The sequence below is a fragment of the Gopherus flavomarginatus genome, chromosome 1 (assembly GCF_025201925.1).
Source record: "Gopherus flavomarginatus isolate rGopFla2 chromosome 1, rGopFla2.mat.asm, whole genome shotgun sequence".
Taxonomy (NCBI): domain Eukaryota; kingdom Metazoa; phylum Chordata; order Testudines; family Testudinidae; genus Gopherus; species Gopherus flavomarginatus.
Window position 1 is genome coordinate 295,006,505 of NC_066617.1, and position 1,153,433 is coordinate 296,159,937.

At 41.3% G+C, this 1,153,433-nt stretch overlaps 4 protein-coding genes across 5 annotated transcripts; 1 reads left to right on the forward strand and 3 right to left on the reverse strand.

Moving 5' to 3' along the window:
* Positions 1 to 406: 406 nt before the first annotated feature.
* Positions 407 to 32,952, reverse strand: LOC127050088 (uncharacterized). Its single transcript, XM_050951622.1, has 2 exons — positions 32,850 to 32,952; positions 407 to 1,084 (listed from the first exon to the last, which is right to left on the reverse strand). Exon 2 carries the CDS (start codon positions 1,072 to 1,074, stop codon positions 430 to 432), a length of 645 nt encoding a protein of 214 aa, XP_050807579.1. The 5' UTR covers positions 1,075 to 1,084; positions 32,850 to 32,952; the 3' UTR covers positions 407 to 429.
* A 324,444-nt stretch (positions 32,953 to 357,396) lies between these two features.
* Positions 357,397 to 833,942, forward strand: KLHL1 (kelch like family member 1). 2 transcript variants are annotated; one of them, XM_050948454.1, is made up of 11 exons: positions 357,397 to 357,839; positions 505,392 to 505,574; positions 538,393 to 538,529; positions 573,619 to 573,815; positions 651,175 to 651,387; positions 713,715 to 713,901; positions 748,873 to 749,097; positions 798,969 to 799,131; positions 820,860 to 821,072; positions 828,141 to 828,312; positions 833,833 to 833,942. In XM_050948454.1, exons 1-11 carry the CDS (start codon positions 357,397 to 357,399, stop codon positions 833,890 to 833,892), a joined length of 2,193 nt encoding a protein of 730 aa, XP_050804411.1. In that variant the 3' UTR covers positions 833,893 to 833,942. The 2 variants fall into 2 exon arrangements, with proteins under 2 accessions (XP_050804411.1, XP_050804422.1); XM_050948465.1 differs by lacking the exon at positions 505,392 to 505,574.
* An 82,614-nt stretch (positions 833,943 to 916,556) lies between these two features.
* On the reverse strand, positions 916,557 to 918,842 carry LOC127043667 (uncharacterized). The gene is given in 1 exon segment (XM_050937674.1): positions 916,557 to 918,842. A coding segment is annotated over 1 exon segment (2,286 nt).
* Positions 918,843 to 970,048: 51,206 nt separating this feature from the next.
* On the reverse strand, positions 970,049 to 970,693 carry LOC127050096 (coiled-coil domain-containing protein 70-like). The gene has a single exon (XM_050951629.1). It carries the CDS (start codon positions 970,691 to 970,693, stop codon positions 970,049 to 970,051), a length of 645 nt encoding a protein of 214 aa, XP_050807586.1.
* Positions 970,694 to 1,153,433: the final 182,740 nt, after the last annotated feature.

Sequence of the window (1,153,433 nt, forward strand, 5' to 3'; positions counted from 1 at the left end):
CATCAAGAATTATTGTTTGTACGAATGACCCACATAGCTCAATAAACTTATTTTGTATGCATGTGGAGAGATCATGGACTTGCATAAACTTTTGAATCTCTTGAGATTCTCGAAAACATTTAACACGCTCTGATAAAAGTGGGTCATATTTGCTGAGGAGCTCAACCATGTGTAGAAAGCTTTCATCTGCATAATCACCAATACATTGACTGGAACCAAAGAAAGCCAACCCCGCTGAGAAAGAAAAAGGATGACATTCAGGACACACTCAAGAAGCTTTTTCCAGTTATTAGTTTCTGTAGAGATTTCAGTCAAGAGTAAATTCTCAACCGAACTTTCAGCTGATGCTGCCTTACTGGCTGATTTCCAATCAACATAGTTTTCTTTTTGTGATGTTGAACTCTCGTGATGGTATTTGGTGGGAGTCTTTCAACTTCCTCCAACTGCTGTTGATGCTCCATCCTGATTGATCAGAGAGAACTGATGCATTTGCTGCATTTTGTTCAAAATGAAGAGGGATGCACAGTACAGAGATTGTTTTTCCGTATTCCAGCATAACCAGTCTCTTGTGCAGGTCTCACTGTTTGGAAGAGATTTTGTCAGCAGACTGGTAGGGAAAGTATGATTATCAGCATATCGTGGAATGTTACTTGGAATTTCAAAACAACTAATTTGAAGAAAAGATTGCATTTGGGCAGCATTGCTCTTTTCAACAATTCCAGTGTCAGTCACAGTCAAACCTATAGTACTCATGAATTGCTCTTGCTGCGTAAGATCTACATCTCCCTGTTGCTGCTGAGTTTCTTGAACATACACAGGATCTTCTCTTGCATCTGTTACTGTTAGCACATATCCTTCTTGACTACTGTCCTCATGTTCAGGTATTGGCATTGAAATATCACCTGTTCCAGTTGCGGAGATTTCATTATCTGTAGCATTGTTTGTAGGGTAAGGTATGTTTTCCAGTGGTTTGAGAAATGAAGTTATTGGCTTTGAGTTCTTAGCTGCTGCTTCACTCAGTTGTTCTTGTTTTCTCCCTCTCTTGCTTACACCACTTTCAAATCTCTTCTTCATAGTGATCTATCTGAAACATGGAATAAAAATAAAAATAGAGAACCTCTCAAAAAAGTTATCCAAATAAATGCATTCATTTCACTCCTTTTCAATTCTAAATAATTGAACCAACTCATCGTGTAAAAATAATCCAGTGGATTTCAAGATTACAGAGCAATGCTCAGTGTTTTTGTTTTTAATTTTGTTACGATTTATTTATTTTGCCCATTATAATAAAATGGTTAAATTGTAAGTCAAAAAACAGCAAAGCTAGAAACTAAAAATGGAAAACAAGATGGATGATTATAATTTTATTAAGAAAAAAATAGAGATTTGATATGAATATTTGTTTTAAGTAGACAATTAAATGAATTAGGGAGCTCACAAATGATACACAAGTTACGAAAATGAGTCAGGCAAATGTGGAGAAAAAGGTGGAAAGGAGGAACAAAAGTTCTAGAAAAAGTAAATCACAATGTAAAAAATACAATGCAAGCTAATTACAAAATACCTTTCATTGCTGAAATATGTAGCCAACCATATTTGAAATGCTCTGCTGTAAATAAGTAGCATATCCACACTTGAAATGCTCTACTGTAAACAAGTAGCCTATTTACACCTGAAATGTTCTAAAGTAAATATGTACACAAATGCTGAATGATACACAAAGGCTGAAAAAGACTTAAAATGAAGGAATACTAATTAAGAACATAAAATGAAACAGTCAGACAGGTTATTTTTCTTGTCACTGAATCAAAACTCAAGAATGCATGTTATAATATAACAGGCTGAGTTGATGACAAAGGGATGTCATATATATAGTAAACACAGACATTAATACAGACAGAGGGATAATATCCAAACATTTCAAAGGTGTGTCCTCACAAAACTCACTTTAAAAGATTGCCCTCACAAATTTTCACCTTGAATCTGGGCCTATAGACTACGAAAGCCTATGATGATGGCCAAGCTAGGGCTCAATCAATGAACCAGTCACCTCTTTTAGCTACCATATGAAGATAATGAGGAATTCTCACACATAAATAATTCCTTAGTCAACTAGACTTAAAACTATAAAGACACTAAAATGTAACAATTCTCTACCATTCAACACGCACTTGATCCAGTACCATCCACTAGTAGTGGTTTGTTTATATAATCAGCTGATCTGAGAGGACACGTTCTTCACAGTCTAATCTTGTGCCATCAGAACTGATATATTTTTATTAGTATTTATGAATATTTTAAACTTTTTAATATGACAAAATCTATATCAGTTAACAAAAAAAAAGTCTTTTACCAAATCACATCTCTTATTTGCTTAAATTTGCAGTTCTAAGCTGAGAGAGTATATCACGTTTTGGTCCAATAGGCATGCACATGAAAACACGTTGCGGAACTTATCAAATGCCAAAAAATTAACAAGTGTCTAAATCTGAATCCCCAAGATAGTCCTCCTGGTCCCACCTCTGACTGGTCCTGATTATATAACAGTGATAGCAATGATGATCTACATGGTTATACTTTAATCAGATAATATTACAGGAGGGGTCACAATTTTTTTCAGTCCAGATGGGGTTGCCAGCACAAGAAGTTTGAGAAACACTGCTCTAAAGTTTTATGTTCTTTTATCTTTGCATGGTTATGTAAAAAAAAAAATCTTCATTTGTAAGTTGCACTTTCACAAAAAAGAGATTGCACTATAGTATTTGTATGAGGTGAATTAAAATATTTTCTTTTGTTTTTCTTTTTTACAGTGCACATATTTTAATTTAAAAAAAGTGGCACTGTACACTTGGTATTCTATGATGTAATTGTAATCAATATATTTGAAAATGTAGAAAACATCCAAATATTTAAATACATTGTATTCTATTATTGCTTAGCAATGCAATTGAAAAGTCAATTAATTGTGATTATTTTTTTTTAAACTCATAATTAATCACAATTATTTTTTTAATTGCTTGACAGCCCTAATTTAGACAGGTTCTATTTCCTTGCTACAATATCTATTTTAATATACAAGACTTTTATGGAGGATAGGTTGCAAATAGTTTTGTTCAAAGAGAGAAAATAATTGACAAGTTTCGCTTGAGAGAGTCTGTTAACTGCATTCTGCAGCAGTGAAGGAAAGAAATATGGAAGTACTGCATCTTTCAAAACTAATAAGGTATATAATAAAAACAACGAGGTGTCCTTGTGGCACCTTAAAGACTAACAAATATATTTGAGCATAAGCTTTCATGGGCTAGAACCCACTTCATCAGATGCATGGAGTGGAAAATACAGGCGCAAGTATAAATACATGAAAGGATGGCGGTTGCTTTGCCTAGTCTGAGGTCAGTGTAGCAAGATAAATCAATTAAAAGCAGGATCCAAGGGATGAAAAATAACTTTTTAAGTGGTAACAGAGTAGCCCATTACAGACAGATAACAAGAAGGTGTGAGTAACAGTAGGGAGAAATTAGTTTTGGGGAAATTAGATTTAGGTTTTGTAATGACACAACCACTCCCAGTCTTTATTTAGGCCTAATCTGATGGTATACAGTTTGCAAATTAATTCCAGTTCTGCAGCTTCACTTTGGAATCTGTTTTTGAAGTTTTTTTGTCGAAGAATTGCCACTTTTAGGTCTATTATTGAGTGACCAAAGAGACTGAAATATTCTCCTACTGTCATTTGAATGTTATAATTCCTGATGTCAGATGTGTCCATTTATTCTTTTGCATAGAGACTGTCCGGTTTGGCCAATGCACATGGCAGAGGGGCACTGTTGGCACATGATGGCATATATCACATTGGTAGATCTGCACATCTACAAGCTTATTCCCAAATAAATGTGTTAGTCTCTAAGGTGCCACATATCAGAGGGGTAGCCGTGTTAGTCTGGATCTGTAAAAGCAGCAAAAGAATCCTGTGGCACCCTATAGACTAACAGACGTTTTGGAGCACGAGCTTTCGTGGGTGAATACCCACTTCGTCGGATGCATGTAGTGGAAATTTCCAGGAGCAGGTATATATATGCAAGCAAGCTAGAGATAACGAGGTTAGTTCAATCAGGGAGGATGAGGCCCTGTTCTAGCAGTTGAGGTGTGAAAACCAAGGGAGGAAAAACTGGTTTTGTAGTTGGCAAGCCATTCACAGTCTTTGTTTAATCCTGAGCTGATGGTGTCAAATTTGCAGATGAACTGAATCTCAGCAGTTTCTCTTTGAAGCCTGGTCCTGAAGTTTTTTTGCTGCAGGATGGCCACCTTAAGATCTGCTATAGTGTGGCCAGGGAGGTTGAAGTGTTCTCCTATAGGTTTTTGTACATTGCCATTCCTAATATCTGATTTGGGTCCATTTATCCTTTTCCATAGAGATTGTCCAGTTTGTCCGATGTGCATAGCAGAGGGGCATTGCTGGCATATGATGACATATATTACATTGGTGGACGTGCAGGTGAATGAACCGGTGATGATGTGGCTGATCTGGTTAGGTCCTGTGATGGTGTCACTGGTGTAGATATGTGGGCAGAGTTGGCATTGAGGTTTGTTGCGTGGATTGGTTCCTGAGCTAGAGTTAATATGATGCGGTTTGCAGTTACTGATGAGAATATGTTTCAGGTTGGCAGGTTGTCTGTGGGCGAGGACTGGCCTGCCACCCAAGGCCTGTGAAAGTGAGGGGTCATTGTCCAGGATGCGTCATAGATCCCTGATGATGCGTTGGAGGGGTTTTAGCTGGGGACTGTATGTGATGGCCAGTGGAGTCCTGTTGGTTTCTTTCTTGAGTTTGTCTTGCAGAAGGAGGCTTCTGGGTACACATCGGGCTCTGTTGATCTGTTTCCTTATTTCCTCGTGCAGGTATTGTAGTTTTGAGAATGCTTGGTGGAGATTTTGTAGGTGTTGGTGTCATAAACAGATAGCTAAGGGTTAATTTCTCTTTCACCTGAAGCACCTGACCAGAGGACCAATCAGGAAACCAGATTTTTTCAACTTTGGGTGGAGGGAAGTTTGTGTCTGAGTCTTTGTTGTCTGTCTGCCTGCTTTCTCTGAGCTTTGGAGAAGTAGTTTCTGCTTTCTAGTCTTCTGTTTCTAAGTGTAAGGACAAAGAGATCAGATAGTAAGTTATATGGTTTCTTTTCTTTGGTATTTGCATGAATATAAGTGCTGGAGTGCTTTGATTTGTATTCTTTTTGAATAAGGCTGTTTATTCATATTTCTTCTAAGCAATTGACCCTGTATTTTGTCACCTTAATACAGAGAGACCATTTGTATGTATTTTCTTTCTTTTTATATAAAGCTTTCTTTTTGAGACCTGTTGGAGTTTTCTTTTCTGGGAAATTTCAGGGAAATTGACTCTGTACTCACCAGGGAATTGGTGGGAGGAAGAAATCAGGGGGAGATCTGTGTGTGTTGGATTTGCTAGCCTGATTTTGCATTCCCTCTGGGTGAAGAGGAAAGTGCTTTTGTTTCCAGGACTGGGAACAGAGAGGGGGAGTCACTCTGTTTGGATTCACAGAGCTTGTGTCTGTGTATCTCTCCAGGAGCACCTGGAGGGGGGAAGGGAAAAAGGATTATTTCCCTTTGTTGTGAGACTCGAAGGATTTGGGTCTTGGGGTCCCCAGGGAAGGTTTTTTCAGAGGGACCAGAGTGCCCAAAACACTCTAATTTTTTGGGTGGTGGCAGCAAGTATCAGGTCCAAGCTGGTAACTAAGCTTGGAGGTTTTCATGCTAACCCCCATATTTTGGACGCTAAGGTCCAAATCTGGGACTACAGTTATGATAGTTGGTCTCTGTCTGAGGGGTTAGAGCAGATGTGGTTGTTCCTCAGTGCTTGGCTGTAGGCAGTGGATCGTGTGATGTGCCCAGGATGGAAGCTGGAGGCATGAAGGTAGGCATAGCGGTCGGTAGGTTTTTGGTATCGGGTGGTGTTAATGTGACCATCACTTATTTGCACCGTGGTGTCTAGGAAGTGGACCTCCCGTGTAGATTGGTCCAGGCTGAGGTTGATGGTGGGGTGGAAGCTGTTGAAATCGTGGTGGAATTTTTCCAGAGTCTCCTTCCCATGGGTCCAGATGATGAAGATGTCATCAATGTAGCGTAAGTAGATGTCATAAACAGATAGCTAAGGGTTAATGTCTCTTTCACCTGAAGCACCTGACCAGAGGACCAATCAGGAAACCGGATTTTTTCAACTTTGGGTGGAGGGAACTGAGTGTTTTTGTCTTTGTTTTCTGGCTGCCTGCTTTCTCTGAGCTTTGGAGAAGTAGTTCTACTTTCTAGTCTTCTGTTTCCAAGTGTAAGGACAAAGAGATCAGATAGTAAGTTATATGGTTTCTTTTCTTTGGGATTTGCATGAATATAAGTGCTGGAGTGCTTTGATTTGTATTCTTTTTGAATAAGGCTGTTTATTCAATATTCTTTTAAGAAATTGCCCTGTATTGTGTCATCTTGATACAGAGAGACTATTTGTATTTTTTCTTTCTTTTTATATAAAGCTTTCTTTTAAGACCTGTTGGAGTTTTTCTTTACTTCAGGGAAATTGAGTCTGTACTCACCAGGGAATTGGTGGGAGGAAGAAATCAAGGGGAGATTTGTGTGTTGGATTGCTAGCCTGACTTTGCATTCCCTCTGGGGGAATAGGAAAGTACTTTTTGTTTCCAGGACTGGAAGCAGAGAGGGGGAGTCACTCTGTGTAGTTTCACAGAGCTTGTGTCTGTGTATCTCTCCAGGAGCATCTGGAGGGGGGAAGGGAAAAAGGATTATTTCCCTTTGTTGTGAGACTCAAGGGATTTGGGTCTTGGGGTCCCCAGGGAAGGTTTTTCAGAGGGACCAGAGTGCCCCAAAACACTCTAATTTTTTGGGTGGTGGCAGCAAGTACCAGGTCCAAGCTGGTAACTAAGCTTGGAGGTTTTCATGCTAACCCCCATATCTTGGACGCTAAGGTCCAAATCTGGGACTAAGGTTATTACATGGTGTGCAGCTGGTGGGACTAGAATCCAGAAGCCAGTAGAAATATTATATTTTTCTTTTCTCTGCTAAGGGCTTTTTAGCAGAGAGAAGCAGTTGGTTTTAAAAGGGAACCAGAGAGAATTTTTTTTTTTCTGCTCTCTCTCGCAGTTTGTGGCTTGCATGTTAAGGGTCTTTTGTCATGCAATAGCCCTCCCATTAGGAGTCAAGTACCAGCACTTATAGGCATGCAAATAAAGTGGTTTTTCTGGTTTCCCTTCATTGAACATTAGCTAGAGAGAGAAAAGGAAAATTAGCTAAAGGCACTGTTGCTAGGCAGACTTCAGGAGGCAACAGAGAACCTGCAGTGCAGAAGATAAACACCGGAGGGCACCCCAACACAAGAAAACAGGAATCATGACTTCTAAGGCAAAAATTGACGCCGAAGAGCAAATCAAAGAAGCTGAACACAGGCGACAACTGGAAATAAAACAAAAAGAGATGGAAATGAAAGAAAGAGAAGAACAGATCAAAGAGGCAGCCTTCCAAAGAGAACAGGCAGCCCAAGAGGCAGCACACAAAAGAAAACTAGAAGAAGAGATAGCCTACCGAAGGAAACAAGCAGAAGAAGAGTTGGCCCACCACCGAGAAATGGAAAAACACCAAAAAGAAATGGAAAAACAACAAAAAGAAATGGAAAAACAACAAAAAGAGAATGAAGAGAAGGAAAAACAGAGAAAACATGAACTGGAGTTGGTAAAAGCTGGGCTGCATGTGCCAGCCAACCCTAACAACCCGGCGCCAAATATTGCTCCACAGCACAGGAAATTTCCCACCTACAAGGCAGGTGATGACACCGAGGCCTTCTTGGAAAATTTTGAAAGAGCCTGTCTTGGGTACAGCATTCCCGAAGACCAGTACATGGTAGAATTGAGGTCACAGCTCAGTGGACCTTTAGCAGAGGTGGCAGCTGAAATGCCTAAGCACCAAATGAATGACTATAAACTTTTTCTAACCAAGGCCAGATACAGGATGGGGATAACCCCAGATCATGCCCGTCGGCGTTTCAGAAACCAAAAGTGGAAACCAGAGGAGTCATTTCCCAAACACGCCTACTACATTGCAAAAAACTATGAGGCCTGGCTAACAGGAAACAACATTCAAACCTTGGAAGAACTGAACCTCCTCATACAAATGGAGCAGTTCTTGGATGGTGTTCCTGAAGACATCACACGGTACATACAAGATGGAAACCCCAAGAATATCGCTGAGGCGGGGGAAATTGGAGCCAAATGGATGGAACTGGCAGAAAGCAAGAAAGCTACTGTCAAGGGGAACGATTACCCCAGGGGGCACACAGACCATAAACCCTACAACCGAGGACAGCCAAAGACCCCACATACCACCCAAGTAAAGCCACAGATACCCTACCCTTCAACCTCACCAGTCTCCAGTAACTCACCTCGGCCCAGTGACCCATCAGATGGAAGATGCTTTAAGTGTAATGAACTGGGACATATCAAGGCCAACTGTCCCAAGAACACCATGCGAGTGCAATTCATTACACCACCATCACACCAAAGATCCCCAGGCCCGGATGCCTCTCAAATACCCTTGGAGCGAAGGGAAAATTTGAGAGTGGGCGGAAAGAAGGTTACTGCGTGGAGAGACACGGGGGCACAAGTGTCAGCTATCCACCAATCCTTCGTTGACCCCAAATTCATCAACCCAAAGGCCAAAGTTACAATTTACCCCTTCATGTCACAAGCTGTAGACTTGCCTACAGCTCAACTGCCTGTCCAGTACAAAGGCTGGTCAGGAATGTGGACTTTTGCAGTCTATGACAATTATCCTATCCCCATGCTACTGGGGGAAGACTTGGCCAACCAGGTGAGGCGGGCCAAGAGAGTGGGAATGGTTACACGTAGCCAAACCAGGCAAGCTTCCAGACCCATTCCTGTTCCTGAACCGTCCACAGAGGCCCCGTCTGTGTTACCAGAGACCCAGACAGAGGTAGAGGACCCGGATTCCATGCCTACCACTGAAACAGCCACAGCATCTCCAGTCCCAGGCCCGGAACTGGAACAGCAACCAGCACCAGCAAGTGCAACCCCATCTTCAAACTCAACGCCAGAGGGCGCCAGCGAGCCAGAACTGGCAGAAGCAAAAGACAGCCATACCCAAAAGGCTCAGCCAGAGCCGGAAATACCCTCAGGTGCACCAGCGGAGAGCGGTACACCAGCAACGGAAACAACCCCATCACCTACATCGCTTCCAGAGGGACCAAGCCCAAGTCCACAGTCTGAGGAAGAACTGGTGACCCCAGCCTCAAGGGAACAGTTCCAGGCTGAGCAGGAAGCGGATGACAGCCTTCAGAAAGCTTGGGCGGCGGCACGGAGCACCCCACCGCCTCTCAGCTCTTCTAATCGATCCCGGTTTGTTATAGACCAAGGACTTTTGTACAAGGAAATTCTTTCTGGTGGACACCGGGAAGAATGGCAGCCGCAAAAACAGTTGGTGGTTCCAACTAAGTACCGGGGGAAGCTCTTAAGCTTAGCCCATGATCATCCCAGTGGCCATGCTGGGGTGAACAGAACCAAGGACCGGTTGGGGAAGTCCTTCCACTGGGAGGGGATGGGCAAGGACGTTGCCAAGTATGTCCGGTCTTGTGAGGTATGCCAAAGAGTGGGTAAGCCTCAAGACCAGGTCAAGGCCCCTCTCCAGCCACTCCCCATAATTGAGGTCCCATTTCAGCGAGTAGCTGTGGATATTCTGGGCCCTTTCCCAAAAAAGACGCCCAGAGGAAAGCAGTACGTACTGACTTTAGTGGACTTTGCTACCCGATGGCCAGAAGCAGTAGCTCTAGGCAACACCAGGGCTAACACTGTCTGCCTGGCCTTAACAGACATCTTTGCCAGGGTAGGTTGGCCCTGCGACATCCTTACAGATTCAGGGTCTAATTTCCTGGCAGGGACCATGGAAAAACTGTGGAAAACTCATGGGGTGAATCACTTGGTTGCCACCCCGTACCACCATCAAACCAATGGCCTGGTGGAAAGGTTCAATGGAACTTTGGGGGCCATGATACGAAAATTCATCAACGAATTCTCCAATAATTGGGACCTAGTGTTGCAGCAGTTGCTGTTTGCCTACAGGGCTGTACCACATCCCAGTTTAGGGTTTTCACCATTTGAACTTGTGTATGGTCACGAGGTTAAGGGACCATTACAGTTGGTGAAGCAGCAATGGGAGGGGTTTACGCCTTCTCCAGGAACTAACATTCTGGACTTTGTAAGCAACCTACAAAGCACCCTCCGACACTCTTTAGCCCTTGCTAGAAAGAACCTAAAGGATGCTCAGGAAGAGCAAAAGGCCTGGTATGACAGACATGCCAGAGAACGTTCCTTCAAGGTAGGAGACCAGGTTATGGTCTTGAAGGCGCAACAGGCCCATAAGATGGAAGCATCATGGGAAGGGCCATTCACGGTCCAAGAGCGCCTGGGAGCTGTAAACTACCTCATAGCATTTCCCAATTCCTCACTAAAGCCTAAAGTGTACCATGTTAATTCTCTCAAGCCTTTCTATTCCAGAGATTTACAGGTTTGTCAGTTTACAGTCCAGGGAGATGATGCTGAGTGGCCTGACGGTGTCTACTACGACGGGAAAAAAGACGGTGGCGTGGAAGAGGTGAACCTCTCAACCACCCTGGAACGTCTGCAGCGGCAACAAATCAAGGAGCTGTGCACTAGCTTCGCCCCATTGTTCTCAGCCACCCCAGGACGGACTGAACGGGCATACCACTCCATTGATACAGGTAATGCTCACCCAATCAGAACCCCACCCTACCGAGTGTCTCCTCATGCCCAAGCTGCTATAGAACGGGAGATCCAAAACATGCTACAGATGGGTATAATCCGCTCATCTACCAGTGCATGGGCATCTCCAGTGGTTCTGGTACCCAAACCAGATGGGGAAATACGCTTTTGCGTGGACTACCGTAAGCTAAATGCTGTAACTCGTCCGGACAACTATCCAATGCCACGTACCGATGAGCTATTGGAGAAGTTGGGACGTGCCCAGTTCATCTCTACAATAGACTTAACCAAGGGGTACTGGCAAGTACCGCTAGATGAACCTGCCAAGGAGAGGTCAGCATTCGTCACCCATGCGGGGGTGTATGAATTCAATGTCCTTCCTTTCGGCCTTCGAAATGCACCCGCAACCTTCCAGAGGCTGGTAGATGGTCTACTAGCTGGACTGGGAGAATTTGCAGTTGCCTACCTCGATGATGTGGCCATTTTTTCAGACTCCTGGCCCGAACACCTACTACACCTGGAAAAGGTCTTTGAGCGCATCAGGCAGGCAGGACTAACTGTTAAGGCCAAAAAGTGTCAAATAGGCCAAAACAGAGTGACTTACCTGGGGCACCAGGTGGGTCGAGGAACCATAAACCCCCTACAGGCCAAGGTGGATGCTATCCAAAAGTGGCCTGTCCCACGGTCCAAGAAGCAGGTCCAATCCTTCTTAGGCTTGGCCGGATACTACAGGCGATTTGTACCCCACTACAGCCAAATCGCTGCCCCACTGACCGACCTGACCAAAAAGACCCAGCCAAATGCAGTTAAGTGGACTAATGAGTGTCAAAAGGCCTTTACCCAGCTTAAGGCGATGCTCATGTCTGACCCTGTGCTCAGGGCCCCGGATTTTGACAAGCCATTCCTAGTAACCACGGATGCATCTGAGCGTGGTATAGGAGCAGTGCTCATGCAGGAAGCAACAGATCACAACTTCCATCCTGTCGTGTTTCTCAGTAAGAAACTGTCTCAGAGGGAAAGTCACTGGTCAGTCAGTGAAAAGGAATGCTATGCCATTGTGTACGCCCTGGAAAAGCTACGCCCATATGTTTGGGGACGGCGGTTCCAACTACAAACTGACCATGCTGCACTAAAGTGGCTTCATACTGCCAAGGGGAACAACAAGAAACTTCTTCGTTGGAGTTTAGCTCTCCAAGATTTTGATTTTCAAATTCAACACATCACAGGAGCTTCTAACAAAGTAGCTGATGCACTCTCCCGTGAGAGTTTCCCAGAATTCAGTAGTTAAAAAGTGTTCTTAAAATGTAAAAGTCTGTTAGTTATATACTTAGGAGTATATGTAAAGGTGTATGTGTTGTATTAATCTGTTTATTTTCAAGTTCTAAAAGGAAATCGCCGCCAGTGAGCTTCCCCACTGTCTGCAATTTGGGGGGCGTGTCATAAACAGATAGCTAAGGGTTAATGTCTCTTTCACCTGAAGCACCTGACCAGAGGACCAATCAGGAAACCGGATTTTTTCAACTTTGGGTGGAGGGAACTGAGTGTTTTTGTCTTTGTTTTCTGGCTGCCTGCTTTCTCTGAGCTTTGGAGAAGTAGTTCTACTTTCTAGTCTTCTGTTTCCAAGTGTAAGGACAAAGAGATCAGATAGTAAGTTATATGGTTTCTTTTCTTTGGGATTTGCATGAATATAAGTGCTGGAGTGCTTTGATTTGTATTCTTTTTGAATAAGGCTGTTTATTCAATATTCTTTTAAGAAATTGCCCTGTATTGTGTCATCTTGATACAGAGAGACTATTTGTATTTTTTCTTTCTTTTTTATATAAAGCTTTCTTTTAAGACCTGTTGGAGTTTTTCTTTACTTCAGGGAAATTGAGTCTGTACTCACCAGGGAATTGGTGGGAGGAAGAAATCAAGGGGAGATTTGTGTGTTGGATTGCTAGCCTGACTTTGCATTCCCTCTGGGGGAATAGGAAAGTACTTTTTGTTTCCAGGACTGGAAGCAGAGAGGGGGAGTCACTCTGTGTAGTTTCACAGAGCTTGTGTCTGTGTATCTCTCCAGGAGCATCTGGAGGGGGGAAGGGAAAAAGGATTATTTCCCTTTGTTGTGAGACTCAAGGGATTTGGGTCTTGGGGTCCCCAGGGAAGGTTTTTCAGAGGGACCAGAGTGCCCCAAAACACTCTAATTTTTTGGGTGGTGGCAGCAAGTACCAGGTCCAAGCTGGTAACTAAGCTTGGAGGTTTTCATGCTAACCCCCATATCTTGGACGCTAAGGTCCAAATCTGGGACTAAGGTTATTACAGTAGAGAAGGGGTATGAGTGGACGAAAGCTGAGGAAGCGTTCCAGGTCAGCTATAAAAATATTGGCATATTGTGAGGCCATGCGGGTGCCCATAGCGGTGCCACTGATCTGGAGATATATATTGTCATCAAATTTGAAATAGTTGTGCATGAGGATAAAGGCACAGAGCTCAGCAGCCAGTTGTGCTGTGGCATCATCAGGGATACTGTTCCTGACCGCTTGTATTCCATCTGTGTGTGGGATGTTTGTGTAGAGAGCCTCTACATCCATGGTGGCTAGGATGGTGTTTTCTGGAAGGTCACTACTGCATTGTAGTTTCCTCAGGAAATCAGTAGTGTCACGGAGATAGCTGGGAGCGCTGGTGGCATAGGGTCTGAGTAGGTGCCACAAGGACTCCTCATTGTTTTTGGTGATACAGACTAACATGGCTACCACTCTGCAAGATATATAAATTACACACAAAAATATATTAAAGGAACATTATTTCTATTGCAAAGTTAAGCACTTAAAAATTAGGAAATACCAGACTTCAAGTTGCCTGTGCAACCATAATTTGCCAAATTATTATGCAATCAGTAATGACACAATCACATACCGTGTTTTCCACATGACCTCACATCATTCAGTGCACAGAATAGATGGCACTCAATTAATAAGTAGCCATTCAATATTTTGTTTTCTCCTCATTGTTCAATATGTGGTCTTAAGCCTTATTTACTGCACACTATTCAAATCCTGCTCCAGAGACAAAATTATTAATTTCTTCATGAGCATTCTATGGCAGTTATTACAATAGTATCCGAGTGCTTCATAAAGGTCAATGGATATTTTGTTGTTTTTACAAGATCCATGTGAGATGGGAAGGTACCAAACCTGCTGACACGGCAGGTAAACAAACTGATTCAGCCTGCTAGGGTGCTTACCATGGTGAGCCACATGCTAGAGGTTGCCAACCCCTGCTCTAGTGGCTTACCAGTTTCCCTCTCTCCCATTTCCTTCATTGCCCCCCATTTCCTGTCTGTTATATTGTCAAACAGCTCCTCTATCACCTTTAAAAAGAGTTGTTTTCAAAATATTTAAGTGTCTTCCTGCCATTTTGTCTTAGTTCAGATGCCAAATGATACAACATGAGTCAGTGTGCTCTATATATGTCATGATTTTATAGTTGTTTTTTCTTTGTTATTTTCTTTAATCTACAATAAAAAATCATCTAGACTGATCTAGTCTGACTTGCTCTTTGTGTAAAAGAAAATGTAACATATATTTCTGTTTATACATCACATCTGTTCAAAGCAGTTTACAGTCAGCCTCTGAATACTGACATGGCTACACAATATTCTCCTACTGCATCAGAAATTCACAACATATTCTTTTGCTTAAATAGCAGATACCAGATGTCTCAGCAAGTAAACTATACCTACACTGCCTGTGGGTTGGCAAATTCCCAATGTTCAACACTGCTTAAATTAATTGGCAGGCAGTTTGGCACTTCTTTGCTTCTGACATGCTGCTATTTGCAGTGCAGGACAGGACACAGGCAAAGATCCAGTCTCTATTCAGTACTCGCATCAAAGCATAATGAGAAATAAACATCATCTTTTAACAACTAAAGTACTTTTGTAATGGGGAAAAATATAAGATATGGTGTATTTTTAGGACTGGTTCTTATGATGTTACATTTGCATCTACCCTCTGATGATAGATGTAGATGTCTTAGAGACAGCATAGAAAGTTTGATCCCACAAAAGTTTTATTTTTTATTTATATATCATAATCTCCCCTTTTTTCCCTTAGTGTCATATATGTAGATTATGATAATATAATGGGTCACCATAGAACAGATTAGCCTCAGTACATATTTAACAACATTTTTGAATTGGGGAAGATTCCTGACAATCTAACCCACTTTCAAATAATTTTGTTTGCTTACTTGCTTATTTTGGGTCAGATTTAGCCTCTAGATCAGTGATTCTTAACCTGGGGTGCACAAACCCCCTGGAGGTGCGAGATTCCCTTTTGGGGGGTGTGAGACATGCCAGATTTTTTAAGAAGGTAACTCATCGAAAACACAAATTAAGCACAGGCACATACAATTACTTTGTTAATCAAACCTATGTATTTATTAACATACATTTTTTAACGATTACTGTAATATACAAACAAAAATATATCTAGGTTTAAGGAGTGCGAGAACATATTTTTTAGGTTTTAGGGGTTCAAGAACATATTTTGATTTTGATAAGGAGGGCAAGAACATATTTTGAGAACCAAAGGGGTGCAGGTTGCAGAAAAGGTTAAGAACCGCTGCTCAAGACCTGGACAAGAAGCCTTCCTGACCCTTGCAAAGTTTCCGTATACAATTACAGTCCCTGTCCTCAGGGAATAACAATGAGTACTCACTTCTACAAAGAGTCCACACAGAGTAACGGTCAGTCATTGCCCCCATCCACCAGCCAGCAGCACATAGCAGACAAAAAGTCCCAAGTCTCAGTCCTATGCTCTGTCTACTAGTTTACACAGGGTTGAAAGTGGGCTCAGAGGAATGCCAGATCTGACATAAACTTATGATGATATATCATTAGTTTTTTAAACAAACATTGGGGATCACACTGTTTGTTAAAATGTATTTAAAGCAGTGGTCAGCAATCTCTGGCATGCGGCTCACCAGGGTCAGTACCTTGGTGGGCCAGGCAGTTTGTTTACCTGCCGCATCGGCAGGTTCAGCCAGTCGTGGCTCCCACTGGCCACAGTTCGCCATCCCAGGCCAATGGGGGCGGCAGAAAGCTGCGCGGGCCAAGGGTTGTGCTGGCCACGGCTTCCTGCTGCCCCCATTGGCCTGGGACAGTGAACCGCAGCCAGTGGGAGCCACAATCAGCCAAACTCGCCGATGCAGCAGGTAAACAAACTGGCCCGGCCTGCCAAGGTACTGACCCTGGTGAGCCGCGTGCCAGAGGTTGCCGACCCCTGATTTAAAAAATTACTTTAAATCAAACCCTGATCCACCTCAGACAACTCTAGTTTTGTTTTACCAAATCTGTGTTCCCATGTTACCCAATTAACTTTAAACCTTGAGCATACTCCATAAACAGGAATTGAGTGGAGGGCTGCAGAACTGTTCTGTTTCTGCCGAGTATTAAATACAAAACTGGGTTAGCTTCATAAAACTGACTTATTTCAACATATACAATTGACCTTCTGATTTCCACTGCCTTTTATACCTGTGAAAGTGTTAGGTAAATAAAGCAAGTCCTCACTCACCTCTCCAGCACCTGAGTTCGTGCGGAGTTGGTATGGGGCACACAATTCTGTCAGAGACCAGACACCAATGCGTTGATCAACGGGCTCACACTATCCTTAGCTCTAAAAAGCTTTAGATTAAGTGTGGCCCCTTTATTAGGGGTGAGCATTAATATTTATACACAGAAGTAAACAAAGTGATTAACAAAAGATAATGGTCATGCATAATCAATCAAGGTTTTACAGGAAAAGCAAGTTAACAAGTAAATGCATAGAGATAAAGGCTAATGGCTACTTGAGAAAGGGGGTGTCATGAGTAGTTTGCAGGTCAGTGTTTTGTTCAAAAGGGTTCAGGAAGGATTATACAGAGACAGCCAGTCTGGGTGTCTTTTGGCTCCCCAAAGTTCACCAAAAGTTTAGACCCAACATTCCTCCATTTGTAGCTTTGGGATAACTATTAATCAAAAAGCTACACCCTATTTCAAGATCTTAAGGGCCGCTTGGCAATTTCAGCCTGGGCCAATTCGAAGAGAGTAAGGCTTTTAGCTGAAGTGGGAAAAGAATAAACTGACTTACATGAGTTTATGAGGGAGGGGACACACTGAATACAGCAACACAGTATTATAAGGACTACTATGGCCCCAACAACACCCACCAAGAGGTTTTTAACCCACCCAAATCCGGGCAGCCAATTCCATAAGGCTCCCCACCAATCATAAGGTGGCTGGCCAGAGGAGTAGTTTTTAGCCATTTCCCTTAGGTGTTTGGTACGTTGAAAAGTGTCAGAGTAGGTGTCATTTACAAAAACACAGCATTCTTCATTTATGAGGGCGCAAGTTCCTCCCTGGGCTGCTAACATTATGTCTAAAGCCATTCTGTTTTGCAAAGCTAACTGGCGCAGCTGGGACATTTCCCCGGCCTGATTTTCAAATAGGGTTGCAGTTTCATTGGTCAAAGATTCTAATAGTCCCTGTAGACGGATGATAGCACCCTTCAAGCTAGTGTGACCAGCCCACCGCTGCCAGGACAAACCATCACGGAGATTAATATCTCTGTCAGTTTCACGGATGTTACGAACGTGGGGAAAATGAGGGGGAGTGAGGGAGATGCGAGAAGGCGGTGCTAGCCATGCCAAATAACATGACCCTGCCCAATCAGGGGAGAGAAAATAATAAGCTTTGGGCCCGCACACCCAGTATGTTCCATATAATGCGTTTTGGGTATTCCATTTCTCAAAGTAGGAGGTAACCCACCACCCGTTGTACCACTGTTCCCCTGGTAACGCAGAGGGGTCGTTGTGTGAACTGCAGAGGCACAATTTGGTAGTGTTGTTCTCAAAGGGCAGTGTAGTACTGCTTGAGCAGTTGTAGAAGGCAATTGTGTATCCTTTAACAATTAGTTGGACACCCTTGAGATCTGAGCAGGGCTTTTTAAAAACTGACTCTGAAAACCTGCCCCTCCATGAAAAAGTTGAAAAGGTTGGATCGGGGTGAGGGATCCACATATGGGATAAGTGGGATGCGCAAGGTTTGAAGCCAAGATTTTTACTAAAGGCGGTGCCATTAAAATATATGTTGCATTTACTTGTTCCCACAAAAGTTGACCCTTTTCCTTTAACAAAACACAGTGATCCTGTTTGATTGGTTACCCTGAGATATTTGTTAATTGGCACTCCTGTTTTGTCCCATGTAAGATTAGGTTGGACTGGATCTTTTATTCTAGTCGGTGGCATCCAAGTCATATTAGCAGTGGTTAGGGGAATGGGTGTGAAGGGGAGTCCCTGTGCTGCATTTACTGGAAATTGAGTACATACCCAGCAATTACTTCTATTTCCTAAAATACGAGTTTTAACCTCGTGGGAATATCTAATAAAAGCATTATCTTCATAAGCAAAAAATAAACTAAAAAAGCATAAAAAAAAACATACAGTTGTCAGAATAAAGGGTCCTCTCATTTTTTTCGAGTCAATTTAAGTCTAATGTCTGAGAGAGGTAAGCTGGTCCACTGGTCGAAGGCAGTGTCCTCAGTGGTGACAAGAGCTGCTGGTCCGTCACTGTGGTCCACTACGGCTGGCTTGACGTGGGAGTGGTGGATCCAAGATTTGCGTCCTTCCAGGAACACTGCAGTCTGGGTTGTCAAAAGAACCTGGTGGGGTCCAGTAAACCTTGGCTGGAGGGTGTCGTCACGAACGAACTTTTTGGCCCAGACGAAGTCCCCTGGTTGGAACGGGTGGATCTGTTCCTCCAGCGGCACGGTCTGGGAAAACTGCGAGGCTTTCCAAAGGGTACGGAGGCGAGCCTGTAGGGAGAGAAACTGACACGCGGTCATATGATCCCCTCCCAATAGTGAAACATCAGCATGTGGTAGCGCCCCGCCTTTGAAAGGGGGGGTGTCCATAGAGCAGTTCAAAGGGGGATAATCCCAATGCGCGGGTTGGGCGAGTACGAAGGTGAAACAGGACCAAAGGAAGTACCTGAGGCCATTTTAATCCTGTTTCCTGACAGTATTTAGCCAATGTAAACTTAAGTTCCCTATTCATACGCTCAACTTTCCCACTAGACTGGGGGTGGTAGGGTGTATGAAAGGAGTGTGAAATGCCCAGTCCTTGTTCTAAACGGCCAAGGACATGACCAGTAAAGTGAGGTCTGCGATCTGAGTCGAGCACAAGAGGGATGCCAAAACGGGGTACAATGTCTCTAAGGAGAATCTTCGCCACTGTGGCAGCAGTACAATTAGCAGTAGGAAAAGCTTCGACCCAGGAAGTCAGAGGGCAAACCAAAACAAGGAGGTGCTTTTTCCCAAAAGCCTTTGGCATATCTGCAAAGTCAATTTGAAGATGTTGAAATGGAGCAGCAGGCGGAGGTCTTCCACCCTTAATTTTGTGAAGAGGCGGAGCAGGTCCATTACGCTGACATGTGCTGCATGCTTTCACTATTGATAGGCAATAGGGTTGAATGCCTGGAGCATACCAAAAGCGAGCGATGGTGTCCACGAGGGCGTGCGTGCCGTAGTGACCCCCTTTATCATGGTGCCAGCGAACTGCCACGGGGTATGTGGAGCGAGGGAGGCAGGCTCGGCCATCTGGCATAAGCCAGGTCCCTTTGACCAGAGTGGCCCCGAGGCTCTCCCACGATTGTAGTTCAGCAGCGGGTACTGGTACAGGGTGCGGTGGAGTAAAGGAGGAGGCTGCAATAGCCAATGTGGGCATGGCTAAAGGTAAGGTGGCAGCCTTCTTGGCGGAGGCGTCAGCCAGGGCATTCCCACGGGTAACGGGGCTACTATCTTTAGTATGGGCCCGGCAGTGAACTACAGCCAGGACAGAGGGTTTTTGGAGGGCGTCCAAAAGCTTGTGGATGAGGGGGAGGTGCTGAATGGGTTTACCGGCAGCTGTCTGGAAACCTCGAAACTTCCAGAGGTGGATATGACAATGCACAACTCCAAAAGCATATTTGCTATCAGTAAAAATGGTAACGGTCTTACCAGCGGCCAACTGGCAAGCTCGGGCCAGGGCATAGAGTTCAGCGGCTTGGGCTCCCCAGTTGCCTGGCAGTGAGGCGGCCTCTTGAATGTCCCATTCAGAGGTGACAGCATAACCTGTGAAACGCTTGCCATCAACATAGAAGGAGCTTCCGTCCGAGAAGAGGATGCAATCGGAATTGTCCAGTGGCACGTCAAACAGGTTGTCTCTTATCTGTAAGATGCTGGAAACTACTTCCACACAGTCGTGCTGATCCTGGAGGACTGGCAGGTCAGGAAGCAAGGTAGCTGGATTAAGGGGTCCACACCTTTCAAAAATTAGGTTAGTGTCTTCTAAGAGTTCGGCCTCTAGCTGTTGCTGACGATGGGCCGAAAAGACTTGGGTTGTGCCCCTACGCAGAAGGGCTGACAAGGCATGAGAGGTCCAAACCGTGGTAAAATGACCCAGGGTTAGGCTCTTTGCCTTTGTGATCAGCAGGGCTGCTGCTGCCAGAGTCCGGGTGCAGGATGGGGTTCCCTGAGCGACAGGGTCGATTTGCTGAGAGTAAAAAGCAAGCGGGAAATGGTGGGGCCCGCTCAGCTGGGTAAGGACACCACTAGCAATTCCGCCCCTCTCGTGGACAAAAAGGTGAAAGGGTTTGCTGTAATTGGGGGGGCGGAGAGACATGGAGGAGGCCACACTGTCCTTGAGTAACTGAAAGGCTTGAATAGTGTCCGGGGACCACTGCAAAGGGTCAGGAGCAAGGTTAGCAGTGAGTCGGTGGAGCGGTTTGCTTAATTCCCCGCAGGACGGCAACCAGGGGCGACAGAAGCCAATTAATCCTAAGAAACCTCGAAGTTGTTTCTTGGTGTTCGGTAGAGGGCAGTTTTGAATAGTCTTTATACGGGCTGGGTCCATCTGTCTTCCCTCTGGGGTTAACAGGAAGCCCAGATATCGGACCTTCTGTGAGACCCACTGAATCTTTTTAGGGTCTACCTTGTGGCCTCTGGTGTGTAGGTATAATAAAAGTGCCTTACCATCGATGCGGAGGGCAGCTTCTTCGCGATTACCTAATAGGATGTCATCTACGTATAGGACCAATGTGGATCCCTGCGGACTGGTGAAACCTTCCAAGTCGTGGCGGAGGCACTGGCTGAAAATCGTGGGGCTGTCTCTGTAGCCTTGAGGGAGTCGTTGCCAGACATAACTTTGTCCCTCCCAGGTGAAACCAAAGAGATACTGAGAGTCTGGGTGCACAGGAATGCTGAAAAAAGCTGATTTTAAGTCAATAACAGTGAACCACTCAGCATCCCAGGGGATTTGGCTGATGATAGTAGCTGGGTCAGGAACTACTGCATGAAGAGGGACCACATACTGATTAACAACTCGTAGATCCTGTACAAAGCGCCAACGAACAGGGTCTCCGTCCTTTTTAGGAGGCTTTTTGACAGGCAGTATAGGGGTGTTACAGGGAGTGCGCTGAGGGCGGACTAGCTTTTGTGCAATGAATCCCTCGATAATGGGGCGGATGCCCTCCCGGGCTTCCAGCGACAGGGGGTATTGAGGGACTGACGGGGGGGTTAAGGAAGGCTTCACCTGAATCCTTACGGGCTCTGCCGAAAGGAGCAGGCCAACATCAGTGTCAGAAATTCCCCAGAGGGTTGGAGGCAAGTCAGTGAGGTCAGGGGAGAGAGAGGGGGGTGTTTCCCAATTACCCTGAGTAGGGGCCGAATCTCCTAACACTGTCATCAATAATCCTACCCCTTCAGGAGTGCAGGTTAAAGTAGCCTCAAGCTTACAGAGTAAATCCCGGCCCATCAAAGGGATCGGACAAGCTGGGGAAAAAAGAAAACGGTGAGGAAAACATTTATCAGCATAAATAACATTCAAAGGCAAAGTGAGTCCCAGAGACTGTGGGTTGCCCTCCACCCCAGTCGCAGTTTTAATCTCAGAGGATAGCCAGGGAGAGGGGGCATGATTTAAAAGAGAGAAAGTAGCCCCAGTATCAATGAGGAAAGAGACAGGCAGTCCCTGGACTGAAAGGGTTAAACGAGGCTCTTTGCTGGGAGGGGAGAAAGTGAGAAAGGAGCCGGCTAAAGACATTAAGGAAATAAGACCATCACATTGTTTGCCTTCGCCCCCGGGGTACCGTCATTGAGGAGGCTGAGTTTGCTGCGGCTGCTGCTGTTTCCCGTAGTTGATCCAGGCCTGGGGAATGGGCTGAGCTGGTGGTGCAGAGGTGTATTCCTCACTTGTGTAAGCATCTGCGGATGCAACCAGACCCTCTGGGCGTCCCCAGGGGCATTCACGTTTAAAGTGACCGGGCTGTCCGCACTGAAAACAATTTCCTGATGGCTGGGGTCGCCAGGACCCTCTTCCCCGAGCACCCTGGAATACCCTGCCACGGCCACGGCCTTTGCCTCGAACACCGCCGTGAAAAGCTAAAGCCATCAGCTTATATTCTTCCTTTTTCTCTTTCTTTTTACTACTTTCCCTTTCTTTCTCCCAGGCAAAATCAGCTACGTCCAACACTGAAGTGACTGACTCACCTCCCCAACCAGGGCGAAACTTTAAGAAGTAATCCCTTACAGGGGGCACCGACTGATTCACAAAAAACGAAATAAGAGTAGGGTGGTCTGCTTCTCTCTCAGGATCCATCTGAGTGAACATTCGGGCCCCCTCCAATAGTCTCGACCAGAACTTTCTGGGCGGCTCATCAGATTCCTGCCAAATCTGCATGAACTTAGCCTGATTAGGCGAGCGGCGAGCCATTTCCTTGAGTCTCTCTAACAATCGCTCTCGATCTGTTCGCAGCTGAGTCAGCCTTGGCTGAGTCCAGTCTAGGGGATTCCAGCCAGCGGCCAGATCCCGCCTATCCATCCAAGTAAGATTAACTGCATTGCTATCTCCCCATGTCCTTTCTGCCATCCACAATCTACTACGTTCCTCTCCGGTCAAAACTCTACTTAACAACTGATCCACATCTGTATAAGTAGGATTATAACTTAAAAACAATCTTTCTAGAAGTTCTATGATCTTTCGGGGATTTTCCCCAAAAGACCCTGACAACCGTCCCCACTCTTTCAAATCCCATTCTAGCCATCCTTTATATTCCACAATATTAGCATGTTGTAACCGTCCATCATTGCCCATATAAGGTTGATCGTGCACCTGTAAAGGCATCTCTCTAACTATACTTTTATTACTCGCAAGAGATTTGACGGGGACATCCTCTGGGCTATCCTCAGGGGGGGGGGCATGCACCCTGCTGTATCTGCTTGGACATTAGCCTAGTAACTACTCCTCCCGAGGTTTGCCCCTTCATTTCCTCCTCATCCTTCTGCAGAAATTCCAATCTGGGATCCTGCAGATTCCCCTCTGCTACATGGAGAGAGTCCCCCTGCGGAGGAATAGGGGCAGGTGCAGAGGGGACCAGCTGACGAGTCAAAACACGCCGTGGTCTAAACCCTTCATCGAAATAACCTGGAGGGGGTTCACTCTCGGGAGAGTACCTGACTGCCATAATTTTTAAAGATTTCCACAGCTCTGCTGCTGTGTCCCAACAAAACCAGTAACATAACTGTCCCGGATGGTCTTTTTCGATCTGGCTCTTTACTCCTCTTAAGGCAGCCTGTTCGAAAGAGCCATACGAAGGCCACCTCATCTCCGGGTCGGCCAATACCGCGGTATACCCAGTCCAATTCCTTACACATAGTGTGTACAACTTCTTCCTAGACATTCCTGTCTGTACTGGGAGTTTCCCTTCGTTCCATAACTTATTCACAATCCCCAACGGACTCTCAAGAGGCACGCTAGTCCCTTGACCCATGGTGTCTGACAGGAGCCCTCCAACTGGCGTTTACCCTGCTGTCCAATACACGACCCCTCAATATTGAATTGGCTGGGAGAAATCTCCTGTGGCGCCTTGCCAATTCATATATGAGTGGTCTGACCACTGGACAGAGGTACCGCACCAGAAGGAATCCCGGACGAGCCCCCAAATTGTTAGGTAAATAAAGCAAGTCCTCACTCACCTCTCCAGCACCCGAGTTCGTGCGGAGTTGGTATGGGGCACACAATTCTGTCAGAGACCAGACACCAATGCGTTGATCAACGGGCTCACACTATCCTTAGCTCTAAAAAGCTTTAGATTAAGTGTGGCCCCTTTATTAGGGGTGAGCATTAATATTTATACACAGAAGTAAACAAAGTGATTAACAAAAGATAATGGTCATGCATAATCAATCAAGGTTTTACAGGAAAAGCAAGTTAACAAGTAAATGCATAGAGATAAAGGCTAATGGCTACTTGAGAAAGGGGGTGTCATGAGTAGTTTGCAGGTCAGCGTTTTGTTCAAAAGGGTTCAGGAAGGATTATGCAGAGACAGCCAGTCTGGGTGTCTTTTGGCTCCCCAAAGTTCACCAAAAGTTTAGACCCAACAAAAGCAAGATTAAAAAAGGCATGTTTATTCTTTCAGGTAATCCTAAATGTAGCTGATTGCAGAAGCTCTTGGTTGGAGACAGCCAAAAAAAAGTCCTTTTTTGGCAGCCTTTTTTCAACAAGTACAATGGATGAATTTGTATGTGTGGAGCCTAATACTTCCTACATAATCAGAAGCCAGTCAACTTTGACTTAAACATGAGTGTGTAAAAACCTAGCTGATGGAAACTAATCTAGTATTTGTAGTGTATCTGGGTAAGTAGTTAGTCTGGGTAAATAAAATTTCCATCATTTCAAAAATAAATGTACCCTCACCTGGGACATTTCCTTTGTGAATGATTATTTGCTATTCCAAAACTGCAGCTAATTGAATTTTTTGCAGGGTTCTTGATACAAGCACAGAACAACAAATGTGTGTTTATATTAGCTGTTGGAGGAAAAGAACGCACCAAAGTTCCATTCTCAATAGCCTATTTTGAATATAAAAGAATATTTGAAATAGCAACACTATCAGAATGCTTTGATTTTACTTACACCAGGCCAAATTCTGCTCTCAGTTATACCAATACAGGCCCTAACTCCACTACTAGAGCTTTGTAACAAGTAATTTGTTCAGTGAATTTTGCCTTTGTTTCTAGTTGTGAATTGTCTGCAAACACATCAAGATTTTCTCAAAAGCATTTGCTATTCAAAACTAGAAGCTGAATAATTTCTGTGAATAATTATTTTTCCATAGTTCGTTTGCCAGCAGTCATTGTAAGTAGTCAGTATTCAAAATTAGAGAGTCAAGTTGTTCTGGTTGAACGTACAGTATATTTCTGGTTCTTGATTGGATAAGCAAAACTCTTACAATCAAGCATTTGGAACTAATGCACTCTGCTGAGCAATAGTTGCTTAAAATAAGACATTTTCTTGAATATCCCTGCCAATAAACCGATTCACTAGTAAATCTGAAGTCAATTCATTCAAAATTTAAATGTATATTTTATAGTCATCTGTCTAATAACTTAGTACTGGCCAAATATTCATTTGCAGTATTTATCCTAGCTCTGTTCCTTAGGACTATAACAGTCTATATGGGAGTAAAATTACATACACCTCTACCTCGATATAATGCGACCCAATATAACACTTATTTGGATATAATGTGGTAAAGCAGTGCTCCGCGGGGGCCGGGCTGTGCACTCCAGTGGATCAAAGCAAGTTTGATATAACGCGGTTTCACCTATAACGTGGTAAGGTTTCTTGGCTCCTGAGGACAGCATTATATTGAGGTAGAGGTGTATCTATTCACTGTGGTGATTATAGAAGGTGATTATAACCTGGAATAGCTAAATACACCAGGAAAATTATGTTTGAAGAATTAGGCCAGACATTTCAACATGTCTTATGTAATTAGACAAGCAGCAACCTATGGTTTAACTGCACTTTTTCTGTGCAAACTGTAACTTTATAGGAAGTACTTTTACATTATGGAAAAAAAAAAACTATACAGTGAAGGAGAGATTTTTTAGTGAGACTAGAAAGTAAGAGGCCACAATCTGATCTCATTTACACTTGAATAAAGATTGAGAGTGGATGGGTCATTACACAAAGTAAAACTATTTCCCCATGCTAATTCCCCCCCTACTGTTACTCACACCTTCTTGTCAGTTGGAAAGGGGCCATCCTAGTTATCACTAGAAAAGTTTTTTTTCTCCTGCTGATAATAGCCCACCTTAACTGATTAGTCTCTTTATAGCTGGTATGGCAACACACATTTTTTCACGTTCTCTGTGTATATATAATCTTCCTACTGTATTTTCCACTGCATGCATCCAATGAAGTAGGTTTTAGCCCCTGAAGGCTTACGCCCAAAGAAATTTGTTAGTCTCTGAGGGGCCACCAATACTCCTCATTCTTTTTACTGATATAACTGATATCAGAAGCTGACACAGTGAACACAGAAATTTCTCAATGCTGAATCTACGCAATAAATTAATTAAGATTTACCTACAAGCAGTTAAGCTAATGAATCTTTCACAATATTGTAAATCAAGTATGCTTATTACAAGCATTAAAATAGCCTTATTTTCTTTGTTACAGTTTCTAATAGTTGCAATATCCCTCAAACAGAAAGAGTATCAGTTTCCTTGGCTTCACCTTAGGTTTCTTCTACCTTCATATTTTCCAGGCTACTGAAGCTAGGCAATTAACAACATTGGTATGGTTGATTGTCTTGTCTAAAGAAGCGACAATAGGCTTCACAAGATTAATAGCATCAGGAGAATATTATAATGGAACATCTGCAAAATAATCATTAAACGTATTTGTCATAGTAATTTTATTTGTGACTCCTGAATTGGAGTATTTTATACCCTGCTAATATTTTTAAATGACCAAATGTGGATTTGGCAAGCAAAGTGTGTCCCATTGTGGATGCATGGCAAGAAATTAAGACGTTTATATTTCAATGATGAACACTGCAAACAGGAAATAATTGCACATCACATCCTTGGCTAAGTTAATTCTACTTTTTCTCACCTTTATTGTGATTGGTAGTGATAATTTGATCAAAATTAATCTGTACTAACAATAAAAAAAAACCATCATGATATTGGGACAGGAAAAATCTGGAACAATTTGGTAATGGTATATTATTTAGACGAGCTGACTCATTTGTTTAAGTGCATCCTGCTTAATTTGGCAAATATGCATGTAATAATCTATTATCATTTTAATTGTATTGTAGATGTCTGGAGATTTTGTACAAAATTGCTATCAACAATGCTAATTAGTAAAGAGATCAGAGATCACATTCCAGCTGGTCACTGAATAATGGAAAGTAATCTAGATAAAACTGAGACAAAAATAGAGTTGTGATAACATAATAGATCTTAATGTTAGTACAAAGGAAATGTATTGTGTTAGCCCTGGATGTAGGAAGAGCACTAATTAAATACAGAAAAGATAAGATAGCTTGAATTTAGAGTTATTTTTCATATCAATTGGATAGAGTTATTTGTCACGTCACATAATCATCAACAAGTACATTAGGCAGTCATACTGTATGCTCATCTACATGATGTTAAGTGAATAAACAGTGTGCCCACTATTTTATTAGTGGAATAGTTAGTACATTATTTTGACATCATCTATCTACTGTAGAAATTAAATTGAAAAAAGGTCTTTCAAATCTTAATGAAATGGAAAAATATCTCGTGTTATGATGTAGCACCATGAAATGGTGTTCTGATGTAAAGAGTACTCAGATGACAAAACGTTTTGCTATACTGTCATTATTATTCTTATAAATCCATACAACACTTTATTCCTTTTTATAAGTATTATTTTATATCATCAGATGTAGTGACTATTCCTGGGAAAATAGTTTCATCTGTTACATGCAGAGGTAATGATACTTCCCTATTACTATTGATATTCTCTACAACCAAGGGTTGCATCTGCTCTCTTAGCCACCTCATTGCACTAGGTGCTGATGTTCAGATGGCTATCTGCTATGAAAGCATGAAACCTCTGTAGGCAGGGCTGGCTTGAGGCTCCAATGTTCTAAGAATGTGCATGGGGTGGCCCTTTTCAAGGGAAGGCACTTCAGCTTTTTTTTTTTTTTTTTTTGGTGTGTGCTTGGGACAGCAAAAAACCTGGAGCCAGACTTGCCTGTAGGAAGGAATTTTTCCCCACTTCATCCTGCACCATGAAATCTCTACATACAATAAATAGTTCAAAATTGCCACTGTGGGAGAGTTTTGCAGAAAAGAGCCATTTTTTCTGCATAATCTTTAAAACACAGCTTATTTTTTTAAAATCTGGCATTTCCAAAAATTCTAGCTTCTCCCCAAACCACAGCAACTTCAAAACATTCAGTTGGCATCAGAGTTTGCATGTCTCATGCTGAAACAGTTGGTGTTCTACAAGCTGCTGTAGGTTTTAGGATCAAACAGTTCACACCACAGAGTATTTTTTCACTTAATGGTCAATAAAAGAATAGCCGAAAATAAACGGGAAACATTAAATCAAACAGACTAGCTTTTTTAAAAAAAGGAAAAAAGCATTTAGCATTTTTAATACATACTAACAGTAACTCCAGCTAGACCACTTTGTCAGAAAGATACAGGCTCAGATCTTGACCCATGCTTGAGCCCTTTTATATCTCTTCAGTGACTCACAGGGGTCACAAGCTGCCCTTAAGGAGGAATTCCCAGCTACCACAGAGCAGACACAGCTGGCTGTATGCATTCCATCCTGTCTTTCCAGCCCTCTCGCTCAGTGTGAAGATCATGGTCAATGTGTCACTCCACTCCGAGTGGTATAACTGCGTGGAGGGCTTCCTTAACTTAGAGTATAATCTCGACTCCAACAGTTCTGACTACCTGTGAAGTATAAAGGAACACACAGCCACCTTTGTCTCCTCTAGTTTCACCAGGCATCTGGTTTTTGACCAGAATATCCGGTCAAAAAGGGATCCTGGCGCTCCGGTCAGCACTGCTGACTGGGCCATTAAAAGTCCAGTTGGCAGCGCAGCGGGTCTAAAGCATGTTCCTGGCCTCCCTTGACTTTGCCCAGCTCCCTTGAAGCAGCTGGCATGTTTCTGCAGCCCCTAGGCACTGAGGCAGTCAGGGAAGCTCTGCGTGCTGCCCCCCTCCCAGTGCTGGTTCTGCAGCTTCCATTGGCAGGGAGCCACAGCCAATGGGAGCTGCAGGGGTGGTGTCTGTGGGGGCAGGCAGCGCGTGCGCAGAACTGCCTGGCCACCATTACGCCTAGGTAGGGACTGGACATGGCAGCTGCTTCTGGGAGCAGCATGGAGCCACTGAATGGGAGCCACCTGAGGTAAGCGCTGCCTGGCTGGAGCCCGAACCCTGAACACTCTGCCCCAGGTTGGAACCCCTTTCCACACCCTAACTCTCTCCCAGAACCTGCACCCCTTCCCATACCCCAAACCACTACCCCAACCCTGAGCCCCCTCAAACACTCAAACTCCCTCCCGGAGCCCGCACTCCCTCCCACACTCCAACCCTGTACCCCAGCCCTGAGCCCCCTCCCATAGTCCAAACACCTTGGCCCCAGCCCTGAGTCCTCTTCTGTACCCCAAATCCCTCATCCCCAACCCCACCCCAGAGCGTGCACCCCAAGCTGGAGCCCTGACCCCCTTTCCACATCCCAAGCCCTGTCCCATCCCAGAGACCCCTCCCACACTCTGAACCCCTCATTTCTGATCCCACCCTGGAACCCACACCCCCAGCTGGAGCCTGAGCCCCTCCTTCACCACAACCCCAACCCCCTACCCCAGCCCAGTGAAAGTGAGTAAGGGTGGGGGAGAACGAGCAATAGAGGGAGGGGGTCTGCAGTGAGTGAGGGCAGGGCCTCAGAGAAGAGGCAGGGGCAGGACCTCAGAGAAGAGATGGAGCAGGGCTTCAGAGAAGGGCGGGGCTGGTGCAGGGCAAGTGTGTTCGATTTTGTGCAATTAGAAAATTGGCAATCCTAGCCCCCTCCACTCTTTTGGCTTTCTCACTCATGAGGATTATAGCCTCAATGTACAAGATTACTCCAACGCATCATCAAGGATCTACAACCCATCCTGGACAATGATCCCACACTTTCACAGGCCTTGGGTGGCAGGCCAATCCTTGCCCACAGACAACCTGCCAACCTGAAACATATTCTCACCAGTAACTGCACACCACACCATAATAACTCTAGCTCAGGAACCAATCCACGCAACAAACCTCGATGCCAACTCTGCCCACATATCTACACCAGCGACACCATCACAGGACCTAACCAGATCAGCCACACCATCACTGGTTCATTCACCTGCACATCCACCAATGTAATATACGCCATCATATGCCAGCAATGCCCCTCTGCTATGTACATCGGCCAAACTGGACAGTCTCTACGGAAAAGGATAAATGGACACAAATCAGACATTAGGAATGGCAATATACTAAAACCTGTAGGAGAGCACTTCAACCTCCCTGGCCACACTATAGCAGACCTTAAGGTGGCCATCCTGCAGCAAAAAAACTTCAGGACCAGACTTCAAAGAGAAACTGCTGAGCTTCAGTTCATCTGCAAATTTGACACCATCAGCTCAGGATTGAACAAAGACTGTGAATGGCTTGCCAATTACAGAACCAGTTTCTCCTCTCTTGGTTTTCACACCTCAACTGCTAGAACAGGGCCTCATCCTCCCTGATTGAACTGACCTCGTTATCTCTAGCTTGCTTGCTAGCACACATATATATACCTGCCCCTGGATATTTCTATTACATGCATCTGAGGAAGTGGGTATTCACCCACGAAAGCTCATGCTCCAAAACGTCTGTTAGTCTATAAGGTGCCACAGGATTCTTTGCTGCTTTTAAAGATTACCTCTGTGTCTCAGTGTAGACAGTGGGAATTGAAGTTACTTAGCACCTAGCAAGATGTACCCTGCATCTTTCAGGATCAGGCCAATACACTCAATGTTTTAATTACCATTTAATTATTTGGGCCAGTGTAGGTACTATGGATTTATATCAGTGTAATTGACAGCAGGATCTGGACTTAATTTCTCTAGATATAGTAGAGTGGAGATGAAAAAAGAAATATCAAGTTTCAGGAAGAATAATTAAACATGGTATCACAGATGGCTGAGGGAGTAGAAAATGAGATTGTTTTATTGGAGCAGTGAAGGCTGCAATTAAAAATTCTCACTACCCTGGAAGCAAAATGGATAGACACATCTGAGATTCCAGCTGTTTCTGTGGAACCACATTAAAAGTAAATCAAAAGAAAAGACCCTGAAAATTTACCCCTTTTAATTTTTGACTCTTCTGTTCTGTCATTTTACCAGTTTGCATGCCATTCTTGGAGGCTCAGTGAATTATTTCAAGTACCCTTGAACAGGACTGCCATGCCAGATTAGTGGTTTAATATTTAATATTTCAAGTGTTTTGTATTTTTGTTGACTTTTATGTCTTCTGCTGACATAGGCTCTAATTTGGAATTATTCCCAGAATAATGATTTGGACAATTTCTAACCATTTAAAAGATTCTTTTGTATGGGTACATTCAATAGCCTACTTCAAACCTTCAAGTCATTCAAATGTAAACAGACTTCTAAAACATAACTATCTGACACTCACAAGAACTGCATAGATTGAGAGTTTTTTAAACAAAGGATTATAATTTATTTGTTATTTTTTCATACACTGCCTAGTACAGTGGGGTCCTGGACTGGAGCCCTTAGGCTCTACCACAATAAAGAATATAATAAACTACATAATACAGACACTTTTTTTCTTTCTTGATTTTCCCTTTATTACATTTTTTCTCTTATTAAATCATCATCAAGTTTTCAGTAAGTCTTATACTTCACAGAATTCTATAGATCATGTACAATGAACACTTCCTGATAAAGTGGTGGAACTATGAGTAAAATTCTGCTCACTTTCAGGTGGCAAAACTCACAGTGATTTCAACAGGGTCCGGATTTCCCCTTTACTTGTAAGAAATAGAAGGATTCTGCATAAGCGACTCCTATGTTGGCTGGTGGGAAGGGACTTAGATGGGGGATTCTATTATTATTTGCACTGAAAAAATGGAATAGAACTGGAAAGCATTCATTTCAATGTTTAAGTAATTTGCCTACAGTAACACAGTGAGTCAGTGGCTCAGCAGAAATTAGAATCTGCAATCCTCTACAGTACTGCAATTAACACGAGTAAAGGGGTGTTCAATCTTAAATCAGATGCAGGATTGAAGCCTGGGTCCTTTTCTGTAAATAATGGAAGAAATGAGAAGACTCCATCCCATTTAGAATTGTTCAAATTTTTCAACCAAAAGTTTTGCTGCCAGAAAATGTAGTTTCATAAAAAATGGCATTTCCTTCCAAAAAAAGAAATTTCTTTTATTTTATGGGATATTTTAAAATGAAATGAAACTTTTTTTTTATTTTGAATTGAGATTTTTGTTCCATTTAGGTTTACAAAAGCTGTGGTTTTTTTTAAATTGATATTCAACATTTGAATTTTTGGTTTTCATCCTTTCTCCTTCCCCCACCCCCAGAATGTAATAAAAGCAAAAATATCTAGGAATTTTTTTCTCCACTTTTTCATTGTCTCCCTCTATCTTTTTAATTCTCCTCCTCCACTCTAACTTTCAAAATTTCTCCAACTCCATTTTTGGAAGAGTTACAAAATAGTAAGAAAAAAAAAAGACACTAACTTTCCAAAAAGTATTGAAAAGTTACAAAGAAGAATAAGGAAAGGGTGGGAGAGAGAAAAAGGTTATATTTAGTGGCAAAAAAAAAATGACAAAAAAAAGAGGTGATGGGGGAAAACATTCACATTTACAATTTTTTTGTGAAAAGCAAAATCAGAACAATAGTTTAGATTTAAACTGAAACAAAACAAATATTTAATTTCATTTAAAAATTTCTCACAAAATTTAAAATTTTCAAATGAAAAATATTCATTTGATTTTTTTGCAGAAAATCCAGGTTTTTCTATCAGCTCATTATTCCCTGAATCTAATTAGAAATTAAATAGATTAGTTAAATAGATTTAACACAGCTACCACATTTCCTATAAAGTATAGTTCTGTTCTTGGTATAAATAGAGCTATAAACATACTTACTTATGCATGTGTGTCCATGTCCAGATTAGCTTTTTATCCCCTAATGCAGTAGATCTGTCAACATCCCCATGCATCTTGAGCCTCATCCACCAGGATCCCTTCCTCTCACATCCCCTCTTGCTCTATTGCAGGCGTCGGCTCCCACTGGCTGCAGTTCACAGTCCCAGGCCAATGGGGGTGGCAGGAAGCCACGGCCAGCACATCCCTCACCTGTGCCGCTTCCCACAGCCCCCATTGGCCTGAGGTGGTGAACCGTGGCCAGTGGGAACCGTGATCGGCTGAACCTGCCGACATGGCAGATAAACAAACTGGCCCAGCCCGCCAGGGTGCTTACCCTTGTGAGCCGCGTGCCAGAGATTGCCGACCCCTGCTCTATTGTCTAGGAATTCCACTGCTTACTGTCTCCAAATCTCCACTTCCAAAGGAGTACTCTAAATCTGTACTAACTCCAATATACTAATCAAATAAAACCTGTACTCTCTTAAATGTTCCAGATATCAACCTGGCTATTCACTGAATAACATTCAATACTTAACCATTAGGCAGTTAGATAGTTCTTACATTACTTTATATTCTGTTTAGTGCTATAATCAAGGGTACTAAGACTATGTAAATAAAGAAAGTTATTTTTGCTACCCTTTTGAAATTCCACTCTATTTTCATTCTTCAGCTCAGCTATTACAAGTATTCTAGAATGAAATGAAGCTACTCTGGAAAATATGTATTTAAAAATATTCTAAGGGACACTTTTAGGGAAAAGCATAGTCCATAAAACTGATCAGTTTGGTTTTAATAATAAAATATACACATTTGTCCTTAATCTGAAGACTGCTAAAATCTATGCTTCAATAATAATAATAATTTGGTTAGCCTAATATATATATTTTTCCACATTATTGTAGGTCTGTGTGTGGAACAGTACCTGTGATCAGAAGCAATTTATTAATATATTTACAAATTAAAAAGGCAATAGAGCAGTTTTTAAACTAAGCTGGGGGAAAGCCAACAGGTGCAGAGAAGCATGTGGAGAGATTAATAAGACTGGGACTTTTCAGCTTGGAAAAGAGATGAGTAAGTGGGGATATGACAGAGGCCTATAAAATCATGACAGGTGTGGACAAAGTAAATAAGGAAGTGTTATTTACTGCTTCTCATAACAAAAGAAATAGGGGTCACCAAATGAAATTAATAGGCAGCAGAATTAAAACAACCAAAAGGAAGTATTTTGCCACACAATGCACAGTCAATCTGTGGAACTCCTTACCAGAGGATGTTGTGCAGACCACGAGTATAACAGGGTTTGAAAAAGAACTAGATAAGTTCATAGAGAATAGGTCTATCAATGGCTATTAGCCAAGAAGGCTAGGGGTGCAAAACCATGCTCGGACGTATCCCTAGCCTCTGTTTGCAGAAACTGGAAATGGTCAACAAGGGAAAGATCACTTGATGATTGCCTGTTCTGTTCATTCCCTCTGAAGTACCTGGCTTTGGCCACTGTGAGAAGACAGGATATTGGTCTAGATGAACCATTGGTCTGACCCAGTATGATTGTTCTTATGTTTTATACATTTTTCTTCCGAGGGCTCTGAGGCATATATGCACTTATGTATCTGTTTCAGAGCTCTTCCTGAATAGAAATGCTCTACTATATCAAACCTTTACCTTTATTGTATATGAGCATGAACATAATGGAAACCATTCATATACCTCAAAGGAAAGTATCCACTAAATAAAGATCATAAAAGAGTAGAAGGAAAGATAGGGCATCAGTGCATAAAACTCTTTGATCTATGCAATAAGGGTACATATTTTTCTGTTTTTTTTCTATTTTATTTTGTGATTACTAGTGTGTGAGTAATTATATTTGTTCTGACACCTGATAACTAACTGTGTGTCTAGTAAACACTTTATTATCATAATGAACTCACATAATTCATTAAAAATTAATAAAAGTGAATTACAGGCCCTGTACTAAATGAATATGGGTGAACCTTAATGCTTTTGAGCATCTGTGCTCTTCAGCTAAGCACTGAAAATTCAGGTGTTTATCTGACTCATTTGAGATATACGACCTCCCTCCTCATGATCTTCCTGATGCTTATTTGGCTTCACCTCCACCCCTGAACTCACAACTCCTCATAGTAGTATGACCTTCTTCAGACTGATTCACTCCTAAAAAGAAGAGCTGTTTGGTTCATGTCAGGTAACATGAGAGATAATTTGAGACATTTTTATGAACAATATTCTTTTAACATTTATCATTAAGCACATGTAAATAAATGGCCAATTAATGAGAATATTTCTTACATAGAAATGAAAAGGTAATACTCCTTCCTTTTGTAAGGTACGTATGACATGCCTGAGGGAGTTGCACTCCAGTTTAAGTGTGATGACATGAGTATAAAAAACAGTGTGTGATCCGAAGTCCAGTGAAGACAATAGGAGACATTCCAATGATTCAAAGGGCACTGGAGCAGTTCTGGGATTAGTCATCTTTACTAAATAGATGTAGATTTTCAACATCCCATGCACCTGCTATTTTACTCATTTATGTAGTATGAAGAAAAAAGAGTGAAGTATGGTTTGAAAATGGGTAGGGTCTGAGAATGCCTGAGCTTAAATGTAATCCATGACATGTGCATGACCTGCTGAGTTACACCCTGCCTTCTTTGGCTTTAATGCTGTTAAAAGACAGCAATAACTTGGTCGATGTTGCGTGAAGGCTTGGGAGCAATCCCATCAGAGAGCAGAGACAATATGATGTCATGCAGGTGACCAATCACACAGTGCACACCTGCAAATTATGAAGAGTAAATAAACAAAGCTTATAGCTACAGCAAATAGTTTGTGAGCATTCCATAAACTGAAATATATTGAGATAAACCATTCATAGGATATTTTCAAATAATTATAGAATCATATGTAGGGCTGGAAGGGACCTTGAGAAGTCATTAACTCCAGACCCCTGCACTGACACAGGACCACGTAAATCTTTCTCGACATCCCTGACAGGAGTTTGTCGAACCTATTCTTAAAAGTATTCAGGAATGGGGATTCCACAACCTCCCTTGGAAGCCTCTTTCTGGACCTCAGATAATACCTCCTTCATTTTTATATGGTCTGTCCTTCCTGAACAAGTTATACCCCTCTATACCTGTGTTCCAGTCATGAGACTTATCCTACCAAATCTCTCTGATGCCAAATAAGTCATAACTTATCTTATGTACTAATAATTCTAATTCCTGTTTATTCCCCATTTTTGTAGAGACAAGATGTTGAACAGATCCCCCACTGATTTCCCTCTTGTTGATCCTATGATCCTATGTATTTTTCGAAAGTCCCAACCCACCCATGCTCAACATCTAATCCTTTGTTAAGGTTGCCTTTTTTATGCTCACCTGTAGGCTTTATCATATGGCCCCTCTGGACTAGTTCTCCTCACTAGCTTGGTGAGTCTATGCTTGAAGATGCTTTTCCCTTTCTTGATCAGGTGGACTCCATCCCTTCATAGCAGACCTTCTTTCTGTAACACAATCCCATGGACAAGGAAGCTGAAATCCTCCTGTCAACACCATATGCACAGCCATGCATTCATCTTCAGGATGCATATTTTCCTGTCTGGGCCTTTATCCTCAACTGGGAGGATGCATGAGTACACAACCTGCACCCCTGATTTCTTCCCCTAGCTCAAGGATCTGTGTAGTCCCTGATGATCTACTTAGGGTCATACCTAGCATTATTATTTGTGTCATAAGGATGAGTAATATAGAGTAGTGGTCAGAGACATGGATGAGCTTTGGAATCCTTTCTATAACATTTCAGACATGGGCTCCAGGCAGACAGTACACCTCCTGAAACATCATGTCAGGTTGGCAGATAGTGTTGAGATTACTTATGACACCTTTTTTCATTTGGCTTTCCAAGAGCTCAGGTTGACCCAGCTGCAGATGGATGCCTCCATCCCCTTCAGACGTGAGTCTCTATGACTCCTCTCTTGAGTTTAGTGGCAATGAACCTCCCAGCTTTGGGGGCAGGTGGCTCCTTTTCCTCAGACATTTGGGTATGCTTTGTAGTAGGAAGAGAGCCTGAGACAAAAGCCCTTACATCAGAGGCCTAGTATGTGGCAGGACTCACAGAATCTGGCAAAAACAGGGCTGATATTGCAGAAATACACATTTCTAAGAAGTGCTAAGCACAGGGTACTCATGCAAACACATCCTAGTATCAAGTGCTACAAGCACATCTGATATCAAGGATGGTAAAAAAAAAAAATTACCCAAGGATAACAGGAACACAGTGACTCCTCCTAAAAAGATAAGGCCAGGATGACAGTATGTAATAGAGATGTTTTGATAGAACCAACATGTACAAGGTGATGGGTAATAACTAGCCACGTCATGGGGCAGTAACTAACTACTGGGTATGTCAGAGGGGCAGTACAAACTTGTTTGTATCGGGATATAAAGATGTATCTCAGAGGGAGTGTCTTTGTCTAGCCAAGAGGAGCTCAGCCATTCACTGAGCTGTGTCCATTTCCACAGGCATACATGTCTTAGTACCCTTGTAGATTCTGCCAGGAGCTATTACCATGCTTTGTCGACAATGAACCTGGCCTTGAACCTTCATACCTTAATGGATCTTGTGGTCATTGGGCGGTACATTCGAGGTCTGCTGTGCTGGTTGTCTGTGCAGAGGTGGGGCAGCACACAAAGAGAACACACATATGCATCTGAACATCTAACCACATGCTCCTCACAGCCTATTGCCAGCACAGCATACTGATTCTTCACCTCGAGCAACAGGGGAACTGTCTATAAGGCAGCCAGTTCTCCTTTCTTGATCAGATGCATAACTTCAGCAACTTGTCTTTTTTACGGTAACAGGGGTAGACAGATGCTGCTTCTTGATAGGTTATGGTTGCTTGAGGTGTATGAGCCAGTGGTACAGGAAGATGAGGAAGGAAACAATGATGGAGGCATAAACCAGGACCAAAATATTTGATTTCCAAAAGTTTCTGTAACTCTTTCTCAGGTGATTTCAGGGGACAAGAATCCCAGTCATTGTTTCACATGGATTAATTTAACGTCTAAGATCAATGAGGCTTCTGTTAGTTTATATTTAATTCTGAATAGGGCTCTTGACTGTATATTTCATCAAAATATATCTGGACGATACTCCAGCCCCTATATTAGCAGCAGCTGATGCCTTCCACCTATTCAGTCAGCGGCGGTGTTCCACTGAAGTTCAAAGATGATTGTCTTCCATAAAATGATAGCTAGTTATCACTGGTGGATCTGCAGGTGGCTAATGAGACTGATCCAGGTTCCATAGATTTTGTCACAGTTGTGGCAGACATTTCCCAATGGAAGGGGTGAATCTGGATTTTTAAATTGGTCTGCAGCATTTTTTTTCCTTTCCTGCTTCTCCATTTCCTGTTGTCTCGGTTGGGTCTTGAAATACTGGGGTCATTGCCACAAGGCCCTTTTCCATTTTGGTCAGTTGAGGGCTTGGGTTTCCCATGAGATTATGTCAATATTGCACTTCCTCAGGCTGGCTTTAAAGGTGTCTTTAAAGTGCTTTTTTGACTGTCCCTTGTCCTTTGGCCACGGCTTAGTTGTGAGATTACATACAACTGCTCTGTAAAACATGAAACAAAGAAGGATCATCAGGGAATTAGTTTGGACATTTTGCTTGCATCTAATCTACACTGCAGACAGTCTTGCACTGCAAACTCAGATCAAATACAGTGTATGTATCTTGTATAGGAGAGAAAGTGAGAATAGGAATATCCTAATGCAGCATACAATCCCACTATGTGTTGATTTATAGATTTTAAACCAGAAGGGACTATTATGATAATTTAGTCTGACCTTCTGCATAAAACAGGCCATGTAATTTCATAACCCCAGTAATTCCTGAGAGAGCTCTCCATTGTGGTAACACTGAAATCATTGATGCTAACGATGCTTGATGCCTTAAAAATTCAGGTAGGTTGCAAGTTTCTGCATTATCTCATGACTGCTCACCGCCAGGATGACCATAGGATCTATCCCAGTTGGTTATTGGCTCAACTCTTATGGCTAGTGTGATAAATAAAGGAGGGGAGCTCACTTTTATGGACACCCAGACAGCCAGTTAGCTATAAAGTCCCTCTTGGTGGCTGTTTTCTGCTTGCTTTACCTGTAAAGGGTTAACAAAGTTCCCCAAGTAGAGGAAAGGGAGTGGAAACCTGACCAAAAGAGCCAATGGGAAGGCTAGAACTTGAAAATGGGGGGAAAAAAAACCTTCCCCTTTCTCTCTGTTGATTTCTCTCTGGGAAAGAGGGGAACAGGGACAGTTATGCTATGGGAAACTTTAAGCCAGGTACGATCATAAATCATCAGATCATACCTAGAATTACTTATTTGGAACCCCCAAATGTGTAAATAGATCAGGAATGTTGGAAAGACATGATTAGGTTTATTTCTGTTTATTTCTTATGGCTAATGGATTCTTCTGTGTTAACCCAAGAGGCTTATTTTTTTGCTTGTTACTTTTAAACTGAACCCACAAGAAAGCTATTTGGGGTGCTTAATTTTTAGAATTGCTCTTTTAAAATCTAGCAAAAGCCTAAGTTGCAGATCTATTTTCTTTCTTTTTTGTTTTTAATAAAATTCACCTCTTATTTAAGAACAGGATTGGATTTTTGGTGTCCTAAGAGGTTTGTGCATATGTTGTTTAATTAGCTGGCGCCAACAACTAATTTCCTTTGTTTTCTTTCTCAGCTCTTCACCGGAGGGCCATTTGTGAAAGGGTTTGAGGGTACCCCACAAGAAGGAATTCCAAAGTGTGTCTTCCTGGGTTTCAAAATGGGTTTTGCATTTGGGTGGTGGCAGCGTTTACCAAGCCAAGGTCAGAGAAAAGCTGTAACCTTGGGAGTTTAATACAAGCCTGGAGTAGCAAGTATTATTTTTTTTAATACTTGTGGGCCTCCACTTTCTGCCATCGAAGTGTCAGAGTGGGGAATCAGCCTTGACAGCTAGTAGCACTCTTGATTTAATGTTTGATGGTAACTAAATTGTAACCATCTCCACTCCTATGTAATTGAGCATTACCTTCTTCAGTGTGAGAATGGGGCAAGATGCCTGTCTTAACAATCTTCTCTTAGACACTGATGGAATAAGAAAATTTCCTCGGGATTGTAAAGAAAAATAAAAGGTCAAACCACTGCATCAATAGTTTGGAAGGAATTTATAGCAACCTTTAGTTTTCCAATATACGTATGGCCCCCATGCAGCTTCTTTCCTGGCTTGGTCTACATGTGCCAGCTAGGTTTACAGATGATCAGTGATAGATGAATGAAAGGGAAGATGACTAAAGGATAGATGTGGGAGTCTCTGGCTGAGGCTGCTCAGTTGTCCCATAATTAAAGAAAAAACACAATAGGGAAGGCAAATACAAGTTTGTCTCCCTCCACCAAAATATCCACAATTTTTTTCATCAGTAGGTGGAGGAGAGCTTGGTTAATCATGGCTTCATCTGCCTGACATTGATTCAAATTCCTTTTATTGTAACAAAATAGCTAGCTATTTTGAAAAAAAACACTTTGATTTGGACAAAACTCTCTGCATACATGTTTCAATCCAAAAATTGAAAGTAATGGGTGATGATCAATCAGGAAAGTAAAATTTCTAATTTAGAGAGGTTTGGAACTTCAGAATTCCAAAGATAATGTGGCGAGCCTCTCAGTCATTTGCATAGTTCTGTTTAGGAATAGAGAGTGTTCGTGATGGTTTCTCCATACCATTAAGAAAACCTAGGAAAGAATTGTACCTACTCCACATGGTGAAGCATCACAAGCCAATTGCAATGGTAGCAAAGAATCAAAATGCATAAGAACTTCAGCTAATGTCAACAGTTTATTTACTTCCTTAAATGCACCCTCATGTTCTTTAGTCCATTTCCATTTTTATTTTGCTTGAAACAGTTCATGTAAAAAGGTGCCAATACTGTCACTAGACTAGGCAGAAATTTACCATAGTAATTAAGCAGTGTAATCAATGTAATGGTGATATTTCTCGTGGTAGTGTTTGAAGAACCACCTTCTCTTTCTCTAGTGATTTCCTTAAGCTTGTGGCATCAATTACATGTCCAAGGTATTTAAGTGACAGTTTGAAATATTAACATTTGTCTCAAGGTACTCTCAGACCGTGGTCTTCCAAAAGTTGCAAGGCAGCAAATTTCTAAGATAATCCTTTGATCCTTTCCTGTAACATGTATGTTATCCAAATAGAATAGAATTCTGTGCAGTCCCGTCAGTATCCCATTGTGTCTTTCTGGAACAGAGCAGGTGCCAAAGTGATTAAAAATGTAACCTGTTGAAATAAAATAAGCCTTTCTGGGTGTTGATTATGAGATATTTGCAACATGCTCCATTTGTAGATATGCACTGAACAAATCCAATTTACTAAAACACTGTCTAACTCTAAGAGTAGTAAGAAAATCTTCAGTACATAGTAGTGGATACTGGTATGCACATATAACTGAATTCAGTGTAGAGTGACCAGACAGCAAGTGTGAAAAATCTGGACAGGGGATAATAGGAGCCTATATAAGAAAAAAGACCCAAAAATCAGGACTGTCCCTATAAAATCGGGACATCTGGTCACCCTAATTCAGTCTTACTCTGAAATTTCCACAGATTCAGACTCAGCCGTCCTTCTATGATGAGTGTAGCTCACTTGCTTCATGAAACTGGTGACAAGACTCCAATGTTCACTAAATGGTTCAAATCAGCTTCCAGGATAGGCTTCAGCATATAAGGCACAACTCTGGGCTTGCAATATTTTGGCTGACTGTCAGACTGTCATGATCACCTTCATCTGAGTCTAATTCACCTTGAGCTTCTCAAGCCAAGATCTGCCAGATAATAGAGGATTTTTTTCTTCAATCACATACAGGGCAAAATCCCTTATTGTCCATCTAGCTGCACTTTCACCTGGAGTATTCCTTTTGGCCTAACTTTTCTCTGGTATAAGTCTTCAATATGATGGATAATTCTTCCAGGGGAACTTGCGGCAATGTCTGGTAGATGCAGAAATCATTGAAACAGCTGGCCTTGTTTCAAGGTCCATTCTTGTAGAAATTCTTTTGATCAATGGTGCAATCCAGATTCCATCTCTGACTCCAGCTTCTGCTAACATGTATAGTGCAAGGTGTTGGTCAGTGTCGCTAGAGGGCGTGTCTTTTTTCTACATCATAAATTCCTAACTTTAATCCCTTCTTAAATTCAGTCTTCATACATGTATTCTTGAATGTATAGTTACTCTGTGCTTCTGATCATTGAACTGTGCAGTCAGGACAATATGTGCTTTCTTCTGGCACTTTTTAAAAATAACCTGATGTACTCAGTAATCCTTCTCAGAGCGTGCAGTTTGTGCAAAATGGCCACAAAGAAATTCCTTACATTCCTGTGGTTCTCTGTCTTGCTGATGAAGGAGGTGAACTTGTTGCTTCACATTAAATTCCAGTCTTTCTCTGCTGTCTCCATTGCAACTGCTATTTCAGTAGCCTCTTAAATGTAAGCACTAATACTGTTAGTAACTTCTTCCAGTCCTCATCATAGTATAATCCAAATACTAACTGGTTATGCAGGGCATCAGTTAATATTTGTCCAAACTGACAATGTTCTGACGACTTCTTTAAAGCAGCAAAACACTGTGCTACTGATCCTCCAGTTTCCTAATATCACTGATGGAACAAATATCATCTGTAGGATAGGAGAAAAACATGCCTGCATTTCTGCAGTAATTGTGGCATATGTAGCAGTTCCAGGCACAGTTGGAGAAAGTAGGTCACTTACCAGTCTGCATGGCTTTGAATCTGTCACTGTGAGCAAAGTTGAAACTCACTGTCCTCCTGGAATGGTGTTGCAGGGTACAAATTACTCAGAACATTTGAGGTACACCATCCATGATCCACCGTTTTCATCAAACTCACCAACATTGTTCACAAAAGTGTCATTTCTTTGTTCTGTTGGACTTCATGTCTCCTCGACACCTTTTCCAGAGGGAAATTATTATTATTATTAGTAGTATACTACTAATACTAAACAACAACAACATCCGCTTCTGATTGCCGGCTGTTGGCTTTGTGCTTACGTACTCCTTGGGTTGTACTTGGTCTCTCTCTTCTGGCTACGGACCCTCAGTGCACATTAAGCTGTTTGCCTGTCTGCTTGCACAAGGTCAGTCAAGATGACCACTTACTTCCTCTTCGCTGCTCTGTTTGAACAGCTGGGACAGTAATTGCAGAACATTTATTCTTAGTTCTAACATTACTTGCTTACATCCCTTTTTTTATCTGTCTAGTTCCCACTGTTCCAGGCGCAAAAGCAGCAGTCAGTCACTCTGTGCCTCTAGGTCAGGGATCGGCAACCTTTGGCATGCGGCTCACCAGGGTAAGCACCCTGGCAGGCTGGGCCAGTTTGTTTACCTGCCGCATCCACAGGTTTGGCCAATCTTGGCTTCCACTGGCTGCGGTTCGCCATCCTAGGCCAATGGGGGCTGCGGGGAGTGGCGCAGGCTCAGGGGTGTGCTGGCATAAGAACAGTTTTCAGGTATATAAAAGGTTGTCATAAAGAGGAGAATGATAAATTTTTGTCCTCAGAAGATAAGGAGAAGAAATAATGGGTTTAAACTGTAGCAAGGAAAGTGGCATGGGCCGAGGGATGTGCTGGTTCCGGTTTCCTGCAGCCCCTATTGGTCTGGGACGGCAAACCACGGCTAGTGGGACCCGTGATCGGCTGAACCTGCCGACAGAGCAGGTAAACAAACCGGTGTGGTCTGCCATGGTGCTTACCCTGGCAAGCTGTGTGCCAGAGGTTGCCGATCCCTGCTCTAGGTGAACTTAAACCCCTTTTAAAGGCATTATTTGCTTTCTTTTTCTTCTTCTTCTTCGTCAGGCAGAAGCAGAACTGGACACACAAGGGATATAAATTCCTCATAACTATATGTTATATTTCTGGAACCAGCAGAGAAGGATATAAACAGATGCAGAGGGAGCTGATAGAACCAAAGATGTCTGCTGTTGTGGCTTTACTGTTTCAGCTGCATAACTGAAAGGAACAGGAAAATGAGGCTTTGCACTGTGGGGGTGGGAGTGAAGTACTGAACCCCTTGAATATTTAAATGGACAGGACATCACATATTGCAGTGGTACATAGAATTATCAGAAGAGCCTCAGTGGCAATAATATTTTTTTAATATTTCTTGGCAAAGCCCGTAAGCAGGAATTGTATATGTTGGCAAATTAAAGTGTTGAAGACTAGGATAATTTATTAATCTCATATCTGCTCTGGACTCATTTAGTCTATGAAAAGAAATAATCTAAATATGGAATTTTAAAAGTATCTAAATAAATTAGGAGATAAAGTAAATGAGATTTGAGCCTAAGTAATTTAGGTGCTTTTGAAAATCCCACCCTACTCCTTCAGTAACTTCTTAGCAATGTAACAAATACTGAAGCAGTATCAAGTGGATTGAGTGATAATCTCTGAATATTCTAGGTCTGGAGGTACCTAAAAACTTTTATGATAGTTTCTATTATTTGAATTATATAAGAGTGGAATAAGACTATTTATTTTTAGCTTATTTAGCAGAATGGTTTCTCTGTCAGCCATGAAATATGATTAGGAGGTTTCTTGATAAATGAAAAGACCCAGTTACTTAAAGCATACATATGCTTATAGTGAAGGAAATTGTAAATGCATGAGCACCCATGGTTACTAACTCATTTAGTAGTATTTATGGGAATATTGTGTTGTCCAGGCTCAATGACAGGTGGATGCTGAAAAGCTGCCACTCTGTCCAGTCTGACTATATTAATCTTGGATTAAGAACTATATTAATACTTTTATACTCATCTCAGCAAAAAACTGAGAAGAATATCCTCTGCAGTATGAATACTTGAACAGATAGGTAGGAATTTGAAAGCATACTGACATAAAAGTGGAAGAGAAAGTGAAAAATGGATCTTCACAGAGCAGGGTACGATCAGAAAAGAGCAGCTGAATGAGTTTTTCAATTTGATCATGGAAACAACAACAGACCTGTAAAATACTTAAAAAACCCACAGTTGATATGGATTAAGAAATTGGTACATTATGTCAGGGCCGGCTCTAGCCATTTCGCCGCCCCAAGCACGGTGGCCCGCCGTGGGGGGCGCTCTGCCACTCGCAGGTCCACAGCTTCAGTGGACCTCCTGCAAGCGTGGCTGCAGAGGGTCCGCTGGTCCCGCAGCTTGGGTGGAGCATCCGCAGGCACGCCTGCAGGAGGTCCACTGGAGCCGTGGGACCAGCAGACCCTCCACAGGCACGCCTGCAGGAGGTCCACCGGAGCCACCTGCCACCCTCCCAGCAACCGGCAGAGCGCCCCCCAAGGCATACCGCCCCAAGCACATGCTTGGCACGCTGGGGCCTGGAGCTGGCCCTGATGATGTCATAGAATCATAGAAGATAAGGGTTGGAAGAGACCTCAGGAGGTCATTTAATCCAACCACCCACTCAAAGCAGGACCAACCCCAATTAAATCATCCAAACCAGGGCATCGTCAAGCCAGGTCTTAAAAACCTCTAAGGATGAAGCATTCCACTGTTTCCCTAAGTAACCCATTGCAGTGCTTCACTAACCTCCTAGCGAAATAGTTTTTTCCTAATATCCAACCTCGACCTCCCCCACTGCAACTTGAGACCATTGCTCCTTGTTCTATCATCTGCCACCTCTGACAACAGAGTAGGCCCATTGTCTATGGAACCCCACTTCAAGTAGTTGAAGGCTGCTAGCAAATCCCTCCTCACTCTTCTCTTCTGCAGACTAAATAAACCTCTCAGCCTCTCCTCGTCAGTCATGTACCCCAGCCCCCTAATCATTTTTGTTGCCCTTATGCCTCACTCATATCACAAGTTTGTTTTTTCCTGTCAGTGTGAGAAATTATTTATTCTTTCTTCTGTCCAGTTATAAACAGAGAAACTTTAATAAAAAAAGTAAGTCTAATAATTGTGCAACACCCAGAAAAAAAGGAAACTACTTATGAAAATCAAGCTGGAATGGTGGGAAACGATCCCATAGTTGGGACCCTCTTTCCAGATAGTGCCATGATATCCTCTCACACTGAAGATACCTTTCCAGGAGAGTAACTCCTTGTTATTAGGAAGAGTCAAGTACAAGTAATGGGAGATTGATTATTAAAAATATAGATCATTGGGTTTGTGTTGACTGGGAGAACCACATCATGAATTGCCTGCCAAGTGCAAAGTTTGTGCACCTGTCGAGACTTCTACACAGAGTTGTGTGCAGTGCTGGGAAGGAGCTAGTGGTCATGGTACACATAGGTATCAATTACATAGGGAAAGGTAGAAGAGAGATCCTGGAGGCTAAAGCCAGTTAGGCTTCCAGATAAGAGATTAAAGTCCAGGACCTCCAAGGTAGCATTCTCTGAAATGCTTCCAGTTCCACGTGCAGAGTCAATTAGATAGGGAGAATTGCAGGATCTCAATGACTGGATGAAGTGGTGTTTGGGGGAGGCATTTAGATTTATTATGAATTGGGAAGCTTTTGGGAAAGGAGAAGCCTATACAGCAGCGGTCGGCAACCTCTGGCATGCGACTCTCCACATGTTTGTTTGACTCTCCCAAATAATTATAATAGGTGAGGCACGATTTCCATTTACTGTGTTGTCTCTTCTCCAACAAATCTTTTTCATTCATGTGTCTGATAATTCTGTTCTTACTATAGTTTCAACCAATTTGCCTAGAACTTAAGTTAGGCTTACTGAACTGTAATTATCAGAATCACTTCTGGAGCCTTTTAAAAAAAATTTCATTGTATTATCTATCTGCCAGTTATCTGGTACAGAGGCTGATATAAGCAATAGGTTACATACTACAGATAGTTGTTCTGCAATTTAGTAGCTGAGTTACATCAGAACTCTCAGGTGAATATTATCTGGTCTTATTGACTTATTACTGTTTAATTTACCAATTTGTTCCAAAACTTCCTCTATTGACACGTAAATTTGGATTAATTCCTCATATTTGTCACCTAAAAAGAATAGCTCAGGTGTTGGAATCTGACTCGCATCATCTTCAGTGAGGATCAGTGCTGTAGGAGAAAGTGAGGGCCTAGTGAAATCTGACGCCTGAACCAGAGGCTATGAACCAAAGTTAGGCCATGTATTAAAGTAGATGTTTACAAGTTCACTATATGATCTTAGCAAAAATATTGCTAGTGTGACTAAAACACAGGGACTCCTAAGAAGCAACAGATATTGGGTGTGTGAGAATACACTCCAAAATATTAGCCAAGGGACATTCGGGCCTAACACCAGATAAGAAGGGTCTTCTAGAAGTAATGAATAGGGATGTTGTCCCCGAGACACCTGGAGTGTGATACATGGGGCGGTAACAAGGAGATGTCATGAAACACATAAGATGGTATGAGAGTTATTTGTCTTAGTATATAAATACTGGGGTGCCTCACTTTAATCCTTTGTGTGGCCTTGGAGACAGCAGAAATTCCTGCTGCTGACTGAGCCATTCTTTGCCACTGGACACTCCTGTGTTAGTGTACTTGTGACCATGGAGCCAGGCAGCTAGTACTGTGTCTTGAGGGTAATAAAAGTGGCCAAGTGCCTTTGTCACTGAACTGTGCCAATGGTCCTTCTTTCTGGTTACTATTGAGGTCTGCTGAACCAACTATCTGCACAGGACTGGGACAGTATACAGAGAAATCGCATGCACACCTAACTGACAACAAATGCAAATAATTCATTTAGCTTCTCTGCAAGGGCCTTGTTTTCCTTGAGTTATCCTTTAGCACCTCAGTCCTCCAATGGTCCCACAGATTATTTGGTTGGCTTTCTACTTCTGATGTACTTAAGAAAAATTGCTGTTAGTTTTTGTCTTTTGCTAGTTGCTCTTCAAATTCTTTTTTCTCATGTCTAATACTTTTACACTTCCATAAACTTAAGTCTCCTTTCTATTTTTCCTCAGTAGGATTTGAATTCCAATTTTTAAAAGATGTATTTTTGTCTCTAATGACCTCTTTTACTCTGTTTTCACCTGGGAGCATTATTTTTTTTTTATTCTCACTGTTGGGTTTTTTGATATATGTATTTTTGAGATATACATATAGTTGGCTCTATTATGGTGTTTTTCAAATGTTTCCATACAGCTGGTGGGTATGTCATCCTTGTGACTGTTCCTCGTAATTTCAACTTAACTAGCCTCCTCATTTTTGTGTAGTTTTCCTTTTTGAAATGAAAGACTATTGTGGTAGGTTTCTTTGGTATCTCCCTGACCCCCATGATGTTACATTTAATTGCATTCAGCTGTATTCACCTCTTGGACCAGATCTTGTGGCCCAATGAGAGCTAAATCAAGAATTGCCTCCCCTTTTGGGTTCCTGGACTAGCTGTTCCAAGAAGTAGTCATTCATGGTATCTAGACATTTTATGTCTGCATCCCATCCTGAAGTAAAATATTCCCAGTTATTATGGGGATAGTTGAAATCCCTCATTATTATTGGGTTTTCTGTTTTTTGTAGACTTTGTAATCTCTCTCAGCTTTTCACAGGTGGTATATTCCTACTGTGATACTCTTTTTATTCAAGCATGGAATTTCTATCCATAGAGATTCAATGATACAGGTAGATTTATTTAAGATATTTTCTATATTTGATGCTGCTTTCTTTCACATATAGTTTCATTCCCTCACCAGCATAACCTACTCTGTCATTCCTGTATATTGTGTATGCTGGCATCACTGTGCCCCATTGATTATCATTGTTCCATGAAATTTCTGTGATATCTATTGTATCATTATCCTCATTTAATACCAGGCACTCAATTTCACCCATCTTAGTATTTAACCTCCTTGCATTTGTTTACAAACACGATCAAATTTGTCACTTTTTATCTGTCTGCCATTATGTGAAGTAACTGAACGGGATTCTTTCATTTGACTGTTTCTCTTCAGTATCCACCTTAATAAATCTCCCACAAGGATGTGTCTGTCCAAACTGTGTGCTTCTCTGCACTGTCTGCTTGGAAGCCCTTAATTTAAAAACTTTCCTCTGACGTTTTTAATTTTACATGCCAGCAATCTGGTTCCATTTTGGTTGAGGTGGAGCCCATCCTTCCTGTATAGCAGGGGTCAGCAACCTCTGGCATGCGACTCACCAGGGTAAGCAACCTGGTGGGCTGGGCTGGTTTGTTTACTTGCCGCGTCCGCAGGTTCGGCTCCCATTGGCCGCAGTTTGCTGCTCCAGGCCAATGGGGGCAGCAGGAAGCCATGGCCAGCACATCTCTTGGCCCGTGCCACTTCCTGCAGCCCCCATTGGCCTGGAGTGATGAACGGCAGGTAAACAAACTGGCCTGGGTGATTGAGTGTTTATAGTGTATTTGGACTTTCAGAAAGCCTTTGACAAGGTCCTTCACGTAGGCTTTTAAGCAAAGTGAGTAGTCATAGGATAAGACGGAAGGTAGTCATGGATCAGAAACTGGTTAAAATATAGGAAACAAAGGGTAGGAATAAAATGTCAGTTTTCATGGTGAAGTGAGGTAAATAACGGGTTCCCCAAGGATTTGTACTGGGACTAGTGCTGTTGAACATACTCCTAAATGATCTGGAAAAAGGGGTGAATGATGAGGTGGCAAAGTTTGTAGATGACACAAAATTACCCAAGATAATTAAGACCAAAGCTGACTGCAAAGAGTTACAAAGGGATCTCACAAGAATGAGTGACTGGACAAGAAAATGCCAGATGAAATCAACGTTGATAAATGCTAAGTCAGGGGTCGGCAACCTCTGGCACACAGCTCGCCAAGGTAAGCACCCTGGCGGGCCGGGCCAGTTTGTTTACCTGCTGCATCGGCAGGCTTGGCCGACTGCGGCTCCCACTGGCCGCGGTTCGCTGTCCCAGGCCAATGGGGGCAGCAGGAAGCCACAGCCAGCACATCCCTTGGCCCGCACCACTTCCCTTGCTACAGTTTAAATCCATTATTTCTTCTCCTTATCTTCTGAGGACAACCATTTATCATTCTCCTCTTTATAACAACCTTTTATATACCTGAAAACTGTTCTTATGTCCCTCACCTCATTCTTCTCTTCTCCAGACTAAACACGTTCTTTTTTTTTTTTTCAATCATTCCTCACAGGTCATGTTTTCTAGACCTTTAATCATTGTTGTTGCTCTCTTCTAGACTTTCTCCAATTTGTCCACATCTTTCTGGAAGTATGGTGCCCGGAACTGGACACAATACATGTGAGGCCTTATCAATACTGAGTTGAATGGCAAAATTACTTCTGACATTTTACTGACAACACTTCTGCTAAGAGATCCCAGAAAGATGTTCACTTTTTTACAACAAAATGACACTGGAGACTCATTTAGTTTGTGATTCACAGTAACCCCTAGATCAGGGATTGTCAACCTTTGGCACGCGGCCTGCCAGGGTAAGTACTGCACTCTGAGTACAGTTTTCCAACCAGTTTCACAGCTTATAGTAGGTTTTTCTATGCTAAATTTCCCTTTTGTTCTTATGAGAAGGTCATGTGAGACAGTGTCAGAAATATTACTAAAGTCTAGATATATGACATCTAGTGGTTCCAACCAATTAACAAGACTTTTTATTCTGTCAAATTCATGTTGACTGTTAGAACATAATAAGATGATAAGTTCTTACAAATTGATTATTTGATTATTTCCCTCATACCACAAAACCATCCTTATGAAATACCAACTTTTATGTCTAGCCACCATCAAACTGAACACAAACAGTTCTATTGTGAAATGTTTGAACTAAGCAATTATATCAATTATTACTAAAGGAGAAGTTAAAGAAAGCAAACATGTTTTGACAGTACTTCAAAGGTACACAAAAGTGTTAAACACAATCCTGGTTTACAATAAAAGATCTGCACTAACTGAACGACAATATGTATGATAGCTTTATGAGTAAAGATACCTGGGCTTTACACAAAACAAACAAGATTTAGAAGGAAATCCATGCAAATCCAAAATATAGGAGCTGATAAATGTCGACATTAATATTTGTATCAAATTGTATTTTCAAAAATAATAACCCATGCAAAGGCAAAAACAATGTTCTGTATTAAACAATTTTTGTCACCATAGATACATGCACTAATTTTTATTTGACAATTGGAAGATATCCTTGCCAAATGATCTTGTTAGGCGCCATGGGAAATCCATATGGGAAAAAAATTGCATATCTTGGCACCCAGTTACCATCTAGAACTCTGTTGCTATTTGTCTACCAAAAGTATAACAGGTAATGTGATCTACTTTGACTAGTGGGCTATGAAATAAACATCTGTGTTTTCCATCACCCTGGACAATACATTTAAACCTAAATTTTCAAGGGCTTGCCAATGGATTTTAATAGGACTGGCAGCCTCAGTTCTTCTGAAAATCAGGCTGTAGGTATCTCAAATTGAACATCCAAGAACTGAGACATGGACATGGCTGAAAATTTGAGCCTTAAACTCCCTGTGCCTCAGTTTCAGCAATAAAAAATGAGCATGATTTTTATGACATGCATATGATTATTTATAACACAGTGATGCCCCAAATATGCTAGGTGCTGTACAGACAAATATGAAAAGATAGTCCCTAACTCAAGAACTTAAAGTTCACTTAGCTTAGTGAGGTAGGTTATTAATGTATGTAAAATTTTTCAAGATTCTTGAATACCAGCTGATATACAAATTTAAAATCTATCATGAGTAGTTGTATCCCTCTATTTCTCTCCATTATTCATTAAGATGACACTTCATTTACTTTTGTCTCCTTAGTTATAGTCCTCTAGTTTCCTATTACATATTTTACGGTTCTTTCTGTCATGTTCCTTGCTCTTAGCTCCCAAGCGTCAAATGCAATAATGTATTTAATCACTTCTATTATTTACTGTGCTTTCATATCTCTTCACTATGCAAAACTGGGAGAACATGCTTAAGTCATGGAATCTAGGAAATACAGATACAGAAAGCTATGAATTTAAATCCCATTAATGTATTACACGACTGCTATATCGGGGCCGGCAACTTCTGGCACGCGGCTCGCCAGGGTAAGCACCCTAGTGGGTCGGGCCAGTTTGTTTACCTGCTATGTTGGCAGATTCAGCCAATCGTGGCCCTCCCCGGTAGTGGTTCGCCGCTCCAGGCCAATGGGGGCTGTGGGAAGCCATGGCCAGCACATCTCTCGGCCCGTGCTGCTTCCCGCAGCCCCAATTGCCCTGGGACGGTGAACCACGGCCAGTGGGAGTTGCGATCGGCTGAACCTGCCAAAGCAGCATGTAAACAAACTGTCCCAGCCCACCAGGGTGCTTACCCTGGCGAGCCACGTGCCAGAGGTTGCTGACCTCTGTGCTATAATATTCCTTGTGGTGCTCCCCACACACAGAGGAAGAGTGTGGAACAAGACCCAGTACATAAATCCTAACCCAATAGATAGTCTTATGTAGACTTTCAGAAAGATGGTCATGGGTGATGAGGGACAGTACAAACCAGGGAATCCTTTTCGGACTTTCACTAAGCATACCCCTGATATTCAGGAACAACAATGGTGCTGTACAAAATGTGTTTCTAAGATATTACAAAGGGATAACCGTTCAAAGAAACTATTGTATTATAGTACATAACATCTAAGGTTCCCATTATCATAGTATCTGAGTGCCTTACAAACTTTAATGCATTTATCCTCACAATATCCAAGAGGTTGGGAAGTGTTATTATCTCCATTTTACAGATGGAGAAGTGAGGCAGAAGACAACTACATGATTTGTCCATCGTCACACAGGAAGTCTGTGGTGGAGCAGGAAAGTGAATGCTGGTTTCCAGAATATCAGTTTAATGCCCTAACACTGGACCATCTTTTTTCTCTAGTTATTAAGATCTAGAATAAAGGTAGAATTTGTTTTTAGGTTGTGGGTTTTTTCTTTCAATAAATAATTATGGTTGTTGAAATATTTTTCAAAGAGATTTATATTTTCTAATTTAGCCTGGAAACTATTTTGAAAAAGTTCTGTTTGTTATTATATTTTGAATTTAAAATTAAATTACGCTATTCCTTAAGCAAGATAACTCCTTCGGAGGTTTCACTTCCAATTCAACTTTCACTCTAAAAGCTGTGAAGCCAAGCTGTAACATTCTTGCAGCAGATTTGTTTCACAGTCTGGGAATTCTCTGTACAAGTTTCAGATGGTATTTGGCACACACAAAAAATCAGATGTCTCTAACATCTGTGACAAAAATCTTTCCTTCCCATTGGGCAGGTTGTTTTAACTTTTTATTAAAGCACTAAGAGGAGACAGGAAACATAGACTACATTTGACTAGAATGACTTGGAACTTCCTACAGTTCATAGCAGCACATTCTCATAATCTTATGGTGTAATTTTTAGATAGTACATATAATTCATACCTTTCTCCCCTTTCCCTCTTCCCCCTGAATTTTTCATATATAATATGGTCATAATAACAAGAAATTCTGATCTATATGTCCCAAAGGCAGAAGGTGGACCATGAAGCATTAATTTTCATAATTTCTGCAGTACACTAAAGCATCTGTTTACTTTTTTCCATAGCAGTTTTAATTGAGAGTTAGAAACAGAATGGAGTCTAGTTTAGATTACTTCAGTAGAACTGAGAGAAACTTGCAATTTTTTTTGGCTCTAATGGGCTTCAATAAACTTTTTCCATTGGTTTCAGTTTGAGTGGTTTTGTGTCCCTTGAGTTTTGCTTTAATAACACCAGTTTGCTCAAATGCAATATGGGGAAGGTAAAACATAAAATGAAACTGAGTTTTAATATGCTTTGTCGATTGCTTATGAGCTCTCTAATGTTTGTTCATTCATCTCAGCATCAAATGAGCAGCTATCCCAAGTTTCATTACTTAAACTACAGAAGCCTCTCAGTACAAAAAGTCGGTCTTGAAGAGTTTGCATCTATTCAGAGACGACAAAAAGTTTCACTCTGAGTTATGATGAAAGTTTCGCAAACCAACCCCAAGAGTTTCCAACACTTTGGTCTTGTTTAATTTTTGTTTGTTTGTTTGTTTTTTACATTTAAATCTGAAACTAGTTTAGTTTCACATGCTTTGAGCCTTTGTGCAAAAAGTTCACACAGGTTCAGCTATGGATTTAGTTTTTAGAATAGCATTACTAAATCATTTAAGCTAAATGAATCACTTATATTTAAAGCCCTCTAAATTCACAGTCCATTTTCATAAATTGATCATGGTCATAGCATTTTAAAAATCTTGAAATTCACAGTTTTATATATTTAAATCTTAAATTTCACAGTGTTGTAACAAAGCATGAATATATATTTAAAAATATCAAAATATCAAAAAATAAATATGTAAATCCCTTTAGTTAACAAAAGTAGGTGAAAAAAAAGTTCTGATTACAAATGTCATTAATTGTCTGAGAGTAACTCAAACTATTGTGAAAAGCTGAGCATTAAACAGATCACACTCTTTACATACTGAAGACAGTGGTTGAGTGTAACCATGGAGCATCCTGCAATTGTGTCTTTCTTTATTCTCTATCTCTGCTCTGAAAACACCTGCCCGTGTTTTACTCCTGGGGGAATTCTGTGCTACAGCGTATGTGCATATTTAATGATCCCTGCAGATTTCTATTTTTTTAACGCAGAAAAAGCTCCTGCCAAAATGTGGCTGCAGTTCTGCATTTTGCCCACCAGAGGTTACTGTGGAAATAGAACAAAGTTGCAGCTCCTCACCAGTGAGGGAAGAGAGAGAATTGCCTTCCCAGGGCTTGTCAGCAGATCAGGAGACCCGGGGCTGTGGGGTGCTGGGGGAGGGGGGAAGCGGGGGTGTCAGACAGGGGCTCATAAGGGCTAGTGGGGGAAGACAGACTCAGGCAGGAGCTGAATGGGATTGCAGGCACAGGGTCACGGGAGGAGGGAGGTGCTGGGGGCATAGGGAGGGGGTGGCTGGGTTAGGGTACAGCAGAGACACAGTGATGAGGGAGGGGTGCAGAGCTACACAGCGTAGGAGGTGGCTGGGTGCGGGTCCAGAGACACATGGGGACAGGGGCAGACGTGCCTGACTGAATGGGAGAGGCTAGGGGTCAGCCAAGGTCTGCATGAGGGAAGTTCCCTAACAATCCCTCTCTGCCCACCCACCCAAAAAAAACACACCACCTTTTCCATACTTTTCCCACCCATACCAACAGCCCTCCAAATTCACATCCAGGCTCTTTCCCAGCAATTTGATTCCCCCTCCCTCAGCTCCTCCGTTAACCCCAAATCCCCCAAACCTTTGCACTGCTTCTGAGGGGTGAGGAAATATGGTTGTGTTGTAGTTTAAATTAATTATTACTCAGAGTTCTGCATTAATAAGCCTAGTAAGGAATCTATTTGTCAAAAATTTGTTGTCCGTATTGTTACTGACATACTTGCTGACAGGTATTTTGAAATAAATAACCAAAAATAATTGAAACTGTTGTGATTATATTGTGTTATTTTGACAAATAATATATGCAGAATTATAAAATATTGTGCACAGAATTTTTAATTTATTGGTGCAGAATTCTACCAGGAGTAGTGTCTAGACACGGTTGTCACTGCATCCATTGGGTTCATTGGAATTGTCAGAAAGTGGCTGAGCTAGCCTTGCGAAGTGGGGGATTCTGCCTTCCACTGAATTCCAAAACTGTAGCAAAGGCAACATACAGTCCACTTCTTTCACAATATTTTTGTAAGCAGGAATCTCCAGCCTACAATTCTTATCAAAGCCAGGAATTGCATTGAGGTTAAATCCACCATCAACAAGTGCATTTGTGCAGGGTCAAAAATATGCACAGCTTTTAGGAACCCTGCTGCAAGTTATTGAACTTTTGACTGTTTTTCTTTTTCTGAATCGTTTGACTTTACCCCATAACAGTAATATTGTCTGAGCTTCTTTGCCATGCAAGAAAACACCTGCTGAGCACTGGCATTTAACTCAGCGTTGTCAGAGTGGTTTGACTGTGTTTCAGTCCAGAACAGTACATCCTGTAATAAGAGGAGGCCCTGGTATCAGAGGCCTGGTATGAGGCCTAAGGCCTGAACTAAAGTAATGGTCAAGACTTTGCTAACATAAAGCAAAGTTAAGCTGTGAGCCAGACGCAGGCCTCACAGAAGCTGGCAAGGAAAGGGGCTGATGCTGCAGAAAGAGACATAGCTAAAAGGTACTGGACACCAGATATCAGAACATTCACATACTCGTATACTCCACACAGATAGCAAGGAACAGACTAACCCATCCCAATGACAGGGGCAAAAGGGTAATATGATGGATAGAGTTGTTTTGTTCGAACCAACATATACAAGGTGAGAGGCGGCACCTTACTACGTAGAGGGGCTGTACCTTGCTACATAGAGGGGTTGCACCTCAATACGTGAGGAGTGATGTGTAACTTGTTTGTACCTGTGTATAAGAATGCATCCCTGGGCCGGTGTCTTTGTCCAGCCGAGGGGGCAGTGGAAAGTCCCGCCACTGACTGAGCTGAGTCCATTGACCGGGGGCACATATTCGTAGTATGCCCTGAAATAGACTAAAACTCTACAGGGAACTATTATTGTGCTCAATACAGCAATAAGCCTGGCCAACGTGCCTTCGTACCTTACTAGACTCTGTGGTCATTGGGGGTTCTCTTCAGGTCTGCTGTGTCAGCTATCTTCGAAGAGCTGGGACAGCACACAGAGGGAACACACGCATGCAGCCGAGTGATATCAACATTGAACAGAGCAGAGCACCACACCGGTAGCATCTGACAAAACATCCATTACTCTGTTATAAACTTTGTGGATTGTGACATCTCGAGATTCCAACCAAGTGATTAAGTCCATCGGTCCTGTGTCATTCTTGGCAACAGACTGAACTTCCTTGATTAGCTGAACATCATTTTGAAGGGTTGAAAAGTCTGTTAAAACTTGCATTTTCAGTGTCAGTGTGAGCTCAACTGCGTAATAGTTTGGATGAGCTGTATGGTATTGTGCAGCCTGAAACCTGGAATTCCAATGGCTGGCTCTGGGAGAAATGCAATTTTTTGTTCCCCAATTTCAGTCATTTCAGTTGCATTTGCAATGTTCTGCCTGTATCGAAGTTTGCAGCTAGGGCAGCTTAAAAAAAATTTTTTTTATGTGGCTGATGAGTTTATCAACTTTACCAAACTTACATCTGCACAGCTTACTGACAAGAGTAATTACATGTGCATTACATGTAATATGGACAACATTTCACATTCAGCCTTGGAGAACAGATTTGAAATATTTCATCATGTAAGTTGCCTTGTTGCTTATGATAGCAGATAGTTTGTCAAAGTCTGCACCGTATTTTGAAATGGTTTTAATTTATCACTTGAGAAATTGTACTGTAGTTAATAGCATCAAAGGCCTAGTGTACACTGGGGGAGGGGGGAAATTGATCTAAGTTACGTGACTTCAGCTATGTTCTTCTTAAATCTACTTACAGCGGTGTCTTTTCTGTGATAAGTTGATGGTTGACACTCTCCCATTGGCTCCCCTTGTGCCTCTCACCCTGGTGGAGTACCGGAGTTGACAGGAGAGTGCTCGGCAGTTGATTTATCGCATCTAGACTAGACACAATAAATCGACCCCCACTGGATTGATCATTACCTGATGATTCAGCAGATAATGTAGACAAGCCCTCTGTGAATATAGTTGATAAGCATTGTTGTCAGCTTTCCCGTCTCTACATCCTCCGCCTTGTCAGGAATAAAATCAAACAGAACATGCAGCACATAGTTGTCTTTGCACAATGAATTCATCAGAAATAATTGCAAGAGGCTCACATGAAATAATTAGAAACTTCCTCTCCTCAAAATGTGTAGCAAAAACCTTTGGAAGGTAGCCCTGAAGTAACTTAGTAAGCAACAGGTATTTTGTACATGCTGTTGAATGAATTCATACAGCTTTGGGTGATCAAGTTTTTTCCAGCCACAAGTTTCATTCTAGCTAAATCATGGGCCTCAGAGTTCTCTGTCATCTTCTTAAAAAGAGATTAAATTGTTTTTTGCTTTTTTACCTTTTCATTTCTCAGCAATGCGCTATCCGCAGCCCTCTTTCTGCTTCGATGGCTTTCAAAATCTAATCGGTGTTGAACCATTGCCAGCGGTGTGTAATCCAACAAAATATTGCAGCTTGTGTGCCACCACTGATATGTAGAATTTGGCTTCCAAATTCATTCACATGATCTGCTGCAGTAATGATTATAAAAGTTTTTTATTTACTTTGGACACTAATTTTTTAATAATTTCACTGGTTTTACGGTAAGCTACCAATTGAGATCATTATGATACAAAATGGCCCCAGATGCCCACATCAACCAATCAGTGAGTTAATACCTGAGTGTTATTTGTTGCTGTAAACTGTCAATCAATAAATCCTGTCAAATCCATGGCCTTTCTATTTTTTATATTGAAATAAGCTAGTAATCACATCTGGAACCTATAACGGTACATATAACTGCATTGGATTTTACTATAGGGTAAAAGTACACTGAAGACCAGATTTCACAGGGGAGACCAGACATCATGGCACATGATGCATTATTCATAGCTTTGAATTTGGTAGGGCCCTACTTATAGTCCATTTATTTATAACACACTGGGTCAAATTCATCTCATCTTGTGTAGTTAATTACCATTCTTCTAAGTGAGTCCAAAATGGGTGTAAAGTGCAGCCAGTCCAATTGGATACCATTTTACACTCAGTAGATTATTATACAAGGTACAGAGCAACAGTGAATTAGGGTTAGGGTCTGTGTTGGGTAAGTGAAGGTTTAAACAATAGGCATGCTTCTTTTCTCACTGAAGTCTAAATCAAAGTAAATTCCTTCAAAGTCAATTGGTTATACCAGTAGACAACTATTGCAAGTGAAAGTAGAATTGGGCCAATAATTTTCTAAATAATGGAAGATATTATAACTCAGGCTCATTCAACAACATCAGCGCTCTTCCGTCCTACATGTCCTTTACAATACAATTAGTATGAAAATCAAAGAAAATATGAAACAACATTTTCAGAAACTAAGAATATTTTTCCATAGGCTTGGAAACAAAACATAACTACTAATATGCAGTCACTGTGTGGTGAACCTCACTAATGAAACCATACAAAGACAGAAAAAGGACTCACTTGGAGGGTTTAGCTACTAATGGACGTGTCTCAGACTAAACACCTTGATAGAATAGTTTGTGCTGTGAATCTGATTCAATGAGCAACATTTTTATAGACTCATAATATCTTATCTGACAGTTAGTCTCCTGGGCACATCAGTGTGAACCAGGAAAATTCAAGGCATAAAGATTCCAGGAAGTGTCCTTTCATTAATCAACAGGGCAGAGATTTGGGGCCAGACCCTTGGGCCCATTAAGCAAACCTGCTAGAAGGTGGTTATGGCCAGAGCACTCTTGTGTTCCAATCATCACTGTTACCTGCAGTTGACCCTGCTCCTGGTCTTCCCTAAGGGCACCCACTTAAAAAATTCAGGTTCTCAACTGTCACCTCTGTTAGGCAGACACCTGCATCTCTCCCCATCCAGACTAGTAATTTAGTCTTGAAGTCCCTCTGTACCTCATTGTGATTTACTCAGCAGGTTTGACTTATGTCCCGTACCTGTGGGTATCCTTTCTCTAAGGGCTACCATGGTTTCTACCAGTTACCAACCAGCCCTCACAAAGCAAAATACAATTATTCTTAGAGTAAAAGCATTAGAGAGAAAACATAAAAGGTCCTGTATTAGTGCTAAAAGCTCACCAAAGGCCACCCATCAGTTCTAGGGGGTCCTAATAAGCTAAAATCTTTCCAACACTTCTGCAAGGGTTGGGGTCCCCATTTGAAAAGAAGGTCCTGTCTGTTTGCTGAATCAAAAGAAGGCCTTATGTCAGTTTAAACTCAATATACCAAAAGCCCTTTGTCTGTTAGCCTCGAAAAAACCCAGTTTAAACCAGTAAATGTAAGCATCTCCAGCGGGGAGTACTTCTCTGAAAGTGTTTAAAACCTTAGTGATTCCCCTTTATCACCACCCACTGTATTTGATTTCTGGAGGTGCTGTGGTAACTCTTCCCACCCCTTTGAGCTGCATACAACCCCTGCCCACAGTGATATATAAACCATTCATAAACTCATCACAATATGGTCCCCGAAGATATTGCATGGGGTTGCAAAATGTGTCACACCTACTGTCCCTATATGTTGAAATCTCTGTTGGAGCACATTGCCACTGGTTGCCAGCCTTGCTTCAGAAGCAGCTACCATATACAACAGGCCCAAAGTAGAAAAGCAGAGGAGGAAACCTTAAAACAGAATCACATTGCACCTCTATGCCCTGCACACTTCCAAATCATGTCAGGGCCAGGAACACTCCTCTGCATCGAAGAACTCAAACCTGTTCCCTGATAATGCCTGTCCCAACTACCATTCCCCTCTATCCTGCCCAAGCATAGGCCATCTCATGAGGATCGGTTTCCTCATTTCTCATGACGTTTTGTTCTGCTCTCCTCCCCCATGAGGAAGGTTATAAACTATGTGACAGACAAGCAGAAGGGAAAGGTTCTGGGGGAAAGATTTACTCCTTCTGTATCCTCAGCATCCTAGGGGCAGACATAAGAAAGAGGAAAATCATCCAACCATAAGTGAAAAATGAGACCCTAGGCTGCAGCAGTTCCCAAGCTACCTTTCCCTGGCTTGTGGGAGCTCAGCTCCCTCAAAGCTCCTTCCCCTCTACTGCTGAGGAGAGGACTTGTCAGGTAGGGGAATCTGAAGTAAAAGATTAGACAGAAAGACTAATCTACTTTAATCACTGTAAAGCTGCTTCTCACTTATTTCCAGAGGTACCCATAATAAATTTTAACAGTAGGTTATCCCGTTCTTCCAAAAATATGTTTCCTAATTATAGTAACTATGTAGACGTGTATTTTTCCGTTATATGCTTATTAGTTCATGATATTTCCCTCATTATTTCATAATGAAGTTTCATTACACAGTGAGCTTTGGCTGAGGACCTCCACAACTGTCCTAGAAGCCACAAGCATTCAGTGATTAATCAGACACACTGTGACTTGGTAAGTAAATTCCTCCTGTCATCAGTCTGCTTGACAGGAAGGATGAAGATAGTGACAGTTGGCAAGGTAGACAAAGAGACTAAGTTCCAAGTGGCAGGCAGTTTAATTTCACATACCTATACTGTATGATAAAAATGTCATTAATAATTCTGTTCATATCATTATTTGCACATTTTAAAATTTATAGGATTTATTTCTTTAAATTACACTTTATCATGAACATCAGAACAAAAGTGGAGCTGAACTTGAATGTTATTAACCCATCAGATAGAAAAGTGATTATTTATTGAGGTATACAGAGGTGGTAAGAATAGAAAAATAGAATATCAGAGTACTTGTTGAGCCAAATTCAGTACCAGCAGAAAGGGATGCAACTCCATAGAAGTCAATGAAGCTGTACCCCTAACATCAACTTTGTCCCTCTATCTATAAAGCATGCTGTACCTGTAGCAGAAAATCTTGTTCATTTGGAAAGAAGAGAAAGTCACCTAGCAATCACCATAACACAGGGCAATGCTTCTCTGCCTTTTTAGGCTGGTAAATATATTTCATTAGTTCCTTACATTTACTGTAAGAGTAAAAGGTGTATTCAAGATAAAAGTGCTAACCAATAAAATGTGTGTGTGTGTTTCTAGAGGTTGATAGAGAATAGTTGTCCTTGGATGGTAAGGTTGTGCAGGGAATGGGAGAATAGGATCTACTTTGCTTTAGTTTGTAAGACATTTTTCAATGCCTCACAACCCCTTAGAGTAGAATGCCTTTCATAAACCCTGTGGGAGGCCACATCCCACTGGTTGAAAACAGGGCACAAGACATGTTGTACAAGAATATTCTGGATGCATGAAAGGTAAGGAAGTATTCCTTCCTTCAATAAGGCACTTAAGTCCATGTTCAACTTAAAATTAAATTGTTTGACACAAACCCTTATTAAGAATATTGCCTAATATAAATAGGAAAATAATAGCACACATGATAAATGATATTCAGTATCATGTAAAAAGAACTAGGAATACCCATGGATAGATTTGGAAAAGAAGAACATTAAGTCATACATATATAATAAATTGTGTTAGATTTCCTTTCACCTGTAAACTAAGGCTCTGATTCTGAAAATATATCTTACCTCTATCCACAGGATTAGTGCTCATTGGCTAAAAGAGAAGCACATGCACAAGTATTTATGGGATTTGGGACTAAGGAAAACCTATTAATTATAGCTGCAGAATTGACATTAATTTTTTGCACATGAAAAAGTATAGACAACCTTTATAGATTCTAAGGCCACATAGGGCCATTGTGATCATCTAGTCTGACCTCCTGTACAGCATTGGCACTAGAACTTCCCCAAAATAAGTCGTAGAGCAGATCTTTCAGGAAAAAAAAACCCTCAATCTTGAAGCATTAAACTAAATGCATTTTACAGTTATTGTGTCTGGATAAATGGAACTTGTCATTATCTTAATTTAAAATAAGGGCTGCTTCATATGCTGCTCTGTGTCGTCACAACAAGAACATTTCAGAGGCACCATAGTACCATAAACTTTCCTCTAATGAGATTCCATAAAATAATATTTTCTCTCAGAAATATACATTAATTAAGGCTGTATCCCATCCTTGACATTCTAACAGGAGAAAAGTCACTCAAGCATTGCTAACAAGTTTGTGATAATACTTTGGGCCTGCATACCCTTTGCTGTGGCAATGCAAAATGATGGAGGGCTTTCTTAACAAGGTACAGGTCGTTCTGAGGATTCCCTGACAAAGTGGGGAATCTCTGGCTTGCATGAAGGTGGCACAGCCATCCCTATATCACCCCATTGACTCTTATTCCCTCCTCCCCTCAGAAATAGGGGGCATTCCTATGTTATCTTGGGAAGGAAGGGGTGGAACCATAGTGCCTCAGTCCCTAGCCCTTACTCAGTCCTTGGTCAGTACAGCAGCTCTGTTGTAGCCAACATAAGGTAGCTTTCCTGGGGGCTGTTTTGGTCTCTGCTCACTGTGAGGCTCAAGGGAGAAGAAAAGTAGATCAAAGCCACCTTTACTCCAGAACTAGGTGGCATTCTGAACACAGTTGACCCAGACCTGGAGATCTGGCCCATTATACTTATATATCACCTTTCATTTTGAAAAGATTTCTCAAAATATATACATACCACATAATTGAGATGCAGTCATCTCTGGGATACAGCCAAATCAGCATGCTGTACAACACCAGGATGAAAGGACAAAACCCTGGTCTTCTGAAAATGACCACAAGAGAAAATGATCTGATTTTTGCAGGGAGTTAGACTACATGACTATTGCAGTCTCTTCTAAGTCCCTAAGGTTCTATGATTCTATGAATATTTATGCAGCACAGCCATGTTCATATTTAGGGTTTCCTCTGAAACCCCATATATAGTGAGTTGCATGTCATTAAATGTAATTGACTCTAATGGAATGTGAGTCAATTATGCTATAATCTGAATACATTATTCTAGGTATTCCCAACCAAATGCTTAGCTAACTGATCTGCACTGGTGAGGTAATCACACACGCTTTGAGTTCTTCCTCAGCTTTTGTGATTCTGTTCGTTCTTGTTTTTCCCTGGACCTCTCTAATACTTCTGACAGCATGTTATTCAAGCACTACTCCTCTTCCCCACTTCAGCTTTCTGTGGGGATTCCATAGGTTTCTGGTCTTGGCCTCCTCCTCTTTTCCCTGTGTGTCTTATCTCTTGATGATCTCATTCTAAACGGGTAGTGAAGACATACCCTCTGTTATGAATGCTAAAACTCTGGTCCAGAACCCATTATCTTGAGTACTGGAATCTCCACCTTCCTCCCATACTGCCCTTTATGCATGAGAGGAACTCCCTATAAAGTCTACAAAGCTATTACATATGCCTCCTTTATATCTGTTCCTAAAACTTACCTCTGCCATGATGCTTTCAAAACACTTGACAATGGCTGGGAGCTAGTATGTGTGACTGCAGCTTATTACATTTGTTATAACAACCTCACCATTACCTTGTGCTCTTTTCATCCACTCATTAGATAAAGTTGCTGTCCTTCATCATACACTAAAATTGTAAGGTCTTCAGTGCAGGGACAGTCTTTTCATTATATATTTGCACAAGGCTTAGCACATAGGGTTCCATTCCTCGGCTTCTGCAATAATAACAAAAGGCCTATAAATACTGGTACCCAGCAGGCCATAGTCCACGAAGCCAACTTTACAAATGTACAGTACAGGCAAAGTTATAATTATTACGAGTGGTATAAAAATGGTCCCAAGAAGAGCTGAGCCACACTGTAGGCTCCTTGCCCAGCAGGGTGTTTTGTTGCAGGTGAATGACCGCAGGTCAATATCATGCAATTGTCTAAATGCCACAAATAAACTAGAGATTGATATTGACAAAAGAGTGAAATGGACTCAGTGCAAATCTAGAAGTGATCTGATGTTGGATTTTGGCCAAACTAGGAGAGTGAGCCCAAAGGAAACAAATGCTCCAACACTGGAAGGAAACAACAAAAATACTGAGAAAGAAATGGACTCATCAGATAACATAGCTTTAGTCCAAAGAGGAGAATTTACACAACTGGAGACTGAAGACTGAAAAGAGAGATTTGTGGTATTGAACTATGTGTAGACATATTGGTAGCAGCAGTGAAGCAGGATAAAAAGCAGCCAAAAATGGAAGATATATTGAGAACAAATGTGAGTGAAACAGCACATGAAGAAAGTATGAGAATATGAATGATTTGCTGATTGAGATCATACAGAGTGTAATGGAGACTGAGCATGAACCAATACTGTGAAATATGAAGATCAGCAAAACTGGGTGTACAGCAAGCATGAATGAATCACTCAAGGAGGTTGTAAGACCGTTGAGTATTAGTGAGTTAAGTGATATAATTTATGCCACAGCAACAGTAACAGCTCATTGGCTTAAGCTCAAGACAGCAGAGGATGTGAACCACCAGAAAATTCCCTACATCCAGTCACCTCCATGGAAACAGAAGATTCAGATTTTTCACTAAGATATCAACTCACTGGATGAATATGAGAAAAGGTCATTTGAAGATAAAACAGAAGTGAACAGCCTGGGAGAAGAAATATCACTGAATGAAAGGAATTTGTGTGAAGGAAAAATGTAAACAGAAGCTGATTGCAATGATTCATAGGTGTGCAAGACATTCAGCATGAAGCTGTCAATCTGAACAGATTAGACTCTTCTTGAAGGACCCTAAAAGATTAACTTTGATCTGATCAAAGTTAAAAGCAGAACAAGAAAAAATAAAGAGCCAATATATAATGTGAAAGAGTTTCAGCACTAGTGGAAGGAAACCTGGTCTAAAAATACACAACATGATTAGGCAGTGGGCTGGATTACAAATATGAGAAAAAAATTAAAAACCACACAATAGAGGAACATACAGGAATATCAAAGAAATAAATATAGGAGGTATTGAGAGAAATGGAAAATTGGACGTCACCCAGACCAGACGAGAGTGCATGGATTCTGGCAGAAATGCCCAGCAAGTCTCCATGATTGTTTACTTGAAATTACTAAATGTTTGCAGAATAGATATCCAAGATAGCTGGTGACATGGAGAACCATCCTCATATAGTAAAAGAAAAAAGGCTTCAGGGATTATATGAATTACAGGTTGATCACACGTTTTCCAACTATGTAGAAACTTCTAACTGCAATTCTGGCAAAGAAGAGCCAGATAGCGCTAGCTCACAATGGAATGTTGCTTCCTGAACAAAAATGCTGCACAGTAATCCCAAAAGGAACAAAAGACCACCTCAGGTTGAACAGGAAGCTTACAGAAGATGCAAAACAATAAAAAAATAGAGAGGGTATGGATAGACTTTTGAAAAGAGTCTTAGCCTCTAATGATAGAACAAGAAGCAATGGGCTTAAACTGCAGCAAGGGAGATTTAGATTGGACATGGCTAAATGTGTGTAGGTAAAGAGGATCAAACTGTTATAATCAGATGGCATACAAGTTAATGAAGTTATTCTCCAAGATATCTCTGAACATGGCCCCTACAAATATCTTGGAATTGGAAAACTGTCAGAGTTACAACATAAGGAAGTGAGGAAAGAATATTACTGTCAAATAAGAACTACTCCAAGGACAAAATGCAATTCAAATAATTTGATCTGAGCCATTAATACGTCAATGAAATCAGAAGTATGGTACACTGGTGGAGTGATCAAGGGGAATCAAGAGGAGAAGAAAAATTTGACAACCAAACAAGAAAGCTCCCAGTGATACACAGAATAATGAATATCAATAAAGATATGGACAAGATATACATCTGACAATGTGATAGAGGAAAAGGTCTGCTTTATGTGCAATTGACAACTAAGAATATAATATCCAAATATAAGATTTAGCCTGAATAAAAAATCATAAGGTCATGACAACAAGGAAAGGCTAAGCCCAAGAAAACAAAAGAAAGGAAAGAGCAAGTCGCAAAAAAAAAAAAAGACTCAGAAGATTTGCACAGAACTCAATGCACAGACTGTGATGGAGAATAAGTGGACATTAACAAACTCATGACTTGTAAAAGGATACCTCAAAAGAGAGACAGAGAGGCTCATTATGAGTGCACAAGAGCAGTCCTTAAGGCTTAATTGTGTTCAAAACAAAAATGACTGATAACTGCTCCCAGGGCTACAGAATGTGTGTCAAAAAGGAAGAGACAATGGAGCATGTGTTGAGTGGCTGCAGGAGCCTGGCTGGGAGAGAATATATGAACAGATACAATTAGGTCGCCAAGAATCTGCACTGGAGCCTGTGTGGCAACTACGGATTGAGATGAACCATGTGGTATTATAACCACCAATTGAGAGTGCTCTAGAGCAGGAGTAATCAGTAGGCAGACCGCAGGCCAAATCTGGACCACCAGACACTTTTGAATGGACACTAAAATCTTGTTTACTATTAACATTATTAGTATCTCTGGAGTATGGACCTTGACAAAAAATAATTGACTACTGCTGCTCTAGAGCATGAGGAGGCTAAGATTTTATGAGATCTGGTAATTGTCACAGATTGAAGGGTGCTGGGAAACAGGCTGGACGTAGTGGTTGTAGAAAAGACACAAATTGTGTTATTTGATATTGCCATACTAGCAGACAGAAACATACAAAAGAAACAAGAAGAGGAGATGGAGAAAAGTGAAGAACTATGCCACAAAGTGGAACAATTATGGAAAACTAGAACAAAGATGATCCCAGTAATTATTGGAACGATCCTTAAGGGTAGGAATGAGCAGATCAAGAAGATATTAGGAGTGCAAGACTTAACAATCAGTGACCTCCTGAAGACAGCACTCATCATTGGCAGTGTGAGAATCTTAAGGAAAATACGAGAACAACCATATTTGAGCACTTAAGATGCAAGAATTCTGTGAAGGTTTTAACAAAACTCCCAACTACCCAACCCATAGAATTGGTTCATGATCAGGATTTATTGGAGACTCATGGGGAACATTTTTCAACGGTAGTTTCCCCCTTTTTATGCTTAACTATATAGTATGTTGTGAAGGATATTTGTTTAAAAACAAAACAAAAATATATCCATGATGTGATACTGAGAGATGAGAAGGAAGAGGACAAGAATAGTCTCAATGACTTTGTTTAGACTCTTCAGGATTTGCAGGATCATGATAAAAAGCAAAATGATGTGCAGCATAATTAATAAATAAACTAAGATATTAAATAAAACTTCTAGATAACAGGAAGTATACATATTTAATAACCAATAGAAATGTATCTACAATGAATATACATGGATTTGTTAGTGTCAGGAAAGACACCATTACTTTTCCAATATCATCTAAGAGAATGAAACTCTTCTTCTTTTGAGATATTTTGATGATTCATTCTTGAAAAGCGGTTCTTCTAATACAATAATTGATTTTTAACACACTAACACAAAATGTGCTTGCAATCAAGACTAAACAAGAGTTGTTTCACAATTATTAAAAATAAAATTTACTTTGCCTTAAATTTTATTCAAAGTTAAAATAAGTATGCATGAAAAATTCAAAGAATTTGACACTTCACAGATTTAACCTTTTGGGATATATTTAATAAACTGAAAAATATTTATTCATTGTTAGTGTCTTCAAAAATATACTAGAACCTGTTAGCTTCTGTGTTCCCCACCTATGCCTTTTCTGCTGGATGGAAATTTAAAAGTGTTAAAACACATTTCACTTCCTCCTACTGGCTAAATGATTGTTACAAGTTTTGGTAATTTTGATACAAAGTAAAAGTTATCCTGTATTTTCAACTCGTTTACTTAATCTGTCTTTTTAAAAAAAACTGATTTTCTCATCTCCAGGTTTAGCTACATTTAGTTTCCTATTGTCATTTCTTGACAACTGTTGTTTTAAAATACTCTTGAATTGACTTAAACACTTGAGAGTGATTACTGAAACAAAGAAAACAGACTGTGCTCTTATATCTCAATTAATATAATTGGTGGTAAAAAATATGTAACTAAGATTAATTGTCCTTCAGGAATATCAAAGAAACTTGAACCTGCCACAGCTGTTATAGTCGTGTTATAGACATTGTTTTTAATTAGCTGAAAAGTCTCAATTTTCCACTGTTTGTGTAATCTTTCCTATGGGAGTCCTATTTTTTTAATGTTTTCACTGTCTTTAAATATGAGAATTGTAGAACAGATAAATGAAATTGTTTTTAATTGTTCACTTTATTAATGTAACTTCTGTTCATCATTCACTACACTTGCCTATACTGTAACTTCTGTTCCATATTGTAATTCAAACCCCATTTTAAAACACTCACTACATTTTGTAAAAGCTTCCTCCAACCTTCATTTTTGCAAACCCTGCTGTAAGCTTATTAGTTTAGTTTAGATGTGTGAATGAGGTATGTATGAATGATGGAATCAACCTCCAGCCTCAGACTGTCCTGATGAGATAAAGTTCAAATACCAACGGCTGAAGACCTAGACAACAGCCCGAAACAAAGTAAGAAGCATCCACCCTAAAAAGAAAAGGACAACAGAACAACAGAAGGAAGATCAAAGCCAGGTCCAAGGCTGAAAGTCATGCCTGCAATTGATGGGTGATCAATCTAAACCCAGAGGCAGCATGACATAGCAAGACCTATAGGCTTTGAATCCAAACTAAAAGCCTATAAAAAAGAAGGGTGAAATGAGAGACTCTGGATAACATTCTGCTGCCAACATGGAAGAACATCGGTGCCTGCCCAACAGAGATCCAGCTCAGCCTTGTGCCCAGCTTTCCTGGCTAGTTAACTGCCACAAGCTACGAACCCAAGCTGCAAAATCAAGCCATGAACTTAAGCTATCTTCAGGACTGGTAAGTATACAGCAGCTGCAGAACACCTGATGAATGTGGATGTGTGTGTGTGTGAATGTGTGTATGTGTAGGTATTAGGTATAATGTGAATGTGTGTGTGTGTGTGTGTATAGGTATTAGGTATAATGTGTGTGTCTAAGAATTAAGATATTAGTTATTAGACATAAATTGTTATCATAATAAATGTGGCATCTTTGCTTTGTCCCCTTTAATAAGATCCTGCTGGTTTTTACTGGTCTAATATAATTGGTACAACATTTTGGTGGAGAATAGCGAAAGGGGGATTATTGGTATTTTTGCCTCACTTATTGTAAACCAATCTGTGTGCACACAACTGGCTCTACAGAGCACGGTTCTATTCTTGGTTAACCAAAACCTGCTGGCCCCCGTGTGGGTAGCAGGAAAATAAAGAGCTCTTAAAATTGTTAACAAAACCTGCTGGCCTCCGCGTAGGTAGCAGAAAAACATAAAATTGTTAACAAAACCTGGTGGCCTCCACGTAGGTAGCAGAAAAACATAAAATTGTTAACAAAACCTGCTGGCCTCCGCATAGGTAGCAGAAAAACATAAAATTGTTAACAAAATCTGCTGGCCTCCGAAGAGGTAGTAGAAAAAAAAATATTTTGTTATCAAACCTGCTGGCCTCCGAAGATGTAGCAGAAAGAAAGAAAGAAAAATCAGGGGCAGCAAGAGGGTCCCAGGGGCCAGCAGTGCTGCTTGCTGAACAAAATTAAAAAGGTTTAAGAAAAGGCAAGAGAAAACAGTCTCAGAGGGAGGAATGGAGTCAAAAGTAGCTTCTACCTCACCTTTTATTAAAGAGATAACGCCTTCTAAACAAATCCTTCAGAGATATGGGCACAGTCCTTAGACTGAACAAGTCCTTGCAGATATCTGCACCATTTCGGACCTAGAGGATAGGTTGGCCCAATATATCCTCATATGTAAACCCCCAAATGCAACAAAAAGAGATGCTGCAGGGATCTGGCTGCTGTGGGAGGCTTGTAATGACAGCTACCTCCACCTAACAGCCTGTAAAAATGAAAAACTGCACCAGCAAAAGCAGAGAAATAAAAGTGTATGTCGTACTCAAACCTAGTTAGATGCCCTTAAGGTTGAGTACAGAGAGTTAAAACAGCACTCACATCTTACAGCAGCAGTAATGTCAGAAAAAGGAACATTTGAGACCTCAGAAGGGGCCAATTTTTTGGACCCCTCTGGAGAATGGAAAGGGGAATATTTGGGTAGATTCCTCCTCCCAGGGCCAAAATGCCATTGCAACAGTAACAACAGTGCCTGCTTCTGCCTCAGACCTCCAGGCCATGGCAAATGGCTGGGAATTTTAAAATGAAAAAAAAAATCTAAAGTCACAAAGAAATGAACCACCTAATTAGCATTTGTGCAGCCCCAAGTACCAAACACACTGTGGCAAAGACTGAGCAGGGTCTGCCATGTGAGAGCACTGTGCTAATTTGTTTCTAAGCTTCTATTTTTCAGGCTCTGAACCAGAACATCAGGAGAGCAGGTACCAGCTGAAGAGTTATAAAATACCATGGTTATAGTGTCGCAACAAAGTCTGTGTTGCATGTTCTGTGTTGCATGTTCTGTGTCTGTCTTTAGTGGTGTCCTGTGCTAGCATTGGGTCCAGAAAAAAAAAAGAAATACTACACTAGACAGGACAAATGTCTTTTCCTCTCTCTACTTCCCCCAAGTCCATCCAACTTAGCAATCACCACTTGTGTCCAAAAAAAAAAAAAACTTTGGTCCCCAGTGCATCAGGTTTATTTTTTGTTAGGTTCTCTAATAGTCATTTTGTTGTTAATGTTTGTTATTGATACGTTTGTATTGTTAGTTACATTTGCTTATATTGTTAATTTCACACTTTCCTCTATGCACTCTGGTTCTACTCCCCCAAACCCTAAAGTGTAGTTCTTGGGCCCTCGTAACTTGTAAAACCTTGGCCCATAATTGTAAGGCCCCATCTTTCAGGTCCCCAGAAACCTCTTGAAAACAACTGTTAAAAATAGGGGATTCTGCAACATTTTAGCAACAAAATGTTAGTTTAAGTCCAAATCAGCTTAACCTTGCATAACAACTGTGGTCCTCCTACAAAATCTTATTTGCTGTGTGTGCTTAAAAAGGTCCTGACTTCAGTAACTTTTATTATTTGATGGCTATTGCTGCATCAAACTTGGTCCTCATTTTATTTATCAATATACCTAATGATTGTAATGGTTTTATTGTATTCTCAATTATTATAACTATAATTGTTTTCATTTATGTGTAGGTTATATCTGGTGTTTAGTCAATTGTAATAGGATTAGTTATATTCACCTAGTTATAATTATTTGGTTTGTTTGCAACAGATCACCTTGCCCTACAATGTCAACAACTACTGTAATGGTCATAACTCAAGGAGCAAAGTGTTGTAGAAGCAGCCCACCTGGTCAGCAGTTCTAAATATAATTCTTCATCCCCTCATTGTCCTATTAGTAACCCTAACTGTTATGTTGGTTCTGCCTTAAAACAGTAACATAAAGTGTGACCCATTCAATGCCCCTGGATTGAAGAGTCAAAAGGGGGACAATGTAGAACTGATAAATGAAATTGTTTTTAATTGTTCACTTTATTAATGTAACTTCTGTTCATCATTCACTACACTTGCCTATACTGTAACTTCTGTTCCATATTGTAATTCAAACCGCATTTTAAAACACTCACTAGATTTTGTAAAAGCTTCCTCCAACCTTCATTTTTGCAAACCCTGCTGTAAGCTTATTAGTTTAGTTTAGATGTGTGAATGAGGTATGTATGAATGATGGAATCAACCTCCAGCCCCAGCCTGTCCTGATGAGATAAAGTTCAAATACCAACGGCTGAAGACCTAGACAACAGCCCGAAACAAAGTAAGAAGCATCCACCCTAAAAAGAAAAGGACAACAGAACAACAGAAGGAAGATCAAAGCCAGGTCCAAGGCTGAAAGTCATGCCTGCAATTGATGGGTGATCAATCTAAACCCAGAGGCAGCGTGACACAGCAAGACCTAAAGACTTTGAATCCAAACTAAAAGCCTATAAAAAAGAAGGGTGAGATGAGAGACTCTGGATAACATTCTGCTGCCAACATGGAAGAACATCGGTGCCTGCCCAACAGAGATCCAGCTCAGCCTTGTGCCCAGCTTTCCTGGCCAGTTAGCTGCCACAAGCTATGAACCCAAGCTGCAAAATCAAGTCATGAACTTAAGCTATCTTCAGGACTGGTAACTATACAGCAGCTGCAGAACACTTGATAAATGTGGATGTGTGTGTGTGTGTGAATGTGTGTATGTGTGTGTGTATAGGTATTAGGTATAATGTGAATGTGTGTGTGTGTGTGTATAGGTATTAGGTATAATGTGTGTGTATAGGAATTAAGATATTAGTTATTAGTCATAAATTGTTATCATAATAAATGTGGCATCTTTGCCTTGTCCCCTTTAATAAGATCCTGCAGGTTTTTACTGGTCTAATATAATTGGTACAACAGAATTTCAGCATTTCAAAGGTTGAATGTGAAAGAATTACCTTATATTTGGTTAATAAATAAGAAGAAAATATTCATCCTCTCTCATTCTGATCTGAATTAATGTAATACCTAGATGCCCCAGCTGAGATTGGGGTCTCTTTATGTTAGACATTGTGCAGATACAGAACAAGAGACAACAGCAGTATCCTTAGACTTTTCATATATATATTGCATCATAATCTGAAAAAAATATGAACTGACTAGTAACATATATTTTGGGATGTCATGACATTTCTCAGAAGCTATATATATATATAATCTAAAACAAATAAAGATTAACTACAGAAAGACAGAATTTTAAGTGATTATAAGTAGCAGGCATAGAGATCAACGTTGGTTACCTAAGAAATAAAAATAGAAAGAGACTACACTCTAACTCGAACAGACAAAGCAAGATATGAATCAAACAGTCTCATACCGCATTGGATGTTACAGTTCTCAATATTCAGACTGAACTTAATTCCAGCCTGGGAAAAATCTCCCTATTTCAAAATCTTTGTCTTCCAGATTTTGTCCCTCTTTTATGCCTATTTAAATCTGAAAGTTCATGGTGTTGTAATTGTAGAGTCATGTAATTGTGGAGTCAAAAAGGAGTTGGGCGGGGAAGGATCTCAAGGTTATTGTAGGAGGGTTGTGGTACTGCATTGAACTTATTTGCATTTTTTAGAATAATTTTTTACATGGGACCTGGAAGCATTATTTATTGGGAATTGTTTTGTTTTTAATATCAACCAGTTGGGATAAACTGCTGCATTCTATATGCAAAAAACAAGAAATCTCTGTCTAACATTTTATAACCACTGCCTGTATGTTGGATTTTTAATCTCTTTTCTTGTCCCTCCCTGCTTTGCCACTATTGCTGAAGTAGTCAAGCACAGTTCTAAGGGGAGCAAAAGGAAATGGAAATGGTAAGTCAAACATCAGTGACCAGGGAGGAGGAAGGGGAAGGCAAAGAATATAAGTTCTGTTTCTCAGTAAGTATCAGAACTACATGACCCAAATATTTAAAAAAAAAAAATGAGTTCAGACCACAAAAATATCATGAGATTTCCCTAAAATAAATAATAAATAATAGTAATTCAGGGTTTTTTTTTTTGTAATTTGACTGTGGTTTTTGAGACACTTTAGCATTCATTCAGGTCACAGTTTCAAGATTATTTCCACAACCACAAGGGCTAGAAGCATATTGATTATTAATAATAATTATTATTAATAATGAAAACTGAGATTCTCACATAATCACTTGTCTCTAGGAGCTGGGGCATAATGTAAAATATCAAGTATTATATTAAATCATCAGTTAGCATGCTTGAGTATTTACCTCTGTTAATGAACCTCTGATGTTTGGATATAAACAAGGGAAACTTGAGGGACATTTGTCTTTTCAGCAATACTGTGTCTTTTCAGAAAATATATAATATTATTCACAAGCAACTATAAATAACTGGCAACTACAAAATCCCCAGAAAGTCAGGCAGTGAGTAGATGTGCTGTGTCTGATGCATACTAGTAAGCTAACCTGCCTCATATAGTATGGCTAAACTGCAATTAAAAATATACACCTGACCTGTGCCAACTGACTCAGGCTAAGAGGCTATTTAATTGTGGTATAGACATTCAGGTTTCGGATGGAGCCCAATTTTTATGATCCTGTGATATGGGACTGTCCCAGAGCTTGGACTGCAAATAACCCATACTCAAGCACTATACCCAGCAATTCTGCACAAAAGGGAGAAAGTAAGATGAAGAGCAATGCCTAGTAAGTTAAATATATGAGAAGTGAGAGTGATGTAAATGTTCCAGTGCTCAGGATGTTCCAGTATAGAGGAGCGTGCACAGCTTGATGGAGAATATTCATGAAGGCTAAAAAAGAGTGGTGTGCCACCAGCTGCATAGCAGGTAGTTGACTGAAAGAAATGATCCTTCTTTCACCGTCTCTGTAGGTCAGGGGTCGGCAACTTCTGGCACATGGCTTGCCAGGGTAAGCACCCTGGGGGGCCATGCCAGTTTATTTACCTGCCGCTTCCGCAGGTTCGGCCGATCACAGCTCCCACTGGCCGCGGGCCGAGGGATGTGCTAGCAGGGGCTTCCCACCTCCCACATTGGCCTGGGATGGCGAATCACAGCCAGTGAGAGCTGCGATCCGCCGAACCTTCTGACGCAGCAGATAATCAAACTGGCCTGGTCTGCCAGGGTGTTTACCCGGTGAGCTGCTTGCCAGAGGTTGCCGACCCCTGCTCTATCATATCCCCCCTTAGTCTCCTCTTTTCCAAGCTGAAAAGTCCTAGGCTCTTTAATCTCTCCTCATATGGGACCTGTTCCAAACCCCTAATCATTTTAGTTGCCCTTCTCTGAATGTTTTCTAGTTTCAATATATCTTTTTTGAGATGAGGAGACCACATCTATACTCAGTATTCAGGATGTATCATGGATTTATATAAGAGCAATAAGATACTCTCCATCTTATTTTCTATCCCCTTTTTAATGATTCCTAACATCCTGTTTGCTTTTTTGACCCCCCACTGCACACTGTGTGGACGTCTTCAGATAGTTATCCACGATGACTCCAAGATCTTTTTCCTAATTCGTTGTAGCTAAATTAGCCCCCATCATATTGTATGTATTGTTGGGGTTATTTTTTCCAATGTGCATTACTTTATATTTATCCACATTAAATTTCATTTGCCATTTTGTTGCCCAAACACTTAGTTTTGTGAGATCTTTTTGAAGTTCTTCACAGTCTGCTTTGGTATTAACTATCTTGAACAGTTTAGTATCATCTGCAAACTTTGCCACCTCACTTTTTACCCCTTTCTCCAGATCATTTATGAATAAGTTGAATAGGATTGGTCTTAGGACTTACTCTCGGGGGACTTGTTACTCCTCTTGTTACCCATCTCCATTCAGAGAATTTACCATTTATTCCTACCCTTTGTTCCCCATCTTTTAACCAGTTCTCAGTCAATGAAAGGACCTTCCTTCTTATCCCATGATAGCTTAATTTATGTAAGAGCTTTTGGTGAGGATTTTGTCAAAGACTTTCTGGAAATCTAAGCACACTATGTCCACTGGATCCCCTTTGTCCACATGTTTGTTGACCCTTTCAAAGAACTCTAAGAGATTAGTAAGACATGATTTCCCTTTACCGAAACCATGTTTCTTAGGCCAACAATTTATGTTCTTCTCTGTCTGACAATTTTATTCTTTAATATTGTTTCAACTAATTTGCCCAGTACTGACATTAGACTTATCAGTCTGTAATTGCTGGGATCATCTCTGGTGCCCTTTTTAAATATTGGTGTTACGTTAGCTAACTTCCAGTCATTGGGTACAGAAGCCGATTTAAAGGACAGTTTACAAACCCTAGTTAATAGTTCTGCAACTTCACATTTGAGTTCTTTCAGAACTCTTGGACGAATGCTATCCGGTCCCAGTGACTTGTTACTGTTAAGTTTATCAATTAATTCCAAAATCTCCTCTCCTGATACCTCAATATGTGACAATTCCTCAGATTTGTCACCTACAAAAGCCAGCTCAGGTTTGGGAATCTCCCTAACATCCTCAGCCATGAAGACTGAACCAAAGAATCCATTTAGTTTCTCCACAATGACTTTATCATCTTTAAGTGCTCCTTTTGTATCTCGATTGTCCAGGGTCTCCACTGGTTGTTTAGCAGGCTTTCTGCTTCTGAGGTACTTAAAAACATGTTGTTATTACCTTTTGAGATACTGGCTAACTATTCTTCAAACTCCTCTTTGGCTTTTCTTATTACATTTTTACACTTAATTAGGCAGTGTTTATGTTCCTTTTTATTTACCTCATTAGGATTTGACTTCCACTTTTTAAAAGATGCCTTTTTATCTCTCACTGCTTCTTATACGTGGTTGTTAAGCCATGGTGGCTCTTTTTTAGTTCTTTTACTGTGTTTTTTAATTTGACATGTACATTTAAGTTGGGCCTCTATTATGGTGTCTTTGAAAGCGTCCAAGCAGCTTGCAAAGATTTCACTTTAGTCACTGTACCTTTTAATTTATGTTTAACTAACCCCCTCATTTTTACATAGTTCCCCTTTCTGAAATTAAATGCCACAGTGTTGGGCTGTTGAGGTGTTCTTTCCACCACAGGAATGTTAAATGTTATTATATTATGGTAACTGTTTCCAAGCGGTCCTGTTATAGTTACCTCTTGGACCAGTTCCTGTGCTCCACTCAGGATTAAATTGAGAGTTGCCTCTCCCCTGGTGGGTTCCCATACCAGCTGCTCCAAGAAGTAGTCATTTAAAGTATTGAGTATCAGAGGGGTAGTCGTGTTAGTCTGGATCTGTAAAAAGCAGCAAAGAGTCCTGTGGCACCTTATAGACTTACTAACGTCTGTTAGTCTATAAGGTGCCACAGGAATCTTTGCTGCTTTTAAAGTATTGAGAAATTTTGACTCTGCATTTTGTCCTGAGGTGACATGTTCCCAGTCAATATGGGGATAATTGAAATCCTCCACTATTATTGAGTTCTTAATTTTGAAAGCCTCTCTAATTTCCCTTAGCATTTCATCATCACTATCACTGTCCTGGTCAGGTGGTTGATAGTAGATCCCTAAGGTTATATTCTTATTAGAGCATGCAATTACTATCCATAGATATTCTATGGAACATGTGGATTCGCTTAAGATTTTTACTTCATTTGAGTCTACATTTTCTTTCACATATATTGTCACTTCCGCCTCCAACCCGTGCATGACCTGTTCTGTCCTTCTGATATATTTTGTACCCCGGAATGATTGTGTCAAATTGATTGTCCTCAGTCTACCAGGTTTCTGTGATGCCTATTATATCAATATCCTCCTTTATCATGAGGCACTCCAGTTCACCCATCTTATTATTTAGACTTCTAACATTTATATACAAGCACTTTAAAAAATTGTCACTGTTTATTTGTTTGCCCTTTTCTGATGTGTCCAATTCTTTTTTATGTGAATGTTTCTTGTCTGATCTGGCCCCTAGATTAACCACTTCCATCCTCTCCTCCTGACTAAAACCTAGAGAATCTCTATCATAGACTCTTCTCTAAGAGAAGTCTCTGTCCAATCCACATGCTCCTCTGCAGCAGTCAGCTTTCCCCTACCTCCTAGTTTAAAAACTGCTCTGCAACCTTTTTAATGTTAAGTGACAGCAATCTGGTTCTACTTTGGTTTAGGTGGAGCCCATCTCTCCTGTATAGGCTCCCCCTATCCCAAAAGTTTCCCCAGTTCCTAATGAATCTAAATCTCTTCTCTCTACACCATCATCTCATCCACACATTGAGACTCTGAAGTTCTGCCTGCCTACCTGGCCCTGCGTGTGGAACATTTCTGAGAATGCCACAATAGAGGTCCTGGATTTCAGTCTCTTCCCTAGCAGCCTAAATTTGGCCTCCAGGACGTCTCTCCTACCCTTCCCTATGCCATTGGCACCTACATTACCACAACCACCAGCTCCTCCCCAGCACTACATATAAGTATATCTAGATGCCTCGAGAGATCTGCAACCTTTGCATCAGGCAGGCAAGTCACCATATGGTTCTCCCGGTCATCACAAACCCAGTTATCTATGTTTCTAATGATTGACTCTCCCATTATTAACACCTGCCTTTTCCTAGTGACTGGAGTTCCCTCCCTCAGTAACCTCAGTGTGAGAGGATACCCCAACACCATCTGGAAGGAGGGTCCCAACTATGAGAAGTTTTCCTTCTGCTCCCTTTGACTGCTCTGCTTCCCTGGGCCTTTCATTCTCCTCAACAGTGCAGGAGCTGTCTGACTGGAGGTGGGACAATTCTACAGTGTCCCAGAAAGCCTCACCAACATACCTCTCTGCCTCCCTTAGCTCCTCCAGTTCCATCACCCTGGCCTCCAAAGCCCATACTTGGCCTCTGAGGAGCTCCTTGCATCGAATGCACACTGCTGAGGGGGACGGAGACACCCATCTGTCGCCCTGACCGTTCATCCCGGGAGGTATGCTGCCTGCCAGGGGCCCGTATCCGAGATGTTACAGAGGCTTTGTCGAGGATTATCCGGCCTTCTGACTACTATCCCATGCTACTCATCCATGTGGGCACAAATGATACTGCGAGGTGTGATGCTGAGCAGATCAAGAGTGACTACAGGGCTCTGGGAGTACGGGTTAAGGAGTTTGGAGCGCAGGTGGTATTCTCTTCGATTCTTCCTGTTGAAGGTAGGGGTCCGGGCAGAGACAGATGCATTGTGGAGGTGAATGCCTGGCTGCGAAGATGGTGTCGCCAGGAGGGCTTTGGCTTCCTCGACCACGGGATGCTACTTGAGGAAGGACTGCTAGGAACAGATGGCGTTCACCTTTCGAAGAGGGGAAAGGCCTTATTTGCGCACAGACTGGCTAACCTGGTAAGGAGGGCTTTAAACTAGGTTCGACGGGGACAGGTGAGCAAAGCCCACAGGTAAGTGGGGAACAAGACCTGGGAGATGGGTTGGAAACAGGAGGGAGCACGGGCTATAATGGCAGAGAGGAAGGAGGGTCAGGGCAAAGCTGGGAGGCAAAATCAAACCAGTATCTTAGATGCCTTTATACAAAGGCAAGAAGTATGGGTAATAAGCAGGAAGAACTGGAAGTGCTAATAAATAAATACAACTATGACATTATTGGCATTACTGAAACTTGGTGGGATAATACACACGACTGGAATGTTGGTGTGGATGGGTATAGTTTGCTCAGGAAGGATAGACAGGGGAAAAAGGGAGGAGGTGTTGCCTTATATATTAAAAATGTACACACTTGGACTGAGGTGGAGATGGACATAGGAGACGGAAGGGTGGAGAGTCTCTGGGTTAGGCTAAAAGGGGTAAAAAACACAGGAGATGTCGTGCTGGGAGTCTACTACAGGCCACCTAATCAGGCAAAAGAGGTGGATGAGGCTTTTTTCAAACAACTAACAAAATCATCCAAAGCCCAAGATTTGGTGGTGATGGGGGACTTCAACTATCCAGATATATGTTGGGACAATAACACCGCGGGGCACAGACTATCCAATAAGTTCCTGGACTGCATTGCAGACAACTTTTTATTTCAGAAAGTTGAAAAAGCTACTAGGGGGGAAGCTGTTCTAGACTTGATTTTAACAAATAGGGAGGAACTTGTTGAGAATTTGAAAGTAGAAGGAAGCTTGGGTGAAAGTGATCATGAAATCATAGAATTTGCAATTCTAAGGAAGGGTAGAAGGGAGTACAGCAGAATAGAGACAATGGATTTCAGGAAGGCAGATTTTGGTAAGCTCAGAGAGCTGATAGGCAAGGTCCCATGGGAATTAAGACTGAGGGGAAAAACAACTGAGGAAAGTTGGCAGTTTTTCAAAGGGACGCTATTAAGGGCCCAAAAGCAAGTTATTCCGATGGTTAGGAAAGATAGAAAATGTGGCAAAAGACCACCTTGGCTTACCCTTGAGATCTTGCGTGACCTACAAAATAAAAAGGCGTCATATAAAAAATGGAAACTAGGTCAGATCACGAAGGATGAATATAGGCAAATAACACAGGAATGCAGAGGCAAGATTAGAAAAGCAAAGGCACAAAATGAACTCAAACTAGCTATGGGAATAAAGGGAAACAAGAAGACTTTTTATCAATACATTAGAAGCAAGAGGAAGACTAAGGACAGGGTAGGCCCACTGCTCAATGAGGAGGGGGTAACAGTAAGGGGAGACTTGGAAATGGCAGAGATGCTTAATGACTTCTTTGTTTCGGTCTTCACTGAGAAGTCTGAAGGAATGTCTAGTATAGTGAATGCTTACGGGAAGAGGGTAGATTTAGAAGAGAAAATAAGGAAAGAGCAAATAAAAAATCACTTAGAAAAGTTAGATGCCTGCAAGTCACCAGGGCCTGATGAAATGCATCCTAGAATACTCAAGGAGTTAATAGAAGAGGTATCTGAGCCTCTAGCTATTATCTTTGGGAAATCATGGGAGACGGGGGAGATTCCAGAAGACTGGAAGGGGGCAAATATAGTGCCCATCTATAAAAAGGGAAATAAAAACAACCCAGGAAACTACAGACCAGTTAGTTTAACTTCTGTGCCAGGGAAGATAATGGAGCAGGTAATCAAAGAAATCGTCTGCAAACACTTGGAAGGTGGTAAGGCGATAGGGAATAGCCAGCATGGATTTGTAAAGAACAAATCGTGTCAAACTAATCTGATAACATTCTTTGATAGGATAACGAGCCTTGTGGATAAGGGAGAAGCGGTGGATGTGATATATCTAGACTTCAGTAAGGCATTTGATACAGTCTCGCATGATATTCTTATAGATAAGCTAGGAAAGTACAATTTAGATGGGGCTACTATAAGGTGGGTGCATAACTGGCTGGATAACCGTACTCAGAGAGTAGTTGTTAATGGCTCCCAATCCTGCTGGAAAGGTATAACAAGTGGGGTTCCGCAGGGTTCTGTTTTGGGACCGGTTCTGTTCAATATCTTCATCAACGATTTAGATGTTGGCATAGAAAGTACGCTTATTAAGTTTGCGGACGATACCAAACTGGGAGGGATTGCAACTGCTTTGGAGGACAGGGTCAAAATTCAAAATGATCTGGACAAGTTGGAGAAATGGTCTGAGGTAAACAGGATGAAGTTCAATAAAGACAAATGCAAAGTGCTCCACTTAGGAAGGAACAATCAGTTTCACACATACAGAATGGGAAGAGACTGTCTAGGAAGGAGTATGGCAGAAAGAGATCTAGGGGTCATAGTGGACCACAAGCTTAATATGAGTCAACAGTGTGATACTGTTGCAAAAAAAGCAAACGTGATTCTGGGATGCATTAACAGGTGTGTTGTAAACAAGACGCGAGAAGTCATTCTTCCGCTTTACTCTGCGCTGGTTAGGCCTCAACTGGAGTATTGTGTCCAGTTCTGGGCACCGCATTTCAAGAAAGATGTGGAGAAATTGGAGAGGGTCCAGAGAAGAGCAACAAGAATGATTAAAGGTCTTGAGAACATGACCTATGAAGGAAGGCTGAAGGAATTGGGTTTGTTTAGTTTGGAAAAGAGAAGACTGAGAGGGGACATGATAGCAGTTTTCAGGTATCTAAAAGGGTGTCATCAGGAGGAGGGAGAAAACTTGTTCACCTTAGCCTCCAATGATAGAACAAGAAGCAATGGGCTTAAACTGCAGCAAGGGAGATTTAGGTTGGACATTAGGAAAAAGTTCCTAACTGTCAGGGTAGTTAAACACTGGAATAGATTGCCTAGGGAAGTTGTGGAATCTCCATCTCTGGAGATATTTAAGAGTAGGTTAGATAAATGTTTATCAGGGATGGTCTAGACAGTATTTGGTCCTGCCATGAGGGCAGGGGACTGGACTCGATGACCTCTCGAGGTCCCTTCCAGTCCTAGAGTCTATGAGTCTATGAGTCTATATGCCACCCACCCACAGAGCAGGTAAACATACATGCTGCACTCAGTGCAATAAACTGGGTAGTCCCCACTCTGCTGCTGGGCTTCTGCCTGCATTCTCTCCTACAGCTACCTAAGTTAATGAAAGGGTATTGTTTAAATCAAGAAGTTTTGAATATAATTTAGTTTACAGGTTTTAAAGAATGGCAAGTAAACCTTGACCCCTTCCCTACTCCCTTGCAAAACTCCCTGTTAGCAGCCCTGTTTGCAAAGTTCCCTGGTCACTCGCTCACTGCTTTATAAAGCCCTGGCCTTCTTGATAGCCCCACCCACTGACTAAGGCTCAGTCAATTCACAGAGGCTTCTAGCTTTCAAACCTTACTTTGAAGCTCACAGCTTCCAACTGCCAGCCCCAGCACACAGTCCTTCAAACAAGCAAACAAACAGACAGACAAACACAAGCTCAGCACACAGCAAGTAACCCCCAAACACAAACACACACTACAGATAGCTACTTACCCCAAAGGTCCTGTATTTCCTCCTCCTTCACCTGGAGAACTCCCTTGCAAAACTCCCTGTTAGCAGCCCTGTTTGCAAAGCTACCTGGTCGCTTGTTCATCATCACTGTAGTATCTGAGTGCAGTTTCCTTTTCTTTCATTTATACTGCATTTCATAAGTATCATTGATCTACTTTATGAACGCCACATAGAACATCCTGCAGGAAGTGTCTTTGCTAACTTTTGGTTACAATGAGTTTTTAATCAATTTTATTTCAGAAGTTAGAACCACTAAAAGTTTCCAGTGCATTTTCTCAGAAGTAGGTCTCCTGAGGGCACTAAGATGCTCCCAGGACAAATTATTAGCACCATGTTCACTGTGCTGAGATTATTTTGTGGAACTTCTGGGAACACAAAGAATGCAGTAAGTGAAAAAATAGAGAAAGCTGTTGTTAAGGCTGATTCCCCAGTCTGGCACTTCGAGTGAAGAAGGTGGGGGCCTGCATGGATTCCAGAAATTAATACTAATGTTTGGCTTAGTAAATGCCGCTACCACCCCGCTGAAAAAAACCTGCTTCTTGTAAATCCTGGGAAAACTCACTTGGGAAGTTTTCCCTGAGGCCCCTTGGCTTTTCCACCCTTCCCTCGGGGAAGCCAAGAAAGAAAACAAACAAAAGGGAAACCCAGCTCTTGCCACCAGCAAATTGAAAAACATGCACAGACCTTTTAAGACACAAAACAATCAGTTTTTTAAAAAAGGTAAATTTTATTTAAAAATAAAAGGAAGGGAACACATCTGGAAAATCAGGCTATTTCTAGATGTTATAAAGCAACTGAAAAGGGTTTAAACACCAGGAATGGCTCCCTCGGGTTCAGCTTAACGTTACAAAAGAAAACAAAAATACCTGAGCTTAGCGCAGTGGAAATCCACAAGCCAAAATAAAGAAATAAACCTGATTGTGTCTATCTAAACATTGCCTGTCCCAGTGAATCCTTCAAGGTATGGAAGATAATTTTTCATACCTGGTTCAAAGTTTACACAGCATTCCTAACTGCCTCTGTCTCTTTAGCCAAGAGAGAACAACCAAGAGACAAAGGGAAAGCTTTCCCTCCATTTTTAAAAAGTTCTAACCTTCTCATTGGCTTTTTTGGTCAGGTGTCCATTCCCTTTCCTTTACCTGGCGGACTTTGTTAACCCTTTACAGGTAAAGCAAGAAGAGAACAGTTACCAAGAGGGACTTCATAGCTAACCAGCTGGCTGGGTGTCCATAGAAGTGATCTATCCTCCTCTCCCTTCATTTTTCCAGCTGTACTGTTTGGGTTGTCTGACAGCTGTTTGTCATTTCATTATTCAGATGAGTTATGATCAGATAAAATGAATAATAATAAACAACATATACCTTTTCATCCATTGCTCTCAGAGCTCTAATTTACTGATAAGAAATGTGAGACACAGATAAGTTAAGCAGCAATCTATCCATTGGCTGTCACTGGGTTAAACTGAATCAATGGGAGATGTTCTACTAAAGTAGCTGCCCTGAGTAATGTGGTCAAAATAAGTGAAATACAATGTGATCTATGGCAAATTAAAGAATCCACTAGTTTTTAACACTACTTAGTCTTTTCTGAACCTCTGTTAGAGGACCCTGGGCCAAATTTATACCTGGAGGAACTCCACTGGTTTCAGTAAAGTTACACCAGACATATATATATATGCTATGCCAACAAGATGTAAGGAGACGAAGGTAAGAGTGCCATAAAAGTCACGATTCACAATACTGTTATGGTTGCGACTTTAAATATCAGACATTAAACTTTTTTTTTCAATTGACATCAGTGGGTGTTTACACAAGTAAGAACTTCCAGATTTGGCCTATAATTCTCTGGTAATGAATAAACTAGTAAGATCTTATATTTTCTATGCTGCTTTAAAACTAACTGTGAATTGATGGAGGGGAAAGACAGTCTGAGTAATTGAGTTTTAATTTACATCCCAGATTCTTTCTGTAATGCTGATCAATCTTGGCCCCAAAATGAAGTTAATCCTAATGTGAGCATATGATTTAGTACCAACAAAATGAATCATCATGTTACATGCAGTTTAAAATGTTTTCTTAGCAATTATGGAACCAAGCTTTTGATATTCTAAAAATGAATTATCCTTGCAAACTTCTTAAAGATTCAAAAATTATTATTGTTTCATTATATTTTTAGTTGTTTTCAAAATATTGTCTATTTATGCATTCAGCATTTACAACAGAAGACCTCTCCCAATTCCAAAAATAAATGGTCTGATTTTCACAGGTGCTGACTCCCTTTCTTTCCTAATGATTATAATGGGAATTGTGGGTGCCCAGTACCTCTGAAAATCAAGCCAAAATACAGCAACTTTTTGATTTATTAACAATTCCAGCCAATAATTGTTTTTCCTTTTTGACTTATCTTGTGTAAGAAGATACAATTTCTGATTTGAGTAAGTCAGAGAATTTGAATTTAAGTCATCGTCTATTAATGAATGTTGTGAAAAACAGAAGACTCTTATCTTGAAAGAAGCTATGAGACTTTTTTTTTTAAATCTTGGTATACTCAAACCAATAGTTAAGAAACATGTCATTTTCCTGTACAGTGCTTTTCAACTATTAAACTTGGTACTTGGGAGCTGCAAATTGTTATAAAGCCATTGATTCCACCCCACACTAGGCAACAGCTGTTTAATTCACTCTTCAGCAATCCTCCTTTCCAGATGACATTGGGTCTGTAATGAGAGACTTCATTATTGATGAAGTCAGGTAGTAGGCTCTTGCTGGAGGATATCCAAAGTATAAACATTCATCAGGAACATGCAGTTGAGGCATGAAGGAAGTGGGAATAGGGAGGTATTTTTTCACTTCCTTGGAACCCCAAAACTGTAAGATTATTTTTTGCAATATATCCATTATGACACCAACCCTATTATAGCACAGTATTACGAGATGCTGCGCTCACTGCTAGTCAGGCACCTCCTCCTGGTTACTCTGGGGATTAGTTCTTGAGGTCAATGCCTCTGTCCATGGTTTGCACACTATCACTCTGACTCTGGTCTGCAGCTTCTCTTGCTCCGGAACCCACAACATCCTCTTCGTCACTTAGCCCTTTGGCTAGAACAGTTAGTGTTCCCCCGTCTAGAGTTCATGTCTCCAACAGTCCTATGCAATCTTCCCATTCCCTGGCCCGGTGCCACTGCCTCGTGGTTGGGAAGGGAACCCAGGTCCACCTTCTACTCAGGGTTCCAATCCAGGGACCCTCAGCTCAGCTGTTCTGGGCTTCCTCTCTCTGCCCTCACTGCTCCTTCTCTGGAATACTTTTTATATTCTGGTTCTCCTTCTATCTCTGGGTGAACCAGCTCCAAGAACCCTCTTCCCAGGGAGGAACTACATTTTCTCAGCAGTAGCCCCAGTCTCTAGCCAGCTTCCTTGCATTATAGGCCCAGCCTGTTCCTTCACAGTTGTGCTTCTCTCTAATTAACTGCCTCCAGCCAAAAGCTCCCTTGTTTGCAGCCTAATTAGCTGATTGGGCTCACTTGGCCCAATTCTGCTTTTTCCAGGGCTAGTGTGGGAATCTCACCCCATCTGTCATAAACAGATAGTTAAGAGTTAATAGAACAGAAGTACTTCATGTCTCTTTTGCCTGTAAAGGGTTAAGAAGATCAGTGAGCCTGGCTGTCACCTGACCAGAGGACCAATCAGGGGACAGGATACTTTCAAATCTTGAGGGAAGGAAGTTTTTGTGTGTGCTGTTAGATTTTGGTTGTTGTTCACTCTGGGGGCTCCAAGGGACCAGATGTGCAACCAGGTTTCTCTCCAATCTCTCTGATACAGTCTCTTATATGTCCAAAATAGTAAGTACTAGGTAGATAAGGCAAGTTAGGCTTATGTTTGTTTTCTTTATTTGCAAATGTGTATTTGGCTGGAAGGAGTTCAAATGTGTATTTGGCTGGAAGGAGTTCAAATTTGTATTTTGCTGAAAGCATTTTAATTTGTACTTGTATACTTAGGTTGGGAGGGTATTCCCAGTGTCTATAGCTGAAAGACCCTGTAACATATTCCATCTTAAATTTACAAAGATAATTTTTACTGTTTTTACCTCTTTAATTAAAAGCTTTTCTTGTTTAAGAACCTGATTGTTTTTTTATTCTGGTGAGACCCCAGGGGACTGCGTCTGGATCCACCAGGGAATTGGTGGGGAGAAAGGAGGGAAGGGGGAGAGAAAGGTTATTTTCTCTTTGTGATAGGATTACTTTCTCTCTCAGGAAGAGTCTGGGAGGGGGAGAGAGAAGGAGGGGGGAAGGTGGATTTTCCTCTCTGTTTCAAGATTCAAGGAGTTTGAATCACAGTGATCTTCCAGGGTAACCCAGGGAGGGGAAGCCTGGGAGAGGCAACGGTGAGGGAAAGGGTTTACTTTCCTTGTGTTAAGATCCAGAGGGACTGGGTCTTGGGGGTCCCCAGGCAAGGTTTTGGGGGGGACCAGAGTGTACCAGGCACTGGAATTCCTGGTTGGTGGCAGCGCTACAAGTACTAAGTTGGTAATTGAGCTTAGAGGAATTCATGATGGTACCCCATCTTTGGGACGCTAAGGTTCAGAGTGGGGAATTATACCATGACACCATCACAATAATACTGTACACATCCACACACAGCAAACATTAATTGATACAACTTTGCAAAACACTATGATCACAATCTCTTAACATCTCTGTAAACTGTGCTATCATGTTAATATTACACCCTAGGTTGTGTAAAGGCGAATTTTACACAGTGGCCTACACATTCTTTATGAAAAACAATAATCCCTGAACCCATTCCACACAAAAAACCAACAACCCAACCCAACACACACACACACACACACACACACACACACACACACACACACACATTGCTAATCACTATCAAAGTATTAAACTTTAAACAATATATTAGAATTTAAATTGTGCCTATGTACATGGCCCCCATTAGCACAGCTGTACCTGCCAAAGGTTGGTCCCAAATTGCCCAAAGGTAAGCATTCAGATTTTGCTTAGAAATACGGATTGCCTGGTCCATCCTTGCTGTGAAAACCCAGCATGAATCTTTTCCTATTGTAATCTTGTCCAGTGTCTCCTTTTTATCAACTTTCTTGGCTCCTTTGAAAGATGCTCTGGACCTCTGAAGTTCATAATGCACAATCCAGGGCGAGCTGAATAGAAAGCACTACATCTACTTGCATTTTCATATTTTATTCAAAAGACTGAAACCAAATGAAACCTCCTTCTATCACCTCTTCATATATATGCAAATCAGCAAAATTGCATTCTGTTCCTCCTTTTCCCCAGAATGCAACAATGTCTTCCTTGGAGTCTTTTTGGAGCTTTCTTTTAGAAACTTTCAACTTTTCTCACTGTCCAGAAACTTTCAACTTTTCTCACTGTCCAGAACACCCCTCTTTACTCTTAGGAGGAAGAAAAATAATCTGAGGAGAGGAGAAATTGAACTATTTTGAAAGCATTATATATCCCTTACATTTCACTGGAAAAAGTTTAAGAGCCTGATCCAAAATCTAGTTAATTGGAGTTGATAACAAGCTTGGTATGATGAAGGGTATTTTCAAATGGCTAGGCTCTAGCTATTTATTTTCTCCTGTGAAAGACAAGATACATCCAGAAACCAATTACTAAAATTTGAGAGACACTGCAAGGGAATTCATCAGCTTAAATTTGGCTCAACACTTCCTTAAAAAATAGTTTTTATAAAAACAAAATAAAAAATGTGCCAATGATATTAAAACAAAAATCCAAGAACAACAATTTTCAGCTTAGATTTAATATTTCCTACACAAACATTACAGAACTGTACTGTTTCATTAGAATCAGAAAGGAAAACTATAAGTAAAAACAAAATGAGCTCCTCTAGTTTATTTCCAATTGTCCAAGAATAGAGAACTCTAACAAACAGCATGTTTCTTTTTATAAATCTATAATTTTTAAGTTGCTAAAGTCTATATTAGGATATCCTTACCCCTTTAGGTAAAACAGACATAGAAAGAACTCAGTGAAATCATGTTTTATTTAGGAAGCTATATTTTTTTATTTTGTATTCCAGTGCTCTGCAAGTAGCAATGTGATACGTTTTTCAGTGTATCAATACTCCCACCTCATTCTCAATCTCTCCAAGGTTGGAAAGTTTGAAACATTTTCATGGCATTCAACAGAAACCACTGAGTTCGGTGAAAGAGTGGAGTTAACAAGATACTGATGATGGAAAAAAGAGTCTTACTATTGTGCAAGAGAAACACTTAGAAAACAGAACAAACTCTCATTACCTAACCTGGAGGACACAGTTACTTGGCAACTTCCTGGGTGGTGTTCAAAGTCCTAAAGAGTGAAAGATGGCTAAACAGGGGGAAATTGATGATTCTTAAAAATTCACAGATAGAGATATCACATTAAAAATGTTTACAGGCTGATATTTGGGACACACTTCAGATGCTATTATTTAAATTACATCTCTACAAAATGTCATTTCATTTAGGTTTGTGTGTGTTAATCTAGGATTACAGAAGACTACTTTGTGTTTTATAAACATTGTGGGACTGAGTCTCCCTGCATTTACACCATTATAAATCAAAAGTATCACTGTTATTCAGAGTTGCACTGATGGAAGTGTGAATGAGGTCCTCTGCCTTGCATGTGTTTCATTAATATGCATACAAGAAAATGTCACCATACTCATAGGGCTCTAAATGTAAGTGAAGACAGTCTGACCTTCATAGCTACTGTGGATTTGCAGGGTGGGACCAAGAAGGTAATCAAAACTCCTGGGGTTGCCCTGTGACAGCAGTCAGCCAATAAGCCAGATCTACTGTGAGTGGAGCTCTCAGATACCTGCTGCAGGCTGGCTGGGGTGCAGAACAGTTAAGAAATATGGAAGAAGTCCTCTTTCTTGCTCTACTCATCACTGCAAAATCATTCCCATCATCCCCTCCCCCTACCACATGCTATTATGAGTGCTAATAACAGTTGTGGGTTCTTTTGTCTTACAGTTGCATTTGAGATTTTCACAGAACAGTGCGAAAGTAGAAGAATTCTACAGTTACCTGGACTGAAGCATTCTTGTGGCTTTATGTGGTGTGGGTATCACAGTCTTCGACACTAATATGGATATTAAGGGAGTTGGAACAGCTGCGCGAGCTCCTGTGGACTTGACAAGTTGTACAATTATTTTGTGTGAACTTGTAAGGATTTCATAGATTTCAACAGTGGCTTGGCTGGCTGAGGTGACAGCAGAATTTTTCTGGTTGGATAACATTGGTATTTGAAGACTTTATGGTCGGTTGGTGTAAGTGTTCAAGCACTTAGACAGTTGGTTGATATAAACCATTTGCTGAACTGGGACGGATTTGTGATTTTTAGTTTCACGGGGTCACAATTGTGTGTGGTAGGTCCAAGCGTCAGAGTGCCAGACCTGATTTTCATCAGGTCGTTATTGGGGATGCTTATCTCAAACCTGCAAGGGGAGAGACTTAGGATGAAACCCTTTTCCCTGCAGATCAGGCATCATCATATCTTGCTTACAAAAGGGGGTTTGAACTCACAGAGAAGCCTGAACGATCTTACAAGTCTTGGTGGTTTCCCAGGGCATAAGCTGTTTTGTATCGCAGGCAATGAAAGGCATTTGGTAGCACAGACTCTGATGGGGCCTTAGTTTAATTGGATTGGTTGAGCTCTGGGAATGGTATGCTCTAGATCTGAGCAATGAAAAGGGACAGATCCATCCCCCTTTACCTTTTGTTGCCAAGACACGTTGCTCTAAGAGGTAATCCTGTTATGGATTTAATAAGGTTGAAGGCAGTTGGCCAAAATTTCAAGATCTGTGGTGGTCTCATTGGCCCCTGTCATTCACAAATTGTGTCACTAATTCCTACAACAGTTAGGCTGCTGGCATGCTGACCACAGTTTATCATGCTGACCAATATAGTCTCAGTGTTTCCTTATACTCCCCGTTAGTCTCTGTGTATCCATCTATTGTCTCTTGTCTTATACTTAGATTGTAATTTCTGTAGGGCAGCATTTGTCTTTTTGTTCTTTTTGTTCTGTGCTTGTACAGCCCCTAACACAATAATGGAAATAATAATAATGATAGATCCTTATCCCATCTTATAGACTCATAGACTCATAGGTCAGAAGGGACCAATCTGATCATCTAGTCTGACCTCCTGCACAAGGCAGGCCACAGAACCCCACCCATCCAATTTTATAACAACTCCTATCCCAGGACCGAGTTATTGAAATCCTCAAAAATGGTTTGAAGACCTCAAGCTGCAGAGACACCACCAGCAAGCGACCCGTGCCCCACGCTGCAGGGGAAGGCGAAAAGCCTCCAGGGCACCTGCCAATCCGCCCTGGAGGAAAATTCCTTCCCGACCCCAAATATGGCGATCAGCTAAACCCTGAGCATGTGGGCAAGAGTCACCAGCTAGCACCCAAGAAGGAATTCTCCGCAGCAACTCAGTACCCATCGCATGCAACATCTCCCCGCAGACCGTTGAGCAGACCTGTCTGGTGGTAATTCAAGATCAATTGCCCAAATTAACGATCCTATCATAACATCCCCTCCATATACTTATCAAGCTTTGTCTTAAAGCCAGGAAAGTCTTTTGCCCCTACTACTTCCCTCGGAAGGCTATTCCAGAACTTCACTCCCCTAATGGTCAGAAACCTTCGTCTAATTTCAAGTCTAAACTTCCTAATATCCAGTTTATACCCATTCGTCCTCGTGGCTACATTAGTACTAAACTTAAATAATTCCTCTCCCTCCCTAACGTTAACCCCCTTGATATATTTATATATATTTATAAGATACATTTTCAAAGGTCCAAAGTTAGAACTATACAGTGTCTATTTGTTAGCTGCTTTATAAGAGGTCACTGTGACACAGTATATCACAATGACTTCAAAGGACATTATTGCAAGATGTAGAATCAGTCAAGATATAAGCCTCCATTTAAATCCATGACACAGGCCTTGTAGAATGAATCAAGTTGGAAAACACCAGCAGTGACTGAAAGAGGTACTTGAAAGTGAAGTAAAATGTAAATAAGCAATGTTTCCTTTAAGCCATTTTCCTATATTGTTCTATTTTTAAAAGTTAACAGGAAACTAAAGAGTATAAGTCATTTACTCTTTAGTTTCCTGTTAACTTTTAAATATTAAAAGCTTATATTGAAGAAAGGAAAGGGAATGAAATGTTCAATTGATTCGCTAGCTCAACTGTCCAAGATACTGTGATTGTCTCCAAAAAGTGCATGATATTATTTATCCCATGTTCTCCAATATCAATTTAATATGCAACATAATGTAGTGAAGAGATAATGTTCAGTTACATCAAATTAGTGAAAGATACAGTAGTGTAAGATGCAGTGAGAGGAGGTAAATTCATGGATTGGGATTTCAACCTCAGTAAATCTTAGCCTATGCTTCGCCTGAAGACAATGACAGTTAGAAATGCCAAATCATACTGGCTGATAGAATAGCTTTGTTCCCATCACTCGATAATATGGTAGGAATTTAAGAAATGCATTTTGAAACTGTGGCCCATAATGTCTTTTCACTATTTCACTCGCTGCTGAATAAAAGTAATGTAGGTGTAGTTGCCACTTTGACAGCATTTAATGTAACAATCTTACAGGAAATCTGAGGGTTTTTTTTACCTTATCAGATGACCTCTATTTTTTTCCAGTACTTAGACTTTTTCTAGGTATTTCACAGTGCAGATAAACAGGATAAGGTCTTTTCCCAAACAGTTGATAATATAATTTCATAAACACATGAAGTGGCAACAAAATCCTGAATAGGTATTGAAATGATATTGAAACTAATAACACTGGTAAGTGCTAATGATTCAACAAATCTTGCAGAATCTCAGAACATAAGAGGAAGAATTCATATTTCATATTTGCCTCCTAATGAATACTATACAAAAACTAAACTTCCTGAGAAAAAGATAGACCATGTAAAAATAACCCCCTGAGGGAATAAATGCATGAGGGAATAAAGGATCAGAGGAATAAAAGCAATTAAAAAATAGGGCTGTCAATAAATTAAAAAAGCTAATCATGATTAATCACATGATTAAAAAAATTATGATTAATCACATAATTAATCATGATGCTAAATAATAAGAGAATACCATTTGTTTAATTATTTTTGGATGTTTTCTACATTTTCAGATATATTGATTTCAATTACAACACAGAATACAAAGTGTACAGTGCTCACTTCATATTTATTTTTATTACAAATATTTGCACTGTAAAAAACAAAAGAAATTGTATTTTTCAATTCCTCTATTACAAGTTCTGTAGTGTAATGTATTTATCATGAAAGCTGAATTTACAAATGTAGAATTATGTTTAAAAAAACCCCTGAATTCAAAAATAAAAATGTAAAACTTTAGAGCCTAAAAGTCCACTCAGTCCTATGTCTTGTTCAACCAATTGCTCAGGCAAACAAGTTTATTTACATTTTCAGGAGATAACGCTGCCTGCTTCTTGTTTATAATATCACCTGAAAGTGAGAACAGGCATTCACATGGCACTGTTCTAGCCACCATCACAAGATATTTACGTGCCAAATGCCCTAAAGATTCATATGTCCCTTCATGCTTCAACCACCATTCCAGGGGACATGCATCCATGCTGATGATGGGTTCTGCTCAATAATGATCCAAAGCAGTGTGGACTGGCACATATTCATTTTCTTCATCTGAGTCAGATGCCGCCAGCAGAAGGTTGTTGTCTTTTTTTTTTGGTGATTCGGGTTCCATAGTTTCTGCCTTAGACTGTTGCTCTTTTAATACTTTTCACAGCATGTTCCATACCTTGTCCCTCTCAGATTTTGGAAGGCACTTCAGATTCTTAAACCTTGGGTCGAGTGCTATACCTTTCTTTAAAAATACATTGTTAACTTCTTTGCATTTTGTCAAATCTGTAGTGAAAGTGTTCATAAAATGAACAAAATGAGTTGGATCATCATCCACGACTGCTATAACGTGATATATATGGCACAATGCAGGTAAAGCAGTAGGAGACATACAGTTCTTCCCCAAGGAGTTCAGTCACAAATTTAATTAATGAATTATATTTTTAACAAGTATTATCAGCATGGAAGCATGTCTTCTGGAATGGTGGCCGAAGCATAAAGGGGCATATGAATGTTTAGCATATCTGGCACGTAAATACTTTGAAATGCCTGCTACAAAAGTGCCATGCGAACACCTATTCTCACTTTCTGGTGACATTGTAAATAATAATTTACATTAGGCTTTATGTCCCGTAAATGTAAACAAACTTGTGTTTTTCTGTGATTAGCTGAACAAGATGTAGGACTGAGTGGACTTGTAGGCTCTACAGTAGAGTTCGGCAACCTCTGGCATGTGGCTCGCCAGAGTAAGCCAGTTTGTTTACCTGCTGCGTACAGGTTCAGACAATCACGGCTCCCACTGGCCGCGGTTCGCTGCTCTAGGCCAATGGGGGCTGTGGGAAGCCGTGGCCAGCACATCCCTCGGCCCGTGCCGCTTCCCACAGCCTCCATTGGCCTGGAGCGGCAAACCGCGGCCAGTGGGAGCCATGATAGGCCAAACCTGTGGACGTGGCAGGTGAACAAACTGGCATGGCCTGCCAGGGTGCTTACCCTGGTGAACCGAGTGCCAGAGGTTGCTGACCCCTGCTCTAAAGTTTTACATTGTTTTGTTTTTGAGTGCAGTTATGTAATAAAAAAACCTACATTTGTAAGTTGCACTTTCACAATAGAGATAGCACTGCAGTACTTGTATGAGGTGAACTGAAAAATGCTTTCTTTTGTTTATAATTTTTAGAGTGAAAATATTTCTAATAAAAATAATAATATAAAGTGAGCAGTGTATGTTTTGTATTCTGTGTTGTAATTGAAGACAATTACATATTTGAAAATGTAAAAAAAAATTATATTTAATAAATTTAACTTGGTATTCTGTTGCTTAACAGTATGATTAAAACTGCAATTAATCATGATTAATTTTGTTAATCACGATTAATTTTTTAAGTTAATCACGTGAGTTAACTGCAATTAATCGGCAGCCCTAAAAACAAACAACAAAGTTTAATTATGGTTCTTAACCATATAGAAAATTTTAATCCTCAATAAAATAATACAATAAATATTTAAAGGAAAAGATATGCATCTAGCAGATAAAAGAATTATGATCAATAAACAGTATAAGTTTGTAAAGAGCAAATCATGTAAGACATTCTTGATCTGCTTTTTTACTAAATGCAGTAGATGCAATAAACTCTTTACAAAAGCATCTGATAGAAGTCTTGTCAAGTTGCCTTAGAGATCAATACTGTCACATAGATTGAAAACTATGTGAGGAACCATAAAAAAAGGATAATGACAACAGCAATATGTCAAGATTGGGGTATGTGGTGCTAAATTAGCAGCTTTATTAATGCTCTAGAAGAGAGAATAAATGGATCATTACATGCAATTAAAAATTATTCTAAACTGGGAGGTGTCTCAAACACCAGTAGAGGACAGAGTTAAAAATAAACACCAGAAGGTTAGAATAGGCCAGTAAAAATGAAAGGAGATTCAACCTGGAAACATAAAAACTAACAGCTGTGGGGAATAGACCAAAACACAGATATTCAAGGGATGAAGTAGGAATGCAGTCGTGGTGTAAAAAACCTGTGGGTGATAGTGAACAGTAATTTTTATATTAGCTTGCAATGTGACATGGCAACAAAAGAAGTGTACATGATTTGGGGCTATACATAGCGGGGTATAAAGTCACAAAGGGAGAAGAGTTGGGTTCTATTTAAAATGGTCTGAAAAGACCACTCCATATATAATGAATATGGTAGCTGGCACTGGGAGACAGGGCTAAGTATAATAGGTAATGATATTTGTGTGCTGCCTGCCATGGAGGAGCTGCCTGCTAAGGAGAGAGGAACACAGGTAAATTGGAATTTGCCTGATCAAGAACCAAGTGAAAAATGAGTAACAACTAACTAAAGACCTCTGGATTTATTGTAAAAAACTAAGCTATTACAAATGTATGAGGGTGATAGAGAGTGGGGTTGATCGAAATAACATATACAAGTTTAAAAAAAAAATTCACACAGATTTTGCTATTTTGAAACCAAACGCTAAGGCAGTTTAAAGTCCCATGTTATCCAAAATTATTTTGAAGGTTATGTGTTTGGTGTTTTTTTGGTCTCATCTGTATTGCAGGATATTTTAGCATCTTTCCTCAAATTCTCTTTCCTCAAATTCAAATCTCTCCAATAGTCTTATCTTTTATTCTTATTAGCATTGCAAGCAACAGCAAATCTACAGAGTCTAGTTCTTTAGTATGGCTGGTCAAAAATTAAACATCATGGATAAAAATGCCGGGGACTGACCTCTGCCTCATATTGCTTCATAAGGAATTTCATTTGAGTTTTTGATGACAGAATTTTGCCCTTACAGCTTAGTATTCCTTTAAAAGAATATTATAAGTCAGATCTATAATAAATGCAAGGCTTCACATGTATGTGTTAGCACATCCAAACATGATGGTAGAGTAGGTTTGCTTCATGAAGTCCTGAAATAAATACATTCAAATAGATATTATTCAATGAAGGCTGTCTCAGATAAGACCTATAATTTTACTACAAGATCAAACTATAGAATCTTCGATCTGAAGGAACAGTGCAACATTTCCTTAAATCTGGGAGTTCTGTAAGTGCAACCTTGCAGAATGAACACTAGCAGCTAAATCACAGCTCACAATTTCATTCATGAGTTCAATTTCAAGTCAGATGCTATCCCATTGATGTCTAACTTCAGAAAGTTTAACTAGAATTAGGTAGTAACTTAAAAAGATTAGATGCTATCACATAGTATCATGCAAGCTTGACATTAAATCGCTAGAAGCCTTATTAGTCTTGAACCAAAAGTGCAGAAGCTAATGTCACAACTACAGAAATAATGAGGCAATGAAAAAGAGAAAGCTGTGCTGCAAACTTGCTTACCAGAACTCAGTGCACATCATCAACCTAATACCCTTGAAAAGGTCCTCTAATACTTTTACAGTTTCCTGTGAGAAAACACTAACACCGTAACCCACGGCCAGCCCCTTTCCACCCTCCACAAAGACTCTCTCATGGAGATTACACCACAGGGTAAAGTCACAGGAGCTACTCCAAAATACGGGAGATCCCATGAGCCCTTAGAGACCCTGGATCTCATACCAACTCTAGCCCCTGGCAGTCATCTACTCCCAAGGGTAAAAGTAATATTAAATTCTTACTGGTACGGGGGCTGGCTCTGGCCCCCGGAAGGGGTGGGGCCTCGCGCAGAAGGGGCGGGGCTGGGGGTCAGCCTTCCCCAGCCAGACTATCCATGCTGCCTGGCCCCCACCACCCAGGATTCTGGCAGCGATTTTAAAGGGCCCGGGGTTCTGGTTGCTGCCGCGTTAGCAGTGGCGGTGGCCAGGAGCCCTGGGCCCTTTTAAATTGCTGGCCCCGGGGCAGTTATCCCTTTTGCCCCCACCTGTCGGCAGCTCAGGGAGCAAAAGGGGCAATGATATTAAAGCACTGCAGCAGCATTTTAACATCATTGCCCCTTTTGCCTTCCCCGTTGGCAGCCCTACTGGTAGGGTCCCTACCGGCAGGGCCACCAGCCGGGGGGAAGGGAAGGGTCCTTTTCCACGGTAGCACTTTAAGAAACCTACTTAAAGCACTGCCGTGGCAGTGGTTTTACATGGGGTGCATATTGGCCATATTGACTTCTTACTGGTACGCTGTACTGGCCCATACCAGCTCACTTTCACTCCTGCCTACCCGCTAATTGTATGAGTCCAATCAAGCCATGCTGCCAGGGAACTCTCCTGACTGCAGCTGACCTGGGACTCACAGATGTACAGGGGAGGTCAACAGAAAATGTAACATACATCCTGGGGCTCGACTACCTTTTCCAGTTATGTTCTGTGGACAAGAGCAGAGAAAATAGTAACCCTCCCTGACCTCACCTGGGTCCAGCTTTTTTCCTTACATGGAATAACCTCATCTCTTTGCCAGCCCTCTTTCCATATAGAGGAGGAGAGATCCATGTATGGTGGGACCTCTGTGGATAGGCTTGATCCAGCCCCAGATTTTCATTATTCTTCCTATTACATTAAAGTGATCAAACTGAAAACACCTTATAGAATTGTTTAATTTTCCCCATCTTAACCCAGAGGACCTTAAGAACTTTAAATAGAGAATAAAGCATTTCCTAATAAAACATGAAACAGCCCTATAAAAGATTAAAATATTCAGCCAAGTTTTGTCATTACTAATTTAAAAACTGCATAATTTAACTGCTATATGTGTTCATCGGGATGTGAATAAAAATCCCTTGTCTTCTAGAAATACTATGATAAAGATAATTCTTTCCTCGACCTAGCTCTCTCCATCACTTGTAAAGACTATTTCTCACTCTAAAAATGGTCAAACAAAAGCATTTTTCAAACATGTCTGTTCGCAGCTGACAAACAACAGCAGTATATTTCTCAGTGGTTTGTGCAAGTAGAGACATAGTTTCTGCAATCCTGGTGCCCGCAATGCAGAAGAATGAGTCCAGCAGTGTATGCCAGCAATAGACACCCTTCTGCTATTTAGAAGCAGTAAAATGATTGACAATAGATTCAATTTATAAACATAAGCTTGGGAAATGTGTGATAATTTGGTAATTAAATCTGAAACAATAGCATAATCCCATGAGCATGGCACTGTATAATGTTATCACTATTCTGGTGAAATCATTCTGTCTGACATATCACCATGCAGAATACATTTCAATGAAGCAGATGAAATTTACTTTTACCCACGCATAAATCAAAGGAAGAAAGCAAAGGGTTGAAAAGCCCCCTGTTTTTTTTCTGTTTTTAGACTTCTAGGGCCCTATCCAACGTCTGTTGAAGTCAATAGGATTCTTTCCATTGACTTCAATGGACTTTTAACCAGGTTCCAATTGAATTGATGTGGATTCATCAAGGAAAAACACAAAGGATCAGGAAGGTTCTCTGGATTGCCAGTACTTGGGCTTTTCTTCTGTGGCTTCCTAGTCCGTTTATCCAAATTTTTGCTTACAAACAATGACAACGAAAAGTGTATACCAATTATTCACTGGTATGACAAAGAGCGTAAAAATCTTGACATATCCATTGTTTGCATTAAGTCAAATTAAATTTCAAGTCCTTTGTAAGATTAATACTGTAGTCTGGAAAGTTAGCACAATAAGCAATGACAGCCAAAGCCTCCTGACATAACAAATGTGTGATCTATGGATCTGCTAAGATATTGGGCAGAGAACTTGATAGCATTAGTAAATGTGGGTAAATGTTTTCTTTCATTTTCTCAGAGCTAATATGTTAGAAAATACTAATGTAAGCAAGTACCCATGTTGAGTTATAAGTTACAGCAACAACTATATTAGAGAGAGAGACTCATTTGCTTTCAACCCTGATTATCATAATCCAAAGCAGAGCTAGTTAGACCCTAAATCTTTCTCTGTATATTTTGTATTTCCAGTATTAAATCTAAGAAATAGCCTGGCGTGAAAGGAGAATAAGTCACTCCAGAGTCATTGATTTGTAAATTGTGAACTAAATCTGAACCTCATAAGTATACTCACCCTTCATTTCAGAAATCCAGTGTAACGAATAACCATGTTTTCTACTGTATATGGCGTTACAGCATTTTTCAAAACTATGGGGAAAAAAATCTACTATGAGATCCACACTCTTGTGTTTGCCCTATATAGGTGGCTCTTCCAATGGAAATGAGACTTAGAAACTCCAAGCATGTACAGTACTGAAGAGTCACAGTGCAGATGTGAGAACAAAATGGTTTCCTATTTGCCTATGGCTTCAAACTGTTATCAGAAGAGAATTTTTTGTGGGGAGGAAATGCTATTTCAAAGAAAGGAGAAAAAAATGGAGGCTTGGGAAGTATTGTTTTATGGTTTCTGAGTTATATAGCTTTATTACAGAAGCACAATTAAGCATTCTGGGTGTTCACTTTTAAAGTGTCATTTTTGCAGCACAAATTCTATTCTATCATAGAACCATAGAATATTAGGGTTGGAGGAGACCTCAGGAGGTCATCTAGTCCAACCCCCTGCTCAAAGCAGGACCAACACCAACTAAATAATCCCAGCCAAGACTTTGTCAAGCCCGGCCTTAAAAACCTCTAAGGATGGAGATTCCACTACTTCCCTAGGTAACCCATTCCAGTGCTTCACCACGCTCCTAGTGAAATAGTATTTCCTAATATACAACCTAGACCTCCCCCACTGCAACTTGAGACCATTGCTTCCTGTTCTGTCATCTGCCACCACTGAGAACAGCTGAGCTCCATCTTCTTTAGAACTCCCCCTCACATAGTTGAAGGCTGCTATCAAATCCCCCCTCACTCTTCTCTTCTGCAGACTAAATAACCCCAGTTCCCTCAGCCTTTCTTCGTAAGTCATGTGTCCCATCCCCCTGATCATTTTCATTGCCCTCTGCTGGACTCCAATTTGTCCACATCCCTTCTGTAGTGAGGGGACCAAAACTGGATGGAATACTCCACGTGTGGCCTCACCAATTTCGAATAGAGGGGAATAATCACTTCCCTCAATCTGCTGGCAACGAGGGCACACTGCTGATTGATATCCAGCTTCTTATCCACTGTAATCCCCAGGTACTTTTCCGCAGAACTGCTGCTTAGCCAGTTGGTCCCCAGCCTGTAGCAGTGCATGGGATTCTTCTGTCCTAAGTGCAGGACTCTGCACTTGTCCTTGTTGAACCTCATCAATTTTTTGATGAGGTCACTCTGGACCCTATCCCTACCTTCCAGTGTATCTACCTCTCCCTCCAGTTTAGTGTCATCTGTGAACTTGCTGAGGGTGCAATTAATCCCATCATCCAGATCACTGATAAATATGTTGAACAAAACCGGCCCCAGGACTGACCCCTGGGACACTCCACTTGATACCGGTTGCCAACTAGACATTGATTCATTGATCACTACCCGTTGAGCCCAACAATCTAGCCAGTTTTCTATCCACCTTATAGTCCATTCATCCAAGCCATACTTTTTTTAACTTGCTGGCAAGAATACTGTGGGAGACTGTATCAAAAGCTTTGCTAGAGTCAAGACATATTACATCCACCACTTTCCCCATATCCACAGAGCTAGTTTTCTCATCATAGAAGGCAAGCAGTTGGTCAGACATGACTTGCCCTTGGTGAATCCATGTCGACTGTTCCTGATCACCTTCCTCTCCTCCAAGTGCTTCAAAATGGATTGACTAAATTGACTAAATGCATCTTGTCAAATAATTCTCCATTTAAAATGGGCTCATTAAACATCCATATCCTTGTTCTGTAGGAAAGCTCTTTCGATGCATTCAGTTGACCACAAGAGTTACAAACTTTTTATATCACTGAATTTAATATTTTTACCTTTACATGCTTTCAAGGTATATTTAGGCAGAGTTCAGATCTGCAAATGCAGAACTGTTGTATGTAGAAAATGTATTCTTAATTCTTTGAATGGCAGCACTTTTACTCACGTACAAGCCCCAGGGGTTATAATCTTATTCAAAGTTCATATTTTATTTTTCAAAGGTTTTGCTTCTGTACTGATTTAGATTTAATCAAAGTGAGAAATAAAGGAATCCATAACCTTTTATATCTAAAAACAAATGACATAACATTTGTAATTAATAAGTATCATAATAAGTAAATGGCACCCAGAATGACAATGTTATAGTCCTATTAATATCAATGGAAAATGTCAGAGTATCTAAATGTCAAGCAATTTTCTTTTTATAACTATTATACTTACAAAAAATAGTGAAATCCCTGTACACAGATATCAGAAAGGCTATCTAGATTTAATTTTAATCCCAATTTATTCCAATGTTCGTCCACTGATTTTGATAGAGTTGCTCTTGATTTACACTGGTGTAAGCAAAATCAGAATATGTGCCCATATTTTGGTTGTTGAACAACTTTCCCTTCATTTTATTCACAACGTTTCATGACCAAAAATCACAAGAGTGACCACAATGTGGTGACTCTTGCATTAAGGCAGCTAAACAGGTGAAAAATTACATTACATGATTGAGGCCTTAGAAATAAAGCTGAATTTCAATTATTACATCTAAAATTGTATTTGAATCTAAACTTCCCTAATGTTCTAGGGTGTTTGAAATCACTCCAATTAAGGAAGCAGTCCTGCATAGTGAAATTAACATATGGAATCCAAGCCTTCCCAGAGTGGGTATGGTGGCTTTGGACTGAATTTCAGTAAAAATATTGTAGATTAAAAAAAAAAGGGAGAAGAGAGACACTCACTTCCCTCTTCTAGTATTTTGAAAAGATATGATACAATTGCTGTTTCCAAAATGTCTTTTCACTTGTTGATCCCTGAATTTCATCTTTTTTTTTTTAATGGTTAACTAAGGACTCCATGTGTCAGCATTTTACAAAGCAGCACAATATGTATCTATATTTTTAACTAATTCTTTTCACTATCAACAGCAAATCTGACATACACTAATAATAATAGAAGTACGTAGCCAAATTCCAGCAGTCTTCCTTCGTATTTCACCTTACTTAGAAAAACAACTATTTTAAGTCACCAAACAAGCCTTCATGCAGACTCATTAATACAATGTATGATAATCAATCCAGAAACCATTTCTTTCAGCATGCCCTTTCATTTGTAGTCAGCTTCATTAGGGCAGGAGAATTGTTTCAACACAGTCTGCTCATTCACACAGTAAATTTCCATATGCTTCTAATCCCAGAATGGGAGTTATGCACGTGTGCCCAAAGATGTTATTTGGTCTGATCTTGAATTCTGAGGGAAGACACCGACTAGGAAGAAATTGACTGTATTTACCAGCTGTACAAAGGATGAATATTGTAAGAGGTATATTAAAATGGTATTATCAGGATCCTAATTAAATATTTTGTTCACTGACTTGAAACCCATCTTTCCTTGAAGTTAACCAGTTAACCTCCAGAGGAATTTTGTGGGTATCAACATGATGTTCTGAATACACAGCTTGGATTTTTCAGGAACCATATCCTTCCAGAAATAATTTGGCAAGTAGAAGTTGGGAATGTGGATAGAGATTTCTGTATAATTTATCGTATTCAGAACTGGTCTATCATACTTAAGAGGTAATCTGAAAATCAATGGAAGGTTCCAATTTTGCAGTCAGATTATTGTTCCCAATTTACTTGGAGCCTACCATTTCTCAGTCCCCTGCCTGAGCTTCCTCTTTCTCATCTTCCCATTGTCCTCCTACTCACATGCTTATATATTCACACACATATAAAGTATATGTATGCAAGAGCATGCAACATACTGCTGCACAGTTCACATTTTACTAGGACTGGCTTTGGCTGTATTGGGGGTCAAACGGACACTGTGATTATACAGATGAGAAAAGGACTAATAAGCTCCTGTATGAGCTACAAAGCAAGGCTAAAAATACGTCAGCGTAACAAATATTTAAAATGTTTACGGGATATCACTGAAGTTACAGTCATTATCAACCCAAGCTATGGGATTCTGAAAACATTTAGAGCCAAGCTTAACTTTATTCACATGTGTAGTCCCAATGAAATTCACATTGCTGACATCTTTGTTGCTCTTGTGTCTTTTAACATCAATCTCTGAAAAGAGAGACACTAAATTCAAATAATTTTTGATCTGTACAACAGCTGTACACATACATCAATCTACTTTGGTCCCAATTTGCTGACTCAGTTATGTGTTGGCAATAATACAAATTACTGTAAAAAGTAATTTTATCACATGAAAAGTGGGGAAAAATATGAATAAAATCAGTTTTACAAAAATCAATATTTATCTTCTTCTGTTACATGGTTTCTATATCACTGAAGTGAAATAAATCTGAAATTGAATGTTTCATCTACTGTATTTACTTTTAATTACCAGAAAATTTGGAACTGGAAAATTCAAAAGAACAATGGGCCATTTTATCCCATTGTTGATGGAACTTACTCGTATTGCTCCAGAGAGTATATACATCAGGGTTCAGTTTCATATTGGTTATGACTCATATTGATGGGGGAGTAGATATGTGCAAAACAATTGTTTTTAATTGCAAGAGATGAAACAAAAAAGTCACTGTATGAAAAAATTATTTTTTTAAAATGACAATGTGAATTTTTCCTCTCAGTGCAACAAACTCCTTTTTAGGCTAAGGTCTTAAATAATAATTACAAAAAATACACTAATTGTTGCTGAGTAGTACCTTAGGCCCAGATTCTCAAAGATATTGAGGAGTTAGGCACCTAAATACCTTTGAGGGCCTTTCTCACAAGTCATCCCAATGAAGTCAAAGTCCCAGTGCCCTTACCCTGTGCTCTTCCTCTCTTCTTTCTCAGGTTTATGGTTTTACTTTCCTCCCAGGTCCTGGGCTTAAATAGCCAATGTTGATCACATCATAATGGGCAAAATTCTATCCAACCAGTTTTGTGTAATTAGTTTGAGTACTTAAGATAAACTAAAACTTTTGTTAGAAGTGTCAAGTTTTAAGAAACTGGGGAAAAATAATTAAAACCAGGCCATCCATAGTAGTTACTGAAACTTCTGGCAGCAAGTATTTTCCTGTTCTATGTATCTAATTTCTAGGTTTCCAGAATGTGTCTCTCTTCAGACCATTCTAGCTCGTTTCATAATCAATCAGAATTTTATTTTCAATTACACTGGAACCACAAAAGGAGGTATATTTCAAGGGGCACCAGGAAGTTTTGGCTAAACAGTAGTTTGGTTAAATGAGGGAGGCAGCTGGATAAAAGAGTTCTAGATATGATTACATTTGAGGAGAGGTTTTATACTAAGATTAACAGATATTTAAAGAAGTTAATACTTCCCTTATTCAAAATGTACATTTTAAAAAGATACTTTATTTCAGAATATTCATAGTGACAATGACATATAGCAGTAGCAAGGAATCATAGGCAATGTTCAATACATAATATTACATGAAGTAGTACTACTTCTTTGTATTTTATGAAAAGATAATAACAGGAGAACCTGATTTATCTGGTATGCACTCACAGAACTCCATTGGGTACCTGTATTCCCCTAGAGTCTTCCCTGAGTATAATTGTACCATTTGTTACACTAGAAGATAAAGGCCTATAAAATTGCAGCCTCATTACATTTTAGGATGCGGAAGTTGATTTTTCTGTCATATGTCAACTATTCCGTACAAGAGAGTAAGAGATTCAATCGGCATAATCATTTACAAATTTGAAGAATAATTTGTTAGTCTTTCCAGGCAATCCACAGAAACACACCTTGAGGGCTAAGAAGTTAATGCTTTGCTGGTTGTTGTGATCTCTTTTAATTTGTCATAATGGCAGGAACAAATATGTTAGCATCTAATGGTTCTAGTCTATATAACAAATAGAGATATGCTAAACTGACTGTATTCCATCTGTTGATGTTGCTATTCATAATACTCTATTCATTCAGAATCGTACTAATATTATGTTATGCTATTTTAAGTGGAGTCACATAGTGGCATTACTATATGTCACATGGCATTTCACAAATAGAGCCTCTAAGAGATTTATGAATATAGCGGTATGTGAATATGATGGTAGAAAGCCAACAATATTGAATTTTAAATGGTTCACTGAATAGATATATCAAAAACAGGGAGTACTTGTGGCACCTTAGAGACTAACACATTTATTTGAGCATTGGCCAAATAGGATAGTCACTACACAAAAGAATAAATGGACACAAATCAGATGTCAAGAGTAATAACATTCAAAAACCAGTCAGAGAACACTTCAACCTCCCTGGTCACTCAATTATAGACCTGAAAGTCCCAATACTCCAGCAAAAAAACTTCAAAAACAGACTCCAGTGAGAAACTACAGAATTAGAATTAGTTTGCAAACTGGACACCATTAAATTAGGCTTGAATAAAGACTGGGAGTGGATGGGTCATTACACAAAGTAAAAACGATTTCCCCATGCTAATTTTCCCCCTACTGTTACTCACACCTTCTTGTCAACTGTTGGAAATGGGCCATCCTGATTACCACTACAAAAGTTTTTTTTCTTCTGACGATATTAGCCCACCTTAATTGATTACTCTTGTTTCAGCTGGTATGGCTACACCCATTTTTTTCATGTTCTCTGTGTATATATATCTTCCTACTGTTTTTTCCACTGCATGCATCTGATGAAGTGGGTTTTAGCCCATGAAAGCTTATGCTCAAACAAATGTGTTAGTCTCTAAGGTTCCACAAGTATTCCTCATTCTTTTTGCTGATACAAACTAACATGGCTACCATTCTGAAACCTGAATAGATATATAGGTTCTGTAGTTTGATACTGCCATCAGTTCTGGAATCCTGTTTAGACTTCCATAATGTTCTTTATAGGTCTGTGTAACTAAATGAAACCAGTGCCTCAAATACAAGACCCTTTGAATTTCAAGTTTTCAGATTTGAATCCTTGAATCCCAAACTTGTATTTTTTCATTGCAATTTGGATGGTGGATGATTTCCTTGGACCCCATCAGTCAAGATAGTGTAAACTTTTCAGGCTCATTTAAACTTTGTACATTTTTATCACTTCAGGGCTGAAATCTCTCAAAAGCAGATTGTGTCAACATGCTGCCTTGTAACTTCAGACAGCAGCAGACCCCCCTCCACACACACATACCTCTCTTTCTCACACACACACACACAGACGCCTGCCTCAGCAGCAGCAGCATTCCACAGTAATGGTTTGCTTTGTGCCTCGGAGCAGATAAGCATGCCGGCTGTCAGAAACGGAGCTTTGAAAGGTGATATCCACATGCCTGCAGCCGAGTTCAAAACAATGACCAGAGTGGACATTTGACTTCAGGGGATTATGGGATGTTTCCAGAGGCCAATCACACTGCAGTAATGAAACACGTCATCCACATTGACACCAGGGCATTTCAGCCAGGGTGCAGCAAGCTTTATGCTTCTCATGGAGGTGGATTGTCAGGAGTGCTCTAGCTGCAGAGTCCAGGTGCTCTAAGGGCCCTGCCAGTGTGGACACCTCAGGAGTTAGGGTGCCCAGGGCTGATTTAATGCGGTCTAACTTGCAAGAGTAGCCAAGCCCTTAGAAATTTAATAGATTGGGATACAAAACTATGATCATATTTTCAAAGGTGACTAATGATTTGGGTGCCCCACAAGTTTTTGGGTGCCCACCAGAGGGTGTGTGCACATCACTTTCTGAATATCAGGCCCTTTAAGGGTCACAGATTGGGCACCCAAGAACTGACATATTCCAAAGCAGTAGTTATATTTTTTTCATATATTTATTTTACTTTTGTTATGAACATAATTATATGGTTGCTTATAAGGTAAGACTCAGCAGTCTCGTCATAGGTAAATGGAGTTTACTCACTTCTCATTTGGGGAACATGGAATTTAGGTTAGTTCGCTCACTTTTTTTTTACCACTACACCACTGGTCAGACTAGATGATGTTTTAGGATAAAACAGGACATCACACTGTTTGTAAGGGAATCTTTATAGAAGCACAAACATTCACCAAAAAAAAAAACAAAAAAACAGAACTTGGAAAAATACTGAGCATTATTTTTGTATACATATCTTTTTCCAAATTTTAATGGTGTGAATTCTTTATAAGCACAGCCTGACCCAGAAGCCACTTAGACAGGTGAGGCTAAGACAAATGCAACTAATCATGGGAACAAAATTACTCATGTGTTTAAGTGTTTGCAGGAGTGGGCTGCTTAGATGTACAATACCAAACTGCTAGGTGATAATTGGGGTAGTCAGCAAAATGTGGAATCTACAAGGTCACAGCAGTGCTTTCACATTTGTTTTACTTCATCTGTTGTAAATAGTTTTGAATTATGTGACCAGACAGCTGATATCAAATACAAAAAAATAAATTAGGTGTATTACATTAAATCAGGCCATGTTCATTTTTAATGACTATCATTTTCCAGTAGATTATATCAGATTCTTTTGTGTTGCATCACAGACCACTGAGAGGGTATAGAAATACAGCTTGCATAGGCTAACAGAACTGGAGGTTCCCTTCATATTCAGCTGTAGAAGTGGAGAATTAGGAGAAGATTTAGAAGAGATCTTTGTACTTTAAAAAAAAAATCTAGCTAATTCTGCTTGGGTCATGAAGGGGAACATCTTCAAACATTTATTAATTTACCCTCCACTATATTTATTTCTTTGCATCACGCTGGTATCTCTATTATCACTAAGATCATGCCCTTGTCAGCTCCTTCCTCTGCCCCGTGTGGTTATGTGAACCCTAAGGACACCATCCTTAGATCCCAATTCAGTGCAGCATTTTGGCACATGTTAAAAGCAGCACTAGCTCAGGGCAGGGGGTAACAGTCATTGTGTTTTCCTGAGCACAGGGATAGCAGTTGGGAGCCTTCTTTGAGTCAGGTGTGTAAGGGCCTGAGAGCTGTCCCCGGGGCACACCATGCAACAGCCACTCACAATCTGATTTTCTGGTTAATCCACCAACAGATCTATCGAAGCATCTGATAGCATCTTGACTCAGGGGAAAGGTAAGGGTGTAAAACAAAGACTCATTTACTTACTTTTAGCACTCAAATGCACCAGTCTTTTCCCAGTGCTTGTGCAGTTTCCTTCAAAGATACTGGCACTATACAAAGGGTCTATTGAGAACTGCTGAATCATCATGAGCATTCAGGTGCATAAATTAGATTTGAGTAATAGTAAGACATATTGCCTGGCACATGCTAAGCTGGATCTTTAAGAATCTGTGCAAGCGATTTCTTATTATTTTATTCTGGTAGTTTCAGCTTTATTTAATGCTGTGAAATAGCCAAACCTGATTCTCTGTCAAGTGCCTTTTCACTGCTGTACTTTTTTCAAGTTCATGCACAGTAATGAAGCGTCCCTTTATTCCAATATTCTGTCAGTTTTTTAAAAAAAGGCACCAGGCATGAATTTGTGTATATTGTGGCATGAAGGGGCTTTATAGGCAGTAGGAAATGATTTGATGTTGTGGTTTGTATCTGTGACCACTACGAGTCTGAGTATCAGCTACTTTTGCTTTCTAGACTACTGCTTTTAATTATTACATTTGAGAAGTTTTGTCTTTAGATATTTAGTGAAGAATTCTTATCAGAAGCTTGACTAATTCCACTGATAAACTCAGACCCCTTAAAAACATAGGGTTAGATTCTGACTTTAAGCACAGCCCTGAACAAGAGCTGATGCATAAATTGCTTCTATCCAAAAGCCATTTTTACTCAGATGGACACCTCTGTTTCAAAGCCACACCTTGGGCTTGGCTACACTGGAGAGTTGCACCGCTGGTGGTGGGTTTACAGCGCTGCAACTTACTCACCATCCACACTTGCAAGGCACATACAGCGCTGCATCTCCCTGGCTGCAGCGCTGGCTGTACTCCTGCTCTGCCAGGGGTATAACGATTGCAGCACTGGTGATGCAGCGCTGCTCCGCCAGTGTGGCCACCAAAAGCTCTGTAACTGGCCTCCAGATGTATTCGGAGGTATCCCAGAATGCCTGTTCAGCCACTCTGCTCATCAGTTCGCACCCTACTGCCCTGGTCTCAGGTGACCTGCCCTTTAAATGCCCCAGGAATTTTAAAAATCCCCTTCCTGTTTGCTCAGCCAGGTGTGGAGTGCAATCAGTCAATCCTGCCAGGTGACCATGCCTCCACGCGCCAAACGAGCCCCAGCATGGAGCAATGGTGAGTTGCTGGACCTCATCAGTGTTTGGGGTGAGGAAGCTGTGCAGTCCCAGCTGCGCTCCAGCCGTAGGAATTACGATACCTATGGGCAGATATCAAGGGCCATGCTGGAAATGGGCCATGACCGGGACACGGTGCAGTTCAGGGTTAAAGTGAAGGAGCTGCAGAGTGCCTATTGCAAAGCGCACGAGGGAAATCGCCGCTCTCGTGCTGCCTCCATGACCTGCCGTTTTTCCGTGGAACTGGACGCGATACTTGGGGGTGACCCCACTGCCAATCCGAAGACCATGATGGACACTTCAGAGCGGAGGAGGGAGTGTGGGGGAGGGAGGGAGGCAGTGTGGGAGAGGAAACCGAGACTGAGGGTACTGGGGTTGGGGGAGACACCCCGGAGTTCCAGGAGGCACGCAGCCAGGAGCTCTTCTCAAGCCAGGAGGAAGTTAGCCAGTTGCAGCAGCCGGTACTTGGTGAAGGACAAGCAGAGGAGCAGGTTACTGGTAAGCGACTTTTATTTTCAGGATGGAAAAGTTTGGAGAGAGGAGGGAGGGTTAGGGTTGCATGCATGCATGCCTAGACATGGAATAACCCATTGATGTGGTCTATCACGTCGCGGTAATCGGCCTCAGTAATCTCTTCAAAAGTTTCAGCCAGAGCGTGGGCAATGCGCTTGCGCAAGTTTATAGGGAGAGCCGCTGAGGTCCTTGTCCCAGTCAGGCTAACGCGTCCGCACTACTGTGCCGCGAGGGGTGGGGGGACCATTGCTGCACACAGGCAAGCTGCATAGGGGCCAGGGTGGAATCCACATTCATAGACCCTAGGACTGGAAGGGACCTCGAGAGGTCATCGAGTCCAGTCCCCTGCCCTCATGGCAGGACCAAATACTGTCTAGACCATCCCTGATAGACATTTATCTAACCTACTCGTAAATATCTCCAGAGATCGAGATTCCACATTGCTGTAGAAGACCTTCCTGCTCTTCTCAGGTGACCCGCAGCAGTGAGATATCTTCCAGGATTAACTCCTGTGGAAAATGTTGGGAGACTGTTTAGTGTAGATGCCCCCTGCAGCAGTTTGCTTTCCCCAATGCACAGAAACCCCTGCACATCCCTGAAGCAATCAGTCCCCATTACTCACCATTTTGTGGCTCCTGTGGGTTATGTGTGCTCTGTTTGGTATGGGAAAAGTATGCTAAAATGAAGACTGTAAACTCCTTCACTGTGTGGGAATAACTGTCTGGGTGAGATTATAAACAATACTGCCTCTGTTAACTGTTGCCATTTTTGCCTTTCAAAAAGTGTCCTTGACTACTCGACTGCCCATATCATCAACTGCTCAGAGGCTAGAAAACCTCAGGGAGAAGCCACAAAAAAGCAAAGAAGACATGCTGAAAGCAGTTATGGATCACTCTGCCAGAAAGAGTAAAAAAAATGCAGGACTGGAGGAAAAAAACTGCAGGACTGGACGGAAAGGGAAAGCAGGATTCGCCAGAGAAACGCAGCGGCTAAGAAGAAAAGCACAAAGCAGCTAATAAGCATCCTGGCGTGCCAAGCGGACTCTATCCAGTCACTCGTAGCCATGCAGGCAGAGCACTACCGTGCTGCCCCCCCCCAGTCCCAAAGCTCTTTCCCTTGTGCCCCAATGTCAGCTCCAAACCCCCTTCCCCAGCATCCAGGTGAAAGATACTGTAGCCCAGGAAAGAAACAGGCACTACAAATCATTTTAGGAAAAACAGATTCCTACTAACATTGTAACCACTGCACTTCACTCCCGTGCAAGGCACCAAACATTACTGTTGGTTTTCAGCCTCAAATTCCTCCCTTAAGGCATCCCTAATCCTTGTAGCCTTGTGCTGGGCCTCTCTAGTAGCCCTGTTCTCTGGCTGTGCAAATTCAGCCTCCAGGCGTAGAACCTCAGAGGTCCATTCCTGACTGAATGTTTCACCCTTCCCTTCACAAATATTATGGAGGGTACAGCACGCGGATATAACCGCAGGGATGCTGCTTTCCCCCAAGTCTAGCTTCCCATACAGAGATCGCCAGTGCCCTTTTAAACGGCCAAAAGCACACTCCACAGTCATTCGGCACCAGCTCAGCCTGTAGTTGAACCGGTCCTTGCTCCTGTCAAGCTTCCCTGTATACGGTTTCATGAGCCAAGGCATTAACGGGTAAGCGGGGTCTCCAAAGATCACAATGGGCATTTCGACATCCCCTACTGTGATCTTCTGGTCTGGGAAAGAAGTCCCGGCCTGCATCTTCCTGAACAGGCCACTTTTCCGAAAGATGCGTGCATCATGCACCTTTCCAGGCCAGCCTGTATTAATGTCAATGAAATGCCCATGGTGATCCACAAGCGCCTGGAGAACCATAAAGAAATACCTCTTCCGATTAATGTACTAGGATGCTAGGTGGGGTGGTGCTAGAATAGGAATATGCGTCCCTGTCATGGTACAATTCCCCACTCTGAACCTTAGCGTCCCAAAGATGGGGTACCAGCATGAATTCCTCTAAGCTCAATTACCAGCTTAGTACCCGTAGCGCTGCCACCAACCAGGAATTCCAGTGCCTGGTACACTCTGGTCCCCCCTTGCCCGGGGACCCCCAAGACCCAGTCCCTCTGGATCTTAACACAAGGAAAGTAAACCCTTTCCTTCACCGTTGCCTCTCCCAGGCTTCCCCTCCCTGGGTTACCCTGGAAGAAGACTGTGTGATTCAAACTCCTTGAATCACAAAACAGAGAGGACAATTCACCTTCCTCCCTCCTTCTCTTTCCCCCTCCCAGACTCTCCCTGAGAGAAAGTAATCCTGGCACAGAGAGAAATCAGCCTCTCTCTCCCTCTTCCCTCCTTTCTCCCCACCAATTCCCTGGTGAATCCAGACGCAGTCCCCTGGGGTCTCACCAGAATAAAAAAACAATTAGGTTCTTAAACAAGAAAAGCTTTTAATTAAAGAAAGAAAAAAACAGTAAAAATTATCTTTGTAAATTTAAAAAAAATGGAATAGGTACAGGGTCTTTCAGCTATAGACACTGGGAATACTCTCCCAGCCTAAGTATTCAAGTACAAATTAAAATCCTTTCAGCAAAAATACACAATTAACTACTTCCAGCCAAATGCACAATTAAAACTCCTTCCAGCCAAATGCACATGTGCAAATAAAGAAAACAAACATAAGCCTAACTGGCTTTATCTATCTAGTACTCACTATTGAACTTATAAGAGCCTGTATCAGGGAGATTGGAGAGAAATCTGGTTGCACGTCTGGTCACTCTGAGCCCCCAGAGTCAACAACAACCAAATTCTAACAGCACATACAGAAACTTCCCTTCCTCAAGATTTGAAAGTATCCTGTCTCCTGATTGGTCCTCTGGTCAGGTGACAGCCAGGCTTACTGAACTTGTTAACCCTTTATTGTCAAAGATATAAAGTACTTCTGTGCAATTAACTTTTCTTATCTGTTTATGACAGTCCCATCTGTCGCCCCTTCACAGTTAGGGAAACCCATTTGTGCAAAGCCATCCACAATGTCCTGCACATTCTCCAGAGTCACGGTTCTTCTTAGCAGGATTCGATTAATGGCCCTGCAAACTTGCATCAACATGATTCCAACAGTCGACTTTCCCACTCCAAACTGGTTCGCAGCCGATCGGTAGCTGTCTGGAATTGCCAGCTTCGAGATTGCAATAGTCACCCGCTTCTCCATCGGCAGGGCAGCTCTCAATCTTGTGTCCTTGTGCCACAGGGTCGGGGCGAGCTCAGCACACAGTCCCATGAAAGTGACTTTTCTCATCCGAAAGTTCTGCAGCCACTGCTTGTCATCCCAGAGTTCCATGATGATGTGATCCCACCACTCAGTGCTTGTTTCCCGAGCCCAAAAGCGGCTTTCCATGGTGCTGAGCATTTCCATGAATGCCACAAGCAATTTACTGTCATACGCGTCAGGCAGCTCGATATCATCGTCGAACTCCTCACTGTCACTTTGGAGCTGAAGGAATAGCTCAACTGTCAAACGTGATGTGCTGACGAGACTCATCAGCATACTCCTCAGCAGCTTGGGCTCCATTTCCCACAGAAATCACGCTGCACAGAAACCGTTGGGAGAGTCACAATGGCGCCAAACATGGACGGAAAAACAGTGACTGCTGGGATGTGAAGTGATGCATCACGGGGCTTTGGAACAGGAAGCGGAATGACACGCACCCTTCCATCCCCTTCCCACAACCCACGGCACCAAAATGGGATGACGTGCTCTGTGGGATAGCTGCCCATAATGCACCACTCCCAACAGTGCTGCAAATGCTGCAAATGTGGCCACACTGCAGCACTTTCCCTACACAGCTGTACGAAGACAGCTGTAACTCCCAGCGCTGTACAGCTGCAAATGTAGCCATACCCCATGCCTTTTATTTGCTCCTGAGGACTGTTAATGTACTGATAGCCTTTAAATAGCAGAAAATTGCTACTGCCTCACATTCTGGCTTAGTTATTCTGACTAGCAAGTAGGGACATGGACTCCATGATCTGCCCTGCCTCACTCATTCCCTGCCGCTCCTCTCCCACTCTCTACCCTCCTGTGCTGGGGCAGGAATAAAGAGGTAAGTAGCTCTGTTTACTCCTATGCACCTGGACCAATGGACCAGCCTGTTTTTAGCTCCTTTCACGCGAGTTACAATTGAGCCCATAATTCTCAGATAAAACACCTTCACACATGTCTAAGTAGGACAATTTCAGTCTGCAGTTGCAAGGTGTTTTTATACGCTTCCTCTGGCTGCACTTTAAATCAGCTCATAACACAAGGATCCCCAGGTGGGAGGGGATGATGTCTAACCCAAACATGGTCCTGAATTTGATGACTTCACATGGGTCTCTCACAACTGCTGGCAGTGTTATTGATCTCTGTTACTAATAGGGTGACCAATCAGCAAATGTGAAAAATCAGGACTAGAGGAGGCGGGGGGGGGGGCGGTAAAAGGAGCCTATATAAGAAAAAGACCCCAAAATTGGGACTGTCCCTATAAAATCAGAACATCTGGTCACCCTAGTCCCTAAGCAGATTCAAGTACTCCTGAACCATATTTTGTAAGTTTTTATACCCTCTTTGCACAGACATAAAAGGAGAAAGTTAATGGAGACTCAGATCCAAGATTTGCAATGTGGGTAATAACTTCATGTAAGTTTGCTGGAGGAATCTTGATTTTGGAATTCTTTGTTTTTGAATGTTTGATTTTACAGTCTATACTATATTTATGTGGCTCTTTGTTTGATTGGTTGTTTTTTGGTATGGGTGTGTGTATTTTATCTGAAGTATATATGAAAATAAAATGTGAATTGGTAACTATATAATTAAAACACCACTAAGAAATGGCAAAGTTTTCAACTTATCTCATTGAGCACAAGATATGTGAGCACACAAAGAATTTAAAACATATTCATATTATGCAGACATGGGAAGCAATTGGGCTTTGGAAGAATAATAAATGTGTCTAATAGCCTATTAGGCAAGGTTATTCAAGGAAACAACACAGGGATCATTCGGGAAACAAATATTATATGGCACAATGAAGAAAATGAAATACAGAAATGGGAATGTGTTTTGACAGGCTAAATGGCCTTTACTCTCCCCACCTCCCAAAATAATCTTTTGTTTTTATTTATGTCTCTCCTTAGGGAGAATGTGTCCTTGTTGCATATTCCTTTTAAAATGTCCTGTAAAATGATTATGGCACCTGCTGCAGACCAACTTCTCTGGTTTATGGCTGCACAGACAGAATGGTCGTGGTGTAAATCTACGAAATGTCAGAATGTTCACACATACTATTCTGGAATTGCTGGTGATCTTCTATTATTTGACTTTAAATATTTTGCACTCCTGACACAAATCCAATATTGCTCGCATGGCTGGATGATGTTTTCAAATTCCAAGGTCACTTGCTGTGGTCAGTAGTTCATGAACCCTGTAAACAAACATTTTCCAACATTGTATCTTATTTCAATAGCATTGTGTAAAAAGGATCTCTTTCTTGAACATAAACCTGAGATTCTGACATGACTATGGAGAATTTCCACAAATTATCTCTTTTTTTCCAGTAGCTTATTTCTTCCAACAGTGTATGTAAATCTGAGAGATATGCCATTCTCTAAATCTGAGCAGTATGCCAAGCATTTTGGAAACAAAGTCAGGTGATTCTGAAATCTGTCCATTGGGTAAGGTTGTAGTTTTGTCCATCTGTCAACTAATTATGTAACAAAAATAAAGGGTCATAAAGTACCTGCCTGGCTTTCAGCAAGGGCTACAATGCATTCATTTACCAAAGATGTTACTCTTCATACATGCTATGCCATTTTACAGCTTTTCTTTACTAAATTATTTTTTTTGTTTATAGAGGGACAGAAACATTTCCATAAACTTGGGTCTAAGAGGAAGCAGAGGCTAGCTGTTAGAGCACAGGGCTGCCAAAGAGTGCGATATTGGACACGTCAGCTACTCTTACCATGTCTCAATTTTTCCATCTGTAAAATGCTTCTAATACTTCCCTCCCTCAGAGGGATGCTGTGAGGCTAAGACCATTGATGTTTGTAAAGGTCTTGAGGTCTTGTTTGAGGTCTTGAGATGAGAGGTATTATAATATTTTTTGGACTTTTATAAGAATAAATACAAATATACCAAACATATAACCAAATTTACTATGATCACATCTTCATATCTAGAGCTGCTTGAAAACTTATCTTTTTTCATAAGGTTTGAAATTTTCTGTTTTTTGACAAAATGATTAGAAACAACTTTCATGTGCCAAATCATTGGGAAAAAATCAGAAAATAGCATAACAAGTTTTGAAGAAAATGAGTTTTTTATTGTACTGTTATTTTCTTTACATAGCCTATCATTTTATTTTTATTTATGGTTTATTTAACTTTATTTTATTCCTTTCCATGGCCACATATGGAACACAAGCTTTCATTAGTCCATCCCAGGTGGTTTTCCTGACAAATTACAGTAAATACACAACGCAAAATGAGCATGAGTAATTCAGATGGTTCCTTCTAATGTGCATTACATTGCACTTCCTAGTCCATTATTCATTTTACCTATATTTGTCATGTCCAATACTTAGGTATTTAGTCTCTTTGGAATCCCTTGTAGTCTTCTCTTGTTTTGAATAAGCTACAAATTTTACCCCTCATTCTAACCTTTTTTCCTTCTCTGTCCTTCTCCTACAGATTGTTAAGGTATCCCATTGTCAACTTTTTCCATACTTGAAATTGATCATCTGTTCCTATTTTTATAGTGTCTTTCTTCACCAGTGTCTAATCCATGACAGTACTGTCCCTCTCACCCTGATTCTACTTAGTTTCTTTAATAGCATCTCATGAGGGACTTTGACAAAGGTTTTTTAAAACCCTGAATCAATTATATCAACCACTTTTCCTTTTCTCACTTTTTTGCAGACGCGCTTCAAGGTTGGACAAGCAGGTTTCCTTTTAGGAAACACTGCTGGTTTGTCCCTTTCTCATATCATATTAACCTTAGTGTTTCAAAACTCTGTTTAATAATTGTTTCAACTGATTTACCTGGTACTGAAGTCAAGTTTAGTAGTCTGTTATTCCCAGGATCATCCCTAGAGCCGATATGAAAGATATCTGCAATATTTTTACTCTACAGTAAAGTACCTGTTCTTAGCAAGGTACTGCTCTTTTTGTTAGCAGTTCAGATACTTCATTCTGAAATTCCTTATGAATTCTTGAATGAACATTATTCAGTCCTTGTGATTTATTGCTCTTGTTACCTGAGGTTCTTTCAACCCAAAGCTCTTGTTAACCTTTACTCTATGCGAGGTGGTGTCAGGAAATAAATCGGGGGAGACACGGCCGTCCAACGGATAGATGGTTAGCACAAACACAAGAGTGCTTTCACTTAAAGCTAAATTTTACTTAGTCTCAAGCACTTATACACATCCACAACAGGTTAGTAAAACACCCCCAACCCTCGATAATTACTGAAGCTGAGTGTGACTTTCGAGTGGCACAGCGGCAGCCCATCTGCTGGTGGGGAAAACAATATGCATCCAGAGGGATAGTCCAGTCCTGAAGAGTCCCCCTACCTCAGACTTCCCCCCTTATTTATACATTAGTAATAGAATGACATGTCTCTTAAAGAAAACTTGCTAAGCAAGCAGTTTGAATGATCAAGCCAGAGGCTTCTTTGCTTATTGATTAACTAGGTGTGGGTTTTTCCCAAAGTTTTCAGCCTTGAAACCCTGTTAGACACATTCTTGAGGGCACATCCTGCTCTTCTAAGATGCATGTACCAGCAACTTCAACACAATTCTTATCAGGAAGGATGTGGGGGTCAAGCTGCCCTTTCTGTGGCACCCAAAACCTCCTCCCTTCCTGCTTTGGTCAAACTGAGCTTGCTACATGGCCACTTTACGGCCTGCTGACTTGGCTGCTTTTAGCAATAAGCCATAGTGGTTTCAGGCACTTTACTGGTTTGCCAAAATCTCCCCGTACGCTCTTAGTCTATCAATTTGTTCTAGCACCTCCACTTTTTGCAACATAGTTTTAATTAGCTGAAAACAGAAGAGAAGACTCATGCAATAAAATCATTTTGCTTGTCTGCACTGTTCTTACCTTCTCTTCCTTACTCCATAGAATTAGAAGACCATTGAGTCTATCACTCACTTCCTGCTTCTGATGAAATCTTTGTTTCTTTTAATATGCTAGTTTATTTGCTCTTCAAATTCCTTTTTAACTCTCAAAATGTCCATCTTAAATTCTACTTTCCATAGTTTTTATCATTAACTTATTCTAGCTGTCACCGCCTCTAATTGCCAACTGAGGTACATTGTGCAGATGCTAAGAAGAAGTGACATTTTCAAATTCTAAGTTTGTTGAATTACAAGTATATTGTTAAGTGGCAGTGCCAGGGGACTTCATTAACACATACATTTTTACAGCATAAAATAAGAAAGTAAGGATTTTCTTTCTAAATTCTAAACTATAAATATGCAACTAGCATTGCTTCAAATTACGCCATCTATTTTTATTACAATAGTAAAATATTTGACCTAATAATGCAAAAATTTAATCTTGTATATACATCATCCAACACAAGCTAAAATCAACTCCCACATCCAAAAATTGCTATATGGATTTCTCTTTGTCCATCTGACTCACTAAAAAAAGTATAACTGATCCAAAACTGTTCTGTAGTCAGTTCAAACACTTTAGGCTTCTTGTTCTTATGTCTTGCTGTCTATGCCTAAATGTTGTGGCTTTCAGTGATCAAGAACAGTAAAAATGACATGATGCTTCATCATGGAACTTCTGTATCTGATTAATGGAGCTAGACAGTGAAAGGGAGTTAAATATTCTCAGATGTTAGGCATAGGCAGGAAGACATTAGAATGAAAGCCTAAAACATCTGACCAGACTACAGAACTGTTTTAGATCTCTCTCTTTTTCTCCCTCTCTGTGGCACAATGAACATTTAGTTATTTAAAGAAAGTGGAACAGCTCCAACAGGAGAGCTACTCTGTAGCCTGGTGCGTAAGGTACTCACCTGGGATGTGGGAGACCAGCATTCATGTCCCTGTTCCAAATCAGCCCAGTGCAAGATTTGAATCTGGGTGAGTGCTCCAGGAGAGTGGTTATTCTAGAGTTCGTATGCTCTCTCACACCAAGATATGCACCAGAAACTTTCTTGATAAAAATTTTGTCAAAAATGATGCTTTCCCACAAAAGGGTTCAGTTTTGATGAACTGGTATTTTTCAACAAAAAAAAATTAATTGAAAAAAAATCCTGACCAGCTTAACTCCCCACCCTGATTAACTTTGTACCATATTCAGGTAGTTTCATTAAAATGAGTGGAGCTACTAGCAAGGGTGGAAGAATCTGGCTCTTAAGTTACAGTTGTGTTGTTAGGTTCATTAGGATTGGAATCTGCTAATAATCTCTTTTCAATCAATTAGTCTTTAAGATAATATTAAAGGGCCTGATGTTGCTACCTCCCTTTTCCTGTCTTCAAGTCATACAATCCATAAAATTGATGCTTTCTGCTTCCTTTTCCTACAGATTCACACTGTCACTGTAACCTTCCTTCTTCCCACCTTCACCGCTTTTTCTTCCTCACCTAGCCATCAATTCCACCATTTGTTACTTTCCCCAATAGTCTGCTTCAAACACAAACAAAGCATTCTTCTCTCCTGTTCTGGCTGCTCTCTCCTGCCATCCTGGTGACTTCTACAAAACTAGAGTGGCTGTCAGCTAACTTTACAAGAAGGAAGATAGCAAGCAATTGCCTGCTGTATTTAATAATTCATAGGTCTGATGACACATGAACTGACATTTTTCCCATGGTTACAAAATGTTTAAAAATATAATAGAGTCCATAAAAATATTTCCGCTTCCTCAGAGAAATGGGAAAAGTTTCCCTGTTATTCCAATAAGAATAAAACTAACTTTTTATAAAAGAAATTGCCTTTACATGTGTCTTTTCATTAGAACACCAGAATTCACCATTATTTCAATTAGCAGTGAATACTTATGAAATACATTTTTATATAATCAAGCATCAACATTACTGCGAGACCTGCTGGTGTGCCATCAGCAAGGTCAAGTGCTCAAAAGCACAGCTTAACAAGAAATGCATTTTTATAAGCCTTAATTAAAATTTATTTTATACTATTTTATTACAGTGGTAAATTTCAGCCTGCAACATTCAGAAGGAGAAAAAATCCAGTGAAAGAACAATTTTTCAAATTCAAGCCTGTGGCAAGGAGAGAAACTACATCATCTTTAGTAACTCCTTCAGTCCTGGATACAGATTCCTTCTTCAAGTGGCTACAATATAGTCATGACAATTTTAAGGACTTGATACTTCAAAAATAGCAACCATCTTCTGGGATGCACTTAACTGGAAAACACTGTGGGCTATGGCTCCATAGCTGTCTATCTCATACAGCAGAAACATACTCTTACCATTGACACCAAGTTTTAGATAATGCTCAGGTTGCAAATATACTAAAGGGCCCTGTAAGAGGTTAGGTAACTCCTATAAGGTGTTGAGCATCTTTACTGAGTATCTGGCAGATTGGCTCAAAATATCCAACTCCTGTAATGAATATTCTCAATTTTTTTTGCTCCCCTTCTTAGGGCTGAGACTGAATTCAATTCAGATACAACTCTCCTTTGAAGTGGCAAGTGGGCAGAAAAGATGAATCTTTCTCATACTGCTGGCTATCAGTGCCTTACACATTTCCCTCCATAAGAATCTCATGTATCTTCCCTCTGTTCTCCTTATACCAAGATTCAGAAAGTCTTGGATGCTTGGAAGAGGCAGAGGTGAAGGTAGCATAACTCAGTCACCCTTTCCCTCTTATAATATAGCTCATTGAGTAGCCAAGGGAAACATATTAACACAGATAAGGGCTATAGCAGAATTCAATCTCTTTTGGCTGGGAGAGCACAGAGAGGGATCTTTTGCAGCATGAAAAGAATAGATGCTTTTGTTCTGAGCTCATCCATATACTCACCCAGCATAAAAAAATGTAAAATCCCCCAAATGATTTTTTCTTTAATACTGTTTAGAGGACAGATTTTTTTTTCTTTCTTTCTCTCCCTCCCTCACTCAAAAAGACAATTTCTGTATCTAGAAAAAGGATCATAGAATCAATCAATACATTTTGCAGAAAGATTATTTTTGTTGTTGTTGTCCACCTATGTGTGAAAATTCTTTTCAACTAGTGGGGTTGCAAAAGTGTAAATTAGGTCATACTTTGGCCATTTACACGTAAATTTGAAGAGAATTGCATTTCCCTTTTAGGGCATGAAATAGCTGCTGACCCAGCAGTTTCAACAGGATTTCCATGCTTCAGGGTCATGAAGGACAACTGCTGTTCTTTGAAGAATGTTCCCTCGCCTCAGGAACAGCATGCTTAGAATGCCTGATTTAAAAAAAAAAGTATTTGTAAAGACTGGCTAAGCAACGACTATTGGGAACATGAAAACAATGTACAAAGTCTATATACCGCACTGCCCAACTGTCTATGTTTCTTATTGAAGACTGATTTTTTTTTAATTCAACAATCCCATTCCCAACAATACATATAAAATGATGGGGTCTAAATTAGCTCTTACCACTCAAGAAAGAGATCTTGGAGTCATTGTGGATAGTTCTCTTAAAACAGCCACTCGACATGCAGCGACATTCAAAAAAGCTAACAGAATGTTGGGAATCATTAAGAAGGTGATAGATAATAAGACAGAAATATCATATTGCCTCTATATAAATCCATGGTACACCTACATCTTGAATATTGCATGCAGATGTGGTCATCCCATCTCAACAAATATATATTGGAATTGGAAAAGGTACAGAAAAGGGCAACAAAAATGAATAGGGGCATGAAACACCTTCCATATGAAGAGAGATAAATAAGACTGGGATTTTTCAGCTTGGAATGACTGACAGAGGTCTATAAAATCATGACTGGTGTGGAAAAGTAAATAAGTGTTAGTTACTCCTTAGAACACGAGAACTAGGGTTTACTAAATTAAATTAATAGACAGCAGGTTTAAAATAGACAAAAGGAAGTATTTCTTCATACAACACACAGTCAGTCTGTGGAACTCTTTGCCAGAGGATGTTCTGAAGCCCAAGTCTATAATAGGGTTCAAAAAATTCATTGAGGATGGGCCCATCAATGGCTATTAGCCAGGATGGACAGGAATAGTGTCCCTAGCCTCTGTTTGCCAGAAGCTGGGAAGATGACAGGGGATGGATCACTTGATTACCTGTTCTGTTAAATCCCTTTGAAGCACCAGGCACTGGTAACTATCTGAAGATAGGATACTGGGCTAGATGGACCTTTGGTCTGGCTCAGTATAGCCATTTTTATGTTAATTATTTTTGCCTGTTTGAGTCATCAATAATAGTGACCCTCTTCATGTATCATCAGTAAATTCATTCCTCCTTGTTCATATATTTACAAAAGCTTTTCTTCTTTCCCTAAAATATTTAGCTAGTATTAAGAGCGGGTCACAATATGTCTTTTTCTCATGTATAAAGGGTCAAATATTTCACAATTTTTGTGTAAAAGAAGTTCCCATACTTCAACCAGCTGTACAGCCAATTGAAAAGTTATGCCTTTTGATTATTTTTGCAAAAAAGCAATATTTTTTCAGACCAGCTCCAGTATTATTACATTTTCTAGTTTTGCTGATTTTCCCTTTTCCCTACAAGCCTTAGTTGCCTCTACACATTGTTTTGTTGTTGCCTTCCTTTTTTTCATTCATATCACACAAGGCTTTGAAGAGACACTTGTGAATCAGTTGTTCCTTGCATTCTTCTTTTCAGGGAATTGTGGTTTGTTGCACTTTAATTGTGTCTTTATCATTCCCCAGCCTTCTTCCACACTGGTAAGTTGTAATAGTACCACTTAACAGATCTTTCTTATTAAATGTGTTAATTCCTTCAAATTTGATCTCTGAAATTTAATATCCTTGTGCTGCTGAATTTAACTCATTCCTCACTATGCTGGATTCAAGAAGATATTTTGCTAACAGCCCTCATATTCTCAGCCAATGTATTGCTATTGGTAAGAAAGCAGAACCAAAAGAATAGTTCCTCCTTTAAGTAGAGTATTAACTTTAGGCAAACAACAGTTTTTACAAATTAAAAAAAAAATCTTTCATGATTCATGTTTGTCTGCATTTGTTTCCCATCGGATAGCCGATTAAGTAAAAACCAATGCAATTACAGTAACTTGTGTTTTTCTGTATCTGAAAAGTTGGTGCAAAAATAGTTTGTTTGCCTTTTCTCTGTAACACTATTATTTGTAACAAATACTCCCTGCCATTTCTCATGTCTTCCATGCCCTGTATTCTAACTCAAAATAATTTCCCCTTGACATTAATCATTGTTAAACTGTATCTTGCTGGCATTGTAGATATGTTTGTTATACTATATAACAGCCCTCCTCCATCTCTTCTTCCCTATATCTCTTATATAGTTTGTACTAATCTCTATTGACATCCCAGTTATGAGAATCATCCCACCAGGTTTCAGTCATGCTCACAAGATCATAACTGCCCTCATTTAGCAATGTTTTAGTTCTGCTTGCTTGTTTCTGAGGCTTCTTGCATTTGTTGTACAACTACATTCATGCCTTTCATCATCACCTTCTTTTATTTTACAACTATTCTATCTTCTCATTTGTTTTGAGATATTATTGGGGCCCCATCCTTAGCAAAAAAAGGATTAGACAGTTGTATGGATAATAAGAACATCTCCAGTTACAATAAAATAAATGCTTCAGAGTATGATCAACCACTACCTGGCATTAGGAAGAAAATTACTCTACCACATACAAGTCCATTATGGGGGAAAGGACATTTTTGTCAATAATGTCCATTATTTGCTGTCAGTGAGAACTGCTGGATTCCAAGGACTTTTGAAGATCAGGTTACTTATTTAGATGCTTAAAGATGGATTCAGAAATCTAACTTTAAGCACTTCAAAAAAAATCTTGACCTAAACACTGGAAATGACTGCTCTGAAGCCATGTCTCAATATTTTACAACATACAACATTATCAGGTAAATCACATTACATGAAAATCAGGGAAATAATGCAAATGAAGCCTCCTTCATTCAGACTATTTAAGATGGACCGATTCTGCTCCAGGTACAGTGTTTAGCATGTATCAGCACAAAGTACAACTAAATGAGCAAGAAAAGGAGAGTGGGGAAACTAGATGCTGCATAACCAAGAGTGCTGCTGAGCAACCACCAAGTCAATACTGCCTAGCAACAAGAAAAAGGCCATGTCTCTACAGATATGTCTATTCTCCACCCATACCCTGCCCATGTTTTACCCACCATTCCTGACAGGAGCTCTCAAAGGTTTGAGTCTTCTACCTTATGCCAAGGAATATATCTAAAACTTAACTTCAGTCGCATACACACAGCCTAGCTGTTTTCATACCAGTGCTCCAGTGCCAACAGCCTTTTATTCACTGCTCTATAATGCACAATATGTTGTGGAATTATCAGGGAGATGGCTGGGGACTCTTTCTGGCAGCTGACCAGTGGTTAGGGCACTCACCTGAGAGGTGGGAGACACAACTTTAAATCTCTACTTCCCATTAGGCTGAGGGCTGAATTAAATCCAGGTCTCCCACATATTGTGTGAGTACCTTAACCAGTGGTTTAAAGGATATCAGGTAGGTACCGCCTCCTCCTTTGGCTGGTTTATGAATCTAACCCCATTTTTTTTCCTGATCAAAACTATTCAGTAAATGTGTATCCAACTCATGAATAATTTTAGTAGTCTCAAAGCTGTAGTTTTCAAGTAAATGAACTATTTGCCTGAAGAAAAAAAAACCCTGCCCCACTCTACCCTACACATATTTACCTGCCTCAGTCTCCTCACTACCAAGAATATTCTTTGAGACACCCAGAGTCCTTCTGTTCCAGTGCACGGCTTGTGTTCTGAACCATGCAGCATTCTCGCCTCAGTTTGCCTTCTGTGACCTTGGCTCTCTGTTCCCTTCTCCTCTTCTGACCAAACTTACTGTTTGTCTCTGTCTTCTCTCTCTGAGACCTTTACAAACCTTCCAGTCCCTCTGTCAAGTAACTCCTGGATTGTCCCCTGCAGGTGATCCCAGACTCTTGCTAGGTAACTTCATTGATGCTAGGCAACCTATCCACGGAGAAACCAGTTCTCCTAAATAGGAATCTATTGTATAGGGCTAGGAGAGCACTTAAACCAATAACTATCTATTATCAGCCCTTTGCTACCAGTCTTTGGAATTTCAATCCAGCAGGGAGGTAACAGCACAACAGAGAAAATAAAGAACCTCACATCCAAAATGTAGCTTGCTTTCTGATAAAGATCCATACAGAGAGTCCAGCCTCACACAGAATTCATAAACTGACCAATCCCCAAACTATTAGAAATTATGGCCTAAAGTTGCAAATAACTATATACTATATACTAATGTAGTACATTTAGTATTGTAAAATTAACCTTTTCAGAGCACAGAAATTTCAAAATTCCTGCACCAACGTGAACTCTGCCACATTACCCTTAATTAGCACTCCTCATCTAACATGCAATATGCCAACCAGCAAATTCTAATCTCCTATACTACTTCTGGACCACAAACCCTACACTACCTCCCCAGTGTAGGCTCACATCTTATATTTATTAATACTGATCAGAGATCAACCTGCTCCCATCCATCCCATATTGTCCGTTTTATCCTCCAAATATTGGACCAAGCATTCACCTGTAAAAACAGACCAAAGATCAAATCTTAACAATTTCTACCAAATGCAGAAGATATAAAAACTAAATACCATACACATGGTATTAGACTTAGGAGTGGTGCAAATCAGATATGCAATAGAAGAGAATGGTAGGGAAAAATCAGGAGTGGTAAGATTGATAGAGGAACCTTAACAGCAAACTTCTTCACTTTCAAAAAATTATTCATTTATTAAAACATTTTAGCTTCAATGTTCTACTAAATTAAAGTGGATTTACCACTTTATTTTTTTGTCCTAGTTTATACAGCATTCCCCCCGCCCCCAAGCATCCATATTGTGAGTTAAAGGCAGAGATCAGTATTGACTAAATTACCTTGTTGTGCTGGTTGCATTCAAACCTTTTACACTATTTACACAGTAAGTTTTTTTGTATTTATTTCTTTATAAAAAGGTCTGCCAGTTACTGTATGAAATAGTTTATCACTTTCACAGTTTAGCTCTTTTCACCCCATCATATACTCTGGAATCAATATTCTGTGTATTTCCAACTCTGGAAATTAGAGAAATAAGGTGGTCTTCAATCTGATGATGCTTGTCTCTTTTCCTAGTCTTAGAGTTTAGAAGGTTGGCACCCCCTTGCTCCAGTTAGAAATGCTATAATAGGTTGCAATGTGTTTGCCATTGTTAGTTCTGAGATGACAATAATAGGGTGGTGGCCTAATTTCAGAGATATTACAGACAATATTACCCACAGCAACTATTAAGTGTTTTTGTCTTTCAAAGAAAATTGATTTTTTTTTATCTTCTATTTATGGAGCTGGCTAATATTTTGTGTCCCTGTTTAGAAATCTTCATGTTGTCAGAAACATAATCATTACCTATTCCTCTTGGAAGAAAACCTTTTTCTATATTTGTTCTAAAATGGCATTTAAGTTTTTCATTTGGATTAACTTTTTGCTTTGTTTTGTTTTCATCTTGAGGATCACAGTCTCTGTATCTAAATCACATTTTGACCTGAGTTTAGTTAACATACAGAAAGATACATGAGGCATTAACAAAATAATGCATTTTCTTAATGACCCCTCCCCTTTCCAAAACAAACAAAGAAACATGCATCTGCTTCAACCTTTTAAAGTAAAAAATTATAAAATAATGTATGCTGGACTCTATCAAGCAATCACAGAATGATAAGAGAATTCCCTACTGCCTTTCACTACCTGTAAACAACATTTTGAGTACACATTGCAAGAATTAGGTTTGCCATAATTAGAGATAATCATCATTCAATAATTTCTATGTAATAGTTCTTCAACGGATTTTAATTCTTTAATCTGTTATCTAAATTTCAGGCATCAATTATAAAAGATGGAACAATCCTCACCATTTTCCACTTAATAAGGTTGGGTTTTAGCAACATGATTATGAATTGCAATAAAGTTTTTAAAATGTATGTTGTGTATACTTAGTCTCAGTTATTTGGTGCCTCCATAATAAAGTTCAACAGAACATGATCTTTTCTCTACTGAACTGTTAATTGTGATCAAAACTAATTTTAACAAAAAGATATTAACAAAAACTTACAACAAAGAGACACATTTAAAAACTTCTGATCTATACAATTTTTCATTGCATTCACAAGGGTCTTTCTTCTGTCAAGTCATCACTTCACATTACTCCTTTGAGTCAAGATCTGCTCTGGTACTAGATTTAGCCTGCTCTAAATAATTTTGTTTGATTCCCTTTTCTTCAATTCACTGAGAATTAGCTTATTTCTTTTGCATTTTAATAGGTTTGTATCTCAGTAGCCTATCCATAAGACACTTACTATGCCCTTCATAAACTTATTTATGTACTCTATAATTAATCTGTTTTTCACCTTCAGAATGGCCATATGTTTTCCCGCACAAAGTTAGTCTATGGCAATTTCATCATTTAAATTGTTACCAAAATGTTCCTAGATCAAATTATTTGTATCTATAACTTTTTATGTCCCCTGCAATGCAACAAAAAATTGGCTTTGAAAAGCAATTCTTTGTAACAAATATAGTTATAACCTGCTCCCACATTATACTGCCCAAAATTTATGAGAGTATATCAATAACAGTCTGTTTCAACTAAGCATATTAAACTACACACAACCGAGTATTAAAAAGAAATCATAAACAGACCCATTCTGAGGTTACAAAAGATAATGAATCAATCTAAATTTGCCCAGGTTATTTTGGAAACCACCTCCTACAGTGAACATTTTATTTGTTCCAACAGAGCTTTCTCAAATTGGCCATAATTTCCCCCAATTTTAATCTTTCTTTAGTTTTGTTCTATCGGTCTCAAAATGCTGGAGCTGTACAGTGGGTTGAACTATTTGTTAAAGAATCTGGCCCTTTTTTGTGGGTGTCTACAAACAGTATGCACATAAATAATTTAAAATTAGCAGGATGGGAGTTTCCCACATACACGCTGAAAGATCCTCAGCTGGTGTAAGTTTTTATAGCTCCAGTGAAGTCATTCAATTGTCAATGAAGTGATCGATTTCAATGAAGCTATGATAATTTACACCATCTGAGGTTCTGCATCCTACTATGCATATGTATTCTTTCATGTATCCGATGTTCCAAATTCAATTCTGGCCTGATTCAGAAAAGTACTTAAGCACATGCTTAAATGTAAGTACATTAGTAGTCCCACTAACCTGAATTGGGTTCCCCATTTGTTTGGGGTTCTGAATGTCTCAGGGAGAAAGAAGAGTATGTGTATTTGAGAGAGAAGACATGCAGGGTAGAGAATTTAGCACATTTTACATCTTTGTTCTCTTTATTTAAACTCCTTTCCCCCCCCCAAAAAAAAAAAGATTACGTTTGGCTAGGTAGGTAGATTCCACGTTTAAAAATAGCTGGTTATTTCCAGACTGAGGAGGTGAAAAAGTTATAAGCCTGATTTACTGTCTTATTAGCAAACATGTTTACTTTTCTCTCATCACATTGATACTGTACCAGTTGAGTCATGTGTCAAATATTGCTGCAAGATCTTTGCCTGGCGAATTCTCTGGGTTCCATTACTTTGGCTCGGAAGGTTCACAAAGCTGCTGTTTTCCCTTCTCATGCACAATCACACATCTATCTACAAACACATAGGCTAGAATCCACTGGTCCACCTATGGTGTCACACAATCATTCACCAGTGTTATTAATCACAGTCACTGATAACATTTACATGCACTATCCCAGGTGTTAAGAAGTGTGCCTTTTGTCTCTTTGATAAGCAGAATCATGGACGAGATTTTTAGGGAATTGCCTTGTATCGATAAGTGTCCCCTTCACTTTCCATGTGACAGACTATTTTCATATATCTGCCAGATTCATGGATTGAATTTAATGATATCCGTTTTCAAGTTCTTTCTCCATTAAAAAACACTGCAAGTCACAATAGCAATTTTGTCACAATGTATATGTGTTTGGCCTCAGCTGTGAGAGTGTGGTCACATACACTTGCCCATCTTGTTTGACAAACTGTATTAGTACCAGACTTCTATCATGTGGTTTTGGGAACTGCTGTTGATAAGTGTCCAAACATCCTGCTCACTGAACTTATCACTTTTCCTACTTTTAGTCCCTGACTTCTACCAATAACTCGAGTCATTGACATTTGATAAGTGTGTGAATCTGCAATCCTCCTAGCTGGGAAATGTGCAATCAGATCAAAGTAACAGATCACATGTTAAGAGGCTCTTTCTAGTGGTCTATCCCCGGTTCTGTGAACTTAAGAAATGCCTCACCCCTGTTTGTAAGTGACATTGCATTGTTGACTATAAAAGATACATACATAATGAACAAGAGAGGTATGGTAGAAAGCCAGTGGAGGGAGGAAAAGGCTGGAAAAAAAAAACCATAAATATATGCCTCAGACAGTTGAGGGGGAGGGTTGTACAAGAGGCCCTGCCACCATGGAAGGGCAAGGGCAAGGAAGGGCATGAGGGATTATGGTGTGTTGAGTGCCTTAGGAAAGCAATTGCTAATGTACCGGGAAGAAATATTCTCCATAGGTGAGTGCCAGTGACATTTTGCTTCAGCAGTGTTTGAAAGGAAATATACCTTCCATCTTGGGGATGGGGAAAAGGTGAAAATGAAGTGCAGAGGAACAAGAGAAGCTATTTGTAGGGATAAGTATAGGCAGGGATTGTGAAGTTCCTACAATGCTGTATTAAGTGCTTTATCTCCACTGAAAAAAAAAACATATGCAGGGTAAAGCATCTAGTAAATAATAAACAAAATCATAAATATGGGATTATTTTATTATGGAACCTGGTACTTCAACCCCAACATTTGTCTGGTATATTAGCAGATGTGATCTATGGATCTATGAATACCACATCTATTTAAAAATACCCGAGGTACTACTTGGACTGGTTCTTGGTTCTGTTGACAAAGCTCTTGAGCTTCCTTAAAAGCTTATGGTTTCCATAATAGTTTCAGCCTGGTATTTCAGGAGGTTCAATCTGTATCTTCCTTCAAGTTATTCTCTTTTATCTCCATCTCCATTTGATTCCTTGCTTACAAGGATTTGTTTATGCACTGTAGAGCCATCTACGCATTACTTATCTGCTCTGTTTACTATATTACACCAACATAAGTTATTTTATCTTGAAGCGTCTAATTCAGATGTTGAACGCTATAGATCATTTTCTCCTTGTTTCTCACTCATTTCTTCACTCACTTCCCAGTTCTATATCAATGTTATTTATGCCTTTGTATTCCGGATTATCCTGTTACCAGTAAAATTGTCTATTCCTCCTTTTTGGTAATCAGTCCACAGCATTCATACATTGTTTAGTGCCACCAGCAATCATAAATTGCACATACTTACACTTAATTTCAACTCATACTGAACTTTAATTTAGTTACAGTAATAGGAACAAAATTTCCTGTGCCAAATTAGGCCATTGGTTTATTTCATCTCATATCTTACTTCTCAATACCTGGTGCAAAAATAGAATCTAAATATATGCATCCTATTTTGCAATACTGTACATAGGAGGGAAATATGTTTCTTGGTTCTGAAGATAATCAGCTAACACCTCAAAGCATGAAATCTAATCACCCTTATCTGAGCATGCACAAGTAAAAATGTTATTAAAGGTAATAATATCATCAAGACCTTTTTATAATCAGCCACAGTATTTGACTTGATGAACTAACCTGGCAGTGAATTCATAGCGTGATTATAAGCTGTATGATGAAGTATTTTTATTTGATTTAAATTTATCAACTGTCAATATGATTGACTGGTCCTGCCCCTAATTTCCATATTTAGGGATAAAGGTATTCAGGTGACACTGATCCACCCATTTTTCCCACTATACCATTCACAATTTTGTTATAGCTTGAGCCTGCCAGCTTTTGTAAATTAAAAAACCTTGCTGGATAATGAGGTGTTTGCCTCATATGTAGGTCCTGACATACACACACTGTAACATTTTTATTGCTTTATTTTAAGCCTTTAAAACACCGTTATATCTTATTTAACTTGTGATGAGCTAAACTTGATCCTGTACTTCAGAAGAGTTCTCAAATAAATGTGAAAGAATATAAAACTTGCCTGCTTTAGAGGTTCATTGCAGACCTGACTCTCAGTCCACATTTGCCAAAGACCTTGTTAAGTTTCCTAAACATTGGAGCAAATATAATCCCAGTTCTGAATTAACTTCAGCAGTTATGATTGCCTGTCAGAAAGTTAGAACTGGTTGAAATTTTCATATGAAAGTGATTAAAAATGAAAAATGCCAATACCTTCAGAATTTTCAATTTTATAGTGAAAACTCGTGACATTATTTTTAATAATTATTAATCAAACATTTGTTTTAAAACATTATTGAACAAGTTTTGACAAAAAATCCAGTTTAAAATACTGATAATGTCACAGGAACTTTTGCACAAACCAAAACAAACAAAAAACAGAAAATGTGTCATTTTCAAGACATATGAAATAGATTTTTTTTGTCAATTTTATAGCTTTTTGTTAATATCCCACAAAATTGCTTTTCTTTTTTTCCTTTTAAAAAACCCAACGCCTTTCATGAAACTTGAAGTTTATTGTAGTTTGTTTGTTTTTAATTTTTCATTGGCAGCTGCAATAAAAAATGAAACCCAAATCTTGCAAACACACTTGGATCAACATTGAAGAATATTGCCATGCTAACCTCTAAAATAAAACCATGAAATTTGCAATCAAGCAAAATAATTTACCCTCCTAATATGCCAATTGATTTTGAAATTGTAGCATACTCTGTTGGAGTTATTTTCAGTTTATGCATGCCCAGTGTGGAGCAGCAGTTAAAATTTGTTCATATGAAATTCAGCTGAGCAAGGTGATGTCATTAGAATATTTTCAGTTGTGTGTTCCATGATTTTAAGGCACCCAAGATTCCTATATACTGTTTCAATTGCTGGTGCACACTGGGCAGGCAGCAATTAGAGAAATAAATAGGATGTTTGGGTGTCTTAAAAGAGGAATAGAAGATAACATATACAATATTATCATGACATTACATCTTTCCAAGCAGCTAAGCATCATATTTGCCTTTTTAACAGCAGATACATTCTGGTTAGCCATCAGTTAAAATAATAACAGGTGCGTTAAAAAGGGGAAAAAAAGATAATAGTACAGAAATTATTATGGCAACATCACTGCTTGCTATCATGGTACCCAATCCACCAAGGTAAATTGTTTCTTGCCTTTCTCCATAGTTTTTGTTAACTGAAATAACTTAGGGTCCAGTTCAGTCTCCCTTATTCCTGATTATTTCAGTATGACTACTTGTGGGTTACAGTGCTTCTTAGTATGAATGAGAGTGGCAGAACTGGACCCTAAATATTTTTTGTAATAACAGTGATCCCTGTACAGACACCTGAGGCACCCTCAGTTATCCCCTTCTCAATCTGCCCTTCTTCCCCATGTGCTTAAAGCAAAGCAAAGGAAAGGTGGCATATAGAATAATATTTTATCTGCTCTCACTTGAGTTCTCTCTCCCATCTCAACTCAGAGAGCGTCTCCACTGCTCCTGATTGCATGAAAGCCCTAGCCTATACCAGCTAGTAGGGTGAGCATTTGCCTTAAAAATACAAGTGAACCAAGTTCTTCCTTTGACTTCAATGGGACCATGTTGTGTAAGTCAGGGCAGAATTTGGTTCTATTTTCTTAAATAGCTTGTGGGGCACTTTATTATGACAAATTAGGGATTCATTTATTTACCTGTGTGACAACAATTATAATTCTCTGATGGACCTCTTTTTCCCCCCAATCTTTCCATTTAGAAAACTGCCTCCACTTTTCCTGGATCTGGCCAAAATCCATTTATCATCTCTAAGTACTTGTCCTAAATAAATAACCTTTTTGGAAAAACTTTTTCCTCTTTAACTTATTATTTTCTTTAGCATTCCACACAAGAATTCTCAGTTCCTTACTGTTGATCATAGTGTTGATCCACAGTGTTGATCATTTTTACTACAATGTAGTACATTCTCAAGAGTTCCTTCAAAACCATCCTGATCTCCAAAACCCATGGACTATAATACTTTCTTACAGCACAGAGGATAAGGTCCATCCCAAAAGGACAGTTTAATTTTCAGAGTTTGATACTTTCAATATAGAGTCTAGCCTGTCAACCCCATCACTCACTATCATTGGAAGGTTAGATACATTTCCTCCACAATTGTTCTGATCAGGTAGCAACTCAGACTTTATGGCCTTATCATAACTTTTGAATCCATAAATGTCCTTTGTTTGTCTTGTAGTGGATATTAATATTAATCCATAAATTGGGGTCTGTATTCATTCAATAGCATCTAATTTTATCAGATGCACAGCATCAGCTCATAATTTATTTTATTTATTATTTAGCATTCAAAGCACTTTACATGGTGGTCTCTGGGGGACAGGAGGAAAATATTAGTATTAGATTTTGTATACTCTACTAACTCTTTAGTCTATGACCCTTAAAAACTACATCAAATTCTTTTAAAGATTAGATTTAGTACCTAAATTTTGTAAGCAAGTGGCACACCCACACAATCAACTGTCATTGCAAACTGCTACTCAATTTGAGCACAAATGACACTTCTTTTTCCCCACAGTTTCCAACACTAGTAGGTGAATCAACTTTAAGACTGCTGAATTGCCCTGAAGAAAAAATACAGAATAGCATTGGAATGAGAGAGAAGGAAAATCAAAGCTTTTTGTGAATTAAGGAAAGTTGTAAACAAAACATCTGTAATGAAATATTGTGAAGTAATCAGAGAGACTGAGGGTAGGTCTACACTGCAATCAGACATCCACAGCTGGACCATGTCAGCTAACCTGGAATCACAGGGCTTGGGCTGGATGCTGTTTAATTGCACTATAGATGTTCATGCTCAGGCTGCAGCCAAAGCTCTGGGACCCTCCCACTTTGCAGGGTCTTACAGTCAGGGCTCCCTCCAGAGTCCAAATGTCTACACCACAGTTAAACAGCCCCTTAGTTCAAGCTCCACATGCCCAAGTCAGCTGTCACAGGACATCTGTGTGTTTTTAATTACAGTGTAAACATATCCATAAATTTCAGCTGATAAAAATGTAATGGGTTGGAAGTTTGCAGTCTTCCTTTGCGGTGACTATGAAGTGGCTTTCTAAGAGCTCATGAATACACAACTAAAGTATGCTCAGACTGAAAAAAGAGTGCTGGCAATTTTCTCTGGCTGTGAACATTTCCATTAATACACCTGAGAGCAGAAATTGGTATCTTCAGGAACAAAACCTTGGAACCCGTGTCAAGGAAGCCATTGTGAAAAGCACTCCAAAGGATTTGAGAAGATGATTATGAAATTGCCAAAGTGTACATTAGATATAAAATACAGGCCAGATAAGAAAGTGCTTATTACCAACCTGGTAACTGGGACTTGTATAAGAAGGCCTAGAAACAGCAGTAAGAGGAGTCGGAAGAGATAAAGATTCAAGAACTACCGTTCCATGAACAAAATTTGAGCATCTTAAATGAGATACCCTACCACTCCTTGAGAGTGCAGTACAAGTGGGACGGTGAGCAGAAAAAACCCAGGCTCAATCAAATATAAACCTTTACTGGGGCCAAAGAAATGAAGTATATGCATATTGTAGGGTTCTCTACAAAGGATTTTTTTTTCATAATAGCAATCAACATCAGATCAAGCCAAGGACAAACTGCTGTGCACATCTGGGAATTGATAAATGTAAGCTTTTTGGAACAGGAAGCATATCTTTACATATATTCTTAGCACAGCACCTAGTACAATGAGGCCTCAGTCTTAGTTTGAACCTCTGGCTGCTACATTAATACAAATATTAAATCATAATTATAATAGTAACTGAATTCAGGATGTTCTTTTGTATCCTGGCATGAATGTCCCATTTAAAATACAGTATCTAGGGTAAAAATCTGTAATTAATACTGAAAACAGAATACAAACAACCACTTTAACCATATGCTATTATTTTGTGCCCTTGGTCCAAGATTGGTGGCAGATCTATTCAAATTAAATGAGAACGATGATCTCTTAGTAGTGACCTAAAACTCGAATTATTTTGAAATTGAACTCTTGAAGAACATGTCAAGTAGCAGTGTAATAACACATTGTTAACCATAAGTTGTTCACTACTGCATTCCAGATGAGTTAATAACAGGCAATAGATCACAATTCATGAGTGGCTCATTGGAACAATTCTCTACACAGTTCAACTCACCACGACAAGACTTTATAGTGCAAGAAAAGACAGTTCAGATAGCAAAGAACTTAATAAAAAAGGCTTTGGAAGATCCTATATACCGTTACTTAGCTTTGCTAGAATATTACAACACTCTTCACAGTGGTATCAGAATAACTCATTTAGAGATCTATGGACACAAAGAAAAAAATCTTATTTTCAATATCAACACAATTTTGTATCAAATATAATGAAGTCCAAAGTTGGTAGAACAGTTACACTTCAGCAAAATAAACCACAAAATATTTTATGTTAAAAAAAATCCAAACAGTACCACTCTTTCAAATGGGGGGAATGGGGAGAATTAAATCCCCAACAAAAACTAAATGGCAACCTTCCAAGGTAACATAGCACTGAAGAGTAGATCTGAGCAAACTCTTCGCAGCGAACAATTTATTCAACAAATATGGCACTATGTCTCTTCATGGATAATTTGCAAACAGATGATGATTTCTGTGAATTTGTTCATTATTCAGGATTATCAAGAGTATTTTTATGATCAAATTCTGCCTATGGACTGCTCACAAATTGCGTTCTGATTATTGTTTCAAGTATTCACTATCAAAGCTGTATGTTGAATACAATGGGACACACAAGACACACAGGAAAAAAAAGAACTTTAAGACTTGTGCAGAAAGTCAGTCAATTCCTCGGAAGTGAAGAGTTGAAAAGTAAATGTGAAAAAACAAATAAGTTCATATCTGAAACAAGATCTTATTATGCATTAATGTTCTGATATGCTATCAGTTACAGTGGTGCAAATCTGAGAATGACTTCATTTCAATGGACAATCTCCAATTTTAGAATGATACAAATGGGAGCTCAATCTGGTCCATTTTGTAAGTCTTGAAATGCTTTGCACTCATAGGAAAGTGCTAGTATTCCACATTTGTAAAGATGTGGAGTAACTCGACCTATAGAGAGTAATGAACTTGTCCTTGGTCACACAGCTAGTAAGTATGTGACTCACTAATTACACAGACTTTGGACAGACTGTGAAAAAGTTGACTTTGGAACAGAAATGAGGTCTCATGCCCGTGGACCTCATTATGTCAGGAAATATAAACTTAATTAATCCTCTCAACTAGAGATCAGAAAACAGAGCATGTCCTCTGCTCCCTCCCGCCTTTCCCCACCCCCCAATCTCAATATTTTAGACATGAAATATCATTGCTACTGAAATTTTTCATCCTCTTTGTCCCATAATATCTCTGTAAGTATTAACAAAAGTGGGTAAACTGAGGCATAAACAAGCAAGCAAGCCAGATTAAATGGCTTGCTCAAAGTTGACAGTGAGTTACAAGTAAAGTCATGAGTAGGAACTCAGGTGTTCTGACTCCCATTATTCAATTCTATTCAGTACAATATCATAGGATAAAAAGCAGTAGTTTTATGAATACTGAGCTAGCAGGTAGAGATCCCATTCAGGGACTCTGTTGCATTATGCTAGAAATAAATAAAATGTTACTACAGAATAATTTCTGGTATATCTAAGCAACAATACCCAACTCACAAAGCCCTTAGTATGTAACTGGGAAGCACACATGAACAATCCAGTTAACGTGTTTATACTACTTGGCAACTTTATATCTTGGGTATGTCATAAACAGATAGTTAAGGGTTAATGTCTCTTTTACCTGTAAAGGGTTAACAAACAGGGAACCAAACACCTGACCAGGGGACCAATCAGGAGACAGGATACTTTCAAATCTCGGTGGAGGGAAGCCTTTGTTTTTTTGTTTTTTTTGGATTTGGCTTTGTTCTCTCTGGGATCTGAGAGGGACCGGACGTACTACAGGCTTTAACTTTCTATTCAAGTAGTAAGTGCAAATAGAAAGGTGGTTTAGTCTTTTTAATTGGTTTTCTTTATTTGCAAATGTGTATCTGGCTGGTAGAGTTCTAATGTGTATTTGGCTGGAAGTATTTTAAATTGTATTTCTGCTGGAGGAGGCTTCTTCTCCAGTTTCTATAAGCTGACAGACCCTGTAACTTTTACTATCTAAATTACAGAGATAACTTTTACCTTTTTCTTTCTTTTTTTATTAAAAGTTTTGTTTTTAAGACCTGTTTGATTTTTTTCCACTTTTTGAGGCTCAAGGGAATTGAATCTGTACTTAACAGGGAAAGGGAAGGGAGGGGAGAAGGGGGAATCCCTTTGTTTTAGATTCATGGAGCTTGAATTTGTATTGCCTCGGGGTGAGGGAGAAAGAGGCAGGGGGGAAAGGGACATTCCTTCCTCTTTTAAGATTCAAGGAGTTTGAATCACGGTAATCTTCCAGGGTAACCCAGGGAGGGAAATCCTAGGAGAGGCACAGGTGAGGGAAAGAGTTTACTTTCCTTGTGTTAAGATCCAGGAGGTCTGGGTCTTGGGTGTCCCCATGGAAGGTTTTGGGGGGACCAGAGTGTATCAGGCACTGGAATTCCTGATTGGTGGCAGCTTATCAGATCTAAGCAGGTAATTAAGCTTAGAGGAATCCATGCTAGTACCCCAACTTTTGGACTCTAAGGTTCAGATTGGGGAAAGATACTATGACATGGTGGCAGTGTGTGGGAAAAATGGAATCCAAAAGCCAGTAGGAATATTATTTTTCTTTTTCTCTGCTAGTTGCTTGTAAGCAGAGAAGAGAAGGTTTTAACTCTACCAGCCAGATACACATTTGCAAATAAAGAAAACCAATTAAAAAGACTAAACCACCTTTCTATTTGCACTTACTACTTGAATAGAAAATTAGCGCGTGTAGTACGTCCGGTCCCTCTCAGATCCCAGAGAGAACAAAGCCAAACCCAAAAAAACCAAACAAAGGCTTCCCTCCACTGAGATTTGAAAGTATTTTGTCTCCTGATTGGTCCCCTGGTCAGGTGTTTGGTTCCCTGTTTGTTAACCCTTTACAGGTAAAAGAGACATTAACCCTTAACTATCTGTTTATGACAGAGTAAGAAAGAAGATTCCATTTAAGATCATTTAAAATTCTTTTAATGATAACAAAAGTCACATTGTTATTATCTTTGACTATTTTTATAAAAGGAATGCTCATCTAACAGGGAATATCTGACATGCAGCCTTACATAAACGTTCATATTATCTTGTTACCAGCTAATATAAAAAAAATATACCTGGCTTTCCAACCTTTGCATATTTTCATTACATGTGTGACATAATAATTTATAACATAATGTTATTCAGCTGCCTTTTGTTCTGTGTTGGCTCTGAAACCACATTTCTGAGAACCATAATGAAGGGCATACATTTTAAAGATCAATATATCTTGACATGAAAAGGCATGGTAGACATAATTGGATGGATACATTGCCTTCTATGTCACATAGAGTTTATATATTGCTAAGAAGTGATCTCTCAGTGGGGAAATCTTTTTCTTCTTTCCAGTCAGTCGGCACATCTCTTTTCAGGTGCATCCTGTAGTGGGGTGACTCCTCCACTCCTGGGGCAGGGAGTTGGGGAGGAGCACTTCTGAAAAATCCCACCCCAAATATTTAACTCATTAACAATGATAACTGCCACTCTAGGACAGTGAAGTGTTAAGTCACAAAAACTGAAGTCTTTGTTGAGAGATGGCCTTAATCAAATTTTCTCTGCTAGCTGTTGTCTAGAAAATATATTGTCATCTGGAATATGCATGGCCTATAGAGAACAGTTAAGCTACCTCAGATTAATTTAAATAGGACAGATATCAAAAATCAAGCAAAGAAGTCTAAGAAGTCACAGGACTGCTCTATCTCGCCAAACAGGGCAGTGGGCAGCTGTGAATTTTAAATAACGATAGAGCTAAGGGATTGTTGCTTCCCACGGTTTCACATTTCACACCATGTCAGTTATAACAGGTATGTCTGCTTTCCCATATTTAAAGAGAAACTCCAATGTAATATTGAACTACATAGGTGTACAGTACAGTCAATGCTTCTTGACCTCCTTAATCCTAGATATTATGGTATAAAAACCAGAATAATACAAGACTAATTACCAGGGTAAGAAGCCTGTATTAGGTTTTTAATGTGTATCCTTCTGACTTCAACTGTTACCATTACCTGAAAGACAGAAGTCAGCAATCTGATTCTCAGGCTCTTGTGTTTTAACATACAAATAAACACTTTGGGCATGCAAGCCATATCTGAATATTTTGTAGGAGCTAATATAGGCATCTAAATGTGAAGAATTGGTTGCTATATTAGTATGTTTTACTGTAAAGCATAAACGAGTATATCAGTTCAATTCAGACTGTCTCTGAAAATGTTTATATTTTCAAATGTGTGGCCTGCTTTGAATCCAGATGGCAAAATGTCTGTGTTAGATCCGCATTAGTAGCAAAGACAATATGTAGCACAATGTTGACATATATCTAGAAAATCTGTCAGTACACGGATGGTGGCCTGAAATCTGCTGGCAACCCAGACAGCACACACAGTTCTGTTCGACTGGCACAGGTGACTAGTGGAGGCCAGAACATGGGAGTATTAACAGAAAAGGGAAGAGACAATGCACTGATGCAATGCACCATCTAGGCAACCTGCAATGGAAAGACTCCCATGGAGTCCCAGACACAAATTAAAGCTCAGTTCTTAAATGTTACCTGCTTTCTGTCCAGACTGAATTTCTCTATGGCACAGGTGTCCCTGCCAGAGGAAGATCTGCAATTTTAACTTTTGCGAACCCTTCCAGGTTAAATCGACCCCAGCTTCTAACCATACAACATACTCTGGAAGGAAGATGTAGTAGTTTCACAAGTCAAGGAAGAAGATACCCGAGAAGGAGAACCTGGAACTTTGAAACAGAAAAGTCTCTTCTAAATGTGACTTTTCAATGTCTAATACTACCAAAAAAATGCTTCTAAAATGCAGAAATACATGTTTGGACTTCAGGAAAAAATGTGACAAATACAGTCATTTAGGTAGTTTGCTTCAAGAAACACACACTTACTTTAAGTGGTTGCAAAAAAGAGACATTATTTGTACAGATGCATCAACTTGAGCATCTACCTAGATTGATTCCAAGGCCAGAAGAGACTATTGTGATCATCTGGTCTGAACTTGGGTGTAACACAGGCCATAGAACAGGGGTCGGAAACCTCTGGCACGTGGCTCACCAGGGTAAGAACCCTGGCAGGCCGGCCAGTTTGTTTACCTGCTGCGTCAGCAGGTTTGGCAGACCGCAGCTACCACTGGCCACAGTTCACCGTCCCAGGCCAATGGGGGTGGCAGGAAGCCAAGGCAAGTACATCCCTTGCCCAAGCTGCTTCCCACTGCCCCCATTGGTCTGGGACGGTGAACCGTGGCCAGTGGGAGCCGCGGTCCACGAAACCTGCCGACGCAGCAGGTAAATAAACTGGCCCGGCCCACCAGGGTGCTTACCCTGGCGAGCTGTGTGCCAGAGGTTGCCGACCCCTGCCATAGAACTTCCCTAAAATAATTCCAAGAGTGTGTGTTTTAGAAACACACATAATCTTGATTTTAAAAATTGTAAGTGAATGACAATGCATCCAAACTCTGAGTAAATTGTTCCAGTGGTTAATTACTCTCAGGGTTTAAAATGTAAACATTATTTCCAGCCTTGGTTTATATAGCTTCAACTTCCTGTCATTGGATTGCAATATACCTGTAGACTGCAATTAAATCACCTGTTAATTGTCTCTTTGTTAAACCAAATAGACTCAAGGAGCTCAATCAATCACTTTAAGGCATATTTTCTAATCTTTTAATCATTTGTGAAACTTCTACAAATTTTCAATGTCTTGTTTGAATTGTGGACACCTGAACTGGACTCAGTATTCCAGCAGCAGTTGCACCCGTGCCAAATACAAAGGTAAATAACCTCTCTTTTTCTACTAAATTCCCCTGTTTATGCATCCAAGGATAATTTTCTTCTAGGTCATTGATAACACTTTTAATATGGTAGAGCCAAAAACAGTTCCCTTCAGGATTCTACTAGAAACATATTCACTTGATGATGATTTCCCATTTATGACTAATAGGTTTCAAAATGTAATCAGTCAGCTTTTAATCCATTTATTGTGTGCCATTTTAACTTTATACCTGAAATGTAACAAAAGAAAGGAACAATGAAAACCGAACATTATCCACAACCATCACCAGCCTTCACAGAAAAAAACAAACAACCCCCCCCAAAAAACACACCCAACAACAACTGAAGATGGAGAGATCTAAATAGTCCCACAAAACAACAAGCTAAATCCCATTCATTCCAATCCTTTAAATATGTGTGCATTATATATTATGTTATTAAACTGTAACAAAGGAAGAAACATTAAGAGGCACGAAAAGCCAGAAAGCTTCCCTCTTTTCGTTAAACCAAATACTCTCCTCATGAAGTCAAGATTAAATTAGATATTGCAAATAAATTTGATTTTAAATCTCACATTTGTCTCTTTTAGCGACCTTTTAAGTTACTATGTTTCTTTTATATAATGAATGTGTAAAATATTCTGGAAATAGACTCATACATTTAGGTTGGTTAAATGTAATTTTCTTAGGGTATACTTACAGTATTTGAGTTATAAGTATGTCATTCAATAAATCTAAGTATAATGTTCAGCTTTTTTCAAATAAATTATTCCTCTATGACTTTATTCATAACTATAAAACTCAGTGTGATCCACATTACTGGAGGACTAGACAGTTACAGTAACAATATAATCAGGTACAACTGAACATTCAAACCTTCATTTGATTGCTAAATGAAATATAGTGGCAACCTCTAGATGGTGCTCATTAAATTCTCCAGGCACTAAAACATTGTGAACTTATATTTAATAAATGTGTCAGTTTAACCCACAGAACATAATTTAGTTTATTTTCTCTGAATTGTGTGTTTTGTGGTATCTGTAGTTTTCTAGCATATTTTTCTCTATTTCCTCCGTTGGTTTAAATGTTATTCATCTGTGCAAATGATGTTTTCTGTTTAAATATGGAGAGTATTGACAGCCCTCAGTCTGAATCCTAATATTAACATTTATCTTCACTAGTGAAAACTAACAGCTCAGAAGTGATGTAGCCTTAACTGACTTATCTTTTGCCTCCTTATGAGTGAAGATAAATAATAAATCACAGCTGAATCACACACACTCGTACTTCTTTAGTACATTTACTCAGAAAAGTTTTCCTCTTTTATTTGTAAAAGCAGCAAAGAATCCAGTGGCACCTTATAGACTAACAGACGTTTTGGAGCGTGAGCTTTCGTGGATGAATACCCACTTCTTCAGATGCATGTGGTGGAAATTTCCAGGGGCAGGTATATATATGCTAGCAAGCAAGCTAGAGATAACGAGGTCAGTTCAATCAGGGAGGATGAGGCCCTGTTCTAGCAGTTGAGGTGTGAAAACCAAGAGAGGAGATACTTTCAGACCTCACCCTCCTCTCATTAACTTCGGTGGGACGATGATTAGACCCTACATTTATCAAAGTGTGAAGATGAAACGAAAAAAAGTTAAATAAATGGAAATAAAATTAAATGACCAAATGAATGACTGAACAAAAAACAAACAGCAAAATTGTTAGCATATAACCCTCAGAAGACTGTGCAAACATTAGCAAACTAATCCTCACTGTCTAAACATTAACTATCTAATCTTCACCACACTCATAATAGACATTTTAAGTAAATTGGAATTATTGCTACTTTGATGGAGAAACCAAAGCACATAGAGGTTAAATATCTTATCTAAGGCCTCGTGATAATTCATAAATAGAACTCCGGGTACAGGAAGTTAAAATCAGGAAAGAAAAGATGTATTTTTTTCAGATTAATTGCATATCTTCCAATATTCTTTTTCTGCTTTTGCAGTGTTGTTATTTCTGTTGCTATGATCATATATGTGTTCCCTCATTAGTCTAATCCATTTCTGCCCTCTTTTCACAAACACCAGTGGCTGAAATACCACAATCTAATCATTAATATGTGTTCTTTGAAGAGGTACAGTTGTATATAGAGGCTTGATATTATTATGAGAGAAAGGCTCAAGCTCCCCCAAATTAGATGTGGAATTCAAAAACACATATACGTGAGTTCAGATTCATATCAGTTTGTTTTATCATATTGAAAAAGCCAAGTGCTCAATTTGGACCTAGATGTGGTTTCAGTTTCTAAATATATATAGTTTACTGGTATTTGGCTATTAGCCAGCATCAGATATTAAACCAGGGACCTTCAGAGCTAAAAGTCTAAGTTGCTAAAGTTTGAGCTATAGAACCAGCAGGGTCCTATAACAGACTCACATCTTCTATGCATTAAGCAGAGGAGGGGACACATAATACATGCTGATCAGAGGGTTATATTCTGAACTGTGGAATTGGTTTGGACCCATTATTAATTATTATTTAGAAAATAGAGAATAGTACATCTAGGATATTCCTAGGGCCTCTAGGATATTTCAGGGTAACAAGTTTTATGGATGGGGGGAAGTGGTAGATGTCATATATCTTGATTCAGTAAGGCTTTTGATACTGTCTCGCATGAGCATCTCATAAACAAACTACAGAAGTACAACCTAGATGGAGCTATTATAAGGTGTGTGCATAGCTTGTTGGAAAACTGTTCACAGAGAGTAGTTATCAGTGGTTAACAGTCAAGCTGAAAGGGCATATCGAGCTACCAAGGAAGGTTTGAAAGCTAGAAGCTTCTGGTAATTGGCTGAGCCTTAACCAGAGGGCGGGGCATTCACTCAGGCCAGGGCTTTATAAAGCTGCGCACAAGTGACCAGGGAGCTTAGCAAACAGGAGCTGCTAACAGGGAGTTTCGCAAGGGAGTTTGGAAGGGGAGTAGGAAGGGAGTGGGGGTCCCTTGTCGATCTCATCTGTGACCCATTGGTCCCCTGAACCTATAGACCAAGCCACATCCAAAATCCTTCTGTTTAAAGCAGAGCGGACAGGGAGCTGCAGACGGGAATTTGAGAGAGTTTGACAGAGGGAGGCTTACGATGGTGAGGAGGACCCGCAACACCTGTGGCAGCACTGCTTCTGTCTCCTCCACCTGTGCCTGTAGCCAGACAGAGCACCAAAGCATGGATGCTTTTACCCAGATTCTGGTGTGGGCTTGCAAAAACTGTAACTTGCAATTTCCACTTACTGATATCCAGGCTGGGGGTGGCATCCAATGTGAAAGGTGCCTACTGGTGGAATCTCTCAGGCAGCAGGTGGGAGAGCTACAGGAGGAGGTGGCTAGGCTAAGGAACATCCGTATCCATGAGCAATTCCTGGACAGTATCCATGTGGAGACAGCTGACGTAGCTGTCTCAGTTCACAGGACTACTGACACACCAGTGGAGGAGGAGATGGCTCAGGGTGGACACTGGCAGCTGCTTACTTCTGGCAGCAGGCAGTGCTCCACCTCTGCTGCGAACCCTCCTGCTGTGGTACTAGATAACCATTATGCTCTTCTTGATACAGGAGAGACGGAATCACCCCCAACAGTTAAGGAGGCGTACCCCTAAGGCTGGGAGGTCTGCTGCCACCACTGATAATAAGAAACGTAGGGTAGTGGTGGTTGGAGACTCTCTGCTGAGGGGGACGGAGACACCCATCTGTCGCCCTGACTGTTCATCCCGGGAGGTATGCTTCCTGCCAGGGGCCCATATCCGAGATGTTACAGAGGCATTGTCGAGGATTATCCGGCCTTCTGACTACTACCCCACGCTACTCATCCATGTGGGCACAAATGATACTGTGAGGTGTGACACTGAGCAGATCAAGAGTGACTACAGGGCTCTGGGAGTACGGGATAAGGAGTTTGGAGCGCAGGTGGTATTCTCTTCGATTCTTCCTGTCGAAGGTAGGGGCCCGGGCAGAGACAGATGCATCGTGGAGGTGAATGCCTGGCTGCGAGGATGGTGTTGCCAGGAGGGCTTTGGCTTCTTCGACCACAGGATGCTATTCGAGGAAGGACTGCTAGGCACAGATGGCGTTCACCTTTCGAGGAGGGGAAAGGCCTTATTTGCGCACAGACTGGCTAACCTAGTAAGGAGGGATTTAAACTAGGTTCGACGGGGACAGGTGAGCAAACCCCACAGGTAAGTGGGGAACAAGACCTGGGAGATGAGTTGGAAACAGGAGGGAGCACAGGCTATAATGGCAGAGAGAAAGGAGGGTCAGGGAAAAGCTGGGAGGCAAGATCAAACCAGTATCTTAGACGCCTATATACAAATGCAAGAAGTATGGGTAATAAGCAGGAAGAACTGGAAGTGCTAATAAATAAATACAACTATGACATTGTTGGCATTACTGAAACTTGGTGGGATAATACACACGACTGGAATGTTGGTGTGGATGGGTATAGTTTGCTCAGGAAGGATAGACAGGGGAAAAAGGGAGGAGGTGTTGCCTTATATATTAAAAATGTACACACTTGGACTGAGGTGGAGATGGACATAGGAGATGGAAGTGTTGAGAGTCTCTGGGTTAGGCTAAAAGGGGTAAAAAACACGGGTGATGTCGTGCTGGGAGTCTACTACAGGCCACCTAATCAGGTGGAAGAGGTGGATGAGGCTTTTTTCAAACAACTAACAAAATCATCCAAAGCCCAAGATTTGGTGGTGATGGGGAACTTCAACTATCCAGATATATATTGGGAAAATAACACCGTGGGGCACAGACTATCCAATAAGTTCCTGGACTGCATTGCAGACAACTTTTTATTTCAGAAAGTTGAAAAAGCTACTAGGGAGGAAGCTGTTCTAGACTTGATTTTAACAAATAGGGAGGAACTCATTGAGAATTTGAAAGTAGAAGGAAGCTTGGGTGAAAGTGATCATGTCTAATATAGTGAATGCTTACAGGAAGAGGGTAGGTTTAGAAGATAAAATAAAAAAAGAGCAAGTAAAAAATCACTTAGAAAGTTTAGATGCCTGCAAGTCACCAGGGCTTGATGAAATGCATCCTAGAATACTCAAGGAGTTAATAGAGGAGGTATCTGAGCCTCTAGCTATTATCTTTGGGAAATCATGGGAGACGGGGGAGATTCCAGAAGACTGGAAGGGGGCAAATATAGTGCCCATCTATAAAAAGGGAAATAAAAACAACCCAGGAAACTACAGACCAGTTAGTTTAACTTCTGTGCCAGGGAAGATAATGGAGCAGGTAATTAAAGAAATCATCTGCAAACACTTGGAAGGTGGTAAGGTGATAGGGAATAGCCAGCATGGATTTGTAAAGAACAAATTGTGTCAATCTAATCTGATAGCATTCTTTGATAGGATAACGAGCCTTGTGGATAAGGGAGAAGCGGTGGATGTGATATACCTAGACTTTAGTAAGGCATTTGATACGGTCTCGCATGATATTCTTATAGATAAACTAGGAAAGTACAATTTAGATGGGGCTACTATAAGGTGGGTGCATAACTGGCCGGATAACCGTACTCAGAGAGTAGTTATTAATGGCTCCCAATCCTGCTGGAAAGGTATAACAAGTGGGGTTCCACAGGGGTCTGTTCTGGGACCGGCTCTGTTCAATATCTTCATCAACGATTTAGATGTTGGCATAGAAAATACGCTTATTAAGTTTGCGGACGATACCAAACTGGGAGGGATTGCAACTGCTTTGGAGGACAGGGTCAAAATTCAAAATGATCTGGACAAATTGGAGAAATGGTCTGAGGTAAACAGGATGAAGTTCAATAAAGATAAATGCAAAGTGCTCCACTTAGGAAGGAACAATCAGTTTCACACATACAGAATGAGAAGAGACTGTCTAGGAAGGAGTATGGCAGAAAGAGATCTAGGGGTCACAGTAGACCACAAGCTTAATATGAGTCAACAGTGTGATACTGTTGCAAAAAAAGCAAACGTGATTCTGGTATGCATTAACAGGTGTGTTGTAAACAAGACACGAGAAGTCATTCTTCTGCTTTACTCTGTGCTGGTTAGGCCTCAACTGGAGTATTGTGTCCAGTTCTGGGCACCGCATTTCAAGAAAGATGTGGAGAAATTGGAGAGGGTCCAGAGAAGAGCAACAAGAATGATTAAAGGTCTTGAGAACATGATCTATGAAGGAAGGCTGAAGGAATTGGGTTTGTTTAGTTTGGAAAAGAGAAGACTGAGAGGGGACATGATAGCAGTTTTCAGGTATCTAAAAGGGTGTCATCAGGAGGAAGAAGAAAACTTGTTCACCTTAGCCTCCAATGATAGAACAAGAAGCAGTGGGCTTAAACTGCAGCAAGGGAGATTTAGGTTGGACATTAGGAAAAAGTTCCTAACTGTCAGGGTAGTTAAACACTGGAATAGATTGCCTAGGGAAGTTGTGGAATCTCCATCTCTGGAGATATTTGAGATTAGGTTAGATAAATGTCTATTAGGGATGGTCTAGACAGTATTTGGTCCTGCCATGAGGGCAGGGGACTGGACTCGATGACCTCTCGAGGTCCCTTCCAGTCCTAGAGTCTATGAGTCTATGACTGGGGTCCTGCAAGGATCAGGTCTGGGTCCAGTTCTGTTCAATATCTTCATCAATGATTTAGATAATGGCATAGAGTATAAAGTTTGTGGACGATACCAAGCTGGCAGGGTTTGCAAGTGCTTTGGAGGATCGGAGTAAAATTCAAAATGATCTGGACAAACTGGAGAAGTGGTCTGACTTAAATAGAATAAAATTCAATAAGGACAAAGGCAAAGTACTCCACTCAGGAAGGAACAATCAGTTCCACGAATACAAAATACGAAATCACTGCTTAGGAAGGAGTTCTTCAGAAAGGGATCTGGAGGTCATAGTGGATCACAAGCAAAATATGAGTCAACAGTGTAACACTGTTGAAAAAAAAAAAAAAGCAAACATTATTCCAGAATGTATTAGCAGCAGTGTTGTAAGCAAGACACTAGAAGTAATTATTTCTTTCTGCTCTGCACTGATTAGGCCTCAGCAAGAGTATCCAGTTCTGTGTGCCAGATTTCAGAAAAGATGTGGACTAATTGGAGAAAGTCCAGAGAAGAGCAACAAAAATGATTATAGGTCTAGGAAACATGACTTGTGAGGGAAGATTGAAAAAACTGGGTTTGTTTAGTCTGGAGAAGGGAAGACTGAGTGGGGACATGATAACAGTTTTCAAGTGCATAAAAGGTTGTTACAAGGAGGGGTGAGAAAAATTGTTCTCATTAACCTCTGAGGATAGGATAAGAAGCAATGGGCTTAAACTGCAGTGCTTAAGGGCAGTTCAGACTGGACATTAGGAAAAACTTCATAACTGTCAGGGTGGTTAAAGCAGTGGAATAAATTGCCTAGGGAGATTGTGGAATCTCCATCATTGGAGTTTTTTTAAGTGCAGGTTAGACAAACACTTTTCAGGGATGGAGTAGATAATACTTGGTGCTGCCATGAGTACGGGGATTGGGCTAGATCACCTCTCAAAGTCTTTCCAGTCCTATGATCATATAAGCAATTCCAAAACATTTTTTGTTCTTAGAAACATGAAAAAATAAAGCAATCCAAACTTATTGTTACATTTCAAGAAATATTAGGTCTAGTTTTAGATAAAGATTCGGTTCAGTCTTTATTTTCACCAAATCCTTTCATCTGGTCTTGCTGGTAATATGAACTGCCATAAGTAAATTCCAGTGTTTTTTTTTTATTATTATTTTTACAAATCTTCTTAATGTAAAATATTTGTTACTTGAAAAGCAGGTGCTTTCTGCAAATACCTGGATTAGTAGTTCAAATTAGTAAATTTCTAACTATACATTCATATAACAATGAAATCAGTAGTCACTGAGAAATCACAACAAACACATACAGCCTGCAGGAAGTTCCATGCCACAACCTCAAGGAAAGAAACACTATAAAAACACTCTTTCTAGTGTGTTTTGGGAAATAAACCTCCAATCAATAAAATACAGTATAACTAACAGAAAAATGGGTTGATCTCATAGAACCGGGGAGGGAGGAGAGAAGTGACACAGATTATGTTTACCAGACAAAAGAAAAAGCATAGATAAACTAAACTATTTTTTTTCTCTTTATGTATAACTGTGAAGATAACGTATGTGACTTATAAAGTAGCCATGTTATGTTAATATTTATTATGTTTCTTTATCATACAATGTTATAAAGCTTGTACTTAAGAATTAAGTTAATTTCCTTTGTTATTTTTGGGACTTGAACGTTAAGAGGCTGACCCTGTGTAATCCATGTTGAAAACCCTGAAAGACTGAATTCTACGTCTCCAGCTACTTTTCTATGGAAGTTGGGGTTTTTTAGGCACTGGAGAAGGGCAATAAAGTAAACGCTAGCCCACCGAAATGTAACACTAGGACAAAAAGGATGCCAGTAGACTAAAGTTCTCGGGGAAAAGATTTGTGCTGCATGAAGCAGCACTAAAAACTTTGAAAGTGACATGACTTCAGTTATTCAAATATCTGTACAATTTTAGGTTATGTACTAAAATGAAGTACATGTTATTAAGTACTAGAAACTCCACAGTAGTCTATCTGGATAGTTCCAGATTGGGTTTCAGATGTTCTGAGTACAATTTTTGAGTCAGGAGAGCATCCTTGCAACTAAGCACTGAGTGAGTCCACATGGAATGCACAGTAGTATACCATCGCCAGTGGTGTTTTAAGATGAAAGGTTCTGTACTATGCATGCAGATATTCTGACCAGAAAGTGGAAGGCCTGCGGCACCGAGGTTAAAACTGATCTGAAGAAATATTGAAAAAATATGTACAATACAGCAGTCCTCAGACTGGCCTCCTCTAGAGCAGGAGTTCTCAAAGCCTGTCTGCGGCTTGTTCAGGGAAAGCCTCTGGGGGGCCAGGCCAGTTTGTTTACCTGCCACGTCTGCAGGTTCAGCCGATCATAGCTCCCATAGACCGCAGTTCACCGTCCCAGGCCGATGGGGCGGCGGGAAGGGCATCCAGCACATCTCTCAGCCCGTGCTACTTACATTACATGGGTCAATACAAAACCTAAACTTAATTTCCCTATTACTCATTTCTCCCTACTGTTACTCTCACCTTCTTGTCAACTGTCTAATGGGCCACTCTCTTACCATTTCAAAAGTTAATTTTCTTCCCTTGGTATCCTGCTGTTAATTGATTTATCTTGCTAGACTGACCTCACACTTGGTAAAGCAACCCCCATCCTTTCATTTATTTATACCTGCTCCTGTATTTTTCACTTCATGCATCCGATGAAGTGGGCTCTAGCCAGCGAAAGCTTATGCCCAAATAAATTTGTTAGTCTCTAAGGTGACACAAGGTCTTCTCATTGTTTTTGCTGATACAGATTAATATGGCTACCACTCAGAAACCTGTCAAATGCCCTTGCATGCTTTGATGCGTCATAGGTGCAGCCATTACCCATATTCCAGCCAAAACATCCACAGTGTAACCTCAGGAGCAAACACATTTGCTCCTGGCGTGTAAATACATGTTGTGATAGACCCAGGGCAGTTGGGAAGAGCAGAGTAGTAGAAGAGAGATATACTGGCCACTGGATAAGCAGTTTTCTGTTCCCTGAGTGACCAGAGCAGGGGCTGCTCCAGGCTAATGAGAACACCTGACTCCTATTAATCTGCTAAGAGTCAGGTGAGGCTGTTAAGCTCCTGACTCTAATTAAGGCCCCTCTGATGTTATAAAAGGGCTCACTCCAGTCAGGCCAAAGGGAGCCAGAGGAGAAGCAGTGCATACAAGAAACTGAAACAAGAGGCGTGCAAGAAGCTGAGAGTGAGTAGGCATACTGCTGGAGGACTGAGAAGTACAAGCGTTATCAGACATCAGGAGGAAAGTCCGGTGGTGAGGACAAAGAAGGTGTTGGGAGGAGACCATGGGGAAGTAGCCCAGGGAGCTGTAGCTGTCGCATAACCAGGAGGCACTCTAGACAGCTGCAGTCCACAGGGCCCTGGGCTGGAACCCAGAGTAGAGGGTGGGCCCAGGTTCCCCCCAAATCTTCCAACTCCTGATCAAACACAGGAGGAAGTGACCTGGACTGTGGCTTCTACCCGAGGGTAAGGTCTCTGGGCTGTTTCCTGACACACAGAGTAAATCGGTGAGGTGAGCAAATCCGCCAATAAGTGCAGGACCCACCAAGGCAGAGGAGGAACTTTGTCACAATGTATAAATAAATACAGGTATAAATACCTGAAAAGATGGGAGTTGCCTTACTAAGTGTGAGGTCAATCAAACAAGACAAATCAATTAACAGTAGGATAGCAAGGGAGGAAAAATAACTTTTGTAGTGGTAATGAGCGTGGCCCATTTCAAACAGTTGACAAGAAAATGAGTAACAGTAGAGGGAAAATAGTATGGAGGAAATTAGATTTAGGCTTTGTAATGACCCAGTTGGACTGTATGGCCATTCTTATGTTCTTATGTTCTTCACAGATTATTCTAGCTGGTAATGAGACAAAAGTGGTCACTGCAGTTTTTATTTGAGCACAAGCTTCCATGGGCTACAGCCTACTTCATTGGATGCATAGAATGGAACATATGAGAAGAGTATATATATATATATATATATAAACATACAGAGAAGATGCCATACCAGCTCTAAGAGGCTAATTAATTGAGATGATCTGTTATCAACAGGAAAAAAAACTTTTGTAGTGATCAAGATGGTCAATTACAGACAGTTGACAAGAGGTGTAATGATAGTTATCATATGGAAAAAGATTCAAGTAGTGTAATGACTCAGCCATTCCCAGTCTCTATTCAAGCCAGAGTTGATGGTATCAAATGTGCAAATCAATTCAAGCTCAGCAGTTTCTCATTGGAGTCTGTTTTTGAAGTCTTTCTGTTGCAAAATTACCACCTTCAGGTCTGTTACTGAGTGGTTAGAGAGGTTGAAGTGTTCTCCTACTGGTTTTTGCGTGTTATGATTCCTGATGTCAGATTTGTGTCCATTTATTCTTTTACATAGAGACTGTCTGGTTTGGCCAATGTACATGGCAGAGGGGCATTACTGGCACATGATGGCATATATTACATTAGTAGATGTGCAGGTGAACCAGCCCCTGATGGCGTGGCTGATGTGATTAGGTCCAATGATGGTGTCACTTGAATAGATATGTGGACAGAGCTGGCATCGGGCTTTGTTGCAAGGATAGGTTCCTGGGTTAGTGTTTTTGTTGTGTGGTAAGCATTTTCTTCAGGTTAGGGATCTGTCTGTAAGTGAGGACTAGTCTGTCTCCCAAGATCTGTGAGAGTGAGGGATCATCTTTCAGGATAGGTTGTAAATCTTTGATGATGTGCTGGAGAGGTTTTAATTGGGACCTGAAGGTGACGGCTAGTGGCATCCTGTTATTTTCTTTGTTGGGCCTGTCCTGTAGTAGGTGGCTTATGGGTACTCTTCTGGCTCTTTCAATCTGTTTTTTCACTTCAGCAGGTGAGTACTGTAGTTTTAAGAAGGCATTGGCATTGTTAGCTTCTAAGGTGCCACAAGTACTCTTGTTCTTTTTACGGATACAGACTAACACGACTGCTACTCTGAAACTGCACATTTTTATGTCTCAGAGGGTAAGGAGTGAATAAATAGCTTAAAGTTAGACTGACCTCACACTTGGTAAGGCAATTCTCATCTTTTCATGTATTTATACCTGCTCCTGTATTTTCCACTCCATACGTCTGATGAAGTAGGTTCTAGCCCACGAAAGCTTATACCCAAATAAATTTGTTAGTCTAAGGTGCCACAAGAACTCCTCACTGTTTTTGCTGGTACAGACTAATACAGCTACCACTCTGAAACCTGACAGTATTAATAATGATCTATTGTATACAGTGTTACCTACCACCCCACATTAGAACTCATACATGTTATCATTAAACAATTACCTCCCAAACCTGAAATAAATCTTTCCTGAACCCCGTCTTCTGGCCTTCAAAAAAATCCCCAGACTCTCCATGCTCATTATCAGAAGCAAGGTCCCCATAGACCAGGATGCACCAGCTGAAAGCATCACCAGATCCTGCCAGAACAACATATGCAAAACCTGGAGACATATTTACACTCTCCCAGCACACCTTTCAAGAGCTATGGTTCCTACATGCCTGTCACAAAATGTGGTATACCTCATCCAGCACATTAAGTGCCCCAATAAATATTATGTGGGTGAAATAAGACAATCATTATGATTGTGAACAAACTCAGAAAAATGATAAGACAAAACCAGTATATCAAAATAACATAAGTACAGCCATACTTTGGTCTTCTGACAATGACCAAAGCCAGGTGCCCCAGATGGAATGAACAGAACAAGTAATCATCATGTGACCCATCTCCTTTTGCCCATTCCCAGATTCTGGCAAACAGAACCTAGGGACACCACCCCTGCCCATCCTGGCTAATAGCCATTGATGGACCTATCCTCCATGAATTCATCTAGTTCTTTTATAATCCCTGTTTTAAACTTGGCCTTCACAACATCCTCTGGCAAGGAATTCCACAAGCTGATTGTGTGAAAAAATGCCATTTGTTGCCCAATCATCCAGTTTTGAGAGATCCTTTTGTAGGTCTTCACAACTGCCTGGGACTTAACTCTCTAGAGTAGTTAAGTATCATCTTCAAATTTGGCCACCTCACTGTCAACCCCATTTTCCAGATCATGTATGAATATGTTGAATAGGACTAGGCCCAGTACAGATCCCTGTGGGACACCACTATTTACCTCTTTCTATTCTGAAAACTTACCATTTATGCCTACCCTTTTGACCATTTATTCCTATTCCTATCACCTCTGAATAAACGCATTTCACAAAGTAATCACTCTATATCTGATTTCTCAGTCCTTGTCATCTAAGGAAACCTGCACAACCTGCACTACAAGAGACAAGCTGAGGAGCTTATATTCACTTTGCTAGACATAAAAATCATGGACTGAACAGAGACACTGGATATATGGCTTTTTACAACAATCTATCACCCACTAACCATCCCCCCCACGCACACACACAGACACACAATTTTCCCCCCTTTCCTTTCCCTCCCATGACTGGAGAGGTGTTAACTGGATATTTCACCTTGAATAGTTCCTTGAAATATGTGTTAGCTACCTACGCTAAACAATCTGTTCCACTTTTTGTGTAGCTGTGACAGTCTGAGTATACTTCACAGATCTGAAGATGAACTCTGTGTAAGCTCAGAAGCTTGTCTCTCTCTCCAACAGAAGGTGGTCCAGTGAAAGATATTACCTCACCCACCTTGTCTCTCTACAAATATCTATCATCACTTATGTAATCAAAACAAATTCCAACCGATGCAACAAAAGTGTGGCATTATGGACAAGTCACATTATAATTAATGTAAGTGAAGCTGGCAAAAATTGGCTTTTCTTCTGCTCCCTTACAGAGGGAGCAAAGGGTTCCATACCTCTGTCCTGGGGCTTATATGAATATTCAAATTTGGCTTATCATCCATATTCCTGTCATCACAGTGCATCTTAACAGATCAACACATTTATTTAAAACTTGTCATAGATGAATATACATATTTCTTTGGAATAAATGCATTAACCAGAAACTAATAAATGGTTGCTTCTATATAATTCATGTGATATTAATTAACTCAGAAGATGGCATTACTACAGACACAGTTCTGAGTCTTTTTGTTGGGATGTAAAGGGGTCTAAGCATTATTTCAAGATCTGGGTTAGTTCTCTTTAAATGGTGAACATTAAGAACATAACATAGAAGTATAAGAATGGCCATGCTTGGTCAGACCAATGATCCATTTAGCCTAGTGTCCTGTCTTCCAACAATGACCAGTGCCAGATGCTTTAGAAGGAATGAACAGAACAGGACGATTATTGCATGATCCATCCCCTGTTGTCCAGTCCCTGTATCTGGCAGTCAGAGGCTTAGGGACATCCAGAGGATTGGTTGCATCCCTAATAATCTTGGCTAATAGCCATTGCTGGACCTATCCTCCATGAACTTACCTAATTCTTTTTTTGAAACCAGTTTTACTTTTGGCCTTCATAACATTCCCTGGCAATAAATTCTACAGGTTGACTGTGTGTTGTGTGAAGGAGAACTTCCTTTTTTGTTGTTTTAAACCTGTCGTCTGTTAATTTTATTGGGTGACCAGTGGTTTATATGTTATGTGAAGGAGTAAATAGCACTTCCTTATTCACTTTCCTCATACCAGTCATGATTTTATAGACCTTTATCACATCCCCCTTAGTTGTCTCCTTTCTAAATTGAGCAGTCCCAGTCTTTTTAATCTCTCCTCATATGGAAGCAGTTCCATATTCCTAATCATTTCTGTTGCCCTTCTCTGCTTTTTCGAGTTCTATTTTTTTGATATGGGAGTGACCAAAACTGCATACAGTATTCACTGTGTGGGTGTACCACTGGATATATATATATAATGATGTTATGATACTTACTGTTTATTAGCTAACACTTTCCTAATTGTTCCTAGCATTCTGTTAGCTTTTTTGACTGTCACTGCACATTTGAGCAGATGTTTTCACAAAACTATCCACAATAACTCACATCTTTTTTTTTTAATAGTAACAGCCAGTTTATAACCCATTATTTTGTATGTATAGTTGGGATTATGTTTTCCAATGTGTATTACTTTGAATTTATCAACATTGAATTTCATTTGCCATTTTCTTGCCCAATAACCCGGTTTAGTAGGATCCCTTTGTAACTCTTCACAGTCAACTTTGTACTTAACTATTTATTGACTTGTTCCAAAACCTCCTCTAATGGCACCTCAGTCTAAGACAGTTACTCAGACATGTCACCTAAAAAGAATGGCTCAGGTGTGGGAACCTTCCTCACATCCTTTTCAGCAAAGACAGATGCAAAGAATTAATTTTGCTTCTCCACACGGGCCTCGTCTTCCTTGAGTGCTCCTTTAAAACCTTGATCATCCATTTGGCTCGCTGATTGTCTGGCAGGTTTCCTGCTTCTGATAAATGTTTTAGCTGTTGGTGTTTGTGGTTTTTTTTGCTAGTTGCTCTTCAAATTCTTTTGTGGTCTGCCTAACTATACTTTTACACATTTGACTTGCCAGAGGGTATGCTCCTTTATATTGTCCTCAGTAGGATATGTCTTCTAGGTTTTAAAGGATGCCTTTTTGCTTCTAAACACCTCTTTCACTCTGTTCTTTAGTCATGATGACCTTTTCTTTCTTGTTTGGTTTTCATACTTTTTTTTTTAATTTGGAGTATACAAATTGACAACACACAAATATCTGTGTCTATCATGTATGTGTTATCAGCACATTTTTGTCTGAGAGTGAGATGTGGACCTCATATTCCCATCATAGAATATCTGAGTTGGAAGGGACCTCAGAAGGTCATCTAGTCTAACCTCCTGCTCAAAGTAGGACCAAGCCCCATTTTTTGCCCCAGATCCCTAAATAATTCCCTCAAGGATTGAGCTCACAACCTGGGGTTTAGTGGGGCAATGTTCAAACCACTAGGCTATCCCTCCCCACCTTTGGAAAAGAGGTTCAGCAGCTTTCATATGCATTGCCTTTGTCAACTCTGGCATCTCCTGGAGGGATACAGTCACCAACATTGAGGTGCTCAAGCACACCAACATATCTAGAATGCAAACACTCCTCAGAGATGCCTCCACTGGCTTTGGCATGTGTGTCAAATGAATGATGGGTGCATCCCAAAGGACATCATCTATGATGAATTGGCATCTGGAAAAAGAAGCCAAAGGTGCCCAAAATTGCGTTTCAAGGATGTGTGCAAACAAGATGTCAAAGAAATGGACATAGATGTGCACAACTGGGGAGATCACACTCAAGCCTCTGGAAACAAGAGCTAAACAAAGGTCTCTGGAGTTACGAGAGGAAGCCATACAGCTTAGCAGCAGCGAAAAGAGCTCACAAAAGGCAGAGCCCAAAGGGTCAAAACATTACCTTTAAATGTGAGGGATGTGGCAGAGATTGTCCCTCTGGAGTGGGTTTCTTCTGCCTTGTCTGCGGCTCCCATAAAATGAACTGAGTAAATTCTTTACCTCTCAGGGACACATACCAATGGTGTGTCGGGACTGAAGGATGCCTACTACTTAGTTTTATTATTCAAGCACAGAATTTCTGTCACCAGACATTCAATGGTACCGTTTGATTCCTTGTGATTTTTAGTATATTTAACTCTTTGCTTTTTCACATATAGTACCACTCTGCCACCAGCAGGACCTATTCTGTCATTCCTATACATTTTGTACCGTGTTCCATGAATTAGCATCATTGCACACAAAGTTTCTGTGATGTTTATAATATCATTAGCCTCATTTAATACTAGTCATTCAGGTTCACCCATCTTAGTATTTAGACTTCTAGCATTTCTATACAAGGGCTTATAAAATCGGTCAATATTTAGTTGTCTGTCCTTACATGATGTAATTGAATGAGATTCTTTTTCATTTCACATTTTTTCTTCAGTTCCTACCTTTAGTTTATCAATTTCTATTCTTTCCTCTTATTCACCCCCCTTAAAAAACCACCACAAACAAAGTGCTGCAGGAGTAAAAATAATACAGGCAGAAGTCCAGCAGCAGAGTAGGGGCAGCATGTTTGACTAACTACCCTGTAGACAAGTGGTGTATATGTGCACTTGGTGAAAGTTGTTTATGGCCCTCAGAGATTGAGTATGGACTCTTGATGCCAGAGTGGCTGAACTGTAAGAGCTAAGGGAGACAGAGGTACATAGATGAGACTTTCTGGGACACAGTAGAGCAATCCCACCTCTAGTCTGACACTCTCTATGCTTTTGAGGAGGTTGCAAGTCTTAGGGAAAGAGAACATCAACTGAGCAGAAGGGAAATGATCTTTGCAGATGATGTCATGGTATCCTCTCATACCAAGGATACTCCTCTCCGGGAGGCAATCCCAGTTATATACCATGGTGCAAATAAGTGATGGTCACATTAACACCACCCTGTACTGAAAACCTACCAACCGCTAAGCCTACCTTCATGCCTCCAGCTTCCATCCCGGGCATACCACACGATCCATTGTCTACAGCCAAGAACTGAGGTACAACCACATCTGCTCCAACCCCTCAAACAGAGACCAACACCTACAAAATCTTCACCAAGCATTCTCAAAACTACAATACCCGCACGAGGAAATAAAGAAACAGATCAACAGAGCCAGATGTGTACCCAGAAGCCTCCTACTGCAAGACAAACCCAAGAAAGAAACCAATAGGACTCTGCTGGCCATCACATACAGTCCCCAGCTAAAACCCCTCCAACGCATCATCAGGGATCTACAACCCATCCTGGACAATGATCCCTCACTTTCACAGGCCTTAGATGGCAGGCCAGTCCTCACCCACAGACAACCTGCCAACCTGAAGCATATTCTCACCAGTAACTGCACACTGCACCATAGTACCTCTAACTAGGGAACGAATCCATGCAACAAACTTCGATGCCAACTCTGCCCACATATCTACACCAGCGACACCATCACAGGACCTAACCAGATCAGCCACATCATCACCGGTTCGTCCACCAATGTTATATATGCCATCATATGCCAGCAATGCCCATCTGCTATGTACATTGGCCAAACTGGACGGTCACTACGGAAAAGGATAATCGGACACAAATCAGATATTAGGAATGGCAATATACAAAAACCTGTAGGAGAACACTTCAATCTCCCTGGACATGCAAGAGCAGATCTAAAGGTAGCCATCCTGCAGCAAAAATACTTCAGGACCAGACTTCAAAGGGAAACTGCTGAGCTTCAGTTCTTCTGCAAATTTGACACCATCAGCACAGGATTAAACAAAGACTGTGAATGGCTTGCCAACTACAAAACCAGTTTCTCCTCCCTTGGTTTTCACACCTCAACCGTTAGAAGAGGGCCTTATCCTCCCTGATTGAACTAACCTCGTTATCTCTAGGCTGCTTCTTTCTTGCATATATATACCTGCCCCTGGACATTTCCACTACATGCCTCTGACGAAGTGGATATTCACCCACAAAAGCTCATGCTCCAATACGTCTGTTAGTCTATAAGGTGCCATAGGGCTCTTTGCTGCTTTTCCAGATCCAGACTAACATGGCTACCCCTCTCATACCAGTTATACATGTAATAGTATTGGGGGATTTGATAATTAGAAATATAGATAGTTGGGTTTGTGATGACTGAGAGAACTGCATAGTAAATTGCCTGAAGGATGCAACAGTCGTGGAACTCTTGAGACATTTAGACAGACTTAGGTGTAGTTCTGGGGAGGAGCCAGTGGACATGGTACATGTGGGTACCAATGACACTGGGAAAGATAGGTGAGTGGTCCTGGAGGACAAAGTTAGGCTGCTAGGTAAGAGATTGAAATCCAAGTTATGCATGGTAGCATTCTCTGAAATGCTTCCAGTTCCATGCTCAGGGCCAATTAGACGGATAGAACTTGCAAGGTATCACTGTGTGGATGAAATAATGGTGCAGGGAGAAGGGTTTTAGATTTATTAGGGACTGGAAGTCTTCTGGGAAAGGAGGAATCTATACAGGAAGGATGGGCTCCACTTCAGTCAAAATGGAACCAGATTGCTGGCATGTAAACTTAAGGTCATAGAGATGTTTTTAAACTAAGAGCTGGGAAAGAAACAACTCCTACCTGCTGATACTGGGAAAACACAATGTAAAGGTGGTGAGGGGAATGTGTGGCCTCTGGGAGGAGCCTTCCAGCCCTACATCCATGGGCCAGGGCAGCCAATCCCACAGGCTCCTCAGTAGGGGGAGCCCCTAACTCAGGCAGAACAGAGGGAACCTTCTCCCAGTGCCTTCCCCAGCAATCCCCCTACTCAGTGCCCGGCTCAGGGCCACTGCACTCTACCCACCAGAATTACCTTTGTGGGGGGGCTCTGTCCTTTTCCTGCTGCTCCTCCCTGTGACGCGTTTCCAGCTCACTCGCCCCATCCATGGCACTGGGCAGCAAGCAGAGAAGGTGGAATGGATCCGCATCTCACACTGGCTGAGGGTGGCCACTCTGGGTGGCTTCCTGACAGACAGCCCAGCTGGGGAGGCAGTGACAACCCAGGACTGGGACAGAGTGAGCCAGAGGGCCCCCTCCGGTAAATTTCTGGCTCTATAATCTAGTAAAGAAGAGAGGAACATTCCATCAGTGAAGTCTCTCCAGTCTCAATCTAAGGATCATTTATAAGTGTAGAATTGCTACATGGAGGTTGTACCAACAGTTTCAAATAAACATAATATGGTGGCAAAACATTAAGAGCTGGATTTTCTGGTCTGCTAAATCTACTTTGTGATGTGTAATCTTTTACACTAAAATCACAGAAGTGGAAGGATCCTTGAGGCTTCTGTGGATCCACTCACATATGAGAAATTAAGCACATGTGTTCCAGATCAGGACTATAGATTGCCCTCTGCACTGGGAATCTGTGTCCTTAGCTGATTCTCCATCATCAGCTGTGCTGGGCTACACCTGGTGGCATTTGTTGAACCTGCTCTAATCAAGTAACGTATCAGAAGAATGAATTTCATACTTTAGACAACTCCCTCATACTCACCATTATTTTGAGGATAACACGATGAATGTAATGTGATGATAGGCATAATCATCCATAAATTTATATAATTATTTGCTGACAAACTGGGAGCCATTGTCTGTGACAAGTTTATCTGGACTTCTCCACTAAGCCACATATTCCATCCTGGTTGGAAAGATTTGGGTAAGCGTGAACATTTTAGCATCTGAAAAAGTAGAGAAGTCCAGCCAAGTTCTTCTGTCCCCATACCTCAGATATCAGTTTGCACCTTCCTTAATCCTCTGGTTGGCAGTCCAGAAACTGTTATTTGTTTCTTAGGCTGGGATTCGTTTGGGTATTGTGGATCTCTTTCAAAATCCCAGCCAATAGACAGACATCTATGTTCTTTAAAGATCTTTGCTTATGCTCAAGTAATCATTCACTCTGAGTCTCATAAACATATTTTGCTGCTTTTGTGCTGAGATAGAATATATATCTCCATAAAGTAAATTAGACTGCCTGAGATTAGCCTTCCACATAAAGATGTGTTGGTGCTGGGAATACTTCAAATATATTTATACATTTTTACTTTTCCATAGCAATCCTGTGATATGTGAAGCATTGCATCTTGCAAAGTAAATCACCATGATGACTAGATGCAAAAGCCTCTGATGTATCAAATGCTGACTTTTTCAGTTCTCTCTCTCTCTCTCATGCACACGCACACACAAACACACACACACATTATTATGCAGTGTTTACTACTTCTAACAGCCTGTAGAATAAGACTAATATATCTAAGTGACATTAACTCTGCTTGAACACCTAGTAATAAAATGCTTTAGAAGGAGCTCCAGTATCCACCACTCTCTTCAGTGAAGACACACACAAATACATGAACCCCATTACAACAGCACAGAAACTTCAGATTCCCACTCCTTTATATTGGGAAATGTAATATTAGCACTTATGACAGCACTGTAACAAGTGCAAGGTGAGTGGTCTAGAGTTAAAACATACTATGCCAAATTACCAAGATACTGTTACTAGAACATTTCTCACATTGGAATGACTAATAATACTAAAAAATATTTATCAGATAAGCACCAAACAGAACAAACTACTGTACTCTAGGGAACATTCCAATAATCTCGATTAAAACATTGCATCAGGTCCCTGTATGTTGGTTTCTAGTGGTTTCTGTTGATTTCTGTTGGAGATAAGTAGTCTCAGGTACCAGTAGTTTCACTGCTCTGTACCAAAACCTAGAAAGTTTAGAGTCCACAGGAGTAGATTAGAAAAGATTTCAGACTACAGAAGTGCTGTTGCTTGTACAGGGTGCCCGAGGCAAGCAACAGCGGGGTCCGTTGCCCGGTGTGCATAGTGCCAAAGAACACACCAGGGTGGTGAAGCAAACACAAGTTTATTTGAGCTCAAATAAGGTGCCAGGGAGAAATAACAATCTCAAATCCTGCACACCTGCACACAGGTGGGGCACTAGTATTTATACCCCCCCTTTGTATCTTTCTTCCTGTACTTTCCCACTGTGTGAGCTACTTTCTCATGCACATGGCCTTGGCCACAACGTTTGCTTTCCGTCTATCCTATCTAGTATTAGCGATGTCTAGTACTAACCTGCCCTGCTAACTATGGCCTTGTTGTTTGGCAGTTAGCACATAACACAGGTGGTTACAGTCAGCACATAATGCAGGAGATTACAAAGGTTTAGTAAGGCTAACACAAAAGCTTTTAACATGGAGATACTTTGGTTCACATAGGCCTAGAGCAAGAAGACTTCATTGACACTTGTGGTCTTCCATCCTCCCGAGTTACCTAGATTTCTGCCTAGTGACACCAACAGTGCCAATCAATAGCACTCACAGAATCAACATGTTGAAACAATTAAAGTCCTGCAACATAGTATGACCTAAAAGTAGAAAATCAAGAAGAATGCAAAACCTGATACTACGAATAAGGAATGAACAATGTTAATAAAAACAAAGCAAAATATTGGATACTTCTGGATCACATATACTCTGTACGCTATATTTTATTAATAATAGGAGAATAAAAAGGAAAGAATGTGTGGGGTACATAAGTATCCAATATTTTGCTTTATTTCCCACTGAAATGATTGCTCATCCTTACCCATAGCATCATGCTTTGCATTTTTTTTCATTTTCTAATTTTGGATCATGCTATGTGGCAGGACTGAATTGTTTCAACATGTTGATTGTCCAAGTATTATTGATTGGCACCCTGGGTTCTATAGCTGAGTGAGCAGAGAGTCAGAGAAGTATTTCCTAATTTACTGCTGTGGAATTCAAGCTTTCTGCAAAAGAAAAGCGTTTTCTTTGCCTCTCCTTCACTCTGTCTTCTTACTGCCATAAGATGCATTTCAACGTAATGTCAGAGTCAGCTGAATGTTAAAACTCTCAGCACAGGTTGAATTCTGCAGGCTTGTGCTGAGGGTCAAGTTCAAATACCTTCAACTGAAATAAACGACCATCAACTTCAGAATCAAAAATAATAGAAATTTGGGCTAAATTCTGCTTTTGGTAGGCTCATAGCACAAACACAGAAGCAGCATTTACTCCTTAGGTTTATATTCATACACATTTGGACTGAGATAAAGTTTAATTGCATGTATTTACTTTTGCAAGAACCACAAGGGCTGGAGGCCTGCAGACCTACAACACACATTGGCATATCCGTGGAGCTTATAAACTCCACCACGGATACACTGAGTCCAGATGTTGTAAGCACTGTAAATGTAGAAATTACATGATCCTTGGGCTTTTGGCTCCAGCTGTTTTTTGTTTGTTTGTTTGTTTGTTTTTTGAGAATTTAAAGAGATTACTGAAAAATTATATTTGCAGTGAAAATGTTCAGTTCTACACGATTTACTTTTTGTTTTACTATTTCACTAGCTCTGTTTTTGTGTTTCTTTGATTTCCTTTCTTCCTCCTCTCTCCATTGTTGCCTGGATGTTTTTATAGAGTGATACAAAGCATTTTTATATTCAGATAGGGTTTTTATAGTCAGATGGGAAAAGATAGATGGAAAAATTATTAGATAATCCCCAGTTACTGACAGGGCAGCATACATTCCACAGATGAGGATATGTGAAATACTGGATTTATATACTTACTGCATTTTGAAAACAAATATTCATTGTATTTTCTTATTATAATTACATGCTGATATAAGGTAACAGAGCTACTGTCAAACTTTGGAAGCTTGTGCATCTCTGCATAATAGAAGGTGACACTAAGATGTTGTTTTAATTTAATGAAAATATAATCTTTGAAAACAAATTAAAACTATTTTTCTGACATAACAGCATAAACAAGTTACAGAGCATTTTCAGTGTAATTTGATAGCTTAAAAAGCATAGTGGAAACAGCATTATTACTAGAAAGCATTTGAGGGAAGTGCTTAACAATTGATCAGAATTACTTGCAGAAAATCATTTGCATACAGACATTATAAAGTATTCAGACTTTAGGGCTTAAGGAACCCTCTAGATTTAGAGGGCTGAAGACTCAGATTGTATATCTACACTTCAGCTGAGAGTGAGCCACCCCAAAATGGACAGATTTGCATTAGCAGGGCTCCAGCTAGCTTACTAAAAATAGCTATATGGACCCTGTGGCTTGTGCTGCAGTTTAGGGTCCGAAGCCTAAGGTGTTGAGTAGGCTCGAGAGCAGGAGCTGAAGCCTGAGCCTCAAGGCCCACACTTCTAATTTCTGTGTGCTAGCTCTAAAGAAAAGAGCACAGAAGGCTAGAGAACTCAGACTTCTCTGTAACCTCCTCAACAGAAAACCATATTTCAGTATTGGTTCCTTTTGATGCTGCACATTCTGTCTGTCTCACTCCTTCTTCCCAGATAACCTGCTACACTCCCAGCAGCGGTAGCACATTTATCTAGAAGAAACCCAACTAGTCAATGAAAAGATGCAGGGCTAGATTCACAAAGCAACTTGAGCATGATAACATTGAGCATCACCATGCCTAACTCAGAGGTCATCCCCAAGTTCACAGGGAATCACAAAGCCTGAGTTAGGTCCCAAGACTCCCTATGCAATGAGTGTGGAGAACTCTAAAAATGAGATTCACAAACCCAACATGCTAGGCAACTCCCTCACTAAGGTAGCCAATAGGAGATGCTGAAGAGAGAGGTGTGTCCTAAGTCTCACCCCTCTCACCTACATCTGGGCTGAAAGGAGGCACCTTCCTCTGCACCTGCATACCAGATTGGGACCCATGGGCAAGATACATGGAAGAACACTATCTTTCCTCAGTTCACATATTGCACTGGGGGTTAGGTGTCCAGGCATAGAGAGTGAGGCAGAGTGTACATGGATGGAAACAGAAACACAGGTTCTGGGGGAACTTTTACTGCAAAAACTCAAATGCCAAGCAAGTGTAGGCACCTATGGGATTCAACAGCAGCTAAGTGTGGGGGGGAGGGGCAGGGGTTGAATCCCAGTGGGGTCTGCTTCTGGGATTTAGATGCCTAAAATCCTGTTGTGAAACTAGCCCATAGTTACCCATGTTAATTATGCCTTCAAAGATTTATTCCTGAAGTCCTGATCCCAAAGGCCTTATTTTTACATTCTTTTCCAAAGTGGTGTAATTCAGTAATCCAAGGAATGTAATTTTTTTATCTCCCATTGACTTCACTAGACATTAGGATCTTCAAGAAATAAAATACCAAGTTTTTTTGGTGGTGGTGTACACAAAAACAGAAAAACGGGGGGAGGATGGAAAAGAAAAAGAAAAGATGGAAAAAAAGGAGCAGCAGCAGAGGTTTAGACTGTCAATTTGCCAGACTAATAGTATTGGCAACTCTAAGCTCTCAAAACTCATAAATTGATCCCTCAACAAAAATAATGAGATCAGCTTGAGTCATGAGACTTTTGAAAATATTAAAATTGTAGGTCTTCTGATTTGCTTTCTGGGTTTAGCCATTAGGGGGACAAGTTTTCAAGCTTTTCTCCACAACCAAAAGCATTATAAATGTACTTGTTTTTTAACTGAAATCTGAGAGTATCACATCATAACGTGATTCCATGAAATGGAAGTTTAAGAAAAACAAACAAATATTGTGAGAACAGGTAACACTGGATAAGGGGCAGCACATAGCTGTGTTATTTTAGGAGCAGACCACAAGAGGAATTGTGACTCAGTCACTTCCCTCCCTGATTTCTCCCTCTTGAAGGGGAAAGTTTATATCAAAAGTGAATTGCAACCCTCATCACACTTGTTCAACTATGCCAGTTAGCCACTGGGATGGAATCAAGATTCAGCTTCCCAGTTCCTACCCACATGTGTGGAAGGTGGTGTAGCAATCCCACGGAGGCTATTCTCCTTTCTTCAGACTTTACTATGAGGTGGGTAGCCCACACAGAGGAGTAAGAGGGACCCTTCCTCCACTCCCTTTGTGGAGGACTGTAATCCCAACTCTACATATACATATAGAATCACAGAATCATAGAACTGGAAGGGATCTCAAGAGGTCATCTAGTCCAGTCCCCTGTACTCAGGGCAGGAATAAGTATTATCTAGACCATCCCTGACAGATGTTTGTCCAACGTGCTCTTAAAAATCTCCAATGATGGAGATTCGACAACCTCCCTAGGCAATTTATTCCAGTGTTTGCCCACTCTGACAGTTAGGAAGTTTTTCCTAATGTCCAACCTAAACCGCCCTTGCTGCAATTTAAGCCCATTGCCTTTTGTTCTATCCTCTGAAGTTAAGAAAAACAATTTTTCTCCCTCCTTTTTTAACAACATTTTATATACTTGAAAACTGTTATCATGTCCACTCTCTGTCTTCTCTTCTCCAGATTAAACAAACCCAATTTTTTCAATCTTCCCTTATAGATCAGGTTTTCTAGACCTTTAATCATTTTTGTTGCTCTTCTTTGGACTTTCTCCAATTTGTCCACATCTTTCCTAATGTGGTGCCCAGACCTGGATACAATACTCCAGTTCAGGCCTAATCAATGTGGAGTAGAGTGGAAGAATTACTTCTTGTTTCTTGCTTACAATACTCCTGCCGATACATCCCAGAATGATGTTTGGTTTTTTTGTAACAGCATTATACTATTGACTCATATTTAGCTTGTGAGCCAATATGACCCCCAGACCTCTTTCTGCAGTACTCCTTCTTAGGCAATCATTTCACATTTTGTATTTCTGCAATTGATTGTTCCTTCTTAAGTGGAGTACTTTCCACTTGTTCCTATTGAATTTCATCCTAGTTACTTCAGACCATTTCTCCAGTTTGTCTAGACCATTTTGAATTTTAATCCTATCCTGCAAAGAACTTGCAACCCCTCTCAAACTTTATAAGTGTACTCTCTATGCCATTATCTAAATCACTGATGAAGATGTTGAACAGAACCAGACTCCAAATCGATCCCTACAGGACCCCACTTGTAATGCCATTCTGGCATGACTGTGAACCACTGATAACTACTCTCTGGGAACAATTTTCCAACCAGTTATGCATCCACATTATAGTAGCTCCATCTAGGTTGTATTTCCCTAGTTTGTTTATGAGACGGTCATGTGAGACAGCATTAAAAGCCCTACTACATTCAAGATATACCACATCTACTTCCCCCCATCTACAAGACTTGTTACTTTGTCAAAGAAAGCTATCAGGTTGGTTTGACACGAGTTGTTCTTGGCAAATCCATGCTGAATGTTGTTTATTACCTTATTATCTTCTATCTGTTTGTAAATTGATTGCTTAATTATTTGCTCCATTATCTTTCTGTGTACAGAAATTAAGATGACTGGTCTGTAATTCCCTGGGTTGTCCTTATTTCTCTTTTTATAGATGGGAACTATATTTGCCCTTTTCCAGTCTTCTGGAATGTCTCTTGTCTTCCATGACTTTTCAAAGATAATCGCTAATGGCTCAGATATCTCCTCTGTCAGCATCTTGAGTATTATAGGATGCATTTAATCAGGCCCTGGTGCTTTGAAGATATCTAACTGTAAGTAATTTTTGACTTGTTCTTTCCCTTTTTTAGACTCTGATCTTATCTCATTTTCACTGGCATTCACTATGTTAGATGTCCAATCACCACCAACCTTTTTGGTGAAAACCAAAACAAAGATGTCATTAAGCACCTCTGTCATTTCCACATTTTCTGTTATTGTCTTTTCCCCCTCATTCAGTAATGGGCCTACTCTGTCCTTGGTCTTTCTCTTGCTTCTAATGTATTTGTAGAATGTTTTCTTGTTACCCTTTATGTCTCTGGTTAGTTTGATCTTGTTTTGTGCCTTGGCCTTTCTAATTTTGTCCCTACGTACTTGTGTTATTTGTTTATAGTCATCCTTTGCAATTTCACTGAGCCTCCACTTTGTGTAGGACTCTTTTTTTAGTTTCAGATCATTGAAGATCTCCTGGTTAAGCCAGAGTGGTCTCTTACCATACTTCCTATTTTTCCTATGCAGTGAGATAGTTTCCTCTTTTGCCCTTAATAATATCTCTTTGAAAAACTGCCAACTGTCTTCAATTGTTTTTCCCCTTAGACTTGCTTCCCATGGAATTTTTCCTACCAACTCCCCGAGTTTGCTAAAGTCTGTCCTCTTGAAATTCATTGTCTTTATTGTGCTGTTCTCCCTCCTACTATTCCTTAGAATCATGAACTCTACCATTTCATGATCACTTTCACCCAAGTTGCCTTCCACTTTCAAATTCTCAACCAGTTCCTCCCTCTTTGTCAAAATCAAATCAAATATAACATGATGGGGTCTAAATTAGCTGTTACCACTCAAAAAAAAAATAATAATCTTGGAGTCATTGTGGACAGTTCTCAAAAATATCCACTCAATGGATATTTTTGAGAACTGCGACAGTCAAAAAAGCTTACAGAATGTTGGGAATCATTAAGAAAGGGATAGATAATAAGACAGAAAATATCATATTGCCTCTTTATAAATCCATGGTAGCCCACATCTTGACTACTGTATTCAGATGCAGTCGACCCATATCTAAAAAGATATATTGGAACTGGAAAAGGTTCAGAAAAAGAAAACAAAAATTATTATGGAAGAGCTTCCGTATGAGGGGAGGTTAATAAGATTGGGACTTTTCAGCTTGCAAAAGAGACGACTAAGAGCAGATATGACAGAGGTTTATAAAATCATAACTGGTATGGAGAAAGTAAATAAGGAAATGTTCTTTACTCCTTCTCATAACACAAGAACTAGGGGTCACCAAGGGAATGGGAGTGTGGGAAGTAAGACTGGAAACTTCTCAGTCATATGGACAGAGCAGTACACCAGGTTTAATAAAGTTCTACTTTTTCAACTTAACCAGCATTCAGCTTTACAGTTTATTAATGAAATCGGCTGGAAATGAGAAATGGAGACCTGGGACAAATCCTGGCCCCAAATGAAGTCAATGAGAGTTTTGCCATTGACTTCAGTGAATCAAGGATTTTAATTTAAGAACCTAATCATCCCCACACATAATCTCTATTGACTTAAATAAAGCCCCAGGCTAGCAAAATATCTACTAGTGGCTATATAATATCTGCAATAGCCCAAAAGCATTGCTAAGTGATATGGCTTCAGAGGATATATTCAACTAAGGAAAATGTGGTTAGTTTTATTTTTGAGCATATTTAAAATAATCTGTGTAGTTAGGGAAAGTGAATTCTTATTGCATTCTGTATAAATTCCCCAGGAGAAAACAATATTTTTCTAAAAAATTTAGGATGTTCTAAATGCTTCCAGAATGCTTTTGTAACATATTTTGTTCATTTGTGACTGGAAACTTAAAATACCATTACTAATCTTTCCAAGGAGAGCCTGAAATACCACAAGAGAATCATAAACTAATATCATTTTTGTATTAGGAGATGATTTTTCTATGCAGCAATGACATTTTCACAGAATTATGCAAACGTAAAAGCGACTTCACCAAAATAAGATTAGACTAGCCTCTACATTGGTATTTTGAAAATGTTAAGGTAAAGATAATGTAAATGGCATTAAAAACTGGAATTTTGGTGGAACTAATATGTGAATTGAACACTTCTGATGTGGCAACAAAATAGTTCTTAAGCCTAGAAAAACAGTTATTGTGTGGCCTGGCATGCAGACTTAACTGGAGACCTCAGCAACTAATCCTACAGAAAATAGCCTCTGAAGACATTGGTTTTGGGGAGCCCTGTGAATCTCTTGTGCTTTGCAGTTGCATTAGTTCTATATTATTGCCACCTACCAGATTATCATAAATATACATTTGTTCAAAAATATAGGATTGAAACATACACAAACAAAATAGCAAGCACAATTTAAAATGGCAGAAGACAATTGCGTGCGGTGCTTTTTCTATATATTATTCAATACTTCATCTTGGTTTTGAGCTCTAGGATTGACATTGGATAACCTGGTGATCAGCTGTGACTCATTTGACCACTGAGATGACTTATAGTTCCAATATAAGTCTTTAGAGTTACCTTATCCTCAAGCTACTCCCTGTTTGTTTTCATCTACTTATTATGCCTTGTCACTTGGTAAGGGTTAACTTTGTTTCACTTGTTTGTACAGTCCTTACCATAATTTCAACTGGAATCAGGAAGTACCTAAAAAGATTTTTTTTAATAGTTTATTGGAACATTTCAGTGTATTAATTCAATTTGAATTTGGTTCTAAAAATGTGTAAAAGATCAAGGAGGAGGATGGGGGATAATCTTATCTGATCTCAAAAATATTTTCAGTACCTCGAGAAAGTTTGGAAGGAAGAGGGTACTTATCCAGCATACCAATCTTCCTGAATTATATGAGATGTGATGAGGTTGCTTAATCTTGAATATTCAAAAAACTTTAATATCCAGTCTGTTTGGTTCCAAGGATGGGAAAAGTTTTAGGCTGAAGTAATACATTTCCTGTTCTTTCCTAATCATTTTTCCTGGATCATAAAACATTTGAACTTCAGTCGTAAAGATAATATAATATTTTAGAATTTCTTGATATCCTTCTATAGCTTAATTGCTCACAGTTACTGTTTAAGTGTGCATATTTATGCAAAGTGTTTTCTATTACAAAGTCAACATTTACCCACAAATATCCTCCAATGATATCCAAGACTGAAGGAGCACCTACGGGCCTCAATACAAATAAATTATAATAATCTGAGATATTTGTTCTTAGATTAGTATTTTAGATACTCCGTTATTTCTATATATTTAAGTAACTACACAAATATTGCTTTTAAATAACAAGCACTGTATTTATTCAGTCAACACATACCCTGCTGGTCTATATCTAGCAAGAGGCTATTTTTTTTCATTGCTATTAGGGATTTCTTACTGTTTTGTAAGAAACTAAGCCAGACTTCCAAGCAGTTTTTTTCCCCAATCATGTTAAGCTACAATTCCAGAGGCTCCCTCTCAACTGATCTATTTCTTAAATTACTTTAATAAAGTTCTCGTTAAAGCTTTTCTCCTTCCAAAGGCAACAAAATATTGAAACTGCTGTGTGCTTAGTGGAAGAATGCTAACGAGTGTGACAAACTTTACAGCTAACTAATTTTAAATTACAAGTGGACAGAATTATGTGTAGGAATCAGTCTCAGTTCATTGCTAGTGTATGGTACAAATCTGAATTATCAGAGCATAATTGGACTGTTAAAATTAATGGGGTAGCTTTATTATCTGGTATCAGAAGACAGGGACAGTGAACAGATTACTACAAGTAAAACTTTCTGTTATAAAAAATTAAGAACACGGAAATAAAAGGACCTAAGCTACGCAAACTTCAAAGCCGCAGTTCTGAAAACACTTAAGTACGTGCTTACAGCTAAGCATGTGTGTTTGCAGGCTTAGGGACTTGGTTTCTCATACAATATTCATCATTAGTAGCAGAAGACAAAGAAGGCTCAGAATCTGTGATTAAAGAAACCACTTACTCATAGACTCTAAGGTCAGAAGGGACCATTGTGATCATCTTGTCTGACCTCATGCACATTGCAGGCCACAGAACCACCCACTCCTGAAATAGACTCGTAACCTCCAGCTGAGTTACTGAAGTCCTCAAATCATGGTTTAAAGACTTCAAGTTACAAATAAATCACCATTTATACTAGTTTAAGCCTGCAAGTGACCTGTGGCTCATGCTGTAGCGAAGACTAAAAAACCCCAGGATTTCTGCCAGTCTGACCCAAGGTAAAAATTCCTTCTCAACCCCAAATAAGGCAATCAGTTAGACCCTGAGCATGTGGGCAAGACTTACCAGCCAAACACCTGGGAAAGGATTCTCTGTAGTAACTCAGAGCCCTCTCCATCTAATGTCCCATCACTCCGCTATTGGGGATTTTTGTTATTGGTAGTCATTGGTGGGCCACATGCCATAGTATACGGTGCCCTCATACCATTTCCTCCGTTAACTTATCAAGATCAGTCTTGAAGCCAGTTAGGTTTTTTGCCTCCACTGCTGTCCTTGGAAAGCTGTTCCAAAACTTTGCTCTTCTGCTAGTTAGAAACCTTTGCGTAATTTTGAGCCTAAACTTGTTGATGGCCAGTTTACATTCATTTGTTCTTGTGTCCACATTGGTCCTTAACTTAAATAACTCCTCCCTCCCTGGTATTTATCCCTTTGAGGCAGTTTTTTACTTTATTTTAAACAAAATATACTATGAGTTCTCAAAACAAGAAACAACATTACAAAAGTTCAGAAATTTGAGAAAATATTGTATGATGTATAAATACTATGTTTTTGTTATTAAGATGATTGTGTTAAAACTTTCCAAACTTCTCATTTTTTGCACCTGATAGACTGAATTTGATTGGTTGCATATGGCACATGATACTTGGTTATTTTATTCCTGGTTGTCTAAACCACTATTCTCCTCCCTGTGTGTTCAGGAAGGTTAACTAATCATTTTGATTTTGAATGACAAACAAATTGGTTAGGGTTCTATGCTCTTTTCTGACTTTCTTTTACAGTTTGCTAAGGAAACAAATTATTCTGTCATTATCTGCTATAGTGTTCGTGAGAGAGTAGCATATTGCCCCACCAAGCCCTGCCTTATAGGTCCATCCAGCATTACTTTTGTGGGGGGAGGGAGATTGACTTTACCTGTGAATGCATCCCTGGAGTTACTAGAAGGAAGATCTGACCAAAAGTGTCACCACAAGGGTGGTTTTGAATTACATGAGAGATTGTAATATTCCACCTACCTATGTATGAAGTCACTGATTTTGCCTTCTATTGGCTTGCCCACAGAAAACCCAAGGGATTAACCACCATCAGTACATAAGGGAAATTTTTAGCCTAAGGCCTGGTCTACACTAGAAAATTAGGTCAATATAACTATATCATTCAGCGGTGTGAAAAATCTATACCGTTGAGTGGCATAGTTAAGCTGACCTAAATCCCAGTGTAGAGAGTGCTACACAGCACTCCTAGCTGTTGCCTTTCAGGGAGGAGGATTACCTACACCAGCGGGAGAATCCCTCCTATTTGCATAAGCAGTGTCTACACCAAAGCAATGCAGTGGTGCTGTTGTGCCACTGTGACGTTTCAAGCGTAGCCATATCCTGAGTAGTAGCAACATACTGCGTGTTTCTAAATACAAAAATAAGGGTTGTAGTCCAATCTCTCCAGATGTGTGTGATTTATTTAGTAATTGAGCCTGTTATTTACTCAATCCTTCTCCATAGGATTGAATATGCATTCAGAGTCTCAGTCAAAGCCTTTTCAGGCTTTTCAGATTTTATATTTAGCTTGTTTTCTGAGGCGGATGGTTTGTATGTACACAGTCTGGCTCTGCATGTTGGTAAAAATAGTGTTAAAAGTCATGAAAAATATTTGTATCAACTTTGACCATCTTTTATTATCTGTAAATTAAATCTCTATAGTACACATATGTTGCTTCCTCTTTTACATAAAGTATACAGCCCTGAGGCTCCCTTTACATTTGTATTAGTCAGGAGTAATTCCATTTCAGACAATGGCAATACAGCAATGTAAGTGGTGATTAGAGAAGAATCAAGCCCCCTGCATTTCTTTCATTTTCTGAATGAAAGAATCTTATTTTTCAGCAACAAAAAATGTATTGAATTTAAAAAAATCTAACTCCAACAAAATGCATTACAGGAGAAAAGACATCAGCTGTGTATCAGCTTTCATCTGACATTATTTTTAGACATCTTATTGTTGTATTGTTGGAGAAAACAAATCTGAAATAGAATCTCCATGAGGCTGGACCAAGATGTATCTCTTTAGAGCTCTGACAATCTTTAATATTGAGTACTTCTATATCTGCAGCATACTGGAAAGAGAACAGATGGTGATTGTTACTACTGTATATTTCTGAGCTTCAGCAATCACTTGTCTCCATGCATTTTCTGTTCAGTATCTACTTTGGCTTTACCCACTTTATGATCTGTATTTAAAGCACTGAATTGAGATGCAGGGGATCAGGGTCCCATCATGGCTTTGGGCAAGTGTAATAGATCTTGATCCTGCAAACACTTATTCTCATGCTAAACTGAAAGAAAGTGACTTATCCTAGTAGCTTGGATGGGGCTACCCATGTGAATAAAGTTAAGGATATTCAGGAGTGTTCTGTGGGATCAGGATCTCAATAGCTCTCTGCCTCAATTCACCCTGGATAAAATGAGGATAATAAAGCTTCACTGTCTCACAGAGGTGTTGATAGTACACACTTAAATTACTTTAAGCTGTTGCAAGTTGAATACTCCCCTTTCCTTTCTTTAGAGAATTAAAAAATAATCCACTTTAGCACATAATGTATCTATACCAGGGATCAGCAACCTTTGGTACGCGGCCCATCAGGGAAATCTGCTGGCTGGCTGAGACGGTTTGTTTGCCTGCAGCATCCGCAGGTTCAGCCAATCACAGCTCCCACTGGCCACGGTTCACCGTTCCAGGGCAATGGGGGCTGCAGGAAGCGGCGGCCAGCACATCCCTTGGCCTGTGCCGCTTCCCGCAGCACCCATTGGCCTGGAATGGCAAACCGCGGCTAGTGGGAGCTGTGGTCGGCTGAACCTGCAGACTCTGCAGGTAAACAAACCATCCGGGCATGCCAGCGGATTTCACTGATGGGCCGCATACCAAAGGTTGCTGATCCCTGATCTATACTGTTGCCTTCTTAACTTAGACCTTACTTGGTTTTAGTTATTAAATTAAAACTTCACATATTATTTCAGCATCTAGGAGAAAATATTTGGAGAATTCCTGCTATGGGCAGGCAGACCAACTGATATGGCTAGCCCTACAAAATTACCATATCACTTTTTAGCTCTCCAGACTTTTGCTGACTAGGGTAAAATCTTCAGCAGATTGAGGGAATTTCTCAACCCTCAGACAATTAATTTGTCCTTTTTCCTTCCGACTTTAACTAGGAAGAAGTTAGCTTAACAATTTGTATACATGCTGCATATAGTAAACGTAAATATCACCAGGTTTGCAAAGAAATAATATAAATGGGACCACATGAGAAGTGTCATGTAATTATAGACATTTCAGAGATTAGTTTCTTACCAGGCTACCTGAAGATTTTGTTTTGTATTGATATTTTAAATTAAATGAAATATCTCATGAAACCATTTTTTTCCAAAAATTAAAATAAAATAAAATAAAATAAATTGTTCTCTATAACAAGAAAATATAGAAAAAAATAGTCAGCTTTGATAAATACTATACCTGCTTATAAGGATAACATTTTAGTCCACTGAAGCTGTATGACAGCTGAATTATGCAAGGTACACAGGAAAGTACAAATATTAGTGAACTCTAATGCAGCCAATTATCATATAAAAATAGATGAATTACTGACGGTGTGAGATAAATTAACTCTAGTAGGTTTCACTGATATGTACACAATTATCTTCTTATAGGTATGCACGGTAAGGTAGTCTTTATTTACACCTGCAGAAGAAACTATTATTTCATATTCTTCAGAACAAATCTCTCAACCTAATAGGCAACAGATACATTTCTTTCAATATACAGCCAATGCTGTGATGGACATTCAAGTCTGTTAATCAGCCTTTGACTGCCATGTTCTATTTGAGATTCCTGGACAGATAACAGATAATTCTGAGCCCTGTTGTCTCAAATCTATTTCAATTGTCTTGTTAAAAGAGCAGTGAGTATGGAAAGTAAGGAGTTCTATCAGCATTAACCATATCTATAACAAACCCCATCTTAAAAATTTGAATTATGGCATTAGTGAATAAGAACTTGGCTGACTTTTTTTCCCCTTTCCTTTTTAAGCTACCAAAAGCAGCGAAGCCTAATATTATGTTATAGCTCCTTTGGAAGTGACTCTCCATTACACATTGTACCAAATTAGAGGCCCTTGTGTAGTAACTGTATTTGATGTCACTGTTACAGGTTTATATTTTTACTCATAAATCAAATTGATTTTCTTCAGAGCAGGCTCTGGAGCACTAGTCAAGGAAAAAGAACCTTGGCAAAGGTCTGCAAGAAAGTACATTGCTGCTATATGAGGAAATCTCCAATGTAGTGATAGCCTTGTTAAAAAGGCAAAGATATTACAAAAGCGATGCTAGTTAATCCCTCTTATAACATACTATAGTTTACAAATTTCAATATCATGGCATATGACACTAGCTCCCTTATACACACTGTACTTTGATAGAGAATTTAAATAGATCTGTAATAAAAATGTAATTTGTTTTCTTTCTTTTTTAACAACTTTTAATTGTTCATGAATATAGACATAGCACTACCGCAGGAGCAGGCTTCTGTGACTCAGTTGTATTTTCCTCCCCTGTTTTCATCCTTTGGAGAGGAAGTATGGTCCAGATACACAAAGGATTTGGTGCACTGTGTCACTGAGTATTGCAACACCTAACCTTTAGACACCTAGAAAATCACTAAAGAGCAATGAGACACAAAAAGCCTATGTGAGGTGTTGAGCTCCCTGGACAATGAATGCAGAGAGATAAGCACATAAGAATGAAATCCATAAAAGCCATCATGTTGGGCAGGGAACTGCCTAAGCTAGCCAGTGGGAGATGCCAACAAGAGGAATATGCTCTAAACCCCACTTCTTTCATGGAGATGGGCATCTATACTTGGTCTGCAGAGAGGCACTTATCTCTGCTGGTTATCCACAACTGGGAACAACTCTCTTGGAGTCAGGCAGTTTAGGCACCTATAGCCAACGTCAAGCACTTATTTTGATTTTTATCCTTAAGACAAAATACAAACAGAATTGTATGTTGAACAATCCACAATACTAACTACTGATTAAACTTTTATTAAATATATCACTTAACCCTCTATAAATTATGTATAAAGCTGCCCTTCCTATACAGTGTGACCAAACAAAAATCATAGAGATGTAGAGCTGGAAGGGACCTTAAGAATTCATCTAATCCAGCCTCCATTTCTGAGGCAGGACCAAGTAAACCTAGACCATCCCTGATAGGTGTTTGTCCAACCTATTATTAAAAGCGTCCGGTGCCAGAGATTCCATAACATCCCTTTGAAGCCTATAATAGAGATTAACTACCCTTATAGTTAAAAAAGGGTTTCCAATATCTAATCTAAATCTCCCTGGCTGCAAATTAAGCCCATTTCTTTTTGTCCTCTATTCAGTGGACATAATCACAGACTTCTTTATAACAGCCCTTAGCATATGTTAAGATGGTTGTTAGGTCCTCCTTGAGTTTTCTTTGCTCAAGACTAAACATGCCCAGTTTTGGGGTTGGTTTGTTTAAAAAAAAACACACTTTTCCTCCTAGGTCAGGTTTTCTAAATGTTTTATAATTTTTGTTCTCAGAACTCTCTCCAATTTCTCCACATCTTCCCTAAGTATGGTACCCAGAACTGGACACAATAATCCAGCTGAGGCCTCACTAGTTGTACATAAGAACATAAGAACGGCCATACCGGGTCTGACCAAAGGTCCATCTAGCCCAGTATCTGTCTACCGACAGTGGCCAATGCCAGGTGCCCCAGAGGGAGTGAAGCTAACAGGCAATGATCATGTGATCTCTCTCTTGCCATCCATCTCCATCCTCTGATGAACAGAGGCTAGGGACACCATTCTTTACCCTTCCTGGCTAATAGCCATTTATGGACTTAGCCACCATGAATTTATCCAGTTCCCTTTTAAACACTGTTATAGTCCCAGCCTTCACAACCTCCTCAGGTAAAGAGTTCCACAGGTTGACTGTGCGCTGTGTGAAGAAGAACTTCCTTTTATTTGTTTTAAACCTGCTACCTATTAATTTCATTTGGTGACCCCTAGTTCTTGTATTATGGGAATAAGTAAATAACTTTTCCTTATCCACTTTCTTCACATCACTCATGATTTTATAGACCTCTATCATATCCCTCCTTAGTCTCCTCTTTTCCAAGCTGAAGAGTCCTAGCCTCTTTAATCTTTCCTCGTATGGGACCCTCTCCAAACCCCTAATCATTTTAGTTGCCCTTTTCTGAACCTTTTCTCTGCTAGAATACCTTTTTTGAGGTGAGGAGACCACATCTGTACACAGTATTTGAGATGTGGGCGTACCATGGATTTATATAAGGGCAATAATATATTCTCAGTCTTATTCTCTATCCCCTTTTTAATGATTCCTAACATCCTGTTTGCCTTTTTGACCACCTCTGTGCACTGCGTGGACATCTTCAGAGAACTATCCATGATGCCAAGATCTTTTTCCTGATTCGTTGTAGCTAAATTAATCCCCATCATATTGTATGTATAGTTGGGGTTATTTTTTCCAAAGTGCATTACTTTACATTTATCCACATTAAATTTCATTTGCCATTTTGTTGCCCAATCACTTAGTTTTGTGAGATCTTTTTGAAGTTCTTCACAATCTGCTTTGGTCTTAACTATCTTGAGTAGTTTAGTATCATCTGCAAACTTTGCCACCTCACTGTTTACTCCTTTCTCCAGATCATTTATGAATAAATTGAATAGAATTGGTCCCACTAGTTACCCCTCTCCATTCTAAGAATTTACCAATAATTCCTACCCTTTGTTCCCTGTCTTTTAACCAGTTCTCAATGCAAGAAAGGACCTTCCCTTTTATCCCATGACAGCTTAATTTACGTAAGAGGCTTTGGTGAGGGACCTTGTCAAAGGCTTTCTGGAAATCTAAGTACTCTATGTCCACTGGATCCCCCTGGTCCACATGTTTGTTGACCCCTTCAAAGAACTCTAAGAGATTAGTAAGACATGATTTCTCTTTACAGAAACCATGTTGACTATTGCTCAACAGTTTTTTTTTCTGTGTGTCTGACAATTTTATTCTTAACTATTGTTTCCAGTAATTTGCCCGGTACTGTCATTAGACTTATCGGTCTGTAATTACCAGGATCACCTCTAGAGCCCTTTTTAAATATTGGCGTTACATTAGCTAACTTCCAGTCATTGGGTACCGAAGCCGATTTAAAGGACAGGTTACAAACCTTAGTTAATAGTTCCGCAACTTCACATTTGAATTCTTTCAGAACTCTTAGGTGAATGCCATCTGGTCCCGGTGACTTGTTAATGTTGAGTTTATCAATTAATTCCCCTGGTGTTATCTGGATCGGTGATCTGCTAAACCACTCCAATCCTTGACTCCGGGAGCCAGACTAACCGTGCTCTGCTGTTCATGCACAGCCTCTGGCATGTAAGCTGCTTCTTGGATTGTGCAACCAAATGACACTAGCCAATATCTCTAGTCCCAGACACAATTTTAGTTTGTGATCCACTATGCCCCCCAGATCATTTTCAGCCAGTTATTCCTCATTTTATAGCTGTACATTTGATTTTTCTTTCCTAAGTGAAGTACTTTGCACTTGTCTTTATTGAATTTCTATTCTTATTCCACTATGGATAATTTCATATTGAATTCAGACCAATTATTATTGAATTCTAACTCTGTCCTCCAAAGTGTTTGCAACCCCTCTGAGCTTGGTGTCATCTGCAAATTTTAGAACCACACTCTCCACTCCATTATTCAAGTCATTAATGAAAATATTGACTAGTACAAGATCCAGCACTTACCCTTCTGTGACTCCACTAGATATTCCCTCCCACTTTGACAGCAAACCATTGATAACTACTCAGAGTATGGTCTTTCAAGCAGCTGTGCATCCACCTTATAGTAAATTAATCTACACTGCCTGTCCCTTGTTTGCTCCTGAAAATGTTATGTGGAACTTTATCAAAAGCCTTAACAAAAAAGTAGCTCACATCTTCTGTTTCTCCTATTTCCATTATGCCAGTAATCATAAATCTTTCCATATGCCTATACATTTCAGAGATGAACAGAACCTCAATAAGATATCTAAATACCATGGGACTGCAGCATAGAATCTGGTGCTGAGTTGTGCTTAAACACATTATCTACTATTTAATACTTGACTCAGTTAGTCAGTTATAAAAAAAGCTTTGTCCTATTTCAGTCTTAAAACTTAACTGTCCTTTTAAGCAGCATAAATAAGATACAAACTTAAATTTTACAAATAAAACTTATTTAAACTGAAGGGAACCAGTAGCCACGCATAGTTCAAAAGAATTGTATGCAAGCTACCATACATATATCAGTAAATATACTACAGTTCTGCCTGGATCTTCTTGAATAAATCTTGACTAAATCAGATAACATGACAATCTGTTTGGGTGAGATAAACATTATAATGGTAAAAATGCCTAACTTTTAGGAATCTAAAAAAATCACGCCACCTCCCACCCTCCAATCCACAAAGCCTGAGTTTGCACCTAGCCTTCCTGTGCAATGAAAATGGAACGAAAAGCACATAAGAATGTAATTTAAAAAAAACGAAAAAAAGCAATCAACCTAGGCAGTGAGCTGCCTAAACTAGAGAATGGGAGAGGCTGATTAGATACGTGTTTGATGAACCCTTCCCCTCCCAGAGATAGGCAACTAAGTATGGATTATTAGATCTGCACCCATGCACCAAGTCCTTGGGTCCAGATCTAATGCATCCAAGTGTGCTGAGGGAACTGGCTGATGTTATTGCAGAGCCATTGTCCATTATCTTTGAAAACTCATGGCAATCGGGGGAGGTCCAGGACAATTAGAAAAAGGCAAATATAATGCTCGTCTTTAAAAAAGGGAAGAAGGAGAACCTAGGGAACTAATGATTGGTCTACCTCACCTCAGTCTCTGGAAAAATCATGAAGCAGGTTTGCCACAGTATCTTTCCCCAATCTGAACCTTAGAATCCAAAAGTTGGGGTACCAGCATGAATTCCTCTAAGCTTAATTACCTGCTTAGATCTGATAAGCTGCCACCAATCAGGAATTCCAGTGCCTGATACACTCTGGTCCCCCCAAAACCTTCCCTGGGGACCCCAAGACCCAAATTCCTTGAGTCTCACAACAAAGGGGAATAAACCATTTCTCTTCCCCCTCCTTTCTTCCTCCCAGCTCTTTCCCGCCCTGGGTACACTAGGAGATCACTGTGATTCAAACTTCTTGAATCACCACACAGAGAGGAATGTTACCTTCCCCCCTTTCTCTTTTCCCCTCACCCAGAAGCAATACAGATTCAAACTCCGTGAATCTAAAACAAAGAGGAAATTCACCTTTACCTTCTCCCACTGCTCTCTCTCCCTTCTCCCCACCAATTCCCTGGTGAGTACAGACTCAGTTCCTTTGAGCCTTAACTAGGAGAAAAAAATCAAACAGGTCTTAAAAAGCAAAACTTTTAATAAAAAAAAAGAAAAAAGGTAAAAGAGACATTAACCCTTAATTATCTGTTTATGACACGCCCCCCAAATCGCCTCACTGGTGGTGATTTCTTCCTAGAACTTTAGAATAAACAGATTAATACAACACATGCACCTTAACATATACTACTAAGTATGTAAACTACAAGACTTTCTACATTTCAAGGACAAATTTTAACCAGTGGATTCTGGGAAACTTTCACGAGAGAGTGCATCAGCTACTTTGTTAGAAGCTCCTGAAATGTGTTGACTTTCAAAATCAAAATCTTGGAGAGCTAAACTCCATCGAAGCAGTTTTTTGTTGTTTCCTTTGACAGTATGAAGCCACTTTAGCGCAGCATGGTCAGTTTGTAGCTGGAACCGCCGTCCCCAAATGTATGGGCATAGCTTTTCCAGGGCGTACGCAATGGTGTAGCATTCCTTTTCAGTGACTGATCAGTGACTTTCCCTCTCAGACAGTTTCTTGCTGAGAAACACAACAGGATGGAAGTTGTGATCCGGTCCTTCCTGCATGAGAACTGCTCTTATACCATGCTCAGATGCATCTGTGCTTATTGGGAATGGTTTGTCAAAATCCGGGGCCCTTAGCACAGGGTCAGACATGAGTGTCGCCTTTAGCTGTGTAAAGGTCTTTTGACACTCATTAGTCCACTTAACTGCATTCGGCTGGGTCTTTTTGGTCAGGTCGGTCAGTGGGGCAGCAATTTGGCTGTAGTGTGGTACAAATCGCCTGTAATACCCGGCCAAGCCTAAGAAGGATCGGACCTGTTTCTTGGACTTTGGGACAGGCCACTTTTGGATAGCATCCACCTTGGCCTGTAGGGGGTTTATGGTTCCTTGACATACCTGGTGTCCCAGGTAAGTTACTCTGTTTTGGCCTATTTGACACTTTTTGGCCTTAACAGTTAGTCCTGCCTGCCTGATGCTCTCAAAGACTTTTTCCAGGTGTTCTAGGCGTTCGGGCCAGGAGTCAGAAAAAATGGCCACATCATCGAGGTAGGCAACTGCATATTCTCCCAATCCTGCTAGCAGACCATCTACCAGTCTTTGGAAGGTGGCGGGGGCATTTTGCAGCCCGAAAGGGAGCACATTAAATTCATACAACCCCGCATGGGTGATGAATGCTGACCTTTCCTTGGCAGGTTCGTCTAGCAGTACTTGCCAGTACCCCTTGGTTAAGTCTATTGTAGATATAACTGGGCACGCCCCAACTTTTCCAATAGCTCATTGGTGCGTGGCATTGGATAGTTATCTGGACAAGTTACCGCATTTAGCTTACGGTAGTCCACGCAAAAGCGTATTTCCCCATCTGGTTTGGGTACCAGAACCACTGGAAATGCCCATGCACTGGTAGATGAGCGGATTATACCCATCTGTAGCATGTTCTGGATTTCCCGTTCTATCGCAGCTTGGGCGTGAGGAGACACTGGGTAGGGTGGCGTTCTAATTGGGTGAGCATTACCTGTGTCAATGGAGTGGTATGCCCGTTCAGTCCATCCTGGGGTGGCTGAGAACAATGGGGCGAAGCTAGTGCACAGCTCCTTGATTTGTTGCCGCTGCAGATGTTCTAGGGTTGTGGAGAGGTTCACCTCTTCCACGCCACCGTCACTTTTCCTTCGTAGTAGACACCTTCAGGCCACTCAGCATCATCTCCTCCCTGGCAAACCTGTAAGTCTCTGGAATAAAAGGGCTTGAGAGAATTAACATGGTAAACTCTGGGCTTTAGGGAGGAATTGGGAAATGTTATGAGGTAGTTAACAGCTCCCAGGTGCTCTTGGACCGTGAATGGCCCTTCCCATGATGCTTCCATCTTATGGGCCTGTTGCACCTTCAAGACCATAACCTGGTCTCCTACCTTGAAGGAACGCTCTCTGGTATGTTTATCATACCAGGCCTTTTGTTCTTTTTGAGCATCCTTTAGGTTTTCTTTAGCAAGGGCTAAAGAGTGTCGGAGAGTGTTTTGTAGGTTGCTTACAAAGTCCAGAATGTTAGTCCCAGGAGAAGGCGTAAACCCCTCCCATTGTTGCTTCACCAATTGTAATGGCCCTTTAACCTCATGGCCATACACAAATTCAAATGGTGAAAACCCTAACTGGGATGTGGTACAGCCCTGTAGGCAAAAAGCAACTGCTGCAACACTAGGTCCCAGTTATTGGAGTGTTCATTGATGAATTTACGTATCATGGCCCCCAAAGTTCCATTAAACCTTTCGACCAGGCCATTGGTTTGATGATGGTAAGGCGTGGCAACCAAGTGATTCACCCCATGAGTTTCCCACAGTTCTTTCATGGTTCCTGCCAGGAAATTAGATCCTGAATCTGTAAGGATGTCGAAGGGCCAACCTACCCTGGCAAAAATGTCTGTTAGGGCCTGGCACACAGCTTTAGCCCTGGTGTTGCCTAGAGCTACTGCTTCCGGCCGTCGGGTAGCAAAGTCCACGAAAGTCAGTATGTACTGCTTTCCTCTGGGGGTCTTTTTTGGGAAAGGACCCAGAATATCCACAGCTACTCGCTGAAATGAGACCTCAATTATGGGGAGTGGCTGGAGAGGGGCCTTGACCTGGTCTTGGGGCTTTCCCACTCTTTGGCACACCTCACAAGACCGGACATACTTGGCAACGTCCTTGCCCATCCCCTCCCAGTGGAAAGACTTCCCCAACCGGTCCTTGGTTCTCTTCACCCCAGCATGGCCATTGGGATGATCATTGGCTAAGCTTAAGAGCTTCCCCCGGTACTTAGTTGGAACCACCAACTGTTTTTGCGGGTGCCAGTCTTCCTGGTGTCCACCAGAAAGAGTCTCCTTATATAAAAGTCCTTGTTCTACAACAAACCGGGATCGAATAGAAGAGCTGAGAGGCGGTGGGGTGCTCCGTGCCACTGCCCAAGCTTTCTGAAGGCTGTCATCTGCTTCCTGTTCAGTCTGGAACTGTTCACTTGAAGCTGGAGACACCAGTCCTTCCTTGGACTGTGGACTTGGGCTTGGTCCCTCTGGAAGCGATGTAGGTGATGGGGTTGTCTCTGTTGCTGGTGAACTGCTCTCCGCTGGTGCACCAGGTGGTATTTCAGGCTCCGGCTGAGCCTCTTGGTTATGGTTGTTTGCTGCTTCTGCCAGTTCAGGCTTGCTGGCGCCCTCTGGCTTTGGGGTAGAAGATGGGTTTGCAAGTGCTGGTATCAGTGCTGGCAACGGTTGTGGTGCTGGCTGCTTTTCCAGTTCCTGGTCTGGGACTGGAGTCACTGTGGCTGTTTCAGTCGTTGGCAGGGGATCCGGATCCACTACTTCTGTCTGAGTCTTTGGTAACACAGACGGGGCCTCTGTGGACAGGAATGGGTCTGGAAGCTTGCCTGGTTTGGCTGCGTGTAACCATTCTCACCCTCTTGGCCCGCTTTACCTGGTTGGCCAAGTCTTCCCCCAGCAGCATGGGGATGGGATAATTGTCATAGACTGCAAAAGTCCACATTCCTGACCAGCCTTTGTTCTGGACAGGTAGTTTAGCTGTAGGCAAGTCTACAGTTTGTGACATGAAGGGGTAAATTGTCACTTGGGCCTTTGGGTTGATGAATTTGGAGTCGATGAAGGATTGGTGGATAGCTGACACTTGTGCCCCCGTGTCTCTCCACGCGGTAACCTTCTTTCCGCCCACTCTCAAAATTTCCCTTCACTCCAAGGGTATTTGAGAGGCATCTGGGCCTGGGGATCGGTGTGATGGTGGTGTAATGAACTGCACTCGGGGTTCTTGGGGCAGTTGACCTTTATATGTCCCAGTTCATTACATTTAAAGCATCGTCCAGCTGACTGGTCACTGGGCCGAGGTGGGTTACTGGAGACTGGTGAGGTGGGAGAATAGGGTGTCTGTGGCTTTCCTTGGGTTGTAGGTGGGGTCTTGGGCTGCCCTCAGTTATAGGGTTTTTTTTTGTGTGCCCCCTGGGGTATTCAATCCCCTTGACAGTAGCTTTTTTCTTTTCTGCCACTTCCATCCATTTGGCTCCAATCTCCCCCGCCTCGGTTACCGTTTTGGGTTTCCCATCTAGGATGTACCTCTCTATTTCCTCAGGAACACCATCTAAGAACTGCTCCATTTTTATCAGGAGGTACAGATCGTCCATATTGTTAACCTTTGTTCCTGATATCCAGGCCTCATAATTCTTTGCAATGTGGTAGGCATATCGGGGGAATGACACATCTGGTTTCCATTTTAGGGCTCTGAACCGCCGACAGGCATGCTCAGGTGTTATCCCCATTCTGTATCTGACCTTGGTTTGAAAAAGTTTATAATCGTTCATGTTCTCCTTAGGCATTTCAGCCGCCACCTCTGCTAAAGGTCCACTGAGCACTGGCCTCAGCTCTATCATGTACTGGTCTTCAGAGATGTTGTACCCAAGGTAGGCTCCTTCAAAATTTTCTAAGAAGGCCTCAGTGCTATCACCTGCCTTGCAGGTGGGAAACTTCTTGGGATGTGGAACAATAACTGGTGAAGGGTTGGTAGGATTGGCTGTGTCATTCTGTTTAGTTTTTGCTAATTTCATGGCCTGCTGGGGGGCCTCCCTTTGGAGCTCCATCTCTTTTTGTTTCTTCTCCATGTCTCACCTGTGGACAACCTCTTCCCTGGCCATTTCTGCCTGAATTAGTTCCATTCATCTTTTATGTTCATTGTGTTTGTTTATTGCTTTTAGTTTAGCTATTTTTAGTTTGCTTGTTGCTGCACTGGTGCTCATTGTTCCTGCTTTTTTGTGCTGGTGCGCCCTCTTCTGTTTACTGCCCAAAATGCTGTTCCTCTGCTGCCTGCTTGGGGTTGCCTAGCAACAGTGCCGTTTTAAACTTCTTCTACCTAATCTTTCATGTTTAAATTAAAACAAAAGAAAACCCTTTCATTTGCATATATGTTTTGCTGGACTCTGTTGCTGACCACTTAAGCCTGCTTTGTTTAACAAAAGACCCTTGTTAAACTTTAATCTCTGTGCCTTCAGTGTACTCAGAAGGAAGAGAGAAAGAAAAAAAAAACCTGCAGACTTGCTTTTAAAACCCCCCTTTTAATCTGCTTATAAGCAGCTAGCGGAGAAAAAAGAAAAATAATAATCATAGTGGCTTTTTGCTTGTAACTCACTGGCTTTTGGATTCTTATCCCACCACTGCCTACCACATCATAGTATCTTTCCCCAATCTGAACCTTAGCGTCCAAAAGTTGGGGTACCAGCATGAATTCCTCTAAGCTTAATTACCTGCTTAGATCTGATAAGCTGCCACCAATCAGGAATTCTAGTGCCTGATACACTCTGGTCCCCCCAAAACCTTCCCTGTGGACCCTAAGATCCAAATTCCTTGAGTCTCACAACAAAGGGGAATAAACCATTTCTCTTCCCCCTCCTTTCTTCCTCCCAGCTCTTTCCCGCCCTGGGTACACTAGGAGATCACTGTGATTCAAACTTCTTGAATCACCACACAGAGAGGAATGTTACCTTCCCCCCTTCCTCTTTTCCCCTCACCCAGAGGCAATACAGATTCAAACTCCGTGAATCTAAAACAAAGAGGAAATTCACCTTTACCTTCTCCCATTGCTCTCTCTCCCTTCTCCCCACCAATTCCCTGGTGAGTACAGACTCAGTTCCTTTGAGCCTTAACTAGGAGAAAAAGATCAAACAGGTCTTAAAAAGCAAAACTTTTAATACAAAGAAAGAAAAAAGGTAAAAGTTATCTCTGCAATTTAGATGGTAAAAGTTACAGGGTCTATCAGCTTATAGAAACTAGAAAGGAGCCTCCCCCCAGCATAATACAATTAAAAATACTTCCAGCAAACTACACATTTGCAAATACAGAAACAATCAAAAGACTATAACTGCCTTTCTTACTAAAATACTCACTATCCTGAATATATAAGAGACTGTAGCAGGGAGATTGGCAAGAAAACTGGTTGCTCGTCTAGTCCCTTCCAGGACCCAGAGAGAACAAAGCAAAAGGCTTCCCTCCACCGAGATTTGAAAGTATCTTGTTTCCTGATTGGTCCTCTGGTCAGGTGTCCGGTTCATGGTTTGTTAACCCTTTACAGGTAAAGAGACATTAACCCTTAACTATCTGTTTATGACAAGGTCCTCAAGGAAAACATTTTGGAGCACTTGGAGGAGAGGAAGGTGATCAGAAAGAGTCAGCATGGATTCACCAAGGCCACATCATTCCTGACCAACCTGATTGCCTTCTATGATGACATAACTGGCTTTGTGGATATGGGGAAAGCAGTGGATGTGATATATCTTGATTTTAGCAAAGCTTTTGTTACAGTGTCCCACAGTATTCTTTCCAGCAAGTTAAAAAAGTATGGATTGGATGAATGGATTATAATGTAGATAGAAAGCTGGCTTGGTTGTCGGGCTCAATGAGTAGTGATCAATGTCTAGTTGGCAGCTGGTATTAAGTGGAATGCCCCGGGGTCAGTCCTGGGGCTGGTTTTGTTCAACATCTTCATTAATTATCGGGATGATGAGATGGATTGCACCCTCAGCAAGTTCGCAAATGACACTAAGCTGGGAGGAGAGGTAGATAAGCTGTAGGGTAGGAATAGGGTCCAGAGTGACCCAGATAAATTGGAGGATTGGGCCAAAAGAAATTGGGCCAAGGTTCAACAAGGACAAGTGCAGAGTCCTCCACTTAGGACAGAAGAATCCCATGCACTGCTACAGGCTGGGGACTGACTGGCTAAGCAGCAGTTCTGCAGAAAAGGACTTGGGGATTACAGTGGATGAGAAGATGGATATGAGTCAGCAGTGTGCCCTTGTTGCAAAGAAGGCTAATGGTATATTGGGCTGTATTAGTAGGAGCATTGCCAGCAGATAGAGGAAAGTGACTATTCCCCCCTATTTGGCACTGGTGAGACCAGATCTAGAATATTGAGTCCAGTTTTGGGCTCCGCACTACAGAAAGGATATGGATAAATTGGAGAGAGTCCAGCAGAGGGCAACAAAAATGATTGGGGGATGGGGCACATGACTTATGATGAGAGGCTGTGGGAACTGGGATTCTTTAGTTTGCAGAAGAGAAGAGTGAGGAGGGATTTGATAGCAGCCTTCAACTACTTGAAGGGTGGGTTCCAAAGAGGATGGAGCTAGGCTATTCTCAGTGGTGACAGATGACAGAACAAGGAGCAGTGTTCTCAAGTTGCAGTGTGGGAGTTCTAGGCTCCATATGAGGAAACACTATTTCAGTAGGAGGGTGGTGAAGCACTGGAATGGGTTACCTAGGGAGGTGGTGGAATCTCCATCCTTAGAGGTATTTAAGGCCCAGCTTGACAAAGCCCTGGCTGGGATGATTTAGTTGAGGTTAGTCCTGCTTTGAGCAGGGGGTTGGACTAGATGACCTCCTGAGGTCTCTTCCAACCCTGATATTCTATGATTCTATGATTCTAAGTCCAGGCAATAGACAAGCACTTATCTCCACTTAGCAATCCACCTGGAGTTAGGCAGCTTCGGCATCCAAGTAATTTCTTGTGGGAATGAGTTAGGCACTTTCCTACCTCCACACAAAATGGTTAGATGGGATGCCAATATTATATATTTTAGCCCTGTTGTTAGAGTACTCACCTGGGATGTGGTAGACCCAGGTTTAATTCCCTCCTCTGCCAGAGGAAAAGGGATATGAAGAGGAGACTTACCTCTCATAATTGTGCTCTAACCACTGAGCTAAGGAATATTCTGGTTGAAGCTGTTCCACTCTGGATAAATACTTAGAGTGATGGGGCAGGGAGACTGGACCCAGGGTCTTCCACCTCCCAAGTGAGTGCCTTAACCACTGGATTACAGTCAGTCTCACTCACTCACAGTCCAGGATGTGAAGAGTGAGACCAAATGTTCAGACCCTGCTACTTTTGTGCCATTCTGATGATGCGGAGGGAGCAGAAACTGCTTATGTATCCATAAGGCAGTGGTTTTCAACATGTGGTCCATGGAACCCTGAGGGACATCTGACTTTAGCTAAAATTTCTAAAGGGGTTCACACCTGCATTCCAAATTTTTAGGGGTCTGCAAATGAATAAAGGTTGGAAATCACTGCGCTAGGGCCTGTAGAGCTGTCATAGCAAGCTCCTAGAGGACACGCTGCAATCTGTTTAAGAGGGGTGTCAGAAGCACTGAAGAGGTGAGGCTACATTACACTGTGCTTCAATTATCCCTCACTGAAAGTCAAACCTTTTGGAGAGATGTGAGAATGCAAGACAGAACTTTCACTACGCTTGTCACATGTTCATCTACTTTCAACTTATTCCCACAGCTGGTGAATAGAGACAGTCCTGTTCAATGGGTAGGCACTCAGATACTACAGTTAGAGAATCATATTAGCAGATGCATAATATGGAGTAGCTGTCCATTTGCGCCTGCCTCATTTAAGATCAAACCTATCTTTTCTTGACTCTTTAAAAGGCTTGGCTTTTTCTTTACCAGATTTAATAAAAGGTAAAGTTCCCAGTGAAACAGAGATGTGAGCTATATATTTCTTACCTTTTATTCATTAGATCTTTAGGGCCTAATCCTGCAGCACGACTAACATTAATGGGAGTTTTGCATAAGTAATGACATTTATTGTCAAATCCCTCCATGATATTTCAATGTATTCTTTCATCAGAAGCTATCTATGATTTACATTATTTCTCCTTTGCTTTCTATAAAATTGAAACATCATCACAGAAAAACAAGACAAAATGGAATGGTTTCACCAGCAGATATGTATTGGAATATCCAGTAATCAGGTAACCCGGCCTGCCTCTGGGGTAACCAAAGGAGAATAGGCTGAAAGTACATTTCTGCAAGTAGGCAAAACACAAGCACACCCAATAATATGAAAAAGTCTTTAATGGAAGAAGGTAATGATTATATTTCATTATATAATAGGGAATTTTGATTCCAGGAGAAAATTATAACCCTTTGGAGACTTGATCTTGCTTTCTTGCCTTTATACCATAAGTACTTTCACAGCTACTGAAACAATAATCACACCATAGATCTCCATAAAACTGCTTTGATTTAATTATATATTTCAACACAATAACTTCCATAATTCCAGATGTTCTCTGTTTAGCTAAAATGAGCCCTCTTGTCAGGATTGTTCCCTTTCTTACATCTGCTTTTATTTCAGCCACTCCCAGGACATGCAAAAAAAAATAGTAAAAGGATCAGAAAAATGCCACCATAGGTAAACAACAATGAAAGAGGTGGCTAGAGGCAAAAGGCATCCTTTTAAAAATTGCATGCAGTGTTGTTGCAGTCATGTTGGTCCCAGGATATTGGAGAGACAAGGTGGGTGAGGTAATATCTTTTATTGGATCAACTTCTATTAGTGAAAGAGACAAGCTATCAAGCTTACACAGAGCTCTTCTTCAGGTCTGGGAAACGTACTCAGAGTGCTATAGCTAAATATAAGCTGGAACAAATTGTTTAGCATAAGTAGTTATAACATATTTCAAGGAACAATACAAGCTGAAGTGGCCCATTAGCACCCCTCCAGTCATGGCGGAAAGAAGAGATTTCTTCTTGGGGGGGGGGGCAACTAGGGGTGGGTTATACATTGTTGTAAACACTATAAATCTAGTGTCTCTAATCAGACCATGATTTTTCATGTCTATAAAAGCTATGAATTTAAGCGCCCAGTTTCATCTTTTGAAAGTGTTGTGCAGATTTCCTTTGAAAATAAGGACCTATACGTCAAATATAGAGCGATTGCTTTGTAAAAAGTGTTTGCCCACAGAAGAGGGTGTGTCTGTCTTTTTTTTCATTTTCCTGTGTGCATTCATAGACTCATAGACTAAGATCAGAAGGGACCATTATGATCATCTAGTCTGACCTCCTGCACAAAGCAGGCCACAGAACCCTACCCATCCACTTCTTTAACAAACCTCTAACATATGTCTGAGTTATTGAAGTCTTCAGATTGTGGTTTGAAGACCTCAAGCTGCAGAGAATCCTCGAGCAAGTGACCTATGCCCCACGCTACAGAGGAAGGCGAAAAACCTCAAGGACCTTGGCCAATCTGCCCCGGAGGAAAATTCCTTCCCAATCCCAAATATGGCGATCAGCTAAACCCTGAGCATGTGGACAAGACTCACCAGCCAGCACCCAGGAAAGAATTCTCTGCAGTAACTCAGATCCCATCCCATATAACATCCCATCACAGACCACTGGGCATACTTAGCTGCTGATAATCAAAGATCAATTGCCAAAATTAATTGCCAAAATTAGGCTATCCCATCATACCATCCCTTCCATAAGCTTATCAAGCTTAGTCTTAAAGCCAGATATGTCTTTTGCCCCCACTACTCCCCTTGGAAGTCTGTTCCAGAACTTCACTCCTCTAATGTTTAGAAACCTTCATCTAATTTCGAGTCTAAACTTCCTAGTGCCCAGTTTATACCCATTTGTTCTTGTTTCCACATTGGTACTAAGCTTAAGTAATTCCTCTCCCTCCCTAATATTAATCCCTCTGATATATTTATAAAGAGCAAGCATATCCCCCCTCAACCTTCTTTTGGTTAGGCTAAACAAGCCAAGCTCTTTGAGTCTCCTATCATAGGATAGGTTTTCCATTCCTCGGATCATCCTAGTAGCCCGTCTCTGAACCTGTTCCAGTTTGAATTCATCCTTCTTAAACATGGGAGACCAGAACTGCACACAGTATTCCAGATGAGGTCTCACTAGTGCCTTATATAACGGTACTAACACCTCCTTATGTTTCCTGGAAATACCTCGCCTGAAGCATCCTAAAACTGCATTAGCTTTTTTAACCGCCATATCACATTGGCGGCTCATAGTCATCCTGTGATCAACCAATGCTCTAAGGTCCTTCTCCTCCTCTGTTACTTCCAACTGATGTGTCCCCAATTTATAACTAAAATTCTTATTATTAATCCCTAAATGCATGACCTTGCACTTTTCACTATTACATTTAATCCTATTACTATAACTCCAGTTTACAAGGTCATCCAGATCTTCCTGTATGATATCCCAGTCCTTCTCTGTGTTAGCAATACTTCCCAGCTTTGTGTCATCTGCAAACTTTATTTGCACATTCCCGCTTTTTGTGCCAAGGTCAGTAATAAAAAGGTTAAATAAGATTGGTCCCAAAACTGATCCCTGAGGAACTCCACTAGTAACCTCCTTCCAGCCTGACAGTTTACCCTTCAGTACAACCCATTGTTGTCTCCCCTTTAACCAGTTCCTTATCCACCTTTCAATTTTCATATTGATCCCAATCTTTTCCAATTTAACTAATAATTCCCCATGTGGAACCGTGTCAAATGCCTTACTGAAATCGAGGTAAATTAGATCTACTGCATTTCCTTTGTCTAAATAATCTGTTACCTTCTCAAAGATGGAGATCAGGTTGGTTTGGCATGATCTACCTTTTGTAAAACCATGTTGTAATTTGTCCCAATTACCATTGACCTCAATGTCCTTAACTACTTTCTCTTTCAAATTTTTTTCCAAGACCTTACATACTACAGATGTCAAACTAACAGGCCTATAGTCACTCGAATCACTTTTTTTCCTTTTCTTAAAAATAGGAACTATGTTAGCAATTCTGCAGTCGTACGGTACAACCCCTGAGTTTACTGATTCATTAAAAATTCTTGCTAATGGGCTTGCAATTTCATGTGCTAGTTCCTTTAATATTCTTGGGTGAAGATTATCTGAGCCCTCTGATTTTGTCCCATTAAGCTGTTCAAGTTTGGCTTCTACCTCAGATGTGGTAATATCTACCTCCATATCCTCATTCCCATTTGTCATCCTTCCATTATCCCTAAGCTCCTCATTAGCTTCATTAAAGACTGAGGCAAAGTATTTATTTAGATATTGGACCATGCCTATGTTATCCTTAACCTCCATTCCATCCTCAGTGTTTAGCGGTCCCACTTCTTCTTTCTTTGTTTTCTTCTTATTTATATGGCTATAGAACCTTTTACTATTGGTTTTAATTCCCTTTGCAAGGTCCAACTCTACATGGCTTTTAGCCTTTCTCACTTTATCCCTACATGTTCTGACCTCACTAAGGTAGCTTTCCTTGCTAATCGCGCCCATCTTCCACTCCTTGTACACTTTCTGCTTTTTCTTAATCACCTCTCTGAGATGCTTGCTCGTCCAGCTTGGTCTGCAACTCCTGCCTATGGTTTTTTTCCCCCTTTCTTGGGATGCAGGCTTCTGATAGTTTCTGCAGCTTCAACCTAAAGTAATTCCAGGCCTCCTCCGCCTTTAGATCCACAAGTTCTTCAGTCCAATCCACTTCCCTAACTAATTTCCTTAATTATTTAAAGTTAGCCCTTGAGAAGTCAAAAACCCTAGTCCCAGATCTATTTTTGTTTATCCTTCCATCTAGTTTGAACTGAATTAGCTCATGATCACTCGAACCAAGGTTGTCCCCTACAACCATTTCTTCTATGAGGTCCTCACTACTCACCAAAACCAAATCTAAAATGGCATCCCTTCTTGTTGGTTCTTCAACTACTTGGTGAAGAAATCCATCAGCTATCACTTCCAGAAAAATCTGAGCCCTATTATTGTTACTAGCACTTGTCCTCCAGTCTATATCTGGGAAGTTAAAATCTCCCATGATCACACATTCCCATTAGTGTTTACTTTATTAAAAACATTTAAAAGGTCTCTATCCATATCCAAATCAGATCCCGGTTATCTGTAGCACACCCCAAGCACTATCTCAGGGGAGGCTCTAGTAGCTTTCTTTCCCAGTGTGATTTTTGCCCAGACAGACTCTGTCTTATCCATTCCATCACTTCTTATTTCTTTACAGTTAACCTCATCATTGATATACAATGCTACTCCACCACCTTTGCCTTTATTTCTGTCTTTCCTAAACAGCACATAGCCTTCAATACCTGTACTCCAGTCATGACTACTATCCCACCATGTTTCTGTTATCCCTATAATATCCGGTTTCACTTCCTGCACCAGTAGCTCTAGTTCCTCCATTTTGTTACCTAGGCTCCTCGCATTAGTGTACAGACATCTTAATTTTTGCCATTTGGCTTTAGTGACATTCTTTACCTGGTTAGGCACAGACATTCTACCACCAGCATCACCTGTTAGACTGGTATCTACACTACCCTTCGTCCTTATGTCAATTCTTCTGTCCACGGCTGTATCCTCTCTTACTTTGTTTTCTTCCCTCTCAAGGTTAAATTCCGGCATGGAGATTACCTGGACATCTCCCAACCATCTCCCCCAAATTCCTAGTTTAAAGCTCTCTTAATCAGTTGGGTGAGCCTCCATCCTAGAAGTCTATGTCCCTCCTTATTCAGGAAAATCCATCCCGAGAGAACAGTCTTCTGTCCATAAATGCTTCCCAGTGGCCGTACATCCCAAAGCCCTCCTTATAGCACCACTGCCTGAGCCATCTGTTAATCGCCATAATCTTGTCACACCTTTTTTGCCCTTCTCTAGGAACTGGCAGAATCCCACTGAAGATCACCTGAGCCTCGATTTCCTTAAGCATCTTCCCCAGTCTGGCATAGTCTCCCTTGATACGTTCCAGCGAGAATCTAGCCGTATCATTTGTTCCCACATGAAGGACAATCAACGGATTCTTCCCCGCTCCTGTTAGGATCCTTTTCAGCCTCAGGTCCACATCCCGTATCTTAGCACCTGGAAGACAGCACACTCTTCTGTTCTCTGGATCAACTCTAATTACAGGCCTGTCTATCCTTCTCAGTAAGGAATCCCCAATCACATAGACCTGCCTTTTCCTGGTGACAGTGTGATTCTCCTGTCTATCCCCTGCTCCCACTGGCTGCAAGTCCTCCCTATTCCTATTCACCCTTGCAATCCTCCGCAACCCTTCCCGTATCCTCCTGGGGCTCATATTTGGTGTTGTCTCCATTGACTCCTCCCTTCTTCCTGTAGGACTAACTGCTCTTCTCTTTTTCCTTGCCCTCTCTCCTTCAGCGACCACCTGCTGTGCCCTTTCTTCATTTTCCAACTCTGCAAACCTGTTCCTGAGTTCTATCTCTCCTTCTCTGGCCCGTCTTTTCCTCTGCCTGGTTCTCTTAGTCACATGCTTCCACCGTCCACTTTCCTCACCCAGTAGTCTCTCAGAATTCTTAGGTCCTGCTTCCAACTGCAAGTCTGAGATTATCCCTTCAGCCTCCTCATATCTGCTGGAACCCCTTCTAAACTTGACCAGAGTTTCCACCTGCATCTCCGGTCCTCGGATCTTTTCTTCCATCAGCTCTATCAGGCAGCACTTCATGCAGACAAAACTCTTTTCAGGTACCCCCTCCATGATCATGTACATGCCACAGCTTCCACATCCAGTCATCCTCATTGTGTCTTTCACTGCTGCCTCTGTATCGGTCATAGCCTTCCCACCTAAAACCTGTTAGTCCAAGAAGAAAAAAAAAACCCACACCCAACAGGCACCAGAACACTGGCAGACCACCACCCACTCCCTTCACTAGCCTGTCAGTTCCTCTGCCTAGGTTTCTTAGTCTCCCAGACAGCCTCCCCCTGTAAACTTCCTCTGAAACTCCCCTGTTTACAGCTCTGTTTGCTGGCTGCTGTGCTCCTGCAGCTGTCTATGCCGCTGCCTGACTGGCTGGCTGCTTTTATAGGACCCCTAAGCAGACAAGCCCCGCCCCCTAAACAGGGCTCAGTTTCTCTCCCAGCACACTGCCCCTAGCAGCCTCCACACATACAAACTACAAAATACTACATTCATTGATGAGCATAGTGATTGCCTGGTTTCACCCACAGTTATTGTTAGGATATTTAGTGCAGTGGATGAGGTACACCTCGTGTTATGGCAGGCAGGTGTAGGATACATTGATCTTGAAAGGTGTGTTGATCATAGTAGCAGTGGAGATATGTCTGCAGGTTTTGCACCTGTTGTTCTGGCAGGATATGGGGCCACTTTCAGTTGGTGGGTCCTGGGCTATGGGGAGCTTGCTTCTGATGATGAGCTTGGAAAGGTTGGGAGTTGTTTGAAGGCCAGAAGTTGGGAGTTCAGGAAAGATTTCTTTCAGAATGGAGTCCCCATGAAGTATGGTTTATAGTTGTTTGATGACACCCTGTATGGGTTCCAGTGTGGGGTGGTAGGTGACAATTAGAGGTGTGAGGTCAGAGGGTTTTATTATTTCTGTAATGAAGCAGGTTCTCTAGGGTAGTCCATTCCATGATGTGATCTGTTTCTCTACCACAGAAGTAGAAGATGACACCCAAATACCCCAAGATAACCTGCTTCAATACAGTTTATCTCTCTTACTAGCCAAAGTTGGTACAGTAAAAGGTATTACCTAACTCACATTGTCTCACCTTTAAAAATTGGAAGTCAAACCCTACTGAGAAAAGAACATAAACTCTGGCAAGTGAAGTATAAAAGTATAATTAGGTAGGCCAAAAAAGTATATGAAGAACAACTAGCAAAAGACACAAAACTAAAACAAAAAACAAACAAACAAACAAACAAAAAGTTAAGTACATCAGAAGCAGGAAGTCTGCCAAACAACTATTGTAGCCACTGGATAATAAGGATGCTAAAGGAGCACTCAGAGAAGACAAGGCCATTGAGAAGAAAGTAAATGAATTATTTGCATCTGTCCTCACTACAGAGTATGTGAGGGAGATTCCCACATTTGAGTAATTCTTTTTAGGTGGCAAATCTGAGGAACTGTTCAAAATTGAGGTGTCAATAGGGGAGGTTTCGGAACAAATAGAGAAATTAAACAGTAATAAGTTACCTGGACCAGGTGTTATCCACTCAAGAGTTCTGAAGGAACTCAGATATAAAACAGCAGATTTACTAACTGTGGGATGTAACCAATTATTTAAATTAGCCAAAGGTTGGAGGATAGCTAAGGTAATGCCGATTTTTTTTAAAAAGACTCCAGAGGTGATCCTGGCAATTACAGACTGATAAGGCTAATTTCAATACTAAGCAAATTAGTTGAAACTATAGTAAAGAACAGAATTATCAGATATGGACACATTTTGTTGGGGAAGAGTCAACACGGCTTTTGTAAGGGGAAATCATGCCTCATCAATGTGTTAGAATTCATTTCAGGGGGTTAATGAATGTGGACAATGGTGATCCAGTGGATATAGTGTATTTAGATTTTCAGAAAGCCTTACCCAAGGTTCCTCAGCAAAGGCTCTAAAGAAAAGTAAGCTGTCATGGGATAAGAAGGAAGGTCCTTACATATGTCAGTAACTAATTAAAAGACAGAAAACAAATGGTTAGAATAAAAACAATCCCTTTTCACGGTGGATGGAGGTAAAAAGCAGAGTCCCCCAAGTATCTGTACTTGAACGAGTGCTGTTCAAAATATTCATAAATGATCTGGCACAAAAAGACAAACAATGACATGGCAAAGTTTGCAAACAATACAAAATCACTCAAGATACTTATATCCAAAGCTAATTTTGCAAAGAGTTACAATGGGATCTCATTAAACTGGGTGACTGGGCAAGAAAATGGCAGATGAAATTCAGTGTTGACAAAATGAAAAGTAATGCACATTAGAAAACATAATCCCAACTATACATACAAAATGATAGTAGCCAATTTAGACCTTAATACTCAAAGAATGAACCTTGGAGTCATTGTGGATAGTTTTCTAAAAAACATTAGTTCAATGTGGAGTGGCAGTCAAAAAAGCTAACAGAATTTTAGGAACTATTAGGAAAGTGATAGATAGTGAAACAGTAAATATCATAATGCCATTATATAAATCCATGTTAGGACCACACCTTGAATACTGTGTGCAGTTCTGGTTTCCCCATCTCAAAAAAAAAATTGAATTGGAAAAGGTACAGAAAAGGATAACACAATGATTAGAGGTATGGAACAGCTTCCATATGAGGAGAGATTAAAAGGACTGGGACTTTTCAGTTCGAGAAAGAGATGACAAACAAGGGGGTGGGTGGCAATATGATAGAGGTCTATAAAATTATGAATGGTGTGGAGAAAGTGAATAAGGAAGTGTTATTTACTCTTTCACATAACACAAGAATGAGAGATTACCAAATCCATAGGCAGCAGGTTTAAAACAAAGGAAGGGAAGTCCTTCTTCATACTACACACAGTCAACCTGTGGAACTCATTGCCAGAGATGTTGTGAAGGCCAAAAGTATAACATTATTCAAAAAAGAATTAGATATATTTCTGGAGGATAGGTCCATCACTGGCTATTAGCCAACATTTTCTGGGATGCAACCCCATACTCTGGATGTCCCTAAGCCTCTGAATACTGGGACAGGACTATAGCGGAAGGATCACTCCATAATTACCCTGTTCTGTTCATTCCCTCTGAAGCATTTGGCATAGGCCACTGTCAGACGGGGTTGGTACTGTAATGATGGCCCCCTCTGGTTGGGTGTGTCTGCAGTCTTTAAACCACTGCAGCCCTGGCATGGGGCCATATCCCCAGGGCTTCCTCCTTTGAGAAACTATCTTCCTACAACACACAATCAATCAATTTTCTGGGATGCAATCCCATGCTCTGGGTTTCCCTGAGCCTCTGAAGCATTCAACCTAGGTCACTGTCAGAAGACAAGATACTGGGCTAGATGGACAATTGGTCTGAGCCAGTATGACCTTTGTTATGTTTACCTGTCCTTACTTGACAGGTGAAACAGTTCTCTCCTTTTCACCACATTTCTCCTGATTCAGCAACTGTCCATGGCCAATCACAGCACTAGCCATGCAAAACTGACTCAGCATCTTAATTAGCTGATTGATTATTCCTGAACCTCCATTCCCCAGGAAGCTTTTAATTCTAGGTATTTAACCAAGAGAAAGTTGCCAGACCTCTCTCGTAGATGAATTTCTCTCAGACACAGATCCTCAGTATTAAAACAGCCAAAGAAAAGAGAACTATCTTACAAGCATGCTTTACTGAGCCTCTGCTCCTAACAAAGGCAAAAGCTTTTCTGAAAGACACAGTGACATAGAAATCAACTCCACTGAAGGACTCATTACTCCAAAATAACTGTTCGTGGCTGGGCTAATTGGTTTTCTTGTCATCATTCAACAGCTCTGCTCTAGCACAACAGGAAGAAAAATTACAGCATGAAGATAGAAAATCACTTCCCAATTAGGGTGAAATTCTGGCTTCATTGAAATCAATGACAAAACTCCTATTGACTTCAATAGGGCCAAGATTTGACCTTCAGTCTAGTAATTGACATCTGACTTGTCTTATAGATAGCTCAGCAGTGACATGCCCTTATACATATTCTGTACAGGCTACAGCATGAAACAACTATGAATCAAAGCATTCCAATACAAAAAGGCAAAACAGGTTTAGGTGATTTAATAAATACAAGGTAAGTGTTTCACAGTAAAGAAACGAACAGTTCAAAGAAGTCTTGATGTTTTCAAAAGTGGGGAGAGATGGCCTGAATGGATGACAGAGAGAAGCAAATTTCACCTCCATAAGTCTCACGTTGGCAGGTGAGACTCAAAGATAGGATCCTTAAAATGTGTGTGGTGGAACATTGCAGATGAGCCTCAATGAGGAGGGTCTTGAATAAAGTCAAGGAGTACAATGTAGAGGACTTTAAAAATGATATTACCAATTAGAAATCCCGTTGCTATTGTTAGGCTGGTGGTTGTGCAATCACACCATCTCTCTGAAGCTGTTCAGTATGACATCCGCCTTCCATTTAGGCTAAATAGAACAGTTAAATGCCCCTTTGTTTAGTGACAGCTGAAGGAATGGGGCAGGGGGAGGGAATGCTCCCATGGACAGGACTGCATGCAAACCTGGGCACTGGACAATGAGGTTCAAGTGGTTTCCCAGGTGGTCTGATGACAAATGCCGGGGCAGGGAATTGATCAGCCGTGTCTGCATATGTCAGGTAAACTGAAGAAAAACCACAGAAGCAGACTAAAAAGGCAGCAAGGAATCCAAGACACATTTGTAGTGTGACCCTAAGAAAAGCTAAGAGAGATTTTGGGCAACATGTTGGCTCAAAAGAGGTTTGGGGCTGTGAGCAAGTTACTCTTTGGAAACAGGACTTTATGTACATTCTTTGTAAATAAACAGGATTACATTAAAGAATATCTGACTCTATCATCAGTTTCTCTGTCTGATAGAAAACAAGACCCTCAATCTGGCTAACTGTTGGACCAAAAGGAATAATCCTATTTTCCAGGCAGCCAATACAAATAAGAAGAAGGGGGAGTGAAATTCATTCTTATGCAAAAAGAATGACAAGTCTATTGTACCACTTACATTACATTTAAATACTTAAAACAAATGATGTAGAGGCTTTATGACAGCTCTGCACAGGAGGGAACTGAGCTCAATCAGCATAATGTCTGTTCAAACCAGTGCATGAGTGGCCCTTAATGTTTGAGAAAAGATTATAGTTTTACTTCTCATAGATTCTTCTATACACATACCCCTACAGACCAAAGAGGCCTCAGATATAAAAGACCTCCTGAAAATATGATTTTCTTTGTTATTAAATTATCAATGCCTAATGATTTTATGGAATCACTTCAGCAAGATGAAAGCAATGTATAAAGTGAAAATTCTTGCCCAACCAGTGCACACGTAGACTGAAAATAGTGCTTTGCAGTTACTGCTGTGTTATGCTATTTTTCACGTCCAGAATTTTCACTAAGATTTAAACAGCATATTGGGTCTATTTAGGAGCAGGAGAGTGGTTGGAAGATGAAGTATCTTTTTTTGTTGGCTGTTTTTTCACTTCTTCCTTACTCCACTGCTACTAACAAAGGCAAATACTGAGGGGTAGGTTAGTGCCCCACATGGATTATCTTATTCCCAGTGAGCAGCATCTAACTCATCAAGCAATCATTTTATGCAGCCAGGGGATTATTCTGTGTGAGAGCAGAGTGAGATTGTCTCCTCATTTGGGGGTTAACCTCCCCTTTCTTTTCATTTTCATTTTCCGTTCTGTCCGTTATAAATATACACTTTATTTTTCAAACCTGCATAATTAGCAGTAAGAACAGCTACAACCAATGAGTTCAGTGCTTCTGTCCGTACATTGTGGAGTTGTGTGTGCACAATTGTTGGGTCAGGCCCCAGTGGACTTTGAACTTTGGAGTTTTTCTACAGCATTTTCTGGTAACAGCAGGAGTCAATTCGAAGACTTTTTACTCAGGGCAGTTGGGAGATCGAGATCTTTATATCTGCACAGAGATGATATGGAGTTGTTTTTCATCTGAGAGAGCTGATAGTGGTTTAGTCTCTGGTGTCTCAGAATTCCTCCTAGTGACTTCATAGTGATGTGAACTGGTTGAGGAAGAGGAAAGATCCTTGTACTCTTCAAATGTTTATACACTTGCAAATAGAAAATTTGAGAAATATTAGACACATTTTAATGGATAATTTTTTCTCAGGCTTATTTCATAGGAAAACAGTCTTTTTTAAAGTTGTGATATGAGTTAATTTTGAATTTTTTTTGTAAAAACTCTGCCCTATCATAAGCTCTAGGTAGATGATTTAGTGCTGTCAAGTAAGTATTTCATTATGGTCCTTATTTTCACACTTTCCTGCTTGTTCAGGCTCATCAGAGTAAAAGAAAAGGCTGAAAATGATTCCTCCAATTTATTACTGCATTTGTCTGGAGGCAATGTTCTGATTGAAATGACACTAAATCCACTGGGAAGTAGAAACTATGAACCTTTTAAATATGCAGCCTTCACTTGTATGATCAAGCTTTTGATGGTGCTGCTATGACTGTCATAATAAGCAGAATTATTATGCAGAAAGAGTTTTCAGGTTTAAATTCCATGGAGCATTCCTAGCACCCCACCAAAATTGATATACATTTTAGTCACCATAGAATCTAAAAAATTTAATACACCCACTGTTGCCAGTTGCTGTCAGCTAAGACTGCAGCTATCCACTTCAGAATGTCACAGTCAATATTTAAGAAAATATTATTGCTGCATATATTTCTGTGTATTATGTTAATGAAGATGATTTGGGCAATTGATTTTTTTTTTTTTTTGCTGCCTATGGCTTCTGCTGGTATGCGCCAGCATCCTACTCTTTCCATTTTTTATTTAACAAATAAAACAAATTTTATATGTAAATAAAATCTCCAGAGAATGACAGAGAAAATGTCATTCTGCTGGACAGAATACAGCAACTATTTTCTGCTGCCTGTAGGCTCATCACTAATAGATTTTTGCCTAATTACAATTTCTGTAAGCCAAGCACCCAGACTCTGCAAATAATGTACTGCAACCAGCACATTGCGCCTCCCTCAGTGAACAAGGCTAGGTATGGTAGAAGCTATTAACATTCTAGTTTGAATTCATAAGAGTGTGATGTGGTGAGGAAGTTGTCAACCAATCAGAAATGACTGCAAGATAAAACCTGTCCTTTTGCACCACATTTTGACAGCTAACTGGACAGGTGCACAGCTGGCTCAATTTCAAATCAGGTCTTGTACCTTCCCTTTCCTAAAGCACATCAATGGACCAAACCACTCTGGAACTAGCTAGATACTTGTTCTAAAAAGAAAGCTGTTTTGAGGCTCATAACTAGTGTTATAATCTGTCATATATACCTGAGCAAGAGTCAAACTGGGCCAGGCTCAGTGCCACAGTTTTTATTTTCTTTTTTGGTAGTTTTTCTCCAGAGTTTAAGCTTTTTGTTAATTTGAGGGTTCTTTTTTTATGAATGGAGGTTGGAATCTGAACAGAGCATGGGTGTCAGGGATTTCAGGTCTCAAACCGTAGTCCAAAGGGCACTTGAGAGCCGGTAAGTTCGAACCCCCCACATAGTATCATACTAACAATTGTGGGAATAGAAGCTGAACCCCAGCAGAAGACTCCAGTCTTTGACTGTGACTGGCAGAATGTTGGGCATCCTAACTGGTTCACAGCTTCTATATAAACCTAGCACTCGAATAGAAAGTTGTCCACGTAAGTGGGATTTTCCTGCTTTGGGTTGTTTCCCCTGCAACACCTGCTCCTGATATCCTCAGAGCCGGCGCTTCCATTTAGGCGACCTAGGGCGCCAGGATTTGGGAGGGTGGCATTTTGCTGCTCTCGGAGGCAATTTGGCAGTGGGGGGTCCTTCCGTGCTCTGGCTTGTTGGCGGCAATTCTGCGGCGGGTCCTTCACTCACTCCGGGACCCGCCGCCGAAGTGCCCCGAAGACCGGGAGCACGGAAGGACCCCCGCCTAGGGCGCCAAAAACCCTGGCGCCGCTCCTGGATATTCTGATAACCTGTCCCTGCCTGAAACCTGACTCTCTGTTCTGACCACCTGGCCTGACTCCTGCTCTGACCACTAGATCAGATTATAGCAACCTAATCATAACATTGGGTTAACACCAGTTAGTCTTTTCCACACTGAATCTCTGGAGTCAGAAAGAAAAGATGCCCAAAGGGGCATCTAAGTCTCCTCAGAACATTTGAAACTACCAAGAAAACCATGCCAGATGGATATCTGAGCTCTGTAAAGGGGGAGCTAAGCCCAAGGAGCTCAGCAGGGCACCCTTGATGATAATGTTTTGAACATCTGCACATTATGCTATGTATAGTATTTCAATTACACATCTCAAGTAGGTTTGTAGCCAGAGCTGGAAGAGTACCACTTTTTTCCCCTTTTGAGACCAGTAGTGCACTTCCTGCCCCAGAAGTATGAGTATTTTTGGGACGTTTCATATTTTAGCAACAAATCCTGCACTCCTAGAGAGAGACACTCAATACGAGTTTGTCTGAGTAAGAAAAATAGAATTTCATCAAAATGTAACATCGAAAGGTCAGGCATTTACTTGCATTCAGTTTTTATTAGTTGATAGCTTTCTTATCCTATCACACAGGTATGAGAAGGTGGGAAGGGAGAAAAAAGAGAATTTAAAGTATCTGGATTCTGCTCTTCCCCTAAAGCCTACAATGTGCAACACACACCAGTTAAGCAAAAGCTGTACAATTGAAAGCAATGTTACAACATTTAAGTAGGGGAACTAGAGCTGGTGAGAATTTCAGCAAATTTAATTTTTTTTTTTTGGTAAAAGATGTAAACCTAGGATTATCAGCTAAAAACTTTTGACTAAAACCAGAGGTTTATATTTAGAAATGCTAGTACAGTACAGTAACTCATAAGGGTTGTAGTTTAAATCCCTCAAGTTCCTAATCCCATCTATAGTCCAGATTCCCTGGCTGGACTGGATCTCCTATAATGCTTGAGCACTTTATAAAAAAAAATATATTTTATCCCATATGTACTTGAAAATAAGAATTAGTTTCAGACACAAGGAGAATTTGGTAAGTGAGTTGTTAAACTTTAGTACCCCACTGTCTAGCAGACCAAGCTGAATTCACTAACTTCTTTATTTGCCTCTTCCATCTCCCTTTCAGAAATACACAGATATGCATACTCATTTGTATGTTAATGAACACATTAAGACTTTTTGTCCTCATTCTCTCTAAAGGTACTAAAACAAGCATGTTCTATCCTTCCATACAGAGAAAGAAACTGTTAGGTGTAGGAACAGCAAAAGTTTAATGAAGTCAATGTATAATTAAACATTAATAGGAAATGAGTTTGTTCTTCTTAAGTCAGTTGTTTCAGTTTTTTTAATGCCAAAGAGTCACAGAGGAGCTAAAAATCCCTGATGAGAGTTATAAAAAAATTCAAAATCCTAAATTATACTCATTAGTATGTTAGACAATACAATGATTTGTTCTCTGGGAAAAGAGACAGTGGCATACATCGTTTGCATGAACATTTAGGCATATAACTCCTAATACTGATAGAAAAGCTAAATCCCCCAGCTATTACAATGTTTTTGCTTTTTTTCCCTCTTGTGGTAGGGTGCCATGGTTACTTATCAATGAAAGTCTGTTTTCCAGATCTCTCAATGAGCCACAATTATAGTATATAAGCTCTGACCCAAAGTGTCTAAAGCTATTTAAACCAAAACAGTATGGCCTATTGTTTCATTGCATGCACAACATGTAGCAGAGGAAAAGTGCCTAACACACACCAATATCTGCGAAAGAAAATGGAAGAACTGGTGGCCTAACTGAAGTCCATAGGAGTTTTGCCATTGACTTCAGTGGAGTCAAGATTTCACCCGGTGAGTGCAGTTATACTGCTTTTATGCACAGTGCTGTGTCAAAAGAGACAGTGCAATCTATTGGGAAAGAAGTGTGATAGAAGTTAAAAGACAGGCTCTCTTTTTTCTTTTCTTTATGAAAAACCTGCAAAGTATAAAACCAAAGAGCAAAGCCTAGGTTTTAATCTTACAGGGATAGTATTGAATTTGACCTTCCTCCTACATGAGTCTTCCTCATGGGCCAGCTCTGGCCTTTCATAACTGCCCCTACTACTGCAGAATGTCCCGCTGTTGCCGACTCAGCCTGCCCTGTGTTCAGATGCTAGACTAGTGTAATATTTAGGTCAGGCAGCCCCAAACTGAAACTCCTATAGAATCCGCAATCATAAAGATAAAGAGGAAACTCAGTGTTCTGGGAATCATTTTATTTAGTCTCTCAGCAATTCTGCCAGTAAGGCAATAATTACATTCCGTGGTTTTGGTGTTATTTTGAGTGCATCTTTTGTCCCCAGGCAGTATTTTTGTACCACAGGGGTGTTCCTAATTCTAGTTAATATATTGATGGTCCTCTGAGACAGAGAATGGGTAATAATGTACACTCATTCCAATCAATCCTTAATATTACACTTATCATATTACTCACACAAAGTGAAGCAGGAAGTAAGTTATGCAGACTATCCCAGAGAAGTGCTATCGGTGCTTTTATACTCCACATCACACACTGATGGGCCGGATCCGGCCTGCAGGCTGTAGTTTGCCCACCCCTCATCTAGAAGGTGTCATATAAGATAACAATAGAAATCTAATAACATACTGATCATTAATAGTGTAGTGTGATATCTGTATGAGGACAAATTCAAAATTACAAACATTGGAAATCATGTTATCGAAGTGAACATAATATTTAAGAGATGGTGACTGAAGGGGTCAGGAGCAGAAGGAGTTTAAGAGGGGACTTGATCACTGTCTACCAGTACCTACGTAGGGATGAGATTTCTGATAGTATCTGGCTAGAAGTAGCAGCCTATCATTGTCTCTGTGGACCAGTCACCAGACACACATACTTTGTTGTTAGTTTCCATAGCTATTTGCTGACTGCAGAAGAATGTATAAACCTGGATTCTCGGGTTCAATTCTAGGCTGTGTAGAGGAATATATCCTAATGACTGATAGACCTTTCTGACCCTGTTCCCCAAGGGGACAGAACCTGAGGGAAGGAAAGGGGGGATTGGAGCAGAGGGGGAGCAAGCAGTAGCAGGGGTGGAGGCAGTGAATAATTCCAGGGAGAGATAGGAGCTGGGTTGAAGTAGATAGGAGCTGTGGGATGAGAGACAGAAGCAGGAGGTCAGGAGTTGAATGGGGCTAGTGGTGGGGTGGATAGAAGATGAGGGGAGAGAGGAAACAGAGACAGGCTGGAGGATCAGGCTGCATCCTTTCTAGTGTCACTATATTCCAGGACAGTTTCTCTGATCTTGTAAGCGTGACCTACATTCTCAGTAAAACATGGGGCCAGATCTTCAGCTGTTGTAAATCAGCATAGCTTCATTGAAGTCACTTGAGTTACCTTGATTTATAATAAGTTGTAATAATAATTATGTAACCCATTTTTAATAATATAACTTGTAAAAATCCCATATATGCCTAATGCATTTTTCTGTTTTTAAAATATACATTATAGTAATACTTAAAATAAAAATATCATCTGCTTCCACAAGCTGCTTTTTCCTTGAAGGGCAATATATGAAAGTGACATGTCTCACTGAATTGAGAGAACTCTGGGGTCAGCCAGTTTTTACTGTGGCTAAATTGAACACCTGTTTAACTTCTGCATGCAAAATTGCACCTTGACCCAGTATGGTGCTAAATCTAAATAGCTACTTTGCACATGACTGTATGATCACTCAACATTTAAATACATGTCTCTCGAAATTCTCCTAATCAACAGATGCACAGCTCTGCATTTTAAATATTGGAAAGAAAGGATGCTAGGCACTATATACACATGGAAATCTGCACAGATCAATATAAAAGAGTGTTATGCATGCACGATGAAAAATATATGAATAGGATAGGAAATACACTTCAACAAATGGGTCACTGGAAAATTAAGTCACAAGTTAGTGATTAGAATTATCTGAACTAATTATCTGTGAAAGTTCATTAAGGAAATAAACAAGAAATCAGGCTGGGTGATCAAGTGCCCTTATAAAAAAATAAAAAAATGTGAGAGAGTGAGGGAAAGTGATGTGTTGTGTTGAGCAGTGACTGATTTTTTTTGAAAATTGAATGTTTCCCAACATATAGCAATACACATAATAAACTGACTATTAAGAAGAATAAGTTATATTTTTCTATTTGTGATATTTAGATATCAACTTGGGTGAAATCAGTAGTGCCCATAAAAGTAAGGTACTGATTGTTCTTGTACAAACAAGGTTGTGTAGCTATACCACTATCCTGTTCTTTTTTATAATGCCCCAGTGATTTTAGTCCTGAGCCACTTTCAAAAAAGGATCAACTAAATTGCAAATTGGGAAATGCATAGGGTGACCATATTTCCCAAAGGGAAATATCATGTCATGTTACGCTACTGGTATCTCAATAAAGATTTTTAAAACTACACAGGCAAGTCACATACTTCAAATAGTGCAAATGCTTTTCTAGATTAAATACATATTTTTAAAGAAACTGCATATCCTGATGATGTAGATAAAGGGCTAGATTCTGTACTAGAGCTCACTTAAATCTTAAACCAGCATCGCTATGCCAGGGATGTGAACGAGCTATACCCTCTAGCTATATAACTATGCAGATAAAAACTCCAGTGTACACACAGCTATGCTGACAGAAGAGTGCTTCTGTTGTCATAGCCAACATTCAGGGAGGAGGTGTTCCTACACAGACACAAAAACTCCTGTCAGCATACACTGGTATCTACACTATGGAGGCTATGTCAACATAGACTCTGTATAGACTGTCTTAGAAGAAAGCACTACATACCCCTCCCACACTAGCATTCTATATCCCGCTTCCAGCACACTTCTGGGAGCAGGTTAGGATTATGTATACTGGCTATATTATGCTCCTGCACTGGAAAAAAAAAACAACTCCCCTGGGGTTCTGGAGCTCCTGTATAGTCACTGGAACAGCATATGAGGTCTGGAGTGAAACCCAAAATCTGGTCCAAAAAAGATTGAACTGTCAACACTAATTTTTAAAATAGTGAGATGTTCAGATGACTGTAAGAAAGCACTAATTATTATGATAGAACCCCACTGCAATGATACGGTCTATAGTAAAGGAGAACATAGAGATCAGGGAGATATCCTGTAAATAATGAAACCCTTAAAATAGTACTCTGGTGAGATGCAGGATGCCTTAATCAGACCCTCTGCATGTGCTGAATGCCACCTGTAACCTGCTTTTGTACAATTTGCTTTGATTGCCTATCCAGGGCTCTTTTCAGTTGCTGGTGGCCTCTCCCATGGTTGAAGAGGCATTATGTTTCCTTTTTTGTTCAACCAGTCACCATTTAGTCACCTTGCAGATCATTAACAGCTATTTCCCACTCAGGATGATAGAGAGTCTAGTGAGTTTGGAGGCTGGTAACCCTAACAAAGGTCAAGTGTTTCCAGTTTCTTTGGGGGTTTGAAACCCTTTGCTCAGCAAGCTTTAATAACTGCTCCACTGGAGTTGATAGAGAATCCAGATCCACCTACTTCCCTGGGCTGCAATCCAGAGACCCTGTATGAAGGAGCTGGAATCAGTTTCTCCCAATCCCTTATTACTTCCCTGGACTGTTTCCTGGCATACCTCCCTTGTAAGCTGTTTCCAAGACTCACATTCTGTATCTTCCTCCTCCAGAGATCCAGCTACCTAGGGGCTTCTCACCAGTTTGCTACTGAAGGACCTTACTCTCAACAGTTCCTTTGTCTTCTCTCCCCCCACCCCCTTTTCTGTCTGACCTGCAGTCTTTTTATCTCCCCAGCTGTTGGAGGGACACCAATTAGCCCCAGCTGAGGAGTGCAGTGAGTCTCTGTTAACCCTTTCATGACTGGGACAGTATGGTGTGTATGCATCGCATGATACTGCTCCAATTTTGAAGTAAACCCCTTTTTTCCTCAATTTATATTTCACTACTTAAAAAAGAAATGGTCTATACCTTAAGCCTAAAGATATGTCCTCTCAGCTGAGGTAGCTCGACTCCGCTCCCTTCTTTTTGCGTCTTGGAGTTAGGCTCTGGGGCCTGATTCAAAGCCCATTGAAGTCAATAGAAACAATGACTGAAGATATTACTTGGAAATACAGGGAGAACTGGGACTAGATGTTACCTTAAACAAGCATGGAAGTGAAGAATAAAAAGACAACAGGGATAAAACACAAGCTAATGGATAGGAAGGATATTCTCTGAAATATAAAAATGATAGATTTGGTTGGGCTACTGAGCAACAAGAATTAAACAATTGCCTTTTTTAGGAGAGTAAAATGTGGGAGACTAGAGCAGAGACAGACCCACAGCTTAGAGCTATGCCACTTTACACGAGCTGAGCATCTGACCTCCAGCGTATGAGGAAAAGGAGAAGCAAAAAAAATGATCGAAGCATTAGAATTACAGGGTGCATGCTCAAGAGGATCAGGGATATTAAGAAATATTTGAGCTGGAAAAAAACAGATAGGAAAGCTGTCACCAGTTCAAGAGAAGTTCCAAACAAATACATCTTTTTTTCAAAAGTACCAGCAAGATAAAATACTGATTTACTTTTCCTCAAGTTTTCAAATGTTTTAAAATTGGGCAGTATATTCACTTTTATATTAACTAGCAGAACATTATAAGCATTGCTAGACTGGATAATATTTATCTGTCTTGTACATTGCTAACACAGCCACTTTGAGAGTAGTCAATTGACTCTTTATACAACGCTTAATCTGAGATGCTAGTAGATGACATCTCTTTATTTTTTCCTCATAATTTTGGGCCTTTTTTCCCCTGCAAATTCAATTTCTGTCTCTCTCTCTCTCTCCCTCTCTCATATTTTCCTTTAACTTTACTATATATAAATTTGGAAACAAATGACAAGTGTATCAGCTCCCCTTTTTCTCTACTTTGGTGTCTTCTCTCACTAGTCATGGATAAGATGATTACATAGGAAGGAGGGGTGTCATAAACAGATAGTTAAGGGTTAATGCCTCTTTTACCTGTAAAGGGTTAAGAAGTTCACCTAGCCTAGCTGACACCTGACCAGAGGAACCAATGGGGGAACAAGATGTTTCAAACAGAAGGAGGGAAGTTTTCCTTTGTTTAGAGTCTCAGTTTCAGCAGAGTGAAAAAGATCAAGGAACCAGCCTCTTATCAGAGTAGTAAGTTTTAGAAAGGGATAAATAGGTTTATGTTTATTTTCTTTGTAACTTGTCGTGGTACCATTAAGGGATTTATCAAAATTCAGTATTTGGGTATTTTTTTGGTGTAACTAAGTTTTTGCCCAGGGGATCATTCTCTGTGTTTTGAGTCTGTTGTCTGTGAGAGTAGCTGGTATGCTAATCTCTTCCAGAGGGTTTTCTTTTACCTTTCTTTTCTTTAATTAAAAGCCTTTTTCTTAATACCTGATTGATGTTTTCCTTGTTTTTAGATCCAAGGGGGTGGATCTGGATCCACCAAGAGTTGGTGGGAGAAAGGACGGGGGATGGTTAATTTCTCCTTGTTTTAAGATCCAAGGGGTTTGGATCTGTGTTCACCAGGGAATAGGTGAATTCCCTCAAGACTACTAAGGGAAAAAGGTAGTGCTTGGGGATGGTGGCAGCAATACCAGATCTAAGCTGGTAATTAAGCTTAGAAGTGTCCATGCAGGTCCCCACATCTGTACCCTTAAGTTCAGAGTGGGGAAGGAACCTTGACAAGGAGTTTAGATTGATTAGGAACTGGGGAAACTTTGGGGAAAGGGGGAGCCTATACAGGAAGGATAGGCTCTACTTAAACCAAAATGGAACTAGATTGCTGGCACTTAAAATGAAAAAGGTCATAGAGCAGTTTTTAAATTAAGGGCTGGGGGACAGCTGAAAGGTAAGGAGGAGCATGTCGTTTGGACAGAGATATTGTGTTGGGGAGGATCTATTAATGGACATTCTCTATGTCCTAATAAGGGGAAAGGACAGAAGATAATAAAATATGGGTAGGCTCTGATTCAATTATACCATGTAAAGGCAGACAGCTAAATATGACAATTTTTAAGTGCTTATATATAAATGATAGAAGTCTAAATAATAGGAAAGGTGAACTAGATTGCCTCATACTAGAGAAGGATATTGATATAATAGGTGTGATGGGTTGGATCACAGAAACCTCCTTGGGGCTGCCAAGTGATGTGCCAAGACTACTTCTGTCCCTGCTTTCCTTCCCTGAAAGCTTAGGACTTCAGTGCCCTGCCTGGTTTGAACCAGACCTGCTAGCCTGCTGCAAACCCAGACCCAGTATCTGAACCACATACCCTAAAAGCTGTAGGCTAATGAAAGCAACTTACAGAAGCTTATACAGGGTAAACTCATAAATTGTTCACCCTCTATAACACTGATAGAGAGATATGCACAGCTGTTTGCCCGCCCTCCCTCGGGTATTAATACATACTCTGAGTTAATTAATAAGTAAAAGGTGATTTTATTAAATACAGAAAGGAGGATTTAAGTGGTTCCAAGTAATAACAGACAGAACAAAGTGAATTGTCAAGCAAAATAAAATAGAACACGCAAGTCTATATCTAAGAAACTGAATACAGATTAAAAACCTCACCCATTAAGCTTCCTTGTACAGTTTCCTGCTAGTGTGGGTCCAGCAATCACTCACACCCCCTGTAATTACTGTCCTTTGTTCCAGTTCCTTTCAGGTATCCTTGGGGGATGCTCTCTCTTTAGCCAGCTGAAGACAAAATAGAGGGATCTCCCGGGGTTTAAATAGACTTTATCTTGTGGTTGGGGGTGTGGGCTCTGTGGTGGGGCCAAAAATGAGGAGTTCAGGGTGTGAGAGGGAGCTTTGGGCTGAGGTGGGGGAGTGGGTTACGGGGGGGGGTGAGGGCTCTGGCTGGAGGTGAGGGCCCTGGAGTGGGGCTGGGGATGAGGGGTTTGGGGTGCAGGAGGGAGCTCTGGTCTGGGATCGAGGGGTTTAGAGGGTGAGAGGGGGATCAGGGATAGGGTAGGGGTTTGGGCCATGAGAAGAGGCTCAGGGGTGCAGCGTCCAGGTGGAGCTTACCTCAAGCGGCTCCCAGAACCAGTGGCATGACCCTTCTCCAGCTCCTAGGCGGCAATGCAGCCAAGTGGCTCTGCATTCTGCCCCATTCACAAGCACCACCCCTGCAGCTCCCATTGGAGTGACGGATGGGGCCACTGGAGCACGTAGGAGCCAGAAGGGGGCCATGAGGCTGCTTCCGTGGGTGATGTGGAGTGGCCCCCACCCTGCACCCCAGCTAGAGCACCAGAGCAAGGCAAACCCCAGACCCAGTTCCCCAGCGGGAGCTCGAGGGCCAGCTTAAAATGGCTGATGGGCCGGATCCGGCCTGCAGGCTGTAGTTTGCCCACCCCTCATCTAGAAGGTGTCATATAAGATAACAATAGAAATCTAATAACATACTGATCATTAATAGTGTAGTGTGATATCTGTATGAGGACAAATTCAAAATTACAAACATTGGAAATCATGTTATCGAAGTGTGTCTGCCAGGCAAATCTAAAGTTACCCCTCCCTAGACAAAAGAATGTGGTTCTCAAGGTACATTAAGAGACAATTGGAATGCAATATACACAGTAAGTAAACAGGACCATCAAGCCAACAAGGGGAGGAGATAAACACTCAGAAAGGGTAGGAGATTGCAGGAAACAGATCATTTTGCATTTTAATAAACACGAGTGCAGGAAAGAAATCAGCATGGAAATTCCTTCACCCCCATACTCCATGTTGCCTTTCTCTCAACTTTTACTTTTTTTTTGTGTGGGGGGGAATCTTCAGAAGAATACATTTCAAATGTTCACTGGCATATAGAAGAGAGGGACAGAGAACCCCAAGTTATCTTTCACCTAAGAAGACAAAGGAACCAAACACTTTGGGTTTTGTGAGCAGTCCTGTCTAACTGGGTGGTCACCATCTTGCTGGAAGGAAGATTGGAAAGGAAACTACCTTGAACAAAGGCTGTAGCTTGTTTTGTTAAGTCTTAGCTTCTAGAAAGAGTTTTTCATTTTTATTTGCCTGTAACCATTTCTAACTCTGTCCTTTGTACTTGGATTGACTTAAAAGTCTATCTCCTTTTGTTAATGAACTTGTTTTACTTTTAATATAAGCCGGCCCAATGCTGTGTTTGAGTCAATGCAAATATTAACTCCAGGTAATATGGAAAATATCTAGGTATTGTATCTTTAAAGAAACAAACCAACCCTAATAACTCTCTGAATGGTCCAAGAGAGGGCTGAATTTTGCAGAGCACAAGGTTTGGGAAAATTCAGGGGGATATTGGGATCAGGTGTAACCAAGGCTGGTGAAGGCCAGAATGTGGCAATGATGTAACAAGCCAGTCTGCTGCTTAACACATAGACACCCATGGCATGCCTGTATGCTGGCTAGAAGCATCCAGTCAAAGGAGCTACAGCAGCAGAGCATTTTGAGGTCTTCAAGGCTACAGGACAGGCACTCTGACACCATGCCTCACTGGTCTGGTCTGCATCCCAAAATGTGACATATGTACTCAGGGTCCTGGAAGGGCAGGGATAGTTCATGCTGCTTCAGCTTCCCTTCTATAGTTCACTGCTGCCTCTGGTTTTGATCTACTTAAATAAAAGGTAGCTTGGGTATGACTATACACGCTGCAGTCATGACTCCCAATAGCAGGGTAAAGATAGCATTAGTCCCACTCTCGGTGATCTCAGCCAGCCGTGTAGGCTCATTCCTTTATGAAGGTAGAAACCAAGTTTCCATTAGGCTCACTTTCAATGAGCAGAATGCTTGTTCTCTCTCTTACTCATGGCTTATTTCATTCTTCTTAGTAAAAGCTGCCATCTATTTGCTTGTTTTTCACCCCAAGGAGGTCAGAGTCACAGACTCCAAAAGTCCTCTCATCTCATTCTACTTTTAATGATCCATCTCTTTTTTTCTACAGTTTGTTATGAAATTAAATATTTTGTCCTACCATTTATTAAAAGGACCACTAATCAGATGAAGTGTTTAAATATTATTTCATGATTTGCACCGTGTGAACACATTTACCACTGTGTAACGTGAGTAAATAAACGCGAACTCCACAGTGCTGATTTTGGGTTAATCAGAACTGCACTCAATGCAGAACATAAGGAGTGAGCAAAGGTAGCTCTCTGTTACTTTTATGCTCCTTCACTCCCAAGGCTATTCACAGGCCAGTCAGATCCCTGGCACAGCTTAGAGCAGCCAATGGGAGATTCTAAGTTACATGTGCCCCTTACAAACCATTATGCCACCCATGGATTAACACTCTAGCTGAACCACCTCTTCCACTCACAGTTCTGACACACCTCCCACGCCACAGAGGTGAGGGTAGCATAAGTAATCAGCCCCATGGGCTAAGACTTTTACACATTTACAGAGATTGATTCTCCATTGCCTTGTACCTGTTAATCAATTACAATGTGGGGTCAAAACACCATTATTCACATTTTGTTGGAATTTTATACCTGCTCTGCACAATACAAATGACAATACTAGCTGCAATGGAGATGAAGGCTCACAGTAACCTTGTTGAACTAAATATGAGGCTTTCTTCTGCAAATATCTGAAATCCATGCTCACCCATAGGTTTCACATTTGGCCAAGTCCCAGCCATATGCTGGTATACAGCTGTATGTATTTGGATTCCTTGCTGATAAATACTTTGTAATCAATGCACGTGTCTTGTTATAAGGACAAATTATTTTAAGAATGTAAATGTCTGTGCAGCTCAATTATTGCTAAACAGGATCAAGTAACATCTCACATATTGCTAGATGAACTGCCCACCCATGGAATACTGGTATTCTGGGCTAACTCATGTACAGCACAGGCATGGGGCATTCTTTGCATAAGGGTAAACTAAAAAGTGATGAGCAAGATGTGAGTCCAGGGAAATGTCATTCTGCATTAATGTGAATGCTGTCATGAGGCTGCCTAGTCACATGGTCAGTAACAGGAGAAAGATATCAAAGGAAAACACACGCAGCTAAGCACCTTATTAGTATGATCAGGATCATTCTTAAGCCTATGTCTCCTCAGAATTATCCAATCTCTGCCCTAGGGCTTGACTACACTGGAGAGTTGCAGCACTGGTGGTGGATTTACAGCGCTGCAACTTAGTAACTGTCCACACCTGCAAGGCACATCCAGCGCTGCAACTCCCTGGCTGCAGCGCTGGCTGTACACCTAGTCTGCTTGGGGTATAGCAATTCCAGCGCTGGTGATGCAGCGCTGCTCATCAAGTGTGGCCACCAAAAGCGCTGTTATTGGCCTCCAGGGTATTAGGAGGTATCCCAGAATGCTTGCTCACAACAAACCGCAAGAATGGCTGAACTCCGAGCTCACCCCGAGCTGCTTATCTAAAAAACAAACACAGCTCCTGTTTGCTCGATCGCAGGCAGGGGAATTGCTTTGGAAGGTTCATGGATGTTTGCCTGAACAGCACACGGCAGAGGGGGAGGGGGAAGTCCGTGTTGAGCAGCTGCTTATGTGGTCTGAAGGCTATTCAGGAGTGCATAATTTGCATTTAGTGAATAAGAGAGGGGTGGGGAAAGGCCTCAAAACTTTTAAATTGATTGCAGGTTGGTGCTGTGTATCTTCCAGTCCTTAGAACTTGGAAAGCAGGGAACTGACACAGTGTCAGCTCCAAAAATCCACTCTCTCTGTCTCCCCCACGCTCCCTGTCACCTCCAAAAATCCACTCTCTCTGTCTCCCTCACGCTCCCTGTCACACTCCACCCCACCCCCCTCTTTTGAAAAGCACGTTGCAACCACTTGAACGCTGGGAGAGCTGCCCACAATGCACCACTCCCAACAGCGCTGCAAATGCTGCAAATGTGGCCACACTGCAGCGCTGGTAGCTGTCAATGTGGCCACACTGCAGCACTTTCCCTACACAGCTGTACGAAGACAGCTGTAACTCCCAGCGCTGTACAACTGTAAGTGTAGCCATACCCCTAGAGAAGAATGTTGGAATGCAAGGAACTTGAGACTGCTGAGTGTGGAAGACTGTGTATGGCACTTAACTTTTCTTGTGTTTGTATTAGGCCTCAACACAGACATAACACTGGAGCACAATAACCTTGTGCCTCTTGCTGGGTACCAAGCTAGAATCTGCAGGATCAAGGCCTAAGCATAAATTAATTTAATTTCAGAGGTTGGTGAGATTCAGTTTTTCTTTGTAAATTAATAGAATTAGAATAAATCTAAAACCATGGATGTTTGCCTATATATATTTCTACCAGTGTGGGGAAGAGGAAGTTATTCATCTTGTGCAGTAATAATGGTTCTTCAAAGTGTGTGTCCCTTCGGGTGCTCCACTGTAGGTGTCCTTGCATCCCTCTACTGCCAATTGGATAACATTGGTAGCAGAGTCTGTTAGGCCCACCCATGAGCTGTCCCCCCTCTCATGCTCTGCCATTAGGCTAACCAGGACACACAGGGTGAACCTCGCTCAGTTCCTTCTCTACTGCAGAGTCTTTGACAAGAATTCTGAAATAAAGGGGAGGAGAGTGGGTCATGGAGCACCAACAGGGACACACATCTTGAAGAACTATTGTTACTGCACAAGGTGAGTAACTTCCTTTTCTTCTTAAAGTAGTTGTCCCTATGGGTGCTCCAATGTAGATGACTCCTGAGCAGTATCCCTAATAGGAGTCAAGTCTGTTATGGATGAGAATACTATGGAAACAAAGATCGCTTCCGAAGCAGAGTCCCTGGTAATCACTTAGTGTTCTGCGAAGGTATGCACAGACATCCAGGTTGCTGCAGATTTTTGAGATTCTGGATGGAGGTACTATGTTGCAAACCTTATAGCAATGTTTGATACAGTTCAAGACCCATTTGGAGAGTCTCTGGCCATGGCTACACTAGAGAGTTGCAGCGCTGGTGAGGGGGTTACAGCGCTGCAACTTAGGATGTGGCCACACTTGCAAAGCACGGCCAGCGCTGCAACTCCCTGGTTGCAGCGCTGGCTGTACACCCTGTCGAGCCTCGGGTGTAGCGATTCCAGCGCTGGTGATCCAGCGCTGGTCAGCAAGTGTGGACCCCACCAGCTTTTTTATTGACCTCCGGGGTATAAGGAGGTATCCCAGAATTCCTGTCCACAACAAACCAGAAGAAAGGGAGAGCTCGGAGTTCAGCCAAACTGCTTATTTAAAAAACAAACATAGCTCCTGTTTGCTGAGCGAGTGGAGGCAGGCAGGGGAATTACTTTGGAATGTTCACAGCTGTTTGCTTGAAGAGAGAAATAGCACGCTCACATGGCAGAGGGGGAGGGGGAAGTGCATGTTGAGCAGATGTTTATCTGGTCTGATGGCTATTTAGGAGTGCATAATTTGCAATTAGTGAATGAGAGAGGGGTGGGCGAAGGGGTCAGAACTTTTAAAATGATTGAAGGTAGGCACTGTGTGTCTTCCAGTCCTTAGAACCTGCAAGGCAGGGAGCTGAGAACAGTGTCAACTCCAAAAATCCATTCTGTCTGTCTCCTCCATGCTCCCTGTCACATTCCACCCCACCCCCCTCTTTTGAAAAGCATGTTGCAGCCACTTGAATGCTGGGATAGCTGCCCACAATGCACCACTCCCAAAAGCGCTGCAAATGCTGCAAATGTGGCCACAATGCAGCGCTGGTAGCTGTCAGTGTGGCCACACTGCAGCGCTGGCCCTACACAGCTGTAACTACCAGCGCTGCAGAACTGTAAATGTAGCCATGGCCTCTGAGCGGATATCACTGCACCTTTAGATCTTTCTGTAATGGAAAGAAGCAGCTTAGGAGATTTCCTAAAGGCCTTTGTCCTGTCCAGGTAAAAGGCCAGGTTCTTTCCTAACATCTAGCGTATGCAGTATATCCTTCCAGTTTTCATGTGAGGCTTAGGGAAAAAGATCAGTAGGTAAGTCAGTTGGTTTATGTGAAAAGGTGAGGTTACCTTGGGGATGAACTTCGTGTGCAGTCTGAGAGTAACCTTGTCCCAAAAGAACATTGTATAAAGGTTGTTTGCCATTAGTACCACTATATCCCCTATTCTCCTCACTAAGGTGATTGCTACCAGGAATGTTGTCTTCACAGACAGGCTTGTGAGCCCTGGGTTAAAAGGAAGGCTTAGTCAGGCTCTTTAGTACAATATTCGGTCCCATGATGGGGTGGGATATCTGGGCTGGGGAATATGGTTTACTGTACCCTAAAGGAATCACTTTTTAATTGGGTGCAAAAGTGCTGAGTATCCCTGTTTTTTGATGGAAAGTTGCTATGGCTGCTAGGTGAACTTTGCGTGAACTAAGAGATAGTCCTGATTTTTTTTGAGAATCAGTATATACTTTTGAGAAAGTAGCAACTGTCGGGGAAATTTGCTTGGAATTACACCAAACCTGAAACCTGGTCCACTTTTGCAGGTAAGTATGATGGGTAGCCGATTTCCTACCGTGTAGTTACACTTCCTGAGAGCAAGATCTTTCTGTGTGATGGAACCACGAAGGAGCTAAGCCAAGAGTCAGAGTATCCTCTGGTTGAGGTGGAGAGTCCTTCATTCTGCGAGAGGAGGTTAGGAGTGGGATGAAAAGGGATCAGAGGATATGTTGCCAGCTGTGATGGGTAAGGGTTAGGGTTAAGGTTAAGGTTAGTGGATATGTCTCAGCCAGGTGGGAGCAATCAGTATAATGTTTGCTCTTGCACTTTTATTTTTAACAGGATTTTCAGCAATAGAGGAAATGGGAAGAAGGCCCTTGTCCCACGAGAGAAGGAGAGCATCCCCTGATGAGTTCTGTCTGAGGCCTGCCCTGGAGAAGTAGTGAAAAAATCTATTTTTGATGTCCTCCACTGTCAGAATATGTCGTGAAATATTGCTGAGTTTATCTCCCATCTGTGACTGTATAAAAACTTGTGGCTGAAACTGACTGCTGTCGTGTTCTACACCCTGGTAGGTAGGCCACTGATATGTTGTGGAAAATGTACTAGTTCCATAATTTTAGTGCTTCTGCACAAGAGGAGTATGATCTGGTGCCCTCTGATAACTTATGTAGTACATATATGTTATCTTGTCTGTCATGACCCTTGGGTATGTATATCTGATGAGCAAAAGGAAGTGAGCACACATGTTCCTGATAGCTCTGAGTTTGGAGGTTGATATGAAGACATGCTTCTCTGGGTGACCACTTGCCTTCTGTCATAAGGTTATTGAAATCTGTTCACCATCCTATGATTGGTGTGTCGGTGGTGAGGAGTAGTGACAGAGGAGGCTGTGCAAATGGGATCCCTGTGCAAATGTTTGCTGGGTCCTTCCACCAGTTCAAGGATTGATTGAACTTGGTGGGTAGTGATAGGGGTTTGTCTAGGCCAGGGATTCTCAAACTTCATTGCACAGCAACCCCCTTCTGATAATAAAAATTACTACACGAACCCAGGAGGGGGGAACCAAAACTTGATCCCACTGGCTTGAGCAGGGGGAAAAGCCAAAGCTCAAGCCCCACTGCCCCGGGGTGGGGAAGCCAAAGTCCAAGGGCTTCAGCCCCAGGTGTGGGGCCTGTAACCTGAGCCCTGCCACCCAGGTCTGAAGCCCTCTGGCTTTGGCTTTGGCCCTGAACAGTGGTCCTGAACAGTGGGCCCTGAACATGGGGCTAGGTGGTGGGGCTTGGGCTTCACTTTCAGCCCCAGACACCAGCAAGTCCAATTCCATCCCTGGCAATCCCATTAAAATGGGATCACAAGACACTTTGGGGTCCTGACCCACAGTTTGAGAACCTCTGGTCTAAGCTGCCTCTATTTGGCCTGTAAACTGAGCTGGACCATGACTGGAGACACATTATGTGAAGTCTGATGTGAACTATCACAAATATGAATGCAGCTTTGTGCCTCAGCAGTTGAAGGCAGTCTCTGATTTACGTCGGAGGGCTGGTTTACACTGTCTCTATGAGTGTGGACAGACTGAAGAATCTTTGTTGTGGGAGGAGTGCTCTCGCTTGGAGAGAGTCAAGATCAGCTCCTATGAACTCTAATTTCTGTGCATGGGTTAATTTTGATTTTTTGACACTGATTTGTAAGCCCAGGCTTCTGAATAAGTCCATAATCATGTGAGTAACCCATAGAGCTTTGTCAAAGGAATAAGCCCTAAGGAGATATTTGTCTAGATCCTAATCTCCTGGGAATGAAGATAAGATACCACTACAGTGAGAACCTTGGAGAATACTCTGAGAACCAATGATAGCACAAAGGAGGATATTCTGCACTGGTAGTGGTCCTGTCCTAGGGTAAATCTGAGGAATCAACTGTGGGATGCTAAGATTGAAATATGTAAATAAGCATCCTGAAGGTTGAGAGCCAAAAACCAGTCTCCCTGTTCCAAAGCTGGAATAATCACTGCCAGAGTGACCATCTTGAATTTTTGAGCCTTGAAAAACCCGTTGAGTCCTCTGCTGTGGGTGCATGCCTCGCAGTTCTGGCAACTATGCTGGGGTGTGGTCAGCCTCATTACCTGAAAGTGGGGAAGACTCTCCTCTCCCTTCTGCCTGTGCTCAATATGGGATTTGTAAACCCCATTACAGGGCTCTACTGGCTAGATACTGTATACATAAAACAAAAAGATGCTTCTGTGCTCATCAAACTTACAGTCTAACTAATGGTTTATATATTTCTTAATTATCCAAAATCCAGTCAGAAATTTAGCATGCGGTATTTATGTACCTGGAAAAACTTTCAAAGTTATGAGTAGATAGACTGAGTCAGATTAGATCTCAACCACCCCAGTGTAAAACCAAATTAACTCCACCAATTTCAAACTGATTGACACTGGAGCACCTAAGATCAGAGTGTGGCCCTGAAACATCCATCTACTTTGTAATGCAGACTGGGAAGGGAGAAGATGTCAGTTATACGTGTTGCAAACTACGGTGAATGAAATGAATTTCAAGGAACCAGACACAAAGGGAGGGTCCTCAGTGAGTCACAAGACACATGCATATTGTTATGCTTAGCAACTAGCATTTATTTTGTAAACAGGGAAGCATAATGTAAATCTTTGGAAGTGAATAGAGATGAGTTCTGCTTATCCAGCTCCTGTTGGGTTACAGTTGAACCAGAGCCAGCCTCTGTATAGTGTGCCAACTGGATGAGAGCAGATGATTATCTTTTCATTGCAGATATTTTGCTGCTATCCATCAGCCGGTCCAAAGTCCATTGAGTCAATGGAAAGACTCCCACTGACTGCAGTGGGCTTTGAATCAGACCGACCGTATGGGCAGAGTAGGTACCATACAGCTGGTAAATCTGTTTTATTTATTTCTAGCAGTATAATGCTAGCATGAAACCATTTTTTTTTAACCCAAGCATATTTATTTCAAGGATTGAAAATGTTTGGGCCTGATGTGTCCCCTCCCTTCCATCCCTTTTGAAATCAATGGCAAAAATCCCATTGACTTCAGTGAGACCACAATATGGCCCTTTTCATATTGTAATGTCCAAAAAATCAAATACATTTGAAATTCTTTTTAAAAAATAAAACCGGAGATTGGATTCTCTCTTTAGCCTGGTATGGTTTTAATAGGCAGGAGTTTGTGTATTCAGGGCAGGAATAGCATTCATGCTGCTGACTCCACACCTTTGTTATGATGTGGATAATAGTCCCCCTGCGCAAAGGAAGAAGACTTTATTAAATATTAAACTCATGAACTTACTCTGGTTCCCTCTCCCCCTGTAGTCTACAATTTTTTTTGTATTAGAATTGATGGTGTGATACACTTTAGGGCTGAGCCCCTCATTGGGAATAATTTTAAGCAGATGTTTGCTAGAGCTGAAATACATCAGACTTGATGTTTTTCCCCCTGACTTGTGGGAGATTGCTTGGATACGCTTACAAGAAGCTACTGTTTCCACTAGAAAGAAAAGTAATTGAAAATGTTAACTCTTGCCAGTGCATGATAATGCTGATATAAATATGGTCACTCAAAATTACCATTATATATTGTAGCTAGTCTCTTAAATTCAAATCTGGATGTAGACTTTTCTAAAATGTGGGACTTGAAAGCTGTGGCTTGATTTAGGCCCATCTCTACTGCTCCTCATCCACAGTCACCAGCAGGCTTGGAGTAAACAAGTTGTAGTTGACTCTTTTCTGGATGAAATAGCTTCATAACCCACTCTGTTTTTGTTATCAAGAAAAATGAAGTGCTAACATTTTTTCTCTAGCACCTTTGAGTGTGACACAAAAGCCTCTCACTACTTTCCATATGAAGGAATGCAAACCAGGAGGTCAGACTGCAGAAAGTCAACAGCCAATGTTGTAACCATTGAAAAATCTTAGAAAAATGTAAGCAGCCATTGCCAGGATTGATTGCATAGACAGACCTTACTGGATAACAAACAAAATACATAACAAGAGATTAAAGAGGGTAGGAGAAACCTACAGGGGAAAAAAAAGGTGAAGTATTTTTACTTTGCAAGTTTGACTTTCTCATTGGATTTTCAAGTATAGGGAATATCTCTGAAACTTTTCCTATCTTTAAAACTAGAAGGAACTTTTAAAGTGCACCCACTATATAGAAAAATAGCCTACATGCATAGAGAAAGCATAAGATTGGGAATCAAAAGACATATGTTCTAATGCCACAGACTTCCTGTTTGATATTGCTCAAGTCACTTAGTTTCTCTGTGCCCCAATTTCCCTATATGTAAACTAGAGAAAACTTCAGAGGAGCATTAAACCACTAAATTGATTAACTTCTAGAAACAACCGAGATCTTTGGAGGAAGAGGTGCTGTGTTTGGTTACATGCATAATAATACACTTTAAGTTTACTTTAGCACAAATTGTAATAAAATAAGACAGTAAAGATGCACATGACTTCTGCTGGGAAAAAAATCCATAATAGTTGGAGCTAGAGGTAAGAGGTTAAGCCTGCATGTTCTGACAAGAAACATATGGCAGTTAAATCACAATTGGGTTTTAAGATTAATGCAAAGTATAAATAATATTTCGTGGCACAGGCTCACATCCTACCCTCATAAGAGATTAATGAACATTCAAAGAATGAAAAGTGTGCAGTTGGAAACTGTCATTTAGCAGGTGTCAGTGATCAGCAACCTCCTACACAGTAGTATAGGATCCGATTTCTATGTAAAATGATTTAATTTTCTGTATTTGCTAAGTATATGATCATATAGCTCTTACTAATATACACAATCTTTAATCATCTGAGTAAGCCAATGTAATTAACATGTGAGATCCTCAATTTGTGACTTCAGTGGGAATAATCATGTGAATAAGCAGTCCAGGGAGGTATGTCCACTGCAACTATTCTCCAGGGACAGCAGGGTGATCCTTGCCACGCCAGGCTTCTGACCAGTGTCTGCAGTATGAGTGGTAAAGCACTCTGTCTAGGTAACTCCCCTCTCCAGGAGCTCCTCTTACTTGTTTGCTGTCCTGGTATGTTCCCCAGAGAACTCATTTCTAGGCTCCCTGCTCAGCCCTCTGGCTCAGGCTTCTTTTGGGAGCTCCCCTCTGTGGGAGCCTCCTGTCTCACTTTGGAGTTACTCTAACTGAGCTTGGGCAACCTTCATTAGGGACAGGGGCTTGTTTACTAATCAGCCACTTGGGACAGTCAATTATCTCCAGCTGGGGCCTTCATAAGGCACTTGTGGGCAGACTGGCCCTATCGCCCCATAAAGAACAGCTGCACCGTGACACTAGCTAACAGCTGAAAAAATATTTTGGGGGAAATGCCAGTTATCATCTATTATTTCTGTTTTGATTGAATTAATGCTCTTTAAAATCCATGTTTGGGATGTGACCTCTGCTTTTGTGCTGATTTTGCTGTATTTTTAAAATATACAGGACTCTACTGTGTCATACAGGACATCTACCTTGCCAAAAAAAAAAAAAATACCCAAAACAAAATCAGGGCAGCAAGTCTCAGAGCTCAGGTTAACTGACTCAGGTTTACACTATGAGGCTAAAAATAGCAGGGTAGATGTATAATCATAGACCCATAGGGTTAGAAGGTACCGCAAGGATCATTTAGTCTAATCCCCTGCCAAGGTGCAGGATTGATACATTGCACTGTTATTTGGGGTTCCATTAACAGACACAGCATGCAAGTCCTGGGAGATGAGAAAACTGCTCTACTCAGCGCTGGTTAGACCTCAGTTGGAACAGTGTTTCCAATTTTGGTCACCAGTGTATAGAAAGGATGTAGAGAAATTGGGAAGAATCCAGAGGTGAGTGACAACGATGATCAAAAGGATGGAATGCAAGTCATATGAGCAAAGGCTGAAGGAACTGGGTATGTTTAGTTTGGAAAAGAGGAGATTAAGGGGGGGACATGATAGTGGTCTTCCAATACTTTACAGGTTACCATAAAAAAAAAAAAGATGGAGAAAAGTTGTTCTCTTGCCAAAGAGGATAGGACAAGAGGCAATGGGTTCAAACTACAGCATAGCAGATTTTAGATTAAATCTCTGGAGAAACTTCCTAACTGTAAGAACAGTAGGACAATGGAACAAACTGCTTAGGGACACTGTGGGGGTTTTCAAAATAAGATTGGATAGTCATTTGTTTTTGATGGTTTAGACACAACAAATCTTGTCTACTGGCAGGAGGTTAGACTTGATGACCCTTGTGCTATGGTTCTATGATTCTGTGACCTCAGACTTTGAACCCCTCCTCATTCGCTGGGTCTCAGAGCCCAGGCTCCAGCCCAAATGGGAATATCTACACTGCTATTTTTAGGCCTGTAGCATGAGACTTGCTGCCTTTTTTTTTTTCAGTGTAGACATACCCAGACTCACACTAGAATCTTCCATAGGAAGGATTGTGATTCCAGCAGACACAATGTTTGGTGGAGCTCCAAGGAGCAAAGCTACTCTGCCAACATCAAAGACAATGCAGTGTCCATTCCCCTTTGAGTTGGCAAGCTCTGCTGGCCAATGTCAGGGAGGAACATATGAGTCCGAGCAATTCCTTTCCCCTCAAAGATGGGGCTATCACCAGCAGCGTTGCTAACTCTATTCAGGCCTTACATTCCCAGAACACAACTCCATTAACTAGAAGCAGTAATAATAATATCAAGCTTTTATATATCACTTTTCATCAGTGGATCTCAAAGTGCTTTACAAAGGAGGTCAGTGTCATTATCCCCATTTTGAAGATGAGATAATGGAGGTACAGGGACTTGCCCAAGGTCACACAATAGCTCAGTGGCAGATCAGGAAATAGAACCCACATCTGCAGAGTCCCTGTCCAGCACTTGATCCACTAGACCCTACAGTCTAAGCAATAGGCTCTTATCCTCTAGATGGTGCAGCCACTAGTGGGAGATATGACATACTTCCAGCACTTACATAGGACAGTTCTATTTATGGAGCTCACAAGCCTCATTTTATCAGTGAACTGTTTCATTGTTCCAGTGTAAGTCATGGTAGAGGAGGGAGAGACAATCTGACACTTACAGCTAGTTTCATGAAGGGCTTTGAAATTCAGGGCCAACACCTCAAGCTGGACTCCCTACTCAATGGGTTGATGTGTTCTGTGTGGCCTGTTTCATTTAGTGGAAAGACTGATGTATTTTCTGCCAGCAGTAGCTTTTTATGGGCATGTTGCTTAATTCTCTGAGTTGCTTAATTCCCATCACTAATCAAGCCTGGAGGCCACAAATGCATGGATAACTGTGGCTCATGTGACTCTGATAGGACAGTATTCTGTTCACCTTAGACCCTCTCCCCACCTTACATACCTCCACAGGGGCTGACTAAAATGTTGCCTTAAATCTAACAATGAAAAAAGGATTATGAGTTTGGACAATTACAAAATGAAGAATTTCATAAGGATTATACCAGCGGTTGGCAACCTCTGGCATGCGGCTTGCCAGGGTAAGCACCCTGGCGGGCCGGGCCAGTTTGTTTACCTGCTGCGTCCGCAGGTTCGGCCTATTGCGGCTCCCACTGGCCAGTGGGGGCTGAGGGAAGCGGCGTGGGCCGAGGGATGTGCTGGCTTCCCATTTGTAGAAATTATATTCTCCATTACATTTTAGCAGAATTTTCTACAAGGAATATCCTCTGTTTTTTTCTTTGCAATTTCAATACATTATTTATGAACAAAAGTATATTCAGGCAATGTGCAATTATTTTCAAATTGGGCTTCAATAGTTAACACTATTGTTTTAGAGAGAGATTCATTTAAAAAACATCTCCCTCAAAGTCCAGTTGTGAGGATTTCTACTAGCTTGCCTGGATTTTGTAGGTTCTTTGTTTTACTGAGTCTGCCCTAGAACTGCTCATCTTTTCCTTATTTCTTAAATACTGATAAAATAACAAGCAGACTGCATACATCTTAAGTGAAGAAAGACCCTGTCCAATTTAGCCATCGAAAAAGGTCAAATAAATTCCATGGTCAGTGCATAATTCCATGTTTATTAATGCAGATTAAATCCCAGTTTCCAAACATGCTCTCCATCATAAGACATCTCCTTCATTTCACCTCTACGTGCTTCTGTCAATCAATGCTCTTCCTCCAATTAGGAATTCAGAAAAAATCAGCAACAACAACAACACTTTTTAAAAGGTTTTCCCTGAAAAGAGACATATACCATAACTGCAACTTCAGGAAACCCAGATTAAAACAAACAAACATGTATTTATATTTTACCTTATCTTCACGACATCAAAATGACTTTGTTTGGAAAAATATATATAATTAAAATGTAGACTATATTGAAGCAGGGTTATTCAGGAGAAAAGAAGAACAGATTCCAGGCACAGATCATGGCTATTCACTTTCATTGATTCCCTATTCAGAAATAATAGTGAAAAATTATCTTCCTGAGCTTGTAAGATTTAACACAGGACTATGCTAAATTCTTAGGATAAAAGTAAATCTTGGTCTGTATGCAGCTGCTTTGTTGTGCCATACTTCTGTTCTGCCATTAAAACACTGTGAATCCTTAAGTTATCACTCTCTGTGCCTCAATTTTCCATCTGTAAAAAGGGGACAATAATGTTTTATCACCTTTGAAAAATGACTTGAGATCTGTGAACAGAAGTGTTAAATATTATTATAGCTATCCAGTACCTGACATGTGTATCTGTCTAACCTCAACCTCTCCACAGAAGAAAAGTCTGTGACTTCAGCCCTATTCCTATATATGGCAGTCAGGTCACTAGGCAAAAACAGGAATAGGACCAAAGTTCTCCTAGGCTCAATAGTAGATGAAGGAGGAAGATTGAGAGACCTATATGTACTGGAATCAATCAATGAGCCAGATTCTATGATATGCTAAGGCCACTTTGCACTGCTTAAGTGGCACAAAGTGACCTTAAAGTGATCATTGATAGCCAGTATCTATCTACTCTAATAAACTGGTAAAAACAACAGGCCAAGAAGGGCTCACAATCAGTTACATTAAAACAAACATCTTGGAAATCCAGACATTGAACAGTAACATCACATTAGAAGGCAAAAATATCAAGGTAGAACAGTTCATCTACCTGGGCAGCACTATATTAGCCAACAGAGGCCACAAGAAGGAAATGACCTCAAGGATAGGAAAGACATGCACTGCATTTGCTAAACAATGCACAGAAATCAAAGATATACAGCACCAGAACAAACTTGAAATTTTCCATTGAAATTTAATCTCTGTGCTAACATATGTCAGTAGGAGTTTAAGAGCTAAATCACTAGACAGAAAACTAGAGAGCTTCAAAAATAAGTGCCTATGAAAGATTCTCGGCATTGGCTGGCAAAACTTTGTCAGCATTGAAAAGTTCTGAGAAATCCCCACCCAGCAGCCGGTTTCCACCAAAATCAGAAGTAAGTGCTGGGTGTACTGGGGCATATACTCCAACACACACTCTCACATGAAGCCATCAAGTGGAAACCAATCAGTATGAAGAAATCAGGGCACTTGACACCAACTGCCCTGGCATGGAAATGATATTATGAAAACATGTATTAAAACCAGCTTAATTAAAAAGTTTTCTTGAAAAACTAGCTCTTCAGCTGGATGTTGTGGTATATCAATAATCCCTCTTTTTCCTCATCCCTCCATCTGTTGTCTATTTGTCCACGTAACATCAGTGGTAAAATAATACATACAGTTAAAAAAATAAAGTGGAATGTAATTGTAACTTTTTTGCCAATATTGCTTATGGAGACTTTAGCATTTGCTTAATCAGTGTGAAGTCTCCCAGAAGATTACTGAGCTGGAAGATAATTCTGTCCATAAAAGTTTTAAATTTTTTAGATAAACTGAGCTATCCTGAATATTCTTTTAGAAATAATAACAGTAGTAAAACATTTGTAGTATAACTCTGACTTTATCTCCATCTCATACTAAAATACTATATTTTACCAAAAATTATAGTTCACAAACTATTTAATGAATACAATTCTACCAGGAAAACATTACTACATTGATTCCCAGTCCCATAAAAGACTACTGTAAACAGAAGGCCATGCATGCAAGTGATATTCCTGCTGGAATTATAGACATTATAGAATTATAAATAGTATAGATTGAATCTAGCTGCTTTTCCCATGACATTCATAAATGGGAAGACTGCTGCTGCTTTTCTTCCATAAACCCTCACAAAATGGATTAATTCACCTACCACTAAATGGAATGTTAATTGGTCTGGTTCCTTACTGCATCACTTCAGTTTTATATTAGCATTATTTCAATGAAACTGATCGAGTTACACCAAAGTAAACCCAAAGTAATGTAGTGCTGAATCAGGACTATTGTCTGTAATGCAGCTTTGTATGCATACATGCGCATAGCTGGTAAATAGGCTTATTACATTGCACAGACCAGATACATTATTAATAAACATGTCACATTGAAAATACATGCAAGATACTTGTAATATTTTACTAAAAAATGTAATAAGTAGTTCTAATTAGCTTTACTATTTAACACAGGGAATTTACCGTTAAACTATTTCCAGCATGGATTTTGATATTCCCTTTGCACAGTTAACATTTGTCTGAATTAATTCTAGTTTTAAAGCAGCTTTCAAAGCAAATTTAAATCTGAAATCTTAAACTTCAAATTCTGCACATAATAGCCTGAGTTGATAGTCTATCATTTAAATTATTAAAGGAACAAATGAAATAATTAGCATATTTATTTAACAACAGTGTTCATTTATAAATCATAGCATTGCAAATCCAACACACCAGTCTCAAAACTAAACAGAGACTATGCTGATAAAAAAAGAAAGGACAGGATATTGGGAATTGTGAAGAAAGGGATACAACATGAAAACAACACAGGAGTTTGTGTTTTGTCTCCAAGGTTTTGCTCAATAACCATAACACAATGAAGTTACAAAAACAGATTTCAGCATCTAAAATTGACATTCAAGTAAAGTACCAGCTCAGAAGATTGACATTTTATTACATTTACTTCAGTGGAACAGCAGGAAGATGACAGTTTATACTGATACACTGCAATAAATGGTGACAAACGACAAGCAAAAAAGAATTCCATAAACAAAATATTATGAATTATGGTGAATATTTAATTACATTGTATATTACCTTAAATAATATTTCTCTAAAAACAAGGATATATATTTCAATTTAGAGCTTTTGTCAGATCAACACGATCTATACTAAGCAGAAAAGCAGGCACAGTTGTAAGTCTAAAAAGCTTTTTATGTATGTTCCGTTTGCTATCTGATGTAAAAAAAATAGTGTAATCATCCTGTCTGTAGGAGATGAAATATATGAGCATAAATATATATTGTTAAGTCGCTCATTTAATAGACCCAGTTATGTATTTGTTATTCCATTAACTAGATTAACAACGTATGGTATGAACATACCTCATCTACCAGTTATATTACTTGGTACATCTTAAGCATAGCAGTTGATAAATGGGGTAATAACATGTTAGCAGTGCTGTGGCTGTCTATACAGCATCACTTGAATTGCTTTTTGATCATTAATATTTAATTAATTAATATGACCAAGTAATAAAATAAAAACTTACTCTACCTTATGATGTAGCAAAGGAACATTATATTTGGGTCACTAACAATAAAATTACTAATAAATGGCTGAAGTAGGCAACTTCATAAAATTATATAAAAAGGGCTTATGCAGCAATTTTATTTGGAAATGCAAACACTTCAAAACTAAATAAAAAACCGAATCAGGCAAAACTTAGGGTAAATTGATGTCTTTTTCATAAGTGTCAGTTTCATTCTACACTGTCAGAGCCATTTCCCTAACAAATGAAGATTTAACTCTTTATAAAATATCTTGATAAAATCTGGCAGAAAGTTGAAAAATGTCAGTTGGTTACTCTAGTAGTGTCTCTTGTAGAAAAGATGTGGCTGAAAAGAATATAAAATGGTTATACATATAGGCTTCTGGATACAGACAGAAGCTATACTTCTTCCTGGCCTTTGACTCCCACACAAACTATGTGATGAGCTGGACCAGGCAGTCATGAAATGGATTCCTAACTACCTGACAGTAACAGGAGTTAGGTACTTGTTCTATGTGGGTAAGTCTGGGTCTATGTGACCCACACCTGCAGACTCAGTATTTCCAAGCCCATGCTTCGGCATCCAGACTGTATTGTCTGGCTATGCTTAAAGAATGACATGAGACATTAGATATGGGTTTAATCAGGCTTCAACTTTATTGTTGACAGATGTCTGGGACTAACCCAGTGAATAAAATGTGTGAAGTGCAGGTGCAAAATTTATGTCCCTCCAGCAGATTCACTGCTGGGACTTTACCAATTCCAGCCAATTCTGGGGGGTGGGGAAGGGCTTCGACAGCTTCCCCCCTATTTATCCTGGTTCCTCCAGCAATTACCTTGCCAGGACCTTACCAACCATGCCCCCTCATAGGAGGGGGTTAAGGTGGATTATAATGATGGGGAGTTGGCTCCCTGCTGTACCAGTTGGCTTACCAAGCACCTCTTCTTAATTCAGGGTTTCTCAAACAGGGGTCGCCGCTTGTGCAGGGAAACCCCTGGCGGGTCGGGTTGGTGTGTTTACCTGTCCCGTCCACAGGTCCAGCTGATCGCGGCTCCCACTGGCTGCGGATCACTGCCCCAGGCCAATGGGAGCTGCTTGAAGCAGCGGCCAGTAAGTCCCTCAGTCCGCGCCGCATCTAGCAGCTCCCATTGGCCCGGAGCAGTGATCCGCAGCCAGTGAGAGCTGCGATCAGCTGGATCTGCAGATGGGGCAGATAAACACATCGGCCCGGCCCGCCAGGGTCTTTCCCTACACAAGAGGGGACCCCTGTTTGGTAAACCCTGTCTTAATTCTTTTTCCAAGCCATTTTTTCCATTCTTTTGTGCCTTAATTTATGGAGTACTTGCACTGAACCTCCACCATAAGGAGGCCCAGCCATTAGCTTGGCTGCCTCCCCCCTACACCCAGCCAGATTCCCAGACATCTCCAAATGTCCTTTTGCCTAGCAGCCCTACTGGGGATAAAGGACCCATTGTCCCATGTGTGATCATTGAGGGGTACTAGCAGCTGCATTGTCCATGGTGGGCTGCATAGGCTATGCCTTCTCTGGATCCTTGAATTGACAAGACTCCTTAAAAGAAAATGAAATAAACAGCTTGTAAGCTGGAGCCAAAAATCTCCATTTTGCTGACCACATCACATTCTGAGGTTTCAGGTTGCCCGCGGCATGTGCTGGGATTCATTGCCCCGGTTGCAATCTGTGACATTGTTCACATAATCTGTAACTGTATAGATCACTGTTGCAACCACTGTTAGATATTTGCAGCAAATATTGTGGAAGGATTGTCATGTGAGGTGTCTATGGGAAGGTTATGGTTTGCTGGTTATGATTATGCTATTTGTATATGTGTATCATTTTTGAAGTTATGAATATTGGCTCTATACTGTTTGTATTTCAAACTTATGCCTTTAGATGGCACCCCAGACAAGTTAGTGTCAGCTCTTCCTAGCCTGCTTGATGGCCCATTAAGGACCGTTGGCTATACAACTGAAAGAAGGCAGATACGCCTTGTGACTCAGCAAGGATGCTGGGACATGCCTATGGACTGAACACTAGGGTTTTTTTCTTGCCATGTGCCCGAATGCTTATCTTTGAAACAAAGAAAGAGAGGCCACAAGAGACTATAAAAGGCTGCCACAGCTCCTCCAGCTGACCTTCAGTCCTGCTTCTTACCTCTGGAGGGACTTTGCTACAGACTGAAGCTTTAAACAAAGGAATGAATGACCCATCCCAGCTGTGGGATGTACTCCAGAGACTTGATTTGAACCTGTAGTTTATTCTATCACTGCTACAAGACTGAACCAAGAACAATTCTAGCTCTCATCTGTGTCTTTTTCCTTTTATGAACAAACTTTTAGATTTTAGATTCTAAAGGATTGGCAACAGGGTGATTTGTGGATAAGATCTAACTTGTATATTGATCTGGGTCTGGGGCTTAGTCCTTTGGGATTGAGAGAACCTTTTTTTCTTTCACAGAGGTATTGTTTTTCATAACCATTCATCCCCATAACAAGTGGCACTAGTGTTTGCCCCTTTTGCCTCCCCTGTCAGCGCCTCTGCCAATAGGGTCTGTACCGGCAGGGCCTCTGAGGGGGTGAAGGGGCAGTGACGTTAAAGTGGCCCTATTTAAGGGGTCATTCTCTGTGAGCTGAAAGTATTAACTACTTTGCAAGAAGTCGTAGATATTTTTAATAGTTCTTTGTTGTGATGCAGCCTTTCCAGGTATTGATTCACAGTTTTAGATATAGCAATAAGTCACAATAAGATATACATAAGTAGGCTATTGGCTGATGCCTCGGACAGTAGAGTGCCTTCAGCCATGCCAACAGTGCAGCAGTAGCCTACTAATGAAGAGCCTGGCATGACTGATCACTTCACCAGGTGCTGATCAAAGATTAGAGATTTTTAATAAAGGAAAGAAATCTGTACTGGAAATCAAAAAGGAGGAGGCAGCCAAGCAAGAATATACATTCATTTAAGGCTTACAGGGAGAAAAATAAGGACAGCAAGAAACAATAAATGAGCTAATGCTAACCAAAGAGTTCAGGGAATATTGGGTTATTGCTATTTAATTAATACATTATTAAGTTCCAGCACTATGCTCAGACCCTGCCCTCAGGAATGAAAGTAGGCCCATCAAAAAATGAGTGGAGAATGAGTACCTTGTGACAGTCCCTCACCAAAGGCTCTTAGGGATACTAAGGAGTCATGGAATAACAGGGAAACCTTCTCATGGATCTGATTAAATGATAGGAAAAAAAGAGTAGGAATAAATGATCAGTTTTCACCATGGAAAGCCATAAACAGTGGAGCCCCCCAATGAGGGTACCAGATACCAGGTACCAGAGCAGCAAACGCGTGCCTGGGGCAGCAAGCTGCAGGGTGCAGCCTCCAGTCACTGTGAGGGTGGCAGTCAGGCTGCCTTCTGCAGCAATTCTACAGGAGGTTTGCTGGTCTCACAGCTTCAGTGGTAATTCGGCAGCGGGTACGCTGAAGGTGCGGGACCGGCAGATCTCCTGCAGAACCTCCACCGAATCCGCATGACCGGGGCAGACCTCCTGCAGAAACGCCACCTAAGGCTGCCTGACTCCCCCAATGATCTATACTGCCAATAGTGCTGTTCAACATATTTACTGATGATCTAGAAAAGGGAGTGAGTAGTGAAGTCACCAAGTTTGCATATGATACAAAATTATTTAAGATATTCAAGTTCAAAGCTGGCTGAGAAGAGTTACAAAGGGATCTCACAAAACTAGGTAACAAAGTGGCAGATGAAATTCAGTGTTGAAAAATTCAAAGTAATGCACATGGGGAAAAAACAATCCTAACTAGACATATGTAATGATGGATTCTAAATTGGCTGTTCCCACTCAAGAAAGAGCTTTGGAGACACCATGGATCATTTTCTGAAAACATGCATTCAGTGTGCAGCAGCTATAAAAAAGCTAATACTATATTGGGAATCATAAGGAAAGGCATCGAAAATAAGACAAACTATCATATTGCCACTTTGTATATCCATGGTACTCCCATGATTTGAAACCTGTGTTCAGTTCTGGTTGCCCAACTTCACAAAGGATATAGTCGAACTGAAAAAGGTTCAGAGAAGGGTAACTAAGATGACTAAGGTTATGGAATGGCTAAGAGGGAGAAACTAAGAAGATTAGGTCTATGCTAGAAAAGAGATGACTGGGGGACATAACAGAGGTCTATAAAATCTTGAATGGAGTGGAAAAGATGAATAGAGAAGCAAGGCCGGCTTCAGGCCACAGCGCGCCAAGTGCATGCTTGGGGCGGCATGCTGCGGGGGGCGCTCTGCCAGTTGCCAGGAGGGTGGCAGGCGGCTCCGGTGGACCTGCCGCAGGCATCCCTGCAGAAGGTCTGCTGGTCCCGTGGCTCTGGTGGGGCATCCACAGGGACGCCTGCAGCAGGTCCACCGGAGCTGCGGGACCAGTGGACCCTCCGCAGGGACGCCTGCAGGAGGTCCACCGGAGCCGCGGGATCGGTGAGCAGCAGAGTGCCCCCCGAGGCGTGCCGCTGTGCTTGGGGAGGCAAAATTGCTAGAGCTAGCCCTGTAGAGAAGTGATATTTACCCTTTCCCATAATACAAAAACCAGAGGTCACCTGATTAAATTAATAGGAAGTAGGTTCAATACAAACAAGAGGAAATACTTTTTCTCACAATGCACAATCATCATGTAGGATTCATATCTATCAACTGCTGTGATGGCCAAGAGTATAACTTGATTAAAAAAAGAACTAGATAAATTCATGAAGGCTAGGTCCATCAATGACTATTAGCCAAGATGGTCAGGGATTTAACCCCATGCTTGGTGGAACTCTCACTTCCAGAAGTCAGGAGGGAATGACAGGGGCGCACTCTCCAAAATTGCCTGTTCTGTACGCTTCCTGTGAAGTCCTGGTACTGGGCCCTAGGGGAGACAGGCTATTGGCATAAGTGAACCAGTGGTTTGACCAAGTACGACCATTCTTATGTTTTTTAATGTTCTTAATATAATGGGGCCTTGATCAGGACCTCTAGACACTACCATAATATATAAATCCTATTTGCAAAATTTTATTTTTGTGAATTCACTCTCTCATTGATTGAAAATTGCACTAATTTTCTGCTACCTGTAGTCAAGCGTTAAGCTATATCTCCTTCTCTTACATTACAGACACCTCTGTCATTCCTCATCTTTGTACATGTGTATCCCTGTGCCTTCTTCCACACTGCTCATTAAGTCTGGAATAGTCCCCTGGACCTTGTGTGTCAAGAATTCTCCTAAAAATACCTTCTGCTGGCTTGCCTTCCACCACTCTACTCTTCTCCTCCATTGTTGAAAATAGTTCAGTAATTAATTACTCAATGTTGTGCAATAGCAGTGATAATCCTGGAAAATATTTTTATTCTTTGATTCTGTGATTGACTCATTCCACACAAGAGTTTTTCTGACCTTCCTCCCTGCTGTTGGAAATATTTTCTATTTTCTGGAATAATGCCCCAACATAACTATTTTTATAATTCTAAAAATAGTCCTTTCCAAGTGTTTACCTGGAAATCAGTTAGTTCTCCAAGGGTTAAGGAACTCAGTCCTTTATGTATTATTATCTGTACCTCATAGCAACAGTTTTGGATTATTGTTACTATATAGATAATAACTTTACTGACAAAATAGATCCACAATGCATGTCATCTGTATAAGAAACATATTCTGACACATTTTTTAAATTACTGCTATGCCATCATAATGGGGTAGGTAGGTGGAGACAGTTATAGGCCAGCAACTGAACCTGGAGGCATGTTTCATTTAAATTTCTAAGGAACTGACGTGATTTGTTGACAGGAGCTATGCAGGAACAGTTTAAAAAACAAGAATGAAAAATGACCCTATCACAGGAAGGTGGAATCTAACAAACTAGCTCTTTGAATAGTAAGGTAATAGCAACCATACTATTCTACTATTATATTCTGGGGTCTGACATTCATGCTGCTCTGAATACAATGGGTTAAATTTGTCCTCTGAATAATTCCACTGCACAGAACAATAGATTCCAGTATTTAGAGAGATGCCTTTTAGCATTCACGTCCTATAGCAGGTCTCTGTACAAGCTCAGATAGAGGTACATGCTAATATACTCAGTGAAATTCCACTCTATTACACAGCTTAACCAATTTTAAGCTTATGCCTAAAGGCTAAGTACTACAAAGTGCTGAGCAACCTCAGCCAACACCAACTTATAGTTACTCTTGTTTGTAAATGTCAGAGTTAAATCATAGTATTATAGTTAATGTTTCTAACATGCTGCAATTCCAGAAAGAAATTTGCTGTATAACTGCAAATATGAATATTGTTAATGTAAGGTCTGAATATGCAAGGTGTAGAGGACCTTCTGTAAGGCACAGAGCACCCTCAATTCTCACTGAAGTCAATGGCAGTTGAGGGCACTGTGCACCTTGCAGAATCAGGCCTTCCATTAATATTAATATTATTGGCTGGAAGCTCAGGAGAGGCAGAAATAAGTGCCTGCTTCCTGTTTTTCATCTTCACTGAAGAACTGACCAGTGGAACTACTAAGCACCAGAAAAGTAAGGGACCTTTGCATCTTTTCCCCCCACCTTTTCATCTCCTTCCCTTTCCGCCATCCCTCACCCCAACATATTTTCCTTTCTAATGGATGTAGTAATCCACTGATTCCCAAAGAGTGGGTGGGTTGGCTGATGTTAAGCAAAATGGTTAGTCCTTAATAGAGCTTCTCTTTCTTTATTCAATAACTAAGAAAAAATTCAAATGACTAAGAGAACAAAGAGATCTTGAACCCCCGACTAGCGATCTCCAAATCCCACATGCTTGTAGAGAAAGGCAATTCTGATATTAAGAGCTTCTTTACAAGCTGTCAGAGGGTACCAGAAGAGCCCAAAGAGGAGCTCCCTGTGGGCCAACATCCCACTCACAAACAAAGTACAATGAGGAAAGATAGGGGATGTGTCTCTCACAAAGGTAGTTAATAATAAATTATTGTCTCAAATAAGCTCAATGAAATTTGAGATGCAAGCCAGCTCCAAGGAGAATAATTTGGTGTTAGAAGCAGAGTCACCAACATTCGTGGTTTTATCATATCACAGTAGAAAATCTTACCTTTCATTAAAAAGAATAAATGTCTAGCCTTCACGGTTGCACAGAAAAGCTTCTAACTGTGACCTGAGGGCACCCTAGAGGTTCATAAACCACAACTCAAATAAACAAAACCCGCCATTCATTGGCTTAAGAAACAAAACAAAAAACACTTTTTTTAAATTACATCATTTTGAGGGGATTGAATCATGATTTTTTAACACAGAGACTGACGGAAGTAGTGAGCCACATTCAGGTATACCAATTGATTTAAATGAAAAAGTTCTGGTGAAAACAGAGAACCTGATTTTGAACTAAAAATGAATGACATGGAAAACAAGGAGAAAAGAAATGTGAATATTACTGTCTGCAGTCTATTAATTTTACCTGAAGACATTAAAGAATTGCATTATCCAGCATTCATGTAGATTTTAAAATAAGTGATTCCCAGTGTGGGAATATGCCCCTCGGTGGAGGATGTGTGCGCAAAAGACAGACACAAAAGACTAGCTGGTGGAGGCAAAGGATATTTATAAGGTCATATGTGTAGGCTTTTAACAGCAGGTGGTGGGACAGAAAATCATAATTTATTTTTCCTGACGGGATGCTCAGAGAAGTGTTGAAGTAAATGTAGTTCAGGGTTTGGCTTTTTTGGAAAAAAGAAAAAGTGTTGGAGCAATTGGGGAAGCCTCTAGAGAGGGTAACGCAGTTTGAATTTCAAAAGAAATAGTGGATCTACATTGGTGTGGATGAAAAGTGCTCCCTCCACCACACAGAAGAGGGACTGGCCTTTTAAGAAGCAGGTTCTAGGGATGCTGACATCCCTAGGTTATGGTAGTGAGAAGAAAGGGGAGTGAGTAGGGAGATTTCAAACTTCACAGATCAAGCAACTTAAAAAATCACTAAAATATATTTGGTATAAACATAGGAATGTTATAATTGGATTGTAAGCAAAGCCAGAAAAAAGTAGCAATGACAATAACTTCAAGTTTTACAAGATGGTTTTATAGCATACCATACAAAGCAAGAATGATTCTTTAAATTTCAGGGGATTAAACAACCCCCTATGAAGAATGGATAGGTCTTACCTTAAGAAAATGCATTCACATAATTACAATTTTTACAAGAAGCTCATAAATGTGAAAGAGAAAATATGTCTATGTCTGGTTCAAGCAGGAATTTTATGCATCCAGAAGTGTTAAAACAAACAAACAAATAAACCAAAACACTTGTGTGCAGAATATTACAAATCCCAATCAATATAATCAGATCTGTGACTCTGAAGTTACCTTTACAAAAAGTAGGAATAATACAGACTGAACAATCTGTGATGCTGCTGGTTGTGCTGAGCAACAGAATTCGGGAACCCCAGGAGGGTCTGTGTGACTAACCACAGAGCAACAAAATGGGGTGTGCCAACCAGGAAAATGGGATGCTCCTGCTCAAAATGTTTCTCTTATCCAGTTGTAATCACCAACTCATTTCCAGCTTCCCATCCCATTTTCCTTTTGTTTACCCCTTATCTGTAGCCCAAACAAACCTAGTAAAGGGAGTTGGCTTGTGAAGAAGCTCTAGAGCTGGACTAAGCATAGAATTTACTTTTGTTTGAATCTTACTGGATGATGGCAGCTACCAGAAAAAACGGGGCAGAATGATCAATCAGTACACACCTTTCAAGGAAATAATGAGTGCAAGAGTGTCCACTGAGCTATTCCGAAGTTTAGAAGGCCCAAGTCATTCTCAGACTAGAATATTAAGGTGAACATGCCTTTCCACAATGTTATACATTTCTATTTTTTAGAACTACAAATGCGAAGAAATTCAAAATTAGGGTCACAGTACTGAGGTAAGGAAAGGACAAATGAGAGATCAACCGCTCCTTCTGCAGAGCGGCTCCTCATCAGTCCTCTTCACTATGTCCATTGGATTAAAACCACTAAAAACATTTTGAAACACTCCTGCAATATACAGCAGACAGGAATGGATGTTCATATTTCAGAGATATACCCTTGTGACAAAGTTCCTCCTTTACCTTGGTGGGTCCTGCGCTTATTGGTGGATTTGCTCACCTCAGTGATCTTCCCCTCTGGTGGAACCCACAGTCTGGGTCAAATCCTTCTGTGTCTGATCAGAAGTTGCGAGGTTTGGGGGGAACCCAAGCCTGCCCTCTACTCTGGGTTCCAGCCCAGGGCCCTGTGGATTGCAGCTGTCTATAGTGCCTCCTGTAACAGCTGCATGACAGCTACAATTCCCTGGGCTACTTCCCCATGGCCTCCTCCAAACACTTTCTTTATCTTCACCACAGGACCTTCCTCCTGGTGTCTGATAATGCTTGATTGTCTGATAATTCCTCAGTCCTCCAGTAGCACACCCTCTCAGTCTCAGCTGCTTGTGCCTTTTGCTCCCAGCTCCTCACATGCACTTCCTCTCCTCTAGCTCCTCCCTACCTGACTGGAGTGAGCTCCTTTTTAAACCCAACTGTCCTGATTAGCCTGCTTTGATTGGCTGCAGGTGTTCTAATCAATATAGCTATCTCCACTGCCTTCTGAAAGATCTTAATTGGCCCCAGGTGCCTTGATTAACCTGAAGCAACTGCCATTTGGTTACCATGGTCCTATTGGCATCCAGCGGGGGTGGGCGGGCGAAGCCCGCCCACTTCTAAAGGGCCCCCCCCCAGCCTAAGGGGAGGACCCACAGGTCTGGGACACAAAGTAATTACGGGGGACAACTAATGAAAAAAAACAGGATCGGGAGTGAGGTCAAAGGGCTAAACGAAGGGAACCCGATGGGGACACCGAGCAGAGAACCCCGGACAACGCCCACTGCTCCTTGAAGGCGTCAAGGGAGCCAGTGGACGCCGCCCAGAGGAACTCTGCCTGGATGCGTGAGCAGACGGAGGAACGGAAATAGGCCCTACAGTCGCAGGAAATCCCGTCGGCCAACCTCCTCTCCCTGGTGTTGTAGATGGCCAGTTTGGCCAGGGCCAAGAGGAGGTTGAGAAGGAGATCCCGCGACTTGGTGGGGCCATGGATGGGGAGCGTGTAGATAAAAAGGTGAGGGGAAAAGTGCAACCAAAAATGCAGGAAAATATTCAGGAGGAGCCGGAACAGGGGCTGCAACCTGGCGCACTCATGGTCCTAGGGATTTGTTTAGCCTGGGGCTAACATACCTGTTCCTCAGTACTTTACTGTAGCCATCTGGCCTTGCCCCATCACACCCTATATAGTATTAATATAATTGATGGAATTAAGAGATTTAAAGACCCTTTATGTGGTCACAGCACCTTACAGCAGGAAGTCAGGAGGGATCCATCTGAAGGAGAAATCCTACCATCTATCAATCTGAAAAACAAACCAAGAACAGCATCTGTTCATACATCAAGTAATCAAAAATAATGAAACCTGAGAAACATTTCTCCAATTGCATATAGGGAAGTCTCAGAGCTGAAGGCTTAGAGGGATGGGACTCTCACACCTTCTGTAAGAGAAAATGAGAAAAGTCAGCTATAGGCAGCCTCATTTACATGAATTATTATTTGCATATTTATAGTTACATTTACTGTGTTTTGTTGCATTGTTTGGAATTGTTCCACATTATGATTGCTACTCTGTACTCATGAAAGGTCAAAGGAATTGAGCAGAGTATGTCCTGGAATAAGAGGTACCTGATTTTATTGGAATGGACTTTAGTTTGGGGATGGGATTCAAGCTCACAAAAGAGAAGGCAGAGGACTTTTGTCCTCGAAACCAGGAGCTCTGTCCCAGAGAGCAGGGACTCTGTACAAAGACCTGTTTTGCCTTGGATTTCCCTACCTCAAGGTTCTAAAGAGTGGGTGGAATGATTCTGTGGGACTGGACTCGACTGTACCCCACTGAACTGTAGGCAGTGGCACATAATTGATTTTTTTTTAGCAGGGACTGTCTGGAGAGGTGGAAGAAGCACAGAACTTAATTAAGAGCGAGAGTCCACTTGTCAGGTGATGGTGGCATACAGCTGAATTTGTACTGCAGTCTGATTTGAGTACCAGCAGCACAGAACTGACTCCACTGTGCCCCAGTAGGCAGCAGTGCAGAATTGACTGCAGAGTGCCTTGACAGCCAAGGTGGTGCACAGCCGACTCCTCAGCAGGGATCAACCTGAGCAGCAGCAGCTGAACTGATTTCACAGAACTAGACCAGGTAGCAGCACATCAGAACAGGAGCAGGTAGTGTAGACTTATCTGGAATAGAGCAAACAACCCCCTGACAACCATTTCTTGGTCTAATTGGAGTCAAATTGTACCTGCAAGGAGATGGGAATTGTTGTGTGATGAAGAGTTCTGCACCTCAACGAGTTAGACAATTTATATGTGGAACTGTGTAGTTGGCCAAACTCCTGACATATTATTTGGACTTTGCTTATTTTGATGTGTTTGTGTGTGTATTGTATATATTGTTTTTTCTTTTATTTGCTCCCCTCTCCTTTTCTCCTAAATAAATATATTTGTGGCTCCATATTCCCAAGGATTGCTTGCAAGGCGGGTGGGGGAAATGGCTTGCAAAGGTGACCTTAGAAATTTTAACTTCCCAGAACCAGAAGTGGTACAGTTCTGGTGCATGGCTAAGACATAGTTTTATTTATTTTAGAAAAGAATCCCTAGACAGATTGAATCTGGCCTTTGTTTTTGCAGTTGGTACCTGACAGAAGATCTACATGTATAAATATACACTGAACTCTCACATCTATAGCATGTGGGTAAGTATGGATAGATAAGGAAAAATATATCTAAAAAGGTGGACACAATAAAAAACATAATTAAAAACAGCATCAACTCACAGGTTCAGACAGAACTCAGTCCTAAACTAAAAAATATGGTATGTTGTACAATCTCTGAAACAGCCTCCAGACTACAGAGGGCTAGATTGCAACTCAGTGAAGGCTGTGACAATGGGGAGTAATTCCTTTCCCTCAGCCCTTTAATCTCCGTCTCAACCAAGCAATGTTTTCTCAGATTGTGACTTTACCTATAAGGGCATAAAGATCATTTTGCTGTTTCATCATTTTGACACATCATTTTGACCGTGAACTGGCCTATCCTTCTCCAGTGCATCAAATATAAGTTACTCGTCTTCACTCTTAAGGCCCTTTATAGTGTAACTCACCTTGTCTCTCTTAGACATAATCAAGATGTTGACTGCTGACTCTTTTCTGCCAGTGTTGCCAGCATTCATTGATCATTTGCTACATTTTCAAACAAGAATCTGCGCTTTCTACATGCATTTATGCAATGTTGCTCCTTAGAAACATCTGCAGATCCACTTCATTGTGCTTCTTCAGTCCTTCCTTAATGGTCTTCTCTACCACGATGCCAACAAAAAAATCAACAACAGCTAAACACCAGGCATGAAAGCTGATGATGGTTGTTTCACTGTTACCTTGTGTTCCTCTGGTTGTTGTACTCATCTGGTGCTGCTTGTCATGTACTTAGATTATAAACTCTTTAAGGCACAGATTATCTCATTAGTCTGTGTTTGTACAGTGCCTAGCAGATTGAGATGCTAATTCTTGACTGGGGGTTCGATGTTCAACTGCAATACAAATAATAAATAAGGAGGAAATCCTAGGCACCTGACCAAACACTCTCCCTGTGAACTACTAAGTAGGAGAAACCTTGGCTCTACACCTATCCACACCCTCACTGCCTGGCCAGGGTGTTACTCGGGGTTCTTTTAAGCCAAAGCTCTTGGTAACTTTTACTCTATGTGAGGTGGTGTCAGGAAATAAATCAGGGGAGACACGGACATCTGACTGATAGATGGCTGGCACAAACAGGACAACAAAAGAGTGCTTTCACTTAAAACTAAACTTTACTTTAGTTTTAAGCATTTACACACATCCGCAACAGGTTAGTAAAACACCCCCAGCCCTTGATAATTACCGAAGCTAAGTGTGGCTCTCAAGTGGCACAGCGGCAGCCTATCTGCCAGTGGGGAACACAAGATGCATCCGGAAGGAGAGTCCAGTCCTGAAGAGTCACCTTACCTCAAACTTTCCCCCCTTATATATACATTAATAATAGAATGACATGTCCCTTAAAGAAAACTTGTTATGCAAGCAGTTCCAATGGTCAAGTAAGAGGCTTCCTTGATTATTGATTACCCAGGTGTGGGTTTTTCCCAGAGTTTTCAGCCTTGAGACCCTATTGGACACATTCCTGAGGGCACATCCTGCTCTTCTAAAATGCACGTCTTAGCAACTCTAACACAAGTCTTACCAGGGAGGACGCAGGGTCAAGCTATCCTTTCTGTGGCACTCAAAACCCCCTCCCCTCTTTCCTTGGTTAAGCTAAGCCTGCTGACTTGGCTGCTTTTAGCAATAAGCCATAGAGGTTTCAGGCACTTTACTGGTTTGCTGACATCTCCCCATACAACTGTGGCTCAGAGCAGGGGCAGCTCCAGGCACCAGCGCAGCAAGCTCGTGACTGGGTCAGCAAGCAGTGGGGGGCAGCCTGCTGGTCACTGTGAGGGCAGCAGTCAGGCAGCCTTCGGCGGTGTTTGTACGGGAGGTCCGCTGGTCCTGTGGTTTCGGTGGTAATTTGGCAGCAGGCACGCTGAAGGCACGAGATCGGCAGACCTCCTGCAGAATCAACGCCGAATCCACGTAACCGGGGCAGACCTCCCGCAGAAAAGCCGTCGAAGGCTGCCTGACTGCCGTGCTTGGGGCGGCAAAGAACATAAAGCCTCTCCTGGATCAGAGTCACAATTACCAGTCAGACTATGACTGATGCAATTCAACTACCCACAACTCCTTGTTCAAAGCTAGGTGTAAAAAGCATAATCTAGCTCAGCATGCACAGCGTTCTCTTCCTTAAGAATTCCCTCATTTCACTTGGAGTAAATTTTGCACTTTGTTCAATGGCCACATGTATATGCTTATGCAGAATGAATTATTTAAAATATCTTTTCTACTTTCCGACTTTAAACACAAGTTACAGTTTATTTTTGAAAACATAAAATACAGACAATCTCTCAACGAAAACTTTCAACTTCAACAGAAACTGTTTTTTGGGTCCAATAGTGTCCTGTTGAAGTCAACAGCAAAACATCCATGGACCTCAAAAGGAGAAGGATATGGTCCTGTGACAGTTAAGTGCTGATATTTCTTACTGATTAGCTGATAAAATGCCAAGCCATTATCAGAAAAAATATAACCAAGGAAACCCTAAACATATATATTGTAAAAATCTAGGAAGCAGTGAAGTTTGGCTGAGAGTCCCTCAAGACAAGTTAAATGTGCCATATCTATTGAAGGTCAGGTTGATGGGAATACCAAGAAGGGATTAATCTTAAGTATGGAATGAAAAAAAGATCACTCCGGCTTCTATTTGGAATACTAAAGTGTTGAATCTGCTGATGGTTTCATCATTCTGTAAGTCTGAAATCTTCTTTAATATTAATTTAAAAAATCTCCAAGAAAGTATTTGTAGGAAATATGCATACTACATGCCTCTTTCTTATAGGTTTTCTGTACTATCCATCACTATAGTGATGCTATCTAATTAATACCCTAGAGCAGGGGTCAGCAACCTCTAGCATGCAGCTCACCAGGGTAAGCACCCTGGCAGGCCGGGCCAGTTTGTTTACCTGCAGCGGGAATGGTGGGGGCTATGGGATGTGCTGGCCATAGCTTTCCTCTGCCCCCATTGTCCTGAGATGGCGAACTGCGGCCAGTGGGAGCAGCGATCTGCCAAACCTGCAGACGTGGCAGATAAACAAACTGGCCTGGCTTGTCAGGGTGCTTACCCTGGCGAGCCGCATGCCAGAGGTTGCCAACCCCTGACATAGTGCTACATGTCAAGATCCCTGCTGGGCTTTGTAGAATGTGTTGTTTTTCCTTCCCTGGTCATAGGATGTAGTACCAGGGTTCAATATGTATTTAGTTTAAGGTGGGTTTTTCATTAATTAATTAATTAATTAATTGCTATCTGTGCCGCTATAGTAGAAACATTTTTGCAATGGGAAGGGTCTTGTAGGGTGCCCTAAAGATGGGTAAGCTTCAAGCTAATCTGAGTTCCTCTGGGAAGTCTCCCAAAATTCAGATTGTGTAGAATGTGAGGGTTTTACCTCCAGCTATTAGGTGTTTTGTGAACTGCATTGTCCGATAAGAGTACAATAGGTCATACATAAAGGTGTGGGGCAGATGTAGCTGGTATTTAATCGATTGATGGCCTTGAAGATGAGGGCCAAGACCTTCATCTGATACTGCAAGCATGCTGGGAGCTAGTACAGGAAACAGAAAGGTGAGTGGAAATACTCACAGTAACTCATTGAGGAGTCCATTTATTCTCTACGTAAAAGAATAAATGGACACAAATTGGACATCAGGAATGTTAACATACAAAAGACAGTAGAACACTTTAATCTCCCTGGACATGCTATAACAGATTTAAAAGTAGCCATACTTGAACAAAAAAAACTTCAAAAACCAACTTCAAAGAGAAACTGCAGAACTAAAATTTATTTGCAAGTTTAACACCATTAATTTGGGCTTGAATAGGGACTGGGAGTGGATGGCTCACTACAAAAGCAACTTTCCCTCTCCTGGTATTGACACCTCTTCATCAATGATTGGGAGTGAGTGGATTACATCCACCCTGATCTAATTGGCCCTGTCAACACTGGTTCTCCACTTGTAAGGTAGCCCCCTTCTTTTTGTGTGTCAGTATAATAATGCCTGCATCTGTAATTGTCACTTCATGCATCTGAAGAAGTGGGGCTTTTACCCACGAAAGTTTATGCCCAAATAAATCTGTTAGTCTTTAAGGTGTTAGCAGACTCCTCATTGTTTTCTTGAGGAAGTGGTAGCCACATTATGTGTAAACTGCAATGCTTCCACTTTCTGGCCCATATACAGTGGATAACTATAATCTATTCTGAAGGTGATAAATGTGAATCACTGCAGCCAAATCCTCATCAAGGAGAAGGGGTGAAATTTGCTAGCCAGTGAAGTTAGAAAAAGGATGTTTTTGCCTCTGATGCTTCCTGGTTTAGGGACAATGATGAAATATGTTAGACACAGTTCCCAAAGAGTGCTTTTTAAACTAGCATTCCAGGTGGTCAGATTTCCATGTGTACTGTAAACGACCAAGTAAAGTTTTATAAACAAAATTATCAAGTGAAGTTATAAGCAATATCGGATATATGTTCATCTGCAGTTTTAAATATGTTGAAGTGATTTAAGAAAAAAGAATGACTCACAAATGTTTAATACTCAATATGAAGGTTAAAATGAAAGAAGGGAAGAATTTTATACAACATCGTGTTCTAGCCTGGATAATGTATAGTAAAATAGAAAAATGCAGACATCTAATTGCCATCTTCACCAATACAGTTAAAGGAGGTCTGCTAAAAAAATTACATGTAATCAATATGAATGCAGCTATAAAAGGAACCAAACATGTCACCTTGCAATTTAATTCTGTCTTTATTATTATTTAGTCCTAGTTTTATATTTATAGTATGCATAATGACTGAATCCATTTTAGAACTGAGCCAAAAAAAAAGCTGCTTTTTTGACAGCTTCAGAATCAACTACTTGTTTTTCTTCAATCTGCATTTAAATAAAATTGTGCTGGTTTGAGGGCAAATTGAGGAGGATCTGACATTGTTCTGACCCCAGTAAGGAAACAGAGGTATCCCTAAAGCTATGGGAAGAGTAACGATTAATTATGTAAAGAAAAAATATCAGAGATATAATACAAAAGTGAAAGGAGCAAAATAACCACGGGCAAGTTAGCAGCAGCAGCAGCTATCTGATTAGAATGCAAAAAAAATATTGTTTTGAGGTTCCTGTCTATTTGTGCCAATGAGTTCAAAAGGGGGTTTTCAGATTACTTTGGCAATGCTTTTAAAAATGAGTATTCTCCATTTTAAATTAATATGTATAATTTAACAGGTGATACATTTTACGTGAGAGAACTCTTTTCTAATAAGTTGCTTCACTTCATTTAAATTCCCATGTGCCTCTCCATGAGAAGCTTATACAGCTCCATGCTATCTAATTTCACATGCACATTTAAGTCCCAGACAAAGCTGGTGACGATTTATTTTGGGTCTTGTACCCAACATTCTGCTTGACTGCATGCAGAGCATTTAGGTTCTCTGCACAATATTTAATGGGAAAAGAGTTGATATGCACAACTGGCAATATCTGTGTATTTGAATGTGGATTTCAGACATAGGTAAAAGACAACAGAGCATGTTGCAATGTATTTATTGATAATAAAATGAACCTCATTGGTGCCAAATATGTAGAGATTGGCTAGTTTGATAGCAAGCGAAGAACTTCCTTATAATGTGTTTATATGAATATGATGCTACACATTGATAACTAAAAACTTGTTGATGAGAACCAATATAATCCCTGTAGCTAACAGAAAGCTGAAGGATAAGGAGATTTACTCCTGTCCTTTGTTTTTGGCCTCATTAGGAATGTAATCCCTTCAGGGCAAGGAACTTTTCTTCTTTCACATTTGTAAGTGTAACCCATACACCTTCTGAGGGTGGTGTTCTGTCCCAGCTATTGGCACTGAGACAATTTAGAGATGGAGAGAGAGAGAGAGATTATGAGTCTACTCCACAGTCTTAGCTAACAGCCAGTTGGTTTTTAGCTCATGTGGTAGAGCAGAGGTCGGCAACCTCTGGCACATGGCTCGCCAGGGTGCTTACCCTGGTGGGCCAGGCCAGTTTGTTTACCTGCCGCGTCAGCGGGTTTGGCGGACCGCTACTGCCACTGGCTGCAGTTCGCCGTCCCAGGCCAATTGGGGTGGTGGGAAGCGGTGCGGGCTGAGGAATGTGCTAGCCCCGGCTTCCCGCCACCTCCATTGGCCTGGGACAGCGAATTGCAGCCAGCGGGATCCTCAGTCTGCCAAACCTGCTGACACGGCAGGTAAATAAACTAGCCCGACCTGCCAGGGTGCTTACACTGGCGAGTCGTGTGCCAGAGGTTGCCAACCCCTGCCATGGAGGCTCATGCACTAAGCTCCAGAGGCCCCAGGTTCAATCCCACCCATCAGTGACCAGGATTTGTCGGTGTTACATAAGCACCATACACACCTACAGCTCTATTCAAATAATAATATTAAGAAGAAACTTCCTCAACTTTGACATAGGGATGATAATATTTAATTCAAAGGGGTCTTTGTGAAAATGTGTTGATAGAAACTGAACAAAAAACAGGACAAAATTCTCCAATTTGCACTGATGATATTAATAGCATATTCTGCAGGTGTCCTGTGTGCAGATTTCTCATTGACATCAATAAATGTTTCCTTAATGAAACAAGTGCAGAATATAATTAGAAATCTGGGAGAGGAAACATTTGTCCATGATATGATCAATAGCTCATAACATAATGACTGTCATGTATCAGAGGGGTAGCCATGTTAGTCTGGATCTATACAAAGCAACAGAGTCCTGTGGCACCTTATAGACTTACAGAAGTATTGGAGCATAAGCTTTTGTGGGTGAATACCCACTTCATCAGATGCATGTGGTGGTAATTTCCAGAGGCAGGTATAAATATGCTGTCATAGTATCTTTCCTCAATCTGAAACTTAGAGTCCAAAAGTTGGGGTACTAGCATGAATTCCTCTAAGCTTAATTACCTGCTTAGATCTGATAAGCTGCCACCAATCAGGAATTCCAGTGCCTGATACACTCTGGTCCCCCCAAAACCTTCCCTGGGGACCCCCAAGACCCAGACCCCCTGGATCTTAACACAAGGAAAGTAAACTCTTCCCCTCACCCGTGCCTCTCCTAGGATTTCCCTCCCTGGGTTACCCTGGAAGATTACCGTGATTCAAACTCCTTGAATCTTAAAACAGGGAGGAATGTCCCTTCCCCCCCCCTTCTCCCTCACCCAGAGGCAAAACAGATTCAAGCTCCGTGAATCTAAAACAAAGGGATTCCCCCTTCCCCCTCCCTTCCCCTTCCCTGTTAAGTACAGACTCAATTCCCTTGAGCCTCAACAAGGGGAAAAATCAGACAGGTCTTAAAAGCAAAACTTTTAATAAAAAAGAAAGAAAAAGAGTAAAAGTTATCTCTGCAATTTAGATGGTAAGAGTTACAGGGTCTGTCAGCTTATAGAAACTGGAGAAAAAGCCTCCTCCAGCAGAAATACAATTTAAAATACTTCCAGCCAAATACACATTAAAACTCTACCAGCCGGATATACATTTGCAAATAAAGAAAACCAATTAAAAAGACTATAACCACCTGTTCCTTAATACTCACTATTCTGAATATATAAGAGACTGTAGCAGAGAGATTGGCAAGAAACCTGGTTGCACGTCTAGTCCCTTCCAGGACCCAGAGAGAACAAAGCAAAATCCCCCAAAAAACAAAGGCTTCCCTCCACTGAGATTTGAAAGTATCTTGTTTCCTGATTGGTCCTCTCGTCAGGTGTTTGGTTCCCTGTTTGTTAACCCTTTACAGGTAAAAGAGACATTAACCCTTAATTATCTGTTTATGACATATGCAGGCAAGAATCAGTCTAAAGATAACGAGGTTAGTTCAATCAGGGAAGATGAGACCCTCTTCTAGAAGTTAAAATGTGTACACTAAGGGAGGAGAAACTGCTTTTGTAGTTGACTAGCCATTCACAGTCTTTGTTTAAATTTGCAAATGAACTGAAGTTCAGAAGTTTCTTTTCAAAGTCCGGTCCTGAAGTTTTTTGCTGCAGGATGGCTACCTTTAAATCTGCTATTGTGTGTCCAGGGAGGTTGAAGTGTTTTCCTACAGGTTTTTGTATATTGCCATTCCTAATATCTGACTTGTATCCATTTATCCTTTTACGTAGGGATTGTCCAGTTTGGCCAATGTAAATAGCAGAGGGACATTGCTGGCACATGATAGCTTATAGTACATTGGTGTATGTGCAGGTGAATGAATGTACCCTGCCGAGCTGCGTGCCAAAGGTTGCCAATCCCCGATGTAACACAATGAAGCAAAATTAAATTATCTCTGTGTGCTCCCTGTTTCTCTCAAATATGGCCATTAGTAGACTGACAGAGACTTCTCCATAGCTCTGATAGCATCATATATCAAATAGAAAAATCAAGAAAGATAACAGCTTTCCCTTACAGAAAAGCAGCTTTGATTGGATCAGTACCGTCTATTTTAATTAACATAGTGTCTGTGTACTTTACTATGTATTTCCTGCTATATACAATACTTTTTCCACTGACTACTAAAAGCCTTGCTTAAAAAAACCAGTTTTGTGCAATAGAAGTGAGCTCCTCATAATAAAAAACCTATTTGTATTGATGTCAAAAGGAATAATTTTAGGCGTATGAACTTTGAGGAAAGTCATAAAAAAATTTCAGTCTGTAGCACTTTCAAAATCTGTGGCTGCTTTGAGATTAATGAAGTGTGTTGATGTGCATTTGAACTTGACACATTTCAAAATGTGCAACTAAATGTGCTTGGATTTGCAACTTATCAGCAATGTTTTTTCTCCTCCCTTCATGCCCATGAGATCGCAAGCTGCTGGTCTCAGATCTCTAAACTTTTTTCTCTCTCACTTCTTTTCAGAATAGTGGTTTACAGTTTTGGCAAAGGTATCAGCTTTACAGTGCCTTAATACCCAATGCTGGAGTTCAAAGAAGGGATTCAGTATTCTCATGGTTTTGTTATTGTTGTATGCATTAGACCAGAATTAGAAAACTGTCCACCCCTACCCTCTCCCAAATAGCTGAAATGCTTAATTCCCACTGTGCAGCTTGTCAAAGCTCTGGAGGAACTATGATGAGACTCTGAATCCTCATGAGCACTGTTAATGTGAATTAGATGGCAAATGATCGCAGGGAAGCAGAGGAATGAAAAGCGGGCATAGCACTCAATGTAGCGGTTTGGTCAGCATGAAAGTGCACAGCTCAAATCCATAGATAACAAAACTGGAGTATCAATAGAGCAGCAGCCTACAATGTTTTCATGCAAAAAAAAATAGCAGTGAACATAAAAATCACAAGGACATATTGAAAGAGTAGCTTCTGTCCCTAAGCGCTACTGTTTTTGATTGCATTGTATCAGGAGCTTACCTGTGACCAAACACTTGCTGCCAAACTGGGCATAAGGGAAGCTGCCTAGGCCTTATAAAGAAAGTCTCGGACAGGAAGCAGGAAGAAGAAAAGGAAGAGAGTGAGCCTGGTAAGAGGCATCTAGAGTCCTGAGCTAAAGAAGTTCTCCAGGGAGAGAACCTTGAGCAGGCATCATCTGGGGAAAGGTGGCACTATACATAATATGCTTAGAGAAGAAGTTTCTCTCCAGAGGGAGAGCCTGGAGAATTACTACCTGGCAAGAGAATGGTGAAATGTTAAAGCATCGAACAGCCTCATTGGAGAGGAGCCCAGGAATGGGTGAACTGGAAAAAGGAGAGACTGCTACTGTCTCTGGACACTGGGGTTTGGAATTAGATGTATTTTCTTGTTTGTGGGAGTGAAGGTGACATTGTACCAGTAATGAAGCCCAGGTTGGGCATAAGCACAAATAAGACTGGTGTAATTCCTATGTGGAAGTCCTAAACCATGGAGAAAACAAGGCACAAAAGGTGCTGCAAACTGACCTTTGTCCATAATGGGGTGGGACAGGCCTTGCATGCTCTTTTACAACTTGTCACATGAACAAATCTTTTTTTCTTTGATTAGAGCCTGTGCAGTCACTGGGCTTACTGACAGGGCTCAACCTTAAAGCATGGTTCTACTCTGAGAAGTTACTCTCCAGTGGCACTGAGTTTCCTGTTCATTGTCTCTTAATGGTTTTCAAATCAAATGTGTTCATCTTATAAAGTACAAAGAAGTTTCCCCTAACTCTCAGTCCTGTAAATGCAAACTGAGATCTGATCTTCCAGATGGATTTGTTCTTTCTTGTGGATTGTAGCCTTATCTGTAGTTATGGGTTATTTTAACCAATTACCCACCCCAAAGCAAGGGTTTACACCTACATTTGTCTGTGAGAGTTCAGACCTGAAAATAGACTACAGGAGAGAAGTTATCAATAGAGGGGAAGCCCATGGTACAGAACATAGACTACATAGTCTCTATAGTAATTACTTTCTATAATAATTACTTTTATTAACCAACCAAGCAACACACACACTGCAATCTGGCAAAGGAGAGAAAGAGAGACCAATATAGAATGCATAGTATGTGCATTACTCATTCCATGCTTTGCAGAAAAACCCAAAGTGTTAGTCCTCATCCTCAACCACACTGCCATCATCACCACCAGACAGCATCTTGGTGTCTTCCACTCAGCATGCAGGCTGAGATACAGCTTTTATAATGTGTTAGGCTGATGCCAACTGGGGTTCATACATATTTATGAAAGTTTAACCCCCTTTCCTTATTTGACTGTCCACATCCCACTCCTTTTGGGGTGCCTCTTTTCATAGGCTGATTAATTCCCCTTAAACTCATTAACATTTATGTCATTTTATCACCATAGTAACAGGCAGTTACCTTAACAAAGCCTCTAACATTTCACCCCAGCTATCAACCATCATCTTGTTTTGTCTCCTGATCTATAGCGGACGTTACTATCCAACTCAGCAGTTAAGTTCAAAACATCAGCATATCACAAACATAAACACAAGCTCAGCAGGTTTATTATTAACTTATTTATGCCAATTTACCCAAGGTCCAAAGACCTAATTTTGCTAAGCTAAATATCTTAGTCCTGAGGCCTGTAGGCCTGTGTTTCAACATTAATTAATCTTTATATTCCACATATTTATCCTAATATACCTGATATCTTTTATTCTTGGCTACAGTATCATCACTTGTAATAAAGATTCTACAGAATAAATTATTCCCATACATGCCTGTACAACCAACACCATTGCATATAATCACTGTAATGCTACTTATGCAGCCTCCATTGCCTTTGTTAAAATATATGACTGGCACCTAACAAAATTATGTAGATTATTCTCTAGAAAGTATAGAACCCAGTTCACTTTTAGCTCTGTTGGCTTTACAAGGTTAAAAAAGTGAATATCAGTAAAAGCTTATCATTTGTCATAAAAGCCTGCAGAAAATATTCTGAATACGCTCAGGGGCCTAATTTCTTGAATGAGAAGGTGGGTGAGGTACCACAGGTAAACAAAGTAAGTGAGGTAATATCTTTTATTTGATCAACTTCTGTCCCTGAAAGAGACAAGCTTTGAGCTCTCATACAAGAGTAGGTGTCATTTTAAAACAGTCACCTTCATGGGTAGAAGTTCACTCTAAAGAAGGCTCCAGGGCAGTTGCTGCCAGGAGAAACACAGGGAATTGGCTACAGCAGGGGTCAGCAACCTCTTGCATGCGGCTCGCCAAGGTAAGCATCCTGGCGGGCCAGGCCAGTTTGTTTATCTGCCGCGTCAGCAGGTTAGGCTGATCGTGGCTCCCACTGGCCACAGCTCGCCGTCCCAGGCCAATGGGGGAGGCAGGAAGCCACAGCCAGCACATCCCTTGGGCCGTGCCGCTTCCCGCCGCCCCCATTAGCCTTGGACAGCAAATCGTGGCCAGTGGGAGCCGCGATCTGCCAAATCTGACAACGCGGCATATAAACAAACTGGCCCGGCCTGCCAGGGTGCTCACCCTGGCAAGCCGTGTGCCAAATATCAGAGGGGTAGCTGTGTAAGTCTGGATCTGTAAAAGCAGCAAAGAATCCTATGGCACCTTATAGACTAACGGACGCTTTGGAGCATGAGTTTCGTGGGTGAATACCCACTTCGTCAGATGCATGTAGTGGAAATTTCCAGGGGCAGGTATATATATGCACGCAAGCTAGAGATGATGAAGTCAGTTCAATCAGGGAGGATGAGGCCCTGTTCTAGTAGTTGAGGTGTGAAAACCAAGGGAGGAGAAACTGGTTTTGTAGCTGGCAAGCCATTCACAGTCTTTGTTTAATCCTGAGCTGATGGTGTCAAATTTGCAGCTGAGCTGAAGCTCAGCAGTTTCTCTTTGAAGTCTGGTCCTGAAGTTTTTTTTGCTGCAGAATGGCCACCTTAAGGTCTGCTATAGTGTGGCCAGGGAGGTTGAAGTGTTCTCCTACAGGTTTTTGGATATTGCCATTCTTAATATCGGATTTGTGTCCATTTATCCTTTTCCATAAAGATTGTCCAGTTTGGCCGACGTACATAGCAGAGGGGCATTGCTGGCATATGATGGCATATATTACATTGGTGGATGTGCAGGTGAATGAACCGGTGAGGGTGTGGTTGATCAGTTGCCAACTCCTGGGCTACAATCTTTTGCAGATTATCCAAGATCTACACTAATCTCAGCTGTTCTGCAGAATCTTGGAGCTTAACTTTCCTTCACTCATAGGGATAAGAAGTGCAAGTCTTGGCCCAGAAGGATTCAGAGGAAACAAAGAGTTTCTACTTACATAGGCTACCAGTCCTAGCTTCCAATTTTGCCTTCTATTACTGACTGTAGTATCCGGTCCATCTGTGTAGAAATAACAATTTGTACACTTGACCCATATAATTTTGGTCTCCTATGTAGGCCCAAGCACTTGCTATTTAAAGATGGGTGAACCGGAGTGTATTTTTTTATAGTTATTATGCAGCATCTACAGAAGCTATGTTACTATAATTTTGTTTTGATAAGTATCAGAGGGGTAGCTGTGTTCCTAGACACCACGGTGCAAATAAGTGATGGTCACATTAACACCACCCTATACCAAAAACCTACCGACCACTATGCCTACCTTCATGCCTCCAGCTTCCATCCCGGGCACATCACACGATTCATTGTCTATAGCCAAACACTGAGGTACAACTGCATCTGCTCTAAACCTTCAGACAGAGACCAACACCTACAAAATCTCCACCAAGCATTCTCAAAACTACAATACCTTCACAAGGAAATAAGGAAACAGATCAACAGAGCGAGACGTGTACCCAAAAGCCTCCTACTGCAAGACAAACCCAAGAAAGAAACCAACAGGACTCCACTGGCCATCACATACAGTCCCCAGCTAAAACCCCTCCAACGCATCATCAGGGATCTACAACCCATCCTGGACAATGATCCCACACGTTCACAGGTCTTGGGTGGCACGCCAGTCCTCGCCCACAGGCAACCTGCCAACCTGAAACATATTCTCACCAGTAACTGCACACTTCACCATAGTAACTCTAGCTCAGGAACCAATCCATGCAACAAACCTCGATGCCAACTCTGCCCACATATCTTCACCAGCGACACCATCACAGGACCTAACCAGATCAGCCACACCATCACCGGTTCATTCACCTGCACGTCCACCAATGTAATATATGCCATCATATGCCAGCAATGCCTCTCTGCTATGTACATCGGCCAAACTGGACAGTCTCTATGGAAAAGGATAAATGGACACAAATCAGATATTAGGAATGGCAATATACAAAAACCTGTAGGAGAACACTTCAACCTCCCTGGCCACACTATAGCAGACCTTAAGGTGGCCATTCTGCAGCAAAAAAAACTTCAGGACCAGACTTCAAAGAGAAACTGCTGAGCTTCAGTTCAGCTGCAAATTTGACACCATCAGCTCAGGATTAAACAAAGACTGTGAATGGCTTGCCAACTACAAAATCAGTTTCTCCTCTCTTGGTTGTCACACCTCAGCTTCTAGAACAGGGCCTCATCCTCCCTGATTGACCTCATTATCTCTAGCTTGCTTACATATATATACCTGCCCCTGGAAATTTCCACTACATGCATCTGACGAAGTGGGTATTCACCCATGAAACTCATGCTCCAAAACGTCTGTTAGTCTATAAGGTGCCACAGGATTCTCTGCTACTTTGTTTTGATAGTTTTTCTTTACATTATTCTTCAGCAATTAGCACGTAGTACAAGTTGCTGTAGCAAGATTTTTTTAAGAGCCAAAAAGCAGAGACATATTCTCCTCTGTCCTGCTAGTTCTCAACAGTTACTTGCCTGCCAAAAAGCTTTTGTGATTGGCATTATTGCCTTGCACAAATTGCTCTATTTGACTGAATTATTATTTGGCTACATCTCCTCAGGGCAACAAATTCCACTTCTAATAATCAATTTAATATCCCAGTGATATGTCTATCAACCTGGGGTTGGAAGCTTGAACCTTGTGTGCACCAATTATGCAGAATGTACAGTATTACCAGTTTATATTTACTTTTAAAAACTAATTAAAAACAGGTCTATTTAACTTGACTTCTAAAGTAAAATATTTTAGGTATCTTCCTTCTTTTTCATAATATCTAACACAGCCTTTTTCAGAACATTTGTTTGCAAAACTTTTTCATAGTCAGTGTTATTATTTATTTATCCAATATAATAACCGAGTGTAGCTCTTTATAGCACCTTTCATGCAAAACTATCCCAAAGCACTGATCTTACTGTATGGGTTAGATTGTGGAACTTAGGCAGGAGCCTTAATTGTTTCAGAAATTCCAGTGCCAGAAGGAACCATTGTCATCATCTAGGCTGCATCCTGTACACCACAAACCTTAGGACTTCCCCAAAATAGTTCCTAGACCATTTCTTAGGGGAAAAAGACTCCATCCAATATTGATTTTTAAATGATCAGTAATGGAGAATCCATTATGTCCCTTTTATTTTACCATTTTATATTTACTTTTAAATACTAGTTAAAAACATATCTTCCCAACTTGACTTCTAAAGTAAAACATCTTAGGGATATTCCTTCTTTTACAAACTGCACCTTTATACACCAAGCTAGTTCACTGAGTGCCAAGGGAATTCACATCAGCTGCTCTCCTTCAAGATTTCTGTGGGGTGGGAGGATAAAGTATTAATCTCTACTGTGGGCTGCAAAGTTCCTCCACCAGCAATGCAATGAAGGTCTGATCCTTAGCCATTGAAGTCATTGGGAGCATTACCATTAACTATAATAAGTGCTGGATCGAGCTCTGAATCAGTAGATCCCTTGGCCTTTGTTGCCACACTTCTTCATGACTGGGCTACTCATTGCTTGGACTATGTAGGCTGACTACAGGCATTCCAGTAGAGGACAAGTTACAGCTGCCTTGTACTGCCACATTTTCTTGTCACAGAAGAATTCCCACTGCAATGTCTCTGTCACAGATTGTATGGCAGCAGAAGTCAGAAAAGACCCTGGCTTAATCTAATCCATAATTTTTGCTCCCAAACATTAAAAAAGGAAGTGATATTCCCCATGAGAGATTCAAATAAACAATTCCCCTTCCATCTCATCTACTCCTTTGCACAATACCTGAGAGAGCAAAAAATGGCCTGCCACCAGATTGAGACTCTGAATGGACACAGGTTATGTTAGATCGGTGGGATAAGTGAATTCCAGAGTTGATGCCCTTCTGTTGAGAATGCCAGGTCACCAACCCCCAGAAATGTAAAATCTGTAGCCTGCTAGCTCAAGCACTCGGACCAATCTCCAGAGCCATGGCAGCACACGCTTCTTTGTTAGCCATAAGAAGCAGGGCCTACAGATCAAAGTCAACACAATAAACTGCTCTCAGAAGCAAAAAGGATGAGTGTAAAATGTCACATCCTGAAGATTCTGCTTATAACGTAGGCAGCCATATTCTGCACCAGCCGAAGCTTCTGAGTGGTCTCTAAACATAGCTCCATGAAGACTGCATTGTAGTAATCCTATCTAGAAGTCATAAAGTTGATGATTCAGATACTGAGATCTGGATTTGAAAGAAAGGATTTCAGACTCCTAACAAGAAATGGATGTAAATAGAGATTCTTGGTCATTTGGTTTCGAGAAGCAGGTCTGAGAGTACAAACCCCATGGGCAAAGGTGAGTAAACTCCCTCAGTAATAGAGATAGAAGCACCACTGCCCAGTCCTCAAGATTCTTCCCTTAATTACCTGATCTGGCTTAAACTTCAGATACCTCAGTTTCAGTCAGGAAATGAATTAATTAATAAAATGACATAAAAACACCATTTAGTTACATAAAAAGGAGAAACCATAAATAAATTTCCTCATTCTCTCTGCCTGTGATCATTCACACATATAGTACAGGAAGGGGGTGACAAAAGAGAACTTTGTGGAATCCCACATGACAGAATCCTCAGGGCAGATGAGCAATTGCCCTGAACCACCAGGCAAGCACAGAACTAAAGCTGGTCAAAAATATTTTGACAGAACACATTTCTGGTCAAAATTAAAACGTTTCAAAGGAATGTGTCAATTCTGATGAAATTTTCAATGGGAACATAAATAGTTTTGACTTACTTGCTTTGTTTTTATAATGTCAAAATATTTCATTTTGATTGTTGAAAAGTCATTTCAACAAGCTAAATGTTCTGTTTTAACTTTTCTACATATATAGATTATTTTATTATATTTATAACATATTTGGTATAATATACTATTTGAAATAATATTTAATATATGATATGTTATAATTTACTATGAAAATCAAAATGAAATAAATAAAAAATTAGTCAAAAAGAATCATTTTTACTCTATCAAAAGGAACAGATTCAATATTATTAAAATGAAACATTTCAGTGGTCCCAAATCAATTTTTTTGAGGGGAGGGGATTTTATTTCAAGGGAAAATGCAACATTTTAGCATTTTGTTCTGATCTTGAATGAAAAATAATATGAAATGTCAGAACAGATATTCCAGTTTCTGACCAGCTGTACACAGAACTATCTGACAGTAATGCCATCGTTTCAAATGGATGGCCTGCAGGTGACTTAACAGGACCTCCCAGCCAGTAGAACAAAATCTGTTGATAGATGAGATGCATCAATATGAACATCTAATCATTGTGTATCATTACATGGAGATCAATCTTCAGCCACATTAGTACCATCTCAGTGCTATATTCAGGCTTAAACCCAAACTGATAGGGATTGAGGAAACCTGAATGCTCTTCTTTGCTAAATGTTTAAAGTACTTTAGATCTCTATGTAACAATAGGAATCTTGTGCTTTGTCCAGACTAGTTGTCTGTTAATGTAAACTGTGGTCCGTTCCCCACCTCTGTATGAGGGCTTTTTGTGCTGCTATAATGATGTACAGTGGCCTAAAAATTGGCTTAGCAAGCCTCAGCGGATCCTCAGCTCCTTTATGACCCGCCTGTGTCTGGCTTCCACAAAAGCCTTTTGGATCATACAAAGCCAAGGGAAACTTTAAGCAGACTTCCCCAGTAGTACTGTGTGGTGACCAGCCTGGCATACAGATGTCCCAGGATCTTGGGAGCACACAGATAGTTAAGGGACTTTGTACCCTTTCAATTGAGATATACCATGCCCTCCTTCGCCATCTAATCCAGAGTTACTCCTTGCATAAAATTAAGATGAGACGTTGTCAGAGACTGAAGTTTCAAAAGAAGAACTGAAAGAATAAAATGAGAATCTAAACTGCATTAAGTTACCAGGAGCAAATGATATTCATCCAACATTTTTGAAGGAAATGAAAAAGTCCATAAAACAATGAATAAAGAAACTGGGTAGGTTTATAACTTTCCAAAAGTGATTGATAATGTTCTGTTCAAGGAGATACACAGAGAAGTAAATAGTCATGAGGTAAGCAGGAAAAACTCTATCAAGGGTTATGAACACATTATAAGAAGATTTAGAGGGGAAAAAAAGAGGGAGATAAAAAATGACCAATTTTTAATATCCAAAGAGGCTAATAGTGGGATGTGCAATGATCTCCCATTGATTATGTGTGATTTTAAAGAAGGGCAAAATTTACAGATCACAAAACAATTTAGCTTAGTCACAGCTAAAAAGGAATTGTGAAAAGCTTAGCTAAGAAATTGAACAACCAAAGAGTAGATGAGACAAGCACAAGAAAATGCACTTTGCAAGGAACAACTGAATTACTCATACAAATTAATGGAGTGTAAATTTCCTCAGAGAAACAACATAGGGACCATTGTGGATAGGTCAATGAAAACGTCTGCTCAACACACCAACAGCACAAAAACAAAACAAAAACAAACAAAAAACCCCACACAGATTGTTGGGCTACATTAAGAATGGGAAATGCTCAAAATATTCTAATACCATTTTATAACTTATTCCTACGTCAACCTTGAATAATGGTCACTTTTGTTTCCACACTCGTCATGCCCATCACAAATAAAAATAGAAGAAAAAGAGACAATAAAAAGAAACATTATGAAAATAATTAGAATTGCAGAGAAGACTTTACATGAGAAGAGATTAAAAAAGATTAGAATTAAAGACAAATAAGAACTGATATAGTAGAGTAAAGCTGTTCAAAAACAATTTTTTCTTATAAAAAAATGTCAACTAAACAACAAATGCACCATCATGGTCTTCTCTCTTGAAGCGGAGAGGTGGTGTTTCATGGGAGTCCCTCTCCATAAAGCCTCATGTGAGATATAGTTCAGCTGGATAAACTGGCTCATAGAGGAGAATGGGAATGCTCAGCACCTTTCAGTACTAAGCCCATTATAGAAGCTGAGGGTGCTCTGCATTCCATTGGAGGCTTTCATTCTCATGGGCTCACAGTCAAACGTACTATTATATGGTCATATATAATGTGTGTTAGTTATTAGAAACAACTGGATGCCATGGCAACATTTTCCTTTTTCTCTGAATGTGTTAGTTTAACAACATAATAAATCAGCACATGTAAAGTATTTACTAATATAATTAACCTTTAAAACATTTTTCTCAAAATGTCAAGGTTTACTATGTCTATTATAATGATAGATAGTTATTTTAAACTCATACATAGGAAAATAAGTGCATTCATCCAGAATTTTGTGCTCTTTAAAAAGATTTACAATAAAAATAATACTTGTCTCATGCTGGAAATTATGCTAATTAGAACAATACCTTGTAGCATACTCATCAGTTAGGTCTCTTGTTTATATTCTTCATCCAGAAATTTTAGCATTGAGTTATTCTTCAGGTTTAATTAATAGTTTCCTTGTACTGATGCAGCATCCTTGGAGAATTTCTTCATTTTTTTTTTGTTCTGTTTCCTGATTGGCAGGTTCTCTGCTCTACCATCTGTCTGACTTTACAGCTACTGATAAGAGATATTTCAAAGATGATGACCACCATGAAGAATTATGTAAAAATCAAATGTGCATTTTATTTGCTAATCTAACATTATTGTTTCCTTGCATAATAGCAATAATGTGCAAATAACTATAATAGATTCAATAACTGTGATAATAATGCACCAATGACTATAAACATCATTGGCACCAATACGAATCATGTTCATTGTACACACAATACTACCTTTAATGCAAATTACCCTGAAACTTCAAAATTAATTAATAATACCAGGTGAATTGAATGTAGCTACTATATTATGTTGATAAACAGAAAAAGAATGCTTTCCTCAGTGTATACGGATTAAATATGTCTAATATTATTCACATTTTCAAAGCCAAGGTTTCTCATACTTTCACACACTTAAATTGTGACAGGTTGGAACAAATTTTGAAACTAATACAGGCCTAGATTCAATAAGAACTGCAGAGCGAGGCAAGCTTTCAAGAATGTTGGGGCAAAATTATAGAAATGACTGCCTTCAAAAAGCTAAGATGGTGATAGGAATTCCTCTAGGCCTACAGTATTGACAGCAAGAGGTGTTGTACCTGTAATTGGCATAAAACCTCCTGGATATTGATTCAGGCAGGGCCGGCTTTAGGAACTGTGGTGCCCAATTCGAATACCCGGCAGTGGTCCAGGTCTTTGGTGGCTCTCGGGCGGCAGGGGGACCTTCACTCACTCTGTGTGTTCCGTGGCACTGAAGGACTCCCCCACCGCTGAAATGCCGCCAAAGACCCGGAGCAACTGAAGGACACCTCACCACTGAAGTGCCACCAAAACCTGGACCGCTGCCGGGTATGTAAAAAAATATTAAAAAATAAAAAGGCACCTAAGGTGCGGGAACAGGGCCCTTTCAGGTGCAGGGCCCGATTCCGAGGAATCAGGGGAATTGGCCTACAGCCAGCCCTGGATCCAAGGGAGAGCATGCTATGCTGTAATGTTTGCCACATCACTCCCCAAAGTAATCCTTGCTGGCACTATCCAATGCATAGGGGTGAGAGTGAAGCAATGGTCATGCTCTCACCCAAACACACCTCCTTCTCTGCCAGTAAGCACTGCCATCTGCATTAGCTGTCTCTGGCTTTTGTACATCCATGCATAGCCAAGCAATTCATGGCTGACTGCTGCATAGATGCCAGGATGGAGGGAAAGAGCTCCTTATGCCCCCCTCCTTACTCATGTAGGCCAGGCATATTTCATAGTCCACGGTATTCAGGAGCTTCTGCATTAGTTTGTTACATTATGCATTTCATCTTATTTATATAGACTGCAAATCTCTATATATGCCATATAGAGAGTGAGTCTTGGAGATATTTCACACACAAGTTCTATTTCACAGAGTAACTCCTTGCACAGCACTGTGAAAACTTACTGCAAAATGTTTAGCTGAAACCAGTATTCAGGTTAAGTCAGGATTGTTGAAAATTATGTGAATAATTCATTTAATTATACAAGGTGCAGCTCCTGAACACCTCCATGCCATTTAATATTGAAACACTCTACCAAGGGGGGAAGGGAGGGGAAAAGATGAGCAATCAAAAAATTTCCACTGCAATTTTTTAGGGAAAAAATCTAAAGAATAACTTCAAACACACACCTTTGGACACCTGAAGTTCCAAATGTTTGACAAAATAAACTGTGAAGTTGTATTTGAAATGATCGAAAGTGAAGGACTAATAATTCTAGGTAGAAACAGGGGCAAGATGTGAAAGTCCTGGGCAAGTTTCCCCACCCATTTCTACCAACAACATCAGTACTAGACTCACTAAAATATTCCTCCTAATTCAGTCCAGGGCCTCTCCTAAGAGGTTAGGGCTAACTTCACAAAAGGACTTTTAGGTGCCCTGCTGCCTGGTGAAATCCTCAGCCATGAGTTAGTCACCCAGGCTCCCTGTACAATACATGAGAGACAAGGTGGGTGAGATGACTCTAAGCAGGGCTGGCTCCAGGCACCAGCCGAGCAAGGTCGTGCTTGGGGCGGCAGATTCCAAGGGGCAGCATCCCCTCGAATGCCTTTTTTTTTTTTTTTGCTTGGGGCAGCAAAAAAGCCAGAGCTGGCCCTGATACTGAGAGACCTGAAGAAGAGCTCTGTGCAGCCTGAAAGCTTGTCTCTCTCATCAAAAGAAATTAATCCAATAAAAGATTTTACCTCACCCACTTTGTTTCTACAATATTCTAGGACCAACACAACTACAGCACTGCATGTACATGGACCTTTAAGATCATGCACACAACATCTACAAGGGGAAGTTGCAGCACTATTCACACTCTCTTAGTTTGAATTGTGGGGTAGAGTAGACCTGACCTTAGATGCCGAAGAAAGAGATTTGCAGAAGCCAGCTAAGGAGTGCATAGGCACTTCTGTAACCCCCACTAGCTACCTACCTACATCTTTTGTTGCCTAAATACCTTTGAAAATCTGGCCCTAGCAGACAACAGCCTTCCTCCAATTGGTCCCAGTCCAGCAAAGCTTTGAAACCTGCATCAGTTGAAATCAGAGACTGCTCATGTACATAAAGTTAAGCACATGTGCAGGTTCTTTGCTGTACCAAGATTCTTGTGTAAATTAATGTAGTTCCAGTGCTTAAAGTAGTCTGAAAAAAGTGGTGAGTCTATCATAACCTGGGAGCAAACAGTGCTTAAAGTGCACCCCTCAGTGATCTGGCTTGATTTTTAGTTATTGTTTGTCTGGACCACAATCTCTTGTGACTCCCACGCTCTAAGTGCTGTGTAGTTCCTTTAACGGAAATTAATCTATGCCAATTTACACCAGCTGAGGATCTAGTACTAAGCTGTGTGGCAGTTTAATAATATGAGGAAGCACGTGCACAAGATGAGGTTGAGAGAATTAAATCATGTTTACTTCTGTTTTAAATAACAGTGAATCTTGGTCTTCAAATGGAAAATTCTAATACATTCACTCTACACACTGTCCAACACCCTAATGTTATAGAATGAAAAAAGAATTATGATAAATAAGTCCTAACACAAATTCATTTGAAGAAATTAGAGAGGAAGATTAATCATGTAAATATCTTTGGGCTGTTTGTGTTTATGAAGATTATTTATTTATTTATTTATATTCCCATCTAATGCTGTGCGCACCAGAACAATACAAATATTTATAAAACTTACCAGATAAACCACATACTCTCCTCAACCAACCAGTCATTCAGCAATACCACAAATCATACATTCTCTTCCATGCAGATGTGCTGGAGGGGATACTTAGGAGTTTCCTGCATCCTCTAATTAAAATTCAACCAGCCAGTTAAAGGGGATGTTGGATGACTGCCTTTTTGCTGGTGGAGCTCAATCCCTTTCCGGATGCTAAATCATAATACTAAGCAGTTTTAAATTCAGAGCACTATACAGCTATCATAACCTAGTCCCAGATTTGGACCTTAGCGTCCAAAATATGGGGGTTAGCATGAAAACCTCCAAGCTTAGTTACCAGCTTGGACCTGGTAAAGCTGCCACCACCCAAAAAATTAGAGTGTTTTGGGGCACTCTGGTCCCCTCCAAAAACCTTCCCTGGGGACCCCAAGACCCAAATTCCTTGAGTCTCACAACAAAGGGAAATAAACCTTTTCCCTTCCCCCCTCCAGGTGTTCCTGGAGAGACACACAGAAGCAAGCTTCGTGAATCTAAACAGAGGGATTCCACCCTCCCCGTTTCCAGCCTTGGAAAACAGAAGTACCGAGAGATAATCTCTCTTCCCCCTACACCCAAAGGGAATGCAAAGTCAGGCTAGTAAATCTAACACACACAGATTTCCCCCTGACTTCTTCCTCCCACCAATTCCCTGGTGAGCACAGACTCAATTCCCTGGAGTTCCCCGCTAAAGAAAAACTCCAACAGGTCTTAAAGAGAAAGCTTTATGTAAAAAGAAAAAAAAATACATAAAAATGGTCTCTCTGTATTAAGGTGACAAATACAGGGTCAATTGCTTAAAAGAAATATGAATAAACAGCCTTATTTAAAAAGAATACAATTTAAAACACTCCAGCAACTACACATGTGTAAAATACAAAAAAAACATATAAATCACTATCTGATCTTTTGTACTTACAACTGGGAAACAGAAGATTAGAAAGCAAGAGACAGAAATCCTCCCATAGCCGAGAGAGAGACAGGCACAAGACAAAGAACTCAGACACAAACTTCCCTCCACCCAGACCTGAAAAAGTCTGGTTTCCTGATTGGTCCTCTGGTCAGGTGCTTCAGGTCACCTCTTTCCAGGTGTAAGAGACATTAACTCTTAGCTATCTGTTTATGACAACAGCAGCTAACTAATTTATACTTAAAACATACTTGGAGGCTGGCAGGTAAGTATTATTGTCCCATTTTACAGATGGGGCAACTGACATGAAATCATAAGCAGCTTACCTGAGACCACAAAGTGAATGGCAATAGAGCCACAAATAGAACTCAAGACCTCCTCACTCACAATTTTGTGCTCAAGCTTAAGGCTACCAGTTGGTCACAGATTCCGTGGCCTCTGCGACTTCAGCCTCATGGGGCTTCTTCTTCAGCCTCAGGCAACTTGGCTTGGGCTTCAGTACTGGTGGCTGAGGTCAGGCTATCAGCCAGGGGCAGTGGAGCTCCAGCTCCAGCCCTGAATGGCAGGGTTCAGACTTCCATGATTTATTGTTTATTGCTAACATTCTGTCTGTGACTTTTACTAAAAATACAACTGCCAAAATCTTAGCCATGTCATGCATCCTAACCATGCTGCACTGCAATTCCAGCTTGAGAGTGCTTATCCCTGGGACTCAGAAAAAAAATACTTCTGAAGAGCAAATTCTTTGTAATTGAAATGGATGAGATTGTATCAAATTAAAGGTACCTGCAAGAACAACAACAAGCAGACAACAAAAGAAGATACCTACAGAACTCCTAAAAAGTTTTACCACATGCCACACTTCAAATTACATGGGATGGGCACTGGGCTATAGTATCAATATACTAAGTATAGTTTTTCAGGAACAAAATATAAACATTTGCAGCAAAGAACAATTTCATAACAGTTTCTTTTCCACGAATATTTCTATCTTCCTTGGTTATGGTTATCAGAAAGCATTTTAGTTTAAATGAAAAAAACAAATGTATAGATCCCACCATCTTCTCTGCAAGCATATGTACAGTCTAAGGAGTAAAATTTTTATGAAAGCCTCTAGTTCAAATACCATCAGCACATCCCTGAGTAAATAGTGCATCTGCAGGGAAATCCATGGGGATCCTCCTCCAAGGCAGCATGGATTGACACTATTCTACAGTCTCTACTAAAGGTTCAATACTATAGCTTGTCATACACAGATAAGTAAGAGTTAATAGAACAGAAGTACTTCATATCTCTTTTGCTTGTAAAGGGTTAGCAAAATCAGTGAGCCTGGCTGTCACCTGACCCGAGGACCAATCAGGGGACAGGATACTTTCAAATCTTGAGGGAGGGAAGTCTTGTGTGTACTGTTAGTTTTTGGTTGTTGTTCTCTCTGGGTTCTGAGAGTGACCAGACGTGCAACCAGGTTTCTCTCCAATCTCTTTGATACAGTCTCTTACACGTCCAGAATAGTGAGTACTAGGTAGATAAGGCGAGTTAGGCTTATGGTTGTTTTCTTTATTTGCAAATGTGTATTTGGCTGAAAGGAGTTCAAATTTGTATTTTGCTGAAAGGATTTTAATTTGTACTTGTATACTTAGGCTAGGAGGGTATTCCCAGTGTCTAGAGCTGAAAGACCTTGTAACATATTCCATTTTAAATTTACAAAGATAATTTTTACTGTTTTTCTTTCTTTCTTTAAAAGCTTTTCTTGTTTAAGAACTTGATTATTTTTTTTTATTCTGGTGAGACCCCAGGGGACTGGGTCTGGATTCACCAGGGAATTGGTGGGGAGAAAGCTGGGAAGGGGGAGAGAAAGTTTAATTTTCTCTCTGTGTTAGGATTACTTTCTCTCTCAGGGAGAGTCTGGGAGGGGGAGAGAGAAGGAGGAGGGAAGGTGGATTTTCCTCTCTGTGTTAAGATTCAAGGAGTTTGAATCATAGTGATCTTCCAGGGTAACCCAGGGAGGGGAAGCCTGGGAGAGGCAAGGGTGAGGGAAAGGGTTTACTTTCCTTGTGTCAAGATCCAGAGGGACTGGTTCTTGGGAATCCCTGGGCAAGGTTTTGGGGGGACCAGAGTGTACCAGGCACTGGAATTCCTGTTTGGTGGCAGTGCTACAAGTACTAAGCTGGTAATTGAGCTTAGGGGAATTCATGCTGGTACTCCATCTTTTGAATGCTAAGGTTCAGAGTGGGGAATTATACCATGACATAGCTATTTTTGATTACATATACCTCTTGATAGAAGGAGGATGGGATTGGCAGGTAAAGCCACTAGTATTATTATATAGTAGTATTAATATAGTGCCCAGTGGCTTTTGTCATGAACAAGACTCCATTATGGATGGTGCCATACAAAGAACAAAAAGACACTGCCACAAAAAGCTTGTGTCCGTTACAGCTATTCTCCTATTCCATTTTGTTTCCCCAGACTCCATTTTGTTTTCTGTTCTCCTGTGGCCACCCTTCCCTGGCTGTTAAGTTGTTTACCAGGGCCACTGCCCTTCTCAAAGGGAGGGCCCCTTAAGTTGTTTAACAAGAGCCATTGCCCTTCTCAAAGGGATGGCCACTTGTCCTGCATGCTAAGTGGGACCACTGCCCTTTTCAAAGGGTTAGTCCTGTTATCACCTCGTTGAACCTGGGCTTGGTGTAGGGTAGGCAATGTCCAGAGCTGCAAGGCCTATTGTGGTTTTAAGATCCTGGGCATGAGTCATAGTCTCATGTGCTCTTGAGTCACCTATTGCACAGGACTATGTCCAGGCATGTCTCTGGGCTTACCTTCAGTTTTTCCCCTGTGCCCCCTCCCCTGTGACAGAGGGAGCCTATCAGGATTACTGGTGGGAAACTGCCCAAGTTTGCCTTTAAAACCAGACATTTTTGAAACACACCTCAGAAAGGTTCCTGCATTGCTGCCTGGTCTGATCAGCCAGGGGTTCTGGGGGGTCCTTTCTCCGCTCTCGTTTTATTTTTGAGCGTACCCCCGTTTTTGAAAACCCCCCCACGAAGAACAAATTGCTACCTGAGAGATCTCCTGATTATTGAGACTGTACCGAACCCTCCTTGCCTCTTCTGATGTTGCTGCTGCTTCTGCCTTTGCTGCTGCCTTGGGGACTGGTAAGAATCCCTCTGTAAAACTTTCTATACTTTTATTTTATTATTTTAGCTGCTGGCTCTGTTTCCCCAGCACACAGACTCAAGCTAAACCTTGCTCTGTGTCTTAAAACCTCTCTTTAACTACAGGACTCTTTGCCACTGCTAAGCTCTGCTCCTGTGGGCTTTGCCTTGGGGCTCTCTGCTTTCAGCTGTATCCACCGCTGTAGCCACCATCCCTTGGCTTCCTTGGGAGCTGGGTCCCGGATACATACCACTCTGCCCTCTGTAACCTCCCCATAGCATAAGGTGCACCATAGGTCTTGTTTTTTTTTAATTTAATAAGTCATAGTTTGTTAAGATTGTAGAGCTTGTAAGTTTCTGTGATATTTGTTGTGTTGCCTAATTGTTGGTTAAGATAAGTTTAGAAAATCATTGCCTGGTTGTATTCTGTAGCTGCTTGTCATTTTATATAAGTTTGATTAAGTTAGGGGATAGATAAGGTTTTTACTATTTGAATTTGACTTCCCACTGCCCCAATCTCCCCCCCCCCCCGAGCTCCCCAGTCACTCATTGCAGTCTCTCTGCTGTTTAAACTTGCAGCCTGTCTGCTCTCTGTGTCTCCCTGAGTTTAAATCTCCCTCTGTAGCGCCTCTATCTTTGGTTTCTGCTCCACCACGTGCTCCTCTTCCCCCATCCCCTAACCTCATTCCTCTACCACTGCCTTTCTCTCTCTCTCTCTCTCTTTTAATCCCTTCCCCCACGTGTTCACCCCGCTCCTACTGCTGCCAAACCTCAATTGTATTACTGAAGTCTAGCATAAAACCCCATTGGTTACCCTTTTTCTCTCTCACACACCTCACATTTTATATTTACACCACTGTGACACATTTTTACCTAGAGTTGTTGGTTATTTAACACATTTTACCCATAACTGTTAGTTGGTTATATGCTGCTGTGACACACCCTTTACCTAGAAATTGTTAGCTACCTGTTACATTTATACTTCAGTGTTAGTTGGTTACCAACTGTATTGTACCCCACTGTATTGTACCCCACTATTGAAACCCCCTATACTATACTAAAAGAACTCCCTCTCCAATTGCCTACCTTAACAAACCCCATACCCCTCACTATTAAATTTTCCCTGTTTTTGCATTTTCTTAGTAAAGTTTATTTTGCACCCCACCTGTGTGGTAATTGCTCCCCAAGATCCCATATACCTGCAGGCAGGGACATGGCGTCACGAACAGGATCTTGGGGTAACAATTACTGCCCTCCCTGTCCCTGGAAAGAGGCCAAGACCTCTGGGACAGAGGAAGATCAGACCAACCACCTACAATACCACTTGCTGCAAAGTAAACAGCAGCCTAAGGCCCTAGAATGGGTCTGTACTATTGGCAAAGGCCAGAGCTCCAGGGTGTATACCACCCACCTGGGGCTCACTGATGTGGGGTGCCTCTTAACCTGCCACCCCACATTCAGGGCCAGCCCTGCTGATTCCAGCCTCCGGCCAGTCTGCACTAAGGCAGGAAAGCCAGCCGCAGATTCAGATCCCACCCGCCTCTGGAGAGAGGTGGGAAGGGTTGTGAAAGCCTGCGGGGGGGCTCCATCTAAGCTCGCCCCTGAACCTCGAATTTTGCAGGGGTCCCCCACCCACCAGATATTAACAGAACTGGTGCAGAAGCTGGATGAAATTCGAAAGCCCAAGAAACTGTGGCATGACATATATAAGCCCCAAAAGGTAGCCACAGTTACCTATGAGATCCTGGCTCAGGCCCTTGATAAACTAACTGTTTTCCATGGGGCCCTAATGACCTCAGCCAAGGAGGCCACTAGGCAGGCTAGCCAGGAGGGACCACCGCTGACCTCTAGCCTGCCCAGTCCCAATAAATCCCCTGAAAAACCACCCCCATATACCCACCCAGAGGCCTCATCTCCCCTCAAGAAAACCCCACTATACCCAGCCCTACCTTCAGCCCCTCTAGAGGCCCAAGCCCATGAACCTGCACCCACTGTCACCTCTGGTGAAGCGCTGCCGGTATCCATCAGTCTTATAAAGATTGATAACCAGGGCAATACCACACAGGTGACAGAACTCCGACCTCGCTCCAAAGCAGAGATGAAGGAGTTCATCTCGGACACCGGTAGGGGGGCCAATGAGCCACCACTACTGTGGCTAGGCCGCCTGGCTCTGGAAAACGGACAAGAGTTAGTGGATAGAGAAGAGGGCATAGTATTAGCCAGGACCAGTAGCTGGTCCAGGGGTCTCTCAGGGAGCCTGGTAATATCTAACACTGCATGGCCCCTGACTGCCCCAGCACTGGCCTTCCTCCATTTACAGCACTCCCTTCAAGGGATCCAAGTCCCCAGAGGAAGCGTCAAGGACATCTCTTCCCTCAGATGTGCCATCGCAGGGGGGTCCATCATGCTGTGGTCCCCTACCCAACACCCTCTGGGGCTTACTCAGGCTCAGATTAACCAGGTCAATGCCTTCAGACACGTTATTGACCCCACCGAGATACCCATAGACGAAGCTGCCATTGACTTAGCCATGGATAGCAGTACCACCCCTGACACTGGGGCAGTTCTGTGGCTAAGGGGGTATGCTAGGCGCCCCATTGGGCGACTCTATGAAGCCCTCGAGAAAATAAGATGGCCCTCAGCCCAAGCTCTACCCATCAGTCCACCCCCACCACACATCAGTCCACCCCCACCACACGCCAGTCCACACCCCCCACATGCCAGTTCACAACCCAGGCCCCAGTACTCACAGCATTCATTTACAGAACGCAAAATTTTTGGGTTCTTATTGTACAAGGGCCTCACTAAGGAGGTTGTACGTAAGCTCAATAGTGAGCAGCAAAGAGCCTTGGCCATAGCTCTGGGATGGGAAGAGCGCTCAGAACCTTCCCAGCCAAAAAACGGGTAATGGCCGGGTGCTTGGCAGCGGCCAGCACCCGGCAAGGGGACCCCCGCCCCTATTATCCGCTAGTTTTTGACAAGGGTCTCGTCATCCCCTTTTTGCTGGACACGGGGGCACAGGTGTCCATTGTTCCTCCTCACGTCCCTCACACCCCCACAGGACACACCATTTATGTGCAAGGCCTCAACAGCACAGAACCCCGTGCAGAAGTAAAGGTACACGCATCCATAGGCCACACACCAGTAACATTTCGGGCCCTAGTGGGACCCATGCCACTCCTTGGGGTTCGGGAGCTACGGCGTTTTAAACTGTGCTTGATGCACTACGAAGCCGTGCTTGATGCACTACCAGTCACCCTATCGGGTGCCAGTGCCCCCCATGAACCTGAACTTTTCAACCCCACACCCTGGAAATACAGACCCATACCCACAGCCCCAGAAGGTCAACCACACATTGCCCAGCTCATTGAAACATTGCTTAATGATAACAAGATTCGGCGTGTGTCAGCGAGCAAATACTTGTCCAGTGCATGGGGAATCCCAAAACCACACAAAACCAATGAGTACAGGATGGTTATAGATTATCGCGCCGCTAACAAACACATACGATCAGTAGCATTCGCCGCCAAATGGGATATCCCCACTATAGAACGCATCCTACTGGACGACACTAACCAATGGGCCTGTACAATAGACCTAAAAGATATGTTTTATCAGATCCCCCTCTATGACCCCAAGGGATTGTTAAACTTCGCTTACCAGGGAGCCCAGTACCAATGGCAAGCGTGTCCCCAAGGGTACAAAAACTCACCTGCCTGTGCCAGTGAGGCCCTAACCCGCACATTAGAGAAGGTACCATCCCTCCCCAACATTCATGTTGTCTATTACGTGGACGACATTCTTATAACTGGCACCATACCAACTGAAGTACAAAAGGTCACTGAACAGGTTCAGGCCGCTTTATCCACCGATGGGTGGAACCTCAGTTTGCCTAAAAGTGTCCTCACTGCTACTTCTACCTTTCAGTTTTTAGGTTTTACTGTAGAAAAGGGACAGCTACGCCACTTAACTTACCACCCACTCACGAATTCTTTCCCCTTGGGGGTAGCTCCCCCCAGACGTGAAGTGCAGCATGTGTTAGGTGTAATTAACTATCACAGACAGTTTCTCCCTGCTGCTTTGTTGCCACAACTATCTGTTTTGCAGCAATATGCCAGGAACATTAAAACCCCTTGGACACCAGAGGCCGAGCAGGCGGTGTCTTCCCTGGCTGCCTGGTTGGGCTCTGGGCCCACCTTGGCTCGATGGAATCCCACCAACCCTATTGAGATTACCCTCACTGTGTCCTCAGACCATGTGGCCGTAACTGTGTCCCAAGAGGATCTCCCTGTCCACAATCAGGCCCGGAAGTTGTCAGGACCCGAATATCGTTATGGGCCTGTGGGCATTGCCATGCTTGCTGTCCAGTGTGCTCTCCCATGGGGTAAATCTGCCACAGGCACCCTAAAGGGGCCTCATGTGGAGCTTCTCCCATACCTCACCTTCACCCCGGCCCCCCAGTTCCAGGGAGCCCCTGCTACCTGGGAGCGACTCGTTTACCAGGCCCAGGAGGTATTTGGACATTGGGCCCTCAAGTCCTCCTCCACTGCAGCTCCCACTGAGCCGGGGGCTATTGCCCAACTGAGTGCCTATGCCCCTTGGATTGTATCTGATGGGGGCACATCGCCTTCTCCCCGAGCAGGAATGCTGTGTGCTACCTGTAACACCCTCAAAGTTAAACCCTTAGATTTTTCCAGCTCAGCTCAGAAGGCCGAAGCAGAAGGCGTCCTACTGGCAGCCTCTCACATTGTGGCAGCCCACCCGAAAACACGCGTGGTCCTGGGAGTGGACTCAAGCTACTGCGTGTCCATCCTGATGGGAGAAGGACGGCCCACCGCTCATGAAGAAATATGGGCACAGATTACTCAACTGGCAGCACAGTCCAAGCTGCCATGGTTTGTTACTCATTGTCCTTCACACAGGTCTGACAGTAACCCTCTTCATTCCAGCCTGGATCTACAACTCCGAGAATATAAGTGTAACATATCCCAGGTTAACATTATCTCTTGCAGTGATCCCTTCATCACCTGGCTTCATAAAGAGTGGGGGCACCTGCCTGCCCGTGCCCTACATCAGCTGTTGACTGACCGAGGGAGACGAACATCGAGCGTGTCTAGGCAGCAGTGCACCCAAGCTGTTCAAGGGTGTCTGAGCTGCCAACAGGCACGAGTCACTAACAAGCCTGTCTATGCTCATGGTGCTTATAGCCCTGAGCACTTTAGCCCAGGTAAAACCTGGCAGATGGACCTCATTGGCCCCCTCCCGGGGGCCAAACAGTATCCAAAGGGGCTTGTAATAGTTGACCTAGGGTCTCGTCAGTTAATGTGTTCTCCCCTCAGGCGATCTACTGCACCAGCTGTTTCTGTAGCCCTTCTCCAGGTAATTGCTGCCTGGGGGGCACCCGAAGAGATCCAGACCGATGGAGGGCCACCGTTCACCAGTAAAGCTATAGACCAGACGGTGTCCCAGTGGGGGGTGCGTCTTCACACCCACCTGCCATATCACCCCCAAAGCAACGGAGTCGTGGAGAGACAGATCGGAATGCTGAAGACCCAGATTCGGGCCATACTTGGCACCCCTGATTACAAGGGGTGGGACCGGGTCCTGCCTCAAGCCCTCATTTCCCTTAATACAGCATACAGCCGATGGCCAGAAATTGCTCCTAAACCACGGGAACCTTGGAAACCTGCCTATAGTATTTCTCAGCCAGTGTGGGTCTCTATTCCCAATGCCCAGGGAACCTGCACTCCACTAGCAGCCACCATCATCACACCTGGCCGGTTCCCTAACACCTATCATATTCAAACAGATGGACAGGGCAAGCCTGACCTGGTCCACCACAACTGGCTTAGTGTTCGGTCATAACAGGCCCTAAGAGGGGCCACCTTTCTTTTATGTCTCCGTAGGAATCAGTCGCCATGATTGCCACCCCGCCTCGAGAAAACCCTCTGGTTGCCTGGTTGAGAGCCTACGCCCTACAGGAGGTCCTCATCGGGAACCTGTCAGTTGTCCCCCCATCACACGATTGCAAATCCGTGGACTGTCGCTTGGTCTGGAGGCCCTCACCAACATCACAGCAGAAGGACTTCGTCGAACCAGCGACGCCCTCACTATCCTAGCCAACTACACCGAGCAGAACCGTCTTCTGATCCAGACCATCCTACAGAAGGACTTTTGTGTCGCCTTGGAGGACCTCGATCCTCGCTTTAAAGGACAATGTTGCCTGCGCCTTCAGCCTGGGTGGAACAATGTCTCAGCCGTGGCTGACCAACTATCCTCCCTCGCCGTCCAGATTCGTGAAGAGCGTAAGCAGTGGGATTGGTGGCAAGCTCAGTGGTCCAGCTGGGGGTTGGGGACCTGGGCTCAGTCCATCAAGCAGTGGCTTATTACTGTGGCTATTGTTCTTGTGGCCTTTCTGTTGGGGATAGCAGTGGTCAAGCAGCTAATTCATAAGGTTGTGTCAGCCCTGCCTTTGCAGGTGAGGTATTCCTCCATCCCCTTGGACAGCAGCAAACCACCACCTCCATACTACGAAGACGATGACTTGTAAAACCTTTTTTTTCTTTTTTTGGTCTTTGCATGGGACATCCCCCTCACAGCCCGTTCAGGTCGGCCAGGGGGGCATGTCCGTTACAGCTATTCCCCTATTCCATTTTGTTTCCCCAGACTCCATTTTGTTTTCTGTTCTCCTGTGGCCGCCCTTCCCTGGCTGTTAAGTTGTTTACCAGGGCCACTGCCCTTCTCAAAGGGAGGGCCCCTTAAGTTGTTTAACAAGAACCATTGCCCTTCTCAAAGGGATGGCCACTTGTGCTGCATGCTAAGTGGGACCACTGCCCTTTTCAAAGGGTTAGTCCTGTTATCACCTCGTTGAACCTGGGCTTGGTGTAGGGTAGGCAATGTCCAGAGCTGCAAGGCCTATTGTGGTTTTAAGATCCTGGGCATGAGTCATAGTCTCATGTGCTCTTGAGTCACCTATTGCACAGGACTATGTCCAGGCATGTCTCTGGGCTTACCTTCAGTTTTTCCCCTGTGCCCCCTCCCCTGTGACAGAGGGAGCCAATCAGGATTACTGGTGGGAAACTGCCCAAGTTTGCCTTTAAAACCAGACATTTTTGAAACACACCTCAGAAAGGTTCCTGCATTGCTGCCTGGTCTGATCAGCCAGGGGTTCTGGGGGGTCCTTTCTCCGCTCTCGTTTTATTTTTGAGCGTACCCCCGTTTTTGAAACCCCCCCCACGAAGAACAAATTGCTACCTGAGAGATCTCCTGATTATTGAGACTGTACCGAACCCTCCTTGCCTCTTCTGATGTTGCTGCTGCTTCTGCCTTTGCTGCTGCCTTGGGGACTGGTAAGAATCCCTCTGTAAAACTTTCTATACTTTTATTTTATTATTTTAGCTGCTGGCTCTGTTTCCCCAGCACACAGACTCAAGCTAAACCTTGCTCTGTGTCTTAAAACCTCTCTTTAACTACAGGGCTCTTTGCCACTGCTAAGCTCTGCTCCTGTGGGCTTTGCCTTGGGGCTCTCTGCTTTCAGCTGTATCCACCGCTGTAGCCACCATCCCTTGGCTTCCTTGGGAGCTGGGTCCTGGATACATACCACTCTGCCCTCTGTAACCTCTCCATAGCATAAGGTGCACCATAGGTCTTGTTTTTTTTTTAATTTAATAAGTCATAGTTTGTTAAGATTGTAGAGCTTGTAAGTTTCTGTGATATTTGTTGTGTTGCCTAATTGTTGGTTAAGATACGTTTAGAAAATCATTGCCTGGTTGTATTCTGTAGCTGCTTGTCATTTTATATAAGTTTGATTAAGTTAGGGGATAGATAAGGTTTTTACTATTTGAATTTGTCTTCCCACTGCCCCAATCCCCCCCCCCGAGCTCCCCAGTCACTCATTGCAGTCTCTCTGCTGTTTAAACTTGCAGCCTGTCTGCTCTCTGTGTCTCCCTGAGTTTAAATCTCCCTCTGCAGCGCCTCTATCTTTGGTTTCTGCTCCACCACGTGCTCCTCTTCCCCCATCCCCTAACCTCATTCCTCTACCACTGCCTTTCTCTCTCTCTCTCTCTCTCTTTTAATCCCTTCCCCCACGTGTTCACCCCGCTCCTACTGCTGCCAAACCTCAATTGTATTACTGAAGTCTAGCATAAAACCCCATTGGTTACCCTTTTTCTCTCTCACACACCTCACATTTTATATTTACACCACTGTGACACATTTTTACCTAGAGTTGTTGGTTATTTAACACATTTTACCCATAACTGTTAGTTGGTTATATGCTGCTGTGACACACCCTTTACCTAGAAATTGTTAGCTACCTGTTACATTTATACTTCAGTGTTAGTTGGTTACCAACTGTATTGTACCCCACTGTATTGTACCCCACTATTGAAACCCCCTATACTATACTAAAAGAACTCCCTCTCCAATTGCCTACCTTAACAAACCCCATACCCCTCACTATTAAATTTTCCCTGTTTTTGCATTTTCTTAATAAAGTTTATTTTGCACCCCACCTGTGTGGTAATTGCTCCCCAAGATCCCATATACCTGCAGGCAGGGACAGCTTGTAGTCTAAGACAAGAGGAAGATCGACATAGGCAGATGAGGAAGTACAAGTAAACAATGAGACAATAATGGTCAGCATGATGAGGCAGTGGACTCTGCACTTTAGCAGACTGACCATTGTCAGGCTCTTTGTAGGCATCACAGAAGGTAGAGTTTTGAGGAGGGGCTGAAGGTGGATAACGAGGTAGCTGTGTGGGTGTTCACATGGAGCACCTGCCTCTCAACCGTGTGGGGTAGTATGTGAGAAAATATGAAGGAGTTTGATAGTTTAACAAGTGAGCAGTGCAAGCAGGCATTATGGGCTAATCAGAGTGATCATCAACAGCCTTACAGTGAATGAGAGATGTTAGGTAGGGTTGGAATTGATTATGAAGGGCCTTCACAGAGAATACAGACAGCTTATGCTTGATATGATAGAGAAAAGGGAATCAGTGGAGGGACACAGTCACAGTCAAAATGACAGGCTAAGAAAATGACTTTAGCAACAGCATTCTGAATGATGTGGGCATAGCAAGACTGCACTTGTCAAGGCCAGAAAGAAATATGTAGCAGTAATCAAGACGAGAGATGATGAGAGCTTGAACAAGAGTTTTAGCTGTGTGGATGCACTCGCCGCATTCCTCCTCTCCTCTCCCCTTCCTCCCACTGCTCACTGCTTCCCACGTCCCTCCTCTTCTCCACTCCGTCCCTCACGAGGCCCCCAATGCCCAGCTACCAGAAAGATCACTTTCCCCACAATGACTCTGTCTAGCCAAAACTGCGTTATTCCAGGAAACAATAAAATTATTGACCAATATGGGGAGGCTCATGAATTGAAGGGACAGAACTTTTCCTGAAGCTGGGCTTGCACTGTGGAACTCATTCCGTTAAGAGATAAGATGACCACAGAAGACTAACGACGTTGAGAACTCTCTTCCAATCTCATTTCTTCAATTTAGCTTTCCTTTAGATGATCATAATCCCTTCTATTCATCAGGCAGCAGGGGGAATTAAACCTGGGTATCCCTCCTCCTGGGTTCCTTCCCTAACAACAGGGGTAAAGGATATAAGGGAGACCTTCTTCTCCCACCCAGGCTCAACTCAAGTGGAGTTAGGTGTAGGCTACCACATTTCTTGCAAGAAACAGCTTAGTCATTTGATTACAGGAGAGGGTTCCTGGCTGTTTATCCCAAGTAGAAATTGTCATCTCCCTCCTGCCGGGACTTAGGTGTCAAACTCTGGACATTTGCTATTGGCTAGCTCAGGCAGCTCCACATTCAGTTTTCTGCCTTTTGTGGCTCTAGGTCCCTCTCTTCCCATGCATTGTATAGGGAGCCTAGGCTCCCAACTCAGGGCTTGTGGTTTCCTCTGGGTGGCTAGATACTTTAAAGTTGCAGCATCCAAATCACTTCGTGGATTTGGACAATTTTTCTTTCCCACATGGGCAGCCTACCCAGGACAGAGCCTACCAAGCATCAGCCCCATGCTTGTGATGTTAGCCCCAGCACCTGTTTCAGATCTCTCTTTGACTGGATGATGTGCAGCACAATGCTCCACCTTATAAGGCATTTCTATTATTTTTATAAGAAATGCTGAAGATCTGAATTTAGTTGCAAAGGTCACCTATTCACATTGATTGTAAAATTGCTATACCGGGTAACAGCAAGGAAAGTATGCTGTTGCCAGACCTGTAAATGTCAAGTGAGCTGCTGTTGGGATAAAAAGGTATCACTGTAATTGAAGATCTCTGCATAGAGATCTTATACAAGAAACCAATTAGAATATATTTATAATTTTTTTCACCTGGAAACAGCATGAAATGAATGTATGAATATTATTCTCAGTGACTATTCAGCTTTCCAACCAGCTTCTCCAGCATTTCAAAGACATTAATTTGTCATCCCAGACTCTGGACAATAATATTTATCATGTCGAGATGCTAGCCCAGGAAAGGAATTAATGACATTTATATGCATAATGCTAAATACTACCTCTTTAGAGAAGTTTTTCATCACTCCTTTGGTGGAATACTGCCCTAAAGTCAGTTTAATTGGTCACAGGAGGCTCATCCCAGTATAATGGAATCTTTGGTTCATGGAGAGCTACCATAGTGTCTTCTGTGCGCTTCACATGGCTATGATAGGAAGCATGGCCAAGTGAAGGAGACATTCCATAACAACCTCTTGGTGGTTCTTCTAGCTTTTCTAGCTTTAACTTTGCTCTCCTCTTTTAATATTTAATATTCTGACAATTTATTTTATCGGGCTTAATATAATTCATAGAAAATCATTTGTTATCTCAAGAGTTTAGGTATTCAGAAATGGCTTAAATAGAAAACTCAATAAGCCATCTTTTTTGTACTAAAATTTGCAATATTAAACGTGTGCTACAGAAAAGTTCTAAACAGTGAAATGAGATTTAAGAAAAGTGATTTAAGAAAATTCCTTTCTACCAAGAAAAAATGTCTTGGGCGTCTGAAGTCCCAATCTTCTCAAAGTTCTGCACACTTATGAACTCCAATAAACTTTTCCACAAATTCTCTTGCAGCAAGGGTTCCTGACTTACTCATTGATTCCATTTTCTTATGTATTTTATTCTTTTATAGAAGGCACTCATTAACCTCTATGTCCACTTACAATCCATGATAAAAACAACAACCTCAATGAACTATTAATTCCATGTTAATCACAGTAATGAAAGTATGAAGCCCACCAAACCAAAAAAGCCCTTGGCTTAAGTCTTCTTGGTATCAAAGTCAGTGGTTCAATGGGATCACCTAGGCTAAAATTAAACACTTTTGAAAATCCCAGCCTTGGAAAATAAATTAATCTTTCATCATGCTCTGAAGGTCAACAAACTCTGGCTTTGTCAAGTCAGGTTGAGAAGTACATTACAGTCATGGGCCCTTCACTGAGAATGCTCATCCTTCTGGCCCCACATGAGTACGTCTACAGACTGTCATGAGGACAATTTCTCCCATCTATGTCCCAGTCTTGTCTAGGTTCAGGGAAAGCTGTTCCACTACAATGTCTAGGTCCTGTGAAGCAGGGATTTAGTAAGGTATGGAGTGAGTTTCAGTTTTGCTAGGTTTAAAGATCCCACTTATGCCTTGTCTAAAGACAGGTAATGCTTGTAGAAAATAAGCAAGGGACCTTCATTTTCAGTTTTTAATTGATATTTACCAAAAAAATTCCCAGGTTTTACCCAATTTGCTATTCGTTTTTACCCATTTTCACACAATTATTAGACAACTCAAGTACATGAAAATACGATTATGCTAAGCAACTCCAATACATTACATTAGATAGATATCTTCATGTTAATAATAAGTTAGTCTAAGTGTAAATGTGAGGCTGTCTGTTTAAGTACAGCAATGTAGTGGAAGATACGTGTATGTATGTGGATATGTGTTCATCAGTACAAAAAGGAAATATGATTAGAGGAGTTGAAGACATGTATAGGCAGAACTAGCAAGAACATGACAAGAATGTAATTCATCTGAAGTGAGATTACCATTTTAGTAATCCAGTTCCCTATAAGATCTCTAGAAGGAAAATCAGAACTTTTAAACAAACCTATTAAACAATATCATGCCAGTCACTGGCAATATTTTGTCTATCTATAGTTTACAGAGCTTTAAATAGTTCTGTTTGCCTTGTAGTTATGATTTACTTTTTAAACTTTTATTTTAAATGCTAAATTTAGGATTCAGATCGTTTGCAATGCTGAGTCATTCCAGGAAGTGACAGTTTTCACTGGCAATCTTGTGCAGGGGGGAAAGAATCTTCACACCAACACTGAAATAACTTTTAGGATTTTTTTTTTTAATTTTCTTGAATCTAATCTTTTTTGTATCTCATTTTGGTTATCTCATTCTCACAACCCCATACCCTGCTAAGACTTTGATGATAGTAACACATTTTTAGTATTTGCTAGTTTAGTTTTCGATATCTCCGTCACTGTTTGTAACAACTCTGCACAATGATTTGCAAAGTATTTTCACAGGAGGATATTTCTGAACTGCTTCATTTGTTATTGATCCAAAATATTATACTGACACTGAAGTTAAAGAGGTCTTGCTGTGATATATTGAAAGTCTATCTCTGCTCAATAACAGCACCAAACAAAACTTATTCCAGATTAATCGTATTTTTAAAGCAAAGTGTAAATCTACTTCATAATACAAATGTATTCATTTTAATATTTTAATATACTATTTTATAACTGCAATATCACATTTCAGTGAGCAATTACAAAATAACTGCTTACCTTAGACAGTTAAAACCAGTTGGCTTTGGTTCATGGCTCATAACACATGCAAGGAAGGTATTTTTCAATAAATGCACATATGATGTAACTAGTTACATATTTCAAGTGATGTGGGGCCCTTTTTTAATTTAATTCTGCTTTAGAATTTAGCTTTTGATCATTCAAGTGATTCTTTATAAGAGCAATGACCTGTGTACTACCTAAATGAGGAATCAAAAATAGCACCTGCTACATGATGATCATACAGCTACTCTTAATAGAAAATTATAGGGTCAATTCTGGCCCCTACCTGGGCCTCCATAGGCCATTCTGGTAGTGTATAGGAACAGTAAAGGAGCCACAGTTCAACAAGCGACAACTTTCCCAGCACAGGAGCAGCACAGGGCTGATATAAGGTCATGGGATCAGGGGGAAAGGACATGTGTCCATCACATTCGATGTTAAGGGGATTCTGAGCACACCCTAGAGATTAAGGGGAGGACACTGCTCTAAATTTAGGTATACAACCAGAAGGTCCCTAAAGAAGTGGCTTAGGTTACCTATCAAGAAGCATAAGTCACAGCAAAGGTGGATTAAAATCACCTTGCCTTCACCTGAACAGAACCTCCTCTGCTATGCTTTCAGAAGTCACGGTATAGGCTCTGTCCCTATACCCATGCATGCACGCAATAACAGCATGAAGCCATTCATCACAACTGAATACATCTAGAATGAGGAGAAATAAGATGTAGTATTTCATGATCTAACAGAAACTATCCTATTCATAATATCAAAATGAATATCCAGTGCACTCTGGTACCATATGTAACATACAAGATGTATCAATTCATGAACATTTATGCATTTATGCATTTATGACAAAGTCTGGGGAACATTTTACACTTTGAGAGAAAAGAAGCAGCATTTTTTCCGTGTAGCTGTAGTGCCATCTCCTATTAAGGCTGATCTTTGGACCCATGCAGCTTTATTATTGTGAGATGGATCTTTTTAAATAAACTGCATATAATTTACCTTAGTGGAAGTAAGAACCAGTCTGGCAGTTATAATAGAACTAACAAGGCTGGAGAACTGCACTATGTTGCAACAGTTATTGAGATGTCTGTTTGCATAAATCACGTTAAAAACTTGACCATCTCTTCATTTAATAAAAGTGTTCCATGCTAAATAAAGAATACATGGTGATGTGAAAAGGATTTATTGGCATGAGTTTGTGATGGCCACATTATACATGTCATCTGAAATGAATTCAAGTTAAAACTTTAATACATCACTGTTACATATGTGCAGCACAGTTTAAAAGGAAAAAAAAAAGGAAAGCTGTCCCCTACTATTTTAGACATGTTTTTAAGAATTTTACAATTTTTATCAGTACCGATATTCATCTCCCTCCATCTACAAAATCAGGTTCTCTTAGTACTATGAGTACTACTTGTAAATTCCGAGTGGAGACAAAGAAAAAAATGTAAGTAATAAATTATAGGAATCTGTACACATGATCTAAACTAGCTTTCCACACTGTTGTCAGGCCTCCCACCCTTTAATGCGCCCCCTCATGGCCAGGCATTTGGTAACAGACTTGCCTTAGTTTCCCTTTGTATCAGTTTAGAAATGTGGCCTGTAATGCTAGCTTTGCTCCCTTTCTGGAGCAGCAGTCACAGGGCTGCTTCCCTGAGGCTCCAGGGACCCATCACAGTAGCTAGCTCTGCTCCACTCTACTGTGGCATTCCCTCTCCAGGACTCAGCCTGTCTCAGTCCTTCCTCTCCAGCTGCCTAGCAGCGGCCCTCTATAGGCTCAGGTGTAGTCCAGCCCTTTTTAATTGGCTGGATTGGATCTGCCTGCTCTTGTTCAGGGGCACTGGGCTTAAACTATCCACAGATACCAGCTACCCTTTTACATACCCACCCCCCCTTTTCCAGGAGAAATATTTATAAGTCTAGCATGCAGCATCCCTGAAGCCCAGGAGATGGAGATGAGACTATGTAGAGATGGTGTCCAGTGGGCCTGAGTATGTGACCGTGGCCACATTGCATATAACTCAGGGTAACTGGGATCCAGAATTTGTATATATAATTTTCTTCTTGTGAAGTGCCTCCCAGGGCTACTTTCACCCTCTCAATGCTAAAAACCCTTTCCACCCCAACATTCTGCATTCTGCTTTGTCAGTCATTACATCATTTCAGGGCTCACGTTTTTTCCTTAAACCAACCAAAATTACCCCCCTTAATCATTTAACATAATACTAACATTTCAACCCTTATTTCCTACAAGCCCCTTTCAGTCACCAAGTGTTCTCTGAGTCCTCGTGAGCATAGCCAGGTCGTCTCATCCACGTGCACAAATTCTGGATCCCAGTTACCCTGAGTTATATGCAATGTGGCCACGGTCACATATTCAGGCCCACTGGACACCATCTCTACATAGTCTCATCTCCATCTCCTGGGCTTCAGGGTTGCTGCATGCTAGACTTTTCTGCCTCTGCCTGCAGAATTTCTACTTTAGTCTCAAGTTCATGAACCATTCAGAGTAAATATTCTCTTTCTTCCTCCATGAGGTGAAGACTTGTAGACAGTTGATCCTTCTGGAACTCAAGGTCCTAGAACTTGCTTTCTGCTGACTCTTATCACTTTGCAAGCTCATCGGCCCTTAGGTCCATGCTATCTCTTTTCCTGCAATGAAGTCCTTTTTTCAGCCTTGGCCCCTTATTTGGGCCTTTACCTGTTGGAATGGTTCTGTCTGAATCCCCATGCTAGCTTATTCAATGGACAGTTCAGGCTAGGTTCCCACAGTAACCTGCTGCTCTTGGGACTCTGCCTGGGTCCCTGCTCTACCCTGCTGAGTTTCCTCCATCAGGCTCATGGCCAATATTTCCTGCAGGGCCAAGTATTGCTTATTCTGCCTCTCGGCTCCCTCCTGAACCTGGGCCAGGTTTTCACTCTGAGTAGCTTAACTCCTGTTGAACTCCTATTGGCACTTCCTAAGCTGATCCCTTAGGCCTCAGAGAATATAGTGTTCTTCCTCAGTCTCCTTTTGCCATCATTACTTTGGATCCTAGCCACTTTGCTTCCTTTCCTAGTAGATCATGGATTCTCCAGGGCCTGGGCTGTTCTAGCCCCTGGTGTACAAGGGGCTGAGAAACCCACCCAGCCTCTTGCCAGAACTGTGGGAGAAGGCACACCCTTCACCACTAGGACACCTAGTCAAGCTCTCTGACCCCAAACATCCAGCTCAACTTCTACAGTGAGGTATGGGTCTTGCCATGGATACAGGAGATGTGTACTAGGAGGTGCTGGTCCAGGCTATTTACACTTACTACTCTTTCTGAACCAGAGTATGATGCTGTATGATTAAATATATCCATTTATACAATTGATATTGCCACTGTTACACAATTGCAACAAATCTTGTACAAAGTATATCATGTAAGATGTCAATGGAAAAGTTATGATTTGCTAATTGTGATTATCCTGTTTATATGCATGAATCATCTTTGTATCTGAAGTTATGGATACTGGCTATGTTTTTGTATCTTACACATAAGCTACATCCCGCGGGGAACACTCACCAGATATGATTTACACCAAGGCTAGACAGCTATGTGTTGATAACATATTAAGGACACTTAACTCTGGGCCATAGAAGAAACTCATCCTGTCCAGTAAGCCTTCCTGTGGACAGTTCATTAAAAATATGGGTAATGGCTGCCCCTGTAAGTCATCAAATCACGTAAGGACATGTGATATGCTCCTGTGACTCTGTACTCCATCTTAGGCCAGTAACTTTCCACGGAGACAGTAAATTTACAAGCACATGGCAAAGAATGTATGGATATAGAAGACCCCTGAGATATCTCCATTTTGCCTTTTTCCTGCCCTGATTCTCTGGACAGTGGATTTACAATAAAAAGGAGCATTTTGAACAATGGCCTCAGAACCTTCCAATCTTCTGAAAGTTAGCAGAGAGAATTTACAAGCTAGCAGTCTATGCCATCACTACTAGAAACCTGATATAGGAACATGGTATGTATATGATCTATTAACTATTATTAACTTTCTTATTCTTTCTTTTATTGTTAAATGTTTAGTTTTGTTCGCTAAAGGATTGGCATAAGCACAATTATTGGGAAAGATCTGGGTTATATATTGACCCGGCTATGTGACTGATCACTTGGCATTAGTAGAACCCTACGTTTGATGGAATTGCTCTTCAGTACCAACCATCATAGAATCCAGTGTCTGGTGTTACCTATCAGCTCTGTGTTCTTGGAGAACCAGGGTGCAGTATCCAGCCTGTCTGACCCATGAAAGACCTCCCCTCCCCACAGACTCTGTTTGAAATAAAAGAAAGACTTACGAAAAGCAAAGAAAAGGCAGTGGGCGACACACCTAAAACCCTCTGGACAAGGCTGACAGGATTAAGGAAACTCCCCTAGCCTCATTTGCATCAAAGAGAAGCATCTCCATTAGCATACAGAATGGAGAATAGAAATTCCAAGGCAAGAACCACACTGAACTCTGGCACCAGAAAAGCAGGAAAGTACTGCATGATGGGAACTCTCTGCTCCAGATGTTAATGAACACACGCCTCACACCCTTAGCTCAGTAGTTATCAGACCAATTCCTGTAATAAATCCTTTATTGGTATCCAAAATACTGAGGCTGCCTAATTTCATTGTGAGCTCCCTCGTAGGAACACTGCCCATAGGTCAGTTCCTATTGTCTAGCCTGAACAAAACAACTTTGGTATACTCCCTTGCGCCATCACTTTACCCATAAACAAATCTAGTGCTCTCTTTTGAACCATTGTTCTTTCTCTACAAAACACCCTACCCATGCTCAAGTAAGTGCTCTGATGCCTGAATCCAAAATCTGCACCAGTTCCACTGAGACTTCACCTTCTCCTGACTGATTTTGCTGGGGGCTCTGCCTGTCTTCAGCACTCCAGACCCTCAGCTATGACCACCACCTGGGAACCCTGATCAATTCAAGCTTCACACAGTAGTGAGAACCTAAATCTCTCTCTCTAGGTATAGCCTTTGGACCTTGACTTGTGTGATCAGTTATCGTTTTCTAAACCTGTCTTTTGTAATCAAATTTAAGTTAGATTAAATATTATATAATATAATAACTATTTTGTTTGTTTGGCTCCCCTTTTATGGTTATTATCTGGCGGTAAATAAATTTCATGGTTAAGATGGTTCTCTCTCTCTGTCTCTCTCTGTCTCCCCCCCTACTCCCTATTGGGTGTTTTTTTGGGGGAGCGGGGAGGCCTGTATCAGTTATCAATGAACTCAGTGGATACTGGCTCCTGCCACACAACTGGACTGCAACCTTTTTTAACTTGATTTACATCATGTGACCAGATCAAAGACATGCAGTCAATCCTTTATTGGGACTCCTGAGTGACACACTTTTATTACAGTTTTGGTCAAGTTTCACTTTGAAATTTCGGGACTGCTTGATCCCAAAAGAAAATACTAGGTCCCTTTGCATCACTCAGGCAGTGTGAAGGGTCCTTAAAATGAATGTAAATATAATCAACTCCCACTTTAATGCTTCTTTTTAATTCCAGAGTGATGTAAAGGTCTTAGTTTAAATAAGAGTCTGGCTCTTTAAGCTTATCACAGCTTTCAATAATGTTTAGCAATCTAGCTATCTGAACTAATAAGCACTATAAAAACTTGCCTTTAGGTGCAGCAAAAAATATATATAACACACTGTGCTATAGGAGAAAAAAATTATCTTGTTTCTTTTATTTTGTAATTGCTTCATCTTTTCTTATGATTTGATGATGCCAGAATTAATAGGTTACTATCAGAACTTTCCTGCTGAGTGCTGCAGCAATAAGTTAGAACGAGAGAGTAGCTGAATTGCTGAATTTGATTCTTCAGGGACTGGAATTGATGAGTGTGTGGGACTTTCACTTAAGGCAAGATGATAGAAATATATATGTTGATGATTAGATTCTTTAGTTCATATGTCTTAAGAAGTCTATCTTGATCATGAACAATATTTTGATTTAGTATGAGGGTAACATGGTCAGTGCTGATGGAAAGGGCTCAAGAACATTGCCTCCAGTGAACTGATGGAAAGACATTGCAGGAACACTGGTTTGTTGGTTTATTTGTTGTTATTGTTTTCATAGTATTGTAAACACTAAATATTTTCAGACAAATGAACCCTAAGACAGAGTTACATTTGTAAATAGATATTCATTACTACAAAGTAATATTAAACTGTTAGTTTTATAAATAACATATGAAAGTGAGTTTGCAGTGTTGTTGTAGCTATGTTAGTTCCAGGATATTAGAGAGACATGGCCGGTGAGGTGATATCTTTTATTGAACCAACTTCTGTTGGTGAAGAGATAAGTTTTCAAGCTTAGAGTTTGGTGTAAGCTTGAAAGCTCGTCTCTTTTCACCTACAGAAGTTGGTTCAATCCACTGTGTCTCTAATTTCAAAATGAGGAAATTTGGAGTTAAGTTTATACAAAAAAATAATTAAAGGCCATATTTTTAAATGTATTTAAGTGTCTAAAAATGCAGAAAGGAGTCTAAGCACTTTTGAACATCCCACTAGATGCCTATCTGCCTCTTTACATAACTCAATACCTTTAAAAATCTTACTCTAATAGTCCACTCCATGATTTCTCATTTACTATATCACTACATCTACTTCTGTATTTTAAACATAAACAATAACCTCACTTAAATTTCCTATGAGCTTCTATCTATCTATCTAATCACCTCCTGCTCACTTCATACAGTCTACGAACCCACAGTTTCTCCTCCAGTTAAGTTTACATTTATAAGCCACCAATATCAATATTCTGCCTATGACACTAGAAAACTTGTGCCTCCTTATCATCTTCCCATTATGATCAAAACCACACACTGTATACAGCATCTTGTCCACACAGCATCTCAAACCAACTTCTTATAAACCAGAAAGCTCAATATACACCCTCTTTATATGCAAGGAATGCAACTTTGTCTAATTTGATATATCTCCAAGACACACATCCACAAATACAGCATTACAGTATTTGCTTATAATTCACTCTGCTAATTATTATTCCTTCATATTGTGGTACTTCTCAAATGGCCCTGGTAGATTAAGGCCCCAACTGTGCTAGGTGCTGTACAGATGCCCAGGAAGTCAAATTCCCTTCCTTGAAGTGCTAACATTCTAAACAGAAAGATAACAGAAATAAGAGTGGAGGGAAGAAGTGCAACATGGAAGCAAGGTGATAAGAGTGACAAGCATAATTTAAATCAATTTATAGTTCTCCTTTATTCAATATTCATTTAATATAATGATAGGGAGAGTGAGAATGATAAGAAGTGGGTGAGTAAATAAGAACTAGGGTATGGGGGGAGTTTTAAGCTCACCAAAATGCACACATACCTCCAGTGGCTGGGGACCTAGCAGTCCACTCTCTTATATGGGAAACTGTGGCTGGCAAATCTTTCTCATTGTTGACAACTCTGTACAGACTCTATAAGAACAGCTAAGCTTCACTTCTACAGCAAGAAACTGTGGGTGGAAGCATAGGATCTCAAAATCCCAGCATATTTATATTATATACCTGTATTATTTAATAATTTATTATATAAATTGTGTAAGTGCCCACAATATATTAGGTATAATCCAAACAGGTGGTAACACACAGTCACTGACCTGAAGAATGCACAGTCTGAGAAACTAAGCAAGAATTTCAGGGTAGAGTTGAAGGAAAAAAAAACAGAAATCAACTTTTTTTCTGTAATTTTGAACTATTGCCAACTGGGTTTAGACTAAGCCCTTGACATCAGCCAACCTGGCTAAAATCTTTGTCAGTATCATAGTAGGAGTTAATCCTGGGAATAAGAAGAGTGTGGGGTCCTTATGAATCAATTCAGGGAACTCTATGTTTAAGGTATGGCATGGATGAAAGTGGTAAGATGATTGGTGAGACAAATGGACAAATAGGGGTGTGAGGCTAACATGATTTGTGGAGTCGAGGGGTGATACGATATAATAAAAAGATATGAGTGGATAAGCAGGGTGGAACAGAGATGTGAAGGGGCAAATTGCAGTATATGCCATAGAATTATTTCACTAGCCCTTCCCCAAAATTCCCAGCCCTGTGCATAGTGATGTGATCACAGTGGAAATATTTTGTAGACTCATCAAAATATACTAAGGCTTGCTCTGGTGTGAAGACCTTAAAGAATTAACAACCAAAACAAATAAACATTCTGACTTTAATGATTAGCAACTGACAAAAGAACTACCGAGCCTTAGAGCCCTGCCTAGATATTGTAAGCAAGAAATGTTAAAGTGCAACCTCAATTAATGTATTATGGATGCTGTACAGTCATCACACCTCATATAATCACATTTTCATTTGCTGCACTCTTAATGTAATTGGTTGGAGAGTGGAACATTGACATTTAAAACTAATCTGTTGGGAGAGGTACTTCCAGGAGTAAAATTAAAATCCTGGCAATGTGCATATCTCTTAGAAGGAGGTGGTAGCAAAATATTTTCTGGCATCTGAATACTCCATTATATGGAGGCACCTTAATTATATTGAACCTGTTTAGCTGATACCTATAATAAATGTCCATTTTTATTATTTATATGAATAACTGATTTCATGGTGCTGTATATTCCACTCTAGATGAATTAAGACCTTTTTACTTTAACCATAATATGCATACTGCAATTACAGAGCACACAGTTTCTTTTACAATGCAGAGCTGGCTGATAATTAAGTGATTTACAAGACTGATATTTTGAGATGGGTCACATCATATTACACCATCATGCAGCCAAGGGCTATGGAATAATAATTTTATTCATTGTTTCCCAGTTTTCAAATTTGACTATGGATCTTTACATCAGAACTCTAACTGGGTATAAAGTAATAGTTAAAGTTATCTGCAGCTGTCTAGTTGCGGAGTGGGCTGATCAATCCAGGGGAAAAGTTCAGACTACCAGAGACAGTCAAAAAATATTTTGCAGATTGGGAAAGCCCCTAGGAAAGACAGTTCTTATAAATGATCTTCCCACCTCATGTGTACTACAAATGTTTATCCTATATCTATTTTTCCCAGAGCTGTGGCTTCACACTCTGCAAGGAACACCAGCTGAGTAACTCCAAAAGGGGAAGAAGATTAGGTCTGTTTGTCCTATAATTCATTAAAAAATACCTGGCTCCTGGTGAGGTGGGATGCCTATCTCCCTGTGATCTGCTAAGAGTAGTTGGAAGGCTTCCTTCCCTGAACATCTCCTGCTTGTTAGGGAGCTTTGACCCAATGGGCTCTTCTCTTCTTTGTGAGTGACTTCCATAACAGAGCATTAAGACATATTCACTTTGGGCTCTTTATTACCTTTAACATTCCTTTCCTAGTTGACAGCCAGCCAGCCATCCAGGAAAGAACTTGTCCCTCTCTTTAGAAGGCCAAGGGTATACTCAACCGTTCCTTTATAAAACTACTCTGAGCAATTATACCGTTTGTGTCTAAGAGTTGCACCGTGTTAGGAATGTGCTTAATATTAAGCACAAGCTTACATTTTATTTTCGAAGCTGAAAACAATTATGAGACAAATCAGTTTGAAGAAAGAATTTAAACAGAAAAATGTGAATGATAATTGGGAATTGTTAAAGAACATTTTATTACTTGCCCCAAAAGCCACAATGAAGAAAAAAAAGCCACACAGGTTAAAAATCCAGTCCTAGATAGGACATAGAGGCAGATATAATAAATGGAAGAAAGAGGAAACTGATAATACTGAAGATAAGTCAAAAGCTAGAAACTGTAGAAAATTGATCAGAGAATCAAAAGGACATAGCTACAGGAGAAAAGGAGGTGGTTTTTTTTAAAGTATATTAGGAACAGAATGTATCCTAACAATGGTATTAGTCCATTACTAAATGGAAGTAATAGACTTGTCAGTAATACTGAAAAGGCAGAAATGTTCAATAAATATTTCAGTTCTGTATTGGGATGGAGGGAACTATAGATGATGAAATAATATCATATGATGATGAAACACTTCCCATTCCAATAATAACTCAGGAGGTTTTTAAACAGCAGCTAGTAAAGTTAGACATTTCTAAATTGCTAAGCAAAACAATGGAATGTCTTATGCAGGATTTGATTAATAAAGAATTTAAAGAGTAATAGAACAAATGCCAATCAATATGATGAAAAATAGATCCTATTAAAATAAACTGATATGTTTTGTTGAGATTACAAGTTCAGTTGATACAGGTAATACTTCTGATCTAATATACTGAGACTTCTGTAAAGCATTTGACTTGGCACCCCACAAAATTTTGATTAAAAAGCCAGGAAAGATTAAAAATAAAAAATAAAATGGCATATATTAAATGGACTAATAATAGGCTAACTGACAGGTCTGAAAATGTAATTGTAAACATGGAATCATCATCCTGTGTCAGTTTTTCTAGTGAGGTCCCATGGGATCAATTATTGGTCCTACCCTATTTAACATTTTTATCAATGATCTGGAAAGAAAACCATAAAATTATCTGGAAAAATAACAAAATAATCACTGACATTGTTCCCACATGTATAACTTTGCATTTGGTCTTATTAAAATACATATTCTTTGCTCGCCCTTAGCTTATCTAGCAGTCTAGATCACTTTGTATCAGTGACCTGTCCTCTTCATTATTTACCATTCCCTCAAACCTTATGTGGTAGGGAATGGTAAATAATGAAGAGGACAGGTCACTGTTACAAAGTGATCTAGACTGCCAGGCAAGCTGAGTGCAATCAAACAATATGTATTTTAATAAGACCGAATGTAAAGTTATACATGTAGGAACAAAGAACATAGGCCATACAGGATGGGGAACTCTTTCCTGGGAAACAGGGTTTCGGAGAAAGATTTGGAGATCATGATGGAAAAATAACCTGAATATCAACTCCCAGTGTGACACTGTGGCCAAAAGGGCTAATGTGATCCTGAATTCCCATGACTCCCCTCACCTCTGTGTCATCTGCTCTCTTGCTGACCCTTGTTGAACTTACTTAGGAATAGGGAGGTTATACTACCTCTGCATTTTGCACTGGTCAAACCACTACTGGAATATTATATCCAGATCTGGTGTACATGGTTCAAGAAGGATGTTGATAAATTTGAGAGGGTTCAGAGAAGAGCAACAATGGTTAAAGAATTGGAAAACAAGTCTTATAATGATAGACTCAAGAAGCACAATCTATTTAGCTTCACAAACAGAACAGTAAGGAGTTACTTGATTATAATTTATAAGAACCTCTGTGGAGAACAAAATATGACAATGGGCTCTTCAGTCTAGCAGACAAAGGTATAACAGATCCAATGGCTGGAATTTGAAGTCAGAGAAAAAATCCAATGGAAATAAGGTGTGATTTTTTAAGAGTGAGGGTAATTAACCATTGGAACTATTTACCAAGGGAAGTGGTGGATTCTACATCGCTGAAAATATTTAAATCATGATTAGATGTTTTTTGAAAAATTATGCTCTCATTCAAAAGGGAATTTTTTGGGGGGAAGTTCTATGGCCTCTGTTATGCAGGATATCAGACTATATGATTACTATGGTCAATTCTGGCCTTATAATTTATGTTTCAATGGCATAATTTCAATGTCTATTTGAATGTAAAGTATATTAACAGTCTCTCTAATTGCTTGACTGAATATTGTCTCATAGAAAGAGGGTTAAAGAAAATAGGTTACAGTTTGTCAAAGAGAATTGGTCTAGAGAAAATTAAGTTGGAAAAATCTAAAGAGCCAGCAGAAATAACTAATTCTCAATCCTCAGGAAATATCACATAAGTTTAATAACTATTTAAACTCCAATAAACAGATTTTATTACAATTGTGTGACAGGCACATAGAATAAGTAGCAAACACAAAGATGGGTATGTTCATATGGTTAGTAAACAAAAGTTTAAACTGAAAAAAGAAAGAACAGCAATCTGTCAAGGTAGTCAGAAAAGAGCAATGTGTACCAGAAACAGATTACCTGAAAGAATAGGCTATTTGCAAGCAAAAGATTCAACCTCCCTCTGTCATGTACAATGGAATTAATATTTTATAGATCTCATTTTGGGCTCTCTCCAATGTAATAATGTAAATTTACCTTCATGACTTCTGCAGATTCACAAAAATCCTACAAAATTGCACCCTCTTCAGAGGGGTACTTCCACTTGCATATTATGACCCCAATTCAGCAATGTACTTTCTCCAAGTTGGTTGTATGGACTCTTTTGTAATGGATTGGATGGGGCTAAGATCTAGCAGAAAAAGTGTACCTTTTGGAGCAATTATTTGAAGGCACTTACTTCAGGGTTCAACAGCCAGTTTGGTATTCAACATACAAAATGCTCCTACTATTGCCTTGATTCCCCAACTATCTGACCCCATTTCCTTTTTCTGTTCTGTAGGGTGAACAAGCTCTCTGCAACTGAGTGCACCTGTTGGAGTAGCCACTGCTACAACTGGGTCCCTATTTACTAACCACCTTTTTGTGCAAGCAGGCTGCTTCAGCACACAGCAGATATGCAAAGAGCAGGCCTGTACTTCCTCAGTATCAGGCCTCCTGTGGACACAGCTTATATATATATAAAAGGTCAAGATATTAAAGTTTGAGAAATAGCAGACTGAGCATGCACAATTGCTGCATTTCATAGTGCATAATCTTTAAATATGCTACATAATCTTTAAATATTCATAAATGTTATATGAAAGTTTGCAAAGCCATATTCTTAACCGTCACTAAAATTCCTATAAAATATTATGGATCTGTGTACCATGACTTTTCTTAAACATAAAATTAGATGTTTCTGAATTAAGATTGTAAATCTTCATACATATTTCATCAAATGTTTATATGAGTTCACAATGAATGATCATGAAGACATTATGAATTTCTGTGAAATGTTAAAAAAGTAAGACAATCTTTGTAAAATATTTTTTACAAAATCTTATTCTACTACAGTAGAACCTCAGAGTTACAAACATCAACTTTACAAAATGACCAGGCAACATTTGGAACCGGAAGTACACAACCAGGCAGCAGCAGAGACAAAAAAAAAAAAGAAGAAGAAGAAGATGGATATACAGTACAGTAATGTGTTAAATATAAACTATTAAAAAACTAAAGGGAAAGCAGCATTTTTCTTCTGCACAGTAAAGTTTCAAAGCTGTATTAAATCAATGTTCAGTTGTTAACTTTTGAAAGAGTTACCAACATTTCAGAGTTACAAACAATGACTATTCCAGAGGTGTTCATAACTCTGAGGTGCCACTGTACTGAAAGAAAATACAGATTTCAATTATTCATCACAACATGATGTAGACCACTGTTCAAAATCCACAATATAAACAAATTTGCTAGATGAAATCTGTATGGGAAAAAAAAGTCATCAGGGACTTATTATACCCTCCCATAGAAAAACTGACAGGAAAGGGATAAAGAGTTCATGAAACTCCACAGACTTAATCTCAGAGTATTGGCTAAAAATGTTCCTCTCAAAAGAGTTTTGGAGAAACAGGTTGCATGCTTCAGTAGGGAAAGAAGCACTCTAAATTAGAATTATAGAAATCTAGGACTGGAAAGGAACTTAATAGGTCATCTACTCTAACCCCTTCTACTGCAGCAGGACTAAGTATTATCTAGACCATCCCTGACAGGTGTTTGTCTAGCCTGTTCTTAAAAACTTCAAATGATGGAGATTCCACAGTCTTTTTGGGTAATTTGTTCCAGTGCTTAACTACCCTTAGAGTTAGGACATTTTTCTTAATATCTGACCTAAATCTCCCTTAGTGTAATTTAAACCTGTAGAAGGGCTTGGCCAAGGCTCGTCCCTCCTCAGGGCTGTGGAGTATCCCACTGCCTCACAATAGTTCGCTATGGGCCCTGGCCCTGGGTCAGGGCAGGCCAGCAAACAAACAGTCTGAACCTCAGGCCCTTAGGCAGGGACTGAGCCAATAGTTCAATAGAAGCCCCGGCCCTGGGTCAGGGCGGGGCAGCAAACAGTCTGGAGCTCAGCCTTCTGAGTGTCTGGTGCGAGGGAGAGACTGCCACCCGTGACTGGGGTGGCAGGGAGGATGCAGGCCCACCCACTCCACTGAATCCCTGCCCAGGGCCCTAGCAGTGGCAGGAGACTCGCTACTGTGTCAGTGGAGATCCTGACTGCAACACAGTGACATGGGTTCTAGTTGGGCTGCAGCCAGACCAGGGTCGACTGCCTCGGGCTACTTCTGGATTCCCCTTTGTAGGGTACCTGGGTTAGGGTAGTGTCCCCAGAGTTTTCCAACACCATTGGTTCCTCCAGGTAACAGGCAAGGGATACGATCAGCTGCTCCTCAGGGTAGGTGGCAAGGGGTAGGCTGAGCTGCTCCTCAGGGTAGCTGGCCAGGGGTAGGCTTGGCTGGCCCGGCCAGTCCTCGTTTCAGCCACAGCCTGCCAGCATGTCCCAACCCAGAGCTAGGCCACAGGCATCTGGCCTCTCCGGTGGCTGGCATTCAAATGAGCTCTCTAGTTGGGCTTTTCTACTTCCTGTCCTGTGCCCTGCCCTCTGGGGGGCAGGCGCAGGACCCGCTGGCTCTGCCCAAGTTGGTGCTAGGGGAGGCTCATCCCTCCACAGGGCTGTGGGGTATCGCACCGCCTTGCTACAAAGCCCATTACTTGTTCTATCCTCAGTGGTTAAGGGGGATAGTGTATTATCATCTTCTTTATAACAGCTGTTTATGTACTTGAAGACTGATACTATGTCCCCCCTCAGGCTTTTCATCTCCAGATTATACAAATCCAATTTTTTTCATTCTTTCTCAGAAGTCATTTTTTCTAGACGTTTAATCATTATTTTGCTCTCCTCTGAACTTTCTCCAATTTGACCATATCTTTCCCAAAGTGTGGTACCCAGAACTGGACACAGTACTCCAGTTGAGGCCTTACCAGTGCCAAGTAGATTGAAAGAATTACTTCTCACATCTCACATCCTGCAAACGCATACCGGAATATTTGCTTTTTTTGCAACAGCATTAGATTGTTGACTCATATTTTTAGTTTGTGATCCACTATAGCCCTCAGATCCTTTTCCTCAGTACTCATTCCTAAACAGTCATTTCCATTTTGTATGTGCACAGTTAATTGTTCCTTCCTAAGTTTAATACTTTACATTTGTGCTTATTGAATTTCATCTTCTTTACTTCAGATCATTTCTCCAGGTTGTCAAGATCATTTTGAATTCTAATCTTGTCCTCCAAAGCACTTGCAACCTCTCCCAGCTTGGTATCATCCACAAACTTTATAAGCATACTCTCTTGTCATTTACTGTGCCAGTTATTTAGATTATATTTGGTGCAGAGACCATCTTTTTATTGTATATTTGTATAGCAACTACTAAAACGGGGGTCTAGTCCATGACTGTGGCACCTAGGCATTACCTGGATACAAATAATATTAACCACAACACCACCAATGGGGAGGGCTTATTTGCCACAGCACTACCCATGCCCAGCAGCATGGCTTCCCCGGCCACACTTCAGCAATAAAACTCACTCTAAAGGGGTACCGTTGAGAATCAGCATTGCCTGCCACACAAATATTTGCCTGAGGATAGTGGCTAATCCTTGGGCCTACTCTTTCCAAACCCCAACATGCATCTTCCTGGCCCTGTACAGTAGGGACAGAGAGGATTTTGTGAGTTCCTAAGAAGTAGAAGGCAAGTTGAACTGCTTCCTCTTCTTCCAGGCTGTTTACCTTATCTCCAGGCACTTTACCCACATCAATGGAGGGAAGAGGTGGGCCTTTAATTATCAGACAACAATGCCACTATACCAGAGGTATATACAGATGTCTAAATGCCTTGGAAAGCAAATGCCTGAGAAACATATGATGCATCATCAAATAGAACGGATTTATAACAAATACCAAGATTTGTCAGCATATTCAACAACCCCATATCTCTAAAGATATCCAGAAAAGGAGAGGAAAATATATGCGTCATATGTTAAGAATGAAACCAGAGTGTTTGCCATGACAGGCATGCTGTTGGGCTGCTGAAAGGAATAAGTAGAAGAGGCTGACCAAAAGAATCCCTCCATCAAACACTATTCAGAGAGCGCAGACATATGGGACTTAACAACACAGATGGCACGCAAAGAGCAGCACAGGAAAGACAGAGATGGCACAGCCTTGTTTGTGCCCTAAGCAACATCTCCCAGTACAGGGCCTTTGTCTTCAATGGGGCTAAAAGTGAATTATTTCCTCAAAAGAGTAGGGTGGCAAGATTGCATCCTGCCATATTTTCAGCTATTAATATTCATATATAAAAAGGACACACAATATTAGAATACTAATATTTTAAGGTACTTTATTGATATATGTCTTGTAAGTAATTTTTTTGAAGGAGTAAATTTCAAGGATATTTTTATTTGATATGTATTTCATTGTTTTATTTAATGTATGATCTTTATAATACTTGTGTCATAAACAGATAAGTAAGAGTTAATAGAACAAAAGTGCTTCATCTCTCTTTTGCCTGGAAAGGGTTAACAAGAACAGTGAGCCTGGCTGTCACCTGACCAAAGGACCAATCAGAGGACAGGATACTTTCAAATCTTGAGGGAGGGAAGTTTGTGTGTGTGCTGTTAGCGTTTGGTTGTTGTTCACTCTGGGGGCTCAGAGGGACCAGACGTGCAACCAGGTTTCTCTCCAATCTCCCTGATACAGGTTCTTATAGATTCAAAATAGTGAGTACTAGGTGCTAAGGCGAGTTAGGCTAATGCTTGTTTTCTTTATCTGCAAATGTGTATTTGGCTGGAAGGATTTTAATTTGTACTTGAATACTTTGGCTGGGAGGGTGTTCCCAGTGTCTATAGCTGAAAGACCCTGTACCTATTCCGTCTTAAATTTACAAAGAATTTTTACTGTTTTTCTCTCTTTAATTAAAAGTTTCTTGTTTAAGAACCTGATTGTTTTTTTATTCTGGTGTGAGACCCCAGGGGACGGGGTCTGGATTCACCAGGGAATTGGTGGGGAGAAAGGAGGGAAGGGGGAGAGAGAGGCTAATTTCTCTCTGTGTTAGGATTACTGTCTCTCTCAGGGAGAATCTGGGAGGGGAAGAGACAAGGAGGGGGGAAGGTGCATTTTCCTCTCTGTTTTAAGATTCAAGGAGTTTGAATCACACAGTGATCTTCCAGGGTAACCCAGGGAGGGGAAGGCTGGGAGAGGCAACGGTGGGGGAAAGGGTTTACTTTCCTTGTGTTAAGATCCAGAGGGTCTGGGTCTTGGGGGTCCCCGGGCAAGGTTTTGTGGGGACCAGACTATACCAGGCACTGGAATTCCTGGTTGGTGGCAGCGCTACAGGTTCTAAGCTGGTAATTGAGCTTAGAGGAATTCATGCTGGTACCCCATCTTTTGGACGCTAAGGTTCAGAGTGGGGAATTGTACCATGACAACCTGAGAGTCGAAAAAGCTCCATTCTCACCCTCTCACTGATCAGCTGGTAGATAACTCTCATTGTCTTTGTTCCAAAAAAGAGGTATGGTTTATTTAAAGAATTTCTGCTTTTTTCACCATTGATTCAACAGAGTTGTCCATCTAAAATAAGGGCAAGTGGCTTATTCTATTATTTTTTTAAAACAAATGCAGTTACCATGTTTTAATACATAATTAAGAAATATTTTTCTGTAGAAATAATTTATTTTCAAAGAAAAAGAGTCATTAAGTCAAAAGTACTGTTTTAGGCCCAGTCAAACTTCCTTTTTAGTCAAAAGAAAGGTTCCCATTGACTTTGATGTGGGTTGGGTTGGGTCTATATACACTTGCCATTAAAGCACTGGGACCTGGTTTCTTCACATTCACCCGCCACATGATGTGAGTAACTCCCATTGATGTGCCCTGTTGCAGGGAGAGAGTGAGGTGTGAGCAGGGGAGAAATCAGGACCCTGGTGTCCCAGGGGGGAAAAACATTTGTAAAGAGATCTGATCCCCACTTATGTGACTGGATGGGACTGAGTTTTAGCAAATCTGGCTGGTGGGGAGCAGTTAGAGAACCCAGTACCATCCCTAGACTTGCCAAGAACTCGAAAGTGCCATCTCTAAACCTGAATGGGAATCAGGCTATATAGTATTTTCAGGTGAAGGCTTGGGAGAGGCAGGAGTCACTCTCCTGAGTTGCTGTCCTCGATAGGTGGCAATTATCTATATCTAAATTAATGGTACTGGAGGCAGCCTTAACTCAGCTATACACCTGCACCCAGAGAAGGCAATCTAGTAGAAACACAGCATTCTTAGCCAATAGCAACAGGGCTTCTTCAGGAGCTGAATTCTGTGCTGAGCAGTCCCACTTCAAATTTGAAAACTGACACTATCGGGATAGTTAAGATATGCTCTACTATCAACAATCAGGGAACAGATCTGACCAAACTATGTTCTTTTTTGCCAGTTAACTTTCTTCATGCCTGCAAATTCTTTGCAGTCAGATTGTCTTTGTCACAGGAGTAAATCTGGATGAAAGGGTTAATAAACTAGTTCCTTATTTTAATACAAAACAAATCACCAAAAGGAGCATAAGTTGTATGTTGTGTCATTGGACATGAAGATGCTGTAACATATTATGTTACCCAAAGGGCCCATAAAATAAGGTATTCAAAATGTATAGCAACACCAGTAAATTAAATGAGTAGTGTATTTTTTTTCCTTTTCATGGGTCACATTGGGATGCTTGTAGTGGCAAACAAATGCCAGAGCAAATATAACTCAAATCCTCTCTAACACCTCACAATAAATGTTGTAGAAAAGCAGGTACCGTGGTAATCATTTTGCCTTTTTTTTTCTTCTTGATATGGTTTTGAGTATATATTAAAGGTGCATACTGTTTGCTTCTTTGGTTGTAATGGGATTTTAAATTATTTACATTGGCATATCAAGCTTTGATTTAGAAGAGTACCTGCAAAAAAGTGATGTCTCTCAGTTCAAAAGCTGATGGACCAGATCCAGATGGTGTAAACAGGGTAGTTTCATTGGAGTCTGGATAAAACGCTTGCAAAATTAGCCAAGTTATATTTCCATTTTATTTTTTTCTTTTCCAGAGATAATGTACTCTATGATAGTGCCTGCTCTCTGATGAAAATATTGGAAAGCCTGTATTTTATGTTATTATTTGGACAGTTTGAATGAAAGAAAGAGCAGCAAAGGCAGTACAGTTATGAAACCAAAATGGCCGTAATCTGGACAGATGAATGGCATAAGGGAGCACTGGAATCAAATATAGAGGGAGAAATCATAGACATATCTGTCCAAAGATACGTAGGCTGGGGACGAGTTTTCTGGTGGATTTACTATCGGCTCTCTTTTTCAGAGCACACTTTTCTACAGCACTTTTACCACTGAGTGAGTGAAACATAACAGTTACACATTCTCAACTACGAGCCTTTTTAGTTTATCGTGTTATTATTACAGATGCTGAGTAGTGTGGTACACTCAGTCACTTAGGGTATGACTACACAGCATTTTGAATTGAGCCTTCCAGTCTGGGTTGCCAGACTCGGATCTCTGAGGCTCGCACTAGCAAGCTCAAAAGAGCTGAATAGGCAACACTCTTAAGTTGCAGTTTGGGCTGGAGCTCAGACTTTGAAGCCCAGGGAGACAATACTACCATAACTATACCACTCAAAGATTCCCAGTACTGGGTGAAATCCTCTTGTGGCCAATTAAACCAGCTTTAGGACTGCTTTAGCAGCAAACCGCAGTATAAAGCTACCCCAAACCACCACAAAATCTGGGTATGAAATGCAAAAACCTGAGCTCTTATACGGGGTTCTAGTTCTCTGTGGCTTGTTTGGTTTTAAAACAACTTAATTTTCTGAATACCAAATATTCAAGTACATAGCACTCAAAGTGTTAAGGTTTCTTCAAAATCATTCTTACTTGAGTGATGAGATATTCTAACCTGAAACTACCATGGGAAAGGATGTTTCCATTTTTTATATAAGTCATGGCGCCAGGTATAAAATTAACACGAGTTGTGTTAAATTAGGTCTCCTCCTGATTTGTACTGTATGCCAGATGATTAGGGATACCAGAATCATTCCGCTTAGTATTTCTGGTTGATCCTGGTTGTGTTTTGTAAACTTTAACATCATTTTGTGAGTATAGATAGATAAATAGATAGAAACATATAGTTTAATTTTAAATGTTTAAAAACTCAAATGGATCCTTTGTGTTAATATTTTTCCAACATATTTTTATATATTTTAGGATAAAATATTCATTCCAAATATGCATGCTAATAACACTATTAACATATAAAATTATATTGCAATATGAAAATGTAATCATGTGTATTTATTAGCATGTAGCATGATAATTGTAAACACTAGCAAGCATAAACTAAATTAATTACTCTGGGAATGAGTTGAAGTAATACGATAGACTATGTTAAGAGTCAGAAAATACAGACACTGACAATGAGTTCTACTAATTATTCTCTAATATTGGTAGCAGGAGGAAATAAGATTTGGAATAGGTATAAACTATATCTCCAAACATTATTGCAATGTTTCTTTATTTGTCTCTTACACATAGTCTCAATTCTGCTCTCGTTTACATGGATGCAACTACTGGGAATTGTGACCATGCATATGGGGTAAAATTGGAACCAATTTATTCATAATTACTATTCATTCCAAATATTGTTCATTTTAATTGTGGCTGGATGGTTGCCCAAAAAGATTATATGTGGATTGTTTACACATCTTTTGATTAAGTAAGTTATATCTTTCTGAATATGGATCCAGATAGTACTGTCTTTCTTAGCATACAGACGTCCAATCTGAAACAATAGGTTTAAGAGGTGTAAACTGTCCTGTGTAGCTCAATAGGTGTTGACTCTGAAAACTAGTGATGACAGCATAACAATTAAATGTTAATTTTAAAACAAAATACAGATGTTGACCCTTATCCTCCACTTGCTTTGTACTTTTTGGAGACATTTGCTCTTGAGCAAAGTGAGGATTGTAACATTTTACACCTATTTGCAGATGGGAAAATGACTATATGCCACATGTCCAGTGCAGAAAAATGGAAGAGAAAAATTCAAGGCAGGCTCTTATTTTAACACAAATCACCCTCACTGTGTAGAGTCTTATTGTAGGGACTTTGAATTAATCCTAATAAACACCATTTGGCAAAAGCTTCATTCCCTCCCTAAAATTCTAGAAGCTGCATACTTAAAAAAGTACAAAACAGACTCATGCAGCATAGCTCAAATACTTCTCCAAAGCTCCTTTTACTGGCTTCTAGTCAAAAGAACACTCTTATCTATTCCTCCTCTGACAGCAAACCCTTCTTTAAAGCTCAATCCATGTAGTCTCATTTGTACCTCACTAAAGCCAACCTAGAAGTGCATCCTTAAACTGCCTTTGAATCATAGCTAGGAATGGACCCCAGAAACCTCAGCCTGTCATCTAGCATAGTGGGGCCTCCTATGGACACCACTGGGATGTATCTGATGTAACTATCCATTGTTGCTGAACTCAGTGGCACATATAGCTGTTGGAGATCTCTGGCTCTATTCTTTTAAAAAAATGCACTGCTATAAATGTGAGACGCCCCATACACTGTCTTTTCTCTCTCTCAGTTATTGAATCCCTGAGGATGACTGCACCACAACTAAAGGTGGGGCAACATTTATCTGGGCTTACCCAGAGAAGGGCCGCTCTGCTTTGTGCATGAGGAGGGGGAGGAAGCAAGGCAAGGGAGTCGAAGTCTAATTCTTCAGCTGGCAGGCTGCATGCTGCAATCGGGGAAGGGGAATCGGCAAGGACGCTGGTCAAAGTCTCAAACAATCAACGTGCACAGGGAGGGGAAAAGGGGTAGGGAAGGGCTAATTTTTTTTCATGTGCCAGCCATACTTCTTTCTGGATGTGTGCTGGTTGCTGCTCATCTGTCTATATCAGGGGTCGGCAACCTCTGGCATGCGGCTTGCCAGGGTAAGCACGCTGGCGGGCCGCGCCAGTTTGTTTATCTGCTGCGTCGGCGGGTTTGGCCAATCGCGGCTCCCACTGGCCACGGTTCACCTAATGAACTGAAAGGGAACCCAAGACACACAGTACTGCAGCAGGGGCAGGGGGCTCACAAGTATGTGTACTGCTACTGCCCAGGGTGGTGTGTGTAATAACACAAGGCATAACTGAGGGAAGCCTCGTGGATTTAGAGAGGTAAATGATCAAAGGAAAGAGTCCACACATTCAGATGAGCAGGCTGTGTGCATTAAAGGGGGTAGTCAGCTAAGCTGTGCAGCAAATGGTCAGTGACATCATTTCTGAGGTTTTCTCCACAACATTACAGCGCTTCAGAGGGCACAAGGTCACCTAGAGCCAGGATGTTCTCTTCCACCAAACACAAGGGATGGCAGTAATGCTGACCCCAGGGGTGAGTGTAAGCTAAACCACACAGAGGTTGGGGGAATGGGTGACAAAAGGGTATCTGTCCTTCCAAGCTGACATGGGGTGACAGTTGCAGGGGCCACAGCCAGGTGCAGAGCTGTGCTCAACCAGCCATTGAGTAAGTTCACCTAAGGGGAACAAGTCAGCCCATTATGGAATTAAATACTCTGGGCCCAGCAGTGCAATGTCCAGAAGACAGTGGGGGGCACTGATGGTATTACACAGCTGCAGCAAGCTCATTTGCATTTACTACAGCAGATATATATATGTGGGGTCTGCACAGGGTGACAGGGGTAAGCCCAGCATGGGCTCAAGTTTGGGCAGCAGGACAGCGAAGGGCACATGGGAGCTCATCGGCCATCAGGGCATGTAACCACGTGAAACAGAGTACAGACTCCAGGGGGCCGTATGGTTATACCAGGGTAGCTTGCTTGTTGGGAATTCACCTACTCAGTGCAACTAAATATAAAATCCTCACAGGCCAATTACTGGATATAATATTCCTATGGCACAGGAAGGTGTTCACAGACAGTAAACATGGACAAGGCAAGAAAAAGAGCAAACTGCCCAGAAGGCCAAGGGCGCCTACAGGATATACAAAATGGGAAGGCTGCCTTCCTCATCTATATTATCCCTATCGCACAGGGAAGTGTGAACAAACAGTAAATATGGGCAAGGCAAGCAAAATATAGCAAACTGCTCAAGAGGCCAACTGTGCCTAGAAGATGAATAAATTTGGGAGGCAGCCCTCATCATCTATATGGGTGTTATGGTACAGGCCTATCCAGATGGCAGCGCTGCCTTTGTTAATTATGCAGATATAATTAAGCAGGCACACAGTAGGTTTGGGGGCATGTCATAAACAGTCTCCATTAAGGGCAGCTACACAAACTGTATTAAAGTGGCACCACACACTGCAGTTGAAGGGCATAACACCAAGGGCATCAGAGGTTTGTTCATACAGCAACAAGCACGAAAGGGGCCCCAGGCACGTAATAGTAATTTCTGGACATTTAATAATGGTGGTTGTTTTTGCAACCCCTGTAAATACAGGCATGTTTGCAAGACGCCTACTACTGACAATTTTATTTCGGCAAGGCTATGCCCATGGGCTGTTCAGTATCTTGTGCAGCTTTTCAGAAATTTCATATAATATTGCACTGGGCAGCAGTGCAGTCAGTGGGACTAAATCAAATAATTCATTATTTGCAAAATTTTTGTTCTCAGGGCGAGCTGGGTCAAATGAGTGTTTTCACCTATTGTACACATTTCAGGCCCTGGCTAAATAGTTGGGGAAACCCCTAGCGAAGGGCAAAACAGAAGGCCTTTTCACTACATTAACCTACCTGGGCTGTCAGCTGTACTTTGCTTGCAGGGTTGTTGCCCTGGGATGCGTTTTTTGTGCCCAGCTGGCAGTGGCACCTGTTGGCATAGCCAGACCACACAATTACATATGAGTCACTACACAGATGTAGTAAGATTTGTGGGTGTGGAAAAGTTTTCTAAGTCAATTTAAGGGGGTATCATTGTGGAGGTACAAATGGTTATTAATTTGGGGCTAATATACATGTATGCCTTTGGTGCAACAATATAGCAGTGGTACAGGTTATCAACCACCAAACTTCCAGATCGCACAGGACTGGAAAGATGGTAAGGGCATTTGTTTTCCAATGCTTAACCTTCAACATCTATTTTTTTCTTCCAAGCGCATGCTGGGCATGGATAATGGCACAGCAGATATGTTGTCTCATTTCCAGCTTGCCCAGTTACGGAAGCCACGGGCTCTCTGGAACCTCGGAATGTCATGCGGTTGGTGAAATGCAAAATTTTGTCCCCAGCTTACAAGTTGTACATTTTGCTTTCTTTTAAGGAGTCTTGTCAATACAAGGATCTGGAGAATGGATCACATATGTGGCCCTGTGTTGAGGGCAGTTGCTGCAGTTCCAGATCAAGGACAATGCAGCTGCTGATGCTCTTCGACGATCACACATGACTGCAGGGCTGCTAAGCAAGAGCCCATTTGCAGATGTCTGGGAACCCGGTGGGATTGGGGAGGAGGCAGGGGTTTTGGTGACTCCTATGTTTGGTATAGCAAGGAGCCAAACCCTTCTGTTCTCACAACCTTCCTTAACCCTCTTACGAGGCTCGTGGATGGTAAGATCCAAGCCATGGGTCGGCTGGGGCACCTGGATAGAAACAAAAGGGGCTGGTGAAAGCCCCGGAAAACTGAGTTAAATAAACATGGATTAAACAAAGGGGGGGGGCAGGGGCTGGTGAAGGCCCCAGAGAATTGATTTAAATAAGCATGGATTTGCCTGCACTGTACACTTTATCTGCTGAGTAGTCCCAGACATCTATATAATAAAGTTGCGGCCTGATTACACCCATAACAAGTCTTCTGTCCTTCTTACGGTATAACCAGACAATTTCCAGGAAAGGATGAAGATAGAGGGTGAATGGACTTTCCTACATTTTCTTGCAAAAGTCCTATTTACATCAACTAGATTTATGCTATAGAATGACAGCGCTAAGTTTGTGGACCAACAGCTCATGGACCCTGTAAACGGGCTGGGACTCACCACCCGCAGCGTCTCCTGCTGGTGACTCTGGGAATTAGCTCGATTCCAGTGGAGTGCCCCCTCCTGGTGGTATCCCATCTGTTGTTCTGCCCTCTGTTCTCCACTGCTGTCGCTGGACTCATGTTGCTTCCTGCTCGGCGGCGTCCTCTTCGAGGCCACTGCCCTCCGGCAGTGTCCCTTAGTCCTTCTGGACCCCCTTCTGGGGATCGATGATCAGCAGTCCGACATTCCAGCCACCATATGCAACCACACACTCCAAAGTCTAATCCCTCCTGTCAGGGATCGGGCATAGTCTATAATGGCCGCTCCCTACAGCCAATGGCTGAGTGTACTGCAAGGAGGAAGGGGGGAACCCAGGCCTCTACTCTGGCTCCCAGCCCAGGGACCCTCTGGCATCAGCCTCGCTGTCCTCTTTCTTTCCCCTCCTCTGTCTGTTCCCCTGGGCCGCTTCTCCTACGGCCCCTTGCGCCCACTAGGCCCTTCCCCTCAGGGCCTGCAGCCTGGCAGTTATGGGCTACAGCCTTCTAGCCTCCCTGAGCCTGCCCAGCACTGCACTGTCCATGGTACAGGGTACTAGTCTCCCCCTTGGACAGTGACCTTCCCCTGCTGAAGGCCTGGAACAGACTGACTGCTCCTGCTCTGGGCAGCCTTTGTATATGGGTGAGCCTGGCCCTGATTGGTTCCCTCCAACCTGGGCCCTGATTGGCTCCCCATAAGCCCTTTTCTGATTGGCTCCCGGGCTGCGCAGGCTCCCTGGCCTGCCACAGCCCATCCTCCCAGGGAGTGGGGTAGTCCACCCCACTACAGACCCTAATTAAAAGAGCTATTCAGCCATCCCCACAGAATGAGTGTGACACCCTAGTTTTGAGTCTTTTATTCTAAATTAAAGAAGTTGGGAAGACATCTAATTTTTAATTAGTCCTCCCCATTTGGGAGATCATCTGATTTTACTTGCAGAATTAGAAAGTAAAATCATTTAAGAGCTGCCATGTAAATGTCCCTATCTCTAGGGTTGTAGTATATTTAATGAGTATAGTGTTAACCTGGAAAAGTTATTATTGATATTACTACTTCAAAATGAGAACAGCTGTGAAATTTGGGGGGGGAAGAGCCTATTAAAATAATAATTTTTATTTCTCTCTTGATCATTACTAATGGGAATTAGGCATGGAACTTTCTTATTTATGTATAGCATAAGAAGCTCACCCCTGCCCATTCACATAGTCTTTCTTTCTAATTCATATCACAGATAGTTCTGTGATCCTTTCTGACAAATTAAAATGTATAGAGAATCTCTATAGCTCTCAAATATGAGATTTTCTCCTTGATTTTTATCATGACACCCTTTTTTGTTGCCATACCAGTAAACTGCAATTATATTTTTTGGATATATTTCAGTACAATCCATGGGGATGGTGTTGTGTGGCTAAATCTTCACATATCATGTTACCCTTTATGTCCTATGCATATTGCAAGTCAACCATGTTGCTGTAACCCATTTGTGACGCTCTCCTCCGACCCTGTTACAACAAACATTGATCATTTGGGTCCATATGGCAGCTCTTCTGCCTTGGAACAGGAACTGGCCCACCTTCACACTTCCATGGTTACCATACCTAACCAGGTGAGAATCAATGCATTCTGATAAAATTTAGGCAGGTATCCCATATTTACAGTTGAGCTAAACAAATTAGCATTTTGAATTATTTTATGAAAAAGGGACATTATTTTTAAAAATATTGTAGAAAAATATTTTGACTAGCTCTACTCATACTGCTTCAGCCCTTGACAGATTGCCTCAAGTTTATATTAAAAAAACACCACAAGCAGTATATGAGGCAATGCACCATGTTCTGTCCTGCCACACAGACAGCAGGGAGAAAGGAGAACCAGCAAAACTGCTCAAACAGTAGGAGGTCCTGTCCAGCTTGCAAAAATAAGCACACTGAATGGTTACAGGAAGAAAATTATGTGCTAGCCTAGGCTGCTGGTAGAAGCCAACACAGTTAATTGCCATAGTTACCAACCATGTTGTGTGAAGACACTAACCATGTTTAGAGATTATATGGGGCACACATTCATGCTTGGAGTGCCCCCTTGTGTCTGGGTGTAATGTTACTGGGATCCTAGGCTACAGCACCTCCTGTTGGTTGTCTACCTCTGGCCTTAGGTCCCCTGTAGTATGCTGCCTCTGTTATATTTGTCTCTTACTCACACCCTGGGGTTCTCTCAGCCAGAGAGACCTGTCTCCTCTGTGGTCTGTCCCCCAATTGACCTCCTTCAGGCTACTTCTTGTGGCTTAGCTCCACCACCGCTGACTGGGAGCCGATTGGCTACTCAGCCACCAGTCCACCTACTGTAGACAGAGGAAAGAAGTGCAGAGTTAACCAACTAAAGTGTTTTCAAACAAAAGTTGCACTATCTATACTAGGTAGCAGAGCTTGTTCATAATTGTGTCAGTTATAGATTCATAGATTCCAAATTCAGAAGGAACCACTGTGATCATCTAGTCTGACTCCCAGTACAACAGAGGCCACAGAACTTGCCCCAGAATAATAACTGGAACATATCTTTTAGAAAAAAAAAGTCTAATCTTGATTTAAAAATTGCGAGTGATGAAGAATCCACTATAAACCTTGGTTAATTGTTTCAATGGCTAATTACTCTCACCATTAAAAATGTACCCCTTATTTCCCAGCCTAAATTTGTCTAGCTTCAGCTTCCAGCCATCCAATCATGTTTACATTTCTCTGCTAGACTGAAGAGCACATTATTAAATATTTGTTCCCCATGTAGATACTTCTATACTGTAATAAATCACTCCTTAATATTCTTTTTTTTGTTACGCTATATAGATTGACCTCCTTTAATCTTCACTACAAGACATGTTTCCAATCCATTAGTCATTCTCATTGTTCTTCTCTGAACCCTGTGCAATTTATCAACATCCTTCTTGAATTATGGACTCCAGAACTGGACACAGTATTCCAGCAGTAGTTGCACCAGAGCCAAGTACAGAGGTAAAATAATCTCTGTACTTCTACTTGAGATTCCTCTGCTTATTCATCTAAGAACATTAGACCTTTTAGCTACACAGTCACACTGATAGCTCATGTTAAACATGTTTGTTAACATTTTTTTAAAGACCCTATTTTTCTAGTCCGGACATGGTCCATGTTACTGCTTAGCTACAAAACTACAAAAAAGTTGTAATGTGGAGAAGGTAATAGTGTTAGAAGAAGCTTTATGGTTTTTTTTAACTTCTAATATTATGGATTCGGGAACTTATTATAACGTATTTTCAGTGCTGCAAAACAAATAATGCATTCAAGAAGGTGTTGGAAATACTGTTTTCAAAATTATTTTCACTTTCAACTTTTTTAACAATATTTTGCTAATTAGCAGTCCCCAAATCTCTTCTTTCAAAAGAACCACACAAAAATGTATCCTAAAAGTAATTCTATATCCCACAATTTTCAAATATTTTCAATTCTAAAATGAGGCTCCTAAGTAAAATTTACCTAATTTTGAGACATGCTGAGCATTCACAAATCCCTTTGAAGTAAACGGGAATTGCAGATAACCAATACCTTTGAAAATCAGACTTTTATTTACCTTTTTGCTCGCTCATTCATGGAGCCATCCTGTTCCAAATGTAGTTTACAGCATCCTGAAAGGATGGAAGAGGCACAGAAGAGTCTCATGAAAAAACAGTCTTACATTCCAAACAGAATCATGCCAATGAAGAAGACTGAAACAAGAAGAATGAACATTGTATTAGATTAGAAAATTGTTCATTCATGCTGCAGAAAATTCTGCAAACATAGAGTGACAGAAAACTAGATGCTTTCATCAAGGACAGTCTCATCCATTCCTTGACAGAATCAGGGATATTTTCCTTCCTTAGTCACTGACAGAACCTTAAAAAAGAAATGTGTGGGAGCAAAAAGATGATGAAAACTATTACGAGATAGAAGGTACAGGAACATAATAAAAATATATATTATACTTAATATCAGCAAGATTAGCATTAAAAAATAACTCGGTTTTCCAAGGGATTGGCCTAGAAACTGGGTCCGATCCGCAGCTGATGTAAATGGGCATAACTCCACTGAAGTCAATGCAACTACACCAATCTACACCAACTGAGGATCTGGCCTTCTACTACTAATATAGCAACTAGCAATCAAAAAGACTGATTGCTAACACAGCAGGATATGTTAACTTTATGTTCAACATTTAAAATAGTTTTCTTTTAGGTTTTTGAAAGGACTTCAGTTTTATTCATATATATATATATTCATACATGCACACACACACACACACACACACACTCACACATCTATCTCCTCACACATCTCCAGCATTATATTTCAATAATAAATAGGGCACATTTAAAAAAATTAAAATATTCTTTAGTCATCTTTGGTATAAGACCTTAATTTAACCTGCTCATTGATGTAAAAAATAAACACAATTTATATGAAAAGCTCAAGTAGTCTTTCTGGAAGCGCTGCTTCTAGAAATGTCAATTTGCTTCAACAAACAACCAAGAAAAGAGTGAGACTTTCACTAAGAATTTTGAAAGACTACTGTTAAAAAGGAAGCAGGGAACCTGAAAAGTGCTTAGAAATCAATCTAACAATAGGGGCCATATTTTCTCCTTTGTGGGGAAATGTATGGAATCTGTGGGACCAATTCTCCATTGCCTTGCATTATGTGCAATCATTTACAGCTGTCCAAAGTGAATGTAAATCACTACCATTTTGTGATTTACTTAAGTGTACAGAACTATACCAGGATCAAGGATTTGGAGAAACAGATTCTGTGAATTTTGACTCGTGATTTCTTCTCTGTTGTTTCCTAGGTTGAGATGGTTTATAGTTTTGTCCCTCCATGTAGTGAGTAGAGGATGTGGGCCTTTAAATCAATGGATTACCTGAGATCAGTGCAGCTCTTGGATCACCCAGGGAAGCCCTATATTTCTCCACAGGGGCTGACTATTCTCTCCTGGAAGCATGGGTGCTTCCTCTGGTACTGGCTGTCTCCCCTGAGTGTGGCTTGGCACAAGCAGACTAAATCTATAGAAAGGAGCCATTTTAATACTGGAATTCTCTGAGTCATAAATGTTTGTATTGTAACAAATTTCTGGACAGCTAGACAAGACACGGTTCCTTATTATGGCTCTACTTCATATCATCCACTTTGTTTAGAGAAGGGTACACAGCACTGAATGCTCCAAACAGTTTTTGGCCTTAACCTTGAGGAAACTATCTGGTTTGGTCTTGTGCCCTTCATACTTCAGCTTTCCACAAAATGTCAGAAATACTAGTGACAAAACTAAGCGTCATAAATGAGATCAATGTTAATACAACTGCTTTAGTGTTAAGCTTCTTTCATAGGCAAAGATGGTAGCAACTTAAATCACTATACCCCTTCTTAAAATATTCTGATATATATGGCTAAATTCTGCCATGATTTATACCAGAGGCAATCAATGGGCTTGTGTGAAGTTTTAAATCAGGGCAGAAATGGCCAATGGTCACTAATTTCGATTTTACTTTTCATCTCCTGGAGTCCAAACTTTTCTCCCCTTTCACCCGTTCAGTCATGATCTATCATGAAATTTTCCCATTTTCAGGCACAGTCTCCCCAAATGACTGCATGTGGAGGCCAAAATAAGCACAAGTTGACCTCATTATGAAAGACAGATTTAGTTCACTAACACTGGGGGTATATTTGCAAGTACTAAAGGCGACTTTATGAGACAATGGTGTTTTTAAACCTAATACAGAATCAAGAAGCAGCAATCCTCCAAACCAGATGACCATAGTAAAATTAAAGATGGATGTTGATAAGAAGCCATTATAAGCAGATAGAGTGTGTAGTACATAAGAACTTATGTCTGGTTACTTTCTGCTTCCGTTGCTTTTTTGGATCATTGATTTCCATTCTCTTATGTCAAGATCAGGTAAAAAAATGGTTACTTACTGTAACTGTAGTTCTTCAAAATGTGATAGAGATGTGTATTCGTCTTAGTTGTGTGCGTGCCCAGCATGTCAAAGCTGGAGAATTTTACATAGCAGTACTCATAAAAGAGTGCCGCTTGCACCTCATGGCTAATATGAGGCAGCACCACTCTAACCCCCTCAGTTTCTTCACACCAAATGCCCAGAGACTAGACCAGGGATCGGCAACCTTTGGCATGCTTGCCCACCAGGGTAAACAACCCGGTGGGCCCGGCCAGTTTGTTTACCTGACACATATGCAGGTTCAGCCGATTGCGGCTACCACTGGCCAATGGGGACTGCGGGAAGTGGCGCGGGCCGAGGAACGTGCTGGCCACTGCTTCCCACTGCCCCCATTGGCCTGGAGAGGTGAACCATGGCCAATGGGAGCCGCGATCAGCTGAACCTGCAGATGTGGCAGGTAAACAAACTGGCCCAGTTCGCCAGGGTGCTTACCCTGGTGGGCCATGTGCCAAAGTTTGCCAATCCCTGGACTAGACTCCAATGCAGAGAGGACAGAGAGTGGGTCAAAGAATACACATCTGCATCACATCTTGAAGAATCACAGCTACAGTAAGCAACTGTTTCTTCTTCTTTGAGTAAATGAAGCCAAGTATTTCACTTAGGTGACTCACAAGCAATATCCACAGGAGACGGGACTCAGGTTATATCTAAACAAGTATTGCAGGACTGCACTTCCAAAGTTTTCATCGTCTCTGGAAGATGCAGTAATGCCATAATGGTTTGTAAATGTATGGATGGATGACCATGTGGTGGTCCTGCAAATGTCCAGTATTGAGAGGTCACTGAGGAACACTGTTGACATAGCTTGTGCTGTTGTAGAATTAGCTCACACCCATCCAGGACGAGTATTCAAAGCTATTTCATATGCAGACTTGATACAGGATGTTATCCATTTGGAGATTGTTTGTGAAGAGACCTCTTTCCCTTTTGTATGTTCCACAAATAACACAAACAAATGAGGTGAAGCACAACACGGTTTAGTCCTATAAGGCTAGACATCGCCTGGCATCCAATGTATGGAGATGTTTCTCCTCCAGAGATGAATGTGACTTATGAAAAACACAGATAAATATACCTCCTAGTTCAAATGAAATTGGAAGACCACTTGAGACAAAAATTTTGGTTCAGCTGTAAAGTTACTTTGTCCTTGGAGAACTGTGTATAACAGGGGTCGGCAACCTCTGGCACGCATCTCACCAGGGTAAGCACCCTGGAGGGCCAAGCCAGTTTGTTTACCTGCCGCGTCAGCAGGTTCGGCTGAACGCAGCTCCCACTGGGCGTGGTTCACCGTCCCAAGCCAATGGGGGTGGCAGGAAGCCACGGCCAGCACATCCCTCAGCCTGCGATGCTTCCCTCCACCCCCATTGCCTGGGACAGTGAACCGCAGCCAGTGGGAACTGCGATCGGCTGAACCTGCCAACTCTGCAGGTAAAGAAACTGACCTGGCCTGCCAGGGTGCTTACTCTGTAGAGCCGCGTGCCAGAGGTTGCCAACCCCTGGTGTATAAGGAAGGTCTGCCATCAGAGTCAACAAATCAGAGACTCTACTTGCAGATGTTATCACAACCAGGAAAGCACTGGAAAGGGCCAAGATGGCTTGAAAGGCAGAAGCTTGAGCAGAGGTCCCATTAATGCCACCAGGACTGTGTGAAGTTCCCATAGAGGAACAGGCTCTTGGACCAGAGGATGGAGATGAAGAAGCCCTTTTAAGACTCTTGCTACCATAGTATTGGAAAAGACTAGTCTTCCATGAATGATGGATGGATGAAATTCTGAAATCACCAACAGATATATCCTGAATGAGCTAAGCACAAGGCCTCATGACTGTAGATGCAGAAAATATTTGATGACCTGGATATAGGCTGGGGCACCCGGGCTCTAGCTGCTTGACTTCCTTGTCTTTTCACGGCTTCAGCATGGAGCCCTGAAACTGACGAGACAGACAACAGCTGATGTAAGCAATGCAGTGTCTACAGCAGTGGTGGGTATCCTGCGACCCGTGGGCTGCACGTGGCCCATCAGGGTAATCCACTGGCGGGCTACGAGACAGTGTTTACATTGACCATCCCTGAAGCTCGTGCCACTTCCTGTAGCTCCCATTGGCAAAGAACGGTGAACTGCAGCTGTACCTGCAGATAGTCAATGTAAACGTTGTCTCGTGACTCACCAGCGGATTACTCTGATGGGTCATGTGTGGCCCATGGGCAGCAGGTTGCCCAGCCCTGGTCTACACAGACACTGTGTCACTCTAATTACACCCACATAAGCCCTATGCCTCTCATGGAGGTGGAGTTATTATGTCTGTGTAGTAGGGTACTTACATTGGCAGGACAAGGCTGTAGTGTGTACACTGACAGAATTAGGTTGAGGTAAGCTGCCTTATATCGAGTTAACTGTGTAGTGTAGACCAAGCCTATTAACTAGATACATCTAGAAACAGACTCTAGGAAACAGTGTGAGAATGTGCCATTAAGAACCAAAATGAACTCTGACTCCAGCCACAGGCAGTAAGAAGGAATTGAGGAGTGAGTCAGAGCTACCTCATGTAGACAGGGGAAAGGGTATGGCCACGAGGCAGGAGCGCCACCACTCTATGGGTAATGCTAGGAAAAATTCTCTGTCTCTGGTGCACCGGGCGTGCGCACACTGACATAGAATATATAGTTGCATCTACTTGAAGAACTGTGATTATGTAGCAGAAATGCAAGTTGGTATGCACACCCCCATCGGGTTCATTCAATGTCTGAATGAGTATATTGCCATCCATTAAGAAGTAATTCTTGCTTTGCAGATTGGCACCACTATCTTCCTCCAAAATGCTTTGGTGATTAGTATGAATAAAGAGCTATATAGTAAATAAATACCCTCTTGAATATAAAAGATATAACTCGTATTAGCAGCAAAGAATCCTGTGGCACCTTATAGACTAACAGACGTTTTGGAGCATGAGCTTTCGTGGGTGAATACCCACTTCATCGGATGTATGTAGTGGAAATTTCCAGGGGCAGGTATATATATGCAAGCAAGAAGCAAGCTAGAGATAATGAGGTAGTTCAATCAGGGAGGATGAGGCCCTGTTCTAGCAGTTGAGGTGTGAAAACCAAGGGAGGAGAAACTGGTTTTGTAGTTGGCGAGCCATTCACGGTCTTTGTTTAATCCTGAGCTGATGGTGTCAAATTTGCAGATGAACTGAAGCTCAGCAGTTTCTCTTTGAAGTCTGGTCCTGAAGTTTTTTTGCCGCTGGATGGCCACCTTAAGGTCTGCTATTGTGTGGCCAGGGAGGTTGAAGTGTTCCACAAGATCCACAAACCTGGAAATCCTGGATGCCCCATCATCTCAGGCATTGGCACTCTCACTGAAGGACTGTCTGGATATGTGGACTCTCTACTCAGACCCTATGCCACCAGCACTCCCAGCTAACTCCGTGACACCACTGATTTCCTGAGGAAATATCTATGCGTTGGTGACCTTCCAGAAACCACCATCCTAGCCACCATGGATGTAGAAGCTCTCTACACAAACATTCCACACACACAGATGGAATACAAGCTGTCAGGAACAGTATCCCTGATGGTGACACAGCACAACTGGTTGCTGAGCTCTGTGCCTTTATCTTCACACACAACTATTTCAAATTTCATGACAATATCTATCTTCAGATCAGTGGCACTGCTATGGGCACCCGCATGACCCCACAATATGCCAATATTTTTATGGCTGACTTGGAGCAACGCTTCCTCAGATCTCGTCCACTCACTCCCCTTCTCTACCTACGCTACATTGATGACATTTTCATCATCTGGACCCATGGGAAGGAGACTCTGGAAAAATTCCACCATGATTTCAACAGCTTCCATCTCACCATCAACCTCAGCCTGGACCAATCTACACGGGAGGTCCACTTCCTAGACACCACGGTGCAAATAAGTGATGGTCACATTAACACCACCCTATACCGAAAACTTACCGACCGCTATGCCTACCTTCTGTCCCTGCCTGCAGGTATATGGGATCTTGGGGAGCAATTACCACACAGCTGGGTTTCCAATTAATTTCTTTATTAAAGGGAAAAAAAGGAAGTGGTGGGAATTTAATAATGAAATACGATGGGATGGGGTGTATAGGGTGTTTACAATAGACAATGATGGGGGGGGTTCTTCTTATTGAACAGTGTAGGGAGTTCTAATAGTGGGCTACAGCAAGTGGGGTTAAGCACAATGGGATACAGTACAGTCAATAAGCAACTCTAGATACAGTGTGGAAATGCAAAGCGTACCCAAAAGAAATGCAAAATAAAATGGTAGCTTCTATATGAGTTAATAGCTAGATACACAATGTAACACAGTGGCATCAATGTAAATACAAAGTATATCAGAAAAGTGGAGGCAACCAATGGGGTGTTATAATTACAAGTAAAATGTGAGTTACAGTACAACAATACAATATCAATATAAAGGCTGGGTCAAGAAACAGGAGAGGGGGAGTGAGTGATTAGTGGTATGCAGACGAGCGGCTGGAAGCAGCGAGAGACTCTGAAGCCCTGCAGGGCAAGGGCAACGGAGCAGTGTGATGGTGATGTTCGGTAGGAGAGGGGCAGCGGAGAAGTGTAAAGAAGGGCTAGAGAGAGGTTTAAGCAACAAGCGGACACCAAAAACAAAGGTAAAAAAAAACAGCAAAGGGTTTGGGAAGTTTCACAGGAGGAGAAGCAGCAAGGGGTTTGGGAAGTTCGGAGGGTGATGCAGACGCAGGGGGGGAAGCAGCAAGGAGTTGGGAAGTTCGGAGGGAGTGCAGAAGCGGGGGAAAAGCAGCAAAGGGTTATAACAGGGAGACACGGAGGAGCACACAGAGGGGGAGATTGGAGCAGGGGAAAAACAGACACGGGAAAGTTCAGGGAGAGATCGGGACAGCAGGAAGGCGAACTTAAGCAGCAAAAAACCTTATCTATCTTAACCAACGACTAGGTAAAACAACAAATATCACAATTCTAAACAAAGCTATAACAAGCAACTATACGGAGCAACAAAACAGTAAACTATAACAAGGCAGTTGAAACTTACAAGCTCTACAATCTTAACAAACTATGACTTATTAAACTAAAAAAACAAGACCTATGGTGCACCTTATGCTATGGGGAGGTTACAGAGGGCAGAGTGGTATGTGTCCAGGACCCAGCTCCCAAGGAAGCCAAGGGATGGTGGCTACAACGGTGGATACAGCTGAAAGCAGAGAGCCCCAAGGCAAAGCCCACAGGAGCAGAGCTTAGCAGCGGCACAAACTTATTTTTAGCGGCAAAGAGCCCTGGAGTTTAAGAGAGGTTTTAAGACACAGACCAAGGTTTAGCTTGAGTCTGTGTGCTGGGGAAACAGAGCCAGCAGCTAAAATAATAAAATAAAAGTATAGAAAGTTTTACAGAGGGATTCTTACCAGTCCCCAAGGCAGCAGCAAAGGCAGAAGCAGCAGCAACATCAGAAGAGGCAAGGAGGGCTCGGTACAGTCTCAATAATCAGGAGATCTCTCAGGTAGCAATTCGTTCTTCGTGGGAGGGGGTGTTCAAAAAACGGGGGTACGCTCAAAAATAAAACGAGAGCGGAGAAAGGACCCCCCAGAACCCCTGGCTGATCAAACCAGGCAGCAATGCAGGAACCTTTCTGAGGTGTGTTTCAAAAATGTCTGGTTTTAAAGGCAAACTTGGGCAGTTTCCCGCCAGTAATCCTGATAGGCTCCCTCTGTCACAGGGGAGGGGGCATAGGGAAAAAACTGAAGGTAAGCCCAGAGACATGCCTGGACATAGTCCTGTGCAGTGGGTGACTCAAGAGCACATGAGGCCTATGACTCATGCCCAGGATCTTAAAAACACATTAGGTCTTGCAGCTCTAGACATTGCCAGCCCTACACCGAGCCTAGGCTCAACGAGGTGATAACAGGACTAACCCTTTGAACAGGGCAGTGGTCCCACTTAGCACGCAGCACAAGTTACCATCCCTTTGAGAAGGGCAATGGCTCTTGTTAAACAACTTAAGGGGCCCTCCCTTTGAGAAGGGCAGTGGCCCTGGTAAACAACTTAAAAGCCAGGGAAGGGCGTCCACAGGAGAACAGAAAACAAAATGGAGTCTGGGGACAGCTGTAAGAAACAAAATGGAATAGGGGATAGCTGTAACAGACACCTTCATGCCTCCAGCTTCCATCCCGGGCACACCACATGATCCATTGTCTACAGCCAAGCACTGAGGTGCAACCACATATGCTCTAACCCCTCAGACAGAGACTAACACCTACAAAATCTCCACCAAGCATTCTCAAAACTACAATACCCCACGAGGAGATAAGGAAACAGATCAATAGAGCCAGACGTGTACCCAGAAGCCTCCTACTGCAAGACAAACTCAAGAAAGAAACCAACAGGACTCCACTGGCCATCACATGCAGTCCCCAGCTAAAACCCCTCCAACGCATCATCAGGGATCTACAACCCATCCTGGACAATGATCCCACACTTTCACAGGCCTTGGGCAGCAGGCCAGTCCTCGCCCACAGACAACCTGCCAAGCTGAAGCATATTCTCACCAGTAACTGCACACCGCACCATAGTAACTCTAGCTCAGGAACCAATCCATGCAACAAACCTCGATGCCAATGCTGCCTACATATCTACACCAGCGACACCATCACAGGACCTAACCAGATCAGCCACACCCTCACCGGTTCATTCACCTGCACATCCACCAATGTAATATATGCCATCATATGCCAGCAATGCCCCTCTGCTATGTACATCGGCCAAACTGGACAGTCGCTACGGAAAAGGATAAATGGACACAAATCAGATATTAGGAATGGCAATATACAAAAACCTGTAGGAGAACACTTCAGCCTCCCTGGCCACACAACAGCAGACCTTAAAGTGGCCATCCAGCAGCAAAAAAGCTTCAGGACCAGACTTCAAAGAGAAACTGCTGAGCTTCAGTTCATCTGCAAATTTGACACCATCAGCTCAGGATTAAACAAAGACTGTGAATGGCTCGCCAACTACAAAACCAGTTTCTCCTCCCTTGGTTTTCACACCTCAACTGCTAGAACAGGGCCTCATCCTCCCTGATTGAACTAACCTCATTATCTCTAGCCTGCTTCTTGCTTGCATTTATATATACCTGCCCTGGAAATTTCCACTACATACATCCGATGAAGTGGGTATTCACCCAAGAAAGCTCATGCTCCAAAACATCTGTTAGTCTATAAGGTGCCACAGGATTCTTTGCTGCTTTTAGAGATCCAGAGTAACACGGCTACCCATCTGATACATAACTTGTATTAGCTCATACAGAAAGAAGGAAATGAGTGTCTATATGTAAACATGTAAATGGACTACAGTCCTCAAGAGTTGTCAGAACTGTGGTCTGACACAGGGAATTAAACCTTCCATTTTTCTGAGATAACAATACAAGTCTTAATAACAGTAACTGTTTGGCATGAGGTATATGTAACTGCATTTACTAGGACATATATCTATTCAATAATCTTTAAAAAATGAAGTTCATCATTCTTCCAAAATGTTACTTTGAGTATAAAGAAGAACAGAAATAAGTTGTTGTGCCAAATACTCATTGTAACTGTCAGTAGAGTAAGGACCTTTTCACATACAGATTTGAGGAGAACACCATGCAGTCATCTGTCATTGTCTTGCAATGTAGAATTTTAACAATAGTCTTGTCAGTCCTAGTTTCCCCTTTAATTTTTTCTTTCTTACACACACTCAAAGGCAGTGTATCATATTTTTTTTTGGTCGGCTTTTCTCCAGAGTTTCAAGGTGATTGCAGTGCTGTTTACTTTCCAGCATAGAAAAGGACAGCAGATGTTCCATTTTATTATTCTTTCTCAAGCTCCAGAAAGCTTGCATTTTCTGCATCTTCTATATATTCACATATCTACATTGTACACTATACTAACCAGCTCTTTCAATTTGCCTCTGAAGTGTTATAGCTTTTCAAATTAAGTATAAATACCCTCTGAAACCCTCAATGAGGAAAGCTCAGATCCCATGGGTAAGGGTTTAAACCCCTTCTGATGAGAAGAGATCTCTCTGTCTCTTCCTGTGTACTGACTGAGTTAGGGGTCCTGCGGACAAGAATAGTATGTGCTCATATAATTAAAGGTAATATTCTAATGCATATACACATGTAGGCTGAATTAAGGTTGCATAGGCAACCTTAAATTCTGGCTTTTCCTAACTTCTGAGCACTTGACTTTGCAACCACAATAATATACTTTTAAAGGAGTTTTTGTCTGCAATTTTGTAGTTTTTTAAAAAAGCAAACTGAAAAAAATCCAATTCAGAAATGGTATCAGCTGGCATCCTGCTGACACTTACTGACAGCTTATCAGAAAGGTTGGACATTTTAGATCCAGTGCATAGACCTCTGCCACTTGAGCTAATAGAGTAACTGATAGTGAGAGTAGGTTGTCAACCTCTATGTGGACCAACACTAGATGGGATGAGACACTTTGCCAGTGGTTTTTACTAATGTTTGTGGACAGCTGAGGTATGGTGAAACTCGTGAATCTCGGGTTACATTCCAAGTTCTCAAGAGGACTGTGATTTTCCAAAGTCTGATTACTTGGTCAAATTTGGGTGGATGTTCACAGGGACAGCAAAAGTCACATCACTGACATCCAGGCCTGCCAGATTTAAAATCCCTATTCCAAAGCATGGAGGCACTAGAGCTGTTCTAAGAAAAATCCACCAAAATTGTTTTAACATAGGAAAACAGCATATAACCCTAGTTTGATTCTCAGAAAAAAAGTGGTTTTGGCTGAAATTTTCCAATACAATTTAGTCTGAGGCAGCCACTCAGCATGAAAAATTTCAGTTTGAATGGTTACAGTTTAGGAAAGTTACAAGCAATTGAAAATAAGGTGTTATAATGGGAAGTGCTAGATTATCTAAAAATTCATAAAGATTCATGTTTCAACCACCATTCCAGAGGGCATGCATCCATGAGGATGACAGGTTCTGCTCGATAACAATCCAAAGTAGTGTGAAACAAAACATGTTCTTTTTCATTTTCTGAGTGAGATGCCACTAGCAGAAGGTCGATTTTCTTTTTTGGTGCTTTGGGTTCTGTATTTTCTGCATCAGAATGTTGCTCTTTTAAGACTTCTGAAAGCATGCTCCTCACATCGTCCCTCTCAGATTTTGAAAGGCACTTCCGATTCTTAAACCTTGGGTTGAGTGCTGTAGCTATCTTTAGAAATCTCAGATTGGTATCTTCTTTGTGTTTTGTTGAATCCACAGTGAAAGTGTTCTTAAAATGAAAAACGTGTCGGGTCATCATCAGAGACTGCTCTAGCATGAAATATTTGGCAGAATGCAAGTAAAACAGAGCAGGGGACATACAGTTCTCCCTCAAGGAGTTCAGTCACAAATTTAATTAATGTATTCTTTTTTTAAAGAGCATCATCAGCATGGAATGGTGGCCAAAGCATAAAGGGGCATACGAATATTTAGCATATCTGGCACATAAATGCTTTGCAATGTCAGCTACAAAAGTGCCATGCAAATGCCTGTTCTCACTTTGTGGTGACATTGTAAATAAGAAAATGGCAGCATTATTTCCTGTAAATGTAAACAAACTTGTTTGTCTTAGCAATTGGCTGAACAAGTAGGACTGAGTGGACTTGTAAGCTCTGAAGTTTTACATTGTTTTGTTTTTGAGTGCAGTTATGTAATAAAAAAAGCAGACATTTGTAAATTGCACTTTCGTGACAGAAATTGCACTACAGTACTTGTATGAGTTGAATTGAAAAATACTATTTCTTTGTTTATAAAGTTACAGTGCAAATATTTGTAATAAAATAATATACACTTTGAGTTCAGTTACAACACAGAATACAATGTATATGAAAATGTAGAAAAACATCCAAATTATTTAATAAATTAACAATGTGATTAAAACTGTTGATTAATCACAATTCATTATTTTTAATCACGATTAATTTTTTAGTTAATTGTGTGAGTTAACTGTGATTAATCAAAAGCCCTACTTAAAATAGATTACTTTCTCTGAATTTGCAAAAAAGGAACAATATGGGAAGTATGGTCAATATTACAGTATGTAAATAGATGAGAAAATAACAATAACTCTATTTCTGCCATTGGTAAGCAAAGCCAGCAAATAGACTGAATTAGACTAATTTTATATCATTGAAATCTGATTTGGACATGCATTTATCATGGACTAATTAGAAACACAACATGTTGTTTATACTTACAAGTACATTATTAAGCACAACACAGCATAAAGTCCAGTGAACATGTGGCAGTTTCAAAACTAGTACTGCCACAGAAAAACATAGCAGCTGTCATATTTTGTTAATCTTATAATGAACTATCACTACATCCTAACCATATAAACAAGACAGTCACCCAACAACATCATTATCTGAGCTGTAGTTTTTCTTTGAATCCCTTGTAGTCTACAAGTGCTACTGTCTATGAATAATGCATTGTTTTACTCATTTTAAAATAATGTAGATACAGTGGGCCAAATTCATCCCTAGTATAACTCTACTGGAATAATGGATATTCACCAGGGATGAATTTGCTCCAGTATATTTTACATTGTATAAGTTTATACATAATTATTGGCACTAGTAATTAACCTCTTACTCTTTAGGTGATGAGCTATTAACCTCAATGGGTGAACTTACAGTGCCCTTAAAAATAGAACATTCACATTTACCGCTCACACATGTTAGAGGTTAATAATTGTGCAAGTTAATAAATGCGAGCTAAAACAGGGAGATGAATATTATTCTGTATTTCACAAGTGAAAATGAACAGAAATCTATTTTGGTAAGAGAAAGAAGAACCGTAACTTCTAACTAATGTAAAATTTTTGAGTGACTGAGAAATAGGCCAGCATGTTAAAATGTAATTGCTATGGAACAAATGACAGTGGCTAAAACAAGCTACCATGTTTTAAAAAGCTACTCTAAATCCCTTCTCACTTGATAAGTAATTTTTGAAATAGTGAGTGATCAAATAGCCTTCAAGAATCCTTAAAGTAACTTTGTAGCCAGTAAACATTTTGTAGCAATAATATTTTAAGATCATTTAGATCATTTGTTGCTTTTATTTGTTTTTAGTATCAAATTGCTACATCATACTGATTTTCATGGGCAAGAATAAAAATAAATTAACCATTAGTTTGACAAGGTCAGGTAAACTCTTTGATTGCATCTAAGTTCAGTGGATTAGAGCTATTTTGCCTCTAGGTACTTATTTCACTATTAATTAGACCCAGCCAAAGAAATCCAATGCCTTTACCAATAAACTTGTCACTGATAAGTCAAATAAATGGTCTGAAGTATTTTTCAACTACTGGACATTTCAATTTATATCAAGTTTATTAAATTAGTTTATACTGAAATATCTTAACTGTTGTAAGTATAGAACCAGATCAAGAACCCATCAACATCACTGGGAGTCTTTTCATTTATTTCTGTGGGCACTGGACAAGGCCACGAGTTTACTTATAATTATTAGGACAGGGATAAATTATGCCACTTATGCACTAGTGGAGATGAGGAAAAATTCTGCCTCTCTGAGCTCCCAGTCTGCAGGGACAGTTAGCTCACCTCTAGACTGCTACATTAGGTATGGCTTATGCCCCCTATGGCACTGGCCCTGACAGTTATATGGGACATGTTAGGCTTCTTCTGCACCCTCATGTAAGGATAAAATATAATCTCTGGACCATAGTTAATAATCATATATATGTAAGTAGGGTCTGAATGAACTCTGCCCTGACAGCTAATTGGGGCAGCGGAGAGACTTCAGGAGCAACTTTATTTAAATTAACTCACATACTATGCACAGGTATCAAGCACACAGAAGCTATGTAGCTACAAGTGATCAGCTTTGGTTGGTGTTGGGTTAAAAATCACATTATAACAGAATGCAGGAGGTAGTGAAATGTTGTTATCAAAGTTGTTATCTTCATTGTATTACTAAAGAAGAGGAGAACTGTGCTGAGCTTGTCCCTTTTGAGGGGTCTCCCTTAGTTGAAAGGAACTTGCTAAGCCAGAGCTCTGTGAAAGTGTGGACAGGTGTCCCAGCCAGAAGGTGTGGATTTTCTCTAACGATCCCCAGTATGGCTTAACTTGTTCCTCCCCATCATTCAAAGATAGAGCTAAATAAACTTCATTAGAAGCCTTTTGTTATTTTAAGTACTCAATAGGAGCTGAAATCACCTGTGATGGGGCAGTGTTTCTGCCCAGCCCGCTAAGAGCTAAAATTCACTAAAATACTGACCTACAGGGGTCACAGCAGAGAGGCAGGTGGCAGCAGAATGTGACTGATGGATGGCCAACAAAAGTGGCAAGCAGTCGGGTGATGGGGAGGCCAGCAGAGAGGAACAGGGGCTGGCGAGGTGGACAGTCAGAGCAAGTGATCAGCTGGTGGAGCAAGCCAGGGTGCCTTTTTCCCAGGTGGGAGGTGCTCACACAGATGCAATTCTGAATCCAGGATCCTCACTGACCAAGGACAACCACTGTGAGTGGGGCATAGTGAGGGAGCAGAGGGGGGCATGGTAAAATAACTTTTGGTTGTAGAACTCAAGAACATGAGTCAGAAGACTCTGCCCCACACACTCTGGAGGTGGGTGTCCTGCTCACAGTTTTATGTTTATGAATCCTGCTTGCCATGTTTTCCCTAATTAATGTTGTGTGGCTTCTCTCCTTTCATTAAAAATGTCTTTGCTACATTCAGACTCTGTGCTTGTGAGTGGAGAAGTATTGCCTCTCAGAGGTGCCCAGGGGTGGTATGTAATGTTCTCAATTTACTGGGTGGGGGCTTGCTTCTGTATTCTATTATTAAAAAGGATCCCCTAGAGATTGAACCCAGCTCTGGATGCTGCCAGCTCCACCTGGCAGAAGGGTTACATATATATACTTATTCATACTTTTCCCATGTTCCATATTCAGGGATTGATAAACTGAGAGACTAAAATAATGCATTTTAAAAAAAAAATAGGGACACAGAAACTATACTAGATATATCCTATTACAAAGTGAGTTTACGTTGGGTACTAATAAACACTGGCAATGCTGAATCAGCTATGGGAAGTTACACAGCACATATGAAAGATATGTTTACTAACTGTTCATGTTTTAGGGAATAACATGCTAATTACTTCCGAATTCCCACTGACTTTAGCAGATCAGATTAAAAAAGATCATTTCTTTAATATGTGAGCAGCAGTAAGGATATATGAGTGAAGGCATCTTTCGAAATGTCGAACAGCAATTTAGAAGATATATTGTTTGATCATTAAACATTTCTATCTATCTATCTATCTATCTATCTATGTGTGTTAATCAGTTTTAAAATAAGCAAAAACATGTCAAAGTGTATGTTTACTTATTGGACAGTAAACAATCATACTGGGAGCATTTCTATATATGAAAGAACAACCAAAATGCCTTTAATATGTCAAAAAATGTGAATTTCAGGATTGTGCACACCCTAGAGTGCATTACTCAGGGCCGGCTCCAGGCCCCAGCGCGCCAAGCATGTGCTTGGGGCAGCATGTTGTTGGGGGCACTCTGCCGGTTGCTGGGAGGGTGGCAGGCGGCTCCGGTGGAGCATCTGCAGGCACACCTGCGGGAGGTCCACCAGAACCGCGGGACCGGTGAGCGGCAGAGTGCCCCCCGCGGCAGGCTGCCGTGCTTGGGGCGGCGAAATGGCTAGAGCCGGCCCAGGCATTACTACACTTGTAAAATAGTTTTTGGTTAAAAAGAAACACTGGTGATATTTTATATGATGATGATGATGATGATGATGATGATGATGATGATGATATTTGTATTTCAGTAGCACTTATAATCAAAAATTAGCATGCCCCTGTCCTAGGCACAGTACAAACAGAAAGACAGCCTCTTCTGCAAATCCAAGACACAACTGGTGGATGCAGGGGCAAAGAAAGAGGGCTGGGGGAGCAGTGCCCCCTCAATGGAAATACTGCGGGGCTACTGTATATTTCTATCTGCCGGCCCCCCCCCAATATTTTCTATTCCCAAATATCTCACAGAGGTGAGAACAGGACCTGGCAATGTTTCTGATGAAGGGGTGCATGTGTGTGCAGAGGCAAGAGCCCGAGGAGAAGGATGTGAAGGAAAGAGTGGGATCTGAAGGTGGGGCTGGAGTGGTCACCATAGACCCAAGATCACACTGGTTGCCAGGGAGCAGGTGGGAACAGCTCTCATCACTCCACTTTCCAGCCATAGATGATCCTGATGGAGACACACAGACCAGTAGAAGGACAAGGCCACTTGTGTCAGCAGCTAGGGTGGGGGAAAGAGGACCAGCATCTGAGCAGGGAGGCATCAGCACACACATTGTGCCAGCTGCTTGGGCAGGCACAGGGCACCAGGTAGAGCTTCCAAGGAACTTCCCAGCCTGGAGCTGGATATCCTCCCCTCCCCACCACCAAATAGCAGTAGTGCCCCCTCTTACCACTCTACCCTCACATTCATAGTGAGCCTCCACAATATCACCTAACCTGGCACTTGGGTGGGTGAAACAGAGAAGTGGGGTGGAGGGGACAAGTGAACATGAAAACAAATATTTTGTATTGTAGGCAATATTCAGCTCCACAGTTGTTCATGCTAATACATGTATTAAATATTTCACTTGTAAATAAAATACACACATGAGGACACAAGGTGAATTCCTGGCCAGACTGAAATCAGTGGTTTTTCCATTGACTTCATTGATTCAAAACCCAGAAGGAAGCACTGGGATCATCTAGTCCAGGGGTTGGCAATCTCTGGCACGTGGCTCACCAGGGTAAGCACCCTGGTGGGCAGGGCCAGTTTGTTTACCTGCTGCATCTACAAGTTTGGCTGATCGAGGCTCCCACTGACTGCAGTTCACTGCTCCAGGCCAATGGGGGTGTCAGGAAGCCATGGCCAGCACATCCCTTGGCCCGCGCCGCTTCCCACAGCTGCCATTGGCCTGGAGTGGCAAATGGTGGCCAGTGAGATCCATGATCTGCCAAACCTGTGGACGCGGCAGGCAAACAAACTGGCCTGGCCCACCAGGGTGCTTACCCTGGTGAGTCACGTGCCTGAGGTTGCCGACCCCTGATCTAGTTTGACCTGCTGTATAATACAGGCTATAGACCTTCCAAAAATATTTCCTAGAACAGATCTTTTTTAAAAAAATCCAATCTTGATTTAATATTGTCAGTCATGGAGAATCCACCACAAGCCTTTGTAAATTGTTCTATTGATTAATTTATTTCACTATTAAAAATGCATACCTTATTTCCTGTCTGAATATGTCTAGCTCAATGATCGGCAACCCTTGGCACATGGTCCAGCAGTGAAATCCACTGGTGGGCTGGGATGTTTTGTTTACCTGCAGCTTCTGCAGGTTCGTCCGATCGCAACTCCCACTGGCCACGGTTCACCATTCCAGGCCAATGGGGGCTGTGGGAAGTGGTAGCCAGCACATACCTTGGCCTGTGCTGCTTTCCACAGCCCCCATTGGCCTGGAATGGTGAACCGTGGCCATTGGGAGCTGCAATTGGCCGAATCTGCGGACGCTGCAGGTAAACAAACTGTCCCGGCCCGCCAGCAGATTTCTCTGATGGGCCACATTCCAAAGTTTGCCAATCCCTGGTGTACCTTCAATTTCCAGCCATTGGAGCATGTTTCTCTGCTAGAATGAAGAGCTCATAATTAAATATTTGTTCCCCACGAAGATACTTACAGACTGCAATCAAGTCACCCCTTAACCTTCTCTTTATTAAGATAAATAGATTGAGCTCCTTGATTCTATAAGGCAGGGGTTGGCAACCTTTGGCATGCTGGCTGCTGTTTTCTGTAGGTCCACTGAGAGCTGTGGGGGACCAAGCCTGCAGATGGTCAATGTAAACAAAATGTCTTGCGGCCTGCCAGCAGATTACCCTAGTGGGCTGCATGATGAAGGTTGCCGACCCCCACTATGAGGCATGTTTTCTAATCTTTTCTTTATTCTCCTGGCTCTTCTATGAACCCTGTCCAATTTACCAACATCCTTTTCGAATCATCGGCACCAGAACTGGACAGAGTATTCCAACAGCATTTGCACCAGCACCAAATACAGAGGTAAAATAATCTCTGTTCTCTTACTCAACATTCCCATTTATGCATCCCAGGATCATATTAGTTCTTTTAGTCACACTGGGAGTTTATGTTCAGCTGATTATCCATTATGACCACAAAATCTTCTTGAGTCACTACTTCCCAGGATAAAGTTCCCCATTGTGACTGTGAAGATTTATAAAGGGATCTCCAAAACTGGGTGACTGGGAAACAAAATGGCTGATGAAATTCAGTGTTAATAATGGCAAAGTAACATGCAATGTAAAAAATAATCCCAACTATACATACAAAATGATTGGGTCTAAATTAGCTGTTACCACTCAATAAAGAGATCGTGATGTCATTGTGGATAGTTCTCTGAAAACATCTGCTCAATGTGCAGAGACTGCCAAAAACTAACAGAACATTAGGAACCATTAGAAATGGGATAGATAATAAGACAGAAAATATCCTAATGCTACTACATAAATCCATGGTATGCCCATACGTTCAATATTGCATGACCTTCTGGTTGCTCCATCATAAAAAAATGATATATTAGAACAGGAAAAAGTCCAGAGAAGTGTAACAAAATTATTGGAAGTATGGAGCAGCTTCCATATGAGGAGAGATGAAAAGGTCTGGGACAGTTCAGCTTAGAAAAGGGATGACTAAAGGGGGATATGAGAGAGGTCATGAATGGTGTGGAGACAGTGAATAAGGAAGTGTTATTCATCCTTTCACATTATGCAAGAACTGGCTGGGGGGGGGAGGGTGTCAAGCCATGAAATTAATAAGCAGCAGGTTTAAAAAAAACATAAGGAAGTACTTCTTACCACAATGTACAATCAACGTGCGGAACTCGATGCCAGGGGATGTTGTGAAGGCCAAAAGTATAACTGCATTCAAAAAGAATTATATAAATTCATGGAGACTAGGTCCACCAATGGTTATTAGCCAAAATGATCAGGGCTATAATCCCATGCTCTGTGTGTTCTGCGGGAAGCTGGGATTGGGTGACAGGAGATGGATCACTTGATAATTGCCCTGTTCTTTTCATTCCTTCTGAAAAATCTGGCATCAGCTACTGTCAGAAGACAGGATACTGGACTAGATGGACCAATGACTTGACACAGTATGGCCATTCTTACTCTGTTAAGTCTGACCTGAATTCTTTGTATCTAGATGTACACTTTTACATTTAGCTATATTGTTTCCTTGTGCTCAGTTTTCTCCAGATCAGTGACTTATCCTTTTAATTATTTAACACTCCTCTAATTTTCCTGTCATCTGCAAATATTAATAGTATTGATTTATATTTTCTTCCAGGTCATTGATAAAATGTTAAATAGTTTAGGGTCAAGAACTGATCCCAGAGCGACCCCACTAGGAATAGACCCACTTGATGATGTTCCCCAATTATAGTTACATTTTGAGAATGATCAGTTAGCCAGTTTTTAATCCATTTAATGTGTGACATCTTATTTTTATATCATTCTAGTTTTTTTTAATCAAAATGTCATGCAGCACCAAGACAAATGCCTTACAGAAGTCAAATTATATTATGTCAACATCATTACTTTTATCAACCAAACTTTTAATCTCATCAAAAAAGATATCAAGCTAATTTGGCAGGGTCTACTATCCATAAATGCATGTTGATTTGCATTAATTACATTATCCTATTTTAGGTCTTTATTAATCGAGTCTCATATCAGCCCTTCCATTCATTATCTTGTGCAAAACCAATGTCAGGCTGACAAGCCAATAACTAACCAGGTCATTCTGTTTACCTTTTTCAAAAACTGACACAACATTAGCTTTCTTCCTGTCTTCTGGAACTTCCCCAGTACTCCAAGACTTATTGAAAATCAACACTAATGTTCCAGCAAGATCCTTATCTAGCTCTTTTAAAATTCTTGGATGTAAGTTAAACTTGCTGATTTAAAAATGTCTGACTGTAGTAGCTGATGTTTAATATCCCCCAGAGATACTAATGGAATGGAAAGAGTGTTATCAATCATAAGATAAGACTATATCATACTGAACAAAAATATTTATTGAATACTTCCGCTTTTCCTGCATTATTATTGATAATTCTGCTGTTTACAACTAGTTATGAACCAATACCACTGTTAGGTGTCTTTTTGTTCCTAATATATTTTAAATATTCCTTATTATTGTCCTTAAATCTGCAGTCAATAGATTTCTCCTTATGTCCCTTGGCTTCTCTTATCAATTTTCTACAATTCCTAACTTCTGATTTCTATTCATTACTACCAACTTCCCATTTGTTGTATATATTTTTCCTTCCATTTATTGTATATTATTATTTTTATGGCTGCCTTCACTTCCCCTGTAAACCAGGCTGATTTTTGTTTTGTTTTGTTTTTCTAACCAGCCTGACCTTCATCCTTAATTGTGGAATTGCAGCTTTTGGGGGCTATAATGCGTTCTTAAATTATTCCCAATTATCATTCACATTTTTTATGATTAAATTCTTCATCCCAGTTGATTTGGCTCATAATTGCTTTCAGCTTTGTAAAATTGGCCCTATTAAAGCAGCAAGTACATATATTACTGGTCTGGACTTTTTTCCACTTCCGCATGTGAAATAATCAGTTGTACCTAAGCTACCATTAACTTCTAGCTCTATGACCAATTCCTCTTCACCTATTAGGACAAGGTCTAATATAGAATTCTCCCTTGTTGGCTGCAACTCTTTTTTAGTTAGTAAACTGTCATCAATAAAGTTTAGAAATTCCCAGGATGTTTTAGTACTGGCAGTATAAGATTTCCAGAATATGTCACTCAAATTGAAGTCACCCATGCTCATCCAATTTTTTTCCTCTACACCTTATGGTTAGGTGCATAAGGAAGCAGTCATTCTGTTCCCTAGTATGATTCTGTGGTTCACAGGAGGCACCAACTAGTACCCCATTTTGTGTATCAGGACATTGATCCATAAACATTCAAAATAATTTCCTTCTAAGTTATCAGTGACTCTCAAACAGGTAATGCAATTTTTGACATAGAGTGCCACTCCCACTTTCCTCTTGCCCACTCAATCCTTCCTAAACAGATGATAACTATTGATTTTAACATTCCAGTGGTGCAAATCATCCCAACACATTTCAGAAATACTAACTAGATCAAATTTATGATAATAAATGATCAATTTCAGTTCCTCTATTTCAGTGTTTCCCAAACTTGGGACACCATATTATGGTATAATTCCCCAATCTGAACCTTAGAGTCCAAAAGATGGGGTACCAGCATGAATTCCTCTAAGCTTAATTACCAGCTTAGATCTGATAGGCTGCCACCACTCAAAATATAGTGTTTTGGGGCACTTTGGTTCCCCCAAAAAACCTTCCCTGGGGACCCCAAGACCCAAATTCCTTGAGTCTCACAACAAAGGGAAATAAACCATTTCCCCTCCCCCTCCTTTCTTCCTCCCAGATCTTTCCCGCTCTGACTCCTTGAACCACAACACAGAGAAATCAGCTTTTTTCTCCCCTTTCTCTCCCCCTCTCAGGTTTTCCCTCCCTGGGCTATCCGGGAGAGATAGACAGATTCAAGCTCCGTGAATCTAAAACACAGAGGAAATTCACCTTTCCTCCCCCACTCTTCCTTCCCTTCTCCCACCAATTCCCTGGTGAGTACAGACTCAGTTCCTTTGAGCCTTAACAAGGGGAAAAAAATTAGTCAGGTCTTTTAAAAAGAAGCTTTTAATAAAAGAAGGAAGAAAGTAAGAAATCTCTGTAAAATCAAGATGGAATATTACAGGGTCTTTCAGCTTATAAACACTAGAAAGAAGTCTCCCCCCAGCACAAATACCAATCAAAATTTGTCCAGCAAAATACACATTTGCAAATACAGAAAACAATCAAAAGACTATAACCGCCTTTTCTATTTAATACTCACTATTCTGACTATATAAGAGACTGTAGCAGGGAGATTGGCAAGAAACCTGGTTGCACGTCTGGTCCCTTTCAGGACCCAGAGAGAACAAAGCAAAACCCCAAAAAAACAAACAAAGGCTTCCCTCCACCGAGATTTGAAAGTATCTTGTCTCCTGATTGGTCCTCTGGTCAGGTGTTTCAGGTTCACTGTTTGTTAACCCTTTACAGGTAAAAGAGACATTAACCCTTAACTATCTGTTTATGACGCACCGCTTGTTTAGGGAAAGCCCCTGGTGGGCCGGGTGGTTTGTTTACCTGCCGCGTCCACAGGTTCAGCCAATTGCGGTTTCCACTGGCCGTGGTTTACTGCTCCAGGCCAATGGGAGCTGCTGGAAGCAGCAGCCAGTACATCCCTCGGCCCACGCCACTTCCAGCAACTCCCATTGGCCTGGAGCAGCAAACCGTGGCCAGTGGGAGCCGCGATTGGACAGACCTGCGGATGCAGCAGGTAAATAAACCAGCCCGGCCCTCCAGCGGTTTTCCCTAAACAAATGGTGTCCCAAGTTTGGGAAACACTGCTCTATTTTATTACCCAGGCAACTAGCATTAGTGTATAGGCATTTCACAAATTTCTTCTGTTCGTGTTCTTTGGTTTCTTGATTAATTTTGATCTCACCATTTTGATTTTTAGGCTGAGTGCTCATATCTTCCCTCTTTTTACTTCCCCTTTTGCTATTAGTTTAAGCCCCTCCTGACAACTCAAGACAGCCTATCCCCAAGGAAATTGGTTCCCATTCTACTAAGGTGGAGGCCATCCAAAGTATACAGCCTCCTCTCCCTGTGGAAGGTGAACCAATGTTCCACCCTATACCATTTACTTACCCAATGATTCACTTCCAGAATTTTGTTCCTTCTGTCTGCTTTTGTTAATCGGACAGGAAGTATGTCAGCAAAACTTGCTTGGATATTCTTCTTCAGTACAGCTCTGATCTGAAATCATCTACTTTCTGTGAGGTACCTCATGATCCCGTGTCATTAGTGCTGATATGAACCATCATCAATGGATCCTTGCCCATTGACTTCAGAAGCACGTCTACTCATGGAGTCACATCTCATGTCTTGGCTCTGGGAAGGCAGCACATTGTCCTATTGTCTTCCCATTCCTTGCAAAATGTTCTTTCAATTCTGCTGAGTATTGAATCTTCAACAAAGCTTATCTGTTTTCCTTGGACAGTTGCAAGTCAATCTGTGTCAAATCGCCAGCTACACATGCCCCATATATCCATGTCCTTGGACCTGCTGGATTTTGAGAGGTATCTTCCACAGTTTGCATGTGGAGGACCTGGTATAGATCTGTAACTTCTAGCTGCATGGAATTCGTCCTGCTTCTCTTCACTTTAGTACTCCAAATCTGTCTCTCACCATCTGTCTCAAACCATGTAGAATGTAGAATAGGGCCAAGATTTCAACCATAAACTCTAGCAATGAAAAAGCCCCATTGAGTCATCTAATTTATGTCTTTGCCAATGGAGAATTGTATATATATAATTATTTTGTCCAGTCTGACTTTAAATTTAACTAGTAGATGAGGTCTGAAGCCTATTCCACAGATTAATAAGCTTCCTTGTGGAAGAGACTATACCAAAATCTAGCGCAGTGACATGGAGAACTTGTTTACATTGCACATGCAAAGTGCATTATAGAGATGTGATTTATAAAACACTCTAACATATTATGGTTTGGCTATCCCATGTAGACCCTACTGGTGCACTTTCCAAGGTAACTAGTTCACATTAATGTAGTCCTGTTTTAAATGGGAAAATAACAATGAGAAATTATATGACAACAAGCTATCTAGCTATCCAACCAGCTAGCTATGTCAAATTTGCATTTGGGCACAGTAAATCTCCAGGCTGCTTAAGAAATAAAATTTTCTTCATTTTTAGACTTGGATACATTTTTATGCATCTTTGTCAGCTTATTAAATGCCAGGGTAACATATTTTCAGCTGTTATTATAAATTTCTAATTAAAAAAGGACTCCACTTTAGATTTCTGAAACCTTCTAGCTAAAAATTCTGTAAATTGAACTGCACTCTTAAAACTAAATTAATAGTTGTAGTAGAGAAGTAAGAATTGTAAATCTTTGTCAGTGAAAGGCATGACTCTATGTTGAAATGGCATATGAGACCTAAATTATGTGGCAAGGTTTCTGGATATATGTAGTACTTCCTCCTCCCATGCCTTCTGATGCTAAATATTCCCCATGTCCACTCCTTTCTCCTGCCCACCCACGTTCCTTAAAGTGCATAGGCCTTTTCAAAACCTATAATTGCTTTTGAGATTCACAAACCAGCATACATTAGGTTCTCTCGTGCCACAAAACAATATAACTGAGCGGCTCACGTGACCTATTTTATGCACTTAGCCACTGTGTCTCCACATGACTCATTAACTCTAATGAGCCTCAAATTTATCATGTTGTTAAGAAAAATACATTTTTTTTAAATCTGAAGAACTTTTGGAATCAATTGCACAATGGGAAAGCAAGACCACTGTCAAGGTTTTTTCCCCACTTTGAACTTTAGCGTCCAAAAAGTGGGGACCTGCATGGACCCTTCTAAGCTTAATTCCTAGCTTAGATCTGATAACGCTGCCACCAGCCAAAATATAGTGTTTGGCACACTTTCTGTTCCCCCAAAACCTTCCCTGGGGAACCCAAGACCCAAACCCCTTGGGTCTTAAAACAAGGAGAAATAAACCATTCCACTCCTCCCCCCGCCCCCCAGGTTGCCTGAGAGGCTACACTGATCCAAACTCCTTGGATCTTAAAACAAAAAGGAATTAACCTTCCCCCTCCTTCCCCCCCACCAATCCCTGGTGAGTTCAGACCCAATCCCCTTGGGTCTTAAACAGGGGGGGAAATCAATCAGGTTCTTAAAAAAGAAAGTTTTTAATTAAAGGAAGAAAAAGTAAAAATTATCTCTGTAAAATCAGGATGGTAAATGCTTACAGGGTATTCAGATTCATATAGACTAGAGGGACTTCCCCCCCACTAGCCTGAGATTCAAAGTTACAGCAAACAGGGGTAAAAATCCTTCCAGCAAAATACACATTTACAAGTTAAGAAAACAAACATAAGACTAATCCGCCTTTCCTGGCTATACTTACTGTTTTGAAACATGAGAGACTGATTCAGAAAGATTGGAGAAAACCTGGGTGTACGTCTGGTCCCTCTGAGCCCCAAGAGTGAACAACCCCCAAAACAAAAAACACAAACAAAGACTTCCCTCCACCGAGATTTGAAAGTATCTTGTCCCCTGATTGGTTCTCTGGTCAGGTGTCAGCCAGGTTTACTGAACTTCTTAACCCTTTACAGGTAAAAGAAACATTAACCCTTAACTATCTGTTTATGACAACCACAAACATTTTTCTTCAGAGATAAGCTACAAAATGTAACATATAGCTACAATGGATAGATCCATTTTAGGATTCAGAAGAAATACCAACTCCAGCAATATTCCCTATAGTTAAAACGGAGATTACAAATTGAACCAGCAATACCACTAACATTGTAATGAACTTTTTAAATATACCCACTATAGCCTACTTTTAAGAAGATTTTTAAGATAACTAATTTTTTTTTCCATTTACAGCCCTCATGCTGACGGAACATCCCCTCTTCAATTTTCTTATATATCATTGTGTCAGATTAAAAGTGTTGTTTTCCTCTCTAATTACATGATTTCTCATGGCAGGAAACTGTATCAGAATGCAGATCTATATGATATTTTGAAAAATTAATTAATTCTGGACAGACTTTTTAACTGCCATTGCATTTCAAATGACTTTTATGGTTAAACCATAATAAATCATAAGAGGTCAGATTTGATTGTGTGGTTAACAGAAGTTTATACACAAATCTGACGATTGAGGTTAGACATAAACCTTTCCTACTGAACTTTTCTCCATGGAGAAAGATTTTAATGGATGACTGTATTTATTTTTACCATGTAACTAGAATTTGATAGGAGGGATGTCTAAATATGTCATAGCATAAGGAAACAAGTAGGCATGAAAAACAAGACAGGACATAGTGGTACGGCATCAGGTATGATACGAATAAAATTGTATAAATGTAAAGCAGTCTTTCTTTATTACTTTGCTTTTCTATTTAATACAATAGAAAGAAGAACACATAATTAAGGATTAGTTGGTACTATTTAAACACAGTGGCTTACATAAGCATGCCAGTCCAAATTCACTCTTGATATAATAATGGAGGTACATCTATTTCCTAGAACTGGAAGGGACATTGAATCTAGCCCCTGCCTTTACCAGCAGGACCAAGTACTGATTTTGCCCCAAATCCTTAAGCGGTCCCTCAAGGATTGAACTCTTAACCCTGTGTTTAACCAGCCCATGCTCAAACCACTGAGCTATCCCTCTCACCCAACACTATTGACATCAATCAAGTTACACAAGGGAAAAAATTGCCTGATATTTGTATTTTACTTAGTAATCTTTTTTGCACTTTATCGTAGCTGCCTGCCAGATTATTTTCTAACGTATTTTAAAAGCCTTTCCCAGAAAAAATTAAGAACAAGAGAGTCCTGAACAATTCTGAAACTCTGTCCACTTCTTTTTTTTTTTTTTTGCTTATAGTGAGATTTTCACCTCCACTCCAGAGGCTTTTCTCCAGTTAGAAAGGCTGGAATGGAATAAAGGTATCCTAAAAGCTCTGGATCCATCCAGGGTAGAATTCACCTGGTTCAGTAAATGAGGAAGACAGATGCAGGACAGCTGTCCTCTGAGGATTCCTTCACAAGCCTAAGCATAGGGGGTGTGCTGAGAATGAGTCTGCATTTTGTAGCTGCCATCCACAGGATGCTGAAGACAGACTGCCATAAGTTAGCCTGGAATTGGGAGGGCCTAAATATGGCTTCCCTTGGACTGTGAGTTCAGTGTTGTGCCTCTTCTGTGGTGCAGCACAGAATATTACCCTCAAATGGACTTGAGCTCTTTAGAATATCCCATCCTAACAGTGGGCACTAAGAACTTTTCAAAAATGTGGCCCTTTGTTTTTGTTTCACTTAGGGATTGATTTGACAGTCTTTCAGGGGAGTACAGTGAACAGGGCTTGCATTCTCTAGCCTTTAAAGGGATGCATACAAAGATTCTTGGCTTAGCAGTAGCTGAACTTCAGTTTGTAAAATTAACTTGATTTTGTTAACAGATATTAGTAGAAACAATGTATGCTTGTAAATTATTTACAGTTCCATCTTATTTCCTGAAATTACTAAATTACTATATCACTATATTCTCAGTGATTCTCAGAAGCTAAAATACTCTCTTCTCATTAAAAGGAGGAATAGAAAATGTCTTCATGGTACTAAGTTTTAGTAATAAATTCAGAATAGTCTTACTTTGACCTCTCTCTAGATCAATAAAATCACTGTTATCACTTCTGCAATGAGGAACATATCCTACTTAGGATTATATCAACAGTTACAAATTTGAAATCTGATGTGCATGACTTGTTTAGCAATGTTCCTGTCAACAATGTTCTACTCTATATTTTACAGCTTTACAATTCCATAAAGTCAATTTTCCATGTCCGTGGACCCTTTTTCTAAATACGTTAGTCTTATTTGTAAAAAGCGACAAAGAGTTCTGTGGTACCTTATGTATAGACTAACAGACGTATTGGAGCATAAGCTTTTGTGGGTGAATACCCACTTCGTCAGACCCGTCAGATGCGTCTAACAAAGTGAGTAGTCACCCATGAAAGCTGATGCTCCAATACGTCTGTTAGTCTATAAGGTGCCACAGGACTCTTTGTTGCTTTTTACAGATCCACACTAACATGGCTACCCCTCTGATAAGTCTTATTTCACATTTTAATGTAAGTAACTAACAGAAATATAATTAAAATAAAGACGACAGAGACCATAACAAAAATACAGATACAGTGTGTCACATTTGGTTCCCTGTTCCTGCCACTCGACATGGTCAAACAGCTTTCCATATATTTGTACGCTTTCCCTGTATGTACTGATAGTATCTGAGCGGCCAGGAACTCTAGATAAATACGATATTTTCTGCCTGACTTCTTTTCTACCTACTTGGAATCCTCATAAGGACATCCCAATGCCGTCTAAGACAAAAGTAGTCTCAGTAAAAACTAGATTTCTTAAAAATAGAGAAAGAAAATCAGATTACAACAAAAGGTAAAATCTCAGTTTTCCAGTAAATTTCAGAAATGCAAGATAAGTGAAGATGCAAAGTATGGGACTTACTTCCATCAGCGGATGTCACATTTTAGTTAACCAGTTATCAGATAATCTGGTTTGCATTGTATATAAGTATACAAAGATAAAAATCAGTTAGTTTGATGGAATGTGTTGAAAATCTCAGGAAGAACCATAAACTATTATTTATGTGTATGTCCTGCAATTATGTTGTTTTCTGGTTTGAGCCACATTGTTCAAAAGAAGAATTTTTTATCAAAATAAATTAGCGGGTTGAGTTGGATAGAAGCACTTTTGTAATGGGATCATTTGCTTTGTGATGCATTGTCTAAGGATGAAAACCAATTCCTAAATGTTTTAAATGTTTGCTGACATGCTGTCTGGCAGTGTCCTCATGGGCAAATGATTACACAAATGGGTAGAAACAAGGTTAGTTACAATAACAAATATCTCTATGGTTGGTCCAGTGTATGCTTTTATAAGGACTAGGAATAAGTGACTGCTGTCCCCTAGAATTGGAAAGGTATACTCCTCCTAAATTGCAACCCAGAAATATCCTTTTTAATATGAATGTTGCAGACTGGCTTGACATTCCTAGGCAAGAAATGCATATATATATTTATAAGTCAGCTGGTACATGTAACCTCAGAAAAAGAAAAGAGATTGACATCCCATGCTCAGTGAGGGTACTGGTGGAGACAATGGCATGCCTGGATTAGGAGACAGTCCCACTTTCTATGCCTTTCTCTTCAAGGCAAAGCTTAAGGCTGGCAGGAAGGAAAATTGAGGTAAGTGAACAGTTTGGAAGCTGGGAAGATAGTGCTCAATGGGAAAATAGTACCTCCACTGGGGTATCCATGAACACTTCCTATCCCTCTCTGAATATTTTTCCCTCTTTTTGGTAGGCCAGAAATATGGCAACCCAGTAACTCACAAACTATTACTGTTTCTAAGAGATCTGTAATGCGAGTAAGCTATGAGGATTTTTTATCAATTCAGTTGCTCATATATATATAAAACATATATATGTAAGCAGAGTCAGGATGAGCTCTACCCTGACATCTGGTGGTGAATTTCAGGGAGTGGGGAAAGGAATTTCAGGTATTTGCATTGGCATACCCACCCCACCTAGCATAGCCCACAGCAGCCTGGGATGGTTATTTTGACAGCTCTGGGATCCCCAATTTCTTTGTTATTGGGGCAGGAGGAAAAAAAAGTGGTGTTACCCTGATTATGTGAATGAGGAACTATGAGACTGATTTATGACAGAAATGACTCAATCTAAATTAAGTAGTACTTGCTAGACAAGGGACATGGGTTCCAAAACCTAGTGAATTGAGAGAGGTTGGGGACTGGTGTGTGTACCTGATGGTATGGGCCCCTTTTGAGGGCCTGGAACATCAATTGCACATCCTCCTCTCTCCACTGTTAAAGAGTAGAGCTAATTTTGATTCCATTAGAGGTCCATCTAAAGGCTGCTGAGCTGAATTCATGTTGGGCCAATGGTGCACCAGCACCAGGGCTCCCCTACTAAGAGCTGAAATCACTGAGTACCGTGTTAACTAGTGGGGGAGCCTGAAGACCTATCGCTAAGCAACTGGCAGAGCAGAGCAGTTTGCAGCATGTTGGAGCAGCTCATGGAACAGTGAGTGGAGTGAAGCCGTTTGCAGGGTAGGCTGGAGTGGCTCACGGGTCAGCTGGAGGAGCGGTACAGCTGGTGTAGTGGAGCTGGTCGTGGTGAAGGCTGCAGCAGAATTCCACGGAGAGGTGGAGAAGTTGGCCCTGGTCTACGTAAGGTGCCCCTTAACACTCTGTGTGGGCTTCCCCCCCATTTCCACCCAGGCTGGGGGGGGTAAAACTCTGCAGATAAACTTTTGAACTCTGGGGTGGCACTGACCAGAGACTTTATGGTTGTTGGACTTTGGGGCGATTGGACTGAAGACTCTAAGGGGGAAAGGACATTGCCAAATGTACTTGGAGATGGGTTTTTGCTTATGGTTTGTGTTATAATCCTGTTTGTGGTGTTTCTTCAATGGGATGCCGCATTGTTTCCCTCCTTTATTAAAAGGATTTTGCTACACTCAGACTCCGTGCTTGCAAGAGGGGAAGTATTGCTTCCTAGAGGCGCCTGTGGGGGGTGGTATGTAAGTGTCTCTGTGGGGGCTCGAGCTGGTTATGTATTGTGTTATTGAAATGGAACTCCTGGATACTGAACCCGGCCCTTGTTGCTGCCAACTCAGAGGGGCAGAAGGGTTGCATTTTCATGTTTACAGTTGCCTCATGTATATACACACACCCACACCCACATATATAAAACATTCTTAGGTCATTGCTGTAGTTTGCAACAAAATAGTAGCAGCAGCCTGTCTTCTGTCTCAATGCACCATGTACCGCTCTGTTGTGCTGCTGTTTCCTTCTGCTGATAAGGAGTCTTCTTCCTAGAAAAAGAGGATGAAATTGGATGAGAGCCCCCAAACTATCCAAATGGAAATATAAAATAATCATTTTTAAGAAATGAAAAAATAAGTTTGTGGATGTCCTTCTGAATATTTTTCTCTAAAAAATACCTCTTGATATTAATTATGTCTTGTGCACACACATACCACCCCCTTGGCTTTTTTATTTATCAGGTATAATGTTTCCCTAACTGAAAACATCTATTTTCTTAGTTTATCAGTTTATCTGAAGAGAAAAAGCTCTTCTTTCTTAAATTATCACAACATTTTGTACTGAGTTTTAGTTTCGTCACATGGTATAACTTCTTTCATAAGGCATTTGTAAATCAATATGCTGGGATTATACTTAAATCTTGAGATTCAAAAGCCATTCTAATGGTTTTGGGGTAGCTAGATGGATCCCCTTTGTTCCACCACTGTAAGCACGAATGAGGGTAGCTGTTCTTGATGTGTCACATGGTTTGTACCTCATCACAGTCACAATTTGGTGATTCTTTGATTTTCCATTTATGGGGGAGATAGCCACACCTTCCGAACATTGTACTAATGCAGCTGAGTGCAGTCTACAGCCTATGGTGAAGGCGGAATTACAAGATTTCTTTTGTTCGCTCTTCAATCAGGTCTTTATTTGGGATGACACAAGCAGCTCACAGTTTGAGCCAGCAAGTGCTGGCATCTTTTCAAGTGGTCTGTAGCATTGATGCATATATCGAGAAAGACTTCCTGGATTTGAGTCGGGAGAATGGCAATAAATTGAGGTTGGTGTTTTGGCAAGTTCAGAGTGGCCAGGATCTTGTTATACTCTTGGACCATGTCAGAATCTTGCCTGACTTGAGCTGGTACAATGCCTGCAAAAACTGGGAGCCATAGTATTGGCACTGATTTGAGAGCCACTTACAATCCTGGGAGCAGCATTAATGTCAGTGTCAATGAGATTAGTGTGGGAGCTGTTGCACCAAACTGGTATGTGATATTCTGTTTTGACAAGAACAGGGTATGTACTGATATTCAAAGCGTGCATGCATCACATAACCAGAATATACCAGCAAGCTTCTGTGCGATGTGATCATCTCACAGGGATGATTGTCTCCAGTGAGATGGCCCAGAAACTGAAAATATTCCAACTTTAAATTACTGAATTTTAGTTGAGTGACATACGAGCAAAGGTACTCATCTGCAGCCATTTCTTTTATAATAATTAATTTTGGTTTTGAAGTAAGGCCATACAACCTGTTCATTTTTATGATAAACAATTAACCACAAAATTAAATAACACCACTGTAATTTGCTGCTTACATTCTTTAGGTGAGATTATGTAAAATTAATTTTTATGCCACTCAATAAATATTTTCAAAGGAATATCACTGTTACATGTTGTGTGCTCCATACTTAATTCAGGTTCATAAGTGTATTCTTTTTGTATTCTTTTAAACATACTGAATTTTTAATGAGCAAAGATAAACCAAACTCTGAAACGTATGTGGTGATTATACAATGATATATAGTCAACCACATGCTATTATTAAGTGATGTGTAAATATGCTCTATCCCCTTTTAATCTTTCTTTCAGGGACCAATTATGTGACCTATACTCATGTTGGTGAGCACTTACCCATGTTACAGTCTTCAATTGGATGATTCATACAAATAAATACACACCAGGATATACAAAGGAGGCAAATTCAGATCCTTTTTGTCTCTCAGTTTGTCACTTCAAAATCACGAAATCCGGCTGGCGTCTTAAAGAGGTGAGATTACTTTAAGGTGCATGAAATGTCAGTTCTTTTGTCAGTCCACTTCGTATCTCTCTGCCTTATTTTCATCACTTATTAATTTACCCAATTTACAGAGATGTTGTGAGTGAATCATAGAATATCAGGGTTGGAAGGGACCTCAGGAGCTCACCTAGTCCACCCCCTGCTCAAAGCAGAACCAATCTCCAACTAAATCATACCAGCCAGGGCTTTGTCAAGCTAGGCCTTAAAAACCCCTAAGGAAGGAGATTCTACCACCTCCCTAGGTAACCCATTCCAGTGCTTCACCACCCTCCTAGTGAAAAAGTTTTTTTCCTAATATCCAACCTAAACCTCCCCCACTGCAATTTGAGACCATTACTCCTTGTTCTGCCATCTACTACCACTGAGAACAATCTAGTTCCATCCTCTTTGGTACCCCCTTTCAGGTAGCTGAAAACAGCTATCAAATCCCCCCTCATTCTTCTCTTCTGCAGATTAAATAATCCCAGTTCCCTCACCCTCTCTTCAAGTGCTTCAAAACTGATTCCTTGAGGACCTGCTCCAAGATTTTTCCAGGGTCTGAAGTGAGGCTGACTGGCCTGTCATTCCTTGGATCTTCCTTCTCCCCTTTTTAAAAGATAGGCACTACAGTAGCCTTTTTTCAGTCATCCGGGACCTCCCCCGATCACCATGAGTTTTCAAAGATAATGGCCAATGGCTCTGCAATCACATCCGCCAACTCCTTTAGCACCCTTGGATGCAGTGCATCTGGTACCATGGACTTGCACTCATCCAGCCTTTCTAAATAGTCCTGAACCACTTCTTTCTCCACAGAGGGCTGCTCACCTCCTCCCCATACTGTGCTGCTCAGCACAGTAGCATGGGAGCTGACCTTGTTCATGAAGACAGAGGCAAAAAACACACTGAGTACATTAGCTTTTTCCAAATCACAGAATCACAGAATCACAGATTATTAGGGTTGGAAGGGACTTCAGGAGATCATCTAGTCCAGCCCCCTGCTCAAAGCAGGACCAATCCCCACTTCCCTAAATGGCCCCCTCCTCTGTCACTAGGTTGCCTCTTCCATTCAACAAAAGGTCCACATTTTTCCTGACCTTCTTCTTGTTGCTAACTTACCTGTAAACCCCTCTTGTTACTCTTAACATCTCTTGCTAGCTGCAACTTCAGTTGTGATTTGGCTTTCCTGATTTCACTCCTGCATGCCAGAGCAATATTTTTATACTCCTCCCTGGTCATCTGTCCAAGCTCCCATTTCTTGTAAGCTTCTTTTTTTGTGTTTAAGACTAGCAAGGATTTCACTGTTAAGCCAAGGTGGTCGCCTGCAATATTTGCTATTCTTTCTACACATCGAGATGGTTTGTTCCTGCAACCTCAATAAGGATTCTTTAAAATATAGCCAGGTTTCCTGGACTCCTTTCCCCATCATGTTATTCTCCCAGGGAATCCTGCCCGTCAGTTCCCTAAGAAAGTCAAAGTCTGCTTTTCTGAAGTTCAGGTCCATATTCTGCTGCTCTCCTTTCTTCCTTTTGTCATGATCCTGAACTCGACCATCTCATGGTCACTGCCTCCCAGGTTCCCATCCACTTTTGTAAAAGCAGCAAAGAGTCCTGTGGCACTTTATAGACTAGCAGACAGAGATGAGCTTTCATGGGTGAATACCCACTTGCATCTGACGAAGCAAGTATTCACCCACAAAAGCTCATGCTCCAATATGTCTGCTAGTCTATAAGGTGCCACAGGACTCTTTGCTGCTTTTACAGATCCAGACTAACATGGCTACACTCTGATACTATCCACTTTTGTTTTCCCTACTAATTCTTCCCTGTTTGTGAGCAGCAGATCAAGAAAAGCTCGGCCCCTAGTTAGAAATTGTCCCCTACACATTCAAAAAACTTCCTGGATTGTCTGTGCCCTGCTGTATTGTTCTCCCAGCATATATCAGCATGTCCCCCATGAGAACCAGGGCCTGTGATCTAGTAATTTCTGTTAGCTGCCTGAAGAAAGCCTCGTCCACCTCATCCCCCTGGTCTGGTGATCTATCACAGACTCCAAGCACGATATCACCCTTGTTGCTCACACTTCTAAACTTGACTCAGAAACTCTCAGATTTTTCTGCAGTTTCATACTGAAGCTCTGAGCAGTCATACTGCTCTCTTACATACAATGCAACTCCCCCACTTTTTCTGCCCTGCCTGTCCTTCCTGAACAGTTTATATCTATCCATGACATTACTCTAGTAATGTGACTTATCCCACCAAGTCTGTTATTCCAATCACATTATAATTCCTTGACTGTGCCAGGACTTCAAGTTCTCCTTGCTTGTTTCCCAGGCTTCTTGCATTTGTATATAGGCACTTAAGATAACTTGCTGATTGCCCTGCTTTCTCAGTATGAGGCAGGAGTCCTCCCCTCTTGCGCTCTCCTGCTTGTGCTTACTCCTGGTAACCAACTTCCCCACTTACCTCAAGGCTTTGGTCTCCTTCCTCCGGTGAACCTAGTTTAAAGCCCTCCTCACTAGGTTAGCCAGCCTGCTTGCGAAGATGCTCTTCCCTCTCTTTGTTAGGTGGAACCCATCTCTGCCTTGCAATTCTTCTTCTTGGAACACCATCCCATGGTCAAGGAATCCAAAGCCTTCTCTCTCCGATAATCACCTGCATAGCCATTCGTTGACTTCCAGGATTCAATGGTCTCTACCTGGGCCTTTTCCTTCCACAGGGAGGACGGATGAGAATATCACTTTCGCCTCAAACTCCTTTATCCTTCTTTCCAGCACCACGTAGTCTGAAGTGATCCGCTTAAGGTCATTCTCGGCAGTATCATTGGTGCCCACGTGGAGAAGCAGGAAGGGGTAACGATCCAAGGGCCTGGGAAGTCTCGGCAGTCTCTCCGTCACATTGTGAATCCTAGCTCCTGGCAAGCGGCACACTTCTCAGTTTTCCCAGTTGTGATGGCAAATAGATGACTCAGTTCCCCTTAGGAGGGAGTCCCTGACCACCACCATGGTAAAAATACTCCCATGATTACAAAGAAGATGAGGAGATGACTGAATCCCTAAACTTTAAGGGAAAGCAGGTGACTGGTGAGATATCACAATATAACAGCATATTCTTAAATTAAGAATTTACAAAGTTTCTATTGTAATAGATCTCCACTCTAAGAACCTTAAACCATCAGGAATATCTCCAAATATATGTATCTGTTGAACACTGACATTATTTTTGTTCTAAACCACATCTTGACACAGATCTAACAGCCAAATTTAAACAAAACTGGTGAATATGCAGAGAAAAAGCTTTGCCAATCTCCTAGTTAACAGAGGCTGCTGATGTAGCAAATTCACCTCCCAGAAAATAAGTCTTGACATGATCTTAGAGTTAGCAGGCTTATCAAACCAATCACCATGATTTGCTTGAAAACTACTGAGTTAGAACACCTAAATGTAAGTAACTTTATTTATGAGTAGTTCTACTGATGTCAAATGGACTATTCATCGAGTAACGGTATTTGTGCGCCCATTTGTACAACTGCGAACATTGCAGCAAACAAAACAGATACTCCATACAAGTTATTTTTATGTAAATTCTAACTGCAAAGTAACTGCAGCATACTTAATGTATAGGATTTTGTGATAAGTGTGTGAAAATGTGTGAAAATGATAACTAAAATTCAGTTACAAATTCTGCTTTCACTGTACTGAAATCTATCAGACTATATCAGTGTTGAAGATTTAGGCCCAGTAAATAAAACTATAATGTAGTTAACATAACTAAATAACATTTGTGAACCCATAATAATTATGAAATCTTTTTGAATATAAAAAAAGAGTTACAGGCTCATAAAATCTCAAACCCCACCAGTTTCACCAATTTCTCTCTAAAATATCACAATGAAAAGAATCAGAAAAAATACATTACTGGAGATTTCATGTTTGTCATTATGTGAAATAGTCAGACAATAGAAACTGGAACAAATTGTGATCTCAAACTTTAATATTAACATTTATTATTGTAAGTGGGATGGCATTTAGGTAGAAAGTCATCGCCTCAAAATGGCTCAATCAATTAGTGACATTTAAGTGACAAAAAAATCATTCAGTTTATTATGGAAAAATATATTTTTCACATTAAAGTGTCTTTCTCATTGCCTATGCTCCATGTAAGTGGCATGAAATATTCTCTGAATGTATATATCTGAATATATTTGCATGCTTGGACATTCAACTGAAATAATTTCAGGTGTAAATAAGTTGAAAAACAAGCATTTTTATATATATATATATATATATATATATATATATATATATATATATATATATATATATATATAAAATCTGCTTTTATTTGATTTAATAAATAGGCATTTATTGTAAACATATGAAGGATTAGATATCTGAAGTATCATACATTCAATTTATATCAAAACTCTATGTTTTCTGTCTGACTGGGAAACAGACACTCTGAGAGAACTTTGTTGCACTGTGCTGTGTGTGCACTGAGGGTTTCTCTAAAAGTAATAGTTCTCCAGGAACAAGTTAACTCTTGTTCAAGCTGTAAATAAATTGCTTGTCTTTGGCATCCTGAGATATAAGACACAAGACAACCATATATGTTGTTAAATTAAGAATACAACTTTATTAATAGCCAATCAACATTACAAATTAAATCCTCTCATCACTACCCATCAGAAATAGCCAGTGTGGGTTTCTGCTATTAGACCCTCACACAACATGATAGCCCTCTGTTCATTGACTAGAGCTGGGGACATTTCCTAGCCCTCTGCTCCCTTCATCAATATAATAAATCATAACAATAACAAGAAGACATTAGGCTCTGCAACATAAATCACTTTTTACCACTTCCTCATATGAGGATTAAGTGTTTCATACACATACGGTTGACTTGAACTCTCCCCCCCCAAACAAACAAACAAAAAACACAAACAAAGACAGTTCCAAGCAGCCTTCCTAAATTGGCTAGTGTGCTGCTGGTTGGACATACATATCCTGTTCAGGTACAAATCAGTGACAAAACAAACAAACAATAAAAAACCAACCAACCAAACACAAACAATACTATTTAGCTGCTGAAAGGAAGTGGAAAAACAAAACAAACCCATGAACTTCTGGACAATTTTCTCTTGAGGAAAATGTATCTTCTTATTGTCAAAGAGCTATTACCTACAGCCCTCCATAGCCCAGAATTCAAGCGCCAACTGAAAAATAAAAAGTGAAGTGCAGCGGGGTAGATTTCTGTTGCTGAATAATGCCTCATGAAAAGATGGGGGGGAATACACCTTCACTAAGAAGGGGGACATGCAGCTAATGATAAGCACCTGCTGCATTCCTTCCAAAGGTAAAGAAGTGACAGGAATGCACAAGAGGAATGTGTCCAGTCCTGACTAAACATCTCTGCACTTGGATGCAGTATGGCCAAAACCTGAGGCCCTAAGGACACTGTGCCCAAAAGTAAATGTGAGGAGGAAAAGAAGAAAGTGAAGAAAGCTTTATCTTCATGTGGCCAATTCAACACCCCATCCTGCTAAGTGCTCAGGCATTTAGGAGATGTGCGAAACTTATTTCCTTCTCCTAATCATTTTTGTGTGTCTAATATTCAGGGCACATTCATCCCATTCATTTTAACTTTACAGAATTTCATTATATCAATCTAGTTCATACTTTGCAACAGTAAGGGAAAATAAAAGCCTGTGTTTTTCTAGCAGTTGATTAGAAGTTATTTGATAGTACTTGCTTAATGTTTTAACATATTTTAATATAACAGTAAATTGCAGAAGAAAAAGAGCATTTAGAAACACACAGGCTATTAACAAAAGGCTTGCTGTTTGTGCACTTTGTTCTTCATATTATTTTTCAAAAAACTGCAAAATACATAGTACAAAGAAAATAATTGCATTTTAAGACTGAAGACGTTATTACAAGCTCTCTGAACTTTATTTCACCTAACCTAAAGGACCTGACCACATCGCTCTTATCAGTGAAGATGTCAATGGACTACAAAAATGCACAAATCAAGTAAAAGAAGTAATGGAGAAGACAGATTTGAGACACAATGCAAAGAATGTAAAGTCTTGTTAATGGGGATTATAGGGACAGAAATCAAAATTGAAGAAGAGAAACTGGAGAAGGTTGACAATTTTACGTTTCTTGGAAGTACTATCAGCCAAGATGGTACTAGTTCTGAGGAAATAAGAAGAAGGATCGGGAAGACAAACATTGTATTCGGAAGACTCAAAAACATCTGGCAACTTAAAACCATCTCCCTCAAGACAAAACTGAATGTGTACAAAACAATTGTTATCGCCATCATAACATATAGCAGTGAGACATGGCAACTTACCAAGAAAGATATGCAAAAGCTGGATGCATTCCATTACAAATGTCTGAGAAGAATATTGGGAATAACATTGGGAAGACGAATGCAGAAGTCAGAAAAATTACTGAACAAAGTACCCTCTCACAAATAATCTACAAAACAAGACATCAGTGGCTTGGACATGTGCTGAGAATGGAAAAAGAACACTTACCAAATACTGCCCTTGAATGGAAGCCAGAAAACCCAAGAAGAAAGAGAGGAAGACCACAAATAACATGGAAATGAACAGTTCTGAACAACATCAATCACCTCAACAAGAAATGGGAAGATTTGGAGAGAAGGGTAGTTGATAGGCAAGAATGGCAAATATGGGTAGCCCGATGTGCAGCAAAGCAGGGGATGGACTAAGGTCTAACGTAAAGGAGCAACAAACTGATATGCATTTAACTGTCCCTCAGAATGAAGTAGCCCATAACATAATTTAATTTTATATAGTGTCCTTCACATATTGTGTCAGAAAACACTTTACAAAGCTTGTCATCCATAAATTTAAATATATGTGTGTATATATATATACACATACAAACTAGATTAAAAAAAGTTAAATAATTCAGTCTCTCTCTCTCTCTGTGTATATATATGTATATGTGTATATATATATATATATTTAAACTAATGTGTCTGTACATCACCGTAGGTAGGGGATGTACAATTAGAATATTTACAAATCTTACAACAGAACAAAACAAAACAATCCAAGAGCTCCACTTCATCCATTTAGGAATGCAGAGGTAACAAAAATACCACTGTCTTAACACAACACATTCATATAAACCATGAGAACAGAATTCCCAGGATTGTAATGAATTGTGGATGTGCTCCAAGCAAAAAAATTGAACTGGTTTCTCTCTTATCTCCACCACACAACTTCTTTCCCCCATATTCCATAACTTTCCTATGTTCCCGTTGCCACATCCCAAATTGCCCTCCAAAGTGTCTGCTTATAAAGGGCAATTTTATAATAGTTCAGAGATTCCAGAGGAGTCCCTGGTGGATGCTTCACATGGGTTATGCTGAATCAATGCTTACTTTGGCTATATTCCCTATGTGGCCTAAGCCAACCACTTCTTGTGGAGCGCTGCTGGTCCCCTGTAGGCTGCCAGATATGGAAAAAGTTGTGGCCACTCTTTGGCACTGCATCCACCCCAAGATGTATTTGGAAGATCATTAGCTGTATGCTTCTGTATTGTACCCTAAGCTTAATTATATTAACATATCAAACATAAAATATTTATGAGTAATCTGATACCATCTATCTGATATTTTTTATTCCCGGTATTATCAGTCACTTTATTTTCCACCAAAAAGAGTTATGCAGTTTTCAATAATCTACCAAACTATGTACATCTACATGTAGCACAAATTACTTTACTGTTTATAGATGTTTGAGCACAATAAGAAAGTTTGAAAGACAGATGTCTTTAATGTAATGTATATTCCTTTGCCACATATTACAGTGGCATTTACTCAGCAATTTATGACTTTTCAAGTAGTCCTATGGCCTGTCTAGTCCCACCAATTTCTCATTCTATTGTCTCCAGTAACACGCTTTTCTATATATGGTTCAGCTGGCTCACTGATAGCAGCCTGTGGCAGGGTGGACTAGGTCTGGAGGCCCCTGCTGGAGGCCTTGTGGCCCTGCCACACCCTGTCCCAGAACAGAGCAGCGAGAAGGCCTCAGGCAGCCTACAGTGGCTGCAGAAGAATGGCCAATCAGAGGTGCTGCTGGAGTGACCAATAAGGGGCCAGAAATGCCAGATAAAAGGCAAGCAGCAGAGCAGAGCCTGCAGTTGCTTCGTGGAGTTTAATGAGGGAGGACTGGGTGCCTGGCTGGCTAAATGAGCAGCAGGCCATGGGCAGCTCACTGCAGAGAGCTCATCAGGCAGAACTGACCCCAGGGAAGGCTGCCAAAGACCAGATGCCTGGTTGGCTGGATAGAGTAGCAGCAGGGCCATGAAAAGGTCAGGGTGAGCAGGCTGAGACCAGGGGACTGAGCCCAGGACCTGACCAGACGAGGGTACCGAGATGGGCCCTGCCAGTCTGGTAGTAGACTGAGCCCAGGGAGGGCTGCTGAAAAGGACAATAGCTGAGAGTACCAAGATGGGCCCCAGCTGGGTGTTTGAAGAAGGCAGTGCACTGGAGAAGAAGCCTTTGAGCTACAGACCCATGCCAGGTCCAAGAAAGAACTTGGACTGTATACCCTGGAAGGAGGGACAGCATGTGCAGCTCAGCTGGAAGGCTGAGCTGCCGAAGACTAGCCAAACCAGCGGCTGGAGGGTGCTTGCGAGAGGCATGCACCACCCTGATATAAGACCAAAAAAGAAAAGCAGGCGCACACCTACTCGAGAGAAAGGGAGCCATCCATGACAGGTGGGTGCTCGTCCCGCCCCATGAAAAGACTGTGTTTGCAGGTGCTATCAGCCAGGGAAAAGGGGGCACACATGAGATGCAGATGCCAACCCCATTACACAGCCTCATGTTCTTCCTGTTGAATGCAAGGTCAGCCATCAACAAAATCAATATTCTTCACGATTTCATTTTGGATGAGGTACCTGAAATAACCTCCCTGACAGAGATTTCTTTAGGTGCCATTTAATCTAGCCTGCTCTATTGTAGCCAAGACAATGTCCCCTCTTTCCACTCTACCTTCAAAGGCATCCGGCTGCTGTGTATCAAAATAACAGGAAGGTATGGAGTACTGCTAGATTCAAAACTAAGACTACAATATCACGTAATATCATTGGCTAAAAAATACCTTCCATCTGCAGCTTGCTAGGAAACATCACCCCTTCCTCCCCAATAAGGATCTAGCCACAGTGGTCCACGTATTCAACACCTCCAGAACAAATAGCTGCAACTCACTATATCTGAGATTGAATGTGACTGCAATGCAGAGACTCATACACAATATAACTGCACATATGCTTGTGCTACGATCCCTCCACTGGTTCATAGTCTGCTTCAGTTGCTGTTTACGACCTTGGTTCATGACCTACCATAACAGATGTACTCATCTAGGACAATACAAATTGTAAAGCCCAAGATGAAGCACATGAAACCTAGAAATAAATAATTCACAAACACAGTCAAGGGGGTTTATAGTGGAATGAACTCCCAGAAGAGATGAAGTTAATACAATATAACCCTCTCTGATAATACCTTCCCACCATAAGTGGAATGAGTTATGAAAAGAATACATCTACCTAGGTAGAGTTTCCAATAAACAGGGAAGGAACACAGTCACAAGATTCCATGAGGGACCCTGTCATGCTGATTTAGTTCACCAGCACAACACTTGGATAGACAGACAGAAAATAGAAGATAGTATGAATCTGAATGCAAAAGAGACCCCTAAGTCTTGATCCTTTTATCATATGTTTTCATGCAATATGCATGAAAAAAATTAGCTCTGTGCCACTTCCATGTAAACTAAATTAAAATGGTGTGAATTAACAAGGCGTAGTTGAGGCCTGGGATACTCATCCAACATGTGTGGTTATGTGTAAGCCAGAAAGTGTAGAGAAGATTAACCAATTTAACGGCATTGGGATAATCAAGTACAGATGTAGTTTAATGAATGAAAAACATAACATATGCATGTTAAACTTGCACAGCCAACATTTACAATACCTGGCAGATAATTGAAGCTTACAATGACCTTGCGAGCTTTTCATGGTGCATGTTTTTGCAAGGATGAACTGTTTTTGAACAATTTCTCCAATGTATTAGGCACAGAGATGCTTTCCTTCAATAACAGGCATCCCTGTCTTTTCTTGTTTCTTTTGTTCATTAGCAAAAGTATTTATGGTCAATGTAAAGCATGACTGACTCCTTTAATATGTGAAGACTCCTATTATACATCCCTGGTATCATATCTCTAGGTCTTTGGAACAGAACATAAATGTATTCCTCACCTTTTACTTTTTGGTAGGTTTCCTCCTTACAACACTAAGTCTACAGACTAACTGGTTGTTATAAGTTATTTTCTGCCCAGTAGTTTCATCTACACAAATATACTTTAAATGTATTTTGTAGTCATGAAGATATACAATATGTCCTCCCTCAATCCCGCATGAGAGTTTCTAAAGGTACAGCAGAGAGTTTCTAATTTTGGTGCAGCAGAAGCATCAACAGCAAAAACTCAAAGACATAAGTAAAGCAAACTGTTCTGAGGTAGTTTTTATACTTTGTGCTAAAAAATCAACTTGTTCCTGTATTATGACATTAGCTACTTCTTTGTTGTGGTTCCTGCTTACTACATAGTGATAGAGATAAATTTTACATTGATGAATATGGAGCAAAGTAGCAAACCTGTGGGGGATTTCCATATCTATATGGTAAAAATGTGTTTCTCTATGTTCATATTTTAAATACACACTGATCCGTATGGTGAACTATATGCTATTAGATAACAAGACAAAAGACAACACATCCTGATCTGCAGCCAACACTTGTGTCTTGATGAGCAGGTGATTCAACTAACATTAAAGCTATCATCCAATTCTGTAAGCAAAATATTGATGATTTAGTTACAAGAAAGACAGAATTGCAAGAACTTCATATTTCACTCCTGAGTTCAAAGTCAGTGTCACTTTGCTTAAAAATTGCTTTAGAATTTTTCACATAATTTTATTCAAACGCTGATAGAATTTTTTGGCTAAATCATTTTTTTTTTGTCGAGTTATGCTTTAGTTAGTTAGACAGTAAGCACTAGTTAGAATAACATCTGAAAGTTTGGCTAGTTTTTTTTAAATATGCTATCAATTATATTTATTGATGTATCCAAAAGTAATAACCATATAAAAAATATTACAGTGGACTTGAGATGGTAATGTTTTAAAACACATCAACTGTTTACATAGCAACAATCAAATAGATATTAATTACCAGATGCCAAATTCCTGTCACTGAACTTTGTAACATATTTGGTGACATACAATCCTACTCAGCTCACCAGTGATTTTTTTTCAAACTTTAGAGAATATTTTAAAAAAGGATTAAATACAGAAAAATATCTGAAACTAACTGCACATTTATATTTCAGTCTTCTAAGGCATGTTACCACATGTTGAGGCTATATGGGGAACATACATTTAACACTGGTCACACCTTATTGTGTATAGTTTTGATACAATAAGGTGTGACGTTCAAGTTTCTAAAGTGACAAAGTTTTTTCTGCCCAGTTTTTGGTTTACACTTTCCTTCACTAATCTCCCAAATGGGACACGTGTACACAGTTAAGTTTTTGATAAAAATGAGTTGTCTCTGCTGTTCTCTTTAAAGGGTTTTTAAATCTTTTTTTATCACTGAATACTGAGAGCAAAATCAATGCACAGGGGACTTTGCAGTTCAGCTGTCATGGCATAAATCAATATTTTAAATGCACAATAGTGATTTTTCTTCCGTTGAAAGAAGGTCTTTGTGTCCTGAATTTCTTGTTCTATTAAAATACACAACTGTCTAGGCTAGAATACAAACTCTAATATTGACTTATAACTAGATTTTACTAGCTCAACAATGGTATAAAAGAACAGTAATAGAACTGCTAATGTTTGACTTCTGTACTCTTCTCAACAATTATTCAAGCTGTCTCTTATTGCATTAGGGAAATCATCTCTCACCCTCTTCTATTTGCATTCACAAAGGGCTTGGTGTAACACTTTTAATGGCACACTAAAGCAGGGTAAAAGTAGTGAAGTATCCTGAGGAAAACATGAGCTTCTTATCAATTTTTTAATGAGAAAAGCCCTCTTTCCTCCTCCAAACAACTAATTTCAGACAAGGAAGTGATTTTCAAGTGCTGTATGTATCATTGTATTGCCTACTACAGCCTTCCATCATGCATATGATGATTTATGAGCTAGAAGGTGAGGCCATCCAGTACAGTTTTGCCACTGTATTCCTCTCCTTGCCTTGTCACCATGAAACCTTTCATTCTGTGATTATGTCCCAGTTGCACCGTGGCCTTTATAACACCCCTCCCAAATGCTTAACTACCCCTAAGAAAATGTCTCTGCTGTGACTGAACATCCCTTGGGCTTACTGTCTGACTGCATTAAAGGCAGAGACAAACGGTAAGAATTAAATGGTTGGTGGCCCTCTATCTAGTATTGTCTAACTACTACAAGAACACAAAGGCAGGAGGCTAATGAAGGCAGCTCCTCGTTAACCTGCAACCCGATCGCAGTCTATGAAGTTTGCACACTCTTGTGATTCACTCTCTTTTGTTTACTGCTGCTGCTGCTGCTGCATTTGTTGACGTCCTTTTACTCTTAGGGCCACGCAGCGGTTTTAACCAACATTAAAAGGCGACCAGACCTGCACGGCGCGGGGAAGAGGACAGTTAGACCTGCAGACTTACATGCCTGAAAAAGACTGAAGCATACATCTGTCTCTCCTCTATGAAGGCTCCAGTGCACATCTGCGTCACTTACAGCCTGGGAGGGGGCGGCTCGGAGGGAGGCGCCGAGGAAGCAGATGGAAAATTGTACAGTGAGGACCCTGACAGCTTCGCAGGCGGGGAGCGGGTGTCCCCCCGCCTCGTGATGTACATAAAAGAAGCCTCGCTTGCTCCCTTCGCCAGCTCCCGGGCTTTGCTTGCCCAGATAAGTGCAAGCAGGGGACTCCCCTGAGGGTGGGTGGGTGACTTTATTCTCCCCTTCTGTTCTGCCACTGAGCAATGCGAGGGGGAGGAAGAGCCCCCGGCGTTATACCCTGGCGGCGGCGGCGGCTGAGCCAGCTCTCGACTTGTGTCTGTGAATCAGCTTAGTGCTTCCTGAGCAGCCTCCCTCATCCCCTCTCCTTCGCAAGTCTCTCTCTCTTTCCTGAGCGCTGCCTCTGCCTCTCTCCCCCGCTTTGCCTTGCTCGCTCTCCAGCTCGGTGCGCCTCTCCATTCTCCGTCCTCCCCGCGCGTCTCCCGCCCCGCGCCACCGCTCTCGGCCGTGCCCCTCGGCATGCCCAGCTGTGCTCGGAGAGGCGGGGGCTGCTGAGCCGGGACTTTCCGCAGCAGCCGCGGGGCCATCGCCGAGCGCGCGCGGGGCTGGGCGCAGCAGCTCAGCGGGCGCCCTCCTGCCTGGGCCATTTTGCAGTATCAGGCTGCGCGTCGCGCCGCTCGCGCCTCCCCGGCTGCAGCCCCCTTCCCGCGCGGTGCTCTTAGCCCCTCTCTCTCGTCCCCGCTTGCCCAGAGCAGCAGCAGCAGCATGTCAGGCTCGGGCAGGAAGGACTTTGACGTGAAGCACATCTTGCGCCTTCGTTGGAAACTATTCAGCCACCCATCGGCGCCGGCCGGGCCGGTGGGGGGCGGCTGCTTGCAGCCGGACGGCAGCTTCGAGCACTGGGGCCCGAGCCAGAGCCGCCTGCTGAAGAACCAGGAGAGGGGCAGCAGCGCCTTCTGGAAGAAATCCTCTTCCTCCAGCCCGCTGAACGGGACCCTGCTGCCCGCCACCAGGCATGGGCTGGGCCAGCGGCCGTCGCCCAGGACCGTCTTCTACGTGGAGACCCTGGAGGAGGAGGAGGAGGTGCGCGGCGGGCTGGAGCTTACCCGAGAGCAGGAGAAGTCGCTGGTGCTGCAGGAGATGAAGGAGGAGCCGGCGGACTGTTCGGACTGCAGCAGCCAAGCAACAGGTGAAGGATGTGGACACAGGTACAGTGACCCGCGCGGCGCACCCGATCCGTGGGGCTCTGGTTAAGGGGAAGAGAGGGTCTGAGGTTTGACGCTCCCCAGACGGTGTCCGTGTTCACGGCCAAGCCAGCCTCAACTTTGGAGGCTTCTTGTTGGGTGGTTTGTTGTGACCGACTTTAGTTGGGCTAGCAAGTGGGCCGTCCCGGCAGGAGGGAGCTCAGCTCCACAAGGCTCATCAGCCTGGGGACTTAGGTCATTGCTTTTGTGCTACCGGGATTGCACGGGGGAAAGGGGGGTTGGCTTCTACAAAGTACTCTCGACCTTCCTCTAGCTCTTTACAGCCATGGGCAGGACATGTCTGCTATCAGGCTCCCCCACGTAAATTGCTGGTGTCATGACTAGCTACTACACATCAGGGGAAAAAATGGTAACTTGAAAAAAAAGTTTACTAAAAATGTCACTATGGACGTTTTAAATGGAAAAGACTTAGTAAAAGCATCAAAACCCTAAAATTTGATAGAAAAAGATGAACTGAAGATGTGACACTTTTTTTTTCAAATTTGTTACCTAAATCCTAAAAGATGGTGGCTCAGCATTTTCTCTCTCCTCAAATCAATTTCCTTTACACTGCGTAGGCAAGTTCAGAAACAATATAATATTTAGGACAATGAGAACCTACCTTTAAAATGGTGAACTGTCCAGCTCAAAGAGGAACGGAGATAGCTGATAAACTACAAGTTAAGACAGTGAGAAAGGCGATTTCAGGCATGTGTTTTTCAGACCTCTCCCCCCTTCCCCTGTTATTCAGTTATTTTTCTAACTTCTTAGGGTAAAAGAAACGAAAAGTTAAATTAATAGTATATTCATTAAAAAAGTGGAGGGTAATTTAGAGGGAACAAGACTTTTTGATGCAAGTGAAACTGAAGAGTAGATCCCTGAGGTCCATCAACACTGCATCAGTGTCTGTTTCCCCTGCTTTACTCATTACATTAATAACTTTCATTGCATTTCTTTTGCTCTATAGTTATGTTTTCCTTCATAAGTAAAATTTCAGTTTTATTTATAAACAGAAAGGCAAGTCCTGGTACTCTGTTTGCTGTATTGCAAATAACACATATTTTTATTGTATAAGTTCTCTGGGATTCACATGATTGAAGATCAAACTTCATTTGACAGAAGCCACTCTAGAGTATGTAAAAGCTTTCACAGGGGGACCGAAAACATATTTAATCTATTTGAAAAAGGCTTTTAACATTTTTTATCAATTAGTGTAGTTCATTTCACAGTAACTACCTTGTTTAAACAAATGTGGACCATCCAAGGCGTGAGTTAGAGTACTTTGTTAATGGTGCTGAAATTTTATGTACTTTGGAGATTATTTTCAGAATGAGTTGGGTGTTTAACATAGAATTAAAGATACAAATATTTGCAATGTATATATAAGGAAAACCATCGGCAGTTCATAATAAAAGCATTTATAGTTCATATAAATTTTCTATGCATACATTTATTGTTGGGCACATCATTGATTTAAGGATCCTAACAGATGCTACATATTGACCAAAGAAAAAAAATACTTTCCAGCCTTTATCCATGAGGCTAGGTATGATAATTAGATATGTATTTTCTGACATGAGTTGTGTTTAATGGGTTATGTGTGTTCTTAGGTTTTCAGACTGCATTGGTTTAATGCTTTGAATTCATTGTTACTTCAGTAATGTACAGAGCCATCTATTATTGCTATTGTTTGTTAAATTCATATATTAATTTTTGAGTAGTTAAAATGGTTAATGAAAAGAAAACAGTTTTATTGGTAAAAAAGAAAACAACCTCTTTTTCAAAAAGAAAAATGTATTGATTAAAATAGTTTTATAATATAGAGGATTTTTCCAGGATAATTCCAATTTAACTATTTCAGTTTTCAATGCCATGATGTGAGGGTATAAAGTATTGAAATAATTGCTTTTCTGTGATAGAGCATCATCATCTTTATCCTTCTGACATGTACTGTTCAGCACAGTGAGTTGAGTATACTTATACATTCAAAATAACTGACATTCCGTCTTACTGTTTAACACCTGATGATAGCTACCGTGTGCTGCCAACAATCTTCTCTATGCCCTGACCACTTTTGTTTTGCTTTCTATAGTAACTATGATTGCTGAAATGTAGTATCAGCTTCACTGCTTGTTTACATCATTGTTTCTGTAAGATATATGATCCATGGTTCATTATTGAATGACAGCCTAATTCTATCTAAATCAATGGCACAAGTGCAAAGCTGCTAACCATATACCAGTGTATTCGGCCCACTGAGTATGAAATTATTCAAGTCTTGGAGCTCTGGTTTCCCATATTTTGATATGTGGTTTAAGACTGTGGTAACACTTCAAATGCTTTTGATTCTGGGAACTAAAACAGCAAACTTGTTTACTACAAAACTGGAAGTCCTGTAAGATTTCAGATTCCATCCATACATTGAAATTGTTGGGATACCTTTTGATATTATGATAAACTGAAGATAATAGAAGTTATTCCTAAAATGGTGTACTTTAGTATGATAATATAACTGTATATAGGAAATATAAATCCACAGTATATACAGTAAAAATCCTTTCCAGAAAAGAAAGTAAATAATTTTTAATTTCTTTGATGAATGTTACCTTTTTCATAACAGCAATTTTAACACATTTTCATGTTTAAAATTTTAAATAAATACCTCATAAGCATGAACAAATTGTAGAATTTATTTTGCTGATGGATGATGTGTTTTTAACATAAACACAATACGGAATAATGTGAGTTCCTTGTGCATGTAATCAAACACTGTAAGAGGTATAGGAAGGCAGTGTTTTCATGGGAGGGCTTAAATGTATGATTCCAATTTCTATGAGTATGAATCTTATTCATGTCTTTCCTTATTCATGTCTTTTCTGATCTGCATGCTCATGTCCAAGCCAGACAGTTATTGGAATTCCTGTCACTGTTCAGGGCAAGTGCAACTTTATTTCACCTCAGTGGTCCAGTAAGGGCACACAATCCCAGGCTTCCAGCTCCCCAGCTGTTGTCTTTCTTGGGTAGAGAAAGACCCACATCTTGGTCCCTTTTGACTGGGGTGTTTCCAGGCTACTCATTTCCCAGCTTTCACTATGTTATTTCCAGTAGAGTCCGGTTGCCCAAGCACACCTGCTTGCTTTCACTTCAGAGATTGTTAATAGTGTGATGGCCCATGTTTATAGATGCCACGCAGCTCTTTTTATGCAAGCCTATTTTATTTTTAAGGTAAAAGCAGTGTTCAGAAAACTGATTAAGAACAATAAAAGAACCTACATACATGCTAATAAGCTTACCAGACATCACCCCAACTCTAACATGGGCTCTGGAAGGAGCAGGCCTTCAAAACCCCATAAAAGATTTTCTTCTGTGGTCACAAGTTCATAAGATTCGCAACTCAGAATTAGCATCCAGTGTTACAGATCTCAACAGGCCAAGTTCTTCCAACCCATCTCTATGGATTGGGACTCACCATGGACCAGGGATCCTGTCCATTTGCTGGATCAGGAAGAAGGCACCGACCCAGTTTAAAACCAGGCTATTTATCAAAAAAATCCTTTCTTTGTATGTTGGTCCTTGCAGAGTCCAGTTTGAACTAGTATATGTGTACCTTTCCAAGGGGGTGGCTTCACAGGGTAGTTAATGAAGGGGTTATATTAGCATACACCTCCTACTAGAGAAAGTACATACAAATCTACAATAACACACATAAAAATTGCATTTTTAATACAATGATCCTCAATGATATTAAACCTAATTCAGTAAGGATTAATTTAATTCAACACATTTTATCTTTATTCCATAAGATTTGTCCAGGATATTACAGGCTTTTGTCAGTCTGTCACAATTCCCATCTATTGATGCAATAACTTTGTGCTGACAGCTTTTAACAACAGCACACCTTATAGGTGGAACTTCCTTCCTTTGGTGATTCATGACTCTTGACACAGGCTCAGTATTTAGATCTGAGCTAACAATTTAGCTGTTTGTTCTTAATTACTTTAACTCTTAAGTTTGACTTTACTATTCTCTAAAATAGTGTGGAATACATTTTATGAAGAGTATTATACAAATGTAAGTTTAATTGAATCATAAAAGGCACATTTTGCTATGTCAAACTGATTTTGCAAAGAGCTATGTGGATCAAATCCCACAAACATGTATGCACTGGCATAAAGTTGTATTAACAGTGCCATTGATACCAACGACACTACTTGCACACATAAAGATGCTCATACACATCACTTTTTGCAGGATAGGGCATCATATCAGGTAGAGTACCCTCATAATTTTCTGCCTCTTTTATTGCTACTATTAAATACTTTAATTTAATTAAATAGTTAAAACCTGTGCATATATTGTGATAAAGTTCCTCCTCTACCTTGGTGGGTCCTGCACTTATTGGCAGATTTGCTCACCTCAGTGATCTTCCCACAGTCTCGGTCAACTTCTCGTGTGTCTGATCAGGAGTTGGGAGGTTTGAGGGGAACCCGGGCCCGCCCTCTACTCCGGGTTCCAGCCCAGGGCCCTGTGGATTGCAGCTGTCTGTAGGGCGTCTTGTAACAGCTGCATGACAGCTACAACTCCCTGGGCTACTTCCCCATGGCCTCCTCCAAACACCTTTTTTATCCTCACGACAGGATCTTCATCCTGGTGTCTGATAACGCTTGTACTCCTTAGTCCTCCAGCAGCACACCGTCTCACTCTCAGCTCCTTGCACCTTTTGCTCCCAGCTCCTCACACGCACTTCCTCTCCTCTGACTCCCCGTTGCCTGACTGGAGTGAGCTCCTTTTAAAACCCAGGTGCCCTGATTAGCCTGCCTTGATTGGCTGCAGGTGTTCTAATCAGCCTGTCTGCCCGAATTGGTTCTAGCAGGTTCCTGATTACTCTAGTGCAGCCCCTGCTCAGGTCACTCAGGGAACAGAAAACTACTCATCCAGTGACCAGTATATTTGCCCTCTACCAGACTCCTCTACCCTACTGGCCTGGGTCTGTCACAGTATATAGTGCTAAAATAGTTGACAGTTGATTGTTTGATTTAGTTTAGATTTAAAGATTTGATAGGCAACCTAGAGATAACAACAGATAGAAAAAAATATCAGCTATACTTATTGACATACACAAAAACCTCATTAAAAGAACATAGTTAAAATTGCAAAGTCAACCACTTAGAATTTAGGACGTAACGTTGCCTGAGCAATCTTAATTCAGCTCTCATGGGCATATGTTTTATGATACAGTCTTTAATTGTATGTTCACATACTAGTTTTTCCTGCCTCATGCAATGCACAAGATATGCAATTAATCAGCAGTTATTCAATATTTTGTTTTATCCTCATTGTTCAATGTATGGCCCCAGACCTTACTTAAAGCAAAGTATTGAAACCCTGCTCTGAAGACAGAATTATCAATTTCCTCACAGGATTATCTCTTGTTCCAGTCACTAGAGTATCTGCCTGCTTCAAAAATATTAATTAATTTGTCTTCATAACACCTCTGTGAGTTGAGGGTGTTGTTATCCCTGTTTTACAAGTGGGGAACTGAGAAACAGAGAGATAAACGTTAAACATATTCGCTAGTTTTGAGTGCAATTTGAGACTCCTAGGACATGATTTTGCAGAGCATTTAACCAGGGCTGGCTCTAGGTTTTTTGCTGCCCCAAGCAAAAGAATTTTTGGCTCCACCCCCCCCCCCGAATTTTTTTTGCTTCTACACATTTACACTTTGCAGTTTTGTTTTGACTGTTTAAAATAAAAAAAATGAAAACAGAGAATCTGTAGTTAGTGAAACAAAACCATTTCCTACTAATGTAATTGTAACACTTAATTTTAACAAAACCCTCCTGCCTGGCCAACTCTTACCTTGCTGTGGATCTGGCCCGAGGCTGTTTCAGCTCCCGTCACCACCGCTCCCAGGGCCAATGGTTGGGCTGCTGCTGGATCCCAGCCCCGCTCATCCTGGGTCTTCGCCTTGGCCCTAGCATGAGCTGGGCTCAGCCCAGGCTGCCGCTCTGCTCCCCTCTCCCCTCCCCTGGCAGGAGGTGGTGCAGAGGGGAGGAGGAGGCGGGGACAAGCCAAGGAGGAGTGGCCCGCCCGGGCGTCATGTCCCTCCCGTCCTCTGCAGCCAGAGCAGGGACACGCTATCGGCTCCCGCCTGGGGGGTGGCCGCTGCCTGCGGGATAGCGGCGGGGACCAGCTGAGGAGGAGCGGCCCATCCTCTGCAGCCGAGGTAGGGCCATGCTACCGCCTCCTGCTGCTCTTCTGCGGTCAGCGGCCACCACCCCCAAGGCGGAGCCGGTAACGCAGCCCTGCCCTGGCTGCAGAGGATGGGCTGCTCCTCAGCTTGTTCGCACCACTCTCCCGTGGTCAGCGGCCATCCCCACTCCCCAGGTGGGAGCCGGTAGCGTGGCCCTGCCCAGCTGCAGAGGACAGGCTGCTCCTCAGCTTCCAATGGCATGAACCAGGGCCACCCAGAGGATTCAGGGGGCCTGGGGAAAAGCAATTTTGGGGGCCCCTTCCATAAAAAAAGTTGCAATACTATTAGAATACTGTATTCTCGTTGGGGCCCCTGTGGGGCCCAGGGAAAATTGCCACACTTCCCCCACCCCCCTGTGGCCCTGGGAAAAATAAACATTTAAAAACCTTCTGCATCTCAGCACAAACCCAGTTTTGAGAAAATTTCTTTTCAAGCCACCTTTACAAGGTATCACTGGTTCTCAGCATCAGCTAGTGCTAAAAGGCAGTAAAGGTCATTAAAAAGGTTGTACAAATATTTTCCATCAAAACTTTTTTTGGATCGAAAGCTAGGGGTTTTTAAAAAGCAGAAAAAAATCACAGACAATGTCTGCTTTCTTTCAAAATTTGTTGTGGTTTTTCTAATTGAAAAAGCTGAAATAAATCTGCCAAAACCTGAACATGATTTGGGGTTTCAGAAGTGTGTGGCCAAATATTTGCTGCTTGCTGTGTTTGATTGTTTAAAGAAACAATAAAAAAAATATGCTTAAAAAATATCCAAAACTTTTGAATTTTAATGGAATTAGATGCCTTGCCTCCTTGATCTTCTCTGGCAAAAACACACACAACAACAGACAAAGACTTTCCTCCCTCCAAGATTTGAAAGTATCTTGTCTCCTTATTGGTCCTGTTGGTCAGGTGTCAGCTAGGTTATGTGATCTTCTTAACCCTTTACAGGCAAAAGAGGAATTCACCCTTGACTGTATGTTTATGACACACTCTAAAAGCTTATCAGATGTCACTGCTCAATCTGATGGGGGCCCTAGTAAGCCAAAGTTCTTCCAGCCCTTTTGGAAGGGTTGCGTTTTTGGTCAGAAGGACTTGTCTGCTTGCTGAATCAAAAGAAGGCCCTGAGTCAATTTAAATGTAGACTTTTTATGCCAAACATCCTTTCTTAGTCAGTCGGTCTCTGGAAAACCTAGTTTGAACTGGTTTATGCAAGCATCCCCAGGCATGGTACCTCTCTGGAGGTCTTTACAACCTGAGTGATTCAGTTTAAATCACCATCCACTGCTTTTAGTTCCTGGAGGAGCTCTGGTATCAATCCCCCTCACTCTCCTCCACTGCCCCAAGTTGCATACAGTCCCTGGCCCACAGTGATACATAAACCATTCATAAGCTTAATACAGTATGTATCCCCAGAGATACTGCACAAGGTGGCATCATATGTCATAACAACCAGTATGATATTAGTCTCTTTTGTAGCTGCATCATAGTGTTGACACATTCACTTTGTGATTCACTGTAATCCCCAGATCCTTTCCAGCAGTACTATTGCCTAGCTAGTTATTCCCAATTTTGTAGTTATGCATTTGATTTTTCATTCCTAAGTGTAGTACTTTGCACTTGTTTTTATTGAATTTCATCTGCTGATTTCAGACCAATCCTCCAATTTGTCAAGGGCATTTCAAATTCTAGTCCTGTCCTCCAAAGTGCTTTCAACCCCTCCCAGCCTGGTGTCATTTGCAAATTGCCTAAGTGAACTTTCAACTCCATTATCCAGTTGATTTATGAAAATATTGAATAGTGCTGGACCCCTGTGGGACCTGCTGGACACATTCCCCACTTTGAAAGTGTATCATTGATAACCATTCCTTGATTATTGTCCTTCAACGAGGTTTTCACCCACTATTTCACCTACCTGCACATGATTGAGCCGTAGAAGGCCGGCCAAGTACATACTTGGCTAAAATAATGTAGAATATCTTGTGGTTAATCTGAAGAGCAGAAATACACTATTTTTCTTCTTTGCCCAAGGAGTGACTCAGTTATAGGTGAGAAGGAGGAATGTGCTCATGCCATTCAGCAAAAGTAACAGTTTCAGCCAGATATCTAGACACTGGGACAGAGGCTGGGTGAGAAGCTGAGAGTTAAAGTAAGCAAGCCATATTTAGCAGGTGCCCCCTATGAGTCTGAACTCAGGCCAGTGAGCCATTCAGGTTAGGCATAAGGAGCATACAGAAGTCTGTGCGGTTACAACTAAAGCTGGCTGATTTTTTGGTTCAATCAAGCAGGAGCCGGTAGCGCGGCCCTGCCTTGACTGCAGAGGATGGGCCGCTAGTCAGCTCGCAGCGGCGCGTACAAGCCGAGGAGGAGCGGACCATGCTCTGCAGCCAGGGATGGGCCGTGCTATCGGCTCCTGCCTGAGGGGTCCGGGGTGGCTGCTGCCTCCAGGAGAGCAGCGGGGACATGCTCCCCACTTAGTTGGCTCCCTGCCCCACTGCACCCGGTGGCAGAACAGGCTGGTTACTACCCCTGGGCCGTCAGGATCCAGCCTTGGACACTGCTTCTGGTATGAGCTGGGGTCCCAGCCTTATGCCGCCCCCTATATTTGGCCGCCCTAGGCACCTGCTTGTTTAGCTGGTGCCTAGAGCTGCCCCTGCATTTAACATCATATATCAAAACACAGTTCCCATTAACTTCTGTTGCAGCTGTGAGTGCTCAGCACTTTTGCTAATCAGAGACAGTTGAGCACTCAGAAAATGAGAAATATATACCTAGTGAGCACTTATGAAAAGTTTGGTTTAAATGAGATGTCTGTCATCGCATAAGACCTCTGGACTATATCTACAAAGGTCACTTAGACTCAGCTCTGCATTGCACAGGCAACCTTAATTGTGGTTTTTCCTAACTTTGGAGCACTTGCCTTTGCAGCCATAATAATGTTCATTTAATATAGTTCTTTATGTATAATTTCCTGTTTTTCTTTAAAAAAAAAGCAAACTGAGAAAACAGAAATTCCATGATGTGGCTGTGACGGGTTGTCATCCCTGGGAGCTGTTGGAACTGCTGTGCCCTCTAACCATTTAGCTGAGTTGACCTACCTTAAACTGCTCTGCTGGGGACTGAGCCAGCCTCTCTAGCCCCTGTTATCACTCAACACGATAGCAAGTGGTGCCACCCACCCAAATGAATTACCTGAGTGCTTGATCTAACCCACTCATAGATTAATAATGGAGCTCTAGCCAATTTTCCATCTTCCCAGCCTTGCACCCCTGCTGGAGTAAAAACCAAGAATTATACCACAAGGATCTGTACAACGCAAACTCATTAATATAGTTCACTTCCCCCTCAATGTGAGAAAGATATGGAACAAGCCTGTGTTACTCAAACTAAGATTTTCCCATACACTTCACTCAAAATACACTAGTTAAGATAACACATAAAACAAGATACAGGAAGATAGATTTTAGGTGATTATAAGTGATAACAAACAGATTAAAGCAAATTATCTAGCAAATAAACAAAAACACAAATTACCCTAATATACTAGATAGGATTTGAATTAGTAATATCTCACCCTGACAGATGATACATGCAGTCCACCAGTCCACAGGCTAGAAATTCCTTAAGCCTGGGACCAGGACATCCTTCAGTTCAGTCTTTGTCCCTTGTGTGAGGAGTGAGGCCAAGAGATGATGTCATGGTCCAATCCAGAATGCATGCTGAATGTCCTTGACCAGTACCACATTTGCAAATACTAATAGTTCTATACATCCCAGAGTGCTCCCTTTCAGTCCCTCTGCAGCAAGTCCTAATTGACTTGAATGCAGTGGATAACTTTGCTGACCTGGATGTGGCCTGGATCCTGCAGATTCCCCTAATGGCCAAGCCTGTTACAGATCTATGAGGGACAATTGATGGGTCCCCTCTGTGCTCTGGGTCAGTGGCCATGGGGTCTGTGCTCCTAGAGATCACCATCTAAGGGCATCAAGAGATGCTGCAATTCTGTGACATTCTCTCCCCTCATTTTCCTCTGACCCTAGGTATTTCTTGAATGACCTTCTATAACCCTCTCATTCACTGCATGAACTAAACATCAGCTTCTCTTCAGAATTCTACCAACAGTACTGCCTTATCCCAGGAAGCAGAGAATGCACTGCAGAGCACTAACAGTCACAAGCCAAGGTGCTTTGTCTGACAGACTTGACTTGCTGCCACTTCCACCCAAGTACCTTGACTTTGCTGGTGTATTTGAAAAAAGAGTGCAGACATCCTATTCTTGCATAGGGATCATGACTACTCAATTAGATTGCAACTGGGAATAAAGATTTCATTCAGTTGCATTTATGCCATGTCTGAACCAGTGGGGCAGCCAGGTTCTAACATCAGGGGGAGCGAACACATAAAAAAAAAGGCACCATCCGACATATCAAATTACTAATTAGATTATTTTAAATTTGTTATACATATGTATTTGTACTTAAAATAAAAACACAAGACTGATCCAGCCACAGAACGGTTTGCACAGCCAGCATTTCACAGGAGAACTTTAGATTATACTCAGATATAATTTAGATTCTAGAAAGTAAATGACAGAATACAGGAGTTTATAATTGTCACAGGTTTAAAAAATTACTGGCCATTTTTTCCAGTTACTAATTTCATATTAAAATCAATCAATGAAATGCACTTTATTTATAATAGATCATAATACTAAAGCCACCAAAAACGCATGACAAATACATGTTTTATGAGAATTGGTGAGCAAAGATCTTATAGCTTTTCGGGGTTGGACAAAGCAGTAATTTCCCTTGAAGTAGCTTTATTCATGGGTTTTTTTCAAAAACAAAAGACATCTCTAAGACACAGGTTGGCAGTTTAACAATTTTGAAACATTGAGTACTGAAAGTTTGGGTTTTTAACCAATTTAAATTGTACACACACACACACACACACACACACACACCCCTCGTCCTGCTATCCTATCACCAGTTCTGTTACTACAGGAATGAAATCTAAACATCCAGTAAAATAGCTAGTTCCACATTGTTCTTCAAACCTCAGATCAGAGAAATGCAGCTTTGCATTTGAGATACTATATGACTGTAGTACATTTTGCACTGCCCGCATCTATACTAACATCAAGATAGGAGAAGAGGACAAGACTGTCTCTAGCATATATGATTTGAAAAAAAAAGGTGAGAGACACCCACCCACTATCAATGCAACAAGAAGGGAGAACAGTAGCTGGAGCCAAGAAAGAAGATGCAATGAAACCCTCCTATACCCACAACTGATATCTGAAAAGCATCAGTCACTCTGCAGATCAAGGAAAGAAAGAGCAGCCAGTATTCAGACAGATAGGATCCTTATGACCTATGTAGGAGAAGTGCACTTTCTAAGTAAACTCTAGTTGTTTCCCAACAGAGTTTTCTTATGGATTTATTTGAAGCAAAAATTAAGATTAGGAGTCTGATTTAAATTATGTAAATTTTCAGTTTTAGTTAACTATGAAACTATTATAACTACTTTTATTTTAATCCTGCCTTCTTAAAAGGCTACAGAGTTATAACAGATAATTACAAAGATTAAAGTACATGCTTTAATATAATTAGGACTGGGCCACCCAAGATGAAAACTACACCATGGAAGAGTCCTACAACTAGGTATTTGAGGCCAATCCCTTTATCAATGGAATCCTCAACCAAAATATGAGGAAGGAGAAGAGTACACTCTCTAACTTTTGACAATAATTCAAGGTCAGCCAGCCACCAAGAAGACCAGTACCATTCATATTCTAGTATCAGAGGAATAGCCGTATTAGTCTGGATCTGTTAAAGCAGCAAAGAGTCCTGTGGCACCTTATAGACTAACAGATGTATTGGAGCCTGAGCTTTTGTGGATGAATACCCTGCATCCGACAAAGTGGGTATTCACCCACGAAAGCTCATGCTCCAATACGTCCATCTGTTATCTATAAGGTGCCACAGGACTCTTTGCTGCTCATTCATATTCTGGTTTTGGATAAAACACCTGATCTTGCCTACATCATAGAAACCTTCCTCCTTCTAAGCCTACACCCCACTACATGCTTTAGCAATAAAGTAACCATTAAACAAGTTCTGAATCAGTAGTCTTTCTTCCCAATTTAGTTTTAACAAAAAAAAGCTGCAACATAAGTAGCTATGGGAGATGACAGTGCAACTACTATGTATCGGTGGGGGAAAAATGTGCTAGTATTGTCCTGGATATACTGGTCTGTTGAGTGTTATTGCTTTTAATATGCTAATGCAAACACTGTAATAGAGTATTAATGTCCCAGTGTACTGTAGCTTCTTTTAATTTACAGTAATACTAGTAGTGGTGCATGTGAAAAGTGTCTTAAAAGCTGACACTACAGCAGTGATATTCCCAAGCCAGAATTCATAGGGCTAGGGGTGGGGAAGGGGAGTGCATCTAGGTATAAGTAACATCTCTCACACCAAACAGGAACTTTTTCACAGTTCACTGCAATTTGGAAGTGTGATTATTATACCTTGTCTTACAAACACTACGCCATTACATATGCACAAGGTCAGTAATTTCCCTCCCCATATATACAGAGGGTGGACAAAAGGAAGTATCCTCATGATTTGGGAATTACACTGGAAAAGGGAGGTGTAATTTCATGCTTGTGTAGACGTACTCATGCTAGTGCTGATCAAGCTAGTGTGCTAAAAATAGAAACGGAGCCAGAGTGGTGCAAGGGGCTAGCCATCCTGAGCTGGAGGATTCTGAAGGGCTTGGGGTCTAGCAGTATTGTGACATCAGAGAGCAAGAGCCACAGCCCTTTGGATAGGAAAGGATTGGTGCAGAACCCAAGGCTTTGCCAGACACTCAAGGTGAAAGAGGTCTGTGCAAGGCCCCAGCATGCCCTCCCTCATCAGCAGGCAGAAGCCACACCCTCCCCTCCCGCCCAACTCTGTGCTCCTCCAAGGAGACCTCCAGTAGGAACAGGGGAGACCAGACTGTTTCTAAAGGTAGCAAATGTAGACAAAAAATAAAGGCCCAAAAGGCTTTTAAAAACATCTTGAGGTAGCAGAAAGGACCCAGCCCTTCCCTTCCCACCCCTCCCAGACACTGCATGTTGCAGGAAGGGGAGGCAGCTTGAAAACATTTAAAAAAACACCTTCAAAACTAAAGCCAACCTATCAAGGGTCCAGGCTGCAGACAGCACCCAGCACAGTACAACTCAGTCATGCCCTCAGTGGGCATCTCTGCAGCAGTCAGAGAAGAGAGCTGAAACTGGAAAAAGCAAGATGCAGAATGACAGTGGACCCAGGACACAGGCTCTGTGGATGGTACCAGGTCCCAACTGGGAAGGTGGCGGGGCGAGGGTAAGAGCAGAAACAAGGTCTGGAGAGCAGCATCTTTCCTGAAATCTCCTATTCCCCTGCAAAGCTGGGCTTCCTCTGCCTAAGGGAGGAAGGGCTCCATCAGGGGAGCTCCTTCCACTACATGAACTCAGCAGTCTCTGCTGGGCCCTAGGCTGGGAGGAACAGGGGAGGGTGCTGCTAAGGGGTGGCACTGCCGTGGCAGTGACAAAGGGTGGCTCTCAGCCCTTATCCTGCCCCCACCCCCAAGGATCACACAGCCTGGTAAAAGCAAGAAGGTAAATAAAAAAGGTGCTACACCAAAACTGTACATAGGTTCCTGCCCATGTGGCCAGCACATACTGAGCAGAGCCCAGCTGGTGCTATAGGCCAGAGGTTCTCAAACGGGGTGTCAGGACTCCTCAGGAGGTCACAAGGTTACTATATGGGGGGGGTTGTGATCTGTCAGCCTCCACCCCAAACCCTGCTTTGCATTCAGCCTTTATAGTGGTGTTAAATATATTTTAAAAAGTGTTTTTAATCTATAAGGGGGGGTCGCATTCAGAAGCTTGCTATGTGAAAGGGGTCACCAGTACAAAAGTTTGAGAATCACTGCTATAGGCTAAGGGCTGACTCAGCAGATCCAGGGTTCATCTTGGTGGACAGAGCTCACCCATGTCTCTGCTTGGGGGCCACACAGCCCCACTCCTGCTACCAATCCTTGGAGTCCAGCCAGGGAGGTAGCTGCCAGTGGGTGCAGTTGCAGGGCTGGGACTGTCCCCATGATCAATCCTCTCCAGGCAGTTCCATGTACATGCTCAGTTCCCCAGCAGTACAGCAGAGCCTGCTCTCCTGCACAGGTACACAGATCAGGCTCTCCCACAGCAGCATTGTCAATTATCCAACCCCCCACGTTCCTTGACTCCCCCCCGGAACCCCTGCCCTATCCACTCTCCTTCCCTGTCCCCTGACTGTCCCCCGCCACCCCATCCAACCCCTCCTCTCATTCCTGATGGCCCTTCGGAACCCCTGCCCCATCCAACCACCCCTTCTCCCTGTCCCCTGACCACCCCAGGAACCCCTGCCGCTGACTGCCCCCTGCCACCCCATCCAACCTCCCCTCCTTCCTGACTGCTCCCCTGGGCCCTCTGCCCCCAGTCAACCCCCCTGTTCCCTGCCCTTTGACTGCTCCAACCCCTATCCACCCCCCCACCCCCGACCATCCTCCCAAACTCCCCTGCGCTCTATCCAGCCTCCCCAACCCCCTTACCGTGCTGCCTGGAGATGGCTGGCAGCACTACAGCCACACTGCTCAGCTGGAGCCAGGCCTCTCCGCCGCCGCACAGCACCTGGAGCACCGGGTCAAGCTGTGCTCGCAGGCCCCCACTTTCTGTGAATCAGCTGTTCACGTGGGAAGCCTGGGAGGGCGGAGAAGCAATGCGGGCAGCTTTGCACTCAGGCCTGGCGAGGCAGAGTGGAGGTGAGCTGGGGCAGGGAGCGGTTCCCCTGTGTGTCCCGCCCACCAGGTTACCTGCGACAGTGCGGGCGCCCCCCGACCCAGCTCACCTCGGCTCCATCTCCACCTCGCTGGGCCTGAGCATGAAGCCACTGCACTGCTTCTCCGCCCTCCCAGGCTTCCCGCGTGAACAGCTGATTCATGGGAAGCGGTGGGGAGGGGAAGAAGCAGGGCGGAGTGTTCAGGGGAGGAGGTGGAGCGGAGGTGAGCTGGGGCTAGTGGGCACGGCAGGGAGCACCCACCAAATTTTCCCCATGGGTGCTCCAGCCTAAGGCATTTTGGATAATGTACTCAGGGAGAGCGGCTGCTCCCCCTCAGCTACTCTCCTAGTCTGAACCTGAACTGGCTGTGCTGTGCAATATATGTGGCAATATTGTATGTAAAGTTATAAGATTCTATTATATAACATTATTGAGACATGTTCCAAGTTTAGAAAAGCATGCACAAACCAGTTCCTCAAAAACAAAAGACAAACTGATGCCTCAGCCAGGAGTCAGCAAAATCAAATGGCCTATCACCTGGTTAAGTGGACATTCTTCATCATGATAAAGGGTGTGAGGAAGAAATATACATTTTGGCAAAGAAACCTTTTCTTTGACTTCATTTAACTTTTTCAGTTAGATATTAGTTGTTGTTTATGTTTTACTTCTTTGTAACCAATTCTGACTTTTATGTATATTACTTGTAATAATTTAAAATCTATCTTTCTGTAGTTAATAAACTTGTTTTATTGTTTTATCTAAACCAGTGTGTGTTTGGACTGAAGTGTTTGGAAAACTCCATTTGAGATAATAGCATTCATGCATATCATTTTCTATTAATGAAATCACAGACTTTATATGAGCTGGTATTGTCCAGGAGGGTTCTAAGCAGTACAAGATGCATGCGTCTGGGGGAAATTCTGGGACTGGGAGTTTGCTTTTGTTGCCATGCAATGTAATTCATGAGTGTCTAGCTATAGCACTGATACAATATAGCTAGGCTTGATTTATACACTGGAAGGAGGAACGATTGCTCTCACAGTAAAGCAGTATAAGAGGCACCCCAGGCTGGAAAATTGAGGGGACACAGCTGTCCATCTGTCCAGTTTGCCTCCTGGGTAATGTCATAAAAGGCTGCTCAGATATACACAAAATCAGACCTCAGAGAGGCATATAACTTAGTACATATTAGAACTGGGGATAAAGGTAAGATAGACCACATTTTGAATCCGCTGGGGACATTTTTAATACATCATAATGACTCTTGGTTTAACCAATGACTGCCACATTTCAGTATTTTATTAAAGCCATGTTCCAGGATACTCTGGACCAATACATGATGGTATATGTGGACAATATACACAAGTAACATAGTTACTGATAACCTTTAAACAAATTTTCAATGGAAAGTTGAATGTTACTAGTGAAATTAAATACATACAAGTATTTTTGGTAATAATAAAGTGAAGGTGTGTCTATTTTAGCCCTGAAAAGTCCCTATTTATAGCTTTGAAATGTTGGCAGATGGTTAGGAAGTAAAGGCAGTGCTGGAAATGTGAAATTATGCTTGAAATATATATTTTTTTTCATAAATGAATAAAACCTAAGTCAGGAAAGTATTCTTTTTCTGGAAAGCACTTACATATGTGCTTAAATGTTCAACATACCATGGCTTTAGTTAAATCCAAAATTCAGTTTGTGGCATGTTTGGGGATGAGTGTCATGTGGTATGCAGATCCTGTCCTCCTTCGGGGCAGGATGAGGTTGTGATACCACTGCATTTTCAGTCTATAAGATTGTCCTTAGGCTGAAAGCAGCACAACCCAGAGTCAATATGGCAGTCCTTGGGGACAGGGCAGTGTGCTCTAGCTGCCAGAGACAATTACAATGGCCCTTCTGTTTTGGGCGGTGTAGCCTAGTGGCCAGAGTCAATGCAACCTCCCTCTGATACAGGCTCGTGCAGCTTAGTGACCGGAGTCAGTTACAGTGCCTGCATTCAGGGCAGTGTGGTCTAGTGGCCAGAGTCAATTACAGCAGCCTTTGCATTCAGGGCAGTATGGCCTAGCAGCCAGGGTCAATATAACAGCCCTCAGGCACAGGGCAGTGCAGCCTAGTAGCCAGTATCTGAGGGGCTGCCATCAGAGGGATGATGGCCCAGGTCGGGGGGCCCTGACCCAAGACCCTAATAGTGGTGGAGTGGTCCACCACTAAATCAGTGGGGAATCACACCAAAACATGCTAACCTCACACAGGTGGGAGATGCCACTTGCTCACCCTCCCTGCATCATTTCCTACTGTGCTTCCAGAACCTGCAGTCCATAGGGCATTGTGGTTGCCAGGCTCCTCAGCGCAGATAATTCCTTTTGGCTCTGTTGGCCACAGATCTCCAATATGAATCTCAGGATCTCCAGCTCCCACAGGCAAGGGCTGTTACAGCTCTTCAGCTGGAGCCTCCCCCCAAAGGTCCTCTCTGGCAGTCAGCCTAGAATGAGCTGGGCTGCTCCCTTTTATACTTCGGCAGCAGTTAGAGCATGCCCAGCATGGTCTGAGAGGCAGGACTTCTGCCACCCATACTGTGGGGTTAACTCATCTTGCCCAGTGCATGGTATGTACATCCCATCACACAGACACCCCTTAAGAGGGACCCCGGTGGGTGGTTCATTTCCCTCTGCTCCCCTCTCGGCCTGTAGAAGAAGTCGGCGTTGGCATGAACTTTACCAGGTCGATGACACGCGGAAATCAGATAGAGGGAGAGGTACCAACACATAATCCTGGGATTGGTGTCCTTCATACTGTGTAACCACCAGAGGGGTGCAGGATTGGTAATCAGTGTGATGGTGCTACCAAGCAGATAGTAGCATAGGGTATTGATAGCCCACTTTACTGCCAAGGCCTCCTTCTTGATCATTGAATGCTATGTCTCCCTGGGGAACAGTTTATGGCTCAGATATAAAATGGGGTGTTCTTCTGCATTGATTTCCTGGGATAGGACGGCCCCTAATCCCACTTCTAAGGCATGGCCCTGTCTGGTTTAGGGACCAGTACTATAACGCTTCACCATTCGCTTCGAGGTTCTTCCACCACTCCCATCTCAAGCATCGTCTCCAAATCCTGGTGGAGAGTATTCCACATCTTCCTGGGGAGGGGCCAACAGTCATTCCTCACCCTCTGTCCTGGAATTGTTGCAGTGTGATGGCTTATGATATCAGTCTGCCCTGGGATTGTTGACAGGACATCCAGGTTGTCCTGTACGCGATGTTGTAATGGTTCCTGTTGTGCAAGGCCAAGGCCTTCTCCCATTACCACCGGCTTTGGTTCCAGAGGTTCTCCCACAAGGGGACCCAGTTCTGGTTCTGGGGGTGAAGGTGCAATGAATAAGGCCTCTTTGTCCTTCCAGGCTTTCAACAAGTTCATGTGATATGTGCATACTTGTTTCCATTGCCCCAGCAACTTGATCTCATAATCTACTGGTCCTACCTGGTGAGACATCTCAATGGGGCCTTACCACTCGGCTAATAGCTTTGACTCAGTAGAGGGAAATAATAATAGAACCCGGTCCCCAGGCTCAAAGCTGTGTACCTTAGTCCCTGTGTTGTATTGTCACTCCTGGGTTCACTGGGCTTGTAACAGATTCTTTCAAGCGAAGGTGCCCAAGGCCTGGAGATGCTCACAGAGTCATAACACATAGTGACAGGTTTCAGAGTAGCAGCTGTGTTAGTCTGTATCTGCAAAAAGAACAAGAGTACTTGTGGCACCTTAGAGACTAACAAATTTATTTCAGCATAAGCTTTCGTGGGCTACAGCTCACTTCTTCAGATGCATAGAATGGAACACACAGGCAAGATATTCATACATCCAGAGAACATGAAAAGGTGGAAGTATGCATACCAACTGGAAGAGTCCAATCAATTGAGATGAGCTATCATGAGCAGGAGAAAAAAAACCTTTGAAGTGATAATTGAGATGATCCATAGAAGGTGTGAGGAGAACTTAACATGGGGAAATAGATTTAATTAGTGTAATGACCCAACCATTCCCAGTCTCTGTTTAGGCCTGAGTTAATTGTATCTAATTTGCATATTAATTCAAGTTCAGCAGTCTCTCTTTGGAGTCTGTTTTTGAAGTTTTTTTGTTGCAAAATTGCCACCTTCAAGTCTGTCACTGAGTGGTTAGAGAGGTTGAAGTGTTCTCCCACTGGTTTTTGAATGTTATGATTCCTGATGTCAGATTTGTGTCTATTTATTCTTTTGCATAGAGACTGTCCGGTTTGGCCAATGTACATGGCAGAGGGGCATTGCTGGCACATGATGGCATACTTGAATAGATATGTTGGCAGAGCTGGCATCAGGCTTTGTTGCAAGGGCTGGAAGGGACCTTGAGAGATCATCAAGTCCAGCCCATGATGCTGAAGCATGACCATCCCTGTTCTTGAAAGCCTCCAGTGATGAGGATTTCACAAACTCCCTTGGAAGCCTGTTTCAGAACTTAACTACACTTATAGTTAGAAAGGGTTTGCTAATATCTAACCTAAATCTTCTTTGTTGAATATTAAGCACTTTACTTCTTGTCCTATTTTCAGTGGGCCTGAAGAACAATTGATCACTATCATCTTTTTAACAGCCCTAACATATATGAAGGCTGTGACCAAGTTTCCCCTCAGTCTTTTTTCCCCAAGATTAAACATGACCAGTTTTTTAAACCTTTCCTCATATTTCAGGTTTTCTAAATCTTTTATCATTTTTGTTGCTCTCCTCTGAAGACTCGCCAATTTTTCCCCATCTCTCTTAAAATGTGGTATCAAAAACTGGACACAGAACTCCAGCTGAGGCCTCATCAGTGCCAAACAGAGTGGGACAATTTACTCCCGTGCTTTACATATGACACACCAGTTAATAAAATCAGAATGATATTAGCCCTTTTCACAACTGCATCACATTGTTGACTGCTACCACCTGGCCACTTATTCACCATTTTGTAGCTCTTTGTTTGATTTTTCCTTCCTATGTGAAGTATTTTTCACTTATCTTGATTGAATTTCATTTTGTTGAATTCAGTCTAGTTCTCTAATTTGTCCGGGTCCTTTTGAGTTCTAATTCTGTCCTTTAAAAATGCTTTCAATCCCTCCCAGTTTGGTGTCATCTACAGATTTTGTAAGCATACTGTCCACCCTGTTATCCAAGTAATTAATAAAAATATTACCAGACCAAGGACTGACCCCTGCAGGACCCTACTATTTTTGTCCTCTCAGTCTAACAGTGAACCATTGACAGCTGCTCTTTAAGTATGGTCTTTCAACTGGTTATGCACCCACTGTGAGGGGTTTGGTCACAGAGACCCCCCTGGGACTGTCACCTGACGTGCTGGAATTACCTTTGAGCCTGTTTTCCCTGCCAGCTTGGGACTCCAGAACCCTGCCTTTCTGAACTAGACATGCTAGCCTGTTGCAACACAATACTAGGTCTGGTCCACACCCCCAAAGCTGCAGACTTTAACCCAGGGATCGGCAACCTATGACCCACGGCCCACCAGGATAAGCTCCCTGGCTGGCCGGGCTGGTTTGTTTACCTGCTGCGTCCACAGGTTCGGCCGATCATGGCTTTCACTGGCCGTGGTTTGCCGTCCCAGGCCAGTAGGGGCTGCGGGAAGAGATGTGGGTCGAGGGATGTGCTGGCTGCCGCTTCCTGCCTCCTTCATTGGCCTGGAGTGGTGTACTGTGGTGAACCCTGTTAATGAAGGAATTCAGGAAGTGTCATTCAGATATGGAGAAAGGATCAATGTGTTTATGCTGTCTTAAAATTGTAGAAAGTTTTGTTATGGATGTAGTGGGGCTGAGAGAAAGGTTTTGTGAAAAAATCTGAACACAGATGTTTATTTACTTTTGGAAAATACACACCAGGTTTGGAGTAATTTGCCCAGCTATACAAGGTAACACTTCATATTTACCTCAGATAATTTTATTGAATATATTGTATCAGCTGATATCATTTGAAACATTCTCTGTGTTTATGAGAGTAAGATTTAGTACAAGTTATAAATATCCAAGTAGGAAGAAAATTTGAATACTGATTTCATTATAGTTAAAAAAAGTCTGATTTAAATGTATTATTATAGACCTAGTATAACTGACTTTCCTTTGGGATATTATGTTTGTGATCTCTAAAATATTGGATTTTGTACTGCCACTCATCACCCATAGTGTCTGGGGCCCTTCTACTTTAAATGTTTTATTAGTTTATTTGGTTAGAGATTTTCAGTTTTAGTTTTTTATTCTGTTTATTTATTTAATACAAACACACTACAGGTGGGCAGCACAACTTCAGACTATATAGTTTTTTTAAAAAACATAAATGTAGAATAAACAGTTCTTGACCTTTCCATGAAAACATTTTTTAAAAATTGTCACTTTTCTTTTGTATCTATGGAGTACAGTACTTATACCTTAACAACTTCTGCATATATGGTAGTTCTTAATTCCAGAACACTTTAAATACAAAAAAGAGTTCAGTTCTAAGTGTTTTGTTCGTTATGAATATATTGAGGATATATTTGGTTATGTTTAAGGATTTTAAGGATTTTTATTGCACATTGATTGCCTTTTAATTATTTTAATGTAAAAGATTAAGGATTTGTGTTTAAAAATATGAAAGAATAGGAAAGTAGGTGCAAGAGGCCACTTTTGCACAATGTTCATCCAACAGAATGTAATAAAAGGCTTGCTACAAGTTATGAGGACCAGGTTTAAAATAAAACACATAAGCTTCACATGATGACTGACAAGATTTATTAGTATTTCAGTTATTTTTCAAATATATTCTTTTTTTTATGACCACTATCATTTTATGGTAATAAAATTCACAGCTGGTAGAATAGAAGAAAAACCCTCATCTCAGTTTATTCAGTTTAGTTCATTTCAGTTTATTTCAGATAACAGCAGTGTAATTCACAAAAACATCTCTTATTTAAACCAAAATATAAGCCTTGACATTTGTCTTTTTATGCATAATCCTTTTTTTCCCTATCACTATCAATTGTTTATATTAGAGTAGCTCCTAAAGGCCCCAACTGAAATCAGGCCCCATGGTGCTGGGTACTGTACACATACATACTCAGAGACAATCTCTGCCTTGAAGAACTTGCAGTCTAAATAGACAATATGAAGGAGAAGTGTAAGCAAGTATTATCCCATACCATAAAGGAGGAATTGAGGAACAAAGGTATTAAAAGACAGCCAAAGATCACACAAGTAGACTGTTGCAGAATCAACCTTGAATCCAGATGTCCTGAGTTCAGGGTCAGTGCCTTAATCAAAACCTCGTACTTTCTATCTCCTTCTAAAATAAATATTGTACTAAAGTAATTTTTTACCCACCATTCTCACAAAAGAGGAGGGACTTGTCTATTTGATCCCCCTTTTATTCCAAAATCTCAACTGAAAAGCCCTCATTTAACCAAATCAATTTCATGTTGCTTATTGTATTTGGATAAATGATGTTCCACTGTTGACTGCTTACTTATTGTTTTAAATACTGTACTTTATCTTAAATTTAATGAAGAAATAAAGGCTGAAAACAGAACTAGGCCTCTCAAATACCATCTGCCTAATCATCATCTGATCTGCTTGGTCAACACTCTGCTCAAGTGGCATCATACAAATGGAAGCTTCCAACATTTATGAAAACCCTTAAGAAATAGTTAACAAAACTATGTTTGTTAGAGTTACATACTGTGATTTTCTTTCCCAACTCATATGTGTCTTATCTTCACCTTGTTATTATCAGCTATATCGTTCAGTTTGCAAATAGTTTAGGAGATGAATAGACCATGGAAATATATTTTGATATAAAAGAAACATTAAACATTTCAATGTGTCAGTTTTTTTGGTCAAAGAATGCAGTAATAAAATATACAAATGAAAGAATAATGAGGAAGAAAGAGTATTATTAACTGATTATTATTATTTGTTTGTTTATTTATTTATATTCTGATCGTTCCTAGAAGTATGAACTAAGATCAGGTCCCTATTGTACAAACAGAATATGGAAGACTGTCACTTCCCAAAAGAAAATAATCAATAAACAATGTTTATAATAAACGATAACAAAATCAGCAATTATGAAAACTGTAATCAGTTTTTATAAAAGTGATGAAAAGTTGAAATAAGAAAATATGAAATCAGGATCATGACTTTAGGAAAATTTTGGCCATGCAGTTTTATATGATATGTTCTTTCTTTTTCAAATGTGTACATTTTAATAATTTTGTCACCACTCATTTAAACCAGCACCTCAGTCTTCCTCACATGTAATTCATGGGATGAAGCAATTACTGCAAACTTAATTTAACTGTGCACACAGGTTCAGAACAGGCTTTCTTAGATTTCTTCAGTCTAGTACAGAGCTGAGAAACTTATCTGTGAGGCGACAGTAACTCATCTGAAAATTAGATGCTTATTTATGTCATCAAATTTTATTACTCTGTTTATTGTATCTACTCTGTTGTATGTTGTGTACTTATGGTTTACTGATTAGTTTTCACATTCATGACTTCAACAGACTGTGTCTTGCATACACAGAATAGTAACTAGTTTACATAATGATAAACAGGAATACATAAAGTTGTATAAAAATGCATGATTATATTTTATTATTTGAAAAATAATGCATAATCATGTAATTACAGTCTGTACTGCAGAGTTAATGTGTATTCAACCTTAACTATGGTATTTCACGACTTGTGAGTTTTTAAACATGTATACATTAGGTTTTTCTAACATAGTTCTTTCACATAATTTCTCAGATTTTTTTAATAAGAAACAAGATATTAAAAATACACTTTAAAAAAGGAGTTGTACTCTCAAAGTCATTGAAGCTAAGATTGGGAGAGCCACAAAATACACACAGTTGACCAGATTTTTAGTAAAGAATCTTTTCTAATTTATTTAGAGATCAAAACTAACTTTGACTGGCCCACTCTCCCCTGGTACCAGTACTTTCAAGCAAGCCCTATATTTCTCAACTTTCAGGAAAAAAATGATTTATACAGAAAACTAACTTTAATAGAAGTGACAATGTCAGGTGAATTAGGAAACAAAAACTTATAACTAATTTATATCCATCTTTGCAGATAGTTTTTCTAATAAAAAAGTGTCCATATATGGCATGCTGGGAGAAGGATGTGGATAGACAAATCAGTCCAGAGGAATGGTGTTTGATCTGGAAAAGAGGACCAGCAACCTCAGTCTAGCGCAATAAAGGAAAATTTCTTTAAGATACTGTTTCAATGGTACCTAACTAAAGTCAGCTGTGCCTGGTGAATCCTGTTCCCTGGTAGTCAGGCTGTGGCCCAGCTATGACTGCTAGGCCAGACTACCTGCACCTTGGCCAATCCAATGATTTAGTTGAGGTTGGTCTTCCTTTGAGCAGGGGATTGGACTAGATGACCTCCTGAGGTCTTTTCCAAGCCTAATCTTCTATGATCCTAGGAAGTCTGCATAGGAAGACCTAGGAGATATGCAGAACATGGTATGTGTTCTGTGCTCCCTAGGAGCTATGAATCTTGGGAAGGAACACTTGGTAACATTTCAAAAATGCCTAAGGAACTTAGGCGTGTAAATCCCATATTCAAAAATATTTAGGTGCTCAAGTGCCGTTGACTTTCTATAAGTCAGTGTACAGTCAATGGGTCAGTGAAGAGGAAGACAGCAAGCAGAAGTGCTGTAGTGAAGAGAGTTTCCTTCCTAATAAAATTCCTTATCCAGTGTTAGAAGAAAACAAATCTTTCTGTGATTCTTTACCTTTCTTGTATGATATACAGCAGGGGTTCTCAAACTAGGGGTCGGGACCCCTCAGGGGTCATGAGGTTATTACATGGGGGGTCGTGAGCTGTCAACCTCCACCCCAAACCCCACTTTGCCTCCAGCATTTACAATAGTGTTAAATATATTAAAAAGTGTTTTTAATTTATAAGAGGGGTCACACTCAGAGGCTTGTTGTGTGAAAGGGGTCACCAGTACAAAAGTTTGAGAACCACTGATATACAGCATCCCTCTCAGACCTCTTTATGTCTTAAAATATTTAAAAGGACTGAGACCCTGCATAATTTACAAAGTATCAAACCTCCCCTATCCCTTTCTACTTTGAGTACATTTTTTCACTATGCAACTATGTCATCATTTAGTTTTACAGGGCAAACTACATTGTCTATGAGTTGAGAAAAAAAGCCTTTATCAAAATATGCTGCACATGCACAGTGTACAATTTTCAGGGAGTCATAACTTGATATAATGAAAGCCAGGTTACATAGGAACATGCAAAAGCACTTATTCCCAACATTTGCAATTTTCATATGAAATATCAGATTTCAAAATATCAAACCCTACCCTTTTTTAGCTGTAGGACTTTTTAAGAAAAGGTTGCAAGAATTATTTTGAATTAGAAAAGTGTATAATTTTCATTCTCTTCATTCAGACTCAAAACTAGCAAAATTATTTCTATTCCAACTTTAAAAAAAATCATTTTGGGGCAGATACTGAGCCTGGAAAATTTCATTTCAAAGGTGAAAGTTTCAAGTTCCACTATAACAAATGAAAACACATCACATATATATCCAAAACACTATGGAAGAGTTTATTAGAGAACACCTCTTTAAAACAAACACAAAGGTAATCATATCTTCACAGCTGTCTACAATTTTGTGTAAATTCCTAATTAGCTTCTCTGAATAATTGAGTTGACATCTTAAAGTCCAAAGCAGTAATATTTTCTGTACAATTCTGGAATATTTGAATCACAGGATCCATAAGTGTACAGTAACTCATCTCTTAAAGTCATCCTGGTTAACGATGTTTCATTGTTACGTTGCTGATCAATTAGGGAGCATGCTTGTTTAAAGTTGTGCAATGCTCCCTTCTAAAGTTGTTTGGCAGCCGCCTGCTTTGTCCACGGCTTGCAGGAAGAGCAGCCCATTGCAGCTAGCTGGTGGGGGCTTGGAACCAGGGTGGACCGGCAGCCCCCCTATCAGCTCCCCACTCCCCTAAGTTCCCTGAACAGCAGCTGCCCAGCAGGCTAGCAATTGCAGCTGTCCCTCCCCCCACTGCCATGTGCTGCTCCTGCCCTCTGCCTTGGAGCTGCTTCCCGAGACTCCTGCTTGCTGGGGTGGGGGGAGGGGAGGAAGAGTGGGTTAATGTCAGGGTGTCCCCATCCCCCCTGCTTCTGCACCCCGCTTACCCATCTTCCATAGAGTGGCGGGGGGGAAAACACACGACAGGGGTCAGGACAGAGGGAGCTTGCTGGCAGCAGCTGCATCTCAGCAAGCTGATCTAATTAACAAGGCAGTGTACTTAAAGGTGAAATGTGCATCTCTCTCACTCATACACACGGTGTGTGTCTCTGTCTGTGATGCTGTCTCCCCTCCCTCCATTCCTGCTGTCTTGTAGAGTGTGAGAGTTAACCCTTGAGGGCTTAGCCAATTGCTAGTTCATCATTTAACAGTAAGGCATTCCCTGGGAAATATCCTACCCTCTAACTCGTCCACCTCAACCAAACTTCACAATCATCATCACTGTGTACCAGTATTAAATTGTTTGTTTAAAACTTATACTTTGTGTATCAGTTTGTCTGGTGAAAATAATTTCCTGGAACCTAACTCTCTTATTTACATGAATTCTTATGGGGAAATTGGATTCACTTAACATCGTTTCGCTTAAAGTCGCGTCTTTCAAGAACATAACTACCACTTTAAGTGAGAAGTTACTGTATCTGTTAAGGAGGGTGAAACTTTTTATTCTCTCACTTGCTGTTTTAATTTTAGCCTCAAAAATTTAAAAAAATACAACTTATTCTTCACTGTAATTTTGGATTTTAAGAAACTTCAAAATAGACATCTTGAATTTAAATGTGATGTTGTAAACTGCTTTTTATAAACACTGGAAAAATAATGTAAGCTTCTACCTACCTTTTTCTTATAAAGTTCTTAATATTAGTTCACTTCTTCTTGCTCCAGAGGAAAAGATCCACCACATAATAAGACTGCTGGAGTCTTAAACAAAACCTTTCTGTTCCATTTTTCTCCACTGTGCATACACATTCTTGAGGCAGTAGTAGTACTGTACTAAGTACATGGAGAAGCTGTACTTGCCTAGTTAAACCTTAGGCTTTAACTTGACCAGTTTAGCAATTTCAGTTGGCTAACTTGGGAATTAAATGGAGAGAAGAATGTGCTAAAAGGAAGAAGAGTGCAAATGTTGCCCATAGCTAGAAGGTGGTTACTTGGAAAAAAAATCCTGTTTTCACATCATTAATTCACTGGGGAGTAGTCAGCCTAGAACATGATGAGTGTTTTGCAGAGCAGACACACACAGTCAGTGGAGTGTGCTTTGTTGCTAATCTGAAAATTACATTTCCTGGCCTTTGTCCAATTGTGCCACTATCTGACTGAATGTTATTTAAATTGGTATATATTTTTGTCATAATTTTTTTTTAATAATATGGTTGCCTTATTATGTGACAGATTAATTAGAACTGTATTTGCTCGCATTCTAATTACCTGTGACAGCAGTGAGGGGTTTAAAGAACAATAATCAACTTTAAATGGATAAAATATACACTAATCAGTGACCTCTTAACAAGTATACTTAATTATTTTTGAATGTGAAGTTTTATGGTCTTCTATGAACATATTTTGACCTCATACTCTTTTTCTTATGTACTTCCTTAATAGGATTTAGTGCCATTGGGAATTGAGCCATAGTAGTCGTACATCAAAAATACCATCACAGTTAAAAGACTTTAATAGGGGCCAAAGGTCAGTATTACTCTTCTGCTAAACCTTTAGATACATGCTATGTTCTGCCACTGTTTGACCTCTTCAAATGGCATTTCCTTGCAAATCTCTACATTGCATGGAAATCCATTTAAACAAACATTGCAAAGCTAGTTTCTGGGCCTTGAAGTATTCTTTAAGATTAGGTACAATTGGAAAGGTTTAATTCAGGTAAATGGTGTTAGAGTGGATGCAAGGATATAAGTTTACAGCAGGTGCCACAAGTACTCCTACTGATACAGACTAACACTGTGGCTACTCTGAAACCGATGAAGACTATATATTTCTTCTGTAATCTAATTATTACTGTATATAATCTTTTAGTGGTTCTCTTAAATTTCTAATTTATATTCATCTTACAAACATTGTGTTGTTTTTTGTATAAGTCACCTTCTAGTATTTTGCAAAGTAATTCATACAGAATTATAGAATCATTGGAATGTAAGGCTGCAAGGGACCTTCAGAGATCATCAAGTCCAACCACCACATGAGGCAGGACCAAGACCATCCCTAAATTCTTTGACTAAGAAAATAGTTTACAACCTATTTTAATAATTCATTCATGCAGACATCTCAGAGTGGATCTGGATTTCAAGAATCGATAATGCTGTAAAATGCTGCCATATGACAGCAAGATGTATGCAGAGGGAGAGTCCAAAAAGAGTCCCCAAACAAGTCAAACTATCTCAAGCTTTTCCCCCTTATTTGTACATTAGCAGTATAATGACATGTCCCTTAAAGAAAACTTGTAAAGCAAGCAGTTCCAATGGGCAAGCAAGAGGTTCCTTCTGATTATTGATTAACCAGGTGTGGGTTCTTCCAGAGTTTGCAGTCTTGGGACCCCAATAGACATTCCTGAGACACATCTTGCTCTTTTAAAATGCATGTATCAGCAACTTCAACACAATTCTTATCAGGAAGGACGTGGGGTCAAACTGCCCTTTCTGTGGCACCCCAAAACTCCACTCCCTCCTGCCTTGGTCAAGCTGAGACTGCTGAATGGCCAATTTACAGCTTGCTGACAAGGCTGCCTTTAACAATAAGCCATAGTGGTTTCAGGCACATAACTGGTTTGCCAAAGTCTCCCTGTACAGTGGGAACCCTTTGTTTGCCAGTGTGGCTCCCCTCCCCCAGTGGAAAAAGAGCCAGGTGACTTAATCACATGACCCTGCAGTGTCAAAGCAGCCATGAGTCAAATGTTGTTTGTAGCATTCCAGGAAGCTTCTCAGGAAGGTGGGAGTTTAGCATCTTCAAAATCTTATTGTCCTTAATGGCCCGTCCAGACTGATTGCATTCTTTTGTAATTGATACATAGTCAATATTTCTTACTTCAGATACAGAAATTATATGTGCAAATAGGATAATCATATTCAACACATCATAATCTTTCCAATGATATCTCACAAGACCCATCTTTCATTAAATATATCTTAGATATAATCATATTATAACAATATTTCTATGAAGAATATGGGGAAAAGCATCACAATCTCCACTCTGTTATTCAAGTCATTAATTAAAATATTGATCCATAAGCAATTTTTCAGTGAGACTGCTTTCCAGAATACAGCCCCGCCCCCATATTATAAGTGTTTGTCTCCGTTATTTGTTCCATAGGTGTATAATCTTGCTTATCAGTTGAGCCCACTATACCAAGTGATTTTGTTTGGTCTGACTAACTGACTTGTTCCTGTTGTTATTTACCATTTCATTAATTTTTGTGTTATCTGCACATTTTTCCAGCAATAATTTTATATTTTCTTGTCAAAGTCAAATGTCTGATAGAAGTCTAAGTATATTATGTCAACAGTTACCTTTAACGATCAAACTTGTGATCTCATCAAAAAATGAGTTTGTTTGACAAAACCATTTTTTTCATAAAATCATGTTGATTGTCAATAATTACATTACCATTCTTTAAATTGTTAGAAATTTTTGTCAAATACCAACTTTTCCATAATTTTGCCCATTATCGCTGTCAGGTTAACAGATCTACAGTTACCTGAGTCAGCCCCAATATTCCAAGATTTATTAAAAATCTGTATTAATGTTTCAGAGAGATCCTTAGCCAATTTCTTTACTATGTTTGGGTACAAGTTATCCAGTACTGCAGATTTAAAAATGTTTAAATGTAGTAGTTCCTGTTTCACATCCTGCCTACTGACTGATGGAATAGAGGTATTTCATGATTACTTTAAGATATAAATACATCATCTCAGTTCTTTCCAGATACAGAACAGGATATTTATTGAATATTTTTGACTTTTCTGCATCATTACTGATAATTTTATCAACCTTGTCTGGTATCAGTTGTACACTATATTGTAAGGATTTTGTTTGTTCCTGATATATTTAAATAATTCCTTCCTTAAACCTACTAGCCATAGATTTTTTTCCCTGTTATATTCTGCTTTTCTTATAAATTCTCTTCATAACTGCCAATTTCTAGTCATTGGTATCAGCATCATCGTTTGTTTATTTTTATTTATTTACTTCTTCTCTTAACCAGGATTTTTTTTAAACCAATAAAAATTTCAGTTATGTATTTTGGGGCATCTAATAAAGCATTCTTAAACAATTCTCAATCATCATTCACATATTTATGTTTAAATATTTCTTCCCAGTCAGTTCACTCATAATTGTTTTCAGCTTTGCAAAAGAGGACTTTCCTAAAGCACCAAGTATATTTATTTATATTGGGACTATAATTTCTTTCCTCAAAGAAAATGAAATTAGACTGGTTTCACATAGACAATCATCAGTTTTTAGTTCAGTGATCAATTCATGTTTATCTGTGAAAATTAGGTCTAATATAGCATTATCCTCAGTTGATTGCTATACCTCTTTGTGATAGAAAGAAATCATCTGTAGTTGTTTTTTTTAACACCTTATTCTACTGTAAACTAAAATGAGTTGGTGTTTTATGAATTTGACTTGCAATCTTAGGAGCAAAATATGCCTTTAAACCCCAACTGTGGATCTCAGAAAAGTGTTGTAAATTAATTTATATAGGGACTGTTTTAAGTCACAATCTGTTGCTATTCTGTAATGCTCCAGAAGTGTACATTTTAGATTTGCATGCCCTCAATATTTCTATTGCAGGCATCCAAAAGAGCCACATTTTGCTCCTCAAAAGGTGTATTTTAATAAAATGTGAAACCCTCTGCTTTTAAGGTGTCAGTCTAACAATGCTTAGATTGAAAGGCTACAGAACACTATTACTCCCTCAACCCTCTCTTCCAGATCTTTCTCTGTCACTTATATGTCCCAACTCTGGTACATACCCTGCCTCTCCTCTTCACGTTGGCCTGGCAACTTTTTACCACCTGGGAGCGTAGGATTCTATAAAGATTCCATCTACTTAGAGGTTGACCATTGAGACAATTTATCTTATCTATGATTGGTATTTCTCTGATGGATACATTGTAATGCTCTGCATTTGATTGTATTGCCTATTGCATTAGTAATGGTATTCTGTTGATGATGTCTTGCTTCTGAAATATGTTTCTGGTTTTAAGTTATTGTAAAATATATTTTTCACTGTAGCTAATCATGAATGTGACTTTTCTTTCTCTAAACAATTCATTCCTGGAGTTCTCCATGGGCTGCAAAAGAAGGGGAACTCAGGATTGTTGAACTTATTAGTGCACAAAAGTCTGCAACATCTATTTGCTGCCTAAGAAGCCCCATTATGTCCTAGTGCATTTCCTTCTCAGGCCCAAGAGTCATTCTCCTGTCTGCTGTGTCATTCTCCAAACAGGCTGCAATGTTAATCCTCCAGGCTCCTTTGATCATGGTCTGATGCAGCAGTGGCTTGTAGGATTCTAAATCTTCTTCTTTCTCCTGATCTGGCTTAGGTGTACCATAGGTTTGGGGGAGGGGATTCCTCAAGGCTGCAAAGTCAGTAGCTACAGATAAACCATGCAGATATACTAATGTCAGTGCAGTCACAATGGAAAGCAAAAATAAAGATTCAGAATTCCCTTTCCTTGCATTCCTAAAGTTTTAAACAGGACATGCTTATTGACATTTCTGTTTCAGAGTGTTTGTGCATGGCGCCACTCACAGTTCCACCCCCGGTGTGCATGGCTTGCGAGTGGTGCAGGAAATAAAATAGAATTGCTTGATTTTATGAAAATATAGGGCAATGGCACTGAGTACTGGGACCATTTTCCTCCTGATAGCTCACTCCTGAGGGTAATAAAGTCAGAAAGGGGCCCATATGCTGCTAACCTGTTTACTGAAATGATGACTGCTGAAGTTATTGTCAGCTGGCATGGAAATGTGTCCTACCATGAAGGAAGAAATAAGACTGCCATCCCTAGAAACTTTTGGGAGAGGATTGCAGAATACCTCCATGAAATTTGCATCAAGATCTCTCTGGAGGATTCAGGGGGCATCTCTGTGTGCATAAACAAACTGCTCCATATGCCCTCCTAACATCCTCATGCCACACTGCCTAACTCTACAGGGAAATGAAAAGCAGACTGAAGTACAAAAAAGAGGTAGAGTTAATATCTCTTCTAGTATGAGTAAATTTAAGTAAAACTCAATAGCTGTGTTCTGCTAAATTGAGGGTGCCATCATTGTAATGGGGAATATATTTACACACTTTTTCGAGGTATCTTCTCCTGCATTGGGGTCACCCGCAAAACTGCCAGGACAGACTCAAATGTGGTGAAGTCTCAAACAGAGTCTTGGCTTGGGGCATAGCTGGACCCTCCGATCACACATCCACCTCCACCTTGTTCATGCTGGGGACCTGTGATTCCGGCTTCTCAGACATATCCATGGTTATATGAAGGGTGATGAAGTCTCTGCCAAATATAGCTTGCAGCTCTTTGTAAAAGTGGCAGATCGGCACCGGATCAGATGTTGGCCCCCCTGCCCTTCTGGTATGCCTGATGCAGTTCCTTTGCTTTCACACAGCATTGCTCTTGATCCCTGTCCATACTCCTTCTCCTGCATGCCCTGTGGAATCTGCTCATAAATGTCTACTTTTCTTTTACTGGTCTGTAACTGTGCTTGCACAGCCTCTTCTCCCCGAAGACCTAGGAGAGCTAATCTCCAGTGTGCTCCAAAGTGGAGCACGTCTGGAGTGTGTAGCTGGCGTGGTCAGCTGGGCACTTGTGCACAACAGTAGAGAGCTACTAGGTATGCTTGCCAAGCTGGGCACTCAGGAAAAGGCATTTCAAAAATTTGCAGGGCTTTGTAGATGTGGAGGCCTTCTGGTCTCTGTGACCCCTGGGCAGTGGAGCTCATAATTTTGGTCAGTGTCAGGCATTATGGGAGAGCTATTGGAGGACTGTTGGGGTTGACACAGCTAATGCAGTGTCTACATTCATGCTGTGTTGAGCTCAGTACATCAACCATGGCTCAACACTGCTCAGGAAGATGGTGTTACAATGTTGGCATAATGGAGAGCCTAGGTCTGTGCGAGACAAATTTAAGTGTAGACACATGCAGAACTAGGTCTATGCAAGGCGGCTTAAGTTAACCTAATTTTGTACTGTAGATAAAGCTTGAGGTGCTTAACTGCCAACTATGCCTTTGAAACTATCTGCTACAAAGTGTTACACTATAAGTAAGTCTATGTTTTAGTTATGGTTATTTTTGGTAAAAGTTATGGATAAGTCACAGGCAGTAAACAAAAATTCACGGCCCATGACCTGCCCATGATTTGTACTATATCCCTGACTAAATCTTGGGAGTGCTGCGTGTGCTTGTGGTAGTGGTGGGGGAATCCAGGGGAGGGGGGGAGGAAACCTGGGGGGCACTGCTGGTGCTGGGGAGGCTGCAAGTGCTTGAGGGGAGTGGCCAAGGGGAGCGCGTGGGTGCTGAGGGAGGGCATGGAACAGGGGGATCCAAGAATGCATGAGGGGGGAGTGTCCTGGGGAGCACCACAGTTGCATGGGGGGGCGCAGATGCTGGGAGGCAAGCCAGGGGGTGCCGTGAATGCTTAGGTGGGAGCAGCCCAGGAGCCCTGCTGGTGCTGGGTGGGGGTGGCGCTGAGCCACTACCCAAATTGCTGCTGATGCTGCTAGGGGGGATGCTGTGGCCCGACAGTGTCCCAGCACTGGCTGCTGTAGAAGTCACAGACGTCACAGAAAGTCACAAAATCCATGATTTCCATGACCTCTGAGACAAACTCGCAGCCTTAACTGTGAGGTATCATGTGGGTCTGTTACATTCATTGGAGAACTTGTGGCTGAGATGTCAATGCATGAAAACTACTGCACAATACCTAAATACAGTTTGTTTTTCATCTTTTCCACAGTAGTTATGGTATGATACATTTATTCCTTTGCTCAGTGGTTAACAAACTTGGGATACTGCTTGTGTAGGGAAAGTCTCTGGCTGGCCAGGCTGTTTTTTTTACCTGCCACATCTGCAGGTCCAGCCCATTGTGGCTCCCACTGGCTGCGGTTCCCTGCTCTAGGCCAATGGGAGCTGCTGGAAGCAGTGCAGGATGAGGGACTGAGTTAATCAGACCAATTCTTTGCTTTATTTTTTAAATGTTTACAGAGTAGGCCTAGGTATTTCTTTTAAGTGAACCACAAACTCACAACAGAAAAGGAATATATTTCCTTGCCACCTCCCCAGGGTGTTTCCTTATCACACTGGCTTCTGGTTGCCAGTCCTTCCCCAAACAGCAGTACACTTGATTATTTCTATTATAGGAAAAGAACAGCCTTCCACCTAGGAGAAGCCTTTTCTCCTTGCTGCCCCTAACCTTACTGCAGCATGTTTCTGATCCCTCCTCCCTGTCTTTCACCAGAAAGGGGGTTTATAAAAGTCACCAGCAGCCCTTAATAGGACTCAGGTGTTTCTAAGTAACCGGAGATACCCTCTTTTCAGCTCACAGGGAAAAGCGTCTTTGCCATTTTAGGACTGATATATTTACCCTTCACCACTCTTATAACTGTCATGTCTAACTTTGTCACAGCTTTTACTTTTAAATCTTTAAAAATTGCATAACATTCCTATCACCATCAATTGAAAGGCATATATCTACTGGTTTTTGCTTTGCCATTCAGCACAATTGACTTGACATGTCTGCTATTTTGTAAGATACCTAAATGAAAATCTTCTGTGTTTTCTAATATCTCTTTTCAGCTTACTGAGTGGGGCGGTATACGAATAATTCAAATGTTGAGACTGAGAGAATTTTTTTTTCAGTATTTTTATTTTCATGAATTTTAATAATTATAATTTACACTGAGGGGAGGAGGGGGAAAAATCACAGTACCAAACTTAAACTCTGTCCTTTGGATTATTTAGTTAGTAATAATTATTTGGTCCTTAATGTAACTTTGAATTGCAAAGCTTTTTAAGGCATGAAATATTTTGAGATCCTCTGATGAAAGGCACTGTGGTCCAGACATTATTTGGTCCTTATATGGTAGCCCAGAATGGGAAGGGGCCTACTTAAGGACCAACCAGAATTTCAATACTTCTACTCTTACTTGGTTCCCATTCCACTAGAGGCATACAGTGCTTCAAAGGTAAAAGGTGGAGCAAAAGCCTTGCTTCCCTCTGTGTTCAAATAAAACAGTAAACACTGGGTAGCACATGCAAGGCACAAGCCCAGCTGAAATCCAAATCTAAAGAGGAGGCAGCATGTGTAGTGGCAAAGTCTCATGAATTACTAAATCCCCCTACTATTCCATTACCCCTGCTGGCCATATTGTAAAATCACCTGAGATTTAGTAATATTTTTCATAAAATTAATACCTAAATTTTAAATTTAAAATGGCAATGTTCAGAAATGTTTGGTTAAGGCAAATTTCTATACTTATGATTGTAAACTAATTGTTGTTTCCATAGAAAGTAGGAGGATGTAGCATTACTAGGAATTGCTAGATGGCACTACTTCAGAAGATCTTGTTAGCTCTACTTATCTGAATGTTTGGAATTAGCTTTTGAAAAAAGTGCTTTTTGTTGTGATGCACTTTAAAAAAAAACGCTGAGCATGTCTCTAGTAAAATCTTTTTTTCCTTAATTCTGTCTCCAAGCATATTTTTCTTAGGTGTACTCAGTTGCTACTTTCAGATTATATTTAAGCAAACAGACATATTTTTACACTATGTAAAACATGCATAGTACTAAAATATTACATAAATGATAATTTTTTAATTGTACTAGCTGGAAGCAAAAAATAGAATCACACTTTCTCTAGAAGCTGACGAAGACTGAATGAACTGTGAGGTTCATAACTAGCTTACTGATGGGAGGAAGAGATGATGATCTCTATTCTGAGTGCTTCAAAAATGCTGAGAACGGCAGGTGAGGGAAGAAGGGGAGATGCCCAGGAGCTGAGGGGAGTTTACACATGGTGGAGGAGGGAGGGACTGTTGGGCTGATATTTTTCCACAGTAAGGGAAGGACCCTCCACTTTCTCATACCTGAGCCCTACATGGACGAAGAGTGAAGCCAGGGCCGGCTCCAGGTACCAGTTGAGCAAGCTGGTGCTTGGGGCGGCATATTCTATGGGGCGGCATGGCCAGTTTTGTTTTTGTTTCGGTTTTGTTTTGCCGCTCCGGCTGCCCTGTAGAGGGCGCAGTGGTCGGGACCGCGGGACAAGGGCTCTGCTGAAGCGCTGGCCGCCCCCCTGCTTTCTCTTCCCCCCCGCCCCCTCCCCTTCATCCCCGCTAGGCAGGGTGCGCACTCCGCTGCACGTCTGCAGCACAGGGAATCCCCCTGCACCCGGGCTCCGACTGCCTGGCAGTTGTTTTTTTTTTTTGGTGGTGGTGGTTTTTTTCCTCCTGCTTTGCCACTCCGGCCGTGCTGCAGGTCCCTCTCCCCCGCTGCTCCGGCAGTGCCGCAGGTTTTTTTGTTTGGTGGTTTTTTCCCCTTCCTGCTTTGCCGCTCTGGTTGCACCACAAGTTTTTTTGTTTTGTTTTCTTTGCCGTTCCGGCGGCGCTGCAGGTTTAAACCCCCCCCCCACTTCACTGCTCCGGCCGCGCCACCAGTTTTGTTGTTTTGGTTTGATTTTTTCCCCCTCCTGCTTTGCCGCTCGCCCCCCCCTTTTTTTTTTGCTTGGGGCGGCAAAAAAGCCAGAACCGGCCCTGAGTGAAGCACATGTGTTTTCTTGCTTATTAAACCATGAATTACAAGTGACATATTATGTTTTACGGTTAAAATAGATTACATTTTGAAAAATGTTTTCTTGTTGTGTGAGTCATAAATATATTTTCTGGCTATAATGAGCTTGCCCACCTTTTCACCAAAATGTGGATACTTCAGGCCGGGTTTTCAGAAGTGCTCAATATCTGGAGCTCCATGTGAAGTTAATGTAATCTGTAAATATTCCACATAATGGTTATTTGGCACAGATTTCAATTGTTTCTGTCATATTTGGTATGTTTGAAAGTTCAGGGGTGTGGAGAGGTGTTGATCTTTTTGGATCAAATTGTGGTTTGGTTAGCATCATAGAACAATGGAACTGTGGCAGGTACCTACATCACAGGTAGTAACATAGGAGGGGAAGCAGGCTAAGCAGAACCAGTACATCTCACTTTCACACACAGGTGGGTGAGAAGGTTTAGAATGGAGTGGAGATGGAAAGGCAGAGTCTAGGCCCTGCTCTAGCACAATGGCCAATATGCCAGAGCGAAAGGAATCAGTTGATTGCCATTACAGTTCTTTGTGATGGTTTGATGGAAAGAATTTACCTCTTTCTAACATTACCATCATTATAATAACAATTTAATTAATAACAATAGAAATATTTGCACCCTCATTCATTATTTTCAATGCGCCTTACAAGTATTACTGAAATAAGTGAACGCTTTTAACTTTAAGTTGAGAGATAATTTAGATTTTACTTAAACAGAGAAATGAGTCTATGATAAAAAAAATAAAAAAAAGAAAAGAAATCCTGCAGGAACAGTTGTAAAAAAAACAAAAACAAACAAACAAAAACAGTTCCATCAGCATGAAACATAGTCAACTTAAGAAAAAAAAATAAAAGAAAAAGAAGTTACAAGAAGCTGCTACTTGTACTACTACGTAGCCCTGAAATGCTAGGCCAATTTTTAGTTTTATATTCACATATTCCCTATGTTGTCAAATGCTTTTTCTCTTCTGTTGGTGTGTGAACGGCCCACACATACAAGAAGGAAAATTAAATAGTTAACAAACTCTAAAGTGAAAATAACAAACCTGACTATACATAAAATAATTTCAAATGCACACACACAGTAATCATCTTGTAAAAAAGGGGAAAATCATTGTTGTCTACTATTTAATTAAGAGGTTAGGTGTTTGTAATTGTTCTTGAAAAAAAATTCTGACATTGTCACAAACAGATGGTTAAGGGTTAATGCCTCTTTTACCTGTAAAGGATTAAAAAGTTCACCTAGCCTAGCTAACACCTGACCAGAGGAACCAATGCGGGAACAAGATGTTTCAAAAGGAAGGAGGGAAGTTTTTCCTTTGTTTAGAGTTTCAGTTTCAGCGGGAGTGAAAAAGATCAAGGAACCAGCCTCTTATCAGTAAGTTTTAGAAAGGAATAAATAGGTTTATGTTTATTTTCTTTGTAACTTGTCTTGGTACCATTAGGCAATTATCAAAATTGGGTATTTGGGTATTTTTTTTGTGTAACTAAATTTGTGCCCAGGGGAACATCCTCTGTGTTTTAAATCTGTTGTCTGTGAGAGTAGCTGGTATGCTAATCTCTCCAAGAGGGTCTTCTTTTACCTTTCTTTTCTTTAATTAAAAGTCTTTTTCTTAATACCTGATTGATTTTTCCTTGTTTTTAGATCCAAGGGGATTGGATCTGGACTCACCAGGGATTGGTGGGAGAAAGGAGGGGAGATGGTTAATTTCTCCTTGTTTTAAGATCCAAGGGATTGGAACTGGACTCACCAGGGAACTGGTGAAGGAATCTCTCAAGGCTACCCAGGGAGGGGAAGGTTTTGGGGGGACAAGGAGTGATCCAGACACTGAAATTCTGGATGGTGGCAGTGGTACCAGATCTAAGCTAGTAATTAAGCTTAAAAGTGTTCATGCAGGTCCCCACATCTGTACCCTAAAGTTCAGAGTGGGGAAGGAACCTTGACAGACATATTATGTTGTCATCACCTGCTTAATCAAAGACAGACATATTTGCAGTATTTGAACTTAAACATTGCAACATTTAGAACTCTATAGTGAAAGTAATTAGAAACTATAGGAAAACTGATTTTACTGTGCAAGATGCAAGAAATGCAAAATGTAAATAATAAAATGTATATGAGTATTTTTTGTTTGTTTTAATAATTGAAAGTATTGTTAGCAATATAAGGCATTTACTTATCTGTGAAATAAGGTAAGTAAAAGTTTCCTTTTCTTTAAACATATGGGGGAACTGAGACACACAAAAACCTTACATTTTTGTCAGAGTTCCTGAGCACCTTCAAGTTACAGTGGGTGCTGCAGGTGATAAGTACTTCTGAAAATCAGTCCCATTATATCTGAAGTGGAGAACCATACCTCGAGGCACCCCAAATCAGTGGCTGAATGTGATTGGTCAAACATCAAATCTCAAAATAGAACTTAGATATCCTGACTCCTGTTTTTGTGATTTCACCATTAGATTATAGTTTTCAATTGAAAGATCCTTAAGAAAGCTTGAACAGTGTAAATTCATTACAACTCATAGATCATTCAGGTTTTTTTTTCTTTTATTACTTCATGCATTTACCAAAACAAAAACAAAGTTGGCTTTTAAAGAAAAGAATAGAATGAGCGAGATTGTAAAGCAAAGTTGTGTTAAAGACTGCATTTTTCATTTTGGTAGATATATGTGCTCTTTTAAACTGTACATAGCAGAACCTCAACCCTTGTGTTAATATTTTATAACCTTAACCATATAAAAGTTTAACTTGAGGATAAAAGTAATACATCAGCAGAAGCTAGCTGCTGAATACGAAAGGTTTGAAAAGGTTTCTTAAGTATAGAGAAGAAAGCATTGGAATCATTTGTGAATATTTCATGTAACAAGAACCAGTTTCAATGAAAGCCTTCAACTTCTTGGTACAAAGACCATCAGAAGATTAAGTATAACCTTTGGGAAAGGTTATTCCACTAATACCAAACACAGAAATATGTGAAATCCTTGCTCGCCTTTGTTTTTAATATATATGCCTCTGTGATAAATTAAAAATATGAGTAGTATTAAAGATGCCTTCATCCTATGGAAAGATTATAAAAGCAGATGGAGAGGAGAAAAATTTCAATGAAGTATTTTTTTAGTAAGAAAGATCTCTGTATGGCCTATTTCACATGTGGGAATTGAACTGCAATATCTGAACCAGTTTTAAATTATTTAAAAGTGGCTAAAGATTTTGACTGGCTGGTGAGGATGCAGCAAAATTATTTTAACACTGTGTTTAAAACTTGTTCCTCTAACATGGTTTAATTGGGTCTACTCTCCACTCCAGAGATGGCTCTGTGGAGTGTCATGGAGTGAGAAGTCAGTTCTGTTCCCAGCCCTACCAGTGACCTCAGGCTTTGTAACCTTGAACAAACAGTGATGTCACCTCTCTGTGCCCCAGTTTTCCCACGTGAAAAATCAGGATAATGATATTTACTTGCCATTGTAAAGCATTTTGACCTCTATGATTAAATATTTTTATTATGTAGAATGATATAATTTGCAAAAAAATAAGACATGATCTTTAATTTTTGTTTTCACTTTTGTTCATTATACTGGTGACCAAGCCTGCTACTATTCATGAAGGAGATTTCAGCCTCATGTTATTATAGCTGCATGGACATTTTATAATAGTACTTGAATCCAGGGTTAAACCCGTGGTTTTCACAGGGTTTTAATTTGTTTTTGGCAGAACTCATTGTAATACAAGCCAACCTTGATGGCCTTGATCAATCGGTCCTTCAGCCCTCGTATAGACTGTGCCGATCACAGCATGTCTTCCATTCTTCTTGTATCCAGGCCTTCCTTCTTCATGTGCGGCCATGTCTTTTCACAATAAAATCTTCCCACTTCTTTGTCCAAGGAGTTGTTTCAGTTCCCATGGGTACCACTCCGTGACAGTTGCAGTCCATTGGTTGTCAGTGAGCCTCTCTATATGCTCAGCCCATCGCATTTTACTATGCCTGCTCTCAACAACAATGTCCCGCACTCCACTCTGCTGTCTGATCATTTCACTGGGGACTCGATTGCTGATTGAAATTCCCAGAATTCTTCTTTCCATTGACCTCTCCATGTTAGACAGTTGCTCCTCCTCTGTCTTCATCAGCACCCATGTTTTGCTGCTGTACAGCATTGCTGGTAGTACTGTTGAGTTGAAGAGGCTGGCACATGTTGCCTTGTTGAGTTTTCCTTGGAGGACATCCTTGATAGAATTGAATGCGCACCAACCTGCTTTCTTTCTTCATGAGAGTTCACCTTCCTGATCATGGTGCATGTTAATTTCTTGGCCCAAATAAACATATTGCTCAGCTTCTTCAATTTGTTCTCCCTTGATTGTTATTTGGGCTTTTGGCAAGGTGACAGAATGCATAAATTTTGTTTTGGAGTGGTTAATTTTCAGTCTGACTTGGCTGCTTTTTATGTTGAGTTCTCACAGTATTTTCTGTAATATTTTCGGTGATCAACACCATCCAGGAATCTGGGATGGTTTAACTGCTCTCCATTGATTTTGATTCCACCCTTCCAATTCTTCTGCCTCATTACCATTTCAAGGCAGGTTGTGAAGAGTTTAGGTGAAACTGTGTCTCCTTGTTTCACACCTTTCTTAACTGGGATGTGAAGGGAGGTGTCAAATAAAGTTATATCGGTAGTGCAGTCAGAATTTGCCCACACAAAATTAAAATAGAAAGAGGGGTCTCCTGAACCACTGCTCTGTGTCATATAGATGTTATTATAAATACAATTTATGAAAACATGCTTGCATTCCTGGTATTGCCCTCTACAATGTTTTCTGAGTAAGAACATGGGTCTTCCCCTCCATCCATTTGGGCAATCAGAGACCTTTAAGAGGTATTGCAGCAGTCACACAATATGCATGCCAGAGAGCTCCTGGAGTGATTATGCCGCATTAAGGTTGAATGGTGGGGTTACTCCAAATTGTTTCCAATTCTGGGCTGCCACCAAAAGGCACAACATATCCCTTATGAAGATGGGCAGAGGTTTTATTGAATGTGAGCTAAACAGAATTTCCTTTGTGGTAGAGGATAACTTTCTTTAATTGAACTGTATTGGATGTGAGGAGTTACAATGCACATTTTTGGAAAAGGGTCCTAGAAAGGAAAGATTATTTGAAATTAATTTTAACTCCTATCTACTCTACATGTCTATTTTGAAATATATTTCAGTATTTCCAGCTTCTCACCCTGACTGTAACCTTGCTCTTTTAAAGCTATTTTAGCACCATAAGATCTCACATGTTGAGAGGCTAAGACCGTGTCTGATGTTGAACAATGGGTCAGAAATTTGAATAGCTTGTTTTTGCTATATTCAACAAATTGTAAATGTATGATGAGTTTGGTCTATTGTAATTTACAACAAAGCCTCTAGTTTAGTAGGTAAAGCAAAGAAAATGTTTTTGAAATAATACCCTGACTTTTTCTTTCTTTCTACATCATATCGTGTTATGATTTTATTAAGATTACTTTTAAGTTATTATATACAGTAATGACAATGGCCCCAAATAAATGGGTTGAAGTAAACATGTGCAGTCCCTACAAACATGCGAACTCCGTAGCCCTATCCTTTTTCTTTTTCACCCTGTTCCCAAAGTCTCTTCTGTGAATGTGCTCTGGAGATCACCAAAAAATTGTACTCTATAGACTGCAGACACACTGTGCACAGAAGCTGTGCAGGCTGCTCCTCGTCACATAGTGGAACCGCTCTAGCTCCACTGTATTCAGACATAATAATGGAGCTCCATTTTAAGGCTGGACAGACTGGGTGGGGTTCAGAGAAGTTACCAGTAACTGACTTATCAGAGAACACACAGTGAGTCAAAGTCAGAGCTGGGAATAGAACACAGGTCAGGAGGAGAACCCACCAGATCAGTTAAATCCCATCAAAATAATTCTCATGATGTGTTCTAAAGTATCATAAAAGATGAGACAACAATTTTCCATTCTAATAGAATAGACTTATTGCCCATTGTGGAATGTAACTTATGTTTATGAAAATTTGAGATGTAGTTGACTGTTGCATAAGAATGTAAATAAAGATGATGGACAAAACTCAACTTCAGTGGAAAGTTGAGGAAATCAAATCAAAGCTGCTGTAATGCATAAACTAGAGCTAGCTCAGGATATTTCTGTCACAGTATTTTTTTTAGTGAAAAAATGCAGACACTTTCATGAACATTTCTTGCCCACCCCCCACTCCCCTTTTTTTGACAATCTGTCATGTGTACACTCACTAACTTTTCATTAAAATGATAACCAAAAGCTTGTTATCAGTCTCTGAAATCCTGTGAAAAACACACATGCCCTAAACCTGGCAAAAGTATAAGTTTTGCTTGGAAAAAGAGGTCAGGATTTGGACTACATGGCCACATTTCAATCTCAGTTACAACAAAGTCAACACAGAGTAACTCACAGTAACTGAGATCAGACTCCTACTCAATATGTTGAAAAATTAAACTATGATTGCTGTACCTTTAAAAGGAAAATAAAAGGAATGTATATGAAAAAAATAATAGGATGCAGCATATGAGTTTTCATAGCATTTTAAATATCTTGACAAATAGACAATTTCATTTAATTTCTTGGTCAGTTACATTTCATTGTTTTAAGTGTAGCACTAAGAATATTTTTGCTATCAATTTTTTAATCTTTGTCAGCAGAACCTACTTTACTTCAAATATCTCTAGAAGTCATAAAACATTTAATGTGTAAGGAAGTGCATAAAACATATCCTTGTAAGACTGTGTAGTGCCCACTTCTTACTCAAAAATATAGAAGAGGTTTTGGAACTTAGCACAAAATATCTGCAGTGAATTATCTAATACTTGTTAAATACCATTGTTTTCTATGATAATGTAGAAAACAGTTCATGAAGAGCAAACTACTTATGTTTGGTTTTTTTTTACCCAACACCGTGGATTTGCCAAGTTGAAGTGAGAGGACAGACAGCATACATATTGAGAACAGTTGTGCATTGTCTCATAAACTGATCTTTTTCATAGCACAGATAAACAAATACAGGGGCTGGATTCTCAGCTGGTTTAAATCAGCAGAGCTCCAAGAATCTGGCCCTATATTTTTGGTTGAAACCAATGGTAATAATTATGAAACTAAATTTTTGTGTAACATTCATCTGTATCTGTACATACTAAAGGTTAATTTCTATGCTAAGATGTACAGTAGTTTCCATTGAAAAGTCAACATTTACTCAGTTATTACACAGTAGTAGTTACAAAACCACAACTATTATCTGTGATAAGAACAGTGAAATACTGTGATATCTCAGATACTGAAGGCTTCCTCCTGTCCCTGTGAAGTCAATGACAGTTTTGCTATTGATTTAAACATGAGCAGGATTGGCCGCTATGGTTATGTTTAGACTGCAATGTAAGACCAGAGTTAGTAGAATTCAAGTCACTAAACTCTGAGTTTGTTAACCTAGGATTTGAGCATCTATTCTCATTTGTAACCCCGAGTTAGGAATTGTTGAACCCTGGGTCCCAACTGAGACTCCAGCATCTGTACTGCATTATGCAGGCTTGAGTCAACCACCTATATCCCAGTTTTCCTAACAGGTTCCCAAAATGTGGCCGCTCTAGCCACATTTTGTTCATGCTGCAATGTAGGAAAACTACAGTGTGCAGAGGACAAAGAAAGTCAACCCATGGGATTGTGAGATGCTTTTGGTGGATTCCCTGAGCATGAGTCCAATGGGGCTGTGTCTACACTGCAAAGCAGTGGGGTTTGAAACCTGGGACCTGGCTTGGCTCAGGCTTTAATCCTCTGCCCCCATGAAGTCCTGGGACCCTACTGCCATTTGGGTGCAGATGATAGGGGGGTAGGTTTGAGCCCTGGGTTTATATTGAAGTATAGACATAACCTATGCCTCCACTCCCCACACACATTCACCATCATTGCACGAGGGAAGGTTGTGTTATTCTCTGTAACAGGTCAGTACAGCAACTGTGCTCCTTCTTTGTTCCCAAGAGTCCCAGAGGACGTCATGCCTGCCCACCACTACCTGTCTAGGGACTTGTGTGGCCCCAGTTGTTATGGTGTCTGAACATCCCACAGTCATTAGTAATTTTATCCCCAAAACAGCCCTAAGAAGTAGGGAAGTAGTATTGTCCCCTTTTACAAATGAGAAAGTGAGATTTAGTGACTTGTGCAAGGGAATGCAAGAAGCTTAAGGCAGAATCTATAATTGTTCTCAGAATCTGCAATTGTTTTGAGTCTCTGTTCAGTGTTTTAACAACTATAGAAGTGGGTTTCAACCACTTTTCACTTGTAAACCCCCTCAGAAATTTCAACTGGAAATGCAGACCCCTTTGGAAATCTGCAGACCCTGTTCTTTCTTTCAAACATAGTCTGTGGACATCCAGGGGTCTGTAGTCCACAGGTTGAAAACCACTGAACTAGACCATCCTTCCTCCCATCTTGGTTTGTTTCCACCTTGCCTTCAGTGTAGGGGCTGACCCTTAAGAGTACACAATTTACCCAAATTATTTTGATGTAGTTGGCTTCTTCGTGTTCAGGAAGCTTCTATGTTTTATGCCATAAATAATATTTTAATATTTTTCGTAAACATACAATGTTATACAAACCTAGAAAAAACAGATTGAACAAAGTAGGTACAAAAATATTCAGTAGAAAGAAGAAACAAAGAGAGAACATTTTAAAGGGAGACGGTTGACAGTTCAGTTTGTTTCATAATACAATAACTCCTCACTTAACGTTGTTATGTTCCTGAAAAATGCAACTTTAAGTGAAAGGATGTTAAGCGAATCCAATTTCCCCATAAGAATTAATGTAAATGAGGGGGTTAGGTTCCAGGGAAATTTTTTTTCACCAGACAAAAAACTATATCACACACACACACACACACACACACACAATACATTTTAAACAAATAATTTAATAGTGGTACACAGTGATGATGATTGTGAAGCTTGGTTGAGGTGGAGGAGTCAGAGGATGGGATATTTCCCTTACTGCTGAATGATGAAATAGCAATTGGCTGAGCCCTCAAGGGTTAACTCTCTCCTGAAGCATGAGCTCAGAAAGGCATGCTATGGTGCTTAATCAACTATACAGTCTACAAGATCCCTCTGACAGCCAAACATTAATATATCTAGGTGTCTTCTAGTTGATACAGCTCCAGTAGGAAGCTTCAAAAAAAAAAAAAAAAAGAATAACTTCACTAATCTTTTATTCAATGGAATTAAATACCCAAAGTATATTGCCACTCTGGTAGGATTTATTATTGTCACTTTTCAACCAAAGAGCATTAGTACTGAACTTCTAATACAATCTTGCTTAAAAGGTCAACACTTACCCAGAGTCCACATGGTGATGTGCAAGAGACCACATTATTTCCATATGCTTTTTGTAGGATATAACTTATCTCAGTTACCGCTGTGCAACAACGGTAGTTAAGAATTGACTTTTTTTTTTTTTAAATGGTGACTGCTGTAACACAGCTAATTTTAAAACAGTGGTTAGCATGTTCAAAGCAGTGTTCGAGTGTTTAGTAGAAGAAGATAATTTCATAATACAAAATGTATCACTACATGTTTTATCATTTCTATGTTAAAATTTTCACTCGTGGTATAATACAAATTTAAAGATGCAACGGCCCTTTTGTTTACACAGTAACCACTGATGCTAATGGAAGCCCCATAGGCATATCAAAAGGAGGCTAAACTTTATTATAGTGTAGGCATTTTGAATAAAGTGGCTTGGCCAAACTGTGTCCTGTTTACACTCATGTAACAGCAATATAGTCATTAAACCCCATTTTAAGAAGTAGAAAAATTAGGTCCACTCTTTTAATAAAGAATATTATTCCTTAATGCAAACATGAATATTGTAAAAATCCCAGACTTTTTTATATAGAATAATTCTCAGCACAGATTAAATTTTAATTTTCATATTCTCTTTTAACAAACTATTTTCTCATGAAATTTTACACGATTTTGCCTAAACTGTCAGATCTCCTCTGAAGTTCAGTGCTCAGTCTGTTCATCTCACCAGTGAGTTCTTTCTTTAGAAGAGGCTCTACTTATACCTTCTAGCATCTTTACCTGAAACAAGTCACTCCAGTTATAATTTTCAAACACTAAAAAGTTACCAGTGAGTCCATTTATTACTAACTGTTAGAGTCATTCGAGTGCAGCAGACTGTAGATAAAATCACCGAGGAATACGGAAAAAAGAACAGATACTGCTTTAATCTAACAAGGGAAAACGGGAGAGTAAAAATATACAAATTACTCAGACAATAGTTTTCATGTATAATTAAATGCATATTTGGCTAAAACTAATATATTTCATTTGGTAACTAATGCTGAAATAAGTTAAACAGAAGTGGATTTCATTACCTGAAATACCTAAGCACCGTAGGTGTGTATGATTTTGTACTGCAACAAATCCAGCCTCTTAAGGAAACAAGGTATTATTTTTGGGGACAAAATTAAGATTTTTTTTAATCTGATTGTTTTCTAGTTATGTAACCCTTCTGCCCCTCTAGTTGGCAGCAACAAGGGCCGGGTTCAGTATCCAGGGGTTCCGTTTCAGTAACACAATGCATAACCGGCTCGAGCCCCCACCCAGTGACCTGGGACACTCACATACCACACCCCCCTGGGCGCCTCTAGGAGGCAATACTTCCCCTCTCGCAAGCACGGAGTCTGAGTGTAGCAAAATCTTTTTTAATAAAGGAAGGAATCAATGTGGCATCCCATTGGAGAAACACCACAAACAGGGTTATAACACAAACCATAAACAAAAACCCACCTCCAAGTACGTTTGGCACTGTCCTTTTTCCGCTTAGGGTTTTAAGTCCAATCACCCCAAAGTCCAACAACCCAAAAGTCTCTGGTCAATGCCACCCCAGAGTTCGAGAGTCTATCTGTAGAGGTCCCTCCCCCCAGCCTGGGTAGAAAGGGGCACCTTACATGGTCCAGGGCCAACTGCCCTGCCTCTCCGTGGGTTCTGCTTCCGCCTTCTCCACGAACTGCTCCTCTTTACCAGCTGCTCCACTCTGCTCCTCCAGCCGTCCTCAGGAACTGCTCCGCTCCACCAGCTGCTCTGCTCCATGAGCTGCTCTGCAAAACTGCTTGGCTCTGCTCACTCTGTGGGCCGCTCCACCTGTCCCACAGCTACTCCGCTCTGCCAGCTGCTCTGCTGCCACCAGCTGTCCCGTGATCCGCTCCAGCCGTCCCTGCAACTGCTCCACTCCGCCAGCTGCTCTGTTCCACAGCATATCTTCAGGCTCCCCCACTAGTTAGCACAATGCTCAGTGCTCTCAGCTCAGTCATTTCAGCTTTTTTGTGATCTCAGCTCTTAGTGGGGGAGCCCCAGCGCTAGTGCACCATTAGGCCAAAGTGCATTCAGCTCAGTAACCTGTATTTAGATTCTTGAGGGAATAAAAAAATGAACTCTGACATTCCACAGTGGAGAGAGGAGGGGGTGCAACTGGTGCTTCTGGCTCCACAAGGCAACTGCACCACCAGGCACAGATACCTGTCCCCAGCCTCTCTACTTCACTGGGTTTTGGAACCCATGTCCCTTGTCTAGCAAGTACCACCCAACTGAGGGTGAGTCATTTGTCACCAAGCAGTCCCACCGCTCAGCAGTCTGGGATAGGGTAGGCGTGCCTATGCAAATACACTCTGACATTCTTTCCACCAGATGTCAGGGTAGAGCTTATCCTGACTCTGCTTACAGTTATAATCATTGTTTTTCCTCTATGGAAGTAATAGGACACTAGGCTGAACATTTTGGAGAACCTATGTGAATCAAAGTATAAGAGCTTTGGAACATCTAACAGATTCAGTGTTCTGATTTTTGTGCAATCTGAATGGAGGACATGCTTTTCAGTTATTTGAGTGGGGGGAAAGTGTTGTGTGTCATTCCTTTTGCATGTCAGAAAATGCTGTAACCTGTGGTGAAAGAAAAAAAAAAAAAAAAGAAGAAAATCAGGCATTAAAGGACATGGTCCTCATTCTTTACTTACTTGTCAGAAGTAACTTCACTGAAGTCAATGGAGTTACAGCTGTGTGTAAAATGAGTATGTTATTATTTAGTAGCAGTAATAAATAAATATATTATAATAGTGCTCAAAAGCCTGCATTATGTTGGGTAATATACAAACAAACGAGACATTCTGCTCCCTGAGGGGCTTCAGTCCCTAATGCTGGTTAGGAAATGTGGACACTATATTTAAGAAGAGAATTAAGCCTCTTGTTCTATGAGGTCCTAACTATTAAGACCTGACTATACAAAACAGTCTTCAATCTCTCTAGCAGTAGTACATGGAATTAATGGATTTGGAGGATATTAAAATTCTACGTCTGTATCAACTCATTCTACATATTGTCTTGCTGCTATATTTGCAATTTGAAATGTAATGATAATTTTTCTCCAAATCTGCAAATGGTGTAAACAAAAAAACTTTATGTAAATTGTAGTTATTTATTCAATGCTTAGATACTATAGTGAAGGGGGAATTGTAAATACCACAGATTAGTTAAAGAATCCCTTCTTTAATTGTGTATGAGCAATTTCCATTCCTTTTCCTCCCCCTCTCACGCGTGGATTTCTGATTGCAGGTTGTTGCAGCTATGTAGTCTGCAGGATAGGAGAGAGATGGGGCAGGGGTGAGGCAATATTTTTTATTGGATCAACTTCTGCTGCTGCAAAGGACAGACTTTTGAACATCACAGAGCTCTTCCTCAGGTCTGGAGAAGGTAACCAGAGTGTCTGAGCTAAATACAAGATTGGACAAATTGTTAAGCATAAGGATTGCACATGTGGTGTAGGAGACCACTTAAAATGAAGTGGCAAGTGAAGGGTTGTCAGGCATTAAGGAGTGTTACAAATCATTGTAATGAGCTATAAAAGCAGTGTCTTTGTTAAGTTCATGGTTTCTAATGTTCAGCAGAACAATGATTTTAAGTTCTGAGACTGGTGCATAATAAGAATGCTTTTCTTTGAGAGATGTCCCTGTGGGTGTTTCACTCCAGGTGTTGGTGCGTCCCTGTGCCCTCGCTCTGAGATTTTGACAGCAGTACTCATACCGGTCGCGCATATGCAGAGCCTGACCCCCACCCCAAGAAGTGTACCTTAATAGTATGCGTGCACTACTGGTCTCCTCAGTTCCTTCTCTATCATCCCCGTCCTGAGGTGAAGGTCAGTAGACTTGTTAGAGACTTTTCTCTCCCTTTGTTAAATACCTTCCTTCTTAGTTAGTTTTTTTCCCCAGAAGTACTCAGATACCATTTCTCCTATCTTTATTTCTCTCTAAACAACAACAACAAAACCCCCTTTTTGTTCCTGTTAGCGGCAGCCGCTTCCAACATGCCTGGCTCCCCAGGCTTTAAGCGCTCCTCTACCTGCAATGATGCTATCACTCTCTCAGATGGCCAGTCAAAATGTGTAAAATGCTTGGGGGAGTCCCACATCCCCCTAAAATGTGCCCCCTGCAGCAAGCTAAAATCCAGGGCTCGTAAGGACAGGGACCTGAGATTAAAACTGCTTCTCCTCCAGAAGTCCTTAGGGTCAGCTTCCGACCGGGTGCTGACTCTGCTGCACACTGCAGCCCCCCTGCCTCAGAGAAAGAAAAGAAAACCTAAAAAACCCAGCACCCTTTCTCATACGCAAAGGGTACTTCACAGGAGAAGACTTTTGACATGCCGGGCTCCTCTGACACCGCATGAAACCCGCCTGTGGCTGCAGTGGTAACACGAAGCTCCGGTGCTGAGGCTTCAGGCTTCCAGTTGCCTGCTTCTCTCACGGCACCTCTCTCATGGCATGTTGACATGCCCAAACCCCCGCAGGCAATTACTGCACTCCTGGCACCAGCACCTGCTGAGCTGGACTGCAGTGAAACAAAGCTCAGGACACTGGTGCAGAGGAACCTTTCTTCACAACAGATTCTTCTTGCACAACCCTCACCTCACAGAGGGGCTCCAGCACCACAATTTACGCAGTCAAGGTACCTGCTGGTGTCACCTATCCTGCAGTCACCCCTACTTAATGCCTACTTCTCTCCAAATGCTCAGTCAGGGTCTGGACAGCCCTCCTCCGGTGATGAGGAATCTGGACTGCAGGGGGAAATTTTCACCATATCAGATCTTCCGTCCCCAATCAATAGAGGTCATAGAAAAATTACCTCGTCCTACTCTCAGGATCCTGCTCCAGGGTGTGTAAAGTCCTGGATGGCACCACCGATGCCCTTACCGCCACACTGGCAATCAGGGCCGGCTCCAGGGGTTTTGCCACCCCAAGCAGCCAAAAAAAGGTCACAATCGCGATCTGTGGCAATTCAGTGGGAGGTCCTTTGCTCCGAGTGGGAGTGAGGGACCCTCGACCAAATTGCCGCTGAATAGCTGGACGTGCCGCCCCCTCTCCGGAGTGGCCTTCCCAAACACTTGCTAAGCTGATGCCTGGAGCTGGCCCTGGTGGCAATATTGGACTCCATGGGCATCTTATCCTTGAGACCACACTTGCTATGCCACCACAGCCAGGCACGACACATGCCTAGCGCCTTCAGTTGATGAACCTACCACTGACGTTATACTGCCATTCTGGCAAATTAGGACCACAAAAATTACAATAAATTCATGGATTTTATTAATGACATTCTGGAAGAAAAGAAGCAACAATTTATGTCTCTAGTTTCTGAGGGACAAATCATCTCACTTACCACTCTTCTAGTGGTCCTTGATGCAGCCAATCCTGCAGCAAGATCCACTACTACAGCAGCTGTGATGCGCCAAGGTTCATGGCTCTCTTCTTCTTCCTTTCCTCAAGAGGTCCAGAATACCATTGAAGATCTTCCCTTCGATGGTGACAAACTCTTTGCCTCCATGGTGAAAGATGTACTTCATTCAATGAAGGACTCAAGGGCAACTCTCCGGTCCCTAGGAATTCAAACCCCTATGACAAGAAGGCGACAACATAGATATCAACCTTTCCAGTGTCCATGCTACCCCACATACACCCAGCAATTCCATAGATCACATGAGCAACAACAACAGCAGCAGCAATGCCAGAGACCCAGATACCAGCGCCACTGTCCCAATTCCTCAGCAGCATCTCAATCCACTCTGACTAATAAGCAGACTTGAAGCCTTGGTAGAGGGTATAGAACACAACGTTCCCACTTCAGCGCTTACACTGCATGGCCCTATTTTTGGACATTGCCTACAACCATTTTCCCATCAATGGCAGAACATTACCACCGACAAATGGGTTATAGAGGTCGTCACAATTGGCAATTCCATTCTTTTCCTATCCTTGCCTCCTACCCACCCACCCACCCTGTCCCTCTTCAGGGACCCCTCTCATGAGCAACTGCTCCTCCAAGAAATACAACATCTCCTTCAATTGGGAACAGTGGAAGTTGTGCCCAAACAACAGAGAGATGGGTTTTTATTCCCATTATTTCTTAACAGAAAAGAAAACCGAGGGATGGTGACTGATCCTTGATCGCAGGCGGCTCAACAAATTTATCAAAAAGCAAAAGTTCAGAATGGTTGCCCTCACCACCATAATCCCAGCACTGGAGCAGGACAATTGGTTTTCAGCCCTTGACCTACAGGACACCTATTTTCATGTGATTATACATCTGGCCCACAGACGTTTCCTTTGTGTTACCCTTGGCTTGACACACTTTCAATACAGGGTGCTACCCTTCGGCCTATCCATCGCTCCCTGTGTTTTCTCCAAGCTCCTAGTCATAGTCGTCTATCTCAGGAAACAAGGGGTCATAATATTTCCTTACCTCAATGATTGTCTCCTCAAAGCTCGACGAAGCGCTTCAATTCACACAGCTCAGTGTCGCTTTCTTAGGGTATGTCTACACTACCTGCTGGATTGGCGGGTAGCGATCGGTTTGTCGGGGATCGATATATCGTGTCTCATCTAGATGTGATATATCAATCACCGAACTCACTCCTGTCAACTCCGGAACGCCACCAGAGCGAGCGGCGCTAGCGGAGTCGACAGGGGGAGCTGTGGCCATCGATCCCATGCCATGAGGATGGGAGGTAAGTCGAAATAAGATACTTCGACTTCAGCTACGTGAATAGTGTAGCTGAAGTCGCATATCTTACATCGACCTCGCCCCCCCAGTGTAGACCAGGCCTTACTATCCCTCAACCTACAAATAAACAAAAACAAGTTCACATTATCTCCTACCCAGCACCTGGAGTCCATAGGAGCACATCTCGATTCCTGGACGGGAATAGCATCTCTCCCGCCTGATCACTTCAACACCATAAAACTCCTTACTGCAAAACTTCGCAACAGTCCTCAGGTCACTGCTTGAGAATGTCTACAACTATTAGGTCAAATGGCCCCGTGCACTTTCATGGTCAAAAATGCGTGATTATACATGAGGTGCTTCCAAGCTTGGTTAGCCACAGTTTACAGGGGGAATGTACATGCTCTAAACAAGCCTCTATCCATACCTTTCAGAGTCAAAGACTCTCTGCTATGGTGGACACTTCCCTCCAACCCCTGCTCAGGAGTTCCCTTTCTCCAGGATGCTCCATCCCTCAAAATGACTACCTATGCACACGTCCCACCACACAGTCCACGGGTTATGGTCTTCAGCCGAAACCTCCCCACACATAAATGTCCTAGAACTTCGAGCCATATGCAACGCCTGCCATCACTTCCTCCCATTGATCCAAAACCAACATATATGGATAATGACATCGCCTGTATGTTCTATGTAAACAGGGGAGAGAGGAGTTCGCTCTCACTCACTTTGCACAGAAGCTATGAAGCTCTGGAACTGGTGCATTGCGAACAACATCCAGATGTCAGCCACCTATTTTCCCAGAGCTCTGAATACCAAAGTGGATGAATTAAGCAGATGCTTTTCCTGGGTTCACGAAAGGGAGATAAACGAGATGATCATTCACAACATATTCCGCATTTGGGGCTACCCAACCATAGACCTTTTCACAACTGCAGAAAACATTAAATGTCCTGAATTTTGCTCCAGAGTGGGACTGGGAAAATATTCCCTAGGAGATGAATTCATGATCTCATGGGATCAGGACTTACTATATGCATTTCCCCCCCAATACCAGTTCTCCACAGAGTTCTGACAAAGATACGAACAGATCATGCCATGGTAATTCTGATTGCCCGGTTGTGGCCCAGACAACCATGGTTTCTGTTCCTTACCAGAATGTCAATTTATCCACTGATTTCATTGCCCCTCACTCTGAACCGCCTATTGCAGCAACACAGCCAGTTTCTTCACCCCAACCTGTTCATGCTTCACCTCAAAGCTTGGTTCCTACATGGTTCTCCCAAACTGAACTAAAATGCTGTGCGCAGGTTCAAAGAGTGCTCCTACATAGCAGGACACAATCTACTCACATCACCTATCTCTGAAAGTGGAAGCGATTCACACACTGTTGCTCAGCTAAATGAATTCATCTTACTTCTGCACCTCTTCCGCCCATACTTGACTACCTATTACACCTTAAGCAATCAGCTCCATTAAAGTCCACTTAGCTGCAATTACAACTTTTCATGACAAGATCAACAATACCTCTGTTTTTGCTCATCCAATCACCAAGCCTTTTCTCAAAGGGCTCCAATTCCTATAGTCAGACATTAAACCTCTTACCCCTCCGTGGGACTTTCACTTGGTATTAACCTGCTTAACTCAACCACCATTCGAGCTCCTAGCGACTTGCTCCCTCTTACATCTCTCTGTGAAAACAGCATTCTTGGTGGCAATCACCTCCACCAGACTGGCAACAGAAATAGCATGGTGGACCCACCGTAGGTGCTATTTTTAAAGGATAAGGTTACCTTCTGACTACACCCCAAATTTCTTCCAAAGGTGCATTCAATCATTCCACATCAATGAGTCGATACACCTACCAGCCTTGTTTCCTAAACCACATGCAAACTCTTTTGAATCCACAATGCATGTGTTAGATGTACACAGGGCTTTGTCCTTCTATTTGGATAGAACCAAGCCCTTTAGGAACTCCTCTAGACGCTTTATCTCCATTGTGGAGTGCTCCAAAAGGACACCTATTTCTATCCAGAGACTTTCAAACTGGATCTTTAAGTGTATCTGACTGTGCTATCAGATAAAGAAAGTTACACCTCCAGCTGGCATCAGAACTCACTCCATTAGATCCGTGGCTACCTCCGTGGCTTTTTTACACAACGTTCCTCTCACTGACATCTATACACGATTAGGCAGAGCTGTACTATCTACTGAATTCCTACCAGATCCGAAGTCCCTACCTCCTCGAGATACACTGCTTTTCAGTCACCTGGAGTAGAGCACCCACAGGGACATCTCTCAAAGAAGAAGAGGTTACTTACCTATGCAGTAACTAACGTTCTTTAAGAGTGACCCTGTGGGTGCTCCACTACCCACCCTCTTCCCCTCTACTTCGGAGTTGGGGTAGCCTCCATGGTGGTGAAGGAACTGAGGAGACCAGTTGCTCACATGTACTATTAAGGTACACTTCAGGATGTGGCGGGGGTGGGAAGGAAGAGAGGACAGGTCCGCGTGTGAGCGACCAGCATGAGTACTACTGTCAAGATCTCCAAGCGAAGGCACAGGGATGCACCAGCACCTGTAGTGGGGCACCCACAGAGACACTCATCTCAAAGAACATCAGTTACTGCACAGGTGAGTAACCTCCTCTTACTGTACAGTATCTGCCGCAGAAGAAAAAATGTGGATCAGGGTTATCCAATTGTTTATTTCTGAATTCCAGATACTACAGAGTGTCTCAAAACTACATTATGTTGTTGGCTATTTTAACACAGTTTTATTAAACATATAGGGTTTACTACACAGAGTCCCTTTGTGTAGACAGGGAAGAACTTGTGTTTTGCAAAATTGGTATAGTTTTTAGCTTATAGTTAAAGCATTTTTTTAAAAAGGAGTTTTATATAATAGTTCATCCTTGTCTAGGCTGTTCAGAGAAACAGTATTAGAACTGCAGCTGATAAAAAAAATCAGGGGAATTAATATTTTTTTAAATGTCTTCCTCCTGTTTTGAAATGCATACATTTTTGAGTAGCTATATAGCTGGTGAAAAAACAAAGTAAAATTCTCCAGGAGAATTTGTCAATGCTGTTTTGCATATTTTTTTCAAAATGTTGATTTCAGAAGTTTTGGAAATTTCAAATTCTGAAAAAAATACTCACTGTAATTAAAACCTACCTTACAACCTACCTAATTTCCTTTAGACACATTTAATGGATCTCTGAAAATATGGTGGTGGGGCAAGTGAAAACAATCCCTAATCTGCTCTTGGGTGTAAATAATCATATCACTTTGACAGCTCAGTTCCCTGTTGGCTACATGTATGGCTGATGTGGCTTAAGGGCACTTTACTCCTGGTAAGGTCTGTATTAATTTAGACTCAGAAAAGTGACTTCAAATGTGTATGTCTGTCTATCTCTATTTTCATATTTGTTATTACTACAAATGGTAGTGGGAAAGGTTTATCTAGCAGGCAGAGCTTTCTTCATTTAGTGTTTTCCAGAGATCTCACTGAAACTATCAAACAAGCTTATTTTGTGTGGTTTCTACCTTGGGGAATCCACCCCTTGGGGATGTAAGTCAACTATTCCATCTATACAGAGAAGGGTAAAAAAAGGAGCCCTTGAGCTCCAAAGACTGCCCCTTTCTCTGAATGCTCCCTGTGAGACAGAAGTCAGGGAGGGAAAAGTAGCAAGAGATGCCAGCAGAGGGAAAGGAGCAATGGGTGTGGGAAAGCTACCATACATCTGCAGAATTATTCCCACTGCAGGATCACTTCCTATCTGTTGATGAAGGTAGGAAGTAGAGAGCAGCTGCTAGCTTGTTTTAAGATGTTCAGCTGACTTCTCTTCATACTATCTCTTTTATGTTCCCAGTACAACTCACAGGCAGCACAATTATGTGAAAGAATATGTTCTTCCCCTCCTCTCATCATGAGCTCCTCTTGTGAAAAGGGAAGCACAGGATCTCCCAGAAAAAGAGGGAGAGAGAAAAGAATAAAAGCAGCAGAGAGATCTGAAATGGTGAGAGACAGAGGAAGAGAACAGAAAGAGAGACTGTGGAGGAAACTTAGAGACAGAAGTTAAAAGAAAGAAAAAAAGAGGGAGAGAGGAATCTGGGAGGAACAGAGAGATATATATAATGGAAGAGGAGGAAAGGAGAGAGACAAAGAGAAAGTGAGGTAAGAACAGAGGGAAATGTGGGAGAGAAAAAGAATAGAAACCAAAAACAGTAAATAAATAATGGAAGGCAAAACCTGCAGAAATGAAAGAGAGAAAAAGAAAACAACTGATGAAAAAATATGCAGAACTTCTGTTTTCAGAAAGTAACAATTTATTTGAAACAAACAGCAGCAATCAACAACATTGAGCTTATGCTGACAATTCCTAATAATACTGAATGCCAAGTGCTTTTCCCACCAAAGTCAACATGAAGATTTTTTCCATCAGTTAACCTGTTGACAGAGAGAGTTTGTAGGACCATGAAATAAGTTTAGAGACATTTACTGCCATACAAATTTCAAAATAGATAGTATTTATTTGTGTCATACTATAAACCTGTATCCAATTACCTATACAGGATGCAGTTTGATGCAAAATTGTATTTTATACAAAACAAACAAACCTGAAGTTTTCCTTTAACAAAGCCAACTTTGTACCTCTTACCTTGTGCCTTTTAGCATTAATCTACTTTTTCCTTCTCATCCCTGATAAATTAATGGCAGTTTATGAAGTTCAGGTCACCCCATTCTGTATATCATCTGCCTTTGTACATCCTACTGCTTGTTCTCCTCACATACATGCTACAAACTGAAGTGAGGTCCTTTTTAACTCGGGTGCCCTGATTAACCAGCCTGTCCTAATTGATTCTAGCAGTTTCTTCTTAATTGGCTCCAGCTGTCCTAACTAGCCTGCCTGCCTTAATTGGTTCCACCAAGTTCTTGCTTGTTCTGGAACTGCTCCTGTTACCTTACCCAGGGAAAAGGGATCTACTTAATCTGGGACTAATATATCTGTCTTCTAAGACTCTCCTGTAGCCATCTGGCCTCACCCTGTCACAACACACACACACAACTTTCATTTATGTTATTCTGTTGCTGTCCGTAACAACTGTCTTCTCATTCAGTGACTTCAGTGAATTTGCTCTTAGTATTCAGCCAATGGTCTTGTTCTCTGATAATTTTTACATATTCTCTTTTGTTTCAAGTACTCTTATTTATTGTCTTCTAATTTAATTTTTGTTCTCATCTAAATATCCCCCTGGTTAATTTTATTCAAGAGAGTGTTCCCACTGAAGTGAGCACAGCTTCAATTATAATGCATCCAGTAAAGCAAAGATAATGCACAGTGATGTCTTTCTATTTGCACACATGTAAACTAACATGATCCAGATACCATTGTATCAATTGTATATTAACTAATCTCCAGTTTTGCTCTTTTCATATTATAACATCTTAACGGTTACCCTAATAACAGAATATGATAAAGTAAACATTTCAATTTTGCAGTAATATAAATCGAAAAGGAAGTTGCAAGACAACATACATTTATCTTTTTTATCTTTCCCTGTGGAATAATTGCAGGGTATGATTGGCAAATAACTCCCTTCTGAATAAAACTGCTGTTACAAGCTGATTTACATACTGCCTACATATTATCAAAGTTAAGGCAACTACTTTCAGGCTTACTTTTAAGCACAATCTTAGCTGTACCATGCTGAATTTGGGCTCACTAGTTCAGAGTTTCTTAATAAGCATTCATTGTGGTATGCATTGGATAGGGTTTATAAAATGCTTTAATTTAAAAAAAATTGTTTCTTTTCTTATTGTGGCAATGGGTAATAATAATTTCGGTTTATGGTTCTGCTACAAGGGAATTAATATCATTTATTGTACACTGCCAAACAAGAAGTACTTTAAAATGTTCTTTAAACACACATGGAAGGTAATGGGGGACGAATGGGGGACGGTAATGGGGGACGAAACTTTTCAAACTAAAAAATAAATCATATACATCTTCATTTTTTAATGAATACTCATTTTGCATCACTTGCTATTGGTGTACAGTCTGTGAAGGGAATGCTTTGCTTGGAAGTCTCTTAAATGACATCAAAAACCCTGTTGGGAAAAAAAGAAGTTTCAGGTAGTAGCTCTCAGGTCTGTTAGTATAGTCTGATTTTGTTTCATCTTAAGACAAAACAAGACAAACACACGAAGTGGAAGAGAGAAAAGAATAACAAATGTTACAAAAATGTCTTTTCTGATGCTTGTATGAGGTGGTGTTGTAGTCATGATGATCCCAGGATATTAGAGAGCTAACGTCTGTAATGTAAAATCTTTTATTGGACCAATTTCTTTTGGTCAGAGACAAGCTTTCGAGCTGATCTGAAGAAGAGCTTAGTGTAGCTCAAAAGCTTATCCCTCTCACAACAGAAGTTGGTCCAATAAAAGATATTATCTTGTCCACGTTGTCTTTCTCTGATGCTTATTGTTGAGTTTCTAGAAGACCATGCTCACAATAAACAACCCATTACAGAGTTAGCCGCTATTGCAAACTGACTTTACTGCTCTAGCTCTTGAAAATGTTTGGATAGGCTTCTTTTAATTCCAGTCTATGGCCACTTTATTGGCCATTCTGTGGGATGCAAAATATAGCAGAGAGGCACGATAATCATGTGGTTAAAGGACTGACTGTCAGGCTGTCTAGAGTGGATCACAGCTGTGAGTGCCAATCTCAGGTCAGTCCGTTAAAAAACAGGGCACATCCTAAACTGGTTGTATATTCTATTATTAGTTTTCACCAAACCAGTAATAAATGTCTTGCCATGGAGCCACAGTCTTCTTCATCTCTCCAGACCCTCTTTACCACTCAGACAAATTGGATTTTGTGATGAAAGGTTGTTAAAACCAAAAATCACCACACATTAAGTCACTCCTGACCTCAAAGGGCTAGACATTTACCTCAGGTCAATGGATACTCAGGATCTCACACCAAAAACAATATTGTATCTAATTTTTCCAGTAAACTAGCTAAAGATTTATTTGCTAAGAAAAAATAAATGAGAGTTATTGATAGGTTAAGGCAGGTAAAATACATTACAGGTGAGTCAAAGTTTGTAAATCCAAATAATTAGCAAAGTTGTAGTAATCTGCTGGTTTCCCATAAGTCTCTCAGGGCTACCCAAAATGGCTGTGGAGATCTCTGTCCAATTGCTCATAATTCCCCCATCAGAATCCATCAGTCCAGAGATATAGGATCGCTCCCAGGGTTTATTCTTATAGTTGTCTTCCCCGGAAAGCAGTCTGGCACATGTTCCCATAGCAGCCTGGGTCCGTAGATTTACCATTGGTGAACGCAATGACCTGTGCTCTGAAGTTAGCATGCTTCTCATTTACAGTTCTAAGGCTTCAATACCAGTTAGTGGGCAACAATGACTTACAAAATATATTTAGTTGCAGCCATCCGGACACTGTTGTATTAGTTTTCCTGAACAATGTGACAGACAGAAACAATTCTTCATTAATTTTCATGCAGTTTTACACATTAAGTAAATTCTCATCTGAAAGTTAATACATCCTTTGATCTAGGGCTAAGCAAGTACAGGTAGATATATAATGCAAATTGTAATGTAATGACATTCAACAGGTTACAGATAAATGAAGACAACACCGTCACATTTCCTTTGAATTATGCCAATACTCAAGTGAATTGGCCTGATCACATTACAATGCCTTTTGATACCCCTTTAATTTCTATTAGCATGTAAGTGAATTAACCTGCTGCCTTAGTCTGAGCTGGCAACCTATTAGACAGCATCACACTGGCCTAATACAAAGGAGATTGAGGATGAATACTTGGCCCTGTTGTAGACTTTCCGGGGCAAGTCACTTAAACCTCTTTGCTTCAACTCTCATTCTAAATTAAAGGTGCTTCTTTGTCTAGCTTTTCTATTTATTTTGTAAGCTCTTCAGGGCAAGGTTCTATTTCCTACTCTTGGTATGTTGAGGACTTAGCACACAACTGGAGACCAATCTCACATGGAGCCTCTAGAACTACTGAAATACAATACCACTGCCAATAATAACTGATATTTAGCTGTTTTGGAACTATTTTCAATTTGTCCTGTTTGGTTAAGCTGTACTGTTATCAGGTAAAAAGAGAGATGGGAAACAGGTAAAAGATGGTGGCGGTGGAAGGAGCATGGCTGAATAGCAGAAATCTTAGGTTTACATCACAGGATTTTCTCAGGATACAGCAATGGAGATAATTACGCATTCTGATTCTCTCTCATGTGGGACCTTCAAAATATATTTCAGTATTGGCAAAAAGTAGAGTCAGTGATATGATGATCTACATCTGATTCTCATACAGTGTTGGTGACTATGTTTGTGATGCTGGTAATGGCTAACCATTGTGAGGCTGCTCTAAAGCTCTCTATTTAAATTGCTGAGTACTCCACAAAATAGAAATGTCCAGTGCTTAATTTGTAATGAAAGAGATGCTGGTTACTTTTATAACTGATATGGCAAGACAAGAGATACTGGGGCCTATGGACTGCCATGCCTAGAGGTTCTGGGACTCAGCCCTGAGAAACCCTGGCATAATTTAAGCACTGGGAATGTCTAAAATGTCCAGCTGAAATTGTCCAATCTGTATAAATATTTAGTAGTCTCTATAAGTTCCCCTTTTCTAATCTTAAGAAGATTTTGGTCTATTGCTATAGCATTTTTATAACCTTATCAGAAGTTTTTAAAATCTGAAATCACTCATTCTTTTACTCCAAACAAACTCATTCCCACTATTTTTGACCTCTGTTTGTGGTTTTTGAGCAACAATATTACACCATGCATTTTTAAGTTAAAATGACATTCTGCCACGTTTCACCATCTTTGAACTACTTAGGATTGAATCACAGACAACAACACAACACACTGAGTAGAACTTCATGTGATGCTGCATAAAAATGGCTAGTTACACTAATATAGTCACCACTGTTACAAAGTTGCAATAACTCTTGTACAATGTGTATCGTGTAAGGTGTCAATGGAAAAGTTACAATCTATTAGATATGATTATCCTGATTAAATCCATGTATCCTCTTTGTATTTGTAGATACACATACACACATACATGTGTTATGTTCCTGGATGAGACTACCTCTGATAGATTTGTGTCAGGGCTAGACAGCTATGTGTTAATAGCCATTTAAGGACACTGAGCTCATAATGGGCCAGTAAGTCTTTCCTGTCGACTCCTCTGAAAGAATATGGGTAATGGCTGCCCTCTGAGTCAGGAAAGCATGTAAGGACATGTGATATGGACATGTGATTCTGGACTCCATCTTGGGCCAGTAATTTTCTATGCACATGGCAGAGGATATAAATTGTAGTTGGAACATCTCCATTTTGAAAGCTACTAGAGAGACTTTTGCAAGCCACCAGTCTATTCCATCACTGGTACAAACCTGATATAAGGACTTAGCAACCATTTGTATGTATATGAGCTATTAGCCATTTTAACTCTTCTTTTCTTTATTAATAAATCTTTAGTTAGTTGGTAAGGATTGGCTGACAGCGTGATATTTGGTAAGATATAAGATTCATTATTGACCTGAGGATATGTGTCTGATCCTTTAGGATTAGAAAGAACCTCACATATGGTGAAATGGGGTTTCAATAACTCCTCATTATGTTAGATTGGGTTGTCTGTGTGGGAACCAAGGGCTGGAATGCCTAAAGAAGACTGTGTTTGGCTTTTGGTTAATCAGTGTGGTACCACATAAGCTATTTTATTACTGGCTTGGCAAATCTAATTATAAAATAAACCACCAGTTTTGAGGGGTTGTCTGCCCTATTTCTTGCAGTCTGCCTTGAGTGTGATTTATCCCAGGCACCCAGTTGCACCTCATTTGAAAATATAAAATATATAGATCAAACAATAGGATATAATATTGTTTAGACATGAAAAAGACTGGGAGTCTGATGCAGCTATGATTGAGGTCACTTGTTAAATTCTCTGAGATGGAATTGAAGCAGCTCTGAAATAATTTACGAGTACTATATTTTGACCTGTTTTGGGAGATATTTACTGTATGAATATATTGCATTAGTTTAATAGAGGACTTTAAGGAAAGACAAGCAGGTAAGGAAAGAATGGCTCAAGATAATCCACTTCTCTACAAATACTTGAGACAATGTCAAGACAGGAAGAGGCCCACAAATGGAGATTAAAAGAACTGTGGGAGGTTTAAAAAAGTCACAATCTTTCAAGGGAGGTTTTATGGAATTGTTTGAGGGTCACAGACTGAGACACAGCTCCCTGCTGAGGGTGTCTGAAGAGACTAGGCCTCCCTTGGACAGCTGCAAGGGATGGCAAGTCTTAAGATAGACATGTGCATAGACTGCTGTTCTAAAATCCTTTTTCTCTAATTGTTTTGGTCCTTCTGTTAGAATAAACAATATTTTGGTTTAAGAAGGCTGTCTGGTCACTGTATAGGAGTGGTCACAGACTCCTGAAGGGAAGAACCATAGCTATCTGAACTCAGCCAAACCTACTGGGTAAGAATGATTGCTACAAAGAGGCAGGTCAGGGAGTGGGATAGCTGCAGAATTCCGCCCTGAGATAGATAAAGGAACAAGGTTTGACACAGGAAGTGGGGAAGTGGGGGAAGAACTCAAAGAGACTACAGAGTGGACAGAGGAGCAGTTAGCCTTGTAACCATGGCATTCCCACTGGCATTTTTAGTCTGACTCTGGCCATAGATGACTTGTTGGTGTTAGTGTGATACCATCCTGTGTTCATAACCTACTGTAGTAATCTATTTTATTCTTTTCCATAGCATCTATTATTGTAATATATAAGTATTATGAGTTTTTTTCACTGTGTTCTCTGCCTCTTAAGTTTTTGAAATGGTTAATTACCAGTAACAATCACTTTAATTTAGGGCATTTTTTAAAAATACAATTCAAGTAGTAGCTGTCCAAGTAAACACTAAAACTACATCTGTTACGTGGCAGAAAACACTGAAGAAAAGTAATGGAACTATATGTGTATGGTTAAGAGAGATTAAAGAATGTTTAAATATGTGCATTACATTTAACATTAAATGTGTCTTTCCTAAGCAGAGTTTGATTAATTGGTTAATTCAATGATTTTTATTGATGAAATGTTTCTAAACAGCTTAAAGAGCTTTATGAGAGTAATTGTGAATCACTTAATACATACAACTCATCTCTATGTATAAAATGAACATCCAAGAAAAACATCTATTAAAAATCACATCAAAAGATTGGGGAAAGTAAACCCCAGTCCACTTAAGGTCAAGGCTACATGTCCACACAGTTTAAAATCAGCATGGAGAAAAAAAGTCAGTGTGTTTAATCTCAGAAAGAGACATTCCAGGAAAACAGGTGAATGTGTTCTTAATTGTGATTTCTACGATTGTTATAATGTGTTTGGTGCCCAAAATGTGATTGACATTTTATAATATGACACTATAGCTTGACACTTTATATATGCCTGCTTGTATTCTCCTTCTGTGGCCTTTCAAACATTTCTCCTGATTCAGCCATTGTATAGCTCTTCATACTCTATGGAGAACACACATCATCATGTTCTGGTTAATACATGAATGCTGGTGACTAAGACTGGCTCTTGGGTTGGAAGCCAGGACTTCTTGAGTGCACTCATGTTATAACCTATTTGAGTGTCAAGAGCCTTTCTTCCTCTTACTGATGGCCACGGTTTTCTTTCCTCCTCTCTGCCTCACAGAGATGCTCCCTGCATGGGAAGATGAACACATGCATTATCATTTGCCTAAAAAGAAGTATAAAACACACATAACTATTGGGACAGATTCAATAAAATAATTTTACTATTTTCTAATGTAAGGGCAATGAGCTAATGTAAAATTCTTCATTGTTTCTATCTAAAGGTAAGATAGTGTAGATGTTATTACTTTTAAACTTACCCCTTGCCCTAATGAAATTACACTTTTAAAAATGTGCCTGCACATTCTAAATTATTTTGTCTATAATGTGGTATAAATCTGCTGTGATGTTTAAGCATGTGGATTTACAAGAATATATAATATCAGAGACAGGTTAGACCAGGGGTCGGTAAACTCTGGCATGTGGCTCACCAGGGTAAGCACCCTAGCGGGCCGGGCCAATTTGTTTACCTGCCGTGTTGGCAGGTTTGGCAGACCGCTGGCCGAGATTGGCCGTCCCAGGCAAATGGGGGCAGCGGGAAGCGCTGCAGGCTGAGGTATGTGCTGGCCTCAGCTTCCCACCATCCCCATTGGCCTGGGATGGCAAACCGCGGCCAGCAGGAGCCGCGGTCCACCGAACCTGCCGACGTGGCAGATAAACAAACTGGCCCAGCCCGCCAGGGTGCTTATCCTGGCAAGCCACGTGCCAGAGGTTGCCGACCCCTGAGTTAGACACTAATCCTGTTTCTTAAAATAACACACACACAGTTCTCTTCCAACACAATTCAACTAGTTATCAGTAAAAACTCTTGATTTTCCTCTCAAAGCAAGCTGAAGCAGATGGCTTCAGGATTTTATGTGTCATGGTTGCATTATTGGCTACTACAGGTTTTTAGACAGGAAAAGTCACTAATGCATTTATGGTGTGTTAAAGTTCAAACAACAATTGCTAGATTAATTCATAAAATTATAGTTAAGAGAAACATTATATAGTCAAAGCAAATACTGTTCCTTGTTTTATTCTTGAACACATTCTTTTTCAAGAGATTATACAACTGTGTTAAAAACCAAGAAGAAAAGCAACAAGGCATTCTGCAAAATATCTTCATTGTCTATATATGCAAATGAAAGAAGTATGGGGGAAAAGCAGGATGAACTAGAAGTCATGATATAAGAAGAAAATTATGAATTAATTGGCATTACACAGACTTGGTGGGACAACTCACATGGTTGGGGTACCAGTATTGAGGGATATAGCTTGATCTGAAAGGATAGATATGGGAAAAAAGGAGGAGGTATTTCACTGTTTGTCAAGAATGCATATACTTGCTCTGAAATCCAAGAGGAATTGAGTGACAGACCTATTGAGAGTCTCTGGGTGAGGCTAAAAAAGGAAAAGAACAGTAGCAGTGTTGTGGTGGGGATTTAACAATCAAATCAGAAAGAGGAAATGGACGAATCATTCTGCAAGCAGGTAACACGATTAGCTAACACACATGAGTTAGTATTAATGGGGGATTTTAACTTTCCTAATATCTGCTGGAAGACTATTACAGTAAAACATAGTATGTCCTTCAAGTTCTTGGCATGTTTAGGGGGCAACTTTTTGATTAAGAAAGGTGAGGGAACAAGTATGGGACATCCATTTTGGTTCTGGTTTTGACCTACAAGGATGCCAACATGCAGGTGGTTGGGAACTTGAGAGGAAGTGATCATGATCTGATAGAAGTCAAGATCCTATGAAAAGGAGGCATGGGAACAGCAAAACAAGGACACTGGACTTCAGAAAGGCAGATTTCAGGCAACTTAGAGAAATAGTAGGCAAGGTTCCATGGAAAGGTCCATTAGGAAGAAAAGGAGTTGAAGGGGGCTGGCAGTTCCTAAAAGATGTAATATTAGAAGCTCAACATCAAGGTATTCCAATGCAGAGAAAATATATGAAGAGCCAATGTGGCTTCACAAGGAGCTTTTTAGCTATCTAAAAACTGAAAGGATATATATAAGAAATGGAAAGGGGCTGTCATCAAGGAAGTATACGTGGAAATAGCATGAGCATATAGGGACAAAATCAGGAAAGCCAAGGCAAAGAATGAGATTCAGCTGGCAAGGAATGTTAGATATAACAAGATAGGATTCTTCAAATATTTCAGACCAAAAAAAAAAGATCAAGGACAGTGTGGTCCACTGTTCAGTGGAGAAGCTGAGCTGGTAATGAAGATGATAGGAAGGCAGCTGCTCAATACTTACTTTGTTTTACTCTTCTCACAAAAAGTAACATGTGGCTGGGTGACTACCAAAGTCACCAATAAAGGGGGGGATACAGAATGGGGTAAGTAAAGAACATGTCAAAGATCTTCTGACGAACTTGAATGAATTCAGATCAGCAGGGTCTGATGATATTCACCCAAGAATACTGAAGGAATTGGCTGAAGAAAACTTGGAGCCACTGGCAATGATATTTACTAACTCATGGTTGACAGGAGAGGCCCGGAGCAGAGCTAATGTAGTGCCCATATTTGAAAAGGAGGCATCATGATCTATAGACCAGTCAACCTGACTTTGATACTTAAGAAGCCACTGGACCAGGGATTGGCAACCTTTGGCACGCGGCTCGCCAGGGTAAGTACCCTGACGGGCCAGGCTGGGCTGGGCCAGGCCGGTTTGTTTACCTGCAGTATCCACCGGTTTGGCCGATCTCAGCTCCCACTGGCCGCGGTTCGCTGCTCCAGGCCAATGGGGGCAGCAGGAAGCGGCGGCCAGCACATTCCTCAGCCCGCACTGCTTTCAACAGCCCCCATTGGCCTGGGACAGCAAACCGTGGCCAGTGGGATCAGTGAACGGATGAACCTGCAGATGCGGCAGGTAAACAAACCAGCCTGGCCCACCAGGGTGCTTACCCTGGCAAGCCGTGGGCCAAAGGTTGCTGATCCCTGTACTAGACCAATGTATAAAACATTCAATTTGTGAATACCTGGAGGATGAAAAGATAATCAATAGAAGCCAGCATGGATTTACTAAGAACAAATCATGCCAAACCAGCTTGATTTCCTTCTTTCACAAGGTAACTGGTTTGCTGGATAGGGGGAATGTGATGGACATAATATACCTGGACTTCAGCAAGTCTCTTGACACAGCCCCACATAAAATTCTGATAAGTAAGCTGGAGAAACTTGGGCTTGGCAGACCTACCATTAAGTGAATACATAATTCATTAAACAACTGCAAACAAAGAGTAACTATTCATGGAATGATGTCAGATTGGAGGGAGTTTTCAAGTGGTGTTCCACAGGGTTGTGTTCTGGGCTTTTGTTGTTTAACATGTTATTAATTAACTGGATGTAACTATAGAGAGCATACTGATCAAATTTGCAGATGACACAAAGCTAGAGGGAGCTGCTAATACTTTGGAGAATACATCTAAACTTTGGAAGGATCTTGATAAATTGGAGAACTGGGCTATAGACAACAAAATGAAATTCAACAAAGACCAATGTAAAGTGCTACACTTAGGGAAGAAAAACCAAATCTATAAATACAGAATGGGGGATACCTGGCTTGGCAGCAGCACTCCTGAGAAGGATCTGGGAGTTGTAGTGGATCACAACCTCAACATGAGTCAGCAATGCGATGCTGTTGAAAAAGTGTATGCAGTTTTAGGTCTCATTAATAGAAGCATAGTATGCAAGTCATGGGAAGTGATAGTACTGCTCTTTTCGGCGCTGGTTAGGCCTCAGCTGGAGCATTGTGTCCAGTTTTGGTCAACAATATATAGAAAGGATGTAGAGAAATTGGGGAGGATCCAGAGGTGAGTGACAAAGATGACCAAAGGGATGGAATGCAAGTCATATGAGCAAAGGCTGAAGGAACTGGGTATGTTTAGTTTGAAAAAAGAGGAGATTAATGGGGGACATGATAGTGGTCTTCATATACTTGAAAATACCATTAAAAAGATGGAGAAAGGTTGTTCTCTCTTTCCACAGAGGGCAGGTCAAGAGACTATTGGTTCAAACTACAGTATAGCAGATTTAGAGTAAATCTCAGGAAAAAATTCCTAAGTGTAAGAACAGTAGGACAATGGAACAGACTGCCTAGGGAGGTTGTGCAAACTCCTTTACTGGAGGTTTTCAAAAGGAGGCTGCATAGCCATCTGTCTTGGATGATTTATACACAACAAATCCTGCATCTTGACCAAGGGTTAGACTAGATGAGAGTCCTAGGCTTTGGTAAACTTATGCAAGAAAATCCAGTATGGACTGAAGGTCATTCTCAGTGTGCGTGAGGATGACACAATCATCAGCTGAAGATCAGTAATTGACGCCCTGAAGACTTTAGACTATGAGCAGAGATGTTGAAGATTAAAGAGACACCCATCCATTCTATATTGAATGTCAACTCCATTGGGGAGGTGCTCTTTAACGAGGACCAACATGACTGCTAAGTAGATGGAAAACAGAGTTGGGGCAACAACACATCCTTGCTTAACCCCCGTTTTGATGACAAGGCCATTATAGAGACCCATGGCAGTCATCTGATCATGGAGAAGCCTTAGAACCTTAATAAATTTTGGAGTGCAGCCAAATCTGGCTAGCACCTTCCACAGGGCTTCATGATTGACAGAGTCAAAGGCCTTTGTCAAATCTATGAAAGCCATATACAGGTCCTGATTTTGCTCTCAAGATTTTTCCTAGATTTGGCGAGCAACAAAAAGATCATATTCAATACTCAATATTGAGAAGACTAAAGTGCTCTATCACCTGCTTCAGGCCTTGCTCATGACCCACCACAAATCACCACTGAGGGTCAGACATTGGAGACAGTTGAGCACTTTTGCTACGTCAGTAGCCAACTTTCTCAAAATCCAAAAATCGACAGTGAGATCTGACACAGAATCCAGTGTGTAAGTGCTTCCTTTGGAAAATTGCTCTGACACATTTTCACAGCCGTGACCTAGGGCAGGGCACCAAGATCCAGGTCTATAAGACAATTTTTGTTCTTACACCCCTCTGTGGATGAGAAACCAGTGTGACCTATCGACAGCACCTCAAGAGTTTGGAGAGGCATCACCAATGATACCTCTGGAAGATCCTTTGCATCAAGTGGCAAGATCACCACACTAACACCAGCATCCTCATTGAAGCCAATGTCACGAGCATTGAATCAATGATCCTCATGCACCAACTTTGCTGGGCTGGACATTGTGTGCGGATGCCAGACTCTCGCCTCCCAAAACAAGTCCTCTACTCTCAGCTCACCCATGATCAGAGATCCTGTGGTGGTCAGAGGAAACACTACCAAAAAAAATCCTGAAAGTTATCTTAATAAAACTGATATAGTCATCACAAGCTGGGCAGACCAAACCACCAACGGACTTCAGTGGTGCCATATCCTCCAGCAGGCAGTGGCCCGGTTTGAGGAGAAGTGCCTTTCCCTCAAAGCTTACGAGAGAGAAGATGGAGGGAAAAGAAATAACTTTCTCCTAGCAGGCCGCTGGCCTGCCACAAAATGTCTGTACCAACTGTGGATGGATTTTCGGTTCCAGGATCAGATTCCTGAGTCATCTCAGGACCCATATGTTAATCCGTGGTAGAGATCATCCTCAAATCGAGGGTTCACCAATCAAGACTAGATGATCCTTACAATCACTTCTAACTCTATGATTCTATGACATTATATGCAAATATATATTACTTTATTTAGATACATTGGCACAAATCCACAAAGGAACTTAGGCATTGCAGCACCTAACTTTTAGTTATATAGCCACCAAATGGAATCCTCAATGCTTGGGAGCCTACAAATGGAATCCACAACAGCTAGGATGCTAGGCTGGAAGCCTCTTAACCTACCCAATAACTGAAGCTGACAAGAAGGGTGAGTTCTAACCTGTGCCCCCTCAGTAAATTAGGCACCTAAATACACACAAGTGAAGCCAGCCTCTCAGCTTGGATTCACAGTCATGAACACTTTCCTCGAAATGGTGTCTAAGCCATGTCTTATCAGAACAACAGTGGCACATGCCTGGCTCCACACAAAACTGCTAGGAGGAGAAGCATAAGAGCTAATAGTTTATCTTCGTATGGTTAGACCAGTGGTTAGGGAACTCACCGAAAATATGAAAGAGCTCCTGCCCCCTCTCCCCCAGTTCACTTACTGCTTCTGCTTGCTTAGCAGAGATTTAAACATAAAATTTCTACCTCCCAAGTGAGGAATGGGGCTATGAGATATTCCCAAGCTTTCTTGCTGAAGTATAAATAATTTAAATGTATTGGGCCAGAGAGACTATAAGGATGACACTATAGCAGGGCTGGCTCCAGGTACCGGCTGAGCAAGCTGGTGCTTGGGGAGGCATATTCTATGGGGCGGCATTCTGCCCAATCCTAGTGCAGCACGGCCGGTTTGGTTTTGTTTTGGTTTGCCGCTCCGGCCGCCCTGTAGAGGGCGCAGTGGTCGGGACCGCGGGACAAGGGCCCCACTGAAGCCCTGGCCGCCCCCCTGCTCTCTCTCTCCCCTGCTCCCTCCCCTTCATCCCCGCTAGGCTGGGTGCGCACTCCGCTGCACGTCTGCAGCACAGGGAGTTCCCCTGCACCCTGGCTCCGGCTGCGTGGCACGTTTTTTTTTTTTGGTGGTTTTTTTCCCCCTGTTTTGCCACTCCGGCCGTGCTGCAGGTCCCTCTCCCCCGCTGCTCCGGCAGCGCCGCAGGTTTTTTTGTTTGGTTGTTTTTTTCCCCTCCTGCTTTGCCGCTCCGGTCGCGCCACAAGTTTTTTTGTTTCGTTTACTTTGCCATTCCGGCGGCGCTGCAGGTGTCCCCCCTCGGCTTTGCTGCTCCGGCCGCGCCACAGGTTTTTTTGGTTTGGTTTGTTTTTTTCCCCCTCCGGCTTTGTCGCTCGCCCCCCCCCCCTTTTTTTTTCTTTTGCTTGGGCTGGCAAAAAAGCCAGAGCCGGCCCTGCACTATAGTCCAATGGTTAGGGCACCTAGCTTCATTTTTAATAGAAAATATATATGTGTGTTATTTAAATAATAAATCACTTACATAGTTGCTATTTTTCATGTATATTTTATTGACAATGTTATCTTTGTGACGCTCCATATTTCAGTACTCTGTGCAATGTTGACCAGTATATTGAAACTAATTAAATTAAACTGCATTCAGACAAAACATGGGGTGTTTCTTTTTACTTAAATACAACTTCAGTTTTACTGCGTCTTTGAAATGACAAAAGTGTGTAACACAAACTGAGAAGGGGCTCAGCTCTGTTATTGATTGCTTTTCTAAAAAAAAGGCAATATGCAGAAAGTCATGTCCTCCAATTTGTAAAAAGTCTATAAACAATGTACATAAATTATCCTATTTTAATTTAATCCTTTTTGAGGAAAGTAACATTTACCCTTTAAATAGAAACAGTGTAAGTTACATTAGTACAAACTAGGCATGTTGATTAATCACAGTTAACTCACGCTATTAACTCAGAGAAATTAATCGTGATTAAAAATTAATCATGGTTAATCACACTGTTAAACAACAGAATACCAATTGAAATTTATTCAATATTTTTGATGTTTTATACATTATCAAATATATCAATTTCAATTACAACATAGAATACAAACTGTTCAGGATGGACAAATACCCCAAGCAGCCGCCCCCACTTCGCCCACTGAAGGACCTGAAGCTACCAAGAAAGCATTTGCTGGCTTATGGGGAGAAGAGGTCCTGACATAAGAAGGTTGGTAAGTAAGATCACTGAATATAGTGAGAAGACTTTGCTTTGAAACTAATATAATTTGTTAAGCTGGGCACCACTTGCATTTTATCTTTATTTTTCTTGTAACTATTTCTGACTTTTATGCCTCATTATTTGTAGTCACTTAAAATCTCACTCTTTGTAGTTAATAAACTTATTTTAGTGTTTTATCTAATCCAGTGTGTTTAAATTAAAGTGTGTGCAAAATTCCATTTGGAGTGGCAAGCTGTGTATTATAGAAATAAGAGACTTTATATAAACTTGTATTGTCCAGAAGAGTGCTGGGCACTATGGGATATACATTTCTGGGGGAAATCTAAAACTGGGGATGTATGGGGGTTACCCTGAAGTATAACCAAGGCTGGTTAGAGCCAGAGTGTAACCCAAGTGTGTCTGCAGTTACACACAAGCACTCAGGGTGTAATTTTCATGTTGGAAGGCTCTTTGTGGGCAGTTCAGGTAGGAACTCCTTAAGCAAAGCATCATAAGGTGCCCAAGGTTGCAGGGAATGTGTGGTACAGCTGCTTATTAGTCTAGATTGTACTCGGGTTTGTCACAAAAGTATTTGTTCTGATTTAAATAGCTTTTATATACATATGTTTGTTGGGTAGGTCCTAAAATATGAGATAAAATATACTAGAGGAATTTCATCTATTAGAAGTGAGTTTTAGTATGCCCTTTAGCTTGGCAGTTGTGTCTGTTTAAATGGAACAATGAACTTTTGCAAATATGCACATTATATAACAAGACATCTATCTTCTCTTATAGAGACTATTATTGGTTAATATGCAAATTGAAAAAAATGAACAGTTAATATTCATATTCAGTGTATTCTTATATACTGAAAACTATTTACAAAAGAAAATAGGAAATAAAGCAATTGTCTTTTCTTTGATACAGCATGAAACTAATATCTAATATCAGTTCTGAACAGTACTTACTACTTCCCTAGTAGCCTTTATTATTTTCTTATGCTCCTTTTCCAGCTTACTGGTATAATGTATTTCATCTCTCCTTGTCTTTCTAAAAGTTTGCAGAATGTCACTTAAGAAATCATTCTATTAAATTATCATGGTCTTGCAGCAGCGACATCATAGTTAAGACTTTTCTGTTTTACAGAGTCTGTATGTTAGCATCTCTTTTTTTCAGAATCCTTTTTTGTCAACATGCCATGCAGAATTTGAACCAAATTTCAGCCAATAGTATATATATATATATGTGTATAATGATTTCCAATGTGTCCTTTGTGTTTGTATGTCATTAGCATTTTTAGGAAATTTAGGAGAATAGGAACCTTAGAAAGCCTGATTCCTTCTCCCACGTACTGCACATTTGCTGGCTCCTGTTGCTTCCTGAGCAGTATCATTGTGACATTAAGATACTCATGCCAGTCATCAATCACTCCCTTCAGTTCATTTGCATAGTTGTGGAGACCTTGGTTGTAATGACAATGGCTGCCTTTGATAACAGAGATATCTCATATTATCATAACACTGTTACAAAGAAGGGTCCCAGGAGGAGCTGTAATGAAGGCACGTCTGGGTTCTGCTCCTTTGGGTTTGTACTAGGGCTGTCAAGCAAATAAAAAAAATTACCACGATTTATCCTGCGATTAAAAAAATAATGATTAATTATACAATTAATCACACTGTTAAACAATAATAGAATACCATTTATTTAAATATTTTTTGATGTTTTCTACATTTTCAAATATATTGACTTCAATTACAACACAATACAAAGTGTAGTGCTCACTTTATATTTATTTTTATTACAAATAATTGCACTGTAAAAACAAAAGAAACATTATTTTTCAATTCACCTAATACAAGTACTGTAGTGCAATCTCTTTATCATGAAAGTTGAACTTAAAAATGTGGAATTATGGACAAAGAAATCCCTGCATTCAAAAATAAAATAATGTAAAATTTTAGAGTCTACAAGTCCAAGCAGTACTACTTCTTGTTAAGCCAATTGCTCAAACAAGTTTGTTTACATTTGCAGAAGATAATGCTGCATGATTCTTGTTTAGAGTGTCACCTGAAAGTGAGAACAGGTGTTTGCATGGCACTGTTGTATTCGGCATTGCAAGATAATTACATGTCAGATGCGCTAAAGATTCATATGTCCCTTCATGCTTCAACCACCATTCCAGAGGACATGTGTCCATGCTGATGACGGGTGCTGCTTGATAACAATCCAAAGTAGTGCATACCAACGCATGTTCATTTTCATCATCTGAGTCAGATGCCACCAGCAAAAGGTTGATTTTTTTTTGGTGGTTTGGGTTCTGTAGTTTCCACATTAGTGTCACTCTTTTAAGACTTCTGAAAGCATGTTGAGATTCAGGAGACAAAGAGACTATATAAGAGGATATTCCCTGCTGTAGTTTTCCACCTGTTTGAACTTCCTTTGTCTCCCCTTGCTAACTGATAACTCTTAAATGTATAGGACACATTCCTGTAGTTAGGTCAGACTTCTTTGCTGACCTCAGTTTGGAACGTGTGTTAACATCATCCTAAAATGAAATCTTATAACTTCACATAGAATGTTGCCAGAAATATTTATCAGGATTATAATGATCAGCAAATTATGTTTTCAAAAGATACCTTGCAAGGCATAGGTTGTACAAAGATTATTACAATTATGTTAGGGTTGAATGGAAAGATACATTCTGTCACACCTCTAAAATAACATGCTCTCTTCATCTTCAGTCTCTAAGTATCTTCATTATTGCTGAAGTGTTCGTATCACTTTAAAAACTGAATTTTTAGACTGTTATCAAAGGCAGAATCGTAGTAAAAGCAGATTTTGTTTTCACTGAGAACTCATATGTTATTTACTTTAATTTGGAATTAATGGACCTTTTTTTACACATGCTTTCTGTTTCAGTTGAAGTTGTGCCCATATCTGAGGGGAAAATTAGAACCTATGTACTTATTTTGATAACTGATTTTGAGGTGATGAGTCATCCCTGAACTTGAGACTTATTAAACAACATGCGGTGATGAGGATCAGGTCAGCTAAAACTTTCACTAAACTTGACCTACAGCCTGGTCCACATCTAAGAGGGTGATGAATGGAAAACAGCATTTTGTACTCAGTATGGACATTTTGAGTAACTTGTTATGTCTTTTGGTCTCTGTAATGCCTCCACCACATTCCAGCACTTGGTTAATGATATCTTAAGGGATGTTCTGGACCCATTTATTATAATATTGTATAATATTAATATAATCTACCTAGACAAATTCTTATTTTCAGAGAATCAAACTCTACATGACCAACATGTCTGGTTAGTACTTGAATGTTTTTAAACAAATGGATTATATGAGAAACCTGAGAAATGTAAATTTGAAAGCACCTCTTTGATTTCTTAGGTTATATCAGGGATTGGCAACAGTTGGCATGCAGCTCATCAGGGAAATCTGGGACAGTTTGTTTATCTGAAGTGTCCGCAGGTTCGGCCGATTGCAGCTCCCACTAGACACGGTTCACCATTCCAGGCCAATGGAGGCTGCAGGAAGTGGCGCAGGCCGAGGGATGTACTGGCTGCCACTGCCTGCAGCCCCCATTGGCCTGTAATGGTGAACCACAGCAACTGGACGCTGCGACCAACTATCACCAAGAAAAATGGTTCTAACTTTTACATTTTGCTTAATTTGCTTGTAGCACACTGAGTGGATGTTTTTAGAGAACTATCCACAGTCATTCCAAAATCTCTTTCTTGAGTGGTAACAGTTAATTTAAAACCCATCATTTTATATGTATAGTTGGGATTATGTTTCCCAATGTGCATTACTTTGCATTTTTCAACATTGAATTTCATCTGCCATTTTCTTGTCCATTTACCCAGTTTTGAGAGATCCTTTTGTAGCTCTTCACAGTCTGCCTGGGACTTAACTATCTTGAGTAATTTTGTATCATCTGCAAATTGTGCCACCTCACTGTTTACGCCTTTTTCCAGATCATGTATGAATATGTTGAATAGGACTGGACCCTGTACAGACCCCTGGGGACACCACTATTTACCTCTTTCCATTCTGAAAACTTACCATTTATTCCTAACCTTTGTTTCCTATCTTTTAACCAGTTACCGATCCATGAGGGGACCTTCCCTCTTATCCCATGAATGCTTCTTTTGCTCAGTAGCCTTTGGTGAGAGACCTTGTCAGAGGCTTTCTGAAAAATTAAATACACTATATCCATCTTTTTTTTTTTTTAATTCTGAGTATGTCTAGCTAGCTGTTTAACCAATCACAATTGCATATGAGGGAGGAATACAAAGATTTAGAATAATGAAAGCATTTTCCAAGAAGGACTCTGATGTATGCTATATAGATTAGCTGCTGTTGCTTAGGTATTTTTTTTCCTTTTTGTTCAGTATGCCAAATATTAAAGTCACATACCTTTACCTGTGGTAGATTTTTCCTCATACATTGTAGTCCAGTAGTCTCAAACTGGGGTTGCCGCTTGGGAAGGGAAAGCCCCTGGTGGGCCGGGCTGGTTTGTTTATCTGCCTCGTCTGCAGGTCCGGCTGATCGTGGCTACCACTGGCTGCGGTTCGCTGCTCCAGGCCAATGGGAGCCCCCATTGGCCTGCAGCGGTGAACCACGGCCAGTGGGAGCCATGAGCGGCCAAACCTGCAGACGGGGCAGGTAAACAGACCAGCCTGGCCCACCAGGGGCTTTCCCTACACAAGTAGCAACCCCAGTTTGAGAAACATTGTTGCAGTATAATCCTAAGCAAGAACAGGGCTAATAAGAATGCTTTCACCTCTCTACTTGTGATTTATGTAATTTTTAAATAGATATAATTCAGGTGTGGATTGTAGTAGAGTACCACTTTTGTAATATTGCAAGATATTATCAGCGTGTTCCTGTTTGACTCCACGAGGGCACTCCAGAATCAAGACTAGGAATATATCTTTATAAATATGTCCTTAGGAACAATCTTGATTATCCTGTCACACAGGTGTAAATTAGAAGTAATTCCTGTGAGTCAAAACTGGTGCAAGGGGGAGGAGAAACAGAAGCATTGTAGCTTTGTCACAGATAAAAGTGAGTAAAGAGTAGTTTTTCACCATACATAGAATGTTAGCAGCTCAACATGAGTTGTGAATTGAAAACTGAGGGGATACCCATTGACTGTGCGCTGCCATCATCTCCCTTGAAAATAAAATCTAGGGACAGTTAGCAAGAGCTCATCAGTTGATCTCAGCTACAGTGATAGTGGAGTAAATAGAAAGACAGAATAGTCCACTAAGCAATCAGGCCATACAGTTCGGCATCATCAGAAGCTTTTGTCCAAGCGGAGCTAAATGCAGTAATCGAGTCTTGATGTCACAATGGGTCTACTTCTGATAGGAATGGTCACAATTATCATGCCAATTGCATATGTAAACTCTTGACCACTGAAGCCACCTGAAACTTCAGGAACAATCAAAGGTCATATGGCAGGGATCAGTAACCTTTGGCACGTGGTCCAAAGGGGCACAGGCTGAGGGATGTCTTGGCCGCCACTTCCCACAGCCCCATTGACCTGGAGCAGTGAACTGCAGCCAGTGGGAGCCGCGATCAGCCGAACCTGTAGACATGGCAGGTAAACAAACTGGCCCGGCCCACCAAGGTGCCTATCCTGGTGAGCCGTGTGCCAAAGGTTGCTGATCCCTGCCATATAGTATCCTTGGTATGTGTAACTCAGCAATTCTATGAACACTTAGTGCTTATTAGACTAGAAATCATCTCACTGTTACCTTGTGCTCTCCAGTCTGTTTGTTGTATTCATCTGTCGTCTCTTGACTTATGCTTCAAATGTAATTTCTTTGGGGAAGGATGTGGGGGTCAACTTTTTATTATATATGGGTACACTTGATCTTGTTGGGAATCAGAATTTCCACACACACCCCCAATTCACCTTTCAAGGAGGACAGGGGGAGGAGTTCTGTATTTTGACAAAAAAATGGATGTGTGAAATTTCCTGTGGGATGGACATTTTCAAAAAATTCTGTTTCAGGAGAATTGAAACAGGTGCCCCATACGCCACAGCAACATACTGAGAATAGTGCTTAAACCTGCTTGCAGTATTCTAGTTGTGGCCCCACTAAGTCTAAATAATTATCTTTCTTGCTTTACAGATTATCCTATTCATCTCTCCTGGGCTAAATCCTTCTTAATGCAGAGGAGCAACACCATTAGAGTCCATGAGATTGTATTGGTGTAACTGAGAGGAGAATTTGGCCTTTTACTTACTTACATTTTGGCTGCCAGAAACTGGGCCAGAACTTTAATACAGAATCTTGGAATCATAGGAATGGAAGGGACCTCGAGAGGTCATCTAATCCAGTCCCCTGCACTCAAGTATTACCTAGACCATCCCTGACAGGTGTTTGTCTAACCTGCTCTTAAAAATCTCCAATGATGGAGATTCTTCAACTTCCCTGGGTAATTTATTCTAGTGCTTAACCACCCAGACAATTAGGAAGTTTTTCCTAATGTCCAACCTAAACCTTGCTGCAATTTAAGCTTACTGCTTCTTGTCGTATCCTCTTACTTGTAACAATCTTTTATGTACTCAAAAACTATTATCATGTCCCCTCTCAGTCTTCTGTTCTCCAGACTACCAGCCCATTTTTTTCAATCTTCCTGCATAGGCCATGTTTTCTAGACCCTTAATCAGTTTTGTTGCTCTTCTCTGAAATGTGGCACCCAGAACTCAACACAGTACTCTAGGTGAGGCCTAATCAGAATAGAGAAGAGCAGAAGAATTACTTCTCATGTCTTGCTTACTCCTGCTAATATATTCCAGAATGATGTTTGCTTTTTTTGCAACAGTGTTACACAGTTGACTCATGTTTAACTTGTGATCCACTATGATGCTCAGATCCCTTTCCGCAGTACTCCTTCCTAGGCAGTCATTTCCCATTTTCTATGTGTGCAACTGATTGCTCCTTCTGAAATGGAGTCCTTTGCATTTGTCCTTCTTCAATTTCATCCTATTTACTTCAGACCATTTCACCAGTGTGTCCATATCATTTTGAATTTTAATTCTATTCTTCAAAATACTTGCAACCCCTCGCAGCTCGGCATCGTCCACAAACTTTATCAGTGTAATCTCTGCCATTATCTAAATAATTGATGAAGATATTGAACAGAACCCGATCAAGAACTGATCCCTGCGGGACCCCAATCAATATGTCCTTCTAGCTCGACTCTGAACCACAGAAAGATACTTTCTGGGAATGGTTTTCCAACCAGCTATGCACCCATCTTATAGTACCTCCATCTAGGTTGTATTTCCGTAGTTTGTTTATGAGGAAGTCACGTCAGACAGTATCAAAAGCCTTACTAAAGTCAAGATATAACACATTTACTGCTTCCCCTCCATCCACAGGGCCTGTCAAAGAAAGTTATTAGGTTGATTTGATATGATTTCTTCTTGACAAATTCATGCTGATGGTTACTTATCACCTTATTATCTTCTAGGTGTCTGTAAATTTACTGCTTAATTATTTGCTCCATTATCTTTCTAGGTACTGAAATTAAGATGACTAGTCTTTAATTCCCTGGGTTGTCCTTATTTCTTTTTTTATAGATTGACAGTGTATTTGTCCTTTTCCAGTCCTCTGGATTCTTTCCCATCTTCCTTGACTTTTCAGAGATAATTGCTAATGACTCAGATATCTCCTCAGTCAGCTCCTTGAGTACTTTAGGATGTATTTCATCAGGCCCTGGTGACTTGAAGACATCTAACTTATATAAGTAATTTTTAACTTGTTCTTTCCCTATTTTAGCCTCTGATCTACCTCATTTTCATTGGCCTTCTCTATGTTAGATGTCCAAATTCTACTAACCTGTCTGGTGAAAAATGAAAAAAAAAAAAGTCATTTAGCTCTTCTGTCATTTCTGCATTTTCTGTTATTTTTTTTGCCCCCTCATTGAGTAATCGACCTATCCTGTCCTTGGCTTTCCTCTTGGTTCTTATGTATTTATAGAACATTTTCTTGTTACCCTTTATGTCTCTAACTTGTTATGTGTCTAGGTAGTTTTGTGCCTTGGCCTGTCTAGTTTTGTCTCTATGTACTTGTGTTTGTTTATAATCATCCTTTGTAATTTGAGCTAGTTTCCACTTTTTGTAGGACTCTTTTTATTTTTTTTATTTTTTAATTTTTAATTTTTAGATCATTGAAGATCTCCTGGTTAAGCTAGGGTGGTCTCTTGCCATACTTCCTACGTTTCCTACACAGTGGGATGGTTTACTCATGCCTTAATAGTGAAAACTGCCAGCTCTCTTGAACTGCTTTTCCCCTTTGATTTGCTTCCCGTGGGATCTGAACTATCAAGTCCCCGAGTTTGCTAAAGTTTACCTTCTTATATATAATTTATTAATTTAATATTATTTAATATTTAATAGTATTTATTTATTACAATCCCCAACTCCTCTTTCTAATTAATTGCTACCATTTCTTTTTGATTAAGCTTATATGTTCTTTTTCAAGCTGTACTCTGAATGTATGACCTTGCATATCAATGCATCTTCCATGTCTGTTTATTCCCCTTTCAGTTCTGTGCTCTTGCATAACTGGTTCTACATTTCCTCCTGTCTTTTTACTAGCAATCTTAGATTCCCTGGAACTAATTTACCATTGTGTAATTCCATCTTTAGGACAGTGTAACTCCACAGATTCCAAATGAACTAATCTGGTAGTAAATCAAGTTCCATGCATTTTATCTCTCTTTACATTTGGTGAGTGGGATTTTCAAAAGCACTGAATGGGAGCAGAGTTAGGCCAATGCTGAATGCTTTAGAAAATTTCACACAATCTGTTTTAGGGTCAAAATAGTGTCATCATAGTTAAGATTCCATTAGATAACCCAATTCCAAACTCCTGTTTTATAGGCTACTTTTTATATTTTAATTTGTATTAGTTTTTTCATTAAATGAACAAAAACCTTATGATTAAAAATATCACTACTTAATAGAATAAATACAAGGGAATTTTTAGTACATACCCATCTACTTCTATACAGTGCATGTCCCTTTCATCCTGTTACCTAGGTCTATATGTGTTCATTTCAAGATGGGCAGAACTGGCTTAGTTATTCATTTTTTACCTAGGATAAACAGAATTGTTGACAATTCACATATTTTATATATGTATTAAAAAGAGGGTGACAAATACAGAAGGCAAAGAAAAACAAGAGATGGAAGGTATAGGGTAAGAGTTACAGAAGATGTACATATGATTTGTTCTTCTCAGCTATCACTGTAATTCCACTGATCACCAGAGGAATAAAATGCCCTATGCTGGGAGGAAGCAGGCAGCAAATAGCCAATGTGAATGCTATTGCCCTGAGCACAGAAGCCACTCAGGCACCTGTCATTTATCATACTGGTGTTGTGAGATTAACATCTGCAGAACCAGATGTGGAGCATGGTACAGTCATCAGGGTTAATGGAAGGGAACGTTTAGGATGGAGGGAAATGGGGACTCCAATTTCTCTGGTTAAGCAGAGTTTGGCCCCAGATGCAAGCATAGTACCTGGTAAAATGGCAGAAATTGTAGATGTGGGTGGAACCAGATACTCTATGCCACTAGCTAGAAGTTATGTGGTGTGGGGAGATTTGGAAAATGCTTTGACTGCATGGCTAATAGAACACTTTGTGGTGGACATGCTAACTGGGAAGGATATTTTTTTCATTTAGCTCAGATTGTTAAAGTATTTACTTGCAGCAAGAAGCAGAAAGAATTATGCCGGGACCCCAGAGAGAAAGGGTAAAATCCCAGGAACTGCTGAAGGAATGAGAGGGAGTCTCTTTGATTCCTCTGCAGCAGGGGAAAGCTACATGCTTCCAGGTGTGGGGGTGGTTGAAACCAGCTCCTGCACCACAACTAGAGGCAACACCACCTCAGGGAGGAAGTGGAGGTGTAGCATCTGTCAGTGAGAAAACTATCTGGATTGTTAGCTGGCAGCACAATGGAGATGAACAAGGGTCAGATCCCACTCTAGAGAACATACAGGGAGGTGTCTCAGAGGGGGTCCCAGAGAAGGAAGCTGGAGAAAGAATAGTGGGGGTACAGGAATGTATCCTCAGTGGTCACCTGGGAGAGGATGCCCAGGACAAAAAGAGAAGGGTGACAGAGGGTACCCTAATCCAGGTCCCAGTGCTGGGAGCAGGGATCACAGGGTAATCCCAAGAGGGGAGATGGATTTTTTGCATGAGCACAACCCAGGGGTTGGGAGACAGCTCCACAGGGGCTAGCGTCCACAGAATCCCCCCTACATGCTTACCTCACCAGACCCTGGTGTACCAAGGCCCCAAAGCTGCCATTGGATTGAGGACCCATACTGAAGGGGACACCGAAGGGAACACTGGAGGAAAAGAAAAACCAGTAACTAAACAGATGTTGCGGTTCAGGAAGGAGTTGAAAGACACAATGAGTATTAAACAAACCAGACTACCTATACAGATGGCATATTATGATCAAGGTACTTATACATGTCTATTTGTGAGGAAGGTTTGGTGTTACTGCTAGGTCTCATGATAAAGACTTTGGTGCTGATGGTAAACCTTATGACAAATTCTGTACTGATGGTAAATCTTTTGAAAAGGTACAGTATACACAATTTTTGGGAAAAGCTTTTGCACGTTATGAGTGGTAACTAAGAACATACCTTGTGTTAAGAAACCCTATGGTGAGGCTGCTTCTCAGCTAATACCTACAAACAGGCTTGAAGCTTGGCACAACAGAGAAACCATAATAAACCTGATCTGTTGTGTGGAAGGGGAAACTGAGGCACACCACCTCATGGCATTGATGGCTAAATTCCAAGATACCTACAGTCTAGAAAACCTTAATATCTGCATTGAGTTAACACCAGCTGGAAAAGCAAAGTGATTAACAATGCTGCACAGCTACAAAGAGAAGTTTTCTAGCAACCCAGATAAGACACACTTGCTAACTTTTGAAATTATCAGACTGATTCACAAAGTATTAAGAGGAACATAGAACTTTGCAAGCACATGTGTGGGTAGCACTACAATGTTTAGCAACACTTTGGAGTTTTCTGGTCAAAACTGAAAAAGGATGTTGGGCCCACTGCCTCCACATTAGTCTGTGACTAACACTCCTGCAGCAAACAAAGGGAGGAAATGTGACATACTGTACCTGTAACCCCCATGTTCATCATTCATATGGTTGTGACATTTCATACAAAACATGCCATTTAATGCCATGTAAGATATCATATGAAAGACCATGATCTGCTATTATTCTGTCAAAATATGTATATCGTTCGTGTGTATGAAACGATGAGATTCTGCTGTATGGTTGTAGTTGAAATATGTTGTAGATTTGGGAGTTGCCCACTGCTCCTTCTTCAGTAACAGCAAAGGTGTTCATCCACACCCAGGCAGGTTTTAAACAACCATTAATCAGCAGTGAAGCTGTAAACAAGGGATCTACAACTCTGTACTAGAGTTGTGCAAGCATTACACAATGGGGTTTGCTCAACTCTGTGACTAAGCAAAGCCCACCAGGATATGTCTGTGCTAGTGTTTTCGAGCTACCTGGACTAAAAATATAAAACAGGAGAAAGTGGCATCATGCTTTCACCTTTCTCCCCCCCCCCCACACTGGAATCAACAAGAATGCTTGGAAGACAAAGATTTCAGCTGAGGAGACTGGGACCAAGCTTAAAGGGGGAGCCTGTGTATTAAGAGCTGTGACCTACCTATAACATCCAGTGGGGTGAGAAGAACTGCTTGATCCAAATACTGCCTAATCTAATAAGGTTTAAGATTTAGACTGCATGATTCCTTTTATTTTCTTTGGTAACCTTCTCTGACATTTTGTGCTCATCACTTATAATCACTTAAAATCTATCTTTCTGTAGTTAATAAATATCTTTTTATATTTTACCTAAAACAGTGTGTTTTGGTTGAAGTGCTTGGGAAATTTCAGCTCAGTTTACAAAAGATAGTGTGTGTCCTCTCCACATTGAGGGTAATGAATTTACACTGGTCAGGCTTCTGACCAGGCAAGATGGTATATTCCAGGGGTACAAGGCTGTGGGCTTGGGAGATTTGCTGGTGCCTTTTTCTGTGTCATTTGTGAGTGGCTCAGGGAGCATTCATGCAACTTAGATGTTGTACTGAGTGATAGCAGTGCCTGGAGGGGTTTGGTGCTTGTCACTAGCAAAGCATTGTGAGAGACAGCCCAGCCTGGAGAATTAAGGGGGCACAGCAGTACCCCAGTTTCAGGTTGTACCCTGGGAATCCCTCACAATGCCCCCAGACAGTTTGTTTAAAAGTGGTATCATAGTATGTGGTCCCTTTTTCCTTGGATGTTTCAGTTATTAATTATATACAGGTTGTAAATCACTTAAGGTTTGGGGTCTGGTGTACAGAGACCTCTGCCTGCAGAGTACCATGGCAAACACACTATTGAAAATCCTTTTAAACCTTTTATTAAAGATACAGAAAAGAAGCAGAAACAGTTAAAGCATTTGAAATGTGCAGTATGAAGTAAGGCTTTCATTTTAACCATATCCCATGTTCCCTTTCTCTTTAACTGAAGAGAGTATTTAGAAGGGGTGAGTGGGGAGAACCATTGTTTGAGAGTCTTTTTGATGGCATGAAAGATGGTAATAACTATTCTTTTGAAGAAAAGAGACAATGTTGGTTGAGATGGGCTGGACCTGTCATCGCTGTCATTGTTAAAGTCTGATCCTGTTTCCTAGAAGACAAAACAAGACACACACAAAAGGGAAGAGTAAAATAATGGCAATGATAGATAGTGCAGTTTCTGTCTCTGGTGTTGACTTTCACTTACACCTCACTGCTGCAGAAAAATAGGCCCAGGTCTTATCAGCCTGTCAATACCTGGCAAACTGGTACAGCAGGGGCTGTTTAGGACATTGCTTTTAGTTGCCTTTTTCTGGTCACAGGTTAACAGTGGTGGTAAAAAATATGTAGTCCTGGCTGGCTAAACCAGATACTTATTAGTCAGAAGGAAAAAAGAGGGGGTAGAAATGAAAAGAAATAATGTGGGAAAAGAAAAGGACACATCGGGAGTGGGAAAGAAAACATCTCATATCCCAGGTAGTGTTTGATTTAGATGGAGTCGATGTAAGTGGTGGTATCATCTGGGTCCCTCTCCCTGCGCTGCTCTGGTCTGGACTTCTCTCAGGAATAGGATGAAGAAAGTCCAGGGTCCCAGGAGGTGGTGGGACTGGTACTTATGTGAAGCTCACTTCAGTAGCCAGTTTTTTTCCCCACAGCCTCTGTCTTTAAGGACCTCAAAAAGGAGTGAAGGAAATAGTAGGCCTAATTTCCAGCACACCAATTTTGGTTCATTGATTTTTGGACTTGCACTGTTTGTTTACTAGGCATGTTCTTAACAAAGACCTTGAGCTATATCAGTAGGCCTTTTTGTATGGACTAATTCAGTCTGTCTCCATTTTGCACATGTTCCCATCAACATTTATTGTGACTGGTTATTGTGATATCTTATAAACTTATACTTTTTACAGTTGAGCTCATAATTAGGGTAAATGTATAGGCCCAATTATCATAACAGTTGGGATCTGGATCAGTGCTGGGCACAGCATAGTCAATGCACTGGTGCCAGTCCTCAGTTGCTCCCAGTGCTGAGAGCTATGCACACATGCTGCCACATAGCAGAGATGGTCTGCACACACTGAGCCTCACAGAACTGCACAGATGGCACAATGGGTCTGTTGATGGGTCTGGCACGTCACACCCTCTGTAGACATGGGATCCAGGAGGCAGTGGGTGTGTTCAGAAGATGTCCCCTCCCCACCACGCACATACACACCAAATTGTCCTATGCCTACTGGCTTCAGGCATAGGGACCATCTGCACAGACAGGGGCACCAGGCAGGAAGCTGCACGGACCTGGTGGCTGCACCATAAGCTCCATGCTCTTGAACCCAGGCAGACCTGCTGGAAAAGTCTGAAGGATGGCCAGCATTTAGCAAGCCAGAGAGGGTGACCCTTCTATGCACTATTACAGAGTCATGTGCTCCTCTGCAGCATGTGCACTGCCTCTGCACTGGAGCCTATTCCTTGCTGCACAAGCAGGCTTTGGATCACACGTCATTCTTCAGTGTACTCACCAGGCTCCATGTACTCACTGGTACCATGCGATCCATGCAGCAGCAGGATCGAGCCCTCTGTGGGTAGTCCCATCGAAGTCAATAGGACTGCTGTCAGTGCACATAGATAATTATGTATAGCAAAGGCAGAGACCATCATTTTATTATGTGGGTGTACAGTGCTTAGCATAATGGGGCTCTGCTCCCTGATTAGGGCCTTTAGGCAATACCATAACACAAAACTAATTAGTTAATTAATAAACTGATGCAGAGTTTATCTTGGTGAATATTTAAACCAGAATGCAGAAATGATTAACAGAAGCACAAAAGCTATAAAACATAAAACCTGTCTACTTTTCTTACTACCTTTTTATCAGGCTTATAGTCTTGGTGACAACCTTGATTCTTTCCTTCTTATTTTACATTTGAGCCCTAATAAGTTCTGCTGCTATATGATAGTCAGTAATCAGATTGTCATAAACATTTAAACTTCCTGAATTTTGTGTATTTATGTTCTGATTTCTACATTAATGTATTTCTTGCATTGAAATATAGGATTTATACACATTAAACAGGATGAGTCTGTGTATCAAATTCTGAGTTGCCCTATGGCAGAATGTACATGCCCCACGTTCATTTGGCCCATAAAGGGGTTATCTATCATTTTTAGGATTTTCTGTAGTTCCCATTGTCACAGTTCAGGGTAGCTGAATCTGTGCTCTACCGCTATGGTCCAACAAAGGCCCCCTGCTAGGCCTAGAAGTCGCCTCTCTTGGTGGAGACCTGCATCTTTCTCCCTTCTGGGGTATTTCAAGGCTGAACAATTCTTTGCTCTCACTATATTATTCCCAGCAAAGGACAGTCTGCCTAAACAGGCCTGCTTTGCTCTTCTCCTCAGAGATGGTCATAGTGTAATTGCCCCAGTTGTAAGTTACCACACAGTTCTTTCTAAGCAAGCATATTTTATTCTTAAGGTAAAAGCAGTGTAGAGAAAACATACTAAAAATAATAAAAGAACCTATACATATGCTAATAGAAGCTTACCAGAGCTCACCCAATCTGCAATATGGGCTGTGGCAGGAGCAGTCCTTCAAACCTAACCCAGGACTTTCTTGTGCTTTCAAGTTCATCATGCCCTTTGCTCTGAAAAACACTCATGAGTAACACTCATTTATCCATTTTGACTCTTTGAGGAGTCCATGAATAGGTAATAAGCCAGACAATAGGTCTCTGCTCAAAGTGAAAGTTAAAAAGGTTGAATGTGAGATGGGTCCTTTGCATTCTGCTCATCCCCAGTTGTTTCCTAGGAAATCAACTTCACATGTATTTTTCCCAAAGTCCTTTAAAGTTCTTAATATCTTCCAGATATTGCAACAATCCTGTCTTCCTCTTGAAGAAGTTCTATATAAGTAGTATACAAACATTTACATTTTCAATACAAGAGACTCCTCAAGAACTTAAATTTAATTCAGTGAAGTTTAATTTAATTCCTTCACCACAATATCTGCATTTGTAAATTACTATCCAGTGTGTGAATTTAGCATTGATCCCCAAATCTCTAATACTATGTATTTTCTCGTGGAATAATTTATTAATTGATTTGAAGACATCCATCCCCTTTCCTTCTTCAGTTTTGTATGCTCTGTTCAAAGACATTTATTAGATCATTTTGACATGATTTTTTCCCCTCATATACTCATATTAGCTATTGCTTAGACTACCACTCTCTATTAGTAAACTCTCCGGCTCATGTCTTTTAAATAATTCTAAAAAATGTTTTGTAATTGAAATTTGACTTACAGGTCTATAATTCCATGCTTCCCCTAGTTAAAAACTGGCACAATGACAGTAATCTTCTATTCCCCATGTGCCTTCCCTGAGCAGTATTTCTGAGACATGCCAAGCACTATGCTAAATCTATACTTAATTCTTGCAGCACCACAGAATGAACATTGTCTGGTCCTGGTGATTTATATCCATTAACACATTGAGCCATTTTCCCTGTGACCCTGAAGCTGCTCATCTCACTTCTTCTCCTGGTACACATTCCTCAGATATATTCTCTATGACTTTATTCTTTTCCAGATCTCTCATAAGACTTCTTCTTTGGGGAATTTCAGTGTCTATGTGATTGATAGTTTTGTGTTTTCTCAGAACGCATGACTGCTAAGAGAACCATGTTGTTTCAATTGGAATTTATGATTTTAGGAGTCAAAGGAATGTGTTTATTATGGTCAGATGGATCGTCACAGCTGGTATGGCTATGTTAAAGCATGGCCTCCCAGCTATTTAAATTGACGGGTCCACTGTTGTTTGAAATAACAATTAATTTCCTATGACAGGGCATACAGTTGTCAGGGTCGTGGTCAGGAACCCGTCTCCTGACATTGTCTGCCTCACCAATTTTCACCCCGGCCCAGGTGCCTAGCACCCGAGTAGGCACCAAAGTCCAAAATTTAGGCACTACTGAAATCCTCAAAAACTTTGCTTGGCTACTGCCTAACTCTGTAGATGCCTAAAATGCCTTGGCACATATATTTTCACTCTAAAAGTCCCCCAAACTTCTACATTTATGCTGCTGGACATGCACACAATGCCTCAGTTTAGGTGTCCAGATGCTAATCTCACCATGAGCCCTAGCAGGATACTCATACTAGGTGAAAATAGATACCCTCTGCCTAGGTCACCTCTAGGGCCTGATATGGTGCCAGGGTGGTGATAAGGGCACTCATCTCGGAGACCAAAGATCCAGTTCCCCTGCTCCACTCAGTATTTAATTATTTAATCCAGAATGGAACAGCTTCAACAGAAGAGAGTCTCACATCAGGCTATTCCATCGCTCAGTAGTTAGAATACCCTGCTGAGAGGTAGAAGACTCATGTTCAAATCTGTTTGCCCCATCACGCATGGGGGGGGAGGGACTGAACTTCTGTCTTTCACATCCCAGGCAGGTGCTCTAACCAATGGCCTAAAAGTTATGAGTAAGGCTATGATTTACTCACAGATATTTTTAGTAAAAGTCATGGACAAATCATGGACAATAAACAAAAAATCACAGACTGACCTGTCCGTGACATGCTATAAATAACCCTGACTAAATCTGGGGGGAGGGGTGGGGTCACTGTTGGGTGGGGTGCCTTGGGGGGCCATGGCTGGGAGGGGCTAGGGCCAGTGGCACCAGCTGCAAGGGCTGCTGAGCAGGGCTGCTCCTGCCACCCTGGGACCACTGCCAGTGGCCGCTGAGCAGCCACTGCTTTGGCTGTCCTGGGACCGCTGCTGTGAGCCATTGACAGTGCCTGCTCCAGCCACTCCAGGACCACTGTCGGGGGCCGCAGACAATGGCTGCTCCCGCTACCCAGGGACCGCTGCTCAGGAGGTCCCTGGGGCCAGGTTCACTGGCTATTGCTTAGATGGTCCCCGGGACCAGCCACACTGGCTACTGCTCGGGCGATTCCTGGAGCCACCTACCCAGGGCCACCCGAGCAGTGGTCAGTGTGACTGGCCTGGGGCCACTCCAGCAGTGGCTGGTGGGCTATCCCCAGGGCCATCTGAGCAGCTGGCCTCAGAGCCAGCTACTTGGGCAGCCCTGAGGACAGCCACATTGGACACCGCAGAAGTCAGGGAGGTCACGGAAAGTCATGGAATACATGACTTACGCAACCTCAGTGTCAAACACGGAGCCCTAGTTATGAGACATCGCACCTTGTCCTGCTTTGGCATTTCTTGCAAGAAACAGCTTAGATGCCTATTTCCAGTAGAGGGTTCCCAGCTGTTCCCAGATCCCAATTGCAGATAGACATCTCCCTCCAGCCTGGACTTAAGTGTCCAACTCCCTGAGATGTGTGGCACTTAGGACACACCCCACTTTTTGTCATTTGCTATTGGTTAGCTTAGATGGAGCACTGCCTAGCATTCTGGGTTTTGTGGATCCCATTCTTTAGCGCCTGTCTTTCCCCATGCATTATATAGGAAGCCTATATGTCTAATTAAGGCTATGTGGATTCCAGTGATTTTCTGGGTGCCTAAAAGTTAGGGGTTCCAATCCTCAACCTCACACAGCCTAACTCCCTTTGTGTATATGTGCCAATTGTTGGGAAAGTTTGAGAAGGTTGGATCATTGCAACTTCAGTTGTTTGATTCCTTTGATTTCCCAAATCTCTCTCTCAGCCTGGCCTTTGCCATGGATATTCATGGAGACTTTACTTGTGTTAAGTAATTGTTAACCATATCCTAGAAATGGTGAAAGATCAGGTGCTCACCCTAATTCTTTTTTATCTGTTTCATAGAATCGTAGACTTTAAGGTCAGAAGGGACCACCATGATCATCTGACTTTCTCAACATTCCAGGCCACAGAACCTCACCTACCCCCTCCTGTAATAGACGCCTATCCTCTGGCTAAGTTACTGAAGTCCTCAAATCATGATTTAAAGACGTCAAGTTACAGAGAATCCACCATTTACACTAGTTTAAACCTGCAAGTGACCTGTGCTCCATGCAGCAGAGGAAGGTGAACCCCCCCCACAGGGTCGCTGTCAATCTGACTTGGTGGAAAATTCCTTCCTGACTCCAGATATGACAGTCAGTTAGACCTTGAGCATGTGGGTAAGACTCACCAGCCAGATACATTCTCTCTAGTAACTCAGAGCCCCCACATCTAGTGTCCCACCATTAGCCATTGAAGATATTTGCTGCTACAATTGCAGATTGGCTGCATGCCATTCTAGGCAATCTCCTCATACCATTGCATCCATAAACGTATCAAGCTCTGTCTTCAAGCCAGTTAGGTTTTTTTTCTGCTCACTGCTTCCCTTGGAAGGCTCTTCCAGAACTTCACTCCTCTGATGGTTGGAAAACGTTGTCTAATTTCAAGCCTAACTCGATAGCCTGTTTAAATCCATTTGTTCTTCTGTCCACATTGGTGCTTAACTTAAATAACTTCTTTCCCTTCCAGGTATTTTTTGCTTTGATGTATTTATAGAGAGCAATCATATCTCCCCTCAGCCTTCTTTTGGTTAGGCTAAACAAGCGAAGCTCATTTAGTCTCCTTTCATAAGGCAGGTTTTCCATTTGTTGGATCATCCTAGAAGCTCTTCTTTCTTAAACATGGGAGACCAGAATTGCACACAGTATTCCAGATGAGGTCTCACCAGTGCCTTGCATATTGGTACTAACACTTCTCTATCTCTACTGAAAATACATCGCCTGATGCATCCTAGGATTGTATTAGTCTTTTTCATGGCTGCATCATATTGGTGTTATCTTGTGATCATAGTCATAGTCATCCTGTGATCAATCAATAAGTTCTTATCCTGTCTCTTCCAACTGATACATTTCCAGCTTATAGCTTTCATACTATTTCCATTTTGTTTTGTTGAATGCGTGTAGATCATTGTTGTGGTAGATGGTATCACTGTGCAGTAATTTGGTTCCTAACTTTTTTCCTTTGTAAGAAACTTACAATTGCTTAACTGCCCTAAATCATATGTCCTGCAGTTCTGTAGGATTCTAGTCTGTCACCTCTTCTGTTCAAATATATTTAAGTCTGTTTGCCAGACAATGAAACTATTTTTTTCACATCACTAGTATGTGGGTGTCACATAGTACTTGACAATGACTGGAACTTTGACGAGAATAAGCTGTCTGAAATGGTGTTAGTGAGTTGTGGAATACATCTACAGAGCATAGTAGGGATGGTGACTGCCCTGACTGCTGCAGAAAAATATGTCCACTGTTTATCCAAGAGCCTTGCAATTTAGAGTGTTGTTAGTATCCAGCTGGTCTTGGATTCACTTACAGGCTCAGTGGCCAAGTGTTGTTTTTCACCTATACTTACTGTAGTAAGGAGGCTGTGATCATTTCTCTTTATGACATCCTGGTTTAATTGTAGCAATGCACTCTATATGGAACTTTATAATACAACACAAAGTCTTTCAGCAATTCTGTGCTACAGTTGCAATTAGAATGAAGGAGTCTTGATTCCTTATCCTTTTCTGTAACCATTAGAAAACACTGTCTTATCTCATATCGATACCTTCCATGTAAAACTATGGGACCAGTTTTTGTTTTAAATTGTTCTTATGTCTGTGGGCAGTGGATATAACAGACCAGCAAAGGCTCTGCTTTCCCTGGCTGCAGCTACTGCCACGGGACACTGGAATGGGGCTGCTCCAACTCTGGGCCAATCGGCTGCTGCTGCTCCGGCCCTGGGTCCGATGGTGCAACTGAGGCTTCTCGGACTGGGGCTCAGGTCAGTTGGCCGGCTGGAGCTCCTCTGGCAGCAAGGGAAGGAAGGGGCAGCTCGGTGCTCTGGCTGGCCTGTGGCTTCTCTGGCTGTGGAAAGGCAAAGGGGGGTGGGGGAGGAAGGGGGGCTCAGGGCTGTTGATCTCTGTTTACTCTCGCCCCTCGCTCCACCGAAATGGTCACAAGGTGCCTGTTATCTACCAGGTAATGAGCGCTGGGATAGGGCGGAGGCTTGATCACTGGATGTCCTCGGGAGGGGTGACAAGTGCCCCCGAAGGTAGCGATGGGGATAATGCAAACAATGAGTCGTGGGGTTAAAACTGAGGGTTTATTGAATGGGTCACAGGTGCAGATAAGGAGCAACTTAATACTAGTTACAACTTGGGCCTACAATACAATACTAGAACAAATAATAAAAATACTGCAATTACAAACAGAACCTGACCCTGGTACCTCTCCAGGTCCCAGTAGTTATTCAGGTCCTTCCCAGGGTTAGTAAGGGTGCTATTGGTGCTATTATTAAGCATAAATGCAATTACTCGTCTAATTAAAAAAATGCATTAAGACAATTAAAAATCGCGGTGAGACTCCGTCCAATCCCCCTTGCGTTCAAGGTTTCCTGGTTAGCGGGTTTCCCCTCGCAGGAGCCTTGGGGCGGCTAGAATCGGCTTTCGTCTCCGGCTTACAACAGACGATTACAGGCTCAGTTAATTAGCAGCTAGGCGTACTTACACATAGAAACCACAAAAGTTTCATCACTGCCGGCAAACGGGTAGGCTTCTGAGAACACGGAGCCGAGGGAGACCTCGAGTTGATCAGGCTCGGTTACGGGTACGGGTCTCTGCGTTTCTCCCTGCCCACCGCTGGCACGGTGGGCCATTTATAAGGGTCATGACGTGTTCAGTTTTTTGGCCAGGTTTCTCCTAATTAGCAGATTTACAGATGTCTCGTTACCACCCTCATGGGGGGGGGACTGTCAGGAACTGGCTGACCACAAAATTTGCCTAGCCCCAACGGTTACTTTTGGGGAAATGCTTCTTGTTTGAGAGTACGTGTATGCTCGTTTCCTGAACATGGAGGCCAGGGCAAAAACTGCCTAGGGCTGTGGCACTAACATGGGCACTAACAAGGGCTTCAGCCACAGGGGATGGGACCTAATGCAGAAGGGGTGCAGCTAGCCTCCCTGAATTGGGGGGGTCCACCCGCCCCCCGCGCTTATGTCTAAGTATGTGTTTCCCTTATTGCAGTAGGTTTTGATCAACATTCATTTGGACTTGCACTCTAAAATCTTCATTTAAAAGAAAACAGGAAAAATGTGCATTGTCCTGGAAAAAAAGTACTGGTTTATGATTATATTTATTTGCTTTAATTATTTAATGTACATGAATTTCTTTTTAATTAAATGTGTGTGTAAAATACATACAAATATGTATATAAATACATATATATTAATTGCTAACTACTGACTGAAGAGCCTGGTAACAAGCATGCCTTCCTTTATAATGTACTTCTCCCTAAGACCTTTTATTATTACAAGAACATTTCTCCCAGCATGCTTTTCCTGGGACTGACCCTTTAAATTTGACACAGACAAGTAGCTGTAGCCCTTAGGTGACCATTTTATAGCTTAACTGTTGTTTGTTGTATCTCCTCTTCCTTCAGCTGATAAATATTAACTGTAGTTATATTTTCTCCCCTGTTTTTCAATCTCTTATATCAGAGTGACTGCTACATTGTAAGAAGTATTTTCTTATTTTGCTATTTAATACAAAACATGTACTTATGCAAGCTCCCAAAAATAATATCAGGGTTTAGGGTACATATATGCTTTGATAAAACAGACCCAAATCTTGTTCTCTCATAGGCTGCTGTGGAGCCACTGTAGTTATGTTGTAGGTAGGTCAGGATGCAGGGAGATCATGCATGAGGTCAGATCCCTTTTTGTGAGTGTCACACAGCATGGCCAAGCTGTGTATAGAAATTCTTTAGGGACAGGTGTAAGGCTTTGGTGATCTTCTGACATGCTGGTCCCCTGTCCTCTGCTTCTGACTCCATGGGGTTGTTACTAAGGCTGCAGAGCTCACTTAGCCATTAGGCGGGAGTGATTGCCTTGGAATGGCTAAACTCCCTCTTTTTCATGTGGGTTGTAGGGAAAATGAGGCCAAATTACAGTGTTGGATGTGGGAGTAGACCTGGGCCTATGTTAATAGAATTTTTTGAGACTTAAGTGAGATGGATACTTTTAAAATTAAGCATAGGATTCTATTCAAAAGGACCAATAAGATACAGTTGAGATTTTAAAATAACTTTCTACTTAGGAATAGTTTTCAATTTTTAACTTCTAACTGAGCATTTGAAAACAGCTGGTGCTTATTGGCATTGTTAAAAATGGGACTTTACCTCAGTATTTCCCATTCTGAGTAGAGAGAAAATTGCAAAACTGCAGTAAAGTTAAATACCAGAATATGGTAAATAACTATTTGGTAATGGTGCTCATTGGATTTGATAATTTGTGAACTTCAAAATGAGGTTTCAACAACTTCACATATGCTGAACAAGTACGGTATCACTCAGTAAGCTTAAATAATGGTAATAAGTGAATCCTATTTCTTATAAGGGGGGAGAAAGAGGCAGATCACCAAACCAAACACTTTTAATGGTATCTCCAGCTAAATTTCTAAGATACAATATAATATTTTCTTAATTTATTTTTAATAAAAAGATATTATCAATAACCTCTGGGCATCTGATTTTTCCTAGTACTGTTCAATTTTGCTGTTAATGAGAGCAGGTAAAAATGAACTCAGTATTAATATTTTTATTTCATAAATATATAAAATAAAGCAATATAGTGTTTCCTGTCAGCTGCTGACTAACCTTGGTAACATTGTGTATTACAAGCTTATCAATCAACCCTGTAGGTTACTCTTTTTACTACCACAGCATTACAAAGTAGTCAAAATATATTCTTCCCAACATGGGGAGAGGATATCTGACTGGCAAAATCAATAGATCTTTCAAAGGCCTCTGAACTAGCTTATCATTGTATCATTCTTAATAAATTGTTGCTTGTGGACAAATACATTTTTACTGTTTTTTATCATAAGTATTCACATGGCAGCAGTTTCTTGCCATGAAAATTACATTCTTCATTCCTACCTATTTAAAAATTAGATTTCTCACAACAGTGAATTGGGTGCTATTTGTTGGCTTACAATTTGTAATTTTATCAAGTTATTATAGCTGAACAGGGTGAAATAATGTACTTTTCTACTGTGCAATATCTCACGTGAATTTCATGATGAAAACTAGGTTTTTCCTTCTCCCAAATAAAAGTATTTCTCAATTATTTTTCAAGGACTCAGAATATATTTTCAGAATCACTATTCCTTTAAATCTAAAATAAAAAATGTATTTTAATGTTCAGACCAAAATATCTGTGAACACTGCAACTATTTAATACATTTAAGAAGATTTGAAACAACAACAATTCACATCTGACAACCAGTAATATAAAGTCAGAAATCAGAGGGGTAGCCATGTTAGTCTGGATCTGTAAAAGCAGCAAGGAGTCCTGTGGCACCTTATAGACTAACAGACATATTGGAGCATGAGCTTTCATGGGTGAATGCATCTGACGAAGTGGGTATTCACCCACGAAAGCTCATGCTCCAATATGTCTGTTAGTCTATAAGGTGCCACAGGACTCTTTGCTGCTTTTATAAAGTCAGGAGTGTGAGAGTGAACTTGTGATGTGCGTATATAACAGGGGTCGGCAACCTCTGGCAAATGGCTCGCCAGGGTAAGCACCTTGGCAGGCCGGGCCAGTTTGTTTACATTCTGTGTCAGCAAGTTCAGCAGACTGCGGCTCCCACTGGCTGCGGTTCGCCATCTCAGGCCAATGGGGGCGGCGGGAAGTGGCACGGATGAGGGATGTTGGCTGCGGCTTCCCGCCACCCCCATTGGCCTGAGATGGCGAACTGCAGCCAGTGGGAGCCGCAGTCCACTGAACCTGCCGACGCGGCACGTAAACAAACTAGCCTGGCCCGCCAAGGTGCTTACACTGGCGAGCTGCAAGCCAGAGATTGCCGACCCCTGTTATATAACAATAATATGTAACATTTACATTACTGACTATTGTTTAATTCATGATTTGATCTTGCTGTCAAGCAGTGATACATGCAGGGGCCTACTTACAGAATAGCTGCCCATAAACTCTGAGTTAAATCTGAAGGGAGAAAGCTTTTACTTAGAATTTCACACTTTTCTTAATCCAGAGAGTAAATGTCCCCTGCAGAATTTCTTCCTGTGCGCTCAAAATTTATGAAATAGTGCAATACACAATAGTTTTTCCCCTTCTTTTCTCTGCAACTATTTTCTAAATATTAGAACACCAATTGCAGCAAAAGTGCCACAGGGAAACAAGGAGGGTGAGTGTCATAAAAAGACAGTTAAGGGTTAATGCCTCTTTTACCTGTAAAGGGTTAAGAAGTTCATCTATCCCAGCTGACACCTGACCAGAGGAACCAATGGGGGAATAAGATGTTTCAAAAGGAAGGAGGGAAGTTTCCTTTGTTTAGTCAGTTTTCAGTTTCAGCCAGAGTGAAAAAGATCAAGGAACCAGCCTCTTTATCACAGTAGTAAGTTTTAGAAAGGGATAAATAGGTTTATGTTTATTTCCTTTGTAACTTGTCTTGGTACCATTAAGGGAATTATCAAATTTGGGTATTCTTGTGTGTATTAAGTTTTTGGCCAGGGGAACATCCTCTGTGTTTGGAATCTGTGGTCTGTGAGAGTAGCTGGTATGCTAATTTCTCCCAGAGGGTTTTCTTTTACCTTACTTTTCTTTAATTAAAAGCCTTCTTTTTAATTACCTAATTGATTTTTCCCTTGTGTTTAGATCCAAGGGGGTTGGATCTGGATCCACGAGTTGGTGGGAGAAAGGAGGGGGGATGGTTAATTTCTCCTTGTATTAAGATCCAAGGGGCTTGGATCTGTGTTTACCAGGAAATTGGTGAATTCTCTCAAGGCTACCCAGGGAAGAAAAGTAGTGCTTCGGGGTGGTGGCAGCGATACCAGATTTAAGCTGGTAATTAAGCTTAGAAGTGTCCATGCAGGTCCCCACATCTGCACCCTAAAGTTCAGAGTGGGGAAGAACCTTGACAGTGAGGTAATACCTTTTATTGGACCAGCTTCTCTTTGTGAGAGAGACAGTCTTTTGCGCTTACCCAGAGGTCAGAAGAGCTCTCGGAAAGTTCAAAAACTTGTTGGTCCAATAAAAGACATTACCTCACTCACCTTGTCTCTCTAATATCCTAGGACCAACACAGCTACAGCAACACTGCATATACAGGAAAACAGTACATTGAGGGTTTCCCATTTTTAAATCTATGGGTTAGTGCAGCGGTGGGCACCTTGTGGCCTGTCAGGGTAATCTGCTGGCGGGCTGCGAGATAGTGTTTACATTGACCGTCTGCAGTAATGGCTGCCTGCAGCTTCCAGTGGCCACGGTTCGCTGGTCCTGTCTAATGGGAGCTTTGGGAAGTGGCATGGGCTGCAGGAACTGGCTGGCTGTGGCTTCCCACAGCTCCCATTGGATGAGAATGGCGAACCGCAGCCTTGGGAGCTGCAGGCAGCTGTGCCTGCAGACAGTCAATGTGAACACTGTCTCACAGCCCACCAGTGGATTACCCTGATGGGCCACGTCAGGTCCACGGGCCACAGGTTGCCCACCACTGGGATAGTGTGTTGCATGGGAGCAGTTTTGAAAGTTAAAAGTACAAAAAAGGTTTTCTTGCTATGTTATACTTACCTGATAACAGGTATTACTGATAAACCTAATACTCCCGAATTTTAAGAAAATAATTAAAATGACAGTACTTGGAGTGGATAGAACCATGTTTGCATCTAGAAAACAGCATACTAACAAGCAAAAGAATTGGAAATTAAGAGTTAGTCAATTGAGATGATCTAATATCTGATCTCAGTATTAATGACAAACTATTGCAAAGGAAGTACGAGAGTTATGGCCTATTGAAAACTCGTAAAATAGGGTAGTGTTTTATTAAGAAAAAGGAATGTCTGCCACAGAGTTAATTTCAATAGCATCTCTGTTTAGTGCTATTGGTTTGCATGGGTGAACACTCAAGGTACCAGGCTGGAAAGATTGGGTTCTAATAGGTGATTGTTATATACTATGACTGAAGAAGAAACAGAAGAGAGGGGGTTTGTATCTCTGTACAATTAAAAAACAATGCTATTTGATATGACAAAGAGGATGGATTATTTTGGGCACAAGATAGAGACTCTAGGAGAAAGAGTCAGCAACATGTGGGCAGTCATTTTTTTGTGTGGATAAACAGTAAGGACTTCTTGTACCACTGACGGTCCACACAATGGTTTGGAAACCAATGCGATAGTATACATTCTCAATATACAGCCAGCTTTAACTCTGCCTCACAGCTAAGCCTAACAGATGCACCAAATCTCTGAGACAGTCATATCCATCAATGGGTAATGATTTCATCACGTCAACAACCATAAACACTTGGCTGTCTTACTCCTGAATACAATGCTTGAGCAAATGCTGCCCTTCCTTATGGCTTATACACAGTCTGCATAAATAACATAAATTCCTAATTAGATAAACAGCATAAAGAATTTAATTCTTCATTCTCTATGAAAAGTGTATCTGTCTACTACTGTCAGTGTTCCTAATGTGTGCATTACTGTGCTATGTAAATGGAAATGTAATTGCCATATCATCATTTACACTCATCTATAAGTATAGAGCTCTTATATCTTCATAAGCCTAAGTCATACTCTGGTTTAAAATGTAAAGTTACATACACTTCACACTGCCTTAATCTTTATGCTTAGATGCTTTATTACGGAGGCATTGTTTGGTATTTAAGAAGCTGAGAAGGGAAGATGAGATTTTGGTGCTATGGAGCAGAGTTAAGGTTCCTTGAGTGTTGCACAGGCAGAAAATTCAAATCAGTGTCTGGGTATTAAGGAGTGGTATGTTAAGCTTGGTATGAATTGTTTCTCTTTAATATAACTTCAGGTGTTGAAAAATTACTGCACTGTATAAAGTACTGAATAGTTACCTTTGTCTTCTCTAGTTTTTCTTAGTATTTTGAGAGATGAATAACATCTACCCTATAAAAAGACCATAGAAAACATTTGCACTTTTGAAAAACACTCTTAATAAACCACAAAGCATCCTCAGAGGCATGGATTTATCTATTAAGTTTGTGTAAGTCAGAGGCTGAAGTCTGGAAAGAAAGCTGAAAATGAAAATGTCTCAGTCACAGACATCTAAGGCCAACCAACTAAGCTGTAATACTGTCCAGTTGTCACCAGGCTGTCCTGAACAATTTGTAATATAATTTGATATATTCAAATTGCAAAGGCCTTTAGGGGGAAACAGCTTTTTTCAATGACAATAAAACATAATTAATTTCACTACCAAGAACTTATAACGATACAGTATGTAAACTACTAAATCCAACATCAGTTTAGCTAATGTAGAATTGTTGTGTTTTTTCTTCGTGGTAAGTTAATAATTCTGGCATTAATATCTTATTTCCACTTGTCTTAGAGTGGCCAGAAATGCCTATGAAAATACGTAGTCAAGACTGGAAATGGTAGACTTTCTGGCAAGATAACCTGAACCAAATTAAAGTAATTGCAAGGAAACATTTGAAGTAGGTGATATTGTATATGTTATGGAACAAATACAAAAATAGAACAAAATCATATAGGAAACATAATATTTGGGCACATCCTTCATCACCAATAAGGCTCTTTTAAGGTAGACTAAGCAGCAACTTAGGGATTCCCTGCCATAAAGAATCTCCTAGTGTTCTTTGCTACCCTCCCACTGTTGCCCAACATAGGGAAAAGACATGTCTGGAGTTCACTGTTTTCTGTCCATCCCTGAGTGCTAAAGTGGTCCCGCGGGAACCATTACAGGTTGTCAACAATTAAAGCATGCTGTTGGGAGGTGAGCTGGCCCCAGGAATTGTGGGAGCACAGAGATGTTATAATGTCACCATTGTCCCACTCCCCTTGGGTCTTGTGCCAACCAGGGTATGGCCAGATCTGAGGATCATGGCTCTGTTGTTCTTATTGCATTTATGATTAGTTTCATTGCTCAGGTACATAAGGTAATTGTTCATAGTTTTGTGGTCCCATTATGTCTACGCTGTGATGAGATTTGAAGTGACTGAATGAACTATACAACTATACACAATTTATATAGAATTTTTCTTTGGGTATCCTGTTCTACAGAATATCCTGTTTGAATTTAATAACTATCATAATTTTAGAAATATTTCTACATTCTATATTTATAACAGTTATTTATAATTAGAACTTTGAAATGTTGTAGCAGTTGTAGAAAAGGCTATTCAATTGAGTAGACATAAACAGTCTATAACTAAAATAAACAAATGTGGGAAAACAATCCAGAAATGAATCCAAACAACAATCAGGAGGAAGCTTCTTTAACTGCTATTCTGTTGCTCTCTGTTCTGACTCTGGCTTCATATGCCGAGAAAATAATTCTGAATAGCTCCCTGTGAAGGAAGGGCACGTGCATTAAGGCATACTACTCCTAGAAGGCACAGTTTCATCACAGATGCTGCTTCAGGTGAAGCAGCAGAACTGAAATATCTGTAATACGTCATTTATCTGCATCTAGTCTATATTAACCTAAAGCTGCTTTAAAATATTCTATTTAAATCAACTAATATATGTTTGTATTATTTTTGCTTTGTAAGAGAATTTAGGTTGAATTTTGACCTGTCCTGCTAAGTATCTGATTATGCTAAAGCACTTAATTTGGGGGTATTATGGTAGCATTTTATCTGAAGCATGACTAAAATTTAATGCAAGTCAATTTTTTTTTAAAATAGAGGTGTAGGCTGCTGTATAGATTTTTTTTTTTAAGTTGCTTGATTGGAACTGCACTTGTGTCCTACTGCTTTCCATATTGATCTTCACCTTTCCAAAGAAAATCACTAGGATGAGTCAAGGGAGACTAATAAATCAGAATATCCACAGTGCACTGGTTATCTTTGAAGTCATTATAATTGGATAAAATAAGATTAATCCTATTTAATGCATACAGCTGTGGTTTAGAAGAAAATTCATGATATACAATCATACAGTTTTTTATCACAAATGTCTGGCACGTTTACTTCGTTTTAACAAGTCATGTCACTCCAGGAATTATTTTTAATTATTAATTATACTGGCATTCAGACTTTCTTTTGAAGCACACTTTTTCATAGATACTGATCCTAACTGATTTTGTCTTAATTATGCAACTGATTGCTCTTCACAGTGCTATATAGGAGTTTCATGCACCATGTAACAGAATTTCTCTGAAAGCTCTTGAAATTTGGTTCTTCTTCGAGTGATTGCTCATGTCCATTCCGTTGCTGGTGTGTGTGCTCACAACATGCACTGGTGCCAGAAGTTTTTCCCTCAGCGGTATCCGTAGGGGACAGGCTCTGGCACCCTCTGGAGTGGTGGCATATGCACCAGTATAAGGGGAGCCGCTGTCTCCCCCATCCCTCCATTCCTTCTTAGCACCAGTGATGGTGCTGGAACATCTCCTTGCCTTGACAAGCTTTCCTTCTCAACTGTACCTAGTTGTGAATCTCTTGGATATAGTTCTCAGAAAGTTTGTATAGTTTATTAGTTCCCTTAGTGCATAAGTTAGACATAGGTAGTTAGTCCCCTACAGGACTTAGCCTGAGGATGCCCCAATCCCCGGGCTTCAAGCCTTGTGACCACTGCAAAAAACCTATGCCAGACAGTGATCTCTATCAGAGCTGTCTGAAGTGGTGAGGGGAAACCCACGTGAGTGAGCTACAAGTGTCGCATTTGTAAAAGTTTCAAGCCGCAAACCAAAAAGGAATGGAACATTCGACTTAGAGCACTCCTTATGTAGTCGGCCCTAGAACTGGCCTTGGAGCCAGGTAGATCTGACTCTGCTTCAAGCACTGCAGAATCAGTGCAGAGCATGCCACCAGCACCGCCTCCAACCAGCGCTGATCCCTATCCCCGGCACTGGCTAAAAAGCAAAGAAAGGCCGGAAGAGGGCATTCTCCTACGTCCCGTAAAGGTAAGGAGAGAGACAGAGGAGAGCAAAGATCCACACGGGACAACTCCTCCCCCCAGAGGATGGCCAGGCTCCAGCACCAGTTGAGCTGTCAAGCCCCTCTGAGACAAGGCCACCACCCCAGGAAGTGGCAGAGGCACTTGGCACCTGCAGGTGCCATCCATGCCGGAAGCCTTTCAGGCCACTAAGGACATGCCGCCCATGCTGATCAGTGAGGTGCCCCGGGCCTTTTTCAGCAGCCCCCATCTGTGCAGTACCACTCCTCGATGCAGGGGGTGCTCTGCCAGCACACATCAGAAGTGCCTCCAGCCCCTGGATATGGGTTGGCTTACCTGTCAGAGTTCCCGGCATTGTTCTGCAGATTCTAGGAAGCATTCCCAGGATCCTGGTGCCAATCACTGGCTTTTGGGTGGAGACCTGTGGAGGTGCATCACCAGTCCCCGGAGTCCCAGCACCGGACCCTGAAGATGCTGAGTCAGTCTCCAAACTCACAGCACCACTCCAGAGAGTTGAGATGCCACAGGTCTCCGGTTTGCTGCTATGGAGCCCCAGGGGCACGTCAACGATCTCTTGAGCCAAAACATTGATCCTCTTGTTCCTCGTCCACGGAGCTTCACTGCTTTCACAGCATGAAGTCTCAGTCACTGGGGTGCCATCACCGATCTGCCAAATGCTGCCAGCAGTCACTGGAAGTGCTGCATTGAGAGACGTCTTTCCAGTACAGGTCACTGGTGGAGACCTGCAGAGAGCGCCAATGGGAATGGGGTAGATAGGTGGCATTGGTACCGTCCTGGTCCCCCAGATGAGTCTCTCCCTCCTCAGTTTCGGATAGTGAGGAGGAAGATCTGCCTGCAGGCCAAGGCCACCAACTGGAGGCATCAGCATTCCTATCTGGACCACCTGTAACCGCATGACCCCGGGGCCAATAGCCACCTCACTGGCAGCTATGGCACTCCTGGGGGTTTCCCCAACCAACGATCAGTCTCAGGGGTATCTGAGAAATGGTTGGCAACAGTCTCCCGCTCACCCTTAGACTTGGAAGCAGAATGAGGTCAGCCAACCTCAGCTGAAGCTCCCCAGCAAAGGTTACGGAGTTGGCATGCCTATACCTGCCTCCTCATCCTGTTTCCCAGGACAATGTAGAGGCTTTCCAGGAGCTTTTAAAGAGGGTGGTATCTGATCTGAGATTGGAGACAGAGGAATTGGCAGAACCTCTGACTCACTGTTTGATGTTTTAAGCACAGCAGCCCCTTCCAAGGTGGCACTGTCCTTCCACGAGGGACTGGTAAATCTGATCAAGGCCTTGTGGCAAACCTCCTCCTCCCTGCTCCCCATATACAAGTGGGCAGAAAGTATTATGCTCCTGCTAAGGGATTTGAATACCTTTATACATACCCTGATCCAGTGATGAGCTGCTACAATCTTAACAACCGGTTCCCTATAAAAAGTTCAGATGTAAGGGATGTGCCACAGTATGTATTTTTTGTACCAATAAGGTTACCATATGTCTGTATTTTCCTGCCCGGACAGCAATTTAAGAACCAAAAATCCTGACATCTCCAGGAAAATACAGATGTATGTTAACCCTACCTAAAGTTATTTTTTAAAAAGATGGGCCTGAACTACAAATGAGCTCTGTTTCACATGTGTGGGTCCCCACCACTCCCTGGGGGTGTGCTGGAGTGATCAGATGTCCCGATTTTATAGGGACAATCTTGATTTTTGGTCTTTTTCTTATATAGGCTCCTATTAGCCCCCACCCCCATCCCAATTTTTCACACTTGCTGTCTGGTCACCCTAGGGTGTGCACATATGTGGGTCACAGCTGCTCCCTGACCCCTCATTGAAGCAGGTGTGCAGGGTTACTGCCCTGGGAACTGTAGGGCACCAATGGACATGGGGCTGGCTGTAGACAGGGGCGTGGGGCAGGGCTAGCTGGAGGCAGGGGGTGCAACATGGGATGGTTGTGGGCAGGGGATGCAACAGGGGCTGGCTGTGGGCAGGGGGTGGCTGTGGGCAAGGTGCTGCAGCAGGGGCTGGCTGCGGGCAGGGGGTGGCTGCTGGCAGCGTGGTGTGGCAGGGCCTGGCTGTGGGCAGGGGGTGGCTGTGGGCAGCGTGGTGCAGTAGAGGCTGGCTGCGGGCAGGGGGTGGATGTGAGCAGTGTGATGCGGCAGGGGCTGGCTGTGAGCAGGGCTGGCTGTGGGCAGGGGCTGGCTGTGGGCAGCGTGATGCGGCAGGGGCTGGCTGTGGACAGCGGGTGGCTGTGAGCAGGGGCTGACTGTGGGCAGCGTGGTGCAGCAGGGGCTGGCTGCAGGCAGGGGGTGGCTGTGGGCAGTGTGGTGCGGCAGGGGTTGACTGCGGGCAGGGGGTGGCTGTGGGCAGCGTGGTGCGGCAAGGGCTGGCTGCAGGCAGGGGGTGGCTGTGGGCAGTGTGGTGCAGCAGGGGTTGGCTGCGGGCAGGGGTGGCTGTGGGCAGGGGCTGGCTGTGGGCAGCGTGGTGCAGCAGGTGCTGTCTGCGGGCAGGGGGTTGCTATGGGCAGCGTGGTGCAGCGGGGGCTGGCTGTGCACAGGGGGTAACTGTGAGCAGGTGCTGGCTGCGGGCAGCATGGTGCAGCAGGTGCTGGCTGCGGGCAGGGGGTTGCTGTGGGCAGCGTGGTGCAGTAGAGGCTGGCTGCGGGCAGGGGGTGGATGTGAGCAGTGTGATGCGGCAGGGGCTGGCTGTGAGCAGGGCTGGCTGTGGGCAGGGGCTGGCTGTGGGCAGCGTGATGTGGCAGGGGCTGGCTGTGGGCAGCGTGGTGCTGCAGGTGCTGGCTGTGGAAAGGGGGGGGCTGTGGGCAGCGTGGTGCAGTAGAGGCTGGCTGCGGGCAGGGGGTGGATGTGAGCAGTGTGATGCGGCAGGGGCTGGCTGTGAGCAGGGCTGGCTGTGGGCAGGGGCTGGCTGTGGGCAGCGTGATGCGGCAGGGGCTGGCTGTGGGCAGCGTGGTGCTGCAGGTGCTGGCTGTGGGCAGGGGGTTGCTGTGGGCAGCGTGATGCGGCAGGGGCTGGCTGTGGACAGCGGGTGGCTGTGAGCAGGGGCTGACTGTGGGCAGCGTGGTGCAGCAGGGGCTGGCTGCAGGCAGGGGGTGGCTGTGGGCAGTGTGGTGCGGCAGGGGTTGACTGCGGGCAGGGGGTGGCTGTGGGCAGCGTGGTGCGGCAAGGGCTGGCTGCAGGCAGGGGGTGGCTGTGGGCAGTGTGGTGCAGCAGGGGTTGGCTGCGGGCAGGGGGTGGCTGTGGGCAGGGGCTGGCTGTGGGCAGCGTGGTGCAGCAGGGGCTGGCTGCAGGCAGGGGGTGGCTGTGGGCAGTGTGGTGCGGCAGGGGTTGACTGCGGGCAGGGGGTGGTTGTGGGCAGCGTGGTGTGGCAGGGGCTGGCTGTGGGCAGCGGGAGGCTGTGGGCAACGTGGTGCAGCAGGGGCTGGCTGTGGGCAGGGGCTGGCTGTGGGCAGCGTGGTGCAGCGGGGGCTGGCTGTGCACAGGGGGTAACTGTGAGCAGGTGCTGGCTGCGGGCAGCGTGGTGCAGCAGGTGCTGGCTGCGGGCAGGGGGTTGCTGTGGGCAGCGTGGTGCAGCAGGGGCTGGCTGTGGGCAGGGGCTGTCTGTGGGCAGTGTGGTGCAGCAGGGGCTGTCTGCGGGCAGGGGGTTGCTGTGGGCAGCGTGGTGCGGCAGGGGCTGGCTGCGGGCAGGGGGTGGTTGTGGGCAGCGTGGTGTGGCAGGGGCTGGCTGTGGGCAGCGGGAGGCTGTGGGCAACGTGGTGCAGCAGGGGCTGGCTGTGGGCAGGGGCTGGCTGTGGGCAGCGTGGTGCGGCAGAGGCTGGCTGCGGGCAGGGGCAGGCTGCGGGCAGGGGCAGGCTGCGGGCAGGGGCTGGCTGTGGGCAGCGTGGTGCGGCAGGGGCTGGCTGTGGGCAGGGGCTGGCTGCGCGCAAGGGGTGGCTGTGGGCAGGGGCTGGCTGTGGGCAGCGTGGTGCAGCAGGTGCTGGCTGCGGGCAGGGGTAGCTATGGGCAGCGTGATGTGGCAGGGGCTAGCTGTGGGCAGCGTGGTGCGGCAGGGGCTGGCTGTGGACAGGGGGTCGCTGTAGGTAGGGGCTGGCTGTGGGCAGCGTGGTGCGGCAGGGGCTGGCTGCGGGCAGGGGGTGGCTGTGGGCAGGGGCTGGCTGTGGGCAGCGTGGTGCAGCAGGTCCTGGTTACGGGCAAGGGGTAGCTATGAGCAGCGCGATGTGGCAGGGGCTGGCTGTGGGCAGGGGCTGCGGGCAGAGGCTGGCTGTGAGCAGGGGCTGGCTGTGGGCAACGTGGTGCAGCAGGGGCTGGCTGCAGGCAGGGGGTGGCTGTGGGCAGTGTGGTGCGGAGGGGCTGGCTGTGGGCAGGGGTGGCTGTGGGCAGGGACTGTGGGCAGGGGGTGGCTGTGAGCAGGTGCTGGCTGCGGGCAGGGGGTTGCTATGGGCAGCGTGATGTGGCAGGGGCTGGCTGTGGGCAGCGTGGTGCAGCAGGGGCTGGCAGTGCACAGGGGGTGGCTGTGAGCAGGGGCTGGCTGCGGGCGGTGGGTGGCTGTGGGCAGTGTGGTGTGGCAGGGGTTGGCTGCGGGCAGGGGCTGGCTGTTGGCAGGGGGTGCTGCGGGCAGGGGGTGGCTCCGGGCAAGGGGTGGCTGTGGGCAGCGTGGTGCGGCAGGGGCTGGCTGTGGGCAGCGGGTGGCTGTGGGTAACGTGGTGCAGCAGGGGCTGGCTGCGGGCAGGGGCTGGCTGTGGGCAGGGGGTAGCTATGGGCAGCGTGATGTGGCAGGGGCTAGCTGTGGGCAGCGTGGTGCAGCAGGGGCTGGCTGTGGGCAGGGGGTGGCTGCGGGCAGGGGCTGGCTGTGGGCAGCGTGGTGCAGCAGGTGCTGGCTGCGGGCAGGGGGTAGCTATGGGCAGCGTGATGTGGCAGGGACTAGCTGTGTGCAGCGTGGTGCGGCAGGGGCTGGCTGTGGGAAGGGGGTGGCTGTGGGCAACGTGGTGCAGCAGGGGCTGGCTGTGGGCAGGGGCTGGCTGTGGGCAACGTGGTGCAGCAGGGGCTGGCTGTGGGCAGGGGCTGGCTGTGGGCAACGTGGTGCAGCCGGGGTTGGCTGCGGGCAGGGGGTGGCTGTGAGCAGGGGCTGGCTCTGGGTAGGGGGTGGCTGTGAGCAGGGGATGGCTGCGGGCAGGGGTGGCTGTGGGCAGCGTGGTGCAGCAGGGGCTGGCTGCGGGCAGGGGGTGGCTGTGAGCAGGGGCTGGCTGCGGGCAGGGAGTGGCTGTGAGCAGGGGCTGGCTGCGGGCAGGGGCTGGCTGTGGGCAGGGGCTGGCTGTGGGCAGCGTGGTGCAGCAGGGGCTGGCTGTGGGCAAGGGCTGGCTGTGGGCAACGTGGTGCAGCAGGGGCTGGCTGCGGGCAGGCAGTGGCTGTGAGCAGGGGCTGGCTCTGGGCAGGGGGTGGCTGTGAGCAGGGGATGGCTGCGGGCAGGGGTGGCTGTGGGCAGCGTGATGTGGCAGGGGCTGGCTGTGGGCAGGGGCTGCGGGCAGGGCCTGGCTGTGAGCAGGGGCTGGCTGTGGGCAACGTGGTGCAGCAGGGGCTGGCTGCGGGCAGGGGGTGGCTGTGGGCAGGGGCTGGCTGTGGGAAACGTGGTGCAGCAGGGGCTGGCTGTGGGCAAGGGCTGGCTGTGGGCAACGTGGTGCAGCAGGGGCTGGCTGCGGGCAGGCAGTGGCTGTGAGCAGGGGCTGGCTCTGGGCAGGGGGTGGCTGTGAGCAGGGGATGGCTGCGGGCAGGGTTGGCTGTGGGCAGCGTGGTGCAGCAGGGGCTGGCTGCGGGCAGGGGGTGGCTGTGAGCAGGGGCTGGCTGCGGGCAGGGAGTGGCTGTGAGCAGGGGCTGGCTTCGGGCAGGGGGTGGCTGTGGGTAGGGGCTGGCTGTGGGCAGCGTGGTGCAGCAGGTGCTGGCTGCGGGCAGGGGGTAGCTATGGGCAGCGTGATGTGGCAGGGGGTGGCTGTGGGCAGGGGCTGCGGGCAGGGCCTGGCTGTGAGCAGGGGCTGGCTGTGGGCAACGTGGTGCAGCAGGGGCTGGCTGCGGGCAGGGGGTGGCTGTTAGCAGGGGCTGGCTGTGGGCAGGGGCTGGCTTTGGGCAGGGGGTGGCTGTGAGCAGGGGATGGCTGCTGGCAGGGGGTGGCTGTGGGCAGAGGTTGGCTGTGGGCAGCGTGGTGCAGCAGGTGCTGGCTGCGGGCAGGGGGTAGCTATGGGCAGCCTGATGTGGCAGGGGCTGGCTGAGGGCAGGGGGTGGCTGTGGGCAGGGGCTGCAGGCAGGGCCTCGCTGTGAGCAGGGGCTGGCTATGGGCAGGGGGTGGCTGTGAGCAGGGGCTGGCTGCGGGCAGGGGGTGGCTGTGGGCAGGGGCTGGCTGTGGGCATGGGGTGTCTGTGGGCAGGGGCTGCGGGCAGGGCCTGGCTGTGAGCAGGGGCAGGCTGTGGGCAGGGGGTGGCTGTGAGCAGGGGGTGGCTGTGGGCAGGGGCTGGCTGTTGGCAGCGTGGTGCAGCAGGTGCTGGCTGCGGGCAGGAGGTAGCTATGGGCAGCGTGATGTGGCAGGGGCTGGCTGTGGGCAGGGGGTGTCTGTGGGCAGGGGCTGCGGGCAGGGGGTGGCTGTGAGCAGGGGCTGGCTGTGGGCAGGGGGTGGCTGTGAGCAGGGGCTGGCTGCAGGCAGGGGGTGGCTGTGGGCAACGTGGTGCAGCAGGGGCTGGCTGTGGGCAGGGGCTGGCTGTGGGCAGCGTGGTGCGGCAGGGGCTGGCTGCGGGTGGAGGGTGGCTGCGGGTGGGGGGTGGCTGTGAGCAGGGGCTGGCTGTGGGCAGGGGCTGGCTGTGGGCAGCGTGGTGCAGCAGGTGCTGGCTGCGGGCAGGGGGTTGATGTGGGCAGCGTGATGCGGCAGGGGCTGGTTGTGGACAGCGGGTGGCTGTGAGCAGGGGCTGACTTTGGGCAGCGTGGTGCAGCAGGGGCTGGCTGCAGGCAGGGGGTGGCTGTGGGCAGCCTGGTGCGGCAGGGGCTGGCTGCGGGCAGGGGGTGGTTGTGGGCAGCGTGGTGTGGCAGGGGCTGGCTGTGGGCAGCGGGAGGCTGTGGGCAACGTGGTGCAGCAGGGGCTGGCTGTGGGCAGGGGCTGGCTGTGGGCAGCGTGGTGCAGCGGGGGCTGGCTGTGCACAGGGGGTAACTGTGAGCAGGTGCTGGCTGCGGGCAGCGTGGTGCAGCAGGTGCTGGCTGCGGGCAGGGGGGTTGCTGTGGGCAGCGTGGTGCAGCAGGGGCTGGCTGTGGGCAGGGGCTGTCTGTGGGCAGTGTGGTGCAGCAGGGGCTGTCTGCGGGCAGGGGGTTGCTGTGGGCAGCGTGGTGCGGCAGGGGCTGGCTGCGGGCAGGGGGTGGTTGTGGGCAGCGTGGTGTGGCAGGGGCTGGCTTTGGGCAGCGGGAGGCTGTGGGCAACGTGGTGCAGCAGGGGCTGGCTGTGGGCAGGGGCTGGCTGTGGGCAGCGTGGTGCGGCAGAGGCTGGCTGCGGGCAGGGGCAGGCTGCGGGCAGGGGCTGGCTGTGGGCAGCGTGGTGCGGCAGGGGCTGGCTGTGGGCAGGGGCTGGCTGCGCGCAAGGGGTGGCTGTGGGCAGGGGCTGGCTGTGGGCAGCGTGGTGCAGCAGGTGCTGGCTGCGGGCAGGGGTAGCTATGGGCAGCGTGATGTGGCAGGGGCTAGCTGTGGGCAGCGTGGTGCGGCAGGGGCTGGCTGTGGACAGGGGGTCGCTGTAGGTAGGGGCTGGCTGTGGGCAGCGTGGTGCAGCAGGTCCTGGTTACGGGCAAGGGGTAGCTATGAGCAGCGCGATGTGGCAGGGGCTGGCTGTGGGCAGGGGCTGCGGGCAGAGGCTGGCTGTGAGCAGGGGCTGGCTGTGGGCAACGTGGTGCAGCAGGGGCTGGCTGCAGGCAGGGGGTGGCTGTGGGCAGTGTGGTGCGGAGGGGCTGGCTGTGGGCAGGGGTGGCTGTGGGCAGGGACTGTGGGCAGGGGGTGGCTGTGAGCAGGTGCTGGCTGCGGGCAGGGGGTTGCTATGGGCAGCGTGATGTGGCAGGGGCTGGCTGTGGGCAGCGTGGTGCAGCAGGGGCTGGCAGTGCACAGGGGGTGGCTGTGAGCAGGGGCTGGCTGCGGGCGGTGGGTGGCTGTGGGCAGTGTGGTGTGGCAGGGGTTGGCTGCGGGCAGGGGCTGGCTGTTGGCAGGGGGTGCTGCGGGCAGGGGGTGGCTCCGGGCAAGGGGTGGCTGTGGGCAGCGTGGTGCGGCAGGGGCTGGCTGTGGGCAGCGGGTGGCTGTGGGTAACGTGGTGCAGCAGGGGCTGGCTGCGGGCAGGGGCTGGCTGTGGGCAGGGGGTAGCTATGGGCAGCGTGATGTGGCAGGGGCTAGCTGTGGGCAGCGTGGTGCGGCAGGGGCTGGCTGTGGGCAGCGGGTGGCTGTGGGTAACGTGGTGCAGGAGGGGCTGGCTGCGGGCAGGGGGTAGCTATGGGCAGCGTGATGTGGCAGGGGCTAGCTGTGTGCAGCGTGGTGCGGCAGGGGCTGGCTGTGGGCAGGGGGTGGCTGCGGGCAGGGGCTGGCTGTGGGCAGCGTGGTGCAGCAGGTGCTGGCTGCGGGCAGGGGGTAGCTATGGGCAGCGTGATGTGGCAGGGGCTAGCTGTGTGCAGCGTGGTGCGGCAGGGGCTGGCTGTGGGAAGGGGGTGGCTGTGGGCAACGTGGTGCAGCAGGGGCTGGCTGCGGGCAGGGGGTGGCTGTGGGCAGGGGCTGGCTGTGGGCAACGTGGTGCAGCCGGGGTTGGCTGCGGGCAGGGTGTGGCTGTGAGCAGGGGCTGGCTCTGGGTAGGGGGTGGCTGTGAGCAGGGGATGGCTGCGGGCAGGGGTGGCTGTGGGCAGCGTGGTGCAGCAGGGGCTGGCTGCGGGCAGGGGGTGGCTGTGAGCAGGGGCTGGCTGCGGGCAGGGAGTGGCTGTGAGTAGGGGCTGGCTGTGGGCAGGGGCTGGCTGTGGGCAACGTGGTGCAGCAGGGGCTGGCTGCGGGCAGGCAGTGGCTGTGAGCAGGGGCTGGCTCTGGGCAGGGGGTGGCTGTGAGCAGGGGATGGCTGTGGGCAGGGGTGGCTGTGGGCAGGGGTGGCTGTGGGCAGCGTGATGTGGCAGGGGCTGGCTGTGGGCAGGGGCTGCGGGCAGGGCCTGGCTGTGAGCAGGGGCTGGCTGTGGGCAACGTGGTGCAGCAGGGGCTGGCTGCGGGCAGGGGGTGGCTGTGGGCAGGGGCTGGCTGTGGGCAACGTGGTGCAGCAGGGGCTGGCTGTGGGCAAGGGCTGGCTGTGGGCAACGTGGTGCAGCAGGGGCTGGCTGCGGGCAGGCAGTGGCTGTGAGCAGGGGCTGGCTCTGGGCAGGGGGTGGCTGTGAGCAGGGGATGGCTGCAGGCAGGGTTGGCTGTGGGCAGCGTGGTGCAGCAGGGGCTGGCTGCGGGCAGGGGGTGGCTGTGAGCAGGGGCTGGCTGCGGGCAGGGAGTGGCTGTGAGCAGGGGCTGGCTTCGGGCAGGGGGTGGCTGTGGGTAGGGGCTGGCTGTGGGCAGCGTGGTGCAGCAGGTGCTGGCTGCGGGCAGGGGGTAGCTATGGGCAGCGTGATGTGGCAGGGGGTGGCTGTGGGCAGGGGCTGCGGGCAGGGCCTGGCTGTGAGCAGGGGCTGGCTGTGGGCAACGTGGTGCAGCAGGGGCTGGCTGCGGGCAGGGGGTGGCTGTGAGCAGGGGCTGGCTGTGGGCAGGGGCTGGCTTTGGGCAGGGGGTGGCTGTGAGCAGGGGATGGCTGCTGGCAGGGGGTGGCTGTGGGCAGAGGCTGGCTGTGGGCAGCGTGGTGCAGCAGGTGCTGGCTGCGGGCAGGGGGTAGCTATGGGCAGCCTGATGTGGCAGGGGCTGGCTGAGGGCAGGGGGTGGCTGTGGGCAGGGGCTGCAGGCAGGGCCTCGCTGTGAGCAGGGGCTGGCTATGGGCAGGGGGTGGCTGTGAGCAGGGGCTGGCTGCGGGCAGGGGGTGGCTGTGGGCAGGGGCTGGCTGTGGGAATGGGGTGTCTGTGGGCAGGGGCTGCGGGCAGGGCCTGGCTGTGAGCAGGGGTGGCTGTGAGCAGGGGGTGGCTGTGGGCAGGGGCTGGCTGTTGGCAGCGTGGTGCAGCAGGTGCTGGCTGCGGGCAGGAGGTAGCTATGGGCAGCGTGATGTGGCAGGGGCTGGCTGTGGGCAGGGGGTGTCTGTGGGCAGGGGCTGCGGGCAGGGCCTGGCTGTGAGCAGGGGCTGGCTGTGGGCAGGGGGTGGCTGTGAGCAGGGGCTGGCTGCAGGCAGGGGGTGGCTGTGGGCAACGTGGTGCAGCAGGGGCTGGCTGTGGGCAGGGGCTGGCTGTGGGCAGCGTGGTGCGGCAGGGGCTGGCTGCGGGTGGAGGGTGGCTGCGGGTGGGGGGTGGCTGTGAGCAGGGGCTGGCTGCGGGCAGGGGGTTGATGTGGGCAGCGTGATGCGGCAGGGGCTGGTTGTGGACAGCGGGTGGCTGTGAGCAGGGGCTGACTTTGGGCAGCGTGGTGCAGCAGGGGCTGGCTGCAGGCAGGGGGTGGCTGTGGGCAGTGTGGTGCGGCAGGGGTTGACTGCGGGAAGGGGGTGGCTGTGGGCAGCGTGGTGCGGCAAGGGCTGGCTGCAGGCAGGGGGTGGCTGTGGGCAGTGTGGTGCGGCAGGGGTTGGCTGCGGGCAGGGGGTGGCTGTGGGCAGGGGCTGGCTGCGGGCAGGGGGTGGCTGTGAGCAGGGGCTGGCTGTAGGCAGGGGGTGGCTGTGGGCAGTGTGGTGCGGCAGGGGTTGACTGCGGGAAGGGGGTGGCTGTGGGCAGCGTGGTGCGGCAGGGGTTGGCTGCGGGCAGGGGGTGGCTGTGGGCAGGGGCTGGCTGCGGGCAGGGGGTGGCTGTGAGCAGGGGCTGGCTGTAGGCAGGGGGTTGCTATGGGCAGCGTTATGTGGCAGGGGCTGGCTGTGGGTAGCGTGGTGCGGCAGGGGCTGGCTGCGGGCGGGGGGTGGCTGCGGGCAGGGGGTTGCTATAGGCAGTGTGGTGGGTACGCACACAGGGAGCACCCCGAGTAGCAGGACGCAGCCCAGGCCCAGCAGAGCAGCTGAGGACCCACCAGGCTGCAGCAGGAGCCCCAGGGCCAGAGGTCCGAAGAGCAACAGCAACATGGCCAGGAGGCAGCTCACATGGCTCCCTCTGTGCAGCGCAGCGCCCCCCGGCGGCCGGGAGGAGGAATTACACGCTTCCCAGCCAGAGCCCATCAAATCTTCCCTAGTAGGGAAGCTAGTTAACAAGCGGTTCTAAAATCACTCCTAAATTTAACAACCGGTTCGTGGGAACCAGTGTGAACCGGCTCTATCTCACCACTGCCCTGATCTTAACTCACTGGTGATATCAGCAGTCAATGAGGGCAATAGACAGGGCAAACCAGGATCAACCACTAAGCATAAGGAAGCGAAGCGGCTCAATCTCTTTGGCGGAAAAAATTATTCTGTGCCCAGTCTCCAGTTAAGAGTGGCCAAACATCAGGCCTTACTTGGCTGATTTTAACATTTGGCAGTAGATGGCCAAGTTTGCGGACTCACTGCCAGAGGAGCCCAGGAAGAAGTTCCTGGATATTTTTGATGAGGGCAGAGCTGTTGCCAGGGTAGCCAACCAAGCAGCCTCAGATTCATCGGACTCTGACCATGGCTTTGGCCATTTCCATGAGGCGTGCATCCTCGTTGCAATCATCAGGCTTGTCAGTGTCGATTCAGCAGTCCATCCAGGACCTCCCCTTCCATGGCTTAGCACTGTTTGCTGAACAAACAGACAGCAAATTACATGGCTTGAAAGACTCTAGGTCTATTAATATGCCCAATAAGAACCTTTGAGTATTGCCATAGGGGGCAGTGTCAGGTTAAATCTTGATGCTACCAGAGGAAAATAGATATGATTAACAGAATGATGCTGCTCCCACCTTACAATGGCCAAGGGTGTGAAAATATCTGTCAAACTTTCCAACATGATTCCAGAGTTTACCTTTAGAAAGTTGGAATGGCTGAAAGTAAAAGTAAATGGCTACGGTGCAATCATATGGAATGATGTAGTTCCTGCTTTATTTTTTAGTTCCTTGAGGTTGCTGGGAACAAAAGAAAATAGATAAAAGATAGGTGAATTCTGTTCCCCTAACACTACCATCTGTGGGCTAATTTAAAGCTTGGTTCTTATACCTTGTTTGGCTCTATTTGTGTATGCTTTGGTACTTAGCCTTTTCTTGAAGGTATTCCCTAAACAAGCAGAAAGGAAGAAAAAACCCGTCAGCACAAAAGAAACATAAGTTTCAGGTCACAAATGTGTCCCTATTCCAGAAAACATTTAAACTCAGGTTTGAAATTGAACACTTGCTTAAATTCTTATCTGTTGGGACTCTACTTTGCAGCAAACTCACTGTTTTTTCTAAATCTTATATAGTACCTGGACTCAGTGGTGATGTGGGCTCTACAAATGCTTAGATAAAGATTAGACAGGTATGGCTAGAAATAATATTTTTGGACTGCTGGTTTGTAAAAGGGTGAGATGTTAATTTATAATGGCATTAAGCTGTTTAGAATGTTTAGATGACCGGCTATAAATGATTCCAGGACACCCAGGTCCTGTGCATAGGCAACTTTCATGGAATCAAAATAAATACATAAACAAGTTAGATTGACTGCCACAAGTTACTTAAACTTACTGACTGTTTATATAATTTAAATCGAAGTTGTTGCTTTATTAAGAATAAACCTTTAAATGTCTTCATAAAATTTTCACATACATAGTTTGTAATATGAATCAACAATTATGGCTTACTGAGTTGGGAAAGTACTAGTGCTTTGTCATTCTGTTAATTAAAGGCTGAAATTCTTAAGAAAATAAGAAGATACTGCAAAACACTGTATCCCCTTGTACCATAAATGAAGCACAAATTACACTGTGTGCTTCTCTTTCCCTGTTAGTAATGCATAACTGTATGTAATGTACAGGCTTTGGTTGGACTCAGATTTTGCCAGTTAAGGTCAGTATTTAGTCTGTCTATATGAGAATATATCTCTCATTTGGAGCTGGAAAAGGCTTACTAAGTCATTCCTGCAATATATTTTCATATCCTGTAAGTGATTATTGCCGCCATAAATTAAATATTGATAAAAAACACTATTGACTATCTCCTGTGCTGTGTACACATTTTGGGGGGATAGCTCAGTGGTTTTAGCATTGGCCTGCAAAACCCAGGGTTGTGAGTTCAGTCCTTGAGGGGGGCCATTTAGGTATCTGGGGCAAAAATCTGCAGGGATGGTTCTTGGGGCTGCTGTGAAGGCAGGGGACTGGACTCAATGACCTTTCAAGGTCCCTTCCAGTTCTATGAGGTAGGTATATCTCCATATATAAAAAAGGAGGAGGGCGTAAGGGGTTCCTTACAAATAGCAAGACTTAAAGTACTAAAATTTATATGCCCAGATAATGTACCACCCTCCACATTATGTCCTCCAGTGACTGTGGTCTGCAGGAAGAAGAGGATGTGCAGGTAGTTAGTGAATATGTTGTCAGCAGAATCAAGTACTAAGTAAATAGCTCCAAAATTTTGTGCAGCTTTGTAGGACATTTTTATTCAAATAATCAAATAAGTCAATTTGCCTGTTTGCAAGTAATTTGCATATTGTCAAAAATGCAACTTAAAAATGGATTTAGTGCACATGAAAGGTATTAGTTTGATAGCCCTTGGTGAATGAAGTCATTTGTTTTTCTATAGTACAGTATAAGGATAAGCTTCCCATGCCTGTCCTCATCGCTAATCTTGCCTTGAGACATCTAGTCTCACAAAAGTGCTTACATGAGACGAGGGTACTATTGCCATGTTACGCTAAAAATATTTATATTAATAGAACAGTAAAGATAGTATTTTTAAAAGTAGTCTGTGTTCACCTAACTCTGCTCCTATTGAAATCAGTGATAAAGCGCTCACTGTCTTCAGTGGAAGCAGACTTAGGCCGAACCTAAGTTCTTTTGAAAATCTCATGTTCATATTGCAAAGTCAAGCACTCACAAACTAGGAATACCAGAATTACTGTCCCCTTGTGGATATGCATCATGATAATCTTCAATTACATGATCACATACTATTTTTTCCCACATGGATCATTACCAGGTTTTGAACCAATGAACTTCAGATCTACCACACAGACCCTTTAAAACTGAATTGAAGGAGAAACAGATAGAAGAACAGTCTGCTATATTCTATCTAAATCAGCTTTAGAGAAAGACACTTTGCCAGTTGGTTGCACAATTATTTATTGAACAGCAGTGGAATGGTAAGTATGGATATTCCTGGGAGCCCAGGCTGGTGGAATAGGTGGGCTCAGTGGTACCCTCATACATCAGGAAATTGGAGCTCTGCAGGTTACAGGCAGCAGAAAATGAAAAAGAACACAAAAGACATATGGAATTACTGGAAGCAGAGAGTGCCAGACAAGAAGCAGAAAATATCAGACAAGACACAGCACATGAGAGGGCCATGGAAGCCCAGAAGCAAGCTCTGTAACTGAAAGACAAAGGCATTGATGTCCAGAAGCTAGCCATGAAGCAGAAGGAAAAAGAAAGGCAGCATGAACTGGTCTTGATTGAGAGGCGGAAACAGAACCTCACACCAGAGGGCCCCTCCTCTCTAAAAATCCACAAATGGGAGCAGTTGTATCTTGCATACAGTGAGATAGAGGACATTGCTGCATATTTCATCATCTTTGAGAGGCTGTGTGTGCACCATGAGATTCCTGAGGATCAAAAGATGACTACTTTGGGTGCAAAGTTGTCTGGGAGAGTTCTTTTTTCAGAGTAGCAGCCGTGTTAGTCTGTATCAGCAAAAAGAACAGGAGTACTTGTGGCACCTTAGAGACTAACAAATTTATTTCAGCATGAGCTTTCGTGAGCTACAGCTCACTTCTTCAGATGCATATAGGAAGAGTTCTGTATATATTCAATAAGATGCCAGTTGATGATGTTTCAAATTATGGTAAATTCAAGGAAATGATTTTAAAACAGTTTCAGATTACAACTGAAACATTTAGAGTGAAATTTAGAAGCCTTCAGAGAGGGTCTGGAATGAGTAATGTGGCATATGTGAACCAACTGAGAGATTACTGCATAAGTGGGTAAGGGGAAAGGGAATTACAGGATTTGAAGAAACGTGTGTTCTTGTTGCTCAGGACCATTTCCTGAATATATGTAATAATGATGTGAAACAGTGTCTATGGGACAAAAAAAATGAAAACTTGAAAAACTTGCTACTTTTGAGCAGTCTCAAGCATCCATTAGAAATGGATTAAGAGTGGGTTAAGTTTGGTGGGAAGCAGGGTTCCTGTTTTGCCCCAGGGAAGAAGAAAGGTGGATGGGAGGCTGGACACTCACCTCCCCCAGTTCATTTCTACAGTCCTCGTCCCAAATCTCCTGTAAAAAAAGAATAGCCCAGAAGGTGTTATCATTGTAATTCCACTGAGCACCTGAGCTCAACGGGTAGTGATCAATGGCTCAATGTCTAGTTGGCAGCCGGTATCAAGGGAGTGCCCCAAGGGTCAGTCCTGGGGCTGTTTTTGTTCAATATCTTTATTAATGATCTGGATGATGGGATGGATTGCACCCTCAGCAAGTCTGTGGATGACACTAAGCTGTGGAGGGAAGTAGATACACTGGAGGGTAGGGATAGGTTCCAGACTGACCTAGACAAATTGGAGGATTGGGTCAAAAGACATCTGATGAGGTTCAATAAGGACAAGTGCAGAGTCCTGCACTTAGGACGAAAGAATCCCATGCACTGCTAAAGGCTGGGGACTGACTGGCTAAGCAGCAGTTTTGCAGGAAAGGACCTGGGGGTTACAGTGGCCGAGAAGCTGGATATGAGTCAACAGTGTGCCCTTGAGTCCAAGAAGGCTAATGGTATATTGGGCTGCATTAGTAAGGAGCATTGCCAGCAGATTGAGGGAAGTGATGATTCCCCTCTATTCGACATTGGTGAGGTCTCATTTGGAGTACTGTGTCCAGTTTTGGGCCCTGCACTACAGAAAGGATGTGGACAAATTTGAGAGAGTCCAGCAGAGGGCAATGAAAATGATTAGGGAGTTGAGGCACATGACTTATGCGGAGAGGCTGAGGGTACTGGGCTTATTTAGTCTGCAGAAGAGAAGAGTGAGGAGAGACTTGATTGCAGCCTTCAACTATCTGAAGAGGGGTTCCAAAGGGGATGGAGCTAGGCTGTTCTCAGTGGTGGCAGATGACAGAACAAGGAACAATGGTCTCAAGTTGCAGTGGGGGAGGTCTAAGTTGGATATTGGAAAGCTATTTCACTAGGAGGGTGGTGAAGCACTGGAATGGGTTACCTAGGGAGGTGGTGGAATCTCCATCCTCAGTGGTTTTTAAGGTCCGAATTGACAAAGCCCTGGCTGGGATTATTTAGTTGGACTTGGTCCGGCTTTGAGCAGGGGGTTGAACTAGATGACCTCCTGAGGTCTCTTCCATGATTCTATGCTACCAACATTGTGACATACTGCATGGGGAATCCTGTGACAAAGTTATATTTTTACTGAGGCATGCCATATATAACAGAATGCTCATCTTTTTGTAAAGATATACATATATATGTAACGAAAGAGTAAATCAAATTAAGTCTATCTATAGATTATAGGCCTCATTTTTAAAGTGGAACGTAGAGCCTTCCACAAAATACAGTCATGCAAACACACACATTATTTTGAATGCATATGTAACCCACTAAATTTTGATTATACAGTTCGCACTATAGTTCCATTTTACTGCAGGAATAGTGAGCAGGTTCAGTGTATTGTGATAGCAGAACTCCCAACTGCAGATAATAACACATAAGATTAATATGAAAATGTGGACAGTCATGGGATGCCTGTAACCTGAGTTGCTCCAGTTTGAAATAGATACCACAATGTAGTAAAATACTGGGACAAAAATACAAAAAACAAAACAAAAAAAAACAACCCTTTCAGTTTATAAGAAAACAATTTGAGTGTTAATTAAGATTCTTCATAAATCTAAATATGAGCTTATTATTACAACAAAACAACAAATACTATGGCAACAAAAATAATAATATCAAAAATACAGATTTCTCCAGGACCAAAAGATACACAGGTAACAAATCCTATGCATGTAAAACATGTGCTGCTATTTGGAATTGTTGTCACTACACCCTCTTGAGCTGAAAAAATAGCAAGCTCCCAGTTCTTTGAATAGGCTGGTATCCTTCTCCTTGTGGTTATTTTCTTGATGCATTAAGTAAATGCAGGCCTTTGAGCACCAGCCCTCAAGGCAGAGAGCTTCATCTTCCTCTGGTATGGCTTTCTGCCTCTAGGCCTGGCTGAAATCACTGAAGTTTGGCACTTCTTCTTCTATTTTTTTTTCTTTTTTTTTAATGTTGGAGGGGGATTGCTCCATCCCCAACACCCGAGGTGCCGTACTGAGCATGAAGTTTGAGGGATCATAAACTTTTTTTTTTTCTGATAGTCCCAGACTTGCTGGAGTAAATGAACAGCTGCTCCACTCTTCTGGCAAACAAGCAAAAAACAAATAAACAAAACAATATAAAAACACAACTGTAGCAGGCTTGACACCACACCATCTCCTCACAAATGGGGCCAGAGTCCATAGGATTCCCACCATTTGGGGGGAGCGGTATAGGGGGACCCAGGCCAGCCCGCTCCACCAGGTCCCGACCTGGGGCCCTGGTAGTGAGAAGCTCCCCTTCCTACCACCTCAGCGGGGATCCACCCGCAACACACCAAGAGCCTATGAGGCTCTAATGCCGTTTGCCTCTAAAGTTCCCCTGGGTCACTTCCTACCATAACTGCCAGATTCTTGGCTTGGGGGGTCCTCCGGTCTGTTCCCCTCCTATGACGTCCTCCATCTGGGTATCAGAGTGCATCCTGGCTTGGCTGGCCTCCGGATCCTGGTGCTCTCCTGACTCAGGAGCTAGCAGCGTGCCTCTTTCTCCTTCGGCAGTCAGCCCAGACTGAGCAGCTCTGCAGGCTTTTATACTTGTTCTCCAGTTGGAGCATGTCCAGCAGAGCTTCCAGGGTATGGCTTCCTCTACCAGAAAGAAGAGTTAACCTCTGCAGTACCAGTGAGGGGCCACTCTGCCCCATCACACAAATAAACAACTGACTACTACTCTTTAAAGGAATAGTGACAGAAGCATGGGTTACTCAGGGACAAATTTGGTAAGTATGCCAGCAAACGTATTCCATTTGCATATGCAATTTTAGTAATTTACATGCCATCAACACAATCTTTTGACTGCACAAGTAGACCTCTCCCTTTGAAAATGTAGCAGTGTGCTAGCATCTTGCATTGCATTATACCTGGGTAAAATACTGAATGAATTATACAGGCTGAAAGTTGAAACTAGAAAAATTCAGACTGGAAATGAGTACATTTTTAACAGTGAGAGTAATTAGCCATTGGAACAATTTACTAAGGGTTGTAGTGGATTATCCTTCACTAAGCTTTTTAAAACAAGATTTGTTATTTTTGTAAAAGCTATACTCTAGGAATTGTTTTTGATAAGTTCCATCTTCCGTGCTATACAGAAGGTCAGACTAGATAATCACAATAATTCCTTCTGAATTTAGAATCTATGAATCTACTACTACTATATCTGGATGAAAAAAAATCAATAGGTACCATAAAGGAATAAAAGCAATCTGTACTTTGTTCAGTAAACTCACAATCTTAGAGTGTCACAGAACCACCAATGTCCCTGATTTTATATTTAGATGAATTAGCCAAAAGATGAGCAACATCACAAGGTGACAGGGATTTTTCGCAGTGCTTTTGTCTGAGAAGGCTCCTTTGTGTTGTTTGGTTCAGCAAACATAGTACCTAAAATATCTCAGCGTATGAAATGCAGCACTCTTGTTAACTCTGGAAGTATTTGAATAAGTGATCTGTAGTCACATCTTTCTTTTATCAAGATGAGCACTTTTAGAGCACAAGAGTATTTTGTTACAGCTAGTTTTGTGACTTAGCCACTGAAATTGTTCTGCTTTGAGAGGTAAATAAATGAACATAGTTCAGAATTCTGCTTTAAATTTAACCTTTAACTTTATACACAATAACATTTCGAATTAAAGCATTCTATATTTAATAATGACATTCATAAATTTCACAGCCATAAAATATAATGGCATTTTTAGTCATTTTAATTAAAAGTGTAGTTATGAGGGTAGTTATCCATAGTTACAAATACAATAATCACTTCTTCTCTAGTTCAGCTGAAGAAATTTTTCAAATCAAAAGTGTATGATCAGGCCCTGAGTTCAAATGTTCAAATAGTGTATTTAGGTTTGCTTTTTAGTACAGCAAAGTAGCAAACCCAAATCACTTATTCTTCTCTCACTGTGATAGAATTGGCTGTGTATTGGTTTTGTATTTAAACTCATGAAAGCCTTGGAAATGTTGCAAGTGAAAAGTGATAGCATTGTGAGTGTGACAGCATCTAAAGTAACACAGTAACAATTAGGACAAGGGTCACCTTGCAGATCCCCCAACATACTTTAAATCAAAAATCTTTTAGGTGATGATCAAGCCTCTTATAATATCCTGACTAAATCTTTGGAAGAACCACATACTGTCACCAGAAAATCCATCCCAGGTCTTACACGGTGCTCAGTTTAGGATGGGATGTATGCCTGTTACAATTGAGGGAAACTGTGTCTATAGTCTCCTCTGTGGTCTATCAAGGGCACCAACTCTTGGGCTTCTGACTCCCCAGACATCACCTATCTGGGTAGAGACATGCATCCCTTTCCTTCCTGACTAGGGTATTTCCAGGCTGAATAGTTTCCTGTCTACACTGTGAATTGCCCAGCAAAGTCAGACTGCCTCAGTAGGCCTGTTTTACTTTTCTCCTCAGAGACAGTAAACAGTAATTTTAAATGTTAAGTTTCCACAGCCTTTTCTAAACAAGCACACTTATTTTTAAGGTAAAAGCAATATAGAGAAAATATATTAAAACAATAGAACTTACACACATGCTAATAAGCTTACCAGAGATCACCACATCTTCACTAAAGCTTGAACTGGTGAACAGTCTCTCATACAACATCAAGAGATTTTTCTGCAATTACAGGTTCATAACCTCTTTTGCTAAGAGCAAGAACCTCATGAATCTGGGAGTTGCTTCTTTATGGCTTTTAGGCCTTTTGCTCCTCGGACTAGGTAATTTGTTGATGAAGGTGCCTTCCCCAGAGGGATATAAAAATATCAGGTCCATAGATGGGCATTTGCATTGCCCTAGTCCTAGGTATTTCCTAGGGAACATACTCAATTAATAGTTTATTCTGACATTAGCCCATTGTTTTAAGAGAGTCATTTGAAACGCATAATGCTGCCCAAGATATACATGTTTTCAAGATAAGTTGCATACAATCCCAGAATAACATACAATCATTTTCATTTTTAATACAATGAGCTCTTAAAATACTTCAACTTAATTCAATAAGGTTTGTCCAGGATGTTGCAGGAAATTGCTATTTCTATCACGTGTTTTTTGGGCGGTTTTCCTGCTGGTGTGAAAACTTATTCTGGGTGAAATTCACTCCACCTGCATAGCACTCACGAAAATATGGATTCTTGTCTTAGACCAGGGGTTGGCAACCTCTGGCATGTGGCTCGCCAGGGTAAGCACTTTCACGGGCTGGGCCAATTTGTTTACCTGCCGTGTCGTCAGGTTCGGCGGATTGCTGCTCTCAATGACAGATGTGCTGGACAGAGCTTCCTGCCACCCCCATTGGCCTGGGACTGCGAACTGCGGCCAGTGGGAGCCGCACTCCGCCAAACCTGCCGACGTGACAGGTAAACAAACTGGCCCGGCCCACCAGGGTGCTTACCCTGGCGAGTTGTGTGCCAAAGGTTGCTGATCCATGTCTTAGTCCCTGGACCAGAACCAAATTCATGTTTTACAGCCTTCATAAAATGGCATGGAGACCAGTTGTGAGGCTTGCAGGAGTGTATGGGTTTTGTTGCATGACTGCTTTGCCAACTGACCCTCCCACCCTCTTTTCTGTGCAATGTCTGTATGAAACTTTAGTGATTTGGACATCCTTGTGTCAGCCCTCTGCACTCTAAGTCAATTTCACCTAGTGGGAAGATAGGAGCAATATGACTTACAATTAAATACTCCATGTAGCAGGGTGGTCCCCTGCTTCTGCCCTGAAGGGCTTAAAACAGCCCAGGAGAGGGCTATGGCTGGGGCAGAAGCTTTCAGAGCAAGGATACTGTCATAAACAGATAGCTAAGGGTTAATGACTCTTTCACCTGAAGCACCTGACCAGAGGACCAATCAGGAAACCGGATTTTTTCAACTTTGGGTGGAGGGAATTGAGTGTCTAAGGTCTTTGTCTGCCTGCCTGCTTTCTCTGAGCTTTGGAGAAGTAGTTCTACTTTCTAGTCTTCTGTTTCTAAGTGTAAGGACAAAGAAATCAGATAGTAAGTTATATGGTTTCTTTTCTTTGGTATTTGCATGAATATAAGTGCTGGAGTGCTTTGATTTGTATTCTGGTTGAATAAGGCTGTTTATTCAATATTCTTTTAAGCAATTAGCCCTGTATTGTATCACCTTAATACAGAGAGAACATTTGTACTTATTTTTCTTTCTTTTTATATAAAGCTTTCTTTTAAGACCTGTTGAAGTTTTTCTTTACTTCAGGGAAATTGAGTCTGTACTCACCAGGGAATTGGTGGGAGGAAGAAATCCAGGGGAGATTTGTGTGTTGGATTGCTAGCCTGATTTTTGCATTCCCTCTGGGGGAATAGGAAAGTACTTTTTGTTTCCAGGATTGGGAACAGAGAGGGAGAGTCCCTCTGTGTAGTTTCACAGAGCTTGTGTCAGTGTATCTCTCCAGGAGCACCTGGAGGGGGGAAGGGAAAAAGGATTATTTCCCTTGGTTGTGAGACTCAAGGGATTTGGGTCTTGGGGTCCCCAGGGAAGGTTTTTCAGAGGGACCAGAGTGCCCCAAAACACTCTAATTTTTTGGGTGGTGGCAGCAGGTACCAGGTCCAAGCTGGTAACTAAGCTTGGAGGTTTTCATGCTAACCCCCATATTTTGGACGCTAAGGTCCAAATCTGGGACTAAGGTTATTACATGGTGTAGCAGTGGTGGGATATAGATAGAATCCAGAAGCCAGTAGGAATATTATATTTTTCTTTTCTCTGCTAAGGGCTTTTTAGCAGAGAGAAACAGTTTGGTTTTAAAAGGGAACCAGAGAGAAATTTTTTTTTTCTGCTCTCTCTGGCAGTTTGTGGCTTGCATGTTAAGCAGAAGTCGTTAAGGACTATTAACAGTCTTTTGTCACACAATAGCACTCCCATTGAGAGTCATACCAGCACTATATGAATGCAAATAAAGTGGTTTTTCAGGTTTACTTGACATTGAAGATTAGCCAAAGGCACTGTTGCTAGGCAGACTTCAGGAGGCAACAGAGAACCTGCAGTTCAGAGGATAAACACCGGAGGGCACCCCAAGACAAGAAAACAGGAATCATGACTTCTAAGGCAAAAATTAAGGCCGAAGAGCAATTCAAAGAAGCTGAACACAGGCGACAAATGGAGATGAAAGAAAGAGAAGAACAAATCAAAGAGGCAGCACACAAAAGAAAACTAGAAGAAGAAGAGGTGGCCCACCGAAGGAAACAAGCAGAAGAAGAGTTGGCCCACAGAAGAAAGCACGAAGAAGAAGAGGCAGCCCACAGAAGACAGATAGAACTCCAGAGGGAAGCCCACCAACAGGCCATGGAATTAGAAAAGGCTAAGCAACAGACTCCAGCCAATCCTAACAACCCATCGCCCATTATTGCTCCACAGCACAGGAAATTTCCCACCTACAAGGCAGGTGATGACACCGAGGCCTTCTTGGAAAATTTTGAAAGAGCCTGTCTTGGGTACAGCATCCCCGAAGACCAGTACATGGTAGAATTAAGGCCACACCTCAGTGGACCTTTAGCAGAGGTGGCAGCTGAAATGCCTAAGCAGCAAATGAATGACTATAAACTTTTTCAAACCAAGGCCAGATACAGGATGGGGATAACCCCAGATCATGCCCGTCGGCGCTTCAGAACCCAAAAGTGGAAACCAGAGGTGTCATTTCCCAAACACGCCTACTACATTGCAAAAAACTATGAGGCCTGGCTAACAGGAAACAACATTCAAACCTTGGAAGAACTGAACCTCCTCATACAAATGGAGCAGTTCTTGGATGGTGTTCCTGAAGACATCACACGGTACATACAAGATGGAAAACCCAAAGATATCGCTGAGGCGGGGGAGATTGGAGCCAAATGGATGGAACTGGCAGAAAGCAAGAAAGCTACTGTCAAGGGGAACGATTACCACAGGGGGCACACAGACCATAAACCCTACCACCGAGGACAGCCAAAGACCCCACATACCACCCAAGTAAAGCCACAGATACCCTACCCTTCAACCTCACCAGTCTCCAGTAACTCACCTCGGCCCAGTGACCCATCAGATGGAAGATGCTTTAAGTGTAATGAACTGGGACATATCAAGGCCAACTGTCCCAAGAACACCATGCGAGTGCAATTCATTACACCACCATCACACCAAAGATCCCCAGGCCCGGATGCCTCTCATATACCCTTGGAGCGAAGGGAAAATTTGAGAGTGGGCGGAAAGAAGGTTACTGCGTGGAGAGACACGGGGGCACAAGTGTCAGCTATCCACCAATCCTTCGTTGACCCCAAATTCATCAACCCAAAGGCCAAAGTTACAATTTACCCCTTCATGTCACAAGCTGTAGACTTGCCTACAGCTCAACTGCCTGTCCAGTACAAAGGCTGGTCAGGAATGTGGACTTTTGCAGTCTATGACAATTATCCTATCCCCATGCTACTGGGGGAAGACTTGGCCAACCAGGTGAGGCGGGCCAAGAGAGTGGGAATGGTTACACGTAGCCAAACCAGGCAAGCTTCCAGACCCATTCCTGTTTCTGAGCCGTCCACAGAGGCCCCGTCTGTGTTACCAGAGACCCAGACAGAGGTAGTGGACCCGGATTCCATGCCAACCACTGAAACAGCCACAGCACCTCCAGTCCCAGGCCCGGAACTGGAACAGCAACCAGCACCAGCAAGTGCAACCCCATCTTCAAACTCAACGCCAGAGGGCGTCAGCGAGCCAGAACTGGCAGAAGCAAAAGACAGCCATACCCAAAAGGCTCAGCCAGAGCCTGAAATACCCTCAGGTGCACCAGCAACGGAAACAACCCCATCACCTACATCGCTTCCAGAGGGACCAAGCCCAAGTCCACAGTCTGAGGAAGAACTGGTGACCCCAGCCTCAAGGGAACAGTTCCAGACTGAGCAGGAAGCAGATGACAGTCTTCAGAAAGCTTGGGCGGCGGCACGGAGCACCCCACCGCCTCTCAGCTCTTCTAATCGATCCCGGTTTGTTATAGACCAAGGACTTTTATACAAGGAAATTCTTTCTGGTGGACACCGGGAAGAATGGCAGCCGCAAAAACAGTTGGTGGTTCCAACTAAGTACCGGGGGAAGCTCTTAAGCTTAGCCCATGATCATCCCAGTGGGCATGCTGGGGTGAACAGAACCAAGGACCGGTTGGGGAAGTCCTTCCACTGGGAGGGGATGGGCAAGGATGTTGCCAAGTATGTCCGGTCTTGTGAGGTATGCCAAAGAGTGGGTAAGCCTCAAGACCAGGTCAAGGCCCCTCTCCAGCCACTCCCCATAACTGAGGTCCCATTTCAGCGAGTAGCTGTGGATATTCTGGGCCCTTTCCCAAAAAAGACGCTCAGAGGAAAGCAGTACGTACTGACTTTAGTGGACTTTGCTACCCGATGGCCAGAAGCAGTCGCTCTAGGCAACACCAGGGCTAACACTGTGTGCCTGGCCCTAACAGACATCTTTGCCAGGGTAGGTTGGCCCTGCGACATCCTTACAGATTCAGGGTCTAATTTCCTGGCAGGGACCATGGAAAAACTGTGGGAAACTCATGGGGTGAATCACTTGGTTGCCACCCCATACCACCATCAAACCAATGGCCTGGTGGAAAGGTTCAATGGAACTTTGGGGGCCATGATACGAAAATTCATCAACGAATTCTCCAATAATTGGGACCTAGTGTTGCAGCAGTTGCTGTTTGCCTACAGGGCTGTACCACATCCCAGTTTAGGGTTTTCACCATTTGAACTTGTGTATGGTCACGAGGTTAAGGGGCCATTACAGTTGGTGAAGCAGCAATGGGAGGGGTTTACCCCTTCTCCAGGAACAAACATTCTGGACTTTGTAAGCAACCTACAAAGCACCCTCCGACACTCTTTAGCCCTTGCTAGAGAGAACCTAAAGGATGCTCAAGAAGAGCAAAAGGCCTGGTATGACAGACATGCCAGAGATCGGTCCTTCAAGGTAGGAGACCAGGTTATGGTCTTGAAGGCGCAACAGGCCCATAAGATGGAAGCATCATGGGAAGGGCCATTCACGGTCCAAGAGCGCCTGGGAGCTGTAAACTACCTCATAGCATTTCCCAATTCCTCACTAAAGCCTAAAGTGTACCATGTTAATTCTCTCAAGCCTTTCTATTCCAGAGACTTACAGGTTTGTCAGTTTACAGTCCAGGGAGAGGATGCTGAGTGGCCTGACGGTGTCTACTACGACGGGAAAAAAGACGGTGGCGTGGAAGAGGTGAACCTCTCAACCACCCTGGAACGTCTGCAGCGGCAACAAATCAAGGAGCTGTGCACTAGCTTCGCCCCATTGTTCTCAGCCACCCCAGGACGGACTGAACGGGCATACCACTCCATTGATACAGGTAATGCTCACCCAATCAGAACCCCACCCTACCGAGTGTCTCCTCATGCCCAAGCCGCTATAGAACGGGAGATCCAGAACATGCTACAGATGGGTATAATCCGCTCATCTACCAGTGCATGGGCATCTCCAGTGGTTCTGGTACCCAAACCAGATGGGGAAATACGCTTTTGCGTGGACTACCGTAAGCTAAATGCTGTAACTCGTCCGGACAACTATCCAATGCCACATACCGATGAGCTATTGGAAAAGCTGGGACGTGCCCAGTTCATCTCTACAGTAGACTTAACCAAGGGGTACTGGCAAGTACCGCTAGATGAACCTGCCAAGGACAGGTCAGCATTCGTCACCCATGCGGGGGTGTATGAATTCAATGTCCTTCCTTTCGGCCTTCGAAATGCACCCGCCACCTTCCAGAGGCTGGTAGATGGTCTACTAGCTGGAATGGGAGAATTTGCAGTTGCCTACCTCGATGATGTGGCCATTTTTTCAGACTCCTGGCCCGAACACCTACTACACCTGGAAAAGGTCTTTGAGCGCATCAGGCAGGCAGGACTAACTGTTAAGGCCAAAAAGTGTCAAATAGGCCAAAACAGAGTGACTTACCTGGGGCACCAGGTGGGTCGAGGAACCATAAACCCCCTACAGGCCAAGGTGGATGCTATCCAAAAGTGGCCTGTCCCACGGTCCAAGAAGCAGGTCCAATCCTTCTTAGGCTTGGCCGGATACTACAGGCGATTTGTACCCCACTACAGCCAAATCGCTGCCCCACTGACCGACCTGACCAAAAAGACCCAGCCAAATGCAGTTAAGTGGACTGATGAGTGTCAAAAGGCCTTTACCCAACTTAAGGCAACGCTCATGTCTGACCCTGTGCTCAGGGCCCCGGATTTTGACAAGCCATTCCTAGTAACCACAGATGCATCTGAGCGTGGTATAGGAGCGGTGCTCATGCAGGAAGCAACAGATCACAACTTCCATCCTGTCGTGTTTCTCAGCAAGAAACTGTCTGAGAGGGAAAGTCACTGGTCAGTCAGTGAAAAGGAATGCTATGCCATTGTGTACGCCCTGGAAAAGCTACGCCCATATGTTTGGGGACGGCGGTTCCAACTACAAACTGACCATGCTGCACTAAAGTGGCTTCATACTGCCAAGGGGAACAACAAGAAACTTCTTCGTTGGAGTTTAGCTCTCCAAGATTTTGATTTTAAAATTCAACACATCACAGGAGCTTCTAACAAAGTAGCTGATGCACTCTCCCGTGAGAGTTTCCCAGAATTCAGTAGTTAAAAAGTGTTCTTAAAATGTAGAAGTCTGTTAGTTATATACTTAGGAGTATATGTAAAGGTCTATGTGTTGTATTAATCTGTTTATTTTCAAGTTCTAAAAGGAAATCGCCGCCAGTGAGCTTCCCCACTGTCTGCAATTTGGGGGGCGTGTCATAAACAGATAGCTAAGGGTTAATGTCTCTTTCACCTGAAGCACCTGACCAGAGGACCAATCAGGAAACCGGATTTTTTCAACTTTGGGTGGAGGGAATTGAGTGTCTAAGGTCTTTGTCTGCCTGCCTGCTTTCTCTGAGCTTTGGAGAAGTAGTTCTACTTTCTAGTCTTCTGTTTCTAAGTGTAAGGACAAAGAAATCAGATAGTAAGTTATATGGTTTCTTTTCTTTGGTATTTGCATGAATATAAGTGCTGGAGTGCTTTGATTTGTATTCTGGTTGAATAAGGCTGTTTATTCAATATTCTTTTAAGCAATTAGCCCTGTATTGTATCACCTTAATACAGAGAGAACATTTGTACTTATTTTTCTTTCTTTTTATATAAAGCTTTCTTTTAAGACCTGTTGAAGTTTTTCTTTACTTCAGGGAAATTGAGTCTGTACTCACCAGGGAATTGGTGGGAGGAAGAAATCCAGGGGAGATTTGTGTGTTGGATTGCTAGCCTGATTTTTGCATTCCCTCTGGGGGAATAGGAAAGTACTTTTTGTTTCCAGGATTGGGAACAGAGAGGGAGAGTCCCTCTGTGTAGTTTCACAGAGCTTGTGTCAGTGTATCTCTCCAGGAGCACCTGGAGGGGGGAAGGGAAAAAGGATTATTTCCCTTGGTTGTGAGACTCAAGGGATTTGGGTCTTGGGGTCCCCAGGGAAGGTTTTTCAGAGGGACCAGAGTGCCCCAAAACACTCTAATTTTTTGGGTGGTGGCAGCAGGTACCAGGTCCAAGCTGGTAACTAAGCTTGGAGGTTTTCATGCTAACCCCCATATTTTGGACGCTAAGGTCCAAATCTGGGACTAAGGTTATTACAGATACACTGGGTGCACCCACACAAAAATTTAATTGACTAATACAGTGGGAAAATTTTACATTTATCTACACATGCAATTGCTCAAACTTTGGGTGCAAGTATAGGGATTTCTTTGTTCAGAAATGGTGTTTGTAGAGTTTTTTTTAGGAAATTTTGCCGTGGAAATTTGTCACTATATGATTCTTTCTTTAACTGTAGGTTTGAGACTTGTAAAAGTTGCCAGATTGACAGACCTGTTTTCTGAAGTCTGCTATTTATCCACAAAACAGGGAGCGCACAAGTGACGAGTGAAAGCTAGCCCTTGTAGCTACATGACCTGATGGAATCAAAGTTTCATTTTCCCTGCGCATTCAGTTCTTATCCTTACTACAGACACCTCTAAAAGGATACATAGTAGTATCAATAGTAGTGGTGATATTTGTTATATGGACAATTTATTTATCTAGAAATTGTTCTGAGACAATAGACTTACCACAGGCTGCCAAACAGCCATTGATAATGATTTCCAGTCAGTACTTCCATGATTTGGATTGGAAGAAAAATTACCTAGAGGTGAAAGGCTCCACAATGCATTACCACTCCCTTGAGCTATCTTGCCTCCCAGGCTCTTTGTTTGTGTAAAGATGTATAAGAGAGAATGGTCTCTTTCTGAGTTGCAGTGAATAATCTACTCTAGAAGGGCAAGAGGACCAAACAAATGCTGCATGGAGGACCAAACAAATGACAGAAAAGAAAACCAGAAATGGATCTTGAAAATCAAGTGATTTTCTGTCAATAGGTTGATATTCTTTGATATTTGGAGTGTTTTTGAGATACCACTACAGTTCAGTATTAGTGTAAATGTCAAACAATCATGTTCTTGGAATAGATGAAAAAATATTTTGAGTTTCATACATCAAATTATTATTCTATAAAATACTAGGGGAAAAGTTTTGCTTTTTCATTTTTGGGAAGTTGCACATCATATTGGACTAGCTGAATAGAATATTTTGGGATCTACTATGGATTTTATTTAATTGCTCTGAATAGACAGGCTTTGGCAACAAGGTCAATTAATATGAAAGAAAAGGACACGCAATTCTTTATTCAAAGTTCCATAAGGTCTGAATTTAGGCATGTAGAAAAGTGCATTTGTATATAACACATTGGATGCAATCTGCCATTGCTTTTCACTGTAATGCAGAGCTTAATTATATCAAATTGTTGGTATAAATAAGACAGAAAAGAAAAGAAAAATAATATTTGAATATTTTATGCTATTGGCTCAATGCCATAGCTGCTGTATGTAAAGACACACATTTAAATCCAATGGGAATTCTACAGGGAGAGTGGCTGCAACTGCAACACTATGCAGGTACTTTCGTGCATTAATTTAGCATTTCCAGTCATAACATGTCCTTTAAAATGTTTTCCAGAACTAATTTAGCAGGGAAGCTTGTGACTTCCACTTTTTAAATTTGTTTGTGTATATCCTCTTTATTCTCCCTCCTTCTATGGACTGCCATATTTTGAGTCTGGAATTCTTATGCACTAGTAAAGACATTTGAACAAGGAAAATCATAAAAATAAAAATACTGGACAAAGCTTGCTTTTGGGCGGCTAATATTTACATGTTCAGCAGGCTCTCTGATTCATTTAACCAAACCCAAATTAGTTGTACCTGCTAATGCTATTTTTTATATTACTAGTGTCAGTAAAATGTTACGCCCTTCCATCTAAATAATAGTTCCTGAATAACATGTTAATACTAGCTACCAAACCCTGAAGTTCATGCTGTTGAATCTGTCAGTTTTGAGACAGGGTCCCTGTCCATTCCTCTTCCATTGAATGTGTTTATAAAGGATCAGCATCTGCTATAGTGTCACAAAGGCAAACAGATGGTTTTATCTATGCTTCATGTTTCATTCTGTTTGGAAGCCAGTTGCACAGACAGGAGTGTACTATCCAATTCTAAAGCTATTAAGGAATAATGCAAATAAACAGATTCCTTTTTTCCCCCTTTGAGTGTCCCTAACTATGTCTCCTATATTAAAAAGCAAAAACAAAACAGAACTGGTTGTTTCTCAATAGTAAATGCAAGCATATGTTTGTGTGCATGTCTTGATAATACACAATGGCATTTGGCCTCACTGTAGTTCTGCATTATTACAGACATGGCAAATTAATCTGGCAAATTATTCTCATAGGGTGATACTTACCCTTGTTCCCACTTATATCTTAAATGCATAGTGTGAAGAAGATAATTGCAACAACAACAAAAATCCTTCAAAAGCAGGATATTCCCCACCCTATGCAAAGAATGTTAGACTCCTATGACCACACTACTAGGTTTCTGAATTTTGTGATTTCCACAGGGTCACATACGTTGATATACAAAAATGAAACACACTCAGTTGTGTGTACTATCTATAATCTTTTGACACCTAATTAACTTCAAAAACAAATAATATCAGCCTTATCATCTCCCTTTCTCTCTTACCTCTCTCTCTCTCTTCCCTCCAGAAACTCTCCACTGTCTCCTTAATTGCTCAGTGTCATTTCCCTAGAAAATGCTCTTGCCCTTGCAAAAGGCTGTGTTCTGGTCAGATAGCAGGGGTCAGTATATACTGACTCCAGTAACTGTTTTTACAATAAGGAGTGGGTGGGGGGTGCACCCTTTTGCATCCCTACATTGACAGACCCATATGATCTGGGCATTGAATATGGATCTGGACATATATAAACCCATTAGATATGAGCTGCTGACACTCCATCTGTAAAGATGCGTCTTTAATGTGTCTGTTATTAAAATAAGGTTTGGCTGGGAGAAATTCCACAACACTGCTTATAAACATCCTTTTCACTGTTCTCTCTTGATGCCCTCCTTTGTTTCTGTATATGTTTAGTGCAGGGTGGGAGTGAGAATATTGTACTGGAAACTGGCAATTTTATTTCTGCTAAGCAGGTCAGGTACCGACTGCATGACCTGAATCTTTTTCTAGTAACTGGAAAGATAGGCTTGTCAGCAGCTCACAAGCTTTTTCTTCTAACAAAGGGTACTAAGGCAGATCATGCATAACAATATCCATTCATCCTTATCTTCAGGCTCAAACTTTCAGTCCATTGTCACAGCTGAGTTATAAACCTGTAAAAATAAGGATTTATTATAGAGGAAGTGCCAACACACTGGGCTAATAGGAAGCATCAAAGGTTAAGAGAATTATTTAAATTCAGTAGGAGAACTTTTAAGTCTGTTTTGTCAGTCCTCCTCAGAAAACTAAAAAGGTTTGGGGTCAGATCCTTATCTGGTGTAAATCAACATAGCTCAGCTGATGATGGACACCTGGTATCATGAATTCCTTGTGTTGCTAGGGCCCACTGGGAGCCTGGTAGGGTATGCTCGGGAAGGAGCCCTCTCCTCTCCCTCTTGTTGCTGCAGCTGCCTCAGTCCCAGCTCGGTCTTTCTCTTACCCACAACCCGATGCCAGGGCAGCATCTTAATCACATTTAAGGAGGAAAAAATAACTCCAAAACCTCTTTCAGGTATGGAAACCCTTGGCCAAATACCTTCGATCCAAATACTATATATATATATGGAGTAAGACAGGGAGCAATACCTCCAACCCACCACTCATCAGTACCGTCTCACAAATCTCCTGCTCATCAATACCTGTCCTCCTACCCAGCAACCCTCCAACTAGTATCACTTGTCCACAAAAATCCCACCCAACAACACTGGCTCCACTCCTCTCATAGCAAGACCAGCAATCCATTCCTCACTCTACTTTCAGAAACTTTTTACAGTTGGTACATGCAATCCACTGGATATTGCCTCACAAACCATCTTGAGTGGCACTGCCTTAGAGAGTGCAGAATTTGACAGGTATGAAGTCCGAGTCTATAAAGGTAGATTGGACCATTATTGTTAAATAAAATACAACAATAAAAACTATTACAGGATATGTAAAGGCTTTAGAAGGACTGGATTTTATACTGTAAATATTGAGAAATGGTTCCTAGGTGATCATGTCATTAAGACTATTAAAATGTACAATTGAGTGGAGTTGGAGGTGTAAATTCAATTGAGTTTTGGCATAACCTCAATTTTCAATTCCTAACTCTGCCACCTGAATATTGTTCTCTCAATATAGTATTTTGTATAGTATAAACACAGTACCAAATATAATGAAAAATAACCTATATATCAAAAAAGTGTTTTATGATGGCAGTTCTGTGAATCAGAAAGGGTTTTTCCAACAATACCAACTGGTTAATTAAAATAGTAATTAGGGCTGTCAAGTGATTACAAAAAAATTAATCACAATTAATTGCACTATTAAACAATAATAGAATAATATTTACATACATATTTTTGGATTTTTTTCCACATTTTCAAATATATTGATTTCAATTACAACACAGAATACAAAGTGGACAGTGCTCACTTTATATTTATTTTTATCGTAAATATTTGCGCTGTAAAAGTAAAAAAAATCAATTCACTTGATACAAGTATTGTAGTGCAATCACTATCATAAAAGTTGAGCTTACAAATGTAGAATTATGTACAAAAAATAACTGCATTCAAAAATAGAACAATGCAATACTTTGAAGCATACAAGTCCACTCAGTTCTACTTCTTGTTCAGCCAATCACTCAGACAAACAAGTTTATTTACATTTGTGGGAGATAATATTGACCGTTTCTTGTTTACAGTGTCACCTGAAAGTGAGAACAGGCATTTGCATGGCACTATTGTAGCCGGCTGTGACGTTGCAGTCCACATGATTTTATGAAAATATGCTAATGAGTGAATATAATATAACTGGAATATGCTTCATGCAAAAAGTCTCTTGTAAGATATCATTACAAAGCTTATAATCTACTGAGTGTGGTTATCCTATTTGTATTAATATATCATTCTTGTATCTGAAACTATAAATATGAAATATAACTCTAAGGTCCTATTGTAATTATGCAAAATGTGGGCCATTAGTGGTGGTTTGGAATCTTGATGGCTACCATCAGCTAAGACAATTGGTTGTAAATGGCTCTGTTTACTTGCAAACCTTCCTGTGAGTCAGTCCAGGAAGAATGAAGGATTGGAGTCTCACAGGACATTTGACCATGTCACCTGGTACTGAAATCCGTCTTAAACCTGGTGACTTTCCATTAGAAGGAGGGATGGGGACCCAGAGAGAGAAAATATTGCTGCCTTGTGCCAAAGGTATATAAGGGAGTGGAACAGAACAAAGGGGGTTCCAGTAATGAGAAATCCCCTAGTTACCACCTGAGCTGGAGCTAACAAGAACTGTATCAGAGGAAAGGATTGGACCCAGAATAGGAAGTAGTCCAGTCTGTGAAAGAAGCTTTTTGGAACATCTCTGAGGGTGAGAGTTTATCTGTAATCAGTTTCTTAATGTATTGGCTTTAACTTGCTTGTTTTGTTTTATTTTGCTTGGTAACGTACTTTGTTCTGTCTGTTATTACTTGGAACCACTTAAATCGTACTTTTTATACTTTAATAAAATCACTTTTGCTTATTAATTAACCAGAGTAAGTAATTAATACCTGGGGGAGCAAACAGCTGTGCATATCTCTCTATTAGTGTTACAGAGAGTGAACAATTTATGAGTTTACCCTTTATAAGCTTTATACAGAGGAATATGGATTTATTTAGGGTTTGTATCCCATTGGGACCTGGCTTTCTGGGTGCTGGAGACAGAAACACTTCTAAAGCTGCTTTCAGTTAAGTCTGCAGCTTTGGGGTACGTGGTTTACACTCTGGGTCTATTTTGGAGCAGACTGGCTGTCTGGCTCAACAGGACAGGGTTTTGGAGGCCCAAGCTAGCAGAGAAAACAGGCTGAGAAGTAGTCTCAGCACATCAGGTGACAGTCACAAGGGGGTTTCTGTGATTGAACCCATCACACCAGCATTGCAAGATATTTATGGCCCAGAAGCACTAAAGAGTCATATGTCCCTTCATACTTCAACCACCATTCCAGAGGACATGCGTCCATGCTGATGATGCATTCTGCTCGATAACTGTCCAAAGCAGTGCAGACTGACTCATGTTCATTTTTGTCATCTGAGTCAGATGTCACCAGCAGAAGGCTGATTTTCTGTTATGGTGGTTTGGGTTCTGTAGTTTCTGCATCAGAGTGTTGCTCTTTTAAGACTTCTGAAAGCATGCTGTACACCCCATCGCAATCAGATTTTGGAAAGCACTTCAAATTCTTAAATTTTTGGTTGAATGCTGTAGCAATCTTTAGAAATCTCACATTGGTACCTTTTTAGTGTTTTCTCAAATCTGCAATGAAAGTGCTCTGAAAATGAACAACATGCTGGGTCATCATCTGAGACTTCTATAACAGAGTTTCTCAAATAGAACTCTCCACTTGTGTAGGGAAAGCCCGGGCGGACTGGGCCAGTTGTGTTTACCTGCTCCGTCCACAGGTTCGGCCTGTCGCGGCTCCCACTGGCTGCAAATTGCTGCTCCAGGCGAATGGGAGCTGCTGGAAGAGGCGGCCAGTAAATCCCTAGGCCTGTGCCACTTCTAGCAGCTCCCATTGGCCCAGAGCAGCGATTCACAACCAGTGGGAGCTGCGATCGGCTGGATCTGTGGACGGGGTAGGTAAGCACACTGGTCCGGTCCACCAGGGGCTTTCCCTGCACAAGCGGTGACCCCTGTTTGAGAAACTCTGTCCTATAACATGAAATATATGGCAGAATTTGGGTAAAACAGAGAAGGAGACCTACAGTTCTCCCCCCAGAACTTCAGTCACAAATTTATTTAACTTATTATTTTTTTTAACAAGCATCATTAGCATGGAAGTATGTCCTCGGGAATAGTGGCCAAAGCATGAAAGGGCATATGAATGCTTACTAATCTGGCATGTAAATACCTTGCAATACCGGTTAAAAAATTCCATGCGAATGTCCGTTCTCACTTTCAGGTGACATTATAAATAAGAAGCGGGCAGCATTATCTCCTGTAAGTGGAAACAAACTTGTTTCTCTTAGGGATTGGCTGTACAAGAAGTAGGACAGAATTGACTTGTAGGCACTAAAGTTTTACATTGTTTTGTTTTTAAGTGCAGTTATGTAACAAAAAAAAAATCTACATTTGTAAGTTGCGCCTTCACAATAAAAAGATTGCACTATGGTACTTGTATCAGATGAACTGAAAAATACTATTTATTTTGTTTATGATTTTTCAGTGCAAATATTTGCAATCAAAATGATATAAAGTGAGTACTGTACACTTCGTATTCTGTATTGTAATTGAAATCAATATATTTGAAAAAGTAGAAAAACATCCAAAATATTTAATACATTTCAATTGGTATTCTATTGTGAAATTAAAACTGTGATTAATCACAATTAATTTTTATCACAATTTTTTTAGTTAATTGCATGAGTTAACTGTGATTAATCAACAGCCCTAATATTAATGTATTGTAAAAGTATTACCAACCTCTTAACTCGAGTTGTAATTATTTGACTGTTTTATATACTTGCTTGCACTAAGAAGTTATGAAGATCATAATTCAATGATTTCAGTTTTCTGAAGTAAAAAAAAGCCAATTTCTGGCAGAGACACAAGGGAATTGTGTTCATGTAGTGGCACAACATTTATTTACTCACTTGGGACCAAATTCTTCATTGTCCAAAACCAAAAAGTAACCAGAGGGGAACGCTCCTGTGGAGATCAAGTACAGGGGCGGCTGTAGGCATTTTGCCGCCCCAAGCATGAAGCCGTGGGACCAGCAGACCCTCCACAGGCAAGCAGCCGAAGGCATCCTGCCTGCTGCCCTCACGGCGACCGGCAGAGTGCCCCCAGTGGCTTGCCGCCCCAAGCACGCGCTTGGCGTGCTGGGGTCTGGAGCTGCCCCGATCAAGTAGCAGACATTCTTCCCATCCTATCCAGAGCATGCTGTCTCAGGAGTGTGTGTATTTTTGACTGTTCCTGCCAATGTGAAAGGAAATTTTTTACTGATCTTGGACATGGACAGGGCAGGAAAGAAGGGCTCACCTGGGTTTCTTTCTGTTGTAAGAAGCCCCGTCCAGTTTCCTTTAAAGGGTTGAAATTCCTCCACCAGTGTCTGCTGATGGCACTTCTCTAACTTGGAAGTTTGGCTGTGCTCCTATGTTGCTTTTCAGGTGCCAGCAGTTTTAAACAGTGAAGTCTCCTGTGACTTGGGATGCTGTTTTCTGGCTATGTGCCTCATTTTCAACACAAATGGCTCATTTTCCTCCAGATCCAGTTTTTTTCTTTTCATAAAGCTGGTATATTATGCGGGTGTAATTTTGGTCTCTAGTGCCTTGTGTGCTTTATAATATATTTATAAGCTTTCTGTTGCTATACCCTTCAGGAATTAAAATACATTTGTTTGCAAAGTAATGTGTTAAGTGAGATCCAAAAAGACAAAAGTCTGAATAAAAATGTGAATGAACTAGTGAAAGCTAATGAGGAAATGGATTTAAGTGTACCAGTAAACATAAGTTACAGTGACAGTCAATAAATGGTTAATATGTTTACATGTGTAATATAACCAGAGTGCAATGGTGGATGCACTGGCAGAAAGATTAGCTATAAAACAGTTGGCAAGAATCTTGTCATATTAGGTTCAATTGGAATAATAGGAACAATATGCCCCAAACAAGGTTGAAAGAGCAATGGACCCTATGTCAGCTTTGCATGGAAGCTGGAGCAATCGAACAGGGAAACTCTGCAATGCTTTCTCATTGAGAAGCACCACTCCAAGGCAATGCAGACAGGATTGTTTAGGAGTAGGACGAGGCAATGGCATGGGATGTCTTAGCTGATCCAGAAATTACACAAATTCAATCAACAGAACACCCATGTAAGGGGTTTGTCGCAGGCTACAGCCACTTCTCTAGCTGCTCTGCTCCCTGAAAAAAAAATGTGCTCTGGGTTTGTACAGACGACGTGAACTTTCGCAAAATGGGTAGCAGAGGTCCCTGAGTTTAGAAGAGGAGCATTTAAATGCTGGAATCAGTTCCAAGGAGAACAATAAGACCAAGTTTCACTATTATGGGATTTTCTGCTGAGGACAGCCTTCAACACCTTAATGTGTTCTGGTTTGGAAAAAAAAGAAACAGAAAGATCTAATTACACTTCCCAGATCTGGGAAAGAATCTGTTCAAATTAATTATATATATAATCTGAAAATGCAGATTAAAAATGCTAATAATGTCAAACTGTGCTTTGAGTGATGTGTATGTGGAGATGTAAGATTTGGGTATGTACTTGCTGCAAAACAGGTGTGCCAACTAATGTTCTGACTAAAAATTAAATTGAGTGTGAATGGGAAGAACAAAATCTATAGAACATCTGGAAAATATCCTATAATGTTTGTCCAGAGTATGCGCTACTATTGTTGCTGGAGGTCTTCTATTGGATGAACAGGTCTCACAACCGCCTGTTGTAAAAGTGTACCAGCTGAGAGCAATTGAATTTGTCACATTTAGAGAGGAAAAAATAACTCCAAAACCTCTTCCAGATATGGAAACCCTTGGACAAATACCTTTCCTACATACAATTATTTACTAAAATTAATATTACAGGCAACGTTAACATTTAATCCTCTATAACCCCTTTGAAGTCAGTGGAGATCCTCAAGTGTAAAAAAGAGTAAAATTTGGCTCCACAGTTATAAATTACATTATGAAATAAAATAACAAATAACTCTTTGTAACTGATCTAGTAAATTATAATTAGACATACCACCTATGTTTGTAACTGAGTCAGATAAAGGGAACAAAAAAAATAATAAACCAAAATTTAGTGATACCCTAATATTAAGAATTATTCTGGTCAGAAGAAACTTTATTTTATCTGAGATCACTTATCAACCAAGTGATCCTGCACTGTTCAGAGGGAGAGGGAATTTTACCCTTCTAAATGGAGGAGCACTGATCTTTGTTGGCTATCTTCATTGCAGTGCAGACTAGATTGATTTAGGTTGAGCTGGGTTAGAAAATGGTTACCTTTAATTCAGAGGCAATATTCACCCATATTGCAGTGCTGGCCACCAATGAGAAGGGTGTCTTTGATTTAATATATTCATCACTTTACTTTGAGTGGTTAGATTTGCCCACATAGATCATATTATAAGTTTCCACTATATAGAACTACTATATCTCATTGATATTTTTATTGTTTCTTTGTCTCTCTTTTCTTAGTTAAATGTCATTTCATTTTAAACAAATCATGAACGTACAGTCTGGCATTATATGAATATTAGGTATATGTGTACATTAGAAGAAGTGTTCCTATAACAAGGTCACATGAACACAAACATAAGAACATTTTAACTAAACTAACAGTTTTCATCTATCAACATGGGCAGGTGGGAAGGGAAAAGATTACTGCCAAATTATTAACTATAATTATTAACATCTAAAATCATGTTAAATATACAAACTAGTCATCTCATTATACCAATATTTAGTCAGATGTCTCAAGAGATATTCAAAATGATGTGGCAAGTAAACGAACTGGCCCGGTCCACCAGAGTGCTTACCCTGCGAGCTGCATGCTAGAGGTTGCTGACCTCTGGACTACAGTTAGTAGTTATGCAATTTCAGATCTGAGTTCCTTCAGAACTCTTGGGTGAATACCATTGGTGACTTATTACTGTTTAGTTTATCGACTTGTTCCAAAACTTCCTCTAACGATACCTCAATCTGGGACAATTCCTCAGATTTCTCACCTAAAAAGAATAATTCAGGTTTGGGAATCTCCCTCACATCCTCATCCATGAAGACGGATGCAAAGAATTCATTTAGTTTCTCCACAATAGCCTTATCATCCTGGAGTGCTCCTTTAGCATCTTGATTGTCCATTGACCACACTGGTTGTTTAGCAGGCTTCCTGCTTCTGATATACTTAAACCTTTTTTTGCTATTACTTTTTGAGTCTTTGGCTAGTTGTTCTTCAAATTCTTTTTTGGCATTCCTAATTACATTTTTACACTTCATTTGCCAGAGTTTATGCTCCTTTCTATTTTCCTCACTAGGATTTTTTCATTTTAATAGCCTTTCTAATCTCCGTGAGCATTTCACAGGCACTATCACATCCTGGTTAGGTGACTGGTAATATATCCTACTGCTATATTCTTATTATTCAAGCATGGAATTACACCTCTATCTCAATATAACGCGACCCGATATAACACAAATTTGGATATAACGCGGTAAAGCAGTGCTCCGGGGCGGGGGGCGGCGAGGCTGCACACTCTAGTGGATCAAAGCAAGTTTGATATGACATGGTTTCACCTATAATATGGTAAGATTTTTTGGCTCCCGAGGACAGTGTTATATCAAGGTAGAGGTGTACTATCCATAGAGATTCTATGGTACAAACAGAAATGTATAGTTCCATTGTTGTAGCTGTTAATCAGGACACTCTTGGACTGAGCAACCTATTCAGTAACTTCTCATATTGTTAGCGAGACAATAGCCATACCTCAGCCTTTTTAAGGTGCTGCCCAATGATATCTTCTCCTGTGGGTCCACCTTCATTAACACTATATATCTGTCTCAGATGGGTGTCCTTCTTTTTGGGATGCTGTTATGTGGTATGCTGCAATTGTTGAGCTGCAACTTACCATGAAGCTGCTGAGCTTTGGCCATTAATTATAATAAAATCTAAAATAAAATAATACTTATGCAGATGACTCTTAACTTTGTGTAATATTTTTATAGAAAACATGTATTTTAGAAATGTTTCTACTGAAAGTGTTAATTCCTTTCAAAGACAATTATACAGTCTAAGCTCAGTTTCAGGACTGGATGCAAGATTAGAAACCTCATGTCTTATAAGATATTCACAGATATATGGCCTTATCTTAGATTTAGATAATCCAGAAACAAGAAAATTATTAAAAAAAAACTGCACACACAATTTAAGACTTTAAATCCTGCAGTCATTATTACAGGTGTTATAATTTGTCTGTGAGCATCCCCTTTCACCAGAGTGAAGGTATCTGAGCTCTTCCTCAGTGCTAATTAATTGCTCCTTTACCACTCATGTGACAAAACAAAGCATACTTGTTAGCATTTTAGTGATAAGGAATTAAGGCATGGAGAGATTAAGGGCCAGAGGTTTTGAAGCAAAAAATCTCAACTCTTTTGAAAATCTTTCCATAAGTGTCACAATGGGAGCTACTGAGGTCAGAGCACTTTTTGATGTCTACATCACTGGCACCAGAACTGGAGGGCACCACGGGGCCATGGTCCCACATGTTTAATAGTAGGAGGGACATGCCATTCACTTTGTAACAAAATAAACATAAGAGCAAAGTTTGTGTCATCTGCAGATTCTCCCTCACCCCTCAGAATAATAAATTCTGCCAGGGAGGTGCTGCAATTCACCTTTCACCCACCAGGGACTTCTGGGACACCAGAAGAGAGGGCAGCTGGCTCACCGGTGGAGCAGCCAACTGCAGAGAGAGTGGGGGCACTTTGGCTTTGACCACCACACTTCTACAAAGATTCCAGTGCCCCTGGGACTGGAGATGAGCTCTTCTAAATATCTGTCTCCAGTGTGGGTGCTGAGCACTTGAAAATCTGGCCCTAACCTCTTGAAAATCCACACCATGTGACTTGTGCAAGGTCACACTGCAAGTCTGCATCCAAACTAGGAATTGACCCAGATTGCTACAGTTCCAGGCCAATGGTTTAGGCACAAGACCATTTTTTTCCTGTATTATTTCTGCTTTTATCTAATTTTTTTATTGTTTCCATATTGCCAACCATATGTTAGATACTTTACAGATAGATGTGAAGGCAAGTCAGATCTATACTCCAAGGAGTTTACAATCTCAGTAGTCACAAACATAAAAATGGGAATGGGAAACGTTGACAAGCAGTGTGATTGAATCATGTTTATTTAAATATTCTGTTAATGTTATGATTTTTCCTCCTTATGTTTAGTGATTTATTTTGAGATGCCTGTTAGCAACTCTTTAAGGTAGACTATTCCTAATGTTCATAAGTCTTGTGGAAAAGGGCATTTTGTTTTTCTTTATTCAGGTTAATAACATTCTGATGCTATTTTGAATATGGAACTCCCCTTGATCTCAGAGAAAACTTCATACATGTAACATCAGATTGACTGCACTGCACCTTTAAACTGGGGGGATGTTGTCCAGCTGGCCGAGGGAAAGGAAACAGTGCTTTACAAGTGTTGGAGGAAGAGAGGTCAGACTGCTGTAAAATGGGGGAATGGTTCAGTGTGGCAATGCTTACTCATTGCAGGAGGGTTGAAAAGAGGCAAGCCTGGGTGGGATAAGCCCTTTTCCACGGAGCAGGCAAGGCAACACCCACCCTCCCTCTCTTCAGGGGACAATATACCAGGTTTGGTCCAGACCTGCTCTGGACTTTGTGCTATCTGCCCCTTTTTAGGGGAACTGGTAAGGAATTTTTCCCACATCACTAGATTAGCTTAGGTGGAGTGTTTTTTTTTTCCTTTCCCACAGTGGGCTCGGGGAGGACTTTGTTGACATGAGATATGAAGGGAGTTAGTTACTCATTAAGTAAGTGTGGGGCTGATGGCCAGTGCAGGTACTGCACTGGTATACAGTAACCGGATAAATGGCTTGGTTAAGGGCTTAAAAGGAGGTGTTGGTTAAAAGAACAGAATGTGAGGGAGGGTGGTTTGGGGCTCCTATGACTGGTACAGCAGGGAGCCAACTCCCTTTTCTTATATCCCACCTAAATCCTCCTACAAAGGAATGTGAATGGTAAGGTCCCAGCAGTGGCTTGGCTGTGGGACCTGGATGGTGGGGGGGGGAGGGGGCTGATGGAAGCCCCCCAGGTAGTTATTGAATGAACATGGGTTACCTGCACTGTGCAGTCCCAGACATCTAACAATAAAGTCACAGCCTGATTAAAACCATATCAAGTGTCTCCTGTCCTTTTGGAATAGCCTGACAATCAGGTATATTTTGACTAGGTACTTGGATGCCATAATGCATGAATGGTGCCTCGTGATGTCTAAGAAATGAGTTTGGTTACAAGTGGGTTGAGCCCCAAATTAGTCCCTGTATTAAATTCTGTTTTCAATGATACATTATACAGATTTAGCTGTAGGAAAGGAACAGATGATTTGTGCAACCAGTGAGCTTAAAAAGTAGATCTGCACTTCACTTCATTGTGTGTGTGTGTGTGTGTGTGTGTGTGTGTGTGTGTGTGTGAAAATATTGTGAAAAAAAATCATTGAAATAAATAAAAATGTAACAGTCTTTGAACTGTATTTCACTTTGATTTAGCACTCTGGATAACTTGATTGTGATTACATAAATTGAAGACAAGTAATCTGATTAAAGTGCTGGTAGGGCATATAGTTACAACTTTGATTGCTGGTGGCTGACTGGAAACCAAACCTTTGATTGCAAACAAAACCACAATCCTCTGTTACTGTAAGCAAGAGTTGAGAAACACTAAAATTCTTTCTCTCTTGAATTTTAAGTTGATCACTGATATAGGCAATGACTCTTGACAGACTATTTTAGATTAGAAACAGCAATACCACAGATTAATGAACACAAAGTATACACTAAACACTGGTTAGGGAAGAAATTATGTGAAGATTATTATTTTTTGTCTGTGCTTGTAGAACATTTCTTGTGCCTATTTGCCAGTTATAAAGAGTAGAATATTAATATATATTATTAAGGAACTGTAGATATTTTGTTTCTATAAAATATTTATTATAAAGACTTAAAGTATAGCATATTTTATACCCAATGAAACAGCTGGCAGATAATTGGATTTCTGGATGGCTGATCCCTTTATATAAATTGAGAAAAGTTAAATACAAGAGGGCAAATTGCATGTTCCAGTAACAATGAAATGCTCTGATATATCCCAATTTAAGTTTCTCATTTAAGGTCTGGCCTTCAGTGATTGAAGGGAAAAGTGCATTCAAATTAGGTAGATAAAATAGACAATAATCGTGGATGTCTGTGTAAAGTGGTGGCATTTTACATTCTTCCTTTTCTTTGGCTCTATCACGATAAAATCTGAGCACCCATTTTACAGAAGTGTAAATGTCTACACAGGGTGCAAAGCAGTGGAGTGCCCAACCCTACCAATACACATCATATTTTATTTCAAATGTCTTTCTCTTCTGCTCATTTTGAGCCTTTGTCAGCCATACATTTTGAATGCTACTGTTTGCTGTTTGTATATTTGGGGCTTGGCAGCTCAAGGGTTGCATTGTCTCCACTTAATTGTTCAGTTTTCCCCGAGAGAGAGAGAGAGAGAGAGAGAGAGTTGACAACATAGCCCTCCACTTCCCTCCATATCCCCTGGGCACTTCTTTCCTATTGTCTTTCTTTTAGCTCCACCATACTATCAGCCTTTTTTACTAAATACATCTGAGGTCTGGGTCTCCATTGCCCGGTGCTTTATGCCATTATATACACCTGTGCAAAGTGCATATAAAAAAACCACGAAACCAGAATGGCAGAGATTAACAAATATATTGATTTCAATTACAGCACAAAATAAAAATGTACACTTCTCACTTTATATTATTACTTTTTATTATAAGTATTTGCACTGTAAGAATGATAAACAAAAGAAACAGTATTTTTCAATTCCCCTCATACAAGTATTATAATACAATCTCTTTACCTTGAAAGTGCATCTTACAAATGTAGATTTTTTTGTTACATAATGGCACTAAAAACAAAACAATGTAAGACATTAGCACTTACAAGTCCACTCAGTCCATCTTCTTTTTTAGTTTGTTTACACTTCTGGGAGATAATGCTGCCAACATCTTATTTACAATGTCACCAGAAAGTAAGAATAGGCGTTCGCGTGGGACTTTTGTAGCCAGCATTGCAAAGTATTTACGTGCCAGATATGCTAAACATTCATACACCCCTTCATGCTTTGGCCACCATTCCAGAGAACATGCTTCCATGCTGATGACACTTGTTAAAAAAATGCATTAATTAAATTCTGACTAAACTCCTTTGGGGAGAATAGTATATCTCCTGTTCTGTTTTCAGTGTCCCAGAAATAACAATAGTTTTGCTAAACCACTGTTATATACGTTAGCTGGTTCTTTAGACTGAAAACATTTTTTTGCTGTCTTGTGCTTCCTGTGATAATAGGAAAAGATACATTGATTTCTCTCTATCACCCTCTAGAAGTCTGTGATTAAGATTAGATAATTGGTGGCATTTCAACACTGCCTTTCTTTTGCGTTTCACAGGTTGTCAGCAGCAAGCCATCCCCTGACACCTCAATGTGATATGGACTCCAGTAGCTCTGAGGAGTTCTATCAGGCAGTGCACCATGCTGAACAAACTTTCAGAAAGATGGAAAGCTACTTGAAGCAACAGCAACTCTGTGATGTTATCCTGATTGCTGGGAACCGTAGGATACCTGCACATAGGTAGGGCATAAAAACATGGTGTTGAAACAATTAAAATAAACATCCGTATTATCTATCAACCTGCACCTTGAAAAGTCACTTATGCATGTACAAAGTGGATGCAAGACTACCATTCTGATTTTAGTGTTTTACATCCACATAAAACTAAGTTTGCTCAAGTGAGGATGTTCACAGAAGTCAATACCTGCAGATCAGTCCTTACAGGTGTCTTTCCCCCAGTATGTAACATTTATGCTTATGAATAGTTATAACATGTATAAATTTTAAAACAATTAGTTAAACCAAAATATACACATAAAAGAATTATTCTCAATACTGCCTTTCTCCTAAATTGTTCCTGCATAGGCAGAAAGTATGCATTAAAAATAAAAATGTTACTAACTCATTTTAATCATAATTATGTAAGCCATTAAACTTGTAAAAAAATACAAAAATAAATTCATTGCAAAGGGTCATCTTGGTATGAGGCAGCAGACCTACATGATGCTTTTCTTAGGTTATGGCTTTCATGTACACCTGAAAATACTCCCTCTTCATTGAGGGCCTGATTTCAGAAGTTACCTCTGATTTTGTGACAGTAAAATGGCTCTCATGGTGGGGAGAAATACCAGGCATGAGAACCCTCTGAAAAGCAGACCCTAGGGGTTCTCAAACTTCATTGCATTGCAGCCCTCTTCTGACAATAGAAATTACTACACGAACCCAGGACGGGGGAACCAAAGTCTGAGCCCACCCAAGCCTCGCTGTCCTGGGTGGGGGGCCAAAGACGAAGCCTGAGCCCAGCCACCTAGGACTGAAGTCCAAGGGCTTCAGCTTTGGCCTCAGGTGGTGGGTTCAATCTTTGGCTTTGGCCACGGGCCCCTGCAAGTCTGATGCCAGCCCTGGTGATCCCATTAAAATGAGGTCATGACCCACTTTGGGATCCTGACCACAGTTTGAGACCCACTGCCCTAGTGTATTTCTGTTTCAGCCATTTATTCAGACTGTAATCATCCTGTGGTATTTGTGGGCCATTGCAAGGAATGCCTCATCACTTTAAATTGTCATGGGCAGTGCCTAGAGGTACAGGTTGTAGGGAGTGACTGTGCGCTGGTGTTATTGTCTCCTTATGTAGTGCAACAAAGCTGTGAATTATACTACTCATACTGAGAAAAATGCAAGAACCATGCAAGGGATATGCAAGATTCGGAAAGTCTGAGCAATGATTGTCAAAGTATTAAGGAAAAAATATTCTTTCCATTTAGGTTTTTATTTTACCATCATAACCATAGTATCTGAGTAAATGAGATCTGAACAAATGCCAGGGACTAAGATGCAAGGTACCTATAAATGATGCAGAAATAGAATCTCCATTTAGGTCCCCATTAGCAATTGTGGAAGTGGACCAGAACTCTCCATCCCCTGCTCAGTGCTCTTTCACGTTTCCATGCCCCTGCTTTAGCATCCTCTTAAAATCTGGTTCCTGTTCATCTAACCTCCAATATATGCACAAGCCCATTTGCCAGTTGCAAGCAAACTCCTCGAAAATTTTATCTACTGAACTGACAATCCCACTGTCTCTCATTATCCTTCCTGTTAACTGGCTCAACTCCAGCATTCCAACCCACCAGACATTCTGAGCTGATGTGAGTATGGTAGTGTTTAGACATAGCTGGGTTGTCCAGACTCCTTTCACATGTAGGTGCAAGTTCCACATGGGGAGAGGAAGAGGAGGGTCATAGATGAATCTTCCCATCTCCTCTGTGTGTACTGGATTCCAGTCCTCTGGGATGGACTCATAGATAGATCCTGGCCCAGAAGAATACATAAAAGACTGGTTATCATTTATACTAAGACCCCACTAACTTACACCCACCTCAATACCCCTTTTCACCAGTGTAAAAAGGGTTTTAGAGTAAATGAGAATTAGACCCTTAATCCTTTATGGTTATTACTTTTCTAAAAGTTAGTTGGTTTGTGCCTAACTGTCCACCTTTCACGCATGGATAAGATGGATGAGGAAAATCTCATCTAATGCTTAATCCACATTATTAGATTGCATTAAACAACAACAAAAGTATATTAGGTACATGTACCATATTTTCACATTTTTTGCCATGATATAAGTTGAATTGTTTTAAGTACATCTGTGATCCAAGGCACCCTGTATTCACACCCCACACACTACTGCAATAATTTTGTACAGAATATGCCTTGTGAGGTATCATTTGAAAACTGATAATACACTGGTCAATAATATCATTATAAAATATATGTAGCAATCCTACATGTAAAAGTATGGATGGTCACTAGTACTGTGTTTTAAAGTCTGTGACTTAAAAGCTGTTTAAACCAAGCATGTCGGGGGAGTTGATAAACAAAGGAAGGAGGCCAACACCTCAGACCAGTTGTGCTCCCTTTTCAATAGACCAGAATTTCTCAAACTGGGGTCCGTGGACCCCTGGGGGTCCCGAGGGTACTCCAGGGTGTCTGTGGGCCCTGCTGATCAACTCCTTCCCCCCTCCCTCTCTCAACTCCTCCCCCCTCCCAGGTCCTCCTTCAGGCCAGGAAAGCGTTCCCTGGCCTGAAGGAACTGTTTCTTGGCCTGAAGGAGGCCCTGGGAGGGAGGGGAAGGAGTGTGGAATCTGGGACTGCACTGCTCCTGGAAGCGGCCAGCACGTCCCTGCAGCCCAGGGGGCTGGGACGAAAAAGGCACCTCCATGCACTGTCCCCAGCCCAAGCATTGACTCTGCAGCTCCCATTGGCTTGGAATTGCAGCCAATGGGAGCTGCAGGGGCAGTTCCTGCAGGCAGGGGCAGCGTGTGGTGATCCCTGCGCCCCCCCGCCTAGGAGCTGCTGCGAGAAGGATGTGCCAGTCACTTGTGGGAGCCACCTAAAGTAAACGCTGTCCCCCTCACCCCTTCCTGCACCCAATCTCGAGCCTCCTCCAGCACCAAACTCCCTCCTGCACTCCGTCCTTCAACCATACTCCTTCCCAGAGCCCAAACCTCCTCCCGAACCTAAACTCCCAGCCCAGAATCATAGAATATCACGGTTGGAAGGGACCTCGGGAGATCATCTAGTCCAACCCCGTGCTCAAAGCAGGACCAATCCCCAGATCGATTTTTACCCCAGTTCCCTAATGATCCCCTCAAGGATTGGGCTCACAACCCTGGGGTTAGCAGGCCAGTGCTCAAACCACTGAGCTATCCCTCCGATGGGGTGGGAGGGGACAAGGGCTGAGCAGGATGTCCCTGAAAAATTTAAATAAAAATGGGGGCCTTGGGTTGCTAAAGTTTGAGAATCGCTGCAATAGACTCTTCATTTGTGTCGGATATTGCCATAAGAAGAGATAATTTGTACAGTAGCAACTACAAGTGGGGGAGAAACCAGCATGGAGCCTTATCTTTCAGACCCCCTGGCTCCTTTACTCAGCATGAACTAATGAACTGTATCTGGGGGTACCCTTCAGCAGTATACATTTAAAATTTAACAGAACTATAAAGAGAGGGAAAGCAAACCCCTAAGTTATCTTTCACTTTAAGTAGACAAACCAAGCAATTTGATTTTAGTGATGGGTCCTAGCCAGGCCAACCAGTAAAAGGCTGCAAAGGAAACTGTGAGTGAAAGAAAAAAACATATTGAACAAAGATTTTCTTGCTAAATTAAGTTTTAGACTTTTAGATGAGCGTTTTCATTTTCACTTGCTGATAACCATCTCTGCCTTTATTTTCTTTTACTTGGTATCATTTAATTCATAGTTTTTTGTTAATAAACTCGTTTTGCTTTCATTATATATCATCAGTGATGAGTAAGTTCAGTAAAGTATTTTCTTCTGGTATTGGAATATTATTGTACTGTCTCTGTAGAGGCAGTGAACCTAATACATTTCTGTAAGAGTCCAGTGAGAGTGACTGGACCCTGCAGGGAGTGCACATTCAGAGCTGGAAGGGTACTAAGGTCTGCCTGCAAGGAGTATTCAAGTTGGGCAAATCCAGGGTGAGGCTTGTGGGCTCCTGTCAGGCTGTTGGATCTGGAGCTCTGAACCAAACTGCACACTCACAAGACACCTAGGGTTACAATGCAGGCATTGACTGAACCCCTTACTGGCCTGAGTGAACCCCAAATGTCACAACATTCCTTGCATTTTCTTGCCAATTTTAAATGCTTCAATAGATGACAAAGATGGATTGACAGAGGAGTCTGTCACTAGAAGGTCTTTAGTTAGTTCAGTGCCATCTTTCTACTTGTATTTATTTTGAAGACAGGTGTGCATATTTGTATTCATACTTGCTAGTGGTAAATTTGATTTCACATGTGTCATCCCAATTCTACAGCATATCTAAATCCTTTTGGAACTGGAAAAGTACTCTAATAAATATAAGATTGACCATGAAATAAAAACCAAATCTTGTTTAGATTTACCAGGAAAGCTTCAGACAACCTTGTACATCGTTTCTGGCTTCTCAGTTGTCTGCAGTCAAAAGACCAAATCTGTTCCCCCTGAAATGAATGGCAAAAACCACTGTTAAATAAAATGGGAACAGGTTCAGGCCTTCAAAAACATTTGAAACCCTTTGTTTTGTTGTACAAGATAACAGTGCAGTGTTTTACAAATTCAGACAATTGCAAACCTCACTTTCTTGTAGACTCAATATACATATTGTCTGACAATACAGTCTCATATATATATACTCATGTGCACACACACTACCTTAGCATAGAGACTAAAACCAGCCAAACCATTAGTGATTTGTATGTTAAAATTATTTTAATACTAGTCAATATATAAGGTGAGCAGGCTCATTTGTGTATATATGTCTGTAAGAAACAGGCTTGCAGATCATGTTATGTGCTCAGTAATTGCAGAGCTTAAACCTCTCCAAGTCTGTAGAGTTTATAAATTCCTAAAGTGTGGTGTACATCCCTATACCAAATAAAACACAAACATACTCCCTAAAAAGTCAGCCTGAAATTGTGTTTTAATTATTTTGGATAATTTTCAACAGGTTACAAGCGACGCCACATGCTGGATATGCTAAGTTGCAAATATACTTTGCAAGAAGTTAAAAACATATTCAGAATTATTCTCTAATAAATATTAAGTAAAGTGATTGGTTGCTCCATCTATTGTTTTTTGCCTTATAAAAAAGCAAATCAAGCCAATGCAATATACTACTGTAAAACAGACTCCTGGAGAGCCAGCATAAAATAGCATGCCTTGAATTCTGAACTTTTATTAGGGCTTGTTTGTGTGTGTGTGTTTTTAAAGTAAAAGCAATATTTTTCATCATTTCCCCCTAACTTACACATATCTAGACAAACCACAATAAAACAAAACATTATTTTTATATCTTTATTTTTTTCTGATTTTTAGTAAACAAAGCATCAGTGGCACTAATTGAATTCAGAATGAAAATAGGTTCTCATAGGAATGCATTACTCCAAATGAAATGAAGTAGGTGTAAAGTAATGATCCTAGCATTGATTTATTCTTGATCTTTCTGAATTCAAACAGTGGCCACTCTAGATATTCTCTGAATGGTTTTGTGTTTTATTCCTGGTAACGTATTTTTCTATCTTGATTATATACTATAGACTCTTTTTGAATATAACTATTCACTTGGTGGGAAAGCTGTTGCTACTGTCCAGATTTTCCAATAATAGGCCCTCATGCTGTAAGTGCCTGTTATGTAAGTCTGCCATAGACTGAGGATGGCTTCAAGGGCTATTCTTTTGGTATTGACTCTCCAAAGAGGAAAAAATATGGAGTCAGAATACAAAATCTTCTCTGTTTGGAGACATAGTTGACTGATCTTTGTTCTTGTTATAACTGCTTTTCACTGTTCTGGTTTCTCAGGCAGCTGTAAAGTTCTAACATGCATATTTGCTTTGCTGGATCTGGGCCCAAATATTTTATCTACACTTCAACTAAATGGTGGACATTTTGGCAGTATTTTCTATCCCACCAAAAGTACCTGATGGATTTCCTGATGGATCTGCAGGAGGAGGAGGAGGCAGAAGAAGAGTAGTACTCTGGCACTGCAGACTCTCCCTCGCAAATGCTGCTCAATATAATTGGCATAGTCATTGATGCTACCTATGTAGACCACCGTTTCTGGTGCAGGGCCGTAAGCACATTGCAAACCCAGGAGGATCTCTGATAGTTTGCCTTCAGCGAGTCTCTCCCCTTTGATCCGTGCTTAAGTCACTGGGTGATGATGTCTGTAATTGGAGGAGGAAGAGCGAGAGGAAGAGCATGGCAAGCATCTCTCCTCATGTTCTTTCTTCCCTAGTGGCTTTGCCCCCCACCCCCTTCAGAATCAGATCTTTTTGTTGCTGCCTAAGCCAGTGTCCTTTGTTCCTGTGAGGTTGGGCTGGGTTTGTCCTACACATGTCCTGATAAGGTGTGAACTGCCTCAATGGTCTTGGAGAATTTTTGCCTGGGCTTATTTTAAGCTATGAAGACACATTTTCATCCTCATAACTATATACATGAAAGTATAACCTATAACATTACTCTAGTAACAATTACTATAATATCACTATAACAACAATGCTCAGCGCATCATGAGCCTTCTGAAGACACTCGACATGACAAACTTTGCATTGGATACCACACAATCACTTTACAAGGATGAACATGGGGGTGCTGGGTGTTCCTCCGAGATACAGAGCATCACAGAGGCAGCTTCCATTTTCAGTAGAGTGCATTGCAGATTGTTGGCATAGAGGACTAAAGAATTTCCCCCCAGGAATTGTGGGATACTTCTGGACGGATGACTCCTGGGACCCAAGTCAAGTAGACCTATGTCTACACTGCAAAACAATAGAGCTTGGACCCTGGACCCCAGTTTCACTCAAGTTAGAACTCTCCAGCCCTGCAGGATTCTGGGACCCTTGATCCCAAGCCCTGAGTTAATGCAATTGTAATGTAGATGCAAGGGGGCTTTGTCTTGAGCCTGGGCATGTAGACATGCCCTAAGGTACTAGTAGTGTGCCAGGTGTACCATGACTAGGATGCAAGTGCTGAATGCACTTCAGCCCCTAGACCTTGTAGGTGCTAGCTCTGGTTGGTCCGAATAACCACTCAAACTTATGGCTAAAGTGAAGGGATGTCTTATTAGTGCTGGTAAGAAAGGGAAGGGTTTCAGGAGTTATATCTGAGTGAAACAATAGTAGTTCTTATTTAGGCCCCTTGGTGGTGGTCAGAGACAGTCCAGTAAAAGGTTAGGGCTCTTCAGTTGCTCTCCCCAGTCCAAGCTTCTGTTTCAAGCAAATAGGAACTTGAAGCTTTCCAGGCCAGGCTCAGTTAATGGTATATCTCATTGGGGCCCATCTGCACTGGCAGTCATACCCAGCTCCCGATTACAGCTCTGCAGCTTCTGCACTGCCTGCTGTGTACCTAGTTCCTCGGTGTTTCTCTCTGCATCGAGCTTCTCTGTCGCTCTTGGCTTCCAAGTATCCAATGCTTCCCCAGAAGTGCCTAATCATATCCTGGGTCAGGATCCTTCTGCCTGGTCAGGAGAAATGGGAGGGGACTGATGGTAATCTAAGGCTAAGTCTACACTGGGGGGGGGAGTTGACCTAAGATGCGCAACTTCAGCTACGCTGTAGTCAGCGTATCTTAAGTCGATTTACCTGGCCATGAGGATGGCGGTGAGTCAACCTGTGCTGCTCCCCCCTCAACTTTGCTTCTGCCCCTCGGCATGGTGGAGTTCTGGAGTCGACGGCAGAGTGATAGGGGATCAATTTTATTGCGTCTATACGAGACATGATAAATTGATCCCCAATAGATCGATCACTACCCGCTGATCCGGATAGTGTAGACATACCCATAGTCTCCTGCTTAACAGGGCTATCACAGTATTTTTCAAAAGCATTGCAAGTTAAGCAAAGCACCAGTTAGCTCCAAGGATAATGAAAAAACCCTGAACCAAATCCTGCAATGGTCCCATGGATCAAGAATAAAATAAAATAAAAAATAATTTTCCCCTTAAATAACTGAGAATGATTGATAAAACTCCAAGCACTTTAGTGCATGTTTCTGAATACTAAATGCGGAAGACAGCCAGTAAATAAGCTTCCTATAGTCAATTCTGTTAAAAAGCTGCAAATAAGTCTAAGCAAAATCAATACTAGTGATAGACCTTTTGAATTTGCCAAGGAAAGGTCATTAAAAGCTTTAATCAAAACTGCTTTGATGCAGTGGCCAGCTCTAAATGCAGACTGAAAAGGGTAAGGCTAGTCATGATTGTGAAGAAACAACCAAATTTGACTAAGAACAATGCACTCAAACGATACAAAAACACACACAATTAAGGAAATTGGATGGGAAGAATTTACAAGGAAAATAGGATTCACTATCCACATTTAAAGTCAAATAGGAAGGTCCTTGAAACCAAAATGGAGGGATTACAGTAAAAGGAACAAACTCCTGTAATGCTCAGGGAAGAGAATCAGACCCTCAAGAGTAACTTTGCCTTCATAGTATTTGTGGTAAATATAATTTTCTTGATTAATGGAAATTAATTAAATTAAGGGAGAGTCAATAACTGTTTTTAGGAAAGAGGGTGGTTAGTCTTATGTCTCATAAACTGAGGGATGTGTTGGCCGCCCCTTCCCGCAGCTCCCGTCAGCCTGGAATGGTGAACCACAGCCAGTGGGAACTGCAGTCAGCCAAACCTGCCGATGCTGGAGGTAAACAAACCATCCTGGCCCACCAGCGGCTTTCCCTGATGGGCCACGTGCCAAAGGTTGTCAATCCCTGGAATAAAGCTTCTTATTTACGTAGTCTTTAATCTTCAAGTCAATCTGAATTTATTTTTCTTTAATCTAAACTTGTATTTACTTTCTACAGTATATTCAGAGAACAATATACTTGTGATTTTTCATATATTAAAGATGTATGTAACTCTTTCATTGGGGATAGCTGTGCTGATTGAGTGGTGGAGAAAGGATGGAAGGAAGAACTTGCTGAGTTGAGCTTAAAAAGGGAATCTTTGTAGTAGGGCTGGTCAAAAAAAGGAAACTTTGTATTAGGGCTGATCAGAAATTTTTAATCAATTGTTTTTCAGTGGAAAATTGGGTTTTCAATTAGAGAAATGTTTTTAAGGAAAATATCTGCTTTCCACAGAAAAATTCCACTTTTTAAAAGAAAATTCTGAAAACTGATATTTTTTTTTCTCTCCAGCCAAAAAGTTTGGGGTTTGCAAGTAGAAATTTCTCTCTCTCGTTCTTTCTCTCTCTCCCTCTCTCTCTCACACACACACCGATCTGCCATCCCTAGTAATTAAATAAAACTGCATTCTTACTATCTTCCTGATCACTGTGTTTATGTCTCTTTCCTCAAATCTTTTGTCTCTTTAGACTGAAAGCTCTTTAGGGCAGAAACTGTTTTTCCTTTGTGTCTGTATAGTGCCCAGCACATTGTGGGTGTTACAGTAAATAATAATGAACAAGACAGGGAGCCTGAAGAGAAAAAGATCGTAAAAAAGAGTTCATGTGTGAGGCGCTGGGTGCGGGGAGAGAGGGAGAATCCTAAATAACTTATTAGTACAAGCAACTAAGCAGTAAAGAGAGAAAGGACGGGTCAAGTATAAGGAGGGAAAGGAAACAGTTATATAGAGCATCGACCGGGGCAGAAAGGGGACAAAGAGCACAGGAGGGGAAGAACAAGTAAGAAAACTTGGCAAGCAAGGAGAAACCAACCAGCCACTCATTCATTCAGGGGAGACTATCTCGGAGGTATATCTGACCAATGAGTTTAAATAATCACAATCTCAATCGCTGAAGGGCGACGATACATGAATAATCGTTCCTAATAGCATTAATGGCCATATTTTCAAAGGGCACTCATCTCCAGCCTCCAAATATGAACCTTCCATATTGCATTTGTGCCTCTTTACACATGTAAAATCTTGCAACTTCATATACAAATGGCACCTCTATGTTTAAAATGGGTAGACATCCTAATGACTGCCTATCTAATATATTAGTACATGATTATGCATGCAAAAGTATGCACTAAATTTTGAGGCCTGTTTTGAAAAAGTTGGTTCAAAAACTGTAGTTTGATTTAGAATCCAAAGGATTTCAATGGATGCTGCTTAGTGCTCAACACTTTTGAAAATCATATCACTTACGTAGATGCCTAAATGTGGACTTAGAAGCCTAACTCTAGCTACCCATTTTTGAAAATTTCAGCCAGAATATTTACTATACAACTTTTCTCAGGAAAACTGATATTCAGAAAATGTCTTAACAGGTGGCCAGAGTCTCTCGACATGCTTTGTATGTCTCTGGTCTAAGCTAACTTCAAATCACTTCTTTTTAATTATGATGAATGTAACCATGGAATCTACATTAATAGAGAGTGTAGGTAGTAAATATTGCTTTCTTTGACCACCAAGTATGGGATTTTTGGAATTCTTTTCCATATTTAAGGTTAGATGTGTGGAATAATAGTGTTAGACTATGTGGGTATACTTACTTATTTGTGTGGGAGAGAGAGGAGTTTCAATTAGTCTGGTTACTGTCATTGGTAGAAACCCAAAGAGCTCAACATCATCAAGTAGGAACATTAATTTATTATTCTAAATTTTAAAACTACATTGTCTTCTGTCATTTGAATTAAGAAAGATGATCCATATTTTCAAAAGTAATCAGTCTTTCAGAGCTGTGTAAGCAGCACTCCAGAAAGCAGAACTCTGGAAACAAACATAGAAAACTGATATATTTTGCTGGTTTATTGTCTGCATTTGCACCCTGTAACAAGAGTGCTGGGTAACAGTGTCTGAGCCTGGGGACGGTGCAAGGTTGTTTCACGCCCTAGGCGAAACTTCCACCTTGGGCCCCCCCCCGCGCCCCCGCCCTGAGCCCCCCCACCCCACGGCAGTTCCCCCCCGTCCACCCTGAGGCGCCTCCCTTGTGGCAGCTCCCCACCCTCCACCTTGAGGCACCCCCCCTTGCCCCAGCTCACCCCTGTTCCGCGCACGAGCACGAGCACCCCGAGCACACCGTCACTGCTTCAATTCTCCTGCCTTCCAGGTTTGCAGCGCCAATCAACTTAGGCCCTCCCCGCGCTCCCCTGCCCCAGCTCCCTCTGCCTAAATGCCAGCGGTGACCGGGGTGGCTGAAGAAAATGGCGCTCTCCAAATCCCAGCACCCTAGGAGACCGCCGATGTCGCCTAAATGGTTGCACTGGCCCTGACTGAGTCAGGATTCTTGGTCACTGCAGCTCCAATTAAACACTGCAGAGCAGACTTTGTTAAGAAGAGCTGTGCCTAATTGGTGGGTGGAGAAGAACTGGAAGGCTAATTAAGCATGGGGTGGAGGAGGAGAGAGAGATTGTTCTTCCCTGCTTCCCTCAGGAGCAGAAGGCTCCGCAAAACAGTAGGAGTAAGACTTTATAGTGTACCAGGATGGTGGGAACCCATGCTGTAAATAAACTGCACCATTTGTTTTACTAGCATAAAGGTCTCTGGGCCATTTGTGGACTGGAGCAGAGGCAGGAGTGAGTGGACTCTGCCACAGAGCTCAGAGTAGAAAATAGGAAAACACACACAAGCTCTTAGCAGGATAAAGGTGGCAGCCTTTTCTGGAGTAATGTTTTCCTGAAAATAAGTTATGTACAAGATTTTCACTAAATAGTGATTTGTTATGAGGTCAATAGCAATAACATAAACCCTGAAGGAACTGAAGTTGTTATAAGATTAATTATGTGTGAATCGCAGCAAGTGTGGATGCTTATAATTTTTTTCTGAACGTTTGGAGTTCTTTTTTTCACATCCTTTCTTTTCCCCTCTTTCTTTTTCTGGTCCACACCACACCCTTCTTTCTCCTTTCTTTTGTCTACCTCAACACAATTTTTTTTCCAGTCGTCTGTTGCTACCTTTCCCTTTCACAATCCCCTCCTCAGATCTGGACCCTTTATCCAACATGTCGTCCACTGCAACTTATGTCAAGCCTTCTTTCATTTGATAAGATTGCAAGTGATGAAATAAAACAAGATATTGTCTTTAAATATATATTATACTTTTATCCATTTAAAACGTGCTACATACATTAGCTAAGAGTCACAATTTTCCTGTGAGTTCAAGTTCATTAGGCTGTACAGCCTCATGTGGGAGGAACACATCAGCAGGTAGCAAGAATACAGCAACCCTACACAATGTTTTAGGACACACAAAGTGTCCTTTGAAACTTCAGGAGAAATCGCTCTAGGCAGAGTGTAGTTACTAAATGAGACTATAACTCTAGTACAGGGATTGGCAAACTTTGGCCTGCAGCCCACAAGGGTAAGCACTCTGGTGGGCTGGGCTGGTTTGTTTACCTGCTGCATCCGCAGGTTCGGCTGATCGCGGCTCCTACTGGCCGTGGTTCGCTATCCCAGGGCAATGGGGGCTGCAGGAAGTGGCACGGGCCGAGGGATGTGCTGACCGCCGCTTCCCGCTGCCCACATTGGCCTGGAGTGGTGAACTGTGGCCAGTGGGAGCTGCGATCGGCCAAACCTGCAGATATGGCAGGTAAACAAACCGGTCCGGCCTGCCAGGGTTACTGATCCCTTCTGTAGTATTTAATACTCTCTTTAAAAAAAGCCAACAACTTCAATATCATTTATGCTGATGGCTGAAATATCTACCTCTCCACTTCCAGACATGTCTCCTTCTGTTCAAACTGAAAACTCTGCTCTGTTTCTGATTTCTTCTCAGTATGGGCAGAGCAAAGTTCTTTATGTTCCCCCAAGCTCTCACCCCTTTCTGAGTCAAATGAACAACAATCAGTATCCTCATTGCTCAGGCCCATTACCAGGGCATCATTTTCTACTAAGTGCTCTCACTAGGCCCTCACATCTACTGCATGTTAGATCTTGCCTTTACTTCATACACAACATCTCTGAGATCCAGCTTTTCCTCCTTATCCATACAATGATAATTCTTCTGTGGGCCTTCATCACCTCGTATTGACAATGGTGACCTTTTCTTTTGGGTCCTTGACAAATGCTGTTTTGTCTCACTTATCCACTCGACTCAATGCATTCAGCCAGCAAATTAGACTGAATATCAACTGCAATAAGACAGATATCATGACCTTTAATATTGCCTCATCAATACCAGTATGGATAGAGGATTTTGTTCTCAGCACTGTAGAAACATTCACATACGTAGGCAGCAACATCAGCCAGGATGGTGGAACAACAAAATCAATAAAGCCAGGAGCACCTTCAGGAGCTTAAATACAATCTGAAAATCTTCAAAATACAACACCAAAACCAAACTCAAAATTTATCAGAGCTGCATACTTTCAACACTACTTTATAGTGCAGAATGCTAGGGAATGAGAAAGAATGCCATGTCCAAACTATCTTCATTCCATACAGCCTGCCTCAGAAACATCCTCTGTATCTTTTTTGACCCAGAAAAATCTCAAACCAAGATCTATTGACACAGTGCAGCCAAGAGGATCTGAGCACCATCATTGCTAGGAGGCATTGGAGATGAAAAAGTCATGTGCTTCGGATGGAAACTGATTCTATCACCAGAGTAGAAATAAGATGGACACCTGAACGCAAGTAAAAATGAGGCTGCCCGAAAACAACATGGTGAAGAGCTGTAGAAGCTGAGCTGAAAAACCTGGTGCACAGCTGGGAAACCATTGAAAGACTTGCCAGAAACAGATGGGAGTGAAGGAGCTTTGTCACTGCCCTAAACGCCGGAATTGTGAGAGGAAGATGATGATGATGATCCACTCACTTTTTGTTTCAGCTGCCTCACCCTCTCTTTGCATGCTTCCACTAGCTCTCCTTTCTCTATCACATCAAATGCCAAAGACTACTTTTCACTTTTAAGGTCCTTCAAGGCCTGTCTCCACCTTGACTCATCAATATCATAAGTAATAACAGGTAACTCTGACCTCCACTCTGCCAACGATGCTAGCCTTGGCTTCCCATTTATTATATTTTCCGATAGCACTTTCTCCCTTGCTGGCCTTTATACATAGGAAAATCTTCCCATAAACATCTGCAAAGCTACCTCATTGTCTTATTTCTCATCCCTCCTTAAAACTCTGCTCTGGCATGATACCTACAAAAAAAACCAACAAAAAAACGAAAAACCAAAAAAAAACAGTCTCCTTACTTACTGTTCTCCTCTTTATCCAATTTATAAAACAATTGATAGGCAAACCTGCTGCAGCTGAGAATCTGCCAACTCTCAATTGTTTATGACCTTTAGCAGCAGCACATGGTTCTATAGTGCAAGTCTCTGTGTCCAAAATGAACCCAAGGGAAGAGAAAGGTAGCCTCCCAAGATATTTTACTATCCTTTCTCAAAACACTATTAGACCACTGTGTCTTTGATAGTGGGAAAGGCATGGAATTTGTAAGATTGGCAGACAGCAACCACTCCAACAGCGACCTTCAGTGCTTTTAATGAAGGCATGTCTACTCGGGACAGGAAGAGGTTATATTTCTGAACTTTTTTAACCAGAGTGAAATTAGGAAAAAAAGGTAGTGGCATTTTCCAACACTACTTACTTAATAAACACCACCCACATGAGACATTGTACATGGTGAATTGAGCAGGGGTTCAAAATATGACCATGCATGCTTTCTGGGCTTAACTCAGTCTCAGTAAATGCACCTGTGTGCTCTGCTGGGCTCCTGGGGTTTGCCTTCCTTTTCCGAGACTCATATGCCCCAGTGGGCTTCTTGAGTTTGGCTGTCCTTTGAGAGGGACTCTGATGCTCTACTATACTCCTTAGGCTTGGCTGCTTGATGGGTGGTGGGGGAGTGATGTCTCCCAAGCCCTTGAAGGGCCAAAATGAGCTGGCACCCTAAGTAGCTTGGGCTCATCTTTATATTATGATCCTCCTTCTTACTTACTGCTCTGACATTTCTGGCTTCTTTTAATCAGATTTAGGCTGAGATGTCTTTTGTTTTATCAATACTAGTTCATCCATCCATGATAGAATTCACCATGATCCAGGACAAAACAGTATTTCACAGTCAGCTTTACATCCTGAGAGCATTACTGTGTGCAGCAGTATAAAGACAAGTTTCACATTATATTTTTATAATTAATATCATTCTTAGAAAATTCTACACTAGGAGATATATATGCTACATTCACTATTTGGCTTGTTTGCTTTTACAAAATATAAGGTTACAATAACTTTTTTGATTTATTTTATGTATATTTGCATATATTTTTGATGTACATTTATAGCAGTAAAATGCAAAAGCTGTCTTTCTCTCCTTCCTGTGAATTTGTTTACTATAATGTAATTCAGGGTAACTAGATAATGTTTTGATTCATGTGCTGTATTTCAGGACATGTGGATGACAACTGCCTGATTTAAATTGCATGAGTGTTAGCAGTAAAAATAGCAGATGTTGGAGTAATCAAACTAATTAGTTAAAACAATGTACAACAAAATGTAAACAAAGCAGGAATTATAAGAGTACTGCATGTGAGCAGATATTCACCATTTTATAATGGAATCAACATTGTAACTTGAGGTGTACAAAAACTTCATTAAATGTCAGATCTTTTTCTGTTTGTAAATTGTTCGTGAACTGATAATTTTCCTGATTGTTTTTAAGCATGCAAGTGCAGTCACTGAATAATTCTTGATGGTTTACAGATGGCTGCAAAAACTTAAGAAGTTTGGGTTATTCAAATAAATCATGTAGTAAAGCTCTCCCCTTCCCATTGGAAGTTTTATGTAACTAACACCATTGTGAATTTCTAATCTTACAATGCAATATTAAATTCTGAATTTATTTTCAGTGAAAAGTTGAACATTCATGAGTACAACGTTTGTTAGAATACAGATAGAAACCAAACTCCAAAGATGAGCAAATGCTGCTAAAGGAGACTCATTTACAGTGTCAGTATTTGCTGAAAGTAAATGGCTTACTGTTATTCATGTATCAGAGGGGTAGCCGTGTTAGTCTGGATCTGTAAAAGCAGCAAAGAATCCTGTGGCACCTTATAGGCTAACAGACATTTTGGAGCATGAGCTTTCGTGGGTGAATACCCACTTCCTCAGATGCATATGGGTGAATACCCACTTCCTCAGACATGCATCTGAGGAAGTGGGTATTCACCCACGAAAGCTCATGCTCCAAAACGTCTGTTAGTCTATAGGGTGCCACAGGATTCTTTGCTGCTGTTATTCATGTGTGTAGTCAAATTGAATTCAGTCATTAAATGCAGCTCCTCATGGGCATAAATGTTTACAGGACCAAGACCTTTTATATTACCTTGCTCCCTTCCCCCGCTCCACACACAAATCTTCAAGATGCAGTTTAGGCTGTGATATAGTAATTATTTCTGCCAAAAATCTTTTTAGAACATAATATTTTAAAATTAAATAAATTAATTTAAAAAAACCCAATACATTGAATTTGCTTTTTTGGTTTCTTCATTATAGAAATTAATTACATGTACTATTCAAATATTCTGCATTTAAGAAATATATTTAAGCTTCATCCAGTGTCAAGAAAAAAAGTTACATGAATAGTGTTGTGGGGATAGTTTGGACTCCACATGCATTCTAGAAACCAAGAACAGTTCTTTAATGTTTTAGGAGAAAAAAATTATTTAAATCCAGTGTCACAAAAAAAGTCTTTAACTATATTATGGGGAACTTTTGTCCCCAAAATGCATTCAGAAACAAAGAACATTTTTTTAAAGTGTTAGGAAAAATAAAATGAAAGAACCAGCAGAAGTCTCATTCAGGATGAGCCTATATGCAGTTTTCACACATCAACACTGATGTGGAGCATACAAATTCACTGCATTCTTCACATCACTTCTGGGCAGCTGACCCTGGGTAAATGGGGCAGTGTCCACTGCTGAGTTTGCTAAGTGCTCCTGTTGTGGCTGTTTTTTGATGGTAGCCAAGGGATGAGAATGCTGCTTTGATAAGCATGATGCGATGATAGGTATCAAGTATTTTTCTCTTTATACATGCATCTATAAGTCATTTTCCTAGATTATTAAGGAACAAGTGCCTTCTTTGTCTTGGTTGAGTCTGCTGTCAAGCAGGATTGTTGTGAAACCAAGTGATGAAACTTGCAATGCCAGCAACATCAAACATGTTGAAGAAAAAGAGCCATTGGCCTCCTATTTATCTTGCACTACAGAAGCACATTATTTCAAGATGGTCTATGTTATCAGCACCACTTTTAGTGTCATTGTAGTGGATAATTATGGAGGGTTTCTTTTTTGTTTCCTTTTAAAACCATCAATAGCATTATTGCTGACTTGCCCTTCTTTGGAATGCAGGAAACAAGAGTTGAGTGGGCCAGCAAACTCCAACACTGATGACAATTTTCTGTGCTGTGATGCAGATGCATCTCACTGAGATGCATATCTGGCTTGTTTTGTCATATTGTTAGAACATAGGTGAAATTTTCATTGAGGAGATCTTCAGCAAGCTGAAACTGGTTAAGAAGTTATCTCCAACTGTTTCTTCCCATCTCAGACCCAGGTTGAACCCAAGCTCCTCATTATCTGAAGACAAGCTTGATGAACAAATCAATGGAAACAGGGTCTTCCTTCTCAGAGCAACTCGTGACACAATCTGGCACAAAGTCACTTATCAGCTAATACATTGTCATCACACAACAACTGGCTTTCAGAGTTGTGAATAATTTTTATAAGATGAGAAGCAGAATAACGTGCCCTTTTGTTCATCATCTTGAGTTATACAACACAGAAAATCCCCTCAAGAATCTTCTGCATTTTTAGTGTTTGGAGCACAACATCCCCTCAGGAATGTTAGGCAAAGGAAGACAGGCATCCTCAGCACAGAGTCAACTGGTGCTAACAAGGCTGGATTTGAAGGGACCAACATCCCTGGAGTACCTTCTATCATAGAGTGAGACTGTATTCTGCTACCACTGTCACTGCTATTAGTAATTAGCACATGCTATTAGAATACAGGACAGAGCCATTAAAAATACAAGATAACAGTTCAACATGTCTGAGGTACATTTTTTTTATATAGACAAAAGTTTTTGATACCTTTTTCCCCCTGAATTTTGTAGATGTGCCTAGGTGACAATGCCTTAAAACAGCATAGTGGAGGGCCACTAGTTCATGAGCTATCACATCATATTTGCTTCTGCGGTACAACATTACCCCACAAATGTGAATGAAGATTAAATAGTTTCTTTTTGAAACACCTTAATACTCAGAGCCAGCCTTTTAATGTTCAGTGTAACGTCAGAGTTATGGGGAAACACAAAGGTGACTTTTAGCCACTTTCCAATTGCCTGATCTTGTGGCTGCCAATCTGGTCCCAATGTGCAATGTAGAGCAGAATCACAGCTGTTTAAAGTTGTGTTGGCTGCTAACAGCACCAAAGGATCCATTTCAGCAGCTAAGGATCACTAATCATTAGGGATGTCCCAGCTATGCCTCCTACTTCTGGACATGTCTCATATACCAGGATTGAGGAGCAGGGCTGCATTAGAACTGGATTAACTCAAAGCTACCTGGGGACTCATTGAACAGGGAAAGCCTGAGTGGATTTGGTTAAGCTCTCCTTTTCATGTCTAAATAATACAAAGTGGTTGTAGCAGGGCTGCTAATCTATCACATAGAGTTATAGTAAGTGTTTCATATGAAGCTTTGCATAAGGATAGTTTGAGACTAAAAGCTTAATTCCAAAAGTTTTGTGACTTTGTGATGGATGAGGGCTGCTATATAATCCAAGAATAGTGATATGTTAGAATGGTATTAACACTGTAAGGACCTGGTGAGTGAGGTGAGATTACTGTATTATTATAGTCGATTATTAGAATTTCCTGTATGGATGTATTGATCTAACTAAATATAGAGTTGCTGGAAGAACAAACGGGAAAGCAACACAGTAGATCTAGATAATCACATCTGAAAGACAATGGAGAAGGCTAGATAGGCTCTCTGAAGCTAATCTTGCCTCTGACAAAGATGAAAATCTTGTTTCAGGCCTGGCAAAACCTAGAGATGAAAAGGACAATGAACAGTTTCTTTCCTCTCCTGAGAGAGATGTTGAGGTCAATTGTTAGGGATTTTCCACAGAAAGAGAATCTGCTGAGAGTTTGAAGAAGTTGGCCCTTCCCCCAGATCAGATCCAGGGAATAGTAAACCTTAGGGACAGACAGATATGTGTACAGGCTGCTTTAAGATCCATTTTCTGTTAAATACCTTGGTCCTAAATAAAGAATACATTGCTATAAGAAGACTGACTGCTTACTGGTTACCACTGTCATTTCTCCTGGAGGGAACAGAATGGCACTAAAGCTAAGTAAGAACTGCTGAGGTAATCATGGTTGATCGTGGGGGCCTGCAGCCCAGGGAGTGGGACTCCACCCCTAAGGGAGGTGATGTGTGAAGCTCAGGATTAGAAGGAGATGCACTTCAGACCAGGAGGTACTGTCAGCTAGTTACTATCACACTTCACTTTAGCAGTCTCAATGGTAAATTTTAAGTGCTTCTTCAAGTGCTTGCTCATGTTGATTCTATTCTAGGGGTGTGCGTGCCAATGTGCACAGTTGTTGGAGACTTTTGCCTTAGCGGTATCTGTAGGGCCAGCTGTGGTGACCTCTGGAGTGTCACACTCACACAACAGTATATCAGGTGCTGCCGGCCCTACACCCTTTCAGTTCCTTCTTAAGGCTCATGATGGTTGGTTGGAGCACATGGTCTGGCTTAGCAAGAGCATTAGTGGTTCTTCATTGTTCAGATCATTCTCCTTTGTTATTTAGTCAGTGATTAATTAGCTGTTAAGTATTTTAGTAGTAGTTTAGTAGTTAGAGTCCTAGTTGCGACTTTGTCCTGGAGTGGGGCATCCCTCGCTCCCCAGGCTTTGAGCCATTTTCTGAGTGCAGGTGGCCGATGCCCACCTTCATGAGAGTTGTCTGAAGTGCCTGCAGGATTCCCATAGAAAAGAAAAATGCCGAATCTGCAAAAACGTTCGGCCCCAAACTCAAAAAGAGCAGGACATTCGGTTAAGTGCCCTCCTCATGGAGGCTGCTCTGCACTCAGCATTGGAGTCCTCACACTCGGAGTCCACAGTGGTACTTTAGTGTCAGCATGCATTGCACCGCTGGCACTGGGATCTGCGTGGCACCATTCACCCTCGCTGGTACCGAAGAAGTGGTTAAAGTTGTCTGGTCCACAGGCACCATGCAAGGGATCTTCGGGCAAAGGATCTGAGTTAGGCCTGCATCGGAGGCTCTCTGGGGTACTGCTGTGGTTGGACCTCCTAGCCCAGCTAGGGACCTGCCTTCGACTCTGGGGAGTGGTAGGGGGTCATGGCCCATTGCAGGGCCATCTGCACCTGAGGTGGGCCCAGTGGCCAAAGAACAGTTAGACTGACCAGCACTGCAGACGCCTGGCCACATGACAGATCCCACCAAGACACCAGCTCAAATTACCAAGTCAGTGATTGGACCACCCCTAAAGGCAATGGAATGCCCCCCCAGTCCACGGACCACAGGTGTTGTTCCCCTTCGCCATGGCCAAGGATCCCAGTACTGTAAGCCCAGTCTCCGGCCAGGAGGCCCAGATCTCTGACACCACAGTCTCTGCCTAGAAGACATGGGACTCTGCTCTCACAACACAGATCCCTGTACCCTCGGTACCAATGGTCCTCCCACCAGAGATCGCAAAGGTGCTGGTCACCATTGCCTCATAGACCTGCTAGGCATTGGTCCCATCCAACACAAGACCATTCCTGGTCACAGCACCAGTCACTGGGGTCCCTGTACCATTCTTCGGGCAGGCACCGGCCTCCGCCTTTCCCATACTGGTCACCCACATGAGTCAGTCTACAGACTCAGACCTCCACAGCTCCACCCTTGTCATCAGAAGAACAATGTTCTGGGTCAGAGGGACAGTTCAGTCCTTCTTGAATCGTCTCCCAGCTGGGAGCCCACCAAGGCACCCACAGCACCAGCATGCTGCCAAGGGCAATGTCCGTCTCACTGGCAGTACTGGAATCTGTGAGGAGGTGCCTGTTATGCCGGTACTGTACTCCCACTACTCCTCTCAGGCTGCATTGAACAAGCTACGCCTGGCACAGCCGGCACCAGTGTTGGGGCAAGGGGCTGAATCTGAAGTGGTGATTCCATGGGAGGCCCTGGCTGCTGAAGAGCAGTCCCCGATGCAGCAAAGGGATGCCTCTCAGGGTCCAGCAGTGCAGTCAACCTCATCTTCTATAGATGAGGCAGTGGCAGGGCCCTTGCAAACCAGTAGTGCTCCCGATGACTTTGGAGAACACCAAGCTCTACTTAAAAGGATGGTGGCCAACCTGAACTTGGAGGTTGAGGAACTAGCTGAGGAACCCAATGACTTATTCAATGTCATTCCCTCCTCTGCCCCAGCCTGGGTCACATTGCCCATTCACCCTGGGGTCCTAAAGATCACCATGTTGGTGTGGCAGACCCCACCTTCCATTCTGTCCACATCCAATAAGACAGAAAAGAAATAGTACGTCCCAGCAAAGAGGTTTGAATACCTGTATGAACGCCCTCCTGTGGGGTTCCTGATCGTGTCCGCTGTCAACGAAAGGGCCAGGCAGGGCCAGGTGAGTGACACTCCTAAAAATAAAGATGCTAAGAGGCTGGAATTAATTTGCAGAAATATTTATTCAACAGCAAGCCTCCAATTTAGGGTCACTAACCATCAGGCCCTCCTTGGCCAATACAATGTCAACCTGTGGGACTCCATCGGCAAGTTCAAAGAGAGCCTCCCACAGGATCGGGTGCAGAAGTTCGCAACAAGATAGAAGTGGGTAAGGTGGTGGCCAGGGGTGTCCTCCAGATGGCCTAGGATGCCACAGACTCGGCATACAAGGTGGTCACCTCTGCAGTAGCCATGAGGCATAGCTCCTGGTTACAGACCTCTGTGCTGTCCAAGGACATGCAATCCACCCTCCAGGACCTCCCTTTTGAGGGAATGGGGCTCTTCTTGGAGCTAACTGAAGCTAGGCTCCAGGGCCTTAAAGACTCCCAGGCCACCCTCTGATCCTTGGGCCTACATACTCCTCAGCAGGCCAAAAAATTGTTCCACACCCCACTGCCCCTGCCATTGTTGATGTCTTGAGGTACTCCTCGATCCAGCTCCTACAAAAAGAAAGACAAAGACAGAGGTTTTAAGCAATGCTGCCAGTTGTCATCTTATCCACCTGCCCAGCCAGGTCATTCCAGGGACCAAAGCAGCCAAAAGCAGTCATTTTGAGGGTGTGCCCGAGGATAATACCCCAGTCATTGCACTGGATCTGTTCCCCATCTTCCTCAACCACCTCCGCCCTTTCCAGTCAGCCTGGTCCCGTATTACCTCGGACTGGTGGGTGCTTGACAAAGTCTTCTTGGGCTATACCCTGCAGTTTGTAGCTGACCAACCCTTCCATTCCCCTTCCCCGTCCCTCTTCTGTGACCCTTCTCATAAGCAACTCCTTGTTCAGGAGGTTAAAACCTCCTGCGCCTAGAGGCAGCGGAAGAGTTTCTGCAAGACATGGAAGGAAGAGGATTTTACTCCTGCTACTTCCTCATTCTGAAGACAAAAGGGGGCCTTAGACCTCTTCTAGACCTGTGTCATCTCAACAAGTCTCTCAAAAAGTTGAAGCTTCGTATGGTCTCCCTGGCCATCATCATCCTATCCCTGGATCCGGGAGACTGGTATGCCACCCTCAATTTAAAGGACTGTGTACTTCCATGTTTCCATATTCTTGGGGCTGATTTCTTCTGTTTCATATTGGACCAGTGCCATTATCAATTCACGGCAATGCCCTTTGTCTCTCGTTGGCTCTGAGAGTGTTCACCAAGTGAATAGAGCCAGAGGCCGCTCATATGCAATGTCGGGGGTCCAAATCCACGCTTACCTCGATGACTGGTTGAAAAGGAGCTGGTCCTCAGATCAGGTGCAGAGGCATCTCAATCTGGTCTGTTCCACCTGCGGTGTCCTGGGCCAAATAATAAATGATAAAAAGTCAACCTTCACTCCAGTGCAATGTATAGAATTAATTGGGGTGGTACTCAACTCCACTTGAGCCAGAGCCTTCCTCCCCGAGACTTGGTTCTGAGCCAGGGTGAGCCTCATCTCATCTCTGTGTGTTCATCCACTCACCATCGCCCTCATGTGGCTAAGACTGTTGGGCCACATGGCAGCATGCACTTACATGGTCCAGCATATATGACTGCCTCAGGCCCATACAGGCATGGCTGGCATCAGTCTATGTCCCCAACTGGCACAGTATGGACAGGGTGATCAGGATTCCAGAGAGTGTACTGTCGTCTCTTACCTAGTGGCAAGATCCCGTGTCATTGCTGGAGGGAGTCCCCTTCACGGGCCCAGTCTAGTCGGTGACTCTCATCTCCAATGCTTCGGACCTCAGTTGGGGAGTCCACCTGGTCAGTCTCAGTACTCAAGGCCATTGGTCCAGTCACGATTGGTCCCTGCACATCAACATCAGGGAAATCAGGATGGTTTGCCTAGCCGACCAAGCCTTTCAGACTCACATACGAGGCAGGGTGGTTCAGATTCTAAGGGACAACATGGCCATGGTCTTCTACATCAACAGACAGAGGGAAGCCAGGTCATCTGCCCTCTGTCAGGAAGCACTCCAGCTCTGGGATTTCTGTATGCAGTATGGCATCTGTCTTCTGGCCGCTCACCTCCCAAGGACCAGAAACACTTGGGAAGACTGTCTTAGCAGGACATTCTCATCTCACCACGAGTGATCCCTTCACCAGAAGGTGTTAGTTCTATCTTCCACAGGTGGGGAACTCCCCAGGTATACCTATTTGTGTACAGTTAGAACATAAAATGCTACATCTTCTGCTGGTTCCAGGGCAGGGAGAAGGGATCCCTGTCAGATGCCTTCCTGCTCCTGTGGTCGGGGGCTCTGATCTATACCTTCCCTCTGGTGCTGTTGCTGCTCAGGGTCCTCAAGAAGATCAAAGAGGAAAGGGTGAAGGTCATCCTCATAGCGCCGGCATGGCTGTGCCAACACTGGTTCAGCACTCTGCTGGACCTCTCAGTGGTGACCCTGTTCCGGCTGCCACTCAGGGTAGACCTTTTGTCTGAGAACAATGGCAGTCTTCTGCACCTGAACCTGGCAGTGCTTCACCTGACGGCTTGGCTGCTACGTGGCTAAATGTGCAAGAATGGCAGTGCTTGTACGAGGTCCATCGAGTCATGTTCGGCAGTAGAAAGCCCTCCACCAAGGCCACTTACATGGCCAAATGGAAGCAATTCACCTGCTGGATGGCAAATAAGAGGGTCTGTCCCAAGTGAGCCCATTACGGGTCATTCTAGACTACCTCTTGCACCTCAAGCTTCAGGGCTTGTCACTCTCATCCATCAAAGTCCATCTAGCAGCCATCTTGGCCTTCCACCCACCACTTGAAGGCAGGTGGGTTTTCACTCACGATATCATGGCCAGATTCCTTATGGGCCTGGAGCACCTCTACCCATATGTCAGGGATCCTGTTCCTCCTTGGGACTTGAAACTGGTGCTGTCATGGTTCACAGGTCCTCCCTTCGAGCCTCTGGCTTCCTGCTCTCTCTCCTCCTCCTCTCTTGGAAGGTTATGTTCCTGGTCGGTGATGTTAGGCTGCCAGGTATCCAAGATTCAGGTGCCACCTTGGCCTTATACTGTCTTCAACAAGGACAAGCTCCAATTAAGACCGGCTTTCCTGCCTAAGGTAATCTCTTAGTTTCATTCGAGCCAAGACATTTACTTAACAGTTTTCTTTCCGAAGCTGCATAAGTTGGAGGAAGAGTGTAGGCTATATGCCCTGGACGTCAGGAGGGCTCTGGCCTTCTACAGTGAGAAGGACCAAGCCATTCCGTAAGTCGACACATTTATTCATCACTGTGGCCAACAGGATGAAAGGTCACCGTGTTTCTTCTCATATAATTTCATCCTGGATCACTGCCTGCATTTGCTATTGCTGTTATGATGCAAAAGTGCCCCCACTCCACTCCATGACCGTCACTGCCCACTCTACCAGGGCACAGACCTCTTCAGCAGCCTTTTTGGCACAAGTGCCTATTCAGGACATCTGTAGAGCGGCCACCTGGTCGTTGGCCCATACCTTCACGTTCCACTATGCACTTACCCAGCACACCAGGGACAATGTTGTGTTCGATAGAGCAGTACTGCAAGCCGCCAAGCAGTGAAATCTGAGCCCACCTCCATAGATACTGACTCTGAGTCACCTAGAATGGAATCAACAGGAGCAAGGACTCAAAGAAGAAAAAACGGTTACCATCGTTTCATAACTGTTGTTCTTCGAGATTTGTTGCTCATGTCCATTCCATTACCCATCCTCCTACCCCTCTGTCAGAGTTGCTGGCAAGAAGGAACCAAATGGGCATAGGGCCAACGGCGCCTGATATACTGCCGTATGAGCTCTGCACTCCAGAGGGCATCACAGCCAGCCCTATGGCTACCACTAAGGCAAAAGTCTCCGACAATTGTGCACAGGGCTGGCTCCAGGAACCAACTTATCAATCAGGTGCTTGGGGCGGCAACTTGGGAGTGGGATGGCACTTTCAGGGATTCGGCAGCAATTTGGCAGAGGGTCCCTCACTCCCGCTTGGAGCGAAAGACTTCCTGCTGAATTGCCCCAGATCGCGATCGCGGCTTTATTTTTTTTTTTTTTGGCTGCTTGGGATGGCAAAACCCCTGGAGTTGGCCCTGATTGTGCACATGGGCATGCACACACCTAGAATGGATTGGACATGAACAACACATGTTGAAGAAAAACAGTTACGAAAGGAAGGTAACGGTTTTTTGTTTTTGTTTTCATTTTTGTGTTCATTTCATCTGCAAGATTTGAATAGATTTGTTTATTGACTGATTATTACTTTAAAAATATGTCATTGTTGTGTTTTTGCTAAGGTTTTAGTAGATGTTTCTTGAAAGTGTGCATCTAGGGCTAGATTATATATTTAGAAGTAGCCCTGAGTACAGGCTGGCACATAGCTGCACTGCCACAAGAGTAGCCTAGGCTGAAACCCAGGGTTTAAGAATGGCCTTGTCCAGATTATTATTCTGTCATGATTTCCCAGCTATGCTACCCAGTATATTGGAAGGAACAGCTGTGTCTCTTTCCACTCCTCACCCATCTCTGCCCACTCCCTAATATGGAGGGGAAGGAGAAGTACTGGAGACATAGCTTCTGCTTCCCATCCTGAATGTGCAGCAGAGAATCAGGGAAGTTAATTTGAGTGATGTGTTACTTTGCCTTACATCCCTATGTCGACTGGATCATATTCTGACTCTTATATTACTGAAGCTAAAATAAAATGTATCTGATGAAAAATATTTCCATTACTAATTCCTGAGAATAGATAAACAGTCAAATAGAGCTCTCGAGAAAGTTTTGTGATAATATGATGCAGGGTGAGCATACAAAAGGCAGACATAATAAACCAAATTTACAAAGCCTTACATGTACCATTCTAAAATTATATTGCACCTAAAACTCCAAAACAGTGCCCTATAAAGTGAAATGAGCAGGCCTGAATTTCTCTGGGGATACAAATCAGAAATGGACAAATTACTCAGTGATCAAATAATAATAGAAAGAAATAGGCAAAGATCTAAAATCAATATTAGGAAGTACTCAGATTAATGACTGTTATGCCAGTAATAGCCCACGAAGGACTCATGTTAATGCTAATAGTCATCAAAATAAAACTGTCTACAGAGATGGAGAAAGCACTCACTAGCCTACAAGCAATGAAAGAATAAAAAGCTTTCATACAAAATGTTCACCTCAAGGAAGCAAATTTAGAACAAAAGAGTAATGGCCATATGGGCCAACCCATGTCCAGCATGCATGGGCTCCCTCCTTTTTCTGGAGAGGGGAGGTGTCAGCTGCCTCCTCTGTCCCGGACTTTGTGTAGTTCTCTTCAGGGCATCAAGAATCCAAAGCTGGGGCCCCAGACAAGGGGACTGCAGACCATCCTCTCTCACAAAATCTAGCAGAAATTTAGGGTTGGATCCAAAAAGGGACTTGAGCATTGCAATGCTGAGTGTTACAAATCATATTTTATAGACAACTAGAAAATCACTGGAATAACAATGTGATCTACAACACCTCAGTTACGTGTGTAGGCTCCCTGTACAATAAATGAAAGAGACATTAGAATGTTATCCCCAAAAGACAGCATACTAGGTAGTGTGGTTAGAGCATTCATCTGAGAGGTGGCAGATCACTGTTCAAATCTCTTCTTATCAGGTGGAGGGGGGACTTGAATTAGGAGTCTTCCACATCCGAGGTGAGTACCCTAACCTCCGGGTTGACAGTAATGAAGGAGCTCCTCTTCCCTGCTTCCACTCCCCAGATTATTTAGGTGACTGACTCCAGCAGAGGGCTCAAAGCTGAGAATCTCAAACAGAGATAGGTGCTAGACTGAATTCCCTGAGAGGGGTGATGCTTAACACACACACTCCTCATTGGCATCTCCTGTTACCTATCTTAGATAGCTCCCTGCTCAGCATGCTGGCTTTTGTGAATCCCATTTTTAGGTGCCCATTTCCCTACACTGATTGTGTAGGACACCTGAGTGCCTAACGCAAGCTTTGTGCATCCCAGTGAGTTTTTAATAGGCATTGCAACACACAACTCCCTTTGTGAACCTAGCTCTCTCATCCTAACTTTTCTGCCCTGCAAACATCTTCCTGTATATATTTATATGAAAAGTGGCGCTACAGGCAAATACAAAAAGAAATATGGCAACCCATTTTAGATCTAATTAGCAAAAAGTAAATTGCCCAATTCTGCCACCCCTGCTTGTCATGGTAGCAGAACACAGCTCAAAGAGATCAAATTCATAATTTTTTTTAAGGTTGAGGGGACTGTTAGATCATCTTGTCTGACCTCCTGCATAACACACAGGCAATAGAATTTCACCCAGTTACCCCTGTATTGAGTCCAGTAGCTTGTGTTTAAGTAAAAGCATCCAATCTTGAGTTGGAGACATCATAAGATGGAGAATCCACTACTTCTTTGGTAGTTTATCCTAGTGGCTAGTCACCCTCACTGTCAAACAGATGCACCTTATTTCTTATTTGAATTTGTTGGCCTTCAACTTCCAGTCAATGCTTCTTGTTATGTCTTTCTTCACTAGGTTAAAGATAATACATTAATACTTAGTATTTTCTCCCTGTGAAGCTGTGAAGCTACTTAGACACTATGGTCAAGTCACCTTTCAGTCTTCTTTTTGATGCATTAAACAGATCGAGCTCCTGAAGGACTCCTACTCACCCATTTATACATTCAGGGGCTGCATTAACCCTTCTGGCCATCCTGGGAGCTCATGTTTTGTTCTTTGTCCGCTGTGAGCACTAACTCATTTTCACAATCATTTCTTTCCAGGACACAGTTCCCCCTACTGTAGCCTTCATTTTTGTTCTTCTGCTTCCAGTACCTGTTGAAACCATGAAGTACCAAAGACAGCAAATAATGAATGAATGGTTGAGAGAAGTAATCAAATTATTTTGATCTTGAGGGAAGACTTTTGCCAGTAATTTTTACTGAAGGTTCAGCTCTATTTTTATTCAAATCAGGTTGCCTATTTTAAAATTGACATTTTCTGCAGACCCATAACATGAAGTATTTTTATGTAATTCTATATTAGTGCATCAAGTAAAGTATCTTTTGTGTCTCACCATCAGAAAAATGGCAAAATTTTTAATATAAAATATTTCTGAATATTAAAGGACTTAAGATGCTGAATCAGACACCATTAATGTCTTTCTCTTCTCCTTTACACTGCTGTAAATGTGGAGCAATTCCACTGAAGTCAATGGAATAAATGAGTATGAGAAGAATCAGGCCCTAAATGTTCTTATGCAGTAAGGAACCCCCTAAATGTTTCCTGCTGTGTGACTGTACATTTGTATGTAGACTTGTGACATAACCCAGGGTACCATCTGGACTGCTGAATAGCTGTGTGTCCTCAGTTCTCCAACTTTGGATGCCTTTTACACTGCTTTACTCAAGAACAGCCACTCCTGGCTAGTTAACACACAGTCTCCAGCTTGTAACTTGCTTCTGGTTACACAGCATTGAGTGCTATTAGCTAGCCAGTCATGAATCACACTGCAGAAGAACACCAGAAGATTCTCTAGTCCCAAACTTTCCCCCAGAAATGTGTGTCCTGTATTTCCCAGCACACTACTGAATAGTGCAAGCTCATATAAAGTCTGTCATTTCATCACCGGAAAATGATATGACCAACATTGCTATCCCAAATGGAGTTTCCCACCCATTTAATCCAAACACATTGGTTAAGATAAAACAATAAGATAAATTTAGCTACCTGAAACAAAAGTAAGATTTTAAGTGACTACAAGTAAAGAGGCATAAAAGTGAGGATTGGTTACAAAATAAATAAAAGATGAAATGCAATTGACATCTAACTTAACAAGCTAAAATGGACCTGAAGACAATATCTTTCTCTCCAGATGCTTTGCAGTCCACTAACTGAGTTTCTTTTCAGCCAGGATCTCTCTGCCTCCCCTCCACCACCCACAAAGTTCAGTTATTTAGGAGTCATTGATGTCATAATCAGAGATGAAGGAGAAGAGTGAGGTCAAGAATTTTTCTTCCCTCTTTATAATTCAATTTCTTGTACTAGAGACATCCTTGCTCAGTCATGGTGAAAAAAGAATCTCTTGTGGGTGTGAGTCATCCAGTGATGGAATGTAAATTTCTTGTTCACACTTTCTCCCCTGCTGGATAATGTTTGTTGTCTCTGCAAAACTGTTTCGGCCTGCTTTCTAACTCTGGAGCATGTTATAGAGTAGAATCTTATAATTGTACATACAATGATGATACACACATTTTACCAGGACAGTAATGTTCAGAAGACTGAGTTGTCAAATGATACTCAAAAGATGTACTTTGTACAAAATATATCATAACCTTCTAACAGAGTGATCATAGGTGCGTAGGCTGTCACAAGACTGCTAGGAAAACTGTAAGGCATCATTGTACTATGAAAGAAGTCAGACAGAAATAAAATAGGAAAAGCTTGCCAGTACGTAACATGTTGCAATGGAAACAGGAAAGTTTTGGGGGTTATTGGGAGCAGGTTGCAATTCCAGCTCACAATTGGTGCAATTAAGAATTCAATCTACCTGGATTAAATTCCTCTCCCCCTACAAATTATTTTTCTCTCTATGAATCATCTCTGAAGCTATGTGAAGAACTGGATGTAATGATCTTCAAAGGAAGAGAGATTCATCAGTGCAGGGATTGGCAACCTTTGACCAGTGGGAGCTGCAATTGGCCGAACCTGCGGACGCGGCAAGTATAAAACCGCCTTACCCTGGCAGTCTGCGTGCCAAAGGTTGCCAATCTCTGAATTAGTATATTCCTATGGCCAGCACAGAAGTTGGGAAAATGACATCCATGAGACAACTGACCTTTCTGTTGAATAGGTCAGCATACCTCCAGGCCAAGATTTACAACTATTTGCACCCTCGAGAGGTGCAGAAAGCAGCAGATCACTATAGATTAATCCAGCCCTTTGATATCTTCTCTTTTTTTTTAAATTCCATTTGAATATTGGATGTTTGTGAAGCACAAGTATGATTTAATAAAGTGTTACCTTTCAGAAAAAAAAATTAATTAGGAGGTGTCTTTCAACTGAATTTCACTTGTTTAATAAATAATATTCAAGGGAAAAAAGTTTTAGAATGTTGTGGAATTAATTATTGGTGTTTTCCATTACTAATACAGCTATTTTCATTGTTAACATGTTACCCAGATGTTGCTGGAGACTATTTTAAAAGAAATTCTAACTAGTCACTAGCCAAAATCTTAGCTCATTTGTGTGGTTGTACTAGTATGAAGAGGCTAGTCCAAGTAGCCTCTTCATAATCCCCTTGCTTGCCCTTGGAGAGGCTTGGCAAGGGACATGAAAGCACTCCTGTCCTTCATTGATAAATTTTTCCATCCACTGCACCTCTGAATTAGGTCAGGAATTCTCCCTTTATTTGGATATGTTATAATATAACATAAATAATATATGACTATGTTATGAATGGTGAAAATTAGAGAAAGGGTATTTAATTGTTTTCAAGAATATTGTTCAACTTTATTTAATCAGTGCATTTTTACACAGTATTTTTATCCATTGGAAGCCTACATATCTGTGAATAGCATTTTAATGCAGTAGAGTTCTGTGAAATTTAGCCAATCTTTGATGTTTTTTTAATCAGCCATTACTTTAAAGTCTAATTGTCTAATTTACAGTTAGGGTATTAAATCCAAGACAATAATTAATAAATAAGAAACAATACAGCATTTGTCACATGGGAATAAGATCATGCCTTAGATGTGAGATTTAAAACAAAATGGCTTGCTAACTACTACTTGAGAGAGGCTTTATCTAACAGAATGTTTCCAAGTATTAAATAATACTATGATCATGAATCAGTTTGGAGTCTCTTGAGAGCTTAATAAAAGGTATTGTCATTTTTTTTTAGAGTGATGTATTGTGATGTATTTTTCTCTTATTGTCATTAAAGGCCTGATTGAATAAGTATGTGAATGTATCAGATCTGGATATGATGACTGGAACTGAATACACATCCTCATGCAAGGGGAGTGAGCATCTCCCAGGGCTGTTCCTGCCCACTTTAGCAGCTATGCACTTGTGCATTGACTGTTCTGAGCATATAAGATGAGGACTATTGTTGTGGTTTATTATGGTGTGTAGGACTCATTCTATGTTTAGGTTCCCCCAAACATTTTCTGATCCTATTATTTTCTATAAATATCCATTCCTGACAAAGGACAAAGTCACATTATTGTAAGATGACATTTGAATGAAAGTTTAAAGATCTGATGTTTGAGTCTTAAAGAAATAGGATATTCCTGATATATATTCTTCCCAGTATCTTAGTTTTATACAAATTATGTCCCTAGACAAACCAGCCATAGATGGTGGCAGTTAAGCAATTAATTTTCTATAGGTAATGTGTCCTAAATAAACAATTTGTTTCCACTAAATTTTGATGTCTTTGCTCATGTTTAATAGAACCTTACACCAGTGGTTCTCAAACTTGGGCTGCTGCTTGTTCAGGGAAATCCCCTGCCGGGCCGGGACTGTTTGTTTACCTGCCGCATCTACAGGAAGCGGCAAGGGCTGAGGGATGTGCTGGCTGCCCTTTCTGCACCCCCCATTGGCCTGGAGTGGCGAACCACGTCCAGTGGGAGCTGCAATCTGCTGAACCTGTGGATTCAGTGGGTAAACAAACCAGTCAGCCTTGCCAGGGGCTTTCCCTGAACAAGCAGCAGCTCAAGTTTGAGAACCACTGCCTTACACTGTAAGTTATCCCACTGATATGTAAATTGCTATGGGTGGAGTTCAGATACTGTTTGCTGTGAGTAAAGGTACCACAGTCTGGCCTTTTGGAAGGTATTAAGAGCACCTCTGATCCATGGTACCAATTTTTCTGATAATCTGGCTTTGACCTCAAGTGGTGGTTATCTTAACAAAAGTGACATTATTTCTGATACTGACATGATAGGGCCTCAGCAACTAAGACTATAAACCAATTTGTCTATTCTGCTTTTGTACTTCTGTGCTTATGCACTGCTTGAGTTACATTGTGATGCAAAAACAAATTATAATGAGAAGTGTTAGCCCACTTGTCATTTTATATCTCTCCATCTACAGATATTAATAAAATACAGATACTACTTAACATTTTTAATAAATAAAAATCTGTGAGTGTTCTTAATGTAATCATTTTAGAGAACTAATGGAAATGCAGTAATTTTACTGACACCTATGTCACTTTTTTGTAGGCTTGTTCTCAGTTCTGTCTCTGACTACTTTGCTGCCATGTTTACAAGTGATGTTTGTGAGGCCAAGCAAGAGGAGATCAAAATGGAAGGAATAGACCCTAATGCGCTGTGGGATCTTGTTCAGTTTGCATACACAGGTACTATAATGTATTCATTATGTTTCCCAGAAAGGAGGATATTGCTATTTGTTTCCTATGAATTAACTGGAGGTATATCTTATGTATTTTTCTTAATAAGTATTAATTTAAAAGCCTTCATTTAATACATGTTTGGAATATTAAATGTCATTTTATTTTTTTATCCATCATCATTCTGCACCTTAGACTGTGAACTCAAATTTCCAAAACCTATATAGCAGGAGTTGGCAACCTCTGGCACGCACCGGGCTGGGCCAGTTTATTTACCTTCTGCGTCGGCAGGTTTGGCCAATGGCAGCTCCCGCTGGCCACGGTTTGCCGTCCCAGGCCAGTAGAGGTGGTGGGAAGTGGCACAGGCGAGGGATGTGCTGGCCGTGGCTTCCCATCAGCCCCGTTGGCCTGGACGGTGAACCGCCGCCAGTGGGAGCCGTGATCGGCCAAACCTGCCAATACGGCAGGTAAACAAACTGGCCTGGCCCGCCAGGGTGCTTACCCTGGTGAACCACATGCCAGAGGTTGCCGACCCCTGCTATATAGGATCTGGCTTGGTGGGAACTTGGAGTGTCCAGGAAAAGGCATTTTTTAGATAGTCGATAAATAACATTCTGCTTAATGTGCCAGTTGTGATCTAACATGGTATTATCTATCTCTGTTGAGAAAAGCACCATGTATTGGATAATCCTAAAACACAGGTTCTTTAATGGCCTTATGTGGTCAGGACCTATGGCACTTTTTGGAAGTACAGGAGTGTTCTAATGTCCTGGTCAAATTCCATTTACTTTATACTTTTTTAAAAAATCCTGTTTTAGTTTGAATTGGATACAGTCTTGTTCACTTCCTGCTCTAGCCTTTCAATCTGTTATGTAGTGTTTCTCTATGTTACTGAACAACTGTGCTTTTCTGAACAGCTGCTGTATTTTATTACTGAGTGAAGTCAAATTGTATATATGTATCTCACACACAAACACAACATTAAAAGAATGCTAAGGTTGCAAAGTCAAGCACTCAACAGACAGGAAATACCAGAATTAAGGTAGTCTGTGCAACTTTAATTTGCTCCCTTATGAGTATGCATACAGCCGTTAATTATGGGATCACATACTGTTTTTTTCCCACATTGTACCAGCCCCATTCAGTCCACAACATGGACGGTGGTGACTGAATGAGCCGCTATTCAATGGTTTGGGTTTTTTCCTCACTGTTCAATGTGTAGCCCAGGCACTACTTACTACACTCTGTTACAAATCTTTTCAGACTATACATTATTAATTTCATCATGGGCTTTTATTTCCCCCATTTTCATCATTGTAATATTTGAGTGCTTCACAAATATTAATGAATTATTTTCAAAGTACTCATGTAAATTCAAGGGATTATATTATCCCCAATTTACACAAGAGGAGGTGAGACACAGAAAGATTATGGTCAAAAGTGTCCACTACTTTTGGGTATGCAGTATGAGACACGTACGCCTGATTTTTCAGCATACTTAGCATTATATAGCACTTTTATGTGATGGTTCTCATGGTACCCAGGACTTTGAGTCACCTTGTTACCCCCTGTCATAAACAGATAGCTAAGGGTTAATGTCTCTTTCACCTGAAGCACCTGACCAGAGGACCAATCAGGAAACCGGATTTTTTCAACTTTGGGTGGAGGGAATTGAGTGTCTTTGTCTTTGTTGTCTGCCTGCCTGCCTGCTTTCTCTGAGCTTTGGAGAAATAGCTCTACTTTCTTATTTTCTGTTTCTAAGTGTAAGGACAAAGAGATCAGATAGTAAGTTCTATGGTTTCTTTTCTTTGGTATTTGCATGAATATAAGTGCTGGAGTGCTTTGATTTGTATTCTTTTGGAATAAGGCTGTTTATTCAATATTCTTTTAAGCAATTGACCCTGTGTTGTATTATCTCAATACAGAGAGAACATTTGTACTTATTTTTCTTTCTTTTTATATAAAGCTTTCTTTTAAGACCTGTTGGAGTTTTTCTTTACTTCAGGGAAATTGAGTCTGTACTCACCAGGGAATTGGTGGGAGGAAGAAATCAAGGGGAGATTTGTGTGTTGGATTGCTAGCCTGACCTTGCATTCCCTCTGGGGGAATAGGAAAGTACTTTTTGTTTCCAGGATTGGGAACAGAGAGGGAGATTCACTCTGTTTGGGTTCACAGAGCTTGTGTCTGTGTATCTCTCCAGGAGCACCTGGAGGGGGGAAGGGAAAAAGGATTATTTCCCTTTGTTGTGAGACTCAAGGGATTTGGGTCTTGGGGTCCCCAGGGAAGGTTTTTCAGGGGGACCAGAGTGCCCCAAAACACTCTAATTTTTTGGGTGGTGGCAGCAGGTACCAGGTCCAAGCTGGTAACTAAGCTTGGAGGTTTTCATGCTAACCCCCATATTTTGGACGCTAAGGTCCAAATCTGGGACTAAGGTTATTACATGAGTGGCAGCTGGTGGGAGATAGACAGAACCCAGAAGCCAGTAGAAATATTATATTTTTCTTTTCTCTGCTAAGGGCTTTTTAGCAGAGAGAAGCAGTTGGTTTTAAAAGGGAACCAGAGAGAATTTTTTTTCTGCTCTCTCTCGCAGTTTGTGGCTTGCATGTTAAGGGTCTTTTGTCATGCAATAGCCCTCCCATTAGGAGGCAAGTACCGGCACTTATATGCATGCAAATAAAGTGGTTTTTCTGGTTTCCCTTCATTGAACATTAGCTAGAGAGAGAAAGGGAAAAAAGCACTGTTGCTAGGCAGACTTCAGGAGGCAACAGAGAACCTGCAGTTCAGAAGATAAACACCGGAGGGCACCCCAACACAAGAAAACAGGAACCATGACTTCTAAGGCAAAAATTGACGCCGAAGAACAAATCAAAGAAGCTGAACACAGGCGACAACTGGAAATAAAACAAAAAGAGATGGAGATGAAAGAAAGAGAAGAACAAATCAAACAGGCAGCACACAAAAGAAAACTAGAGGAAGAAGAGTTCGCCCACCGAAGGAAACAAGAAGAAGAAGAGTTGGCCCACCGCCGAGAAATGGAAAAGCATCAAAAAGAGAATGAAGAGAAGGAAAAACAGAGAAAACATGAACTGGAGTTGGCAAAAGCTGGGCTGCCTGTGCCAGCCAACCCTAACAACCCGGCGCCAAATATTGCTCCACAGCACAGGAAATTTCCCACCTACAAGGCAGGTGATGACACCGAGGCCTTCTTGGAAAATTTTGAAAGAGCCTGTCTTGGGTACAGCATTCCCGAAGACCAGTACATGGTAGAATTGAGGTCACAGCTCAGTGGACCTTTAGCAGAGGTGGCAGCTGAAATGCCTAAGCACCAAATGAATGACTATAAACTTTTTCTAACCAAGGCCAGATACAGGATGGGGATAACCCCAGATCATGCCCGTCGGCGCTTCAGAACCCAAAAGTGGAAACCAGAGGTGTCATTTCCCAAACACGCCTACTACATTGCAAAAAACTATGAGGCCTGGCTAACAGGAAACAACATTCAAACCTTGGAAGAACTGAACCTCCTCATACAAATGGAGCAGTTCTTGGATGGTGTTCCTGAAGACATCACGCGGTACATACAAGATGGAAACCCCAAGAATATCGCTGAGGCGGGGGAGATTGGAGCCAAATGGATGGAACTGGCAGAAAGCAAGAAAGCTACTGTCAAGGGGAACGATTACCCCAGGGGGCACACAGACCATAAACCCTACAACCGAGGACAGCCAAAGACCCCACATACCACCCAAGTAAAGCCACAGATATCCTACCCTTCAACCTCACCAGTCTCCAGTAACTCACCTCGGCCCAGTGACCCATCAGATGGAAGATGCTTTAAGTGTAATGAACTGGGACATATCAAGGCCAAGTGTCCCAAGAACACCATGCAAGTGCAATTCATTACACCACCATCACACCAAAGATCCCCAGGCCCGGATGCCTCTCAAATACCCTTGGAGCGAAGGGAAAATTTGAGAGTGGGCGGAAAGAAGGTTACTGCGTGGAGAGACACGGGGGCACAAGTGTCAGCTATCCACCAATCCTTCGTTGACCCCAAATTCATCAACCCAAAGGCCAAAGTTACAATTTACCCCTTCATGTCACAAGCTGTAGACTTGCCTACAGCTCAACTGCCTGTCCAGTACAAAGGCTGGTCAGGAATGTGGACTTTTGCAGTCTATGACAATTATCCTATCCCCATGCTACTGGGGGAAGACTTGGCCCACCAGGTGAGGCGGGCCAAGAGAGTGGGAATGGTTACACGTAGCCAAACCAGGCAAGCTTCCAGACCCATTCCTGTTCCTGAACCGTCCACAGAGGCCCCGTCTGTGTTACCAGAGACCCAGACAGAGGTAGAGGACCCGGATTCCATGCCTACCACTGAAACAGCCACAGCATCTCCAGTCCCAGGCCCGGAACTGGAACAGCAACCAGCACCAGCAAGTGCAACTACATCTTCAAACTCAACGCCAGAGGGCGCCAGCGAGCCAAAACTGGCAGAAGCAACAGACAGCCATACCCAAAAGGCTCAGCCAGAGCCTGAAATACCCTCAGGTGCACCAGCGGAGAGCGGTTCACCAGCAACGGAAACAACCCCATCACCTACATCGCTTCCAGAGGGACCAAGCCCAAGTCCACAGTCTGAGGAAGAACTGGTGACCCCAGCCTCAAGGGAACAGTTCCAGACTGAGCAGGAAGCAGATGACAGCCTTCAGAAAGCTTGGGCGGCGGCACGGAGCACCCCACCGCCTCTCAGCTCTTCTAATCGATCCCGGTTTGTTATAGACCAAGGACTTTTATACAAGGAAATTCTTTCTGGTGGACACCGGGAAGAATGGCAGCCGCAAAAACAGTTGGTGGTTCCAACTAAGTACCGGGAGAAGCTCTTAAGCTTAGCCCATGATCATCCCAGTGGCCATGCTGGGGTGAACAGAACCAAGGACCGGTTGGGGAAGTCCTTCCACTGGGAGGGGATGGGCAAGGACGTTGCCAAGTATGTCCGGTCTTGTGAGGTATGCCAAAGAGTGGGTAAGCCTCAAGACCAGGTCAAGGCCCCTCTCCAGCCACTCCCCATAATTGAGGTCCCATTTCAGCGAGTAGCTGTGGATATTCTGGGCCCTTTCCCAAAAAAGACGCCCAGAGGAAAGCAGTACGTACTGACTTTAGTGGACTTTGCTACCCGATGGCCAGAAGCAGTCGCTCTAGGCAACACCAGGGCTAACACTGTGTGCCTGGCCCTAACAGACATCTTTGCCAGGGTAGGTTGGCCCTCTGACATCCTTACAGATTCAGGGTCTAATTTCCTGGCAGGGACCATGGAAAAACTGTGGGAAACTCATGGGGTGAATCACTTGGTTGCCACCCCGTACCACCATCAAACCAATGGCCTGGTGGAAAGGTTCAATGGAACTTTGGGGGCCATGATACGAAAATTCATCAACGAATTCTCCAATAATTGGGACCTAGTGTTGCAGCAGTTGCTGTTTGCCTACAGGGCTGTACCACATCCCAGTTTAGGGTTTTCACCATTTGAACTTGTGTATGGTCACGAGGTTAAGGGGCCATTACAGTTGGTGAAGCAGCAATGGGAGGGGTTTACGCCTTCTCCAGGAACTAACATTCTGGACTTTGTAAGCAACCTACAAAGCACCCTCCGACACTCTTTAGCCCTTGCTAGAGAGAATCTAAAGGATGCTCAGGAAGAGCAAAAGGCCTGGTATGACAGACATGCCAGAGATCGGTCCTTCAAGGTAGGAGACCAGGTTATGGTCTTGAAGGCGCAACAGGCCCATAAGATGGAAGCATCATGGGAAGGGCCATTCACGGTCCAAGAGCGCCTGGGAGCTGTAAACTACCTCATAGCATTTCCCAATTCCTCACTAAAGCCTAAAATGTACCATGTTAATTCTCTCAAGCCTTTCTATTCCAGAGACTTACAGGTTTGTCAGTTTACAGTCCAGGGAGATGATGCTGAGTGGCCTGACGGTGTCTACTACGACGGGAAAAAAGACGGTGGCGTGGAAGAGGTGAACCTCTCAACCACCCTGGAACGTCTGCAGCGGCAACAAATCAAGGAGCTGTGCACTAGCTTCGCCCCATTGTTCTCAGCCACCCCAGGACGGACTGAACGGGCATACCACTCCATTGATACAGGTAATGCTCACCCAATCAGAACCCCACCCTACCGAGTGTCTCCTCATGCCCAAGCTGCTATAGAACGGGAGACCCAGAACATGCTACAGATGGGTATAATCCGCTCATCTACCAGTGCATGGGCATCTCCAGTGGTTCTGGTACCCAAACCAGATGGGGAAATACGCTTTTGCGTGGACTACCGTAAGCTAAATGCTGTAACTCGTCCGGACAACTATCCAATGCCACGTACCGATGAGCTATTGGAAAAGTTGGGACGTGCCCAGTTCATCTCTACAATAGACTTAACCAAGGGGTACTGGCAAGTACCGCTAGATGAACCTGCCAAGGAGAGGTCAGCATTCGTCACCCATGCGGGGGTGTATGAATTCAATGTCCTTCCTTTCGGCCTTCGAAATGCACCCGCCACCTTCCAGAGGCTGGTATATGGTCTACTAGCTGGACTGGGAGAATTTGCAGTTGCCTACCTCGATGATGTGGCCATTTTTTCAGACTCCTGGCCCGAACACCTACTACACCTGGAAAAGGTCTTTGAGCGCATCAGGCAGGCAGGACTAACTGTTAAGGCCAAAAAGTGTCAAATAGGCCAAAACAGAGTGACTTACCTGGGGCACCAGGTGGGTCGAGGAACCATAAACCCCCTACAGGCCAAGGTGGATGCTATCCAAAAGTGGCCTGTCCCACGGTCCAAGAAGCAGGTCCAATCCTTCTTAGGCTTGGCCGGATACTACAGGCAATTTGTACCCCACTACAGCCAAATCGCTGCCCCATTGACCGACCTGACCAAAAAGACCCAGCCAAATGCCGTTAAGTGGACTGATGAGTGTCAAAAGGCCTTTACCCAACTTAAGGCAACGCTCATGTCTGACCCTGTGCTCAGGGCCCCGGACTTTGACAAGCCATTCCTAGTAACCACAGATGCATCTGAGCGTGGTATAGGAGCGGTGCTCATGCAGGAAGCAACAGATCACAACTTCCATCCTGTCGTGTTTCTCAGCAAGAAACTGTCTGAGAGGGAAAGTCACTGGTCAGTCAGTGAAAAGGAATGCTATGCCATTGTGTACGCCCTGGAAAAGCTACGCCCATATGTTTGGGGACGGCGGTTCCAACTACAAACTGACCATGCTGCACTAAAGTGGCTTCATACTGCCAAGGGGAACAACAAGAAACTTCTTCGTTGGAGTTTAGCTCTCCAAGATTTTGATTTTGAAATTCAACACATCACAGGAGCTTCTAATAAAGTTGCTGATGCACTCTCCCGTGAGAGTTTCCCAGAATTCAGTAGTTAAAAAGTGTTCTTAAAATGTAGAAGTCTGTTAGTTATATACTTAGGAGTATATGTAAAGGTGTATGTGTTGTATTAATCTGTTTATTTTCAAGTTCTAGAAGGAAATCGCCGCCAGTGAGCTTCCCCACTGTCTGCAATTTGGGGGGCGTGTCATAAACAGATAGCTAAGGGTTAATGTCTCTTTCACCTGAAGCACCTGACCAGAGGACCAATCAGGAAACCGGATTTTTTCAACTTTGGGTGGAGGGAATTGAGTGTCTTTGTCTTTGTTGTCTGCCTGCCTGCCTGCTTTCTCTGAGCTTTGGAGAAATAGCTCTACTTTCTTATTTTCTGTTTCTAAGTGTAAGGACAAAGAGATCAGATAGTAAGTTCTATGGTTTCTTTTCTTTGGTATTTGCATGAATATAAGTGCTGGAGTGCTTTGATTTGTATTCTTTTGGAATAAGGCTGTTTATTCAATATTCTTTTAAGCAATTGACCCTGTGTTGTATTATCTCAATACAGAGAGAACATTTGTACTTATTTTTCTTTCTTTTTATATAAAGCTTTCTTTTAAGACCTGTTGGAGTTTTTCTTTACTTCAGGGAAATTGAGTCTGTACTCACCAGGGAATTGGTGGGAGGAAGAAATCAAGGGGAGATTTGTGTGTTGGATTGCTAGCCTGACCTTGCATTCCCTCTGGGGGAATAGGAAAGTACTTTTTGTTTCCAGGATTGGGAACAGAGAGGGAGATTCACTCTGTTTGGGTTCACAGAGCTTGTGTCTGTGTATCTCTCCAGGAGCACCTGGAGGGGGGAAGGGAAAAAGGATTATTTCCCTTTGTTGTGAGACTCAAGGGATTTGGGTCTTGGGGTCCCCAGGGAAGGTTTTTCAGGGGGACCAGAGTGCCCCAAAACACTCTAATTTTTTGGGTGGTGGCAGCAGGTACCAGGTCCAAGCTGGTAACTAAGCTTGGAGGTTTTCATGCTAACCCCCATATTTTGGACGCTAAGGTCCAAATCTGGGACTAAGGTTATTACACCCCCCTGCCACAAGCATGAGAGAGACTTGCTTGTGCTTAACTGGCTGTCAGCTACTTGACACCTCCACTTCAGCCTGGTAGCCTCGCTCCCAAACAATCTTCTCTGAGCTATGTCAGCCTTTACTTTGTCTTGAAGGTTAAAAATTGATGTACCCTACTTTTTAAGCCTCTTTGAAGAGTACCCCTGTAGTTCAGCCCCTTCTCTACTGAATAGGCGACAGAAATACCACATTAGCTGTACACACCAGCTTGAATGACTCAACTCAGGATCAGCCCCCTGTGCAATATCACCACACTGAGATATATTTATAGGGAAAACAATCGCAAGTTTATTACCAAAGATCAAGATTTAAGAGATTATGAGCAAGGATGATGAAAACAGAAGGGTTGCATATAAAACAAAATCATAACATGATCCCTAGAGACTAAATTTAACAGGCCAACCTCCAGCCTAAATAAGTTTCTCACCCTAAATGTCTTCTGCAATGTTTCAGCCAGGGCTAGTGGTGATCCTATTTTCATGAATGTAATCACACTTCCCAGTTACTTCCTAGCTGCAGGATAAAGTTGTCTTCCTGGCCCTTCTCTTATATTCCAAAAGTTAATTGCAACCTAGTGTGTGCAAACTGAAAATCTTCAGCAGCTTATAACTTAGCAAAATTGTGCATTTTGTCTCACAAACAACAGAAGGCATATTCAGACAAAAAAGGCAACCCTGCACCACATTTCTAGTCCTCACACCAAAGGCTGGGGCTGCTAGACAGCTGGTCAATAAAACTTTTGTAATAACATTTTTTTGAGATGGGTAAAACATTTTTTCCTCTTATATTTTTACCTGAAACCACTCAAACATTTTAGCTGAAGCTTTTTAGAAAAATTCAGCCTGAGGAAAATACATGAGGTTTTTAATGCCAGGCTTGACAAAGCCCTAGCTGGGATGATTTAGTTGGTGTTGGTCCTGCTTTGAGTAGGGTGTTGGACTAGATGACCTCCTGAGGTCTCTTCCAACCCTAATCTTATATGAGTCTATGATATGGAAAATTGCAGCTGAACAGTGAAAGTTTGTCAAAGAAGTGGGACGTGTCAGGCAAACATAAATATAGCAGATACTACTATCTCTGACTATAAAACTCTTGTATTAGAGATCAGCTAAGAGTGGAAAGGCAGATCCAAACCCTCTCAAACTTTAGCTAAGTTTAGCTCTGGATCTGAACTTTGAGGCTTAGGCACACCTCCATACACAGGGTCCAATCTTTGGTTCTAAACCCACTCAAACTTTGTGGAAATTTGTATATAAATCAGGATTCTAACTGTACATCTTAGGTCCATTTCAGAAAATTAGATATTATATGTTAGATGCTGGCAAATGGTCATTCATTGTCTGAGTCAGTTTAACTTCAAAGTTCCCATGAACTTGATTCTTTAAACTGATATGTTAAGGGCTATTGAGTACAGGAGCTGGGGCAAAGTCTGAAGTGTGAGCTTTCTAGAAGAGACTGCAAAAAGGCCATCAATATTTTATCAGATTTCCACCATGCTGGTGTCCTTACATCTACATTCATAAACATAAAGAAATTTCTTCTGTGGGATGCCCATGTTAGGTTTCCAGTTTGTAGAGAGGCAGTAATTAAGTTTACTAACTCTATTTGTCAAAAATAGACAATGGAATTTCCATAATTATATCTGTATATGTGGTACCAAAAATTACATTAATTTCAGATTTAATTGCTGTTGTCTGAGACCAAATCTTTACTTTGAGGGTTACAGTAAATCAAGGATGATTATGGGCTGATAGCAGTTTTTGAAGAAACTTATCAGAACAGAAAAAAGTGAGCTCACCGTCTGTGCTGACAGTATAGCATTGCCACCAGTTTTAAACAGGTGTAAGCAATTATATGCCCTTGTTATATTACTGTAATCCGTTTGCCAGTTTTACAGTGATTTAGAGTCTAATGAAATTATTTGATCTTTATCTCTTTATTGCACACTAAAAATTGTAAGCAGTGTTAATAGGTGCCTGAAAATCTGTATTTATAAATAAAAGATCAGTGATTGAGATAAATGCATCCCCTTATTAATCACTGGCTGCTCTTTTCAATTAAAGTAATAAAACAAAATAATGTTATAACACTTGAAAACTGAACCTCCCCAAAAGTGAGTGAATGTGTGTTTATCACAGACACCGAGATTGATAGCCACATCTATCCAAAAGGGGGACTGCTATCAGTTACTGCATCCTGTGCTTGATAAAGAGATGCTTTCATCTTAAACATCAAGCCCTTTTTGGTATCTCGACAGATTTTCAGCTTCCTAGTAACACTGTTTTTGATAATAACAACTCATTCATGGGAACTGCACTCTCTACGACTCTGACAAGGGCATGGTCTTTTGGGCAGTTAAATCACTTGGGGCTGCTGAGTGCTCAGCACTTTTGAAAATCAGGACACTTATTTCTAAAAAATAAGAATTTTTCTCATACCTTACACAAAATGTCCAGTTACTTCAAACCAACAATTCTCTATCATCTTCTTTTGAGGGTACAAAAAATTCTTTCACAAAAGTCATTGCTGGGGGGTACTCAAATGAACTGTTCCTTCTCTCAGTTCATACATATCAGTCTCGCTTTCTACAGCATTGGACAGCCAGCAACAATATAAGCAGAATAATACCTTATTTACTTCCTGCAGTGTCAAAAAAACCTCATGAACTCATTCTAAATCTTGACTCAGTAGATACAGTCAAATGGCTTCTTTAGGAGATTTATTTTCAACTTTAGAATTTTTCAGTATTGGTCCCCAATTTTGTACATGGGTTAGTCTCTTTGATCAAAATCTACCTGTTACAATATTGATAAATGTACAATCAGAGCTCTTTAAGCTTGTGAGGAGAACAAAGCAAAGCTGTGCTTTATCATCTTTAATATGTGAATTAATCATTGAACTTTTGCATTGTTTTTTGATTATCCTCATCTATCTAGCTATCTGAGTCTAGATCCACAAAAGGGCTTAGGCACCTAAAGTGGCAATTAGATACTGACATCCAACATTTAGGCACTACCGAGATGCCGCAAATCCCAGCTCAATTCCCACCTAACCCTGTAGGCACTTAAAGTCTGATGTGGAGAAGAAATTTGGATTTGGTCTCCCACCTCTCAGGTGAGTGCCCTAACCATGGGACTATAGACTCATTCTCACTATTTCCATTCAGGTTTATTTATTTAATTATTGATACATGTTGGAATAGCTTCAACAGGAGACACTGAGAGCACCCTTATCAAAATAGCCCATGGTCAAGTGGTTATGACACTTCTCCTTAGAGGTGGGATATTCCATTTCAAAGCCCTACTCCAACATCCTTGGTGAGTCTCTTAACTACTGGGCTAAAAGATATGGGGTGGAAGAGATTACAGTACCATTTCTTGCAAAAAAACAAAATGACTTAGGCATCTAACTCCAGGAGAGGGTTCACAGCTCAGAAGCCCAAGGAGAGATAGGCACCTAATTCCATAACAGGGGTGGGACTTAGTCCACTTCACTGTCCTCAGCATTTCCTATTGACTCCTTGCTTAGCATTCTGTCTTTTGTGGATCCCATTCTTAGGCATCTGTCTCTCCCCATGTATTGTACAGAGAGTGAGTCTAGCCTGTAAGAGACTGCTTCACCTTGTGCCACACTGCCAGAACTGGGATCAGCAGAGACATGCAAGAGGGAACACCTTTGGTGTAAATCAGAAGGGGCTAGTGACAGAGTGTTCTCTGTGAATGTCCCCCAGGATGAAAGTTCTTTATCTTTCTTGGTGTAATGGTCCCTCCCTCTCGAGTGTGTAGGGAGGTCACTCCATTTCTTCATGGCTGACTCCAACAGTCGGGTTTCTGCCCCTCTGACTGGGACAGTACCACAAACAGTCTATAGCCACAGCCTTTAGCCTGGAGCAGACAGTAAAAAAAACAGTCTGTGGGTTCTGGTCCTCTAGGCGGGTCAAAGCAACAGTCTGTGGCCACAGCTTTAGGCTTTGGGTCAATCACCGGTCCCAGGTGTGAGGATGGGTTGTGATGGGGTAGGGAGACCCAGCCTAGGGCCCTAACAGTGTCAGGTAGTCCTACCACTGGGTCAGCTGGGAAACAACCAAAACATGCGGCCTCTTTTCCTGGCAGCACAACTGGATCAATGTCTGGTTCCCATGGGCTACATTCTAATGCACTCCACCAGTGTTGCTCTGCTGGCAGCGAGATGTCTCTCGTTGCTCCATAATTGGCCAATGTCAACTCTAGCAAATCCTCCCTGCCCTCAGCCTCCTCCATTGGCAGGGCACTGCATGGCTCAGCAATTGGTCTGGGATCCCACAGAGGATCCAGACATCCCCCTCCTTCCCTGGCCCAGGAAAAACTGAGCTAAAGGTCCTTCCCTTTATACTTTCTGTTCGCTCCTGTGTTTCTGGTATGGGAGGAAGGGCATGTTTAGCTCTGCCCAGCAGAAGGCATGTAATGGTCCCTCCCTCTCAGGTCCAGTGGGAGGCAACTCTGCCTTACTATACCCGGTGTAAAATAGCCTGAATCTGTTGACCTTCAGGGATGCTTCAAGGTTTGTTTGTTTGTTTGATTTATTGAGCCATTTGAAAATGGAGGGGAAATATAAGAGTGGGGAATTGTTTGAAGAATGGGAGTGGGAAACAATAACAGAAAATGTGGAAATGGAGGAGGTGCTTAATGATTTCATTGTTTCAGTTTTCACAGAGAAGGTTGGTAATGATGACATCTAACAGAGTGACTGCCAGTGAAAATGAGGTAGGATCAGAGGCTAAAATAGGGAAAGAACAAGTTAAAAATTACTTAGACAAGTTAGATGTCCTCAAGTCACCAGGGCCTGATGAAATGCATTCTATAATACTCAAGGAGCTGACTGGGGAGATATCTGAGCCATTAGTGAATATTTTTGAAAAAGTCATGGGAGATGGGAGAGATTTCAGAAGACTGGAAAAGGGAAAATATAATTCCAATCTATAAAAAGGGAAATAAGAACAACCCAGGGAATTACAGACCAGTCAGCTTAACTTCTGTACTCAGAAAGATAATGGAGCAAATAATTAAGCAATCAGTTTGCAAACATCTAGAAGATAATAAGGTGATAAGTAACAGTCAGCATGGATTTGTCAAGAGTAAGTCATGTCAAATCAACCTGATAGTTTTCTTTGAGAGGGTAAGAAGCCTTGTGTATGGGGGGAAGCGGTATATGTGATATATCTTGACTTTAGTAAAACTTTTGAGACTGTCTCATAGGGAAATGCAACCTAGATGGACTTACTATAAGATCGGTGCATAACCAGTTGGAAAATTGTTCCCAGAGAGTAGTTATCAGTGGTTCACAGTCATTCTGGAAGGGCATAACGAGTGGCATCCCACAGGGATCAGTTCTGGGTTCTGTTCTCGTCAATATCTTCATCAATGATTTAGATAATGACATAGAGAGCATGCTTATAAAGTTTGCGAACCATTGCAAGATGAGAGGGGTTGCAAGTGTTTTGGAGAATAGGATTATAATTCAAACTGGAGAAATGGTCTGCAGTAAATAGGATGAAATTCAATAAAGACAAATAAAAAGTACTCCACTTAGGAAGGAACAATCAGTTGCACACATAGAAAATGGGAAATGACTGGCTAGAAAGGAGTACTACAGAAAGAGATCTGGGTGTCATAGTGGACCACAAGCTAAATATGGGTCAACCGTGTAACACTATTGCAAAAAAAAAAAAGCAAACATCATTCTGGAATGTGTTAGCTGGATTATTGTAAGCAAGTTACGAGAAGTAATTCTTCTGTTCTACTCCACACTGATTAGGCCTTAATTGGAATTTTGTGTCCAGTTCTGGGTATCACATTTCAGGAAAGGTGGACAAATTGGAGAAAGTCCAGAGAAAACCAACAAAAATGATTAAAGGTCTAGAAAACATGAGTTATACAGGAAGATTGAAAAAACTGAGTTTGTTTAGTCTGGAAAAGAGAAGATTGGGAGAGGACATGATAACAGTTTTCAAGTACATAAAAGATTGTTACAAGGAGGAGGGAGAAAAAATGTTCTTCTTAACCTCTGAGGATAGGACAAGAAGCACTGTGCTTAAATTGCATCAAGGAAGGTTTAGGTTGGACATTAGGAAAATCTTCCTAACTGTTAGGGTGTTTAAGCACTGGAATAAATTGCCTAAGGAGGTTATGGAATCTCCAACATTGGATATTTTTAAGAGAAGGTTAGATAAACACCTGTCAGGGATGGTCAAGGTAGTACTTAGTCTTCCCATGAGTGAGGGGGACTGGACTTGATGACCTTTGAGGTCCTTTCCGGTCCTATGATTCTATGATTGGAGCCTGGTTTGCAGGAGATAGATTATACTGAATTGCATTACTGAGCTTTTAATGTATAATTTGTCATGTTATACCGATGGTTTCTAAAGCATATTAATAGGTACCCTTTTTAGTATTTTTAAAAATTTTAATAAAGAAAACTTGCAAGAGTCAAGTTGGAATCCAGGAACATAAAATTTCATTCTTTGACTTGTTAAATATATTTAACCCCTAACCAAAATGCTGTACCTCAGATTCAGGATCTACTTTGTATTTTCTGGAAGCTATCCCATCTTCCTTAACTTAAATGAAGCTGTGGCAACTTCATTGTAGTATTTGCAAATCAGATCCTACCAAAAGATTTTAAGCTACATTAGGCACCTACCAAATTTAAATACCTAGAGATAAAAATACCAAAATTACTTGAAAGACACATCAGAAAAAGTGTCAGGTTCTCCTATTTTCATTATGGATCCATGTTCATTTAACTAAAATGAACATATTATCACTTCTCTTTTACACACCCTCCAAGTAATCCGCATTTTTACTTTGTGCACTGTGTGATGTTCAGTAAGTCACTTGACCTCTTTGGGCTTAATCCTTCCAGGTACTCTGCATGCTCAGCTGTCTTTGACTCATAGGAGGCACATAGCATCTCACAGCATCAAGTTCTTTGTTTCTCCCCCCATTTTCTAAAATAGGGATAATGCTTATTTCCTCAAATGCTTAAAACTCCAATTGACTTTGTAGACAACTTTCAGTATGTAAGGAATGAAGGACTGAGGCTAAATAACTCCAGTTCTTCAAGCCAACATTTGCATAACTTTTAGACTATTCATGTGAACAAAGTTATACATGTGTTTAAATATATATTTTTTTCTTAAATGTATTGTTTTATTTTAAATAACTGTAGTGCTGGGTTATAATAAAAAAGTCATCATTAAATTATCTTCTCTGTGAATTTCCTGTATAGACAGATACTAGGATCATGAGATACTGTGAAAATGTACCATGTTCACTGATGTATAAGTAAATAGAGTTCTAAAAAAATTGCAAGGTGGAATTACAAGGTTACCAGCAGAGCATCAAGTTCTGTACAGAACTGATAAGGGCATGGCTTAAATAAAGGGAGCTGTCCAGCTAGTAGTGCTAGGAAGATGGGTAGGAAACTAAACTGCCGAACTACAAACCTTTAATGATAGTGAAGTGTGTTAATATTGCTATGAACAAGCAATGTCTGGAGCAAAATTAATTAAAATCTTACTATGTAATATATATTCTTAAAATAGAACTTGCTCAGTGCAGAAAGCATGAAAAATATGTACAGATATAAGCTATAATGTTTTTATTAAATAATTTTTTCAGCAACAACCATTTGTAATGGAATAAATTATATAAATGTTGTAAGATATTCTCTTTTATAATGGAATCATCACACATTATTTTATTATCTAAAATAAGTAGAGTTTTCATTACAAAGTAAACTAAATTATAGTTTCATTAGAACTGCAAGTTTAATTCAAATTATATGTATTATGCAAATGCATTAGTAAAGTATTGCTGTAATTTACAGTTTTTTTTCTCTAGAATACCAATTACTCAGTCTTCAAATCAGTAGATTTATATTATATTGCTTGCAATTTTTAATCTATGTGTTTTACTGTATTACTTATGGGGAAAAATCATACATAATGGGAAAACATGGCTCCTAAAAGCATCATAATGTTTAACTTGTTATAAGATAATACTTGTCGCTAAGGAAAATACCAGAAATATTTTGATTGTATTTAAATGGAAATCTTAGATGTATCATATGGAAATAATCTGCATGTTACATGTGTATTGTTAGATAATAATTTCCGTTACCTTTATAAATGAGTATTTGTTAGCACTTTTGCGAAAGGTATAAGAGCACAGTGACTTTTCAGAATATTGCAAGGCAATCTCCAAAAGTAAGAATCCATTGAACACCATGGAATAAAAAGTTAAATTGATTTCCCTATAATATAAAGCAGTATGTATTTGCTCTAATCCTACATCTGCTGTTTCTGTACCTGATAGGAAAACACAGTCTGGCCACCTGCACTTCCTTAGATACATCCTTTACTCCATTTACCTGTGGCTTTATTGTCTTTATTTCACAGACAACTGCCTGTAAGCAGCATTGTGGACTTTTTATAGCTGGCCATCTATCTCTGAATAAAAAGATGACATTGCCATAATAATTTGTCTATCTAGAATCATTGTGAATCCCTACAAGTATGGTTTAAAATGTTCTTGCCAAATTGTGCACTTATCTAATTTCTGTAGTATGTCAATCCCAATGTTCAAAAAGGTTTGTGTTTAAAGTAATCTAATCTCAAAGTGAATGTTGTGTTGGACCAATAGGAAACACAAACATTCAATGAGTTCATGTCCTTTCATGCAGGTTTGCTGTAGTTCAGTGGTTCATTGAAACTGCAAGTGGACTAGATTTAATCTCTGATGTAACAGAACTCTGATCTAAGGAAAACAAGCTTCCCCTTTTATACCTGGGCTGAATTTTTTATTTGAGCCAAATTATAGAATTAAGTGACAGATGCCAATAACTGGGGGAATCTCAGAGTGAATATCTATTTGCAGTAGGTACAAGAAATGAGGCCTCATTTTTCAAGCAACAGGGGAACTCTGATCTATGGGGATTTTTTTTCTTTGTAAGGCCAAGATCCTGCATCCAACTCATGGACTTCTTATGTTACATTGTGTATCACACAGTGGTTTTAGTGGGCCTCTTCTTGGATTTAGGAGTTGACACTAGTAGATAAACAAAATTAGTTTGTACAAGGCTCCTAGGGCAAAGAACACATTCCAATCAAACTACTTCTGGTTCAGCAAAAACAACGAGGAGTCCTTGTGGCAACTTAGAGACTAACAAATTTATTTGGGCTTAAGATTTCATAAATTTGTTAGTCTCTAAGGTGCCACAAGGACTCTTCGTTGTTTTTGCTGATACAGACTAATACGGCTACCACTCTGAAACTTCTGGTTCAGTTATCCAGTTAAAACTAATGATGATTTACAATCCTCTTGCAGTTCAATTTGAGCAGTGTGCAGAATGCTATCTTTAGCCTCCTTTTCTGTAGTATTGGCCCTTTCTTGACCTTACAACTAAGTTTTTCTTCATTTTCAGTAATGCTGAAACATTTTAGATGCGAGCAGAGATAGATGTAGGACCTGTTGAAGCCTATAGGAATTGTCTTTGGATTCAGTTGGAACATAAACATTGCCGTACTAGATCAGACCCAAGATTTCACACTCTGGGATTTAGGTGTCCAGTCCTGGAATCCAGGGACAGGCCATGTGTTAGAACTGGGGTCAGAATCTGTGGACAAATCAAATCTGGATCATAGTCAGAGTCAGTTAGCAGGCCAAAGGCTGAAGATGGATTGAAGTCAGTTCAAGGCTCTGGGCATCAGGAGGTGGGTGCAGGGCTGAAACTGGTCAGGATGGGGCATGGACAAGGCTAAGAGGGCTGGAAAAAGGTCCAGGCAAGGCTTGGAGCAGGAACAGGAACCAGACCAAAAGCAGGCTGGTCTGTCACAATGTGAGGTAGCAGGAGGACTCATGGCCAAGTAATGCTGTTGCACAGACTAACTTGTAGCTCTGGCAGGGTCAGTAAAATACCTGTGCGTGGAGGTCATCTGACCCAGTCCCTGCCCATGGATAGGCTGCTGCAGCATGTCTGAAGGCTGAGGCATTGCAGGCTCTGCTTACAGGCTGAGTCACTGCAGCTGAGTTGCTGCTGCATGCCTGAGTGATGAGTCATTGCAGGCTCTGTCGGAGGGGTGAAGCAGCTGAGTGAAGAGCCCTGATCTGGCTATGGGTTTGCCTAACACATGTTCTATCTAGTTCAGTATCCTGTCTCTGACAATAGTCAGTAGAGGGGAAGGATAGTGCTAATCCATTGTATGAAGGGGTTCAAGGATACCAAAACAAGTGATGATCCTGATATATTTTTTTAAAATCTGTAATCTGTTTGTAAACTCTTTAATGGTAAATATAATATATAAATTTATAATGAAGGGGAACATATATGGTTCAAATTTAACTCTGGCTAAATTAGCAAGAACAACTTTGGATTTCAATAGGAGTTTCACGTCTTAATACAGGAATTAATTTGGTCCTTTGAATGTAGTAGCCTTCTTACTGCAACATTACTGTATTTTATAACTAATTCTTTAGAATGCTTTGTACAATGAGATCCCCCTGGAAAGTAAGTAGAAATGTTATTTAAATGAAATAATCTTGTATAGTTACAAAGGCTGTGCTAAGGAATAGGGGGCTCTAGTTGACTTTGGGGTTTACTCATATCAAACCAGCATTCAATTGATAAATTAGAAAAAAAAATTAGGAATTGAATGTGAATGTATTTAGGTGACAATGGGAAACAAATATTATATAGCTTAATGATTTACAGTAACTTATTCTTCTAATTTTCCTTCTGTATTCACTAGAATAAGATGCAGATGCAGCCATGTCTTATTCATTAGAGAGAATATGTGAACCTGTTTTATCCAGTAATCATAGAATTATACAAATGGAGAGCTGGAAAGGACTTTGAATGTCTATACTAATGTTCCCCTTGGAAGTAGGAAGAGTAGATTGCCTTAAGAAAGATGTTTGACTACAAAAGTCCATGAACTGATGAATTGAAATGCCCTGCACAGAATTGTATCCTAGTGTTTCTTGAATAGTTTTGATAAAGGGAACTGTGTTCCTTTCAATTTTCTTCAAGTCTTGCATTCTCTTACACTATCAATGCCACTAAGCATACACATCTGTGCATACATAGGACAGAGACTGCTGATTCCCCCCCCCCTCCCACTGATGGTGAATGAATAAATAGCTTTCTAAAACAATGAGTGATTAATTTAATTCTTTTTCCCAAAAATACAGCTGATTGTTCCACCCATCTGTGTGGGATATTGACTATACTAGTTTTCATTTAATTAATTAATTAACTGGGATTTTTTTTTTTACATTAATAAAAAGGATCCCTATCCAAAATATCTAGATGCCTCTGACAGCACTTACAAGAATGGAAAAAAATTAAACAGAAGCTTAACTCTGACTTACAAAAAATATTAAGCCCCCTATAAAACCTAAAGAGCAGAATTCCTTCCTTTCCACACAAATCGAACATCCAGCAAAACCCACCATCTGCAACAAGAACAGGATGACCAGAGAGGGGAATTTGATCCAGAACTGAGGCACCTCTGTACTGCGTATATACTACTACCATCATCTTTTTTTAACACAAGAGGTATCCAGATGATCACAGCTGCAGCATGGTGGCACGTAGGGAGTTGCAAGCTCTCCTGTAGAAAGGTCCCAAGATATCTCTAGCATTATAGGTTAAAACTAACTCTTTAAAATTGAAGACAGTTGGCAGTTTTTCAGAGAGACATTATTACGGGCACAAAAACAAACTATCCCACTGGGTAGGAAACATAGGAAGTATGGCAAGAGACCATCTTGGCTTAACCAGGAGATCTTCAATGAGCTAAAATTAAAAAAAAAAAAAGAGGCCTACAAAAAGTGGAAACTTGGTCAAACTACAAAGGATGAATATAAACAAATAACACAAGTATGTAGGGAGAAAGGTGTGTTGTGAGCAAGACATGAGAAGTCATTCTTCTGCTCTACTCTGCACTGGTTAGGCCTCAGCTGGAATATTGTGTCCACTTCTGGGCACCGCATTTCAAGAAAGATGTGGAGAAATTGGAGAGGGTCCAGAGAAGAGCAACAAGAATGATTAAAGGTCTAGAGAACATGACCTATGAAGGAAGGCTGAGAGGGGACATGATAGCAGTTTTCAGGTATCTAAAAGGGTGTCATAAGGAGGAGGGAGAAAACTAGTTCATCTTAGCCTCTAAGGATAGAACAAGAAGCAATGGGCTTAAACTGCAGCAAGGGAGGTTTAGGTTGGACATTAGGAAAAAGTTCCTAACTGTCAGGGTGGTTACACACTGGAATAAACTGCCTAGGGAGGCTGCAGAATCTCCCTCTCCGGAGATATTTAAGAGTAGGTTAGATAAATGTGTATCAGGAATGATCTAGACAGTATTTGGTCCTGCCATGAGAGCAGAGGACTAGACTCGATGACCTCTCGAGGTTCAAGGCACAAAACGAGATAAAACTAGCTAGGGACATAAAAGGAAACAAGAAAACATTCTACAAATATATTAGAAGCAAGAGGAAGACCAAGGATAAAGTAGGCCTGTTAATGATGGGGGAAAGACAATAATAGAAAAGGTGGAAATGGCAGAGGTGCTTAATGACTTATTTGTTTTGGTTTTCACCAAGAAGGTTGGTGGCGATGAGACATCTAAAATAGTGAATGCCAGTGAGAATGATGTAGGATCAGAGTCTAAAATAGGGAAAGAACAAATCAAAAATTACTTAGAGAAGTTAGATGTCTTCAAATCACCAGAGGCCTGATGAAATGCATCCTAGAATACACAATGAGCTGACTGAGGAGATATCTGAGCCATTAGCAATTATCTTTGAAAAGTCATGGGAGACGGGAGACATTCCAGAAGTCTGAAAAAGGGAAAATATAGTTCCCATTTATAAAAAGGGAAATAAGGACAATCTGGAGATTTACAGACCAGTCAGCTTAACTTCTGTACCTGGAAAGATAATGGAGCAAATAATTAAGCGATCAATTTGCAAACACCTAGAAAATAATAATGTGATAAATAACAGTCAGCATGGATTTGTCAAGGATAACTCATGTCAAAACAACCTGATAGCTTTCTTTGACAGGGTAACAAGCCATGTAGATGAGGGGAAGCAATAGATATGGAATATCTTTCCTTTAGTAAGGTTTTTGATACTGTCTCCCATGACCTTCCTATAAAAAAAAAAAAGGAACTAGGGAAATACAACCTAGATGGAGCTACTATAAGGTGGGTGCATAACTGGTTGGAAAATCATTCCCAGAGAGTAGTTATCAGTGGTTCACAGTCATGCTGGAAGGGCATAACAAGTGGCATACCACAGCGATTGGTTCTGGGTCCAGTTCGGTTCAATATCTTCATCAATTATTTAGATAATGTCGTAGAGAGTACACCTATAAAGTTTTCATACGATAGCAAGCTGGGAGTGCTTTGGAAGATAGGATTAAAATTCACAATGATCTGGACAAACTGGAGAAATGGTCTGAAGTAAACAGGATGAAATTCAATAAGGGCAAATGCAAAGTACTTCACTTAGGAAGGAACAATCAGTTGCATGCCTACAAAATGGGAAATGACTGCATACGAAGGAGTACTGCAGAAAAAGATCTGGGTGTCATAGTGGATCACAAGCTAAATATGAGTCAAGAGTGTAATGTTGTTGCAAAAATAGCAAACATCATTCTGGGATGTATTAAGCAGGAATATTGTAAGCAAGACACGAGAAGAATTCTTCTACTCTACTGTGCAGTGAGTAGGCCTCAAATGGAATATTGTGTCCATTTCTGGGTGCCACATTTCAAGAAAGAAGTGGACAAATTGGAGAAAGTCCAGAGAAGACAGCAAAAATGATTAAAGGTCTAGAAAACATGACCTATACGGGAAGATTGAAAAAATTGGATTTGTTTAGTCTGGAGAAGAGAAGACTGAGAGGGGATTCGATAACAGTTTTCAATTACATAAAAGGTTGTTACAAGGAGGAGGGAGAAAAAATGTTGTTTTTAACCTATGAGGATAGGACAGAAGCACTGTGCTTAAATTGCAGTAAGGGCGGTTTAGGTTGGACATTAGGAAAAATGTCCTAACTGTCAAAATGGTTAAGCACTGGAATAAATTGCCTAGAGAGGTTGTGAAATCTCCATCATTGAGAATTTTTTAAGAGCAAGTTGGATAAACACCTGTCTCGGATGGTCTAGATCAGGGGTAGGCAACCTATGGCACACGAGCTGATTTTCAGTGGCACTCACACTGCCCAGGTCCTGGCCACTGGTCAGGGGAGCTCTGCATTTTAATTTAATTTTAAAAAAAGCTTCTTAAACATTTTAAAAACATTATTGATTTTACATACAACAATAGTTTAGTTATTTATTATAGACTTAGAGAAAGGGACCTTCTAAAAATGTTAAAATGTATTACTGGCACACAAAACCTTAAATTAGAGTGAATAAATGAAGACTCGGCACACCGCTTCTGAAAGTTTGCTGAACCCTGGTCTGGATAATACTTAGTCCTGCCTTGAGTGCAGGAGACTGGACTAGATGATCTCTCAAGATCCCTTCCGGTTCTATGATTCTATGAAAATCAATCCAGAAGCAAACAGACAGATAGTGCAGCTCATGGATCACGTGTTGCCACAATGAAGCACAGTCCAATAAGCAAATTATTGCATTCTACACTGACTAAAGTTTCTAGATTGATGTAAAGTATAGCCTTATGTAAAGCACATTTCCTCATGGCCAGGAGTTGACAAAGGCATGGATTATGATGATAAAGACAGCATTCAAAAGAAACAGTTATAATATTAGCCAACTGGTGTTGGGGATCTAACACACTCCCCAGAATGTGCCCCTGAGTAATGCATGGTGGGCAAAAATCTTATATGGACATCATAGCAAATTTTTTATTTGTTTAACAGTTTTGAATAGGAGCGGAAGGAAATGACCAATCAAGTACAGTTTGAAAAAGTAGTTTCCTAGTATGAAAAATGTAAATTCAAAGCTTATGTTGAAATGACTACAGGAAATGACATGTATAACATTGGAGAAGGGAGTAATTGTGGATGAACTCCATTTTCTGTTTAATCTGAAAATCAAAGACTTACTAGAAGTCCTGTATTACCTCTCAATTGCATCAACAGCTCACCAGAACAGAATCTCTTGAAAAAATTATAATATAATTGGTTACATTATAGTGAAACTGAAGATTTAAAACATAAAGCGTCAAGAGCTGCAATCCTTGCCTACCCAAAGATAAGGGGATTTATTCTATTTCTGATCTTGCAATCGACTCCACATGGGTGGACTCATATGTAAGTCAATGGGGCTCCACAAGAGTTCCCCTATTCCCTCAGAGGTATTTTCAGGATCATGGCCTAAAAAGGTAAGAATATGAGAAGAAAATGTGTTAAAACCAATGACAGTTATCAGAGAACAGGGCTAACAAAGGAAAGAAGGGTCTAGGGAATATTTATTCCTTAGTCCTCAAGCCTTGCATAACAAGGTAATACAAATTATATCAATATTCATTATAAGGATGTATCCTACAGACTGACATTTTTATTTCTCCAAATCAATGAACATAAAATTTGACACAAATTGAACTATAATTTAGAGTAGTAATTAAAATCCGTTAAATTTTCTATTGATTGTTTCCTATACATTTTTTATTCATTTTAATTAATGTAATACAAAATGAGATTCTGAGCCTCAGTTAATTTGTTGTTGACCAGACTGCAGCTCTTGGTCAGGTGTCTTATTGCATTTTGTAAAGCTGGTGGGAGAAAAAAAGGAAGCAGTAACTAAAAATGAATAGCCCCATTAAGAAATTTTGATTGAGTGCTTAGATCGTCTCATTTTCAGCATCAAATTATCAAAGAATGCAGATCATTTTTTTGTGTTAAAAGTTTGTATTTACTGAGCTTCTTTACAGCTTTTCCTCTTTGACCATCCTGAAGCATTTGACATTGGGCAAATTTTTTAAATACAACTAGGATCCTAACTACCATTTTAAAAAGTGACTTAGTCAATTAGAGTTAATTTTACAAAAGTACTTGGGGACCTAGTCAGATGTTGAAAAGTTCCTAAGCAGCGCCTAACTCCTGTTGAAGGTAACACTTTATAAAAACAAAGCCATAGAGGGTTACATCACTTCCCATAATCAGATTTGTGCACAAAAAGCAAATTGAAATCCATTTTTAAAAGGAAAAGAGCCCCCCCAATCACATCTGCAATTTGAAAGTAGCAGCTCCCCATTTAAAGTTAGCCACATATAACTTTTTTCCCTTATCATAAGATTCTTAAGCACGGAGATGAAATCTCTGCATTTAGTTTTTAAGAAGAGCTATCAAACTTCAGCATACCCATATCCCCAGGTATCTAAAGCCATTTGTCTGTTTCCTTGATAGGTTCACCTTGAAGCCACATAATTGTTCATACTCTGCCATAAAAAAAAAATCCTAAGGGGCTGCAGCAGAATGACCACATTAGTTATGTGAAGTAATATATCATCTCTGAACAAGATCAATTTGTCCACACTCAAGCCTATTTTAATCCCACTAATGCCCAGGTTGTCCCTTATGGCTATTGCAAGTGTCTTAGTTGTTACCGTGAATGGGGAGGAGGAGTGGCGGGGGGGATAGAAGTCATCCTTTCCTTGTCTGCTTTCCCAAAGTAAATGGTTCTGAAATAATATCATTTATTTTCAATGTTGCCTTTGGGTTCATTTACAAAGGCCATAATCACTAACAAAAAAAGCCTAGCTGCAGCACTATTGCATCTTTATGGCAAGAGGAATCTCTCAAATCACTCTGTCTAAAGCCTTCTCTTAAAGCAGTGTTTCCCAAACTTGGGACACTGCTTGTGTAGGGAAAGCCTCTGGTGGGTTGGGCCAGTTTGTTTACCTGCCGTGTCCGCATGTTCTGCTGATCATGGCTCCCACTGGCCGTGGTTCATTGCTCCAGGCCAATGGGACCTGCTGCAAGTGGCGACCAGTACGTCCCTTGGCCCGCACCGCTTCCCGCAGCCCCCATTGGCCTGGAGCAGTGAACTATTGCCAGTGGGAGCCATGATGGGCCGGACCTCCAGACGCAGCAGGTTAACAAACCAGCTCGGCCCACCAGGGCTTTCCCTACACTAGTGGCATCCCAAGTTTCGGAAACACTGTCTTAGATGATTGTGACTTGCAGTTCACAAAGCTTCCAGGTCTTAGACAGTGGCTTCAATATATTTTGCATAGTGATGGAGGGAGACTGTATAAGAAAAGGAGATTTAGGCTTTAATTTTCTAATATTGCTTTCTTTATGCCTTTCCAAACCTGTACAGGGGGACCAGATAGGCAGGCAGAGCTTCAGAATCTCAATGCGTGGATGAGACGATGGTGTAGAGAGGAAGGGTTTACGTTCTTAGGAACTGGGGAAACTTTTGGGATAGGAGGAGCCTATACAGGAAAGATGGGCTCCACCTAAACCAAAGTGGAACCAGACTGCTGGCACTAAACATTAAAAAGGTTGTATAGCAGTTTTTTGACTAGAAGATGGGGGAAAGTCGACTGCTGCAGAGGAGCATGTGGATCGGAAACAGACTTCTCTTAGGAGAGATTCTGATGATAGGGAATCTCCAGGTTATAGTCAGGAGCAGAGGACAGAAGAGGATAATGTAAGGGCCGGATCAGATGATAAACAGTCACATGAAAAAGAATCTGACACATCAGAAAAGGGCAGACAAATAAACAGGGACAAGTTTTTAAAGTGCTTGTACACAAATGCTAGAAGTCTAAATAACAAGATGGGTGAACTAGAATGCCTTGTGATAAAGGAGGATATTGATATAATAGGCATCACAGAAACCTGGTGGACTGAGAGCAATCAATGGGACACAATCATTCCAGGGTACAAAATATATCGGAAGGACAGAACAGGTCATGCAGGGGGAGGAATGGCACTATATGTGAAAGAAAATGTAGATTCAAATGAAGTAAAATTCTTAAGTGAATCCACATGTTCCATAGAATCGCTATGGATAGAAATTCCATGCTCTAATAAAAATATAACATGAGGGATCTATTATCGACCACCTGACCAGGACAGTAATAGTGATGATGAAATGCTAAGGGAAATTAGAGATGCTATCAAAATTAAGAACCCAATAATAGTGGGGGATTTCAATTATCCCCATATTGACTGGGAACATTTCACTTCAGGACAAAATGCAGAGATAAAATTTCTCGATACTTCTAAATGACTGCTTCATGGAGCAGCTGGTACGGGAATCCTCAAGGGGAGAGGCAACTCTAGATTTAATCCTGACTGGAGTGCAGGAGCTGGTCCAAGAGGTAACTATAGCAGGACCGCTTGGAAATAGTGACCATAATACAATAGCATTCAACATCCCTGTGGGGAGAAGAACACCTCAACAGCCCAACACTGTGGCATTTAATTTCAAAAGAGGGAACTATACAAAAATGAGGGGGTTAGTTAAACAAAAGTTAAAAGGTACAGTGACTAAAGTGAAATCCCTGCAAGTTGCATGGGCCCTTTTTAAAGACACCATAATAGAGGCCCAAGTTCAATGGATACTCCAAATTAGGAAACACAGTAAAAGAACTAAAAAAGAGCCACCGTGGCTTAAGAACCATGTAAAAGAAGCAGTGAGAGATAAAAAGACTTCCTTTAAAAAGTGGAAGTCAAATCCTAGTGAGGCAAATAGAAAGGAGCACAAACACTGCCAGCTTAAGTGCAAGAGTGTAATAAGAAAAGCCAAAGAGGAGTTTAAAGAACGGCTAGCCAAAAACTCCAAAGGTAATAACAAAATGTTTTTTAAGTACATCAGAAGCAGGAAGCCTGCTAAACAACCTGTGGGGTCCCTTGATGATCGAGATACAAAAGGAGCGCTAAAAGATGATAAAGTCATTGCGGAGAAACTAAATGGATTCTTTGCTTCAGTCTTCATGGCTGAGGATGTTACGGAGATTCCCAAACCTGAGCCGGCTTTTGTAGGTGACAAATCTGAGGAACTGTCACAGATTGAAGTGTCACTAGAGGAGGTTTTGGAATTAATTGAAAAACTCAACATTAACAAGTCACCGGAACCAGATGGCATTCACCCAAGAGTTCTGAAAGAACTCAAATTTGAAGTTGCGGAACTATTAACTAAGGTTTGTAACCTGTCCTTTAAATCGGCTTCGGTACCCAATGACTGGAAGTTAGCTAATGTAACACCAATATTTAAAAAGGGCTCTAGAGGTGATCCTGGCAATTACAGACCGGTAAGTCTAACATCGGTACCGGGCAAATTAGTCAAAACAATAGTTAAAAATAAAATTGTCAGATACATAGAAAAACATAAACTGTTGAGCAATAGTCAACATGGTTTCTGTAAAGGGAAATTGTGTCTTACTAATCTATTAGAGTTCTTTGAAGGGGTCAACAAACATGTGGACAAGGGGGATCCAATGGACATAGTGTACTTAGATTTCCAGAAAGCCTTTGACAAGGTCCCTCACCAAAGGCTCTTACGTAAATTAAGCTGTCACGGGATAAAAGGGAAGGTCCTTTCATGGACTGAGAACTGGTTAAAAGACAGGGAACAAAGAGTAGGAATTAATGGTAAATTCTCAGAATGGAATGGTAAATTCTCAGAAGGGTAAATTCTCAGTGGTGTTCCCCAAGGGTCAGTCCTAGGACCAATTCTATTCAATTTATTCATAAATGATCTGGAGAAAGGGGTAAACAGTGAGGTGGCAAAGTTTGCAGATGTTACTGTTACCGAAATATCGGGTCTGCCTAGCTGAGAGCCAATAACAGCCTGACAGGGATAAGGAAAAGATGCTTTATTCTGCAGAAGAAAGGAGATCCTGGCACCTTGGTACAAAGATTCTGCCTCACACAAATTTCACAAACTTTTTATACACTTTCAGACAAAGGTCCTTGCGTGTTAACACTTGATTGGTAAGTGTCAAACCCTGCACTTCTGTTATCTGATTAGTAAAAACTGGTTTGAAGCAAGTTTTCTCTGCTTTGAGGCAGAAGAGAAAAGATAGTTCAAAAGTTCAGGTTACTGTGTACATGATCCTTGCCGAGTTTTCCAATGTCTGGTGGCACGTATTTAGACACTTTAAGCTGCACACAGGCATCTGAGTTATAAGCTGATAACCAGCTGGCAGGAGATCAGCGGCTGGAACCCCAGATCGGCAACTGAGGTGAGTGGAACTGGCGGCTGATAGGGCTGAGCAGGGCCGGAAGCCTGGACCCTGTCTGGCAGGGGGCTTGAGCTGGAAGCAAAGTGAGTGGGGCTGTGGCGGGGATCCTGGCTGATAAGGGGCCAGCAGCCGTAACCCCAGAGCGGCAGCGGGCTGAACAGGTCAGCCCGCCCAGCTCTGGGGTTTCAGGGGTGGGATGAGCGTCCCCGCCAGCCCCTCTCTGGGGTTTCAGCCACCAGCTCCTGCCAGATGGGGTCTCAGATCACTGCCAGCCTGGGGTTTCTTCACCCAGGCCAGCAGCGGACGCTGAGTGGGACCGGCTGGCAAGGGGCCAGCAGCGGGAACCCCAGCAGATCAGCCCACCACTGCTCTGGGGTTTTCACCACCAGCTCCTGCCAGCTGGGGTCTCAGCCTGCTGCCAGCCTGGGGTTCCTTCCCCCAGTCCAGCAGCAGGTGCTGAGTGGGGCTGTGGTGGTGGTGAGGGAACCTGGCTGGCAAGGGGCCAGCAGTGGGAACCCCAGGGCAGTGGTGGGCTGACTGGGACTGGCGGTGGGAGCCCGGCTGGCAGGAGCCAGTGGTGGAAACCTCAGAGCAGAGGCGGGTTGAGCAGCTCAGCCTGCCCTGTGTGCCATCAAAAATCGGCTTGCGTGACACCTTTGGCACGCATGTCATAGGTTGCCGACCCCTGATATATAACTGAACTATTGTTGTATGTAAAGTAAATAAGGTTTTTAAAATGTTTAAGAAGATTCTTTTAAAATTAAATTAAAATGCAGAGCCCCCTGGACTGGTGGCCAGGACCAGGGTAGTGTGAGTGCCACTGAACATCAGCTTGCGTGCCACCTTTGGCATGCATGCCATAAGTTGCCTACCCCTGCTGTAGGTGCTGTGAGAGAACTTTACATCTGAAGACAGTCAGAATGTGCCTGTCTTTAACTCAGTCATCAGCATGGTGTTCCACCTAGAGAAAATGAGGAGGGTGTGAGCCATGCACCCATCTGGATGTGTTCCACTGTTGAACAGAAGAAGGATAACTCCTCTGATCAGCAGTTGCCTCCTTATTCTGTTCATGTTTCATAAGTGGGTGAAGAAGAGGAATGAACTGACAGAGAACTACAGAATGGCTTCTGTCGGGACCAGAGGTTGCTGCTGGGAGGTCAGAAGATGCTAGCAAATGAGCAGGGATAAAACTCTCAAATTGTGGGACTCCTTGTTCAGCTGCTTTGGTGTTTGAATTAACTGGTGTTTGCAAATATTCATATGAGCAAAATTTCATTCTCTAAAATACTTGTGTAAAGGAAGTTTCACATGCATATGTGTCCATATGCCAATACTTATGTGAATGTATAGTTGCATGAACATTCACACCATAAGTGTTCATGTTGGTCTCTTGATAACTGTTTTTATGTATAGAAGTCATCCAGTTAGGGAGCACAAACAATGCAATATTCCTTAGGTGATCATTCACAAAATGCAATTATGAATAGCACTTACTTGAAGCAATAGTAGCAGCAAGTTATTCATGATCAGTCTTTAGCTGAAATATGTTCATATAAATCCTTTGTTGAATACGTTTGAGTAATAATTATATACATTTTTTAAAAAGCCTATTGATGTATAGTTTTAATAGAATATGGCTATATTGATCAAATAAATTGTTGGCTCTAAATAATTTGTTCAGGGTTTTTTTAGTATAATGCTGTCATGGTATAATTCCCCAATCTGAACCTTAGCATCCAAAAGATGGGGTACCAGCATGAATTCCTCTAAGCTTAATTACCAGCTTAGAACCTGTAGCGCTGCCACCAACCAGGAATAACAGTGCCTGGTACACTCTGGTCCCCCCAAAACCTTGCCCAGGGACCCCCAAGAGCCAGACCCCCTGGATCTTAACACAAGGAAAGTAAACCCTTTCCCTCACCGTTGCCTCTCCCAGGCTTCCCCTCCCTGGGTTACCCTGGAAGATCACTGTGATTCAAACTCCTTGAATCTTAAAACAGAGAGGAAAATCCACCTTTCCCCCTCCTTCTCTCTCCCCCTCCCAGACTATCCCTGAGAGAGACAGTAATCCTAACACAGAGAGAAATTAGCCTCTCTCTCCCCCTTCCCTCCTTTCTCCCCACCAATTCCCTGGTGAATCCAGACTCAGTCCCCTGGGGTCTCACCAGAATAAAAAAAACAATCAGGTTCTTAAACAAGAAAAGCTTTTAATTAAAGAAGGAAAAAACAGTAAAAATTATCTTTGTAAATTTAAGATGGAATAGGTACAGGGTCTTTCAGCTATAGACACTGGGAATACCCTCCCAGCCTAAGTATTCAAGTACAAATTAAAATCCTTTCAGCAAAATACCAGTTTAAACTCCTTTCAGCCAAATACATATTTGAACTCCTTCCAACCAAATACACATTTGCAAATAAAGAAAAAAAGCATAAGCCTAACTTGCTTTATCTACCTAGTACTCACTATTTTGAATCTATAAGAACCTGTATCAGGGAGATTGGAGAGAAACTTGGTTGCACGTGTGGTCCCTCTGAGCCCCCAGAGTGAACAACAACCAAAAACTAACAGCACACACAAAAACTTCTCTCCCTCAAGATTTGAAAGTATCCTGTCCCCTGATTGGTCCTCTGGTCAGGTGACAGCCAGGCTCACTGTTCTTGTTAACCCTTTCCAGGCAAAGAGATATGAAGCACTTTTGTTCTATTAACTCTTACTTATCTGTTTATGACAAATGCCTTGAATTTCATTGACTGCTTTCTCGTTGTGTGATGTCATGACAATTGGAAACGGCTGAGGTGTTCAAGCAGATAGTTTTCTAATTTAATTGTGAGAGGTCTGGTGTCAACTCATTCTAGATGGAGATCCTGCAACCTGGAATGCACCTCCCCACTTCGGTCTGGTAGAGCTCACTTTTCCAAGCTTTAACTATTTTACACATAAAGGGAAGAATTGTTTGAATTTGAGGCAATGATCAAAGGTTTTAGTCTTTAGATGTTAGTCCTATTTTGGAATTTGTTTAATATCTTTACATATTTTTAGAGCTTTTGATGGATACGTTTTAACTAATTCTAGTGAAGAACAATTGTTTTAGTTCCCTGTTATATCAAACCCTTATTGTTTTAAAAGAGAAGGAGAGAAGGTCAGAAATTTACATTCCATGCTATGGCTAATGCATTTTGTTTTTTATATCAAAAGATAAAGTGGTGGGTTTTCTTTTAAATATAATTCTAGTGCTGTTTTATTTTAAGATGCCAAGACATTTTTCAGAATTGTTCAATAATAGGCGATAGATTTAAGACTTGTATTTTGTTTTCCTTAGTATGATAGTGAACATAAAACTTGGATGTGGAAAAACATGAAGTTATCTAATAGTGAAACTCTATTGCGTTGAGCAGCAAGATTAATATGCATTTTAATCTTTGCCTTATATTTTTAAATGTTTTGTTCAGTCCAGGAAAAGTAAAATCAAAGTGCTGGTTTCTTAGCATGCTTTTTCAGAAAGCACCTTAAGTATTGTACTTTTGCATGTATTAATTTCCATAGTTTCCTATTTATTTCTTCCCCAATGACCTCTAATTTGTAATCTTTATAATTTAGGTAATGTTTTGTTGTGGTACTCTCATTAGGATGATGCAACATTGAATGTTTTCTACTTATTGATGTTTGAGATGTATAACTAAATCTAGAAGATAAAGCATGAACTGTGAAATGATAACTAAAACTGGAATATAATTATTGAAATTATGACCTTTTGGTTAATGTCAAGTGTTGTATCAGTTTTAATATCTGGCCTTTTTTACCTCAAAAACCTTTATGATCTAAAATGTCCATGCTTGTATATTATAACTTGAGTGAAATTTACCCTGAAGTCCTCACATGTTAAGCCTTTTTTAATTATAGCTGTGAACAAACATTCAAAAATTTGGAGGTTTGGACTCCATTCCTGCAAATACTCATGTATTATGAGCTGTCCATTGAAGCCAGTGAACCAAGACCTTTACAGTCATATAATAATCTAGAGTCTCAATCCTGTACTACTGAAGCCAATGGGAGCTTTGACATTGTGATACAGAGATGTTTAGTCCAATATATCAAAAATATTTTCTAAGTTTCCACTTTCTTCAGCCCTTTTCATGCTGAATCTTACTTTTCTTCTCTTTTCTAAATGCATCTATAATATTTTTATGAAATGTGTCACTGTATCTAAGTGATGAAACACTGAAATCTGATGAAGTGGGTATTCACCCACGAAAGCTCATGCTCCAAAACATCTGTTAGTCTATAACGTGCCACAGGATTCTTTGCTGCTTTTGAAATCCTTGAGACACCCACCCATGGAGACCAGCTTCCCCTTGTCTCTAGTAATTTCATAAATTGTGGCGTTTAAATCATCACCATGACCATTGTATAAGGGGGGCTATGCCATCCATATTTCAAATCCTTGTCACTAATGTTACTCTGAACTCTATCATCTTTTGTTACTTATATGTGTAAACCTTCTGCCAGATGGAATCAGCAGTAACCAGTTCAATATCTAGGGGTTCCTTCTCAACAATACAACACATAGAACCAGCTTGAGCCCCCACCCAGTAACCTGGAAAAGTTACACACTGGCCCAGATGCCTCTATGAGGCAATACTTCCCCTCTCACAAGCACAGAGTCTGAGTGTAGGAAGTCACCAACTTTGAATAGGGAAAATGCTGTAAGCAGGATTCATAAACATATAACCATGAGCAGGACACCCACCCCAGAGTGCATGGAGCATTGTCTTCTGATTCATGTTCTTGAGTTCTGCAACCAACATTTCCTTTACTGTGCCCCTCTCTCCTCCCTCACCACACCCCATTCACAGTGGTTGTCCTGAGTCAGTGAGGACTCAGGGTTCAGGGGTGCATATGTGCAAGTTCACTCCCACCTGGTGCAGGGAGAAGGCATTATAGTTGCGCCATCATCTGAGCACTTGCTTTGGCTGGTCACCCCGTTAACCACCATTCCGTTCCCCAGGCTGCCCTGCCAGCCACTGCTCTGCACACAGTCACCTTCTACTACGTGCTTCTGTATTGTGACCTCTGTAGGTCAGTCTCTTGAGGTCTTCCCCCAACTCTTAGTGATTTTGAGTTGTCAGTGACTGCCAGCTACCAGTGGAGGAACTTAAGCAGGCTGGGCAGAAATGTCTTCCCAGCAACAAGTGATTTCAGCTTTAGTAAGCGTTTAACAAAACAAAAGACTCCTAATGGAGCCTTACTTAGTTCTGTCTTTTAAACAATGGGAAGGAGCAGGTTAAACCATACTTGGCGCTCTGCAACAGAGCCCACCTCCCAGCATTGACTGCTACTGCTGTCGCTGTTGCTGTCCGTCCGTCCATCCATCATCCATCCATTTTCACTGGGTCTGGCATTCAAACCCCTGTCTTAGCTAGTTCCTTTTACTTGAGGGTGACCCCTAAATCAGGGCAGGCTAAGCAAAGTTCTGCTCCCCTTTGCTCATACAATAAAAATAACAACATTGATAACAACATTTCACAACCTCTGCATTCAGTACTAAAGTGATTTGTGACCCAACACCAGCCAAACCTGATCACTTTGGGCAACAAGCTCTGTCTGCTGGATATCTAGGCAGAGTAGGTGTGTTCATGTAAAAACATTCTGCTCCTGAAGTCTTTTCCCCTCCCCAGGTAGCTGTCAAAGGAGAGCTCATTCAGACCCTGCTTACATATATTTAGAAAATATTATAATTATTATTTGGAAAATCAGATTTTAATAATACAAGATGCTTTAAAGGTTAAGACTGCATATAACTTAGAAGGTGTTCTTCAAGACTTAATAGTTTCATGGCATTAGTTTCAGAGTTGAGGACTGAGCATGAAAACAGTTAAAATATTACCTTCCATAAGTCCTCCATATCATACCCTCTTCTGTCCGCCATTCAGCCTGGCATAAAAAATACCCACTCACTTTTTTGTGTTATTTTTAATCTGAAAATTACATTTGGCCAACTTGAGGTTCTATAAGAGCCTGAAAGACTCTAAACCAAAGTGCAAGCATTTGATTTGCCTGATAGGCATATTTTAAGTATAGAAACAATTTTAAAAATTCCCATTGTGTGACCTTGCTTCTGCACATCTGCAACCATGCAGCTCTGTACTACCTACAAATTGGCTGTTGATGGCCAATGGAGAGTTAACTCTGATTCCCATATGCCACCAAGGCAGGATTCGGCAGTAATAAATGTTGATGTTAAGGATGTCATCTGACCATCATACAGCAGTTTAGCATTTATTTATTAATAACTTGTTTGCTAAAATCCCATTGGGCAATTGTTTTCTTATGTAGACACACATACAGGAAATAATCTGTATCTTAATGTGTATCTTAATCTCTTTTTCAGGTTGCTTGGAATTGAAGGAGGACACCATTGAAAACCTTCTGGCAGCTGCCTGCCTCCTTCAACTCCCACAAGTAGTAGAGGTTTGCTGCCATTTTCTAATGAAGCTTTTACATCCATCCAACTGTTTGGGAATACGAGCATTTGCTGATGCACAAGGGTGCACAGATCTTATGAAGGTGGCTCACAGCTACACCATGGTAAAGCAATTTCAGTATATTTCAATTATACTAATGTGAGTCATATATATTATTTTCTAAGTATCTCACTAACATTGGAGAAACAATTCTGTTGTCATTACTCTTATTGAATAGTGCCATACTCCACAAATGATCCTACTAAAGCCAGTGGGGCTGCTCGTGGAGTGTGGTACTGAACTAGAATAAGGTCATTGGAATCTCACCCTGAATGGTGAATGCAGTTAACTGCTAAGACACTGTTCAGGATGTGCTGTAAATCACAGTAGTATACTGTTTTGTTAGGTTAATGTTTATACTGTGAAAATGAAACTTCAGGCCTCAAAATATTTTTAATAAGGGTTTTTATTGTGCCTGCTTTGGATATAGGGAAGCTTTATACTTAATGATATTCTTCAGTGTATTTAAGAATGTCATTTAATGTTCTATATGATATAAAATCTGTAGTTCTTTTTTAAATGATAATTTTAATCATTAATGCACATGAAAGGGAAGAGAACAGGCAAAACAAAATCTCTTCAATGTATTTGTTTTTTCCCTTTTCTCTTCCCTCTCATGTACATTAATGATTAAAATTATCATTTAGAAAAGAGCTACAGATTCTATATCATACAGTACTTTAAATTATACCCACTACAACCCACAGGCTGATATCACATTAACATTATTAGAAATTAATCAGAATCAATGTAGAAGAAATGTTGCCTACTAAAATACCAAAACCTATCTGTAGTAATTTAATTCTGCATGGTTTGCTGCAATTAAGAACATCTGGTTCGTGAGATTAGGTTTACGTGGAGACCTGATCACCTATCACCTCGAGAGAGATAATAGTCCCTTCTGGTCTAGATTGAAATTATTAGTGAAGTAATAGGAAAGTTTTTGATGCAGCTGCTTGGTTTCTCCAGCCAGTTCTTCATTTTAAAAAGCACACATTCTATTGCATGATTATTAAGTACCATATAATAACACATGTTTTCAGACCACTAATGCTGATGGCATTATATGCATGTGAATATCCGTATACTATTATAGAAGTTTCAAAATATGTATTGAAATCTCTGTGCCTTAGAATGTAAGTTCCATAGGTCAAGAATCTGGCACTTATTTAGTGCAGATATTGACCCTTGTAATGATCTACTGAATATATGAAAATGAAATTCATTTAATTAGCAATTTTTTTTTGGTCATTACACTTGCTTGATTTGGTTTGATTTTGAAGTATTTTGTTATAGCAGAATTGATTACTCATATCTGATATATCTAATTTACTTCAGTGTTTATTTTGAACCTGTTTCTGAGATATGAGTAGCTTATGCACAGTTGCTTGGAGACAGGGGGCCTGATCTTCAAGTTGGTAATCAAACATTGAATTTCATGCAATGGGAAAATTGCCCAAGCGAGGACTGTAGGCCAGCAAGGAAACCAGTTGTAACTAATAAGTTGGCCTTTATCTTGTTACTTTGTCTAGATGGTAAACTCTAGAAGTACATTTTGAAGGCCAGATATTCAAAACCAAGACCCAAGTTGTATGTTTAATTGTAATTGCATATATAGCTACATTATCATGGCTGACTTTGCAATCATGATAAATATGCAAATGTGCACATACAAGTATGTGTATTTTTCTGTGTACATAAATGATCCTCTAACTCACGGAAGTTTTTATCCTATACATGTCTGATTATTTGATACATGAACCACAGAGTCACATTTATGCATCTTTACAAAATCAGTTTTATTGTGAATAATAACTAATTTGTAATCCCTTAGCTGTAGTGTTTTAACATTACATTTTTACTTGTAAAAGTTGAACATTTTTGGAGGGCCAACCAAATAAATAATGATTCCTTATGAATGTTTCTGACTTCAAGTCTGTAGAAAGGATGAATGAATGCATATTTTCAAGATTCAAGTGTGTTTGCTTTTTATGAAATCAAAAGATAATTTCAGATATGAAAAAAATATGGAAATAGGTGAATTGATTTCTCTCTAATTTTCTTAACTACAAGGCCTAAATAATTTCTCATATGATCTACAGCACTGTCAGAATATCATAATGGAAACAGTGGGGAAAAAAACAGGGGAAAACTTGTAAAACACTGCAGATCTTCAAAGGTTTTTGAAAAGTTAAAGAACAGGGTTGTTTTTTATTATTTTTTAAACTTTTTTTTTCAAACTTCAGAAACATTGTACTTGTGACGGGACATTTATCACTAAAATTATTATATTATACCAACCCAATAAGTAGGGAATCAGAGCTGGCTACATGGACACTTAGAGAATATAGAACTGGTAATCCAAAGACAATATATTTTGTTAATGGATCATAAATATCAACCAGCCAAAGAATAATGGCAGAAAATCAAATGATTCCAAAAATTGTCTTCAAAAGATAAAAGCATTCTTACACTGAGATAGAACCAAGAAATTCTCATTCCTAGTATCTTATATCTGTTAAATATTACATTCACCAAGTGATAACCCCCCTGTTGACCATTTCTGCTCTCATGTTTTCCCTATAGTGACATGATACATTTTTACTTTATTTTTAAATTATATCATGCTGCACCTAAAGATTCATAAATTCATTACTAATTTAGGTCTCAGTCACTGTTCAGTTTTCATTGTAATATATTTGTTATTATAAATGGAGGGAAAATGTCAATAAACTCTAGTTTATCAGTTTGTTTTTATAAACTCCATTCTCCCCTACTGGACAACAGCTCAATAGGGGGAAGGAACTCTGTGAATTGACAGTCCTTCCATTTTTCCCATTCTTCTGTCACAAAGATGGGAGTCACTGTCATGAAAGAAGATGGAATTTCAGCTGTTCTTCGGCCATGAATTCTGGAGGAACCATAGGAGCTGGGGTGCATTGGCATAGACGGCCCTTCTAGCCACCTTGAAACTAAATCCCACCAACTTTTCCCATCCATGGCAGCATGCCTTCTGTTGAAGACATGCTTCCAAGAGCTTACATGTATTCTACTGTTATGGGATACCCCTTAGGGGTTGACGTGGTTCCAAAGAAGAGAATGAAAAGCAGTGCAAGTCGGTAAAATATAGTGCTGTTTTTAACATGTGATCCTAATGCTCAGTGGTTTGGAAAAGGAGAATCTGGACGAACACAGCTGTCTCTCTCATACTCTCCCTTCTTCCCCTTGCCCCTTCTCTTTCAGCTACCACTGAGCCCTTCTGGAGGGACTGCTATGAAATGGGTAGTATCCCAAAGAGGCAGAAATCCCGCTTTCACAGGCATAGGCTCCTCTCCATACATGGATACATCAGGCCATTTGTGTTTTCTATTCTACTTGGTCTTCAGTGAGAAATTTGTTACATGCTTGTAATGCAAAAGCCAAATGGGAGAGAACGTCTGTGTGTGTGGGGGGTTTGTTACCAAGAACATCTATGGGGGAAAATAAATAAGAAGCATAAAAGTTAGTAAAAATCAGGCAATCCAAAACCAAAAGCAGCATATAGGTTTCAAATACAGCAAATTTCTAAATTGTTGTTAGTCTTATTGGAGAGAGAGCTCTGTCCAGGGCCTTGTTCTCTCCCCTCTTGCCCTTGGACAATGTGTCAAATATATATTTTCAGTATGAATAATATTTATTTTAATAAGAACAGAAGTAATTTTTTTATGAGAAGCATAATGTGTGTGAACAACATGGCTGCTGTCCCTGCAACACAATCAGAATTCTTAGATATTTAAAGGTTAAGTGCTCATAAACCAAAGGTGTCAGTTTCATAGCTGTATTCATCGCACGTGTGGTGCAGAACACTTTCAACTCCCATAGAATGAAATGGGAGTTGAAGTCACTTAACATTTTTCAAGAGGTTTACAGTACTTCATACAGTTGGGCTCATTGTTCCTAATCCAGCAAAGGACCTAAGCACACGCTTAATTTTAAGCAGATGAGTTCTCACAGTGAAGTCTATTTTCTATACACTGAACTTTTAATTTCCTAAGAATTCTGACTATGTTGCAGGAACAACCAACATTTTGTTCTCACACACCCCACTCCTCACAGAGACTTTAATTTAGTTCTAAAATAAGTTATGCAGTCTGTAAACACATGGCTTCTCTTTGTGCATAGAAAAGCATAAATGGGGACTACTCTAGTGATTAAGCATGTGCTTAAATGCTGGACCTTAATGTTCATAACTACAAATGATCATTCAGGATATTATGTTGATACATTTTCCTGTTAAATCAGGAACAATATAGAAGCTCATCACTATGTTTGATTCCCACCCTATCCCTCAATGCCACACCTATCATCTTCCTATTTTGTATCAGAGATTTAATTTAAAAATGCTATAGTGAGGTTTCATACTAATAATGGTTAATAGTAGAGCTGGTCAGAAAATTTCTGCTGCATAATTTTTCTCCCAGAAAATGCTGATTTATTGAAATTGAAATATTCTGATGGGAGCATGACATTTTGTCAAAACTTTCAATGGAAATCAAGCAGGTTGGAAAATTGCCTGGTGTTTACTCAGCTTCCTTGAACATCTATCCAGCCTCTCAGAAGCCCACCTGGTGGGCTTCCTGGGAGCCTGGGGAGCATATTTCATTTCAGAAACACTGAAACATGCCAGCTGCAGGTATGTGCTTGTGTTCACAAAATGAAATACTGTGGCATTTAATTTGAGTGAAAATTGCTGAGATTTTGTGGAAAACAATATTATCCCAAACCAAGAAGAAAAGCCAAAAAAGTCAAAATTTTCAAAAGTGAATTATTAAGCAGTTTGGGAGCAGATTTTCAAATGTAGGTACCTAAAAGATGCCCAGGAGTGGGAGTTCACAAGATGGCTAGGCAGCTTTGGTTTGATTAGTGAGTGTTTTTGGTTTTGGTTTTTGTCTTTGTTTGTGTGTGTTAATTTGTGTTTTTGTTTTTTTCTGGAGGATGCATAAAAGTTACTTGCTTATTTCCAAATAGTGTGATATGGTCAAACAGTATGGTCACGGGATGAGCTAAGACTGCTTCCTGCTCTTCTGAATATGAAATGAATTGTTGCAGTGTAAATTACTTTGGCCAAAATTCTATCCTGACTTCAACAAATGAACTCACTTTCTGTTTGTAATCAGATTAATACTTTGAAATATGATTTTGAAACTGTTGCATTTAACTTCAGAAAGTAGTGTATGTTAAATAGTTTGCCTGGAATACTAGGAAATCTATCTTTAAATACCCATTTTTTCACAACAGGAACTCTTCCCTTGTCCCCTTTTACCTATTTCCAACTATTCCTTCCAAACTGCAAAATAAATATCAGAAAGGAAGAGGTTAACAATTCTTTTTGCTTTACACGCACACACACACACACACTGAATGTCCTTCACCCAAGACTCCTGGTTATATTACACCCCTGGCTGGAACTTTTTGTCTGCAGCATGGCTTTTACAGTCCATATCAATTTGATCATTCACTCTTGTAGACTTAAAAAGTCAACATTTTAAAAATCTCAAGCTAGAGTAACAGTAAACAGTTCCTTCTCTAATTAACATTTGATTGATTCCTTAATTATTTCTTGCTTGGACTATTGCAACAGTCTTCTTGCTGGATTCTCTCTTTTCAGAAAGACCATCTGATTGTATTTTTCTTCTACAACCACTGGCATGTAGTGGTGTAGTGGTTTTAAAAAAAGGGTAAAATCACTTAAATTAAACTCCATATTCCCCAAATGAAAAGTGGGTAAACTGGTTACTTGCATTTACCCTCAATCACACTACTGCTGGCATATTGTGTAATGGGAGTGTACTTGTGCACATATAAGGTGGTGGATGGTGTGGGGAGCAAAAGTAGGAGTGCTTGTGTCATCATCATAGTAATTTGCGCACTCTTCTCTTGCCTGTTCAACATAGTTTTTGAGCATTTCTGAATGTGGATATCTCAACAGAATGTTTGCATCCCATTGAATACTACATGCCTAATCCTAAACACCATGATCACCGTGATCCTAATATGATGTTTTGAGGTTCAACCCAGAGCAGTAAGGGGTTTTGTCACCACCTACCATTTAATCGTAGGTGCTTTAAATGCTCTGCTGTTGTGGCTCACAGCCTGGACAAAAAACAGCCAGCAGACAAACACACAGTGCTCAAATGTCTGTGTGCTGTGCACCCTGGTTCAGCAGTCTGTCTCTGGTAGCTTACCACAACACAACAGCACCCTGGTCTCCATCAGCCTTGGTTACTATTAGCAGGGGAACCTAACACACCCCAGTCCCAAATATCCCCTACACCATCTGCCCTGAAGTGTCCAGCCCTCTCTGGAAACACTCAGGGATCAATAAGGTTCATTACTTTTTTAAGGAGAGAAAAGCACAGCTTATTAATTTTATAAGTAACAATTGCTTCAATTCAAACATAGTACTGTATTGGTTTAGATTAAAAGTAAAAGAAATTTATTGACAAGAAGAGAGAGTTGTTAAGTGAATTCAAGTACAAGGGATAAAGATAAAAATGGTTAGAAGCGAATAAAAGTAAAATGTGCTTTCCAGTGTCTGAGACCTAACTCAACAATCTACAGTCTTGATTCAAGGTAGATTTCTTACCAGTCTTTCTTCTTTCCAGCTATGGCTGACTTTCTCTCAGTCAGGATCTTTCACAGAAGTACAAGGTGCTGATTTCCCTTTCCTAGGTAAAAGATGCCAAAATGGTGCTCTCTTTTTCCTTGTGATGGTCCACACACCTAGGGTAAAGGCAGCATGGGCTATAAAGCACAGTCTATAAAGCAGCCCTTCAGTGTGGGCCAGTGCAGCCTAGCGGACGAAGTCTATGAAGCAACCTTTGGTGCAGGACAGCGGGGCCTAGCGGCCAGAGTCTATAGAGCCATCCTTCAGTGCAGGGCAGCGTGGCCTAGCAGCTAGAGTCTATAAAGTTGGGGCACTGACTAAGGAGTGTTACGGCCCCAGTGGGGCCTGGACCTACCCGACTCCACCGGGCCCCAACCCAGGGCCCTAACAGTGGCGTAGTGGCTTGCCACTGACTCAGCATGGGGGGGGGGGTTCCTACCGAAACACGCTGAGGTTTCCTGGGTGGGAGGTACCACTCTGTCACCTTCCCTGGGTCACTTCCTACCAGAGTTTGCGTTGGGGTCTCCCATGAGATGTCAGGTTCTCTGTGTCAGTGGGGTTGGTCGCCTCCAATGGCTCCTCCAGTCACTGGGGTGCTGGTGGGCCCAGGGTGGCTCTGATTTTCAGCGCTGTCAGGAGCTGTGGGTGGCCCTCTGCAGGAGCTTCCCAGACAGGTCCTTTCCCTGCGGCCTCCAGAGCATTTGGAGCATGCCCAATCTCACCAGGGAGGCGGGACTTCCTCTGTCAGTAATATGGGCTTAACTCTGTCTGGGATAGTGCAGGGTAAGCAGACCCCGTCACACCCCTTAGATCTCTTAGAATTCATTGACCCAGTATCAAGAGGCAGGATGACCTCTTTATCTTTTTCCCTTTCTGTGGATTTCCCATCTGCTGATTCATATGTAAATGAGGCTTCCATTGTTTTTTGATTCCATAATGTTCTCTTTATATTTGAGATGGGTAGAAAGCTCCTTTCCTTCCTGTCTAGGGGAAGCCTGTTTCTCCCTGTGTTTGGTCACAGACTTTAAAGCATGGTAGCAGTATCATAATTCCTCATATTATGTCAATGTGTACATTTTACAATAATATTTATCACCAGAGTATCACAGGCTTTTATAAAAGATGTTACCCTTTTATAATATATTAATAGTATATACAACAAACTCCCTCACTTGCTTGGTTGATGGTTTTATTACCTTTTATGTAAATGTACCTTCATTGTGTCTGCTTGACAACCAGGTTGATCAGACTAGCACATATGCATCTTTTTCCTAGGGCAGATTGGGCTTATTCAGTTTTTGCCAAACACATTTTAAGCCAGTAACTATAGCACATATCTGTAACTCTTTGTGCACATCCCATACATACAGCACACAAGAATATTAATGATCAGTGAGTTATTAGTTTTTCAGTGATAAATTACATGCTACCTTTTGGGTATATATCATGACAACAGTGTGTTAAATGTATTGAGTCTATCAAGCCTGACAAGAGTTGCTGACATAGCATAGTGAACCACCAATGGGCCTCTGTGTCACACATACCCCATAACTTGCTTTCATCTTTTCATGCCTATGGACTCAAAGTCCAGTCATCATTGGAAGGATGATTTATCTATTCTACATCCCCTTTGGCTGGACTTTCCTCTTCCCTCATTAGACTGCCTCCACTCGTCTCTGTTCTTACCATTTTAACCCTCAAATCTTTGAGCACACACCATATAGCTTACTTTAGAGACATCTGGGACAGCTTTAGTTTATGCTTCACTTATGTGTGTTTGACAGCTTAATCTGAGAAGGGTTATAAGATGCTGTACTTTTCAGTCAGACTATGGTTTTTGGAATACTACGCCCTATTTATGGATGAATCTCATTTGAACATCCCTAGAACTTCAGGATCTGTACAGCATAGCATGCAGGGGCAATGTATTGTGAAAGTGCTACCTCTTTTGTATGTATTGTGTTGCTCTGCTTTTGGTGTTTTTTTTTTTTCTAGGCTGGGTCTCCTTACACTATTCCTCATGCAGCAGATGGGATGACAAGGCCTTACATTTAAAGTTTGATGTGACTTCTATTAGTAGTGTGTTCGCAATAACACATTTGTATTTTAAAGCATGCAGTGACTCTCTGGATGTTCTTATTGTCTGTCAGTAATGTGTTTACAAAATAAATTATTGTACCATATGTACCGTAAATAGCAGGTATAGAACTGCAAGGTGTCTGTTGAAACTTTTATGGCATCTTGCACTAAATGGGCGAACTGTAATAATATTTTTCTTTGTATAGATAGTCCATCATAGAAGACTTGAGGCACTTTTAGCAGCAGCAGAACTCATCCCATTCATTTTATTATGTATTGTATTGTTGTTTTTGAAATGCCTATTTAAACTTTCCTCCAGCCAACTAGAAACTAACAACATAATAAATCCTACAATTCTAGCAATTGTGAAAACAAATTAATCCTCTCAAATAGTGACAGATAATGTTTCCTAGAATGTAACTCACATTACTGAACCAGAGTTTGTCTAAATGTGTAATATATTGTTTTCAAAACTCTGCACACAATAAAGAGAATACTATTTTGTATGAAGATTTGTTTAAAAAGGTAACTTTTTATTTATCATTTTCTTTAGAACATACTATACAATATGGAAAACAGAACTCTTTAATTTTTTTACTTAGAAAGAACATTCTGCTGCCCAAAATATGTTAGTTGCTGGGTAAGCACCCCATTTTAGGGTCTTTTCCAGTCTTACAAGTGCATCCCATTCAAATGGCTGGCTCATGCCTCCACTTGTCTTGGTGTTGAGAAACTGCAGCTCCCCAACTGAGTCTCCAGGTTATACATCTCGGTCACCAACCGTGATACCTAGAAAACCCAATAGGCTAGGGACCTAGATGAGTTTCCCTTCCACAGCCTGTGCATATTAACAATATGTAGTGACACAGAAGCAGCTTCTTCAGAACAGAGCATGCTTAATTTTGCCAAAAGTCACAGAGCACTCCGAGAAAATCACTTTAAACTATAAAAGGCCTATATCTATACCTATACTGTCTTACCTACTCTGGGCATTCCTCTCAAGTCTGTACACAGACACGACATAGTCTTTATAGTCCCAAGTCTCTTAAGGAGTCCCAAGTTACAGCATCCTTGCTGCAGACTCCTGACTCTCCATCAGCCTGTTGTCTCACAGACTCATAGACTTTAAGGTCAGAAGGGACCATTATGATCATCTAGTCTGACGTCCTGCACAACGCAGGCCACAGAATCTCACCCCCCAACTCCTGTAACAAACTTCTAAACTATGTCTGAGTTATTGAAGTCCTCAAATTGTGGTTTAAAGACCTCAAGGTGCAGAGAATCCTCCAGCAAGTGACCCATACCCCATGCTGCAGAGGAAGGCGAAAAATCTCCAGGGCCTCTGCCAATCTGCCCTGAAGGAAAATTCCTTCCCGACCCCAAATATGGTGATCAGTTAAACCCTGAGCATGTGGGCAAGACTCACCAACCAGCGCTCAGGAAAGAATTCTCTCTAGTAACTCAGATCCCACCCCATCTAACATCCCATCACAGACCATTGGACATATTTACCTGCTAATAATAAAAGAGATAGATTAATTGCCAAAATTAGGCTATCCCATCATACCATCCCCTCCATAAATGTATCAACCTTAGTCTTGAAACCAGATATGTCTTTTACCCCCACTGCTCCCCTTGGAAGGCTATTCCAGAACTTCACTCCTGTAATGGTTAGAAACCTTCATCTAATTTCAAGTCTAAACTTCCTAATGTCCAGTTTATATCCATTTGTTCTTGTGTCCACATTGGTACTAAGCTTAAATAATTCCTCTCTCTCCCTGATATTTATCCCTCTGATATATTTATAAAGAGCAGTCATATCTTCCCTCAGCCTTCTTTCGGTTAGGCTAAACAAGACAAGCTCTTTTAGTTTCCTTTCATAAAACAGGTTTTCCATTCCTCAGATCATCCTAGTAGCCCTTCTCTGTACCTGGGGCAGTTTGAATTCATCCTTCTTAAACATGGGAGACCAGAACTGCACACACTATTCCAGATGAGGTCTCACCAGTGCCTTGTATAATGGTACTAACACCTCCTTATCTTTACTGGAAATACCTTGCCTGATGCATCCTAAATCCGCATTAGCTTTTTTAACGGCCATATCACATTGATGGCTCATAATCATCCTGTGATCAACCAATACTCCGAGGTCCTTCTCCTCCTCTGTTACTTCCAACTGATGTGTCCCCAATTTATAATGAAAATTCTTGTTAATCCCTAAATTCATGACCTTGCACTTTTCAGTATTAAATTTCATCCTATTACTATTACTTCAGTTTACAAGATCAACCAGATCTTCCTGTATGATATTGCGGTCCTTCTCTGTATTAGCAATACCTCCCAGCTTTGTGTCATCTGCAAACTTTATTAGCACATTCCCACTTTTTGTGCCAAGGTCGGTAACACAAAGATTAAATAAGATTGGTCCCAAAACCAGTCCCTGAGGAACTCCACTAGTAACCTCCTTCCAACCTGACAGTTCACCTTTCAGTATGACCCGTTGTAGTCTCCTCTTTAACCAGTTCCTTATTCACCTTTCAATTTTCATATTGATCCCCATCTTTTCCAATTTAGCTAATAATTCCCCATGTAGAACTAGCAAAGAATCCTGTGGCACCTTATAGACTAACAGACGTTTTGGAGCATGAGCTTTCGTGGGTGAATACCCACTTCCTCAGATGCATGCCATCTGAGGAAGTGGGTATTCACCCACGAAAGCTCATGCTCCAAAACATCTGTTAGTCTATAAGGTGCCACAGGATTCTTTGCTGCTTTTACAGATCCAGACTAACACGGCTACCCTCTGATACTTGACACCATGTAGAACTGTATCAAATGCCTTACTGAAATCGAGTTAAATTAGATCCACTGCATTTCCTTTGTCTAAAAAATCTGTTACCTTCTCAGAGAAGATCAGGTTAGTTTGGCACAATCTATCTTTTGTAATACCATGTTGTATTTTGTCCCAATTACCATTAACCTCAATGTCCTTAGCTACGTTCTCCTTCAGAATTTTTTCCAAGACCTTGCATACTACGATGTCAAACTAATAGGCCTATAGTTACTCGGATCACTTTTTTTCCCCTTTCTTAAAAATAGGAACTATGTTAGCAATTCTCAAGTCGTACGGTACAACCCCTGAGTTTACTGATTCATTAAAAAATCTTGCTAATGGGCTTTCAATTTCATTTGCCAGTTCCTTTAATATTCTTGGATGAAGATTATCTGCCCCCCCCCCGATTTAGTCCCATTAAGCTTCTACCTTGGATGTGGTACTATCTACCTCCATATCCTCATTCCCATTTGTCATCCTACCATTATCCCTAAACTTCTCATTAGCCTCATTTAAGACTGAGACAAAGTATTTGTTTAGATATTGGGCCATGCCTAGATTATCCTTAACCCCCACTCCATTCTCAGTGTTTAGCGGTCCCACTTCTTCTTTCTTTGTTTTCTTCTTATTTATATGGCTATAGAACCTTTTACTATTGGTTTTAATTCCCTTTGCAAGGTCCAGTTCTATATGGCTTTTGGCCTTTCTCACTTTGTCCCTACATGTTCTGACCTCAATAAGGTAGCTTTCCTTGCTAATCTCTCCTATCTTCCACTCCTTGTAGGCTTTCTGCTTTTTCATAAACACCTCTCTGAGATGCTTGCTCATCCAGTTTGGTCTACAACTCCTGCCTATGAATTTTTTTCCTCTGTCTTGGAATGCAGGCTTCTGATAGTTTCTGCGACTTTGACTTGAAGTAAATCCAGGCCTCCTCCACCTTTAGATCCACAACTTCTTCAGTCCAATCCACTTCCCTAACTAATTTCCTTAATTCTTTAAAGATAGCCCTTTTGAAATAAAAAAGCCCTAGTCCCGGATCTATATTTGTTTATCCTTCCATATAGTTTGAACTGATTTAGCTCATGATCACTCGAACCAAGGTTGTCCCATACAACCATTTCTTCTATGAAGTCCTCACTACTCACCAAAACCAAATCTAAAATGGCATCCCCTCTTGTTGGTTTTGTTGGTTCTTCAACTACTTGGTGATGGAATCCATCAGCTATTGCATCCAGGAAAATCTGATCCCTATTATGATTGTTAACACTTGTCCTCCAGTCTATATCTGGGAAGTTAAAGTCTCCCATGATCACACAATTCCCATTAGTGTTAACTTCATTAAAAACATTAAAGAGGTCTCTATCCATATCCAAATCGGATCCCAGCGGTCTGTATCACACTGTAAGCACTATCTCGGGGGGTGGGGGGGTGCTCTAGTACAGGGGTCAGCAACCTCTTGTACGCAGCTTTCCAGGGTAAGCACCCTGGCAGGGCAGGCCCATTTGTTTATCTGCTGTGTCAGCAGCGTCAGCTGATCGCGGCTCCCACTGGCTGCGGTTCACCATCCCAGGCCAATGGGGGTGGCGGAAAGCACCACGGGCTGAGGAACGTACTGGCCATGGCTTCCTGCCGCCCCCATGGGTCTGGGACGGCGAACCGCGGCCAGTGGGAGCTGCGGTAGGCCAAACCTGCCGACGCGGCAGATAAACAAACTGGCCTGGCCCTCCAGGGTGCTTCCTCTGGCAAGCTGCATGCCAGAGGTTGCCGACCCCTGCTCTAGTAGCTTTCTTTCTCAATGTGATTTTTGCCCAGGTAGACTCTGTCTTATCCATTCCATCACTTGTTATTTCTTTACAGTCTACCTCATCATTGATATACAATGCTACTCTACCACCTTTGCCTTTATTTCTGTCTTTCCTAAACAGCACGTACCCTTCAATACCTGTACTCCAGTCATGACTATTATTCCACCATGTTTCTGTTGTCCCTATAATATCCGGTTTCACTTCCTGCACCAGTAGCTCTAGTTCCTCCATTTTGTTACCTAGGCTCCTCACGTTAGTGTACAAACATCTTAATTTTTGCTGTTTGGCTTCACTGACATTCTTTACCCAATTAGGCATAGACATTCTACCACCAGTATCACGTATTAGAGTGGTATCTATACTACCTTTCCTCCTTATGTCCATTCTCATACCCACGGCTGTATCCTTTCTTACTTTGTTTTCTTCCCTCTCAAGGTTAAATTCCGGCATGGAGATTACCTGGATATATCCCAACCATCTGCCCCACATTCCTAGTTTAAAGCTCCCTTAATCAGTTGTGCCAACCTCCATCCTAGAAGTCTATTTCCCTCCTTACTCAGGTGAAGTCCATCCTGAGAGAACAGTCCTCTGTCCATGAATGCTTCCCAGTGGCCATACATCCCAAAGCCCTCTTTATACCACCACTGCCTGACCAATCTGTTGGTAGCCATAATCTTGTCACACCTTTGTTGCCCTTTTCTAGGAACAGACTGAATCCCACTGAAGATCACCTGAGCCTTGATCACCTTAAGCGTCTTCCCCAGCCTGGCATAGTCTCCCTTGATACATTCCAACAAGAATCTAGCCGTATCATTTGTTCTCACATGAAGGACAATCAGCGGATTCTTTCCTGCTCCCGTTAGGATCCTTTTCAGCCTAAGGTCCACATCCCGTATCTTAGCACCCGGAAGACAGCACACTCTTCTGTTCTCTGGATCAGCTCTAGTTACAGGCCTATCTATTCTTCTCAGTAAGGAGTCCTCAATCATGTAGACCTGCCTTTTCCTGGTGATGGAGCGATTTTCTGGTCTATCCCCTGTTCCCTCTGGCTGCAAGTCCTCTCGATTCCTATTCTCCCTTGCAATCCTCTGCAACCCATCCCATAGCCTCCTAGGGGTCATATTTGGTGTTGTTAAATCCATTGACTTTTCCCCTCTTCCTATAGGACTAACTGATCTTCTTTTCTTCCTTGCCCTCTCACCTTCAGCGACCACCTGCTGTGCCACTTTATTTTCCAACACCGCAAACCTGTTCCTGAGTTCTATTTCTCCTTCACTAGCCCGTCTTTTTCTCTGCCTGGTTCTCTTAGTCACATACTTCCACTGTCCACTTTCCTCACCCAGCAGTCTCCCCTCAGAATTCTTTGGTCCTGCTTCCATCCGCAAGTCTGAGTTTTTCCCTTCAGCCCAGGAGCGGCGCCAGGGTTTTTGGCACCCTAGGCGGGTATCCTTCCAGCTCCCAGTCGTTGGCAGCAATTCTGCGGCGGGGGGGAGTCCTTCCACACTCCCAGTTGTTGGCAGCAATTCTGCGGCGAGGGGGGTTGTCCTTCCGCGCTCCCAGTCTTCGAGGCACTTCGGCAGCGGGTCCCGGAGCGAGTGAAGGACCCACCGCAGAATTGCTGCCGAAGACCCAGAGCTCGGAAGGACCACCTGCCACCGAATTGCCGCCCTCCCAAATCCTGGCGCCCTAGGCGACCACCTAGGTCGCCTAAATGGAAGTGCTGGCCCTGCGTCAGCCTTCTCATATCTTTGCTGCACCATCTGCTCGAACCTCCTTCTAAACTCAACCAGAGTTTCCACCTGCATCTTCTTTCCCCACTCTGGACTTTAGAGTACAGATATAAGGACCTGCATGAGAACCTCTAAGCTTAATTACCAGCTTAGATTTGGTTTTGCTGCCACTAATGCCAAATACTAACTCTCTTCCCTGGATAGTCTTGAGAGACTTCTTCACCAAGTTCCTGATGAACACCGATTCAACACCTTGGATCTTAACACAAGGAGAATTTAACTAATCTCCCTCCTTTCCCCCACCAATTCCTGGAGAGTCCAGTTCCAATCCTCTTGGATCTTAAAACAAGGAAAAATCAATCAAGTTCTAAAAAAAGAAGGCTTTTAATTGAAGAAAGAATGGTAAAAATCATCTCTGTAAAATCAGAATGGAAAATAACTTTACAGGGTAATCAGATTCATAGAGCCCAGAGGAAGCCCTCTAGCTTTAGGTTTAAAGTTACAGCAAACAGAGGTAAATCCTCTTAGCAAAAAGGAACATTTACAAGTTGAGAAAACAAAGATAAAACTAACACGCCTTGCCTGGCTGTTACTTACAAGTTTGACATATGAGAGACTGGTTCTGAAAGATTTGGAGAGCCTGGATTGATGTCTGGTCCCTCTTAGTCCCAAGAGTGAACAACACCAAAACAAAGAGCACACAAACAAAAGCCTTCCCCCCACTGAGATTTGAAAGTTTCTTGTCCTCTTATAGGTCCTTTGGGTCAGGTGTCAGCCAGGTTACTTGAGCTTCTTAACCCTTTACAGGTAAAAGGATTTTGGTATCTCTGGCCAGAAGGGATTTTATAGTATCGTACACAGGAGGGCTGTTTCCTTCCCTTTATAGTTATGACATCGCCAGTCCTCAGATCTTTTCTTCCATCGCCTCTATCAGGTGGTACTTCATGCAGATGAAGCTCTTATCAGGTACCCCTTCCCGGATCATATACATGCCACAGCTTCTACATCCAGTCATCTGCATTGTGTCTTCCACTGCTGCCTCTGTATCTGTCATAGCCTTCCCACCTAAAACCTGTTAGTCCAGGAGACACTAACCAAACCATCACCACCCACAGCAAAACAAACCCCCAACAGGCACCAGAACACCAGCAGAACACCACACACTCCTTTCATTAACCTGTCTATTCTTCTGCCTAGCTCTCCTAGTCTCCCCCACAAACTCCCCTTGCAAACTCCTAATGAAATTCCCCTGTTTACAGTTCTGTTTGCTGGCTCCTGTGCTGCTGCAGCTGTCTATGTCCTACTGTTATCCTGCAGCAGCTGGCAACCCTTTTTCCACCTCCCTTTCTGTAGGTGGGATCTTTTAACAGGAGGGTGTATTTTGATCTCCAGTTTCTCAGCTTTGGCAAAACAGCTATGTGACCTAGGATTGGGTCTAATAAGTCTTCTCTTCATGGGCATAAACCTGGCTATTGTGTGTGTGCCTGCTAGGATGCTCCATATGTAGATTATTGTTTTAACTTTCCTCCTTTTTTTTTCAGCATGTCTCTTTTTATCTAACTCCACAGCAAATAACCTATCATAACCAAAACACACTGGGGCATGCACAATATTCATACAAAATACAGATATTTCCTAGTTCTCCATATCAGCTGTTTCAAATACACTTATTGAGCATAGCTCATAATCTAAATATGCTAATATTACAAATTCATTAGAATTTTTATCTATGGGCATTTTAACCACAGCTTAATGTGCTTGTTTGATGTAAACTATGATCTCAGGACATCAGAGTGAGGGTGGAGAAGGCAAGGCATAGGAAGGGAAAAAAATCACCCTCAGTAACTCACCTTAGTAAATCAGGAGCACAGATCAATGACTTCATTGGTGAAATTTATATATGACTAACATCTACCTCATTTCAGGCTATAGCATCAGTAAAAAACACCTTTCTGAGGGAGAGAGAAGTCTAACAGCAGCCACACTTGACATTTGTGCAGAAATGATTTCCAGCAAAGTATTAAATCTAACTTTGTGTAATCAAATAGTCTTCTTATTCATGACAGTCTTCCATCTGTTGAGAAGACAGTGTGAGTAACATGGAAAAAATAGCATATTTGAGTCATCATATATAGCATATTTGAGTTATCATATTTGAGTCATCATAGAATCATAGAAGATTAGGGTTGGAAGAGACCACAGGAGATCATCTCCCCAATCCCCTGCTCAAAGAAGGACCAACCCCAACTAAATCATCCCAGTCAGGGCTTTGTCAAGCCGAGCCTTAAAAATCTCTAAGGATGGAGATTCCACCACCTCCCTAGGTAACCTATTCCAATGTTTCACAACCCTCCTAGTGAAATAGTTTTTTCCCTCATATCCAACCTAGACCTTCCCCACTGCAACTTGAGACTATTGTTCCTTGTTCTGTCATCTTCCACCACTGAGAACAGCCATGCTCTTTGGAACCCCCCTTCAGGTAATTGAAGGCTGCTATCAAATCCCCCATCACTCTTTTCTTCTGCAGATTAAATAAGCCCAGTTCCCTCAGCCTTTCCTCATAAATCATGTGCCCCAGCTCCCTAATCATTTTCATTGCCTTCTGCTGGACTCTCTCCATTTGTCCACATCCTTTCTGTAGTGGTGGCCCAAAACTGGACAAAATACTCCAGATGTAGTCTCACCAGTGCTGAATAGAGGGGAATAATCACTTCCCTCAATCTGCTGGCAATGCTTCTACTAATATAGCCCAATATGCTGTTAGCCTTTTTGGCAACAAGGGCACACTGCTGACTCATATAGAGCTTGTTGTCCCACTCGAATCCCCAGGTCCTTTTCTGCAGAAATTCTGCTTAGCCAGTTGATCCCCAACCTGTAGCAGTGCATGGGATTCTTCCGTTCTAAGTGCAAGACTCTGCACTTGTCCTTGTTGAACCTCATCAGATTCCTTTTTGCCCAATCCTCCCATTTGTCTAGGTCACTCTGGACCCTATCCCTACCCTCCGGCAAATCTGCCTTTTCCCCCAACATAGCGTCACCCGGAAACTTGCTGAGGTTGAAATCCATCCGATCATCCAGATCATTAATGAAGATGTTGTACATAACCAGCCTCAGGACAGACCCATTGGGCACTCCACTTTATACCAGCTGCCAACTAGACATAGAGCCGTTGACCATTACTCGTTGACCCCAACAATCTAACCAGCTTTCTATCCACCTTATAGTCCATTTATCCAATCCATACTTTTTTATCTTGCTGGCAAGAATACTGTGGGAGACCGTATCAAAAGCTTTGCTAAAGTAAAGATATGTCATGTCCACCACTCTCCCCATATTCACAGAGCCAGTTATCTCATTATAGAAGGCAATCAGGCTGCTCAGGCATGCCTTGCCCTTGGTGAATCCATGTTGACTGTTCCTGATCACCTTCCTCTCCTCCGAGTGCTTCAAAATGGATTCTTTGAGGACCTTATCCATGATTTTTCCAGGGACTGAAGTGAGGATGACAAGTCTGTAGTTCCTCATATTCTCCTTCTTCCCTTTTTAAAAGATGGGCACTATATTTGCCTTTTTCCAATCATCTGGATCTCCCCGATCACCATGAGTTTTCAAAGATAATGGGAAATGGCTCTGCAATCACATCAGCCAACACCCTCTGCAGCCTAGGATGCATTAGTTCTGGCCCCATGGACTTGTGCATGTCCAGCTCTTCTAAATAGTCCTTAACATGTTCTTTCACTACTGAGGGCTGTTCATCTCCTCCCCAGATGGTGCTGCCTAGTGCAGCACTCTGGGAGCTGACCTTGTCTGTGAAGACCGGGACAAAAAAAGCATTGAGTCATCATCATCTGTCATCTCCCCCATTCAGTAATGGTCCCACATTTTCCCTGACCTTCTTCTTGTTGCTAACATACCTGTAGAAACCTTCTTGTTAACCTTCACATCCCTTGCTAGATGCAACTCCAATTGTGCTTCAGCCTTCCTGATTACACTCCTGCATTCTCAGGCAGTATTTTTATACTCCTCCCTCATCATCGTTCCAAGTTTCCACTTCTAGTAATCTTCCTTTCTGTATTTAAGCTCATCAAAGATTTCTCTACATAATGTTGCTCCTGACCTGAATTGGTTTTAAGCAGTTTTTTATGGTGATGAAAGAACATGTCACGTGATAAGCACAACTCTGTTGTTGAATCTCAGAAATTCTTAGCCATGGCTTCTGAAACCTCCAAATAGCAGTTGCTCATGAGGAATACATAATAAAGCTTTTGAGAGTCACTTCTTAAGAAATCTTTCTGTCTGTCTGTTTTTTAAAGTTCTCATAAACCCCATCATGCTGAAGTTCTTAGGTTTATCTTCTTTTTCTGTAAACTCAAAGTTATTCCTATTCTTCTTTATAAATTCTGTAATCTTAGATCATACCCGCCCTCAGCCCCTGAAAGTGTCTGTAGAGGTCTAACTTAGACAGCTAGAGCCTCTTGGTGGCTGTGGCTACATTATACTTCACTGACTTGAATACTCTAGCCATAAATCTGTTATAACCAACACAGAGATCATGCCAATGTCAAGATGGTCTTCTAGTGTCATAGAGATGACACATGGACTCTTATGCCAACGGTCATCCCTATTGCCAGTATGGCGAGAAGAGGATGGTGCCAAAACCCTTCATGAACTATACTGGTTTCCTTATTGTCCTTCTGTGGCTGTTGCAGCCCTGTATTAGAAAGCAAACTTCGGGTCATTCTGTACTGTGTTAGAGCAGCCTAATCTGCACAGAGCAGCAGCAGGATCAGGGGTGTGCAAAGGGGAACCTTAAGCCATTTTCTGCTCTGTGACATAGAATCATAGAATATCAGGGTTGGAAGGGACCTCAGGAGGTCATCTAGTCCAACCCCCTGCTCAAAGCAGGACCAATCCCCAGATTTTTACCCCAGTTCCCCAAATGGCCCCCTCAAAGATTAAACTCAGAACTCTGGGTTTAGCAGGTCAATGCTCAAACCACTGAGCTATTCCCTACCTCCTTGACATATGGATACAAGAAAAATTCTGGTCTCCTGTCTCCAAAAGTTTCATTTTTCCCTCTTATTGTCCCTCCTTCCCCTCTGTCAGTCTCTTCAAGGAACCAAAGTTTGATTCACCACCTCATTACCCTGAGATATCAAGTTTAGACTGTCTTTCTGGCTAGGACCATTTGACACCTATGTTGACGAGTTGATAGCAGAAATAAAATCCCTTCAGTTCCCTGACTTTTGATTTTGTAAGTGGCTATTTTGACATTGAAGGTTTCTTTTTAGGCATCTTCTCTTACCCCAGGCATCAATAGGACAAACAGAATGGAACAGTAGTGAAAATCCCCAAAAGAAACCAGGGTAAACAAAGCGAAGAAAACTAGCCACACAAAGAAGGAGAAACAAAAACACCCCCACAGCCTCCCCCGTATGTTCGGATTCAAACATGTCCCATGTGACATACTTCCAAGTGTGATTTTCTTAGTATTTGCTATATTATAGCTATTGAAGGCCGTGGGAAAAATATACCAAAGTATAAGGGAGTGGAAAATAGTGCAATTATAGACTATACTCTCAAAATGCCATAGTTTACTAGATAATCTAATTTTGAAAAACAAAACCTAACCATTATAACACACTTTGTAGGTAATCAAGCTTAGGTAGGTAGGTAGGTAGACACAGTACTTTCCTGTTGATTTATTATAATATTCCCTTAATGTATGTGCAGTACCAAAGACAACAGTTAAGTTGTTTCTTTGTACTGTTCAGATTAACAGATTCCTCTGAATCTTCTTCTGATATCTTTCTTTCATCTCAAGAAGAGAAGGTCATATCTCACACTTAGACGATTTGAAGATGCTTGTTTGAAATGAATTATTATCGCTAACACTTACCAAACTGTGCTATTTTTTCATCATATGCTTTCTCTGATACTCTAGAGATACACATTATAGTACCACTCCATCAATGCAAAGTAGGAGAAAAGTAAAAGTAAAAACATTTAAGAACCAGCATATGGACAACAAGTCAATTAATAGGCAATGGAGAAGACAACTGCTAATAGTAAACTGCTGTGAAACCTAGAGGAAAATAGCTAAGCAAATTGTCCACAGAGCATTAATCAGCAGTCTGATGTCTGATTTATCTTCAGGAACCTCCATTTTATTGCTTATACTCCACTAAATAGATTCATATGGTAGAAAATGGGACTGAATTACTCCTGGGGAAATACATCAGGGATATCACTCTAATCTGAACCTTAATGTTTTTTATGCTGCACACAGAAATGTGCAGTTTCTGCAGCTCTGATGTAGTAGAAAAGGCTGTTCCAGAAACATAAGTAGTCAGTAGCTCACTGTGCTAATGCTCACTAACTTTCTCATCATGTGCTCCATAGGAATGTAAGAACAACCATATTGGGTTAGACCACTGGTCCATCTAGCTCAGTATCCTATCTTCTGACAGTGGCCGGTACCAGATACTTCAGAGGGAATGAACAGAACAGGGCAATTATCAAGTGAACCACACTGTTGTCCAGTCCCAACTTCTGATGTCAGAGGTTTAGGGACGCTCAGAGAATAGAGTTATGGCCCTGGTAATCTTGGCGAATAGTCCTTGATGGACCTATCCTCCATGAACTTATCTAATTCTTTTTGAACCCACTTATACTTTTGGCCTTCAAAACATCCCCTAGCAATGAGTTCCACAGGTTGACTGTGCATTGTGTGATGTACTTCCTTATGGTTGTTTTAAACCTGCTGTCTATTAATTTCATTGGGTGACTCTTAGTTTTTGTGTTATGTGAAGAGGTAAATAACACTTTCATTTTCACTTTCTCCACACCATTCATGATTTTATAAACCACTATCATATCCCCCTTTATTGGCTCTTTTCTAAGATGATCTGTCCCTGTCTTTTTCATCTGTCCTCATACGGAATTTGTTCCATACTGTTAATTATTTTTGTTGCCCTTCTCTGTACCCTTTCCAACTCTAATATATCCTTTTTGACATGTGGCAACCAAAACTATACCCAATATTTAATGTGTGGTTGTACCATGGATTTATATAGTGATGTATGATATTTCCTGTCTTATTACCTATCCCTTTGCTAAGATTCCTAACATTCACTTAGCTTTTTGATTGCTGCTACTCACTGAGTTAATGCTTTCAGAGAATTATCGAGCTTGTCTTTCTTCAGTGGAAACAGCTAATTTAGATCCAGCGTTTTCTATGTATAGCTGGTATTATGTTTTCCAATGTGTATGACTTTGTACTTATCAATATTGAATTTCATCTCCCATTGTGTAGCCCAGTCACCCACTTTTGTGAGGTCCCTTTGTAACTTTTCAGACTCAGGTTTCGACGTTCCTACCTCGAGTAACTTTGTATCACCTGCAAATTTTGCCACCTCACTCTTAACCCCTTTACTATCTTTCCACTTTGAAAAATTGACCATTATTCCCTCCCTTTGTTTCCTATCTTTAACAGTTACCGATCTGTGAAAGAACCTTCCTTCTTACCCCATGACTGCTTACTTTGCTTAAGAGCCTTTGGTGTGAGCCCATGTAGAAGGCTTCTTGAAAGTCCAAATCCACTGTGTCAACTGTATCAGCCTTGTCCATATATTTCTTGACTTCCTCAAAGAATTCTGATAGATTGGTGAGGCATGATTTCTCTTTACAAAAGCCGTGTTGACTTCCCCAACATATTATGGTCATTTATTTGTCTAGTAATTCTGTTCTTTCCTATAATTTTAATCCGTTAGCCTGATACTGAAGTTAGGTTTATCTGCCTTTAATTTCCAGTATAGCCTCTGGAGCCTTTTTTAAAAAGTGGTGTCCCATTAGCTATCCTTCAGTCATCTGGTATGGAGGCTGATTTAAACAATACATTACATACCACAGTTAGTAGTTTTGCAACTTCATATTTTAGTTCCTTCAGAACTCTTGGTCGAATGCCATCTGGTTCTGGAGATTTATTACTGTTTAATGTATCAATTTGTTCCAAAACCTCCTCTATTAAAACTCAGTGTAGGATATAACTCTAATCTGAGTATTTTAGGACATTTCCTCAGTTCTGCCATTTAAAAAGAATGGCTCACATGTGGGAATCTTCCTCACATCCTCTGCAAAGAAGACTGGTTCAAAGAATTCATTTAGCTACTCTGCAATGGCCTTGTCTCCTCTAAGTGCTCCTCTAGCACTTTAATCATCCAGTGCTCTTATTGATTCTTTCGTAGGCTTCCTGCTTCTGATATACTTAAAATTTCTTGTAACTTTTTTGTGTTTTGCTAGTTGCTCTTCAATTCCTTTTTGGCCTGTCTACTTATATTTTTATACTTGACTTACCAAGAGTGTATGGTCCATTCTATTTTCCCCAGTAGGATTTTACTTCCAGTTTTTAAAAGATGCCATTTTGCTTCCAACCACCTCTTTTACTCTGCTGCTTAGCCTAGATGGCATTTTTCTGTCGTCTATTATTGATTTGTTTGTTTATTTAATTTGGGGTATGCATTTAGTCTGAACCTCTGTTACGTTGTTTTTAAATAGTTTTCATTACACCTTCACTCATTTCACTCTTGTGCCAGTTCCTTTTAATTTTCACTTAAACAGCTTCCTCATTTTTATGTCATTCCCCTTTTTGAAGTTAAATATTACTGTGGTGAGTTTCTTCAGTAATTTCTCCCCTACAACTGTGTTAAATTTAATTACATTATGATCACTGTTACTAAGCTGTTCACCTGTATTCACCTCTTGAACCAGACCCTGTGCGCTATTTAGGATTAAATCCAGAATTGCCTCTCCCCCTGTGAGTTCCAGGGCTAGCTACTTCAAGAAGGAATCATTAATGGTGTCTAGACATTTTATTTCTGCATCCTGTCCTGAGGTGATATGTACCCAGTCAATATGAGGATAGTTGAAGTCCCCTATTTGTATTGGGTATTCTGTTTTTATTGCCTCTCTAATCTCCACGAGCACTTTACAGTCATCACCACCATCTTGGTCAGGTTGTCTGTATATTCCTACCCTTATTATTCAAGCATTAAAATTCTATCCATGGTTTGATTCATTAAAGAGTTTTACTATATTTGACTCCATGCTTTCTTTCACATATAGAGCCTCTCCCCCACCAGCGTGACTTTACTCTGTCATTCCTATATATTTTGCAACCTAGTATCCTCATGCCCTGTTAATTATCATCATTCCACAAGTTTCTGTGATGACTGTTATATCAATATCCTTATTTAATATCAGGTACGCAAGTTCAATATTTAGATTTCTTGCATTTGTATACAACAAGCACATATAAAATTTGTCTATATTTAGTTGTCTGCCTTCATGTGATGTAACTGAATGGGACTCTTTTTCATTTGACTATTTCTTTGCAGTTCCTAACTGTACTTTATCAACTTCTATCCTCTCTTCTTTACTAGTATTTGATAAATAGCATATATCCCCTTTTAATAAAACCTCCCCTAAAGGATTAGTAAATCCAAACTGTATATTCCTCCACACCTGTCAGCTTTCTCCCAGCCCTTAGTTTAGAAACTCCTCTACAATCTTTTTTTTCTTTTAATTTTACATGCCAACAATCCGGTTCCATTTTCGTTCGGGTGGAACCTATCATTCCTTTATGGACTCCTCTTTTCCCATCAGGTTCCTCAATTCCTAATAAACCAAAACCCTTCCTCTGAACACTCTTATCTCATCCACACATTGAAACTCTGCAGTTCTGTCTGTTTAACTGGTCCTGCATTTGTAACTGGTAGCATTTTGTAAAATGTTACCATAGAGATCCTGGACTTTAATCTCTTAACTATAAGACAAAATTGGCCTCCAAGCCATATCTTTCCCTATGTCATTGGTACTGCATGTAAGTCTATCTAGATGTCTCAAGAAGTCTTCCACCTTTGCATCTGGTAGGCAATTTATGTCTTAGGCATCTTCCCCAGCCTGGCATAGTTTCCCTTGATACATTCCAGCGAGAATCTAGATGTATCATTTGTTCCCATGTGATGGACAATCAGTGGATACTTTCCTGCTCCCATTAGGATCCTCTTCAGCCTCAGGTACACATCCTGTATCTTAGCACCTGGAAACCAGCACACCCTTCTGTTCTCTGGATCAACTCTAGTTACAGGCCTGTCTGTCCTTCTCAGTAAGGAGTCCCGAGTCAAATAGACCTGCCTTTTCCTGGTGACAGTGTGATTCTCCGGTCAATCCCCTGTTCCCTCTGGCTGCAAGTCCTCTCAATTCCTATTCTCCCTTGCAATCCTCTGCAACCCATCCCATATCCTCCTGGGGGTCATATTTGGTGTTGTTATGTCCATTGACTCTTCCCCTCTTCCTATAAAACCAGCTGCTCTTCTCTTCTTCCTTCCTCTCTCACCTTCAGTGACCACCTGCTGTGCCATCTTCATCTTCCAACTCTGCAAACCTGTTCCTGAGCTCTATTTCTCCTTCACTAGCCCGTCTTTTCCTCTGCCTGGTTCTCTTAGTGACATGCTTCCACTCTCCACTTTCCTCACCCAGCAATCTTCCCTCAGAGCTCTTTGGTCCTGCTTCCACCTGCAAGTCTGAGCTTTTTTTTTCAGCCTCCTAGTGTCTTTGCTCCATCATCTGCTTGAACCCCCTTCTTAACTCAACAAGAGTTTCCACCTGCATCTCCAATACTCGGATCTTTTCTTCGATCAGCTCTATCAGGCAGCACTTAATGCAGACAAAACTCTTTTCAGGTATCCCCTCCAGGATCATGTACATGTTGCAGCTTCCACATCCAGTCATCTTCATTGTGTCTTCATTGCTTGGTCACTACCACTGCTGCCTTGGTATCTGTCATAGCCTTCCCACGTAATCCTGTTAGTCCGGGAAACACAAACCAAACCAAAACACCACCACTCACAGCAAAAGAAACCCCCAGCGAGCACCAAAACACTGCCAGAACACCACACACTCCCTTCACTAGCCTGTCTATTCCTCTGCCTGGTTCTCCTAGTCTTCCCCACAAACTCCCCTTGCAAACTCCCGTTTGCCGCTCTATTTGCTGGCTCCCGTGCCGCTGCAGCTGTCATTGATAAATATGTTAAACAGATAGGGCCAAGAAGAGGTCCTTGCAGGAAACAGGATTTGCTTGATGATGATTCCCTATTGACAGCTACATTTTGAGACCTATCAATTAGCCAGTTCTTAATTCATTTAATGTGTGCCATGTTAATTTTACATCATTCTAGTTTTTTAATCAAAATGTTGTGCAGTACTGTGTCAAAGGCCTTACAGAAGTCTATTACATCAACACCATTACCTTTATTAACCAAGCTTGTGGTAACAGATACAATGTCATCGAATACCCCCCAGAGACCTGTAATAATAATTAGCCATGTGTATAAAAGACTGAGCTTGCTTCTTGGTTTGGGGTGCAGGCCAGTTAATAATGGATCCAACTTTCAACGAATCTGTGCAAATTTGGCTCCTGCTCCTATGAAGTGACCAAGGTAACTGACTTTTTTAGCTGCCCCTATCTTACACTTGGACACTTGCATTGGGGAGACCTGCATCTTTGAATCTCTCCACTCTTCCCAAGTGTTTTTTATGATCTCATCAGGATTTGCTGAAGATTGCAATATCATCAATGCAGATCTGTATAAAATCCTGCAGCCCAATTAATATCTGATTAATGAGCCTTTGAAATGTGGCTCCTGCGTAAATTAATCCAAATGGCAACAGTTTGAACTCAGAAAAGTTCCAAATCAGTAACAAAGGCATTTTTTTTGCTGGGTGCAGGCTGTGATTCTAAAATGTTAATTTCCTAGACTATTTTGAGAGTCAAGCCTGCCCTAATGGAAAATTCTTGCTGGTGACATGACAGCATAACCTCTTCCCTCTCCATTAGTGATAACTCCGCATACGTGCATACTCTCTAGTGGCAGGGGCAGGATGGAAGGTCACTATGACATTCAGTCAGCAAATCAATATGTCTCTGCACAGCATATGATGTTTAGAGTGGCTTCATGATTGTAATATGCTTTTAACAGGCTTATATGCACAGTTTTAGTTGCAGCTCTTCTGTGGGGCCTTTGTACATTGTAGACAACATCATTAGCCTTTTCTACCACTTCAAAAGGATCCTCCCCTGAGTTTTGCATTTTGTACCCTTTTTACAGAGAGTAACACCAGTACCAAATCTCTGAGAGCAAGTGATTGGTTACAGGTGTCACGGTCATACCATTCCGCATGGGCTGCTTGGCTTTCTGTAAAGTTTTGTAAAAGCAGCAAAGAATCCTGTGGCACCTTATAGACTAACAGACATTTTGGAGCATGAGCTTTCGTGGGTGAATACCCACTTCATCGGATGCATGTAAAGTTTTGATGCACCATTTCCATCATAAACTTTACATTCTTCCTAAACCTTTGCATATATTCGGCCACTGGTTCCCCCTCTGCCTCAGTGCTTCCCTCCCAGGAGTCACTGATAAGATCCAGTGGATCTTTGATCTTTCTTCCATACAAGAGGTCAAATGGGGCAAACCATTGGGGCACCTCTTGATAAACAAACAACATGTAAGGTAACATAACATCCCAGTCACTTCCCAACTTGTTTACATGAGTTGTCAGCATAGATTTTAGGGTCCTGTTGAACCTTTCAGCTAAACTATTTGTCTCTGGTTGATATGGGGCAGACTTTAATTGCTTTATCCCACGCATCTTCTGTATTTCACTAAATAGCAGGGATGTAAAATCTGACACACTTTTCCTTTGCAAAGCCCTCCCTACTAAATATAGAAAAAAGTTCCTTAACAACTGTTTCAGCTTCCACATTAGACAGGACAACTGTCTTTGGGTAACTGGTGACAAAATTTATCACACCTAATATTATTTTTCCACTCTTCATCAGCTAGGGTAGCAGCACTATGGTATCCCTGGCCACCTTGAAAAATGTTTTTTGGATACTGGTAATGGGTGTGACGGAGCCTTGTGGTTTCCTAAACATTTTTTTCCACTTCTTGCAAAAGTCAGAAGTCCTGCAATATTCCTGTACTTCATTTTGAATATTGGACCAAAGGAAGTTTTTCTTTAACCTGTCATATGTCTCTTCTGATCTCAAGTGACCAACCAAAGGGAACTTGTAAACTAATAGCATTAACTCTGCATGATGCTTTCAGGGCACAATCAGTTGTTTGTAGGCTTCCCCAGGACTTTTATTTTTTCCCCAGGAGGTCTTCCCTGTCCATCTTTCCCTCTTCTAGAAAGAATCTTCCTTTGTTCTTTTTATCCAAGGCATTACTGAGATGGTCCTCTTATGCTTTCTAGGGAGGGGTCTGCATTCTGTTCTTCTACAGACTCCATTTCGCTTCTGCTTGCACTGAGAGCTGTCTCAAGCAGTGTGGGAGGATGACTACTTACTCATCTCACCGCTAGACATAGCACTACTTTTTGCTGATAAGGGTGTAGTGGTTTCCTCTCCCCTTTCAGGTGTTTCTTCCTCCTGAGAGTTTACCTCTGCGACCTTGTGGACAGATTCCCTTTTGTTACAGGTCAAAATATTAACAGCTTTGAGCAGTTATATTATGTCATTTCCAACCAAAATTCTTAAAAAGAAACATGCAAAATTCCCTTTAAACCTTCCCACTCTAATTCAATGTAAGCTAAAGGCACTGTGGTTTTAAATTTCCCTACTTCAAGGAGTTTTACCCTCTCCCCTGGGAGCACGTCACTCTCCCTAGTTGTATCTCTTCTGACTAGAAAGTATGTGTTCCAGGGTCTCTCAACTCCTAGCACCCTCTACAATTTACCTTGGCCTCTTTAATAAACTCTTTGTCTACCTCCCAGGAGGTCAGACCTGACAAAATTAATCAGAATTCCCTTGGCTGCCACTGAAGTTTCTGACTCAATGTTAGCTGGAGAGACTGGGGAGTGTATTTGGATCCCACATACCTAGGCCATTGCTTTTTCATGTGTGTAAGAGACACACATAAATAACACTTTACTGGGCCTTTCTCTTGGGCTGGTGTCTGATAATCAGAGTTACTAGGAGTTGACCGATATTGAGGTGGTGTGGGCTTAGCTACCTCTTCTCTTTCCCGGGAACAACCTGAAGGCTGCCATTTACTACAGGTTTTTGCCCTTCCCTTTGAAATCTGCACTCTATGAAGGGTCTTACCTGAGTTAGCAGCCTTGGCTGCCTCTTCAGCAGAAGCTAAGGATTTCTCCCACACAGTTTCTCTGGCTTCAGCTGAGCAGACTCAAAGAACTGCTCCTGAGCAATTCGATCTACCAACTTGTTATAATTTTCTGTCCATGTCCTCAATTTATGAACACAGTCCTTGCAACTTACTTTTCCAGCTTTTCCATGGCTTCTAAATTTTAAGTGACATGCTTCTGGTATAATTTGAAACCATCTGAACACAGACCCTTTAAAAACTTCATAGCCTCATTTACATCCATATCATTAAACACTTACAAAGCTTTATCAGTCAGTTTAGAGAGTAAGATAGTCATTCTCTGGTCATTAGGGATTTTTTACACACTGGATACGCTTTCAAAGATGGTTAAATATTCTTCAGTGCAATCAGTCTCCCTATAACAGAGACAGTTTGTCCCAGCTATGTGATCCCTGGTGAGGGGTACCTGTGGACTGAGGAATCTGCCCTGGCATTTCCAAGTCTTTTAAGTTTGTACTCACTATCTTTCTCTCAATCTTAAGCTGTTGCTTCCCTTTCCTTCTCTCCTTTTTTGGCTGCTGCTTCCACCTTACACCTCTGTGCTTTCTGCTTTCAGATCTGAGGAAGAGCTCTGTGTAGTTTGAATGATTGTCTCTCTCACCACCAGAAGTTGGTCCAATAAAACTTAACAGTAACAGTTCTTAGGCATCCTGGAGTGTGAGTTTTGTGACAGGTTGGACCCCTCACACACTTCTAGGGTGTCACCTGATGCCCTGGGATTTCATTGAGCATCTCCTGCTCAACCAGCCTGGGTTCCCTCTCCCTGCTTTGCTGAATTAGGGTCTCCGGCCTCTTGCAGCACACATACACAAGTAGGGCCACACCCCACTGCAGACACAGACTGAAGTCAGCTCTGTGTGAGATGACTCCTCCAGCGCTCATGTGTGTACCCTTTTGAGAAATAAACCCAAAATAATATTGCCTTGCACTGTATATAAAAATCTGCACAGCGCAAGCTCATAAAAATCTGCCATCTTCCTCAATGTAAAGAGAGATGTGCATGACTTCTTGCCCCCCCCGTTAGAAATTACATAAATTGGGTTTAATAATAAACAAAATAAGTTTATTAACTACAAAAGGTAGATTGTAAGTGGTTTAAGGGATAGCAAACAGAACAAAGCAGATTACCTTAGTAAATAAACAAAAGCTGCAAACTGAGCTTAACACACTAGATAGGTAAGATACAAATTAGTAAATTCTCACCCTGAGTGATAAACAGGCTGGCAGATTCTTAAGGCATAAATTGCCTTGCCTTTCCCAGGTTTTCTTACACAGGCTAAAAATCCTTCCAGCCTGGGATCATCACTTGCCACAGTTCAGTCTTTTTTCCTCAGGTTTTTTTCAGGTGTGTTTTGTAGGGAGAATGAAGACCCCTCATTTTGTCATTGTCTCTCTTTTATCTTTCCCCCACCTTGCTAGAAAGCTTTTTTGCTATGACCTGGGTCAAACAGTTTCCATTGTGTAGAGCTATCTCTGAGAGGTTTCTATTGCACACAGTTCCTGGGATAATCCTTATGGTTGTGTGCATTTCTTCAATAAACCATGGACATTGTTTGTCCTCATCCAATGTAGCTCTGAAATACAGAGACATGGTCAATATTCCCAGCTTCAGATACAAAAATGATACATCCAGAAAAATTGAATAAACACATTCAGTAAATCACAACCTTTCCAATGATACCTTACATGAGCCATCTTGCATAAAATACATCTCAATCACGGCTGACCTTAACGAGTGCACGGCCTAATTTGCACTCACCCAGCGGTGCTCCAGGTCTTCGGCGGCACTTCAGCAGCGGGTCCTTCACTCACTACGGGTCTTCCATGGCACTCAAGGGCCCACCACTGAAATGCCGCTGAAGACCCCGAAAGTGCCGCTGGGTGAGTAAAAATTAAAAGGCACGGGCATGGGGCCTTCTTAGGTGTGGGGCCCGAATCGGGGGAATTGGGCAAATTGGCCTAAAGCCAACCCTGATCTCAGTTATGTCATATCCATATCATAAGCATATTTCCATAAAGAATGTGAAATGTAATGTCACTTTGGCCTGCTGTTTCCATTCCTCTGCTTTCTTCTTTCAGGTTTGAGGAAGACCTCTGTGTGGGTTGAATGCTTGTCTCTCTCACCAAGAGAAGTTGGTCCAATAAGCCATAACAGTAACAGTTCTTAGGGCATCCTGGAGTGTGAGTCACCTTGATACTCTCTGCCTCCAGTGGGAGGGAGTCTTTCTTGTGGTGTCTAGGTGTCATCTCCATAACACCTCCAGACTTTCAGCCATTCAAGCACTCTCCTCTGGGCTGTGCTAACTTTGCACTGCAGGTTAACAGTAGGTAAACCCCAATCTCTGAGTCCCTTGAAATAGTTTCCCTGTGATATTCAGTCCCTGACACTAGCTACTTATAGAAATTGTAGCTCCTCTGCATCCAAAGGTGCAGTGTACGCCTGTTTTACCTTAAACCACTTGTGAGCAATTATGATAAAACAAAAGTAAGTTTATTTAATAAAGGGTAAAGATTTAACTAGAAATGAGAGAAAGTGATAGAAGCAAATGGTTACAGCATTAAACAAAATCATAAAATGTGAACCTGGGTCTACACTTATCAATCGTTACCTTTCCTATATAATGAAGTAGGTTTTCCCGCCAATGTTCAGTCTGTTGCAGAGCTGGCTAGTTTCTCAAGAACAAGGATCCAAGCATTCATGAAAGCTCCCAGATCTTTAAGGCAGTGTGTCCCAAACTTGGGATGCCACTTGTTTAAGAGAAACCCCTGGAGGGCCAGGCCGGTTTATTTACCTGCCGTATCCACAGGTTTGGCTGATCGTGGCTCCCACTGGCCGCGGTTCACTGTTCCAGGCCAATGAGAGCTGCTGGAAGCAGCAGCCAGCACGTCCCTTGGCCTGCGCTGCTTCCAGGAGCTCCCATTCGCCTGGGGCAGTGAACCGCGGCCAGTGGGAGCCGCGATCAGTCAGACCTGCTGATGCGGCAGGTAAACAAACCAGCCCGGCCCGCTAGGGGTTTTCCCTACACAAGCGGTGTCCCAAGTTTGGGACACACTGCTTTAACGGATTTCCTCACTGAATGGATGAATCCAGAGTGCTTTCCCCTACACTGTGTCATACTGAAACAGTCTTTTGTCATAGCCAAGGTGATCTCCTGCCTTTTATAATGTTCTTTTTCACTTACAAGTGGCTTCGATCGTTTGCGGTTGTCTTTGATGGTTTTCGATTGACTGTTCAGGGATGCAGCAAGGGTAGACAATAGAACCTTGCAGTATTTCAGCAGCTCAATAAGGAGGGGTGAAAACTGCCTTTTGCTTCAGTGAGTCTTCACCGAGACACATTATCATGATGACTAATTTCTACTCTAAGGCCATAATGCATATTTTCAATATAAATATATTATTCATTGAATAATACTCATACATACATCTTGCAATGATTATGAATCTCACCAGTTTCAAGGTTTCCATAGATGAGCAGTGGACCGCCTCCCACCATGCCACCCCAGCAGTCTGACCAATTGTGCAATTGTGCTAGAGTAATAGTGGAGTGGGAGCATGCTTAAAAGGATGTAACAGTTTGTGTGTGTGTACATGCATGCACACACACATACACAGGATTTTTGGGAGGTATTCTGCCTTCTTGAGGCAATACAAGTGCACTGCTTTTTACCTGAGGTTGTGCTGAACTGGTGTGAGTAATCCCAAGATGTTCAAACTTATCAGGAATAGTGTTCTTCAAACATTACCTATTGTGAAGAGTAGTTACTCACAGAACTAACCTGTTTCTGCTCAGTGGAAGTTCATGAGTAAGTGAGAGGGGCAAAATTAGACCACTGCAGCATCAGTTGTTCAAGTCTGTTCAAATGATAAACAAAACCATCCTAGAGACTGACTTTCTTTTCAGATAAATTAATGTTAACAATGAAAGTGAACTCCCCAAAATACTAGAACCCACAAAATTAGCCTCTAGAATCATATCCTTTACACAGAAGCTTTGTTAAACAATTAATAAAATATTTTCATTAAATAATTCAGAGAGAGTTTGATGAAATAAAAACACAGAGATGACATAATTTTGACCTTTTAATTCATGCCTTAGTTTTCAGTCATGCATTATTATTTGAAAAAAAACAATCAATGTTTAATTCTGGAATAAATTTGAAATTGCACAAATCAACAGAAGGCCCAAACTGACTTGGAACAGAGATGGATGAAATGTAGTCTACCATGTGTGATACTAACTGAAGTCCCAGGTGACATGAAGAGCTGTAGAACGTCAGTTCTGCTATTGGCCCTTGGTTCCTCTAGATCCATACAAAGAAAAGAGACACATTTGGAGAGGAAGTGAATTTGTTGCACAGATAAATAATGCAGACCACTCCTGATCAGTCCATAGGTTTTGACAGATTGAGGTGTCTCTTATTAAAGCACAGAGCTTAAAAAGACTGAGAACAACCAGTGAAGATTTTAGTGAAATTTTTCAGACAAGTTCTTTTATGCCAAAAAATGATTTGGCTCAGATGAAAAATTTTGTGAATTTGCATCATTTGCTCAGTTTTTTCAATCAACACAAAAACCTAAATAAAACACTCTGAAATGTTTTGTTTTGATATTTTATAAACAAACTGTTTTGATATAGTTTTATTTGAAACAACTTTGTTTCAAACTTAATTTTAATTTTTGTAATGATTTAAAAACTTAAACTAAACATTTCATTTGATCTGATTTTTTTCAGCTCTTCAAAAAAATCAAAAGTAAAATTTTGTTTTAAAATCTGTTATTCGTATAGCTCACCTCTGTAGTCACAATTTGTTGGAAAAGACATGTTAATGGTACTTAGGCCAATGCTGGCTGAGCTTTAGGCCTGCAAGGGAGTCATCAAGGACATATTGTTATAATTAGGTCTATATTTTGGCCCTAATTGTAAGCTCTTTTGTAAAAAGCATAGAACATGATAAGATGTTACAATAACCTGTAATAAGAAACATTGATGTAAAGTAGGTGAAGTTGCTTTCAGTAATGAATATTATAAACAGGAGCAAGAGAACCAGAGAGAGGAACTAAATTAGTCCAAACAAAAAAAGACCATGCTGATACAAATTAGGGACTATTTTCATGTAATGCATGGTAAAAATAGAAGATGTGGAACCAGACATTAATTAACTAAATTTGGGGTTTCATATATTAGGCATAATTAGTGGAGAAACTAATGACAAACTATTCCAGTCACTCCCTTTTTGGATCCTTGAAGAAAGACACTTGGTGGGGGAAAGAAGAAGAAGATGTATTTTTTATAAAAGTTTAAAATGTTTTTATTGGTGTGTTTGCCATGGTGATAAGCAGGCTGAAATCATTATACCAAACTGTGATCGGAGATTGTTGCAGTGGCCTCTTGCCTAATGGGGAACCATAGGTGCTGACTTTTGGTTTTGCCAGTGGGTGCCTCCTTAGGCCTCACCCCTGCTCTGTCCCCTCCCTAGCCTCCTTAGGCCCCACCCGTGCTCCACCCCTTCCCCTGTCCACCACTCACTCCTCTCTGCCCCCTCCTCCGAGCACCTCTTCCAGTTTTGGGGGGAGGCTATTTTCAGCATATTTATACACTTCTTTCACATTCTAGTTATTGAATGTGATTATCATTGTCATCTTAACAATTTAATCATTAAAATAGTAAAGAACTATCTAATTACGTCATCATGAATTACAGTATATTAAAATCATTGCACACACAAGCTGTCTTCACTAACATCCTAGCCCTATAATTATAGTATGAACAAATGAAAACAAAACCAAAAAACTTTATTCCCTTCCATAGTCTCGCACCCCAGGCCCACCCTGCTCCTTACCTTTTGACCACAGTGCCCTCCTGACCACAGCACCCACCCTAAGGCCGGCCCTGCGTTCACCTTATTTACAAACTCCACTGCCTTCATGGATTGGCATGTGTACCCATGCCAAAATTAAAACTCCCAGGCTCAGAGTGGAGTAAGATCTAAACAGTAGGCTACTAGTATCAAGATACGCTCTACCTCTAGTGGCCAAGATTCATGCTCTCTGTATATTAGGATGCACCCAACATGGCCATAATGACAGGATTCACATTAGAGAATAAAGGTGGGTGAGATAATATCTTTTATTGTACCAGCTTCTGTTGGTGAGAGAGACAAGCTTTGGAGATTTCACAGAATTCTTCTTCAGGAAGAAGAACTCTGTGAAAGCTCCAAAGCTCGTCTCTCTCTTTCATGAACAAAAGTTGCTCCAATAAAAGATATTACCTCACTCACCTTGTCTCTCTAATTTCCTGGGAACAACAGGGCTACAACAACACAGCATACAAAAATGCAGGATTCACGTGAACAGCACAGAGTGACCATCACACCAGGGCACAATTTTTAGGATTCATCTTAGCATAATGTCATCATTACACCAAGGAAAAACTGGTGGATTATTTTGGTACCACCATTTGAGTGGAGGGTTTAATATAAAAATAAGCTGGTATGAGGATCAGGTTCTCAGCCAGCATAAACTATTGTAGCTCCATTGATTTAAATGAAACTATTTTAATCTACATTTGTTGAGAAAATGGTTCTCATACTTGTTCCTTCTGTAGCAGATGATGTTACATGAGCCTCGAAATCCTTCCAATCATGTTAGGTTTTGTCCCTCTCAGGTGCGTTGATTCTGCAGCTAATTTTGAAACATATTTTAAACCAAAAGTCCAGTAGAATCAGTAATGTTCAAATAGGTTTTTGGAAATGAAAATTAAACTATAAAAGGACTTTAGAAGTGAGTGTGAGCAATCACTCCTACTAGGGTTTTATGGCTCCAGTGAGACCCTGAAAATTGCTGTCCTTGTTCCCACCACACTGTATCACATTTGAAGGGATAGCATTGTACAATATTTCACTATAAAAGAATGATCAATTACAATGACATGCTTATATCTGCTGTTGGAATTTGAAAATTTGTACAAAGTAACAGGAAATGTAAAAATGTATATATAAAGCCAAAATGTAAATTTCAGCCAATACTACATTTCTGAAAAGGACCTGGGACAAGGTACAGAGTATGATATGGTGTCCTAGTATTCTTTTTTTTTCTCCTTATTGTTAAAGCATGGAGTGGTGTTGGCTGTTATGTACCAATTTATAAATCAGCATTAGAATTCAGTATTAGAGAAAAAATAAATTGCTCACTCTCCCTGCTGAAAGATCATGAAAACCAAAATTCTTTTCTGATAAACATAGAGAAATACATGGGGTCTGTAAAAGAAGAAAGTAATGTTCCAGAGTAAAAGGTTGAAGTCACAATGGTCTGGGGTGAACAAGAGGTTTATTTTGCTCAGTTTTTCCTCATCTTGCACATGTGCTTAGAAGGCAGGCAGTAACAGTGTCTATATATGAGGAAGAGAGGGAAAAAACATTTAGAAAGGCAATGTTGTGCACCTATAGGTCAGAGTACTGCACTGAACCCTACAATGGGGAGTTGTATGTAATCTCTGACTATGTAAACTCTATAAAGTTTTTCCACTGACTCACAGGCCCAAGTGGGCTGCTTATTGAACAAACTAAAAAATCTTTAAAATTGAAGAATCAACATGACTAAACACAATACAGAGAAAAGATGCTGAAAGAAAAAGTTACATTTTAGCTTTCTTATGAGTAATACAGTAAAAAAACAACAACAAATAAACAAACAAAAAACCCAGAACCCACAATTCAGCTCCTTAATAATCAAATGGAGAAATAGAGTTCAGGTTGTTTAATATGGCTTTTCTGCAAATAAGGCAGGTTTCTGCCATCTAATAATGAGACAGTTTAGTAGATTTACAACTTTAATTAGGAGAGACAAGGGTGTGTGAGGTAATTTATTGGGCCAACTTCTGTTGGGGAGGGAGAGAAGCTTTCGAGCTACACAGAGCTCTTCCCGAGGTCAGTAGCTAGAGTGTCACAGTGACAATCTTGTATTTAGCTGTGACACTCTAACTGCCAACATGAGGAAGATAGATCTCTGTGTGGCTCAAAGCTGATCTCCCTCTGCAGCAGAAGTTGGTCAAATACAAAAATATTACTTCACACACTTTGTCTCTCGAAGTAGCAGATTTACCATGGAGCCACTGGCGCCATGGGGCCAGGCCCACACTCCAAGGGGGCCCCGACCAGGCCCACTCTTCTCCGGCCCCAGCTCTCTCCTGCCGGGGGCAGAAGCTTGGTGCTCCTGGCAGTGAGGCTCCTGCTGCAGTAGGGCAGCCAAGCTCCCACTCTCCTGCCTCTTCTCACAGCTTGCTCCGTTCCCTCCCTCTCCCTCCCTGCCCCCAATCAGCTGTTTGCCGATCAGCTGTTTGCTGGCAGGAGGGTGGGGAAGGAGACAGCCACAGCATGCTCACCTGGGGAGAGGATGCAGAGAAGAAGCGAGAGTGGGGACTTGGGGAGGGGAGTGGAACAAGCATACCTACTCTGACTGCAGAGCTTCAAGGCCAGGCTGAAAAAAGGAGGTGCAGCTCAGCTCCAGCGACTTTGCAGCTGGACATCACCTTCTGGGGTCCTAGTGCTGGCTGAGCTCCCTTCTCTGTGTTGGGAGCCATCCATCTTGTACAACGAGTGCCCATGGTGGGGCAGGCAGGGCAGGGGGACAGAGGCAGGGGGGAAGAAAGGGGGTGGGATGGGGAGCAGATGGAGTGGTGGGGAAGGGGCATGGGATGGGCAAGAAAAGGGGATAGGGCAGGGATCGGCAACTTTCGGCATGCGGTCCTCCAGGGTAAGCCCTGTGGTGGGCAGGGCCACTTTGTTTACCTGCCACATTGGCAGGTTCCGCAGATTGCAGCTCCTGGCAAATGGGGGGCTGGAGGACGAGGGATGTGCTGGCCATGGCTTCTTGCAGCCCCCTTTGGCCTCGAGCGGCAAACTATGGCCAGTGGGAGCCGCAATCGGCCGAACCTGTGGACGCAGCAAGTAAACAAACCAGCCCGGCCCGCCAGGGGGCTTACCCTGGTGGGCGCATGCCGAAGGTTGCTGATCCCTGGGATAGGGGAAATGGGGGTCCAGCATGCGGATCCCCTTGGCAGCAGCTGGGACTCACCTGTTAAGCAGGCCCATCAAACCCTTACCCTAACAAGTCCCACCTCCCCTGCATCTGTACCACCCAGATGAGCCCCCCCAGGCACCCTCCCCACTGAGCCCCAACCACCTACACCTAGACCCCCACCCAAGTGAACCCTGTAAATAAATCTCTGTATTAAGCATCTTCACATAACTTTCATATGACTTTGTATTATGCCTCTCTCTATAACCTTATATTAAGCCTATTCATATATAACCTCTAACTTTCATATGACTTTGTATTATGCCTGTTCATATAACTCTGAATTAAGCTATTTTCTTACAACTTTATATCAAGTCCTTTGTTATAGGAACTTTTTATCAGATCCCTATGTAGAAAAACTTATAAAAAACTTTATGTTAAGCCGTGGTATAATGTTATAGCCCCTAAGGATAGTTAAAATAGAAGAAAAATGTCTTTTTGCTAGGAGTAGAATAAGATTCCCCCACCCCACACTCCCTTAATCAATTGACATGCTGAATGAATGAAGTGTGAATAAGCAAGGTGTGGAAGGCAAGCACCTCCAAACAGCTAGTTAGAGAGGGGATGGAAGCCAGACCCAAGGACAATCAAACTTGTCAAGTGGGCTCACTAAAGAAGAGCAGACATATTGATGGCCTTGGGGGTGGGTTAGAATCAAGCACCTTCTTTTGGAAACACCCTCTTTGAACAGTATTGGGACAACACCCAGAAGGAAGCAGCACAAAGGACCAACGGACACAGCTTTTATATTTGCTATAGATTTGCCTGAGAGGTAAGTTGCTATAAATATGAGGTGTCTTGCAGAGGACCCTGGGTCCTGTCACCATCAGAGCATTGTTCCAGATTGGCAGAAGCCCAGCTCCATCCCTCCCCTATCTAATTCACCTGGCCAGTGAAGTTAAGGGGAGCAACGTGCTGGTAACAACAACAACAAGATGGAGTGTGTTTGTGTCTGTGTATGTGAGTGCATGAGTATAATATAGATCATATGCATATGATACAGTGTTGATTGATGCATGTATTGCTAATGAATGTGGCGTTTGCCTTATTCCCCCTGAAAAGATCCTGTGCAGGGCCGCCTCCAGGGGGCGGCAAAAGCTATGGAGCCGGCCCTGATCCTGTACAGTACTTTAAGTACAACAACCTCACCTCCCCTGCACCTAGACTCCCCCCTGCCCCGCTGAGCTCCAACCACTTTCACTTGGTCCCCCCTTCAGAGTCCCATTGCCCCATCACCTGGCACTTCCCTGTGAATCCAGATCCCCCACTGAGCTGCCGGCACCCAGACTTCCCACCACAGAACTGTCTTACCCCCTACACAGAACCCTCTTACCCCCATCTGGATACCCCCACACTAAGTTCCTCTGCACTTGGATCCTGCTGCTGGGCTGAGCCTCCCTGCCCACATCTGGTGTGCCTGGCACAAAAGGGGCAGGGCCCCAAAGTGTTTCTAAGGCAGGCCTGGCCCTTGCACTGTGTCAGGGTCAGGTTCAGTCTCACTGCCAAGTCCCTATCCCAGGGGGGCAGGGGAGGCTGCAGGGTATTCTCCCACATCTATGCAGCCAGTGGCATATGCTCCCCACTGCCATGGTGGAGCTTCTACATTTATTTATTGTAGAAAAAAAAATCAGAATTTTAAAATATTATGCACAGAATTTGATGCAGAATTCCCTCAGGAATATGGGGAACTGTACAGCTGCGATGGTGGGACTGTGAAGGGGGTGCTGGGCAGTAGGAGATCTGTGGGTGCGGGAGCTGGGCAGGGGGTATGGTGTGCAGGGTGCTGTGTAGTTGTGGTGGGATGTCAGCGGGAGGGGTCTCTAGGCAGGGGGTGCTGGGCATAGGGATCTGTGGGGAAAGTCTCTGGGTGCTGGGGTGCTGGGCATAAGAGCAGGGCACTGGGCAGGGGGCAGTGTGGAAGGGGCACGCTGGCTGTGCGGAGCTGGGTGGGCCAGTGTGCGTCTAGCAGTTTGGGGTTTGTAAACAGTGCCCTTGTGTTGGTCTGAGTGGGGCCACTCCTGCTGCACTGTGTCTCATTGCCCCCGACCGGCCCCTTACTCTGTGGACTGCTGTCATAAACAGATAGCTAAGGGTTAATGTCTCTTTCACCTGAAGCACCTGACCAGAGGACCAATCAGGAAACCGGATTTTTTCAACTCTGGGTGGAGGGAATTGTGTGTCTGAGTCTTTGTCTGCCTGCCTGCTTTCTCTGAGCTTTGGAGAAGTAGTTTCTACTTTCTAGTCTTCTGTTTCTAAGTGTAAGGACAAAGAGATCAGATAGTAAGTTCTATGGTTTCTTTTCTTTGGTATTTGCATGAATATAAGTGCTGGAGTGCTTTGATTTGTATTCTTTTTGAATAAGGCTGTTTATTCAATATTCTTTTAAGCAATCGACCCTGTATTGTATCATCTAAATACAGAGAGAACATTTGTATGTATTTTTCTTTCTTTTTATATAAAGCTTTCTTTTAAGACCTGTTGGAGTTTTTCTTTACTTCAGGGAAATTGAGTCTGTACTCACCAGGGAATTGGTGGGAGGAAGAAATCAAGGGGAGATCTGTGTGTTGGATTGCTAGCCTGATTTTGTATTCCCTCTGGGGGAATAGGAAAGTACTTTTTGTTTCCAGGATTGGGAACAGAGAGGGAGATTCACTCTGTTTGGATTCACAGAGCTTGTGTCTGTGTATCTCTCCAGGAGCACCTGGAGGGGGGAAGGGGAAAAGGATTATTTCCCTTTGTTGTGAGACTCAAGGGATTTGGGTCTTGGGGTCCCCAGGGAAGGTTTTTCAGGGGGACCAGAGTGCCCCAAAACACTCTAATTTTTTGGGTGGTGGCAGCAGGTACCAGGTCCAAGCTGGTAACTAAGCTTGGAGGTTTTCATACTAACCCCCATATTTTGGACGCTAAGGTCCAAATCTGGGACTAAGGTTATGATAACTGCCCCCCATCACATGCTCTATTTTCCCAATGGAGACCCACAAATATGTTTGGCGCTGGGCCCACAAAAAGTTAATCCGGCCCTGGTCTCTCTAATATCCTGGGACTGACATGGCTACACCAACGCTGGATACAACTTTAGCTTGAAACGTTTTCTCACAAGACATACAGAGAAAGAATCTTAAATACAAAGTTCTATTAATATGTAAGAAAAAAAAGAGTTTTAGTGATTAGTATGATTATGGCAAAATTCTAGGTTTCCCATTAAGTTCATATCTGCACACGCATTCAGACACACATCTGAGTTTTGATACACACTTGGCCATTTACATCCTTAAATCTGACATTCTTATTTCTCTGGAATGTATTTCTAAATGATCCACCAAAATGGATAAAACATTGTTTGGAACATTATTAAAATAATCAGTGACTACTCAAATTGGTAGAATTAGGCTTCAGAATTAATCTGATAAGAACAGATACAACTTTTAGATAATGTTTTCACCTCTTAGCTCAGAGAGCCGAGAAGCACTGGGAAGAAAGGGACAGCTCACGAGTCTCAGAAAGACAACCTTTCATTGTCTCACATTCAGGAAGATATTTTTACCACCAGAAGGATTAGAAATGTTTCTTTTCAATTAAAGCTTAAATTCTGCAGAAAACAGTAGAACTAATAAAACTTAGAAAGACCTTAAATCTGTTCCAGAATATGGGATTTCTGAATTGTATATGTAACATTCAGTGTACTAATGTTTCTGGAATGATCCAAGCTCCTCCTTTGCTGCATAGCTATGGAAGTACTTTTTTCTTTCTTAATTTACTTATTTCTGGCCTTCTTTCCTGCCCAATCTAACTGCCACAGATGCAGATCCTAGGCAAGGACAAAAGACTCCATTGCACGAATTCAAAAAGTTCTCCAACATCCTATTGCCTGGATGGTTCTTTGCCAGATCTTGGAAGGAAGTTTAAAGGGCCTAAAAGTATTATGCTGTCTAGAGAGAGCAAAATGTGATTTGAAGAATTAAAATATTTTTTGAAACATGATGTGGATTAAACAACAAGTTAGAAATATGTAGGATGCTTAATCCAAGAAATTGTGTATGAAGTAAAAATTGAAAGAAAACTAGATTTTAAGATGAAATCTTTAAAAGACAAATTATGGGGCACTAAGCATCTTTGTTTTGTATGTACAGCACCTAGCACAATGGAGTCATGATTCATGACTGGGGCTCCTAGGTGCTGCAGCAATAATAATGATATGAAAAACTTAAGGGAAGCCTTAGAAATATGCTATTTCCTGCTCTGGTAAGTTAAAACCATCACCATTATTCAGTGATTTAAAAAAAAATTGAATTTATTTTAGAAAATTTTCTCAAGGTCAGGTTATTCAGAAATTATTGTGATTTTAAAATTATACTTTTTTAAATGTTGAAATAACTGGCTTTATGCATACCTTCTGCATGTACCATGTGCAGGCTGATAACTAGTTACTATTTGCAATAGTCATTTATATGTGAATTCATGAGAAGTGTAGCCCTATTTTAAAAAGAAAGATGTGTTCTTATTTACAGATAAGATTAATCTCAGAGATAAATCTTGTTAAAATATCACTTTAATCTTCAATTAATCCCTTCTAATTGTATAGTAAGGTATATATTGTTTCCTGAACAAACAAAAAAATCAAAATCTGATAAATATAATAAAATCTGAACAGACTATCTGAAGAGAGAGTCACTATTGTTGGCGCAGTAAGATGGCAGTTGCACCTCCCTGTGTCAATCTAATGCTTTTCACTCCAAAGGAATTCAATCAAAGAAGGGCATGTGGTGATACCACTGCCAATCTCTTCAGATTTTCCACAGGGGGAACAGCTCTAACTTGTGCCTGAAGCATTTTCAGCGAGGATATACTGAATCAGCACATCTCCTTCTTGTTGCTTTCAAGTTCAAGATCAAATTAGTTGATTCTGTCTTCTTGGTTCTCCTCCCTTAAACTTCTTCATCTTAGAAGCTTTGCCCAATGCTTATTAGAGATTGATTCCATGTGATTGCCCTGGAACTGATGAGGAAGTCTGACCCTGCAATGCTTTAGGGATAGCTTGTGTTCATGAGGAGTTTCACCTTTTTGAATCCCAATTTGTTTATTTTGTTGCATGTATTGTGCTTCTGCTTTTTCTTCCACTTTGAGTTACACTGCCAGTCTGACACTTTCAGCACTTACAAAATTCAATGTGCCACCTATATATTTCTGCCTTAAAGCTGTACACTTAAGTTTAAAGAGTTCCATTTGTTAGGCACTAACTCTGCCTTGTAGATCAACTTTCCTATAAAGATCCTACTTGCATGAATTTCACTAGCATGCAGGAATAGTAGGCACAAATTTCATCATCCTGCATGGCCACTCAGTACAACAAACCTCCTATTTGTAAATGAAGCAAGAATTTGCATTTATAAACGAGAAGAGTGGCTTAAATCCTTTAGCAGAACAGTTAGTTCTCAATAAAATAATGGTTGTGTTAAAGACATAAAGCATTAATATTTTCTGAAGCTGGTGAAATAAGATTTATATATGCTATATAGTATCAAAATTTTGTGTTTAAATTAACCTTGTTTTGATTATTCTTGAGGTGATTTTTTGCTGCTTTTTTACTCATAGCAGTAACAAAGAGCAATATCTTAATAAGTAGTGAGAAGGAATGGAAAGTTCAATTACAACTGAAAAGAACCATGGCAAATCAGTCCTTGCCTGAGGTGGAAACTAATATAAGACTGTTTGTATATTACATTGATGATGAGGCAGGTAATCACTATGAGGAACAACTCTCACAATTTTATTACATAACAATATACAAAATAGAAATCAGTTCTGTCTTTTTTAATAAAATATTTGTCTTCTAAAGTATACTTATATGAGCCAGCACTACAGAGAGGTTCATCTCAAATGTTAAAGCATTAAACTGCCATATATCTTACTGTTTGGGGAGAGTTTCTCTCTCCACCCACAAATGTAATACTATATAAAGTGTACAATATGTGCAGTGTATTATTTAAAAGGTATAATCCTATTGCAATATTTATATGGCACTAAATTCAATGTGGTTAAGTCTAGCTTATTATTACACTAATGTATACATTTGTGATTCCGTTTATAATTGTTTTTGTCCAGCTTCTATTTAAGGCTGTAGGGCAGGGCTCGGCAGCCTCTGGCATGTGGCTCACTAGAGTAAACACCCTGGTGGGCCAGGCCAGTTTGTTTACCTGCCACATCAGCAGGTTCAGCCGATCACGGCTCCCACTGGCCGTGGTTCGCGGTCCCAGGCCAATGGGGGCAGTGGGAAGCAGCATGGGCCGAGGGATGTGCTGGCTGCGGCATCCCGCCACCCCCATTGGCCTGGGATGGCAAAAAGTGGCCAGTGGGAGTTGCGTTCAGCCGAACTTGCCAATGTGGCAGGTAAACAAACTGTCCCAGCCCACCAGGGTGCTTACCCTGATGAACTACATGCCGGAGGTTGCCGACCCCTGCTCTAGGGTGCATTTGCAATTTTAACTCATAATAGCAAATGTTAAAAAAAATTAAAATCAAGTCCATTTTCTTCCTGTTATATGTTTAACTGCCCAATCGCTTTCTACCCTCCCCCACCAAAAAGTACATGCAGTGATTCAGTGGATCTGTGACACCTGGATAGAGCCTACATTTAATTTTCTCTTTTCATTGAAAAAATAAATTTTGTCATTTTGTCCTGATTAAGAATTTTGAAATCTTGTTTTAACTTTTGTGTGTCAAGAAAGTCTTCACTACTAAGGTACATGAGTGACAGAGAGGCCCACTGGGGATTCACTACTCTGTGCCAGCCTACACAGTCACTATAGCTAACAAACACACTGTTTCATAATCTGTATCTAAAAAGAGTCATGTAAAGTATAATATACAAATTGATAATTGATAACATGCCAGTCCTGAAAAGTCACTGTGTGGCATTATCTGGAGTGTGTACAAAGACTTATAAATATGTCTAGAGTTACATTTTTAAAATGTGTTTAGCAAGCAATACATAAGCCCAGTCTGCCCTGACAAAGGAATGTATTTGCTTTTCCTGACCAGCCTGGTCATCAGGCTAAGACAATGAAGGTATGTTTACATAAAAGGCAAACAAAGCCCTCAACCTAGTGAGCAGGGTAGATAGATTCTTAACTATCATGACTAGGGGTGAGGGAAGAGACTGCACAAATTAAGGCATGAGCTCCATGGTGGTCACAGCACCTCAGGATGGTTTCCTGGCTTTTGAAGAGGGGGGAATGAACTTGGGGAAGATACAAAGAGAGAGAAAAAGACATTTTGGCAGCCATCACTTGAGGGACTAAAGGACCCAGAGCTCTTGAAACCACAGAACTTTGGATCCTTCAACCAAAGGGGTTGAGCCCCTGGGAACTGAGTATAGGTGACAAACCTGCTTAGGCAAAGATTGTAACTTGCTGTAAGTTTTAGTCTTAGGAGCATATTTTTACTTTTGTGTGTTTGTAACCTCATTTCTATCCTTATTCCTTCCAACTGATATCACTTAAACCCATAACTTTTTGTTTTACTTTTAATTTATACCAATTCAGTGCTATGATTGAAATAGAATGTTTGTGAAATCATGCCTAAATTAGCAAACTGCTGTTTACTGTCTCTTTAAAGAAGCAACAAACTGAATAATTTCTGTGGGGGTTCCAGGAGAGGGATGAATGCTGCAGGGGGAGACAGACTGTTTGGGGAATATGGGGACTGGGGTGTGTGTTGGGGTCACCCTGCAAAAAGTAACTGGGTAGTGGAAGCTGGGGTGTGACCTGCATTCTTGTTGGCTGGCTGTTGATGTCAGGGCTGTGAGCCACAATAGCATAACATTTAAGGCAACCAGAGTTGCAGGGCAGGTGGTGACACAACCCCTTACTGGTTTGGGTTGAACATGACATAGTCATGCCTTGCCAAATACAGTATTCATAATCATATTTGCATAATACAATAAGTATAATATATACAGCAGGGGTCGGCAACCTTTCAGAAGTGCTGTGCTGAGTCTTCATTTATTCACTCTAATTTAAGGTTTGGCGTGCCAGTCATATATTTTAACTTTTTTAGAAGGTCTCTTTCTATAAGTCTATAATGTATAACTAAACTATTGTTGTATGTAAAGTAAATAAGGTTTTTAAAATGTTTAAGAAGCTTCATTTAAAATTAAATTAAAATGCAGAGCCCTCCGGACCAGTGGCCAAGACCCGGGTAGTGTCAGTGCCACTGAAAATCAGCTCACGTGCTGACTTTGGCACTCATGCCATAGGTTGCCTACCCCTGGTATACAGTTACTCAGAGGTGAAATAAGAACTTGTTATGCAAAAATACAACTATTTAAAGTTCCAAATTTAGTGCAGCACAATCTTTTTATAGGTGGAGCTGGTAGTAACATCTATTAAAGGTGGTGCCATTAGTACTACCAATAATAAAGATTGCTCAACATTCCCCCCGGGCTTCTTATTTATAAACTTATAACTTCACCAAACTTTGACTTTTTCTTCATTGTGGATGTAATTTCTGGAAATTTTCAACAAAAATGGGTGAGCCATTTCCAAGAACAAGAATAAGAACTTCTCTTTTTTTCAGTTTTTTTTTTATATAACCTCAGAAATTACATACAAAAAATATGCTGAATAAACTCTAAGGTTATAAAGTCAAACATTCAAATGTTAGAAAATGCCAGAATGAAGGTTGTGTGGGCAACCTTTATTTGCCCTGTTATGCTTATTCATTATGATACAGTCTTAATTTACCTGATTACATTCTATTTTTCCACAGGACTGCTGTCTCATTCAATCAGCAGGATGAATCAGGGTTGTGTAGTGACATCTGCAAAATTTGCTATTTATGCCATGACCAACCCACAAAAAGTGTTTGATTTCTCTGCTATTTAAGTAAACCCCTACAAATAATTCTAAAGTTTATCATTCTAAAGTTTGAAGTATTCTTGTACAAAAACTTATGAAATTAGCTAAAGTATACTGTAATGTATACCGTGTTTACTATGTTAGAATCTGGTCCTTGAATAGAAAATAATCAATGAAATGGCAGATAAATAAATTGAGTGGCACTCACATAAACATGGTTAGGGGCATGGTATAGGAGTAAATATCTGGATTAGACAGTTTTTTCTCTTATGCACTAGCACGTTGACACCAACTTCATGCGCATTCTTTCTTAGAGGAAGCTGACCTATATGTCTTCCTCTTGGCTCCTGCCTTGTAATCAAGTATTGACCAGTAGCACAGCAGCAGAAGTGCTACTGCTCTGAGCAAGGTGGCAGGAACCTTTCCCTTTTTCTTGTGCTTCTGCATGCAGCCTTAAGCAACGGGAACTAGGGGTGGCTGGGGAAGCCCCTGCTTCACTCCTCAGGAGCTCTGAATGAGGTCAGGAAGAAATAATATTTGCAAGTTCCAACTGAGGGGTTTAGAAGTTGGGAAGATTTACCTCAATGATGCTGTTTTTGTGGCTGCTCATAAACTTGGGTGTAGGAAAAATGAGAAAGGAGAGAATACAGTTGGTGGTTTTATAAGCATCACTCTTTTGTTCCCTGATGAAAGACCTCCCTAACACTATGAGAGAAACATATTTACAACTTTTGTTTAAAATTTAAATGAATTTCAGGACATACTATTTAATATATATTCTGCTCTGTCAGAAACTGGATTTTCTTAAAGAAACATCAATTTAAATATATTCAAGATGACCATCTCTTCAAATGCAGGCAACACAACTTTACAATAATGTACTAAACTAATGCAAAACTCAGTAATAGTCTGAACAAGTATAATCACACTGTGTAACTTGATTATTCATCTCACTCTTAGATTCTGAACATCGTTAATTATGAATGGCAAAATGATCAAAACAGGCAACTAATATTAGAAAAAGTGCCAATAAAAAAGATCATTCTTTGAAATACGGATATTAAGTTTAAAGTACTCCAGCGAATGTTAGGTAGGCAAAGAAATTCATCCTGATTTCAACAGATGGCTAAGTAATGGCTTTATACTTGCTATTGTGATTAAATATTCATTCAGCAATTGCATCAGTTTGTAAGTGAACAGCATATTATTGAAGTAGTCAAGGTACTTTTTTAATAGGAAATCATCCATGGATAAGTTTAAAAACATTGAGATTTTGGTTGAAGAATTGCTATCCCTGTTTTTAGAAGGAAGATGGATATTTTAATCGTCATGTATGATGTAGCTATATCTTGGCAATACCATATACTATGCGAACAAATACATTGACCTTTGGACTGTGAATTAGTTTAGTCTAGGATATAGTTATTTCTCACAAAAAGGGAAATAGCTATCTTTTATATAATGTTTTCATAATCCTATCCTAAATTCATACAAATATTAACCAGTACATAGCATGTCACAAAGCTAAAATGATCCACTACTGTTTTATCTTATTTTTCATTCACTGAAATGTCATTTTTCTTTACTATAGCAATTGTATATATCTTAAAAATGTGCACATTTTCCCTGAAAAGTAAGGTCTCCGATCAAAGAGTAACCTAGAATGAAAAAGCTGTAAGAAAGAGGCTTATGGGTTTACTTAACAAACAAAGTCAAGCCACATAATTGTGCATTAGTTCACTTTATCCTCGGAATGAATAAATAAAAGTGAACCAGTAAACTATTCCTTTCTTAGAAGTTTTTTTTTTTCCCCTTCTCCATTCTCTCTGATCTTGACAGACTGGGATTTTTAAAAAACAAAAATGAAAAAATTAGGAGTGTTTTACCTGAGACTGCACTGCCAAATAAATCTCTTTAGCACTTTCCACTACTGTTGTTTTTCTTCAGTATTTTTTTCTTTTTGTTATTGTCAAGTAAATACTTCATATTGTGTAAAGGCTTTGGGAGCTGATACTGCACAGGATTAAATAGTGTTTAAGTGGACAAATAAAGGAGTTTTATTCCATAGTTGGTTTTTAAACTGGTGCAGCAGGACTAGAAAGCAAATTTTGCATCCTCTATGTTTGTTTGTCATTAATCCAAATTCCGTTTTGAATTCTCTGAAATTGTCCATTCCTTTACAAAGAGAAGGGCCCCCAGAGCTGAAGTAAATTCCAGTACCAGATCCTGTCATCTCATCCACTTTGGGAGACCTTTGATTCTGCCTATGCTTTTTAGTTCCTGAAGTCATTTGATTGAATCAAAATCTCAGTTTTTTAAAAAAAGGTTATTTTTCTCATACTGTTACAAAGAAAACCTTGACAATGTGAACAGAATATAACTGATGTCTGAGTCAGCAGAGAGCCTGAAACAATATCTTTGAGGTATGAGCTGACTAATGCATCAGAACAGGATGCTAACTCCAAAACCCACTTTTCTGAGGAGGCCCTGCTAATACCATCCCAGCAGAGGATCTTCTGTGTTTCATGAGAAGAGTGCAGTGGGCCTTGTCTGCTTCTTCGTATGCATCCTATCCTCTGGAGCAGGTACTGTGGAATACTTTGCTGCCTGGCTTGACTGTCTGGAGAACAAGAAGGGGCCCTGCTGCTAATACTGGAGGGGAAGGAGGATCATCATTCCGCATTCCTAGAAGCTCATGTTTCAGGGTTTCAGCCAGCCACCAACAGGAGTCAAGAATGGGTTCCGCCTTGCTCCCAATGTATTCTAGGTTTCTGTGTTTTGTTTTGTTTTGTTCTAATATTCCTCTGAGGCATCATGGATGGTCATGGCTGGAGATAGGACTTTGGATGGGGAGGGCCAGTCTTCTGAGGTGATACTTGAGCATTCTGTCTTTCAGGTGCTTCACTGGCTGGTTCGTACTCAGATGCTCAAGATCTAACCGATCACCATTTGTGGGATCAGGAAGCAATTTTCCCCAGGTCATATTGACAGTAATCTTAGGGGTTATTTGCCTTCTTCTGCCCCATGTGGGTATGGATCATTTGCCAGGATTAATGAGTATTAAGCATTTCTTAAGCCATGTGGAGACTTTGGGCTCTGGTAAACTTAAGTCCCTCCTATTCACCCCCTGTGGCACATGACAGTCTAAGCTCCTGTGTGTAGTCTGTAATACTTGGTCTAATTTTGGTGGTTGGGTTTAATGTGCAGGTGTGTGGTGGTTTTGGCAGCCTGTGATACAAGAGGTCAAACTAGATGTTCTGGTGGGCCTTTCTGGTCTTAAATTCTGACTCCAAATGGGGAGCAGGGCCACATGGGGTGTTGTAGTCTGTTTAGGGCCCTGGATTACGTTAATAGGGTTAGGGAGACCTATTCCATCTATGCATGAATATGGGGACACAATCTGTTCAGTGATATTAATATAAATCTTATAACTCACAGTGATTAGCCGACTGATGCAATTTATTTCAATCTGAGTGCTTGTGCTTTGCTAACTAATGAATGGAATTGAAGGAGAACTGTATTGTTGCAGAGAGCATTTGTGTAGATCTATGGCTCCACAAAAATGAATTGTGCACATAGTGGTGATGGATTAACATAGTCTATTGCAAAACCTCGAGTAAGCCTAAACCCGTCAGGTTTTTTTATTGCTCTAAGAACAATGTTTTGTGCCTGACAGCAATATAATTGTTCACAAGGTGAACTGCTGTGCACTGCTCATATTAATAAAAGAACAATCTCACCCTTCAACCCCTTTGAACAGAGTTATGAGCAAGTCAGTAAAGAGAAGTTGTTTGCAGTTGAAGTAAGAACAGCTTCCTTGGAAAAAGACCCTTGTGGTGCTGTCATCACTGTCAGATGATGGGTAAGGAAATTGCTTTTCCTGACTATTCAGGCCTTCCTAAAGGTGAGGAAGAATTTAATAGATTCAGCTCTCCATTTTCCCAAAATATTTTCTTACACATTTCTTACTGCAATCTCCATAGTTGTTCTAGCTACACCTGTGATTTTCAGGCTGCGAGCTAAATGACTAACAAGTCGGAACCTATTGCAACATGGTTTAGTAGCACTGAAAGTGACTGACTGCTTTTTCTTTTACATTTTTAAATAAATTAATCCAGAGTTCAGATAATATCAACACATACTTTAATGATATGCATTTCTATTGCACAATATTGTAACTAATTGTTTCCCATGTTGTAGCATGCCAGGTCCAAAGGCTATTATTATTTATGTATGTGGAGATGGGTACATTGCACACACACACTCACCTACATGGAATTTTTGTAGAGTATGTACTCTGACATTGAAATACTGGAATTAACGATCAGTGGTTAGCAGAGATATAAATTTATAGGACCAGATCCTCAGAACCTCTTAAGGCACTAGCTGAGGCTTCCCCTAGCAGGAGAATGGCCACCTTCTCTTTGGCTTCCCCACTAAAGGAAGTCAGGGGTCGGGTAGAGAGCCAGAATGCAGTGCACTCTAGTGATTCCACCCAGCAGAGCTGTACTTTAAGGGATGTTACGCACTGCTGTTAGTTAAAGCAGCTCTGAGGCCACTCTGACATGTGCCAGGGAACAGTTCAGCCCCTGGTAACTCCCAGGAGTAGGGAACATACTTCTTTCAGGCCCAACTTCCTTCATTTTGTCTATCTCTCCCCGCACCCCTCATGCAAAACAAAACAAAAAAAACAAAAAACCGAACGACAACAGCAAGGCAAAAACAGCAGCAGGTCAAAAATTCACTTTCTTTTTTGGAGTCTTTTTGTTTGTAAAACATTGAGGGCTCAATTCTGCTGTGAACATGTATGAGCAACTCCTGTTGAAATAAACAGGGTGTCAACTGGGCACATGTGAAGGGAGAATTTGTCTCTAAGTAATATTGGTTTGCATATTATACTTATCTATGGGTTTGCTCCCCTTCTGAATTACTCTGGATTATCAATTTATTTGGCATTTTTAATCATTTTGCACTAGAACTAGAAGTCAGTTTTACTTGTTTTCTCTCTAACGTAATTCACCTGAGGCCATATTTTGCCAAGTACTTTTATCCACAACTTCCATTGACTTTAGAGGAAGAGCCGGACAGGGTATGCTCTTGAAATCTTTACTGTTTGATGATGAAGATGAACCATTTCTTATGTGAATGTGAGGAAGAAAGATGTTGGTGGAAGAGGGAATTTAAAAAAAAGAGAAAACAAAACATCCCCAGAACTCACAGGAAATCTATGTCTGTTGCTGCTTAGTCTAAGAGAGGGGTAGGCAACCTATGGCACGGGTGCCGAAGGTGGCACGTGAGCTGCTTTTCAGTGGCACTCACACTGCCCAGGTCCTAGCCACCGGTCTGGGGGGCTCTGCATTTTAATTTAATTTTGAATGAAGTTTCTTAAACATTTTTAAACCCTTATTTACTTTACATATAACAATAGTTTAGTTACATATTACAGACCTATAGAAAGAGATCTTCTAAAAACAGTAAAATGTGTTACCAGCATGCAAAACCTTACATTAGAGTGAATAAATGAAGACTCGGCACACCACTTCTGAAAGGTTGCCGACACTTGGTCTAAGAAATGCATTTTTTGTTTTTAAAGATGTTTGTTTCCCTGTGTGTGTTGAGGGGACGGGAAAAGCTGAAGCATACTTAGCTGTATTTAATACATTGTTCATAAGAATGACACTGACAGTGAAACATAGAGACATTGTTGGATTTATTGCAAAATGATACATACAGTAATGAAGATGAGGGGGATTTAATTGCTGTTCTCTTTTAATCATCTACTAGCCAAATGTCTTCATGGAAAAAAAATGTATTTGGGAAATAAGATCCTTTCTCTTTTAGCATGTAATAAACTGCCCCTATGTGCCCAGTAAATGATGAGAAAGCGCCAGTCTAATTAATTGGCAAATAAGGGCCGTTAATTGGCATGAAGAAATACTGTAGACTTTTATAAATATACTCAAATTGAGCAGAGGTTATATTGCTTTTATGCTGCTTTTTATGCATTTTTATTTAATGTTTTTTGTTTTGCTAGCACTATCTGCTTTATAGAACCTTTCTGGAGATTGATTAGTGTTCTTGTTTGTTACACTAGGGGAAAAAAAAGACTGTGGGGTCTGTTATTTACGAGTTTATCTCGATTCCTCGTAGAACAATTTTACTGCAACTTTTTGAGGAAGATAATTCCAAAACAAGTATTCAATAAAAACTAAGTACAACATTTACAAGTACAAATACATTGGTACAAATGCAGTATTAAGTGCATATTAATACCAGCTCAAATATGTAGAGCAGTATATTTAATTGTATTATAATAAGACTTAGCACTTCTGTTGTGCTTTAAGTCTTAGATTTTCTTTTTTACAATTGACATGAAAACTTTAATCTTAAAGAGACATTGTCAACTTGATATCTTAATTACTTAAATGTAATTTCAGGCATTACACCAATGCTGAACCCTGCTACCATTCTTTTTTAATGTGCATGTGTTGGGGGGGGAAAAGATTAGGTTATTCAAATAATTTTTTCTTTTCCTTGTTTCTGTATGAAAAAAACATGCAAACAGGAAACTTACAAAGTCAGGGCCCAAACCTGCAGGCACTTAGAGCTAGGTCCACAAAGGGGAGTTAAGCTCAACATCGCAACATCTAATTTTAGGCATCCTGCCACTCAGAGCAGATCTATACTACTGATTATGTTGATATAACTTATGTCACTCAGGGGTGTGAAAAAGCCACCCCCATGAGCAATGCAGGTTACACCAACCTAAGTGCCAGGAGATGTCTCCTGCTGACATAGCTGCTGCTTCTCACAGAGGTGGAGTGATTATATCAACAGGAGAGCTCTCTCCCGTTGGCATAGAGTGTCTTTAGCAGATGCGCTACAGCAACAGAGCTGAATCCGTGCAGCTATGCTGATGTAGTGATTCTAGTGTAGACTAACCCTGAATGGCATCTACAGCCCCAGAGGTGACACATAACTGTTGATAGTGAGGGGCACAATTTAAAAGTTCAGGGAGGAGGCACATGCCCACCCCACACATCACCTATGGATCTAGAACAGAGTTTTCAAACTGGGGTGTGTTCCCTGGGGGAGGGGGTGCACAGGAACATTTGGAGGGTGAGGGGCAAGCAGCGATGCCAAACAGCTATAGCCAACCCCATTTGGCAAGGCTCAGGAAGGAAGCACTATCTGCAACCCCTAACTCACCTCATGGGCTACCCAGGAGAAATCTGGGGGGCAAGTGACCCCCATAACCCACCATGCATCATCTCTGTACATCCTCAAGTGCCAAGTCTTGTTATTCAATGCACATGAAGATTTAGATGCCTAATAATAGGATTCACAAAAGCCAGCAAGCTGTGTGGGGATGCACCTAAACTAGCCCATGGGAACTGCGGAGGAGAGGGATGGGTTCTAAGATCTGCCTCTCAAAGGAACTCGGGCACTTAGCTCTGAGCCAGAGGAAGGTGCCTATCTAAGCACCCAACCAGATCTGCCCATTTTTGCAGAAAAACATGGAGGTAGTGGAGACTGAAATCCTGGACCTCTGTGGTGGAATTGTCAGAAATGCTCCCGGTTCCACGTGCAGCGCCAGGTAGGGCTTCAGAGTCTCAATGCGTGGATGGGACAATGGTATAGAGGGAAGGGGGTTAGATTTATTAGAAACTGGGGAAATGTTTGGGATAGGGGGAGCCTACAGAGGAAGGATGGGCTCCACCTAAATCAAAGTGGATCCAGACTGTTGGCACTTAAAATAAAAAAGGTTGCAGAAGAGTTTTTAAACTAAGAGATGGGGGAAAGCTGATTGCTGCAGAGGAGCACATGGATTGGACAGAGACTTTTCTTAGAGGAGAGTCTATTGATAGAGAATCTCTAGGTTTTAGTCAGGAGGAGAAGATGGAAGAGGGTAAATTATGGGCCAGATCAGATGAGAAACATTCACATAAAAAAGAAGTTGACACATCAGAAAAAGGCCGACAAATAAACAGTAACAAGCTTTTAAAGTGCTTATACACAAATGCTAGAAGTCTAAATAATAAGATGAGTGAACTAGAGTGCCTCGTGCTAAAGGAGGATATTGATATAATAAGCATCTCAGAAAACTGATGGAGTGAGGGCAATCAATGGGACATAATCATTCCGGGATACAAAATATATTGGAAGGACAGAACAGGTCATGCGGAGGGGTGGGGCCGGCACTGTATGTGAAAGAAAATGTAAAATCAAATGAAGTAAAAATCTTAAATGAATCCACATGTTCCATGAGGAGCTTAGGGATAATGGTAGGATTACAAATAGGAATGAGTATATGGAGGTAGGTATTTCCACATCTGAGGTAGAAGCCAAACTCGAACAGTTTAATGGGACTAAATCAGGGGGTCCAGATAATCTTCATCCAAGAATATTAAAGGAACTAGCACATGAAATTACAAGTCCATTAACAAGAATTTTTAATGAATCTGTAAACTCAGGGGTTGTACTGTATGATTGGAGAATTACTAACATAGTTCCTTGTTTAAGAACGGGGAAAAACGTGATCCGGGCAACTGCAGGCCTGTTAGTTTGACGTCTGTAGTATGCAAGGTCTTGGAAAAATTTTTGAAGGTGAAAGTAGTTAAAGACATTGAGGTCAATGGTAATTGGGACAAATTACAACATGATTTTACAAAAGGTAAATCAGGGGTTTTCAAACAGGAGTTGCCGCTTGTGTAGGGAAAGGCCCTGGCAGGCCGGGCCAGTGTGTTTACCTGCTCTGTCGGCAGGTTCGGCTGATCACTAAATTGGAAAAGGCGAGGATCAATGTGAAAATTGCAAGGTGGATAAGGAACTGGTTAAGGGGGAGGCTATAATGAGTTGTACTGAAAGGTGAACTGTCAGGCTTGTGGGAGGTTACTAGTGGAGTTCCTCAGGGATCGGTTTTGGGACCAATCTTATTTAATCTTTTTATTACTGACCTTGGCACAAAAAGTGGGACTGTGATAATAAAGTTTGCGGATGACTCAAAGCTGTGATATTGCCAATATAGAGAAGGACTAGGATATCATACAGGAAGATCTGAATGACCTTGTAAACTGGAGTAATAGTAATAGGATGAAATTTAATAGTGAAAAGTGCAAGGTCATGCATTTAGGGATTAATAACAAGAATTATCGTTATAAGGTGGGGATGCATCAAGTGGAGGGATAGCTCAGTGGTTTGAGCATTGGCCTGTTAAACCCATGGTTGTGAGTTCAATCCTTGAAGGGGCCATTTCAGGAACTTGGGTAAAAAACCATCTGGGGATTAGTCCTGCTTTGAGCAGGGGGTTGGGCTAGATGACCTCCTGAGGTCCTTTACAAGGGAGGGCTAGCTCAGTGGTCTGAGCATTGGCTTGCTAAACCCAAGGTTGTGAGCTCAATCCTTGAGGAGGCACTTAGGGATCTGGGGCAAAAATCAGAACTTGGTCCTGCTAGTGAAGGCAGGGGACTGGACTTGATGACCTTTCAGGGTTCCTTCCAGTTCTATGACATAGGTATATCTCCATATATTAACAGAGGAGGAGAAGGAACCTTGGACTATTGGTTGATCACAGAATGACTCTGAGCGGCCAATGTGATATGGCTGTGAGAAAAGCTAGTGCGGCCTTGGAATGCATCAGGTGAGGGATTTCCAGTAGAGATAAGAAGGTGTTAATACCATTATACAAGGCATTGGTGAGACCTCATCTGGAATAGTGTGTGCAGTTCTGGTCTCCTATGTTTAAGAAGGATGAATTCAAACTGGACCAGGTACAGCAGAGGTCAACAACGTCTGGCACGTGGCTTGCCAGCTTACCTTGGCGAGCCGCGTGCCAGAGGTTGCTGACCCCTGACGTACAAAGAAGGGCTACTGGGATGATCCAAGGAATGGAAAGCCTGTCTTATGAAAGGAAACTCAAAGAGCTTGGCTTGTTAAGCCTAACAAAAAGAAGACTGAGAGGAGATATGATTGCTCTCTACAAATATATCAGAGGAATAAATAGCAAGGAGGGCGAGGAATTGTTTAAGATCAGTACCAATGTGGACACAAAAACAAATGTATATTAACTGGCCATCAGGAAGTTTAGACTTGAAATTAGATGAAGGTTTCTAACCATCAGAGGACTGAAGTTCTGGAACAGCCTTCCAATGAGAGTAGTGGGAGCAAAAGACATATCTGGCTTCAAGACTAAGCTTGATAAGTTTATGGAAGGGATGGTATGATGGGATAGCCTAATTTTGGCAATTAATTGGTCTTTGATTATAAGCGGTAAAAATGCCCTATGGCTTGTGATGGGACGTTAGATGGGGTGAGATCTAAGTTACTACAGATAATTTTTTCCTGGGTGTCTGGCTGGTGAGTCTTGCACACATGCTCAGAGTTTAGCTGATCACCATATTTGGGGTCAAGAAAGAATTTTCCTCCAGGGAATATTGGCAGAGGCCCTGGGGGTTTTTCACCTTCCTCTGCAGCGTGGGACTCAGGTCACTTGCTGGAAGATTTTCTGCACCTTGAAGTCTTTAAACCATGATTTGAGGACTTCAGTGGCTCAGACACAGGTTTGATACAGGAGTGAGCGGGTGAGATTCTGTAGCCTGTGTTGTGCAGGAGGTCAGACTAGATGATCATAATGGTCCCTTCTGACCTTAAAGTCTATGATTCTATGATAGTAATTCCATGCTCTAATAAGAATATAACAGTAGAGATCTATTATTGACCACCTGACCGGACAGCATCTGAAGAAGTCAGGACAGTGATAGTGATTATGAAATGCTAAGGAAGAATAGAGAGGCTATCAAAATAAAGAACTCAGTAATAGTGGGGGTTTCAATTATCCCCATATTGATTCGGTACATGTCACTTCAGGACGAAATGCAGAGACAAAATTTCACAATACTTTAAATGACTGCTTCTTGGAGCATCTGGTACAGGAACCCACAAGGGGCGAGGACATTATTGACTTAGTCCTGAGTAGAGCGCAGGATCTGGTCCAAGAGGTAAATATAACAAGACCTCTTGGAAATAGTGGCCACAATATGATAACATTTAACATTCCTGTGGTGGAAAGAAAACCTCAGCAACTCAACACTATGGCATTTAATTTCAGAAAGGGGAACTTTCTGCAAAAATGAGGAGGTTAGTTAAACAGAAATTAAAAGGTACAATGACTGGAGTGAAATCCCTGCAAGCTGCATGAACATTTTTCAAAGACACCATAATGGAGACCCAACTTATATGTATACCTCAAATTAAAAAAAAACAATACAAGAATTTTAAAAGATCCACTTTACAACTATTTAAAGAAGCAGTGAGAGATAAAAAGGCATCTTTTAAAAATTGGAAGTCAAATCCTAGTGAGGCAAATAGAAAAGAGCATAAACACTGCCAAATTAAGTTTAAAAATATAATAAGAAAAGCCAAAAAGAAGTTTGAAGAACGGCTAGCCAAAAAGTCAAAATGTAATAACAAAAAGTTTGTTAAGTACATCAGAAGCAGGAAGCCTGTGAAACAACCATTGGGGACCCTGGACAACTGAGATAAAAAAGGAGCACTTAAAGACGATAAAGTCATTGCAGAGAAACTAAATGAATTCTTTGTTTCAGTCTTCACAGCTGAGGATGTTAGGAAGATTCTGAAACCTGACCATCCTTTGTAGGTGACAAATCTGAGGAATTGTCACAGACTGAAGTGTCATTAGATGAGGTTTTGGAATTAATTGATAAACTTAACAGTAACAAGTCACTGGGACCTGATGGCATTCACCCAAGAGTTCTGAAAGAACTCAAATGTGAATTTGCAGAACTATTAACTATGGTTTGTAACCTGTCCTTTAAATCAGCTTCTGTGTTCAGTGACTGGAAGATAGCTAATGTAACACCAATATTTAAAAAGGGCTCTAGAGGTGATCTTGGCAATTACAGACTGGTAAGTCTAAGATCAGTACCGGGCAAATTAGTTGAAACAATAGTAAAGAATAAAATGTCAGACACATAAAAGAACATAAATTGTTGGGCAAAAGTCAACATGGTTTCTGTAAAGGGAAATCATGTCTTACTAATCTATTAGATTTTTTTGAAGTAGTCAACAAACATGTGGAGAAGGGGGATCCAGAGGACATAGTGTACATAGATTTCCAGAAAGCCTTTGACAAGGTCCCTCACCAAAGGCTCTTATGTAAATTAAGTTGTCATGAGATAAGAGGGAGGATTCTTTGATGGATTGAGAATGGTTAAAAGACAGGGAACAAAGAGCAGGAATAAAAGGTAAATTTTCAGAATGGAGAGGGATTGCTAGTGGTGTTCGCCAAGGGTCAGTCCTCGGACCAGTCCTATTCAACTTATTCATAAATGATCTGGAGAAAGGAGTAAACAGAGAGGTGGCAAAGTTTGCAGACGATACTAAACTGCTCAAGATAGTTAAGACCAAAGCAGACTGTGACGAACTTCAGAAAGATCTCACAAAACTAAGTGATTGGGCAACAAAATGGAACATGAAATTTAATGTGGATAAATGTAAATAATGTACATTTTAAAAAATAACCCCAACTATGCATACAATATGATGGAATCATCATGGATAGTTCTCTGAAGACATCCACGCAGTGTGCAGCAGCAGTCAAAAAAGCAAACAGGATATTAGGAATCATTAAAAAAGGGATAGAGAATAAGACAGAGAATATCTTATTGTCCTTATATAAATCTATGGTATGCCCACATTTCAGTACTGCATACAGATGTGGTCTCCTCATATCAAAAAAGATATACTGACATTAGTAGAGAAGGGCAACTAAAATGATCAGGGATTTGGAATGGGTCCCATATGAGGAGAGATTAAAGATGATAGGACTTTTCAGCCTCAAAAAGAGGCAACTAAAGGGGAATATGATAGAGCAGGGATCGGCAGCCTCTGGCATGCGGCTCGCCAGGGTAAGCCTCCTGGCGGGCTGGGCCAGTTTGTATACCTGCCGCGTCCGCAGGTTCGGCCGATAGCGGCTCCCATTGGCCACTGTTCGCTGTCTCAAGCCAGTGGGGGCTGCCAGAAGCGGCCTGGGCTGAGGGATGTGCACTTCCCATACTGGACCTACTGCCAGAAAGAATTAGGGTTTCTAGGTGTCCAGTTTTTGACTGGAACACCCAGTCAAAAAGGGACGCTAGTGGCTATGGTCAGCAATCTGCTGACTGGGCTGCTAAAAGTCCGGTCAGCAGCTCAGTGGGGCTAAGGCAGGCTCCTTGCCTACCCTGGCTCCACGCAGCTCCCAGAAGTGGTCATCATGTCCCACTCGTAGGCGCAGGGACCAGGTGTCTCCGCACGCTGCCCCCACCCGAGAGCTGGCTCCACAGCTCCCCTTGGCCAGGCACTGTGGACAATGGGAGCTGACGGGGCAGCGCAAGCAAGTGCAGGCAGCACACAGAACCGCTTGGCTGCCCCTGCACCTAGGAGCTGGACATTCCAGCTACTTCCAGGAGTCGCCTCAGGTAAGCACTGCCTGGCCAGGGCATGCACCCCAAGCCCCCTCCTGCACCCCAAGCCCCCTCTTGTACCCCAGCTTCCTGCCTCAGCCCTGAGCCCCCTTCTGCACTCTGAACCCCTTGGTTCCACCCCAGAGCCCCATCCTGCACTCCAAACCCCTCATCCCTGTCCCCATTCCACATCTCCAGCCGGAGCCTTCACCCCCTCCCACACTCCAATCCCTCATCCCCAGCCCCACCTCAGAGCCTGCATCCCCAGCCAGAGCCCTCACCCCCCCCAGCACCCCAACCTTCTGCCCCAGCCAGTGAAAGTGAGTGAGGGTGGGGGCGAGTGAGTGACGGAGGGAGGGGGTGGAGTGAGCAGGGAGCAGGGCATCAGAAAAGGGTCAGTGCAGGAGTGAAGCCTCAGGGGTAGGGGTAGGGCAAAGGTTTTCGGTTTTTTGTGCAATTAGAAAGTTGGCAACATTAGAAAGATTTAGTGTCTGGCAAAGGAAAAGGGCAATAGGAAAGAGACCTGGCAAGAAAAGGGCTCAGCAGCAGCACTACACAGCTTCTTGTTAGTCTTTCTGCACACCTCAAAGCTTCTTCCCTTATCTAACCATGACCCCTCCTGCTCATAGCTGCAGTCTGTGTCATATGAGGAGCTGCCGCACAATTCCCATCCAGCCCACTGGGATTTCCTTCTCACTTCTATTAGCCAATCATGTCAGAAAAGGGAGGATCCAGCCTGGGGTCATGAGGCCATTGTATTCAGTGGAAGGATTTCCTTCCTTCCCCACGTCTGAGTCTGACTTGAGGGACTGAAAGGGAAGGCAATGTGCCTTCATCATCCTGCAGCTATCCTAGGCTGGTTTGAATCCTGATGCAAGATAGAGTACCATCAGGTACTGCTCTCTATAGTGCCCTGGCCGCCCTTACCTGCAGCGGGGGCTGAAGCTGATCCCAATAGACCTGGGATAGCAAAGGATCATTGATTTTCCTCTTGGTCTCTGGTGCTGCATTCAGGGCAGAACTGAGCCCCTGGTGCACAAGATTTTAAGTGGGTTTATGATGACAGATACTTCAAATTTAGCCGAAAGAGGCAAGCCATTGAATTGGCCTCAGTCATCAATTCATTTGATTTCTAAAACATTTTTTCATGACTAAACTTTTGGCCCCTCGCTTCATCTAAAGGAGAAACATTTCATAATTTGACTGATAATTTTGCTTTCACAAAAAGCATAAAGAAGCCATTGTACTAATATTGATCCTGTGAATTGCGTTATAATCTTACAGTACTCAGTGTGTGCACTTTTAATTGCTGGTTTGTATTAGTACAAAAATAATTAAGTTCTCCCCTGCAAATAACCTAATAGAAACAGAATAAGGACTTTTTCATTTTCCTTGGAAATGTGCACTAGAGCAAATCGGAAAAGAACTTGCTGGTAGTCACTGATTTAATCTTCATGCAACAATCTCCCAAAATTTGGATGTTGTTTCTTTGTTTACTGAATCTGGGAGAGGGGAAACAAGGAAGAACAGTACAGCGTAGATCAAATAAGAGCATATCAAATGAAAGAAAAAGAATGAAAATGAGTGCATTGTGAAGAGGAGTAAGAGTTAGTGAGAAAGCAGGGCCATCAGTCAAATTTAAAATGGTGGCCCTGTCACCCTGTTGGCCCAGCCAAATCCTAATCTATGATCAAATGTAATTCATGTTCCAGAGATTCAAGTTTATATGAATGTTGAAGAAGGAAGAAAGCTGGGGAAAATCTGATTCTGTGATGCCTTTGAAATGTATGAAGTGCCAAAGTAATGATTTATTTTAGATTAGTTTTAATTAGCAGAGACAATATTAATTCCAACAGGAGGGATTGAAAATCTGCAGATTGAGAATTTAGGGCAGTGGTGGGCAACCTGTGCCCTGCAGGCCACATGTGGCCCATCAGGCTAATCTGATTGCAGGCCAAGAGACATTTTGCTGACATTGACTGTCTGCAGGCATAGCTCCCTGCAGCTCCGATTGGCTGGGAATGGTGAAGCACAATCACTGGGAGCTGTGGGGGGCCGGGCCTGTGGATAGTCCCTGTAAAAAAACTGTCTTGCAGCCATCAATCAGATTACCCTGGTGGGCCACATGCAGCCTGTGGGCCACAGGTTACCCACCACTGATGTAGGGTCTCCCTACAGATTTGTCACAGATTTTGCTGCATCTGTACAAAATCTAAGTTTGATTTTTATTCTTTTTCCTCTTCTTAATGTAAAGATAACTCACAGCACAATGTGTTACCGAGAATAGGGTTGTCCTGAGTCTCGATACCAATATCCTGAAAGAAATCCCAGAGAGATGTGAAATGCTAGTAAACTCAGTCAGGTGCTAACTTTTGACAGTCATTGTTGAAGCCTATCATTGATTAATCCATTTTGTACTGAGCCCGAATGTATTCATCTCTTCCTAACATTCTGCTCTTCTGTGAGAACATTCTGCAGACATACACATCTTAATATGTAAGTTATATGCTCTGAGATGTTCTTTTGCTTTTAGTTCTCAATGGTTCTCCCATCTTCATTGTTTTTCAGTGATCTTCCTAGGTCTGAATGAAACTCCATTAGAAAACAGAGCTTATCAACACTCATCCTTGCTCAGATACAAGAAGCATTCCACAACAATATGAGGCATTCCCCCCTCTAAGCAAAGTCTGAGAGTGGTGGATTGGTAGGACTTCTAGCACATGTTGGACTGGGTAGTAAATGGCTACAGCTGGAAATCGAACGTATTTACTTTGTTTGGTGCTACAGGCCACTTAGATAGCCTTATTAATAATATTGTATGCTGGAGATGTTTGCTACTGTCTAGTCAGAACAAAAGATTTTATTTGCAGAGCTTTCTACTATCATTTGACATATTTCATTGTGACTTTCAGGATTTTGTTGGCTTCCTCTAGAACTTCTTCCAGCAGCACTAACGGCAGCTCAACTGAATAACTATTAATATTTTTGAATGAATCTCATTTGTCTTTCTAAGTTGAAATATTCCTCCCTGCTCCTGCGAATAACATACTAACCTTGTAAATTGTGGAGAGATGAAAGCAGTGGCAGGTGAACCTGAACGGTGTTGGGGTTTCCCCATAACATTCTTGCAAATTCCAAGTACAAGGTGTTTTCATTCTTTATTTTAAAGAATGTCCATGCTTCTCTTCTGCTCTAAACTGCCAACTGCAGCAGAGAGCAACTTTTCTGGTCCGCATCCTGATTCTTTTGTAGCCTCTCTATTTCTTCTATAAGTTGCTGAAAATGTTTGTAAGCACAAAAGAGAAAAGAATTTGTGTAATTTTACTGGAGCAAATATTAGTCTAGAAATCCTTCTGTTGATTTACAGCAATGTAAATAAGTGATGTCAGGGACTAATGGTCTAGTGACAGCGCAGCTGCAGCAATTCTAGTTGGGGTCAAAAGACTGCTGCCTCACTTTGCTTTTAAGACAATCCTTCCCATTAATAAAGGAGTTACAGTACGGTGATGGATTTTAAAGGGAGTGAATAGAATGATTCAGCATGAGATGGGGCCTTGAGAAAGAGCAGGTAATGAAAAACAAACAATGAGATAAGAATGCTTGAGTTCCCTCTTTTTCTCCCCCTCAACAAAAAATTGACATTGAGAAATTATTGCATGTTACAGTTAGTTGATAGTATGTGATTATTGGATACTGCCATGCAACACCTTGGACAAAGTAGAGCATAATGTGCATTCCCTCAGAATATCCAATTTACAAAACACAGATAAAACAAGAGTATCTGTCAGTTTAATCAATGTAATGTACACTATGACAAATGTTTTGCAATCTCACTTTAGTGTGAAATTTGTCTTTCGGATTTCATATAGTACATTGATATATTTCCAGCATTCATTGAACAGTTTTTAAGTGTTTCATCAGGGAATAATAGCTTAATGTGACAGCTTTTCAGTGACTTGCATTTTAACAATCCACACAGGAATTTGAGTATTATAAGTCCTTGTACAAACTATTTATATTTTTGGAAGACTTTTGATGGCAAAAGATTGCTCCAATATGAGGGTCATTTTTAGGGGAAAGGTGGGGGACTATTCTTAATTAAAATTAGCGTAACAAGAAAGAGAAGTCATTGCAGACTGTCTTTAAAATACATCTGTTTTTAATAATGTACTTGAGGTCTTTATATATTGCCAAGAAATAATTACCAAAACTTTAATTAATAATTGCATTTTTGGAAGTCCCCCTGTACTAGGAAAATATTATCTTTTCTCCCAAATTCTCTTTTGTGTGCCCTTTTTTCTATTTAGAATATAGCCTCTGTTTCCTAGAGTCATAGGGAAATCATTCTAATTGGAAAAGAATAGGAGTACTTGTGGCACCTTAGAGACTAACAAATTAATTTCAGCATAAGCTTTCGTGGGCTACAGCTCACTTCTTCAGATGCATAGAATGGAACACACAGAAAGAAGGTATTTATACATACAGAGAATATGAAAAGGTGGAAGTAGCCATACCAACTATAAGAGGCCAATCAATTGAGATGAGCTATGTCAAGGTTCCTTCCCCACTCTGAACTTTAGGGTACAGATGTGGGGACCTGCATTACTAGCTTAGATCTGGTATCACTGCCACCACCTCCAAGGATTCCCTTTTTCCCTGGGTAATCTTGAGGGACTTCACCAATTTCCTGGTGAACACAGATCCAAACTCCTTGGATCTTAAAACAAGGAGAAATTAACCATCCCCCTTCCTTTCCCCCCACCAATCCCTGGTGAGTCCAGATCCAATCCCTTTGGATCTAAAAAACAAGGAAAAATCAATCAGGTATTAAGAAAAAAGGCTTTTAACTAAAGAAAAGAAAAGTAAAAGAAAACCCTCTGGGAGAGATTAGCATACCAGCTACTCTCACAGACAACAGATTCAAAACACAGAGGATGTTCTCCTGGGCACAAATTTAGTTACAGAAAAAAAATACTCAAATACCCAATTTGATTCTACCTCAATTTGCATAAAACAGACTACAAAGAAATAAACATAAACCTATTTATCCCTTTCTAAAACTTACTACTCTGATCAGAGGCTGGTTCCTTGACCTTTTTCACTTCGGCTGAAAACTGAAACTCTCGAACAAAGGAAAAACTTCCATCCTTCCTTTTGAAATGTCTTGTTCCCCCATTGGTTCCTGTGGTCAGGTGTTAGCTAGGGTAGGTGAACTTTTTAACCCTTTACAGATAAAAGAAGCATTAACCCTTAACCATCTTTTTATGACAAGCTATCATCAGCAGGAGAAAAAAAAACCTTTGAAGTGATAATCGAGATGACCCATAGAAGGTGTGAGGAGAACTTAACATCAGGAAATAGATTCAATTAGTGTAATGACCCAGCCATTACCAGTCTCTGTTTAAACCTAAGTTAATTGTATCTAATTAGCATATTCATTCAAGTTCAGCAGTTTCTCTTTGGAGTCTGTTTTTGAAGTTTTTTTGTTGCAAAATTGCCACCTTCAAGTCTGTCACTGAGTGGTTAGAGAGGTTTAAGTGTTCTCCCACTGGTTTTTGGATGTTATGATTCCTGATGTCAGATTTGTGTCCATTTATTCTTTTGCATAGAGACTGTCCGGTTTGGCCAATGTACATGGCAGAGGGGCATTTCTGGCACATGATGGCATATATCACGTTGGTAGATGTGCAAGTGAACTAGCCCCTGATGGTGTGGCTGATGTGATTAGATCCTATGATGGTGTCACTTGAATAGATATGTGGACAGAGCTGACATCAGGCTTTGTTGCAAGGATAGGTTCCTGGGTTAGTGTTTATGTTGTATGATGTGTGGTTGCTGGTGAGTATTTGCTTCAAGTTGGGGGGGGTGTCTGTAAGCGAGGACTGGCTTGTCTCCCAAGATCTGTGAGAGTGAGGGATCATCTTTCAGGATAGGTTGTAGATCTCTGATGATGTGCTGGAGATGTTTTAGCTGGGGGCTGAAAGTGCCGTTCTGTTACTTTCTTTGTTGGGCCTGTCCTGTAGTAGGTGGCTTCTGGGTACTCTTCTGGCTTTGTCAATCTGTTTTTTGCACTTCAGCAGGTGGATATTGTAGTTTTAAGAATGCTTGATAGAGATCTTGCAGGTATTTATCTCTGTCTGAGGGACTGAAGCAAATGCAGTTGTATCTTAGAGCTTGGCTGTAGACAATGGATCGTGTGGTGTGTCCTGGATGGAAGCTGGAGGCATGTAGGTAAGTATAGTGATCAGTAGGTTTCCTGTATAGGGTGGTGTTTATGTGACTATCACTTATTAGCACAGTAGTGACTAGGAAGTGGACTGCTTGTGTAGATTGGTCTAGGCTGAGGTTGATGTGGGATGGAAACTTAAAATCATGGTGGAATTCCTCGAGGGCTTCTTTTCCATGGGTCCAGATGATGAAGATGTTATCAATGTAGCACAAGTAGGGGTGTTAGGGGATGAGAGCTAAGGAAGCATTGTTCTAAGTCAGCCATAAAAGATGTTGGCATGCTGTGGGGCCATGGGACGCTTATTAAGGCTTCTAATATACTGCATGTACATTAAGAAATATTCTGAGTTTCTACAGTGCGTGTGTGCGTGTGTGTGTGTGTAAGTAAAAGGAAGAACAAACTGTGCCACATTGTTGCTGTACTGCATGTATCCTCTTTATGACTGGAAATGTATTTCCTATAAGTGCTTCCTTATTGTGAACATATATGCTTTTCTACACCAAGATGTCCTATAAGTGAAATATAAATGCTAACTCTTTCATACATTTCTATTGTGATCATTTTAGAACTTGATGTATTAACGTAACATATTTTTTAAACATTTTACTGCTTTTATAAAAACTTAACTGAAGCACATTCTCTAACAGAAACAGTTATTTTTGAAGCATACAGACTATATTTTTTGAGAGGTGGCTAATGAAGAAAGGGAGAAATGTAAATCTCTGTAGAGAAGGAAGTGTGTGCAATAGAACCATGCATTAGTCCATAATAATATGATTGCTTATGGTTAATTAGATACATTTTATTTTAATGGCTACTTATTTTTATTTAAATTTAATGGACAGAAATTTAATGTACAGGAATATAAAGACAATTTCTCTGTAATGTTGTGGCTAGTTCCCAATTATTATTTGGACATTATGTTAATTGCAGTATTAATTAGCTATTAATAAAGCTATTTTTTTAATAAAAAAGTTATGGTTTTGCATATTCTGAGGGGATTCTCTCCAAGACCTTTCCTGCTTGGTGTATCCAGAATACCTTTTCCATTTCTGGGAGAACACTTCATCCAGTTCTCTGGGATCCAAAAATAAGTCAGTTTGACTCCCAGATTTCATTAGTCAGGTTCCTTTATTTGTCATACAACAAATCTAAACCGAGTTGATAAGTCTCAAGCATAGGCATGGGCATATCACATATCCAAACTTACACAGAAAACCTCTTCCTTTATATACATTTACACATTATATTGCATCACACATTTTGGGATTGTGTTGGTTACTTTGCAGAAATTGATCTCAGTGCAGCATGCTCAGTCCATGCATTGTACACATTCAACTTACTCTTTGCAATCATCTCTGCAATCTTAAAGTATCTTGTCCATTGTTAGCCAGTGGTTCTCTAGGTATTCTCCCTGGTTCAGACATTCTGTCTTTTTAGCCCATTGACCTATTTACTTATGTTATTTAGCACAGGGGTGGGAAAACTTTTTGGCCTGAGGGCCACATCTGGAAATTATATGAATTTATATAGTTGGCTATTTATATAGTTCGGGCCATGAATAGTCACAATATTGGGAGTTGGGGTGAGTGAGGGGTGAAGGCTCCAGCTGAGGGTGTGGGCTCTGGGATGGGGTCAGAAATGAGGAATTCAGGAGGGGGAGGGGCTCCACGCTGGGCAGGGGTTAGGGTGTTGGGGGAGAACTCTGGCTGCGGGTACGGGCTGTGAGGTGGCGCAGGGGATGAGGGATTGGGGGCGCAGGAGGGCGCTCCAGACTGGGACCAAGGGATTCGGAAGGCAAGAGAGGGATCACAGCTGGAGCAGGGGGTTGAGGTGTGGGAGGGGATCAGGGGCACAGGCTCCAGGTGGCACTTACTTCAAGCAGCTTTCAGAAGCAGTGGCACGTCCCCCCCGCTCCTACGCAGAGGCGCAGCCAGGCAGCTCAGCGCACTATCTCATCCTCAGGCGCCACCCCTGCAGCTCCTATTGGTCATGATTCCCAGCCAAAGGAAGCTGCAGGGGCGGCACTTGGGGCAGGGCAGCATGCGAAGTCCCCTGCCTGCCCCTACCAATAGAAGCCAGAGGCGGGACATACCGCTGCTTCCAGGAGCCATGTGGAGCCACAGCACGTGCACGGTGGGGAAGCCCCCAGCTGGTGCACTGGAGCGGGGCAAGCCCCTGACCTCCCTCCCCAGCAGGAACTTGAGGGCTGGATTAAAAAGTCTAAAGGGCCGGATGTGGCTTTCTGGCCAGAGTTTGCCCATCCTGATTTAGCACAGACTTCCTGTTTTCAGCCTAATGATCTTTTAGCTCCTTAATTCTATCCTCCATGACATAAGGCCTCCCTCTATGTATTCCTTTTACTGAAAATTACTGTGTGCTGCTGAATTATACCCAGATGTGTCTGTGTGGAGTGGTGAATAATATGATTTTTCTATGCCTTACCTAACTGACAGGGAAGTTGTGTAGCTTAATTAACTGATGCTTGGTAAGCCCTTTGAGAACTTCAGATGACAGATATAATAAAAATATTAATATTAATATTTGGATGAAAGTAACAAAATTCCACACTGGATCATGAATCAGATGTCTTGGACATTTACCTCACCTGCATATGACAATCTGCATGTCTTTCTAACTATCCCTTCTTTACTGAGGATTGATTTGCCCTTACATATTACAATTACAATCCTTGACAATATTAGAACACTGGGCTTTATAGAAATGTTAACAAATTAGTGAATTTAATGACTAAACTAGATGGAACCTAGGTGCCTAAAGCTGGGATCCTATATCCATATTTAGGCACTGAGATTAAAGTGGCCAGAATTTCAGACAGGCTGAATACTCACAAATTCCACTGTGGTAAGTAGGAGCTAGGACATCTCAGCACATTTGGAAATCTGAGACACTTTTATTTAAGCATCTAACTATAGTTTTAAGCACCCAGGTTTGCAGATTTTGGTCATTTTTATCAAATATCAGTTAACAGAAGTTAAAGGTTTTGACGCACCATATAATATATGTGGCCTTTTTGTAGTAGATACCCACGAAGACCATGAGATAGAGTTTCAGCAATAGAATTTATAGTTGATTGAAAAAAAATTCCATGGAAAATTTTGATGTTTGTCAGAAATGTAAATACAGAGAAATTTCAGCCCTATATTGAAATATTTGGATTTGGAAATGCTGCCCCTCTGTCTTGTGGGAGTTTCAGTTCAGGTGGCTCAAGTTCCCATTTTCCATTATAGACTGGGTTGGTGTACATCTCTCATGATGTACCAATTTCCCCTGTTGGGGAGGAAAAGTGGTTCATTTTGGCAGTGTCTGACCATGATGCATTATGGGAGATGTAGTCCAGCCAGCAAATCCAGCCCATAAAGAAGAAGGGCGACATGAGACAACAAACGTATTACTCTCATGAGCCATCAGAGCATCACTACCAAATTGATATATTTTAGGATTTAGTAAAAATATGTTTGTTTTCAGGCATTTATTTTGTCAATAAAAATTGAAATGTTCCCTGGAAAATATATAGTGTTGTAGACATGTTGGTTCCAGGGTATTACAGAGACAAGATGGGTTAGGTAATACCTCTTATTGGACCAACTTCTGTTGCTGAAAGAGACAAACTTTCAAGCTTTCAGAGTTCTACAGGTCTAGGAAATTCACTCAGTGGGTTACCTTAGCTGTGACATTCTAAGTTTTCTTTTTCTTTTATTCTTCATTTTGATTACTGTCATATCCATAATTAATCACTTTCAGGTACTATTTCATTTTGCTCATAGAACTTGTTTATGCTAATATCTTATATTCATTAAAATGATTCAAGTATTGCATGCTGTTAAAAGTGTTTAAGAAAAGACAAATTCTCTTATGAAGATGTTCAGATACCACAGTGGTGGCTGCAGGCTTCTGTATCAGAACCTAGAGAGAATAAGAAAGCTCAAAGACAGTGGAACAAACTCCCTCAGCAACTAAGGACCAACACAGAGCTCACTACCTTTCACTCCAAGTGCAGGGCACATTTATTTCACTTCAGCTTCTCAAACATAAATACATATATGTCTACACAAAACAGAACACCAAACCACAGCCCTACTGAACCAAAACACTATACTACACATGCAGTTTTCCCCTTGGGGAGAAGATGAGAGAGAGAATGAACCACAAGTGACAGATGTTAGTCACATTCTCTGAATGCACTTCTGGAAGACATTCATACACTACAGTTATAACAGTGGTATTAGAACCTATATAGACTACACTAGAATAGAACGAAGTGAATGCTAACAAACACGGAACTTTGATTTGAATGTCAGTTAAGCGCTGAATGATCATATAAGTACACTGATTAATAGCAAAGATACTTACAGTTATAGAACTATTTAGGTGTGAAGCCATCTTTTTAGACCATAACTTTACAAAACATTCACTTCTTGGATAGATGTTTTCCATGTTTAGTCTTTGCATAAAAGTGATTTCCCCCTGCCCTCATCCCCCTTTAAAAATATTGAGCAAAACCAACTCAGGTCTTTTAGTGAAAGAGGGGAAGGAGGGAATCATACCATCTCCATTATAAAATCAACAAACAATGAAGATGAAGTTAGCAGCTTCAAATTGAATAGATTAGGTGGAATGAAATGGGTATTGGAAGGCCATGCAGGTTTCAATAGTCAAGTGAGGAGATGAGAAAGGCTTGGGTGAGAGTCTTTAGCAGTGTAGAAAAAGACAGAGTGAATCTGGGTGTGAGACATATTTTTTTTAATATGCACCAAGACGTATGTTTATCATTGCAAACAGTATTTTCCCTCTAACAGTAACATGCTACTGTACCGTAATGTGCCATAATCTTTTCTTCAAAGAAATATACATCAGGAGTATCATATTGCAATGTATATTTTTGTGATTTCTGATGCTCATTTTTTGGGGATGATCATCTGGAACTTTTGCCAGCACTCAAAATCTCCCTTTGATAAATCCTTAAAACAGAAAACTATATGGTTAAGAGTTATGTAATGTTATCTTGTGGTCAGAAAAGAGAACTGCTTCTGTCCACAGACTATAAAATCCACACTCCAATACACTTTCAGTCAAATTCCTCTTAGGTGATGGTGGTGTATGGTCTCACAAGGGCCTGATCTAGTTCTCAGTTCTGATTTCAATGGGGGTATGGATCAGGCCTATCGTGTGCATGTGGGGTTATCATTATTGAATATTCCCTAATTCACCATTAGTTTCCTCCATAGGTCTTTTTATAACAAAATGTTATTAAATGACAAACCAAGCGTTTAAAACATAATCTTAATGCAAATGAATGACAGTTAAAACAGAATATAAAAATAAAATGAGACCATACTGGAGTAGTACCAGAGAGGGAAAGTGACTAGTTAGTTTGACCTCAGTTGTAGGCAAGGCCTTGGAATACATTTTTAAAAGATAAAGTAGTTAATGAAATACATAGAGATAAACAGTAATTGGGATAAAATGCAATATGATTTTACAAAACAAACAAACAAACAACCAGATCATACCAGACCAACCTGATCTCTTTCTTTGAGAAGTTAACTGATATTTTAGACAAAGGCAATGTAGATCAAATCAACCCAGTTTTCAGGAAGGCATTTGATACAGTTCCACATAGGAAATTATTAGTTAAGAAGATGAGGATTAATAGGAGAACTGATAGTTGGATAAGGGACTGGTTAGAGGGGAGACTACAGTGGGTCATACTAGAAGGTCCACTATCAGACTAGACAAAGGTTACTAGCTGAGTTCCTTAGGGATCAGTCTTCAGACCAATCTTAACATTTTCATTCATGATCTTGGCATGAAAAATGGGAATGTTCTAATAAAATTTGTGAATGACACAAAATTGGGAGGAATTGCCAAAATGGAAGAGGACTGGATATCATAAAAGATCTGTAGGATTTTGAAAACTGGAGTAATAGAAATTAGATGCAATGTTAATAGTGCAGAGTGCAAGGTCATGCACTTAGGGACTAGCTACAAAAAATGCTTACTTTTATCTGGGGATGTATCAGTTGAAAGCAACCTAAGAGGAGAAAGACCTGGTTATATTGGTTGATCACAGGATGAGTATATGCCACCAGTGTGATGCAGTAGTGAAAAAGGCTAATGCAATCCTAGGTTGCATCAGGCAAGGTAGTATCAGCAGAGATAGGGAAGTGTTATTGCCATTTTACAAGGCACTGGTGAGATCTCATCTGGAATACAGTATGCAGTTATGGTCTGTGATGTTTAAGAAAGATTAATTCAAACTGGAACAGGTGCAGAGAAGGACTTATTAGAATGATTAGCGAAATGGAAAACCTATCTTGCAAGTGAAGACTTGAGAAGCTTGGCTTGTTTAGCCTAACCAAATGAAGTGGAGGGGAGATATGATTACTCTCTATAAATACATCAAAGGAATAAATATTAGAGAGGCAGAGAAGTTATTTAAGTTAAACACCAATATTGACAGAACAACAAATGGATATTGTGGCAAACCCAGGACAAATAGCTACCAAGGGAGGGGTAGTAATTAGTCCCAGAGAGGTTAAAAGGCATCTTCCTATTCATTGAGGGGGGGGATAGCTATGGAGAAATAAGGTTCAGCTGGAACAGGAGTTACCAGGGAACTAGTTAGATTCAACTGTCCCCAATTGCTGGAGACCTTTTTAAACCCTCCCTGGCAGGAAAGCAGGGGGGGAGTGAGAGAAGCAGAGAAGCTGCTAGTGAGTAGGTGCAGTAAGACTCTGAACTCTTCCAGCAAGGAAGACTGCACTCTGTCCCCAGAAGGGGAGAAAAACAGAGCAAGGGACTGACTGAAAAATGGATCAGCCAGACCCTGTGCGACTGAGAAGGACTTTGCTTTGCCCAAGCCTGTGTCTCCAAGGCAAAAAGGGACTGAGCCAGCTGAGGAGAAGCAGGTACTTTGCCACAATATAAACTGGCCAGAAACAAGTTTAGGCTTAAAATTCCAACCACCAGAGGAGTGAATTTCTGGAACAACCTTCCAAGGGGAGCAGTGGGGGCTTCAAGACTGAGCTAGATAAGTTTATGGAGATGATAATATAATTAGACTGCCTACAGTGGCATGTGGCCCATCTGTGACTGCTAGTAGTAAATATCCCCAGTGGCTGGAGATGGGGTACTAGATGTTGAGAACTGAATTACTAAAGAAATTCTTTCCCAGGTGTCTGGCTGGTGGGTGTTACCATCATGCTCAGGGTTCAACTGATCACCTTATTTGGGGCTGGGAAGGAATTTTCTCCCAGGTCAGATTGGCAGAGACCCAAGGGGGTGGGGAGGGGAAAGGTTTCACCTTCCTCTGCAGCATTTTACAAGACACTGGTGAGATTTTATCTGGAATACGGTGTGCAATTCTGGTCTGCAATGTTTAAGAAAGACGAATTCAAACTGAAACAGGTGCAGAGAAGGACTTATTAGAATGATTGCATGAGGTGATTGATGGTTTAAACTAGAGTAAATGGTAGATTATCTGTAGCTTGAAGTCTTTAAATCATGTTTTGAGGACTTCAGTAGCTCAGCCAGAGGTGATGAGTCTGTTTTTAGGATGGGGTGGGGGAGATCCTGTATCCTGCCATGTGCAGGTGGTCAGACTAGATGATTATGATGGTCCTTTCCGGCCTTAGAGTTCATGAGTCTGACTAGTGTTTGCCTATTTCACTTGAAATCCTAGAGAAATAATAGTTACATTTCTGGTATTGCTAGATTATAAATTATTGTTATTATTTACATTACATTGAGGGTAGGATATTGTAATTGGTGGAACTCAACAAACCAAATACTTATACCAAGGAATGAGTAATTATTAAGTTTGCAAAATACTAAATAAATATGAAAAATAAAATGAGGCTAAATGTTGTTCTGAATTCAGAGTATTTTTGTCTAATTTGTTGAATACTAGCAAGCAAATAACTTAACTATTTGATAAACATATTCAGTTACAACCAAATGTTCTCCAAGGACACTCAAAATTTATAAATTCATGAAGGGTTGTTCTACCACCTCTGTACAGTTAAATAATGTTAGGACATTGGGTGCATACATTATTGCAAAGTTTGATGTTGGTTTGTATTAGCAAATAGACTTAAATTTTCTTCATAGTCCAAACTGTAATTAAGATTGACTTATGAATCATTTTAGTGAGAAAATATAATTAATTTTTCCAAGTTTTATGATGTAATTAAACAAAATAAAAAAAATAAAGCCAACTTGTGGTTAAACCCCTGAAAACTTTTTCCTTAACATTTTTAAATCACTACTCAGGATCTTAGCTATTAAACATAAATTTCCTTTAATGGAAGTTGAAGACTTAAATCCCTGCAATGGCTCAAAAATTTATAGGTTCTGTAGGTACTTCATAACCTTTAGTCAGGGCAGGTTTTAAAATGTCAATGTTCTTTGTTCTAATCAGCAGTTTTTATGGCTAAATAAATAAAGCAGTTAATATGGATCATGTTCATAAACCTATGACTCTGTATATATGTGTGTGTATATATATCTATATATATACACGCACACACACAGACAGGCAGATATTTAAAAGTTTTAAATAATTAAAAACACGGGTTTATAATGGAAAGTATTTCACAACCTCTACTACAGACATCAGCTCTACGTCATACACTCTATATGTGTGTTTGGGTACACTGTATATTTTATATATACATACACACAATCAGTCTCTGTCTTTTTCCCTTTCTTTCTCAGGCACATACATATACACAGTTATAGAACATGTTTAATATACCTGGGCCTCTGACTCAAGGGTACAGTAATGGAATGCAGAGCCTTTCATCCTTTTGTCATATTTAAGTCCCTAGTGACTCAAAGTCATTACAATTTGGTACCTTACATAAAATAAGTTGGTGGTTTCCATTCTCAGTGAACAGTTGTCCATGTCTCCCTAAAAACAAACCATTGTAACTGGTGCAACTTGAAACTACATTGATAGGCTGAGGCTATGTCTACCCTTGGAGTTGGGGTGTGATTCCCCACTTGAGTACACATACTTGTGCTCACTCTCATTGAGCTAGCACTCTAAAATTATTGTAACTGTGGTAGCGCTGGCAGTGATGAACAGCAATGTGGGCTAGCTGCCCTATATATAAACCAACCTGGACCCTGCTGATACATACTTAAGACAGCTAACCCTTGCTGCTGCTTTCCACTTCCCATGCTACCGCAGCTACCTCGATGAGAGCTAACATAAGGAAGTCTACTCAAAACGTGAATTACACTCCCAGCTCTTGGTATAAATGTAGCCCAAGAACTAAATGGATATGGAGACAGAATTAATTCTCACCCCATTGGGTCCCTACCTCTTTTCCTATTTCCTCTTAAATTCCTTGTCTGTACCTTTATCATTTCTCATCTCCTTCTCTTTTCTGCCCTGCTCCTCATCTCACTCTAGGTGTATCCAAAATCACAATCCTTTCTCACCTTCTTGTCTATGTCACTCCCCTCTTTAAACCTTTTCACTAGCTTCCCATCCCCTTTCATATCTAGGTAAGTCTTTCACCAATGAGAAGGCCCTGTTCCTCCAGAATAACCCTCAAAATTTGTGAATCTCAAGAATTTTGTAAGAAAACTTTCAGTTCTTTCTGAATGAGCAAACTCTGCCTCAGTGGAAGAATTTGGAGGAATGTCTGCTGAGGAAGCCTTGCATATGTCATCCTCCTTCCATGCCCTTTTCCTTTGAGTTTTCTTGTGAAAGGGCACCATCAAACCTTCGGGATTCAGCCAACTAAAATCATGTTCTGATTGTTTTTGTCATTATAAATGTTTTTATTATGAGCCTTTTGCTTTTATTATACCTTTTTAAAAATTACCGTATACTGTTCTTGGCACTGGCTTGGCTTGCTACAGTACATTCCCACTAGAATCAAGACATAACTGCACATCTCAGTTCCTTTGTATACCTTTTCCCTAGTTTTCTTCGCACACTAAAACATCACCCACTCACTCACAGTCATGAATATAAATAAGTAACACAATCCTGAGCTAATTAAGCTATTTCCCAAGCAGACTGTGAAGAAAAAAATAGAGAAAGATGTGATTATCTTTCTTTCTTTCGTTCTTTCATTCTTTCTTTCAATACTTGTGCTCAGTTACTACAGTGATGGGGCCCATATACGTGTCTAAACAGACACACAGATCTTCACTAATTCTCAGATGATAATTTTCCATTTCTAGTTGTTCCCCTATTTCAAGTTGTTTATTGCACTCCGTCTTCATAACAAAGCCTTATAGTGTAACCCTCCCTTTGTATCCTGAGTATATTCACATTTGAATTACAAGTATAGCTGTTTCATCCTAACATCCTGTTTTTTCTCAAGGATCCTGTTAGGATAAGTGTGAAGGTCATTGACTAATCCTGTTATTGTTTTTGTAGCTTTAGCAGCTGAATTAATTTTCCAGTAGGACTTACTCTGAAATACTTCTCTCTATGTAGGAGAACATAATGGAAGTTATTAGAAATCAAGAGTTTTTACTACTGCCGGCTGAGGAACTACATAAACTTCTTGCCAGTGATGATGTGAATGTTCCTGATGAAGAGACTATTTTCCATGCCTTAATGATGTGGGTTAAATATGACGTGCCAAGAAGATGTAGTGACCTCAGTATGCTGCTTGCCTATATCAGATTACCACTGCTTCCACCACAGGTAATGCATTCTTTTTTTTTGGTTTGTTTTATAAAGTGGCATGTTAATTAGTTATTACGAAAAAAGCAATTCATAACTAGTAAATGTTTTATTTAATTTTCAGATAGTTTAAAAACAAAAAAAGTTCAAGGCATGGAATTCAAATTTTACAGATAGTTTGCTGATAATTCCTTTGTGTTTATCATCTCTGAATGACTATTCTCCATTCAGATAGACTAGATTATCCTAAGAATGATTACTTACAAAGTGATATATTTGCTGATTTTACTAGAGACTGTGAGATTCACTGGTGGGATTCACAAGGAGCATGTAGCTGCCTAAATCTAACATTTGGGAGCCACTGGCTTTCACAAAACCCTGTTCAGCTGCTGACTAACCCTGTAGGCACCTATAGTCCCTTATAGTTTCCACAGTTAGTCTCTAAGGTGCCTACATTTCTCTTGCTAGCCACATTCAAAACTGTCTAAGTTCTGACTTCACTCAAGAAGTTGGTGCTTGATTTACACTTATGCCTCAGCCCCAACACAGTGCACAAACTAAGCATTCCCCACCTGTCTTGCCTTCAAGGCCTAATCTGATAGGCATGCTTTGAGCAAGTTTAAACTCAAACTGAAGATGACAATGTCAGTGATGCCTTTCTCCCTCCCCTAATAACCTATACCCCGTGGTTAGAGCATTCAGCTTGTGGGAGACCTGAATTCAAATCCTCCCTCTGTCTGATATGGAGGAGGGACTTGTACTTGGGCCTCTCACCTCCCAGAAGAGTTCTCTATCCCCTGAGCTATGGGATATGCTGAAGCTGTTTCACAGTACATAAATACTTAATCCTATCCTAAGTGTTTATGTAGAATATTATGTCACCTGAAACTCAGACAGAAGTTGGTGAATGTCTGTATTGGTGATGTAACTTACTGGTTTGGTCTCATTTCTTGGAGCCACCTGCCAAATATATGAAGTGAGCAAAGAAACTGCATATTTTAGTTATTTGTTACCAAGTAGTTGAATTCTGAATATTTTAAACATGTGACTAGAGGATGTTTTGCTGTTTACTGGCGGCTTGGGCCAATAGCTGCAGCTAATGGTCATACCAGACATTGTGCCTTGTTAGAACATTATTTTAATATCATGCCATCTTTCTGGGTGTATTTTACTATATTTGTCTACTAAAAAGTTTTAATTAGATTTCAATAGAATAAAATATAGAGTATTACTGCCACAAAGCAGCCCTAGGAAATAGGGAAGGAGACACTCTCAGTTTCTGGATATAGTGTCTAGAGTTTTTGGAACACTTTGGGGGTAATCTATGTTGCTTGAAACTATAATATGTACTATACCTTTAAATTTCTGATCATCTACAGAGATAAAAGCTTTTCTGTTCTCAGAGTTGCTCAGAGGGAAGACCTGTATTTTGATGGTGGTTGTTGGTTTATTAAAATGTAAATGCATTTTTTTAGACTGAATGTATGTTTTTCTCTCTGCGAATAATGTAATATCAAGGTCTCTTTAAAATCCAGTATGTTTTTATCTCATTTTTTCAAGACTGAAGTATAAATTTGTAGTTGAATGATTTTAGTAAATTAGGCGTTAGGTTTTGTGGAAAATAAAACAGGGTCAGTTGAACCTAATGAGTGTAAAATAAGAATATAGACAACAGTTTAAAACTACTTTTCTATTTACAACTGTTTGGTGTTTAAAGGGAAACTCTCATGTCAAATTTGTCTCCAAATGTAAGGGGAAAAAATGAAAACGTTCATAAAAGCCAATAGAAATGTATAAACTTCAATAGAACTGTATTTTTTTAAAATTCCTGTAGCGTTTGCATAGCAATCCAGTCAGTGTCATTATATGAGAACTCAGAAGTGAAATTGATTGGAAAAGGAGAGAAATAAAATAGTATATTTCAATTATCTGAGCAGAGAAGAATACAAAAAGGAAACAATTAGCATAATTAGTGAAAAGTAAGTTAGATTTTTTTATTCCAAATTCTGTTTTGAAATCTAATGTCACAATGATGGAATATTAAAGCAATTCAGTTTATGAGTTGAAAGATGTTTTGTCAGCTGTGCAAATTACCCCAGAGATCTGAAAATGAATTTACAGATTATTATGGTTTGCACCTCATCACTAGAACTGAGCAAAAATCAGAATTTTCATCATGTGGGAAATTCCAGTATTTCAACATTTGTTTCCATCTCACATCTGGACAAAAAGGTGAAATATCAATGTTTTTCACAGAATGAAACGTTCAGAATAATTTTGATTTGGAAATGTTGAAACTTTTTGTTTGAAGTCAATTGGACATTAACCTACATTGGCTTAAGGTGCTGTGGTACGTCAGAGGAATTCTAGTTTGGGTGCCTTATTCCCTCATTCTTCCCTAAGAGCCTGGCTACTTGGTCACACTACATCTCCCATAATGCACTACATGATTCAGTCAGAGGAGGCAGCACTTCATGGAAAATGTATTCCAATCAAGGCGCATGGTCCATACGAAAGAATTACGGCATGAGACACCTGAACTAGAACTCCCACTAGGCACTCTAGTACCATAGGCAGAAACAAATTATTCTTCTTCGAGTGCTGTCCCTGTGGGTGCTCCACTCTAGGTTACGGTGCATCCCGGCGCCATTGATTGGAGATTTTCGGGTAGCAGTGCCTGGGTGGGACGTACGCACTCAGTTGGTATCTCCCGTCTCGTTGGAATCTTCCTGAGTGCATGCACCCCACACCCTCCTCAGTTCCTTCTCAACCATCATCAGCCAAAGACGGAACTGGTCTGTATAGGAAATAGTAATAAAGAACATAGAAATAATTATTAGTTACATCCCAGTTGTTTCCCTTCCTTTAGTGTAGTTACATAGTTAATTACTTAGTTAAAAAAAAATCCCTCAGGCTTGTCTCCCGTTGAGACACTCTCCTCGTCCATATCTAATTCATAATGCCAGGAGCTTCAGAATTCAAAAGGTGTATTTCCTGTTAGGCCATGCCACGGACATATGGGCACTCATACTGTGTGAAGTGCCTTGGGGACACCCACGTCCCTGTGAAGTGCCTCCATTGCGCGAGCCTCAAGTCAAGAGCTCGTCGCGACAGGGATCTGCAGCTCAAAATGCTGATGATGGAAAAATCCTTACAGCCGCTTTCAGAGATGGGAAAGGTTAAACCCGCTCCCACACAATCCCTAGCCAGATCGGAACTGGTGGGCAGTGTTGCTTCACCCTCCCTGGAGCAGAGGCAAGAAGCAGAACAGTCTCACAGGAGAGACTTTAACAAGAGTAAGGGGTCTCTTGCAAGATCCCTACCCTCTGTGCTGACAGCACCAAAGGCAGGTGCCTCAGCTTTTTCTAATGCCTCAGCCGTGATTTTGACAGAGCGCAGAGGCAGGGACCCGACCTCCCATGTCAGGAAGGTCCTTGTGGCTCCAGTCCCCTTGACACCGCAAACGGCCGAGGTGCCAGCAACGTGCTGCTCCTGGGCACCGCAAACGGCCGTGGTGCCGGCAGCGCATGCCTCCTGGGCACCGCAAACGGCCGTGGTGCCGGCAGCGCATGCCTCCTGGGCACTGCAAATGGCCACAGTGCCAGCAGCGCGTGCTTCCTGGGCACTGAAAATGGCCACGGTGCCGGCAGCACGTGCCTCCTGGGCACCGCAAATGGCCACGGTGCCGGCAGTGCACTTCTCGGCACCACAAATGGCCATGGTGCCGGCAGCGCACTGCTCCTTGGCACGAAAAATGGCCATAGTGCCACCAGCGCAATCCTCCCTTGCAGGGAGAAGAACCCTGGCACCGAGCCTATCTTCCACCTGGGCACCAGTAGCAGATCCCCTGCAGTGCACCTCCAAGCAGTCCTGCAGCACTACTGTCATTTTCACTTTCTCCTGCTAATGAGCTAGAGCAGAGAGCAGGCTCGGCTCAGCTCAGCCCAGGGAGCAGGAGCAACAGTTTCTCACTCAATGTGACCTTTCAGTGCCACCTGAGCCTAGATACACAGGGCTCATTGTGACCTTTCAGTGCCACCTCTGCTCCTAGATACACAGGGCTCATTTTTTTGAACCGCCACTCTCTCCACCTGAACTGGTTTTCACTGACAGTGAACTTGATTTACTGTAGCAAGCGGAGTTCTCCCCTCCTGCTTTTTCTCCACAGGCACCTCAAGACTACCAGCCTCAGCTTCCCGACTTTGCCCCCCCATGGGCGACACCTGGGTTCTCCTACCCTATGCCTTGGCCTCGGTGGTACCCTTGGCAACATCCTCCTACCAATCATCCTCCTTCTGTGCCTCAATCTCCTGCTCCTTCCTCTTCAAGGTGCCTGAGCCCCCTTCTGAGTATGTGAGTTACACACCATATCCTGACTCATCGACTCCTAACTCTCCATTAGCTCTGGACGGAGCCCTCCTCCCGCCGCTTCCACAGGCCGTGGACAACTGTAAACAATTTCAAGAACTTTTCAGGAGAGTGGCACTCAGTCAAGATATCCTCTTTCAAAAGTTTCAGGAGACACAACACAGACTCCTCGGAATCCTTCAACTGTCTGCTCCCTCAAATCACGCTCCCTATAAACGAAGCACTCCTGGAGCGGGCTGACACTCTGGCAAACCCCAGCATCTTTAGTACCAACTTGCAAAAAGGCCAACCTAAATACTATATCCCTGCTAAGGATGCTGACTACCTATTTTCTCATCCACCACCGAACTCCCTTGTCTTGGATGCAGTTGCACAGAGAACGAAACAGTCACAATATCAACCCACCCCGCAAGTCAAGGACCTTAGACGCCTTGACGTCTTGGGCCGCAAGGTTTATATGTCCTCCACACTGCAATTCAGAATTGCAAACTATTCTGCTCCCCTTGCCAGTTACGACTTTGATAATTACAATAAACTTTTGAATTTGCCTCCTACATTCCAAAGGTTAGGAGAGCAGACTTCAAATCAATCCTGACTGAGGGCCAACTGATTTCCAGAATGGCCCTACAGGCATCTCTAGACACAGCAGCCCATACAACTGCAACTCCTGTGGTTATGCGCAGATCCTCATGGCTCTCTGCATCTAACATCCCCAAAGAACTGCAGACCAAAGTGGAGGATCTCTCTTTTGATAAGGACAAACTTTTTCCTACCCTCCTACCTTTCCCTCTTCCCCGTTCCTCTTCAGGGGCCCTTCTCACAACCACTTACTTCTCACAGAAGTGGCGCATCTTCTACAACTAGGTGCAGTGGAACCTGTGCTGATGCAAAATCAAGGGACAAGTTTCTACTCCCATTACTTTCTAACTCAGAAAAAGACCCGAGGATGGAGGCCTATACTAGATCTACGCCAACTGTACAAATTCGTGAGCATACAAAGATTTAAGATGGTCACACTGGGCACAATAATACCTGCACTGGATCAAGGGGACTGGTTCACAGCCCTCGACCTACAGGATGCTTACTTTCATATATCAATTCATCCAGCTCACAGACGCTTCCTACAATTCACAATTGGTCACGACCACTTTCAATACAGAGTTCTTCCTTTCAGACCCGCCACAGCACCAAGAGTTGTTTTTTTTCCAAAACTCTAGCTGTGGTTGTGGCTCACCTTCTGTCAAGGTTCCTTCCCCACTCTGAACTTTAGGGTACAGATGTGGGGGACCTGCATGAAAAGCTCAATTACCAGCTTAGATCTGGTCTGACTGCCACCATTCACAAGCACTCCCTTCCTTGGGTAGCCTTGAGAAACTTCACCAATTTCATGGTGAACACAGATCCAAACCCCTTAGATATTAAAACAAGGAGAAATTAACCATCCCCCTTCCTTTCTCCCACCAACTCCTAGTGGATCCAGATCCAACCTACTTGGATCTAAAAACAAGGAAAAATCAATCAAGTATTAAGAAAAAGGCTTTTAATTAAAGAAAAGAAAGGTAAAAGAAAACCCTCTGGGAGAGATTAGCATACCAGCTACTCTTATAGACAAGAGATTCAAAACACAGAGGATGTTCCCCTGGGCAAAAACTTAGTACACCAATGAAAATACCCAAATACTCAGTTTCTACCTCTAATTGCACAAGAGAGGTTACAAAGAAATGAACATAAACCTATTTATTCCTTTCTAAAACTTACTACTCTGATAAGAGGCTGGTTACTTGATCTTTTTCACTCCAGCTGAAACTGAAAACTAACAAAGGAAAAAACTCTCCTTCCTTTTGAAACATCTTGTTCCCCCATTGGTTCCTCTGGTCAGGTGTCAGCTAGGCTAGGTGAACTTCTTAACCCTTTACAGGTAAAAGAGGTGTTAACCCTTAACTATCTGTTTATGACACCTCCGCAAACATGGGGTCACGCTGTTCCCCTATCTGGATGATTGCCTCATCAAGGGCAACTCCTATGGCGAGACACTTCAAGCTACCCATTTCGCCATCTGCCTCTTTCACAGCCTAGGCCTCCAAATAAACATCCAAAACTCCACCCTGACACCTAAACAGATCGAGTTCATCAGAGCTCATCTCGACTCAATCCAGAGCAGGGCCTTGCTCCCATATCACAGATTCCTTGCTATCACGCAGCTCAAACGCACACTCTTTATTCGTCCCAGGACACAGGCAAGACTCTGCCTACAGCTCCTTGGTCACACGGCAGCCACCACCTTCATGGCTCACCACACCAGGCTACACATGAGATGTCTCCAGGCTGGCTCAATTCCAATTTCAAACCCAACAGACACACCTTAGGGATCCTGCTAACTCCTCCTCCCAATGTTATAGCTTCCTGACATTGGTAAACAAGTCCAGAAAACCTCTGCACAGGGGTTTCCTTCCAGCAATGTTCCCCAACGCTCATGCTCACCATGTACACTTCCCTAATCGGTTGGGGAGTGCACCTAGGGTGGCACAGGGCCAGTGGTCCACATGAGAGACGCACCTACACATAAATCTCTTAGAGCTCAGAGCAGTGGGGAGAGCATACCCTCACTTTCTTCCCCTCATAAAAAACAAATTTCTTCGGGCCTTAAAAGACAACATAGCATGCATGTACTACATAAACAGACAAGGGGAAGCCCGATCACATTCCCTTTGCATGGAAGCCATTCAACTATGGAATTGGTGCATACGACATCAAATACAAATCATCGCTTCCTACCTACCAGGCTGCCACATCACTACTGTCGATGCACTCAGCAGGCACTTCTTGACACAACGTGAATTGGAACTGCACCCCACAGTACTCCAACAGCTCTTCTCCCTCTGGGGCACCCTGTCAATAGATCTCTTTGCCATGACCCAGAATCGAAAATGTTCCGTTTTGCTCCAGAGCAGGACTCGGGACTGCATCCCTAGGAGATGCGTTCCTCATTCCATGGAACAACTCCCTGCTATACGCCTTCCACCAATCCCTCTGTTACACAGGGTTCTTCAGAAGATTGCGGACAACAAGGCCCGAGTCATCCTTATTGCCCTGGCTTGGCCAAGACAGATGTGGTATCCCTACGTACTCTGCATGTCCTCCCGTCATCCACGGGCTCTCCACAACAGGCCAGACCACGTTTCCCAGGACAATGGATGGGTTCTTCACTCCAGCTCCAAAAGCTCCACCTCACAGTCTGGTTCCTTCATGATTCCAAACCCATGAACTAGCCTGTTCCGAGCAAGTCCAATATGTCCTCCTGCACAGTAGGAAAGACTCCACTCGTAAAACCTACCTGCAGAAGTGGAAGCATTTCGCCCTTTGGTGCTCATGTAATCACTTAGCACCCAATAACGTGACGCTCCCTAACATTCTAGACTACCTCCTGAAACTAAAACAGGACGGACTTTCTCTCAGCTCCATCAAAGTGCACCTGGCGGTGCTTACCACCTTCCATGACCTATTAGACGGTTATTCATTCTTTACCCACCCCACCATAAAACACTTTCTCACGGGCCTGCAAAATCTGTACCCTGAAATTTACCCAACAGCGGCTACATGGAATCTTAACCTGGTTCTTCATGCTCTCATGAAACCTCCATTTGAGGCCTTGGCTACCTCCTCTCATCTCCATATGTCCATGAAGGTGGTTTTCTTAGTTGCCATAACATCAGCAGGGAGAGTTGGTGAAATGAGCATCCTAATGGCCCACCCTCCCTACATGATCTTCTCCAAAGACAGTCACTTTGAGACCACATCCTAAATTTCTTCCTAAGGTGGTATTGACCTTCCACCTCAACCAACCTATATACTTACCTACTTTCTATCCCAAACCTCACAAGACTCTGCAAGAGGCAACCCTGCATACTCTCTGTCAGGTGAGCAATTGCCTTTTATTTAGACAGGACTAAATCATTTTGTAAGTTCTCTCGACTCTTTGTTTCCATTACCGAAAGATCGAAAGATACAGCTATCTCTAAACAACGTCTATCCAAGTGGATCTCTGACTGCATCAGATCTTGTTACCATGCGCAAAATCTTCAAGTATGTTCCTCAGAGGCCTGGGTTCAGATATGATGAAATCACCAGTGCAAGAAAGGAACACTTCAGGCTTGCCTCAGTCTACTAGGGAAGTAGTGTCTAGTGTGCTAGGTACTGATCCAGAGCCTAAGGAGGTTACATCTGCTCTAGAGTATGAGACAGAAAACACATCTAAAATGTGCAAAAGCTGGTATGTTCAAAACCTGTCACCTTTTTGCTCTATTTGTTCACAGTAGTGATACCATTTACCATCACATTGCTGTGTTTGTGCCTTTTTATATTTTTGCTGTTGCTATCTATTTTCATTGTCTAAACATGGGGTCAGTTAGACCCTAACAGCTTACATAGTGTGTGGCTTTTATAAAAAAAAGTGTTTGATCATGGGGTCAGTTACACCCCAACACAAATACTGAGTTGTGTGCTTTTCAATCTAGGAATGTTTTAACTAGTTCATAGTTTTATATTACACTGGTTACAATAAAGTCAGTTTTTTAATGCATCCCTTTTTCCAATTTTGACATACTTGAGGTCTCCAAGACCCCAGTATGGAAATAGTTGGCTTATTTTTGGTCCAATATGAAGGTTAAGAAATATATCTAATAAGTAAGAGGGCTATTTAGAAATAACCCCATATCCACACTTTGTGTGTTTTAATAGTACAGGAGAGTATCATCCCATACATGCACTGTTCCCATATAGAAATAAGGAAACCGATTTCTCAGCAGTATGAAAAGATGAGTGAGGTAACATCTTTTATTGGATCAACTTCTGTTGGGGAGAGACAAGCTTTTGAGCCACACAGAACTCTTTAGGTCTGAGAATGGAGCTCCCAGCTTCACAGCAAAATGCAAGGTGGAGCAGATTGTTTAACCTAAGACATTAGCACATATTCAAGGTGGATGGCCCATAAACTCCTCTGTACTCATAGGACAAAAGGGTGTGTGTGTTAGTTGGTTACAGATTGTTGTAATAAGCCATAAATCCAGTGTCTCGGTTCAGTCAACGATTTTTGGTATCTAGCAGAGTAATGAATTTAAGCTCCCAGTCTTGTCTTTTGAAAGTTTTGTGCTGGTTTCCTTTGAAGATGAGGACTGATAGGTCAGATAAAAAAGCTCTGTGTGACTCGAAAGCTTGTCTCTCTCACCAACAGAAGTTGGTCCAATAAAATATATTACCTCATCCACCTTGTCTCCCTGAACTAACAGAGCTACAATTACACTACATATCTCAGCAGTGTGGTTTCTTCACATTGTTCTATTTAGGAACAATGTTGCTTGGAGGTCAAACAGAGATGACCCTGCACAGAATGTGCCTCAGGTGAATGAGAGAAATGAGGGAATGATGCAGCTGAGGCAGCAGACCCTAATTCTAAACCAGTGGGCCCCAAACTGTGGGGGTGGGCTCCCCCTAGGAGAGAGCAAAGGAACATTCAGGGGGCGCGTGACAGGGTTCAGGCCAACCCCCACAGGGGAGAGAGAAGGGGGCGCCACCCAACCCAACCCAGCTCTGGCCCAAGCCGCAGCTCCACTCCATGCCCAGCTAGGGTTGTCCTGGAGTTTCCAGCAATTAAAGATTAATTTTTAATTAAAGATTATGTCATGTGATGAAACCTCCAGGAATACGTCCAACTGAAATTGGTAACCCTACTGCCAGCCACAGCTCTGGCCCCAGCCACAGTTCCTGCCCCAGTCACAACTCCACTCCATCCCCTTCTCCTCTCCAAGCCCAGCTCTGCCCTAATTCCCTCTCTGCCTCCAGGCCAGCTCTGTCTCTAGCCCCAGCTCCTCCCCCATCCCCAGTTCTTCCCCCAACTCCTTCTTCAGCCCAAGCTCCTCTGCATAGCCAACTGTACTGTAATGGAGGGGAGGCCTGGTTAGATTCCATTACTGGTAAGGGGGGGTCTGATAGGAAAAGTTTGGGCACCACTGTTCTAAACTGTAAACACATGTCCTCCTCCTCCCAGGAACACCCCTTGTCCTCAGGGAAGCCTTGAAGGTGGCCTCTCACCTCATGTTCCCTCTTGGATCCCCAGTAACTCCATTCAAGTTTGTCCTCCAGTCTGCCAGCACAAGTTTTTAAGAAAACATAGTTCAACAAGTCTATAACAGAAGTCCCAAAACATAGTCCATGCCATCCCTGGTATATGTAGTCCTTAAAACCTGGCTTTGTTTTCACCATGCCCCTCTGTCTTCTGCCACACTGGAATCCCCCTGCCAGGACAGCCATTCCAGCCCTTCTTTCTGGGAACCCACCATACTCTTTCCAGCAGGAACTCCACCAGCCTCTCTGGTGGAAACCTCTTGTCAGGGAAACATCCCTCACTCCTCTGGGACCTCACTGTTCCTTGGGATCCAACTCTCCAGCAAGCCTTTCTGTTGCCCCCGACCCCCATTCAGTCATCTGTGACCCTTGGCTCCAGCTCTCCTCCCTAGAGCCAGTAGGCATCTCCCTCTGCTGCTCCTCCTAACTTCAGCCTTCTGGGTCTCTGGCTTGGACACCAGCCAGCAAATCCCACTTGCTGCTCTCCTGCATTCAAGCGTCTACCAGGAACAAGCTTCTGTGTCTGGCAGGTCTCAGCTCGTGCTCTTCTCCTGACTGACTCCGTGTGCTGTGACTCCTGATTGACTTCTTATAGCCCCTAGTGCTGCTCCTCCCCCTTAATTGGGCCAATTGGGAGCACCAGGACTGGAACAGGAGAACTAAGCCCAATTTCATGTAAAGGGTCAGCTACCCTTTTACATGCATCCTCTGTCCCTGGATAGGCAGAGATTTATTCATTCATCGCAAGAAGATAGAAAGGATAACACGAGTGTAAAGGGACGCACCCACACTTTGGTGGAGAGGAGACTAAGGAGCTCTTCTGGGCCTGTTCAGCACTAATGAGGTGCACCTGCAAGGCTTATTCTATCTCGAGTGGGAGAAGCTTAAAAATGGAAACCTGCCACAGGAAGGGAAAGTGAACAGAAAGATGGTTACTCCACCTCAGAGTCTGCTGACAACAGAGACCGGTCAGCTGAGAAGGAGGCAGTCACAGGCTACACTGCTTCCAAAGCTGTACAGAGTATGCCCCAAGAGGAGGAGATGAATGTAGGCTCCACTAAGAGACTTTGATAGACCAAGTCATAAAGCTGAATCAAGAAAAAATGCCTGAGAGACAGGCCACCATTGCCTTTCTGTGTTTTCACCGAGATTCCCCTTTCTCATCAGGGAAAGAGAGGGGAGAGGACCTTTCTTTTGCCTGTTTGTTTGACACAGGGAACACTTCATGTGCTACATACTGGCGGGAAGGGGGAAAGACAGTATACATGAGGGATAGTCAGGTCTGGAGAGAATTAAGGGAGCCTCTGCCCCCCACAAAATGATGGAGAATTTGGGCATAATTATGCCTGATGCAAGGGGATAAGAAGCCTTAGAGAGGATAGAACTCAGCTGCTCCATGCCAGATGGAACCGGAATAGTGCTATAAGTTGTTAGTGGAGATGCAGCAGCAGCAAGTTGCTCTGCAACTGGAGTTCCAACAGCAATTGTTGCAATGGTGAACTACTGAGCAGCAAAACCAGACCACACAGCAACAACAGCTGCTAAGAGAACTGATATCCCAGCAGCAGGAGTTGCAAAAGGAAATGCTATAGCAGATGGTACTAGCCCTATTCCCCCAGGGAATACTAGCAGATTGTGCTTCCACTGAGATGGTTCCTTTGCCCAGGGGCGGCCCCAGCACGCCAAGCATGTGCTTGGGGCGGCAAGCCATGGGGGGTGCTCTGCCGGCGCTGCGAGGTCGGAAGGCAGGCTGCCTTCAGCGGCTTGCCTGTGGAGGTCCGCTGGTCCCGCGGCTTCCATGGACCTTCTGCAGGCCTGCGGGAAGTCCGCCAAAGCCACAGGACCAGTGGACCCTCCGCAGGCAGGCTGCCAAAGGCAGCCTGCCTGCTGTGCTTGGGGTGGCAAAATGCCTAGAGCCACCCCTGCCTCTGCCTTTACCAATGAAGCTAACTAAGATGGATCTGGACAATGATCCTGAAGCCTTTTCAGTTACATTTGAGAGGGTGGCAATAGCGGCCTGGTGGCCCCTAAAACAATGGCCTTTGATTCTAGCCTTATACTTGGCGGGTCTGACACAGGTGGCCTATCATAATCTGGATTTGGAGAAGGCCAAAGATTACAAGCAAGTGCACTCTGTCATTTTGGACTATTTGGATATTTCCGAAGAGTCCCACCATCAGTGCTTTAGATCTGAGAACTACCCCATGAGGACAAAACCTTGAATGGTAGTGCAATGGTTAAGAGAACGCTCCTGGAAGTGTTTCCACCCAGACGAAAGATCAGGGATTCAAGTGATCGAGGCCATTGTGACAGAATAATTTATAAAGCTGTTACCCGTGAAAGGCAGGGAGTTGGTACTACGGCAGCGCCCAGGGACATTATGTGAAGTGGCTATGCTAATGGAGGACTTCGTAGAAGCTGAAGGATCACTAGTGGCAGAATCACTCAAGACATTGGCAGGGCAGAGGATGGGATGGTGAGGGACCTGTGAGGTGCCCAATCTTGAGAGAGTCCTCCCAGATGGTCTGACCTCCCCTCAGATCAGGAGCAGTCCAAGGGGGAAAGAGTGCAAATATAACCGTGCTAGTGGGACTGCAGTACACCCCAAGAGGAAGGCGGGATTTTTGCCCCACTAAAGGTTAACAGACTGCTAGATCAAGCTAATAAAGCTGAATCCAGAAAGATTGCCTGAGAGACAGGCCACCTTTGCTTTTCTTTGTTGTCACCCAGATTCCCCTCTGTCATCAGGGAAAAAGGGGTGGGATGGACTTTTCTTTTGCCTGTTTATTTGACTCAGAAAACCCTCATGTGCTACAAACTGGGAGGAAAGAGTATAAACGATGGACAGTGGAGTCTGTTGGGGATTGAGGAGCTCCTGACTCCACAATGGGCCATAAGCAAAGATAAGTTTTTTCTTTTTCTGTTTTGTTCCTCTCTTTTAAAAAAAAATGTTGTTTTAAACCTGACAGTGTGACTTTGGATATTATTGTCAAACATTTTGAAACATTGTGAAGTTGGGATTTTTGAATTAAAATCTAAAACCAGCCCTTCCACCCTTAAGTATTAATACTAGGTTTTTAATTATCTATATGACATGAATAAGTAGTGATATTGTTTCACTGATAATAATACTGTGTATTAATTAGAACTCTTATATAATACTTTTTCATCAATAGATCTCAAAGCACTTTACAAAGGGAGTCAGTATCTGTACTTCATCCAGGGAATGTGGGAAGGAGTATTAAGTGAGAAATATTTTCAGCCTTGCTATACAGTAGCAGTTCACTACATGACCAGACATTGATACTGAAAGGTCTCTATTCAGCGGAAAAAATATAGCCATTACTAAAGGACTCAAGGAAAAAGCAAGCGGAATATAAATATAAAAAGAACAATCATAAATCACAATACCAAGATTTATAAACTGTTGCATAGTGAGGTTTTTTTTTTACTTTCCAACTTAAAATTTGGGATAAAGGGGACACTATCAAGGATGACATATTTCAAGGTTCATCTGTCATAAATGTAGACTGTTCATTTTTATAATCTCTCTGCACAATGCAGACAAATCTATGAGTGCATAATACTTTGTACTTTTATAGCAGTTCATTTTCCAAGCACTTTGCAAACATTAACCAGATCTCATTATTACCTGTCCTGGGAACCAGCCAAGAAATAACCACAAACAATGGTTGAACTAGAGCAGCACTGAAGGTTGATTTGTTGGCATCCCTTACTTGTGCAATTATATTCACACACACACACAACACATCCACAATTCATGCTGGCAGGTTGCAGGCGTGGATGTTGGTTCCAACTTCACAGGTGGCTGAAGCTGGCCAGGCGACAGATACCGGGATATCGGCTGTGAGGCGACAAGAGTCCCCGAAGTCCCTTCGGATCCATGAGAGGGCTCTACTGCCTCCAGTCTAGTCCCGAGTTTAGTGTACTGTTACATTTCCTTGTTGGTACCCCTATCCTGGCCTCCTGTCTCAAGATTTATGCCTTCACCAAGATAATACCATGGTTCCATAAAAGGCAATATTTGCCTCTTTGTTTTGCCATGGGCTGTCAATCATACTATCTCACTCATTTCTTACATTAATTGATTACATAGTCATAAGCATGAATACAATTGCTAATATAGAGCAATTCAGCTTTAAGCAAGCATCTAACATCACTGGGGAGCTTCCACTGCTTGTGGCTTTGTAACAGCATAACAGGAAACTGTGCAGACAGCACTCAAAAGAGCAAATGGGGTGAGGGGGGAGAGCATCTGGCTACATTCTCCCACTCCCCCTTGATCAATGGATCACAACAAGGATTGTCGGACAGAGGTCCCCCAAAACAGCTGATGGAGCTTGATGACTCACTGAACCAATGACCAGGTATAACATAAGTATAAAAATAGAATGAAAATTATACCAAGAATAATTAATAAGACAACAATGGGGTGCATTAAGAAAACAACAAACCAGGAACCACTTTGTCTGTTCTCCAGCCAGCACACTTAAAACACACTTAAAATCACTACCAGTGTTTCAAAGCAGCCAGCCATGCAGAAATCCTGTTAGACTACGCCACTGTGAGGGTTCGGACACAGAGACCCCCTTGGGACTGTCACCTCATGTGCTGAAATTACCTCTGAGCCCTTTTTCCCTGCCAGCTTGGGACTCCAGACCCCTGTCTAGTTGAGCCAGACATGCTAGCCTGCTGCAACACAGACCCAGGATTCGCTCCCCGCCCCCGAAAGCTGAAGACTTAACTGAAAACAGCTTAGCAGGTTACCTGCCTCCAGCATCCAGAAACCGAGCTCCAAATGGGATCCAAACCTAAAATAAATCTGTTTTACTCTGCATACAGCTTATACAGGGTAAACTCATAAATTGTTCACAGCTGCTTGCTCCCCCAGGTATTAATCACTTACTTTGGATATACTGGTAAACAAAAGTGATTTTACCAAGTATAAGAAGTAGGATTCAAGTGGCTTCAAGTAACAAGAGACAGAACAAAGCAAGCTACCAAGCAAAACAAAGCCAACACACAAGTGTGGGTGGTCATTGTGGACTGGGCCACTAGTCAGGCCCATTGGGCCAAGTTGGAACTCTTCTTTAAGAGCAGCAAAGAATCCTTATACACTAACAGACGTTTTGGAGCATGAGCTTTCGTGGGTGAATACCCACTTCGTCAGATGCATGTAGTGGAAATTTCCAGGGGCAGGTATATATATGCAGGCAAGATAGAAATAATGAGGTAGTTCAATCAGGGAGGATGAGGCCCTGTTCTAGCAGTTGAGGTGTGAAAACCAAGGGAGGAGAAACTGGTTTTGTAATTGGCAAGCCATTCACAGTCTTTGTTTAATCCTGAGCTGATGGTGTCAAATTTGCAGATGAACTGAAGCTCAGCAGTTTCTCTTTGAAATCTGGTCCTGAAGTTTTTTTGCTGCAGGATGGCCACCTTAAGGTCTGCTATAGTGTGGCCAGGGAGGTTGAAGTGTTCTCCTACAGGTATTTGTATGTTGCCATTCCTAATATCCGATTTGTGTCCATTTATCCTTTTCCGTAGTGACTGTCCAGTTTGGCCGATATACATAGCAGAGGGGCATTGCAGGCATATGATGGCGTATATTACATTGGTGGACGTGCAGGTGAATGAACCGGTGATGGTGTGGCTGATCTGGTTAGGTCCTGTGATGGTGTCGCTGGTGTAGATATGTGGGCAGAGTTGGCATCGAGGTTTGTTGCATGGATTAGTTCCTGAGCTAGAGTTGCTATGGTGCGGTGTGCAGTTACTGGTGAGAATATGTTTCAGGTTGGCAAGTTGCCTGTGGGCGAGGACTGGCGTGCTACTCAAGGCCTGTGAAAGTGTGGGATCATTGTCCAGGATGGGTTGTAGATCCCTGATGATGCGTTGGAGAGGTTCCCACTGAGGAATACACTAAGAAACTGCAACATCTACTCAGGACACTCCCTACATTAACACCGGAACAAATCAACATACCCTTAGAGCCCCGACCAGGGTTATTCTATCTACTACTCAAGATCCACAAACCCGGAAATCCTGGACGCCCTATTATCTCGGGCATTGGCACTCTCACTGAAGGACTGTCTGGATATGTGGACTCTCTACTCAGACCCTATGCCACCAGCACTCCCAGCTATCTCCGTAACACCACTGATTTCCTGAGGAAACTACAATGCATTGGTGACCTTCCAGAAAACACCATCCTAGCCACCATGGATGTAGAGGCTCTCTACACAAACATCCCACACACAGATGGAATACAAGTTGTCAGGAACAGTATCCCTGATGATGCCACAGCACAGCTGGCTGCTGAGCTCTGTGCCTTTATCCTCACACACAACTATTTCAAATTTGATGACAATATGTATCTCCAGATCAGTGACACCGCTATGGGCACCAGCATGGCTCCACAATATGCCAATATTTTTATGGCTGACGTGGAACAACGCTTCCTCAGCTCTCGTTCACTCACGCCCCTTCTCTACTATGCTACATTGATGACATTTTCATCATCTGGACCCATGGGAAGGAGACTCTGGAAAAATTCCACCACGATTTCAACAGCTTCCACCCACCATCAACCTCAGCGTGGACCAATCTACATGGGAGGTCCACTTCCTAGACACCACGGTGCAAATAAGTGATGGTCACATTACCACCACCCTATATCGAAAACCTACCGACCGCTATGCCTACCTTCATGCCTCCAGCTTCCATCCCGGGCACATCACACGATCCATTGTCTACAGCCAAGCACTGAGGTACAACCGCATCTGCTCTAACCCCTCAGACAGAGACCAACACCTACAAAATCTCCACCAAGCATTCTCAAAACTACAATATCCGCACGAGGAAATAAGGAAACAGATCAACAGAGCCAGATGTGTACCTAGAAGCCTCCTACTGCAAGACAAACCCAAGAAAGAAACCAACAGGACTCCACTGGCCATCACATACAGTCCCCAGCTAAAACCTCTCCAACGCATCATCTACAACCCATCCTGGACAATGATCCCACACTTTCACAGGCCTTGGGTGGCACGCCAGTCCTCGCCCACAGGCAACTTGCCAACCTGAAACATATTCTCACCAGTAACTGCACACCGCACCATAGCAACTCTAGCTCAGGAACCAATCCATGCAACAAACCTCGATGCCAACTCTGCCCACATATCTACACCAGCGACACCATCACAGGACCTAACCAGATCAGCCACACCATCACCGGTTCATTCACCTGCACGTCCACCAACGTAATATACGCCTCATATGACAGCAATGCCTCTCTGCTATGTACATTGGCCAAACTGGACAGTCACTACGGAAAAGGATAAACGGACACAAATCAGATATTAGGAACGGCAATATACAAAAACCTGTAGGAGAACACTTCAACCTCCCTTGCCACACTATAGCAGACCTTAAGGTGGCCATCCTGCAGCAAAAAAACTTCAGGACCAGACTTCAAAGAGAAACTGCTGAGCTTCAGTTCATCTGCAAATTTGACACCATCAGCTCAGGATTAAACAAAGACTGTGAATAGCTTGCCAATTACAAAACCAGTTTCTCCTCCCTTGGTTTTCACACCTCAACTGCTAGAACAGGGCCTCATCCTCCCTGATTGAACTACTTAATTATCTCTAGCTTGCCTGCATATATATACCTGCCCCTGGAAATTTCCACTACATGCATCTGACGAAGTGGGTGTTCACCCACGAAAGCTCATGCTCCAAAACGTCTGTTAGTCTATAAGGTGCCACAGGATTCTTTGCTGCTTTTACAGATCCAGACTAACACAGCTACTCCTCTGATACTTGTTTACGAGTTTGGTCCAAATAGATCAGTTCTGGGAGGGGGGAATGGGTAGTCCGGGTGTGGGAGCCAAAACATCAACGCTTTGGAGTGGGGACGGCACCCATGTGCTATGATACATACTATTGACTAGAACACTGGATAAATTGATGGTTATTGGTAAAATTACATTCTTGTCCAGAGGGCAACCATTGGCAAGAAAGATTTTTGCATGAGGTTGTTACACACATAGATGACACCCTATTTTGCAATGGTAGGAAAACACAGAGCCCTCCTCCTTGGGGTTTAACTCAGAGAAGCAGGCATCCTGGAGCATCGAGCCAGGTAGACAGACCCAAAAACCCAATTTAACCTGCAAGCAGTGAACAGAGTGGGTGAAGTGTACCAAAGCCAGAGTCCAGTTGGTTTGAGTTCTAAGGGTGAGCCATAACTGGTCCGTCACCAGCCAAGGGGTTTCAACTAGCCAGCAAGAGATGGTAGCTGGTTTGGTACCATCCTGAATTTGTAAGTGGAGCAAACGTTGCCTTGGCCCTGTTGAGGTCCATGAAGGGCTGTGGCTGAAATCCCAGTCCAGATTGGGGTCCTGCCAGACCCTAAGGGGAAAAGAACCACTGCTCATTTGGGACACTTGACCCTCCCACCAAATCTGCATTGGATTGCCATGCAGAATTGATCCCAGGAGCAGTAAGTCCATGTGGACACCGCTGCTTGGAGGATTTCTGGGGTGAACACTGAGCCATTCAGCAGTGCCAGAAGGCCTCCAACATGTGACCTTCATAAAGGAGACAGAAAAGCGATATTGTAGTTCTCCCCTCTCTTCCCCCCTTCCTTACCAGAGTCCATTTATGGGGCATCAGGTCCCCCACCAAATCTTTAAAAAGGGTAACATGTGCCTCTAGATTCCTATTTTCTTCCTGCAATTCCTGGGATCTAACATGACTATCTTCCAATTTTGCTGCGGATATGGCAGTGGAGACTGCAGTCACCGAGGCTGTCTGAGCCTGAGCTTTCCATGGGTCTTGTTCCCTCCAAACCTCCATTAGGTCCTGGCAGAGAGCCTTCAGTTCTCTGGCGCACTTCACTTTAATGGCTTGCCAAACCGAACATGTTTGCCACAGAAGCTACGCTCCCACAGCGGTCTGCCTCCTTTTATCAGGTTTGTACAACACTAAATCCTTCTCATAATTATTTTCCAAGTCTGGAATTGTGTGCCCTACCAAGATCACCCTGGGACTCCAGGGATCTGTGCCTAAATTCTGAAGCCATGTCAAAAAGGGCAAGGGGTGACTGACCGCACCCCACTCACATTTTTCCATCTTTTCTTTCTCACACTTGTCCGTTCCTAACATCGGCATGGCACCACTTTTCCCCTTCCACAGAGACTACCCAGGATACGTCAACCAACCCACTGTGGTACTCGGGGGACTGAGGAGGGAGCCGATACTATTTGAGATTGCCGGCCCACCTGTGTGATAGTCGATCCAACACCAAGGCAGTTCATCAAATGCAGCTCGAGTTTAATTTAACCCTTTACTGCCTGCATTCTCCACCATTTAATGGTACCCATTCTTGGAACCAGCCAAGAAATAAACACAGACAAAGGCTGAACCTGAACAGCACTGAGGGTTGATTTATTGTCATCCCTTACTTGTGCAATTATACTCTCACAAACAAGACATTCATGCTGGCAAGCTGCAGGCGTGGGCATTGATGGCTTTCAATTTCACAGGAAGCTGAGCCAGGCCAGGTGACAGCTGTCAGGAGATTGGCCACAAGGCAACGAGAATCCCCGAAGTCCCTTTGGATTTGCATGAGGGCTCTCTTGCTTCCAGTCCAGTCACAAGTTTAGCATGCTGTTACATTTCCTTGTTGGTACACCCGTCCTGGTCGCCTGTCTCGAGATTTATACCTGCACCATGGTTCCATAAAAGGCAATATATGCCTCTTTGTTATGCCATTGGCTGTCACTCACACTATCTCACTCATTTCTTACATTAATTTATTACATAGTCATAAGCATGAATACAATTGGTAAAATAGAACAATGCAGCTTTAAGCAAGCATATAACATCATTGGGGAGCTTCCGCTGCTTGTGGCTTTGTAACAGCTTAACAGGAAGCTGTGCAGACTGCACTCGAAAGGGCAAAGGGGGGTGGGGGAACATCCGGCTACACTCATAACAACCTCACATGGCACGTAAGTATTATTATTGATACTTTACAAATGGACAGATGAGGCTGTCTGGTTAACAGGCCTGATCCTTCCCCAGTTGACAACAAGAACACCACACCCTTTGACATTAGTGGCCATAAGATGTGGCACTAAGGAATTAATTCAGTGGATCTATTCATGTGAGTAAAGTGGAACATATGTTTGAGTGTTTACAGGATCTGGTTCAATGTGATTTACTCAGTGCTATTTGAGTTAGGATCAGGATCATAATTGGATAGACAGCCAGGATCAGAAGACTATTCCTGGCTCTCAGGCTTGTGTGTAGATCAGATAATAGATTCATAGATTCCAAGGCCAGAAGGGACTACTGTGATCATCTAATTTGATCTCTAACATAGATCCTAGAACTTCCCAAAAATAATTCCTAGAGCAGATCTCTCAGAAAACAAAAACAAAATTTAAAAAAAACCTATCTTGGTTTAAAAATTGTCAATGATGGAGAATCCATCCTGGCCCTTGGTAAATTGTTTCAGTGGTAATTACTCTTACTGTTAAAAATGTACGCTTTATTTCCAGTCTGAATTTGTCTAGCTTCAGCTTCTAGCAGTGGATCATGTTAAACCTTACTCTGCTAGACTGAAGAGCACATTATTACATATTTGTTCCCCATGCAAATACTTAGACTGTAGTCAAGTCACCCCTTAACCTTCTCTTTGTTAAACTAAGAGCTCTTTAAGTCTATCAATATAAGGCATGTTTTCTAATCCTTTAGTCATTCTTATGTTTTTTTCTCTGAACTCTCCGATTACTCAACATCCTATTTGAATTGTGGACACATAACTGGGCACAGTATGCCAGCAATGGACACACCAGTTCCAAACATAGATGTAAAAAACCTCTCTGCTCCTATTTGAGATTCCTGTTGATGCATTCCTTTATGGCCACAGCTTTGAACTGGGAGTTTATGTTTGCCATACCCCACCCACCCTTTTTTTTTCAGTACTACTTCTCAGGATAGAATTGTCCATCCTGTAAATATTCCTACATTCTTTGTTCCTACATGTATACATTACAGTTAGCAATATTAAAATGCATATTGTTGGTATCTATGTTACCAAGTGATCTGGATCTCTCTAAATCAGTGGCCAGTTCTCTTCATTACTTACTACTCTACAAATTTTTATGTCATCTAGAAAAACATTTTTGATGATTTTATGTTTTCTTCTACGTCATTGATAAAAATGTTAAATAGCATAGGACCAAGAGGCGATCCCTGTGGAACCTCTCTGGAAACACACCCACTTAGGTATTATTGTCTTTTACAATTACATTTTGAGACCTATTAGATAGACTTCTCCACACAACATTTTGATTAAGAAGCTAGAACAACATAAAATTAACGTGGCACTTATTAAATGGATTTAAAAAATGGCTAAGTATATTACTTAAACAACATTACCTTTATCAACTAAACTAGTAATATCATCAAAAGACATCAAGTTAGTTTGACAGGATTTCCTTAAATCCATGTTAATTTGCATTAGTTACATTACCCTCCTTTATTTACCTGGGTCATCCCCAGGTAAATATTGGCACAACATTTGCTTTCTTCCAGTCTTTTGGAACTTCCCCAGTACTCAAAGATTTATTGAAAATCAACATTAACTGTCCAGTGAGATCCTCAGCCAGCTCTTTAAAAACTGTTAGATACAAGTTATCTGGACCTACTGATTTTAAAATGCCTAACTTCTGTAGCTTATGTTTAACATTCTCCAAAGATACTAGTGGAATGGAAAGAGTGTCATCATCACCATATGAGGAGACTGTATCATCTGTTTTTCCCCCAAATACAGAACAAAAATATTTATTGAACTGTTCTACCATCTAAATTTAGAGCCAGAATTTCAAAATAGGTTAGCACCCGGCACCTCCTGTTTGCAATTTTGAATTCTAGCTTCTGAAAATCTGGCTTTTAATCTCTCTGTATTCATTTAGCACGCATCCCTATGAAATGTAAGCTTTCAAGGCCATGGGATGAACTTACTATGTTACCCCTCATCTATCCAAGTTTCCACCATTTTTCCCATTTGAACTTTGTAGGCCAAGTAAGCATTAGATACATTTTCAAAGCACAATTACTTTAAAACTCCTGTTCTGATTTTACCAGACTTCCCACAAAACCTCTACCTTGGATTGAAATGCAGCACTAAAAGTTCCAGATAACAGGTTTCTTTTTGTATGTGTGTTGTTGTAGCCATGTTGGTCCCAGGATATTAGAGAGATAAGGTGGGTGAGGAAGTATCTTTTATTGGGCTAACGTCAGTTGATGAGGGACACAAGCCTTCGACTTACAGCAAGCTGAGGAAGAATTTGGCTCTTTCATCAACAGAAGTTGATCCAACAAAAGATATTACCTGACCCACCAGGTTACTTTTGGGGTTGTTATGAGACAGGATCTATCAACTGAGCTTATAATAGGAAGAATCATAGTACTGATTCATAATATTCTTGAAAGGAGTCTCAAGAAGGATTATTTTAAATTTATATTTTGCTAATTTTCCATATTTAAGATCACATCATCTAATCAAGAACCTATTCTTGCACTATGAACCACTACTTTGAAGTTGTAGATGTTCATTGGTATCTCTAAGTTGTGCATACGATAAATATTTGTCTAATGCTAAGGCCATGTCTACACATATAGCGCTACAGCGGGACAGCTATACTGGTAGTCACTTCTGGTGAAGACGCTCTGTGCCATGGGAGAGATCTCTCCTATCAGAATAAAAAAAACACCCCTATGAGCAGCATAAGCTGTGTCAGTGGGGGAAGCTGTCCAGCCAACATACTGCTGTGCACACTATTGCTTATGTCAGTGTAACTTGTGTCAGTCAGGGGGGTGGAATATGCACACCTCTGAGCGAAATAAGTTTTGCCAACATAGGTGGTAGTATAGACATAGCCTAACAAATTCCTTCAAGAAGTACATAGCAATTACTTCGAAATGAAAGTTAAGATAAAAATTAACACACAAAAGATTATATATAAGGGATTGAGGCTGGAGGAGAATGATACTTTATTTTTATTACCAAGGAGCTGAAAATTTACCTACTGAGATTTTAATATACAATGGTATCAGTCAAATAAAGCACTATATCATTTTAATGCCACTGAAAAGCCCTCTGGGGAGGAGCAAGGTCAACATTAAGGGCTAATCAGAGAATTTGAGGGAGCAGATTCAGATTCCTTTCTTTCGAACCATCTCTTTAAAAAGCAAAGCATAAACCCTCCAGGTTATTCCCAAATTTAAAAGATTGTACTGAGATCCTTTTAAAATGAAGGTTTAAGTTTGTAGCTTGTGTTTTAAGATACTTCATTTCAATTTCAAGATGCAGTAATAATCTTGGCACTATAGTCACTCTCTGTGTAATAGGATATCAAACAATATTCAGAATGCAAAGGAAAATTTTTTTAGGACAAACCAATCAAGTATTAACATATAAAAGAAAAATTTCATGAAGCTGAAAATGAAATGACACACTCATATGTGTTGCCATGGGAGCTTTAGTATGATTTTTCTCTCACTGTGATTTGTGTGAAGTCCCTACTAAACCCACTGAGATTTTCCTTATTCAAATAATTATAAAAGGGTTGTGTGCTTGACCAACATAATAAAAAATATTTTCTATTAAAATAAAGAAGTCACAGAGTATATGTAGAAAACACTTCCTTGTCATACATTTTCTGAATACTCAATGATTTCTGTACTCTATAAGGCACATATGCTTTGATTTCACAGAAGACTATTCAGAGAGCATTGAAGTTGAATGGATGCCTGTAAGCATGTCTATTCCAAAGGATTAAGCTGGATATTAAATTAGTTTCATTTTACACTAAGTTCTTGCCCAACATCGAATACTCAAGTTTACTGTATTTGTGTGTTGGTCAAAAATTAACCTACCATTTTTTCAGGTGCTCATAAATTTCACAAATAAATATATCATTGGCTAAAAGATTCCAGGATTGGTCTCTATGCAGAGACTGATCTATTTTTAATGTGAAAAGTCTGAGTAAAATCAATTCCACTATATTTATTTCTTAGTCCATTTAAACAAACAAAACCAAAACAAAAATCCTCAAAGAATTTTGAATACATATCCCTGGTTGAGCTCATTTTGTTCAAATCTGTCTTGTTTTGCACATCTAATAGAAAAGGAATAAGCCAAGACTGAAGAAAATTGGTTTACTGTTTTTTAAGGTTAATCATATTTGAGGAAATTCCATGTGTTTGTGATAGAATTTGCTATTAGTCTTTTTTGGTTGACATAGTAAGTTAGTGTCTTAGAACCCCAGGAACCATGTGATGCCCTTCAGCTTTAGATTAATCTAAACTCCCAGTAGACCCAATATTTGAGCTGATCCAGACACTGAGTCTACAGCCTTCTGGAGCCTTGATATGAAGTGAGGGTATATCCCATTCCTGTTGAGGTGAAACATTAGTTTGTTTTGTGCTCCTTAAGAAACTGGGGATCCAGTTACTAATTATACCAGATGACTAAGAGTTTGATTTTCATCTACTGAATCATTCTAAATATTGGAATATTATTACAATATGTTATAAATAAGCATTGAAGACTGGCATCTATACATTCTGTCCCCTAACAGAACACAATGGTTTACAGATAGCCTATGTCTGATGAAGCAATAAATGTGATATATAAAGCAATGGTGTTGAAAATGTCTCTTTTACAGCCTGAGCCCAATCTCATTGCAGTTAATGAAAAGTCTTCCATTGACTTCACTGGGTGTTGGATCAGGCTCCAGCTGAGCAGCAGTGAGGCAACTTACATGAATTAAGGTTTTGGGTCTAACATTTATTTTTGGGTCCTAAAGATGCAGATAAGTACTTTGAAAAAAAAACAATAGTTACCTAGGAACCCAGTGGGAATTAGGCATCTGGGCATGTTGGAAAATCCCTAGGCACCTATTTTTAGGCACCTAAATGCCTTTAAAATCTGGCCTCTGGTGCTATTTAAGTTCTATGAACATAACATATTGGCCTCATATATTTATTTATTAATTGGCATTGACAATATTTTTGATGCTCTACAAAGGACAAAAACTTGCTTCTCAAAGGAGCTTACAATCTGATGAACCTTGGTGTGATGATTTAGATATTTAGCTTTAATAGATAATTCATCCATTAGTAATCATCTCTCCAAAAGACATGAAAAGTTGCTTTGATGTTTAAAAAATAAAGACAGCTCCAGTGTATTGGGGAAATTGCTGTGGGCTCTGAATAAAGTTTCCTAAGTTTGCCTGTGTTTCTAGGATGAAGCCATTGTGGAGGAATCAGGATGTAGCACAATGCACAACTTGGTGATTCTGAGGTCATCCCTAGTATATAAAAAATAAAATTGTGCTCCCTCATCCCAGCTGGTCATGCATACTCTCTTTAACACACGCATACATTTAAAAATAAATCTTTCTTCAAATAATGCAGTTCAGGAAAGGGCAACATCAGCAACTAAAGTAATTTTTTAGAAACCAAAGTAATTTAAAATACATTTTTAACTACGTGATTAGTACTAAGTGAATGTCTAATAAATTATTCACTTACAGAAATACTCAAGTTAAAAATATTTTTGTCCCACTAGCCAGCTGTGCACATACTGAACATTTTTGTCTTGTTTTAGATATCATAGGCTGGTTGTATGGGAACACTAGCTAGCAGAATAAAAGCAAGGATACTATTTCATTTCTTTCTGGAGCACTTTAAATGAGATCATTTTGAAAGACTTGCAAACTACTCCCAGTAGAATAATACATAGTTTGAGAGTACAAAATACAGTATGTGATTTTAAATATTTATATTAATTTTCTCTTTTTTGGATGAGATGTAAAACCACTTTTGTGTCAGATGTCTTGTGGCACTTGTCTCAAGAGTAGAAGAGGTCTAACTTCCACCTTGGGCAATTATAATAGTCTCCTACCTACTGTAAATTCTACCTACAGTTTCAACTGGCGAAGTCAGAATTCTCATCCCAACTAAAAAAATATATGTTATGAACCGATGCTCAAGCAGGATGCATTTCTGCCACTTTTAATATCACATTGGGTTTGGCTGAGAGTTTGAAACACTGGTGGAGTCGTTGGGCCTTTGTTTAGCAAACAATTAGTTGACCTAGAAAATGTTACTTGATATTACTCTCTCCCTAATTTGCCCCATCTGGGTAACATTAATGAGAAGGGAGAGTGAGACAAATACGGCAGTATCTGGAATCCATGGATTTATTTGTCCTGAAAATACCCACTTTATTATTTATTGCAAGACTCCTGTCACCATGATATCTAGTGTGAGAGAGAAAAAAATTAGTTTACAGAGAGAACCAATTGGTCTTCAGGTAACTTAGCTAATTTGACTTAGTTCTCATAATCTGAGATGGTGATATTTGAAAAAATAAATTTGTTCGGTGTACTTTTTATTACTTTTATTCAAAAGAATAAGAAAGCATTTATTAAAAGTTGAATGAACATATTCTAAGAATAAACTGTGAAAAATTTCAGTAAGCTAATAGGGAATTAAATAGTACAATTATCACACACTCTCTGAATTCACACTTCAAAAGTAGTAGAGAAAAAGATAATGGGGAATTTATCTACCCAATAAAACAATAGAGAAAAAGAGTTTGAAGGTCTTCTGCTTTTTATCTTGTGATCTTTGTCTCACATATTACACTGTTTTAGCTACAGTTACTGGAATCATGTGATAGAATAGCAGGGCAAGGTGTCTGATGCTAGAATGGGGCCGTTGGTTAGTAGTAGATTGGTCATTCTGGAATAGCAGATAACTGAAGTTTGTATCTCTTCTGTCTAGGGATAGCCTGCCCAAGGGACCTCAGAAGGGTGCTTGCTTCTGATGAAGTTGGTGAGCTGAGAGAGCACACAGGCTTCCACATGGTTTTCATTCTTACAGAGCCAAATTCCACTTACTCTGTTTTACAACTCCACACTCATAGCTCTGGGGCTAATTAGGTGGTCCATACACTCTGGGTATAATTAAATTAGACACATTTTACCTTGCGGTCACTTTGCAAAATCCCATCCATGATGGCTCTTGTCTGGAAAGACTACAATTGTAAGGGCATGCTGTCTCGTCACTCAGAATACAAAAACAGGAGTGTGGAATCCACTACGAGCAAGGTACCACCAGCCTTCCATCTGTGGTAGCCTAACATGGAGCCCACAGTTGGCACCAACATCCATTATAGGTTTAAGCAGTTTCTTCAAAGTAGCTAATGGCCTAATCATCAATATACAGTCACTTGTTTATTCTCTGAGCATATTGGAAATAAATGTAATTAGCCCATAACAGCTGTCACTTTCTTGCAATGAACAAGAAAATTAGGGAAGAAACTAGGGAGCCTCAACTAGATACAGCTTTATGATTTATACTCAACTTTTTGATCTAAAAAGAGTTGCTTTTGAAATTTATCCTTGGAAGGCATTATACAGAGATTGGTTTTCCCTCATACTATTCCAGAGTCTTTGCTGATGGAGCTCGAGTTCTGTATGTAACCTGGTGCCAAACAGGGTCTCCAGTTCCTGCCTTCTCCCTTCTTCCCTTGAAGGGTGCATGCATATGGAGTTTTTTGTACACTTCATGCCATGTAGATTTTCCCCTATGGGAGGAGCACATGATCCAGTACATTTAGTTTTCCTACCCTATTTTGCATTACAATGTACCATTTACATTTCAGAGAACCTAAATGTACTACAAGAAAAATCTCCTCTCCATGTATACTTAACAGTTCCCCATCTGAACATGGAATTATGAAAATGTGTTATAAGTTACAAATTTTTCCATTTTTCTTTGCTTCCAATATTTTTATCTTTAATATTTTTAAAATATTAGAATTATATTTGAGGTAGTAGGGACATTATTTGGAGAAAAGTGTGCCTGTGAAGTGGCATATCTTTTCACCCACTTTCTTTATAGAAGTTATCTCAAAGTAGCAATATTTTTTGAAAACTAAAGTTCATTTGAATAAAGGTGTAACTTACAAATGTAGATCATAATTTGTTACTCATATAAGCAACATTTACACTTTGTTAGTATTTGCTAATACTTCCGTTTAGTCTCTTATTTTGATTAATTTACTTGTTTGAATAAAAAATTCTGCACAGTTAACCTGGGTGATTGGTACTTGAGTGTGGGCACCTAGCTTTACCTAGCGCCTCTCCCATGCAGTCCTACAGTAAAGTCAGACTGGCATTATTGTGCTTTCACTGTCTAAGAGGCATTTTCATTGATTCTTTATGCTCTAGGATTTTTTCTGTATCAGTTGTGAGTGTCATAAACAGATAGCTAAGGGTTAACGTCTCTTTCACCTGGAAAGAAGTAATCTGAAACACCTGACCAGAGGACCAATCAGGAAACAGGACTTTTTCAAATCTGGGTGGAGGGAAGTTTGTGTCTGAGTCCTTTGTTCTGGTCTTCTGTCTGACTCTCTCTCAGCTATGAGAGGATTTCTGTTTCCTGCTTTCTAATCTTCTATTTCCAAGTTGTAAGTACAAATATAGTAAGGCAGTAAGGTTTCTATTGTTTTCTTTTGTATTTACATGGGTATAGTTGCTTGAATGTTTTGAATTGTATTTTTTTTTGAATCAGGCTGTTTATTCATATTTCTTTTAAGCAATTGACCCTGTATTTGTCACCTTAATACAGAGAGACCAATTTTTATGTATGTTTCTTTCTTTTTACATAAAGCTTTCTTTTTAAGACCTGTTGGAGTTTTTCTTTAGAGGGGAACTCCAGGGAATTGAGTCTGTGCTCATCAGGGAATTGGTGGGAGGAAGAAGTCAGGGGGAAATCTGTGTGCGTTAGATTTACTAGCCTGACTTTGCATTCCCTCTGGGTGAGGGGGGAAGAGAGATTAGCTCTCGGTACTTTTGTTTTCCAAGGCTGGAAGCGGGGAGGGTGGAATGCCTCTGTTTAGATTCACGGAGCTTGCTTCTGTGTGTCTCTCCAGGAACACCTGGAGGGGGGAAGGGAAAACGTTTATTTCCCTTTGTTGTGAGACTCAAGGGATTTGGGTCTTGGGGTCCCCAGGGAAGGTTTTTCAGGGGGACCAGAGTGCCCCAAAACACTCTAATTTTTTGGGTGGTGGCAGCTTTACCAGGTCCAAGCTGGTAACTAAGCTTGGAGGTTTTCATGCTAACCCCCATATTTTGGACGCTAAGGTCCAAATCTGGGACTAGGTTATGACAGTGAGAAATTTATTCTGGCCTTTGGGGGCAATTCTGGGAAGGGCATTGGAACCCCATCAGCGCTCAACTAATTTAGTCTAATTCTCACTGCAAAGTGGGTGGATTCCAGCCTGAGTTAAGGTGCAGTGTGGGTTCTAATCCACTTCACACTACAACTTCAGCCAGACAAATTATTCCACCCTTGAATAACCTGTAAACCAGGGACAGAGGCTTTCTGAGGGGACGATATGGGGGTTAAGGATAAAACCTGGCTAAGAGCCTGAGTGAAGCGTGCAGTGTAGACATAGCCTACTAGTCTATGCTGAAAGCAATTCATATAAAATCAGCCCATTGCTTTGCCCCCAAAAAAACCAGATCATAACAAGAGCCACTGAAACCTGCTGCCGTAGTAGTCTTCCTATGCTTCTTTAGCTCTTCAGAGCCTTCACTTGAGGACATCTTATAGTGTAGGGACTGATATAGAACTTCACCTAAAGGCATCCTGTAACTGATAGGAGATTTATATACTGGAAAAGACAGTGTATTTACATGGGTATAGTTGCTTGAATGTTTTGAATTGTATTATATACTGGAAAAGACAGTGTATTTACATGGGTATAGTTGCTTGAATGTTTTGAATTGTATTCTTTTTGAATCAGGCTGTTTATTCATACACACACCACGTTGAAACACTGGCATCTGAGAGTGCAGTTGATGGAGTCAAAATGTGTGTAAGTAATAACATTTAGAAGTGCAAACTCTTTTTGTTTCAAAGACCCTGCAATGGGAACATTTTATTATTTAAAGCATATTACAGAGGACTCTTGAGAGCTACCTGAGGGGTTCTTTCCCAAAAGGCTGTGTATACTTCCTCCACACTGCTTTCTGTTCTTGACAGCTTGAGGACTGAGAAATTGAGTTTGGGATCTGAACTTTTATCTCTTACATGGCTTCATGTTATGCTGATATTAATTTGAAGCCCAACCAAGATCTGCAGTTTCACACTATATGGATGTTTCACTTTCAACTAGTGATGTTTGCTATGACATGACAATCTTTACTATTTGTAATTAAATCTAAAACAAATGTTAAAGGAACTTAGCTATAAAACAGTTGCCAGAGGGTGCCACTGTATGCAGATGGTGCACTATCAATTAAAGATTCAAGTAATACTGTTCTCTTGAATCAGTGTGAATTACTGATGCATCTGGACAATAAATAAATTGGTCAGAATCATCAGTAGTACCATTATCAAAGATATGCCCAAAAGTACTCATTAGCCCAGGGAAATTCACTGGTTGCCAAGAAGTGTGGACATATTTAGGAATTAAGTTAATCTGAAGTTTAAACTGTATGGTAAAGTGCAACAGGGGACCAGTTGTACAAAATAATACTGAGGATTTTAGTAGATGGGCTCATTAAATTATAATCTTTAGGGAAGTGTTAATGTTGTGGAAATGGTTTCAACACCACCATTTAATTACTTATCATAGATACTACAAATGAATATTCTCAATTCCAATAGTTAGCTTATTCAGCTGGGGGAAAAAAATCATTTTTTTTCATTTTTACAGAGTAAATGGAAAACCTCAACCAACGCTTTTTCTGCTCTAATGGAGGGTTAACGGCACCAAACTTTAGCTTCCACCAGATTGGTTTCTACCTCTAACCACTGTATTTTGGACCCAGGATGATAAACTGCTCTTTTTTTTTCTTTTTTTTTTTTGGAGTTAAGAACTGCTATAAATATGGGTGATATTTTTGACATGTGGCAAAAAGATTTGAAATGACAAATCATTGAGATGCTACACATATTAAATATGTCATAATGTTAATAAAACATCAAAATTAACTATGGGGAACAACTAGCCTACACAGAAGGTATTTTCCGTGTAAAGATAAGGGATAAACTGGTACACTGTGTTCTGGTTTAAAAGACATATTCTTGACACTGTCTTTTCTGATCAAGAAAATGTTGTGAGGTCCAACCAGGTTGTCGTCTTTAGGTGTTCCTGCAATATAATACTAAATAGTGATGATAATAACTTTATAATGCTGTGACTGAAATTACACTGTAGCTGAACTGAAATTACACTGTGGTTATGCTATTTGATAATAGCATATAGAATAATTACTATTAATTCATATAACTGGAAAATTAACTTCATTATAAAATGGCTGCATATTACTGTGACTTTTCTCAGGATACCCAGGACTGTGAGTCACGTTGTTACCTCCAGGCCTCAGGTATGAGGAAGACTTGCTTTTGCTTAACTAGATGTCAGCTTGCTGATGCCACCAACCTGTTAGCCTCTCAAACACTCTCATCTGGGCTGTGTCAGCCCTTACTTTGCCTTGCAGGTTAACAACCGGTGGACACCAGTCCCTAAGTCCCTTAGAAGTATTCCCCTCTAGTGTCCAGCGCCTGAACACGCACAGAAATATCAGGCCTGCTGTCCTCAAGGGACCATAGTATACACCAGTTTGTATGATTCAACTCAGAATCAGCTCCTTGTACAGTACCATAGTGCTAAAATATATTTATAGTGAAACCCAACAACAAGTTTATTATCAAAGATTCACGAGACAGTGAGTAAGGAAAATGGAAACAAAAGTCTTACATATAAAACAAGATTATAACACACTTCCTGGAGATTAAACTTAACTGTTAGGTTAACCTTCTGTCTAATGAAGTTAATCTCACTCAAATCCTTTTGGAGTATTTTCAACCAAAGCTGATGGTGATCCTGTTTTCATGAATGCAAATGCACTGCCCACTTATTTCGTAGGTGCAGGATGATGGGTATCTTCTTTATTCCCCAAATATAGTCCAGCAAACCTTTAAAGTATATCTCAAGCTTAGGTTCTCCTCCCCCACTGTGTGCACTTCACTGTTGACTTCATATCTCTCTGTTGCACACTTAAATGTGTCTCCATTGGGTTAGCTTACAATGCTGAATTTACATGCCAACAAAGAAAGATAGGTGAATAAACATATTTTGTCCAACAGGAAACCCATTTCTCCACCTCTTCTGTGATGAGGAATTTAAGAACATATTTTCAGTATACATATGCAAATCTTTATATAGTATCTGTACATATATTTCACTGAAGACCTTACATAACTTTCTTTGATGAACCAGAGTGTACATACCAGAATCAGGAAATTCTTGTAACCCACTTGCCAGTTCTCTTTGGGGGGTTCTTGGGTCTCAATTATCTCTTCAATACATGGTTTTTTGTTTGTTTGTTTTTGTTTTTCGGAATTCAGTTATGTGTTTACTCTCCACCGTGTACTTAACCAGTCAGTTAAGTAAACTGTAATAGCAAATACATGCATCAGGAACATAACTACAATGTAATTACCTTTCTGTATTATAAAGCATAAGCATGATACAGTTTGTCAAAGACACTGTGACAGTGTATTGCACTTTGCTGCACTTAATTTTAGGGTGCACGGAGTTTATTTTCTTAAAGCATTTAAAGAAAGTATAAATTTTCAGGGAATTGTATCAGAAGGGTAGCCGTGTTAGTCTGGATCTGTAAAAGCAGCAAAGAATCCTGTGGCACCTTATAGACCAACAGACGTTTTGGAGCATGAGCTTTCGTGGGTGAACACCCACTTCGTCAGATGCATGTAGTGGAAATTTCCAGGGGCAGGTATATATATGCAGGCAAGCTAGAGATAATGAGGTAGTTCAATCAGGGAGGATGAGGCCATGTTCTAGCAGTTGAGGTGTGAAAACCAAGGGAGGAGAAATTGGTTTTGTAACTGGGAAACCATTCACAGTCTTTGTTTAATCCTGAGCTGATGGTGTCAAATTTGCAGATGAACTGAAGCTCAGCAGTTTCTCTTTGAAGTCTGGTCCTGAAGTTTTTTTGCTGCAGGAGGGCCACCTTAAGGTCTGCTATAGTGTGGCCAGAGAGGTTGAAGTGTTCTCCTACAGGTTTTTGTATATTGCCATTCCTAATATCTGATTTGTGTCCGTTTATCCTTTTCCGTAGCGACTGTCCAGTTTGGCCGATGTACATAGCAGAGGGGCATTGCTGGCATATGACGGCTTATATTACATTGGTGTACATGCAGGTGAATGAACCGGTGATGGTGTGGCCGATCTGGTTAGGTCCTGTGATGGTGTCGCTGGTGTAGATATGTGGGCAGAGTTGGCATCGAGGTTTGTTGCATGGATTGGTTCCTGAGCTAGAGTTATGCATAATTGCTTTGAACCAATGTTATGCATGATATAGAAGCAACAATATATTTGGTATGCTTTATATTCCAGTCTTGTTCACAAAACTTTTTGCAAAAGTCCTACAATAAAAGCTACGTTACTGAAATCTGACCCTGGCATACAGTTAGATGCATTTTCTTTCTCTGTCAATGACTGTGATTACAGAAAATAATAGATGGGTAGACGCAAGAGTGCAATAGATATATTTTGTAAGGGACTGGATAATCACAACAGAAGAACCAATTTGTTTCCAAAATTTCTGTCCAGATTCTTGATTATTACTGAGATCTGATTGCTGTCTTTGCAACATAGTATCACATACAGTGCCAATTCATGACAGTCTGACAACAGTCTGTTGCACAGGACAGGATATTCCAGGAGTGTGTAGCCAAATAGTTCTGCAGCATTGAACGCTTTCATAAAAAAATAATAATAAAAAGAGCCTGGAAAAATCTCTCTTTATGGGCAATTAGGTTGCTTATTACCCCCAGATAATAAATCTTACTGCAACCTAATTTTTGAAGAAATGATAACCGTCATATGAAGCCTCTAATGCCCCTTAAAGGCAAATATTTTAAATTTCCTGAAATTCCCTAAATCTGCTTGTCTCTTGTTTCCTTTCCCTAAAGTGCACCCATCCTCTCCCTGAGACTATCAAAGTCTAAAGAGATGTATTGATGTTATTCTAGTTGAAGAGCTAGTCATCCAGCCATAGAATAGAAACAATATTATGTGACTTAAGTCACCAGCAACAGAAATATTGAATTTCATATGTTGAATGCTTTCAGTGGAGCAAAGGGCTTGGAAGTAATCCCTATGCTAAAATAGGTTAGTTGAAATGCTTGATAAAATGTGAATAAGAAAGAAAGAGTCTCAATCACTTTATAGACACTTCTGCTAGCTGAAAAAAATTCTAAATTAGTCAAATGATTCACTAATATTTTCCACAGTTTCACTTTTAACTGAGACCATATATGAAAACTATTACATTAAAAAATCCAAGGATAACAAGATAAACCAGATTTAAACTTTCTATTAAAATTCAGTTTAAGCATGTGTGGCTTCTCATTATGATAGATTAAGATGGAAATTGGAGATGATTAGATTGGATTTAGCCCAATATATTACTTTGCTGGCAAAACTAAGAGGCCTTTATGGATAAGGTTGGTGTTGGATAAAATGGATTTTGGAATGGAATTTGCACCTCAGCTGTATATATAATCAGTTTGTGAGTAATTATGTATTGTGAGATCTTTAAATTCAAGGATGGGCTCAAATAGACATGGCAAATCAGGAGAAAGACCAAAAAGAAAGAGCAAGAGAGTGCTTTAGGGTTTTGATAACTTCAGTTAAAATCTTGGAGGCTTTTACACCACAGGTTATGTGTAAGGAATGGCAACCGAAAAAAAAACAGTGATATGTCTTCTGAGAACAGGAATTGGAGGTAAATATTCTGTTTCTGAAATGATGATACATTTGTTGTTGTTGACGTTTTAAAAATAGACAAATCTGAATATTTCAAACTGGCTTTTGTAATTTTTAAACATATTCTTACAAGGCAGAGACTCTGATGATAAATGTACTATACATGCCTAAGACAATATCCCATTGTGTGTGATGCTAAGGTCTAGGAGGCCTATCTAACTATCATCTGTGCTGATTTCAGATCATACAGCATTCTTGATGCTCTTGCTTAAGCAATAAAATAGAACTAAACTGTTGCAACATTTCATCCAAGAGCTGGATACAAGTAAAGTGATTCCTGTATGTAGTTTAAATAGCAGTTTGAATTTCTAAAGAGCTTTGATGGCTTTTGGGATAACAGCTATCATATAAACATAAAATATTTGTATTATTTCTGGTCAGAAGCACATACTTAGCCAACAGTATAATTTGCTGTCCATTTTGCATGTAAGCGCTGCAAACTTACAATTGTTGACATAAATGCTTCCACTGTCTTTCCTATTCTTTTACAGTGATCATTAATTTGATGTATTTGAAAACAAAATCATATGGTGCATTTTCCTTAGCTAAGCAAAAAGTACAAGTAAATCTAATCATAACATAATCTGTTTAAACCTAAGGAGGTGCTTATTTTGTTTAGAATCAATAAATGACATAAGGACCTGTTATAAACTTGGTAACTGAAATGTCTTGCTCATTTTTCCTAAGTATATCAAAAAATCTATGTGATTAGTGGAAACCATGTAAGGCTATAATACAGAATGTTAAATGAATAAATCATGTTGTCAAGAGAGCCATAATTCTATCTTATTAAAATATGTTCCTCTCTGATATAAATGCTGTGGAGGAAAAAAATCACTGCTTAATCATATAAGAGGCAAAGTTAAAAGGAGGTTGAAAAAGACAAGACATATTTTACCTCCAAAATCCAAGTGCTTTTCTGTTACTAAGTTCATAATTACCTCTCTCTTACCATAAGCCAAGCGAGAGGATAAAGAAACAAATGAGTCCTTTAACTTATAGAAAGAGGGGATGTGTTGGTTCTGTGTCATGCTTCCATTCATTCTTTCAAGTTCAGAGGCTCCTGCATACAAACCACTGTAAAGAGAGGATCTGCAGGTCTGAGGGTGGTATTAGAGCTGGACAAAAAGTGGGAGAAAGGAGGTTTCCCCAGAAAAAAAATGTGACAAAAAATAAAAACAAAATCTAAATTTTCAACAGAAAATGTAAATTTTTGGCAGAGATTCAAATACTGAAATTAATGTTCGTACAGATAACTATTGTGGTAAACCTTTCTGTGATCTCATAGTAAAGGACAAACCCTGTGACATGCAGAGTATCCATAGCTTCTATGGAACTTTCATTGAGAACTCTGAGCCTTCATCAGTTCTTGAGATGGGGCCCAAAGTTAGTTACCTTAGCTTATTAACTAGATATTGATTCCTTAACTGTGAAAGCTAAATATTTCACAATATTTGCATATAATTTTTCACTTAATCAGTCTTCCTGAGACTAGAATTTAATTGATCATCCATCAATTTTTATCTGTCTTTAACAGTGGCCAATGATTATGTATTAACTGTTGACTGTACCCAGAAGTCTTATGCATATTGGACATTTTTTTATTTCTGAGATGAGACACTGATATTTTGTTTTGGGCAGAATTTTGAATTAATTGAAGCATCTATACATTTATTCCTGCAGGGGGATAACTATTCAGTATACTCTTAGCATTGTGTGCTATAGCTGTAAGGTCCGACTGAGGTGAACATACCTAAGCTTTTGCATCAGGCTGTTGTGGGAGAAGGAACAAATAACTGTTTAAAATGCATTGCAGAGTTGGATCAAATACATAGGCTGTCCCCCAGATAATAAGATATCTACCCAATTAACCTATGAAAAATATAATTGGAAACTAGCTGATCAGACTGAATTTTTGCTGAGAAAGGTCAAGCAAATATACTGTTTTAGAGGGAAGAACAGGGGAAATATTGGCTAAAAGGGAACATTTTATCAAACACTTAAGCTGACACATATCCAGAACAGGAGTGACTAAACTCACTGCTTTTAGAATCTCTCTACTTTGTTTACCTAAACAAGTTTAGATGAGATTAGGTAAAAATGGTATGCGTAAAGAGATTTTTAAAGGTCTATACTTTATAGCTGGTTGGTTTGTACCCAACAGAGAGAGGTTTGCCCCAGAGATTTTTTAAAAACCTTCATTAATATGCAAGACCCTATTCTTCTTCATGTTTGCAGTAAAGTCTATTTAACTGACAGTTCTCACAAGAAATGTGTCAGGCTTTGATCAGAGTAAATCTGAAGAAAGTTGTAATCTTCAATTATATAGTCATTGCAATTTCTTGCTATTAAAAAATATAAAATGTTAGTTAACTGATTCCTTCCAGTACATTAGACAAATCAAAATGCTTTTATTTAAAGGTCAAAAAATGAGATGGGAATGATGCAAAACATTATCTTTTGCCTTTCTTTATCAGCTATGAAAAGGATGTTTTCTAATAACGGCCTTATCCATAGATGTAGACAGTACTTCTAATAGGCTTGAATAACACACGTATACTGTTCAGCTTTAAACATGGGATGGATATCAGTCCACTATCATATTTTCCTGAGAATAGTATTGTATCTATTGGGTGTCTGGGAATGGGCGGGCGAAGCCCACTGCTAAAGGATCCCCCCCAACCTAAGAGGAGGAACCACAGGACCACAGAACCCACTGAGTTCGGGGGACAACTAATAAAAGAACAGGGATAGGAGTGAGGTCAAAGGGTCATAAGAAGGGAACCTGACGGGGACACCGAGCAGAGAACCCCAGACAGCGCCCACTGCTCCTCGAAGGCGTCAAGGGAGCCAGTGAATGCCGCCCAGAGGAACTCCGCCTGGATGCGTGAACGGACCATGGATCGGAAACAAGCTCCACAGTCACCGGAGTCTCCATCGGCCAACCTCCTCTCCCTGGTCGTATAGATGGCCTTTTTAGCCAGGGCGAGGAGGAGGTTGACCAGGAGGTCCCGGGACTTCGTGGGGCCACGGATAGGAGTGCGTAGAGAAGGAGGTGAGGGGAAAAGTGCAGCCAGAAACGTAATAGGATGGTAATGAGGAGCCGGTGTAGGTGCTGCAACCTGGCGCACTCTAAGTAAACGTGTGCCAGGGTCTCCCTCACGCCGCAGAAGGGGCAGGTGTCCGGGACAGGGGTAAACCGTGCCAAGTACATGCCCGTGCTCATGGCCCCATAAAGGAGCCGCCAAGTGGGTCCCAGTGGGCCTTGGGACCAGGGTGGAGTAGAGGCTGACCCACCGGGGCTCCTCACCCTCCAGAGGTGGCAGGAGGTCCCGCCACTTCGTATCGGGGATGGACACGAGAGTGAGGAAGTGAAGGGTGTGGAGCACAAGCGTGCAGAGTCGTTCCCTTGGCGCGGCTTGGAAACGGACCGGCTGCAGGTCGTGCAGCCGGCTTGCGGAGAAGGGTCGGTGGGGCCGGTTGGGCCTACGGGGCAGGGGCCCCTGAGAATAATATTGTATCTATTGGGTGTCTGGGAAGTGGGCGGGTGAAGCCCGCCCACTGCTAAAGGATCCCCCCTCAGCCTAAAGGGAGGACCCACAGGACCACAGAACCCACTGAGTTCGGGGGACAACTAATAAAAGAACAGGGACAGGAGTGAGGTCAAAGGGTCATAAGAAGGGAACCTGACGGGGACACCGAGCAGAGAACCCCAGACAGCGCCCACTGCTCCTCGAAGGCGTCAAGGGAGCCAGTGGACGCCGCCCAGAGGAACTCCGCCCGGATGCGTGAACGGACCATGGATCGGAAACAAGCCCCACAGTCGCCGGGGTCTCCATCGGCCAACCTCCTCTCTCTGGTCGCGTGGATGGCCTTTTTTGCCAGGGCAAGGAGGAAGTTGACCAGGAGATCCCGGGACTTCGTGGGGCCACGGATAGGGAGTGCGTAGAGAAGGAGGTGAGGGGAAAAGTGCAACCAGAAACGTAAAAGGATGTTAATGAGGAGCCGGTGTAGGGGCTGCAACCGGGCGCACTCTAAGTAAATGTGCGCCAGGGTCTCCCTCAAGCCACAGAAGGGGCAGGTGTCCGGGACAGGGGTAAACCGCGCCAAGTACACGCCCGTGCTCACGGCCCCATGAAGGAGCCGCCAACTGATATCCCCAGTGGGCCTTGGGACCAAGGTGGAGTAGAGGCTGACCCACCGGGGCTCCTCACCCTCCAGAGGTGGCAGGAGGTCCCTCCACTTCGTATCGGGGCGGGACACGAGGGTGAGGAAGTGAAGGGTGTGGAGCACGAGCGCGTAGAGCTGCTTCCGAGGCGCGGTTTGGAAACGGACTGGCTGCAGATCGTGCAGCCGGCTTGCGGAGAAGGGTCGGTGGGGCCGGTTGGGCCTACGGGGCAGGGGCCCCTGAGAATAATATTGTATCTATTGGGTGTCTGGGAAGTGGGTGGGCGAAGCCCGCCCACTGCTAAAGGATCCCCCCTCAGCCTAAAGGGAGGACCCACAGGACCACAGAACCCACTGAGTTCGGGGGACAACTAATAAAAGAACAGGGACAGGAGTGAGGTCAAAGGGTCATAAGAAGGGAACCTGACGGGGACACCGAGCAGAGAACCCCGGACAGCGCCCACTGCTCCTCGAAGGCGTCAAGGGAGCCAGTGGACGCCGCCCAGAGGAACTCCGCCCGGATGCGTGAACGGACCATGGATCGGAAACAAGCCCCACAGTCGCCGGGGTCTCCATCGGCCAACCTCCTCTCTCTGGTCGCGTGGATGGCCTTTTTTGCCAGGGCAAGGAGGAGGTTGACCAGGAGATCCCGGGACTTCGTGGGGCCACGGATAGGGAGTGCGTAGAGACGGAGGTGAGGGGAAAAGTGCAACCAGAAATGTAAAAGGATGTTAATGAGGAGCCGGTGTAGGGGCTGCAACCGGGCGCACTCTAAGTAAATGTGCGCCAGGGTCTCCCTCAAGCCACAGAAGGGGCAGGTGTCCGGGACAGGGGTAAACCGCGCCAAGTACACGCCCGTGCTCACGGCCCCATGAAGGAGCCGCCAACTGATATCCCCAGTGGGCCTTGGGACCAAGGTGGAGTAGAGGCTGACCCACCGGGGCTCCTCACCCTCCAGAGGTGGCAGGAGGTCCCTCCACTTCGTATCGGGGCGGGACACGAGGGTGAGGAAGTGAAGGGTGTGGAGCACGAGCGCGTAGAGCTGCTTCCGAGGCGCGGTTTGGAAACGGACTGGCTGCAGATCGTGCAGCCGGCTTGCGGAGAAGGGTCGGTGGGGCCGGTTGGGCCTACGGGGCAGGGGCCCCTGAGAATAATATTGTAGCGGGGTGGTTACCCGCTCCTGCCCTGAAGGGTTTAAAAAGTGGCCTGGGAGGGCTTGAAAGCTGCAGCTCTAAAAGCTGGCCTGATTGGGGAAGTGGCTGCAGTTGGGCCACACCCTAATCAAGCCACAGCTGGCCTGTATAAAAAGGCCAAGGAAGCCAGGAGCAAACAGTCTCTCTCTGTTTGTGTGGAGGGAGAAGGGCCTGGCTGCAGAGAGCTAGACACATGGTACCTGAGTGAAGCAGGGCTGGGGAAAGGCATAGGAGCAGAGAGCTTCTGCCTGGAAAGCCCTAGGGTAAGGCCAAGAGGTACTGAGGATTGCAGGGGGCAGCCCAGGGGTAGGCAAAGGCAATAGGTCCAAATCCCTTTGCCTCTGATGAGTGGCTGATACTTCAGTCTGCCCCAGTGGTTGGGGGCTAGATGGAGACTGGGCAGTAGCCAAAACAGAGGCAAAGTGGGGATAGTGGGTTGGGGGTTCCCCAGGGAGGGGAGACCCAGATTGGTGGGGTACTGCCAGGGGGCAGCACCTTAGTTAAAAGGGCACTGGGGTCCAAGGAGGAAAACAGGGACAAGAGGACAGGTGGATCATCGGCCTGCAGAGGATCCTGGCTGGGATTGAGCTAATTCCCAGAAGTCACCAGCAGGAGGCACCACGGGGTGAGTCCGAGCCTGTTAAAAGTATGGACCAATGGATTTTTGACTCTTCATTTCCATTTGTATGAAGTACCCAATAATGTACTTTCCCCTCTCTAGGCTCCTCTGGAATTTTTAGCTCCTGTAGTATGATTATCCCTAACAACAACTGACTACAAGAAATAAAACTCTAATGTGATTAATCTAACAATTTTGAGAATTCTTTCAGTACAATTTTTTTTAGGAGGGAAATCACAACAATGCATCAAAATAATTTAACAATGTTTAGTTTTGAATACTTCAAAATTAAAATGGTTTCATTGTGAGAGAGAATGTTTCATTTTTCAACCAGATCTACCTTTATCAGATCTCATGATCTCAAATGTGAGTCCTTGTCAGGGAGATTTCAATGAAAAGCATAGCTTCTTCAGAAAGTGATGTTGCTTTAGTAGGTGGTAGTTTTTTCTTAAAATTAGAATAATAAAATATTAGGGTTGGAAGAGATCTCAGGAGGTCACCTAGTCCAAATTCCTGCTCAAAGCAGGGCCATCATCAACTAAGTCATCCCAGGCAGGGCTTTGTCAAGATAGGCCTTAAAAACCTCTAAGGATGGAGATTCCACCACCTCCCTAGGTAACCCATTCCATTACTTCACCACCCTCACAGTGAAATAGTGTTTCCTAATATCCAACCTAGACCTCCCCCACTGCAACTTGAGACCATTGTTCCTTGTTCTGTCATCTAGCACCACTGAGAACAGCCTAGCTCCATCCTCTTTGGAATCCCCCTTCAGGAAGTTGAAGGTTACTATCAAATCCCCTCTCACTCTTCTCTTCTGCAGACTAAATAAACCCAGTTCCCTCAGCATCTCCTTGTAAGTCGTGCCTCAGCCCGATAATTATTTTTGTTGTCCTCTGCTGGACTTTTTCCAATTTGTCCACATCCCTTCTGTAGAGGGGGGAGCAAAACTGGACTCAGTACTCCAGATGTGGCCCCACCAGTGCCGAATAGAGGGGAATAATCACTTCACTCCTACTAATACAGCCCAATATGCCATTGGCCTTCTTGGCAACAAGGGCACACTGCTAAACCAATGTCCCAGTGTGATTGTGCTGATGGAGACGCCATCTTTCAGATGAGACATTAAATTGTGATTCACAGCTTTCATGGACACTAAGGTTTAAATAGTATTTTTCACAACGGTGAATATGTTTACCTGGTTTTCTAGATAAATTCCATTCTGAATAATACAGCTATGCCTACCTGAAATCCCCCTTATAGTTTCAAATGAAAAATGTATTCCTCATTTCATTTCCCAAGAAACTATTGTGTGGTGTCTGCCACATTCCGTTCCAGAGGTGGTTGAATTTCAGTGGTGGGAGTAGTGATATACAATCTGTAAAGTATATTGGGATAATTTGGAGATAAAAGATAACATATAAATCTAAGATTATTATTAAAAAAACTGTTTTCTTTGCTTGTTAATAAATCTGAAATCTTTGACTAGAAGGAAAAGGCTAGTGTAATTAGATTTACTGAAAACACCTGCACACTTTACATATTTTCTTTAGAGTGAATGTGCTTCCTACTGCACACATTAGAGTCTTTAACTTCTTGATGCCAATGGTGTAGGTAGTGTCATGCTGTCCTTTTCATTAGTGTATCCTATTAACAGTCAATTGTACAGGTAGTCTAAATGAATTATAAATTAATTATATTAATTTATGTTATATTATATTAATTATATAATTATAAAAAGCAATTAACAAAAACAAGAATGCATCTAGATACAGTACATTATAGATGTCTTACCATGGCTTGGAATTGTGAGGACCAGTACGTAAATAAAAATTGTTTATAACTGAAAGAGTAAAAAAAAGTGGCATTTTATATTACTATTAAGAAACTCAGATATGTGGTGATCAAATCTAATATAATTTCTAAAGTAGTTGAACTCATTTACCTTCAGTCTCAAGCCTCACTATGTAACCTAAGCAGAATTTTATTACGTGGTATCCCTACAGTTGTTTAAATATCTAATTTAAATATTATCCTTTGGTTTTGGAGAGAAATGCTAAAGTGATGATTTGTTGAATGAGTGAGGGGAAATGGGTAGAAGGCAGTGCAGAGGGAGAAACACTAGATCAAGGAAGGACAGGGATGGAAGGGTTTGTTACGGAAGAAAGGCCTGTGTAGGCCATTTTACATAAATGTTGCAGGGGATAAGATTTTTGACAAGCATTTTGACACCTTGACCAGACTGAGCTCACCACAGGGGTAAGCCAGTATTAAGATAAGCTGCTGCTACTTCTTATCATTAGCAGGCATGCAGTCTACCTCTGAAAGACCAATATCTGTTCAAGGAAGACCATTTGGTCGGGCCTTACCTGCAGGATGCTGTTTCTGCAAAATGGGAGCACATGCTCAGAGACTGGTTATAGAGGAGTAAGTTGTGAGGAGGAGGCATGTATAGAGAAGATATTTACAGGAGGGGAGATGATTTGCAGAGAGGGGCAAAGGTTGTCTTCTCGTAGCTTTATGTCCTCTTCTGGGTTCTTCTTTCCAGTGGAGTGGAATATTATACGCTCCCCTTGATCATTCTAAGTCTAAGAGTGAACTAACAAGAAAAAAACATAGTCTACTCTATTTCCTTTCAGCATACATTGCACCTGCAAGCTTCTGTTTGATTAGCACCATATTGGATTTTATGCTTTCACCACATAACAGATTTTAGCATTCAGGGCTCTTAAAATTTATTGAAGAAAAAGAAGAGAAACCATATGAAATCCCCATATAATAATGTTGTTTAACATGCATTTGTTTGATTAATATTGCATTAATGAAAATTACATAAAATATCATTGTAATTAAAAAGTGTGAAAGAGATGAATTAAGCTGATTCACATATATTTCATTACCCTTAGTGTTCATAACAACATTGACGTACAGATTCAATTTGCACACATAACGAACAATGCATAATTGTGAAGTGTATGCTGAAAGAATCCACTAAATATATATTATACAGAGTCAAAATACACATAATATAACAATAGCATCTTTTTTTTCTTGTAATTAGTGTCTCAGCAAAGACTTGACTGAAGGGGATCTAAAGTATTAAAATTCTCTTATCCTTTAGGCCTATCACTTCCTATCTCCAAAAACATCTCTGATGCTCTGTGTGAGAGAATCAAAGTCTCACTAATTGATCATGCCTTTCCCAATGTCATTGCAATTACACTTACTCAAAATAAGGGAATGTTTACGACCAACCGCCTATAGTGACATCAGAGTAATAGTAATGAATAACAAATAGTGAATGCACATGGTGAACACAGTGTGTAAGAAATCTATTGGTTGAAATATGTTCACTTGAAACATTTGTCAAATAAGCTGAATAACAAATTACTACATATAAAACTGTTCCTGAACAACTCAGGAACAGAAATGCGAGAGAAATACATCAAATATAACATTTGCTATGAATAAGTTGCCCAGCTGTAATTGTCAGTATATTTTAGTATTACACATCGTGTTAAGTGCCAACAACGTTTAAATAAATATTGACAGACAAGTATTCTTTCCATAGTTAAATACTTCATCAAAGGTAAAGAAAAGATTTTCATTAAGGAGCTCAGAGAAGTTGAAGATGGAAAGAAAATCTATGGAAGAGGGCATAGGTTTATTACTCTTCTTCTAAATAAACGAAACACTGATGGTTTTAAGATGAAAAATAATTGACATCTGACAGGACAAGCAGAGCTGAATAACAGCACAATCAAAGAGGCTGAAGCACAGAAAAGAAGCCCATCTGATACTACTTGTTAGTGACAACTGAACTGGATTTTGTACTGCTGTAATTCATGTCTACCTTTGATTTTTCCCATGAGGGATTTCTAGATTTATGAGTAATTAGAAGACTTTAAATACAACTGATACTACAGGGCTAATTTACTGTGCATTTAAAATAATCTCATCTATGCACATTCTGCATATTGTAACTTCCATTTGAATCCTTTTTTCAATATTTTCATAAGAGCAGAGAATATTTGTAAGCATATTAAAAGGCAGTATTCTGCTTCTGAAAGATGGTGCAATAAAATTAAACTTGTCATTAAATGTACATTTTGAGGTTATGGGTGTGAAAATTCATAGATAGGTAAATTGTTTAAGTTTTGCAAAACAAATTTTTAACAGGCAAGCTACATCCCATTATCCCTGTTTAACATAGGGAGAAAATGAGATCTGGGAGGGTGCCCTTTTGAAATAGTAATATTTATCTCATGTAATATTTAAAGAGCTGAACAAGCAATTAATTATTCCTCAGAGTATCCATGGGAAGTAGAAATTAATAATAATCCCATTTTGAAGGTAAGAAAATGGAGATAATGGGCTCAAACGTGCTCCCATCAAAATCAATGGCAAAAAACCCATCTGACTTGTTGGAAGTAAGATTGGTCAGTAATGAGATTAAGGCCCAAAATGTAAACCCTAGGTTCCTAAAGATAGGCTACTAAATTCCTATTTAGGTGTCTAAGGTGATGGCATGAATTTCAGGCCACATCTTTAACATGCTAACTTCAGGCATCTAGGAAGTAAAATGTTGCAAAATGATTTTCTAAAACCACACAGTAGTAACAGTGGAGTTCTTACCTTCTAGTCTTCCTCTAGACTTACCTCTCAGAAGTATGGGAGTGACTTTCAGTGAAGTTCTCAGATTGCTTTCTTTCATTCACATTAAACCTATTGACTCACTACAGAGTTGCAGTAAAGGGAACTTAGAACTGTAAGTGAAAAAAAGCTTGGTGGTTTGGCTCAAATTTAATCTGAAAGGAATTGAAATAGAGAAATACAGTGTCATAAAATAGCTGAGAAATCTCATGATACTGCCATTCTGACAAGTGTAAGCAATGTCTGGAAAGCAATACACAGTTTTGCTTTACTAAGCTGTACTGGCAGTGGTCCTTTGAGAGGAGACAAAGCACCATGAGCTTCTGAGTGTGACAAAGGTCAGAAATCCTTATTTCAGTGTGAATAAATTAGAATCCTAATTAAGCAGAAGTCCTAACCATTAAGTATCACTGAGCTTAATTTCCTTCCGTGAGAAACATCCTGATTAATGGGATTACCTGATCAAGTACATCCTGATTCAGTGGAAGTGTACTGTCTATCTTGTTGTCATAGAGGAAAGGTAAGAAAGTACAGAAAGGGGAAGAATACTGGAACTTAGAGAACATAAATTCCTAAATGGCCTGATATGCATTTTGTTTTCTCAACAGTATTTTTTACCATTCCTAAGTAGTGTGATTAATAGTATTGTACTTAAGAGATTTAACCTAATAGAATTAGGATATGCAGGCTCAGTCAGAAACCAGTCTATGCACTCGCAGAAAAGAGTGGGGTGGGGCAAAGGGAACACTTGCAACTCCTTCACTTGCGGTGGTGCACAGGTAGTCTGCAGTCAGGGACAGAGAGTGGGTAAAGTCTTTACTCCACTTCCCACCTCTCAGTGCAGTGACCAGGACAGCTGAGCTGGCTCAGAGAAGGGTGAGCTGTGCCAGGAAAAGCATTCATCCTCCCAAGGAGGAAGGGGAAAACAGCAACCAACTTGTTACTCTGGGCTTAATACATAGTGTATGGCTATTTTTGTAGCCCTAAAGGGATGTTGCATGTATGTCTTTGTAGTTTCTGTGACTCACCCTTGCCCTTTCAAATACCACTGCCAAGGCCAGGACATGGACTCTGAAATATTTACTCGATTTTACAAGAAGATGAATATTACAGTTAGGAGAAAACCAATAAAAATACATCTAAAAATGCTTTTTTAAAAGATGGCCTAATAATAAAGCGTGATCCATTACAGTGTTAGGTTCTTTAAACAAGCAAACTGTCAAAGTAAAGTGGAAAAAATACTCCATTTTGTTCTTTAAAATACATTGTATCTAAACTATGTAAGTACTTTACACATTTTACATTAAGAATTTATTAACACGTGTGTTCTATGCTTCTGCCATTTGCAAATATTGTACTACAAAGTTTGGCCAAATGATAACAAAAAAAGGTGATATTTGTATCTGTTCCTTTGTTGCACCATTATTCTTTGCGTTCTTATACTATAAGAACAGCATCAAAATAAATACTAGTAAAATTCCATGACATGATAAATAAGTTAATGTAGTTCATAGGGATTCTTGTTTCTTCCCCTGTATGTATCTGATCTATCAATCCAGTGTTTTCCACCTGTTTCCCCCACACTTTGAAGGTAGAACATAACATTTATTTTGTGAGCTCTAACTCCGAGGCGATGCCAATCCCCCTGCTGGAGTGCTTGAGTAACTGCTCTAGAATTAGGAGTGATTCCAATGAATTGTTGCAACTCTTTTACTGTGGCTTTGCCTTATAACTTAGGCCTGCTCAACACTTAAAAACTAGATTGACCCCAGTATGAATGCAGATAGGCCAATGGAAGAATTCTTCCTTTGGCCCAGCTACCATCCTGAAGAAGTGAATTCATTACACTGATTGCAAAACCCCTTCCATCAGTGTTGGAGTGCCTACACTACATGTGCTAGAGTGGCACAGTGGCAGCAGTGCAGCTATGCTGCTGTAGCACTTGTAGTGTAGTGTAGCACTTGTAGTGTAGACATAGAAGTTGATTCTCTCTTCAGATAAAGAAAGGCATTTCTGCATAAACTACTCAAACTTACGTATGAACATGTGACTTACAGAAGACAGGACCAAGCTATAAACCAGGAAGCAAAAATAAATAAAATCCGTAGATTCAGAGACAAAGATTTGTGACAGAGGGAGCCTATCAGGATCACTGGCGGGAAACTGCCTGAGTTTGCCTTTAAAAACAGACATTTTTGAAACAAACATCAGAAAGGTTCCTGCATTGCTGCCTGGTCTGATCAGCCAGGGGTTTTGGGGGGTCCTTTCTCCGCTCTCGTTTTATTTTTGAGTGTACCCATGGTTTTTTAACACCCCCCCCACAAAGAACGAATTGCTACCTGAGAGATCTCCTGATTATTGAGACTGTACCGAGCCCTCCTTGCCTCTTCTGATGTTGCTGCTGCTTCTGCCTTTGCTGCTGCCTTGGGGACTGGTAAGAATCCCTCTGTGAAACTTTCCCTACTTTTATTTTATTGTTTTAGTTGCTGGCTCTGTTTCCCCAGCACACAGACTCAAGCTAAACCTTGGTCTGTGTCTTAAAAAACCTCTCTTAAACTCCGCGGCGCTTTGCCGCTAAAAATAAGCTTGTGCCACTGCTAAGCTCTGCTCCCTGCTTTCAGCTGCATCCATTGCTGTAGCCACCATCCCTTGGCTTCCTTGGGGGCTGCCTTGGGAGCTGTATCCTGGGCACATACCACTCTACCCTCTGTGACTTCCCCATAGCATAAGGTGCACCATAGGTTTTGTTTTTTTTAGTTTAATAAGTCATAGTTTGTTAAGATTGTAGAGCTTGTAAGTTCACCTGCCTTGTTATAGTTTACTGTTTTGTTGCTCCGTATAGTTGCTTGTTATAGTTTTGCTTAGAATTGTGATATTTGTTGTTTTGCCTAGTCGTTGGTTAAGATAGATAAGGTTTTTGCTGCTTAAATTCGTCTTCCCGCTGTCCCGATCTCTCCATGAACTTTTCCGTGTCTGTTTTTCCCCTGCTCCAATCTCCCCCTCTGTGTACTTCTCCGTGTCTATAGATAAGGTTTTTGCTGCTTAAATTTGTCTTCCTGCTGTCCCGATCTCTCCCTGAACTTTCCCGTGTCTCTTTTTCCCCCACTCCAATCTCCCGCTCTGTGTGCTTCTCCGTGTCTCCCTATTATAACCCTTTGCTGCTTTTTCCCCCGCATCTGCTCTCTCTCCGAACTTCCCAACTCCTTGTTGCTTCCCCCCCCGCGTCTGCATCACCCTCCGAACTTCCCAAACCCCTTGCTGCTTTTCCCCCTGTATAACTTCCCAAACCCTTTGCTGCTTTTTCCCCTGCATCTGCACTCTCTCCGAACTTCCCAAACCCCTTGCTGCTTCTCCCCCTGTGAAACTTCCCAAACCCTTTGCTGCTTTTTTTCCTTTGTTTTTGGTGTCCGCTTGTTGCTTAAACCTCTCTCTAGCCCTTCTTTACACTTCTCCACTGCCCCTCCCCTACCAAAGATCACCATCACACTGCTCCATTGTCCTTACCCTGCAGGGCTTCAGAGTCTCTCGCTGCTTCCAGCCGCACTCTCCTCTCATCAGTTGCCACTAATCATTCACTCCCCTCCCCCCTCCTGTTCCTTGAACCAGAAGTCATTAATTTTCTTTTATATTGTTACATTGCATAATTTCACTTATCACCCATATTATATTATTGCACTGTGATTCACATTTTACTTGTAATTATAACACCCCATTGGTTGCTTCCACTTTTCTGATATACTTTGTATTTGCATTGATACCATTGTGTTACATTGTGTATAAGGCCACTAACCACTTAATACATTCTATCTAAGATTGTTGACCATTTTATATAGAAGCTACCATTTTATTTTGAATTTCTTTTGATACGCTTATTGACTGTATTGTATCCCATTGTGCTGAACCCCACTTACTGTGCCCCACTGTTAGAACTCCCTACACTGTTCAATAAGAAGAACCCCCACATCATTGTCAATTGTAAACACCCTGTACACCCCATCCCATCGTATTTCATCGTTAAATTCCCACCACTTCCTTTTTCCTTTAATAAAGAAATTAATTGGCACCCCACCTGTGTGGTAATTGCTCCCCAAGATCCCATATACCTGCAGGCAGGGATGGAAACATGTTATAAATTGAAGGCATAAGCAACATAAGTTATAAATAGGGTCCTTCATTTTCTGTTTTTGTTTTATTTAATTGTTCCTGGGAATTTATCACTGTTTATTACTACTACAACAAAAACAGGTGAAACTCTGTAGAAAAAATATTAATAATTTTTCTGGCTAAATATCAGGCTTTATTTTGATGGACAGAGGGGAAGTGGGGAAGATATTCAATAGATTAATGCGTTGGTGAATGGAATTCTGTGTGATTTGCTGCAGAACTAAAACAGAACTCAAAACACAATATCTGTAAACAATATATCTGTAATCCCCAAATAAAACTTTTTCATTTTAATAAACAGTTTACTCTTGTACACTTAGAACTATTATTCTACAAATATTTACATTTAATAATTGGGCCACATCATTCACAGCACATACACTCAATTTCATCCCTTTCTCCTGTTCTTTTTCTTTTTTAAACTTTTGAATACTTCCTTGTGTTCTGAAACGTATTCTGAATCAAATTTTCATTTTCTTCCCATTTTAGTGTGTCATATCTTTAAACCATTATCTGCTAACAGCTTGAAATATATACATAGTGGGTGTGAGATTCATCAATACATTGAGATGTGCATGGCCTTCAGAGCTTGTGTGCATGCCTGTTTATTTATTGTGTATATCTTCTAGACTAATACATAGCCTTACATCAACAGGCAGCTTTGCATATACACACAGTCTAATGTATTATCATAATACATTTATCTCATACATTGTATGATGGGTTCAGTGACAGAGACCCCCTTGGGACTGTCACCTGATGTACTGAAACTACTTCTGAGCCCATTTTTCCCTGTCAGCTTGAGACTCCAGAACCCCATCTTGTTGAGCCAGACATGCAAGCCTGCTGCAACACAGACCCAGGGTCTGAACCATGTTCCCAAAGCTGCAGGCTTTAACTGAAAACCACTCATCAGGTACTCCTGTTTCCAGCACCCAGACACCCAACTCTGAATGGGATCCAAACTAAAGCTTATAAAGGTAAACTCATAAATTGTTCACCCTCTATAACACTGATAGAGAGAGATGCACAACTGTTTGCTCCCCCGGATATTAATCACTTAGTCTGGGTTCAATAATAAACAAGAGTGATTTTATTAAGAATAAAAAGTAGTATTTAAATGGTTCCAAGTAATAACAGACAGAGCAAAGTAATTTACCCAGCGAAATAAAACAAAACACAGAAGTCTAAGCCTAATACACTTAAGAAACTGAATACAGGTAAATCTCACCCTCAGATGTTCCAATAAGCTTCTTTCACAGACTAGACTCCGTCCTAGTCTGGGCCCAATCCCTTATCCTGGTACAATTCTTGTTCCAACTTAGGTGGTAACTAGGGGATTTCTCATGACTGGTTGCCCCCTTTGTTCTCTTTCATTCTCTTTTATAGCTTTGGCCCAAGGCGGGAATTTTTTGTTTCTCTGGGTTCCCACCCCTCCCTCTAAATGAAAAAGCACCACATTTAAGATGGATTCCAGTATCAGGTGACATGGCCAGATGTCACTGTAAGACTTCATTCTTCATTACCCACAGGCTGGCCCCCATGTCCACAAGAAAGCTTGTAGGTCAATAAACCATCTACAGCCAATTGTGCTAGTCAATGGGTGCCATCAAGATTCTAAACCACCATTAATGGCCCACATTTTGCATAATTACAATAGGACCTCAGAGTTAACTTCATATTTCTAGTTTTAGATACAAGAATGATATACATATATACAAAAAGGATGAACACACTCAGTAGATCATAAACTTTGCAATGATACCTTACAAGAGACCTTTTGAATAAAGGATATTCCAGTTACATTACATTCACATGCCAAGAATATTTTCGTAAGGCATATGGAGTGCAACATCACACATTGATTTGTATTTTCCTAATAAAACAAGTTTTTATATATATTTGAATGATACAAAAGTAGGATGAACATCAGAAAAAATGAATAATTTTTTTTTGTAAAATCTGGATTTTTTTTTCCGGTAAAAGTCGTTTTATACTGAAAATAAAGGGGCTTGCTTGTAAACCACAAGTGAGTCCCAGGGCTAGTGAGTCCAGCCCACACCATCACATACAGCTGTCATACAGCTGTCCTAATAAATTTGTCCATCTCTCTCTTAAAACTAATTAAGTCATTTGCCCCCACAACTGGTATTTTTAGGCTGTTCCAGAACCTCAGACCTCTGATCATCAGTTAATGATTAATTTCCAATCTGAATTTGTTCGTGACCAGTATAAATCTATTGGTTCATGTGCCAAAATTGTCCTTTAGCTAAAATAACTCTTCACCCTCCCTGGTATATTCCTTCTAATGTATTTATAGAGAAAAAAATTATATTTCCTCTCTGCCTTCCTTTTGCAAGACTAAACAAGCCAAGCTCTTTCAGTCCCCTCTCATAATCATCATAGTCATTCTAATAGCTCTTGTCTGCACCTGTTCTCGTTTAAATTCATCTTTCTTGAACATAGGTGACTAGAATTGTACACAGTATTCCAAATGGGGTCTTACCAATGTCTTGTACAATGAGCATCAATACTTTCCTTACTGGAAATGCCTCGTTTAATACAGCCGAGGATCCCATTTGCCTTTTTCATATCCACATCACATTGGTGCCTCATAGTCAGCCTGTGATTAACTCACACACCCAGGTCTCTCCCCTCCTCTGTCTCATCCAACTCACTCAACTGATTAGCAATGCTGGGAAACCTATTTGCTTTCTGTCGTTTTAATATATTTTGGTCTGCTTTTATATTGATAAAGCAGTATCTCCTTCTCTGTCCATCCCACATAAATAAATAAATAAATGAAAGTAACATATATGGTAAAGAAGATGATGATCCTCTTACTACAACACAAGAGGAAAGAGAAAAAAGACAAAACTCAATAGTTCTTAAAGTTATTGCGGATGTTATGAACTTTTAAGATGCTCAAATAACATGATAATGAGGATAAATACTGTAAGTAGATCATTGACTCACAGATTTATAGAAATTGTTGTGGTTGGGATTTTATCTACATAACACACCTAAAGACAAGGCAGACGTGGAGGAAGAAATGATACACCAAATCCTATAAATAAGATTTTTTCTATATTAAGACAGCTAATTCCATATTTGGGTGCTCAAGTCAGCAGTTAAGTACTCAGGTGGTTGTTGTAGTGCAGATCCTAGCACCAAAAATGTAAAAATTTGGTATCTTTTTTGAGGTGACTAGATTTGAAAATTGGATTCCTATACAGTTGTGATATGCTTTTTTCTATTACCTAGCACATGATATATTTGTTATGATGTGTCTATATCATTTTTAAAATGGAAAAAAGCTTGATATTAATTATAGTAGATCTTAATAAATCATTGAAAATTATATTAATACAGCTATCTCAGATTTCATATGGAGGAAAAAGTTGATAGACTGGTATTTAAATTTGTTGTGGTTCATTTCTGGTAAGTGAAAAGGGTTGAGGGGAATGGTTGGTCTAGTTGTTCTGATTGGATAATAAAGCATTTAGCAAGAGAAGACATATTTTTCTTTTTAACTGCTGTCTTAGTGAGTAATTACTGCTGTTTACTTTCTATGACAGACTCATTCTGAAAGTTTTATGTGGTTTTAAAGCTCCAACATCATTTTTATCAAAATGAAATGCACAGAATCTGTAAAGCAGTAACCGCCTAACTTGATATATTACAGAAATATATTATTTCCTTTAGTGTTAACAAACAGAAGAACCATTCATTCTTTTAAAGGTCAAATTTGATTTTAATTTATGTGATGGTCTTATTTCAGAGTTATGAACGCCAGTAGTTCCCTGGGACTTCATTTGGAGTGGACAGTATTCAGCACTTATAAAAATGAAACTCTATGGTAACAAAAACACCAAAACAAAACAAAACAACCCAAAAACATTACTGAATGAGACCAGTGTCCATCTAGTCCAACATCCACCTCTTACAGTTACAAAACTCCCCATAATGGATAACTATGGAATAACTTGCCTATTAGGGAAGCCTCTTTCTAATCCTCATCAATTTGTAGTTGACTTACACCCTTAAATAGTAGGTCTTGTGTGTATGTGTCTGTGTGTAATATCCGAGCTAATGTAATAATAGATGGCCCTCAATTTCTATATAATTTTCAAATTCTGTTTTGAGTGCAGCTGTTTCGAATACAGTACTGTGTAATTAAAACAGTATTTCCTCTGACCTGTTTTAAATATGCTGCCTTTCAATTTCATTTAAAGCCCCCTGTGGTCTAACTGGACAAATATTCCAATGTCATATGAACATTGATGTGCTTTCGGAAGAAATTATAATACTGTTGCCTCTTAGCAGATTTTGGGACAGCAAACCAGTTGCTTGAGGGAAGACACATTGTTAAAACAGAATCAGGGTGTTTTCTAGTGTAATTAAACAAGTCTGCATATCAGCAATTCAACTTGAAGAAAGCCCTGATGAAACACCTGAATCAAGTCCTATCATCAGAAAACATTGGTTTTGCTCTGCTTTTTGCATGCTGTCTGTTCTTCTCCTATCTATGCCCTGTACTTTTCAAATAGCCATCCCCTTAGCCTAATGTCACTAGCATTTTGCTAAATGGCACCTGTGTTCCAAAGCTAAACATGGCTTAAGTCAGGTAGACATGAGTGATAACACTTCTTTTTGCAGCTGCTTTTAACACAAAGGAATTTTAGAAAGCCTGATGTCTTCTGTGGTTGATCCCTCTGCTAGTGCCCTTCCAGACAAAAGAGGGTATTTAATCCACACAATTTCACTCTTAACAAACTTTCAGGTACAGCTGCTTTTGCCAGCCCTCATGGGACCCTTGGGGTCAGGACATGTTTTAACCTTTCCTTTAGAGATTTTCATATCAAGCATTTAAATCAGTGATCTTTAATTGGAATTTCATTTACACTTTTGCTGTAACAATAATGGAGAATATACTGAACAGAATAATACAGTGTTTCTCAAACTGGAGTTGCCACCTGTGTAGGGAAAGCCCCTGGTGGGCCGGGCTGGTTTGTTTACCAGCCCCATCCTCAGGTCCGGCCGATCGCAGCTCCCACTGGCCAGAGTTCATCGCTGCAAGTCAATGGGAGCTGCTGGAAGCGGTGGCCAGTAAGTCCCTCGGCCTATGCTGCTTCCAGCAGCTCCCATTGGCCTGGAGCAACAAACCACAGCTAGTGGGAGCCGCGATCGGCCGGACGTGCGGACGGGGCAGGTAAATAAACTTGCCCCGTCCTCCAGGGGCTTTCCCTACACAAGCAGCGACCCCAGTTTGAGAAACATTGGAATAATAGAAGTTAGACATGCGTAAGGCAAGTTAGGCCATTCAATCTCAGAGGCACCATTTCAGATTTTTTTTATTTTTTTTGGTGGGGGAGGAAGGGAAGGGGAGACGGACTTTAACTGTGATTCTAGGGGCTACTTAGGCAACTGAAACTGTAGGGTTTTTTCTGATTGATTGTTTTTCAGATATTAACTTAGAAATTAGCTGACTGGAGCACTGTATCTAATTCCTATATACATGAAGAAAATTAAATAAATATTATAAACAGCTTTAATACTAACATGATCTGACATCTGGTGGCAAGTCACTTAAGGGCCACTAGTTAGGTTTAAATTTTTAATATATATTCTTACTTTGTTACTAACTAACTCTTGAATACAACAATTGAAACAATTGTAGAACAATCTAGATTACTCTCTATCATTTAAGCTACTTACTTTTTGCAGTTCACCAAACTTGGAATAGATCATTTAACTTTTAGAAACATCTTACTAGGAAAAGGACTTGTGAGTTTATACTGCACCTACTTGGGCCAGAACACTCTTAAACACAACATTACAATGATTGAGTTACAGTTCCCACAGGAGAATATTTAAAACCAAACACCATGAAAATTGCACGTTTTAAAGTTGAGGGGGAAAAAATGAGTCTTCTGAGGTACATCAGGGCCAGTGCATGCAGGAAGGGAAAATAAACAGGCATAGGAGCTCTGGGCAGCTCTTCCTCTCGAAAAAAAGAGGGTCAAATCTTCTGGTCCTTAATCAGATAAAATTTCCATTTCTGTCCGTGCCTGCACTAACAGATATTAGCATATGCTCAATAACGATACACTTCATAATGAAATAGCTGTGCCATCTTATCCAGGGCTACACACAAGAGCACCATAACCTGGGTAGATGTGCAGGGTTACAAGGCCTGTCCCTCTCTTTGGCCCTACCCTTTGCTCTTCTTCCCCTGAGGCCCAACCCCGTGCCTGGATGGAAGCCAGAGCTGAGCCATGGTAAGAGCTGCCCAGGGAGCCCAGGCTACTGTGGGTAGCCCTGGCCCCTCCACCTGCCCTGGGCAGGGGAGCCAGGATGCCTGAAAGCAGCCCCCAGCCCATGTCTGTGCCCCCCGGGGCATTCTGCCCAGGACAGGTGGAGGGTCTGGGTATCCCCACAGTGACTCGGGTTCACTGAATGGCTCTTTCCATGGTCCAGCTCTGGCTTCTGGACTGGCCAGGAGGTGGGGCCTCAGGGGAGAGTGGAGGAGCAGGGGCAGGGCCTCTGAAAGGGACCAAGCCTTGTGGCAAGGAGGGGAGTGACTTAAACAGATAGCTAAGGGTTAATGTTCTTTTACCTGTAAAGGGTTAACACAGGGAACCAAACACCTAACCAGAGGACCAATCAGGAAACAAGACTTTTTCAAATCTGGGTGGAGGGAAGTTTTGGGTGTGAGTCCTTTGTTCTTGGTCTGTTCTCTCTCTCGGCTCTGAGAGTGACCACAGGAATCTCCAGGCTTCCTAATCTTCTGTTTCCAAGTTGTAAGTACAAGGATAGTAAGACAATAAGTTTATATTGTTGTTTTTTTTTTGTATTTACATGTGTGTAGTTGCTGGAATGTGTTAAATTGTATTCTTTTTGGATAAGGCTGTTTATTCATTTTTTTTCCTTTAAGCAATTGACCCTGTATATTGTCCCCTTAATACTGAGATCCTTTTATGTCCTTTTTTCATTCTTTTTATATAAAGCTTTCTTTTTAAGACCTGTTGAAGTTTTTCTTTAGTGGGGACTCCAGGGAATTGAGTCTGCAGCTCACCAGGGAATTGGTGAGAGGAAGAAGTCAGGGGGAAAATCATCTGAGTCTGGGAGTCCCCCAGGGAAGGTTTTGGGGAGACCACAGTGAGCTAGGTACTGTATAATTCCTAGCTGGTGGCAGCAATACCAGGTCCAAGCTGGTAACTAAGCTTGGAGGTTTTCATGCTAATACCCATAATTTGGACGCTAAGGTCCAGATCTGGGAAGAAATGTTATGACATGGTGGGAGCGGTGGGATAGATAGAAGACTCCAGAAGCCAGTAGGAATATTATTTTCTTTTTCTCTGCTAGGGCTTTTAAGCAGAGAGAAAAGAGGTTTGGTTTTAAAAGGAACCAGAAAGATTTTTTTTTTCTGTTCTCTCCTGGCAGTGGCTTGCATATTAAGCAAGGAACTATCAAGCTGTGATTAAGGGTCTTTTGTTAAACATAGCACTCCCATTGAGAGTCAAGTACCCAGCACGATACACATGCAAATAAAGTGGTTTTTCTGGTTTACTTTACATTTAAAAGATTAGCTAGAGAAAAAAAAAGGCACTGTTGCTAGGCAGACCCCAGGAGGCAACAGAAAACCTGCATTTCAGGCAGTAAACACCAGAGGGCACCTCAGCACAAGAAAGCAGGAACTATGAGTTCCAAGGAAAGCCTGAGACAGGAGTGAGCACGGCAACAAGCCATGGACAAAGAAAATAAACATAAAGGATGGATGGAGCTAATTAATGCAGAACTAGCCAAGGAAGAGGCAGCCCACAAAAAAAAACGACAAGAAGAAGAGGTGGCCCACAAAATAAAACAAGCAAAAGAAGAGGCAGCCTACCACCGAAAAATGGAAAAACAACAAAGAGAAAGTGAAGAGAGGGAAAAACAGAGAAAACATGAACTGAAGTTAGCGCAGGCTGGGCAGCATGCTCCAGCCAATCCTAACAACCAAGTCGGGGGAAAATCTCTTTGTGTTAGATTTACTAAGCCTGACTTTGCATACCTTCTGGGTGAGGGGGAAGAGAGATTAGATCTCTCGGTACTTGTGTTTCCAGGACTGGAAGCAGGGAATCTCCTAGGGTCATCCAGGGAGGGGAGCCTGGGAGGAAGTAACAAGGAAACAAGGGGAGGGGGTTATTTCCCTTTGTTGTAAGACTCAAGGCATCTGAGTCTGGGGGTCCCCCAGGGAAGGTTTTGGGGAGACCACAGTGAGCTAGGCACTGTATAATTCCTAGCTGGTGGCAGCAATACCAGGTCCAAGCTGGTAACTAAGCTTGGAGGTTTTCATGCTAACACCCATATTTTGGACGCTAAGGTCCAGATCTGGGAAGAAATGTTATGACAGGGAGGAGGGAACTAAGGCCCCTCTCAGCTCCCACACCAGGAAGAGGCTTGTGCTACTAGCAGGGGCTCTGCTTCGTGATAGGGGAGCTGATCACCTAATCAGCTCCCCAGCCATGAAGCACAGCCTTGCCAGCATTGCTTTGTGCTTTCTGAAGAGTAGCAAGATGAAACCCCTGGCTACACATCTTCTATGCATTGGGTCAGGGACTACATTTTCTGGCATATTCTGAATTGTGCTGAACACACAGATGGTGCCCAGTGAATAATACAGATCATGACCATGATCACTGACTTTATGGACACTGTACATGCAATTTCTGTTCTTTGTTCTGGAATTGGCCTGGGTACATCTGAAACCCTAAGAATTTGAGGCATAAACACATCAGATACTCATATGGCATGTTCTCCTTTCTTACTTTTCTCAAACTCAGAACAAAAATTGACAAAGCAAAACAGTTTTCAGTTAAAATGTAAAATTACATATCAGCCATTGCTTTACAACTCAGCATGAGGCAGAACCTGCCATCCCTTGGGGGTTAAGTGATCTGACTCTCATTCTCTCTCTTTCTCCATCTTTTTTGACCTCTGTGCTTCTTTTTATGATGTCAGCCATGACATCCTTGCCAACTGCCTAAAAGTCTCAGAGAACTGGCCTCTTTGGTTTTGCTTCCATCTATCAGAGCCCTCTATTTATGCAGTATGCAGCAGAAAGGCTGGTCCAGTGGAGAGGGTGCTAGCTCTGAAAGACCTGGGTTCATTTCCCTTCTTCCCCTATGGACTTCCTGTATGATCTCAGACTAGTGACAGAGTTTCAAAGGTTTTTAGTCACTCAAAGATGCAGCTTGGCATCTAGTGGAGTTCACAAAGCACCTAGCCTTCTAGACTCTCTTGAAAATTCCACTGGTGCCTACATGCCTATGAAAATCTAGCCCTTAGTCTCTCTGTGCCTCAGTGCCACATCTGTACAATGGGGATAACAACACTGCTCTATCTCGCAGAGTGGCTTTGAGGAGATATAGGTTAGACCAGGGGTTCCCAAGCTTAGTTTACGGCTTGTTCAGGTTCAAATTATATGTTCCTTCTCTGGTTTTATGGAGATACTTTTATTGCTTTTTAGATCACAGAATCATAGAAGATTAGGGTTGGAAGAGACCTCATGAGGTCATTTATTCCAATCCCCTGCTCAAAGAAGGACCAACCCCAACTAAATCATCCCAGCGAGGGCTTTGTCAAGCAGAGCCTTAAAAACCTCTAAGGATGGAAATTCACCACCTCCCTAGGCAACCCATTCCAGTGCTTCACCACCCTTCTAGTGAAGTACTTTTTCCTAATATCCAACCTAGACCACCCCCACTACAACTTGAGACCATTGCTCCTTCATCTGTCATCTGCCACCACTGAGAACAACCTAGCTCCATCCTCTTTGGAACCCCCTTTCAGGTAGTTGAAGGCTGCTATTAAATCCCCCCCTCAACTCTTCTCTTCTGCAGACTAAATAAGCCCAGTTCTCTCAGCCTCTCCTCATAAGTCATGTGCCCCAGCCCCCTTATCATTTTCATTGTCCTCTGCTAGACTCTCTCCAATTTGTCCACAAACTTTCTTAAGTGGGGAGCCCCAAACTGGATCAAAATAACAGACTCATGGAGGAAGATTTTCAGCTGGCACAGCTTTTTTTATTTACATGAGCTGAGGATCTGCCCCTGGAAAATGAATCTCTCCCAAACTTTCCTCCCCACTCTCCAATTATATTTATCTGATTCCCTCTTATATTTAAAAGGGAGAACAAATAGGTGTTCTTTCCTACCAATGTCAGTGGCACTCTTCTGTTCTCTCTTTATTAAAAAGAAGAGAAATTAAATTTGCATTCACCTGATTACTCCAGCTTTCTTTTGGGGTTTATGTTGATTTTTCTGAAGTTCAAAGACAGACGTGTCCAGTGTCCTTTTTTCCCCCTCTCATTTCACTGAGTTTTGACCTCTTGATTTTCCAATTCTTTTAAAATTATCATCTTGAACAAAAAATAGCTTACTGTTCCTGTTTGCATAAATATTTTTATTATCCAGAGCTCTTTTTATGTACTTGATCCATTATTTCTAACCAATTTTAATAGTCTGTTCTCCCTAAATTACTAGTTTTTAACTTTGATATACATATATGTTTCTGTTACTCTTTGAGAGGGCAAAAAGAAGACAAGAGGAAAGTGGCTGTGATATACAGCATGTAATAGTCAACTTTTAAAAAAAGTGTTGACATATCAAGCAGGATATTTGTGTGTGAAAGGCAAGTAATTTGATACAGCCCCAGGAGCTTGCTACATGTAAAAATAAAACATACATTAGTAATGAGTGTATGTAGTGAGGATTTCCTTGCCTAATACTCATTCATTGAGTGACATTGTCAATAAATGGAAACATAAAATGAATTCCAAAGATTTAGTAGTTTGTTACCTTCTCTGTGGCCACATAGCCATTGTCCAGGGTTACAACACTTCTAATGCTCTTGGACCAAACAGCCAAAACGTACTCTTAGTATAACTGTTTAGTAAAATTACATTAGTTCATACGTTCATATATTTAGAAATACCTAAATGGTGCCCACAAAATCCATCCACACAAATAGTAATATGCAAGCACCAAGTAAATATAAGGTAAACCTGGATTATCCAAATTTCAGATTTCTCAAAATTGTTTCTATTCCCTAAATCTGAAGTGTTTATAGGAATCAAATTTCCTTTGTCTGGTTCTCCAATAATCAGAGGTTTATGTGTTTAGACATTCAAATAATTGGATTTTACCTGTGTTTAGTTGTGTTTATTTGTATTCTCAATTAACTATTTTTTCTTCTTCTGGTGCATCTTTTGGTTCTGACATAATAATAGTGAAAGGCACCATGGAGATAACTAAGACAGGCAACAGATATTTCAAGTGTTCAACTCAATGCCTGCCCTTCTAAAAATTTACAGATCCTACCATGCTATAACTTCTTTTTAAATTTTCTTATTGATTTGGGTAACCTAGTTCATCAAGCACCTATATCCCATTAATATTGATTACAACTCCTGTGCCAGTTTCAAGAGATGCAGTCATTTTATTACTGTAAATTTAGCTGAAAGTGGCATAAGTGTTCATCTGTGTCTGCAGTGTGAAATCAGATTGCAGCTAACATACACAGCTGAAGCTGAAATAATTCAGAAAAGCCATGAGAAACTTTCAAATGAATAGCTAAACAATATATTTGAAAACAATTAGAGTACATTTCTGTAAACCACTATGTGAAATACTGTAGAAAGTTAACAAAGGACTCTGACTAATGAGTATATTTGTGATCATTTAAATATGAATGTTTTTACCTATAATGAGAGCCATTAAAAATCAACATTTATCCGATTACCATGCTGTGGTGTTCAAGAGTGTTTCCCAAAATTCTGAATAGTAAATACCTCCTATATCTCATATGCTGTGGGGAAGTAACTATTCTAAATGTTTTTTCGTTATCCACAAAGCATTGCCCATTTCTTGTGTAATAGGTTTTGAAATGAATAAGCTTGACAGAATCTTGCCTGCAACAAGATGATACATTTAGTGTTACTTTTGTAATCAATATTGTTAATTTTCTGGTGGCTTTCCCTTTGCATAGTACTAATTATCCAGGAGTACTGTATCCTTATTGATTCATGATTGTGTCATTCACAGATATTGGCTGACCTAGAAAATCATGCACTTTTTAAGGATGACTTGGAATGTCAGAAGCTAATTCTGGAAGCTATGAAATACCATCTTTTACCAGAAAGAAGAACTCTGATGCAAAGTCCAAGGACTAAACCTAGAAAATCTACAGTCGGAACATTGTATGCTGTTGGAGGAATGGACAACAACAAAGGTATTAGATGATTGTTGTTTTTTTTCTTTAAACAGGATACGTTTCGCATCTGTGACTATAATTTGTCTGAAGACAAATAATGAAATAATTTTCTGTTCAAAGGTTTTTGAGGTCTGATCCAACCAGAAGTAACTTTTAAGGCTCTTGGCTTATAGAAACTCCACTAGTTTTCAGAGGCAAAATGTGGCTATCAGATGGGATTATTCTCTCTCTAACAGATGGGGAATGACTCATTTCCAACAACTGAGTCTTGAAATGCACCTAAATTTATGCTAATAAATATCACATGATATTTGGGATTCCACTGAGTATTCTTTGAGAATTACTTGCCCTAACACCATCAAGATGGGTTCCTCCCCTTTTAGAAGGTACTACTTACAAATCTTTTCTATTTTTTCACTTATGGGGCTAATAAAATGTTATCACCATTTTTACAATACTTAATTTTATGAAGATAAAATTACTTGTTAATTGAGAAAATAAATGGAAGCTTTGCTGCCTTGCCTCATTATAAGGATTATATTTGCCAGGAATCCTTTAAAGTGGAGAAATTAGAAAGCAATGAAAATTGAAGCGGTCTTTGTGGTGAACATTTTAAGAATATTACTTTTGTATCCTTAAAATCAGTAAAGGAATCAAAATGATCTAATTATTTTGAAACTAAGGAAATGATTGCACTAAAATGGTGTTATAGAGCCTTATAATGAGACTTTATAATGAGACAGGCTTTCCTTGCATTTCTAAAGGCTCACTAATGACAAAACCTCCGCTTTCATGCCAGCCTTTAGGCTGAAGATCATATCTTCAGACATCAGTTCTAGTACAGTCAATAAAGAAAATGTTTAAATATAAGATAAAATATATGCCTTTCACAATTCACATCTAAACTCTTGGAATGTACATTCACTGTCACAAGTGTATATACTATAAATAGGACCATTCCTTCAGTACTGATAAGTCATACTTCCATGGGATTGTATAATAAAATGAATCACGCATTATGGCTACTGGTATTCTGTATAACGTTTGAACATTTTCTGTGAAACCCTGGAAGTGTCCAGTTTTTTTAAATAGCTACACAGCTTCTAATTTCATCAAGTTTATTTTAGTCATACGTAACTCTTCTCCAGTCATATGTAACCCTGTCAGAAGCAACAAGAGTCAGGTTCAGTATCTAGAGGTTCTTAAATTTACAAAACAAAAATGGCTTGACCCTCCACTCAGAAATCTGGAAAAAGTAAATATTTCTCCTTTGTGCCTTTAATAGGCAGTACTTCCCCACTCACACATACTGAGTATGCATATAACAAAAATAAAAGTTTTGTTAAGAGGAGAGGGAGCACACCTCACTGTTGCTGTCCCCTCCATGTTATCTTTCACTGGAACACTGTCTCTATACCAGGCCTAAGACTCAGCTCTCTAGACAAACATAGCTCTGATTTCAGCTCTGGTGATCTCTGAGAAGGAAAAAAAGGTCTCAACTGAATCTCATCAGTTCTGTCTTTAAGTACTGGAGTGAGAGGTTCAAATAGCATCTAGAACTCTTAAAACATAAACCTCACCATGCAGTTGGGACACCTGTTCCCACCTCCTCTGACTTTCACTTTGCTACTCTACACTTAGCAAGTGACATTTAAAATTAGGGTGACTCCTCAGTTAGGGCATATTAGAGCCCTGCAGTCATATAATAAGGATCACAACATTTCATTACCCCTGCAGCCAAGACAAGTGAATTTTAACCCAAAATGATCAAAATTGATCAACCTGGCAAAGCAGGTCTGCTAATCACCTTAGCAAAGTACTCCATGCAAGTATGGTTTATAGAGCCCTGTGCAGATACAAAATTTGTATCCGCATCCAATCCATGATATGCAGATATGGTCCATGAATATTTGTGGGTATGAAATAGATATCCACAGATTTGTGGGGCTCTAATTGCTTCTGAGATCTTTTCCCCCAATTTATCAATAGATGACAGGAGACAGCTCATTCAGACCACTGGCTTACACCTATGGAAAAACACACACACAAAACAATTTTGCCCCATATATAAAAGCACCATCAATAAAGTCTATATTCACAGACTATGAGTGTGCAACAGATTAGAGTTAATCTGGAAAAAAAATACTAAAGCACTGTTGCTAATGAAGCTTGAGAACTTAAAGTGGGCCAGACATTGATCATTTGAAAGAAAATAAGCATAAATTCTTGTACATCTCCCATGATTTGCATGGTAATCATCTATGGTATGTTACAAGTTTGATATTATGCTAAGGATTCTGATTAGAACTCTGAGGAGATTGGAATGTACAGTACATTATACAGTAAAGTTAAAAAAATCAGCAACTTCAGTATAATCTCTGTCAGCTATTTAAATCTCATCATTATGTTTTTTTTCATGCTGCCCATGCCATGATTTTTTTTTGTTAGGTATGGGGGCCTTTTTTAATTTTAGAGACAAATTGCAAGTGCCCCTGCCTCCACTGCAAGATATTATCTCTTTGTTCTGTATATGGGGGTGGAAACCTAGCTTTCATCTAATCCCTTGGTCACAAGTGAGTCCTGCATCTTCAGCAGCATGAACTGAAGGAGTGAGTGTGTGTGTTTATGCATAGGGGAACCAGTGTTCTCAAAGCCATGTTATAGAACATATAGCACACTGAGGCCGGGATCCACAATGTGTTTGTCCAAAGTGGAACAGTTTCAACAGGAGACATTGAGGCTAGATTTTGAATGGGGCCCAATCTGGTAGCCATGCTCTGAGCATGTCTATTGGGTTGGGCCCCCAGAGGCAAGATAGGCAGGGGAGCTCCTATTTTTACCTGGTTTGTGGATCACACAGGGCTTAAGCAGAAAAATGGGCCTTTGTGTTGTGCTGTTTAATTTATAACAACTTTATTGCTAAGCGTGTGCCTGGGATTAATAATGGCATTTCCACACTTTGTGGACAAATTTCTAAACTGAGCCCTAGGAGCCAACAAGGGATCTGAACTGACTCTTGGCTGATGATTGATAGTGGGTCAGTCTAGAGATTAGTAGCACCATTAACATTCAGGGCTTATTTTGGGGGATCTTATGGAATTCAGATGAGGGTGCACCTGCCTATGATTTGAGCTTCCTTGAAATTCAGGTACTTCAGGATGTGGTGTCACTGGTACACTGTGGACAGGTATCATCAGGGCCGTCCTTAGACATAGGCAACATAGGCAGCTGCGTAGGGCACCTGAAAATTTGGGGCACCACTGGGTCTTAGTGTCCACCCTCTTGTTTTCCTATCCCTGTTCTGACCCTTCCTGCAGGCTCCCACAGATGACTGCTCTAGCCTGGTGAGTCTTCCTTGGGAGGGAATCTAGTAGTTAAAAGTGAAAAAACCTCCAGCCTGCCAGACCTATTAGCACAACATTGAAACTGTTAAAGAGACATTCAAGGGGTAATAAAGCCATTTAACAGGCATTTGCCAACCTCAAGGTATATACTGACAGGTTTCAGAGTGGTAGTCTTGTTAGTCTGTATCAGCAAAAACAAGGACGAGTCCTTGTGTCACCTCAAAGACTAACAAATTATTTGGGCATAAGCTTTTGTGGACTAGAAACCATTTCATCAAATGTCCACGAAAGCTTATGCCCAAATAAATTTTTATACTGTCAGTTTCTGACTTTACTGACAAAAACAGTTGTGCATTAATGTAATATTTACACAGAACATGTTGGTCTATAGGACCTTAGTTTAAAATTTGCTTTAAAAATATTTCATTAGTGAGCTGGTGAAGATTATAAAATCACATTTCTAAAAAATGCTTGCATAGAGTTTTAGATGCACAATCATCTTTAGCCTTAAATGCGTGGATCTTCAGACATAGTTTTTTAAATAAATCCTTCAAAAGACCTCCCTTATCTAAAATACACATTTTAATTACCATAGTTAAAAAAAAAATTGCTTCCAAGTCTTCCTGTCCTTTCTGTCCATCCCTTCACCACCTCTCCCCCCACTCCCCAGTGAAGAGAGCCCTCAAAGGGACAACAGTCCTTCCCTTCCAGATAGCTGGACAAAGAGTTCCCTTTCTTTACTTCTGACTATCCAACAAACTAGTTTTAAAAGAACCCTCCAGCAAAATCAGTACTGTAGTAAGACAAAATCCTTGTTATACCTAAAATCTTTGGAAACATATTTTTTTTAAAGTTGGTGAAATTTCATAACCATGTCTCTTGTTATGGAGATCACACAACGTAAATTACTGTTCCCTTTTTCTAAAAGCAATGAACATTGTTATGAACACACTAAACCTCTCTGATTAATTTAGAAGAATGTCTTTGTTTCAGTGAGTTAAATATGTAGTAATCTGGAATACTGGCTTAAGATTTGAGTACATTTAAAATATAAATTCAACTTAGAAATACTGATGAAGAAAATGTAAAACAGAGAAGAGCTGCATCACGTATTCCATTATATGTAATGTTGTATTCAGCAGGACAGCTGACTCACCCTTACTATGAAGTTTTTGCAAATAAATCTCTGACAAACTTCAGGACATATCAAAAAACCTGTGATTGACATTTTTTATTCCCAAATTTTAGTGCTTTTAATTAGGTACTTTCTTCATGTCCATTCTGCATGAGGGAGAAGGCATGGAAGTCTCTGCGGGGAACTGTGACTCTCTGCCACCATGAGGCAGGCTGGGCATCTCATTATCCTTTGTTGTCAAGTCCCTCCTCCCTCTCCCCCACCAGGCTGTGAGCTTGGGCTGCCATCCGGCATAGAGGCACCAGTTTAATAATACTGCGTAGGGCCCCATAAATCCTAAGGATGGCCCTGGGTATCATCAATCATCTCCAGTCACTTGGTATTTGGTAATAGGAAATCAGAGATAGTTTTGAAATGATCTTTTGGATCTCATCTCTAATTAGGTGTTATCAGGTAGGCTTTGATTTTGTGTGTGTGTGTGTGTATGTATATATATAAAGGAATTGCAGGATGTAAATCCACAGCAAATTTACTATGTTGCATATTGATAGTTTTCCGTTACAAGTACTCTTCTGGGCAATTCAGAATGTATGATGATTTCTTGTCATGTAACTTTTACGGTGTAATCCAGGGGTAGGCAACCTATGGCACATGTGCCAAAGGCGGCACGTGAGCTGATTTTCAGTGGCACTCACACTGCCGGGTCCTGGCCACTGGTCTGGGGGGCTCTGCATTTTAATTTAATTTTAAAATGAAGCTTCTCAAACATTTTAAAAACCTTATTTATTTTACATACAACAATAGTTTAGTTATATATTATAGACTTCTAGAAAGAGACCTTCTAAAAATGTTAAAATGTATGACTGGCATGCAAAACCTTAAATTAGAGTGAATAAATGAAGACTCAGCACATCACTTCTGAAAGATTGCCGACCCCTGGTGTAACCTGTGCCTGCTTAGCTGTCATAGTGCTTGTTGAAGATTTCCTCACTGCTGGAAACTTATCTAAGAGCTTGACTGTAAATAACTATTTGGTGTGGTGGGGATGGCATGAAGGCTAGGTAAGGTACAACTGCGTATCTGTTGGTTTGCTGTACAGACCCGTTTGTTTTGTGTTTATGACTACATAAAAGAACATTGAGGAAAAGGTGAAAAAGAGTGGAAGTGGCATCGAGGCATGTAAATATTTGAGAAAGTTGTGTATTTTGAACAATTGCTGTGAATTCATAAAGTGACTCTTACCCTTTCATCCGTATGATGATGCTATCAATGTATTTTCACCCTATCAAAGGTTTATGTGTGGAAGTTATACTGATCTTTTCTTCCACTTTCCTCATGAAAATATATGAATGGAATAGTGTACTGCTTGTTCACAAATATGTACTTTATAATACCAGCTGTTGTTTTCCTCCAGAAATGAAACTATTATGTAAAAGAATTAGATGTGGTAAGCAAGTTAGCAATTCAGTACCTAGCACATAAGGCAGGAGGTTGGTGCTAGATATTATGAAATTATTTTAAGGTTACATTGGAGATCATATAACAATAGTGTAGTGTGATAAGACAACTTCATTTTGAAATCCCTGCTGCAATTATTTTCTTCCTCATAGGAACAGAACATTAAACCCTATCAGCAAGTGACTGGTATTATGATGTCTTAAACAATAAATCAATATTCCTACAGCACAGAAATAGTTTTACAAAATCAATAGGAGCAAATTCATTTTATTGTAAATTTTTAGCTCTCTGTAGTGTAAAAAATTTTTCTTTTCTCATAATCTTAATCTAAAAAAAGATTTTTTTCAGCTTTGAATGAAAAGCCCATATACATGTATGAAATTGAGAAGCAATAGTTTGTCTTTGAAGGAAAATTTAAATTCAGTATCATTGGGCACCTCAATATAATCAAAAAAAGTTACATGAATCTTAGGGACATGAATAGGACCTAATTTCATACACCTTAACCACAAATAGTTCCATTGCCTTTTGTGAGTCAGGCTAGCAAGATTAGGGCTCATTATTGTCTAGGTTCATGTGAACAGGAGATGCAAGACTGAAATAAATAGGTCTGAGTAGAAGAGGTAGCCTGTGTCTCTTTAGAAGAATGAAAATATTGACTTCTTATAGACGTCTTGGAATCTCAAATGCAGAACAATACTTAGATGGTATATTATGTCAGCGAGTATATTGTGAGATTATTATGAGGAAAATATCCTTTCCGAGTAAAAGGAGATACTATAAATAATTTAATATTGTTATAGAAAAAATAGAATACTTATTGATCAATCATCAAGTTTTCTAATGTACCTCACTTGTTCCAGCAAGTAGAATACCAAGGGACTCTGCTAAGCCACAGGAAAAAAAAAGGTAATACTCTCAGAGGAATTGTGGTTGAAATGCATAGATATGTATAACCCTTGGACCTAAAGTTTGGGGTTAGCTCAATCTTTAGTGAATCATAGTCTTGAAGCAACACAAGGAAAGACAAACTTAAAAATAACTCAGTCAAGAAACACTCCTGTACAAACCAGACAGGTTAATCATGGAGAGAGATAAAAGTTGATCTATTGAAACAATTATTTCAAATTTATCTTTTCACTTAATCTGGTGATCAAATGTAAAAACTATCAACAAAATTACTTTTTGATGGGCAGGCATATAAAATGCATTATCAGTGTGTATCAACCTAAGTTAGAAAAAAAGAGTTCTTCCATTACTATCTGTATCGGACAATTATACAAGTCTTTGGTATCAAGTCTGAAGATACCAAACAGGAAAACTTTATCCTGAAATCACTTTGTACTCAGATCTTACTTAGCAAATTCCCATAGGCAGTATTCTGCCTTTTCTATCACACTTTTAAATTATTAATCCCTTTTCATTTTAAGGTATATTTTTCTCTGCAATAATTTTACAGTTCTGTTATCTGGCATGACATCATAAGGATTTTATCATGATCTGAGATTTCAAGGTTTTTTTTAAAAAGGCAGTATTTTGAATTGTTCTATATATGAAACATATACTATACTTTTCATTCAGACCTTTTGACCTTGTAACTTTTCTTTTGTAACCATGTAGACAAACTTTGTAAATTATTCTGGAACCAGACAATATTTTGGTCATACTACTCCGTGTAGTCCTTTTGAAGTCTGCTGGGACTGCTTGTCTAACTAAAGTTTCTTGTTTGCAGGACTGGATCTTATGTCCTTTTGTGTCCTCCTTCTGAATTGCCTGATGCGATCACACCTTGAAAATCTATTTCCTTTACATTGATTTCAGTTAGAGTTTGCCTGAAAAAAAATGTATAAGGACCCCCAAGATTTTGTTCATAGTGATCATTACAAACCACTCCATCATCAAATACATAAAACAGTTTTGATGGATAATCCTCATTTCCCATAATTTGAAGTGTTTAGCTAACATAAAGGAAAATTCTAGTTTTTCATCTTAACTCTTTTTTATTTCACATTTTTGTTGAAAATGCGGGATGCAGTCCTTAAGTCAGGTACTCATAAAAGTGTGCATTGGTGGATATCTTGTATGTAAAGTTTGAATGTATAGTGCTTATATTAACATGCTATACATATAGTGAAACCTGTCCTAAGGACCACATCCAGTAGGCATATCCTGTCTTAAGCTACCAGTTTTAAAATATCTTTAAGGTTTCCAGCACAATTTAGTTCAAACTCTAGTTACAGACCACCTCTCCAAGGTGACCTATTATTTTTGGCCTTTATAGAAAGACAGACTTTCACTATAAATTATTTATTTATGTCTCCCTTATTACTGAGGCCTTCCTCTCAAAGACTAAGTCTCCAGTATGGTAAGATATTGTAACAAGCTTCTGAATGGAAAGAACCGGAGCGCTTATTTCTGTTCACGCTGTTGCATGAGCCAGTGTGTACATCAGCTCCTGGCTAGGGAAGGTTTAGTTATGGACTGTCTTCTGCATATATTGTTAGTTAAATGTCATGACATTACTTTGTGAAGAATTAAAAAATTTGGAAGAGTTTTGTTTTATCTTTAAAAAAACCTGCTGTCATAAACATAACTTACTAGAAAGATCTCAAAAGTGTGGGGGTTGAAAATGGCTTATCAGGAGAAATGAATCAGTTGTTCTAGATGTGGACAAGAATAGTCCTTGAGAGTTAGATACCGAAATCTAAGCCCACTGTCTTTTATGCGTCATATTGCTGGCCTGTATCTATACGAGTTGTTTATTACTTCAACTGTTACAGAAGTACAAGTTAACCCTTCTTTAATTTTAGACATATTTCAAAACAAAGCATTTCTTAAGGAGAAGCAGAAGGTTGAAATGCATTTGAATGAATGCAAAATTGATATGTTTTAATTCCCTGAAAATGCCATCAATTTGCCACAATTTTATGTATTAAATGTTCAGAAAAGTGTTGTAAGATCAATAATACCTTTGCTAAATATCATGTTTTTAAACTGTAACAGAAGATCTCACTTCTCTGTGGGTCAATTATAAAATGCCTATTCAGGAAGATATTGTGTCCGTTTAGTGCAAACAAAAGGAGGATGGTAGAAAAAAGAAGCTTGTTGAACCACATCTCTCACCTTTCATATAAATGTTTGTTTTGAATGATTTAGAACTCATGTACGGCTCGCTGTACACAGAAGAATGAATACTGTCTAATTTAAATGCATTTTAATCTCCTCTAGTTTCACTCTTGTGCTGCTGCTTTTCCATTCAAGCATGGTGGCTGTCTGTCTTGCATGAAGTGGTTATTGATTTGACCTTTCCCTTAATATTTGTATTGAATGTCTGCTTCTCATTCTAGCAGAGTTGTTGTCTAGTGATTAGTGCAGAGTTCTGGAACACAGGACTCCTGAGTCCAGCCTTTGTCAGTGATTTAGGCAAGTCCCCATCCCTTCTGCATCCTAGTCTATCTGTAAAGTAATTGTAATCATATTACATTAGCCTCATAACCACTCTTCTCTAACAAGCACTTTGAGATCCTCAAATGTGTCGGAGAAAAACAGAGTTCTTACTTTCTGGTGGGGTGCAACAAAGTCAGATACTTTATTATTTTTAGCAATTGCTTGGAGGTAGAGAGTTAAACAGGTATCTCCCTGACAAACAATTACAGCAAGCATTTATACCTTTTGTTACAAACAATAATGTTCAATAGCTGCATTTTGTTTATACATAGGTCATTTTGATATTTTATTGTTTTTATTAATTTAAACTATAGTTTACATTCCATACTTATTTGACTTAAGTTTTCAACAACTTTTTACACAGTTCTTTTCCACTTGCCTTACACAATTTTTGCTTCTACAAATGTTAGGGTTACAGCTTAACCTGACAATTGCTCACAGAGGGAACTGTTAGCATTGAAATCCCCTTTAAATCCCTGTCAGTTCTTTTTTCACTTTTACATCCCTGCCTTTTGTGTTTCCAGCACAACTAACATCTTTAAACCTCTATTTGCATTAAGCCTTGGATTTCAAATTTTACATTAAATGCTTCAACCTTAGGGGTTTTGATTGGATGCAATGACAATCCATGATTAGCATGGACATGAAGCGGTATTACTATTATTACATCCTTTACAACAATAACATAATTCTAAACTAAATAACAACAATACAAACAGTAACATTTCCATGGTAATAATATGATGGGGTTGTTGTACAATTTTAGTCTCAAAGCATAATACATTATACTTAGTACATAAAGCAGACACTCTATAAGCCAGGGTTTTTCAAACAGGGATCACCGTTTGTGTAGGGAAAGCCCTTGGCTGGCCAGGCTGATATGTTTACCTGTCCCATCCGCAGGTCTGGCCGATCGGGGGTCCCACTGGCCACGGATCGCTGCTCTGAGTCAATGGGAGCTTCTGGAAGTGTCGATCAGTAAGTCCCTCAGTCCACACTGCTTCCAGCAGCTCCCATTGGCCCGGAGCAGTGATCCGAGGCCAGAGAGAGCCGTGATCAGCCAGACCTACGGATGGGGCAAGTAAACACACCAGCCCGGCCCACCAGGGGCTTTTCATACACAAGCAGCGACCCCTGTTTGAGAAACCCTGCTATAAGCTGTATGACAGGCATTTTTTTTAACTTGATATATAGTTTGAAGCATATGAATTTGCCCTTATAATTCAGAAATTCTTTGACTCTCTGGTAACAGTGAAAGCAAATTTTGAAACTGATTAGGTACTAAACTAATTCAGCTGAAAGGTATTTGAAACCTAAGGGCTACTTATAAAATGTTATTCACAGGTTAGTAAACAATATGACTGCCTGCAGCAGTAGTGAGTTTAAAATGTATATTACACAACGTGGTGCCTTCAACATACACATAGCTATTAATAGCTTGAAAAAGTAGGTGTCCTGTTAGGGTAGTTCCTTGTCCTTTACCCTTTCAGCAAATGTTCTCATGAATAGTGACAAATTTTCCTGGCTTCAGTTTACGTATACACTGAACCTGTGGAGGTTCTGACGGCCAAAATGTCCATTGACTCCCTAACCCCATTCAAATGTTAGGTGTTATTCCAGGAGCACTGACTAGAAATTGATTAGGCATACCAGGTAGTTTAATTTCCCAAATATCTTGGTGAATTACCCAGTCCCACATGCATCCTCCCCATGAACCCTTGCAGGATTCGGTATGTGGGATCCCACACCCCACTAACTGGTCCATATGCTTGGAAGGAGCCCTGTGAACGTCCACACTTCCACTTAGAAAATCTCCAGGTATGTCTTTATGCCCACAGATCAGATGGTACTCTTGAAGTGTCTGTAATGGCAGTTGGTCACATGTGGTGCTCTAGATTACTCCAAATGGCCATTAGCTGGTCATTCAGGAAATTCTGAATTTCTGAACATGCTACATCCTACTGCAATGCCTTCCCAGCCTCAGTGATATTCAATACCATCTCTGTCAGTAACTTTAAGGGTGGAAATAACATGTAACTCACCAACTCCATCCTGTACTTGGGTTAGCTGCACTCCAGAAATAAGGCCAGTAGCCATTTTTAGTTGCCCTGATTTTTCATTATGTTCTTGGCTTTTAAAAATATTTCAAATTGCTGCTGCGCTATTGGCCCCATCCCATAGGGATTCAGTCAAGTCCTTCTTGTTTTTAGAGAAAATAACCCAGGTCCTCTGTTGCGCTAATTTAATGGCAGCCCCCCCGTGAGCAATTTGGGTATGTGGAGGTGATCTGAAAAATGGATAAGAGCAATGCAAATTTGACAGTCCCTAGTGTATAAATTACAGTCCATTGATATTTTAATACATTTTTTGGAGTGTAGTACTATACTACATTTGTTGATTGTACACCTTTATGTACTTTTTGGAGTTATTAATATTAATGTCATAAGAGGGGGTATATTGTAATAAGGTACAGGTTACATTATTAATTACTGGAATAGTTTTTTTACAGGTAAAGTTCCCAGTAGCAGAACAAACTCTTTGGGTATTTGTTTGATTATTTACTAATTGGGTGACTAAATAACAATAAGGGCCCTTTTTATGTAACACATTGCAAACTTCAGGAACAGCCATCATATTTACTTTGCTCTAGAACCCATTAATTTTAATTACAGATTTTTTGGTTTTATTTGTAGTGATATCATATATTTTTATTTTTACCGATTTATGGGTTTTTTACTTTATTATTTGCTTATACAACCTATTCTGAACCTTAAAGAATAATTTTTTTGAACAAAATTTTAATAAATCACTAAGATGTGAAGACCTTGGCCAATGGGTTAGATTAGTATTTACAGTATTGTTTGTATTTGGGTAAATTACAGTGGTGGTGGCAAGGGTCAAGAGGCTGGTGGGGGTAATTTTTTGTAGTAGCAAGGCGCTTTTGATAGTCATTATTTGGAAGCCAATTAGGGAGGGCAGTGCAGGCTGAAGGTACTCATCCAAAAACACAGGGCGCAGCCTGTAGAATAAATCACAAAATCCAATTAATATCACATTCCCAAGCATGAGTCCCACAAGTTTTTTTCTGCCAGTGTATAATTCTTTTTTTTTTAACCAGGGTTAGTTTTTAATGTGTTTTGTATTTAGGAATTACTGGATTTTGAGAATTTCAGCGGAACGAGTATATATATATATATATATATTTTTTGAAGCAATTGTGGCTTAGCACTATACAGGGGAGAGGGTATCAGCACATCACCCTGTTGTGCTTTGTATTTTGTAGCAAATACTGAATGCAGGTGTCAAGGTTCCTTCCCTACTCTGAACTTTACGGTACAGATATGGGGGACCTGCGTGAGAAGCTCTAAGCTCAATTAACAGCTTAGAACTGGTCTGGCTGCCACCACCTCAAGCACTCCCTTCCCTGGGTAGCCTTGAGAGACTCCTCCACCAATTCACTGGTGGACACTGATCCAAATCCCTTGGATCTTAAAACAAGGAGAATTTAACCATCCCCCCTCCTTTCCCCCCACCAATTCCTGGTGAGTCCAGATACAATCCCTTTGGATCTTAAAACAAGGAAAAATCAATCAGGTTTTTAAAAGAAGGCTTTTAATTAAAGAAAAGAAAGGTAAAAGAAAACCCTCTGGGAGAGATTAGCATACCAGCTACTCTCACAGACAACAGATTCCAAACACAGAGGATGTTCCTCTGGGCAAAACCTTAGTTACACCAAAAAATACCCTGTTCCTCTGGGCAAAACCTTAGTTACACCAAAAAATACCCAAATACCCAATTTGATTCTACCTCTAATTGCACAAGACAGGTTACAAAGAAATAAACATAAACCTATTTATTCCTTTCTAAAACTTACTATTCTGATAAGAGGCTAGTTCCTTGATCTTTTTCACTCTGGCTGAAACTGAAACTGACTCTAAACAAAGGAAACTTCCCTCCTTCCTTCTGAAACATCTTGTTCCCCCATTGGTTCCTCTGGTCAGGTGTCAGCTAGGCTAGGTGAACTTCTTAACCCTTTACAGGTAAAAGAGGCATTAACACTTAACTATCTGTTTATGACAGCAGGTTAGCTCTGTCAATGGACAGAGAGAGGTTGCCAGCACATCACCTTTTCCTTTTCTCCTGCTGTTTAGAAGGAGGAAAAGAAATACCGAAAGAAGAGACAGGCTGATCAATAGTCGGAGTGGAATTATCTTGAGGTGCAGGGGGCTTTTTTGCAGTGAGAAGCGTGAGTCCAGGCAGTCAGCAGTGTTGGTAGTTAGCAGGACTTGGTAAGGGCCTTTCCAGTGTGGAGCCAGAGCAGTCTTTCACTGATGGACCTTACCTAGATTCAGTCTTTTGGTTTCAGTAGATGGCTGGGCTGCTAGGGTCTTTAGGTAACGCTTCTTTTACCTGTGAGAAAAGAAACCTGACACATTTCATTAATGCCTGGCAGTGTTTGCAGATTTTACAGCTGCTTGGGCACATTCAAGCACACCCCCCACCCCTTTTGTTGGTTCAAGCCAAGTCTCAGCCGTGAGCAGTGTCCGTGAATGGGACCAGCATCTTATCTCTGGACTGTTTTGTTTTTTTGTTTGTTTGATTGTTTTTGGCTTTTTTAACCTACAAAGGAAACTTCTACTTTTCACTCACACACCTTTTTTTTCACAATGAACACATACATATTGCCATTATACAGTACTTTAGTCTTATTATTTAATGTACGCTACTTTCACCCTTCCAGTAAAATAACTTTATTAACGAGCTTTGGAGCAACAAGCCAGGACAATCACACCCACTTTTGAGGAGTTTACTTGGTATAACCTCTGGTGTCCAATAGCTTTCGTTCCTCCCCAGCCCTCTGGCTAGAAATTTGAGATAGCCAGAAGGATTTCATGTGCAATATGGGTAGTGGGTTAAGCTTTCATGTCCTTGCTTCCAAAGACTGTTGGTATACAAAATTTTAACAAAAATTGTTAATTAAAAGATCTGGACAATGAAGTCTTTTTATTTTCCTTAAGCAAATGTATTAGACTTCAGTATATTATATTTTTAATATATTATTTAAACATTTTGTATTCCAAATTGAATAAAACAATTATTTGCATTTTGATTTAACCTTTTTATTTAATTTTGAACTAGACTGTTCTATGAACATTTTAAACACAACAATTTTGGCCACAAGACAAATACCACAAGACAGGACATAGAACACAGAACAAAATTTCTATTGTGCCAGTAAATGCATGGTATGTTGATTGCTCTTTAGCTGGCATCAGTTTTTTTGGTTTTTTGAAAGACAAAAGGAAAGACTGCCTTCTGGGGCAGTCAGTTATTGCTTAAAACATTTTCTTTTTATACAAATACTCTTATTAATTGAAGGTAAACAGAGGAATTACATATACTTTTTTGTATTTGATTTATAGGCAGCCCATGTTTCAATGGCTTTTATTTTTATTATTTAGGTAATTTGCATTAACACAGACATTCTCGGCTTGCGTTTGGATCAAAGTTATCAGCTGCTTAGAGACTCTATCTCAAAAGGACCCAAATAATTTTTAACTTTTGTTTCTAAATACACAGTGATCTGAACAAGACAACACAACCTATTGTGGCTCCCTTTGGAGTTCTAATATGATTTTATTTAAATAGCATAGTAGGTTTGCATTTTTTTTTTACTTTTGCTACAATATACACTGCACATGTTCTGGGGAAAATGCACATTTCCTTCATAATTTAACTTTTATAACACCAGTCACATTAATTTTTTACACAAGGTATAACTGATTTTTATTGTGCTTACAAAATCTCCATGCACTCCCAGTAAAGTGACAGCACAACCACACAGAGCCAGGGGCACTGTCCTTTTTTTTTTTTTTACCAGATTTTTTATTTTCTATTTTGTTACCCAAAAATAAATTTAATTTTTTTTATTTGTTTTGGCTTTGGCTACCCTGCTGCAGACACAACCTTTGGTCTCTATTTAAAACATTTTACATTTTGTAAAGCATTAAGTCACCTTTAGGATTAAATGCTAAATACCACATTAAACAACACTAGTTTCCTGTGTTTGGCAAAAGTATTCTTAGTTTTGCAACTTTAAAAAAATTCCAATTCATTTTAAACTTATAAAGCACAGATTGTACACAGCAGGAGTGTTCTTCAGCAAATTCAACTAACTTATTTATAGTCGAATGATTTCACTTAAATTACCTTTTGCCTGGATTACTTACAGACATTCCTACTAAGTTTTACTGCTTGATTTTTTTCAGCAACTACAGAGTTAACTTATTTTTTTGTTGCTTGTCTGCTTTTTGGGCCCAATTATTATTTTTTTTGTTGAATCGTTTCTTCCCATGGGCTCAGGCATGTTTCATTACCAACTTAGCCAAAAGGATGGGCTTTTTGACTAGCCCCTACCCTTCCTGTTATTTTTTTTAACAATATTATTTACATGGGTCACCCGAATTATTCCCTGTGAGGCTTGCCACCTGGACAGAATGCACAGCCAATTGGCTTTTAACTGTTCAATTTTCTCTCTAACTGTCAGGTACACATCTTTTTCCTTATTCCTCAACTCCTTTATTTTCCAATCCTGCTACAACCGAGGATAAATCCACCTGCCACCCTTCCCCGTCAACTGGAGTGGAGAGAGGACTGCTAACCCCTCTCCGGTTCCCAGACCTACTGTGGCTGAGAGAGAACACACCTTTAATTATGCAATTCTTAACATATAATACCAACAATACCAAGCAAAGCAAACATAAAATAACAAGGGCAAAACAAATAGATGGTGTGCACCAAAACTGTGACAGATTCCTGTTACCAATCTATTCCTCGTATCAGGTGATTAGGCTGACACCTCAGGATCTTTGGGGGAAGGTGAAGAAAACACACCATATGACTGAATCTCAAAGCTTCATTAATAAAATAATAAAATAACAACAGAGAGTACTGGGAACATTCCCACATCACTCAGGGGAAGAAAAACGTTAATGCCCCAAGCACCAAGCCACTTTCATACTCACACACATACGTCCAGACTGGCCATGTCTGTGTATAACGTCCAGAGAAGGCGCTGTGCAATCTCCAACTTGCTTTCACTCTTGGGAAGGCTGGTTTTTTACGCCCTGGGGTCTCCTGGGGCATCTCTTTCAGAGACTCTTAGCTCGGTATTCCAGTCCAGGCCGGCTGATTGCGGCTTATTTAGCATCCCCAAACCATATCAGCTCCAGGATTGCAAATGCAGACTGCTGGGTCTTACTGGGCAGCCAAGCTTTGCAAATGTAATTTTAGTCCTGTAACTTGTATTTCCTTTGGTTTACCTTTATTTTTATTTTTTACAGCCAGCTGGGGCTGAAAGCATTTTTTTTTTGTACTTGGCATGGTTTGTGTTGATTCTTGACCTTGAACGCAGAGCAGCTTTTTTTTAATTTTTGGGCTAAGGTGATTTTTTAAATTAACTCATTTTTTTTCCTTTTTGTTTTTAGCCTTACTTTACTTGGGGATATAAAGAAGCCAATGGAGTTAATAAAATGGTTTGGGTAGGGAGGCATCTGGATGCTATAGACAAATTGCTTCCACTGTGTGCCAGAGGCTTTTGGTGATATAAAGGTTCCTCTGAGGTATGTGAGTTTATTTAAATCAAAGGTACCTTCTAGTGGACATTATTTAGATGGATTATTACACATGCAAAAATTCCAATTTTTTAAATACCTGCAGGTTCAGGGACCATAATGTACGTACATGTAATATGCTGGGGTACCCTTAGAGGGTGAGGGTAAATGCTTAGACTGCATCCACCCCCCCATTTCCCAATCACACACACAAGGAGGTCACACTGCCTGCTAGCGGCCCATAAATTAAGGGTATCACACCACAGATCACTCACACAGGAAGGGTTAACGAGGATGGCCGCAACCTTCTACACCTCCCTTCAGCAAAGAGCGTCGACTAGTCTCAAAGAGACAGCACCACTTACTTTCATTGCTTCCAGTGAGATGGTCAGACCAGTCAGAGGCTCACACGGAGAGCAAATGGGGAGGGAAGATGGGTTCACACAACCCTAGACCCAGGCAGGCCCCTCACCAGACGATGCCAGGCAGAGGCAGCCCACCTTGGGTCGGATTTTTTACCGATCCACTAGGTGGAGTCACCAGGCTTGCTTTAGAGTATTTTTGGTCATGATCCCACCAGCTTCGCAGAAAACTCTGGGCGTCTTTTGGCAACTCTTATTCACACTTGTGTACATACACACACACCAAGGCCTCTATTTCTAAATACCATGATGGATCTTTACCTTATGTCCAGACTCAATACTCTTTTTTCTTATTTGAGGCAGTTAGAACCCCTCTTGAGGTAGTAAAACCCCTCAGCACTGGTGCCTTAACCGTATGCATTAACTTTATGCATTAACCTTATTGGGTGCAGCCAAACTATTGTCCCCAGTATCTCATACAACTACCTTATTGAGGGTGGCAAACTAAATCCTTAGTGCCACTTTAAACTAACTTTATTGGGGCGGCAAAACAGTTCCTCAGTACCGCTCTGCATCTGATCTTGCTGCACAGTCAACAAGTTTGGATGGCGTAAGCCCAACAGGTACAGATGGCACCACGGACAGTCCTCCTCCGACACCCGAACAGAGATTTTAAAAGGTCTCCTACCTCTATTGTGGTGTCATGGGGTTCGAAGGGCAACGGTTTGCAGCAGCTGCCGTTGTCTCAGTAGGTGTTGCCATCCCGGACGAGCCCCCAAATTGTTGGAGAAAAATAGAGTTCTTACTTTCTGGTTGGGTTCAGCAAAGTCAGATGCATTATTATTTTTAGCAATTGCTTGGAGGGAGAGAGCTAAACAGAATTCAATTTGCATGGCCATTCTCCTTCATGCGTGTTACAGTAGGTTTTTTGAAGCTTACTTAAAAACAATTTTAATGATTAAAGAGAAGACAAAGACCACAGGGAAGTTGGATGTAACTTTTCTTTTCATGAAGAATGATTGTGTGCATTTGTGGTTCTCACCGAAGAAGTGGGTTTTCAGGAAGTATCAGCATGACTAGAAAGAGAACATTGTACACTGGATTTAAGACTATTCCAGACACAGAGATTCTTTTCTGATACAACTGCTGCTAAATTGTGTGCCACTGAACTATTTCAGACTGTGAATCTCCTTGTTAACCCAAAATACCTCCACTCAACTCCCAAACCCAGCTTGCTATAGTCTGGCCAGTACTTAAGAAAGTATCACTCAATGCAACCAACCTCTCCAGCTACCGTGCAGTATCATGCCTCTAATTTCCTGGGCAAGTTATCCGAGAAGCTCAGCAAAGGTCATTCCAGTTCTGCCTAAGCTACTGTAGTCTAGAGACTGCTTCTGTAGTCTAGAGACTGGTCTGCCCAGACTTCAGGCCAGGACATATAACTGAGATAGTATATAGCAAAAAGGAGATCATCTATCAGGTGCACCACAACTAAGGGCACACTACCTAAACTCCAATTTTATAGTTAAATTACAATTGTAAAGGCTGCATAATTAGAAGTAATGGATTGAACTAAAAGGAAAATATAGAGTGTGGAGTGGATATCAGGAACAATTAGATTTACAGGTGAGATTTAATATCTTTGGAATAGACTCTCAAGACAAGTGATGAATATAACACTTCCCAGGGTACCCAAGATTGAGAGGAATCCTGCTACGACCTGCCGTTAGTGTGAGGAAGCCTTTTCTGTGCCTGATGAGGGCGAGTTCTCTGATTCCACAGGCAACACAAGCACTCCTCTCCCAGCCTACACAGGCTCCGCTGTCCCACTGCAAGTTAACAATAGGCATACTCCAACACTCATAAGAATTGCCATACTGCATCAGACAAGTGGTGTAGCTAGTCAGTGGCAAATGCTTCAGAGGGAATTAATAGCACAGGACAATTATCAACTGACCAATCCCCTGTCATCCAGTCCCAGCATGTGACATTCAGAGGTTTAGGGACACCTGGAACATGACGTTGCATTCCTGACCACCTTGGTTAATAGCCAATGATGGACTTAATCTCCTTGAATTTATCCAATTCTTTTTTTAACCCAGCTTTATATATGGCCTTCACAACATCCCATGGCAATGAATTCATGGGTTCACTATGTGGTATGTGAAGAAGTACTTCCTTTTGTTTGATTTAAACCTGCGGCCTATGAATTTCATGGGATAACCCCTTGTTCTTGCGTTATGTGAAGGGGTAAATAACACTTCCTGATTCACTTTTTCCACACTATTCATGATTTTATAGACCTCTATCATATCCTTCCTTAGTCATTTCTTTTCTAAGATGAAGTGTCCAGTTTATTAATCTCTCATCATAAAGAAAATGTTCCATACCTCGAATCATTTCCATTGCCCCTCTCTGTATCTTGTCCAATTCTAATATATCTTTTTTTGAGATGGGGCAACTAGAACTACCATGAATTTATATAGTGCCATTATGATACCAATGAGATGGGTTTCTTTGGTATTTTCCCTCCTACAAATATTTTAAATTTAATTATTTTAGGGTCACTATTACTGAGCAGTTTAGCTATATTCATCTCCTGGATCCTGTGCTCCATTTAGGACTAAAACAAGAAATGCCTCACCCCTTGTGGGTATCAGGACTAGCAGCTCCAAGAAGCAGTCATTAATAATGGTGTTTAGAAAATTTACATCTGCATCCTGTCGTGAGGTGACATGTACCCAGGAAATATGGGCTTAGTTGAAATCCCCTGTTAGTATTGAGTTTTCTCTGTCTGTAGTCTCTCTAATCTCCTTGAGCATTTCACAATCACCATCACCATGCTGGTCAGGTGGTCAGTAATATATTCTTACTGCTATACTCTTAATATTCAATCATAGAATGCCTATCCTATGGTACAGTTTGATTCATTTAAGATTTTTCCTACATTTGACTCTATGCTTTCTTTTACATACCACGCTACTCCCCCACCAGTGTGATTATACTCTGTCTTTCCTATATATTTTGTAATCTGATATCATGGTGTCCTATTGATTATAAAAATCCCATCAAGTTTCTGACATCTGTTATATAAATATCATTATTTAATACCAGGCACTCAAGTTCACCCATCTTAATATTTAGACTTGTAGCATTTGTATACAAGCAACTTATAAAATGTGTCAATATTTAGTTGCATCATGTGATGCAATTGAATGGGGCTCTTTTTCATCTGACTGTCTCTTCAGTTCCTACCTGTACTTTATGATCTTCTATCCTCTATTCTTTATTGGATATAGTAAATAATATATCTTTAATATATCTTTCTATAAGGGGTGTCTTTGTCAGAACTGCGTGCTCTTCCACACCTGTCAACTTTTCCTCAGCTCTTAGTTTAAAAACTCCTGTAAATTCAACCACCCTGGGATTCCCCATGAAGTGAGCAAGAGCTGATCCACTGGAATTCACAAACCTGCTACTTCCAAAGAAGCAGTACATACCACCTTACCTCTTTCACCTCTGGATCATCACTCCATTTAACATACATCACTTAGATATGCTTACAGTGAAACCAACTAAAATTTTATTTAAGAAAGGGTATAGGTTTAAATGATAAGTATTGGAAACAAATGGTTATATTACATGTAAAATAAAATAATAACATGGACCTTAGAACCTAGACTTACTTAACTTGTTATTGTCATGTCTGATAGTATTGCTCACCAAGTAGGCTGTGATCTATTTTCCATGAAACAAGTTCCCTACTTATCACCATAGTGAAGGATGAAGGGTATCTTTTGATACTCTTAGACATATCAGGACAGTTCCTTATTTTTTTTCATAAACAGAACACCCCCTGCTGATTGTTTTTCCCTGTGGCCTCCCTCTTTCTTTGACCTTGAAAGGATAAGTGAAGTAGATTGGTGGTTCTCTACAAATTGTAGTTTAAAGGCACAGCCCAACTCATCTTTGAAGACACTCCAGTTGAAACAGATATAAATGTAGCTGCTTGTTAAAATTCAGCCATCAGCTCTTTTTATATAGAAACTGAGACAGTTACTTTTAGAAGTCTTAGAATATCTGTTGTATGGAAGTATAGTTTCATTCTTTTTAGTATGTGTCCAAGAAATATAATTTATCTAATTCATGAGATTCTACTTGGAACCATTAAATATTACGTGTGTTTTGTGATTTTTTTTGCTAGTAACATAATGTTTTATCTGATGTACTCTATTATATGAAAGTCTAATTAAGCCTTAGAATAGCTGAAGCATATATGTATGTTTTATTTGGCTGGCAAGACAATGTTCAGTACAGATTAATCACAATTAATGATATAATATTGGTGCCATTATTGCACAATGAGGTAGATCTTGGTTAATTACTTCACCACAGGAATATGAAATACACGTGTTAATGACTGATGAGGTAATTAAATGTATAAATTACTTTAAAATCCCCTTCTCATTTAGTTCCCCATGACCATTAACATTATTAATGGCTTCTTTTCACTCATGTGAGTTTTAATATGTTTTCAAACATTCACTCTCATAGGCCATTTAACAGTTACAGTACAGTACTTTGATTAAAATATGGCTTTCTGAACAAAAAATGCCAGCTTGTAATGCCTGCAGATAGTTTCTTAAAGCCTAGTTTACATTTCATTTCTGATGACTTTTTTGTTTTATAGTTAACCTCTGAAAGTACTACTTCTGTCACTTTTTCAAATGGAGCAGATGACCTGGAATGGTCCCTTGTAAAGTGTATGCTTCCTTCAAATGTAAACATAGATAAGTAGCTACTGTAGTTGATAACAAGCTCAATGTCTGGTTTCCTTTATGTCTGTTGTCTATCCACCCATTAGAAAAAAAACCTTTAGAAGTGTTTCAGAAGCCTTCTTAATGCAGTCTATAAATAAAATAGATTTTTAGCAGGGATGAGGGAATCACAAAATGGAAGTAGTTTAAACAATATTTAGTAATAGAATTTTATTTTTTAATTTATATATCTATGATGCCCTAGATAATATTTTCAGGAACAAATTTCTATTGAATCAAGGAGACTACTACTACTAAAAGACATATTACAAAATATAGGCTCACTATAATAATAATCTCAGATATTATAATACGATAATTAAATTGTTGGAAAATGTTAGGGAAGGGGCTTAATTTAATCCATGGGAATTTACATTCAATTGACGCAAGGAATTTTCACACTAGATCTATTTTTTTCTTTCCTGAATTAATTAGTGCTGCTGAAGCAAAGCTCCTTGCAAGGGAGCTGGAACAATTTCTATAGTGGGGGTGCTGAGAGCCATTGAACCATACTGTAAACCTTGTATATGATGGAAACGACTTCAAGCCTGGACAGCACCCCCAGAACCCTAGTTCCACCGCCACCTATGTCTCCTTGTAAGAATGCATAGGCAACTATTTTGTCACTAGGCAAAGACTGACTAGCATACCATGTGTTGCCTATAAATCTCTATAAATCCTGGCCTGGACTTCCAAGTCATGGAATAGACTCCCAGGCTGGCTTCTCTAGTCAAAGGCAGATCAAATTCCCACGAGATTCAACCAGATGATTGGAATTTTACTGAAAATGTGCTAGTTGGGAGTTTTAGAAATCTCAACATCAATGGTGGCAATCTTCTTTTAGTAATCTTCTTCTCAATGGTACTTTTGCCTAGGCAGAGACTACAGGATAAGGCCCAGTGTAAAGTGAAGTTGAACTGGTATCATCTGCTAATATTAGAAAATTGAATGCTAGCGAACAAGAAAAACAATTCCAGCACATCTTTTAGGAAAAAACATCCAATCTTGATTTAAAAATTGCCAGAGATGGAGAATCCACCAAAACCCTTCAACTTCTAGCCATTAGATCACGTGTTACCTTTCTCTGCTAGATTGAAGAGCCCTCTATCAAACTTTTGTTCTGTAATCCAGTCACCCCTTAACTGTCTCTTTTATTAAACTAAATATATAGAGCTCCTTCAGTATATAACTGTAAGTCGTTCTTACGGCTCTTCTCTGAACCCTACCCAATTTGTCAATATCTTTCTTGAATTGTGGACACCGGAACTGGATGCAGGTTTCCAGTAGTACTGGCTTCATTACCAAATAAAAAGATAATATAAATGCCCTATTCGTGCCTGTGATTCCCCCATTTTTACATTAGCCCTTTTGGCCACAGTGTCACACTGGGAACTGATGTTCAGCTGATTATCCATCATATCTCCCTAGTCTTTCTCAGTCACTGATTCCCGAGATAGAGTCCCCTGCTCTGTAAGTGTTGCCTACATTCCTTGTTCTATATGTCTGACCTTACATTGGCTATATTAAAGTACATAGAATTATAGAATCATAGAACTGGAAGGGACCTCGAGAGGGCATCTAGTCGAGTCCCCAGCACTTAGGACTAATTACCTAGACCATTCCTGAAAGGTGTTTGTCTAACCCAGGGGTCAGCAACCTGGTGGGCCAAGCCAGTTTTTTTATCTGCCGCATCAGCAGGTTCGGCTGATTGCAGCTCCCACTGGCCATGGTTCGCTGTCCCAGGCCAATGGGGCTGGCGGGAAGCCACAGACAGCACATACCTCGCCGCTTCCCGCCGCCGCCATTGGATTGGGATGGCGAATCATGGCCAGTGGGAGCCGCTATTGACTGAACCTGCTGACACGGCACGTAAACAAACTGGCCTGGCCAGCCAAGCTGCTTCCCCTGGCTAGCCACGTGCGAGCGGTTGCCGACTCCTGGTCTAACCTGTTCTTAAAAATCTCCAGTGATGGAGAATCCACAACCTCCCTAGGAAATTTATTCCAGTTCTTAAACACACTGACAGTTGGGAAATTTGTCGTATTGTCCAACCTAATCCTCCCTTACTGCAATTTAAACCCATTGCTTCTTGTCCTATCATCAGAGGTTAAGAAAAACAAATTTTATTCCTCCTCCTTGTAATAACCCTTTACATACTTGAAAACTGTTATCATGCCCCCTCTTAGTCTTCTCTTTTCCAGACTAAACAAATCCATTTTTTTCAATTTTCCCTCATAGGTCATGTTTTCTAGACATTTAATCATTTTTGTTCCTCTTTTTTGGACTTTCTCCAATTTGTCCGTATCTTTCCTGAAATGTAACACTTAGAACTGCATACAATACTTCAGTTGAGGCCTAATCAGAGCGTAAGAATTACTTCTCGTGTCTTGCTTACAACACTCCTGCTAATGCATCCCAGAATGATGTTCACTTTTTTTGAAACAGCGTTATACCATTGATTCATATTTAGCTTGTGGTCCAGTATAACCCCCAGATATGGAAGCAGTACTCCTTCCTAAGCAGTCATTTCCCATTTTGTATCTGTGCAACTGATTGTTCCTTCCTAAGTAGAGTACTTTGCATTTGTCCTTATTGAATTTCATCCTATTTACTTCAGTTCATTTCTCCAGTTTGTCGAGATTATTTAGAATTTTAGTCCTATCTTCCAAAGCACTTGCAATACCTCCCAGCTTGGTATTATCCGCAAACTTTATAAGTATACTCTGTACAGGGCCGGCACTATGATTTAGGCAGCCTAGGCAATCGCCTAGGGTGCCAGAATTATTGAGGGGGCGGCATTTTGCCGGGGGGGGCGGCAGGCGGCTCCAGTTGACCTGCCGCAGGCATGTCTGCGGAGGGTCCGTTGGTCCACGGCTCCGGTGGAGCTGCCGCAGTCATGCCTGCGGATGGTCGGCTGCTCCTGTGGTTCCAGTGGACCTCCCGCAGGCATGTCTGTGGCAGCTCCACCGGAGCCACGGACCAGCGCACCCTCCGCAGGCATGCCTGCAGCAGCTCCACCGGAGCCGCGGGATCAGCGCGTGGAGCGGCGAAATGGCCGTGCACCTAGGGCGCGAGAAACCTTGGCGCCAGTCCTGACTCTGTACGCTATTATCTAAATAATTGATGACAATATTGAACAGAATAGAACCAAGAACTGATCCCTGCGGAACACCACTCGTTATGCCCTTCCAGCATGATCGTGAACCACTGATAACTACTCTCTGGGAATGGTTTTCCAACCAGTTTTGCACCCACCTTATAGTAGCTCCATTTAGATTGCATTTTCCTAGTTTATTTATGAGAAGGTCATACGTGTCAGTAACAAAAATTTTATCAAAATCAAGATATACCACGTCTACCACTTCCCCCTATCCACAAGGCTTGTTACGTATTCTTTGCTTATTAATCGATTCAGCATGCTCAGTATCTATGTCCTCTTCATTATTTAGCACTCCTGCAATCTTTGTCTCATCTGAAAAGTTGTCATGATGATTTTATGATTTCTTCCATATCACTGTTAAATAGCATAGGTCCAGGAACCAATTCACAATGGATCCTGTTAAATAGCAGGATTTGCAGAAGCTACAGTAACTAGACACATGTTCCATCTATTTATTGAGGTCTTTGCAGTTCTTATTTTAATACAAGAAAAACAATAATAAATATTGAGCAAGAACAGTTTATTTGTATCCAGAGACTTTTAAAAATATAACAGGTTGAAACAAATCTGTTTACAAAAGTTTTCTCTTGCCAGCTTTTCTTTTTTTAAATGTGGATACAATACTTCTTTGTGAAAATGTCATAAGCTTTGGATTTACACTCATAGACTGTTTACTGGGAACACGAAATATATGAAATCCTTGTATTTATGGTTCCATGTATTATTTGTTTTGTACTTTACCCCAAAAGTGTAGTTAACATCAGTCCAGCCTTCAATAACTTTGGGGTTTAGCTTGAATTTAGAAGTTTTCTGATTGTGAGTCTAGAATTGTTGCTATTTTTTCTTTTCTTTTTTGTGATAGATTTTTGTTCAATAGTTTAAGAGTATTGTAAGCAAAAAGTAAAATATGTTTCCATATTCTTTACATGATAGTGTATGGTTGGAAGTTGAGATAATAGTATCAGACCTCTTTCCTTAATATTTCAGATTATTATTCTATTTTTCATTCTGCCTTACAAAAGTTAGCACTGCTGAGAACACGTACAGTGCTTAGAAATATGCACGTTTCGAGGCAGATCCCTATCTTCAAAATTCTTGCTCATATATATTAATTGAGATAACTGAAGAGTACTTCCTCTATGAAGCTGCAACAATATCCTGAGCCATCTAAACTCAATGGCAGAAAGCTGAGGTGCTTATACGAAAATGAATTGCAAGGCTAATGTATGTCTTAGGGACTTCTATTGCCCTCATCATGGTATCTGAGCTCCTCATAATCTTCAATGCATTTATCCTCATAGCACCCTCAGGAGGCCCAGAAGTACTATTATCCCCATTTTACAGATAGAGAAGCTGAGGCAGAGAGACACTAACTTACTTGTCTAGGGTCACACAGGAAGTCTGTGGCATAGTAGGGATTTGAACCCAGGTCGCCCAAATCCAGGCTAACCCTCTAACTACTTGAGCATCCTTAATCTCCTCCTCCAATAAAATACAGTTATTACCAAGTTAACAGGGGATCAACCTCAGGTTATAACAGTGAAATATGATCTTTTTTTTCCTTTCATGCAATCCCTACTATTTCCCCAATACCTGCCAGACCCATGTTTTTTCCTCTTCCTCATTTTCTCTCTGATGCCTTCTTTGCTCCCTCTTGCTTCCCTTTCTCTGCTCTCTCTCTTCTCCTTTCTCTAACCACTATTTTCTTCCCTCCCCAAATTCTTCTGTAAATTTATAAAAAAAGCTGAATGGTGGTCAATGTTGCTTTTATCAAAGAGAGATGGAAAAGAGCTTTTGGGGGAAAATGTTATTTAATTCCAAAATAATTTACTCTTTCTAGTGGTGGAGAGATCAGCTTTTTTTGTGAGCAAACAGTAATTGCAAAGAGGCTGAGAGGAGCTTAGAGAAGCAGAGCATGTAGGGAAACAGATGGGGAGAGAGAAAGGTAGCCATGTTTGGCAAAGGCATATTAATGTGGAGTTCTGAGTCCAGTAATTAATCAAGCCACAGGGATTTGCATAACTTTAAAAATTGCCATACAGCTGTGGGTCAGTAGCTGTGAAACATTCCATATGGTGGCTATGGAAATTTTATGTTAGTATATTTTTAAGAAATGTTCAAACCAGTGTTTACCTAAGGTCATACAAGTACAGAGAAAAACTATCATGTAGTACCCTCTGAACACTTTAAAATGAAGGGACTTTCAAATGATTTACAAAGCACCAAAATCTAATTCCTTAAATTATGTTATAACAGATCATTGGCAAACTGAAGAGACCCAAACTTGGGAATTTTTTTTATCCACCATCCAGATGGCAAATTTAGATAAATCCAAATCTATTTAGATTGTTAGTTTTCCAGGGTAGGAATTTTCTTTTCATATTTGTATGTAAAGCACCTAGCAAATGCTTAATGCTATATAAACAATAATAGCAGCAATTTTGTTGTCTTTTGAGGTACTAAGGATGAACATGAACAGATAGCTCATTGCTTAGCCCTTGGCTACCTCAGTGCATGCATTTGGAGATGATACTATAGCAAGTAGACTATGACCATACTCAGGAGGTTTTCAATTTTCTAAAGTGTGTAAGTATCTCTTCTTACAATTGTTTAGATCTATCTTTAAAGGCTGTATTGTTTTGCAAAGGATGGTTCATTTACAGTAGCATCATTAGGGAGAGCATCATTAGAAGACAGCTGTTAAAAGTGCTCAACAGGAAATATTACTGGTCAGTCACTGTGGTTATTTCATAAACTAGAATGGAAGTCTGCAAAGCATGATAATTATGGAAACCTTGAATTATTAATACTAAAAAAATCTCAAACTAGAGAGTCACTTTGGGGAATATGCTGTGGCACTGCAGAAAATCATTGTGTGACTCTGCTTAGTGGATATTCAATCTGATTCTTCACATGCTTAAAATAAGATTCAGCCAGGTCTCCAGGGGCTCCCTCCCCTAGCTGGGGGGCTCCTGCTCCCCTGCATCCCCAAGTGCCACTTGGAGTGTATCCAGGCAAACTCCTGGGAAAGCGGGAGGGGCATCTAAAGGCCACTGAAACTTCCTCACAAGGATTGAGTGGTCAGAGCCTCCCTGGTAACTCCAGGCAGGACCCTGGGGACTCACAGGAGAGCAGCTGCTGCAGCTCAGGACCAAGCGCAAAGGGAAAGCTTGGCCGCAAGCTGCCCCCAGCATGGTGCCAGCCCCGTGGCAGGAGTGACATCGCTGCCCTGAGTGGGGACACTATTGCCCAGAACCTGGAGGGGAAGCCTCTGGCCAATAAGCTGCAGACAAACACCTTGGGTGGATTATGTAGGGGATAGGATCACTCGGAGAACAGACTCTGCTGCCGTCCCTGTTGAAGGCCAATGAAATTCCTTCTCTCGTTCTCTGGGGGCCTCTTGGCTTTTTTGCTTCTAAGGTGATGTTCTGTCTAAAAATTTAGCTAAATTTAAAAAAAAAGAAAAGGAAGGAAGGTAATAAAACACCCCAAACAGGAATAAAATGTTTCCTTTCATTGGAGCTGAAATGAAATGTTTGCTTTTGGACACCAAACCAAAAAATTCAATTTGTCCAGTTCTGCTGCTATAGAGCTTTTTTAAGGATTGATTAACATTTTCTTTTTATTTCCCTCTATTTTCCATTTTTTCCCCTCTGAGTTCCAGGCTGTGGCTGGAACCTGAAACAGAAATTACAAAATAATTGTGGGAGAAAGATTGTTCTTGCAGTATTTCTAACCAGTCAGAAAGCACCACAAATCTTGTTGTTATGAAATTTCTAGTATGATCCTGTAAAACAAAAAAGTTTGGATTAATATCTGAACTGAACTATCTGAGATTTGTCTCTCACAACATGTTGTTTACAGCAGGTTTTCCAGCTCTTTCATTAAGTGCACAACTTCATACAAAATAGATGCCTCTAAGGACCTGCACTCCTAACTGCTCAATCCCCTCAAATGCTTTGTGCTGAGGGCTGCCAGGAAAAGGTCACTGGATCAAATTTGAGATTGGCTGAATGAGGGTAATGCTAGTGAACTACAACTAAGATTTATGGGGTGAAACTGAGCAAAGGGAAATTTGAGGTGAATCGAGAGGCCTTTTACACTGCTGAATAGTGCCCAAAATGCAATGATAAGAGCCCTACCTATCAAGAAATTGGACTAGATAAAGAACACAAGAATGCACTGGAATATGGTCATGATTCTGGTCTGATAGGGGATAAACATGATAACACGATATGTCTATTCCACTTCTAACTTCTGATTTTAAATAGAGTTGAGTGAATAACTTATTCAGCAAGTGGAGCCATGTTTTTCTGTTCGTGGGCTGTAGACAGGCAGATCATAATTTCCTCAAATTTATTCAACAGATACCTTTTCATAACGTTTGCATTCTGGATTGCCCAAAATACAAATATCAAGATGTGTTATTTAGTAATGAATGGGCAGATAAATCATACCACATTGTCTCTGTTCTGTGATTGGGTGAATGTACAACCTCTTCCCGTACACACACTTGTGTGTCTAACTTCCATATTCTCTGCCCACAAACATTTTTATTAAGTCTGAGGTCCCCCAAATACAGATGTCAGTTCTGGGGCCAGGCCCGCTCAGTGGGGTCAACCCCGCCTGGTGGGGCTCAGCAAGGAAGCGCAACCTCCACCCCTGATTCATCTCAGCGGGCCACGCAGCCTGTCCCAGTTGCAGGAGTGCAGCCAAAAATGTGGGGGCTATGTGACCCCATGTGCATCTCTCCAATGTGTCACCTCTGAGAGAGGGTGCAAACATGTTTGCTCTGCTTCCAAGCATGCCAGCACTTGTACATATGACTACATTAATTAGCTTCACTGTATGTGAAAAAATACCTCTGTGATAAAATCATGCAGCAGAAAACTTTTCTATTGTTGGAAGTTATAGAGAGCTAATTATGATTTCTTCAGTGATTTGGATGAAAACTCTTACTGGAGAGATACTGGATAAAGTCCCTATTGTACTCTGTCTGTTTCCAGTCTCCTACCTCCTTCCAATCATCATAACAGCTGCTACAAGGAATCTGCACACTGCCTCCATTGCAAGTCATGTAAATATTTTATCAGTTTCTAGAGAGCAGGCTTGGCAGCTGGCATGATAGCACTAAGGGAAGGGGGCATTTCTTCAAAAAATAAAAGAATTTAAGAATGGCTGAGAGAAAACCTATCTATTGCTATCAAAATATTACTAGCAGTAAAGAGCTGAAACTTCCATCAAAGCAAAAGTTTATACAAATGTTCATTTTAACATAACTCTGTCTTACCTTTCTTATTATGCACCATAATATTTGTTTGTCCCATTGATTCACTGATATCAATAGGAGTTCCACTTTGTAATAAGGAGGAAGGGGATAATAGCAACATTTTACAGATGGCTAATTGAGGCATAGAAATACTACAAAAGAGTAATTACATAAGATAAAACATTTGTGTTATTTTGTCAATTCATGTAAAAGAAAACATAATACAAAGTACCGTTGAAAGGCAGAGTCTTCCATCTAAAGCCCTAATATCCTGAGATAGTACTTTTCAAATATCTAGCATGCAGTTTGGTATATGTGAATTTAACAAGTTGCATTGCCCCTACCATGAAGCAAGTTGTTTAAGGGCATTGTATGCAAATCACTGACAGAAAGGGGGAACCGAGAAAGTAAATCATCCTTGAGAATCTGAATAGTAGGTTTAGAGGAGATAGTAAGTTTTCAAAGGAGTGGTCAACAGCAAAATTGTTCAAATATAATTAACACGTGGCTGGTCTAGATGAGATTAGGCAGAAAGGGCATTGCTCATGATGAGTTCAGTGGAGTGGCCATGAGCATTGGTGAGGAACATGAAAAAATGAGTAAAAATAAGGAAGTCAAGAGCAGAGAGTGTTGACGGAAAGAGGATCCATATATATCTGCACAATGAGGATTAACCGAAAGGAGAGAGGAAGAGTTAGAGACATAAGAAGGTTTTTAGAGACACTAATCAGTATTCATTTCTATTCAATAAAGTAGTAGTCTGCATAGTAGTAGTTTGGAGAAATTAAGCACGAATAATTAATTTTAAAACTCCAATCGTCAAGCTAATGAGAACTCAAGCTAAGATTTTCATAGAAAGGTTTTATTTTGAAGGTTTTAAGTACAAAATGTTGCCTACAGTTCATTTCACAGAGCTGCCAGTGTGTAATTATCACAATGAGACATTGAGAGTTCTGTTCTGCGTTTGCTTAGTTCTGCCAAAATTATAAATTCCACTCAACATTTTTGTTGTGTTGTCACTTGAACTGTTATAAAAACTCTTGATTTCTAAAATAGTTGCACAGCAGACCTTAAAAATGTCTGAACAGTAAGAGAAAAAAAATCAATAATGCTGTATATTTATTGATCTGAAGATTTGGCCTATAGGACCCACCACCATAGAATATTGGTGCTTCGTAAGTAAATTAAATCAGGGGTCAGCAACCTCTGTCATGCGGCTCGCCAGGGTAAGCACCCTGGTGGTCCGGGCCAGTTTGTTTACATGCCGTGTTGGGAGGTTCTGCCAATCGCAGCTCCCACTGGCCGCGGTTTGCCGTCTCAGGCCAATGGGAGCAGTGGGAAGCTGCGGCCAGCACATCCCTTGCCTGCACCACTTCCCACAGCCCCCATTGGCCTGGGTCGGCGAACCGCAGCCATTGTGAGCCGCTATTGGCCAAACCTCCCGACACGGCAGGTAAACACCCTGGCCTGGCCCACCAGGGTGCTTGCACTGGCGAGCCACATGCCAGAGGTTGCCGACCTCTGCTCTAGTAGTTGGAGTTTCCTAAGAGCTGATGGCTTCATGCCCAGATTGCACTGCATTGCAAATGCCTTTATATCAGGGGTTCCCAAACTTGGTATGTAGCTTGTTCAGAGTAAGTTCCCAGCCTGTGGGCCACTTCCCACAGCTCTCATTGGCCTGGAAAGGCAAACTGCGGCCTTGGGAGCTGTGACCAGCTGTACCTGCGGATGTTCAGGTAAACAAAGTGTCTTGTGGCCTGCTAGGGGCTTACCCTGAACAAACCATGAACCAAGTTTGGGATCTCTTGTTTTATATTGAAGAACAGGACTTTGTGTGCCAGGATGGGTCAGAGACTGCAAAGATGGCAAAAAGCATTACTCACAAATGCTACGATGTGGGAGCTTAGCATCAGTGAGAAATCTAGGAGCATCCCTAAATTATGGACTGAACTGACAATCAGGTGTGTACCTTCAACCAGAGTTGACTGCACCATAGCTGCACATTTCACAAAAAGTTTTCCTCTGCCTACCAGAAAAACCTCTGTCTTACTCAGGTTCAACTTCAACCATCTGTCCTTTGTCCATGAGAAGACCTCATCCAAGCACCCAACCATCTTGGTAATAGTGGTATGGACATATATTATGAAGGATAGAAAGAGCAGTATGTCATTTGCATATTCCTGGCTTTTGAGATTATGTCATCTGACCAGTTCACCTAGTAGCTGCATGTCAGTGTTGAACAGTACAAGAGAGAGAATTTATTCTTGTGAGACTCCACAGGAAGCAGGCTAATGGCAGAAGTGCAGTTCCCCATCACTTCTCTGAGAGTGTGTTTCTGCAGGAAGGATGTAAGCCATTTTAAATACATTCTTCTGGACCTCTGCCACCTCTCAGGTGGGAAAGCAATGTCTCCAGGTCAGCAATGTCAAATGCTGTAGAGAGATCCAGGAGGATGAGAATGGATGTCTACCCAACACCCATGTAGAGATGGAGATCATTCATAGGTGAACTAAAGCTGTTTCCATCTCATACCCTGGCCTGACTCCAGATTATTTTGGGTCTAGGATATTAGCTTCAATCAGATGATCTTATGGCTGGCCTTTGGCTAGCTTCTGTATGAATTTGCTTGAAAAATGTCAGTTAACCATTCATGAAACACTTGCAGAATCAAACACTCAAATTAGAATTTAAATAAAATATTGTGTAAAACTTTAAAACTCAGCTAAGATTAGAAAATAGGAAACTGTGCAACTGACCATAATGTAAAAATATTTACTTGGTATTAGCTGCCATCAAAATTGCAAAATATCTCAACTGTATTTTTTAACTGCTAGATAGAAAACCTGTACATTAGAGTGCCATGTCAGTTATAAAATCAATACCTGCAGCATATAAAACACTTTTTAGCAATGCAAACACAAGAATTTGTTATAACAACATCAGCAATGTGTATTATGTTAATATTCCATGCAATATCACCAAACAACTACATTAAAGTTCTCTCTGATCTTTAGAGTAATTTATTTATGCAACTCACAATTTTAAATTAAGGTCTGCAGAAATAAAAAACTGACCCTGAGTTAATTGATTGTGGAAATTAGTTCATATTTTTTATAGCTTCAGAAAACTAACAGGGGATTTAATATATCCAGTTGAGCATCCATATTATTATTACTCTATTAAACTTGGATACAAATAGAATTTAAATCACATCTGTTTTAGTTCAATTAACAAAACTACTGCTTCCACAATGTTTGTTTTTGTTTTGTTTATTGCTTCTTCTATTCCAAAGAAGGAATGACTCCTGAAAGAATTGTTTTCCAAAGAATTGTAACCTTTTATTACAGTTCAAATAAAATAGTATAGTGAAGCTTGACTGAAGAGGGTAATGATGTTGATTTTCTATCTAGGGATATTTAATCATTAGTGATGAAGCATTGTTAGATGTGCAAATGTGTACAAAAATAAAACACTGAAGGTGTACAGATTATATTAATTATTATGTAACTTTCCTGTGGATTACTTTAAAACCATCTGTCATTTTGATATTTGTGATTTGGATTTAGATTAACCTCTCCTATATGCATATTTAAATTAATGGAATGCATTATTCTGTTAGACTGGTACTTGATTAAGTTAATTATGCCCCCTTTATCTCTGTGTTTCTTATAACCAAGTTTATTGCATTTCTCATCTTTCCTTGTTATGTACAAGTTACTTTTAGCAGCAGGAGCTTCTTAACTTACCAGCTAATCATGACAAGATTTCTAATTATTTTACATGTTTTGCTCTTTGCAGCTTCTGGTGTCAGATGTGTAAGTAAAACAAATAACCATATTCAGAAGGAAAAGTTGTTGGACGTATAAATAAATCTGCTTTAACTCCGTTACTTGTAAGTCTCTAGGTGACACGCAGTGGTTTCATAGCTGGTCTGAAACAAACAAAAAAATAGATCTGAACTAAAAAAATCTAAGGAGATATAGACCTAGATAGGAATACTAACTTCCCATCTCTAATGAAAATAACACTTAATTTCACAGGGTTTTTTATGTAGGCTACTGAACAAATGTAATGATGTTAGTGATCTTAAGGAGATATATCAGCAAACTGTAAACGAGATCATAAAGCTAGTACATAATGTTATTCAAACTAATGATACTCTAATTCTGGAGTGGCCAGAATTGGTCCTCTTTCACTTCCAGGAAAAGATGCATCAGTCACTCATTCACGGGCATTTTATGAACAGCTCTAAATAAACAGAAAAAGTTTGATAAGACTCATGAAACAAGCTGACAGCTACAGCGAAGCTCTCACCTTTTGGAAGCGGTGGGGTATTTGAAGCCATATACAGTAAATACATTATCCCATTAATATGTCTCATCAGGTGCTACAACTATAGAGAAGTATGATCTCAGGACAAATATATGGATCCAGGCTGGAGTGATGAATGGCAGGAGGCTGCAGTTTGGTGTGGCTGTCATTGATGACAAACTCTTTGTTATTGGAGGCCGGGATGGTTTAAAGACATTAAACACTGTTGAATGTTACAATCCAAAAACCAAGGCTTGGACTGTCTTACCCCCAATGTCAACACATAGACATGGTTTAGGTAAGAAATTTAAGTTTTAAAGAGATATAATTTGTTTTGGAAATGTATAATTTGTTCTGCAAACCTCAGTATTTTTGAGCTAAAGGAACAATGCAATAAGTAATGATGTGTGTTTGGTGGATGTTGCCAGGAACTGCAGCAATGCAAAAGAAATGTGATTTGCCAAAATGTTTCGTATGCAGATTTAAACACAATATTCAGTCACTTTGTGGTGTGCTTGTATATGAAAAATAAAAGTTGGATATGGAATTATAAAATTAAAAAAGTAATAACCAAACACAATTTTGGGTGGAGTAAGGAGAAGAAAAGGAAACTGAAACTTGCAAAGATTGACCCTGAAGTGTAGTCACTGACATCCTGAATTATTTTTTGTGTTTGATCAAACAGTCAAAATACACTGCATTCTCTCATGTCTTAGGAGAGCCCCAGCTATGATAGACGATACGGATGGGAGGTACATCAGCTTAGTAGCAGTGGCGAAAGGCTTATAACTTTATAAGCACCTGCAAGAGTGGCATTCATCAGCAGTAATAGCACCTGTAGCATGTGTGCACTGCAAGACTCTCTCGGATAAGTGTTACTGGGGGGGATTAGTTCTTGCACAAAACTTTGCACTCCAGAGTGCTTACAGTCACATTCCTGCTTCATGGAAACCCTTCACAATCCATCAACAATTATATAGAAAAGTAAACTCTGATTATCTGAATCCTCACTAAAAAAAAAAAAAATTTCACCAGAATTCAAAATCTGTATACAAGCCAAATTTTGGTTTTCTGAAATTCCAATTATCTGAAGACTTTGGATATCCCTTTAAACATCTAGATTATCAAAATGTGTGTTTATGTGTGTGTGTGTGTGTGAGAGAGAGAGAGAGAGAGAGAGAGAGCATATTTTCTAGTTATATGTGCATGTATGTATACTGTTGAAAAGACTGGGCCTGATTTTGGCTTCCGTCAATGTAACTCTTTTATATCCACTGATGTGAGAATATGGTATATTACATTATATATTATGTATTACATATTCTCATCTCAGTGGAAGTCAATGATATTACACCATTGTACAACTGATGAAAGGTCAAAATTAGGCCCATTATGTTCAGTAGCATATAGATCCGGGGCCTCTTTCTCCTTTCACATCTGTCTTATATCAGAGTAACTCCAGGAGTATTGTTAGAGTTACTCTTTATTGAAACTGAAGAATAAAACTAGCCCATAATACTATGTGAAGATAGATAGATTGGCTACCTGGAAGATTGAAGTCCTCTCTTTATCCACAGAGTAGGTACAGTAGAACCTCAGAGTGACAAACACCTCGGGAATGGAGGTTCTTCATAACTCTGAAATGTTTGTAACGCTGAATAAAACATTATGGTTGTTCTTTTGAAAGTTTACAACTGAACGTTGACTTAATACAACGTTTAAACTTTACTATGCAGAAGAAAAATGCTGCTTTCAATTTATTTTTAGTAGTTTACATTTAACACACATTTTACTATATTTCCTTTTTTTTCTTTTCTTTTTTTTTCTGTCTCTGTTGCTGCCTGATTGTGTACTTGTGGTTCCAAACGAGGGGTATGGTTGACTGGTCAGTTCGTAACTCTGGTGTTCATAACTCTGAGGTTCTTCTGTATAGTAAAATATAGGCATCATTAGCACAAGTTATATTTCCCTGAAATAACCATAGATCATAAAATCATAGAATATCAGAGTTGGAAGGGACCTCAGGAGGGCATCTAGTCGAACCCCCTGCTCAAAGCATCTAAATCATCCTATCCAGGGCTTCGTCAAGCCTGACTATAAAAACTTCTAAGGAAGGAGATTCCACCACCTTCTTTGGTAACACATTCCAGTGCTTCACCACCCTCCTAGTGAAAAAGTTTTTCCTAATATCCAACCTAAACCTCCCCCACTACAACTTGAGGCCATTACTCCTTGTTCTATTACCTGGTACCACTGAGAACAGTCTAGATCTATCCCCTTTGGAACCCCCTTTCAGATAGATGAAAGCAGCTATCAAATCCCCCACATTCTTCTCTACTGCAGACTAAATAATCCCAGTTTCCTCAGCCTCTCCTCATTAGTCATGCGCTCCAGCCCCCTAATCATTTTTGTTGCCATCCGCTGGACTCTTTCCAATTTTTCCTTCTTGTACTGTGGGGCCCAAAACTGGACACAGAAATCCAGATGAGCCCTCACCAATGCTGAATAGAGGAGAATGATCACATTCTTCGATTTGCTGCCAATGCCCCTACTTATACAGCCCAAAATGCTGTTAGCCTTCTTGGCAACAAGGGCATACTGTTGACTCATATCCAGCTTCTCATCCACTGTAACCCCTAGGTCCTTTTCTGCAGAACTGCTGCGTCATCACTCAGGCCCTAGTCTGTAGCTGTCCATGGGATTTTTCTGTCCTAAGTGCAGGACTCTGTACTTGACCTTGTTGAACCTCATCAGATTTCTTTTGGCCCAGTCCTCTGATTTGTGTAGGTCCCTCTATATCCTATCCCTATCCTCCAGCATATCTGCCAGTTCTCCCATTTTAGTGTCATCTGCAAACTTGCTGAGGGTACAATCCACACCATCCTCCAGATCATTAAAGAAGATATTGAACAAAACCAGCCTAGGACGGACCCTTGTGGCACTCCACTTGATACTGGCTGCCAACTAGACATGTAGCCATTGATCACTACCCATTGAGAGAGATGGTCTAGCCAGCTTTCTATCCACCTTATAGATGTGAACGGATAATTGTTTTCTTGTCTATTGAATCCCTTACCTTTCTCCTGACACTGTCAAGAAGTATGCCAACCATGCTGATGGTTTTGTGTTATATGCACTTCTCCACTGGGAGCTGGATGAAGGCTAACATAGAGTTGTCACATAGTAATGACTGAGCTGGATCTGGATTTGTGAGTTATAGGTAGAAGGTTGCCATTTATTTGAGCCACTCCATCCCCAGTTTACCTTAACACTGTTTTATTATATTTTTATTTTTTGTCAGTATTAGTAGTTGGCAGGAGATGGGTGGCATGTTGCCCTTCCTGGAGTGAAATTAAGACAAAACTACTGAATACTTAAAAAAAAAAAGTTTGAGTTTTTATTTTAATTTATTAGTAATCCTTTGGAATAATTATATGCAAAAATGTATATTCCTCTGTAAAATAAAATATATTTCTAAGTTTACTGGTTTCCATTGGCAAATATTGATTTTTTTTCCTAATGGAAAGCAATGTATCCTGATTTCATTCCAATTAATTTTGTTATTTGTACTTCAGCTACATTGATGATATAAATGGGATTACACACAACTTTGGAAATAGTGTAAGTTAACTCTGCTTGAGAAACAAAAGGGATCAGAAAAGGCTACAACACTTTAAAGTAAGCTTCAAAAATATCCTTTAATTTTAATTCTCTGCTATTAAGCAAAGGATTTTTTCTCTTAGAGCAATTTAGAGTCCAGAGGACATTCGCCACCAGAATATAACATATAAATTATGGGAAAACTGACCTTTCTGTACTGTGTTCTGGTAAAGTTCCCCAGTTTGATAGAATCTTTATAGAATCATGAAATCTAGAAATGGAAAAGACCTGTTAGGTCAGCTTGTCCATCCCTCTGAATTACAAGTTGTACTACTGTCTTTCTTTTTGCATTACTTTTGAACTTTGTGTTCTGTGTACAGCTTTTTCTTCTTTATCATCTTATTTTTTTAAATGACTATGCAATGGTTTCCTAGTGCTTTTTAGTTAGAATATATGTGTATAATCTGATGCTACAGGCTGAGCATAGGCTGACTACCTGTGCACATTATCTCTGAGCAGATGATATCCATTTCAAAATGTCATATTACTAATTTTCTGAAATAATCAGTAGTTGACCTCCACTGAAGATAATCTGTTAGTAAATGAGAACATTATTGTATTACACTGGACCAGAAAATAGAGGAGTTTAGAGGTGTATTGAATGCCTTGAGACATGGATATGATGGACAACTCTCACAAAGGGAAAAATACTCTCTGAAGGGTGTGGATCTCAAGTGAGTCCATTTACTTCAATGGAGTTACTCCAGATTTACACCTGTGTAATAGAACAGAAATTGGTCCTACGAATATTAGAAATTGACTGGCTAATCCATAGTATATAGCAATAACAATTTGTCCTATAATATATTAATATGAGAATATGGCTGAATGTAGGCTCTGTGTTTTAGAGAACCACTGTACAGAATATCTCATGATGCCATAGGCACCGACTCCGTGGGTGCTCTGGGGCTGAAGCACCCATGGGGAAAAAATGGTGGGTGCTTTGCACCCACTGGCAGCCCCCCATCCATTCCTGCTCCCATGCCGCCTTCCGCCTACCAGCGACCCTGTGGATCAGCACCTCCCCCATTCCTCTCCACACCTCCTGTTCAGCACAAAAAGTTGTTTTGCATCGTGCAGGGAGGCTGGGAGGCAGGGGGAGGAGTACAGATGTGGCACACTCAGAGGAGGGGGCAGAAATGGGCAGGAAGAGGCGGGCCAGAGGTGGAGCGGGAAGAGGTTGGTGTGAGATGGGAGCAGGAAGAGGCAGGGCAGAGTGGGGGCGGGGCATGGAGCAGAGCCAGAGGTCGAGCATCCCCCTGCAGTTTGAAAAGTCTGCGCCTGTGAATGATGCCATCAGCATTCTGAGTAAACTGACAATTATTCTATTAGTAATAAATAATTTCTGGATAAAATAATATATTTACAATAGAAAAAAAGCTCTATTAAGTTATATGCAGTGTTGTCGGTCCCAGGATATGACAGAGACAAGGTGGGTGAGATAATATATTTTATTGGACCAACTTGTGTTAGTGAGGGAGACAAGCTTTCGAGCTTACACAGAGCTTTTTTTCAGGTTCCCAGACTTGAAGAAGAGGTCTCTGTAAACTTAATAGCTTCTCTCTCTCACCAACACAAGTTGGTCTAATAAAAGACAGTACCTTGCCCATCTTGTCTCTATATTAAGTATAGACATGTCTATGGAAATGATCTAGAGAACATTGACTATCTACAGTGATTTTTCCTGAGCAGGGGGACTTGACCCTAGATCTTCCACTTCCTAGTGGGTGCCTAATCACTGGAATATAGTGTCATTCTCACTCTCTCTGTACCAGTGTACAGAGGAACAGCTTTAGCAGGAGAGACTGAGGGAGTCGCCCATCAGAATATCTCACAGAGCAGCAGTTAGCACACTCTTGTGAGAGACCCCTATTGAAATTCTTTCTTCCTCTCAGGCCAAAGGGGGGATTTTTTCCCCCACATCCTCAATAAGTATTGTAATCAGGGAGCTAAAAGTTATAAGATGGGCACCACCACACCACCTAAGTCTCTTGTGGATCCAGTCCCTAAATCCTCCCCTCAGCATTTACTTCTAGGCTCTGAACTCTTCTTATGAATTGTATAGGGATTTTGGGCACCTGACTTGGTAGATTCTCCTAGGTGGCAGCATGCCTAAAAGATAGGTATTGCAACACTGAGTCCAGATCCCATTTATGGTTCTGAATGCTAGTCTGATCCTGCTGGGCAATTTCTGTGTTTCTACATAATTAATGAACTCAGCTGTTTTTATTCAAATACTTAGAGCCAGAGGCTCAGCTGGCATGAGCCAACCTAGCTTCATTAACCTCAATTGATTTACACCAGCTGAGGATCCAGCCAATTAAAAACTGAACTCTCTGGTAGTTTTGGGGGTGTTAGAAATGTAAGACTCAAACTGTAATGTTTGTGTATATATAATATGATGATTAGGCTTGATAAAGAGTAGTCTCATCACTGTGTGTTGCTATGGATATGGTTTAGCTGGAGAACACTTTTAAAATGTTAGATAGGCAGGGCATTTTAATTCCACTTGATAAAATTAGTGTTGATACCCTCTCTAGAGATGAGAACATCTCTTTTCCCTAACAACAAAAGGAAAATGAGTCTTATGAAACAGGTTTAAGAAGCTTGTTCATCAGGTTCATTATGCAGAAATCTTCAGTTGATTCCTAGCAGGGAAAATTTTGTTAATTTAAATATTTTCTACTGGTCTCAGATGAATCAGCCCCCTGGAAAGCAATTTTTCCCCCTGTTGTTTCAATATTTTGTGGCAATTCTAGCATAGTGCACATTCCTTTGCCATAAATTCCTATATTGTATGTCTATTTCAGTTAATTGGTAGTAGATAATTGTAATGATCCTTTCATTCTCTTCCAAGGAATGCTTATTACATATTAAATCAAGTTCTTAATGGCTGTTAACAATTTTCTTGTTCCTTTTTTATTATTGTAATCACAGTCCATAACAGTATGATAGGAAGTCTGTCAACGTTTGCACTGGATTAAATCTGCATGCTGTGAGAACATAGTCTAATCACTTATTTCTTTATCACCAATTGTTTAAAGAGCTCAGCAGCATTCACTGCTATACATGTGGATGACACTTGCTCCTTATGCTGAGTCAACAAGAAAACATTGTGAGCATGAGCAAAATGATGTAATTTTAACCTTATGTTTTCATCAGTGTGAAATGACAAAACATTGATTCGCTTATGTAATTCGTTCCTATTGGCTTTACTTTTACTCTTGCTATTTGACAAGTCTCATAAAAAAATTTACATATTTAAAAAATCTGTAATGCAGCTAGTGATGAATTAGAGAACCTTTAAACCACACTGAATATGAAGGTAGAAACCATGTATTGGGTAGCTCTTAAAATGTTTCAGTCCACTTAGATATTTCTGAACAAGAATGTTTTGATATCTGTCCATCTGTTTTAGAAAAAATGTTGTGGCCTGTAATAGGGATGTAGCAGATTATTCCCTCCTGTCTTCCTCCTTTCTCCTCCCCTTGCCCCCTTAACCTCCAAGAACAAGAAAGAAGCCCCTGAGGACCTGTGCCTCAAAGGTGCTTGTCTGAGGTGAATTGCCGATCTCTGCTCTACTGTGAGCTGAGAGTACTCTGAGCAGCTCTGTTCCTTTCTCTCTTGCAACTACTCAGCAACACCCCTACTCCCACTTGTTGCCTTTCAGGGAAGGGAAGAGAGACACTCTGGTTGCTCCATGGCTTGTTTGCCTGCCTGCTGGTCTGTAGGAACTAATAGAGAGCAAGATTGGAGCTTGACTGGCATTGGTAAAGTATGGCTTCCCACCTCCCATGTTGCTGCTTGCAATGAATTTTAAGCAGAAGCTTAAAAAGAAGAAAAAAAACCTACTATAGTAGTTCAGATTGTCCTAACACATACATGGACACACATGCCTTATCCATATTTGAAAAACAAAGTGTATTTATCAAATGAGCTAGCAAACACTTGTTAATTAAATAGCACTTGGCACTTAGTTGTAGACAAAGTCAACAGTATATAAAAACTTGTTAGCTGATCTTTCTCAACCAAAGGATTTATTATACCTCTAATTTTCCCAATGTAGACAAGGCCACTATTGAGACCCTGGCTATGGTGTCAAACTGGTTGTTTGCAATGTGTCCAGTGCCCACTTTGAGGTAGAGTGAGACCACTAAAGTACAGTACAGTAACTCCTAACTTAAAGTTGTCCAGGTTAAAGTTGTTTCATTGTTATGTAGCTGCTCCGCGAGACTCCTGATTGCTGCACGGGGCAAGGGAAGGAAGAGGGGGGCTAATGTCAGGGTGTCCCCCTCACCCCTGCTCCTGCACCCCACTTACTCCGTCTTCCATAGAGCAGGGGGGACACACCAGGGCTCAGGATGGAGGAAGCTTCTAGCAGCTGTGGTCTCAGCAAGCTAATCTAATTAATAAGGCAGTGTACTTAAAGGAGAAATGCTCATATCTCCCTCCATTGCTGCTGCCTTGTAGGGTGAGAGAGTTAACCCTTGAGGGCTCAGCCAATTGCTAGTTCATCATTTAGCACAGGGGTCAACAACCTCTGGCATGCGGCTCGCCAAGGTAAACACCCTGGCTGGCCAGGCCAGTTTGTTTATCTGCCGCGTCGGCAGGTTTGGCCCATCATGGCTCCTACTGGCCATGATTCGCCGTCCCAGGCCAATGGGGGCAGCGGGAAGCCGTGGCCAGCACATCCCTCACCTGTGCCTCTTTCCGCAGCCCCCATTGGCCTGGGATGTCGAACCGCCAAACCTGCTGACGCAGCAGGTAAACAAACTGGCCTGACCCACCATCGTGCTTACCCTGGTGAGCTGTGTGCCAGAGATTGTCAACTCCTGAGTTAGCAGTAAAGGAAATATCCCACCCTCTGATTCCTCCACCTCAACCAAACTTAACAATCATGATCACTGTGTACCATTTTGTTTAAAACATACTTCGTGTGTATATATATATAGTCTTTTGTCTGGTGAAAAAAATTTCCCTGGAACCTAACCCCCTCATTTACATTAATTCTTATGAGGAAATTGGATTCGTTTAACATCATTTCACTTAAAGTCGCATTTTTCAGGAACATAACTACAACGTTAAGTGAGAAGTTACTGTATCATCCCAGGTCTCTGAAACTGTAAAAAACATATATTTAAGATTAAATGACAGTGATTTTTATTTTCAGCAGTCTTTTTCTTTAACATACATTTTCACTTTTTCATTCATTTTTAAGAACCATTTTCACAGTGGAAGACACTTCAGGGTGTGTTTAACATAGTGAGTAGACCTGGTTTGGTTTAGTGCACTTGACCGGGTCACAGAGTTCATTCTAGTAGCCATTCTAGTCATTTTTATTGATTAAGTATGGTTGCACTGCTGCCGTCTAATTTGAAGAGAATCCTTATTGCAGTCCATTATATGTTCATAAACTCCTCAGTAGTTTAGAATAAATCTGCTTTTGTTTGTTTGCTGTTTTTTAATTTAATATTAGGTAACATAATTGCTAGCAACCACAGGTCACTCACTTCACGAAGAGATGAGGTTCAAATATGCAAGTAATAACGAAAATGGAAATTGTTCAGAGGCCAGGAAGGAAAACATATCCTTGGGAACCTGAAGCATTTGGGAGTATGGAGGGATTTCACAGCATCAGGAGAATGTCGTACCCCATATGTAACACAGGGCTTGTCATAGTCTATACTTTGAAAGGAAATGTCCAGTGAAAACTCGCTCGCTATAGGAAATCATGACAAGGATGGCATCTACTCCTTTGAGTCAGTTGGAGGCACTGTGCCTCTAGAAGTGTTGTCAATCAGATGAAACATAAAGCCAACATCCTGACATCTCTAATGACCGTCTTGGGGACTGTCAACAAGAGCAGAGGTGACATCGCTAGGTGTTTTGGCTAAAAGCTATTTCTGGCTACCTAAAGTTTTTCTCTTTAATTTCAATATGTGAAATTATGGTTCATTCCCAACCCTAGTAAACTGTTGTGTATTGTTGTAGTTAAATAGTTAACTACATTGTTGAATAGTTGATATGCCTCACTGTAGAAGAGTAAATTTCAGGGGTGGGTGAAATCACTGTTTTATCTACAGCAATGTCCTGATGCTATTTACTGAGTCACACAAGGAGTGGAGGGGTAAGGTGTCATTTTCACTGTAGGCACCCATGCAATCTTGTTACTGCAGAACAGAACGGTCCATAGTGGCCAAGGGAGAATGCATAGTGAGGCATACGTAACACTTGCTTTGAGAAGAATCATCTTGCAACTTCTGTGGGTTCTGTTGCCACCACCGCATAAATTCAAGGGGATCAAGAATCTAACCATGCTCCAGTTCGCTCCCTGGGACTACGGTGGATAAGCAAGCATAGCAGCTAGTCTTCCATAATAACACTCCTTTGAGCAATAGGTTGTAATGTGCTGTGCCGCTATGCTGTTTCTTTCTCATCTATCACACAGATGCACGGAAGGCAGAGTTTTGCCTGGGGTTTATGTGCTTTAGGATTTTTTTTTTTTTTTGGCTGAAAGGCCTGTGTTACTGGCTTTGTCACCAGAGTAATAAGCAGGGGCTGAGGAAGCCATGGTGTGGAACCAACCCCCTAATGGAGGGGAGTCTGCTAAATGCTTGGCTTGATCCACTGAAATTGCACAGTTTAAAGTTTCCCATCTTTGCTTTCAGACAACCACATAGCATAAACTGGCTTTTCAGAAAAATGTAACTAATTTCTAGAATAGTCATTACAACAATGGGCAGTGGTAAAAGGAGGGAAGAGGAGGAGGAGGATTTATCTTTATTTCTCCCCACACACACACACACTGCCCCTGCTCCCCACAGATTCTTTGGAATAGGTCTCTGACTTGGCTCATTGTCGGATCCCATAATGTATATTAATTTATAAACAGTACCATTAGGCTAACTCTGAGATAAAGGTACAGATAGAATTAGGGAGACTCTGTTACTCAAAATACAATCACAGTATTACTGAATAAAGCGAATTATTAGGCAGATTTTACATGTCTGCAATGTTATCACTCTCCCAGGAATTCAGAAGTTTCTTTAATTTATTTTGAAAACCCTCAGGGCCCAGATATTTAATAAAGGCTCCTTCTCTTCTCAGCACTCACCCACATCCAACTGCCCTTGGTAACTTTTCCCTGAATAAAGGAAACTGCACATTGCATTTATGTCCTTCTATAACCCATCACATATGCATACTCTGCTGTATTTAATTTTTGATTTCAGAATCTTTTCTAAAGAACTAGTGAAATTTGGATTATGAGTTAATTGCACCACCAAACAGTAAGAAAAGTTGGACTTCAAGTTAGGCAGCTTATAGTAAGACATAAAAATTATCAATAATAGCAAGTGATATGTAAAAAACTACAAAGGAAGTATAATTATTTACTTATAAATGTTCTCTCCTTTTATGTTCATGCCTATGTAAAAGTACTTCTTGCAGAATATTCTGTAATAAATATATTTTAATGCAATATATTTTTAAAGTGAGTTACCTAATACAAAGGTATTTAGACTAAGACTCTGAATTAAAAAAGAGAGGCATGAACATTAACTCACCACCATCACCATGCGCAAACATTGCACCCAGCTAAGTTCTAAATGAAACTAAAGGCAGGCCTATACTACAAATTTACATTGGCACAACTGCACCGCTCTAATGAAGATGCTCTAAGCCAGGGATTGGCATCCTCTGGCACGCAGCTCGGCAGGGTAAGCACCCTGGAGGGCCGGGGCAGTTTGTTTACCTGCCGCGTTGGCAGGTTTGGCCGATCGTGGCTCCCACTGGCTGCGGTTCACCGTCCCAGGAAGTGGCAGGTAAACAAATTGGCCCAGCCCATCCGGATGCTTACCTTGGCGAGCCGCATGCCAGAGGTTGCCGACCCCTGCTCTAAGCCAGTGGGAGAGAGCTCTCCTGTAGGCTCCATAATTCCACCTCCGCAAGAGGCAGTAGCCATGTCAGCAGGATAAGTTCTCCCATCAACATAGCGCTGTCAACCCGGGAACTTAAGCTCGATGTAACTATGTCACTCCAGGGTGTGGATTTTTCACACCCCTGAATGATGTAGTTATACTGAAGTATGTAGTGTTGACCAAGCCTATGGTTACACATTAAGGCTCCAATCCTGCAAAAACTGATGCATAAGCTTTACTTTACACATATGAGAACTTCTATTGGGTGTTACATATATGCTAAAGTTATGCATGTGCATAACTGTTTACAGGTTTGAGGCCAATGCTGTTATACATTAGGTAGTAAGGGTAAAAATCACCCTATATGCAAAAGGCCCACAGAAGTCCTATGCGCCCCTTATTTTCTAGTTAAGACTCATTTTGAGATCTTAAGTCGCACTTAGACCTGGTGCTGGTACTATGCACAGTGATGAATGTCACTCATAACAAATTATCTATTAGTATTCAGCAAAATTCTGAATAACTGCTAATATATATCATCAAGCTCTCTGGAGAGTCTCAGAAATATGAGTGCCAACCTTAGGACAGACTGTTAAGAAGCAGGGCACACACCCCAAATTGTTTGTGAGTTCTACAGTTAGATTTCACCAATGAATGATAAAGTGTGAATTCCACAGGCACTATAACAGCTTTAACATGGAGTCACAGACAGTACTCTTGTGTACTCCAGTCTACCTTGCCACCCAGGTTAGCTTGACTTTGTGATAGATGGCCCCTTGGACCCTTACACCAAAAATCACAACAAAATTCAGATTACTCCCAGTCCCAAAGGACCAGTCACTTATCCCAGATCAATTGTACTTTAGATCTTACACCAAAGATAGTGGTTGTAGCCAATCCTATAATAAATTAACTAAAGATTTATTAACTAAGAAAGAGAAATAAGAGCATTATTTGCAGATAAATATACACACACAACACAAGTTATAGTCTTAGGCTCAAAAGGTAATAGAGGCTGCTATAATATGCAAGCTCTATATGTCCTCTAGAGGTCCAAGCTACATAGCTGGTCGTTCGTTGCTTATGCTTAGAAATCTAGCCTTTTGAAAGTTCCAGCAGCATAGAGATCCATTCCTTCTTGTCAGGGATTTTTGTTCTCTTTCCCCAGAGTTCAAGATGTGAAATGAGTCCTTGTGCATGTCTCCTCTACATGGGTGTGGGAGGAGCAATCATCAAAGTCTTTTGTCCTCTGATGTTCCACAATAGTTTGCCTGGTGTCTATGGGACTTCTTTTGTTGGCACTTCCTGTGGCAAACTAATATTTCACACTTGTTAATGCTTCTCTCCTGATAGTGTGAGTTTACAGTTTCAGAGCAAACACTTAAATATTACGGTATAATATAGGATACAGATATTATACGTGAGATTAATGCATGCAGCAATTTACAAGCATTTTATATAGTTTAAACACTAAACACATTTTTTATAACTCTGATACATATTTTACCAATACTAAAACAGAGGTGAGCCAGACTGGATTCCAGCTATTCATTGGTCAATGTTCAGTTGAGGCCTAAGGGCCTTGGCATTAGCTGGCACTTGGTCTGCCAGTGTCAGAGATACAGCCAAAGCTAAATGAGAAGTTGAAGAGCTGATAGAGCAGTGAATGATACAGCCACATGTATTTGATTATTAGTGCTGCAGAATGTTAGTACTATTACCACTTTTTAATAAAAGAACAAATTCCCACAGGTAGACATCCTCATGAAGCCGAACATACTAATTAGACAGGGGTACCTTTTTTTTCCCAAAATCACTAAAGTCTCCAACTTCAAAAAATGATTTAGGTATTTAGGAGTCTAAGTCTACTTCAAATGCAGTGGGATTTCAGGGCCATATTTTCAAAAGTATTTACACTCCTACAGAAGCCCATGGGAACCTAGTGGGATTTGCAGACCCACCTACGTGACTACCTTCAATTGAAATCAATGCAAGTTAGGTACTGAGGTGTTTTTAAAAATCCCATCACATATCTACCTGCTTTGTTAGGTGCCTAAATACCTTTAAAAATCTCACATTAGGGTCCTAACTGACTAAATCCCTTTTGAAAATGGGAAGTTGGCTCCTAAGTCATTTAGACTTATTGAAAATGTTACGTACTATCTTTCCTTTTGTAACCCCTTTGGACCCAAGTGGCTACCTAGAAATTTGGGGTCTTGTAGGTTGCATCAGTTGGTGATTGAGCCAGGTATTTCTTTGATGTCATTTTGTTTATTTCTGATGAATGCACTAAGTTCTGTTCTCCTGGACACAGGAGGAATAAAACAGGAGATCTATAGTTTTTTTCTTGCTCTCAGCTCCCAACCTCTTTCAGACAGCACCTAACCCAAAAACTCTCTCTAGGCTTCTCCCAGGGCCTCATGCGATGTTTGTCTGCTGACTCTGGGCCTTCTTTCTGAGTCTGTTTTTTTGGTGCTTCTCTCACTTTCTCTTTCCCCCAAAAAAATACCCAATGAAGACTTCCACCCACATAGTTCTACTTCCTGGGCAAACTCTAATATGTTTATGTTTTAGATGGGAGCTGCTGGAAAGTTGCTTAATTGTTTCTTATAGCTATCTTAAATGAACGCCAGTGATTACACCCACCCACTTCAATTACGTTTCTCCCAACCCACTACACTACAGGATTTTAAAAAAATCTTTGCTGTTGTAATCATAAGATTTTGGAGCAAACAGCTACACTTAAGATGAAGAATGTGCTCTTGATTAAATAGGTTGATGAAAATGTTACTCTACCCCAGGGGTCAGCAACCTCTGGCACGCGGCTCACCAGGGTAAGTACCCTGGCAGGTGGGGCCAGTTTGTTTACCTGCCGCATGGGCAGGTTCGGCCAATCGCGGCTCCCACTGGCCGCGGTTCACTATCCCAGGCCAATGGGTGTGGCGGGAAGCCGCAGCCAGCACATTCCTCACCCCCGCTGCTTCCCACCACCCTCATTGGCCTGGGATGGCGAACCATGGCCAGTGGGAGCCGCGATCGGCTGAACCTGCCAACACGGCAGGTAAACAAACTGGCCTGGCCCGCCAGGGTACTTACCTTGGTGAGCTGCGTGCCAGAGGTTGCCAACTCCTGCTCTACCCCTAATCATAATTAACTTTGGGATTTCCATTTTCTGTAAAGATATTGTGACAATTCTATTCTGAAAATAAAACCTTTTCTCTTATTAAATGATATTTGTTTCTGTTTCTAAAATAGACAGTAGGCTGATACACACTGGAAAGCTTGAAGACTGCACTTCAAAAACATATTTGCTTATACTGTTGACATATAGGGTTAAGATAATATTAATAAGTCTCCCTACGAGATTCATATCTGCTTTTAAGGAAAGTTACTGATAGTGAGAAAAAAGAATTTTAAGTATGGAATACAGTGAGAGGGCCTCACTTCATGAAAGCACTTAGGCACATGTTTGATTAACTTTAAGCATATGCTTGAGTCCCATTAAAGTAGATGGATCCCATCTACTTTAATGGGACTCAAGCACATGCTTAAAGTTAATTGCATATTCAAGCACATGCTTAAGTATTTTGCTGAACAGGGATGGTTTCTTGAATTGTGGCTGAGATGAGAAGTGCCTGCAGGCTATAGGGTAGACCTCAAACCTGCATTTTGCCAGTGTTCCTGATTTCATTCATAAGCAGCAAAGAGTTCTGTTTCTGGGAAGATGAGTGGGAAAGGAAAAACAGTGAGAAGCAGCCGGAGTCATATACCATAGCGATGGATTGGAATACAAAAGTGGACAGAATAGAATGAGGTAATGTGAAATGAACTGGCACAGAGAAGAAAGGGAAAATAAGTGTCTGGTCCTCAGGAAGTGGGACAAATCTTCTTGCTAACCTGGAGCACCATCATCTCTAGCCACGAAGTAAAGCGTATACGTGTCAAAATCAGGCATAGCACAGGCATTGCAATGAGATCCGAGATCTCTTCCTACCTAATAGACTTAAAGTACTTCAAGCCAAATACTGCAATTTTGATTGAAACTCAGCCCACTACTGATTTGAATAGAAATTTCAGTGTAGTCCTATTTAAAACCAGTCTTAAAAAGAAGAGGGGGGCACTTGAGGGAAAAAGAGGCAAAATGCTTTTTTTTCCCTTCTGAGAGAGTTTTTAGGTTGTAAGCAGGAGATGGAAATGCATTTTAGAAATGCTAATTTTCAAACATTTGAAAAAAGTCCACAACTTTTAGATGCAGTTTTTATTTCTCATATTAACTCCACTAATCAATTAAAACAGATTTCTTTATGGAGAGGAATCAGAATGAACAGCTGCAACTTTTTATTAATGCTGAGGTAACTTAGATCTTTCTAGAGCAGGGGTCAGCAACCTCTGGCATGCAGCTCACCAGGGTAAGCACCCTGGCATGCTGGGCCAGTTTGTTTACCTGCCGCGTCAGCAAGTTCGGCCGATCGTGGCTCCCAGTGGTTGCAGTTCACTGTCCCAGGCCAATGGGAATGGCGGGAAGCCGCAGCCAGCACATCCCTCACTTGCACCGCTTCACGCCCCCCCCTCATTGGCCTGGGATGGTGAACCGCGGCCACTGGGAGCCGCGATCGGCCAAACCTGCTGACGTGGCAGGCAAACAAACTGGTCTGGCCCGCCAGTGTGCTTACCCTGGCAAGCCGCGTGCCAGAGGTTGCCAACCCCATCCCAGAGTGATGTGTATGTATGATTGGAGGTTAAAAATAAAAGAATAAATCGTTGGTGCATTTTTTTATTTTTATTTATACACTTTGGAAACATCTAAAACTATTTTGTCTATTCAAGATGTCATATGAAAAATACAAAATAGAGTATAAGACTCAAAACAAAGTCATCATTTAGATAAAGACAAGATAGAGGTTTCAATTTTATTTATTAATTCTAAAGATTTAAGACAAGTGGAAAAACAAAATATTGCTATTCAACATCAGCATATTATTATCTGTTAATCCGGCATTAAGCCTTAATGGAAATTATCATAAATTCAATCAGGGAAATAAAGTCAAAATAACAATAAATTAGTTACTTCTGGCCACCAGAAAAAAATGTATTATGAATGAAAGAATTTTTAAAACACAAGTGTTTGGTGAAATGAAAAAAAAACAAACCTTTATTTTTAAATTATTATTTTATGACTAAATGCCAAAATTCACAACTAATAATGTAACCACTCCTACTGTTCAACTAATAAAAAGATAGATATAGAAATTCCAGTAAAGCTGTCTACTGGAGCAAAAACAGACTAGAACATACTGAAACAGTTAACGCTCAAGCCAAAGATCTCAAACAGTTTGATAATGAGAGGCTATAATGAGGAACTGATTGAACATAGGAATTATGCAAAGTAAAAATGCAATTTATGGGGTGAATATGGACACTGTTCTACTTAATAAATCTTACGGGAAAGAATCTTTACTCTATCCAACCTTATGAAGAACTAGGTTCAGTGAGACACATTTTTAGTAAAATATTCAGCAGAAATAACACAAAGTCAATGAGCTCCACAGATATAGCAGATAAGAAAAGTGGTAACTTAGGAAAACCATTTTTCTGGCAGTTGAAAGACACCGCTTATCCAGTAGTGAACACTGCAAGATCAGTACTAATGCTCATTGGACCTGGGGGGAAGGGTGACTTTGAGGCTAATGGTAACCTAACTTTAGGCTTCTATTTTGGCAACTTTAGCCATACTTGTTAAGCAATGAAAATGAGTTAGGGACTGTCCAAGACTCAAATATAATCGCAGGCCAGGGATCGGCAACTTTTGGCCTGCGACCCGCCAGGGTAAGCATCCTGGCGGGCCGGGCTGGTTTCTTTACCGGCCGCATCCGCAAATTTGGCCGATCATGGCTCCCACTGGCTGCGGTTCGCTGCTCCAGGCCAATGGGGCTGCAGGAAGCAGCACAGGCTGATAGATGTGCTGACCACTGCTTTCTGCTGCCCCCTTTGGCCTGGGATGGTGAACCACGGCCAATGGGAGCCGCGATTGGCCGAACCTGTGGATGGGGTCAGTAAACAATCTGGTCCGGCCCGGCCCGCCAGGGGGCTTACCCTTGCAAGCCGTGTGCCAAAGGTTGTCGATTCCTGTCATAGGCCTTAATCAGAGAGTTCACAATCTACCTAGAAGGGAAATAAACTTAGATTTTATTTTATCTTTAATTTTTATCATGACAGTAAGTCCAGAGTATCCTTAGGCAAAGCACAAAGCATTGGAAAGCAGAAAAGCAAATCTAAATAAATGCCTTGCTCCTGCATTAATACCATGTGTGTGCACACCTGCGCTCATGTGGTTCTCACCGTTGTTTCAGTCACAAAAAATGATATCGATTGCAGGTTAAGTTGAACCAGTGGCATTTTATTAAACCGTGAGGATTGTGTTGTCCCTGTGGCTAAACAGATTTCCAGTTCCCTTGGTGTCCCATTAATAATGGTTCCTCTAGGGAATTTGGTACTTTGGACTCCAGTGCCACTGATCATGATGCATCTTCCCTACTGGACAAACATTTTAATATAAACTTAAAAAAAACAAACAATAATGACCCCCACCCTATGTCCCTTCAGCCAGAGGTTGCTAGAACATATTTGAATTGGAGTCTCATCTTTACCACAGACTCAGCCAGGGTACATAGATTTTGAGAGACTTTGACCCCCACATCAGGCAACCGCACAAGGAGTGACCTTTCTCTGTCTCCCTGTCTCCAAAGCTAGCAAACTTTCTCACTGTGGAACTTCTCCCCTCCCTGTGGTGTCGAGTTCTGGATGGTTCTCTATCTCTCTGTTTGATGATCTCTATCGACTCTCTCTGGATGCTCTTTCTTTTGATTTGTAAGTGTCTCCTGCTGCTTTGGATCACTTGTCCCCCTTGCGCTGTCCCTTCATATCACTTCTTGTGACTTTAGTCCACTCCTTCAGGTGTCTCCCTAATGATGGACACCTCACAGGAGTGCCTGTCTGCAAGATTGGTAGGGCCTTGGCTGATCTGTTACACTCTAGGGCCTACTTTCTATAATTGTTGACCATCTACTCTTGGTACTATCTCTATCCTTCTGGCTTCAACAGGTCTTCCCCATTGGCAGCAACGTTTTGGTCCTTCATCCTATCAGTGCCTGTGCTGGATTGCTTTGGCACCCCTGTGATGGGATAATTCTGTGCACCAAAAATTCTACCAATCAGTCAGAACCAAAAGAAACAGCCTTGTGTAACAATCACTTAGCTGTTTTCACAGCGGGTTCCACCGTATCATTATTCTGTGGGTATATTGGGAAGAATGTGGGGTAGTCAATCTCCCATTTATATGTAAATGCCTTGAATTCTTCCAGTGCAAATTAGGGTCTGTTGTTAGTGATCTAATGTCTGGAATGCAATATCTCACAAAATGGGTCTTAGTTTACCAGTCAGGTAGGGCTATTGACCTCCCAGAAATCTGAATAGTAAGTGAATATAATCAAGTATTGCTTTTCATTCACACTAAATAAGTCTGCTCCCACCTTTTCCCATGATCAGGGGGGAAGCTCATGTAGTAAGTCTCTCTCTGCTAGCGGCTATCACATAACTGGCAGTTGTCAAACCCTTATATCATGAAGCAGAAATGTATTGATTTCCAGCCTGTGAACACACTATTGAGTGCTTATAAAACAGCTGTCAGTGGCCTGATTTGAGGCATATATTGCTGGCATGTAATCTGTCACATTTTCAGGTTAACTGCACCTGTATCCTCACCTCTGGGGGCCAATCCAAGAGTCTCTAGTCTGGTCTCAGGTCTCCAGCCATCACCTATTTCTGTTAGGCATTTTTCTCCCACTTCATTGTGACCAAGGGCTTTCAAGGTTGCACAACTGCATGACTTATACTGCAATATCCACAGCAAGTCAGGTTGCCTAAAGCCAGCACCTGTGCTTTGCTGTCTGTCTCTCTGAGGTCTATGAACAGTGTACTGGCAGCAGTTCACACAACTCTTTTAAATAAAGTACATTTATTCTTAAAGTAAAAGCACTAAACAGAAAACATAATAAAGCAGTAGTTCCTAGAGGAATGTTAAAAGCTTACCAGTCTTATGGGGCCTTAGTAGGCCAAGGTCTCTCCAACCCTTCTGCAGGGATTGGGGACGTCCTCAGAGAGAAGTTTGTGTCCATTTGCTGAATCCACAAGGAGGCCTGAGTCAGTTTAAACTCATTTCAAAAGCACTTTCTTTATCAGTTGGTCTCTGGAAAATCCAGTTTGAAACAGTATAGGTCAGCCTTTCCAGGGAGTGGTTCCTCTCTGGAGATGTTTACAACCTGAATTATTCACCTTAATCTCCTTCCACTGCTTTTGGTTCTTGGAGGAGGTGTGTCATAAACAGATAGCTAAAGGTTAATGTCTCTTTCACCTGAAGCACCTGACCAGAGGACCAATCAGGAAACCGGATTTTTTCAACTCTGGGTGGAGGGAAGTTTGTGTCTGAGTCTTTGTTTTCTGTCTGCCTGCTTTCTCTGAGCTTTGGAGAAGTAGTTCTGTTTTCTAATCTTCTGTTTCTAAGTGTATGGACAAAGAGATCAGATAGTAAGTTATATGGTTTCTTTTCTTTGGTATTTGCATGAATATAAGTGCTGGAGTGCTTTGATTTGTATTCTTTTTGAATAAGGCTGTTTATTCAATATTCTTTTAAGCAATTGACCCTGTATTTCGTCACCTTAATACAGAGAGACCATTTGTATGTATTTTTCTTTCTTTTTATATAAAGCTTTCTTTTAAGACCTGTTGGAGTTTTTCTTTACTTCAGGGACATTGAGTCTATACTCACCAGGGGATTGGTGGGAGGAAGAAAGCAGGGGGAGATCTGTGTGTTGAATTTGCTAGCCTGATTTTGCATTCCCTCTGGGGGAATAGGAAAGTGCTTTTGGTTTCCAGGACTGGGAACGGAGAGGGGGAGTCACTCTGTTTGGATTCACAGAGCTTGTGTCTGTGTATCTCTCCAGGAGCACCTGGAGGGGGGAAGGGAAAAAGGATTATTTCCCTTTGTTGTGAGACTCAAGGGATTTGGGTCTTGGGGTCCCCAGGGAAGGTTTTTCAGGGGGACCAGAGTGCCCCAAAACACTCTAATTTTTTGGGTGGTGGCAGCAAGTACCAGGTCCAAGTTGGTAGCTAAGCTTGGAGGTTTTCATGCTAACCCCCATATTTTGGACGCTAAGGTCCAAATCTGGGACTAAGGTTATGATAAGGTGTGATAACGTTCTCCCATGGAATGGATTACAATCCCTAGCTCACAGTGATATAAACCATTTGTAAACTTAATACAGTATGGTCCCCGAAGATATTGCATGCAAAATTTGTTACAATGTGCTTACATAATGAGGCAGGGACAACAGCTCTCTGTCCTTGAAATATGATTCTACCCTGCACACTCAGCTCATCTTTCATTTGAAAATATGGTTCTATTCTTACTGGTATTTGTCATTTGGCCACCCATTAACTTTATGTTGAAACTGGGAGAGAGTGCAGTATACGGATGGATTCAATATCTGACCCCCTTCCCCTAACTTTCTGAGACTGGCTATATATCTCCTGCCCAGGGTGTCAGCAAACACCAGGAAACCCTGGACAATATCTGATCTATGCCTCCTGGTAGCACAGGAGGCACAACAACAAGTGCTGTCATTTGTTTGGAGCACTAAGATGGAGCTTTGCCATGATTGTGTCAAGGGGTTTGGGGTCTGATTGCATTATCACTGGGTGGCCATGGGTGTACCACAGTCAGATGCTCTTTTTCTCTTTGGGTGAATATCCTGTTCAGTCTATGACAGGCTCTACTAGCATAAGCAATGAGCTGCTCCTGCAAAAGAGCTCAATCAGCCCTTTTTATGATGATTCACACTGGACTGTCTGCCTTTCCTGACTAGTAGTGCTTGAGGACAAGGGCATTCATTATTATTTATTTCAACATGTCAAATACTTGTATTGGGAACCTGCCCAATCCCATTCAATATCCTACCTTTTGAACTGATGTATGGGTTCTGCTGCTGCAGCCAGGTGTGAACAGAATTTGGACAGAAAATATATCATTTCTATGAATCACTATACTCCTGTCAACATCCCATGGAGCTGGCATATCTCTAACTGCCTTGATTTTGCTGGGTTCCTGTCATAACCTAGTCCCAGATTTGGACCTTAGCGTCCAAAATATGGGTGTTAGCATGAAAACCTCCAAGCTTAGTTACCAGCTTGGACCTGGTAAAGCTGCCACCACCCAAAAAATTAGAGTGTTTTGGGGCACTCTGGTCCCCCCAAAAACCTTCCCTGGGGACCCCAAGACCCAAATCCCTTGAGTCTCACAACAAAGGGAAATAAACCATTTCCCTTCCCCCCTCCAGGTGTTCCTGGAGAGATACACAGAAGCAAGCTCCGTGAATCTAAACAGAGGGATTCCACCCTCTCTATTTCCAGTCCTGGAAACAGAAGTACTTCCCTCTTCACCCAGAGGGTATGCAAAGTCAGGCTAGTAAATCTAACACACACAGATTTCCCCCTGACTTCTTCCTCCCACCAATTCCCTGGTGAGCACAGACTCAATTCCCTGGAGTTCCCCACTAAAGAAAAACTCCAACAGGTCTTAAAAAGAAAGCTTTATATAAAAAGAAAGAAAAAGTACATAAAAATGGTTTCTCTGTATTAAGGTGACAAATACAGGGTCAATTGCTTAAAAGAAATATGAATAAACAGCCTTATTCAAAAAGAATACAATTCAAAACACTCCAGCAACTACACACATGTAAATACAAAAAACATATAAATCCCTATCTGATCTTTTGTACTTACAACTGGGAAACAGGAGATTAGAAAGGCAGGAAACAGAGATCTCTCATAGCCGAGAGAGAGATAGGCAGAAGACCAAGAACAAAGGACTCACACACAAACTTCCCTCCACCCAGATTTGAAAAAGTCTTGTTTCCTGATTGGTCCTCTGGTCAGGTGTTTCAGGTTACTTCTTTCCAGGTGAAAGAGACATTAACCCTTAGCTATCTGTTTATGACAGTTCCTCCTTCAGTCCCTCTGCTGCAAGTACATGTTCAATGTATGTCAACTCACACTGTTTGAGTTTGGCTTTATGTTCACGTCCCTGCATTGATGTAGAAAAGCTTGTTGTTTTCTGTCATGGTTTCATTCAGCTTCTGGATCATTGCTCCTTTCACCTACAATGAGGATGTCAACTGCAATTATTTTCAGCCCAGGCAGTGTTTTATGCACTTTGATGAGTCTTCTCTGGAGTGCGTCTGGTGCTGGGCTTAAGCCCATTGGAATATGAAGCCATCTGTAGCGACCAAATGGTACCGCCAAAGTTGCCAGCATGCTCGACTCTTTTTCCAGGCTTATGTGCCAAACCTCATTCATCACATTGCAGATCATAAGATTTTGGCTTTGGAAAGTTCTGGTAGATGTCATCAGTTGTGGGCTTTGAAGAGTGATATCTTTTCAACAACAGCTCAGTGGTTTGAGCATTGGCCTGCTAAACCCACGTTTGTGAGTTCAGTCCTTGAGGGGGCGATTTGGGGATTGGTCCTGCTTTGAGCATGGGGTTGGACTAGATGATCTCCTGAGATCCCTTCCAACCCTAATAATCTATGCTTCTTATTCAGGCTGTACTAGCCTCGACGGGTGCTATGATTCCTCTGATTTGCAGACATTTGAGCTTCTTGCTAACTGGACTACATAGTGCCACTGGCATTTTCTTTCGTGGTAAGCACGTGTTCCACTGCACTTCATAGAATTCCCAGCTCTCATCATGTCTCAATGTTCCATTAGCAAAGAGTGATACTGAATGCAGGTTAAGTTGAAAAGGTGAAACTTTATTAAACTCTGTGGACTACTCTGTCCATGTGGCTGAGTTGCTTCAAGTATAACTCCCCACATTTGCTATTCCACTGGTGTCTCATCCAAAACAGTCCCTCCAGCGAATATGGTCCATCTGACTTCAGTTCCACTGATCATGATACTATAGCAGGAGTAAGCAACCTCTGGCATGTGGCTTGCCAGGGTAAGCACCCTGGCAGGCCGGGCCAGTTTGTTTACCTGCTGCATCGGCAAGTTCAGCGGACTGTGGCTTCCACTGGCCGCGGTTCGCCGTACCAGGCCAATGGGGGTCAGGGGAAGCCGCGGCCAGCACATCCCTCGCCTGCACCACACATCCTTTGCCCAACCCCCATCCCTGAGCCCCCCACAACCCAGAGTCCCCTCATGCACCCCAGAGCTCACACTCCCAGCCCAGTCAGAGCCCTCACCCACTCCTGCAGCCCAACCCCCTGCCTCAACCTGCAGCCCCACATTCTGAATCCCTCAGCCCCTCCCACACCCCAACACCCTGCCCCAGCCCACATCCCCCTCCCACACCCTGAGCCCCTCATTTCTGGCCCCACCCCAGAGTCCGCACCTCCATTTAGAGAGGGAATGTAGTGAGCGGGGGCCGGGCCCTCAGGGAAGGGGCAGAGCTAGGGTGTTTGGGTTTGTGCGATTAGAAATGTTGGCAACCCTATTCAGTTACCATAATTTTCAGGTTAAATTAATCATAAATCACCATCAAAGACTAAAAGGGTCATGTGAACCCGGCCAGGAATTTTGGATTGTGTGAACAAATAGGTTTTGCTGAGTATTGTTCTGGATAAGGGTGTTGTGTGTCTGTGAACACAGAACCAGAGAGTGAGCCTGTAAGCACTGTGTGGCCCTAGAGGAAGTTAAAGAGGGCACTTTGGGTCTGGGCTGGCTAAAGAGGCTTGGGGTTGTAAGCTAAGAAACTACTCCTAGTTACCTTTGATTCCTCTACCACAGGGATCAGCAACCTTTGGCACGCGACTTGCCAGGGTAAGCAGCCTGGTGGGCCGGGCTGGTTTGTTTACCTGCTGCATCCGCAGATTCGGCCAATCACTGCTCCCATTGGCTGTGGTTCACCACTGTAGGCCAATGGGGGCTTCAGGAAGCGATGCAGGCCAAGGGATGTGCTGGCTGTCACTTCCCGCAGCCCCCATCGGCCTGGAGCGATGAACCGCAGGCAGTGGGAACTGCGATCGGCCGAACCTGTGGACACAGCAGGTAAACAAACTGGCCCGGCCTGCCAGGATGCTTACCCTGGCGGGCCACATGCCAAAGGTTGCCAATCCCTGCTCTACCATTTGCTGAAGCAGATCTTTGTACATTCCTTGTAAATAAACAAGATTGCATCAAAGAAAATACCAGACTCCATCATTAGTCTCTACTCCCAACTGGAACATTCCTAGGCCCCAAACTCTGACTAGCCACTCTGGTCAAAAAGGGGCAACAATACTTGGTCACACAGCAAAGCAGCTCCATCTTTTCAATGTACCACAAGATGCAGTGATGTAGAATCTGAACAGTGGAATTAAAGAACTACAGAGCTGGCTTAGTAAACAGCTTGTTCCTATCTAGGCCTACTAACATAGCTTGAGTAAATGCCTGCAGATAAATAGCCGTTATCTCCTCCAAGCCCGAGAGGCAGTAGTGCAGCCCATTTCAAAAACCCAATAAACGAGAGAAAAGAAGATATAAAGAGCAGTAGAGAGGCTAAGATAGTCCTTAGGGACTGGAAGTCACAGAAGAGATGCTACAGGAACAAGTATCATTGAACTCAGAAGGACAAAGTTTACACTAGTACCTCCAAAGAGACTGTTCAAATGGCCAATAATAAAACTAAAGTTGTTTTGGGTTAATTTGAATGTAATGTTCAGAGCGTGATGTACATCAGCTATTTGGAAATAAAAGAACTCTAAAAAAGAAAGCTGATGTAATGATAAATCTCTGAGAGAGTTTGTCATTGCTACTTTTTCAACTAATGAAACTTCAGTCATGTTAAAAAAGTAACAGAGCATTTCATGAAGGGAACTTTGCTCATTCCACTGGGCTGTTTGTGAGTGCATAAAGGGGGACTGCTAGGTGTTCATTAAAGATGCTTCCTTTTCAATGTAAAATGACAAAGCACCATCAGAAAAATAAAGTCAACCCAAAGCAGTGCAACCAATGTGACTTTATGGGGCTTTGCCAATTCTAAAAGAAAATGGTGTGTGTAATGAGCAGTTAGCAGCCTGTGTCTTCAGGAGCACATTTAACACACATGCACACTCATATTCACTTATTACAAATAAATACAAAATCTCCCCACTGCACCAACAGAATCATGCTAATCTGGCAAACTCCATCCTTAAAATCTCTACTCTTAAATTAAATCAGTTCACCATGAATCTCCTGCAAAAGTTCACTTCACCAGGTATCAAAACGGGCAGACACAGAGGAAGGGGGAGAAGCATCTGTCAAGGTAGCAGGGCTTATTTTATGGGCATCTCTTTCCTTTAGATTTTTTGGGAGTCAGGATGTTGCTGGAGACATTGTGCTTTTCAGTAGTGTTATGTACCTCTGTGTTTTCATAGCAGCAAAAAGATACTTGTTAAATTATTGCTGTATTTTTATGCCAAAGTCACAAAAGAAATATTTCATTTCTAGCTTCACTCCTTTTAACATATTTTCTCTGAAATATTGATTTGTTTGTGTACTAGATTTTTACTTCAGCTTTTTTACATCAGCACAAGTTTTGAAGAACTCTTTCTCTGAATCATAAAGTACCTTTTCATTGTTATTTGCACCCTTGTTAAGTAGTAGATCATGTTCAAATTCACTAAAGACCAACTAATCATAACAATATCCATTATAAAAAATTCTGAGCCAGGTTCCCAGGGTAATATTGTGTCACAGATGAGCATCTGGTTTCTCATTGACAAAACTGAACTGAAGATAAAGAGGCACTGCTGTAAATCTCTGCTCCATTAACATAGCTGTACAGGGTCTACTGGCCCCTGAGAAGCAGGTGGGTGTTTTCATAACCCATTTAATCAGCTTCAAACCCTTTTTCGGGACAAATCTCAACACTTCCCTCAGGACAAAGCATTTTCAACAACATCTTAATGAATGCTTACTAAAAGGGCATTTTAGGCTTGATCCTCCAATCCTTGAGCACATCAAACACGCCTTGAGGCCAGGGGGAGTTCAGTGTGCAGGCCTCTTGCAGAGATCGAGTCTGTAGTGCTCCAAAAATTACACAGGGTCTCTATGAATATTTTATGCCTTTTAAGGTCATGTTTTGTACAAATTACACATCCATTAACCATGCTTCTTTTGTATAATTTGAAGCAAGGCACAATTTACTATTTTTCAGCATGTTCCCGACAGCTATTATGCCAGAGAGATGGCTTGAGATGTAAAAGGGCCAGGATGAAGGCTGGGAATTGGGGGAGGTCATTAGTGAAAAATCAGTAAAATATTGGAAAGAGCAGAAACTTATATTTGAAAATAAAAATGTGGGAGTGAAGCTTGGGCAGTTTTATCTCAAGACAGATGTTTGAATAACATACATCAATATTCTTTGTGTTGTCCTGACTAACAGTTGTCTAGTGTTCCTCTGTTGTGTTAAATAGTTACTGGAATTCACCCCAGAAACAGTGGTACTTTACCTGGGCAGAAGGTAGTTTGTCCCATTTAAGATTCTCTGTCAGAGATGGCATTGCAGCAGGCCATAGCAGATCTAACTTTAGAGAGAATTATTTCTTTGTCTTTTAGCATTCACAGGTACCTGTAAAAGAATCAGGATAAAAACAATATTTGTCCTAACCCTTCAAGTCAAACTCCTTCAACTTGCCTACAGCCAAGCTGCCTGTCCAGTCAGGAATGTGGACTTTTGCAGTCTATAATTAAGCTTTGTAAATGTTCACATGATGTGAGTCTTTCAATCTGACCAACAAATATGTGAAATCAAGAGCAAGTAAAAGATACGAATGCTCTGCTTTTTGACATCTTCAGAAAAAACATTTTAAAAATCCCATTCTAATTTCCCAATATAAATAATTAGGCCATATAGACCTCATCAGCTAATTAAACATAATAGAATTTCCCTGCATGCTTTACAGCAATGGCTCCCTGAAGGTAACACTAATAATCAAAGGGAAAGTACAAGTAACCTCCCATTGAACAGTGTTTACTTTTAGCTCTTGTTTACTTGAAAAATAGCACAGTTTGCCCTTTGAAAGACTAACAGCCAAGTGATAGAGGTGGAGAAGGAGGCATCTTTTTTTCAGAAACATCTCATTCTTGTTAGGAAATAAGAAAATGGAAGAAACTCTGTAATTCATCATCATACTTCCTTCCACCATTTTTTCTCCCCCTCTGTGTACCGTTTCCTTTATTCATTTCAAATTTTCCTCCAATTCAAGGGTATGTCAATTTTAAATCCTTCTGATTATTTTCTTAAACAACATAATGCTGAGCTATAATTGAGTTGGATTAAAACCTATATTATTATGTAATGGAACATATTTTCCCTAGAAAAGGCATTCATTTCAGGAGACAAAACAGACAGGTAGTTACTGACTTTTGCTTGCCTGAAGAGAGAACAAACATGGGTTTATTAAGCTTTTGATCGTATTCAAAACAAAATTTAAATTTGCATTCTCTCTTTATTCAGTGCACATGGTTTTATTAATTTCTTAGCTCTTATTTTCAGTGAGATTAAACATTACTATTCAGGCCTTAATTTTGTTTGTTACAAAATTCATAGATATAAAAAAAATGTTTACTGAACCAGTCATGTCTCCAGCTTTCCTACACTCAAGTAACTGCTGCCACCACCAAGCTTTGAACTTGGAAAGTCATGTCATCTCATGTCATGTCATTCCTCATGCTACTTCCTTATTCCAAGGTACCTGTTCCTGGGAGCAGGGTGCTCACTGATAAAAATAGTAGGTGCTGCACTGCAGAAAATCCCAGTCACCATAGCTTCACTCTAGACTCAATTAACAAACTCTTACTATACTTATTACAAGTCAATGCATGAATGAACTCATTCACTGTTCATCTAAAGCAAGGGTTCCCAAACTTGGTTCATGGTTTGTTCAGGGTAAGCCCCTGGCGGGCCGCGAGAAACTTTGTTTATTTGCGTATCCGCAGGTACGGCCACTCGCAGCTCCAGTGGCCACGGTTTGCCGTTCCTGGCCATTGGAAGCTGTGGGACGTGATGGCCTGGCCCATGCCACTTCTCACAGCTCCCATTGGCCAGGAATGGTGAACTGCAGCTACTGGGAGCTGCCAGCAGCCATACCTGCAGATGGTCAGGTAAACATCCCTTGTAAGCCTATTCCAGAGTTCAAATACCCTTATATTTAGAAAGGCTTTCCAATAGCTAATCTAAATTTTCCTTGCTTCAGATTAAGCCCATTACTTCTTGTACCATGTTCAGTGAACATGGAAAATAACTGATTACCATCCTCTTTATAACTGACTTTAACATATTTGAAGATTGTTATCAGATCCTCCCTCCGTCATCTTTTTCTGAAGTCTAAACATGTCCATTTTTTTTTTACCTTTGACCATAGGTCAGATTTCCTAAAACTTTGATCATTTTTGTTTCTCTCCTGTAGACTCTCTCTAGTTTGTCCACATCTTTCCTAAAATATGTCACCAGAACTGGACAGAATACTCCAGCTGAGACCTTCCCAGAGCCAAGTACAGTGGGACAATTACCTCCCATGTGTTACATATGACACTCTTGTTAATATACCCAAGAATGATATTAGCCTTTTTTGCAACTGCATCATATTGTTGACCCATTCAATCTGTGATACACTTTAACCCTCATATCCTTATCAGCAGTACTAACATCTATCCAGTTATAACCCATTTTGTAGTTGTGCATTTGATTTTCTCTTCCTATGTGAAGTACTTTGCACTTGTCTTTATTGAATTTCATCTTGTTGACTTCAGACTGATTCTCTAAATTGAGGATGTCATTTGAAATTCTAATTCCTGTCCTCCAAAGGGCTTGCAACTCCTCCCTGCTTGGTATCATTCATACATTTTATAAGAATATTCTCCACTCCATTATTCAAGCTACCGATGAAAATATTGAATACAGATAGACCCATGACTGAACCTCGCGGGAACCCACTAGATAAACTTTCCCAATTTGACAGCGAATCACTGATAACTACTCTTTGAGTACTACCTAACCAGCTGTGCACCCACCTTATAATAATTTCATCTAAAACACATTTCCACAGTTTGCTAATGAGAATGTCATGTCAGACTTGTCAAAAGCCCTACTAATACAAATATATATCACATGGACTGCTTCCCCTCATCCATTAAGCCAGTAACTCTGTCAAAAAAGGAAATTAGATTTATTTTTCATGATTTGTTCTTGAAAAATCCATTCTGGATATTCCTTATAACTTTGTCCTCTAGGTATGTATATTTTTGATGTATAATGTAAAACCTCCTCCTTTTTTTCTCTGCCTGTCCTCGCTGCACAAACTGTATCCCTCTATACCAGTATTTCAGTCATGAGATGTATTCCACCAAGTCTCTGTGATATCAATTAAGTCATAATTATCTAATGGACTTATACTTCCAGTCCATGCATTTGTATATAGATGTAGAAATAATAGAAATATAGGACTGGAAGGAACCTTGATAGGTCATCTAGTCCAGTCCCTTGTACTAAGGCAGGACTAATTATTATCTAGACCATCCTTGACAAGTATTTGTCTAATCTATTCTTAAAAACCAATGATGGAGATTCCAGAACTTCCCTAGTGATTTGTTCCAGTGCTTAACTATCCGTAAAGTTAGGAAGCTTTTCCTGATGCCTAACCTAAATTTCCCATTACTTGTCCTGTCCTCAGTGGTTAAGAACAACTTATCAACCTCTACTTTATAATGATCTTTTACATACATGAAAATTGTAGGTAAAACAAAAAAACAAATCCTTTTTTCTCAATCTTTCCTCCTGGGTCATGTTTTCCAGACCTTTAATCATTTTTGTTGCTCTCCTCTGGACTTTCTCCACTTTGTACACATCTTTCCCGAAGTGGGGTACCTAGTGCTGGACACAGTACTCCATTTGAGGCCTTGTCATTGAAGAGCAGAGTGGAAGAATTACTTCTCAAATCTTACTTAAAACACTCCTTCTACTACATCCCAGAATGATGTCCTTTTCTGCAGTAATCCTTCCCAGGCAATCATTTCCTATTTTTTGTTTGTGTAATTGATTATTGCTTCCTAAGTGTAGTGCTTTGCATTTGTCTGTATTGAATTTCATCCTATTTATTTCAGACCATTTCTCCAGTTTGTCGAGATCATTCTGAATTCTACTCCTGTCCTCCATAGTGCTTGCAACCCCTTTCCAGCTTGGTATGTGCCACAAACATTATAAATGTACTCTCTATTTCATTATCTAAACCATTTATGAAAATATTGAATAGAACCAGACCCAGATCCCTGTGGGAGCTCATTTGATATGCCCTTCCAGCTTGACTGTGAACCTTTGATAACTATTCTTTGAGTACTGTTTTCCAACCAGTTGTGCACCCTCCTAACAGTAGGTTCCTCTAGGCTATATTTCCCTAGTTTGTGTAACATCTAGGAAGTTGAGTAGATTCCCCAATTAATTTACCTCTTGTTGCTCCTATGACCCTATTTTAATTTTCCATGTCCCCTCCAAAATGAATTCTCTGTTAAGGTTGTCTTTTTTATGCTTACTTGTGGGCTTTTGTCATTTGCTCCTATTGAACCTAATTTAAAGCACTCTTCACTAGGTTGGTGAGCCAGTGCATGAAGATGCTCTTCCACCTGTTGGTCAGATGAACTCCATCTCTTTCCAGGAGTTTTCCCACCTGGAACTGGATCCCATGGTTGAGGCAGGTGAAGCCCTCCCACCAACACCATCTGGGCAGCCATGGATTAATCTCCAGCATATGTGTGTCCCTAACTGCAGCCTTACCCTCAACTGAGATGATGGACAACAACAAAACCTGTGTCCATGACTCCTTTACCCTCACTCCCAGAGCTCTGTAGTCACAATGGATCTGCTCAGGCAGTATCATTAGTACCCAAATGGATGAGCGGCATAGGGTAGGTCTCAGAGAGATAGATGACCCTAGACAACCTTTCTGTCTCAGATATGGGCTCCAAGTAAGCAGCACACCTCCTGAGACATCATGTCAAATCAGCAGATGGATGCTTTTGTCCCTCTCAGAAGGGAGATCCTGACCACCAGCTCCTTATGACTCCTTTTGGGTGTAGTGCTTGTGAGCCCCTTGAGGGCAGATGGATCCTCCTCCTCAACCATTGAGTTCTGCTCCTCATTTTATGTTGCCAGTACAGTGTACTGATTCTGGAGCATGATGGATAGGGTGACCTGGGAGGGGATGGTGAAATGTCTACTGCCACAGGTGGCCAGCAGCCAGTATTCTCCCCATAGAGCAGCCAGTTCTTCCTCCTATGATGTTGCTGTGGTCATCTGTAGTTAACTAGCATCCTCCATCCCAGATGTTTCTATGTGCATCCTGTCAGTTAAGTCCTGGAACTCTCAGATGCTATGCAAAAGACACACCTCCTCCTGCAGATCTCTTACCTGCTTCTTGAGGGACTCCACCAACAGACGTCTTTCAAACCAGGTGGCTGACTTTTGTCAGAGGGGACATGCAGGTTACATTCCCACCAAATCAAGATCAGAACTTGATTAGAAGCCACCATAGTCAAGATGCCTGTCTGGCAAGGGCCCCTCTGATGGAGGCAGAGGACGAACTAGCAGTGGTCTGGTGACATGCTGTTTTCCTCCCACTGTGGGTTTTTCCTTGTAGAATACCTGGAAATTAAGAGAAAAAAATGAAAAACAAAAACCCCTTCCTGTTTCTCCCAGCAATAACCTATGCATCTAGAACCAGGATTTGTAACAAGTGTTGCTCTCTCATCACCATCAGGGCCCATGCAGAATTGCCACTGAGAAGTACTCAGAGTCTAAGCTCTGCAGGAAGGACTGCCCTAAGGGGCATGAGCGACAGCCCTCCATGATTTTCTGATTGACTAGCACTCTTCATATAAACCAGGGGGCATTTCTAGGATTTGTCTGACTGGCAATGCAGAGCTCTGGGGTGTTTTTGTGTGGTGTATACTCTCTCCAACTCATCTGAATCCCAGGCTCCCTACCTCGACCCAGCTCCCAACCCTGATCTTGGTTTACTGTCTTCAGCTTAGGACCATTGCTGACCCCTGTGCAAGAACCTGGCCCAGCCTGACTCTGACTCTTACCTGATCCTCTCAGTTTGTTAACAGACTCTGCAGCTTTTACCTGGGCGGGCCCTGCACAAATCTTTTCTTCAGCCCGTTTATTGAGCAGCTCACCCCATGCCCACAAGTGCCCATGACCTAGCTCTCAGACTGTCTTCATCTCACCAGCCACATGTTGTGTCCTGCCTTCCTGGTAACCTGGACACACACAGTCCCAAATGAACTAGTCTCTGATGTCTTGAGAGCCTATTTCAGGAAACTTCAGTCAACTGTGATGTTTCGGGAATCACCTGGACTGGTAAGGGGTTCTGTCTCTTCCTGCCCTGTAACCTTGGGAGCCTTTATGTTTTGCAGCTTTGGTTCAGAGCCCTGACACCAGTAGCGTGCCCTTAAGCACAAGGTCTGACGCTGCCTTCCACCAGCCTCATTACTTCTTGCAGAGTGAAACCAACACCCCTCAAATCTCAAGTCTCCCCAAATCCATTCTTCCCTTCTGGTTCGTCTCCCCAGAAGGTGTGCAATGAGCCCTCTGGTTATCGGCTCACTTTGCCGCCCACAGTCCACATAGTCTGCACAACAGAGACCTGCTTGGGTGAAAAAAAGAAAACAAAAAACCCAAACCTCCCAAAAGTTTATTTAATAGAAAAACCACAGACTCAAAGATGAAATAATAAAGGAAGCAAACATTACAAAGAAAACAAACATAAAGACACAACCTCAGGCTTTACACTTCCAAATTAGATTAACTCCCTTTTCTAAGACAAATTACCTGTTCCATCTGAACAGTTTCCCAGTATACCTCTGGCTCTGGATGAGACTCAGTGTTTCACAGACATACTCGCCAACTGTCTACCCCTGAGTTTCTGGATGCCTTTCACTTCACTTCCATTTTAAATGTTTTTTTTTCAGGATTTTTTTTCCCCAAGTCACCATCGGTTTTCAAAGTGGGGAAATCTCCTGTTATAAATATCTTTCAGGTACCATTTTTGGCCCATTGTTGCCTTTCTCTGGCATCTGGTTTTGTGTAAATGCCCAGTGTGGGAGGTTCACCTCCTTGCTGTGATTTATGTTTGAAATTGTATGGGTTACGAGCACAATTTTCTATATTAATAGATTCATAACTATAGTATTTATGCATATCTCAGAATGACCGTCAAGTTCAGAATATTACAAGCTTTCATAAAAGACTTTACTCAACTTATTTTATACACAATAACATTATATACAATAAATTGATTAAATTGCTTATTCTTTGGGGTTCAGATCCTGTGCTCTTTTCTTGAGGTGTCTGGATCCTGATTGTCACACCAGGTGCTGGAGAAATCCATTTCTAATCAGCAAATATCAACTTTCCCTTCCACCAGTCCTCGCTCAACTACTAGCACTTGAACGGGCCTTTTCAGAGTCTTCAGATGTTAAATCACTGGCTCATGTCCAACCACAAGATTTACTCTCCACAAACGTAAACATAAAATAACATTAACTCACCTCATTACCACAGTACCATCATCAGACACCATATATTAACATCCTTGGATCTGACAAAGTATCCAATACCTCTTATGACCTGTTGAGTAGTGTAAATCAAATAACTGCCTTATTTATGTTTTATTATTCCTCTAGTATGAAAATATTACATATGGAGAAAATATGGCACAATTCTTTCATATTAGTGCTCCTCCATCCCCCTTAGTGCCTCAAAGAGATGACAGTATACCACACTATTTCTGGGTGCATCCCTGTATGCATCTGTGATACTCTGTGCCCAAAGTAACACTCTGTACCCCATATTCACCATACTGATATGATTATGATGTAATTATGATGCATCTTGTTCAAGATATATCATGTGAGGTGTCATTGGAAAAGTAATAATTTGCTGAATATGATTATCCTACTTGTATGCATGTATAATTTTTGTATCTGGAGTTATGAATATTGCCCATGCATCTATATTTCCAATGTATTTGTTCCTGGGTAACACGCACAAACTAGTTTACATCCAGTCTAGCCAGCACATTGTAAAGGGCTATAATGACCCATCAGTGAAAACAGTGGGTTATGGGTAAAGCTTAGCCTCACCTGACAAACTTTTTCGTGGATGCTTCAGCCAAAGTATGGTAATGCCTGCCATGACTCATAGAATCATAGAATCTCAAGGTGAGAAGGGACCTCAGAAGGTCATCTAGTCCACTCCAACTAAATCATCCCAGCCAGGGCTTTGTCAAGCCTGACCTTAAAAACTTCTAAGGAAGGAGATCCCTTCCTTCATCAAAGCATGCGAGGACATGTGGCTAAATCATGTGATATTGGACTCCATTTTGGTGCCTGCACTTTTTCACAAACAGTGCTGGGGGCTTTGTTTGGGACAATGAAGTTCCCTCCACATGGAAGAAGCTATAAAAGGGGGAAGTGACATCATCACTCTCCCTACAACACAACACGTGAAAACACTGGAGGAACAAAGACTGAACTGCAGAAGGGGGTCCCAGGTGGGACAGAAGAATTTCTGCCTGTGTATGACAAAGCTGTAACCTGCTTGTACTAGCTGACAGTGCTTGATTCAAATCCTATCTAATTTAAAAATCTTAGATTTCAGTTTTGTTTTATTTCTTTAGTAATCTGCCTTGATCTATACACTCACTACTTATAATCACTTTAAATCTATCTTTCTGTAGGTAATACATTTGTCTTGTTTTTTTTTTAACCTAAAAAAGTGTGTTTTGCTAGAAGCGCTCGGAGAATCTGCTGAGGAGCAAAAATTGGTGCATTGTCCTCTCCACTTTGAGGGAGGGACGGACTGAGTAATAAACTTATACTGATCAGGCTTTTGACCAGGGCAAGACAGTACAGCTCTGGGGTCCTAAGCTGGGGAGCTGAGGGTGGGGTGAGCCAGTTGGAATCTCTCTATTGTTAGTTCATGAGTGGCTGAGGAGAAGCCTTCATGTAACTGTAGCTGAGTGTGTCATTCCCTGTGTAAAGGTTAGTGTCAGTGCAGGGGACTGGGAGTGGCCTGCAGCTCATCACAGCAGAACCATGTGAGAGGGAGTCCATGCTAGTAAATCAGATTGGTATGTCAGCAGTACCCCAGTTCCAAATTGCCTCCCCGGCAGTCCATCACAGCATCAATAGGACCTCAGGTGTGCACTACATGGGAATTATTTCCCTCAATTCATCTCAGCAATTCATGCCCCTTTTGGATGTGGGTAATTTTTTTCTCTACCTAGTATATGTGAAGAACTTCTTGATCTCCAGTCAGCCTCAGTAAATTACACAGGAATGCTTATTATCTTAGATGCACTAGTGTATATAGAACACTCCAAAAATTTTTCTGATGCTACATTACTGCAGGAATCATGTAGTGGGCATGAAATAGTGTATAACTGGTTTCAGAAAGTAGCTCTGGCAATTGATTTTCTAACATATCTGTTCAATGCCTTGTTTACAAACAGATAAAATGAGAAATTCCTTAGTATTGTGTAACCAGATAGCATCAAGTAAGGCAGCAAACATATCCTAATCCCAAGAAACTGCCCTGAAATCAGGAGCACTAAGAAGAAAAATAAAATTTGTATGGAATTTATCACCTTTGCTCTTTGAGCAGAAGTTATTCAGTGTGCTGGTAGGAATGATGTTCTGACATTTCACTACAAACTATTTAAAAATAAATTGAGTTCTGTATATTAAAACAAATTAACCAAAAATGTCAGGAGACTAGACTATTGTCAATTTTCTTTGAAAATATTTGGCTTTGTGTGATGTGTGAGGGCCTGTTAAATTGTAAAAGGTGTCCCAGAAGGTATGGTAGATTTGGAGACCTTCTAGTACCAGTGACATTTTGTTCTGATACAAATATGTCATCTAAGTTCTGAGAACAAACCAAAAGGATTGGGAATGCTTGCGTGTGAAATGTGTTTTCTGTAGGAGTTACAGTCAGGATTAGCAGAAAGCTTTTCCCACTTTTAGTTACTATAAAATTATTATTATTATTAATCTATTTGGTTTCATAGGTATTCACAGCTCCTTACTGACAAGAAAGAAAATAAGCTCTCTGCCCCTAGGAGTTTACAGTCTAAGGACCTGATTTTAAAAACACTTTTACGCACATGTGCAACGTTACTCAAGTCCATGTTTGCAGAACTGGATCCAAGCAGTTAATTTCAGTGAGAATGGATGGCACTCAGTACGTCTCAGGAGATGCTTAGCACCTTGCAGAACTGGTCTTTTAATTTGAGGGGAGGGGAGGAGAAAGAAAAAGCCAGACCATGGGGGCTGAAGAGGAAATGGGGATCTATAGTTAGGACAAGGAGGAAAGGAAAATTGCTCTTGGGAGAGTATTATTTTTCAATTTTTATTTGCTTTTGCTTTTAAGAGAAGACACAAGAATGGGCTCAGATGGCACTAGAGCAGTGATTATAGCTAGAAGACTTTTTCGTCTGTTTTAATTGTGCATTTTAATAACTTGCTCCATAATTTGATGAAGGTAATTGATTAACACATTTTATTCATATTCATGGCCTGCAGTACAGTATATTTACAGGCCTTGCACAAATGACTATATTCCTTATTAATGACACTTCGGTATCTGCAGTCAGTTGTTGCTGATACATAGAACAGATGTGTTTTCTTAAACAAATGTCATTGTTAAGGTGCTGCACTACTCCCTACCACAAATATAGTTTTGCTCTGGAAGCTGTATAATTACAGCCTAAAGAATACAATCTCAGTTAAAATCAGATTAAGTTTATTTACCTGTAATGTCCATGCTGCACTCTAGTCATAAATGTATTCTGTGCAAAAACTAAATTTAATGCAACACTATATCTGAGATGCTGATCTTGCCAAATTCAAGAGGCCTAGTTCTGACAATTCACTGTTTTTAAACTGATGTATATGCATTGACTTTAATGAACATCAGACCCATGTTCTGATTGGCTGGTTGGGTGCTTTTGATTGACATGTCCGGGCACCATCTCCCAGCGTTTCACAGGAAAGAATCTCTATCCTCCTCATATTGAATGGGTGGGGAAAAGAGAATAGAAGCAGGCTGATAGTAAAAAGAAGCAAGAAAAGAAGGGATGGAGCTTGCAGAATGATCTGGAGAGAGACCAGAAACATTTAATGGCCCTCTAAGCACTTTCAACCCACTTTCTCTTGTGACAATTAAACTGGTATCTGTTCAGTATTCCCAGTGTAATATATTACGTTAGAAAGAAAGTGTGGCTAATGGAAAACAAACGGTTGCTGAAAGGGTGGAAAAGAGGAGGGGAAAGTGGTCCAACTAGCCCAGGGAACCTTTAAAATGTAACCATTTAATAGAAAGGTGTCCACCCTTTTCAGCTGGAGGGCTGCACAAAACAAGAGTCTAAAGACAAGAGTCCACAATCTATACTTTGGGGCAGATAGTTCTGTTCAGGTGTCTGAAACACTTGCAATTCCCTTGTTGGGTATTTCTCCAAGACGAAGGAGTCCCCAGCAGGTGCAGAATCAGCATAACCAGCTTTGTTCCTGAAGTCCCTGGAGGAGGGGGCATGCCATGGAGGAAAGAGAGTAGGTAAAACTGCTGTGCTTTGACTATCCCTAGCTGGTATATGGTCCTTTGCATATATAGTCATTGGCAGACTCTGCCTTTAATGATTATGCCAGTATGTTTTAGGAATTGCTGTGTTTGTTTTTTAAGCAGTGCACAATGTAGCATCTCCACATTATTTGCAATAATTGCAGAAGAAAATATATAGAATTGTTTGGGTAGCTGAAAGAATTAGGGAAAGCTACATTTCTGAAATAATAATAATAAAAATTAATAGTCTGAGCCCTAAGTACAGAAGAGTCTACATCCCCCATATCTGGCTATAGGTACCCTAATAACGTCAACCATTTTAAATGTTCATAACTGTTAGCAGTCCTCTCTGTATGAAATAAGTGACTTCCCAATTTAATGTATGCAAATCCCTCTCCTTCAGATCACATCTGAAAACTCAGCTATGCTCAAGGCCTACCTGTGATAAAATCCTCATGCCACCTTTGATTTGACTGTGCTATTGCTATTTATATCTTAAGGATGGAGGCTCTTTGAGGCTGGGCATTTTGTTTCATCTGGGGTGGGGTTAGGGGAGTATTTTTAGCTAAGTGCTGTTTGCAATTCTACAGCTATATAAATGATTGTTTAATAGTAATTAATAGTGTAACTCATTACATAGCAAAGAGGGAACAAAAGCCTTTTATTGAAATTGTAGATGTAACAGCCTGCAAGATTCATTGATTAGATTTTTCAAAAAGTTCCATCAGGTCAATTTACAAAACTGTTTATCTGTGATTGAGGATGTGCATTTTATTCATGGCTCTTAAGGAAAATTGTTGGTTATTTAAGGGAATAAGGACACCAATTAGGCAAGCAGAGTGTTTGTTGACCAATCAATTCTAGTTACACAAACTCTATTTCTCTATTAGAGTAGGTCTGCTCCCTTAATAGCAAAAATGTACATTCATCCTATTCAACAGCAAACACTGCAGCCTCTTTGTAGTAACGTCTTCAGGAGCCAAGTATGTTGAATAAGGTATAATATCTCCAGTATAATTCTAAAGTTGTTTAATCCAGCTAGTAAATGTTTCATGTTGTAACTGAGAAATGTAATTTCAACTAATACTCATTTACCTTTAGCTACACATTTTAGAACTGTGCCATCATTGCCAGAGTATGAAGAGAAGATTCTGTACCCCCCTGGCAGTGCCATTGTTTCAGTTAATTTTTTTGTTTTCATGATCTTCACATGTATTTCAATTACTTGTGGACCCTTCTTAGACCAATATATGTACATTTATTAACAGGGAATTTCTTAGTCTATTTCAACTTTATGAAAATTCCTTACCTTAGTAGTAATAATTCATACTTACATTGTCATATGTTTGGAAGAAGCTCTTTCTTGGGCATCTTGTTGAGGTGTACTGAATAAATCCAGAAGAGTTTGCTTCTGCACAGTGGGGATCCAATATTTTTCAAAATATACTATAAAGCAATCTTTGATATCTCAGAGTAGCTTAGAATCAAATCAGACTGATATGTCCACTCAATTATCTCCATAGAATTCTGTATCTAATTGATTATTTAAAGAAGAAATTGTCATTTTTTCACTGGCTAAATAATCCGTATTCAGGGGAAAAAAAGAGGACATTTTACAACATATTAATCAGAAAGAAAAATAGTGAAAATTATCATTACTTCACAGTCATACTAAACTGGAAATAGTAGGTTGTCTTGCATCTCTAACCTGGTGGTGACATTTGTTAGTTTAACAGTGGGGGGTAGTCCTTTTTGCTTATAGCCTGCTCTCCAGTGACTGGAAGGGTTCAAGAAGCGTGGTTGGTCCAAACAAATCTGGCACAACTTGAGTAAAAGGGCAGTGTTCAGTGTGAGCTAGATCGACAAAGGGATTTAGGTGCCTTATTGTGATTTTCAATGCCTAAAACCAAAATTTAGATCCTCAAAAACTCCACTCAGGTGTTGGCTAACCCTACAGGTGCCTAAAGTCCCTAGGGCCCAGATTTGCATAAAAGGATATAGGCACATAACTGTTATTGTCAGCAACTAAATCCAACATTTAAACACCACTGAGATCCTCAAAACTACTGCTCAGCTGCTGCCTAACATCCCTGGCACCTATATTTCTGCTGTTAAAGTCCTCTAGACACCTAAGATTTTGCAGCTCGGCGTGTACACTTATTCCTCTGTCCTAACACTTGGTGCCTATCTCATGACTAAACCAGTAGAGCATGCCTTGCATTTGAGTCTCCCACATCTCAGGTACATGTCCTAACCATTGAACTATAGAGTCGTTTTTGTAGATGCTGTTACTCAGTTACTATTAAGCTGTTCACACAAAGTGGAACAATTTCAACAGAAGATATTGCAGAAGACCCATCTCAGACTACCCCATATTCTAGTGGTTAAGGCACCGTAGTCAAAGGAAGTGTGGCTTAGAAGCTGCAATTTGGCAAATGCATACCGATTCATAAATTTTAGGTCCAGAAGGGACCATTATGATCATCTAATCTGACTTCCTGCATAATACAGACTATAGATTTTCACCCAATAATTCTAAAAGATTGAAAGTTTTCAAGTGTCCAAATCCACCACAACCCTTGGTAAACCATTTCAGTGCTTAATTATCCTCAATATTGAAAAAATGAGCCATATTTCTAGTCTGAATTCATCAAGTTGTAGATTCTAGCCTGAATCTTGGTATGCCTTTATCAACCAGGTTCAAGAGTCCTGTTGATCAGATATATTCTCCCCATGTAGGTACTTCTTGCCCCATCAGAGCAACTGCACCTGTATTTCCCCTTAAATACAGAGTGCTTCAGCAAGGGCACCACTCTCAGGCTTCTCATTCCCTGGCTGTTATCTTTCTTGGGTGGATACACACATCTCACTCCCTCCTGGCCTGTTTGCAAGCCAAACAGTTCCCTGCCTTCCCTGTGTTATTCCCAGCAGTTTGCCTAAACAGATGGGCCTGCTTTCTCTTCAGAGACTGAGATCTGTGGGACTGCCCACAGTTATAAGTTATCACACAGTTCTTCCAATGCAAGCCTATTTTATTCTCAGGTAAAAGCACTAGAAAGAAAACGTAATAAAAATGATAAAAGAGCCTACACACCTACTAATCCTAACATGGGATCTGCTCCCACAGCAGTCCTTCAGCACTTCACCCATGGGGTTTCTTGTGGTTACAAGTTAATCATAGTTTCAGCTCATAACATGCCTGCAGTCGTATGGGCCCTCAGTAGGCCCACTCCTTCCAATCCTTCTCAAAGGATCGGGCCTTATGTGGACCCGGGGTTGTCATAAATAGATAGTTAAGGGTTAATGCCTCTTTTACCTGTAAAGGGCTAAGAAGTTCACCTAGCCTAGCTGACACCTGACCAGAGGAACCAATGAGGGAACAAGATGTTTCAAAAGGAAGGAGGGAAGTTTTCTTTTGTTTAGAGTTTCAGTTTCAGCCGGAGTGAAAAAGCTCAAGGAACCAGCCTTTTATCAGAGTAGTAAGTTTTAGAAAGGGATAAATAGGTTTATGTTTATTTTCTTTGTAACTTGTCTTGTTACCATTAAGGGAATTATCAAATTTGGGTATTCTTGTGTGTATTAATATTTTTGCCCAGGGGAACATCCTCTTTGTTTTGAATCTGTTGTCTGTGAGAATAGCTGGTATGCTAATCTCTCCCAGAGGGTTTTCTTCTACCTTTCTTTTCTTTAATTAAAAGCCTTTTTCTTAATACCTGATTGATGTTTTCCTTGTTTTTAGATCCAAGGGGGTTGGATCTGGATCCACCAGGAGTTGGTGGGAGAAAGGAGGGGGGATGGTTAATTTCTCCTTGTTATAAGATCCAAGGGGTTTGGATCTGAGTTCACCAGGAAATTGGTGAAGTCTCTCAAGTCTACCTAGGGAAGAAAAGTAGTGCTTGGGGGTGGTGGCAGTGATACCAGATCTAAGCTGGTAATTAAGCTTAGAAGTTTCCATGCAGGTCCCCACATCTTTTCCCTAAAGTTCAGAGTGGGGAAGGAACCTTGACAGGGGTCCTGTCTATTTGCTGGACAAGGAAGAAGGTCGGTAGCCTGTTGAAAATCAGGCTATTTATCCAAAATTTGATTTATCTTATTTATTTATTTATTTATTTATTTATCCTTTCTTTGTCTGTTGGTCCCTGGAGAATCCCTTGTAAACCTCTCAGGGGAGGTGGGAGAGGCTTCAAAGGACTGATAACCAGAGAAATTACGTTAGCATCCTTCACCTCCTAGAGGAGGTAAATACAATTCCACAATAAGAAATACACAATTGCATTTTAACATAATGTATCCAAAGTTATTAATTCTAACTCAATAAGGTTTAACTTAATTCAGTAAATTTTAACTTAATTCCTTAATTCCATTCCTTAAGGTTTGTCCAGGACATTGTCAGTCTGTCACACTTGTAAACTATGATCAAATCACCTCTTGGATACACACCCTGGGTAAGCTATGTGGATGTTAAATATCTCACTGTAAAGCAGGTTTTCCAGATTGTCAGTAATTCTTGTTCTTTTCTGAATTTTTCCCATATGCTGCCAACAGCGTAGCAAGCTGTGCCAGCACTTATTAGGGTGCATACTGTTTTCACTGACAAATGCAGAAAAAAGTACCCTACAGTGTGCCAGTCCAATGTGACTGCAGGGTGTCTCTTGTATTAGACAGGTGTTGGCTACATGCTGCTATCTTGGATGCACAAATTTCTGGCCTAAAAGGCAGAATTTAGCCCTCTTTTTTTTTTTTCACTTTCATCCAAGCAAAGATATGGCTTACTGTGTTCTTAGAAAGGTCTACAATTTATTTTCACATTGATTGTTCCATTGCTTCTTCCATCTGCTTATTTATGCAAAACAGATTTATATTAAGCACTCTTTCTTAATTTGAAAACCAAACCAAATAAACCCACCAACCCCTTCTCCCCACACATTTGCAGGCAACATATGCAGTCCCTCAAATTGCCATGTATGGAAGTAATATAAAAGCAATACCTGGAATATCTCGTATGAGCGCAGACAAATCAGTGATATGTGAAATGTTCTATCTATCAGATATGATTGACTCAGTTCACAAATTATACTAGTACTTGGTTTGTCATAGTGTCCTGATGATTTGGAGAAAGGCAAATAATCAGAATGCATGGGATTTTTTTCCTGCAGTCAGAAGATAGCACTTGTTGAAGTGTTCCAGGGAAATGCTAGCTGTTGCAGCTTTCTGATTTTATTCCAGTATGATTAAAAACCACATGGAAAAAAAAGCATAACTAAAATATTGATGGGTTAGGAAAATATAAAAATCACTAGAAATACTATGATGACTCATTTTTGCTAAAGGCTGTTGTATTTCCAGTTTCAAGATATATTACACAGCCCCAGTATTACATGTTTCTACTTTTCTCCCACTGACAGCCTAAAATGGAAAAAATAGCTACCTAAGTAAAGCATTGTGTAAATTTACTGGTCACACAATTCTGCCAGCCTTACTCATGTTGACTAATAACATACTCCAGGAATAGTTCTATTGAGCTCAAGTTATTTATACACACAGTAGTGCTAGCCAATAATATCCATGGGAATATTTGTGGAGTAAATCACTACTCACTGTGAACAGGGTTGGCAGAATCTGTTGCTCAATTAGTATCACACCCATTCACCCCAGTAGAACACAAATCAGAATCAGTCTGAATTAATAAATCTTGGATTTTGTTTGTTACTAATGAGCTGGTCAGGAGATATAAATATATCTTTCAAAATGTTTAAACGGATAATTTTTTGCAGTGTACACTTTCATCACTGTACAACAACGGGTTGAAATTCTACACTCCATAGTTTTCTTTGTTCAATATTTTAAAATGCAATGGGCCAGAACTGGACTGGCTGTTTTGAGAAGGAATTACAGGGAGAATGAGGGCATTTGATGCTTTGCAAAGAGGGGGTTGTTTCAAATGTAATTGTAACAGGGTGGCAGATGCGAATATAGAATTTTTTTATTGAGTTCATTTGATAGATATTAATAATGCTCTGGAAAATGGAGTGGGCACTGACATCAAAATTCGCAGATGGAACAAATTATTTAGGTTAGTCAAGTTCAAAGAAGACTGAGCAATGTCAGAACATCCTAACAAAGTGAGGTGAATGGGCAACACGATGCCAGATGAAGTACTATGTTGATAATACAAAGTAAAGCATATTGGAGGGAAAATATGTATTACTCATTGTGACAGGGTGCTAAGCAGAAGACTGCTTAGCCAACCCTGTGTCAATCCAGCTCCAGTTAAGGGAGGTGAATTGTTGCTGGGTAGATCACCTGGCTCTGATTAGGGAAGCTGGAACATCTGCTGTCTCATCAGGCTGGGGCTGGATAAGAGCCCCCGGGGAAGGAAGGAGCTGGACAGAAGGAAACTGCAGTAGCGGAAAGGCCGAGAGGGGAAGCAGAGAGAGATAGCTTGCCCCCTCTCTCCTGTTGATGGACTGTAAGAAGGAGACTACGTGTATAGTGGAAAGGTGGTGGGAGCACAGCCTGTAAATAAAAGCACCAGGTGAGCACTGCACCGAAAGGTCTGTGTGTGACTTTCTCAGTTCAATGGGGACAGGAGCCAGGAGGGCCCTGCAGGGAACCCATTACTCATCCATTCTGTAGGGGTCCAACTTATCTGTATCAATTCAGGAAAGGGTCCTGGTCATCACTGTAGAGAACTCACTGAAATTTTCTGTTCAGTAAACGTCTGTAATACTATGTACAGTACTAGTGACTATTTCTCAAACAAGAATATTACAGAATTTGAAGAAGTTCAGAGAAGGACAACATATGAAGAATGATTGAAAAGAATTGGAATTGTTTATCTTAGAAAGGAGATGAATAAAAAGGGACATGATAAAAGTATATACAATAAATGGTTAGTATATAACCATAAAAAGTATATAAAATAAAGAGAAAATTGACGAGGAACCACTGTTCTCTCTGGCTCACAAGACTAGAGCAAGGAGTCATTCAGTAAAATCAAAAGGGAAAAGTTTCAAAACGGATAAAAGCTACTTGTTTTTCACATAATGTGTAATTAGACTGTGGAATTTGTTGTCACAGGATGTTGTTGAGGCAAAGAATTTAGCAAGATTCAAAGATGGATCATATCTTTATCAAGAGAAATACATGGCATATCCAGAATTGTTATAGTAAGTGTTAACAAAAAGTTTGAAAGGGATAAATATCCCATGTTTGGTGTCCTAAAGCAATCTATTAGGGATTAGGATAATCTCCTCCCAATAAGATTTTATCCTAACTAGTGTAAAGTGTTTTTCACCTGCTTCTGAAGCATCTGATGCTAGCCACCATCAGAATATTGGACTAGATAGGAAATGCCATACTGGATGGTCCATGTTCTTGTCTTATCTACATTAAGATTTAGGGACACTGCTGCCGAGTCATGCTGGCATGTGGGTCAAGCCACGATGTAGAAATGGTACCAGAGTCTCTTTGGACCAGATGAAATTGCGGAGCTAGGATAGAGGAAATCCCAGAGGAAAACTCTAGGTGTTATACCAATTATATTAGACCAGTAAAAACCAGCAGGATCTTATTAAAGGGGACAGGGCAAAGATGCCACATTTATTATGATAACAATTTGATTTATGACTAATAACTAATATCTTAATTCTTATACACACACATTATACCTACTACCTATACACACACACACACACACATTCACACACACATACACACACGCATCCATCAGATGTTCTGCAGCTGCTGCATAGTTACCAGTCCTGAAGATAGCTTAAGTTCATAGCTTGATTTTGTAGCTTGGGTTTGTAGCTTCTGACAGCTAACTGGCCAGGAAAGCCAGGCACAAAGACAAGCTGGATCTCTGTTGGACAGGCACTGATGTCCTTCCATGTTGGCAGCAGAATGTTACCCAGAATCTCTCAACTCACTCTTCTTTTTTATAGGCTTTTAGTTTGGATTCAAAGTCTATAGGTCTTGCTGTGTCACACTGCCTCTGGGTTTAGATTGATCACCCATCAATTGCAGGCGTGACTTTCAGCCTTGAACCCGGCTTTGATCTTCCTTCTGTTGTTCTGTTGTCCTTTTCTTTTTAGGGTGGATGCTTCTTATTTTGTTTAGGGCTGTTGTCTAGGTCTTCAGCCGTTGGTATTTGAACTTTATCTCATCAGGACAGGCTGGGGCTGGAGGTTGATTCCGTCATCCACACATACCTCATTCACACATCTAAACTAAACTAATAAGATTACAGCAGGGTTTGCAAAAATGAAGGTTGGAGGAAGCTTTTACAAAATGGAGTGAGTGTTTTAAAATGGGGTTTGAATTACAATATGGAACAGAAGTTACAGTGTAGGCAAGTGTAGTGAATGGTGAACAGAAGTTACATTAATAAAGTGAACAATTAAAAACAATTTCATTTATCAGTTCTACATTGTCCCCCTTTTGACTCTTCAATCCAGGGGCATTGAATGGGTTACACTTTATGTAACTGTTTTAAGGCAGAACCAACATAACAGTTAGGGTTACTAATAGGACAATGAGGGGAGGAAAAATTATATTTAGAACTGCTGACCAGGTGGGCTGCTTCTACAACACTTTGCCCCTTGATTTATGACCATTACAGTAGTTGTTGACATTGTAGGACAAGGTGATCTGTTGCAAACAAACCAAATAATTATAACTAGGTGAATATAACTAAACCTATTACAATTGACTAAACACCAGATATAACCTACACATAAATGAAAACAATTATAATTATAATAATTGGGAATACAATAAAACCATTACAATCATTGGGTACATTGACAAATAAAATGAGGACCAAGTTTGATGCAGCAATAGCCATCAAATAATAAAAGTTAGTGAAGTCAGGACCTTTTTAAGCACACACAGCAAATAAGATTTTGTAGGAGGACCACAGTTGTCATGCAAGGTTAAGCTGATTTGGACTTAGACTAACATTTTGTTGCTAAAATGTTGCAGAATCCCCTATTTTTAACAGTTGTTCTCAAGAAGTTTCTGGGAACCTGAAAGATCGGGCCCTACAATTATGGGCCAAGGTTTTACAAGTTATGAGGGCCCAAGAACTACCCTTTAGGACTTGGGGGAGTAGAACCAGAGTGCATAGAGGAAAGTGTGGAATTAACAATATAAGCAAATGTAACTAATGATACAAATGTATCAATAACAAAAATTAACAACAAAATGACTATTAGAGAACCTAACAAAAAATAAACCTGATGCACTGGGGACCAAAGTTTTTTGGACACAAGTGGTGATTGCTAAGTTGGATGAACTTGGGGGAAGTAGAGAGAGGAAAAGACATTTGTCCTGTTTAGTGTAGTATTTCTTTTTTTTTTTTTTCTGGACCCAATGCTAGCACAGGACACCACTAGAGACAGACACAGAACGTGCAACACAGAACATGCAACGCAGACTTTGTCGCGACACTATAACCATGGTATTTTATAACTCTTCAGCTGGTACCAGCTCTCCTGATGTTCTGGTTCAGAGCCTGAAAAATAGAAGCTTAGAAACAAATTAGCACAGTGCTCCCACATGGCAGACCCTGCTCAGTCTTTGCCACAGTGTGTTCGGTACTTGGGGCTGCACAAATGCTAATTAGGTGGCTCATTTCTTTGTGACTTTAGATTTTTCTTTTCCATTTTAAAATTCCCAGCCACTTTGCCATGGCCTGGAGGTCTGAGGCAGAAGCAGGCACTGTTGTTACTGTTGCAATGGCATTTTGGCCCTGGGAGGAGGAATCTACCCTAATATCCCCCTTCCCACTCTCCAGAGGGGTCCCAAAAGTCTGCCCCGTCTGGGGTCTCAGATGTTCCTTTTTTTTTTCTTCTTCTTCTTTTTATAGACTGTTAGGTGGAGGTAGCTGTCATTACAAGCCTCCCACAGCAGCCAGATCCCTGCAGCGTCTCTCTTTGTTGCATTTGGGGGTTTACATATGAGGATATATTGGGCCAACCTATCCTCTAGGTCCGAAATGGTGCAGATATCTGCAAGGGCTTGTTCAGTCTAAGGACTGTGCCCATATCTCTGAAGGATTTGTTTAGAAGGCATTATCTCTTTAATAAAAGATGAGGTAGAAGCTACTTTTGACTCCATTCCTCCCTCTGAGACTGTTTTCCCTTGCCTTTTCTTAAACATTTTTAATTTTGTTCAGCAAGCAGCACTGCTAGCCCCTGGGACCCTCTTGCTGCCCCTGATTTTTCTTTCTTTTCCTGCTACCTATCCGGAGGCCAGCAGGTTTTGTTAACAATTTTATGTTTTCTGCTACCTCTTCGGAGGCCAGCAAGTTTTGTTAACAATTTTAAGAGCTCTTTATTTTCCTGCTACCCACACGGGGGCCAGCAGGTTTTGGTTAACCAAGAATAGAACCGTGCTCTATAGAGCCGGTTGTGTGCACACAGATTGGTTTACAACGAGTGAGGCAAAAATACCAATAATCCCCCTTTCGCTATTCTCCACCAAAATGTTATACCAATTATATTAGACCAGTAAAAACCAGCAGGATCTTATTAAAGGGGACAAGGCAAAGATGCCACATTTATTATGATAACAATTTGATTTATGACTAATAACTAATATCTTAATTCTTATACACACACATTATACCTAATACCTATTCACACACACACATCCATCAGATGTTCTGCAGCTGCTGCATAGTTACCAGTCCTGAAGATAGCTTAAGTTCATAGCTTGATTTTGTAGCTTGGGTTCATAGCTTGTGGTGGCTAACTGGCCAGGAAAGCCAGGCACAAGGACAAGCTGGATCTCTGTTGGACAGGCACTGATGTCTTTCCATGTTGGCAGCAGAATGTTACCCAGAGTCTCTCATCTCACTCTTCTTTTTTATAGGCTTTTAGTTTGGATTCAAAGTCTATAGGTCTTGCTGTGTCACGCTGCCTCTGGGTTTAGATTGATCACCCATCAATTGCAGGCGTGACTTTCAGCCTTGAACCAGGCTTTGATCTTCCTTCTGTTGTTCTGTTGTCCTTTTCTTTTTAGGGTGGATGCTTCTTATTTTGTTTAGGGCTGTTGTCTAGGTCTTCAGCCGTTGGTATTTGAACTTTATCTCATCAGGACAGGCTGGGGCTCTAGGTTGATTCCGTCATCCACACATACCTCATTCACACATCTAAACTAAACTAATAAGATTGCAGCAGGGTTTGCAAAAATGAAGGTTGGAGGAAGCTTTTACAAAATGGAGTGAGTGTTTTAAAATGGGGTTTGAATTACAATATGGAACAGAAGTTACAGTGTAGGCAAGTGTAGTGAATGATGAACAGAAGTTACATTAATAAAGTGAACAATTAAAAACAATTTCATTTATCAGTTCTACATAGGAACAAGCAATACTGGTGAGGAAACTTAGGCTGAAGTTTGCTGTGTTATTGCTTTTAAGTTACCAGTCGATTCAATCCTCAGGAAAGAGGTTGTGACATTGAACACTGACTTGAGGCTGGTTTAAATTTTTCCATCAAAACTGTTCTTCAGTGGAAACTGGGCTTTTAGCTAAATTATTTTCTTATTTTCCACAGAAAATTTCAACATTTTATCAAAAAACATTTTCAATAAAATGTAGTCCTTTTCCATGGCAGAAAAATAAGCCCATTTTCTGAACCACTCTAGCCTCTATATTCTTTTGAGGACATGTTAAGGACTCAGCCCATTTGCCAGTTAACAAGAAAAACAATGCAGTGTGAGTGGAAGGAGATAAGGGGTGAGATGATTGCTATGCCTCTTATTCAACCAGGAGTATATGGGCATATTAATATTTACTTGGTACCTTTGTTATGGTAAATATTTATTTAAGAATGTAGTGTAAGACAATCTATGTTTATCTTCTCTCTCTCTCACTCTCTTTAATTTTAGGTGTTACAGTACTTGAAGGGCCTATTTATGCAGTGGGTGGCCATGATGGCTGGAGCTATTTGAACACGGTTGAGAGGTGGGATCCACAAAGTCAGCAGTGGACATTTGTGGCAAGTATGTCAATTGCCAGAAGCACTGTTGGAGTGGCAGCATTAAATGGCAAGTGAGTAGGGTATTCTTGTTCTGTTTAAAACACATTTTTCTATAGGATGAGTAACTGTTGCACAGCAGTAAATATCTTTTGGTGTATTACCTTTGAGGGCATCATTGGAAGTAAATCTAGACACAGGGTTGTTGCCATATGCACATGCAAATTAAAATATATTATCTCAATGTGTCTTTAAGAATAAGTTCATGATTTACATTAAAGATCTGAGAACATAGAGCTGAAGTCAAACTGTGTATATTATAATTCCAGGAGGTACAGGGGAACATTTTTAAAGTGCTGGCCAGGACACACCGTGAGTTCGCTAAGCTGATCTTTATGTGTTGTGTGTGCTAGTTCTATTCAGCAGAGTCAACTTACCCAGTTGCTACTGTCATTTCCCTAGTAGCTGGACTTGCTTTATATGCATTCTGCATATTATGGCAGTCAAAAACTAAACCACATGACCTTTGTGGTCTGAAGGCAGCAGCTCTAGCAGGTGAACCAAAGGGAAAAGTGCCTCTCGCTGTGTCAGCTGTCTCTTGTTGTGTGCACTAAACCTGCCATTTGTGGAGGTCACAAAATCTGCTCACATTCTAAGCACCACCTGTAGGATCTTCCCCTCTTTGGTTTTGTTTCTTTCTTGATCGGACAAATGTAGGGCACTAATAAGAGCTGATTGAATAGTTCTAGATGTTATTTACTGTTTATGGTTAGTCATTTGCCTATTTACAAACTTTCAGTCCTCCAGTCAGTAAGTAAAAACTAAATTGCAGAATTTACTACTAGTATGTGATTAGATATGCACCATAAATAAAGCAAATAAAGAATAGTTGAAGTGAACAGTTCACAAGCATCTTTTAGTGTGAAAATGGTTCATCTAAAGTATTTGGTGACTACTTTTGAATAACTGATACATCAAAGAAACTCAGGATTGGTTTATGCTTTGGTTATTTTATACATCGCACTAACCTTCACTTAGGAATGAACTATGTAAGGAAACATTGAGTGTTTAAAAGGTTCACACCCAATTATTACCCTTTGCCCCATTTTGTCATTTTTAACAAATTTGCACATTTTTTTGCATCTACACTAGTAAACATTGTAGCCATAATTCAGTCAATTGGTAGCAGTAGTGTCAGATGTTATGGAGTCAAAAGATTGACTCTTATTAAATCAAACAAGGATCCATTTATATTTGAAAACAGGGTTTCCCTTCCTACAGTTTAAGCCAAATTTAAAAACATAACAGAACTCCTTTAAAATCTATAATGCGAATTGCTAATGTAATACCATTTGATTGTCTTCTTGAATCATAAGATAATGGTACCCTGAATTACACTTAAAAATAAAGAAACTACCCACTTACATTTCTGTCTAAATGAGGGTGTTCTAAAAGAAGAATAGGGGAATTATCCAAGCTCTCAAAAATAAATCAGTGATTCGCTGATCACTTCCCAACCTCCTAAATTCTTGATGTTCTGACATAACACACATTATCTCCTAATGTGGATAGTTTCTTGTCATAACCTCCTACCCCAGTCTGAACCAGTGAGCAACAATTCTTCACTTGAGTGACAAAGGCATACACCTATCACAAAGCAGAACTTTATTATGCTGACTGCTAACTTCAGCAGGGAGACCCCAGTTTATCTTTTGCCTGCAGAAGTTTATGGTGAAGCATATTTCCAAGTTTCCCTGCTACCAATGCAGGGTTCCACTCTTGAGTTCGATAGCTCTTATTTCCAAATCCAGCCAAGGAGAGCCTGATGTAGAGTCAAAAATCTCCCCTGCTCATGATGTGGTCTGAGAGATCATTGTGTCTGGCTGAGCTTACTGCATCCAGCTGACAGCAATTTTCCAAAAAGAACCTTTATTGGATCAGAGCCTTCACCCTTGTCCAGCTTCTGATTACTCTTCAGAAGTTGCACTCAACACAGTACCATCTTTCCTTTGAGGCAGGTGATGTTTCTCCGTATAGTTAGAGCACTAACAAATTCACAGCTCTGAAAAATGCATCACAGATTGTGAAATCTGATTTTTTTCCCCCCGTTCCCCATGAAATCTCGTCTTCTGTGTGCTTTTACCCTATAGTGTACAGATTTCACAGGGGAACCAGTGTTTCTCAAATTGGGAGTCCTGACCCAAAAAGGAGAGCAGGGGAGTCATAAGATTATTTTAGGGGGCTCATGGTATTGCCACCCTGATTTTTGCACTGTTGTCTTAAGAGCTGGGTGGCTGGAGAGTGGCGGATGCTGTCTGAGGCCCAGCTCTGCAGGCAGCAGTGCAGAAGTAAGGATGGCAATACCATATTGTGTCATCCTTACTTTTGCACTGCTGCTGGCAGTGGTTCTGCTTTCAGAGCTATGCTCCCAGCTAGCATCCACCACTCTCCAGCTGCCCAGCTCTGAAGGCAGTGCTGCCACATGCAGCAGCACAGAAGTAAGGGTAGCAGTACTGCCCTTGCACACACACACATTCTGCCGCAACTACTTTTTGGGTCAGGACACCTACAATTACAACAGCATGACATTTCAGATTTAAATAGCTGAAATCATTAAATTTACAAATTTTTAAGATCCTATGACTGTGAAATTGACCAAAATGAACCGTAAATTTGGTAGAGCCCTACTTATAGTGTTACTGGAGAAACGCCTTGGTAAAAATGCCATCTATGGGTTTTGCCCAATCATCAGAGAGGAAGCAGAAAACTGCTATTGTGGCATGAGTATTAACTATGACAGGTTACCAGGACCATTTTAGATTATTTCAATCCTCTGAAACCATCTCCAGAAACATGAGAAAATTGCCTGGAAACAAGAGAGAATCAATCCAATTTCTCCACTTGTTAAATTTTCTCAGTACTCTGCAGATCCTTGTGATGCTGTGGAGAGAAAATAGCATGCATATGCACACATCAATATCCTGATTGACATCAAAGAACAAAAAAATGGCCGTACTGGACCACACCAATGGTCCATCTAACCCAGTATCCTGTCTTCTGTCAGTGGCCAGTGCCAAATACTTCAGAGGGAATGACCAGAACGTGGCGATTGAGTGATCCATCCTCTGCTGTCCATTCTCAGCTTCTGGCAGTTGAAGATTTAGGGATAGCTGGAGAATGTGACTGTGTTCCTGACCATCTTGGTTAATACCCATTGATGGGTCTATCCTCCACGAATGTATCTAATTCTTTTTTGAACTCAGTTATACTTTTGGCCTTTACAACATCACATGGCAACAAGTCCCACAGATAGACTGTGTGTTGTGTGAAGAAGTACTTTCGTTAGTTTGTTTTTAAACCTGCCTATTAATGTCATTGCGTGACTCCTAGTTCTTGTGTTATATGAAGGGGTAAATAGCATTTCCCTATTCACTTTCTCCATGCCATTCATGACTGTATAGATCGCCATCAAATCCCCACTTAGTCATCTCTTTTTAACTGAACAGTTCCATTCTTCTTTATATGTGCCTGTATGGAAGCAGTTCCATACCCCTAATCATTTTTGTTGCCTTTCTCTGTACCTTTCAGTGGGTTACTATGTGTTTGCCTTCCAGTCCATATTAGCTATTTATTTATTTGCTGTTAAAGAAGTCTTTACTATTTGAAATACAGATGATCCAAGAACACTTAACTTACACATTTCATAACAGAACAAATATTATGGTGAGAGGGACAATAAAAGTAAAAAGATTAAGACAATACATTTTCTGCTGAGATATTTTATTATTAGACTATGTATGTCAAAGAGATTTATGATATTCCAAACAATTGTATGACACAGTTGCAAATGAAAGTCAAATAGACTTTCCTGCTTTATTGTAGCTTTTAAAATTGCCCTTTCAAAATTATTCCTGATTTCTGAACCGTATTTTGGAATCTATTCATTCTGCATTACACTTGTTAAACAACTATGTATTTCACATTTAAAAAAAAAAGACTGACCTTTAATTATGTGTGTCTTTAATGGGGCATCAATAATAATATTCTGCATAAGTGAAAATACGCAGCTGCTAACAGGATATGCTGATTGACAATCACAGAACATCACAGAGGTATACCAAGCTGAGTGTCACCAGTAATGACTTCAGCACACCACAGGAACCAACACTCACCCACAGTAACAGTCTTCCAGAACTGAGGAGAAAAACCTCTGCCCTTTATTGATTACTTCATACTCAAAGATGTGCTTTAGAGGACTTTACAGTTGCACCTGCTGGTGTTGTTTATATCAAATATCACAGACTATTATTGATCACAGACAAACAAAGAAAAGTGAGGAATCTTTTAATCTTAACTTTTAAGAGTAAAACTACTTTTTTACTTTCTTTTCAAATCCCCTTTCATTCCCCTGGGGTTCAGAAAAAAATAGACCTTTGCATTTGGACTTTCTTTTGAGGATTTGCTTTGCTTGAAGAAGAATTAAGGAGCCATCAAGAGTGTTGTAGGTGAATAATATTCCCTATTCATGTTCAGCTGTTTTTACCCTGTTCTTCTGACACAGAAGTAGCAATCCATTGTTATTATTTCTATTAAAGGAGCGCCTGAAGACCCCAGCTGAGATCAGAACCTCGTATTCTTGGCACTGCACAATACACATAGTAATAGCCCCAAGGAATGTGCAGCCAAAATATACTATAAGGAACCATTGTTACTAGCCTCATTTTATACATGGGATGGGAAACTGTGGCACATAGAGAAAATGACTTGCCTATAGTCACACAAGAAGCCTGTGGCAGAAGCATGGAATTGAGCCCAGATCAGGGCTGCCCCGGGGGGGGGGCAAGTAGGGCAATTTACCCCAGGTCCCGGACCCCGCAGGGGCCCCATGAGAATATAGTATTCTATAGTATTGCAACTCCTTTTTTATGGAAGGGGCCCCCAAGATTGCTTTGCCCCAGGCCCCCTGAATCTCTGGGCGGCACTGACCCACATTTACTGAGTCCTAATCCAATGCCACATCCTTCCACTTCCTCATGATAGATATCATAAATTAGTTCCAAAAGCATTTTCATTTGGCATCTCAAGTCTGAATATTTATTATTCCTTTGCATCACAGATTTAACCCTTGTCCCTTTCAGATCCCACTTTAAGCCTTTGACTGCTCTGGTTAACCTAATATTTTTATATTTGAATTATTTCTCACTTGTGTTTTTCACCTAAAGAGGCTGTCCAACATAAACCTGTGAGTTTGTATTTGCCAAAATCATGAGAACACTCATGATCAGACTGTCTATGAGCAATTCTTTTCTCTGATGTTTGGTTGCAGTAAATTGAATTTGGTGTAGCTTCCACATCCCATTAATTTTGCTGAAAGAATCACAAAAGTAGAACATAATGATGCATTACAAAAAAAATCATTTCTCCATTATCTGTCTACTCCACTCCTATTTTGCAAATGTATTTTTGAGTACTCTGACAAATCACTGTTTTGTGAGCAAGGGTTTAGTGACTGATTTAAATCAGTTGGGGTTTTGTATACATTTGGCTAGGTTTATTCAGTTCTGGGAGATTGACATTAGTTGGATTCATTTATTACTAGGTTTCCACGAATTTGATCATTGTCTTGGTGCAAATTTTCAGCTATTTGTGTGTGGGTGTTTGTGTGGAGGGGAGTAGGGGGAATTTCAGCTCTAATGGTTTAAGTTTGGGAAAGTTATAATCAACTGAAAACGGTAGAGGGGAACTAATGGAAAGTATTGAGCAAACTTAACAATAGATATCACTAACCGTGCCACCTATAATAAATGTTCGATAAAGTGTAGAAGTGTTCCCTTGGATCCTGGGGACAAAGGGTTAACTTCAAAAAAGCTTCTCCTCCACAAGTCCCTTGCACAGGTGGTCAGGTGAAGGGGTTTAAGTGGCTCTCTGAGAGACAAAGAGAGAATGCCTTTGGGAAAGTATAGTGCCATATTCAGAATTAGAGGAATGGCCTGAAGCCCTGACTGGAGTTTTCTGTTTACTTTTCTGCTTATGGAGTGGAGTATGGACACTCCAAATATTATAGATTAGTTTATTATCCTTTCTTGTTTATTTTCTTATCCCTTGAGGAAAACACCTTTTGCTGACTGCAGCTTTACTTTTTGTTTTTGAGTCTTTGCATTAGTTTATAAACCATTACCTGTAAAATAAAAGTTATTGCTATAGAATGAGACCGCTTGGCCTAACGGTCCTTCCAGACAAGAAAGAGGGTTTCCCACATAAATCTTTTGAATTGGTGTGGGAGTACAAGACGCATCTATGTAAGGCTGCTGAATACTTTAGTGCTTTGGAAGGGAAAGCTATTTAGTAGAGAGGCCAATTGTTTCTTCTTAAAACAAAACAAAACCTGTGCTTTGGGGAAAAGTGAGCTGGGAACTCTGTAAAGATTTGCTCATAGAATTCCCTTCTATTCTGCCTTCTTTGAGGGAGCATTCTTGAAATCATGGGATGGGGAAAGGGGAGGGGAGAGTGTGGCCCAGAAATTCTCAGGGCCTTCTTGAAGTCCTAGAGATTAGCTGGGCATCTTGCATGAAGAGCAGTCCTGTGCATACAGCTTTCTGGGTCTTCCATAGAAAAATGTGTCCCTTAGATGGTCGTATCTGCAACATATAGATTTCCTCCTGGAAATTCTCTGCATTAGGAGTGATGCAATCCCAGGAAAATCACTTCTCCCTAACTCTACCCTCTTGAATTCCAATGCTGCCTTGTAATCTGCAAAGCCACAACTGCCCTGACTGAGGACTGGTTTCTTCACGCTCTAGAAAGGGTGAGAATGTGTATTAAAGCCCCTGTTTCTCCATCTTGCAGATCTCCCACCCAGTTTCCAAAAGCTTTTGCTTCCCTCTGTGAGCTGATCTGTCGAAGAGCATCTGGCCCTAGATTTCACCAGTGAAATCTTGGCCTGATTAATGTCAGTGGCAAATTTTCCATTGACTTCAATGGGGCCAGGATCTCACTCATGATATTTAGACCAATATTGAGTCACTGTACCTGGAAATAGCTTTAACTGAATAAATCTCATTATGTAGCTAGTACATTTCTGAATCTTTAGTACTTTTACTCATTCATTTCCTAATTAACATCCTCAACTTTTGTTGTCAGAAAGACAAGCATTTTTCATATGATATGCAATCACATTCATTATTCAGGCTGTAGCTTTGCTAATTGATTTTTATGCTGACCTAACTTTGTTTGGGGTTAGCCATTTTATGTTATGACATATTCATTGCTAATTGACGTCACGAAGTCCTTAATGGTGATTCAATACTTGGCCCAAGAAAATTAGCAACATATGAATGTGATATCTCCACCTACCTTTGCTGATTGTATGGTTGATTTCAGACTTCTCAAGGAGTTCTATTTTTCTGCCTCTCATGCATCACACAGTAAAGAATCTGTTATTTACTCTTAGCAGAATAATTAGGGCTCATTACTAATTCAGTGCTCTAACCTGATCTCTTGTGCTTTTGCACACAAATCCACATTTCTTGCATAAAGCTCCCATATAGCTCAGTGGATGTATAATACAATGTGCATTGGGGGGGTTTCTTTATTTGATTTTTAGAACTTTAAAACTGATCAGTTCCTAAGTCAGATTTAACTTGGTGTGTTACATCTAGCCAGCTAAAGACCAATCAAACCATACATTTAAGAGGGGATGAAAGTCAGATAAATACATGGGAACTTTAAAGGAAGGGATGTAAAATTATGTAAATTGAGGATAAAACTATTTAAAGATGTGTTGGAATGGGGAGAGGAGGTAAAGGGGCACCTTCTCTTCCATCCTAGCACACTTATGCATACAGCAGAGGAGACTTCCTACTAGACTTTGAGATAGCTCAAAGGGGTGTCCAACCACCACACTCACTGGTACACTGCAATCCCAAGGGAACATGGCCTGTCTTCAAGTGTGTCAATCAGGCCTCCAACTGTATAGCTCATGTGTTACAATGTGTATATATTTCAACAGTCAGTGATGCCCCTTTTCAAAGTACTTGCATATTGGGTACCATCAAGCAGTTCTCATCCCTCACCATATCACCTTGCATGAGCAAGCTGTTTCTTGGACCACATTCTATACACAGTTGACACTACTCTACTTTTTAGCTGCACCACTCCACCATTCAGCTCCTACCATTAATGGAAAGAGTTTGTCCTCAGTGTTCAATTCCTTTTTAGGTACATGCTAAAATGGATAATGAAGTCCCTTTAGATTCTTATATTACTGGTTCTCCAGCTCTGGTTCCCCAACTCTGGTTCCAAGCATACAAAAGATATAAAGAACATAAATCCTCTAACAGATTCCCTACCAACATCTTTGTCATGATATTAGCAAAGACATGGTGTCTGTTGGGGGAAAGAAAAAAAAACAATGTGGGGGAACAGTCACTAGATTAAGTTCAGGGTGAATTAGCTACAGAGTGGACTGTAGTTGCCCAGATGTAGGGAAAAAAAGGAATGAGCTGAGAAGAAAAAAGTGAGGACACAAAGAAGGGAGAGGTAAGATTACACCTGAAATGATTCAGTACATTTCACAACGTTCAAACTTTTTGTGGCCATATCTAAGTTGAATCAAAGCTCTGAGGTTTGTCAATCACTGGACAAAATACAGATATCAAGTCATTTAAACAAGACATCCAAAGTGTGTGATGCTCTTTACATGACACACCATGCCAAGCATAGCATAAATAGCCTCCCTGGAACATTTTAAGTACCCTTCCCCATTTTAGTGGACGAAACATTTGGTTAGATTGTAGGGAGAATGTTCTGTTCCCAGAAGGAAAGGTGTGGGAGAGCTCATGTTTGGGAAATGCCTCCCCCAGCCTCATCAGGTAAGGGGAGTGCTCTTTGTTGGTCAGGCCAAAAACAGATATGCTGCTCACAGAAGGAAGGGGGAAGGAATACTCCCTTGAAAACATTTGTATGCTTCTTTAGAAGAGATTACACATTTGGACTATCTCAGTTACTTCTAAATAATAAAGGTCTTCAGTGATCAACAGCAATCAATTACAGAGAGATCAATAATCTAGTTGATTTATTAATTATATTGCATTAGAGTACAAAGACCTTCACTGAGATTCAGGCTGCATTGTGCTAGGCCAGGGGTCGGCAGCCTCTGGCATGTGGCTCGCCAGGTAAGCACCCTGGCAGGCCGGGCCAGTTTGTTCACATGCTGCGTCGGCAGATTCGGTTGACCACGGCTCCCACTGGCTGTGGTTTGCCGTCCCAGGCCAATGGGGGTGGTAGGAAGTCTCAGCCAGTGCATTCATCAGCCCGTGTCGTTTCCCTCAGCCTCCATTCACCTGGGATGGCGAACCGCGGCCAGTGGGAGCCGTGGTTGGCCAAACCTGCTGACATAGCAGGTAAACAAACTGACCTGGTGAGCCATGTGTCAGAGGTTGCTGACCCCTGTGCTAGATGCTGTAAAAACACAAAGCAAAAGACAATCCCTGCTCCAAAAAACTAACACATTAAATAGTGAAAATAGGCAAGGATGTGTGCATGTGTGTGTGTGCGTGTGTGTGTGTGAAAGGAAGTAGAACCATTTTACTTATGGGAAAGTAAGGGTCAGACAGATTAAGGGCCAGTTTTTCAGATTCTCAGCACTTACAACCGGGGCCAAATGTTCAAAAGTGTAGAAAATCCAGCAACTCCTTTGTAGCATTTTAGGCCAAATTTTCAAGAGCTTGACCTCTAATTTGCTAAACTCTTTAAACCCTACTTATGTATTATGGTGCCTAACTGGAAAGTGAGCACTCTTGGAAATCCCAGCCTTTGGGGACTGACCCTTTAAAAGTTACAGATGACGTCTGCGACAAAGCTAGGAATTTGGATGCAGATCTTCTGATTTCCAATTCTATTCCTTAATCACTACATCTTTGTGTACTTTGATCCAAATTTCTACAGATTCACTTTCATGGTTATAATCTGAAGTAGTAATATAGATATATAATACTTGTCTCATTTATACCTAGCTCCTACAGAAGGCCTGAAATATCTACCACATTCTGTGAATGGATTTTCCCAACCATCTTGGCTGGTGTTTTATATTTCTGTTTCTCCAATTTGGGATCTCCATAAATTTCCCTACACTCTCTATATTTGGGGTGACATCAAATATCTTTTGAACTGCTAGATCAACTTGTGTTCAGTTTATTTTCATTACTGAGTAAATTGAGATGGATTCATTCACTGTGAAGGTCACAGACTAAATGATTACTCAGGGCATTTTCCAAGTCATCCATATAATTGCAATGCTCTGCTAATTTTCATACTTCAGTAAACACTGAGAAACTTGCTCAAAGCTGCATTATTTTACAAGTAAACTATTAAAATAAATATGCTGTAATTGCGACTTTAAAGGGAAAATAACACCTCATGATTTCACTAGAACTGGGAAAATCAGAAAATGTGTCTGCACAATTTTTTTTTTTTTTTAGAATAAATGTGTGTGTGTGTGTGTATATTAGTTTTGTTTCTTATTTGTTTGGTCTTGAAATTATTACACTTTTATTCAAGAACCAATTTTTTTGATCTTTCTTTTCTTTAGTCCATGTGCACCAAGAGAAACACTGCCACACAGTCTGGCCAATTCGTACACAGGCACACAAAGAGAGAGACAGTGTGTGTATTGTGTTGTATGATTTCTGTCCAGTACATTTCTCAGGACATACAAATGAAGAATATTTTACTGAATGTTATAAATATTTTCCCGTTGCTGAAATACTATGATGGTTTCCTGTATCAAAATATTGCCTGCTTTCACAAATCAATTTACAGTAGTGGGGCTCAGGTTACCTGCCAAACTAGAAAGAGGAGAAAGTCAGTGTTAGAGTGCTATTCAATTTCAAGAGCTTTATCCATATTGACTAATTCTCACAACATGGGGAACAATAGTTATCTTTTCTCAAGCAAAAAACCTACTGGTCTCAATTAGAGTTTTTGTTTCAGTAAAGCTTAAGTAAGGATTGCAGAATTAGCTCATAACTAATCAGAATGAGAACGCTTATCAAATGAACTCTGATTCATTGATAACACATTATTTTAGTCTCCATTATTACTATGCTATATGCCAGATATTTCAATTTCTTTTCATGACAGTATCAAAACCACTGATGTTTTATAAATGGAGTATTTATTGACTCCAGCTTTTGATTAAACTATCACTCCTCAAAAGGACAATTGATCAGCCTCTTGCTGTAGAGAAGAGGAGATGCTCCTTGAACATTTTCTGTCTTAGCTGTAGAGTTTTCAGGGAGACATGTGCATTTTAAAATGTTTCAGACAGAAAATCATACGATCAATAATCTTGAGCCAGAATGAGGAGGAACAGTGCTATCATCTAAAATGATTGATCTGACAGAGGAGATAAATATCACTAAAATAATAGCACGGCCTAGCACACAACCATTTTGTGAGTTCGATAATGATCTCTTGAGAAAAAAGACAGACTCACCAGGTATGTTTGTTTACAAATAAGTGGGTAAATAAATGTTCTTACTCTATAGTAAATTATTTGTTCATAGAGATGGTGCTAAGCATTGTGTCGGCCAGCTTTTGACCTGATATTGGAGAGGACTTTTCCAGTTAATGGAGTCCTCGTACATTAACCGGTCTTAGGGTAAGTATGTGTTCTCCTCATTTTACAATGGAGCTTTGAACAGGATTCCTTGTCAAGAGGAAATTATTTTTACCAAAAGGAACTAAACTTTGGCCCAAGTCATATGAGCTGTGCTAAGCAACTATGCAACTATGCATGGGAAAGCACTCTCTGAATTGCTTGCAAAATATCAATAAATATTTCTTAGATGCCAGGATAATTCTTTTAAGAAAAAATGGTTTCTTTTCTTTGTCCAGCTTCTTGTATATTTAATCCATTTTAATTCTTATACTGCATTGCCAAACAAAGGAAATATTACCCCAAATAATGCACACTGGCATAACCATTAATAAACTGTCTTGGTCCTATAGTCCAACCATCAGAGAATTCGTGCTCCTTTCTTAGCTGCAACGGAGCATCTCTTGGCATGCCTGAGGATGTGACAAAGGTGGATATTTGCTTCCTACACCTCACTCAAATTCTAGGGCCACGTAGGTACTAGCAAAAAAACTTCAGGACCAGACTTCAAAGAGAAACTGCTGAGCTCCTGTTCATCTGCAAATTTGACACCATCAGCTCAGGATTAAACGAAGACTCTGAATGGCTTGCCAACTACAAAACCAGTTTCTCCTTCCTTGGTTTTCACACCTCAACTGCTAGAACAGGGCCTCATCCTCTCTGATTGAACTAACCTTTTTATCTCTAGCTTGCTTGCATATATATACCTGCCCCTGGAAATTTCCACTACGTGCATCTGACAAAATGGGTATTCACCCACGAAAGCTCATGCTCCAAAACGTCTGTTAGTCTATAAGGTGCCGCAGGATTCTTTGCTGGTTTTACATAATTGACGTAAATACTTCCAAAGTAACCAGTCATGACTTTCCTTAACACTTTTCAATTTTAGAGGCTACTTTGCAGTTTCTATCCATTTCTATTTTGAGAGGGATTTTAGGATTCCCTGTCTTCCTCAAAATTTAGAGATGAGGCTAAGTGAAGTTTCGAAGATCCAAAGTTTGGGAGGCGTTGAGACTGGCTTTTCATTTAAGTTCATCTCTCATCACAATACTAGAATAGGATGGAGCATAAATCATTGAGACAGTCCTTATTGAGGCAACATTTCTACTTTAATTGACATAAATCAAGCCGTTCAGGACTGATTCCTTTGTTTTTTCTTTGTGGCTCCGACCAATCAATGCTTGAAAAAGGAATGACCATTTCCCTGGGTCTTACTAATATGATACCCCAGTAAATGAGTTCAGTAAGCACTGTCACTGAGATTTTTCCCAGCTAAGAAAATAAAGATTTTTTTTTTTATGGAAGCACATACCATGCTATCCACTTTGTAAGCACATAAATTCCTCAAACATAAAAAGTCGCATACATGGTCCAAAATGAAAAGTTGCAATCCTGTAAATACTCAAAGGCCATGAAGAGATATGAGGGAACAGAAGAAGTACCCACACCTCAGTTTTATTTGTACATGGATCATGTCTTTCTAATTTTAAAATTGAATTAAAATCATAGGATATTAATCTAATCTAATGCAGATAAGCTCCAAAAAGCACCAATAAAGTCCATCATAATAAAAATGCAATGTCCAAATAGTAAGTTTAAAGCCATGCTAAATCTTTTACATTTATACTGAGGGGAAAGAAAAACCAACTATAATTTGGATGTAAATGAGAGATTAACCAAAAATTAGAGAAATTCAGAAAAGGGAGAAATTCTAATGCCTTTCCACAGTCTCCTTTTAAATAAGGAGAGACTGTGACTGATTAGTTTTGCACAATGAAGGATTAATTTCCGTATAAATAGGAGGTCAAGGTAAAACGGTCCCTAGGCAAAGATTACTGCTGTCAAAGAAAAAAGATATGTATCTTAGAGTCTGATACTGCTCCATTGAAGTCAAGGGCAACTGTTTCCCTCAAAAAATAAATAAATAAATTCAATGGGCAGAGAATCAAGGCCAAGAAGAATACTGGCAAAAAAGTATGGTTTGTGACATTTTTATTCCTTTTTAATGTTTGTCCTTGAGAGTAAGTAAAAGATGTTGGACATTGATAGGTCATTTGTTTGTGTGCTCTTTGTAACTAACGATATATCACCTCATGTTAAAAGAAATGCTTTTACAGTCGTTTACTCACTGCTTCCTGTAAGAAGTGCAGTGTTATTATGATCTATTGTGATTACTTTTATTACTACAATTATTTTATATTACTATTGCTATTATTTCTTATCAGTTGTTTAGTTCAGATATTATACTTCAAGCTATCCAATGGGCATAATAGATAGCTCTTGCTTCTAAGATCTTACAGTCTAAAAATCAAACACATCAAAGATGGGATGAACTGTGGAATCCGGTAGTGGAGATAATTTATCCTGCTGGATATTAAATATATATACAAATATATTCATGATGATATTTATGATGATTTTATTATTGCTATAGAGCTCTTCTTGTGGGCCTCAGCATGACCATCATCTTCCTCTATAGGTGAAATTATTTGCTGAATTTTATTATTTTGTTTTAACCAATGTAAGTAGATGACCTATAAGATCTCATTCCTGTAAAGTGCTGAACACCTACTCTCATTAACTTTTGGATAAGCCCTTAGGGACAGATTTTTCAAAAGAGGTTGAGAATCATGTGTTCAGTTCCTCAGAACTCATCACTGGGGCCAGATTTTCAGTAAACCTGACACCTATTTAGAAACTTAATTTTTAAGTCTTATATACCAATCATGCCAAGCTCTTCTGCAGATGTGGCCGCTTATTTCGGTACTTAAATGGGAGCTGAACTCTTTTGAAAATCTGGCCCTGACTATGGGTGCTGAGTACTCGTGAAAATTCTGGCCATACTGTTGCAAGGCAAGACAAACATTAATAACTGGAGTCAAATATAGTCTGAATGGAGTCTGAATTCATTTGGTAGATGATTTAATGAATAATGAAGGTGGCTGAGTCACCATTTCATCAAGGATAAAAACAAGATGCTTTTTAGTTATTTGTGATTGCACCAAAACAAGAAGTTTTGAAAACCACTGAAACAATCAGTCTCAATAGGTATTTCAGCAGAGATAAAAAAGACAATTTTGAAAAGTGAAGTGCTCGTCTCCTTGAGGGGGCCATTTAGGGAACTAGGGTAAAAATCTGTCTGGGGATTGGTCCTGCTTTGAGCAGGGGGTTGGACTAGATGACCTTCTGAAGTCCCTTCCAACCTTGATATTCTATGATTCTATGATTCTCTAATCTTACCTGGACACTGAGTAGAAGGCATCATGCTGCATGGATATGCAGTGATATGCTGCATGGAACTCCTGGGGAACTCCTGGGACCCTATGTTAAAATTCTGTCATGATATTGAAGAGAAAGTTGGGATAATTTCCCTTCCTCTGATGGAGTTCACTCATGCTCTAGATACTGCTAAATCTTCCATGCCAGACACAATTTATCCCTTCAGTTTATTAAAAAATCCTTTTGAAGAGCAAATGCTTTCCCTTTGGAGTGGACAAAATGTCAAGTATTTTCATAAAATTTCCCAGGGAGAGATGCCAAAGGACCCAGTTCTTCCTCTACAAGGGCTTCACACACAGGCCCAGCTTCAAACAATATGAGTTGACCATACAGTGTTATGGAACCTATACTGCACTTAAAGAAACCAAGTCAATTTTTTTCCCCTTAGCAAATGCAATTGAATATGTTTGCACTGGTGTTGCCTCCCTTGAGGATTGCTCATCTGTTTAAATGGGAAAACAAATTAATAGATTTCTTAATTCTTCACCCTTCTTTCCTGCAAACAGAGGCATCCCTGAGACACCGGCTATATCACAGGCTAGTGGAAAATGCTTGTGTGGGAGCCCCTATTAAAATATTGGCAGCACGACCCTGCTTCAAAGGGAAATTTCAAAGCAAGTAATTCTTCAGGGTGACTTGACTAATAACTATGGGAACCCTCAAGAAAACCATTAACCTGTAACTTCTACTGACTAAAGAGTGTCTGCTATTTTAGGAACTAATCCTGCTGTCTCTGCTCAGGCAAAGCTCCTGTGGAAATGATGAACGTGTTGTCTGAGTTAGGACTGAATCTATTGTCAATTAATTAGTTATAGTTCGATACATTTTTCCCTCTCTCTGTTTGTTTTTATGCTTTTAGAAGCTTAAAAATAATGTGTCTCTCCCATCCAGTTGCATCTGTTTTCATTCTGCATATGGGGATTTCAGCCCTGTCATTCTTACCCTTGAAATCATTAGGACGCTCTGGTTGCCTCCTTGTCTGTGTGGTTTCATTACTTTGAGATTGTGATTTGACATTAAAAGAATAATTTCAGTGCTTAATTCTAATATTTTATCCAGCTAAATACATATTTGCTCTAGCAGAATAGTATGCATATTGAGTGAAAAATCCTGCTTTTCTGTTCAGTGTGAAGCATTACCAGCCAGCCAGGTACTGCAAGGCAAAATGGCTCAGGGCAAGTTGGCTCAACTAACTGCTCCTTTTACACAAGAACAATGTTTTCCATTGTTTAACAGCTGCCACATACTGGAGCCTGTGTGCAGGGACACAAGGTGCATATACCGGACCCAAAGCTGGCTGCTCTTTGGTGGTGCAGCAGTCAGTTGCAGTGATCTTTTGCATGGTAGAAAGCAACTTCTACCTGCTGCTATTTGGCAATTCAAGAGGCTTTCTGATCCTCCTTCTCCCATTATGTATCCACATAGCACAGGGCAGGATTTTTGTGCCCTATTTTGCCCTCAATATCTGGCATAACTAGGCAGGCAGATAGATATGCTTGCATGAACTGTAACAGGTGACACAAGAGAGCTGAAAATCAGTGCATCCCATAATGAGAGAACAGAAACAAATGGGTCAGGCTAGAGGCATAGCCATCTAGTTAAGGTGGAGTTGCATTTTGAGCATAATTAGATGTTTAATTACACAGTTAAATTGAATAGATATATTTGCTTTTAAAAGCAATTATTGATGAAAATAACTTTTAAAAATGTATCCTCTATTTCCTGCACATCAGATTGCTGAGAGATTTGTAGTATTTGATTCTGGTTATTTTCTTTCCTTTGCAAGTAAAATACAGAGGAAGAGGCAAACACAGCAAAGCATGAATAACTGTCAAAAAGTATTTGTAAAATATAAACTCAACCAAAGGATAAAAATCAGCATGAGCCAATACAGAACAGTTTAAAGCATAATTAACAGAGTGAGAATAAATAAACCTTATCAAGGATCGATTAACAAATTTTATTCAGATGAAAATAAACTATTTTTATAATTAGAAGCCCTTACACCATATTTCACAATCCAAGTCTGCCTAATATGTGTGCGTTTGGACACATATACATACTATGCATATATGACTGGCTTAGAGTGACCAGACAGCAAATGTGAAAAATCGGGATGGGAGCGGGGGGTAATGGGAGTCTAAATAAGAAGAAGACCCCAAAATTGGGACTGTCCCCATAAAATCGGGACATCTGGTCACCCTAGACTGGCTGAAAGTATGGTATCATCTTGTAGTTAAGGCATCGGACTCAGACACAGGATATCAGATATTAATTTTTCCACTGACTTCCTCTGTGACCAACTCACTTTGTGCCTCAGTTCTCCATCTGTAAAGTGGGGATAGAACACTGTCATAGAATACCAGGGTTAGAAGGGACCTCAGGAGGTCATGTAGTCCAACCCCCTGCTCAAAGCAGGACCTATCCCCAGACAGATTTTTTGTCCCAGATCCCTAAATGGCCCCCTCAAGGATTGAACTCACAACCCTGGGTTTACCAATAATAACACTTTCGCTGTTTTATGTACTTAGATTGTAAATTCTTTGGGGCAGAGACTGAATATTACTCTGTACTGTGTATGGCACAAAGGAACCTTAACCTTTGCTGGAGTATCTGGGTGCTACCAAAATACAAGCTAAGGATAATGTGAAGATGACTGTATATATTTTCATTTTATAAAGCTGAGAAAACAACTCATGAATATTTTTTAATTATACACTGTTTTTATTAAAATATTTGCAAATAGGATTTTTTCTTATTGCTCAGCCACTGTTACCACCATTATTCAGCCAGAGCACTACCCTTTATTTGGGTTTAGTATGCGTTCACCTACCCAGATTATGCAAAGGAGGAGCAGAGCCAATACCTCAGTCCTCTCCTCAGTAGTATCTTGGGAGCCTAGCTTTATAATGACAATGACTGTGATTGTGCCCAGGGATGTTTTGATAGCATGGAGACAAGCACAATATAAATAACTAAACTTAGCGGATGAAAATACAGGAGTGATTTCTTTTGCTCTCTCTACGCCCTTCTCCATGTCAGGACAGAGTCATGCACAATCAAGCATTCATAGAACTGATAGCTGAGCTGCTTAGACATAGCCAGAGTGGAGCATTGTAAGTAGAGCTTTAAAGCGGCACTTTGACTTCACACTAAGTTTTGACTCCCACCTTTGAAAATCTTGGTTCTGATATTTAAAGCTTAGTATCTCATTTACCTGCACTCTTTGGCACTGAAGCTGTTGTCCTGAACAAGGAAGCCCAATTCTACCACTACCAATATCAGGTAGACATCTAAATACCTTAATTGCACTTGCATATGAAAACAGGGCTATAGTGGAAAGTGTTTTGTGACCTACTGTTGCTCACTATAATATAGTCTTGCTACAATGATGGAATTAGAGATTGGGAGTGAATACATTATTATCTATATCATGCATTTCACTTTCAAAAAGGAATTTTTTCTCCCCATGCAAACTTTAGCAGAACTACTGTATAATGCATTGCACATACTAGCCGTGCAGGAAACATCAGTTTATAGTGACCCCAGACTTCAGGTACCTTGAACAATAGAAATCAGATGAAAAGACAAGTGTCTTAATACTGAGTTTGCAGGCATTCTTGTAAGAGAATTACTTTATATTTTTGCTTTGTTGCTTTATTTGACATCCGCTTCACATGATAGATCAATGCAGTCTAGTTCCCTTGCCTACTTGTGTTACCGTACAAGGGTGTCTATGAGGCAATACCTCAAAGTTCTATGGACTCACTAAAGATTAGTGGTAGAATTGGGCTTCCTTGTTCAGGACAACAACTTCAGTGCCAAAGAAACATAACAGTAAATGAACATTTAATGAGCTTGGAATTCATGGAGTGTTTAGAACAATAAAAGCTTCCAAATGAATAATTGTTTCACTGCAGGAAACTTTTGCATCCTAAATTGCTCAGTGCTTCGACTTTAAACTAGCCCACATTTCTATTAGTTAATCTGTGGGGACTGTAGAACAGGCAGTGGACTGGAAAAGGATTCATATAAAAATGTATGCAGCATGGGTAACACTGGAAAAATGAAATCAGAATCATGTCATCATAGGAACCATTATAAGAGATGGAAATTATTTTCATTTGCCTACAACAGTTACAAGCAGAATTGAAATATAATTCAACAGAATTTTCATAATTGGAATTTGAAAATAGATTTTAGAGTTTTTCTAGGACTTCCACACATAAATCAGCCCTTGCTTGCTGATACATTCATCATATGTCATTGAAGAAAATCAACAAACAGTACCTGCATGTATCATTCCCTGAAACTATCCCTTAGGCATATTACATAGACCAGAATCTCTACCAGTTCAATCAGAAGCCTATGAAAACAAACTAGGACTTTACCATACATTTTAGATATCTACATTTAAGACATAATAAGAAAAATAATGCTCTTCATCGCCGATTTAAGCTCAACAGTGAGGATATCTCATGAAAACTGCTGGTGGAATGAGGAAGTGCAAAAAGAAGTAAGAAATAAGGAAAAAGTCATAAAGTGATGGAAAGTAATCCATCAGAAGAAGCAGTTGCTGCCTACAGAGCCTTCAAGGGAGCAGCAAATCAAGCTATCAGAATGATGAGAACCCTAACTTTAGGTGAGCTGTATAATGTGTTGAAGAATGGTAATCAGACTGCCAGACAGAAAAGATATGTGATCATGTGGAGAAGAAGCAAAAGGAGGGAAGATGGAAGATGCCATTTGTAAGGGATGCAGGGGCAGACTGCTTGTAACAAGAAAAATGGCACATAAAAGGTGGCAAAATACTTAGTGAGGAGAACCCTTTATGTGCCAAGCTACCATTGTGTGAACTGATAATCAATGGCCTGTCAGAAGCATTTCTGTTAAGGCTGCATTTCTGAAAATGGCACCTGGAAAATCAGCAGGTCCAGATGAAGTCATGGCAGCTATGATCAAAGACTTGAGAGACATTGATGGACACAGTTTGGAAAGAGAAGAAAATTTCAGAAGAATGGAGAAAGTCTATACTGGTACCTATATACAAACAAAAGGTTGCATACAAGACTATTCAAAGTAACAAACAATTAATCCTGTCCCACTGCATGAAACTATTAGAGAGAATCATTCACAGTCATACTTGTGGAATAGTGGAGCCCATTTTAGGAAAGGAGTGGTTTGGTTTTAGAAAAGGAAAAGGGATGACAGATTATATGCTGATCAATAGACAGTTGGCCGAAAAGAAGCTGAAGGTAAACATCAAGCAGAGTGGGCTCTCCTAAATTTGGAGAAAACATTTGACAAAGTATCTCAGTGACTGCTGAGGCCTCCACTGAAATTCTGTGGGGTACTGGAGGACCTTGTCCAGATGGTGATGGTTGTGTAGGATGGTTCCATGACAAAGGTACAGATACCCTTAGGTGCAATGAAGGGTTCTGAGGTGAAGGTTGGGCTCCATCAAGGATCAGTGCTTATCCATTACTATTCATAATTGTGACAGGCTTCATAAGTAAGCAATTCCAAATAGAATATGGTACAGAGTTAAACTTTGTAGACAATGTTGTGCTAATGGCTGATAGTGATGAATACTCGTCAAGTGATGCCTGGAACAGAGAACTAACAAACTATGGTCTAAAAATGAGCAAAGAAACCACAGAAGTCAGGTAGGGTCTCCCATGGAATCAAGACAGTTGAATATCAACAATTAGGGTCAGTTCCTAAATCAGGTTTCTTTGTTTAAGTTCCTAAGGGGTTGGTTAGTGACAAATGGACAAATCAAGAGCAAACTTCAGGGAAGGCTGCTGACTAGGGGGAAGTCTGGTACAAGATAAGTGGAATTATTTATGATCAACAAATGCCAAAACTACTTATGGAACAACAACACAAAACTATGGTAATACCAGCTCTTCTGTTGGGATTGGAGACATGAGGGACAAAAGAGAGGCACTTGAGAAGACCATTGCTGGGTCACTTGTGGAATGATCTCATCAGGAATGAGACCTAGGTCTGCTGCATCAGAGAAAAGCCACAAGAGAGGATGCTGAGATGGTATGGGCATATATGAAGGCTGGATGAAGGGAATCCTATTATGGAGCCATTTGAGACTAGAGTTCAAGGGCAGAGAACAGGAGGACAGCCAAGAAAATGGTGAATAGATTGTGTATGGGAAGTTGGTGATATTCTTTCTGCTTTCTGACTGGATAATTTGCTTTTTCCTCTTCTAAATTGTACACAGCAGCTTGTACAAAAAAATTTCTATGATTTCAAAAATCCATTTTCCCTCCACTTATGTTCTAAAACTGCAATTATAAAATTTGTACAGTAGTTTTCAGCCAGATTATTTCTGTCCTCATCTAAACCAATTTCAACCCATTCCTCTGTCTACCCAGATCTTATTTGACCTAGATTACCGAGCATGACTGAGCACCTGCACTTTTCCTTGTTCTTTTCCCTTCCTTCTGCAGATAGTGGGCAACTGTGCAGCAACCCTGCTTCTGTGGTTTGGAAATCGTGGGAGAAGCAAGTTCTCCTGAGATTTCTGGCCCATGAGGCAGAAGAAAGTAGTATGCATTTTGAGCTGTGAATTAAACCATCTATTCCCAAATGATTAATCAGGAAATAACTTCCATTCCACTGAGCGTTGGCAGAACACAAAGAAGAATGTGAATTTGGCAATAGTACTAACGTCAATTTATTTTCCAGTGTGTCATACTTCTGTGAACTTGAAATTTGACAATACGTATTCCGTAGTCCCTTCATTTCAGACGACAGATGAGAAAAGCAAACAAAGCTTCTCTGTTTATAGTTTTGCTTATCAAACTCCTTGTACTGAAATTTGCATGTTTTGGGTTTTGTGTTTTTTAGGTTATATTCAGTGGGAGGTCGTGATGGAAGTTCTTGTTTGAGTTCAATGGAGTATTATGATCCTCACACAAATAAATGGAATATGTGTGCTCCGATGTGTAAGAGAAGAGGAGGTGTAGGTGTGGCCACATGTGATGGCTTTCTCTATGCAGTTGGAGGCCATGATGCTCCTGCTTCTAACCACTGTTCCCGACTGCTGGACTATGTAGAAAGGTATCCATTTAGTGTACAATTACATGTGCTGTTTTGGAATGCAAAACAGGTTACAATTGTCTGTATCCTAAAAATTGTAAGAGTTAAGTATGCTTTTTTAACTAAATGACAAGTGAACTCAAAAAAAATGTTGTTAACCATATATAACTACTTTAATAAGATAAATATAATCTATTACAATAACAACTATCATACAAAAGTGGGCTTATAGAAAACAATACTTGTGGTGTTTTGTTTCATTAGTACAGGGGTTCTCAAACTGGGGATTGGGACCCCTCAGGGGATCATGAGGTTATTACATGGGGGTTGTGAGCTGTCAGCATCCACCCCAAACCCTGCTTTGCATCCAGTATAAAAGTTTGAGAACCACTGCATTAGTAGCACACTAACACAGAAGCAGAACTAAGCTCTGTTCACATTTCCACTGGAAACTTCTGTATCTAAGGCAGAAATATTTTCTTATTGAAGAGACAAGAGCTCAGCATGAAAGCAAACCTGTAATACCAAATTAGATTTAGCAATTTTTAAATTATAGTCAGGCAAGTAATAAAACAAAGCTCTTTAAGTAATGCTGATGCACACTGCACCATGGTGGTTCCTTCAGCAGGACTGTTATTGACTGACACTGTATTTACAGTATATAGCCAGTACTTTGCATTTCACAAGCAAATATTTTGTGAATCAAGAGAGTTTAATAGGACACCAGGGCACTATTGGAGCTATTAAGAGCTATCCTGCCTGATTTGCAGGTACGCTTCTACATTTAATTGAGGTTTTAGTTACATTGTTTAAAAAAAAAACTAAGAAAATTAACATATCAAAGGTATGCAAAAGTTATAATGCTAAAATGGAGGACTAAACAGGAAAGTGGGAACATACAGAGTTACAGCTGCCACTCCTTTCCAAGGAGAAAGTTAATCAAAATCTTTAGAAGTGGACATGGAGATGAAACCCCTAGATTTACCTGAGGCTCATGAATTAGATAAAACAGAGAGTGAAACTGCTAGAACACCTTTTACTTTTCTAACATCTGTATTGGCTGTCATATAGGAGCAGCGTTACTTTGGAATCTGAAAAAAAAGAAGTGTGTGAACTTCATTTCTTTATCAGCCACATATGGTTTCTGGTTACTCCCTTATTTCTGGATTGAATTCTCCCCTCACTGAAATCAATGGGAATGTAAGCATGTAACTGAGGGTTGAATTTGTCACTTTATATAAAATGTTACTCTTATCTAATAACCAGGCATTATGAAAGAAATTGAGGAAACAAATTGTAGTACTTCCTTTTTTTGTGTTGAAATATGACACAACCTAATCTCTGTTAATTTTAATTCACTTTTCCTTTAAAAAAATATGGGCACATCTAATAGTATTTTATGTCATTTCACATACACGTACTGTTTATGTTAAATAAACCCATACCAAAAAAAGTTGTGGATTAATTTAGTGCACATGAAAGTGAGGAATTTAGAGCACTGCTTTGAGCCAAGCATATTTTAAACAGGTATTCTAGAATCTTCTCCACATAACTGTGACCTGCAACATCTCCATTCTTGTAGTTCTAGACTTTTGTTGCCTAAAAACTGATAATTGTACACCAAACTTATTTGCATATGTAACCTGCACAAGACTTGATTCTAAGCTTTTATTAGACACAAAGGCACTGACACAAAGAATTACAAAATCATAGAAATGTAGGACTGGAAGGAATCTTTATAGATCATCTAGTCCGGTCCCCCACACTGAAGTAGCACTAAGTATTATCTAGATCATTCCTAACATGTGTTTGTCTAACTTTTTCTTAAAAACCTCCAATGATGAAGATTTTACAACCTCCCTATATAATTTCTTCCAGTGCTTTACCATTACAGTTAGGACATTTTTCCTAATGTCTAGCCTAAATCTCCCTTGCTGCAATTTAAGACCATTACTCCTTGTAGTGTCTTCAATGGATAAGGATAACAATTTATCACCCACTTCTTTATATCAACCTTTTATGTACTTAAAGTCTGTTGTCATGTTTCCCAGTCTTTTCTTCTCCGGACTAAACAACCCATTTTTAAATCTTGTTGCATTCATCTGTACTTTCTCCAATTTGTTCACATCTTTCCCGAAGTGTGGTGCTCAGAACGGGACACAGTACTACAGTTGAGGCCTTATCAATGCTCAGTAAAGTGGAAGAACTCCTTTTCATGTCTTGATTATAGCATTCCTGCATCTCAGAATAATTTTTGGTTTTTTCCCCCATAATATTACAGTCTTGATTCACATTTAATTTTGATCCATTATAACTAGGGTTACCAGATAGCAACTGTGAAAAAACAGGATGAGGGTCGGGGATAATAGGCACTTATATAAGAAAAAGTGCCCAAAAATGAGATTGTTCCTTTAAAAATGGGACATCTGGTCATCCTAATTATAACACCCAGTTCCAAGTCTATTACGTTACATTTGTCCTTACTGAATTTCATCCTATTTAGTTCAGGGCATTTCTTCAGTTTGTAAAGATCATTTTGAATTCTAATTTGTCCTCCAAAGGGCTTGTATCCCCTCCCCTTGATTGCATCCACAAACTTCGTAAGTGTATAAGCCATTATCCAAATCAGTTATGAAGACATTGAATAGAACCAAACCCAGGATGCATCCCTGAAGGATTTCACTCACTGTGCTTTCCAGCTTGACTGTGAACCACTGATAACTACTCTCTGAATATAGTTTCCATCCACCTTATATTATGATCATCTAGGCTATGCATCCTTTGCTTGTGAGAAGGTCATGTGAGATGGGATCAAGAGCCTTCCTAAAGTCAAAATATATTAAATTTACTTCTTCCTCCCATCACAAGGCATGTTATCCTGTCAAAGAAGGATATTAGATTGCTTTGACATGATTTGTTCTTGACAAATCCATGTTAACTGTTACTTACCTTATTATCTTATAGGTGCTTACAAATTGATTGATTATTTGCTCCATTATTCTTTCTGGGTACTGAAGTTAAGGTGATTGGTCTGTTATTCTCTGGATTGTCCTTATACTCCTTTTTATCAATTGGTACTATATTTGCCCTTTTCCATTCCTTTAGTATCTTTTCCATTCTCCATAAGTTCTCAAAGATAGTCATTAATGGCTCAGAGATCTCTTCAGTCAACTCTCCTGAACTCTTTTCCCCTTAGATTTGCTTTCCATTTACCTAACAATTTTCTGAGTTTGCTAAAGTCTACCTTCTTGAAATCCATTGTTCTTATTTTGCTGTTTTCCCTCCTACCTTTCGTTAGAATCATGAACTCTATCATTTCATCATCACTTTCACCCAAGCTTCCTTCCATCTTCAAACCTTCACCAGTTCCTCCCTATTTGTGAGAATCAAATCTAGAACAGCCTTTCTTCTAGTCGCTTTCTCCACATTCTGTAATAAAAAGTTGTGTCCAATGCATTCCAAGAATTTGTTGAATAATCTGTACCCTGCTGTATTATTTTCCCAAGAGATGCCTGGGTAGTTGAAGTCTTCCGTTACCACCAGGCCCTGTGGTTTGGACGATTTTGTTAGTTGTTTAAAAAAGTCTCATCCACATCTATACTGTCATCCTCAGTTAATTGTATTTTCTAAGAAGGACGTAACTTAGATAGTGCCAGAGCCCATATACTGTACCTAAAATATGGAATTTGTGAAATATTTGTTAAATGTTTTAACAGGGTTTTAGTGTCCTCTTAACTGCTTTGCAGTTCATAATAACATTCTCCTAATTTGGTGTTAAAAGAATTATTTGTCTTTATTTTCACCTTCATTAAACTGGTCTCTTAAGTGAAACATATAATTGGGGCTAACATGTATTCACTTAACTGACTTTATTAATCCTATCGACTTCACTGGAACTACTCAGATAAGTAAATTGAGCAGGTTTTTGTACTGTCTAGCTGAGAATTAAAATATTGTTATAATACATTTTTCCTCCTCCATCTTTTTTAAAGGACTGAATGTTTTGACTAAAGACCAAGAAATCTATTATATCTACCAGTATTATCCTAATTGTTGTTAATTATGGGAGGATGGGGATTATAATAATGTCTGAAGACCTGGAAGGGAAAATACACATATGGTAAAGCCCAAAATGTTAATTCTGAATGGATTTTATCAAAGACTGTATGACTTTTCCTCCAAAAGCACCATATGCCTCTAGCTAATGTTCATTTTACAACCAGCTTTACTAAGTGTGCATTGTGTCTTCACCTCCCAGAGGGCAATAAACTTTAATAGACTCTATGATACAGTATTCTCTTTCTGACTGCAAGGGTCAAGGTGAGTAGTTGAAAAAACAGGCAAGCTAAAAATAAAGAACATCACTGTTTTTTTTTATAAACAGGTAATCAGGGTCTAAATAGAATGCTTATAATTCAATTCTGTCAACAAAACACAACTGGAAAAAAAGAGCTCCCTATTTGTAATTGCCTGGAAAATGCTTACATTTTCTTACATTCTTCTGTGAAAAACAGCTGTACATTTCATCTTTGTAGCAACTTCATGTGCTCCAGGGTGAGAGGGGATACCATAAAAGTTTCTAAATATAGAAATAAATAATTTGTAAGCTGTCAAGTTTAGGGCAAAGAGAGAAGCTACTGAGCTTTTGCTCATATTTTTAACAGCATTATATCCTGAACATCACCTATTTGGGAGTAAATGCTATTTTAAAAAATGGTCAAAATAACCCCCAAATAATATAATTGGTAACTGAAAAATACTGGGTATTTTTATTACACCTCTAATAAAATAATAATATGCAGTATTACTTCCATCTGCAGAAGATTTGGGAAAGATACGCAAAGAAATATAGCTTTTTGTTTTTCTCTAAAACAATCAAATTGATTGGAAAATGCCCTTACATACATACCAAAATCAGGATAGTTGAAATTGGAAGTCTGATTCACAGTTTCTACTCATCAGGATTTAACATCATTACATAGAAGCATCAAAGCTGATGTCATCAGATTTTGATAAATCTCATAGAGTGATTTTTTTTTTTTTAAAAAAAAGCAAGTCTGTGTTTTGACAGAGAAGATGGAGATTTGATTAAAGCAGGTTTGAGCAGGCTGTGCCAGAATGTCTGTCATAGCAAACTAAAGGCAAGTGGAAGAAACAGCTAGCCCAGTGAAAGTAATGGCATAGATAATAAGTGGATACATTTTTCAGAAGTGCCTAAGGCCTAAGTTCATAAAAGTTTTTAGGCACTTAAGTCTGTGCTTAGGTGCCTGAGTCCCAGATTTAGGCACTACTGCAATTCACATAACTTCCACTGAACTCTGTAGGTGTCTAAACTCATTCTGCATCTAAGATTTTTTCAATAAAAAGTTCCCTAGGTGCACGTGTGTTTGTCACTGGGCATGTGCACAGCTGCCCCACTATCTCCCATCTAAGCTTCACAATGATTCGCAAGTCAGGTAAAAATTGGCTGCCTAACTTGCATGTGGGACCCAATCCAGTATGCATACTCAGAGACTGCCTACTGGATTCGACCTCTTAGGTGAGTTCACACAAAACAGAGTGGTGGCAGCCAGCTCTCTCTCTCTCATAACACCTAGCCCAGTAGTTAGGGAAGTCACCTGGCATGTGGGAGACCCAGTCCAAGTTCTCCTCTGCCTGATGAGATTAAGGGATTTGAACAAGGCTCTGCCACCTTTCAGGTGTGTGCTCTATCCATTGGGCTATGGGATATTTTATTATGAGGCCCCCTTCAACTTTTCTGCTGAAGCTGTTTTACTTTGGATAAATAATTAAAGAGTCATTGGAGAAGGAGGACAGGATCCTGGGTAGTCATTCTTATGGTTTGGTGCTCTCTGTCTCTCTCTTTCTCTGGCCAAAATGATGCTTTAAATATTTCTCCAAAGTGCAATGGCTTCAACAGGAGAGACTGAGGGAGCCCCACATTACAGTATTCCAAAGCCCAATTGTTAGAGCACTCACCTGAGAGTGGTAGAGTCTTGTTTAAATCATGTCTCCTCAACAGTGTATGTGTGTGTAAGTATGTCTTCTGCATCCTTGATGACTACCCAAACCACAGTCTAACATTGATAAAGTATGGGGTCCTCCTTCTCATCTTCTCAACCTCTGTCCCCTGACTTCTTGCAAAAACTGCCTTAGGTTCCTAACTCCAAAGAAGGTTCATGGTTGTGGATCAAAAATAGAGACAGGCACCTCCCTGCAGCACAGGCTCAGGTGATTATCTCCATGAGAGGGGCAGGGCTTATGACACACACCTCTCTCTGACATTGCCAATAGGCTGTATAGCTGACTCCTCACCTAGTGCGCTGGTTTTTGTGAACCCCACTCTAAGTTGCCTATCTCTCCCCACTCATTGTATAGGGGAGCATAGGCACCTAACTCAGGCTCTGTGAATCACTATATTTCTGTGATTTTTTAGGCACCTAAAAGATAAAACCATCACACCACCTAAGTATCTTTGTGAATCTATGGCTAAGTGACTTATTATGAACCTAGCCCTTATTGACTTTTGGTTGGACTTAGGCTTCTAAATTCTTAGGTACTTTTGAGCATCGTACCCAGTCATATTACACTGGGATAAACACTATTTTTTTTTACATTAGATCATTCTTTCTTTCCTTCTTAGTAGTGCTACTTAACATGAGTAATAGTGGCACAGTACAGCATGAAACATCTCTTGATTTCTCAGACAGGCTTTAGTGAAGTTACTGCAGAGTTCAGTCTAATTTTAGGAAAAGTAGTTTCCATTATACTATAGAAGGACAGTTTAACGAGTTTGGGTTTCTTTTACATCGGGCCAGATTCTGCCATTCTTAGTCATAGTCATGTTAAACAGCATCTTACTCTGCAAATAGTCCATTTATTTCCAAGGGACTACTCCCAGAATAAATTGCCATTCAACATAAAAGTATCAGAATCTAGCACATAATTATTTTTTTTCTGCTGCTGAAAAGATTGTTTATGATAAGATGCTTGTAAACAAGTTTTTTAAGGACAGATTTTTTGTAAATATGGATATGAGCTAATACCTAGATTTTCATTAAGCTTGCATCTTCCTTTTTTCTTGTTCAGATATGATCCAAAAACTGATACTTGGACAATGGTGGCTCCATTGAGTATGCCTCGAGATGCAGTTGGTGTCTGTCTTCTTGGTGATAAATTATATGCAGTGGGTGGATATGATGGCCAGACATACCTGAACACTATGGAATCATATGACCCTCAAACTAATGAATGGACGCTGGTACTTTTAAACTTGTTTTATTTTTTTTTTTCACAATGAATTAACGTTCGTAAGTAGCTGACACTGCCATAGCTGTAAAATTATGCCTAATAGCAGGACCGGCTCCAGGCACCAGCATTCCAAGCTGGTGCTTGGGGCAGCATTCTGCAAGGGGCGGCGGTCCCTGTTTTGCCCCCAAGCAGCACGCCGAATTGCCGCTGCGGAGGGTGGGGGCAATCCATGTGCCCTTAGGGCGGCAGGCGCATTTCCGTGGTGAGGGCAATTCGGCGGCAGCTTCTATGTTTAGCTGCCCAGGGTGGCTTCAGCTAAATATAGAAGCTGCCACTGAATTGCCGCCGCCGCGGAAACGCGCCTGCCGGCCTAAGGGCACACGGACTGCCCCCGCAGACAGCGGGGGCAATTCAGCACCCTGCTTGGGGCAGTGAAAACTGTAGAGCTGGCCCTGCTAATAGTTCAACAACTATTATGATACGAGTTTCCCCAGAAGAAACAAGAAAAAAGTGTCTCCTATGAAGCCAAGAAGAGACAGATAAAATCGTTGCTAAAAATATTATCTAGCTGTGCTTTTAATAAAGTTTTTAATCTGTCTAATTTTCAGTTGCAATGGTATTTTCAGTCTGAATTTTCAGTATACTGGTTGAAACTGAATCTGTAGTTGTCAAAAGTGGCTCTGGTGTTTTGTTTGGTGACACATAGGTCATGCAGATTTCTTTCTGGGAAAGCAGTTTGTTCCATTTTTTTACCATGTAGAGTTTTCTATTCACTCTCTCCTACCATTGTCTTAATATAATGGACACTATGAAATACGATGAATGCTGAAGTATAAAAAATGTGACTTGAAATATGGAATATACAGCTGTGGTATGATGGATGGAACTAAGCTGATGGCAGAAGAAACATAGACTGGCATGATTTACGAATGCTTGGAATATTTTGGAGACACATAGCAATGGCTTTCTAGTATATTTTGGAAAAGTTCTGTTTCTTATCACTCTGTCTCTTTTTGTCATCACTTATTGCTAATGAAAATACAAGCATATGATTTATTGATTATGCATCCTGTGATATGATAGGCCAATGAGGAAGAAAAATTTCAAAAAGGCATAAAGGTATAACAGTCCCCATAAAAAAGTCTGAGCAACTGGGTTTTGTAGAATTCAGTAATAAGAAAGCTTTCTGATTTTTAGTTTTTTCTGGAGTAGCCATTATGATGGTGCTAGAACAATGAATGAACCACCTAATCTTCCACAGGCCATGCCGTTGCAGCCCCACCCTTCTACAGCAACTAATTATGTTCATGGGTTGAAATAGCAAGCAATAGCCCCATTATCCTTGCATACAGAGTAGGAGTCAAGTTAGGAACACTGGAGCCACATGGTTTTGAAACTAGTAACCCTGACTTTTACACATCTGGCTCCTGCCTGCTTGGGATCAGACTGGAGACTTTCTCCACAGTATTCAGAATATGGAAGGCTTGTTATACCAATTATATTAGACCAGTAAAAACCAGCAGGATCTTATTAAAGGGGACAACGCAAAGATGCCACATTTATTATGATAACAATTTCTGACTAATAACTAATATTTTAATTCTTATACACACACATTATACCTATTACCTATACACACACACACACACACACACACACTTACATTATACCTAATACCTATACACACACACACACATTCACACACACACATCCACATTCATTAGGTGTTCTGCAGCTGCTGCATAGTTACCAGTCCTAAATATAGCTTAAGTTCATGGCTTGATTTTGCAGTTTGGGTTCGTAGCTTGTGGCAGCTAACTGGCCAGGAAAGCTGGGCACAAGGACAAGCTGGATCTCTGTTGGGCAGGCACTGATGTCCTTCCATGTTGGCAGCAGAATGTTACCCAGAGTTTCTTATCTCACCCTTCTTTTTTATAGGCTTTTAGTTTGGATTCAAAGTCTATAGGTCTTGGTGTGTCACGCTGCCTCTAGGTTTAGATTGATCACCCATCAATTGCAGGCATGACTTTCAGCCTTGGACCTGGCTTTGATCTTCCTTCTGTTGTTCTGTTGTCCTTTTCTTTTTAGGGTGGATGCTTCTTACTTTGTTTAGGGCTGTTGTCCAGGTCTTCAGCCGTTGGTATTTGAACTTTATCTCATCAGGACAGGCTGGGGCTGGAGGTTGATTCCATCATTCATACATACCTCATTCACACATCTAAACTAAACTAATAAGATTACAGCAGGGTTTGCAAAAATGAAGGTTGGAGGAAGCTTTTACAAAATGGAGTGAGTGTTTTAAAATGGGGTTTGAATTACAATATGGAACAGAAGTTACAGTATAGGCAAGTGTAGTGAATGGTGAACAGAAGTTACATTAATTAAGTGAACAATTGAAAACAATTTCATTTATCAGTCCTACAGGCTTAGCAACTGTTCTCATCCTCCACCTCATGCAGCCTCACCAAATGAATCAGGTATTGCAGAAGTCTTGCTTCAACCCTCTGCACTGTGGGTTAATTTCACCCAGAGGACAATCAATGTATGTGAACATTGATATAGTTATCTTGGGAATTCTTTTTCCTGGTTAAAGCCTTCACAAATTGCTATGGAAAGCATGAGTGAAGTATCGCACAGTCTAGTAATCTAATAAATATGTGTGCCTGTGCATATATCAGTGCACAGACACCTGTTTTTGTCAAAGTGAAATTTTTTCTAACTCTGGATTTTAAAAGATTATAAAACAAGAATTGAACTGTATACTTTAGGATTTTGTTGTGCTTTAGTGTAATTTAAAATAAATCTTATTGTCTCCCACTGATGGATACAAGATTAATCTGGGTACTTCCCACTAATCCTCTTGGGAATGTCAGGCATAAATCCATTAGGACTTAATTCTACCACCTTTCCTCATCCTGTGTAGTATCTTTCCATTGAATGAGATTACTAAGTATAATAGACATTAGGAAAAGCGGTAGAATCTGGTCCTTATTTAATGAGGTGAGAATAGACTTTACTATGGTCTTATAAAAAAGAACAACGAATCAGCACTGTCTTTGATTTGCATATCGTTTTGATTTGTCATAACAACATGTCTTAAAGTCTGAAGGAAAAATCCTGCCTTCAGCCATTTTGCATGTAGCATGGCCATGAAGTACACAGTAGGTCACACTTCCTACTGCAGCATAAATGCTGCAAAAGCAACCAGAGAATGACTGAATGACAGCTTTTCATATCCTGGATCCAGGCCGTAGGAAGGATTTCTGGAGCCACATGTTCAGTGTTATTCTGGAATCTTATTGTTCCACCAGCCCGACAGAAAGGGAGACTTTACTACAGGAAGTCAATGCTATTCATTGGAATTCATCTTGCAGGAGAGGTGGAATTTTAAGGCTCCATAATTCTATTATAAGGTCCATAGTACAAAGCATATTTCCTTAAAAAAGGATGAGATTTTGGCCTGTATCAGCACCTCAGTTTTTAACAGTTTGGTCTTTATTTGTGGCTTTGTGTCTTATCCTTCAATTTCACCCTTAGTGGCCTTTGAAGACTTATAATAGTTCTGAACTCTACACTGGCATAAGTGGAATATATATAATACACTATCCATATAAGGATGCTATTCATTGTTCGGTCAGGAAAAGTAGTGATAACACCAATGATTCCCAAGATTACAATTCTAATAGTTTGGTTATGTACAGTAGTAACATTATGGAAAATCATATAAAAGGTAATTTCCCTTACCCATACTACAGTGTAATTTTTAGCTTTCTCAGTGCCTTGTGGGTGCCAGGATGCTTATTAAAATATGTTTAAATAATGATTTTAGATTTTAAATATAATTTAAAATTCTCATGAAGTACTTTCCACTCCTCACTTTTTAGTTCTGCCCTTCATCTGTAGTTCTGATAATTTGGCCTGTGTTATACAGGAGGTTAGACTAGATCAGGAGTCGGCAACCTCTGGCACTTGGCTCGCCAGGGTAAGCACCCTAGCGAGTTAGGCCAGTTTATTTACCTGCCGCGTCGGCAGATTCGGCCGGTTGCGGCTTACACTGGCCGCGGTTCGCTGCTCTGGGCCAATGGGGGTGGTGGGAAGTGGCTCAGGCGAGGAATGTGCTGGCCACGGCTTCCCATTGGCCTGGGATGGTGAATTGCGGCCAGTGGGAGCTGCGATCGGATGAACCTGATGACATGGCAGGTAAACAAACTGTCCCGGCCCTCCAGGGTGCTTACCCTGGCAAGCTGCATGCCAGAGTTGCTGACCCATGGACTAGATGATCACAATGGTCCCTTCTGGCCTTGGAATCTATTGTTTTTGTTCCATCAGAATGAACATAGTGTCACGTCTTTCTTCATAATTATTGTCCCTTAAAATTCTGGTGTCACAGACTGACCTAAAGTGCATGTTTAAGAAAGATGGTCTTGCTGTTGAGGTGCTGGACTAAGAGTCAAAAGGTCTGTCTTCAATTCTAGGCTGTGACATCTTGTGTGACCCTGAGCAAATTACTTATTCTCACTGTACCTCAGTTCCTCACGTGTAAAATACTTCTTTTCTCCCGCTATTTGTCTATTTAGTCGTAAAGCTGATTCTGCCATCTAACACATATTGCATAGCACTGTATTCCATCATGGAATGTTGGGGTTTGTATGTTACATAAATTTAGCTGGCAGAAAAACACCTCAAGTGGACTCTCAAGTGTTACCTTAAAATACCACAACATTTAAATCATTGAGACAAAATAGTGTTATTACAAGAATTTGTGGCAAGCACATAGTAGCAGAAGCTATGAGTCATCACTGTATCTGGCAGTTATTGCCATTAAAATGTAACTTTTGCAAAGACCACAGCAGTAGCCCAATCACTTTCTATCCTAAGTATAAATGGACACTGGTATTGCAAATACCAGTTTTGATAGCTGTGGGGAAATGTAAACATTGCTACACTGTGTTAAATGTCTTTCAAAAACAATAGAAAGCAAGTCAGTTCCATGGAAAATATTTCATGACATATTTTATATACTATGCAAGAATAAGAGAAAAGCAGTTAATCAAAAATAATCAGGAAGGGAGCTATCCCCTAAACCCAAAATGCTAGTTTTTTTAAAATGAATTATTTGTATTATAGTAGGACCTATAGCTCCCAGCTGAGATCGGAGGCTCTGTACAATATACAGATAAGAGATAATCCCTACTCCAAAGAATTTACAACAAAACAGACAAAAAGCTTGCTCAAAATCACATAGAGAACAAATGGCAAAGCCAATAATCAAACCCAGACTTCTTGAGTCCCAGTCTAGTGCCTAATCGTAAAACCATACTGCCTCCCTATCCTCCTTATACTTTTAGCTGAGTACTGTATGATAAAAGCAAGTAGTTTGAAAATTACAGTACTACGATATCACTGAGTTCTGTCTACTTTTGGTAGTTCAGCTGCTATTAATGTTGACAGTTCATGAATAATATGTGCCACAATACTTCTGCCATTTCTTGTGTGATTTTCTGTTAATTTGCATATTTTTTTAATGCAGATGGCTTCCCTAAATATTGGAAGAGCTGGTGCCTGCATCGTAGTCATCAAGCAACCGTGACTTTGTCAGCACTGCTTTGGATTTTACTGACTGTGAAATGTTTATTTTTCTATCAGACAACAAGAATGATAACTTTGTGAAAAGAAGGATTTTCATAGTGAATACTCTGTTGATCACAAAGTTGAGGAAATTTGAAAATGGGAAAGATTAAGGATTTATTCCCTGTCCAGTCATTCGAAACTGTTCAGTCAGTGAACAAGAAAAAATCAGTCTGTTGTAGGAGCAAATGTGTAAACGTACCGCAGTAAGTTCAGGTACTGTTCTTGAGAATGTGTACTGCAGAGCTGCATAACTGGAAGCACCCAGGGCTAGCTCTTCATAAGGAGCAGAAGGGATAGGAGAACAGTTTTCATGAAACAAAGAGGTTTGACTGTGGAACCATCACAGCACATTCATTTCCTTTTTCAACTTTGGTTTTATTAATAGGAAAAGTAGACATAACGTGATGTTTTTCTGTCAAAATCTTATCTTCAAAAGGGTCATGGCTTTCCCATTTAGACATGTGGTTAGACAAGAAGAGGGAATCAGTTCTGATTAAAGTAAAGAGGAAAAGTTGAAAGGTCTGAATATGTGAGCACTCCTACTCATTTAAAATGATTAAACTGCTTCTCTACAGTCTGAGGGAAAGTAAATGAAAAAATTAAAACAACACAATGCTTGTTTCAGTAACGTTGGACTGTCCCTCCTTGTCAGAGTTGAGAATCAGAGGTTGCCCTGAAATCATATCCAGAGAATTAGCACAAACTCAATGCAGAAAGAAGAGCAAGCTTTTCAGTCCCATTGAGACTTTGTTGCAAAAAATATGAGTCCAAGGACCTGTCTCATAAATCTACCTTAATCTTGTATTCAAATAAAGCATGTGGGTTCTGGGCACATTAAATTTTTTATTCATCTTCTGCATGTAGAAGCCTCTGGAAGCCTGGAAGACAGCTACTTCTATTCTATTCTATCATTTAACAGATGAAACATGACTCGGCAATGGAAATTTCATTTGGCTAAGTTTGACAGAAGCCTCATTGCAGATAGAAAAGAGGGATAAAAATGTCATTGTTTTTTCTTTTTCTCAAAACCATACACTCAACTTTACCTGATTCTAGATGCCATAAAACCCTTCCATTTTATTACTGAAAGTTATTGCAAGTAAGGGATGGATTAGAAATGTACGCAAGTAGAATAAGACAATATTAGACCATCATGAGCTAATGCATTCTGTATAGAAAATGTACCAGACCCTTGTGTGCTTCCCGTTAAGGTTTATCAACTACAGTAATAAAACTACATCATGCTTTTGAGTCAGCAATAGTGCTGAGTTTCATATTTTCTAATTGCCCAGTTGAATCAGTTTAAAACCTAATGGAGGGTGAGGATCCCAGAGATCACAGCATTCGAGAAGGCACATGAAGTGTAGGGAATGGGCCTACTGGTAGAAAGCAATGTTTTTCTCTGAACTAATGCAGATCTCTTAGGAAAAAAGTTTGTAGTTCAATTACAGACATCACTCAGTTCGTAACTGTTCAGAATTATTCGGAACTGGTTTACCTTTAGTTGTTTTGAAGGCAATTCTGGCTGAAGACAAGACTGTTAAGTATTTGATCAGAATGGAAACCTTTGAGACCACTTGGGTTGACAAGAATATAAAGATAGAGATAATGTCACCTGTTTCCTGAGTATGAGATAGCATGAACCAACTTTCATATCAAGGCATAGATGCTGATTTGATCTTTGTGCTCTACTCTGTGCTAGTGTGAAGGCAGTTGCAAAAGTCTGAGTGTAAGCTCCACACAAACATTTGGCTCTTGAATTACAATTAGTCTCTGTAGCAGGCAAAGCCAAGCAATCTTTACGGGCAGTATGAAACTAGAATATTACAGTATGAATTTAGGAATAAACCCAGAATTTTTATGTGATTGTACTACCAGAGGGTTTCACCATTAACTGGGCCTTACAGTGGGAAAAATGATGGTCTGGTGTCTTCCCACTCTTTTCCCCATCCAAAAAGAGTTGATATATTCCAACTTTTTTCTTGTGTACACTTCTTCAATTTTTCCGCCAACAGTGGTGAAAGTTGCAGTATGACATAGCTATATAAACAGTAAATCTTACAGCTCAGCTACCAAGTGTATACCAACTGCAAGCAGTTTCCTTCTGTTTTACTAGTCATAGGAACAGATAACTCACTTAATAGCAGGTTAAAGTGAACAGGGCCATCTCAGGGCCAGTAGATCACATAAATCACAATTAAGCCCTACTTTTAGGGTTTAGGTAGGATTTAAGTGGTGTATAACACTTTTGCTGACCCTTGGTACAGGAGTAAATTCCATCCTCAATAATTTGAGATCTTAAATGAGGTTTTGAATTAATTCCGTTTTCTAATAATATCTCAGTTCCCCTTAAGTGGATCAGTTTCTACTTAACCAATGATATGACTATTTGAAGGTAGGACAGGGAACAACCAAGTAAAATAAGAAAGTAAAATATTTAATAATGTATATGTTTTTCTTTTTTTTAAAGGTTCCTATTTCTGCTAGTAGTAGATAGAATATTATTAAAACAGAATTTTTGTCATATTAAAATCTGCATACTGTACAACTAAATATGTGCTTTTAAAACCAAAATAATGAGATTTTTAAAAACACACCTTGGAAGCAAAAATAAATAAAATTCCAAGTGCGCCTGTGGAGACAGACAAATGATCTTGCAAAGATCTTTTGAATTCAACCTCCACAATTTTCACCAGAGTACTTTATATGCAGTATAGAATTGAAATATGAATAGCAACTCTGGATATTAATCTTCAGAAAAGAATTACCATACATTTACTCCAGATATTTTGAGGTTTGTATTGTAACTCTGCTTTACTCATTTTTATCCATGATTTTCTCATACCCTTTTGTACATTCCCTCTTTATTTTTTTTCAATTATTTTCTCTTTTATAATCTCTCTGTACTTTCTCTACTTTGCTAACTATTCTCTCATCCAAAATTTCAAGCTTCTCCACTGTTCTTTACTTACAACAAAGGTGGAAGACTGTGATTCTTGATCTATCTTCATTATATTTATACTTGTACAGATAATATACAATGTAGATTAAAGGCAAAAATTGACCTCCCTTCAGTTTCTGTATGTCAGTAGAACTTTTTGACTTCAGAGTTGTTGCATGAATTTTATTAAGGGAGAGAAGCTGCGGTGGGATTTTTCAAAAGTTCTGTGTTGGCTTAACTGTGCTCTTATTGTGTCGAAGGAATTTTTACATTTGACTACAAAGGGAGCAGAGTTAAGCCAACACTGAGTGCCTTTGTAAATCTTACCCTTGAAGTTTATAGTCCATATTCCCCCAAAGAAAATAGTCAGGGAATACACTGGTTTTAAAGCCATTCCTGTTAGCCCATGTTGAAGCAAACAGTAATAACTTTGAAGGAAAAGTAGATGTGCCAATATGTTTCAAAGGCCAGATTCTGCCTCCTTTATTCATGTTGAATAATACCTTTTACTGCAAGTAGTAGTAAGTAAAGTAAAGTAGATAAATTCTAGATTTAATCACATAGTGCAAAATGGAATTACTAACTTGTTAATTTGAAAAACAAAACAAAACACCCTCCTGCTTATGGAAAACAATAAAAATTAATATGAATAAATAAATATTTTAAAGTTGTTTTCAATTCTCTCTCTTTCAAATTGATTGGTATTTATTTAAATATAATAGGTTTACCACACTTCCAGCCTAATCACTTTTCTGAAGAATTTCTCATTTTCTGTATCACTCCATCTTAGGGTTTTATTCTGCTATCCATCACCATAGCGTCCATCACCATCCCCTTGCATAGCAGAGGAATAGCACAGTCCCTAGAGGACTTCATGGAGACTGGAGTCAAGATCTCAATTTGCAGTGAGGGAGGTCTAGGTTGGATATTAGGAAAAACTATTTCACTAGGAGGATGGCGAAGCACTGGAATGGGTTACCTACAGAGGTGGTGGAATCTCCATCCTTACTGGTTTTTAAGGCCTGGCTTGACAAAGCCCTCTCTAGGATGATTTAGTGGGGTGGTCCTGCTTTGAGAAGGGTGTTGGACTAGATGACCTCCTGAGATCTCTTCCAATCCTAATCTTCTATCATTCTATGACTCTCTGGCTCTTATCCTGTTTATTTATTTATTCTCTTTTATTAATTGTTTCCTTTATTGATGATAATGTGCTCAGTGGTAAACAAAACACAAAGACTGACAGTCCCTGCTCCATAGAGCTTTTAAAAGACATGACACAGAGAAAACAAGATGCAATGGGCACCACAAAAGAGAGAATAATTTGAGGAGTGAGGTGATTATGGTGGTGGCTGTGTTGTGGTTGTTTATTAACTCATTGCTTGTAAGTGTCATAAAAGGAGGATTAGGAGGGATTTGAATGGCAGTTGGCAAGCCAGGACTGAGAAAGAATCTCATAGTAAACTCAGTTTTCCAGCAGAGGGTCCAATCCTGCAGGCCTTCTACCTACATAACGCCAATTGATGCGGGCTCACAGGATTGGGCTTTCTGTTAATTTACTGTATAGTTTGTCATAGTGCTATTGCCAGTAGTGCATGATATAATTTTGATCACAGACCAATAACTAAAGATCACATTGGACTGTACTTATTTTCTGAATATTTTATTCTGGATATTTTTGGCTCAATTTGAATAGAAAGTCTGTAAATTAAAATAAGAAGTTATATAGAAATAGCTAGGAAATACATCAATCATTTTTTGTATTGGTGATTTTCAATTTTTATGGCATATCATTTATAGTGCAATAGCTGAATCCTATCTCTTTAACATCATTTCAATGTAAAAGAATGATTTTTTTCTTTGATAATTACATAGAAGACAGATTTATAGTCACATATGAAACTTGTCAAAATAATAAAACATTGTAAGGGTATATTAAGGGAGTTGTCTAGCTCAGGGATCGGCAACCTTTGGCACACAGTCAGGGAAATCTGCTGGCAGGCCGAGATGGTTTGTTTCTTGCAGCATCCTCAGGTTCAGCCAATCACAGCTCCCATTGGCCAGGGTTCACCATTCCAGGCTAATGGGGGCTGCGGGAAGTGGCAGCCCGCACATCCCTTGCCCTGTGCTGCTTCCCGCAGCCCCCATTGACCTGGAACAGTGAACTGCGGCCAGCGGGACCTGCGATCGGCGAAACCTGCAGATGCTGCGGTAAACAAACCATCCTAGTCCACCAGTGGATTTCCCTGACGGGCCAAAAGTTGCCGGTCCCTAGTCTAGTTCATATTATTATTATTATAAGCACTAACATTACTTGGTACAAGGAAATTATTATGACTTATATATGAAAGATATATTGACAACCTTCGTATTTATGTAAAAGAAAACATAACTGAGACTCCATCAGATATTCAGTGTTTATATATGAATTCAAGTCAAATGTATCTAAAGAAAGCACTATATTAGATTAACTAATTCACTATGTTATATGCACTTTAATTTCCATTAAATTTAAATTAAACTTACTTCTCATTTTCTATAATAAACATCCTAGTTAGAAGTTTTACATAGTCTCAATATGCCAGATTCCTCCCTTCGATACATTCAGATGATTCCCATTTACTTCAGTGGGAGTGACTCACAAGCAAAATTAGAATTGAAGGCAAAATTCGACCTTTGATGTGCCTAGACCAACATTGGCAAAGCTGTAGTTACGTGAGAACTGTTGGCCACAGCTCTTCTACCCTGCCTCCAGTGAATCCAGCTCCATTTAAACCTGCAGTTCTCATACTCATAGGTCCCCCATGGACAGAGGTGTTAAGGATAGCATTGCAATACACGGTCTATACATATTGGTATGTAAACTCACTGCCCCAGAATCCCACCTTTATTCAGACTACTTCAGCCTCTAGCAAAAATATTCTGGGGAGTGAATGGAGATAGGTGGGCCATGTAGCTTCATGGAGGTCATAGTCAGGTCCATTTTATTATTATTAAACAGCAGGAAATATACATATAACTGTAAATTTGCAGGGTATTTTTAAGTAGGTTTCATAATCTGCCCAAAGTTTGAGAACTTGAAATCCAGTCCCATGCCTGTATGGAGCCCCAGTGACTTAAGCCATGGTCTGTGCTGATACAAAGCTTCTCTAGTATAGGTCTGATTGTGGGAACAGGACCTACAGCTATTTCTACACCATTAATGTATGCCATGTCTCCACTAAATGCACCTACTGCCTGTTTTTGGTTCTGTCTATTGAAAATCAGAAACTGTACATCAGTTCTAAGTACAGAGAATTACAGTAGAACCCAATGTTCTTGTTCTATTTCAGAGCCTAAATACCATTGTGCACTTTTTATAATAGAATTATTTCTTAGAAGTACGGCAGGTATAATATTACAGCATACCAGTAACTAGTTATTTATCTTGATAGAGCTAAAATAGGTTTGAGAATGGCATAACCAAAACATTTATTGTCCTCTTAAAATATAAACCAGTTTTCAAAACTTGATGGCACAATCAAAGTTATGCATGTATAAGTATAACTTATGTGCAGTTAACCTTTTGACTAAGTTCTTCCCAAATCACTGACCAATAACATCCTACGTTAGGTTATTCATGTTATGCCATGCCACTGTCTGCTATCTGTGTAATAAGTTTTAAAAGAGGGCATTTTAAAACATGCAGGCCTAAATTTACAAAGATGAGTACCTAAATATATGTGCACTTTTCCTTGCTCCCAATGTAAGTGTGCACATCTCTGATGTGGGTGCCTATGTATATGTGCATGCCTAAGTTTGTATTCAAAAGTGAAAGGGCACTTATGCACTCACGTCTTTGAAAATTTGAACCACCATATTTACTACTTAGATTTGAACCTTTTTCATAGTGTGTATGAAACAGGCATGTGATTAAATCAAAGTATTGTTTGGACAGGTGTCAGTAAAAATGAGTATCTCCTCCAACTTTAATGAAGGTTTGATTCAATATTAATTATTTACAAAATGTAAAATACAGTGTTAAATGTAAATTATCCATCGAAATGGGATAAAAATAATAGGTAATATCTGAGGGATAATATAATGAAATTTAAAATACATATTAAATGTAATATGTATATTAGAAAAATAGAGATTCATGGATTCCAAAAGCACCATTCACTGAAAAGTGTTTTATTTTCAACAGTAGCAGTCAGATTTCGGGGGAATAACTTTGCAACCAGTCTGTTGGTTCATAAATGTGTAGACTATTTGCATTTTTAGCACTGTGTTCTTGTGGTGCTGCATATAAAATAGGTACTTGACCTGGCTTTGACCACATCAGGAAGAAAATAATTATTTATCCTATAGCTATACTTAAAATCTGTGTTGAAAGACAGTGGTTCAAAATACATTCTAGAAGTCTGGTAACATGTTTTAAAAATTGGGATTGCTCAATTCTGGGCAAGTTTTACACCCAATGATTCAAATAAAACAACAAACTCTGAGCTATATGGACACAAGCACTAGATCAGAATAGATTCTTAATATGTAAATATAACTTCAGAACTATCCTTGATTTAAAAAAAAATGAATTAACCATGCAATGTCTATTCACCCAAGTTTAAATTAAATGAGAAAATGACAAAAAAAAATACAACAGAATAGTTATTCTTCAGCCTTATTCTCAGTCTCTAATATATAGCAGATCTAATTGCTGTAGCCTTAAATTCCATTGCCAATCCCCTCATTATAGTATTTCTGAATAATACATGAAGGTTAGATCCACTCAGGGGAATAGAGGCTGCTGAAGGTCCCCAAAGCTGCGAATCTTCAGTGGTTTTCTTATGCTGAGGGAGATTAGTGATGGGCAGGTGAAGGACAGACATAGCTATTTAGCCCAAAATTATGTGTATTTAATATTCACAAACTACTATGTGGGACTGCGCAGGAGTGTCAACTCTACTCTAGATCAAGGGTTGGAATAGCAGTTGTGGAAGGGCTGTGGGGCTGTCCCATTCCATGCCCCACAACTTCTACATAGCTATCCTTACTAATGGCTTGATCTTACAAGAGAAATTGCAGATGTTCAGCACCTCTCATAATCAGGACCATGACCTATTTGTTCAGGTTTTGTACAGGTCAGGAAAGGCACTTAAGTTAGGAAACATTCACCTTGGTCTTCAGACAAGAGATACAGTGAGCATTATTTCTCAGAACGTATTCACCTTCTGTCTAAGACTGGTGTGATATGAGTTACGTCTATGAAAGGCCATCTTGCAGAGCGCTTCCTGTGAGACAGAAATTATCCTTTGTGTATCACTAGAGTAATTTGTTCTAAGCAAGACATAAGCAAACCGGTGTTGCTCTTCAGAGGTAATAAGATGTTCACCTGCAGTAATTTTCATTGCCTAATGTGGGTGCGTTTTTTTTTCTTTTTCTTTTTAGCAGTGCCATAGCTTTGAAAGCATGTCTGTGTAGATTTACATAGCACAATGATGTAGTCGCAGAATAGGGATGTTGATCTCTACATGAAGGTATAGTGCAGGAACTGAGACTATCCAATAATGTTGGTACAAACTGAGACCCTGATTAGGAAACAGATGTGGGAATTGTGTGTGGGAAAATATGGACACCTTCGGATCTGAAAGTTTAGATTAAATAATATCTAGTGCATTTTTTTGACTGAGACAAAGAACAGGGGAAGAGGGTGTCATCCTCACATAGTGACAAGTGGAATGCCAGTTTTCATCTGTTAAGGATCATTGTTATTGTTTATTGAGCACAAATAGAAGTGTGGTGCTAGACACACAAAGGGGGCTGTGAGTCCTGCAATGGGCTTGCAGTCCAAGGGCTTGATTCTGTGTGAGCTCCAGAGTCACTGAAATAGTTGATTTCTGAAGATTTAGAGCCTCACAGAATCAGGTCCTAAGATAAAACAAAATAGCACAGACTGTTAGATGTAAGACATAGGCCTGAATTTGAGAAAGAGGAAAACATTTCAGTTGTCTAGTTTTTTTGTTTGTGTATGTGTTTTAAAAGGGGATTGGAATGAAGTACATCTGGTGCTCAAGAGAGAGGCTTATAGTTGTAAAAAGAGGATGGATGTATAACCATTCATTTCTTTCCTCTTTTCACATCTAGAGTCTGGTAGATGTTTGGAAAGACTCTCATTAAAAGAGATATTGTCATGTTAAAAGTATTGTCCCTTCCACCTCTTCAGACAGAGGACACTAAAACCAGTGGTGGCTCCAGACCCCAGCATGCCAAGCATGTGCTTGGGGCAGCATGCCACGGGGGGTGCTCTGCTGGTCACCGGGAGAGCGGCAGGCAGTTCCGGTGGATGTCCCGCAGGCAGGTCCACCGGAGCTGCAGGACCGGCAACCAGCAGAGCGCCTCCCACGGCATGCCACTCTGCTTGGGGGCAAAATGTCTAGAGCTGCCCCTGACTAAAACTGGATGGATCTCTGACAGGATGCATGTAAGTGTGTGTTTCAGGGAAGGAGAAGTCCAACTCACAGTGGCACTGGTTTTGCACATGGAGAGGAGGCAGAATATGCACATAGCCTTCTATCCTAACTAACCCTAACCACTCAGCAGTTAACACCAACAATCAATTTCTACTGTGAATAAAACCACTTTCATTATCTACAGCCAAAAACCATTATGATCTTCAGAAGGTATAGAGCTCTGTCTGAAATCAATGTTTGCTGTTTTCCAGCTCCCTCAGCATGATCTCCTTCACTAGACATACCCTCTCTACACTGAAATGTTGCAGCAGCAGTTTGGATTACACAAGAACAAGGGCAAAATTTTCAAACTCTGGAGTCTGAAGTTAGACACCTAAATTCAGATTTGTATACTTCTGTCTATCTACATTTGTATATGGTCAGCCATTACTATAATATCTGAGCAGGGAAGCAGCGTGGGCTGAGGGATATGCTGGCTATGGCTCCCTGCAGCCCCCATTGGCCTGGTGTGGTGAATCATGGCCAGTGGGAGCCACGATCAGCTGAACCTGTGGAAGCGGCAGGTAAACGAACTGGCCTGGCCCGCCAGGGGCTTTCCCTAAACAAGCAGTGTAGCAGCTGTGAGAGCCACTAGTATACATCTGAAATAACTGAACCATTGTGCAGCTAATATAGATATACTGATTTTTGTTGATGTTTTGATGTGATCATCACCTGTTTCTTTCTTTTAATGAAACATTACTTTAATCTGGAATTAGATAAATTGATTTCATTGGGTGTTGTGGATTCTCAGCATTGCTGAAGAAAATAGACCATTTGCTTTGGCTACCTACATGTAGATTTGGGTGCTTAATTTTAGGCTTTCAAGTTTGAAAATTTGAGGATGTATGTTTTATTTATATATTTATTAAATAATACTTTTTTTTATCAAAGTGCCATAGGTTTGGATGGTACTTCACAGACAAATAAAATGGCAGGTTTCTGCTACAAGTCACTTACAAGCTAAATGTAATTTATTTATAAATCTGGTGTATGGCAGAAATGTATTTAAGCTATAAGCTATGTTCGGTTGTGTTTAGCAGCCACTAGGGTTATAGAGTGTGATGCATCCTCAAACAGAAACAAACAATATGGAACCATGATTTTCATTGTTTCTGATATTCTTGCATGATTGTGCACAAAAATATACAATGCCTGATTTTTGTTCATATTATCATATATTAAGAGTAATTCCACTCAATTTAGTGGATTTACACTGATTTAAGAGTTGACTCGGGCCTTTAGGGCACAACTAAGGCCATAGCTACACTACAGTCGCTACAGGGCCAGAGATACAGCTCTGCAGCTCTGCAACTGGAGCATTGTAGTGTAGATGGTTTCTGCAGCAGGATTTTTTCTATTGCTGTAGTTAATCCATCTCTCCGAGAGGCAGTGGCTAGGTCAACAGAAGAATTCTGCCATAGCAACCTACCCCCTACACCACAGGTTAGGTTGGCTTAACTGTGGTGCTTAGTTTGTGAATTTTTCACACCTCTGAGCAATATAGCTAGGTTGATCTAATTTTTAAGTGTAGACTAGGCTTAAGACTGCAAAGGCAGAGCCATGACTGGGATGGGGATTAGGCACACTGCTCAAGTGGCTGTGGCTGGAAGCAGGATGCTAGTGGGACTTGCTAAACCATTACAAAATTTGTAGCCATTGAAGACCTGCCAATGTATAGGATCAACAGGGCCATATTCATGCCTTTGTTCCACCCAAATACATTTTACTTGCACATGCACACCTTGCACTCTGCAGCACATGCAACCCAATTATAGCTGACTTCTGTGTGGCTGCACTGCAAGAAAAGGGTCCATGAGCCCTCCCTGCAACTGTACCAGAGCTAGAACGGTCATGATTGTACTCATGGTAATTAACAATATATCTCAAAAATGAGCCTTCAAACTCCACCAAGTGCATGTGCCATTTCTGCAGCTAACTCATGTAACTTTTTTTGTCTTGGGATTCTATGAATACACATGTTTACTGTAGTGAAAAACTGCAGAGAAAAAGTTGTTTTTTAGTAGTCTGGAATGTATGAGAAACATACTGTGAAAATGTACAATAGAAATATGTTTGTAATTCAATTCAAATACTGTGTTAAAATTTGCAATATTTGCAGATCAGTTTACAGAATGTTACTCTGTTTACCCTCATTGCCATTATGTTTCAGACACTAATGTATAGGATGCAAGTGGAGACATGGAGCACAACATTGAACTTTAGAAAACTGACTTCATTTGCCACAACTCGTTTTTAAAGAAATCTGAATCCTAAACATGTCACTGTGCAACAATAAATCTGCCTGTGTTAATGTTCTACTGTGGTGATTTTATTAAGTGGTTATGACAATGCATTTAAATGTTTGTGTTAGTCTGTTTTTAAACACATGCTCACTCATTGTTCTCTTGATAGCATATGGGAGGCAGTGTATAAAATATTTGGGAATCTAGTGAATGTTATGTCACTTGCCTTTTTCTTTGTAAGTTGAGACAATTCAGTTTGTATCCTATGCCATACAACATCGTCATCCACAATGCAACTTTCTTTTTTTTTTTCACTCATCTACAACTTTTAATAATATGGTCTGAACTTTTTTTAGTGAATGTGTTTTGGTTGTTTTAAGATAAAATAAAGTGATGGGGCCGGGTGTACAGGTATATAGAGCAAGCGTTTAAGAAGCCCAGCACAGAGACCAAAAACTGATGGGTGAATTTGCAGACATGGATCGTGAGTCTGATAGTCCTTTAATGTGATAGTCAGTCTATATATATGTAGTGATAACTGAATAGAAAAAGAAACACCTAAGGAGTTTGGGACTTGTGAGGATCAGAAATATAGGGACAAATATTCCAGTCCTTACTCAGTTTTTACTTGTTTCCTAACTAGGCAAAGCTACTGACTTCATTCCTGGGAGGAATGATGGTCCAGTGGTTAGTTGCTAGTCTGGCACGCCGAAGAGTCAGATTAAATTCCACCACAGACTGGGTGTGTAACACCCCACAGGTAAGTCCCATATCTCTATGCTTCAATTCTGTAAAATGAGGATAATAGCACTTCTTTGATACATGGTATTTAGGGCTGCATTTTGACATTATCCTCACAACATGACTGTGAGGTAAAGTATCTAATACATTTTTATTTAAGTACAGTATTATTAGTCATTCTTTTTATCCACACAGTGATCCACACTTCACAGCTAGGATTAGAACCTATTTCTTTCTCTCAGCAGCAGGTTTCTTGCAGAAACCTTCAGAGGCTCCACCCCAAAACTCTATAACAAATATATTTAATGATTAAGGTGAGAAGGTCAAATAATGCTCCTTTTGAACTCAATGTGACATTTGCCATTCGCTTATATGGAAGCAGAATTGAGCCTTGTAGGTAAATTCTAGAGATTACTCCAATTATCAGCTAGCATGTTGCTAGCACAATATAAAATATATCCTATTTTATTGTTCTGGACATAAATTGTGGGACATAAATAAAAATTCTCTGGAAAAATGACAGCACACCTGTGCAACTTCATCTTGTTTGAACACAATCCTAAATAACTTATATGGGCAACATTACAATGGCTTTTTGTTCATAAATGTTCTATTTAATTCTATTTATACTTCCAGGCTTCTACTCGAAATTTTGTTTGCTTCAAATAATTACTCTCTCTTTGCATCTAATTTGAAAACAGATTTCTATTCCATCAAAGTAATAGCACTGTATTTTATCAGTAAGTGGCAAATATTAAAAAATAAATAAAACCTTTCATTTTCTATAGTGGTAATGTCAGCAAATAAAATTACAACCAACGTTGTTAACTGGACTTTTAATAGACTATCTTATTTGCTGATAATCAATAACAAGTAGAAAAGAAGGCAACCAAAGTGAAATAATTGCTCTTGGAACAATAAAGAGAAAATAAACCCATTATGTATTTCAAAGTTTTCACAACTTACTGTTTTCTGTTGAGTTTGGCTTTAGAAAACAATATCTGTTTCTGTTAGGAGATGCTTGATTTGGTCAGGATGTTCAACATCACTTCTTTTAATTGTGGTACGTAAATGTTAATTTTAATGTAACATTCATTTCATTACATAAGAACATAAGAATGGCCATGATGGGTCAGACCAGTGGTTCCATCTAGCACAGTATCCTGTCGTCCAACTGTGCCCAGTGATAAATGCATCAGAGGGAATGAACAGAACAAGGTAATTATCAAGAGATCTCTCCTCTGTTGTCCAGTCCCAGTTTCTGGCAGTCAGAGTCTTAGGGACACCCAGAGCCGGGGTTGGTTGCATCCCTGACCATCTTGGCTAATGGCCATTGACGGACCTAATCTTCATGAAACATATCTAATTCTTTTTTGAACCCAGGTATACTTTTGGCCTTCACAACATCCTTTGGCAACGAGTTCCACAGGATTACTGTGTATTATGTGAAGTACTTCCTTTTGTTTGTTTTAAACCTGCAGTCTATAAAGTTCATTGGGTGGCTTCTGGTTCTAGTGTTATGTGAAAGGATAAATAACAGTTCCCTATTCACTTTTTCCTCACCATTCATGATTTTCATAGACTTCGATCATATTCTTCCTTAGCAATCAATTTCTAAGCTGAACAGTTCCAGGTTTTTTCACCTCTCCTTATATGAAACCTGTTCCATACCCCATTCATATTTGTTGTAATTTTTCTGTACTTTTCCCAACTCTAATATATCTTTTTTGGGAAGAGGTGACTAGAATTGCAGACAGTGTTCAAAATGTGGGCATATCCTGGATTTATATAGTGACATTATTATAGTCTCTGTCTTATTATCTATTCTGTTCCCAATGGTTCCTAATATTCTGTTTGCTTTTGTGACTGCTGTCGCACACTGAGTGGATGTTTTCAGAGAACTATCCACAGTGACTCCAAAATCTCTTTCTTGAGTGGTAATAGCTAATATAGATCCCATCATTTTGAGTGTATAGCTGGGATTATATTTTCCAATGTGCATTACTTTGCATTTATTAACATTGAATTTCATCTGTGATTTTCTTCTACAGTCACCCAGTTTAATGAGATCTCTTTGTAACTCTTTGCAGTCAGCTTTGGACTTAACAATCCTGAGAAACTTTTATATCATCTGCAAACTTTGCTACCTAACTGTTCACTCCTTTTTCCAGGTCATTTACTAATATGTTGAACAGTACTTGTCCCACTACAGATCTCTGGAGGTGTCCCTGCCTGCAGGTATATGGGATCTTGGGGAGCAATTACCACACAGGTGGGGTGCCAATTAATTTCTTTGTTAAAGGAAAAAGGATGTGGTGGGAATTTAACAATGAAATGCGATGGGATGGGGTGTATAAGGTGTTTACAATAGACAATGATGGGGGGGTTCTTATTGAACAATGTAGGGAGTTTTAACAGTGGGGTACAGTAAGTGGGGTTCAGCACAATGAGATACAGTACAGTCAATAAGCAACTCAACTTTATATAGGAACAACTCTAGATACAGTGTGGAATGCAAAATAAAATGGTAGCTTCTATATAAAAATGGTACACAAAGTATATTAGAAAAATGGAGGCAACTAATGGGGTGTTATAACCACAGGTAAAATGTGAGTCACAGTGCAATAATACAATATGGGTGATAAGTAAAATTATGCAGTGTAGAAAATTACTGACTTAATTTGTGAGACTGTGATAGCAAGAGTGTACCTAAAAGCTGGGTCAAGAAGCGGGAGGGGGGAGGGGAGTGAGTGATTAGTGGTAACTAACGAGAGGAGAGTGCAGCTGCAAGCAGCGAGAGGCTCTGAAGCCCTGTGGGGTGAAGCTCAGAGCAGCAGTCTTCAGGAGCTTGCGGCCTGGAGGTAGGGGAGACAAGAGCAGCTGGAGCACACTTAAGGGGAGTCTGGGAGCAGCAAGAGGGGAGGCCGCTGAACGTGTAAGTGATGGGAAGGCACGTGGAGAATGGGGGAGACGGCTGAGGGAAGAAGCAGGTTGCAGCAGCGGAGAGCACGTCAGGGAAGTTGCGGAGCAGCGGGGTGAAGACAAACGGAGCAGTGTGATGGTGATCTTCGGTAGGGGAGGGGCAGTGGAGGAGCGGGGGCACGAACACAGGGAATACAGGGAGAGGCAGCAGAGAGGTGTAAGGAAGGGCTAGAGGGACACCCAAAAAAAAAAGGGGAAAGAAGCGGCAAAGGGTTTGGGAAGTTACACGTGGGGGGGGGAGCAGCAAGGGGTTACCACAGGGAAACATGGAGAAGTATACAGAGGGGGAGATTGGAGCGGGGGAAAAACAGACATGGGAAAGTTCAGGGAGAGATTGGGACAGCGGGAAGACGAATTCAAGCAGTAAAAACTTTATCTATCCTCTAACTTAATTAAACTTATATAAATTACAAGCAGCTTATACAAAGTAATAAAACAGGTACAGAATACAACCAGGCAATGGCTTTTTTAAATCTATCTTAATCAACGACTAGGCAAAACAACAAATATCACAATTCTAAGCAAACTATAACAAGCAACTATACAGAGCAACAAAACAGCAAACTATAACAAGGCAGGTGAAACTTACAAGCTCTACAATCTTAGCAAACTATGACTTATTAAACTAAAAAACCAAAACCTACGGTGCACCTTATGCTATGGGGAAGTCACAGAGGACAAAATATGTGCCCAAGATACAGCTTCCAAGGCAGCCCCCAAGGAAGCCAAGGGATGGTGGCTGCAGCAGTGGATACAGCTGAAGCAGGGACCAGAGCTTAGCAGAGGCACAAGCTTGTTTTTAGCAGCAAAGCAAGGCGGAGTTTAAGAGAGGTTTTAAGACACAGACCAAGGTTTAGCTTGAGTCTGTGTGCTAGGGAAACAGAGCCAGCAGTTAAAATAATAAAATAAAAGTAGGGAAAGTTTTACAGAGGGATTCTTACCAGTCCCCAAGGCAGCAGCAAAGGCAGAAGCAGCAGTAACATCAGAAGACGCAAGGAGGGCTCAGTATGGTCTTGATAATCAGGAGATCTCTCAGGCAGCAATTCATTCTTCTTGGGGGGGGGTTAAAAACCGGGGGTATGCTCAAAAATAAAACGAGAGCGGAGAAAGGACCCCCCAAAACCCCTGGCTGATCAGACCAGGCAGCAATGCAGGAAGCTTTCTGATGTTTGTTTCAAAAATGTCTGTTTTTAAAGGCAAAATTAGGCAGTTTCCCGCCAGTGATCCTGATAGGCTCCCTCTGTCACAGGGGAGGAGGCACAGGGAAAAACTGCAGGTGAGCACAGAGACATGCCTGGGCAGAGTCCTGTGCAATAGGTGACTCAAAAGCACATGAGGCCTATGACTCATGCCCAGGATCTTAAAAACACAATAGGTCTTGCAGCTCTGGACATTGCCTGCCCTACACCAAGCCCAGGTTCAATAAGGTGATAACAGGACTAACCCTTTGAACAGGGCAGTGGTCCCATTTAGCACGCAGCACAAGTGGCCATCCCTTTGAGAAGGGCAATGGCTCTTGTTAAACAACTTAAGGGGCCCACCCTTTGAGAAGGGCAGTGGCCCTGGTAAACAACTTAACAGCCAGGGAAAGGTGGCCACAGGAGGAGAACAAAAACAAAATGGAGTATGGGGACAGCTGTAAGAAACAAAATGGAATAGGAGGATAGCTGTAACAGACAGGAGGATGCTGCTATTTATCTCTCTTCTTTGTGAAAACTGACTTTATTCCTACCCTTTGTTTCCTATCGTTTAACCAGTTACTGATCCATGAGAAGACTTTCTCTTATCCCATGACAGCTCACTTTGCTTAAGAGCCTTTGGTGAGGAACTTTGTGAAAGGTTTTGTGAAAGTCCAAGTATATTATATTAACTAGATCCCCCTTATCCACATTTGTTGAGACCCTAACAGATTGCTGAGGCATGGTTTCTGCTTACAAAAGCCATGTCGACTCTTTCTCAACATATAGTGGACTTCAGAATTGCTAGCCCTTGTCATCAGTGCAAGCCTCATGATTTTTGTTTTGAGTATTTCTTGTGATTTTGTGATGTTCTGAGGTTTTGCTCTTATTCACAGAGGCCACTGTGCTCCATGGATTCCCTGAGCCAAGATGGACACCTTTTCCCTACATCATTAGCAAGTGAAAATGAGACTATTCCTCACCATATTCCACTGTTTCCAAAAGGTCTAAAGCAGCCTGCTTTAGGGAAAATAATGGCCATTTAGTGTATGACTGATATAGTGGACAGGGAAACATAATGTGGAGGATCTTGAAATGCAGCTGAAGTTGGGGGACAGAGAAGCTGGAGATGTGAGAGGGTGTGTTAGCAGGGAGGAAGCATGGCATGGGGGCAAAGAGAAAGTAAAAGGAGCAGGGAAAGGGAATGTAGCATGGACCAGGCAAATGTAGCAAGTGGAGTGAGGGGGCAGAGATAATGTGGGTGGAAAAGAAAGAGGGAATTTTCACAGCGCAGGGAAAACTCGGGGGAGCTGGGAGAGTGTAGGGAGAAGACTTGAGTAGGAGGGAAAGGGCATGTGGTGGAGTATGCAAGGTGATCTTAGGGTGCAGAGAAATAATGCCTTGTTTATACTAGCAGGATGAAATCAAGAAGCAGAGCTAGACACAGTATGGCCTTAGCTGCACTTGCAGTTAAATCATGTTCAGTACTGGTTCACATATATCCATTGCCAACAACAAGTAATTTTCATAGTATAAACCAGTGGTGGAGGGAGTGCACAGCAAGGAGATGGTGAGGGGTGGGCTTGGCAAGTGAGAAATAAGTAGGAAAGGGATAAATAATGGAGACTGCTAGAAAGACACACCCTCCCCTCCTGAAGCTAGGAGTGAGTAAATGGAGGCCTCCTCTGAACACCCAGAGAGAGAGGAAGGGAGGCAGGGTTTTTATATATATATATATATATATATATATATATATATATATATATATATATATATTCTCTCTCTCCTTCCACATACACACACACACACACACGAGAGGGAGAGTATACATACCCATGCTCTCTCTCTCTCTCTCTCTCTCTCTCCATATATATGGTGTATGTATGTACACATATGTGTGTATGTATAGATATAATCATGAGTGATTAAAATCTATATCTATATATTTAAAATCTTGTGGTTTTTAATAAATCTCATGATTCTTTGGGTCTAACTCACAGTATTGCAAACCCGAAGCTTTCAAATACCATGAGTCAGAGCCCCTCAAAATCATGATATATGATTAAAAATCCCGAGACTGTAAAAATAACACAGTTGGATGGGGTTTTGTGTGTGTTCATATGAGAGCTGAATTTCAACAAACTACTAATTCAGAGTCTCATGACAAATGTCCATCATTCAATCTCCTGGAAGAGGTATTGGTGGAATTCTGCTCTGTGTGGGTGTGTGTGTTAGGGGGTGTGCAGGATTTTGGGGGTCATGAAAGGGAGTTCCAGCTTTCCTCTCTGTAGCAACTCTTTAGCTGTCAATACGCAGAGGGGGTAGCTGCTATTTAGGGGTAGAACCCTAAATAATCCCAACTGCAGAAATCCCAGCACCAATTATATTAGCTGGTACAGATATATTTTCAGATTCCATACACAGCTGGATATTAAAAGTAACAAAAAAAACAACATTAAAAATACCTAAGCCTCAATTGTTAAAACAATCTGTTTAAAAACAATTGAGAAATGCTTTTAATGCTTAGAAATGTTAGTTTCTTTTTAAAGATTTCCTTCTTGAAACTTAGTTCACATTTAATAAAGTTGGCATATCTGCATATTTTTAAATTTTGTTTTTGTCACTAGAAACTTTTCACTAAGGGCCACTTTTTAAAATAATAGATTTCAGATAAACTTTAAGGTGGTGGCACATCTCTAATTGGTTATCTGACATCTGGGCATTAGTATCAGTGAGAGTTAGGTGGTTGTAGCAACAGCCATCAAGTGATAACTTCAAGAGTGGAACTGAGTGAAATCATAATGGCATGTTGGGAAGAGAAGTTTTGTTATGTTTAGTTTTAAAGGAATGAAATTTGTATTTGCTTGGTGTGAGAATTTATGTGCCTGCCATTAATGATTGTATGTGATTTACTGAAAATCTTATTCTATCCCTGGTTATGTCTAAATCTCTTTGAGGTAAAAATATTGTGCCTCCATTAGTACTGTATACTTCATGTTGTTTTGTAGTTTGTAGAGTATTCATTAGCACTGGCTATGCTTGCCACTAAACTTTAATTTTACAGTAATTAGCAAATTATGGGATGATACATTTGTGTACTGGATCAAGCAATGCATACACTTCCCCTTTTAACACAATCTTATCTCATCTGGAGCTGATTACATTCTAGCTCATTTCCATTCCCATGCCTGACCGAGAAGAGTGTAGCATGGAAAGAGACTTGAACATAGGTCTGTCATGTTATAATGCAGGACATCAGTGCAACAAGTTGAATAGGCTGGCTCGGGGAACTGTGTATATGAGGAAACTCTTAGCCTCCTTGTTTCAGGTGCACGTAAACACTTGCACTGATAGGAAAAAATTCCCCTTGAAGTCTATTTTCTCTCATTTTTCTAGAGTGTTTCCTGTTTGTCCAGCTAGCTTAGAAGTTGTATGTTTCCCATATATAACTTGACCTGCTTACTGACAATATTCCTAACATTTCCTTGTGTTATTGAGGAGGCAGTAGTTCCTACTAGTTGGTGATATTGGTGAAATAGGGACTTGAGTGTTAGCACTGTGCAGTGCTTGTGTTACAAATCTGGATGAGCTTCTCCTGGTGGCTGCTCACCAGGTAGTTGTGTTTGGATCCAGCCACTGGATACCTCATGCTTTTAGTAATGCTGGGTCTGAGCAGAGTCCAAGCATTGGCTCTGGGTTTCTAAACACTCTCATGGTATAGATCAAGGATTGGCACCCTTTGGCATGCGGCTCACCAGGGAAAGCACTCTGGCAGGCCGAGCCGGTTTCTTTACCTGCTGCGTCCACAGGTTCAGCTGATCATGGCTTCCACTGGCCACGTTTCACCACCCCAGGGGTGGCAAGAAGCGGCGGCCAGCACATCCCTCAGCCCCGCCACTTCCCGCAGTCCCCCATTGGCCTGGGATGGCGAACCGCTGCCAGTGGGAGCCGCGAACAGCCAAACTTGCAGACGGAGGAGGTAAACAAACCAGCCTGGCCCGCCAAGGTGCTTACCCTGGTGAGCCACATGCCAAAAGTTGCCAATCCCTGGTATAGATCCTCCATCTAGCATCCTCTCCTGGTATACAGGCATCCATATTCCAACTGCATAGACCTTGAAACTAGTCCCAGTTCTCCCAGGACTTTCCAGTACCTATTGCCTGCTTCCCAGAGTTTCGCAATGCTCTGGGCCCTCTGTATTATTTCCTTCTTTGGAGTTTCATGATACTTATAGTAGATAGCTCACAGATTTTGTAACATAATGTTTAAACCAATCATACTTTACTCAGAGACAAGGCACAAGAGATATACAGCTTTACGGACAATAACAAAACCTGCATGCCATACAGAACCTGCCCTATAGTATCCTGTCCAGTTTGAGATCACTTTTGGATTTTGATCAATATACTTTCAGAGTCCCAGGATCCTTCTCTTCTACTTCTATTCCTACTCAGTCTCCATCCCTTTACTAGAAAGAATCCTTTCATAAAGTTCCAGTTCCCTCTGGTAACTCCCTTATCAGATTAGACGTTCTGTGGTTACAGACCCATGCAGTCCAGACTGGTAAAGCTGGTTCTCTTGGGCTGAAGCCAGTTCATTGTTCTAGCCATCTTCCATTTGAATGGCAGACCATCCAGGTTAATGGTTCTTGAAAGTTCTCCATTGTTAGCCCCCTTCTAGAAGGCTCTGTTAATATCTCCTGCAATCTAAGTCCAATAAGCAGGGGGAAAGGCAACAGTGAAGCCTGTGTCAGCTGACTTGGGCTCACAGGGATCGGGCTTTGGGCTCATTTAATTGTGGTGTAGATGTTCAGTCTCAGGCTAGAATCCAGGCTCTGACATGCTGCACAGAGGAGGGTCCCTGAATCTGGGCTGCAGCCCAAGTCTGAATGTCTACATTACCATTAAACATATAACTAACCCAAGCCCCAAAAGCATGTGTCAGCTGACACGGGACAACCATGGGTAGGGGACCAGATGTCCCGATTATATAGGGATAGTCCCGATTTTGGGGTCTTTTACATATATATGCTCCTATTACCCCCTGTCCCGACTTTTCACATTTGCTATCTGGTCACCCTAACCATGGGTGCTTAATTGCAGTGTAGATATAGCTATACCTCCATCATATCTTGATACTTATCTGTAGCTAGAAGGCAATGAGAGTAGCACATAGTGATAGAACAGATTGCATTACTCAAATGCAAAATGTCTGACTGTACTGAGGAAGCAGTAGTCACAGAGAATGCAACTCCTCTCATTTGGCTAAAGAATCAATATTGCAGTCTGTCTGTTTCTATAAGGGGAAGTGTCAGTGAACTTGCAAAGGGGAGAAGTGAAGGCTAGAATAAAGAATGAGAGATACCTTCACTTGTTAGAATGGAAAAGGAAATTCAGTGTCAAAAGCCTGAGAGCATTTATTCAAATGGAGACGATCAAATCTCTTCTTCCAAAAAGGTTGGGCTTATTGCCTGATTTCTAATAAAAGGTGACGGGGGGGAGAGGAGGGCATGAGGTATTTACTACTTTCCTATTATTGTAATGAAATTAAGGGCTGGAGCTTTGAAGAGAAAAGGCAACAGAATTGCCAAACCCAATTTTTCATAAGACTTCATAATTTCCAAGAGACCAGCCTGAACCCAAATCCTAGATCTAGAGTGTCAGGTTATCTTATTTCTGCAGGCCTCAATTCTCTCTGATCCTGCTTGTCTCACTGTGATATGCTAGAGCCATTCACTATCTAGTCTGAGAGAGAGAGAGAGAGAGGGAGGGAACTCATCTCCCATGGGGGAGAGTGAAGGAAAATGACCCTGTTGTCCCCCCACATACACCCTAAGCAGGTGTGAGTGAGAGGAGATGTTCCTTGAAAGGAGAAATTGGCCTGCTTTCTGCCTCCCAAGGTCCCTGGAGGTTAAAAAGGACCCTCACTCTGATCTCTGAAGTTACTGGATGGGCACAACGAATAACAGCGGCACATCACCATAGCAGATGAATGAAGTGTGAGACCACAAAGGTCTGTTGTAAGAAGACACCTTATGAGGCTTATGAGATCAGGGGCCTTTGAACAGTTACACTGTGAGTTATATTTGTAAAGGTTTCTACACCAGCCCTGAACACCTCTGCAGGATAATGACATTTCCCCCATGATTTGTTCTATATACATGGGAGATATATTTTTCCAGTATAGCATATCTGATTTAATTAAGGCTCAGCTCCCAAACTGTAGGTCTACATGACATCTTAAGAAATGCAACGCTTTAAAAATTAGGATAGTCTAAAATCAGTTAGTAGTAGAATAATTCAGCATATCTTCCATTATCTGCACAGATGCTGAGAGTGGTGATAGCAGGTAGAAGCACAGCTTCCTTCAAAGCAATGTTTTTTGTGTGTCAGTGTGGGGAAGGAAAAGACATGTACCAAAAGTGCCCCCTACACTCTGACCCTGAATATGACATGGACTGTCACCTCAGCACTAAGTCAATGACTGGATGAACAAGTTTGGGCCTAAGTTTAAGATTGCTCATTGGCAACCATCTTCCCAGCATTCTTCCGATCTTTGGCATTGTATAGAAAAACAAAGACTCCTAAAAGAGATAGTACATGGATCCTCTGAGATTAAAATAATATCAGGCACATATTTTTCTGGTTGATCAGTAACAATTCAGGACTCAGCTTTCATTTTAATATATGAATTGGCAATATTATCAATAATATAGCTCACAGAGGATTATCACACAAATTAAATGATTTGTGAATTGATTCAAACTTCCTCTAATGTGCAGGGTGGGTGATAAAGTTTTCCCATATGTCTAGGGCTAGAGTGGCCACATTTGGTGAGGGGAAGGGGTTGCTAGGGACTCTGGAATATGAATACTTAGACACAGGGATACACACTGCAATGTGGATGCCAGAGCCCTGGTTTGAGCACAGGTTAGCGAAGTCTTAACGCAGGGTTAAATTACAAGACGCTCAAGTCCAGGGTCCTTAACATAGGTCAGCTAACCCTGGTCACGCTAATCCTTGCATTGCAGTGTAGACATACCCCAGAGAACTAGTGAGTTCACTTATTTTGACATGATAGGCCGACAACCTGCAGAAGGTAGCAGAGAGATGTTGCATCGTATGGCATATGAACTATTCATGAAAGTCAGCCAAAATTAGAGAGAGTCAACCTGTTCCTTCATTTCCTGAGACCTACCCAAAACAATGGAAGCTGTAGAGTGGAAAAAATGGAGTACTTTTCCGAAGAGGTAGAGAATCAAGGAAAAGTGGCATCTAACTTATTTAATCGCCCGTGGGACACTTTTATGTAACTTCATCATTAAAATGAGTGGCAAATAGTTGTTTTCATATAGGATGGAGGGAAGGGGAGAAGCACTCATGAGCATACCCACATCTTTAGCTTTACAGCATGAGTATGGATTTCAATATCAAAACATATCGGAACCTTATTTGTTCTGTCTTGGGTTATCTTCCAGCCTAGAATAAAAAATAAAGATTTTTGCCTTAGGTATTTTACCTGCCAAAAATGATGTGGCCAACCGTATTTCTCTTTATAGAGCTCCACAGAACACTGTCTTTGTCAGGAGGAACAGAAGGTCAAGAAATGATTCCATGTATCTTATGAATTTGTGATAGACAATTCCAACTCGAGAGAGCAATACTATGAACAGTCTCTGCTGAAAATACTTACAGTCCATATAGATAAGCTAGGAGAAACAATCAGAGAGCAAGAAGTGATTTGAAAAACTGGCTGCTTTCAAACAGAAAGATGGACAAACAAAATAACCATGAATCAACTATAAAGTCATCCACAGAGTTAAATAATTACCTATATTAAGATAGGGAAACACATTTTGAATACTTAATTCTCAGGTTACATGTTAAGATTGTTGTTCAACCAATAGTTCCAATATCTCATTGTCTTGAAACAAAAGCAGGAGTCTTTCAGAGGAACACAGTGAATCTCAAGAAAATTCAAAGTCTTTCTGTACAACTTGTTGAGTCTCATTGTAACATGTTATTGAAAAGAGGGAGAAGAGAACAACATCTGGGTTGAAGCAGACTGGAAGGAAATTTAGTTCCTCTTAGGAAAACTTAATCTTTAATTACTGAACAAGTTTTAAGTTTCTAGATACTATTCTTAAATTCTTGCCTTAAATCTCCAGAACAGGGAATGCTGATACAGCAAGTTTACTATCCCATGAAATTCTGGAGTCTCAGCCAAAAAGGTTTCAAAGAACTGATGTAAGAAGTTTAGTCCAAAACTAAATGAAGAATGTTAAAGCTGTATGTACTCCTTTCTTGAATTATATGGCAAAACACCTTTAGGGAAAAAGAATATGAGAGAAACGGATAGACACACAATTTAAACTTAAAGAAGAGTAATTTTAGTTTAATATTTTGAAAGAGGAAAGGATTTGGAAGTCTTAGTAGAATCGAGCTGAGAATTCTTCTCCAACTGAATAACTGTTTCATAATGTTTGCAGTTTTGTAGCCATGTTGGTTCGCAGGATACAAGAAGAGAGACAAGGTAAAATAGCTCTGTGAAGCTCAAAACTTGTCACTTTCATAAACAGAAGTTGGCCTAGTTAAAGATATTTCCTCCCCCATTTTGTCTGTTTCATAATGTACAGTTCTAATAATGAGATGTGTCAGTTGTTTTATTATTTAATTTCTTAATATCTGTGCTTTGGGATTTGATTTTCTAAGTTAGACTTTTTTGTTTGTTTTGTTTGTTGTTTTTTCCTTGTTTATTTGGTTTTTAATTTAAACTCTGTTGGAGTTTATGGACTAACAGTATAATGAGAAGGAAAAAAACACCAGTAGAAGCTCAAGATTAATCCACAAAATGCATGTATTTTAGAAATGTGTGTTTCTAATCCAGTTTGTATAAAATTACACCTTCAATAGAAAGTTACTTTATGGGAGAAAAGTTCAACAGAATTCACTGCTATTTAGACTCTAACATTCACAGTGCCTGTCCAAATGACATAGGACATAGGGATGTCAAGGCAAAAACCTGTCCCACTGAAGTCAGTCAGAGGTTTGTCCATTGACTAAAATGAGACCAGGATTAAACCCTAATTAGAGAGAAGAATTTGCGAAGCTGTTACATGGGGGTAGAGGTAGGACTAATGGGACAGAATGAAGGATAGGAAATCATTTTTAAAGGTGAGGTCTGTAAAACTGATGAATAGTATCCCAAGGGAAATCCCATTATTTCAGTCATTAAAATTCAGACTGGAGGAAAAGCTATGTCTGGTTATCTTGTTTTGTTTTCTCCCCTTGGGGCCTCTGAATTAAACTGCTATGGATGTGGAAAGCTGAAAATATCCCCCTACTATCTCTCCAACTATTGGCATTTTCTGATAACAATGAGATTGAGGAAATTTTGGCAGACACCATGGCAAACCCCCACATTTACAAAGTGTAATCATGGGGTCTTGGATGTCCATAATTTTGTTTTTTAAAGATGTCCCCCCAAACAAATAAGGGGAACTGAAGGGTCTAAGAGCACAAGGGAGGGTAGGGCATGTGGCCTCTCCCAAGTTGAGCATCACAGAGTGGGGAAAATCTAGCCAGTTCCAGTGAGCTCAGATTCCCAAGAGAGAAGGTGGACAGTATCTATAAGGCATGATTTCATGAGGGGATACTGGGCCTGCCACTGGAGTCTATTATTTTTTTCAAAATAATGGTAAAGCAACCTGTAGAATCCTGTGGCAGGTCTGGCTGCATTTTGTCTGCTGGAAAAAAATCACTGTTACCTTTTGTAGGAAGATACTTCTATTGAATGCTTATCAGCAGGCCACTGTGTATGTGGGCTATCGAGAAATTGACCAGCTGAGCATTAACAGCTCAGATACTTGCCTTAGGTCCATAGTAATCCTATATAAAAATGAGGTGGGTCTGAGGTGGTGTCACAATTAGGGTCTTGCAAATGATGAGCTGGGATCTGAAGCTGATTTCCTTTGTATATAACCAAGGTGAATATGCAGGATTCAGATTGCAGCATTTGTAACTACAAGCATTCACAAAACATAAGTGTCCCCAAAGCCATGAGATTAGTTGAAAAACCATGAGATTTAAAATAAGTAATTTGAGGCAGTTTGTGTATATGATTATTTCAGGTTCAAAATTCCACTTTAAAAACATCCATACAAATGATAGCCTTATGCCTTCTCAGAATGGAGCTCTGCTTTCTCTCTCGGTTGTGCCCCATGTTCCCTGCCCCCCAGTCTTTAACTGCTCCTCACATTCCCTTATCCAGCCCAGTCTGCTCCTATTTTTTGTATTCCTTGTCTTTCCTTCAGACTCCTCCTGCACCCATTTAATCAGTCTCTGTCTGCTCCCCACTTTCCCCTACCCCACCAAATCTCCCTCTTTCTCCTGACCCTCACACCCTCTTATATCCATCCAGTTTTCAATTTCCTAACCTTAGAGCACCACTTTTTCTGGTCCCTGAGGCTGGCTGATGCATGAGTAATACCACCTAAAGTCCAAGAGACCAAACTGAATATCACACCGTTGCTGTACCATATGACTGGAGGTTAGTCAGTTACCCATCATTGGCCAAAGGTTCCCCTTGCTCCTGTGCAGTATGTTGTGCACAAATTAATGTCTTCTCTAAACGGGCCTACATTTCATTGGTGTTATAATTGAATATTTTCTGAAGTGCTTTGGAATTCTTTTAGCTAAAAATAAAGCTTTTATGTATACACAATATTATTTTTAGTAAATACTGATTAAGCAGCAATATATATTTTTTTAATTTGTCCTATCCAGTCTTTTGGGTCCACATTATATAGAGCCAGAGGACAGGAAACAGGTATCAACTTAATTAGCCTGGTAGCAGGTAGCCAGATGCAGCAGCTCTGTAGCCCATCTTTAGAAACTGTCCATAGCTGAGGTTCAAAGTGAAGGCACTATGTTAATAGGATTAAGAGATTAAATTCATGACAGTATTGTGGACTTGTGTACATCCTGTGTATCATTTAACATGAGACTTATAGGCTTTAAATGGTGTGCACAGCTTTGAACTGGTCCTTTGCTCTAGGATAAATTTTATTTAAGAAGAGAAGCTGCTCACTTGAGTGGTGTTTACATCCATGCCAGTGCAAAGAACTGAAACACACAGTTTTCTTGTACACACCCAACTGTTCTCCCATTCCAACATTGAAAGGCCTTCTTTTTGGTCTACACCCATGTCTGACAGCTCTAATAGAAGAAAAGCTGTCTACTGAGTTTATCAAAGGATGGCCATTAATGGCTAAACATTTTTTAAAGTTCCCTGATGTTGGAAAATAAAGAGGAGCAAATACTTGTAAAGCATTCTAGTAGGATACCATATTAACAGCTACTAGGAGAATGTCAGTGTCAAATAGGGAATATTATCATTACAAGACAGACAACCAAAGTTTAAGTCCAGTTTTTGATGTATTTATACTGAGCAGTGCCTTACTCCCTGAAAAATCCTATTGGAGTACATAGGAGTACTTCTGAATGAATATAATACTCAGCATGTCAGATTGTTGGAATCTGGCTCTCTCCCTTTGGTGTTCTCCTAATTCTTTTCATTTTCCTTCCCCCATGTCTAACATGTTGAGGCACCAGATCGTGCTCAAAAGGGAATGGCACGCATGGGAGAATAGGTCAGATCTAGATTATGGATCACATAATAGTGAAATGCTCAGTAAAGGCAGTGCAAGCACAGTGGAAGAGGTCTCAAGGGCTGCTCAAAGGACTAACCTAGAGAGCAGTCTTCCTGTCTTTTCACTGCCACATTCATTTTCCTCATTATACATTTGAATTCTTTTGTCCTTCAGACTTTTTATCTATGCAGAGAAGCACATTTTTTTTTAAATCAGGAGCAAAAATTGCTAGAACACAGTCACTGTGAATTCCAGTTCATCCTGAGATAGAAAATTTGGATTTAATGCTGTTGTAGTTCACTGAACATATGAATAGGAAAGATAAATGTTCCTTGTTTAGATTAATCTGGTGATGTTGACATTGCTGGACATTAATTTCCCCAATAGTGTCATTCACTGAAGGGACAAAAGAAGGATTAAACATTATAATTGTACTTTAACAAGAACATATGACTTCTGGGATGGATTAATGCTCCTATAGAGGATTTCACTACTAGCTCTGGTAACATTTCCTTCTGAACTCTTATATTGAGTGCCTTATTAAAGTTAGAACTAAAATGGTACATAGAGGGCTCTGAAGAATCATCTGTCTCTGTTTTCAGGACAATATAAAGTGTATGAGTGGGCACCCAGTCTGTTCCATCTTGGAACTATTCATTCCAATATCTCTATATCTCTGGCCACAGTTGCCAATACCACTCCAGGTATTTGGCAGTGGGTACAAGAGTGAAGACTCTTAGATAATGCCAGTTTCCCTAATCCATTTAATAGAGCAAGGGAAATAAAAACCTACTGGTGGACCTCTTTGGCTGTAAGGGAGGGAATGAATATTATAGGACTTGCCACTGAAGCTGGTCAAACTTTTTTTATAAAAACATTTCCTTGAAAAATGCAGATTCATCATAAATTAAACTTGGAAGAATGAGACTTGATATCTTAGATGATTAAGACAGGAGTTGACTGTCCTGCCATATATCACTGGAAAACAGTAATCTAAAGGATAATAAATAACAGTGGTTCATTGACTGAAATACATGGCAAACTAGTGTAATAAATCTGCCACATCTCCAGTTTCTCTAATTCTTTGGAAAGTAATTTTCCCTAGATATGTAATATCAGATTTGACAAGATCTTGCTGTAACGATAATCTGGATGTTGTTAATAGATCCATTCTTTGCATGGGTTCCCCCATTGTTATTCATATTCTGAAGCAGAGAGAACAAACCAGAACCCTATTGAAATATGTATGAGACAAATGCTATGCAGTATAAATAAGAACGCGAGCTGAGTTTTGTAACAATTCATTTAATGGAAGAGTAGGACAGACTGTCAACACTACTTTTGTTGAAAACATTATTGTATTTTTCAAGATAGTATTTAGCACTCCAGCACCGCCACTATGTTATTTTGATTGACAATATGATAATCACATTGGATAGATCAGCAAATGTTTGCTTCAAGTTTGTTTTTAAAGAACCCTAATACCAACAGATTAATTTGCACAACAAAAGCATCTATCTAGTAGATAATGCTTGGGACTGGGGCTTGGGACACTTGGGTTCGATTTCAGGTCATCTCTGCCACTGACCTGCTCTGTGACCTTGGGGGAAATACTGAATTTCTCCATGTCTCTGTTTTCCCCTCTCAACTTTTATCTATGTGGATTATGAATTTTCATGGGCATGGACTGTCTTTGAGCATGAAAGTGTAAAGTGCCTAGCAAAACAAGGTCTCAAACTCAGGTAGGATCTCTTGATGCTACTGTAATATAAATATACAATAAAGCCAAGACTGGAACTCTTTTGAGTAATGGTGAGCATTACCATCCACTCTTTCCATCTTGCCATTGTTTAAGAATTATACGCTCTCTTATATCAGTCTTGTAAGTCAAGTCAATGGATCAAAAAGTACAATGGAACATATTTTTTTTAAATCACATGATTGACGATTACCTGTTCTGTTCTTGTTCTCTGGGGCACCAGGCATTGGCCACTGTCGGAAGACAGGATACTGGACTAGATGGACCTTGGTCTGACCCAGTATGGCCGTTCTTATGTTGTTATGATTATGTAAACTTCTGTTAGATAGCTGCATTCAAATATAATACCTCAACTAACATGGTGTGCCTATGTCTAACATGACAGGCAAATACAGACATTATTAGGGTACTATTGTAGCGGACACATTTCTTTGTTGTATTTATGGAGGAACTCTCTTTGAAAAAACAAACATACAATGTCAGTGCTTTTCATCCCAGATCCCAGACAGCTACCTCAGAACAATCCCCTGTGACCTGACAGCCCTTAAATAACACATTGAGAAACACTTTCTCTGAAAATGGAGTCTATGTAGTTAAGCAAGAAGATGGAAAATTCCAAATGATAAAGAAAAGGAGTTGAAAAATCCAAGAGAAGTGATGGAGACTACTCCGTCAACAAATTCATTTTTCATATACATATTCAGAACTCTTCCCTTCTCTTCCCCATTTTGGTTCCCCTGCAACACACACACACAGATTGTAACTGGGAATAACTCCAGTAGGGAAGTGGAAACTCTTCAGCTTTATCTCACTGTTTCAATGGGATTCTATAATGGGGGTTTGCACTTCACCCTTTCCCATACTGTGAAAAAAGCAAGGAGGTCAAACTCTACAAACCTACAGATGTCCCTGATATCTACAGGAGGCAAGACGTTACTGCACAAAATGTCCTTTACCTCTGTGCTGCTGCCTGACCCATTTCTGTTTTCTTAATCCCCTGAGTAACATGCCCAGGAGCTCCCCACCATCACCACCTTCAAGGACATATTCTAGGCCACCATAAGGAAGCATAAGTTATTGCAGATTCTCCTATTTTACACTTGAGTAAATCAGGAGTAACTATTGATACTAGGTGAGTTACTCTGAGGTGAAACCACAGTTGCGGAAAACAGAATCAGGCTCAATCTGTCTGAAGTAAATTACTCAGGCTTTCTCTGAGAGCTTCTAGGGAGAATGTAGCATAGACTTATCCAGCTGCTGCTGCCCACTCACCTCCCAATGCCTTCCAACACACAAACAGAGCCCTCATAGAGGGGCTTCTATGGGGTTGAGAGGAAGGAGTGACTCATGCCACAGAGATGACAATCCCTTGTTGCATGCAGAATCAAGGGGAAAGCCCCCTCTGCAGGCAAATCTCCAGAGAATGAGCTGGCCCTTAGGTTGCACAGAGAGATCATATTGTCTTTTGTGTAATCTACAAGGTCACAAATGTTTAATTAATAAAGTTTTGTTCTTTTTTTAAAGAGGAGAGAGAAGATCTATGTCACACACACACACACACACTCAGAAGGCAAAAATGCCATAATTAAGGGGTCCGAGCCAAGCTCATAGCTGACAGAAACATTAAAGGGAAGATTTTCAAAGACATAAAGGAAGAGTTAGTGGGAGTTAACTGGCATTTGTGCCTTTGAAAATAAAATAAATTGGTTCACTGCCCACCCAGTGTAGCCTACTCTCAAAGTTTTATCATGAGTCTCATGATAGCTGGTGTGCTTTTCTAGAAAGCCCCATGTCCTGAATTCAGGGATTTAAATGATGATCTCAACTTTTATTTTGTACGTTTCTAGCTCTTATAGTTGCAGGAAAAAGTTAGAAAATAGGAGCCATAAACACTCAAAAACCAGAAGTCACAAGAAAACTCCACAATGTGTAATTAAGTCTTATTATTGGGGGGGGGGGAGATGACATTCCAGGGTGCAATCCAGACCTGTGAGGTGTACAGTGACCAATGTCATCCCTGCCCTGCAAAAGTAGGTGCCTCACAATGTTTTACTTCTGCAGCTCCCACCTGGGCTGCTCACAAACAGCCTAAAATCATGCAAGTAATACCCTGAGTATATGTATATAGCTGCAGTCTGCTAGCCACACATCAGTCACACTCTGGGTTCCACCAGCCCGATTATCACTTGCAGGATAAGCCAACACACTCCCAGTCATGGAATATTCCCCTAAACATATGTTCTTCACCAGCCAGCCATCTCCTGGACAATTCAGATACAGCAGGTACATTGCCTCTCTAAGGGGATCAACATATAACAGTTTACCACCCTAAATGGAGTTATCCACACAGTTCACAACACTGTACTAGTTTTAATTAAATGTAAATTTATTTACGTACAAGGAGATAGTTTTTAATTGAGTCAGAAATGGTTACAAGAGGAATAAAAATAAAACATTTCCCAGGACTAAAACTTAACAAGCTAGACTTGGTTTAAGATAAAATTCTTACCACATGCTTCCCGCAACAGGGCTGACCAAATTCTCAGGTCAGGATCCCCCCAAATGTCAGATGGGCTGTTTTTTTTCAGATACCTTAGGTGAAAGAGTGAGAGATGGATAGGGAGAGATAACGTTGCATGCTTTTGCTCCTCACAGTTATAGTTCAGTCACACTTTGAAAAGCATTTTCCAGAGGGTTACCCATAGATAAAGTTCATTCCTGTTGTGAGGTTGGAGTCAAGAAGTCTGGTGGTGAAAGAGGTTCCATGCTGTTTGCTAAAATGCAGATCTTTTTCTTCCTGCCCCACTTTCTTGCCAAAGAACAGCCACTTGATAGGTGATTGCCCATCAGCTTTGATGACACCTGGCTAGAGGCATCAGCTTGTCTTTTGTCTTTGAGAACCAGGTTTGCCCACTTCCCAGACTGGTCTGGAAAACACACTTCAGTCATGCTTTCAGCTTATGTTTATAACTTTACATATCATGTTACTACATACAGTTCATCATGATGTTAATGACTAGTGAGTTATTAGTTTTCAAATGATATCTCACAAGTCATGGTTTGTACCAAGATTATTACAGTGGTGTGTAGGACAGGGATTGGCAATCTTTGGCATGCGGCTCGCCAGGATAAGCACCCTGGCTGGCCAGGCCGGTTTGTTTACCTGCCGCATCCACAGGTTAAGCCAATCACAGCTCCCACTGGCAATGGTTTGCTGCTCCAGGCCAATGGGGGCAGCAGGAAGCTGCAGCTAGCACATCTCTCGGCCTGCACCACTTCCTGCAGCCCCATTGGCCTGGAACAGCAAAACACAGCCAGTGGGAGCTACAGTCGTCTCAATCTGTGGGTGCAGCAGGTAAACAAATCAGCCTGGCCTGCCAGGGTGCTTACGCTGGTGAGCCGAGTGCCAAAGGTTGCCGATCCCTGGTGTAGGATGTGAATACAGGGGTTATTTGGTCTCGGGGGGCTGCCTCATGATTTTTGAACTTGTGGTTGACAGTATTGCATACCCTACAAAAAAGCTCAAGTGTCAGATCAATTACAATTAAGCATAAAATAAACAAAAAAATCATTTTCCTTAGTAAGAAGAATTAAATTTTCTTTTGATTCTAGAGAACAGGAGCAGCAAACAGAGGAGGTTTATTTGGAGGGAGTTCTCCAGATAAAGGAGGATCAACTACATGACCCTTGGAGTGAATTTGTTGTCTATTAGTTTGTTTGTGTGCTTGTTTGCTGAGTGCCAGCTCGATTGAAGTTATAGCGTGGTCTGTTTGGAGGCCTGTGGGCTGAGCCTAGTAGCCTGCTAGGCAAGGGTGAGGGCTTTCCTACAAGGCCCTAGCCTGCTATCCTTTGATCCTTGATCCCTTGTTAAGGAGGCAGGGCTAACTCAGGGAGAACAGGGGTTTCAAAAGCCAACTCCTAAGAAACCAGGGGAGCTATTGAACAATGGCGTTTTGTGAGAGAGTTTTAGAGAGGGAGTGTGAGAGCCAGAGATACCTAACAAACATTCTCTAAACTTAGGCTAATAACTGCATGTGCAACACCCTGCCCGCAAAAAAAAAAAAAAAAAAAAAAAAAAAAAAAAAGAAACCATCAAAACCCCTATATGAGTAAAAATAATGCAGGGAGAAATCCAGCAGCAGAGTGAGGGCTAGTCAGTTCATTGCACTAAATGCAGCATGTATGAGGTGGTGTATGCATACATTCTTTGACAAAATAACAAGCCTTGTGGACAGTTGGGAAGCAGTACATGTGGTATATCTTGACCTTAGTAAGGCTTTTGATACTGGGTCTCACATGAATTTTTCATAAACAAGTTAGGGAAATACAACTTAGATGGAGCTACTATAAGGAGGATGCAAAACTAGTTGGAAAACAATTCCCAGAGAATGTTCACAGGCAAGCTGGAAGGGCATATTGCGTAGGGTACCACAGAGATTAGTCCCAGGTCCGGTTCTGTTCAATATCTTCATCAACGGTTTACATAATGGCATAGTGAGTACATTTACAAAGTTTGTGGATGACACCAAGCTGGTACATGTCACCCTAGGATGAGATGCAGAAGTAAAATTTCTAGACACCATTAATAACTGCTTCTTGGAGTAGCTAATCCAGGAATCCACAAATGGGGGTGCAATTCTTGATTTAGTCTTAAATGGAGCACATAATCTGCTACAAGAGGTGAATAGAGCTGAACCATTCAGTCATAGCAACTATAATTTATTAAATTTAATATCTGTGTAAGGGGCAAAATACCAAAGAGATCCACCACAGTAGCATTCAACTTCAAAAAGGGGAACTACACAAAAATGAGGACATTATTTAAACAGAAAAATTAAAAGGAACACTCACAAGAATGAAATGCCTGCAAACTGCATGGAATGATGTAAAACACAACAATAGAGGCCCAAACTAAATGTATAAAATAAAAAAGAAACAGGACGAAAGGACTAAACAAAAATGCTGCCATAGCTGAACAACAGAGTAAAAGAGATGCTTAAGCAGAAAGACATGCTTTAAAAATTAAAAATCAAACTCTGCTGAAGAAAAAAGAAAGGAAAAAGAATAAAGGGAAAAAAAGAATAAAGTTTGGCATGTCAAATGTAAAAGTATAATTTGTCAGGCCAAAAAAGAATGTGATGACATACACCTCTACCCTGATATAACACAGTCCTCCGGAGACAAAAAATCTCACTGTGTTATAGGTGAGACCGAGTTATATCAAACTTTATTTCCCCTCCCCCTTCCTTGTTCCCTGACCGCCCCCTCCAGAGACCCCAGTCCCTAATAGCCTCCAGGACTCCACCCAAACCCCCATCCCCTGACTGCTCTGACCCTATCCACCCTCTCCAGCCCCCTGACAGGCACTCATCAGCAGAGGCGGGAATCGGAGCAGCCCAGCCCCAGTCCACTCCACTCCGCCAGCTCCCAGCCACGGCGCTCCACTTCCTGCCATCACTGAGTGCAGGGAGATTGGGGAAAGGACGACTCCCGTACTCATCTGCGGCGGGAAGTGGAGCGACGCGGCCCCAGCCCGCTCCGCTTTCCTTGCCCCAGCCCCAGCCATGTCGCTGGGGGGCAGCTGGGGAAAGGTCCTGAACTCACCTGCAGCGGGAAGTGGAGCACCAGGGCTGGGAGCTGGTGGAGTAGAGCTAGCTGGGGCCAGGCTGCTCTGCTTCCCGCTGCCGGTGAGTGCGGGGAGGTTGGGGAAAGGACACCCTCCGCACTCACCGGCAGCGGGAAGCGGAGCACTGCAGCTGGGAGCCGGCGGAGTGGAGCGGGCTGGGGCTGGGGCTGGGGCTGTGGTGCTCTGCTTCCGCTGCTGCTGGTGAGTGCGGGGCGATCCCTTCTCACAAGCCTCCTCCCCTGAGTGACATCGTTGGGGCCAGGGTGAGGGAAGCAGAGTGGGCTGCTCCCAGCCCCCCACTAATCTGCAGAGCCCCAAAAGTGCCGTCCCACAGCTCCTGTCCCCCCAGACCCTATGAGACCCTCTACCCCTTATCGAGCCCCTCGGCCCCAGCCTGTCCCGGCTCCCTTAACACAGCTGCTCACAGCAGTGTGCAGAGCTTTACCACTTTGTATGCGAACCTGCGTTATATAGGGCCGTGTTATATCAGGGTAGAGGTGTACTGGCAAAAGGCCCTAATAAATTACAGCATTTTTTTTAAAGCCTGCCGAACATTCAGTAGGGCCTCTTAATGATTAAAGAGCTAAGGAGCACTTAAGGAAGACAAGTTTATTGTAGAGAAGCTAAATGAATTCTTTGCCTATTTTTTTACTGCAGAAGACTTTAGAGAAATTCCTACACCTGAGCCATACTTTTTAGGTGACAAATCTGAGTAACTGTCTCAAATCAAGTTGTCAGTATAGGAAGTTTGGAATAAATTGATAAACAATAAGTCACCAGGACCAGATGGTATTCACCCAAAAGGTCTGAAGGAACTCAAATATAAAATTGCAGAACATTTGTGGTATGTAGCCTCTGTACCCCATGACGCCCTGGTTAAAAGATAGGAAGCAAAGGCTAGGAATAAATGGACAGTTTTCACTGTGGAGGTCAGTTTTCACAGTGGAGAGAAGTAAATAATGCCCTCTCCCCCCAAGCATCTTTTCAGGGACCAATGATGTACAACATATTCATAAATGATTGGGAAAAAGAGGTAAACAGCAAGGTGGCAAAGTCTGCAGATGATACAAAATCACTCAAGCTAGTTAAGTCCAAAAGTGACAGAAGGATCTCATAAAACAGGGTGACTAGGTAACAAAATGCCAGATGATATTCAATGTTGAAAAATGCAAAGTAATTCACACTGGAAAACATAACTCCAACTGTATATAACAAATGATGGGGTCTATATTAGCTCTTACCACTCAAAAGATCTTGGAGTTATCATGGATAACGCTCAGAAAACATCTGCTCAATAGGCAGTGGCAGTCAACAAAACTAACAGAACGTTAGGAACCATAAGAAAATGGATTGATAATATGAAAGAAAATATAATTCCACTATATAAATCACTGTTATACCCACACCTTGACTACTGTGTGCAGTTCTGATTGCCCCATCTCAGAAAAAAAAATTGAAAAAGTGAAGAGAATGGCAATAAAAATGATTAAGAGTATGGGACAGCTTCCATACCAGTAGGAATTAAAAAGAGTGGGACTATTCAGTTTAGAAAAGAGAAAACTAAGTGGGGAATATCATAGAGGTCTATTAAACCATGAGTGATGTGGAGAAAGTGAATAAGGAAGTGTTATTAATCCTTTTGCACAACACAAGGATCAGAAATAGGCTGTAGGTTTAAAGCAAACAAAAGGAAGTACTCCTCTACCTCGATATAACGCTGTCCTCGGGAGACAAAAAATCTTACAGCGTTATAGGTGAAACGGTGTTGTATCAAACTTGCTTTGGTCCACCGGCGCAGCCCGACCCCCTAGAGCACTTGTTTACCGCATTATATTTGAATTTGTGTTATATCAAGGTAGAGGTGTACTTCTTCATACAACACAGAGTCAAAGTGTGGATTTTATTGCTGGGGATGTTATGAAGGCCAAAAGTATAACTGGGCTCAAAAAAGAATTAGATACTTTCATGAGGATAGGTTCATCAATTGCTATTAGCCAAGATCATCAGGTACGGAACCCTGTGGTCTGGGTGTCCCTAAGCCTATGACTTCCAGAACCTGGGACTGGACATCAAGGGATAGAGCACTCACTAATCGCCCTATTCTGTTCATTCCCTCTGAAGCCTCTGGCACCAGCCACTAACAGAAGATAGGATATTGGGCTACATGAATAATTGGTCTCACCCACTATGGTCATTCTTATATTCTTATTTGTTCCTGTTTGGAAGGTGATATTTTGTGGTTGATTCATAAAACTTTCGTGCCAGCTGTTTGGGCTCATTTGCGAAAACTGAAGCAGGAGGAAAAAGCTCTCCTCCTGTTGAATAACTGCCCTGTCCACCCCCCAGTGGAAAATCTTGTCAGTCGTGACAGCAAGATTAAAGTCTCTTATTTCCCGAAGAGCACTAGGTCAGAAATCCAGCCACTGGACCAAGGCATCATATCATTAAGCAAAACTATCTTTGCAAAATGATCAAGTGGATGGTAGCAGATAACAACTCCTCCGTCGACGGATCACTGGCATCACTCAACTTGAAAGAAGTCTGTCACCGCGGCGAGAAAGCCTCGGACGCTATCTCTGCACGTTGCATTGAACAATGCTGGATAAAGGGTCCAGCTTTTCTGTCATCTACACATGATGATGGTAACAACAAAGAGCCTGATTTTACAAGATGCATTTAAGACAACGTACGTTTAGCCAAAGAAGCACTCAGAGACTATGTGCATAGTCATCATGATATCCTCAACTGATTTTCAGCAGATGACATCTGCCCCATATATGAATGCATCTCAGATGACGAAATTGTTGCAAATGTCAGCGAGAAGAATGAAGCTGCACCACCAGAGCCCAAAACCAGTGGCACTAATGACGACAACAATGATGATGGCACCTCTACTCCCCCACCAAAAGTGTCTGAGGCAGTAAATCACCTAGAAGCCAGTTTGAGGTGGCTGGAAACTCAAGACGTGGACAGCGTCAAAATCCTCCAACTCAGAAGCATTCTTGACTTTGCTAGAAACCAACAGTCCATGGAAAATAAGTAGACCACACTAGATATATAGCTTTTTTAAGAAGTGATGAAATTTAAAATTATGGAGTCATGCAATCAGATTGACTTTGCACTCTGCTCAAATGATTAGTATAGTTGATTTCACGTTTCTTTCATATACATGTAATTAAATTACTACTTTTGTGTTTAAAACATGCTGGGATAACCGTTATTTTTTTTACAAAACTTAAACTGTCTTGAAATGGTAAATTTTCATAACCTCACTATAAAGTAATCCCGCATTTATCACAATCAAATTTTTTGGACCCCAATTATCACGTTATAGCGAGGTTTCACTGTAGTTTCTTTGATACTAGTTTAAAACTATTACTGCTTGGTTTTTTTTTTGCCAATCTGACTGTTCAGGACTTTTTCTATTTAGGTGCACAACACGTTTTTCATATAAATCTAGTCTCAGGATAATGCTTCACTGATCCACCCTTCCTTATTCCATCAGCAGTAGAACTGGAAATGTATATGAAGCAGCCTATTACATAGAAAATTCAATTTCCCTTTTCCTATATTTCTAATACTCATAATAATGCTCCACTTTCAAGCCTTATTGTCAGTATCCTAAAGCTAATTTTGAAATCCAAAGATCTCTTTTCTCTTTTAACTGGTTCCCATTTGACTGACCACAGACTTCTGATCAGCCCCTCTGGTAATTTTAGCTTTATTTTTGCTCCTGATAAAATAGTTATTCTTTAAAATACACTGTAGAATAGTGGTTTTCAAACTGGGGTTGCCACTTGCATAGGGAAAGCCCCTGGCATTCCGGGCTGGTGTGTTTACCTGCCCCGTCCACAGGTCCTGCCAGTCGCGGCTCCCACTGGCTGCAGTTCACCGCTGCAGGCCAATGGGACCTGCTGGGAGGAGTGTGGGCTGAGGGACGTATTGGCCGCCGCTTCCAGCAGCTCCCATTGGCCTGCAGCGGTGAACTGCAGCCAGTGGGAGCCGCGATTGGCCGGACCTGCGGATGCGGCAAGTAAACAAACCAGCCCGGCCCACCAGGGGCTTTCCCTACACAAGCAGCGACCCCAGTTTGAGAAACACTGTTGTAGAATAACCATAGTGGATTATATTTATATATACTTCTACATACAAATCATAGATGGGAACCCCCCATTAGAATATCAGATATTTTATATTCCAACACTGCTTTTACTACAGCACTGTATGTATGCTCTGTTGTGTTTCTGAGTCTTAATTTCAGCTACTATGGTGGTGAGGATCTCACCCCATTCTGGCCTCCATAAACCAGATGAAAGGGCCAGAGTGACATAATAGTAACATAAAAGCCCCAGTTCAGTATGGGGGATACTTCCCCAATATAAGAATTGTGGCAGGCAGACATAAGACTGCCTTCCAAGGACCATGTATGTTGGAGGAAAGGCTCAGGATAGGAGGTGTGTTGGGCAGGGACAAGGCATGCATGACTATAGAAATTCATAGATTCATAGACTCTAGAACTGGAAGGGACCTCGAGACGTCATCGAGTCCAGTCCCCTGTCCTCATGGCAGGACCAAATACTGTCTGGACCATCCCTGATAGACATTTATCTAACCTACTTCTAAATATCTCCCAAGATGGAGATTCCACAACCTCCCTAGGCAATTTATTCCAGTGTGTAACTACCCTGACAGTTAGGAACTTTTTCCTAATGTCCAACCTAAATCTCCCTTGCTGCAGTTTAAGCCCATTGCTTCTTGTTCTACCATTACAGGCTAAGGTGAACAAGTTTTCTCCCTCCTCCTGATGACACCTTTTTAGATACCTGAAAACTGCTATCATGTCCCCTCTCAGTCTTCTCTTTTCCAAACTAAACAAACCCAATTCTTTCAGCCTTCCTTCATAGGTCATGTTCTCAAGACCTTTAATCATTCTTGTTGCTCTTCTCTGGACCCTCTCCAATTCCTCCACTTTTCTTGAAATGCAGTGCCCAGAACTGGACACAATACTCCAGTTGAGGCCTAACCAGCACAGAGTAGAGCGGAAGAATGACTTCTCGTGTCTTGCTCACAACACATCTGTTAATGCATCCCAGAATCACATTTGCTTTTTTTGCAACAGCATCACACTGTTGACTCATATTTAGCTTGTGGTCCACTATAACCCCTAGATTTCTTTCTGCTGTACTCCTTCCTAGACAATCTCTTCCCATTCTGTATGTGTGAAACTGATTGTTCCTTCCTAAGAGGAGCACTTTGCATTTGTCTTTATTAAACTTCATCTGGTATACCTCAGACCATATCTCCAGTTTGTCCAGATCATTTAGAATTATGACCCTGTCCTCCAAAGCAGTTGCAATCCCTCCCAGTTTAGTATCATCTGCAAACTTAATAAGCGTACTTTCTATGCCAACATCTAAGTAGTTGATGAAGATATTGAACAGAGCTGGTCCCAAATTCTAGGCAACACTGCAGTTCAAAGGGTAACCCATGGAGGCAGCTGGAACTTCAGCCCCCAGGGCTGTTTCAAATACTCTGGAAAACTCTTCAGCCCTTAGAGCGTCCCAGGATCAGGAAGGCACAAAGATTGCTTAAACCCATCTTAGACCCCCTCCCTCTGGACTAAGAGTTCTGTGCTGAGGTGCACCACAGAATCTGACTCCAAATCTATAATACATTTTGGTCCCTTTTTACACTGCTTATTGGATCTTGACCTACCCAGACTACCCTCTCCAGCAATCCTATTAAAAGTGATTTTTTTTCCCCAGCATCCAAGGCAAATGGGATAACTAGACTGGATTATGTTCCAAAGTCTATGATTTGCATTTCTCATGTGACCTTTACTGTGCTTATTTAACACTGAAGAATTTGGCGTGTATCCAGAACATTAAGCTTATCAGCATCACTTTTTCCCCCACTGTTTTTATATACCTGTTGATAGAATTTATAATTTCATAAAGATTAAACAATTAGGCTAGTAAATCTCATAAAAACTCAGTGGGTTTCACTCTTGGCTGTAATTCTATTTTTTTCCCATCAGGACACAGCTATAAAAGCACCAAGACAGCATCGTTAACAGGATATATTACAATGCATAGCTCAGAGAGTTGAGCTTTTATCTTTTACATTGTCTGAGGTTGCCACTTCCATGCAATTCTGTATAGTAATACCACTATATATAGCAAAGCGCATTTCTTAGCCATGCAGGTTTTGAAATGGTTATTTAAGTATTTTTTATTAAAATATGTTGATAGATATTAAATATCATACTTCATGTGGTAGAATTAGATATGGTAGTTTTACAAGATTATTTGTGCATTAAACTAAAACAGAATAATTTCACACACTATATCTTCTATTAATATTATTTATAATTCTCTGGTTGAATCAAATTGCTTTAATATTCCCCAGGTTCCATTTACTAGGACACTATGATACCATGCAAATGATGCCATAGCTCTCATTTGTAAAGCTGCCTCAGAAATGTATTGTTGTGCCACACGGGTGGCTGGTCAACGTGTATGGGATTTATTGGAGTGGCAACCAGGAAGATGCCAAAGAGAGCAAAGAAAATGTCAGTGGCAGAGAGAGGGTTTTGGAAGACATGTTAACCGTGCTCCAAAGTACATTAAGAGCTCTGTGAGACAGGTATCTTCTCAGGCTCTGAAGCTAGTAAGCCACATGAGAGGAAATCCCCCTACATAATTTAGGAAATCAACCAGGGTGGACCTGTCAGCCAAGACAGGCTGGCTAGAGCACAAAACATGTTGGTTTGTCTCCTGTGTGCCTTAGGGGATCTGAAGTGTTAGACATGTTTGTCTCACCTGCTTCCCACGGTTTCGGCATTACCAGCGGATGTCCTGCAGGAATGCCGCTGAAAGCCGCCTGACTGCCGTGCTTGGGGTGGCAAAAACCATAGAGCCGCCCCTGGTGGCAAGTATGTTTTACCGAGCGGTACATTCCCTGCTGTCATTTACTGCTATTGATTTTTGCCAATTTTTAAAAGATTTGTTTTTGAGCAAAAAGAAACGCTATAGCAATCTATGATTCCATGAATTATTATTCAAGAAGGAAAATGTCATCTTGTTATAAAGAAAAATGCTGTAGTATTTCCCAAAAGGTGCATATTGAAGGAAATTGTCAAGAACAAATACATACAAAACACTGTTATGCATTTCATTACATCTCCACCCCACTGTCTTATAATATTTATTTTAAAAAATCATGACAACTCTGGGTTAGGTGGCTAGTTGTATCAACAGGCTAGTTGATGCAATTGTGCTAGTGACTATAGCATATTGAAATATTCCTACCTCAGAAAACACAAACATCATGAATAACATTTGTGTGCAAAAAGAATCCTCCTAGAAATATAAAAAATAAATGCATTTGGAGGCATATATTAATATAATTAAATATGCCATGATACCTTGAATTCACCTGTGGCACATAGAAGCAAACAAACAAGATATAGTGAGAAAACATGAATATGATATGCTTCAAGAGTGAATCCAAGCAAGATTTAAAGCTATTGTGTGTGATTAAATCTTTCAACCAGGGATCATTAAATAGATTACATTTCAGCTGATTTTCTGGTTGATATTTTAACTTGAACTAGTTACACAAGCACTTTATATACACCATAAGAATGACAAATCAGGACGAATCATCACTGTTATGTCACATTAAATGCATGTGAAACTTTTTGAACAATTTTGTGTTAAGCAATTTATTTATGCTTTTGCGGCATTAATAGCCACAAGGTAAATGTTAAGAGAATTTATCTTATACTATTAAGATTTCTCATGTATGTTTTAAAACTGGCTTGCATTTCTGTTTCTTATACCTTCTTACATCTAGAAACCCCTATCAATCCCAATAGTCCATTCAAGCACTCCTCTTCTTCGTCTCTCACTTCTTCCCTAAGTTCTTATTTTATCTTCCTCTTCATAGTCTCAATATAACAAAATAAAAGAAAATTGCATACCACCGAGGATGTACATGTTACTGACCAAAGTAACTGCATGGTCTTTACTGTAGTCACACTCATCTTTCCTCTCTGCTGCTTCACAATATTTTTGCTACCTTCACTTCATTATGTATTCAAGGTTGAGACTTTTCATAAAAGCAAGGGTAGCAGGGTTTCGGACCTGTGATTGTAAGCACTTTAGGATAGTATCAGGGAGTAGCAGAGTTAGTCTGTATCCACAAAAACAACAAGGAGTCCAGTGTTACTTTAGGATAGAGACATCTTCTCCTTGCTTTGTTGGTAAAGCACCATACATTATTATGGGACTGCATAAAAAGATGTATTAATAATATTTGGCTGCTTCAATTTATGGCAGGGTATAGACAGTCCAGGAGCACATACTTGCACACCTTCCTCTCAGGGTCCTGAACTGTGCTGTGCACTTCTTGGCCACAACAGAGGATCTGATTCATTGGGAATATAGAACTAATGTACAATAATAACACCTATGCATTCACAAGGAAGGTTGGGGAATCTATTTATCAGATAACTTTTGTGACAAGATAGGAAGAGAAGAAATTGCTATTAAAAAGCTAGGAAAGGTATGGTTATTCAGGATAGAAAAAATATATTGCAAAAAAGAGAATGCTTGCAGATTATTACACTTCTAAACTGAACTGCCCAAGGAGACTCATGAAGGACACACATCCGGTATATATAAGAAATTTGTAACAGTTATGCATTAAATGAATTTATATCAGCTTTGATAAAATAAAGACAATCCCTAATGATAATTTTGCTAATGCTGTAAAATCAGTGACTGCTAAACAACTGATCAAAGAGCAGTTTAACTACCTTCTTGTTACCCTGATTATTCTTGTATTTTTTTAATCGTAAATCCTTCTTTTGACAAAAAAGATTTAGTAAATATGATTCACATTTGTATTCAGTCAGCTGAAATTTGGTTAATAAAAATGATAACATGAGCTCAATAAGTCTCCCCTTTACTGTAAATGTCAGTAATGGTGTCATGTCATCAGCCTGGTAGTAATCTTCACAGTCATCTTGCACCAATAGTTCATGTGTTTTACCACGGATTCTATGAACATGGATTTGAAGAGTTATATTTTCATATAATTCACATGATCTAAACACAGGTTTAAATTTGTTAATCTAGCACATGGAGAGGTTGTCCTTTGGTAAGAGTCTTGTTTAGCCCTGTACATTATAGACTAAACTTGCAGAGTCAGATTCTATCACCTTTACTTTCACTGGGTAATGTTTCTATATTACTCGTGGGGTAAAACAAGTGCAACAACTCACAGAGTAAGATATTACTCAGTGTGACTAAGGGTGATAGAATATTCCCTTCCCTGATGGGCATTTGAAATTTACCTGTATTGTTCTCAATAGGCAACACAGAGCTAAATCATTGTACACATGATTGAAAAGTTACCCTTGTATGTTCAGATTCTTTTACTATTAGATCTAACAATATAATGAGAACACAAGACACTAGTCAGCAGTCAGCTGCCTTTTTGTTTTCTTCCAAACAAATGGGGTTAACAAAGTTTACTGATGTCAACTCAAGGAGATGAAGTAGATGGCATAATAGGATTTTGGTATCTCTATTTTTATTTTCTCTCTCTCCATATACATATATATTTCAAAACAAATATTGCAGTAATCTTAAATCTTTACCAGCAGTGTAGCATGCACTAATGAACAGTTCTACAAGAACAGTTCAGTGTGCATATTGATGTGTGTGTTTGGGATGAATCTGTAAAGAAGCGTATTTCCATCTTCATAGCAGCTGGTATTATATGTTTTTACATAAGAATTGGCATACTGGATAACACCACTGGCTCATCTGATGCAGTATCCAGTCTCTCACTATGGCCAGCACCAGATGATTCAGAGGGAGGTGGGAAGAAATACTGTGGTATAATTTGGTGCCCAGGAGAGTCTCCTCCTACCTGCTAATAGTTAGGAATAGGCTTAAGTCTTGACTCATGAAGTTCTGTATCTCTTCTAAAACTTTTTTTTCTGTTTAGTAAGTAGGGTATTCTTGTTATCCAGGTGAATGTCCACTCCATCTTTGAATCTTAGTCAGTTCCTGGCTTCAATGTTACAAGCAAACATTTCAAAATTGATTTAAAAAAGCCTTTATACAACAAACAAATCTCATGCTGTCAACTTCACAGGAACTTCAATATTAGCTTTGAATTAAATGAGGAACACAGGCTGTAATGGAACAGCTACTGTAAACTATAACATTCATTTTTGCTATTAATAAGACAATGCCATAAGCATTCATGATGCTGGAATATATGTGAGCTAAGAATGGCAACTAACTCACTGCCCCAAAAGCTTACCAGATTGACATATAGTGATCAGAGTAATACGCATTATGAACCAAGTGAATTTTTGGAAGGTTTTAGAGAACAAGGAGGGAGGGAGTTGATGTTAGGACAATTGTTATGGGTAAATAATAAAGCACTTCAGTTAATCTAAGAAACATATCAAAATCTGGGGAAACGTTGGCTTCAATTTTCAAAATAGATACGTGATTTTGGGTTGCCTTGGTTTTTGGTACCCAACTTGAGACACCTTAAAAAAGCTGGACTTGCAGAGGGCAAGCATTCAACGCTTTCTGAAAAATCAAGCCTCTTTGTGGGTCTCACATTGTTCATCCAAAAACTGAGGCATTCAAAATAACTATCTTTTTTTTGAAAATGTAGGCTTATATATACACATATAAATTTGAATAATGTTTTTCTAACTGTGGTTGGCACTGTAGAAGACAAAAACAAATCATGAGTCCTGATCCAGACATCTTGCAATCTAAATACCTACATATAATTATAATAAAATCTGTCACTTTTTTGTTGGGGGGTGGGGGGGAAGAGCCCCCAAAGCAATATTGTTTGTAGGACATCCCCCCACAATAATGTCTGAAGACCCACCTGAGAGATCATCAGCAGCAGCAAACTAATCTGGGAAGAACATTTTAATTATCTGCACCTCTTTAGTTTGGAAATCAGGATAAAAATATTTTCAGGTCAAGCTCTCTCACAGGACTTCTTATACGCCCAGTGACAGAGTGAATACTCTTTTTGTTTCAAAACTTAGGCTAAATTACTTGCTTAAGGCTACAGAAAGAATCTGTGATTGGGCTGCTTATACAAATGAGGAGTTCCTAGTCACTCATCCTGTACTCTGACCTCTAGACCATTCCTCTGTAATACATTCTTCATAGGAAAGGAAAACGTTATATTAGTAAAACATTTAAAGTTCTTTGCTAACTTCAGAGACTTTATTTTGTTTAGTGATTTTTTTTTCTGATAAATTGATTTCTGTGCAGTGTTCTTTTACACAGATTTTCATAAATGAATAACATAGTGGTGGCAGTCTGACCTGTATGGTACATACATTACATTTTATACTGGCCAATGTGAGTTTTTGTATTAGTTAAGTGAAATGATCAGTCTGAATGATATTAGGCTGCATTGTAAAAGAAATTATTTCTGTGCTGGAACTGAATTTTCCCTCTAGTTGCCTTTAGAAGCACATCACTGTTATTTCTAAGAATCCAAAATTGTGTACCATTGCTGCATATCATTTTGATGAAAAGAATGAATTCAAAAGGGAGCACTACTGCTGCTGACAGTAAACCAGAGATGAGAACCTGGGCTTATTTTGAAGAGTTATCAAATAAGAACAAAAGACAATATAAGCTGCAAAAAGAGGAGAGCTGAGTTCATAAGTTTGCCTCTGGCAAACCAAATGTTCACTTCAGATTTGCTATTGATTGCCACAGTATGGGACTATAATAGCTGGAAAAAATCTTTGATTATATTTATCCCTTTGGGAACTAACTGTGCCTAATGTAATATCATCTGCTATTTGAGAGGGGGAGAATGGATTCCAGAAAGCATCAAAACTATTTGAACATTATTGAACTAAAATTTTTAGAATTAAATCTTCTGCAGTTGGAGTGCCATGGAAACAAGGTTCCATGTAGGCCCCACCTATGATATAGCTAGAACTATGATGTATAAATAGGTTTTGACATGGCTCAGCTACTAGTGCAAAGTGCAGAAGATCGTGGGTGTTTTTCATATGGTTCATTGTGCCTTGGCTTGTCCTCCCACATGGAATCATGGGATGTAGCAGGATAGAATTACAAGAAAAAGTAAGCTGTGCCATCCACATAGCAGAAGAACATGGCCTAAAACCAACTTTTAGCAATTCTATTACAGCTCTGTTTACAAGCAGAGGCATAAAATAGTGAGTCAGCATAAGTTGGAACTAAGTAGTGTATAAACACACATTATTTGTACAGTCAACCATGTCACAGATTTTTACTGAGTTCATAGTGAAGATAAAGGATAAGAGAGTCTGAATGCACAATCCTCTTTTCACCTCTCCCCTATCCATTCCACCAACCAGACCCACTGAATGTCAGAGGCAGCAAGTGAAGTAGGAAGGAGAGAAAAGGGAAAGTGTCAGTGGAAATATTATTAAAAGTAGAGTATCTGAGTAGCAATGAAATAAAATCATACCTGATCCTTGAGAGACGTTCTTAAGGAAAAAATGATCTTGGTGAAAATGGGTGTGATGGGACCACATATCATAAGGGAAAATGAAACCCAGAGTCACAGGACCGGTGTTTCATCTTGCTTTCATATCAGAATGTAACTGGCCAATATGGTACATATGCCCAGAATTCATTCTATGCACCATCAGATCCAACACTGACACATAAAGAATATGAAAATTAAACTAAACAGCAGACCAAGACAAGCAGACAAATTTCCAAAGCCACCAAGAGCTCCAAAAGATTATATTGGCATTTGTGCGAAGACTGGCTATCTGGAAAAAAAGGTGGAGAGATATGGCAGAGAATTAGTGAGAATAGGGGCCATTTTGGGAACTCCCGACTCTCTGGGAGATGCAGGTGCCCTTTTTCAACTTTAAATATTCAGATTAAAGATAAGCAAATATTTGAATTGGTTCTTAGGTTTACTGAACTTCACCTATTTCTCATAAAATTATAATGGCTACTGTAAAAGCAGCAAAGAGTCCTGTGGCACCTTACAGACTAACAGATGTTTTGGAGCATGAGCTTTTGTGGGTGAATACCCACTTTGTCAGATGCATGTAGTGGAAATTTCCAGGGGCAGGTATATATATGCAGGCAAGCTAGAGATAATGTGGTAGTTCAATCAGGGAGGATGAGGCCCTGTTCTAGCCGTTGAGGTGTGAAAACCAAGGGAGGAGAAACTGGTTTTGTAATTGGCAAGCCATTCAGTCTTTGTTTAATCCTGAGCTGATGGTGTCAAATTTGCAGATAAATTGAAGCTCAGCAGTTTCTCTTTGAAGTCTGGTCCAGAAGTTTTTTTGCTGCAGGATGGCCACCTTAAGGTCTGCTATTCTGTGGCCAGGGAGGTTGAAGTGTTCTCCTACAGGTTTTTGTATATTGCCATTCCTAATATCTGATTTGTGTCCGTTTATCCTTTTCCGTAGAGACTGTCCAGTCTGGCCGATGTACATAGCAGAGAGGCATTGCTGGCATATATTACATTGGTGGACGTGCAGGTGAATGAATCGGTGATGGTGTGGCTGATCTAGTTAGGTCCTGTGACGGTGTCGCTGGTGTAGATAAGTGGGCAGAGTTGGCATCGAGGTTTGTTGCATGGATTGGTTCCTGAGCTAGAGTTGCTATGGTGCGGTGTGCAGTTACTGGTGAGAATATGTTTCAGGTTGGCAGGTTGCCTGTGAGCAAGGACTGGCCTGCCACCCAAGGCCTGTGAAAGTGTGGGATTATTGTCCAGGATGGGTTGTAGGTCCCTGATGATGCGTTGGAGAGGTCTTAGCTGGGAACTGTATGTGACGGCCAATGGAGTCCTGTTGGTTTCTTTCTTTGGTTTGTCTTGCAGTAGGAGGCTTCTGGGTACACGTCTGGCTCTGTTGATCTGTTTCCTTATTTCCTCATGCGGATATTGTAGTTTTGAGAATGCTTGGTGGAGATTTTGTAGGTATTGGTCTCTGAGGGGTTAGAGCAGATGCTGTTGTACCTCGGTGCTTGGCTGTAGACAATGGATCATGTGATGTTCCTGGGATGGAAGCTGGAGGCATGAAGGTAGGCATAGCGGTCGGTAGGTTTTCGGTATAGGGTGGTGATAACATGACCATCACTTATTTGCACCGTGGTGTCTAGGAAGTGGATCTCCCGTGTAGATTGGTCCAGGCTGAGGTTGATGGTGGGGTGGAAGCTGTTGAAATCGTGGTGGAATTTTTCCAGAGTCTCCTTCCCATGGGTCCAGATGATGAAGATGTCATCAATGTAGCGTAGGTAGAGAAGGGGCATGAGTGGACGAGAGCTGAGCGTTGTTCCAGGTCAGCCATAAAAATATTGGCATACTGTGGGGCCATGCGGGTGCCCATAGCTGTGCCACTGATCTGAAGATATATATTGTCATCAAATTTGAAATAGTTGTCTGTGAGGATAAAGGCACAGAGCTCAGGAGCCAGTTGTTCTGTAGCATCATCAGGGATACTGTTCCTGACAGCTTGTATTCCATCTGTATGTGGGATGTTTGTGTGGAGAGCCTCTACATCCATGGTGGCTAGGATGGTGTTTTCTGGAAGGTCACCAATGCATTGTAGTTTCCTCAGGAAATCAGTGGTGTGACGGAGATAGCTGGGAGTGCTGGTGGCATATGGTCTGAGTAGAGAGTCCATATATCCAGACAGTCCTTCAGTGAGAGTGCCAATGCCCGAGATAATGGGGCATCCAGGATTTCCGGGTTTGTGGATCTTGGGTAGTAGATAGAATAAGCCTGGTTGGGGCTCTAAGGGTATGTTGATTTGTTCCGGCGTTAGTGTAGGGAGTGTCCTGAGTAGATGTTGCAGTTTCTTAGTGTATTCCTCAGTGGGATCTGAGGGAAGTGGCCTGTAGAATTTGGTGTTGGAGAGTTGTCTGGCAGCCTCCTTTTGGTAGTCAGACCTGTTCATGATGACAACAGCACCTCCTTTATCAGCCTCTTTGATGATAATGTCTGGGTGGTTTCTGAGGCTGTGGATGGCATTGCGTTCTGCACGACTTAGGTTATGAGGCAAGCGATGTTGTTTTTCCACAATTTCTGCCTGTGCACGTCGGTGGAAGCATTCAATGTAGAGGTCCAGACTGTTATTTCGACCCTCAGGAGGAGTCCATGTGGAGTTCTTCTTCTTGTGCTGTTGGTGGGAGGGTACCTGTGTATCAGTGCGCTGTTCAGTGTTGTCCTGAAAGTATTCTTTGAGTCGGAGACGGCGGAAGTAGGCTTCCAGATCGCCGCAGAACTGTATCATGTTGGTGGAGGTGGCAGGGCAGAAAGAGAGTCCCCGAGATAGGACAGACTTTTCTTCTGGGCTGAGTGTGTAGTTGGATAGATTGACGATATCGCTGGGTGGGTTGGAGGCACCACGGTTGTGGCCCCATGAGGTAGGTAGGAGTTTAGACAGCTTACAGTCCTTTTTCCTTTGTAGAGAGGTGAAGTGATTAACGTAGATCTCCTGTCTTATTTTAGTGAAGTCCGTTTGTATGGAAGTTTGGTTATTAATTAGAGTCTCCAGGTTGGAGCGCTCTTTTTTGATGTTTTCCTGTTTGCTGTATAGGATGCTGATCAGGTGGTTCCTCAGTTTCTTTGATAGAGTATGGCATAATCTCTCACTGTGATCTGTGTAGTATGTAGATAGCAGTGGATTCTTTGCTGCTTTTACAGATCCAGACTAACACGGCTACCCCTCTGATAATGGCTACTGTTGCTTTGCCTTGCCATGTGGATGAAGTGACATCAGTTAAGTGGTCTAGAACAAATTGTAGAACTGATAAATGAAATTGTTTTCAATTGTTCACTTTATTAATGTAACTTCTGTTCACTATTCACTACACTTGCCTATACTGTAACTTCTGTTCCATATTGTAATTCAAAACCCATTTTAAAACACTCACTCCATTTTGTAAAAGCTTCCTCCAACCTTCATTTTTGCAAACCCTGCTGTAATCTTATTAGTTTAGTTTAGATGTGTGAATGAGGTATGTATGAATGATGGAATCAACCTCCAGCCCCAGCCTGTCCTGATAACATAAAGTTCAAATACCAACGGCTGAAGACCTAGACAACAGCCCTAAACAAAGTAAGAAGCATCCACCCTAAAAAGAAAAGGACAACAGAACAACAGAAGGAAGATCAAAGCCAGGTTCAAGGCTGAAAGTCACGCCTGCAATTGATGAGTGATCAATCTAAACCCAGAGGCAGTGTGACACAGCAAGACCTATAGACTTTGAATCCAAACTAAAAGCCTATAAAAAAGAAGGGTGAGATGAGAAACTCTGGGTAACATTCTGCTGCCAACATGGAAGAACATCGGTGCCTGCCCAACAGAGATCCAGCTCAGACTTGTGCCCAGCTTTCCTGGCCAGTTAGCTGCCACAAGCTATGAACCCAAGCTGCAAAATCAAGCCATGAACTTAAGCTATCTTCAGGACTGGTAACTATGCAGCAGCTGCAGAACACCTGATGAATGTGGGTCTGTGTGTGTGAATGTGTGTATATGGGTATTAGGTATAATGTGAATGTGTGTGTGTGTGTGTGTATAGGTAATAGGTATAATGTGTGTGTATAAGAATTAAGATATTAGTTATTAGTCATAAATTGTTATCATAATAAATGTGGCATCTTTGTCTTGTCCCCTTTAATAAGATCCTGCTGGTTTTTACCGGTCTAATATAATTGGTACAACAACATGAAATCTTAGTGACAGAACTCTTTCACTGAATAAATGTCCTTTGGTTTGAAAATAAAATTAACTTGCTTTCCTTTGGCATTTATTTTCTACATATAAAAAGGAAAAGTAGAAGACCTTTATTCTCTGACTATATTATGTTCCACTGCTATTATCTTTTTTACATTATATATCATTAATATGATCTTGTGTCAAGTGTTTTTCTGCAATTATTCCATAGAAATTGAAGTGTAGAAGTGATTTTGGCTCACTTCTGATAAACAGTAAGCCAAATATGTTATCAAGTATCAGAGGGTAGCCGTGTTAGTCTGGATCTGTAAAAGCAGCAAAGTGCATCTGAGGAAGTGGGTATTCACCCACGAAAGCTCATGCTCCAAAACGTCTGTTAGTCTATAAGGTGCCACAGGATTCTTTCCAAATATGTTAGGTATTCTGCTTTTGTTACTAAGAAAGAGAATTTATTCCTACTTACTAGATATGTCAATTGTTCCTGTTATGCCTGATTAAATAATTATTTATTTGAGAAAATTACTCCTTTCCTGTAAAAAAATGACATACAAGATGAGCTCAGCTAATTTCAGTTCAATAACCTCCGTATTTCAAGAAGACTCTCTCAACTGAAAAGGCTATCATGTCTCACCAGATCCAAACCATCTGTGCTCAAACAGATTTGAGAGCAAAATATCTTAACAGTCTAATGTTCCTCCTATAGTACAAGAGTTATCTGTCATTGCTGATAGGATTGCATGTGCAATTGGCTTTATTTTTCTTTTCAAGGAGTAAAGATTATCCTGCAACATGGTACATGCAATTGAAATACACAGGGGAAAATATCCAAAACTGACACAGAAGCACTACTGATACCGATTCAAAAAGTATTTTTTATGTCTATAGAATAGACTGCCATAAAAACATAATAACTACCAAGCTAGAGCAGATTAATGGTCCTTTCTCTGACAACAGTCAGTATAGAATGTGTCACAGAAAAGCATAAAAACATGGCAATGTGTCTAATGCTGCACTTATTAACTGCTGAAGTTCTTACTAATGAACCACCATTATTGAAAAATGTAATACTTAAATAGGTAATCTATACACCGGCTCCAGTCTAGGTATTAATCTAAGACTGTGTGCCATGTAAGATGAATTGCCCCTAAAATCAACTGTGCAATGCAAAAATACTTCTATTGCAAAATAAGTCTGTGCAAAATATTGTATTAGAGCCCAAGCCTAGTCAAAATCAGTGTCCTTTATTTTCTGTGTGCCCTCCTCCCACTCAATGTGAGAATCCTTAGGGGCATTTATTTTCCCTTTGTTGAAGAACATGGTAAAATGTAAAATATGCAGGTTAGATGTTTGGTTAACAGGTTAATAGAAAGTAAATAAGAACATAAGAACATAAGAATGGCCATACTGGGTCAGGTCAAAGATCCGTCTAGCCCAGTATCCCGTCTTTCGACAGTGGCCAATGCCAGGTGCACCATAGAGAATGAACAGAACAGGTAAGCATCAAGTCATCCTATTGCTCATTCACAGCTTCTGGCAAACAAAGGCTAGGGACACCATTCCTGCCCATCCTGGCTAATAGCTATTGTCACTGCTTGTGTAGGGAAAGCTCCTGGTGGGCTGGGCCAGTTTGTTTACCTGCCCCGTCCACAGGTCCAGCTGATCGTGGCTCCCACTGGCAGCGGTTCACCACTGCAGGCCAATGGGGGCTGCTGGAAGTGGTGACCAGTAAGTCCCTCGGCCCACACCGCTTCCAGCAGCTCCCACTGGCCTGGAGCAGCAAACTGTGGCCAGTAGGAGCCACGATCGGCAGGACCTGTGGATGAGGCAGGTAAACAAACCGGCCTGGCCTGCCAGGGGCTTTCCCTACACAAGTGGCGACCCCAGTTTGAGAAACACTGCTCTAAAGGATTCCACGTGTAATATGTATGGAAACAAACAGATGCACAAGGGTCCGTAGGTAACACATGGAAACGTATCAGTTTCTTTTATATGTTTTTTTATAAGTATAACCCCAATACTGCAGAGAGTACAGTACTTCACTAACTGCAATAAGCACTAGCTATTTTTTTACAGATCTTTGATTTTAACATGATAGTTAAAGCTTTTCTTCCTGAGATGGTATTGCAGAGTTTTCTACAGATAGTGTATCTTAATTAACAACACAGTTATTAGGTTTGGGGAAGCCATGAACTCAGTTGATTTGCTAAATAGACTAGGAAATAATTATCCTGCCTTCAGTTTCAACTGAGGTAACTTACTTTTTGCTTTGAATTGTGCAGAAAAAAATATTATGTTGGAGATAACTTGAGGACTTTAGATTCATATCCTGTAGTCCCAAAGGGTTATCAGATGTAAATATTTTGCTGCAACTAAGATGTCAAGTCAGATCAGATCAGTCGTTAACTGGAAGAGCTTAAGTCCTAATTTTCCAAAGCAATGCATGGGTATTTAACTGCATTATTCCTCGACTTGAAGGGAAGTCAGAAGCTAAATCCCCAGTATACTTGATGAAAATGTAATTATAGAAATTTCTGAAATTCTGAACACAAAAATAATGAATTATTTAGCAAACATTAAACATGTTTCTCATTCAATCCCATTTCAAAGCTCAAGTATAAGAAATTAACTATTGCAGCTTTTTGTACTGTTTAACAGCAAAACACTTATATCTGTTTAATAAAGATCACTTGTCACAATGAACAAACCACATTTAAAGCTAAAGACCCAAGTGTTTCCATATGACAGGAAAATGCATAATAGTTAAAACTGTACTGAAAAATGTGCAGGAATGAGGACACTACTATCATCACCCAAACAACTTCTAAATCCCAATCTATGTTAAACAGCCCAGTACCAAGAGCTAGTTGGAAAAATCTTCAACAGAATCATTTCTGTCAGAAAATAAGTTCCATTGAAATTGAGATGCTTTGTGAAACCACGTCACTTTCACTGAAATTTTATTTCAGGGAAACTGGTGAGGGAGAGTACCAACTATATTAATATGATATGACCCATTTTGACATTTTTTAAATGAAAAGCTTTGATTTTTCATTTTGAAATGACTTTTTGTTTAGATTGTTTAATTTTGTATTATACACCTCTACCCTGATATAACGTGACCTGACATAACACGAATTCGGATATAATGCGATAAAGCAGTGCTCCGGGGGGGGGGGATCGGGGGCTGCACGCTCCCTGGGATCAAAGCAAGTTCAATATAACACAGTTTCACCTATAACACGATAAGTTTTTTGGCTCTCGGGGACAGCGTTATATCAAGGTAGAGGTGTATTATAATAAAATAAAAGCAGTATGGAAATGAAACATTCAGATTTTGTTGAAACAAAATGGTTTGAATGATCCAAAATGATTTTTCCCCTAGAATTTTCTTTAATGGAGAATTTTAAATTTGGGAAGTGTGGCAGGGTAGACTAGGTCTGGAGGCCCTCTTCTGGAGGTCTCATGGCCCTGTGTCACCCTGCCCCAGAATAGAGCAGAGAGAAGTTATACAGCTCTAGTGGTTTGAGCATTGGCCTGCTAAACCCAGAGTTGTGCGTTCAATCCTTGAGGATGCCACTTAGGGATCTGGGGCAAAAATCAGTACTTGGTTCTGCTAGTGAAGGTAGGGGACTGGACTCAATGACCTTTAGGAGTCCCTTCCAGCTCTATAAGATATAGGTATATCTATATTTATATATATAAATAATATATAAATATGTAAATAAATCCCCCAGGCAGCCTTGAGAGGCTGCAGAGGAACAACCAATCAGAGAGGCTGATGGAGTAGCCAGTCTGGGGCCAGAAGGGCTCTAAGTAAGGCAAGCAGCAGAACAGAGCCTTTGGTTGCTTTGTGGAGCTTGAGGAGTGAAGACTTGGTGACTGGCTGGCTGGAAGAGCAGCAGTTCTGTGGAGAGCTCACTGCAGACTGGCTGAAGCCCAGGGGGACTGAGTAAAGAAACTGCACAGGTCAGTGAAGGTACTGAGATGGTCCCAAGTGATCTGGTTGAAGACTGAGCCCAGGAAGGCCTGCTGAAACACCATCATCAGTGGGCGCTAGGTGGTTGAAGAAGGCAGTGCCTCTGGCACAAGCTTTAGAGCTATGGCCCCATAACAGGGCCATGATAAGAACATTAACTGTATACCCCAGAAGGGGTGGGTGGGACAGTGTGTGTGGCTCTGCTGGAGGGCTGAACTGCTGAAGACCTACCAAAAGAACATCATGGGGGGGAAGAATGCTCAAGAGAGGTGAATGCCACCCCATGAAAATGAACTGGCTATGCAGGCACTGTCAACCAGAGGAAAGGAGGCGCTTGTGAGAGGCAGGCACTACCTTGTTACAGGAAGTTTCACAGTGATTCAGAATGAAACCAAATTTCAAAATCTCACAGTATTTCACAAAATGGAGTTTCTGTCCTCTGCACAATTCAACCAGTGTCTACAGAGCATGGGTAAACCCACTCATGTACTGGAAATAGTCATTTTCTCATCTGTCTTTCACTATCCATAGATGTCATTGGTATCACTATTATCCTTCACTTTGCACCCTTAATTCTTACAATACTAATTCTTGGAAGGTATGAGCTATAACTCTCAGAATTAAGGATATTAATGATAAGATTCCATTCCATTCCTTCCATTAGTCATTACCCAGGAATCTAAACATACTAGTTATTGAATCTTTATTTACAACTATAGCTATCCTGACCTAGTCATTGATTGCGTCTTTGACTGCCCCAGTAAGGGATACAAGCACTCCTTGTTTGCCAACATTTGCCTCCCTCTAACGAACTCCCTTTCTCAAACTCCAAGGATCATCAGATTCTCATTTATTCGTCTGCTTAAATCCAATTTACAAGCTTCTTAGATTTTAACTTTTACCCATGCTCACCCCTGAAGACAACAGAATAACTCCCATTGATTTCAATGGCCTTTTGCTTAGGCCTCCAGTTCAACTCACAACATCTTCCCCTTCATCACCTTCAGCAGTCCTAGATCACTCCTAGCATCCCTTAACAGCAAACAAGTTAAAATCAAACAAGAGGACTCCTAATCTCATCAAAGCCTCCAATCAAACTCCCAGAACTCTTCACCTGCTCAGCTTCTGGCCACAAACTTCCTGGTTTACAACTTTGTTCTAAGCTTATTCATCTGGTGGCAGACAGACCTCTGAGTCACAGTTCCTACTCTGCTTTATCCTTGCTCCTGGGACATGGGGATGGTAGGGTAGTAATTTACTGATGGCCCTTAGCAGCATTCAATTACTAACCTACCAGAACAGCTTAGCCATCAACTAGGGGTTGGAAGAAAGGTGCTATGATCTCTTCCCTCCACCTGCTCCAATATTCCTGTGCATTGTTTTAGGGATAAGAAATGGAGGGCTTTATGCCCATCCAAGGGAGTAAGAGTTAGTTCAAGTCAGTTTAGTTCTATATGATTATTGCTCAGATTCCCCACCTTCCCAAGGTAGTTCAGTTTGATTTCCTGCTTGCACAGCACAAGTGAAGGTGCAGAGGCCCTACAGCTCTGGCCTGAATTACTAATGAAAAGTCACTTGCAATATTTCCACTCTGATTTCCTCACTGTCCCTTGAATATACTCATATAATTGACTGTAATGCTTTCAGTCAGAATGAATAACTTTTCTCATTAGTCATATCTCTGTTATTCATTATTGTGCCCCAGCTGGTCAATATCTGTTCCATTCTGTAAAGTGATGAACATTTTTAATTATTTGAAAGATTACTACATCTCAATTTGCTATATTGCAAAAGTTAGAGAATTTCTTATCAATTTATTTTCCTTTTATTTTAGGTCATTGAGAGTAGAAATTGGTTTTCAAGTGAGGATCACAAAGTTCAATGAGCTTAACTCCAAGCTTCCCCTTTTGCTGTTGCTTGAGCCAATTGTGGGAAAGCATCCAGCACTCTCCTCTGACCCACACACTAGGGTGAATCTTTGAATCTACAGGCTCTTGGAAGCTTATCATGCAGGAATGACTAATCTTCAGTTTAAGTTTTACAGTGGTTTACTGGAGTGTTGAACTCTTCTAGGCCAATGACATGTAGTAATATAACATCATGAGGGATGGGGTGAATGTAAACAGGTGGCAAAATAACTCTATGCTATATCTATTGAACTGCACTTTTAAAGGGTCATATCTTCATTTAGTGTAAATCAGCTCCCCTGACTCCAATAGAAGTATCAATTCACACTAGCTAAGGAGCTGCACCACCATCATTCCACCTCAGTTAAACAAACCATCCATTGGTTCAGATTTCCACAAGAATCACCCATTCATCCTCAATTTAGATCTTTCTATCTATATTTTACAATAATATTTCAGTATTTTGGAAAGTGAATGGTGCATTTGTCTGCAGCCTACCTGGACTGTTTCTAAAGTAGAGCTGGCTGAATAGTTAAAATGCATAAATAAATAAAACCCCATACTCATTTACAAATAGAAGTGCCAACTTCCATTTCCTGTAATTCATGGGGTCAGGTGTTTTCTTTTCTACAATTTCCCAACAACTGTTGGCCACTAGTGAAAATATCTGAGAATTCAGAAAATTGCACAGATTTTATCCCAAAGGACTATTCAGTTAAAAAAAAATTACTTGAAGAATATAATCTATTCTTGGGATTTGAGATCTCCTGTTTAAAATATTGTAGTCCTTCAATCATAGAGTAGAAACACTACTGTCTGACTTAGATGACCATGCAGCATGAACACGAAACAATTCATGAAAAAGCCAGAGGTGACTTATTTTTTTGCCTAAGGTACTTGACAAATATATATAAATAATGAATATAATCAAAGGAAATTAGGATTAAATCAAGTAAAATTTTCTACTCAAACAGGGAGCTAAATTCTTGGGGCCACATTCTGGTCTTAATCACAATCATATTGAATGGAAACTTATATCCTATTGATATCAATGGAATTACTTACAGTGTAAAGTCCTATTCAAAATGAGGAACAGTAGCAAATCAGCCCCCGCTTAATAAAGGTTTGTGACAACTCCTGACTATTGTCCGTTACAGCTATTCCCCTATTCCATTTTGTTTCCCCAGACTCCATTTTGTTTTCTGTTCTCCTGTGGCCGCCCTTCCCTGGCTGTTAAGTTGTTTACCAGGGCCACTGCCCTTCTCAAAGGGAGGGCCCCTTAAGTTGTTTAACAAGAGCCATTGCCCTTCTCAAAGGGATGGCCACTTGTGCTGCATGCTAAGTGGGACCACTGCCCTTTTCAAAGGGTTAGTCCTGTTATCACCTCGTTGAACCTGGGCTTGGTGTAGGGTAGGCAATGTCCAGAGCTGCAAGGCCTATTGTGGTTTTAAGATCCTGGGCATGAGTCATAGTCTCATGTGCTCTTGAGTCACCTATTGCACAGGACTATGTCCAGGCATGTCTCTGGGCTTACCTTCAGTTTTTCCCCTGTGCCCCCTCCCCTGTGACAGAGGGAGCCTATCAGGATTACTGGTGGGAAACTGCCCAAGTTTGCCTTTAAAACCAGACATTTTTGAAACACACCTCAGAAAGGTTCCTGCATTGCTGCCTGGTCTGATCAGCCAGGGGTTCTGGGGGGTCCTTTCTCTGCTCTCGTTTTATTTTTGAGCGTACCCCCGTTTTTGAAACCCCCCCCACGAAGAACGAATTGCTACCTGAGAGATCTCCTGATTATTGAGACTGTACCGAACCCTCCTTGCCTCTTCTGATGTTGCTGCTGCTTCTGCCTTTGCTGCTGCCTTGGGGACTGGTAAGAATCCCTCTGTAAAACTTTCTATACTTTTATTTTATTATTTTAGCTGCTGGCTCTGTTTCCCCAGCACACAGACTCAAGCTAAACCTTGGTCTGTGTCTTAAAACCTCTCTTAAACTACAGGGCTCTTTGCCACTGCTAAGCTCTGCTCCTGTGGGCTTTGCCTTGGGGCTCTCTGCTTTAAGCTGTATCCACCGCTGTAGCCACCATCCCTTGGCTTCCTTGGGAGCTGGGTCCTGGATACATACCACTCTGCCCTCTGTAACCTCCCCATAGCATAAGGTGCACCATAGGTCTTGTTTTTTTTTTAATTTAATAAGTCATAGTTTGTTAAGATTGTAGAGCTTGTAAGTTTCTGTGATATTTGTTGTGTTGCCTAATTGTTGGTTAAGATAAGTTTAGAAAATCATTGCCTGGTTGTATTCTGTAGCTGCTTGTCATTTTATATAAGTTTGATTAAGTTAGGGGATAGATAAGGTTTTTACTATTTGAATTTGTCTTCCCACTGCCCCAATTCCCCCCCCCCCCCCGAGCTCCCCAGTCACTCATTGCAGTCTCTCTGCTGTTTAAACTTGCAGCCTGTCTGCTCTCTGTGTCTCCCTGAGTTTAAATCTCCCTCTGTAGCGCCTCTATCTTTGGTTTCTGCTCCACCACGTGCTCCTCTTCCTCCATCCCCTAACCTCATTCCTCTACCACTGCCTTTCTCTCTCTCTCCCTCTCTTTTAATCCCTTCCCCCACGTGTTCACCCCGCTCCTACTGCTGCCAAACCTCAATTGTATTACTGAAGTCTAGCATAAAACCCCATTGGTTACCCTTTTTCTCTCTCACACACCTCACATTTTATATTTACACCACTGTGACACATTTTTACCTAGAGTTGTTGGTTATTTAACACATTTTACCCATAACTGTTAGTTGGTTATATGCTGCTGTGACACACCCTTTACCTAGAAATTGTTAGCTACCTGTTACATTTATACTTCAGTGTTAGTTGGTTACCAACTGTATTGTACCCCACTGTATTGTACCCCACTATTGAAACCCCCTATACTATACTAAAAGAACTCCCTCCCCAATTGCCTACCTTAACAAACCCCATACCCCTCACTATTAAATTTTCCCTGTTTTTGCATTTTCTTAATAAAGTTTATTTTGCACCCCACCTGTGTGGTAATTGCTCCCCAAGATCCCATATACCTGCAGGCAGGGACAACTATGAAATAGCCCGTCATAAATTTATTGCTGAACCCCTTGGGTAAAATGAAGCTTCAAGCAGCATGAAAATCTAAGGATTTTTTTGTAGTTGTTGTTGTTTCATGGGTTTTTTTTTTTAATTACAGAAACCAAATTTTGCTTTACTTCCTATATACACACATTTTTGTTTAGTAGCTCCCTTTTTTGTAAGTCCAGCTAGCAGCAGTTAAATTAAAATTTGATAGCTACAATAAACATAGACTCATGTCTGTCTTTTTGCTCTTAAAAATTATTTTATCTTTTTAAACAGAAATGCTATATGTAGAGAACTAATTTAGCAATAACATTTAAATAAAAACTAAGTCAATGTACATGTTTCTTTTCCATTACAGACAAGCAAAAATATAACCATTTATATAGGATCAGATAATACGATATAAGCATACTTATCATGTAGTCATTCTTTGTGTGAATCTTCCATTTCAGTCAGTAGAAGCTCCCTGGGAAGAGCAGCAGTCAGGCTTGTAAATGAGATTCATATTTCAAAACGTACTAGTAACAGTGTCGTTCTGTTACAATTGTGTCTGTCACATTATTGTCAATATGACTTTTTCTATTGACTACAATGGGCTGTGGTTTACATCCTGAAATAGAGAAAGTGGAACTCTCATTGACTTTAATGGTCCAAGTAAGCAAACAGTGGGCTTGTCGTTGAAACCGAGAAGGAAAAAAGAGGAAGAGAATGATGCCAAGTTATCTTCTGAGTTGGGGACTATTAAAAAGGCTATCATTAAATAAACAGATAAATTAAACACACACATTCCACAACCAACCTGCAGAACTTGCAATATTGCTTAAAGTCAACCTGTATTCTGTTTCTTTACCATTCTTATCATTAGAATATAGTTGCTGGGGTTTTTTGGTGAAAATTAGAATCCACAAAAGACAGAATATTTTTCCCCTTTATAGGTGGGATGTAGGAAATATTTCAAGCTTCTCTCTAACAATATCTGTAGTTTTCTAACAGTAGATATTTATGAAAAAGATTTTTCTCATAATAACTCAGTTTCCTTAGGTTTAATTTTAGCTCCAATAAATATTTCTGTCTTTAATGAGACAACCCTAGCCTGATACATGGAATAAAATGTATCTTCTCTTTTTCATATCTGAAGGTGGCAGCTATTATATTTATTCTCTGTTCAATAAAAAAACTAGTAATGATGTCCCATTTTTAAATAACTTCTTGGGTTATTACTCTTTTATGGTACTTTAATATGTTTTCATACCATTGCAATTTCAGTTTTCAGAATGTATTTCGTATTCTGCTACTTAGCAATGCCCTATATACACAGCTTGGCTGATTTGGCCCATTTTATTATCTACATTTGGTATTTATAGATTTGTTTTTAATGTTCCTCCATTTCCTCAGCCTTCAGACATCCTAAATGGCAATTCTTGTATTTAGATTAGGCATATACTTTAAAGTATCTTGATATGAGCTTACATTATTTAAACACAAAATGCTTTCCTTCCAACTGGTATAATAAACTTATTTAAAAATAAGTGCCTGTGCAATTTTCATGCATGCAGTATGAAATTCTGGCCCCACTAAAGTCAATGGGAGTTTTGTCAGGATTTGCCATAATGTCTGACTCACATGGATGTTCAGCGTCTATAACTACCATTAACATCAATTATAATATATATATACATATTGTGATAAAGTTCCTCCTCTACCTTGGTGGGCCCTGCACTTATTGGCGGATTTGCTTACCTCACCGATTTACCCTGTGGGTCAGGAAACAGCCCTGAGACCTTCTCCTCTGGTAGAAGCCACAGTCCAGATCAATTCCTCCTGTGTTTGATCAGGAGTTGGAAGGTTTGGGGGGAACCCGGTCCCACCCTCTACTCTCAGTTCCAGTCCAGGGCCCTGTGGACTGCAGCTGTGTAGAGTGCCTCCTGGTACAGTTGCTTGACAGCTACAACTCCCTGGGCTACTTCTCCATGGTCTCCTCCTAATACCTTCTTTGTGCTCACCACCAGACCTTCCTCCTGATGTCTGATAATGCTCGTACTTCTCAGTCCTCCAGCAGAATGCCTACTCACTCTCAGCTTCTTGCACGCCTTTTGCTCCTAGTCCCTCACATGCACTTCCTCTCCTCTGGCTCCCCTTGGTCTTACTGCAGTGAGCCCTTTTATAGCATCAGAGGGACCTTAATTAGAGTCAGGTGCTTAACAGCCTCACCTGATTCTTAGCAGATTAACTGGAGTCAGGTATTCTTATTAGCCTGGAGCAGCCCCTGCTCTGGTCACTCAGGGAACAGAAAACTGCTTATCCCTTCTACTACTCTGCTGTTCCCAAGTGGTCTAGGTCTACCACGATCGATCGATAGATAGATAGATAGATAGATATCTGTGTGGCACTGTTAGTTGTAAGATAATCACATTTATCAAACAATAATAAAACTTTATATATATAATATAAAACCACTCTCATTCCATCCCTCCCTCTGGGAGGCTAGTATCAGTGCTAGCCACGATCAGGCTTCCATTCCTCAACAGGATTATGCCCATCACCTGCTCACCTTCTAAGGGCCACAGGATGTTATTGTGGCATCTCTTCCCACTGTCACACCCACCTGCATGCTCATGCAAGACCAAGAACAATACCATGATTCGCTACATCATTTTCCTTAGCTGTAAATGGGAAAGAGAGCAAAGGCAACAATATTGTCAATTGTACTAAAACAGCCATGAGTGTAGTGGCCTGAGGTCAAGGAGTCAGAAATACTGGAGTCCTAATTTCAGCTCTTACACTACTGTGTTTCTGACTCTGCATTTCACAACATTTCCCAAACAATATCAACTTCACATAATCTTATAGATAGTTTCCTCCTTGCTTGAGCAGTGTATTTATCGCAGACCTCTCTACCCACTAACAATTAGCACAAACAAATATCCTTGCTGATCTGTTAATGTAATCTCCCCCTTTACTCCCTGGGTTACTTGGGAGCAGGCAACACTCACTTGTGTGCAAGGGCTCCTGATGTAGTTGACAGTAAAGGAGATACTGAGTATCCTAGTGCTGATGTTGGATAGATGGGAATCCTCTATCTACTACTCTGCTGAAGTCCTTTTACTTGCAAAAGAAGTTAAACTTGGTGGTGCCTCCCTGTGGTTGGACCCTGTACACACTCACTGGTGTGTCTTTGGAGCCTCCAGGAATAAACTTGAGCTAATCTATGCAACGGGTATAACTCAAAAAGTACCAATTATAAACAATATACACCCAATACACACTAAGATTTGAGTTAACGCCTTTACATAACAACTTAAAAAAACATGATATAACAGTTTTCACCAGTAAATAAATTTTAAAAACTTACATTTACACTGTCACAATTAACCGCACCTCTGAGTGCACACTCCTCTGAATGTCAAAGTTCTACACGCTTGCGTGATATATCTTGAAGCTCTTGAAGCTGGGGACAGTACTTTGTTGGTCCAGTAAAATAGTCTAGCCCACAGAGCCCAGGCAACAAGAGGCAGAGTAAGTCAAAACTGGGCTCATTCCAAGCACAACTCCTCTGAAGACAGAAGTTGTTTTAACCAGAGGCCAATAACTCTGGATCCTAGTTAGATGAGAAAACCACTTCGTCTCTTCTTAGAATCAGCCAACCCCTTAAAGTCTTGTCATTACCCCCTTCCCCTTGCAAGCACTTTCCCAAACAACAAAGATAGTGGTTACTCACACTGCCTGCATTGCAGGCCAGCCACAGTCAGTTCTGGGCACAACAACAGTCTCTTCCCTGGCTCCACTGAAGCCACCAACAACATCTGACACTCCTTGCTTGGTCAAAGCCCCAGCAGACTCTCAGCAGCAGCTTCTGACTTAAACACAGTTCCATAAAGCAATAAAGGATCTCAGCTCCCCTCCAAGAAGGAGCCCAATGCATGCTGTCCCTGCATTCCCTGCAAGTGGAAGTCTCTCTTCCCCCATGCAAACTGGGAGTTGTAGTCTCAAAGGCTGGATTGCCGCACTTCCAATTAAGTTCAGAGCCCCTCTTGTAGAGCTTGCGTACATTTAGAAGAGAAGCCAAGGGTGAATAAGCAAGAAGCACGTTTCCAAAGCAGTTTGAGAAACTGCATGATCAGTAGCAATGCAAGGTATTTATACTGTGTAGAGTTCATAAGAATATAAGAATGGCCATACTGGGTCAAAGCAAAGGTCCAGCTAGATTAGTATCCTATCTCTGACAGTGGCCAGTGTCAGGTGCCCTAGAGGCAATGAATGGAACAGGTAATTACCAAGTGATAAATCCCCTGCCACCCATTCCCAGTCTCTGGCAAACAGAGGCTAGGGACACCATCCCTGCCCATCTTGGATAATAACCATCTAATTCTTTGATGAACCCTGATATAATCTTAGCCTTCGCAACATCCTTTGATAAGAAATTCCACAAGTTGACTGTGTGTTGTGTAAAGAAATACTTTCTTTTGTTTGCTTTGAACCTGCTGCCTATTAATTTCATTTGGTGGTGCCCCCTAGTTCTTGTGTTATGAGAAGGGGTAAATAATACTTCCTATTTACTTTCTCCACACCAGTCATGATTTTATAGACCTCTCGCATATCCCCTCTTAGTCATCTCTCTTCCAAGCTGAAAATTCCCAGACTTATTAATTTATCCTCATATAGAAGCTGTTCCATATCCCTAATCATATTTGCTGCCCTTTTCTGAACCTTTTCCAATTCCAATACTTATCTTTTTTTGAGATGGGGCAGCCACATCTGCACTCAGTATTCAAGATGTGGGCGTACCATGGATTTATATAGAGACTACATGATATTTTCTGTCTTATTATCTAGCCCTTTCTTAATGATTCCCAACATTCTGTTTCATTTTTTGATTGCCACTACACATTGAGTGGATGTTTTCAGAGAACTATCCACAATAACTCCAATATCTCTCACTTGAGTAGTAACAGCTCGTTTAGATCCTATCATTTTATATGTATAATTGGGATTATATTTTCCAATGCGCATTACTTCATATTCATCAACATTGAATTTCAGCTGCCATTTTGTTGTCCAGTCGCTCAATTTTATGAGATCCCTTGGTACCTCTTCACAGTATGCTTTGGACTTCGCTATTTTCAGTAGTTTTTTTTTCATCTGAAAATTTTGTCATCTCACTGTTAACCTCTTTTTCAAGATCATCTATGAATATATTGAATAGGACTGATCCCAGTACAGATCCCTGTGGGGCACCACTATTTACCTCTCTCCATTTTGAAAACAGACCATTTATTCCTACCCTTTGTTTCCTATCTTTTAACCAGTCACTGATCTATGAAAAGGCATTCTCCCTTATCCCATGACAGCTTACTTTTCTTAAGAGCCTTTTGTGAGAGACCTTGTAAAAGGCATTCTGAAAATCTAAGTACACTATATCTACTAGATGACCCTTTTCCACATGCTTGTTGACCCCCTCAAAGAATTCTGGTAGACCTGTGTGGTGTTTAGATGTGCTTGTAATTATTAGAACTGGGAGCACTGGCTGTTGGGAGTCTGAAAGGACAGGAAACAGGAAGGAGGTGGCAGGAGTTGAGGAGGCTGAGTAAGAGTTACAGAGGGTGCAGCAGCAGCTTGGTACAGAGGTTTCCACTGTAAAAATAAAGTCTAGTTGAAGTCGTTAGTAACTTGCCTGGTTGATACAACAACTTGGTGCCCCGGGAGCATGGCAGCCTTTCATTCAGTGAATTGTAAACCCTAGGCAGATGACCGTTTGTAAATGGGTGGATCTTTTGGAGCCATGTCTGAGATGGCCTAGGCAAATGTCCTTCTTGTTGAAGTTCAGGAAATGAATTTTGCTTAATCTGAAGTCTAATGCAGAATACATTTTTTGGAAAGAATTTTCACAGATTGATGCCCTTCAGGTATATTTGAAACATTTTTGTATTTTTCTCTAGGAATTACATCATAAAAAGCCCTTGAAGTATAATAGGTATTTATGATTGTGTTATTTCTACCTGAAATGCTAATTAGCACTGAATGAAACATCCTTTCAACACGACTTCTTCACCTCATTCGAAGATACAATTATAATCAAATGCAGGTAACATACTGCATTTCTTTTCACTGTGAAGTATCATATTTGCTCTTTAAAGCCTTTATAAAATGCAATTAGATAGTTCATAATCTGAGTAGGTCTTTGATTAAGGGACAATGACCTTATTAGCGTGGTGGTGTTTTTGCAGGCTAAAATTTTAGGTAAATGGACAAAAATAGCTAATATAAACAACTTTCATATTATCCTGAACTATTACAAATGCTCAAATTCAGGAATGAAATGATGTATTTATAATTAAGAACAAAAGGAGCCATATTATTTATGTTATTCTGAATTTATTTATGGTCTTTTGATTTTTCTGTTGTATCAATGTCAAAGAATTAAGTGATAGAATGTTTTTATAACTTTGCTAAAGTAAATCTGGAGATTGCACATTTACTACATTTTAACATTTTCCACATATGGTACTTAAAAACAAATACAAATAAAGTAGTAAGGGATTAAATGCATAGCTATAGACAAAGGGGCATTGATATATATTTAATCATACAATGACATTTTAGTAATAGTTAGGGACTTAGGTTCTGATCCTGTTGTTGGATTCACATGGGCAGACCCTTACATCCGTGTGGAGTCCCATGAAAATGGCCAGGGACTGGTACACCACACTGCTCTTACAGTTGCTGTAGACCTGTGCCACCCCACTGACTGTAATCTGACATTATTCAGAAATTGAATTAGACCCCACATTTTTAATGCTGGAGGTGACACTCCTGATGCAAACTCAGACTGGTCTGCCCACATTTGCTCAGTAACAACTGGGAAGATCTTTCTGTGATTTCTGGAGGCGCCATTGCCACCTCAGGCTAGATTTGAAAATCTCCCTTCACCAAATGTTATATGGCAATGGGATTAATCTCTCCTTCCCCCTTTGCTATTATACAAAAGCCAAATACTTAAACTGAGATGATTATTTTAACACACTGTCATCTGGGGATAGGAAATAAAATTTCTTCTTTCTGCTGATGGAAGGACATGTTCTCTTTCTCCCACAACTTCCCTTTCTAACACATCTTTTCTCCTCTTTTTCATTTTCCTTCTTTCCTTCTTTCACATTTCTTCCATGATAATAGGTCTCTTTCTTGATCCCAGAAAATTAGAAGAGAGGGAATGGGATTCTATAAGTCTGAATATTGTTAACATACATATATGAGAATTATGGGCAGAGATAATGAGCAGAGAAAAATTAGTCAAAAGGTTTTATTGTTTGGATTTTTACTATTTTAAAACAATGTTCTTATTTTTGTGCTTTTAGCAACCTCAGGTTTTGACACTCTTTACTTTTTGCTTTTTTTTCCTTTTACGTAAATTTTGGACTTTTTCTCCTTCAGCGGAAAACAGGGAGAAGCTGAGATGGTGCATTTGTTGAGCTGGAGGTACTGGCTCTGTCTTTTGATGATGATATTTATGTGTGAACTGTCACAATAACCTCCTTCAGTGTCTTAGAAAATGCACTTGGAGTAGTTTTCATCAGCTACAGTGTCCATTAGATACTCAATATGATTATTAATGAGAAGTATGCACAAAACCAGGCAAGCATGGTACTTGACAAAGCACGCAAACCAGAGGTTTGTCACTTACATTCCCCCCTTCCCCCACCTTCCCGTTTCAAATCTCCTTGACTATTTGGCTGGTCTCCCATTTTGCTATATGTGTCTCTTGTACCACCTCCTTGCTATTCAAATTCTGCAACTGATGCATCTGTAGTTGAGAAGCACAGCAGGAACAGTAAGAAACTGAATTTTAATGTATGGTATTTCTTCAGAAAAACCCCATAGGATGAAAATCTTCAAAGCCGGATCACTACCAAAGACAGAAGAATAGAAATATTCCTAGTCACCAGATCAGTATGTTAGACATCTGCCCAAGTAATAAAATACTGAAATAAAGATCCCATGGCAAACATAAGCAAAGGGAAAGTAAAATTGGAGAAAATCTGTATGTACATTGACAGCACTACAGAGAAAAGGCAGAACCAAAAGAACATTCCACTCCATTCAAAAACCCCAGAGAGGCAATCAGTCAAGATAGTTAAGGTGAAAAAAGTTTCACAGAACCCCAAAGAATGCAGAAAGACTGATGGCAAAATGACTCTGAATCACAAAAGCTGTTTGAAAAGCAGACTCCTGAGCACCATTTCATACAAGAGGACAAGATAGGAATCTTTTGAACATGAGTTCAAAGAAGAGCTGCAAAAGCGCTATAGTGACAGTGCTTGTCTGAGAAGTGGGAAGGGAAAAACAAAGAGGTTTATGTTGAATAGCCCTGGATAGGTCTGCAAAGTGCTTGGTGAGGGATGTGATGTTCTGTAAGTCCTCCATATTGCAACCAGTGAACTCCAGCACTTTGAAAAAGTAAGTCTAGTTCACAAGCTATTAGAGTTCACCACAGACTATGAGAGCTTTGCTAATACAAAAGCCTTGTTTGCTGTTTTTTTTGTTTGTTTGTTTGTTTTTTGCATTTGGATGCAATTGAGTTCTTACACTGTAAGGTCTCTGGCACAGGAACTGTCTTCATATTGTATCTCATCTAATACCAATCACATTGTCACTGTTTAACTAACAAATACTAAATAATTTAAAAATTTTTGTGACCTCTTTTTTTTAAACAGATCTAGCACTGAAGTACCTGGGAAGATAAAGATGAATTGGTGGGGATGATGGCTTTCACAGAAAAGTGCCTTTGGGTGTGACAGTGAAAATTGGTTTTGATTCAACTGAGTTATGAGCCTTTCAAAAAAAAAGAAATCACACTTCCTGCATGATGAGTAGCTTTTTGAAAACCATAGCAGTGTGATCTGCCAATGTTCTAAAGGGAAGTGGCTTGCTCTGTGCATGCATCTGCACTAACAAAAATAAACATTTATTTAAGATTTGTGCACTGAGTGCCAGATTCCTTCACATGGGCCTGTCTTGAGTTACAATCCCTGTGCTCGACGGATCACAAGGACCTTTTTATCCATCTGCTTTCTTTGCCCAAAAGGAAGCAGAGCACAGCAGGACTGCATTCCACCAAGTTGCATAACCATTAACATGCTTCTCTTGGTTACTGGAGAAACTGCAGGAGTCATTCTTCTTCGCTTAGGGATTCTGCCACCTGGAGCCCTCAAGTGGCTCTGTAGCATTAAGTCTCCATAATATAAATTGGTCCTAATGGGCACAATACAGTCCTGAACGATGTAGGATTCATCTCTGCAGTGTATGAGCATCACTGGATTCCTCAGATAGGCATGGAGGAATAGTGCTGGGGAGGGAGTGCATATGTCACCCTGTATGGTCTTGACTTCACAAGATAAAAAGTGATGTGTTCTTAACTTGTTAACTAACATGAGGTAAAATCCTAGTGAAGACAAAGCAGCTTGTAGCTTTCACATGAGTTAGCATGTCAAAGTAAAACCTGGTCTCCTCCATGGTTTCTAACTCGAGTTAAGAACACACATATTTCCTAGTGAAGATACGCCCTTAAAGGGTTTAGCAAAGGCTGCTGTGACCCAAAGGCCTTGTCTATACTAAACACTTTTGTCAGCAAAAGCTGCCTTTTGCCAACAAAACACACTGCCAAGCTACTTTTGGTGGCAAAACTCTGCTGTTTTGCTGACAAAATAAAACCACCTCGATGAGAGGCATAAAGCCTTTTGCAGTAAAGTTAGAGTGACAAAGAATCAGTGTAGATGCTGCAGGCAGCTAAGAAGGCTGTGGGAGAACTTGGGGGGGGGGAAACAGAATCATTGATGTGGAGTGTTGCTCTCTCTGCAAGCAGGCAGGCAGAGCAGGTTTCTGTTGTAGGAAGGGGGTGGGAGAGAGAGCATTAGCTGCTATCTGAACTTAAAGAGATAGCATGCTGACACACTCTTCCTCAACTCACATTCTATATCTCTCATATAAACACATGTACATTACCCACACACACAGTCTCTCACACACGTCCCCAACACACACTATGTTTCTGTCTCTTCCCCGCACCCGCATGCACTCCCTGTTACACCTCCCTGCACTCCCTCCTCCTCCCTGCACTTCAGTTGAAAAGCCACTGACAATCTAGTAGGATGCCCATGGAAGGAAGGGAATGAGAAACCTGCATCATGTGATGCTGTAATTGCCAAAGAAGGCATAGAAAATCCTTCCCAAAACACCCTGTGGCCAGTTCCACTGTGGGATAGATACCCACAGTGCACTGCTATCTGTGATGATACAAGAGCTGCTAGTATGGATTTGCTCTGCCGACATAAGGAGCATAGTGTGGACATAAAATAACGGTTTAATTAAAACTCTTTAATTAAAGCAGCATAACTTTTATTGAAAAAACTCTGTAGTGTAGACATAGCCAAACTCCTGTAAAGACATCGTAAGTGCCTCAAGTACATTTTTCCCAGATAATGCCTGCTGGGAACATACACTTAGATTCATATACAATATTTAAGGGCCATGCCTTAAATCACAGCCAGCTCCAAAAATGATCATTTAGAGATGCTAGCCCATTGGAAAGCTGAACCCTGATAAGCCGTGAAAAGCATTTGGAAACTGCTGAAACAATGAAAAGGCTAAAAATACTGAGTAAGACACAAACAAGGATTTCAGAACTAAGCCCATGAGAAATAGATGAGATGCAAGAGATAATCAAAGAGACCTAATGACAGGCATGTTTGAATGAAAAGTATAAGCAAGAAAACCACGAGACAAATTGAAAAACATGAGAAGAGCGATCTCATGTACGTGTAATCTATTTCTCTTTTAGTGGATACACTGCAAGACAGAAATAAATGAGTCAATGTGAGACCTACCACTTCATTGTCTTTATCTCAAAGACATAATTACACTAATGTACATAGAATAAAACAAACAGCCAATAATATAATAATAAGGGTAATACAACCTATGTAACTTTAAAAATCAATCACAGTTTAAGTTAGAGGAAAAACAAAATGAGACAAAAGGGAAGAAAAGACAACAGAAAAAAGAATGGGTCCAGAAGGAATATGCCAGCCTTGATCTGCCTTCCACAGGCCTCTCCGTTGTCTGTTACAGCTATCCCTCTATTCCATTTTGTTTCTTACAGCTGTCCCAATACTCCATTTTGTTTTGTTCTCCTCCTGTGGCTGCCCTTCCCTGGCTGTTAAGTTGTTTACCAGGGCCACTGCCCTTCTCAAAGGGAGGGCCCCTTAAGATGTTTACCAAGAGCCATTGCCCTTCTCAAAGGGATGGCCACTTGTGCTGTGTGCTAAGTGGGACCACTGCCCTGTTCAAAGGGTTAGTCCTGTTATCACCTTGTTGAACCTGGGCTTGATGTAGGGCAGGCAATGTCCAGAGCTGCAAGACCTATTGTGTTTTTAAGATCCTGGGCATGAGTCATAGGCCTCATGTGCTTTTGAGTCACCTATTGCACAGGACTCTGCCAAGGCATGTCTCTGTGCTCACCTGCAGTTTTTCCCTGTGCTTCCTCCCCTGTGACAGAGGGAGCGTATCAGGATCACTGGCAGGAAACTGCCTAAGTTTGCCTTTAAAAACAGACATTTATGAAACAAACATCAGAAAGGTTCCTGCATTGCTGCCTGGTCTGATCAGCCAGGGGTTTTGGGGGGTCCTTTCTCCACTCTCGTTTTATTTTTGAGCGTACCCCCGGTTTTTGACACCCCCCCCATGAAGAACGAATTGCTGTCTGAGAGATCTCCTGATTATCGAGACCTTACCAAGCCCTCCTTGCTTCTTCTGATGTTGCTGCTGCTTCTGCCTTTGCTGCTGCCTTGGGGACTGGTAAGAATCCCTCTGTAAAACTTTCCATGCTTTTATTTTATTACTTTAGCTGCTGGCTCTGTTTCTCTAGCACACAGACTCAAACTAAACCTTGGTCTGTGTCTTAAAACCTCTCTTAAACTCCGCAGCGCTTTGCTGCTAAAAATAAGCTTGTGCCACTGCTAAGCTCTGCTCCCTGCTTTCAGCTGTATCCACTGCTGCAGCCACCATCCCCTGGCTTCCTTGGGGGCTGCCTTGGGAGCTGTATCCTGGGCACATACCACTCTGCCCTCTGACTTCCCCATAGCATAAGGTGCACCGTAGGTTTTGCTTTTTAGTTTAATAAGTCATAGTTTGCTAAGATTGTAGAGCTTGTAAGTTTCACCTGCCTTGTTATAGTTTGCTGTTTTGTTGCTCTGTATAGTTGCTTGTTATAGTTTGCTTAGAATTGTGATATTTGTTGTTTTGCCTAGTCGTTGATTAAGATAGATTTAAAAAAGCCATTGCCTGGTTGTATTTTGTACCTGTTTTATTACTTTGTGTAAGCTGCTTGTAATTTATATAAGTTTGATTAAGTTAGAGGATAGATAAGGTTTTTACTGCTTGAATTCATCTTCCTGCTGTCCCAATCTCTCCCTGAACTTTCCTGTGTCTGTTTTTTCCTCTGCTCCAATCTCCCCCTCTGTGTACTTCTCTGTGTCTCCCTGTTGTAACCCCTTGCTTCTTCCCACCCCCTCCCCCCCGTGTAACTTCCCAAACCCTTTGCCGCTTCGTTCCCCTTTTTTTGGGGTGTCCCTCTAGCCCTTCTTTACACCTCTCTGCTGCCTCTCCCTGTATCCCCTGTGTTCCTGCCCCTGCTCCTCCACTGCCCCTTCCCTACCGAAGATCACCATCACACTGCTCCATTTGTCTTCACCCCGCTGCTCCGCAACTTCCCTGAAGTGCTCTCCACTGCTGCAACCTGCTTCTTCCCTCAGCCGTCTCCCCCATTCTCCATGTGCCTTCCCATCGCTTGCACGTTCAGCACCCTCCCCTCTTGCTGCTCCCAGACTCCCCTGAAGTGCGCTCCAGCTGCTCTTGTCTCCTGTACCTCCAGCCCGCAGGCTCCTGAAGACTGCTCTGGGCTTCACCCCGCAGGGCTTCAGAGTCTCTCGCTGCTTGCAGCTGCACCCTCCTCTCATTAGTTACCACTAATCATTCACTCCCCTCCCCCCTCCTGTTTCTTAACCCAGCTTTTAGGTACACTCTTGCTATCACAGCCTCGCAAATTAAGTCAGTAATTTTCTACATTGCATAGTTTCACTTATCACCCATATTGTATTATTGCACTGTGACTCACATTTTACTTGTGCTTATAACACCCCATTAGTCGCCTCCATTTTTCTAATATACTTTGTATACCATTTTTATATAGAAGCTACCATTTTATTTTGCATTTTCTTTTGGGTACGTTTTGCATTCCACACTGTATCTAGAGTTGTTCCTATATAATGTTAAGTTGCTTATTGACTGTACTGTATCCCATTGTGCTGAACCCCACTTACTGTACACCACTGTTAAAACTCCCTACACTGTTCAATAAGAACCCCCCCCATCATTGTCTATTGTAAACACCTTATACACCCCACCGCATCTAATTTCATTGAGAATTCCCACCACTTCCTTTTTCCTTTAATAAAGAAATTAATGGGCACCCTACCTGTTTGGTAATTGCTCCCCAAGATCCCATATACCTGCAGGCAGGGACAGCCGTGTCAGTTTTTTTTGTTAGATTACCCTCCTTATGCTCTTCCGGTCCACTAAATCACAACCCTCCCCTCAGTTAAGTCATGCCACCTTGTCTCCAATTAATAGTCCATTAGACTGTTCTCATGCTTAACATTTAAGCATGTGCTGTATTGTATTGCTGGAAGAGGCCCAGAGCACACCTCGGAGGATCAAGCCCAAAAATCTATTATGGAAACGCACCTCATCTGCAGTGCCCTCAATAAGTGAATAAGAGTATTTACTATCTTACATCTTTTATTACATGTGCTCAGGGACAACAATGATGGGTACTATGTACAAATCTAATCAGAATAGATGGAGTAGAATGGTTTAGTGACTATTTTTCCCTTTTGTTTTATGCATATATAAAATGAAACACTTCACCATCTAATAACTAAGTAACATCTGATTGTATTGTTGTAACCTTGACTATTCCTTGCCTCATCCCTCCCTACTGTGCATCCACTCAGGTCACATCAAAAGCTACCCTGTAAACTCCTTGGGGAAGGCTTATGTATTTATTTATTTGGTGCAACATATGCCTTTGGTCATAGTAAAATAATGAAAATTACCACACTAGTAGATATAGTTTTATGAATTTAATTATTTGCAATGTAGAGAATGAACCCTCAGAATCCTGAAATTCCTCAAGCATGTTCTCTACCTTGTTGATGAGTCCTCTGTACAATGCAACTTCCATGAGAGCCTGGCTTCATTCTTATAATGTGAAGTAAATGGTAGTTATGCATTTTAGTCACCTTTTACATTAACAATATGTTAATTTATTGTTTATTAATATGACAAAATACATCTCACAGCTGACAAGTGGTTCACATGTGCATGTAGGCATAGGAATGAGGATCACAACTGTGTTATGATGCAGTTATTTGTGAAATGGAGCACAGCAAGCATTAAATTACCTCTTAAGGATATTCCAGCACAAGATCCACAGAGAGGAAAGATAGTGTAGAGCCATCCCCTCCCCTGGTTCTTCTCAGCTGAGAATGTGGCCTGTGTTGAATTTTGAACTATATAGTTAATTATTTTTATACAGGCTTCATTCCCAAATGAGGTTTCTCTTTGGTTGAATTTTCAATATATGATCTTGTTCCAAGCCTTCCAAGTGTGATGAATAATCAGATTACTAGTCCTTTGGTCTATCAGAGTCTAGGTATACACATTCCTCTCATGTTCCTGCTCACTGAAGTTCCATTTTAACCCAAGGTACTTGATCACTTTCATGCTGCCAGCTTGAGCCAACATCAGGGAAGGTACAGTGGGGATGAATTTGGCCTTAATGTGTATAAAGCTAATACTGTATTTGGAATAAATTACTCAGGTACGAAGCTGTAGCCATCTGGCACTAACCTTACCCTAGAGACTGAGGTGTAAAATGTTCCAGCATATAATTTCCCATTGACTTCAGTGGAAGTTCTACACACCATTGTTCATAAGGTCAGGGTCTTCATTTAGCCTTGTGGCCATTGACTTAATATATAATTTATAGAGCCAGGTTGCGTCTCATCTGGTAGATGTGCGAATTGTGAGGGAGAAGCAGCAAAACACACACACTTTCAAACAGCTATGGAGAGGCCATCCAGTCACAATCCTTGAGCTCCTTGAAGCAAGGCCCAGAACAGTTGAGTTCTGCAAGGAGCACTGGAATCCCCAAAGGGGAGAGGGATCATAACCTTTCTCTCATTCCTCATTGGCCTTCTGAGCTGACTTCTGCATTCTGAGGGTGCAAAGATAGTCATTTCTGTGTGAGTTCTTCCAGTACTCCTGGAAGTTCTGTGCTTCCAGAAGCCACAGTGGGGATACAGTGCCGCTGAACCCCACAACTATGGGCTGTGGCTTAAAACCACTTTTGGTAAGAGAGACTGATAGCTGCCATGCATTGTAGGGTTTTTATCATATTTCACAACGAGTAAAATTATCTGTCTCTAAAATGACTGTAAAACTCTTATTTCAATGAAGAGTTTGATTTGGTTTGAAGATAGCTTGATGCTTTTTTATCAAACTTGCAGATAGCCTACCAGGTGATTTGCTATATTTAACAAGGATTTTTTTATATTTTTTGATAGCTTCACTCACTTCCTCCACTGTGAAATTGTTGAGAGTATTTTATCCTCTTCGGAGACTTCTGACCATATAATGAAAAGGAAAATTTCACAAAACAAGTTATATCTTTAATGGAATCTAATTTATATTAAAATACTGATTTTTAGGGCCAAATTATGAGAAGAGAGAATGCAGGGAGCTCCTACCATCCTAGTGAAACATCTCAGGAAACAGCAATGATTTTGCTAGATTCTTTGAACTTTAATTTCATTTAGTCTTAGAGCTGGAGCACTCTGGACCTGATCCAACAGCCATTGAAGTCAATGGGAGTGACTACTACTGTTCAGTTTGCTTAAGCATTTCCATAGCAAAAGTCCTTTTTCACTTCGCCATAACCTACTGTAACTTTCAACATTCATATATTAAAATATCCATCTCTTTCTGCCCAAAGGCAAATTGTTTTGGAAAAGGTAAGGTTCCTCTGAGATCTGCACTTGAAGTATGGATTAAACTTCTTTATTTATATGAATAATATAAAGTAACTTTTCCAACCCTACCATTCTTATTCTTGAAGTTTCTGAATATTTCATAAATATATCTGTTAATTGTGTATAAATTACAGTTATCTTTGAATGTCCCATTTTCTGCTCTTTTTCCACATTTTTCAGATCTCTCCAGGAAAGAAATTCTGAACTTTTGAGATTTGAAAATTAATTTACTTTTAAAGTTTACCAAAATCTACAGTAATAGGATATTTAAAAATGTACTAGTATGTTACTTTTGGATGTATTAACATGATTTTTAATAACAGCTTCTATAAACATCAGGATAACCATTCAGTATTTTCATTGCTGAATATATTTTTTATCAAATGAATGTTGCAGAAATTACATTTTCCTTCAAGGGTGGGAGAACATAAGAACATAAGAATGGCCGTACCGGGTCAGACCAAAGGTCCATCTAGCCTAGTATCTGTCTATCAACAGTGGCCAATGCCAAGTGCCCCAGAGGGAGTGAACCTAACAGGCAATGATCAAGTGATCTCTCTCCTGCCATCCATCTCCATCCTCTGACAAACAGGCTAGGGACACCGTTCTTTACCCATCCTGGCTAATAGCCATTTATGGACTTCACCACCATGAATTTATCCAGTTCCCTTTTAAACACTGTTATAGTCCCAGCCTTCATAACCTCAGGTAAGAAGTTCCACAAGTTGACTGTGCGCTGCATGAAGAAGAAATTCCTTTTATTTGTTTTAAACCTGCTGCCTATTAATTTCATTTGGTGACCCCTAGTTCTTGTATTATGGGAATAAGTAAATAACTTTTCCTTATCCACTTTCTCAACATCAATCATGATTATATCTATATATATAAGGTGAGGGGGAGGGGGAGCAATAATGTTTCCACCCCTATAGGCTTCAAAAATTAAACTTGAAAATGAGAAACAAGTATAAATGAATGCACTGATAATCTCCTGAGTCTATAGGCAGTATTATATATATAATATATATATGTGTACGCACTGATATATATGAGTACGCACTGCTCCATTCAATTCAAGTTTTCAGGCCATCTTATGAGATCATGAAATCAAGCAAGATGCTGAAACCCAGGATAAAATACTGGCTGCATTGAGAGTCAATAGCAAAAGTCCCATCACCTTCAACAGAATCATGATTTCATCCTCAATTTAGAAGCAAAACTCTTTGAACTCTTTTTAGATGAACTGTTTGTATTGCAGTATTGCATATATACTGGTTGCAGAGACAGAGATTAGTAATATAGATTTCAGTCAAATGCTGCAGCATAACAACTCATTTAAACAGTCTGATTAATATTCTGTTCTCCTCCTGCTACAGTTTCTTGTGACATAATTATTTCAGTAGTTCTCCTGTTGTAATAGAATTATCCAAGGAAGACAAGACTAAATGGCCTTCTAATACATGATAAAGAAGCCAAATAAAGGGGAAGAGCCCTTCCTCCCACCTCTTTCTCATTTTACCTTTAAACAGTGTTAAGCATAAAAGTGGTTGATTTGCCTGAATAGTTAATGATAAGAGCTTATATCTTAAAATTGAGACCATGTTGTTTATACCTTCTTTCCTGGCAGTCAATTAACAAATTCTGTTTTATATCCATGACCAGTATACGGACTTAGGTTATATTAGTGCACCACAATTTTATAAGCATCTGCAAGAAAAGGAACTACAGATGCTTCCCGGGTTATGCAAACCCAACTCTCACAAATCCACACTTATGGAAAAAGTTCCGTAAGTTCTGTAAGCATCTTCTTCTTCTTCTTTTTGGCATAATTGTTGGGCATATATTTCCTACTTACACAAAATTCGACCTACGCATGGCATTCTGAAACGGAACACTTGCGTAAGTCGGGGAGCATGTGTATGTAGAAACTGAAGTTGATATTGCTAAACAAACACAGTATGTAAATATCAGCTCCCAAAATAGAGAAATATTAATTTTGCTGAACAAATCTAATAGATTAAAAACGCTATTTTAATGCATTTAAAGGTGTATTTCAAAAGAGTTTAAACAATTAAGCATTACATCATTTTAATTTTAATGCAAGTGTGATGTATGATTGAAACAACCATTTATATAATTAATATTGCCACTCTTAGACAATTGCAACAAATCTTGTGCTATGTGTGTCATGTAAAAGTTATAGTCTATTAAATATGATTTTCCTGTTTGTATGCATGTATCATCTTTGTATCTAAAGATATGAATATTGACTATGTACCAGTATTTCAAATGTGTTTGCTTCTGTGGTAACACCCATGAGGTAATTTACATCCAGGATGGCCTGCACATTGTGAATGAACTATTTAGGTTGATGGCCCATTAAGAAACACTTAACCCTTTGTTGCATGCCTGGATGCTCTGCAAGGACGAGGCCCACACACACAGGTGAATTAATTGGCTTTAATGAAGGTTAAGTGACACACCCGCAATGGGAACTCCACGCGTTGCTGCCACTGGCTCGGGGAGTCCAACGTCCGAACAGCTCGGTCAGGTGCGAAGTTCAATGTGCAAGCTCTAGCCCTCAGCAATTATAGCATCATGCTAATAGCATGCAAACTAGCCTTTACATATGCAATAAGGGACTTTCCATCAGCAATGGCCGCCTCCCCTGGCCTCGGGCCAGGGACTTTCTGGAGATAATCTGCAGTTCCCCAAAACACTAAGGCTTCCCACACAGAGCAGTTTCATCCAGTTAAAAGCAGCAGCTGCTAGCAACTTCTGTCTGCTAATAACCTCTCCTTGAGAAAGCGCAAGCCCTGGCCTACACCGTAACAATATCTTCCGGGGTCCCCTACATTCCTCCCCTCGCTTTCTCAAGTGCCCGTAGGCGTTCCGGGGGGTGAGTGGTGTCCGCAAGGACAGGGGGGGCTGCAGGCCGATAATCCCAACTCTCAGAGGCACTCGGAGGCGCCAGGGACCAGGTGGAGTCGGCATGGATTAAACCACAGCACCGACTGCCACTCAAGCGGCTGCACATACACCACAAGCTGCACAAGCCACATCCTGCATACAGACTTAAAATCCCAATAAGACCAATGCACAGGCCCTGAACAAGATGTGCTGCCCAACCACGAAGGGATGTGAGCCAGGACCACAGCCAAGAATCCCCGTCTTGCTGGCCGATGCCTTCTGCTAAGTGACGCAATTCCCGCAACTCCATCGCTATATCAGCTCCAGCATCTGTAACATTAAAGCAACACATATCAGCAAAATCCTTGCATGAATGCCCATGTCGCAATAACAAATAATCAATAGCTAAACGATTCTGCAACATGCCCTGACGTACTTCACCTAATTCTTGTGCAAGTAAAGCCACAACCGTGGAAGTCAAATTAAGAGACTTAGCTACAATGCAGGCAAGGTGGGCAACTGCATGATAGTTATGCGCTACCATGCCTGGAATACTCACTACAGAAAACAATAAAGCTGCCGCTCTCCCCTCCGAGTAGAGGGTTACTTCGGCTTTACAACTAGAATCTAAAGGAATAGTGCTCCGTCGGCAGCGAGCATAATTTGCCTGGGGATGTTGAACCATCAGGGGGGTTACTCGGCCAATGGTGCATGGTCCCCCGTCACTATTGGCAGGAATGTACGTATATGCAACCCGCCCACACAACAAAAACCACCCGGCAGGCAATTTGCAATGCCCCGTAGCAAAAGAAACCTCAATCTTATTCTGACACCTTAACTCCACATTTGTAAGATCTACTTTAGCGCGTGTGGCATTCCGAAAATACACACAGGTGTCCGCTGGAGTAACATTAGCCAGGCGAAAAGGATACATGCTAGCATCACGTACGGCCTTTGCTGTGCATAACATATACAACTCCTTATATGTCATGGGTCTTGGAAAACTTGTATATTGCTTGGTTCGTAGTGCATTCGGGGTAGCACTAACACCAATAAAGCAAGTTTCCATCACTGCCCCCACAGCATGCACCTTGGGGAGACAAAAAGATGTTGCATTAATGGTTGTCTGCGCCAATATCACCCATGTGTTGGCAGGGGGGCTTGCCGCTGGGACCGCCATGCTTCTCACAAGGAGCGCCGTGAAAGTCGCGAGAGCGACGCCATGCGAGGGCCATCGTCCCCTTCCGGTAGTACGACAGCCCAGCCCTCTCCCGTTGCCAGGACTACAGCTGCTTGCGGCTCTTGCTGCGGCAGGGTTCACCATACACTTTCCAGGACGTGCCATTCTGAAGCACTGGAATCACAGCTCACAAGGTCTGTGGGGGGTAAGGGAATAAGGTTACAGAGCGCCTCCCCTCGCTCCCATTGCAGCGTCCCTGCGCCCTCGTTAGTACAAGAAAGCAACGCAAGAGAGCGCTCTGCGCTCAACCCGTATGGGGGGTGGAATCTAAGGCCCTCGCGTACTGGCGAAACACAAAACAGACAGGGGGGCTCACATCCCAGCTGTGCCTGGGCGGCCCAAGGGGTGATCGTTTGTTACACTTGCAAGATGCTGGAACAGACGGCGTAAAGCACTCCTTGTGCTGCATCGAGAACCCCCGGGGTGTGTTTCATTTCTACCCACAGCTGGACCGGAACGTGGGGCGGTGTGGTGAGGCGTTGTAATGGTGTCTGGCCTCCCCCCAAGTGCCGGTTATTTAAGAGCCAAACGGCCTGTTCTAGCACTCCTGCCCAGCCCCGCAGGGTATGGGTGGGTGTGAGACAGCGGATCTGGTCTTTCAGCAATCCATTAAGACGCTCTATAAGGCCACTTGCTGTTGGTGTATAGGGGAGGTGAAAGTGCCAGTCTATTGCCACATCGTCAGCCCAGGTCCTGACTGCTTGGGCTGTAAAATGGGTCCCCTGGTCACTCTGCACAGTCCGGGGGGTCCCATACCGAGAGCACAGCTGCTGCAAGGCTGTCAGTGTGGTCGTTGCTGCTGCGGTGGCACTTGGGTGCGCAAACAGCACCCCAGTATATGTATCTACTGCTGTAAAGACATACTGCCAGCACCGCTCGGGCAGCAAGGGGCCTATGTAGTCCGCCTGCCAATCCTGACAGGGGCCCATAGCACGATGGATATGACCAGCCGGCTCTGGCAAGGCAATAGGCTCTAGCCGGGAACAAATCGGGCAGCCCGCCCGAGCCGTACGGCAGGCCGATAGGAGTAGAGCCGTGCCTTGCCGTAGGGGCGCATACTGTGTAGCCCGAGCTCCCCGGTGGCCCCCCTCCTCGTGGTACCGCTCGGCCAGTTGGACGACTTCCCCTCGGGCCAAGTCGTCCGCGGCTGCATTCCACCGAGCCTCATCAGTTTGGGCTTTGGTGTGGGTGTCGACATGCCGCACGGCCAGGGGGGCCTGTCGGGCGTAGTCGAGAAGTTGCTGCCATAGGCCAGCCCCCCACAGGGGTCGGCCCGCCAATTCCCACCCTTTGGCCTCCCAAGCGGTCCCCAGGCTCGAAGGCCTTTGTACACAACCCAACTGTCCGTATAAAGGTATGACCGGGGCAGGGACTCTGCAATTGCAAGCGTAGCTGCCCGGAGCTCCGCCCACTGACTGGAGCCAGCAGTGCCCCAGGCCATCGCCACCACATCTGCATAGGGGGCATATGCTACCGCTGTCCATTGCCGAGTACCATGAGCGGTGTATGCCGCTGATCCGTCAGTGAACCAGGCATATTCTCGGTCTTCTACGGGCAATTGATCCATGGGGGGTGCCTCTCCCACCGGGGAGGTGGGCACGGGCTCATCCACCGGTGGCAGCTCGTCCGTAAGAGAGGGCACATGCTCAAAGGTAACCGCCCCCAGTAACACAACATGGGGGGTGGAAATGGAGGGCCGGCCGAGCAACATGCGCTGCTGCAAATAGTGCTTCCACTTAAAGTGGGTAGCATTCTGAGCGACCCCGGTCTGAGTCTGGGCAGGGTCCTCCCTCACCCAACGCCCTAGGGGAATGGGCGTGCGGACTACCACGGGCGTAGGGCTCGTAATACGCTCGGTGTCCTGCAACGCCCATACCACTGCCAGGATTTGTTTCTCTAAGGGCGTATAGCCGGGCTCCGCCCCCTTCAGCGCCCGGGACCAGAAGCCAATCGGTTCTTTCTGTTGGCTCCCGACTGCCTGCCAGAGTCCCCAGGAGGCTACGTCTGCCACCGTAGTAACCTCCAACTCAAAGGGGACCCCCGGCTGTGGGGCGTGAAGCCGGGCATGCGTAAGCAGGGCGTCTTTGCATAGCTCAAAGGCGGTCTGATGACTGTGCGTCCACTGCCAGGGCGCGGCCTTGCGCACTAGTGCATGCAGAGGCCGCATCAAAAAGGCCAAGTGGGGAATGAAGGCGCACCAAAATCCCAGTAAGCCAAGGAACGCCTGTAGCTCCTTTTTGGTCTGCGGCGTGGGATAGCTCTGTATTGTTTGTCGTACCTTCTGGGGGATCTGGCGCTCTGGCCCCGCCCACAGGATGCCCAAGAAAACCACAGTCTGGGCCAGTCCTTGTATCTTTTTTGGGTTCACTGCCCAGCCCCTCGCCTACAGGCCCTCCACGGCAGCATGCAGGGCGTCAGCCACTGCCTCGCGGGAGGGGCCAGAGATCATGACATCATCAATATAGTGATAGTGGCGGGTCTGGGGTGGCCACTGAACTTGGGCCAAATCAGCACTGACTAACTGATGGCATATGGTTGGGGAATGCTTCCAACCCTGTGGCAGCACACAGAAGGTGTACTGCTGTGCTTGCCAGGAGAATGCAAACTGTTCCTGGCAGCTCGGGGCGATGGCTATGGAAAAGAAGGCATTAGCCAAATACAATACGGCATGCCATGGCTGGGCCGCGGCCGCGACATGCTCGACCAAAGTAACCATGTCGGGCACTACAGCGGTCAGCGGGGGGGTCACCTTGTTCAATTCCCGGTAGTCTACTGTCATGCGCCACGTCCCGTCGGGCTTCCGCACCGGCCAGATGGGGCTGTTATATGGACTTAAGGTGGGCCGGATTATCTGGGTCTCCAACAATGCGTCAATCGTTTGGGTTATTTCCTCTTCTCCCCCCGGCAGGCGATACTGCTTCTTGGAGACTATGGCTGTTGGGAGGGGCAGCACTACCGGCTCCCAACGCGGGGCACCCCGCAAGATCATCAGTGTCCGTACCTCCCGCACCCGCGCCGCACTTACATACCGGGGGTGACCAAATGCAAACAGGCCATACTGTGTATCCACCAAGCGACCCCGTAGGACGTCGATGCCCAGGATGTATTCCCCGATGGCCACTGCTAGGACCATGGCTTGGAACGGGGGGGCCTTCCCCAGGGTCAAGGTGACCGCGACCTCATATGCCGGGGTCTCGGCCCCTCCCAGACCCCTCACCATCGCAGCCTTGCCCTGGGTCTGTGCGGAATGCAAGATCATGACTTCGGCACTGGTATCCAGAAGGGCCAACACGTGTTGCACTCCTCCCCTCGGCCAGCGGATCCCTAAGGGTACATAGGGGCGTTGGTCCCCTGCCTCCCTCCCGTAAGTGGCTGCTGCCACGCACGGGGCGGAGGACCCGCCACGTCCTCAGTAGGAGCGGGGCAGCTGCCAGTCCGCATGCGGGGCTGAGGGCTCTGCGGGATTGCTCTGCTCCACACTCTTCTCTCCTTCAGGACCCATGCTTCGCTTGGCGGCGGGCAATTGCATCCAGCGTTTATACAAATCAACTGTCGGCTGCCCGTCGATGTCTTCTCGGGGAACTCCCGCCTGTAAAAGATCTGACCACAAGACTCTTCACGGCACTCGTATTTCTCTCTTCTCCAGCCCCTTCCCAGACTGTCCTTTGCTCTGCTGGCCCTTTGTGGCTCGGACGGCCTTAGGCCGAGCCCCGGCCAAGGTGGTCCCCAATTGCATGAGGGTAGCTGCTAAGTCTCCAACCCGCCCATCCGCCGCCATGACTACCACAAGGAGCGAGGGCTTCAGCTCGTCTAGAGCTGTACGAATAAAGGCGGCCTTTGTCGACTTTGACACTAGCATGTCGTCGGGACCCTCGGTGCCCCCTGTCGATACAGCCCAAGCCATCCTTAGCTGCCGCAGCGCCTGAATCCCTTCCGAGATCATCTTCCAGGGGCTTACCAGTGCCTCCAACTCACCCACTGAGGGATAGGCCGCCCCTACGGCCTCAGCCAGCCACCTATATAGGGATGGGGACTCCGGTTGCCCCTCTGCAGGGGGACCGAGGGTGGACATCTCTGCTCGTACCTGTGCATCTTGTGCCATGACCCCCAGTTGCCGCAGTTCATAATACAAGAGCAGCACCGTGTTTCCAGCGTTGTCCCAGACTCGCACCAGCCAGCTCAGGACACCTTCCCTGGGCTCCTGGCGAAATGACTTCACGATCTCCTGCAACTCACTCATCTTGTAGGTTCGCACAACCTCCGGCTGCATCTGATTACCTATGGCTTTCAGCTCCCGGACAGGACGGGCGTGAGCCACGAGGGGTTCCCGCTCACCCTCCTCCTCTTCCGAGGAGGAGGATGAACCCTCCACCGTCCCGTCCCAGGCTTCAGGGTCCCAGAAGGGAGCGGCCTTCACAGCACGGACCTGGGCCATGGTCACCGGCCGACACCCCTGCTTAAGCCGCCGCCAGTTGGCCACCCGGGCCACTAACACCTCACACCGTCTCGTCAGCTCCTGGGCACACTCCGCCTGGGAGGTGACGACAGCCTGTGCCACGGCGCGAGCCTCTGCCTGAGCTATGCACTCCTGCGTTTTCCCCTCCAGGGCCCGCTGCAAGCGGAGCACCTCCTCATCCTGGGCTTGGAGGGCAGTTAGGAGGAGCCATCCTAGCTCCCCTATACCTCGCCGCTCCGCCCTGGGGCGCCAGTCCACCCGCAGTCGCTGCAGCGTCTCTGCCAGCTGTGCGGGCGTGACACCAGCTGCCTGCCGAAACTCTGGCCATTCAGCAGGGGCAGTCCACCCTGCCATGATTCGTGCAACCGGCCCCCAGCGCTCTGTCTGGGGCCACCCGGGTATGCGCTGTAGGGACAGCGACGGCCTCCCTACATCCCTTACCTTAGGCCAAAACGGCATCATCCCTCAGAGCACCCTGCTCGCTGCGCCAAAAATGTTGCGTGCCTGGATGCTCTGCAAGGACGAGGCCCACACACACAGGTGAATTAATTGGCTTTAATGAAGGTTAAGTGACACACCCGCTACGGGAACTCCACGCGTTGCTGCCACTGGCTCGGGGAGTCCAATGTCCGAACAGCTCGGTCAGGTGCGAAGTTCAATGTGCAAGCTCTAGCCCTCAGCAATTATAGCATCATGCTAATAGCATGCAAACTAGCCTTTACGTATACAATAAGGCACTTTCCATCAGCAATGGCCGCCTCCCCTGGCCTCGGGAAAGGGACTTTCTGCAGATAATCTGCAGTTCCCCAAAACACTAAGGCTTCCCACACAGAGCAGTTTCATCCGGTTAAAAACAGCAGCTGCTAGCAACCTCTGTCTGCTAATAACCTCTCCTTGAGAAAGCGCAAGCCCTGGCCTACACCGTAACAATATCTTCCGGGGTCCCCTACACCCTTACAATGAATCATAGAAGAAGCTCCTCTCCACCTGGTGAGCCTTCCTGAGGATGCTTTAGCCAAAATATGGGTAATGAGTCATCAAAGCATGTAAGAACATGTGACTTACTCATATGACCCCAGAATCCATCTTGTACCTGTTCTTTTCTGCAAACTGCTGGCAGCTTTGTTTGGGATAGTGAAGTTCTCTTCACATGGAAGAAAGTATAAAAAGCACTGGAAGCATCTCTATTTTGTCCCTTTCCTGCTCTGATTGCTGGGCTTACTGTAAAAGAAGCATTCCAAGCAATGGACTGAGGACTATCCTATCTTTTGGAAGTTACCAGGTACTTTACAAACCAGCTGTTTATTACATCACTGCTTCAAACCTGATACAATAACTTTGCAATGAGTGTATGTATTTGCTTTCCTTGACCAGTTTAACTGTCTTATAAATAAACCTTTAGATACTAGATACTAAAGGTTTGGTAACAGTGTGATCACTGGGTAAGATGATTATATATGTTGACCTAGCTATGTGGCCAACCTCTTGAGATTAGAAGAACCTTTTATTTGATGAAATTGGTTTTAAATAACCACTCATTATTAAGTCTAGTGTCTGGATGCTGAAACAAGGGCTGTGGTGCCTAAAGAGACTGCATTGCTGACTTCTTATTAACCAGTGTGGTGAGACTGTTTACTTTTGGTTCTGGCTTGGTATATCTAATAATACAATAACCAACAGTTTGCGGTGAGTTTGCCCTATTTCTCCATACAATATTTTTACATGCATGTTTTCTGTAATTTATACCACATATGTTCTGTGGTCCACTGCCTTGTCATAAAGAAATAAGTCTGCAAAGAGTTTTGGAAAATAGTTTGCATGTAATATAAAATTAAGTTTTATATATAAAGTTATCTTTTAAATAAGCATTCATGGGCACTCTTTCTGCAGAAAATATGTTCAATTTACCCTCAGAGAAATACAGGTACAACATGTAGTATTCCTACACAGTCTGCATGTTGGCATGCTGCATACTTACATATCTGTAATGTTAATTTTTTTTAATACTTCATTCTTTTTCCTACTACAGATACCACAGAAGATGAAAGGAAAATTTTAAAAGAAATATTTAAAAAATCTATTCCAAAAAGTAAAAATCAATGGTTCCTTCCATAAAAGTCATGCAAGGAAATAGAATGGTAAAATACATTGTTTGAGTGACTGTATATCAGATGGCAAAAATCAATGGTTTCTTGTAAAGAAAGTATCCTTGGGGAGAGAAAGATAGAAGGTATGAATAGAATACTAGCTTCTGTATCTGGCAGCTCTGGAGTTGATAAAACAGTATCTAATCCTTGTCCCAGAGTGGCAAATAGCTCACTATTTCCAAAGTTTTTAATGATCCAGAATGAATACATTACACTATCTTTCCTGCTGAGCTCCTTGAGCCTTTCTTTACATGAGGGACATTTTTAAAGACTAATCAATTACATCAGAAATTATCCAATTTATCCACTTATTTTTAAGTAGGGGTAACCCTTTTATTGTCATGTTGCTTTCTGGTTTCCCCTAAAGGAAATTTGAATCTGAACTATATATTTTACCTCATCTATACAAATTTATTTTTAATTGGCTGGATTTAAAATGATTCCTGAAGAATTGCTATTCTGAGGCTGCTACACTTACTAAATTATGTATGAAAGACAGCTGAAAGCGAGAGAGTCACTTAGTGAATATAAGATGGCTGTAACTGGTCATATACAATGTATCCAGAGAAGTGAGAACTCCATTTGCTCAACAACGGAGATTGAAAGACCTTGTAAGTTGTTTTGTCAGCATATAGAATACTATGGTTTAACATTACAGCTGGAACAGAAATAAAAAAGATCTCTGGCATGCTATGCCTCATCAGTGTATCTAATAGAGAAAAACAGAATTCAAATGCCTGATTTCCAGAACTGTCCTCCGAATAAATAGGGTTCATACAAGTACTTTTAGATTCTTCTTTCACTGTGTTGTATCTAATAATGTTAGATAATTAAAAATGTATGTTCCATGCTGTTGCCTATCATGGCTCCCCTCATGAGCATAACTCCTTTTCATTATGACAGCAACTTCTTTTAACAAATGTGAAAATATGGGGAACAAATCACTGAGGTAGCTTCTATTTATGGTGCCCTATCTCTCCAAAGTCTAGGCTTAACTATTCAGTATTTAAGGTGCTTGAATGAAGTACATAATCATTACCATGTTGCTTTACCTCTTGTCTCAAAAGCAAAAGTCTTTGTCATCTATTTAACATCACAGGTTTAAAAGAGTAAACTTGGGTCAGCCACTCAGCTGTTGTAAAGCTGACCTGTAATTTTTGCATTTGTAGGTGCAGATAAGAGAATTTAAGTGTCTATTTACCTGACTGAATCTACAAATCAAGTTAGTTAGCTTCATATTTCTGTAATTTAAGTTGCAAGTTTTGTTTCCACAACTGATTGCAGGCACAAAATTAGGTTAGGTTGACGAATCTTTCAAAAGTTTGGCCCAATAGAGCCACATAGGATTTTTCTGATGTGGGATTCCCTTGATCTGCTGAAGCTGTTCCACTGTCAATAGTAAATAACAACAACCAAACAAAAAGTCATTGGAGTAAGATGACTGGTTTCTGGGTTCCCTACCTCTCAGGTGAGTGCTCTAGCCACAGGTTACAGAGTCATTACCATTCTGTTTATCTCATTATTTACCAAAGTGGAAGATCTTCAAAACAAGATACTGCACAAGCCCAGCAACAGAATAGCCTAGCCCCAGGGCACTCCCCGTGAGAAGTAGCTGATCCTTGTTCAAATCCTTTTTTCTCTCCTCAGGTAGAGGGGCGACTTGAACTGGGATGCTCCCAGATGCCTGGTGATTACCATAGCTTTCAACCCAGCAGTTATGTGGGAGGCTGTGGTCCTCTCCCCAAAGCTTCTTACCCACAGCTTCTTGGCACAGGCACCTAATGCCAAGAGAGGGTTTGCATTTGAGAATCCCAAGCAGAAGGAGATGCTTATCTCTGTAAGAGGGGTAGGTTGATCCTTCTCATTCACCACTTTAGGTGATGAGCTGCCTAGAGTGCTGAGTTTTGTGACTACCATTCTAAGGTGCTGATCTCTACCCATACATTGTGCAGGGAGCTGAGGTTCTGAACTCAGGCTTTATGAATCTCAGTGATTTTCTAGACACCTAAAAGTTAAGTGTGACTATGCTTGGTGCCATCATGCCTAATTTCTTTGTGATTCTAATGCCTGGTGCTTTGAAGGAGTCAAATAGAGTATTTAAAATTTATGGCCCCAGACCCGCAAATATCTGTGCACACCTCAGTGGGCCTTGAAGTTGCCACAGGAGAGTCACTTGTAAGATCAGCCAAGCTCAGAAATTCATCCTAATTACTGTACTTCATATGGTTAAAAAAATGAAACATATTAGTTATATAAGAGTTACCGCTGAACGTGTGCTTTAATGGTGTGCAGCTAATAACCCCCCAAAAAATCACACTTTTAAAAAGAAATTTCTGCAGCTATAAAGAAAAAACACAACACTAAAAGAGTAACTTTCCAGTATGGATCTGTGAATCTTATCACATACTACATTTCTCACATGTCCCTTGGGAAGGTTAGATGTATGTGCATGTTTGTCCCTAAGACCAAAATCAAACTAAAAATACACTGTGTAAAAGCTGGCAGATATTTGCATGAGCCTAAAAGACTTAAAAAGACCTGAGAAAATGGTACTACATACACTCCTACATACACTCCTGTCAGTAACCTAGTCCCAGATTTGGACCTTAGCGTCCAAAATATGGGGGTTAGCATGAAAACCTCCAAGCTTAGTTACCAGCTTGGACCTGGTACTGCTGCCACCACCCAAAAAATTAGAGTGTTTTGGGGCACTCTGGTCCCCCCAAAAACCTTCCCTGGGGACCCCAAGACCCAAATCCCTTGAGTCTCACAACAAAGGGAAATAAACCTTTTCCCTTCCCTCCCCCCTCCAGGTGTTCCTGGAGAGATACACAGAAGCAACCTCCGTGAATCTAAACAGAGGGATTTCACCCTCCCCGTTCCCAGCCTGGAGAACAGAATTACCGAGAGTCAGGCTAGTACATCTAACATACACAGGTTTTCCCCTGACTTCTTCCTCCCACCAATTCCCTGGTGAGCTGCAGACCCAATTTCCTGGAGTTCCTCACTAAAGAAAAACTCCAACAGGTCTTAAAAGAAAGCTTTATATAAAAAAGAAAGAAAAATACATACAAATGGTCTCTCTGTATTAAGGTGACAAATAAAGGGTCAATTGCTTAAAAGAAATATGAATAAACAGCCTTTTTTAAAAGAATACAATTTAAAGCACTCCAGCAACTATAGACACGTAAATACAAAAGAAAAAAAACCATATAACTCACTATTTGATCTCTTTGTACTTACAACTGGGAAACAGAAGATTAGAAAAGCAGGAAATAGAAAAATCCTTCTCTAGCTGAGAGAGATTCAGGCAGAAGACAAAGAACTCAGACACAAACTTCCCTCCACCCAGAGTTGAAAAAAATCCTGTTTCCTGATTGGTCCTCTGGTCAGGTGCTTCAGGTTACTTTTTTTCCAGGTGAAAGAGACATTAACCCTTAGCTATCTGTTTATGACAACTCCTTGTTAAGATAACTCACATTAGATTATTGCCATGACACAACACTTTACTATGTGTTAGAGCTGGAGCCGGCAACCTCTGGCACCTGAATGCTACAGTAAGCACTCTGGGGGGGCCAGGCCAGTTTGTTTACCTGCCACGTCGGCAGGTTCTGCAGACCGTAGCTCCCACTGGCCATGGTTTGCTGTCCCAGGCCAATGGGGGCTGCGGGAAGTAGTACCGGCCGAGGGGTGTGCTGGCTGCAGCTTCTCGCCATTGGCCTGGGACAGTGAACCGTGGACAGTGGGAACCATGATCTGCTGAACCTGCAGACGCGGCAGGTAAACAAACTGGCCTGGCCAGCCAGGGTGCTTACCCTGGTGAGCCGCGTACCAGAGGTTGCCGACCTCTGTGTTAGAGCATACTTTAGTTGCTAATCCTGACAATAAGTCCTAGTCATGCCTAACACTATGCACAAAAGAACTATGTAAATAAATACTGACTGCTACATAATTAGGCTTGGAAGAATTAGATTTTTATTAGTAAATATCAATAAACACCAATTTCCCCAGAGAAACTGACAAAAATATTTCCATTGATGATAATAGTAATGTAAAGATAGGCAACATCAGAAAAATTGTGCTTGCGAGCTAATTAGTTTTTTTTAAGAATATTTAATTGTATATTTTGACATGTGATGTTGACATTTGTGTTTTTAATAGTTATAAAGCTTTAACATTTGGAAACTCAATGTCTACTGTGATTATAATTATTGTCTCACACTCCCTTCCCCCATTGTTTAACACCCCCAATAATAATAATAATAATAATAATAATAATAATATAAAATAGAATAAAAGTTTTAAATCCCATAATTTTGTGCAACTGAGAAAATGCAAGTTGATAAAATAGAAAATCTTAAGCAATGGTCTCATATTATCCATTGAAACCAGTAATAATCCCCTAAACATCAAATTCTGCCAAGCCTATGTATAAAGTTCTTCTTATTCATTGTACTACATTTTTAAGGATCCATTTGTTATTGACAAGAGGGTCAAAGACTTAAAAAACAAAAGGCTATATGATTTCCACATTTGTCAATTTGAGACATGATGAATTCTTGCTTTATTTTGCTGGGTGAGTAAAAAAATCAGATTAGGCTGAAATATAACTTCTGTTGTCATGTTCTCAGGTGCCTAATTCTCCACTCTAAATTCAGAATGCATCCAATGCTGTTTGTAACCTTGCAATTGATTAAGTGACTGGAGGGCTTGTTGAATATCTGTTAAGAGGAATCTTCAAAAGTTTTCCTGCTCTATACCTCTTGCTCGGACAGATAATGGTTTAGCTTTGCCAGATTCTAGCGAAAATTACAAATATTGTTGAAATTCCTTATGGGTGTTGTCTAATCAAATTGAGGAAAAAATTAAACTAAGGTTATTAAAAAATTTAATATGTTGGTGTTAATAGCTATGGCTAACAGAGTTGAATCAATAACTGCTGTTTGTTTTAAAAATGTTAAAATTGTGGATTAAATTCTAAATATCCAAAACATAATTTTACAGTGTCACAAATTATTTTGCTCTGTTTACTTAAAATGCTCAAACTGTAATTGCTTTACAGCAATTTTACTGCTGAGAACATTGCATCTTTATTCATATTAAAAGATTAGATCCAGAACCTATTGAAAGAAACGGGAACATCTCAGATGACTTCATTAGGTGCTGAGTACACACACACACACACACATCACTTACAGAAAGGGGGGCAAACTCAACTGAACTTTCATGGGTTCTGTAACTGCAGAGGCAAATGCATACAGCTGGGGACCCCTCTGGCAGGGAAGTATTGTAGAAATGTACAGTCCCCCCACAGCCATCTCATTGCTCTCCTTCAGCATACCTCTACTACAAGAACACTGGTCCATAAAGTCTCTCTCTTTTCCAATCCCTTCTGAAGACTCACTTCTTTGTAATGCCTACAACCAATTAGCCAATTTCTGCCTTGTCTTTCTTAACATTAATCATATTAAAAATAAATTAGTCACTTCTGTCCTCTCTCCCTAGTTATCCTCTGTTTTTCTTATCAAAGATTAGGATTAACCTTAATTACAATACAATTCTCATGCAAAATAGAATTACTCAGGTGCATACTTGTCTACAGGTTTGGGGCTGTGGGGCCCAACACTCATCGAATTCAATACACTATCTCCACAGAGTTTAATCACAGTTAGGTCAGAAACTCTCTCTTAAACTGCTTGAATCTGGGATCTTGACCTTTGTGTGTTTTGGGAGGGGCCTACCATACCTTTTGGCACCTTTAAAATAATAATGAATTACATGAATATATACTTCATATTAAAGCTAATATAAGAACAAATACTATAGCCATCACCTTTTAGTCATAAACAATTAAAATCTGGTTATAAAACGTACTGTACCAAAACACTCTGGTCCTGTTCATGCCCTCAGTTTTTCGAACAGTTACATACACAAATAGGACATGGGGTACAACTGAGAGTTTTTTGACCAACAATAAAGCTTGCAAACAAGACTATGTCTTGATGCCAACATAAAGGGACAGTGCCACCTAAAGTTGGAAATGCTATTTTCATCAACCTTTACAATATACTGGTGTCAAGGTATTTTCCCCACTTTGAACTTTAGCGTCCAAAAAGTGGGGACCTGCATGTATCCTTCTAAGCTTAATTTCTAGCTTAGATCTGATAGCACTGCCACCAACCAGAAATTCCAGTGTCTGGTACACTCCCTGTCCCCCCAAAACCTTCCCTGGGGGACCCAGGACCCAAACCCCTTGGGTCTTAAAACAAGGAGAAATAAACCATTCCCCCGCCTTTCCCCACCCCCAGACTTTCCCCTCTCTGGGTTACCCTGAGAGGCTACACTGATCCAAACTCCTTGGATCTTAAAACAGAGAGGAATTAACCTTCCCCCCACCTCCTTTCCCCGCACCAATCCCCTGGTGAGTTTAGACCCAATACCCTTGGGTCTTAAACAAGAAAAAAAAAATCAATCAGGTTCTTCAAAAAGAAAGCTTTTAATTAAAGAAAGAAAAAGTAAAAAATATCTCTGTAAAACCAGGATGGAAAATGTTTACAGGGTCTTCAGCTTATATAGAATAGAGGGACTTCCTCCCCCTTAGCCTAAGATACAAGTTACAACAAACAGAGGTAAAAATTCTTCCAGCAAAATACACATTTGCAAGTTCAGAAAACAAATATAAGACTAATCCACCTTTTCTAGCTAGTACTTACTATTTTGAACATAAGAGACTGTTTCAGAAAGATTGGAGAAAGACCTGGTTGCACATCTGGCCCCTCTTAGTCCCAAGAGCGAACAATGAACAAACAAACAGCACAAACAAAGACTTCCCTCCACCAAGATTTGAAAGTATCTTGTCCCTCCATTGGTCCTCTAGCCAGGTGTCAGCCAGGTTCACTGAGCTTCTTAACCCTTTACAGGTAAAAGAAACATAACCCTTAACCATCTGTTTATGACAGCTGGGTACATGCCAAAAGGCTGGAATCTTATGAGTTAAGTACACATGTATGAAAAAAAGTTGAAGAAAAGGTGTCTGGGAACAATTAAGGAATTTCTGTGCTAGACTGAGAAAAAATGAGAATTCAGAAGGGGTAAAATCATCCCTGTGGAGATGGTCAGTGAAAAACTTATGCACCAGTTAAGTTCCAGTGAAAACAGAACTTCAGAAGGTCTTGAGCAGTGCATATTTCTTGTTCCCTCTCTCACAGGGACAAATCTCACCCAAAATGAATATCTTATTTTAGTCTCATATAGGATGTCATCATAAGGCATTCTCTGAATCATACTAAATTAGAATATTTCATTGCCCATCATCTGATTTAATTCATAGCCTGGGAGACATCCTTATAGCTTAGATTTACCAACCAGCTGTTCTATAATAAGTCCAGTAGAGCTCTGCAGAGAGTGATAATTCCATTTCATGGAGGATTTTAAGATTTTGAAATTTGTTTTTATTCTGATTCAGAACAAAAACCAATTCAAAATGTTCCATTACATGAAATTATTATTTTTTGCCCAGCTCCATGGCCTCAGAGAGAGGGAGCTTGGAGCTTGGCAACCCTGGGAGCCCTACCAAAGCCCCAGATAACCAAGCAGGCAGGAAACAAGACAGGTTTCTGACTGTTTCAAAACCTGCTTGGCAGGCAGGCTTCTATTAGAAACCTGTGAGATAAGCTAATGTGTCCTCAGGCTGCATTAATTTCCAGATGGATTTACAACTGGTGTCTAGGAGTGTTCTTCCAAGTCCTGCCTCTGCCCATCTCCTGATCCTCTGATCCCTACCATCTCCATACAGACAGACCCCTGACTTGACCAGGGTGTCTCGGGGTCAGGGTCAGTGAAGGAATCATGCTGTGGAGGACATCTTGTTTTGGAAGGAAGAGATCCAGGTGTTTAGAGTTTCCTGCACGTGCATTTACTAGAGCAATAACACCCCATACGTCACTATTTTAATGTTAAAAGAAAGAGGAGTACTTATGGCACTTGAGAAGGTAACAAATTTCTTTGGGCATAAGCTTTCATGGTCTAAAACCTACTTCGTTGGATGCATGCAGTGGAAAATATAGTAGGAAGATATATATGCGCAGAGAACATGAAAAAATTGGTGTTGTACCAACTATAACAAGACTAATCAATTAAGGTGGGCTATTATCAGCAAGAGAAAAAAATCTTTTATAGAGATAATCAGGATGGTCCGTTTCCAACAGTTGACAAGAAGGTGTGAGTAACAGTAGGGGAAAAATTAGCATGTGGAAATAGTTTTTACTTTGTGTAATGACCCATCCACTCCCAGTCTTTATACAAGCCTAATTTAATGGTGTCCAGTTTGCAAACTAATTCCAATTCTGCAGTTTCTCATTGGAGTCTGTTTTTTAAGTTTTTTGTTGTTGTTGGAGAATTGCAACTTTTAGGTCTGTAACTGAGTGACCAGGGATGTTGACATGTTCTTTGGCTGGTTTTTTAATGTTATAATTCTTTAAGTCTGATTTGTGTCCATTTATTCTTTTACGTAGATATTGTCCGGTTTGGCCAATGTACGTGGCAGAGGGGCATTGCTGGAACATGATGGCATATATCACATTGGTAGATGTGCAGGTGAACCAGCTTCTGATGGTGTGGCTGTTGTGATTAGGTCATATGATGGTGTCCCTTGAATACATATGTGCACAGAGTTTGCAACGGGCTTTGTTGCATGGATAGGTTCCTGGGTTAATGTTTGTGTTGTGTGGTGTGTGATTGCTGGTGAGTATTTGCTTCAGGTTGGGGGGCTGTCTGTAAGTGAGGACTGGCCTATCTCCCAAGATCTGTGAGAGTGAGGAATCATCCTTCTGGATAGGTTGTAGATCCTTGATGATGCACTGGGGATATTTTAGATGGGGGCTGAAAGTGATGGCTAGTGGCATTCTGTTACTTTCTTTGTTAGGCCTGTCCTGGAGTAAGTGACTTCTGGCTGCTCTTCTGGTTCTGTCAATCTGTTTCTTCAATTCAGCAGGTGGGTATTGTAGTTTTAAGAACACTTGATAGAGATCTTGTAGGTGTTTGTCTCTGTCTGAGGCATTGGAGCAAATGTGGTTGTATCTTAGAGCTTGGCTGTAGACAACAGATCATGTGATGTGGTCTGGATGAAAGCTGGAAGCATGTAGGAAAGTATAGCGGTTGGATGGATCATTACACAAAGTAAAAACTATTTCCTCATGCTAATTTTTCCCCTACTGTTACTCACACCTTCTTGCCAACTGTTGGAAATGGGCCATCCTGATTATCACTATAAAAGTTTTTTTTTCTCTTGCTGATAACAGCCCACCTTAATTGATTAGTCTTGTTGTAGTTGGTACGGCAACACCCATTTTTTCATGTTCTCAGCGTATAATATATCTTCTTACTGTATTTTCCACTGCATGCATCCGATGAAGTGGGTTTTAGACCATGAAAGCTTATGCCCAAATAAATTTGTTAGTCTCTAAGGTGTCACAAGTACTCCTCGTTCTTTTTGCTGATACAGACTAACACGGCTACCACTCTGAAATCTGTCACCATTTTAATGTCAAATTCCTTAGCTCCTCAGTAGACATTTGCAAACAGTTACCAGCCAATAAACAGCTATCAGAAGATAATTTTTTTTCCAGAAGCGGAGAGGAAGAGGTAACTTGCTTTCTGTGTCCTGTATTAAGGTTCATAACATCATCTCTAACAAGCATTTCAAACAGGTCAACTTGGACTGTAATTTCAGCAACACTACTCTGAAGTGAATGGCTTTTCTTCCAATGGACGAGCTACTTCTCACAGTAATGAAAGAAATATTTCCATTTTCAGCTCTGTGTTCTTAGTCTTACATGCCCTCAATCTCCAATATTGCCACAGTTCTAACTTTGTTACTGTTATCTACCAAATCTGATTTGCTTTTCTTTCTCAGTTTTACCTTTTGACTTTTTTGCCTGTATCAGCACTCTTTCTTTTTCAATCTTCACTTTATCCATGATCTCTCTCTCTCTCTCTCTCTCTCTCTCTCTCTCTCTCTCTCTCTCTCTCTCTCTCTCTCTCTCATTTTTCCTGTGATAATGCATCCTGACATCCATTCATGACTGTTTTACGAAACAGACTTATTTACACTTCTGCGTATAAGTTCCTGCCCAACAACCATGTCCACCTGTGAGCAGTAATTTGCTGCAGAAAGATCACTGCTTTTTAGTTTTGATTTTTTTTCCACTGAGAGGTCCTTCGGGTTAACTAAAAGTTGCTATCTCAGAATATTTCACAAATTATTTTCAGTAGTCTTTTACATGTGTGTAACAAAGCTATGTTTTAAACAGCTATAAATCTTGTTTTATGCATTTTCTCTTTCCTGTAATTTGCTGTGATAGGCTTTGTCATAGTAGTTTTTTATCATAGAAGTGACTTGTAATAAAAAAAATCTAATTGAGTGTCATCTCTTTGTAAGAGTTGACTTTTTATTCTTGTGTTGTAGCTAATGAAATATTTGTGTTCCAAACCTACAGGATAATTCATACATGTAAGTAAACTGTTTATAATTAATGTATATGTTTTTCTATTCAACATTGGTACTCTGATTAATGTAAGTCTTTACAAATAGGGATAGACATTGTTCTTTCTTGTTTGCACCCATGCATCACCACTGAAGTAAGTGGAGATTCACAGGTATAAATGAAAGCAGAATTCAGCTGTTGATTACTATATTGTGATGTACAATGGTAATTAGTATGAAATTTGACACATTTAGCTTTCGAATTCTCTCTCTTTCTCTTATACCTCTTTATTCCATTCAAAACATAGGGCCTTCACTACTATCTTCTATCTTTGCCAATCTCCTGCTGCTCTCTTAACCTCTTCACATGTCATTTTGACAGCTTTCAATTCTGTTTCTGTTTTGCATTTCCATGTTATCCTTGGTCTAGCTCGTTTCCTTCTACATTGGGGGTTCCAGTCAATGCTTGTCTTGTTATGTTATTTGGGTCTTTCCCCCATGAATATCTTAGCCATGTCCATTTTTGTTCTGTAATTTCCTGTTCTAGACATTCCTGTTTCCTCCTCCTCCAGAGTTCTTTGTTTGTGATTATTTCTGGCCATCTGATATGGAGGATTTGTCTAAGGCAGCTGTTTATGAAAACTTGGAGTTTGATAGTAAAGTCTTGATAAGTCTCCAAGTTTTAGTGCTATGCAGTAGGTCTGACTTTACAATTCACAGGGGACAAAATTCTTCCTTGTGCAGAGGGCACATTCAAGGCCACTGCACCACTTGCATCCCACTTGAGCCTTTTGCACTGGGGTGAATTTTACCACAGTGATTTAAAAAGCTAAAAATGCCATATACCATATTAATTTTGCTGGTACATCATGATAAGGAACTCTGAGAGCTTTTAAGCGGGACTTCAGTGGTACGGAGGCTTGTGTGGATTATATGTATGTATGAATTTGGGCAACTAAACACATGCATAAGTTATCTATTTGTTTCTACCTGGGTATTTTGGTTTTCTACTTAACAATTCCTCAAACCTCAACACTCCAGACTCCAACACGTGTTTTTCATGCTTGCAGAGTAGCATAACTACAGCATTGCTATCTTCAGCCATCTCCACTGGTTCCCTATTCACTTCTGCAGTGGTTTCATAACTACCATTCTTCTTTTTTGCTTATAGACTATTTTTAGTGAAGCTATTAAGAAAAAGAGATGTGCTTTTTACTGTGGGATAATTAACATGCCTTAGTTGTATCACAATCAAAACATAGTGGAGACAAGGTACTTTAGTTTCACTGTGTGGTAAACTAGGTGAGATCAAGCAGAGTCCTGGCTGTAGTGCTCACCTCACCTAGTTGGATTGTAATAAACACTGCAAGTTCCTTGTCTCCATTTCAGATTTTACAGCAGATACCTATTACACCTTAGTTATCTCTCAATAACCCACACTGTGTGATGACCAGATCTTGAATCCAGGCCTGACAGTTCCCACTGTGGCCTTCACCCATTGTTTGCTGAAACCCGGTTTGCCAATAAGTTCCTAGGACTGCAGCCACAGTCAAGGCACCACCCATGAGAGCCCTGATTGGAGGATCACTCAGGCTCCACCAATTTGTCCAACCATGCTGTTTAAGCCAGGAGGCACAGGAAGTTGTCTGAGCAACAAGGTGATTTCCCGGTGTGGCTGCATTTGCGCCTGTTTTCTGCTCTGCTCCTGGCTCCTGCCTCACTCCTGCCATTGTTCCTGTTCCCACTGAGTTCCTTCTCCATGCCTGATCCTTTCCTCTTGTCCAGTTCCTGCCTTTACCTCACTTTCACCATTAGTTACCGGTCCTGTCTCTGACCCCAGCGTCTGACTTTGACTCTGATTTGACCCTTGGTTCTGCTAATAAGTAGTTCACTCTGATGCTGCCCCTTGGTCCACAACACCCTCTAACTTTCTAGCAGTGAACAAAAAGTCTAAGTATGTGAGGGAGTCACAGATACAATACAAGATATTCATAGAGTGTTATGGAACAACATATTTAGGCGAAGATTTTCAAAGCTACTTAAGGATATAAACACGTAATTTCCATTAGAAATTAAGAGGAGCTAAGTGCTCACATCCAATTAACTCTTTTAAAATGTCCACTCTTGATAGAGCTGGCCATAAAATTTCAATTTTTGACAAAAAGAAGAAATTTTCCAACAATATTTTTTCACTGAATTTTTCTTTCTTTTTCTCACCGGCACAGTATTTAACCCTTTCAAAACATTTTCAAAGTGGTACAGTATTGTTTTGATCTAGGTTAAACCTTGTAATGGGTTAAATTAAAACCTCATTAAAATTGATGTACAAATACACCCTTCATTTAAGATAGTTGTGAGACAATTAAGGGGCCATACCTAAAACAAGCCTTAATAGAATTTGCTGGGAAAGTAGCACCATGGGGGCAGAGGGTTCCACTGGGTGTTGTTCTGAACCAGGTGAGTGGGTGTGTCTGCGTGAGAAAGAGAAAAGCTTGGGTGCAAACAGAAACTGAGATTAAAAAAGTAAGAATGTAAACACACTGAACATGTATTTCCTAGGTAGAGGATGAAGGAATGTCTTCATTGTCTCCTATATATACCCCTGTGACACTTTCGGGTTCAACCCAGACCAATAAAGGGTTTGTTATCATCTGTAACCCTGGGTGTTTCTGGGCTATGTCTCCTTGGTTCAGAACCCTGACACCAGTAGCATGCTCATAATACAATAGCCTCTCCTTGGCTCCCAGCATCTTCCCCTAAACTGTCTGCCCTGCAGTGTCCGGTCCTCCCTCGAACACTCACAGAAGTTATTCGGTTCACTGCCCCTAAGAGACAGTAAATAGCAGCTCATTAATTTAAGTGGGGCTTGACAAACACTTTTATTTCATTCACAGCACGATGTTGGTTTATATTAAAAAGTAAGCAATTTTATTAATCAAAATGCATAGATTTAAGCAATACCATGTATAACAACATTTTAATAACAATTTCAACACGTCTGTATCGTTGCATATATTATCCATACAAACATACCTGTACATAGTGTGTACCACACAGTAACAGTAATGTTCAGTGAATTATGAGTTTTCCAGTGATACATTACATTTAACTCTTTGGATAAATATCATGACAACTGCATACCGGTTGGCTTTGGGGTGCTCTTAAGGTCATAACCCTCAAAGAGACAGGATACACATCTATGTTTTTTTTTCCCTATGTGTTTCCCTATTGCTTTCACATCTCTTCATTAACATTTTGACTTTATACGTAAATGAGAATCCATGGTGTTAGCTTATAATGCTTAATTTACATTCCAGTAGTGATATGCCTTTCTTCTCTCCTGTCTGGAAGAAATGCCCTGTCGTTAATCTTTGCTGGTGACTACTACTTGATGCAGGCTCCAAGAATATATTTTCAGTATATATACATAACTCCTTAGATCATATCTGTGCATACATTTCACAATGACATTTATGATTACTGTCACCCCAGCTTTCATTTAAGACCTCACATAACTTTCTTTGGTGAGCCAGATTGTAGATACCAGAAACAGGACATCTCTATAGTCCTTTTGCTAGCTGGCATTAAGAGGTTCTTGGATCACACTTCCTTAAAATATTTCTCCTAAGTTTCGATCCTGTTAAATGTCTAGTTTTTAGATGCATATAGAGATCTTTGTGTGGTATAAGCAATAGTTAGTGCAAATGTAGGCAAAGGTACTTTATGGTTTGTCCTTTATGATAAAATGTTAATGCTAATCTGAAAATGTGCTAGATGAAGACAATCCTTTTGTCTGGATATATAATGCTAGGCTGTCATCTCTGTGCCTCTTTATAAAGATTTTGATGGTTATCAGCAAAAGAGCTATGGCATTGTAAACATTACTTCAAATATTACTTGAAATAAATCTGTTAAGAAGTGTAGTTATGTCTGTGTTTAAATGTGGCATATCCCTCAGTGCTCTGGTAATCTAAAGTACATCATAATCAGTCTACCTGGGAATAAAAACATGGAGATAAGAGGTATAATAAGCAAAGAAGAAATAAAGTCTCAATTTAAATGTTAGCATTGAGTAGAAACAGCAGGGAATGAACAGCTGAAGCTCTCGCAAAGTTGAGGAGACTGACAAATTATATTACAGTATGCTTTACTTTGCTTAGGTAAAGGAAACATTCCCAATAAGAATTGTGTTTTGGCCATTTGTAAGACCTGAAGAAAACTGCTGTTTTTGTTTCCTAGAGGAATTCATTTTGGATATTGTTTTTGGGATGTAGGGATATTACTGGTGTGCCAGGAAATGTCTTCTAGAGGTTTGATTATAGTAGAAGTCAATCAGTACAGATGTTCAACTGAGTGTTATCACTAAGATATTTGAAATGCAACAACCTTCAAAGCTCAGTTGTACCTGCCATTTTGCTCAACGTATATGGCACACACACACACACACACACACACACACACACACACACACACACAGCCTTGTGGTCAGCTCATCTAGACACACAATAGCATATCTTCAGCATATGGATGAGAGTATATTATTATTTACTCAGTGTTGACAGTGTGTCATTCTGTAGCAAACACAGAGTTGATGTGGTCCCTGCCTCAGGGAGCACATAATCTTAAACACCTGTAATTATTTTTTGCCTTGTGAAACCTGAACATTTGTGTCTTGCCATGCAGGACAGCTTGAATGATATGGCCAAACAGACATGATAGAGCTCCATCATCCTCTAATTTAGGACATTGCAGGACTTGCTTTGGGGAGATGTCATTAACAAATACTTGATGCTGCATCATGGGAGTCTTGCCACTGATTTAAGTGGTGCTAGATCAGAGCCAGTGAAGGTGATCACCCTTTCATAGCCCTACTTGTTGATGAGATTCATCTGGAGATAATACTGTTATGTTCAAAAATGTCCTTTCCATTGACATATGTTGGATGTGGTAGAAAAGTGTGCTTTTCCCATTTGCCTAGTCAACAGCACACTGAATTAGTATTCGGGAGGCCTGGTTTCTATTTCACTCTGCCATGGGTCTGCTGTGTGATGATGGGCAAGTCACCTCACCTCTCTGCATCAGTTTCCCTCAGTAAAATGTGGATAATGATACTGACCTCCTCTGAAAATCACCTTCAGATCTACCGATGAAAAGTGACATGTAAAAGCTAAGTACTATTATTATTATTTATTGATACTGTGACTATCTTGAAATTCTTTGCAACCTATCACAACTATCTAGTACAATTTTGAGTACAAAGAATAACAAGAAAAGCTGGCAGAATATTTTTGTTGTCATCTTTTTCAAATGGCAATTTGTCAAAAAAATTCAAAGTCTCACTAAATTATATAATTTTTTTGAATGGTTTGTTAACTTGAAAACAGTTGAATTTTTAGGGGATAAGGAAATTAGTTAAGAATTTTTTATTTTGTCCAGCTTTAATGTCCACTGTTAGACCCATATATTCCTTTCTTTCTCATTTCTTTCCCCTTTCTCCATTCTCCTATTTTCAATCAATTGGATTCCATGAATGTTCTACTTTTAAAATAAGGCAGCTGCATATTAAAACACTTCCCCTTTATGTATCCAAGTTTGGTGCCTAATTTAAATACATATAGTTTAAGGAGAACACTACCAGAAATATACTGCTGGTAAAGAGCTGGTGTGTGGCTTCACATCACCCCACACAGAGGGTTGAAGTGGTGAGTGGCACAAATCAGTGGATTAGAAAGGATAGAGTTACTGTCAAAAAGCTCTTATCAGTAAAGGATTACTGCAGTATGAAGAAACCTGCATGCATTATGAAACTGGCCATATGTGATACTGTGTCACATTCCCAGTAGGTGTAAACTGATTTACCTGCTGGAGATCTGGTCCATTATATGTAACTTAGACTCAGTGAATTTTTAAAAAATTGATTTTTCCCCCATTGTAATCAGAAGTCTCAGGAATGAAATTTTCTGTCCCAGTGCTAACTCAAGAATGCAAGATTTCACAGTTCAAACAAACAACAGCAATTATACAGAAGCCTTTACCCTTGAGACTGTTGACTACAGGAATTAATTTTTTTTTTTTTTTTTACAAAAACCTCTCTGAAACTTCTGAAAAAAGAGCTAAATGTAACAATGACAAAAGTTTAAATTATTTACAGCACCCAAGTATGTGAGTTTGTTTTGGTTTCTGAATGCCGCTGTTTCACACTAATAAGATTTGTAACTATGCCCAACAGTAGAATACGGAGTAGCTGCACTTGAAAGTTAATTCCAGATATTACCAGTTCCAGTGATATTCTCCATTCTAATTACAGCCAATATCGCTCATACAGTTAGAATATTTCAAAATGAAATAAATCCTTTAAATGTAACCATGGAAGCCTAGAGGCTAAAGTGGAAGATTGGGAGTCGACAAACCTCAGTACTACTCCATCACCTAACTTTTGGAGTGACATTGGACTAGTCACTTATGACCTGATTGTGCTACCCTTTTGACTACTGAGAAGTACCTTTCTTCACAAGTGGTCCTATTGACTTCAGAATTGAAATTTGATAAGGATATAGTCCTCAGGATGCAGAGGTGTGTTTCACTGTCCCTGTGAAAACTTGCCACATTAGTTCAATTTTGGAACCATGGAAAAATCCACATTCAAACTGTTCAGTAGAAATTGATAGATGTTTGCACTACATTCTCTGAATGTTCTTCACATGATCTTAGTTCCTACTAAGACTCCTTCATCTTTTCCAAATGATAGTACACAGTCAGAGCTCCTGATGGGCCACAGGTAAAATTCTTTCCACTACTACTTCTGCTTTCCCATACCAAAATATCTTTTGTTTTAGGGGAAGATGTCATGTATTTATCTCACCTGTATATTGGCTAGTATTCATTTCACAGCCCTTATTAATGAGAAATGACTCATAGCCTTACTTTACAAGGTAGGTATGTATTATTTCTCCCAGTTTACAGAAGAGATAACTGAGAGGTTTTATAAGGTCACTCTGGCAAACCTGCTGATAGAATCTTGATATGGTAGAATCAGGTCTCATCCACTTAGCCATACTGCCTTTCTGTGACATCCTGTAACCCATGTTAATCATTTTTATATGGTTATGATATATTTTATACAAAGTATGCCTTATGAGGTAACGTTTGAAAACTCATAATCTGCTGAACATCATTGTTCTGTTAAAATGGGTGCAACAACACTGTGTGTAAAGTTATGCAATTTTACTATATGTTTGTTACTGAAATATATTGTATTTCTGGGGAACACCCACAGACTAGGTCCTCAGAGACAACAAAGGATGTGACCACAAGTATAGAAAACTATTAACTGCTGAAGCAACCATTCGCCAACAGGGGAGACTGTAAACAAACATGTCACCTCTGAGATGGCTCAGATTTCATATACAAAGAAGGTGTAAGTAGGAAATTTACAATTTACTTAGAAGACATTTAGAATTTCACATACACAGGGGACTGGTTTGTCTACCCTTCAGCTGAGGGTATAACAAAAGTGAAATTGCAATACACAAATTACCTTTTCCCCCCCACATCTCTGCTCACAGCATCTACAGTGCTTGAAAGGTACAGCACCAAAAGTAAAATCCCTGCAAGCTTCATGGAAACTTTTTAAAGACACCATAATAGAGGCTCAATTTAAAAGTATACCCCAAATTAAAAAAAAACATAGCAAGAGAACCAAAAAAGAGCCAACATGGCTAAACAAAAAAGTAAAAGAAGCAGTGAGAGGCAAAAAAAGGCATTCTTTAAAAAGTGTGAGTTAAATCCTAATGAGGAAAATAGAAAGGAGCATAAACTCTGGCAAATGAAGTATAAAAATATAATTATGAAGGCCAAAAAAGAATTTGAAGAACAGCTAGCCAAAGACTCAAAAAGATATAGCAAAAAAGTGCTTAAGTATATCGGAAGCAGGAAGCCTGTTAAATAGGCAGAGAGGCCACTGGATGATCGAAATCTAAAGGAGCACTCAACAATGATAAGGCCATTGTGGAGAAACTAAATTAATTCTTTGCATTGGTCTTCACGGTTGAGGAGATGAAGGAGATTCCCAAACCTGAGCCATTCTTTTTAGCTGACAAATCTAAGGAACTGTCAGACTGAGGTGTCATTGAGGAAGTTTTGGAACAAACTGACAAACTAAAGAATAATAGGTCACCAGGACTATTTCGTATTCACCGAAGAGTTCTGAAGGAACTCAAATGTGAAATTTGCAGGACTACTATCTGTCGTCTGTAACCTATCATTTAAATCAGCATCTGTATTAAATGACTGGAGGATAGCTAATGTGATGACAATTTTTAAAAAGAGCTCCAGAAGTACCCCAGCAATTACAGACCAGTAAGCTTGACTTCAGTACTGTGCAAACTTGTTGAAATTATAGTAAAAAACAAAATTGTTAGACACATAGATGAACATAATCTGTTGGGGAAGAGTCAACATGGTTTTTGTAAAGGGAAATCATGCCTCACCAATCTACTAGAATTCTTTGAGGAGGTCAACAAGTATGTGAACAAGAGGGATTCAATGGATATAGTGTATTTAGATTTTCAGAAAGCCTTTGACAAGGTCCCTCACCAATGGCTCTTAAGCAAAGTGAGCAGTCATGGGATAAGGGGGAAGGTTCTTTCATGGACTAGTAACTGGTTAAAAGATTGGAAACAAAGGTAGAAATAAATGGTCAGGTTTCAGAAGGGAGAGAGATATATAGTGGTGTCCCCCAGGGGTCAGTACTGGGCCCAGTCCTATTCAACATATTCATAGATTATCTGGAAAAAAAGAGGTAAACAGTGGATATTGTGAAAGTGGTTGATGTGACATATCTTGACTTTAACAATGCTTTTGATATGATCTTCCACAGTATTCTTGCCAGCAAGTTAAAAAAGTATGGACTGGATGAATGGACTATAAGATGGATAGAAAGATGGCTAGATTGTTGGGCTTAACGGGTAGCGATCAACAGCTCAATGTCTAGTTGGCAGTGCCCCAGAAGTTGGTCCTGGGGCTGGTCTTGTTCAACATCTTTATCAATGATCTGGATGATGGAATTAATTACACCTCAGCAAGTTCTCAGATGACATTAAACTGCAGGGAGAGAGAGATATGCTGGAGGGTAGGGATAAGGTTTAGAGTGACCTAGAAAAATTGGAGGATTGGGCCAAAAGAAGTCTGATGGTGTTCAACAGGGACAAGTGCAGAGTCCTGCACTTAGGAAGGAAGAGCACCGCTACAGGCTGGGGACCGACTGGCTAAGCAGCAGTTCTGCAGAAAAGGACCTGGGGATTACAGTGGATGAGAAGCTGGATATGAGTCAGCAGTGTGCCCTCATTGCCAAGAAGACCAGTGATATGTTGGGTTGTATTAGTAGGAGCATTGCCAACAGATCAAGGGAAGTGATTATTCCCCTCTATTCGTCACTGGTGAGGCCACACCAGGAGTATTGCATCCAGTTTTGGTCCCCCCACTACAGAAGGGATGTGGACAAATTGGAGAGAGTCCAGTGAAAGGCAACAAAAATTATTAGAGGACTGGGGCATATGATTTACGAGGAGAGACTGAGGAAACTGGGGTTATTTAGTCAGCAGAAGAGAAAAGTGAGGGGGGATTTGATAGCAGCCTTCATCTACTTGAAGGTGGATTCCAAAAAGGATGCAGCTAGGCTGTTCTCAGTGGTGGCAGATGACGGAACAAGAAGCAATGGTCTCAAGTTGCAGTGGGGGAGGTCTAGATTGGATATTACAAAACACTATTTTACTAGGAGGGTGCTGAAGCACTGGAATGGGTTACCTAGGGAGGTGGTGTGTAGCAGGGTGGTCCCCTGCTCCTGCCCTTTGGGGCTTAAAACTGCCCAGTAGAGGGCTGTGGCTGGGGCAAGAAGCCTGGGCTGATTGGGGAAAGTAGACTCAGCTGTGGTCATGCCCCAATCAGTCCCTGCTGGCCCCTATAAGAGGCTATGAGCCAGAAGCCCAGGGAGTCTCTCTCTAGCTGTAGAGGGAGAAAGGCCTGGCTGCAGGAAGCTACACACAGGTTACCAGAGTGAAGCAGGATTGGGGAAAGGCTGAGGTGCTGGGGAGCTCCAGCCTGGAAAACCCCAGGCTGTGGCCTAGCATTGGGCTAAAAGGTACTGGGGGTTGCAGAGGGCAGCCCGGGGTAGGCCAAGGCAGCAGGTCCAAACCCTCCTTGCCAGTGATGAGTAGGCTGATACTGCAGTCTACCCCAGGGTGTGAGGCTAGATGATGACTGGCAGTAGCCTTATACTGAGGCTAGGTGGGAATAGTGAGTGGGGGTTCCCTGGGCAGGGGAGACCCTAAGACTGAGGGGATTACTTCTAGGGAGCAGCACCCCAGGTAAAAGGGGCACCGGGTCCTGGGAGGGACACAGGGGCCAGAGGACAGGTGGATCACTGGCCTGCAGAGGGCGCTCCGAAGCTGGAATGAGCTAATTCCCGGAAGTCACCAGCAGGAGACACCGCAGGGGTGAGTCTGCATGTCTAAATGGTGGACTCTCCTTCCCTAGAGGTCTTTAAGGTCCAGCTTGAAAAAGCCTTGACTGGGATGATTTAGTTCATGCTGGTCCTGCTTTGAGAAGGGGATTTGACTAGATGACCTCCTGAAGACTCTTCCAACCCTAAGATTCTATTATTCTAACAGTGAAGTGGCAAAATTTGAAGATGGTACAAAACTACTCAAGATAGTTAAGTCCCAGGCAGACTGCGAAGAGCTACAAAAGGATCTCTCATAACTGGCTGACTGGGCAACAAAATGGCAGATGAAATTCACTGTTGATAAATGGAAAGTAATGCACATTGGTAAACATAATCCTAACTATACATATAAAATGATGGAGTCTAAATTAGCTATGACTGCTGAAGAAAGAGATCTTGGAGTCATTGTGGATAGTGCTCTGCAAAGATCCATTCAATCTGCAGCAGCAGTCAAGAAAGTGGACAGAATGTTGGGAATCATTAAGAAAGGGATAGATAATAAGACATAAAATATCATATTGCCTCCATATAAATCCATGGTACACCTACATCTTGAATATTGTGTTCAGATGTGGTCGCCCCATATCGAAAAAGATGTATTGGACTTGGAAAAGGTTCAGAAAAGGGCAACAAAAATGATTTGGTGTTTGGAACAGCTGCCATATGAGGAGAGATTAATAAGACTGGGACTTTTCAGCTTGGAAAAGAGACAACTAAGGGGGGATATGATAGAGGTCTATAATATCATTACTGGTGTGGAGAAAGTAAATAAGGAAGTGTTTACTCCTTCTCAGAACACAATCACTAGGGGCCACCAAATAAAATTAATAGGCAGCAGGTTTAAAACAAACAAAATGAAGTATTTTTATCTATCATCCTGTGGAACTCCTTGCCAGAGGATCTTGTGAAGAGCAAAACTATAACAGAGTTAAAAAAAGAACTAGATAAATTCATGGAGGATAGGTTCATTAATAGCTGTTAACCAGGATGAGCAGGGATGGTGTCCTTAGCCTCTGTTTGCCAGAAGCTGGGAATGGGCGACAGGGGATGGATCACTTGATGATTACCTGTTCTGTTCATTCCCTCTGCGGCACCTGGCATTGGTCACTGTTGGAAGACAGGATACTGGGCTAGATGGACCTTTGGTCTGACCCAGTATGGCTGTTCTTATGCTTTTTTTTTTAAAGAACAAAGGAAGATTTTGGAATCCGAGAGAGGGATCCTAGACTGCTGTTAGCTTTTGGGTGAGGAAAAGAACAACTTTTTGTTTTGTTTTGTTTTGTTTTCAAGATCACGTAGCTTGGTAAAGTTTAGGAATTAGCTTGCATTTATATCTTTTTATTTCTTTTGTAACCAATTCTGACTGTCACTTATAATCATTTAAAATCTTTCTCCAATTAATAAATTTGTTTTACTGTTTTATCTAAATGAGTGTGTTTCATTGAAGTGTTTGGGAAACCTCTACTGAGGTCAACAAGGCTGGTACATATTCATTACCCATTGTTGGAATGATGGATTAATAATGAACTTGTACTGTCCAGTGGGCTACTGAACATAGAAGACACATATTTCTGGGGAGCAAGGTTGGGACTAAGGACTATGCAAGTGTTGTCTATTCATGGATGGCTGGGAGAGCATTCATGTATTCAGCCTGGAATGACTTTATATACTAGTGGCTGGGAGGGAGCAGAGCCTGGAAGGATGGCTGTTCTGATAGTAGAACAGTGTAAAAGGCATCCCAGGCTGGAGAGCTAAGGGGACATGGCAGACCAGCAGTTCCGGTTGCACCATAGGGAATGTCACAGTCGCAGAATGAAAATATTATATCTTAGTGTTTAGACTATGCTTTCTATTCAATTGGGTCTAATTCTGCATACTCATCTTCACAAATGCTTCGAGGTCTACCGATAAATAAGCACTATGTAAACTCCAAGTATTTGGAAGGTGCATAACTCCTAGGATGGGTAGGTGTTCAGATAGCTAAAAACTGCATTGCAGTGCATACAAACATGGAGGAAGAGCTGATGTCATTTTCTAACTTTTGAGTGTTGGTCTTTACAACCTTAATAATGGCTTTTTAATGTAGATTATTTTTTTATAGAGGATAAATAGCATCTATGTAGAAAGATGTTCATACAATAATGAAAGGGAAATATAAAGCTGCATTGTTGCATGGCACAATGCTATTGAAAAATATAGTGACAAACTGTATTGAAGTAAAAGATAGTTACATACAAAAAACTGTTATATCTCCAGGGCAAAATGAGAAGACAGACTAGGAATTGTTTACGCATATAAATAGAGAGAGTAAAATGGCTAGAACACTGATCACATGGGATTTCAGTTACATGATGCTGAAAAGAATGAGGGTTGTGGTGTAACCAAGAATGACAGTTTGTTTCTTTTGACTGTTTGTAGTAAAGTTGGCAGAGTCAGAGGCTATTTGGAATACTAAGAAACAAAGCAATAGGATATATGAGATAAAATGGTTGTCAGTTTACACTAGATTATACTCATCAGACTATATTTGTCCCTGTACAGTCCCCGAAGTCCATGGGGAATCCATCCAAAAGGGAGGACAGACTGTATTTTTGCCAAGATCCTACCCAAGTAGCTTCAATTTGTGTCTAGGGCTGGTCAGTGGAGGCTGTTTGAGAGACACTGAATCAGCGCACCCAGGAGTACTGTGGACATAGTTCATTCTCACCCAGTGTCACACATTTTGGCAGCTCTGCTGACTAGTTCTAGACCTCCCAGAACAAGACGCATTATGGGCACTCTTGCAACACCCCTTCAGACAGATTTTCTGTGGAGGAGGCTATAATATTAACCATCAGAAACAGACATATCCTGTGACTGAACCAAATATCACATATATGGGACTCATTTCTAAAATCATAACTGAATTTTTACTCAGGTTTCAATAGGCAGTTTTCTTGACTAATGGTATGTCTAAGGTGTGGAGACTATGCCAGCATAGCTAGGTTTCCATTGCTGCACCAGCATAACTAATGTATAGCCTACATTGACAAATGTTTTTTTTTCCATTGGTGTGGGAACATCATCTCTTCGAGTGACAGAAGCATTCTTTTATTTATACTTATATGTATGGCTGCATCTATTACTAGGGTTTAGATTGGCATAGGCAAGGTGCTCAGGGATACCTGTGTATATAGAAAGCAACTGTATAGGCTTAGGTTACATTCAAAGTCAGTGTTTTAACTGACATATTTTAGGAAATGAGAGAGAGAGAGAGAAGCAAAGGTGTCAGCTTTGCACCAAAACAAAAATAAAGTGTTCTTGTTCTAAAACTTAGAAAACAGTCAGTAAGACAGTGGTTTGTATATGATGTGATGTGTCATGCAGAAAAATACAGATGATCAGTGGAGCATCTCAGTTCAGCTGGCAGCAGCCTAGAGGAGCCAAGTACCTTGCTGTGATAAGCAGCAAGCTTGTTTGTGTAGTTGTAGCCATGTTGGTCCCAGGATATTAGAGATACAAGACTGGTGAGGTAATACCTTTTATTGGACCAATTTCTGTTGCTGAGAGACACATAGACTGGCCAGATAGCAAATGTGAAAAATTGGGACAGGTGGTGGGGGGTAAAAGGAGCCCATATAAAAAAAAGCCTCAAGTATCAGGACTGTCCCTATAAAATCAGGACATCTGGTCACCCTAGTGACACAAGCTTTCAAGCCACATAGAGCTGTTCTTCAGGTCACCTGAAGAAGTTAGAGACAGTCACTGTCCTAAAGAATAATAGAATCTTAAAAAAAAAAATTCCTTATGGACTTGATCAAATGCCCCTTACATTCAGCAGTCCTTGGTACACTTTCACTGTACAGTAGCTGAGTAACATTTGGAAAGAGACTTCACAACGTATTGTGTCAAGCTGGCTCTGCATATGTTTATTAAAGCTGTGTTAAAATTCTTATTAAAATTTAGGTGAACATAACAGGCATGCATGTGCAGTAAACCCATTCTTCTCAATGAAATAGTTTTAAATTTCCTGTCTGAAAACCTATTACAGACAGCCTGCAAAAATTCATTTTAAACCCTAAAGCATATGGGAGTTATTGGAATTCCAAAAAGCATCGTAGGGCCTGATTTTGCTCTTACTTCACTTAGGCATTACACTAGTATAACTCCATTGACTTCAGTGGAATTACTTTTGATTTATACCACTGTAAGTGGTCCTAAACTCTGATTCTTCTTTGCCCTGCACTTTCTGAGGACATCTACACTAGTTCAAAGGGTGTGTAACGAGCTACCAAATGTAGCAAACTGGTAGTGTGAAACACCACTTTGTACTGGGGTAGATGACTACATAAAGTAGGGCACAAATTAGAATCAGAGCCCTTTATTTTTAAAAATCTATAATTGAGACAGGCCAAAGAATGTCTTAATCTGGTGTGAATTTGCAAGCTGTTCTTTTAGCAGCAGCATTAGCTATATACTGACATTTTGTACTTCAATAGTATATTAAGGAGAGACAAGATTTGTACTTGAAACATATCTTTAGAACTCTTAAGCCATTTTGCAAGCTTGCACTGACATCTGGTGGATGTTTACAATAGTAACCATAGTAAGAAAATGTGTATCCCACATACTGGCATCTAATGATAAGGTTCTTGCTTTATTTATCCATGGGCAGATCCTGCCTTCCTGATGGAAGACTAATGGGAAGAGGCCTGAGAGGCAGAAAATTAGGTGAGGTTTCCTTGCACAGATTTTTTGTTGTGTTGAGTTTTGGACCTCCAAACCTGTAGTTATTCTGAGATCTTGTGAATTGTGCTGGAAGTATATGATCATAAGCACAAAGTTCAGTGCCTTCACACCAGCCCCTGGGGCCTTTCCCCAGCTCTGAGCAATTTGGTTCCATGACTGCTGCCCCTAAAGGCCTCCTTTGAGTGTTTAGACTGGCATGGAGGGGGCTCTGCTTAGGACTAAATACAGACTCTCCAAGTGCACCATATAGAACAGGGGTCGGCAACCTATGGCATGCAGCTCGCCAGGGTAAGCACCCTGGCGGGCCAGGCCAGTTTGTTTACCTGCTGCGTTGGCAGGTTTGGCGGACCACAGCTCCCACTGGCCACGGTTAGCCGTCCTAGGCCAATGGGGGCAGCGGGAAGTGGCGCGGGTGACGGATATGCTGGCCACGTCTTCCTGCCACCCCCATTGGCCTGGGATGGTGAACCACAGCCAGTGGGAGCCGCGGTCCTCCGAACCTGCCAACATGGCAGGTAAACAAGCTGACCCAGCCCGCCAGGGTGCTTACCCTGGCGAGCCACGTGCCCCAGGTTGCTGACCCCTGTACTATAATTAAGTGCTTCAACCATATCAAAATTAAACTTTTATTGTTGTTGTTTAAAATCAGCATTTTCTAATGGAAAACTTCCATCATATTTTTTTCAACCAACTGTAGTTATATAACCTTCACATCACAGCTAAGTTTAGAGTGCATTGCGGTTATTTTTCTCTCTTGAGAGACATCATCAAGTTAATGAATGAGACAGCTGAAACTGAGTTGCAAGTATGGTAGCCAGAGTAATGAATTATTATGTGGTTCTTTACTCCATGAATTCTTTATTCAGGGTTGAACTGAGGAGGGGAAGTGGTAGGACTCTTAAAACAAGAGTCAGTTGCCAAGTTGTCATGTGGCATAACTGCCAGCACTCCTATATTAAGCCTGTTTTTTTCATGTCACTTTTCTGTAGAAACAACAAAGCCAGTTCACAATAAACAAAACATCAATGAGACCTTGATTAAAATTGTATCCACCTAATGCCATTTCACATCACCAGTGACATTGAATGTGATTGTCCAAGAGAAGGCTTAAAAATGAGGTCAGTTGGTGTTAAAATTATTTCTCCCCATGGCTGTGCATACTAAAGGCACCGTTATTAATGAGGGAGTGACTTTTGATTTCAGTTTCTATATGAAATAGATTGTTTTGTTTTTTGGTTTCTATATGTCAGTGTTTCTCAAACTTTTTCTTTGCACTCCCCCACACCTACACTCCTCACTCCCATATGCAACAAAAACTCCATGGCCCAGCTGTGCCACGACAGTTGGTTTTCTGCATATAAAAGCCAGGGCCGGCGTTATGGGGCAGCAAGCAGAGCCATTGCCCGTGGCCCCATGCCACAGTGGAGCCTGTGAAGCTAAATGGCGTGGGCTTCAACCCCAGTGGAGCTGCAGCATGGGCTTCTGCCCTGGGCTGCCCCAGCAAAGCTAATGCCAGCCTCGTTTGGTGGCCCCCCTGAAACCTGCTCTCAGCCCCCAGAGGGTCACAAACCTCCAGCTGAGAACCACTGCTATAAAGGGACAATTGTTTGACAAACATGGGAAACAGATCTTTAGGTATTGTACCGAATATGCTAGTACTGCTGCAATGTGGGCTTTTATAGCAACTACAACTATATTTTGAATTAAGTGAAACTTTGACAAAACATTGGACAGATTTGACCACAATTGATTTCTGAATGTAATTTTGTTTTTGTTTTTGTTTTGCCAAACTTGACAAGCTCGGATCCTACAAAATATATAGTTTTTAGATATGTTTAGAAATCTGTGGGGGTGGTGGATAAATCATATTTCAGAAACAGTCATTGGGCCTGAGAGAGAGTGAGAATGACTCTGTAGATTGGTGGTTACATTGGTTGGGGGACCCACCAGGGTCCAGTTCCCCTATACCAATGACAATTTAAGTACTTAGCCACAGTGGCACAGCTTCAACAGTAGAGAATAAGGAAGCTCCACATTGCTGTGTCCCAGAGCTCAGTGGTTAGGACAGTCGCTGCAGAGATAGTGTTCAAATCTTTTCTCCCCGGCAGGCAGACAGAGAATTAAACTTGGGTCTCCCAAATATCAGGTGAGTGCTTTAACCACTTGGCTAAACATTATAAGGGTGGCAGCATTGCGACCACCACTGGTATTTCTTGCAAGAACTGTTTAGGGACCAAAGTCATCTGTCACAATTCTGAGCAACTGTATTTGTATTCCCCTTCTACAGTCCAATAAGGGCAACCACTTAAAGATTTCTGGCTCATAGCCATCAACTTTCTTGGGTAAAGACCTGCATTTCTCTCCCTCCTGACCAGAGCTTTTTTCAGGCTGCACAATTCCCTGCCTATCCTGTGATATTCTCAGCAAGCCAGATTACCTAAACCAGTGGTTGGCAACCTCTGGCACGTGGCTCGTTTCTTTACCTGCCATGTCAGCAGGTTCAGCCAATCGCAGTTCCCACTGGCCGCGGTTCACAGTCCCAGACCAATGGGGGCGGCAGAAAGCGGTGCTGGTGAGGGATGTGCTGGGCACGGCTTCCTGCCGCCCCCATTGGCCTGGGACAGTGAACTGCGGCCAGTGGGAGTGACGATCGGCCGAACCTGCCGACGAGGCAGGTAAACAAACCAGCCCAGCCACCAGGGTATTTAACCCCCCCACCCAGCGAGCTACATGCCAGAGGTTGCCAACCTCTGACCTAAACAGACCAGCCTCTGTTCTTTGCTTTCTCTTCAGAGGTTAGGAACTGTGTAATTGCCTTCAGTTGCATGTTACCACACACATGTAATTGCATGTTACCACACACATGTAATTGCATGTTACCACACACATGTAATTGCCTTCAGTTGCATGTTACCACACACATGTATTTTTAAAATGAAAGATGTAAGATGAATTACAGAGAACATATTAAAGACAAATAACCTATACTCATGGTAAAAAGCTTACCTCAACTCCAACCTTAGGATCTTATAGGTGTCCGTCCTTCAAAACCCACTAATGGGTTTTTCCTGTAGTTACAAGTTAATAACTGTTTCAGATTCAGAACCAGAGCAACCACAAATAGTTCAGTCTTTCCTTTATACAACTTGGGCCGTTAACCTTGGCCTCATGTAACTGTTGATCGGCAGACAATAGACCAATTTTTAGGGTGTAGCTTCAAAAAGCTGGGTTTTTGCATAACCAGAGATGGAGAATTTGCATTCACTTCCCCCTATATATTTTCCAGGAAAACAAGTTAGCACTTTTTGTTTCAAAGGTCCAATCCTCTCTGGCACATTGTTCAATATAGTCCTTTGAACCCCCAGGTCTCACATCTGTCACATCTCCCCATTCAAAAGGATACATGCTATCCTGGCCCACAATAATAGCGAAACCATTACTTTAATATAATGGACCCTATAATGTTGTGGAAAATCGACCACACTGTTGTTTTTGGGTCAGACAGCCTGAGGCACCTTTACTTCTATAACAAGACTACAAGATTAGAAGTATACATAAAGGGAGAGACAGTGTAACTCCATGCAAGAGGTAGGCTGCTCTGCCCTTTCCAATTTTCACCAAGCTTACAAAGGTTAAAACCGCAAAATGTCACATATAAGCATGCCCATATTTGGGTTAATATTGCTAACAATGCAAATTAAGATTAATATTTTACAGTAACTGGCATAAAATATTGCAAATCAACAAGCTATTTCAACATGTTTCATGTGTACCGTATCTGGTATAAAATATTGCAAATCAGCAAGCTATTTCAACATGTTTCATGTGCTCTGGCGGTGATTGCGCTGGTCATTCTGTGACCTCTCCTTACAGTTTCCTAAGTAAGCAATATTTGCCATACTATACTTGCCTAAATCTGAGCTGGCCCCCAAGAGACCTCCAGTCCTCCTCTCAGTTCCTCTTTTGTCAGTGTGTCATACCACATTTCTTCATATCTAGTTTCTTTACAACCCAGTTTCTTCATGTCCCAGTGCTCAGTATGCTGATAAACAATTTTAGCAGAAGTTTGTAACTCTTGCTTTTATTCAGCATAGTTTTGTGCTAAAGGCTTTGGGCCTGAAAGGTCGAGGGGGTTTACGTTATTCTTATTCTGAAACTCTGAATCAACAAGGGGGCGGCTATTTTCCCTATCACAAAATAGTTAATTTAACTTGTTATTGTCTCCCATGGATGTGGCAAAAAATTGCCATATCTGTAATAACACCTAACTCAAGAAGGGGGGGTTCAAAGTTGTGTATTATAAGCAGAAATAGGTGCCTTCCTGCAGCCCAGACTTAGGTGCATAACTCTATGAGAGGGGAAGAACTTAAATACATCCCTCTCATCAGACTCTCCCATTGGCTGGTGTAGCCTTTATAACAGGGGTAACTAAACTTACTGATCCTCTGAGATACATAGCTCAATATTCAGAAGTTCAAGAGCCGGGGCTGAAGCCCTGAGGAACCCGCCCCACCCCCAATCCCTGAAGAACCTCGCCCCAATCCGTCCAAAGCCAATGCATGTGGGACATCCCTCTTCCCCCCAGTTTTTGCCAAGCTTTGCTGGCTCAGCCACATAGTGCCACCGGACCCCATCCCTGGATGGTAACTGCTGGAGCTTACAAGATGGGAGCTGCAGCCATGGGAAGAGGCAGCAGCAAACAGTTGGGAGCTGCAGGGAGAACTGACGCTTTTGCTGTTGCCTCTCCCTGTGGAACTAAAACAGCAGCCCCACCCTGCAGTTCCCAGCTTTTGCTACTGCCTTTCCTGCTGGGAGGGGCTGCTTACGGTAAGAGGTGGGGCATGCTTGGGAGGGGCATGATTCAAGCTGTTGGGGGTGCAAAAACCTTTAAATTGTGCCTTCCCCACTCTCAGCAGGCACCAGTCATCACTGGTAGAAGGCTCGAACGCCACCCTGCCCCCAGTCTGGTAGGCAGAGAATTGGGAGTGGGGGCTCAGCAAGCTACACTTTAACTGTAAAAGAGCCACTTGTGGCTCATGAGCTGCATTTTGCCACCCCTACTTTATAATATTGATGGGTTGGTATTACCAAAGGTACCTTAAACCTCAGTCACCTGTACCAAAGGTTCATACTTACTAACAGCCACATTATTAGAATTAATGGGAGAGAGAATCACTATTAGAAATATCATTAGGTTTGGAGATTCTAAGAGCACACAAGGAACAATAGCAATGACCACAACATTCACAAGATATGAATCATCCTTTTATTAACAATTTCTTTAAGCAGATGAACAAAGCCAAAGCTACAGAGACATACACAGAGAAAGACACAAACTATAAGATGTCTAGCTTCAATGATTTCATACTCACAACCTCAAGGATACCATAGAGGTGGGTGTATCTTTCAACAGGTGGAGGACCTCCTAATGGATTCTTCCTTCCTTATTCATGCTGGGGAACCTCTTTTATCCTGTGTTACACTCACACCTATAACCCTTATGGATGAGCATGAGGATTCTAAGCCCCTTTTTCCTTATCTGGACTTCCACACTCCATAAATATTGGGGTTCCTGGCTTTTCATAGGCTATCCTCTTAGCTCCCCTTATCTTCATTAAGATTCACATCAACAAAACCCCATGGTAACTTACGGTCATTGCAGAATTTCCCATGATGTTTCAATCCAGCATTTTGCAGCAGTGATAGGCACATTGTGGATGTCTTCACAAACATCACCAGATAGCACATCTTTTACAATAATCTTGCAACTTTACTGGTACAGGGTTAATCCTAGGTCAACTTGTCATGTCATCTTTGTTCAGACCTAGGGCCCATTATGGCTAAGCTGAAATTTGACAGACCTCAGTCCCGTGGGCCTTGTTTTACAATGTATCCCATTCTTACTTATATACCTAAAACACTCTTACCAATAATATATGCTTATCAGTCCTATAATAGCATATGTATTCTTACATTTATACCTACAGTTTAAATCTATTAAATACACATTAATTACATATGGATTAACCACAACAATAGATAACATAATTAACTGATTATATAAAATAATTAGCTACACCAGTTTAGGTGGCTCCAGGTCTAGAGTGGATCCCATTCTTAAGTGCCTACCTCTCCCCATTCACACAGGGAGCCTTTGTGCCTAACTCAGGCTTTCTGATCCCACTGGTGTTTCAGTGATGTTCTCGGCACCTAAAAATTAGACATGGGAACATTTAATATTACGATGTGTAAGCCCTTTGTGGTGCTGGACTTGAGTTTGAGCTGCATTGAAGGTGAGGAGTTTGATCCCCAGTGATAATCATGGTCTCTGTATGCATTTGCAGGCGGGTTTTGAAGATATTTTCTAAATGTGAAGAGTTATGATTTAGTTCCCTTGTGGTCAGTTGCAGCAGATAGGCTAAGTATTGTTTATTAAAGAAGAAGGGGATGTTTTTGCAGTAGCAGTTCTCACAATACATCAGTTTCCAGTGATCACAAATCTATCCCTCTATCCACATATTGCATTAATTTGGTTAACATATTCCCTGTCTTTGAATCTGGATCCTTTCATATTATTCAAGGTGTATAGAACCTACAGGACTTGATTTCAGGTGATTCTAGGACTGTACTTATAACAGGGCCTGCATTCCTTGTGTCATAAACAGATAGTTAAGGGTTAATGCCTCTTTTACCTGTAAAGGGTTAAGAAGTCACCTAGCCTGGGTGACACCTGACCAGAGGAACCAATGTGGAGACAGGATGTTTCAAAAGGAAGGAGGGAAGTTTTCCTTTGCTGAGAGTTTCAGTTTCACCCGGAGTGAAAAAGATCAAGGAACCAGCCTCTTATCAAAGTAGTAAGTTTTAGAAAGGGATAAATAGGTTTATGTTTATTTTCTTTGTAACTCATCTTGGTACCATTAAGGGAATTATCAAATTTGGTTATTCTTGGGTATTCTCAGCTCTCTGAGCTAAGAGGTGAAAACATTATCTAAAAATTTTTGCCCAGGGGAACATCCTCTGTGTTTTGAATCTGTTGTCTGTGAGAGTAGCTGGTAGCCTAATCTCTCCCAGAGGGTTTTCTTTTACCTTTCTTTTCTTTAATTAAAAGCCTTTTTCTTAATACCTGATTGATTTTTTCCTTGTTTTTTAGATCCAAGGGAGTTGGATCTGGATCCACCAGGAGTTGGTGGGAGAAAGGAGGGGGGATGGTTAATTTCTCTTTGTTTTAAGATCCAAGGGGTTTGGATCTGTGTTCACCAGGAAATTGGTGAAGTCTCTCAAGGCTACCCTTGGAAGAAAAGTAGTGCTTGGGGTTGGTGGCAGCGATACCAGATCTAAGCTGGTAATTAAGCTTAGAAGTGTCCATGCAGGTGCCTACGTCTGTACCCTAAAGTTCAGAGCGGGGAAGGAACCTTGACACTTTGTTTAACAAACAGATTGGTAGATAATCCATTGTGGCTTCAGTGATATTATTATTAACTGCTGCCTATTTGGATTGTGTTTGATTATTATTTTTCTCTGCATTAACATGCATTTGCAGGATCTAAACTTATATTAACAAGTCCTGTGACTACTATAACTGGTTACAATGCAGAAACTTTTATGTCCACAAGAGAGAGCTCTTGTAAAATTATATAATGTAGCTTTAAAAAAGGAGCACAGTTTTCATATAGATAATGAAAAAAAATAAGTTTCAGCAATTAGTGTTTAATTTAATTATAGTATTTCACTTTTAAAACTCTTTATGTAGAATTGATACATTATTTTTGTTTTGATTGAATTCAATAACAAGTAAATAACTTGGCACAATTTAATTTCTTAAATACAGACAAAGTTTTGTGATCTGATTTTATTTCTATTTAATAGTTCCTAAATCATTTTTAGAGAGAGAGAAATGACCCTGGAAAAAACCACTGTGTCAATCCAACATGAGATGGAGTGAACAGGCATCATCAATCTTTGTAAAATATATCAGCTTTGTAAAGGAACTTAGTATTTATCTTGGCTCCTTCTGATGTCCTGTAGTCATGCCTATTAGATACAAACTTGTGCTGGGGTTGGAGACATAAGCAGCGAGTTATATGGGCCCGTGCTGCCTGTGTTCCACCAATATTCAGGAACGTGGGCCAGGCTCCACCAATGCTTGGGCTTATAGTTTCAGAGTCATCCCATCCTTAGGACGGACCAGGACAACTGCTTGCAGGGTGGGGGGGCAATGCATCAGGGGGATACAGGGTCCAGGGCATCCTGGGGGGCTAGCAGAGGACCTGGCACTGGCAGCAGTGAGTCCCAACCCACTCCACTCCGCTCCACCCCCCACTCCACCCGTTCCCCCAAGTCCCTGCCCTGACTCTTCCCACCTCTGCTCCACCCCATCCCCTTTCCACGCCTTCCCCAAGCCCCCAGTCCTGCTCTGCCCCCACTCTGCACCCATTCTACCCCTTCCCTCAAGGCACCACTGCTTTCCAGCTTCCACCAGCAAGTGATGCCAGGAGCTGGGGGAGTGGGGTGAGCTGGGACCAAGTCACTCGCTTCTGCTGGTGCCAGGCCCCCCTTTAACCCCTCAGGCCTCCCTGGACCCTGTGTCCCCCTGAATCACAGGCCCCCCCCAAAGGGACCCTGCTTGGACCTGTTCTGGGCACCACCAAAAATGATACAAACCTGGCAACCATGGTTTGAGATGATGCAGAACTGCGCTGCATGGTGCAAGCTCTGGGAAACATTGTTGCATAGGTAGAGTAGGGACAAAGGAACACTGGCAGTGGACCTTCAACAGCCTTTTCTTAAGAGGTTGCAGCATACATTGCTTATCATGGCTAACCAACTCTGCTACCCAGCATAGAGGTTTCTTTTTTTTTTTTCCTCTATAATTCTATCTCCCGTTCTCTCCAATCCTTTTGGACTGGCTAGAACACTTCAGACATCAGTGGGGTGCATTCCTTGATATCAGGTGAATAAAATGACTATCTGTGGCAAGCTCCACACTCCCTCTGCCCTCCCCTTTGTACACTCAGGCAAAGGCCAGCCACGTTCTGTGTGAAAGCAATTCATAAAGAGGATTTAAAACTACTTTTGGAAGTCCAAAATATCCCTAAGTGTTTACGGCTGGATGTGTTGTGCACCGCTCTGGGAGCAGTGAAAATGAGCACCACTTGTGCACACATCCACTAATGCTTCTGTAACTGGGACTTGGGAGTGTAGCCACTGATTTCCCTGCAGAGTTTCCACAGCTGTTGGCAAGCACTCAGGAAATATTTCTGAAGTGGGAGTCACCTTCCAGCAGCATCCCCAAATTTCCGTTGTTGCAGAACACAAGGGAACCAGTACTGATCCCTTCAGAAATACAGCAGCTGTTCAAAGCTTCCCTTGATGACTTCCTACAGGAAGAAGAGAAATATAGACAGCAGTTTCTCCACGAAAATATTCTGTATTCTGTCCATGTATCTATTCAAGTGACACCATCATAGGACCTAATCACATCAGCCATGCCATCAGGGGCTAGTTCACCTGCACATCTACCAACATGATATATGCCATCATGTGCCGGCAATGCCCCTCTGCCATATACATTGGCCAAACCAGACAGTCTCTATGCAAAAGAATAAATGGACACAAATCTGACATCAGGAATCATAACATTCAAAAACCAGTGGGAGAACACTTCAACCTCTCTAACCACTCAGTGACAGACTTGAAGGTGGCAATTTTGCAGCAAAAAAACTTCAAGAACAGACTCCAAAGAGAGACTGCTGAACTTGAATTAATATGCAAATTAGATACAATTAACTTAGGTTTAAACAGAGACTGGGAATGGTTAGGTCATTACACTAATTGAATCTATTTCCCCATGTTAAGTTCTCCTCACACCTTCTGTGGGTCAGCTCGATTATCACTTCAAAGGGTTTTTTTCTCCTGCCGCTGATGTCTCATCTCAATTGATTGGCCTCTTAATTGGTATGGGTACTTCCACCTTTTCATGTTCTCTGTATATATAAATAAATCCTGTCCGTGTGTTCCATTCTATGCATCCGAAGAAGTGAGCTGTAGCCCACGAAAGCTTATGCTGAAATAAATTTATTAGTCTCTAAGGTGCCACAAGTACTCCTGTTCTTTTTGTACTAAGGTGGGACAAGGTATATCTGAAGGTTAGAGCAACTGCCCTGGAGTCAGGACTTTTGTGTCACATTTCTGCCCCTGCCATTAAGTAGCTTTATAACTGTGAGCAGTCACTTCACTTGTTTTTATGTCTCAATGTACCCATCTGTTAAGCAGATGTAATAATAATATTTCAGAAAGTGGTTTAAAATCATTGTATGAAAGATGCTACTGCAGCTCAAAATATAAGGTGATATGGCATGACATGTCTAAATCATGCAACATAACAAATAAACCAAATTTACTATATTTATTGATGTCCGTGGGCAGAGTTTTCATCCTGCCCAAGGAGAGAGTGGGCATAGTGGAGATAGTGAGCCATCAGGACACTAGTTATGTCTTCCTGATTCTGAGCTATTTGAGTCTGGTGGAAGTTAGAGTGAAAGAGTTCTAACTTATGCCAGTGGAGAACTGAACGTATTAGAGGTGTACTAGAGCAAAAAAACTCTGATAAGCCACATTCAACAGAGCTTTCTCCACCAGCATTCTGCCAGTGGAGAGATCCCCTGCACTGGGGGAATTCTTCAGTGGCCATATTCTGCTACTTTAAATCCTCTTTCTGCTTACAGGGCTCAAAACAACCTCATTGATGGAGATAATCTGGCCTTCTATATTTACATTCATTTCTCTTTACTTCTGATGCACGTGCTATATTTATTTCGACTCCCAATGATTTTTGACCCCCAACGAAGTCAGAGGCAGGACTCCAGTGATCTCAAGAGGTGTAGGATCTTGCCTGTTATGTGTTAATTTCTAATCTTTAATTGAAAATTCTATTATCTGCTACATTTTCTATTTATTTAAAAAAGTCTGTGTTTTTAAAAATATTTTCATTTTTAATGTCATTACTTTCCCATACTTTCCCAATGTACTTGTCTTGAACTGAATGTGCCAGATGGTATCTAAAATCTAAGCATCTTTTCTGTAAATTCCCAATTTTAAAGTTGCAATAATATGATAAATATTGAATTAAAATAACAACCTTTCATAGTCACAAAAATATCTCACCTTTCTGATCTCATTATTTTCTCTCATTCTTCCTCTAAATCTAATAGCTTTCCATCGTTGAGTTGCATTTCTTAAAATATCTGTGACTCATTAACTGAAAAACAAGCCCCCCACCACCACTTTGATTCATTAGAAGTGGTGCCTTTCATCGACCGTTCCAGCAGTGGCCCAAGATAAGTTAGATTAAAAAGGATTCCTGCTTCTGTCTAGACAGAGGTGATTCTGGGGTATTGCTCTACCTCTCTGGATTGACAAATAATGTGGTCTGTACTCTGTTCACATTTGATGTAATACAGAGAATGATTTTGCAGTTTTATGCTGTAGATTCAGTTCTGCAGATCATTGTACATCTATAGACATAGCATCCCCAGTTTAGCAGGGTACTTAATTGGGTGCCTTACTTTAAATGTGTGAGCAATCCTATTGATTTCAGTGTGAATACTCATGTACTTAGACTTATACATGTGCTGAATCAGGGCCTTAACTCTTGGAACATATAGAAGTAGAACAAAGTCTTAACCTTTGTTTTGTTCTTTGAATTGAAGATTCTCCAGGCACATTCTTTACAAAACAGGACAAAACACTATATATAGAACACTAAATCCTGATTGTAGGTATTATATCCCCCAGCTTATAACTAATATGATTATTTCTGTATCTCAGATGCATATTTCAAAACTTTCAGTCTCAGTTTAGGTGACTCCTCTAATGCTAATTAGCTGGCAAGTAAGGGAAATGTGATAAAAAGGAAATTAAGGAGCATCTATAATGATCAAGAGGAAAAGACAGAATACATAATATATCCGTTCCAAAAATTCCAAATCTGTGTACAAACATTTAGGCATCTAAATACGTGTTTATGCAATTAAACAGTGGGCTGATTTTCAAAGGTGCTGAAAACCTGCAGCTCTTAATGAAATCAAGGGGAACTCTGTGTACTTAGCATCTCTGTAAAAGAGGTCACTTTTTAAAGTGCTTAGCTACCAATTTAGGTACTATTGTTTTGCACTCCAGTTTGGCTACTTTGAACACATAGGCCTGCTCCTCTTGACGTCACTGGTAAAAGCCCCCATTGCTCTTCCAAGCTTGTTCTTCATGATGATATTAACTCTTCAGTTAATTCAGACAGATGTATATACTCCAGTTCAGCAAAGCACTTAACCATGTGCTTTAATCCATCCCTATCCAGCAAGCATGTGCTTAAGTCCTACTAAGGTAAGCACTCATCCTCTGAAAATCAGGCCCCTTTAAGGTGCCTCAGGTTGGGTACCCAAAATCATTAGCCACCTTTGAAAATCTTGGCCAACATCTTCAGATTCAGGAGGTCCAGTTAGTTCAACCAGCTGTTTCTTTTATGCATTGTCCCAAGACAGCATTTCAATTTTAGCACCATTTCAGGTTACTGCTAAGACAGGTGTGGCTACTATGTTTAGGTGCCCACCAGACGGAACAATTTTGAAATACTACTATTCTTTTAAAATTTATGACCTAACATTCCCACTTTACTGTTTCAGGAAACATCAACTTTTTCAATTTGTAAAGGCACATTGGTTAATGCAACTGGTTAATGATGCCTCAGTATCAAATATTTAAATAATTTTAAATGTTGTTGTTCAATATGCATTTCGTGAACATTTGAAAATATATATCATTGTGTAAGATTTCCACTGAACATCTGCCAGCTTGCACACCTTATAGTTTCATCCAATTTATTATCTGGAATTCAGATGAAAATATAGAATTTTGAATGTACAGAAAATTACATATATAATTTGCAATATCTTTGGAAACTATGCAAATAACAAAACCAGAGATGCATATGCAGCAAAAGCCTGGAACCATCACTCAAAAACTTAGGGCAAGCTTGATCCTAGTTTTTTGACTTGCTTCTTTCCTGAGAATGAACCAAATCCAAATCCTGGCTCTGAACAGCAAGACTCTTGAGAAACTTTGGTTCCAGATTCAGTTCTAAGCTGTATGACATGGGCACATCTCTAATAAAAACACTCTTTAAATGGAATCACCATTTATTAACAGTCCAGAACAATTCTTGAATCTCCTCACCTCTTCTCAATGGTTGGATATCAACTCCTCCCTACAATTAGAACTAATAATTTGAGTTAGACATCACCTTGCAGAAAAGATCTTTTACTAGGTTATTTTGTACATACTCTTGTAAACTGAGGATTATCTCTTGTTTAGTCTCATTTTAAATGACTCAAGTTATAGTACTTCTGTCATAAACAGATAGCTAAGGGTTAATGTCTCTTTCACCTGGAAAGAAGTAACCTGAAACACCTGACCAGAGGACCAATCAGGAAACAAGACTTTTTCAAATCTGGGTGGAGGGAAGTTTGTGTCTGAGTCCTTTGTTCTGGTCTTCTGTCTGACTCTCTCTCGGCTATGAGAGGATTTCTGTTTCCTGCTTTCTAATCTTCTGTTTCCAAATAGTGAGTACAGAGATCATAAAACAATAGGGGTTATTGTTTTTTCTTTTGTATTTACATGGTGTAGTTGCTGGAGTGCTTTGAATTGTATTCTTTTTGAATAAGGCTGTTTATTCAATATTTCTTTTAAGCAATTGACCCTGTATTTGTCACCTTAATACAGAGAGACCATTTTTATGTATTTTTTCTTTCTTTTTACATAAAGCTTTCAAGACCTGTTGGAGTTTTTCTTTAGTGGGGAACTCCAGGGAATTGAGTCTGTGCTCACCAGGGAATTGGTGGGAGGAAGAAGTCAGGGGGAAATCTGTGTGTGTTAGATTTACTAGCCTGACTTTGCATTCCCTCTGGGTGAAGAGGGAAGCACTTCTGTTTCCAGGACTGGAAATAGAGAGGGTGAAATCCCTCTGTTTAGATTCAAGGAGCTTGCTTCTGTGTATCTCTCCAGGAACCCAGGGAGGAAACACCTGGAGGGGGGAAGGGAAAAGGTTTATTTCCCTTTGTTGTGAGACTCAAGGGATTTGGGTCTTGGGGTCTCCAGGGAAGGTTTTTGGGGGGGACCAGAGTGCCCCAAAACACTCTAATTTTTTGGGTGTTGGCATCTTTACCAGGTCCAAGCTGGTAACCAAGCTTGGAGGTTTTCATGCTAACCTCCATATTTTGGACGCTAAGGTCCAAATCTGGGAATAGGTTATGACAACTTCCACTACATCCATTAAGATATTTCTATCTAATTAATACATTCTCACACTTTGGAAAGTTGTCCTGATTTTCAATCTATATTGCCCAGTTTTATGCCCCTCCTCCTAGTTTTCCTTTTGAATTACCCTCAACAATTCAAGAATAAGAAACTCTAACAAGTACTCCTCGTTCTTCTTGTGATACCACTGTACAGTACTCTGTTACTAGCACAATGTTATAATACATTGCAAACATGACCTTCAGACAAGTGGTAAATACACATGGTGCAAAGAAAGTCCATAAAGTCAGAAGCAGAGTGGAAAGTAAGTCCCATTGTGGCTTCTGTAATTTTGGGACTACTGTAAATTTGTAGCTGCTGCACTCCGCTCTCCCAGTTAGAGGGGATTAGATGATGGATTTGAGTGGTTAACTAGAACCTTTCGTCACTTGCCCACCTCATTCCAGAAGGACTCCTCCACAGAGTGCAAATGCTATGGATGACCTGCGAGGTCTCCTTAGATCATATTCCCTCATACCCTATCCCATCTTCCTGTTTTGCATCAGAACTTCAGTAGTTTGATTTACGCAGTGATATGGGGATCTGAGGGAAGAATTTTCCAGAGGAGCTTACTTCCTATAGATTGCCTCAAATTCAAGCATCCAGGAGCCGTTTCTCCTAGACTATAAAACCTGTTAAGTGCTGTTTCAATGTTTGTCGTTTCTTTGGTTTACTGTCTAAACAGCATGAAAACAATATGCCAAGGGAGTGTGAGTGGATGTTTAAGTTACACATCAGGCATAAGTTTGTCAGTAAGTAGGAAAGCAATGTAAATTACACCAATCTGCTGTTATAGGGAGATGAAATTCTGCCCTAGTCTAACGGTATCACATTAATTCAGTCTGCATTTGCTGACTCCAGGATGCATTTGGCTGAACCTCATTCAAAGTCTGTAACTGCAGGGAGGAAACAGTAAAGCCGGAGTCTCTGATTCAGAGCATTTTGAACCTGTAATATTATGCCAGCACTTACATGTGCGTTCTCCAGTACAAAAACTTTGTATATTAGATTTATACATCAGTGGTCTTGATTTTATTGACTATGTATACTTTTGGCCATTTTAATAAGCATCAAAACCTTACCTGAACTCTGCTTCCTACATCTCCTGTTGATTTTATATTTTGATATGAGTACTATGAGTCAATGCCCATGAGAAAGTTTGAGTAAGATAACTACTTAGTGAGAAGTAATTCCTTGGAGCAACTCAAAAGGTAGTAGTTTCAGAGGCCAGGCATATTTTTTCCACACAATTAACACAAAAATCATATTTTGATGAATATGCCTTAAGCAGGTGTGCACATTATTTAGAGATTCTTTTGGTGAACGGGTAGCTAAGCAAACTTTCTTATGAGGTTTACTTTTATCTTCCCTGCCAGCTCGCATAAGAACAGGGAGTTTTCGTGCTGCAGAGATCGGCGTATTGGTATGAGCCAGAATGAAATTTATCTGATTTTCTGCCAGAATTCCCTCAGAAATGCTCTATCAGTCAGGTTTCACTTTTAGCAGACTCTTACTCAGGAGCAGCGCCAGGGTTTTTGGCACCCTAGGCGGGGGTCCTTCCGCGGTCCCGGTCATTGGCGTCAATTCTGCGGCTGGGGGGTCCTTCCGCACTCCCGGTCTTTGAGGCACTTTGGTGGCGGGTCCCGGAGCGAGTGAAGGACCCCCGTTGCCAAATTGCCACCCTCCCAAATCCTGGCGCCCTAGGCAACCACCTAGGTCGCCTAAATGGAAGCGCCGGCCCTGTCCTTACTGCTGTTATAGGTAGCATTTTATGGTGAACTCTGGGCACAGCTGAGGAGTGAGATACATACAAGATGAGTGTTAAATTGAGGTTACTGTTCTGTGTGTACCTGTTCTTACATTGTACTGATACTGAATGAGGTGGTGTGAAACTATCCTTGCTATCATGCTGTCCACGGCCAGAGTGTCCAAATAACTAATCTCCATGATGGTTCTCATAGGGGTGCCTTGGAAGAGTGCTTTATCCTAGGCCCTGAGTACAGAGGCACCCTCCCATTAGCTTGGTGTTCCTTGAAGGGGTGCTTGGTGCTGGGATACTGTCAATGTAGCTCTGAGCCACAGGTCTTAACAATGTATTTAATATTCTGCTTGCTTCTTAATATGCTGTCTGCTATTCCCCCAAATGCCTTGTCTTTTTGCCGAGGTGCTCCAGGCCTGGAAACCCAGAAGCTCTTTATGATGAAATAAGTGGAGAGGCAGATACCTTGAGGATGAGGACATAAACATTTTATCAGCTAGACTTTCAATTTTCATTTTGCTCCATTTGTTTGCCTCTCATCCCCACTGTTTACATTCAACCCTGACCCTGCCCTGTGGCCTGTACCTGGGCCTAGTCTTTGTTCTACCTTGGCTCTTGCCCATGCACTTTCTACAGCCAGGCCACTCAGCTTGTAATTGCTAATTTCCTTCTTGTCTGTTGAGTGTCTATATGCATGTAGCTCTCATGGTCATATGCAAATGAATCATTTACATAAGTATAAAAAGATTAGACATGTTGGACCAATATAGGCATAGGCACCAGAGGTATTTGTATATTTGCTTTTCAAAATTACACGTTATTGATCACCCTGTCTTCATTAAGCCCCTTGCTGAATTGAGTGGCTGTGGGTATGTCTACACTACGGGATTATTCCGATTTTACATAAACCGGTTTTATAAAACAGATTGTATAAAGTCAAGTGCACACGGCCACACAAAGCACAATAATTTGGCGGTGTGCATCCGTGTACCGAGGCTAGCGTTGATTTCTAGAGCGTTGCACTCTGGGTAGCTATCCTATAGTTCCCGCAGTCTCCCTTGCTCATTGGAATTCTGGGTTGAGAGCCCAATGCGTGATGGTGCAAAAACAGTGTCGCGGATGATTCTGGGTAAATGTCGTCACTCATTCCTTCCTCCGTGAAAGCAACGGCAGACAATCATTTTGCACCCTTTTTCCCTGGATTGCCCTGGCAGATGCCATAGCATGGCAGCCATGGAGCCCATTTTGCCTTTTGTCACTGTCACCATATGTGTACTGGATACCGCTGACAGAGGTGGTACTGCAGTGCTACACAGCAGCATTCATTTGCCATTGCAAGGTAGCAGAGATGGTTACCAGTCGTTCTGTACCGTCTGCTGTGCCATTGTAAATTGGCGATGAGATGACGGTTATCAGTCGTTCTGTACCTTCTGCTGCTGTCATGGGTGCTCCTGGCTGGCCTTCGCTGAGGTCGGCCGGGGGCGCAAAGACAAAAATGGGCATGACTCCCCGAGTCAATCCCTCCTTTATGTTGTATCTAAAAATAGAGTCAGCCCTGCCTAGAATATGGGGTAAGTGTACTAGAGAACCAGTGTATCAGAGAACCCGAGAGCGCAGCTGCTCCGTGTCAGATCCGGCAGAAATGTTTATCTGCATGCCATTCACGGGGGGTGCCCCTGCAACAACCCCACCCGTTGCTTTCCTCCTCCCTCAACCTTCCTGGGCTACCGTGGCAGGGTCCCCCCTTTTGTGTGATGGAGTAATAAAGAATGCAGGAATAAGAAACACTGAGTTTTTAGTGAGATAAAATGAGGGGGAGGCAGCCTCCAGCTGCTATGATAGTCCAGGCAGGACATTAAACGGTGGGGGGGAGAGGAGCCCAGCATCCCACTGATATGATAGTCCAGGCAGTACAGAATCTTTTCTTTAGATGTGAAAGGGGCGTGGCTGATGGAACTCAGCCCCCACTTGCTATGAGAGGACGGTTACCAGCTGTTCTGTACCATCTACCGGGAATGACCGGGAGTCATTACTATTTTTACCCAGGCGCCCCCGGCCAACCTCACCTCAGGCCAGCCAGGAGCACTCACGGGATGATGACGAGGACAGCTATCAGTCCATTTGCACGGTACTGTCTGCCACCGGGGAGGGGAGGGGAGAGGATGCTGCTATTCAGTGCCACAGCACTGCGTCTACCAGCAGCATGCAGTAGACATAGGGTGACATATAAAAAAGTCAAGAAACGATTTTTTTCCCTTTTCTTTCATGGGGGGAGGTATACATTGACAGCATATATCCTGAACCACCCCGGACAGTGTGTTTGACCCTACAGGCATTGGGAGCTCAGCCAAGAATGCAAATGCTTTTTGGAGACTGCGGGGACTGTGGGATAGCTGGAGTCCTCAGTACCCCCTCCCTCCCTCCATGAGCGTCCATTTGATTCTTTGGCTTTCTGTTACGCTTGTCACACAGCACTCTGCTGTGGACTCTGTATTATAGCCTGGAGATTTTTTCAAATGCTTTCTCATTTCATCTTCTGTAACAGAGCTCTGATAGAACAGATTTGTCTCCCCATACAGTGATCAGATTCAGTATTTCCCGTATGGTCCATGCTGGAGCTCTTTTTGGATTTGGGACTGCATCGCCACCCGCGCTGATCAGAGCTCCATGCTGGGCAAACAGGAAATGAAATTCAAAAGTTTGCAGGGCTTTTCCTGTCTACCTGGCCAGTACATCCGAGTTCGGATTGCTTTCCAGAGCGGTCACAATGGTGCACTGTGGGATACCGCCCAGAGGCCAATACCGTCGATTTGCGGCCACACTAACCCTAATCCGATATGGTAATACTGATTTCGGCGCTACTCCTCTCGTCGGGGAGGAGTACAGAAACCGGTTTAAAGAGTCCTTTATATCGATATAAAGGGCCTCATTGTGTGGACGAGTGCAACGTTAAATCGGTTTAAAGCTGATAAATTCGGTTTAAATGCGTAATGTAGACCAGGCCTGTGACACAGTAGCATGACAGATTATATGCAATGATAATTGTGCTGTCATCACTTTGATCTGTGCTGCTTGTTATTGTCTGAGGCCTGAGGAGCAATTGTATATTGGCTTTACAGGACTATCATGCAGATTTCTGACAAGGCAGATGTGTGCAATTCCTGTGCTGTGAGTAACAAATGGCTTCTTTGTAAGAATGAAAGGAGAGAGACAAAGAAACTGAGGATATGTGACGGTATTGCCCAGTGGACTGATTGAATCTTTAGAGGTAAATTGGAGGCCTCATGCATTTTATGATATATCAATGAATAATAAATGATGTTTGATTTCTGGTTTCCATAGCTATTATACCCCCTACCTTCCCCCACCCCCGAAAAAAAAAACAGGGACTCTATTTTGGCCATATTTCTTGCCTATTGCTCACATACTCTCAACCCTTGAACAATCTACCCAGCTTTCCCTTCAGAGGTATCCGGCAGACAGCAGATTTGTAAAAGGTTCAATTCTGCTGAGAATTAATTTAACAGCAGTTTTGTGAGTGAGTATAACTGGATTTTCAACAAAGTCCCTTGTCCAGTGTGTCTGTTTGCAAGCAGATGCTATGCTTGGGTGGCAGTGCTTGACTTGGGGGCTGTTAGTTGGCAAGAGTCAGATATCTCAAATAAATATTCACTTTTCCACCTAATTTTAGCTCAGTCCTTTCTGGTCAGATACACAATTTCTGATATCATCAGGGGGTCAGTAGGTTTTCTGGATCCCTCCTTTCTCTTTACCTAAGGAAGCTAGTGCTCTGCTTTAATTCTGCCATGATATAAACTAGCATAATAATTTTAAACAGATAGGGCATTGAATTGATTTATTATGAACTGCGGAATGTGGAATAGAGATCTCTGCGGGTGCTATCCCAGCATATTTTCTCTGTGACTGCAACAATACAAGCATGTAAATCTGGATTGCTCATCTTCAGCTTTGAAAGTTTCCCTGATTTTAGAAGTACACACTAAGCATTCCAATCTCTGCTTTTCATCCTTGGAGATCTTTGGATCGCAAAGAGCTTTTAATGTTGAGTGCTCTACTTACTTCCAGTCACCTTTTTCATCTAAGTAAATTCACAAGATTTCACACTTTTTCTCTATCACTTTAAAAGTCCAGTTAGGTGAGATGGGCGGCATGGGACAATAATTGAGCATCTCAAAAAAAAAAGATGCTATTTTCTAACATTGATCAATGCACAGAGTCAGTTTCTCTTTCTCTTCCTGCCTCCTGCCTAGTTTCCTCTTACAGATTTAAAGAAACATTACAGATCTCATTATAATGAGAGCTTAATGTGAGCTTGGAAGCATAAGGTGCTCAGTACCCACTAAGAGTTCCTCAGGGTCTGGCAGGACCAGCCCTTTCTATCAGCAATACATTTTGTTCAATATACAGCTCTTTGTAGATATTAGGCTGAAGCTTCATCATCACCACTAGTGCCACAATGGTATTTAATTTTTCACAAGAAATAAACAGCTTGCTTTAAATACTTTTAAATGCTGTTAATCATACTTGAAGTCCCTAATTACACATGATAATTTACTAATGTTTTAAACATAATGTATTTATGAAAGATAATTAATTTATCTGCATGTAAGTAAATTTGCAGTCAAATAGTGGGATAAAGACAAATTAGAATGCCATATTTCTTCATTATTTAAACACATAACCTCAGAATGGAAATAACCCCTCAAGAAATTACAAACCAAATGTTTTCTAAATAGAAAACCATCATCACTGGTACACTGTCTTGCAGGGTTATTATCATGCTCTCTCATCCTGATTAAGTGTGACTATTAATTCTGAAAAGGCTAGTTGCTGATCCCTGTGTTTTGAGTAACCCTAGCTCACTGCCATTTTTTCTCCATTCCACTCTCTGTTTTCCTTTAAAAACTAATGACAATGATGTTGCTGATAGAACCAACCTGTTGCCACTTCACAGTCTTTGAGAGGACTTTCACCTCATTTCCTCATCTTACTTATGTATTTGTTTTTCGTCTCTCCCCGTGGGATATCAACTGTAAAGTAGTGAAATGAATGGTGTCATTGTGCTAGGATACAGTGTCATTAAGATGTTTGACTGCAAATTCCTATGACTCTGCACCACTGTTCCATTTCTATGCAAACAATAATGGATAGGCACTGGGGACATTGTGAAAACCAAGGACACAACTTGTAAGATAACACTTTGGCTGGAAGTTAACACAAGTCGCTATCTTTGTCTTCCTGTGTTTCACATTATCACTTGTGCTCTATGCCCTGAGGAAAGGAATTTGGAAATTTTAAAATGGATATAAAACCTTATTCTTCAGGGGATAAACCAAACCTAACTGTGGAAGTTATGAAGACATTTCCCCTATGGGCAAGTTATTCCGCTGCTGTCCATTGTAGGTTTCTTACTCTTCCTATAAAGTATCTGGTATTGACTCTTCTCAGAAACAGATTACTGTATAAAATGACTCTGGATTGGAAGAATGGAAAGGTGGCAGAGAGTCACCTGTGCTGTTCCTTTACCCTCAGAATTCACAAATCAATATTCACTTTCCATCAGCATTTACCAACTTTTCACTAAAAATCACTTTTTTGGCCAACAGTGCTAGAGTATATTTGTGGAAAGCAAATATCAATAAGGATGTAAGCCTGCTAAAAGCACATTCACCTTAATATTCATATTGTATTCATCCAATTGTAAATAAAATTGAGCCAATTCAATGATACCAATTTTATAAATAAAGCAGGAGTCTGATGCTGCACATTGTGCACCTCCAGTAGGACTTTATTAATTTCTAGGTTCAAGAATGTAGATACTCAACTTATTTTAGCACATGTGAAATTTCTAGGTCTTGGCACTGAGCCCAACAGACTTATCTACATCCAGTTCATCTCCCTTTGTCCATGTTGTTCTTCTAGTCTGCAAACTGGACCATGATCTAATTACAGTTTCAGGTTATTGTCCTCCTGCGTAAAGTTCTTTTTTTCTCCTGCTGGAGAGCCTTATCTTCCTAGATGTTCTTATTCCTCTCCATGAAGGATCTTATTCCATTCTAGGAGGGCTTTATTCTCCTCAACAAGGGCTTTCTTCTCATTTTGAAGGGCCTTGTTCTCTTCATGGAGGGCCCTGTTCTCCTCACGAAGAGCAGTTTTTTCCTCCTGGAGGGCTTTCCCCTGTTTCTGAAGGGCCTTTTTCTCTTCCTGAAGGGCTATCTCATCTTTCTGGAGAGCTTTAATCTGCGATTGGAAGGCCTTGTTCTCTTCCCATAGGGCCACAGTCTCTTCCTGAAGTGCTTTTTCCTCCATTTGGAAGGCTATTTCCTGTTCTTGGAGAGCCTTGATTTCTTCCCAAAGGGCTTTGTTCTGTTTTCGGAGAGCCTTTTCCTGCTTCTCAAGAACCTTTTTCTCTTCAAAGTAATCCATTTTCCTCTCCTGGAGGATCTTGTTGTCCTCAGAAAGGGCTTGGTTCTCTGCTCGAAGGGCTTGATTATCTTTGTGGAAGACCTTGTTCTCCACACGGAAAGCCTTGTTCTCTTCCCGGAGGACCTGATTCTCCTTTTGAAGCGACTGGTTCTCCTTCCAGAGAGCTTGATTAAGCTGCATCTGGTGGGAGGAAGGGTGCAGCAGAGGGAAACAGCTGCTCGTGCCATCATTGAGTTCAAGCATTTTGTCACTTAGCTACACCCTCCAAAGGGTGGGCTGTAGTCTGAACTTTGTTTAGCTTGTTTTATCATCAGATTGAAAATGGAGGTGAAGTCTCAGTAAGCATCTCTGCAGAAGAAGGTCATAAAACACAGAATTAAACATGTAGCATTTAGTTATGGAGTCCAAAGCACAGTAATGGTAAATCTGATTTTCATACCTGACAAATATGGTATATTCTCTTTCAGTAAACCTATATGAGTAAAATTATTTTAGAAGACTAAATTAATTAATTATCTGTTTATTGGGAGTGGGGTAGCTACCACTGTTTGTATAGTGTTTTGATCATTTAAGACCAGATTTTCTTCTCATTGACACCAGTGTAAATCCAGAGTAATTCCCCTGAGGTAACAGATTTACACAGATCTAGCTTTAATTTCCGAAATTTTAAGAAACTGACTTTGAAATAAGCTCATCTTTGTTTTTTTATGCCCAAGTTCATATTCCAGTTTTTGAATGACATATAAACCTTTGTGTATTAGAACAACAATTATACAGTACTGAAGTATATAAACTTCATGTCCTCTTGCATAAATAAGTTCTGCATTGTGCTTTTAAAATACCATTGTTTGTAACTCACTAATAAATGGCATTGTCTTTAAGCAATCGCAACACAGAATTTCAAATACATCGAGTTATTAACTTTCCTAATAAAAAATATGATGTCTGATTCTGATTTCACTTTAGTTTAAAATTGATATAAGTCTCCTGAGTTAAACACAGTCGTTTTCAATTCACTCCAGTGTTTGTAAAATAAAACTCAGGCTACATTTTAAACACTAGTGATAAATATATGACTCCAATAACAGTGCTTAATTTGTGCCATGGCTTGCCAGAGCTGAGTCCCAGCACCTTTCTTCTTGGCAGTTCATAGCCCTGGCCCCTCTAGGCTTGCTGCATTAGTTATGAAAGTATAAAAAAAATAGCTTGAGCCTCAGCACCAGCTCTGGCTCCTTCTTCGTTATAAATTAAGTGCTTGAACTCATTAGATTAATTTCAGTTTTGTCCGTTTGAAAAATCCAAAATTTTAAGAAACTTGTTTTGTTACTGAATTTCTTGTGATTGCCATTTCAATTAAACACAGAAACTCAAGAGAACCAAAGGAAATGCATATATAATCTCTGCCAGAGACTAGCCTGTGATGCTTGGATTGGAATCCAAATGTCCCCACATATCAAGGCTATTCTGACTGAGATATTTGGTTCAGGACACCTAATCTCTACCCGTGTGACAGATAGGGTCCACAATGTAGTCTCAAAAGGACAGAAGGCAGAGCTGTTTCTATCAATGTCCCAGAACTGTGGCATGTTCTCCCTAGATGTATATCCCAGTATACGCTTTCAAGTGAGATTCAAGACATTTTTGTTTCCATACTAGCTGTACTTTTTTTAAAGACTTACATATGTTTTGTTTCACATATGTTTGCTTATATGTGTTTTATGTATCTCCTGTACCTTTTCCCTGGTTACCATGTTGCTTTTTTCTTGATATTACTGTACTTATTTATTATATCATGTTGCCCTTTGGGTATGGGACACCTAACAAATAAATATGTATTAACTAATACATTCCAATTATTATTATTTAATTTGTGAAGGTACCACCAAAAACCATAAAATAACAGATTCACAGCTGGTAAATTAAATCAGTGGAGTCACACCAGCAGTTCACACCAGCTGAATATCTGGCCCAAAATTTGTAACAAATTTTAGACAGCATACATTACTTACCAACGTACTGTTCTTGATTCAGCTGCCATCTGATGTCATCTGGTGACAAGCACTCAAGCAGTCATGGTGGGTTATCGATAGTGATGTTATTTCATAATGGATAACATTAGTGACACAATAATAAGTGACCCTGGTAATCACTGACATTGGTGGTCTTTAGGGTGGGGATGAAAATGTGTAGAGGTCGGGAATCTGAAGTAGGGAGCCACATTGATTGTATTTCTCAGCCATTCTTCACGTTTATTTCTTCATTATATTGACCTTAAATGTTTTGGCTGGTTGCCTGTGTGGCTGCATAGCTGAAATATAGAGTGATATGACAACAGTTCCTTCAAAGACCTTGAAAATGGGATTTTTCTCTATCATTCCGTAGTATCCATTGTTACCTATGGAGTTATTCCAGATTTATACCAGTGTAACAAAGAAAAAAATTTAATTCTATATAGACCTTTATACTTTAATTATTAGGCTAGTATTAATATTTTCAAGTTTACAGATGTGAACAAAATAAAGCAAATACTTATGTTGAACTGGTATTGAATAATAAAAGATGTGGTGGTAATGTACTTGTCGTCTTCACTGTTCATACCTATAACCTCCTCGCCTTTCACGATCACCACGTGCACCCTCCCAGCATTCCATGATAATAATTCTTGTCCTATTTACATACCAGTATGAACTTTTAGTAATTCCACTGCTTTAATGGAGCTCTGTCAGATACATGCTAGTTTTAACTGACAGCAGAATCCAGCCCACTGCCTGCAAACTTTTGGTGCCAAGTGAACATTATACAGCAACTGCAGAATAAACCAGTTCCCAATATCTGTCATCTGACTGAGGCAATTAGTATTTTTTCAGACACGATGCCTTTGCTGGAAATATATATCTCTTGATATAGATATAGATCCACTGCAAATCATCATGACTGAAAAAATACTGATATCCGTATATATATATATATATATATATATCTGTATTTCTCTCTCTATATATAAAGAGGGGTGTATGACACTTTCAAGTCCAATGAGTTTAAAATGAGATCAGGGATTCTGTTTTGAATCAGCAACATACACATCACATCATCTCTTTGTGCTGTCGCTCAGCTCCATTCTTCATATTACCAGGTAGGGGACTGAAATATGCCACATAAAATGACAAATAATCCCTGGAAATTGATATACACAATGCTCATTGAAATTTTCCAGGATGATTGGCCCTCTGAATCCTTGAATCCCCTGTCTGCTCATGCAAAGGAAACAGGTAGGCAGAGCATATGGGCAATGTTCAAACCCAAAATATCAAACAAGCTGAACTTTAGGGTTCACTTCTCTCATCCCACCCCCTCCCTTTGCTTTCTTTCTCTAACTAATCAGGCATAATTTAATATTTCCATTGTTATCTGTAAAATAAGTCTGAATATTTACAGCCCAACTGATTTGCTGCTTCTTCCCTCTGCTATTGGCTTCTTTATTGCAGACGCAGCTCCCACACCAAACCTATATTCTGAAGGTAAATAAGTACCAAACAATGAACAGTTCTAAATATTCCATTTAAGAATGTCTGGCTTAAAGAAACACATATCTATTTTGAAATGCAGGCCCCCTCCTTCCCTAACCCCAGAATATTTACATCAGGAAGATGCTGGCTGCTTCCATGTGAGACAAAAGAAAAAAATGTCTGTGTGCCGGAAACCTCTTTTCCAGGAGACAATGAGAGGAGGATTAGTCTGACCTTGGAAAAGAAAGAACTCTAAGGGCCAAATCCTCTGCTGGGATAAAGTAGTGTAACACCACTAAATTTTATACCAGTTTCTAGAACACTATGTTCCCTAAGCCCAGTCAAAGAAGTGTGAAGATGGCTAAACTCGTCTTCAGAAAGAACATTCTGAGTTAGATTTCCCGTCATTTGTAAGCTGAATTTCCAACTGAAATCAGTGGGAAATTCTCCTTAAAAATTGGCAGTATGATGTGGATCACTCAGGCTTCCAGTGCCCACCCTCGAGCATATTAAAAATGGGAGGGAGATAAGATAGGTCTGATGAAGGAAAGAACTTAAGCCCCGGCCCTGCAAATGTGAACATGCTGAATTTTACTACTGTGAGTGATCCCATTAGTGGACACAATGGGTAAAATCAATGGGACTAGTCGGTAGCAATTTAAATATGTTCGTGCTTGCATGATTGAGGCTTTAAGAATAGTGTTCCCATTGGCGGTTGCATGGAACACTCCAGCTGGGTCTGATTCATTGAGGTCTAGGATTCAGGTGGGACATATATGTAAATTCAATGTAATTGTGAACATATTCATATAGTAAGTAAATGAAGACTTCCAATGTAACTTAAATATTTAGAAAACAAGGCTACAAAAGAGTTAACTTGGCCAGCAAAGGGGAGTTAAACATGCTTAAAGAAATGTACTTTATTACTTTGGTTCTCAATCAGGGGTCTGAGACCCCGATGGGGTCCATGAACAGGAGTCAGAGATCCGCCAAAATAAACTAGACAGTAGGGCTGATGTTAGAGTTTCTGGGGCCCAGGGCAGAAAGCCCAAGCACTGCTGTGCAGGGCTGAAGCCAAAAAGTGAGCCTCTTAGCTTTGCAGGGCCCTCTGTGACATTGTGCCTGGGCAATTTCCCTGCTTTCTACACCCTAATGCCAGTCCTGGCTTTTAATCTACTGGATATGCAGAAAAACAGTTGTTGTGGGCTGTGGAGTTTTTATAGCATGTTGGGTGGGCCTCAAAAAGGAAAAAGGTTCAGAACCCCTGCTATGCTGTAAAAGAGTGTTATACTAAGTTTGGAATCGTACAAGTTTCAGAACTTTTTTTTATGCACACTAACTGATTTTTAGGTAAATCTGAGTTCAGTCTGAAACCTAAAATCCTCACTAGCATATCTGGCCCATCTGGTGTTTTTAATGTTTTGATGATTTTCTGCTTATGTGGCTTGTTTTTTAGGTCAGTCAAACACACCATTTTCTCTTCCCAGTGGTTAAGAAATTTATGTTGTTGCTTCCAAGAGACTGAAAACCTGGACTAAGACAGATCTTTACTCTACCTGCCATAGATTAGCTGGGTACCACAGAGAGCAAAAGTTGATGGTATTGTACATCTGTGCATTCAACGTTTAGTGGCACTTAGCCACAAGTCTGTTTTCTGCATGACCAACTGACTAATTACCGTACTTGGCCTTTTCCAGTCTCTTCAATTAATGCAATGCACAATTGCACAGAGCAGCAGAGTCACCCATACAGAACAGAATCTTGGCCAGAATTAGGCTCTAAATCCCAAAAGCACCTGTTATAAATACAAAGAGTCCAGATGGTCTGGTCTTTGTGGAGAAGTGTCAAAGATTGACTTATCTGTCTTTCTTACTTTTGGTTTAAGGTCATAAACATGATCCTTTAGAAGCAGAAAGCCAAACAAATTCAGAGAAAAAAACCCACCAACTAGGATTCATGGAGAAAACCCTCAATTTTTTTATCTAAATCTTTATAGTCCAGTGAAGGTCATTGTTATCACTTTGTAAGTGTTGAAATGGGAACTGCCAATGATTATAAGGGAGCCTTCACATTATTAGATAGATTTATATAAACACAACTGTAAATTATAAAACTGTGAATTTTTTAGTGATTATAAATTCCAAATTTTATAAATTAAACTTAAGGTTCCAATAAACTGAAAATACAAAATATTGCTCTGCTTTAGATCTGCTTTTTATGATTATCATTTAATTCAAGTTACAACAGTGGTATTATTGAATGTTGATTTCCTTTCCAGTAAAGAACTGCTGCATGTCATTTTGTTTTCTGTAAAAACAGGAAAAAAATATAGTCAGAAAAACACTTTTGAAATTAGTGCATTCACAATAAATATGATTTTCATGTGCATCTCTTATTACCTACGTAGCCATATCAGTTGCAGGAAGCAATATGGGACCTAATGATGTGAAGCCAGCTCCTGGAAGCCATAGGAACACCCCCAGCAACAGATGATAGCAGTGGCACAGACCTATTTGCATCCTAGGAGTGTGTACATAAGTCCACCTACAATGAAAGGTCCACCCCCCTAAATAAGGGAAGGGGCCAAAGAGACCAGAAAACAACTGATTCCAGGGGAGAAAAAAAGAGAATACTGTGACAGGAGCAAAGGTCATAAATAAGGAGACTAGATGGGAACAGTGAGCAGAGAACCCTTGACAATTCCCACTGGTTGACGAAGGTGATCTGCCCAGAGAAACTCTGTCCAGATACTGGAGATGAGTGAGTAATAGAACTAGGCCCTCCAGTCACTGAGAAACTGCCCATAAACCTTCCTTTTCTTGGTCTGGTGGATGGTTATCTTTGCCAGTGCCAGGAGAAGATTGATGATAAGGTCTTGCAACTTTGTGGATCCACAAATAAGGTGTGCATAAATGAGGAAATGTGAGGAAAAGTGCAGCCAGGACCTCAGTTGAAAATTCAGAAGTAACCAGAAGAGGGGCTGCAACCAGGTATACTCCAGGTAAATGTGTGCCAATGTCTCTATCTCTAGCCACAGAAGTGGCAAGTGCAAGGGGAAGAATTCTGTGAACTGCACAAATGCTCCTGTGGTCACAGCTAATATCCCAGGCAGGTTGTGACCAGAGTGGAGTAAAAAGTTGGCCTGTTGGGAAAAGCAGTGGAACAGAAGTGACACCATAATCAGACTGTTTTCTATAGCAGTGGTTCTCAAAGCCAGTCTGCCGCTTGTTCAGAGAAAGCCCCTGGTGGGCTGGGCCGGTTTGTTTATCTGCCAGTGGGAGCCGCGATTGGCCGAACCTGAGGATGCAGCAGGTAGACAAACTGGGCTGGACCACCAGGGTGCTTACAGTGACAAGCTGCGTGCCAGTGGTTGCCAACCCTCGAAATGGTGGCCTCCCTTTAACCCTTTATCCTAGTGTTTAGGGTAGTCCCACAGGATGTGGGAGACACCAGTTCAGTTCTATAGAAGGAGCATGGAATATTCTGTTACGGATGTTTTTCAATATCTCCTGTTGAAGCTGTTCCACTTTGTATTAAATAGCTGAAAAATAATTGGACCAGCAAAAGAGCAAGAATGACTCTAGAGTGCAGTGGTTAGAGCACTAACCTGAAAGACGGGGAACACATGTTCATGATAGGGAGAAGAGAGTTCAATTGGTGCCTCTCACATTCCATGTCAGTTCCCTAACCACTGAGCTAAAGGTTATAAGGGAGGCTGCTGTCTCTTCATTATCACAGTCTCTTATAGAACATTTCAGGGTAAGTATAAAGAAGGTTTTGATATTGAAAGTGGAACACAGTTATGCCTGCACCTTCTCTCAGTTGTTATCTGGAAGTATCCTATTACTGTATCTTGCCTCAGGATCAATCCTTAGTAAGAGAGTGGGACCCCTTGCTCAAAGAGACACTTGCAATAATGCTTTCCGAAAAACACACACAACACTCTGAGGAATAAATCAGCAGTTTATTATACTTCAAGCCGATGGAAAGTCCTTGATTTGGTTCCTACTGTGCCAAATCAACACAACATGTCATGAATATTTTCCTCTACATACTCAAAGTCAATGGGATCAGCATCAGGACAAGTGTATATACACATAACCGCACACTTCTCAAATAAATCTCCAGATCATATTCAGTCTTCAGGTCTACTGAATATAGATTTGGTTGTATAACAGTATAGAATCATAGATTATCAGGGTTGGAAGGGACCTCAGGACGCAATCTAGTCCAACCCTCCCAACTAAATCATCCCAGCCAGGGCTTTGTCAAGTCTGACATTTAAAACCTCTAAGGGAGGAGATTCCACCACCTCCCTAGGTAACCCATTCCAGTGCTTCACCACCATCCTAGTGAAAAAGTTTTTCCTAATATCCAACCTAAACCTCCGTGACTGCAACTTGAGACCATTACTCCTTGTTCTGTTATCTGCCACCACTGAGAACAGTCTAGATCCATCCTGTTTGAACCCCCTTCCAGGTAGATGAAAGCAGCTATCAAATCCCCCACATTCTTCTTTTCTGCAGACTAAACAATCCCATTCCCTTCAGCCTCTCCTCATAAGTCATGTGCTCCAGCTCGCCAATTATTTTTGTTGTCCTCCGCTGGACTTTCTCCAATTTTTCCACATCCTTCTTATATGCCTAGTCTACACTACGATTTTAGGTCAAATTTAACAGCATTACCACAATTTAAGCCTGGACCTACCCACACAATGAAGAGCTTTTTTTCGACTTAAAGGGCTCTTTAAATTGATTTCTTTACTCTATCTCCGACGAGGGGATTAGCTTGGAAATTGGCCTTGCCGGGTCGAATTTGGGGTAGTATGAACACAATTCGATGGTATTGGCCTCTGGGAGCTATCCCAGAGTGCTCCATTGTGACTGCTCTGGACAGCATTCTCAACTCAGATGCACTGGCCAGGTAGACAGGAAAAGGCCAGCCAACTTTTGAATCTCATTTCCTGTTTAGCCAGCATGGCAAGGTGCAGGTGAGTGCAGATCTCATTAGCAGAGGTGACCATAATGGAGTCCCAGGATCGCAAAAGAACTCCAGCATGGACAGAATGGGAGGGATCTGCTCACCATATGGAGAGACGAATCTGCTCTAGCTGAACTCCATTCCAGTAAACAAAATGCCAAAACATTAGAAAAAGTCTCTAAGGGCATGAAGGACAGAAGTCATAACAGGGATGCACAGCAGTGCTGCATGAAAATTAAGGAACCAAGGCAAGCCTACGTGAAAACCAGAGAGACAAACAGCCACTCCGGATCAGAGCCCCGAACATGCCACTTCTATGAGGAGCTGCATGCCATGCTAGGGGGTGCAGCCACCACTACCCCAACCATGTGCTTTGACTCTGTCAATGGAGAATCACACAACAGGGAAGTGGATTTGGGGGACAAGGAAGATGATGATGAAGAGATTGAAGATAGCTCACAGCAAGAAAGCGGAGAAACCGGTTTCCCTAACAGCCAAGATATGTTTTTCAACCTGGGCCTGGAGCCAGTAACACTTTACCACACCAGGCCAGTAGCACGTAGCCGGGAATCATTGCATAACAAAGCATGGCAGTGTATAGTGCCGGTGTTTGCTGGCATTCAAACAACATCCGTTCTTTATCTCGCTGTGTTATTCTCAGGAGAGTGATATAATTCATGGTCACTTGGCTGAAATAAGGTGCTTTTATTAAGGGGACATTCACAGGTGCCCGTTCCTGCTTGGCTGTTTGGCTGTGGCTAAGCAGAAATGTTCCTCACTGTTAGCCACGCAGTAGGGGGAGGGGTGAAGCGTGAGTGGTCTCTCACACCAATCCAGCAGGACCTCAATACAAGAGGAAAAATGCGACCTTGTAATGAAAGCACATATGCTGTGTAATGTGAACAGCAAGGTTTAACGCGAAAGAGGGTATCCATTTTTCTCTAAAATGTGTCTTTTTAACCACTCTCCCTTTTCCTCCACCAGCTACAAATGTTTCTCCTTCGCAGAGGCTAGTGAAGATTAGAAGGCGAAAAAAACACACTCAAGATGAAATGTTCTCTGAGCTCCTGCTGTCCTCCCACACTGACAGAGCACAGCAGAATGCATGGAGGCAGACAATGTCAGAGTGCAGGAAAGCACAATATGAACGCAAGGAGAGGTGGTGGGCTGAAGATGATAGGTGGTGTCAGCTTGCTGACAGAAGGCAAGAGTCGATGCTCAGGCTGCTGGAAGATCAAACTCATATGCTCCAGCAGCAAGAGCACAGACCACCGCTACAGGCCCTGTGTAACCAACAACCCTCCTCCCCAAGTTCCATTGCCTCCTCACCCAGACACCCAAGAATGTGGGGGTGGGGGGGCGGGCTCTGGCCACCCAGCCACTCCACCTCAGAGGATTGCCCAAGCAACAGAAGGCTGGCCTTCAATAAGTTTTTAAGATTTAAAGTTTTTAAGTGCAGTGTGGCCTTGTCCTTCCCTTCTCTCCAACCCCACTCGGTGCTTCCCTCCTCCTCCACCCCTCCCGGGATATTTGGCAGTTTCCCCTCTATTTGTGTGATGAATTAATAAGGAATGCATGAATGTGAAGCAATAATGACTTTATTGCCTCTGCAAGCGGTGATCGAAGATGGGAGGGGAGGGTGGCTATCTTACAGGGAAATAGAGTGAACCAAGAGTGTGGGGGGAGTTCATTAGGGAGAAACAAACAGAACTTTCACACCGTAGCCTGGCCAATCATGAAACTGATTTTCAAAGCTTCTCTGATGCACAGCGCACCCTGCTGTGCTCTTCTAACCGCCCTGATGTCTGGCTGCATGTAATCAGCAGCCAGGCGATTTGCCTCAACCTCCCACCCCGCCATAAAACTCTCACAGATATTGTGGAGTGCACAGCAAGCAGTAATAACAATGGGAATATTGGTTTCTCTGAGGTCTATCCAGGTCAGTAAACTGCACCAGCAAGCTTTTAAACATCCAAATGCATATTCTACCAACATTCTGCACTTGCTCAGCCTATAGCTGAACCGCTTCTGACTACTGTCCAGGCTTCATGAGCCATGGCTGAGTAGGCTGGGTCCCCAAGCATAACTATAGGCATTTCAACATCCCCAATGGTTATTTTCTGGTCTGGAAAGAAAGTCTCCTCCTGCAACTTTTGAAACAGATCAGAGTTCCTGAATATGCAAGCGTCATGTACCTTTCCGGGACATCCCACATTGATGTTGGTGAAACGTCCCTTGTGATCCACCAGTGCTTGCAGCAGCATTGAAAAGTACCCCTTTCGGTTTATGTACTTACTGGCTTGGTGTTTCAGTGCCAACACAGGGATATAGGCTCCGTCTATTGCCCCACCACAGCTAGGGAATCCCATTGCAGCAAAGCCATCCACTATGACCTGCACATTTCCCAGAGTCACTACCCTTAATATCGGCAGCTCTTTGACTGTGTTGGATACTTGGATCACAGCAGCCCCCACAGTAGATTTACCCACTCCAAATTGACTGACCAGTAGCTGTCTGGAGTTGCAAGCTTCCACAGGGCTATGGCCACTCACTTGTGAACTGTGAGGGCTGCTCTCATCTTGGTATTCTAATGTTTCAGGGCAGGGGAAAGCAAGTCACAAAGTTCCATGAAAGTGCCCTTACTCATGAGAAAGTTTCACAGTCACTAGGAATCGTCCCAGACCTGCAACTCTATGCAGTCCCACCAGTCCGTGCTTGTTTCCTGGGCCCAGAATCGGCGTTCCACAGCATGAACCTGTCCCATTAACACCATGATGTGCACATTGCTGGGACCCGTACTTTGCAAGAAGTCTATGTCCATGTCTATGTCCTCATCATTCTCATCACCACGCTGCCATCACCTCCTCACCTGATTTTGCTTTGGCAGGTTCTGGTTCTGCATATACTCCAGGATAATGCACGTGGTGTTTACAGTGCTCATAATTGCTGTGGTGATCTGAGCGGGCTCCATGATCCCAGTGGTATGGCATCTGGACTGAAAAAAAGTTCAAAACGATTGTCTGCTCTGACGGAGGGAGGGGTGACTGATGACATGGCTTACAGGGAATTAAAGTCCACAAAGGGGGTGGCTTTGCATCAGGGAGAAACATGAACAACTGTCACACAGAATGGCCTCCTCAAGGATCAAACTCAAAACCCTGGGTTTAGCAGGCCATTGATTTCACGGAGGAAGGAAGCAAATGAATACAAAACAAATCGGGTCTATTTCTTGCTTTGATCCACTCCATCTATCTTTTATATGTTTAAGGTGGCAGCAGATGGTGCAGTCCAACTGCTAGCCATCGTCATCTCCTGGGTGCTCAGCAGAAGATGCTGCATTATGACTGCCAGCCATTGTCATCTCCTGGGTGCTCGGTAGAAAATAGGAATGACCTGGCTGAGTGACTCCCATGTCTGTCCAAGTGCCCCGACTGACCTCACTGAGGTTGGTTAAAAGAGTACCTAGGAATACAATGACGATTGTTGCCAAAAGGCAATGAGTTGCTGCTGTGTAGCAATGCAGTCCCACATCTGCCAGCATCCGGGAGACTTACGGTGACGGTCAGCTGTGCGGGCTCCATGATTGCCGTGGTGTGGCTTCGGCAAAGATAACCCAGGAAAAATGGTGTGAAACGATTGTCTGCTGTTACTTTCATGGAGGGAGGAAGGCAGGGAAGGGGAACCTGATGACATGTACCCAGAATCACTTGCAACACTGTTTTTGCCCCATCAGGCATTGGGAACTCAACCCAGAATTCCAATGGGCAGTGGAGACTGCAGGAACTGTGGGATAACTACCCACAGCTATCCACAATGCAACACTCTGGAAGTTGACACTAGCCTCGGTACTGTGGACGCAGTCCGCCAACTTAATGCACTTAGAGCATTTTTTGTGGGGACACACACAATCAACTGTATAAAAATAATTTCTGAAAAACCAACTTCTATAAATTCAACCTAATTTTGTAGCGTCGACATACCTGTAGTCTGGGACCCAAAACTGGACACAGTACTCCACATGAGGCCGCACCAGTTCTGAATAGAGGGGAATGATCACATCCCTTGACCTGCTGGCAATACCCCTACTTATACAGCCCAAAATGTCATTAGCCTTCTTGGCCACAAGGGCACACTGTTGACTCATATCCAGCTTCTCATCCACTGTAACCCCTAGGTCGTTTTCTGCAGCACTACTGCCTAGCCATTTGGTCCCTAGTGTGTAGCAGTGCATGGGATTCTTCCATCCTAAGTGCAGGACTCTGCACTTGTCCTTGTTGAACCTCATCAGGTTTCTTTTGGCCCAATCCTCCAATTTGTCAAGGTCCTATCCCTACCCTCCAGCGTACCTACCACTCCTCCCAATTTAGTGTCATCTGTAAACTTGCTGAGAGTGCAGTCTACACCATCCTCCAGGACCGATCCCTGGGGCTCTCTGCTTGATATCAGCTGCCAACTAGACATGGAGCCATTCATCACTACCTGTTGAGTCTGACAATCTAGCCAGCTTTCTATCCCCCTTACAGTCCATTCATCCAGCCCATACTTCTTTAACTTGCTGTCAAGAATACTGTGGGAGACCATATCAAAAGTTTTGCTAAAGTCAAAGAACAACACATCCACTGCCTTCTCTTCATCCACAGAGCCAGTTATCTCCTCATAGAAGGCAATTAGATTAGTCAGGCATGACTTGCCTTTGGTGAATCCAGGCTGACTGTTCCTGATCGCTTTCCTCTCCTCTAAGTGCTTCAGAATTGTTTCCTTGAGGACCTGCTCCATAATTTTTCCAGGAACTGAGGTGAGGCTGACTGGCCTGTAGTTCTGTGGATCCACCTTCTTCCCTTTTTTAAAGATGGGCATTACAGTAGCCTTTTTCCAGTCATCTGGGACTTCCCCCTTTCACCAGGAGTTTTCAAAGATAATGGCCAATGGCTTTGCAATCACATCCGCCAACTCCTTTAGCACCCTCAGATGCACCGCATCCTGCCCCATGGATTTGTGCTCATCCAGCTTTTCTAAATAGTTCTGAACCACTTCTTTCTCCAAAGAGGGCTGGTCCCTTCCTCCCCATGCTGTGCTGTGTAGTGCAGCAGTCTGGGAGCTGAACTTGTTCATGAAGACTGAGGCAAAAAAAGCATTGATTACATTAGCTTTTTCCACATCCTCTGTCACTTGTTTGCCTCCCTCATTCAGTAAGAGGCCCACACTTTCCTTGACCTTCTTCTTGTTGCTAACATACCTGAAGAATCCCTTCTTGTTACTCTTAGCATCCCTGGCTAGCTGCAATTCCAAGTGTGATTTGGCCTTCCTGATGTCACTCCCTCATGCCTGAGCAATATTTTTATACTCTTCCCTGGTCATTTTATCCAGTCTTCCACTTCTTGTAAGCTTCTTTTTTGTGTTTAAGATCAGCAAGGATTTCACTGTTAAGCCAAGCTGGTCGCCTGTCATATTTACTATTCTTTCTACACATCGGGATGGTTTGTTCCTGCAACCTCAATAAGGAATCTTTAAAATACAGCCAGCTCTCATGAACTCCTTTCTCCCTCATGTTATTTTCCCAGAGGATCCTGCCCATCAGCTCCCTGAGGGAGTCAAAGTCTGCTTTTCTGAAGTCCAGGGTCCGTATTCTGCCGCTTTCCTTTCTTCCTTGTGTCAGAATCCTGAACTCGATCATCCCATGGTCACTGCCTCCCAGGTTCCCATCCACTTTTGCTTCTCCTACTAATTCTTCCCTGGTTTGTGAGCAGCTGGTCAAGAAGAGCACAATAAATCTTTAATCTTATTGACTGAGGAGCTTTTATGAAAGATAGGTTAACATTTTTTTTTGATCAAGGTTTCAAGTTTTGATAAGATCAAGATAGGGTTGTCAACTTTCTAATCGCACAAAACCAAACACCCCTTGCCCGCCCTTTCTCTAAAGCCCCACCACCACTCACTCCATCACCCCTCCCTCCATCACAGGAACAGGGACCAGGGTGCTCTGCGTGTTACCCGTACCCACAGGCACCATCCCCATAGCTCTCATTGGTTGCGGTTCCTGGAGCTTCCCTGATTGCTCCTCTGCCTAAGGGATGCAGGGACATGCTGGTGGCATCCAGAAGTTGCACAGAGTCAGGGCAGGGAGTCTGCCTTAGTCCACTGCATCACTGACCGGACTTTTAACAGCCCAGTCAGTGGTGCTGACCAGAGCCGCCAGGGTCCCTTTCCGACCGGGCATTCTCATAGAAAACCGACACCCTGCAATCCTAAAAACTTTATTCAAGAAGCTCATTTAGCCAGCTCCTGTTACCCAAAATCATTCCAGGCAATATTTTAGTGAAACCTGATACTGGTTTGATTTGTGAAAGAGTTGCTTATGTTAGGCTGTCTCTCTCTATTTCCTGTACCATGCTGATTGTATGATAAAGAACTAGATCCAGGATAACTGGTTTCAAATACTGGTTCTATTTCTGTATTTCTCTGTGTCCTTACCCCAGTTATGATTTCTCTGTTTTATTTTCCTCCACAACCAACTATTGGTAAATAATACTTAGAAAACTTTATAGAGCATTATAAAAGTCATATATGTAAATTCCTGTATTTATTATCTTTTCAATTATCATCTTATCAAATTTTTCCCCATGTAACTTTAGAAACACTTAAAGTAGCCACTTCCAATATTAAAGAAGCACAAATGATCAGTTGTCAATAGTAGACACTGAGTAAAATTTTCAATAGTGCCTAAGAAGCGTAAGTCTTATTGACTTTCAATGAAAGGTAGGCACTTAAAATATTATTCATTAATATCTACTCCTCCCCCTTTATTTCCTACTTAAAGGATACTCTACTATATAGAAACTGTTCTTTTCCTCCTTCCTTAAAAATTTCCTAGGTCCTCACAAGTAAGTACTGTGTAGAGCTGACCTTTTATAGGAACTTTCTTCCCAGCATGCCTTTCTGGGACTGGTCCTTTAAATTCAGCAGAGTCAAACAACTGTAGCCTTTGCTGGATCATTTTGTACCTGAGTATTGAATCTTGATGTCTTCTCACTGGTAAGTACCTGATGTTTTCCCTTTCTTGTTGCTGAGAAGATGATGAATGTCAACAAGTGTAGTGCTGGGTGCACTTATTTATCTGTCCTAGTAGGTTAGGAGCTGTAGAATCAAATCTCTGGGCAACTAGGAGTATATTATATACAATACTGTGTTAATAGCAAATGTTGTTTAATAGAGTGGCTGACTTCTAAAGAAGGTTGTGAATAACCAGTAAAGCAAGATCCTTTCTTGCAATAGAGTCCATAGATTGCAATGTCAGTTTCAGATTTATATGGACATAGTATTTAAACTAAAGGTGCTGAAGTGTGGTGGGATGTTAGTATAAGTCATTGTCGTAAAGTGTTGATTTGGGTGTGTTTAAAGATTCAGGAGAAATGCCTGTGGGCTTATTTGGATAATTTAAGTTCCAGTATATTTGCTATTGTTGAAGGTGGTGTGAATAAGACTACGAAGCCTTATTGAAGTAAGAATAAACACATTCATACTGTGTTTCTTTGTTAGGCCAAGATTCTGCAATGACACGTTGTGTTAGCAAATCCCTGCACCTCTAAGGAGCCTTATTAAAATCAATGGGCAGGGTATGGATGAAAGGGTCAGCCTACAACTATGAGGAACATATGACTGAAGTCTGGGTTCTACAATAAGTTATTTCTAAAATGACTTATAAACTGCATGAGTCATAAATGACTGTGTAGTATATTAATTATACTCCTTAAACATAGGCTGTTTTCACCCTCTTGGTTGGGCTGACGTGCTTTTCCTAGGTGTATTATTTAATTTGCCAAGTTAACTCACTTTATCTGATATCTTTGGCAGTTTTTGCAGTTGCTTTCCCCTGAGGTGTAACTGAGTCTGTAACTTTGACAGTGTGCTGAGGGGTGTCTTTGTTTGCTGTAGAGCTACCTATATGTAGCAACAGAAGCAGGAAGACAACTGTAAGAAAACTGAGTTTTGGAGAGGGAAGTTAGAGTGGCAAACCCTGAGGTGAGATTTGGCTTTGCTGACTTGCAGAGCATGTGTACGTAACAATTACTTAGCTGCTAATTTGAGCTTCTGTGTGTCCTTTCTTCTGTTTGGTTTAGCAGGAATAGCAGACTAATACCACAGGATTGTAATAATAGTCCCTAGAATTGGAATTTCTCCATCATGCCCCTGAGGAGCTATTTAAAATACATTTCTTTCAAACCGTTATTCTTAAAGGGGACATTATATAAGAAGACTTATTTGTGAAAGAGTTTTAGGAAGATTGATATCAATGACTCTACTAAATAGGGTTACATTACATGCTATAATTCATAGCCCAGTCATGACAGCCTAAAGTGGGGTAAGCAAGTCGGCCATATATCTGAGCCATAGGTTATTAAATATACTGAATAAGGCAATGTATATGCTTTGGTCATTTGTGTCTCGAGCACACCTGTGTAACTAAGTGAATTACATTTAGAGTAGCTCAGCTGAGGGATCCTGATCAGGATATTCTGTGTTGTTATGTGCACCAATCTTCAATGGGGATGTATCTCCTTTCTCCAGTTCCTTTTCACAATGTACAACTTCTGCCTGTTCAGAATATTTACACAATGCTCGTATTTATTACGTCTATTGCATTCAAGTTTTGCCACTGGGCACCTTTCTGGGAATACTGTTGTGTGTTGTCATACCTTATCCCTACAGTCTTCCCTTTTTTGCTACCCATGCATCAAGTTTGCTTTTGCAGCTGCTCAGATTTTTGAAATTTTTTTGACCTTTTTGTTCAGCCTCATTACACTGAAATTTCAAACTTCATACTCCCATTGTTATTTTCTGGAGGTGGCTGAAATTCTTGACTGTTTTCAACTCCTTCTTCTGCTCTGGAGTTAGTCCTGACTGCATGTGCTTTATCTTCTGTGATGTAATGGCTGGTGAAATTGACTTGGGGTAGAATTTTCAAAAGCACCTAAGTGATTTGGTAACCTAAATCTGAATTTCAGAAGTTACATATGCACTTAACATCAAGAGCATGAGACTTGGGCTCCCAAGTGCCTAAATCTCTTTTTTTAAATTGGACATAGGCTCCTAAGTCACTGAGGCATTTTGAAGATTCCTCCTCTTGCTATTCAGTCTTACTGAAAAGTTTAAATGCAAAATAAAGCTGCCAAAAATGGCATATCCATTTTGGCTGTTCTGATTGTCTTTATAAACACATCCTTCCATCCCTTGTTCTTTTATGTCACTTTTCTTTTCATTTGAAAATTTGTGTTTGATTTCTAGATAATCAAAAATAACATTTTCATTTGTTCTTTAGTTTCTCATTAAAAAAACATGCACAAGTTCTGTGGATATTTTTTTGAAGACTGCTACCTATCCAAAAAATTCTTGCCAACAGTATTTGTGATTGTTCAACTGTACAGAATATTTAATAAATGAAATATTTAACTTGCGTCATCTTGTGAATTCATAGTTTGCAAAATTATGATTGTACATAGGCTACCACTAGCTCCTATGCAGAAGACAATTAATTATAATCAAATCTGCTAGTTGGATTTAGGTTTTGTTTAAACTTTCTCAAAGTTATACTCAAATACATAAGGTTTGATTCACCAGAGCTTTACTCCAATTTTACACTGGTGTAACTCTACTGAAAAAATTGAGATTTCACAGGCATGTAGGCAAGTTGTATACATATTGAATCATAGCAAGTTGAGAGTGGAAAAGGTATGCAGACCCAGTGAAGGACTACTGCTTACCTTATACAGAATAACCAAGTCTTGCTGCTGTGGACATTATTCCTAGGAGTTATTATAGGGAGGTAACTGAAGTAATTTTGGGTCTGATGCTGACCAGCTACTCAGCACGTAGCAACTAATGTGTGCACTTCGGAGGATGGTGTGTGTGGGTGGGGAGGTTGTACTCCATTTACATTTCTACTTTGAAGCTCCAAAAGAATATTATCATAGAATAGAAAAAGCCATGAAACCTACTGAGTATGCCAAAAGGTTTTCCAATAGTCCTTGGTGAGAGGTCAGAGGTGTTGATATCAACACCTCTGACCTCTCACCAAGGACTGTTGGAAAACCTCTCACCAAGGAAAACCTCTCACCAAGGACTGTTGGAAAACATTTTGGCATACTCAGTAGGTTTCATGGCTTTTTCTATTCTATGATATACTTTCCAATCAACCGCTGTATCCAAAGGCATTACTCTCTCTTTCCTTAGAAACCTAGTATTTTAAGAGGAGATATTTTGATGGCATTAATAGCTGGTCCAGAATAGGCTACATCTTGTTATCAAGGTTGATTTATAATATTATCTAGATGCCATGAAGTGATTAGACCAAAAATAGATCTATTACCAGTTGAAAATGGTATATACTTGCTGATATGTCATATTTTTCAGGAAAAATATTAATCACCAGGATGACACCATATATGGCTAATTAGTTATTTTGGAGACATTTTTCCTCCTTATATATAACCAACTTAATATAGCCTGAATATGAAAAATAGGTTATCTAGTAATACATTCATTATCTCTTTTCTTAAGGGAATACTTGAGAATGCATCCCGAAGTCTTATAGAAATCTTTAACAGATTGTAATTTGTTGAGAGATTATTTAACATACTTAATTTAGGAAGCAGGGCAACAGTAGTCCACAATAAATCTTTATTTTACACCACTTGTTGGGTCTGATTTTTGCTCATTGACAATGGTTTTACACCATTGTAACTTCAATAATTTCAGTTATTCTTGATTCTCATCAGCATCAGGTTCTGTAAAATCCAAGAGTTGGAGCTACTGGGCCAGATTCCTGTCTGACTTATATCTGTGTAAATATAAAGGGTTGGCCCCTGCAGATAATAGGCTCCTGCAGATAACTGCACCAGTGTAACTGAGGCCAGAATATGGTCCTTAAACATATATCACTGAGAGTGGAATTTGTCCCATTTGAAATATTGTACCTATTTTCACCTCCAGAGACAGTGATGTAAAAATATAGTGGAAAAATTAAAATGGTCCACCGGAGGAAGAGGATAAAAACAGTTTGTGATCCTATATAGGTTTTCAGGTTCTATTCAATTTGGATATGGACACATAAACTTGACTATATTGCCAAACCTTATCTGAACCACTTGAGACAGCAAAACAAAATGTCAATCTCATGAACAAAGTCTCCTTTGAAGTGGCCGAACAAGGCACAAGCACAGAAGGGGGAAAGCTCAGGATAATATGGTTACTGCCAGATTATCTTTTATTTATTTATTTATTTATTTTACATGAGCAATGGCTGTCATTCCTCTTTCTGCTGGTGTTAATGGTTCTGGCAGCATCAGACAAGAGCTAGGAGATCTACTCCCAAGTCTGCCCATAAGCTGGCTCTTCAGGAGCTGCTACCCTTGCATCCCTTTCTTCTGTACTTCAGGATGGGGCAGAGAATTCCCCCCAGTGGCTTCCTTTCCCGTACACTTTTGGTGGAAGGAAGGAACTCTAACAGGAAAAACAGACACAGCTGGTCTGGATGGATAGGACCCATGTGTGGCAAGGCAGTTCTCATCTGTAGTATTTTAGGCTTTTCCTGTATGTCTTACTGGTCTCCAGTCCTAGCATCTGAGGACAGGACCCTCTGGCTTAAGCCTTTGACTAAGAACCTTAATAAGGCTTTAAAGTCTAGGCCTCCCTTTGCTACTACTTCTCAGAGCATGAAGGTTCATTGTACCTTTCCCATGGGATGGATGGTCTAGTAAGTATCTCCATCTGTGTAAGACCATAAGATCTTAACCTGATTTTTTTATATACACTCAAGCTAATTATAAATAGTACAAAGCCATATCTAGCCTTAATTAGAAAAGAGCTAGATTTGGCACAACTGTGTGATCACAGAAAACAAAGGTGTCTCTCGGCTTCAGTTTTTCAATTGCTCAGCCTGCCAGGCATCTTGACAGTTTGTCAAGAATGATTCAGCTCAGCATATGAAACCCAGCCCATGAATTCCTATCCTCAATGTGTCAATTTCCTCTTTTTTGTACCCTGGAAAGTATTTGATGTAAGATGCATGACTGTACTCATTATCATATCAGCCAAGAAAGTAGCCAAGACATTAGCATCAACAGAAAGTTGCACAGGTGTTTACAGTATTGGTACAGCTCAGTAACCCTAGTCCCACCCTGTCTTGAAAGAAACTATAACATACAATGTGTATCTACTTTCCTAGTCAAACCATTTCAGTTCTTGTCTCCTACAGCTTAGCATTTCAAACTTTTCTTTAAGATTGTGGAGGTATCAACTAATAATGCATATCCTTTACTTTTAGTAATAGCTCTCCCCTCACATCTTGTTGTTCTTCATTCCCTCACTTAAAAATTCAGCAAAGGTCAATTTCTCTCTTTGTAGTGATTTTAGAAGGATTTCACTTTGATTCCATATCTCTCTATAACTTGCAATCTAACAACTATAAATTCTTGACAGCTGGAACCCACTCTCAGGCATAGATGTTGTGGATGTCACTGTAAGTATTCACATACCTACAGAGATCTGGCTAATTTAACAGTATTTTCATACCTAGTACATGCCAAATAGCAAAAATCCTATAATATGGAACTATTCTTGACACATTACAATGCAGATATTACCCAAGCACTAACCAATAATTGAGAATAGATCTTATTGCATAGTGATATAGATATTGAATTAGAGGCTATTTAGATTTATTTGAATGAATAACATTACACACGTACTGAAAAATGTAGATTATAATCATAAAGAAAAAGATGGTCTCGCTGCCATTGTTTTCTGAAACAGCACACAACATTCTTTGTAATATTTGTATATTCTTCAGAACAACTATTGCACATTACTACAAGGATAATTATTGTGTAGTTCCGTATATGTAGTGAGCTGATTATTCTTGGCTATCTTTGTACCACAAATGCCTTTTTTTTTGAGAAACACAATGAAAAAAATTGAAGTTCTTTGAATAATGATGAAGAGCAGTAATTACAGGGTTATGTAAATACTGGGGATGCTTTAATGTTTACAAGTCCCCCCCTTTACATTATCACATAATACATGAAGTAGGCTTGGATGCTGGAGCATTTAAATCTTGCTCCCAGTACAGTGGGACACTACACCATTTGTACTCAAGGTTTCCACTGATTTATCTCTGGCCTTTACAGCAGACTTATGTATACCTGGGAATATGACTCTCATTAAGTGATAGAAATTTCTAAGTTCTAATATTATTTATGCATCATAAAACACATTTATTTTAATTTTCTAAAAGAGTGAGTTAGGCATAAGAACCTTGGCCAAGATTTTAAAAATGACTTTTCAAAAGTAAGTCTAGGTACCTTGATTTTTGGCTACTAAACTTGAGATACCTTAAAAAGGGAAGATATTCAGAATAAAACATTCTGAAAATCAATTTTTTTTTAAATTATCTCATATTGGGCACCCAAATCTTGGCCTTTGTTTTCAAGCTCCAGTGAACAAAAAAATCCCACAAAAATGCAAGAGTCTAATTCCCATGGTGCTTTGCACCTTGGATATTTATTTACTGCTGTGCAAAGTGCATGTGAATAGTTAGCAGATCAGAATGGTAGAATTGTACAGTCAATGACAATCTAATGTGCCAGCAGTAGAGAATCATGACTTCTAAAATGCTATTGAAATAAATGAGAGCTTTGGGGGCTCAGCGTCTCTGAAATTTGGGTCACTTGCATGTTAGCAGTTACTAAGAGACTATTTTATAGCACTTAAGTAAACATTTGTTATCAGTGACCTGTCACGTGAAGCAAAGTTTATACTGGAGATGGGAAAACAATGAAGAAAAGAGAGATTACTGCAGAGTCTTGACAATTTCTTCACCTGATTTAAAGTGGAATGAAAAGATATTAAAGTTTGAGAAGAATCAAGAATGTGTGGCATTGTAGTTAACTATTTATTTCTTTGCTGTCCTTCAGGACTTCACCTGAGTAGTCATCCAAGATTTGTGCTACAGTGATTCAGATGTTATTTTTATAGATAGGAAGACTGTGTCAAACCTCAGGTTCTACAAAGATGTGAACGTTGATATTCAAAGTTATTACAAGTATCTCTAAGACCTCAATCCACTGATTCTCTGATCTACTGTCACGTGGAATTTGCAAGTCCTGAAGTGCAGTTTATCAAAGCTCTTGCACTTGTTACCTCTGGTTTGCAATTAACTTACTTTAGAGCTATTACTGTTGGCCTTGGTGGCTTTCAGTTTAATGGGCATGATCTTCCATTGGTTTGAATATTGTGTAGTCATTTATACCTATGCAAAGTGGATGTTAAACATCACCAAAGGACAACTGGAGTAGTTTACATTCACTTTGCACATGTGTAAATCACTATCTAAAGGTATAAGGCAGTGGAGAACCAGGCCCCAAAGGCCATATTCAACCCTGATACTCCATTGAAGTCAATGAAATTATTGTAAGGATGAGTTTGCATACTTATCCCTGGAAAAGGGTTTTTATGAGGTCTAGACTGACTTTGTCTCAGCTCCTATTGATTCTCTCTCAAGTACATTCACTATGTCTTTCTTAGCTCTAAGTAGAGAAGATTAAAATCAATCTTTTAAACCCTTTGTACTGCTACATGAAATGCACCTGTGTCACAAACAGATAGTTAAGGGTTAATGTCTCTTTTACCTGTAAAGGGTTAACAAACAGGGAACCAAACACCTGACCAGGGGACCAATCAGGAGACAAGATACTTTCAAATCTCGGTGGAGGGAAGCCTTTGTTTGTGTTTTTTGGGTTTGGCTTTGTTCTCTCTGGGATCTGAGAGTGACTGGATGTACTACAGGCTCTAATTTTCTATTTAAGTACTAAGTGCAAGTAGAAAGGTGCTTTAGTCTTTTTAATTGGTTTTCTTTATTTGTAAATGTGTATCTGGCTGGTAGAGGTCTAATGCTTATTTGGCTGGAAATATTTTAAATTGTATTTCTGCTGGAGGAGGCTTTTTCTCCAGTTTCTAGAAGCTGACAGACCCCGTAATATTCCATCTTGAATTTACAGTGATTTTCTTTATTCTTTTTTTCTTTTATTAAAAGTTTTGCTTTTAAGACCTGTCTGATTTTTTTCCCCTTGTTGAGGCTCAAGGGAATTGAGTCTGTACTTAACAGGGAGGGAGAAGGGTGAAATCCCTTTGTTTTAGATTCACGGAGCTTGAATCTGTATATCTCTCCAGGAGCCCAGGGAGGGAACACCTGGAAGGGGGAGAAGGGGAGGGATTGGTTTATTCTCCTGTTTGTAAGACTCAAGGAATTTGGGTCTTGGGGTCCCCAGGGAAGGTTTTGGGGGGACCAGAGTGTATCAGGCACTGGAATTCCTGATTGGTGGCAGCTTATCAGATCTAAGCAAGTAATTAAGCTTAGAGGAATTCATGCTAGTACCCCAACTTTTGGACTCTAAGGTTCAGATTGGGGAAAGATACTATGACAACCTGTCACGAGCAGTTTTGAATGGAACATTTTCTACTAAAGGGTATATTTGATTAATTAGTTCATGTTTATCCAGAATTTTGAGAGGCGGGGCCAAACCTTAGTTTCACCTATGCAGTTTAATTCCAAAGCAGCTCTTTTGAAAATATCAATGAGGAAAGGGAAGGCACAAACAGACACATTCACTGGAAGCCAGGCTAGATACAAGGTACATTCCAGGGGATGGGAGGGTGGGGAGGAGGAAAAGAGAGAGAAGAAATTCTCTCCTAGATCCACCTTGCAGAGGTTACTTCAGTCAAATGGCTCCATAAATGCTTAAGTGTCATGCCTGGCAGTAGGACAGGGAAGTACAGAGGATTCATGTAGCAGCCTTCCCCTAGCTCAGCCCATGGCTCCTTCCCACCTGCTTTCTGAACAATGCAATACAGAGAGCTTGTGTGTAGCTTCCCCTGCTTAGCTCAGTGAAACTGGATTAGACTTATTGCCAGCCACAGTGGTCTCATGGCTGGATATTCCCCAAGTGAACTGATGTTAAAAGTTTAATACATAGTCAGTGTGTCTCTCCCTCTTTCTCTCTAGTGCTTGATTTTACTCAATCTGATATATTACTACTTATAAATGAGTATTTTGTACTAATCGAGCAGTATAAAAATACCTGATTTCTTTGTGTACCCAATGATATGACTATCTAGCTGAAGAAATTTGATTTTTGGTTATTTTAAGAATAGTGATCTAAGAAAAATGGGATACATAAGAGGGCATACTAAATGCTTATCAATACTTCTCTTCCAGTTCAAAACATTATGTAAAACAGAGTGGAAATTACTAACACACACATCATTGGGAAATAAAAAGAGATCAAGGAATCATAGAACTGGTAGGGACCCTCAGAGGTCATGTAGTCCAATCCCTTGCACTAAAGGCAGGACTAAGTATTATCTAGACCAGGAGTTGGCAACCTCTGGGACATGGCTTGCCAGGGTAAGCACCCTGCCGGGCCGGGCCAGTTTGTTTACCTGCCGCATCGGCAGATTCAGCCAGTCGCGGCTCCCACTGACCGCTGTTTGCTGTCCCAGGCCAATGGGGGTGGTGGGAAGCTGTGGCCAGCACATCCCGCGCCACTTCCCACCATCTCCATTGGACTGGGACAGCAAACCGCGGCCTGTGGGAGCCACGGTCAGCTGAACCTGCCAACAAGCAGGTAAACAAACTGGCCTGGCCCGCCAGGCTGCTTACTCTGGCAAGCCACGTGCCAGAGGTTGCCGATGCCTGATTTAGACCAACCCTGACAGGTGTTTATCCAACCTGCTCTTAAAAATCCCCAGTGATAGATATTCCACCAGCTCCCTAGGCAATTTATTCCAGTGCTTAACCACTCTGACAGCTAGGAAGTTTTTCCTAATGTGCAGCCTAAACCGCCCTTGCTGCAATTTAAGCCCATTGCTTCTTGTCCTTTCCTCAGAGGTTAGAAGAACAATTTTTCTCCCTCCTCCTTGTAACAACCTTTTATGTACTTGAAAACTGTTATCATGCCCCCTCTCAGTCTTCTCTTCTACAGAATCAATAGACCAATTTTTTCAATTTTTCCTCATATGTCATGTTTTCCAGACCTTTAATTATTTTTTGTTGCTCATCTCTGACCTTTCTCCAATTTGTTCGCATCTTTCCTGCAATTTAGTGCCCAGAACTGGACATAATACTCCAGTTGAGGCCTAAACAGTGGCAAGTAGAGCAAAAGAATTACTTCTCGTGTCTTGCTTAAAATACTCCTGCTAATACATCCCAGAATGATGTTTGCTTTTTTTGCAACAGTATTACACTGTTGAGTCAGTTAGCTTGTGATCCACTATGACCCCCAGATTCCTTTCCACAGTACTCCTTCCTAGGCAGTCATTTCCCATTTTGTATGTGTGCAACTGATTGTCCCTTCCTAAGTGGAGTACTTTGCATTTGTCCTTGCTGAATTTCATCCTATTTACTTCAGACCATTTCTCCAGTTTGTCCAGATCATTTTGAATTTTAATCCTATCTTCCAAAGCAATTGCAACCTCTCACAGCTTGGTATTTTTCGCAAACTTTATAAGTGTACTCTTTATGCCATTATCTAAGTCATTGATGCCACAATGCCAAAATGTTCTGGAAGAAATACAATTAGAAAAATCTTCTTAAAGATGAAAAGAAAATGCATAAAATGTGAGTTATTTCCAAATAAATCTGTGAAACACAGTGGAATACAAAGCCAAATTGTATGTATAATTCTTTTATATGGGCAGTCGAGCAAGTTTTAAAGGTTTGTTGGCAATTGCTTGTTTAATGAGGCATGGAACTCTGGACACACACATAAAATTTCCTCTAGCTAATCCCCACCTGCACGAGTAACTTGAATTGCTTGTATGAAAGTATTTTCATTTATTTACATTTATGCAATCACACCCTAGTGCAAAATCCGTTATGTGAAAATGTAACTCACTGTGACCAGAAGCCAGGACTCAGCCAAGAAGACAAGAAAGACAGTTTATTTCCTGTTAAGGAGTGTAAAGATAATTTGAGAGTAAATACAGGAAGTAATACAAAATAGCACATGTAAACTAAAATTTAATCTGATTGATCTAAACCAGGGGTCGGCAACCTCTGGCACGTGGCTCGCCAGAGTAAGCACTCTGGTGGGCCAGGCCAGTTTGTTTACCTGCCACGTCAACAGGTTCGGCAGACCGTGGCTGCTGTCCCAGGCCAATGAGGGTGGTGGGAAGCCGCAGCCAGCACATCCCTCGGCCTGCGGTGCTTCCCCGTCACCCCCATTGGCCTGGGATGGTAAACCGCAGACAGTGGGAGCTGTGGTCCCCCAAACCTGCTGACACGGCAGGTAAACAAACTGGCCTGGCCCACCAGTGTGCTTACCCTGGCGAGCCACGTGCCAGAGGTTGCCGACCCCTGATCCAAAGCTTATACAATTGAATATCTTTAAAACATATTCCTATAGCATACCACCATCTCTAGAATATCCTCTGTTACTAGGAAGGACTTTTCTGTCAGCCAGCTGTCTTCTTCCTCCTTGGCCAGTTATTCCTGTCTCCTTCCTCTTTAGCCAGTTATTACAGCTGCCACAGCTTTCCACTTTTGTGGCAGATGCCAATGTGCTTTGCCTATGTTCCTCAGGCTACTGGATGCTTTAGGGTGAAAGGGGAACAGAACCCCATCTACCAGACAGGTTTCTATCAGAAACATGTCCGTTTCCCTGTCAACTCACTAGGCACACCACTGGAAAACCTGGGTATCTATGGCTCAGGCAGGGCCGTAGCAACAAAGAACGTGGCCCCCTCCGAACATATGTCCGGGACCCCTAACAATGCAGAAACGATAAAAAACTAAACAACTAAATTAATAACATTTATCTGCCGACCGCCATTATGAGCGCAAATACACATTCTTTGAATGGGTCCAACTAAAATTCAAAACTGACCGACAGACAACTGATGTAGCCAATAGCATTATGATGTATCATAATGACTTCACGGTTTTGTCAGTAAAACCGACATGGATTGTGCAATAGCATCAATAAATGTCACTTACCTAGTTATACCTTACATTTTTTTGGCACTTTTAGGGGCCCCCTTCCTTGTGGGGCCCCCTCTGGTCGGAGGGTACGGAGGGTGCTTGCTACGCCTCTGGGCTCAGGCCACATTCCTGCCACGTGGAAGGTCCCAGAACAGGGGACTGCAGGTCCAAGGCAGTCCTTCAGTGCCAGAGTTTCCATGCTTTCTGCTGTGCAGCTGAGAGCCTGAAAGACCTGAAAGCCCAAAATGTAACCTGATCTTGGCTCTTCCCTGAGCAGTAGGGCGTCTGGAAGTCCTGGGAATTCCAAAATGAAAATTTGTTGTGATTTCCAGTTCACAAGACAGTCTGAAAAAAATGTTTTGTTTTGTTCCAACTTGAAATGGAATCATTTCAAAATACTGAAATGTCATCTTGCCATTTTGGCCAGTCCTAGTCATAAGAGTAGCCTGTGGTCTATACGTGGATGGATGGATGGTGATTAGGTACATAACTACGTCTACTAGAATCATGGTGTCAGACTTTAAAATGAGAAGCTTAAGTGGCTGGAGATCTCACTAGCCTCTGAAGAGACTTTATACATACTTTAGTCCAAACTTGAACTCTTCTTGGAGTTTAGCTTTATTGGCAATTCAAATTAAAACAAGAAAACCTAAATCTCAGCACATGATTCCTATCTCAGCTTGCTTGTCTAATGTTTTCCTCTGCAAAGACGTCTGTCCCAGAAACCATTTTACTCTGCCTAGAGTAACATGCTTATTTCTTGGATGTAGTTAATGAGTTCAACCTGCCACAAAAAAAAAAGGTAGGAATTAGCATGTCTAAGCAAGATTCCAGTGTCCACTAAGAGGTGGATGTGACAGTCAGTACCCCTATATTCACCCATGTTACAGGACTATTGATTAATTTTGTACAGAGTGTGCCTTGAGGTATCATTTGAAAACTCATGTAGTTTGCTGATCATCATTGTCCTTGTAAAATATGTGTGAGAATGTAAAATTATAGGCTTCCTCCATATGGTATCACTAGACATATTCTAAATGGTGGTGGGAGGGGGCAGCCACAAACCAGCTCCCCAGAGAAAAATGCCTCAGCCAGATGGCAGCAAAATCAAATGGATCATCACCTGGTTAGGTGGCCATTCTTTGGCAGCAAAGAGGATGTGGGTGAAAATCTACATCTTGACCAATAAAACAGCTGGAAGTTCCTGTCCACAAAAACTTTGTCTCCTGAACCTCAGCTGGAGATGATTCTTGAAGAAGAGAAAGAGCAGTGAGAGTAGAGGGGAGGCACCCCAAAGCATTCCTCCCTTTTTCTCTATCCATGGCATCCACAACACCTGAAGAGCAAAGGAAATAGCTTTGGTCTGGGGAGGGCTCCTGGCTGACATGAGTTCATCCAATATGACTGCTGTAACGTGGTGAGAGAGACTTTTGCTTTGAATTCACTTAGCTTGTTCAGTTAGGTATGAGTGGCATTTTATTTTTATTTTCTTGTAACCAATTCTGACGTTTATGCCTCATTACTTGTAGTCACTTAAAATGTATCTTCCTGTAATTAAAAAAAAAACTTGTTTTATCTAAACCAATGTGTTTGGATTGAAGTGTCTGGGGAAAGTCCATTTGAGACAACAAGATTGGTACATATAATTTTCTATTAAGAAAATGATGGACTTCATATGAACTGGTATTGTCCAGGAGAGGGCTGGGTAGTACAAGATGTACACTTCTGGGAGAAAGTCTGGAGCTAGAAATGTGCTGGTGTTGCCCTGCTGTGTAATTCATGAGTGGCCGGCTATTGCACTCATACTATAGCTGTAACTTACATGCTGGAGGCTGTGCTGACCAGACCAGGAGTGATAGCTTACACCCTAAATTGGAGAACTGAGGAGACACAGCTGTTCATTACCTGGAGTACTGTAACAGTGGGTCATGAGAAGAATTCACCACCCTATTACTTACGGACAAAGAGTGAATTGGAGTGGAGAGAATTAGTTGGGGGCTAGAATGGTGAGGACAGAATAAGCTAAACTGTCACACCATATTTTTAAACCTACTCAGAAAAAGTGACCCCAGAAAGAGCCTGCAAATACCCAAATTAACAATATTGTTTCTATCAGCTCTGATCAGGTTTTTTCCATGGAAAATTATGACTTTACGTCAAATGTTCAAATACAAAATATAAATCCAAAAACTGAAATATTTCATTTGGGAAATACTGCAGTGGTGCATCACTGCATCTCCCATCATGCACCATACTCTCTCTTGGCAAGGGGAGGATGTGGTGTATCCTGAAAGATGTAATCAGCCTGGAAACCTGGCCTACAGAGGAGAATGGGGGCATGAGGCATTGCAGCAGTATTTCCAAATGGAAATAATTTGATTTTCAGCCAAAATATTTTTCATTTTGGGATGTTTGGTTTTTTGAGTAAAAATTAAAAAAATCAATGGAAAACAAACACTTTTTCTGTAGAAAATAAGTTGAAGGTCCAATTTTCCATCAAAAAAGTCTTAATGGAAAGTTTTCAACCAGACCTAGTTTCTATACATTTCATCTTCATGCTTCCCCTGCTCATCTTTTGGAAACGAGAAAAAAATAATTCACAGGGAAAGTTCATATCTGTTTTTAATGGTTTAATGATGAAAAAATATGACTGTTACCGAAATGTTGGGTCCGCCTAGCTGAGAGCCAATGACAGCCAGAAAGGATAAGGAAAGGTTGCTTTATTCTGCAGAAGAAAGGAGAGTTCTGTACCTTGGTACAAAAAGCTCTACTCTATACAAAAACCAAGAATCTTTTATACACACTCACACACAGGCTTCGGTCGTGTTAGCATTTGATTGGTGGTTAGCAAACCCTACACTTCTGCAATCTGCTCTGCAAAAGCCAGCTTAGGACCAGCTTCAACCTCCTCAAGACTGATAAGGAAAGACAGTTCAAAAGTTCAGGCTACTGTGTGTGTGAGATGTCCAATTTCTCCTAATGGTTGCCAGCTACTATAAAACTACTAGCTATTAGGGGGTCGCTGCTAATTGTCACAGTCCCTCCTTTGGGCCTGACAATCCAAATTGTCAGGCCCATTACGCAATTAGCGATCAAGCTGGAGGGAGAAATATTGTGTTCTCCTACGGACAGTAGAGCCCTTAGTAACAACACTACACAAACATTTTGCGCATTGCGATATTACCCAAACAACACATAGAAAGAAAAGAAAGAAAATAATCCATTTGATAATTTTACGGAAAAGGCCAGTAAACCATGACCCAAGGTCTGGGAGGAGGTCCTCAAAATTAAGGTTATGATCAAGAGATACAGTGTGGAAAACAACAGCTGTATCCTTGATGGCCTGCAAATCCTTTTCAATTAAGCCAGAGCGATTAATATAAAAACAGCATTTTTCCCCAATGCGAGCACAGGTCCCCCCTACTTCTAGCACATGCTTATTTTGCAGTGTTACTTCTGTTATGTCATCAATTTCTCGTTGAGGATTTGGCGTGAGTCCAGTGTGGTGTTTACTTGAACATCTGGTAATACTCTGGCCACACCACACCGGCCATGCCAACCTGGTAGGCAAGCTTTATAAGCATTATGGTCACATATAAAATACAGACCGGGGCTCTGTAAATAAAGGGTGAGGGACTTCCTGCTACTCGGTGGCACCAATCTACTCTAACATCTCGATGTTTCGAGTTGCCAAATACCCTGTACCGGCACTGCCAATGGGATGCATTCAAATGTCCCATGGCATGGGTGTTTTTTAAGCTACCCCCACGGTATGTAACAACAAACAAGTGTGATGTAAAGCTTACTAGTGCCCCCTGGCATTCAGAGATTTTACAAGGGATGAGTGAGGTGATAAAAAGCCAGAGGAGACATCCATATAATATGCATGGGTCTCATTTATGGAACCCAAGGGAAGGAATGAAGGAAACCACTCCCCTTGATAACGTTCGCCTGTCAATTTCGCAATATAGACCTTTTGAAACTGGCAGGGAGGTCTCTGGGTGTCTACACCAATTTTTAAGGGGTAAAAGGTTCCATTTCTAACACTAAGCCTAAGGGTTTGATCGCAAGCTTCTAAGGGGATGTAACCCAGTTCCTTTCTGGTCCCGTCAACAGCCTTAAAACATAGGGCCAACTTACACCCAAACCCAAGGATATCAAAGAGAGGGACCCCTTGGGCCTCCCAACTATGATGCCAAACCTCAGACATTTTCCCATACTTATCGGACTGGTATTCTTCTTTTCACCACCACTTAGCTTTCCACAGCACTTGTAGGGAAAGAGTTTCAGAGAGGTTTAAGGGTATAGCACCCAGTTCTATTCCTTTCTCAGAACGAGTTCGGTGACACAATCAACAGTCAGACAAGTGTCCCAACGTGGCCAGTCACTGAAGAGGTTTAGCCGCTGAGTGCGGGTTAGCTTGTACAAGGGGCAGGCTCAGAAATAATAGCCATCGCAGCACCTTCTGAGAACCCTTACTCAGGATTTTGTTCGTCAGAACAAAAGCTTTAGTCCCTCGAGAGGTTCAGTTTTCCAGGTATCGTCTGCTTCTGGCTCTTCCAGGTCGTGGTTGGAAGAGCTGGCGCTGCTCCCTCGAAGTCCGATGTCGTCTGCTTCTGGCCCCGGCCTAGAGGCTAGCTTGATTCAAGTGTGGTGGATCCAGGTATCCTGTTCCCTTACTCGAATTGCAGTGTGGGAGGTAAGAAGGACTTGAAAAGGGCCAGCCCACCAGGGTTGGAGAGGGTCGATTTTCTACTCTTTTACATAGACCCAATCCCCTGGCTGGATCCGGTGAGCAGGTACATCAGTGGGTAAGGACTGAAATTGGGCTGCATACCTCCTGTCTGAGTCGCTCGAGTGGGATCGGGTCCGCAGGCAGGATCGAGTCCTCTGAAGCCTGGGTCAGAACAGCACACAGCTGGGGAAGTTGGTTTTGAGGTAACTGGAGGACGATCCTGTCATCTGAAAAAAGATCTGAGCATGCAGTTTACACAACTGGTCTCTGCCCAAGAGGTTAACTGGGGAATCCAGAGCTAGCAAAAAGGCATGGGAGGCAAAGACGCCAGAGATTTCCACAATAGCCTCCTTCAACACAGAACAGTCAAATGGCTTTCCGCGTATATGGGTATTTAACATGTAATCCAAAGGGCTATCCTTAGAGGGTTTCTGCTGAGACCCACCCATCCCCTTTTCTGGCACTCAAATAGAGAATTAAACAGAAAGAAGGAGGGAATAATGGTCTAATCCAAAAAATCCAAGCCAGCAATCTCTGCTTACACTGACTGCTACAGGGAACGGAACAGAAGGATCTTAATATGACCTCAAGGGTTCCTTGCACGCTATGGCTTCCACCCTGAGGAATTTTTGAACAAGAAGTTCAGTTCCGCCCACACACCTAACACCCAAAGGTATAAGACAGAAATACAGTAACCAGAATATGACCAGAACCCAGGAAGTGTTTCCTTATCCTATTAGGGCTCACCTTATCGGAGCACAAACCCCAGGAGCCGCGACGAAGTGAGGATGAGGAGATAAACATCCTGATGGCGCCGCTCCTACTTCGCTGCAGCCATCCGGAGTCCAATATCCGAGCTAGGAGGGTCCCATCTGGGGTCGCCAGAAACTGTTACCCAAATGTCGGGTCCGCCTAGCTGAGAGCCAATGACAGCCAGACAGAGATAAGGAAAAAGTTGCTTTATTCTGTAAAAGAAAGGAGAGTTCTGTACCTTGGTACAAAAAACTCTACTCCATACAAAAACCAAGAATCTTTTATACACACTCACACACAGGCTTCGGTCGTGTTAGCATTTGATTGGTGGTTAGCAAACCCTGCACTTCTGCAATCTGCTCTGCAAAAACCAGCTTAGGACCAGCTTCAACTGCCTCAAGACTGTTAAGGAAAGACAGTTCAAAAATTCAGGCTACTATGTCCATGAGGTGTCCAATTTCTCCTAACGGTTGCCAGCTATTATAAAACTACTAGCTATTAGGGAGTCGCTGCTAACTGTCACGTGACCACTTGGAAAAGCATATTTTAATGAAGCACAAAACATATTTTATGATATACACTAAATGCATGAAAGATTAGATTAAAAAATGAGAATATTACTGTGACCAGGGTGCCTACATGAGCCACCTGAGAATGCCACACTCAGGCCAGATGGCAAGAAATAGGGCAGACAATCCTCCAAAATATTGGTTTATTCTACAACTAAATGCACCAAGCCAGTAGCAAAATAGCTTCTGACAGGGCCGCCCAGAGAGGGGAGCAAGTGGGACAATTTGCCCCAGGCCCGGGGCCCTGCAGGGGCTCCATGAGAGTTTTTCTGGGCCCCTGGCGCAGGGTCCTTCACTCACTCTGGGGGCCTTGGAAAACTCTCACAGGCTCCAGGCCCCAGGAGCTTCTTCCGCTCCAGGTCTTCGGTGACGGGGGGTCATTCCGCTACGGGACAGAAGGACCTCCCACAGCTGAATTACTGCCGAAGACCTGGCACTTCGGCAGTGGATCCTGCTTCGGTGGTAATTCGGCAGTAGGGGGGTCCTGCCGCGGGTCTTCAGGGCACTTCGGCGGCTGGTACCAAAGTGGAATGACCCCCTGCCACCAAATTACCTCCGAAGTGGGGGCCCCCCCTCTGCTGAAGACCCCAGGCTCCCTGAATCCTCCGGGCGGCCCAGTGTAATACCACACTGGTTAACAAGAAGCCAAATAGAGTCCCCTTTAATCATATCAGCCCTTTGTTCCCATCTAGACAGCCAAGTGAGCAGTTACTGAAAACCTAATTAATCATATGTGAGGTTCACAAATCCCAAAAGACTGGACAATTATCCCCAGGTCATTATGAGTCTCAGATATTACCAAATAATCATGCTGATGACAATCCTTTAGTAACTAAAAACTAAAGGTTTAATAATAAAAAGGAAAAGAAAGGAAGAAGAGAGTTGCAAATGGTTAAAAGATCAATATACATAGAAATATGTGTAAGGTGCTTAGGTCAGTTTCATAGCAGAGATGGTGAGCCTACAGATTTGTAAATGTCTTTCTGGAATCAATTTAAAGGGTTATAGTCCAACAGGCAGGCCACATGTAGGGGCTGTTTAAGTCCTTCCATGCCTTTTCCATGGCATTCCAAATATTTATTTGGAAGATCTCCATCTTACAACTTATATTTTCCCTTTTTAAAGTTTAAGTAGACTAGAGATGAAAGGATCCATTACCTGGCTTTGATGAAAGCAGGCCAACATTTTGTGATCTCTATTCAGTGGGTCCTTTCTCAGACAATGCCTTTAGCCAAGATAGTTCACAGGTGGCTTACTATGTGGAACTTCAGGTTTCAGAGAAAGTTGAGGATAATAATGTTATTGCACCACAAGTCTTTGCTGCTTTTATCTAAATGATAATAATCCCTTTTGATCTGAGTCAATAGACTACAATAATGAAGCATAATAAGATATTAACAGGATTTAGCATCTAGAAGCTAATTGAATCTCATCGTTAGATTTCTAATAGGATGCTGGTAAACATAGACACATTTTGCACTTATTCTTTGATTCTCTAACAATACAGGCAAACAGGTTAAAGATTCTACTCTACTTAACATTGCTTTGATAGCTATCTACAAGGAATGGCCCTGTTTAACATTGCAATTTGATATGTTCTTTAGGGTAGCTTACAGTCACCACCTAGCTTGCTGATTGTTAACCTTCATTGGCCCAGCATTACAATTACTGAAAGTGAAAGACATGAAAAATGTAAATGGTACTGTTTATAAACAGGTTTTTTAGACTACATATGAGAAAATGTTCATTATCTGGTGGTACTTTCCAAAGCCTTGTCTACACATAAAAGCTACACTAACAAATCCTCCTAGAATAGATATAGGACAGGGATTGGCAACATTTGGCACGTTTTCCAACCAGGGAAATCCGTTGGTGGGCCGAGACGGTTTGTTTACCTGCATCGTCCACAGATTTGAACAAAAACAGCTCCCACCGGCCATGGTTCACTGTTGTTCCATGCCAATGGGGGCTGTGGGAAGAGATGGCCAGCACATCCCTCAGCCCATGCCGCTTCCTGCAGCCCCCATTCATAGAATCATAGAATATCAGAGTTGGAACCTATGGACGCTACAGGTAAACAAACCAGCCTGGCCTGCCAGCGGATTTCCCTGACAGCCTGTGTGCCAAGGTTGACGATTCCTGATATAAGATCTAGCAATAGAAGGGTGCTTTGACCAGGAGAGCTTATACCAGTTCCGCAAATGAAATAAACTGTACAGGCAAAAACAGTTTTTTTGCTGATCTAAGTGGATCTATACCAGAGCACTGATGATGTAAAATTCTCATTGAAAATTATAGCATTAACTGACATTACTATACTGGCAAAAGATTCTAGTGTAGACTGGCCTAATTTATAGAGTGAGTGGGAAACTGGTATATAGTCCCTGGATTAAAAACTCCAAGAACAGTATTTCATAAAACCTTCTCAATTCTAGACAAAAATTAAGAGAACCAGGTGGAGCAATATTACTGTATAACAATTTAAGCTGTAAATTATTGACTATACATTAAAAGAGAGATTTCCAAATCTACCAGTTATTTAAATTTAGAGGAAGAGTAAATAGAAGTTTAATTCAGTCGGTTAATTTTAGTTGCTCATAAAAAGAAAATACATTTCAGTGTACAGAAATAGAAATACCACTGTTACCATATTTCAGGTTCCCAAAAAAGGACACTGCCAGAGGAGGATGGAGAGAGAAAGAGGAGTTGGAAGGGAGGTATAGTTGGGGGATTTCTAGAGGGGGTATTTGGGGTGTGTGTGTGTGATGGAGGAGTGTGTGTACTGTGGGGGGATATCTGGGAGTCAGCACCTCCCTGAAGCCTTTCCTCCTCTCCAGGGCTGGGTGCTGGGGCCTGGTGGCAGGAGCCAGCAGCTGCAGCTGCAGGAGAAGGACCAGTCAGGGCTCAGAGATAGCTCTTTCTGAGCTGCAATGTTCGTGCTGCAAAAATCTCAGACATTGCCTCTTATTTGAAAAATTCATCTGGGCAGAGGATCAAAAAGAGGTCATGTTTGGGAAACCTTGGACCTATGATAACCCTTAACAAGGACTGAAGTGAGTAATGAAGAGAGACAATGTATTTAGTGAAAAGTTCCTGCAGTTTGCTCAGCAGGAGAGAATTCATAAATTAATAATCTAGAATCCTTACATTTAAATATAATTTGCAATTGCAGAGAGAAAATAAAGGCAGATATTTCTAGACTCACAAATAAGAGCCTGCACCATTCCAAATGGAATTAGTGACAAAGCTACCATGGAAATAATGATGTAGGTTCATGCCTGGTAAAAGGAGAAAATCTTGCACTCAGTCCAAACATAATTTAGCTGAGTCTGGGGGATTTCTTTGGGTGTTCCCAGACCATGGAGCTGCTCTGTAGCTGCTAATCCAGCCTAAACAGCCACTTCATGCAGGCACTATTGAGATCCTTGCAGAATGATGTAGACTACTTATGTGGGTCAGGGCACAACAAAACCCCAGCTGCTCAACTGTGTTGGGGGCTTTTTGTACCTGCAGAAAAGGTAGAGATTGCCTCTAATCGAATGCTTGATAGAGACATGGTGACAGCAGTAGAAACTTGTATGCTTCAATTACCTAAAGGAGAAGTGCAGTTTGGGAAGCAGAGGTGAAAACTTATCTGCCAAATGGCACGGTTGTATTCTGGAAGGGCTGGGAGGAGGGATCGTTTTTCTTGAAAGGGCTGTTCAGTATCATGTTCAGTCAATATCTGGGTTTTCTGCTGACAAGGGTTCCAAGTATTACCATGTTGTGACAGGTTCACAGCAGGGTGCCACCTGGAACTGGGGTATCATTAAGCCCACCTGACTCACCAGCCTGGTCTCTCTTTACACTGTACTGCTGTGACAGGCCCTCAAGCCCCCTCCAGCACACATAGTGGTAAAGACACATCTAGTTGCAGCTACACACAGATGCTGAGATCAGCTCTGCACGGGAAGGCTCAGCTAAAGGCATCTCACAGTTCCTAAGGCACGCATGCCCCTTTGGAGGGTAAACCCAAAATCATACCATCTTGCACTGCACAGGGAACTGTACATCATAAGCTCATGAAATTCACCCTATCCCTCAATGTGGAAGAAGATATGCAACAACTTTCTGCCCTCAGTTATCATCATTTCCACACACTGGTATTAGACATAACCAAAACAAGTATTAACTACAAAAATAGATTTTAAGTGATTATAAGGGATAAACAGATCAGAACAGATTACCTAGCAAATAAACAAAAATGCAATCTAAGCTTAATATACTAAAGAGATTGGATATGAGCAGCGAAAACTCACCTGTTTTAGGCAGTTTGCAGAGATTCTTGAGGGCCAAGTGCACTTGCTTGAAGCTTAAAATCCCAGGTATTCCTTTCATAGGCTAGAAATCACTCTAACCTGGGTTCAGCCCTTCTACCCTAGTCCAGTCTTTGTTTCACAGGTGTTTCCAGCAATCTCCTTGGGCAGGGAGTCAGTGAAGAATAATGATGATGTCACACCCCTGCCTTAAATATCTTTTGCATCGCAGGAACCCTTTGTCTCCCCTCTTGGTTCCCACACCTGGTCAGTGGAAAAACTGGTATTCCAAGATGGAGTCCATTACCAAGTGACTTGGACACATACCCCTGTAGGGACACAGCAGCCATGACTCATAGGCTGTTTGTAGTATCCTCAGGAAGGCTACCTGGTGGGAGATTAACATTTTCTAAGACAGGGGTCAGCAACCTCTGGCACATGGCTCACCAGGCAGGGCTGGCTTTAAACCGATTCACCCGATTCCCTGCAATTGGGCCCCGCTCCTAAAGGCGCCCTGCTCCGGGGGGTTTCAGCAGCATTTCGGTGGCAGGGGGCCCACTCCAGGAGTCTTCAGCGGCATTTCGGCGGCGAGGGGTCCTTCGGTGCCGTGGAAAACCCGGAGTGGTCACCATGCTGCCAAGTATTCTAATCGGGCCCCACAGATCATAAAGCCAGCCCTGTCACCAGGGTAAGCACCCTGGCGGGCCAGGCCACTTTGTTTACCTGCCACGTCAGCAGGTTCAGTTGATCATGGCTTCCACTCGCAGTGGATCACCATGCCAGGCCAATGGGGGTGGCGGGAAGTACCGTGGGCTGAGGGATGTACTGGCCGTGGCTTCCTGCCACTCCCATTGACCTGGGACGGCGAACCATGACCATGGAATCAGGGCCGGCACTACCATTTAGGTAGCCTAGGCAATTGCATAGGGCACCAGAATAATTGGTGGGCACCGTTTTGCCGGAGGGGGCGGCAGGCGGCTCCGGTGGAGCTGCCACAGTGGTGCCTGTGGACGGTTGGCTCCTCACGCGGCTCCGGTGGACTTCCCGCAGGCACCACTGTGGCAGCTCCACCGGAGCCGCGGAGCACCGGACCCTCCGCAGGCACCACTGCGGCAGCTCCACTGAAGCCGCGGGACCAGCGAGCGGGGCAGTGAAATTGCCGTCCGCCTAGGGCACTCAAACCCCTAGCGCCGGTCCTGAGTGGAATCTGAAGTCCGCTGAACCTGCCATCGCAGCAGGTAAACAAACTAGCCCAGCCCTGCCAGGATGCTTACCCTGGCGAGCCGCATGCCAGAGGTTGTTGACCCCTGTTCTAAGACCTATTGTTCTCCCTAGTAGATCCTCCCAGCCAGCCATGCAGACTGATTGCATTCTGCCTAGTGGGCATTCCCTAGGTATAAACACATTTGTAATAGATGCATAGACAATATTCCTAACTTCAGATACCAAAATGATACACACATACAAAGAGGATAATCATATTCAGTGAATCATAATCTTTTAAAAGATATCTTACATGACCCATCTTGCATAAAATACATCATTTTTATGCCATAATCATATCATAACATTACTATAAAGAATATGGGGAGTAATGCCACACATGTAAGGATGGTTTGCGATATGATACACTAACAACTGGCATGACATCAGTCAACACACAAATTTCTGCTTTCAGGGCCCAATTCTGCAAAGCGCTAAGGACATGTTTAACTTGAAATATAGGAGCAGTGCCATTAACCTCAATGATGCTCATGTGCCTAAATTCTTTGCTGAATCAGACCTCAGTTGGTAATGTATTTTCTCTTATCACATTTCCTCCTCAGCCTCCCAATGATGATTAATTATAACAATTGCCTTTTTCTCTGCTCCTCCCATAAATGAATTTGCATTTCTCTCACATTACATCAGCATGACCTTTCCTTGAATAAATAGCCCCTTTTTACGTCCTTCCCTTGCCATTAAAGGTACAAATAGTACAACAATGTGTAACTAGCTAGGCTACAGACACACCACAGTCAGGCAGTGGAGGAAAGCTGATATTTAATTATTGATGCAATTGCAAAAAGAAAACATTATAATTTGTATAATTATTACACTAGCATTGCAACATATGATATTACAAAAGCCAGGTTACAGCCCCTCCCGCACCCCCAATTCATTATACTTGGCCAAATTATACCAAACCCAGCAGCCTCTCTAAAGCCAGGAAATAAGAGAATAGTTGACCAATAGTACCAGATCAAGTGAAACTACACCACATCAATAAAAACTAGCCCTTATGCATCCACCCTCTGTAAAAAGCATTGTGGAAAGAGAGATCTTATAGCATGTTCTGATGGTCAGTAGATTCAGGCTGAAATAGATCAGCATGAAGTGAATTTCAAAGCTGAGGGTGCCTTTCAGTTAACACCCTGCCAAAGCCATCTCCTTCTCAGATTGATTGGACTCCAGATTGGCAGCCTGCACTGACCACAACTAAAACTATAGCTACTGCTGCAATAGTTGCCATCTTTGAATGATCTCCATGAAGGTAGCAGTGGAACCAGATTTTAAGCAGTTGTGGAAGTGGGAGGGGAGATGGGTTATTGGTGGTGACACCTTCAGTCATACCTATTGGCTTGACAAGGTGCCACACATACTTTAAAAGCTGGGGGTGGGGGGGTGGTCACACCTGAACCCATCTCCCTATTAGCTCTGCCACTGTCTAGAGGACTTTTGCCTGACTAAGCACGTTACAGAGATAGAACACTTCCAGCAACTGTGGCATGGGTAATTCATTTCTGTTCTTCAGCTTTCCAAGCCACAGCTTTGGCTGCAAAGTAACTTATAAAAAGGAGTCCGATATAGAGTTATTTTAATTGATAAAACAATATCCAACTGTACACTGTAAATCAAAACAAATTCCAGTTTAAGTAACATTTGTTATTTTATTTAACTCTGTAAATAAATAGGAAAGTGTTAATTACTGAAATAATTCTGACTTAGTCATCTGTCAGCTTCAATTATTAATTTATGAGCTGAGGGGATAATCAAAACCAATTTAGATTGCAATTATTCATTATAAAAACTCAGACTAGATATTCATTTTCAAAGAGGTTATATTGTCAGAGGATATTTCTCAATATCCTGTGTGTTTATTCTGCCTAATAACTGAAACACACATTATTTTGTACTATGATCTCTATACAAAATAGAGTGTCTGGTTGTATAAAATGTGTTCTCATTAACAGGTAGATAGGACAAAGGAAAGGCTAAAGCTCTCGACTGGGAATCGGGAGACCTGTATTCTCTTCTTGACTCTGCTACTGACCTGCTGTGTGATCTTGGGCTTTTATTTCATGCCTCTGTGGCTATGTCTAAGCTGCACACCACTGGTATGAGTAACTACACACTGCAGTGAAAACGAGCTGCGTCCACACTATACTGTGTATCTACATGTGTCACTGAAAGCCTCTGGCAGAAGGGAGGTGGCGGGGAAAGCCCCCAGCAGTGGGGAGCTTCCAGAGCTTTTTTCAGCAGCCTCCCACTGCTGGAGTCTTTCCCTGCAGTGAGGAAAGACTCCAGCAGCAGGAAGACAACTAGACAGTACACAGCTAAAAATAGCAGTGTAGATGTAGGAGGCACTGCTGAGGAGTGAGGAGAGCCATGTAAAGTATATACCTACAGGGTTCAGGCATGTCTTTACTCCACTCACCTAAGCAGTGCCCCACTCTCTACTGTAGTATTTATGTGTGTGCTAAGGAAGCAGCAATGTATGTCCTGTGTATGCTGCCCATAAAGGGTATGCAGTAGAGACATACCCCCATAGGTGCAAGAGGTACTGCAGCACCCCAGTTTTTGTGCAGGGCCCTGCCCACCACCCCACCCCTAGGGTCCCAGTGCTGCCGGCCTGGCACTGGGGCTCCGCTTCTGGCCCGGCACCTGAGATCCCGACTCCTCAGCTGCAGGACCTGCATCCAGGGCTCTGCTCCCCATCATGCTTGCAGAGCCCTGGCTGCCACTGGACCTACACCCAGGACTCTGTTCTCAGCCCAACGTGGAGTGTCCAAGTTGACACTGGCCCCACACAGGGTCTGCACTGCCACCGGCCCTGTGCCCCAGAGCTCTGCACACAGGATCCCAGCTTCTGCCGGCCCTGTGCCCAGGGGCTTTGTTCCTGGCTCCCACCTGGAGTCCGTACACAGGGTCCTGGCTGCCACCACTGGGGGCTCTGCTCCCGGCCCCGCATGTGGGGTCCCAGCCTTGGCCCCATTATCGATGTCTGCATCCCCTCCCCCCCACGAGCCATGGTCCCGCTCCTGGCGCCAGCTCTGGGGGCGGCGGGGGCACAGACAGGACTAGCTCCCAGTGGCCTGGAATGTCAAACCTTGGCCAGTGGGAGCTGCAATCGACCAAACCTGTGCACATTGCAGATAAACAGACCATCCCGTCCTGCCAGCGGATTGCCCTGATGGGCCGCATTGCAAAGGTTGCCAATCTCTGATTTATAGACTCAGTAGAAGTTAAATTCTATGAAAAAAAATCTTTTGCAACATCATTTATATATAGTTTTTTTTTATTCTCTATTTTGAAAATACATTGTTTTTTTTGTAACAGTAGAGGAAAAAAATACATCCATAACATGTTTTTCAGTTTAGTTTTAGACGCAGTTTTGAGTAAATGCTGTCATTTTGTTTGAATTTCAACAGCTGTAAAGAGATTGACACCCAATGAAAAAAACATGTTTTAAAAAGCATAAATTCCTTTACAATCTTTCACTCACCGGAACTTTCATACTCTCTAACAGTGTGTGTGTTGAATAAGTCAAATTTTCAAGCTGTTTTCACAGGGATTCAATACTTACAGAATGAATTCATTGACGAACAGCAGTGCTATTGTATCAATCCATGCTCAGTTCAGGCAACATTGGGCCCAATAAAAGGAGGAGCTGGCAGAGAATGCAGAGAATGTAATCACTACCCTATGACCTAACTTGCATATTCAAGGTGTGAGCAGGGTGTACAAGGACTCAGCAGAAGAAGAAAAGGGAAAGCAAGAAAAATATTTCTTTTAAACAATTTTAACAAAATAAATTTTTTTATTCTATTTTCCTTTCAATCATCTTCTTTGTAAATATGGGAAAAGAGGAGAAATATTTGAACAAATTATCATCAGTATTACTTATTATTGGTGTCATGCTGTCTGGAATGGTCATGAATGTGAGTGTCAAACTCAGGGCAGGCTGCCAAAATACCAGGAAGACACCCCAAACTGGTAGTATGTTCTATAACTAGATTTCACCAACCCAGTAACAAATAGAACTCCTGAAATATTATAACGGATAGTTCTGTTGTGCACTCTAGTCTATCCTGCCACCTAGGCAAGATGGACTTAGTGATAAATGGTCACTTACACCAATGATCACAAAATATTAAGCTTGCTCCCAGTTCCAAGAAACTAGTTTCTTACGCCAGATTAATTTGTACCTTAGATATCACATCAAAGACAACACTGGTAGCCAATTCTAGAATAAACTTATTTAGGATTTATTAACTGGGAAAAAGAAATGAGAGTTACTTACAGGTTAAACCAGGCAATTTATATGGACAAATGAGAGTCTATGGCATCTGTCCACCGATTGTAATCTGTCCATTGATCTGAGGGAATCTCTGATTTTGTTTCTAAACTCCAGCTCTTGTGAGAGTCCAAAAAGCAAACAGATGAAAAATCTTCATGTTTCTTATCTTTATTTTCCTCTTCCAGAATTCAAACTGATTTGATGAGACCTTCCTAGCTTATCCTGCATAGGGACAATTAATAAAACCTTTGTATCATGTTTCACAATGGCACACTAAGTCCTGATGGTCCTCCTTGAAGTGCAGAGGGAATAATTCCTCCTGTCTCAGCTGACAAGCTCAAAACAATCATTTCTACAATTATAAAGCAAAATTTACATAGTACCATATTGCGTAGGCTGCAGCCATTACAAAAGATTAATGCACTCAGCATTTTACAAGAATTTAAAGAGTTTAAACATATTCGTACAATTTAATACCTATGTTTAACAATATTAACGTACAAATGAGTTGGTCTTGTTTTCAGCTATGAATTTGTCAGCACTCAGCTGATACCTACAGCGTTGGCAAAAGCTGTCTCCAGGTCAATCAACGTCACAATTGGTATTGCCAATATTAGCAGTATTGTTTATTTTATAGTAACACCAACAATGTGCTAGTTATTATGGATTATATAGTTAAATAATTGGAGAAGAAGGCAGAATAAATAAATTTATATTCACCTGTATGTTGATAAACAGTTCTGTATGAGGAGGACCTACCACCTCATTGGTAACTGTACATAGGTCATAGAACAATTAGCTTGACTTCAGTGCTGCAGCAGAAATTACTGGTGGCACTCCAAATATTCTTGCAATTTCTTAAGGAGCTTGACTCTCTGTATTTCAACTGAGTCAAATTAAGTATGAGTGAGGCAGAAAAGTGGCATGTTCTTGTTCCTTACATAAAATCCCAAAGCTAATTCTCATTGTCTCTTGTGTTGGGGTTGTGCTTTTTGACTCCTTTAATGACAGTCCCACTGCCAAATACAACCCTAGTATCAATGAGCACAACTTCATAGAAGTCAGTGGAGCTTCACCAACTTAAATCCAGCCTGTTTGTTGCCCAGCTTGTATGTTTCCCAACATATGTGAGGTAGTTAATGCTGCTGCAAGTTACCTTAACTAATCATCTATTTCCTCAACTGGCCCTTTGTAGGAGATGGAATATGCTCTTTATGGAGGCTGTTATCTTGTAATCCTATGTTTTTGCTTGTGAATCAGTTCTACTGCATGGAGAGGATCTATAGTAACTTTGTCGTTCCTATAAAGGTAGTGCCCACTGTGTAGTAGGTGCTTCTCTCACACAAAAGAAAACAGTCTTTGCCTTGAAGCAGTCACAATCAATGAGCTGTGATGGAAAATAGAGACCTCTACGCTTCACTTAGGAGTATAGTAAATGGACTATATTTCATACATGGCAAAGAGGGATTTAGCTCCACTATTTCCATTGTCTGGAATATCAGTCACATGGCTACCCTCCCTATTCACCTCTTGAAAAATATATACCTGTGTGTCTAGTATTCTATGAATGACCATCCCAAGTATTGTATGCAGTGTTATTATAGCAGTGTTGGTCCCAAATGTGAGATAGACAGGGTGGGTGAAGTAATCTTTTTTTTATTGGACCAATTTCTGTTGTCTCTCTCACCAATAGAAGTTGGTCCAGTAAAAGAAATTACCTCATGCACCTGGTATCTCTAACTTCCAAAGTATTGTACATCAACCCTCTGCAGTGAGAATTGTAAGAAATAGTAGGTGTAATGCTTGCCTTTTAATACTGTACAAAAGTAATAAAACGAGTAGAAGAAGAATTAAGAATACTCAGATACACTGGAGAGGGCTCCTCCTTTCCAAACCTGACAACATCATTCTCTATTAACCAGTTCTTTTGGTCATGTGAATACACAACAGATCAGTTCCTTATATCCTGCTTTCTGAAAGGTTCAAAATGCCATTCAACCTAAGGTCAAATTCCGCCTTTATTGAGTAGTACCTTAACCTGAGTGGTTTCAAAAGGGACTATATAAGGGTGGCAGAATTTGGTCCTTAAGTATGTATTTTGTTTTTAAGATATATTAGGATCTGCTAAAGACTTAATTATTTGTGGAGAGGCTCTTATATTTTAAAAGACTAACTCAGGTTTCTCCAGTTCAATACTATAATACTTTTCTTCTCCCCATTCCCCACGTATTCATCTTTCCTTTCTGGGTTTTTTTCCACTCACAATGACATACACTGCATCATCTGCTAATATGAAAATTGGAACAAATAGCCTCTGATGGAAGAACCATAGCATAAGTGAAAGTTTTTGTAATCTTTTAGGCTATTCTTCACTTTTTACATTTCTGTCATGACAGCTTCATTTAAACCTTATGCAACCTTTGGGGAAAATGGAAATAGGTTATCTTTATTTTTTAAATGATGTGACAGGACTAAAATCAAGGAAATGCATTCCCTGACTGCAAAATCATATTTTCAAGAAAACTTTTTTATTAGAGCAATATCAGACATATATAAAAAGTTGAAGATGTCATTTCAATTAGATAAATGAAAAATTAAATACAAGACATTCCTTAGCTGTCAGTATTTACTTGAAATTCAAGTCTTTCTCTGCAGACTCTCTGCATATTCAACTTTGTATTTTAAAATATACAGAATAGCTACAATATTTTTTAATCCCATGAATGAACAAAAGTATAGAAATAATAGTATTATACCTGTGGGAATAATAGAAAATATGAGAAGATAAATTAATTCTCTCTCATTCTCCATATTAATGGGTTTCATGGTGTAGCTCAGAATGTATAATTCTCCATGCTTGGAGTCATATAAAAATACATATTTCCTACTAGCCTGTTTCCAGGAAAGAAAATAGTGCAAATTAATTTCATTTAATTTAAATTTCATAGGTTTCTTGGAAATTGGTGTAAATTCAGTGTGGAATATTACAGACAAATTAAAGTTTTGGGATTTAAATAAGTTTGAAGCTATTCAACATGAGATATTGCATCTCTGGTATTTCTTTAGGAAGTGAAAATGCGCTGATGAGGGGGGACAGTGCATTGTGACTCAGAAGACTGCCTGTGAGTGGGATTTCTTCTTGGATAATGGGAGCAGCTTGTTTTAATTTTGATATTAAAGTGGCATATGGTTTAGGAAGTAACCTAGATCAAATAAACTTTGGAATCTCATTTTAGACAATTATGAATGGAGTGCAATCGGGTATTTAAAACTCTTTCTCAAACATAAACAAACAAACAAACAAAAAACTGATGTCAGTTTGGGTTCAATTTGAGGGAAGGGAAGAGATTCAGTTTTTTCTTCATTTGATACAAACCCGTACACTCCTCCTTAGCAAGCTCCTTATTTCAAATCTACCCTATGAAACAGTGAACCAAATTCTGCTCTTGTGCTGGTTTAAATCTAGAGTCACTCTATTTAAGGCAACTGATTCACTCTGCTTTTATGCTGGTGCAGTTGAGAGAAGAGAGCCAGATTCTGATACCCTGTACATAGGATTACTCAGAGTATGTCTACACTACGGGATTATTCCGATTTTACAGAAACTGTTTTTTAAAAACAGATTGTATAAAGTCGAGTGCATGGGCCACACTAAGCACATTAATTCGGCAGTGTGCGTCCATGTATCGAGGCTAGCGTCGATTTCCTGAGCGTTGCTCTGTGGGTAGCTATCCCATAGCTATCCCATAGTTCCCGCAGACTTCCCCACCCATTGGAATGCTGGGTTGAGATCCCAGTGCCTGATGGGGCAAAAAACATTGCCGCTGGTGCTTCTGGGTACAGCCTCATCTCTCCCTCTGTGAAAGCAGCAGCAGCCAACCGTTTTGCTCCTTTTTTCCTGGGTGAACTGTGCAGGCGCCATTCCACGGCAAGCATGGACCTTGCTGAGCTCAAGACAGCAATCATGGACGTTTTAAACACCTCGTGCATTCTTGTGCAGTCAATGCTGAACTGGAACCTGCAAAGCCAGGCAAGAAGGTGGCGGCTATGGCAGAGCAGCGACAAGAGTGATGAGGACATGTACACAGAATTCTGTCAAACTGCAGTCTCCTGTGCTTTGGATATCCTGCTGGTAATGGGGCAGGTTCTAGCCATTGAACGTTGATTTTGGGCCTGGGAAACAAGCACAGACTGGTGGGACCGCATAGTGTTGCAGGTGTGGGACGATTCCCAGTGGCTGCGAAGCTTTCGCATGCGTAAGGGCACTTTCATGGAACTTTGTGACTTGCTTTCCCCTGCCCTGAAGCGCCAGAATACCAAGATGAGAGCAGCCCTCACAGTTGAGAAGTGAGTGGCAATAGCCCTCTGGAAGCTTGCAATGCCAGACAGCTACCTGTCAGTCGGGAATCAATTTGGAGTGGGCACATCTATTGTGGGGACTGCTGTGATGCAAGTAGCCAAAGCAATCACTAAGCTGCTGCTACGAAAGGTTGTGACTCTGGGAAATGTGCTGGTCATAGTGGACGGTTTTGCTGCAATGGGATTCCCTAACTGTGGGGGGGTGATAGATGGAACCCATATCCCTATATTGGCACTGGAGCACCAGGGCACCCACTACATAAACCGCAAGGGGTACTTTTCCATGGTGCTGCAGGCACTGGTGGATCACAAGGGAGGTTTCACCAACATCCACGTGGGATGGCCAGGAAGGGTTCATGAAGCTCGCGTCTTCAGGAACACTACTCTGTTTAAACGGCTACAGCAAGGGAATTACTTCCCAGACCAGAAAATAACAGTTGGAGATGTTGAAATGCCTCTGGTTATCTTGGGGGATCCAGCCTACCCCTTGATGCCATGGCTCATGAAGCCATATACAGTCAGCCTGGACAGTAGTCAGGAGCTGTTCAGCTACAGGCTGAGCAAGTGCAGAATGGTGGTAGAATGTGCATTTGGCCGTTTAAAGGCTCGCTGGCGCACATTACTGACTAGCTCAGACCTCAGCCAAACCAGTGTCCCCATTGTTATTGCTGCTTGCTGTGTGCTCCACAGTCTCTGTGAGAGTAAGAGGGAGACCTTTATGGTGGGATGGGAGGCTGAGACAAATCACCTGGCCGCTGATTACGCACGGCGAGACACCAGAGTGATTAGAAGAGCACACCAGGAAGTGGTGTGCATTAGAGAAGCTTTGAAAACCAATTTCATCACTGGTCAGGGTACAGTGTGACTGTTATGTTTGTTTCTCCTTGATGAACCCCTTCCCCCCTTGATTGACTCATTCTCTGTAAGCACCCACCTCTTCGATCACAGCTTGCTTTCTAAGGAAATAAAGTCACTCTCATTTAAAAATAATGTATTATTTATTACTTAATCATAAAAAGAGGGAGAGAACTGACAAGGTAGCCCAGGTGGGGTTTGGGAGGAGGATAGTAGGGAAGGAAAAGGCCACTAAAAAAAATTCATAATACTGAAAGCGTTTTGGTTGGGCTGTCCACTGGGGTGGAGTGGGCAGGTGCACGGAGCCTACCCCCACAAATTCTTATTCGTCTGGCGAGTGAGAAAGCTGAGGAACATGGTGTGGGGGGTGGTTATACAGGGGCTGCAGCAGCACTCTGTGATCCTGCTGCCATTCCTGAAGCTCCACCATATGCCGGAGCATGTCAATTTGATCACGCAGCAGCCCCAGAGTTGCATCCCACCACCACTGATCTTCCTGCCGCCACCTCTCATCTTGAGCATCTCTCCTCTCATCTCGAGCGTCTCTTCTATCCTCACGTTTGTCCCTCCTGTCCTCACGTTGGTCCCTCCTGTCGTCACGGTTACTGGCATCTTTTCTGTACTTTGCTACCACGTCCTTCCACTCATTCAGATGAGCTCTTTCACTGCGAGTCACTTCCATGATTTCCGAAAACATTTCTTCTCGCATCTTTTTTTTCCACCTCCTTATCTGAGATAGCCTTTGGGACGGAGTAGGGAGGCTTGAAAAATTTGCAGCTGCATGAGGGAGGGAAAAAAGGGAGAGAAGTATTTAAAAGGATAAATTTTAGAGAACAATGGTCATACTCTTTCATGGTGAACAACACTATTCACCTTACATAGCACATGTGTTTTCACTTCAAGGTCTCATTTTGCACCTTAATATTGAGTGCCTGCGGCTTTGGTGTTACAGATCACAGACGCAGGTCCGAGCAGCAGAATTTGGCTTGCATGCGGCCATGGTAAAGCCATTGTCTTTCATCTTCTGCTGCCTTCATCTATCCAGCGCCCTCCTTTCTCAAATAGCAAGCAAAGACCGTTGAGTGCTGCTTCTTTCCTGTTAACGTGCAGCAGCAGAAACCACCCCGTGGCTGGTATCATGAAATATCACTGCTAAACACCCCCCTTTCCCCCCACCCCCAACCGTGTGGCTGGTAGCAGGGAAGATCCCTGCTAGCCGAACGCGGAAAAGCTCAGTGCCAATTGCCCCCTCCTGCCCTTTTCCCCCCGCTTGGCTACCTGCAGGGAAGGATTTCTTTTAAGCCACAGGCAAACAGCCCAATAGGAATGGCCATCTCTGTCTCCTTACTTAAATTTCTGAATTTCAATCAGGTTACCATGAACGATATCACTCTCCTGAGGATAACACAGCAAGATAAAGAACGGATGTTGCTTGAATGCCAGCAATCACCGGGACCATACACAGCTAGGCTTTGTCATGCAGTGATACCAGATTACTTGCTACATGCATGGCGTAGTCAAGTGTCCTACCATGGAGGACGGAATAAAGCAGCGCTGCCCAGAAACCTTCTGCAAAGGCTTTTGGAGTACCTCCAGGAGCGCTTCATGGAGATGTCCCTGGAGGATTTCCACTCCATTCCCAGACATGTGTGATACTGTTGCAAAAAAAGCAAACGTGATTCTGGGATGCATTAACAGGTGTGTTGTAAACAAGACACGAGAAGTCATTCTTCTGCTCTAGTCTGCACTGGTTAGGCCTCAGCTGGAGTATTGTGTCCAGTTCTGGGCTCCGCATTTCAAGAAAGATGTGGAGAAATTGGAGAGGGTCCAGAGAAGAGCAACAAGAATGATTAAAGGCCTTGAGAACATGACCTATGAAGGAAGGCTGAAAGAATTGGGTTTATTAAGTTTGGAAAAGAGAAGACTGAGAGGGGACATGATAGCAGTTTTCAGGTATCTAAAAGGGTGTCAACAGGAGAAGGAAGAAAACTTGTTCACCTTAGCCTCTAATAATAGAACAAGAAGCAATGGGTTTAAACTGCAGCAAGGAGATTTAGGTTGGACATTAGGAAAAAGTTCCTAACTGTCAGGGTAGTTAAACACTGGAATAAATTGCCTAGGGAGGTTGTGGAATCTCCATCTCTGGAGATATTTAAGAGTAGGTTAGATAAATGTCTATCAGGGATGGTCTAGACAGTATTTGGTCCTGCCATGAGGGCAGGGGACTGGATTCGATGACCTCTTGAGGTCCCTTCCAGTCCTAGAGTCTATGAATCTATGAATCTATGTTAACAGACTTTTCCAGTAACTGTACTGACCATGAATGCACCCCAAGTCCTCAGGGCAAATTAATCATTAAAAAACACTTGCTTTTAAACCATGTCTTATATTTACAAGGTGCACTCACCAGAGGTCCCTTCCATGGCTTCATTGTCTGGGATAGTTGCTTGGGAGGGCTGGGAGGGTAATTCAGTCAGGGTGAGAAAAAGCTCCTGGCTGTTGGGGCTAACGGAGTGCTGTGTGCTCTCTACAAGCTTGTCCTCCTCTTCCTCCTCATCTTCCCCGTCCGCAGAATTCTCAGCCATGGCTGAGATTACCACCCCCACCTCAGGATCCACAGACAGGGGTGGGGTAGTGGTGGTGGACCCCGCTAGAATTGCATGCAGCTCAGATAGAAGCGTCATGTTTTTCGCCCTGCCCCGGACTTTCCATTTTCTTCTTTGGTTTTCTGGTAGGCTTTTCTGAGCTCCTTAACTTTCACACAGCACTGTACTGGGTCCCTGATGTGGCCTCTCTGCATCATGGACTTGGACATTTTTTCAAATGTTTTTTCATTTCGTCTTTTGGAAAGGAGTTCTGTTAGCACTGAATCCTCTCTCCATACAGCGATCAGATCCAGTACCTCCCATGCAGTCCATGCTGGAGCTCTTTTTCGATTCTCAGGAGACTTCATTGTTACCTGATGAGCTCTGTGTGGTCACCTGTGCTGATGATCTCTCCACGCTGGGCAAACAGGAAATGAAATTCAAAAGTTTGCGTGGCTTTTCCTGTCTACCTGGCCAGTGCATCCGACTCCAGATTGCTGTCCAGAGCAGTCAAAATGGTGCACTGTCGGATAGCTCCTGGAGGCCAATACCATCAAATTGCAGCCACACTAACCCTAATCCTACATGGCAATACCAATTTCAGTGCTACTCCCCTCGTCAGGGAAGAGTACAGAAATTGATTTAAAGAGCCCTTTATATCAATATAGAGGGCTTCGTTGTGTGGACAGGTGCAGGGTTAAATTGGTTTAATGCTGCTAAATTCGGTTTAAACGCATAATGTAGACCAGGCTTCAGAGTAAGGAAGGATTATAATTTTTCCCACTGATATTTGAACAACAGTCTAAAACCATACCATTGCAAAATAAAGCACTTGAATCAGAAGTCACAGATCTTGTCTATTACTTCTAACTAGAGTATAAAAAGGGAAAGGTGGGTTATTGGAAGGCAGGAGACCATGATTTACATTAAAGATATATGGGCAAACTAGTTCAAATACAATGAAAAACAGACAAAATCTGGACCCATGCTATAATGGAATTATGTTATTTTTGAATTTTTAAAATAGCATATGAGATGATGTCCAGGTTGTCCCCTCCTATGTTAAAAGATGACAGAGGCAGCTGTTCAGATGACAATCACCATGAGGAATCTCTTGCCAAAATTCTTCCACACTGCTAGGGTTTGGGACAGCCTAATACATATTCCCTCGACTCCCAACAGGACAGAGTGTTGGGAGACCAGGGCAATCTTCATTGAGACCTTTGGTTAATGCACTGTCTCTGCTTCCCTTTGATTCCCCAGTATCTCTGACATTCTTGGCTGTAGCTTCCCCTAATGCCCCTGAGGTTAATTCTTCCCGGATAAGAGCCACAGGAACAGAAGGTATGTGTGACTCCTGGTCCCACCCTGCCCAGGATCCTCCTTTTCCAGACTGGTCATTGAGAGGGATGGTACCTCAGGGGTGAGTGCAGCGACCAGCAGAGAGGAACCGTGGCTGGTGGGGTGTTCACCCAGAGCATGTGGTCAGATGGCAAAAGAAGCAAGGTGATTTCTTTCCCAGGTGGGAGGTGAACTCACAAAGATGCACCTCTGAACCCTGGGTCTTCTCTCACCAAGGACAACCACTCTGAGTGGAGTATGGTGAGGGAGCAGAGAGTGGCCCCATTCAAGCATTCAACAGAAAAGGAGCAGTTTGTTGTAGAACTCAAGAACATAAGGTGGAAGGCACTGCCCCACGCATTCTGAGGTGGGTGTCCTGCCCACATTTTTATGATTATGAATCCTCCTTGTGGCATTTTCCCTAATTATTGTTGGGTGACTTCCCTCCTTTCATTAAAAGTTTATTTTCTGCACTCAGACTTTGTGCTTGTGAGTGGGGAAGTATTGCCTCTCAGAGGCGCCCAGGGGTGGCATGTAATTTTCCCAGGTTCCTAGGTGGGGGCTCAAGCCAGTTCTGTGTTGTATTGTTGAAAAGGACCCCCTAGATTATTGTACCCGGCCATGTTTGCTGCCGGATCCAGTTGGCAGAAGCGATACATAAGTGTGAAAAATTGGACAGGGGGTGTGAGGTAATAGGCACCCATATAAGACAAAGTGCCGAATATTTGGACTGTCTCTATAAAATTGGGACATCTTGTTGCTCTGGCCTGGTCTACACTACGCGTTTAAACCGATTTTAGCAGCGTTAAACTGATTTAACGGCGCACCCATCCACACTACGAGGCCCTTTATATCGATATAAAAGGCTCTTTAAATCGGTTTCTGTACTCTTCTCCAATGAGAGGAGTAGCGCTAAAATCAGTATTACCATATCAGATTAGGGTTAGTGTGGCTGCAAATTGACGGTATTGGTCTCTGGGCGATATCCCACAGTGCACCACTGTGACCGCTCTGGACAGCAATCTGAACTCGGATGCAGTGGCCAAGTAAACAGGAAAAGCCCCACGAACTTTTGAATTACATTTCCTGTTTGCCCAACGTGGAGCTCTGATCAGCACGGGTGGCGATGCAGTCCCAAATCCAAAAAGAGCTCCAGCATGGACCGTACAGGAGATACTGTATCTGATTGCTGTATGGGGAGACAAATCTGTTCTATCACAGCTCCGTTACAGAAGACGAAATGCCAAAGCGTTTGAAAAAAATCTCCAGGCTACACAGTGCTGGGTTACAAGTGTAACGGAAAGCCAAAGAATCAAATGGACGCTCATGGAGGGAGGGAGGGGGTACTGAGGACTCCAGCTATCCCACAGTCCACAGCAGTTGTTGAAAAGTATTTGCATTCTTGGCTGAGCTCCCAGTGCCTGTGGGTTCAAACACATTGTCCAGCGTGGTTCAGGGTATAGCTAGTCAATTTACTCCCTCCCCCCACCACGTGAAAGAAAAGGGAAAGAAATCATTTCTTGATTTTTTTCAATGTCACCCTATGTCTACTGAATGCTAGTGGTAGACATGATGCTGCAGTGGTGAAGAGCAGTATCTGCTCTTCTCCCCTCCCTGGTGGCAGACGGTACAATATGACTGATATCCGTCGTCACCATTGGCCCGTGAGTGCTCCTGGATGGCCTCAGGTGAGGCTGGCTGGGGGCGCCTGGATAAAAATAGGAATGATTCCTGGTCATTCCCAGTAGATGGTACAGAACGGCTGGCAACCGTCCTCATCATAGCAACTGGGGGCTGAGCTCCATCAGCCCCCTCCCTTTCATATGTAAAGAAAAGATTCTGTACTGCCTAGACTATCATTGCAGCGGGATTCTGGGCTCCTCTCCCCCGCACCGCTTAATGTCCTGCCTGGACTGTCATAGCAGCGGGAGGCTGCCTCCCCCTCATTTTATCTCACTAATAAGTCACTGTTTCTTATTCCTGCATTCTTTATAACTTCATGACACAAATGGGGGGGACACTGCCACAGTAGCCCAGGAAGCTTGGGGGAGGAGAGAAGCAACGGGTGGGGTTGTTGCAGGGGCACCCCCCGTGAATGGCATGCAGCTCATCATTTCTGCAGGATCTGACACTGAGCAGCTGTGCTCTCTGATACACTGGTTCTCTAGTACACTTGCCCCATATTCTAGGCAGGACTGACTCTATTTTTAGAAACCATAAAGGAGGGATTGACTCAGGGAGACATTCCTATTTTTGCCTTTGCGCCCCCAGCCGACCTCAGCCAGGGGCACCCAGGATAGCAACAGACAGTTCAGAACGACAGATAACTGTCATCTTATTGCCAATTTACAATGGCAGCAGAAGGTACAGAACAACTGATAACCATCTCTGCTATCATGCAAAAGCAAACGAATGCTGCTGTGTAGCGCTGCAGTAATGCCTCTGTTAGCGGCATCCAGTACACATACGGTGACAGTAAAAAAAAAAGCTGAACGGGCTCCACGGTTGCCATGCTATGGCGTCTGCCAGAGCAGTGCAGGGAAAAAGGGCGCGAAATGATTGTCTTCCATTGTTTTCCCAGAGGAAGGAATGACTGACGACATTTACCCAGAACCACCCGCGACAATGATTTTTGCCCCATCAGGCACTGGGGTCTCAACCCAGAATTCCAAGGGGCGGGGGAGACTGCGGGAACTATGGGATAGCTGTGGAATAGCTACCCATAGTGCAACACTCTGGAAAACCACGCTAGCCTCGGACCATGGACACACACCGCCGAATTAATGTGCTTAGTGTGGCCATGTGCACTCGACTTTATACAATCTGTTCTACAAAACCGGTTTATGTAAAATAGGACTAATCCCATAGTTTAGACGTACCCTCTGTCTCCTGTCCACCTCCAGCCCCTTTATTCCCATTCAACCTGCTGCTCTCTCCCCCATTGCATCTATATTACCTCTTACTCCCTCTACTTCACCATGACCTCTGGTTCCTGCAAGAGTCTCTTCTATTCTCTACACATCTACCCATGCTTTCAGTCTGTGTTTGGGCCACTGTGCTTCTTCTTCCATGCTGCCTGGGCAACAACAAGGGAACAGGGAGAACAGGAGAGAGGGTCTCAATTCCAGCGCCTAGTGCTGCAGCAATTTCGAGAAGCAGTTGAAAGAAAAGTCTTGTCCAGCCTCTGAAGCCCTGGGTGGAGCAGGATCATTTTGCTCTGTGAGGATGGCACATATATTGTCCACTGAACAGTTGTGAGGGCGTGGGGCATACTCAGGGCAGATGGATTCACCCAAAAATTTACCTGACACACACTAACAAGTCTCTACTGAGCATGTGCCAACTTGAATTTTCCAAAGGCCTGACCAATCTTGGATAGGTTTTTACTGGGACAACAAAAGGCATATCGTAGGCACCAGGATGACTCTCCTGCCAAATGTCAAGTTTCTACTTCAAAACATAGGGGTGCTAGAGCTTCAGGAAAGCAGTTGCAATATTTTTTTTTAACACAGACAATGTCACTAATCCCATTCTCAACAAAGGCTGAATCAATTTTGATAAATCTTTCCAAACAAATCCAGCCTGAGGCTGAAACCTGGCATGGTCATTTTCAATCTGAATGGTTTCAATTAGGTAACATCAGAAACTAAAAGCAGGGTATTTGTAATAGAAAGTATATGGCAACTTCATCTATAGAGGGGCACTACCTGCTCCAGTGATGGAGACTCCCAAATGTCTCTTCACAATGAAGTAATAGCCTATCTTATTTTAGAACCAATAAGCCACTTAATTGAGGCCAGTAAGAACTATTTGCTACTACATACAGTAGGTGGTGTTTTACACAAAAATTAATAAGATGTGATGAAAGTTATCGGAACTAGCATTTTAGATAACGTGTCCAAGTACATTTTTAACTAGAAAAAAATATGGTTCTGAAAATAAAATTATGCAAGTTGACATTTATATTACTCTTGTTTTATTATGATGCACAAAACCCTGTTTTTGTGATAAATCCATGGCAATTTAAACTAATCATTTGTAGTTTTCAGTCTTTTTGGCTCATGGGAAATAAATATATATCAGACGATTAACACTCCACAGTCCGCTCCTTTAATTATTTCTGTTATAGTTCTCAAATTAATAATATTAGCAGCCATTATCACAATAGTTCAATGCTAAATTCAGAAATGAGGCTATTATTGGGTATTTTTATATGGATTTCAACTTTGAAACCATTGATCACAAAATTTTATTAGTGATGGGAATCTTTTGTTCCCACAAATAGGAATAGATTGGCTTGGGATTTATTTTGAGATTTGTAGTCTATGCAATACATAATCTACTTTATTGTGAACTAATACACCTTATCTACAGGACTGACTCTTAAGATTCTGCTGCCTAGTCAGAGCAGGCAATGTTAGTCAACATCAGCCTGTTGTCACCTACATAAACAACTGTGGGATATTTTCCCAATATCTAGCTTGCAAACCTGCTCTGCTTGTGAACAACTGTAAATGTGAGTATAGAGCATGGGTCAGAAGCTTCTGGCACGCAACTCGCCAGGGTAAGCAACTGCATATCATAGCCTTATCTATACTTATGGGGTACTTTAACCAATTACTACCCCAGCGTGAGGGTTTACACCTGCTTGAATCTGTGATAGTTCAGCCCCCAAGATTGACTACATAGGGTGGTTATCAGTAGAAGGGGGACCTCATGGTACAAACAAAGACTGCATAGTGCTCTTTCTATAATAATTACTTTGATTAACCAATCTGACAATACATGCACTGCAATCTGGTAAAGGAGGAAGAGACCAAAACAGAATGCATAATATTTGCATTACTCACACCATGCTTTGTGGAAAACCCCCAAATTAGTCCTCATCACTATCATCATCATCATCATCACCATCATCAGAGGTTGTCATCCTGTCATCTCCCTCCCCCACCCCGACCAAAGCAAGCAGGCCAGGATACAGCTTTGATAATACCCACCTGGTGGAGTGAAGAAACAGATTAACAGAGCCAGAAGGTACCCAGAAGTCACCTACTACAAGACAGCCCCAACAAAGAAAGTAACAGAACACAACTAGCCTTCACCTACAGCCCGCAACTAAAACCTCTCCAGTGCATTATCAAGGATCTACCCTAGGGGTCGGCAACCTCTGGCAGAGAGCTCACCAGGGTAAGCACCTGGCAGGCAGGGCCAGTTTGTTTACCTGCCACGTCAGCAGGTTCGGCAGACCCTGGCTCCCACTGGCTGCGGTTCGCCGTCCTAGGCCAATGGGGGTGGAGGGTAGCCATGGCCAGCACATCCCGCGGTGCTTCCCGGCACCCCCATTGGCCTGGGACGGTGAATCGTGGCCAGTGGGAGCCACAATTGGCAGAACCTGCTGATGTGGCAGGTAAACAACCTGGTCCAGCCCGCCAGGGTGCTTAGCCTGATGAGCAGCATGCCAGAGGTTGCCGACTCCTGATCTACCCTACCCTGAAGGATGATCCCTCACAGACCTTGGGAGACAGACTTGTCCTCACTTACAGACAGACCCTCAACCTGAAGCAAGTACTCACCAGCAACTGCACACCACACAACAAAAACACCAACCCAAGAACCAAACCATGCAACAAACCCTGGTGCTAACTCTGTCTACATATCTATTCAAGGGACACCATCAAGGACCTAACCACATCAGCCACACCATCAGGGGCTCATTCACCTGCACATCTACCAATGTGATATATGCCATCATGTGCCAGCAATGGTCCTGTGCCATGTACATTGACCAAACCAGACAGTCTCTATGCAAAAGAATAAATGGACACAAATCTGACATCAGGAATTATAATATTCAAAAACCAGTAGGAGAACACTTCAATCTCCCTGGTCACTCAATAACAGACCTAAAAGTGGCAATTCTTCAACAAAAAAACTTCAAAAACAGACTCCAGCATGAAACAGCAGAACTGAAATTAATTTGCAAACTGGACACCATCAAATTAGGCCTGAATAAAGACTGGGAGTGACTGGGTCATTACAAAACCTAATTTCCCCTCACATCTTCTTGTCAAATGTTTGAAATGGGCCACCCTCATTACCACTACAAAAGTGATTTTTCCTCCTTTGGTATCCTACTGTTAATTGAATTGTCTCATTAGACCGATCTTCCATTTGGTAAGGCAACTCCCATCTTTTCATATGCTGTGTATTTATACCTGCTACTGTATTTTCCAAACCATGCATCTGATGAAGTGGATTCTATCCCATGAAAGCTTATGCCCAAATACATTTGTTAGTCTCTACGGTGCCACAAGGACTCCTCGTTTTTTCTTTGATAATGTGTTAGACTGATGCCCATTGGGGTTGATACATATTTATGAAGGTTTAAACTCCTTTTCCTTATTTGAATGTCCACACTCCACTACTTTTGGGGCCCTCGGTTTTTCATAGGCAAACTTGTTAATTTCCCCTGTTAACATTTATCACTTTATCAGCATAGTAACAGGCAGTTACCTCAAGGAAGTCTCTAACATTTCACCCCCATTACCAATGGTCATTGTATGGTGTCTACTGATCTCTTAGAGACATTATCCAAAATCAGTAGTTATTTTCAAAACACTAATATATCACAAACATAGATACAAGCTCAGCAGGTTTGTTACTAACGTACTTATCCTAAATCCTAAATCCTAATGTTGCTAAACTAAATATTTTACATTCCTGACATCTATAGGCCCTGTATTAAAACTCTGATTAATCTTTATATTTCACCTCTATATCCTAAAGATACCTAATATATTTCATCTTTGGATACAAAATGGTGGGATGATGAACCGCGGCCACTGGGAGCTGTGATCGTCCGAACCTACCAATGCGGCAGGTAAACAAACTGGCTCGGCCCGCCAGGATGCTTACCCTGGTGAGCTGCTTGCCACATGTTGCCTATCCCTGGTATAGATCCATCCTCCTTGGAACCCCCTTTCAGGTAGTTGAAAGCAGCTATCAAATCCCCCCTCATTCTTCTCTTCTGCAGACTAAACAATCCTAGTTCCCTCAGCCTCTCCTCATAAGTTATGTGCTTCAGCCCCCAATCATTTTTGTTGCCCTCCACTGGACTCTTTACAATTTTTTCACGTCCTTCTTGTAGTGTGGGGCCCAAAACTGGACACAGGACTCCAGATGAGGCCTCACTAATGTCGACTACAGGGGAACGATCACGTCCCTCGGTCTGCTCGCAATGTCCCTTCTTATACAGCCCAAAATGCCATTAGGCTTCTTGACAACAAGGGCACACTGACGATTCATATCCAGCTTCTCATCCACTGTAACCCCTAGGTCCTTCTCTGCAGAACTACTGCCTAGCCATTCTGTCCCTAGTCTGTAGCAGTGTATGGGATTCTTCCGTCCTAAGTGCAGGACTCTGTACTTCTCTTTGTTGAATCTCATCAGCTTTCTTTTGGCTTCAGCCTTCTAATTTGCCTAGGTCCTTCTATATCCTATCCCTATCCTCCAGCGTATCTACCACTCCTCCCAGTTTAGTGTCATCTGCAAACTTGCTAAAGGTGCAGTGCATGCCATCGTCCCCACGCTGTGCTGCCCAGTGCAGAAGTCTGGGAGCTGAACTTGTTCGTGAGGACAGAGGCAAAAAAAGCATTGAGTACATTAGCTTTTTCCATATCCTCTGTCACTAGGTTGCCTCCCTCATACAGTAAGGGGCCCACACTTTCCTTGACCTTCTTGTTGCTAACATATCTGAAGAATCCCTTCTTGTTACTCTTAACATCCCTGGCTAGCTGCAATTCCAAGTGTGATTTGGCCTTACTGATTTCACTCCTGCATGCCTGAGCAATATTGTTATACTCTTTCCTAGCCCTTTGTCCAGTCTTCTGCTTCTGGTAAGCTTCTTTTTTGTGTTTAAGATCAGCAAGGATTTCACTGTTAAGCCAAGCTGGTCGCCTGCCATATTTACAATTCTTTCTACGCATCAGGATGGTTCGTTCCTTCAGCCTCAATAAGGATTCTTTAAAATACAGCCAGCTCTCCTGGGGTCCTTTCCCCCTCATGTTTTCCTTCTCCCAGGGGATCCTGTCCATCAGTTCTCTGAGGGAGTCAAAGACTGCCATGGCTGTTCTGGTCACTGTTTTGAACTCTGCTGCCCTGCCGCCAGGTACACAGGCATGTGCCCCTCTCCTTTTAAAGACCAGGAAGTTTTGAAATACTGCAGATTATTCATTAAAGAAAAGAGATTTACTTCTCCTGAGGAAGGGTTTTGTGTTAAAACAAAACCCAGTTTTCAAGACATCTTTACTTTAGTAAACATATTACGTGAAAATGAATTGAAGTGTTACCTGGCTTTGTACAGCATTGTGAAAAGTGAATCAGTGCCATGGGGACAGATACTGTATTTTGATTACATTGCACATATTCAGAATTGGAATGAACTTTTGTTATCTGCACAACTGACTTGAGTCTCTGCTTCCACAGTGATTACAGATGCACAATGGTATCCTTTGGACTCTCACCTCTGTCAAAGGAAGGAGGGAGTATATCTCATAAGAAATCAGGCTTCAGACAAAAACTGTACCAGTGCCTCCAATTTCCGGAATTTCTGTCTTTCCACTGCACCTGTAGTTATTTTTGCTCTGATATGCTCTTTTGAATCTATTGCCTCAATTCTGTATTGGAGTGGTAGTTCTGAAATGTATTCACAACACAATTCATAAGAGCTAGTGGCAGCAGAGACATCATAAACAAAGGGGATCAAATCTTTTCTTCTTTGATATAAAGAGAAATTACTGTGGAGAGGCAGGGGAGAGAATCCACAAGGGAGTATTCTGTACACCTCATACTGCAGTGTGCTGCATGTGACTTACAACACTCTGCAACAAATCATTAGATAAAAATGTAAATAATCTCTATCTGAAACACATTAATATGTTTAAGGTTTGTTTTAATTCTGGCTGAAACCTTCTGCAATCATGCAAAGCTTAATTAGAAAAGAAAGAGCATTCCAGGACCTCCCTACACTCTGCCCTTTCCCTCATTCCATGCATCGTCCGGGGCCACAGCAATACCCAAGGCACTTCATCCTGTGGGAGATTAAACACAATAGCAGCAGCACATACACCCAGGTGTGAGACCCTCTGTGTATGTACTTGTGAATTCCTTGTTCCCTCTCCTTTAAAGATACTTTCCTCCTGCATGTATGAAGTTTACCTCAGCCTTACCTAGGTATGTTTGCATGGGTGTGGAATAAAAATCTACTTATGAAAATTGAATTTATCTTTATTATTCTCCATCACATGGTGGCTGCCACTAACATTCACACACAATAGCAATAGGTGCATGTGCATTGTTATAATCAGGCAGAAACAGCAGTCATTACAAGGTTCATAGCATGATGCAGACAAAGATAGTCAGGCTGAGCACACTACAGCAACACACATTACTGTGGCTCATTGTTAAAATGCTCCGTCAAGGCCTCCCTCAGCAGAATTCCCCCTCCCCAACACCCATCACACACAGTTGAATTCATAATGCACAGAACAGTACTAAAGAGCAGTGCAAGATCCATGCTTTCTGACAGAGATGGCTGGCTTGCAGTTTACAAGGGCAGTTGAAAAATGGCTGAAAACCTAGTAGGATGCCCATGGAATGATGGAATTGAGAAACCTGCATCATCTGACACTGAACCTGTTCCCATGAGGCATTGCAAACCTTTCCAAAACACCCTGCAACCAGTTGCACATTGGGATAGCTAACCACAGTGCACTGCTCTCGGTGTTGATTCAAGAGCTGCTACTGTGGATGCGACACAAGGAATGTAGTGTGGACATAGAATAGCAGTTTAATTACAGTGTTGGCCATACGTCGACATAACTTAAGGCAACTTAACTTTGTAGTGTAGCTATAACCTTGATAGACAATTAGAGCAAAGTGAGTATGGTGACAGAACGCTAATTCACTGATGATTGAATTTATTGTTATAGTCTATGTTTTAGATTCAGTGTGTTATAGGTAAGATACGGCTCTTGAGTATGGTTTCATTCTCATTTACCTCTGATACTCAAGCATTTATCCCTTCTTAAACATCAAAATACAGTATTCTCTTAACTACTCACTATTTTGTTTATTTTAGCGAATATAATTCCCATTGCCATGTATGTTTTGCATATAATACAAGTATGTATGTATGCACAGAATTACTTCAATCTGACATTTTAAAGTAATGGGGCAGTTATGCGTCTAAAATCCTAATCTGGTTTCTGTATCACGTCCATCACCATAGCATATGAGCATTTGTGTGCAATTATTTATTAAAAGTTTATGACAAGTGAATGAAGTTAGAAGGATTGTCCATCTGTGTTGATAAAATGCATACATAATATAAATGACTTTATCAAAGCTATTATTTTCTATATATCTTAGTGGTTCTGTATGGTTTGTGCTATTTCCTGTTAGATGTTGGACATTTGTTTCCACCGTTTAGGTGAACTATGCTTATGTGTGATAAGTAGACCTGTGGCAGTTTCAATTAATGTGATCTTGTGACCTCTAGAGTCAAATTCAGACCTGGTATAAGTGGAATTCATTCCATTGGCTGGAGGTTGCTAACACTGACTCTGAAATTGGCCATTTGAGTTGTACTTTATTTTGAGTTCATTTAGACTCTAAATAGAGAAACAAAATGAAACTATTGAGTTTTGTGAAACTCTGTACATTGCTCAGGCATTTTTAAGGATTGGTTCAACCCCCAAAACTTTCAGTGTGGATAGTTCTGTTGAGTTTAGTTACAAAACCAAAATAAAACCATGAAAATAAGTTTCCAAAAAATCATTCAGATATGTTGTTGTTTTGTTTTTGGTTTGAGTTTTGATTAAATTTAGGGACCTCCAAAAGTGTGTGTTGTACCAAATTTTCCTGGCTTTCATTTTTTGTGTGTGTGCGTTTGAACAAGCTGTGCATGGATTTTGAATTTGTTGCAAAAGCTTCACAACATTCCATTAAGCATAGAAACTACACAGTTTAACATTTTCCTGTTGTTTTTTAAATTGATTTCATATTATTGCCTCAAAATATACCATATATAATTTTCCTGTAATTTATGCACTTCTTTTAAGATCTGAAGAGTAGGTAGTGCCTGTTGCCATGGAAGCAATTGAGAAACTGACTGAGAAGTTATATTTAAACTTGAGTTTGTTTTCTCCTTTTCTTTAGCAGACAAGTGGTTATTTTGAAGAATGAAATTACTTCCAGATGAGCTAATGCTTAGGAACTGACATGTCCTCCGCAGACGTTTTTATAGCTTGCTGTTCTTTAGCATATACAAACATTAATATCTTGTTTTCTATAATATACAAATGCAGCCCATTCTCCGGGTCATGGTCCTCTACCCTGATTTAGGCCTCACTGTGTCTAGATCATCAGCCATATAAGATCTCACTCTGCCATAAGGTTAATTAACAAAATCAAGTTTTATTGGACTGCTTATAGCAGAGGTTGGCAACCTTTGGCATGTGGCTCACCAGGGTAAGCACCCTGGCGGGCTGGGCCAGTTTGTTTACCTGCTGTGTTGGCAGGTTTGGCCGACTGCAGCTCCCACTGGCTGCGGTTTACTGCTCCAGGCCAATGGGGGTGGTGGGAAGCGGCACGGGGTGAGGGATGTGCTGGCTGCGGTTTCCTGCCCCCTCCATTGTCCTGCAGCGGCAAACCACAGCTAGTGGGAGCCACGATTGGCCAAACCTGCTGATGCGGCAGGTAAAGAAACTAGCTCGGCCCGCCAGGGTGCTTACCCTGGTGAGCTGCGTGCCAGAGGTTGCTGACCCCTGGCTTATAGCTTCCTAGAGAGTTCCCCAGGAGGAGTCCCTTCCAAACAGTTCCCCCCAGGAAGCAGTATGCTGCCTGAAAGTGTCTGCTTGAACTTCCATATTATTACAATTCTCTTTTAAAGAAACTGTGTAATAACTTAACAATAATTTATTAAATAATACAACATATTTCTCACAGATGCTGACCATTCTTGTGGTTGCTGCATTCATTACCTTATAAGTTTCTCTGTCTAAATACCTGTACAACCTTAAAATAGGGTTGCCAGGTGTACAGTTTTCGACTGAACAGCTGGTCAAAAAGGGACCGTCTCCGGCCAGGTGAAAATGAGTGAGTGAGGGTGGGGGACAGCGAGAAATGGAGGGAGGGGGATCGAGTGAGTGGGGCAGGGCCTTGGAGAAGGGATGGGGCAAGTTCAGTTTTGTTCAGTCAGAAATTTGGCAACCCTACCCTGAAGTCCATCACACAAAATCTCTCAGACGAGCAGGTCTTAACAATCTGGCCTTTTCTAGTATGGTTAGGTGCTTTCCTGATGCTGACTTCCTCCCATCTGGTCAACCACAGTCTCAAGGCTTGGTCTTGTTGGAGTCTCTGAAACACTCTTTCCCTCCTGTCATTCTTCTCACATGCCGCTGACATTGTCCTCTTCTTGCAACTCTGGCTTGGGATTCTCTTGCTGTAGAAGCCTAAGATGTGCATCTGTACTGTTCTAAAAGGTTTCTTTTTCTTTCTTGACGTGCCTATGATTTTGCCTCACTATCTGTCCATTGCCCATTGGCATCTGATATGATCTTCGATTTCCTAGTTGTACCATTATAGCTTTCTGCCAGAACATATCCCAGGGTTTCTCAAACAGGGGTTGCCACTTGTGTAGGGAAAGCCCTTGGCAGGCCGGGCCGGTGTGTTTACCTGCCCCATCCGCAGGTCCAACTGATCGTGGCTCCCACTGGCCGCGGATTGCTGCTCCGGGCCAATGGGAGCTGCTGGAAGCAGTGACCAGTAAGTTCCATGGCCAGTGCCGCTCCCAGCAGTTCCCATTGGCCAGAAGCAGTGATCCGCACTCCCAGTGGAAGCCGCGATCGGCCGGACCTGTGGACGGGGCAGGTAAACACACCAACCCGGCCTGCCAGGGGCTTTCCCTAAACAAGCGGCGACCCCTGTTTGAGAAACCCTGATTTCTCCTGTTTTATTCATGAGGTTATACTCACTTTGTCGGTTGGCTGCAGATCTCCCATGGATCTATTGGAATAAAACACTTGTCTCTTTTTGTTACTGGTTCCACTGTAGCTTGCCAAGGGAAACTCCTGATTACGCAGTCCGTAACAACCTTCTGATTGTCTTTATTCTCTAGCTCATCAATCTTTGGTCTAGACCAGAATTTAGGCCTTGTGAGGGAATATTCCTATGATCTAGTAGTGCTATCTGTCATCAGCTGTAGTTTTCACTTTTTGTCAATGGTTTTAGTAGGTTTTATGGCTGATTCAACTCTGGTGTTGCTTTCAGGATACCCTGATTAAAATGTTATATGATTAAAATCCCAGTACTTACTGAACTTTCAGAAGTCTGCTGAAACAAACAGTTCCATTATTGGAACACACAATATCCAGTATCCCACACTGTGCAAACTGATTTTATCTTATGTAGGACAATTCTGGATCATGTGTCTGGTAAATAGTCTATCTCCCAGAAATTGGAAAAAAAAATAGTCTACAGTAATTATGTATCTTGTGTCTCCAAGGTAAACAAATCCACACTCATCTTTGTCTATGGTCTTTCTGGAACTTCATATTGTCACAGGGTTTCATTCAGTTGATGGTCTTTCCAGGATCTGCATACATCACACTTCTCCATGAATGTCCATGATTGCTCATTGATTCCTGGCAACCTTCAATTCCAAGATGAGACAAGAGAACTTTGTGCATAATTTCATTCCTAAGATTTGCTGGAATAACCTTTTTTTTTCCTGCCTACTATTCTGTACACAAGTGCCTCTTATGTGAAAGAAGCATGTTATCTCTTTAGGTACTTGGTCTTTAGTTGCTGGCCATCCTTGTAGGATCATGAGTTTCAGTATCTGCAGCATTCTGTCTTGTGGTGTACTTTTCTCTCTCTCTTGCAGCCTTTTTTCCAAGATAAGAAAGGACTATACCATATTTATTGTTTCCACCTCAACCTCTATGAATCTCTCCTTGCTGGGTTCTCACAGGTATGCATGGTTCAAAATGTCCACCACCATCAAATCTCTGCTTAGGCAATAATTGATCTGTGTATCATACCTCTGCAATTGCATCGGCATCTGCTGTAAGGGCTTTGGTGCACTGAGTAATGACTTTGTCCAAATGATTTTGAGAGGTTTGTCATCAGATTGTATGTCCACAGTGCGACTGTAAATATGTTGATGGAATTTTTTCCATCTCAAAAAGTATTGCTAACATCTCTTGAAATTTGATTAGAGACCTTCTCTGTCATGGAGAATGATCTGCTTATCAATGCAACAGGTTGGTCCCCTTGCAGTATGGCAGCCCTTAGACCCATCTTAGATGCATTACATTGCAGCATCCAGGGTTTTATTTCAGAATGGAAGCCTTCCCAATCCTATCTTTTACTTTCCAGAATGTTTACTCATGTGGTTCAGTCCACTACCATGAGGTGTCTTAATGTCTCAGCTATCTCAAGGTCTTGCAGCTCTCAGACAGACGGTTGCAAACTTTGCTAAATAGTTGGCCATTCCCAGGAATCTTTGGACTCCTTTAACACTGCTGGGTATTGGTGTTTCTCTAATTGCCCCACTCTCTCAGGGTCTACTTTCAAGACTTTGGAGATCACAAATATCCAGTATATGGTGCCTTGGTTATTCTTAACCTAAGCACATCTAAATTCAGTTCAATATTATTATTTTCTAAAACTCTGTATAAATTTCAATAATTTGTAGTTATAGAATCATAAGGTTAGAAGGGACAGTAAGTCATGATTTCATTGTGCTTGTTCTGGATTGTTGCTATCAGTACATTATCTGCTATTGTCTGGATACCCACCAACTCCTCCAGTACTTGGGTCAATATGCTCTGGAACACTGCTGGTGCTGGATTGATTCCCATTGGCATTTTTAGCCGTTAGTATCTCCCAAATGGTGTTTCAGAGATTGTCAAGTAACTGCATATTTCATCCAATTTAGTGTACTAGAATCTTTTTTACATGATACTGTAAAAACTCTTGCTTTACATAGATGTATTAATATGTCCTCAATTGTAGGAAGAGGGAAATGGTTCAATTTAAACAAAGCGTTGAAAGTCTTTGGATATATGCACATTCTCAGTTTTCCAGATGGCTTTCTTACTAATTCATGACTGCACAGCCAATCTGTGCTCTTCTCTGCAGACTGTATAATCCCACAATTATGAATTGCAGTTCATCTTTCAATGGCTGATGAAATGCAATCAGGAATTTTTCTTTTTGGCAATTTAACTGACTTCATGATGTAAGCAGAGTTAGGATAAGCTCTACACTGACATCTGGTGGAAAGAATTTCAGAGAGTGTATTTGCATAGGCACGCCTACCCTATCCCAGACTCCCAAGCCGTGGGACTGCTTGGTGACAAATTGCTCACCCTCAGTTGGGTGGTACTGGCTAGACATGGGACATGGGTTCCAAAACCCAGAGAATTGAGAGAGGCTGGGGACAGGTATTTGTGCCTGGTGGTGAAGTCTCCTTGTGGAGCCAGAAGCACCAGTTGCACTCCCTCCTCTTTCCACTGTGGAATGTTGGAGTTGATTTTTTTTAATTCCCTTAAGAATTTAAATACAGGTTACTGAGTTGAAATCACTTTGGGCTAATGGTGCACTAGTACTGGGGCTCCCCTACTATGAGCTGGAATCACTAAGAGCTGAAAATCACTAAAAAGCTAAAATCACTGAGCTGAGAGCACTGAGTATGGTGCTAACTAGTGGGGAGCCCAAAGCTATACTGTGGAACAGAGCTGCTGGCGGAGTGGAGCAGTTTGTGGGGACGGCTGGAGCAGATCATGGGACAGCTGGTGGCGACAGAGCGGAGTAGCTGTGGGACGGGTGGAGCGGCCCACAGAGCGAGTGGAGCCGAGCAGTTTGCAGAGAGAACCGGAGCACCTCATGGAGCAGAACAGCTGGTGGAGCGGAGCAGTTTCTGAGGACGGCTGGAGGAGCAGCGTGGAGCGGCTGGTAAAGTGGAGCAGTTCGTGGAGAAGGCGGAAGCAGAACCCACGGAGAGGCAGGGCAGTTGGTCCTGGACCACGTAAGGTGCCCCTTTCTATCCAGGTTGGGGGGAGGGACCTCTACAGATAAACTCTCGAACTCTGGGGTGGCATTGACCAGAGACTTTTGGGTTGTTGGACTTTGGGGTGATCGGACTTAAAACCCTAAGGGGAAAAAGGACAGTGCCAAACATACTTGGAGGTGGGTTTTTGTTTATGGTTTGTGTTATAACCATGTTTGTGGTGTTTCTCCAATGGGATGCCGCATTAACTCCTTCCTTTATTAAAAAGATTTTGCTACACTCAGACTCCGTGCTTGAGAGAAGGGAAGTATTGCCTCCTAGAGGTGCCCAGGGGGGTGTGGTATGTGAGTGTCCCAGGTCACTGGGTGGGGGCTCGAGCCGGTTATGCACTGTGTTACTGAAACGGAACCCCTGGATACCGAACCCGGCCCTTGTTGCTGCCAACTCAGAGGGGCAGAAGGGTTACAATACTACTGTTTAATTTCTATTTTATAAATACAATCTAGCTGCCCATCTCCCTGAAACACATCTCTATACTCTTTCCATATCATCTACTGGACCTAGGTAAAACCATCCAAGGATTCCACAGTCATCCTGCTATCCACTTTCATTATGTTCTGAAAATGTAGTTTTTATAAGCTTATGTCTTGTCAAGTTGGTACTGTCTCATCTATGACCACAAAGTCCAGTCTTGTGTTTCTTTTTGTTCCTTAGATTTCTTATTTCAATTTTACATTTTCTCATGGGCTTTCATATGGTATGATTGTTCATTGTTAACAGCTGGTGAGTCTCTTCTAACTGTATGTCGAGGTTACAACTTGCTGCATAATGTAATTGAAATTCTCAAGTACTTTATTCCCAGGTAACATGGCTGTATACAACTGTTTATGGTGCTTACAACATTCTTGCACTATGTTAACCGGCTGTTGGGTTACTCACATAATGTCCTCATATTCACAGTTGCTCTCATTAGTTATTGTGTGTTTTGCCTTGGATTTGTTTTTCTTCTCTTTAGGCAAACATTTAGGGGCAAAATGATCAAATTTGTTACAGATACAGCATTTTTTTCCCCATAAGTCAGATACTTCTTTCTGTCTTACATGATTTCTCCCAAAATATTTGCATGTATCTGTACAGTTATCTGTTAATATTGTCTCTGGTTTTGATTTCTTTCTTATGTATTGTATGGACATTTGGTTGTTAGGCTTGGTCTACACTGGGGAGGGGGTGGTCAATCTAAGTTATGCAACTTCAGCTATGTGAATAACATAGTTGAAGTAGATGTACATAGATCTAGTCACCGCTGTGTCTTCACTGCTGCCACTCCTCTATCGACTCTGCCTGCGCCCCTTGTGACGTTGGAGTACAGGAGTCAACGGGAGAGCACTCGAATTGATTTATCGCTTCAAGACTGATGCGATAAATCGACCCCCGCTGGATCAATCGCTGCCTGCCGATCCGGCAGGTAGTATAGACATACCCTTAGTTTGTTTTTGCTGGCTGTCCTACCAGCCCTGCATATCTCCAAGCTTATCACCAAAGTTAAATCAGCTTCCCTAAGTAGCCACCCTTGGACTCACAAGTCTCAATCCCACATACTAGGAGGTTTCTTATCAATGAATATTTAATATTTCCAAAATTGCACTTTGCTGCTTGCACTTTTACATTGGTGCTATACTCTTCTATATCCTCACAAGCTGCTTGATGTTGAGTAAAGAAAATGTATCTTTCCCCTGTTTCATTCTTCAGGGGGTAACAGGGAACATCAAAACAGCCCATTATTGCTTCTGATGGTGCATTGAGCTCGGGGAATTTCTGCACACAGAGTACCACTTATCTCTCTCCCATTGTCTCCACTCACGTAACAAAACAGACTTAGTTTAAAGGTATCCTCTTTTTCTGCTGTAGCAATATCTACATAAAGGTTACATTCTTTCAGCTCTTTCATGGCTGAGCTAAATTCTTAGTTTTCAGGTTTAATGTCCCTGAAAGCTTCAGCCCCTCCTTTTTCTATCAGCTTTGTCTTGTAAACTAAACAGTGTACTCACAGAAGTATTCTGCTCTCTGTAGTGCAGCTGTGAATGGTCTCTGCTGCTGCCTAGGATTTGATTACTGCTGCCACCATGTTTTATGCTTTATTGTGCCTCGATCATCCCATGCAAGATTTCTCTGACATAAGGTTAACAAACTCCAGCTTTATTGGGCAGTTTACAACATGGCTTCTTCAGCCTCATGACTTCCCAGATGTTTCCTGTCAGGTTTCTTCCCCACTCTGAACTCTAAGGTACAGATGTGGGGGCCCGCACCAAGCGATGGTGCTGCCACTACCAAGTGATTTAACAAGAAACAGAGAAAGAAGCACTTGGAGTTCCTGTTCCCCCAAAATATCCCCCCAAGCCCTTACACCCCCTTTCCTGGGGAGGCTTGAGAATAATATCCTAACCAATTGGTTACAAAGTGATCAAAGACCCAACCCCCTGGGTCTTTAGATAATGAAAAAATCAGTCAGGTTCTTAAAAGAAGGATTTTATTAAAAAGAAAAGGTAAAAATCATCTCTGTAAAAACAGGATGGAAAATAACTTTACAGGGTAATCAGATTCAAAGAGCCCAGAGGAACTCTCTCTAGCCTTAGTTTCAAAGTTACAACAAAACAGGGATAAACCTCCCTCTAGCAAAGGGAACATTCACAAGTTGAGAAAACAAAGATAAACTAATATGCCTTGCCTGGCTGTTACTTTCAAGTTTGAAATATGAGAGACTTGTTCAGAAAGATTTGGAGAAAATGGATTGATGTCCGGTCCCTCTTAGTCCCAAGAGCGAACACCAGCAAAAACAAAGAGCACAAACAAAAGCCTTCCCCCCCACCCAAGATTTGAAAGTATCTTGTCCCCTTATTGGTCCTTTGGGTCAGGTGTCAGCCAGGTTACATGAGCTTCTTAACCCTTTGCAGGTAAAAGGATTTTGGTGCCTCTGGCCAGGAGGGATTTTATATTATTGTATACTGGAGGGTTGTTACCCTTCCCTTTATAGTTATGACAGTTCCCCTTTGTGGGGAGGACTACCAAGCACAACTGAGAGTCAGCCCTCCCAGATACAGTGGAATGGTGGAGCTTAATCTCTCCTTGGTAGAACTAGGATCTCAGTCACAATCCCTTTGCCTGAGAGACACAAAATGGCATTGTATCGCCTGCTATTGTAGGAGCAACTCTGGAGTTGCTTTTACTCCCATTGTTGTAACCCAACTGCTTGCAGCCAGCTGTCTTCTGACTGAGAGTCACAATGCACATGTTGGAGTAGTCCAGAGTCTTTGGGGCCTGCAGTTGATCACCAGGTTATGTTAATCATGCTCTTGCCAATAACTTCTCCTTCTCTTCCTCCTGCTCCCAAATGTGGGATCTATCCAGGCTCAGCTCACATGTCAGAGGAGTTCAAAACCATATGAAAGCTCTCTGGGACCAGCAGTTGTTTGCTCTGCTTGTAAGTTTGACTCCTGGTCTTGCCCTCACGGACATTTTGTTTTTCTGAAACACAGAAGAAGCAGGCAGCCTCTGTTTTCAGTTCCCCCAGCCGCTGTACTGCTGTCTGAGAGAACAGCTAGAAGCTTTTTTCAATCTCCCCAAATAGCATAGGGGCTCAGTTACTCTTGCAATCCTATTGATTTCAAAGTGCTTGGATGCAACTGAGAGCAATGTTTGGCCCTGTAATTATAATTCACATATAGCTCACTGTAGATAATGTAACTACAGAGAGGAATTTGAAAGTACAGCTATTGATTTTAAAATAAGCAGAAAAACTGCAAGATCCATAAATAATTCTAATTACGAGGCTTAGAGTAATACTTTCATTAGCAAGCTATAATTGGAAAATCATTCCAAACACATTTGTTTAGGTATGTTGTAGAAGGCTATTTTGAAATTCCACAACTATCACCAAAGACTTTATTATATTTAGTCACATGTAATGTTATGATATTACTATTCTAATTAAGATAACATGTACTAGATATAAAAGCAACTGTCTTCCAGTTGCTGCTAAAGTTAAATGCCATATTATAAATCCTGAGACTAAGTCTTAAGTATAACATAGCATTGAAGAATCTCATGGTTAAGGCTATCGATGAAGACTTAGGATACCTGTGTGACTACAGATAAGCCACTACCATCAGTAAAGCAGAGTTAGTAATATTTTCCTATGTCATAGGAATATGTGGGATAAAGTACAGTTACTATGGTGATGGAGGTCATGTAAATACCTCAATAGATATTTAAAGTCAGAACGTTGTTGCTAGCACTGGGCTGGAATTTTTTTCCAATCCCATGAACATTTTCAGGATATTATGGGAAACCATATCCTGTCCTGAACTGGCATGAAAAGATAACTGCAAAAATATTCACAAACTGAAAATAAAACAAACAAACAAAAAATCGGTTTAGGTCAATTGAAATGTTGTATTCTAGATATTGCCCATTTAATTTAAAGGGAAAAAAAACAGAAGTAGTTTATTTTGAAAAGAAAAGTAATTTCATACTAGAAGTTTTTTGTTGTATGCCAGAGTTCGGCAACCTCTGGCATGTGACTTGCCAGGGTAAGTACCCTGGTGGGCCGGGCCAATTTGTTTACCTGTCGTGTCGTCAGGTTTGGCCAATTGTGGCTCCCACTGGCTGTGGTTTGCCGTCCCAGGCCAAAGGGGGCTGTGGAAAATGGCATGGGTAAGGGATGTGCTGGCTGTGGCTTCCTGCCGGACTGGGACAGCCAGTGGGAGCCGCGATTGGCCGAACCTGCCAGCATGGCAGGTAAACAAACTGGCCCAGCCCGCCAGGGTACTTACCCTGGCAAGCCATGTGCCATACGTTGCCAACCCCTGTTGTATGCAGTATTATAGTTGTGTTGGTTCCAGCCTATTAGAGAGACAAAGTGGGTGAGGTATATGTCTGATATTGGACCAACTTCTGTTGGTGAGAGACAAGCTTTTGAGTTTACACAGAGCTCTTCTTCAGGTCTGGGAAACTAACTCAGCGTGTCACTGCTAAATATAAGGTGGAACAGGTGGTTTAGCATAAATACTTAACACATATTTCAAGGAAACATTCAAGGTGAAGTGGCTCATTAACATCCACACCAGCATCAACTTTCTGGACACCACAATGAACTCCAACAATGGAACCCTACAGACAATTATATAAAACAAACCCCTGGATAGCTACACCTACCTTCATAGATCCAGTAGCCTCCCCAAACAAAACATCTTTTATCCACAGCCAGGTAAGCTTATCATAGAATATCAGGGTTGGAAGGGACCTCAGGGGGTCATCTCGTCCAACTCCCTGCTCAATGCTGCACCAATCCCTAGACAGATTTTTACCCTAGTTCCCTAAATGGCCCCCACAAGGATTAAACTCACAACTCTGGGTTCAGCAGGCCAATGCTCAAACCACTGAGCTGTTCCTCCCCCCTTGTAGTTTGTAGGAGATGAACCCTTGCTAGTGTGATTTCAGCTTCGATCACCCCCTCCCGTGGAAAACTGTGCCAGCAATCAGAATAGTGTCCCTAGGCGCTTGCACTGATCCCCTTCTGAAACCAACCAGACTCTTTGTTCCGCTTGCACACCCCACCCCCTCAGGCTGAACTCACCATGTCTAGTGCTCTGGCCATGCTGTGTGCTTGTCAAGAAAAAGTGAGAAAGAGGTGTATGTTGGCAGGATTCAGCCGATCACGGCTCCCACTGGCTGCAGTTCACCGTCCTATGTCAATGGGGGCTGCGGGAAGCAGCGTGGGTGAGGGATGTGCTGGCCGAGGCTGACCCGCCTCCCCCATTGGCATGGGATGGTGAACAGCAGCCAGTGAGAGCTGAGATCGGCCACACTTGCCAACATAGCAGGTAAACAAACTAGCCCAGCCCTCCAGGGTGCTTACCCTGGTGAGACGCGTGCCAGAGGTCACCGACCCCTGCTTTATACCTAAATATCATCAATGGTCATTCACTGACATTAAAAAAATAATTAAACAGTGACTGTTGAAATGATAGAAAACAAATAAAAGCAGTTAATTTCCTGTATGCAAGTTTATAGGTAAGTGTAATGCCTAATTATGCTGCTACAGGCTGCTGTCTTTCTAAGCTGGAAAAAAATTATGTGCTAGACCTGTGGCCTGAAGCTATAGAGGGTAGAGAACTCGCTATTGCCAGCAGTTGGTGAACAGGTGAAATAGAAGCTCCAGAGGGAAAGGAGCTTCCCCTCCCCTTCTATTACTGAACTGGAGAAAGTACAGATACAGAGAAAGATTCACCTGCTTAAGCTTTCTACTCAGAAATCCTCCAAGTCCAAGAGATGCTTTGGGGAGTCATCAGAACTATATACAAACTCCAAATTTGGTGAGGTACTGGGACTGAACTGAGAGGAGAGGAGGGCAGGGGAAAGGGCCTCCTACCTTGAGATAAGGACTCTGCTCAAGGATCGTATATGCCATTGATCCCGACTCTACTGACGACTGCAAAGATATGACAAAGACAATGATTCAGAAACAGACCAGAAGCAGCTCTTTGCTGAAGCTGCAGAGGGCTGCAGCAGAGCTAGGTAAACTCTAGTGAGGGGCCCCCTACTCAGAACCAATAAATCTGTAATCTCTACAGCTCTGTTAGGTGGCAGAGCCTCAGAACTGGATCAGGGAGTAATGCCCCTAGGAGCTGGAGAGCGGTTTGCCTGAGTGGACTTCCAGACCCTGGAGCCATGCTGCCAACTGATACCAAGCCATGAGTGAGGTGTAGTGGAGGAAGAAAGGGGAGAAGGATGTGTTAAAATGTTAATGTGTGCTAAAGTGCTGCTTATTGGACACTCACACCAGTGAGTGGGGAACTGAGTTAAAGGACTGCTGCCAAAGATACCCTGGGGTGGGTGTTTTACATATTATTCATTTAAGTATATTATTGCTATGTTTTCCTGTGTTGATGCTGTGTGCTTTGTCCCCTGCTTTGTTTTGTATGCAGACTCAGTACTTACAAGTGGGGAGGTATTACCTATTAAAGGCACCCAGAGGAGGTATTTAGCTTTTCTCAGGTTTCTGGATAGGAGCATGAGCCAGTAATGTTTTGTCAATTTCAAGAAAAAATCCCTTAAACATTTGTAGCCAGCTCTTGTTGCCTTTGACAACTCCTGGGAATGCCGCAGAATGTACACAAGGGAAGATTGAAAGGTAAGTTTGATCTGTCTAGTGGAACATCATGGCTTTGCACTTGGACCATGCCTTGCATCCTTAAAAGAATGTCTGTCTCTAAGAGAAAAAGGAAACCCAGAATGAAAACAATGGGACATAAAGATTAACAGCTTAGACCTTTATTTCTGTTCACCAGTTATTCAGAGATAGTGATTTCAATGAATTTGTTATACATAATTGTTAATGAATATATTTGAGTATGTCAGTTGTAAGCCAGCAGTCCTTTGAGTATGAGAATTTGCAATTCAAGCTGTGTGACTAGGTATGATTTCTTGTTCTGTGATTTGTTTTCAGTGATTATATTTTTGACTGGTTAACATCACTTTCTTTTCTTTTCTCTTTTGTTCTTGAAACATTGGAGAAAATACAATTAGCAAACAGCAGCATGAATATAATATCATTTAATAAAATGTCATACGTTCTGTGACCTTCCTCAAGACTTCTTATTCTTAGACTCTAGGACTGGAAGGGACCTCAAGAGGTCATCTTGTGCCGTAATAGAGCAATACCAAGTGAAAATGTTCTTCTTGACATGAACCAGCGCTCTGGGTGATTGTCTATTCTTTTAGATGAAAAGGGGAAGAAGGAGTTAAAGGTGTTCACATTAGGGTGGTCGATTAATTGCAGTTAACACAAAAAATTAATTGTGATTAAAAAAAATCATGATTAATCACAGTTTTAATCACACTGTTAAACAATAGAATACCAATTGAAATTTATAAAATATTTTGGATATTTTTCTACATTTTCATATATATTGTATTCTGTGTTGTAACCTAAATCAAAGTGTATATTTTTGATTATAAGAATTGGCACTGTAAAAATGATAAACAAAAGAAATAGTATTTTTCAATTTACCTCATACAAGCACTAAAGTGCCATCTCTGTCGTGAAAATGAAACTTAAAAATATAGATTTTTTTTTGTTATATAACTGCACTCAAAAACAAAACAATGTAAAACTTACAAGTCCACTCAGTCCTACTTCTTGTTCAGCCAATCACTAAGAGACAAGCAAGTTTGTTTACATTTACAGGAAATAATGCTGTCTTTTCTTATTTACAATGTCACCAGAAAGCGAGAACAGGCATTTGCTTGGCACTTTTGTAGCCGACATAGCAAGGTATTTACATGCCAGATATGCTAAATAGAAGTCTTAAAAGAGCAACACTCCAATGTGGAAACTAGAGAAACTGAACCACTGAAAAAGAAAAACAACGTTCTGCTAGTGGCACTTGACTAATGGCTTTTATTTTGTTTTTTTTACAGTGCAAATACTTGTAATAAAAAATAAATATAACGTGAGCACTGTACACTTTGTATTCTGTGTTGTAATTGAAATCAATATATTTGAAAATGTAGAAAATGTCCAAAAATATTTAAATAAATGGTATTCTATTAATGTTTAATAGTGAGATTAATCAAGATGAATTTTTTTTAATCGCTTGACAGCCCTAGTTAACATGACTCTGAAATGGTCCAACATTAAACAGTTTTAAATAATATTCAGGGTTTGGTACACAGAGACCTTAACCTGTTCAGTACTGTGGCAAACACATTCTATATCCTTTGAAACTTTTTATTAAAGATACAGATAAGGAAAACAGTTATAGCATTTGAAATGTAAAGTATTAAATAAGGCTTTCATTTTTAACATTCTTTGTTTCCTTTCACTTTAGCTGTAAATAGTCTTTAGAAGGAAAAACAATACAAAACCTTTATTTTTGACAGTCACTTAGAAGGCAGTAATTGTCCTTTCTGGGAAAAAAAGAGGAAAAAGTTAGTTTAATGATGATATTACTGTTGTTGAAGTCCAACCCTGTTTCCTAGAAGACCAAACAAGACATGCACAAAAGAGGAAAGCAAAGAACAGCAAATGTAGAAAATGCAGATTCTCTCTCGAGTGTTGACTCTCATTTGCAACCTCATTGTTGGAAAAACTCAGGCACTGCACATTGTCATATTAGCCATTCCAAGACCTATCTAACTTATACTAGCATTGGGCCATTAAGGGCATTGCATTTAGCGGCCTTTCTGCTCACAGGAGTGTTGCAAAATGCTGACTTAGCCAGACTGTTATTAAACAGAAGGCAAGATTAGACAGAGAAGAAATAAGGTGGGGAATGAAAAGGACATATGGGGAGGAGTGACCCCCAGGGAGTGTTTGGGATTCAGCTGGAGCAATGTCATCTGGGTCCCTCTCTTGGCCTGGTCTTGTCAGGACATCTCTTGGGCTAAGGATGATGAAGGCCCCATGATTACACATTGGATCCCAGGTTCCTAGCACATTAAGAGTTGTTGGGTGGGAGGCAGCAATGATGCTGAAACTTTTGCCTTTCCCTTCTTTCAATCAGTAATTGTCCGCGTTTGCTTCCTCTCCTAATTTTCCCCTGTAAAGGCTTTTCTTTTAAGAACTGCAAAAGGGAGTGCTGAGTGAACTACTGCATCCCTTCTTTATTTTGTTCAACAATTAGGCCTAATTTCTGGCACAACAATTTTGCTTCACTGATTTCTGGCTCCATGCTTCTCTTGCCCACCAGGCATGATCTTAACACAGTCCTTGAATTATATCAGTAGGCCTTTTTGTTTAAACTAATTTAATCTTTCTGTCTCCCTTTTATATCTTTTCCCATCAACATTTGTTGTGATAGCTTACTGTGACATTCTATGAACTTTCATTCACTTTTTACAACTGAACAGACATTAGGGTAAATCTGTAGACCCAATTATTACATCAGTGGACCAGATGTAGAAAATAGGCGACAGATGTTGCATCCCTACTCCATCTTTCCAATTACTCTCTCATTTAGATTTAGTGCATTTCACAGCTTCTGCACTACAGGGCCCGCTTTTCATCATAGATTACAATAATTTCATATTCTACAATGTTGGCAGAAACTGCTTTCCTACTTTGTTGCATAACAACAGAGTGAGACTCAGCTGCTTTGCTTTCTATTCTCTTAATTTTCTTAATCACAAGATGCTTTCACAGTGCCACTGTCTTAGACAGTGAGTTCAGCTGCCCTTACTGCGTATTAAATGTAGTGATAAGGGGGTAAAATAATCCCCTTTCTTAGGGTAAGTGTGCAGAAAGGGGGAAAATGTTATTTCTTGACTCCTCATATAATTACAAGAAAAGTTGTGACAGATCTTATGGATTGGATGTGTCTTTCCAACTGCACTGATTATATGAAATCTGGGATGACATCTTGTGGATTTGGGAGCATCCATAGGAAGGACTGAGCTTTCTGGGCCCGCGACAGCATGTTTTACAAAAGAACTCTACTGGTGCTGGTTCACTGCTTGCACTTGCACACTTTCCCCAATCCCTCAAACTGCAGAGTGGAAGCTGGTAGGGAAACTCTGCAACTGCTATGGCCTCTAAAAAAGCCCCACAAAGGTTGTTTGGACTTCAGGAATATATTATTTCATTAGCAAAAGAGAAAAAGTGTGGACAGACACATTCATAATGTATCCTAGTCTCAAGTATTTATAATATTAAATTCTAGATCAGCTAAAATTAATTTGCAAAGTCAGGAATGCATGTAAATTCTTAATTACCTATGCCCCCTTCATTCTGCCCCCTTGTACGTCTATCCTGTTCATTAAATGAAGCAGGGGTCTTGTGCAAAAAATAGTATGTGACCAGTTGTAACTATTGTGTATGCATGGGGGAGGAGGAAAGAAGCTCTCTTATAAGCTTTATACTAGTGGTTAGGGCATTCAGCTGGGATGTGGAAGACTCAGCTTGGATGGGAGTTTAATTATTCCCTCTACTTGAGTGAAAAAGGGAATGCACTTTCATCTCCCACATTGCAGGACAATGCCTTAAACCTTAAGCTATGGGCTATTCTGATATAGGTCTCTCTTCTGTGGAAGCTGTTCCATTTGGAATAAATAAATTGTCATTGAGCCAGAGAAAGTATGGGAGTGAAGCCTCTAGTCTGGAGGTAAAAGACCAAAGTTTAAGACCCTGCTCCAATGACTATTTAATCTGTACATTGTGAAACAGCTTGAACAAGAAATTTCCCACATTCTAGCCCAGTGCTCTAGCCTTTGGGCTAAAGTTTATAAGGATGCTACCACTGCCACCACCATCTCCCCTTCTGCCTCCAGCTGTTTTGTTAATTTAGGCCAATGGTGGGCAACCTGTGGCAAGTGGGCTGCAGGCGGTCCATCAGGGTAATCCACTGGATAGTTGCAACACAGTTTGTTTACATTGATCATCCGCAGGCACAACCCTCTGCAGCTCCCAATGGCCGCGATTCACCATTCCCGGCCAATGGGAGCTGTGGGAGGTGGCAACCTGCACGTCCCTGTGGCCTGCACCGCTTCCTGCAGCTCCCATTGGCTGAGAATGGCAAACCATGGTCACTGGGAGCTGCAGGAGGCTGTGCCTAAGGACGGTCAATGAAAACAAACTGTCCCGCAGCCCACCAGAGGATTACCCTGGTGGGCCACAGGTTGCCCACCGCTGATCTAGCCCCTTAAAAACACCTGGGAATGTGTTTGGTTGAAAAAAACATTTTTGTTCAGTTCAAAATGGAGGGTTTTTTTAATAATTCCCTGAATGTTTTGGGAATATTCATCTCATTTCAACCTGGACTGATTTTTTTTTTTTTTTAGGAACTGCTATCAAACTGAAAAATCAATTATTCATCTAGCTCTAGTTTTAACTGCCCTTTCATGATCTTATCACATTTGCATTCATTTTACCCTAATACAACTGCAATACTGCAGAGCAGTGAAGTTACTCCTAAATTACACCAATAAAAGTCAGAGGAGAATCAGATACCTATGTTTAAAATTGTACTACTTTGATATATACATTCTCTTTGATGAAACTTTTATTTCAGGCTCTCAGTTTAGAAGGGCTTTTCTTTTGTTCTCAAAAGAGAAGAAACTGGGCAAGCCAGATCCAATTTAGATTATATTTTTTCTTAAACACAATGAGGCTATATCCTTTTTAACGTAAGCCAATATCTGATCTTAAATATTTTCAAATTGTTTTTATTGGTGGCTTCACAAGGAAAGTGTACTTTTACTAAAACAGCTAATACAAACAGAACACTAAAGAATATTGTAGACCCGAGAAGGTGAGAATTGGAAACTGCTCACTATACGTCAGTCTCTTTTCCCCACGCCAACTTTTGCAAGTTAAACTTTCAAATGTAATGAGAGGGATCTCCACGAATAAATGTCTTCTTATAAGTTTATTCCAGAATCAAATTTCATCCCTCCAAGGGAATTGAATTTTGGATCAAAATGCGTTGTTCATCTTAATTTAACTGGCTGATGAAAAATAATTTTCAGTTCCTTTAAAAAAATCAAGTACACAATTACAATTCAATTTTATTTCTACATAATGAAACAATTTCAAACTTGCTATCTCAGAAAGAAATACTGGTGAGGGAGAGCTTCACCCATTCATATCAGTCATCTTCAGCCCAGGTAATGCTTTCTTTGCTAAGTGTCTTGCTGTATAAAGTTCCCCTTAGAGAAATCTGAGGTCTTGTGAATTCAATAACAGTGACTGAGGTTACAGATGCAAATATTCTCATGTGTTTATAATTTATTGCCTATCAGATACTATAACCTACTTTGGAAGAAATTTTGGAAGGGCAATCAATTATTGCAGACACCATCCTATTATCTGCATACAAAATGCAAAATGGTTAAAATACTTTTACAAGACCTAGAGCTATTTCTGTTTGTAGAGGCCATAAGCTTACAGAGATTGAAAGAATATCCAGTTCCAAAACATTGTAGGAAAGTTTCAAAGAAGAAAACCATTATGTTACAATGAACTTTCAGAACTGCAATTAACTGATGAGCCATATCTTGCTCATGTGGCTTAAAATTATTGGGGAGGTGGGTAAAAATGTAAGAACAGTGTAACTTACATATTATAGGCATTTCTGTGTCACTCGTAACAGTGGTCACGGGAAATAGTGGCTGCTATCCATTGCCATTGTAACAATGAAATTAACGTTTTAACCCTGACCCATGTCATGTGACTCAACCAGGAAATAAATTATACTCTTATTAGAATTCCTAAAAATCATGTTTATTTCATAACCATAGCATCTGAAAGTTTTGTAATAAGATATATCAAATTAGCACTAGAAGATAGATGTCCTTCCTCTTTTACTATTCAGCTAGTTCCATGTGGGGATAGAATACAAGAAATTGATTCCATACGTACTATGTCATTACTACACCAATGTTTAGGGAAATGCTTTTTAAAACAAATGTTTGACAACGTGGTCCAAAGGCCCAGCCCAATTTTCTTGTTCACTTTGTTCAATATTTATGGGTCCTTCTCTGATATCATTCTTCAATCTCCCATTACAAAGTAGAGGTTTAAAGCGGGATTCCAGTATCTAAAATCTCTCAGTTGAGCACGGCCCAAGTATGGTGGGGAGAGCTATAGCCCATACAAGCTTTTTGAAGATTAACTTAAAATTGATGCCACATAATTTGGTGACAGTCTGTTAGAAACTGAGAAAAGGAATATGTATAATGACTGAATTTGGTCATAACAATATATCATTGCATTTTTAGATTTTCTCATTCCGATACATCATGCTTACTCTAATCCCCAAGTGTGACATAACCTATATTGTAGTCTTCTAGATTCATGTCTGCCTGAAACAGATGGGTATGTAGTTGGCCCGGCTCAGCTGTGCCACCGTTGCTACTACTCATGTTACTGCAGCTACACCGATATATATACTAGCACTAGCTCAATAAGTGATAGCACAAGAATGTATACACAAGGAGGGAGTCACACCTTAGTTTGTAGGGTAGACATAGCCATAGGCAGCAGATAAGGAATTGATAAGGAAAATGAAACTTTGTTCTTTTTTCTTTTCTTCATCAAAATTGGCAGATTCTTATTGATTGGTGAATCTGTCACAAGCATGTTTTAGAGCAAGGGTCAGCAACCTCTGGCACACACTTCGCCAGGGTAAGCACCCTGGCGGGCTGGGCCAGTTTGTTTACCTCCCATGTCAGCTCGCCGTTCCAGGCCAATGGGGGCTGTGGGAAGTGGTGCAGACAGAGGGATGTGCTGGCCGCGGCTTCCGCCACTCCCATTGACCTGTAACGGCAATCGCGGCCAGTGGGAGCAGAGCCGTCTCTAGCCATTTCGCAACCCCAAGCACGGCAGCAAGCCACGGGGGGTTCTCTGTCGCTCGCCAGCCCCGCGGCTCCACTGGATCTCTGGCAGACGTGGCTGTGGAGGGTCCACTGGTCCCGTGGCTCCGGTGGACCACCCGCAGGCATGCCTGCGGATGCTCTACAGGAGCCGCAGGACCAGCGGACCCTCCACAGGCAAGCCTGCGGGAGATCTGCCGGAGCTGCCGGCTGCCCTCCCGGCAACCGGCAGTGCGCCCCCCGTGGCATGCCACCCCAAGCACGCGCTTGGCCTGCTGGAGTCTGGAGCCTGCCTTGAGTGGGAGTTGCTATTGGCCAAACCTGACGATGCAACAGGTAAACAAACTGGCCCGGCCCACCGGAGTATTTACCCTGGCGAGCCGTGTGCCAGAGGTTGCTGACCCCTGTTTTAGGGATTGTGAGAAAGTACTCATCTATCACTAATGAGGAGTAATTGATGCTTGTGAAAATGAAGGCACACACAATGCTGACAGTCCTCAGAGTTGCCAACTCTTATTTTATTGTCTCTTGATACTTTTTTTTCCCAAGAAAGCTGAGATTCTTATGTTATCACTTGATTTCAGGAGCTGAGGCTTTAAGAAAAAAATAAAACAACAGCAAGACCCCAAAACAAACAAACAAAAATACAACTATGCTTCTAGTGATTACAGTTGCAGAGAAAAGCTTTGAAAGACTCAAACCACCAGGCAAGTAAAAGAACTGAGAATGTATTTTTAAAATATTAGGATTTTAAGCCAAACTCATGTTTTGAGGGAGCTTGGCGCATGACTTTTTTTAAATGCTCACAGCCTTAAAACCTCATATGTCTTGCATGGGGGTTCCAGTGCAAATAGAGTTACAGGGAAAAATCTTTCCTGTGAGATGAGGGATTTTTTTAAGGCTCAAGGAAAACACAAACTCCAGCTTGCAGTAGATCCTTAGGACAGGACTGTTTCTTTCTGTTGCATGATGTTTGTATTCAGGAAACAAAAACCTGAACGATACAGCAAGAATAATGCAGATGGATCATTTAATCTAGATCTAATGCATGCTGAAAAAAGTGGTCTGCAGCATTTCATAAGTGAAAGTTGTTGTTTAGTTTTGTATAGCACATGTGAGTAAATCTGCAAAATGTTTTCTAACTGTCAACCCTGTAAACTCAGTCTAAGATCAGCATATTGTTCTTTTTCTCATATATCTAGAGATGCATCTACACTGCATGCTTCTTTCAGTGGTGGGTAGTGTACTTACCCCTTAAGCCCCTGACATGTATAAATAGCAGTATAGAAGTGAGGACTGGCTTAGGGGAGTAGAGAAAAGGCACTCTGAAAGGTGTGGGTATTGCCCGAGTATATTCGCTACACACACTCTACTCTCCCAGGCTGTGCCTCCCTATCTACACCTCTATTTCTAGCAGTGCAATGTAGTTGCTGGAACCTTTGTAGCGGGGAAGGGCTATCAGTATCAAGCTGCCAGAGTCTTTCCCTGCAGCTGGAGTCTTTCACTATGGTGGGGAAAAAAACTCCAGCAGTGGAGAGGCAAGAGGACATATACAGGGAGGCATGACTTGGGCATGTAGAAAGCATGTAGTACTTAAGTTCATACCCACACCCTTCAGCATGTCTTTACGGTACTAACCTAAGTTATGTTTCACTTTTATAATGCTGTTTTATACAGGTACTAGGGGGAGCCACACCGTTGTGTACTCTACACACTGATGAAAGATGTTCCTATCTACGTATGAGGAAGAAAGAACAGCATGCTGATATTAGGCTGAGTTTATAGGGCTAGTACAGCAAAAGCTGTGTTATCCAGCACTTTACAAAATGGAAAGCTCTAGAAACCTGCATTTCTGATATCTTCAATCTAGTAACTGGGATCGATGCTGAAGCTAACTGGAATTGATGACAAAGCTATTTGAGATCCAGATATTTCCAAGACTAGTCAGACTATGCTCGAGTTAGCTGAGAAGAGCCAAAAAGTGTTCTTTCTGTTTGTATCCACCATTGTGATTGGTCGGTTTATTACTGGGTGTATTGTCCTGTGTTTATCATAAAATATCAACACTACCCTTATATTATGGGATCCCTGTTTGACTCCTGTTTGTACTTTGAAAGATTCACTCTGGGAGCCACTGCTGATCAGAACAGTTGCTTTCATGTTATCATGAAGCAATTTTAGGACATTGATGTATTTATCAGGACATCCAATCTTAGAAAATACAGTCCAGAGGGCACGGTAATTCACTGAGTCAAAGGCTTTAGTTAGATCAATAAAAGCCATGTACAGTGGTCGGTTTTGCTCCCGATACTTTTCTTGCAGCTGCCCTGCTATGATGATCATATCCGCAGTTCCACGACATGGTTGGAAACCACTCTGGTAAAATTTCTTCTCACAGGGGCAGAAGGCAGATTTCAAGGATCCGCACCAGAACTTTGCCTGCAGTGACTAGGAGGGAAATACCATGATAATTTTCACAATCCACTTTATCTCCTTTCTTGAAGAAGGTGACAATCAGGGCATCCCTCATATCACTGGGTATCTCCTACTTTATCCAGATTTTAAGGATAAGCAGGTGAAGCTGCTGAATTAGCTCTGGTCCACCATTTTTGAAGATTTCAGTGGGGATTCCATCTAGACCTGCTGCCTTTTTGTTCTTCCTCTGCATGGTGGCATTGTGCACCTCATACAAACTGGGAGGGTCTCCGAGCTCGTCCCTAAATCGTCGTTGAGGGATTTGCTCAGGGACTACAATCATAGAATTACAGTTAAGGAGATCTTCAAAATGTTCTTTCCAGTGAGAATTGATGGCTTTGTTGTCCTTCAGAAGTGTGGTTCCTTCCTTAGAAGGAAGAGGATTCATATCATGATGAATTGGCCCATAAACAGCCTTGGTGGCACTAAAGAAACCACATATATTGTGGATGTCTGTGAGATGTTGTAGTTCTTGCCCTTTCTCAGTCCACCATTTGTACCTAAGTTCTCTGATTTTATGTTGTACTTCTGCCCTCACCTTGGCATGGCCTTCTCTCTTTATATTACAATTTACATCATTCTGCCAAGCACAAAATGCCATTCTCTTTTCATTGATGAGTTGCTCATTGTCGTCAAACCAGTCCTATGTTTTCTGGTGTGATAGCCTATGATTTCTTCACAGGCAGTGATGATTACTGTTTTCAACTGGCTCCAATGTTCCTCAATTTCTTCTGGAAACTCTGGTGGGAGCTTTTCTTCTAAGACTGCTTGAAAGTGGTCATGCTTAATAGGGTCCTTCAAATCTTGAACCTTCAGCTTGCGTCTGACCTGCTTCTTTTGCAGCCTCCATTTGGGAGTGATCTTAATTTTCATTGTGGATCAAATAAGGCTGTCAAGGTTTTTTCCACACTTTGAACTTAAGAGTACAAAAAGTGGGGAGCTGCATGAACACTTCTAAACTTAATTACTAGCTTACATCTGGTACACTGCCGCCAGCCAGAATTTAGTGTCTGGCACACTTTCTGTTCCCCCAAAACCTTCCCTGGGGAACACAGATCCAAACCTCTTGGATCTTAAAACAAGGAGAAATTAACCATTCCCCCTCCTTTCCCCCCCGACTTTCCCCTTCCTGGGTTGCCTTGAGAGGCTTCACACCGATCCAAACTCCGTGGATCTTAAAACAAGGAGAAATTAACCATCCCCCCTTCCTTTCCCCTCACCAATCCCTGGTGAGTTCAGACTCAGCCCCTTGGATCTTAAAACAAGGAAAAAATCAATCAGGTTCTTAAAAAGAAAGCTTTTAATTAAAGAAAGAAAAGATAAAAATTATCTCTGTAAAATCAAAATGGAAAATGCTTTACAGGGTACTCAAATTTATATAGACCAGAGGGACGCCCACCCCCAGCCTTAGATTAAAAGTTACAGCAAACAGAGGTAAAAATCCTTCCAGCAAAAAGTATCAGAGGGTAGCCGTGTTAGTCTGGATCTGTAAAAGCAGCAAAGAATCCTGTGGCACCTTATAGACTAACAGACGTTTTGGAGCATGAGCTTTCGTGGGTGAATACCCACTTCCTCAGATGCATGTAATGGAAATATCCAGGGGCAGGTATATATATGTGTGCTAGCAAGCAAGCTAGAGATAACGAGGTCAGTTCAATCAGGGAGGATGAGGCCCTGTTCTAGCAGTTGAGGTGTGAAAACCAAGAGAGGAGAAACTGGTTCTGTAATTGGCAAGCCATTCACAGTCTTTGTTCAATCCTGAGCTGATGGTGTCAAATTTGCAGATGAACTGAAGCTCAGCAGTTTCTCTTTGAAGTCTGGTCCTGAAGTTTTTTTGCTGCAGGATGGCCACCTTAAGGTCTGCTATAGTGTGGCCAGGGAGGTTGAAGTGCTCTCCTACAGGTTTTTGTATATTGCCATTCCTAATGTCTGATTTGTGTCCATTTATCCTTTTCCGTAGAGACTGTCCAGTTTGGCCGATGTACATAGCAGAGGGGCATTGCTGGCATATGATGGCGTATATTACATTGGTGGATGTGCAGGTGAATGAACCAGTGATGGTGTGGCTGATCTGGTTAGGTCCTGTGATGGTGTCGCTGGTGTAGATATGTGGGCAGAGTTGGCATCGAGGTTTGTTGCATGGATTGGTTCCTGAGCTAGAGTTATTATGGTGTGGTGTGCAGTCACTGGTGAGAATATGTTTCAGGTTGGCAGGTTGTCTGTGGGCAAGGATTGGCCTGCCACCCAAGGCCTGTGAAAGTGTGGGATCATTGTCCAGGATGGGTTGTAGATCCTTGATGATGCGTTGGAGGGGTTTTAGCTGGGGGCTGTATGTGATGGCCAATGGAGTCCTGTTGGTTTCTCTCTTGGGTTTGTCTTGCAGTAGGAGGCTTCTGGGTACACGTCTGGCTCTGTTGATCTGTTTCCTTATTTCCTCTTGCGGGTATTGTAGTTTTGAGAATGCTTGGTGGAGATTTTGTAGGTGTTGGTCTCTGTCTGAGGGGTCAGAGCAGATGCGGTTGTACCTCAGTGCTTGGCTGTAGACAATGGATCGTGTGATGTGCCCGGGATGGAAGCTGGAGGCATGAAGGTAGGCATAGCGGTCGGTGGGTTTTCGAAATAGGGTGGTGTTAATGTGACCATCACTTATTTGCACCGTGGTGTCAAGAAAGTGGACCTCCCGTGTAGATTGGTCCAGGCTGAGGTTGATGGTGGGGTGGAAGCTGTTGAAATCATGGTGGAATTTTTCCAGAGTCTCCTTCCCATGGGTCCAGATGATGAAGATGTCATCAATGTAGCGTAGATAGAGAAGGGGTGTGAGTGGACGAGAGCTGAGGAAGCGTTGTTCCAGGTCGGCCATGAAGATATTGGCATATTGTGGGGCCATGCGGGTGCCCATAGCAGTGCCACTGATCTGGAGATATATATTGTCATCAAATTTGAAATAGTTGTGTGTAAGTATAAAGGCACAGAGTTCAGCAGCCAGTTGTGCTGTAGCATCATCAGGGATAGTGTTCCTGACAGCTTGTATTCCATCTGTGTGTGGGATGTTTGTGTAGAGAGCCTCTACATCCATGGTGGCTAGGATGGTGTTTTCTGGGAGGTCACCAATGCATTGTAGTTTCCTCAGGAAATCAGTGGTGTCGCGGAGATAGCTGGGAGTGCTGGTGGCATAGGGTCTGAGTAGAGAGTCCATATATCCAGACAGTCCTTCAGTGAGAGTGCCAATGCCCGAGATGATGGGGCGTCCAGGATTTCCGGGTTTGTGGATCTTGGGTAGTAGATAGAATAACCCTGGTCGGGGCTCTAGGGGTATGTTGATTTCTTCTGGTGTTAGTGTAGGGAGTGTCCTGAGTAGATGCTGTAGTTTCTTAGTGTATTCCTCAGTGGGATCTGAGGGAAGTGGCCTGTAGAATTTGGTATTGGAGAGTTGTCTGGCTGCCTCCTTTTGATAGTCAGACCTGTTCATGATGACAACGGCACCTCCTTTATCAGCCTCTTTGATGATAATGTCAGGGTGGTTTCTGAGGCTGTGGATGGCATTGCGTTCTGCACGACTTAGGTTGTGAGGCAAGCGATGTTGTTGTTCCACGATTTCTGCCTGTGCACGCCGGCGGAAGCATTCAATGTATAGGTCCAGGCTGTCATTTCGACCCTCAGGAGGAGTCCATGTGGAGTTCTTTTTCTTGTGCTGTTGGTGGGAAGGCACCCGTGTATCAGTGCACTGTTCAGTGTTGTCCTGGAAGTATTCTTTGAGTCGGAGACGGCGAAAGTAGGCTTCCAGATCGCCACAGAACTGTATCATGTTGGTGGGGGTGGCAGGGCAGAAAGAGAGTCCCCGAGATAGGACAGACTTTTCTTCTGGGCTGAGTGTGTAGTTGGATAGATTGACGATATTGCTGGGTGGGTTAGGGGTACCACTGTTGTGGTCACACCACACCATAATAACTCTAGCTCAGGAACCAATCCATGCAACAAACCTCGATGCCAACTCTGCCCACATATCTACACCAGCGACACCATCACAGGACCTAACCAGATCAGCCACACCATCACTGGTTCATTCACCTGCACATCCACCAATGTAATATACGCCATCATATGCCAGCAATGCCCCTCTGCTATGTACATCGGCCAAACTGGACAGTCTCTACGGAAAAGGATAAATGGACACAAATCAGACATTAGGAATGGCAATATACAAAAACCTGTAGGAGAGCACTTCAACCTCCCTGGCCACACTATAGCAGACCTTAAGGTGGCCATCCTGCAGCAAAAAAACTTCAGGACCAGACTTCAAAGAGAAACTGCTGAGCTTCAGTTCATCTGCAAATTTGACACCATCAGCTCAGGATTGAACAAAGACTGTGAATGGCTTGCCAATTACAGAACCAGTTTCTCCTCTCTTGGTTTTCACACCTCAACTGCTAGAACAGGGCCTCATCCTCCCTGATTGAACTGACCTCGTTATCTCTAGCTTGCTTGCTAGCACACATATATATACCTGCCCCTGGATATTTCCATTACATGCATCTGAGGAAGTGGGTATTCACCCACGAAAGCTCATGCTCCAAAACGTCTGTTAGTCTATAAGGTGCCACAGGATTCTTTGCTGCTTTTCCAGCAAAAAGAAACATTTACAAGTTGAGAAAACAAACATAAGACTAATCCGCCTTGCCTGGCTATTACTTACAATTTTGAAACATGAGAGACTGATTCAGAAAGATTGAGAGAGCCTGGGTGTAAGTCTGGTCCCTCTTAGTTCCAAGAGCGAACAACGAACAAAACAAAACAAAAACACAAACAAAGACTTCCCTCTACCAAGATTTGAAAGTATCTTGTCCCCCTATTGGTCCTCTGGTCAGGTGTTAGCCAGGTTTACTGAGCTTCTTAACCCTTTACAGGTAAAAGAGACATTAACCCTTAACCATCTGTTTATGACAAAGGCAATGATCAGTACAAAAGTCATCAGCACTTGTCATTGCTCTTGTGAGAAGTATGTCACTATGATCTCTGGTACAAACTATGACATAGTTGAGAAGATACCAGTGCTTTGACTGTGGGTGTCTCTGAGATGTTTTGAACTTTTCCTTTTGTCTGAAAAGGGTGTTTGTAGTAATAAGTTCATGTTCAGCATACTTGGTCAGGAGTAGAATTCCATTTGAATTACTTTTGCCAACTCCTTTTGCAGTTATCCTCCGTCTGCTCTGCTCTTAGGGACTTCTTTGATCACACTTTGTCTGGAACCTCGCCCTTGACCGTTCTGCCATGGGTGACCCTAAGGGAGTACATGACTCCAAGCAGCATTACTCTCAGGGTCATTGAGACATGCAAGCCTTTTCACCACTATAAGGTAGTGATCCATGGAGAGGTGGACACAATACCCCAGTTGTGGCCTCAACAGTGCAGAATAAAGGGGAATAATCACTTCCCTTAATCTGCTGGTAATGCTCCTACTAATACAGCCCAATATGCTGTTGGCCTTCTTCTCAACAAGGGCTCACGCTGACTCATATCCAGCTTCTTGTCCACTGTAATCCCCAGGTTATTTTTTGCAGAACTGCTGCTTAGCCAGTTGTTCCCCAGACTGTAGAGGTGCATGGGATTCTTCCGTCCTAAGTGCAGGACTCTGCACTTGTCCTTGTTAAACCTCAACAGATGTCTTTTGGCCCAATCATCCAATTTGTCCAGGTCCCTCTGGACCCTATCCCTACCCTCCAGTGTATCTACCTCTTCCCCCAGCTTAATGTTATCTGCGAACTTGCTGAGGGTGCAATTCATCCCATAATCCAGGTCATTAATAAAGATGTTGAACAAAATTGGTCCCAGGACCGACCCTTGGGGCACTCTACTTGATACCAGCTGCCAACTAGACATCGAGCCTTTGATCACTACCCATTGAGCCCAACAGTCTAGCCAGCTTTTTATCCACCTTACAGTCTATTCATCCAATCCATACTTCTTTAACTTACTGGCAAGAATACTGTGGGAGACTGTATCAAAAGCTTTGCTAAAGTCAAGATATGTCTCATCCACCACTTTCCCCATATCCACAGAGCCAGTTATCTCATCATAGAAGGCAACCAGGTTGGTCAGGCATGACTTGCCATTGGTGAATCCATGTTGACTGTTCACTGAACACACTGATAGGATGATCTTTGTCGTTTGACTCCCAAATTTTACTCTACAATGCAAAGAAGTTGAGAAAATAATCCAGTTCTGGGCTGCTTCATGCTGAAATTGGATCTGGAGTGATTGCTGGAATGTCACTGGTACTTCACTACTTGAGAGACTATACATGTTTATAGGCTTTATAGCGCTGCATGTATATCCTTTGTGCTGGTGGTCAGCTCCGTGGATCTTGTATAGCACTGAATGTAGAGTCACTCTGCAATAATCATACAGAAAATAGTATTTATTATTCAAATTAAAATAATCTGAGCTAAAGTGTTTTGTGATTAATCTGTAGCTTTTTTAAAAAAAATTGGACGGTTTAATAAGGACTGTTGTAGTGATACTTTTTTAATACAGCTCTCCAGGTCTATAGAGGTAACTAAAAAATTAAAATTAAGCCCAGGGTATTTAAGGAATAATTGCCATCACTCCTTTTTCTGATTAACAAAAGGTAGCTATGAAGAATAAACAAGAAAGGGAACAAAACAGTAGACCAGCTAGTTCAAAACAACATTCTTAACATAAACAGCTGGAAATGAAATAAGTGAATCTGTTAACATTGAATATACAAGAAACATTGTTTGTTTAGGTTTCATTTCACTCAGAAACATTTTATTTGTTTCCCTGAATGACACAGTAAGAACAATGGGGAGTTCATTTTTCAGTGAGTTGAGAAATCAAAGATTCTGCTCTACTTCTACGAGTGTCCTGACTAGTGATTTGCAAAGTTTAATGTTCTGTGCTGAGATAAAAAAAACAAACTTTCCTCTTATTTTTTGTTGGCATAATTTAGATCCATTGAAGTTGATTGGATTTCTAACTACCTTTCACAGAATTTGCACACGTACTGCTTATGTGCTCTTGCTAGGATTTATGTACCTGTAACTCAGATGTGCCTGCATTTTTATTAACTGAGTTTTTTCCACTTACCCAAAGTTTTATGTTCATACCAAAAAGAACTGAAAGACAGTTTAAAAAAAAACAAAAAGGCTTTTCTTTTTTCAAGTAATGGCATAATGTGCACTTAGGGGTTTTCCTAGTGTTCGAATCTGGCAATTTTCAAGAGCCTGCAAAGCAATACACTATATGACTCCTTTACATATGTCAATGCTACTCCCATAGAGAACTGAATGCTTTCTTTTCATATATATATACCTGACTATATATTTAATGCCATTTTTGTCTGTCTATAGTTGAAAAGCATTAACTGGAAATTCCTATTGTCTTTTCTGCTTTGTTTGCTAAAACATAACTTGTATAGTAAGTAGCCACTTTTCCAAGTCTTTGTTAACAGTAGGTGCTTAATAATATTTTTGACTGAATTTGGTGGACACATTTGCTTTTTCTCAGTGTTGTGGGGTAAAAATCATGCCAATAATTACTCTGCGTGTAGTACATGTGTAACTAAGAGCAGAGTTTGCCCCCTCCTCCTGCCTATATTGCAATTTTACAATATATGATCTAAGTGATTCCCCCACAGCTGGAAAACTAAGACAATGTGAGACTTTTTCAAAAGCTGCATACGATTATTCTAAAATTAAGGTATTAGCTGTTGTTTAAATGGTGATTCTCTCATATCCCTTTTGTAAAACAATATTGCACTCTCTTTTTCCAGAGGAACTAGTCTCTTGTGCTTTAATGATAGCATCCGTACTGGTGGATGTCAATATTTCTTTGCATTACAGTTAACTCACTAGATTTTTTAATTATCCCCAACTCTCTGGTCTGCTATCCTTATACAATTAGGACTTGTCTATACAGTTCTTCAGTTTGCACTAGATGAATATTAATTAAAGTGCATCCTGGCATGTTGCATGCTAACTGGCCCATGTAGGCAGCCCTTATATTCTGTGAAAAATTTTCCTTGTGACTGTGCATTGAATTCCCCAGCTTCTGTTCACCAAAGCCAAGTTGCTTTATTAGTCTCACATTCTTAATCAGTAGTTTGCTATCAGTAAGAAATACTGTAGATCAAGTATTGCTTCTCCTCTGGCTGGAGTCTTTATGGGTTGTAAAATTGTTTTATAAGCAATCTAGCGATCATGTTCATTATTCTTTTTCTCAACCCGTGGTTCCCAGATCTCTGGAGGTCCATAGAACTTTATCTAAGATTTTCAAAGGGGCCATCCATTTGAAATTTTTTAGGGGTCATCAACTGGAAAAAAAAGGTTGAGAACTATTGGCTTAGAGTACACTGTTACTTGTTCCAGTAATGTTTCCTTTCTACCTTCCCCCTGTCCTAGCACTGTGACTTAAGGCCAGATTTATGAAAGGTATTTAGGTGCCTAAAGATGCAGAGGGATGCCAAGTGGGACTTTCTAAATTTCCTTGCCACCAAATTCCTATCTGGGAGTTAGGCACCCAGGTACTCTTGAAAGTTCCACTGGGCACCTAAATACATTTTAAAATCTGCCCTTAAGTATTCAATATCTTCTCCTTTGTTTTCTTTCCTTGTCATCATTGCCATAGAATTTCTTCACCATTCTTTATCAAATCACCTTTCCATACCATTGTAAACACTTAGAACAAGTACAAATGCGCTATTCGCCTTGCTTATTTAAATGATATCTATAAAGATGTTCCTCTTTGTTGATGATCTTGTGATGTGAAGCATCAAACCAAGTTTCTGTTGTGCTAACTAGATCAAAATCTTCAGCACTGGTTCTTCTTGCATTATTCTCATGTTTTGTTTGCTTTTGTATCCATATAGTGTAGTCTAATACTAATCTTATGCTTTACTTTTAAGTCCCAGAACTCCCTGTCTGCTCTAGTCTGTTAAAATTATCATTAGATAGCTTGAGTTAAACAAAAGTTCCTCTTTTTTTTCCCTTTCCCATCTAGTTTAAAATTCTTCTAATTAACTGTGCCTATTTTGAGCCAGTAGCACTTCTGCTTATTCAAACAGACTGTCACTACGGAATGCACACAAGTGCTCTGTAGGTATCAAATACAATCAGATATGGAAATATTTGAAATAAATTACAATCCAATGGCACATTAGAAGACTCATATACAAATTGAATAGTGTTTTGCATGCCAGGTTATCCCATTGAAGCCAATGTCACTACTTGTAGAGTCACAGTACTATTCAACCTGGGTAAAGGTATCTCAATCTGGCCTCAAAGATGAAAAACAAAACAGGGTAACAATTCAGGTTAGGTAGGTTTGGTAAAAATGAAGGAAAAGGGGGAAGTATGATGTATTATGAGGGGGGAGAGAATGACTGATAAGGACAAGGATGTTTTTCCAGGGTTAGGGGGCATCATGATAGAAGTTGGGCGGAGACTGGGAGAAGGAGGTTAAGGGTAAAGTAAGGCAGAAGAACTAGTGACAAGTACAAGGCATGGGCAAATAGGAATGAGAGGGCAGATTTGTAGACTGGGCAGAGCTATGTATCGCCTTATAGGTGAAGACAAAGAACTTGAATTAAGAGCTGGAAAGTCAATGAAAGGATTTTTCAGCAATAAAAGGATTCTGAGGTATGAGGAGATAGGGGAAGAATAGAATATCATTACTTTATTCTTTTACATCTCAATCCTCCTTTAAATAAAGCTGTTTTGTATAATAACAATATAATTTTCCGCAAATGGAATAGAAGTATTAACAATATAGGGCCACGTTCTTTCCAAACAACAGGAATTAAGAAACAAAGCCAACTTTACCACCACGCACATTACCATGACAATAAACAATACTTCAGTGCAATGTTCTGTTCTCCTTATCAAGCAGTGCTGGGAACTGCATATTTTGAAGGCTTACAACTGTTAATGAATTGAAATGGGTTTATTTATGGTTTTCTGAATGCAATACAAAGATTACTACGATGTAAATGTGAGTATTTTCATGTTGAATTAATTCTGCTCATGTACAATATGGAAATATAAGAGGGGGTGGGAGAAAGATTCCATTTTGTATGTCCGTTGGGATATTTGAGAACTTGAGTTCTATTCCCATCTCTGAGGGGCAAGTCACATCACTTAATTGTGCCTCAGTTTTACTATTTATAAAATTGAGATAATGGTGCTCACCTCCTTTGTAAAGTGTTTTGAGATCTACAGATGAGATATGCTACATAAGAGCTGGGTATTGTTGTTTTCTTCTTTTACTCCCTCCCCCACCCCCCGCAAAAAAAAAATGTAGCCCTGATGGTGGTAATTCAATCTCGTGTGAGGTGAAAAAAGGTCTTGTCAGTACTGAATGCCTGCTAGTACTTGTCGTGTGGAGGACATAAATGCAAAGAGCCATGCCTTAAGCAGCGACTAGAGAACTCCCCTCACTTCCTGTCAGAGGACTTGCAGGTCCCACATTCTCTCTTTGTTATGTTGGGAAGTACTGAAGATGAACCCAATTTCTCTGAAAAATTCCTTTTGGAGTTTCCACTAAGTAGAATTTCTGCTGAGTTCCAAGCAGTTCAGATGTCTGGGAGATGTACGGGGAGACTTTGGCAACCAGTAAAGTGCCTAAAGCCACTGTGGCTTATTGTTAAAGGCAGCCTAGTCAGCAAGCTGTAACTTGGCCAGTTAGCAATCTCATCTTGACCAAGACAGGAGGGGAGGGGGATTTGGCTGCCACAGCAAGGGCAGCTTGACCCCACATCCTTCCTGATAAGAATTGTGTTGAAGTTGCTGATATATGCATTTTAAAAGAGCAGGAGATACCCTCAGGAACGTCTATTGAGGTCTCAAGGCTGCAGACCCTGGAAAGACCCACACCTGGTTAATCAATAATCAGAAGGAACATCTTACTGAACCACTGAAAGTGCTTACTTAACAAGGTTTCTTAAGGGACATGTCATTCTATTACTAATGTATAAATAAGAGGGAAAAAGCTTGAGATAGTTGAACTCGTTTGGGGACTCTTTTGGACTCTCTTTGGTCTTTCCCTCTGGATACATCTTGCAGTCTCCACCAGCAGACGGAAGATTTGGCCACCGGAAGCCTGCCGCTGTGTCACACGAAAGCCACACTCAGCTTTGGTAATTATCAAGAGTTGGGGGTGTTTTACTACTCTTGTTGCGGATGCGTTTAAGTGCTTGAGACTAGTAAAATTTAGTTTTAAGTGAAAGCACTCTTGTGTTGTCCTGTTTGTGCCAGCCATCTATCAGTCGGACGGCCGTGTCTCCCTTGATTTATTTCCTGACACCTCCTTGCACAGAGTAAAAGTTACCAGGAGCTTTGGGTTGAAAGAACCCCAGGTAACAGGAGGTTTCAATCCAAATTTTGTTCCCTGGTGTCAGTTCAGGTAGTTTTTTTGTTCTGTGATGAACATTGACATTTTGTTGCTGAATTTTTATTTCAGCATCCCATTTCCTCCAGGTCAGACCACTTAGAATAGAGTTATATCAGTTCCAATGTATTTTTAGTCTTCATCCCATCAGAAGTTTTCCTGGAGATAGCCCACATGCAAGTGATGTAGACAAATATGCCAGGAATGTTTTACAGAGGTCCTCTGATTTTTGCAGAATTATTTATTTATTTATTTTTAATATGTACTGTTCTCACCAGTGGATTACATGAATAATGTGGACTACTGCTGTGATGTTCAAAATCAAAATCCTGTGCATATAATGCTAGTAATGTTTTAGATGTAACTTGAGACCCATTATCTGATGTAAGGACTTTAAGAACTTCATGTCTTGCAAAGATTGACTTTGGTTTTTGGACGCTTGTGTTGATGAGGTCTGTGTAAATATAGCCAAGTCAATATATCTGGAGAATTAATTGACTCCAATAATGTATATGCGTCCTTTCCAGAAAAACAAAATTGTTGCTATCTGCTGCCAAGATCTGTGAGATACCTTTGTGGAGAATAAAGTCCCCCTCCCTCACTTCTTACATACTTTGCAGCCCTCTGCTAAGGTCTGAATTTGCCTGCTCAGACCTGGCCACCATATGGATTGTTGTGCTCATGGACACCATCTCTTTCTGAAGTACTGTAAACAGGCCATCAGCCTTGTGAACATCATTTCAATACTGCCACTATGGTAATAGTTTTGCTGGAAGTTGACCCCTTCAATCCCAACCTGTTAGCCAGAGTTGAAGTTTTCTGGCAAGTCTCATCCTTTAGTTGTTCATTTCTACATTGCTGAAGTCAGCTGGCAGTTGCTGGAATTGCTGCCAAAAAAATCAATGTAGACTTTGAAATCTTTCTCTACTGCCTTTTTTTCTGTTGATTGCTACTTCACCGGGGATCTACATGGTATCTGCTGCTACGAGTTCTTTCCCAGGTCCATGAATGAAAAGGTGGATGAGATAATATCTTGCATGGACCTACTTCTGTTGGTGACAGAGACAAGCTTTCAATATATCACAGCTCTTCTTCAGGTTACCTAGTCTCTTTAATATTATGGGACCAACATGGTTAAAGCACTTAATTCCCAGTTATGTATTCAACATTGCAAGAAAATCACAACAGCTGTTGTCAAAATCTTTGAATCCTAGGTAGAAGGTCATTCAATGGTTTTGATGAGCCCATTAATGCCACTCAGGACATGAAGTCTATTTCTATTTTAAAATCCAAGCCAAAAAGATATATATACCAAGCCATTCAGAAGCCACAGTCACTGGTGCTTCTGAATGGCTCGGTACATATCTGCTACTATTGTTGGATAGTTTACAGACTATTATTCCAAAAAGGTGAAGATGTCAATACTTCTTTTATTTTATTAAGTGTGTTTTGTTGTGTGCTCCCTCAGATCCACATATTGTGACCTTTATAGAGCTCTCTAAGGGTTTTGTTAAATGAGATAAATTTGGTAAGAATGACCTAAAATGATTTGTCATATCCAGGAATCTTCTTTCAGCGGAAATATCTTGGGTTTGGGGGTAAGGCAAGTAATGCCTTCTATTTGTCTGAATCCATAGGAATTACCTATTTGCAAATTGTCCTGTGGCACCTTATAGACTAACAGACATTTTGGAGCATGAGCTTTCATATTCACCCATGAAAGCTCATGCTCCAAAACGTCTGTTAGTCTATAAGGTGCCACAGGACTCTTTGCTGCTTTTACAGATCCAGACTAACACGGCTACCCCTCTGATACTATTCACAAATTGTGTCCAATACACTTGATTTCCCACTTTCTAAATTCATATTTCTTATTCAGTGTGAGGCTGGGTTTTTGAAAGCATATCAGAACTGTAGGTAGTTGCTCATCATGTTTATTTTATTTCTGCCTTTACCAAGGCATCTGTACAGTAAGGACACCAGGAAAACCTGACACAATCGGAGAGATTTTCCTTTTGGAAATGTTCTAGTAAAGAAGATTTGTCAAATGGAAGCTAATTGAAACCGTACCTTCCAAATGGGGTATTGAATGCTGGTAATGGTAGAGATGTTTTAGAAAGGGTTGTTTTTTTTTTCCAGCAGCTTGCTGTAGCATCTAACATTGAGAATAGTTTGGCTCCTAATAACTGGGCTAATATCCGGTCTACTGTGGGAAGCATGTCTTTCACTACACATGTTTTTATTAAATTGTATAAATTCCACGTAAAACTAGATTTTGCCATTTTGCCTTTATTACTACACCCATCCCTGCACACCAGTTAGTGGATTCTTCTATCTAGGAAATAACCCCCATATCTTCCATTTTCTTTGATTCTTCTTTGTCTGTCTTTCCCAGCAGGAATATAGGAATGTGGCATGGGATTGTGAGAGCAAAAAGGGGTTGCTGATGGCTCCAGTTTTAGTTTGTGCTCTCCTGACAGCTTTCCTAGCCCTGTGAAGATGTATGGATACATCTCCTGTATAGCTTGTTTTTTTGTCATTGTTACATTCCAGTTTCTCTACTTAATGTAGTCCATCTATTGCTGGCAATCCTACAAGATAGTTGTTAGTCCTTCTATTACATATATAATTTGTTGGAGACGTTTCTGCCTTTTCTCCAGTTTCCCAAGGAACTGACCACATACATCCAATGGATTGTTACTTCCCTCACAGAGAATCTTATTTGGTGCTTGCAGGTCTCCATCCTGGTATCACCTAAAACTTTTTTATGGAATTGTAGTGACTGCTGCCCCAGAATCAATTTTAAATTTAAGGTTTCCATCATTTAGATAATTGGTTTTCAACCTTTTTTCATCTGTGGACCCCTAAAACATTTCAAATGGATTTGTGGACCTCTTTGGAAATCTTAGACATAGTCTGTGTCTGCGGATCACAGGTTGAAAACCACTGATTTAGGTTCATGATTTTGTGTATCAAGGTGTTGTCATTTCTATTGAAGATATAGTCCCTAGAAGTATGTACTCATTGTCATCTGATGATAACACTCCCTCTTGGATTGCTTCCGTTACTCTTGGTGACTTGAATATTATTGTAAGAAGTCCCATTTTGTGGAATCTACTAATTTCTTCCTCTTTTGCTGGACATTGTTCTGTGATGAGGCTTGGTGTTTTGTTAGATCTTTCACTTCTTTTGCAACCTTCGCTCCAGTAAGATTCTTTGATCTCCCACTGCGTAGTAGTGAACTGTTCTTATGTTGTCACTTTCACATATTCTTTCTTTTCCTCACCCTTCAAGGGTAGGATATCAGCAGCAGCAGCATTGATGGCAAATATTAGAGCATTTTCCTGATTTTCTTGTGCTTTCTTTATTAAACCAGAAACCGTCTGGAATGCTTAAAACTCTGGAGCCAAGAAGGCCAGCAACCTGACTTGTGAAAATCAAATATCTCTAACAAAGCCATTTACATTGTGGATTCTATTGCTGCACAGAGATAGGGCTCTGCCTCATTCCTGCTGCAGTTTTCACAGGTCTCCTCCCTGATTTTTCACTTTCCCCATTTGCTCACCCTTCTGGCAGTCTAAAAGTCTCTTTTTTCCTTTATTCCTTTATTCTGACATCATGTAGTGTGAGGACATAAACACAGAGCCAGGCCATAAGCCTCAACTAAAGAACTTCCTGACCAGCAAGTTTCAACACTTCAGCTCCCCTCTGCAACACAGCCTGGTCATCCCTCATAATTGTGGAGGACCAAGAACTTTGTTATCACTCCACAGTATTGGCCAGGGTTTCACTGCCACATTTGAGTTCTATGGAAATTGACAAGCTTACATTGCAGAGTCTGCCTCACTTTCTAATGTATATAATCCTATGGACATAAATGGGGCTGGCCATATAAGGGAAAACAGCCTTTATATTTAAACTTTGACCTTATATATTTAAACTTTAATTGTCATTAAAATTCTTTTGGTGGCATAGGCCTTGCCTACACACATTTTTTGTACTGGTATAACTGTTGTTTGTGGGTGGGTGTGGGTGGGTTTTTTTGTTTTTTTGTTTTTGTTTTTACAAGTATAGTTAAGCAATAAAACCCTCCTATGTTGCCACCATTACACCAATATAGCCATGTCCACACTGGAGACAGTTTCTCTCTTTAACTCTACCAGTATAATTAGTGGCACAAGTTTTTTTATAGAGAAGGACTTAGACTCCAGTCCTATAAACACTTAAGCATGTGCTTAGCTTTCTGCCCTGTGAGTGGCACTACAGAGGTTAAATAATTCAGTGAGAATAAAAATGGTTATGACTAAGTGTCACAATTTTTTTTCAAAGCACTTTAAGTCCATTACTAGATTTTTAGCATACTCTCAGTCAATTTTCATATCTCACACTTCAGAGGTTTCTTTGTTAGAGGCATCCTAAAAAGGGTAGACTCACAAAAAATGAAATAGATCGTTATAAACCGAGATATTTTAAAATGTGCACAACTAACAGACTTGTCTGGAAATTCATTCTGTGAATTCAGTAAGAGCTATATGTTTTGGGAGAATCCATTAAATTATTCATGCATATATGCATAAGGTTTAATACCTGTTCAACTCAAGCCTTGAGGCTTTGGTTTCATCTCAGCCTGGAATATGGAGATACAATTATAGCATCTTCATAATATTACAGTTAAATGCTTATTACAGGCAAACATCTCTACCATTGACATAACCACTTTAATAAAAATAAAAATGCATCATAAAAATGCATGAATAAAATATTTCTATTAGAGAGGGAACATAGTTCAATGGATAAGCCACTGGGCTGGGACTAAGGAGAAATTGGTATCTGAGACACTGGCTTGCTGGGTGACCTTGGGCTAGTTGTTTCATTTCTCTGTGCCCATCTTCCCCAGCCCACCTCCCTTTGTCTTACCTGTTTCTACTGTAAGCTCTTTGGAGAAGGGTCTGTCTTCTATTACAGTTTTGTAGCACCTTGCACAATGGGGCCCAAATCTCTGTTGGCGAGAACAGTAATAAAATAATACATGTTTTTAGAAAAATCCTTTACAAAACCTACAGGTGGAGCCTAAACTTTCTGACAGTGTCCATTAAAAAAATAAAATGATTTCATCTGTTTGTAATTGTAAGATGATTGTTTTTATTGTTACATAAATAAAGGGGGTTGCTCCTTCTGCATGCTGGCTGCTAATGAAGGGGATATCTTAACTATGCTTTGAAAATTAAAATGAAAGTTTACAACGATATTATGGGCACAGAATCTTTAGGATAAAATTGTAAGGGAAATCTTAATTATATATTTTTTTCTGCTCTTTGCTTCAAATCCACGGAGGAATAAAAAGTAATATGTCATTGTTAATTTTATTTTAAATTTCCAGTTTATTTCAGAACAACCTTTTCCTTCACTTTTTTTAATGTGAGTATATATCACTTTTTGCCTTAACTTTTATTAGTGTGAGTATAAATCACTTTTTGCCTTAGGTACAATGGCTTTCATGATGCATGTACCCAAGATAGCTTCAGCAGACTAGCAGAAAGATCATTTCAGGCAATAGTAGCAATAGTGCTTTGGAAAGCCAAGCAGACTAGCAACAATAATAAAAATAATCAGGCTTCTATTTTTATCCTGCCTTCTTTATGAAATATACAGGTCTGTCTGGTGTTTTTGTTTTTATTTTGAGGGGTTGGTGTCAATATTATGTGTATTGCTATTAGGGAGAAAGCCCATTTAAATCATTCAGGCTAGTGATGGGAGAACATGAATGAGTTCAAATAAGTATCCCAAAGTGTGTGTGTGTTTTTATATTAATTTTTTTTAGTTTATCCCTATGAAACCAGCTAATTGTCTAATTGGGAAAGGCATGTCTGAGTAGCTCCTTCTTCCTTTCCCCTCTGATCTGCCCACTTGACATGATTGGTCTTTCACTTCTCATTTCCATTTTGGTCCTCATCCTGGGCATAGTAGTAGAAAGCAAGTTACTTTTAGAGAGTAGGCTGGCCTGAGAAGAACCAGCCAGGAAACAGCAGCAGTGGAATGAGAGGTCTGGTAGTTATCTATGAGAAGCCAAACTGTGAGTATCATGTTTCCATCTGCTCAGGGTGCTTTTCTTGGCCAATATCCCAGCATGGTTCACTGAACAGACAGAATGATCCTGTCCCAGATATCACTGTATATGATGTATTCAGAGCCTACTTTCTGACTCTGAGCATGTTGTCTCAGAACACGGAGTTCCATCTCTTCTTATGTTCCATCATGATTGCTAATACACTCTTGTTTATAGTCACTACATTGTAATGCTTGGAGTTAGAGGGTGGACATTTTCAGTGGTGGGCACTAAGATATAGAATTTCTTCACTCCCTACGTCAGACATTGCTTGTGCTCTTTGACTTTCAGAGTTGAGTTTAAAGCCTATTTACAAAAATGTGTGAAGTGATGATTGTGTGGTATGTCTATTCACCTATAGATTAACACTGGCATTACAATTACAGACTGTTTAGATTTAGTATATACATAATATACATAATTTAATATATATATAATATGTATATTTATTATTTTATTATATCGGTGTGTGTAATAACTTTGTTCATGAGTCCAAGAACAAATGTGAAGGGCACCTTTTAGAGAATCAATCAATCTGGTTATGGGTGTTTGTTAAAGCTGCATTTGTTGGGAGATCTAGCCATGTGTTTACTACAAAGGAGAAGAGGAGATTTTGTGCTGATCAGCTCAGGGAAAAGTCCTGACAAGTGTGTTCATAGCTGACTACTGTTTGGTCTCTGGTTTCACATAGGTAACAGAATTCAAGTCAATTTTACAAAGATCTTGGGTTCAATCTTCAGATGGTAGAGAAAACTGTAGAGAAAATGTATGATCAAATCTGTACCTTTTCTTTGATCATACAGTGATGTTAACTGCACATGAAATACATTAAATGCACATGCAAAAGATTACTGGACACACAACTAGCCTCTTCTGGATGGATTCACTTAATCTGCACTTGAAATTCTCCTCATCATTTTTGAAGTTTGGGCCCACAGTTTCTCATTTAAAATATTAAGAAAGTGTCCATTTGTATTTTTGATCACTTTTTATCTGCTTGTGACACTGGTCTGGCTATGTTGGGAAAACATCTAATGTTAGGAAATTACAGGTCTTTACGCAATATGTTTAATTTTATACGTGCAAGGTATGAATAACACTTGTAATCTGGTCCCTGGGTTGTATTCATATTTCATTTCCTATCTTCCTATATCCAGGCTTAATCAAAAGAAAACTTACTCTGAATACCAATGAGTCAAAATAGGAAATTTTAAATGTTGTTTTGATATTACTTCTAAGGCTTACATAGCCATGCACAAAATAGAAAACTAGCACATCATTCAGTTTCAGAGGAAAAAAATGTCTCTAATTCTCACCTCTCTAAATCCTATTGAAAGGAAAGGTCCCCACATACTGTGGTTATCCAAAGTTTAGATTATAAACAAATATTCATTTACTAGATATTTTCGCTCTCATGTGGATATTACCTATGTTCAGCAATAGTCTTCTCTTCTGTTTTTGCATGATCTGTGTGGGAGAGAACCTTGGGGAAATGACATCACAGATCACCATGATTCATTCCAAGGCTGTAGTTTCCTTGGATAAGCATTAGAAAAGCAGATTTGACAAAATCATCCAGAGCTGAAATTTGAAGTGGAAAGGTGATTTTTTTTTAAACCTAGAATAATAGAAATTGTTACACAGACTCTAAGATAGAGTTTCTATGCAGTGTTTCTATGGCTAATACCTGTGACAAGATTTTGATTCAGGAAGAAACAAAGGGATTACATTAGCCTAAGGGAATTCAACATCCCCCCATTGTTTTAACCTGTTATCAGTTTCTAGTATTGATTTGTAATTGTAATCCATAAAACTGGTTGGAAAAACTCCGACGAAACCTTTTGTTGTTGTTGGAATTTGTCAATTGGAACATTTTGTAGAAAGGGTTCTATTTTGATAAAGGTCCAGGTTTCTTTCCAGCTCTTAGCATCTCAGCAGCCTGTCTGATTGACTGCCTCAAAGTCACACACTATTTGAATGGTATCAGGCCTGAATAGCTGGGCCAGACTTGTTCCTTCGTGTTATCCTGGCCAACTGACATAAATTAAAGTTGTTTCTGTGTTGCTCTAATATACTCTAGGACCAGTGAAATTGGTCTATAGGATGATGGACCTATATTTGGCTGCTTGACAATCAATTGATTCTCTTGTGCCAAATGAAGAACAATAGGAAAGAAAATGGCATCTAGTATATATTATAGGTGGAGCTGATGGCATCCCCTATGATTTGGTAGCCTATCACTTCTCAGAAGACCACTTTTTTAGTTTATAATTCTGCCAAAATAATACAAACCAGTCTGAAATTTTCTATGCCAAGTGTTTGCCTCAATCTGAATTTTTTGAAAAGTTTTAGCTAAAATGGTTCAGCCATTTCTGACCTCAGGATGTTAAAAATAAACTTACAAAATTTCATTGAGAAGCTGTAGGACCTCAATGTTTTAGAGCAAGGGCTTGAAAATTGCTGAAGAGAGGACTCATGTTAATATCAGGGATGTGCTTTTTGCTGTCCCTGTGGAAATTTTGCCCAAACTTGGCCAAGTTATAAGACTATGCTAAATCTTAGATCACTCAGTAGAGACTTTAAAGTTAGGCAGCTTAATTTTCCGAAAATTCTGTCTGCAATGAGCATGCTCCAACCTGGAGTTGTGGGGGCTGTGAAAGTCTTTCTCTGCATTTGCTCCTGCTGGCTGCTAGCAGTGTCTATACATTCTTCTGTAAATTGTGTCTAATCTTCCTCTAGTTGCTGATCCATAAAGGAAAATAGCCTACTACTGCTACCAGTTTCTCTTAGCTCAAGTGGTAGAGATCTGTTGCATGGATCTACAGGTCCAAATACCACAGATGATCCAAACTCCTGCTCAATATGATGCCACATCATAATTTTTTTTCAGTTTTTAAAAAAAAAATAATTAGGGATTTACATTAGAAAAGGGCTACATTTAAAAAAAAACATTAAGGTTGCAATGTCAAGAACCCAGAAGTTAGGAAAAAAATTAAAGATGCTCACGCAAACTTAATTCATGCACTTATCCATGTACATTATTAGGCAGTCTTTAATTATGTGATCACATGCTGTATTTTTCCACAAGACCTCTTTTTTGAGTGCACAGAATGAATGATGCTCAGTGAGCAAATATTGAATTTTTTTTATCCTCAATATGTGGCTGAAGGCCTTATTTACTGCCCAGCATCACACAATAACTTTGTCTCAGAGAATGGCACAGAATCCAGTTCTCCAGGGTGGCATTCAGCTGTCTCTACCATTCAACTATCCTTTGTCTCTTGCATTCCCTGGCTTCGTTCACTATACATTTCCAAACTTGAGCAAGAAATGAAGCAGAAATCCTACAGACAACAGCCTCCTTCACTTCACAATCCTAATTCATCCTCAGAAGAGTCAACCTATGCAATGCTTGAGGCAGGGATACTCCAGAAAAAAATGTGATCATGGAATTAAATGTTGGATTCCAGAAATGTTGGGTTCTATTCCAGAGGGTAAAGGGGAGTGTTCCCTTTGTGAGCACAGACCCGTCTGGCTCCTAGCCAAGTTTGACCCCTTTGGTCACATCCCTTTCTACACCTAGCTCCTCATCCTAACCCCCATCTCCTCTTCTTTCAGACTTCTCATTCCAGTCACAATCTCTTTGCCCGTCAGTCTCAGTTTTACTAACTCAGCTTCTTGTTCAGTCTGTCTCTTCAGCCATTTCTTCCCCCGCCCCCGTTTCCCCTTCCATGCCCCACCATTGGCTCCCCATCTCTCTTTCTGGTTCTTCAACCAATACTTTCCCCCACTGCCTCCCTCCTGCCCAAAATTTTTACATTTTATCTTTTATGATCAAATTGTAACTTAATTGTGACCTTCTCTGTTTATGAAGATGGTCAGCATAAAAATGACGGTCAGAGCTTATTTTACCATTTATTGAGTCTCTTTCTGTATTCTTCCTAATTTCCCAGTGCCTGGGTATCTCTACTTTACAGCCTTGGTGGTTATAATTCTTGTTGGGGACATTCCTGAGGTAAAGGTGCTTTATCAGCAGCAGAACATTTTTTTTTTTAATTTTAGTGGTGAACTTCCTCAGTTTAACCGAAGGCTGTTTAAATATAGGGGAGAGGGGATCAGTTCTCAAGCCTACAATATGTTCCAGAAAGGCATCTGCTCTTGATTGTCTGTCTTTCTGAGTCTTCAGATCCATCATTCCCCATAGTAGTTTGTTCTAATCATTACCGTTCCATACCTCTTTATTAAAAATGTGTGCCTTATTTATGTTTCAACTTGTTTGGCTTTAACTTCTACCTTTTGATTCTTGTCATGTCTTTCTCCACTAGACTAAGTATCCCTTTGGGACATGATATTTCTCCCCATGAAAGGACTTATACATATGATCAAATTGCCTCTTGATGTTTTTTGACAATCTTAGACCAGTCAGGCTCCTGAAGTCTTACTCTAAAGCATTTTTTTTTGCCTTTGAATTATTTTTGTGGCTCTTCTCTGCACCCTCTCCAATTTCTCAAATGTTTCTTATAGAAACTTTAATTTAGTGAAGCATAGCACCTTATAAATAATCAAATGTTTATATCTTACTGCAACACATTATCTGGTGGATTGTCATTTTCCCCTGAATCAGGGATGCTTGGAAGTCTTGATAAGAGAGAAGAGCGTGCACATGTATGCACACACAGAAAGAGGCTGCTTGTGGCAATTTGAGTGCTTTTCAAGGGTCAATTATCTCTCAATTATAAAAATAAAATTAGTTCTATTTAAGTAATGGTAGCATGCCAGACCAGCTTGTGATTATGTCAACGTGGGCCTACATCATTCTATGTGACAAATGAGGAAAAAGACGGTTACTGTAGTCTAAATGAGTGGGAATAGAGAAGGATGGAAGAAAAGATCTGTATTATCTTAACAACTTCTATAAAATCTGTTCTTTCTTACTGGTAATTATAGCTCAATTTTTTTTAGAAGTGTGACTGTTCAAGTGCACTGCAGTTCTGTATGTGCTCAACTTGTTGTCGGAGCATGTGCAAGCTGGGAATTTGCACATGATTATACCTAGTTAGGTAACCCTCATTTATGTGTGAACCTCAGGCACTGAATTGGCAATTAACATTTTTATAATTTGAACAAATCAACTCATAGATAACAACCAAGCCATTTTATCGAACCTATCATAGAACAGAACTAGAAAGTTCAGATAATCAGATTATCTAAATAGCTCAATATCTGTGGGTTTGTAAAGAGATGCCCCTGTATTCAAAACAACTTCTAACAGTTTAATTTAAAAAAATAGATATCTTCAAAAAGTCAAGATGCTTCATAAAATATTTAGAAATTCTCCCATCTGTATCTTTCCCCGTTAGTGTCATTGCATTTTCAATTGTGAAGCTGTTCCCAGCTGTTTCTGTCTTGATTGAACTGCTCATCTGACAATTTGCTAAAAGGAGAGAATCTATTATGTAGATCTATTTACATATGCACCCAATAATGACTCCTTTATTATTTTAGAGTATTACCATATGTGTAACTTAACAAGACAATGCCACATGTTTCCTTGCTGTCTTCTTTAGATATGGACCAGAACCTTGTAATGAAATGTCCTGGCAGGGTCCAGATTCAAATTCTCAGATTAGAACCTGTCTCTATTTTGGTTACAGGCAGATCCCAAAACAGTAAGTGTCTTGCTAGTTCACATGTGAGCAAAATGCAATTGTTCAGTATTCCAACACCATTAAATCCAAATCTTAGCCCTAAATGAATCTTTGAACCCTAGTTTAAAATGTGAGCTGGATTTTCGCACCACATCCTCATTCCATCTCTACTCATTTAGACTCCTCCAAACTGTTTTGTGACAACCTGCTCATATGAAAAGACAATGTATTATTATAATTATTTATTATTGGCTAAGCAATGTGTTAAAAATTTTGGGTGTATATACTGATATGAATAAAAGTATAAAGAGGAAATTTTGAAGGGCACTGTATCCTTTAATCAAGCTTTTTCAATCCTTAAATATAGTTTGTTCCACAGACATGACGAGAGTCATATTGCTTCTTTAGTTAAACTTTATCCATTATCAGCTAATAAATCATGAAATAGTTTTCAGAATGTAATCAGTTAAGCAACTCAGATTTAAAATTTGGAGTTAAACTTATAGGAAATCAGAGGACATTCTGTAATATGTAGAAATATTCTATTCCTTTGGCTTAATTTAGTTTGATATGCAGTTAAATCAGGTCAAACTGTAAAATTAAAATTCTTTAAAAAGCCTGTAACCTGACATCTGGACAGTAAGTTAGTTGTAGCTGATGGGCCTTACGTGTCCACTATAATTTTGTGGCTTGTCTTTTAAATATTCAATATTGTTTAATCAAATTTAATTTTTGTCTTGTTTGTGTCACAAAAATGTTTAGAGTGGGATTTTTGGCAGAATTCTACAACTTGAAATAAATTTTAAATGTCATGCTGTTTTTTTTAATCTAAAACCTATAAAATATAGTTTGCCAATTAAAATACATATGTTTAGCATGGGATTTTTAAAATCACTCAACACTGCTCTAATTGCTTTCACTGTAATCAATGGCAACGTTTCCACTGACTTCAGCAGGAGCAGCGATGTTGTCAACTCTCACAATTTTATCACGAGTCACTCAGTATTTAGTGTTTTTTTTCCTAAATCCACAGCTTCTGGACTCATGCAACTCTGTTTTCTGTTTTAAAAATGCATGTTTTTCTAAATATAACTTTCTAGCCCTCATGGCTCCAGAGAAAAGCTGAAAAAATTGAAATCTAATGGCTCAAAGATAGAAGGCAAGTAAAATGACCCAAAGTGTATAATAGTTTAAAAATCTTTTGATTTTTGGAGTTTGACTTGTGATTTTGAATGCTTGGGCTAGACAACATCGTTGAATGCTAAGTATTTTCAAAAATCTCTTATTGTTAAATGGTGAAAATTGACTTCACTGATTTAAAATAAATATGTTTTCAAAAGCTGCATTTCATTGTCTTGTAATAAATATAAAGGCATTTCCTCCCTAGAGCTCACAATAATTACATAATTACTTTTTCAATATTCATGATATAAAAATGTTTGAAAATGAAATCAGGATAAAACCTTTGAAATTAAACCTCTGTAGGTATGTGAATGGGTAGCAACTGTATAATTCTTGTTGCTTTAACTCGTGTCTTCCTATACTCTCTTCTCTTTCATAACCTGCTCATATGCTGTTTGTTTATCCCTACTTGGTGCATCATGTCTAAAACTAGCTTGTAAATTCTAGGGAGGAGAAGACTATGTCTCCCTATATCTGCTGTGGCTAAAGCTAGGTGAAATTTTTCTTCCAAAACTCTTTTTCAGTGAAAACTGCAGATCCAGTTCTACAGAAACATCTCACAAATTTATAAATAGTACAGTGAGTTGTTTCAGTAAAATCCCCAAACCCTAAAAGTCTGAAAAAATTATAAACATTTTGGTTCAAATTTTATGAAATATAATGTTTAGATTTTTCCAGTCAAAATCACATTGCATTGTGCAATTTCCTTGAATTTTATTTTTAAATGTTAAAAATGCCCAAAATTGAAACAAAACATTTTGTTTCCAGTTGACTAAAACATTAATGCATTTTTTATTTGCCTTCTTGGTTTGGGGAAAATTCTGAAAAATTCTGAATTTTTTTTTTCAAAAGAGCCTACAAACTGAAAACGCTGTTACTCTAGCTGATATATCTGTGACATGCATAGGACACCTTCTGATGCTATAAAAGATATACTACTAATGGGAATATTAGAAACTGCTCTGCCTGCATAGAGAAACATTAACAGTGAGAACTGCAACTGCCCAAACAGATTCTTTCAGTCAGAATAAACTTTATTTTAGTGAAGAGAGTACCACGGCAGGAAAGAAAAAAGAAATCTCCTTGGGTATGTCTTCACTGCAGAATTAACCTTCGCTCTTATTCACAACCATTTCATCTGAATTTAGTGTTCCTTTCAACCCAGGCTACCTAGCTTCTCTGGGGCTATAAGCTAAAACATGAGTAAATTATTCCTAATGGTAATCTGCTCACTTTGCAGCGAGGACACAGGCTATAAAGAGCATGGTGCATCTTTCTCTTGTAAAACTTGAACTGAACTCAATGTGGAATTTCCATGTAACATTTTATCAGTTATTTTATAAGTGGGGGAGGGATAGCTCAGTGGTTTGAGCATTGGCTTCCTAAACCCAGGGATGTAAGTTCATTTGTTGAGGGGACCTTTTAGGGATCTGGAGCAAAAATCTGTCAGGAATTGGTCCTGCTTTGGCAAGGGGGTTGGATTAGGTGACCTCCTGAGGTCCCTTCCAACTCTCATATTCTATTAAAAACAGTTTTAGTAGTTTGAACAAGAAAATAAAAGATAAGCACTCAGTACTAACTAGGAGAACATCTGTTTTAATATCCTAAACAAATATTTCAGGCTAACATAGGTATATTCTTTTAAAAAGCTACTACTCTGCATTTCTAAAATAAAATAACATTTTAAATAAAAATTAAAATGTAAATCAAATATTTCAACTCTGATGTCACAAAATAACATGCCTTACAAGCATCATTAAGTAAAATGGATTAAATTTAAAAACTAAAATTTCATTTCAAAATGAATTATATTTTTCTAAACAATGTTTTTCTTTCATTTTTTTAAGGGAGCATTTTTTTTCAAAAATACATTTTCATTGAAATAGACACAATTTCACAAAATGTTTTGGTTTTGACTAAACTGCATCTTCTGATGGAAAACTGTTCAATGAAAAATTTTCTGCCCAGCTCTACTCTCTATCTCTTCAAACAGCAGAGCACTTAGAGATTTTAGTGCTTTACCCAGGGAGAAAATGCATTAGAGTTCTACAGGTAAATATAGTGAACTTGAGTTGGTGTAAACCAGAGCTGGCTGAGAAATGGAATTTTAATTCTGCCAAAATAAAAAAGTGAGTTTTCAGAAAACTTCTTGTCCTATTCCTGAGCTGTGAGAGGGGACCATGAAGTGAAGGATGGAGAGATACTTTCGGAGACCTCTTGAATGAGGGAGATTGAACATGAAAGCAGGAAGGGATACTCTGAGATCAAAATGCTGGCTAGCTAGGTGGAAAAGAGTCTGGTGTCACAGGTGGCATCAGAAAAATAAAAGTACTGTGAGACAAATTGACTTTTAGGGAAGGGAGACTGGGGAGATGGGAAGAAAGGATATTCTGTTTGGAGGGGGAGGTGAAAAGGAAAGGAGATGAGGGACTTTAGGAGGGAAGAGCAAGAGGATAGCTGAAGTATTGCAAGCAAGAGTAAGTCATTGGGGAATAAAGGGCAATATTTTATATTTTATTATTGGTAACAATTTAAATGAGAACAAAAGGAAGCATTAGTGACAGAAAAAATCTGTAAAATAAATACATACAGAAAAGTCTCAGATGAAATACAGTAGGTGTGAGTTTCTATTTTATTTTTTTTACAAAGTAAGGAGGAAGGACTGGATATTGTGCAATCTCCTGGCCAAAGCTTTAGTTTTGATACTACACATGGCAAGGGTCATCCATGCTGTAAGCTGCAACTGTGTTGTAAAAGAGCTAGTGGATAATTGTGCTATAACTGGATTCCTTGATTTGGCTGTATTTGTAGACAAGTCCTTAGATTTAAACACTGTTAAAACAAACATGTTGCATTCTTTTTCATTAAAAATTGAAAGGGGCCTCTGGAGAATTATTTGTTCCAGGCTTCCCTCACCCCTGCCAGGTGGAGCACATCAGTCCAAGCTTAGATATCACCAGCTTCCACTGGAGAGGGACCTGCAAGCCCAGTAGGAGAAACATACTTACTAGCTGCAGCTGGTGACTGGCAACAATCTAAAAAATCCTGTCAGAAAATGGGGCTCCCAGCAGGAAGAACCAATCAGTGTGTGGCAGAGGAAAGAATAATTGGACTGAATGAGGAACTGGGAGGACTACACTATCTTTCTAGTTTGAGCACTGATCATAGTCATAACAGAGATCCATATTGGGGCTAATGGGAATTGTATATATGCATTGATGGCTGAATATTCCAGTGAGCAAAATATTCCTGTAAGATCTACGTCCCATTTTTATAGTGGTAAAAAACAAAGTGGGTAAACAAGCTGAACCTAAACTCCATATTTCCCAAATGAGAACTGGATAAATTTAAAAAGAACAGGAGTACTTGTGACACTGTAGAGACTAACAAATTTATTTCAGCATGAGTTTTCGTGACCTACAGCTCACTTCTTCGGATGCATAGCTGTAGCTCACGAAAGCTCATGCTGAAATAAATTTGTTCGTTTCTAAGGTGCCACAAGTACTCCTGTTCTTTTTGAGGATACAGACTAACACGGCTGCTACTCTGAAACCTGGATAAATTTAATTCACCTGAGCTTGCCCTCAACTACACTATTGCATCTTTGTGACTATTCCAGAGGAGTAGTACTCATACACCCTTACACCAGCATTCTTTAGTACAACACAAACAATATAATGTTGGGTGATCAATCTAAAGTTGTGGACACTAATAAGCAGTGACTGTCACGGTTAAATTTTGCACCGTGACAAGTTTTCTTGAAGTTAAGCGTTCTTAAAATAAGACAATGTTAGTGCTTGTTTTAATAGAGCAGATTACTTGTTCAGACTGATTATAAACCTGAAATTCTGAGTTCCAGAATACGTTCTGAATTTTTAAGTCAAACTATCTAAAAGCTCCTCATAAGAGAAACTTAAAACGAAACAATTTGCACAGGCAATACTAACTTTAAAACCAACACATACAAATGAAAAAGAAAACACAGGTCAAACAAACAAGTAAACATCATTAATCTTTAACTAATATTATTTCTTGTGAGCCAAGAACTTTAGCAAAGGGACCAGAAGTACAAGAAATGTTAAATCCAGTAGATGGCAGCCTTGTACTGTGAATTGTCTGGATATTTTTTTGTTTTCACTATCTATATCTATTTACTCGTCTTCCTATTTGTTCAATATTTATCTGCACATGACAAAAAATGGAGTAAAATGTAAAATCCAGTCAGTCTGATATAGCATTTACATGGAAAAACGACTTATACGGGATATATCACAGAGAGAGTTGGATTATTATCTTTAAACTGGCGCTCAAACGTTACACTTGGTGCTCAATCAGTATGTTGTGATTTAAAAATAAAATTTGAATTTAGCGTTGCACAACATAGTTCTATTTTTTCTCTATTGGACGTGTTCTGTATCGCACAACAGAAATTAATGGTGCAAATGATGTAGGTGAAAGAAGAACCGTGTGCTGTATGGTACATCTTTAATGACTTCTGGAGATATCTTAATAATTAGGTTTTTAAAACAGTGGGAGGAGGAGTGAGGATTTTTTTTAAAGCACAATAATACTTATCCACTGAAGGCAGGTCTCCCTTGTTCAAAATGTAACAGGGCAGTGAAAAGAATAGATACAGCCTTCCAGATTTTTACCCCTATTCTGGCAATTCTGTGATCATAGTTTGTATGAAAGACAGTAGAGTGAAATGCTGTATATTTTTGATCTATTAATAAAGTTCACAATTAGTAGCCTACAGGCAGTGTGAACCTTTTCATAGCCAGTTAACATGCTAACAGATTGTGGTCAAAGTGATTCCTACAGACCTCTACTGATCATAAGATGGAGCTTTAGCACATCTATTCCATCACCCTCTGAAGTTTGTAATCCAAGAATGGAGAAATGCAATGACCGCTATCGCTATAGAACAATAATTGCAATCTTTGAACATTTTATGACTGAAGGAGCTAGTAGGAAAGATGGTGCCCACTAGGAAACAAATGATTCTGATGATCCACAAATATCAGCCCCCAACCTATATTTGCTTTCACTCAGGACTTTAATCCTAATATGAATTTTTTTCTTTAAGATATAAAATCTTCTGAAATGTTTAGCCAAACAAATGAATCTGATGACTCACAAATATCAGCCCCCAACCTATATTTGCTCTCACTCAGGACTTTAATCTTAATATGATTTTTTTTCTTTAAGATATAAAATCTTCTGAAATGTTTAGCCATATGCATCTCTTTTTATCATTATTTTGAGTAATATTGTTATCACAGTGCATCATCCTAGGTTTTCAATGTTTGTGTATACTTTGAAGTATCCAGTGTACCCCCACTTAGAGTTTGACAGCAGAGTCTCCAGGGAGGCCTACCCTATGGACTACAACAGTAATGGCTACCAGAGCCCTCTGACACCATTTCTCAGCATCTTTTGGAGTCCAAAGTGGGGACAAAATGGACTAAAACTGATGCTGAGGGCAATAAGGAGGCAGGCATCTGCATGATGTGATTTGGACAAGCAGTTTGCTGGGTCAGTGATGGACCAGGGCTGCTCAGGGAGGGGCCAGCCTGACAGAGACAAAGAGTCTAGTTTTGGTTTCAGGATTTATTTATTGAGCTTGAGAGGTGAGGGAGATGCAAAACAGCTCAGGATGTCTCTTATTAACTCCTTCTCTCCAGTTGAGACCGTCACAGGACTTCAGACGAGGGAGCCAGGAGAGGAGGCTAACACCCTCACGGGTGAAGATACTGTAAGGAGACACTTTTTGTTTTTGTTGGCCACCATTCACAGCCTTGATCTCAGGAAGGTGTCAGGGAGGGAGTGGGGGATGGGAAGAGTTGGGAGGTAGGGAATCTGTTTTTGTTAAGGTTGGGTACTTTTTAGTTAACCATAACTCTTTCCTTCCCCACATCCTATTTTCATCCTACCCAGCAATATGCCCCTTTTGTTATATTTTGGGTTAAGTAATTTCTTTACTGGAGTTCTGTTAATATAATTCATTTTCTTGTGTACCGTTTTTTGATACTCCTTGCCCTAATGTAGCATTATTCATTTTCCCAAAGGCCGCATTACTTGTGTCTTCAACACAGTGAGGAGTCACCTTAGGTGGAGCTACTTGGCATCAGAAATGAACTCAGGATGTAGGTGAGGAGAGGATACAAGATACTTTAATTAGCAAGCCAGTGGGAGGAAATCTGAGCCACTCCTTGGGGGACTGGCTACACCAACAAGCAGTAACACCTCTTTCTCCTTTCCAGCAACAGCAGATACATATTCACCCTTTTGTCATTAGTAACTAAACAACTATAGATAACAGACATGTAAGAAGCTAGTCAATAGTAAGGAATCTAATACTATGTATCAAGAGTCTATCATTGGGGTCCTGCAATCAGAATACAACTGTGAGGCAGTAACATACAAATTCTTTATTCAGCTGTGTATTGTAAGCATCAAGTTTGAATGGAAGAAATGTATAGTCTTTAAATATAGTTTAATTTACCAGGTGAATACATAGCACTATGTAAATTAACATGATTCATTTACAAACAAGTGGCATATTAGATTATCAATGTGAATAGCTGTTTTTTTTCTTCTTGAACTTCAGATCCACCCCTGCTCACAACTTGACCCCCATGGACTGCATCAGAAGCCACTGTTACTGATGATGCCCAGGTCAAAACAAAACATAGCTGTTTGTTACCACAGTGTTGTAAAATCAATGACTAACTCTTATGCTGAATGCAAATATGTGGCAAATCTATTTTCCCTCCCCATTTTGGCTATTAGAGACAATAAGATCTTATATATGGCTTCTGAGATCTTTAAATAGAAATTATTAATGCATGACCCCTACTGCTTTTTCATGACATCTTGCAACAGAAGTTATATTTTTTAAAAATACCATAGTTTACCCAAAACTTTTTGATCTGGGAATCATGCTGTGAAATCTAGCTCTTGTCATTATTTCTGGGACTTTCTTGTTTCATGTGTGCAGAAAGATAGCAGAACAATCTCTTGTGGTATTGTAATACTTCTGTTTCCAAAAGAAATCTAAGTTCAAAGGAGGCCAAAATGTTTAAGTTAACCGAACACTTTATAAGAAACAATTCCATTAAATGTAACAAACCGGGAAGTAAGAGTGTCTAGTGGATAGTGCACCGGACTGGCAGTTGGGAAGTCCCTGAAGTTTTATTCACATTTCTGCAATTGATGTGGTCCCTCTGAGTTTCCCCACAGGATGATGATAAAAGTAACATAGGTATAGTTAGCTCACACTTGTAAAGTGCTTTGAAATCTGTAGATAATAGGAACATAGGAATTGCCAGACTGGATCAGATCAAAAGTCCATCTAGTCTAGTATCCTGTCTTTGACCATGGCTTCAGAGAAAGGTGTAAGAATCCCTCAGTAGGCAGATGTGGAATACTCTGCCCCTCCCACTGTGTGGCTTTCCTGGTCTCTTAGATCAGTTTAAGACCTGAAGCTGGAGGTTTAATATTCTTTCCAAAAATTCTATTATTAGAATAGAATAGAACAACTTTTGGTTATTGCTATCTATATAAATATCCAGTCCCTTTTGTACCTTGTAAGTTCTTGGCCTCGTGAATTCCAGTGCTAGCAGGTTTGTAGTCTAATTACACAGTGTATGCAAAAGTATCTCCTTTTACCAATTCCAACATTTACATCTCTTCATTTCATTGAATGTTCTCTTGTTCTTTTGTTCTGAGACTGGAAACTACTTTTCTTCCAGTCCACCTTGTCTGTACTATTCATTTTATATACTTTTCTCATCCATTTGTCTCCTTTCTAAGATAAACAATCCCATTCTTATCCTATGAGAGTTTTTCCATACCCTTCATCATTGTCAGCATGTGCCTCGGACCCCCATCTAATTAATAAATTCCAGGGCCTAAAGGTACCTTTGTGATTATCTAATATGACCTCCTATATAACACAAGCCATAGAACTTCCCCAAAATGATTCCCAGAGTACATCTCTTAGAACAGGGATCGGCGACCTTTGGCACGGGGCCCGCCAGGGTAAGCACCATGGCTGGCTGGGCTGGTTTGTTTACCTGCCGCGTTGGCAGGTTCGGCCGATCGTGGCTCCCACTGGCCGCCGTTGCAGGCCAATGGGGGCTGCAAGAAGCTATGGCCGGCACATCCATCGGCCCGCACTGCTTCCCGCTGCTCCCATTGGCCTGGGACGGCGAACCGCGACCAGTGGTTGCTGCGATCAGCTGAACTTACGGACACAGCAGGTAAACAAACTGGTACTTACCCTTACCCTGGCGGGCCATGTGTCAAAGGTTGCTGATTCCAGTCTTAGAAGAACATCCAGCCTTGATTTAAAAGTTGTCAGTGATGGTGAATCCACCATGACCATTAGTAAATTGTTTCCACACTGTCAAACATTTATGCCTTATTTCAAGTCAGAATTCATCTTCCTTAAACTTCCAGCCATTGGATTGTGTTATACCTTTCTCTGCTAGATTGAAGAACCCACTTTTAAATATTTGTTCCCCATGCAGATTATTGTAAATCAAGTCACTCCTTAACCTTCTGTTTGTAATTCTGGGTGTCCATTCTTATAGATTTTTATAATATTTAGCACTTTTCAAATATTGGGAGTGGAGCTTGTTGAAATGTATCAATATTCCAATTTTGATAAAATATTTAATTGAAATTTTGATTTTGTGCAAAAAAGCTGAGAATGTTTGTGTAGATTTCATCCCAATTTTCACATCTGCACTAGAGTGGTGTCATCAAATGTTGATGAAAATAAAAGGATGAAATTCAAATGAAAATCTCAACTTGTTCTTCAGCTTGCACTAATTGGGATTTATCCTGCAAACCTTTGTGCATCTGAGTGGGCCTTATATATGTAGTCCCAGTAACATCATTTTTACACTTTATTGCACAGGAACCTGAGACAGAAGATAAATGACTGTCTGTATCAAAGCCAAAATTGGAATTTCAGAAGTTCCTTGCACCAAGCTCAAACTGCTAGTCCATGCTTGTTGTTACAGCAAGATATAAATAACACTTAATCTGAGATAACTTGTATCTATCTCCAGTACTGTTCATGTTATTTAGAGGAGAACTGAACTCATTTTCCCCTTATCAGCTCTGAAATTTCAATTGGTTTCATGATGTCCAGGCTACATTATTCCAATACACTTCATTTGGAATTATCCTTGCAAACAAGAGGTTGTCTACAGGTACTGCAAAATGTGGCAGTATGGCTGCTCCAGGGCTTTCTCTGTATTGGCTGCTTATTTTCCAGTGAATTTGCTCCCTCTTGTTATTTACAGCAAGAAATAATACAGCACTGGTTGTAGATGTCTCATAGGTACTTATTGGTCCCAATTACCAAAATATCTGAGGGCCTTACAATTTTTAATGCATTTGTTTGTAACAGGCCTGTGAGGTAAAGAACACAGACAGTAAACTGAGGCACAGAGCCTTGTACAAGATCACATAGGAGGTCTGTGGTGAAGTAGGGAATTGAATCCAGGTGCTCTGATTCTTAGGCTAGCATCCTAACCACTGAACTATCCTTCCTGTCTTACAGAGTTTATCTGGATACTACATTATTTGGCTCCCTAAAAATATTTACAAAATGAAAAATGAGGGCCTAAGTGTCACCCTTTATTCTTCTGTAGTAGCATAAAATTGGTGTATTAAAGTATCTGAGCATCTGTGCTGAATGTGCTTGAGGATGGAAGTAGACCCTTGTAATTTTGCCATTCTCTTAACTTTTATCTCTGTCTATCTATCTAGATATAGATAGATAGATAGATATCAGTATACATCTGAGGCAGTATTTTTCTTTGCATCTCAGTGGTGTTGGTGTTTTTAAAATTATTGTCTTTAGGATTGTGTTATTGTGTACATTTGTGTGCGAGGTAGTTGTGGATTCTAGTTTTTTTCAAATCTGCACTTGTTTTAGGTATTTTGTTTCCTCGGCCATCTTGTGGTTGCTTTAGTGTTTGATTTTTTTCTTAAAAGATGTTTTTCATGTATCCTTTATTGAACACGTGAGCGTAGTCTGACATGGAGTGGTATATAAACAAGAATGTTAATAAAAACAAGGACAATAAGTTTTGACTAAAAACTTGCAGTGATCAGAATTAAGACTTGCTGCTTTCTTTAAACTTGATGAACCTGCTGTGTAAACTTGTACCTGTGTTAACTTACAAAGTTCCCCAGGCTCTCAGCTTAGTCGAGATCTGAAAGTCAGCAGTTTCACTGAAAACTGAAGGTCCTGAGGATCTGAAAGGCTCTAGTGTTTTATTTTAAAATAAATAGCCCTTTTTTAATGAAAATTATATATATATATTTAAAAATCACCTGCCGAGGAAATATTTGAATGGACTTTTTTTAATTTAATATGTTTATCTTCCAGTTTAATTTTAAAACTGTTCAGTGGTCTCAATTTGAACCACTACAAAGTGTTGATCCTTTAACAGATTATCAGTTAAGCATGGTTGGGCAGAGTCAATACTTTTATGATGTTTTAGAAAGTAGTGCTTGTAATTCAGCAGGTCATAGTAGTCCCACTCTTTCAGTTGGTACTAAACAATTTCTGCAACTATTTTTAGAAGCAGTGACATTGTCATTGTGGTAAGATGTAAAAATCCCCAAATCTGTACACTTACAGATGTTTTTAAAAGAAATTTTAAAATCGTAGTATTTTTTAAGGGCTGTGAGTGTTAACTCTGCTGTCCTCCCCAGTTCCAGATTGGGTGGTCTTGCATTGTCCATGTGATAGCCACTCCACTTCCTTTGTTCATTTATATTATGTAGTATAGCTCTTTTGCCTCAGTAATAGGGAAAATGACTATTTAATTGTGTGATATAAAAAGCGTTATCAGCATGGGTTTGGGTTTGGCTGCATTACTCATTAGTGGCAAAGCTAATTTAGGAATATATTTGAGAATTAAAAAAAAAAAGTATATGAACTGTTTGCTGTCCATGCACCTGTAAGGACAGATGCCAGAGTTACACTGAGTTCAACTATGCAGAGATCAGAGGCTGCCATAAAAAATCTGTTCAGATGACCAATGGTAACTTTGGTATAGCTAATGTTGCAATGGTAAGGACTTACCCTAGGTCCCGCCAGGGCAATGCATGTGGGACTTTAGGTGGAATTTCAGTCTCCCTTTCCCAAACGGATGGAGGTTCCATTTTGTAGCCCCACAGGGCTGTGAGAATTTGAACTGAAAATCATGATATTTCTATGTATGAAAAAACTTACATGTCCAAAACTGGGTATTACCCATCCTGGTCCTTTTGCTGATTCTTTTATTATTTCAATTCTGGAAGTGCCCAGGTATCTCAGTCAGGTCTCATTGTGTTAGGGCTGCACAAACATGCTTGCAATCTGAAGTCTAAGCCATGCAACCTATTTTTCCCAGATGGACACCTGCAACCATGCAGAGCCCCTCTGATGTCATTGAGATTCTTTGCTGCTTCAGGGATCCGGCACGATGAAGGATGGAGGCCTAAGACAATGATTGACAAACAAATGGTTAGAGAGAGAAATACAAGCAAAATAATTACAATTTTGTATGCAATATATGTTTATAAACAAAACTATAGCAATATATTAATATCCACCAACTATATCTGATTGCCTGCAGCATATTCCTAGTTAGTTGACTAATAACTTGTCGGTATAATGAAAAAGAAGTGGGTCCAGAAGAGAGCTGTATCCAAGGTCAAGCTCTTGGGGCAGGGTTTGATGACATTTGAGATCTGCTCCATATTATGTTCCTTGAGGGTTCAGATTTTATCTTCCCAGTAATACTGTTTTGATTGTGATAATATTTCAATGACCCTGTATGTTTGAGTATTCCAGTATACAAAGTCCATTCCTGCAGTAGTCTGAAGGATGATGTGGGGATGGTTGGGAAAGGTAAGTGGGAGGCTACGGTTATTGTCAGCAGTAGAAAGGAGAGGGGGGTAGGTATGACTTATTTGTATGGGAGGGGAAGGATGAGCATAAAAACTCACTTGTTTGAAGCTGCTCAGGTTGATGTATGTTAGAATTAGTCCTAGGGGGATGAATTAGTGGTCAGATGTGATTTGCTCCATTTGGCTGAAAAGTGCAACCTTGTATAAATCGGAGAAGAAATCTGAAATATATTTACATAATTCTTTATCCAGAGGGTCTCAATGTGCACGGAACACTTCACATACACTCCAAATGCAGCCACCTCTACTGGAAAACAGTACAGTCATATGACAACAAATAACAACAATACATAAAACTTGGGAGCAGGAAGTGAAGAATGTTATATTTGATTAATACTAAAGAGGGAATATTTAGGTGGGTTCCATGTAATTGCCAGAATTGGAATTTGGCCAGAACAAGTGACAAGTATCAGAGGATCTTTAATTACCACAAGTGGACAGGACCTACACAACAACTTCCAGAGTTTGGTATTTACTAAGAGCATGCTGAAGTACTGATTCAAAAGCAATCACCTACTGACTAAGCACCACCATTTCTATCAGCACCTGGATTTTTCCTTGGTCTCTCATCCAACCACTTACAAAGCCTGAATATGTTTAGCATATTTCCTGTGACCAAGTATTTCCTCTTACATTTTCTACCAACATGTGTGGGTATTGCAAACTGCAGCTAAAAGATTCCTGTGGTTTCTCTAGCAAGGTTATATTAGATAGAAATTATCCAAGGCCTTTTGCTGTATGGAAGGCACAGCAAGCCATGGCTCTTGGTTTCAGATTGGACAGCCATTTCTAAATTTCACTCTGTTATATCTGCTGTTATCTGTAGCAGGAGGAAAGCTCATGGTAATCAGATCTTCACCTCCTGATTATCTACAATTTTCACACTGCTATGATGATTATACAGTTGCTGTGTCCTAGAGTCCACTGGTTTTGATTGGCTCAGCTGGATACTGGTCATTTTTGTGTAAAAGCCAAATGAAGCTAAAGCTTCATCTCTTAAAGTACAAATGTCTTGATTATACTTTTATATCAGGACCTGAATAAGAGAAGGCATATTTCTGCATCATCTCACATGTAGCCCTGGGAGGCATTGTAACCCAGAGTTAATTAGCTAACCTGGTTCAAAGCATCATCAATTTTCCTAGTGTAGACAGGACCAAAATCTGGGATTCTGCTAACTCTGAAAAATACCCTACATATTTTTGATATCAATGAATGCTAATTAAATTCAACCTCAATAGTCTCATAAAACTTACATAAGTTAATATTTGTCCATCAGATGTATTTCCATCTCCTCTGAAACTCAGAGAGGCTGTCTGAGTCTCATCATGTTGATATCACAAAGCAATTCCTGTTTCCAAAGTAACTAATGATGTTGAGCCTTTCCCCCCTCCTCCCTTTACATCCAGTATTTTCTCCTCTTTTCTGTGGATGTCTACAGGTGCAGGCAATTCAAATGGCTGCTCATATTTCACTAAGAAAGGAATTACAAAGTAAGTCTGATTTAGGAGACTGCTAAAATGCTCTAAATAGCTATTAGGAAAAAACTAACACACATTTGAACCAATAGTAAATGAGATGACACTTGAGCTTTAAGGATCCAGAATAAATTTTTCAAAAGCACCTACATGATCTAGGCCTTTATATCACATTGACTTGCAATGTAACTGAGGCTTCTACATGTTTTAGTCACTTTTGAAAGTGGGACTTGAGCTCCTAAGTACTTCTGAAAAAAATTCCCCTGCATTTAATTCTTATTAAAATTAATTACTTCAATGACATTGCATCAGGTCCACATGCAGACTGTTGCCTTTTATTTTATTTAAAGTGAAATTAGTAATGTTGTATTACACTATTTTGGTAATAAACTAAACTATAATAAACTACAATCATTGGCTACAAGACATATGTGAAAAAGTTTTGAAGAATCAATGTAAACAGATTTTAAATCCATGTGTTCCTCGGGTATAGTCCAAACAAGGAGAGAACCATACTAGTAAAAGACTCTGCTGGTCTGCATTTATCAGACAACAAGCAAGAGATCACAAAAATATGGGAACACTAAGAGGACTCTGAGCATGCCCAGTTAAGCCTTCCCATGATGTAATTTGCTATTTCAACATAAAACAAGGCATATTAAAGGGCTTAAAGAATGGTCTTGTGCTTAAGGACCAAAACTGGTACTTGACAGGTCTGGATTCAGTTCAGTTCTCCCTTGTCTGCAAACTTTTGGGTAAGTCACTTAATCACTATCTACCTCAGTTCCCCTCAGAAAAAAACAGGGAAATTTCCTTTATCCCATGCTTAGCTTGTCTTGTCCATTTAGAGTATAGAGCATATGGCTAGAACCTTGGTTGGGCCCTCAGTGTGCTATTATATCAACAGTATGGTGAGTAGTACAGTAGTGTATGCCAAATTTATGTAGCAACCAAAATCATTTAACTGATGAATCAGTATTAAGTTCTATATGGGTCGGGGGGAGATGTGGGGAGGTGTTTATGTTCAAAAATAGACCCCTGCATGGTTGGACAATTTGTCAATATTTTGCTGTCCTATTTAGCAAACTTTTCTGATATCCTATATTTTACTTCTGGGTTCTCTCATGACACCAGAGCTAGATGGCAGCAGAATAAATTGACTCAGCTAGATCAGCTCTTTCAGATTTCAGAAAAGGAATTACTCTGAACACCTCTTTCGGCAATACAAATCTGAGTACCTATTTATGGCTCTGTCCAAATGAAGCACCACAAAACACCACAAGAGGCTGGGCAGACAGGAGGCAATCTAATTTGAAACACACAGGATAAATAGATATCTGAAAGGACAAACAGCCATTTTTGGTGCAAATCTCAGTAATGCTGAAATATATGAAATCTTCTGTCACTCATGCCTCACATTTGGGCATCTTCTTTGACTTGTACCTGTCCCTTGATCCACATGTCCAAGCTGTGTCTAAATCTTGCTGGTTATGTTTTTTACATTTTAAAGATTCAGCCATCTGTTGTTGTCCAGACTGCCCTGCCTCTTATTCAGGCCCATACCACCTTGTGTCTTGACTTCTGTAACCTTTTCTTCTTTGGCCTTGATACCAGTCGTGTTGCCACAGTCATGTCCATTCAAAGCACTGCATCTTCCTGGCTTGTAAATGCTGAGCACATCAACTCCTTCTGCTTCCTTCCTGTCCTGATGCATCAACCAAAAGCTCCTTGTTTGCTGCCTTTAAGTCTTCTCATTATTTAGCCCTGCCCATTATGAAATTTATTAGTTTACCAATCCATTGACTATTGCACTCCCAGTGATGCCAGCTTTGTCTTTCTTCCTTGAGCACCTTCAAACTTTCTCCTATGCTGCCCCTATGTATGGGAGGATAAACTCTCGAACAAAATTTGTAAAGCTGACACTTTATCTTCTTTTTAATCTCTCCTTAATGCCCACTTCTGCTAAGATGCCTACAAATCACTCCCTTCCAGCATTGGTTAGGCAAAGGGTGAGCTAAGACTCCTGCTTTTTTTGCTTAACTTTATTCATTTTATTATTACTTCCTATCCTATCCCATAGCCCATTATCTGTTTCATTCACATGTTGCATTCTTTCTTATCCCTACACTTTAAGCTCTTTGTGAGGCAGGGGCTAGCTAATTTATTGTTTTGCCTACACAGCGTCTCTCTCAATATGTCCCTGATCCTTCACGGGGTAGCATATAAATAAAGAATTGAACAGAAAATCAGGGATTCTGAGTAAACATTCTACAAAATCAACAAACCACCATTGAAATCAATGGGATTTTGTAGAGTGAGTCCCTAAATCTACAAGGAGTGGCCAATTCTGCCCCTATTATATAGGTGCCTATAAATTCCCCTGTATACCACAAATAAATAAAATGAGTCCTACAACAGTAGGCCTGTATCAATGGACATTCCACTTCCCGGTACATTTTGGAAGAAATCAGCTGATTAAATGGAATAGTCCTTGGCAAATAATTTTGCTCCAGCATTCAGTCATGAATAACTTTGCATATTGGTATATCAACATTTGTTAACTGTAACAATAACAATAGTTAATTGCATATGTACTGAATTATATGAATTATATAGCATTGCAGGCAGTGCTGAAATGTTTTTTCAGTAGCTTGTCCTGAATTTCTGGGTTTTATATCATTTGCTTCATCCTATAGTGACTTTGATCTGATCTGATCTGAAAAAAGCATTATAAACATTTATTTAATAATCTTCAAAACACTGCTGTGAAGCAGAGGAATGTTAGTATAACTAATTTACAGGTGGATAAGCTGAACATAAGTGAAATGTCTGTCCTAAATTCAGACAGTAAGCAAGTGGCAGAATGACGAATAAAACAAAGGAGTCTTGACTTCCAATCATATGCATTAATCATGAGGCAACACTCACTCCGTTCAAATCATATTGGGAAAACTGACAGTTTGATTGCAAACTCTTTTTCTAAACATTGATTTTTATCAATATTAAGACACTTTTTAACTCTGTCATGACAAAAACATAGTCTGCTCTAGATTTTTGTAATCTATTAACATCAGTCTGTAAACAGAGCTTGGAAATATTAAGTAGATCATTCTTAAAACAGACTAAACTTTATGGAATTTAAAAATAAAAAGCTTCTTTAAAACATAGAAGTATTTAAGATACACCTCTACCTCGACATAACATGACCCAATATAACATGAATTTGGATATAACATGGTAAAGCAGTGCTCTGGGGGAGACGGGGCTGCACACTAAGATGGATCAAAGCAAGTTCGATGTAATGCGGTTTCATCTATAACGCAGTAAGATTTTTTGGCTCCTGAGGACAGCGTTATATCGAGGTAGAGGTGTAGTTAAATAACTCCTGTGCATGAAAGGCAGATACATTTTTGTGGTGTTGCTATTTCACCATTTGCTTCTTTTGGATCTACTGCCATCACACAAATCCCCAGAAGATGTCAATACAAGACTATGGCAGAACATATTACAATGTCAAAACTTTAGTAAATCAGACCGCGGAGATGCCAAGGGCATGGCTACAAAATCAAGACAAAATGAGATGATGTCAATGCAAGTCTGTGGAGACCACATTATCATGTCAAAACAAAAGGAAATGATATCCAAGTTACTTTGCTACTTATAAAGGAAATAATATTAAATGCAGAGATTGCACTGATGGAAAGTGCCCCATCACTTAAATGGTGGGGACCCTGGGTGTAGGTGCATGCACAAAACAATCTTACTGCATGTGCATTTCAGGTTATCTGTCTCAGAGGATTGAAGAGAACTGTTAGATGAGATCCTAATTCTGCCATCTCTACACAGAGAGTAGTCTCATTAATTCCCTTGGGCCTACTTTTGGAGTAAGGCACTACTCAGTGTAAGAATGACAGAATCTGGCCCTTAATGAGCAGAAATCCAAGTTATACATTCCCACACCACTAAAGAAATCCTTTTTTGGCGGGGTAGGTGAGGGAGGGGGTGATATTAAGAACAGCTCCAGAGCTGAGGGCAAGGGGCACTATGATACTTGGTAATGAATTTCAGCTGGTTTAATCAGTTCAGATGTACCCCAGTTCTTTCATGTTATGAGACGTCTCTAATTGTCATGCAAGATATCAAAGAAAAGGTCATAACTCACTAATTAGTAATATCATTGCCTAATGTAAGTGCAAACAACTGATGCAAATTTATGGATAAGCTGAAATTATAATTCTTAAAACGTGTTTGCCAGCCAAGCAGAAGTTACCCCATTGACGTGAAAGGAATGTGGCTTCCCCACCTAGGAGTTACTTCCACAGTACTTTGGAAGACAACACAAATGTATTTATATAGCCCATATACAGACCCATCAAGCTAATCAGAGGTGAAGGCAAAATTTTTACTATCACAGTGGGCAGGGGATTGACAATAACATGTCTAATGTTCATTCAGTTTACTGGAGGGGGAAGGAACTAAATAATTTGCATTTTAGCAGACAGACCCTTTGGCAGAAGAAGCGGCGGAACACTCCCTTCAAGACAGACTCCATGTTGCCTTCTTCAGAGCTGGGAATGGTCTTTTATCTGAAGGTTTCCTTCAGAAGTATCCATTTCAAAGATTCAATGGACTGTAAAAGAGAGGGATACAGAATCCCTAGTTAACTATCTTGCACTGAAGAAGACTAAGGTACCAGCCCGTTGATTTTGAGGTGGATAGATCCTGACCCAGGAGTTCAGTCAGCCATCTTGATGGAAACAGGTGGAGAGGATTTTACTTTGAACTAAGTCTAGCTTATTAAAATGCTTTCTAATGACTAAAGTTTATCTTTATTTTTCTTGTAATCATTTCTGACTTTAATCCTTATATTTGTACTCACCTAAAACTTATTGATATGGAATTAAATAACCTTGTTTTATTTTTTTAATCTCAATCATTTCAGTGCTGTGTTTGAACTGAACTGTGTGATAATATCACTTAAAGCAGCGTTTCTCAAACAGGGGTCACCGCTTATGTAGGTAAAGCCCCTGGCGGGCCAGGCCGGTTCGTTTACCTGCCCTGTCCACAGGTCCAGATGATTGCAGCTCCTAGTGCCCGCGGATCGCTGCTCCAGGCCAATGGGAGCTGCTGAAAGTGGCACGGGCCGAGGGACATGAGGGGCTTTCCTACACAAGTGGCAACCCTTGTTTGAGAAACCTTACGTTAAAGTAACAAACTGTTGGATATTGACTTTTTAAAGGAGAAATGGACCTTAACATTCGAACACAAGTCTTTTGGGGCTGTGGAGAATGTGGAGTCACCTTCTCAGTTGTTAACAAAGGCTGATGGAGACCAGTGGAAGTCTATGGTATTGCATGCAGACTCCTGGATACAAAGTGTTAAAGCCAGGCTACTCAATACACAGACATAGGGTGCATACTTATTGCTGACTGCGAGAATCCCAGCACAGAGCTGCAGTAGCAAAGCTTCTAAAGCAGGGATCGGCAACCTCTGGCATACGGCTTGCCAAGGTAAGCACCCGGGCGGGCCGGGCCAGTTTGTTTACCTACCACGTTGGCAGGTTCGGAGGATAACGGCTCCCACTGGCCACGGTTCACTACTCCAGGCCAATGGGGGCTGCAGGAAGCTGCGGCCAGCACATCCTTTGGCCCATGCCGCTTCCCGCAATCCCCATTGACCTGGGACGGTGAACCGCGGTCATTGGGAGCCGTGATCTGCCAAACCTGCTGGTGTGGCAGGTAAACAAACTGGCCCGGCCCACCAGGGTGCTTACCCTGGCGAGCTGTGTGCCAAAAGTTGCTGACCTCTGTTTTAAGGCATTTAAGGGTTACAGGGTAAGAGGTGGTACAACTCTACACTGGTCTGGCTTGCACCTCAGAAAGTGACAGTGCTTTGTTAAAGTGTAAATTGAAACACAACCACCATACCTATCTGGATCTTGGGAAGCTCTAAAGACACAAACTGAGACTTAATTTTAAGTGTCGGAGTTTGGCTGGCTGCTGCAGCATTCAAAGGCAGGCTACCACAAACATGTCAGATGGATATTCTACCTGACTTTCCAAGTACAGTATAAGTGTAACTTGAATGTCCTGGAAGCATCACAATTAAATTGAATGCAACACAAATAAATTATTCCTTGTGCAGTTTTAAAATATATACTCATAAACATATATCTGGGAACAAAAATTGTAGGCAATACTTACATGACGGTGAGAAAGTAGTTAAGGACATTGAGATCAATAGTAATTGGGACAAAGTACAACATGGTTTTACTAAAGGTAGATCGTGCCAAACCAACCTGATCTCCTTCTTTGAGAAGGTGACAGACTATTTAGACAAAGGAAATGCGGTAGACCTAATTTACCTAGATTTCAGTAAGGCATTTGACAAGTTCCACATGCGGAATTATTAGTCAAATTGGAAAAGATGGGGATTAGGTGAGGTATTTCCAGCAAAGATAAGGAGGTGCTAGTACCGTTATATAAGGCGCTGGTGAGACCCCACCTGGAATACTGTGTGCAGTTCTGGTCTCCCATGTTTAAGAAGGATTAATTCAAACTGGAACATGTTCAGAGACGGGCTACTAGGATGATCCGAGGAATGGAAAACCTGTCATATGAAAGGAGACTCAAAGAGCTTGGCTTGTTTAGTCTAGCCAAAAGAAGGCTGAGGGAGGATATGCTTGCTCTTTATAAATATAACAGAGGGATTAATGTTAGGGAGGGAGAGGAATTATTTAAGCTTAGTACCAATGTAGACACAAGAACAAATGGGTATAAACTGGACACTAGGAAGTTTAGACTTGAAATTAGATGAAGGTTTCTAACCATTAGAGGAGTGAAGTTCTGGAACAGCCTTCCAAGGGAAGTAGTGGGGGCAAAAGACATATCTGGTTTTAAGATTAAGCTTGATAAGTTTATGGAAGGGATGGTATGATGGGAGAGCCTAATTTTGGCAATTGATCTTTGATTATTGCCAGATAAGTATGGCCAGTGGTTGGTGATGGGATGTTGAATGGGATGAGATCTGAGTTACTGCAGAGAATTCTTTCCTGAGTGCTGGCTGGTGAGTCTTGCCCACATGCTCAGGGTTTAGCTGATCGCCATATTTGGGGTTGGGAAGGAATTTGCCTCCAGGGCATATTGGCAGAGGCCCTGGAGGTGTTTCGCCTTACCCTGCAGCATGGGCATGGGTCACTTGCTGGTGGATTCTCTGCAGCTTGAGGTCTTCAGATCACAATTTGAAGACTTCAATAACTCAGGCATAGGTTAGGGGTTTGTTATAGAAGTGGATGGGTAGGGTTCTGTGGCCTGCTTTGTGCAGGGGGTCAGACTAGATGATCACATTGGTCCCTTCTGACCCTAGAATCTGTGAATCTATGAATCTATGACTATATCTTGTGAAGCAGTGAAGCTGAAAAGAATTTGAGAGTCATGGTGGACAATCAGATGAACATGAGCTTGCCGTGTGATGTGGGCAAAAAAGCCAATGGGTTCCTGGAATGCATAAACAGGAGAATCTTGACTAGGAGTCAACAGTATTTTACCTCTGTATTTGGCACTGGTGCAACCACTGCAGGGAATATTGTGCCCAGTCCTGGTGCCTCCAATTCAAGAAGGATATTGTAAACTGGAAAGGGTTCAGAAAACCAAGAAAATGATGAAGGGATTAGAAAATATGCTGTATAAACTCAAGGAACTTAATGTGTTTAGTTTAACAAAGAAAAGGTTAAGGGGTAACTTGAATAGTCTATAAGTAACTAAATGGGGGAGTAAATATTTTATAATGCAGAAACAGGTATAATCAATACCTGGAATCTGAAACTAGACAAATTAAGAGCAGAAATAAATGTAAATTTTTAATGGTGAGAGTAATTAAACATTGAAACAATTTACCAAGGGTTGTGGTGGATTGTCTATCGCTGACAATTTTAAAATCAAGATTAGATTTTTTTCCCTAAAAGATATGCTTTAAGAATTATTTTGTCAAAGTTCTATAGCCTTTGTTATACAGGAGGTGGCATTGTGATATTTTCTATTTTATTATGTATTATTTCCTAATGATTACTAACTCTCTTTTAGCTATTTTGACATCTGCTTCACATTTTTAAAGAACCATCCATCTTGGCTCCAAGATCTTTGAGTGGTAACAGCTAATTTAGACCCCATTAGTTGCTATGTATAGTTGGGATTATGTTTTCCAATGTGCATTATTTTGCACTTATTATTGAATTTCATCAGCTATTTTCTTGTTTGGTCACCCAGTTTTCTGAGATCCATTTGTAACTGTTCAGTCAGCGTTGGACTTAATTATTTTGTGTAATTTTGTATTATCTATAGATTTTGCCACCTCACTACTCACCTCCTTTCCCAGATCATTTATGAACATGTTGAACAACACATGTGCCAGCACAGATCCTTGGGGCACCATGCCTTTCTCCACTGTGAAAACTGACCATTTATTCTTACCTTTTGTTTCCTGTCTTTTAATCAGCTACTGATCCATGAGAGGACCTTCCTTCTAATGTGATGATTGCCAACTTTGCTTATTCAAAGGTTTTCTGAAAGCCCAGCTGCCCTGTATCCACTGGATCACTCTTATCCACATGTTTATTGCCACCTCAAAGAATTCTAATAGGTTCATGAGGCATGATTTACCTTTACAAAAGCCACGTTAACTCTTCCCCAACATGTCATGTCCACCTATATGTCAGATATTGCTGTTCTTTACTATAGTTTCCACCAATTTGCCTGGTAGGCAAGCTAGGTTTACCAGCCTGTAATTGTTAGTATCACCTCTGGAGCATTTTTTTTTATAAGTACATTATATTAGCTATCCCGCAGTCATCTGGTGTAGAGACTACTTAAAGTGATAGATTATGTACCACAGTTAGTAGTACTACAGTGTCATATCACAGTTCCTTCAGAACCCTTGGGTGAATACCATTTGATCCTGGTGATTTATTGCTGCTTAATTTACCAATTTTATCCCAAACCTCCTTTGTTGACATCTTAATCAGGGGAAGTATCTCAGATATGTCACCTAAAAAGAATGGCTCCAATGTGGGAATCTCCTTCACAGCCTGTGTAGTGAAGACTGATGCAAAGAATTCATTTAGCTTCTCCAGAGGCCTCATCTTCCTTAAGTGGTCCTTTAGAACCTTGATATTCCTGTGGCCCAACTGATTGTTTGGCAGGCTTCCTGCTTCTGATGCAGTTAAAAAAATGAGGTTAGCTTTGTATTTTGCTTGTTGTTTTTCAAATTCTGGTTTTGGCCTGCCTAATTATACATTTATACTCGATTTGCCAGAGTTTGTTCCTTTCTTTTTTCCTCACTAGGATTTGACTTTCAATATTTAAAGGATGCTTTTTTGCCTGTAACCAATTGTTTTACTCTGCTGTTTAAACATGGTGGCATTTTTTTGGCCTTCTTACTTTTTTTTTTTAAGCATTTATTTAGGGTATACATTTAGTTTGAGCCTCTACTGTGGTTTTAAAATAATTTCCATGCAGCTTGCATGTATTTCACTCCTGTGACTGGGATTCCTTGAATTCCCATTTTAACTATTTTCCTCATTTTTTGTTTAGTACCTCTTTTGAAGTTAAATACTACTGTGAAAGTTTTCTTTGTTGTGTTTCCCCACCCCCCAAAAATGTTCAATTTAATTACATTCAGCTATCTTCATCTCTTGGACCCAGATACTGTGTGCCACTTAGGACTAAATCAAGAATTGCCTTTCTCCTTGTGAGTTCCAAGACTAGCTGCTCCAAGAAGCAGTCACTTATGGCATTTAGGTGACATGTACCCAGTTACCATGGAAATAGTTTACATCTCCCATTATTATTGGGATTTCTACTTTTGTAGCCTCTTTGAGCTCTCCGAGGATTTAACTGTCACATCACAATCCTGGTGAGGTGGTCAGTAGAATACCTACTGCTGTACTCTTATTATTGAAGCATGGAATTTCTATCCATAGATAATCTATGATGCTGTTCGATTAATTTAAGGTTTTTACTATATTTGACTCCATACTTTCTTTCACATAGTGCTCATAGTCTTTGTAATCCTTTGTTCTTATGGGTGAAAACATCTAAGGCCTTCCCTCTCACCCCACCATGTCGGCCTGCCCCCCTGGTTCAATTCATACCCCATTTCAAATGCACTGAAGAACACATCCATATCATCATCTTCCCTGAAGTGGAGAAATAATTTGGAGTCTATACCTTCCCAGGCGCAGGAATATGGGGTCTGACTCCCCGTAACAGAACAGTGTCAAGCTTGTTGCTGCTTGTTCTTCTCTTCCTGATCATGCTGGCATGGCTCTTGCTCATACTAGTAGTTCTTATATTTGAGCTGGAGCTCCTTTTCTCTATCTTTCAGCCCCTGTCACTTCCTCTGTCTCAGAAAATGAAATGGTTCCTTCTGAAAATGCAACACCTCTTATTCCAGCCTCCGCTGCTCTGAGTCACTTATCCTTGCTGCATCTGCTGGGCTGTCTGGGGAATCACTGGCAGCACAATCTTATTGGTTTCCTACAGATCCTGTAGGTGGAAAATGGCCCTCTGTGTCCATGTCTTCTGATCAGCAGCAGACAGTCCCCTCTGTGCATACATGCTCAGAAGCTGATCTTTCTTTGTCTGTTCATAACTCATTTTCCTGTCTCTATTTTGGCTATTATTTTCCTGAAAAGACTATGAGACACTTTTATTTCTGTGCTTTTTTTAAAAGAAAAATCTACAATATTTGCTTTCACTGCTGTTGGATGTTATTGGCAATTTACACTATCATAGATCTTATACAGATGCCATGTGTATGGGAGCAGGCTGTGCAGCCTTAGAAACCCATGAGAGGTGCTGTCTGGGAGCCTGAAACCTTAAGGTGTGCCCTTGAGGAAACACATAGTTGGAAATACAGGTTCAGTTACCTAGAAACTGTGACAGTGTTAACTGACACATTCTAATACCGTTAGGCCTGGTCTACACTACACGTTCAAACCGAATTTAGCAGCGTTAAACTGATTTATCCCTGCACCCGTCCACACAATGAGGCCCTTTATATCGATATAAAGGGCTCTTTAAACCGGTTTCTGAACTCCTCCCCGACGAGAGGAGTAGCGCTGAAATTGGTATTGCCATGTCGGATTAGGGTTATTGTGGCCGCAAATCGACGGTATTGGCCTCCGGGTGGTATCCCACAGTGCACCACTGTGACCACTCTGGACAGCAATCTGAACTAGGATGCAGTGGCCAGGTAAACAGGAAAAGCCCCGCGAACTTTTGAATTTCCATTTCCTGTTTGCCCAGCGTGGAGCTCTGATCAGCACGGGTGGCTATGCAGTCCCAAATCCAAAAAGAGCTCCGGCATAGACCGTACAGGAGATACTGTATCTGATCGCTGTATGAGGAGACAAATCTGTTCTATTAGAGCTCCATTACAGAAGACAAAATGCCAAAGCATTTGAAAAAAATCTCCAGGCTACACAGTGCTGCGTGACAAGCGTAACGGAAAGCCAAAGAATCAAATGGACACTCATGGAGGGAGGGAGGGGGTACTGAGGACTCCAGTTATCCCACAGTCCCCACAGTCTCCGAAAAGCATTTGCATTCTTGGCTGAGCTCCCAATGCCTGTAGGGTCAAACACATTGTCTGGGGTGATTCAGGGTATATCTCGTCAATTTACCCCATCCTCCCCCCCCCCTTTAAAGAAAAGGGAAAGAAATCGTTTCTTGACTTTTTTCAATGTCACTGTATGTCTACTGCATGCTTCTGGTAGATGCGGTGCTGTGGCACTGAATGGCAGCATCCTCTCCCCTCCCTTCCTTGGTGGCAGATGGTACAGCGCAGAATGACTGGTAGCCGTCCTCATCATCATCCTGTGAGTGCTCCTGGCTGGTCTCAGGTGAGGTTGGCAGGGGGCGCCTGGGTAAAAATAGGAATGACTCCCGGTCATTCCCTGCAGATGGTACAGAACAACTGGTAACCGTCTTCATCATAGCAACTGGGGGCTGAGTTCCATCAGCCCCCCCCCCTCATGTCTAAAGAAAAGATTCTGTACTGCCTGGACTATCATAGCAGCGGGATGCTGGGCTTCTCTCCCCCTCACCATTTAATGTCCTGCCTGGACTATCATAGCAGCTGGAGGCTGCCTCCCCCTCATTTTATCTCACTAAAAAGTCAGTGTTTCTTATTCCTGCATTCTTTATTACTTCATCACACAAATGAGGGGACACTGCAACGGTAGTCCAGGAGGGTTGGAGGAGAAGGGAAGCAATGGGTGGGGTTGTTGCAGGGGCACCCCCTAGAATGGCATGCACCTCATCATTTCTGCAGGATCTGACACGGAGCGGCTGTGCTCTCAGGTACACTGGTTCTCTAGTACACTTGCCCTATATTCTAGGCAGGACTGACTCCATTTTTAGACAAAACATAAAGGAGGGAATGACCCAGGAAGTCATTCCCATTTTTGTCTTTGCACCCCCAGCCGACCTCAGTGAAGGCCAGCCAGGAGCACCCATGATAGCAGCAGCCGGTACAGAACAACTGATAACTGTCTCTGCTACCTTGCAAAGGCAAATGAATACTGCTGTGAAGCACTGCAGTACCGCCTCTGTCAGCGGCATCCAGTACACATACGGTGACAGTGACAAAAGTCAAAATGGGCTCCATGGTTGCCATGCTATAGCGTCTGCCAGGGCAATCCAGGGAAAAAGGGCTCAAAATGATTGTCTGCCGTTGCTTTCACAGAGGAAGGATTGAGTGACGACATTTACCCAGAATCACCCGCGACACTGTTTTTGCATCATCATGTATTGGGATCTCAACCCAGAATTCCAGTGGGCGGGGGAGACTGCGGGAACTATGGGATAGCTATGGGATAGCTACCCACAGTGCAACACTCCAGAAATCGACACTAGCCTCGGTACATGGAAGCACACCGCTGAATTATTGTGCTTTGTGCGGCCGCGTGCACTTGACTTTATACAATCTGTTTTACAAAACCGGTTTATGTAAAATCGGAATAATCCTGTAGTGCAGACATACCCTTAGTCTAGACCAGATCTCCATGGTTTATCAGCACGTTAACTTACATGCTTTCTAAAACAAACTCCTAATTTTCCTAGTTTAAACCGACAGCACATTCCTCACATGCCCATGAGGAGGTAATGCAGATAAAGCATGAGAATGGACTCAGAAACCACTGAAGACTAATAATAATAATCAATAATAACCTGTTTATTCTTAAATGAGAACTCAAACATAGGTCTGGTGTTTAATTTTCCCCTTTGAATAATATTTTAAACATGTTTTTCTCCCACTGAAGTTACCCCATTTTTAGGACAAATGATTTGGATGATTTTCACATTTTGGCATCCAAGACTGAGGCAGCATTGATGCCTTAATAGAGATCCAAATGAGTAAACTCTCTCCACTATGAAGGCAGGATCATGGCTTATTAACTTGGGTTTTAGAAGCTGTTGTCACAAATATAGTTTTTCATCCATAATATTTACGGCTCCTAATTTATTCATAGTTATTTTCTTTGGCAAGCCATAATTTACAATATATCGGCTTGTTTATTTTATTTTATAAAGTTTGATAATTTGGATAGAGGGTCTACAACTTTATCAGGGTTCATGAATCCCTGGTTTGAAAGATGTAGCCAAAATATGGCAATTCTACAGTTAAAATATAGACTTTTAAAAGGATAGATGTACTGCACTGACTGGTTTGTTCCTGAAATTCTTATATCCTCTGAGCTGTTTGCTTGAAATTAAGCTGGTAAAGAAAAAAGCTCCTTGAGTCAACCTTGGAAATACCTAGCAAACAAAAGGCTGTTGAAAGAGAGGGAGTTATTTTTAACCATACAGAATCTCACCATTTAATGCTTGGTGAGCACACCACATCATAGTTCCTGTGTCACCTTGTAGCCCCGTTGCTAACTTTCCCTTTTCCAGGTCTTCTAAAGAGACATTTTTTAAACTTCAGTAAAGCTGTTTCTTAAACTACTGAGATGCATAACAAATGCATTTAAGTTCACCTTGGGTCAGCTGTGTACAGGGCACAGAAACTTAGCCTTCACTGTCACATTTCCTCTTGATTGTACTGTGTATGCTTGTGATTTGTGGGAACACACTTGGTTATTATACTAGAGGGCCAGCCTTAAATCTTGGCCACATGGGCTATTTAAGACCCATGCCACCTGCCAACACACACACACACATTTCACAGCAGTGTTCTATTTTTATACATACTTTATTATCATAATATTAATCCGATTTCATCTGGGGATATTTAACAGGCTAGATTTAAAAAACAGAAACAAAAGATTATAGCTAGTTTAAAAAAAACACACACACCAGTTTGCCTTGCAGTTGCAGTTATAAAATTTTTTCAAAGGGTATTGAATCAATGCCTCTATCTATTATTCTGAAGCTTAATATGCAACCACTAAACAGTCTCCACACAGGTAAAATACCAGAAAGCTTGAAGGTTTTGAACAGTCAGTTTTCACAGTGGGACAGAACAAAGTACTAGGGTATTTTGCTTCTAAATTGTGATTCACTAGGAAAATCCAGGGAATTTAATAACTCTCAACTTACAAACCACACAGGTGAAAGTATTTTAAGAATAAACTTTCAGTCTACATGGAGATTTTACCTGAAGACTCCCATAAATAATGAGAGTTGCTAGCAATGAGTGGAAAGCTCTAGAGACTGATTAATTTAAACACTGAAAATAGGGACATGGATTCTGTGACTTTCTGCAGAAAGTGGTCAGCGTGGCTGATCCCAGTGCTGTCCAAGAAGCTGGCTTTGAGGCCAACTGCTGAGGTGGCTCCAGGGCCAGCCACATTGGCTGCTGCTGGAGTGTTTCTTCAGCCAGCTGCTCGGGCAGCCCTGCAGACAACTACCCTGCTGCCCGGGGCCCAGGGCCAGCGGCACCAGCTGCTTCTTGAGTGGCCCCCGAGGTGGACAGAGCAGCCGCTGATCTGGCAAGTCCTGGCAGTGGTTCCCAGGTGGTCAGAGCCGCCGCCGCTCTGGCAGCAGTTCCCAGGGTGGCCAGAGCAGCTGCTGCTCGAGTGGCCCCTGACAGCTGGTGCCACTGGCCCTGGCGCCTCCTCAAACAGCAGCCTCCTGTGGCATTCCCCCAGAAGTGCCCCTCTGCAGCAGCAGCCACCCCAAGATTTAGTCATGGGTATTTACAATATTAGTCATGGGCAGGTCATGGGCCGTGATTTTTTTTTTATTGCCCATGATCTGTCCATGACTTTTACTAAAAATACCCATGAATAAATTTTAGCCTTAATTATAATTAATTATAAAGTTTTCAGAAAGAAAGTTTATAAATGAAATCTCAGAAGAATAACTGCATGGAAGTAAAATTATGCTTAAGTCCTGGATCCTGCAAAGTTCTTTGCACATACTTAACTTGAGACACCTTTCTACACTTTTGCAGACAGTGGGACAAATGTGTGAAGTTAACCTGTGCCTCACAGGATCAAGGCCAAAGACTGTATTTCTGTCTTCCTTTTATTGTTTCCCAGTTTTAGTTAGATTCCCATTACATATATAATGTGCTTGGTAATTCCCAAACACATAGGACGATACAGTCTCTGCCCCAGAGATCTTCAAATCTGAAAGGAAAAATAGACGAAAGACTGGGCAAGGGATGCAACATAATAGTAGACTGGCCATGGTCATGGTGAGCATATGTTTTGTTAGATTCATAAACTATCCTCAGATACTGCTTAAACCTCATATAAATGGCTGGTGACATGTCCTGTTAGCTTGGGAGGGGGATGATAGTAGTGGCTGTGGGAGAACTGGACGAATGAATAAAAAAGAATTGTAAGAGTTTGGGAGTGGTTCCTTATGAGATGTGGTCAGATAAGAAGGCAGGGGCATAATTATGTGCAGGGTCTTGAAAGTGGTGACAAGAAGCTTGAATTTGTTACATCAGAGAAATGGGAGCCAGTGGAGGATACCTGAGTGCCTCATATTAAATGAGGGTATTCACATAATAGGCATTGCAGAAACTTGTTATAATGAAGATAGTCATTGAGTCATAGTAATACCAGGGTACAAAATATATTGGAAGCACTGAACAGGTAATACTGGTGGGGGAGTGGCACTATATGTGAAAGAAAGTATAGAGTCAAATCAAGTAAAAATCTTAAATGAATCAAATTGTACCATAGAATCTCTATGAATAGAAATTCCATGCTTAAACAATAAGAATATAGCAGTAAGGATATAGTACTGACCACCTGACCAGGATGTTGATAGCGACTGTGAACTACTCAAGGAGATTAGAGAGGCTATTAAAATAATAATAAAAAAACCCTCAATAATAATGGGATATTTCAACTATCCCCATATTGACTGGGTACATATCATCTCAGGATGGGATAAAGAGATAAAGTTTCTTGACACCTTAAATAACTGCTTTTTGGAGCAGATAGTCATAGAACGCACAAGAAGAGAGGCAATTCTTGATTTAGGCCTAAGTGGAGCACAGGATCTGGTCCAAGAGTTGAATATAGCTGGGTTGCTTGGTAATAGTGACCATAACACAATAAAATTTAACGTCCCTGGGGAATGGGGGAGGACACCCCAGCAGCCCAACAGACTACCATTTAATTTCAGAAAGTGGAACTGAACAAAAATAAGGAAGTTAGTTAAATAGAAATTAAAAGATATGTTGCCAAAAGTGAAATCCCTGCAAACTGCATGAAAACTTATTAAAAACACCATAATAGAGGCTCAGTTTAAATTTATACCTAAAATTAAAAAACATAGTAAGAGGACTAAAAAAAGTGCCACTGTGGCTAAACAGCAAAGTAAAAAAAGCAGTTAGCAGCAAAAAAGCATCCTTTAAAAAGGGAAAGTTTTTCCTGTTGAGAAAAATAGAAAGCAGCATAAACTCTGGCAAATGAAGTGTAAAAAATATAATTACGAAGGCCAAAAAAGATTTTGAAGAACAGCTAGCCAAAGACTCAGAAAGTAATAGCAAAAAAAATCAGTACATCAGAAGCAGGAAGCCTGCTAAACAGCCAGCAGGGTCACTGGACAATCAAGATGCTAAAGGAGCACTCAGGGAAGATAAAGCCATTGCAGAAAAACTGAATGAGTTCTTTGCAATGGTCTTCACAGCTGAGGATGTGAGGAAGATTCCCAAATATGAGCCATTCTTTTTAGGTGACAAATCTGAGGAACTTTCCGAGACTGGGGTATCATTAGAGGCAGTTTTGGAACAAACCGATACATTAAACAGTAATAAGTCACCAGGACCAGCTGGTATTCACCCAATAGTTCTGAAGGAACTCAAATGTGAAATTGCAGAACTACTAACTGTGGTATATACTATCATTTAAAACCAGCTTCTGTACCAGATGATTGGAGGATAGCTAATGTGATGCCAATTTTTTAAAAAAGATCTAAAGATGAACCCGGCAATTACAGGTTGGTAAGACTAACTTCAGTACTGGATATATTGGTTGAAAATATCGTAAAGAACAGAATTATCAGTCACATAGATGAACACAATTTGTTAGGGAAAGAGTCAACATGTTTTTTGTAAAGAGAAATCATGCCTCACCAAACTACTAGAATTCTTTGAGGGGTCAACAAGTATGTTAGGACAACAGTATTTAGCTTTTCAGAAAGCCTTTGACAAGTTCCCTCACCAAAGGTCTTAAGCATAGTAAGTATCATTGGATAAGAGGGAAGGTCCTCTCATCGATCAGTAACCGGTTAAAAGATAGGGAACAAAGGGTAGGAATAAATGGTCAGTTTTCAGAGTGGAGAGAAGTATATACTGGTATCCTCCCAGGGATCTGTACTAGGACTTGTGCTGTTTAACATGTTCATGAATGATCTGCAAAAAGGAGTAAACAGTGAGGTGGCAAAATTTACAGACGATACAAAGCTACTCAAGATAGTTAAGTCTAAAGCAGACTGCAAAGAGTTACAAAGGGATCTCACAAAACTGGGTGAGCAACAAAATGGCAGATGAAATTCAGTGCTGATAAATGCAAAGTAATGCACATTGGAAAATAAAGTCCCAGCTATACATATAAAATGATGGGTGTCTACATTATCTGTTATTACACAAGAAAGATCTTGGAGTCATAGTGAATAGTTCTCTGAAAATATTCACTAAATATGCAGCAGCAGTCAAAAAAGCTAACAGAATGTTGAGAATCATTAGGATAGGGATAGATAATAAGAAAGAAAATGTCACAGTACGGGGATCGGCAACCTTTGGCACTTGGCCCGTAAGGGAAATCCGCTGGCAGGCTGGGATGTTTTGTTTATCTGCAGAGTCCACAGGTGTGGCCGATTGCAGCTCCCACTGGCTGCTGTTCACTATTCCAGGCCAACGGGGGCTGCAGGAAGCGGCAGCCAGCACATCTCTCGAACCATGCCACTTTCTGCAGCTCCCATTGGCCAGGAATGACAAACCACAGCCAGTAGAAGCTGCGATCTTCCAGACCTGCGGATGCTGCAGGTAAACAAACTGTCCTTTCCCGCCAGCAAATTTCCCTGATGGGCCACGTGTCAAAGATTGCTGATCTCTGTCATAGTGACTCTATATAAATCCATGGTAGGCCCACATATTGAATACTGCATGCAGATGTGATTGCCCCATTTTAAGAATGATATATTGGAATTAGAAACAGTACAGAAAAGGACAAAAAAAATTCTTAGGGGTGTGCAACAGCTTCTATATGAGTAGAGATTCATTTTCATTTTTGAAAGAGATGATTAAGGTGGGATATGATAGAGGCCTATAAAATCATGGCTGGTGTGGAGAAAGTAAATAAGGAAGTGTTATTTACTCCTTCTCATAACACAAGAACTAGGAGTCACCAAATGAAATTAATAGGCAGCAGGTTTAAAACAAACAAAAGGAAGTATTTTTTCACACAACACACAGTCAACCTGTGGAACTCTTTGCCAAAGGATGTTGTGAAGGCCAAGACTATAACAGGGTTTAAAAAAGAACTAGATAAGTTCATGGAGGACAGGTCCATCAATGGCTGTTAGCCAGGATGGGCAGGGCTGGTGTCCCTTTCTTCTGTTTGTCAGAAGCTGAGAATGAGCAACAGGGGATGGATCACTTGATTACCTGCTCTGCGCATTCCCTCTGAAACATCTGACCTTGGCCACTGTTGGAAGACAGTTTACTTTAGTCTATCAAGTATGGCCATCATGTTTTTATGAGGTTGCCAAAGAAGATGATGTGGTCAGATGGAACTAGGAAGATGATATTGACAGATGTATGTTTTTGTGGTTTGGGGTGGGGCAAGAGCACTGTGGATGTCAAGGAAGCCAGAGGCAACAAAGAGTCCTGTGGCATCTTATAGACCAGGGTTTCTCAAACAGGGGTCACTGCTTGTGTAGGGAAAGCCCCTGGTGGGCTGGGCCGGTTTATTTACCTGCCCCATCCACCGAGCTGGCCGATCGCAGCTTCACGTCTGATGAAGTGGGTATTCACCCACAAAAGCTTATGTAGTCTAAATGATTTACATTGATTTACAATGATACATCTGTTAAGTCTATTGGGTGCCACAGGACTCTTTGTTGCTTTTTAAAGATCCAAACTAACACAGCTACCCCTCTGATACAAGGAAGCCAGAGAAGAGGAAATGACAGGAAAGTTTCTGGGATGTTCCAAGAGCACCAGAAAAGGGACTGTGGTTGGAGAGATAAGAGTGCTTGGAAGGAAAGAAAAGGAGGAAGAAATTACAGGAATAACTAAGTATTCAATTTTGACCGTGTTGCATTTAAATTGATGACAAGACATCAGGAGATGTTGGAGCAAGAGGGATGCAGGATTGGATGGAGGGAAGACAGGTCAAGAATGGAGAAGTCTTTTTGAGACATACGTATAATGGTGGGAGTCAAAGCCATATGCATAGAGTAGCTTGCCTACAGAAAGTGTGTAAAAAGGGAAGAGAAGGGACTAAAGGACAGAACATTTGTCTTCTTTCATCATCTGGTTATTTGTTTCAAATGTAAATCATTTAGACTATAACTGTTAAGTGAAATCATATTTTCCCCTGTAGTGTAATTAATTTTATAATTCAGTCCTGTTCCTTCTCAGTAAATGCTAGCATCCAGCAGATAGCTGTCTTATGAAAACGTATACATGATTATTCATGTGCTAGCAACAACATATGTAATTACAAATTTTAAGTTTGTGACCTCCCAATAATACCACTACTCAGTATGACATAATTTTATTTCTAATTACTAGAGTACATTACTATGCTCACCTACCTTGATTTTCAATTCAGCTTTGCTCATTGTGTGCCCTTAAACCTGATAAAAGACATTTTTAGAGTGTATCACCATGCAAGGCACTGAATTTAACCATCTTTAGAGAGTGTTGTTCATTTTTGCTCATAGATATATTTCACTCTTTGATGCGGTTTTTAAGACAAGCAATATAATAGCAACCCACTATAATGTTTTGTGAGCAACTATTCCTTTTTTCAGAGCCTTCCAATACCTTCAAAACTGAATAGAACATGCATTTATTTCCTTCTTACTCTTCAATTTATCATTTTAAAATGTCTCTTGTTTATTTCTGGTCCCATTTTGGTTGCAAGAACTATATCATTCTTGTTACCACTGCACAGCAACCCATCTCTTCGCTGCTACAATAACATTGGGTGGTAAGAGATGTAGCACAATATTGCTTTTGATGTATTAATGGTGAAATCCTGTCCTCCTTACTCAGTGAAAATTCCCTTTGACTTCAGTGGGAGTTTTGACTGAGTAAGGATGACAGGATTTTTGCCATAAACAAGGAAGCAAAATTAACACCAGCTTTCAGAAATTTCTCAGAAGAAGGATTTTTTCTTTTCCCCAGATTAGTTTACTACTGGTTTAACAAATGACATGAAATCTCTGAGATTTCTTCAGCCGTTGCTAAATATAACTCTTTGGCTGACTTTCTGAATAGAAACCATCCCCAGAACATATTATATATAAAAGGCTTTATTTTCTTCTCATACTTGATTTATGACAGTTTAACTCTACTGACCTCAACTGATTTACTCTTGATTTACATCAATCTGAGAGGAGAAACTGGCTGGGATGTCAGTTGGTCAAGGAAATATAAAATGTTACACAAACCTGAAGACTGGCCGCTACTTGAATGTTAAGAATAATATCAAATGTGTATGGTGCCTTCCTTTCAAAAGGCACCACTCAAGACCTTAGGGAATGTATATGCTCTGCTCCGGTCTCTGTCCTATCAGTGTTACAAAGCTGGTATGTAGTCTCTACAGAGAACTGACAAACAGGAATGATGCATCATAAATAGCAAAAATGTTTATGTACTAGGGATGAAAGAAAAAAGATCAAAACCCTTTTCCCAAACTGTATAATTTGTCTCAAAACAATATATAGTAAATCTCCCATATTAACAGTAATACAGCATGAAAAAAAAAAACAACAGTACATTGTTCATTCAATCTCATTGTCTTAATAAGTTTAGGCAACTTAGTGCTTTTTTATTGGCTAGTTCTTTTAATGATTGACCTATTGAACATTGCACTCCATAGGTTTTATGGAAATATGCTAATGAATGTAAATATTATGTAAATGAGATATGCTTTATGGAAAAGCTCTCTTCTAAGGTATCATTAAAAAGCTTAAAATTTTCTGAGTGTGTTCATCCTATTTGTATGAATGTATCATTCTTGTATCTGAATCTAGAAATATGAAGTATTACTCTGAAGTACTACTGAAACAATGTAAAGTGTGGGCCATTAGTGGTGGCTTGGAATCTTGATGGCTCCCATTAATAAGGATAATTGGTTGTGAATGGCTCTGTTACTCGCAAACCTTCCTGGGTACATGCAAGCCAACCCTGAAAGAATGGAGAATGAGGTCTTATACTGACATATGATCATGTCACCTAGTACTGGAATCCATCTTAAACCTGGTGCTTTTCCATTTAGAAGGAGGGGTGGGGACCTAGAGAGTGAAAAGATTCCCGCCTTGTGCCAAAGATATAAAAGCGGGTGGAACAGAAAAAAGGGGGCTGCCAATCATGAGAAATCCCCTAGTTACCACCTGAGCCGGAACTAACAAGGACAGTACCAGAGAAAGGATTGGGCCCAGACTAGGAAGTAGTCTAGTCTGTGAAAGGAGCTTATTGGAACGTCTCTGAGGGTGAGATATACCTTTATTTAGGTTCTTAATGTATTAGGCTTAAACTTGTGTGTTTTGTTTTATTTTGCTCAGTAACTTACTTTGTTCTGTCTGTTGCAACCACTTAAATCCTACTTTTTATACTTAATAAAATCACTTTTATTTATTAATAAACCCAGAGTAAGTGATTAATACCTTGGGAAGCAAACAGCTGTGCATATCTCTATATCAGAGTTATAGAGGGCAGATAATTTATGAGTTTACACTGTATAAGCATTATATAGAGTAAAACAGATTTATCTAAGGTTTGGATATCATTGGGAACTGGGTGTCTGGGTGCTGGAAATAAATGACTTGCTGAGCAGCTCTTGGTTAAAGTCTGCAGCTTTGGGGGTGTGGGCCAGACCAGGGTCTGTGTTGCAACAGACTAGCATTTCTGGCTCGACAAGGCAGGGTTCTGGAGTTCTAAACTGGCAGTAGAAAATGGGCTGAGAGGTCATTCCAGTATATTAGATGACAGTATCAAGGGGGTCTCTGTGACTGAAACTGTCACACCTCTATTCATTTATATGAAGTGGTTTACATAATACAACTATTCCTGAGCCTGATTCTGATCTCACTTAGTATACACCAGAAAGGTCTTCATGGTAGACCATGGACATGTGGTATTCTACAGTCGACATGGAATCAGAATCAGGTCACCTGCTGTAATTGCTCTCATTGTTCCCAGACACAGCAAGTTCCAAAGGTCTGCCGATATTTTCCTCTACTTACACAGAGATAGATTATGTTCTTGTTGTATGTGGCCATGCAACTGGGTGGCAGAAAGAAAGAAACACTCCCCCTTGCACAGTGTGGGAGAAACCTATTGAAAGGGGGGCAGTGACTATATCGAATCATGACTCTATTCTCTATGCACTAGTCAGCACATAGTCTTTTTAAAAATTTTCTCATTGCTTTTTAACTTCTCAAATTTCAGGGCACTAGTCTGAGTAAATGAGTTCGGCTTCCTTTGAATTAGTGGGAAATATGTAGCAGATAGTCACATTTTAAAAGAACCTGAGGCCTATAAAGAGCACCTCCCATCCACATAATGTTCTTGAGTTATGTTATTCACATTGGTATCATTGCAAGATTAACATATTACATTTGGTAAGTTGTACATAAAAAAAGTGTGTGTGTGAAAGCACATAATTCCATCTATACTCCTGGTGCCTTTATATATGATGAGACTTCTGCATGTCAGCTATTCTGTGTAATGACTAGAATAACTTTATCATCTGAAAAAAGCCAATTGATTGGTGTGTTCTTTAGCCAATTCATTTGGGAGCCTGTTAGCCTCACTGCAGAAGAGGAACGGTTCCATCTTAATTAAAGTGCTATTTGGAGTGATTGGTAATACATGGATTCCCAGGGAAATTGCCCAAAACACTTTTGTTAAGCTACATAAGGTCCATGCTGCAGATCAGACTGAAGAACTTAGCCATAGCCTATAGGGGTGCAATAACTCAGTTCAGGAAAGAATACCAGAAAGTGGATTGACTCAAGAGTAAGCCACAGATTCTGTGGGTACAAGCATCTGCAAATCTTAGAGATGCATATTTTTCTCCAAGTCAAGCCCCATGGATATCAAAAAATCGAGCCAAATTCAGCTTTGTTATGTAGGTGCAACCGCACTAATGTCAATGGAATCATACCCGTGCAACAGAGCAGATAGTGAGTTTAAACTTACAGAACATCTGTCTGATTATGCATGCTCCACTGCCCCAACTTTCAAAAGACTAGGGGCGCAGCCTGAAAACCTTAGGTGTGCCACAGATTCATAACAAATGCAGAGGACAAGTATGTGGATTCTGGCCATACCTTCAGGGTCTTTGTCCCTTATAGCTACTTGCATGACCCTCCCGCCACACTTAGCAGCATGATTCCATTAGAACCCCTGCTGGCAATCAGGGCCGGCTCCAGGCCCCAGCATGCCAAGTGTGTACTTGGGGCGGCATGCCACGGGGGGCACTCTGCCGGTTGCCGGGAGGGCGGCAGGTGGCTCCGGTGGACCGGCGAGCGGCAGAGCGCCCCCCGCAGCGTGCTGCTGTACTTGGGGTGGCAAAATGGCTAGAGCCGGCCCTGCTGGCAATGGTTAGCCTCTGACATTCATCTATATGCGTGCGTCATCCACCCTCTGAAGGGGACAGAATGCATGAAGCATATAAAGGGAATTACAACTGCTTTAGGAAGCTGTAACAACGGAGCAGAGGGCTATGTGGAAATCCTCTATCTGATAAATAGCTGGAGCATACTGTAGAGAGTGGTTGTTACTTGGGTATACCCCTATACTTCACCTTGAAGTGCCCTTTCTCCCCAAAGATGAGAAGCCCTGACTCCATGATTGAAGCAATGAAGACTTTGTGACTTTGAGAAACAAGAAGGCCCATGCCCTCTCCCTTCTGTCCATCTGTTTTTTATCTGCCACACTTTGCTCTATATACAGCATGCAGCAGAAGGTAGCATTGTGGCCAACAACACATACTGGTATCCGGCTTTATTTAAAAAGTTAAGTTACTGTAACTTAAGTGAACAGCACTTACACAGACAGTTACCCAAGCTGAAAATGACCTTGGCGGCATTAAACAGGGCAATCTTTCCATACGAATGAATAGTTCTTGCACAATTCCTCCAATCTATTAGGCACAAACAGACTTTTTGTCAACATCAGGCATACATGCTTCTCTTCCTGTTTTTTTTCCTTGCAGAAATATTTATTGAGGACAATGCTGATGAAATCCTACTCTCTATTTCTGTATGAGTTCTCTCGTATCTCTCTCCTACAATATTTGTACTCAGTCAAGCAGTACCAGATCTTGTTCCAAATCCATATCTCTGTCAATTTCTGCTCAAAGCATCCAGTGCCATAGAGAAACTATTAGCATTTATTGACCTTCAGCACCAGTAATTTAATCTGTTGGGCACCAAAATTGATTATTCTCAGCTTGGCATATGACGAACTAGAGTGAGTTCTTTCCCCAAGAGTGTGCACTGGGCAACAGCAGTACTTAGGACATCCAAAGCATCTGAATCAGGTGAGTAGGATGCATTCAGGCAACTCCAACTGAACTGTATCTTCAGCTTTCATGTACTGCACATGGCTCATGTCTGGTGATGTTGCTGGATGCTGTTTAAAGTATTTCTTTACTCATTAAGCCAAAACCTGTTCTCAAACCACACATGCACAGCTCTCACTGAAGCATAACTGGCAACAGATTTTTGCCCTCTCTGATCAGGAGAAGACTATCAACATTTTAAATTTGTTAAAAAGAACATGTACTTGGTCGAAACAAAGGATTAAAAACAAACAAAAGGAAAAAAAAAGCACAAGACACACTGGGAGTGAGTTTGAAATTTAAGGCTTGTAACACTTTCTTCCTATGTCCTCTATGGCTAAACACACAGAAGGCAACTTCAAAAAATATATGCATCCCATGCTACTAAATGTTCCTTGTAAAACTCCTGGTGTTCCATTGCTTTTAGTGGAATTCCATTCTAAAAGTCAACTGAAAAGGGTAGCTCAGAATTCAGTTAACCCAGATGTAGGACAGGGACGGTATCCCTAGCTTCTGTTTGCCAGAAGCTGGAATGGATGATAGGAGCTGGATCACTTCATGATTACCTGTTCTGTTGATCCCCTGTGTGGCACCTGACATTGGCCACTATCAGAAGACAGGATATTGGGCTAGAGATGGACATTTGGCCTGACCCTATATGGCCGTTCTTATGTTCTTAGGTGTTGAATATACCCAATAGTGAGCTGTGGGAGGTTTTCTGCTTAAAAATACATTTTTAGAAGCATCTTTAAAAATAAATGCAACCTCCATGAAAGCCAATTGCTTCTCTAGGTTTGTCAGACATGCCTGCAATAGTTTTGATTACTTTCTGTTCACTTCTTCCCAGTGTGAGTACAGCTCTTCATGCTCACTTACTCCTATGTCCAAAGGCCCCTGTCAGGATCCAGGCCCTACTTGGGCTATAGGAATTCATCTGTGAAGAGCTTGCATTCAAAGATTCAGGAACTATTTCTGTTGGTGTGTGATTTTCACTAATGTGAGCAGTAAGCATGTGTATAAATGTCTGCAGAAATGAGACATAAAGATGTAACAAACAATGCCAGGGAATACTGCAATTATACTTCTCAATCTCATAGGAGTGTTGTGAGGATAAATAGACTAAAGATTGTGATGGGTTCAGATATTACCCTAATGGGGGGCATATAAGTATAATAGACAGGAGGTAAAAATAAAATTGCACTGTTAAGCTAACTATTGCATGGTTTGATAGTTCAGCTAAGAGCCTATAACTGAGGGCAGGAATGGGACACAGAAATGTGCACGATGAGCCCAGCTCTCTTCTCCTTCCTCACTCAGCTACAAGAGAAAACAACTATTTTTAGCCAAGTAGTACTTAAAAAGAAACTGGAGGGAAATAATTTCAGCAGAAATCAGCACATTTTTTAGCACTTTCTTCACATTTCTTTAATGAGACCCCAGTTAACTCTTTACCAAACTGAAGTTTCAGCATAGTGAACCCTGCTCATGTGGTAAAAAATTCAAACTAAAATCACAGTTATGTCCCTTTATACCTCTGCCCCCCAATTACCCTAAGTTTCCCTCTCTAATATACGCTGCAGTATTTTTCCCCTTTCCAAACAACTGTTTTGCCGAACAAAAATTACTTTTTATACATGGCAAAATCTGACATACGTCAAACAAAAATATTTGCTTTGCCTTTTCCTAAAGCTATCAAAAAGGCAAAATTTTAAAAACTATTAATTAAAAATATATATTTCACGTAGGATTGTTTTATGAGTAAAACATTATTAAAGATGAAAGTCAAGCTCTCAAAAGTTAGGAAATGACAGCTTTAAGGTTGCTGCAACCTTAATTTGCCTCCTTGAGAGCATGTGTAATGATAGTCTTTGATTACATGACCATATAGTATTTCTTCCACTCCTGCATGAAATCAGTGTGAGATTAGATATAAACCCTGTCACCTTTTACTATCCTAGGACTGATTCTTCTCTCATTTATACCAGCTGTGGATCAGTATACCCTCATTGGCTTCAGTGGAGATACTTTTTTATTTATGTGAAACTGAAAGCAGAATAAGTCCTATGATTCCTTCATTGAAGCTGGTAAGAATATTTGATTTTGGGAGGGGGGCACAACAAAAGTGTTTAGGTTAGTAGAAATTATTGAATGTTTTGTCAATAGAAAGGACATACTAACAATATTTATTAAGTCATCTTGGCCATGAGAGCCAGTTCTGTACCCCTTTTGTCCTGCTTACTTCAATTTTAAACGCATCAAGCACTGGCTGTATTAAACATTCACCGCTTAATTTCCAAATATAGCTAAAACAAGACATACCTTTAAAAAGCCCTAGTGGTAATTCTCCATTGAGAGCATTGGGAAGAGCAAGCTCAATATGTTCATATAGATGTAGAGCTCAGAATCTGTATCAGCTGTGCATTAAAATAGGAACACCAATTCTTTGACACATGAACAGTAAAGCCAGAATGTGTGGGTACAAGAGCAGTTTTGCAACAGATGTTTAAAAGAAAAAAAAATGAGGTGGTATCAATTAGTGTTTCCCAGGAAATAGATACCCTAGGTGCTTTTACCCTAAAAGAAAAAGGCAATCAGCCTGCTTGGATGTACTTAAAACATGGGTTGATCTTCTCCTAATCTTGTGTGACAAAGTTCCTCCTCTACCTTGGTAGGTCCTGCGCTTATTGGCAGATTTGCTCACCTCAGTGATCTTTCCCACAGCCTGGATCAACTCCTCCTGTGTCTGATCAGCAGTTGGAAGGTTTGGGGGGAACCTGGGCCTACCCTCTACTCCGGGTTCCAGCCCAGGGCACTGTGGATTGCAGCTGTCTACAGTGCCTCTTGTAACAACTGCATGACAGCTACAACTCCCTGGGCTACTTCCCCATGGCCTCCTCCAAACACCTTCTTTGTCCTCACCACAGGACCTTCCTCCTGGTGTCTGATAACACTTGTACTCCGTAGTCCTCCAGCAGCACACCCTCTCACTCTCAGCTCCTTATGTCTCTTGCTCCCAGCTCCTCACACGCACTTCTTCTCCTCTGGCTCCTCCTCGCCTGACTGGAGTGAGCTTCTTTTTAAACCCAAGTGCCGTGATTAGCCTGCCTTGATTGATCTAATCAGCCTGTCTTAATTGGTTCTAGCAAGTTCCTGATTACTGTAGTGCAGCCCCTGCTCTGGTCACTCAGGGAACAGAAAACTACTCACTCAGTGACCAGTATATTTGTCCTCTACAGGAATCCTGTACCCCTCTGGTCTGGGTCTGTCACATATCCCTCCCCCCTGCTCAACACCAAGCGGTTGGGCAGCTTGGGATGCCAGACAGTGCACACGTGACAAGACATTGGCATTGCCATGACGGCTCCCTGCTCTGTGTTGCACACGGAACTGGAAAGGTTGGAGGGATAAGAACCACCTGGTCACCCTTGTGTTCTTCTCCTTGTGCTGCTGCATCCATTGAAGAGGGGCATGGTCAGTCACGAGGATGAATCTGCGCCTGAGCAAGTAGTAGCGTAATGCTTCCATGGCCCATTTTACAGCGAGGCACTCTCTCTCCACCACTGCATATTTTTGTACCCTCGGAAGGAGTTTCCTACTGAGGTAGAGAATTGGGTGTTCCTTCTCCCCGACAATCTGTGATAGAATGGCCCCAACCCTACTTCCGATGCATCTGTCTGCAGAACAAATTCCTTGGTGAAATCAGGGGCTATCAGTAAGGGGTTACTGCAGAGGGCAGTCTGTAGGTCTGTGAATGCTTCCTCTGCTGCGTCAGACCATCTTACCAGATCAGGTCCACGGGCTTCCACTAGGTCTGTCAGGAGGCTTGCCCTTGAGGCAAAGTGGGGGATAAATTGTCAGTAATACCCCACTACACCTAGGAATGCCTGGACTTGTTTCTTGCGATGTGGTTGGGGCCAATTTTGGATGTCCTCCAACTTGTTCACTTGGGGTTTTACCAGACCTTTTCTGACAATGTAGCCAAGATACTTGGCCTCTGTAAACCCTACAGCGCACATGGCAGGGTATGCTGTAAGGCCAGCTCGCCTGAAGGTATCAAGGACTGCCTCCACCTTCTCTAGGTGGGTTTCCCAGTCTGGGGTATGAATGACCACATCGTCCAAGTAGACAGCAGCATAACTCTTATGCGGGCATAATAGCTTGTCCATGAGGCGCTGGAAAGTAGCTGGGGCCCCATGTAGTTCAAAAGGGAGGACAGTATATTGAAAAAGACCCTCTGGTGTAAAGAACGTAGTCTTTTCCTTTGCGTCTTCTGCAAGGGGAATCTGCCAGTACTCCTTTGTCAAGTCTAGAGTAGTCAAATACTGGGCATTACCCAGAAAGTCTACTAGCTCATCTATGCGAGGTATGGGGTACACATCAAAATGGGATATTTCATTTAGTCTCCAGAAGTCGTTGCAAAATCTTATGGTGCCATCAGGTTTGGGCACCAGTACAACTGGGATGCACTACTGACTGTGGGATTCTTTGATGATCCCCAACTCCAGCATTTTTTTTACTTCTGCTTTTATTTCCTCCCTTTTGGCCACTGGCACCCGATAGGGCCTCATTGTTATTCTGGCTCTAGGGTTCATGACGATGTGTTGATATGTCTCAGTTGTTCGACCCAGTTTTGTCGAGAACACATCTTGGTTCCGTAAGATCATCTTAGACACCTCATTCTTCTGGTCTGGTGTTAAATCTGGAGATACTCTCATCTGCTTGGAAGCCTTGTTTTCCTGGGTTAGGTCTTTTTGGACAGTTATGCACGTCTCTTGTGCATGTCAGGGTTTCAGAAAGCTGATGTGATAAATCTGTTCTTGTTTTCAGCGTCCTGGCTGCCGTACCTTGTAGGTTACTTGTCCCGCAGGTTCAACCACCTCATAGGGTCCCAGCCATTGGGCCAGAAGTTTGCTTTCTGCAGTGGGTACCAACACCATCACCTGATCCCCTGGTTGGAACTGTCGGATTTTTGCTTGGCGATTGTAATGGGTTCTCTGGGACTCCTGTGCCTTTTCCAAATGGTCCTGTACAATAGGGGTGACCTGGGCTATCCAGTCTCGCATCTGTATTACTTGTTCTATTATATTTCTCTCCTCATTGGGTTCCTCTTCCCAGATCTCTTTGGCTATATCTAGTGTGCCACAGGGGTGATGCCTGGTATAATAACTGAAGGGGGGAAACCCAGTTGAGGCCTGAGGTACCTCCTGGATAGTGAACATAAGATAGAGTAGTAGGGTGTCCCAATCCTTCCCGTCCCGACTTACCACCTTCCATATCATAGCCTTGAGGGTTCGATTAAACCTTTCTACCAACCCATCAGTCTGAGGATTGTAGACTAAAGTTCTCAAGGTATGTATATGGAGCAGTGTACAGATGTCCTTCATTAGCTTTGACATAAATGGGATTCCTTGGTCTGTTAATATCTCCTTTGGTAGCCCCACTCGAGCAAAGATTCCCACCAGCTCTTTGGTTATCATTTTCGAGGCTGTGTTCCTCAGGGGGACAGCCTCTGGGTAGCGAGTAGCATAGTCCAAAACAACAAGTATATATTGGTGGCCCCGAGCCGTCTTCTCCAGGGGTCCTACTAAGTCCATGGCTATTCGCTCAAAGGGGACTTCTATGATGGGAAGGGGCACTAACGGTGCCCTCAGGTGGGGACGGGGACTGTGCAGCTGACACTGGGCAGGATGCACAGTACCTCCGCACTTCTTCATGTACTCTGGGCCAGAAGAACCATTGTAGGATTCGTGCCAGGATCTTCTCTACTCCCAAATGCCCCCCCACCCAAAGATGACTATGAGCAAGACTTAATATAGCGTTCTGGTGTTTTTGAAGTACTAGGATCTGCTGTACCTTCTGCCCTTGTACTTGTGTAACCCTGTATAAGAGATTCTTCTTCATTATGAAGTAGGGTCCTGGTCCCTGGGTTTTACCTTCCACGGGGACCCCATCTATTTCAGTCACTTCCTTCCTAATGTTGTCATACCTTGGGTCTTCAGCCTGGTCCCGTCCAAAATTTCCTCTCCCGGGGCTAATCTGCCCAAGATCTAGGGGTCGGTCTCTGTTACCTCTACTGGTTCAGAAGCTTTAGGGTGGGGGTCAGATTCGGGTGCTTCTCAATCCTGGGTGGCCTCCTTTTCAGCTGCTCAGGTCCGCCTATCTATAAGAGTGACCCTCTGGCTTTGAGTCAGTATTAGGGTTCCCAAGGCCTTAGCTGCCCTCCTTTCTCTTTTTGACTTTCTACCCTGTCTAGGAATGGAAAATAAATCTGGGGATATTTCAGAGAAGACTAGGGTTTTACAGTGTACTGTGGAGGCCTCACTAACTTCAGGGTTCCCCTTTTCCTCCAATCCTACTACTGGGAGTAAGTTTCTAAACCCTGGGAAATCCCTCTCTATAAGCACCGGATATGGGAGTTTAGGGACTACACCTGCTGCTACCTCAGTAGTGTCCCCTGAATCTTGATTTTTACTGAGATGGTGGGTAATAACCAACTGTCCCATGGACGCATGTTATCCCTGTATGCTTAGCCCACAGCAGCTGACTACACTTGATGAGCTTCCCCGAAGCAAGCGTGATAGCACTCCCCGAATCAACCAGTGCCGTGGTCTGTAACTCATTTAGCTTTACTGGTCTGGTGTACATATGTGGGGTTACTGAGATCCCCACAAGGTGGATTAGGGAGCATGGGACTGCCCAATTCCCAGGTTACACTGCATCGGCTCCTCAGCATTGGGAGACTGTGCAGCTATATGTCCCCGCTCCCCGCAGGCATAACATCTGTATGGAGCCCTAGGCATTCCTCAGTCTCTTGGTTTGGGCAATCTAATATCATGATCCTCTTCTCCCTCAGTGCTCCGACTCTTTGTGGCCTCTGGTGGGCCTTCAGTCCCTCTCTTTTTCCACCTGGGCCCTCCTGATGGCCCAGTCACTCGAGCTCTAGGGCTAGTTTAATATGGGGTGCTTCTTCCTTAACTGGTCGGGTCAGCTCCCTCATTGTCCTTCGCCTATCTACCAGTGCAACAACCTCGTCTTAGGTTGAGGGTTCGTTCTGGCTTACCCAGGCATGAAGGTCTGGCGGTAGTGCCCTCATGTATCGATCGATGACCAGAACCTCTAGTATCTCTTCCAGACTCCGGGACTCCATTTGCAACCATTTTTGTGTGAGATGGATGAGGTCATACAATTGGGACCGCGGGGTTTTGTTTTCCTGGTACCTCCACTTGTGATGCCACTGGGCCCCCACTGCGGTCATTACCCCAGATCTGGCCAGGATCTCTGCTTTCAGCTGGGGGTAGTCTGCTGCAGCCTCTTCAGGCAGATCATAGTAAGCCTTCTGGGCCTCCCCACACAGGACTGGGGCAAGGATGCCAGACCACTGATCTCAAGACCAGACCTCCCGGAGGGCTGTCCTCTCAAAGGCCAGAAGGTATGCCTCTACATCATCCTCCCACCTCATTTTGTGCAGCCAATAACTAGCCCCGTATAATCTGCATCCCATCATGACCACGGTTCAGCTCTGTCAGGGTCTTTACCTGGTTTACCAGTTCCCGCAACATAGCTTGGTCTTGAGAAGCCTAGTCCATCAGCAGGCGATTAGTCTCTTGCTGCAATTGCAACCGCACTGCCTCCTGTTGGGCAGCTGCCTGGACACGGGTTGCCTCCTCCACATATGGGGCAGCCTGCTGGGCTGCCATAGCCTGTATCAATGCCCGTACTAAGTCATCCATTGTGGTGAAAAAAAAATAAAATAAACCCTCTACTTTTTTTTTAAATCACTCTTCTTCTTCTACCACGCTGTGCACACCAAGTCCCACCTCTGACACCAGTTGTGACAAAGTTCCTCCTCTACCTTGGTGGGACCTGCGCTTATTGGCAGATTTGCTCACCTCAGTGATCTTCCCCACAGCCTGGATCAACTCCTCCTGTGTCTGATCAGCAGTTGGAAGGTTTGGGGGGAACCTGGGCCTACCCTCTACTCCGGGTTCCAGCCCAGGGCACTGTGGATTGCAGCTGTCTATAGTGCCTCTTGTAACAACTGCATGACAGCTACAACTCCCTGGGCTACTTCCCCATGGCCTCCTCCAAACACCTTCTTTGTCCTCACCACAGGACCTTCCTCCTGGTGTCTGATAACACTTGTACTCCGTAGTCCTCCAGCAGCACACCCTCTCACTCTCAGCTCCTTGTGCCTCTTGCTCCCAGCTCCTCACACGCACTTCTTCTCCTCTGGCTCCTCCTCGCCTGACTGGAGTGAGCTTCTTTTTAAACCCAAGTGCCCTGATTAGCCTGCCTTGATTGATCTAATCAGCCTGTCTTAATTGGTTCTAGCAGGTTCCTGATTACTGTAGTGCAGCCCCTGCTCTTGTCACTCAGGGAACAGAAAACTACTCACCCAGTGACCAGTATATTTGCCCTACCAGACTCCTGTATCCCAGTGGTCTGGGTCTGTCACACTTGACAGATTCTGTGCAAAAACTGCAGGCTCAGAACAGTAGGAAGAGGAATGTGGTTAGAATGGGTTAAATTTAAATGATCAGCAAGTGAGGTATAAACATTACATTTTCTCGCCTATTTAATTAGCATAAGCACATTTTAATGTCTAATGAAGAGCTCATGTATGTTAGTGGCAAGGAATAATTCTAGTTATATAAAATGCAATACATGCACTTAAAGCATAAAATTGTAACCCTAATAACTTGCAAAATTCAGATAAAAAGTGAGACTGTTTGGGAGAAACAGAAAACAGAGCCTACAGGCTCCTGTGACAGATGGCAGAATTTGGCTTCTATACATAAAGAGGGTTGAAAACAGCGGCCAAGATAGCAGAGACTGAAAAACCTAGTGCGTCCAGTGGATTTAGTGGGATATTGACAGAGGTACAGTGAGCTTGTGGGGACTGAAGAGACTAGCTACCTGATAGAGGCATATATCTCCATTCTAAACCTTTCAAAAATTAGGTTCATTGACTATTTCATTGGATTCTATTTTCTCCAAATCATTTTCCTCATCCATTACTGTAAGGTTCAGGGACTACTTCTCTCCTAGAAAAGATTTCAGGTTTGATAGATGGATATCTAACAGTGTGATTATTTGCATGTGATTGGTATTAACATTAGCTTATAACACATAACTTTTCTACCTGTCAGAGAAAGTGTTCCTAGGGTTTCTACAGTACTGCCAGAACTTGATATAGCAAATAAACATGGAATAGAGTCTATTGTAATGCAGTCAGCTACCCAATACACCTAAAGGTATTGAACCTGATTCTCCTTGCCAGTGTGGAGTGGATATAAAATGCTACTACATGTTTTGGTAGTGTTTTACTCCCACTTTGGTGTAATCAACTACACCAGGTGCAAGACAAGAGAAACAAGAGCTGTGCATCTCATAGTCTTGCACTGTGCTTGATGGTGACCTATTAGTACATATCTATATATTTTAAATTAGAAGATGCTGTGCTTGGAAATTCACTAATTTTGATTTTTAAGGAGAAAGTCCCATGAAATTACTATGGTTTCCCTATGTTTTTGTTGAAATTTCTTACCAGTGCTAATATTCTTGGTTTTGAGTAGTAAGTAATAGGCACATTTCTCCTTGAGTGTACAATGCTGTTGAACTGTATTCTTCATGATGTTGATCACATCAAGTTCTAAGTTTCTGTAGAGAGATGACAGCCAAAGTAGTTATCTTCTCTCCCTTTCCTCCTGACTTGCACATGTGAATGTGCACACACACACACACACACAGGGAACTTGTATGTAATTAAATCTCTCTGATGTTCATTTCATGGCTGTTCTATGCAATAAAAACGTGCACCATAGGGAAATCTTTACTGATGGGAAGTGAAGTCCATAAAGAAATAACCAATGATTTTTTTTGGTTTAAGTTTTACAAAGTTATCTGTTAAACCAGGTACCTATGCTAAGCCAAGGACTCTATGTAATTGTCATTCTTGTGAATAAAGGACATTTCAAACAGTTCTACCAGAAAAACTGGATACTCCTAGTATCTATAAACTATTGTGGCAAGGCACCTCCTTCACCTTGGTAGGTTCAGAGTTTCCCCCTTGGTGGTGGGGAAGGGCCTGGATAAATCAGTCCCAATCCAGAGAGGTATTTATTCCTTAAGTTGGGTTTTATTTTCAATATTTACAAGATGGGCCTCAGGGTAGGTCCAAAGAGTACTCTTCAGCCAAGCCAAAGAAACAAATTCATAAAACAAAAAGGGAACATCTTTCCCTGTCCTTTCTCTGGGGTATTTTCCTTGTTATCCTGGCTGCTGGGTGCCAGTCATTCCCCAAACTGTCTGCTAGTGTGGTTGCTTCCCGTGTAGGGAGGAGAGCAGCCTTCCACCAGGAGAAGCCTTTTCTCCTTGCTGCCACTAGGTGTGCTGCAGGTTGTTTTTTCTCCTCCCTCTATCTCACTAGACGAGAGTGTTTGTTTGTTAGTCAGTTTGTTTGTTTAAAGGTCTCAGGTATCCCTTAATTGGACTCAGGTGTCCCAAGGTGACCTGAGGTAACCTCTTTTCAGTTCATGGAGAAAAGGGCCTCAACCTTTCTTGGGCTGACCTACCTGCCTTCCACTACTGTCTTACAGCTCTCCGGTCTGACGTTGCCAAAATGTTTAGGCACCGACCATGTGTTCAGTGCTCTACAAGACAGAAGAAGAGATGGTTCCTGCCCCTGCTACCATTGAAAATAACTATCAAAATAATGAGTATGCCCACTGTAAATCACGTATATATTGGAAATTAATGTGCTTTTACTAATTTTTAATGGATACATTCTAGGAACTCTACAAAAGTGCATTTATTGGCTTGTTTGTTATTTTTACGGATATAATGAATACATTTTAACATTAAGGTAATATGTTAAAAATAATGAGCATGTCCACTGTAAATAATTTACATATTGGAAATTAATGTGCTTTTACTAATTTTTAAGGGATACATTCTAGGAACTCTACAAAAGTGCATTTATTGGCTTGTTTGTTATCTTTATGAGTATAATGAATACATTATAACATTAAGGTAATATGTTAAATCCAAGACCTGTTGCAGCTTGAGGAAAAGCTACCTTCCAAATGTCACTATATAATTTCAGTTTCTGATAATAATCTTGAGCTCTTTTCATTCATAGATCTAAAGTATTTTGCAGAGTATCATTATCCCCTGTTTTCAGATGGGGAAACTGAGGCACAGGAAGGTTAAAGTGAATCAAGCTAGTTCACACAACATGTCAATGAGGAACAGAACTTCAGGTCTCTTGACCTTGACTCCCAGACCAGTGCTATAACTTTTGGACCACATTGCTTTGCAATAATATATAATAGGTTGTGTAAGTCCAAGCATTCCTACATTTAGCATGCTCACAATTTATATCTGTAATGTGGTCGGAGTCTAACTCTTGAGCTTACGTCTTAAGTTAGATGGGGCTTTCCAAATAAGTGCTACTTAAAATCATCATAATCACATGACCATGTACTCTGCATTCTCCACTTTTTACTTTAACAATTATTGTGAAAATGTACAGAGCTTTTAGAAATAGTATTGGGACTATTTCTTGATCTCGCATGTCTAGCTGGGTGCCTTAGTTGTCACTGGTTTAAATATACAGATCTGGAGACATCAGGAAATTAAAATCAATGGGCAAGATCTTAAGCTGATGCAAACTGTATCTCCATTGACTTCTGTCATAAACAGATAGCTAAGGGTTAATGTCTCTTTCACCTGAAGCACCTGACCAGAGGACCAATCAGGAAACCGGATTTTTTCAACTTTGGGTGGAGGGAATAGTGTGTCTGAGTCTTTGTGTCTGTCTGCCTGCTTTCTCTGAGCTTTGGAGAAGTACTTTCTACTTTCTAGTCTTCTGTTTCTAAGTGTAAGGACAAAGAGATCAGATAGTAAGTTCTATGGTTTCTTTTCTTTGGTATTTGCATGAATATAAGTGCTGGAGTGCTTTGATTTGTATTCTTTTTGAATAAGGCTGTTTATTCAATATTCTTTTAAGCAATCGACCCTGTATTGTATCATCTTAATACAGAGAGACCATTTGTATTTTTCTTTCTTTTTATATAAAGCTTTCTTTTAAGACCTGTTGGAGTTTTTCTTTACTTCAGGGAAATTGAGTCTGTACTCACCAGGGAATTGGTGGGAGGAAGAAATCAAGGGGAGATCTGTGTGTTGGATTGCTAGCCTGATTTTGCATTCCCTCTGGGGGAATAGGAAAGTACTATTTGGTTCCAGGATTGGGAACAGAGAGGGGGAGTCACTCTGTGTAGTTTCACAGAGCTTGTGTCTGTGTATCTCTCCAGGAGCACCTGGAGGGGGAAGGGAAAAAGGATTATTTCCCTTTGTTGTGAGACCCAAGGGATTTGGGTCTTGGGGTCCCCAGGGAAGGTTTTTCAGGGGGACCAGAGTGCCCCAAAACACTCTAATTTTTGGGTGGTGGCAGCAGGTACCAGGTCCAAGCTGGTAACTAAGCTTGGAGGTTTTCATGCTAACCCCCATATTTTGGACGCTAAGGTCCAAATCTGGGACTAAGGTTATGATATGAGTGGCAGCTGGTGGGATATAGACAGAATCCAGAAGCCAGTAGGAATATTATATTTTTCTTTTCTCTGCTAAGGGCTTTTTAGCAGAGAGAGAAACAGTTGGTTTTAAAAGGGAACCAGAGAGAATTTTTTTTTCTGCTCTCTCTGGCAGTTTGTGGCTTGCATAATAAGCAAGAAGCCATTACCAAACTGTTAAGGGTCTTTTGTCATGCAATAGCCCTCCCATTAGGAGGCAAGTACCAGCACTTATATGCATGCAAATAAAGTGGTTTTTCTGGTTTCCCTTCATTGAACATTAGCTAGAGAGAGAAAGGGAAAAAAGGCACTGTTGCTAGGCAGACTCCAGGAGGCAACAGAGAACCTGCAGTTCAGAAGATAAACACCGGAGGGCACCCCAACACAAGAAAACAGGAATCATGACTTCTAAGGCAAAAATTGAGGCCGAAAAGCAAATCAAAGAAGCTGAACACAGGCGACAACTGGAAATAAAACAAAAAGAGATGGAGATGAAAGAAAGAGAAGAACAAATCAAACAGGCAGCACACAAAAGAAAACTAGAAGAAGAAGAGTTCGCCCACCGAAGGAAACAAGAAGAAGAAGAGTTGGCCCACCGCCGAGAAATGGAAAAGCACCAAAAAGAAATGGAAAAACAACAAAAAGAGAATGAAGAGAAGGAAAAACAGAGAAAACATGAACTGGAGTTGGCAAAAGCTGGGCTGCATGTGCCAGCCAACCCTAACAACCCGGCGCCCATTATTGCTCCACAGCACAGGAAATTTCCCACCTACAAGGCAGGTGATGACACCGAGGCCTTCTTGGAAAATTTTGAAAGAGCCTGTCTTGGGTATAGCATTCCCGAAGACCAGTACATGGTAGAATTGAGGTCACAGCTCAGTGGACCTTTAGCAGAGGTGGCAGCTGAAATGCCTAAGCTGCAAATGAATGACTATAAACTTTTTCAAACCAAGGCCAGATACCGAATGGGGATAACCCCAGATCATGCCCGTCGGCGCTTCAGAACCCAAAAGTGGAAACCCGAGGTGTCATTTCCCAAACACGCCTACTACATTGCAAAAAACTATGAGGCCTGGATAACAGGAAACAACATTCAAACCTTGGAAGAACTAAACCTCCTCATACAAATGGAGCAGTTCTTGAATGGTGTTCCTGAAGACATCACACGGTACATACAAGATGGAAATCCCAAAGATATCGCTGAGGCGGGGGAGATTGGAGCCAAATGGATGGAACTGGCAGAAAGCAAGAAAGCTACTGTCAAGGGGAACGATTACCCCAGGGGGCACACAGACCATAAACCCTACAACCGAGGACAGCCAAAGACCCCACATACCACCCAAGTAAAGCCACAGATACCCTACCCTTCAACCTCACCAGTCTCCAGTAACTCACCTCGGCCCAGTGACCCATCAGATGGAAGATGCTTTAAGTGTAATGAACTGGGACATATCAAGGCCAAGTGTCCCAAGAACACCATGCGAGTGCAATTCATTACACCACCATCACCCCAAAGATCCCCAGGCCCGGATGCCTCTCAAATACCCTTGGAGCGAAGGGAAAATTTGAGAGTGGGCGGAAAGAAGGTTACTGCGTGGAGAGACACGGGGGCACAAGTGTCAGCTATCCACCAATCCTTCGTTGACCCCAAATTCATCAACCCAAAGGCCAAAGTTACAATTTACCCCTTCATGTCACAAGCTGTAGACTTGCCTACAGCTCAACTGCCTGTCCAGTACAAAGGCTGGTCAGGAATGTGGACTTTTGCAGTCTATGACAATTATCCTATCCCCATGCTACTGGGGGAAGACTTGGCCAACCAGGTGAGGCGGGCCAAGAGAGTGGGAATGGTTACACGTAGCCAAACCAGGCAAGCTTCCAGACCCATTCCTGTTCCTGAGCCGTCCACAGAGGCCCCGTCTGTGTTCCCGGAGACCCAGACAGAGGTTGTGGACCCGGATTCCATGCCTACCACTGAAACAGCCACAGCATCTCCAGTCCCAGGCCCGGAACTGGGACAGCAACCAGCACCAGCAAGTGCAACCACATCTTCAAACTCAACACCAGAGGGCGCCAGCGAGCCAGAACTGGCAGAAGCAACAGACAGCCATACCCAAAAGGCTCAGCCAGAGCCTGAAATACCCTCAGGTGCACCAGCGGAGAGCGGTTCACCAGCAACGGAAACAACCCCATCACCTACATCGCTTCCAGAGGGACCAAGCCCAAGTGCACAGTCTGAGGAAGAACTGGTGACCCCAGCCTCAAGGGAACAGTTCCAGACTGAGCAGGAAGCAGATGACAGCCTTCAGAAAGCTTGGGCGGCGGCACGGAACACCCCACCGCCTCTCAGCTCTTCTAATCGATCCCGGTTTGTTATAGACCAAGGACTTTTATACAAGGAAATTCTTTCTGGTGGACACCGGGAAGAATGGCAGCCGCAAAAACAGTTGGTGGTTCCAACTAAGTACCGGGGGAAGCTCTTAAGCTTAGCCCATGATCATCCCAGTGGCCATGCTGGGGTGAACAGAACCAAGGACCGGTTGGGGAAGTCCTTCCACTGGGAGGGGATGGGCAAGGACGTTGCCAAGTATGTCCGGTCTTGTGAGGTATGCCAAAGAGTGGGAAAGCCTCAAGACCAGGTCAAGGCCCCTCTCCAGCCACTCCCCATAATTGAGGTCCCATTTCAGCGAGTAGCTGTGGATATTCTGGGCCCTTTCCCAAAAAAGACGCCCAGAGGAAAGCAGTACGTACTAACTTTAGTGGACTTTGCTACCCGATGGCCAGAAGCAGTCGCTCTAGGCAACACCAGGGCTAACACTGTGTGCCTGGCCCTAACAGACATCTTTGCCAGGGTAGGTTGGCCCTCTGACATCCTTACAGATTCAGGGTCTAATTTCCTGGCAGGGACCATGCAAAAACTGTGGGAAACTCATGGGGTGAATCACTTGGTTGCCACCCTGTACCACCATCAAACCAATGGCCTGGTGGAAAGGTTCAATGGAACTTTGGGGGCCATAATACGTAAATTCATCAACGAATTCTCCAATAATTGGGACCTAGTGTTGCAGCAGTTGCTGTTTGCCTACAGGGCTGTACCACATCCCAGTTTAGGGTTTTCACCATTTGAACTTGTGTATGGTCACAAGGTTAAGGGGCCATTACAGTTGGTGAAGCAGCAATGGGAGGGGTTTACGCCTTCTCCAGGAACTAACATTCTGGACTTTGTAAGCAACCTACAAAGCACCCTCCGACACTCTTTAGCCCTTGCTAGAGAGAACCTAAAGGATGCTCAAGAAGAGCAAAAGGCCTGGTATGACAGACATGCCAGAGAACGTTCCTTCAAGGTAGGAGACCAGGTTATGGTCTTGAAGGCGCAACAGGCCCATAAGATGGAAGCATCATGGGAAGGGCCATTCACGGTCCAAGAGCGCCTGGGAGCTGTAAACTACCTCATAGCATTTCCCAATTCCTCACTAAAGCCTAAAGTGTACCATGTTAATTCTCTCAAGCCTTTCTATTCCAGAGACTTACAGGTTTGTCAGTTTACAGTCCAGGGAGAGGATGCTGAGTGGCCTGACGGTGTCTACTACGACGGAAAAAAAGACGGTGGCGTGGAAGAGGTGAACCTCTCAACCACCCTGGAACGTCTGCAGCGGCAACAAATCAAGGAGCTGTGCACTAGCTTCGCCCCATTGTTCTCAGCCACCCCAGGACGGACTGAACGGGCATACCACTCCATTGATACAGGTAATGCTCACCCAATCAGAACCCCACCCTACCGAGTGTCTCCTCATGCCCAAGCTGCTATATAACGGGAGATCCAGAACATGCTACAGATGGGTATAATCCGCTCATCTACCAGTGCATGGGCATCTCCAGTGGTTCTGGTACCCAAACCAGATGGGGAAATACGCTTTTGCGTGGACTACCGTAAGCTAAATGCTGTAACTCGTCCGGACAACTATCCAATGCCACGTACCGATGAGCTATTGGAGAAGTTGGGACGTGCCCAGTTCATCTCTACAATAGACTTAACCAAGGGGTACTGGCAAGTACCGCTAGATGAACCTGCCAAGGAGAGGTCAGCATTCGTCACCCATGCGGGGGTGTATGAATTCAATGTCCTTCCTTTCGGCCTTCGAAATGCACCCGCCACCTTCCAGAGGCTGGTAGATGGTCTACTAGCTGGACTGGGAGAATTTGCAGTTGCCTACCTCGATAATGTGGCCATTTTTTCAGACTCCTGGCCCGAACACCTACTACACCTGGAAAAGGTCTTTGAGCGCATCAGGCAGGCCGGACTAACTGTTAAGGCCAAAAAGTGTCAAATAGGCCAAAACAGAGTGACTTACCTGGGGCACCAGGTGGGTCGAGGAACCATAAACCCCTTACAGGCCAAGGTGGATGCTATCCAAAAGTGGCCTGTCCCAAAGTCAAAGAAGCAGGTCCAATCCTTCTTAGGCTTGGCTGGATACTACAGGCGATTTGTACCACACTACAGCCAAATTGCTGCCCCACTGACCGACCTGACCAAAAAGACCCAGCCAAATGCAGTTAAGTGGACTGATGAGTGTCAAAAGGCCTTTATCCAACTTAAGGCAACGCTCATGTCTGACCCTGTGCTCAGGGCCCCGGACTTTGACAAGCCATTCCTAGTAACCACGGATGCATCTGAGCGTGGTATAGGAGCAGTGCTCATGCAGGAAGCAACATATCACAACTTCCATCCTGTCGTGTTTCTCAGCAACAAACTGTCTGAGAGGGAAAGTCACTGGTCAGTCAGTGAAAAGGAATGCTATGCCATTGTGTACGCCCTGGAAAAGCTACGCCCATATGTTTGGGGACGGTGGTTCCAACTACAAACTGACCATGCTGCACTAAAGTGGCTTCATACTGCCAAGGGGAACAACAAGAAACTTCTTCGTTGGAGTTTAGCTCTCCAAGATTTTGATTTTAAAATTCAACATATCACAGCAGCTTCTAACAAAGTAGCTGATGCACTCTCCCGTGAGAGTTTCCCACAATTCAGTAGTTAAAAAGTGTTCTTAAAATGTAAAAGTCTGTTAGTTATATACTTAGGAGTATATGTAAAGGTGTATGTGTTGTATTAATCTGTTTATTTTCAAGTTCTAGAAGGAAATCGCTGCCAGTGAGCTTCCCCACTGTCTGCAATTTGGGGGGCGTGTCATAAACAGATAGCTAAGGGTTAATGTCTCTTTCACCTGAAGCACCTGACCAGAGGACCAATCAGGAAACCGGATTTTTTCAACTTTGGGTGGAGGGAATAGTGTGTCTGAGTCTTTGTGTCTGTCTGCCTGCTTTCTCTGAGCTTTGGAGAAGTACTTTCTACTTTCTAGTCTTCTGTTTCTAAGTGTAAGGACAAAGAGATCAGATAGTAAGTTCTATGGTTTCTTTTCTTTGGTATTTGCATGAATATAAGTGCTGGAGTGCTTTGATTTGTATTCTTTTTGAATAAGGCTGTTTATTCAATATTCTTTTAAGCAATCGACCCTGTATTGTATCATCTTAATACAGAGAGACCATTTGTATTTTTCTTTCTTTTTATATAAAGCTTTCTTTTAAGACCTGTTGGAGTTTTTCTTTACTTCAGGGAAATTGAGTCTGTACTCACCAGGGAATTGGTGGGAGGAAGAAATCAAGGGGAGATCTGTGTGTTGGATTGCTAGCCTGATTTTGCATTCCCTCTGGGGGAATAGGAAAGTACTATTTGGTTCCAGGATTGGGAACAGAGAGGGGGAGTCACTCTGTGTAGTTTCACAGAGCTTGTGTCTGTGTATCTCTCCAGGAGCACCTGGAGGGGGGAAGGGAAAAAGGATTATTTCCCTTTGTTGTGAGACCCAAGGGATTTGGGTCTTGGGGTCCCCAGGGAAGGTTTTTCAGGGGGGCCAGAGTGCCCCAAAACACTCTAATTTTTGGGTGGTGGCAGCAGGTACCAGGTCCAAGCTGGTAACTAAGCTTGGAGGTTTTCATGCTAACCCCCATATTTTGGACGCTAAGGTCCAAATCTGGGACTAAGGTTATGATAACTTCTATTTACCATTGTAGAGAATCCGACCTAATAAATTTCAGACATCTATAAAGATGCTATAGATAGCTTTTATATAAATAAATAATAGTCAATATTATGAATTTTGAGTTTAATAGACTATCTTGGTACTTTCCAAAACTCAAAGCAAGTGCTTTGCCAATGGAAAGGTAGGAATCTCCTCCTTCTAGTGCTCTAAATCTCCAGTTTGTAGCCCTCAAGAGAAACGGATATCTGTCTATACATCTATCATTAGTAAAGTACTTAATATTGTCAATCCTTCAACTTAGGCTAGTGTAAATCCAGAATGAAATACCATATATGAAGAAAGAGGAAAACATTTTTTGTGGCAGATTGATTTAAGAAGCAAAAAGTGTCCTTTTGGAAGCTGGTATGTTAGAAAAAGTCTGCTGGAGAATGGTTAGTCAGTAGAGTGCAAGCAAGGTGGTAAAAATGCATGATTAATGTCATGTATTATATGGCTCTGAAAATTTATCCCACAATTATCACATCACATATTTCAGCTTTCTAGTGCCACCCTTCTGGTACCAGAGCTTTTCAAACAAGATTGCAAGGCTCTATTATTTATGAGGAGGAACATGTATTTTTCCCACTATTCTCAAAAACAACTTAAGTCCTGTTCAAACTTCCCAAGCATATCATATTCAGACAGATACTAAGCTCTGAAATTTTCAGCTCAAACCTTTTTAGAAAATTGAGTTATGGGAAAGAGAATAGAATGGAAGCATCTATAACATTTGGGATCAATACCTCTTCTTCCACCCCACCACCTAAAAAAGTGTGTATGTATAAATAATCATTCATGCACAGAATAATACTTCTTAGTACTACATCATGTATGGCTTATCTAGTCAGAAATCAAATGAGAAAAATGGACATTACCTTGAACTTTCAAATAATTCTGAATCTTATTTCTTTTAATAATGCAGGGTTAGTCATAAATGTTGCATCATCCATGAGCACATATAGTCATGGTATGAAAATCTCATGAGACAATCTCATGATCCTGTTACCCTGGTTTTGAAACTGGCCCTAACCAGAGGAATGTATATAAATATTGTATTAAGACATGACATCATGCTTCTAAAAGACTAGAATAAAGAATAAAGTAGCATTAGATGCAAAATTGTAATGGAAGCAAATTGGCCAGGAAGTGTTCAAATATTTATATATTAATATTAAAATTCCAGGGCTGGGTGGGGGAAGTGGGAAGGAATCAAAGGTCCTGATTCACAGCTGGTATAAATTGATATCACTTTATTAACTTTCAAGAGATCAACTTCAATTTACAGCAGCTGAGAATCTGACCCTAAGCATGAATTTAGATATAGAACTTACCTTAGAGTTGTTTTTAGGACTGTTCTTCAAAGATAAAAAAGCCAAGATGTGGCCTAGTTGTTTGAATATGAAACTCAGAACAGAACTCCTTATTAGGTCTGACTTTGAATGCCTCTATAACCTGTGGCAAGTCATTTTAACCTCTTTTTTCTATTTCCCCATCTGTAAAATTAACAAAAATGGATTTTGTGAGAATTAATTAGTTCATGTTTGTTTAAAAAAAAACCTTTTCAACTGCAAATCACTATTTAATTGATACTATTAAAGAAATAGTAAACAGCTAATGTATGATAAAATATTGTTTGAGATAATTAAAAAGATCCCCCTTTTTGTACACATATAATAGCAAATGATGAAAGAACAATTAAACCCTGCAATGCATTAAATTTACCAGCCAGATGTCATCTTTCCAGGCACAGTATAGCATCTTCATGAAGTTGGCACAACTGACATTATGCTCTGGACCCAGCCTATTCAGTGGGAAGCCCGCAATGATTCCACAATTCTAAACTCTGCTGTATCGAAAAGTTCGATAGTGAAGAATCAAACTCTACTTAATTCCTAAGGATGGTAATTTTAAGCTGAATATAATGTTGACATCCTGAATGACAGGAGAGAAATAATTGCTTTCCCTGCTGGGACCTATGAAGTGGATGCCCAGCCAGTAGCGTCAGGCAGAGGGAGGGGAAAGAAAGCTTCATTTCTTCCTAACATCATGCCTCATCAAGGCCTGCTCCAGGTGATGGAGTGAAGACACCAGCCAACACATTTCTCTTCCAACCTTGGGAGAAGAAATGTATTTTGGAGGGAAGAGGATAGGAAAGATGCACAGAGCCCCTGGCATCCTGGGCAGAATGGGGAATCCTGATGTGGGGAGGGGAGAATGGTATGTGCGACAGATTTGAGGAGCATTGTATAAATTTATGAATGGCTTATGGGTGATTGTGTTCTACTCCACAGGGGAAGGTTGCCACAGCTCCTCCAGGAACTAAAAGACCATATATATGGGGGTAAATAGGGTAAATCCCTGAAACTGTAAACACCTCCAGAGTTGTACTCCCACCTGAGGTGGTTTGCATGTAGTGATTCAGGCTGTTTTTTCCAGAAACTAGGAAATATTGGATAGAAGACCTTACATTGAGGGGAGGGGCAACCCTTGTGGAAGCATTGGAAAGACTTTGGCCTACTGGGACTCCCCATAAAAGTGATGGATGAACTCTGGTAAGCTTTTAGCATGCATTTAGGATCTTTTTTTTTTCTTATGATTCCTCTGCAATGCTTTTGTCTTAAGACTATATATATAGTTTGCTTTACGAATTTGCCTTGCTGGTTGATAATGCACACACTCTTGTAACCCCGGGAGAAAGGTTACCCATAGTTGCTGAACCTCTGTGAGATCTGCTGGGGAAATCACCACAACATGCAGAGGGACTGCAAACCTAAACCCATGTTCTGGAGAAAGAGACATGACTTTGCCCAAGAGATGTGATGGATAGGAAGACTGAAACCTTTAAGTGGGTGCCCTCCAGGAGAAACAGGGGGCGGGGTGGAGTCAAAGGTGCAATTAACCTTGAAACTGTGACTTATATGGCGGTAGTAAGTGTGATCTATGACCATAGGGAATTGTCAGTAAAGTGCCACGAGCTGTGAAAGCAAGTATTGTAGAAGAGAAAGCAATGCACAGGCCCTGGCCATGAGGGAGGCTGGCTTGCTGGGAATATCACAGTGTTTGGTGGGAACTGTGCACACTTAAAATCCCCCTGGTCAGAAAGGAATGGGAAAAGGGTCTTTATCCAGAGACAACTGATGGCTGGAGGCCTGAGGCTTGACTGGGCACTCCTGGAGTGGACCATGGAGGGGAAAATACAGGTGCAGTTCCCTTGAAACTGTGGGATGGGGGCACACAGAGCCCCTGGCATAGGGAAAAGGTGGAAATGGAGAGTATGTGTGGAAGTGCAAAAGAGAGTTCACAGCAAGCTGCTCGCATCGGGGAGAGCAAGGGGACTTTCATAGGAAGGAGCGGAAATGGGGACACAAATCCCCTTCCAGTATCTTTTTTTTCCATTCCCTCTTGACCCTTGAGTCACTAAAGGTCCCTGGCCACAAGCTTTAAGAGGAGCTCTCATGGGCTCAGGGGAATGAGCCCATGTAGTTTGAGGGGACTCAACTTTTATACCCTTTTTTGTTTTCCTCCATGCCACACAATCAAGGGCCTGCGATTTTGAAATGTGGTTGTATTAGAATTCTTTGAAGCATACTTGATGCTGCTACACATTTTTTATAGATTTAATAATAAAAAAATGCATTTACACAATCTCTTTTCTTTCCTGGAGTACTAGAGAAAAAGGAAGTGTTAACCCAGATCACCATTTAATCTTGAATACTGCTTGAAGGTATTTTTTAAAGAGAGTTTTCCTTCCCTCCTATTCAAAAAAGATTAGAACATTTTATAAAACCTGGTGGCAATAGATACTGTACTTGCATAATGGGGGAAAAAGGAAGCCATGCAGGTGACCAAGAGCAAATAGAAACCATTTGTATGGCATATTACCAGTATGGTTTTAAAGCACTTAAATCTAATGAAATTATAGATGCATTTAACAATATGCTAGGGGGATAACTTGTGCTTTTAATGCAGTTTAATTTGAATGTGTAATAACCACACAACCAAAGTTAAGGTGCAGAACTCCAACGGAACGGAAATGTTCAAATTAAAACCTGTGACTAACAGCACAAAATACCGTATTTTGTCAGAGGACCAGCCAGCCATTCTGGTTTTGGTTCTAGTCCTACTGTGCTCTGAAAAGTTCTTACCCTATATTTCCCAACTCTCATAGACTACTTGTTGAACTCAAGATTTTTTTTAACTAAAAAGAGGCCTTTGTGTGCAAAAGGCTAGGTGCACCAAACAAAGCCTCCCTATAGACTTCAATGAGTAATTTAGATGTGTAAAGTAACTTATCTTTGGTTCCAGAGCAGTGTTTCCCAAACTTGGGACCCCGCTTGTGTAGGGAAAGCCCTTGGCGGGCTGGGCTGGTATGTTTACCTGCCGCGTCTGCAGGTTCAGCCAATCACGACTCCCACTGGCCGCAGTTCGCTGCTCCAAGCCAATGGGAGCTGCTGGAAGTGGTGGCCAGTACGTCCCTCAGTCCGTGCCACTTCCAGCAGCTCCCATTGGCCTGAAGCAGCGAACTGCGGCCACAGGGAGCCGTGATTGGCCAAACCTGCGGACGTGGCAGGTAAACATACCAGCCCGGCCAGCCACGGGCTTTCCCTACAAAAGCAGCATCCCAAGTTTGAGAAACACTGTTCTAGAGGATAGGGAAAAGAAGGGAGAAGGGAACTGTATAGGAAAAATAACTCAGTTTAAACAAATTAACCCCCCCCCCCAAATCATTGTAATGATCAAGTTCCTGCTCTTCCTCCTTTTAAAGTCAATGGAAAATTTGCTTAGAAATGTCCAATGTGTTCTAGATTAATTGTAAACCCTGTGGCCTGAAGCTCTAGATAAGGAACTCTTTGCTCCCATCTGTTGCTGATGAGGCTGAAGAATGGTTGTATAAGCTATTTACTCAAACTCCAGATGACCTGAAGTTTTAAAGGGGGAGAAAGTCTCTGTCACCATCTGTTTGTAAATATGGGACTGTGCAGTTACAGGGAGAGCTTCATTTGCATAAACTTTCTACCCAGAATTCTTCCAGTGCCACAATTGTACACACACTCAGGAATCGCTGGGAGTGGAACTGAGAGAAGGGAAACTGGATCCTACATTGTGGCAAAGAGTGTGTCCTCACCGGCAAGCACTCTGCTCAAGGGGCCAATATGCTACTGTTTCCTCATCATTGAGGATCCTGTGATGCTGGAAGGACTTTGCAGAGAGACAGTGCAGGCTGAGGAGTTCACTGCAAGAGCTATCATGGAGGACTTTGTGATGGAAGATGACACAAAAGCAGCTCCTGAGCAGAGGACAGCTCAGAGGGAGAGCTTTGCTAATGCCACAGAGTACAGGAGTAGAACTGAGTGAACTCTGGTGACTCCCCTCCTTCCCCGCTGTCACAGTTTAGGGCAACTGCACCTGTATTTCCTCTCAGTGGTCCATCAAAGGCAACCACTTGTAGGCTTCTAGCACCTCAGTTTATGTCTTTCTGGGTGAAAATCTTCATCATTCTCCCTTCTGATGAGGGTATTTCCAGGTTGCGCAGTTCCCTGCCTTCATTGTGTTATTCCCAGCAGAGAAGACAAGGACACCTGCTTGCTTTCTCTTCAGAGACAATTGACAAGTGTAATTGCTACTGTTATATGTTGTCACGCAGCACTTCCTATGCAAGCATACTTTATTTTTAAGGTTAAAAGCATTATAGAGAAAACATTAAAACAGTAAATGATCCTATACACATGCTAATAAGCGTACCAGAATTCATCCCACCATTAAACATGGGTTCTGGCATGAGGAGTTTTTCAAATTCCCACCCAAGGAAATTCCTTGTGGTTACAAGTTAAACACAGCTTCATCTCAGAACACATACTGAGTTCTATAGAGCCTCAGTAGGCTCAGCCCTTGTAACTCTTTCAAAAGGACTGGAGCCCTCTAGGGACCAGGACTCATGTCCATTTGCTGGATCAGGAAGAAGGCCCTGTGTCAATTTAAAACCAGGCTATTTATTCAAAAAGCTTTTCTGGGTTTGTCCCTGGAAAATCCAGTTTGAATTAGTGCATATATGTGGCTCCTCTGGAGTTGTAACAACCCAAGTGAATTGCATAATCTTCCCTTGCTGTTCTCCTCTTTATCCTTCCCATGGAAATACACACAGTGCCACAACACCAGATACACAATTGCATTTTTAATAAAATGGACCCCAAAGGTATTAACCTAACTCAGTACAGTTTAACTTAATTCAATATACCTCATTCAGGATATTGCAGGAAATTGTCACTGTCACACCAGCCATTTACTAAACACGAATTTAGAGCTAGTTGTAATTTTTTTGTCAAAATGGTTTTTGTCCACATTGAAATATTTTGAAAATATATTGATTTCAATAAAAGTTTTTATTAGAAAAAGCAAAATGAATAGTTTTAATAATATTGAAACATCTCATTTCAACACTTCCAGAGTGGAATGTTTTGATTTTGTTTTGTTGTTTCAAAACTACTTTTTGAAATGAGATTTATTTTATATATATTTATTTCTTTTGGAATTCTGTTTTTCTAGAAATTTCAAAATTTGTTTTCATTCTGTTATGAAATTGAGAAGCTCTTTCCTGTCCAGCTTTAGTGGAAATTACTCAAACTGGATTAGGTAGTAGAGCCTCAAGAAAGAGTCAGGCAGAGCTACCCTTGGACCTGGACACAGGCCAGTCTGAATGTACTCCTGGGGTTTGGGTCTACTCTATCCACTGATACCAAACTATGATTGGAAGTGGGGGAAGTGTCTTAGTAAAGTGATATTAGCCTATTGAATGTGTACACTGGTAGGAGTGTTAATAGCCTACTGCCCAAGATACTGTGGGGTGGGTATTTTATCATTCATTTATGTATATTGTTGCTGTGTACTCTCCACCTGCCACCTGATTTCCTCAGTGCTTGCGAGTGGAGAAGTATTGCCTGTTAGGGCACCTAGGGAAGGTATTTAGTGATTCCAAAAATTCTGGGTGGAAGTTCAAGCCACTGGTTTGTGTTAATTTTAAGAGGGATCCCTACCTATTTGAAACCTGCCCTTGTTGCTTTCAATGCCACAAGGATTTCATACATCTAAGAAGTAGCTTCTGGCCCACACCCTCAGGTAGCCCCTCAATGCTGAGAAGCGTATAGTGCAACTGGACTGCTCCCCTGGCATTAATCACAGCAATTCAAAGGCTACACTAGTTTCCTTGCTGGCAGCCAAAAGTGTGTGTTGTCAGAGCTGTTGTGCTGGCTCTGTGCCACCAAAAGATGCCCTTATAGGAAGATGATCCTCCTGCAGCTGATGAAGATAGCTTTCAGGTTTGTACTGGCAGTTTTATACTAAGCAGCTACAGTACACTTGGGGATTTGAGCCATTGTTCCCTGGTTTTTATATTCCGATTTGATGATAATCTTTTCTACTGTGTTCACTCCTGGTGAAACACAGAAAAACAAAAGCAAATGGGAGTGGAGAATAACAGATTAAAAAAAATTATGCATCAAAATGTCTACTTGGTTTCTTAGAAACACATAGAGTATGTGCACTCTAGTTACACCCTTTGATATATATCTAATATAAAAGAACCTTCTTTAACCATTTCTGTTGTCCCTCCCTAGTCCATGTTGGAACAAACTAAATTCCTTTAGAAAAAGTAACAGACAGATCTATAGCAAATGTTAAACCATGAATTACCTTACCCTTCCTAACCTCCCTTCATCCAGAAAGTTAAGGTTTGTTGTACTTTTTTTCCCTTTCAACCACATTGCTAATTTGTCATAGATATCTGTTTGATACAGTGCAAGGGAGAGCATAATTCAAAAGCAAACTTGGGGACATATCCATCTCATTTTAAGAATCAAAATGGATTTTCCCCAGGGTGTCTGACATCTGGAAATGAATTTTGAGGCTCTCCAGGTTGATTCTTTTTAAATGTACCATTCCCATGCTCCAGTTCAAATCAAGGTCCACCGTAAAATAATGTTTGGGGGCACTATGCCTGCAATAAAAGCAGTCTTGCATATTTCATTTTCTTACAGATGGGACCATGCTAAATAGGCAGGGTATTGCCCAGTATAAATGTGGCATTTTGTACAACATGCATGGAAGCCGCAAGGAAACAAAAACTTTTAACACAAAAGACTGTGCCAATCAGAAAAGAAGGGGTTCAGACATGAGTGATGAAAATGCTTAGGGTTATGGATAAACTGTCATATGAAAAAAGATTGAAAACACCTGGACTGTTTACCTTAGAAAGGAGATGAATAAGTGGGGACAAAAGAAATATATACAAAATGATGAATAGCACAGAGAGGGTAGATCAAGAGTTTCTTTCTCCTTTTCCCACAACACAAGGAAAAGGGGACAAGAATATCTGGAGTTCTTATAGTTCATTCTAAAAAAATGTTTTGGAAGGGATATACAACATAATGTTTCAGGGCCTAGGCCAATTTCTAAAACTTAGGGGTCAGATTAGTCTCTCTTTTTTTTTGTTTTTTGTTTTGGTGGGAGGGGCAGATATGCTGACTTGGGCGTTCCTTAAGTTTTCCTAAACAGAATAGACAAGATACTCTACATGGGTGGGATCCAGTGTGAAGGGATCCCAATGGGGAGAGAGACTAGTAATTCAATCCTCTGAAATTAGCTGGAATATTGAAAGAGACTCACCATTTTCTGACAGCCCCAGGTATTCCTGAAACACTCTCTTAATCTTATATCAGTTCTATGTGGACAACTTCAGTGTACTTGTGTTGTGGCCCTTCTATGGGTACGGATCACATACTGACTTATGTGGCCTCCTTAATACCTTAGGTACCTTTGGACTTTTTCATCTCACCTGCATTCAATTAATCAAGTATAGACATTTTTCAGTTTTCCAGGATGGTCCGTCCCTCCAAATATTATTAAATCCATATTAGTTAAATGTAAACAGAGTATTACTTAGGTAATAGAAGACACATTAAAATAGTCTTGTTTCTGTGGGAATTGAAAAAAAGTTTTCCTAATATCAGTTATAAATCATAATTTCAAAGAATCTAAATTGGTAAAGTTTAACACTTACATATTAGAGGCGGTCTATACCTCTTTTCAGTCCATAGTTTTCTCCAAAAGTGGGCTCCTTTTGTCCCTCAATTATGTCACAGGTTTTACAACAATACCCTTTTGTCAGTAATATAAAATGTGAGACAAAGAAATAAAGGAAGAATGTGACCTAAGCCTATCAATTAACATATAATATGTGTCAGATACATCATAGCTTTGATGCTGCAGGTGACTGATTACCATTTTTCCCTTTAATTTGAGGAAGACAAATTAAACATATTTTACTGTATGCTAGAATAATATGACAATTTTCATAAATGTTTCAAACAACTTTTTTTTAAGCATAGTGAAAATTAAATAAGTTACAAGGTTCGGTTAACTGTGATCTTTATTTGATTAATTTTCTGTCTTTATTTCACGTCTTGAATATCAATAAGTAAAAAAAATAATAATTGAAGTTTCATAAACAGCTTGTGAATCGACAGAGCTGCCTAAAAACAAAAAAGAAACACATTACACAGCATAATTGACTTAAAATAAATGAAATGAAATTGGATTTACCTTATTGAATTTACGTAAAGTAGTTTCATTTACCTAAATCTTGGTAGTTACAATATGGCACATTTTGCACAGCAGAAATTTAATCTGCTCCCCAGATGCCATTTATTTTAGATTTTGCATTTCTTTATCTGCTAATCTTCTCTTTTGGACTACTGTGTTTCACAGAGTTGATTACATGCAGTTTGGAAGCAGTTCATGAAAAATAAATTCCCATACAAGTGAGGTCAATTTTTTCTACAGAATTTTCAGTGGAGAGCCATGCTGTACATTGTGCTCATGACACTGAAATTAAATAAAATAAGCAAATAACTCAATGAAATAGCAGCATGATGATATCATTTGGTAGGGGGCCCAGATTGTACATAAAAGCCAAACCACTTATACTGATTATCAGTGTTGTAATGAAAAAAAAATTATTTGCCTTTAGAGTACCCAGATTTGGTACAACTCACAAGGAGACAAAGTTAAAACTCAGGTATTGTAAGTTATTGTGAATAACATACTGGGCTCTGCAAATGTTGGAAATATGACACTAGACCGATGAAAAGTATTGAACCTGTGATCCAAAGAGAAGAAACTTGGCTTATATATTACAGGCATGTCCCAGAATTTATGTTCACTGGGCCAAAGGATTGTATACAATTTAATTTGATTTGGAATTTTGATTTACCTAGGAATGCATTGTTAATCCTTCTGTATGCATGTTTCTTCATGGCATCTGCTGCAATGAGACTTTAAAAGTAGTTATTGACAAATCTGGCTTGTGCAAGGAGCTTACTGCTGTGCAAATGGAAACCTTCTCATACCATGCCAGAAATTCAGGACAGGCATGGATTCAAGGATTTAGCTAATGCTGAAGGTTTAGAAAGAGCATTTCAAAAGGAAAAGGTGAGCTACACCTTATAAAGTGGGTGAGGGAATTTCTTGGCTCATATTAAAAGTGACTTCATTGTTGAACAAAATTCTGAAGACCTTATTCAGGGCCCAATTTTGCTACCTTCTCTCATTTTGAATAGCACCTTGCTATGTAAATTGCTGTATTGACTTCAGTGAGCTAGAATCTGGTTGGCCATTACTTGGGGATAAAACATTTATGGAGTACAGCTGGGTGAAATTTTTTGGACAAATCCTTTTATTCGCCAAAAAATGCAGTTTAGTTCAACTCAAAACTATTCACACTTTTTGCCATTTTCTATTCATTGTAATTCATAATGGGCAAGAGAGTGAAAGTGAGAATAACTCCATGATTTGGTGGATGGGGCATCTCAGATGTAAATGACCCAAGTTCAAATCACTGTTCGACTGGCTAGTTAATTATTTATACAAAATGGTTCAGTTTCAACAGAAGCAACTGAGAAAGACACACTCCAGGATACCCCAGGGACCAGTGGCTAGGTCACTGTGCTGCAACATGGGAGACCTAAATTCAAATCCCTTCTCCACATCATATAGACAGGGGAACTGAACAAGGGTCTGCTGTGATAATAGGGCCCACAAATGTACCTTAAATGTGAGCTCAGTAGTAAAAAGTGAGTGTCACAATAACTTGTAAAAATAAATGTTGATGGGGAAAGGTGCAAAAAAGAATTTAAAAACCTGAAATTGTATAAACAAAAAGGCCTACTGATATAATTCAAGGACTGTGTTAAGATCCTGCCTGATAGACAATAAAAGTGTGGAACTGGAAACTAATAAACCAAAATTAATTTGTTGGAAATTAGGCCTAATTGATGGACAAAATGAGGGGCTGAATTATTCTGCTTATCACCCCCGTTTGGGGAAAAAGCTGGCTACCACAATGCTGATTGACTAAAAGACGAGAGAGAATGGGAAGGAGTGAGTTTTGATATTATGGCTGCCACTCCCCATTGTCTCCTGGGACACTGGACATTTTTCCTAAACCTAAAAGATGTCCTGACAAGACCAGACCAGAGAAAGGGAGTCAAGTGAGATTTCCACCTCAACAGACTATGGCTACATCCCAAATACCACCTAGAATGTAAGTCTCTTTCACACACTCACAATCACACATTCTCTGTGTTCTTTTCCTTTCCTACGTTATTTCTTATTTCCTACTCCTCTCCTTTTTTCTTTTGTGTAATAAGACTCTGATTTGGCTGGTCAAGAGCGTCTATTTTGCAACACAGCTGTAAGCCTGTGACCAGAAAGAGGCAACTAAAAGCAATGCTCTAAATATCCCAATGTTGGTACAAGTTGCCAGGTCTTGGAGTAGCTCAGGGGTCAGCAACCTCTGGCACACGGCTCGCTGGGATAAGCCGGTTTGTTTACTTGCCATGTCGGCAGATTCGGCCGATAGTGGCTCCCACTGGCCGCGGTGTTACCAGATTTGCCCATTACTTTGGGGTATGCTCATTTATTCGGGGTTACTTTTCTGGGGAAGGGGATTCTGTAATTCTACCAATGTACTGCTTGTGTCACTTGGAGCTCTACTTCTCCCTTCTGCAAGTCCCCTCCCAATGGAGCTATCCTCCAGGACCTAGGTTCCCTTGGGCTGGGTTTCTCCAGCCCCAAAACTGGATGAACACACACCCACCCACACATACATTCACAGAGCAAGTCTGAGTGGACCAGGTCAATCAGCACTGTCAAGCTGACCCCTTATATGTCTCTGGACTCACTGGGCTGGATGAAGCAGCACTTTCAAGCTGACTCTCCTTATATGCCCCTGGGCTCCATGGACTGGGTCAAGCACTTTCAAGCTGTTACCCTTGTGCGTCCCAGATTCAGCATGTCCCTATCCCCACTTTCACAACACAATTGTACTGCCAGTAACCTACTTGATAAGCAAACCCCATAGTATTCTGGGCGCTGCAGGGATCTTTAGCTTAGGTAAAAGAAGCATTGCTGTAGAGTGAATGGAGGAATCTAACAACACAAAAGAGTAAAGTTCAGCAAGAGAAAGAGAAGCAACCAACTTAATCATAAAAGTTATTTATTGAATAATAGTGCTAACTACACAAGGAGGGCTAAACCAACATAACATAACATACATTATTAAAGCCTCACTCCATAAGGCTTGAACTGGTCAGGGTTCCCAGGTGATGCTGGTAGCTCAGGGTCCTGAGGGTTGAAGACAGGCAGAGTCCCCAGCATGATCAGCCAGGAGAAGATGGAGTTCCAGTGGAACTGATGCCTAGTTTGGATCTAAGACTCAGAACACTGACTAGAGGGTGAGTAGGGATTTTTGTAGAGAAAATACAATTGTTCAAGAGAGAACGCTAGATTTGTTTATAGGTAAACTGATGACTCAAGGGTTTTCTTTAGATTAGACAAAAGGAGCTGATCACTCTTGGCTATGGGTGGTGTTTTCTTCCAGGGAGCTCACAATGCAACTAGGCTGCTTCACTATTTGGATATCAATTAAGGATTTATTACTACAATTGGTCTGATAATTGCTGAGGTGGGTGTGTGCAGACATAGGTTCATTAGCATCTGGAACAGAGATTCCCATGATGCAGGGCTTCCCTGCTTTTTCTGGTCCCAGAATTCAGTGTGGTTCTTGGTTCTCCATTCTGTATGCAAATTGAGATGTCTTCCTGTCCCATCTTTCATGCAGATGAGGCTAGGGGAGTTGTCTCTGCTCTCCATTCTGTATGCTAATGGGGATGTCTTAATCTTGTCACCCTTGTCAGGAGGGGTCTAGGTGTGTATCCCAACACCCTTCTCTGCTCTCTGCAAGCTTTTTTTTTCTCTGATGGGTTTTGGTTTAAGCAGAGGCTGGGGGGGTGTGTCTTTCATGAGTCAGGCTGGATACTGCACTCTGGTTCCCCAAGAACACAGAGGTGTCTGATATCAGCGGTTCCTGGTATCAGCGTCCCAGACCAATGGGGTTGGCGGGAAGCCATGGCCAGCACATCCCTCTGCCTGCACTGCTTCTTATAGCCCCCATTGGCCTGGGACGGTGAACTGCGGCCAGTGGGAGCCGCGGTTGGTGGAACCTGCCGACGCAACAGATAAACAAATTGGCCTGGCCCACCAGGGTGCTTACCCTGGCGAGCCACATGCCAGGGGTTGCCAACCCCTGGAGTAGCTCATAAGAACATGTACTGTGCCTGTGTTTCTTCAGCAGTGAGGTTGCAAGTAAGAGTTAGCACCACAGACACAAGCTGTATTTTCCACCTTTGCTATACTTTTCTCTCCTCTTTTGTGAGTTTTGTTTTGTGTTTCAGAAAACAAAATCAGTCTTCTACAAGAGCTCCACCCCGTCACAACTGACTCTTTCTCTTTTCCCCCAAAAGCACAGTTACTGCCATCTTTAATACCATCTAAATGATTGTCAGACATTCATTTTCCCAGATAAAAACTTTTGATAGCTAAAGGGAAAGGGAACATGAGATATGGCTAAAATAAAAGCTTTATCTAATACTTCACATTTCAAATGCTGAAACTGTTTTTCCTCTTCTGTGTCTTCAAAAAAATATTAAAGAGGGTTTTTTTATGGTGCGTTTGCCTTGGTACTAAGCTGGCTGAGGTCTCTGTATACCCAGCTCTGAACCTTGTTTAACACTGTTTAATGGTGGATGGTGACAGGGTTGTGGTAACATCTTTGATTCTTTAGGCCCATTTATTCCATCTAAGTTAATATATGTTTTCCACATCCCAGCTCTGTTCAGTTCTAAAGATTAATTACCCTCACCTTTAAAAATTTCCATCTTATTTCCAGTCAGAATTTGTCTAGTTTCAATTTCTAGCCACTGTAACTTGTTATGCCTTTCTCTGCTAGACTGACGAGCTGACTATGAAATGTTTGCTCCCCACTGTGATCATGTTCTTCTCTTTGGTAAGATAAATAAATTGAGCTCCTGGAATCTATCACCATAAGACATATTTTCTAATCCTTTAATCATTCTTGTAGCTCTTTTCAGAACTCTCTCTAAATTATGAACATCCTTCTTGAACTGAGGACACCAGAACTTTACCATTCTTGTAGCTCTTTTCTGAACCGTCTCCAACTTATTAACATCCTTCTTTAACTGTGAACACCAAAACTTTACTAAGTATTCCAGTACCAAATGCAGAGGTAAAATAACCTCTCTACTCCTATTCGAGATTTCTCTCTTTGTGCATCCCAGCACTGTATGAGCCCTTTTGGCTACAGTGTTGCTCTGGGAACTTGTGTTCAGCTGATATAGCCCCCATCATGTACGTATGGCCTAAATCCTTTGTTCCTAGATGTATATGTTTACATTTAGCCATATTAAAATGAATATTGTTTGTGTATCTAGGTTAATAAGCAGTCCAATTTGCTCTGTATCAGTGGCCTGTTCGCTTCACTTTTTAGCTTTCCCTAATTTTTGTGTCATCTGCAAACTTGATTGGCAATGATTTTGTTTTCTTCCATGTCATTGATGAAAATGTTAAATAGCAAAGGAAGAAGAACCAATCACTGTGGGGCTCCAGTAAAAACATTTCCATATAATGTGTGCCATGTTACTTTTATATCCTCATGGTTTTTCTTAAACAAAATGTCATGCAGTACCAAGTCAAATATCTTACAGTAGTCTAAGTATATTACATAAAGACTATTATCTTTATAAACCACATTTCTAATCTCATTAAGAAATCAATATAGTTTGACAGGATCTATTTTCCATAAACTCATGTTAATTGACATTAATTATTTTATCCTTCTTTAATTCTTTATTAATCGAGTCTCATATCAGCCACTACATTATCTTGCCCTGGATCAATTTCAGACTGACAGGCCTATAAGAACATAAGAACATAAGAACTGCCGTACCAGGTCAGACCAAAGGTCCATCTAGCCCAGTATCTGTCTACCAACAGTGGCCAATGCCAGGTGCCCCAGAGGGAGTGAACCTAACAGGCAATGATCAAGTGATCTCTCTCCAGCCATCCATCTCCATCCTCTGATGAACAGACGCTAGGGACACCATTCTTTACCCTTCCTGGCTAATAGCCATTTATGGACTTAGCCACCATGAATTTATCCAGTTCCCTTTTAAACATTGTTATAGTCCCAGCCTTCACAACCTCCTTAGGTAAAGAGTTCCACAAGTTGACTGTGCACTGTGCTGCCTATTAATTTCATTTGGTGACCCCTAGTTCTTGTCTTATGGGAATAAGTAAATAACTTTTCCTTATCCACTTTCTCCACATCACTCATGATTTTATATACTTCTATCATATCCCCCCCTTAGTCTCCTCTTTTCCAAG

Bases quoted from the DNA above. Each gene is read 5' to 3' on its own strand.
- KLHL1 (XM_050948454.1), top strand. From the start codon at position 357,397: ATGTCAGGCTCGGGCAGGAAGGACTTTGACGTGAAGCACATCTTGCGC. The intron at 799,132-820,859 runs GTGAGTAGGGTA...TGTGTTTTTTAG, and splicing joins GTGGCAGCATTAAATGGCAA to GTTATATTCAGTGGGAGGTC. The intron at 828,313-833,832 runs GTACTTTTAAAC...TTTTTAATGCAG, and splicing joins AAACTAATGAATGGACGCTG to ATGGCTTCCCTAAATATTGG.
- LOC127050088 (XM_050951622.1), bottom strand. From the start codon at position 1,074: ATGAAGAAGAGATTTGAAAGTGGTGTAAGCAAGAGAGGGAGAAAACAA.
- LOC127050096 (XM_050951629.1), bottom strand. From the start codon at position 970,693: ATGCTTGAACTCAATGATGGCACGAGCAGCTGTTTCCCTCTGCTGCAC.